Source organism: Ursus arctos, unplaced genomic scaffold (genome assembly GCF_023065955.2).
Source record: "Ursus arctos isolate Adak ecotype North America unplaced genomic scaffold, UrsArc2.0 scaffold_30, whole genome shotgun sequence".
In the NCBI taxonomy this organism is placed as follows: domain Eukaryota; kingdom Metazoa; phylum Chordata; class Mammalia; order Carnivora; family Ursidae; genus Ursus; species Ursus arctos.
Window position 1 is genome coordinate 34,516,869 of NW_026622986.1, and position 1,153,433 is coordinate 35,670,301.

General features: G+C 47.5%; 5 protein-coding genes and 2 long non-coding RNA genes across 20 annotated transcripts; 4 read left to right on the forward strand and 3 right to left on the reverse strand.

Moving 5' to 3' along the window:
- Nucleotides 1-421,910: 421,910 nt before the first annotated feature.
- ADARB2 (adenosine deaminase RNA specific B2 (inactive)) lies at nucleotides 421,911-827,783 on the forward strand. Its single transcript, XM_057304750.1, has 10 exons — nucleotides 421,911-422,324; nucleotides 698,139-698,225; nucleotides 706,430-707,337; nucleotides 770,618-770,732; nucleotides 783,748-783,916; nucleotides 786,226-786,377; nucleotides 794,721-794,889; nucleotides 807,936-808,117; nucleotides 822,554-822,732; nucleotides 824,430-827,783. The coding sequence occupies exons 1-10, from the start codon at nucleotides 422,225-422,227 to the stop codon at nucleotides 824,604-824,606; spliced, it is 2,238 nt and encodes a 745-aa protein (XP_057160733.1). The 5' UTR covers nucleotides 421,911-422,224; the 3' UTR covers nucleotides 824,607-827,783.
- On the reverse strand, nucleotides 524,390-528,501 carry LOC130542197 (uncharacterized). Its single transcript, XR_008956571.1, has 2 exons — nucleotides 526,157-528,501; nucleotides 524,390-525,536 (listed from the first exon to the last, which is right to left on the reverse strand). It is a non-coding gene; the product is annotated as an uncharacterized LOC130542197 (long non-coding RNA).
- Nucleotides 797,006-918,805, reverse strand: WDR37 (WD repeat domain 37). 9 transcript variants are annotated; one of them, XM_057304749.1, is made up of 14 exons: nucleotides 918,722-918,805; nucleotides 908,703-908,880; nucleotides 905,932-906,028; nucleotides 903,934-904,029; nucleotides 903,522-903,586; nucleotides 899,948-900,083; nucleotides 898,490-898,561; nucleotides 894,978-895,022; nucleotides 893,164-893,240; nucleotides 887,166-887,403; nucleotides 885,706-885,847; nucleotides 873,444-873,578; nucleotides 872,867-872,981; nucleotides 797,006-809,084 (listed from the first exon to the last, which is right to left on the reverse strand). In XM_057304749.1, exons 2-14 carry the CDS (start codon nucleotides 908,838-908,840, stop codon nucleotides 809,037-809,039), a joined length of 1,404 nt encoding a protein of 467 aa, XP_057160732.1. In that variant the 5' UTR covers nucleotides 908,841-908,880; nucleotides 918,722-918,805; the 3' UTR covers nucleotides 797,006-809,036. The 9 variants fall into 9 exon arrangements, with proteins under 9 accessions (XP_057160732.1, XP_057160729.1, XP_057160728.1 ...); XM_057304746.1 differs by lacking the exon at nucleotides 918,722-918,805 and adding an exon at nucleotides 918,200-918,510 and having other exon boundaries at nucleotides 797,008-809,084; nucleotides 887,166-887,406; XM_057304745.1 differs by lacking the exon at nucleotides 797,006-809,084 and adding an exon at nucleotides 840,846-840,968 and having other exon boundaries at nucleotides 887,166-887,406.
- A 3,987-nt stretch (nucleotides 918,806-922,792) lies between these two features.
- IDI1 (isopentenyl-diphosphate delta isomerase 1) lies at nucleotides 922,793-926,928 on the forward strand. 2 transcript variants are annotated; one of them, XM_026478679.4, is made up of 5 exons: nucleotides 922,793-923,326; nucleotides 923,588-923,766; nucleotides 923,953-924,045; nucleotides 924,468-924,598; nucleotides 925,316-926,928. In XM_026478679.4, the coding sequence occupies exons 1-5, from the start codon at nucleotides 923,178-923,180 to the stop codon at nucleotides 925,631-925,633; spliced, it is 870 nt and encodes a 289-aa protein (XP_026334464.3). In that variant the 5' UTR covers nucleotides 922,793-923,177; the 3' UTR covers nucleotides 925,634-926,928. The 2 variants fall into 2 exon arrangements, with proteins under 2 accessions (XP_026334464.3, XP_026334465.2); XM_026478680.4 differs by having other exon boundaries at nucleotides 923,606-923,766.
- Nucleotides 926,929-945,130: 18,202 nt separating this feature from the next.
- GTPBP4 (GTP binding protein 4) lies at nucleotides 945,131-966,475 on the reverse strand. The gene is made up of 17 exons (XM_026478678.4): nucleotides 966,359-966,475; nucleotides 964,527-964,697; nucleotides 961,642-961,745; nucleotides 961,423-961,559; nucleotides 960,094-960,194; nucleotides 958,415-958,507; nucleotides 957,459-957,650; nucleotides 957,310-957,375; nucleotides 955,297-955,386; nucleotides 954,397-954,507; nucleotides 952,086-952,163; nucleotides 951,760-951,811; nucleotides 951,246-951,346; nucleotides 949,963-950,160; nucleotides 948,613-948,678; nucleotides 946,536-946,679; nucleotides 945,131-945,796 (listed from the first exon to the last, which is right to left on the reverse strand). The coding sequence occupies exons 1-17, from the start codon at nucleotides 966,404-966,406 to the stop codon at nucleotides 945,644-945,646; spliced, it is 1,905 nt and encodes a 634-aa protein (XP_026334463.1). The 5' UTR covers nucleotides 966,407-966,475; the 3' UTR covers nucleotides 945,131-945,643.
- Nucleotides 966,476-966,714: 239 nt separating this feature from the next.
- On the forward strand, nucleotides 966,715-969,182 carry LOC130542164 (uncharacterized). Its single transcript, XR_008956523.1, has 2 exons — nucleotides 966,715-967,416; nucleotides 968,716-969,182. It is a non-coding gene; the product is annotated as an uncharacterized LOC130542164 (long non-coding RNA).
- Nucleotides 969,183-1,028,017: 58,835 nt separating this feature from the next.
- LARP4B (La ribonucleoprotein 4B) lies at nucleotides 1,028,018-1,116,299 on the forward strand. 5 transcript variants are annotated; one of them, XM_057304595.1, is made up of 18 exons: nucleotides 1,028,018-1,028,062; nucleotides 1,052,641-1,052,775; nucleotides 1,053,376-1,053,435; nucleotides 1,069,178-1,069,328; nucleotides 1,069,724-1,069,864; nucleotides 1,082,360-1,082,438; nucleotides 1,083,909-1,084,045; nucleotides 1,089,931-1,090,034; nucleotides 1,094,262-1,094,372; nucleotides 1,095,804-1,095,857; nucleotides 1,095,942-1,096,151; nucleotides 1,098,579-1,098,685; nucleotides 1,099,198-1,099,449; nucleotides 1,100,720-1,100,765; nucleotides 1,108,686-1,108,850; nucleotides 1,111,172-1,111,296; nucleotides 1,111,391-1,111,499; nucleotides 1,112,655-1,116,299. In XM_057304595.1, the coding sequence occupies exons 2-18, from the start codon at nucleotides 1,052,695-1,052,697 to the stop codon at nucleotides 1,112,925-1,112,927; spliced, it is 2,205 nt and encodes a 734-aa protein (XP_057160578.1). In that variant the 5' UTR covers nucleotides 1,028,018-1,028,062; nucleotides 1,052,641-1,052,694; the 3' UTR covers nucleotides 1,112,928-1,116,299. The 5 variants fall into 5 exon arrangements, with proteins under 5 accessions (XP_057160578.1, XP_048075309.1, XP_044248003.2 ...); XM_048219352.2 differs by lacking the exon at nucleotides 1,028,018-1,028,062 and adding an exon at nucleotides 1,028,157-1,028,259; XM_044392068.3 differs by lacking the exon at nucleotides 1,028,018-1,028,062 and adding an exon at nucleotides 1,045,190-1,045,427.
- Nucleotides 1,116,300-1,153,433: the final 37,134 nt, after the last annotated feature.

Consider the following 1,153,433-nt stretch of genomic DNA (forward strand, 5'->3'; position numbering starts at 1 on the left):
TCAGATATCGGGACAGGAAATACCAGGGCTCCAGCTCCCAGAAGTGACTTTGCTTCACGTAGAAGGAAGTAGCCACAAAAGAGCCCAAGCGGGGGCCTTTACAGTCAGGATCCAGGCCTCTCGGAGTCTGGGGTGGTTTAGGGAGGACAGACGGGGACACACACGGAGCATGCAGGATCTCTGGGAACCTGGAGGAGAGAGACCTTTTGGCAGCATCCACCACTTTCACTTCTGCTCCCACCCTCATTCAGCAAGAAGAAAACAGACGTGCTACCCCGTGCTCCCTAGAACGGGACAGCAGGGACTCCCCGATGCCGGAGATACTCCCTCCCGAGAACACACGGGCGTCGTGCACTGTTGCTGTTGTTACGAGACTTTTCCTTCGCCATCTACCTGTCTTAGCTTGGGCAGCTGTAACAGAATACCATCGCCTGGGGGGGGCTTATGAACACGGGACGTTTATTCCTCACAGTCCTGGAGGCTGGAGTCCAAGATTCAGGCACGGGCAGATCCAGGGCCTGGGGAGGCTCACAGAGGACGTGTTCTCGCTGTGTCCCCACGTGCTGGGAGAGGCCTCTTAGAAGGACACTAATCCCATCATGGGGCTCCACCCTCATGACCTCCTCACCTCCCAGAGACCCCACCTCCTCACACCATCACCTTGGGGGTTCAATTCCAACACAGGATTTGGGGCGGGCACAAATATTCAGTCCACGGCAATAGCTAAGTCACATTTTGCTGGATTTTACAGTTTTCTTATAGCTCTCCATTCTTGCCATTTAGACACAAGTCACAGCATCCGACCTAACATGGTGAGCGTGTGTCTCTGTGTATCCACACGCACAGATTCGCGCGTTCGCCCCTGTTCCTGCTAATCTAGAGTAAGAAAGATAGCTGGATGCATCAACATGCCTGCATCTCGAAAATGGCTGTTTGTGATCTGATTTTTAATGCCACGTGGATTGATTCTATGTGACCTTGGCATGTTCCGTATCATCCTCTCCGGCATTTCTGTGATGGGGTCGGGAGGGGGGCGAGCGGCTTGAACCGGGAATTCGGCGGCGCCCACAGCCACCGTCCGAGGTCAGACACACAGCACAGCCCTCAGAGCTGCTGTCCCGGGCTCCCCGAGAGCCTCCGGGAGGGCGAGGGAAGTTCTGACTGCGGAGACTCGCCGGACGCGCAAGCCTCAGAGGGATGGAGAAGAGAGTAATCGTACAGCTGGAGGCAAGAGCTGGGTCCGTGAACACCCCCCGAGGCCCTCCCCGCGTCCGGCGCTCCTGCCCAAACAAAGAGGCTTCACGTACGGTTTAACCAGAAGGGTTGTGTCTGCTGGTTGCTCAGGCAGTGGCCGGAGAGAGGGCGCCTGCCGATCCTTGTCCAAACAGCTTCAGGCCCAGCCAGCCCCACGTGGCTTCCTTCCCCAGCCCCGGTCGGGAGGAGACGGCAGGAAGCGGCGGCAGGAGCTCACAGCCTGCGTGGAGGGTTGTCAGATCCCCACACACTTCTGTGCATACCCCCCCTCCCGTGGTCTGGGCCTGCGATCAAGGAGATCTTACTCCCACCGTGCCGGACACTCAACTCAATATGCCCACAGGCATCCTGCTGCTCGCTCGCTGCCTCTCCCGTGCCTCCGCCGGAGGGATCTCTGTGGGATCCAGAGATCCCTCGTGGGATAAACGCACGGTGGCGACATGCGGTTCCGAGGCATACACCGCAGCGGCTGCCTGTGGTCACTGCTCCCCGGGCGAGAATCAGCGCTCCGCAGGGCATGCGGGAGAAGACAGCAGTCACCCGGGGCAGGGAGGGGGCGGCGCGCGGGCGGGGGGAGGGAGGCGCGGAGAGGGGTAGGGGGAGACAGGGATTGGGCAGGGTGGGAGGGGGAGGTAGGGAGAGGGGTAGAAGGGGCAGGGGAGCAGGGGGCAGGGAGCGGGAGGTTGCTTCCTGGTTCTGGGTCCACCTGCTCGCTGGTCTCCCCATTCTGCAGGAAGACCCAGCGTCTCCATGATGAAGGCTGTTTTTACTCGAAGACGAAGAAACTTCTCCTGACACTTGCGATCACAGGAGTCCTACAAATGCGGCCCATTAACCAAGAAAACAAAAAAGCACGTGTCACAACACTCAGAAAAGAATTATTTTAGAGATTTAGGCCCTCTTAAACCAGAACAGATAGCTGACTGATTAAAATGAAAAATCAGTTTTCCAAACTTCATTTTTATAAAGACCCTGTGAAGGTTCTCCGGGTATTTCTAAACATTCCTGTGAGGCCAGGGCGTGGGCGGGCTGCCCGCAGACCCCGGTGCAGAGTCACGGCGGCGTGCGGACAGGCAAAGGCGCAGCGGGCCCGAGAGAGCGAGCACAGGCCATCACCGCGGGTGCAGACGCATTCCCAGCGCCCGGCCGCACGTGGTTGCACACACACCCCCCGGAACCGGGTGAGGTGTCCGGGCTCCCGGGAGCCCAGAGAAGGGTGTTCACTGGGGCCTCTTAGAACCTTCTGGCCAGGAAGCCGAGCAGGCTGTGTAGCCAGTTAGAGCAAGTGTAAGCGTGAATCTATACACCGCGAGACAGGACGGCGATCCAGCCCAGGGCACTGCGGGGAGCTTTAAACTATCCCAGCTGTATTCTGGATCAATAGCTAAGCCCCTTCATCTCCTGGGCCGGCGGCCAGCACCAGGGAGCCTTCACAGACGCAGGACTAACTCAAAGGCCTTTTACAGTAAACTCATCACATAAATTAAAAACAAACACAGAATTGGCTTTAGGAGCCTCACTGAGTATTACCCGGCCAAGCCAGGCCCTCCCAAGTGCAGACACTTGGCTGCAGATTTCAGAGGAAGCAATGAGCAGCGCTGAATCAGGTTTATGGTTTCCTGGTCTCCTGTGGCTTTTCGCCATTCAGGAAGTTTAGTTTAAATGCAGTGTATACACACCGCAATGTCTTTACCCACTCGTGTGTGGACACTTACGTCGTTCCTTTGTCTTGGCTACTGTGAATGGTGCTGCCGTGAACACGGGAGCACGGATAGCTCTTCAAGCTCCTGATTATTCCCTTGGGATGTATGCCCACTAGTGCGATTGCTGGGTCGTAGGGTAGCTCTGTTTTTAACTTCTCGAGGACCCTCCATGCTGGTTTCCACAGTGGCTGCACCAGTTTGCATTCTCGCCAACAGTGTCAGAGGGTTCCCGTTTCTCCACATCCTCGCCAACACCTGTTATTTTCTTAATAATAGCCATTCCGACTGGCGTGCGGTGGTATATGTGTAATGAAATAGTATTCAGCCTTAAGAAAGAAGGAGATTCTCTCATTTTCATGGGCCCGAAGGACATCATGCTAAGTGAGTTAGGCACAGAAAGAAAAAGAAAAGCATGATCTCACATGTGGAATCTAAAAAGTCAAATCCAAGGAAGCAGAGAGGAGAAAGCCGGTTACCAGGGGTGGGGAGGCGGGAAACAGGGAGGCGGGCGTCAAGTTCCAGCTCCTCATGATGAACGAGCCCAGGGATCGCACGCACAACACGAGGACGGCAGCCGGGAATCCTGCACCGAATCCTGGAAGTTCTAAGACAATTTCAGCTGTGCTCAACACACACACAAAAGTGTTTATCAAGTCCTCACCTTGTACACTTTAAATTTTACAATTTTTATTAAAAAATAAAATATGGCAGGCACTTGGGGGGCTCAGTCAGTTAAGCATCTGCCTTCAGCTCAGGTCATGATCCCAGGGTCCTGGGATGGAGTCCCACATCAGGCTCCCTGCTTCTCCCTCTGCCCCGACTCCCCTGCTCGTTTGCTCTCTCTCTCTCTAATAAATAAATAAAATCTCTAAAAAAGTAAAATAAAATAAGGCAACTTTACAAGGTCTACAGAAAAAAAATAAAAATAAAAGCAGTGTAATAGCTAAACAATTAACTACATTTTAAACGCATCCCTTGGTCCTTTGATAGCAATAATTTATTTTAGTTTATATTTTCCAATTTAATGGAGAAGAAAATTTAGATTTTGCAAGGACAGCACACGTTGATGATATTCCATGAAGAATCTTGCCAGGATTTCATGGGAGAAGGAAAATTACCAAAATCAATGAAATCCATGTTTACTTACAGTGGAAAGCCTGGTGAAATCTTCCCTTTCTTATTGTTTCTATCTGTTACAGTGCAGACACGAGTATCTTGATCTACACAGAGCTCTTCTGCCTCAGTGTCCCGGTGCTAGCAGGATTCACAGGGAGGGCACTGGAGGAGGAACTGCAGGCATTGGTCCCCACACTTCTGTACTCTGTCCATCACTCCCCTGCCCGACCTCGCAGTCCTGCCTTAAATACGTGTCGCCGTCCCCCGAGTTATGCCTCCTGCCCTGGCTTCTGTGCAGAACTCCGGACTGTACGTCCAGTTACAAACTCAATATTCCCATCTGCACTTGGACAGAAGTTTCAGATCAACATGCTCCCAAGCGAAGCCCTCCTGTCTTTTCAACTTGCTCTGCCCACCATCTTCAACATCTCGATTCTTCACGTTCAGCCTTTAAATTCCTTGAGCCTCCCCACCCCAAACAAAACTCTTTCTGTCACATTCAATCTTTCGGGAAAGGCTTTTTTGCTTCATCTTAAACATAAACCCAGAATCTGGTCACCGATCTAAACGCCACCATCGTACGTCAGCGGGGTTTCCGCATCGGCCTCCTCCTGAATGTTCTTGCTCCTTTCTTCCACCCCGACCACGTATTCTCTCCAGACAGCAGCCAGAGCAATCGCAGTCCTACAATGGCCCCCATTTTATTTGCAGTAGAACCAAGTTTTCAGGATGGACCAACGGCTGCCTGGGTCACCTTGCCCAGCCAGTTGTCCTCTGAGCCCGTCTCCCGGAGCTCTCCACCTTGCATGTTCTGCTCCAGCCTAACTGGCTTCCTTGCTGTTCCTCAAACACACCAAAACCATTCCCTCCTGCCGTGGCTGTGTAGCTGGGCTCCCGGAACCTCTCCTTCCAGAGGACCATGTAGTTGATCCCCTCCCCTTCGTTAAACCTTTCATCAAGTCTCAACTTTCCAAAAGTCCCATGTTAACCATCCTACTTAATATAGAAGATGTTCCTTCTCCCAACCCTACATCCCTAATCCTGCAACTCTGCTCTGGTTTAAGTTTTCATGACACTTCGAATGTTCTAACATCATTTACAAGTGATGCATGTATCATGTTCAGCGTTCGTTACGCGTCTGCCTTCCTATAATGCACCATTCTCGGAGAGCTCAGGTCTTTTATGATAATTTCACTGGTACTGCCCAGATGTTGAAGACAATGTTCAGCACATCGGAGGAACTCAACAAATATGTTTGTGAAAGGGGAATGAATAAATGAATGAATGAGTGGATTTGTCGAGAATCAGCTAATTTAGATAACTTCTCCTTCTTCCAAATAAAGAAAAAACTAGAAAAATATAATTAACTCGAAATATATCTAGGCATAACAAATAAAATAGCTGGATAAGTGATTTGAAAAATCTAAGGATAATATAATAAAAAGGTAGGGTTTCACAGCTCATTCTTATGTTTAGTACGGTCCCATGTTTACAAGCTCTAAATTCAGGTTGATGAAGGTGGGGAGACACTACAAGGAAAATTTCCAGATGTGCTTATGGCATCAGGAGGCATCTTGGTTCAACCACACTCAAGATTTGGATGACCTGAAGGAGAAGGGAGAACTTAAATGTAAGAACCACACAAAGAATTTCAAAATTCTGTCAATGCTCCCAAATCCCCAGCGCACAAACATTCGGAACTGTGGTCACACCTGACATCAATCTACCATCTTTACTTTTATTTTCATTCATGAGTTTTTAAATAAACATTTTGTTTTGGAATAACTTTGTATTTCCAGGATTACTGTGACTATATCACGGAGTCCTCACACAGCCTACGTCCAGGTTCCTCCGTTGTTAACATCTATGTTAGCAGGGACACGTTCAAAATTAGTGAACAAAAATTAATATATTATTATTCAATAAAGTCAGTGATTTATTCAAATTTCCTGTTTATTCTTAATTTCCTTTTTCTGTCCCTGGCTCCCACCCAGGACAGCATACAACATTTACAAGTGACATGGAAGTTTCTCAGACTTTCCTTGGTTTGGATGACCTTGACGGTTTTGAGGAGTGCTGGCCAGGTGTTCTGTGGAATGGGCCTCTGCTGGAATTTGTCTGATGTCTTTCCAAGGTTAGACTAGGACAATGTGTTTAGGGAGGTAATTGCAGTGGTAAAGGGCTGGTGTCATCATCTTGTCTATTTCCTTCCCCAAATTGGAGCCATTCCTTCTCAGATCCCTGTTCCTTTCTGTAGAGAATGGTATTAGAAACCAAGATCTGCGAGCTGGGGTTCTCATTGCTACTGGGTGTTCTTGTTTCTAGGCCTTCAGCTGACAAAGCAGGGAGATGAGGGTTTCTACAACCCCAGGGATATACATGTATCTAAACATTTTGATACATAAACATCTATATCTACACTAAGTGAAACAAGAGTTCGTAATGATATCTGCAACTTTCATCCATCGCCACATGATCATTCTGGCCTCTTTTCATGTCTTACCTGTAACTTCCCACTCTAACCCTGGAAACCTGGCTCCCACCCTTCCCCATCCATGTACTTCACCAATCCCAGTGTGCATGCATAGTGTTTCCGGAACTGTTAATCCCTGACCTCACGGGGAAGGACTTCAGCTCTGTCAAACAGAGTGCAGAGTTTCTGCATAGCTCCTTTTGCCTTTGTTCTTACAAACATCACGCTTTTCCAAAGCTACCAAGGTCACATCCATTTCCCTCACAAACACGAAGTTGTTTCATACATTGTAATTCATCTAAATTTATGTTACCTTCATTCATCCAGCCCTTCCTAAGTGATTTTTTATTTGCATTCATTAAGATTCACCCTTTCTGCTCTGAAGTTCTATGAGCTTTGTCAAGTGCTCTACCTTGAATTCATCATTACAGTGACCTGCAAAGTAGTTCACCACCCACAATTTCACCTTGTGCTTCACCCATTCAACCCTCCATCCCTTCTCAGAACCCCTGCAAACACTGGCATCTTTTACCATCACTATAGTTTCACCTTTTAGAATGACATATAATTGGAAACATCAGTATGTGTCTTTTTAAAGACTGGCTTCTTTCACTTAGAAATAGGCATTTAAGATTCATTATTTTCTTTTCATGGCTTGCTAGCTCATTTCTTTTTATCACTGAATAATATCCATTGTATAGACATAACACAGCTTGAAGTCAACTCACCGATTGAATTTTGTTTGCTTCCTGTTTGGGGATATTATGAATAAAGCTTCAAAAAACATTAATGTGCAGGGTTTTGTGTAGATGTAAGTTTTCAGATCAGCTGGGCAAATCCCTAAAAGTATGAGTAATGGATCATATAAGACTGTGTTTCATTTTATAAGAAACTGCCAGACACTCTGCCAAAGTCACTGCACCGTCTTGCATTCCCACCAGCAGTGAGCCTTCCACCCCCTCGCCAAGAGTCCGCATTGTCAGTGTTTTGGATATTAGCCATATATATTAATATATGTCAATAGAAACATCTAATGAAATTTCTAATAGATAAACAGCTGTTGTTTCAATTTGGTTATTTCCTAAGCACAGGGTGGTGTATGGAAGCATTGAATCACTATATGGTACACCTGAAACTAATATAACAATGTTGCTAACTAACTGGTATTAAAATAAAAATGTAAAAAAATTCGGTATTCTCTAATGACAAATAATGTTCAGCATCTTTTCATACGTTTATTTATTTACATCTTCTTTAGTAAGGAATCTGATCAGATCTGTTGCCTATTTTTAATTAGATTATTTGTCGCATTACAGCTGAAATTTAATTACCTGTATAATTTGAACATATGTCCTTTATCAGATTTTTCCTTTGCAAATATTTTCTCCAAGTCTGCTGCTGTCTTTCCATTCTCCGATAGTGAGTTCTTTAATGCTGACATTTTTAATTTTACAGATTATCAGTATTTTCTTTCACAGATTTGAGTTTTTGGTAATATGTCTAAAAAATGTACCACCAGATCCAAACTCACTTCAATCTTCTTCTATATTTTCCTTTAAAACTTTTATAATTTTGTATTTCATATTTTGGTCTTTGGTCTATTTTGAGTTAATTTTTTTTTAAAGATTTTATTTATTTGACAGAGAGAGAGACAGCCAGCGAGAGAGGGAACACAAGCAGGGGGAGTGGGGGAGGAAGAAGCAGGCTCCCAGCGGAAGAGCCTGATGTGGGGCTCGATCCCAGAACGCTGGGATCACGCCCTGAGCCAAAGGCAGACGCTTAACTGCTGTGCCACCCAGGCGCCCCTATTTTGAGTTAATTTTTAAGAAGTGTCTATGCCTCGTTTTGTTTTTGTTTTTTCTTATAGATATTATTCTAGCACCATTTGTTAAAAACACTATCTTTTCTCTGTTGAATTGCCTCTGCTCCTCTGCTAGGGTCAGAGTCCAGCTGACAATCAACTCTACTGTGTGGGTCCATTTCCGGGCTCTCTGTTTTGTACCACTGGTCTATGTGCTCATTCTCTCAGCATTACCCACTGCTCTGATTATGGTAGCTTCACGATAACTGTCAAAAAAACTGACAATGCAGACTCTGTTTATGGTAGCTTCCTGGTACCTGGTGTGAAGCTGTCCAGCCTTGGAGTTACAGAACTCTGTTCTAACATACTGGCTCTTCTAGGTCACACAGCAACGCTTCCAAGTTGTATCCTGTGGCTGCTCATAGCATTTGGTCTCCTGCAAATTCTCTTCTCTGAAGAGCAGAACATCTGAAATACAAATAAGGAAGCAGTTTGTTGATTCACCTAAACATCTATTTTGAGTTACTGAAGGAACTCAATTTTCTCCTTAGAAGTAAGCAAATCAGATCCCTTCCCTTCAATTACACCAGGAAGTACTAACCTCATTAATCACCAGTTAATTTATCTTATGATCAAACTGATAAAAGTCAACATTTGTCAGGGGGGTGTTTATATGCCAATTACAGTAAAATATTACTAGCCCCTAATTAAGTTGTTTGTTTTGAATAAGCTGGGTTTGGTCTCTAGGCTTCTCTCATAAATTAGTTGCACATTTGAGTTATGGAAAAAATAACTGTCACTGTACACTCAAAGAGTATACTCTCTCAGTACCCTAAATACTGAAATATAAACTTTTTTTCCTGTTAAATTATTACAGTTCCAATAATTAGGCTGTAATGTTTATTTAGTGTGTTTCTTTTAATGAAAACTTAGATCCTGTTTATAAATAATGTAATTTTAAGAAACCTGTGTCCAGGATGTTATCATAATATTTTTACTAGTACTCATTGTTATTATACTTATTATTTGGGGGAAACCACGTATTCATTATTTGCAGAATAATGAATCATATAGATATCCCAAAATAATGGCATTCTTGGTTATCATTCCTTGGAAATCTTCATCTAGGAGACCATTATAATTAGGAACTTGGAGCTCCAATAACGGGAGCCCCCTCTGACTCATCCATGATAGTATAAATGTGTTCTGAACCATTTTCTACACACGTGGAATGCACAGTGTGTACCAAACCATTTGTATGCAGGTGCACACTTCATTGCTTATGCTCTATAAACACATCAAATGTGCCCTAAAGGAACAAAAGTAGTACTCAACAAATTTACGGTCTCATATGTTCTAGTTATTTTGGTTTTGTGACTTGGTGAAACTAAAACTCTGGGCTTTAATTTTCTAAATTATAAAAATAGAAAATAACAATAATGTCACCCATCTCATTGTGTTGTTTTAACATTAGATGCTAGGTAAAGGACCTTGCATAGTGTCTAGTCAGAGGAAATGCTAAATATATATTTGGTAGTCACCTATTGGTTGTCATTGTTAATACTGAAATTAATACTACCTTTACTTTTTTTATTATTTATGACAATCTTTTTAATGTCTTTTTATGGTAAGGCAATTATGATTTTGAAAGACATGTGCATCATCTTACAAGCTTTTCCCTCCAGAGCAAAACCAGGGAATCTCTATAATAATTGTAAGAGATCTGAGGAAGTCATCCTTGGGCTGTAGATTCGGGGACAGGAAGAGCCGCTCATTGTAGGGAGGTCACAAAAACCCAACTGGCACTTTCCTCTCTCTCCTATGTGGAAAATAATCTATAATCTTTAAGCATGGTTATACCTAAAAGTTTCCAAAGAATCTTTGAAAAAATCTATAATCTATGGATATGAATATTATCACTGTGAGGAGACTGAAGAAAGCCCATTTTGGCTAGGATAGTGGAACAGGAGAAGCGCCTCTCAAGCCCCAAAAGAAAATCCAGCATACATGTGGAGTCGAACCCATACTGGCAGGAGGGTTGGGGCACCAAGGAGGCTGCAGATCTGCAATCCAGGAAGGTGTGCCTTCCCAAGATGAGAATTATCAGGAAAATGGACTCCATGGACTAATGGATACAAAGAAAAAAAAATAAGCCTAAAAATTCAACAATGTAGATGAAATTGACCAAGTCCTTCAAAGACACAACAACCAAAACTCATTCAGGAAGAAACAGAGCACCAACATAGTCCTGTATCTGTCAAAGAACTTGATTTCCTAGTTAAAAATCTTCTGATAAAGAAAACTCTGGGCCTGATGGTATCACTGGTGAAGTATAACAAATGCTTAGGAATTGTTAGCAAGTCTACACAATCTCTTCCACAACACAGGAAGGAAACAGAGTATAGACAACCAGACCAACATTGCTCTAATATGGAAACCAGACAACGATAACACAAGACAAGCCAACTAGAGAACAGTATCTCCCATGAATATAAACACAACTCTGTCCAAGTAAATATCAGCAAATTGAATCCAACAAAGTATGAAGAAGATGATCTATTCGTAGAACATGATATTTATCCCTTGGTTAAATATCAGCCTATCAATCAAAGTAGTTCACCACATTAATGAGATAAGTCACAGTAGATTCAGGAAAAGTATTTGACAAAAAAAAAAAAAAGATAATCTTCATTCATGATATATAGTCTCAGTAAATTGGAAATAGATAAAAATCTCCATAATGTGTCAAGTGGCATCTATGAAAAACATACAAGTAGCATCATAACTAATGATGGAAGCCTCAGTGATTGCCCATCAGACTGAACACCAGACAAGGACTTCCTTCTCACCACTATAATCTGACATCACACTGTGCTGTAAATCAGAAGTCTCTCTTTATAGAAGGCATGGTTATCTACCTAGAACTTCCCAAAGAATCTTCGAAAAAGAGAAACCTTCTAGAAATAGCAAGTAAAGTTCACAATATTGCAGGATAGAATCATACCAGATCATTTGTATTTCTACATGCTAGAAATGAACAATTGGTACAAAAAATCATATTTGCCATAGCAACCAAAAAATAAAGTGCTTAGATATAAATCTAAGAAAATATGTGCAAGGTCTGTGTGCTAAAATCTATAAAATGCTGTTTAAAATAAATCAAAGATGACCTCAATAAATGGAGATATACTCCATGCTCATTCTTGGAAGTATCAATATTATTAATATGTCAATTCTCCCCAATTTAACATAAAATGTATTTTGAAAAACAATAATATAGTTTTAGGCTGCGAAGACTATATAACCCAAGGGAAGGCGGGACCCTAGATTGGATAGCAGTAGTACTAACAGTATTTCACCAATGCCAAATTCTTAGTTTTTAAGAAGGTATTAGGTTTATGTAGCACGTTATATTAGTGTAAATTGGGTGAAACATACGTATGAATTCAGTGTACAGATTTTCTAGACAATTTTTACTCTTCTCTATGTCTAATACTGTTTCAAAATGAAAGGTCTTAAGTGAAAGATGGCTCAGATGCAATGATTTCCTTAGGAGATTTCTGTCTGTAAGTAGAGAGAGGGGGAAAGCTAAGCCAGGGGCTACTAATGTGGTCCAGGGCCATGGTGGGCACCAAGTCCGTGGAGGGTTGGGTCAGATGTCATTCCGCTTTCAGAATTTAACAAGATAAAAAGGCCACATGTGAAAACTTGGTGTGCCAACTAAAACCATACTGAGGAACTCAATACCCACAAGAATGGGAATCAACGAAAAGACAGAGTTGTGTGTGTTGGCGAGGATGTGGAGGCCCGGGGACTCTCTTTCACGGCCTGGGGGTGCACAATGATGCAGCCACTTTTGGAAGACAGTTTCGTGGTTTGTCTAAAAATTAAACATAAACTTAATACTCAGCCTGGAAATTCCATTCCTAGGTATCTACCTAAGACGAATAGAAACACACGTCCACACAAAGAGGTGTGCAAATATTCAAAGCAGCAATTATTCACAATAGCCAAAAAGTAGAAATAACCTAAATGTCCATAAATTGATGAATGGATAAACAAAAGATGGTATTTTCTTACACTGGAATGCTGTGAAGTATTTAAGACATGAAATTTTGATGCTTCTATACCATTGGGCAAACCTCAAAAGCATTATGCTAAATGCTAGATGCCAGACCCTAAAGACCACCTATTATATGATTCCTCTTACAGAATATACACAGAAGAGATAATAGGTAAATTTATACAAAAAAGCAGATCAGTGTCTGCCTGAGGCTGGCGGTGGTGTGGGAATCTATTGTAAACAGGCTTGAGGGAACTGTATGGGGTGACAGAAATGTTCTGAAACTGGATTTGGGTGATGGTTGACCAACTGAAAGTCTACTTTAAAAATCACTGGGTTTTACTCTTGCAATGGTAAATTTTGTGGTGTGAATTATTCCATAGTAAAGCTGTTAAATCAGTTTGCTAGGAGAAGACAATGAACAGAGACAGGCACTGTGGGCGTCTCCATCACACGTCTCTGTGCCAGGTTAGTGCACAGAACACACGGGGATACACAATGCCGCCTGCTCTTTAGAACGGGTTTTCTGAGTTCACAATTCAAGAATGTTCTGGTTTCCTGGAGAAATACTCTGATGAGCTCAGGAAACAAGGAACTGGTACAGTGAGAAAAGCAGGGAGCTGGGATTAGAAGACCAGCGTCAGCCTGTGTGGTGATGCTTATTTGCTTTGTGATTTGAGTGGAGAAGACTAGAGGGGCTTCCTTGAGCTCCTTGTTCAGCCTATACCTGCTATCCACCTGCTACGTCCCTGCTATGCTCCTTGTTCAGACCCGCACTTGTTATAGCTTCACCCAGCTCTCCTTGGGTTCCTATCTCAGGAGCATGTGATCACCACACCTTAACCTTTAGGGCAGGAGTGCTCCTCTTTTGATCCCCCTTCTAGTCCCAAGACCTTACATTGTTGCCTGAGGAAGGAGGATGAACACGATTTCCTCTGTAAAAAAGAAATAACCGTTAAGTCACAGGGATATTTCCTGTCATTACTGAGGGTATAACGTGGGCTGAGATGCTTGCCTGTATTAGATCAGACACCCTCCCGTCTCGGCCTAAGAGCAATGCTAGAATGGACATCCTGTTTTTAGGCTTATTTCCACCTTTAAGAAAATATCCACAGAGGAGTCAAATTAGCTACAAGGGTCATTGGATGGGAGGTGGTAGAGCCAACATCGGAACCAGAGAGCCTGATTCCCCACACGTGCTTTACTGCCCGTCTCAACGGCAGACCACAGATGGACTTCAGTGGCCCTGCAGGATGCGGCCACCAGACGCCAGGAAGTACGTGAGTATGACTGTCTATTTACAAGGAAGGGACAGGAGCAGTTTCTCTTAACGCCCTTATTTGTTCAAGCAAGCCTTAGGCTGATCTCATCCCCTCTCAAAATCTGCCCTTCCGGGGCATAACGTGCACCAGGATACATATGTAGCCACTGGGGACATTGAAATAGCTCAAGGATGGAAACTAACTTAAAAAAGGTTACTTAATGAATGAGTCTTCGCAGAGAAAATGAGAGAGAGAGATAAAGAGCTCAGGTATCTGACTTAAATATCTAAGTGACATTTACCAGGCCTGATGCAAACTTTGAATGCTAGAAAATAAAATCCACACTGGCTCAGCGTGGAAGCTGCATCAGTGGCCCGTGGGTGGCACGCAATTATCATCCACGGCCACACACGCACCTGGGCTATAAGAAGTCGCCATCCGCTGTCTTTGCAACGCTGCTCAGCCTCACTCCCTGAACCCCCTTTCCACATCCTCAGATAGCAAGGGCGATACTGGGGAGGGGATGGGGGTGGGGAACGTCAGCCTCGCAAAGCTCTGGGGCTGGAGAGAAGACAGACAAATTATCTGATAACACCAAAGAGCCGGGCGCAGGCAAGCCTGATCCTATCAATAAGGGGATTTGATAACTGTGTTCCTCCTCAAAAAAGAAGACAGCTACTTTGAAGTCCCCTTACCACGGACCTTTCATCTGAGTTTTCACTCACCCAAACCCAAAATTAAAAATCGTTTCAAAATCTCAAGGCTCCCTTTGTGAACAGCATGCTTTGGATTTTTAATTACCAGCCTTTTTGGGGGGTTGTTATCTATACATATGGAAGGGTTGCTAAGATAAAATTTCTGTCCCTCCCGCAGCCAAAACCGGAGCTGCCGGCCATCCTCGCCGGTTACTCCCCCCGCCCCAGTCCCATCCCCTCCAGTTCCTGCTTCTCTCTAGTTCAACCACTCTGGTCCTTGAACTCTGATGCCTGCATTTTCCTGCTTCTGTGATGGTCTTGGAAAAGAAACTCATGTCTCTAAGAGTCAGACAAGAAGGACAGAAGCACCTGTGCCTCCCGAGTCTCCCGGCCAAACCCTTTCGGTAAAATCATGAAACACTGTATTCTAATGTCCTAGCATTCAGGGTGGGAGGCATCTGCTAGGCTGATTCAAAGCATCACGCTCAGTGCCAGGTACGGACGTGCAACGACGGAACTGCAATTGTCCGATAAACATCTGTTTTTCTCTTTAAGGAATGGATTAAAAATCTTAGGGATGAAAAGACTACCTATTTCATGATTCCAACTCTGTGACATTCTGGAAGAGGCAAAACTATGGAGACCATAAAAGATCAGTGGTTGCCAGGGGTGGGAGGGAGGGAGCGATGAACAGGTGGAGTACGGGACTTTCAGGGCAGTGAAAATTCTCGGTATGAGACCATGATGGTAGATACGTGTCATTACACACCTGCCCGAACCCACAGAACGTGCAGCAGCAGGAGTGAGCCTAACGTGAACGATGGATTTCAGGTGATGATGGCATGTCGGTGTGGAGTCATCAGTTGTAACAAACATACCCCGAGGGGAGGATGTGGATGGGGACAGCTGTGCGTGAAGGGGTACAGAGGGCATGTGACAAATCCCGTACCTTCCCCTCAATTTTACCGTGAACCTAAAACTGCTCTAAAAAAAAAAACCTTAATTTTATTGTTTTTTATTTTTCTAAGATTTTATTTACTTTAATTTGAGAGAGAGAGAGAGTGAGCAAGAGAGAAAGCATGAATGGGGGAGAGGCAGAGAGGAAAGGGTGAAGCAGACTCCCCGCCGATCAGGGAGCCTGACACAGGACTTGATCCGGGGACCCTGAGATCATGACCTGAGCCGAAGGCAGAAGCTTCACTGGCTGAGCCACCCAGGCGCCCCAAAGCCTTAATTTTGAAAGAAAGAAAAGAAGAAGGAAGAAAGAAGGAAAGTAAGTTCAAACGAAATACAATTTAGGTATAAAACATAAAGAAAAGAAAATCTAAAGGTTGTGGTCAGAGGGTTTTAGTTTTGAGGCTTAGCTTTGGCCCCAAACTCAGTTTAGTGTATCCTTGGGTGGCTGGTTTGTTCTTCGTACTCCTTCTCTGGTCTATAACATAGAGCTGCTATGTAATTGTTCTGAAATAGTAAAAGGTTAGGGCATTTTGAGAAGTTCAAGCCTAAAGAAAGCCAAGCTGCCTGGCTGCCTCATTCTGCGGGGGCACCCTCACCTCTGCGCCACAGAGGAACCTTCGGGGTGAGGCCCCAGCTTCGGGGTGCAGCGTGGACAGGACTGGGGGCTCAGGAATCCTGACTCGGAGAAGTGAAAGAGAGCTGTTTTGCTTTGGGTCTGGCATACGCGACTGACTGGGTTCTTCCTCCGACATTCCCCAGTGAAGCAACCCCATTCTTCCCAGAGCAGAAGTTCTCGACCGGCTCAGGAAACAGGACCCGAAGTGCCCTCCGAACTGGAGACTGAAAAAGTGCTATGAACCGCTGATGTGTTTTATCTCATCTAGGCCACCATTAAGGTACGACCAGCACATTTACCCCCAAAAAGTGACCTGTCAAACCAGCAGTTGAAATGGTTTCCTCCACTACAAACTCGCTGTTTGCTCACCAATTTCGATTTTGGTAAAAGCTCAGCAAAAGAAAGGTGATAGTAGATAACAGAGATTTAAAGAAATTTTACAAAAAGAACAAATATCAAATGAAGAAAATATCACCCATTAAATTTTCTGCAAAATGGGGGAAAAAGGCTACTTTACCATTTCAGTAAGAAGACACCCTGGGTCCAGCTCTCAGAAAGCTCTGTTGCACAGGAGCCTAATTGGAGAACCTCAGTGGGAGGGTCTGTCCTGGTTTTGTTCGGGCCCCTCGGAAACCTCTGGAAGGCTTACAGTAATTCGTGAGAAGCAGAGGAAGATGGACAGCTGGCCCTTTGTGTGCTTCGCACTCCTGGCAGGTGGCCCCTGTCACCTCCTTTTGTCTGTGTGGGGTGGGTGTGGGTGTTTATAAGCTGTTTCTACTCAAACCTGTCGTTCTTTGCTTCCTTTTAAAAACTTCAGAAAACCTTCCTAGGTTTAACAAACATAATAAAGGGCACAAATCTTAAGTATACATCTCAGTGAACTCTGCAAACATACCGACCCTCATAACCACTGCTGATGGAGGAAAACAAGGTCCCGGCAGCCCTGACCTCTCCCTGGGGCCCCCCTCGTGGCCGCAGAGCCCTGGCAGCCCCCCTGGGGGCCACCGTCTGGTTCCAGCCCAGGGGCTTACTTCCTTCTGCTTGGAAGAGTGGAATCCTACAGTATGTCCTTCACTCAGCAATGATGCTCGAGGTGTGTTCGCACGGGGACGGAAACGGCCGGGCCTCTCCTTCACGAAGGGCGAACCCTGTGTGCGAGCCGAGCCTTCGGTGCACAGAGGCCAACGTGCGGACAGATGCCATGAACAGGAGTGGCGGCCGGTCACCACTCACGGCGGACGCTCCCTTCCTGTGGGCCCTGCCTCAGCCTCGCTGAAACCCCTTCCGCTGTGAGCTGCGGGGTGATACGCTGCGTGTCGCAGGGCAGATTCAGAAACTCGGGATCGGATCAAGACTGAGGGACCCTGGCCTTCATGGTTGTTTCTTCCTTACGATGGCTGTTAGTCCTTCTTACTCTCAGAGCAGAACGGCCTTGACCCCCGTTAAGTCAGCTTCCTGGAAATGCTACCTTGAAATTGACTAGGATGGCTAATTTGAGTTTATTTTAACTTGTGGGGAGAGAAGCAATAATTTGGGGAAAAAATAAGAAAATATAATCCCACGCTGAATGACTTGCTGTGTCGCGCACACGGGCCTGCAGAAATATGCCACAGAGCAATTTCTGGGTCAGAATAAATTAGAGTTTGTAATGCATTTGCCTATATCGAGGAAGCATAAAAAGAAATGAGGTAATTTTGTCAGGGTTTGATGCTCATTGTTCACTGAAACATAATGCAAGTTATGTCTGAGGCTATAAAATAAAATAATGAGGCGATAGATTCCAAATCATTCTCATAGATTATAAGCTCAATATTCCAATTGTGTGTATTTAATGACTCCACAGTGCTGATCACTTATTTTCAAATGGTATTTGGAGATAATAAGCCCGAGTTTTCACAGTGTGCTGTGGAATTTACTTTCCCAAAATGAAGGGTGAGAAGAAATCTCCTTACACGACCGGACTGGGTGAGCCCCACGGCAGCTTCCAGAACAGCGAGGAAAACTCCGCAGTCTTTCCAGCTGGGTCACCTCCTCACCAAGGTCATTAATTGCTCTTAATTGTTTAACAGTAATTGGCTTCTGAACCCCAGACAGACAACCAGACTCAGTGCTAAGGCCCAGGATAAACAAAACCACAATAATGATGAACTCTATGAATGATAAACACTATAACATTTAAGTACTATCTATAGCGAAGGAAGATCAGGAAGAGATTACATTGGAAAGGTCCACAGTAAATGACGATTGTCTTTGCTTCTCTAAGACTCTGGGCGGGTGGATTTATTTTTCATACGTGCTCATGCTTTGTGTCTGTAAGCCATTGTTAAGAGGGAGCTGAATGAGGCGGCTTTTACTTCTCAAATTAGTCGAAGGATGGGGAAAAGAATCGATCACAAAGTCATTCCAGATAGAAGGAGGGAGCAAGTGGGAAAGCATGCAAACATGGGGCGTGGGGCCGCGGGGCCCTGGCCTGGAGGGTTACTTGAGATGACAGCAGGTGCGGTCTCGTGGCATTCATTAATCAAGACAACTGCCCTGCGCAGTACAAGAGAGCTCGGTTTTTAAGAAGAAAGAAAAATGTTGTTTTTGGAAAATTAATTCTGATGAAGCAAGGATGTGAGGGAATGAGAACGGGAATATTTTTAGGCAGCTCTCAACAGTCCCTGCCAGAGAACGGGGCACAGAAGTGAAGGAAAGAAGGGAGGTTATCCCGTGCCTCTGAGCACACGGGCTGTGATGGCATGTTCTGCAGGTGAGAGATCTGAGAAGACAGAGCCAATGTCTTCTGCTGGGATCCAGAATCTTCTGCTGGAAGTCATGCTAGTATATATGGGGGTTTCCATGCATAGAATCTTGATTTGTCAACTATACCTCAATAAAGATAGAAAAAAAACACAGGCAGGTCAATGATTTTATCGAATAAAATAAACAGAGCTGCTTAAATCTTATTTCAATGTTCTTTCCATGACTTAGAAGGTCTGTGGTCAAGATAGGATAACTGCTGGTCTGGACATCACCTGCTTCTCCCTGCAGCACCTGCTTCTCCCTGCAGAACGGTCTGTGCCCCCCACCGCCGTAGCTCCGGGGGAAGAGGAGAGGAGCGTCGGAGGAAAGCAAACTTGTTATTCTGTCCCTTTTATCCGTGCTGACCCAACAGCCCTGCGGAAGATGACTTATTATTTCTCCAGCTTTCATGCTCTGCGTTATTTACTCCTATCTGGGCTTGAAACTTTTATCAATCTTCCCACCTCTCCAAATCCCGCTGCTATCAACCCAGCCATCTTCTAAGTCCAGAATGACATTTTCTACCCCAGCTGCTTTCTGCCAATAACATGTTTCCATTAAAATAAATGTACTCCAAGTATGAATTGCTTTATCGTGTGCTTAAGGAATGCTGTGTGTGCTTGGTTTTCACGGCACGTTAATGTAAGGATAGAATGTAATCTTAATATATTATTTTATTGAGCCCCCAAAGCACAAGAAACAGATAATTCTGGCCCAGAGAAAAGAAAAAAAAAACATTTAGATCTTTTGGTCAACGGAATTAGATATCGACATTGATCAAATTTAACGGACGTTGCCACCTTCTTTAAGTGCTGTTTATATGAAGGCGTCATGCCTAAAATAACCTTCAATTTTTCTTCTATTTTTTAACATTTTTAAGCAACTCTGTTTTTCATTAAAACATATTTTAATTCCCCAAACAAATGTGTCTCTGCTTAATTATTATTCGTTCTTTAAAACTAGTGAGGGTATATTCCCAACAATCACCGTTACTAGGAACTCCTCTTCCGAAATTCTTCCCAGGCATTTTGAAATTATCCCACAAGTGCTGTTTAAAACCTGTGAGCTATGCAGTCGTGTGGTGCTGGCTGTTAGGACAAAAGCCCCCAGCCCCCAGGTGTCATGGTCTAGTGCAGGAGAAGGGACTAGGAACAGGTCCTGCCAAGACAGCATGGGAAGTGCTTAACAGGGTGAGGTCAGTGTACTTCGGACCTTGCCCCACAGTCGGGGGACTTGCTGGAACGTGTAATCCCAGACCCACTCCCATGCCCACAGCTTTAGAAGCCCGGGTGGTACCCACAGCCTGTGTGGTAAAGAGCTCCCAGGGGGTTACCGTGCATGCTACAGTTTGGGAATCATGATCTGAACAGACAAGACATTATTCCCAGGCAGTCTCCACATGGGAAAGGGGACACATTTATAAGGGGAAAAATTGCATTGCTCTGACAGGATTCTTTGTCAGAGAATGAAGTTGCTTGGGGAAAAAAAGTCTCAGAACAGTTCTTGCAAAAGCATCAGTCTACAGAAGCATTTACCTTACCTTCTAGAGACGTCTGACAGATTCTGCTCACCTCAGAAACAGAATTTTGATCTCAGAGCCAAATGTTACTTTATCTCCTCTTTGGTTTGGAAAATGTGGAAAACGTCCTCTTTATGAGGATAAGGAAAGATATTGCAAGATAACTTTATTATTACTTATTGGGAGGATATTGAGAAACAACTTTAGAGTTTTGGGTTTGGTTTTATTTTTATTTTTTTGCTTTGTTATAAAAAATAACTAAAAGAGACGCCTGGGTGGCTCAGTCGGTTAAGTGTCTGCCTTTGGCTCAGGTCACGATCCCGGGGTCCTGAGATCAAGTCCCACATAGGGCTCCTCACTCAGCAGGGAGTCTGCTTCTCCCTCTGACTGCCTCTCCCCCTGCTTGTTCGTTCTCTCTCTCTCTCTGACAAATAAATAAATAAAATTTTTAAAAAGAATAACTTTAAAGTCTTCATACGGGACACAAAATTGCTAATAGGAATGAGGATGATACATTAATACCTATTATCCTGTCATTATTATCCTTACGACACCTTCAAGTAAATATCATTTACATGACATATTTTAATGTCTACATTTGGAATATATAATAAATAAATTATTCTTCGCATTTCTATTCTAGATTTATTTCTTACATAAAAACTCATCTTAATGAAATACATCATAGTTGCAAATATGCATATACTTAACAGGGCTAATTTACTTTAAATGTTATACATACAAATAAGTTTTCATAAGAGCAGATGAGTCTCTTATTACAAGGAAAAAAAAGCTTATCACAGGAGGAAAATATGGCTTCATGATAAAGTCACTATAATTTTTGATTTGGCATTTTCAGCCTCAGACAATACATCATTACCAATCAGTCTTACAAGCAGCACGTGTTATACGCTACAGGTCTTGAAATCGTGAACACTATGTAGGAAAGAGCAGCAAGTCCAAGAGACACATCCCTGTGCTTACCTCTCAAACCGAGTCCAAGGATTGTCTTCAATATTTGATGAATCACGAAATGAGAACAGTGCCATTGTGAGACAGAACATTTATCATATGGCTCAGACAAATGACAAAATGACTTTTTTCTGTAGGGTTTTATAAAGGAAAAAAAGAGGGAGGATCCTGACATTCTCAAAGAAGGGGAGAATTTTTTATACAATTAGCGACCCCCCTCCGCATGTTCCATAAGCTGGCCCTGCACAAGCGCTCCCTCAGGAACAGGCCCTCAGCCTCCAAAACCAAGGTGTGTCTTTCTGGAGTCAGCCCCAAATGGGGCACGTTCCAACGCAGACTAGACTAAGCCCTTAGGAGGAGGGTTCCCAACAACTGGCAGAGTAGGGACATGTTACCTTTCCATGCACGAGAATCCACCCCAAGTGAACGTCACTACACCTGTCCGAGACGCAGAGACACGTGAAAGCCGCCTGGCCCAGCAGGTGGGAAGCGCTCTGCTCTTCCTGACCCGTTCGCGACACCCTCTTCCTTAAATGCTCCAAAACCTGGATCTCCTGTGTCAGCCTGAGTTCCAGCCACTTCAGAAGAACAACACACTCGCAGGCTCTAGCGCAGATGGAGCGGGAAGTGTCGTTCTCGAAGTCAGCCTACCGCTTGCACGGGCCGCACGCCCTCGGGATGCCCAGGCTCCCTGACGCCGCCGACGCCGCGGACAGCGCTCACTCGGCCAGGCGGTAACCGTCTGCTCCCGTCTTCCTATGAAGAGCAGATGTCTTCCGAAAGTCTTACTTGACTCAATGTGGTTTTAAGGTACGGCTTTGGAATCTGAGGCCTCACATCGAGCACACAAGCGGGGCTCCCCAGTGCCTCCCTACAGCGCAATACTGTTCCTCAAGAAAACGCATTGACCGAAACTCACAGAGCCGTGTACCGAAAAGGAGGACTTTCCCTGAATGCAAATCATGCCCTGATTTTTAAAAATTCAAGCGTTACCGGGTACAGCTGGAAGACAGTGAGTGGTTAAGCTAATGCATTTTGAAGAATATTCTCAAATGAGTGGTGGTTCCCTACGTAAAGTGATAGCCCAGAACACAGCGCAGTGTGGTAGCCACTGACCTTACGCGTCCAAGGAAGAGAAGCCAGTACTTGACACCTGTATGCACACGTTACCTTCTATTTAAAAAGCAGATGGATGACTAGTCCTACATTCGAGAACACACCCAAAGGGGGAAAGCAGAGGGTTTGATAGGGTTGTTAACGGTATAGTTCTTATTCAAAATTTGAAATGCTATGGTCGCTGCAGACTAAGCAGCTGAGGAATTTCAGAGGACATATGTATAATTAATAATATTTACATTAAAAACATGGAGAGGTTTGTTACACCTCATTCAACACCTTCTTCATTATTGTTTCCTATAACGTCCTTGATGTCCCTGAAAGCCTGACACTTCAAGATTACTCTTGAGAGGGAGACAGCTGCATTTGAGCAGTTGTGTGTCTATTATTTTGTCGGAGAAGCAAGTATTACACAAAGGACTCGGGCTGACGGGAACATCCGCGGTAAAGCCTGTCTGTAGATAAACTACGTTGTGCTTTCCGTCCGAACAAATGGACCATGTCTTTCCTACTGGAAAATCTGTCCTAAACCACTGTGAACTTTAAATAAGAATTCCCGGCAACTGTCCTGACGCTGTAATCATAGAAACCAACGCTCAAACATAAACGTCACAGAGGGTCAGCAAGTTAACCACCCTTTACCACGGATTCAGCACGTATCCTAGCAGGACTGCACGGTTCCAGGTGTGATTCTCGTGGTCGGAGGCAGCACCGGGCCGGACAGAGGCACCCCCTGCCCACACGGAGGTTCCACTAAGATCCACACCTGGCCCTCAGACTTGCATTTTATCACAGAACTATAACTTTGGAGACTTTTTATAATGCTTTTCTAGCGTTCCTTGGAAGTGGCAATAACTGTCCAGTCTACACGTAAAGCAGAGCAGCCTTCTTTGGCTCTGCCCCGGAGTTTAACTACCTAAAATTTACCACATTGTGCAACTATGGAATTGGGTCCTTACGAAGAGCTGTAATAGCCAACCCTCAGTCTTAGCAAGAATTCACCATCTCAGGGGCACCTGGGTGGCTCAGTTAGGCATCTCACTCTTGGTTTCGGCTCAGGTCATGATCTCAGGGTCATGAGATCGAGCCCTGTGTTGGGCTCCATGCTCAGCATGGAGTCTGCTTGAGATTCTCTGTCCCCCTCTCCCTCTATGCCCCACACCCCACGCTCTCTAAATAAATAAATAAATAAATAAATAAATATTAAAAAAAAAAAAAGACTTCACCATTTCATCACCACTGGAGAGTTTTGCTTAGTTCTGCAATTAATACAAAGGAGAGAAATCCTGAACATCACTGAGTTTCTTTGCCATTGTGATATTGTCAATTGTTAGTTAAGGGATTTTTTGGTAAGACAAATGCCATATGTATTCATGGAAAAATAACAAATAACTGAATCATCTAGTACTTTTTTTTTTCCATTAGTGTCTTAATATAGCACATACAATTACTGCATTTATGTTAAATTCTTGGAATAAGCCCTAGGTGGATATACTGTCTTATTTCTCATCTGTAGTCCTGAGTAAAATCCATTGGTAATTTTGCCCAAAAGAACAGAATACCCCCAAAAGTACTGAAGGACAAACTAGGATTCTGAATTGGAGGTGAGGTACAGAGAAACGCAGGAAATATCTGCTGCTACCCCAGAAGTATTTTAATTGTATTTTTATGTGTATGTATGCAGGACTATTTATCACAAAATACCCATGTTGGAGAAGAAGGAAGAGGACAAATGAATTAATATGCAGTCACGCTCTGTTTAAAGTGTTGCTTTAGGATTTATGTATTAACATGGAAATACTTCCTGATACATAATTAGAAGAAGAAAAAAGATGATCACAGAGCAACATGTCAAGAATGGTCTCATTTTATTTAAAGCTCTCCTGGTAACAGCTGAACTCAGTCTATTGAAACTATGGGGGAATACGCGATTCTCCTTCTCGGGTCTCTTCCTCTCCCGGCTCCTCGCCCCCTCCCCGCCCTCACGCATGAACATGGAAGCACCCTCCATTCCCAGCACTCGTCCTGCGTCTGCTGCTTCACAGACAGGGCTGACGTGCTATCTCCCTGCTGCCAGTGTGACCTGACCAAGGCCTCTTTATTCACTTGTTAATTTTCTTTTTGATAAATCTGTTTAGAGCAGCTGCATAGCTCTGGACACTTCCTGCATGGATGTCTGGCAGTAAAGAAAACGTGCAAAAAATGGACTGTCACAGGCTAGACCTTGTTTTCTAGTGGTGATAACTGCTATAGGGGAAAAAAAAAAGACCAAGGCGGGGGGGGGGGGAATGTAGGGAATGCTGTTAAGTGGGGGGAGGCAGAAAAAGGAAGCGAAGTTGAGCTGGGTCTGCAAGGAGAGAGAGGAGAGAGAGAGAAAGAGAGAGAGAGAGAGAGAGAGAGAGAGAGAGCGCATGGTGGGATAGCATGTCTTGGGTGCCAGGAGCACCGTCTGGTCACTTGGAGCGAGGACAGAGGTCCGTGTGACTGGAGCTGAGTGGATGAGGTGGGGGGGTAAGAGGGAAATGACAAGTGCTGTGGACTGAGTGGCGTCCCCTCAGATGTAATGTGGAGGCCCTCACTCTCCCCATGACAGCATTTGGAAACGAGGCCTTGGGGAGGTGTGAGCGCTGGAGGAGGTCATGAGGGTGGGGGCCCCCAGGATGGGGTGAGTGCCCTTGTAAAAAGACATACCAGAGAGCCCCCTTTCCATCCTCTAAGTGAGGATACAGCAAGGGGGCAACCATGCGCAAGCCAGATGGGGACCGTCCCCAGAGCCCAAACCCGTCAGCACCCTGATCTCAGGGCCCCCAGCCTCCTGAGCCACGAGAAACAAGGTCTGTTGTTTAAGCCCCAGTCGGTGCTATTTTGTTACGGTGACCGCAGCTAAGACAAGGTTTGAGAATTAAAGGGGTGGAATCGTGTGGAGCTTAAGGGTCAGGTGATTATATGCCCCAGTTTGCTTGGGGTAACCCCGGCTCATGTCTCTTATTCCAATGCAATTACTAATATGTGTCCACTTTTCCCTCTGGAATGAGCCGGTCTGGACCATAAAGCATATGGTCATCTCATGTCCTGGCCATTGTAAGAGCGGGTCCAGAAAGCAAAAACACGAATTCAGAAAGGGACCTACAACTCCATGTTCACTGCAGCATTGTTCACAGTAGCCAAGACATGGAGAGAGCCTGAGTCCATCAATGGATGAACAGGTAAAGAAAACAGGAAGTGGAATATTATATATATCATAATCTAATGTATAACATATGCATATAACATAACATACATAACGTAGTATTATTCGGCCTTAAGAAAGAATAAAATCTTGCCATTTGCGACAACGTGGATGGCCCGAAGCATTGTGCTAAGTGAAAACAGTCAGAGAAAGACAACTACCATATGCTCTCCCTTATATGTGGGATCTATATTTAAAAACACACACACACAACTAAGCTCACAGATGCAGAGAACAGATTGGTGGGTGCCACAGATGGGGGTCAGGGGGTAGGGAAAATGGGTGAAGGGTCAAACTTCCAGTTATAAAATAAATAAGTCCTTGGGAGGTAATGCACAGCATGGTGACCGTGGTTAATACCGAGCTGTATACCTGACAGCTGCTAAGAGAGTAGATCTTATGAGCTCCCATCACAAGAAAAAACTTGTAACTATGTGTGCAGACAGATACTAACTAGACTTGCTGCAGTGATCATTTTACACTGTGTACAAACACAGAATCCTTATGCTGCACACCTGAAAATAATACAATGTTATATGTCAGTTATCTCTCAAGAAAGAAAGAAAGAAAGAAAGAAAGAAAGAAAGAAAGAAAGAAAGAAAGAAAGAAAGAAGAAAGAAAAAGGGAGGGAGGGAGGGAGGGAGGGAGGGAGGGAGGGAAAGAAAAAGAAAAGAAAACCACAGAAAGAAAAAAACTTGTCTTTCTCGAGGTGGGGTGACGAACGGTTTTGAGAAGGCAGGTACCATGATTTGTCTTTTGTTTTGGCAGGATTGTTCCGGATGACATAACAATACATAGAAACAGTATCAATGTATTTAGATACAATACAGAGAGAACAATGATAGAAACTGGAACAGGAGACAGCAAACTGGTCTCTTTCTGCTCTTTACAGGTGCCAGGAAGTGAATACTTTGGATGTCCTTTCTGTCAGGGCATCTCAGGTATGTTTCAGGGCCGGAAAGACAGCCACTGGTCATTTGTCAACAAAGGGTGCGGCTCCATTCCAATAAAACTGTATGTCTTGACACTACAACTTAAATTTCATGCAATATAAGTGCACAAAATATTCTTCTTTTGATATTTTTCAAGCATTAAAAAAAAACAATTCTGGGCTCAAGAGCAGAACACAAGTGGGCAGTAGGTGGGGTTTGGCCCACGGATCATAGATTGTCCTCCGGGACCAGACTAAAGGGAGCAGGGGGCATCAGAAGGACCAGAGACAGGCTGCTTCAGTAACCTATGCGAGGGTGATGGAGGTTGGGGCTTGGGCAAGGAGCCAATGGGCTTCAGTGGTTTGAAGATTGAGGATTTTTGTGGGAGTTTGGATAGAAGGAAGGAGAAGAGGAGAGATCCAGGGTCTGAGCCCCTGGAGGCAGGGAGCCTCCAGCGACCACGGTGACTGAGGAGAGCTGACTAGAGGTTTGGATATGTCTGTGTGTTGATCATGGGGCGATGCAGTAGGCATTTGGAGAGCTAGATCAGTAATTAGGAGGTCGGGTCTGGCGACATCAACTTAGAAGTCATCAGCAGGGGCATGATCTAGCACCCTGTGATGCAACAAGGAGGGGATGTAGCCAGAAAGCAGGGTGCACGAGGATGGAGCCCTGAGACCCTCCCGTTCCCCTGGGGCCGGGTGCAGGAGAACGAGCCAGCCAGTGAGCTCTGGAAAGTGGCCCGAGTCCTACGAGCCCCACCCAGCTTTACTTCTGACACCTCGGAATCCACAGCATGGAAATCACTGGCGGCTGCTGGCAGTGCGGTCTGCAGAGCGCATCGGGGTGGTGAAGTGGGGTTCAGAAGGGATGGGAGGAGAGTACTTAAGGATAACGCGTGTGGACAGCCCTTTGGAAGAAATCTCCGGTGGCTTGAAGGAGAAAGGTGTTGGCTGGGAAACTGTACGGAATGAAGACGTTTTAGATTTATTTGTTACAAGGCCAAGAAAACAGTGCGAAAAAACAAAAACAAAAACACCAAAAACCCTATGTGCCTATCACCTAGATGGAACAATTATCATCACTTCGCTCCATTTCTTTATCTTGTTTTTAACGTTTTCTGAAGCGCCTTAAAGCCAATCCTGACTTCATTATTTTACACACAAACAGTTCAGAGTGCGTATCTAAAAAGTGTGGATCGCTGCTTTATAGCCTCGATGCTTTACTAGCCGGATGACTGTAAAACATGTCCCTGGCCCCGTGGACTACTCCATCTATGCAAACAGTTTTCTTTTCTCTTTGGCTGTGGGAGAAAGTCTGGTAGCATGCCAATGGGCAGGAAGCCCTAGAGAGGGACAATGGGAAATCCTAGGGTCAGATGTAGCCAAGGGAGTGGAGTCCAGCACAAGGCAGGGGCTTGGTCTTGAGAAGAGCACACTTGTGTGTTTTGTTTTGTTTTGTTTTAATATTTTATTTACTTATTTGAGAGAGAGAGCGAGAGAGCAGGAGTGGGGAAACAGAGGCAGAGGGAGAAGCAGCCTCCCCACTGAGCAGGGAACCCGATGAGGGACTCAATCCCAGGACCCTGGGATCATGACCTGAGCTGAAGGCAGACACTTCACCCACTGAGCCACCCAGGCCTGTTTTTGTTTTTAACAATAACAGGAGGGAAAGATTTTTTTTTAAATGGCATCATGAAGGGAATTGGACACATTTATTTGTCATGCAAGACACACACTCATGACTCTCTCCAACTCTAGCTACAGACTTTCAAATTCTTATTTCAGGAGGAAAGAATTGTCAAGCAAATGCCAAAGATCTCAGAAGCACCATTTGGCTAATTCTTATGCAGAGGACAAATGGTAACATTAATACAGTTTCTTAAAAGTTCAAAACCTCTGCCCAGGAATTGGTTTTTATAGGAAGCTGACACAGTTGTATGATTTCTCAATGACGCTGCTATTTTCTTCAGGAGAAGCTGTCAAGTAATGTCAAGTACAAACTGAAGGAAGTAATTTGATATTTTGTATGGTGTTATTGGTGTCTCTTCACCTTAGCCTGAAATGTGATTTCCTTGTTCAGTTTGATAGATCATTCCGGTGCCTGTCCTTTGTTTCAGTGAGGAGTGGGTTATGGCCAGGATTAAATTTATTAAAAAATTATGACGTCAAACATTATAAAATCGATGTTTCTCTTTCCTTTAGTCTGAGACACAATATCAAAACCAACTTGACAAACTCATCTGGCTCAGTCTCAGTTGGGCCAGTGGAATGTGATTTCAAGATGGTCTTCCTGAGGACGGACTCAAAGCAGGACTGGCAGCTAATGACATTGAGACTCCCTTAACGTATTAAGCATCATGAACGATCCTCAGTCTGCTCTAATTAAAGGTGGTGGTGATGAAATCACATTTGTTTTTCCTTTTGAAAATCTTCTGTATAACTAATTATATTCTTATAATATGTGTGAAGGGGGAAATGTAAAGGGTAAAAGAGTAAAGTGCAAGAAAGAGGGCTAAAATTACATTAAAATCCCACCATCTGGAAGTAATAGTATCAACACTGTAATTAATGAATTGTACCCCCCCAGAGAAGCCCACATACGTTTCCATAAATGCATAAGTGTATATAGTCTTGCATACGTGGAATAAAGTTTACCATGTTTTCTGCGGCCTTTCTTATTCACTCGGTGATATGTTATGGACATTCTTCCAAATTATTAATTATTTTCCTATTTTTAAAACTTATTTTTTAAAAGATTTTATTTATTTATTTCACAGAGAGAGACAGCAAGAGAGGGAACACAAGCAAGGGGAGTGTGAAAGGGAGAAGCAGGCTTCCCGCCGAGCAGAGAGCCCGATGCGGGGCTCGATCCCAGGACCCTGGGATCATGACCTGAGCCGAAGGCAGACGCTTAACGGCTGAGCCACCCAGGCGCCCCTAAAACTTATTTTGATTGTGATTGCTAGGTTTGTGGTTTGCTAGTTGTGTCTGTTTCTATATAGCACTGTTTTTTCTTTTATGTAGTCAAATCTAGCGACCTTTCTTCTGTATTTCTGATTGTACAACATAGTTAGAAAGGCTGTCCTTTCTGGAAAACAACTGAAGTCTTCATCCGTATCTTATCTTAGTAATTTTAAGCACTACTCTTCAAAATTGAAGTCCTTAATCCATCTGTAACTTTTTAAGTATAATAAGTATGTCAGGAAGCCACTGTAATTTTCCCAAATTACGAGTCCATTATTTAAACTACATTTGTTGAAAATTTTGACTTTATTGTCACTTATTTGAGCTGAATTGTGTAGCATTCAACACACCCTTATCTCTTATAACGTTGTAGGAGATGAAAAGTATTTGAGCTAAGTTCTTGAGGGTCAATAGCTGGGTCCTGTGAATTAAACTGACAAAATACTGGTCAACAGGAGAATTTCATACGCACATAGGCGCCAAGGAACGAAGGAGCCGGCTGGTTAAAGGGTTAAAGGTAAAGGCTTATATACCTAACTTAGCAGCAGACGGAGAGGGGAGAGAGAGCTCCCATGGGAAAGACAATGGGTTTCTTTAGGAAAGACAGGTGGGTTTTAAGGAGAACAGACAGGAGATAAGGAAGTTTATAACCGTGCTTGTGCATCCCAGTCTGAGTGGTCTTTCCGGCTTCTTCAGGGACCCCCGAGGAGCAGGCCCCCAGTGTTTTCCTCTGGCTTCTCTTCCCTCCCAAATCTGTGTGTGTGCTTCTGCTTGGATCCCACTCCCTGATGGCTGAACGGGACGCCGTGGCATCCTTTGTGAAAAGGACCACCCAGGCTGTTCTTACACAATCACGTCCTGAGCAAATCACTGTCGCCATGTTAAGTCCTAAGTAATTCTAATGATACTAAATAAACTCAATTTGGGGAGATGTAACTTACCTGAAATATTGTACCTTCCTGTACAAGGACATATTTCTTTTGTTTGCTGCTTTTTTGTTCATCTCATTCCACTTTTGGATTTTATATGAGGAATTTTACGTGTGTATTTACATAGATACGTCATTTTATGAAAACCTACTGCTAGGAATTTTAGTGTTTTTATTGCCATTATGAATGGAATCTTATACTTTATTATACTTTTTAATTACCTATGGAGGGTATACAGGAATACTTGAGTATACAGTTTATTTACCTAATCTCTTATAAATTGCTTTATATTGTTCATAAAGGTTTTCCAGTCATTTATCCTGGGTTTTACAGCCAGAAGTTCTTCTGTTACTGAAAATGATTGTAATTTGTTCTCCTTTCCAATATTTATACTTTTTTTTTTTTCTCTTTTAAGACGACATTACCTAAAACTAACCAAATACAGTGGGTCTTAGTAAGCAATATTGTATTCTCATTATGACAGATAAGAACGAGGTTAAGTTTTAGGAATCGTATCAAAGTTTGGTTTGGGAAATGTGTTTTTACATGGTACTGATAGGAAAGGCAATGTCCACTGAATGCCAACTATACACAAGAAATGTACTAGCTTCTTCAAGGACAGATAACGAGAAAGTCATGTTACATTAATGGAAAGTACAGTGTAATTCAGAGGATAAAGTGGGCACATCTAGCAGACCCATAAATACAGAGAACAAACTGATGGTGGCTTGCCAGAGGGGAAGGGGGGTTGAGCAAAATGGGTCAAGGGGAGTGGGAGGCACCGGCTTCCAGCTCCAGAATGAATAACCACAGGGTAAAAGGCAGAGCAACGGGCATATAGTCAATGGTATCGTAATCGCGTGGTAGCAGGACAGATGGCAGCATAACGTGGAGACTGTCCAGTCACCGTACGGTACACCTGAAGATAATATAACATTGTGCGTCAACTCTACTAACAGAACAATAAAATCTAAGAATCAAAAAGAAAACAATTCATCATTCTAAAACAAACAACCCAAAGAAGTATGGGTGTTCACAGGAATGTGGACCATGCAGGATTCAGGGGCGCAGGGAAACCTCAACCAAAGGAGCCTTGGGACCTGTGCGCTCTCCATCAGGTCCCAGGCAGAAGAGGAGTTGAGAGGGTTTCAGGCAGAAGAATGGCGCTCGGTCACCCGCAGAGGCGTGGCTGTGGTGACATGCATGCTCCGGTCTCCTCGGAGCAGAGCTGTGTGTGGAGACTGAAGGGAAGGGTGGCAGGTGGGGCGAGAACAGGAGTGTGCTGTGGCCTGGGTCTCTAAGACAAGGAGGTGCAGTAGATCCCCTCGGGTGGAATCAGGTGGGCGTCACCCACTGTTGGATGGTCCAGCGCCTCCCTGCTGCACCCCAGGGTCCTCGTGATCTCGGCAACAGTTCAGCGCATTTGGCAAAGGACAGAACCATGGATGTGTTCTTGCAGCTCTGTGCCCCATGCATCTGAGTGTCTGCATGTGACTCGGAAATGTGCAAAGATTAGGGCTGGGTTCATCAAGTCATGGTTTTTACCATTATTCAAAAGCCAAAAAAAGAAAGTTCTTTCTTGTGACACTATCCAAATCCATTTTTCTGTAACAAAATATTGTATTTGTTTTATCATTCTGTCTTTTAACATTGAACTTAGCAGTATTGAATCAGAAAGACCCATCTGTTTGGGGAGGATTGCAAAAGGCAGTGATTAGAAAGTGAGAGCAATTGACCCTCACAAAAAGAGAAATCCAATGTTGAAATACCGAGGACAATAGGGATAAATCTACACCTTTACCAAAATAAACAAAACAAAACAAAACAAAACAAAACCCAAAAGACAAAACAAAAAAAACACAAAACCTTTTCCTGTCACTCTTATAGCCTGACATGAATGTATATTGACAAATACAGGAAAATTAGTCTGAGAGTCAGCAAATAAGAATTAGCTGTCATAAGGTGGTAATAAATATCAATTTTCAAAAACACTTTTATAGGATATTTTGGAAATTTGTATTTTAATTCACTGGAGTTCAGATTTTATTACTTCAGGGGGGGAAAACCCTATTGTTGGAAGCACACACTAAGGACTAAAGTGTTATTTATGCAATCCTATTCTTGACGGGATGGTATATTTACAGGTTTCATAATGCGCTACCTTTTTAGTTTTTTTTCCCCCTATGTCTTTCTCTTTAGACTTACATTTTAATGTAAATGGAAAGGAAGCAAATGCTTATCTGCCTAATGAATAATATAGTTTTCTAAGAAAGGAGAAATAACTAAACATTCCAATCAGACTTAAAGTGGCTTAAATCCTTAACTAACAACATAGCTTTAATATTGGCTCTGGAAGTAGTTGAAGACCTGAAAGTCGGTTACACTTTCAAGGACGTTGTGGCATAAATTCACTAAAGTTTAAAATAACACTCTGGTCTGACAAATGTATTAACTTTTAAAGCAACAATGAGAAACCACCTGAAATCTCTGCGGAGGCAGAAGCCTTAGCATAGAACTAGGCTTTTCCAGCAGTGTGGATGGATTTTATCAGAAAGCTCTCAAATAGTGATGCCTTTATATGATCTTATATTCTAGAATGTCATAATAAAAACACACATCGTACGCGTAGACATATGTGTCTACACACACGGGCACAACAGATTTAACAGAACGTTGAATAGAAAGATGACGGAGCGATTGCGTTCTAGCTCTGCAGGTAATTATATACAAAGATGAGTGCCGGAGAGCATGGGTTTTTCTTATCTCATTGAAACCAGCCTCCGGCTTCTTTAATTTCAGAAATTGGGAAATGCAGGATTCTGTACGACGCACAATATTTTTAGTGAGATAATAAAAACACTGTGTAATTACATACTGTTTTTAAGCTGAGCGCTTGGCAAACGTGGCCTGAAATCTTGCTGCTGAGCTGGGCGTGCTCTTTGTTTGGTTGGGAAATGCTCATTTATATGTGCTGAAAAGAATTATAATTTTTAGAATATATGATGATAAACGTAGGTAAGCAGAGGGTGAATATAGGTCTTGCCGATGATTTTCTAAGGAAGACCGAATACGCAATTAAGGGTTTCTTTAGACAAATGGTGGTTCCTGTACTCTCCTGTGTTCATTTATTTATACAAACATTCAGCAGACTTCGAGTGGGTGTCTACCACATGCTTGAAATGTTATCAGTGTATACGGCAAACAAAACGAACGGCGAATCCCCTCGATCTCAGGCTGAACACCATGAAGGTTTGCTCTGCCCTCACACACTCCAGAGTCCTCCGTGGCAGGTCGGGGGTCCCTCCCGTCTAGGCATCCTATCAGCCCCAAGGCCTCCGAGTTCTCTCTCTGCTCCAGGAGAAGACAGAAGCCCTTCTCGAGCCAGGCAGAGCCCACCTCTACCGGGACCCTCCCCCGGGCCCGCGACCACAGCCAAGCCGGAGCCAGCCTGCGCCAGGGAGCCCGGCCGCTCAGGAAGCAAGGGTGCGGCACCCACGGAGCTGTGGCCCCAGCGGATGTGCACCTGCAGCTGGGCGGAGAGAAGCCAGGGCTGGGTCCTGAGCGCGGGATCCAGGGCCGCAGACACCGAGCGGGCGGCCTGCGGAGGAGCGTTCTCGCAGGCCGCAGAGCTGAACGCGCAGACGGGGGAGCCGGGATGATGCTAAACGCCTTCCTGGCGCAGCTGCTAGGGCAGCGTAGGTCGTCGTGACCGCCCGCAGTAAGACAAGCAGAAACGCCGGAACTGTCAGTGTAAGAAGGACCCAGAGGCACGGACAGGCTGCCGTGGGGATGCTGCGTGCCTTAGCTTCCCGGGGCGGCAGTAACAAAGACGAAACACCTGGCGGCCTAAAGCAGCACCAACGCGTGACCGTGCAGTTCTGAAGGCCAGCAATCAGGATTCAGTTTTGCTGGAATGAAACCATGGTGTCCAGGCCCCTGCCCCTTCGGCAGGTGGGAGGGAGGCTTCTTTCTTCACCTTCCCCTGGCCCAGGGCAGCAGGCCTCACAGCCCCTGGCCGGGGCCCCTGTGCATCTTCAGAGCGTGTGGCCCCACATCTCAACTGCTGTGCCCCACATCACCCCTTTCTCTGGTGGACCCTCCTGCTGCCTGCATCTAATAAGGGCCGCAGTGCTCACGTTTAGGCCCATCTGGGTAATACCAGATAACCTCCCATCTCCAGATCCTTAATCACACCTGCAAAGACCCCGTTGCCATGGGAGGGACAGTCACCGGTTTCGGAGATTAGGACCTGAGTATCTCTGGGGGCCAGGAATCAGACCAGCACCCTTTGTATTCCATCCTACGAGGGCTCTGCGGACAGCGTGTCCCCTAAGCAAGAAGGACATAGAAAGGCAAGGGACCTTACTTGGCTCCTGTCTCCAGGCCGAGGACATGTCAGCAAGGTTCGGTGAGAGCCATGCACTGACAGGGTCCCCAGAGAGTGCCCCGTGCACTCAGTGTGTAAGGGACCCGTGCCATAAAGGCAGTCATGGCCAGGTCCAGCACACACCAGGGACTCCGTGAGCCATGCTTTTCCTGGTCCTGGAACTTGTAAAATGATGAACACATTCAGCACCGGGCACTGGCCTGGGGAGTAAGAGCCACCACGGTGGCCGGGTCCAAGCAGAGTGTCTGCATCTGCCTTCCCAGCCCTACCAAGCCAGGACCGTAGACGGAGAACTTTCCGGACTGTGGAAGGGACAGCAGCACACTTGAAGAGTCACATGGTGCAGGGTGGGTTCTGGCTGCCTTGTATTTTCATTTACTTCACCAGTCTGGCCCTAGAACAGCCAAACACGGAAGCATAACAGAGGTACCCCAACCGCCCCCGCTACACCTTGTACAATGCCTATGCATGGTACGGGCCGTAGCATCACGGCGTGCACCGTCATCAGCCCACCCCTGGCACGTACGAGCATCGGAAACATCCCACTCTACTCCCAGTCCTGCCCACGCTCCGACCCATGTCTGCTAGGACCCTCCAGGGAGAGCTGTGCCGTCCGGCCAGCCTGAGGGGCGCTGCAACGCTCCATTGTACTTAGGGTATGACGTTAATTGAACCAGATGAGTAAGATGCACAGATTCCAGAAGGTGGGAGATAAACCCTACAAATATCGAGGGGAGACATCGCAGTGCAGCTTGTAGGACGTCAGCGGTCTGGGCAGGCTACGATGCACCTTCCAAGGAAAGACAAATCATTTCATCTCGCGCATCCCACCAGGAAGCTGGCAGGCTCTTTGGCTTTGGAGGCAGCGGATGGCATACAAATCTGCTTCAGTCCATATTCCAGGCGGGAGAAAATCTGTGCGTGAGGTCCAGGAATCCGTGTGAACAGCCCCTTGGGCCTTGGGGACGGCACGCCGGCACACTGTGCTTTATGGGAGCTATCTGCAGGGGGGTCATCTATCCCGTTGAGCGTACCTCAAGCCCTGACAAGGTCTTCTCCACACAGACCCTGCGGGTTCTGGAGCCAGGCCATGCCATCCGCACTGGAGAATGATACGCTTTTCAGAAAACGGCCTCAGTAGGCCAGAATGCACACGTAGGTTCTGAAATCGGGTGGCCTGCCAGCCTGTAAGTCTCCGAGTCACCCGCTGCTGTGGCACGCACACCTCGCTCGGCCCACACCTGTGGCCACACACAGGATCCACGGGCATCTGCCTATAAAGGCAGGAAAAGCCTGAGAACGGTGTTCGGTATTTTGTGCAAGCTGAGTGAGGACCGAGGCTACACTACAAGTCCCCCCTCCACCCCCACGCAAGGGTGACCTGGAGGACCACAGCGAAGAGAGATCTCCATGCCGAGCAGAGTTGGAGGCATCCACCTTTTGTGGGAGGGGCCACGGCTGGTGGGGGTACGTACGCACTAGTGGTCAGCAGTGGGTGACCCGAGCAGTGGGTGACCCAAGCAGTTGACAGGAAGACAGGAGGAAGGGGACGGGGCACGTGGACAGCTCTGGAGGGTGGGCGCTGAGCCTGAAGATGGTCACCATACGACCGACACACAGAGCACGTGCCACAGAAGGGAATCAGCAACCAAGGAGACAAAGGACTCCACCGTTGATATGAGCTGGCTGTCCCGGCCCCCATGGGTGTGGGGAGCTCCTGCTGGGCCGGTGATGCAATAGTGCCCAAAGGCACAGGGGAGAGGCAGGTCCACAGCAGGTGTGCACCAGGTGAGACCTCCCTAAGTCAGGGAGCCCTCCAGGGCTGCCCCGTCAGACACACGTTCGAGAAGGGACAAGGGGAGGTGCAGAGCCACCCGCCCCAACTCCTGCAGACACACTTTGGGAACTCATGCTCCCCGCACCTTCCAGCCCTACACTCGGAAGACTCAGAAGCCCCGGCTCCCAGAGAAGGAATCCTTCTGTCAGGGGAGCGAGGGACCCAACGTCGTCGTCTCCCTTGTCAGGGAGCATCTGGTCGATGAAGTGTGCGAGGCCCAGGCAGGTCCCCGCTCTGAAGGGCTGGCCCAGCTCCAAAACCTCCCACAGACCTGGCCGGGGCTTTGCTGTTTGTCCGTCACAGCCCGGCTTCTCCCTCGGGATGATGCTGAGTCAAATACTGTTTCTCACTGGCATTCAGGTCAAAATAGTTTCAAGTTACCCTTGTAGTTCCCATCCACTCCACGAAGATTTAAAAGTGTTTTGCTTGCTACCCAAATGTCTAGGCATGTTTTGTTTATCCTACCAGTGGTGATTTCCAGATTACCCACGCTGCGGTCGGCGAACATATCCCACACGATCGCAGCCCTTTGAAATATGCTCGCGAGTCCTTTAGGGCCCGGCATATGCTCTGTTTTGGTAAATGTTCCGTGTGCCCACAGAAAGCGTGTGCGTTCCGCAGTCGGAACGCACGTCAAAGAGCGCATTAGCCAAGTGGCTGCGATCTATGTGTACGAATTGCTTTTCTCCTGCTCATTCTAGCACTTACCAGACGAATACATTAAACCTTGGATTATTGTCGTGTGGGGACCAAGAGCGGATATCCAGGGGTGGAGCGCAAATTCTGCCGCTTAGTATTTGCAAACATAGTTGTGCAAATCTTCTGGGGGTACTTAAAACTCGGGGAAAGTATCCTTCGGGTGATAAAGATGGCCTAGGATTTTACCACGGACTGAAATATTCAAACATAACACATCTCCTCTTCTTCCCGTGTCACTGAACACGCCGGCTGATGGACCTCTGCTTAGGGTTTGGGGACAAAAGTTGCAAGTGTCGAAGTTTTCGATCAGATGAAAATGGCTGGAAGCCCACCCACCCTGGCAGAAGTGCTGCGTTGCAGGGACGGTGAAGGTCGTAGCTCAAGGACATCTTGTATTTCCTTCTGAGGCCCTCGCTCCACCCGATGCCTCCAGTGACGTGCTTGTGCCCTGGGTCAGGAGACACGGAGTGAGGTGCCGGCTCTGGTCACCAGCCCCTCACCAGCTTTGGGATCCTGGACAAGAAGCTTGATCCTTCTGGGATCAAAGTTGTTTTTTTTATTTTTTTATGAAATGGATTGTTTTTGTATTGCATCGGTGTTTTTCAATCTGTTGTGTTTTTTTTTTTCCTTTTTTTTCTTTTCCTTTCTCAGAACTACCCAAGGAAAGACTGTAGGACAGAGGTGCGCGATGCCGCGTGGGCACTAAGACCGCCTGGGGGCCGTGCTGGGGGCAGGAATTAGTGGGCCCACCTCAGAGCTGGCGATTCTCTGACTCTGATCTCTGACAGAGTCGGTGGGGTTGCCCACGTCCAAGTAAACCACTTTAAAAAGAGCAAAACCCTGTAATCTGAGAGACCTCCAGCTTCTCCCGTGGTCCTGTTTAAACCAGAGCAGCTCTGTTTCCATATTTTCAGAATGTTGGTTTTGGCATAAAACTTCACTGGAGAAAAAATTCCATTTCATATATGTATGGGAACCAGTGGGATGTTGACTGTGAGTGTCCTACCCCTGTTTGGCATATAAGGAGCACTCCATAGTCTATTGGTCATACATTGTTTTTGGAAGACAGGTGGATTGGTGACTTTAAAAACCTCTAGTTGTAAGATGCTTTGATCACCCTACTCCTTCCCATTATATTCCACATACTCAAGGTTACGTTCAAGCTTGGGTCAGAGCCAATTGCTTAACACCTTACAACAGTGCCTTTGTAGCTTTGGGAGTTGTCTGAGGAGCTGGAGTCTTGCCTGGACCAATGTGGCTGCAAATCCTAGTTATATGGAACAAACAAGACATCGAACCCCTGTGAACCCTAGTCTACACCACAGCGGATGCCTGTGTCAGGGTCAGTGTCGGGGTCTGAGTGGTCAGCAGGATACGCTGGAGTGGAACCTTCATCCCCAGAGTTCAACCATCAATGACATGACCCCAGACTAACGTGTTATCTTTTTGAGCCATTTACATAATGACTTATTAGTATCATATTTGTTCTCTTTAACTTCCAGGGTTGACGGATGGACTAGAAATGCAGTAATGCGTGTATGGGAGATTTATGAACTATAAATAAGCTAAAAATACTAAAAGAAATTGATATACGGACTTCAAGCACACTTAAGCTCACACCCCCGGAATCTTCAAAGTGCTTGGACCTAATATGCTCAGGCAAGAGATCCAGTGAAAAGTAGAGATAATTTTAATGGACATCTAGTGAGTTCCTTGTTACCATCAATCCCTTCTACAGTAAGCTGAGCAGGGCGTGCGTTAGCAGTGGCGGACGAGTGTGTCTCACCACAGCGGTCACACAAGAGCAGCAAAGCCGTGAGATGGCCGAGAAGCTGACCTATGGTCTGAATAGACTGGGGCTCCCAGACCCAGTCCCAACATGGACCCAGGAGGCCAAGTCAACATTCTTCCTCATCTTCTTCAAGCTTTGGACAATTTTCCTTCACTTTGAATATGTGTATTGATTTAAGATCCATGCGTTCCTCTGGTAAGTCTTTAATCACTGGCTGCTCAGCCTTGGAATTATATGTTATTTCCTTTGTAATTCCTCACTTGGGGCTCAGCAAAACCAATGTCACATGCTTAATCCTGGGCAACCACCTACTACTTGCATTGAAAGCAACTGAATTTTCATTTAGTAGGACTATTTCCTCACCTTTCTGTGAAAGAAAAGTGATTTATAGTTAATAATGAGAGGTTGATAAGTTTATAATTGTCAGTGTTTCTCAGTGAAGGTAAGGTGCTGTTCTTTCTTTTCCTTTCTCTATTTTGGGGAGGAAAAAATTAAAAAAACACACAGTATTTTCAGTATTAAATTGAACAGACTTGAACAGAAAGAGGAATTCCACTTCATCTGCTGCCCTGGGTGAGGTTATCTTAACATGACAGACAATTTTTTTTCCAATCTTTCATCTCCACCATCCATCTCTGAGAGGGAAGCGTAATGTTTTCTGTGGCAGAGGACAGTAACCGCTTCGGTGAGTTATCTTTTCCGAGGACCCTGCCTTCTCCTGGAAGCTCAGTGATCACCACCGAGGCGTCTAAAATCAATGCTGTGTCTTGGTCATTAAGCTGGAAGGCTGGGCCACCTCGTTAATTAAAAAGCTCCATTGGCTTGAGTCGAGAGGGCCACTACGTCTGCGGGCCAGACGGCTCTGAGCAGGAGGGAACGTGCCGGCGGAGAGGGGGTTTTAAAGTTCAACTTGAAAACATGCTTGGAGCCTCTGATCCCCTCAGGTGGCTACTCGTCAAATACGTTCTGCCACCATTAGCTGGTCTGGGGAATAATGTCTCCGCCCTTCACAAAAATTACGTGACAATCCAGGGTTTCCCAGGCAGGAAACAGCGGCCTGCAGACCCGCTCGGAAACGTGAGTGGCGGGACGGTGAGGAGAAAGGGAGCGACCGCCCTCTTCCCCCGACCTTCAAGAGAAGACCGTCGTCATTGCGATTTTGTCAAAATCAGTAATTCCCTTCTAAACCCTGAAGTAGGGCTGTTGAATCTCCCTGATGATCTCCAGGTTCTTAATTTGCTCTTACGAAGGGTATTAGTTTGTCGTCAAAATGTCATTTCCTTGTTTTGTTTTTTGTCACCTAAGACTCCCCCTAGTAACTATGGCGAGATGACTCGAAAGAACATGCAATTTAGGGTAATACCTAAACAAAGCTACAACAGGGAAACAGGCACGGGCCTGTGGGTAACCAAGAAACATCTACTGACTCCTGTGTCAGGCAAAATGGGGAAAGTCAGGCGTGTGAGAGCCTCCCCATGAGGTGCTAACACAGGAATTTAGAGACAAGGATGAACATACAGACGTAATACTAAGAACAGAGTAAATTCTAGAATACTGCAATGCTTTGCTTGTAATTCACAGACTTTCCTGGGTGGTCCGGAGCAGTGAGAGGATTTTCACAGGGGGCATGAGAATCTCTCCTTTCTTCTCTTGTAAAGCTCGGAAGCTGACAAAGGGTTTTGTCAGTCCAGGCTACTCTGTTCTAGTTGCCCAGAGTCCTGCGGATTTAGGCACCTGACTGTCGAAGAATGTGTAATCCGGGTAGAACTCCGTTAGTGGAGACATCCAATATTTCCAATAAAGGGGGGGGTTATGAACGCAGAGCTGCACGATACAGAAACCACAGCCCACCGCCGTTCATTTCTCTAAACAACTCTTAAAAATCACCCCAATTTTATGGAAAGAGGCATTAATCTATATCATTGAGAGAGCACTGAAACCACAATGTTCTAAGAAAATGAAATCACGGGAAGGCCAGAATGAGCATATGATTCCTACCTTCACAGCACATCTAAGAGCTTCTCCGAAGAATTAGACACAGCTCTATTTTAATCACTTAATTAAAGGAGTGGCATTTCACCGTGATGTCTACAGGCAGAATAGGGAGTAGTTTCCAATCCCGGTGAGTTTCTCAAAGAGCAGTAAATGTGAAGGATCGTTTCCCTAACATATGCAAATCCCCTTTTCCCTCACTATGTTTTGTTTACCTAGGTGCAATTATTACAGATGATGGGGGCCCATCAATCATGCTTTCAGTGAGTGTTCACTAACTCCCGGAAGAAACGTGTTGGCGTTGGCTATGCAATCATTGGCCATGCTCTTTGTTCTCAGTTAACGCACCCACACAGGGTCACCTCACAAATGCCTCCCTGTCGAAGGGGAAGGTGACCCTGGTGACAAGTGAAGTGGAGAGATGCAAAACTGAGTTTCCTACTTTAAAAATTCGCATTGCTTGAGTCCATACGCACCTGCTAGACAACACAGTACCACACAATCTCAGCGGTCTGCAAGAAGCATTTACCGTTCTCAGATGTCTGTGGATTGGCTTGTCTTGCTTCGGCTCAGTTGGGCGGATGAGGTGGTCAGCGGAGGTGGCTCAGCTCCATGGGTCCCTCTCCTCTTTGTGGCGTTATGGGCAGGCCAGGCAGTGTTCTTCTCACGGTGATGGCCACGTGCCGTGGGAACGTATGACGCCGAGGTTTGGAAGGAGCAGGTTGTTTGATCTCATTCTACCGACCACGTCGAGTCACATGGCTGCTGGAGTCATGGGAAAGAGAAACAGTCTACCTCTCTTGTGGGAAAAGGTAGAAAGTCATACAGAGCAAGGGGTGGATTCAGGGGAAGGGAGAAACGGAGGCCGATAACGTAACTGAGCCTGTTGTCTTTGCGGCGAGCTTCCTGAATCAGACGTAACACCAAGTCCCATCGAACTCCTTCGGCACATTTGCACCTTTATTATCATCCAGTGGCAAGGCCACATCACCGAGGACAAAATGCTGACACAGGCCGTGGACCGCAGCATTAAAACGAGGCAGGAAAGCTCCCCTGGGATACGTCCGCGAGCCGTACGGCCGGGATCGGCACGCAGCGAGCACGGGAAACGGACGCGGGCTAATGACAAGCTCCCGGCGGAAAACGCATGTTGACCAAAGCCGATGCTGTACGTCGCTCCCTCTCAGCTCGTGGGTCACAAACGTGGGCACCGTAATCAGCCGTGGAATTAGAAGCATGTCATGGCCCGGACACGCCGGCTGGAGAACGCCCAGCAGAGGCTCTGCAAGTGCACGTGCTAGAACGATGGGAGTCGCTTCCCTCAGTGGCTCTCAAGTACCAACGTGTCTCCTACATACTCATCTTCAAATGGAAGGAATTGAAAACCATGGGCCCTTTCTGGGATATCCAAATTCCCAACAATTTCTTTTTTCATTTTTTCACCTTTTCCATTCTAGTTCAAGCTGTACTGGCTTTATTCCCACACTGATACATGCAAGAGAGATTCTTGAAAGTTCAGGACAACTTTAAGTCACGTTTTGCTTGCATCCTTAGCATGAGTACCATCAGCAGGGTGACAGGATTTCTCCGAAACTGCAGCATTTTGTTGGATCATCAAAGCAAACGCCCATATGGCCGAGATCCTTAGCACGCTAACCATCATGTCAAGGGGGGAGAGTTAAAGCTCCAGCTTCTATCCCAAGCTAATGAGCTCCTTTACAGACTCACGCTTGGACAGGTGTGTGCAGGAGAAGGTGATGTACGTGCCGAAACAGACACCCGCCTCCCCAGAGAGGCCGGTCCAGGTGTCCTGAGCGCTTTCACTTACCTCTGCTAAAAATGAGGTGGCCACTACTCACCCCTACGTGTTGCCAGAGAGGTTGTTATTTCTGTTTCAGGATCCTTAGAAAAGAGGTGGGAGGCTCTTGAAAGGCTCCCCCACTGTCGATAGGTCTACCTAAAACCGCTGGCCCCGTCCCCAAGATGCCTGATGCAGCCCGTTCCAGGACGTCAGGACGGATTTCCCAAAGCTGAGAAGGTATGGCATGCTTCCCAGAATCATAGTATCATGGAGGACAGTGCCACCCCAGAAATAAAGATAACTGTCCCCAGACCTTCTGTTCCTTTTATTAAATTACAAATGTATAAAGGGCTGGAAGCCGAGAAAGTCTGAGACAGCAGAACATACCATTAAAATTCCATTTTGTGAATAGGTCGCCATGAAAAGTGTTAGCAGAAAGAAAATCATTCTAATTCCAAATTCATTAATAACTAGCGATGAATGATTTTTTTTTTAAGATTTTTTATTTATTTATTTGACAGAGACAGAGACAGCCAGCAAGAGAGGGAACACAAGCAGGGGGAGTGGGAGAGGAAGAAGCAGGCTCATAGCGGAGGAGCTTGATGTGGGGCTCGATCCCACAACGCCGGGATCACGCCCCGAGCCGAAGGCAGACGCTTAACCGCTGTGCCACCCAGGCGCCCCAGTGATGAATGATCTTAAGCAACACCATCTTCCCCATGTTTTGTTCTCTTTCTCAGAAATGTGAATAATAAACTCCTTGATTTCTTCAACACATTTTCATCTAAGATTACATTATTACTTTTTAAAATACTTTCAATGGCTTGATGATGTTTCTTGCCAAGGTGGCAGAAGGCAGTCAGGAAAGGAGAAAAGAACAAGGCAATGAGGACAGAGAAGCTTTCAGGACTGTCCCGTTTCCATGAGTGCTGTGCCAACGGGCTTGTCAGTCCTGAGCATGGATCTCTTCTGTTAGTTGCAAGAAATAAAAGAAATGCAATCGCTATATTTGTGGAAGAACACAGGCGTCATTAAGCTGCTTAAATGATTAAGATGGGGCGCTATCCCTGGAATTAAGAAGAAAAGTCCCAGAATGCCCTGCCTACGTGCAGGTGCATTCACGAACTGCTCTGAGTTCGGAGCACGGCCCCCACAATCACACACCACCTCAGAACGTCCAAACAGTTAGCCCCTAATGCAGACATACGTGAGTTCTGAGGGCAAACACGAATCCGAGGAGAAACACCGAGCCTACGACGGAGACACCAGCAAGCCCCTTCCGACGGCTCTGAGAAGTGTGGAAAGGAGCTAGGATTAACCTCTACTGGAGCACGTAGCCAGTGGGAGGTCGCGGTCTGGGCTCTTTCAACGCAAATCATAAAGTCACATAAGCTGCATCACACAAAATGAGTTTGGGGCCAATTACGCTAATTGAGGCAAGACTAGCGATTCTAATGCGTCTGTTCGTCTCAACGTACAGGAGATTTCAGGCCACTTCGTTCCCTGCTGGGTCGGCCTGGATGCGCAGGGAGGAAGGACAGGCGTATTTACTTCCTCAAGCGGCACTGAGCGTTCGCAGTCCGCTTCCAACGCCCTTGGCTTCACTGTTGGTTTTTAGATTTTCACTGACCGCAGCGACGCCCGGCACAGATGTGGGACAACTGGACCTCACTCAGCAGACACAGACCGGCTCCACATACTGGCCGGGCAGCACCGAGATCACGCGCCAACGGCCAGGGTTTCTGCTCTCTCAGAATTTGGTGACTGACACGCAGAGCGCACAGACAGCTGATGTGCTGGTGTCGAAACGAAGCCAGGGAAGGCGACGTCGCGGATGTTCTAACAGGAAAACACCGTGACACGGGGGGCCTGGGACCCAAAGATGCTGGCAGACGAGCTGCAAATCTGTTGTCACCAGAGACATTCCGAGTGAGGTAAGGGAGCGGAGGGACAGAAATACCGAGACGCATACCCACTGGGCTCTGGTTTTCTGTTCCTCGGGAGTCAGCACCCTCGTGCATTTGAAGAGCGGGCGGGGGAGGTTTTGTCGAATAGCCGGAGTGGCCATGGGTAGCACTGTGCATTCTCAAGTACCCCGAGATGGCCCTGCAGGAACTTAAGAGTTTTTACACGAAAGCCATAGCCTTTGCTGAACAGTTCAAAGGCCGGCCATCTTGCTCTCTCTGTATCAAGAAAGAACATTTAATAAAGTTTGCCTTTTTTTTTCTTTTTAACCCTTAAGAGTGCTGCTGGGGAGGGGCGCCTGGGTGGCTCAGTCAGTTAAGCGTCTGCCTTGGGCTCAGGTCATGATCTCAGGGTCCTGGGATCGAGTCCCGCATTGGGCTCCCTGCTCAGTGGGGAGTCTGCTTCTCCCTCTCCCTCTGTGATCTTTCTCGCTCTTGTTCTTTCTCAAATAAACAAATAAAATCTTCGGGGAAAAAAAAAAGTGTTGTTGGGGTTCCAACATTTATTCTTGTATTAATTTTTTTTTCAAGATTCAGAAACTTCCACCATTTAACTTCTTTCTTTAAAAAAGAAAGATACTTGGTCAAAAACAATTGGTTTTATGATATCTGAAAGTCTCATAGTTTACAAAAGACACTCATTTTTAGATTTAAAATAATAAAAAAGATATAAGCCAGTATCTTCTGTAATCATCCACTTACACTCTCTACTTATCAGTAGATGATTACCTTTCCTTCTATTTCACTGTGTACAAATGACCTACTTTAATCTTAGATTCTCTACTTTTAGACAAAATCAATGTCGATGCAGAGATTTTATTTAAAAATTGTCTGTTTTTTTCCTTTAAGTATATTTTATTCTCCTTCCTGAGACTGGTCTGTTTTTCATGGTGTTTCCAGTTCCTTTTCCTTCTCTAAGAAGCCACATCATTCCATATTTGGCAAGGGATTACTGAACAACTGACCAAACCTTAAAACCTACATCTATTAAAATATATAACTTGGTCTAATCAAGCAATTAGTAATGTCTACTCCCATACTATAAATAACTCTTTGATTCTGAAGGATTTTAACATCCATGGGGAGATGGGAGGTGGTATCGTGGTCAAGCATACAACATCATCATGCCATAAATCCATCCTCGAATTCCTTATCTTTTTCCTCAAAGGACACTTCTGAATTTTTAATTTCAATAGCTTCTTGAATACATTACTTTTGAACGCTCACATCCACTCAGTATAGGTCAGTGGTGATGCAGAACAATTACTGCTTTAACACGCACTGTCTACAAGACACCCTCCAGTCTGGCCCTGCTCGTTCGTGTCGCTTTGTCACAGTGCATCCCTGGATTCTTCCATAAAAACAAAGCTCCTGTGTGTCTCGGTAAACAGTGAATTTTAATGTGGTGCATTGCAAAATTAACCTGTCTACTTGAAGTGATATTCATATCAGCATGTGTCATTAGTTGTTGCAAAGAGAAGCTTTATTATTAATTGCAATTGGGTGGCACACCTCTGAGGGTCTGTGTCATTCTGGTTATGAAACATTGATCTCCAGACCGAGTCATAGCGCCAATGGATGGTTTGTGCACTTGGGGTGTTTTTATCTTTTTTTTTTTAAGATTTTATTTATTTATTTGTCAGGCAGAGAGAGAGAGAGAGCAGAAGCAAGGGGAGAGGCAAGCAGAGGGAGAAGCAGGCTCCCCGCTGAGCAGGGAGCCTGACATGAGGCTTGATCCCAGGACCCTAGGATCCTGACCTGAGCCAAAGGCAGATGCTTAACCAACTGAGACACCCAGGTGCCCCTTGGGTAATTTCTCTTGAATGCAAGGATAAGGCTGTTCCAGAAGCAACGACCAGGAACCCTCATGTGCAGGGAACCCTCCTGGGTCCTGCATTTCTGCCCAGTGCAAGTCTTCTGAGCAAGGGCTTGTTTGAATAGCAAATGTTTGCCTTTTAAGCTAGAGAGCATGAATCCTCTGAAAGATTTAATGTAGGTGTCCTTTGGTGGGGGCCCTCCAGGATACAACACCTAGAAATCCTTCTCCCATCCCCATGGAGGAAATTACCCTACTTTCCATGACACGGAGTGATCTCTCTACAGAGAAAAGGCCAGATAGTCAAGAGAGCCGTCAAAACAAACAAAAATGGACAAAAAGCTCAGAGTCTCCAAATGTTGGGGTTCCTTTCCTGTGGCGCAATCCGCTGCACTCAGAGGCAGACACTGGCCCTTATCACTGCATCTTGCAGGCCTGGGGACGTAAGGAAGCAAGGCAGGTCATTAGTCTGACCTCTCCTGTGTGCAGTGCATGGCACACAGGTCTTTCTCCGACCCCTCGTGTCTTCTGTCAGTATGTGGACAGGAAATTGTGGCTGGCTAACTTGTTAGCTCGCCAGCAAGAGAAAATTTCAGACCCTTTGCCTGTTCCAGACTTAACACATTTGTGCATAAATAAAACACAAATGCATCTAGAGCAAAACACGTAAGCCACAGAAGATGTAGATCCAAAATGGTGACAAAGTGACTCAAAGATTCACTTCTGTTCCTTGACCAGAAGCGTCACACACCTCATGCAGGCAACCGGAAGAATGCAAGCGTTATTCAAGGTCTCTATCCAATTTCTCCGCTAGTGGTATTTGCAGCATTGCCTCAGAGCAACTTGTCAAGCCAAGGAAGATATTGAAAAAAGGGGTCATGTTGCTTGGAGTTAGAATTTTTGAGGTCAGGATCTGGAAATAGTAAATGCACCAAAAGAAGCCAATCAGGAACCAGGGATATCTAAATGAAGACATCAAGGCAAATTTAAGATCAGGGGTCAGCAGTCAGCAGTGGCATAATCCAGACATTGCAGCCGCCCTGAGACACAGCGTGCATAGGAAGCGGAGACAGGGAGGAACAAGCGGGTCTCGATGCCCAGTGGCAGCTGGTGGAGAACTCTCCTTCCTCCCTCTGACCTCCGCCAGGTGGCAGCCAGCACTCCGGCGCACCTGCTGCCAGAGGCTTGGCGATCAGAGACCCACAGAGAGCATCTCTGAGCTCGACCGTTACAATTTGGAGAAGGTATTCAGCTCAGAATGTCAAAACCAACTCAAATCTAATCCTAGTAAAAGGACTTACTCTATTTCAAGTGCCACTATTACTACATAACGTTAACTCAGAATCCAATAAACCATGTAAAGTACCTGGGAAAACACTGACACCCCCTCATGCAGGGTCCTCTTGAATCGTGTACCACTTTTCCTCTTCCAAACGCAACTGTGCAGTTGCTTTACAAGACATGTGCTTTCATTTAGAAGTTACTTTATAAAATTTGCTTATGAGATTAACGGGAACCTGAATCATTTATTTTTCTCAAGTCCTTGTATTTAAAAAAGTATTGTGTAAGGAAATGAGTTTATTTTTAATCATGAAGCAGAAGTTCAAACTCAGTGAATGTAATGGAAAAAGCCCGACGATGTGTTTTGTCAGGCTTTTTCTTGAGATTTTAATATCAATATATTTGTCCTTAAATTACCTCTACTGCTGAAACTTTCTGGCGTGCCAGTTCTTCTGCACGAACAACTTTATTTTCTAGAAAAAAAAGTACGGTTTTGAAACCTTTTCATATCATTGCCTTGGCAACTGAGTCCTGTATGGTGTATTGTTTTCCAAATTTCCTCGCATTTCAAATAAGCAGCCCTGGAGACAATGACAGCTAATGCTTCTTTATTGCTTACCTTGGGCCAGGTACTGTTCCAAGTGTTTTATATTTGTTGTCTCGTCATTCCTTTCAAGGACCCTGTGAGACGAATGTTCCCATTTAGCAGATGAAGAATTTGGAGCACGAGCGGTACTCTCTCTGCCCACATTCACACAGGGTTGCCCACAACCGATTTCCACCAAGTCGGACCCCAGCCCCCAGGCCCACAGCGACCGCTCCATTCCACTCCTCACAGGGCCCTTTCCACAAGGCCCCTGAGGGTCTCTGCCCATGCCCAACGACATGCTCCCTAGTGAGCCAACTTACACTGTAAAAACAGGCAAAAAGAAACAGACACGCTAAATATGGAAAGTAATTTCACTCCACCTTTAAGATAGGTCACACCCCTGGCAAAGTTTCTAAGGATCGTGTCTTAAATAAGGAAGGATTTTTAAAAGACAGCCAATGTGGTCGAGTATCTGAAAAGATATGTACAATTAAGACTGCTTTTTGTGTCCATGACTTTCAGGAGAGCAGACGCTCCCGTAAGACAATCGTTGGGATATGGGGAACCCCCACCAGCTCCCAGTATTTTCTGTGTCAATGAATAGAGCCCATCACATCGAGGGCTGGCCTGTCTTCCTTACTCACATTTCCAATTTACCACTGATAAGAAATTGTTTGGTAACAATGGTGAATCTATCATTTTTGAGTCCTAAACTCCTCTCAAATTGTTCCAGATCTCCTCCTACCCAATATCACCATCCTACTAGACACTGCCTCATCTCATCCTGGCCAGCCTCAGTTCCTCCTAAATGTTCACCTGCTACCCTCTGCCACCAAGCCATCCTCCACACCGCATCCTGACTGATGGCTTTGAAACACAAATTGGATCGCGTCCCCAATGGTTACAATAATCCAGTTGTTTCCTGCTAACTTAAAAGCAATAACACAAGTCCTTAACACGGCTCACAGATCGCATAGATGCTGTGTCATACAAATCCTTCTGGCTCCCACATCCCTCTTGAACAAAGTGGGCGTCTCTCTGTGCTCCAGACATACAGACACTAGGTCCTAGGACCTCGGTCATGCTTCCTCCCTCGGTGGGCCTTTCCACCTGCTCTTCATGGTGGATAAAAAGCTCTTTTCTTTCTTCTTTGCCTATTTAATTCTACAAAGCCATGGACCTAAATCCATTAAACCTAATGCAGGTTGAAAATTGTGACCAGAAGAGCATTTTTATTCAATTAACCAATTTGGAAGATAGAAATTCAAAGTGTTACCAAAGATGTAGGCATCGAGATCCTCAGGTTCCAGTTATTCAAATGAAGAATAATTGTGAAATTCCGAGGCCAAAACATGTCCTCTGCCCACAGTCAACATGAGCACTGGTTAGACTGCTTTATAAAGTGAACAAGGTTCTGGCTTCAGAATCTGTACAAGAGAATGAAATGAAATACTGTATCACTTAAGATTATAAAATATCACAAATATAAATGGAATGTGCTGCCCAAAATTTGTCAGGTTTATTCCACAAATGGCAAGGTGTTTCCTAGGAAATGCGCATTATCAGTCTTATTGATAAACCAATAGTGAAAAGTCCTACAAACACCCCCAAAGGTATTCCAAAATGAATATTTTAGGATGTGTTAAATAAAAAGAACACCGAAAGAACTTTATATAGATCAGAGATATTGGAGAGATATATAGATAAAGGGGTATCTTTATGACCACAGAAGAAAAAAAAATAGGATGGGGTTTCCCTACAGCATGAGAACTTGACCTTTGCCTTGGGATCAGCGATGAACATATCATGTTGCTAAATATAAATGAAAGGGGGAGGCAAGAAAAATATGGTACCATAAGAATTATAATTTGAAAGAATTCTTTAGTACTCTTTTGAGGTATTATGTCTACTTTTTTACAACTTTTGTTTTTGTTCAACTTGCATGGACGATGAGACCCCTCTAAATAAACCTTCTGATGGGAGACACTACACCCCTCCCCCCGCCGAAAAACATGACTGCGGACATCGCTACAATACACTCAGTGCTTTCTAATTATAAACACTTGGCACTTATTTTAAAATTCCCCACTTAAAATTCCCCACTTCTGTAGTTGTCAGCTTTTTTACAGCGGTCATACTCCTGTTCCTCCTTCATGAAGATAACATACGAAAGTACGCAAAAGGAAGAGGTTCTCGGTTCTTTCTTTTCATGACGTTGAACTGTAACTACCACACGTGACCTCTTGTTTTAAACACAGGTCTGTCTGCCAGATACTGACATGTTTTATCGGGACTGGAATGTTAGGCATTGCCCTTAAATGTTTTTCTCCAGGCAGCCAGATATGTTTCTACAAAGTCACTAGTAAAGGCTTAATGAAATCCATTTGACGGCGTTTTGTTCTCCTTTCTTACAAAACGGTAGCATTGGGATTTGCGTGCCATTGTCAAGTTGGGTTTTATGTGCTGCAGTACCTCTAATACAATGGTCTCAGAAGTCCTGTCGCTGACAGGAGGGTTTTTTCTCCGGAGGAGGCTGGAAACCCCTTGGGACTGGATGTTGGACGGATGCCTCCACAGGCCAGGAAGACCAGAAAACTGGTCAACGATGGCGGTTGAGCGTACTTGCTTGTTTCCTTGGGAAGGACATCTGGTGTCGCTCTTGTTACCGTACCTGCCTCTCCAGGTGACACCTGACCATCCACCACACTCAGGTCCTCCTGGTACCCAGTGTGGGCCCAGAGACGCGCACGCCATCTTTATCACCCATCTCCCCCTTTGAAATTGTCTTGGGCTTGGACTGGGTGAGTAGTGGGTTTTGTACAAAAGTACGTTATCTTTGGGGCGCCGGGGTGCCTCAGTCGGTTAAACATGTGCTTCAGCTCAGGTCAAGTCCTGGGGTCTTGGGATCAAATCCCGCTCCCTGCTCGGTGGGGAATCTGCTTCTCCCTCTGCTTCTGTCCCCCCCCCAGTCATGCTTTCTCTCTCTCTCAAATAAATAAAATCTTTAAAAAATAATAAAACAATAAATACCTTTTTATTTATTTTTTATTTATTATTATTATTTTTTAAAGATTTTATTTATTTATTCGACAGAGATAGAGACAGCCAGCAACAGTGGGAACACAAGCAGGGGGAGTGGGAGAGGAAGAAGCAGGCTCATAGCGGAAGAGCCTGATGTGGGGCTCGATCCCATAACGCTGGGATCACGCCCTGAGCCGAAGGCAGATGCTTAAGCGCTGTGCCACCCAGGCGCCCCATAAATACCTTTTTAAAAAAAGTACATTATCTCAAGGAGCCAGAGACTGAGGAAGAACTATCTCCTGGACAATAATTTGAATTCAGACTGTTTTTTTTTCTTTAATGTTTAAGTACTAAAGATACCTAATTACACGTAATTTGCATCATGAAAGGATAGGCACATACATAGAAAACATATATTAAAAAGACAAATTATCCTACATGTCTCTCCATAATTTACCAAAATATTTCAAGTATGATCTCTATCTAATAATAAACATTTAATTAATCTAATGCCATTCTATTTGTGCTGTAAAAAAAGTATTCTAAAGTTTTTTAAAGTTATTTGCCTGAGATGTTACTTTGCGCACAACTTGCAACATTTTAATTTTGTACCTATTGACTTTATATATGTTGTTTCATGATGTTTTGTAGTTCTCACCTGTAAGAAGTTTATTTATATATAAAACGGGGTAAAACATGAAAATTCTTTGAGCCTTGTCTAGCACATCATGGTTATGAAAAATTAGCCTCCCCACCAGTCACCCCACAGCCCATTTATAATAAAGGAGGACTTTGTTCTATTTGATTCCCTGAAATCCATCACTGCCATGAATAGGTGGGACAAAACTAGATTAATTTTTGACCAAAGTAGCAGCTATTTATTTTAGAATTGCTGAACTATAACTATTTTACTGCAAATAAAAATCAGAGTTCTGGGTTACACCATAGTATGGTAGGCTAGATCAGAAGACACAGAAAAAAAAATGTTCAGAGAGAAAAATGCCCAGGTCCCACAAGAATTGGAAAGCAATTCTAAATACATCCTAAGTATTTTGAGTATTTGAAAATGAAGAAAGACCATCAACCAAGTTTACAGAAAACCACAGAGCAAAGTTCTAGAGCAATAGTAATAGTATAACACCTCCCCTAAAAGTTTGGTTTTCTCAATAAATATTTTGTCCCCTTGCATTGGACTGGCTCTAAAAAGTGTCTATTAATATCAGAGTTCTCAAAGTATCACATTATTTTTGGTCAGTTAAATAATAATGCTGACAAATAAATTATATCCTCTTCTCTTATGGATTCTTTTCATGGATTAATTTAATGATCACAAACCCTATGGATCTGTGATGTTATCCTTCCAATGCTACAGGTGGAGAACCAGAGCTTGCAGAGGGACTACTCGAGATCACACAGAACCCGAAACCCACTTTCACTAACTAAAGGAGAGGGGATACTCTAAAGGAGGTTGGAGGGCTTGCAGGTGTGATGGAGACATCAGGACAGGAAAGGAAAGGGCTGAAATTAAGGGCACTGTGCAAGGAGAGCAAGAGCAAACCCGAGCAGAAGGGACCTGAGGTTATATCACTGGTTCATGCCTTGAAATCCTTCCCTGGTAGGTCTGGCTGGCCAGGCCCGGCCATGCATCTGCCTGCACGGAGAGGGGAGCTCAGGCATCTGCTTCCTCTAGCTTTTTGAGTTGGAGGCTCGTACCAGAAATGACACAATCACTACAGACATATACATTTTTCCCCGAAAGGAAAACGGGGCACTAGTAGAAAAGGGAATGGAAGTTGCAGAACAAACATGTCCACCATATGTAGCTCTCAGTCACAGGGGAGCTCGGGAGCATGAGGACGCGGATTATCTATAATTCTCTTAACAACCATTCCGACATTCTACCGGGCTCTGGCGGCCGTAACACAGAACAGCACAGACTGGGCACTTAGAAACCACGCGTGCTGATTTCTGGAGGCTGGAGGACCAGTGTCCGGTGAGACCCCCCTTCCCGGTTCACAGGCGGCATCTTCTTGCTGTGTCTTCACAGGGAGAGAGGGGAAAGGGGGCTCCCTGGGGTCTCCATGATAAGGACACTAATCCCATCACGTGGATTCTACCCTCATAACCTTGTCACGGCTCCAACATATGAATTGGGCTGCAGGGACCCGGGCCGTGCACAAATCTTCAGTCATCCTGTTTTACAGATAAGAAAACTTTGGGGCGCCTGGGTGGCTCAGTCGCTGAGCGTCTGCCTTCGGCTCAGGGCGTGATCCCAGGTCCCTGGGATCGAGCCCCACATCGGGCTCCTCTTCTGGGAGCCTGCTTCTTCCTCTCCCACTCCCCCTGCTTGTGTTCCCTCTCTCACTGGCTGTCTCTGTGTCAAATAAATAAATAAAATCTTAAAAAACAAAACAAAACAAAAAAACTTTGCCTTGGGTATATGAGTAAATTTGTTCAAAGGGTCACATCTAATTAGCAGCAGAACTGAGTCACATCTAGGACCATCTGAATCCTCATCAATGCCTTTTCCCCCCAATTCGATTGCAGATTTGTCTCCTGTCCCCCATCTATAATTTAAAGTAAAGCTTCGCTCTTCCAAAAAAGAAAATACACACGTGGCATTGGCCCACATTTAACTTCATCCAGAGGTTTCCATCCTGTAGTGCTACACAATGTAAGCCTGTAGCTATTTGTAGACAAAGAGTCTGGAATTAATTTATTCTTCCAGGAGTGCTCCTCTTTCTCTTGCCATATTGTTCTTCTGTTTGCACCTCTAGGCACTTCCTTTGAATTCGAGGAGCACAATGTTCCAAGTCACTCAAGCTGACATACTTCATGACCTGCCAAAGGCAAAAAAGTAAACACAGCTTTACCGTTGAGGAGTTCTGAGTTCTGACAACGTGCTTCTTGAGGAAAAGTGAAGCTTTTCATTACATGAAAGTGAAAGCCAGTCACTTTTTGTAGGGAAAAAAAATCCCCTCAGAAAAAAAAAATAGTAAAAATGCAATGTTAACAACTCCATTTTATAGATTTCCAACTTGACCCATTTAGCCATTGTTTAGTGGTGGGATACAGAGATAAATGTTTAGCCCGGCTTTGAAACGAAATCCCTTTCTCATGTAGCAAAGAAAAGGTGACCGTATATATGTATCTTCTCAGAAACACAGAATTTGATTATTTAATGCAACACGAAATTTGGTGCAATACGTTCTGGTAGATTTTTTAATGTAACTTCAATAAATGAGTTCTATGCCCACAATTTACTGATTTTAAGGACATATTCTGCTCAGAGAGTATGGGTATTATATCCTCAGTGTCCTGGATGGGGGTGTCAGGGGAGGAAGGATAAAAATACCTGGTTTAGAAGTATATAAATATTTTCAAAAGCAGGTAGTAGACTTTGCTTATTTTTAAATAAGATTTTATTTTCAGACCAGTTGCAGCTTCACACAAAAATGGAGAAAAGAGTACAGGGTTCGTGTTTACCCCGCACAGTCTCCCGTTTATTGGCATTGTACAGAAGTCTGCTGCCTGTGCCACAATTAATAAACTGATCCTGATACGTTATTATTCATCAAATCCCATCCTTTATTCGGCCACCCATAGTTCTCCCCCAGTGTCCCTTTTCTGTTCCAGGATCCCATCCAGAACACCACATTCCATTTAACTATCACATCTGCTCAGGCTCCTCTCGGCTGTGACAGTTCCTCAGACCTTCCTTGTTTTTGATGACCGTGACAGTTTTGAAGAATAATAGGCGTTTTGTAGAATGTCCCTCTGTTGCAAATTGCCTGATTTCTTCCTAAAAGTAAAATGGTTTCTCTTTGTTTTGTTTTGTTTCTTCGGAGAAAGACCACACAGATCAAATGCCGCATTCACCACATTTCATCCGAGCTGCACCCCAGTAACGTGGTTTAGCACTGCTGCTGACCTTGACCCCCTGGCTGAGCCAAAACGTTGACTTTCTCGGTTATGAGGTCCCTCTTCCATCTCACTATCTCCACCTCACCCTCTCACTATACCTCAGTCTGGAAGAAGCCACAGTATGTGGCTCACACTTGAGGAGTGAGGATTTGTGCTCTCCCCCTCTGAGAGTAGAATATTTACGGACATTATGCAGATTTTTTTTTTTTTTTGCAAGGGAAATTTACTCCCTTATCCCCTATTAATGTATTCAATCATTGATATCAGTTTGCACACATGGGCGTTTTTCATACTTTGGGTTATAAACCAATATTACTTTAATTATTTCATTGTTCTAGTTGTTCCTATTTTGGACGCTGGGAGCTACGTCAGTGGGCTTATCTTTTTGACGTGACCCATCGATGTGTGTGTGTGTTCAGTGCTTCCTAACTTTCCAAACGCATCCGTGTGTTTGATTTATTAACACGGGAGCCTGCTTACCATCACATCATGTAGAAAACCCATCTTAATTGGAAAAAAAAAATAAAAGTTTCAGTCCTGTCATATGACTCTGAAATCCTCTAGTCCTACCATCTATCGAAACTCTTGTGTTACGGCTGTGAGCCTGTTGGAATGGTAGAATGGGAACCTAGATAGTTAGGACCGCTACCCCCAGGTATGGCAAGAGGCCCAGCACTGTGCTTCAAGACGCACTATGTGTTTGGAACCAATGCCCATTATGTTATCCTAGGTCTCTGATGGTTAGAAGAGGCGCTGACCGTAGAAGTGGGCGTGGCCTCTCGCATTATAATCGCAGTGCTCTGTGAGGATTCTGCTTCCTCTCGCTGCCACGTGAAGGTTTGATTGGTGAGGAATTCTGGGTCCCACAGTGGGAATGAACTCTCCAACCAGAAGACATGACAGGCGCTCCCCTAAATCTGGAGCTCTGACTGCTAACGAGATATTTGGGGCGTGTGTGTGTGTGCACGTTGTATGTTCAAATGCTACTTAGTAAAATCACTCGGCCATTTTGGCAGAAGTATGTTATGTGCAAACACTGGGCACATCAGCCATGAGTTCACATGTGGTTTGTCTTGGGCTTGGCCACATGTATTACCTAAATGCCCTCTGCTTCATTACTGAATGGTAAAGTGTCTTCGGTGTCTCTGCCTGCAATAACTTATTATTCACTGAAAAGGTATATTTAAAATAAGATTGAAAAAATAGAATGCACAGATTCAAAAAACCCTCTTCAAATACTGAGAAGAAACTAAGTGGATTAAAGACATCTACACTTAGTCCTCCGGGTGACAGGGCAGGAATTTGAAGTCTGTGGTATCTTGTTTTTACCTTTTGCTAATTAAACCACAGAAACCAAAGAGTCTCCAAAATCGATAAACGCTCATGGACAGAAAGGAGTGACTGTACCAATAAGGCTGACTGACCCCATTAATCACAAGAAGCTGGGCTTTCCGCTACTTAACAGGGGCAGGAAGGAGTGCACCTAGAACTTAGGGGAGCCCCTCGGATCCTTACTCTGCAGGCTCCCACTGCCCAAGATCTTTGTCAACAGGCAATTTCAACAACGACTGACCTGGCCCATATCAAGGGAGTCCCACCTTATGGGATAAAGTTCTAATTCAGCCCACTGACCAGTGACCCACACCAGCACAACCACTAGCTGAGATCAGGGGCACCTAGAATGGCGTAGAGGGGCTGGTGACAACATAAATCATGGCAGGAATTATCATGTATATATTTGTCACACTGGTCTTTCTGTTGTCTTTTTTTCAATAATCATAACTTTCACCTCCTTAAAGAATCAGTAATAAGACAGAATGAATATAATATGGGGCAAGCATGGATCTTGGCAATGCAATGGGTGGACCTCAGCCGACTTTACCGATGCTTTGCCCGTGTGCCTTTAGACTCCATCGCTCCTGTGCAAACTGTTGGCTCTGATCTTCTGTGAGCACCTGCAACCCTGCCTGAGGGGGTTCTTTGGCTGTAGGAAATCCTTGTCCTGCCAAGAGTTCCAGAGAGTTATAGCCCCAAGAAGCAGTCCTAGCAGATGGGACTTAATAGAAAATTACTTCCTCTCCCTTTGCCCTGTGATAAGTCACAGGAGTGGTCTCCGCTGGGGTTTACAGCCTATGTGCAAGGGCATGAAGGGGTCTCTTGGGGTTCTAGAAACGATCTGTACCATGACCTGGCTGCTGGTTACTTGAGTTTATATGTAGAACCAATCCGTCCAGTTGTACGATTCAGATGTTTGCACTTCACTGCATGTATGTTGTACCTGATAATTTTAAATTAAAAAAAAAAAAAACATAGACAGATAGGGTTCCAAGTCATGGTAGTGACTGAACTCAAAGATTATTCTCCTAACTGTCATGAAATTCCATGGAAATAAACGTAGAGAAAATAAACAGACACCTTCATAACAGCAAACAGAACTGAAGTGGGAATAAACGTCTGCCAGGCAGAAGGTGATTGGCATCAAGCTGGGACGGAGATGGGATAGAAGAGGAACACATGGCCCAGAATACACTCCAGATTGTCACCAGAGGCGGTTACCAAGCACCCGACAGAACACGGGAGAAATTCCCAAGAAATGTTAGGAGTTACATGGGACCACACCCGGAAGTGCCATGGTTGGGTAAAAGAACTCTCAAAAATACAGAACGAATTAAGCTTTCCAGAGAGATGTTACCTGATGTTTTGCATCCTCTGCCCATGTTAAATCGTCATCTCTGAATACAGAGCTCTTAAAAGAATGGGTGACTTTTGAAGCCAATCCTGGTACGTCTTCAATCCTGATGTGTCCTTTGGGTTCCATGTGATCACTGGACACAGTGGCGGATGGTAACGGCCAATAAACACTTTTTACAGCGTGCATCGTATTTATGTGTTGTGTTCACTAAACATCTGCTTTCGGTTCTAGTGCACTGCTGGCCAAAGAGCTTATCAGGGAAATCATTGTGGACTTACCCTGTGTAGGAAATGACAGCACTGTGGTATGGAGAATGTCAGATTATTTTATACACACTTTATGGCAAGACTAGCTAAGTTTCTACTGGCCTACTGGCCCCCTATTTAAAGAGCAGTTGACCCATAATTTCCTGGCTTCTTGGGCCCCCTGGATGGATTTCACAGGCTCTCCACTTGCATCAAGCACCTGGTGACGCCGGCAGGGGCAGCTGTTGAAGAATCCAGGGGGAGGGGAAAGGGGCTAACCCCAGGGACTCGGCAGATTTAACTGAAAATTAAGAGTAAGATCTTTTTCCACAACAGAAACTGAAACGATAGGTAGAAATCTATTATACCTATCTTACCTTATTTTAATGTAATTTAATACATGTCATTAAAATTTTTTAAAAATAAAATAAAATGGAGCAAATTCTAAACCAGAAAAGGTCTGAGGACACTGAGCAGAAGCAAGGATGTCTGATCATCCTGTGTATAAACGTATTTGGAATCACACAGGTAGACAACCCAAGCCTCAAGAAAACACTGTGAAAAGAAATTCCTCTTTAGAACAGAGCCAGTAAAAGACAGTGTACTTTGGACTCATTAAGGTTTTTAATGTTTCCCTACACACAAAGTGTGTGTGTTTGTGTCTATCGATCTTCCCAACTTTCTATCCATCCGTCATCTATCACCCCCATGATGTCGATTAGCTACAGGTAGGGACAGATGGGAAGAGTTATGTAACATATCTAACAGGTAAACAGATGATAGAAAGATGGTGCAGATGTTGACACAGACAGACACTCCCATTACCCTGAAGTAACGAGACCACAGCTGACTGTTACCTAGTTACCTAGTTATCTGATTATCCGGTGCTAACTTATGACATTTTAATTGAGTTGATGAGCCCTGGAGGAGTTCTGAGGCTCTGTATGAGGTGTGCTCTGCTGTGGTCTCTCGTTGTCACGCAGAACGGCTCTACTCTTCTATGACCCATGCTGTGTTTTATGGAACTCCATCTTACTCCTCAAGGACAAAGATAGAGTACTTAGTTTCTCTCTTATTCTTGGTAAGGAAACTCAATGCATTTATAATTTTTAGCTTGTTTTGAGGTCAAAACTTTATTATCCTCAAAGATCTCCTAGGCCACACATAAATATATTGGTAGGGAAAAAGAAAAACTTCCAAAAAGTTGAAGTAATAGATATCATTATTATTGCAATGTGATGAGTCCATTTATTAATGATATTAATTTAAGATATATCAAAGTTAATAATGTCTAAAAATAGCTTAGGGCAGCATTCAAATATTGATGTTCTGAGATGTTTTATGTTCTTCATTATTAAGGGTTGTAATGAAGATTGGAAATCCTCATTTACTTTAAGAAAACTTCAAAGTTAATAAAATATGAAACCAGAATATGTACTTCTTGGGTAAACTGCAATTTAAATGGAAAAGAAATACATATATGTTAATATATGTATACATTATAATATGTATCTCCCATTTTCACTCTTTTAGTCTAAGCCTAATTATATTCATTTAATACGGTAAAGTTTTCTTCCTAACAATATAGAAAACCAAGCAAATGTGTGGCAATACTGACTTGTTTCTCAGTGTTATTAAAAATAAATTATCCTAGAATCTCACTAATATAAACACAAGGTATTATTGACCAAAACGACCGAATAAGAGAAAATATGAGAACCTTATTTCAGAACAGATCTAATCCGTAGTAAAAATGAAAAATAAAAACAAATCCTCCACGCTAATCCAAAATGTTTTATTTGACCAATGCCTATTAATTTTAATTTAAAGAATTTTGAGCACTATAAACATGCAGGCTATGTATTACAATATTTATTTTAATTCCAATAGTTACTCTGAAAAATTCTCAGAAATGTATTGTAATTTCTAGTCATAGACAAAAAGAAAGGGAGTTGATTATTTTTTTTATTCACTTTGTTGACTCTTCAAGAAAGGATATCCAGTGTATATCCAGGTGTCATTAGATGTCATATTAAAAATAAAGACAGACCCTCACTTATTATCTGCATTATAAAAATTTAAGTGTGGCAAATTAAAAAAAGCAAAGAAAAAAATTCTCACAGTAAAAACAAACAAAACAAACAACCAGATAAAACCACATACACACCGACAGTAGATACCTACCGGAACAACAGAACAATAGAGAATACTGCCGCTAGAAATACGGACAAAGATGTGCGGTTGGTAAACACAGTATTAGAAGGAACTTTATTGTTCTATGGGAAATCAACTACCCCAGAATCCAGACAGTACTCACCAAATTCCATCATTTTCCCCACAGCACCCGGCTCTGGACTTGGTGCTGCAGCCACAGCTCATGACCACGACAGAAACAATCTCTAAAAGGACAAAGCAAGCATCCAAAGGTGGGGAGATTGGCTGTTTTAAAAGATTTTAATAATACTTCTCCAGCTCTTAACATAATTGTAGCATTACCATTCATGCCTCTATAGTTAAGTAAATGTCACATTTGTATTGGGCTCCTTTTTAAAGCCCAATGGGGCGTTTTATCTTCCCTAATGCAGTACCGCTATAATGCCTATTCTTCATTACTGTTAATACATACAGAAAATCTATGTTGTACCAGATCAAAAGGTGTTATTATAGAGCGAATTGCATTAACAATCCCCTGATAAAATTTTTCCAAATAGCAGAGAATCGTATATTTTATAAATGACACCTTCTAAAACTGAACAGAGACCACGTGGATCCAGCCAAATGATATGTGATGGGAAAATGGTCTAACTTTTAACTTTGTAGTTTGCTCAGATATGTAGTAAAAGACTAGATTTGATGAATTTGCCAGAAATTACATAAAAACACTAATTGAATTTTTAATAATGGAATAATTTCTCTCAAAGTATTGCAAATATATCTTGTGTCTCTTCTTTCCCCCGTTCCCTCAAATTGCTATTAGTAATATTTTAAATTACCATATGCATAAGAATATCATGAAGACACTATGAATTGTCAGATAAGGAGAGTATGATAACAACATGGGGAAGAAGCGGAGATGCTGAGAACAGCTTCAGTCATGGAACAGGAAATCGGATGCCCAGTCCTAAACTTGTTCTGGGAACGCAGAATGAAAGCACTCCAAATTTTATTGTTTTCAGCAACGCACTGGTGCACTCGAAGAAATAGTCATCAAAAGACTATAGAATAGAGGCATTTTGTGAGACCTCTACATTCTCCTGTCCTAACACATCTGTGCATTTCACGATTTTCATAATGGAAAAACACGTTCTTCAGGCATCGTTAATATTATTTTCAAAGACTGAGAAAATCTGTCAAGATGGCGCTGTGTCCTGCCTGAAAAGAAAATTTAGGAAACAAGAAGGGCACAATTGAGGAGTTTAATTTATAGTCTCCTTTTATCACACTTAGTTGAAAGCATCCATTCAGGTAAAAAAAAAAAAAAATCAGAAAAACGCTAGGTTTGGGACAAATTAAGAATGAGAGGCACCATCTGTCCTTCAAGGAACTAACATGATCTATCAATCAGGATGTGCAAGGTTAGCCACAATCACACAAACTTCCAAATGTCAGTGGATTTGCCCAACAAACGTTTATGCATGCATAGTACATGCTTGCATTTAATGGGCCAAACCAAGTCACAGGGCTGTACCCGCCTTCAAAGGCGGAAGTATCACTATAGAGTCATCAACTGTCCATGTAAGTATCACGCAAGGAAAGCCAACTGCTTCTCACACATCGCAAGGGGCATTTCCCCTATGTCATCCTTTCTAACACTTACAAAAGATGATGTTTTAACAGTGGAAGGCAGAGTAAATACAAAAGCAGGAGTCATTTGCGACAAAATCCACAGTTTGTCCTGTGACACATATTCGCCTGCTTATCTGAACATCTGAAAACAATGGTTGGCCAACAGCATCCATTGATTGCTTAGCAAGCTAGTATTATAAAAGCTGCACTTAAAGGAAAAGAAAAATGTATAGGGACTTGGTTATCAAAGATCCTCAAGGTGGTCTGAGCAGGTCTGTACATATTTAGTGCTATTTGTTGGACTCCATACTCTTTTGCTGGTAGGTTGGTGTTGTGACCAGCCCCCCTTTTTAGTAATTCTCCTGCAGGCAATTTCTTGTGGCCGTGACTGCGCAAGCACAATTATGCTCCCAATGAACACTGACCACCTAGTGCACTGGGGCTGTCACCTCCATCTGCTCTGCAGGCTACCAGTGTGTCGGGCTCCCTTCAGGACTCTAAGCATCCTGATAACTACCACCCAGCCCCTTCCCAAGCCTCGCTGCAACCGGGCTCATTTTTCTTCAAAGCATCCGTTTACCATCCGGTAACACGATAAAAATTGTGTTTATGTTTGAATCTGTAATGGACGTGTTAAATGTTTTAACTATATTTAGCACATGTGGTTATAGTTCAAAACAATCTAGCCCTCCTAAAAGTTCAGGATCATGAGTCACGCTAAACCATTTACTCAGACACACATTCTGAGAGGTTAATTAGAAAGAAACTGGCAGCGCCACATGCCTTCACTGCAAAAGCTAGGAAAGTGTCAGAGATGAAGAGCTGGGGTTTTTATTGCTGTTCAAATTGGTAGAGAAAAAAAAAATTTAAAAACCCTGCTCTTGGAAAAGAGAAGAGTGCTCAGCAGAAAATAATTTCTCTAAGAGTCAAAAATTGAACCATATGAAATCAAGAGTTGTGCTTCTTAGTAACAGTGACTAGAAACATTATGTGTCAACACTGGGACTCTTTTTCAAAATCAGCTAAGAATAAATGAAGCCAGAAACAAGTTAGATTACAGTGCAGCAAATAAATTTTTTATTAATGAAGAAGTTGGGGGAGAAAGTGGAGAAGATTCTAAACAAGGTGAAGCACATATCCTATAGTTATGAATACTGACTCCGGACCTGCTGGTGTGTACACACGGGAACCAAATCCGTCACACCCTGCAACCTGCCGTTTCCAACCAGTGAGACAGAACATCAAAAGAAGTAATGGACTGGTGTTAAAAAAAATAACAGGTAATAAGTAAATGTAGAAAATAGAATAATAAATGGCATATAGATGGCAAGCTAGGAAGAAATGTTACCATAGAAACAGAACTTAAGAAAAGAAAGTGTTGATAACTCATCTTGAAAAGTAGGAATGATTAGGAGGAAATGTGCAGAGGTCACCGACACCCGCCATCTTCTCACCAACAGTATTTCCTACGTCTCCTGATATCACCATCATTCTCGTACACAGATGTAGCAGCAGGAGGATACAGAGCAAAAGGAAAGGAGGGAAAGACAAAGGCTCCATGATGCAAAAACAGAGTTTATTCTGAAGTAACTAATTTTATGCTTGTACACCAAGGAATAACTGCCACCTAATTTTAATGCCAAATTAATCTTGTTAATTTTGGAAAAAGGACATAAACTCTTTGTAGACATTCAAGCAAAGTATGAAATATAATGGAGAAACAATGGGTCATTCCAAATTCTAGTACAAATGTTATTTTTATTAGGTAATTATTAATCAAGTGTGTGTGTGTGGTGGACTTTGTGTAAGCAGAAACTGAAGGATAGTTAGTCAGATAGTGAGAGAGACAAAGGGAGAGCTATCCCTCAGTTATAAATGGAATTGAAGTCTATATGGCATAATTTAATTTCACTTGAATTCCACATTAAAACAAAAATTAAGTTAAACCAAAAGCATATTTGCAGGGCACTTCCTAAGTGACCATTCTAGCAATAGAAAGAAATACAAGGAAAAACCTAAAGAGAAGGAATTATAGATGTGATTTTTGTCTACTGTTTTCCTACATGTGTTGTCACTGCTATGGAAGAAAGAAAATGCAGTGTCCAATCATTTGTCCTGTTCTCTGGAATGCCTGATACTTGTGTTTTATTATTTTGTTTACTTTGTCAACAATGATGATATGCCTGTTATGTCTGTGACCAAAGTGTTCTTAATTAGTCAGGATAGCTTTATATTTTCATGCTCAGTAGTACTGTCTTTATCACATTTTCTCCATTCCCTCTATGACTGTTTCATTTTTGCACTTAACTGGCTGGCTTTCGTCTGAGTTGATGCTTCAGGGTGTTGTCGTCTGGTCCCCTTTGCCTATGATTGTGTGGTGGGAAGCAGCAGCCATCTGCCTGCTGAGATGCTGTTTCTGACGGAAAGCCTCGTGTGGTCACACGTTTACTCCCAAGAGCTATATAGACACTGATCCTCTGTGGTTTGGCAGGGACTGTTGCTGTGAAGTTCCTGACCTAAAGAATGACTGCCCTTCCTCACACCAGTACCCTGGCACATAGTACGAGCTTGACAGTGTATTAGTCAGCTCTGGCTGTGGAACAAATACCACATACTGGGGGCTTACAAAACAGAAATTTGTTTTCTCCCAGTCCCGGAGGCCACAAGTCCAAGATCAAGGTGTCTAGCAGGGATCGGTTTCTCCTGAGGCCTCTCTCCTCGGCTGGTAGATGGCTGTCTCCTCCCATCTGTACGTCCAGAGATTTCTGCTTCACCCTTGACATCTTCATGTTTATTACGTCTGTGATGATGTTCCTTTAGTCCGGACTTGAATCTTTGAGTTCTTCTATCATCTCATTTTTAAATCTCTTAACTTCTAAAATATTGCTATATTTTTATTTATCGTGAATTATCCTTGAGAAAGTCTGCTCAAATTTTTATTTTTCTCTATCACATAGAATGCATTTTACTTTGCATGCTTTGTTTTTTTTCCTTTTTGTTACTTACATTTGATTATTTTCCCATAGTATACTCATATAGCTATCATATCATAATTTTTATGTTCCCAAGGTTGGGAAGCTCTGTTCCAATCAGTTAGACCATCCTTTCATTTTGTTGTAAATTGATGGCTTCTCATCGATTCTCTACTCGCAGTTCATTTTACCATCTGAGCCAGAGAGGGAGGGCTGCTTTCCTGCAGCAGGCTATATACTGCCTAGCCAGTGCTGCTTAAATCCCCAAGGTGAGAATGGGTTCTCCACAGCTGTAAACCATCCCTATAATTCAATATGTGATCATGGACCCCTCAATTTGGCCAGAGAGAGTTAGCCCTGTGGTTCCTAACTCTCTGTAATTCAACTCTTTCTGTTTACTTCTGCACTGTAACATCATCAGAAGGAGAAAAGGAAAGAGGTCAGTCACATCTCCTCTTCAGATCTGGGTACATCTATGTAAATTTCCAGATGAATTTTTTTTACCCTTTACATGACTTTTGGTAACTGAGAACACAGTTATAAATGCTTCTCTAGAAATGTCTATTTTCTAGGCCATGAATTTTTCAAATACAAAGCACTATATGCTTTTATTACTTCCTTGATTTTCACTATTCTTAATTTTTTTGGAAAAATGCCTGTCTTGTGTTTTTATTTCAATTCCTTTCTGGGAAACAAATAATTTACCATGCGCCATCCTGTTTTATATATATGTATATATCATTTATTCCTCACAATTTTCCTTCTATATAACTACTGTTATTCTTGTTGTTATTATTTCCATTTTATCAATAAAAATAGGGTTATGGATTTTAAATAATTTACTCAAAGATAATAATGGGCTAAATGGAAACAAAATCCTGAGTTCTATTTCATTGTAAAACTTGTGATCCTAACCACTGCATTAAGAACATTCCCTCTGAAGATTTGATTTAATCATATGATGCTATCTATTGTACACGGACACAATTCCTAGCGGATGTGATACAACTCTTCACTCCCTCAGGCGATGATGCACAGGGTTAAAAGTGCTAATGCTGGTACTAATGCTATTTGTAATAGTAATAATATCCCATTTATTTAAAAAATCTTTATGACAGAACTTAAACTTTTTTGTATGACTAATCCTTTGTTTCACAAGTCAAATTTACAAATAAAAGTAATACTTATTATAGTCACAATGAAGGCAACTGAAAACACATTATAGAATATGAAATTTCAAACTGAGATAAGAAATGGATTAAATCTGAGATAAACATTACATAATGAAGTGGAAATCTTCTAACATATTCTTAAATTTCTCCACAGCTGTTTGAAATCCTTACTTTCTGCAATAGCAAGCATGGCCATCTCCATGTCCCATAAGATCACCGTTGCTTGCCATAGAATTTCATACTCTGCTTTTCTTCGCTAGTGTTTACTACAAAAATATGAATAGATAACTTTGAGTGGTTTAATTTACCAATTCATTGATAAAAAGAATGCCAAAATCATATAAAAACTAACCTTTTTAATCATTGTGCTTTCTCTCATAACATTTAAACCTACTCATAAAAATTCCAAAACATTCAAATGGGATTCATGATATTCTCCTTTTTCCTGAAAATCACGTGAATGAGACTACGAATTCATAGCAAAGGTCACAATTTTACACAAGATAAGTGGAATTAGTGATGGATATTAAAATGCACTAACTAGGGAACTAATTCTGCAAAGTGCACTGTTAATTAGACAACAAGACATTCAGCTCATACAATTAATGCTTGGGACAATCGTGTTGCTGATGGTCGTAGCTTTCTTTAGTTTTCCTTTTTCAAAAGACACCACCCCAAATTAATGCTTGATATATTAAAACAGGTTCTGTGAATCTAAGCTAACAGTATTTCTGTTATTTGAATGGAAATAATATTATTCAGGTAGAATAATAGATATAAAGACAGGTGAACGCTCGGGTCCATGACTGCAGCTAGGCTAAGGTGAGACTCAACTCTTAGACAAGGTTGCTCAGTACTGCCTCAAATGTCCCATTCAGTTAAATCAAGAAATCCTTAAAGGTGAAGCTTTTTTATTACTGCTTTTGAAACACACAGAATGATGACTAACATATTATGCAGTGGTTAGTAAGTTAGTCACCTCCTTGATGTGCACACACATATGTATTATTTTATCATCTCATATATATGATAACTTATAAAAACACCTGTAAGTCCCTACAATGTCTTGTGTTTTGAAGCAGGAAAATTATAACACACTTGTAATTTTCCAGTTATGGATAGACTAAGCAAAGAAATCAAAGAATGTTCTCTTTATTATCTACAAGTATTTAGAACTCCGGGTCAGCTTGTTCTGTTCTTCTGGGCTAGGCTTGGCCGATCCAGGCTGGATTCAGTTATCCTTTTTCATCCAGCTGGCTGGTCACTGGGAAGTGCACTCTCACATGGCCCCAGCCGAGATGATCCAGCTTTGCTCCACGTGAACTCTGGTCCTACAGTGGCAGACCAGTCTGGAGGGATATCAGAGCATAGGCAGAGGACTAAGTGGAAGCAAGAGAAACCTGCAAAACACAGAAAGGAACAAGGCCTCTAGAGGCCAGTCTCAGAAGCGGCACATGGGCACTCATGAACCATTTACCTCCAAACATGAACCAGGGTATGAAAACATGGAATCTGCCACGGGATGGAAGGTGCTGCTCGTGTTGAAAAGGGCAAGGACACAAGGAGGCCACTGATCATGGCCATCAGTGACACTGTTCTACCTTCGCTGCCCTCTGGCTTCGATTACGCACTTTCTTTGACGTAAGAGTATACTTCCAAAGCTTTCTGAAGTCTCCTTCAACCACCGTCTCAGGGTTAAAATCGAAGGTCTTACAATATTCAGCAGGTCAAGATGTAGCTTCTTCTTCATCAGATGTGGCGGTTTGCTCACAAACACCTAACAGCTAATTCTGGGGGAAAACAACCCTGATTTGTAAGGCTGGTCTCTATGGTGTAAATACTCGCACTGTGGCCAATTTCAAGCACCAGGATGATGTCACTGGAAGTGCCGAGGAAAAAAACGCAGGCTGTACAGGCAGGACACTCCACGGTCTGGAGACCCGGACACTGGAAAGGTAAGTTATTTCCCTCCCACGCTCCAGCCGTACAATGATGAGACAGAGTAAGCACAAGAAACATGCCCAACTAAAGAGATTTCCTTGAAGGGGAGGAACAGAAGCACAAAGCATTCTCTGGTCCTCAGGAATTCTGAACTCTGTCCAGGCAAACGCTGCCATGACTCCCTCTCAGGAGGAAGGGCTGTGCCCTCGTGAGGCCCTGGTTGGCCCTGGGCATGGCCCCCATGGTTCTGAGGTTCAGTCTTTGAGGAAGTCTTTCTTTTCCTCCACCTTCAGTGGTTACTTCTGAAGAAATGGTCCACGGTGGCGACGGAGCCAATTCTCAGTCTGCTCTCTGCCCAAGGAAAGCTAGGGTCTCAGGACTCTTTTCGTATTTGAATGATTTCAGCGCCTTTCAGTTCATATTTGTAGCCCCTGAGCCTGCACAACCCCCATGGGAACCCCGCAGACTTCTTTCTGTCTGATTCCATCTCCAGCCACCTGAAAAAAGACAAACTCACAATCCCTTTCCAAAACAACTTCTCTCTCTAGTTTTCTGTGCTCTTCTGGACATGTCTGGCTGCTGGGGGTGGCCCACTGAGGTTTTCTGTTTAGTCGACAGTGTCAAGCAAGCACTGCCTCCGATCTCTCAGAAGCCCTAACGAAGGTTCTTACCGCCACACCATTGATTAGATCTGTGCCCCCAAGCCATATATTATTTTGAGAGCCCTCTCCTAGCTGGAGAGAGGAGAAAGATGACAAACAGCTTTATTTTCCAATCTGCACACGAGCAGGCCACTCTATGTCCCCTCTAAATTCTGTTCGCAAACAGGCCAGCTCTTTAGTTCCCTCATATTTTACTTGTCAAACCTCCTAATATCTCACATCAAGCTCTTTCAATATTTGGGCTGGAGCTCTTGCTAGCCAACGGTAAACGTTGGTGAGGTTCACTGCAGACACCGTCTTCTCCCCGTGTCCTCACATGGTTGTGCCTCTGTGCATGTCTGTGTCCTGGTCCCCTCCTCTTATAGGGACACTAGTCCGATTGGATCAGGGTCCACCCTAAAGTCCCATTGTCCCACTGCACATGACAGAATCACAATCATTTCTCAACCACACAGCACGGTTCGCTGTGCTGTACCCTCCAATGACAATTCTTTCAATATTTTCTCCTCAACCATTTCCAACACCTTGCTCGCGGTCCAAATGCCAGGGCTGCACAGGAAAGGTTCCGTTCGGTCAGAGCTTTCCTCCCTAGACCTGATCTCAGTGTGGGTTATCTCAGACGATTATGATACCACATTACAAGCAACCACCAACCCCACAGTGGGACACAACAATAAACATTCCCATTTCCCTAAAACCCAGGAGTTGGCTGTGTGACTCTGCTCTTCTGGGCCCGGCACGACTGAGGTTAAAGGTGATGCTTGAGGAGCTAGAGGTTTTTGCACCTAAACTCAGGCATCAGATCACCACGAGGTTTCTCATATGACAGCGTGAGGTGTGCCTCACCTCCTTCCCCTCCCACCACTGCACAAAGGAGATCCGACTTTTCTGTCAGGGTCTGCAGAGTTCCACGTGTAGTGTCCTCTCTGCTCAGCTCCTGCTATCCCACAAACATGCAACCACCTTTGTTAGACAGCCCACTTTCAGAAGCACTAGCTGCACATGAGGAAGGAGTCGGTGATGGGAATTACCGTTAGTTATTTGTTAGTGGGTGAGGTGAGCGGAGACTGGTGTCTGGTGGGTGAAAGTGAGCACCAGAGGGATTTGGGACTCTAGGAATCCCCATTGCTATGGGCTGGTGTGCCCCCCAAATTCATATGTTAAGGTCCTAACCCCCAGGATCTCAGAACGTGCCCTGGTCTTTAAAGAGGTGACTAGGGTGAGATGAGGTCACTAGGTGGGCCCTAATCCAATCTGACTGGGGTCCTTATAAGAGGAGAGTAGGACACAGACACGTGCAGAGGGACTACAAGGTGAGGACATGGGGAGAGGATGGCATCTACATGCCCAAGAGAGAGGCCCTGGGAGACACCAGCCCTGCCCACGCCTAGACTCCAGGACGTGAGACAGTAAATGTCTGTTGTTTAAGGCGTCCAGCCTGTGGAATTTGTCATGGTGGCCCTGGGAGATCAGTACACCTAACATACTTATGAAGGATAAAGACTGCATATACATCCTGCCAGGGAAGATTTCTTTCTTTCTTTCTTTCTTTCTTTCTTTCTTTCTTTCTTTCTTTCTTTCTTTCTTTCTTTCTTTCTTTCTTTTTTAAGATTTTATGTATTTATTAGAGAGAGAGAGAGAGAGAGCGAGCACGAGCAGAGTGGGGGAGGGGCAGAGGGAGAGGGAGAAGCAGAATCCCCACAGAGCAGAGACCCCAATGCAGGACTCGATCCCAGGACCCTGGGATCATGACCTAAGCCGAAGGCAGATGCTTAACCAACTGAGCCACCCAGGCGCCCTCAGGAAAGATTTCCACTTGAATTCATTATGGTTTACACATTAAAATAAATTAGACTGTGTTATCTTGGTTTTGGTGCTGGCTGGTTTTGCAGGTGTATGAAAAACTGATCCAATTGTGCACCTTAACCATATGCAGTTCAGTGTACTTTAATCCTACTCCAATAAAATTGTGTAAAAATAAAAGAGACTTCACTTTGCATCCAAAGGTATTGAAGTAAAACATAATAGTTAAAATATTTTGCACTTTTAACGATACATGAGGTATAAGACAATCACATCTTTACATGGTATACTCTTATTACACTATATATCTCTCTATTCCTTTATTTTTATCTCTCTATTCCTTTATTTTTAAAAATTTCCACTTGTAACTTTTTTTGTACTACGCTTACTCATGGTATGCTTTAGATTTTATTTTTATCTTTCTTTTGTGTGTCCATTATCCTTTTCCTTGCTTTGGCTGAGTTTTTAAATATCTCCATAAATGGTTTTTGCTATTTTTCTTTCACTATTGGCTGTTTTGATTTATGAGGCTAGCATAATTGAACATGAACATAATTATTGTAATCAGGAAAAATATAATAGCTCAGACCAACATCCTATCCCCTCCTGAGACTTCCAGCAAAATGTTATGCTAAGATTCTTCTATGCCCATATTCCTATTTTATTAAACTTATCCAGATTTTAGTGCCAAGTGATGGCTCATTTTAATAATATATTTATTATGAAAATGTAATACCATGCATGTTATTAATAATTTCATTACACTTAAAATTACTGTTATCAATTTTCCTAAATCTAACATCAGAATGTACTCATTCCATTGATCATCAATGCTCTTATTCTGTCATATGCCAGCCTTTGCCTTAGGCTTTTTTTTTTCCTGATTCAATTTTAATTTGATAGACCTGGTTGCTTATTTCACAAGTGTCTACTGTTCTGAAGGTACCATGTTTGTCTGAAAATGTATTTTTTGCCCCAGAAGATATGAAGAACCTTGTAACCTGTTCTTATACGCTCAGGTCACAATTCTGTAATCTCCTGGTAGTATAAAAAATCTTATTAGTCCAGGGGCGCCTGGGTAGCGCAGTCATTAAGTGTCTGCCTCTGGCTCAGGGCGTGACTCAATCCCAGGACTGAGTCCCACATCGGGCTCCCTATTCCGCTAGGAGCCTGCTTCTTCCTCTCCCACTCCCCCTGCTTGTGTTCCCTCTCTCGCTGGCTGTCTCTCTCTGTCGAATAAATAAATAAAAAATCTTTATAAAAAAAAAATCTTGTTAGTCCAGTGTAACAATCACTGTTTGCCCATAACAATGATCAGTACAAAACTCATATGGTTTTTTGTTTCTGCCGATCAATGACCTCAGATGTTTATACAATTCAACCTTCATGACTTTCTGTTAGCGGTACTGTTCTCAGAGTTAACGTGCCTGATGCTAACCCCAATCCTCCCTTTGTACATAATTTATTTTCTGAATTTGGAAGCTTGCTGAGTCTCTCCTCATCCTTAAAATTAGGAATTTTACTAGGATATATGTATCTTATTTTCTTTTCAAATCCCCTCTATACTCAAGGAGCCCTTTCAATTTGGGAAACTGAGTCTGTTTTGCCTCAGGGGAATGTTCTCTCACCGTGTCTTTGATTATTACTTATCACTGCATTCCCCTCTGGATGTCAGAGCTTTGAGACATCCCAGTTTTATTCTCCTTTATGGCTCTTGAGTTTTCTCTCATAATATTCATTTCTCTGAATAATTTTTGTCTGTGTCATAGAATGGTTTCCTAATACAATCTCTGAAGTCAGTGTTTCAAATCTTCTGTGTCCTTATGTTAATCACTGCCTTGGATGAATTTTTAAAGTTGGGATTATTTTCACTTAGATTACAGTTCTTCACTTCATAAGAGCATCCTCTAGTTTTAACCGTAAAATCTTTTGTACTAAATGCATAATATGTATTACAGAGTTTCCTTTAAAATTTATGGCAGTGGTGGGAGATGGAATAGTTTGGTCTTACTTATTCTAGCCATCTACTCACTTAGATGTCCCCTGATTTTTTCTTACATGCTCAGTATTGACAACAAAGGTATAGAATGGATGTGCCTGCATGTTGTTAACAGACAATGGGACACTGGGACAGAGGTTGGCCTGTAGACGATAAACAAGAAGATGAGGTCATCTTTTCAGTTGGGCCAGTAGGTAGTAAATGGGCTTGCAAGTCTGCTCTTCCAGTGGAATGAAAGGCCAATGGTAGGTTTACCAGATAGAGCAAATGGCTGAAGGCAGGTTCTTCTAAGAGACTTGGTGGGGGAATCTCCTTGGCTACTCTGCCTGTTCCCCTGTCAGTGGCTGTGGCTCACAGAACAATGCCCCAGGCTGCAGAACAGGTCACACACTGGAGAAGCTCGTAGCACTCCTGTTTATTGCTGGGTGACGGTGGCAGGGCTAGGCGCATCATCCTTCATGGAGTCTTAACGATCGGGAACCAAAGCGTCCCGCACAGATGGGGAGGCTTCATAAAGCGGCCTTGTTGCATGAGGTGCCTCACGGGGCACTGGGATGGAGTGACAGCCAGGGGCGTGCATCACCCTCCGAGGATCTTCTACAGTAGACGTTGGCGTGTTTTTACTGGACCGTTTCCTGAGTGGCCACTGCAACGTAAGGATCACTGTGTGGAGGCTTCGGGGGGTTTTGTTGAAGGATGAAAGAGATACCGAAGGTGTAGAGGAAGCACTGTTAATTCCACCCGCTTCACAATTTTCTGGGGGACCCACCTTCTCCATGTGGGTATCCATGGAGAGGACAAAAGCATAGATTGTTGAGATCATGGAAGACTTTTTGGTGTGGTTGCTGAAAGCTGGTCACAGACTTAGCCAACATCCAGAATGACCTTTAGGTGCTGTGACTCTCCAAATTTGAACTCTTCAGGTTTCTATCGAGGCCTGAGGCCAGGCTTATCATTTAGTTCTTCAGAGGTTTGGGTCTTTGACACACGAGTGAACGTTCAATAGCCCGGCAAAATTTGAGGAGGCATCGATGGACCAGTCCCCTGCACTAGAGGCCCCAAAGCAGTTTCACAGAAAAGGTCCAACAGCAGAGAATGGGCATGGGAAAGAGGGGTGAGCTTCTGTCTCTGCTCTTTATGTGCCTTCTTGGAACATCAGCCACCACTCGGAAGCCATTTAGTGATGAAAGAGTATGTTGATTTCAGTACATTTGCTGTTGGTTGACATGAATATGTTTAATTTTTGGCTTGTATTGCTTTGAGTCATTCTTAGATTCTTAGCACTAAACAAAGTGCCTTCACCAAGTTATTTCTGTGAGAATCGAAATAGATTTCTAAATGTGGCAACTCCTGTTGCACGCTGTATGGACATATTTCTTATTTAATTTGGCAGTTTGATGATATCATAGTTCCCATTTAACTGCTAAACTTTAAACTTAGAATTTCCCAAGCTTAAAGCACAGTGGGTGGGAATGGCACTTAGTGTATGTTTTAGCCCTTACAGAAGGATTCTGTATGTTTTAACCTCATCAAGCTGAATTCTTTCTATGTAGAATTATATAGTACAGGATACTGGGAAATATCAGAAACCTAGCAGAAAATGTGCTTTAAATGTAGACAGTAACATAATCGAGCTAAAAATGAGGAGTTCGGGTCTGTTCTGTGTTGAAAGGGAGAAGCACTAAGCTGGCAGAAACAGCATGATTTCAAAATGTGTGCTAAATACTAATTTGTGTCATGGATATTTCATCTCTTCCTCCTCCCCCTCCCCTTAATCTCTTCTCACAGCATGCTCAAGCAGAAGAAGATAATAATTAAGCTCATCTGCATTGTCTTTCACTATCTTTGGGAATTCAAGAAATGAGACAGAAGAATAGGACCCCAAAAGCTCTTTTTTAAAATGTGATATGATATTTACGTCTTGTGAATTTAAATAAAACTGCCAGCATCCCTGTCCTGAAGCCGAGCTTTTCGTTTGCAACATCAGCCTCGGGTTGCGATCTCTCAAGGTGGGCAGGGCAGAGTTCAGGACGTGACGAAGCTCAGTTACAGGAATTTAGCATACGTGGCTGGAGATGCATACTTTTACACCAGAGAAAAGGATCTAATTTCTACCTCAGGTTATTTCCAGAAAACCCTCACAGATAGAAGGTTAGAAACTGGGCAGTTGTGTATCTCTATAGTCTGGATTGAATAATGCAAACCCTCCAAATTTAAAGTTACCTGTATTCCCTATTTGTTTGACTCAGCTTGACAGAAATCAGGGCCAAAGACAATGGATTAAGGTCTCTGTGCACATACGAATCAACACTTTTCCTTCTCCTGGGTAGAAAATACACTCCCAAACTGGAAAAGGAGTCTTTATGACAACACACCCTTGAACAGAAGGCTTCCTTCCACGTTTACGTGTTGATTATATACATTGATTATAAAATCCCACTTCTATAATAAATCCATTACTGTTTAAGCCCGACTACATATACCTTAAATGACAGATTTTTCTTTCTCTACAACAATTCCTCTCTTAATAGAAACTTGCTTAAATACATAAGGTCTTACTAGGTTCTGTTTTATTGATACAATGAAGACAAGGCACATTACGTAACACACATAGAGCATAGGGTCAGTTTAGTCTCAAAATGTAAACAAGAAAAAATGAGCATACAAACATATACTAAGATTCATTTTAAATCCTTGTAAAACTCAAATAACCATTATAATCATATGGCAGGTTTTCTGGGGGAATGTAAATTTGAAAAATATAAAAATAAATTTAATAATATTTAAAGATTTATATTTCAATTACTTAGAACTAGCAACAATTAATATGTGTTTCTAATTTAAAAAAGAAAACAAGAAATATAAATAAGGGAGGTGAAAGATCTGTACCCTGAAAATTATAAGACATTGATGAGAGAAGTTGAAGAAAACACAAATAAATGGAAAGCTATCCCATGTTCATGGAATAGAAGAATTAAATTGTTAAAATGTCCATACTGTCTAAAGCCATCTACAGATTCAGTGTGATCTTTATCAAAATTCCAATTATATTTTTTACATAAATAGAAAAAAAATCCTAAAATGCAACTGCAAAAGACCCTGAATAGCCAAAGCAATCTTGAGAAAGAGCAGAGCAGGAAGCATCACAATTCCTGATTCAAAACTATATTGCAAAGCTATAGTAATCAAAATAATATGTTATAAAATTAGACAGATCAGTGGAACAGAAACACCTGGCAATAAACCCATGCATATAAGGTCAACTAATATTTGACGAGGGAGTCAAGAAGACTCAATGGGGAAAGGAACGTTTCTTCAATAAATGCTGTTGGAAAAACTGGGAATAATTAAATTGGACCATCATCTTAACACCATTCACAAAAATTAACTAAAAATTGATTAAAGACTTAAATTTAAGGTCTGAAACTATAAAAGTATTGGAAGAAAATTTAGGGAAAAGGTGCCGGAGGTTGGTCTTGGCAGAAAATTTTTGGATATGGCACCAGCAGCACAAACAACAAAAGCAAATTTAAGCAACTGGGACTATATAGAACTATGGAGCTGCTGTAAAGCAAAAGAAACCATCAGCAGGGGCGCCTGGGTGGCACAGCGGTTAAGCGTCTGCCTTCGGGTCAGGGCGTGATCCCAGCATTCTGGGATCGAGCCCCGCATCAGGCTCCTCCACTATGAGCCTGCTTCTTCCTCTCCCACTCCCCCTGCTTGTGTTCCCTCTCTCGCTGGCTGTCTCTATCTCTGTCGAATAAATAAATAAAATATTTAAAAAAAAAAAAAAAAAAAAGAAACCATCAGCAGAATAGGAAGGCAACCCATGGAATGGGAGAAAATAATTGCAAATCATGTATTTGTTAGGGGGCTAATATCCAGAATATGTAAGGATCTCACACAACTTTATACAGAAAAAAAGTCTGGTTTAAAAAAGGGCAAAGGACTTGAATAGACATTTTCTCCAAAGAAGACATACAACCAGCCAACAGGTTTAAAAAGGCTCTCCACATCACTCACCATCAGGGAAATGCAAATCAAAGCACAATGAGATACCACCTCACACCTGTCAGAATGACTAGACTCAAAAAGATAAGAGATAACAAATACAGGTAAAGATGTGAAGGAAAGAGAACCCTCGTGCACTGTTGGTGGGAATGCAAACTGGTGCAGCCACCCTGGAAAGTAAGGAGATTCCTCAAGAAGTTAAAAGTGGAACTAGTATACAATCCAGTGATCACTTCTTCATATATACATGAAGGAAATAAAAACATTGTCTCAAAAAAGATATGTGCATCCCCATGTTCACTGCAGCATTATTTATAATAGCCAAGGCATGGAAACAACCTAAGTGGCCACTGATGGAGGTGTTAGCTAGCCTTATTATGTAATCATTTTGCATTGTATTGTTGTACACATTGTATATGTTAAGCTTACATATATTTATGTCAATAATATCTCAATAAAGCTGGAAAAAGAAAAGAAATTATGGATAAAATTTATATCTATTCCAATATATAACTTATCCCTTTCTCTCAACATATGAACTCCCAAGAGACAAGAAGTCTCATGATTTTGTACTGCATTATTTTGGGCCATCAGCACACACACACACACACACACACACACACACAAACACAGAGGTGCACACACCATATTTGCACATATGTACATATATAAGATCATATTTATAATTTGTAGATAGCATTGTTTAAAGTATGTTTAAAACATAGACATAAATGTTTTCACGATGCATAATTATTTTACAACCCGATGTTTTCATACAACAATGTACTTTTAAGACCTATTCTAATATTTGGGATGCATCCAAATGTTGTTGCTTGGTCTACAGTACTTAAGAATCTACTAGGATACACTTACACAAAGTCTTTATTTCCCTATTGATAAATATGTAGATTTTCCTCAATGTTTTTTTATTATAAGAAGTGTTCAATGAACATGTTTGTCCACATCTTCTCAAGCACATGCATGAAAATTTCTATAGTATATAAATATACACAAATGTGAGTATGTACACATACATGTGTGTACATATATGTATGTAAATTATGCACACACAAAGACAGGAAGATTTTCATATTATGCACTCAGTTTCTACTTTACTAGCTTCTTCTGACTTGCTTTCCTCTGCAGCTGTATCATTTACGCTCACAACAGCAATGGATAGACACTTTATTTCCTCATATATTTGGTAAGTATTTATAGTTAGATTTTGAAATAATGTATTCTGAAGGGAAAATACTATTACTTTAATTTTCTTTGCCATGAATATCCATGTGTTGAAGCAAAATCCCTTATTTTTATTGGCTTCAAAACCTTTTTATAAATTTCTTGTCCACATGCTTTGTCGCATTTTTCTATTAGATTATCTACTTAAATTTGATCTTGTGCTATTTCTGTATGTACTTCTATGTTTGTTTCTTATGTTCCACATTTATCTTCCCAGTCCGTACCTATGTTTAATGAAGTAGTCAATTATTTCCTTGTTTTCTTTATGGTTTATACAGTTTATCCTAGTTAAGAAATTCCTATCTAATCTAAGTGATAATGATGTTTTATATTTTGTTCCAAAAGTGTTATTTTACATGTTTCTGACTTTAATTTACCTGGCATTTATATCTACATGTGTAAGAGGAGGCCTGAAGTGTATTTGGTATTGAAATTCAACGAGGTATTCAATTCTTGCTTTTCCATAATTACTTTTTAACTTCACTGCTACACTTCCCCCACTTCCCCATATTGCATAGTGTATGCTAAGATTCTCATCTCCATTAATTGCATTATTATGTCTGTATAAAATCTTCACTATTTTAACTACTATACTTCAAACATTTTTCTTGATATCTGATGGGGAATATTTTACATGCTTTAAAAACTACCTTCTTTTTAACTTTACTAGTCCATATGAATTTGAGAATCAGGTTTCAAGTTCCACAAAGTGCTCTTTTGGTATTTTGACTGAAGTGCCATTAAATTGATGAAAACATTCCTATTAGTGATATATTATATAGCAAATATCTGTGGTACCATTTCTCATTTACATTTTGGAATTAAATCTCAGGCTCATTTCGTCCTTCCCACTGGTAGGTTTAAGTTTTAAAGAGTTTATTTATTTATTTCAGACAGAGAGAGAGAGAGTGAAAGAGAGCAAGCACAAGTGGGCGGGAGGGGCAGAGAGAGGAGGAGGGTCCCAGCAGAGCAGGGAGCCTGATGCGGGGCTCAATCCCAGGACCCTGGGATCATGACCTGAGCCAAAGGCAGACACCCCACTGACTGAGCCACCCAGGCGCCCCATATTTAAGTTTTAGATTAGGTTTTATACTGCAATGCTAATACTATCAGTGTTACAAATTCAGATATTTCTTTGAAAAACTGTGTTTTTTTATTTTTCCAAAAAGTACAAATTTTGTTTTTTATTTATTTATTTTATATTTTTAACTTGATTTTATTTAAATTCAATTAATTAACATATAGCGTATTATTAGTTTCAGAGGTAGAGTTCAGTGACTCATCATTTGCATGTAACACCCAGCGCTCATTATCAAGTGCCCTCCTTCACGCTCTATAAAGAACTTATAAACTCAACACCCCCCAAACAAATAATCCAATCAAGAAATGGGCAGAAGACATGAACAGACATTTCTCCAAAGACAGTACAAACTTTGAAGCCAAGGAAAAGTTCGTTATTTTTGGATCATTACAGCTTTTTTAAAAACAAATAAATACATGCAAATCAATTCCTGGAGAAGTGCTCAATACCTGTGTCTATAACTCAAACAATAAACCTGTCTCACGAATCAACTCGAGTTTCCGTTTTCCTTCATAAGCTTTCTTATCCTTTTTGTATATGTCATGGTTTTTTGGTAGATGCAAACAAGTACCGATCTCTCCGACAACGTTAAGGAACTGAGGTGAGGTTGTGAAACCTTTGATGAAATTATGTAGGCTTGATGCCAAATGTTAGGGGATCAGCAGAGCATTGGATATTTAAAATAAAAAGAGATACTGGTAATCCTGGTAGAAATACATAATGAATATTGAGAGAAACCTGGTAGAAAAAGAATACAGAATATGACCATTGTTGCCATGATAAACCATATCACTATTTTCATGCAATTTCCACTGGCATAAGGCAGTAAACAAACAATGGTTCAAAATAACAATTTACCATACATGTTCAATTCTGGTTTTTTTCCCTAAGTGTAACTGGAATAAAACTAAAATGTACAAAAATATGCACCCACGATAGCTCTAAGAATAGGTGTATGGGCATGGGTAGACTAGATATTTTAACAAATCTGTATCCAAAAATACAAGGGACTATATCATGGACTAGCCAGAGAAGAGAGAACTAGTCTCACATACACACAAATACATGCAAACTCAAAAAACGAGATATTATTGGAGAGGTTCCCAACTTATTGTTTGCCATGTAGAAAGGGTAGAGATATGCACAAGGTGGTTACTTAATAAATGGATTATTTGTAGAAGGCTCTTCTTTTACACTCATGACTTTGAACCCTCAAATTCAAGCACCTCTTGCATACGCAAAGAACAAACAGCATTCAGAACGCGCTGGTTAATCTGCTGTGGAGGGCTCTGTTCCCAGTGGAGATGCTGGCACTCCAGAGTAGATCACTCCTTAGTTTGGCACTTGAGGGGACGTTTCAGCCAATTCACCCATCCTCAGTGCAGCCAACTTGAACTGAAGCTCAGCAGTTCACATGCCAACGCATCTACAAAGTGCTCTCCCACAGGCTCCCTGCTTATTATAAACATCTGATTTATCAGGCTGTGGGCAGAAAATGAAAAACAATCAGCATTGCATATCAATCAAAAAATTCTTCATGTTAAGGTATGAGCACACATCTTTTAGCAGAAATTAGACAATAATAGGCATCACAAAAGATATATATGAGTAGAAATTACAACAAAAACACAAACTACAGAAATCAAAAAAGCTGTCACCAAGGAACCAGCGGAATGCTTAAATTTTAATTTAGTATCTGACAGGAAACTTGAGGAAGGTAAAAAATACAATAAATAAAAATAGATTGGTCTAACGAAGGAACTATATAGATATTTTAAAAACCAATGAGATAGTAAAATCTTCATTGTTACATAAGGTATAATAATTAAAATTTAAAAATCAATAGAATTTGTGCATTATAAATTTAAGAACAACATAAAATTAGGACAAATTAAACATAGAACAAAGGTGAGAAAATCTAAGGAAACAAAAAAAATTAATTCAAGAATGGCAATACACACTTTATAGGAAATGCAGAGAGAGGACAGAGAAAATATAAAGGACAATAAACTATTATGGCTAAACTATTATTTTAAATAAAAAATACATTTTTAAGTGTTGAAGAAATATGAGTCTGCAGTTGCTGAAGGACATGCACAGGAACAAGCAATATGAATTAATGAGCTACATTCAGGATCCCATTAACAAAGTGAAGCTCCTAAAAGCCTCTCAGAAAGAAAAAAAAATACCTTCAAAAGGGTAAAAAATAGACTGACAACACTGCCAACATTCATTCTTTTTTTTTTCCCCAACATTCATTCTTTAAGGCAAAGAAACATTACCTCAATTTCAGAGGGAGGGTAATTTTCAAGATAGAATTCCATATCAAACCAAATTATCACTCATAAGAAACATAATTTCAGACATAAAAGGCTTTAGAAGATGTATTCATTATTGAAAGTGAGGTATTGAAGTTTCCTACTATTACTGTATTGCTTTATATTTCTCCTTTCAGTTCTGTCAATGTTTGCTTGATATATTTAGGTGCTCTGATGTTGGGTGCATATATATTTATAATTGTTATATTTTTCTAGAGGATTGATCCTTTTATCATCATATAATATCCTTCCTCATCTCTTACTGAGTAGAACATGAAAACAAAAGACCAGAGGACAACATTATAGACAGAACATTCCACTCAACGACAGAATATATATTTTTCTCAAATGCACACAGAATTTTTCCAGCACAGATCATGTGTTAGGTCAAAAAATCAAGTACTTACAAATTTAAGAAGATTTAAATCATATCAAGCATCTTTTCTAACCATAATGGAATGAGAGTAGAAGTCAACAGCAAAAGGCAAACTGGAACATTTACAAATGTGTGGGTATTAAAAAGCAAACTCTTGAAGACCAAGAGATCAAGAATAAATAAAAAAGGAAATGAAAGAAAAAAATCATCCAGAAATTGAGAATGAGAACACAACCTATCAAAATCGATGGGATGTAGCAAAAGCTATACTAAGAGAAAAGCTTATTGTGATAAAAGCCTACATTAAAAATAAAGGTAATATATCAAATAAACAACCTAGCTTTAAACCTCGAAGAACTAGAAAAAGAACAAACTAAGCTTAAAGATAGCAGAAAGGATTAATTAACAAAGATTAGTGAAGAAAAAGAAAAAGAAAAAGAAATAGAGACTAGAGAAACAATGGAAAAAAGTGAAACTGAGAATTGTGTTTTGAAAAGATAAACAAAATACTCAACTCCTTAGCTGGACTGACTTAGAAAAAAAGAGATATTTCAAATGAAGATCAGAATGAAAGAAGAGACGTTACAGTTGATGCCACAGAGAAAGAAAGGACCCTGAGACAACTATAAACAATTAAATACCAACAAACTGGGCAATCTAGAAGAAATGGATAAATTCCTAGAAACATACAACCGTCCAAGATTAATCCTGAAAAAATTAAAAATGTCTGAATAAAACTGTCATTAGCATGAAAATTGAATCAGCAATCAAGAACTTCAAAACAAAGAAAAGCCCAGGACCAGATGGCTTTACTGGTGAATTCTACCAAGCTTGTACAGAATAATTGACATCAATCCTCCTCAAACATTTCCCAAAAAATGAAAAGGAGAGAATATTGTCAAACTAATTTTATGAAGTTAACAGTACCCCGATACCAAACCCAAGATGAGGACACTACAAGAAATGAAAGCTACAGGCCAACATTCATGATGAACACAGATGCAAAAGTCCTCAACAAAATACTAGCAAACTGAAGCCAAGAACACATTAAAAGGATCATCCACCATGATTCAAATGGGATTTATTCTTGGGGTGCAAGGATGATTTCAACATATATAAATCAGTAAATGTGATATACCACATTAATAGAATGAAGGATCCAAATCAGACAATCAGAAAAAGCATGTGACAAAACTCAACGTCTGTTTAGGATAAAAACTCTTTTTTTTTTTTTTTTAAGAGTTTATTTATTTATTTATTTATTCGACAGAGATAGAGACAGCCAGCAAGAGGGGGAACAGAAGCAGGGGGAGTGGGAGAGGAAGAAGCAGGCTCATAGCAGAGGAGCCTGATGTGGGGCTCGATCCCAGGACTCTGGGATCACGCCCTGGGCTGAAGGCAGACGCTTAACCACTGAGCAACCCAGGCGCCCCACGATAAAAACTCTTACCAAGTTGGGTAAAGAAGGAAAGTATCTCAACATAAGGAATACTACATATGGCAAGCCCACGACTAACATCATATTCAAGTGTGAAAAATAAATAAGTAAAAGCTATTCCTTTAAAATCAGGAGAAAAGCAAAAATGTGCACTCTTACCACTTCTTTTCAACATAATCCTAGAAGCTCCAGGTAGAGCATGTAGGCAAGAAAAAGAAATAAAAAGCATCCAAATTACATAGGAAGAAATAAAATTCTCCATGTTTGCAGATGACATAATTTTATATATAGGAAACCCCAAAGACGCTGCCAAAAAAATTGTTAGAAATAATTTAAAAATTCAGTAAAGTTGCAAGATATAAAAATTAACATACAAAAATCAGTTGCATTTCTATAGATTTGTAACAAACTATCTGAAAAAGAAATTAGAAAACCCAATCCATTTACAATAGCATCATAAAGTATCAAATGTTCAGAAATAAAGAAGTGAATGTCTTATATAATAAAAATTACAAAATATTGATGAAAGAATTAAAGATACAAACGAAATGGGAAGTTATCCCTTATTCATGAAGTGGAAGGCTTAGTATTATTAAAATACTTATAATACCCAAAGGAATCTACAGATTTAATAAAATTCCTATCAAAATCCCATTGGTATTTTTACAGAAACCAAAAAAAAAAAAAAAAAAAAAATCCTAAAATTCATATGAAACCAGAAAAGACCATGAATAGCCAAATGTCTTGAGAAAGAACAAAGCTAGAGGCATCACACTTCCTGATTGTAAAATATTTTACAAATCCACACTAAACAAAAGAGTATGCTATTAGGATAAGGACAGACATGTAGATTAATGGAATGGAATAGACAGCCCAGAAATAAACCCAGATTATATGCTCAATTAATATTTGACAAGGGTGCCAAGAATACACAATGGGGAAAGAACAGTGTCTTCAAAAAATGGTGTTGGAAAAACTGAAAATCCACATGCAAGAGAATGAAATTGGACCCTTACCTTACACTATACACAAAAATCAACTCAAAATGCATTGAAGACTTAAACATAGACCTGAAACTTTAAAATTCCTAAAACACTTAGAGGAAAAACTTCATATCATTGGTCTTGGCAATGATTTCATGGATAGTATATCAGAGTCTCAGGCAATAAAATGAAAAATAGACAATACATCAAATTAGTTTCTGCACAGCAAAAGAATCAATGGAATGAAAAGGTAAAATATTTGCAAACCATTTATCTGATGAGATGTTACTCTCTAAGTTACATAAGTAACTCCTACAACTCAGTAGAAAAAAATTACCCAATTTTAAAAATAAGCTAAGGACTTGAGCAGATATTTCTTCAAAGAAGACATACAAACGCTTAATAGGTACAGGAAAAGATGCTCAACATCACTAGTCATCAGGGAGACGTAAACCAAAACCACAATAGGATGTCACTTCACACCTGTTAAAATGGCTAAAGTAAAAAGGACAAGGAGTGATAAGTACTAGTGAGGATATGGAGGAAAGGATTATACACTGTTGGTAGGAATGCAAAATGGTGCAGCCACTATGGAGATTCTTTTACAAATTGGGAATAGATTGCTATGTGATCTAGCAATCCCACTTCTGAGTATTTATCCAAAGAAACTGAAATCAGTATCTGGAGGGGATATCTGTATTCCCATGTTCACTACAGCACTATTCACAGTAGTGAAGATGTAGAAGGAACATAAATGTCCCTCAACAGATGAATGGAGGAAAAATACTGTAGTGTACACATACAATGGAATATTATGGAATCTTTAAGAGGGAGGCATTTCTGCAACATGAAACAACCCTGGTGAAGTAGAGGACATTATACTAAGTGGAATAAGCCAGGCAGAGATTGACAAATATTATACAACTGCACTTATATAAAGTATCTAAACTAGTCGAGTTCACAGCATCAGAGAGGAGAATGGTGACTGCAGGGGCCTGGGAGGAGGGGAAATGGGACGTCGTTCTTCAAAGGGCACAGAGCTGCAGGTAGGCAGGATCAACAGGCTCTAGACTCCTGCTCTCCGACACCGTACTACGGTCAACAATACCGCATTGCTCGCTTCAGCACGTCAGAGGGTCTATCTCATGATAAGTGTTCTTACCACAAAAACATAAAATTAAAAAACAACATAAATAAGCAATTTAAAAAAAATGAAAAAAATTTTAAAACATTAAGTGATTCTTACAAAAACTCTTTCAGGAAAAGAAAGTTCAGAACGTCCCTTGGAAAGATTAAAATCTCATGTAATAAGGAAGAATACATAAGATTCAAGACTTGGTGGATTGAGCCATAATTCTGGTAGATACATTAACAAAAGGCAGATATAAATCCAGGTTAAAAAGAAGACATCTATAACATAATGATGTGGTATAAAAGAGATTAAATGTGGATAATCTCATCAAAGAGCAGAGTATAATGAGTATACTTCTAACCTTGACAAGAAATTTTCCTTGAAACTTAGTGACACAAAATTGTATTACATATGTGACAAATAATATTTAGGTAACTGTAATGTTGCCAGTGTTGCTTACTGGAGTTTTATTTTTAAAATCATCACCTATGTACACTGAATGACTGGCAATTGCCATTTGCTATCGGCCATTTGTTATCTACAAAAGCACTGATATGAGTAAGTCTAATATAAAATAAGAGGTAGATTAAAAAGCTGATGAAAATGATTTATGGGTAAAGAGGTAACAAAGACAAAACTAAATGTAACAAAATAACAAAAGCATTTTAGGTAAAGAACACGGGTACTGATATAACTCCGATGTATTAAAGCAGACACAGCTAAAATGCTTAGGTCTGAGGGGTGACCAGTCAGAGTAAGAACAGGGTAGGAGGACTTGTGTAGGTGTGAACGGCGGAGGCACAGTTTATGGATTATATTTTTCATTTAGATTCCAATTTTATTTCATGAATGAAGTTTACACATGAATGTTTATATAATTCAGAGAAGCAATTATCACAGGAAAACAAACTCACAATGTCCCCCTGGGTATTTAAACGGGCTCTGGGGCTTTTCTGAAAGCTGGGAATACAGAAGCACAGCCAACCACTTTTCATAACGATCAATGGATATTCACTCGTGCAAAGGTGGTTTGCAGACAACGGACTCACCCTGGGAGAAATAAGTACATCTAGCAAAAATTACTATTTTTTTAAAGATTTTATTTATCTTTTTGGGAGAGAGAGAGAGCACACAAGTGGAGGGAGGAGCAGAGGGAGAGGGACGAGCAGATTCCTCGCTGAGCACAGACCCCCGATATGGGTCTTGATCTCATGACCTTGAGATCATGACCTGGGCCAAAACGAAGAGTCCAATGCTTAACTGACTGAGCCACCCAGGCGCTCCTAGCAAACATGATTTTTAAAAGTGATACGGTTGGGTTTTTGGGGGAAATGTCCTAAGGGAGGCACTGCCTCCACCCCAGCTCAGATGGACAAGAGGCTTTGCGTGGAGGGAGGCAGACGAGAAGCACAGAGAACCCCAAAGCTTTCCAAGAGGAACTGACTTCATTTACAAGAGACAGCAGAAAACTAACCAGGAATAAAATTAATTCTCACTCCTTTCCAAACCATATCTCAGTTAAATGAGTGAACTTACCCCGTGGCCTGCATGTTTTCATCCCCGCTAAAAGTCATATGTTGAAGCCCTCACACCCTTTGTGACTGTATTAGGACATGAGGCTGTTGGGCGGAAATGGGGCCAGATGATGTCATAAGGATGGGGTCCTAATGATGATATCAGCGCCCTTCTAAGAAAAGACACCAGAGAGCTCGCTCTCTCTCCTTCCCTCCCTTCCTCGCACCCACCGTCTCCATGGGAGGGCTCAGCAAGAAGGCTGCTGTCTGCAACTCAGGGAGAACCCGACCACCAGAACCCGACCACGCGTGCGCTCTGGGCTTGGCCTCCCAGCCTCTACAACTATGGACATAAACTGCTGTCAAGGCACCCGGTCTACAGCACTTGGTTACGTGCCCGAGCTGACGACGACACTTGTACATAGCAGGATGAAGCTCAAAATCTCAGGGGATTTTAGTAAGTGTTTGGGAAATAGGGGAGATAAGAACCCATGAACATCATCTTGAAATATACATTAATATTTGCTAGACTTCTCTCAATTCTACTATGACAGACCACAAATACGACAAGCGAGCCCCCAAAAGGCTAGAGTATTACCACATCAATCCACCCTAAGAAGCATGAGGGAAGATGCCAGTGTGTTGTTAAACATGTACCTGTAAAAAGATCACCTGGCACCTCTTCCCACTCTTGGAAAGGTGGGGAAGGAGCGTGGGCTGCGTGAAACAGGGAAGGTCGGCTGAGATCCAACAGCAACAGGCCACAAGCAGGGGGGTCGGCACTGCAGGGCCGTGTGTGGAAACCCAGCAGATATCAAAGCAGCGCTCAGGCCGACGGAGACGGATGTCCACCGCAGGGACTCCAATCAATGATAGAAATATCAACTCTGGGTTTGGTGGGTTTTTTAAGACTAGAGGAAGAATTTTTTAAAAATACGCAAAGGGAAAAAAAACTTTATTGGACTGAAAACAACCTAAATCCATACAGTAAAAGATCTAAAAAACAGACCTCCTTGAGCTAGGGAGCCCGAATTTATTAGGACAGTTGCCCCTCTCCAAAGGACACGCACAGGCATGAGCACGTGTGTAAATGAGCACATACACACAGTCTGGTACGTGATGCAGGCTCTATGTTGATGAAGGTGTTTTCACAGAACTCGTTCATAAACGCGGTGGCTTCCACGGTGAAACTGGGGTTCACCCCAGCGAGCGTCACACTCACAAACTCATTTTGTGGGGCAGGGATCTCTGTGACAATTCACAGCGGACGACCTCGCCCCCTGATAAGCCCTGTCTTCCCAGGCATCTGGGTTCTGCTCTTGGTCAAAGTCTTTTCTATTCTTCTCACTGCCAGGTCACCAGCACACTATGTTTTATATTTTCTTCCACATTTTGGGGCCCTTTGTTGGGAGAAAGTACAAATCCAATCAAATGTAGCAGCTGTGCCCCGTGGACGGCCGCTTTTGTTTCACGGTAATGGGGCTCGTTCCAGATGGTGGTATTAATTACTGATTTCAATTGCATTTTGACTAATAGCAGTTCACATTATACAAATCTCATTCCCTCATGTCCTTGAATTGACAGATAAATAGATTCAGTACATGTTATGAAATCATACTCTGAATTAAAGCCTGCGTTACCGAACCAAGAGAGACACTTTCTTTTCTCTCTGCTCTTTGAAGACTTTGAGGTCGTTATCAATTCTCTAGAATGAATATATATAATATAATATTAACGCTAAACCTATATACATTTGGCCTCAGTGTTTTTTCCAAATTGTTAGATGGCATGATACCATGGAATAAGAGCTATAGAATGATAAAGGACATAACCGTGACTCCTGAATTACAGAAGCAATGCAACAGCTCATTACATCAATTAAAATAATGCAAATTATACTGTATGAAATATCATGTAAACTACGTGAAATTATTTAACATTATGAATATTTTCATACTCCATTTATAATTTATACTATGAGATACAGCCTAAACTGTATTTTAAAAACTACACAAGACGTGTTTAAACTATATTACTTAATATAAGATATACAAGCTTAATACGTGTGCTATGTACAAAATTGTTCTGAAAAACTTCTCAAGCCATACTCCAGCTAGCCGAAGGATAAATCAGGGGTTTGTTTTTTTATTCTTGTTTTTGCTGTTGCTTTTGTTAGTTGGTTGGTTGATTTTTAGTGGCATTATGATATTGAATTGCTGAGAGCGACTGTCAACCAACTGGAGATGAGTCTAATAAGAATGGCTGTCAACGTCTATTGAGTTTCTGCCCTGGGCAAGCTCTTGTTAAAGCTCCGGTGAAGACAAACTCGTTCGCTCTTCAAATCAACTCCATATAACAAAATGAATGTTTAAAAAAATGTTAAAGTAAGTACATAATGCCACTATAAACAATTTCACAATCGAGATAATTGAGGAAAATCACATTATATGTCATCAGGCAGTGGGTAAGATATAAGCCTTAGTGTGAACGTGTTTCCATATTTTACAGCAATTCAACAGATGCAATTTTATTTCCTGTACCGAAACCCGGAGTAACGTAAATGTTAATGCATATTTATAGTATTTGAATGCCCAGGTGTTACCCCTTGAAAATTACGGGAAAAAAAAATACAAAAAAAAAAAAAAAAAGAATATCTCAGACAAAAGGAAACAGCAAGACAATATTAAAATAGTAAATATGAAATAAGTTTACAAGTTATACCAAATATTTCTGGTATTACAATAGATGATAATGGGTTAAACACACTTACTGAAGGACAATCTCTTGAAAATTCTTCTCAAAAAATTTAAAGTTATGGAGAATTCCATTTTTGCATACTAACAATGAACAACTGGGAACCAAACTAAAAAACACAATAACACTACAATCACTCAAAAAAGAAATATTTAGGTACAAATCTAGCAAGATGTGTAAAGGACTAATATGAAGGAAAATACAAAATGTTAAATGAACAAAATCAAAGAATATCTCAATAACTGAGCAGCTTCTACATTCATGGGTTGAAAGGCTCAAAATAGCAAGAAGACCAGGTCTCCCCAAATGAGATATATTTTTAATGTAGTTCCTATGAAATTCCAAGCAAAATTTTTGTAGATATAGATAAGCTTTTACTAAAGTTTATATGAAAAGACAAAAGGGCTATGATAAAACGATTTTGGGGGGAAAAAAAGAATGAAGATAGAGATTTCACACTACGCAATTTTAAGACTTAACCACCTAGCTACACAATCAAGACACTTTTGTATTCCAGAGCAACAGCAGCTTCGATCACAAGAATATAATAGAAAACTCAGAAAAAAAAATACACAATTATGGTCACCAGGTTTATTTTGTTTTTTCTTTTTTTTTTTCAGCCAACTGACTTTAGGCAAATGTGCAAAAACTTTTCAGTGAAGAAAAAAAATTTTTTTTAACAAATGGGAAGGGATCAATGGAATGTTCATAGGCCAAAAAAAAAAAAAAGAAAAAAAGGAAGGAAGGAAGGGAGGGAGGGAGGGAGGGAGGGAGGGAGGGAGGGAGGGAGGAAGGAAGGAAGGAAGGAAGGAAGGAAGAGAGAAAAGAAAGAAAAAAAAAAGAATGTCAACCCTAAACCTCACACTTTTTAAAAAATTAACTCAAAATAGGTCATAGATTTGAAATTAAAATATAAAACTCAGGAAAGAAAATATAGCAGAAAAATCTTCAGGATTTAGGAATAAGCAAAGAGTTCTTAAACAGGGCACTAACCCATAAAAGAAAACGGTAAGTAGGACTTCACCAAAATTAGAAAATGTTTGTTCTGCGCAAGCCCCTGCTAAGGGGATCAAATGACAAGCTTCTCCGCACCTGCAAGCTGCGTGACCAACAAAGAACTTGTAACCGGAAAACGTCAAGAGCTTTCAAAACTCAACAGTAATAAAGAAATATTGAAGAAACAGAAAATGGGCAAACAGTAAGAACAGACACTTTTCCAAGAGGGATACGTGGTCATAAGTGAGCACACGACCATGTTTAACTTCTTTAGTCATCAGAGGAGGCAGGTGCAAGCCGTGTTAGCGCGAGACAGAAGAAGTTCACAAAATCAAAGGCAGGTAGGGATGCAGAAAAACCAGACGCCTCCCACGTTGTTTTTGAGAAGGTAAAATGGCAAGGCCCCTCTGACAAACAGAGAGCTGCTGTATGATTCAGCGGTCACAGTTCTGTGCATTCATCCGAGAGAAATGGAAACTTATGTTGACAGGAAAATCAGTACACAAACGTTCATATCAGATTTATGTATATTAAGCCCCAAGCTGGAAAGAACTAAATGTCCTTCAGTGGGTGGATGGCTAAGCAATGTGTAGGTACCCAGCACGCGCAATGACAAGGAATGAGTGTTTGAGGTAAGGGACAGCTTGGGTAAATCTCAAGACCATTATGCTGAGTGAAGAAAGAGAACCCATCTCAAAAGATCATACAGGGTGTGATCTCCTGTATGTATTATCTTGAAATAACAATCAGAAACAGAGAGCAGATTAGTGATTGCCAGGAGTTAGGCAAGGAGCAGGTGACTGTAAGGTAGGAGTGTATGCAATTTCACTGTAGTGAATGAGCAGTTCAGTATCTTGGTTATGTTGGGTTAAAGTAATATGTGGGCGGAAAAGATGCACAGAGGCATAGAAGCACCCCCCGCCACACACACACACACACACACACACACACACACACACACACACGTACACTCATAGAATACATGTAATCCCTGCTGAAATCTGAATAAGGCAACTATTCTAGTTACCAGCACAGCACCCAGGCCAATTCCTGGGTTTTGTACGAAAGTAACGTAAGATGTTACCGTTGGAAGAATCTGGATCAGGGGCACACAGAAACCTCTCTGTGCTATTTTTGATTCTTCCTGTGAATCTGTAATTATTTCAAAATAAAAATATTTTTTAAAGATCAAAACATTAAAGAAATTGAGAAACATCAAAGATATGAAGTAAAAAAAAAAAAGATATGAAGAAGTAGATTGAATTACGATCACCTGAAATGAGGAAATACAATAGCATGTAACACTGATATATACACATGTCATGTACATCACATGTATCTATCATTATTTAAACATATAGTCTCTTGAACTAATTCATAAGGTTGTGAAATCTCTGACCACGATCTTGGGGCCATTCTGTTGTTCTTGGAGAAAGGAAATAAGATTTTAGAGAATGTTTTTCAAATTTATTGTACTTATAAAATATATAATTCATCTAAGATAAATGCAGTACAAGATAAACCAATTGAAAAAATTAATAAAATTGCTCATATCCTTCTATTACCTGTTTGGTAAATAAAAGGTCTATAGTGATTTTCTTTTATCATACCTGCTATTGATATTTTGTTTCTCCTTCCTTTTTTTGTTGGTCTTACCAAGATTTCATCAATTTTATTAGCCTTTTTGAGAACCAACTTTTGATTTTATGTATCTTTCCTACTGTACATTTTTTCTCCTTATGAACTTATGCTCTTATTGTTTTCTTCTATATTATGTATATTAATTTGATATTTTTCTAAGGTCTTGAGGTTGATTCTTAGATTGGTTTCCAAATTTTCTTCCAAATTTTGAGATATATATATATATATAACTTTCTCTGTAAGTCTGGTTTTTCCTACATATTATTGTATTTTATACATTGCATTTCATTGTATTTCAGTTCAATATAGTTTCTAATTTCCATAGTGATTGATATTTCATGGAGGGGACCTAGAAAATAGATAACCTGACTTCACTCTCCTTGTTGTCTTGCATGTTCTGCCCTAACCCTGCCCCGATCAAACCCAAGCAGCATGCAGGGGCACAAGAGCACTGCACGTAGAGCACAGAGCCAGCCAACCATGGCCCCTGACCAAATGAAACTCATATATATTTTGTAAATAAAGTTTTATTGACACACAACCATGCCCATTCATTTATGTATTGTCCATGGCTGTTTCAATGCTGCAACATCAGAGTTGACTGGTGTTGTTAGACACTTTATAGCTCCCAACACTGAACATACTTACCATCTAGCCCTTTACTGGAAAAGTTTGCTGGCCCCCAATATTGTTTCTGTAGGTCAGCTTTCAAAGGCAAAGATGGATAGCGAAGCTGGAAAGGCCAACAGAATTATCAAGCACATATGATCTCTTTCCTGAAACATTCTTAGACTTGAGTACTATGGTCTGAATGTGTCTTCCCAAATTCATGTGTTGAAACCTAATCCCTAGGGTGATGGTGTTTGCAGGTGGAGCAGGTTAAGCTCCTTAACATACTGGTACCACGTGTGCTGTTACATTTAGTAACAATACTTCCATTGTTTCACACAGTCCCCTACTGTGCAGGTTATGCTCTTTATACCTTTCTGCATGCCCTAGCTACCAAGCGGAATCCGGTTCCATCAGCCTGAACAACAGGCCATGGTACTTCTTCTAACACATATTTCGGTGACTGTTTTCCTCTTTCTGTTTTTCTAGAGCTGGCTTGTTCAGCCCTCACGTTGGAAGGACATTTCAGTGCACACAGTGTTCCTGGTTGGCAGTCATCATTTTTCTCAGCACTTCAGCGATACCATATCCATCGTCAGTATTTTCCTTGCTGCTTTAAGGGAATTTATCTTTCATTCAGTCTGCGTTGAAGATTTTCATCCTATCCTTTACATGCTGGTTATTAAATTATTGTCTTTCTGCTCCGAACACTGCCCTCTCTGCTCTGCGGCGGGAGGCTGGGGCTGCGCACTGGCCTGTCCCTCTGCCAGGCGGGACCCTGCGATGTCTACACAGGATGGATGGCGGTTGTTGCGTGCGCCATCAGCATTGCTCGGCCAGCCTCCTTAGTGTGAGGGTGGGGGTGGGTCCTTTCTCAGTTTTCTCTGAGCTGCTAGAGCAGCGGTAACGCATCCCTCCGAAGAGCTCCCGCGAGGGGCCTCCTCTTCTTTACAGCCAGTCCTTCCCTGGCCTCTGAAGGCGGCCACGCCACCGCGCACTGGCCCGGAGGTCTCGGTGCCAGCTTTCTGGGGACCCTCCTCCAACCTTCTACATTCTTACAATTCTCTCTTCCCACCTTGACCCCCAGGCCACTTTCTGGAGTCCCCGAGTGACACCAGTGACTCCAGTTCTGTCTTTTCAATTCTCTAACATCTATTTACCGAATTACCTCTAATATTAGTAAATTTTCTCAGTTAAAAAAATTCTGCCCTGACTGATTTATGTTGTTTTCAGCAAGATAATGTGCTTACCTATGGTTTTCTTTGTATTATTTTTTTCACTTGTAAGAAAGCTATTTTTCCCTGACAAGTTTAAATTGGATATTTGATTGTACAAAATTTTGATTTTTATACACATTTACACTGCAAAATATTCACTGAAAATATTAGTATTAAGCCTAATACATTTTCAATTAGTGTGTTTGGTTATTATAAGCAGAAGGTCAGTGCATCATGTAATAAAAAAATAAAAAACTCTCTTCCCAAATATGTATTACATAATTATTATTGTTATTATGGGGTTTTTTTTGGCTAGGACAATATTGAAAAAAAATAGTGCATATCTTTGTCTTGTTCTGAGTTTAATGTGATATCTCTATAATAATGAATTATACTCTCTTGGCTTCCAATAGGTGTAATCATGTAAAGATCGTTTATATTTTTCTTCTCTTAATTTACTAAAAAGTAGAATTTGTTTCATTATTAGATTTCCTAATGTTGACCGTTTTCTCTTCCTGGCACATTCTTTGTATATCCTGCTACTCACTTGGCTGGTATTTTGTTTTGGATGCTCCATATTCTATTAAAAATTAAAATTGGCATATATACACACATAAATACAGTGTGTGTAACATATACATTCAATATTAATAACAGCATTATATAAACCACTAAAAATAAACTGCAAACACTACTTCTTTACACATCCTGTACATTTTTTTTTTAAGATTTTATTTATTTGACAGAGAGAGAGGCAGCCAGCGAGAGAGGGAACACAAGCAGGGGGAGTGGGAGAGGAAGAGGCGGGCTCCCAGCGGAGGAGCCTGATGTGGGGATTGATCCCAGGACCCCGGGATCACGCCCTTGAGCTGAAGGCAGAGGCTTCACCAACTGAGCCACCCAGGCGCCCCCATCCTGTACATATTTAAATAATTTAAGAGTTGTTTCCCTAAAGTTTAATACAATTTAAACATAGAACAATGTCTACAATCTTGGGTTACAAATTATTATTACCTTTCAAACTTTTCAATGATTACTGATTTATTCAATATTCATAATTATACCAGAAGTAATATGGATATTTATTTCTCAAAACTTGTTCATTAATTTAGATTTCCTAAGACACGAATGTGAAGTTGTCCACAGCAGTCTCTTTTAGTTTAGAATTTTTAAATTTGTGATTACATTACCCCCAGATGTTACTATTACAGCTTACTTCTATGTTTCTTCGTGTCATGACACTGCCAAAGAATGTGCATTTTGTTGTGAGAATGATCTTTTAATACGATTAATGATCTCATTCCCAATTTCTGTCTTTTCTCTTAAATTAATTCCTTTCATTTTGTGGCTGCTGTTGCTTTCTTAAGTTCTTATGTCAAACACTTTTCTTATCATTTTGAGTATTTCTGGTCTTTCATTTCTAGGTTTTCTGTATTTTGACCCTTCCTTCAAGGTTTTTAAAGAGAACATTATTAAAATGAATTCAAAGTGTTTTTGAATTTATTGCTACATTTTGTTCAAAATAGGTAGTTAATTATTATCAGAGTAACTAGTGACTTTATTTTCTACTTTGACTAATTAGCTTATTTTTCTTAGCAGCCTAGAATACGGTACTTTTTTAAAAAGTTAACAATACTCTTTATTGCTAATTAATATATTTTGACATAAATTCAACATCATCATTAATCTTTATGTGTTCTAAAATATAGCATCAATACAAAGAAAGAAATGCAGAAAAAACGTTACCAAATGTCTTGAGTTTAAAGATAAGAAATCAATTGGTCTACACATACTGATAATTATACTTGAACCATCCCAGTTGAATTGCATTTGCATTATCCAAGAGTTTTAAAACAAAAGTAAAATTATTGCTATATATATATATATATATATATATATATATATATTGTCTTTTTGTCCCTATTGAATGGCAAAAAGCATTGAGCACAGCATCTTCCAAACAGTACTCCTTCAGTCTCTGGTCCCTAGAGATGGTACTCAAGTCAGCGTTCCGTGACAACCTCGCTTGGACGTACGTGTAACATCCCATTTGTCCTTCTTTACTGTTCCCTTCTCTTCCAGGATATAGTTAGTTTTCCGGAGGGATGAGGTAATTCTACGTCCAGTTTCCCGTATTCTGAATCTCACGATCCCTTTATTATTTGCATGGATGACCTATCCAATACATTGGATTTTTGATTCTCGGTCAACTCACTTCTGAGATCCATACCTTACTCTGCTCGGATCTGCCAGGGAGTCCGCCTGGAGAGTCACGAGACCAGTTCCGAAGCTGGGCCGCGGACGCACAAGAACGTCTGTAACCAGGGAGGAGCTGGGCCTGCCCTGGCGTTTTCTACGCCTCGTCTGACTCTAGACTCGGATTTGCTCTGTGGCTTGTGGCGAAAGCCTGGCTCGCCAGCCCGCCACTCACCATTCTCCCTGGTTTCTGAACACGACGGCCTTCTCAGGATTGCTCGGACCGGGCACCACTGCTGCTTTACGACAGGGAAACACGGTCTGCTAGCATTCCTTACGCTTGTTCCTCCCTCAGTCTAAGCGGATCTTCGTCTAGGTTTCCTGAGCCCACCACTGAGGATGAAGGACAAGACAGAGCGAACAGGAGCCCTCATACTACGATGCAGAGTTTATCACTTCTTATAAGTAATGTTTCACAAATAATCTTCTGAGTTGGATTATTTCACCTGAAATATCACAGCCATACTTATAATACTTTCTTTCCCTTCTTTACAACATTTTAATTGGTAATAAAAGGGCTGGTATTAACTGTACCAGTGGCCAAGCTTTCCATTCTTTCTCATTTTCTTTGCTTTTTCATTGGGTAAAATACCCATAACATAAAACTGATCATTTGGACCACTGTAAGTGTACAGTTCTGTGGCATTAAATATTCACAGTGTTGTGTGACTACGCTGTTTTCATTCTTGAGCTTGGTATTGAATATGAATAATCAGGTCAAAAATACTAATTACATCACTTAATAAACTGGTATTTAAATAACTTGATATTAAATATAATCGACTAATATTTTTTCACCAATGGTGACAAATAACGACAGCTCCATCCTTACCAAATTACTCTTAATTTATCAGGACCGTTAAGCTCTCGTCCCACAGGGGGAAAAAGGTGCAATAAATGGATCAGATAGCTATCATTAAACTTCCCTGATTTTAATTTTTTTATTTACAGGACAGAATTTTAAAGTGTTGAAAGCATTTTTTCTGAGATGTTCTAATATCAGTCCCTCAACTTAGAGTTAAGACCCTCATATCTCTTCCTCTTTTTTGCTGATACTTATTTTTCGCCTGGAATGAATATTTTCATTTGGTTATTCTAGGTTAAATATAGCACTAATATTCATTAATCAATCAGCATCATCCTGACTATCATGGCTGACGGACAAGTAATCACTACTCTCTCTCTGCAGGCTCTAGACTAGGGAGTCTGGGTGCATTCTGCCACTGAAACAGGTACTGTTCCACTGTAGGAAAAGTGTGAGGATCAGAGGAGAAAAGGAGATCATCTAAGAATCCACGTCTAGAAAATAAGAGAGTGGGGACTTGAACCCATGTATTTGCTACCATGATTCTTATTCCTGACCTTTATGTTAAAAAATTAAACAGAGTCATAAATCAAGAGTGACTGAAAAATCAAAATGACAGTATAACAATTTCATAACCATGTCTGATCATAGGCTCCAATTGATAGAGGATCTGTTCTGAGGTAGAGAGATTTAGACCAGAAGTGATGGGATTGGAGGAGGGGAGGGAGAAGCCAGGTAGATTACCGAAATGAATAAATGCATATGGCACCCATTGCTTAAGACGTTTTATCAAATACAAACCCACAAAGTCCACTATTATAATCTTCCAAGTTTTATCATTACAAGTATGTGTGTTTCCTAATTTTACAAGTGTCCAATTATCCATCACTCCGGATATCATTCCTACATATCCTGGTGGATATGTCCCCCCGCTCATGTATGACATCACCAAAACAGACTAAAGGAATCAGCACATCATTCATTCTACACCTCGGAGGAGAGGTACTTGTTCCTACAATCAAAATACAGGAAAACAGACCGTCAGTTAACCAACAGAATACCGGTGTTCCTGAAGTCACGGAAATTTGAGAATAGATGGGTCAAACTGGTGAGCACGGTCGGGCACATAACCGAGTTTATGCGGAAATAAAATGTAGGAGAGCAAAGGGGACTAAGGGAAAACTATACGGTGATTTGATTGTCGCTGTAGACTTCTGAAAAGGTCCCAAACACTTCTAACGGTGGGACATGATTGTAATATCTAAATTCTCCTCTGCTCACAGCAATGTGTTCCCTAATCTGATACTTCAGACTCTCTTTACAGAACAAATTGGAAATAAAGCCCCTATATATTTCTTCATCAAAATTAATTACATGAGAACATGTTTTGACTCTGAATGACTGTAATTTTCAGTGATTTTGCCGTGTTGTTCATTTCTCTAATGGGAAACAGTCCTTGTCCTGTAGCAAAGCTTCAAGTTCCAAAAATCAAGATGGAATAGCAGAACTGTTGGGCTGTGGTGTGTGTATGTCTGTATGCTGAATAAAGGTTTCAGATAAAATCATGGAGTTAATTTTGATACGTGTTCAAACGTATTTCTGGGTTCCGCCATTAGCCTACGATGATGTATACAGAGGATAGCCACCCGCACGTACATCTACCCATGTCTATATCCTCTTAAGTGCTTAAGTTAAAATGTTATGTATATGGCTATATAATTTAAATGTTCTGGTTTTGGCACCAATAAAGAGGTCTGGGAGAATCTTCTGTAGCTAAATATTGGACAGAAGGCTTCTGAAAAATCCAGGGATTGCTGTCGGAAAGCAATTAAGCTGAAGAAATTACATTAGCCGAGAGCAGATGCCGTAACCAACTCAGTTGCCTATTTTTCATGCAGTTGGGGCTCGCTGGCCTTTTATTTCCCAATAAACAAAAGATTGACAAACACCTGTCCCTTCCATAGTCAGGTGAACTTGTTTATTTGAAGAGTAAGTAAAACACCAAGAACAATTTCACTCAGCTCTTCATATTCCAAATTCGTTTCTGGTGAAGGTGGAGAAATTCAAGGGATTTGGAATGTATATCCCTTTTAGACTGAGCTTCCCTGACATCCTTATACAGTTTTTACTCGGTCTTTTTATTCTAAAATCATGCCAGGGCGGCACATGCTTTGGCAATAACATTGTTCAATAACAACAACCGAGTTTTCTAGACTTCTTGTGCTTTCTGTCAATGAAACCACCTTTTTTTTTTCTCCTTGAAGTAATCATAATATGAGAAAAAAAAAAATCCTGAGCATAATTAGAAAGAATTATGTTTTACATTATCACAAAAATAAATTTTTCTAAAACAAAAAAAAAATGTTTGGCCGAAGTAATTTTCTTATGTAATAATAAATCCATGGAAGCCAAATGTTAAGTACTTTTTAAAAAATTTTGAATTTTATCATTTTAGCAAGGTCTATTTTTTAGATTTTTTTTTACCACACTATATTTTTCTGCTTCTCAGATTTTTCATTCTTGCACCATCTCTATAGAAAGGTGTAGGTGACTTTATCTCCGTTTTGATACTTTAGCGATGCCTTTCTGTTTTTCAATTTAAGGATTCATTTCGCCATATGGTCTGCTTAGCCTGATAAACGCTCTCGCACATTAGGAAGTAATTGTAGCGGTGGAAAAGCATCCACACCTGCACGGTTAAGGTTATGCCAGGGCTTATGAGCGCTGACCCCTTCTCCCGTTCCAGGAATTTATCTCTGAGCCGTCAATTTGTTTCAAACCCGTAACCTGGCATCTGTGAACTCCTTGCTATTATGAATGTTGTGCAAGAGATCGTTTTAGGTCACAAGTGTGATGGTTTTACTCAAATCCACTGTTTTCAGAAGTTGAAATAAAGCAAGCATCTATGTGACTTATTCATGGTGTCACAAGTAAAAACAACGATCTCTCAAATTATAACAGAATTAAGCATTAAACGTTTTTCAAGAGCCTTACTAGTTGTGTATAAATTCAACAGCGGATTCTAAAGTCCATGGTGGGCAGGAACGCTGTTGCCTACACATAGAGGTGTTTTTTATTTCTGTGATATTCGGCTTCTGGTGGAATTATTCTGTCCACCACATGGCTGGACGTGCAACTCTCAGATTTTGTTTTTACTCGTGTTCAAGCGACTTTAGTCATAAACCTGTACCGTCTAAAAAATGTTGTAAAATGTTGTGCATAAGAAAAAAAAGCAATAAAAAGCTTTTGAAAATAGTCTAACTACCACACTCTCAGTGTGCAGGTCTCCCGTGTATTCCTTCCCTTCTCCTTCACACAAGCACGCACTCCTGAGTCTCCCTGCCCAACAGCGTATTCATTCACGTGCCCAGAAGAGCTCCCCCGTCCCGTCTACCAATCCCACCTATTTTCTTTAGAGCCTGGCTTCCTTATGACGATGGATGGACCCATGAATTGTAATTGGCCGTTTGATACTGTCTATTGAAAATATCTACACGACCCCTTTTATGCCAGACCGTTTTCCAGGCGATGGCATCCCTCAAGAATCACATGTTCTGGTGTTGAAGATTGGAGAAAAAAAATAAACCCAACATGAGTAATTTTCACATACAGCGTAAGGTAAGGGTCCAACTTCATTCTTTTGCATATTATGGATATCCGGTTCTCCTCTTTCCCATGGCACTAGGACTCTGGTTCTTCACGAGGTTAACCAGGGTCTGTAGATCTGAGCTTCCCTGGGACTTCAGCCCTGACTGACCAATGACATGTGCGGAGAAGTGATGCATGTAATTTTTGAACCCTGTCCGTGTGGGAGAGCTGTTTGTCCTCATCTTTTACTGTCCGCTGTCCCATGGCACCATGAACACTGCAGATAAACCCGCTTTACCCAGAGGACAAAGGCCACTCACCAAGCGACAGCAAGGAAGAAAGACAGAAAAACCCGGGACGCCGGATTACGTCACTGTTGGATGTGCTTCCGCTCTGAGCGGCCTCCCTTCTACACTCCGAAGGAAGTAAAATAAATGTATAATTTTGGAGGAATGGGGGTATGATATGTATTAGCCTGAACCCCCCCAAGCAAGGCAGAAACTGGTATGTGGAGGTGCTATGTCGACACTATGAAAACCTAGACTGTATGGCATTGCCTTGGTTTTGACAGAAGGAATAGAAAAGACAACCTTTAACTCTAGAAAATTGATTATCCAGGTGACGCCATACCATTTTTCTTAGTATAGCCTGAAATGCAATGGAAGGCAGAATTCCTCTCTATTGAACTTATAGTTCTGGGGAAAAGAGCAGAAACATCAAAATAACATTTTTGTTTTGCCCTAAATTACTCTTTGACAAGATACTGGACCAAAATTAAGTAAGACAAGAACCAGCTGGTTTGAAAGCACAGATGGAATGAAAATACTGTTTTGCTAACAGAACTTCTCTCACCCTCTGGTCAGAAAACAAAAGAGGAATTCCATACACTTAGGGACTCTGACAAGACCATATACTTAGTGTGGCTACTTTTTACTTCTGGAACAGAAAACCTACCGAGTTCTTGAAGGAATTTATTGCAACAGAAGCTGCAACAATGCTTCCTAAAACAGCGTGCGACAGATTGATTGCTAAAGGCGATCCACGGGCCCCGAGCCTGTCGCGTCAGGAAACAGGCTGCGGGAACAGTGCAGCCTCAGGTGGAATCGTCATCTGCAGACAGCAGACTGTGGAGCAGTCGCCAGTGTCCTCAAGCACCCACCCTGTTCTTCTCCCTTACAGAGTTCGCTGGGCACACGGGCACATCCACCACCAGGATGACAGAGCACCAGGGAGAGGACGCAGGGTCCCTTTCCCATGTCATGGACACAGCTGCCTGTCCTCACGGGGCTACCGGACTCACGACTCGTGAGACTCAAAGCCACTTAGACTTTGTGCGTCACTGCATCGTGGGTCTTTTGGAGACGCTGATGTTTAGTAATGTCTCATTTTTATCCTATAAAAAAATTTTGTAGAGGGGCGCCTGGGTGGCACAGCGGTTAAACGTATGCCTTCGGCTCAGGGCGTGATCCCAGCATTCTGGGATCGAGCCCCACATCGGGCTCCTCCGCTATGAGCCTGCTTCTTCCTCTCCCACTCCCCCTGCTTGTGTTCCCTCTCTCGCTGGCTGTCTCTATCTCTGTCAAATACATAAATAAAATCTTAAAAAAAAAAAAAATTTTCTGTAGAAACTGGCTCTATTTCTGGACATTAATATCTGTTCCACTGATTCGTCTATGTATGTACATGTTACATATTTTTAACTTGTGATAGCTTTGTTTTATATACATTACAACTTATGCAGATTATTCTTCTATTTTTCTTGTTTCCCATAGTTTTCTCTTTCTTCTTGCAAGTATATATCTTCTCATAAACCTTAGTAAATTTCAAAGGAAGTAATTTTTTATAAATTTTATTAGAATTTATAAATTGTACAAAAAGACTTAGGAATCAGAAATATCTTTGATATTCAGCTTTATATCTATGAATAGGGTGTTTTTCATTTATTCAAACTCCACCAATTTTTGTCTTTCTGATGATACAAATGGTTTTTTTTCTTTCATTATATGTTATAATGGTGGTGTGCACAGATTAACTTATCCTTCTATATCTTGTCTAGGTGTTTAAATATATTGGCATAAAACTGTTAATAATGTGAACTTATCATCAGTTGTAACATCTGAAGTGCTCTCTTTTTTTAACATGTGGCATGATTTATTTGTTTCATTTCATTCTTTTTAAAAATTAATCCACTTTAATAACAGCTCTAGAAAATGTATTACATTATCAATATATTTTATCCTCTTTCTTAATTTATCAACTAATTTCATTACACTACTTATGCACATTTATTGAAAAAAAATTGAGACATTCCAGTTAAGCAAAAAACAAAATGAAACAAAACAAAATGAAAAACCAGTCACCTGTGATCAGGACATCTGGAGATAAAATCTGTTAACATTCTTAGGTGTGAATTTAAGTGTGTATGTGTAGGATAAGTTTTTAGTAGGAGAATATTTCCTAAATCTAATTTTTAAAAACACTGTATTTATTTACAAATTTGAGAGAGAGAGAGAGAGAGCAAGAGCACAGGAGGAGGGGGGAGTGGCAGGCAGAGGGAGAGGGAGACCTGACTCTCTGCTGAGCAGGGAGCCCGATGTGGGACTTGATCCCAGGAACCTGGGATCATGACCTGAGCCAAAGGCAGACACTTCACCGACTGAGCCACCCAGGCGTCCCTCCTAAATTTAATCTTAATAGTTACTTAACATCCCATCATAGGAACATAATTTACTCAGTGAATTTTTAATCCTACTTGGAGGATTTAATTATCTGCAATCACAATTTCAAATAATGTCACAATGAATGCTATCATAGAAAAATACAGATGAAATTAAAATCATTTTGCTAAGTTACAAGAAAATAAGCCAATCTGGAATTTAATTGAAATTTAATTGAAACTCTAATGTAAACTTGGAGGACCCTGTTACTCGGGCACTACTGAGTATTGCTACCCTGAAACACGGTACTTCTCTTTTTATTAGGAAATTTTTTTTGTGTATGACTCCCCAATCCTTGATGTCAGCATGTTTCTTTTGTTTCTTTTTTAATAACTAGAATTTAGGTGAGGTTTCTTTTCATTTTACTAGCCAATAAATGCAGTTCATTTTAAACACTGGTACTTCTCCCACTGTCTCTTTCCCTCTCTTTCTCCCATCTACCTCCTTCAAGGGTTATTCTTATGAGCTCAGTTGGTGAGCTCGGCAATAATGACAGACGACATCATATATACTTTTTAATTTAATGGTCAAACTATTCAGTAGATGACCGCTGAAAGTGAAAATAAAAATCTTTTAAAATCTATATATTTGACTATATATCTTCTGTCTTTCAAACCTGTTAACATTATGAAATTTAAAATGCTGAACTATCTTTGCATTCCCTAGATACACGTGTTTAAAAGTATCCTATTTAACGGTATTGACAGTTTTGGTTTTTCCCAAATCTTACCTGGTAGATGCTGTGCTATGTAGTGATCACGGTGTTGCAACAGAGTGGGATAAACTTTGTACACAGCGTGAGAGAAAAGTACTGATACACTGCTTGCTGCTTAGTAGAACTGAGTAACTTAAATTACAATATATATAAATAATTATCATTCCGCTAAGTACTAAAATAAGCAAGTGTATCAAAATCTGATTGGAGAACCTGGTCTTGGCTAGATGCTCCTTTTGTCTTCTTGAACTGCTGTAAGTATTTGATATTGATGAAGACTACCATGCCTACCTATGATGTCTCTCAACTTTGTTCCTGTCTATTGTAAATTAACTGTCCAAAATTTTGATGGGAATTTGTTATTAGTTCTTTCTATTATAATTTACCTTTTTTGCATTTTGTATAGAAATCTTTTTACCCCCATTCTATAAATACATTTCCTGACTTTTTTTTTCAAGATTTTATTTATTTGACAGAGAGAGACACAGCAAGAGAGGGAACACAAGCAGGGGGAGTGTGAGAGGGGGAAGCAGGCTTCTCGCTGAGCAGGGAGCCCGACGGAGGGCTCAATCCCAGGACCCTGAGAGCATGCCCTGAGCTGAAGGCAGACGCTTAACGACTGAGCCACCCAGGTGCCCCCATTTCTTGACTTTTAAAAAATGTTCTTTGATTTTTGTAATTCTCATTGATGTCTTATAATGTAGTTGGAAAAGAAACAACATATGTACACATTTTCCTTCTTGGAAGTTAAGGATGTATTATTTCTAGAATTGAAACTTAGCTGGTTGCATTCCACTTACGTTCAGTACCTCATTGTTCTTCCTCCTGGACTCTATTCCAACATACATAAGGGTCTATGTTTGTAATCACAAGGTTGTTCCTTCAATTTATTTTAATACCACCAGCATTAATACCACCTTATTTTAGAAATAGGTTCATTTTTTTTAATATCTGGAAGAAAAATTATCCCTTCCTATTCTTTTTCCTGATTGGTGTGTCTATGCCAGAACCATAATTGATTAGATACTGTCAAATCCATCCACAGGTGTCAGTGTGATGCAAATGAAAATGTTTAATTGGCATTCCTCTCCCTGAAAATGCTGGTATAGTCTTGATTAATTTAGTTGTTCTTTGTGCAATCCAAGAACTATCATTTAATTTAGTATTTACTTGTTTATTTCCATTTTCCTCCACCATAATCTTCCTAATCCTTGAGACTTCTTCATAGAAATGCTATTTTGGGGGCTCCTGGGTGGCTCAGTTGGTGAAGTGTCTGCCTTTGGCTCAGGTCATGATCGCAGGGTCCTGGGATCAAGTTCCACATCAGTCTCCCTGCTCAGCGGGGAGCCCGCCTCTCCTGCTCCCCCTGCTTGTGCTCTCTGTCAAGTAAATAAATAGAATCTTTAAAAAAAGAAATGCTGTTTTGTTCCTCTATTAAATATTAAACTCTTTTTATCAGTATACATTCTAATCTGTAATTGTTTAAATGAATGTTGTTCAATATTTGTATAGTGATCCTGCATCCAGAAAGCAAAGCCTATTACCTTACTCATCTTACTGGCTCATGTGTGAATCCTATAAAGCCCTGAATCAATCTACAGACAAACACTACCGTTTTCTGTTTTTAGAGCTTTGCTACTGTAACACTGTTGGAGATGAGCCAGAAAATACAGCCTTGCAGATTCTTTCCCATTTCACCTGCCATTTCAGAATTTTGTTGGTACCTAGTTATTCCATACCTAGGAGACCTAGAGAGTCTACCAAAATAATTCAATATTAATTAATGCAAATATGCAGCACCTCCAATCAGTCTATGCTCCCCTCTCCATAAAGTAATCACTGTCCTAACTGAACTCTCAAGTTCAATTTTCTGTGTTTTAAGACCTTTAATAAACAATATTACCTAATATTCTTTCCTAGCTGGCTTCTTTAACTCAGCATTTTGTTTGATAAATTTGTCCATCCTTTTGCACTAGGCTAAAGTTTACTCATTGTTTCTCTATATACTAGTATCCCCTGGTAGTAACATCCGATTAATTTATCTATTCTACTGTGGATGGACATTTTTATCAATGTCATTCAGTGCAGAGTGGAGACACTGGACTTGATACGTGCATCACCTGATGGCGCTTCCATCTCCGGTGTATGGAGAGCTCTCTTGGTCCACATCTCTGCCAACACCAGGTCTTAAAAGCCAGTTAATATGTTACTTCAACTAAAATGGTGGGAATGCAAACCACAGGTTGACTTGCACTGTCCTACTAACCCAGCATCACGTCTGCTGTCTGAACACATTTGCACACCTTCTAAGAAGCACCCACCTAGAAGTCTCTTGTTTTGCCGATTTCATTTTCATGGGAGCGTTTGTCTTTTCCTTAGTGATGTTAGAGGTTCTATAAATGTTCCAAATGTGAGAACATGTGCTCACGTGTCACTCAAATGTCCTCGCCCAGTCTCTGGCCTCTGCTTTCATTCTCCAAATGCCATCTTTTAATAACAAGAGGCTTTTGATTCTAAGGTATACTGGAGTTATGCATTATTTCTTATAACGTAAATGTTTCTCAAGACCCATGTAATAAATCTCCCTACTACAAGACCACAAAGATTTTCATATATATATATGAAAAATATATATAGACATTCATATAATATGACATATGATATAGTATATAAAATTATATATAAATAAATAATTTGTGATATAATATATGAAATTATATATGTAAATGAATTTAGTGGGTTTATCACTTGGCCTTTCACATTGAGATTTAAAATTCCCCTGAAATTAATTTTCATATATACTGTGAGGTAAAGGTCAAATTTTAATTTTTTCTACCCAACTGACCCAACACTACACATTGAAAAGATCTTCCTTTCAGCCACAATTTGTCCACAACAAGGACAATGCTGCCCTAATGTCCACATATACGCGAGTTGACTCCTACGTCCCCAGTTCTGGGTGTGTCTGTAGCAACACCACAGGGTGCACCAGTGGAGAACTGAGAAGTGGTGTCACGCGGTGTTCAGTCCTTTTACTTTTCTTCTTCAAAGCGTTCGCAGCCGTTCTTGGTTTTTAGCTTGTTCAATTACACGCGGATTCTCAAACATCTTACGAGCATGTGGGGATTTTGACTGAGGCTTTGTCAAGCCTGTGGATAAATGGGTAACCGAATACATTCACAAAGTCGCGTCTTCCAATCTACCAACATCCCGTATCTCCCCACTTATTTCTCTTGGCTTCTGCTCGGTAATGTGTGGTGATCTCTGCCTTACACACACCTGGTTGGGTGCTTCCCAAGGTGGTGGGAATACTTTCATGTTATTCCAAGGGCCTTCTTCTCAAATTTTAGTTCTTAGCTGTTGGTGCCCACATATAAAAATACAGTCATCTATATGGACCTTGTGTTGAGCAGACTTGATAAATCCCATTATAAACCTGAGTAGAAATATTTTCAAAATTTTATGTGCATATCACACCATCTGCAAATAATGACAGCTTTGTTTTTCTTTCCATCTTTAGGGCTCTTATATCCTTGTCTTGCTGCATTTCACCATCTAGTGGTATCACTGTCTTGTTCCTGCCACCACAGGGAAACCCTGAACGTTTCACCCATAAATATGTCTAGTATTGTGAGGCATTCGTAATCAGATTAAGGGGGTTGCTGCCCATTCCTAGTTTTCTGGAAGCTGTTATGAGCAGGTGCTAAACTGGCATAACTACTCACATGATTTTACTCCTTCACTCCTGCAATGTGGTGAATTTTATGATTGATTTTCAATTAATAAAACAATATTATATTAACAAGGCAAGTTGGTCATGATGAAGTGTCCTCCTTATATACGGTTTCATTAAGTTTGCTGGGATTTGGTAACTTCTCGCATCTTAATTCATGAGTGACATTAATTTCCATTCTTATACTCTCCTTGAGCGATTTTGGTGTCAGGGACGCGCTGGCCTCATTGAATGAGGTCAAGCCCCTCCCTTTCTGTGTCTTCCTCTTTTCTTTTCTCTTTTAAGATTTTATTTATTTATTTGAGAGAGAGAGAGAGAGCAAGTGAGCATGAGTGGGAGAGGCAGAGGGAGAAGTAGACTCCCCGCTGAGCAGGGAGCCCGATGTGGGGCTCAATCTCAGGACCCTGGGATCATGACCTGAGCCGAAGGCAGACGCTTCACCGACTAGCCACCCACGCATCCCTTTGTCTTTTTCTTAAAGGATGCTATTACTGCTTTTTTTTAACATACCACTTCTAGGCTCACAGAACAACTGAGGGAAGGTACAGAGATTTCCCACTTAAACCTTGCACCCACACACGCACAGTCACCCCCACTATCAGCATCCCCCACCTGATGGTACATTCATTACGACTGATGAACCCACGCAGACACGCCATCATCACCCTGACTCCGAGGTTTACACTGAGGGTCACTCTTGGTGTGGTATGTTCTATGGGTTTGGACAAATGTATAATGACATATGTCCATCATTATAGTATCACACAGAGTATTTTCACTGCCTTAAAAATTTCCCCTTCTTTTAATTCCCTGTAAATACTTATGTGAGACTGGAAAATGTTCTGTACCTTTGATGGTAAAGCCATCTAGACTGGGGGATGCATGATTTCTTGGGTTTCCCACCTCTCTTTTTACAAATGATGTTAAAGACTAGATTAATAAGTTGTGGTCCATATATACGATGGAATATTACTCAGCTATCAGAAAGAACGAATTCTCAACATTTGCTGCAACATGGACGGCACTGGAGGAGATAATGCTAAGCGAAATAAGTCAAGCAGAGAAAGACAACTATCATATGATTTCTCTCATCTATGGAACATAAGAACTAGGAAGATCGGTAGGGGAAGAAAGGGATAAAGAAAGGGGGGTAATCAGAAGGGGGAATGAAGCATGAGAGACTATGGACTCTGAGAAACAAACTGAGGGCTTCAGAGGGGAGGGGGGTGGGGGAATGGGATAGACTGGTGATGGGTAGTAAGGAGGGCATGTATTGCATGGTGCACTGGGTGTTACACGCAACTAATGAAGCATTGAACTTTACATCAGAAACCAGGAAGGTACTGTATGGTGACTAACATAATATAATAAAAAACATTAAAATAAAAAAAATTGTGGATTTGATTTTTTTTAAAGCTTTGAATAGTCATTTTTTTTTGCATGTTATTCCAGGTAAATCGTATATTTTAAAATACCTTTTGAATTTAAATTTTCCAATTTGCTTTCATGTTGTTTTTCAAATTTTCCTTCTATAATCTCTTCAAAAGCTGTAAGCGCTGGTTCTGTTTTTCCCTGCTGACATTGTATATTATGAGCCTTTCTCTATATTGTGTCTTTCTCAAAGCCTAATTTTAATCAAAAATCAATCCCTCTCCATTTATTTCAAAATACTTCCCTATCTAATCCACAAGATTTGTTATACTGAAAAAACCATTTTGTATATCAAACTTAATGATATTCCAAGTGCTGAAATGTTATAAAAATCTGTTACAATATTACAATCTCCCATGTCTGTTATCAGAGCTGTCCAGCAGCAATTTCTGGCATGATGGAATTGATCTCTATCTGTGAAGTCCAGAAGCAGGCCGTAGCCTCCAATGGTTGTTGAGCCCTTGAACTGTGACGAGAGCTACTATCTTTAATTTTATTTAATTTTAATTTATTTATATTTATCTTTAAATAACCACATGTGGTATCGGTAACCACTCTACTTAATTTTGCAGGATTTTCAACAATGAAACATGTAAACAAAAAAATCAAAATAGCCAAGTCCATATTTATTCATTTTTAGTTTCTGAATATCTTAGTGAATATTGAGGGAAAAATAAATTACATTGTCCAAATATGTTCAGCAGGGTTAAAGTACTATCTTCTAGTTCTTTAAATGTTAATAACCTAAAATTTGTTGATAGAAAATTTTTAATCCAATTCATTATTTCATCAGATGGAACCTCTCATTGATTAGGTAGAAATATATATATCTGAAGTTGACACTGAGATGTTGGGAAACATCTTTATCTCACTTTTTTTTTTTTTCAGAATTTAAACTTCTAAATCATTTCAATCAAAGTCCAAAAGTCACCTTCTGTCTGACCCCCATCGTGTCTGTGTGAGTGATGTTGTAAGGTGTTGGCGGATGGGCGTGGCCGCCTGTCTTCTGAGCAGGACAGAAGATCCCAGGTGGACACAGAGGGTGCTCGAGGACACTGTCTGGGACTCACTGGACACTTTCATAGCCCAGCTCAGTCATTACAGAGCAGGGCAGAAGATGCTGCTTCTCCCGGAGAGAGCAGGCTGGCTCCTGCAGGTCAGGAAGGTCCTATCACCCTGCCACAACACCATTCCGTGCCTGTCGCAGGTGATGGCAGCCACGTCTACTCAGAGGACAAACCAATGGACAGAAGACCTAAGAAGAGTGGTAGGTCTGGAGTCCCACTGGCAAACGAAGACCCAGGAGGCCAGGGCACACCCGGAACACAAGAGGACCCAAGAACCAGAACCCACTGCCAGGGCCGGATGTGGCCAAGCCAGGAAGTCTCTGCACTTCCCACCCCTGAATCACACCGGGTGGTCTGACACCTTGTTTCCAAAGATGTAAAATCACCTGACGGGCATAGAATGACTGCTTTTCCTCTTTGTCCTCCTTCCCAGTCACTATACATCTGATGTGTCTGGATGGACTGGCCTCTCTGTCCATGTCCAGCAGGGCATTCAAAGCCAGGCCACACTGAGGTCATTTCTCTCCTTCTGTTGCCATCAATCAGCCACTCAACATGCACTTGTTCTATTAGCAATAATTGCATTAATTCAGTCTGTGTTTAGTGTTACTTTAAGACCTCACTCAGGAGTCTAGAAATAGAAAGGAATTCAATAGCTTTTCACACGCTGAACATAATCAACTACAGTAAAACACACAAGATGACCCATTTCCCAAAGAAGTGGAAGAGCTGGGAATTACCCCGGTGAGCTATGCCAAGGAGCCATGTAACAAAACGACAAAACCTGGCATAACAGAAAGGCATAAAATAATACTCCCGTTAAGTATCATGCAATGTTTCGATTCAGAAAACCCAACCAATTTGGAAGAGCACAATTCCTCCCAAATCACATATATTTGAAAAGGAAGACCTTACCTTGACAAATAGGAAAACAACATAAAAAAATAAGAAAAATGTAAGAAAAATCTTAAAATCCCGAAGTGGTACATCGCTAAGGTATGCAAAGCAGAGAGAAGCTGAGCAGCCAAAGTATTTAATGCATGCAATCTCTTCATTACTGTTTACGACGCCTCGTTTTACATATAAGCCTTCCTTGGAATATGAACTCTATTTTATACTGTAAAAACGAGGCAGCGTAATACAATACCGGGCTGGAATTATTTAATAAACGTGACTAGAGTATTGGTTTTATGGAAAAATATGTACTCACACTATTCATAATCTAATTCTAGATGGGTTAAAGAGATAAAAGTTACAATCAAAGCATAAAAAGAGAAGGAAATGTTGATTAATATTTATCTGATTTCTAGGTGGGGAGAGCCTGGTGAGCATAAAGAAATCAAACCTGATTTAAAGCAGGATTTTGTTGTAGATTATGTCTGGTGATACTGCCTTCCCCCAGAGCACAGCCTGGGGCTGGTGCAGCCCAGTGCAGACAGGAGGGCCCCCGCCTCCACCCAGAACAGTCAGTGTGGACCTCTGGCCCCCGCCCCCGATCTCCGATGACCCACGAAGAAATGCAGGAGAATTCTTCCGTTCTGTGTCACTTTTGAGTGGCAAATAAGCAAGGAGAGGATTTGAGAAACAGGTAATTCAGTGATGTCAAGAGGTTGTTAGCATAACTTTTGGTAAAGAAATTTTGGCGAACTCAACCCTGCTAAGCAACAGATTCAAAAATCACTTTGTCTCCATGTGGGATGGAGGGTGATCTTCTTGCGCCCCAGAAAGTGTCTGAGGTGAGAACATATGTATCCCGGGCAGGCTGCTCCCTTTGTGCAAGTCTCTGCAGGCTTTATACAGAATCCTTCATTGTTTCCAACAGTGAAAGAGGAGGGGTCAGATATGCAGAGGCTGCTTTTCCATCGATGTTGCCTGGGATACTTTCTACCGTGGGAGAGTCAGGAAAAGATTAGTTCGTTTTATTTATTACCGTCCATATTAAGTAAATGCCAGGACAAGGATGTTTAAGTATCTCTTGTTTGTGTGTCGGGGGGTGGGGAGGGTAACACCAAGCACGAGTAGGTCCTTCGTTGATTTTCCACCATTGATGTGCCCCACGCTTGATACACACAGAGACTCAAAGTCAAAAAGAAATCAGCAGAACTTAGGCCACAGCGTGGGACTTGCTGTGGTCTCTCCCCTGAGCTTGCCTGAAGGCAGAAGAGAGCACAGACTAACCCCACCCCAGGACGGCCAAGGGTGAGGTCTGCACAGTGTGGGTCACAGGCTGAATTCAACGCTCATGCCACCTAGAATGGTTTTTTGTTTTTTTAATGAAAAATTTTATCTGTCTTAAACTCCAAGTGTGGCATGACCAGCACTTTCAGCACAGTGTGCTCTGTAACGGTAATTATAAGAGGTATTCCAAGGTTCGGGTCAGCCCTTGGCCTTTTGGAAATGTTTTTTTTTAAATCTCAGAAGCAGAACTTGAGCCAAGAGGTACCCACCCCACGTGTCCATGACTTCTTGTTTTAGAAATCTGAGATATAATTGGCAGCCCAACATTCTGTGGGGTTAGGCGTGCCACTGGAAGACTCTGTGTGTGCAGCGCTGTGGGATAATCACCGCAGTCCAGCCACCACGTCCAGCACCTCGCGGGTTTTACCTTGTGTGCGTGGGGGGGGCTTGTAAGACCCGCCAGGTCAGCACGCACCTAGGGTGGGGGTGGCAACCACGCCTCCCAGAAGAAGCAGGGAGAGCTGGAGTTTCTCTCACCTGGTACCTGGCTACCCCAGGACCCAGGGTGTGTAGGTGAGTGCAGGTGAGCGCAGGTGAGCCAGGTGAGAGCACAGGTGAGAGCACAGGTGAGCGCAGGTGAGCGCAGGTGAGCACAAGCAAGCTCAGGCCTGTGCGGGTCCACACACCATGTCCTGAGGTCCTGCCCCTCACCCAGTGCCATTCTATCACATGGGCTCATTTTCTTGGCCCCATGAGTGCAGATCAGTACCTACCCAGCCGCTGTTGACCCGCCTGCCTTCCTGTGTCTGGCCTTTGCTCAGTCCGGCCTGACCTCAGCCCGTCCCATGTCAGCTTTCCCCTTCCTGGGCCTCCTGAAGGTGACCGAGAGCCCGAGGGGCTGCGTGAAACCTGCCCGCCAGGGCCGTGCTAACCCAGCTGCCTTTGCACGTGCTGCTCCTGACTGCGAAGCCTTGCACCCTCTGACTTACTCCAGGAACTTGAACTTGTCTTGCCTTTGAGGAGACCGCACTACCTGCTTGCTCAGAAGTCTCTTCTGTGTCTAACAGAACGTCAAGCAAAGGCTCACCAAGCCCGTACTCAGAGTGCACAGTGCTTACCTCATGACTGACTTACGCGCCTGCCCTCCCCGCACCCCAACATCTAGCACCCCGAGTTCTCTGGCCCATGGCACACCCTCTGTAGTGCGGTCTGTTCCCCGAGTCCGACGCTCTCGGGTCTCCGCTCCCAGGGCAGCTTCAGAGTCAAAAGTGCCTTTGTTCTGGGGCGCCTGGGTGGCACAGCGGTTGGGCGTCTGTCTGCCTTCGGCTCGGGGCATGATCCCGGCGTTGTGGGATCGAGCCCCACATCAGGCTCCTCTGATGTGAGCCTGCTTCTTCCTCTCCCACTCCCCCTGCTGTGTTCCCTCTCTTGCTGGCTGTCTCTATCTCATAAATAAATTTAAAAAATCTTTAAAAAAAAAAAAAGGGCCTTTGTTCTAATTCCCAGCAAAACCTCTTAATGATTCCAGGCGTGTGGTAGGCAACATCCCCTCTCCCCATTCCGCCTCCTCCATTCTGGACGACAGAGTTTTATGTGTCTTTATAACTTGCTGGCTCCTCCACGTGTGAGGAGAGGGAGGGCGCACACTGTGACTCCGGTAACGCTTCCCCATTAAGGCGACCCCACCTCCCTGAGTTTGCGAGGGGTCAGCCCATTCCGGAAATTCAGTTGAATAAGCAGTTCAGTGCTCCATTTAGGCTCCAAGGCAATCCATTCCCACGCTGAAGTGCCATAAACTGTTAGTGGTATAAATTTAATCACAGTGAAACAGGCAGCAGGGGAAAGAGTGCTGATGGGGCCGCACGGAGATTAAATCAGACGGTGCAACGGAGGGAACCTCAAGGAACTTCTATACTGTGGACGCTCGGTGTGCCTCCCTCCTCCTCCACCAGCAGCAGCGGCTCAAAGACTTTCATGCCCAGCATCCCAAAACACATCAAATGTGTAACATGTGCTTCCCTAAGTAGCGACAGATTTAGACGCGGAACATATGAATATAAATAAATACTACGCATATGCTAACCACGCATTTGCAGGAACCAGTCCGTTATGATTTTTTTGAAAGAAACGGGTTAATATTACAGGTGAATTTAAGTAAAACAAATCAAGCCTTGTGTCATATGCTAATTTCAAGCCCTAATTTCCTTCTTTAGGCAGTAGTGAAATCGTAATCTATAAATAAAATGCTTACAATGTTTTATTTTATTTTGACTTTCCAATATTGTTGCATAGCAGATAAAGCCAAAACTCTTAAATGTGAGAGTGGGAGTTAAAACTCACCATCGGCATATCTTCTTCTTTTATTAATTAGAGTAACATATCTGTACACTCAAACGCCTCAAGGTTTACCCACATTAGAATTTAGGTGAAATCATACTTCTTCCAGGAATGTTGATGCATTAGTGAATTTGCAATCACCGATGTCCCTTGCTGGTAATTATCACAACTTAGAGCACACACCAAAGATACTGTTTATTTTTATTTTTTTTAAAGCTTTTATTTTATTATTTATTTGACAGAGATAGAGACAGCCAGCGAGAGAGGGAACACAAGCAGGGGGAGTGGGAGAGGAAGAAGCAGGCTCATAGCGGAGGAGCCTGATGTGGAGCTCGATCCCAGGACTCTGGGATCACGCCCTGAGCCGAAGGCAGACGCTTAACCGCTGTGCCACCCAGGCGCCCCAAAGATACTGTTTATTAATACGAAATACTAAAAATGAAAGCGATGAAGGATGTTCTATTCCATTGATTTTTCTCATTCCAGAACCTATTTTTTTCCTTAGGTATCAAGTCAGTGTCCCACAATATATGTATTCTTTCTATATATGTAATATCTATAGAATGTATATATTCATACTTATATGTATATTTCTTATAAATTTCATTGTCTTTTTTTTGTATTTTTCAAATATCTTACAGCCTACAAAACTTGTGTCATTTAAGAAGCTCAATTTTCAAAAACTTTCTCAAAGGAACACGGTGTAAAGACAGCAGTAATCTCCCTTCATAGAACCAAGAGGCCAGCTACGTGGGTTGTTGCTGTAATTTCCTACTTTCTGGAGTATAACAGGCATTATTAATGTTGTATGTGCTTTTTTTCAGTTTCACTGAGGTGTAACTGACAAAAATGTAAGGTATTTAGAGAGTTCCTCATGATGCTTTGATACGCATGCACATTGTGAAAGGGCCCCCCGCTGAGTTAACAAACACACCCATGACCTCCCCTGTTTCCCCTCCCCTTTGGTGAGCACATTTAAGCTTTACTCTCTTAGCAAATTTCAATTACACAGCACAGCGTTACCAACTAGAGTCACCATGTTTTACACTGGATCCTCAGTCCTTACCCATCTTATAGCTGGAAGTTTGTACCGTTTGACCAACCTTTCCCTACGCTCCCCAACCCCAAGCCCCAGGCAACCGCTTTTCTACGGTTTCTAGCATTTGGGTTTTTTTTAGACTCCACATATGTGTGACCATGCAGTCTTTGTCTTTATCTGTATGACTTATTTCACTCAGCATAATACCCTCAAGTCCATCTGCATGGTCACAAGTGGCAGAATTTTCTTCTTTTTTATGACTGAATAATATGGCTTTATATCCGTACACCACTCTCTTCTGTCCCTCCCCCTCCATCGGTGCGTACCCCAGCTGTTTCCACACCTTGGCTATTGCGAGTAATGCTCAATGAACTCGGGAGTGCAGATAGCTCTTCAAGAGAATCACTGTTCTTTCTGGGTATATACCCAAACGCGGGATTGCTGAATCATCTGGTGGTTCTGTTTTTAACTTTTTGAGAAACCTCTACACTGTTCTCCAGAGTGTTTATGCCAACTTACATTCCCACCAGCAATGCACGAGGTTCCCTTTGTCTACGTCCTTGCCTGCATTCGCTATCTCTTATCATTCTGATAACAGACATCTTTACAGGTGTGAGGGGGTATCTCCTTGTGGTTTGATTTCCATGATCCTGGTTAGAGAATCTTTTTATGTACCAGTTGGCCATTCGTATGTCTTCTTTGGAAAATGTTTATTCATGTCCTTTGCACATTTTTTAGTTGAATTATTTGGATTTGTTTTTGTTTTGTTATTAAATTGTAAGAACTCCTTGAATATTTTGTATTATTAACCCTTTATTTGGTATGTGGGTTGCAAATGTTTTCTCCCATTTCATTTAGTTTGATGTAGTTCTGCTTGTTTATATTTGTTTTTGGTGCCTCTGCATTTGGTGTCAAATTTTAAAAATCATCGCCAACTGTAGTGTGAAGGAGCTTACCCCCCATGCTTTCTTCTAGGAGTTTTATGGTTTCAGGTCTTATGTTCATGTCTTTAATATCCATTTTGAGTTAATTTTTCTGTACAGGGTAAGACAATGGTCCAGTTTCATTCTTTTGCATGTGGTCCCAGCACCATTTATTGAAGACCATCCTTTCCCCATCGTGCAATTCTTGGCTCCTTTGTCGTAAATTAGTGAACCATATATGTGTGGGTTTATTTCTGGACTCTCTCTCTCCAGTTCCATTGATCTCTATGTCTGTTTTAATGCCAGTATCAAACTTTTTTGATTATTAGAGTTTTATATAGAGTTTGAAATCAGGAAGTGTGATGCCTCTACCTTTGTTCTTCTTTCTCAAATTTGTTTTGGCTATTTGGAGTTTTTTGTGGTTCCATACAAATTTTGGGATTGACTGTCCTATTTCTGTGAAAAATGCCTTTGAAATTTTGATAGGGATTGCACTGAATCTTAGATTGTTTGCGGGTAATACAGGCATTTTAACAATATTAACTCTTCCAATCCATGAGGATGGTATATCTTTCCATTTATTTGTGTCTTCCTCAATTTCTTTCTTCAATGTCTTATAGTTTTCAGTGTATGGATCTTTTACATCCCTGGTTAAATTTATTCCTAAATATTTTATTGTTTTTGATGCTATCATAAATGGGATTTTTTTCTTAATTTCTCTTTCTGATACTTTGTTGTTGGTGTATAGAAACACAACTGATTTTGGTATATTGATTTTGTACCCTGCGGTATCCTGGATTTGTTTATTAGTTCTAGCGGTTTTTTGCTGGTGCCTTAGGGTTTTCTCTAGATAATATCATTTCATTTCACCTATGAATAGAGATAATTTTATTTTTTCCTTTCTGATTTGGATGCCTTTTATTCATTTATCTTGCCTAATTGCTCTGGCTAGGACTTCCAGTACTATTTTGAATACAAGTAAAAAGCATAGGCATACTTCTTCTCATTCCTGATCTTACAGGAAAAGATTTTAACTTTTCACCATTGAGTATGATATTAGCTATGGGACTGTCATACATGGCCTTATTATGATGAGCTACATTACCTCTACTCCCACTTTGTTCAGAGTTTTTATAATAAAAAGATACTGAATTTTGTAAAATGTTTTTTTCTGCATCTATTGAGATGACCATATGATTCTTCTCCTTCATTTTGTTAATGTGGCATGTCATGTTGATTGATTTGCAGATGTTGACCCATTCTAACATCCCTAGAATAAATCCCCCTTGATCACGGTGTATGATCTTTATAATGTATTGTTGAATTCATTTTGATAATATTTTATGAAGGATTTTTACATCTGTGTTCATCAGGGATACTGGCTGGTAGTTTTCTTTTCTTCAAGTGTCCTTGTCTGGCATAGTATCAGGGTAACACTGGCCTCATAAAATGAGTATAGAAGTGTTCCCTCTTCTTCAGTTTTTTGGAAGAGCCTCAGAAGGATTGTTATTAATTTTCATTTAAATGTTTGGTAGAATTCTCCAATAAAGCCATATGGTCCTGCAATTTCTCTTTCTTTTCTTTTTTTTTTTTTTTCTTTTCTTTTTTTCTTTCCTTCTCTCTTTGTTTCTTTCTTTTTTTGAAACCCAAGGGCAATGTAACCTTGGAAGTAAACGTTGCATATTCCTACTTCCTCATTACAAAAAGGGGCATATATAAAATGATAGATCCTTAACTGAGAGCCAATAGATACACAATCAGCAGCATCAACTTTTACTAGTCAGTAGCCCTTCACACAACAATAACTACTTCATGTTTCCTTAACAAGACACAATTAGTATATAATTTAGATGGTCTCACCTTCTCTCTAAAAAGAGAAAATGCAGAGACCCATGGTATCCATTTCTGGGAGGCAGTCATGGTATCCGTCTTTGGGCAATGTTAATTCTTCCTTTCAAGTCTGGCAACAAACCCACCTGCATGTTCTGTAACCTCTGTTCGTGCTTCTCCTTACATGTCCCACCTGGAGACTCTCTTTTCTCACTTAGAAAGGGCCTTAAAGAGTCTTCCTAAAAATGCCGTTTGTTAAATTCTTTATATTATTTAACTCTGTTATAAGACACTACTGAGCTTTCATTTATTTATTTTTCCTATATAGGGGGCAGAGGAAGTAAAAATGAATAAAGTTCATTGCCTTTTTATAACTTAGGCTTCTCTCTGCTGTGGCTATAACATCTCCTCTTTTGTTTTGGGTGATCCGTGGAAACAAGAGTATCCCAGTCATCACCGGTTTCAGGTGGTCTGATTGTCAGGCACTCCGGCTTCTCAGATTGATGCCAGGTTCCATTGTCTAGAGGCTAAGAGCCTCTGCTTGCTCCATCCCAGGTCCTGAGGATCTTTGGTCTTTGGTCAGTCTTTGCCCTCCAGCTTGGTAGACCACAGCAACCTGGAAGAAAAATGTCTACAGATCCCAGCATGATGTCCAGTGGTGTTGTTTCCTACCCTTTGCCTTATAAGGGTTACCTTATCTCTTTTGAAATTAGAGCACTAGACAGATGGTGCCTGTAACTTTCCTGGGCCCTGATATCTTGAGACCCGAAGTTGGATGATTTAACTTTTCTGGATTTCATGTTACTCACTTTTTCTAATATGAGGAACTGTGGTGATTCTCCAGTCTGTGAATCTATGAATCATCCGTTTACACCACATGGGAGAGGCAGGAGTATAGGTGAGTGTCGGTAAAGTGTCTCTGTTGTGATACTAATTTGAAATGACAGGTTGTCCCCTTGGGATTCAACGTCTGTCTTCTTCAATGGCACACAGCTATGGAGTCAAATTCATTGGACTCCTATTAGATTCTTGAGATGATGAATAATATTGGGTAAAGAATAGACAGGAGAAGATTATGCTGCACATAGACTTGATTATTCTCTCTGCACAAGATAACACCCCCCCCCCAATAATTCTGACCTCTTCAGAATCTCTTCCCACCCAGATTTTTAAGAAAAGTGATCTTTGAACCATTGCTCTGATGAGACTTCTTTCAGCTGTCTTGGACATGGTGGTTATCTTACAGATTTCATGAAAGTATGAGGTTGGCCTTACCAGCACTTAACAGATAACTAGCAAGGTGGCTAACATTTACTTAAGCATTTGCTGTGGTAGAGAATGAGACTCCTGCATCATAATGGGAACATCAAGTAACAATGGAAATTCTTAAATGCCTAGAAAAAGCCAGGGAAACACATGGTTATATGACATGATTCTATTATTTAAGTGTTTCAAGTACTGTTTGGAGAATAAGTAAATAATGCAATTAATTCCAGACTTCTATCATTAAGAATTTATTTTGTACTCACTTGCTATTCTAATGTTAAAATTCATCTACGGAAAGAAAAACTGTAATAATAGAGTTTACTATTGTGCAATTAAAAGCATAGTGTAAACAAGTGCTATTCTATTCAAAGAGTCCTAGAGATGGTTATTGGTTTCTCAGTCAATACAGTGGCCTTCTCAAACTGCATGACACTAACATATTAGCCAAAGTGCATTTATTATAGCTTTTTACCAACCCATGCAACTCTGATTTAAAGTCATGCATTCTAATGTGTTTTGACAAGTAAATTGCTTGCCTTTTTTCATGATAGCCAACCACATAAATAATGCATGCATGGTAATAGCTGAAGCAATAATGTAAAAGTCAACCATGAAGTGCATGCAGCATGTTAATGATAAAGGTGCTTTAGCCTTTGAAGAAGCCACAACCCGAAGAAAGCCAATGCACCTAAATCCATATATTCTTTTCCACAATATGCCTAAGCTCACAGTTTCACTCCTTCGTCTTCTCCCCAGTTAAGACCCAATTTTTCTTAGGAAATATTAAGGCTCATGATATTGTTCCGATGTTCATAAAATATTTGATTTTGCTTGGAGTTGTTTTCTGAATATAATAGTATGAAACAGCATACTGAAAATATTAATTGAGGTAATTGTATAGTACAGGATACAGTTTTATCCTAAACTGAGTTATTTTCCCAGCACATCTACTACAGTGGTCCAGCCTCCTACTTACCAAACAACAACATGAAGCAAAATGAAAATTATCAAAATTATCCTTCTATATCTCCTTCTGGGTCATTTATGGTGCACATTTCTTCTTCTTTAGGTTCTCTCCCTTTGACTGCAGTTCTACACTATGGATCTAATTTGAATAATGCACATACCCAAACACTCACTATGCTTATCATCACCATCACATCACCACCATCATCACCATTGCCACCATCATCACCATCACCATCATCACCTCATCATCACCATCATCACCATTACCATCACCATAATCATCACCATCATCACCATCACCATAATCATCACCATCATTATAATCATCATCACCATCATCACCATCACTCTCACCATCATTATCATCATTATCATAATCATTATGACCATCATAACTACCAGTATTGTTGTGTCAAAAGCAACTCAAACAGTACAGACAGTCCCACATCCTTCTTCACTAATCCTTGACTTTGTGTACATCCCTATCCCAAAGGAAACAAATCATGATCGATTTGTCTACACTGTAGTTTCTCCTACTTCCTTATTATTTGTTAAGATTATCATGGTCATGTATGCCAGAAATATTTATGTTCACCAAATATTGGTGTTTTTCCTATATATTTCAATCTCTGTGCAAAAAGGCAGGGCCACATTTTTGAGCCAATCTTTGAGCAGAAGAGATGTGTGCTGTTAGAAGGATGAAAGTATTTAGATCCAGTGTGAAAGCCTCTGGCTCTCTTTCAAAGGTAAGAGCATGCCCTGAAGTTATCTGTTGAGATTTCTGAGATAACATCATAACATGGAAATGGTCTGGATCTGAGTCAAAGTTTGGGAGAGAGCTGCTCAGGACAGTCATTGGACATACAGTGGGTTTTGTGTGAGTGAATAATAAATTTAAGTGCATTAAACTTCAGAGAGAAAAGCTTTGTCTGCCAACATACAAACTTCTTGTTAAGTAAATAAAAAAATGACCTTATGGTTTCAGTCCCTGGTAGTCAAGCATTGTTTTACTTGTAACCACAGCCATTACACCCTTGCTTTTGCAAGAGAGGTCACTAGTCATTACAAACAGTAGTTTATTTGGAAAATCCTAAGGACTTCCTTTCAAAATTTTTATTCATGTATTTCTTCTTGCTATTACCCTACTGCAACCATTATCATGGCTCACTCTTTTTGCTACGTTATCTGAAATAGTTCCTCAAAAATGAAAGCCCAGCACAGATATATTTGGAAGATAAGGAAACTGAGATACAGACATTTAGAATGACTTAGTGAAGATTTCAAGGAAAATTATATAGGGAATCATATTTCCTCAGATCTTTTATAATGCCCTGTTCAAAGCTCGGTTTGTACCCCACGATTCCCAAACAACAGTTTGTCATACTTTCTAACACTTCAGAAATTTGATTTCCATTCTTAACAGAGAAAACCAGGAGACATGTAATTTCTAGTCCACCATGTAGGGACATGGAAAGTCATCACTCCCATCCTCACAGCAAGTAGAACTTTGAGTAAACTGAAAATCAGCAACTCTTTATAGATCTGTAACAGAAGTGAGATCACGAGGCAAACGGGTGCCCTCAAAATAGGAGAAATGAACAGGCAAATACAGAGATTCATAACTTAGCAGCACAGAAACTTCTAGAGGAACCCGTGTCAACACAGGAAAAGCTGAACAGTAGTTAATGAATTGTCAGAGGCTTCATGTGGACAACTCTTGAGAGGTAAACAGACTCCAGGGGACTCACTCAGGTGGGGACTCCATGATTTTGTGGGGTTTTTCCCTCCAGGAGCCGCAGGAGGCTCTGAAGGTGAAGAAATAAGAAAAATCCCCTGGTGTTTCTCACGGGGAGAGGAAAAAAGTAACCGTCTTGAAATATGCCCAGAGCACTCTGTTTTTCTTAACAAGATCTGCTCTCAGGGAAAACCATTTTACCAGAGCTTGCTTTCTACCAGAGCCTAACAACCCAGGCAAAGGAAAATACCCACCTCCACCCACCCTGCCAGCCCCCTTGTTATACATAATAGGGGAGGGGATTGAGAAATGTTTATAAAGGTCACAGTCCAGGGACACAGGCACAAAAAGACTGAGACCTAATCACAGGACTATAGAACATTTCCTATTTCCCCACATCACCAAATGCCTGTTCAGCATAGCTCCGTTTCCCCAATACATTATCACCAGCTTTCCAAAAGCATATTACAAGACATACTAAAAGACAAACAAAACAAAACAAAATAAAAACACAGTTTGAAGAGACAGAGCAAGCATTAGAACGAGACTCCTATATGACTAGAATGTTGGAATTATCAGACCAGGGATATAACGTAACTATATTAACATGCTATGAATTCTATGGCAAAAGAAGATGTATAATGTAAGCATATGGATGGAAATCTTTATTGAGAATTTGAAAGACATTCTAGAAATAAAACACACTGAAACAGAAATGAAGAGTACCTTTAAGGGGCTCATAGTACTTCATACAGGTGAAGAAAGAATTCATAAGCTTGAGGATATGCAACATAATCTTTGAAAACTGAAAAGCAAAGAAAAAAAAAAAAGACTGGAGAAACTGTAACAAAATACCCACATACTGTGAGACACTTATAAAGGTGCAATGTATACGTATGGGAGCTAGAAGAAGAAGAAAGTAGGAAAGGAATAAAAAAATATTTAAAGTAATAATGAGTGAGAATCTCCCAAGATTAATGCCAGAAATTAACCAAAGATCCAATGAGCTCACAGAATACCACGCAGAATAAATGCCAAAACCCTACTACACCTAGGCACTATTTAAACTGTCGAAATTCAAAGACTAAGAAAAAAATCTTGAAAGAAGATGTGTGGAGAAACACACCTTACTTATAGAGGAGTAAAGATAACAGTTCTAATGAATTTCTCTTCAGAAACAATGCAAGTAAGAAGACAGTAAAATGATAGATGTAAAGAGTTGAAAGAAAAACAAGACAAAATACCAACCCATAATTTTGTATCTGGTAAAATTTTCCTTCAAAAGTTAAGGAGAAATAAAGACTTTCTTGGACAAAAACTGAGGGAATTTGTAGCTAGTAGACCTGCCTTGTAAGAAACGTTAAAAAGAATTTATTCAAAGAGAACAAAAGGATATAGGTTAGAAAATGCAACCCCTACAAATAAAGGAAGAGGATTAGAAAAGGAGTAAATGAGGGTAAAACAAAACCTTTTACTTTTCTTATTCTTATTTGGTTAACAGATGACATTGTTCATAATAATAATAGCAACAATGGGTGGCTCAGTTGGCTGAGCATCCAACTCTTGACTTTAGCTTGGGTTATGATCTCAGGGTCATGGGATCAAGCCCCATGTTTGGCTCTGCGCTGGGCGTGGAGTCTGCTTGGGATGCTCTCTCTGCCCCTCCCCCACTTCCTTTCTCTCTCTCTTTCTTTCCCTTAAAAAAAGTGGACTTGGATGAGTTGTAAATGTATATGTAAACTCTAGTGCAGTTGTTAATAAAAGATAAAAATAAAAAATGATTGATATGCTACTAAAGGAAAGAAAAATAAATTTTAAAATGCTCAATTAAAATCACACATGACAGAAAAAGCATAGATAAAAACGAAACAAAGAACAAGGGCAACAAATAAAAACATAACAAATATGGTAGATATTACTCCAACTATATACATAATCACTTTAAACATCAATGGTATAAATATACCTATTAAAATACAGAAACTGTCAGAGTGCATCAAAAAATATGACCCAACAAGACACTTGGGTGATTCATTGTTGAAGGGTTCGACTTTTGATTTCAACTCAGGTCATGATGTCAGGGTTGTGAAACTGAGCCCCATGTTGGGTTCCATGATCAGCAGGGAGTCTGCTGGAGATTCTCACTCACGCTTTCCTTTTGTCCCTCCCTCTTTCTCTCTGAAATAAATAAGTAAATCTTTAAAAGTTACATGACCCAACTATATGCTGTCTGTAAGAAACCTATTAAATATATAGACACCTATAAATTAAAAGTAAGTGGATGAAGAAAAATATACCATCCTAACACAGATCTAAAGAAAGCAAGAATCTCTATATTAATTTTATACAGAGAAGACATCAGAGGAGGGAAAATTATCTGAGACAAAGACTGATACTACATAATTATTAAAAATTCTGTTCTCCAAAAAGACATAATAATCTTTAACATGTATACACCTAACAACAGGGCATCAAATTACATAAGGCAAAAACGGATCAAACATCAAGAAGAAACAGATGCATCCACTATCATGGCTGCAAATTTAGGCATCCCTCCATCAGTAATGGACAGATCAATTCAGAAGTAGGGTCAATAAGGACATTGTTGGACTGAACAGCATGATCAATCAACTGGATATAACTGACATTTATAGACTATCTCATCCAATAACAACAGAATACACATTTTTCTCAAACTCATATTTATCATTTATTAAGACACATCACATTCTTGTCCAGAAAACACATCTTAACAAATTTAAATTAATAGAAATCATATAATGTATGCTTTTAGACCCCAGTGGATTAAACAGGAAAGCAACTACAGAAAGCAATTGGAAAATCCCAAAATACATGAAGATTAAACAACACACTTATAAATAACACATGAACAAAGAGGAAATCTCACTTGAAAAAATTAAAACAATTTCAACTAAATTAAAATTAAATAAAATTTATCAAAATATGTGGTATGATGCAAAAGTAGTGCTTAAAGGGAGACTGATAGAATTGATTGGACATATTAGAAAAAAGAAAAATCTAAAATCAATAATCCAAGTTCCCACCTTAGGAACTGGATAAGGAAAATAAAATTAAATCCAAAACAAACAAAACTGAAGAAATAATAAAAATCAGAGAATAAATAAATGAAATTGAAAACTGGAAATCAATTAAGAAAATGAATGAAACCAAAAGCAGCTCTTTGTAAAGATTAATAAAATTGATAAACCTCTAGCCAGGTAGCATAGAAAAAAAAAAGAGAGAGAGAAGACACAAACTATTAAAAAACTAAATCAAAGAGAAAACAACACTACTGACCCCATAGTCATTAAAAGAATTATAAAGGAATATTATTAATAACTCTATGCCCACAAATGTGATGACCTAGATAGAATGTATCGATTCCTTGAAAGACCTGATTTTCTCAAACTCACACAAAAAATACAAACTGGGTGGCTCAGTTGGTTAAGCATCTGTCTTTGGCTCAGGTCATGATCTCAGGGTCCTGGAATCGAGCCCCACATTGGGCTCTGCTGCTCAGCGGGAAGTCAGCTTCCCCTCTACTCCTCCCCATGTCCCCCAAATAAATTAATAAAATATTTTTAAAAAGGAAATACAATCTGAAAGGTTTATATATTAAAGAAATTAAATCAATAATTAATATCATTCTAAAACAGAAAGTTCTAGGCCCAGAGGAGTTCACTGGTGAATTTTTCCAAACACTCAGAGAAATTATACAAATTCTCTATAATATGTTTCAGAAGATAGAGGCAGAGGCAATAGAGCAGACAAGAATTACCCAATATCAAAACCAAACAAGGGCATTACAAAAAAGGAAAACTATGGGTTGATATCTCTCATGAACGTAGACGTGAACAACGTTTACACATATTAGCACATCAAATCCAATAATATTTACTCCACCTATGACCATGTGAGATTTATCTCTGGTCTACAGAGCTGATTTGACAATGAAACACAATGTAATCCATCATATTAATGACTGAAAAAGAAAAATCACATGATCATATCAATAGATGAAGAAAAAGCATTTAACAAAATCCAACACCCATTCATGATAAAGACTTTTAGTAACTGAGAATATAGCAGGGACCCTCCTCACCTTGATAAAGAACATCTACCAAAGCCTATACTCCATGGTGACACCAGGGCCAGGCAAGTATGTCCCCTCCTACAACTAATTTCCAACACTGGACTGGAACGCCTAGCTAATGCAGTAAGAAAAAAGGAAATAAGGGATAAACAGATTGGGAGAAAGAAAGAAACCTTTGCTTGCCGATGACATGATTATGCATGTAGAAAACTCCAAAGACTTGATTAAATAATCCGAGAGTTAATAAGCAATTATAGCAATGTTTCAGAATATAAGGTTAACGTACAAAAGTGAATTGCTTTTCCATATTCCAGCACTGAACATTTGGGATTTGAAATTTTTAAAAAAATGCAATAATGTTGCCATTAGCATCAAAATTATGAAACACTTAGGTAAAAATCTAACAAAATATCTGTAAGATTTATAAGAGGAAAACTAAAAAACTCTACCAAAAATAAAAGAACAAAAAATATTCCTTATTTATGGACAGAAAGATCCAGTTTCTTCCAACTTTATTGATAGATTTCAATTAAATCCCAAATAAAATCCCAGAGTGTAATTTTGTGGATATTGACACATGGATCCTAAAGTTAATATGGAAAGTCAAATGACCCAGAATAACCAACATGATACTGAAGGAGAAGAACAAAGCTGGAGGACTGACAATACCTAACTTCAAGACTACTATAAAGCCACACTAAATAAGACAGCATGGTATTGGCAAGAGTAGACAAATAGATCAATGGACCAGAACATAAAGCCTTGAAACAGACCTCAAATATGGCGTCAACTGACCCTTGGCAAAAGAGCAAAGACAGTCTTTTTAACAAATGGTGCTGGAACAATCGGACATCTACATGTGAAAAACTGAATCTAGACACAGACCTTGCACCCTTCACAAAAATTAACTCAAAATGGGTAACAGACTTAAAGGTATAACAGAAACCTATAAAAGTGCTTGAAGATCACTACGGAGAAAGTCTATGTGACTTTATGGGTATGCAGTAACTTTTTAAATACAACACCAAAAACATGACCCACGAAAGCATATCTGAAATTGATAATCACGGCTTCATTAAAACTAAAAACGTTCGCTGTAAGAAAGACAGGGCCAAGATAATGGGAGGACAAGCCACAGGCTGGGAGAAATTATTTGCAGAAGACACATCTGATGAAGCGCTATCATCCAAAACGTATAAAATGATCTTAAAATTCAACAGTAAGAACACAAACAAATGGAGTAAAAAAACAGGCCAAACATAACAGACGAACATAATATAATAAAAATAAATAAATAAATAAATAAATAAATAAATAAATAAATAAATAAATAAAAATTATGTAATAAAGTATGAATTGGGGAAAAAAAAAAAACCAAAAACAAAAACAAAAAAACAAACAAAAAAAAACAGGCCAAAGACCTTAACAGACACCTAGCCGGAGAAGACGCACAGATAGACCACATCACACGTCACCAGGGAAACACGCACATTGAAACGACGAAGTACCACTATAAGCATAGCGGAATGGCAGAAATCAGAACCACGACACCAAATTCTGGTGAGATTCTGGAGCAGCTGCAACTGTCACTCACGGCTGATGGGAATTCGAACCGGTGCGGCCACTTTAGAACTCAGCCTGAACGCTTCTTACAAAACTAAACATACTCATACCACTCGATCCAGCACTGTGAGCCTTGAGATTTACCCAAAGAGGTGAAAACTTACATCCACACAATACCCTGCCCATCGATGTCTAAAGAAGCTTTATTCAAACTGTCAAAACTTGGAAGCCACCCGGATGTCCTTCAAAAAGTGCCCTGCGGTAGGTGATGGACACATAAACTGTGGTCCATCCAGACAACAGAATATTATTCCACGATAAAAGAAATGAGCCACCGAGCCATGAGAAGACATGCGCGAACCTTGCGTGCATCCTACTCAGAGAAAAAGCCAATCTGAAAAGGCTCCACACTGTATGATTCCAATTTTATGACGTTCTGGAAAGGGCAGAACCATGGAGACAGTGAACAGATCAGTGGGTTCCACGCACTGGGAAGGGGGTGGACAGGTGGAACACAGAGGATTTCCAGGGCAGTGAAATACACTGAGTGATACTAGAGTGATAGATACATGTCATTATATGTTTGTCCAAACCCATAGAAAGTACGCCACCGAGGGTGACCCCTAATGTAAGCCATGGGCTCTGGGTGATGATGATGGTGTGGGTTCTTCAGCAGATGTGGACTGTTGATAGTGGGTGGCTGCATTGTGTGCAGGGAAAGGGTAGGTGGGAAGTGTCTGTACTTTCTGTTCAGTTTTCTAAGAACTGAAAACTTCTCCAAAAAAAATAAGTGCTATTAATTTAAAGCAAAGAAAGCTAAAGTAGAAAGCTTCAGCAAATCCATTTTCATGCAATGCACAAAATACACTTTTATTTGCTCAAAATTAGAATATATTGATCTGTTAGGAAAGCAATAAATTTTGGTAACAGCGTGCTTTTCAGAAGCTAAAATTCCCTTTTGATAAGTATCTGGCTGACATTTTTCTTACTTTTCTAACATTGGTCATGTCTCACAGGATCCAGCTTATGAGACTGTGGTTACCATCATTCACACAGCATGCTATGCTATATTACGTAATGATACTGAGCCTAAATCTATCTACAATCTGTTGTTTTAATAACAACAAAAATGCATTAAGCAAATGGAGTAAAACAGAATTACTGCTACAGATGCTCGTTTTTGCAGCTTTTTGTTTTGTGTTTTTAATACCAGGCTGCCAGTGCTCCTCTCTGATCAGGTTTATCAACTAGTAATTATAAGTGTGTATTTTAAATGTTCATATCTTTCTACAAAGCAGTACATAACCGCCTAAATGTCTCCATGTGGCCCTTTGAAACACTCAATAAACAAACCAACTCCATACCTTATCAGCTAAGTTCCCTTTGTGATTGATTCTGTGTTTGATTCTTGCAAAATTACTCACATGCAAATTTACTTAAACCCTATCTATAATCTACTTTATCCAGCTTAAACATGTGTGCCATTGACATTTTTTCAGACCAAGATTGCTCCTAGCTTCTATAGGCTCAGAATACTGCTCAACCAATGCAGAGAAATGTCATTTCCTCTGAATAAAAAGGATGATTGAAATAATGGGGCTAGGACCTCAGTTAAGAGAATCCAAAGCTGAAGAAGGTCTACCCTCTGGGATTCTCAGGAGTTCCTATAAAGGGAGACCCATTCTCACTGAGCAGATGAATGGGTAGCATGGGCTCAGCTGGGTCTCCAAATCGCCTGTACTGGGAGCTACCACAGAGCAGCGATCTGCAGGATTCTGGTTCTCCCCATCCTTGTAGTTACCGTCCCCATATCCCTGGTGGGAACCAGGCATGTGAGGGGCAGACAACCGGTCACCACACTCCCACGTGTCTGTACCCCAGGACCTACCCAGGAGAAGCTGCTGCAGGGAGTTGTCCACAGTCCTACCCCACCAGGCATGAGGTCCCTACCTTGACCCTCTGCTTGAAGGTACAACGGAGCAGGGGTCTTGCGGGAAGAAGACAGATTGTGATGGGCTAAGATGGCTCCAAATTCCTTGTCACTCCATCCATCGGTAGATGGCAGCTACTTCCCTCACCTAGAATCTAACCTGACTCAGAATCTTGACAAAAACTGCACTGTGTAATTTCAAAGTTGGCCTTGAAAATCAGCAACTAGGGATGAAATGGGTGAGCACAGGGGATGGTAGGGCAGTGAAACTGTTCTGTATTACTCTACTACTCTGTATTACTCTGCATTACTCTGTAGTACTGTGAAAGTAGGAACATCATGCACTTGTCTAAACCCAGGGAACGCACAACCCTAATGGAAACCATGGACTTTAGTTCATCATAACGGACTGATACGGTGTATCTGTTGTAACAAATGACCACACTAATGCAAGATGTTAACACATATACAAAATAAATGTTATGACATACAGATGTTAATAATAATTACGTGTGTGTATTCAGTGCTGAGGAAGGTATAATCATTGCAGACATTAGGATTGCTATGTATATGATGCAGGGATCAGAACTGAAGAATGGCCAGGTATTGTCAAAACTTGGTTTTGAGAGCTATAAATTATTTAAAAAACACCCTCCAATACCAGACAATTACTATCTTCAAATGTATTATCAACAGAATTAAGAATCCATCCAACTAGGGGCGCCCGGGTGGCTCAGTCGTTAAGCGTCTGCCTTCGGCTCAGGGTGCGATCCCTGCATTATGGGATCGAGCCCCACATCAGGCTCCTCCGCTGGGAGCCTGCTTCTTCCTCTCCCACTCCCCCTGCTTGTGTTCCCTCTCTCACTGCCTGTCTCTGTCAAATAAATAAGTAAATAATCTTCAAAAAGAAAAAAAAAAGAAAAAAGAATCCATCCAACTAGCAGGATCGTTGGTGTTTACACATTACCAATCCACGAAATTCTGCTACAAGGCTGATAAAAACATCATCCCATTTACAGTTTCTAAAAGAATATGAGACAGGTGTTTTTTCTGTGGAAAACACATTTAAGCATTGAGCAGACAATTTTTAATGAGGATGAGTTAGAAGACGGTTGAAACGCACATGAAGACCAAAGTAAGATTGAAAATTGGACGCGGTTTACTACATTATTTATTAACAAAGCTTTTCCTTTTGATACTAATTAAATTATGACATTCTCATCAGCTCTAAAGTCATAAAATAATTCCATCATACTTGTTGAATTATTCATTGTACAAACAATCCATTATTGATCTCCTAGTATTTGTAGGCTGTATGCCAGGATCTAAGAATAGAAAGACAAATACATGTATAATTTTCAGTTACATGCATGTGTTGTGTGTATACCTGAATAAGAGAGAACAGGGGTGAATAATATGGATCAGATAAGTGGATTTCAAGTGACTATCCCATCTGACAGCAGCTCTGTAAGTCTCTGGTAACAATGCCCTGACTATTTTGGGGCTGTGTGTTCTCTGAGCTCGGGAACATTTATCATCCCTCCTACACATCTGGCACGAATAATTAGTCGGCGGTGAGTGGCAGTGCACACTCATATAAATAGGGGCCTTCAAGCTTCATTTTTAAAAATTGCTACTGTAATTTACAATGACATCATTTAATTTTGACATCTTAATACCGTCTCCATAGGTTTGCTTTGACAATGTTTTGTTGTGTTTTGACACTGTTTGTAGTTTTATCCCAAAGGCTTAGAATTTTGATTCTTTGTTTCACATCAGAGGCATAATGGAACTCAATTAAGATTTTTCTTGCCTTTGGAATGGAGAGCAGGCCTCTGCAGATTTGATTGATGGTTTCACTGCCATGTGAGGGAAGTGGCATTTACATTATGACCCTAAAAGCTGTGGGTTTGTTTTTTTTTTTTTACCCCAATTTTGAGTTAAGCTAAAATTAAGGGCTTGGGAAATATTACTGAAGCATGCAGATTCACTTGGGGAAGTCTGGAACCATGAGCTCTCAGAAGGTGCAACTTGGTGAATAACAATATTTATTTTTCCAGAGATCTGCACATTAACTCCTACTAATAGACAAAGGGCATCTTTCTGTGTGTCCAAAGGTATCATGTGCTTACAACAGAGTACTCGACATTGAACTTGTCTTAGGATCAGTGGTCAGGCGTGCTGCTTGGCCTCCAGCCTTGAAACCATTAACCATGTGATAACACTCCTTATCCATGTGTTTATATTATTGACTGATGAAGTTGGAGTCTCTAGTGATTGAAAGGAACTGTAGAAGTAAGGACTAAGTGTTTAAGTCCTAGCTATAGAAGGCTTTCATATCTGATAAGTTGGCTAAGGGGTCACACCTCATCTATCTATCTATCTATCTATCTATCTATCTATCTATCTATTTATCTCTATATGTAAAACCTCCCCCCCCCATATGGGCTTATCCACGTTGACTTAACATCGTTCTACCCCCCATGGAACCATGCAAACTAAAATTTATTAATATTTTACAATATAGTCTATATGAGACAGCGGTCCTAAAATCCACACCTTTTCTTTTCCAGGCAAAATAATCCACATATATTCCAATACTTGGTGTGATGTGTGTATGTGTAGGATAGTATTTTGGGGTCTCCTACCATCCTAAAAGATGTTCTGTGAACATTTTTGTTATACCATCACATTTTAATATTTAAAAACATCTAATGTTATACCATATTTATTTCTATAAAATATTAAATATAAATTGCATTCAGCTCATTGTACTACACGCTGTCTCTCTCTCTCTGCCAAATAAACAAATAAAAAATCTTTAAAAAAATAAAAAAGCAAAACCTTTTTGAATACTTATTCTGCCACCCGGTATGTTTGCCAGTCCTTTGGATATAATGTCATCTAGGGGTTGAATAAGCAGGACCTCTATGCTTCAATCAAATATTTAGAACAGCATAAAGAGGAGGGCACTCGGAACAGTCTCCATGCTAGGGTAACCTGCGGCTATCCCAGGTGGACATCAACCCCCTCCGGCCGGGTCACTGCTCAGCCGGCTGCAGATCCCCGTGGCAACCATCCTATAAGCCCATACTGCTGTATTCGGAATCATCTCCAATCCTTTCCCACCATTTCTTAGCTTGATAAATAGTCTTTTTCTAATTGTTCACATTTATAACACTACTGAATATCTTACAGAAATGCACAAAGTTAGAAACGGCTGAAAAAGTCAGGCAGCCCTCCATGTAGGAAACACGGATGAGTTCTAGCGTCCTGGGGTAAGGAAGCTGGATATGGCCAAGAGAGACACATGAACATGAGATCAGTCTGTCCTTCCTCCGAAGGCGTACGCGCTAAGCCAGACGGTTCACCTGCGACCGCAGGTAAAGACGTGTGCGTATCTGTATCAGTGCAAGATTTTAATGAGCGTGTGCTTGCTTTTCTTCATTACAGAAGCAATGTGCGTGTATAGTCTCACTGCAGAAAAATCAAATCAGTCAAAACACAGAGGAGAGAACGGGAGACAGTTTCTTCACCACACAAACCCACGGCTCATTTTCTAAAAGTCAGCACCGCTAATTGTTTGATGTGTTTCTTTATCTAGGTTTTTCAATGCATTTACACGTCTATAAACATATAGAACTGCACAGTGTTTGTCCTCAAACGCATGTTAAACCCCATGCATGTCACACGTTTCTTGTTATCCACGTAGTTGTCATTTTACTCCTATAAATTAAGATTTTTGATACTTCAGAAGATGTTTGGTAACCAGGGGGTAGAAGCGTGTGGAAGTCAACCATTACTCTACAATCCAAAATGTTATTTTAAAGATTAATTACTTATTTATTTATTATCAATTTATTTATTTGACAGAGAATGCGAGCAAGGGAAGAACAGAGGCAGAGGGACAAGCAGACTCCACACTGAGCGTGGAGCCCAGTGCAGGGGTGAATCCCACAACCCTGAGATCATGTCCTGAGCCGAAATCAAAAAGTCAGGCACTTAACTGACTGAGCCTCCCAGGTGCCCCTCCAATATGTTATTTTAAAAGAAATTAATACTAATTTAAAAACTAAAGAAATTAATGCTAATTAAGAGGAATTTGTAGTCTGGGGCACCTGAGTGGCTCAGTCGTTCAGCGTCTGCCTTCAGCTCAGATTATGATCCCAGGGTGCTGGGATCGAGCCCCGCGTCAGGCTCCCTGCTCCACAGGAAGCCTGATTCTCCCTCTTCCACTCCCCCTGCTTGTGTTCCCTATCTTGCTGTCTCTCTGTCAAATAAATAAATAAAATCTTTTAAAAAAATAATAAAAAAAGAGGAATTTGTAGTGTTTCCAAGATAAGCATACCCAGAAAGAAAACTTGATTTATAATTTTTAAATTAAATTTCCATATATTTGATTTTATAAAGCCATATTCCTCATTAGATGTCTTGAATGCATACCTTAGAATTTTCTTAAACCAGATTAGTGTTTGCATATATGTGTGTGTTTTTGAGTTTCTACAGCAGACACTTGAATAATAATCATTGACTTTCTACCACTTACATGTTCATGCAAACACATTTATTGGGCTTCTAGTATAAAATAAGCAGACTGCTAATCACGTGTTTTCTAAGGAGAAATATTTCCCAGAGCAAAAGGAATCTAATATGACAACATAAATTGTTCCTATTTGGAAAACGCCAATATGTGAAGGTACCATAAAGTGTTACTTCCTACTTCTCACTTAAAGGAGATTATACACACATATGTTATTCAAGATGGGCCAATTTAAAAAGCAGCCATTTCTGAAGCACTTAGACATATGGTTGGCTTGCTTTTGTTTCAAGAACAAATAATAATATTTAGGCTGGCAGACAAATATATTTTTATGTGATCCAATTAATCTGGAAAACATAATTGGTAGTCGTAAAACAAATCTCAGTCAGACAATGAAAGGAAATGCCTAGAGTCAGTCCCCAAATACGTGGACCTCTCCCTGCGTCTGGGCTGGTGAGCGCCAGCCGCTCACAAAGGAGCTAGAGGTGGGGAGACCGGCGCCAGCAAGACGGTGCTGTAGGAGGCCCCCTGCGCTGCTCGCACACAGAAACCCCAGCTCAGCAATGCAGTACAGCTAGAACCCCAACGTAACATGAGGAGTCCCTGGAACCCTTGTACGCTGTTGATCGGAATGTGAAATAGTGCAACCTCTGCAGAAAATGGCAGGGAGAGTCCTCAAAATATGAAAAGTAAACAATCCTCTGATCCAGCAGTCCCACTTCTAAAAGAACTGAAATCAGGATCTCAAAGAGATACCTGCATTCTAATGTTCACCGCGTCATTATTCACAACAGCCGAGATGTGGAAGCAACCGAAACCCACGGATGGATGATTTGATAAAAGAAATGGGCTGTATAATTGCAATGGGCTCTTTTTCAGCTTTGAAGGAAGGGGGAAATTGTACCACAGGCTACCACATGGATGAACCTGGAGGACATCACGCTGAGTGAAATAAGCCAGTTCCTGGAGGTCAAATACTGCCCTATTCTCCTACATGAGTGTCTAAATCAGTCAAACTCATAGAGAGAGAGTAGAATGATTGTTGTGTGGGCCTGGGGGCCAGGGGAGCAATGGGGAGTTCCTGTTCAACAGGCAGGAAGTTCCAGTCATGTGAGATGAATACTTCTATGGGTCCGCTGGATGACGTCGCGTCTTAGGTCACAAAAACGGCACCGTGCCCTCAAAACAGAATGAATGGGGTAGATCTCATGCTGTCATGACAATGAGACCAAGAGCAGGAGAGAGGTGTAAGATGCACAGATGTAGACTACTCCTGGGAAAAGCATGACAGAGAGAGGACCGGGGTGTGAAAAACAGAGAGAGGGACATGGGAGACAAACTTCTATTGACAGTGAACTTATCATTTTCCTCACCATGCAGCCAGTTTGGGGCAAGAGATACAACAGCAATAGATGTGTCCTGGTGTCCTCGTGCCACTTCATGCTTCGAAGTTGACTGGGACAACGTCTCCTACGCCACATCTCCTTCTACCGGACACCACCTTTCCATCACGGTGGGCCCACGAGCTTGGGTCTGGGCAGACCTGTGACTTTCAGCAGAGCACCGCAGGAGCGATGCTGTGTGACTTGAGCTGAGTCACAGAGGCAGGGCAACCTCCATCTCAGCCATGGGGAAAGGACACAGTACTACAAGAGGACCTGTCCACATCGAAGAGGCAGGAACACCTTCCAGCTGCCATGTTGTCAGCAGACCACATGTCCAGGGGTTGATGCTCCAGTTGCCATGGTGGAATCATCCCTGCCCAGGCTGGAGACACGTCAGTGAAGAAGAAAATTCAGTGACCCCAGCTACCCCAAATCTAAAACACGTGGCACTGGATTTGCACCAGGTGGCAGAGAGAAGCTAGGAGCTATTAGTGAGAGGTGGACACCCTCACAGGAGGTGTGAATGGAAATCCAGAAGGTTCCAAGGAGGCCATCAGTGAGGGCAGGGAGGAAATTGAGGAACAACGGTCATGAATTGAGAAAACAGCCCCTCATTAGGATGTGGTGGAGGATGACAGCTGCCATGTGAGCTAACACAGACAGTAACTCAATGGTGTGGCTAAGGGGACTTGAGCAGCAAGTTGGGGAGACATTTCTTCTCACTGCTCTTGGCAAAATATCAGTAGAAAGAGTAGCAAAGAACAACTATTCAGATTTCAGGTGGAATCTTCTAGAAATAAATGAGCCAGAACTTGCGGCATCTGGAAATCAAGCTATATCTCATTCCCAGTCTCTTCTTTAGAGAAAGATAGGACCTCAGAGGAAAGACAAGAAAAATATGGCCCTGGGGTTGCCTGTGGGGCCAAGAGCTTGCCTGTAAACCCACTTCCAACCTCAGAAAGACTGAAGTTCTCACCTCACAGGCCCTTCACAAGGACAACATCCTTCTGAGATATGAGGGCCTGGCTCCTAGGCACTCTCTTTTAGAGGCTGTTAGACACAGGGCTCCTCAGAAGACAAGGGTCCTGTCCCGCAGCCTCTTCACAGGGAGCCCGGGACAGAGGAGGCCAGTCTCAGGGCCAAGGATCCAGCTTTGGCTCACGGAGTGAATCCCGTATCTTCTAAAAATCACACAAAATTTGTAGAGAAACAGACCAGTGGAAGTAAAACCAATGGAACTTAAAGTGAACAGAGATAATAGAAAACTAAAAAGAAACTGGCCTCTCCCTCCCCAAACCCGTCATGGCAGGAAGCAGCTAACAAGGCCAGTCATGGCAAACACGGCCACTTCCTACACTGTCTGGGAGCACACACGATGCTTGTGGAGCTCGGCCAGTAAGCTTCTCAGTCATCTGTCACACGTCAGCAACGACCAGAGCAGGAACTGAATCTTCTGCTGATACTGATTTAATGAAAAGGGTCCAAGCGATTCTGGCTCCAGCCCTAGTCCCGGGGGGGGGGGGGGTGTTCATCCACCCAGTGCAGAAGACAACTCAAGGTATCAACAGAGTTGAGTGCGAACTTCCTCCAATCCTGACGGCTCCCGGCCCTGAAGGGATGTTTAGCGGTCAGGTTCAATCACAAATATTCTGCCATGTCATACACACACAGAGTTGGAGAGGCTTCAGGAAGAAAATGCAAAAACAGGTCAAAGAAAAACACATTAGTCTTTCTTAACAGTGCATAACAAAATATTTCTGCATGCACAGCACCCTACTTACATGTCTGTCATTTTTTTTAAAGATTTTATTTATTTTTTAGAGAGAGAGAGAAACAGAGAGCATGCATGAGCAGGGGGGAGGAGCAGAGGGAGAAAGAGAAGCAGACGCCCCGCTGAGCAGGGAGCCCGATGCAGGACTTGATTTCAGGACCCTGGGATCATGACCTGAGCTGAAGGCAGACGCTTCACCAATGGAGCCACTGAGGGGCCCCACATGTCTGTCATTTCTAATAAATATTTTGAATAAATGAATAAAGTCATTTTTATATGAAACTGTTAAAATTTAATATAGTTCCATCTCCTTATGGCTCATGAAATGCAACTTGAGTAGGAGAAAGAATCTGTTTACTGTGAACATGACCTTCAGTTTTCGTTAACTTACATGTTGGACTGAATTTTTCACCCTTTAGGGTACATTTTGCTCTCTTGTGAAGTTTTACAGATGTGTACACCCTGGCTAGCTGGTATTCCGTGAACGTGTGTCTGTCTGTGGACGAACACAATCAGCTCACCGGCAACACCACCTAGCATGTGACAGGGACCCAACACGTGTCGAGAACAGCCTGCTTTGGTCCAGGTTCCGTGATGGGCTCATCTCTTTTGTGTCCAAGAAGATGTGCAAATAATAACTCAGTATTTTTAATGGTTTCATGTGACAATGCAATTATCCAGAGGCACGATCCAACACCAGTCTGTATCATTACCTATTTTTGTATAATCACTCAGCAAAAGCCGACAGTTAGAATTACTGAGGGAAGTTGTGATAACGAGAATAATAATTCTTCAACGTTATGCATTTTGGCATTGGTTTTGATATGTGCACCTGCCAACAATTACTTTTCAGCCCAGAGAAAAGCTTCACACTAATTACACGATCCATGGTTTAGAGAGGGCCCTCTGCCATCCCTCCCTACCTTATCAGATCAAACAGTCCCCAAATTCACAGGCAGAGGTCTGTGAATGTGTATTTGCTCACGAATGACGCTGCAATGGACGGTTCACAGAGCATCACACATAGTGGGTGCTGGAGAAAGAACTGCTGAATTATTTAATGCATTTTTTTCTCCATGGTGTTGTGAATGTGCTCAGCTTACTACGACGAGTGAAAAACTCATTTGAGCACAAAACAACTCAATTTGGTTGTAGAATCTTTGCTTTGGCTTTAGGATTTGTCCTGTTCTCGGCCTCCACACGTCTCCTCTGCCTGGACGTGTGGTAACCTCTGCCTCCATCCAGATGCAGACCAGTTCCAGGTCTGGAGGGATACAGAAAACTCTCTCGATATTAACCAGCTAAAATCATGGAATTGGGTTTTAGGTATCAGCCAAGGTGTTAGTTTTGTTGTGGGGTGGTGGTTTTCCTTCTAGGAAAGCCACCCTTCTTTTTTCTAACAGGGACACTGCTCACCTCCTGATTCTAGAAGGATTTTTGTGACTGTACTGGAACGTACTGGAAGGTACTGGAAAGGATTATGCACCACCAGCACCCACAGGACCAAGTCCCACGGCCCGCATCACCACATCCTCTTCCAGGGCATCAGAGTGGCCAGCACCCGTCAGCAGAGAATGTCACGTTAGTATATCAAATGCTTAGTGAGAAAATAACTTAATTCTCAAGAGCTAAAAACTGCACCTTTCGAATTTTTGACTTTTCTACCTATTTCCATCCGTACAGCATATGCTTCCATAATGCAGGAGTGCTTGCTGAATCCGCAAGGAAACTTCCCATCAAAACTGGCCTGAACTCAAGTTCCGTTCATGGGCCCGTCCCTTTGAGAAGAATGAGGCCCACCGATGGGGGCTGAGGACATACGGACGGACGAAATGACTCTCCTTCCTCAAGGACCCCTCTGTGCCGGGGGAGAGCATCCGCGTAAGCAGTTACAAACCCCCACCCCCCGCAGCAGTGCGCGATGCAGCCAGCCTGGGCGCGAGCACCGCGAGCCTCGGTGATGCCCCGGGAGCTTGTCTGGGTGCTGGGTGGCCGCGAAGGGAGGACCCAGAGACACCTGCCGTCTCCGTCCGCGCGGGGACTCGGGTTGCTGGCTGACCCTGCGAGGAGGTAGTGAAAGTAAGGGTTCCTGACGCTCCTTAAGGTAAAATGTGGTAGGTGGAGCACACAGCCACTGACCCGTGGACATGAAATAAACGGGAAGGAGCTCTGGATGCGGGGTCAGGAGTCCCTGGCAGGGGTATGCAGAGTGTGCAAACGCGGCTGTGGGTAGAAGCGACCCGAACCTCTTGAGCACGGGCCCGTTACTCAGGGTAACCTCAGTGATGGCAAAATCCCGGGCCACCTGATGTCATCTTGTACTTCATTCTGTTTCCTTTCACAACAAAACGCTTCACCAGACAGTCTGGTAACAGCAGGTGATAGGCACTCTGCCCTCCGTGGCTCCTCGCCATGGTGGCTCTGTGGACAGCCACGAAGGCCGCGGGCGGGGGGCCTGGAGCCAGCGTGCGGTGGCGGAGCGTCAGATGAGGAGGGAGTCCCACCGAGCAGACGCTAGAAATACGCCCCAATCAGCAGATACTGTTCTCCCGGGTTTGAATTGGGGGTGTTATTAACAGAGAAGCCTAAGGACAGCGTAGACGGGAGGCTGTGTGGTTACACACACAGGACCTCACGCCTCCCCTCGCGTCTCTTGCCAAGAAGGACGAGGAGCATCTATGATAGACTCTCTGAGGCTGTGAGTTACAAACTGGAGTTCTGTTATCGTACAGAGCGTTACGTGTTCAGAATGAGCCTGCTGCATTCAAAGACGTTCGAACTTTCGCAAGTTTCTGGTCAGGTAACAGACGGTTCGGGAATACTTGCAGGAAGCTGTTTCGTGCTGTGCACCGATGTCTGAAAATTATCTTACTGTTCTAAAAATACGCCTGATGTATGCGCTCTAAAAAGGTATTACTCTCACGGATAAATTGGCTAAAATCATCTTCATTGTTCGCAGATCTCTGTAGCAGAAGCAGCTTAAAGAATTTGCCGGCTACTTCAATCAGACACAAAAAGGGAGATTGTCTTCCCCTGATAACGACGCATGATAAGCCAAGGGAGTCCTTCCATCTACTGGAAGTCTCAAAAATGTTAGGGTCGCACTTATTTTGAAGGTCATATTTCAGCAAAATTTAAAAGTTACATTTGATACACTAAATCAATGAAATAAGTAAATATTACAAATCTATTTTGAAAAAATATCTGCCTTAGTAATTATTATTGATGCATTTTAAAAATCCTACATGGCACTTTACCATCCACACAATACAGAACAATAAATGTCATACTCGGTGAAAACACAGCTCAAAAATGGAATTTGCAGTTAGAAAAAAACTATCTTAAATTCTCTTTCCGTTTGTCTGACCGTAGCCTTGTTTCCTGCTGTGCATGTAGCATGCGTGGAAAGTGTGGGCATTCGTGCCGTGGCAGGAGAGCCCACGTTTCGTGCTCTCTCCCATAGTGTGTCTGTATGCATCACTCCAGAACTAACTGTCCCCTCTTATCATTTTTCTCTGTCCCAGACCCACTCAGCCCGATCATTCACTGCTGCCTTGGAGCCTGGGCACGATGTGACTGCAGACAAATCCCCAACACCCACAGCTTGGGACCAGAGGCGCTGTTGGCAGCTGTGCCCACTGCAAGTTCTTCTCCCTTCTGCTTCTCAGGGGCACCTGTCAGCAGGGCGAGCTATCACAGCAGCTCACCCATAGATGTCCGTACCGTGATTTGAAAGCAAAAGAACTTTGGAGGATAATTTGGGAAAGAGGACAAGTTTGCAAAAAGAAAGATCAGTTTGGGGCTTTGTAAACACCTGCAGAGAGAGACGATCTTACTCAGTATGCCCACTGGTTTCCCTCCTGAAGTCCAAGCGTAAAACTCACAGGACGCACATGTCCCAACTTCTTCATGAGTCACAGGTTTATCTGCACTCATTTTGCTTTGGGTAACAAGATGATTTAAGTGGGCTAAAATTAAACGTTACCTTCCCTCGAACGCCGAAGTCCTTCTGATTATTTTAATAACATGCAAATTGCATCTTTAAAACTCAAAGTACATAATCACCTGAGAGTGCCAGTAAGAATTCAACTTATTAATTACATTAAAATTTATTCTATTAATTAAAGCCGACTCCTTGCAATTATAAACCTGCAAATAAAGCTTCCGTGAGAAAAACGAAGGCATGATTACAAAATGAACGCTTTAGTTGCTTTTAAGTTTATTTATTAATTCGTTAATACACACAGACGGTTTCGCGAGACGCCTCCCGCGACTTATTAGTGCCGACCTGTCTGGGCCAACTAGTAACACGAGGACACAAAGGAGGTTGTAACCACAACGGAGAAAGAAAGGCCCTTCGCACGACTGTTTCCGTGCTGGTCTTCATGTCATGTTCCCATGTGGGAAAGCTGCAGCGGGGGACAGCGGCCGGTCAGGGGGCCGGAGCCAGGCCTCGGGACAGATGCCCTTAATTTTCTCCCAAGTGTCTGCACTCGGACAGTGCAAGGATTGTTCTCACCAAGACCGCGTATTCCCTCTGGGAGGACGAGTGGCGAGACGGTAATTATTGGAGAAGCTTCCAGAGTTTTGCAATGGATATCGCTCTCCTAAGAGCTGAGTGTTCAGTAGTCAGTAAAGTAGCTATAATTTTAGAGCACATTTAACTGAAATAAAACATGCAAGCCTTAGCTGCCCACGTAAATATTCAGGATGAAGGTTCAAAACTGCATGCGTGCCCCTCCACAGACCAGCCCCAGTTCATCAGTCCTAGAGGGAAGCAAGACCACACAAAGTCTCGTATTAGAAATAGAGAGTCTGAGGGACATCTGGGTGGCTCAGTGGGCCAAGCGTCTGCCTTCGGCTCAGGTCATGATCATGGGGTCCTGGGGCTCTAGGGGAAAGCAAGACCACACAAAGTCTTGTATTAGACACACAGAGTCGAGAAAAGGATGTTGATCCAAGGAAAAGAAAACCAGCTCAGCGTGTCTTAGAGATCTTTGCTCCATGGAGCGGGCTGTGGACCATTAGGGGAGTCTCCTGACTGAGTCCTCACCTACGTATCCCCTGCATGTGGCGGGGAACATTACTGCTGACTAGTAACCCCCAGGGACGGTTAGCGGGAAGGCATGGGTCAGGCTGATATGGAGGAGACAGGAGCCTCTGAAGGCTCTGGGCACAGGTCCTTCCTGCCCTCCTGGCCTCTGGTGGCCCCAGCACTCCATCCCTGCCTCTGTGTCCACATGCCCTGTGTGTCCCCACCACCTCCCCTCTGGGCACATCCGTCTCCAAGTCCAAATTCCCCCTTTCGTAAGACACCAGTCATTTTAGCTTAGGTCCCAACCTAATGACCCCATCTTAACTTGTTTACCTCTGTAAAGACCCTATTTCCAATAAGGTCACACAGTGTGAGGTACTCGGGAGCAGGATTTCAACATATTTCGGGGGGTTGGGGGCACAAGTGGTATTACTTTGATTGGGCTGCCATAGCAAAGCACCACAGGCGGGTGGTTTAAACCACATGAATTTGTTTCCTCGCATCCCGGAGGCGGGGAGCCCGAGGTGCAGGCGTGGACAGGGCTGGTGTCTCCCAAGGCCTCCCTCCTGGGCATGCGGATGCTGTCCCCTCCCCGAGTCCTCATGTGGTCGTCCCTCTGCACGTGTCTGTGTCCTGAACTCCTCTTCTATCAGACTGGATTAGGGCCTCACACTAATGACCTCCATGAGAGCCCACTCCATGCTCAAGCCCAAACTGCATGTTAAAACCTATTTTGGTGAAAATATATAAATCAAGAGTGAATGAGAGACCATCACTGTAGGGCGGAGAACAGTGCTTATAAAGCCATAGAAGCATTCCAACTTCCAAGTAAAATTACTCGCTCCTTAATTGTGTAGACATCTTCCTTAGGTCTTTCTTAAATTCATATTTCGTATACATAGATATTTAAAGAAACTGAGCACTACTTGAACTTTTATGTTTTCCCACCCAGAAAAGTCCTTATGTGCTGAGTCAGAATCACATTAGATCACGACCTCACCAAACTCTGTAACAGGAAGTCAGCACAATACCACTATCCTCTGAATGTGATGAATGTGGTCGGCGTTGAACCGAGTGTCTCACACCCTGCAGCCGTCTGGTGGGCTGCTGCTTAAGCAAGGCCGAGCCACGCGCAGGGCCACGCACAGAGCCACGTGCACAGCCACGTGCAGGGCCACGCGCAGATACAACAGGCACCGTTCTCGGGTCGGGTCCCATCAGGTTACAAACTACACTAGTGCTGCTGTCCATCCCATTCCAAAGTCAGGATCATTGCTACTCACTCTTTGAATCAAATCATCAATATTTTAAAATCGTATGATCAAAAAACATGGAGGTGTGGATTTTAACTCTTTCCTATTTCCCGTTTCACTCCTCGAATGACCTTTGGATCCCTCAGTGTTCCCGGCACGAGCATCGTTGGGACGGACGTTGCTCTTAAACTGCGATGTGGCTCAGAGCTCGCCGGTTGCAGCTTGGATCGCAGGAATTATGATCAGTCCGTTCGAGTTCTGTCCTTTCCCAGCGTCTGGAAATGACATGGACACGGCTCTGGGCGAGTCCGTCTCTAAGTCCCCATCGGCTGGAGACGGCCAGCTCACCTGAGCCATGAGCCCTTCCCAGGGCAGGAGGGCCAGCGCCCCCCGGCTCAGGCGGGCACCCCTCCAGCCCGTCCTGGCTTCCCGGCTCCAGGACTCTGCATCACCTTCAGATTCTCTCCCCACGTCCCCCCCGGTCGCCTCGCTCCCCATGGGCCCCTACACTCACCTCCGTGTCCCGGGACACTAATTTGCGACGATGCCTCTGAATCCTGGGAGTCTGGCTGGCGGAGTGGGTATAATGCTGAGTTAGCAATCATGTGTGGCTTACTTTATAGGCAAGGAAAGAAAGACAATATTTGAAACACATTTCACTCCCATTAGCATTTTTTTTTATCTTTCAGAAAGTTCTTGCCGAAATAAGCATGGATGAGAAACTGCTGTATGAGGAGGAAATAAAAAGCTCCCATAAAATGAAGGACACGCTGTCGGAAACAGATGAAGACTGATGTCATTTCAGTGAGGATCCTGGGCCTCATGGTCTCTCCAAACGCCTGGTTAATTCGGTCGTGTGTGAAGGACCGCGGGTGCCCAGGTGTCATTCCCGCTGTGGGGGCCTTACAGACGTCCTCCATTCCACCTGGTCGATCAGAAGGCCCCAGACTCCTTGCAGGCCTGAGGATTTTTACATTGGAATTGATCTTTCAAACACTCCTGGGAATTTGCTCTGTTTTTATTGTTATTTGTTGTCTTGTTTTGTTTTGTTTTGTTTCTTTCTTCAAATACTGAGATGGGATGGTAGTTCCTTGTTTTTTGCCAAAGGATGGCCTCCCTTACTAAAATTTTTCACAGTATTTTATAAATTCAGTATTGATTGCTTTTGATTAAAAACAGGAGAAACAAGGCTTCATGCACTCTTGCCCGTGATTAAAAGCCACGGGAAAAGTTTGGCAGCCGTGGTGCAGTGGCAAAGCTCTATTTTTAAAATCATACGCACTCATCAATAAAGGTTGGCCTGCCGGTAGCAGTGTTCGGCTCGGGAAGCTGAGGCCTGCAAGCTAACCCGGGGAGGGTGAGCTCTCCCCCAACAGGTGCACAGACGTTTGGTTTGGGGGGTCGGGGGTTGAATACAGGTGGAGGTCCATCCCTATATTTGCATCCATCATTTACTCAGGGGCAGAAGTATCGTTTGGGGCCACACTGCCCACTAATATAGGCAAGAGCCATATAAGTGGCTACTGAAATTTGAATTTATTAAGCTTAAGTTAAATCAGAAATAAATAAAATGTAGTTTCTCTGTTGCACTAGCCACATTTCAAGTGCTCAAAAGCCACGTATGGCTAGTGACTGTGGTGTGAATAGAAACTTTCCATCATCAGAGAAAGTTCTATGGGGCGTTGCTGTCCTAGGTGAGTAAATGTTGAGACAGGACCAGACCTAGACCCTTGCCTCTGAGGCCCACGTTTATGAAAATACATTTGGGGAACAAAGGTGTCTGCAGCCAGTATCAGATGCCAGGAGGGTACATGAATGCATTTTGAAAGAAAACTCATCCTGGGCCATGGGGAATCTCCAGTGGAGGTCAGATTCCAAGTAGGACTTAATGCTGGTGCATGGAAGCTGCAGCTGGGCCCCCTCCAGATGGGGAGTGTTGGGCAGTCACTGGACAGAACGGTCACTGGTGAGTGAGAAGATGTATCAGGGAGGTCGTGACCCATGCACCATGCGTGAGAAGCAAGTCAAGCTGGGTCATGGCCGAGTGAGAGCTGACCCTTGGTGGCCGTGTAACAGCCCCCACCTCGAGGACACCCAGACGGGGTGCCCACGTAGTACACGAGGTTTTGAACTTGCCAGACGTCAACCTGAAGGTCAGCAATAGGGGATGGCAGGCCGTAGACATCAGCCTTTTTTGGGTCCAAGTGGAGAAGTCAGAGAAACAAATACAGCCATGCTCTGTTAAAACTACTCTCTAAATTTCACGGATCGGAAAGAGCTCACCACTGCTTTATTTTTCGTGTCCTAATTAGACTCCAGCAGGACATGGTGCTGGCTCACGTAGATACACGACAGTTAAACCTTATCTAAGTGATACGTAGGGCAGGAAATACATTTGTCATTTCCTGAGCTGTTAGCGAGGCCAGATGACAAAAAACTGCAGATCTGTTTATCAGCCCTCTGTGTTTCTATCATTTCACTTGGAATCAGCACAGAAAAATGGGTTATTCCTTAAGTAGCACTGAAACTTGTAAGCTGGGATATTGGAAATACCTACAAATTGTGCAGTGTATTGAGGTAAGGTAACTACCATAGCCCCACAACCTCAGGGTTGAGCATAGCAGAGGAGAGAGGTGAAGGGTGCTCTGCTCCCAAGGGTACTCGGGGACCCAGCCGGTCAGCTGGACTGCATTGTTCTGGAAGGGTAAGTCCAGCTGACAGACGAAGAAGTTGGGATTGGGCGGCCAGTGTGGGAGTCAGGTTGGAGATCATGATGTGTCATTTCTGCCTCGGTCCTTTGGGAGACTCTGTCTCTTGGCCCTGTTGGTCACACGGCCAACACAAGGGGCTGCTCCACCCGCCCTGTGCTCAGACCAGAATGCGTTCAGGGGGACGTGCACAGAACACCTTTTCTGCTACACGCAATGCCACCTCACACCCGATATCAAATCAATTCCAGATGGAAGAAAGAAGTCCTATAAATACAAAACTATAAAAATAACACTGGATAGATACTTGAGATTTTAAAAATAATCCACAGATAGAAAAGACTTTTTAAGACTGGCAAAATACCCAGAAGACAGGAAAGAATACTGATAAATCCAACCATGTAAAGATCAAACATTTTCTTACAGGAAAAAAACCACCATAAGCAAAGTCAAAAGACAAGTGACAACTCAAATAACTCAATCTGCAATATGTGTTTATTGATTAGAGCTAATTTAACGATATGCCAAAGGTCCTGTAAATTATTGGGGAAAACATCCAACAACATTAAAAAATAAAAAAAAAAAGATAAGATAGCATGAGCTCGAAGGATATAAATAGAAATGGCTCTTAAACTTTTGATAAGTTTCCATAAGAAGTGAAAACTAAAACTATGCCAAGAAGCCATTTTCATTGGTTCCCGGAAGCAGGACACACCATACTTGGTAGAAATTTGAGTTGATAATCTCTACAAAGGATAAGTTATTAATAGCTCTCAAAAATACAAATGCACATCATGCATCTGGACTTTTTTTCTGTCTCACAGGAAACGGCAAATGTGCATGTTTGTTCATTGTCCATCATTTCTAATATTGGAAGCACCCTACTCGTACATAGGTAGAAAACATTAAATGTATTGTTTTATCTACACAATGGGATACTATGCACGTGTAAGGAGTGAAAAAGCTTTTATTATATTTACATGCATTTGATATAAAAGATATGTGGTTAGCAAAATAGGGTTCGAAAGAACATGTACAATACCATCTATACAGAAAAGGAAGACTCTGCTTTTGAATCGTATGCACATAAAGTGTCTCCGGAAAAATTCAACAAGTATCCGGGAACAGGGATTGCCACAGGAGGGAAGAGCACTGGCTGAGGACGTGGGGAAGGGTATGGGTTTACACCCTGTTCCCTCTTACAGTTTCAAAATGTGAACTCAAGAAATTTCACTGTGCTTACTTGTCCTTGTAAAAGAGATGAAACATCTAGGTAAGAAATAGTACTCTCATTGTCAACATCTGTATTTGGGGGCTCATCTGCGAGATGGAAAAGGGGGAACCCATATGAGAGGGCCACCCTGGAGATCCCCGGTGGGGCTGCACCCCGATGCATTGCAACCTCCCCGCTCCCACCTTGCACCCCATGAGCCAATCGTCACTGTTCATCCTGTGTGGGAGTCTGTGGAAAACAGCTTTATTATGGGACGTGGCAAACACTAGGAAGAATGGAATGGGACTCCCTCCCCCCATCACACAGCTTCAGCACAATCAGCTCACAGCCAACATCACGTCACTGTTACTCTCACACGTTATAAAGCAAACCCTGTATGTCCTGTTCTTGCATCTGCAACCACGCAGCAAGCATATCTAAGGGGTAGGAACTCTTCCCAAAAGCAATCTTCACTCCACGTGCACACTTAAACCTGAACAATACGTTCTGAGTCATATCAAATATTTTATCACTGTTCAAATTTCCCAATTATCTTAGAACTTTCTATCATCTGCTTGTTGTTACCAGTGGCCAAGTGAGATTCATACATTGCAATCAGTTGTATTTCTGAAGTGTCTTCTCATTTATAAGTTCCTCTTCCAGGGCGCCTGGGTGACTCAGTTGGTTAAGTGTCCAACTCTTGGTTTTGGCTCAGGTCATAGTCTCAGGGTCCTGGAATCGAGCCCCGTGTCGGGCTCCACGCTCAGTGGGGAGTCCGCTTGAGATTCTCTCTCTCTCTCTCCCTCTGCAACCCTCCTCTAAAATAAATAAATAAATAATAAAATATTTAGAAAAATAACTTTCTCTTCCATCTGTCTTCCATCTCTTTCATCTCCAGCTTCTCTCTCAGCTCCTCGACCTTCACCTCCCTCAGTCCTGCTTCTCTGCACTCCCGTGCTCACCTGCAGGGTTGTGCCAGATCCAAGTTCTCTCTTTGACTAGACTCCTTGGAATCTGTCTCAGCTACAGCTCCCCTGACCCTCTTTGCCATTATTTCCTTGTTATCTTTCAAATCTGACTCAAGTCAACATCTCAAACGTGTGCAAATCACTTCCTTGCACCTACCCTCTAGTTGAATGACTATACAAATAGAAACCTCCAAATCATTTCTCTATATTGTTTTTTTTTTAAAGATTTTATTTATTTAGTGACAGAGATAGAGACAGCCAGCGAGAGAGGGAACACAAGCAGGGGAGTGGGAGAGGAAGAAGCAGGCTCATAGCGGAGGAGCCTGATGTGGGGCTCGATCTCATAACGCCGGGATCACGCCCTGGGCCGAAAGCAGACGCTTAACCACTGTGCCACCCAGGCGCCCCCATTTCTCTATATTGTTAAGATAACTTGCTTAAAACTCCTTCTTCGATTTGTGCAATCCACACCGGCTTTACATCCTCGACGTGTGAAGGATAACGCTACGCTGGATGGAATGCCACGTGACTGGAGACGGTCCCTGAGAGCACAGCAGAGGCGCAGAGCACAGCAGGGCAGGCTGATGAGTGGCCAGCGGAGCCCGCAGCCCCGGGCAGAGCCTCAGACGGGGCGGCTGGTGCAGGAGGTGTATCGGGCAGTGCCTCTCAGGAGAAGCGGTGGGGGAAGGACTGGGTAAAGCAGCAAGTACACCCCGTGGTCTGAGCTGAGGTTGGCGTGGCTCTGCCCCGGGAAGACACAGGGCACAGTACAAGCACCACCTCGTTCTCACTTTGAAACAGGACACTGACTTGTGTACCCGCCTTGCCAGTCAGGCCCTGGCACACTGTGTGTTCCAGACAGCCACGGCTAGCAGGGCAGGGGGCCCCATCAGGTCTGCTCTCCAGGGAGGCAAGGGCTCTGAGCTGGCAGCCTGCGCTCCCGGGCTGGGGGACGGAGCATCACCTGCACAGGACATGACATCTCCCACTTCAGCTATGCCCTGTGAAGAGACACTACTTACCTTTTACCTGTACTCATTTCCCGGGACATGAACTCAGCCCCACTTCTTTTCTTTCTTTTTTTTAAATCTCCATTCTTAAAAGCTCTATGGGAAAATCCAGACGCTTAAGCCAGTAATACTCTAATCTCTGGAAAGAGGGAACCCTGATTTGACCCCATATTGTCCAGGGCCCATCCCTAGCTCGCCCCCAGACCTCCCCCATGGATGACACTCCCTAAAGCTGAGGGCAAACCACGGGGACCCTGAGCCCCAGCCCAGCTCCAGATACTTGGGTCACGGGTGCTGTCCCACGGCCCCAGATCTGCCCCAGGGAAGGCACAGGCCTCTGCTCAGGGCCTTCTCCCTGACCCCAGGCTCCATCAGCAGGCTGTATGACCCCGGTCCAGGAGGGGTGGCACCCTAGCGTGGAAGGAAAGAAGCTTCAGCATGCAGGTGAGGGTGTTCACATTCATGTGTGTGGGCCCATAAGTGCACGTGTGTCTGCATGCTTCTGTGGGCGTGTGTGCGAATACACGTGTGTGAGTGCGTGTGTGTGTGCGAGCAGATGAAACAACTGACCGCGACTCCCAAAGAAGCGCCCCTAAACTCCTCTGCTAGTTCCAACTTGCTCCGACGATTGTAGCTAAGAGGCTGGAACACATTGTAAATAACAATTGTTCGTGCACTGAAACATTTGGACACATACTAGGTGGATTCTGATTGGTGTTCTTGCCTTGGGCCTCCTGAATGTTAGGAACGGTAAGATAAAATGTCAATAATATGGACCTTTTTGAAGTTTGTGGGGGGATTATTGAATTAAAGTAAAAGTAAGACAATATTTTCATGTGAAAGCAATTTTAATTATATTCAAGAGTATACACAACACTCCTAGAGGGTAACCGCGTATGTTGCCACATACAGAGGCGCGAGGAAGCTACACGAGCATCGTGGATGAGCGGTATGACGTCTGTGAATGAGGTCGTGTCCAAAAGACTTTGCATTTTGGCAGAAGTTGAAATAATTTTTCATTTGGTTTGAAAAACTTTTTTTATTATTCTTTAAAATATCTTTTCTTCTTAAAGATTTTAGTTATTTATTTATGACAGAGACAGAGCGCAAAAGAGCAAAAGCACAAGCAGGGGGAGGGGCAGAGGGAGAAGCAGACTTCCCACTGAGCAGGGAGCCTGATATGGGGCTGGATCCCAGGACCCTGGGATCACGACCTGAGCTGAAGGCAGATGCTTCACTGACTGAGCCCCCCAGGTTCCCCTAGAAAAGTCATTTTTTAAAATGGTGTAGTAAATACATCTTCAACAGCGACCTATAATAAAAAGGGACAAACCCACCTCTCCGTCTTCACTGGCACGTCATTGAATGCTTTTCTACCGGCTAATTCCTATGATATTGCCTCCCCACATTTCCAGACACAAAAATAAAATCTTCAACCAGTGTCTCCAAACAGTCTGGCAACAATGAATGGGGCTCGGATTTGAACACAGAGTATCACAAAAATATACCCATGACTCGACTCTCACATCCTGATGTGCCAACATTTTATGGTCACATGTGCTCCCAATCAGCAGATACCACACTTCTGGGGCAAAAAAAACAAAAAAACAAACAAAAAAACCCCACCAAACCTATTTGTTTCCAAAATTAACTTTTTCCTAATTCTCCACAAAGCTTGAAGAAGTGAATTTTTTAAAAATTTTGTCCAGGTGTTACCTCTAAGTGAGCAGTATTGGTATGGATGATTTGTGAACAGACAGAAAACGAAATTGAGCCTGAATATTGAGACATGAAGTGCACACACGTTGTCTTGCCTCTAGCACGTTTGCATGTCTGACAGTGGGTAATATACCCCACCTGGTAATTTTTCTACAGTGTGGTATTCTGGGTAAAATATTCTCCCCCATCGGGGAGCCTGGGTGGCTCAGTTGTTGGGCATCTGCCTTCGGCTCAGGTCATCGTCCCAGGGTCCTGGGATCAAGCCCCATGTCGGCCTCCCTGCTCACCGGGAAGCCTGCTTTTCCCTCTCCCACTCCCCCTGCTTGTGTTCCCTCTCTCGCTACCTCTCTTTCTAATAAATAAATAAAATCTTAAAATAAAATAAATAAAATCAAATTCTCCCCCATTACAAACTAAAAAGGAAAAAAATTAGAAACCTTTCCAAGTTGAATTTTCAACAAATTTTTAATACATGTAAAACAGCTGATATTTTGTTCCATCGTCAAGATTTTTAAACTCACATTCTATGTAGTATGTTAAGGGCCTAGAAAATAAATATCTTTGTAAAAATCCATGCCTGTTTATGCCACTTCACAACCCAAGTTAGAACCTTGAGATCAACGCCGTATTTTTGAGCAAGTAAAAAGTGATGAATTAGAGAATAGATCTCCACTGATACCCTCTAATCTTTACGTTTATCTTAAAGTTGTGCAGCCAAAGTCCTTAACCCACACAGAATAATCTCTGAAATTTCCAATAGAGTTATAAATATAGACAACCCATTGTGGCTGTTAACTACAGCCATAAACTGTTTAGAAACATCCACTAGCACTCCCTTTACGCCGTAATGCTTTTGCTCTATTCTTAGAAATCTCTGAAAATGGATCCTTGGAAAACAGATTTATGGAAATTCTTTATACTAAATCTTCTTGGCAATTGGCAATGCAATAAAGTTTCTGATAAGTCCTGCAGTGGTGGGGGAAAGGCTTCAAGTTAACCTCATGTGTCGCAGACTTCCTGCAACACAGTATTCGATGGATCTACTTTGATAGATGACGAGCTTTGATGATGAGGAACATCCCTGTTGCTTAGGGGTTGTTGAGATGCTTCAGGGTTTGATAAACAGAAACCGTTCCCAGTCTAAATAGAACAGTGAAAAAGAGAGAGAGAGAAAGAAGAAGGGAAGGGAAGGGAAGGGAAGGGAAGGGAAGGGAAGGGAAGGGAAGGCAAGAGAAGAGAAGAGAAGAGAAGAGAAGAGAAGAGAAGAGAAGAGAAGAGAAGAGGAAAAAGAAAAAAAAACTTGCCTGTCTTTTCAGCTGGCCCATGTCAGAGCTCTGTTAACTGCTAAATCTCACAAAAGACGTGAAATGGTGAATGAATAAAACATTGATCAACGGCTTCCACCGAAGATGCTTAATGGTGTTGCACAGAGCCAGAAAAATCCATGTTTTTGTCCATTTAGGAAAGTCATTGGAAGTTCGACTCCAATGGGAAAGCACTAATATACTAGCACAGAACAAAACATATCTCCCCCAAATCCTAGACCGTGCAGAAGGAAAAGGGCAGAATTTCAGCACTGGGGCAGCAAACCAGACAAAACCAGTTCAGGTCGTGGAGAGGCCGCGCCGCCACAGAAGGTTCCCTGCCATGTGGAAGGAAGACTTCATACTGAAGATTTAGCGGGAGAGGAAACAAGAGTGTGATTTCAATTTGCTAACACTGGAGTTTGACTAGAAGTTTTTGGAGACGAACACTAAAATGGAAATGCGCGCATAAAGACAGATGCTGTCTAAGGTAACACTATTTTGGTACCAATTACTGAGTCCCCAGAAGAGCTAAAATTGTGATTCAGGGACTAGTAACCACATGAAGTATTTTAAGTGCATTTAAATGAGATGGAATAAAGCTGATACCATTATTAGCAGCCAGGATCTCTCCTTTTCCTCCAAATACCCCTTTGTGTCAAATACCCACAGTCTGTTTGCACATTTGTTTTGCTACGAACATCAGTAAAATACAAGAGCCAGTGCCATAAATTAATTGCAAATATGGCTTGTCCTTCTAGCTGCTTCTTGCAGGGGCAACATGGTAGGACACTGTGCTGTAGAGACTGGGGTCATAAAGCTAGTCCACAAGGTCTTTGCTGACGCTGGACTTCATTAAAACTCCGTACTACTTATCACGATACCAAAGCTCCAGTAATCATTGTAAGTTGCTTCTGTTAGGTTGTAGTTGATGACGGTAAATAATACTCCCAAAGGTGATTTTATAGTAAAAAATTATGTATCTAGTGCATTCCGAAAAATTTCCATGCTCTTAAAATAAAATTTTGAAGTAATTTCAACTACTTTGGTTTAGAATCCTTAACGTTAAATATGCTAAAAACTAAATATATAGAGTTCTGTTTAAAGGGAACTTTTATGGATACAAATACCGTCTGGGGAAAAAGCTATATTTTTAAGTAATATAGTTCTAATTTTTTTAGACACTTAGTGATTCAAATATTTCTGTGTTAAGTGAGAAATCTATTTATATCTGATAGCACATATTCCAGTTGAAACTGCACAGATAAAATTCAGCTAATAGGATAAACTTTGTTTAACTGTTATCTCTCTCTTGAATGCATTGTGTAATGAATGATCGAATTCAATATTGAATTTTAAAGATGAACCAACCCTTCTCTACTCAAACTTCTTCATGTAATTTAATGAAATGCATTTCAACCTGTCATAATGAAATGTTTTGTAATTAAACCTAAAAATAAGATATGGAATTCTAAAGATCACTTCATATGCTACATATGATTTATTTTCTAATATGGTTTATAGTGCCTTTTACACAGTGTCTGAGATATACCCAGGCACTAAGGATGAAAATTAATCTGTATATTTTTAAAAAATTGTATTGGGATTGCATCAAGAAAGTGCACACGCAGTCCCCCTATGGGGCAGATCAATGCTTTTGGTGTGGTGAAATTTGTAGAATAACATTTAAAAAAATAAGTTTTGTGGAAAGAAAGGAAGGAAGGAAGGAAGGAAGGAAGGAAGAAAAAGAAAGAAAGAAAGAAAGAAAGAAAGAAAGAAAGAAAGAAAGAAAGAAAGAAAGAAAGAAAGAAAGAAAAGAAAGAAAGGGAAAGAAAGAAAATGTAAAATACCACTAGCACCTGTCATGTTTATTATTATTATCATTATTATTATTACGTGAGACTTAGGATCATTACCTCTCCTCTCTTTCCCATATTCCCATTTTCTGTAGAGAAAACATTGCAAGTGTCGCGTTCTCTGGGGCAGCCAGCCGTGTTCCGCACCAAGGAGGATGCACGTTAGCTCCACAACGGCCCTCACTCTCGAGCACTCGGTAGGGTGAGCAAGGCTCCGCCAGATCGCTGCTTGCTCCGCCCTGACCCGTTACTGCTCATGCTGCTCGCCCCACCCAACGGGAAGGAAAATCTGCTGGGAAAGCCCCCTGACATTCTGGTATGAGGAATGTGGTTCCTCGAGGTGGCATTAGCAAGAAATGAGACTGAGGGCAGATGCAGACGACGTGAACTGTGGCCACGTGAGGCCGGGACGTAAGAGCCTTAGGCTTCCCGAGCCTGGCCAGACCTCCCCTGGAGAAGGAGCTGGACCCTCTCCCGCCAGCCAGGTGCAGCTTCTGTGAGATGGGGGCAGACTGGCAGAGGTTCCCCGTTCACCCCCAGCCTTGTGTCTCCTGCTATGCTTTGTGAGAATACATCCTTTGTGTTCGTTGCCGTACACTGTCTCTTGGATGAAACTTACACAGAAGCATCCCTGTGCATCATCTGGTCTGCTAAGCCAGTTTTCACCACTTAAAAGCCTATCACCCTTAGTACATTCTCAGTCGGTACTGGATGAAGAGAAGAATCCCCAAAATTTCTCCTGAGGCTTACTCTGAACCCAAAGTGGAGCTAAGCTTTGTGACAGTTTTAATGGCTTACAATATGATCTCCTCAAGGAGTTAACAATGTATTTAGGAGGATGATTATAACGCATGACACAAAAGTGAGTGTAAGACAGCATGTAATTGAGCGCTAAATTGTGTGGGGCATTCCGTCTACGCACTGTCAAAGTGGGAAGGAGACAAATTAGTGATGGCAGAAGGAGCGAGGCAAGGCAGTGCACAGAAGGAAATGAGCTGTCTCCAAATAAGGTTCGGGTGGATACCGTCAGGGCAGGGACTCGGACCCAGGGATGGAGGACAAGAGAATTCACTCATGCAGCAAGCTGACAAAGGAGCTCTTCTCTGCAAAGTGCTGGCTCAGCGCCCAAGGGGAATTCAAAGATAAATCAAGGGCACCAACAACAACGATCATGGCCGAGCTGGTCACTCAGAGCAAGGTGTGCTTCCAAGTAATTCGCAACCCCCTCCTCCTTACAAACCACTGGAAGTGGGCACTATTGTCCTGTTTCAGAGACCAGAACCGACGCATGGAGAGATGACGCAAACTGGCCAAGACGATCTGGAGAGTAGACCGTGGCCGTGAGACGCGAACCCATCGGGATGCGCACCATCCGTAAGAGAGAGGGTCAGAGCAGGGAGAACGGAGGGTCGCAAAGGACAAGGACGCACGGGCTAACTCCCACTGGTATTAGCAGAGGGGTCATGAATTTTAAACAGGGCCTTGTAGGATAATATGAAATTGTACGGATGAAATGGAGGGCCACTAAAAGTACAGAAAATAGTGTAACTATATACTCATATAAAGAAAAATACAGGCCAAGGTAAAAGGACACAGCATAATAAGATATAACAAGTTTATATATTAGAGCATATAACATATACTTATATAAATATATTAAATATGATTATACAATATAAATAAACAACCTGTGGCCATTGGCCCCATTTTAGATTCCAGAACAAATTAATTTTCTTTTTTCCTCCATTTGGACACTTGGTTCCCTCTACCTGGAACTCAAACTTCAATTCAAAAATATTTATATTTGTCTACGTGTTTAATAACCGTTTCCTAAGTTCCAAGCAGGCAACGGGGGTCATTATGCGTTGCCTACCATTTCGGGTAAGGAAGGGGGTAACGAAGAAAGGAAGAGAGAAGCCAAATTTATTTGGAAGGATAATCAGGAAGCAGTATGAAGAACAGACCAGATACACAAGACACCATAAAATCTGGAGCGATGACTGGCTGACGGTGAAGTGCGTCTGTAGGAACCATACCCAGCGGTGCGTGTGCCCTGCCCTCGACCTCGACCAAGGACACTGATATAAAGGCTCCATAAAAGGCTCTCTGGAAGAAAGGCAATTCACAAAGGTTTTTGTGTTGTTTATTCGAGGGCAGGTTAGCAAATAGAGACTTTCTTCACTGGGAGAAATCTAAACGGTCTTTCAACCTAATGATGGTTGGAAATGAGGGAGAGTGTGTTGGGCTTGTTGTCTTTGCTGCAAGTACTGAGTGATGCTTGTGGCACGTGAGGCTGGAAACCAGAGATTGAAACGCCCTCCAGCACGTGGGATGGGCCCACAAAATGAAGTCCCGCCACACCCTGCCCCCGCAGTCAGCCCCCGCACGACAAGGAACACTAGGACCATGTAAGAGATGACGGTATTTCTCTAGAGCAAAACGTCCTTGCGTCAATAAAATGATTCATTAAAGATTAAAAAATAAGAAAGTGGGGCGCCTGGGTGGCTCAGTCGTTAAGTGTCTGCCTTCGGCTCAGGGCGTGATCCCAGCGTTCTGGGATCGAGCCCATATCAGGGTCCTCCGCTGGGAGCCTGCTTCTTCCTCTCCCACTCCCCCTGCCTGTGTTCCCTCTCTCGCTGGCTGTCTCTCTCTGTCAAATAAATAAATAAAATCTTTAAAAAAATAAAATAAAATAAAATAAGAAAGTAAATTTCTTGAAAAAAATTAAATTCTAAAAGTTATTTATCTGTGATCGTTCTTAATGTACACTCTGTAACGTCTGCGAATGGCTGGAATGCTTCGGTGCACAGACAAGGGCAGCTATGGCAGCCCTTTCTCCCGGCGCCCCTTCCAGCTGCATGAGGCCGAGAGCTTCCATTCGGACTCCCGGGCCATGCATCTCATCAACAGGCGGATGCAGAAGCTCTCAATTATGACACCCTAGATATACCCCTGCAGGTGTCTGTTCAGCTGTTCGGGGGGCCATTAAGCACAGTGAGTGCTAAAAAGCAGTTCGGAAATGGAATAATGATGTGTTTCATTTGTTTTTAGGGAGTTTAGCTTTTTCCCACTTCTTACAAAGCTATGGCTCATCGTGTCCCAAATTTAAGTCATTTTTCAAGGGGTAACTTCTGCTGTTGGCCCTGCCCAATCCCAGAAACAGTTCTTGATGGATTATGACGACCCACTTCACAGTTGCGTCTTTCGGCGGGAGTAAAAAGTGCTACAGTTGAATTTATCATAGATTAGTTCATAAGAAATATCCAGTGTGTCTGAGTTGAGTGCCCTATTTTTCTTCATCTTATCACGCTTTCATGTTAAAGACCCATCCATTCACTACTGAGCATATTTGGAAACAGCATGAATATAAAAACGAGTTCTGACTATTTCCGTCCAGAGTGACCTGCAGCCTCGAGGCTGGCTTGGCTGATTGCGGGAGGACATGGACCTCACCACACGGCACATACACTGTACCTGCTTCGCGTTGCATTTGCCCTCCGCCCTTCTGAATAAATGGAGCAAGTGCCACCTGGCTTACAGCTCTGCCAACAACAGGAAACACTGAGGCAGTTTCCAGAAACTCTAGATCCTGTGTTTTCTACTTGATTTTGATGACGGAAATTCAAACTATAAAAGTACGGAATTACGTGATACTACAATGAAAAATGGATTTCTTTACACCTCCTCCACGTGATAACCTGTTAATAGCAGTTTTGTCTGCAAAAGAGCAAGGGGAGAGAGCTACTGAGGAAAGCCTGCAGCATGCACGAGAGACAAGATCAGAGTCCCACGGCGTTCTTCGTCAGTAGTCCCTCCTCGTGCTATGCACCGCGATCATGTTTGGGTATCTATATGACTCCCTATATCCTTACATGCCTGCTTTATGCTCCTTCCTGCAGTTAAATTCCCTAAAACTAGACATCTGAGGACATTTACCACAAAATTCAATTACTACTGTGAACTTTCCTTCACAGTATTCTTACATTCCAACCTTATGACAACCTAAAATAACTGAGGTTTAGGTAATAGTCATGTTTTAAAATACAATGTATTCGGGGAGCCTGGGTGTCTCAGTCGATGAAGCATCTGCTTTTGGCTCAGGTCATGGTCCCAGGGTCCTGGGATCGAGCCCCACATCGGGATCCCTGCTCAGCGGGGCGTCTGCTTCTCCCTTTCCCTCTGCCCCTCCCCCTGCTCATGCTATACGAATATATATATGTAATGTATTCCAATACTATATCTAATAATATTATCTAATACTAATCTAATATATATACACATATATTATACATATATATTACATATGTTATACATACATACACATACACACACGCACACACACATATATATATAATGTATTCTTTTAAGGTGCTGGATGATGACTTTCTTTTAGCAGGACAGTGTTTCCCCAAGGAAGGGAGGAAGTAGAGCCATGAGGGGATCATCCAGGCTCTGCGCCGAGCGTCCTGAGAAGTGGACAGCGGCAGGCCCCTCTCCTGGTGTGGCAGGTGTGAAGGGGATGGAGGGACGGGAGTGTCCGGACAGCAGGTGACTGTGCACTGGCCACAGAGCAAGGAAACCCCAGCGGTGCTTTCTCTCCGTTGAGACAAAGCGCCCGACACCTACCTGAGCCCCCAGCTCCCTCATGAGCTGAGTTAGCATCCCAGAGGGAGGATGCCTGGAAAAGAGCTGTCCAAGCCTGGAACCAGCCAGAGGGAAGTAAAGGACCAGAGCATTAGACCCACTGTCTTCCCCTCAAGACGGTTGCCCTTTTCCTTTCTAAATGCTCAGGTAGCAAGGGTTTAGTTTGATCCGTCCACAGAGGAAGCTTATGAGGACAAAATATGCATTAATAGTCACTGACTTTACGCCCCCCTTCCCATTTCCTTTTCCCGACCCAAATATGAAGACATTCTCCCCTTGACAACTTCCTGCTCGGAAGCAATGAAAATACCATAACTGATTGTATTCCACTGGTAGCATTTAGCTTGAAGCACAGAGGCATGTTTTGGGTTCAAATTTAGTATCTATGAACCAAGGCACCATGCAAATAATTAAATAGTATTATTATTTTTTTTTTTTACTATTGTAATAAAAAATAAGGTATTCCAGACATGCAACTATGGAATAGACCTCCTCAGGAAAGGTCATAATCCTCCTACAATCTGCCCTTAGATTTTCAGATATTAGCTCAGGAGCTGAAATGAGGTCACTAATCAGTAGGATTTCATGGCAGGATAACAAACTTACCTCTATCCTCTTACCCCTCTCTGCAGGATTAGAGAAAGGAGTTAATTCTTTGAAACTATATCCCCACTTATCTTCCGATCCTGTCTCTCTCATTCTCCCACGAAAACTCCCTCCTTTTGTTAACAAGAACACCAGAAAGCAACTGACTGAGCTCCAGAATCTCCAGTGAGATATTCCTATTTCTACTCAACTCCTGAAAGCTGCAGGATTAGCCTCGCTTTCTTGAGTGCCTGCCCTTGGCTTCCTGGCACAGTGCTCCTGCCCCGCGCTCCCATCCCGTTGCTTCCCCCCCTTTGTCTAGGGATGCAGCGTGCAAAGTGGGTAAAATGCATGCTTTGCAGAAGACCAGCTGGCCTGTGAGCTCTAGCTCTGCCCCTTGTCCATTCAGTGTAACCCGAGAAACTTAATGTCTTTCAAATCACTCTGCCCAAATGCATGATAGTAATGGCAGACACTCAAACACTGTTCAGACTCAGTAAATGCAACGTGTTTGGTCTGGGTCCATTTCCACCTTTCATTTTCTAAAGGCCGATAGATGTTCCTTGAGATTCAAGTCTTTAGTGCACTCATTCCCCAAACTATCTTGCAGAACCTCCCAGAGAGCTGCTTAAAAAAGATTCTGAAGTTTTCACCCCAAACCTGCTGGGTCAGTGTCCACACGTGGGGTGGAGATCTGTGTTTGAGCCCCTGCTCTGAGCTGGGTGTGCCCACTTCCACCCTCTGTGGTGTAACTGTGCACGCTGACTTGTCTTCTCCTTCTCTGCCCTTAACCAAATACATCTTTGTCTCACACAAACCCTGCCTGTCCCCAGAGACTTGGCACATATTTTGTTTCCTCCCATATGTTATAAATTACTTAGCATTATATAATACTATGCAATATAATCTTCCCCCAAACATCCTGAAATAAAACTCAACACCTCCCCTTTATATGTGATCTCTGGTAATGAAATTTGTAGCAATGATGTGACTCACTGGTCAAGGTGAATACACAGTCAAAGCCAGATCACCCAATATTGTAATGGTAGTGAATAAATCACTCTCAACTCTAGTTTAAAAGTTAAAAAAACTAACAATAAGAGTAACTATAACTATAAACATTTGATATTGGATGCACAGTAAAAAGAAAGTAAACCGTAACATCAGTAAACTAAGATGTGAAGAGGGCGATGACCAAGTATAGAGTTTCTGTATGCTATTAAAGTTAAGTTGTGGTCAGGTGAAAATAGGATGTCATAACTATCAGATATTTCCTGTAGGCCTCACAGCAACCACAAAGGAAAAACAGGTAGTAGATACACAAAAAAATATGATGAAGGAATCAAAATATATCACCACAAAAAGTCATCAAATCACAAAGGAAGACAAGAAAATAAAAAGAAAAAAAAAACCCTACAGCCAGAAAACAATTAACAAAATGCAATGGTAAGTCCATCTATCAATAAAATTATCTTAAATGAAAATGGATTCATTTTCCAATTGAAAGAAACATTAATGGCTGAATGGATTATAAAAACAAAAAACAACAAGATCTAATGATAGGCTGACTATAAATGGAGACTCATTTTAGCTTTAAAAACACAGAGTGGCTGAAGGCAAATGGACAGAAACAGACAATGGTAAGCAAAACAGCAAGAAGAACTATCCTTACAGCAGACAAATAGATTTTCAGTTAAAAATGTTCATAAGAAACAAAGAAGGTCATTATTTAATGATAAATGGGTCAATTCATCAAGAAGATAAGATAACTGTAAATATTTATGCACCTTACATTGGAGCACCTTAATATATAAAGCAAATACCAATAGAACCAAATGGAGAAATAAACAGCAATACCATGATAGTAGGGGACTTTAATAGCCTGCTCTCAACAAAGGATAGGTGATCCAGACAAAGAATCAATAGGGAAATGATGGATTAGACAACACTATGGACCAAATGCATGTAAAAGACACATCTAGGACATTATCTCCAACCGCAGCAGAAGACAGCTTCTTCTCCAGAGCACATGAATCATTCCATAGGATAAATCATATTTTAGGCCACATAGCAAGTCTCAACAACTTCAAGAAGATGGAACTTATATCCAGTATCATTTCTAACCAAATGGTATGAAATTAGAAATCTGTATGAGAAGGAAAACTAGCACATTCACAAATACATGGAAATTAAACATCACATTCCCGTGTGACAACTGGATCAAAGAAGAAATAACAAGGAATATTGAAAATATATTGAGATAAACAAAAATGGAAACACAATATACCAAGCCTTATGGGATGCAGTAAAAGCAGTTCTAAGAGTACGGTATATAGCAATAAATGCCTACATTAGGAAAAAAGAACAATCTCAAATAAATAATCTAAACTTACACATCAAAGAAGCGGGGAAAAAGAACAAAGTAATCCCACAGTCCATAGAAGTAAAGAAATAAAAAGATCAGTCCAACAATAAATAAGATCGAGACTAGAAAGACAACAGAATAGACCAACAAAATGAAGAGCTGGCTTTTTGAAAAAATAAATGAAATTGGCAAACTTTTAACTAGACTGAGAAGAAAAAAGAAGAATCAAATAAATAAAATCAGAAATGAAAGAGGAAAAATGACAACTGACACCACAGAAATATAAAGCATCATAAAACCACTGTAAAAAAGTATATGCCAACAAAGTGGATAGCCTAGAAGAAATGGATAAATTGGTAAAAACACAACCTACTAAGAATGAATTGTGAAGATATGAGAGATGTGGACAGACCAATAATGAGCAAGGAAATAGAAACATGAATCAAAAATTTCTCAAAAAAGAAAAGTCTAGAAACGGATGGTTTCACTGGTGAATTCTAGGAAACATTTCAAGTAGAATTAATGTCAATCTTCCTCAAAATCTTCCAATACGTTGAAGAGGAAGGAACATTCCCAAAGTTATTTTACATGGCCAGTACTATCCTAACACCAAGTCCAGATGGGGATACTGCAAGAAAAGAAAACACAGGCCAATCCTCCTGACAGATACAGATGCAAACATTTCTCAACGAAATACAAGCACACCAAATTCAACAGCACGTTAAAAGGATGTACACCATCATCATGCAGGATTTATACTTGGGACGTGAGGATGGTTTAACATATGCAAATCAATAAATGTGATACATCACATTAATAGAATGAAAAATAACAATCACATTATCATTCAATTGATGCAGAAAAAAGCATTTGACAAAATTCAACATCTTTTCATAATAAAAATTCTGTTTGAACTAATAAACAAATTTCAGTAAAGTTACAGGATAAGGGGGTGCCTGGGTGGCACAGCGGTTAAGCGTCTGCCTTCGGCTCAGGGCGTGATCCTGGCGTTATGGGATCGAGCCCCACATCGGGCTCCTCTGCTATAAGCCTGCTTCTTCCTCTCCCACTCCCCGTGCTTGTGTTCCCTCTCTCGCTGGCTGTCTATCTCTGTCAAATAAATAAATAAAATCTTTAAAAAAAAAAAAGTTACAGGATAAGAATCAACATCAAAAATCATCTGCTTTTCTATATACTAACAATGAGCTATTTGAAAAAAAATAAACAATCCCATTTATAATAACATCAAACATAATAAAATACTTCGGAATAAATTTATCTAAGGAAGTGAAATATTTATACACTGAAACTATACGACGTGATAGAATAAGCTGAAGAAGACACAAATAAGGTACTTTATGTTCATGGATATCTTTTATATTAAAGATTATTAAATTATAAAATTACATATATTGTTATAGTAAATATTGTAAATGTGGCCTACTACCCAAAGCTATCTGTAGATTTAATGCAACCCTTATCAAAATCAATGGCATTTTTCACAGAAAGAAATGGAAAAAACAATCCTAAAATTTATATGGAACCACAAATGATCATAAATAGCCAAAGTCATCTTAAGAAAGAAGAACAAAGTATGAGGCATCACATTTCCTCATTTCAAACTATGTGACGTAGTGTATCTGAAAGTTGCTAAGAAAGATTTTAAAAGTTCTCATCACTAGAAAAAAAAAACCAACTGTAACTATGTGAAGTGATGGATGTGTTAACTAACCTCAATGTGGAAATCATTTTGCAGTATATTCATATAACGAATCCTTATGTTGTACACCTTAAACCTATAAGCTATGTGTCAATAAAGCTGAAAAAATACAAAGCTGTAATAATCTAAACAATATAGTACTGACATAAAAAACAGACAGGTAACAGAAAGTAACAGAAACAGAAGTTCAGAAATAAAGTCTGACATATAAGGTCAACTAATATTTGACAAGGGAGCAAAAAAAAAAAAAAACTCAGTGGGGAAAAAGTAGTCTCTTCAGTAAATGCTGCTGAGAAAACTGGATATTCACATACAAACAAATGAAATTGGACTCCTATCTTACACCACTTATAAAAATTAACTCCAAGTGAAATACATACTTTAATGTAAGACCAAAAACTATAAAACTCCTAGAAGAAAACAGGGAGAAAGATCCTTGACACTGGTCTTGGCAAAGACATTTTGGATATAACACCAAAAACACAAGCAACGATAGGAAAAAAATATATAAGTGGGACCACATCACACTGGAAAGCTTCTAAAGGCAAAAATGAAAAGGCAATCTATGGAGTAGGAGAAAATATTTACATCTGTCTAGTAAGGGTTAATATCCAAAACATATGACTAACTCACCAAATTCCACAGCAAAAATAGATAGATGATAGATAGATAGATAGATAGATAGATGATAGATAGATGGACCCCATTAAAAATGGGCAAAGACACGAATGAACCTTTTCCCAAAGGAGACATACAAATGGCCAACAGGTACATCAGGAAGTGTCAATTGGTGCAGCCACTATGGAAAATAGTATGGAATTTCAAAAATTTTTAAATAGATCTACCATATGATCCAACAATCCAACTTCTGTGTGTATATCCAAAGGAGATGAATTCATTATTTTGAAGGGATATCTGCACCCCTCTGTTCACTGCAACATTATTCCCAATAGCTAAGACATGGGAACAAACCAAGTATCCGTCTTTGAATGAATGGATAAAGAAGGGGTGTGTGTGTGTGTGTGTGTGTGTGTGTGTGTGTTACACAATGAAATAGTATTCCGCCATAAAAAAGAAGGAAACCCTGCCATTTTCAACAACACGGATGAACCTCGAGGACATTAAACTAAGTGAGATGAGTCAAACAGAGAAAGGCAAATGCTGTATGACCTCACTTACATGTGGAACTCATACAAACAGAGTAAAATTGTGGAAGGTACGGGAAATGGGTGATATTGGTCATAAGGTACAAACTTTCAGTCACAAGGTGAATAATTTCTGGGGATCTAATATAGAGCATGATGAATATAGTTAAGAGTAATATATCGTGTCCTTGAAATATGCTAAAAGAGTAAATCTTAAATGTTCTCACCACACACACACACACACACACACAATGTTAACTCTGTGAGAGAACGGATGTGTTAACTATATTGTGACAATCATTCTGCATTACATACGTATATCAAAGCATCATATTGTAACACCTTAAACTTACACAATGACATATGTCAATTATATCTTACTTTGTGATTGGGATAGTAAGGCCTTTACAACTTGTTTTGGTTAATGGGAAAGATAATGAAATAAACATAAAATAGTAGTATTATCAAGTAGTAGTTTTATGTATTTTAAATTATATATACATATTTTAAATTATACACACACATACAAACACACACACAAATACATGTAGGTTTGATTCAACCACTAGCTAGAAACACTCGGTGACTTCCACATATGGTTCTCTACATACACCAAGTTGGCCCCATAACGATGCAGAATATTGATTTGTACTTGTATACTGATAGCACTTGAAGGATGCTGATTTGTACTATTTTTGTCTATGTAAAGAACAGCCTTTACATATAACCTCTGAAAATTTCCTTCAGCATTAAAAAAATATAATCCCCTCGAAAGCAAAACAAATAAATAAATAAAAATTTTAAAAATAAGCAACTCGGGGCACTTGGGTGGCACAGCGGTTAAGCGCCTGCCTTCAGCTCAGGGCGTGATCCCGGCGTTATGGGATCGAGCCCCACATCAGGCTCTTCAGCTATGAGCCTGCTTCTTCCTCTCCCACACCCCCTGCTTGTGTTCCCTCTCTCGCTGGCTGTCTCTATCTCTGTCAAATAAATAAATAAAATCTTAAAACAAAAAATAAATAAATAAGCAACTCTACCAAATGAGAAGATAATTCAATTCACACCAGAGGTTAACTTTATCACTATTTATTCACCCATATTTTCTGTGCTTATACTCAGGTAAATAACTGATTAAGTTAATGAATATTTAACCAGTACTTCTACATGAAAACCAAAGAACACATACTAGAATATCCAAATGAAAGACTTTAAATTCAGTATTACTAATGTATTCAAAAATCTAGAAGAAAGATGGAAGACCATTTTTATAAATTAGATAAATTATCTAAATCAGCATAGAATTATAATCAAAATTTGTAAACTAGAGAAATAATTCTTGAAATTCCAGAACTGAAAAATATCTGAAATTAGAATTGATTTAAAAGGGTTAATAGCAAATTAGACACTGCAAAAGGCAACACTCACAAGGTAGAAAAGAAAAAAGAACAGAAAAGAAAGGAAAGAGAAAGAAAGGAGAAAGAAAGAAAGAAAGAAAGAAAGAAAGAAAGAAAGAAAGAAAGAAAGGAAGGAAGGAAGGAAGGAAGGGAAAGGAAGAAAGAAAATATGCAAACTGAGGGTCAGTGGGAATTAAAAGAACATACGGGAGGAAAAGGATAGTAGGAATGCCGGACACAGTACAGAAGTAAAGGACACAATAGATAATGGTTAGGAACTTTATAACATAGATGAAAGACATCAAAACACAGATTCAGGAAGTACTTAAATCTGTTCTTCTTATTCCTTTGAACACAGTGTGTGCCTGTGTGGTATAAGAAGCCTATTAAGATTTTTTTTCTCTGTTTTTCAGTACTTTTTCTATTCTGTTTCTATGTATGTTGTTTTTTTATTATGTTCAGTTAGCCAACATATAGTACATCATTAGTTTCTGACGTAGTATTCAACGATTCATTAGTTGCGTATAACACCCAGGGCTCATCACAACATGTGCCTCCTTAATACCCATCTATGTGTGGTTTTCTTTTAAATTGACCTTGGTGGGGTTAACTGAGGTTCCCCCTGCATTGACTTTCACTGTATTACAGGAAAAGCATCATCATTAATTCACACCCAGAATCAACTATGCCCCCGAGGAAGAAAACAGCCAGAAATTATCAACTTACTGAGGCGTAATTTCTGTCTTTGAAATCTTAGTTCCCCTAGTGCCCACTTTCACAACTCTTGAATACCTATAAAAAAGGAGTTTCTATTCTACTTGCTGCAGTAGACACCTTAGCCTATTTGGTCTACTACATTCTATTTGGATGTTTTTGCTTCAAATTCTCATAAGGAAAAGATAAAATGTCTGTCTATTCCATATCCTTATTCTCTTGGAAAATTATGGTCTTGAGGTATGGTGCTGTTTTTCTGAGATTTGGGAGCTTTTCTTTCAGTTAACATTCTGATTATTGTCCTTCCCATATTTGGAAAGTGGGGTGTAAGCTAAGGATTTTATTTTAGGCATGCTTAAAGCAATTTAGATTCAATATCTGAAGCTTGGAAATTTAGAAAGAAAATGAGTAGCGAAGTGTGCAGAATATGAAAAAATATCAGAATGATAGGATTGGGAAGTTGATGGTGCAGGGAAATTTTTAAAATGACAAAAATGCCATGATGTGCCCCCTTTCTCTGCAGTGTCCCCACATGCTAACAGCATCCTTTTTATTCATGCATGAAAGAAACATTGATGGGGTGGTTCTGACCTATCTGTGCTGTTCATAGAGTTGATCGGTGGAAAAAAATGTCTGGGAGGAAAACATATGTCAAACAGAGACCGAGAATCAGAGCAAATTCCCAAGATGAAGTCAGACTGACACACTTGGGGGATCGCGAGGACCCCAGTGGGCTTTCAGGGAATGAAGTGAGAGGTACTGGAGGAGAGGTCTGAGGGATCTGTGCGTTGGGGGCCAGCCTACCGCAGGCTAAGGGGAAGACCTTGGTTCTACTGAGTAAATGACATCCACGGCAGGGTTTCGATCAAAGCACTAACATAACATGACGTCACGTTAAAAGATGCTCTTTCCCCACTTGAAATGGGGGAGGGGCACAGAAGTGGGGAAAGGTATTTAGGGGAGCACTGCAGAAACCCCGAGAGAGAGAGAACGTTGGTGTGGAGAGCAGAGTGCACCAGAGGCTGTGAGAAGCCAGGCACTCACACAACCTGACGGTAGAACCCATGTGACTTCTTGACAGACTGAGAATATGATCAGCACGAGTATAAAAAAGACACAGCCACGCACTGACGGAAGTGACTCAGCAAGAGGGAAAAACAGTCAAAATTCAGTAGCAAACGGTGTTGTTAGTCTTTGGAGAGCGGTAATTGCAACAACATGTTATTCCCAAATTACTCGTCCCTTGGATTTAAAAGAACACGTTATTGGGTATTTGAATGTTTTCACAGGGATATTGGCAGTAACAGCTTCTTTCTATTCACACATGCCCACGTACACAGAATTTAACAGATTGCACGGAGCAGTGAGTTCAATTGGCATTAGCGTTCTTTCATTGGCTCCGTTGAGCATATTTTGCAAAATAATTTTCTTGGCACGCCAGGTACGTGTGGTCTCTCAGCTTCATTATTTAGAGGCATTACTTTCTCTACTGAAAAAGCAAAATCCTGGTTCTGAAGACACTGGAAAATATCTTGCTTTTAAAATGACTGCCAATGCAGCACAGCGGGTTTTACTTTTCAGTGTTTTTTATTAATATGACTCTAAACATGTATGTGGTAAAAAAATGTACAATATTCTAATTGCATTTTCTTTAACAACTTTGCTTTTCTCCTGGAGTTAAACATTGTTTTTTTTTGGGGGGGTTGGTATTGGTATGGTATATATATTGCTTATTTTTTATAGAGTATTTTTCACAAATTCATCTCCAGACTCTCCATAAGAAGTGTTTAAACCACTCTGTTATACATTCAAACACTTAAGGTTTATATATATATTATATTATATATAAGGTTTATATATATATATTATATATATATTATATAATATATATATTCTTTGAATATATATAATATATATATCTTACTTGAATGTATATTACATATATTTTATTTATATTATATATATTATATATTATATATATTATATATATTTTATTTATATAATATATATTATATATTTTATTTTATATGTAAATATTTTATATATTTTATATATTTTTTATATATTTTATTTGAAATACATATGGTTTTGAATATATTTATATATATTTTTAATTGAATATATACATTTTATATATATTTTATTGAAATATATATTATATATTTATATATATTTTTTATTTGAATATATTGTACATATTTTATATATATTTTTTTTAATTGAAAACTTCCATCCTGGAGGAATCTACCAAGCTGGTATCCTACTAGCGACCAAGGCCAGTTGCAAAGCTACATTCTGGAATCCCCTTTCACTACACAGAAAGTGTCCTTTGATTCACCAACATTGAATCTCCTTCTTCCTGGATCTCACGTATTTCTCCATCTTTATTTACTTGCCTGTTTGATGAAACATCCTCGACATTTCTCATCCTTTGATGAGAAATGATACATGAAAGTAAATTTTTCTTGGCCCTGGAGTATTTTTAAAACTCTTTATTTTTTCTTTATAAGTTGTGGTAGTTTGGCTGCATGTAGAATTTTTGTTGAAAGTGTTCCCTCTGAATCATCAAGACATGAGAGCTTCCTTCTTCCAGTGCTGCTGAATTCCATTCGGATCCATGCTTTGGGGATGTGCCCAAATTACTACTGCCATGCTAAACATCACCCCAAATGTACTAAAGCAATGATATCATCCCAAATCTGGCAAGACATCAAAATATCTTCATACTTAGCGGACACAACAGGGTCAGAAATTTGGGAAGGGCACTGTAGGGACAGCTCCTCTCTGTGCCATGAAAACCAGGGCCTCAGCTGGGAAGATTTCCGTGGCTCTAGGGTTTCCTTGCAGAGAGACTCTCATCACCTGCACGTGGCATCACACATGAGTCCAGCTCCTGGGCAGGACTGCTGATAGCTTGAAACATCTACACATTGTCTTTTATACTTTTCCTTTTTTCTCCAGCTTTATTGTTATATGATAGACAAATAAAAACTGTATACATTTGGTTGCACGAGGTGAATTTTTAAGGCATATAACATGATGACGTAACTTACACATTGTGTGTATATATATATATCACAGACACATAATCAGGTTAATTAGCACATCCACCCCTCCCATGGTCACCTTTTTCGAGTGTGTGGTGAGAACACTTGGGATCTCCTCTCTTAGCCAACTCCAACCATGAAATATGCTACTATTAACTCTAGCCACCATGCTGGCTATCAGATCTCCAGAACTTACTCATCTCCAGACTGGAAGTTTGTACCTCTGACCCACCTTGCCCCATCTCCCCCACCCCACGGCCCCCGCACCCACTTCACTCTGCTTCAATGAGCACAATTGTTCAGATAGCTCACAGAAGTGACACCATGCAGTGTTTGTGTTTGTCTTTGAATTATTTCACTTACCTGAATGCTCTCAAGTTCGATCCAGGTTGTCGCAAAAGGAGGACTTCCTCTTCTTTAATGGCCGAAGAATATTCCACTGTGTGTATATATTCTTTTTCATATAAATAAGTGTGTGTGCGTGTGTTCGTGTATGAAACTTCTTTATTCACTCATCCATTCATCCACTGAAGGACACTGAAGTTGTTTCCACGTCTTTGCTATTGTGCATAATGTTTCAGTGAACATAGGGGTGCAAATATCTCTTCGATGTAGTATTTTCGTTTCCTTTGGATATATTCCCACAAGTGGAACAGCTGGATCATGTGGTATTTCTACCTTTCATTTCTTGAGGATCCTCGATACTACCCACAGTGGTTGCGCAAATTTACATTCCCACCCACTGTGCGTAAGGCTCCCTTTTCCCCACATCTTTGCCAACACTAGTTGTCTTATGATTTTTTATAACAGTCATCCCAACAGGTACGAGGTGATAGCTCAGCATGTAGTTATACTTCTTAAATAGTGGCTTAGGGATTCCAAAAAGTGTCCAGCAAGCGAAGCAGAAGCCACATCACCTTCATACCCTAGCCTCATGAGGTGTGCAATGTCGTTCCAGCCTTCTGTTGTTGCCAGTGAGTAAGTAAGAATAACCCAGACTCAAGGGATGGCAGGGAGGGCCCTGTAGCCTACTTCTTGATGGAAGGAGTGTCAAATATTTTCAGACATTCTTTTCAATCACCACTGCAGTTCTGTGCCTATGTGTTAGCTGTATTCCTCTCACTTATAAATGGCACCTCCCTGCTCCTAGGACTCAGCCTCATCTCTGCCGTATCTCAGCGTCGGTAGCAGCCCCAAGCCCATAATCTTGTCCTCTCAGTCAAGGACCTGGGTGAAGGTCCTTCCCTTTGAGTCATCCTGATCTGAAGGCCATGCACATACCCACAGTCTGCTGGTCCCACAGGTGTATCACAGCTGCTCTGGAGGCTTCTTTCAGAACAGAGGAACCTGGGAGGCACACAGCCACCTCCAATTCATAGCAACTCAAGCCCACCCATGCCATGGTGTACACTCCTTGCTCAGGGCTTGGTTCTGCTCCACTGGAGCTACTCTCTGCACTGCTCAATTCCAGCCTGAGTCGTCTTCTTGTTGTAAGAATCCATGTTTGCTGTGAGCAGCCTTCTCAGCCTGCTTCCTGCATTAAACCCTTGGGGACATAACATTCCCTGTCCTTTTCTTTTTACCATGTCTATTCCTTCAGTACAAGCTGATTCAGTTTGTTTAAAAACAGGTGGACTTCTCATCTCAATTTTTATCCACTCCATTACACAAAAGTCACACCTACAAATTTCTTTGGGATCAGCCCTGTCTGCCTCAGTCTCCCAGAAGGGCTCCTGTGGACAAGACCTGATTCTCTCAGATGCCCTCGTATGTAACAATGAGGACCTGTAAGGCAAGTCTTCAGACACTCATAAGACTTCCTATCTATCTGAAAGGGACTGTGGACCCCCATAAATCTTTTGTAAGGGGTCTTACTCTAAGACGCTATACTATAGGGACAGCATGTAGATTATTCAGAATGCAGACTTTCCAACCCCCCTAGGCTGTGCCTGGTGTCCACATCCTTTGAGAACCAGACCTCAGTGGAGAGGGAACCTCCAGCCACTTGCCAAGGTGTGAGTGGACCCCTACTCACTGGTATAGGGATGGGGGGGGGGCTCTGGAGCTCTAAGTGCTTCTCCTGTGGATTTTCTACCACTCCTCTGGCTCTTGGGGACATCTGACCCTCACTCTACGAGGCACCCAATTCCCGGGCTCTGCAACATGAGTGGGCTAGCCAGGTTCCAGCCCTGTTCCAGGTGTTTTCTACCATCCAGACTCTGACACTTCCTGTCGCCGCTCTAGTTGCACTGGTCTTTCCGGGTCTATGCATACTGGACACGCTTTTACTGTCATCTTAGTACGGTTTCAGAAGGAAACAGAAGTAAATGTGAGAATCGGGCATTTTGAACGTCTCCTCTCTTCTTCCTGTAGGACTTTCTTCTCTCTTCTGAGGCACCACACCTGCCACCTTTGCTTTCTATGGGGCATTTTCAATGAACCATTTTTAATCAATGAAATTAAAACATAACTGTTATATGTTAGCACAGAGTGATATAATATTTCATTTGTATTCCAGTAATACAGAAGATAATTGTCTATGTTTTGGTGATTCTTCTGGTGATTCTTTATTAATCTAAATCCTTGTGATATACATTCGGGGGAGACATCTTTTGGTGTATTTTGCTTGTTTGTTTTTCCTTCAAGATGTAAGAATTCACAAATATATATATATATATATATATATAGGAATTCTCCTTCTTTAGAGACAACAGTTAAAATCTGGAATGAACTTAAACAGAAAACTATAAATTTGGGTTTTCATCTTTAGTGTTCCTCACCCTCTGCCTGTTTTCACTAGCGCATAGCTGAAATTCTACAAAAACAATCTGAACATGCTATATATAGATACTTTAAAAAGATTTTTATTGTGGAAAATATATATAACGTACAAGTTACCACTTTAACCATTTTAAGTGTACAATTTAGTTGTATTTAATGACATTCACAATGTTGTGCAACCACCAGGCCCATTTATTTCCAAAACTTTTTTTCATCACCCAAAACAAAAATGCTGTACCCATTCAATAATATTCCCAACCCCCAGGCCCTGGTCACCGCTAATCTGCTTTCTGTCTCTAGGGAGCTGCCTATCCCAGGCATTTCACACACCATAATCGTCATTTCGTGTCTGGCTTATCTCCCTGAGCATAATATTTTCAAGGTTCATCCATCTGGGGGCCTGTGTTAATGTTTTCTTTTTGTGGCTGAATAATCTTCCATGGTCTGTACACACCGTATTTTGCTTTATCCACTCTACCGTTGTTTGCGTCGTCAACACCTTCCAGCTACTGTGAATAAGCGCTGCAGTAACACTGGTATGAAAGTATCTGTCTGAGTGTTTCACATGATTTGGGGTATGTTGGGTCACATGATAATTCCATGTTCAACTTTTTTGAGGGAACCCGCAAACTGTTTCCTCAGATGCTGCCCCATCTCCCATCTTCACTGGCAGAGTCCGTGGCCGCACACATTTAATGACACATCTACAAACAGCAAAGGGAAAAGGAAGATCACGCCACACGTTTTCCACTTGTTCTTTGTATGTTTTTCCCTCTTGGCGTGAGAACACCTTTGCAGAGGACAGCTGTCATCTGAGATGAACCCGGTACCGGGAATCAGTACCTGGGCTTCCATCGTCAGTGTGCCTTATTCTCTGCGGGGACGTGTTCGTGTGTGAACTCTGTAAACACCACTTGAACGTGTGGCTTCTGGGCACCTGGTTTTGTTCCAAGTTTCCTTCTCTGTGAAGTGTAAATAATGCCTTCCCCGTCTCTCACACATACTGTAATTACTGTAACACAGTCTTTCTCTGAACACACGACTCTCATCTTTTCGACACCCAGATGACTCTCAGAAGTCCATCAAGCTTTCCTTACTCCTTGTAGGTCAGGCCACAGATATTTTGGTAAGCGTTGTACATGGTAGAGGCGAGAGGAAGGTCACCTCACACATTTTCCACTCAGCCCTGCTGTATTGTTTACAAGGGCCCTCCTTGACTTCTGCATTGCATTTAGTTCACGTATATTCATTGCAACACACCCAACCTTCCTGACCGTAACATTCAGGAGGAAAACATGAGAAATCAGCTTTCCATAATCTTATGAAGGGTTTTATGAAGAATATACAGTAACATATGTAAATAGATTATGCTGTCAAGGCACAAAGAAAATATGAATAATCATTTTACAGCTCTGTAGCCTGACTTGCTACATAACTGCTCCCACGTTATAGTGTCTCCACACACTGCTAGTCTAATATTATTGCATCTAACAGCAATTTTATTTATTTAATCCTTTATCATTCAAATATTTCTCGTGAGGAAACTGAGACACAAACATTTTGATCCATTTCTCCAGCTTACGTACCCAGTAAGTGACAAAGTGGAGTCTGAACCCAACTGTGAATTCCCATGTTAGAGTCCATGCATCTCCCCCGAAAATACGACATGTGCAAAGGACATTTCATAGATTTTTGATTGAAAATAAATGTTGTTATACATATATTATTATGATTACTAAAACTCCAAGAACATTGGTAAGATTCCTTATTTCTTTTCACTATATTAAACATTGTCTTTAACCATATTAGAAGTAGTGTGAATCTGAGAGAAAGTATTCACAACTGATTGAGTGATCGTGATTCTAAATTTAATCTTGACCACTGCTTCTCCAAATACAGCTAGGCTTCACTGGAGAAGAGCTTATTGGGTGGGATCATTAACCAATAATAAAAACAGAAATTTCTTTTTTCAAAATGGAAACATGGGATACAAAAAAAAAATCAACTGACTTGACATTTTGCAACATATGAATGAAGCTTCTGACTTCATTCTTCCATAACTTTTTGCTGGATAGCAATTTCCAAAATTAATCAAAATTTTAACCTAAGAAAAATATATTGAAATAAGTATATTTAAGAATAGAATAGATAAATTGGATAGTTGGTAAAGTGACTCAAAAAAAAAAAGAAAAAATGCTTACCTTCAACAAAATATAATTTATGACATCTCCCTTCCTTATAAAATAAATTCTATTTTACAGAACTTACTAATTATTCATAATAATAAAATGATGATTGTGACGACGATGATAACTGATGCTCCTCTTGACGACCACAAGGGACTGGAATGTGTTTGCCATGTACTTGGATTCAAATAATTATACTGAGTTGTAGAGAGGCAGAAGAACAGAGAGATTAATTGAAAGACTTGTGTTCAAATCTTTATTCTTCCACTTAACTAGATGCATGACTTCCAACAAATTATCTCCCATAAGCCTACTTTCTCATCTGTAAAATTAGAATATTATGTAATGCGTTTGTAAAAATTAAACACTTCCATGGCTGTAATGTGCTCAGCAGGATGGCCGGGCACATACTGAGAAGTCCACACACGCTGAGGACTTTAATGAGAAGGTGGCCGATACTTCTTCCTGTGTCTGCCCGCGCTTCCCTTTTCCCTCAGAACAGGCTGGAATAACCCCCTCGAGAAGTGTGCTTGGTATTTCTTCCTCACAACAAACATTCTTTGTTGAAAATGAGCATCTAGCGCTGGATGGGTAGAGTGACAGCGACTTGGCCGATGTGGAGTACTAGGCAGGTGTCTGCTGGGTGGAGATACCGTCACAGCTTACCCACCCACAATGCACTCCATCAAAACCCAGGACCACGAAGTACACCTTGTTCTCAACAGACAACAAAACGATGTTCTGCTTCATCCTTGAAGGTGTGGTTTTCCAGCCTCCAAAGACACTTACAAAATTCTAAAGTAGGAAAGGCACACATTTCAACTATTAACCAGAATGCACGGTGATGTCTGATCTCACGTGTGTCTCTCAAGTATGAACGAGACGTTAAGGATCACCGAGCTTTGTAGGAAGACTTCCAAGAAAGACCGTGATACAAATTTAGAAAGAGAGAGAGGAAGAGTGAAAATCAGAGTAAAGGCCACTAATGCAGACTGCAGAGGAATATTTCAAAAATCGTTGATAATCTCAGAAACCAACAGGACACTATGATAAAAAACAAACAAAAACTCTTGGAAACTAAAAAGAAGTGAGCGGGAACTTCAAAAAGTAAGTAGAGGATTTGGACGGCAGAGCTGAGGGACACTTCCCAGCACAGAACAAACCATCGATGAGATAGCAAGTAATGTCAAAACCGGTTTTAAAAGGAAAAGATCTACACGATGGCTCTGGGAAATCCAACTAGTAATAAAGAAAGAGACAACAGGAAAGAAAGGGACACGTGTCACCAGTGAAATCAGAGAAAGATAATTTCAAAAATAGGATTGAGGGATTTGCAGGTTAAATTTATTGAGACAAATGAGTTAAACATTTCTTAAATCAACGATATTATCATGAAATCCAAACACTAGGAATGAAGGGAACAGAGAGGAAAAAAAATAAATAAATAAAGAGTCTACATGTAAAAAAAAAAAAATTGGAATAAGGATGACATTCAACCTTTTCCCAAGGCTTTTCCAAATCCAGAGGGCAAGCTATTGTCAAGCTAGGCTTGTACGTCCACCCAAGTAGGAACACACCAGGGTCTGTATCAGTGGTTAGATCAGGGCCTGGCACAAATCAGCACTCCAGCACCGGTAGGTAAGTGAGGGTAGGTATCAATTCTGTCCCATTTATTTGTCCTCAGGAAGCAAATGTGGACGAAGACATAGGAGAGTAAATCAAAAAGAAAGAAGGCATTAGGTCCCGCCTGCGTGGGACGCTGCACGGGACAGATGAACCCCCCCCCCCCAAAGCAGCAGGTTTGCTCCGCGCAGCTGCAAGCAGCTGTAGTCCCTGACCACCGTCTCCAAGATGGGACACTTGGAGATCCCAGTTTACCTGACCATTCCCATTCCCTTCTCGATGACAGTTTTCTTCTTTAGTGTATTCATCTAAAACTGTGGGAATTAGTGACAGGTACATAAAATATAAGACGAAAGCAAAATAAAGCAATACCAGAGACACAGCCAACATGTCACATGGCTTGACTATTAAGGACATTTGCAGAGTCATACAAACGCAAACCTCAAACACGATTTCACATAAACTTGCGCTATGACTGGTTTGGGAGTATGGCAAGGGAGGGGAGTCAGTGTGCATGTTTACGAGAGGGGGACAGGCTACGCGGTCGTAAATCTTCTTCCACAGCAAGGATCCGGTGCATACAGTCACACAAGACAGGAGAAGCAGACTCTTAGGAATCTGGAGGTGAACACAAAACTTCTGAAAGGAACAGGCGCTGATGAGCTGTGATGAAGGAGACAAGGCAGTGTCACTTGTAGTAATAGCCAACTTTTAAAACTATGTTATATCGTTTTTGGACACCTGGGTGGCTCAGTGGGTGAAGCATCCGCCTTCAGCTCAGGTCATGATCCCAGGGTCCTGGGATGGAGTCCCTCATCGGGCTCCCTGCTCAGACGGAAGCCTGCTTCTCCGTCTGCCTGCTGCTCCCCCTGCTTCTGCTCTCTTTCTCTTTCAAATAAATAAATAAAAAATAAAATAAAATAAAACTATATCACTTTTATATTTTTCAAAATGTTTAAATTCTACGTGTGTAAAATTATGTACGATTTTCAAAGCTGTGAAATATGTTATTTCCACATTATTCTGCTGAACACCAGTGGAATAGGTATTTACTTGCTGTTTCATGGATGAGAAAACAGGGCCCAGACTTGCTGGGAGATTTTCCCTGGGTCATCCAGGTAGTAAACACACAGGCAGGACTTATCTCAGGGTTTTTAAATCCCAAATCCTCTGCTGTCTACAGGACGCTAAACAACAATGAATGCACTTAAAAAATAAAAATAAAAAATGCCCGTGTTTGTCAATTTTGTCAAGAAGTGCTTGGTTTGAGTCCCCAGCTTCCCTGCGTGTCGGTGTGCACCTGTGATTGGTCTCTCAGAACTACCACCGCGTCCGTAAAGTTAAGGGGATGGAAAACCACCCCATGTGCCCCAGAAGGACGTCGTGGGTACAGAACAAGAGCATATATTTTTAAGTGAATGCAAAACGAAAAGGGTCGTTACTCCGCTGTCGCATTTGTGGGCACACTGGCGGCTCACAGAAAAAGGACAACAGGGAACTGTCGGTTTTGGTGGGGCCCTCCTTCACGTGACACAAGGGGGCTGAAAACCACAGAGGAGTGTGAGGCTCTCCCCTTTCATTGCTTAGCTCACTGGTGCAAGAGGCACCAGTTACATGTCCAAAGGCTGCAGTGGGACCCCTTCCCTCTCCCGGGACCTGTTCCTGTGGAATCTCTTTCCCAAGAGACAGCACCAGCAACCTCCCCAGGGCTCCCACACAGCTTCTGGGAGGATCCCTGACATTGTAGCATTCCCAGCTAGCACATGCACGTCTTTCCACCACGGAGAATACAGGCGCTGTGAAACTGGGCATGTCCTCGCCACTGCCAAGGCTCTCCTTGCACCTAAATATCCCCTGGCAAGGGTACAGGCTCCTCAGAAGGTCACCCACATTGCAGGGGAGAAAGAATGTCATGCCCCCCCTCCCCACCAACACCCCGTCTTATTCATCCGTGTCCAACAGCCTGAGGAAGGACGTCCCCCCACCGTGAGGCGTACTCATGACCGCAGGCCATTCCTGTTAAAATTATATTTCTCCTGAGAGCTCAAGCACACAAATGCATCGTTAAATTAAATACTCCAAGGCAAGGCTTGCACCGTTGTAAGGGGGTAAGACAAAGACAGATTACGTAACAAGCCCAAGACCAGCTGGCCAGTGGGGGAGCGAAGATTCAAACCCACATCCTGTGGCCCCGGACTCTGTGTTTCTTGAATTTCTGCCTTGGAAGTGAGCAACAGTAAAAGTGAAAAGGGCTGAAATAGCCTGTAAAGATAAAATAATTATATCAGTTATCTGTAGCTCTACAGCAAATCACTACGACGCGTGGCTTCCAACAGCTCACACTGATTCTATCAGTTCTGCGGGTCAGAAATCCAGGCATGGCTGTGCCACAGGCTTGGTCCGAGTCTCTCCTAAACTGCAGTCAGGTTGTGACCCGGGCTGGAGTCTCTCCGAAGACTGGACCAGGGATGGGTCTGGTTGCAGCACACTGTTGGTGGCAGGATTCAGTTCCTTGCTGGATGTTAGACTGAGGACATCCGTCCCTAGCTGGCTCCTGACCAGAGGCCATCCCTGGTCCCTTGCCACTTGGGCGTCTCCACTCACTCTATCAAAGGATGGAAGCTGAGGAGGGGGTAGGGAGGCCCACTAGCAACTGGGAAGTCGTAATCTGATGCAGCCATCCATGGGAGCGCCATCCTGTCACCTCTGCCCTAGACTGTGGCTACAAGGAAGCCACACAAGGGGCAGGCATTCCACGCGGGCCGGAGCATCGGGGGAGGGGCTCGCCTGGCGGGTCTCAGAGCCTGTCCTCCACAATGACGAAGTTCCCCACTCTGTGAGTGAGTACACCAGGGACTAATGAGTGAGGCCTTTGAACACTTCCTTTGCTAATCCCAAATATTAGACCAAAAACACATATCTCTTCTTTATTTTAGTGTTAATTGTTTTCTTGAAAAATAGTTTAATGGGCTATTCCAAGCAGCCCAGCAAACTCTTGCTGGAGATCATATTTTATGTGAAAGTTGTAAAAGTCAGGTGAGAGTAGAAATGTGAGTGTGAAAATAATGGGCAGGGAGGTCTTTTTTAGAGCCCTGGGGGTTCCCTCCTCCTCTTGAATTTAGGCAATGCAGGGTTTTGATCCTGTCATTAGGTGGTGGGTCTGTTTTCCCCCACTGCATGCGGTTTTCATAGGTGATCATCCCCAAGGGGCATCTGTCTGTCTTGTCTTGCTGGCCATGCAGTCATTTCAGTTAACCTGAGGAACGCACACCTCACCCCAAACAGACAGACACTTAACTGTATAGAGCACCGTCTAAGTATGAGCCCGTATGAACGCACTTACAGTAGCTCTGCCTTACGACGGTGTCTTGACTTCAGGAGAAAGATAATTCTGTGTATCGTGGATTCTCACCATGGAATACGTTAGCCAAGCATCACTGTTCCAATTCTATACATGGAGACATTTCTACAAAGAATTATATGGATTTATTTCAACATTAAAAATTTTAATATTACCACCAATTGCTTATAGATTACTTTAAAATATTTGACCTGAGAAGGAGAGTATGAATTCATCTTGAAGATGGAAAATAGCTAGCAGGGGAGTGCGCCCCGAGATCTGATATGTCAGTCGCCCTCCAGACCTGAAGGATCACACTCATTTTTATTAATGACCTTGTTATTTGAAATGGGGAAAAAAAATCACAATTACATAGGCTTTCTGGGCTTAAAACAGGGGCCTGGGGAGGGAGCGTGGATGGATTAATGTGACCTCTGGCTTAGAAGAGCACAATAACCAATCCAGTTAAAAGGAGAGACGAGAACTGTCCTCTGCTTGCGATAAACAAATCTGCTTCTTTTAATCTCATCCTCTGGGGCTCAGAGTAAAACAAATACGACCCAATAGGCTTGGTCCAATTTATTTTCAGATTATAAGAACGGCTCCCCCTGTTATAATTCTGCCAGAAAAACCCTGCCGATATTTTCAAACCACAAGCTATGATAAACATCACACAGCATATGGTATAAAGATGGAAACGTTTAAAGGGAAAGAGAATGTTTAGAAGCGCACTGGGTGGGGGAGAAAAGAGGAGGGGCCGTTGCAAATTCATTCTCTATATTTCAGATATTTTTCTCCGTGTCGGGTAAGTGGTGGGATATTGAATTGCTTTCTAGAGAGCAAATTCCACTGTAGGCTTAGTCCTCGTCGACTCTGCATTTATATTTACAAGAAGGCTGACAGCACCAGGGAGCACTGAAGCATTACCGAAAAGTTGAACCTGATACCTCCCATATCATGGTTTAATAAACCGACAAACTGATTACTGAATTCCGTTTCCATATGTAAGAAGCAACTCGAGGAAGTGAGCACATCAAACCTGGCTTCGTTTTAGTATGAACACACACTTAGAAATATTTAGAATGATGACATCTGAACCGCATCTATCTTTTTTCTTCTAAAATTCAATTTAATACAAGAGAATCAACTGACATAGGGTCTCTTGGACCACAAAAAATGGCATTAAGACACACAACGCATTAATACATATAATGAGTGATACTAATGGATACCATAAGTGAAATACAACCAATTTCGACTACCATATATTACAAGAGGTAATATCTTTGGATAAAGCTTTTGAGAAAACAAACAAAACAAAACAACAACAACAAAAACCCCTCCATGATTCCACGCAGTTTGGAAAATAAATTTGAATTTATGTTAATATAATCATTGCTTGTTTTGTCCACTCAATCACAACCAGAAATAAGCACAAAGAAATTATACATTAATTTCATTAAATAAGCAGTTAATTACTTTATTTATCATTCATTCGCTCATTTATAATATTTAATGATGCCTGTTATTTGCCAATCCCTGGTGGGGTGGTAGGCTTAAAAATCAGAAGAGAAACCTAGTCTCTGATGGACGATCAAAAGTGAATAAGCAGTAAGAGTACAAACTCTGTTACAAGGACGGTGTGTGCGCAAGGGGGAATGAACGTGTTGATTGCATGCGTGTACACACACACGCGATCATGTAGAGAGAGAGAAAGGTCTTCCAGGTGTACAAAATAGGCTTAAATCACAAAAATACTTCTATCCGCATGGGTTTCACCAGTGCCTCAGGCACAGCGCCTCTTTCAGACCTTCCCCGTCTCCTCGCACAGGCGTCATACTCGCTGGAGTCCATGGGGTAGACTCTGCTCTCCGTCCTCCCTGGTTAGTCGTGGGCCCCACCTCCCCCAGAACCGCGGTGCTGTGGTTCGCTTCTCCGTCCTTCTCTCCAGACAGATGAATGGAGGCAACAAGGCAATAACAACAACCACAACAACAAGAACGTGGTGACCGTCTGAGGCGTTTTTATGTATTAAATGCACCACAGTCCTTCTCCCAAAGCACTTCCGTTGGGCTGTTACACACAGGCTCTGTGTCATGTCTAAATGTGAGTCCACTCAGACACTTCGGACCCTGAGTTCTACTTCAGGAATTTACTATAACACAGTAATTATAGACAAGGTGTAATGATTTTTGAATGTGTATGAATCATACAAGCTATAATCTCAAGTGGGTAAAGCATGATACCAGCTCCTGATTCCTTCACTCAGTCCCAGGGTGGGGAACTTGACGGCTATCTTTGTTAGACGTGTGACTCACTGTTTTTGTGTGTTTATGACAAAACTTTGACACTGAGAATTAAAACTTGGGAGTTTGAAATTTTGAGAGTCAACTATTTGTCTTTCTATCTCTTACCTCTTCTGGGGATTTTGAAATTCAACTCTGAGACTCAAAAGTTTAATATTGATCCTTCTCTCCTCTCTTGTTCTGCTGTGGATTCCCTTCCTACTTCTGCTGATTGAAATAGGGTCAAGGCAATACCAATAAAACTATAAAGACTAAGGCACGCACGTTGGTTAGTATCCAAATACCCTCCCTCACAAATTTTAACTAGAGCAGCCACCTATAAATCCCTAAGACGGAGAACAGCTGAATGAATTAAGGCACAAACCAAGAAAGAACACTTCTCTATACATAAAAATTGTGGAGGACAATTTTGTAAGTTCAGAAATGTTGATTACAAATCACTAATTAATCAAAAAGCAGCTATCAAACTAAATACTCCAATGTATTATAATAATTGAAGTACTAACATGGGCAATATTTATATCTGGGTTTTGTTATACTGATTATTTGGAATGTCTTTTTTGGCTATTTCCTCTTTTTCTAAGTTATATGTAGTCATATTATAATACTTAGCCACTAACTGTACCAACCTTTGTTTCTATATCACCTTACCCTACAAAAACCTATTATTACCTGGTATCCTCCTATGACTGGATTACTTTTCCAGGGAGCTGGGAAGACTTCTCAGCTGATATGTGAAATTTGCTACAAAGAGACAGGATAGAAAAGATATTCTATTCTTCACCATGACCCTTTTCCATTAAAACAACAACAACAAAAAGAAAACAGCACTGTGTGTGGAAGATCTAAGAAAATAAAACCAACAGGAAAGCAAAGGGATAAAGGTTTCACAATTGCATAAAAGGTAGTTCGCGTTTCATCTTATTTATTTGGGACAGATCTTTATGTTTTCAGCTAAACATGTCTACACATCATCAGCTCTATATTTAGTTAAACCATGTAATTATAAAATATATTCTATGGGACACCTGGGTGGCTCAGTCGGTTAAGCGTCTGACTTTGGCTCAGGTCATGATCCCGGGGTCCTGGGATCAAGTCCCGCATCGGACACCCTGCCCAACAGGGAGCCTGCTTCTCCCTCTGCCTGCTGCTCTTCCTGCTTGTGCTCTCTTTCTCTCTCACTCCGTCAAATAAATAAATAAAATCTTTAAAAAATAATAAAATGAAAATAAAATATATTTCACTACAGAAGTCTTCACTCCTATTGGTCATGCTCTGTAATATGGTACATTTTAAATCACATCTCTGCAAGGCTACTTTCTCCCTCTGCTTTCGCTGGAGCTAGGCTGTGGTTAGCTGGGGTAGAGAGCATACCATTCAGCAGCACTTCTTCTCACACTGTGTTGCTTTTTCTTGATCTGACCTCAAAGGCTGCATCTTCAGACGGGTCTGCATGGAGCATCGTATGTCTCAATTTCCAATTCTCTTTTAGATTTTTTTCATCATAATTTTCATCATCAGAGATTACCATGTCCATGGGTGTTCAACCTGTTTCCCCAACTGGAATGTCATCATTATGATTCCTTTACTCACTGCTCAACAAATATTATCTGCACTCACGAGAAGGCCATGTGGTAGGGTTCAGAGGCAAGGGCTGTGCTCTGGAAATGTGGTCCACACGCCATCCACAGCTTTCTTCCAGGCTCCCCGAGCAACTACAACACTATATATTGTGGCACAGCATGAATTATTCCTCAACCGCATTCCAGGAGGGAGCAAGTGGCGGTAACAAAAGTCACAGCCAATAGCTACTACTCTCTAAGTCCACACACTGGTTACAAAATCCTCCCAGCAGTCCTTTGGCAGGTACCTGCCATTATCCACCACTACATCGCCAGCGGACTGCATTTTCCAAGAACAAAGGAACAACATTCCCTGTCCACATGCTTTTTCCGTATCTCATGAAGAGGGAGAGTTCACTTCTTCATCTCCTTTCATCTGCATGAGTCCTGAGCTGGTTTGACAACTAGAATATGATAGACATAACTCCACCTTGAACTTGCCTGAAAGCTTCTGCCTCCTGCCTCTGGGAGATCTTGATCTTGGGATGGCCCTCTTGGAAGCCAGAGGCCACAGCAGGAGAAGCCAGGCCATCCTGAATGGCTGAGCTTCAGTTGACAGCTCAGTTCACTTGTCAGATAGAAGAAAGCTGTCTTGGACATATGATCAGTTTGACACTGGAGTCCTCTTCCCCAGCTACCATGTCACTGCAGCCATGATGGTCCCAGAAAAAGCCACCAACTGAGCCCAGTCAACCCAAGGAACATTGTGTAATTTCAATAAAGGGCCATTTTAAGCCATCGAGTTTGGGGATGGCTTGTCATATGGTAGAAGATAACTGAAAAATTATTTTTTGCTTCGAAATGAGGTACTATGAAAACAAAAACCAGGGCATGTGACCAGTAGGCAGGCAAGAGTGGGAAGGTCTCTACAGAGATTGTCCAGGAAAGCCTGGAGGACAGTATGTATTATAAGCAAAGCTGTTGCCTGTGGTGATACACAAGATAAGAAAGATACCAGACAAACTTCTGAATCTGACTAACGATATTTCCACACAAAATATAGAACGTAGCAACCAGATTCTTCTAGTGTCCCAAGATGTAACACAAGAAGTGGAATAATTTTCTAAGGAGTGGTAAAAATAGAACTTCCCCCATTTATTGGAAGTTTGAAGTGAGAGGCAGTCTACGATGGTTGTCTGGGGGACAGGGAGGTGATGCAGGAAGGAGGTATGCTCGTGCACCCCTGGGATCCAGATCAGAACAATGTCTCGAGTTCAGTTCTGCAACTGACCATGTCACACACTCTGCAACATAAATGTCCTCACAAGCGCCTGCAGAAGCACGGATAACAGCATGTGCCCTGTGTTGTTTGAGGTAAGCACAGATCAGAGACAGCACCGGTGCCTGTCACTGGGGTGTTGGTTGGATAAATGATGGTACATGCATGAATCTCATGCAGTGCAGCCTAAAAAGACAGCCCAGGATACCATCATCAAAACAGACAGCCAAAGCTTATCACTCAATAAAGTAACACAAAGCAAAAGTGTGCGGTACGGGGCAGTGTGTCTAGTATCTTATAGAATGTTAAAGAAAAAAAAGACATACCCATGTGGATGTGTGTAGCACGCACCCAGAATTACACAGAAAACCTGGTAAAAGTCATCGCCTCTGAGAGAGAGCCTGAGAGAGTGGAGGCAAGTGTGGTATGTGGCCTACGTAGAATGACAGAGTCGGAATTCTACTCGGAAGCTAAGCATATGAACTCAAGTGTTTTTTTAATGGTGAGCTGCTTGGGGCTCTATCCCCAGACCCTTGGGGTGTGAGTTTCTATTTTTCAGTATTGCTGCAATGAAAAAGCTTGAGAAACACTAAGGCATGGTAGACGGCTCGTGGGTGGGTCAGGAGGTCTCCCCAGGCCGTCCAGAAGGACGTCAGCACCTAGCAAGAAGAATACACACTCCAGTGCCACCAAAGTTACTTTCCTTCCGGCACCTCTGATTGTTACTTATCATAAGCTCCAGTATGCTGCGTTTTTTAATTAAGAGCTAATTTGTTTAAAGATATATTTTATTATTTGTTTGAAATTATCTCTTGAGAGAGAGATAATTAGAATGAGTGGGGGAGGGGCAGAAGGGGAGGAGAGAGAATCTCAAGCAGACTCCCTGCTGAGCGCAGAGCCCCACATGGGGCTCAATCTGAGAACCCTGAGATCATGACCTGAGCTGAAATCAAGGGTTGGATGCTCAACTGACTGAGCCACGAAGGCGCCCCAAGACTTTACTTTTTAGAGCTGTTTTAGGTTCACAGCAAAATCGAGGGAAAGATACAGAGATTTCCCATATACTCCCTGCCCCCCCACCATCCCCCACTATCAATATCCCCCACCTGATGGTACATATTTTACGAAGGATGAGCCCACATGGGCAAGTCAGCATCACCCCAAGTCCATGGTTTACACTGGGGGCCACTCTTGCTGTTGTATGTTCCGTGGGTTTGGACAAATGCATGACATTTGTATCCACCATTATGGTATGTAGTGAACCTACACAGGATAGTCTTATTGCCCTAAAAACCCTCTGTGCTCTGCCATCCATCCCTCCTCCCCCAACGCCCGATCCCTCGCTGTCTCCAGTTTCTGGCTTTTCCAGAGTGTCATGAAGTTGAAGCCACGCAGTGTGCATCCATTTCGGATCGGCTTATTTTACGGATTAATACGTATTTCAGATTCCTCCATGTGTCCTCATGGTTGATGGCTCACTTCTTTTTAGAGATGAATAATATTCCATTGTTATGTCTTCTTTCAATCTTTGTTCTTATTTAAAGAAACAGATAGTTTTATGCAAGTTCACAAGTATAACATACACAAACGAAGAATGAAAGAATCACGGCCGTAAGTAACCTTTCGTAGTAGATATTCTCTACAACAGGTTGGAAGAAGTAGGCTATAAACTGAGTTCAGACTCCCACCAAACAGCACTCCCGACTTTTTCCCAGAGCACTCTAAACTCCCTGAGGAAAATCACAATGCCTGTAAGATCCCCTGCCGGGAGTCATGTTCTCAGTGTGTCTCTAAACCACTAGGTCACCTTGACCAGACATAGATTATACAGAGCTGATGGCCGGGTGAGTGTTGGAATTCTGACTCCATTACTCTCTCCCCTTGTGCCCTTCCCATCATCAGGATGCCACTAACAGTGAACAGTAAAGAGCACGCATCAGTAGACCGGTTTATATGACTATCCATAGGCATTATCTGTCTCTAATAAACAGCCACCCCTTCTCGTAGAAGGGCTCACACCCATTTCAACTGAATTTCAGGAAATTGGCAGAAATATAAAAGTGATGGAGCATTGGGGTCACTTCATCAATCAGCTGGCAATAAATAAGACGTGGTGAAGTGTGACGAGGGAGGTATATTGTCTCTGCCGTAACTGCCAGCCCGCGGACGGGCTGCAGGGTGGACCCCACACGGGAGACCCACGATGGGTGAGGCCATGCACTGAAGAACATACCATCTCGCTACTGAGTTAGGGCGTTAGAATCACAAGTCTTTGCAAAACAAGGCTTGCTCACAGGGACCAAGGTGTGGGGAGCAGTGGGCAAGTGGGGTGAGCAAGTCTTCAAACCATCGTCCTGTGGCTGAAAATTACTGTGTCAGCCCTGCTGTGAATACTGCTGCATGGATGAACCAGAAAAGTTTTTTTGTTTTTTTTGTTTTTTTTTTAAAGGCGCTTTTCCCTGTTTAAAGAAGACACTTAAATAATTTGCTACATTATAACAAGTGTGCTAACTTCTGAAAATCAGAGCTGATTTCTCAACACCAAGATGTAATCAACCTACCAATCTATGATATAGACTTTATATTGTATATGTATTTACACAGACACTTTGACCTTGGTATTGAGAAATAGCTCCTGATTTTCAGAATTGGGTAAATATATGAATATATAATAAACAAATGTGTATGTATAAGCACACACGTCTACTCTTTATATGAAGAATAAACCACACAGCTGGTGAACGACACTCGTGACCTTAATAAAGTGGAACATTTTACTCGTCATAATGGACACGGACTGGAAGCTACTTCCCTTCCCTCTTTGCTCACCTCCAGGCTCTCCTAGCATCTCAGTGGGTCCAGCGTCACCGAGATACCGTGCGTATCTCCACTGGACCATGTAATCAACCATGAATGTTAGGCTGGAAGAGTCTCTTCTAAAACAACAACTGTCCTTACGACTTCCAGGCTACGGAAAACCTGGCTCACTGCTTGCTCACGGACCACATCCAATTAGAGAAAGAACTTTGGACTCAGAAGCCTGAGATCTGGGTTTTGAGACTGTGCCTTTTCTTCGGACACCTGGGTAAGTCTTGGGCCAGCCCCTGTCTGGACATCAGCGGCCTTGCTCATGAAACAGAGTTGGAACAGACAGTCCCCAGCATTACTGGTGGCTCAAAACTCTGTCTCTGGGGATGCTTCTTCAGTTTCAGTGCTTCCCTTTGTTCTTTATTTGCTCTTTCCAAAGCACCTTCTTTTATTTTATTTTTTTCATTTATTTTTATTTTTTTTATTATATTATGTTAGTTACCATACAGTACACTCCTAGTTTTTGATGTAAAGTTCCATGATTCATTACTTGCGTATAACACCCAGTGCACCATGCAATATGTGCCCTCCTTACTACCCATCACCAGCCCCATTACCCCATTCCCCCACCCCCCTCCCCTCTGAAGCTCTCAGTTTGTTTCTCAGAGTCCATAGTCTCTCATGCTTCATTCCCCCTTCTGATTACTCCCCCTTTCTTCCTCCCTTTCTTCTCCTACCGATCTTCCTACTTCTTATGTTCCATAAATGAGTGAAACCATATGATAATTGACTTTCTCTGCTTGACTTACTTCGCTTAGCATTATCTCCTCCAGTCCCGTCCATGTTGCCGCAAATGTTGAGAAATCGTTCTTTTTGATAGCTAAGTAATATTCCATTGTATGTACAGACCACATCTTCTTAATCCAGTCATCTGTTGAAGGGCATCTCGGCTCCTTCCATGATTTAGCTATTGTGGACAATGCTGTTATGAACTTTGGGGTGCATATGGCCCTTCTCTTCACTACATCTGGGGTAAATACCCAGTAGTGCAATTGCTGGGTCACAGGGTAGCTCAGAGCACCTTATTTTAAATAGCAATTGTTGCTTTCAGGTAGGAGGTAAATCTGAGGAAGCATTGATTTATTCATGGTCTTTATGGAGGAAACCGCAACACTAAGGGATTAATCTGCATTGCAGGCCAGGCTCTCCGGAGCAGAGCTCAGGCATGAGTGATTCAGGAAAGACTTGGAGAAGGATGGAGAAGGGACATAATTCAGACACCTGTGCCACCTGAGACAATGTGCCCATGGGAGACAGCTGCTCTCTGACCTCGCAGGGCACTCTGGATATAAGCAATGCTTTTCAGAGTGCTGCCCAGCCTGTGGCAGAGGGTGCCCCAGGGGACACACACCTGCAGGTGTTCCCTGCGCTCTGCAGACCGAGCAGCTCCAGGGGAGCAGGGAGAGGCTACCGAACCCAGAGCACCCTCAGCCCCGCAGTGCATGGAAGGAACAAAGCAGGGCCCGGAGGATCGAGGCTGAGCACCCCAGAATCCACTGCATGCTCTCCACCTGAAGTGATTGGCCCAAAGTAACTCAACATGAGGAGTGAGCCGGAGAGAAAAGTCAGCTCCACGACGTCCTTCACCTGGCTCCACTCAGCACATTTTTATCACGGCACTTGGGCAGCTTCAGTCTCTACTAAGAAGAAGAATTAAGAAGGTTGTGCCCAGGGGAGGACTTAAGATGGCGGAGGAGTAGGGGACCCCTTTTTCAGCCAGTCCCCTGAGTTGAGTTGGATAGGTACCACACCAGCCTGAACATCCACGGAATCATCCTGAGATGCAAGAAGATACATCTGGATCTCTACAAATGAACATCTCCAGCGCTGAGTATTGAGGTACGAAGTGGGGAGCCGTGAAACCGTGCACAGATATCGGAAGATAAACAGAAGGGGAAGGGAGCCACCGCGTTCGGGCGCCGGGAAGCGGTAGCCACCTGCACGGGGGAGCGGGCGGACTCGCGGACCGGCACCCGCGAGAGAGCAGACTGAGACCGTGAGCCAGGAGCGCGCGCCACCAGACTTCTCACGGAACTCCGGTGTGCTCACTGGAACCAGACTGAGACCGAGAGCTGCGGGAACGCGCGGGGGCGGCTGGCGGCGTTAGAAACACGAAGGACAGAGACGCGCCGGCCCTGGAAGTGAGGGCTGGGATGCCGGGTGGGGCGCACATCCCGGGACGCTGCAGGGTTGAGCAGCACCAATAGTAACGGAGTTAAAGTGGCCAGAACATCAGTGGGGAACGGGCCACAATCCCTCTGTTCTGAGACAGAGGCTGAAATTCGGCCGCTGCTGCTCTGAGTCTCAGAAGAGGCACAGCAAACCGCCAGGGAAAGCCGCCAGAGAACAAAAGCCTGGAAAGACCGGCTCAGAGTGTGCCCATCCCCATCCCCCCTTGCAGGGGACGCGGAGACTCTACCCAAACAGGGTTGCCTGAGTATCGGCGCGGCAGGCCCTCTCCCCCAGAAGGCAGGCTGAAAAATCGAGAAGCCCACATCCCTAAGGTCCCTATAAAACAAGTGCACACGGCCTGGGTACCGGCCAATACTTTGGGCTCTGGACAACCCCGCAACCTCTCCTCATCAGAATGACGAGAAGGAGAAATCCCGCCCCCAGCAAAGAAAAGACAATGAGTCTGTGGCCTCTGCCACAGAACTAAGGGATATGGATATAACCAAATTATCAGAAATGGAATTCAGAGTAACAATGGTCAAGATGATGTGTAGACTTGAAAAAAGTATTAACGAAAATGTTAATGAGAATATAGAATCTCTACGGGCGTAAATGAGAGCGAATCTGACAGAAATTAAAAATTCAATGAGCCAAATGCAGTCAAAACTAGAGGCTTTGACAGCCAGGGTGAATGAGGCAGAGGAACGTATCAGCGAAAAGGAGGATGGGTTAGTAGAAGAAAAAGCTAAAATAGAATCTGGACTCAAAAAAATCCACACTCAAGAATGTAGGTTACGGGAGATTACTGACTCAATGAAACATTCCAATGTCAGAATCATCGGCATCCCCGAGGGGGTGGAGAAAAACAGAGGTCTAGAAGAGATATTTGAACAAATTGTAGCTGGAAAACGTCCCTAATCTAGCAAGGGAAACAAACATTCATGTCCAAGAGGCAGAGAGGACCCCTCCCAAGCTCAACCACAACAAACCTACACCATGTCACGTCATAGTGAAATTGGCAAATATTAGATCCAAGGATACAGTATTGAAAGTGGCCAGGGCAAAGAAATTTCTCACGTACCAAGGCAAAGGTATCAGAATTACGTCAGACCTGTCTACACAGACCTGGAATAAGAGAAAGGGTTGGGGGGGCATTTTTAAAGCTCTTTCAGAGAAAAACATGCAGCCAAGGATCCTTTATCCAGCAAGGCTGTCATTCAGAATTGATGGAGAAATAAAGATCTTCCAAAATCGCCAGTCATTGACCAATTTCATAACCACGAAACCAGCCCTACAGGAGATATTAAGGGGGCTTCTATAAAAGTAAAAAGGCCCCAAGAGTGATACAGAACAGAAAGTCACAATCTATAGAAACAAAGACTTTACTGGCAACATGGCATCATTAAAATCATATCTCTCAATAATCAGTCTCAATGTAAATGGCCTAAATGCTCCCATAAAACACCACAGGGTTGCAGACTGGATAAAAAGACATGACCCATCCATTTGCTGTCTACAGGAGACTCATTTTGAGCCTAAAGATACATTCAGACTGAAAGTAAAGGGATGGAATACCATCTTTCACGCCAGTGGACCTCAAAAGAAAGCTGGGGTAGCAATTCTCATATCACACAGATTGGATTTTAAACTAAAGACACAGACGAGCACTATATTATTCTTAAAGGTAGCAATTCTCATATCACACAGATTGGATTTTAAACTAGAGACACAGGCGAGCACTATATTATTCTTAAAGGATGTATCCAACAAGTGGATATGACAATTATAAATATATGTGCCCCCAACAGGGGAGCAGCAAGATACACAAGCCAACTCTTAACCAGAATAAAAAGACATATAGATAAAAATACGTTAATAGTAGGGGACCTCAACACTCCACTATCAGAAATAGACAGAGCACCCATGCAGAAAATCGACAAAGAAACAAGGGCTTTGAATGCCATACTCGACGAGTTGGACCTCATAGATATATATAGAACACTACACCCCAGAACCAAAGAATACTCATTCTATTCTAATGCCCATGGAACATTCTCAAGAATAGACCATGTTCTGGGTCACAAAACAGGTCTCAACCGATACCAAAAGACTGAAATTATTCCCTGCATATTCTCAGACCACAATGCTTTGAAATTGGAACTCAACCACAAGGAAAAATTTGGAAGAAACTCAAACACTTGGAGACTAAGAACCATCCTGCTCAGGAATGATTCGATAAACCAGGAAATCAAAAATCAATTTAAACAATTTATAGAGACCAACGAGAATGAAAACACAATGGTCCAAAACCTATGGGACACTGCAAAGGCAGTCCTAAGGGGGAAATACATAGCCATCCAAGCCTCACTCAAAAGAATAGAAAAATCTAAAATGCAGTTTTTATATTCTCACCTCAAGAAGCTGGAGCAGCAACAGAGGGACAGGCCTAATCCATGCACGAGGAAGCAGTTGACCAAGATTAGAGCAGAAATCAATGAATTAGAAACCAGGAGTACAGTAGAGCAGATCAACAGAACTAGAAGCTGGTTCTTTGAGAGAATTAATAAAATTGACAGAACATTGGCAAGACTTATCCAAAAGAATAGAGAAAGGACCCAAATTAATAAAATTATGAATGAAAAAGGAGAGGTCACAACCAACACCAGTGAAATTGGAAGGATTATTAGAAACTTTTATCAACAGCTTTATGCCAGTAAATTAAGCAATCTGGAAGAGATGGAGGCCTTCCTGGAAACCTATAAACTACCAAGACTGAAACAGGAAGAAATTGATTTTTTAAACAGGCCAATTAATTATGAAGAGATTGAATCAGTGATAAACAACCTTCCAAAAAACAAAACTCCAGGCCCGGACGGTTTTCCTGGGGAATTCTACCAAACATCCAAAGAAGAAATAATACCTATTCTCCTAAAGCTATTCCACAAAATAGAAACAGAAGGAAAGCTACCAAACTCATTCTATGAGGCCAATATTACCTTGATCCCCAAACCAGGCAAAGACCCCATCAAAAAGGAGAATTACAGACTGATTTCCCTAATGAACATGGACGCCAAAATCCTCAACAAGATCCTGGCTAGTAGAATCCAAAAGTACATTAAAAGGATTATCCACCATGACCAAGTGGGATTCATCTCTGGGATGCAAGCGTGGTTCAACATTCGCAAATCTATCCGTGTCTTAGATTTTATCCAGAAAGAAAAATTCAAAAACCATATGATTCTCTCAATAGATGCAGAAAAAGCATTTGACAAAATACAGCATCCTTTCCTGATTAAAACCCTTCAGAGTGTAGGGATATAGGGTACATTCCTCAATCTCATAAAAACCATCTATGAAAAACCTACAGCAAATATCATTCTCAATGGGGAAAAGCTAGAAGCCTTTCCCTTAAGATCAGGAACATGACAAGGATGCCCGCTCTCGCCATTATTATTCAACATAGTACTAGAAGTCCTTGCAACAGCAATCAGACAACAAAAAGGGATAAAAGGTATCCAAATCGGCAAAGAAGAAGTCAAAACATCTCTCTTCGCAGATGACATGATACTCTATATGGAAAACACAAAAGAATCCACGACCAAACTATTAGAAGTTATAGAGCAATTGAGTAATGTGGCGGGATACAAAATCAATGCTCAGAAATCAGTTGCATTTCTATACATGAATAATGAGACTGAAGAAAGAGAAATTAGGGAATCCATCCTATTTACAATAGCACCAAAAACCATACGTTACCTTGGAATTAACCAGAGACGTAAAGGACCTATATTCTAGAAACTATAAATCACTCTTGAAAGACATTGAGGAAGACACAAAAAGATGGAAAAATATTCCATGCTCATGGATCGGAAGAATTAACATAGTTAAAATGTCCATGCTACCCAGAGCAATCTACACTTTCAATGCTATCCCGATCAAAATACCGAGGACATTTTTCAAAAAACTGGAACAAATAGTCCTTAAATTTGTATGGAACCAGAAAAGGCCCCGAATCGCCAAGGAACTATTGAAAAGGAAAAACAAAGCTGGGGGCATCACAATGCCAGATTTCGAGCTGTACTACAAAGCTGTGATCACAAAGACAGCATGGTACTGGCACAAAAACAGACACATAGACCAATGGAACAGATAGAGAACCCAGAAATGGACCCTCAGCTCTTTGGGCAACTAATTTTTGATAAAGCAGGAAAAAACATCCAGTGGAAAAAAGACAGTCTCTTCAATAAATGGTGCTGGGAAAATTGGACAGCTACATGCAAAAGAATGAAACTTGACCACTCTCTCACACCATACACAAAGATAAACTCCAAATGGATGAAAGACCTCGATGTGAGACAGGAATCCATCAAAATCCTAGAGGAGAACATAGGCGGCAACCTCTACGACATCGGCCAAAGCAAACTTTTTCATGACACATCTCCAAAGGCAGGAGAAACAACAGATAAAATGAACTTGTGGGACTTCATCAAGATAAAAAGCTTCTGCAGAGCCAAGGAAACAGTCAAAAAAACTAAGTGGCAGCCCACGGAATGGGAGAATATATTTGCAAATGATGCTACAGATTAAAGACTGGTATCCAAGATCTACAAAGAACCTCTCAAACTCAATACACAAGAAACAAATAAACAAATCAAAAAAATGGGCAGAAGATATGAACAGACACTTTTCCAATGAAGACATACAAATAGCTAACAGACACATGAAAAAATGTTCAAAATCATTAGCCATCAGGGAAATTCAAATCAAAACCACACTAAGATACCACCAGTTAGAATGCCAAAATTGACAAGGCAAGAAACAACAATTGCTGGAGAGGATGTGGAGAAAGGGGATCCCTCCTACATTGTTGGTGGGAATGCAAGTTGGTACAGCCACTCTGGAAAACAGTGTGCAGGTCCCTTAAAAAGTTAAAAATAGAGCTACCCTATGACCCAGCCATTGCACTACTGGGTATTTACCCCAAAGATACAGACGTAGTGAAGAGAAGAAGGGCCATATGCACCCCAATGTTCATAGCAGCACTGTCCACAATAGCTAAATCGTGGAAGGAACCGAGATGCCCTTCAACAGATGACTGGATTAAGAAGTTGTGGTCCATATATACAATGGAATATTACTCAGCTATCAGAAAGAACGAATTCTCAACATTTGTTGCAACATGGACGGCACTGGAGGAGATAATGTTAAGTGAAATAAGTCAAGCAGAGAAAGACAATTATCATATGATTTCTCTCATCTATGGAACATAAGAACTAGGAAGATCGGTAGGGGAAGAAAGGGATAAAGAAAGGGGGGGTAATCAGAAGGGGGAATGAAGCATGAGAGACTATGGACTCTGAGAAACAAAGTGAGGGCTTCAGAGGGGAGGGGGTGGGGGAATGGGACAGACTGATGATGGGTAGTGAGGAGGGCACGTATTGCATGGTGCACTGGGTGTTATACGCAACTAATGAATCATCGAACTTTACATCAGAAACCAGGGATGTACTGTATGGTGACTAACATAATATAATAAAAAAACATTAAAAAAAAAAGAAGAAGAAGGTTGTGCCCAAAATTTTTCATAGGAGACATCATTTGAGGGCCCAGAGGCAGCAGTAATGCTGTACTTGCTGCTTTCCTGTCTTCCCAGTTCTCCCCTTTTTTTCACTGTAATTACATCACATGCAACCATCCAACCCCACATCATTGCTCCAGAAGAACCTGAATCCTGAAAGGATAAATGTTAGAAGATTTCAAACAACAGGCAGAAATTTTAACCAAGATTGTATGCGCTGTATAATCCCTTCAAAATTACTGAAGATGTGGTGGGATGGAATTAATCTGAGGAAAATCCACAGCCTTCATTGCTCAGAGAAACTACAGTTTTCATGTGAGAACAAACAGGTGGCTAGTGAATCCACTATTTTTAGTCACAGGAATTAAGACACTTCAACACAAGGAGAATGACACCCATTAAATTTCATTTCACTTAAGCGCAGCCTCAAAGCGGACCAGGTATTTATTTGGTAGGCTCAACGACACAGTGAGAACCGCTCACCTGTTATCTCCCTTACAGATCTGACCCACTGCTGCGTTCGCGGTATAATGAGATGGGGTGACACTGAGCCAGCTCTGTGTGGTTTCCTTCCAGGTCTGATTGAAGAAGTGATTGCATGCCAAGTGGGACGGCTTCTCACTGAGCCAGCTAATGCCGGGAAATGTGTTAAATTATTATTATCTGTTGCCATCACTGGCTCTCAGGAAGTAGAAAGGACTTTGGGGATTATTCATGGCACTGTTTTAATAACCCTCCCGTAGCTCGGCTGATGTATGGTCATTAAAATTTTTATAGGGAGTGATTAAAGTGGAAGTGGATTTTTTGAATAGATACGGGACTGATAAAATGCTGTCTTTTCTTAAAAGATACTTTGGAAGTCTTTTCAAAATAATAATTTGACCCACAGGACATAGAAAAACTGCCAAAGCCCCATCTCCAAAACCAACAAAAGGGATGACAGAGCGAGAAGGAGCAGGTGCGGGGGGGTTCACGGGAGAAGGTGAGATAGAATTCCTTTCTCTGAGGCTCCATTATCCTTGGGGATAAGCCAATGTGAGCAAAAAGAAGTGCCAAAAGAAATAAATATCAGCAGGAAAACTACAGACACCAAGCCTAACCAATACGCAGATAAACACTGAAGACTGGGCTAAGAAATTACTTATTCATATGTGAGTTTTCAGAATTCAGGCTGAGAAGTTAGTTAGCTGAGCTCACAGACAACAGAACAGGTCCGGGGCAAAGAGAGTAACATTGCGAGTCTTTACTGCTTTAAATAAGCTATTTGACCTTGGGTGAGTCATTCCATATTTCTGGGCACAGGTAGTGATGTGACGAGAGGCAGCCCACTGCAGACATATGAGCTCCAGCCTTGGACCCTAACTGTCTGTGTGTTCTGGCCCACGGCTCCTCCAGGCTTATAACCTGGACACGTTACAACCTCATGGCATTTCCTTTTCCTCAATTACAAAATGGGAGGGTTGACAATACCTGCTTCTCACAGGGTTGTTTTAAGGAGTGAATGAATTAAGATACTGAATATTAGAAAATGTACTGTAAAATAGTAAATGCTCTTCAATAATGCTTATTAGTATCACTACTAATTGTTTTAGACACAATTATTTGTCTATAAAAGGGGATACTCTCTAAGTGGTCTTGGACATGTTGCAATGCTGAGCAGTCTATAGATGTTGCCTAGAGAATTTTCTAGAGATGCCATAAGAGAAATGGTTACCCTGCTCTTAATTGTAGAATAACTACCCACTAAATGCCAACCTCACTCTCCTTGAAACAAACTGCTACTTTATTTCAACATGGAGTTCAAGAGCTGAGATTCATAAATCCTTCTAAATAAACCCAGCACAAAGTTCGGTCTAGAATGATTCGCTGGAAAATTTGCAACAAGCCAAATATGCTCATGGATACAATAGTTAAATTTTGCACTGTTTATAGTACACAATTTTTTGCATTTTTCCCAAGTAAATCTGACACTATTTTGGTAGATGCTTCTTATTTTTCGCAAACAATTTACAGGAACTTGGGGCCCTCATGTCTTTTAATTAATGTACAACAGCAAAATAAGATGTTTCCCGTAACTCCGGCATTGATAGAATCCCTTCCTCACAGAACCACCACTGAAATTATATCAACACCGCTGCACACCATCTACTCTGAAGCCTTTCACCTCCCCTAAGAATACCCATCTCTTCTGAAATTGTGGACAAAGGTTTTGTCTCTTACAGTGTTGCCATTAATAATATATTGAATTATGAACTCATAAAAATTAATACTGCAAAGTGCAGCTGAGTGAGTGACTGACTAAATATTTGAAGCAGGTGGAGTTCATGCACAGCATGAAGGGGAGAGCGTACTTTAATGGCTTCCCGGCACCGTTCCATCTCAGGAGGATTGCGTGCATTAGCCATGTAAAAAGCCCATCCTACATGGCCCAAAGACGAAGCTGAGAACAATCATTTAGAGGTCGGGGCACAGTGAGCTTTTAGATAAAATAGGCTTATGGAGTTAAAGACTGGCTGCTGACTGATCTCCTTAGGATATATTTAATCCAAAAGTAAGAGTAAAGGGCTAGGGCCAGAAACTACTTGGGATAATAAGAAAGTTTTAAAAATAAACACATGGGGTCATGTAGGGTAACACTCAGAATTAAGGACAGTCTGGTTGACAAGTTACTGTGTACTGTTAGTTCAGAAAATCACCAAAATAAACAAATTAATTAATTAATTAAAGGAAGAAAAAAAAAGAAAAGAAAAAAGAAAATCTCAACAGCATGGCTGGATGGAAGGCTGAATTACCACAATAAAATGCATCTTCATTTAAAAATGAAACAAGCTCTTTCAAACTACAACTTGTTTAGACAATTTTAAAAAGTCTACTTTCCATGAATTCCCTCTGTAGCGCAAGACTTTTCAGAAAACACTCACAACTTTTTTCAAATGTATCTCTCCTGTATGATCTGCTTTTATTTCCAAACACACTTTCCATGACAATCCGATTCATTTCCATCCTTCCTTGATTTCCTCCTTACAGCTTTGAATGTTTTTCCAGTTTGTTGAACTCCCTGCAGATTTTTTCACTCCTTAACTCCTGGACTTGCAGAGGAGCTGTGGTCTCCGAAACCCACATGGTGGGCACGGTCAGTCAATTTGATAGAACTGATAGTTACTGAACGCTGTATTCAGAAGCAGAAAATACATTCCTCTTAAGGTCACACGGAACATTCACCAAGACTGACTGCTTTCTGGAGCATGAAACACACCCCAACAAATTTAAAGTACGAGAGACTATACAAAGTGTGCTCGCAGACCACAATGGGGTTAAACTAGACATCAGTGACAGAAGGATGGCTGGCAGATTCCCGTATATTTGAAAATTAAACTCACACTTCCCAATATTATGTGGGTCACAGAAGAAGCATCAAGAAAAATTTTCAAAAGTCTTTTGAACTAAATGAAAATGAAAGCACAACTTTTCTATCAAAATCTGTGGGATGACGCAAGGTAGTACTTATGAGGAAATGCCTGCCATTAAATACACATATTAGAAAAGAAGAAAGATCTGAGATTAATAATCTAAGCTTGGACCTTAGGAAACTAGAGAAAGAGAAGTTTAAACCTTAAGCAAACAGAAGAAAGAAAAAATAAAAATAGAGCAGAAATCAAAGAAATTAAAACCAGTAAATCAATAGAGAAAGTCAATGAAACTGTCGGTTCTCTGAAAAGATCAGTAAGATTGATAAGTCTCTAGCCAAGATAACTAAGTAAAAAAAAAAAGACAAGACACAAGTTACGAATCTCAGAAATGAAAGAGAGGCCATCACTACTGATTCCATAGACAATAAAAAGGTAATAAATGGATATTATAAACAACTCTGAGCCCATAATTTTGGTAACTTAGAGGAGATGGGTCAATGAGGAATGTATCAATTCCTTACTTAGACACTAATTATTAAAACTCATAGAACAAGAACTAGATAATCTCAACAGGCCTATACATATTTTAAAATTTGAATCAATTGTCATCTTCCAAAACAGAATACTATCAACCACTTGAGAAAAAATGATGCCAATTCTCTACACTATTGTTCTAGAAAATAGAAGTTAAGGAATATTTCCTAACTCTCTCTATGACTCGAGCATTACTCAAACACCAAAACCAGATAAAGATATTGCAAGAAAGGAAAAATAGAGACCAACTGCTTTTATGAACATATGTGCAGAATTCCTCAGCATAGTATTAGCAAATTGATTCCAATAATGTCTACAAAGATTTATACACCACAACTAAATGGGATTCTTTTCCAGATACGCAGGGCATATTCCACATTTAAAAATAATTTAATGTAATCTATCACATCAACAAGCTAATTAAGCAAAGTCTTATGACCATACAACAGATGCAGAAAAGGCATGTGGCAAAATTCAATACCCAGTCATGAAAAACTCTCAGCAAATGAACAATAGAGGGGAACTTTCCCAACTTGATAAAGAACGTCTACAAAAAAACCTACAGCCAGTGTCACATTTAATGCTGAGAAACTGAGCATTTTCCTTCTAAGACTGGGAACAAAGTAAGGGGTGTCCCTTCTCAGGACTGTTAACGAATATCATTCTGGAAGCGCAATAAGAAAAGGAAATAAAAGGTATTCAGATTGTGAAGGAAGGAATAAAACTGTCTTTGTTCTGAGATGGCATCACTGTTTACATAGAAAATCCCAAAGCATTGACAAAAATAATTTTTTTAACCTCCTACAACTAACAAATAATTAGAGCAAGTTGCAGGACTAAAGGTTAATATATCTATCTATCTATCTATCTATCTATCTATCTATGCACATATGTATATATATACATATATATATCTCAATTGCTTTCCTATATACTATCAAAAAATAATTGCAATTTGAATTTAAAACACAATTTACAATAGCATAGAACTTAAATACATAGGTATTCATCTATCAAATTATGTACAATATCTGTATTTAGAAAACTACAAAACTCTGATTAAAGAAATCAAAGAAATTTAAATTAATAGACTATATTCCATCTTCATGAATAGGAAGATTCGGTATTGTTGGATGTCAGTTCTCGCAACTTGATGTACAAATTCAATGCAATCCCAGTCAAAATCCCAGCAAATTACTTTGTGGGATTAACAAATTGTTCTAAAGTTTATAGAGAGAGGCAAAGGACCCAGAACAGCCAGCATAATATTGACTGATATTGACTATCCAACTTCAAGACTTACTATAAAGCTACAATAATCAAGACAGAGTTGTATTGGCATAAGAGGAGACAAATAGATCAATGGAAGAGAAAGGAGAGTCCAGAATCAGACTCAGATAAATACAGTCCACTGACCTTTAACAAAGTAGCAAAGGCAATTCAACAAAGAATGGATGGTCTTTTCAACAGTGGGTGATGGAACAATCGAATGTTCACATGCACAAGTAAAAGGAAAAAGAAAAAAAGAATGCAAACATCGAACTTACACATTTCAACACCAGCAACAAAATTCAACATGTAATGTAGACCTAAGTGTAAAACCCAAAATAATAAAACTTTGAGAAGAAAACACCAGAGAATATCCATATGACCTGGGAATGAGATCTAGATACTACATAAAAAACATGACCCGTGAAAGAAAAAACTGACAAATTGGGCTTCATTAAAATTAAAAACCTTTGCTCTCTGAAGACACTATCAAGATAATGAAATGACAAATCACTGACTGGAAAAAATATTTATAGAACACATGTCTTATAAAAGATTCATATCCAAATGGTACAAAGAATTCTTCAAACTTAACAATATGAAGACAAACAATAAAATTGAAAATGTGCAAAAAATCTGAACACCTCACCAAAGATGAAAAGCAGGTGCAAATAAGCACATGAAAATAGCCTTAAAATCATTTGTTATCATGTAATTGCAAGCTAAAACAAAAATGAGTTACCACTACATGACTACTATGGACTAAATCTGAAGAAGTGTCAATACCAAATGGTAGGTGGTGCTGGGAGGATCGTAACACAGTACAATAACTTTGGAAGACCATTTCTCAGTGTCTGACAAAGTTAACAGTTTCATAATATGATCCAGTGATTACAGTCTTAGGATTTACCCACCTGATTCGAAAACTTCTGCTCACACAAAAACCTGCAAGTGAAAGTTTATTGCCACTTAATTTGTAATCACCTAAAACTGGAGACAACCAAGATATCCATCAGTTGAAAGGATAAACAAATGATAAATCTGTATGATGCAATATTATTCAGCAATAAAAAGAAATGAACAATTACATCAGAAAAAGACACTGATGAATCTTTAAATGCATATTATTAAGTGAAAGAAACCATCTGAAAAGGCTGCATATTGCATGATCTCAATTATATGACATTTTGGAAAAGACAAGTATATAGAAACAGTACAAAAATCAGTGGTTGTCAGATGTTGGGGATAGGAGAGGGATGGACAGGTGGAGCACAGAGGATTTTTAGGGCAGTGAAAATACTCTGTGTGGTACTATATTAGTGGATACCTATCGTATATTTGTATAAACCCATAGAAGGCTCAACAACAAGAGTGACCCCTAATGCAAGCTAGAGACTTACAATGATGATGACATGTCAGCATAGGTTCATTACTTGTAACAAATGTGCCATCTGATGGGGGATGTTGATAATGGGGGAGCTACGGAGGGGGGGAGGTATATGAGAATCTCTGTACCTTCCCCTCAATTTTGCTGTGAACCTAGAACTCCTTTAAAAAACGAAGTCTATTAAAAATACTCTATAGGGTAGTTCTTAAAAGTAAAATTAAGCAATCCATGCACAATTCTGAACACAAAAAGCTAGCACATACTGTGTGCTTAGCGGATGCTCTTATCAATCACAGCAAACAACCAACTGTTGAGTTCCTTTTTTTTTTCTTTTGGAGGGGGCACGTTTTAGGATCATTTCAGATATCACTGTTTCTTTTATGAAGAAAGCATATATGAGATAGAAAACATAAACACTGGACATACCTTAGTTAAGAAATTCTAGCCAAAGGGACAGCCAAGAGCAAAGAAAACTTGGAATCAGTCATGGGGTAAACATCAATTTGAGCAGACACAAACTGTAAAGGACACATTTTTTTCCCTCCCTTTGTTATGTATATGTTTCGCATATTTAAGAATTCTTCCCTTTAGTCCACTCCTTCCCCATTCTGTTTTATATAAAGATCATCGGCAACCACTATGGTTGTAATTTAAACACCGTTAAATATATAGATGGTATTACAACGGACCTAGAACAGACCTAGAACCAGCAGGAGGCACTAGTACAGACACAATGGCAATAAGGAGAAAAAAGCATTTTCTTACTTATGGCTGTGCCAATAGAGTGCCAGCTCCTGGTGGCTTTCCAGGAAATGCAGACCAATGCAGAATGTGTTCTTGGACTCTGGTGTGGCCGCAGCAGCAATATTATACAGGAACATTATACAATCCCCTCGGTTCTTGCACTGCTGGTAGGATTGTTCCTTGACTCCTGCACAGAAGTGGTCCATCAATACCCCAGCAGCCTCAGCTGTTCATGGATCTGGGCATCATGGACTCTGAGAAATGCCATTTCTCTCTCCACTTCCTTGGCCATAGTGACAGCGGTATTGTCCAATAGTTTTTAAATCTCTGAAGTAACGCCTCGTTCTCTGCATTGTATTTCCTCTGTGTGCAATACCTAAAGTTGTGGTTTCTCTTTCACTGAATAATCACTGATGGATGCTATATGGATAGTATAAATTTGAGCTTCTATTTTTTTTTTAATTTTATTTATTTGACAGAGAAAGAGAGAGAACGCACACAAGCAGGGGGAGCAGCAGGCAGAGGGAGAAGGAGAAGCAGACTCCCCACTGAGCAGGGAGCCTGATGTGGGACTCAATCCCAGGACCCTGGGATCATGACCTGAGCTGAAGGCAGACACTTAACCATCTGAGCCACCCAGGTGCCCCTAAATTTGAGCTTCTAACCCAAGCCAGAATTGGCCCACAGTTATGAAATTTTGCAACAGACTAAACTGGCAGAATGTCTTCCTGGTGAATGCCCTTATGTTAGTTTTGAAACTTTATAAAATATTTTTCCTTTTTTTTTTTTTTTTAAAGATTCTATTTATTTATTTGACAGAGATAGAGACAGCCAGCGAGAGAGGGAACACAGCAGGGGAGTGGGAGAGGAAGAAGCAGGCTCATAGCGGAGGAGCCTGATGTGGGGCTCGATCCCACAACGCCAGGATCACGCCCTGAGCCGAAGGCAGACGCTTAACCGCTGTGCCACCCAGGCGCCCCATAAAATATTTTTCCTTTTAATACCATTTTTGGCTGATTTTTTATAGAAAAAATATGTGCACATATCTTAAACTCAAAACTTTATCAACAAGATGAAATATGAGAAATGTTCTGAGTTACATTAAAAATAAAATTGGTTGAACATTACATGTGTAGACATTTTGAAAAGTTCTGAAGCGTCTGCACAGGAATATGCCTCTTGAATTTTTCAGAAGCTGAGATACCACATTCCTGGCCAATAAACAGCTATATATTGCTAACAAAATATTTTTAATTGATTGGGGGAAAATTCTTAAGCATTTTACCTCCTATTATGATTTCTGTTTATGTGTAGATGACTTACAGAATTTTAGAACAATGACCAGGGGTCTGATTCATGCAGAATGTCTGGGTTTCAGAACTAAATGTAGGCTCTATCATAATAGGAAAGAGATTTTGAAGACAATGTAACTCTATTATTATTGATTCTGACCCAGATTCCTAAGGGACAACGCATTTCCTCTCAGGTGCCTTTTATTGGCAGGGTGACTGTTTCCACCTCATTCTTTCACTGAGGACATGAATTATTTTGAGTATCTCAGCTTAGAGTAAAGGCCTCAGACTCCGCACGTCCTCTTCCAAGTCAAAGTTGAGTACTAGCCTTGAATCTGATTATCGTTCATATCAGATATCGTCAAATGTCTGTGTGTTGTGAATATTTACCCTAAAGGCAGTGTCAGCTTCTGCCCGCACTTACTCCTCGGATGTTGGCTGACATTCCTTTTGTTGTGATACACACAAAAGTGAGTGATTGTGGGTCTTTTTCGGGATACATACTCTGCCCTGTTGCTAGCAACAGAAATCTATCCTAATTAAGTTTTAATACTGATTTAGCCATGTTTTGACCTTCATTCTCATTTCCCCCTCTGTTACAATTCTCCCTTCAACACTGTGCCAAACCATATGTATTCTTCAGTAAGACTGAAATTCAAAGCTGTGGGTTAACGTTTCTGAGATACTTGACCGCCACTAGGAATAAAAAGTCCAGGCATCATCTTCATCAATATGGTACCTGATGGTGGCATTGCTCTCTCACTCCTTCATGTTCAAGTTGTTCCAACACTTCCAGCCAGATTCGTCCTTTGGTTTCTGCACTTTTTCCTTCAGCTGCTCCCAAATTCCAGCAACTCAGCCCATCCCCACACCCTGGTTCTCATCACTGCTAGTCTAAAATTTATTTGTAATAACTCACTGGACTACAAAGTTCATTGTCCAAAATTATTATTGTCAAGTGATGTTTCTTTCAAGAGAATACGTGATAAAATCATTAAATATATATTAAAGATTCGATTGATATCTAATGCTCTGCTAATTGCTTTGAACGCTAGAAAATAATTTCAGGTCAAGCTTTGCCCTTGAACAGCTAACACATTTTTAAACAATATTTTAGTGCATCATTTTAGAATCAGTCCTTCACAGAACACACACAAAACAAAGTGCATTTGAAATCTGTAATTTTCAAAGATGGCCAGCCGGATGATTGAGATAACACATGAGTACAAGTCTTGTTTTTAAAATAAAATTCCTTTTTATCAGAAACCTTTATGGAATTTTACTAGAAGAATGTGTTCTCTGTTTTTTTCTTTTTTGTTCTTTGTGTCCTACTGCTCAAGAAGCATGCGATTTGAGGCCACTTTATAGAATTCTGCAAATAGCATTCTGTGTTAAATAACACCAGTGCTACGGATGCCGGTGCCAAATTAGCAGTGAATACATAATGCAAATTCAACTTTATAATGTTCCTTAGTCTCTGCCAAAAAGCACAGAGACAGCAACATGACAGAGCTACTAACTACCAACAAAAGTGTGTTAGCAAGTGATAGCCTGAGCCTCTGGGTTCACGTACAAGGAGTAACCAAGACTCACAACCAGGCTGCCTCTCCCAGCACAGCTGGAAATCCTGACCAGTGCTCCAAAAGCCAAAGTTTCTCCCTCTAGGGAACAATTCTTTCACAGGCACAGAAGGCCATCTTCGTGGGATTATCCAGTGCCATTTAGTAGCTGTAAAAATCCTACTCCTCACGGGGCCCCTTGCTCTTCAGCCTAGACTGAGAACATGTGTGTAAGGGGCTATGGGGCAGCCTGCAGTTATGTATGTTGATTTTTAGGGTAACTAACTGGCAGAGTACTAGGGTAATGCTTAGAAGAAGAACCTTTAAAATTCTCCGCGAGTGCCACTTCTTAAACCCTGAGTTCTGCCTTCCCCACTGTTAGCTGCTGCAAAGCACAGCTTTCACAGACTCCCCACACCTGTTCTGCCCAGGGGAAGACTCCTGACGCAGGAACACTCGGCCTTTCTATCCAGAACGCGTCTCAGCTGGTCTTGCCTACTCGAGGTCATGGTCCCAGCAGTGCCCCACTTTCTCCGCATCATCATCCCCCCTTTCTAGGATCATTCACCCCCACAGGAAACAAGATATTATTTCTCCATGCTCAAAAAAAGTCTTGACTTCACTTCACCCACTACCTCCGACCCCATTTTGTGGCTCTGCTTCCCGAGCAGAAAGCTCAGAGCAGCCTGCACCAGCTGTTCATGACGCCTCCTCTGTTCCTCCTACACCAGTCCAGCCTGCCCTCCAAAAGCATCATCTCGAAGACTCAGGTCTCCTTCAGGTCACGGGTGATGCCCTATTATCATGCCCAGTGGTCAATGTGCATCCATAATCTTCTCTGTCATCCCAGCAGCATTTTAAAGAGATTATTTTTCTTCCTCATGCTTTTTCTTCATTTAGTGTCCAAGATACCACTAAGGCCACCCACACTCATCCTCCGAGAGCGGAGCCTGCGTTGAGCCCAGTGCTCTTCGAGCCATCCCCTCCCTCCCTCCCTCCTCTGTTCACTGCTTTGGCATCTCACGCAGTCTTGTCGAGAGCGGAGCCGCCAGGTGTTGGAGTAGCTGGTTAAGGCCACAGCTGCAATGACCACAAGAGTGAAGCCTTTATTCATTTGCCGGACGGCATCCACCAGGGGTCAAACCAGAGAAGGCTGGCCTCCCTCCACCCCTGGCCCATTTTCCCCAAGAACAGCTCTGGGTGAGGGTCAGATGTCTCAGCACAGAAGGAGCAAACGGGCTCTTGCAGTTTCATGGGCCTGGAAGCCGATGTAGGGAGAGGGAAGGGCAATGGTGGACCCATCGGGGGTCCTCAGGACTCCCCTCCTCTCCCACTCGGGTCTTGGCATGGCCGGCTGAGGAAAGCTTCTGTCGGAGGCCGAGCTATGGAGACCTGTGGACAGAGGAACGGGGCCAGGAAGGCTGCTCCCCTCCCTCCACACGCCGCAGTGCTTTCTCCGGGCACCAGGCCGTGCAAGGAGGCAGCTTCTCTGGACGCGAGGGCTGCCAGGTGAGGCCCTGCAGCGGCCTTTGGTCAGGCCTGAAGAGCCACGCTCAGGCAGGAGCCACACTCTTCAGCTCCGAGCCAAGATGCCAGATGCGCACTCCAGTAGTAAAAATGCTCCCCCAGTCCAGCCTCGTATGTCCAGTTGCCTCACTGACTCTGTATTTTGCAAGTTAACACGTCCAACCGTGAGCACGTCCTCCCCCGACCCACACCAGATGCGGTGCATCCCCATGCCCCCTGCGGGCTGTCGACAACTCCCTTCCTCCAACTGTTCGAGCCGAAAAGTTTGGGGGACATCTGTGAACTTTCTCTTTCTGCCCCACCCATGCCCAATCCACCAGAAGATGGTACTTTCTGCACAAATTATTCCCCTGACCTGTCCAGTCCTCACAAACGTCCTTCGACCCGCATGGCAGTGGAGTCAGGGGTCGTCCTGGCCCATCTGGAACCCTGTCTCTTCAGCAGCACAGTCAAGGCTGCTCTCAACACAACGGCCACTGACTGGCGAGATCACACGTCTGCTCTAAACCCTGCAGTGACCCCCGTCCGTTCATATGAACAGAAAAGTCAGAACTGGTCAAGGCCCCACTAGTACCGACCCTCCTGTGACACTGGTCTCGGTACGGTTTTCGAGGGTAACTCCTGCCTTGGCCCCTGTACGCCACCCCCTTCCACGGGACAACAGGTCACAGACCATCTTTTTCACCCTGCCACTTCAGAAGCTGGTTATTAGCCCCTGTCTCATTTGCTGCAGGGGACTCGGAAGCAGCCCAGTGTTCGTGCTGGAAGGGTCCCCACAGTCACCCCTCCTTCCAGGACCCGATGGTCAATGCGGCGGAGTCAGGGAAGCACAAGAGAAACGCAGTGGAGCGAATACGATAACAAGGGTACGGGCGGGGACTGCGGGCCAGCCCACCCTCTCAGGGTTTGTCAGACTTCACACAGAAGCGGACGAGATTTTGGACAGAAGGACTTGCGCTGGAAAAAACACAGACACTCTGGGCCTGGCCTGTGAGAAACCACCCAAACGTGCCCAGACCCACCCTCGGCATCAAAAGTCCTGTGCCCAGGCCTCCCTCCCTCACAGAGACGGTCTCTCAACTCACGTCTCTGAGTTAATGTTCTCACTGCTGGGCCACAATGTGCTATCGCCTCCCATCCGTCCTCGGGCCACCCGACGCTGCTTCGATCCCTCTTCAGAAAATGTTGCCTAGTTTGAGCTGACTGCTGGAAATCAGGAGGAGCTCCCAGGCGTTGCCTGACTTCTATAAAATCATCATAAAAACTGCCAAATCAAATTTTTTAAAAAGATTTAAACACGATGTCAAAGGAAACTCTTCAAACAGCCATAATAACGAAAACATCGTGTAGAAATCCTTCGTAAAATTTTAATAAATCAAATTAACATGTGCGGAGGTCCCTGGCTGGCATGGGGCAGCTTCTGGAACCGGGACTCATGTGGTTTCTCCTGCCATCCGCATTTTGAAGCGTCACATGCATCCTAAGTATTCCACAGCCATGCTGTGTCTGGGGGCTTTGTGCACGTCCCACGCGCATTCTAATCTTTCCCCTTCTCTTGAATAGCACGCTGCCGTGGCTAACTGGCTCATCAAGGTTAACCATTCTTCTTGCCACCTTTAAAAATTACATTCTCGGAGGAATTGCACAGCCAAGTCAGATACTGTGGGCACATTTAATTAACTAAATGTCAGAGACCATAGTTGTGACAAATGACATAAAGGGGAAAACAGGATAGGGCATAACCTTGAGATACTTGTTGCTGAGCGCATTTAAAGGACTGTTCATTTGGGCATCAGACTTGCGGACCCCCAAACGCGGATCAGAAATTCATGAATATTTCTGTAAACAAGTAACCATAACTCTCCCATAGTATCACTGAGATAACATGACGGGTAAAGAATAAATAAAGAGGGAGACTTTTATTCTTTTTTTCTGTCTCTGTTTTTCTCTCAAATGTAAGTAGCTATTCAGCTGATCCTATCTTCAGAAAAATTGCTGGATCAATCAGCCGCTGACTAATCGATAGTCATACAGTAAGACCCTACAAACAGGATGGACTGCTTTTGAATGCTCACAACCCCCCTCCCTTTACCCCATATGTCCCTGTAAGCTCAGGTGCACATGAGCTCGGAGGACAGACATATTTCCAGCACCTTCCTCATCGGCCAAGCCCCCCTTGACCTTGGCACTAAAGATCTCCATTTGTTCCTGTCCTGCTCATTTTTTCTCTTGGCCACTCCACTTATTTCTGAACAGACAACTCATTCTAGGAAACAGGGCTCATTTGACAAAGCACACGCCTCAGCCTCACCCGTCTGCCCAAGCTCTGACTGAGACTATTTGCCGGTGGGGGAACAACTGCCGGTCCTGACTCCGGCTCCGATACACTGAATTACACCAGTCACATCAGACTCCTTGCAGCTTTCCAAAACCCTGACCTCTTCCTGACATCTAAAGTCCTCTGCTGCCTTCAACCCTGCAGAGAAAGGTATCTGTAGTCAAAACCAGAGCTTGTGGCATAAATAATTTCACATAATTCCACCTGAATTCCCTTCCTTACGAATACGAGTCAAGAGTCATACGCTCCACTCTATCCACATCGCTTGCTTGTGACTTTGTTGTTTCACAGCGATTCCTACTAGAGTAATATCTCAGAAACTCCCCCAAATGAAAGTCGTGTCCACTTTTCAGCACCTTCTCTTTATACGTGCTGATCGTACGTTTTAGAACGATGCAGCACACATGAATACTTTTAATTAAAAATAGTTCAGATTATACATTTCTCAAAGTAGTTGAAACTTCCGGCTTTATACTCGACAACCTAACCATCATATGTAAAGAGCAGGCTACTCTCACGTCTCCCATCCCTGATGGACTCCACTCAGGAGCACTAACTGCTCGAAGATACCTGGAGAACCCAAACTACCATCTTCGACGCCTGCAAAATAGCCATTTTGACGAAGGAGTTCATTGGCTGTGAAATGTGTAAGTAACACTGTCAGTCCCCTCTGTTCAGATTCACGTTTCATCCTTTATCTACTAAGGCAGACGCCAATATGGAAACTGCAGGATGTCACCGTCTGCCCACTCGACGGTGACCCAGTGAGAGCGATTTAACAAGAGTTTTAGGTGATACAGGTGTGTCCTTATTGAATTTTCACAAAAAACTCACTAAATCATCTATTTCCAGCCTCGTTTTCAGATGAAGAAATGGATGCGAGGAGGCCGAGGAGCTTGCCCAGAGTCGCGGGTCCAGGAACACGGTCTGCTCGGCGCCCCATCGGGGTCCCGCTCTCACACCCTGCCACTGTCTATATCAACCCCGAAGGCAGCCACAGTGTTCCACGAACATACAGCACAGCGCCCCACTGTCCACGCCAGTATCACCCAGTCATGTGTGACAACCAGTGTAGGTGGCAAACGCCCGTGGATTGTGTCCTCTGCAAACACCAGGACACAAGCCTGCGTGAGCGACACTCTCGTCTCCGCTGCGCACGCCCGGAATAGCTCCGCTCAATCATGTGGGGGGACTGCACGGACGCTTAGGGACTAGCGTCTGTATAAGAATTTAATTACAAGAAAAACAAAAATTATCCATTGTTTGGATTTCTGAACATTAGAAAACAAGGCTCTCTAGTTGTAGAGATATTTATTTTTTATATTAACTGAGAAATTAGAATTAAGGCCGCTAGGCTAAATATTTGCCAGGGGGCTATTTAAAGAGCTTTTGATTTTTAAAAAAAATTACAAAAATCTGTCATGCTCTCTCTTTAATAACATAAAGAAAGTTACAGATACCACGTAGGTTCCATGTGCACGTGAGCATTGCGGTACCAGCGTTTAGTGAAAACTTTTTTTTTTTAATTAGTCCCAGGAGGAATTTATTTATACAAATTTCAAAACCTGTGGGCTTTTACTCCACCTCCTCAAATTCGTCCTACAAAATAAAAGAACTTTCTATTCCCTCATGTGGAATATTCTACTGTAAGATTTCTAAGCCATTGCATAAGAAATACTAGTAATAATTAGGGTCCTCAATAAAAAGGACCCTAAATAAGAAAAAAGAAAAGGGGGAAGACAAATAATAAGAAGTAGTTACAATTATTTTTCAACTTGACTTTGAGGAAAAGACAATTTGACAAAAAGTTACCTAATAGTAGAGAACCAGAAAACATTGTGTATGGGTAATTTAAATTAGCCCAATATTGTAAATAATTTTATAAAGTACAATTTATATCTACTAGAGTAGAATTTTGTAGGAAAAAAATGCTTTCAGTGGTGCCTGGGTGGCTCAGTCAGTTGAGCGTCCAACTCTTGGTTTCAGCTCAGGTCATGATCTCAGGGTCGTGAGATCGAGCCCTGCGTAGGGCTCTGCACTCAGTGGGGAGCCTGTTTAAGATTCTCTCCCTCTGCCCCTTCCTCTTCCAAAAAAAAAATGCTTTTCAACATTTGAAATATAGTCCCATTTAAATATAACTCTTAAGATACACATTGTATAGAATGTGAATGGATACATAACTTTTGAATTATTTGTCAAAATACTGTATGAAAAAAATAGTTCTGATACTCAGTAATAAGGAAACATTAGTCAAAGTGTATTTTCCACCTAGCAATTTTGTTAGTGGAGTTTTCCTTGCCAAAGTACTGTTTTTTCATTTCCATTGTATCGAGATAGAATTGACCACAGCACTCCCTACGGTGTACAGCCTGGTGGCTGGACTTCATACGGTGTAAAATGAGGACCACAGTGAGTTTAGTTAACACTGTCATCTCCCGTGGTTACCAGGAAGGAGAAGGAGAAGAGGAAGAAGAAGAGGAGGGGGAGGTGGAAGAGAAAGAAGAAGAAGAAAAGAAAGAAAGAAAAAAGAAAAAAACATGTTCTTCCCCATGATGAGAACTTTAGGACCTACTGTCTTGGCAGTATTCAAACACACCATGGGGCAGTCTTAACCATAGCCATCATGGTGTACGTGACATCTCCAGTAGCTATTCACCAACTAACTCAACGTTTGTGACTTTTCTATTCTCCTATTTTACCATGTGCCATGGGTTGGATTGTGTCCCTTCAAAAACCACATGTTGAAGCCTTAGCCCCCCTATTTAGAATGACACGTCATTCATGCAGCAGATATAACTAGTTAAAGTGCGGTCCCACTAGCGGAGGAGGGGCCTTAACCCGACCTGAGTGGCTTCCTCGTAAGAGGCACAAAGATGAAGCACGTGGGAACGAGGACCACAGGGCTGCAGCTAAGGCTTCTCAAGGACCCTCAAGAGAATGCGCTTCTCCTATTGCCTTGGGAGGTCGGAGTATGGCTCCTACCCAGTCAGTACTGTATGTGCTAACAGAAGTCTGTCCGAGAAAGATTTAGCCGTAATGAAGGGCATATGGAGAGCAGTAAACATGATTAAGGTTCCTGTGATGTTGACTCATGAGAGACTCACAGAGCAAGCCAAACCCTCACAGAGATCTGTCCTCTTAGGCTGATCTACAACCATAAGGAAACAGAAGTGTGCTTTTATGATATGAGTATGAAGGCTCTGTTAGTGCAGGTGCCCCCAAGGTAGGCCCTCAGATAAAGATTTGAGGTGGGAGGCAGCCCTGACGGTTATTAGCAAAGGCTGGGGAAGTCACAAAAGGTGTAGAGACAGCCAATATCAGCGAACATTCGCAACGAGTCACGCTGGGGTAAGTGGACTCACAGCTGTGGAAGCACGAAAGTCCATCCAGACCGCTTGGCTCAGGGCCATCCACTAAGGGAAGAGCATGGGGCTCTGACAGCCGCTCACTAACGCCCTTGGTCACAGCACCTCCCCTTGCTTTCCTGGTGGGGAGAATAAGCCGTGGGGCACTTGCAGGTCAGGCATCATGCTTCATGACCACAAATCTGAGGCCCAGGGACATGACGGGATGCCTCCAGTGCCTTCTCCAATGGCATTAATTCTTAAGCCCTTGGTTGATCAGAATTCATACATGAGGCTTAATTGTCAGAGCCATAGTTTAAAAACAAGCCACTGTGGGTCAAGGCCCTTGACAGAGTCCTCACTAGAGAAGATATACAGATGGCAAAGAAGCATATAAAAATACTCCTTATCACGTGCCATTGGGGAAATGCAAATTTAAACAAGACACCATTACACACACCTCTTAGAATGGCCCAAATCCAAAGCGCTGACGACACTAATGCGGACAAGGACGCGGGGCAGCAGGAAGGCTCCGTCACTGCCGCTGGGAACGCAGAACAGTGTGGACATTTTGGAAGATGGTTTGACAGGTTCTTACAAAACCAAATTTATTCTTAACATACGATCCAGCAGTCCCAAAGGAGTGTGGTATGTCCACACAAAAACTTACACACAGATGTTTTCGCAGCTTTACTTATCACCGGCAAAACTTGGAAGCAGCCAAGATATCCTTCAGCAGGTGGTGGAAAAATCAAGTGTGGTCCATCCAGACAACAGAGTACAATCGAGCGCTGGAAAGAAACGAGCTCTCGAGCCATGGAAAGACATGGAGGAACTGTAAATGCATGTCACCGAGTGAAATGAGCCAATCTGGAAGGGTGCACACTGCATGATTCTAACTCCATGTCATTCTAGAAAAGGCAAAACCATAGCAAGATCAGTGGCTGGCGAGGGTTGGTGGTGGGGGTGGAGATGAACAGGTGGATTGTAGAGGACGTTTAGAGTCGTACAACACATTCTGCATGATATTGTCACAGTGGACACATAACAAATGCATTTGGAAGGAATCCCTAGAAAGGACAGCACAAACAGGGAGCCCTGATGAGTATGGACTTGTGTTAGTAACAGCATGACGGTATCTGTTCATTAACTGTCACAAGTGTGTCCCACTGAGGCAGGGCGCTCATAGCAGGGGCAGCTGTGTGGATCCTAAGGAACCTTCTGTGCCTTTTGCTCAATTTGAGCTCCTGTGTGACTGTGTCTACTCTGCGCGCACCTGCGGTCGGAGTTTCCTTTGGGCCAAAAAGACACACGGACATCTAAAATTTCCCAGTGTAGCTTAGTGCTTAGAGCAAAGTGAGGTCTCTGCTCCTTCTGGCCTAAGCAGCACCTTCACACCCACCCGCCCTCCCCAGGGCTCAGATTTCTCCAATTAAGCAAAACTAGAGATGTGCCCCATAAGTTAATGCCCAAAGCTTAGAACCAGTAAGTCAAAAGGGACCACTTGAAAATCGCCGCACAAGTAGATTTGAGAATGACCGACAACAGCAGACCCGCGTGCAGGAAACAAATCCTGGTTTGTGTCCACTTCGGGCCCTCACCCCATTACAGGCCTGGATGCTGAGCTCCTGCCCACTCAGCCCCGTGGCTGGCACCGAAAGGGCCATCAGCACGTAAACTACTGACTGATGAATAAATGAAGGAGTACGTGAAGGAATGAACTGCCCAGTCAGTAGGACACTTTAAGAAAGCAAACACGATGTGGTTAACTTTATCCAGTTGTAGTAATTTTAAAAGTGATAAATGTGTGGTCAATGTGTTAATGATCCAGGAAAGGGGGGATATAAAATGACAGAAAATAAATTTTCCCCACAGGAAGGATATGTGCTGCGCACTCTATGCAGTGAGAGGGGGACAAGGAAAGAGACACCGGTGGGGAAGGCCCCAGGCGTGGGTGACGTTGGTAAAGACATGATGCCCGTGGGCACTGGAAATAGGAGCAAGGGGTGTCAGCAGCCTGGCGGGGGTGGGGGGCTTCTGGGTCAGAGTGGGGACCTGGCGGAAACACAAGAATAGCCACAGGACTGGCGTGGAGCCCGTGTGGCTGTCGGTCCTTTTGGGGACACTGCAGACAGTCACGGCCTCCATGGTTGGGTTCTTGAACACATCTATCGACATGACAGGACTGTCTGCCTCTCCGGGTACAGACTAACATATCACAGGACCCGACACTTGAAGAGGGTACAGCGGTTATCACCGGGTTTAGTGGAAAAGTCATATGTGGTTTACCCGACATAAAAGAAAAACCTGGAGTAACTAAGGGGGGGGAAACACCTGCCATTTGGTAAATTTTGAAGAAAGACTTCCACTGGACGGCATAAATACTTCCCCCCATAAATTATGGATATCACTTCCTTATACTCACGTCACACAGAACGTGTGAACACGTTATAGCTGTATTTAAGTGCATTTGGATTTCTCGGGAAAAAGTATTATTTTCTAGTCTAATAATGTCTTAAATTTGTCAGTAGCTTGTAAGAACAGCTTAGAAGAGGCACTTGAGCATGTCAACAAGCAGAGCACATTTATGCCCATTTAAAAACAGTTCAAGATATTAGCTAGTAAAACAAAAGCAGCACCAGGATTAAAGAATTAATTAAACTTGACAAATAGAGCTACAAGTAGACATGGAATTGCTGTAAGCATGAAAAGTAGTATCTTCAGGACTCCTTGTTTCTAACAAAAAAGTAAATTAACTTCTAGACGCAAAGCAGGTGTAATAATCCAGGAATGGGGGGGGGGGGAGAACAGAGAACTACGCCATACCGGCTGATACACACGTGTGCGAATAGACAAACACAGTGACTACACATGGTGAACACTTAGAATAATGTGGCAAAATGAAACCAATTTAGCTAGAAAAATAAATACTTGAAACTTTAGAAAGAACTGTTTGCATATCATTGAGATGCATGGCCCCCAAATCCAGGAGCCCTCAGAAACAAAGCAAAACAGAACAAAAACAGAAGGGATATTTTGCATAGTTTTAGGAAGGTTATGGAATAAAATTGCAATAAAAGATCTCTTTCAGAACTGCCTTAAGGAAATAATATATTGGTAGGTGAATTTGTACTAAAACATAATCATAGAAGAGAGGAGCTGAACATATATTCCCATTGTTGTCGGAATTCCCTGGAAGATAGAGTCCTGGACCACACACCTGCTCTTTCACCTGTGGCTTGGAAGGACTTCACTGGCCCACATCCTTTCATTCCCCTCGGGAGTGTTTTGTTTGCTTTGCTTTATGTGTATGTTAAGTGGGACATAACAGAAACACTTCTCATTCCGTCCCTGGAGATGCCGCGTAAGCAGAGCTGAGCCTAGCAGACACTCGAAGTTTTAATTTGGGTCAGCAAGTTGCAGACGTGAAATAGAACTTTAAAGTAGGTGAGAGTCTCTTAAACGGATGTCATGACCACTTACAAAGAGAAAAGAACAATTCCCTAATTCCTACCGCCATGGTTGACCTACATTATTTAGTATCCTTTAATGTTCTCTAATTATTTGTTGTGATTTGTGCATTACAATTATTTGATCTCGCTACCTGACATAATCACTACACATACTGACAATGAAATGTTTCTCAAATACTTTCTGCCAGGCTGAATGACCTGCTGACCCCAGGGCGACTCAGAGCTAAGCCCACACAAAGTGCATCCCCACCCACTTGCAGCAAGAACATGGCTCTCAGTTTACACAGTTTGTTCCTGAAAACCCACATGGGAGCACTGAGCTTGAGGACCCCATTCTCACACCCCTTAAATGTATTTGCACTACTCTGAAACCTTTATACAAAGTAGGTCATGGCATACTTTGACTTCTGGACAAGAGAGTGTTTTACATATTAATTTCTCCTCTGTTCTTTTCCCAACTTTCCATGATAATTAAGTTACCACCCCCCTGTACTGAGATGCTTCTGTAGCTACATTGAGTCAAAGTCCCAGACAACTGTTATAGGCAATGTGTTACCTTTAAATAGCACTGCAAAAGATATATGTTGTACATTTCTAACAGCAAGAAAGGAAAACTTTACATAGTATAAAATATATAATTAACACGTGCTACATAATAGCAGACATCTCACGGATTCTGACCTGATGTTGTTGATCCATGATGGACTTGGGGTTCACTCTCTTCTGCATGACTTGGGGTTTGGATGAGAACCAAGGCATCATCCAAGCCCCCTCCCACATAGCTGATTCCATATATTAACGTGAACAGGGATCAGAGAATTCTCACCAGAAAATAATAAGTAGAATCAGGGCTGTGATCCTCACTGGTGTTCAGAACTATAAATGTGCGTCTGATGGTCATGGACGGACTCCTGGCAAGCACAGTTCACAGTGCAGGACAGCACATAGTAATTGCTAAAAGCAAACGGAAGGCTAGACTGGCTTTGATGCCCCCCAGTGCCCCACTCATCTTAGGGGAGCCAGTGATTCCATGTATAAGACGTAACTGAGACCACAGGTGGGTTCACCCTCGTGCTCTGCCTGAGTGTACCGTGAAATGGATACATGGGAACTCGGTGTATTTTTTATATTTTTAACTCGTTAGAGTTTAGAAGGAGCTCTGGGTTTCTCTCTGGGTGAGTATATGTGCAGGACAGAATCATTCTCTGCCTCCCTTAAAAGCTGACTTGCAGATTGCCACAGTGAAGAGGGAGAGAAAGGAAACTGCGAGTGAAGGTGGTAACGACGTGGCAGGGACTTTCTCCCGTGACCTGTCTCAGGACCCAGTGTGGGGTCTGAGCTGGAGAGCATCAGGCTTTCCCTGTGAAGGGTGGACGCAGCTAGCACTGGGCCACAGTCTTCCCCGGGGGAGCTCGTGGGGATTAGCCGTGAGCAGAATTCTCGCAGATGACTAGCGTTTAATCGAGTAGGGAGAACCTCGGAAAGAGTGGTCTTTGGAGCATCATTATAAAGGGAAGACATACAACAGCAGATATGTATTCAGTGACTGATAGGACACCTGGTTTATATCCCATATATTCTTTAGCTAATCTCTGGTGTCAGCCTGACACTAGAACAGAGTGAGATCTGTAAAAAGGAGATGGAAGTTCCAGAACAGTTCCTGGGGCTGAGGCACGTGCAGGTTCTTTCTGCTTTTCTGCATGTAATACTCATTTCCCTACTCACAAAACTTGGGAATTGCAATGATACCAGACGTATGCTCTTCCCCCATGGCAATAATTTCATTATTGGCTTTTCCCGGTGATCTAAGGATGCCATCTACATACATCTGGATACCACTGAGTGCTGGACAGAAGACCATTAGCATCTCACTGAGAAGCACTGCTGTGCAAAGCAGGTAAATAAAGGCTTAATAAGAGACTTGTTTATGTGTAAGAAATAATTGAGTGCCCTGAACTCCAAAGATCAGCTTGAACTGGTGCAAAAGCCACAATCATCAGTCACAAGACAAATTAATTACCACTGGCCCTTTAGCTGCATGATAAACTCACATGTTTGGAGACTAAGTTCTTCTTAATTTAGAACGTGCTCAACTCTTACAAGTCTGAGAGCTTAGCCAGGAGCACATTCTTTCTGTGATGTCTTCCTGATTTAGTGCCCCGAGCTAGTGAGAACCCTGAAGACCAAGGTGACCCTACAGGGATCTGGGGTGGGGCCTCAGAGATGATGCTGGAATGGTTTTGGTTTTTTTGATGTGAGGTAGCATTGATGTACAATGTTATATTAGTTTCAGGTGTACGACATAGTGATTCTGATTCGACACCTACATACATTACGAAATGCTCACCACGAGAAGTGTAGCTACCACCTGCCACCACACAAATTTATGGCAATGTTGGTTGGAATCGTGTTGACCTCACTGATGTTGGTTGCTTACCACCTCTGACTAAGTAACTTACCATCCTCCTGCATGTGTTTTTGCCACACACAGGTACAAGGTAAACGTCAGCTGATACACAAATAGTTTCCGATCCAGGAGCCCTGTGCTAACCGGCCACTGGCTTCCTGTATCCTAAGTAACCCAGAAAATTCGGAAGGCGTACATAGAACTCAAGACCTGGGTCTGATTGGGTCTCCTAAATCTCAGGATTATAACTTCATGCTAGTGATGTCCTGCATCATCACCTCCCATCGATGTCATTTTGTTGGGGGACACCACCCGCCATCTGACCTCTGTCTGTCAAGGGTATATAAACCCTGCACCCTGGCCCTTCCCTGGCTTATTCATTCGAGTATAAATGAAACGTGGGCTGCCGATCGAATGCCGTCTATGCATAAGCGATAAGGTCATGGGCCCCTGGTGCCAAGACACTATGACAGGCTCGTAGCCAAGCAAGACGAAGAGCCGGATGAGGTGCTTTACTAAACTCTCCGAGGGCCGTCCTACTCTCTGCTCTTTTCAGGAGTGACCGTTCCATACACACTGCTGGTGTGTGTCGGATCTCGCAGTCGTCCTTACAGAGACACGTTTTTCCACGTGTGTTTGCTGTCGGGTCTTGTCTTACGTGTTAGCTCTCCAAAGGGTCTGGCCTCAGAAGAGAAGGCTGTTCCACCCTGGTGTCCGTCCTTGCCATGACGCCTCTTCTCAGGGGATCAGTGAGCACTGGCAGTAATGTGGGAGTCAAAGTAGCTATGAGTAAGCGTCCGTTGTGATGCCTACTCTACACTGCGACCTAAATGGGACAGGAAGTTCATATTCAGAACAAATAAATGGGGGTCGGAACGAATTCAGATTCAAAACCATACCTTCCGGCCTATCCTAGTTGTTATGTCTTCGAGTCAAGTATTAGGATTTTGGTCACCCACTTACAAATCAAACTGTATTGATGCAGAAGCCGGACAGAGGACCGAGGAGTGAGAAGACGGAATTCTACTTTCAGTTCTCTGGAAATAAGAGGAAACACGTGACTCCAACACTGGCAGTGGCATTTGATTTGGCTAAAAAGGCACTGGTGGGGACAACCATGACATCAGTCCCTCCTAAACCAACTGTCCCTGACTCCACAGGAACTCAGTGAACGGATTTAACTTTCTAGGCAAGTCATCTGGGTTCCCGTACGAATCACTTTCTGGAGAACTATTCTCAGAATAACGTGTCCTGATGTCTCAGCTTGCACGGACGCCCCCACGGACCTCCATACGCATGGGTGCCATGCTCTTCCTGCCATCCTTGCTCTTGCCCCAAAGACAGGCTCTGCCCCACTTCGCGGGAGAGACACGGGGACTGGCAGGACAGAGCCGGGAGCAGAAGCAAGATCCCCGGACACAAGTTCTGTTCTCCTCAAACACTGTGGAGGGTGGACATATCCATCTGAATAATAATTCTATTATCTCCTTCCTCAGGGCCTCCCCAATTCCCAAATCATTGGCTCCTAAAAATATAATTGAAGAGAGGTCAGGAATCCATGTTATTCTACTGTGTTTTAAGTGTGAAAACAGAAGTGTAATATTGTGTCTTGTTTCTAAACCAAGCATAGGGGTGTAACTTGGCAAAAAGAATGAAACTCTGTGGGTGGCCTGGAGAAACAGAAAAAAAGCGAAATAAGATGAGCTGCATATGGCTGTGATGTAGTCAGTGCCAAGAAGTGATTCATCCCAGTGTGTGCAAGGTATGCGCTGAGCGCTGCTCTTTGCAGGCTGCTTAATGAATGTGTAAACCCCCAGCTATGAAAGCCTTCAGCACCAATAAAGAGGCCACAGTGGGAAGATCGGTGGACTGAGGCTCCGGTTTGCACTTACTCTAAAAAAATTATTTGATGAGGTACGTTAATCTCTCTGCATAGTTTATAATTAGAATTGCACTTATATTTCCACGTTACTAAGTGATTTGAGAGGCTTTCAAATTTAGGTTATGAGTTTTATTATGGGCCCATTATTAAACCTGAGCCCCTACTACCCAGAGCCCGATGTCAGTGATGGCCAGGGGACCTGGCCTCTGTCCACCGAGCATGGCATTTTGCTGCTGGTGCCATCCAGCCCAAGATTTTTTAAAGGCATGCTAACTTGCGGCAATGTAACACTTCTTTTCTCAGTAATTAAAAACAAGGCTCGAGGGGAACTGTTTATTTTGTAGACTACAGCCATGAACCTTCGTTGAGTCCTTCTAGTGGCCAGGCAACCGTGCTGAAATGCTGGGTCTGTTCAGTCTCCCGACTGAAGAATTACTTCACCTCTCATCCCCTCTCCAACCTCCAACCTCCACACCCCCTTCACCTCCCGGAGCTGATAATCCTCGCTTCCTGCTTCCGTTGGAGCAATCAGATGAGGAATAGCCCAGACAGCGAAAAGCACATCGGCTCCTCGGTCTGCGCCCATTCCACCTTGCCACTCACCACAGGGGACGTCCCAGTGCTCCTCTGACCAACGCTCAATCTTCATCTTATCAGGAAAATTTGAAATATGTGGCCATTTTCTCTTCCTTAAATCATTTTATTTACTTTGCTTCCAGATCACCCCAGCTTTTTAGCTTTTCTTGGTGGTTGACTTGTATTGAGTCAATTTAGCCAAGCTGGAACTCCATTCCCTGAAATCCCCTGCTTTCAAAGTGCTGACAGATTGGGCCACACCAGATATTTTGTGCTCGACTTGGAGGGAAGCAATAAAGCAGGAGGCATGTCCTTTTTGCTTCCAGAAGGTTGGTGTGGGGGTACAGGCACAGCTGCAGCTGTTCAGCTGTGCACCTCCTGGGAGGTAGAGGGGTGGCATGAGGAAAGCCTAAAGCTCCTCTCCTTCAGCTTCCTGCACTCCTAAAATAGACCCAGCATGAGAGACGGTCAACTGTTGAACCAGCTCCCACAATTCTGTACAATAAAATCTTTATAACAAATTCCATATTTTATACCAGTCCTAGAGCTGCTGCTTTTCTAATCACACCCTAACTGGTACATGCTCCTACCCACTACTTATTCTTTCTTTATCCTCTTTTCTGGTTCCTCTGTCAGTGACTTCGTAACATTGGCGTGTCCCAACACCAGACTTGGTCCTTTTTTTCTGTCCACTCACTTTGTTGATTAACTCATCCTGTCTCATAGCTATAGATGGAATCTATATTCTTAATAGAGATAGACTGGATCTAAATGTGGATCCAGATCTAGAGCTAAGGCTAGAGCTAAAGATGGAGCTGATGGAGATGGAGCTGATGGAGATGATGGACATCAAGACGATGCAGCTGATGGACATCGAGATGATGGAGATGATGGAGATAGGGATGGTGGAGATTGAGATGATGGGGATGATGGAGATGGAGATGGTAGAGGTGATGGACATTGAGATGGAGATAATGTAAATGATGGAGATGGAGATGGAGATGATGGAGGTGAACATGGAGATGGAGATGATGGAAATAATGGAGATGATGAAGATGGAGATAGGGATGATGGAGATGGTGAACTGATGGACATGCAGATGAAAATGATGGACCTGATGGACATGGAGATGGAGATGATGGAGATGGAGATGATGGAGATGATGGACATGGAGATGATGGATAAAGAGATGGTGGACTTGATGGCCATGGAGATGGAGATGATGAAGATGGAGATGATGGATATGGAGACAGACCTAATAGAGATGGAGATGATGAAGATGGAGAGGATGGAGATGATGAATATAGAGATGATGGAGAGGTTGGAGATGGATTTGATAGACATAGAGATGAAGAGGATGGAGATGAAGACAGAGCTGATAGAGATGATGAAGATGGAGAGGATGGAGATGATGGAGATGGAGAGGATGGAGATGGAGATGGTGGCATTAATGGAGATGGAGAGGATGGAGATGGAGATGGTGGAGTTGATAGACACAGAGATGGAGAAGATGGAGATGGAGACAGAGCTGATGGAGATGATGAAGATGGAGACGACGGAGATGATGGAGATGAAGATGATAGAGATGGAGGTGATGGAGATGATGGAGACAGGGATAGAGATATCTGTGCCAGAGAAAGAGATAATATTTGGAAGTTCAGAGCCAAATATTGAACCACATATTCAACATTTCCATTTGGTTATCCAACAGACATGTCAAATGCAAGATGTTCAAAAGTGGACACCTGCTCTGCCCCCTGATAAAATACACCTACCCTACCAGAAGGTAAGCAAGCCTTCTCCCTTTCCACTGATGCCAGCTCCATTTCCAGGTGCTACAGATAAAACCCTTCTACTCAAGCCTGACTTCTCCCCTCCCTTGCACCAATATTCAATCATATAGGAAATATTTCGGCAATGCCTTCCCAGGAAAAGCAAAGCTCATACAACGGCTTACATCACCTGGCTCCTCATTTACTGGCCTTATTTTCCACTTCTCCCCACTCCAATAACACTGGATTCCATGCAGTTCCCCAAACATTCCAGGCACATTCTCCCTTTGGGCTGCGTGTCTTGGTGGTTTCTTCTGTCTGGAATGCTTCCCTTCCTTGTTCCCTTGGCTAAGCCACTCATCTTCTTTGAATCTTGTTTGAGTAACTAATTTTAATAAGGCTGGACTTGACTCCCTATTTAATACTATAAACCATGCACCATCCCCTTTGTTCTCCTTTATATCACTTTTAGTTTCTATAGCATCTTCCATCTTCTGACATTCTGCATAATTTACTTATATTTATCGTTCTCTGACTTTCTCCATAACATGAAAGGTCCATTGGTCTGGAACCTTTGTCTCATGGTGCATTCCAAAAGCTAGAGCAGAGTGTTTTGTAGTACTAGCATTGGACAATTATTTGTTAAAAGAACGAATGAACACAGGAGGTGAATTTTTCTTTCTCCACATTGTGGACAATTTGGCTCAGTATCCTCTTAGACTAAAGGCACTTCCATCAGATCGTTTTAATGCTGCTTGTCTTCTTTCTCATCCAGACTACATTCCTCCTTGTCTGGCCCCACCTATGCACTCCACATCCTTTCTGGCCTCTACACCTCAATCAACTTGGCAATATGTCATCTCCACAGGAGCAAAACTACTAAGCGTCTGATCATCGAGACCTTTGATGTCTTCCTTTGCATTATTCAATAAATTCAACAGATAATACGTCATGACGTGCTGAGTGACCTGGGAAATAACAGTAAACAGGCAATAGTTTCTATCCGTTTTTATTAAATATAAAAACATTTATCGATTCAAATAAAACAAGTAATCATACTATCATGCCTATGGGGATGACAATTGGGGAAAAATGGTTATTAATAATATCTTAGAATTTCTAGAATCTTAACTGTCTTTTGTTATTCAAAAAAGGCTAACATGGCCTCCAGAGTATTCACCCTATTTACCACCCTTTCTGAAATCAGGGGCAGTGAGGAAAGGCAACTGCACTTTAAAAATTTCATAAATGGGTAGGTCACATGGTAATTAAAAGGTGATATTTTCCTAATGGAAATAGTTATCTCATTTTTAAAAAATACACATAAACTCACAATCTTCAAAATTCCATAAAAACAAAGACTGACTTCGGCAATCTTCAAAATATCCTTTTCATCTCATTATTACTTGTAATATCTCTTGCCAGCTTTTCCTTAGTACATTACCCATATTGTTTTCTTATGATCCCCAAGAATAGAATCACATTTAAATAGTCTTTTATTGTATTTTGAACAGTATAGTAATATTGTTTAGATTAATCTTGAGAACTTTAAGAAAAGTGATCATTTTGAAAGCAGGTTAGGACTAATGGCAAGGCATATTGAAAGAACGTTCGATAAGATGCTCATAGTATACAATATTCATATCTGAAAAAGCTAAAGTCATAAAGAACACATATATTGGAAATATATTTATAATATATTTTACTGTAAAGAAGACAAATATTCTGGACAATTGTACACTACTCTTAGTGAAGTGGAAAGTAATCACAAGGGCCTTTCCACTTTCTAAGTTTTGTTTGTACTTGAAAAAAAATGTAACTTTGTAATTATAAAGATAAGAAATAATACACTTCATTAATCTATAAATACTGACCAGATAAATCAATCTTAATCCTTTTTAATTTGAACACTGATTTTATATTTTGCTTATTTGTATTCTAAAGGAGTGTTTATTATACTTTAACTTAAAAAATTATTAAGTGGTCTATTTATTCTTCATCTTCTATAAACCAACCTTCAATTTTACAAATAGAAATTTATGATTACAGGGAGGCCTGGGTGGCTCAGTCAGGTAAGTGTCTGCCTTTGACTCAGGTCATGATCCCAGAGTCATGGGACTGAGTCGCACATCTGGTTCCTTGCTCATCAGGGACTCTGCTTCTCCCTCTGCCCACCACTCCCCCTGCTTGCTCAGTCTCTCTGACAAATAAATAAAATCATTTTTTAAAAAAAGAAATTTATGATTATAAAATACGTAACCAGTTGTCCAAGGAAAGGAAAATGAGGTCGAACAAATTGCACATTTATGGTCATGCCCCTCTTACTAACTATTGGAAAGATACTCAGAAAAAAATAATATACATATAAATTATATATTACTGAAGTGTCTGCCTATCAGGACTGCTTTTATAGATATTCTGCTATTTATTAGAATAAGAAATAGTAACAATTTTTACAACACCCTCCAGATTTAATTCTTGCAGAATTTTTTTACATGTTACATTGTTATCAATAAAAAAAAATTTAGAATCTAGTGAAATTTTCCCATGCTTAACACTGGTTTTGGTTTTCTTTATTAGAAAGCATTTCCTTCAATACAGTGAAAGCTTACAATTATCTTACAGAGAAAACTGCGTGCAGATTTGATTACAATAAGTCACAATACTTCAATATTCCAACAATTGAGTCCTGTAGTCAGATAAACTATGTGTGATAAAGTAAAGGTATCTTTTTTTGAAATAAAATCAGTGGTTGCCAGGAGATACTGTGCTTGCTCACAAAGAAAGTCTAATCATATCTCCTGTCTCATTAGTAATAAATGTCATTATTAGTTCAAATAACCTCAAACCTGTGTTCAAATATTTCCTAGGTTTCTAATTGCCTGTCCTCTGGCTGGCACTTCAAGTATATATGCAGGACTTTTATTGGGTACTTAAAATGAATAGTAGACTCTTGTCTGGAGCCAATTTCCTCTGTTCTAACAGGAAAGGGGGAAACAATAACTATTTCCAGTAAGGAGCAAAGAGCATTTCTTTTTAAATGGGACAATCCCACTCCACATGCACAGGATAGGTAAGCAAACTGGTTTTCCTCTCAAATTCTCCAACCTAACCTCTGGCAAAAGTCAATGTGTGACTGGATTTTCCATTGCTTTTCTACTCATTGACATTTTCCCAGAATATCGTTTTATGTCTGAAAGGACTGCCTGCCTTCCTGGGGACTTCTGCTCCACACACTCCTTCACTGAGTTTTAGAGCACAGAACCCCAGACCAAGAAATCCTGTGCAGCAGTCCCCATTCCATCACTGACCAGGTCCAGGGCAAACCAAACATGCATTGTAGTGCTCGGTTTTCTTACCCACAAAATAAAAATCATGCTTCCACAACCATCTTTGTTTAACTCGTAAATCAAAGTGTTTTGGAAATAATATGTAGTCTAAAAATCAAATTGTATTAAAGGATTATTAGTAAAACAGACTTGTACTTTCTGCACAACTGCAACTTCCTGGCATGACCCAACACAAATCTTTCAAATATAGAACATTTACAGTCCTTCCCAATTCCAATTGTTCTGGGGGTTCCCCCATATTTCTCAGTAATAAGCAGACTGCTATTTCTAGATTATCTACTTCAAACATTATCAATGTATTCTTGCATGATCAAGTTTATTCACACCCTCTCCTCCCCCAACTGTCCACTCGCTCCGTACAGTCTAACACCTGTTGATTACTTTGGTGATTTTAATGATATATACTTAACTACTTCTATTCCTTTCTTTTCTTTCCTCAGAAATAGAGTCTCCAACTTGATTCCACATTTTGTAAAATGATGTGAGCGTTCGCACACCTGTGCTCACCTCCCCTGGCTCCTTTGACTTTGTCATCAATACCTCTACAATGGTGAGTTTGGTAACATTTGCATGACAATATCAACCTCACTATCTCCTGTTTTATGTGTCCTTTGATTCTGATTGCTGAAAATGCATTATGTATAGGCATTTTCACTGCTGAGAATAATGATTAGTCTCCTAGGATGAAATTTCTTTACTTGAAAAACTTTCTTGAATATTCCTTTACTTTCAAATGGACATGATTCTCTCTTAAGAGTGTCCTTTCATTCTTTACTTTTGTCAAATACTTCATTTCTTGCAGCATTCCCATCACACTGTCTGATCTTCCATCCTCTCTACACAGAGGTCTTTCCTTGGTCTCTTCTTCCACTGTTCCAGGAGAAAATAATTGGTCTCTGCAGAGCTGTCCTGAGATGTGCCATGAACCACTCTTATCAATTAGAACAATTCTTCTTAGATCCCAGTTCTTTTTGCTTGGTTTAACACCTGCCTTACTGGAGACCAACCTCAAATCACGTCTTAGGAAAATCTGCATGGGAGGGTAAACAGCATGAGTCCTTGAATGTCCCCAAATCTAACACGCCTATAGACACTCCATTCTTGGGACTCTGGATGAGGGCTAAAAGCATCAGAACCATTTCTTGAAAACATGGATGAAATTGCTTTGGGGCGCCTGGGTGGTTCAGTTGGTTGAGGGTCTGAGTCTTGATGTTGGCTCAGGTTATAGTCTCAGGGTAATGAGATGGAGCCCCGAGTTGGATTCTGCACTGGGTGCTGGGCATGGAGCCTGCTTGAGATTGTCTCTCTCCCTTTCCCCCTACTCCTCCTACCACACCCCTGTACCTGCTTACACACTCTCTCAAAGAAGGAAGGAAGGAAGGAAGGAAGGAAGGAAGGAAGGAAGGAAGGAAGGAAGGAAGGGAGAAGGAAGGAAGGAAATGGCTTCATTCTATACCACCAGTCAGTACTGCTTGTGAGAAGTGTCATACCAACCAGCTTGCTCATCATTTTTAGTTAGCATAACGTCATGTTCTTTCTGGGGATTTTCATGGTATTTTCGTTATCCTTGTAGTTCTAAAAGTCCACAATGCCAGGTTTGTGTGGGTCTGTTTTTAGATCTTGTTTAACAGTCACTATATCCTATCTCTTAGGATATTCATGGATCTTAAGGACTCTTCTGTTATTCTGGTTTTGGGGGTTTTTTGTTTTGTTTTGTTTTGTTTTGAATAATTTTCTCTTCTTCATTTTCTCTATGTCTCTTTCTTGAAACCCTATTAGTCAAATGTTGGGTCCCTTGAATTGGTTTCTTTCTCTTAGTTTTTCTCTCATGGTCCTGAGCACTATATTAAATGGTTTTACATTTTGTGAGACTACCTCAATTCTATTTTTCAAACATTTTTTAAAAATTTTAACAATCGTTAAGTTTCTTTTTAAAAAAATCCTGATCATTTTATAATCATTTATTTTCTTAAAATCCAATTCTTCTTTTATGGATACAGTATCTTCTTAAATCCCTCTGATTATAGAAGTTAAAAGGTTTTGTTTCTTTCAATTGTTTCTGAACAATTTTGTTTTTTTTAACTTCAATTTTAAATTTTATGTTAAAATAGTCCTCAAGCATATGTTTATACTGGATCTGTCATTTATATTTCCAAACAAGGCAATAAGAAGGCCAACGTATGACTCGGTGCACATGGACAAAACCATCTCGGGAGCAGACCCTTGAGGAGGAAGAACCTCAAATTCCAGACCATGGCTTGGTTCTAAGCCAGGGATACCCACTCGTGCCTCGCCCCGTAGTTCGTCCCAGATACAAGGATCAATTTCTCCCTCAATTATCCTCCACTTAGGGGCACGTGGGGTGGGAATGTTAGGTTGAATGCTTTGATGGCAGCATATTGTTTGTAAAGTTGGAATAGGGAGGCTGCGTGGGTGTGTGTGTGTGTGTGTGTGTGTGCACGCACACACTCCAGTAACCTGCCTCCTGTTTTTTCCGTGCACCTCACTCTGATCTTGCACTTTCAGGTGTCAGGGCCTCTGCACCATTCTGCCCAAGGTCAGCCCCCTCCTACACTCCCTGTGAATATGTATGCAGCTGTGGCTTACTCACCTCCAGTCTGCCGGTAGAGCCATGTAAGGAAACACATATACAGATATTTTCCTCTATCTCGAAATAGATGATTAGTTCAAGTGAGGGGCTTCATAAACAATAAAATAGTAGTTATATTTCAAAATAAATTCTTCCATTCCTTTTCCTTGGATTTTCTCTTTTGAGTCATTAAAGATCTCTCTCCTTTTAAAAAGATTTTATTTATTTGAGAGAGCAAGAGAGAGCACGAGCAGGGGGAGAGGCAGAGGGAGAGGGAGAAGCAGACTCCCCACTGAGCAGGGAGCCCCACACAGGGCTCTATCCCAGGACCCTGGGATCATGACCTGAGCCAAAGGCAGACACTTAACAGACCGAGCCACCCAGGCATCCCTAAAGATATCTCTTTTAATATATCTATTTATAAATATTTAGGCAAGAAACGCAAAATGAATTATCATACCATGTAAAACCCTATCAAGGGAAAAATGATGAATTTTATTTTAGCTCTTATAATACATATATGTGTTTATATATATAAATATCATATAATTTAATATTATATATATGATATATAACTGTTCTGCTATTAGTATAAAATGTTCTTGCATATCACAGTTGCATAAGTCTCTCATTCATTTTTCAAACATTAATTAATCCCATTATTTTCTATAAAGTGTACTAGAACAGTATTCAAATATAAATAAGAAGCTCAGATTCTAGTTAACTTGATTCTTTTTAGTAGATGATTTTAAATAAATGTCAGTCGTTCAAAGCTTTACTTTAAATCAGTCAAACAAGCATTCATTATATAACATACTTTCTTCATGATTTATGCAAGGTTGAGTTTCCTAGACTCTAAAAGTCCATGACTACATTTTGTTATTCATTCATTCTTTCTTTCATTCATTCATTCATTCATTCATTCACAATGCCCCCCACGATGCCTCAGATTTATCGGGAGATCAATGAATGGATGCTGGCTGAAGAAAGCACTTTTAGAAAAGCATAGAGACCTCATGATAAAATTACATAACCCTTTGTAATATTTCAGGTAACCCTTTAGAATGTTCTTGGATTTAAGCCTGTCCTACTAACCTCAAGATAAAGTTAGTCTTCTAGTTTGACACTGAAACATCAAATTAAAATGTAAATATCTAACCTAGCATGAAAAAAAAAAAAAAAAAAGGAAAGTCAAATATACCATTTGGTCACACAGCAGGTCAGATTAATTATCAGATTGGCTAGACGTCTGAAATAGATCATACCCTGTGTCAAGGGCACAAATGAGGGGCAGAGAGGTACACTGGAGTTCAGGAAAGTTCCAGAACATGGCAGTACAGCTACGGATTGTGGGTCAAGAACACACGTTGGTAGAGGAGAAAGTATTGTAAAGAAAGAATATTTTGAAATATTCAGAAATGTGTATCTCCATATTCCATAGAGAATATTACAATTGCTCTAAATAAATGTTGGAGTCAGACTATAATTGACTTTTCTTGAGTCAATCTTGACAGAACATAAATGTTGGGAAGAATTTTTTTTTCTAAAGAGCTTTTAATGTAAAAGAAATTCCTGCAATGCTACTATATATAATCCTGTGAGGCACAGCAGGTATCAAAAATGCAGAAAGAGAAAAACACAATAAAGCTAATATCTATTAAACTAGATCTGAATTTGATATATATAAATAAGGTTGAATAAAGCTAATGAAGTTGACTCTTAACTCAGTAAATGTGAACTTATCAAGACTTTATGAAATTTGGCCTTTTATTTCTTCTTTTAAATAGCTTACATTGAAAATGGTAACATTTGTTATCATTGATACACATAAATACCCACTCTTGACTAGTATGTTATCAAATGGATTTATAACAACTAGTATTTAAATAGAAAATAATTACTAATATTCTTGTGTGCTTATATTTCTATTTGCATCTTTAAAATTTTCCTTAACTTTCTTATTACATAAATTTTATAAATTATCAATTATAAAATCATATAAATTTTCACACATCCTGGAAACTGATAAGGATGGCTTGAAACGTTTCTAGAATATTAATGTGAACTTCTTTTCCAGTGGCTCACGAGAGAAATGATGCCATATACAAATGTGAATCTTCAGGTTTTAAAATGAAACAAAAACCATCAGACCAAAGCATTTGCAAATGAAGAAAAAATAAGAGGAAAATTTTAGAAGATTGCCATTAGTAAAGAGAGGACAGAGGAAACACTGCTTCAAAATATCACTGGCGGGGGTCCATTTCTGTGATGACAGTGTGAGATCTGTGGACCTGCTGCCCCAGGAGGGCACCCATAACTAGTAACTAGTAACAGCTGAACAACATAATCCACCAACAGGATCTAGCTGGCGTTATCAACACACCAACCAGTTAGCGCAAATACACTTTTGTCTGAGCACCTGCGTAACGAACACCAAGACAGATTATGTCTTGATTCGCAAAACAAACCTCAAATATTTAGAACATTAAAATCATACAGAGTATGTTCTCTGACATCAATAAAGTCAAACTGGAAATTAATAACAAAAAGAAAACAGGAAATTCTACAATTACCTGAATATTAAGCAACGTACTTCTATATAATCCGTAAATCATAAAATAAGTCTCAAAAAATGTAAAAATACGTAGAACTGAATGAAACTGAAAATTCAAAATAAAAGTCATTTAAAACACTGTTAAAGGGAAATCTGTGGCCCTAAATGTTTACAATAAAATATGAGAGGTCTCAAATCAATGATCTAACCCAAGAAACAAGAAAAGGAAGGGCAAAATTCCCACAATAGAAGCAGAAAAAGGGAATTCATAGAGTACACATAAACAAAAAAAAATCGGTGAAGTCAGTAATTCTATCGAGACTGGAAACACGGAAATGACCAGAAGAGACGTCACTAACTACAGGAATGACATAAAAGAACATCACAACTGATCCCGCAGTGAAGTAGAGGCAGTGTGAGGGCATTACTGCAAACAAACGTATATGCACACATTGTGATCCCGCAGCGAGTAGAGGGAGTGTGAGGGCATTACTGCAAACAAACGTATATGCACAGATTGTACAACTCTCAGAAAAACTACTTGAAAACACAACTACAAAAACTCAACAAAGGTGAGTGAGACAACCAGAAGAGTCTAGTACTCTAGCCATCAAAAAAACTGAATCCGTAATTTAAAACTGCAAAAACGAAAACAAAACAAACAAAAATCTCCACTCCACAATCAGATGATTTCACTGGAAAAATCTACCAAACATTTTTTTTTTTTTCGGAGAGAGAGAGAGAGTTCACACCAGCAGGGGGAGAGGCAGAGGGAGAGGGGGAGGGAGAAAGACTCTCAAGCAGACTCCCCTCTGAGTGTGGAGCCCAACACGGGGCTCGAACCCAGGGCCCTGAGATCATGACCTAAGCTGAAATCAACAGTTGGATGCTTAACCGACTGTGCCACCCAGGCGTCCCTCTACCAAACATTTTAGGAATACAAACCAAATTTACACAATTTCTTCCAGAAAAGAGAGCAAGAGGGACACTTTCCAAATTATTTTATGAAATTAGTATTATCATCATACTAAAACCAGACAGACGGTAATTAAGAAGGAGGAGGAGGAGGGGCGCCTGGGTGGCACAGCGGTTAAGCGTCTGCCTTCGGCTCAGGGCATGATCCCGGTATTCTGGGATCGAGCCCCACGTCAGGCTCCTCCGCTATGAGCCTGCTTCTTCCTCTCCCACTCCCCCTGCTTGTGTTCCCTCTCTCGCTGGCTGTCTCTATCTCTATCGAATAAATAAATAAAATCTATAAAAGAAAAAAAAAAGGAGGAGGAGGAGGAGGAGGAGGAGGAGAAAAACGAGAACATGAAGGAAGAAGAAGAGAGGGAGAAGAATGAGAAGGAAGAATGCAGACTAGTCTCTCTCATGAACTTGGATGCAAATATCCTCAACAAAATACAATCAGCAGTGCGTAAAAAAGAATTATACATCAAAAAAAAAAAAAAGAATTATACATCATGTCCAAGTGGGTCTTATTCTAGGTATGTAAGTCTGGATCAATATTAAAAATTAATCAAAGTTATCATCATACCTACAAGGTAACGGAGAAAAGGCATATGATCATATCATTGACTCAGAACAAAACATTTGACATCCAGTACTCGTTTATGATTTAAAAAATTGACAATTTATACGAAATACATCAATTTCTCAAAAATCACAATCTACCAAAACTCATTCAGGGAGGACAGATAATATGAATAAGCCTCTCTATTAAAGACATTACATCAATAATTAATAAACTTTCAGGCCCAGATGGCTTCATGAGGGGTTTCTACCAAACATTTAATAAGAAGTTATAACAATTCTCTACAATCTCTTTCAGAGGACAGAAGCACAGGGAATACTTCCTAACTCATTAAATAGGGCAGCATTACCCTAATACCAAGGCCAGACAAAATGTTACAAGAAAGGAAAACTACAGACAAATACATCTGAAGATAGATGCAAAAACTCTCAACAAACATTAGCATACAGAATCCAACAAAGAAAAAAGACTTAGATACCATGACCACGTTGGATTTACTGCAGATACACAAGGCCAATTTAACATGAAAAAATGAATAAAAAAATCAATAAATCTAATGTATCACACCAATCAGCTAAAGAAGAAAAATCACTTAATCATATGACAGATGCAGAAAAAGCATGTGACAAAATCCACACCAATACATGATTAAAAACTCTCAATAAGCCAGAACCAGAGAGGCACTTCAACTCGATAGGGAACAGCCACAAAACCCCACAGCAAACACTATTCTTTTTTTTTTTTTTTTAAGATTTTATTCATTTATTCGACAGAGAGAGACAGCCAGAGAGAGAGGGAACACAAGCAGGGGGAGTGGGAGAGGAAGAAGCAGGCTCCCAGCGTAGGAGCCTGATGTGGGGCTTGATCCCAGAATGCCGGGATCACACCCTGAGCCGAAGGCAGACGCTTAACCGCTGTGCCACCCAGGCGCCCCAACACTATTCTTAATAGTAAGAAATTACCTGTTTTCCCCCTAAGAACCAGGATAAGACAAGAATGTCCCCATCACTATTTAACATGGTACTGAAGTCCTAGCTAATACAATAAGACAAGAAAAAGAGTTAAAGATACACCGATTGGAAAGGAAGAATCAAAACTGTTCTCAGACAACATCATGTTCTATGTAGCCCAAAGAATTAACAAAAAGCTTTTGAAACCAATAAATGATTATTGCAAGACTGCAGGATACAAAGTTAATATAAGAAAAGTCAACTGCTCTTCTATATACTGGCAATGTACAGTGTACTTTAAATTTTAAAATAAACACACTTAAATTAGCAACAGGGAGCACCTAGGTGGCTTAGCTGGTTGAGCCTCTGCGTTTGGCTCAGGTCAAGATCCCGGGGTCCTGGATCGGGCCTGCATCGGGCTCCCTGTTCAGTGGGGAGTCTGCTTCTCCCTCTGCCTCTGCCCCTCCTCCCACTTGTGCTCTCTTGTTCACTTTCTCTCTCTCTCAAATAAATAAATAAATAAAACCTTTTAAAATAATAAATCAATAAATAAGCATCAAAAATATGAAATAGTGAGGTATGAAGTTAACAAATATGTACAAGATTTACATAGGAAAAACTATAAAATACTGACAAAATAAATTAGAGATCTCAATAAATGCAGAAGTATTTTATGTTCATGGTTAGAAAACTCAATATTGTTAATTTTTAATTTAATTAAATATTATTGTTAATACTTAATTTACCCTATTTAATATATAGATTTAATATCATTCCAGTAAAAATCCCAGCAAGTAACTTTGTGGCTATCAAACAAACTGGTTCTAAAGTTTATGTGGGAAGGCAAAAGACCCAGAATACCCGACACAATATTAAAAATGAACAAAATTGGAGGAATGTAATCACCTCATTTCAAAATTTTCTGTAAAGATAATATAATCAAGACAGTGAGCTATTAGCAAAGGAATAAACAAGTATGTCCATGGAACATAACAGAAATCCCACAAATAGCTGACAGAAGTATAGTGAACTGATTCTTTTGATAAAGGAGCAAAGTCAACTCAACCAAAAATGGATGACCTTTTCAACAAATGGTACTGGAAAAACTGTATGTCTACAAAAAAAAAAAAAAAAAGAAAGAAATCCAGACACTGTTCTTACACTTTTCACACACACACACACACACACACACACACACACAAATAACGTAAATTGGATCCAGACGTAATGCAATGCATAAAATCTCTAGAAAGTAAAATAGGAAAGATCCTGTATGAACTTGGGTATGATGACAATTTTTTAGGTACACCCCAAAGCACCCATAAAAGTCAACAATAAGAAGACAAACCGGGCACCTGGGTGGCTCAGTTGGTGAAGTATCTGCCTTCGGCTCAGGTCATGATCCCAGGGTCCAGGGATTGAGCCCCACATTGGGCTCCCTGCTCAGTGGGAAGCCTGCTTCTCCCTCTATCCCTCCCCCACTCATGATCTCTCTCTCTCTCTCTCTCTCTCTCTCTCAAATAAATAAAATCTTTTAAAAAGGGGGGGGAAGAAGACAAACCAATTAAAATGTGAGCAAAATATCTGAACAGATGTCTTCAACTAAGAAGACAGATGGATGGCCAATAAGCATATGAGAAGTTGCTCCACATCATATGTCATCAGGGAAAAGCACATGAATATAAGACTGGGACCTAGAAAAGGCAAAACTATGGAGATGGTAAAAAAAGATCAGTGGTTTCCGAGGTTGGTGTAGGGTAGGGATAAATAGGCAGAGCACAGAGAGATTTTAGGACAGGGAAACTACCCCATATGATAACATAATGATGGAGATAGGTCATTACACATCTCTCCAAACCTATAAAATGTACACCAAACTGAACCTAAGATAAACTAGGGACTCCCAAGATTATGATATATCCATCACTGGTACATCATTGTTACAAGTGCACCACTCTGGAGGGAATTATCGATAAGGTGCAGGATGGTGGTGTGTGGAGCAGGGGAGTGGAGTACATGTGGAGTATATGGGATATCTCTAGAACTTCCTCTTAATTTTGTTGTCAACCTAAAACTGCTCTAAAAAATTGTCCTTAAAAAACAAAACAGGGGCACCTGGGTGTCTCAGTCGTTAAGCGTCTGCCTTTGGCTCAGGTCAGTGCTCTGGGATCGAGCCCCGCATCGGGCTCCCTGCTCAGTAGGAAGCCTGCTTCTCCCTCTCCCACTCCCCCTGCTTGTGCTCCCTCTCTCGCTGTCTCTCTGTCAATCTTTAAAAACAAAACAAAACAAAGCAATCAATCAAGAAAACAGCACTGAGATGCCACTACACACCTGCCAGACTGGCCACAGCCCAAAACACTGAGAGCCAGCAAAGACGTGGAGCACAGGACTCTCACTAGTTGCTGCAAGGAAGCCAAAATGTTGCAGCTACTTTGGAAGACAGTTTGACAGATTCTTACGAAACTAAACTTACTCAATATACAATTCAGCAATTGTGCTCCTTCGTATTTACCCAAAACTGACGTCCACACAACAACTTATACACCAAAGTTTATAGCAGCTTTACTCATAATTGACAAAACTGGAAGCAGCCAAGATGTCCCACAGTAGGTGATGGATAAATAAACCGTGGTCCATCCAGACAATGGACTGTGATCCAGTGCTGAAAAGAAACAAGCTATCAAGCCATGAAAGGACATGGAAGAACCTTAAATGCATGTTACTACGTGAAAGAGGCCAATTCAGAAAGGGTGCACACTGCATGATTCCAACGACATGGCACTCTAGAAAAGGCAAAACCATAGCAAGATCAGTGGTTGCCGAGGGTTGGTGGTAGGGGTGCAGACGAACAGATGGATCACAGAGAATATTTAGAGTGGAATTCTTCATGATATTGTCATGTTGGACACATAAAAAATGCATGTGGAAGGAATCCCTAGAATGCACAGCACAAAGAGGGAACCCAAATGTGGAGTATGGACTTGTGTTAGTAACAGTGTGACAGTATCTGTTCATTAATTGTAAAAAGCATTCACCCTGATGCAAGGGGAAACTGTGTACATCGTATGGAACCCTCTGTACTTTCTGTTCAATTTTTCTGTAAACTTAAAACTGCTTTAAGAAATAAAAGTAGTCATAACAAAAAGTGCTAGTACGGGTGTGTTTAAACAGCGTCCTCCTTATATCACTTATGAGAATGCGAAATGGTACAGCGCCTCTGGAAGACAGGGTGCCAGGCCGTCACAAATGAAACCTGGGTTACCGTACAATCAGAAATTGCACTCGAGGACACGTACACCAGAGGACTGAAAGCTTATTTCCACGCCACAACCTGCACATCACATGAATGTCTGTAGCGGTCTTATTTGTAATAAACTCAAACTGGAAACACCCCAAATGGCCTTCAGTGGTGAGTAGTTAGCCCATTTGTTGACAGCCTACAGTGAACAACCATTGTGCGTCCATTCGATGTAATATCACTGGACAATAGAAAGGAGAAGTGTCCTGACACAAGCAACAATGTGGGTGGGTGTCAAAGAAACTGTGCTGTGCACGGAAGGGCCAATTTCCAAGTGATACAAGCTGAGCAGCTCTACCTATACAGCATTCTGGAAATGACTTTAGAACGGGCAACAGAGACGTGCTTGCCAGGATTTGGGGAAGGGCAGGCAAGGAGGTGGCCGTGCCCACGAAAGGGTGGCACGTGGGATCCGTGTGATGGAGCTGTCTGTATGTTGAGTTCCCGCATCTTGTGCTGGTGGTCACACACATTCACACATATGACCAAGTTACACAGAACTAAACCCACGTAAGTGCATGTAAAACTGGCAAACCCAATACGGTCTATGTGTTGCATCAGTCTGATTTTCCTCATTGTGACCCTGTACTATCATTACGGGAGATGTCAACTTTGGGGCAACAGGGTGAAGGATTTAGGGGGTCTCTATGAGTTATTACCAATAGCACAGACAAGCTAAATTGTACCCAAAACTAAACAAGGATTTATACAGTGGGTGTGTGCAAATTAAAGTGAATTATGAAATGAAAATGAGGTGTGATGCCATCACAACCTTTAATAGGAAATGCTTTAATTGAGCATTATGAAAAATGTATACTATTTGAGGCTGAAAAGGTTCAGGGGATCTCAGAAAACCTTTGCCTTCAGACCATTCAATCTTGAGCCAATGGGTGAAAACACGTGGGCATGGTGGTAGGACAGGTAAAGCCGGTGGTCTTCAGCTTTGAAGGTAAGCCCACCTTGGCCACAGAGCCCATCTGCGGAGGCCGTGAGCCTGCTCCATTCCTGCTTCTAACGCCCCAGGGGACAGGAGTCATGATGATCTGTAGCGTATCCTCTATCATGACCAAGAGACCCTGGCCTCTCCTTAGCAGATCATCCAAAAACACAATTGTTCGAACATTTCAGGTCACATGAGTGATGTAGGGCCACTCAGATCGGAAAGATAAATATGAAAAAATATCTCCACAATTCCAAACAACTGATTAAGACCCTCGAAAACATGGAGACTTTTGTCTACTTTTTTTCCCTTTTTTTTTTTCCCATTGCAAGCCCACTTACAAGTACTTTGAAGAGAGATGATACATTAACCCCCACGTGGACACATGTCACTTAGCAAGTTCTAGATATCAATGGAGATAAGGAACACGACTTCAACTCCCCACTGATCTCTAATCCAACTGAAAGAACAATACCGGTTACAAAATAAACACAACGGGAAGAACGCATCCACGCATCTGCCCTGGTGTGTTCACGGAAAACACGCTGGACGTGAGGAAGCGTGTCCACCTGAACCTAAGGAATCATGGCGGTTTTTCAGAGGGTGGGGAGGGGCAGAGGGAGAATCTTAAGCAGGCTCCAAGCTCAGCACAGAGCCCCTCGCAGGGCTTGATCTAACGACCCTGAGATCACAACCCTGAGATCATGACCTGAGCCAGATCAAGAGTTGCAGGCTTAACTGACTGAGCCACCCAGGCGCCCCGGAAGGATGGCATCCTTACAGGAGAAGCAGTGCACGGAAACACAGGAAGGACATACGGCACGGGGAATGCAGCAGGCATTCCAGAAGCCCGTGCATAACGCAGGAGAATGAACAGTTTCTCTAGTTTTGTTATCAACGGGCATAAATCTTCTAAGGAGGAAATAGCTATTTGTGCGGATATGCTGGAGGAAGAATTTAAACCCCAAAAGAGGGGGCGCCTGGGTAGCGCAGTCGTTAAAGCGTCTGCCTTCGGCTCAGGGCGTGATCCCGGCGTTCTGGGATCGAGTCCCACATCGGGCTCCTCGGCTGGGAGCCTGCTTCTTCCTCTCCCACTCCCCTTGCTGTGTTCCCTCTCTCACTGGCTGTCTCTCTGTCACATAAATAAAATAAAATCTTTAAAAAAATAAAAATAAAAAAAAAATAAAATAAAATAAACCCCAAAAGACACCAGGGGATATGTAACCAGTGTTTTATACAACCTTGATGAAATTTATAATTTGAAGTCCAGAATTATAAATATAAATTTATCCTATTTTTATCGGTGCTCCGGGACCAAAGACAAAACAATACAAATATTCCCTAACTGACCAACTGTTGCAGTTAGTTCTGAAATCTTACCAACATTACATGTATAAGATAGACATTTTTCTTCTGTATGCATGCATAAATTCCTACATTCTTGCATATAAACTTCATATATCCATAACGGACAAAAGCAATTTTGTTAAATTACTACCTCAGCACAAATAATCACCTTGGTTGTTTAGTCTGTACAGATTTTCTCAGCACCGTAAGGCACTGAATGAATGCTTCTCTTATCACTGTGCAGTCTCTGATAGACCAATTGGGAGGCTCTGGTTTCTACCCAATGCAGACTTCATTTTGGCCGTGGAGCAGTGACATAATGATCAAAGTGAGACTGTATTCGTTTCATAAATCCTGTGGGATTGGGAGTAAAAAAACAGGCAAAATGGACTCTGACAACCAGAGCACAATTTCGAAATTACTAACCACACGTATAATTTTATTAAACAACAGTGTCACGCTGCTGGATTAAGAAGAGCTAATAGGTCATTGTCTGTAAAAAGTCAATTAGAAATCAGTGGCATTTAATAGGGGCGCCTGGGTGGCACAGCGGTTAAGCGTCTGCCTTCGGCTCAGGGCGTGATCCTGGCGTTATGGGATCGAGCCCCACATCAGGCTCCTCTGCTGTGAGCCTGCTGCTTCCTCTCCCACTCCCCCTGCTTGTGTTCCCTCTCTCGCTGGCTGTCTCTCTGTCTGTCGAATAAATAAATAAAATCTTTAAAAAAAAAAAAAAAAAAAGAAATCAGTGGCATTTAATAAAGTTGATTTTGCAGGATGTCTATCAGAGTCATAATTTTTTTTACAATTAGGGAAGGTTCCATTTTATTCACCTTATTAAAAATGCTTCTAATACTGCCGAGTTTATGAATTTTGATGAAAGTATTCACTGTACAAATGAATTATCAGTTTGGAGACCAATCATTAAAATTTCATGCCCCCCCAACATTAATTTTCCTTCAAGCAGTAACACACTGGGGAAGCTATGAAGATGTGAGCCGTAGGCTGGCCTTCCTACACTGCCTTACTGCTCATTTTCTTTATATTGCATTTATAATGACTGATAAAATTATTTTGTTATCTCTCCAAACATGGCAACCTTATGCAATATTAATTTTGACTACCACATGCACAGTGAATTCATTGATGATGTGGTCTAGGAATTTGAATAAATTCGTTGAGTCTTAAAATGTTGAGTCCTGAAGTTTCTCTGGTATCAGCAGCTCCCCATGTGAGTGTCTTTAATTTGGGAAATGCGTTGCTGTGTTTCCCCACAGACCCTAACCGCAGGACCGGTGCATTCACCTGGCAGTAATTACCGTTCACAAATCGTCTTCTGTAGAACCTGATCAAGAGACTTTGTGAAATCATTCTCAGAAATGCAATTTTTCATCATCTCCTTTACTATCTGTCAATATAATTCATAACTGTCATTTTAAAGCTTTAATTTCCTGGTGGATATTGCATTATTGCACATCCAGGATAAAGGATTAGGAGAAGCCACATCCCTTAGTGTGAACGTTCCAGCAGACAGAAGTTTGCTTTTCAGGGTTTTGCTCACTAAGCCGATCCTCCTCAATCCCATGCCATCCCAAAGCTAATTTCCACACCCTCTTTCTCATGCCCATCCGGAGACAGGTGCAACAGCTTAAAACTAGAAAATCATCTTAAGTGAATTTCCATATAATTTAACTCTTGACTGCTTTGCTGTCCTTGTGGTTTTCATAAAATCCGGCAGGTCAGGAATTTAAATAAAATAAAGGTACATACACAAAATATATAATACCCAGTGTCTTTTGAGCTTCTCACGGCCTGATTTTCGTGACAGATGTCCTTTCAAGCAGGGGAGCCGTCCTCACACAATGATACTCTGACATGTGACAGTGTCTGGGGTCTCTAAACAGGGGAAGGGACAGAGAGGGAAAGGATGACCACACAGTGGGAAGGAAGGAAGGACATTGAGGGAGAGGCTCTGGAACCACCTCACTGATTCTTACCTACTTGTTTGTTTCCCCTCATTTTCTGACCCTGCCCAGGCAATCTGTCGCCCAGATGCATGCAAAATATGTGTCTATCTCCAACCTCAGTCATGATAAGAAAATAATCTTTTTTTTTAAGATTTATTTATTTATTTCAGAGACGGGGAGAGCACGAGCACGCAAGCAGGTGGGGAGGGGCAGAGGGAGAAAGGATCTCCAGCAGACTCCCCGCTGAGCTCGGAGCCCCACACGGGGTTCCATCTCATAATCCTGAGATCATGACCTGAGCCGAAACCAAGAGTCAGATGCTTAACAGACTGAGTCACCCAGGCGCCCCAAGAGCAGAATCTTATATGATTATAGAAGAGGGGGTCACATCGGGAACTTTACCATATTGGGAGTAATCCATGCAAAAAACTAAATGCTTCCCTAATATCGTGTGAGAGGGCAGGAGCCCTGTGTCACTCAGGGACTTCAGATGGGACCCGTCTGTTGCTTCCAAAACTGTACTGGGCAACTGCCATGAGTGTTGGTGAGTTCTGCACATGTGCAGAGAGAACGGTTGAGCTGATCACCTGTTCTCAAGAGATACACTTAAAAAAGGCGGGAGAATTTCAAACAACATATAATCAGAGTATCAGATGATTGTAATTAAATATTGAACTATATGCTAATAGCCATACTATCAAAGGTAAAGTTTAGATGGAAAAGAACAAATTCAGTGAAAATAACAATAGGAAAGCTTTCTGAAGGAGGTGATATTTGGGCCAGGGTTTTAAACAAAATAATGATGGGAAGTATATTAACATATCATGAGCATATGCTTATAAATATTAATTTGCAACTTACATTTTTGTTTCTGCCCCTTTTCAGAAATAACTGGAATCAGCAGCTTTCCTATCCTTCACAAATAGCCAATTATAAAATGTAATAAAGAGGAGGCTTTTCATTCCAGAAGAAATGGGATAGACACATCTCACCATACTCCCCCCACCAACGATAGCTAGAAACCATGAACACCGTGCACAAAGCAAGTACTAAACTCCCAGGTGGAGAGAACCCAGACGCTTAGTGGTGAGTTTCTGGAGTTCTCCTTTTGCTTTCTGTATATCCCGGGTTGGGTGCTGGAGAAGCCGACAGCCCAGAAACATCAGCAGAATCAGATTTTTTTAAAGGTCCAAAGAAAAGCCAGCTCTCTTTTGCCAAAGCAATAACAAAGAGGCAATCTCAGAAGACAGAAACCTTTTTGACCATGACAAGCCTTTGCCAGGCTAACATCATGAAAAACACACACAAACACTAATCAGGAGAAAACAGGAGAGGCTTTATGAATATCAGGTTAAGCAGACTTCACAGCAAATTACAGTAACAGCATCAAAACTGAGAAATATAATTTGCTAAGCACAGACAATATTTACCACAACTACATTATGGGTGTGCTCGTACAATCCCGTGGCATTTACAACTCCTCTTGCAGTTGGTTTGGGACCATCTGTCTGAGTTATTTTCTAGGTGACACTGGTGTAAGTGACATAGAACTTCTTGGTCTAGCCAGAGATTTCCTTGTGCTTTTCCACTGCTTTCCATATTGACCACGGAAGGCAAAGGACCCACATGGTCCCACCGCACAGATCCCAGAGTCCCTGCATGGAGGTGAGCATCCGGGGGGGGGGGGGGGGGGGGGGAGGGGCGCCTAACCCACACTGATCTGTGGAGTTATGTGTCACTGCCACTCACACCACAAAGTCAGCTCCACGGGGTCATGGGACTGGAATGCAGCTTTCGAGTGTGAATAGGGCGCTCTGGAGAACAAGGGCGGATGAAGGGCAGGGAGGTTAACTGTATTATTCATTTAGAAATACTTGGTTTAGCAGAATATGTGAATGACCATTGAGTGACTAAGTATCAAAAGTCCACAGACCTAGTAATGATTCCCCAATTCAGTGTCTCAAAGATCTTTAATTTCCCCAGGAAAGATTTCACTCCCATCACATCTTTACACTCACATGCAGTGAGAGCTTATAAAGCCTGTGTCAGACACTGGAGTCTATGCTGACACGTTGGCTCTAATCTCCATAGCAAACGGGCCTGGTATCTATCATTTCTGTTCCACTGAAACAGATACCCAGACTCACAGAGCTAAGCAACCCACCAAATGACTGAACAAAGTACAGTTCTAATGTAGGTCTTTGTGGTGCCAAAGTCCGGGTTCTTGCCACTAAAACGTCAAACCCGGTGGAACCAATCTGTGTATTTATGATGCTATTTTTTTTTATTTTGTGAATTTTGTTTTTGAACTTAGTACACACTAAACTAATAAAATGCTCCTACTGCACTTGAGAATCTGTAAATTCTTTACCCACTGGGTGCTGAGTTTTACATATGTCTTCTACTCGCTCAGACTTGTTAATGACGTTGTTCTAATTTTCTATATGCCAACGTTGTTTTTCACCTGCTGGATTTGCCATTTTGTGAGTTGCCTGGATAAATATCTATAACCATAAAAATAACAGTTTCATGCAAATCTGTGTTTTTCTTTACATATGAGAGTAGAGATCACTTACAAAATGTGTACAATATCTATTTGCAGAAAACAAAGGACCAAAGGAAATAAAATGGAGCAAAGATAATCTCCACAACAAATAGCTCTAAACAACTGAATATCTACATGCAAAAAAAAAAAAAAAAAAAAAAAAAAACTCCAGTCAGACCTTACACCTTTTCATAAAATTAACTCCACATGGATCACAGACCTAAATGAAAGTGTAAAACTATAAAAATTCCTAGAAGAAAACGTAGGAGAACACCCAGATGACCCCCCCTGGGTGTGACGAGGACCCTCAGATACAACACGACAGGCATGATCCATAACAGGGAGCATGGATAAGCCGTACTCCATGGAAATTAAAAACTTCTCAGCAAAAAATTCTGTCGAGAGAATGAGAAGACAAACCCTAGACTGAGAGAAAGTATTAGAAAATACACATCTAATAAAGGCCTGTTACCTAAAACATACAAAGAATTCTTAAAAGTTAACAAGAACACAAAGAACCCCATTAAAAATGGGCCAATCTTTTCAAGAGACACCCTACTAACTAAATAAGACATAGGACTGGTAATTAAGCATATGAAAATAGACCCCCATCACCTACCATCAGGTAACAAATTAAACCAACAATGAGCTACAACTACACACCTACTAAGAGGGACAAAATGTGCACCACCGACAGCTCCAAAAGCAGAGGAGCACGTGCAGGACAGGGACTCCCTCACTGCCGGGGGGAAGCAAAGTGGTGCAGCCGTTTTGGAAGACTCGTGGTTTCTCACAAAACGAAACATCCTTTTACCATCCAGCCAGCACACTCCTTGGTATTTACCCAAAGGAGTTGAAAACCTCTGTCTACACAAAAACGGGCACATGCATGTGTATGGCACCTTTACTCATAACTGCGAAAACCTGGAAACAACCAGTAACATGTCGAAGGTGATATATCCAAATAATGGAATATTATTCAGTGCTAAACACAGACGAACTATCAAGCCACGAACATCTCAAAGCCCCAGCTAGCTGGTTCTGTGGCCATGGATCAGGTCCTGAACGACGGGTTCTCACAACCTCCAGCTCACTACGATGAAGCTAGTTAGCTGTTGCTGCTTCCAGATACTTTATTTTCACATTGCCCTTAACATACCTACCGGTAATGCCTGTGTAAGTATTACCATGCAATGTGCACATTTACGAACCAGGGGATTTTTAGAAAAACAATAAGAATAAAAACGTGGAATGAAAAGATAGTGAAGTTTGGATACGGATTCATACCTTATAACTATAATAAGCGTGAATCTTTAAATCGGGTGGGGCGAGAAATGAAATGTTATTAATAATGAAGATATCCTGGAAAATTCATAACACTATAAAAATCAGGACAGGAATCTATTTTGACAATAAGCAAAAATGAGTAAAACTGAACCAATTTATTTCAAAAAAGTATGTGAGTGGGTTTCTACTGCTGGTGACATAATGTTGCCTACAAATGGTGCTCAAACATGATGTCCCTAAATTCCAAAGGGTAAATATGTAGATACTTTGTCAGGGTGGAGTAATATTTCATTTAAGCTCGGGATGCAAATAAATAAGATGTGAAATCATCAAAGAAGAAACAACCTAAACAAATTAAATCCTTAATTAAAGTACCTTATGCTACAAATTTACAAAATATGCTATAAAAGTACTGAGAAAGCAAATGAAAAACTCAGAAATTGACATCAGGATTTTTAATATATATAGAATAGTTAAAAATAATCAAGCACTTTCAGATATCATTATTTACTGAGGTTTCAAAAGCTAATAATAATATTATTATCTAGATATATCCTCCCCTTTTTGCAAAACTTGTATCTATTTCATAGGAAAACTAAATTTAAAAATCAAGGTAACAGACTTGCAATAATTATTATGATTTACTTCTCATAAACAAGTGTTCAAATAATTTCTTTAAAATATAAAATTCAGGCCTTAGAAGTGTCATAATTGATCCCAAGAAGCTGAAAGGAACAATATATGAAATTATATATCAAATGTTTGTGTGCTGTAAAAAGTTTCCAATGAAAATAATATTTACATAAAAATATAATTGGATTTTAGTACAGGTCCTATGAGTAAAATTATTGGAAGAAAACCTACAGTTTGGGCCAAAACCTTGGGAGAGTTTCAGAAGGTTTTAATTTGACAGATTCACCATATGAAATTTTCTCTGGCTAATGCAATAAAAAATGTAATTACCTTAAATGTTTTCAACCATATGTCAAACAAATTTCTCAGAGAATCAAATACCAAGACTTGAAAGAATGAATTTTGGAAGGAAATTTGGACTTTGGATGGTAAGTTTTAAGTGTAAAGGCTATGAAGGAGTTCATAATTCTTATAAAATCTTATAAATTTACTCTAAAGGAAATTAATGAAAAAAGAATAATCTTCACACAAAAAAATACAATTACTATAGTGATTTAACTTTAATAAAATACATTCTAATAGATATATCAATAATTTCTTTTGTTTTAAAAGAAAAATAATTATCAGTTATTAAACCAAGAAGACTCATTTGAGAAGGGAATTGATTTAATTAAGTGAAGGAACTTTGGCAGAGATGTGGATATCTCAGAAAGGAAGCAACAGGATACAACAGCAAGCAGAAAAAAGTGTCTTCTAGGAGTACAACTATTAGATTGTGTAATAACTATATGGAAAAGCAATGCTGTTTGATGAAATAAGTAAAGTTTATATGTTTATTCTTTTATAGTTTATAAAATATTGAAACACTGCCAAATGTCATTAACAACCCTCCATGGACAAAACTTGAATGGGAATCAACAAAATTAAGCCAACTAGTTAAATAGGATCTGCCATCAAACGTCTTATTAAATTTCTTACTTGTCAATAATACATGTTTTATAGTATCAACATTATAAATGTAAATAAAATTTTAATACAACTTCTCTTAGTGTACCATTAATAAAAAGGAATTCAACTTCATAAATAATATTGTGGCTGTAAAAACACGTGGAGAACTGATGGAAGAGTCCAACATCATTACTGACTTCAGGTAGTGATCGGACAGAAGAACGAAGACAGACACACCAAACAGAAATTTACGGGTGACCTTTCTTTAGAAGTAGCACATGACTGGAAAATACTGGAATGACTTGATAAATAATTTATAATACTACAACCATTAAAACCTAGTAAATAGTTGTATGAGTGATATACACAAGTGATGAGATAGATAGAGATAGAGATAGATAGTGGACAGATAAGGTGAATGGATGGATGGATAGATAGAAAGGAAAATTGGGGGAGGGGAAGAGGGAATATCTTTTTTAATATCTTTTTAAATTTTAATATCACATACGGTGTGATATTAGTTTCAAGTATACAACGTAATGATTCAACAATGCCGTGCACCACTCAGCGCTCACAAGGTAAGTGTAGTCACTATCTGCCACCAGATATGATTACAATCTCATTGGCTATATTTCCTGTGCTGTACTCTTCATCTCTGTGACTTACTTATTTTATAACTGGGAGTTTGTACCTGATAATCTCCTTTATCTATTTCACCCATCCCCTGACCCACTTCCCCTCTGGCAACCACCAGTTTGTTCTCTGCATTTAAGGGTCTGTTTGTCTCTCTTTTTTTTCCCTTTGTTTGCTTATTTTATGTCTTAAATTCTACATATGAGTGAAATCATATGGTATATTTGTTTTTTTCTGACATTTCATTTAGCACAACACCATCTAGGTCCATCCATGTTGTCATAAATGGCAAGATCTTATTCTCTTTTATGGCTGAGTAACACATATACACATCATCTTGGGTTGCTTCCATATCTTCGCTATTACAGATAATGCTGCAATACACATAGGGATGCATATATCTTTCTGAATTAGTGTTTCATTTTTTTTGAGTAAATAAGCAGTAGTGGAATTACTGAATCACATAGTATTCCTACTATTTTTAATTTTTAAAGGAACCTCCATTCTATTTTTCACTGTGGCTGCACTAATTCATAAGGAATATATCTTTTCAAAATGGCTTTTTTAAAAAAGTCAATGAGAAAAATAAAGAGGATAAGAATCTTATCTTTGAAAAGCAGTCCAGGGAAGCTATCAGTACTAAAATGTATTTATTCATCTGTTTGGGAATGTTTTCCTCTTTAAACGGCATCTCTGTTCTGGGACTGGTTTGGTCATTAGAAAAGGAGTGGTATGCAGACATATATAAGTAGGCCCTTATGGTTTACACTATGGTGCATTACAGAAAGATTTAAGTAATTATACAAAGAATGTACTTTTAAGAACAGTGTGGTCAAGGGGAAACAAAATCATTCTGCGACACCATATAATAAATGAATAAGAACTGGGAAGGATTAGAACCATTTCCTTGAAGAAGTGACCCTGAAGGTCTTTCTTTTGTAACAACCAAAGCAAAGAAAGAAAAATATCTCTCATTTGTCCAAATTTAGCATAAGAATCACATAAGCATATTAGTTCTTTGGGAGGAAACCTTCTCATGCAGGGCATGGCAAGGAATTCTTAACCATATACCCAGTTCTGCAAAAGTGTGATGGATCAATACAATGGGTGATGTCCTCAATAACTGATTTCTTTAATCAACTGAATTCGTAAAGAAAGAGCAAGACATTGTGAGAGACCACAGACCCAGGCTGAGTGTGACATTGAAATGACCCGGTATCATTAACAGGAAAAAATAACTCTGAACAAAGTTCAAAAATAAAAAAATAAATAAATAAATAGTTCCAGTGTCCTTCTGATTGTCCCCTTTGTACTCAAATAGTCTTATATGGCTTTTGATTCGGGAGATGTTGTTTAAGGGTACAAACTTTGAACCAGTAAATAAAGTCACAAAGGTCTAATGCACAGCACAGTGATTATAGACAACAATGCTGTGTCATAAAACTCAAAGTCGCTGAGGGACTAGATCTGAAGATCTAATATTGTTCCCATCACAAGAAAGAAAGTGGTAACTCTGTGACAAGATGGCGGTGTTAGCTAAAGCTATGGTGGTAATCATGTTGCAATATATAAATGTATCAAATCGGCACATTCTACAACTTAAATTTACACCATGTTATGTGTCAATTATATATCAATAAATTACAATAAGATGCAATATAAAAATCAGAGTCTTATAGAAAGAAGAAGCACATGCTTTAGCTCTCCAGTATGTAAAGTAAGAGAAATTATTATTTTCGTGATAAATTTTCTTGTATTGACTAATTGAAGTGTCAATCTTTTAACAGATAAACTAAAGGAGCAAAACTGTTAACTCTGTGTCACCACTGAATTCCAAAGGGTTCAGGGGTATTGGCAGATATGATTAATTATTTAATAATCAAACCACGTGTTTGAACATGAGGCCATCCAAGTCGGAGAGCCTTAATTCCCCTGGCACCACCCTTCAAGGAGTATTTCTCGGAGAAAATCGAAGCACGTAAGGATGAGAATTTAGTGAAAGGTCTCTCTGAGAAAGCACCACCTTCTGAGACTGTGTGGGAGTCCAGTTCAGAGAACAGAGTCATCCCCGTGGTACGTTCTTTCCATGTGGGAAAATAGTTTTCACCCACGCAGTTTGTAAAAGTACAAAAATTAACCTATAAAATACTGTGGGGCTCTTCAGACTTTTGCATTTAAATGTAAGTATTCCACTTGGAATTAGCTTTGACTTATCTCAAAGTTGAAGACTAAACTAGGTCACTGCTTTGCGTCTCTGGATAGTTGTGAATTGTTTTACTGGGCTGTGATAAACCTATGACACTTGTTAGTATCTGTGTTTTCTCCTACATGTTGTAAGAACACAGTAGAGCATTTGCTCTCGGGTAGCGAAGAAGATGTGTACGGCACGTTGTGTTTGGTTTCACAACATAACTCATGCATGAGGAACCCAGGGTGGGGCCACGCCCCCAGGGCTCACTGTGGCATGCTGATACTTCAGGATCTGGAGGGGAGCTCTCAAGTTCTGACCTGTGATGGAACGGTTTTTGTAAAATCCTGATGTCCATTGGGAAGCATGGTTCACACGCAGTTTTTGTTGTCATTATGGCTATTTGTGTTACTAGATAAACATTATCAGATGTTCACCGAGGCGGGAGAGAGACAGAGGTTAACACACAGATGATGCCAACGTCCTACATATCAGGAACAGACTTGTGGTCCATGCCGGCAAGAACCCCAGAGCCAGTGCAGTTTCCAGCGACACGGATGCACGTAACTGCCCCCATGTAACATCCCATGTAAATCACACACAACGTGAACATAATACAGAACACGTGGACCTCACATACAGCAGTATAGGTGTTCGCGAAAAGCTGTATGTAATTAATATTTTGGATATAGATCTAATTATTCACAGGCTGTGTGCATCTTATAGACGGTTAAATTGTGTTTTTGTATGATTTTTCTTGCTTTGTTATGACCAATTTGAAATGTGGTGATGGTTCTCAGATCTTATAAACACACACAAGTTGAAGTCAGAGTGACTCGAGGCATTCTGATATTACCCTGACCCACCCTTCATAAGAGAACCTTATTTATATTCTGTTCCTGATTGTATTGTTTGCTCCTATATGGAAAAAATTGATTTTATCCTGCTGTTCAAGCTTGGGTAAGTCAGAAAACAAAGTAGAATAAGCAAAAGTTATACACGACCCAAGGCTATGGAAAAATCTTTTATTGCAAGCAGAACTCACTCCCCACTCTCTAGTAGAAGTTATAGTTCTCCTGAATAAACAACTGATAAAAACTCTTGGAGTCATGGATGAGGAGCCCCAGGGCCATGACACAGAAGATAGAGTCTTATACTGCATTCCAACATGGGAATGTTTAGGTTCTGCCGATTACTGGAACTTTTCCTTCCTGAATGTCCAGAGCCACCTCACCCTTGACAGCACTGAAAAATTTAAATGCCATGTGAAATAAAGGGAAATAAGTGAAGTCACTGGCAACTGAAGAGTAACTTCAGGGACAACCAGAGATGTTTAAAGGGAATGAAAGCGAAGACCTCTATGTGTTGTATAATGCAATCACTTTTTCTGTATCCCCAAGAAGTGCTCAGTACAAGATCTATCTCAGACAAATGCATGGTAAATTTTCATTGATTTGAGAAACTGTGACAGAATAGTGAGTATATTCTCAGAGACGAAGAGCCCAAGAAACCCTATGGAGACTTGGGATATATGGAGCAAATCTGAGCTAATTAACTGGAATCTGTCATTCCCCGCCCCACACACTTTTTTTTCAAACATTCATATTCCTGCTGTCCTTTGAAAATCTGTGGACAAAATGAAAACAAAACAAAACGAAAAACCCACAAGCGAAGAAAACCCTAGACCATTCTCTCCTACCTCCATTATCAGGAAGTCATTTTCCTATCCACCCCCTTCCCCAGCACAGGCAGGACCTCCACTCTGCCCTGTAAAATTATCCCATCTCCTGCTGTCCATTCCCTCTCAGGTGCGTGCTGATGACCCAGAATAAAGCAGTGCGTGTAACAGACAAGAGGTCTGATCCTGGATTCTGCAGTGAGGTCAGCTCAAATGACCAGGATCCCACTTCCTATCTGCTTATCATTTTAAACCCAATAGGCTCAAGTAGAATGAACTGCTTTCTACGTTTGCTTAACAATGGTTTATTTCTTCAGTATCCTTGTTCATGTTTTTTCCCAACAGCTGGGTTTTTGTATCAGAGTGTTTATAAAGTATAAAATAAATCAGGAGAAAGAAAGAAGAAATTGTTTTTTCACAACATATACAAATAAGAAAAATAACCTAATTGTTTCACAAATTATTTTCAACTGGTCTACCATGTAAACACATGGGCGCGGCTAAGCATAAAAACCTCATCCTTGGCGTCTATCTTCCTTCCTGAGACTTCCCTTCTCCTCCTTCCTAAGGTCTTAAACTGTCAGATTTCATGGCCGCTCTCAAAACATGGCCATCACAGCTCCATCCCTGCCCCCCCTCAGGGCTTACACTGGGTCAGGAGTGACCTGCTGCCTATCAAAGTTCTCCAAGTCATTCATCAGCCATGAAGGGATCTAAGTTCACTTTAACACAGTAAAATGGAACCAAAGCAAGAGTTTAGTCTACAAACTCTGTGAGCTATTGTCTACACCTTTTAAAAGCATAACATACTGGGCCTATTTGAAAGACAGGGATTAAAAGGTATGAACTTCCAGTTATAAATAAGTCACTGGGATGAAAAGTACAGCATAGGGAACAGGGTCAATCACATTGTAATATTGTTGTATGATGACAGACAATACTATACTTATGGGGGACGCTTCATAATGTTTATAATTTGACAAATCACTATTCTGTACACCTGAAATTCATATAACATTGTATGTCAACCATACATCAGTAAAAAAGTAAAATAAAAGAAATAAAAGACATGGCCCCATGCTTCACAACAAATTCAAAAATAGTTCAGGTTTAATTGAATATATACACTTAACTAATGAAAAAATTAGATTTCAGCCATTTATAAGATATTGGGCTTTTATCCCATATGCTTAAAAAATTTTGTATTTAATCAAATTATAAACAATATTTTACTTTGCCCTGCTTAAAACTGTTCAGTTATTATTTAAGGTCTATATTTTACATATTTCCTGTTTCTGTAAAATCCATAAACTTTTAGATACCAGAGATATATTTTCTAAGATTTATTTGTTTATTTGAGAGAGAGAGAGAGAGCACACATGTGAAAGCATGGGAGGGGCAGAGGGAGAGAATCTTCAAGCAGACTCCCCAGTGAGGACAGAGACCTAGGCAGGGCTCGATCTCAGGACCCTGAGATTATGACCTGAGCCAAAACCAAGAGTCAGACACTTAACTGACTGAGCCACCCAGGCACCCCTACCAGGGATATATTTTTAAATATGTTTATTACTGTAAATTTACTGCTTATATTTTTTAACAAATCATCTGCAAAAATATTACTAGAATTTCCTGCTTTCAGTAATGTCACACAAGGCTCAACACACTCCAAAGGGTTAAAATCCTACCAAGTGTACTCTCTGACCACTCTGAAAATCACACACTATATCTGCAACATTACCATAAATTCAGAAATTAAGGAGAGTTCTTCTAAATCACCCATTTGGTAGAGAGTAAGCATAGAGGATATTAAAAGATATTTTGCACTAAAATTAGTTCCCTCAATTTTTTTATTATGTTCAGTTAGCCAACATATAGGAGATCATTAGTTTTTGATGTAGTGTTCAACCATTCATTAGTTGTGTAGACCTAAATTTTTAATACAAAGTTTTAAAATTATTTTTTAAACTTATTGAGATGGATGTTGACATAATTATTTTTAGGGAAAAAGTGCAAAGGATAAAATATTAACGATAAAGGTAGAAATCAATAAAATATCACACAAACATGCTGAGGACAGGTCAATGAAAAAGCTAGGGTTAGCTCTTTGAAAAATCCATACAATTGATGAACACCCCAGAAATACTGATCAAGAAAAAAAAACAGAAAATGGAAATAATCAATATTACAAATGATAGCATACATCATTATCAATTTCAAAGTTGTCAAAAAAGATAAGAATATGGCAGGGAAAATAGCAATGATTTAGGAGTATAGATTAACGAGATTAATTATTAGAAAAATGTAATTCACAAAGTCTGACCAAATAGAGATAGAAATCTAAATTATCATATAATTTTAAATAAATTGAGTTAACTATTAAAAATATTCCCACAAAGAAAACCCAGGCCACAGACACTACACTAGTGAATTTAATCAAAATTTTAACAGAAGAGTATACCAACATTTCACAGAATTGCCCAGAAAATAGACAGTTGTCAAATACATTCTAATCAGTTTTACATACTGGCAAAAATGTGATAACAAATCTTAACGGAGACAGAATAGGAATGAAGTTCTGAAAGCTGATCTCACTAACATATATACATATATATACACACACACATACACACAGAACTCCTTAAAACATTCTTATGAAATTGATATAACTGAAAAGCTGTTCATATTTAACAACAAAAAATTAGCAAACTGAAAATCAAATTAAACTTCCTTAGTCTGATAAAGGAAGGCTATGTTCAAAACACTCTACCACTGAGTGTGATGCCAGCTGTCAGTGTTTCAAATACGAACTTTATTATTTTTAGGCATTTTTAGTTTCCTTTTATTTCTAGTCTGTTGAGTGTTTCTGCCATGAAAATGTTAGGCTTTGTCAAATGCTTTTCCTGAACCAGCTGAGATGATCATATGGTTTTATTCTTCATTCTGCCCCTGCAGGATATTAGGCTGGTTGGTTTTCATGTGTTCAACGCCCTACCCCAGCTATGTCCACAACTCAGTCTCTCACTCACTTCAGCCGGTGTTGATCACGTGCTATCCAGTACGAAGGGTCTCCAGGACCGTCTCCTCAATACCGCATTCCTTCAGCCCTGCCACCCTTGCTTGCCCTCATGTATTCACTTCTAATTTTTTCTGTAAGTTAGACTGCAGGCAATGGTGCTTTCTGCCGTGATGTGGAAATGTCCTAATTTTGCCTCAATTTTTGACAATAGCTTCCCAGGATATAAAATGTTGAACATTTTATTTTTTTCTTTAACTATTTTGATTCCTCCTGCTGCCTGATGGCCTCTGTTTTTATGATGAGAAATCAGTGCTAATTGTATTGTCCCTAAACATGATGTATCCCATCTTTCTTGTTGCTTTTAAGATTTCCTCCTCAATTTTTTTGTCTTTCAGCCATTTGACTGTAATGAGTCTAGGTATGGTTCCCTTTGGGCTTATATTACATGGGATTCATTTAGGACCCGTCATGTGTCTTAATTTGGGGGCATTATTTCTTCAAATACTTTCTCCATCCCCTCTGCTTTCTTCTCTAGTATTCCATTTATATGTATTTTTTTAAGATTTTATTTATTTATTTGACAGAGAGAGACAGCGAGAGAGGGAACACAAGCAAGGGGAGTGGGAGAGGGAGAAGCAGGCTTCCTGCGGAGCAGGGAGCCCGATGTGGGGCTCGGTCCCAGGACCCTGGGATCATGACCCGAGCCGAAGGCAGACGCTTAATGGCTGAGCCACCCAGGCGCCCCATCATTTGTATGTATTTTTAAATGTTTTATATTCTTTATCAATATTTTTTCACACTGTTCTTTCTTTGAATTATATAATTTCTATTTATAGATCCTCAAATTCGCTGATTCTTCTGCTACCTCAAATCTACTACTGAGATCAATTAGTTAATTTTTAAGTTATTGTAATTTTTAGCACTAGAATTAATGTTTGGTTCTGTTTTATAGATTCTATTTCTCTTTTAATTTTTCCTAATCGTTTGTTAACTATTAACGTATTTTCCTTAAATCATTTGAACACATTTTATTTTAATTCCTTGAACATATTTGTAGCATCTTCTCTCAAGTTTTTGTCTGCTAAGTCCAACATCTCTGTCCACTTGGGTCCAGTTCCCACTGATTTTTTTCTTAAGTATAAGTCACACCTTTCTGTTTCTTTGCATATCTAGGGATTTTGGTTGAGGATCTGACATTATAAATAATATATGAGACAACTTGGGGTTCTGTTTTATTTTTCTGAAGGTTGCTGCTTCTTTATTTTAGAAATATTCTTTGACTTACACTGTAAAATCTATCTGGCCCCTGAGTACAACTCCTGGCATACGATGTCATGAAGTTGTGCCTTCCCCATTACTTTTTCCCTCCGACTCCCTAGAAGCCTCCCTTGTGACTGGGCACTTTGCAGCCACTCAGTGAATCAGGCAGTTACGCTCAGACACTCTGGTCTTGCAGGGCTGCCACCCTCTGCCACCCACACTGCGGCGCAGTGAGGAACTCATTCACAGGTTCATTCAGCCCTTCCCTGGCTCTCTCACTGGCCCGTTACACGGTTAGAGGATCTGCCCACAGCTCCCACTGCAAACTTCAGAATTCATTCAGGAAAGCCGGGGTTTTGCTGCATGCCTGAACCCAGTCTGTCAACACCAGCTGGTAAAGCTGTGGGGAACCTCTCCCACTCTGAATGAAGTCCTCCACCTTCAACAAATAAATGCCTTGGGATTTTGCTTCTCACCCAAATAGAATCTGTTACCTCTTGCTGGCAAAACTGCTTGGCTTTCTCTGCCAGCCACAAAATGAGTTCTCCAACCCCTGCAGCTGAAGCTCTATTTTGTTCTGTCCAAGGTTGGGTGGGAGCGTTGGAGTACTCCCAGACACAAAGTCAGACTTCTCTTTCCTTCCCAGGGCAGTTTCTCCTGAGTAAACAATTCTCAATTGGCAGGTCTGCTTTTTGTCATTCTCTCTGGTCTTCCAATGGTTGTCTTTAATCTTTCCAGTCTTATACTACATGGAATGAACCGTGCTTATCAAGTCTCCTTTTCATGCAGATGCAACTGTTTTGTTTCTGCTCTCTTGCCAGGAGCCCTGAGAAACACTTTCACAATCTTTTTCTAAACCCATGCAACATCTACACTAGAGCAGGTGAGAAAAATACAAATCTATGGTTCACTTTGCAACCATGATTACACACTTCAACTGAGTCTTCATGGTTCCCTGAGAAGTGCGATATTGTAACCCAACTAATGTGAGTTCACTCCTTGATGAGGCACTGGTAGAAAGGACGCCAGGTGGAACTGTCATGCAAAGGAAACTTTATTTGCAGTAAATAAGGACATCAGGGGGTAATAACTCCCAAAGCTGTGACTCCCTGAGCAGGGCTATGTGGGTTCCTTTTATTTAGGGTTTAGGATGAATATTCAGAAAGAGGAGCTTTGTCATGGCACAAAGTTGCACAAGCATATTTAGAAAACATGCCCTATACAGGCAACCTGTATTAGGTTAAAGTGGTTTACGCTCTTCCTAGGATGGAGACTTAAACATTAAAATGAAGCACGGTTAATTGTGCTCCAAGGGGAAGGGGACTCAAGAGGAAGGGGCTGTGGACATGCTCCCATAAACTGGATGGGGTCTTGGGCTTGTTGTCTCAGGTCCTTAAGGAATGCAGAGTCTTGCTTTTTTCTTTCTTTTTTTTTCTTTCAATATTTTATTTAAATTCAAGTTAGTTCACGTATAGTGTATTAGTTTCAGGGTAGAGTTTAGTCATTCGTCAATTGCATATAACACCCAGTGCTCATTACATCGCATGCTCTCCTTAATGCCCATTCCCCAGTGACTCTGTCCCTCCACCCCTTCCCCTCCAGCAACCCTCAGTTTGTTTCCTAGAGTTAAGAGCCTCTTATGGTTTGCTTCCCTCTCTGTTTTTATTTTATTTTATTTTTCATTACCTTCCCCTATATTCATCTGTTTTGTTCCTTAAATTTCACATATGAGTGAAATCCTATGGTATTTGTCTTTCTGACTGAGCTATTTGGTTTAGCATAATACCCTAGTTCCATCCACATCAAGCCTTGCTTACTTTGGAAACAATGCTGGAGTTTCACCACTGATTTATTGTCTATTGTATGGCTAGCCTATTTCCAGGCCTGCTAGATTCTGTTAGTTTTTACATTCCCTTTGTTCCCCTGAAATTCTTAACTACTGAGTTCTTTGCATGTCTTTGTAGTCCTGACACCTCCTAGGAAGTTCTGCAAGATGTGTGGGCCCCATCTGGGAAATCACTGGGGGCCTGAAATGACTTCTTGGGTGTCAGGAAAGCTCTGTCTTTCTTTTTCTGGCGACTTCTAACTCTTTCTGCTCACAGTGTCTTTGTCAATTTCCCTCCCACTCTTCCCAACTGCACGAGCCAGGCTGCTCCAGAGAAAAAGAACCATTGGATGCATGTGTCTATGAAGGGCTGTATCATGAGAGTCTGGCTCATGTAATTACAGACACTGGAAATCTGCTGTTCTCAAGCTGGAGGCCCAGAAGAGCCAGTGGTGTGGCCCCATCTGAGTCCACAAACCTGAGACCCAGGAGCTGTGAGGTTCCAGGGGAGGAGAAGACAGATGCCCCTACTTCCTGCTTTGCTTCTACTCTAGCCCTCCACAGACAGCAAGAGGCCCACCCACATTGGGGGGACCCAAATTTCTTTACTCGTTCTATGGATTCAGATGCTCATCTCTTCTGGAAACGCCCTCACAGACACGCCCCGAAAAATCATTTACCAGCTCTCTGGGCATCCCTTGAGCCTGGCACATTAACACATAAAATCAACCATCACGCTAATGAGGGAACAGAAGGCAAGCTGAGGACCAAGCAGAATCCGACACCCCCCACCCCTCCCCCCCAGGATATTTGTGACATTTCTCAGGCACTCCTGCTGCCCTAAAGCTAAGGAAAGGAAAAACAAATAGTTAACTTATAGAGATCACAACCCTGCAAAATACGAGTCTCCCTCAGTTTACAAATGTTTTAGCAATCTACAAGAACAAAGCATTTCTATCAATAACCTAGCTTCCAGAAGGGAATGTAGATACAATTAAATGTCCTTATAACCAGCGGCCCATTGACAGATACTTGAAGTGGGCAGAGTGTAATGTTCCTCCAGGAAGCTCCCAACTATCTTCATGTTAATCCCTCACTAGAGGGGTAAACAACCTTAACTTGACAACAGCAAGGCCTCTGGTATCCTGTGAGGCTTCTTTAACATATGAAAACCCTTTTGAAAACTTCCCTTTTCCTGACCTCCCCCAACCCCATACTATATAATCAGCCACCCCTCACTACCCCTGGGGCAGCAGCTCTTTCTGCCCAAGGGTCCTGTCCCTGTGCTTTAATAAACCACCATTTCGCACCAAAGATATCTCAAGAATTCTTGGTCATCAGCTCTGGACCTCACCCCAATGAACCTCACCTATATTCCCAAACCCCATCACCACCAACCTTCCAAAACTCCTTGTCTTTTCTTATTGTTAGAAAATGACCTTGCTACTTCTGTCAATAAAGGTAGCAGTCAGATTAGAATCTCCCCGTACATTCACGTCCCACCTGTATTAACCAGATATCCTGCTTTACATCATGTAAACCTTCATGAAGTCTTCTACTCAAAAACCGCACTCTACAGTCATATCTCTGCCCCATGACATTTACTTCCTATTTGCTAGATTACTCGCATCAACCTGAAGTATGCCGAGTATCTCCAATTGTAAGACGAAGCAAATAACTAACCAAACAAAACCTTTATTTGACTAGAGACCATTTTTCAAGATGACTTCACTTTTCTCCTGCCTCTGCATCATAATTGATGAGGGAACAGAAGGCAAGCTGAAGACAAGGCATAAGCTGACACCCTGCAACCTTCTCCCACCCCCAACTCCTGGGTGGGCCATGTGTGACATTCTTCCAGGAAGTTCCCAAGTATCTTAATGCCTCACTAGAGGGAAAAACAAACTTAACTTGAGAATGGCAAGGCCTCAGGTATCCTGTGAGTCTTTAACATATAAAAGTATTTTCTCAACCTCCCTTTTTCCTTACCTCCCCCAACCCCATAGCATATAATCAGCCACCCCTCACAACCGCGGTGCAGCAGCTCTTTCTGCCCGCGGGTCCTGTCCCTGTACTTTAATAACCCACCATTTTGCACCAACGACATCTCAAGAACTCCTTCTTGGTTGTCGCCTCCGGATCTCACCCCACTGAACCTCACCTATATTCCAAAACCACAACAGTATCTTTTTTAAATCTCCTTGAAAACTTTTTTTCCCTTACTCTCTATGCTTTCACACTCTTCTGGGTTTTTTTCCCCCCCGCATCCTTTGCTGACTGTTCCTTCCCAGTCACCTGTTCTGGATTTTCCTAATTCTTCTTGATCACATGATGCGACAGTGCTCCGGCTCTCAATCCTAAAGCCTTTCCCCTTGCTACACTAATTCTCCAAGTGATTTCATCCATATGTTGATTGCTCCCAAATTTAGCTTACCTCCAGCTCAGATGTCTAAACTGAATTTAAGACAAAAATACGCAACCCTGAACTTTTTCCTCTAACTGTATATTAAGTTTAACACATTTAAAACATCCAAAGTGCATCTCTTGTTTTCCTTCAATAAAACCTTATTCCTACAGTGCTTCATTTTTCAGTAAATGGCATCTCTAAATATTTGATTACTTTAGTCCAATACCTATGAATCATGATTGAATCCATTCAATATTCACATAGAAATGATAAGATTTTCAGCCAGATGTACTGGAGGAATTTCCCACTGATAAGAGGATATCATGTAACAGGAGCAATTTTCCATGGGGGACTTCTCCAGAGCACCTGGAAACTGCCCCAGCTACGCAGGGTGAGCCCCAGTCTCTGGTTTCTTCCTCCAAGAGTGTCCAGGTAGGACTGAGGTCTTGGAGTGTCCTTCTGGTAGAGACGCACCAAACAACTTCCTACCATTTCCAGCTCTTAATTCAAACCCAGAATAACCACGCGGAGCGGGGTGGCGTGATGGTCTTGAAAATCACTAGCCATCAATGTAGAACACATTGTTGCCAGTGTGGATATAAATAATTTTAAATGTTTCCATTTCTGAAAAACGGAATTCAAATAACTGCATCTGATCACTGCAGTAGCCGACAGCAATTAAACTATAACTATTTCTACACAGACAACTGCTTCATGTGGTGACTCTAATTCCAGTGTCAGTTTAGGGTGAGATGTGCAATGGTGTATTGATGAAACCTGAAAAATGATTCCCATGGGACCTGATTTTCAGAAAAGATATGGTTAGAAGAAATTCACTTTGAGACCTTTAACTTCTTGTGTATAGAAACGTTTACTAGAATATTTTCTGGGATCACTAGTCAGAACCTTGATTAAATCAGTCTTTTGCTTCTCATACTTGGAAGGTACTTCCATACCTTTGCTGATTTTATCACTAAATAGCTGTTTGGATGTATTTCACTCTGAGTGGCCTTCCCAAATTAAATCAGTTAGGCAAATGATGAAGCCACGAATGTTTTGGTGGTTGGTGCTCTGCTGATGTTCAGATGTGGGATTTCCATTCTTGGGTGTGTATCACACACCAGTGTGAGGGTGCAGGGACTGTGACCTGGCAGCGACACCTGACAGAGAAAGCCAGCATGACCCGATGCTGCTGTGTCTGCCCCACTGCACATCCCACAACCGAGGAGAGATCCTAAAGCCAACCGTGACCCCCCTCCGTAGGCGTGACTCTGTGCGGTTCTCACAATAACCCCAAAGGACACACTGAGTACCCTGAGCGACAGGCCAGAAAAGGACCCGGAACTCAACCCTGTCCTAACGTAAAATCTGCTTTCCCAAGCATAGGAAGGAAGCAGTTGAGATACATACCCCAGTGCCCCAGCTAGGGCTAGCTTTGACCACATCACTTCCAGCCACGTGCATAGAGTGCGCTGGAGGTGACTGATACCTAGATGAGAGCAAAGAAATCCCCTAGGGTTCCAGTTCCATAGAGGAGGAAACTAATTTTCAGGTGGGTTAAATACTTCCCATGTTCACAGAGCCACTTTCTCAAATGCCACACCACTTTCGGTAAGACCTGAGTCCCAAATTCCAAAGATGAAGTCTGATTCGCGCCCAGTTTCCGGTGTTTTCTGTGCTTCTGCAGAAGAGGGAGTGTGGAACAGGTGAGAAATAAGGGGAAGGAACATTCCAGGCCATGAACCTCTACAGCAAGTAACAGATCCTCTGCGGACAGGATGCCTGGCCTTCAGGGAAACACTACCATTCTGCGAGAACCGGAGAGTCCCAGAAAACAATGCCGAATTCTGACACGAGAGAGAAAGTGCAGGTCAGCAGAGCAGTCCCTGGGCAAGGGCAGTGCACGCTCTGGAGGCCTAGGGTTCCAGCACTGCTCCATCACTTGCCTAGACCTTAGTATTCACTAGACCTTAGTATTTACCTAGGAAGAACACTGTTGTAAGAACTGACTATGACAATCCGTACGAAGTGATGAATTCGTTGTTCTGTACATGATAATTACTTAATGCTTGTTGGCTGCTGCGGGCATGGTCATTGAGGCTGCCGCTGCTTCGATTATTATTAACCCAAGGAAACTGTCATATCTGTTTTTCTAAATCCAGGGTTTAGTAAATGGTGGAAAAGAACACTCTCTGACTTAGTCACCTATGAGATGCTATCTATTTTGCTGATTCAAGTGTAAAGCCACTAGAAGTGTGACATACACCTGTAAAGACACACTCCTACCCCATGGGAACAAACCAGGGGCACAGTGTCGCGGAGACATTTCTTGGCTTTAAAGTGAGACAGCGCTGCTTTAGCTTCACTTTCTTGACTTGAATGTTACCCCAGAGTGACAAGGAAAATCAGAAATGCAAAATCTCGATTTAATAAAAGTGAAAGACAACCACAACACCACCCGTAATTCCCGTGCACAGCGGCAAAGCTCCACAAAGATAACAGAGGAAAGTTGTCTGACCCGAGGCGACCAAAAGGAGCAAAAATTGGTCTGACCTCTGAGTTCTCCAGAGCAAAATTAATTCTAGGAGACAGAGGAGCTCCCGTACACAATATGCAGGGAAAGAACGTGCGAACCAAGAATTTTACAAGCCGCCAAACTGTAACTCAAGGTAAAAAGCCATAAAAGAAAACAATTTAAAAACAAAACAGACAAACAAAATTCAACTAATGAAAGATGAGTGGAAAAAATACTGTCAAGGAAATGTCAATGGTAAGGAATTTATTTGACTGTAAGACGAACTGAAACAAATATGTTATTTATGCGTAAAGAACAGAATGTTCATGTCATAAGCCTTCATAATGCAGAAACAGTACAGCAGTTTTGAGGAAACACATCAGGAAAGTGGAAACGCGACAAGCATACAGCTATTATCACCTGTTAGGCCCGGCAGCTGAGTGATAAGAGCTGAAGACTGGTTATTCACATATATATATATAACCAACAAAACGCTCATATCCAAATTAGAAAACTGTAAGTAAATATGAGCAAAATGGTAAAGAATAAGAAACACGCTTTTCCCTACTGAAATTAGGTAGTGAACTTAAGAGAGGAATATGGAGGGAATGCGAATATATTTATTATGTTCTTACACACAGAATGGGATCAACTTGTACTACATAAACATATGAAATTGTGGATGAAATAAAGCATTATAGATATTTAGGTAGATTTAATTCAATCCCAATCAAACGTCAGCATTTATTTTTCAAAAATTTCAGCCTTATTCTTTTTTTTTTTTTTTTTTTTTTGCAGAAGACAGACGTGGGTTTGATTTCCAGCTCTGTGCTCCCAGCAGTGCGGAGACTCTCAGCCAGCACAGAGACGCATCAGCCTTATTCTAAAATCCACGCAGAAACACAAAGGACCAAGAACTTCCCAGGAAATTTCGACAAGCCCAAAAGACTTAACACTACCAGATACCAAGACTTGTCATTAAAAGATAACACGGCATCATCACAAGCGTTGACTAACTAGCCAACGGAACTCAACAGTGAATCTGAGCCAGACACATCTATATGGGCTGACGACCAAAGCGTTGCCAGAACGCAGTGAGGAAAACAGTGCATTTTTCAATAAGTAATTTTCTGTGAACAAGTGCATTAGTTTTTCTCTGGTGCCTTAAGAAATTATCACACATTAGTCACTTAGAACAATCCAAATTTATCACTCACCATTTTTGTGGGTACAGGTAGAGGTTAGCTGGGTCCTCTGCTCAGGTCCTCACAAGGCTGCCCTGGAAGCACTGGCCAGGGCTCGAGGGTCTCCCTCCTCTTGTAGGCACACGTGGTTGTCGCTGGAACTCAGGCCCTCAGCTGATAGAGACCATCTGCTGTTCTTACACATATGGGCCCCTCTCCAAAATGGCAGTCCACGCCTTCAAAGCCAGCAGGAGAATTTCTCTCATGCTTTCAATCTCTCCCTTCAAAAAGGGCCAAGTCCCTTGGAAGGGCTCATCCGATTAAATCAGATCCATTTAGGATAATCTCCCTTTTAATTAAATCGAAGAAACTGATTTGGGGCCTTAATGACAACTGAAATATTACTTTACCTTTGTGCCATACCATAACCTAATCAAGAGTAAAATCCATCACACTTACAATTGTCCATACACTGTAGGGGAGGAGATTATACCAGACACCAGGGGCAGGGATCTCCCAGGGCAACCGAGAACTCTCCCTACCATAATGGGACATCCAGAGATAAAAGGAAGCTAAAACCCTGCCTCACCCTATAACCAAACTCAATTAGTTCTCATCTCACCCCATCAACAAAATTCAATTGTTTACAGATGTAAGTGTTAAAGAAAAAAAAAATCTTTTAACAAAAATGCAGGACAATGTCTTAGTGGCCTTGGTTTAGGCAGATATCCCTTAAAAGAGAAAAAATGCTAACAAAGAAAATGGATAAACTGGACTATTTCAAAGTTAAGAACTTTTGTTTATTCAAACATAATAAAAATAATGTAAAGTCAAACCTAAAATGCAAGAAGACATTTGTGATGTATATATATCCCCAACAAAAGGCTCATATCCACAATAGGTAAAGAACTCCTCCATAGCATTACGGAAAACCAGGAACATGCAGTAGTACGTACAGTGGGCAAAGGATGTGAAAAGCCAAATGCAAAAAGATACACAAACACACACACACACAAAAACATATGAAAGGTCTCACCTTGATTAACAATCAGAGAAATGCTAATTAAACACACAATAAAATATAACAACACTCACCAGAGTGGCTAAAATTTAGAAAAAGATAAAAATGCTAAGTATTATGGAGCACATGAAGGTCCTAGAGACACGCTGCTGGGCAAGTATTTGTCAGCAACGGCTGAAATGGAACATACCATACTCATCTGCAGTGATCAGTCTTAGGTTACACCCAATAAACAGATGCCTAAACACATATGCACCATGAACAAGCGAGCATATTCGTAGCAAACTCCTGCTAACATCCCTTCAGTAGAAGACAGATGCACTGTGCACGCACACAACAGAATGAGAACGAGCGATTCACAACACACAACGACATACCATCCCAAACATAAAGTTGAGCAAAAGCAGTCATGCAAAAGAAAACACACAGTAAACAATTTATATACGATACCAAAAAATAGGAAAATAAAACCTACAGCCTTAGAAGTCAAGATAAAGGTCCCCCTTAAGGGTGACAACAATTGAAGGGAGCCGTGAGCAAAGTCTGAAGTTTGGGCAATGTTCTCTCTTAAGCAGGATGTTATTTACACAAAACTGCAAGATTATGAAAGTTCTTTGAAATGCCCACTTCTATAATATTTGCACTTTTGTGTAAATTATAGTGCAAAATATTTTTTTTACAAATAGGATGGATGTCTCCAATTACAGTACATTTCCAAATTCAAAATTAAAATGTTGATAGAAGATATCACAAGCCATTGCAACCACACACACACACACACACAGAAAAGAAGAAAAGAGAAGAAAAGGAAGGAAGGAAGGAAGGAAGGAAGGAAGGAAGGAAGGAAGGAAAAGAAAGAAGCCAAGGTTACAACAAAAAATCAGACAAACTTTTATTTGGGTACAGAAAGAGAAACTGAGAGGGGGAGAAGTGAATACTTCCACAATGCTAAAGTTTGAAACACACAGTGAATGTCTAACAATTTTGCATATATATGCAAAAAATAACAAACTGGTCATCCATGAAAATGGAAGTATAAGGACCTCTGAAAGTTTGCATCTTCATAAAAACAACAAAAAACGGCAAAAATTCTCATAATCCACGTTTTCAGAATTCTGGAAATTAATCAAAAGCTAGCTACAGTAATAAAAAAGTGGAACGGTATTTGCATAAGAATAGACATCCCTATCCAAGGAAACAGAATTGAGAATTCAGAAATACAGCTCTAGGTCCACGGCCAATTGATTTGGACGGGGATGCCGGTAGCACGCAGCGGGCGTGAACAGTCTTCTGAAGACGCGGCGCTGCGGTCACTGGGTTCCCGCCCGCGGAAGAACGCCGGCGGACCCCTTCCTGGACCCACACACAGACCAGCTGCAAACCAAAGCTCCGCCAGCAGCCCGTCAGCGCGGGAAACCAGGCGGACTGTCGTGAGCCAGGAGGGGATGCCCTGCTCCAGCCCGCACGCTCCCTCACACACCGAGCACACACTGGAGACGCCGGGAAGGGAACGTGAAGGGACAGGTGTGGCCACCGCCTGCAGCAGCCGAGGAAACCCGCGGGCACACGCAGCGCCTCCGCCGCCAGCACCACACGCGCCCCCTGGGCCCAGGTCAAAGGTCACGGCTCAAGATGGCGGCGCCGGGGACGGGAGGCCCGGAGCAGCGCGCCTGGCCGGCGACCGGAAGCAGGTAGGAAACGCCGCCAGGTGCGGCCCCGAGCCGGGCTACAGGCGACGCGTGGAGCGCTCGTGGGGCTCCCCAGCTTTCCAGACGTGCCCCTGAGGGCCGAGCCCCCAAACCTCTAGCCTGCAGATCCGGCCGCGCGGAGACCCCGGCCCGCGCCCCAGGCCCCCCAGGCCCAGCCCTTGGGCAGACTCACCGCGGCGTCGAGCAGCCTCTGCTGTCCCCGCTCCAGGCCGAGTCCGTGGGGCTCCCCGCCCCGGGCGCCCGTGTCCCGCGTGGGCGGCTCTCAGGGCAGGGCCCAGGGTCCCGGGCGCGCCGCTCGTGCTCTGAGGTGCTCCTCCCCGCCGCCCGGTGTGCGCGGCCACGGGCACCTGCACGTGGCTGCCGGGGCGCTCCGCGGGTTTCGCTCGGACCGTGGCCAGTGCAGAAAGGGTCCTCAAGGCCACCGGGGCGCCTAGAGGCAGCTGCCCCGGGAAGGAGCCCTCCAGGGCCAGGCTTCCTATGGAACAGGCGTCCTTGCGGAGGCCTCGGGGCAGGAGACCTTCCCGCGCTCCGTCCTCGCGCAGGAGTGTAATTGCGCAGTGTGGACGGAGCCGCTGCGTGTGCTTACATGCGCAAATCGGACTTAGTGGTCGGTTGTACATATTTGATTGTGTAGGTACAGGTGTGTGTATTTACTGTGTGTGTTAAATGTACATATTTAACTCAAAAGCAAACTCACTATTTCTTAAACATAAGAAAGGATGCTCAAACTCCTTTTTAATAATAGCAGTAAAATTTAAAAGTCAATTGAGAAACAATTTTTCACCAAGTTGAGTGGTAAAGGTGATAGATGACGGGTGGGTGGGTGGGTGGGTGAATGGTTGGATTAGATAGATAGATGACTGATAGATTGATGATAGATGATAGAGGATAGATAAACCGGATGCATGGAGGGATGGATGGATGGGCAGACAGACAGACATCCCACCAAGCATAGGAAAATAGACCATCTTATATATTGTTGGTGAAGGATAGATAAAGCAGTAGAACTCAATAAAAGGTGATTTCACAACATACATATATGTGTATATATACGCAAATAACCCTGATCCAGCATCTCTTCTGTAGATATGCTCCCACCTGTGGGAAATGAGGCATGTACAAATTGTTGCAGTGTGGTTTATACACACTAACTGGATAAGACATAAATACCCATTAGTGGAAGATGTGTTAAATAAATTATGTACATCAATAAAATAGAGTACCCCGTGGGGAGCATTTAAGAGAAAGAGGCAGCTGTACGTATACTTAAATAGAAAGACAGCCAAAAAATACCGAGTAGAAATAAGTGAATGTGAGTCTATGCATATGTGTGTTTGTAAATGCAAATAAATGTGAAATTAGTTAAGTTTGTTACTTATGTTTTTAAAGATTTTATTTACTTATTTGAGAGACAGGGAGAGAGAATACAAGCAGAGGGGAGGAGCAGAGGGAGAGGGAGAAGCAGGCTCCCTGCTGAGCAGGGATCAGGACTCAGGGCTCACTCCCAGGACCCTGGGATCATGACCTGAGCCGAAGGCAGAAGCTTGACCGACTGAGCCACCCAGGTGCCCCTTATTACTTCCAAGGAAGAACATTGGATAGATAGGGACCAAAGATGCTCACTTTTCACCTTTTATTCTTTGTAGCTTTGAATACGTTACCTAGTCCACAAAATATCAGATAAGTAAACAAACACCCACACAGATAACAATGAAACATGGTGCACAGGCTGTGTGGCTGAGCTCTGGCCTAATCTCTGGCTTCTAGTCGTAATCCTACGTCGTAGGATCTGCTCCTTAGCACCTGGGGCATCCCTGTGCTTATCAGTGAAATGAACGAGGGACTCATGGAGAGCAAGCATTTCCAGGCTCATTTGGTCTCCTGTCCTTCATCAGCTGTTCTTGTTGTAAGGTAAATGCAACAGGGGCCAGTGTTGTTGTTGTTGTTTTTTTCTGGTTTGGTTATTATTATTATTATTATTTTAATTGGCACCACTGTCAGCGGTCAGCTTGCTCACTGAGACTTCTGACCCAGGAAGGAGACGTGTTGCAGAAAAGCCTCCCTTGTTTCATTCCCAGCATAAGTAAGTCGCTGTAGAGGTACACGCCCTGCCTTCAGTCTCTTCAGTCTCCAAAATGAAAGACAATAGTCCAATCAGAGTAGGGCTGATTCGTCTATCAAACACTCGGGAGGGTCTTAAGTTCTGGCTTGGTTTGTTTGCTGCTCCATGCTTCTGTGCTCTAATTGCATTCAAATTGACACCTTATAAAGAAATGCTTTCTTTTTTTTTTTATGATCTCACTGCCTTTGGTAGCTTCTCAAAGTATGTACACCCCAAAATGAAGTTCTGTGATTTTAAAAATGAATTCATTATCCACAAATTGTTGCCTAGGAAAGGAACCGTTTAGAGGAAATTGCAGGTGCACAGATTTATGTGAACTACTGCTCATCATTTTCCAACTAGTCCTTGTTTCAGTGTGTGTGTGTACATTCATTCTTTAATGCTTTCACTTTCTGTCTTCTCTTGGTTTCCAGGGGTAGGCTTATTTCTCTGCCTCCTCGCTGCTGTTTATGAGCTATTATGATTGTGGATGAGAGTCTGTTGGCCCCACTCTGAAGTCTTCTGTTGAAAACAGCCCCTCTTGTGCATTAAATTTAGATCACTAAGATGAGTAGGGGATGTGAGTGGGAATGGCCTTGGTTTGCCCACTCAGGTGTATGGGAAGTGAGTTTTGAGTGAGAAATGGAGGAGTACCGAAAGGCAACAGGAAGAGGGAGCATCAGAGATTGCTCGACCAAGCTGCATCGGTAAAGCTTGGCGAGGCTTGGGAAGCAGGGATCCGGAGGTCATCCACAGTGGCATGTTTGCATCTAGGACAGAAAATACTTCTTCCCCAAAAGGTGTTTTCTGATGCAAGACATGCTTAGGCTACTCAAGGGACTGAAACACTTCCAAAATGTTGTCATACGTAATATAAATGTCTTGGATCTATTTTAAGAGGCATGGGATTTTCATCCTCTTGCCCATGCACCACAGAAGCCAGTAACAGAAGGACTTACCAATCATTTCACATCTCTTAGGATCAGTCTCAACACATACCCATTTTTTTCACACGTGAGTTAAATAACTGTATTTGTGTGGGTGATGATTTCAAATTTTCTATGAAGTTTGAAATTCAGTGATATTATTAAGAATTCATAAAAGAGGTAAAACTTGAAAAGTCAAAAAAATAGTTTCCTTGTAAAAACAAGGGGATGACAAAAACAGTACAAATATTTTGATATCTTTATTTACTTAACGTACTATCTTCAGAATTTTCTCCTATTCTTAGCTGTGTTTGCAACTACCTGCCCTTGACCCCATCAGGTGGCTCTACAAAGCCAAGGTAGCTAGGCTCCTGATAATATGTATTATGTTGATTTGGTTTTTATTATTCCAAATAATGGTGAGATAAACATGATTTTGTATGTATATTTGCACATATTATTATTTCTTTAGAATAACTATTGGAAAAGAAATTACTATTTCAATGCCTATGAGTAATATTAAGGATTTTCGTAACTTACCTTGAGAACAACTGCACACAATATTTTCTTGAAAGCATTATTGGTTACTTGTACCAGTAAAAAAATAAATGAATAAAAGTAAAGAATGGAGGAAGAGTAGGGGTTACTTATGGGTCCCGTCACTCTCTTTTGACTGAGAAAAGACAGTTTTCTATGGAAATCCGGGTGACATGCTCTCCTGCCATCTCCGGACAATTAGGGTAAAGTAAGCATGGTTTCACTAGAGCACAGCCTGGAAAGATGATGCAAAACCACCTTCAAAATTATTTTTGTCCAGCCTTTTCCTGTGCCAGGATCTTTGAAAAAGCAAGCATCCCACTTACACCTGAACCTCAGAACAGAAATGAGGCCGAGAATTCTAGTATTTTAGAGATCAAAGAAATCAGAGTTTGTTTCAATTGCTTTATTTCTCAGATAAAAGATAAGAGATCTGTCTAGAATTTGTTAGGGACTTGCTGAGCTTTATCCTAGCTTATAGAATCACAATAGCGACATCAACACATTTGACTAAATTTAACAGAAATTAGAACTGCATGGCAAGAAAACCACATAAGTTCAATGAAACAAAAATAACAAACGTACAAAAGCCAAAAGTTTAGCATCCTTAATTCATAACTTGTACTTGCAATAAGAAATATCATTCCAACATAAAAATGGCTACAATATATAGACAGTAAGTTTGCAAAATGAGCAAAGGTATATTAAACAGTTTATCTTTACTAGTAATTAAGTTACTGTTGTTTTTAATATTTCATGTTGGCAGTGAGTTTTCATATTCCAAGTGTGTAAGCCTGGTTCAACATTAGAAAAGCAATTAATGTAATCCATCACATCAACAGGGTAAAAAAAATATATCATGACCATATCAATAGATGCAGAGAAAGCATCTGTGTAAATTCAGCACCCCTTTATGGTAACAATTCTTAGCACATTGCTAACAGAGAGGAACTCCCTCAGCTTGATAAAGAGTATCTACAAAATCCTACAGTTAATATCATACTTGATGGTGAGGAACTTGAAGCCTTCCCACTAAGATCAAGCACAAAGCAAGGAATTCCCCTCTTCCCATACATGTTAACATCGTGCTGGAAGTGCAAGCTAATTCAGTAAGACAAAAAGGGGGGGAGGGTTAAGAGGTATAGAATTAGAAAGGAAGAAATAAAACTGATTTTTTTTGCAGATGATATGTTCATCTATGTAGAAAATTTTTAAAAATTGACAAAAACTCCCAGAATTAATTAGCAGTTATAGCAAGATTACAGGATACAAGTTAATATGCAAGCCTAAGTCACTTTCTTTTTATATACCAATGAACTAGTGGAATTTGAAACTAAAAACATAAGAAGAAGGGCGCCTGGATGTCTTAGTCGGTTAAACATCTGCCTTCAGCTTAGGTCATGATGTCAGGGTACTGGAATTGAGTCCTGCATCGGGCTCCTTTCCCTCTCCCCGCCCCCCACTCATGCTCTCTCTCAGTATCTCTTTCTCTCTCAAATAAATTTTTAAAAATCTTTTAAAAAAATTTTAAAAAATTTTAAAAAGTCTTACAAAATTTATATGAGGAGAACTGTAAAACATTAATTAAATAAGTCAAAGAAGATAAGTAAATGGGAAGATATTTCGTGTTCCTTTATAGGAAGCCCTAATATTGTCAAGATGTCAGTTCTTCCTAACTTGACCTATAGATTCAATGCAATCCCAATGAAAATCCCAGCAAGTACTTTTGTAGATATTGACAGAGTGATTCTATAATTTATATGGAAAGGAAAAACACCCAGAATACCTAACAAAATACCAAAGGAGAAGAACAGATTTGAAGGACTGGTACTACCTGTCTTCAAGATCTGCTACAAAGCTACAGAACGACATGCTCCTTCCTCTTCGAGATACGCAACAACATGAATCCATCTGGGAGCACTAATCTAAGTAAAATGAACCAGTCACAGAAGGACAAGCACTGCATAATCTCACTTTTGTATGGAATCTTAAATATTCAAATTCCCAGAAGCAGAGTATAGAAGGGTGATGTCCAGAAAGTGGAGGAGGGAGAAAGGGGTAATCGATGTTCATTGGGTATAAAGTTTCAGTAATACAAGAAGAATAAGTTGTAAAGATCAGCTGTGCAACATAGAATCTATACCTGTTGTATTGTGCACTTAAAACTATGCTAACAGGGTAGATCTCATGTTAAGCGCTCCTATTACAGAAAAGGGTGAGTGTGGGAGGAGACTTGGAGATGATGGATATGTTTATTACCTTGAGTGTGGTGATGGTTCCACAGATGTATGCTTATGGTTAAACTCACTGAATTGTATATACTATGTACAGTTATTTGTATATCAGTTATACCTCAATAAAATTTGTTTAGAAGATGCTGTGGTGTGGGGTTGGTGAAAGAATGGATACATAGATCCATGGAACAAAAGAGAGAGTACAGAAATGGGTGTACACAAAAATAGCCAACTGATCTTGACAAAGGAGCAAAGGCAACACAATGGAGCAAGGGTAATCTCTTCAACCAATGGTGCTAAGCAAGTGGAAATCTACATGAGAAACAAATGAGTCTAGACACAGAAACTACATAATTTCACAAAAATTAACTCAAAATGGATCATATATGTAAATGTAAAGAACTATAAAGACAGAACTATAAAGCTCCTAGAGATAACAGGAGATAATCTACCCAAGCTTGGGTTTAATGATGACTTTTTAGATACAATACTGAAAGCACAATCATGAAAAAAATATAAGTTGGACTTAATTAAAAGTAGGCATTTGTGCTCTGCAGACACTAAGTTAATGAGAAGACAGGCCACAAACTGGGAGGAAATATTTTCGAAAGACATGTCTGATCAAGGACTGGTATCCAAAATATATAATAACTCTTAACATTCAATAGTTAGAACACAGAAAAAAAATTAAAAATGGACAAAGGTTCTGAGAAGACACCTCATTAAAATATATATACAGATGCCAAAAAGCATATGCAAAAATATTCCACGTCATATGTCGTCATGGAAACACAAATTAAAACAAGACTGAGGTACCACTACAAACTTATTAGAATGGCTAAAATCCCAAACTCTGACAACACCAAATGCTGGCAAGGATGTGGGACCACTGGAACCCTCAGTCACTGCTGGTGGAATGCAGAAGGGCGCGACCACTTTGGCAGACAGTTTGGCAGCTTCTCACAAAGCTAAATATAGTCTTACACGATCAAGAAATTGTGCTCCTCAGTGTTTACCCAGAAGAACTGAAAACGTGTCCACACAAAAACCTGCACACAAATATTTATAGTAGTTTCGTTCATAGTTGCCAAAACTTGGAAGCAACCAAGATGTCCTCCAGCAGGTGATGGATAAATAACTGGTCCATCCAGACAGTGGAATACTGTTCAGCACTAAAATGAAATGAGCTATCAAGCCATGAGAAGACATGGAGGAACCTTAAAAGCATATCACTAAGTGGGGCGCCTGGGGGGCTCCGTCGGTTAAGCATCTGCCTTCAGCTCGGGATGACCCGAGGGGGTCATGATTCCTGATCCCCAGGGTCCTGGGATCGAGTCCCGTATCGAGTCCTGCTTCTCTCTCTGCCCCTTCCCACCACTTGTTCTCTCTCTCTGTCTGTCTCTCAAAAGTAAATAAATAAAACCTGGTGGGGGTCATTAATCATGGCGGCTATGGGGAGGGTGTGTTGAGGAGCTCTCTACTTTCTGCTGAATTTTCTTGTGAACCTAAAACTGCTCTAAAAAATAAAGTCCGTACTAAAAGCAAAAACCAAAATGTGCACATGAAAAAAATATTGCTGATGTAATTATAAGCTGGTAAAATCTTTTAGGAAAGTCATTTAGAATATGGATCAAAAAATTTAAAAGCCATTTCTTGCAAACCAATACTTTAATTTGAAGGATGTCATTCAAAGACAATAATCATGGATATCATCTTTTTAATAAGGATTGTGTCCATTTTTAATACACTTTAATGAACAATATATGTAATCGAAGAGTTTTAAACTCAAGTAGATGATTATGAGCAATGATTATGACTGTTGTTCATCTAATATTTCTAAACTTTTGCCTTTGTTTTGATTCTTCTGCACTGGTGTCTGGGCTTTTCTCCCTCACCTTCTGGTTTTGGCTTCATTCAAACCTGGACTGAATGCCGTCTCTGGCTCCCTCTCCTCCCTCGCGCGTACCAGAGTATAAGTTTACAAAGGGAGTCCGGAGCTTGCAATAAGGAAGACCATGCCAGGACTCATAACTACTTCTCCTGTTTCTCCTTTGCAAGAACCCAAGAGGTCATTCAGTATTTCCCAAGTCCCCAGCATGTCAGCTGACCACACAGCTCACCTAGTGACCAGAAATATTTTGCCTGACTTTGTCTGCTATTTCCTTCTGATTTAGAAACTTCACACTCCTTACTGTGTTTTGGCAAAATAAATGTGCATCTCATCTTCCTATACTACAAAACTGTCTTTCAGATACTTTCCTGTTGCAGTATATCTTATAATAATGCCAGAAAAGTGTTCGTTGCTCTGAGGGGCTCTTGGGACGTTTCCACTTCTTCAGCTAAAAAGCATTGTTTTGTGCTCTTTATCATTGTTCTGACTGTACCGTCGTCTCTGTTCTTGGGCTTGGATCTGTCATTCAGTACATCACTGATGATCTCCATATGTCCAACATAAGTGCCTTTGGTTTTTCTTGCTTTATGAAGGTCGTTTTATTTTTTTATTTTTATTTATTTGTTTAATTTATTTTTTGAGAAAGAGAGTGTGTGAGCCAGCAGGGGGAGGGGCAAAGAGAGAGAGAGAGAGAGAGAGAATCTCAAGCAGGCTCCACACTGAGTGGGGAGCCCAACGCAGGGCTCTATCTCAACCACCGGAGATCATGACCCAAGCTGAAATCAAGCGTCAGAGGCTCAACCGTCTGAGCCACCGAGGCACCCCAAATGTCAAGTTTTAATTCCTCTGGTTCAAGTTTGCCTGAAACAACACTTGATCCTTTTCTGAATATTTTTAGGGTTTTGTTTTGTTTTAAACCACATCTGTTTTGTTTTCTGTTTTTGTTTTTCTTAACTCTTTGTTCATTTTAAAAACATCTGCTAAGGTGTATAACATTCCCTTTGTAGCTACTCCCTGATAACAAATTTAAAATGTATCACAGATGAGAAGGGACAGCTTAGTGGGTATCCTACTTTCTTTTGGGGTGATGAATATATTTTAGAAATGGAGGTGAAGGTTGGTACAACTCTGTCAGTGTACTAAGTGCCACTGAATTGTACACTTCGCTTAAAATGGTAAATTTTATGCTGCATGAATTTTACCTAAATAAAATAAATCATACTGAAAAAAATAAAATAAAATGCATTACTCTCAATTTAAACTTGCATAAAAGGTTTTTTTAAGTAAGAAATTATTTGTAATAAAAAGAGAGAGTATATGTTTCACATTTATCTCAACCGGAATATGTGTTTGTATCTTTAAATGAGAATAATAGAACCAGAAAAACTGCAGTGTCAGACCCTAAAGAGAAGCATATTTTAATTGAAGGAACGGTCCCCAGAAAACTAAAAGAAACTTGTGCAAGCAAGTTCTTGGCATAGCCTGATTATTGGTCTCCATCATTGTGTCAGCCCTGAACCCACTGAGATGTTCGTTGTGCGTTTGTATCGATTGAACTGTTGAACATATGTCTTAGACTTTGATGACCAGGAAAGCTGAATGAAGTACCTAGCATATCAGATTCTATGCTGGGAACCTTGCATGGGGCAAGGACCTCAATTTTCCCTCACTACCCCCAGGCTTCCTTCAGGTGTTTGCTATGGCATTGAGTGAGGTCACACCCAAGAAGTGTCCTGTACGTGCAGAACGTACAGTGGAAACACAGGATATGCTGATGAGATTCAGAATCTCTGTAGGGAGAAGGCCAGCCATGGACAATTTGGAAACATTTTCACGGCCTAGGTGAGGACAAAAATCATACAGGCACTGCATTTGAGACCATTTGGAAGAAGTAGTGAACTAACGGTCTGCATGGTCTTTTGTGAGTGCATAGCAGCTCTGTTTTTGCTCCAGCGATGCACTGGGATGGGTGCTGTGATCCCACTCTTCTGCCATAACTTGATCAATGGCACTGCAGCCGTGTAGCTGATTGTACATCAGGCAGCATAGAGATCTTTGATTAATCTCCTCCCGGTAGGTTTAAAAGATGGGAAAACCCCCTAAGGGCTCCCGTTTGCACTCCTTCTTTGCAGAGATCAGAGACAAAGAGTTCCTTCCTGTGTTATTCTTGTGTGTGTAAAGAGGATTTGTACAAGGAAGTCCCTGGTGTAAACAGTATTGAAAAATTGTTCTAAAGGATTAAACGCCTGTAATGATGTGACCCCAGGAGTGAGTCTTCATGCAGGCTGCATTGATGTAAGCAGCCGTGGGCCACTCAGAATGATACTCAGCACCCAGTATGAAAAATAAACAAATAAAGCAAAAACCAACATGATCATAAAAATCAGGCATTGCTTCTATAGTTTAATATAAATAAAAAAGTATGGCAGACTTAAGATATTAGGACATGCACAATGTATCATCTGGAATTAGAGACAAAAGCATAGAGTGTTTTTATGGGCTCCATGGATATATTGAGCCAGGTCAATGGGACAACTTAGAACAGAGAAAACCCAAGGTAAGAGAAATCAAAAATAGCCACAGCAGGGTAATAACACTGAAATCTGTAAACACTGTCCTTTAGGGCTGTGGCAACAGGATTTCTTTTCCCACTACATCAGAAAGTAGTTCACTGTCACATCTTACTCTCCAAACAGGAAATTTAGTTTGACTGTCATAATAATCTCTTTGGATCAGTGAACCATTAACATCTTAATCCAGCAAAGCTCTGCTTTTATTTCCAGGCCAAGGTTGGTAAAGAATGTTTGAGTCTTAAGCTGGGATGCATTGGCAGCCCTCTAATGCACTGACAATATTCTGAAGATTACAAATAAATCTAAAGATTACAGATAAAGTGCTGGCCAAGATGGCGCCCCTCTGTCCATCTGCCCGCTCCAGTAGAGTAGACACAAGTCAGTGTGCAAGCCCGTTGCCACCTTTGTCATGCCTGTTCTATTACGTGTAGGGACAATCAGTTGACCATTTAAGCTACTTTTAGGATGGAAAAGGTAGAGTGGGGCAGGATTTATATGAATCATCTAGACAAAAGGTCCTTCCTGAATTCCCTGAACATTTTTACAGTCTTCCAATCCACTTAGTGCTAGTTAACTCACACTTGCAAACATTTTTTTAAAAAACTTGTTTCCAGTAAACTTAGGCACCATTTGAAGAGATGAATCATTCTATAAACATGGACACCACAAACCAGTGTGTCTTAAAATGTTTTTCCATGTAAAAATGGCACTACAAATGGGATCCTATGGATTAAAGAAGTAGGAGCCCGTGGGTTTAACAACGTAAGAGGTTTTTTCTTTTTCTTCTTTTGGGTTTTTTGTTGTTGTTTGTTTGTGTTTTGGTTTTCGGTTTTTACTGCAGGCTCCCACATCCTATAATATGTTAATGTTTATCATGAATCTGCAAGAACATTGCATCGCACATGTGTGTGCTGTAAGCGTTCTAATTGCTACTGTCCACTACTTCAAAAATGAAGTGCTCACAGTGGGTTTATTTTGGGTGTCAGTTATCCAGCAGATCTTTAACTGTTGTGTTTTGTCACCAAACATTTTACAACATGGTTCAAAGGCACTGAATTACTTCTGAGTCTTTTGTACAAACTGCCACCACCGTTTGTTTGGATCAGTGTGTCCTAAACCACACGGTTGGGGGCAAGGGGAGATAATTGATCTTCCGCATCTTCTCTGTAGGTGCGCTCACATCCAGATGTAACCTAGTCCCTGTGTCCTCCCGACTTTTCTAAGTGGCCTGTCGAAGTCATTGAACATTTATGCCTACTGTTGAACATCATACAGATTTCTGCCAAAACGTCAGCATATATTTTTACATTTCCGGAGCACATCCAGCTGGGACCGCACTCTGTTGCATCTTCTGCCATTGAGCAATAACTTACGTCAATAAAAAGCCACAAAGAATCTGGGAGCACTTTTTTTTGCAGACGTGCCTCTGGTAGGGTTAACTAGGAGAATGTTGAGGCACCACTTTTTCTTCCAGAAAAGTCTTTTTTTCCACTCTGTTCCATAAACTATAGCAATGGCATCATTATTTTTATCAGCTATTTTTATCACCCTTTTATTATTTGTGTTTATCTCTTTAATCTCCCCATGTGTCATATACTAGGGTGTTGATGGCAACATTGCCAGAAAAGCAATTTCTTTACACTTGGGCCCTATCTGCTGTGCTTTCTATAACTGGAAGAAAAAGAAAAGATCCAGTGAGAACACAGACGTTCCCCTGTTGCAGGATCCCTCCAAGCATCCAAGCACTGCCCACTGAAGAGCAGTGTCCACTCTAAGCGTCCAAATATCATCACTCCCACTCACTGTACAGCTCATGATTCCTAATTAGGACCGTTTGTTTCTTTCCTGTTCCCACCACCACCCCATCTACATAAAGTCAAGGCAAAATGGCAAGGGAAGTGGAGGGGAAATCACACAGTTCAGTCTGAAAAAGTTTGTTTCTCCCCTGCGTTAGCAGAACTCTATTTCCATTGTGCTTGCCCAGCTGCTTGACCTCTCTTGTCTTTATGCATGCCCTCCAACGTTAATTAGTCTGCACTTTGTAACCGGCTCCTGTTGCCCAGAGTCCCTGGAGTTAATCATGTCAGGAGGGACCTTGTGTTAGCTCAGAGACTCTATATTACAGCACTAATTGTACAATTAGTCTAAGGTTAGAGGGTGCAGTGGTGCCCATGCAAACTTTTGCACAAGAGGAGACATAAATCTGAGCTGGGGCAAGACTTCTCTTTGGCAACCGCACAGAGAGGGCATTTGATACTGTAAATTTTAATGAAAATCCGACTTGGATTGCATTTCTGTCCACAAATTCTGAATATAGTGAGCAAGATACTGGTAAGGGAAAGTACTTGCAAAGCATCCAGGTATGGGAATTAAATAAAATATAAAATCCAAAGAAAGAATATGGGGTGGGGGTAAGCATTATAACCTACAGTCTTGAATTATTATATTCCAATGTTGTATGTCAGGTAAGACAAGTGTTTCCCATGTTTCTCCAAAAAGTATAAAATATATGCATTGGTGTTTCAGAAGGCACTAGAAAATACAAGAAACATGTATTTTTAGTCTTTTTAACTTTAGCTCTCTAGTGAATAGTGATATCTCGTGGCATTTATTTGCAATTTTCTGATGATTAATGATGCTGAATCCTTTTTACTTTCTTATTACCCATTTTTATGTCTATTTTGTGATTATTCAAGTCTTTTCTCTAATTTTTATAGATTGCTTTTTTTATTTCTAATTAGTAGTATTTCCTTACATATTATGGATAAAAGCCCTTTAACAGATGTATTATATATATACCTGTGGTTTCCAATTCCATTTCTTATAGTTTCTTTCTATGAGCAGAAATGTTTAATTATGATGAAGTTAAACTTACCTTTTCTGCTTGTACATGTCCTGTTCTTTTGTTATCTATCCTATTATTTAAAAACTGTGTTCCAAACTGAAAGTTTTGAAGATATTTTCTAGTCTTTTCATCTAGAAGATTTATAGTTGGAGGTGTTTACATTTTGGTCTAGATTACTTGTTCCCCCAAGTGGTAGGGATTAAAGTTAATTTTTTTTCAGATCACTGTCCCATTATTTTAGCAGCAATTTTTTGTAAGTTCTTACCATTAACTACTGAATTGTTTTGGAGCCCTTGTTGTAATTTAAATAACCAAATTAGCATGGGTTTGTTTTTGGACTGCACATTTATTCCATTGAACTAATTTTCTTTTTCTATACTGTAAGTCCTCTCATTCTGTTATTTTTACTTAAGCTTGTCTTAACTATTCTAGGTGCTCTGAAATTCATATAAATTTTAGAATCATCTTGTCAATTTCTGTAAAATAAAGCATACTGAAATTTTGGTTTAGATTGCATTGAATGTACAGATGAATTGGTGGAAAATGACATCTTAACAATGCTGAGTCTTGCAGTTCATGAACAGGGTACAGTTCCCCAATCTTTAAGGTCTTTGTACTTTCCCTTTAACAATATTTTGTAGTTTTTGTTTGTTTGTTTGTTTTGGGTTTTTGGGTGTGTGTGTGTGTGCGCGTGACATGTCTTAGCTTTAATTAAAGAGTTTCACTTAAGAATTTGGTGTTTTTGCTACTAATGTAAATGCTATTTTTATTGACATTTCCCTATTATTCATAGCAAATATAACGAAATACAATTGATCTTTGTATAGTGACCTTGTGTCCTGGAACTTTGTTAAATCCAATTATTATATCTCGTAATTTGTAAGTTTTTGAATTTTCTTGTGTATATAGTTAGGCAACGTACAAATACAATTACTTCTTCCTTATAAATGATATTTATAATATCATTCCTTATTCTTGACATATTGCATTGGCTAGAAACTTCCTTCCAATACTGAATTAAAGTAACAAGAACAGACATCCATGTCCTGTACCATAACTTATGAGAAATGTACCTGGGCTTGATGTCAGCCATAGATTACTCCTAGATGTCATTTAACAGGTTGAGTAAATAATCTTCTATTTCTAGTTTGTTGAGAGGTTTTATCATGAATGAGTTTTGATTTCTCAAATGCCTTTTATGCAGCTATTGAGAAAATCATGTGGCTCTTCTTTAAGAGTCTATTAATATGTAGATTATATTCAGTGAGTTTTCAAATGTTCAGTAAGAATTGCATTCCTCAGATAAAGTAGCTCATAATAGTCATTTTTATATATTGGTAGATTTGATGACCTAATTCTTCTTGAGGATTTTTGTGTCTATATTTATGAAAATATTGGCATGTAGTTTTCTTGTAATGTATATATGTATGATTTTCGGTGTCAGGTAATACTGCCCTCATTAAATGGATTTAATAATGTTCCAAAATATATTTCTGGTAAACACTGTGTAAAATGGTATATTTTCTTTATCTATTCAGTAAAATCTATTAGTAAAACCGCTGAACTTGGACTTGAACATTCTTTGTGGAAAAGTTTTTAATGGTGAATTTAATCTATTTAATAGGTATAGAACAATTCAAATTGCTTTTTTGAGTAATCTTTTCTACTTTGCTCTTTTGTGCAAGTAGACAGTCTCCACCTACTAATTGCTGAGACTATATCTGGTGTAATTTTCAAGAGTTGGACATAAATCTACTCTATTGCTCTGTGTTTTCCATTTGTCTCATTCAATCATTATTTATTTTTACCTGCCTGTAGGAACTAGTTGAGGCTTTTTAGGATCTAATCTTGCCTCAATAAATGGCTTAACTGTTACACCTCTTTACAATTTAGTGGTAGCTCTTAAGTTTACAGCATAAAACTTCAACTGAGCTCGGATGACCTTCACATGCAGTGTAGGAACTTTCCAACACTATACTACGGTTCTGCCACCCCTGGTTTTCTGCTATTGCTGCCGTACATTTTAAATCTAGATACGTTATAAACTCAACAATGCATTGCTGTCATATTTTCATTAAAGAGTCAGTGATCATTTTAAAAAATGAAAAAGTTAGGAAAAATGTCTTTTATGCGTCTGCCCATATTTACCATTCCTGGTGTTCTTCATTTCTTTTTGTTGATACAAGATTCCATCTGGTGTAATTTTCCTTCACATTAACTTATTTTAGCATTTCATTTCTTGTAGTGCAAGTTTGCTAGCAATGTTTTATCTCAGCTTCGGTTTTTCTAACAAGGTTTTTCTTTCTATTCATTTTTTGATCAGCTTTATTGGGGTATAATATACCTATGATAAAATTCACCAATTTTAAGTTTATAATTTGATGAGTTTTGACAACATATCCAACCATGTGACCACCAGCACGATCATAGTAAAGAACATTTTGGTCACCCCCAAATTTCCATCCTGCTTCTTTACAGTTAATGCCTCCCATCCCACGTGGCCCTAACCGATCATATATCTGCTTTTTATCACCATAACTTTCTACAGTACAAAATTTCATGTACATAAAGTTATACAATATGTAATCTTTTATGTCTGACCCTTTCATTTAGCGTAATACTTTCAAAATTCTTCCAGGTTGTTTCGTGCATTAGTAGTTTGTTTCTTTTTTTTTCCTGGATAGTATTCTTTTCTATAACTATTATTTATTCATCCATTTACCAGTTTGATAGATACTGAATTTCTTTACAAATTTTGGCTATTAGGAGTAAAGTTGTCATGAACACTCATATACAAGTCTTTTGTCAGTAATGTTCTGACTTACATTGTTTCATTAAGTAATATATTAATCATATGGTACATGTATGTTCAACATAAAAGGACCTGCCAAATTATATTCCCAAGTGGCTGTACTGTGCATTCCAAGTCACAATTTATGAGATTTCCAGTAATTCCACACACTCTCCAAGATTTGGTATTGCCTCCTAACTGGTAACATTTGTAGAGTGTATTCAGTATTATCTATAGTGATTTTAACTGAGATTTCACAAATCACTAGAAGTACTGACTTTTTCTTTATGTGCTTTTCTGTCATCAGTATATTTTATTTTCTGAAGTATCCATTCAAATCTTTTCCCATTGAAATCATTATGGTGTATACCTTCCTACTGAATTGAAAAGGTTCTTTATAAATTCTAGATACAAGTTCTTAATTAGATAAATGTTTTAAATATATTATCTCTTATATTGTGGCTTGTCATTTCTTTTATTAAAAGTGGCATTTGAAGACCATTTTGTGGGTTTTTAAAAGATTTTTGTTGAGGTTCAACTCATTTGAATTTCCTTTCGTTATTTTTGCTTTTTATGTCAAACCAAAAATCTTTTCTTGCCTTTTCCAAGACCATGAAGATGTTCTCCTATATATTGTTATGGAATTTTTATTTATTTAGCTCTTAAATGTTAAGCCATGATCATTTTAAATTATTTTTATGATATGAAGTTAAGGTTGATTTATATACAATATAATTGTACTTATGTATTATGTAAATTTTTAAATATGTAACATTTTACATATACTATATTATATACTATACTATTATATATATATATGTGTATATATATATATATATATAATTTTTTCACAACCATTTCTTGGAGACAGTTCTTTCTCTATTGAACTAGAATGGTACTGTTGTTGATTATCAATTGGCCATAGATGTTTGAGTCTGTTTCTGGATTCCCTGTTCAGTTTCCTTTAATATATATGTCTGGCTTTTTTTGTTGTTATTTTTAAAGATTTACTTATTTGAGAGAGAGAGACAGCATGAGTGGGAGGGGCAGAGGGATAAGGAGAGAGAACCTCAAGCAGACCCTGCACTGATCACAGAGCCCAACACAGGGCTCCATCCCAGGACCCTGAGATCAAGACCTGAGCCGAAATCAAGAGTCCAACACTCAACCAACTGTGCCACACAGGCCCCCTATACATCTGTTTTTATACAAAAACTATGGCATCTTTATTAATAGATTTCCATATTATGTTTATAAATTAATCCAAATTTGGTCTTCTGCTTAAAATTTTTGACTATTTCTGAGTTCTTTGCCTTATCACACAAATTTTAAAATCAGCTTATTAATTTCTAAGTAAAAGTCTACTGGAGTTTTTTCTTTTTTTAAAGTGAGTTCCACACCTAATGTGGGGCTTGAACTCACTACCTTGAAATCCAGTATCGCATGCTATAGGGACTGAGCCAGTCAGGCACCCTATTCCTACTAGAATTTTAATTGGAACTACTTAAATATTTTAATTTTGTGGAGAATTACATATTAACATTGTTGAGTTTTCTAATCCATGAGTATCATATATTTCTAAATATATTTGAATCTTCTTGAATTTCTGTCCACAATGTTTGGTGTTTCTCAGTACACACATTCCAAAAGTTTTGATCGAATTACCCCTAAGTGTTTCATGTTTAGATGTTTTTGTAAATGCTTCTGCCTGGTGAATTTCAGTTTCCATTTTTTCAGAACAAATATATTGGAATGTAATTTATATCTGATACTGACCTATGATATTGCCAGGCTTGATGGGTGGTGCTGGCTGTTTGTGTTAGTCGGAGCCGTTGTTGTAGTCATAGCTGTGGTAGTAAAATCGTGGGAAGTTTCTTTTGAGAAGATCACATCACCTCTGAATTAAATTGGGTTTATTTTTTCAGATGTTTTCCTGTCTTAGTGTACTCCCTAAAGCATCTGGCACAATGCAGAATAGAACTGGTGAGAGCGGGTGCCTTTGTCTTATTCCTGATCACAGGGGAAGTCATGCAGCCCTTCACCACATAGATGATTTAGCTGTGGATTTGTGAGGCTGACATGCTTTCCTCATATTTCTAGTGTTCTTAGAGGATTTTTAATGAATGAATATTGAGTTTTGTTAAAGTTTTTTTCTCTACATTTTCAGTATGGTTAGGTAACTTTTCTTCTTTAATCTGCTAGTAAGGTGAATTAAATGGATTTATTTTTAAAAGTTGAAGCAACCTTGTGTTCATGGGATAAATTCCACTTGGTCATGATGTATTTTGTATATTGCTGGATTTTGTATGCTAGTATTTCCTTAAAAATGTTGAGTCTAGGATAAACTGTGGTCCATCCAGACAGTGGAATATTATTCAGTGCTAAAAAGAAATGAGCCATCAAGCTGTGAAAAGACATGGAGGAAACTTAAATGTGTCTTATTGACTGAAAGAAGTCACTTTGAAAAACGCACATACTGTGTGATCCCAACTGTGTGACATTCCAGGAAAGGCGAAGCTATGGAGACAGGAAAAGATCAGTGGTTGTCAGAGGTTGGGGAGAGGGGGATGGATAGTCAGAGCACAGAGGATTTCTAGGGCAGGGAAGCCACTCTGTGTGATACTATAATGATAGACATGTCATTATGCCTCTGTCCAAACCCCTAGAATGCACAGCACCAAGAGTGACCCTAGTGTCAACTTTGGAGTCTGGGGGATGATGACATGTCAGTGTAGATTCATGTTTGGTAACAAATGTACCATCAGGTGGGAAGTGTTGACAGTGGGGGAGGCTCTGATGGGGCTAGGACAGGAGGGATATGGGAAATCTCTGTCCCTTCCTCTCGATTTTGCTGTGAACCTAAAACTGCTCTAAAAAACAAATCCTACTAAAATGATTGAGTCCATATTTATGAAGGGTATTCCTCTGTAATTTGTTTTTCTTATAACGTCTTTATGGTTTAATGTCAGGTAAAGGCTAGCATTATAATAGAGGGATTTGCACAATAATTTATATATATTTTTTCTTGTATGTTTGATACATTTCACTACTGAAACTGTACACTAAGTTTTCCTTTGTGGGGAATACTTTAACTTAAAGTTTAATTTCTTTAATAGATTCAGGGTCATTCATGCTTTTCTGAAATGAGTTTTGGTCATTTCTGTCTGTGAAGGAATTTGCATTTCATCTGTTGGTGTAGAACTGTCTTCCCCTTATTTCTCCTGATTGGCCATGCATCTGGTGACCCTACTGTTACGCTTGGTGTTAGTCATTTGTTTATGCTTCCTTTCTTATTTTGTTGATCATTATAAATTCAGATTTATCAGTGTCACCGATCATTTTAAGGAACCAGCTTTTGGATTCTGTAATTTTGCTATTGCTTTTATTTCACCTGGGGTGGATTATTTCCTTCCCCATTTTTGCCTCACGGTCATTTTGCTCTTCTTGGTCTCGTTGATGAAGGTACGCACTTTTCTCACTGACATCAAAGCTTTCTCTTTTCCTAATATCAGCATTCACTGCTATGAATTTCCCTCTAAACACTACATTACCAAAGTATCACAGATTATGGTGTACTGTGTTTTTCTTGCCTTCAGTGACACATGGGCTCTGTTTGGTCACCTCCCCATGATCTGCTGCCTGGCCGTGGGCTGCGCTGCTGTGTGTTATCTTTACAAGGGCTTTTCTTGTGTCTCATCTTGATGCCCAGACCCGCCACGAGATGTTGACTTTTCTCCACCCTGGCTAGGCGAAGACTCCAGTAGACCCTATCCAACTTGACCTTTAGTATGTCCATTCCGTTGTTTGCCTCAGAGCAGCCCTTTTCCTGGTATGCGTTGCTCTCCCTCACTCTGAGCATGGGGCTCTGGGAACTGCTCTGCACATCTCCTCACTCCCTGGGACAAGGGAAGCCCCACACATTCAAGCATCCAAACCCCAAACTCTCAGCTCAGTGGGATCACAGCACTTTGCGTCGACTCCACATGTTGTCCTGTAGTAGGAACTCTCCCCACACCATGAAGCGTAAGACTGTGGTGCTCACCCCATGAGCCTCCTTTTCTAAAACAGATGGCCATCTTGGACTGTCTTTGTCCAAAACCTGACAACAATGACCTCATCCATTCCATCCAGTTTCACGGTTGTCAGGAGGGGGAGGCCTGAGCCCTGTGCCAGTCCCTCCATCGCAGCTGGGAGCAAAGTCAAGATCTCCCTTGCACAGTTCCAAAGGAAAGGGATACTTCATAACAGAGATGCTATTTTCTCCCACAAAGTGTGATGTTTCTGTGTTGTGTGGGGAAAAATACCCCAAAAACACAAACGCAACCAGCACATCTGTCCCTTGCAGCCTACCTTTCACGGTTCATGTGGAGAAGAGTCCTAGGAACATCTGCCGCTGTGCACACCCTGCCAGATCCCTGACAGCTCCAGAAACCATGCCAACACCCATCATGGAAGGCCTGCGAACATGGAAAATTATACATTTCAGGGAGAGCTCCAGCTAGGACCATCGGCAGTATATATTGCCCCGTTTCCAGAATGATAGTAATAACAGCAGAATGACAGCATTCAGAAGACAAGTGATGAAAAGACATGTCGCCGGGTGATGTAAGGTGTGTCCGTCTGGCAGGGCACATTGATGGACGTGTCTGGTGCTCAATGACAGGGCCGTCTAAGAGTCTGCGGAATCTGAGAGTCAGAGCTTTAAAAAAAACCCTGCATCATAAATATCTGGTCATACTTACAGTACATGAACATACTGGCAAATGTTACAGTGACAGCACATTTTACTCAAACATATGCGTTTTGTCTTCATGTGGATAAGGATAAAGAAAAATGAAGAGTTTCAGTAAGAATTGAGACAGAATTAAAGTAAATCCTTGTTCTTTACACATATCAGGGCTAACCTTGTGAATGAACCAAAGAACAAATGTTATATAGGCATTCTACCCAAGAGGTACTAATAGACATATTTTTCCAGTTCTCTGTCGGGAATATAATACACTTCAATGGCATCTTTATCCAAACAAGTTCTAAACAGTATTTCTCACCATGTTATGTATTAAAAATAGCATACATTTACTTTTGAACAACAGACTTTAAAGAAATACTCTAAGGCATGGAAATCTCCAAGTATTCCAGTGCGTTTTTTCCGAAAGTTCTGCCCATGACACAAAGTGTATTTCACTCATGGCATTATGGTAACATTTCCTTGTCCTGTGACCTTACTCAATATTTGCTCACTGGTTGGCCGTCAGTTGGGACAGTGGATGGGACTAATCCGAGGGTTGTTCATCGTGGACCATGCTAGCCTGGTGGCTGCAGTCCCTGAGCAGCAGAGGTCAAGTCCCCTGTGGAAGCACTGTCCTAGACTGTTTGCGCCAGATGTGCCATTCACGGTCCCTTGGCCAGCCCCGGGAATGGCCAAGCCCTGACTCGGTAAGTGTCATACCAATCAGTCCACATCCTGGACCCAGCGATCTGCATCCCTCCCTGTTGTACACACTTCTGTGCAATTTACTCACCAACCTACTCACCCGGGCCAAAGGCCCCCACGTCCCACCATGCATGGCATCAAGCTCACAGTCCAGGGTCTCATCATCCATAGGATGTCCACGTGCAGGTTCTTGGAAGCATCCCCTCCTGACTTGGAGACCTAGGATTTAAAACCTTAGCCACCTGTCCTTCACACAGCACATGACATTCCTGGAAACAGTGAGACGTGGGGACAAGAGTCTTGCCACAGACACCCCCCTGGAGTACAGGAATGGAACTGTAGCTCCTAGTCCACAACAACCCTGAAATCTTGCCATGTTGTTAGCGGGGCTGCCCCCGAGGGACCTTCCAGTCCGTCGTGCCTCAGGAAGTCCCAGCTCCCTGTCCCCTCCTGCTGCTCTACCACGCTCTCCGACCCTGGGCTTCACCCACGGGGCTCTCGTGTCCACCCTTTAAGCCAGCCTTCTTTTTCCACAGGAAAACCGTGGGTTTGCAGATGAGATCTTTCTCACCTGGCTTCCTGCTTATAGAAAGCGGGGCCCAGAGCGCTCTCTCATCCATGCTGGTGTCGCATTTTCATGCACAACTCTCTTAAAATCGTTTGAGCTTTTTATATTTGACAACTTAGCCCTCTCTGGTCAAGCAGAGCCACATCCCCAGTGTCCTGGCAGGCCCGGCTCTCTCACGCTGTGCGTGCAGCGCTCTTGCCAGTGGGCCTTTGCAGACCATGCCCTGTGGTCCTGTGTGCAGCTGAGTGGCTGCTCACGCCCTTCGACGCTTCAGAAGTCTTAACAAACCGTCCCACGGCTCCCCCTTTGATTCGATTCCCTTCACTGTCAGAACCCTTTACAAGGTGTGGAAACTGGGAATGAGAGATTGTTTTGTTTTCTAAACCAGCAAGTCCTGCCTCCCCTATGTGCTGCCCAAAATCCCATGTGAAAACTGAATAATTTGCTCCTTCGTGTCTTCATTCCACCTCCTTCTCCCTGTGTCTTCTCACAGACGGCTGACGGAAGCCGACATACGGTGCATTCTGCCTGAACGTCACCTTGGCGGAGACCACAAGTCCGTCAGTGCAGTTCCTGTCATCCCGGTTACCAGAGCAGTCGCCTTCCCATTGTTGTCCTGCACGTAACACAGGCCACCATTGCCTGGGCTTCGTAGAGAATATTTCCCATCAGCCTCCATGAATCATGTGCCCTTTGTTCTTCCAGGCTCTGTCCCCAGCCTCCACTCACTGCCTTGTCCCAAAGCCAAGGTCACACCTTTCTGTTTTGTTTTTTTGTGTATGTGATTTTTTTTTTGCCGTTGTTTTTTTTTTTCATCATCTTAATTCTACATACCTGTCTCTCTATCAGTTTGCTTTTTCTACATAACAAGCCACCTCAAAACAGCTATGAATTCCATTTGGATTGAGCTCCGCTGGGCACTCTTTCTCTGCGGCAATCCTTAATGTGACTTTGGCAACGTGGAAGTCAGCCAGGCCGGGCTGGCCGAGGGAAAACTCCACTGGCACGGCTCTCTGCTCCGTGTGGTGTCTGAGTCACCAGCAAAGCAGCCTTCTCCACCTGGTGGAAGAGCTCTAAGGAGAAACCGCAGGGGGAACTCGAGACAACACCCACACCACATTCGATTGGTCAAGACAAGTCTAAGACCAGCCCAGTGCACGGGTGTAGAAAAGACTTCTGATGGCAGAAGCGCTAAAGTGTTTGTCCACCCTCATAATCTACAAATTGAAACCAGGAATTAATTTTGCTGGGATTTTTATGAGTCAGAAAAGATGTGACAGAAATGAGAAAATTGCTCTGGAGGTGTGTGTTAATTCCTCCTAGAAACACCTTTGAACAGCCACCATCATATCTTTCTGCTTCTTTTTTTAACACTCAGCTTTTCTCTGTTCTTTCTTCCTGCTTCTCTTCTACCCACAACACAGGTGGCAAAAATCTTAAAGAATTGTCATGTCCAAGGTGTAGAGGAAAATGGAAATTTTAAGCAACTTGTTTCTTCCACCTTAAGCCATAGGAAAATCTCAGCTTTGCCTTCTAAAGAATATTATCATGGCTTAGGGCACAGATGCATTTATTTAAAAATGGCATCTGTCCAAACAGTGTAATACTTTGAAATGTTGCAAAACTCATGGCAACATTTATACTTCAGTTGAAAATCAAAACAAATTCCTGGCTTGAACAAATTTCTGTATGGTGCAAGTGCTTTTCCCCAAAGTCAACTTCTGTGAGATAGTAAAAGTCGGTATGCTAACCTCTATCTGAATGAAGTGATTAAGAATTTGTTGCCTGGCAACAGAGTTCACATGTTTGATGTTTGTTTCAAGGAAGTTCACATGTGGATATATTTTTAAGAGATACTCTGAATCTGGTAAAAATAGTGATTTGATACTAAAATGGTTTATTTCTAATGACTATCAAAATTGTAATAACAAATGGTACATATTAGCTCAAAAATAACACCGCCTTTGGGATGCATGAAGCTTTGGGTTCTTTTTAAAGCAAATCCCAGTGGAACTGGGTCCCTGGGGACAGTGGTTGATAGATTTAAATCTGCTACATGCTTCATTTCTCCTTGTCCATCTTTCAAGTGTTTATCTTCTTTGTATTATTTTTCTTGTTTCTACACCAACTTCTGCTGCAATTCAGGCTTGTTAGGCAAAAATGATGTTTGACTCTGAATACCTAGCAGGTCTGCTGCTGACATTGTTAAATGCAATGAAAATCCATCCCCTTCATCCTGTTCTCTTTTTTGCCATCGTGGTAATATAATATTTGTGACTGATCAGGTAGCAAAGTGGTCTAGCTTTTAAATATGCAACATTTTAAAACTTTGACAGCTAAAACCATAAAAATACAATGTAGCAATATGTTTATTATTTACATTTATGGCACTAAAAATGTACCAGTTTAGTGACATAAAAAGAAGGGGGGAAAAGTGGTATAATAAAAAAGTAAAACTTCTCCAAGTAGATTGTCATGAATAAATTTGCCAAGTCTTTTCCTCATTAACTCATTTGGTTTTATGCAGCAAACAACTCAATGTTTAAATATCAAGCTAATGCTTATCACACCTTATGAAAATACTAGGAACACCAGATTGACTAAATTAATGACAATAAAATAAAGAAAAAGAAACAATCTGAATTCTAAAAGCCGTACTGAAAAAATAAAAATTATCAGAATGGCATAAAACTGAGATAGGGAAGGAGGCTGAATCCCATTTTAATTTAAGAGACTTAGCCTGAGTGATGGGTATATTTTTTTGGTCTACATACAGTGCTTCTGAATCAATTGGGCAAAGCCAGTGTTGAGTCCCATCCCGTCCCCATGTCTCCACGATGTTTGCCTGGATGACTTTATTCTCCTCTACCACCTGCCTCTGTTCATTCGCTGTCAGGACGGTCTGTCGTGGTTTCAGAGACAGAGCATGCAAGTAGAGCCGAGTGTGTCTGGCTGGTCTCCCGAGGAGCTAGTTCACAGTCTAGCTAGTTCACAATCTCATTACTGCCCTGCTGTACACTCTGGACTCAATAGGCACAGCATAAAGTGACAATAACCCACATCATTGGGTTTTGGAAGTCAAATTACTTCCATTAAAAGTTAAATGTCGCTATAATGTTCTTGCAAATCTATTAGAAAATAATTTTTAAAACACTTATTGTCATTAGTAGCCCTTTATTTTCAAAACCGATGAGTATTTATTTTCTTTGTAAAAGATACTACAGTTTCAGATGTTTACGCTGACATTTAAATATCCATATCTTACTTCTGTAGACAAAATTCAGAATCTCCATCAATGTAACATAATATTATGTCCTTCCAGGAAAGAGAACATGTGTGTTTCTTAGACAAACACAGTTTTACTTGACCATTCTCTTTTGTTAAAAGTTCCCCACGTATGAATTTCAAACATTCTGTTCAGAGAAAAAAAAATGTGCACCAAAGAATGATAATCAACTGATATCACTATAATTCATGTGAAAATTGCCAGAAATTAATGTGACATATTACAGAAGCCTAAAAAGTCTGTAGTGATCAAATTTAGAATAATTGTATAGAATTCATTGAGGGAATGTGAAATTAAAAAAAATAATAATTCAGTTTATGAAGCTCACATTTTGCCTCTTTACAAGTTGCCTTAGTTCATTTGGGCTGAAAGAAGACTAGTGGCTTTATTTCTCATGGTTCTGAAGACTGGAGGCTGGAGGCTGGAGATCAGGGTACCAGCATGGTCGAATTCCAGTGAAGGCTTTTCCCAGGTTTGCAGGCGACTCCTTTCTTACTGTGGCCTCACATGCAGGGTAAAGAGAAGCTGATGCTTCCTCATCTCGTAAGGGCACTGACCCCAACATGGGGGCCCCCACCCTCATGACCTCATCTAAATCTAATTACCCCCCAAAACTCCCATCTCCAAATACCATCACATTGGAAGGTAGGGCTTCAAAATATGAATCTGGGGGAGAGAGAGTAGAATTCATTCCACAGCACAAGTTAAAAAAAATAGACAATTTAATATTGTCACGATGTCTGTTCTTCCCAACCTGTTCTATACATTCAATGCAATCGCAATGAAAATACCAGGAAGTTACTTTATGGATACTGACATATGGATTCTAAAGTTTATATGGAGAGGCAAAAGACCCAGAACAGCCAGCCCAATATCGAAGAAGCAGAACAAAGTTAGAGGACTCCCACTACCTGCCTTCCAGACTTACTGTAAAACTACAGTAATTATGAGAGTGTGGTACTGTCAAAAGAATAGACTAATAGATCAATGGAACAGAATGGAGAGGCTAGAAATAGACCAGATAATTATAGCCAATTGATCTTTGACAAAGGAGCAGAGGCAATTCAAATGGAACAAAGATAGTTTTTTCAACAAGTGGTGCTGGAACAAATGGATATTCACATGCAAAAAAAAAAAAAAAAAATGAATCTAGACACCGACCTTCCATCTTTTTCAAAAATTGATTCAAAATGGATCATAGATCTAAATGTAAAACACAGTACTATAAAAGTGCTAGAAAATAACACAAGAGAAAACCTAGAGACTTTGGGTACAGCATTGACATTTTATATGCAACACTGAAAGTACAGTCATGGAAGAAATCATTGATATGGTGGGATTTATAAAATTAGAATCTTCTGCTCTGCAAAGATAATATTAGGAAAAGAAAAAGACAAGCCAAAGACTGTGAAAAAAATATTTGCAAAGAATACATTTCGTAAAGGATTTGTATAAAAAATATACAAAGAACTCTTAAAATCCAACATTTGAAAAAAAAAAAAAAACAAGAAATGGGCAAAGGGAAAAAAAATAGGCAAAGGAGATAAACAGACACATCACCAAAAATATATAGAAGGCAAATAAGCATATGAGAAGTTTTCAATGTGATATGTCATTGGGGAATTACAAGTTAAATCAATGTTTAGAATGGCTAAAATCCAAAACACCGCCAACAGTAAATGCTGACAAGGATATGGACCAGCAAAGGGCTTCTTGTATTGCTGGTGGGAATGCAAAATGGTACAGCCACTTTGGAAGACAGTTTGTTAGTTTTTTTACAAACATCTTAAGAAGTGTTTTCTTATAAAACTCTTACTGTATATCCCAGGATCGTGCTCCTTGGTTTTTACCCAATTATTTGAAAACATAATCACACAAAATTCTGCACAAAGGTGTTTATAGCAGCTTTGCTTATAATTGTCAAAACTTGGAAGCAGCCAAGATGTCCTTCAGTGGGTGATGGATAAACAGGCAATGGAGTATTATTGAAATGAGCTCTGAAGCCATGAAATGGCATAGAGGAAGCTCACGTGCATATTAGTAAGTGAAAGACTGCCAGTCTGGAAAGACTCCATACTGTATGATTCCAGATAGATGACATTCTGGAAAAAACAAAACTGGAGATGGTAGGAAGATCATTGGTTGCCAGGCGCTGGAGGGAAGGGTGGGTGGTGGAGCAGAGGATTTTCAGGGCAGTGAACACACTCTGCCTGATACTACAATGGTAGATTAATGTCATCATACATTTGTTCAAACCCATAGAATGTACAATACAGAGTGAACCCTAATATCAACTAGGGACTTTAGTTAATATTGTATTCATATTGGCTGAACAAATGTATCAGAGCGATGAAAGAGGTTAATAATAGGGAAACCTCAGAGGGCCAGGAAAGGGTATATAGTAATTTTGTGTTATCCTGTCAATTTTTCTGAAAACCTGAAACTGCTAAAAAAAAAAAAAAAAAAAAAGCATTGATTAACTGAACAACGCTGTCTGTCTTCCATTTCTATGGTTTTCACACTGCCGACCACCCCATCCAGGGCCCCCCTCGCTCCACTGGAACCCTGATCTTCAGAGGACCTGACTACAGGTGTGTGTCAGGTGGGGCTGGTATCTGGCCTTCTGGAGCTCCCAGATCTCTGCAAAGAGGTGACTTCTTGGCTGCCACAGCACCCTGCTCCCCATTCCTGCCTCATGGACAGCCTCCTGCTTTACCATGTCTGAGTTCAGAGGATGGTCTGAGCCTCTGACACTCAGGGTTCCCCCGAAATTCACTTTGGTTTGAACCGCATTTGTGTTGGGTTCAGGGATTAGTCAATGACATATGCTCCATTAACTCATCTCTTTCATGAAGTTCAAGTTCAACTCCTTCCGACGTTTTAGTCAGATCAGGAGTCAAAGGCTTTCCCCTTGCTCTTGAGCTCCGTGAGCAGAGCGCCACCGCTCCTACCTGCCACTTGGAACGCGTAGGTTGTCTAACTCGGTAATGGGTGTGGCAGGCCAGGAGGGGTCACCTGCATCGTGAAAGCCGTCAGCACGCTGCTCACGCCTGACTCTGCAGTCAGTCTCCCTCTTGGTCTTTGTGCTACTTCGCTTCCGTAGATCTGGCCTGGACGGAGAGGAGGAAAAGAAACCCAGCGGCTCTTGGCTGCCTAGAAAAAAAGCTCTCCAGAAACGTCCTGCTAGGGATGTCATGTTGGCCAGACACAGCCGCTTGAGCGCTTGACAAATCACTCCATCATTCGGGCCACCCCCTCTGCCCGCGTCCCACGGTTGCAGCGATGTGGAATGGTCTGCAGGTTGGGAAGGGTGCTCGTTGCATTCATGCACGAGCCGCAGCAGCCTCCTTGGCACATCACGGGGAGTTTTCAGCTGAGGCCAGCCAGAGTCCCGCTCGAACTGACCCGCAGTGCAGCCAGAGCGGGAGTTGAAGGGGATCGTCATTAGAAACTATTTCCTTCCTAATGGCAGTGATGATGACCTTCCCCTTAGATAGCTCCACTCAGCTGGAATGGCCGCAAGCTTATTATGCACTTAAAATAATGCACCTTATCAATCACCACAATGTCGCGGCTTCCAGGAGGGAAAGCGCTGTCCCATGACAGCGAGCCGACAGCCACTGGACGCTGTGCACAAGGAAGACAACAAGAACATTAGTTCTTTAGGGATGGCTTTTTTTTTCCCCTTTTTAGTAATATGTTTTGGGTTTGTTTGTTTTCTACATAGTTAACTGTCCCTTGTCGAGTTTAAACATGCTAATGATTTCACTGTTTTCCTAAGAATTCCAAATACAGACCACAGTTTACAGCTCAAGGAAGAAACGGTCATTCTTCTACAAACACAAGTAAAAACCATTTAAGTTCCCCCTAAAATTCGCTCTTCTACTGCCCACACTTTTAAAGGAAATATATTTTGGAGAAACATAATTCTCTTGGCTACAATAATTCAGAGAGAGTCAAATGAAGTAAACAAAGTATAATGAAGTAAAATTCTACTCACTCGGGTTTCATTCATGTTCACCATTTCTTTGTGTGTCCCAAATACCCGTGCTTTTAACTGGATGTGAGAATCATTTTGTCACAACGAATCAAACAACACGAATCAAAGTGTGGGTGGGTTTCATAGTGTGCTTTGAACATGAGTGGAGTGGGCAAATCATTGGAGTATTTGAAACTCGAGATCACTATTCTCTTTCTCTCTTATAATTTCTGTCTCTCTGTCTCTCTTCTTTCTTCCTTGCCTCCTTCTTCCAAACCCTTACGTGCAGATGTAATTGTCGTACATGAGGCAGGATAGGCCACATGTAGGAACGCCCCATTTGGGGTCCATGCCGACGACCTCAGCAGACACAGTGCAGTGTGGAGTGGAGGGCACCAGCCGTCGCCAGCAGTCCAGCTCCTTCATTACTTACCCTGCTCGTCAGCCTCAGACTCTGAGTGGGTTTGGCTTCTGAGCTGTAAATCATGAACGGCAGGAATATCAAGGCTGAAGGGGAAGAAGAAATTGAGATCAATCCCACAGCAGAATACAGACCAATAACACCGGCTGTCTCTGCAGAGAATTGGAATGAGATTTTATCACAGGAGAGGGTCTGCAACGTTATGACAAAGCAATTTCCACCCTAACCCCAGGGCACGGTTCCCACGGGAAGGGACCCAGGTCTGTTTCATTTACATGCGGGTCAAACATCCAATTGATTTTTAACTGTCCGTTTTATTGTTTGTCAATAAAAAGGAGAGAAAATCCAATTTTAGGGGATTGGTCCCCATAGGCAAGCTATTCAGAACATAAGTATCTCCCATTTAGCCTCGGTGATGCATCTCTTAGAATGTACCTCCCCCCCCCCCCCCGCCCCCGTTAAAACGCAGGGTGTCGTTATTATGGCAAAGGTTGCCAGGGCTGGGAGGGGGCTGCATACGAGCTGGTCGGGGCCGTAAAGGCTCTGTCACCTTCTTTACTGCTGAAAATGTCCGTTGGTTCACACGCTGGGGTGAAGAGAGCAGCACGTTTTAACAAGTCATCAGCCATTTGTACTGAGCACGAGCCGCACTCGTCAGATTAGCACGTGCCTTGCAGCCAACTTGGGGAGACGGTGCCATGCGATCAGAAGGGACTGCATGTCACCACCCCTGCAGCGTGCTCCTCACTGTCTACACCGATGACTCGGAATCATCTGGAAGACATTTGTCATGGCTGCTCGACGCCCAGAGATACATACATACCATGGTCTGATCAACATAGTTGCTCTTTGATAAAAAATATCCCCAAGTGTCTTATTGTTACAAAATGTTGTGTTTCTTCTTAAAATACCAAAGCCTAATTGGGCCTGGCTGGGAAAAGCACTAAGACAGCCCCAGCAGGATGTGGAGCGGAAGGAAGCAAGAAAGAGGTAGAAGAACCAGGCCAGGGAGGGCGGCCACTGGTCCTAGCCAGTGCTAGGAACATGGCCCTCTCAGTGTCAGCATCCAGTATCAACACAGCACAAGCAGGCCACCCAGACTGCTGTTGAAATCCCCAGTCCCACACATGAGGGCAGAGCCGCGAGTTCTTGGTGATGGCAGTGTGTGTGGCCGGATAGACCCGGGGCCCCGACGCCACGTGCCGAACCCAGCTTCTGCTGCTTCCAGAGTAGCAGCAGGGGCAGGTGACAGGGAGCCGGGAGACCGAGCCCCAGACCAGGTGTCCAGACCAGACCATGGAAACCCTCGGTGACTTTTACAAGAAAATCCTGACTCCGTGAAATATGCAGAGGCCTGTGTCTCGTGGCAGGTGCAGGTTTTAGGGTAAAAAGACATCCCTTCTGAAACCTCGCAGGTGTGCTCTGTGCTTTTGATGAGTTCCTTCAGCTTGCTGGGAGCCCCAGACTGTCATCTGCTTCCAAATTCACTCTAGTGGTTGGTGGAACTCAGTTCTTCATGCTTATAGGAGGAGATCCCGTTTCCTTGCTGCCTCTCAGCGACGGGCTTGTCTTTGCTTCTGGAAGCCACCCAAATTCCTCCTCAGGTTTTCCCGTGGCTCCTTCCTGCACTGGGGGTCAAGAGGCTCTCCCTGAGGTGTCTCACTTCCTTTCTGCCAGCTTCCGTTGCCTCTAGCCGGAGAAGTTCTCTGTTTTTGAGGACTCCTGGGATGAGATGGGCCCCCTGGATAACCCAGGGTAATGTCTCTCTTTCCAGCTCCATGACTTTAACTACATCTGCAAAAGCCCTTTCGCCGTGTCAGACAATGCGTCATCACGTCGTGGGAACTAGTGAAAGTGGGGGCTTCACTGCCGCCCACAGCTGCAGTGATGAGCTGCCATATATGCATAAGCGTCCTAGGAAAGGATTCTGCAGCACAGGCCTGAGGGAGGAACGCCTGCCCCTCCCTGCAATGTGGGTGCCCAGGAATCCAGGATTCCTAATGGTTGACACGTTGTGTCTGATTCCGAGAGCTGTGTCTGCATTCCAACTCCAAGGCCAGGAAAGACATTGTGGGAGAATGGAGTGCTTTGTGGGAGTACTTGGAGAGAATGGAGGGGATGCAGACTTAGGTAGGAGAAAGGTTAAGAAAAATACCATCTGATCAGATATTCATGTCCTGTGAGGACCTCATTCTTTCAAGAATTCAGCTGCACCCTTAGTTAAAGTCCTGGAGATGTAAGCTGTGATCTTTCCCTGGTGGAACAGGCCAACACAGCAGTCAACGTCGTTAACTGTCTCAGGACCGATTCTGATGGAAGGCTCCTTGCAGTTGGCAGAAATGAAGGCAATGGGTGCACCTTGTGCCTGGGCTTAGATGCACCTTGGTTTGCATTCAGATAAATCTCCATGAAAATAATACATCATGCTTATTTTTAATATAAAAGGTAAACATTGATGTTTAACTTTTGAAAATTAGCATGTATCTTAATGTCAGATGCCTTAAAAATTCCTTGATAAGAATATACTAATGGTTCTTTGTGGAGAAAGGGGAATCTTCGTGCACTGTTGGTGGGAATGCAAACTGGTGCAGCCACCCTGGAGAACAGTATGGAGGGTCCTCAGAAGCTAAACATAGAGCTACCCTATGATCCAGTAATCCCACTGCTGGGTATTGATCTGAAGAAAACAGAAACACTAATTAGAAAAGATATAGGTACCCCATAAGTTTATTGCAGCATTTACAATAGCCAAGACATGGAAACAACCTAAGTGTCCATTAATGGATGAATGGATAAAGAAGATGTGGTGTATTTATACAATGGAGTACTACTCAGCCATTAAGAAGAAGGAGATCTTGCCATTTGCATCAGTATGGATGCACCTCGAGGGCATTATGCTAAGTAAACTAAGTCAGAGAAAAACAGACACAGTCATGTCTCACTTACATGTGGAATCTAAGAAATAAAACAAATAAATGCATCAAATTACAACAACAACTCAGAAACAGGGAACAGAATGGTAGTTACCTGAAGTGGGGCTGGGGTGAGCAAAATTAGTGAAAGGGGTCGAAGGGTACAAAACAAATTTCAGTTATAAAATAAATAAATCATCAGATGCACAGCATGGTGGCTGTAATCAATTCTTCCATAGTACCTACTGGAAAGTTGCCAAGAGAGTAAATCCTAAAAGTTCACATCACAAGAAAAAACCTTTTTTTTGGGGGGGGGAGGCTTTAGCTACAGATGGTAACTAGATTTAGTGCAATGATCATTTTGCATTGTATACAAGTACTGAATTGTGTTGTACACTTGAAACTAACATGTTATGTGTCAATTATAACTCATAAAAAAAGAATATGCTACCAGTTCTTAATAACTTAATGCGTTCTAAAAAAAATTAAGCTAAAGAACTTTACCGAAAGATGTTTCTTAAAGGCTTTTAGTCCTGCTTTTATGATATTTGCTAGATACCTAGCATAAGAACTATGAGCAGATTAAGCATAAAAAAAAAGATTTTTAGTATATGCGAAGAAAATAAAATGTAAATTGTATGATTGTGTGTTGGATACGAACTTGAAATGAATGCAGATATTTGCACACTATGCTGTGGCATCTATGTGTATTATGTGGTATAGATTTATAAGCATTTATTACCCTCGGGATACTTCTAATAAAATGAAAAAGTATGTCGATTACAAAAACCTATTTTTTTGTGTGGATTTGATTCTAACCACTTAATAGAGAACTTCCGGAAAGAGAGAAGGTCATTCTGTAATCACCCTTCTGTTGCACACAGCAGAAGTCTGGACTGGATGTCTTTCTATATCTGATCAAGCTCATCTCACCTTTAGGAAGAACCATTAAACTGAAGCAGGTGCACTTAGCTATGACGTCCAAAAGCCAGGTGCCATATTGTACTCACGCAACAATGCAGATGCTGAATGAAGGAGAATTTCTCTGAAATTACAAGAATCTATAATTTACATACATGTGTAAATATATAAATATTATAAACAAATATAATATTCAATTAACATCAGAGAGAGATATACATTGTCCGGTGCCCAGTTTCCGATGTTGATGAATTCCAAAATAAGCATGTAGAAAGAAGAGACGGTCAGGAGAAGAACAAATCCTTTATCGGGAACCATGTTATTGAGCAAATTTCTCTGTCACAGAACAGAGTCCCAGTAAAAACACCACTTCGCAGATGTGGCAACGCCCCAGAGCTTGCAGAGCAGGAGGGCTGATGGATCACCAAGGCAGAAGAAACAAAAACAAATCGAAGCTCATTTCTACATCTGGTTGAGTCTGCAGACATCCAAGGAAGAACACATGGGGGCCTTTCAAGAGGCTGTTACTTACATTGTTACTGTTGCTTCTGGGGGAAATTGAAGGGACGCTGAATTTCAAGTGGAAAACTGGGTTCTTCCTCCACAAACAGGGACAAGAGAGGCTCTGGGAACTGAGTGAAATGACACTTGAGGGCCCCTCATCCACAGTGCCTGGTCCATAAAGGACTGAATAAACCTCCACGATTTATTCCACAAATCCCCACTTCTGTCTTCCTCATGCACTCCTGACACTGTCCTGATTCAGCCTTTGTCTTAATGCCTGTCCTCCTAGTGTCCTCCTTAATGCCTTTCTAAAGCAGAGACTGACCCAGAGTCTGTCTGTTGGGAAGGGTCATTGCTCTTGGCCAGGTGAGGGCCATCAGCCGCCGGCCATGGAAACAGGGAGGGGGCCCGGAAAATGTCCTGGTGGTGGAACAGCCCACGCAGACAAGAGTGGAAGCCTTCAGAGTCCTGATAGGAACCATGATCCTGGTGAAATGTGGCCAAACCTCCCCCACGGGGTGGGGAGGATGGGGCCTAGACCCAGGTTCACCATTCAATCTACGGTGACCTCAGTCAGATTATGACACAGCTTCAAACTGTGCATCCTTCACGTGGAGAATGGAGTTTGCAGTAGTCCCACCAGCGTCAGGATTACATAAGGGATCTCCATAGTTCCCACGTGCCAACAAAGTGCCGCAAACGGAGCAGCCTCTTTGCCAAGGGCCGTGCCGTCCCAGCGAGTCGTAACCACCCCCTGAGACGGACATGAGCATCCCTGTGCTCATGCAGAAAATGAGATCCGGGAAACTTCCAACAGGCACGGCTGGAAAATCGCCGTGGGCCCATCCCCCGCCTTGGTACCGTGTGTGAAATAGTCTGCTCCTGACCTGTGAGATGACAGCGTCGACCTTCCCGCCCCGTGAAATGCGGGAGTGTCCATGTTACAGTGCTTCAACCTCTGACTGGGGACTCGAAGCACCTGTCCCTCCCAGCCAGAAGCTTCCAGAGCCTGTGCAGGCCTCCTCTTTATCAGCCTGGGTCCCCTAGGCGTGGGGCAGTTGTGGCTGCCTGCCGAGAACTTGGGGTTCTTTTCTATCCCAGCATCACTGATTCAGACCCAAACTTAATGCTGCTTCTTCCAAAGTAGTCTTCCCTTAGATTGGATCCTATTAACCTGTGTCTTCACCATTTAGCACCAAGAAATGGTTGGTCAGTCACGTCCAGTCACCAATGATCCTCTGCTTCCTTGATTTGCAAAACGTCTGTGCCTATTGTTTGGTGATTGGGATGAGATGAAGTTTCCACGCAGCATTAATATTTGTTGTATGGATGAAATCATGGTAGTAAGTGCTTCTCCGTTAGGCGGTGATACTGAAGGAAGCTAGGTGTGCATTTGGCTCTTGGGGGTAAGGCATGATTCCCTAGGCTTAACTATAGAAACTGTAGAAATGTGTGTTTATGATTACGTATCCGGGATAAATTTGTATCACGGTCTTTGTTTTTAAAAACCCAAACTCAGAAATGAAATTAGGTCTGGATAAGTCATATTCAATTCACGGCAGCTTGAATGTAACTGAATCACGCTGCAGTGAGACGGCGGTGATGGTGTCAGACAATTACAGGATAAACTAATCAGATAATCGGATAACTCGTAAAATCACCGTAGCAAGGATTCAACAATTAACACGATGGAGACACTGTGTGTAATGATTAGAGGTAGCGGGTCAGGAGAAAATGATGGTATTTAAAATGACTAGTTACATGCAAAAAGGACTATTCATTCTTGCTATGTTTAGGATAACGATCAGTTTTTAAACTATTGATTAACAAGAGCGTTTTTTTTTTCCTTTTGCTTCACGTTGTAAATCAAAGGCTTCAGATACCAAATGCGTTCCCTACAAAAGGAGCAGGAAAGGCCTCGTGTTTTTGCTTGGATTTGGCCTGTTGAGCACCATGACTCTGTGTTTGTACTGCTGTTGTAGGAAGCATGGAGGTGGCCATGACACTGAAGGGAAGAAGGAAAAAAAGCGGAGGAAAAGCCATCATTTTTCAATACTGGACATGAAACAATGCAAGCACTTGAAAATACAAACACTGAAATCCCTTATAAACCCCAAAGCATGCAGCACTCTGAAACACGGAAGCCGAAGTTTCCAAGAAACGCTCAGTACGGGGTGCGGCGGACGCATGTCTACGACCGTTGGATAGGACGGACACCCACGTCATTTTTAATTCCAGAAATGGAATTCACATTGAAGAGGAAATCAGGAAGCAGGCAGATACTCAGGATCTCCCTGGCTCTGCAGAAAGGTTAGTGAAACTATTAAGCATTCTTTGAAGTGGAGGAGATTAAGGAGACAGCTCATGGAGGGGACGAAATCTCTACCTGGAACGGAGGGCTGCCGTGGGGTTGCAAGCCGCTGGAGCAGAGGCACGGCATTCGAGATAAGACAGATGGGCAGGCAGGGAATCCAGCCGCTCTCTTTCAGAAGAAAATCCCATGCCGGTGGATTCTCCTCTGGTCTCCCTATATGTGCAATTCCTGAGACCTTTCCGATGCAGCAGTCTGATAGAACGGCTGTCTGCCCCATGTAAATTCCAGTCCCCTGTCATTCCCCACTTTGTTCCATAAACAAATATTTACCAAGTAGCTCTTATCTGCATGGAGCTGAGAAGGGGTGGGATGGAAGTGGCACCCTGCCTCTCCTCGACCAGGCCCCCCACGATCCTGGGGTCATAAGTGGCCGTGGAATGCCTGCCTTATGGTGTAAACTCAGGAAGCAGTCCTCCCGGGTGGAGTTGCCTGTGATGTGGCCTCCGCAGCCCCTGGTACCGCAGGCTGGCCAGGACGCTCTCCCAGATGCACCATGGTGAAGTGTGAGGAGTGACTGGGACCATTGCTCTGTGTTTACCAATGACCAACAGGGATTTGGGATTTTAGGCACTTCAGCCCTCTTCATGAGAGACTTAACCACAGGCCTGAGCCAACCATTGCGTTACACGCCTCCTGGGTGTGATGTAAGCCCAAAGTGCCCGCTGGGTGGTGGTGGAATTTTGAATGTCTGAGATGTTTTGATGTGGAACATCTCAGTGACCCCATCGGTTTTCTTCTCTGGTCCAGGTCATCCCAACACAACTGATAAACGTGTGCTGAGCTCTGTTAATACCCAGATAATGATAGACGGTTGGCAGGTAAATGCACACATAGACAGGTAGATGGATAGATGACAAATAGAGAGGAGACAGGGAGGGGGAGAGAGAATCCGTAGCTGACATATGAATCAGAGAGAATCTCCTTTATTTTGAGGGTGTCTTACGACTACACTGAAGAATCTAACTTTATCCATTTGCTGCATTTCTTTCATTAAAACTGTAAGGCAAATGTATTAACAATTATCCTTTCTGGGTTGTGGATGTTCAGCTCTCTACGATATCATCCCTTTCACTTTCTTTGTTTTGTTTTGCAGTTACCAAACAACTTACCATTTTTAAACCAATCTTACATTTCCAAAATAATTTAAGTTTTTTTTTAATACTACCACACACAAAGAAGTTTCTTTCTTTCTTTTTTTTTTAAGATTTTATTTATTTATTTTACAGAGAGAGAGAGAGAGCACAAGCAGGGGGGAGGAACAGAGGGAGAGGGAGAAGCAGGCTTCTCACTGAGCAGGGAGCCTGATGTAGGGCTCGATCCCAGGACCCTGGGATCATGACCTGACCTGTAGGCAGATACTTAAATGACTGAGCCACCCAGGTGCTCCCACAAAGGAGTTTCTAAAGAGTTTTCCTTCCCTGTCACATCTGTTTCCCACCAGAAACTCTCTGCTTCACACATTTTTATGAGGAAGAGATTTAACCGCGGCAAGGATGAAGTATGGAGGAAAATGAAACTCAGGTAAGACAAACGATGACCTCACCCACACTCGTATTACTCCTAGGAGTTCAACACATGCACCCATGGGACACACTGGAAACAGAGCTGTAACATGAGAGAGGCCGGCATGAGGCGTGGTGGTGGCGGGCACCCCAGAAATTATGCGATGGTACAGACATCCTTACTCGTGAGATTCGATGGCTGTGGCCACCTTCAGAAAAGGATCTTTTGGGAATGGAAATCAGGTCAAAATGTTATTGGGATAGTGTAATGTAATTGATGTTTTCTATTTCTACCAAAATGTTGTTGAGGTACAAAGCTAATGTGAGAAACAAACACTGTAGCGTCTAGCACGTCCTTCTGAGGCCAGTGCCTTCATTCCAACTTCACGGAAGGAGATGGGAGAGGAGAGAGCCTAGCTCCTGGGCCTCCCGCTACGTCTTGGCACATCACATCTGCAGAGCCACCCCGGACCACACTCAGAGGCCTTCCCCTGGCCCTCACCACCCATTCGGTTCTCTGCATGTCTGCGCCCTGGGGTACTAAGCGGGAAGCTGAGGAGGCACGGGAGGGACACGCAGGAACCGGGGCTTTCACTCACCAGAACGTGCTGGCGCTTCACGAGTGTTCCTGCTTTGTAGACATTTATGTAAGACTGGCCCAGGGCGCTGCGGCTGCAGGTGCCAGTTTTATGAATCAGATAAATCCTTACTTGTTAGCTGCAGGCATATACATTCCCCTAAAGACACGGTAGCTTCCAACTATCTCAGTAAACGTGACACATCTGAGGAGCAGGCTCGATACCAGATGGGCCCCGTGCTGTGACCCCACCGTGAGCTGGCTTGTGGGCACACGCACCGGTGACCAACGAGCCAGCCACCTTGGAATCCGTGCAAGGAGGCTTTGTGTTTGCTCCGTTGTGTTTACATATGTGCCGATTGCCAAGAGCCCAGGGGTGCTCCCATCAGAAACACAGAACAGCAGACACATGGAGAGTTCCAGGGTCACACGTGGCTCCCGGGGTACACTCTGTCAGACTTAAGAAGTAGATGCGCATGGCAGCACCCGTAGGCTCAGTCTTCCCATCTATGACATGAGCAGGAGAACATTCTCCCTGTCATGGTCATCGTTGCCTGATGCGTAGTAATCAGAAACCCAGTATATGCTAACGTTTCAGCATGACGGCAGCAGCAAAAATGGTTGTGTAAGCAACAGTCCTGCGTGCTGTGTGTGTCTGGAAAAGGAAACGTGATGTGAAGGGGCAGGAGAAATGGTCCAGTGGAAGCACGCTCAGACACTCCTCAGTCTGCATGTGACGCTGCAGATCAGTCTAAGTCCCCACGACAAGGTTGTTGGGAAAACTCAGGGTAGTGGTCATGATAAAAGCACAGGAGAGAATACCATGTGCCTTAACGCAGAGGTTTCTCCCTGCCAGAGCAGTAGTTTCATTTCTGTCCTTGAAGAATTACAACTTAGAGCAGAGTGAGGACATGCTAAGTAGGAAACATGAGTGACCCTCTCCACCCTCCTCTACTCCCAGAAGTGGTCTCCGAGGAGCTAATCAGAATAATCAGAAAACACTAAATGTGGGTGGTGTTTCCATCAGAGGAACAAGAAGAAAGGAGAGAGGTGAGAAATAAGGATGAAAAAAAAAAGAAATTAGGATGAAGAAGTGTCTGATGGACTGGACTCTGTGGACTCAACAGAAGGTTGTGATGGGACTAACTGGAAACGCATCTGCAGGGAAGAGAGGTTTGGGCGTTGGGCTTCCATGAGGAGGAACATCAGGGAGTAAGAAGACCCAAGACTCCCCCATGACTCTGTAAGGTGGGGTGGGTGGGTGAGGTGACCAGGGGAGATGGGTCCTTAAGATGGGTATCAGATGCTACGTCTCCAGGTGGCTTTCAGCACACCGAGAAGTGGCTCCACTTGGATTGAGAAGAAGACTATGGACTAAGGGCCAAAGTCCTTGATGAACAAGTGTGATGATATGGACAATAGATAGTGCAGGATGGAGCATTCGAGCCGACTGAAATGAGTTTGGGAAGGAAAGGGTGGTTTTATGAAGAGATGGATTGTGAAGACACATATTTTGGGGGGGGACACTGGTGCTTACTGAGGATATAAAGCCACTGTCTGGAAAGAGCGTCTGTTCAAGGATAGCTTCAGAGTAATGCTAGGTGTGAGCTAAGACATGGACATGGGGGCTGTGCTTGGACAAGAGTTGCATATGCAGGACAGTGCTGACTGTGGATGCTGGTTTTAGAGGATCTCATGAGACTTCAGGAAGTCCAGGAGGCAGATGGGAATGTGTCAAGCAGAGAAGTGGGGAGCATTAGGAGTACACCAGAAGGCTGGATTTATGTCACCTGTGAGTCAGACTCAGGCCTGTTTTCTCCATATCAGGGACAAATTGTGTCCTCCATCTGATGGAAGGCCACCTGACTTGTCCTCAGTCTTATTTGGGAGTTTGGGTATAAAACATTTGATCATATAGACAAACGGGACGGGATCATGAGTTTACTTTAGATTGTGCTTTGATTAGTTGTACAGAGGTAAGAAGGTAAGAGATGACATGATCGGGGCCATAGCCAAGGGTTTCTGCAGCCCTGGGTGAGGCCGTGTTGCAGGCCTTGGCACAGAGAGCAGACACCTGGGAATCTCTAAGCCAACTGACGGAAGACCAGCCAGCCTGTGGACTTGGACTGCCTGATCTTCTAAGGCAGAATCTATGAACTTTATTTGGTCTTTCAACTGACATTTTTTTGAATAAAAATTTAATTTTCCTGGAAACTATTTTTCCAAAAGTTTTCCATCTGGACACCACAGCTGGGTCCGTCCATGCTCAAGTGTTTCACATAAGTCCCAAAGTCCTTTGTCCTGACAAACTACCATTTGCATGCTTTTGTTTTGATTTCCCATTTGTTTGGATACTTCACTCACACAGTGCTGATGTCATTCTACTCCGGAGATCCATAGTTCGTATAGTTCCAAAGCCTCAAACTAAGATGCACAAATAGGAGTGACGTCACCATCGTGGCAGTGTGAGGGTTTTCTACTGTCTGCCTCCCAAAGAACACAAGTGTAGGTAATCACCTTGGACGAGGAGTCCAGCCACGGGCTTTATGGAGTTCAGGAGTGGAGCCGAGAAGTTCCGCACACCCCTGGAGTGAAATAGTCTGAGACTGCATGCACGGAGAGGGGAAGGAACAGTCTGACTTTGTTGGTATCTTTCCCCCCGAAGCATCACAGCTGAGGGTCGGTGATCTCTCTCGCGGGGGAAAGTGAGAGTGCGTGAGTGAGTGCCAGCTTCCCCAGCTGTGCGGACCCTGTCACAGGAGCCCGTCCGTCTCGCCCATCACCCAGCCAGAGTGCTGAGTTGTGAATGCACAACTGGGGGCCGTGAGTCTCTGAGAGGACAGCAGGATCAGAACAGTCAGAGGGATTGGACCCTACTGAAGACCTCAAGGACTCCCGGCAGGAGGCCTCCCACAGCCACTGGGACTGCCTCACCTGTGCATCCCCTCAACTGGCCCAAGGGCACCCCTGGTTCTGCGAGCCTCACCCACACTCCTGCCCTGGCGTGGGCTCCTCATGTGCACCCCTGACCTTGGAGAGAGTGACCTATGCAGAGGGCTGGTGGGCACAGGCCCAGCTCGGCCCAAGTCTGTGGGCCTGGGAGAGAGTGCACACGTGAACAGGGAGCTTCGCCCCTAGAAGGCAGACGAGACGCTGTCCAGCACCCGCCCCCGTTGCAGGACAACAGATCTTAAGAATCCTCCTGAAGAGGGGCGCCTGGGTGGCACAGCGGTTAAGCATCTGCCTTTGGCTCAGGGCGTGATCCCGGCGTTATGGGATCAAGCCCCACATCAGGCTCTTCCGCTATGAGCCTGCTTCTTCCTCTCCCACTCCCCCTGCTTGTGTTCCCTCTCTCGCTGGCTGTCTCTATCTCTGTCAAATAAATAAATAAAATCTTTAAAAGAAAAAAAAAAAAAGAATCCTCCTGAAGAGGAGACAAGGAGCGTGGAGTAAGTGTGTCCATGGGCACGAACTGAGGGGGCTCGGAATCCCCATCAGAGCCAATGCGAGTAAGTCGGTGCAGACGGAGGAGGTGACCACTACCTCCAGTGTGAAGGTAACCACACAAGACTTCAAGGAAAGGGAAGAATCAAGAAACATGGCCTCCAGAAGGAACAACAGTTTTCTAGTAAACAATCCCCTCAAAAATCTCCATTTGCTGCTTGGCTGGTAGGGAACTGTTCAAAAAGAAAGAGCCACAGTGTTCCAAGATGCCACCATCCTAGGTTAGATCATCCAGAAGGTATTTTGATCGGGATAGCATTGAAAGTGTAGATTGCTCTGGGTAGCATGGACATTTTAACTATGTTAATTCTTCCGATCCATGAGCATGGAATATCTTTCCATCTTTTTATGTCTTCCTCAATGTCTTTTAAGAGTGATTTATAGTTTCTAGAATAAAGGTCCTTTACGTCTCTGGTTAAGTTAATTCCAAGGTAACGTATGGTTTTTGGTGCTATTGTAAATGGGATGGATTCCCTAATTTCTCTTTCTTCGTTCTCATTATTCGTGTACAGAAATGCAACTGATTTCTGAGCATTGATTTTGTATCCCGCCACGTTACTGAATTGCTCTATAACTTCTAATAGTTTGGGAGTGGCTTCTTTTGGGTTTTCCATATAGAGTATCATGTCGTCTGCGAAGAGAGACATTTTGACTTCTTCTTTGCCGATTTGAATACCTTTGATCCCTTTTTGTTGTCTGATTGCTGTTGCAAGGACTTCTAGTACTATGTTGAATAATAGTGGCGAGAACTGGAACAAATAGTCCTTAAATTTGTATGGAACCAGAAAAGACCCTGAATCTCCAAGGAACTGTTGAAAAGGAAAAACAAAGCTGGGGGCATCACAATGCCGGATTTCGAGCTGTACTACAAAGCTGTGATCACAAAGACAGCATGGTACTGGCACAAAAACAGACACATAGACCAATGGAACAGAATAGAGAGCCCAGAAATGGACCCTCAGCTCTTTGGGCAACTAATATTTGATAAAGCAGGAAAAAACATCCGGTGGGAAAAAGACAGTCTCTTCAATAAATGGTGCTGGGAAAATTGGACAGCTACATGCAAAAGAATGAAACTTGACCACTATCTCACACCATACACAAAAATAAACTCCAAATGGATGAAAGACCTCGATGTGAGACAGGAATCCATCAAAATTCTAGAGGAGAACATAGGCAGCAACCTCTACGACATCGGCCAAAGCAACCTTTTTCATGATACATCCCCAAAGGCAAGAGAAACAAAAGACAAAATGAAATTATGGGACTTCATCAAGATTAAAAGTTTCTGCACAGCCAAGGAAACAGAAAAACTAAGAGGCAGCCCATGGAATGGGAGAATATATTTGCAAATGATGCTACAGATTAAAGACTGGTATCCAAGATCTACAAAGAACTTCTCAAACTCAATACGCGAGAAACAAATAAACAAATCAAAAAATGGGCAGAAGATATGAACAGACACTTTTCCAATGAAGACATACAAATGGCTAACAGACACATGAAAAAATGTTCAAAATCATTAGCCATCAAGGAAATTCAAATCAAAACCACACTGAGATACCATCTTACGCCAGTTAGAATGGCAAAAATAGACAAGGCAAGAAACAACAATTGTTGGAGAGGATGTGGAGAAAGGGGATCCCTCCTACATTGTTGGTGGGAATGCAAGTTGGTACAGCCACTCTGGAAAACAGTGTGGAGGTCCCTTAAAAAGTTAAAAATTGAGCTACCCTATGATCCAGCCATTGCACTACTGGGTGTTTACCCCAAAGATACAGACGTAGTGAAGAGAAGGGCCATATGCACCCCAATGTTCATAGCAGCAATGTCCACAATAGCTAAATTGTGGAAGGAGCCGAGATGCCCTGCAACAGATGACTGGATTAAGAAGTTGTGGTCCATATATACAATGGAATATTACTCAGCAATCAGAAAGAATGAGTTCTCAACATTTGCTACAACATGGACAGCACTGGAGGAGATAATGCTTAGTGAAATAAGTCAAGCAGAGAAAGACAACTATCATATGATTTCTCTCATCTATGGAACATAAGAACTAGAATGATCAGTAGGGGAAGAAAGGGATAAAGAAAGGGGGGGTAATCAGAAGGGGGAATGAAACATGAGAGACTATGGACTCTGAGAAACAAACTGAGGGCCTCAGAGGGGAGGGGGGTGGGGGAATGGGATAGACCGGTGATGGGTAGTAAGGAGGGCACATATTGCATGGTGCACTGGGTGTTATACACAACTAATGAATCATCGAGCCTTACATCGGAAACCGGGGATGTACTGTATGGTGATTAACATAATATAATAAAAAAACATTATTAAAAAAAAAAAAAAAAAGATCATCCAGAAGGTACTCTGTGTTCTGTTTTGCTTCCTTTCCAAAGCATTACGCCATTCTGCGTTGACAAAAGGCCCTCCTTGGTTTGGTGTGCCAGCCCATATTTTCCCTTTTTTACGCGTTAGCAGGCAGGGTGTCCTTGTGGTTCCAGCAATGGCATCCAGGGCTGTAATTTTTCCAAATCACTGGTTTTGTTTAGCAGAATGGAGCTGGCTCTCCATGGCCGTCCCCAGCAACACCGTGTGGGATGTTTAGACCCGCGGAGCAATTAGAGGCCTCTCGGAGGAAACCCCACGTGCAGCCCACTTCCTGTGAGAGCCAAGCCAGTGCCTCAGGATGGGGTCATACACCCAGTGGTTCACTGGCCACTTGTCCCTCTAGCGCCCGGCCTTGGCCTCGGGTCTGGAGAAACGGCCAGCTCCCCGCTGTGCCTTGTTAGGACTCTGCTCAGCACAAGTCAGCAATATTGGTCCTGGCACAGGCAGCCTCCTCTTCACACGTCAGCCATTTGTGCCTGTCAGATTCCTGCTGACCCTTCACATCCAATTCACATGTTCCCGATGTTGCAGAGACTCGAATTCCCCCAAAGAGCTTGTTAATCACATATTTCCACTCTATTTTGTAAATGTCTCCCGATTAACACATCACTTACTGTGGGTATTTACTGCTGTTTCTGACAACTCTGTTTTACTAGTTCATTCCTCCAGTACAAATACAGTGTCTCGCTGTAGACACCTACCAAGCGAACACTTCACACGACGCCCACATTTAAGGGTGCACAGAAAGTTTGCTCTAGGTGAGCGGATGAATCGACAGGCTTACCTTTGCATTATGATTGGGACTTCAACGTGCCTGTGGTTTCTTCTCCAGAAATCTTATCCATGATATTCTACTCACGAAGATTTACGCTGGAATACACTCTTTACAATGTTGGAGAAAGTACTGATCTCTTTCTGAAGGAAAAAAATACAACTCTAACAGGAAAAACTCCCTTCGATTTATTAAATTGTTTCTTGCTTGCCTAAGGGTTAAGAATCTTCAGTTGCTAGTTGTAGGCATGTTCAGATATTCAATGCAGAAACTCCTGCATATAGAAAAATCTATCAAGTGGAAGAGAGAAGCCTGGGGCATTTTCCAGTGTGATTTCTAATTGACATCTAGGATCATTTTTACTTTTATGGCAGGGAATCTAAAAGACCAAGTTTTCCTCTAGATTTCAACCCAATTTAGAAGTGATGCCAATTGTTGAAAGTAATAAGATTCACCCAGAATGCAGTTGCTGTGCTCTTTGCTTTCCTGGTCCTGGCCAGATGGGAAGCAGAAAGAAGGGAGAAGGCGTCGTGTCTCCTGGTAATAAGAATAGGGCTTATATTTTTTAAATTTATTTTTCAAAGATTTTGTGACATTTTAAAGGAACACAAAAAGATTTTAAGACAAATACATAATACAATTTTTTTTCACATATTTTCACTCCAAATCAATTTTTTGAAACTTCTCTGGATCAAGTTTGCAAAGGGACTGAATGTTTGTATGCCCCCAAATTCAAACTGAAGGTTGCTGGAGGGAAGAGAGGATGAGGTAACTGGGTGATGGGCATTAAGGAGGGCACTTGATGGCACTGGGTGTTCTATGCAACTGATGAATCAGTGAACTCTACCTCTGAAAATAATAATACAGTGTATGTTCATGAAATTGAATGTAAATAAAAATTGTTTTTAAAAATTCATACGTTGAATCCTAACTCCCAAGGTGATGGTGTCAGGAGGTGAGGAGGGCATGAGGGCAGGACCCAGGTGAAGGGATTAGTGTCTTTATAAAGGGGACCCCAGAGAACCCCCTCGGCCCTCCCACCTCGTGAGGATACCACTTCCAGCCTGCAGAGCTGTGGGAACTCAGCTCCTGTTGACATGTCACCAGGTCTGTGGTATTTGTTACAGCAGCCCAGACAGACCAAGACCGAGGTCATGCTCCATTCTTTCAATTTGGTACTGTCTAAAGAAATCCTGGTCCTTCAGTAATAGAGACTGTGGTCTGTGCTAATTCACAAGGTTATGGTGCGTTCCCCTTCGTGGGAGAGACCAGCCAGCAGCTGGTAGGGAATGGCAGTGGATCTGAGTGCTCTCCCTTTCCCGTCTCCTCCAAGAGCTGGGCCAGCTTGCATGGGGCTAGAGCGAGGCTCTGGTCACAGACAAGTCCACGTACGTAGAACTCTATGCCTTATGAATATTTGTCCGCTTACTCAAGTTGTAATAATAGCAGAGTCTGCGTGGTCGTGGCCACACTCCCCCTCAAACCACCAATAATGAGTTTCCCGGGATGATTCCCCCATCAGAAAACTATATTGCCTGTTTTCTTACTGTTACAGGTTTTAAAGTATGACAAATGTCATTTAAACACATGTTATTTTGAAGGACATACTTCTAGTATGACAGCAACAGCAGTAGCTACGATTCATAAAGTGTCTCCTAGATGTGGGCTGCTGCGTAGGAACTTGAAAATATTTTCTCGAATCTTCACGATAGCTCCGTATGGCAATTGTATCGAAAAGCAGACTAAACATCATCTATTAAGTGAAGAGCTAAAGCTCAATCTGCTTCCTCTGGGTTTGAAGCCAGATTCTCTGGGCAACATCACCCCGATGATAAGTTTCCCTGATGTGTTGCAGGGGCGCCAGGCGTACTCCACGAGAAGGCATGCGGCATTCCCGAAACCTCCTGAGCCCCAGGACCCGTGGACGCCCACCTGGGGTCGTGACAGCTTCTAAGACGCAGGCTCCCTTGGCTTCGCACTGGTAAGGGGCCACAGGTGCCTCTGGTTTTATCGTTCTTCAAATGCATGAACACAGGGTGCCCCGTCAGCGGGCAGTGGGTGTGTATATGTGAATTCAGTATCAGATAAACAAGACTGCAGGGCGGGGCGGGGGGCAGTGATTCTCTGACTTTGCCTATGTTTGAGGAACCATAATTGCACACGAGGAAAAAGCAGTCCCCAGGCTCCGGGCTCGCGTACTCAGCAGTTGTGTCCTGGGCTGACCTGGGACCACTGCCCTTGGTTTGGCTCATTAGGAGAGCGGTGTTTTACTAGAGAGATGTGAGGTTGTTCTAAATAATTCAGGGCCGCTGTGAGGGCAGACACAATTGTGAGAATATTAAATTCCCATTAGCCGTGTTACATGCAACCAGACTGCACGTGTTCTCTCGTGTGGGGGATGCGGTCTGCTGTCAGTGTGTTCGGGTGGGCAACAAGTCACCGGGACGGACAGTTTAGATAGTTGCTGAAGACGACCGTGGAGAATTAAATACACCACAATACTCAGGGATTCCAAAATGAATAAAACAAGCTCATTGAAGACACTGACTCGTAAAAAATGTTTTATGCAAAAGGACTCTGAATTAAACTGGGGAAAAAGCTGAAGATCAAGTCACCCCTACTGAAACCCATGGAGAAAGTCATTCTCTAAGTCCATCACCAAAAATATCTAAAAACTCCAGTGGTCAGGGAGAGATCAGCCGTCCTTTTCCTTTGTCCCGGAGACAGTGTCCCTACCAACAAAACTTCCTCTTCTCTACCGCGGGAGACAGCAGCTGTCTTCAGGTCTCCAGGGCAAGGTTTCCTGGAACCCAGTGAGCTCCGTCCAAGCCTGAACCCAGGTTCAGTATCTTCTTAAAGGTTTCCTTGTTCAGGGGTGGGGGACGTTCAGAAGAAGAGCGGTGCTTAAGCTGAGATGATATTATGGGCTCATTTTGCTAAAATGGGACATTGATAAAATGAATTAGGGTCTTCTCTTGAATCCATACAAAACAGCTGTTGTTTACGGAGTTCCAGAAGAGCCGTGACCGTGTGGTGTGTCTTGAATCACCTACCTAGACACGGGGGTGAGTCTGGACACTCTCACTGCTGCCCACTGACCTCTCACCACATGTACCCTTCCTCGGTTTGCAATCCATACACCGTATTCCAGTGAGAACTTCATTTTCCTTCTAATCAGCTTGTTAGAGGAATAAGTGACAAATAGTGAATTCTTACTTCAAGTGTGATTTACCGTTCTTAAGAGCACAATTTAGTGAGCTCCGACAAACGTATTTACAGACTTTTTACAACCACAACAGAGGTAACATTCCCATTGCCTGGAATGTTCCTGGCTTCAGCCTTGCAGTCAGTCCCCATCCCTGCTCCCCCGTCCCTGGTAAACCCTGGTCTGATGCCTCTTCGTGTAATTTTGCCGTTTTCAGAGTGACCTGGAACCAAGGTTGTACTCATTTTGTTGTCAGGGTCTGGTGTTTCTTTCACCACTGTAGTGCTGAGATTCCCACACTCAGTCTCACGCGGGGGTATAGATGTGCCATGGTCGGTTTATCTACCAGAAAGTTGGTGGACGCTGTTTTTTTCTCCATACTTTGGTGACGGTGACTAAACCAGTTGTACATAATCACACACAGGTATGTGTTTTTAGGCCTTCATTTTGCTTGAATAAATACATATGTTGAAATTGCTGGGCCTTATGATAGTTCATGTTTTGTTACAGAGGAAACTCCCACTGTTTTCAAAGTTTGTCGTACTATTTGCGTTTACATCAACGATGTGTAAGAGCACCACATCCTAGCACACACTTTGTGTTGCTGTTATTATTTGTCTGTTTCAGTGACATCACAGCGAGGCTTTAATTTGTAATTCATTAATTACTAATGAGATTGAAGACCTTTCCGTGTGCTTATTGAGCACCCATATTTCCTTGATAAAGGGTTCAAGTATGTTGCCTGTTATAGATTGGATTATCTTTTTATTACAGAGTTTGGAAAATTCTTTGTTACTAGTCCCTTACCAAATGTGTTTTACAAATATTTCCTCCTAATCTGTCTTTTGTCTTTTCCTTTAACAGTGTCTTTCAAAAAGCAAAGTGTCTTAACTTTTCCATTTTTTCATGGTTTAATGTATAAGTTATAAGTCCTAGTTTATTTTTGTACGATTGGAAGCCCAATTGTTCCAGGACCATTCATTTGAAAGATTATCCTTCTTATTAAACTGCCTTTGCTCATTGTCAAAAATCAATGAGTGTTATTTCTATTCTGTTCTGTTGATTTATATACCAATCATTATGCCAATATACACTATCTTGATTAGTCTAACTTTACAGAAAATGCTGGAATCAGGCAGTGATTTTTTCAAAATCATTTTGGCTATTCTTGGTTATTTGCCTTCCATATAAATTTCGGAAAGAGCTTACAAATTTCAACACAAACAGGCTGTTGCAAATTTGGTTGCATTGAATCTATAAATCAGTTCTGTGAAAATTAACCATTTTATATGATTGAATTTTTATATCCATAAACATGGTATATATTTCTTTAAGAAATTCTCTTTGATTTTTAAAATTTATGTCAGCAATATTTTGTGGGTTTCAACAAAGAAATCTTATACATACGTTCTTATCCCTATAAAAAGCTTTCCACATATAGCTTTATCTCTAGTCCATAATTTTGATGCTATTGCTAATGCATTGTGTTAATTTCAATTTCAACTTTTTATTAGTAATGTAGAGATACTATTGGTTTCTGTATTTTGTTCTTGTTTCCTGATAATTTGCTAAACGTAGTAAACTGGTAACATTTTTGCAGATTCTTTTGGATTTTCTTTGAAAATAATTTTATCTTTCAAAAAAGACACTTTTATGTTGTCTATCCAGTCTCTATGCTTCAAAAAAAGAAAAGCAAACAAAAATCTTTACCTTGTTTTATCTCTTTGCTTATTTGCTCAGTGTTGAATAAGAGAGACGAGAGCGGCCCTTCTTGCCACATTTCTAGTCTTAGGGGGAAGGTCCTCCATGGTTAAGTATGTTTCCCATAGATTGAGGAAGTTTTGTTATTAGGTTGAGAATGTTGCCTTCTCTTCCTCCTTTGTTGAGAGTTTTTATCAGGAAAACCATTTTTGGTCCAAATCATATAATATAATCATATAAGTTTTCTTGATAATCTATTGATACAAGGAATTGCAGTGATTGAACTTCAAACACTGATACAACCTGATACTTCTGGAATGAATTTCAGTGGGTCATTGTGCATTTTTCTCATACTGCTGGATTTGTGTTTTCAAAGTGTGTTAAGGATTGGCATAGCTGTGTTCTTGCAGAGTATTGTTCTGTAGGGTTTGTGTATGTGTGATTTTTTGTATGGTTTTGCTTGCAGAATAGTTCTAGTCTTATCGAATAAGTTGAGATTTGTCCTCTCGTCTTTTATTTTCTAGTAGACTGTGCAGAATGACTATTACCTCTTACACAAATTCTTTAGTACATTTTATTAAGGAAGACACGTGGAACTGGAATTTTCTTTCTTTAGTGGGTTCATGGTGATTCTGGTTATCTATCTATTCTTGGGTGAGATTATACTTTCTATTTGATCTGTTCACTATATTACCTTATAGTTATCTTAATCTTTTAAAAAATTTTAATGATGTTAAGGTCTATGGTGATCTCACTCTTTAATTCCTAATATTGGAAACATTTCTTTTTTTTTCTTAATCAGTTTAGTTAGAGTTTTAATAATCTTATTAATCTTTACGAAGTTTTGGTTTCACTGATTTTAGCTTCTTTTCTGTTTTCTATTTCATTGACTTTTGCTCTTATCTCTATAATTTCCTCTTTCCATTAAAAATTAATTAGCTTTTCTATTTCTATTTTCATAATTTGGCAACTTGTATCATTGAATTGAGATTTTTTTCTCTTTTCTAATATAAGCCGTTAATGCATTAGATTCCCCTCTAGTCTCTGCTTAGGTGGCATCTCCCCAAATTTGATGAATTCTGCTTCATTTTTATTCAATTAAAATATATTATAACCTTCCTGAGAATTCTGTGACCACTGGACTACGTAAAGAGTGTTGTTTAATTTTCAAATATTTGGATATTGTTCTTTGTGTTCCTGACATTTTTTGTTTAATTTTGTTGTGTTCACACTTAGTGTAATTTCAGTGCCCCTTGCATGTGTTGATATTTGTGTCATGGCCAAGAAGACCATCTGTCCTAATACCACTCCATATGCACTTCAAAATTGCGTGTGTCTCTCTGTTTGGGGGTGCAGAGTTCCACACATATCTGTTAGGTAGAGTCAGGATGATAGTATTGCTCAGGTCTTCTGGAATGACTGCCATTTCTTGTGTGTCTGTTCATTCTGTCAACTACTAAAAGGGGATTTGAACACTCCAAAAATAATTTTGGGTTTTCCTGCTTCATTTTTCAGTTCTATCAAATTTACCTAGTCTCTTCTGTGATTAGTTGCGTACCCAGTTAGGAATGGTATTTCTTGGGGTGCCTGGGTGGCTCAGTTGGTGAAGCATCTGCCTTTGGCTCAGGTCATGATCTCGGGGTCCTGGGATCGAGTCCTGCATCAAGCTCCCTGCTCAGTGGGGAGCCTGCTTCTCTCTCTCCTTCTGCCTGCCGATCTGCCTACTTGTGCTGTCTCTCTGTCAAATAAATAATTAAAATCTTAAAAAAAAAAAAGGAATGGTATTTCTTCATGATGAATTGGCCCCTTTATTATTGTGTGATGTCTCTCTTTATATTTGGTAGTATCCCTCATTACACAGCCTACTTGAATATTAATAATTAATTATTAATACACACTTGCTTATACATATACATATCTAAGTCCTTTTTAGATAATACTTCATAATTTTAATATAGTCTTCAAATATGTAATGCAAATACATAAATGGAAATATACATTTAATACAATTTTATTTTACTTTATTTTTTAAAGATTTTATTTAAAGAGAGAGAGAGAGAAAGAAAAGAGAGAGAGAGAGAGAGAGAAAGCACATGCATGCACGTGATCATGAGGAGGAGAGGGAGAGAGAGAATCCCAAGCAGACTCCATGCTGGGTGAGGACCCCACCACGGGGCTCAATCTCACAACCCTGAGATTATGACCTGAGCTGAAATCAAGAGTCGGATGCTTAACTGACTGAGCCACCCAGCTCATCCCCACATTGAATACAATTTTAAAGCAGTTTCTTTTTTTTTTTTTTGCTTTAAAATATAATTTTATTGAGGTAATTGGATATGCAATTATAAGAAATAATGCAGAGAAATCCCTTCTATGTTTTGCCCAGTTTCTCACTATAATAACATTTTGCAATACCGCAGTTTCTTACAGGAATATAAACTGACAGCTTTGAGTGACTTAAGAGCTATATCGAGGTACACATTAAGATTAAATACTCTTCTACTCGATTCCTCTGGGTAAGTCTGCTTCTCATCCACAAACCGGCTCATGCGTCGGCAGACACACAGTGCAAAACCTGTTTGTGCACCGTAATTACTTGAGAAATTGGTAACTAAGAGACCGTTTAATAAGTTAAAACTCAGATTTGCAAGGTTATACCTGAACGGATTCAGAAAATAATTGCTACAGTGTCAAATACATCTGATTTCTGAAAATTTAAAATTTCTGAAAATGCACATGGCCTTCAAGTAACCTATTTCGTTGTTCTTAGCTTGTTTGACTATTAAGTAGAAAATGCTGTTCCATGGATGCTGCCTATAAAACATATAAAAGAGCCTTTATTTCACTCGGAAGTAGGACTTGAGGTTTATATTTATTTTCCCTTCAAACACGTGAAGATCTCCTTGCCTCTTCTTCATGTTCCTGGGATGAATGTGTGAAGCCGTCTCTCCCTCCTGGAAGGAAAGCACAGCTGATCGCTCATCGTTCACACGGAGAAGGACCCCCCCTCCACACTCAAGCCGCTCCCCAGCTCTTGGGTGCAGTGACACACCTAGATGCGGTAAGACCTGGAATCCTGAATATCGTTCCCCTTGTGCTCATGCTCAGGGACCGCGGTTAATGAAGACAGAGTGAGGGGTTATGATGGCATGGCTAGACGGTTTCTAAAAAAGGACTGAAACCCCTATATTAGCCATACAGGCACTATGACCTGAGAAAACGAACACGGGACCGGCATGCAGGTGGGGCTTCCTGTCCAGTCTGCTCGCAGGGCCCCCTTCTGCCAGGGCCGTGAGGGCCTCAAGGAGAGCTAGGAAGGTTTTCATGCAGGTTTGATGACAGCATGGGAGCCGTTGGAATGACTTGAACTCCAAGAGGGGCGATGCCATTGGAATAGAGGGACTTGACCCTTGTGACAGAAAGAAACATGAAAGCAGAGGACACGTGGGAGAGAGAGGCCACAAGGAGAGGAGGAGGAGGCCCGGGCCATGTGCGGATTTGCCCGAGGTCTTTCCTGCCCACACCTGTTGGATTCTCATCCCGGCCTGCAGGGAAGCAGCCTCACACAACGGCCTCAGTCCTGAAGATGCAAAGGTAAGGATGAGCCCACGCGTTCCCCTCTGATGTTCGAATCCTCCAGGGCACGCGTGGCAGGGGCCCAGCCTGGCCATCGGTGCTGGATTCCTGGAGCTCACGACAGCCCTGGCAGGGTTTTGGTCCTCAGCCAGCCCTGACGGGGAGCACGGTAGCCACGCTCTGACCCTCACACGCCGCTGCAGTTGAAAACAGAGGTCGGATAGAATGAACCGCCTGCCTCTTCCGCAGTTTGCCTTCATGGACCAGAGAAAACATCTTGCATCCTCACCAACTTCCCACGTCCCCACCGGCACCTCCTGTTCTTTCAGCAGTTACTCAAAGACATCTCACCATTCTGGACACCGTTAAAGGAATCCCGCTTTGTCTGCATTAATGCACAACGTTGAGAACTAAACCCACGTCCTCTGATACTGCCTGAAGAAGGTGGAGGAAAGGGAGGGAGGTCTCCCCGAAATGCGGGTGGTCTGGAGTCTGCCCTGGGGGCACACTGCACACCGCGTCCCCCCCAGCAATAAGCGTGATTGGATCTCCCTGCATTTCTAGAATCCCAGAGACAAAGCTCTTCATCTGCTTCAGAAACGTTACGTGCACAGGGAAGGGGAAAAAGTCCAGAAATGAGAATACAGTTTTATTTTCTTACTCTCAGTTTGACTTTTAAGAAAATAAAGTTTCTTCAAATCCCAAAAGAAGTAGATAAGAAAAATAATTCTCAGAACTTTTTGGCCCAAATGCTATGAATAGATTATTTCTCTACTTTAGGAAGGATTTTAAAAACCACATATCCAAATACACATCTTAAGCACTCGACAAGACGTTTTTTCCTATTACACATACATATTAGTAGAACTTTCATAGAATACTATATCCACTGAACTATATCTTCATTAAATCTGAGAAATGTAAAAATCCAAATTCTTGAATAGGTCATCATTTCAAGAAACATGAATTATGCCAAATATTGATGTTTTAAATAATATCAGCTGATAAAATCAATGTTCTTTCATTTCTCTGCATAATGTGCCTTCCCGCGCCAAGCCAGTAATTGCACGGCGGTGGAGGGAGGTGGCGCGGAGTGGAAACGGCAAGGATTTTGCATCTCGTCAGCTCTGAGCACAGAACCCAGAACTGCGGCTCCAGCATTTACTCGTCGTAGGAAATTGGAAATTGCTTAGCAGCAAACCCTCGGACTCTGTTTCCTCCCATCAGACGTGGGTTCTGGACAGGATTTCTGTGATGATGCAAGCAAGCGCTGGGGAGAGACCGTCCCCGGGAAGCCGCGAAGGGCTGTCACTGCTGCCTCCATCTGCAGACCCCAGGCTAAATGTCATGCCTGAGCCTCCGTTGGGGTGGTCGCCACTAAGTAAATGAATCACTGCAAGGTCCAAAGAAAGGTTTTGTAGGCTCTGCCTTCCTGGTTTCCCGTGCACCGGGCTGTGGCTCCTGTCCGTCTTGAGTGTGCACCTGCACTGAGTGCCTCACTCCCTCCAAGCAGACTCTGTTTTCAAGGCCAGTGTAGACATAGGAGCCAGGATGGGCAAATGCAGAGTGTAGCCTGAGCTGTGCCCTGGCCAGTCTGAGTGCCCCCCAGGTACAGAGAACGTTGGTGTCCAGATCTTGATGGGAACTGGGTTCTCCATCCCCTTCCCAACCTGCCCCAGGGGAGACGGCCCTTGCATGGGCCTGTCCCCGAGGGATCTCCGAGCGCACCCAGGTCTGTGCAGCCGTGCTCCGGCCCCAGAAGCAGGGAGGACGGTGGACCAGGCCGTCACAGGCACTCAGCATCGGAAGGAAGAGCGGGGTGACACCCACTAGAGCCACACGAGGAAATTGTCAGAAACACAGAAATGATTTTCCACAGATCGTAACCCTTGCTAGTAACAGCTGGATCTCAACACTGCTTTATTTCCATCGCATCGCCCTGCCCACCTTTGAAGAGCACACAGAAAACCAGAAGCAGAGGACAAGTAACCTTTGCTTACATCTCCTATGGTTACTCCATGTTAGAAAATGAACATGGTCGAGGTACACAGTGGTTTCACCGCAGAGTGTCTGTGCTTGGCACTTGGGGTATACAAAATAATGCCAAATGACTGAACTAGGGCCAGCTAACGGGAAATAAAGAAACCTCCTTGTGTGTGCACATGAAATATTAGACTGTTCTCCAGCTCCTATGAGTGATCTCTGAAAGAGTTTGCTGGTAGCAAGAACATTGGGAGATTTTTGCAAACTGATTAATTGAACATTTAACAGCTTGTTTTCATGTACAGTTTACTCAATTTATATAAGCAATTACTGAATTTGCATGTACAAATGGATGCAGCTGCAAAGCCTAAGGTACTTTTTTTCATTAGATCTACTAAATTTGAATCAGAAAATAGGTTTACAAGTCGTATTTGGCAAAACTCTCCACGCTCATGATGAACACAAGCTGCCGTCCTATATTTGAGTAAGGTTATTGGGAAGGTCACTTACACCAAATAAACTAATAGGATTTGAAATGCATGAAATCCTGTTTTACAGTTAAAATGCAAGAAGAGAACCCATCTTAATCACTTCCCACCTTGATCCATTCCGACGCCTCAACTGTTTTAAAGTAGTCGTGTAGAAACAGGCCAGAGGAGTCTGGGAGCAGCGTGGTGGAGGTGTTCCCAGCCGACATTACACAAAGTCGATGCCGTTTTCTTTCCCGTATGTTTTCAGTTTTGTTTTATGATACACTGGAATTTGAAGGTTGGATAGATATTTTAATGCTGTGGTAGATAACTCCTTCCAAATCTGACTTCGATTCCTACTGAGAAATGTTGACTCTGTCTCCATTTTGTCTGACTTCAACTCTGGTACCTACACATTGATCCGTATAAAACAGAATTCACATAGAAATAAGAGAAAGGTGTTATCCTTTAAGTACTGATTACTTTCAAGCAAAGAGAATTTTGTGGCACTTTGTGTAGACACCTCCAAAACCTTGACTGGATATTGAATATGTTAGAAGGCCATTAGTAAATTTATGTCCTTGGGTGTTTTCTTCATGGTTTAAATGGTAAATTAATTCTAGAAGGATCTGTCTGATAATTTTTGAAACCAGTCGTACACAGAAGTGATGATTTTGGTTTTCGTTTGAGGTTTTTCAAATCAAGCAGAAGTGCCTATAACATTCATGTATTTTAAATCATTAGTAAGTGGATGGCACCATCCTGGTTATAAATCTAGGTCTTTCCATCCCAGATATTTCCAGCCATTTTATCTTCATTAGCACCTATCTGAAAGGGTTGAGGAGACATGCTTCTGACAGATAACACAAATCCAGTAAATTTCAGCTGGTTTGAAGCATTGCCACCAAGCCCAGACGACCCTTGTGAGAATTTATAAGGGTGATTCGTCTCAGCAGTCCAACATGGAGTTTCCATTTTACTGTTACTCTTGATTTATAAATCACCCTGGAAAGTTTTGATCGTGGAGTCCTATTACCTTGCTGTTAGGACTTCATGAGTTCCAAGATCCCCTCTAACGAACACCTTCTATATTTAGTGGAACTCCATGACAACCCGCACGCACAGACTGACATCTCCCGCCGGTATGTGGATGCACGCTGCAGTAGGAGTAGGGCTGAGTGGATTGAATGTGGAATCGCAGACGCATACACTACATGGCTGCTAGTGTTGCGGTGACGTCGTTCACTTTCCCCAGCAACCACCAACAGTTGATGAGCACTCACAGATGTGCCTGGCACTACCACGGACTGGCTCATTTGTATGCTGGTCATGTAATCTGTATAATAACCCTACTATATAGGGTTATTATGACCCCCTCTGCAGACAAGAAAAAGTCGAGGCCCGAGGAAAGGAACCACCTTGCTCAGGACCCATATCTAATAAATGGTTGATGGATGGTCACCTGGTGGCATAGCTAAAAACATCTGGAGATCACATTCAGAATTTCTGGGAGTTGAATCCAAATATCATCATTAATTAGGTTTCTGGGCTTGACTGCTGGTGTTTATGGTTTCATGTATAGTGATGTAAAAGTTGTGTTTTTTAACTGCTCAGGTGTATTCCAACTGAAAAATTGTGAAGACGACCTAATGAAAACAATAAAATCCATTTTTTAAATAAAAGTTCTGTTGAGCCTTTGGGTTATCATTCTGAATGTTAAATCCCACTGTTAAAGTAACTAGATTAAAAGTATATAAGAGAGCAGCTTGTATCTGATCTGTAGCCTTCTAAATCCTCTGAAAATTGTGTTGGCTTTGAAAAATGTGCGTTCTGGGTTTAATTTGTCCTATCAAGAGATCCTCAATTCCATTGTTTACAATCAAAGGAATCAGCTGGATTCTAAAGCACAGTAACTAAACCTGGATTCCAGCCCCGGGCTCTAAAGTCCTCAGCTTTCCTCACCACACTTGTGCTGTAGAAGGAAAGCTAATTCCAAGGCCCAGGACCTACGGGTCTCCTCCGAGGCACGTCCTGGGAACTGCAGGTCAAAGTGTGTTTTTAAAGTCTCGTCATGGGGCTCTTGGCTGGCTCAGTCAGTTAAGCGTCAGACTCTTGATTTCAGCTCAGGCCATGATCTCGGGGTCATGAGATTGAGCTCCAGGTCGGACCGTGTGCTCAGTGAGGAGTCTGCTTGTCCCTCCCACTGTGTTCCTCCCCCCACTCCCTCACGCCCTCTTTCTCTCTCTAAAATAAATAAATAAAATCTTTTAAAAATAAAAATAAAGTCTCTGTTACTGTGCTACTACGTTCATGTATTCATGGCTACTTTGGCACCATCGTTAATCTCTAAAAAAAAAGAACAAGATTGTATTAGGCGCGCTGGAAAAAATCATGGGCCAAAATCTGGAACTAAATAATGTGAGCACTGCTTGAGGGTAGCTACATTGGATTCTGTCTTACTGTTTCTTCCTGCAAGCCCCTGGCCCCGGCTGTGGCACTGACCTCCGCGTCTTGCCTTTCTTGCTGTCCCTGTGGCCACCAAGGCGGTTGGCCGGGACTACCTCACCGGCCACACTGTCACTGCTAAGTGACACTGTCCAGCAACAATTCCTAAGTGGTGGAGCCCCTGGGAACGGAAACCCTATTATCAGTGATTGTCCCGATCTTTCTCACCAAACCTGCCTTGGAAGCAATCTCACCAGCGATCACTCTGATGATTGTGTGTAGAAATGAGCCAGGACCAAGCTTCGTGGAGCCAATCCATTAAATCAGGCATCGAGCAGATAGAGCCATTTCTTCTATATTGCCTGCAATAGAATATATTCAGAGCACTTCATATTTCATTATAATTATCAGCAAAATGATTTTCATTGAATTTCATTTCTTCTCTTAGTAAAAAGAGCCTTCAAAATGAATAATACAAATTTTTCCACTCATTTTTTATGCTTATAATCCACAATACATTTACCAGAAAAGAAATGATCCCCAAAATGAATCACAGAGGTCATTCACTGTAGGGTTAAGATACATTTCTTTTATTCCTATGAAGGTTTTATGAATTCATCTATGTATTAAACTATTCAGACCCCCACAAATTGTTAGCCAATGCATGAAATGTGATATAGGGTTTTTTTTTATTGTTTACAGATTTCCGTGCTGCCCTTGAAGTACAATTTAGAAAACTCCAGCATATTTAGTTTACTCGCTTATAAAAAGTCTATTAAAGTCTTCTCAAGAAGCTTTGTATAAATTATCAAGTTTGTGTGTTTCCAAAGCCGTTCAGAGAAGTGAGCTGTGGCAATTAGATTATGTTAATGCGACGTGGCCTCTGTTTATTCAAACTGTCTGCGGACGAGGATTTAAATAAGCTCAGAAATATATAGGCACATCGTGTGCGCACAAAGAAGCCCGTTTTAGCCATTCTGGTCTGAAATTCACACTTCTGTTTTGAAAGGATGACCCTACTGCCGCCTCCCCCTCCAGCTCTGGTTTTGTTAGTGAGTTTACTGGCCCCGCTTTCCTCGGCAAATCTTGGGGGCTCGTTGCCAAATAGCCTCTGGTCTCTAGAGATGCTGCATCTTTAATCTTCTCGTTGTGACTGACAGCTTATTACTGAAGGTCACGGGGACTCCGGGAGAGCAGTAACTAAGTGTAGTTCATTGCTTGGTGAAGTGCTTGACCCTAACAACATTTAATATAGAATATCATCTTATAATCACCATGACCTGCCGTGAGTACATGTGCTTTGATAGTCCTATGAAGAATTCACTAACTTCAGAATTTTGCTCTGTTTTGTTTTCTACTCACATAACACATCCAGGCCATGCGCTTAGATTGACTGGCTTCAAATAAGACTTCACCACTAGTGCTCTGTGAACCTGGGTAATTCACCTACTGCCCTGCACCTCAAACTCCATCCATAAAACCAGGGTATTAGGAGAACCTACCTGCATGTGTTTAATATTCAAAGACATATAGATGATAGATACATAGATGATAGATAGATAGATAGATGATGAAGGTAGGCAGATTTAGATATATATTGTACTAAATTATGGGAAAGCCATAAATAAATATAGAAGAATGTATCTCAGATCAAATAGACAAGGAAATATAAATACATATATAATATTATCTATATTATGCATATTTATCAAATATCTATTTACTTACAATATACGTATATTATATATAACATATATGTGTGTATTTAACCTTAATTGAATTCTCCAGCCCCCTCATTGCTGGCGCACTCACTCACTTGCCTTCACGAAACATCAGCCTGCGCACTCCCCAGCACCCCCATGACCTAGGGATTCCCCTGGGGTGGCATCTCACAAACGCTGCTCTGTCTGCTTGCCACCACAGCAACATTGGAGTACAGACCAAGGACACCATGACCGATCCTCCTAAACCTGAAAACTTGCAGGGGACAAATGTGATTGTGGCTTTGATGTCCCGAGGTTTACCCTGAAGAAGGTGAAATGTGCCTATCTCCAAATCATTGTCCCATGGTCAACCAGAGCTGGAAATCATTCAAGATCGGAGTTCTCTACCCAGCCTTCCTGGCCTTTCCCCACAGGGCTCAGAAACACAGAACGCCAAAACCAGCATCCGAGCTAGACCTCTGACTTCTCACTGAAACCAAAACCATCCTGCAGCTCCATGCCCAGAAGTTCATCAAACGTACTCAAACAGAGCTCATCTACTGTGTTCAACATACCAAAATCCTAGCTTCAGATCTTTTCGCCTTTTCTGCACATTTGAAATGCAGAAGATACTGATGTTTATATTATCTCATTCATCATTCATTCACTTATTCAGCAAATGTTTGTTCACTTTGTGGAGAGCCATGAACTGTCGCAGGCACCCAAACTCTTGGCACGGGGGCATAGTGGGACCTAACAAAAACATTACTTGTTGTCACAGACTGACTATGTAATCCCCACTTAGAGACATGAAAACAAAGTCTGACTGACAGAAATGAGGAAACCAGATAAGGGGTCACAGTCTCCTCCCACACAGCTAGGACAGTACCAATGCCCTTGTTTTTCAACCCAAGAAAGTTGTCCCTTAATGATGTACTGTATGGTGACTAACATAACATAATAAAAATTTTTAAAAAAAAAGAAGAAAAGAAAAGAAAAGAAAGTTGTCCCTGTCAGAAGAACCACAAAGCACTCATTTCCCAGCAGGGCACTGAAACATCTTCAAGGAAAACACAGCTAGTAGAATTCTCATATGTTTATATGTCTCCTTGTCTCCCCACCCCCCAGATATTGAATATATGAATCATGCTTATTTTTAAAGTCTTTATTTTGGAAAGGAGGGATCTATCGTGGGCTTATTTTCTATCCCCTCTCTTGATTTAGGTCACATGCCAAGCGTTGTATAAAAACATGCAGAGGCTACAGATGATGGCACTTTTCTTCAACAGGTGGATTTTTCACCTCAATCAGTATGGAGTGACATGAGCCAGGGAAGGCTCAAATCTCGTTGGTCTTCCCCAGGTCCTAGGTCCCAGGGTCTAGCTCCCCAAAGACTTCTGCAGTAGTCACGGTGGGCTTTCTTTGGTTAGATCACCAGGCAGAACCTGAAGTCTGCACTTTGGTTCCTCAACAGTGTGAGAATGTGAGGAAAAAATACATTTTGCTTTTCAAAGTGTTTGGTGTTGGTTTTAGTCTCTTCCCCATGAAGCTTCAGAATGTGACAGATATCTTAAAAGGAAAACCAGCTACATGTGTGTCTTTTGCTATTTTTTAATCTTTTGAAGAAATTTACTTCTTGAGCCAATCCAAAAAACAAACAAACAAACAAAAAAATCAGAAAAAGAATGCAGAGAAAACATAAAGGACTGTGAACAGAAGAGAAAGACACTTAGAATCAAAATATCTCTCTACTGTATCTCTCTACTATCACCAACAGTTAATACTAATGTTGATGGTGGGCTCTAATTCAACTAATTAAATTTTTATTGATGATTTCACTGAAGATGATGGTACCCTTTCCTAGAATGGGAAGCATATTAGGCCATCGTCATCTTTCAAGAACTTATAGAGTCTTTTCCAGTTGCAACATGAAGGAGCTCAGAAGACGTCACACCTGTCCTTAAAACAAGAGAGCTGGATAAACTGAAAGTCATCAGAGGACTGAAGTTGCAAGAGAAACCTCTGCGCAAAATCTGGAGAGACGGCACATTTGGGGAGGTACAGCTGAGAGCAGCTAACTGAGCAGAAGCCGCTGGAGCTAAATGTCGGTAATTTTTGATGAATTGCTGGAAAATGAGTATGGACGAGCAGGAGAGAAAGACGTACCTAGGGCAATGGGCTGAGGGGAGCGCCACTCTTCCCAGCTTGACTTACAGAAATAAGATGGAGTGTTCACAATGAAGATCCAAGAACATCCCCATGTGGCTCTGCCAGGGGAAAGGGAAAAGTTACCATTTCCGAGTGAAATATACCTAGAATTATCTCGATGGCAAAGACTGGCCCTCCCAAGAAAAGACTTTGCCAGAGCCTTATCCCATGGAGGGAAGACATTCCTCCCAATCTTGTCTTACCCAAGTAAGGAACAAACGGGGTCAACCATGCCCAGGGCTTCAAGCAGATCAGTGTGCTGTGGCTAGATAGGGATTAGAGAGCCAGGAGCAGACTGTATGCTAGCAAAGGCCTCAACCCTGAGACATGGGCCACTAAAGTCAGAGGCTTAACTGGAACCTCAGTAGTACTTCAGCGTAATGACAGCGGTTACAGTGAAATGACATTGACATGCCCTGAAAAGGACTCTCAGGGAGACCAAAGTTAGAGAGAAGACCAAACAAACAAACAAGCACAAAGACACCAAGAGTAGGAACTCTCTAGCATCCATCACTCCAGCAAGCATTAAACAACAAAACACTCAGGAAGGTTAACCTAAATCCTCACACCAGAGGCCCGTGTACCTCGGTTTATTTCCTGACCCATCATGTCTGACTTCAACAAGAAATTACTAAGCACCACAAAAAAACAAGGAAAATACAGTAGGAAAAAGGAGAGCAGTCATCAGAACCAGATTCAGACACGGCAGGAGTGTTAGAGTTGTCAGACCAGGAATTGAGAAACAGCTATGATTGACATGCCAAGGGCTCTAATGGATAAGTGGACACCATGTAAGAACAGATGGCCAGTGTAAGCAGACACATGGAAATTCCAAGGAAAAAACAAAAGAAATCTAGAAATAAACACCAACAAAAATGCCTTCCATGTGGTCATCAGGAGCCTGGACATAGCTGAGAAAATAATCAGTGAACTTGAAAATAAGGTAATAGAAACTTTGTAAACTAAAATTCAAAGAGAAAAAGTAATGAAAACAGGAAAAGAACAAAATTTCTGATAGTCGCAGATAATTGTAAAGGTTTAACATACCCATATTGGAATACCAAAAGAAGGAGGGAAGGAAGGAAAGTAATATTTGAAATAACAATGATGGATGACATTCCAAAATTAACAGCAGACACAAAACCACAGATTCAAGAAGCTCATAGAACACCAAGCAGGAGAAAGACCAAAAGAAAGGAAAGGAAGGGAGGGAGGGAAGGAGGAAGGAAGAAAAACACTTCTACACACATCATACCCAAGAGTTAGAAAGTTAAAGACAAAGAAAAAGTTCTCAAAATATTCTGGAGGAAAAAAACATCCTACCTAAAGAAGAACAAAGACTTCCATCAGACTTCTTGTCAGAAATCATGCAAGCAAGAAGAGCATGGAGTGCAATTAATGTGTTGGAAGAACAAACAAGCAAACCCAACATTCTCAAAGGTATCTCATGAACAGGCAGAGGTCATAGGATGGAATACCTACCTGGGAGGACCCTCAGACCTCAAAATACATAATCTCTCCCTTGGTCAATGACCACTCTCCCTCCTTTCAAGGTCAACAAGCAAAAGAGTCCAAGGATGGAATGTTAGTATTTTAATCATGGCTGAGGCTTTGGACCCAAACTTATGAGCACAAGTTCTCCTTGCTGGTCTGTCAGCAGCAAATGAAGGACCCCAGAGAGTGAACCCTAGTGATTCCTTCTCTCTCTCTCTGCAGAAAGAAGGCTGTGGGGCCAGGGCAATATTCATGTGTCCATAGGTCCCATGGCCAAGACATCATCATCATCTTGACACTAACTCTATGGCCTCCTCACTTCAAAGTCCCCAAATGAGAGTAAGTGGTTCTTACATTGAGTTTTCTACCTGCAGTAAATTGTAGGGACATGGTTCTGAGTTCACGCCGAAACCCTCATCATGGCTACACCAGCTCCGATGACTAGAGGCTTTCCAGCACCTTGAAGCCTCCTTGCCGCCCCCCACCCCCCAGCAGATGTCTCCTTAGAGATGCCAGGCTGCACCTGGCCAGACTCTGTAAGTGATACACAGTGAGTGCTCTGATTGGATTACGGTGATTACGTGCCAGACACACATCACCAGGGCTTGGATGTCGGGATGTCCCTTATGCATCACATGACATGACCTGCAGCCAGTGCTCTGACTACCAAGAGACCTTGTTCATCACTGGCTTCCCTACTTACCAGCAATTCCCCACCAGAACATTCTTTCATATAACTTCCTCCAGGAAGGAGACAACATAGGACAGGAATGTCTTCTCCTCCCTTGCTTCTCTCCTTCCTTCCCAAATTCTCTCTTTGGGGGGAAACTAGTTCCTGAGTCATCATTTAAAACATGACTTACATTAGTTAAAAATTAATTAATCTTGGTATTCTCACAACCTTCTTTCCAGTAGACATCATTGTCCGTAAGCCCTCAAAAAAAAAAAAAATACTAAATTCAGTTGTCTCCCAGAAATTGCTTAGTGTCATCATTTGAAGCTGGAAACACTCAAGCTCTGCTCTTTTGATGATGATGCATTGGTGGTGACAGAAGCTAGTATATATTGAGGACTGACCAGGCACCAAGCACCATATCAAGAGCTATATTTCTATTAAGTTGTTTATTCCATTCATCAACTCTGTGAAATGAGTACAATATACTTTTTATGTCATTAATGGAAGATCCACAATTTGGAAAGCCTAACTAAGTAGGTAGTACCAGGTCAAGGAGCGAGACACCATGGAGTGAGAACTTGCATTTTTACAGTATGATGAAGGGTTGTTCCCGAGATGATGATGATGATGGTGTTGGTGATGATGATGATGATGATGATGATGATGATGATGATGATGACAATGGCTGCGACCCTGTATTCAGGGGGCTTACCTGTTTTGTTACCCTTTGGAACCAGAATGTTGATGGAAATTCCCAGTTTCACACAGTCCGGAAATCTCTCAATCAAGTTAGCTAGATACTAGTTACCAGACTACACACTCACAGACAAAACCTACATAAAACGAATCATTGGAGAATGGTTATGTCTTTGCCAAAAGATGAAAACAGTATGCTCTTCATCCTCCAAATCGTTCATGTGTATTTACATAGGACAAAGAATAAATATGTAAAATTGCCTTCTGTTTTCATTTCCTCTTAATGAAAGGATTGGGTTCTTTCTGTATTTTTCTTCCTTTCCTTGCGTGAGATGGTTGCTCTGTGCATTCTACACTATTTTATCCTCTTTGATCTATGTTAGGGTGCCAGGTAGGTTCCAAGCCTTTACCCTCAGCCTGTTTATAAATTTTCTGAAAGTTTATCTCAAGTACAAGTGTATCAGTAGATCTCTATTGAGATTTTATACAAGACTCTACATTCTTTGGTTATCACTGTAGAAATTGCCTTACTTTTCTGCTAATTTGGCGATCTGATCTCTCTTGCCAGTTTGCTCCCCCTCCCCTGCCATCACCACATTTATCCTCTTCCTGTGCACTGTGGTGACAGTGAAGGCAGTGTTCCTCCGCTTCAGCAGAATTGGCTGTGCTCCATTTAGGGAGAAATTTGATCCTATGGAAGCTGTCTGTCCAGAAAGTATTGAACATCTGGTGTGACACGAGAATATGGAAGGTTTAGCATTGACCATTTTATGCCCATAAATATGCAGACCATACTTGCAAATTATGATGTCTACCTAAGCCCACAGGACCCAGTCATTGTGGTTGAAACCAAGTATATGTCCTTATTAGTATAATTATCCAGGACTTATAAATTGTTTAGAATCATTCTGCCGGTTAACAAATACACAGGTCCTTCTGTGTGTCAGTATTAGTCTCTTCTTGATCCCTAAAATGCTTATAAAACTGTGTCATCTTTTGGTTAGTATAGTTTTCTGATTAACTGAGGTTTACCTAAAAATCTTTTTTTGACTTTCATTCGATAGACCATAAAATCATGGAATTATAGAGGTGGAAGGGATTTCAAAGTCCGTTCAGTTTGGTGTCCCTAGAAATCTTTAGGTTGCAATATCAGAGACCGCACTTGAACTTGGCTAGACCAGGGTCTTCCTGAACAAAATGTGGAAAAGACATAAAGGGGTTTCCCTTAGGAGGGCCTGGAACCTGGGATTCTGCCCTGTGTTTCCTCCCCCAACCTTTTGAGGAGATGGAGAGCTGGCCCTTAAAACTCATGGACTTCCAATCTGAAAACCTCATGAGCATGAAAGAATCTTGTTTCAGACCCAGTTTAAAATAAATCAACTCAGAGGCGTCTGGGTGGCTCAGCCGGTTAAGCATCCAACTCTTGAGTTCGGCTCAGGTCACGATCTCAGGGTCGTGGGATTGAGTCCCGCATCATACTCCGTGCTCTGCATAGAATCTGCTTAAGATTCTCTCTCTCCCTCTCCTTCTGCCCTTGCCCCCACCCGGCTCGCTCACTCTCTCTCTCACACACAGACACACAAACACATACACACACACACGTGCACGCACTCTCTATTAAAAAAAAAAGCAAATAATAATAATAAATGGACCGAGGTGAAACCTAGGACAGATGTCCACTTTCCCACTAGCTTAGGAGGCCATGATGGATGGGCTTCCCAATACTGGCCGCCCCATTTAAATTATGTGGCCCAAACAAAGGCAGAATACATTTCCCTAAAGGAGAGAAGTGCTGCTCCTTAAGGAAGTGGTACTGGGTTTTCAAAAAAAAGGGAACTTAAATATTCACCAAATGTTTCATTCTGTGGTTGACAGTATTACTCCACAGATATTTAAGGCCATCTCCTGCATTTATGCTGGCCGTTGTTTACAAAGCTGAGATTGGAATCTAGAGGTCTCCAAGCTCCAGGAAAAATGCATGTCCTTGACAAAAACATTTCTCAAAGTTCTGATTCCCTTGGAAAGAATTTAAAGCGTGTTTGATGACAGGAGATCATATGTCACTTCGACTGTCATCATATAGCCACTTCATAGAGGTGCATAACGTGTCAGAATCGTCACTAACGGGGTGTGGCACATTCCTTGACTTTTAATGATCTTCAATACCCATATTAAATGAGGTAGTTTTTCTATCATTTTATCACTTTTGCAAAATAATTTGTAGGAAAAAGTCAGTTTAACTGGGGATTCCAGTTAAATTTTTGCAGATCTGTACACCTTGTTTGACCTTGGGAGCTCTTTGTTAACCAGAGGGCATTCTGTTATCCAGTGAGCGACCTTCATCATTCTTCAGCTAATAAGCCTAGGATAGTTTGTCCCTGTGTAAAAGACGAGGAAGCGAGGTCAGCAAACTCCTAGTGAAAGTATGTACTTTTGATGAGTTGGTTTGTGTCATGATCTTATTTTTAATGCGAACATTTTTGAGAAGCTAAAAAATGTCCACACATTTAGTGTTATACGTGGTAGACAAATCACTTCCATCTGGTTAATCTCTAGCCCCTGCCTCTGAAATGCTAATTATTGGTCCTAAGAAGCAGCAAAGAAGTGTACAGAAAGCCTCCTAATCTATGGGACCTGCCAAGCTCAAGCAGCCGCAGATCAGCAGCAAGTGTGTGAAAGCATGCTAGCGCCGCTTACTCGGGGACCCCGGGGCGGGACGCAGCTGGCTCCCTGTACCTGGCCTCCCGACCGTCTCGCACTTCCGGCCTTTCTGTCTCTATTGGTCCAGTGCTCTCATGAGGCTTCCTGCTACACAGCCTGAATCAAACCCAGCTTTGGGGATCAACTGTGATCTATATCTCTGTGTATGTATGTGTGTGCGATATACAGACATGTATAATAGGTATGCACATAGTGCAACTCTGGGTACGAAGAGGAATCCCGTCCTGTCATCACTAAGCCTGGGGGAGTTGAATAAAGCCTCCCTTCTCTGCTCTCTTCCCAGGTAAACCTCTGGAGCTCTGAATCCAGGCCGGGGATTGACACAGGGGCCCCAGGGCAGGGTGGACAAAAATATGCTATACAAGCTTAAAACATTTCTTGCACTTGGTAGTTGTATGCAGCAGGGGATTACTAAAATTTCTAGTGTTTTTCAAATGTGCTCTGAGTAATAAACATGTCCTTCAATATGTGCCATAAACACCATCGTCATAGCAGAGAAAGTAAGAGAGAAACGTAGCATGAGCCCGTACCTGTGGAGCCTGCTGTGGCATCACGCCGTCAAGTAGGCCTTGCTCCAGAAATAACAGAGAGCTTACCAACACGTGTGCAAAGGGGAACTGATCTATAAAAACTGACTGATACTGCTCTTTTTAATTGCAACCAAGTTTGGTAATACCATTTTATAAAGGTTGCTATAAGATTATTGCACATCAACCGTGTGATAAATCATTTTTACAAACCCTAATTTCCTCACTGATTTTTCCCCCTTTTTGGAATATTCCGTCAGAACTTTTAAATGCGCCTCACCCTCGGAAATCCCCCGATGTGTCTGTATTACAGCTGCAGACATGTGGCTCCTGACAGAAGCTGAAACATCTCACGACGGTTTAGAAGCCACTGGAGCAGCCAGTTTGGTTCACATTTAAGTCCAAGTTTCTTTACAAAATGTCCCCTGTATTCCGCCATGTACCGCGTTCTGCCAAGATCCCAACCCAGCGAAGAGCAGTTTGCCAGGAACCCCTGAGGTGAACTGGAGCCTGCTCATACCTACAGTGGAAAAATCCAGGACTCAGACCACGACAAAATTCACAATCCCATCCTTCCAGTTACTAGTTCTGCAGTCATATTAGACTCACTTAATATGTCTATGCGTCCGTTATCTGAGCTTTAAAATTTACTTCACAGGACGTGGAGGAAAATAAACTCTTGCAGTTTGTGTGAAGCACTGGGCCCAGCACATCTCAGGTGTTCACTAGCCGTCAGCCCCTCCATCAGCCGCCAGTGCACCTGCTTCCTTCAGATCCATGGGAGCCCCTCCCCTGCAGACTCCCGAGACAGCCGTCTTCCAGGAACGGGAGGCACAGGTGGAGGGGGGGCAGAAGGGAGCTCTAGCCTCTGCAGGGACTCCACCCTTGGGCTCTGCAGCTCTCCCACCTGCCCTTGCTCCCACCTAGGGGCAGAAGCCCTCTCCGCCTGGTTGAGGTCCTGGTTACCTCCACATCCGTGTCTGGCTAGTCAGCCTGTTCTGTCACCTGCTTAACCAATTTCCTGCTTAATTCTCTCCATTCTAGAGGCTAGAGTTGCTTCTGTTTCTTGGCCCATCGCCATGCGTGCATTATTGTGCCATATAATTAACATTTGCTGAAGGCCATCCAGCTCCCCAGATGCACTGGGCGGGCTTGGTTGACGTGCCCCTGCCTCCAGAAACTCCCTGAACTTTCTGGACCCGATCGCATCCGCCCTGGCCTTGGCTCCTAAAGCGCTCTTATCTGCACCGCTCATGTGACATCCGACGTCACAGAGTCTACGCTCTGGCATTTACCCTGTCATTTATCTTTGTCTCACTTCTCAAGAGCAGTTCCTGGAGGGTATGAACTGTGTTTTATACTTTTTTTTTCCCCCTGAAGCTACCACACACTCCTTCATACAGCATCGATGTTTAGCACTATTGGAGAGGCTGCTGTGGCCTGTATTTTAATTGCTTAGATGTTAATAATAACAACACGTAGGGCCTCAAAAAGATATAAAATCTTCCAGCTGAAAGACGCACTATAGATAATATTATTTAATTTTTAATGTATTTATGGAAAAATAGGAGGAATCAAGAAACGCTAATGAGTTTACTTAGCTGACACGGAAGTATAAGGAGATGTCCTGCTTCCTAACCTCAGACGCATCCCAATAAAGGAGACTGGGGTTTACCTGAGACTTGAGGACAAGATTGGTTATTCAGAAGGAATAATGTTTACTTATTTGTTTTCATTCTAGAAAACTCTATTAATTACAGAAAATCAGGCCTTTAGGGCACTAGAAACGTCTCAACTATATGTTATTTCAAAATATCTAAGTAGCATGCCGTTGCTGATAAATGATTCAGAAATAGCCAGGCACATTTGAGACATGATTCTGTGTCCTCTGTTCTGTTACTATTTTTAGCACTTGCATCTTCAAGACCCGTGATTCTGCTCCGTAGCTCGTAGCTGGTCAGTCAGCGCACTGCCGTTGGCATCGAAGTGGGGAATGCTGGCGGGAATGTTTCATGATGAGGAATGGCCGGGGGGGGGGGATTGGAGAACAAAACCATCATGAGCTCTTGGAGGCCTGGTTCTGAGTGCGCGCAGGGACACGCTCCGAGCTGACAGGGACCTCCCTCCATTCCCAGATTTGCATCACGGTTGGAGCCATGGGACGGCGACAGACGGTGCTGAACGGGCCTTGCGTAATGTCCAAGGAGAGTCAGCAGTTACAATGATCCCACACTGAAGTAGGAGATGGCATCTTACAGAAGCGCGCAATCTCTGAAATACGGCTGGGTGTTGACTTACTGGATGAGGAGGTGGGTGAGCTCTTTACGTGTGGCAGGCGGCGAACACAGACTGGGGCTCAGAAACACAACGCAAGTGAGACGCTCCCCTCCTGGACCTCAGATCCCCCCGGGAGAGACGAGGAAGACACTCCCCGTGCCCTGTGACGTCAGGCAGGGATGCGTGCTGAAGCCCACGGAGCAGCAAGGGAGCCCAGAGGCCCGGTGGACACGGCAATGCTGCAGCCCGCGGGACATCCTCGTGGATGCCCCTCGGCAGGCGCAGAACCTGGTTAGGACAGACGCACAACCCCTGGGGCCAGACAACGAACAGACAACACGGGTGTGCATGCCAGCTGGCAGCCCCAGACCACACAAAGGTGGGCCTCTCCACTCTCCTCTGGGACGCCCCCTTCGCCAACCTCCTTTCCGTGTAAAGAGCGACTTGACACAAAAACCTATGTAATTGCTTTAGAACAAAAAGACAGGTCCAGTTGGCTCACTTGGCATCACTGGTAAACACATAAATAAGTAGCCGTCTGGGAGAGCATCAAAGACAGGCTGAATCCCACGGCTGTGGGGTATGTGCCTTCTTCCCGCCACTGAGTGACTGCCGCGTGGCCGCACGCAGCCCCTAAACAGTTGACCAGGTGCATTCCATTTTCCTAAGAAGCTATGGGACCTGGTCACCCATGCCACATTGCAGGGAAAATGTTGTTATTATCTGCTCTGCAATTGGGAAAGAGGAAGGAACGCAGACCAGAGTGTGACCTGTACGGGGGACACGGAAGACAGGAAGCCCTGCGTTGTCTCTGAGTCGCAAGCACGTGTTACAACAAAGCCAGCATCCAGAGGTTGGTTGAGTACAGAACCGCACGGATGGCTTTGGATGTTGCTTTTTAATTAGCTGTTGAGATGAGATAGCTGTGGGAACAACTTATCGGTGCTCAAAATAGGTATTAATTTAACAGTCCACAGATACTACAACGCCAACACGCCACGCTGTAATGTCGACAATGAAAGGAATTGTCAGGAAATTGGGGAAACATGGAAGCCTAACAAAACGTTTCTCTTACATGGTTTGTAGATGTGCTCTGAGGGGACCCCACACGAAAGGAAAGACTTTGAAAAAAGAGATAATTCAATGCATGAACTGAAAACGTCTAAGGAGTGGATGCAGGATGAGTCGTACATAGTAAAATGCCCCTGCAGTCGTCCCAGTCCCACAAGGAAGCAGGACACTCAGCGGGCTCCGTGGAATCGGGTGCGCAGACCAGCTCCACTCAGCATCTGTACTCAGTATGTCCGCAGCGCTGCCGGAGTGTCTGCCCGCCCCAGCTCCCTGCACCCCAGCACCCTCACTACACCTCGTCTCACTCGCACTGTCCGCCCCGGCTCTGTCCACCCTGGCTCTGTCCGCCCCAGCTCCCTGCACCCCACCACCCTCACTGTACCTCATCTCATTTGAGCTGGCTCATACTTGTCCACCCTGGGCTCTGTCCATCTGGGGCTCTGTCCACCCCAGCCCTGTCCACCCCGGCTCTGTCCACCCTGGCTCTGTCCGCCCCGGCTCTGTCCACCCCAGCTCCCTGCACCCCAGCACCCTCACTGCACCTCATCTCACTCGCGCTGTCCACCCTGGCTCTGTCCGCCCCAGCTCCCTGCACCCCAGCACCCTCACTGCACCTCATCTCACTCGCGCTGTCCGCCCTGGCTCTGTCCGCCCCAGCTCCCTGCACCCCACCACCCTCACTGTACCTCATCTCATTTGAGCTGGCTCATACTTGTCCACCCTGGGCTCTGTCCATCTGGGGCTCTGTCCACCCCAGCCCTGTCCACCCTGGCTCTGTCCACCCTGGCTCTGTCCGCCCCGGCTCTGTCCGCCCCAGCTCCCTGCACCCCACCACCCTCACTGCACCTCGTCTCATTTGAGCTGGCTCATACCTGTCCGCCCCGGGCTCTGTCCATCTGGGGCTCTGTCCACCCCAGCCCTGTCTGCCCCAGATCTGTCCTCCCCGGCTCTGTCCGCCCCAGATCTGTCCACCCTGGATCTGTCCGCCCCAGCTCCCTGCACCCCAGCACCCGCACCTCGTCTCACTCCCGCCACAATGGAAGGACAGCATCATGACCCGCTTTCCCTGGTTCTGAATCCCTCAAAAGTCGGAAACTCAGAGTTCGATGTACAATCCAAACCTGCGTGGTAGCAAACTGGGACCTGAACCGCAATAAAGCTTTTTCTGGTCTTTTCCCCACTCAGTGAGAACGTCTATTTTTTTCATGCAGTTCTGTCAGTGTAATTGTGGGGTATTGTCACAGCGCCTCTGGGGGATGTGCTGCCTGCTACCTTTCTGACTTACTACTAAATAAGTTCCCTGATTAGAAAATCACCTTTCCTAGTCACCTTTCTCAAAATCTGGGAAAATCTGAGTTCTGAAGCACGCTGGACCTCCAGCTTCAGATACAGGATTAGGGACCCTTTCTTCCAGTGGCCCAGAGAGCTCAGAGATGAGACGCCTCTCACGTACGGCTTGCTTTCCCAGCTTACCGATGTGTTCCCCAGCGTGCCAGGTGCCTCGCTGCCTCAGGACCTTTGCACTTGCTGGTCCCTGGACCTGAAAATCTCTTTTTACTGGGTATTTGCTTTTCACCTTCCTCACTGTTTCTGGACTTCACTAATACAACTTTCTCAGTAAAGTCTCCCCTAGTCATACTATTTAAAATTGAAAATATCTCTTCTAAAATTTTATCTTTCTCTCTGGCATTTATTAATCTTTCACATACCCTAAACTTTACTTACCTTATTTTCTCCTACAGTAAATATAACAGAGATTTGAACAACATCTGTGTGGAACATGCTTGTACATGCATGTGTGTATATTTTCCTTGAATTTTTTCCAACCATTACGTATAAGTATCACTTTCAGGCATGAACTCAGCTTTTCAGGAAAAAGTTGCTATTTCCTGGTTTAACTGAGCCAGCTAATGGTTATTCCTGTAACTCTCACACGCAGCATGAAGTTATGATTCTCATACGGAGCATAGCTGTTTGTCCGAGTACGAAGACACCTGCTGTCACGTTCTGTTTTCTGTGAGGTGTCACATGCTTCACGCTGGAAGAGGTCTTAGATTTCCAGGAGACTTCAGAACTGGCGACAGATCGTCCCTCAACTCCAGTCACTTGGGATCGTATGGACACACAGGGTCTTGTTAAAGAGTTCAGCAGCCTTTCCTTTGGTGTTTAACTCAGTTTGACAAATGTTTATTAAGCCTTGTGCGTAAGGTTGAAGATATAGCCGTGGGCACCAGAGAAGTAAGCTCTCCCCTCGGAGCCCACAGTCCACGTGGGGAAATGAAAATACATAATCACCGTGTTTTGAAACAGCAATGAACCGAAGGAATGAGGTGTTAGGATAAAACAACAACAGCAACAAGGAGTATGTGTTACAGGCGGGGACACTTGCAAGGAGAGTCAGCCAGAGCCTGCGTGCACGTGATCACCCAGCGGACCCGAAGGGTGCAAGGACTTCGCCGGCCCACGGGCCTTGACAGACCCCATAACCTGTCCCCGTCCTATTCGTTCTCGCCCGTTCCCTTGCTTTGCTGACCCTTCCCAAGTGAAGCCTAGCACCGGTCTTCCACAGGAATGTAAGGGCCTCCCTGAAGCCCCAGGACAGACAGGGTGCCGTGCGTGTGGCACTGTCTGTGGCCGGTCAGGCGGTTTGGATGCCCACGCTGCATTCCTCCCACCACGTGGCAGCCATGGGCGGGGGCGTTGGCTCCAGAGTCTCCCTGCCCGCATCCGTGAGCTGGCGAGAGAAGGACGGACACCCGCCCCCATCTGGGGCTGTGGCGCGCCGTCATCCTGGGAACAGGAGTGATGATTCCGTGAGCCCTGCCTCCGTCACCTCATCTATTCACACCGGGGGCAGCCTTCTGTGTCCGGACACTGCAGCCCAGTGACGGGCAGAGACTCAGAAGATCCCTGGATCGTGAATGAATGAATTAATGTCACACACGGCTCTGTGAATTCTTCCCTCATTTCTCCATCCTCAGTTCCACACTTCAGTGTATAAACACTTCCATTGTCGATCACGGCACCTGTGTCCAGCAATGTGTCTCCACGGCTGTGATGCCCGTAGTGTTACCCATCACTCCCTGGGCAGCGTGAGAAATGAAATACACTCCTTTCCATTGTGTTGCTACCTCAGCTTTTGGTGACAAGTGGGAGGCCCTGCCCTTCCTGAGACAGCAACTGCCTGACAAGTCATCGCTCTGGAAGGACAGGGACCACATGTGGCTATTTATATTTAAATTTAAATGAGATTAAAAACCCAGTTCCTCAGTCCTGCCGGCCATGTTTTCACTGCACAGTAGCCACCTGTCACTACCAGCCTCTGTGCGGGACGGTGTGGTGCTCACGTCCGTCCTCACACTTGGTTCCATTAGGGTGCGGCTAGGGAATCCAGAGAAGAGCTCTGATAAATGTTCCGTCCACTATATACAGACAAAAAATGATTTCCCACCCATATTTCCAGGCTACTTTTTAAGTGAATGTTTCTGCTTGCTTTTCTCCTTCGCAAATTCTAAAGTCCAACCTTGCATGTAACAGAAAGAACATGTTTAGGAATGAACATAAGGGGCAGAGACATCAAAAAGGACAAGAGGTGGGGCGCCTGGGTGGTGCAATCCTTAAGCGTCTGCCTTCGGCTCAGGGCATGAGTGATCCCAGCATTCTGGGATTGAGCCCCACATCAGGCTCCTCCGCTGGAAGCCTGCTTCTTCCTCTCCCACTCCCCTGCTGTGTTCTCTCTCTCATTGGCTGTCTCTGTCAAATAAGTAAATAAAATCTTAAAAAAATAAAAAGGACAAGAGGCAAGAAGATCTACAGAGAGTCACAAGTTGAGCTGTGCGCTGTGCCCCCGTCTAAGCCAACATGGTATCACTGAGGACACGAGTGCAGAAAAGGCTAGGAAGTCAGAGGAGGGGCAGGTATTCCACAGGCAGGACGGCAACGGTGTGCAGGTTACCTGGGCACCACAGCCACAGAATGCCTTCCAGGATCCGGGCTTTTCTGTGAGGAACGGCGGAAGCTAAATCTGGAAAGGGAGCTTAGGGCCAGAGCATGACATATCTCAAGTATAAGACCAGTAATTGGCAGTTTAAACTGTTCGTAATGAACAAGAAGCTTGGAAATAACAATAGCAAAGAAGTGTCGTGCCCTCTTGAGAAGACGTACCTGGTGGATGGAGTGAGCACCGTGCCGGGCAAGGGCGTCAGGCATGTGAGTGCCACTCCTCTGTGCCCCCAAGAGCTTCTCCTCCATGCAGACGCTCTGAGACGACAGGGGTCACACTGCACCTGTATGTGCGTGTGCATGCACGTGTGTGTCTGTGTGTGTGCATGCACATGTGTGTGTGTGTGTGCATGCACGTGTGTGTCTGCGGGTGCGTGTGTGTCTGTGTGTGCGTGTGTGCATGCACGTGTGTGTCTGTGCGTGTGCATGCGCGCATGTGTGTGTGCATGTGTGCATATGCACGTGTGTCTCTGTGTGTGTGCATGCACATGTGTGTGTGTGTGCATGCACGTGTGTGTCTGCGGGTGCGTGTGTGTCTGTGTGTGCGTGTGTGCATGCACGTGTGTGTCTGTGCGTGTGCATGCGCGTATGTGTGTGTGCATGTGTGCATATGCACGTGTGTGTCTGTGCGTGTGCATGCACGTGTGTGTCTGCGGGTGCGTGTGTGTCTGTGTGTGCGTGTGTGCATGCACGTGTGTGTCTGTGCGTGTGCATGCGCGTATGTGTCTGTGTGTGCATGTGTGCATATGCACGTGTGTGTCTGTGCGTGTGCATGCACGTGTGTGTCTGTGTGTGCATGTGCGTGTGTGTGCGTGTGTGCCGTGTGTCTGTGTGCGTGTGTATGCACGTGTGTCTGTGTGTGCCGTGTGCGTCTGTGTGTGCGTGTGTGCCATGTGTGTCTGTGCGTGTGTGCCATGTGTCTGTGTGCGTGTGTATGCACATGTGTCTGTGTCTGTGTGTGCGTGTGTGCTGTGTGCGTCTGTGCAGGCATGCTCAGGTGCTTATGTATGCGTGAATGTGTGTTTAGGCACGTGTGTGTGTGTGTGTGTGTGTGTGTGTGCAGAGGTTTGTTGTGTGTATAGTGTGTGTGTACACCTGCACTGTGTCGTATTTCTCCATATGCATTCACATGTGAAGTGTGTGTTTTATGTACGTTTACGCAGGAGTGTGCTTATTTGCCTATCTCTTCTGCTGACTTGTAAGCTCTCTGAAGTCTGGGAGTGGCCTACACTCATCTGTATGTCTCTCGTGCCCGGAAGAGTAACTGGACCCTTGTAGACACGTCAGTGCGTGCTTATTGTGAACGCATGCACGGTTACCGATGCGGTCTGTGCTTAGAGTCACGGACGCCTCATCCCTGGGAATGGAAATGAAGAAGAAAACAGATGCAAGAGGCTTTATAAAGGAAACATTGAGAAGAGCGGATGTCATATGGCCCTTTGATGAATAATTCAGGGATAAGAAATATTCAGTGGGTAAAAAAGTCACACGTGACAAGTGAAAGTAGCTAAGATAAAACAAAACAAAACAAAAACCAGCCAGAATATTGAATCGTGAATGGTGCTTAAGGATTTCAATCTCGGTGACCTTCTCAGCATCCTAATTTGGGGGTCAGACATGTAAACAATGATATGGAAGTGAAAAGATCACATATTTCAAAGACCGTGAGATAACCGAGAGAATGCTATCAGTCGCATCTAAAATAACACAGCCACACTCACCTGTCTGCTCACCTGCCAACATGATCCTGGGTCTTAGCTGTCTGTGCAGCTCTCCCAACAGAAAGCATTCCATGGGATAGGATGTCCATACTGAAAGCAAAGCACATGCTCGTTCCTCTCCAGTGCTCAAAATACCCTTCTCTTGAAACACAAGAACATTTCCAGAAAATTGTTGATACGTATGTGTATCATCTTTGGACCCACTTCCAATTTTTTACATCCCAAATTCTTATTATAAGGGGGCAAAGTTAATTTTTGTACATTATTCACACTTACTTTCATGTTAACTCATTGTACCCTGTCTTAAAAAAAAAAGAATATAACTTTTTTCATGTATAAGAAAACTTTTTAACATGACTTCACCTACTGTCCCTGACCCCTACGGACTGCACTAATTACTAATTATGGAAACATGAAAAAAATAGTTTTATTGTTTTATAGCAAACAAAAGACCTAACTTTCTATTCTCTATTGAATTAACGGTACATTTGTTTCTTAAGAAATGTCTGCTTGTTTTCTTAGGAGATCTGCGCTAGATCAAATCATCCGAAATGAGCTTGAGACGGCCCAGGTTACTCATTGATGTGTGACACAGTTCAACACAATGTATGGTGGTAAGAGAAGACTTAGAACAGGCTCCGGGTGAGACGAGCATTTCTTTGACTCTGACCTGCATTGGTTCTAGAGGACTTGGCTGTGCTCGTCATAAATCAGTTATGAGCGTAATGACAAAAATGGAAAAGGACCAACAGAACTGTAATACATGAAAAAATGATAGCCAGCCCCCAGGTGCACACGCCCACGTGCTCACTGAGCTTTCGGACTGCAGGTGTTACCATCAGTATGACCTCGTGGCTAAGAGCATGAATATAGCATCGCATGCCTTGGTTTCTGCTCTAGGCTCAGCCCCTCATTACCTGTGTGATCGCTGACAAGTTAGCCACCCTCTCTGTTCTTCACTTTTCTCATTTATAAAGATAAGGGTAATGATTGTGTCTAAATCCCAGAGTTCTTCCTGTGGAGATAGTAGTAAAGCACTTAGCATCATTCCCGGCACACATTAAGCCCTCAGGAAGTATTAGCTATTACTGTTAGTGGTTAATTCAGCCCCAAACCTACAGATCACTATTATGGTGCCCGGGCATTCTAATCATTATCAATAAACAAAGACGCGGATCTCTACGACGCCTCTGATGGCAGGAAATTTCATCCTACCACGTGAGAACGTTACGTCTCCACTAATGCGATGCTTGTCAGTCTGGTTGATAGAACGTTTCCCCTCGCAGACATGAACATTTCCCCCCGCACACATCCTGGTTGTGGTCTGCCCTCCACTCCGCCACAGTCCCAGCCTGTCACGCCTTGGTTGCTGTTCAAATTCCAACTCATGCCCCCACTTCCATAATACGATCTGAGCAAACTGATGCTGACCAGTCTGCCGCCCCCAGCGACAGAGCCACCCTCACGGTCCTTATCCAGTCCCATCGGGTGATAAAGGCATTGGCATCGCTGTCTTAGCCTCCGTGGTGGACAGCGAAGTGCTCGAGAGCAGAAATAAGTCTGGTTTACCCGCATCCACCTCATGGCGTAGGGTGGCGGCTTCTGTGGCCTCTCGCTAAAGTTATGTAAATGTCCTTGTCGGAAAGAGGATGGGTATTCCTAATTCCCTGAATGGCACCTGAAGGTGAAGCTCAAGCTTGTTTATGGGTGACAGAGAGAAATATTCGATGTCTGACGTTTAGCTGATGAGGTGACGAAGCCGCTGTTTCAGCTGGAACAGGGAAATTGATACAAAGCATTAGGCAAACAGGAAGATGAAACGATAGGGGAGGCGATGCTGATGAGAACAAAGTAGGAGATTCATTGTTGACAGAGGTGCTGCGGAGGGGAGGGGAGCTGCAGCTCGCGGGCTGGCGAAGGCGGGGCACTAACAAGCAGGGGGAAATTATGTGCCTTGCTTGAGGGGATCACAGGGTTTGAAAAGAGAAACCCAAAGAGAAAGGGAATGAGGCGGTGAGCAGCTGTATAAAAATTTTACCTGGAATGGTTAAAGAGGGCACTTTCCCATCTGTGCGAGGGGAAACAGCGCCCTAGTAAGACAGGAAGTTATAAACATCGATATGGGTTTGGTTTAAACTTTCAAAAGCAGATCCATATCCTGCAAGGTCTCCTCGGAGCTGCGTCTGGGAATCTGCACGCTCGGGCAAAGACCAGAGGTGCAATGCTGAGTGAGAAGCATGCTGTTTAATTTATCTCCTCCAGGAATGAGAATCATCTCCCGAGGTCAGGGTTCTGGGCCAAAAATAGATCTCGTTACTGAGACACCAGTACAAAAAGAACAGAGATGACCAATTTCACCTGCAGTTTTGACATTTTCCAAGTTTACAGACCTTTGAAGCCCACCCACCCACACCCACACCCCACTGCCCAGGCGGCCCTCCACGGGGACCCGAGTCCTCACCCCACCTTGCGTCTGGGGCATGCAGGGTTTCACTCTCTCAGATCTAAACCCCAAGTCTGTTTTTATTTTTTCAAAGATTTTATTTCTTTCTTTATTGGAAAGAGAGCATGAGCAGGAGGCAGGGCCGGTGCAGGCAGGAGGAGAGGCAGGCTTTCCGCTGAGCCGGAGCCCGGATGCCAGGCTCAATCTCAGGACCCCGGGATCCTGACCCCAGGCGATGGCAGATGCTTCACCGACTGAGCCACCCAGGAGCCCCCAAGTCTGTTTTTATTTGTGGTGATGTACCTTCCAGTTTTCAGGTTTGGGCTGCCTTATACACAACCCCTGTGTGTAGACATTCAGACCTCGCTGGTCCACCTCAAGCCCATGGCTGGATACTTCTCTGACGTGTGCCATGAGAATCGCCTCGAACCCACCTCGCCCCACACCAGCTGTCCCACAGTAGCTGTCAGCCCCTCTTAGATTCCAGCCCAGGGCCATCACTCCTGCTCTGACACTCTGGGAGTTCCAGCGGGGTGGATTTGTCTTTGTGGGAGCTGCAGAGGGTGGGGTACAAGCCACAGCTCATTGGGCCAGCAGCTGCAACGTGACTAAGCTGTCGTTTCTGAGATCCCCACGGCCCCCGCGGTGTTGTGGGTACCAGACGTTCCACAGAATACCTCACCAGGACCACCTAGCCCCCTTGAGCAAACCTTCAATGCCTTTCTGTTGTGCTTTTCCCAACTGGCAGGTCTGTGGGTAAGGGGCCACCGAGGACAGGTATCTACCGAGGAAAGCTTGGGAAAGGCTTTCTGTAGGTGAGGCACTGGTTAGGTGAGGGGGTAGGATGAAAGGAGGAGGGCCCACCACCCCATCCCGAGGGGAAGACTGCAGCCCCAGGAGAGGTGCCGGGCGGGCAGCGGCCCCAGGGAACCCGCCGTCTCCCCTTTCGTCTGGATCACACTCGTCAGTGGTTTGGTTTACGTGTCTCTACTCAGAACTGGGATTTTGAGTTATCACTTTGACCTAATTTTCTTCTCCACCTTATCAATTCCTGCCCATATCTTCATCATCTCCTTTCCTGGGTTATTCCATCAGTGTTGCTGTGTGCTCATTCCGTCGTCTTGATTCCTGGAACTCTCACCAAGCTCTGAAATCTCATCATGGAAGTCTTTCAGTGCTGTCTTCTTTTCAGAATGGTGCCGGCTGTGTTCTGTAGGTTGACTTGTCCAGGATCCCATCTCAACACCACCCCGTCTTCTGCTCCGTGGACCCCAGATGCCCATCCCCTTAGTTAGATCTCTCATTTCTCAGTGGTGTTCTGTAGTTTCCAGAGTTTAACTTTCGCTCAAGTTTTTGATGCTACCGTAAGTGGAGTTTTTCTTCATTTCATTTTTTAATTGTTCACTGCTAGTGCACAGAACCGTCTTTGATGTTCATGTATTGACTTCATAGACTGGAACATCCATCAGTCATTTTTAGTTTTAGTAACTTGTTAACAGGTTTCGTAGGATTTTATGTCTGCAAAATCGTGTCACCTTTGAACACAGGTAGCTTTACTTCTTGTTTTTCAATATGCGTGCCTTTTATTTCTGTTTGTCCCAGTTGCTCTGGGTTCGTCTTCTGGTTGAATGCTGAGCAGGAGGCTTGTAGTCCGCCTTGTTTCTGGTCTCGCGCGAAAGCAACCAGTCCCTCAGCATCAAGTGCCAGGCTAGCTTCGAGGGTTCTGTAGATGACATTTACCAGCTCCAGGAAGTCCCTTTCCATTCCTGTTTGGTGAACTATTTTGTGATGAGGGGTGTTGAACTTTGTTAGACAAAATTAGTTTTCTTTTTGCTACTGAGATAATTTATGAGGTTTTGCTTTTATATAAAATTCTGTTGATATGGTGTGCTGCATTAATTGATTTTAGGATGCTAACGCAATCTTGCAGTGCTGGGATAAATCCCTTTTAGTCGTATGCTATAACCCATTTATATGTCGCTGGTTGTGTTGTTTTGCTCCCATTTTCTTAAGGATTTTTGTGTCTGTGCTCACAAGCTACAATTGGTTTGTGGTTTGATTTTCTTATTATGTCTTTGTTTTTTGTGATTAGAGTAATACTGACCTTATACAATGAGCTGCAAAGTATTTCTTTCTCTTCTATCTTTTAGGAGAGTTTGAAAAAAATGGTATTCTTTATTAAATATTTGGTAGAATTTATTAGTAAAGCCAACTGAGTTTAGGTTTTCTTTCTGGTGAATTCTTTGATTACTAAATCAATTTCTTTGCTACATCTTTTCAGATTTTGTATTTCCTCTTGAGTCAGTGTCAGTAGTTTATATCTTTCTACTAACTTGTTCATTTCATTGAAACGTTCTAATTTATTGGCATGTAGTTGTTCATAGAATTCCCTTATGATATGTTTGATTTCTATAACAGAGGCAGTAAGGCCCCCCTCTCTCATTCCTAAGTTTAGTATTGAGTTTTCTCTCTCTCTCTTTTTTTTTTTTTTTTGCCTGTTTAGTCCTGTTACAATTTATCACTTTTGTTGCTCTTTTCAAAGTATTAACTGTTGGTTTTGTTGCTTTTCTCCACTTATCTATTCTCTATTTAACTAGTTTCTATTTTAATCTTTATTATTTTCTTCCTTCTGATTGCTCTGTATTTAGTTTTCTTGCATTGCCTGGTGTCTAAAGGTAAAAGGTTAGGTTATTGATTTGAGATTATTATTTTTGCTTGATGTAGGCATTCATCTATATATTTCTCACCACATACTGCCTTGTTCTGTCCCATAATTTTTTGCCTATTGTGTCCTCACTTCATTAATTTCAAAGTATTTTAAAATTTCTCTTGTGATTTTTTTATTTGACACATTTAAGAATGTGTTGGTGCTGTTTAATATCCACACTTATGTGAATTTCCCAAATTTCTTCATTATCGATTTTTAATTTCATGTCATTATGGTTGGAGAACACATTCTTTAAAATATTTCCATCTTTTAAACTTATTGAGGCTGGTTTTATGTCCTCTCCTCCTGTGCTCTATCCTTGAGGATAATACATGTTCTCCTATTGTTGGAGGGAGTTTTCTATAGGTATGTGCCAGGTAGAGTTAGTAACCAGTAAGTTATTTTTAAGTTTTTTAAAGATTTTTTTTATTATGTTATGTTAGTCACATACAGTACATCACTGGTTTTTGATGTAGTGTTCCATGATTCATTATTTGCATGTAACACCCAGTGCTCATTACAACACATGCCCTCCTTAATACCCATCACCGGACTAAACCATGCCCTCACCCCTCCTCCCCTCTGAAACTCTCAGATTGAAGATTTTTATTTATCTCTTTGAAAAAGAGAGAGTGAAAGAGAGCAAGCACAGGAGCAAGGGGAGAGGCAGAGGCAGAGGGAGAAGCAGACTCCCCACTGAGCAGGGAGCCTGATGCGGGGCTTGATCCCAGGACCCTGAGATCATGACCTGAGTTGAAGGCAGATGCTTTACCGACAGAACCAGGTGCCCCCAACCAGAAAGTTGTTTTTAATTAATCATTAAGATCTTATTGGGGTGCCTGGGTGGCTCAGTCGTTAAGTGTCTGCCTTTGGCTCAGGGCGTGATCCCAGCGTTCTGGGATCAAGCCCCACATCAGGCTCCTCCGCTGGGAGCCTGCTTCTTTCTCTCCCACTCCCCCTGACTGTGTTCCCTCTCTTGCTGGCTGTCTCTCTGTCAAATAAATAAATAAAATCTTTTTAAAAAAATGAGTAAGATCTTACGTATCTCTGGGGATTATAATGGTGAAGGCTGGACCCAAGCTTTATAGAACTTACCATCTCTAACTGGAGAAATAAGACACATGAGAAACTGATGTACAATAAAAGATAATATTTATGTTATAAATTACAAGTAGAGAAACTAATTGTTCAGAAGCATCTAATAAATTGAGAAATATGATGTTTGGAGTAGGGAGGATTTTAGAAGTGGGCTTGAAATTTGGACATGAAAGATAGCTAAGATTTGCCTGACACATAATCAAGGAAGGGATTGGGAGTAAGCCAGTAACAATAATAGGGCTTAGAAATGGTGTGGTTGGTCCAAATCAAATGAGAATTAGAGACTAACCATGTTGACAGCCGCAATGCAAGGAACGGGGAAAAAAGGATGGAGGAAGGGTGAGCCAATAACTTAAAAACAGAATAAAAATTGTGTGAGAGTTGATTGCTAATTCCATAATTTGATGAATCTGCATTTCCACTAATCACTTTCTGCTTTGCAGCTCCACATTTGGTTTCACGACTTCTCTCACAAGCCCTCCTTTACATGTATTTGAATAATGCTCAATTTATTGCTTAAAACCTCTGAAGACAAAGAGTCCCTTCCTGACCTCAAACGTTACCTGCTTTTTAAATAACACTACTAGAAAGCCCCAGTCCCCACTTGGAGTGACTCTGTACAACTTCCTCATATTCCCTCAAATCCGCTGACTGATTCTATTGAATGGCTATGCAGGTCGGATGCTAGGAAAGTGCCCATAAGTGTTTGTTTTTGGTGTGCCAACACACTGATTTCACATGATTCGATTTCCTATGTCCCTTTCTTGGACAATTCTAAAACAGAGAGCCCTGAAATGTTCATCTTTGCTGGGGGCTGCAGAGACATTTCCCAAATGAACTTGGGATTTTACTAGTTGAAGGAAATAAAGGCCACAACATCGTGGGTTCTCCTTTTCATCCACATGCCCAGATTTACATAACAGACTCACTCCAAATTGTTTCTATTTGTCTCTCAGCACAGCACGCCCCATATGGAGGCTAATGAACAAATTAACAGAGCCTGTGGTGATCCATTTGTGAAGGACAAATTGGTTCCTAACTGAAGGAATCACTCCACACATTTATCTGCGAGTTTAGAATGCATAACCCTATGAATGAATGACCCATTTTAAACAGATTGAATGTCTTTGAATCCAAATTAAGATGTTATTTTTCCTTTGATTTTGAATTTACTTACACCTGAAGTAGGGAAGAAAAGCTGTTTCTAAAATGTCAGATTCATTTCATTTGCTTTGCGAGATCAAGAAATTCTGGTTGTCCCAGGAGACTTTATGCTGCATTATATATTTACTGTACATATATCTTGTATTTACATATTGTATAATACATTTATAATATATATTTATACTGTGTTCTAATATCTTAGCTCTAATATACTTTATGTGTTATATGGACACATGGTTCATACTATTTCTTAGATTTCCTCCTATTATACATGGCAAGAAAATCTCCATGTGTAAACACGTGTGTGTGTGTAGCTGCATTCGAATGACTATGTCATCAAAACAGAATGCTGAGATGGAGCTGTGTTGTAGAATGTTCCAACAAAAACTCTTTCTGAAATGACAAGCTAGAAAGTCGCTTGGCCTCCTCTTGAATTTCTAGGCACTGAAACAGTTAATAACATTCTAACTCGCAAAAACGTTATGATTACCCTGGTGTTAAGGGAAAAACATGAAAATTGGGTTTTAAGTCAAGGAACACTGGAGAAAAGTAACTGTCTTTTGCTAAATATTTTCAAGGTTTTGTATTGTGCTGTATTGTGTTTATTTATGGCTTAAAACTACTTTTTTCTTCGCAAGTTTCTATGGATGAGTCTAAAACCCCTTCTTTTTAGTTGTAATTTAGGAAATATAGCCCTGAAATGTTAACGAATCTCCAACTTTTACGGAGATGGTCAACAAGAGAGCTGTCACTTTCCAAGCTTCTGTCTGTACCATATTTATCCACATCTATCCCTATTTCTCTATCTGTCTGTCTGTCTATCCATAGTGATGGTTACTTGTATGTGTCCACTGGGCCAGGCCATGGGGTGCCCAGACATTTGTCATACATGATCCCAGGTGTGTCTATGAGTGTCTGTGGACGAGATGAACATTTGAATCAGGGGACTGAGTAAAGAGATCTCCCTCCCTGGTATGGACAGGCTTCATCCAATCTGTGGGAGGCCTGAATAAAACAAAAAGATTGAGTGAGAAGGAATTCTGACTTTCTAACTGTCTTGGAGCTGGGACACATTGGTCTTCTGCTGCCTTTGGACCCGGACTCAGACTGAAGCTGAGTCATCGCCTTCCCAGGGTCTCCAACTCGCGGGCGGCAGATCCTGCGGCATCTCAGCCTCCGTAATCACGTGAGCCCGTTCCCTATCAATATCTATCTATCTATCTATCTATCTATCCATCCACCCGTTTCCTGTCTATATGTCTGCATACATAATGTTTATGTCTGTGTATTCTGTGTACACATGCACACACGTTCACCCTTCACGCATACACACATGGGAGGGAGAGGCCCTGGGAGGGGTGTGGACACGCTCCCACCGTTCCTTGCAGGTCTGAGGCAGACGATTGGTCGTTACCAATAGGGATGACTGTCGGGATGACCAAGGGTGGTGGTGAGATCGTGTGCAGCCGACCCTGGAACGTGGCAGGTGCCACCCCTGCTTTGGGCCTCTGAGCTTACACAGCAGACAGAACTTCAAATTTGTCTTATATTTTTTCCTTAAAAAATCAGCAGTTAGAATGCTCATTTATACAGGATCTCCTCCTCACTGTTGTCATAGCTTCTGCTGCTCGTCCTGAGTCTGTCTCTGCGCTGTGTTGCTAGGCAATTCCCGACACGGCTGGATTTAAATAAACATGTAGACAGCACACAGAACACATCCTTCCACCCACCGCTCACTCCTCATACCAACGCTGAAAGCAGTGAGACCCTTCATGTGGCCCGCGTGAGGTACCCTGACACGTTCAGAGCACTTATTTTAAAGAACTAGATCTTAAAACACTGACAAGGTAAAAACAGTACGGTAATAGGTAAAGAGATGTATTTCTATTAAAAATTTGGAATTTTGCAAGTAGTGATGGTTTCACCATATCCCACGCCAAGAACAAATTTAATGCTAAACTTCTTTTAAATTTTTTCTTTACATTTTTGTGTTTTTTTTTCACAAAACTAATGTTTATTACCTTTCATTTGCATTCCTTTATTTTACCCATGTTTCATTGGAATGAAATGTCTTCTAGTGAACAATATTTACTACCTCTATATCTTAGGATTAATTATTCAAAAGTATTTACTAAAGGCATATGTAGAAGTACTCAGTGACAGGGACACCCGGCTGGCTCAGTCAGTGGAGCATGAGCGGTCGGGGTCATGAGTTTGAGCCCCACACTGGGCATGGAGCCTACTTTAAATATATAAATAAATTTATAAAAAGTACTCGGGCATTTTATGGACTCTAATGATAGAGAAAATATAGTTCTTGCCCTTGAGAAAGTTACAGTCAAATCTTATTATGAATACGCATTCTTATTTCACAGAGAACATGCCTTCATTGTGTGTGGTTTTTTCCTGATTATCTAAGTAACATATATTTATCGTAAGAAAATAAAATGAAGTTTTACTCACTCGGGCGGTGCTGTCATTGGGCACGGGGCTCAACACTGGGCAGCCCTCCAGGTGTATTTGGCCAGGAAGGCACAAATCGAATGAACGGACACAACATGATAAACTTGAGGACATGTCTAGACAGGGTCTCGCCATCCCTACCCGACATGCCACCCACGCCCTGCAGGGTCTCCATAAACACAGGATACGCAGTGATATGAAAACTCTTTGTATGTGGACTTCTGTTTGAGTGGACAGAGTCAAGTGAAGGGTGGAGGTGTCCCTGTGATGCCATGGGTCATGACCCATGGGTCATGCCATGGGTCACACTCACAGACCGCTTCCTCTTATGGTCCCTGGGGGTGAGATGATGCACGCTGTCACACAACCCAGGAGAAAGGTCCCCTCTCAGCGGCCAGAGCAGCTCACCGTGGACTCTGCTCTGATGCTTCACGAGTGTGTCCAGCACCACGCTGGGGATCGCTGCACGGCTGGATGTGCTGGGGCAGTGCAGGTGCTCTGGAGTAATGTCCTAGAGACAAAATACCATCTGTGACCAGAAAGGGGTCACGCCGCTCCCAGAAAAGATGTGCAGAACTTCACTGATGCAACAAAGGGTCTTAGAAAACCAGGTGTGAAAGATAGAAAAGAAGGGAAGAAAGGGAGGGAGGAAGGAGGAAGAGGAGGAGGAAGAAGGGAGGGAGGAGGAAGGAAGGAAGGAAGGAAGGAAGGAAGGAAGGAAGGAAGGAAGGAAGGAGAGAGAAAACCAGATCCTTATTAGAAGGGAGGTCAACTGAAAAAGATTAACCATAAATCAAAAGCCATTTCTTTCCTTTGGAGTTTGTCGTTTCCCAAAAAAATGTGTGCAGCAAACTTAGGAATAATTTGTGGGACATTTCCCACATCATATTTTATGCAAATCATAATCATTCCATATGTTGTTTGGCTTGTTTATGAAGTTTAAAAGTAACTATTTAGAAAAATGCATGCCTAATGGGATCCAAAGAAGCTTATGCTTTTAAAGAGAAGCCCATATGTCACTGCGAACAGATACAGTTTTCCAAGATATAGATACTTTCCGTAATAATTTCTTCCTCCATAAATTAATTCTCCCTACCCACCTTGGCTTTGGTATTATATTAAAAAGGCAAGATATCTCATCTTTTAAACAGGAGTTAGATTGAATAGTACATTTGGTTGTGCCTCCCTGTCCAATGTTTGTTACAAGAACACTTTTATTTTTACCAATGTTTAGAATCCGTTACACTAACATGAAAGAAGTTCTGATTTTTTAAAGGAAAGCCTGCTCACTGTGCAGCTACATGATTACACGAAAAGATAAATATCTTTGCATCTATGTGCCGTTCGACACCAAACGTGTGCCTGCTCCAAAGAATCATAGGAAGACACCCAGGGCCCCAGCCTCTTCCTGAAGATGGAAGTGTATTTTATCATAAATTCATACATCTGGAGTTGGCAGCCTGAAGGAATTTTGGAGAAGTAGTAGAAAGACCATGACACCCCCATTTGTTCAAATTCATCACCAACAGGTCTGTGAGCCTCTCTAGGTATTGGCTGGGTTTTTGTTTTTGTTTTTTTAATGCTCAATTAGCCAACATATAGTACATTGTTAATTTTTGGTGTAGTGTTCAGTGATTCATTAGTTGCATATAACACCAAGTGCTTATCACAGCACATGCCCTCCTTAATGCCCATCACCCAGTTATCCCAACCCCCCACTCTCCCCTCCCTTCTGAAACCCTCAGTTTGTTTCCTGGAGTCCAGAGTCTCTCATGGTTTGTCTTTCTCTCTGAATTCGCCCCATTCAGTTTACCTCCCTTCCCCTGTGGTCCTCTGTGCTATTCCTTATGTTCCACGTATGAGTGAAACCATATGATAACTGTCTTTCTCTGCTTGACTTATTTCACTTAACATAATACCCTTGAGTTCCATCCATGTCAATGAAAATTGTAGGTATTCATCCTTTCTGATGGCTGAGTAATATTCCATTGTATATATGAACCACATCTTCTTTATCCATTCATCTGTTGAAGGGCATCTCGGCTCCTTCCACAGTTTGGCTATTGCAGACATTGCTGTTATGAACATTAGGGTGCAGGTGCCCCTTCTCTTCGCTACATCTATATCTTTGGGGTAAATACCCAGTAGTGCAATTGCTGGGTCATTAGGTAGTTCTATTTTTAACTTCTTGGGGAAGCTACATACTGTTTTCCAGAGCGGCTGTACGAGCTTGCATTCCCACCAACATATCCCCTTTCTCTACATCCTCGTCAACATCTGTTGTTCCCCGTCTTGTTAATTTTGGCCATTCTAACTGGTGTAAGGTGGTATCTCATTGTGGTTTTGATTGATATGGAGTGTTTTTTTCATGCTTCTCTTACCCATTTGTATGTCTTCTTTGGAGAAGTGTCTGTTCATGTCTTCTGCCCATTTCCTGACTGGATTATTTGTTTTTTGGGTGTTGGGTTTGTTAAGTTCTTTATAGATCTTGGATACCAGCCCTTTATCTGTTATGTCATTTGCAAATATCTTCTCCCATTCCATGGGTTGCCTTTTAGTTTTGTTGACTGTTTCCTTTGCTGTGCAGAAGCTTTTTATCTTAATGAAGTCCCAATAGTTCACTTTTGCTTTTGCTTCCCTTGTCTTTAGAGACGTGTCTTGAAAGAAGTTGCTGTGGCCGATGTTGAAGAGGTTCTGCCTATGTTCTCCTCTAGGTTTTTGATGGATTCCTGTCTTACATTGCCATCTTTCATCCATTTTGAGTTTATCTTTCTGTATAGTGTAAGAGAATGGTCCAGTTTCATTCTTCTGCATGTGGCTGTCCCATTTTTCCAGCACCATTTATTGACGAGACTGTCTTTTTTCCATTGGATATTCTTTCCTGCTTTGTCAAAGATTAGTTGACCATAGATTTGAGGGTCCATTTCTAGGGTCTCTATTCTTTTCCACTGATCTATGAGTCTCTTTTTGTGCCAGTACCATGCTGTCTTGGTGATCACAGCTTTGTAATAGAAATTGAAGTCAGGCATTGTGATGTCCCCAGCTTTGGTTTTCTTTTTCAACATTCTCCTGGCAATTTGGGGTCTTTTCTGGTTCCATCCAAATTTTAGGGATTGTTTGTTCCAGCTCTGTGAAAAATGTCGATGGTAATTTGTTAGGAATTGCATTGAATGTGTAGGTTGCTCTGCGCAGAACAGACATTGTAACAATGTTTATTCTTCCAATCCGTGATCATGGAATGTTTTTCCAACTCTTTGTGTCTTCCTCAATTTCTTTCATCAGTGTTCTATAGTTTCTAGAGTACAGAACCTGTATGGTTAGGTTTATTCCTAGGTATCTTATGGTTTTTGGTGCTGTTGCAAATGGAATAAATTCCTTAATTTCTCTTTCTACAGTTACATTGTTAGTGTATAGAAATGCAACGGATTTCTGTGCATTGATTTTGTATCCTGCCACATTGTTGAATTGCTGTATTAGTTCAGTAATTTGGGGGTATAATCTTTTGGGTTTTCCACATGAAGTATCATATCATCTGCAAAGAGAAAGAGTTGGTCTTCTTCTTTGCCAATTTGAATACCTTTTATTCCTTTCTCTTGTCTGATTGCTGTGGCTAGGATTTCTAGTACCATGTTGAACGATAGTGGGGAAAGTGGGCATCCCAGTTGTGTTCCTGACCTTAACGGAAAAGCTCTCAGTTTTGAGAGAATGATATTCTCTGTAGGCTTTTCATAAACGGCCTTTATGATATTGAGTTTGTTCCCTCTATCCCTATACTTTTGTTTTAAACCAGGATCAGGCTAAGGCTGAAGCCACGAAGACCTATTAAATGAAAGACGACATGGGAGAACAGTATTGTTTTGGGGGATGCAAAAGCAGGCACTGGGTGGGCTTCATTGGGTCTCCACAGAATTCATATTTTGAAATCTAATTCCCAGGACCTCACAATGTGACCATATTTGGAGAGACAGGATCTTCAAAGAGATGACTAAGGTAAAATGAGGTCACTAGGACGGACCCCAATCCAGTCTGACTGGTGCCCTTATAAGAAGAGGAGATCAGGACACAGACATGTGCAGAAGGACGGCTACATGAGGACACACAGGGAGGGGACAGTGTCTGCACACCCAGGAGAGAGGCCTCAGGAGACACCAGCCCTGCCCACGCCTGGACCTTGGACTTCCAGCCTCCAGGACATGAGACAGTAAATGTCTGTCGTTTAAGCCCTGAGTCTGGGGTGGTCTGTGACAGCAGCCCAAGGTGACTCATGCAGGTGGCAAGGGGGTTCTGTGGGCTCAGAAAGATCCATTCTACTGGGAATGTGACCCCATCGGAAGGGTGGCTGAGAGCAGCTTCCTGTTGGGAGACCCACATCCTGGCCTCCAGAGGGGAGTGGGAGCTTTCTCTCCCTGCCTTCAAAGAGAGCTTTGCAGAAGTGCATGGAGCACTAAGTGGGAAGGTCCACTTTATTTTGCAGCTTGCACAGACCTGTACTACCAGGTGCCCCTTAAGAGATTATTTATTAAGCATCCTCAGGAACAGAAGACGAGAACATGGAGCGAACATAACTACATCACTTGCCTCCCCCAGGAAGTCTTACTACAGTCCTGTTGACACCAGAATATCCATTTAAAACAAAAATATAGCCTTCCATGGGACCCAAGGGTCTTCATTGTGGCAATGAGCCAGGAAATAGAAAAAAAATTACACTAGGATTATTATTTGGGGGGTAAATTTTATGTATATTTCCCCCATGCTGACATTCAGCAGACTAATTTATTCAGTCACAAGCTTTAGAAAAGTCTTCTGGGATGCCAACAAGAAGACAAGATTTTATTCTCAGTTGTAAATCAAAATTGCTCCAACTAGATATTCTTGACTAATATCACTAATATTTTCTAGACATGGAAAATAGTCTCTACAATGCTAGAAAACAACTTTAAGAGCCCCTATAAATGACAGACAAAAAATATGTATTTACCTTCAAATAAATTTTTACAAAATACGAAGCTCTGGTTCTGAGTCTGTTGTTTCTCAGTCTAGTGATGATGAAAGCCAAGTAATTGTTTCCACAATACGTGAGGATCTTCCGCCTTGGGATTTCTTATAAAAATGAATAAGGAGTGGCATTAACGTAGAGCTTTCAGAATAGTGCAGAAGGAGCAAGCCATTTCTGTCACTGAGGGACAGTGGTCGGGAGTCTGGACATGTCTTCAGTGGGTCTGCTCTGGGTCCCACGAGATGGCAGCTGAAGTGTCTTCACCTGGAGCTCTGGATTTTCCTCCGGGCTTATGGGGCTGTCCGCAGAACTCAGCTTGGCGGTTGTGGAGACTGGGGTCCGTGTTTACTCTGGCTACCCTGCGGACTGCTCAGCAGTGCTGACCACCTGCGGTTTCTGGGCACGGGCCCTCACCACCTGCTAGCCAGCATCTCCAAGACCAGCAGCTGAACGTCCCTCTTCAGCCACCAAGACAGTACCGTGTGTCCCCCCTTTGCTATATTCTGTGGCTAGAAACCAGTGGCAGGTCCCACCCGCACTCAGGAGGGGGAACTTCTGTGATATGTCACCATGATGTCACCACAGCAAGGGACAGAGAATTTTAAGGATTGGTGAAAACATAATGCAACAGAAGGTGAATTCCTGAAGGAGCCGGGGAAATCTAGAAAAAATGTGAGTGGTTCATAACTGGACGTAATGAGATGTGGTGTCTGTAAACCAAAGGTGAGAAGCAAGGGTGGGAGAGAGAGACATCCCCCCTCAGGCAACAAGCAGGTGAGAACACACAGCTGGCGGAGAAGGAGAAGAGCAAAAACCTTGAAAACATAATAATTAAAACTCGCTTTGAAATTCATTAAAATATAAAACCGAAAAGCACACAATTAAGTAAGTGACATGGAGAAAGCCACATTAGCAGCAAAAAAGCACAAAGAGAAGTGAGTACGATTCTGAGCTAATAAAAGTGGAAGGCAGAGACAAAAGGTCTAAGCTGAATATTTATTCACTGAACCTGAGGAAAAATGTGGAAAAACTGGAAAAGAAGCCAAGACCAAGAACACAAAACCAAAGCAAAATTCTAGACTAAAAAAAGACTACCATGTGCTGATTATTGTTAATTTAAATAAAATAATGACAGAAAAATAGGGCAAAATTTAACTATATAAACTAAATAAAATCATGTATAGGCATATCAATTTTAAAAATTCCAAAGTATAAATAAAGATCACAGTAGCCTCATAATCCTGCCCGGCCCTAATTTTTAAAGGACGTTGTGCATCATTTTTAGACCACTTTCAGTAAAAAACAGGAACTTGTAAATTTTATAAGCAGCCAAGTTTTCATTAATGGGTCCTGATAACCAATGACAAGATCATCAGCCATGATGACATGCAGATTATAAACTATTCTCTTGTCCTTCTTGGGAGAAAAAAAAAAGAATGTAAGCATAATTTCAACTATGAAGCTATTGGACAATAAGCCATTCAAACATAAACTGAAGTAATTTAGCCCTAACCTAGGACCAAAACTAGGGACTACAATAACATAATGAAAGTATGTAAAGGATAAACCTGGGTCCAGTGTTCTAAATGTGGCAAAAATATTGTCAGTAAATCAGATAATTTTAAAAATAATTTTTTTTACAAAGACCAGTAATTTTTTTTTAGTATGGACATAAAGAATGGCATGAGTAGTAAAAGGGTCATAAATCTCTCACCTTACAGAAGCCAAAATGTGATTTCGATCATTAGGTAATTAGGTAATTAAAGAAATAGTTTTGTATTTGCTTCCACATCACTAGCATAGATGAAGAGGAAAACTAACAACAAAGAAGATAGGGGGGAACACCAGAAAACAAAAACAAAATAAAAACATAGTAAAAGTAAACAGTAACTCCCCAAATGACAATTAATCTAATACTGGGTTTCAAAACCATTAGAAACAGTATCACCAAAATACAGAAATCTGTTGGAGTGGAGTAACGAGAACCCTATCAGCTTTGATAGACCAAACAGATATAAAAGAGCTTAAGACACAAAGTAAATACGCAAGATTTGCAAATATAAAGAGCTCCAATTACGCATTATATGCTAAAAAACAGACTGCCTTTCCAGTGCCTATATTCAGATTTAATGCTGCACTAGGCCATTCATAAATCCCCAAGGGTAGAAAACGGACCAGCTCTATTTGCTCAGCATAATGTGACACAACAGCAGAATTGTAAATGGATCGCTTGCACATGTGTGCGTGTATTTTTTTCTTAAATGGTAAGTGTTGTGTCGAATGCTTGTTTTGGAATTTAGCTTTGACTCAGAAGTTCGTAGCCGACGTACTAAACTGATGAGCCCACCTCAGCTAAATCCACGATCAGCTCTGGTTTCTCCCCCAAGCCAAGTGTCCATCAAATGCTGCTCATGATTAGTTCCTGTTTTCAAATGAACAAGATGAAGAATGGATAAAGATAAAAATTTGTTTAGTGTCCCAGCCATAGAAAGCTCATCTAGGATGTTGGTCATGGATTCATTTCTCGAAAGTTAATCTATGCCTGTTGATATCATCAAAGCTCTGCTCCTTTGGAAAATAAAGTAACTATCCAAGCAGCATGTGGTGAACCCCTCCCAGCATTCTCGGGCAGGTAGCAGGAGACACAAAAGAAACAGTTCCCTAAGAATTACACAGAATGGCTGTTAGGAAATTTCCATATAAAGGAAACGGCCAGGTTCTTCTTCCCAGAGATCAGCCAGTCCTCTCCTTAGGATAGGAGTTTTACATGTTATTTACTGAGGAGAAGACGTTTGCTCCCTCCTCCAGCACAGCCACAGGGTCCACAGAGAAAGCAGTCCTTGTGCAAGGCATCTGCTTTCGCCCTCTGTGCCCTGCTCCCCTCCTATCCCACACATTTCCATTTCAAGGCTCTGCCTCACGGTCGCACTCAGCCCGCATGTCAGTGCTGGTAGACAGCTGCAAGAGGCAGCAGTAGGACGGAGCATTCGCTCCCGGAGCTCCCAAACACCACCCTAAAAATAGCTGGAAAAGAGGCAATGTTGGATGGGGAGAAAATGATACTTTACCAATTATGCCCAAAGAAAATGAATGTGTAAATACAGATGATATCTAGACTGCTTTTCTTGTGTGGCTTTTATTCCCTGTACAATCCCGGCTCCTCAGTGTGTTTGTGTAGGGTCATGGGAGGATGGATAAATGCACACACTCACTGACAAGCTTCAAACACAAGAAGAAAGCTGTACCAAGAGTAAATAGGCATTTAGATTTATAGAGCATCTTTTACTTAAATATAAAAAAGTGAACCATTTAATTGATCGCATCTGTAACAAGAGTGTATACTACATTTGTGTGGGGTATCCATCGCAGAAACCCTCTGGCTGATCTGTACCCCTTCCCACTAGAAATCAAGCCCATTCCCTTCTTTTATTTCTAGCTTCTGCAAAGAACTCTTCCCCTACCCCTACCCCAGAGTGGTTACTTCCTCTTGATTAACTTGAATTCCACCTGCCTTTTCTAATTTCCATGCGTGGGTATACTGTATCTCTTCTATACCCATCGGTATCCTGCATAAAGTTTGCCATGGCTCCTCTCCTATAGACGGCGCTGAATTGATTAAAAGTGATACTAAAACCTATAACATGTTTCAACAGGATAATACTCTTCTCAGTTACCAAAAAAAAAAATGTCACTTGAATTTAGGTTGTCCTCTGCCAATATAAATAAGGGTTGCCTGCATCCCCCATTCCTCGAGTGGTGAAAGCCTGAAGATCTTCTGCCCCAATCCTTACTTCTGTGCACACTCTCCAAGATTCCCCAGCCTTGGTCCAGATCTACCTCATGCAATTCAGAGAGTTGACCCGCAGAAACTGTTTGCATTGGAGGGGTATGCTGATAGCCACGGGGATGGGGGTGTGGTCGTGATTCCTCCAAGTGACTATCCATGTCAGATGTCCTAGTTTCCCAAGTGTGTATGGTCACTTGGCTTTCTCTCCTTGCCTGCCCTCAGGCAATGCCCCATCACACTTCGCTCTCCTTCTTGTGGTCTCCGTGATCTGCCACCTCTCTCGCCCGTTCCTTTCATTCTGCAGAGCAGTAAGTGCATGGAAGTTGGTTTGTCATATTGAGAAACATCCCTTTGCCCTGACTTCCTGGGGGACACCCAGGGTCTTACCTTGATCTGCACCCAGGCTAGAAAATGTTTTCCCAAACAATGATTTTCCCTTTAAAATTAATTCTGATGCTTGCACTGGAACCAGAAATGTATCTTTTACCTAACAAATAAGTGGGCAAAGATGGAGAATGTCAAATACTTGCAAATGGTTTTCTTGTATCTAGTTTAAAGGTGCGAATGTAATTCTTAGTATTTGAATCATGTCTACAGCAAGCAAAAATAATATAAAATGAAAAACTCATTCTCTCAGATTTCCTGCACTCAAAATTCCAAACAATTAACTTGCATGCTTGCATGACTTTTTTTCTGATTTGGTAGAATATGTAAGTTGCTCAGGTATTGCACAGAGGCAACCTAAGACATCTGTCTTGATTTCCTTATTCCCTCAGGTACCATTCCCTAATAAATATATGCACTCCATAAAGCCTATGTCATAAATATAGACAGCTGACTCATCGTGCTAACTAACAGGATTTCAGTCGTTTCTCCAAAGAATGTGCAAAGCAATTCAGCTCCAATCCAAGTGGAAAAAAAAAATCTCTGAAACTTGTATTTTTAGCAAGCATCTTACTTCATTATATAAGAATGCTGAGGAAAAGTGTAAACCCATACCTAGTACAGACAAACCATCCGGAGGGCATGCCCTACCCTTTTCCCCAGGTGCTATGATTGTGCTCATGCTTGTCGATGGGTTCCTAAAATACCAGTCACAGTCAATTGATTGACAAACAATTATTGAGAATCTGTTCTGTAGAGAGCCCTGCACTTGATGCCCTGGGACAAATAATGAAATAAGACATGGCCTCACACAGAATTACATAATGTTGCAGTCTAAAATTGGCATGAAATTGGTGGAGGATTATGAGGCCATAGGTGGTTTACAGCCAACTGCATTGCAGAAGCTCAGAAAGGGCATAGTGACGTGTCTGTGTACATGGAGAAGGTAGAGCGTGTGTGCGTGAGTACACATGTGTGTTCTGTGTACACATGAAGACCGAAAGTCTTGAAGGAGGAAATAAGGCAAGACACATACATAGCCAATCTGGGAAGTTCATTAAATGCCATGACAAAGGGCAGTGAGTTTATGGGAAATTTTATTTTGATGCCTAATGGAGGAATGAGATTCAAGGGTGATATGGAATCAATTAGTGTTTGCTGGTGGTGATACATCTGACAAGGACCGCAGTCCCACAGACAGGTTTGTGACTTGTCTGACCTTTGCGTCAGTGGGGTGAATGCAGCAAAATGAAGACAAAGTCATTTAACCTTGCCTTGAGAATTTATCCATCAAGTAGTGCTTTTTTCTTTTCTTTTTTTAAAGATTTATTTATTTATTTTAAGAGAGAGAGAGAAAAAGCAGCGAACGGAGCAGAGGAAGAGAATCTCCAAGCAGACTCCCTGCTGAGCAAGGAGCCCAATGTGGGGCTCGATCCCATGAAACTGAGATCATGCGTGGACCAAAACCAAGAGTCAGACACTCAACTGACTGAGCCACCCAGGCACCCCAGCATAGTGCTTTATATATATATATTCTTCACTTCCAGGTCCCAGAGTTAAAAACGTCTACCTCACCTCCATTCTTCTTTTTGAAGGCCAGTCTTTCCAGTGACCTTAATTTCCAGTTTTGCATACTTGGAAATCAATGGCATACTGTGCTGCCTATCACAGAGCGGTGGGAATTCCCCAGTCCTGCTGTTAGGAAAGCTGCCCTCAAGCTGGCCTCGTTATGAATTTCTGCACATTCTCTGCATCCTGTGTTGAAACTCAGCTCTTTTGGGGGAACTCCAAGGGAGGAAGCAAAAAAGTGCCACGGAGTTTCACCTTCTCAAAGGATTCCCACCCATATCTGTCTCCCTACTGACACGTGGGACAGAAAGCATGTGGAATTGAGTTCTCCCATGGGACTGAAAAGCACCTGCCATGCTCAGAGGGGGCCACTGGGAACCATGCAGTGATTCCCAAGTGTTAGCAGAGCCCACATATACCATGCTTACTGGTTCCTCTGGACATTTATCCAGCATGAAATCAGATAACGAGAATGTCAGCAACTCAAAGTTTACTAGAAGTACATATAGCAGGGGCGCCTGGGTGGCACAGCAGTTAAGCGTCTGCCTTCGGCTCAGGGCGTGATCCCGGCATTATGGGATCGAGCCCCACATCAGGCTCCTCCGCTAGGAGCCTGCTTCCTCCTCTCCCACTCCCCCTGCTTGTGTTCCCTCTCTCGCTGGCTGTCTCTATCTCTGTTGAATAAATAAATAAAATCTTAAAAAAAAAAAAAAAAGTACATATAGCAGAAGACATGTGTATATTAATATGATTCTAGAAACTTGTCTCCTGTGCATGCTTAAGTTCTATAACAGTGAAACAAACAAACAGAACTTAAGAATAAGAAACATTAAAAAGAAGAAAATATGTAGAAGAAACAGTGATAGTCATTAACTCTAGTAAAATTCAAAATTAAATCAAAATAATCATTAAGCTATTTTACAGAATTTATTGTAATGGTTTAAAATGTTCTTAAAGATATGTAATGCAAAGTTAAAAATACTTAATGTCAAAACAACTAAAATTAAAACTAAAAGTAAAGGCCATTAAAAGAATAAACCTCAGATATTTGTGGGTAATTAGGGTGGAAGTAGGAAAGAAATAAAAGCATGTTTATATCAGTGGAAGTCATAGAAATTTGTCTCTACTATGGATGTTGATAAAGACATAAAATTTAAATGTATTTGCACAAATTTAGAGGAATCCACGATTAAGATAAAAGAGACAATAACGTTTCATCAATCAGTATCAATAATCAATGACAAATAAGAAAACAACAAAAAATGTATAATAAGGACAAAATGCAATATATTGTGGCTGGATTAGTGTAAAGAATTTCCATTTGACAATAAATATAAATGGATTATATTTTCCTACTAAATCTTACATTAATTTAAAAAGCATTCAGTCATATATTATTTCAAGGGTATACATATTTTTAAATGACACAGAAATGTTGAGAACAATGGAATAGCTATGCTTTCCTCAATCATTACCCTCAAAAAAGTGAAAATACAGATAACTAAGTTATAAAGAAGGGACTGAGGTGTGACAAGGATAAGCAGTGATGGGAAAGAAAGGGAAAGAAAAGAAGCAATTCATTGAAAAACCTAACCAGGAATTAAAGTAGTACTGATTATCACATTTTGAATTCAATAAATACATTTGAGTGTACATAGTAGGCAAGAATGGAACCAAGAACCAAAAATCACTGAAGTGAATTTCTTCTTATATTTCTACATTTTAACTAAGATATGCATTGTTGATTTTCCTCTCTCAAAACAGAAAACTTCATTTCACAATAAGGCACATTAAAATAATTATTTTCATTATCAGCAAATAGAATTCAAGTGATCTATCTTCTCTGGAAAACCCTCATAGTATGATGGGGAAAATTGGGGGGAGGGGGTGCCTGCTCATAAACAGTAGGCATCCCATCTCTGACTTCAAATATTATAAGAGTCTAAATTTTTAAGTTAGTTAGAGTAGAAATACACTCCACATATATTCAAGGTTGTAGGTTGTATATGGTAGGATTTCAAGTCACTGCACAATTAGAAAAAGCCAGATTAGGAATGGTTTCTAGACAGTTTCTTGTATTTTTAAGAGAAACCTAATTCATCTGGAATGAAGGGATTATTATAAAAGGATGTGATTAAAGGAACCCTTGCTCCTACTTGATCATGTAAGAAGTTTTCTGGGATGTCACTCCTCATCGCATTCCCCTCAATAGACTGCTTCTCTCTCTCTCTATTCCCACATCAACTTCTGCTTCTTTTATCCACTCTGCTCCCATGTCCATCTTCACATCTGAATTCACTTTCCTGTTAGAACTTTATAAGGAGTATGGTTTTCACACCAGCCTTGGACTCTATTAATACTTATATGGACTACTTGGAACTATAATGTATTTTCACTTAAAAATGAATTCATATAAATAATGGCTCAAACTTTTAAGTCACAGCTTAGGGAAAATAACATTGGTTTTAGTGTTTTATAACCAACTGAGTCACTTCCAAAAGGATGTTCAGAGGACTTAAAAGAACCAGGCCTAAGAATATATCTGGGGGGGGGGGAAAATCAACCCAGTGGAATAATTAGTTGCCAAGAAATTAGGCTAACTCACCCAGAATTCAGCATTTGATATTTGATCCTAATTATATCTCAGTAAGATGTGGACAAGAGGAGGTTTTGATGGAAGGAAAGTCAAGCTACTTATAATTAAAATTGGATTCTTAGTGACTCAGCAGTCAAAGGTCGGAGGAAGCCCATGGCATTTGCCCCCTGAGCTTACAAGCACATCATTAATATATGAAACTTCTATTTGAAAAATTTTCAAAGAAAAACATCAGGCTATTTTACTCTTGCTTTTATTTCTGAGCAGGCAAATCAACATTTATTAGAAACATTATATTGCTTTTTTCTGCCATACTGAAAAAGCCGTCAGCTGATTTTCCAATAGTTATGTTTTTGGTTCTTATGTCAACATCTGCAAACCAGACCTTCAGCATCCCGTAAAGTCCACCTCTGTGAGGCTTATGAAAGACAGCAGCAGGTGCCGCCTCACATCTTCATGCTCTGCAGTTTGGAGCAAGCAGTCAGCTGAGGAGAGCGTGTCCGCTCCGTTCTAGATCGCAAAGCAAAAGACTGAAATGAAAATGTGGAAAACATAAAAAATCCAGTGCCTCATGGAACAAGCTATGATCACTGACTCTCAAAATCTCCCTTAAACCGTTGAGTCTATGCTGATAGAAAGAAAGAAAGCTATTTAGTAAAATTCTGAATGAGCAAATCAGGAAAGATGAGAGAACGTGTTGCCTGGGGTACGCAGTCGGGAGACAGGAAATTTGTGAAGGTAGTGTGTGTTCATTGTCTTGATTGTGGCGATAGTTTCTTAGGCGTACGCCTATGTCAAAACTCATTGAAGTCTATCTTTTAAAATAAGTAGATAATTGTTTATCAGTTATACCCCAATAAAGCTGTAAAAACAAAGTGAAAACGTTGTATCTGGGCAATTCCTGGCTAATGAGTATATGTTGATGAGGAGCCTTTTATAATGAAGAGCCAGGGGACATCTGCTGGCTCAGTCAGTAGAGTGTGCAGCTCTTGATCTCGGGGTCATGAGTTCAAGCCCCACATTGACCACAGAGACTACTTAAAAAAAAAAAAAAGGAGGAGGAGGAGGAGGGGGAGGAGAGAGAGGGGAAGGAGGGGGAGGAGAAGAACCTTTAAAATAAGTTACCCAGCACAGGGAGCATTAAATTGCATGTTCCATTACCAATAATGAAGCGAGAAATAATTTGTCCAGTGAATTATTTGTGTGAGAGCTTATTGAAACTCGATTCTCTTTGCCTTCATTAGCACAAATCGCTTAGTTGTCCCTCTCACCAGTGTACCTGGTAGGACTGGGAGGCTTGACATGAAAAGTTAATGCCACCCGGGACCCTGGGATCATGACCTGAGCTGAAGGCAGACACTTAACCACTTCAGCCACCCAGGCGTCCCTAAAAGGTAAAGAAATTTTATAAAGCCAATACCACTTATTAGAAAAAATAACAAAATAGTGAACCATTAACAAAATATAGCGTACACTTTATGTGTATACACACTATGTATGCATTTAATATTATATATGTGTGTAATATATATTATATAACATAGTATGTGTGTATAACGTGCACATATGCATACATGTATGTGTATACTCGTATAATACATGTATGTATAATATGGTATATAAGTATATATAAAATACTTCATTACCCAATCATATTAATCTCCAAAATACAAAATTAGTTTGACATTGTGGGGGTGAAACGTCACTCAATTCATTCAATTCCTGATTCCTTTACTTCACAGAACTTACTGGTCAATGTAAAAACCTCTCAATTGATGCTTGACTAATAAACCTATTGACCTTCCCAATTTCAGTACAGCGTTTGGTTATGGGTCAAGTTGTGTGTTGTATGTTAAGTTATGTGTCATGTTAAGCAATACATTAAATGAATCGGTAGATGGTCGTGACCATCATAAACGGTCTGAAGATATTGCTGAGAGCCAACAAAGGGGACGAGCTTTTCAGGGGTTTCCTCGGGCATTATAGCTTCCGTTTTGGTGTTGTCCATTCTTTGCCACTTATCCTCAGTATGTTTCCAATATCACCTTTTGAAGTGATCATTGATGTGATTGTCTCTGGAATTGCCTGAGTTCCAAAACCACGGAGAGAACACTGAAGAGGCTTGCCTGGCTGAGTCACCAGCATGTGGTTCCGCCACCTCAGCCTTCCAGCTGCTGGACCCCCCCTCTCAGAACAGACCCCGGAGGGAGTAAGGGAAAGGAATTGTTCACGAGCTCCTTCTGTCGCTCACTCCTTGGTCAAAGGACTCCCCACAGGGAGTCAATGGCTTGGCTGCTCTGACCAGGACAACCAAATTCTCCCCCTATATCGTGATAGCTCGTTGAATTAAGAGGAGGTAGGAGTGCCATGACCTGGGCTGGCCCTCACTCCCAGGGAGACAGGACATTGAGAGGGGCAGCAAAGGTGAAGCCAGCTAGGCTGCCTCCTAGCGATCGGCCGAGGCCGGCGCCAGAGACGGGCCGAGAACCCGGAGAGGACTATAACTAGGCCCATAAAACCAATAAAATTCTATGAGTGTTATAAACCATTTTAAACCAAATGATCAGACATACTCTTCCACTAGGCAAGACAATCCCTTTCAACGTTTTGTGGTGTCTGTTTCCATCCAGAACCATAACAGCAGGGAAGAATCACAGAATTTTTAAAAAAGAAAAATAGGGACAAGGGGGGAGGGTGTCAGCCGGGCATGCTGCTGCGTGTCTGCTGCGGCTGTTTTGGGAGGGGCCTTGCCCAGAGCCCCCTGTTTGATTCTCAAGCAACCCTTACGCAGGCATCGCTCTTGCTGTCTGCAAAGAAGAAACCAGTGTCGACAAGGACCAGAGTCACAATGAAGTTTGACAGCTGGGATCCTCTCAGAGGCTCTGAGTCTCTGTGACGCCCGATCAGACCAAGCGATCTTCTGACATTTCACACCCCCTGTCAGAACTGTCCGTCCTCCTTCCCTAGACCGATTTATTTTACAGCAGGCGTAAACATATTAACAAACCAAATAACACGGTTCCTCGTTACATTTTGAAAGAGTAAGCTCGGCTAGATGGAAAAGAAGAAACCAAGAAACAGCCCTGCGCTGGCCGGCTTGGAGGACAGACCCAGAGGAAGCCAGCTGCCATCTGCAGGAGGTCACAGGGCCGCTGTGACACACGCTAACGAGCCCGCCTTGGAGGGAGGGCAGCCTCCTTCCAGGGCCACCTGAGGGCCCGGCGCTCTTGCCCCCCAAAGCTCAGACGCTGAGCTCCTCAACTGCCCTTGACCCCCCAGACGCTTCGTGGGAGCGCCGAGCCCTGGGTCGACCCTCGCGTTTACTAATCCCGTCTCAGAAAGAGACCCCAGTCCCCTCCCAAACTGGTCTTGCCGCCTACAGACCCCGTCATGTCTCTGCACTGGCTGGCGGCCCTCCTGCCCTCCTGGTGAAGGACACCATGGTTCCTTCGGGCCGAGAAGTGGGACTACAAAGTCATTCCTGGTGGTCACAGGGGGAGTGGATGTATAGGTTTTGTGCTTAAAATGGTCCCATGGTTCCAAAAACAGACCCGGACCAACATACGGAGCCAAAGTATTGGCTCGATTATTGACGTTCTCTCAGTACAGGTGATCATATCGTTTTAAATCAAGTTCTACGGCTCATCCTATACAGTCCCTTCCTTCCCCAGAGGAAGCAAATCCCTTTGCCACCTGTGCACAATGACTGCAGCCCTTAAAATGGCTTCCCCTGGGCCCATGCCCGTCACTGACTTCCAGGAGGAAAGGACTGCAGAGAAAGTTGTTCGCTAATAGTGCTGCCTTTTTTCTCTTTGTCCACTTTCTCATTCTGGCATGGAAGCCAAATGGCCGTATTGCACAGGGCTCAGGAGATGTTTGCAGGAAGTCGAAAATTCCTCAAATCCTAGATGCACAGAGAAATCCTCACAGTTGGAAGAGATCTGAGGCCGTTTGGCCCAAACACACTCTTCATACCAGTCCCATCCCAGAGACCTAGAAAGGTCAGCCTTTGACCCCAGGACACTGAGAGCCAGGACTGGACGTGTCTCAGCCGACTTCTGGTCGTGGGCTTTTCCATGAACACACCTGATGCCTCAACGTGAATCATAAAGATCGTTTCAGAATTTCACAAAAGGTAGAATCGTAACTATCTTTCTACTCTGAATACAGAAATATAAAGCTGTGGTATCTGACCATGATTTACAGATAGTAAAAACTATTTGAAAAAGTTCTATACTAAAAATATCTAGTCTATTTATTATGTAATTATTAAGAAGCATATCATATCTTAAACATCGGGAGATATAGTTTCTTTTCTCGTGAATTTGACATTTTCTCACAGTTAACATATCTATTGCATTGCCTATAAATTGTTAATGTAAGCTATTTCTAACTTCCCCGTTCTGAGAATATAGTGAAATCACAGAACTGTAGATATTTGTAAAAAGTAAAACTAAAGGGTCATTTTAATTTCCATTGTGATTAGTTTGAAAAACTACGTCTGCTCAAGTCTAAGCACTATGGGGAAAAAGGGCGAGGAGTTTGTCTATTCAACTGTTATCTTGTTGAACCCCGTTATGACTTAGTGAGGAGCTTTGTCATTTTTCATGATATAAATTAATTTTAAACAGATTAAATATGAAGAAAATGAAAACTTGAAACAGATGGCTAACGCTTATCATATGAAAGAATCACAATAGAGTATTTCTGGGTTTTCACAAAACACATTAATTTATATTTTACCTGCTGAGAATTTCCTCCAAGACTGACGAGCGAGAGCGGCAGTGAGTGAATTTCTCTGTGATTTCCAAACGGCAGCCACGTTTCCAAGTCCGCCTCGTTGGGCACTTCATGTCGTGACGTGCCTCTGCGTATTCCTCTCCCTCGAGAAGCATCTGCATGAAGAGTATGCCTCTGGCTTCTTCAAAATCTGAACCGTATACCTGCTCATGTGAACTGGGAAACTTTTAACAGAAGGCTGTCCAGTCCCTGTGCAGTGGACTCGACCTACCCCTGGGGTCTTCCGGACAGCTCTCCTCATGACCACGCATGCACACATGCATGAACACGCATGCACACACGTGTGTGCATCCATGCACATGCAAAGATGCTGCCCCACATGCGGGCGGACGGGCATGCACATGCATGCACCAGCTCCGATGCACGCTTGCACATATCAAACAGGAGCGTGCAGGAACGCTCCCACACTTGCACGCACACGCACAGACTATGTCTGCACGCTGCCCCACACAGCCTGTGCACCTGCTCTCCAAGCCCTTGGCCCATTTCCATCTCTGCTGGCCAGGTTTAGCTCAAAGCCAACGTCCCCATCAAATGCTGTCCAGCTCCTCAAACACACAGAGCGGGTCTCTTTTCTAGGCTCTGCCCAGCTTCCTGAAGTTCCTCTAATACCCATGTTTATGGGCGTGTTGCAGTTATCTCTCTCTGTATGGTTTTTTTCTTTCTTCACTAAAATACCAGCTCTTCCAGAAGCAGGACGACCAGGTCTGAACAGTATCAACACAAGTGTATGTCAAATGTTAATTTTGTGCTATATTAGAGATACTTTCTATTATTATCCTGATTTCCAAATAAGGCTACAAAAACATTGAAAGGTTAAAACGTTTTTGTGCATTGGGTTAGTATAATATGCAGCCAAATGCCCCTGGACCCACACCGATGATTACAAAATACAGTCAAGTGTGATCCTAATGACTAAATCAGCCTTTCAGAATATGTGTCCAGTGGTTCCCGACAGTCCTTGCAGGGACTTCCCTGGGCCCTGAAGGTAACCTGGCAGCTGCTATCATTGTGTGGCGCCCACTGCTGGCCAGCGTCTTCTGCGCACGGCTCTGCACGCAGGCCAGCGTTCACATCACCATCCGCCCACAGCTTGCAGTCCCCGGGGGGCAATGTAGGGTTTCATTCAAAGGGACACGAATGTCAGCTGTAGGCCACAACCGTGACAGTCGTAGCAATCGGTTTATGCTCTTCTGTCTCTCAAACTCAGTAAGTGCGGAGACCTGAAAAGTGACCCCAGGAACCACACCACTCTCCCCTCACCCTCTGCCCTCCAACCAAATTCCCCTCCATGCTTCATCATAAGACAACGGTATCGGCCAGAGCATTCCGGAGAAGCAGAATCAGTAGGATATGTATTGGTATCTATCTATGTCTCCTTCTATCTATCCTACAGTCAAGCCCGTGCAACTCAGTAGATGGGAAGTGACACAGTGACAGCCGACAGTGGGCCAGGGAGGGGCTACATGAGGGGACGTCCCCCAATGCAGCAGTGATGGCCTTTTAGCCTAAATTAACACACTCTTACAAAAGGAAAAAATCATCACCACACATGAAGAGAAAACGCAAGCTCAAATAAGAAAAAGACCACACTACCATCCAGAACTCATCACACCACGGTGCACCGATTCAACACAACCGCGAGCTGCTGATAACGTTCTGTCCCGTCAATGCTCTTGTCTCAGTTCCACCCGTGCCCTTTATTTCTTGCCCTTTCTGGCGTAATGACTACCCGAGAAGTTACGGTGCCTCCACGACGTTTCATGAAGCACTCCAATTTTCCGAGCCCTCGGCTTTCCGGGCAATATGCTGTGTGGGTCCCTCCGGGTCACTTAGCGTTCTGCCCTTGGTGCTGCTGCACTTCTCCGAGAACGCAGGTGTCAGGACGAGGAAGCAGAAGGAACAGGTGGTACCATGAGCTCCAGATTGACAAAGTTCTGCTAAAATAAATAGCACTATGTGCCATCATGTCCCCTTCCTAAGTACCTCTTTGATAGATGCCATTCCTGAACCGGTTCTGTCAGTGAATCATTCTACACAATCAAACATAGAAAGAAAAAGAAGGATTGGTGCAATCTTTGCTTTTTTGTAGCATGGTGAGAAATACCTACATTAATCTTGGAATACATCATTCGATATAGGTAAACCACTATCAAATAATTCTTTCAGGTATAATCATTTAAGGCCCTTAATTAAATAGCCAACATCTAAAAGAACAAAATACTGGGTAAATATGACAAAATTATCCACTCTGAATGAATGCACTTAAATTAGGGCCATTTGTATATTGGCCTATGTATAATTTTGTTAGGAAACTAAGCAAAGAAAAATCATATTACAACTCTCTCCCTCTCCCTCTCTCCCTCTCTCCATAGAGTTAGTAACCTTAATATATAAAGACCCTTACAAATAAATAATCAAGTGTGGACACAAAAATGGGAATAAACACAAATATCTAAAAAGGAAAAAACGCTTAATAAATATATGTAAATGTGGACAATGTCACTAATAAGCAACAAATGCAAAAATAAACCAGACGCCACAATTCACATATCAAAGGGTGTAAACTAGATCTTAATAAGAATACTAATTTTTGGCAAAAGCAGAGTGAAAAGAGAGCCATCATATGCTGCTTGTGGGAATATAGGTATTAGAATACTATAAGTTCCTTTGGGATTGTCTTTCAACAGTCTTTTAAAATTTAAATCCTTTTACTCAACGTTTCAGTATTAGAAAGCAACTTCACCTTTCTAATCAAAGACTCATACAAATATATATATTCTCAAGTATGTCTATTATGGCATCATTTACAAGGATATAAACTGGAAACAGCCCAAATATGCAGCACTAGGGAAGTATTTAACTAAATTATGATATATCCCAAGAAAAAAACCTTCTGGGACAGCCTTAGTGAAATTCCCCTAATATTCTTTAATATTCCTCATGAATTTTCCTTTCTGTAAGAAGTAGATGAAATAGGCTATGGACATTGTCCGTGTATCTTCAGTTTCACCAAGATCTGTGGATCATTTTACTAAAGTATGGATTATACTGTGGAAGGGAAAAACGGTTTCTCCCCTGCTTCAAGTCTCTTTCTCTGAAGACTACGTGTGCTTGATATTCATGCTGGTGGTTCAGAATTTCAAAACCTTTCACACAAGGTTTTAGACGATAGATAGATAGGTAATTAGGATAAAACTTACGAAATTATTAAGAAGTTCTGCTGCATAACCCTTGAATCAACAATAGAATAATTGCCCCCACCCCAAATGCCTCAACCTTACATTTTTTATTGAAATTAGGGACTAACTACCTGTCACGAAGTTCCTCCCAGACTTTATAATTCTTCCGTGATGTTCAGCATCTTTGCAAAGGGTGGTAGCAGTGCCGCAACCTCCATCTTTCCTACTAAGAAAGATAAAGCCATAACACATAATTTTACAGAACTCTGACAGAGCACGAGAATCTGTGAGTCGAACCAGATACTCAGGATGTGTTTTTGTTTTATTTTCCTTATTACAAATAAAAACTATATGCATGAGTTATTTTCTTTAAACTTTCAGATACATGCCCCCTAAAATGGAAGTCTTTTGTCTGGTCATAACTATCTCAACCAAAGTTCTTTATTCTGTCATACAAAAGCCAACCATACTGTCTTATACAAGGTGATGAATTAATTAACAAAATGTGTGTATATAAAATAGTGGGAACGTAAAATGCCCTTCCTCTGGCAAACTAACATAAACCTTGATGACATTTTTTTTCCCTGCTGGGTAGCTCACATATTTATAGTGTGTATACGTGTGTGTTGCTTTGGTGTTTTATGTGGTTGAACTAGTAATTGTGAGCAGCAGGGAAACTGTCAATTTCTATTTCTTCTCGTGACACCTTCAATTTCGGCTTCATGTGGTTTAACACCTTATTAAGTGTCTGCAAGTTTAAATCTTTGACCTCCCTCTTGATAAGGCATTCATGATACTTTAGTAATTATCCGTACCGTTGTATTGCCTTCTCTCTCAACGTGTATTTTATCTGAAATTAATAACAGGTTCTGGGGCTGGTTATTGTTGCTGTTGTCGCCTGGTTAACCCCTTCCACATGTTTACCTTCCGTTATTCTGTGTTACTGCTTCAGGTTTGTCTCCTGTAAACATTAGAAATCTGAGTTCTTTCCGTCCAATCTAACTCTTTGGCTATAACTGGGTGATTTTATTCACTTCCGCTTCCGGGGACTGCTGATAGAGACTTTCCTACATCTTCTCCCTGCCTTTCATTCTGTTCTGTTTTTATGTTCCTGTTCTTCCTGTCTGGTTCATTGTATTGGGTTTCTTGTTTGTTTTCTCTATTTTTATCTGCATTTTCTATTAATTTTTTCACCTTACTTCTGTTCTATCTGTGGTTTACGTTGAAAGTTTGCACATAGCACTAACTTCACAATGTGTACTGTGAGTATGGTGTATCCTGCAAAAACAACACACAACAAACCCCACAGGAACTTGGTAGCTTTGATTATGACCCTCCCAGCCTGCCAACAGTTCTTATGCCATATTTTGGTGTTTTTTTTTTTTTTCAAAAATTCCACAAAAATGGACATTACTATTTTATAAATATAGTGTAGGCTAAAGTGTATGCTTTCTTTGCCTCACATTTTTTCGTGCCCCTCTGACCTTCCTCACGGTGACGATTTTCTCCTCTCTGAAGCCCGTTTGTTAGAAGTTCCTTTGGTGTAGACCCCCTGGACGAAAACTCTCCCAGCCTCTGTTGGTAGGTAGATCTCTTTATTTACTCTTCTGCTTGAAAGATGTGTTTTGGGTACACAAGTCTAAGTTATTTTATTTTTTTTCCAGCACTTTGAAGCTATTTTTTCCTGTCTCCCGATTTCCACTTCTGTAGTTGAGAAGTTGTCCTCCAGTCAATGATGGGCCTTCCCATCTGTATTTAAGATCCTTCCTCTTCTTTATTCAGCACTACTGTTCTACCACACTGTGATGTCTGTTTACCTTCGTATTTTCTCCTGGGTAGTCTCCACTCGCTGTATGTGTGAGAGATGTCCCTCTCCAGTTGGAGGGATAACACTTCTGCCCTCTTGGATTCGTTACTTCCTGCGGGCACTCTTTTTACAGTGGTGTTAAAACTCTTACTAAATCCTCATGTCCCAACTTCTTTCCAATTTTCTCTCTCTCTCACATTCTGAGAATTTCTTCAGATTTATCGCGTACTTCATGAATTCCTCCTTCATGTGAATCGAATCTGGTTTTTAATGTGCTCATTGACTTTTTAGATTCAACCATTACAATGTTCATTCCCTGTGTCCCGTTCACTTATAATCGGCCTGGCTCTCTTCACTGTCTCTTGCTGCTTGCTCACTTCTGCTACGGCCATGTTACTTTCTTTCTGTACTTCCTATCGAGTTCTTTTATATTCTGTGTTTGATAACTCCTGTGACCAAAGTCTTCATCACCTCAGTGCAGCCGTGTAACCCACACTATGATGACGTAGAGAGTGTTGCTGTTGCCTCTGACAATTTCCTTCCACGTCCGTCAGACCCCATGGCCCCCACGGCCACCACCGATACACCATGTTCAGAGTCTTCTCCAGCATAAAAGATACTGCCCGCAATAGTAATCTTTTCTTTTAAAACGTATGTCACTCAGCCCATTTGTTTTTCAGATTCATCAATGTCACCGCCTTTATCAGTGGGTTTTTTTTAACTGATAATTCGCATCCGTTGTATGGATATACCACAGTTTATTCTTCTTATGTTCTTCTCTTGATGGTCCCCTCAGCTGTTTCTAGGTTGTGTTTACTATACACAGAGCCTCTCTGAATATCCTTGTAGAAGTCTTCTGTGAACTTACGTTTTTACGTCTCGAGTAAATACCCAGGAGTGAAATGAATGCGTCATACGGTAGATGTCTATTTATTCTTATAAGAAACTGCTATATAATGTTCCAAAATGGTTGTAGCATTTTACACACCCACCATAAATAGATGAGAGTCCTGGGTGCTTCTCCTTCTCGTCAAATTTAGGTAATCCCTGACTTTTCAACTGCAGCCATGTCGTTGGGGTACGACAGTAGCCCCTAGTCCTCGCGTATCTTCCTTTGTGGGTTGTCCTGGCACATGATTTACCCATTTTCATTGGGTTGCTTGTAATTTTGTTATTGAGCTAGAGGAGACCTTTTTATATGCTGGATTTCTCTTGATTCAGTTTTATATGCTGGATCCCAATATTTGGGTTAGAAATGGATTGGACCTATACATCAATTTGTGGAAGGCTGATATCTGAATATCTGCTCTTCCAGTTCATGAACATGCTGAGTCTACCATTTATTCAGGTCTTCTCTGATTTATCTCATTAGTATTTTATAATCATTAGTGTAAAGGTCTCGCACCTCTTTTGTTAATTTTTCCCCAAGTACTTTATCTTTCTAGAAAGCATTATAAATGGAATTTTCTATTTAATTTCATTTGTCAATTTTTTGCTGCTCATATAAAAACACAACTGGTTCATTCATCCTTATATTCCAAAATATTCTAATTAAATTATTCATCAGGTTTGTTGTAGAGTATTTACGATTTTCTATCTGGATTAAAAAATACTCTGAAAATAAGGTTAATACTTCTGTTCAAATATTTTTCATTATTTATTTCAGTATCACTTAAGACCCTGGTACAATGATTAACAGAAGTGGTTATTTTCTTTGTTCCTGCTTTTAGGAGAAATCCTTTAATATTCCATCATTAAACCTGAAATCAGCTATAGATTTTTCATTGGTCACCTTTAGCAGGTTAAATAAATTCCTTGAGAATTTTGTTGAGAGTCCCTTTTTAAAGTTTTTATATTTAATTTTACTTACTTTACTAGAGGAAAATTGTTATAATCAGATTTACATTTCTATTTTTTTCCTTTTTTAAATTTATTTCCTTATTTATTTCTTTATACTAACAGGTGTTGAATTCTGTCAACTGTTTTTCCTGCGTCTATTGAAATGATTACAGGGCTTTTCACTGTAGTGAATATGATAAGGCTCGATAGGTAAGGTTTGATATTGCCAGGTTTGGTTTGATAATAAATCATGAATGATATTTGCAACTATGCTGATGAATGATTTTGGTTTTTAGGTCATTGATCATGGGGATTATTTTTTTTTTCCCTGATTGGGAAATGTTCCCTCTTGCTCTAATTTTTTTAAAATATGTGATACAATTTGTGTTATTCCTTTTTTGGATGTTTGAGAGAATTCATAGTGAAACCACTTAAATTGGAGCTTTCTTTTGAGGAAGGTTTTTGATAACTAATTAATTAAATTTCTTTAATTGACATAAGGCTATTTATATTTGCTGTTTCTCTTGATTCAATTTTGGTTAACTTTATTTTGCAGTGATTGTGTCCCTTCTATCCAAGTTGTCTTATTTGTTGGCCATTGACTTGTTTAGAATATTCTCTTCCCACTCTTTAAATCTTCTTAAACCTATAGTCCAATTTTTTCTTTTATTTCTGGTATTGGTGATGATACAGCACTGTGCTTACCCAGGAAACACATAAACAAGAATATTCTAGAGAAATTAAGGGTTAAAAAGTGAGTATAGTTATGCCAAGTACCTGCAGATGAAAACGAAGCAGGTGTCACACGTTGATATTCGACAAATGCCGGCAAGAGTGCAGAGACAGTCAGATGGCAAAGTACTTAATGAGTCCCTTTCTGTGGAAAGGCACTTACTTCATAAAGCAGAAGGATACAGTTAACAGTAAAGATTCAACAGGCATTAGTAGATGTCCATGGCTAAAACAGCAACAAAGTTGATAAGAGTTTCAGAGGGAGACACTGTACTACTAAAAACTTCAATATATTTCTCTCAATCACCAAAACAAAGCAAGTAGACAAAAAGCATAGAGAAGACATAATCACAAATCAATGAGGCAGACCTTACTGCTATGAATCATACTCTGAACCGGAACAGATAATGCATGGTATCATAAGAGCACTTAAGTCCGTATGGAACATTCTCAAACCTTGGACTAACGTAGCCTACAAATAGGATTTCAATATATTCCAGAGTAAAAATATTAAAAACAACATTCTCTGGCCGTTATGCAAAAACGTCAGAAATTGAAATTGATAGCAAAATCAAAATAAAAAAGACCTCCCTTTAACTCCCTTTAAAACATATCTGAGAGGGGCCAGCATTGAACGTGCCTGCACATACACGTGCACCACCCTGGAATAGAACTGGGAATCCAAAACAGAATCTCAGCACCTCTTGAAAACAATAATGAAAATATAACATCAGAACCCACAGAATTTACCTAAACCCAAATAGAAAAAAAATTTATAGTATACAATAACTTTATAAATAAAAATGACCAAAAAATGAATTTATCATCCAACTACAAAAACTAAAAAAAGACAAAATAAAAAGCAAAAGGAATGAATTAATTAAAGGAAGAGTTAAGGAATGAGAAAATGAAAATAAAGTGACCAAATAAAACAATATAACAGCTAAATCAGCGAAAATTCAGCAAAAGAACAAGAATAGCTAACCCAATAAAGAAGAAGGAAAGGGGAGAAAACACTAATTAACGACAACATAAAAAACACAAAGAAATTAACATTAAAGTAGAATTTTTAATTATGAGGGTAATATGCACTATTAAACATTTGAAAATGTAGATGAAAAAGAAAATTTTCCAAAAAATACAATTTAACAAAATTGATCCCATTAGAGAAAGTCTAACAGATAAGCTGCCATAAGAAAGAGACAGAATGCAGAGCAACTTTTTATTTTTAAAAAAGCACCAAGCCTAGAAAGATTTGCAAAAGAATCCCACCAAGTTTTTAAACGTCAGTAAGTCCCCATGCCACTCATATTATTCCAGAGCATAGAAAAATTTTCTGTAAAAATGTTTTACATAAAAAGGAAATATTGATCTCAAACCTGAAAAATAAATCACTAAAAAAATAAAACTATAGGCCATTTTCACTTGTTAATAGAATGCATATCTTTTACAATGTGTCAGCAACTAAATCTAAGCTCCCGTTAAGACATCTTAAAATTTTTTTCAATTTTAAAAATTTTAGAAAATTAAAAAAATAAAATAACAAAATAAAAATAAATAAAAATTTAAAAAGGTAACACATCTGATCCTATTTATTCTAGGAATGCAGGCATTCTTTAACATTAGGAAACTTTTAACTTATAACCCATTAACTCTTAAGTTTTAACTCTTTTAACTGAATATACGATATATTTTATATTAATATGGTTAAGGATAAAAGTCATCCGATCATCTCTAGGAGTTCAGAAAACGCAGTTGGCGAAACCAGCACGTGTGAACTGTATCCACCGTACGGACACATTCAGGTGAAGGCACACGAGAGACTCCATAGGCACCATGATCATGTTTCCAATAATTACATTTTGGTTATAGTTTAGTCATTGTGAATCTGAGATGATTGCTCATTGTGGTATTTTTTTTTTTTTCAGTCCAAATGCAGGAAAAAGACAAACACGCCCTCGTTTACTTTAACATCGTGGTGGAGGTAACAGACAACGCGGTTTGCGTTTGTGTTACACAAGGGAGAGAAGGAGATGAAGCCATTTGTCCTTACAGGTGACGTAATTCTGTACCAAGGAAAACCAGAGGAGTTGATGGAAACCCACGACCTAAAAATAAGATAATTTATTAAGCAGCATGTTGTAAAATCTCCGAAGTCAGTGCATTTAGATGAGTGAAGGACAGACGACAGATCTGGGAGATGGCAGGTGTATGTCCTCAGCCAGAGGGTGAGTGGAAATAAGCCCAGGGCGCCTGTCCTGCTGGGCGCGACCAGACACCTGCCCCTTGACCAGCCCTGGGAGGCCAACGAGACTCCCCAAACACGCTCTGTCCCAGGAGGGCCTCAGGCGGGCGCTGAGCCTGCATCCCAGTGCACTCGGGACGGGCGACCCCGGATGACCTCCGGCACAATCTCCCCAAGGCTCACCTTCCTTCCCTCCCTGAGCGCATGGCTCACCGTACTCTCACATTACTCTTGTCTTTCCCAGTGCGTGTATTTCAGTTTTTTATCCCTTCCCATCATCTGTCTTTTCCGTTTGTGAATTCTTCAGGGATAAATTCCGCACCTTTTTTCATGTTTCTGTTACTGGTGCCTCATATTATTCCTTAAAAAAAAAAAAAAATCACACCCTGGTCGCGGGAATGGACTGTTACACAACCAGGTCTGATGAAGAACATGCCTTCAGTAAAACAGACCAAAGAACGTACCTTGAGCAGAAGAGAAGGTAGTATTTCTAACAGCCAGCCTGAAACTCCGGGCAGCTAGCCGTGCTGTGAGCTCAGGCCTCTCCTCCGGAATGAGGTCCAGCCCTTGCCTCACTTCTGGCAACCACACGGCATCCCTCTGAGACACGGTCTTTGCCACTTTGCATTAGAAGACGTTTTCTTATCTGAAGCTAAGCGAGACACATTTATCTTTCTTGAATTTTTATTACCAGAATTATTAAATACGGAAGTGAAGAGAACAGGATAAGGGAACTCCAGGATCTCTGACCCAGCTCGACAGTGAGCAGAAGTCTTCTTATGTCAGTGCAACAAAATAATTGTCAGCCTCAGAACAGAAAACATGGGTGCATTTTCTGTCTCTGTGGCTGCAGTTGTCTGTTTCTGGGTTTGTTTTGTCTGCGATGCGGTCGGTAGTGTGACCGAGGGCCACAGGACACAGACCGGGCCTGTGTGTCTACTGCCCAAACTCTAGCACCAGAAAAAGGATGTTTGAGAGTAAATCCCTCCTACTAGAGCAAAAGCGCCCAGAACACTGAGAGCAGGCCCCTCCTTTGTGTTACCATCACGCTGCCCGGAGCAGAGCTGAGCTCATGAAAGTGCAGAGTGTGGGGTGCTCTAGATTCAACCGAAACGGAGTTTGCTTTTCTCTCTGGCATTCAGCTTCCAGGAACATCACGATGGATCTGGCCTGATTAACCACTTATGAGATGTCGGGAAAATCACCAAATACATCTCTTGTGCAAGATTGCTCTATCTGAAAACCCGCAACCTCCCATTACCATGGAAACCACAAAGATTCTACTGTGAATTACAGTTTGAGTTTCTTTTTTTTTTACTTGGCTGGTTGTGTGTAATTAACTTTTTTAAATCATAGTTTTTGATATGCCAGGAAGGGCTGCTCTAACACCTGCTGCAAGTCCAAGGAGCTGGACTGCATGCTCTGTTCTGAAAGGTGTGAGCCCCGGCGTGGTCTCCTGGAGACCGGGGCTCCTGCTCCAGCCCTCCCACACGCAGGCTGCTGTTAGCTGCAGACTCGGGAAAACGCACTGCTTCCCGGCCTGTGTACCCTCAGTCTTACCCTCGGTCTCGTGGCGGCTAGGGGTGGGGCGTGGTGGGGCTTCAACAATGAGAGTCCTTCCCAGCAGGAAAATCCCATGACTCCCTAATTGCTTCCCTTTCAGATCACAAACACAAGCAGTATTAATGTCTGAACGCTTTAAAATAAATGAGTTTGCCGCATGAGCCTAAAAACCTAATCATGTTAATCCGATATTCTAACCAAAGCTACATTAAGAGAGGTTTTAAAGGAGCGAGCGTTGGACCAACAGACAAAGTCAGCAACACTCACCCTATTACCATGTGTAACAATCATAATAAAAATTGCTACCAGCCTTTAATACCTGTGTGATTTGGGCACTGAGGCAGGCACGTCATAGTATTTGACGCAAATGACTCTTGAAAGGTCATTATTACTATCCATTCTCGTAAGGAAAGTGAGATTCTCAAATGTAAGTAAATAACCAGTGCACAAGCTCTGAGTCGATACATGAGAGAACCGGGTCTGACATCACGCGTCCTAAGAGCTTTCCTGTGCTATTTCCCACAGAGCCTTCGTCACTTTGCATTGGCCACACAACACAGCCAAGGACACTGGCGTGCCCTAAAATCACTGCCCACAAAGTCTTCAGATAACCACTGCTAAGTGCAACCATGTATAGTCAGACAAAAAAGAATAACATTGAAAGCTTACATTTCCAACTTTGTCTCTGTCCTTACTCACGGAGGAAAAAAAATCAAAATAAAATCTCTGTTTCCAAAAAAGGTTTACAGAACACCCGATGTTGTCTGGGCAATGTGGCGCTATAACCAACATCAGAGATCGGAGATGCTGCCAGTAGGGACGGTTCATTCCATCTAAGTATCTGCTCTCAAGTACATACATCTACTTACGTGTATATGACCATAGCTTTGTTGTATTTATCTGACGTCTCTTCCATAATCATTGGTCTTGTAAAAAATTCATTACAGTATTTCAGATTGTTTATAATTTTGTGCTGATTAATACAGAATTATCAAAGCCACTTCTATCAACAATGTGCTCTGCGGTTTCAACGCAACAGGGAATGTTACCCAGTGATTGAAAACCACGATGACTAAATGTCCACACATACAAGCTGGCAGAAAACGGTGAGCTTTGGTTTCGTTTGAAAGATAATCATATATGACCCAGTTCTCTCTCTTTTTTTTTTATTATTACACCTTTTTTTATTTTAAGATTAACCGAACGTCGGTTGGGAACACCTTGTCCTTTGAGAGTTATGTAAAATTGGATCGAGGCTTCCATCCAAGGGGACTCCAATCCTGAAAGCTCCCCGTCTCTGTAATTCTTATCACTCGCATCTGGCCTCCCTCTCCTTGGCGCTCACGGCCGTGATCGGGGCGCGGTCTCTTTTTCATGATTTTGTACAAATGCCAAGCACGTGGAACATCACAAACTTTAATGAAGCCCTGGGAGCAAGAAGGGAGGCGGGATCGCATAGCCCACAGTTTAAAGGTCCACAGAAAGTGATGAAGACAAGGAATTTCTCACGGGCTGACTTCCATCCCTCCGACCCGAGGTCCCTGTGTGCGGTCCTTCCCTCCCTCCAGGACCGCCTCAGCTCCCCAGCACCCTGGGCATTACCCAAGACACCACTGTGTCATCCTGCCACGAGGAGCTTTTAGCAACTTTTAAATTAGCTTTGCTAGTTAGTTTTGGTCACTGTCTTTATAAGCACTCTTCCGAAGTGTAGTGAACAGTATATTGCGTTAAAAGAAAGAAGATGACGACATTTTAGGCCAGGAGTGTCCAAGGTACAGGATCAGCTAGAATCACTTGTAGCTTTAAATAGCACTTTTTTCTCCCTATTTTCTCTCACGTCGTGTTATAGTCCGTGGTAGCAGTCCGCCGTGTTCTGAGTGGACTCCCACCCAGGAAGTTGTGGCTTGCAAAGCATACGGGTATTCGGGAGATGTTTGTAGACATCTGCGGACATCGTCTGACCAGCCTGACCCAGGACTCACCATGCTGCAGGCACTACCTCGGCAGGAAGGCCACCCGGTGCGAGCGGCCAGATTCACCCAGAGCTTGCTAGCGCAGTGGGGACGGCCACCGTCACAGACCCTCAAAGGCAGGCAGAGGCCTGGAGCACTTCCAGGGACAGGAGAAGGAGCCAGGCTGCCCTGCGTGGGGCCGCTGCAGGAGAGGCCGTCCCGTGTGACCGCGCAGGGCGCATATTTGTCTTTCTCTGGTCCATCCTACATCGGCAGCAGGAGCAGTCATTAGGGAAGCTGTCAAGTGACGGTCAAGTCCAGACCGTCTGGGCTCACTCCCAAGAGGTTGTGGCTGGCCTCGGGCTGATGGCTGCAGACCATGGGGCAGAATCCGTGGTCCACGTGGCCTGGCTATTGTCCATTTGCACATTCAGTCTCTTGCCTATGATAAAGGTCTATTGGTACCCTCATTTTACAAATAAGGAAACGGAGCCAGCCCGAGATCCATGAATTGCTCTGAGGACACTTAACCGGTAAAGGGCAGAATCAGGATTCGAATACAAACAGCCTCCCTCCAAAGCCGGTCCTTCCAGCTGCTACAGGATGCTGCCACATAGAGAACTGGATTCCATGTGCGATGCCACCGAGCCCAGTCTCGGGACCAGGAGAGCAGGGCCTTTCCCAGTGTCAGCTGCCAATGAGATTTAGGCAAAGACTCACCGAATTAACGCATTTCAGGAGTTCCCTTCCGGGCTTTGGAGACTTTATAACCAGCCCCCACTTCTTTGTTCCACCTTGATAGGATCTTTAAGCAACTGTCTTCATTTCATTTCAAACCCCAAAGCTAGAAATGGCTAAAATTTAGAAGAAGGCATCAGTCGTGACCCTCGCACCCCCAACCCAAAGCCACCCCTCGCGGGAGCAGCAACACGCCTGGATTTATCGATGCCATCAGACGAGTAAATATCCGGTTTCTCCGTCACCTGTCCACAGGCTCCTCCGACCTGCTTCCCGACGCCCTATCTTTTTTATTATTATTATTTCCATTTATTTCACAAAGAGCGGTGGATCTCTCTCTTCCTGTCTTTCCCTGATAAGCATTCTGCTAAATGAAATACAATGAGACTATTGGTGCAAATTACGGAGTAGATAATGTTGCCTGACACCAGGGTCAATGGTGTTGTTAGCAATGGAAGGGAGTTACATTTAAACAAAAGATTGTTCAAATGAGGGAACCTGCAAGTTATCGGCCGGTCACAGAGGGTAAAATTATAAATATGCTAATATGTCTTGCTATCACAATATGACTTTGTTGTTAATAAAGTATTGAAAAATTATAATTATATCTAAATATGGTAGACGCGGTGCTGTTCAAATTCTTATCTGATATTCGGCCATATTTTAAACTTATACTCTGACAGCCATAATTTAGAGAAAAGAAAAAAGAACTCACAAAATGACTGATTTTGTTGTCTCATCTTTTAGAGTACGAAACGCATCCTTTATTATACATGGCCTGTTAAGAAAAAACTCCTGAATTAAATTCACAATGAAAACCATTCCAGAATCACCATGAGTTTTTTCTGTTTCTTTCTCTTTTTTTTTTTTTGGTTTCTTTTGACTTTGATTATAGAATGTACACTCAACTTACAAAAAGGGGGGAAATCCCTATTTTAGGGGTTTATCCATAGGCAGCCATAATATTATTTACAAACTAATTAGCTAAATATGTTTATTAGTCTTAAAATAAAAATGTATATTTTTTCCACTGGACATCCACAGTTCACAGATTCAACCCTTTTCACATGATTTCGTGAGGCTGAGAATTAAAGTCCCTGGCATGTGTTCCTGTCCTTTGTTTCTTAGCCGGTCACTAGGAAAAGGAAGGCGTTTCATGGCTCAGACAGTCCATGCAACAGGAGAAACACGCTACACAGCTCTCCCTTCAGCAGAGGTTACTTCCTCTGGGACACTCCAGAAATGTTTGGGAAGGGCCAGTGTGAAGGAGGGCCATGTGCGTACATGGTGTGGGTTACAGCTTTCAAATTTGTAACGAGACGGAGAGAGGTGACCACCACACTCTCAACAACAGACCACAACGAGTCAGCGAGCAGTGAGCTTTGTGATGACCGAGCACGTCACGCGAGAGGTCATGAGAGAGGGATGCGACAGGTGGGTTAGGCAGGGAGGCCTTCAGGAGGACGCACACCTGGCGTGAAGGACAGGTGCACTCCAGGCAGACAGGAACCAGGTATCCTGGTTACGCAAACGGTAGGAGTAACAGCACGCGCCCCGAGCACGTGCCCCGTGTGGGGCCCCTTGTGTGCCACCCACCGTGCTTCCTCCTGTGAACTCATTCACGATCATGGAAATTTCTATTCCCTGTTTAATTGGAGGAGACTCGACGGTGGTAACTGACTTGCCAGTTGTCCACAGGAATGCCAGCCCAAGGGCTTGAACCTCTGTCTGCCTGACGCCAAAACCCCTCCTGACATGAACGACCCACGTAGGAAACGCAGACACCAGCAGGGCTTATGCAGAGAAAGGAAAAACACCGACGTGGGACACACTTTGGGGACATACACTGAACGTTTTCCTGATTTATAAACATGTCTGCTCCGGGTGTCTTAACAGCCCGATACTATTCTGTTCAGAAACCCTGTTGAGTTCTGCTGTCACTACGATAGTTACACGTGTGTATCTCTCCACATTGAGCTGGCAAGTACCTCCCTAATTAAAGAAGAGAAATCCAAGTAATAGAGTAGTAATTCCACACACGTCTTGCTGCCGACCTGTCTGCCAAAGAGAGACAGCTCTCCACCCGGACATGCTTACCTGGGCAGGTGAGCCAGGCCCCGCCGCTCTGAGCGCGAGCTGCGGAAGGAAGGCTCCCCTGTGCCCCTCTCCGAATGCCCTCGGCTGGTCACGGCCGCCTCTCCAAGGGTGCCACAGCCAGAGAACCCCAGCTGGAAGGGCAAACGGCAGCCCCGTGTTCCCAGGGAGGCAAGTGTGCAGCCCCTGATGCCCCGGCCCCTCCCTTGGGGTCAGGCCAGAGCCAGAGCCCCCCTGAGCCCATAGCCGTGCCGGCTCCATCCTGGCTGGCCCGCATGTGTCCTTGGCAGTGGGTTTCCCCGAGGGCTGCCCCTCCTCACTCTATGTGCCAGGACCCCTGCCTCAGCCTCTAGAACCTGACCCAAGGCCTCCCCTAGGAGCTGGGGACAAAGCTTGGGCATCACAGAAGCAGATTAGGGATCTCATTCTCAATCCCTACCACCCGTGTTGGCCTTGACCCAAGCCCTGGGGTCCTGGGAAACGGCCATGGGTAACAGCCTCACCCTTTCCTGTTAACCTCCTAAGACTTAGATAAGAGTCACGGATAGCCGGTCTATACCTGGGACCAGGCCAGACGCAGACCCCCAACCCCAAGCCCTGCCTCATTGAACAGCTGCTGACCTGCCCGCGCCACAGGCCCATCTGGATGAAATGCCTGCCGAAGTGAACGGACCCAACCTCGGCTACGCCTCTCTCTGCCGGCGGCCCTTGACCTTGACCTGCCCTTGAGCTCGAGCAAGTGTCAGGATGCAGAAGAATCGTCCCAACACGCTGTCCAAGAGTCAGCGGACCGCAGAGAAAGCTGGCCTGCTCCGCGCACTGCCGGCCCAGCCCCCACGGCCCCACGCTGCCTAGCGGTGTGCGCTCCCCGAGCGCAGAAAATCCCTCTGCCTCACCTGTCACGTTCTTACAGACGGTCCTACTTGCCACAGACTTTTCAAGGAAAGTCTCTGTTTACCGGAGTCAGGCTTAGTTTTTCGTCTGACAGTGTCATGCCCTTCAAGCGGGGGATGTGAGGAACAGGACAGGGACGTGTGCAGTGTCCCCGCTCGGACTGGGACGAAGCTGGAATCCGTCCTCCAGGCCTTATCCCTGGAGGACCCTCTAAGAGGTCGCTCAGCAGAAGGCAGAACCAACAGCCTGAATTACGCCAGCAAGGGCTGACGGCAAATTCGTGGTAGACGGTGGTCGCCCGCGTATTTCCTTATAACCCCTGTCACTTACCCGGCGCCTTGTTTTGAAGGAACGTGGAGGCCTGGTTTACGCTACTGACACAGTCCAGCGCGATGCCAGTGGAGCTACGGGAAGACTGGGCCGGAGGGCAGAGGCCCCACGTCACAAACGTGAAGAAAAGCTTATGCCGCACAGGAAAAGCAGCTGTTTGCACGGTCAGCACTCGTCTTAGTCCAGGCTCTGGACCCACACGAAGGAAAGTGGCATCTCCCCAACAGGAGCTCGGAAACAGAATCAGGGAGTCTCCCTCGCGTCCCCGTCAGGCAAAACCAGGGCTGCGTCGCTGTCCACGGATCAGATGGTCAGCCAGACTCACAGCCCCAGTTCCTGACTGACCGATGTCCCAGCTTATCCCGACCGTGCTTCTGCGGATAGATTACAAATGATGTACGTCACTGCCTCGGAGTGGCCTCGGACACACTGTGCCTCGCGCACCGGCCCCATGAGCAACCACACCTCCCTGCGGACTCACGGGCGGCTCCTTGTCCGTGAAAACCCACCTTCCGCGGGCACGGCGTCCAAGGAGGACTCCCCACGTCTAGACTTTGCCAATGGTGTTTCTGTTGTTTTCTCTAAATGCAAAGAGCCCTGGTGCATTTGCTCCTCGGCCTTGGGCCAGCATCGTGACCCGTCCGGACTCCAGAGTAGGGGAGAGAGAAAGTACTGCGCAAAACCTGAGGCAAGGGCTGTCAAGAAATACCAGTGAGACAAGTGCCCGAGATAAATGGGGGGGAGGTCGAGAGGTAAGGTCACATGAAATTAGACAGTCGCCCAGTTCCCTGAGTGGGCGGGAGACACTTCCTATAGCGTCATCCGGTTGTAGGACAGGCTACGAGTCCACTGAAATATTCATTGTTAAAGGCAAAATACCCCTCGCCAGAAACATTTATTGTTAAAAACAGAATATCTCTCAGCAAAACCATTTGTTTCTTTCACGTCCCCAGTATGGATTTTTCAGTCACTTCAGATATGCCAGTCAAGCAGAGGGGAACGTAAAAATAAACTGATCTTAACGTGTTCTCTGTCCCATATTAGACACTAAAACTGAATTATGTTTCCACATATCCCCAGCTGGACGATAATCACTTTCAAGCTTTTTATTTACGACATGCATCTAGGAAAGGAGTACAAAACACATAAAATTCTTAAACAGCAGTAAATAGACTAAAAATTATTAGATTTGCATCATTATTATTACTATAAATTTTTATGTTTCTATTTTAAATTTTCACATAAGTCTAAGGGGATTTTCCATTTCATGAATGTCCCTGCCCAATAAAGTAGCAGGAGAAAAAAAAATCCTCATTCCAAGACCCGAGGAGAGTTTTCCTTCTAAGCTTGGAATATCACCAGACCTAAATACATGAACACCGGGCCACCCCTTTGCGTTCAGAGAAACAGCCCCACGCTCAGGACGTATGATCTGCACAACGGTCTCAGGTTTGCTTTCCTTCATTGTTCGTTTGCTTTTCATATTTATTCATTGGATTTTGTTTTAAGTACAGCTTTAATTTATGGTTCCAAATTATCCCCGAATGGAAGAAAGTTACGGAGCACACGAATCTAGCCTCTGTCCTCGGGATCCTGGGGATCTCAACCTGAAATCACAGCCCAACGTGTGTGTGAGGTACGGGAGAGGCAGGCTCCCGCACCCGGTTCCCAGTCAGCGCACAACACCGCCCCATCTCTTGCTGTAAGTCAGACGCTGGTGCGATTGGCCCGGTCCCTTCCGTGTGCGGCACTCGGGGGCAGAATGTGTGTGCGCCGAGGGCCTGATGGCCGCACGTTCAACACAGTTGGGTCACTGTGATCGGACAAACGCCCACGCCAACTCCTTATTGACTCTGAGTCATTATTGACCCCTGAAGCACATTGACCCCAATAAGTACATTGCACAATGATCAGTATGATTTTGACATTAATACACTTTGAAGAATTTTTCATAAGAGATGCATCATGCTCTCTGCTTTCCTTATTAATCATTAAGCAGAATTGCAAATCCGTTTACCTGTGGCAGGTACTTCTATGTAGCCTGAGAACTGGCTCCCGCTCGTGTGCACAGGAAAACTCCAAGATCCGCAGAAGGTAGGATTTTATCTGGAAGAAATACTATGGCTATCTCCGTGTGCTACCTTTCAACGTAATTCTGTGTTTGGTACAAAACCGTCTGGAGTAACTTCCTGCTCGTTCCCCTGGTAGAGACAGGCCTAGAATTCCTGCACGTTCACTTTTGGCAATGTAAATTTTACTTTCTTAACTCAGAGATGGGGCACATTTGTTATTTTATAATCTTTCGTTAAAAGGGTTTTTTAATCAAAGTGTGATTAACATGCAGTATTATATTAGTCTCAGGTATCCGACACGATTCAACGATGCCATACGTTACTCAGCGTTCACCCTGGGAAGTGAGCTCTTCACCCCCATCACCTGTTTCCCGCACCCCCCACCACCTCTCCTCTGGTGACCAGCGCTGTGTTCTCTGTAGTTAAGAGTCTGCTTTTGTTTGTCTCTTCTTCTCCTGTGTTCATTTAATTTGTTTCTTAGATTCCACATACAAGTAACATCACATGGTATTTGTCTTTCTCTGACTGACTTATTTCACTCAGCGTAATACCCTCGAGCTCCACCTGTGTTGTGGCAAATGGCAAGATTTCATTCTTTCTTACGGCTGGATAATGCTCCATTGTGTATATACACGTCGTCCTTAACCACTCACCTGTCAGTGGACATCTGGGCAGCTTCCGTATCTTGGTTATTGTAAACAGTGCTGCTATAAACATGGGGTGCATGTATCTTTTCAAATTAGCATTTTCATTTTCTTTGGTAAAATACCCAGTAATACAATTGCTGGATCATAGGGTAGCTCTGTTTTTATCTCTTTGAGGAACCCCCATACTGTTTTCCAGAGTGGCTGCACCAGTTTGCATTCCCGCCAACAGTGCCCAGGGTTCCCCTTTCTCCACATCCTCTTCAACACCTGTTGTTTCTCGTGTTATTTTAGTCATTTTGCACTTGTGACGTGGTATCTCATTGTAGTTTTGATTTGCATTTCCCTGGTAATTAGTGATGTTGAGCATCTTTTCATGTGTCTGTTGGCCATCTCTGTGTCTTCTTCGGAAAAATGTTTGTTCATGTCTTCTGTCCATTTTTTAATTCTTTTTGCTTTTTAGAAGTTGAGTTGTAGAAGTTCTTTATAGATTTTGGATACTAACCTTTTTTTTTTTTTTTAAAGATTTTATTTATTTATTTGACAGAGATAGAGACAGCCAGCGAGAGAGGGAACACAAGCAGGGGGAGTGGGAGAGGAAGAAGCAGGCTCATAGCGGAAGAGCCTGATGTGGGGCTCGATCCCATAACGCCGGGATCACGCCCTGAGCCGAAGGCAGACGCTTAACCGCTGTGCCACCCAGGCGCCCCTGGATACTAACCTTTATCAGATATGTCATTTGCAAATATCTTCTCCCATTCTGTTGGTTGTCTTTGGTTTTGTTGATTGTTCCCTTTGCTGTGCAGAAGCTTTTTATTTTGGTCAAGTCCCAATAGTTTATTTTTGCTTTTGTTTCTCTTGTCTCAGGAGACATAGCTAGAAAAAATGTTGCTATGGCCGATATCAGACAGATTACCGCCTGTGCTCTCTTCTAGGATTTTGATGGTTTCAGGTCTCACATTTAGGTCTTTCATCCATTTTGAATTTATTTTTGTGAAGAAAGTGGTCCAGTTTCATTCTTCTGCATGTGGCTGTCCAGTTTTCCCAGCACCATTTGTGGAAGAGACTATCTTTTTCCCATTAGATATTCTTGCCTCCTTTGTCAAAGATTAATTGAAACATATAATCATGGGTTTGTTTCAGACTATTCTATTCCATTGATCTATGTGTCTACGTTGGGGCCAGTATCATCCTGTTTTGATTACTATAGATTTTTAGTATATCTTGAAATCTGGGATTGTGATGACTCCTTTTGTTCTTCTTTTTCAAGACTGCTTTGGCTATTCGGGGTTTTTTGTGGTTCCATACAAATTTTAGGATTATTTGTTCTAGTTCTCGTACCTCTTGACACCATCGTCTTTGGGTGTTAGGTTTCACCACATGCATTTTGGGGAGGGCACAAACATTCGGAGCACACCGTCTCTGAAAGAGGAAGTGAGAGTAAAATAATGTGCTCACACCTGTTGCTCGTTGCAGAGGCCAGCGTGCACACACACATCTAATAACATGAATGTGTATGAATATTTATCGTGCCATACAATGTACTTTTTCCCTCAAACTTAACCATCCCACCAAATACATATGTAGTTGGCCGCCATGTACCCTGAATTCACAGTGTGGCTGTCAGTCCACTTGGCTGGCGGGTGCGCTGGAAATAAATTGGGTTCTGGGACCACGGCCTCTCTATCTTGCGTCTCTGTAGGCTCTGCCAGGAACTCACCTGTGCCTAACAAGGGAAAGCAGCCTGCTGGAGGGCTCAGCCCCTAGAGACACTCAGAGTGGCTATGTGAGCTTCCCTGGGCAGCTGTGACAACGCCTCTCCTTAGCTGGGATAACATGTACGTGGTGGTTGGCCCACGAAGCTACCTAACAGGCGAATCTTCCTGTGGAAATAACCGGGTGTCCTCAAGAGGCCTCTCCCTCCTAGTCTTTGTAGTGATGGACGGGACCTGCTGACGCCGACTGCCCCTCCCACGTGAACACGCTGTGAGGACGCGTTGGATACACATCACAGAGAGGGGAAAGGGCTCCTCATCTGTGGTGTGTGATTGGGGACAAGAGAAGACAGGCTCTTTACAGTCGGTCCCCCTGGAGAGCAGGGACTGAGAAGAATACAGCTATTTCTTCTCTGATTAAGAAACAGTATCTGTTACAGGCACTCGTCAAACAAAGCCCCTGGATAATCATTCACTGAAGTCTGTAACGGGTTAGCGGTATACCAAAATAAATATGACCGAAGACTGTCCGTGAGAACACTCTGTCTGGGGAGAGTCAGAGTTATAATCAAATAAATATCCAGCGATGCAGGTATTTACATAAAGGTGGGTTACATTAATAAGTCAGGCACACATTCTCCCCCAATTTAGAATTCACATTTCTTTCAGGCTTTGAGTTAGACTTCAATCTTGACAGATTTAAGTGGTAATCTGTTATAGTATGAGATGGCATGAAATGTATTTATTGACATTTCAAATTATAGCATTTTCAATGAGAAAGGCATCTAATTTTGAGCTACTAAAACAGCATGGTGTAGTCATATATTTCTTGCTGAATAGTAATCACTCCGAGACACAGGATTCTTATTTATAGCAGGTATCTAGGGTGGGAGTGCTACGTACAAAAATAATGATGTTAAATCATGAAAAGTTGCCGTCAGGATTATTAACATGCCGCACTTTGCCTTAAAAATGCTAAAGAATCCTGTGATATTTCTGCATTTAATAATTGCACCAGCTCAATAAAAAAAATACAAAATCATTATTTCCTGACATTAATAAAGTCAACTTTTCCAGCACAATTTGAATAGGCATTTGAACAACGGGACTCAGAAATGCATTAAAACCAGGTCAGCTGCTTGGCGTTTCCAACAATATGTCCACAATCCCATGAAGGGTAATCTTAAACCATTTTCCAGAACAGCCTGTACATCTTTATCTTAAAATTCCAAATGTTTCAACAATAGACGATTGTTAAGAACTAGACAATTATTTTTCAGCTCCCATTGATTAATGACTTAGTCTATGACACGCGGAGAAACCGTAGAACAAAGGGGCCCATTATAATAATGCACAGGCATTAAAACACCTTCATTAACAGAATCTTCTGAATTCAGTTTAGCATAAAACCAAATATGCCATAAAGGAAGTGGAGAGGTGAGAATTTTAAATATATTTTGAAAACTCACTTGATAAAAAAGAAGACGAAATAATGTTACTGCCCTCGATTAAAATTCCCCTCCCTCCCCATCTCTCGCTCTCTCTCTCTCTCTCTCTCTCTCACACACACACACACACACACACACACACACACACACAGTTAACCAGTAAAAAGTGTCATAAAATTGCATTCTTAACACTGTAAGAAATTGATACTCTAAGATCCACATGCTCTCGGTGGTTATCGGCATTCAGGACACAGTATTTTATCTAATTACAATGTCTTGAATAACAAATGCCCCTAGTAACAAGAGGGGAGTGGTTCCTGCCACCTCATTTCAGTACCCTTACACACGGGATAATTTATGTAATCGTAGCGGGAAGGCATGATTTAAGAAAACAGGATGGTATTTTAAATGTTGTTTAGGGCTAAACTTTGTCAATAAAATTCCTGTTTATGACGAAACTGTTGCAAAAGCTACAATGATCATCACATCATTTAACTTTTTCAGGAGCTTTATTAGGTCAATAACTCAGCTCACCATCAAATCAATTTATTCCCAGATCGGTCGCTTTGCGTGTCCCTCAGTGAGAAGAACCAAATCCACAGTGACTGTAAGCAAAGCAGCTTCCGCACCCCTGCATCCGACATTCGGGGAGCTCAGCAGGCTGGGCGCCGCCCTGACCGCTCCTTCAGTCCCACAGGGGCCCTTCCCGGAAAGTGGTGCTGCAGACCTTCCCATTTTACAGGCGAAAACATCAAGGCTCAGAGAACTTAACGTGACTTTCTGCGTGGCTACCGGGCCATTTGAAACTGTCGGTGGCTCCCATTCGTGGCCTGCATTGTTCCCACCGGGCAGCCGTGGTCCAGGCCACAGTAATGTTGAAGTTCCTGTTATCACTGGTATTTACCTCGTGCTTCTTATGGCTTCAAGTGAGTTCATCTTATTTGCAACTGAGTAACTTTGGGGACGGTGCAAGGTGGCCTCCAAGATGGTCCTTGAAGGCGTCTGGGTCGCAAGGCTCACGCGCGGACCCGTGGTGGCCGAGACCACGGGTAGCAGAGAGCAGGAGTCAGGGAGGTCACGGCGGAGGTCACACCACCGATGGCTGCCTCTGTCTGGTGCCGGCTCGCTGTCTCCCCCCTGCCCCGTTCGTCTCCTTCTCGTTCTCTCTCCCTCACTCTCCCCTCACCTGCTCTGGGGGCGGGCAGCGGAGAGATTCCCATGAGGACAAACGAGGGTCTCCCCATGGCCCGCGAGGAAGTGCGGACCGCCTGAGTGAGCCTGGAAGCAGGTCCCCCGCCAGCCAGGCTCTTCCACGGGGCAGCGTTCCCGGCGACACCCAGGACCCAACTGGGCCGGGGTCCCCCCCACAAGCCCACGGGCCACTAACGGATGCGTGCTGTTTGAAGCTGCTGTTTCAGCCGCAGCGGGTGGGTGGATGAGGGGCCTGGGTACCCGACGCCGCATCACCGCAGTTTCCCTTCAGCTTGGAGGCACCTCCGGGAGGCCAGGGTTACTGTCCGCACTCACGCGGAGAGGACCCTCCCCGGCCTGGGCCAGAGGCGCTGAAGCAGAGGGCGGGTCCTCACTGAGTCGCTGTGGACCAGCCTTCTCTCCATCCCCCGCCGTCCTGGTTCTTAGTGTTGGTTTCTGTCCTCCTGCTTATAACCCTTGCTGCTCACGGTACCTCGCCCCGAGCCAACGAGGGTGGGTTACGGGCAGTGTCGACAATCTCTCCTCCCGCCCTTTGCATCAGCAGAACCTTTTCCAGAACCCCCCACCCCCAGTGGAATTTGCTGGTGTCTCCTGGGACAAAACTGGGATGTGGAACCACATTTTGTTGCAAAAGAGGCTGGAGACGGGGTGGTCTGGCCGTCCTGCTTCTGTGAGGCGCTTGGGCAGGGCCGGGGCTGGACGTGGTCCAGCGGGGCCCCAGGAATGGCTGGGGCCCAGTGCTTCTGTGATGTGGCCGCGGAGCTCACACTGGTTCTGAGGGGTCCGGGAAGGGATTTTCTGCCGTCTGTTGAGTCACACCACATAATCAACATCCCGTATTGTGGAAGGCTTGTCGGGCCCCATCGAGGCAGCAGTTATAGGGGAGGGCCCGACACAAGGCGCCTCGGGGTCGTAGGGCACGTGTGGGGCCCTGGGCCCTGTACCACACAGACAGCGCCTCCAGTCGGAAAGCAGGGCGCACCTTCGCAAGTCCCTTCACCTGTTCTGACCTGGGATGATGCCCCAGGCCTCCGCAGAGGACACAAGCACATCCACGCCGCTCTGAAGCCATGACTGCCCTCTGCGGACATGGCTCCCCGAGGACGGCAGAGAGCAGCACTCCGGCTGCTCTGCTTGTGGGTGAGTTCGGCTGGCGCATCACAGAATCGGCAGCGGCCGGCACACACGGAAAGCCAGGCTCTGGGCCGAGGCGTGAAAGCTGCAGCGACACGAGGTGACCCGTCCCGTGGCGAACAGCCGTGGGCTCTGGGGTCTATCAATGGGATTCAATTGTTACACAAAGAAATGCCGCTTTTAGGACTTCGTGACATCACACATGCATTGATTTATTGGACTTGTACAAACGTTTGTAACCTACACTATTGTCTAACAAAAAACAAAGCAATAAACAATAAAACAAGAGCAAGATCAGTGACAACAAGAAAATCTTCTCATTACAGGACCCTGGGCTTCTGAAAGTCACTTTTTATAAGCAGAAGGTGGGAAACATGTACAGACATATATGAATACATGCATGTACGTACATAGGTGTATATAAATATAGATTCATATTCGAAGTGATCTCTAAGTAAGTTACGACCCTAGTTTTCAAGTCCCGATGTTTCAAGGGGGGGTTTGGGTTTCTGTTCCTGTAAATGTAAGGTTTTCCTGCAGTCTCCTGGGCCACTTTCCCACCCATTTCAATCTTGGACATCGGCTTTTACTGGAGCTGACCTATTCTGACCTCGAGGGTAATGATACAGAATGCAATTAATTCATGAGGTTTTCTGGGCATTGAAGCCCAGCAGGCATGAGGCTGCCTTTGCTGGTCTGTTCAAGGTGAGGGTCAGGTCCTGGTTTTCTTGCAACAGAGGAATCAAGACTTCAGGGCAGGCTGTTTGCTCCCCCACGTAAAATACGGAAGGTTATACTCATCTGAGCAGCCACTGGGATGGCGGACAGTGGGGGAGCGAAGGATATATATGAGGGGCTTCAGGCAAAAGGCCACTTATGTGCCCTGGGTAGCAGCACTGCATGCATGAAGTGGGACCTTGCGGGAATCACTCTTGTCCTCAGTGTGTCCCCCTCGTCTTTGAGGGGGCAGCAGCTATCCTCTGCCTGGACAGAGCTTCCTGTCCCCGGGCTTTCCAATGAAATGTCACCTCTCTCTTGGGGTGCCCTCACCTCCCTGAATCTTCCCCCAATGACTTTCCAGTGCCCAGCTCCCGGCTGAGCTCTCTCTTCCTTTGGGAAGGTCCTCAGAGGGCAGGTCTGGGTCCTGTGCTCTCACGACTTGTCACTGTGCAGAGTGAGACCCTGAGGTCATGACCCTCCCCTGGCTGGGTAACCAGGGCTGCCGTGTAAGCGCTCGCAGGGCAAGTAGCCTCTGTCCCACATCCAGCCGGGGCACAGAGCACGGCATCCAGCTCTGCAAAGACATGGGGGCAGCTAACTGGAGAGTCACGCAGGCGTCAGTCCTATGGTTACACTGGGGAGCCTGGCACCAGCACGGAGTCCGCGAATGCTGAGCCCCTGCCCTCTGCCCACCTTCTGGTCAACCCATCAACACCTAACTTGGTTTAAAGACGCTCCGCTCCATGTACCTTGTTGATCCACTAAGAGTGAACTCATAGCCCGCAGTCTTCATGGCATGTGAGGGAGCGTCTCTGACAGCTGTGTCTCCCTGAGGTCACCACGGCGGGGCGGTGACCAAGGCGGGTGTGGGTGACCGTGACAGCCACCTGGACAGGGAAGACCTGTCTCCTAAGCCCACGGAGGCAGGGGGCTTAGCAGGCAGCTCCTGCCTTTCACCGAGCTTCCGAGAACCCGGGGTACGGATGTGGCTGCTGAGCTTGACGTTCATGCCCCCCCGGGGAACTTAGGTCAGCTTTTTAACCAGACTCCTTCCCCCCCTCCCCCTTCCCCCACACCCCACTGCTCCTGGTTTGAGTCTCTCTCCGATCCTCGCGGCCCCTTCCCCAAGGTAACAGGTAACATTAATTTTATGCACCACGGGATCATTCTTTCAAAGACTAATTTCACTCCAGAAAAATCAGGTTTTCAGCTATTTTCACTTGTTCAAACTTTCCGTAGCTGCAAACAACAAAATTATGTTTGTTTCAGAAGCTATATATGAATGAATTTTGTGAAGTTTTATGTGTGTTTGGATTTCCTTTTCTTTAACTGGAGTTCTTCCTGTTCCTTGCATAAAAACTATTAGGGACATAGTGTCTCTTATGATACATAATTTCCCAATTACCAGTCATCTGAGATCGCTTCCGTACGTACGGTCAAACTCCCACCATTGTGAAATTGAAGGGCACCTGACGCACTAGGAAATCACCTGAGTTCTCTCCAAGTTCGGGGTAGTATTTGTAAATTATTGACCTAAAAGTTCACGTAGCTCCTTAAAATGCCTCCCCCGTCAGAGAGGATAGCCTCTCATGGGTCTGATTTATTACGCTCTCATCTTTGTTTTCCTTTAACCTCAGGTAATGAAGAGAGAAGCACCTATTCCTGAAATCCCTTTTACCTGACCAATATAGAAAAGATTAAAGATCTTCTAAAACGAATAACCTTATATCATCTTTTTCATGATTTTGTGTGTCCACTAAACACACACACACACACACCCACACACACCCCTTGATAAATTTAACTCTGATTTTTTTTAAGAGAAAATTATGGGGGAAAGCTCCTGCAAAATATATTTGACATTTTGGAAAATATATCCCTGCATCCAGTTTTAGAAATAATCCATGCAGGGTTCCCAATAATCACATTACGTTCACCTGAGTAGGCAAAACAAACAAAAAAGGCACTATGTTTTTCACAAAATGTTTATTTTAGTTTTTCATAGTATTTCATAGTGGATAAGAACTAACACTTGGTTACAGATGAGCTGACAAGGACCTATACGGTCTGATACACGGGACCACTATCAGCTTGTACGTTTTTCATAAGACTAATTTGTTGGTCAATGTTTAAGAGCAAAATGCTCCAGCATCTCATAATATTGGCTGCATGTTTATCAATAAACAATCCCTACAGCTTCTAAACAGATGAAAATATCCCTTCTATATTATTGGGCTTTTCACATAGAATCAAATTAGCATTCATGAAAATGTATAGCTAGAATAGAATAACCAGTCATTTTAGACATTAGTAAAATTCAAAACTCTTTTGGCACAAAATTCGTGTATTTTTCTGGATACGATTGTTCACCAATGCAGCCATGAAACTGCCATAAAAAATTAGACAAGATTGTTTTGATAGGTATTATAATCCATCATCAGCATTATCATGATATTGGAAGACATACCATAACTTCCTCTTCATATCCTAGATTTCAGGCTGTATTTACCACTGCATGGGACTGTGAATTCCAGCACTTAATATCATTACTATCGTTAAATTATAGACTTGTTATTTTCTTCTGATTTTCAGATTGTCTTTGGGTCGAGCTACAAACTCAGACTATTTCCCTTTAGGGAAATCATGGCTGTGCTGTCCTTGAATGGGGCAGGGAAAGACAGAAATGAGATAAGGAAGGGTAGCCTTGGCCCGTGACAGACTGGAGCGCACGTGGTCACATCCAGAAGGGAGTCATGTTCAAGATTCTCAAACACCACGAATCAGCCGGACAAGGCACACCTGCCCGATGGCTCTGACACCATGTCTTCCCAGTTTCCCAACAGGAAGAGGCCCTTCTTTCCCTATAACCTCTCCCCTGCCCAAGCCAGAGAAAGAAAAGGAGAAGATAGAGAAAAATCTAACTCTCTTTGCTTTGTCTATCCACATGTCAATCCTTCTGTCCAGGTAGTTGGATACACATCCCCTGTCCCATCATCTTCTGTTTTTCCTGGAATAGGATCATGTTTCTCATGCTTTTGACTTCAGGCTTGGCCATGTTACTTGCTCTGACTGATGGGAGGTGACTGGAAGCCACGTATGCCACGACTGAGCATGGCTTTTCCTTCAGCCATGAGCACAGCCATGTCCTGGGGAGGGCTCATCATGACCCTAGATTTGAGAATGAGGAAGACCTTCTGGGGAAGAGTCCTACAGCTGGCAGGCGACGTGGTGGACAGTTAGCCTTTCGTATGGTAAACCGCTGGGACTCTGGATTGTCTGCTGGGGCAGCATAAGTCAGCAGAAGACAGCTATGAGGTGCCTACTAGCTCCGGTCCAGGTGTGCTCCATTCAGTCACGGCTGATTCTAGGAACCTCCCATTCAGAGCTCACGGTAGAGCCAGGAGGACGGAAGGTGGGTCGGAGGAGATTCCTTAAGATAGACAGGATCTCACAGAGAACTCTGAAGCAGATGGTGGTCTTCATGTTCACGACAGACAACCATTCTTCTTCTAAAACATTTTCCGTGGCTGCTGCACAAAATAAAATCTGAGCTCTTTCTCCTCCTACTAAGAGCCTTACAATAACCCCTCCCCGTCCATCTAGCCTTATCTCCTACTAGTTCTTACCCCTGTGCAAGCCAGAGTGACTCCCTCAGAACCAGTCCCATCCCCCCCACCTTTCTGCCTGAAATATCGCTCCATCTCCAAACACATCTATGACATCAAGGGAGGCCATTTTTCTAAGCAAGGTTATTATATGCTCAATAATGTTTCCTGGATTAATGGAAACTCACCCCCTGACTGAAGAATTCGCAGGCTGCTCCTGTCATGTGCGTTCTAAATTCCTAACTCCTCTTGTTTATACCCAGACTGTCAGAACTCACTCTAAGGCTATTGTGAGTTATTAGTTAACCTCTCGTATCCGGGCACCTTCCACGCTGGGCTGTGCGGCTTCTCGTTGAGCAGTCGTGATGCACGTACTGCCCGCACAACTTGTGTGCACATCCTCCCTACCACAGACACTCGGGCGTTTCCTGACTGCTTAGCCCTCTTGCCTTCACTAACCCACACACACGTGATTGATAACCCATTCTTGGTAACTGAAGACTCTCAGAAACCTACTCCACCTTTCTAGCCCCAAGTGAATTGCTTCTTTCTCTTTTATTTTAAAGCTGTATTTATTACTAAGAATATGTGTGTGTGTGTTTTAATTCTTGAGGAATTTGGTACCCCAGATTAAATATACCTGTCAAATTGGTGAATTCTACCCATTTTTTTTGATTCAGTAGATTACACCAAAGAATGAAATAAGATACAATTTTCTCTCACACCTTAGGTTTCAGATTCAGCTTGTCAAATTTTAATTTCCTTTTACTAGACCAGGCACAATAGTCATTATTATGCTTTTCAGATTTATTCACCAAACATTGTGGTATTACTTCCATTCGATTGTGTGAACTTCTCTCTTTTTTAATCATTCCCTTGGCATATAATACAGCTACTTCCTTTTTTATTCTAAGGCCAAGTTCTCTGGCACTTTTTCTCAGCTTTTTCCTGGGATCTCAACATCTGGGCATCTAGCCACCAAGACTGCTGTTAGCTGCAAGTCTTGTTCCCCTTTATTAAATCCTTGGGAATAGATTCCCTCTCAATATTCTCACTTCATTAAAAAAAAAAACCAACTATTCTTTATAAGATTATTCTAAGCCAAAGCAAGATCATTTCTGAAGACTAAGAGGTTGTGTTTGTGGGCACAGAAAGGCAGAAGGAGCACTTCCATCCTCAGCCGGGACCTGGGCTGCTCGGCAGTGACCCCCTGTGGCTGCTCGGGCTGGCTGCTCCGGGCTGGCTCCGTGCCACTTGTGAGCTTCGTCTGCGGTGAAGTGGCTGGGGTGTGTGTGTGTGTGTGTGTGTGTGTGTGTGTGTGTGTGTGTGGTGGGGTGGGGCAAAGAGAGGGAGAGAGGGACAGAGAAGGAGAGAGAGAGACAGGGAGGGAGAGGGAGGGAGGGTTTAGAGGCAGAGGTGGAAAACAGATTTTAGGACAAATTACACTAACCTGAAGTGTATGGCTGTTTCAAAATTGATAGTTTGTCTCCTTCCGAGGATCCAACGATAGAAAAGAGGCCCCTTTGGGGACTTAGGGTTGGAGGTTCATGAACACTTGGGGTTGGGCAGTGTTGCCAAACCGCGCTGTTGGGCAGGGAATTGGGAGTGAGCTCTGCTGGGGAAACGCTGGAGGTGCCTCTCTGGAACCCCCTGGTGTTACTCAAGGACAAAGAAGGGGAAAGCATGGGTTCTCGGAGGAGAACTCATTAATTACTAAGCACAGGTGAAAGAATTAGAGTGTTGCGTGCACATGACAATTAACCCCAAGGTCTGGAGCCCTGGAGATCATTCCTGATACATCAACACAGTCCTTGTTTCCGCTTTCTCCCTTTGTTTTGCCCGGCTGTTTTCGGCTGTTTGTTTTATTGTGTTGTTTCCTCTTCCTTCAAATCAGAAGGCCTCAGCATCCTTAACTCCAGCGCCAGCCTGGCACGGGGGGCTCTTCTGGACGGAGCAGAGGTAATTAACTCCCCGCGCACTGGCGTGGCGGGGAAGAGCGACAGCGACATCAGGGGAAGGCGAGCAAGAGAAGAGATCATAAGAATTCTTGCCTCTCCATTGCCTACTCGGGGCTTCAATAAAATCAGTGTTTCAGAGATAAAAGACAGATTCATCTCCCTCTTCCACGAATGAGGAGATAATAGGAACTCTGAGGGTCATGACAACCTCTGTGTACCCCTCCACCCCGACCCAAACGTCCGCCATGTGTGCCCGTCTCGTCACACGCCAGCCCAGCGTCCGACAGGATAACCACCACTGACCTCACGGCTCGCTGAGGCTCAGTACGAGCAAACAGGGCTTGAATTATCGCTCTCCTACAGCATAATGATCCCATTGTTATGACCCCTGTGTTCTGCAGAACACGGTAGAACCGTAATTGTCCGTGCTCCCTATCCCATGCATTACACTTGGCAGAGGTCAGCACGAGCTGCGTGGCCTTTCCCTCGTACTCAAAAAGGGAATATCTCCTCTGTCGCTCAGTTGATGAAACGTTAACTAGCGTTAGTCTTGGCCATGCATTTGTGACATGGAAAAGAAAATCATCTTTACCCCACGATTTGTTTTTAGCAGTAAGATAGAGCTGAGGTGAACAGCGGTTCACGCCCTCTGGGAACCAGGAGATACACTTAAAATACCAGAAAATTATTTATCTTTGTACGAGAGCGTGATTCCTGCCAACTTACCTTGTGATTCATTTCACGAGACACAGATGATGCAAGAACCCAAGAAAGGGTTAGTTGTCATGCTTACCAACGGCCCACGAGGGGAAATCGGGAAACACACCTGAACACGCTTGCGTGAACACACGTGTAAACGCCCAGCGCTGTGCAGCTCCGATCTGATCACTGCTCATTACAGCTCTGAGAGCCGAGGTGCGCAGAATCACTGGGCAATGAGAAATCGCCAGCCAGACAGCTGAATTTCACTGTCAATTTTTTTTCTAGAGCACATCGGGATTGATAACTTGCAAGGAAAAACAAAACAAAACAAAAAATTAGGAGAAAATCCCCAAACTTGTGTATATGTAAAGTAAATGCATATTAAGCCCAGAGCAATGTTAACAGAAATCATTTCTTTAACTTTAAAGGTTTGAATTAATATTAAAAATGGTGAGATTAGCAAGTTCTCTTTCATAGAATTGTTTTTCCATTTTTACTAAGAAACTGTTAAATACAGTGTAGGTAAAAGTAAAAACGAATGTGGAGCAAAGTACTTGGGGGTTGAACACTTGGGTGTTTACTGAGCATTAAAAATAAGCCGTATCCTGGGGCACCTGGTGGCTCACTCAGTTAAGCATCTGCCTTCAGGTCCAGTCATGATCCCGGGGTCCTGGGATTGAGCCCCGCATTGGCCTCTGAGCTCAGTGGGGAATCTGCTTCTCCCGCTCCCTCCGCCTCTGCCCCTCCCCCACACTCTCACTCTCAAATAAAGAAATAAAATATTTTTTAAAAATCCATATCCTATTAGATGTGTGAGTCATGAAAATTTCTATTTGAGTTGTGGAGAAAGTATTTAGAGTAATGTGCTTAATATCCACACCCAGATATAGTTGGAATCAAATCCTAGGGGGACTTTTTCACCCACTGTAGAAATTGTAATGTATAATAGTACCAGTTGGAAGCATTTGGCTTTTATAGAGTCGTGGATTTATTGTTTTTCCTCACTGCCATTTTTAGAAAGCAGCCTCATCTCCTGGTCCTCTGGGACGGCAAGTCGAGCCTGTACTGTGGCTGTCACTTCGACAACCTTTCCATAAGGAAAAAGGCTCAGGTGCATTGAAAGCACAGCCAAGCAGAAGGGGCGTCAGGTGACCTGCTTGGAGCCACAGCCTCTCTCCCTAACCGTTCACGTCCGGAGGGTAGAGCTGACGACACCATCCGTCCTCGGGACCTTTCTTAACAGGCAATGTAAATACACAGTGTTCTCTTTGGTCAGAAAGTTAAGAGCGAGTCTCCCAGCTCATGCCTCTCCCTGCTTTCTCCATCTGACGCCGCTGCGTGCATAACCCACCTCTCCCCCTTAGCACGGGCCACTGAGTCATCCGATGCCCTCACTACCAGCATGTCTTATGGGAAACCCCTTGGTTCAGGCACATCGATGTCATGTATCCCGTGACTGAGAGGGTGTCTAGCACTTGAGGGTTGCTAAGTGCCTGCCTGTGGAGGGAAGGGACACCTCCCATGGGCAGAAGGCCGCCCTGTCGGCCCTCCCGGGGTACAGCCACCGTTGCCATTGATGGTTGAGGGGTGATCTCTGCTCGCACTGGGGTTCAGACCATGACCCTTGAATAAGACTCCAATTCAGGGGCGTGGTGAACCCCAAAAAGCTTCATTGACCAGAATGCTTTTGTAATAGATACCTTGGTTCACTCAAATTCTGTTTAATTGAGAGGTAAGAGACTAGCGCTCTTTTGATTTTCCAAAACTGCAAAACAGGAAATGGTTTGCAGGACTGCTGGTCAGCTCTCCTGGCTCAGTAGGCTACAGCTGCCAGCAAGCCTTCCTCTCCAACTCCATGACTGTGTGACTCGCGGTTGTTCTTCAGAAGTAAACCGTCCCGCAGAGATAGTGTGGAACAGTGGTCCTCAGACTTGGCCAGACCGGCACTCACCGGTGGAACCTTCCAGAGGCTGCTGCCCCGACCCCAGCCGCCCAAGATTCTGACCTTGCCTTCCGTAGAGGCCCGAGCGTCTGCTCTCCATTTAGTGCTGTAGGAAGGAACCAGGGTTGAGATTCGCCCCGTTGCCAGCATGGACCTGACCACACGGTGACCTCCGGAGCGTCTGTGTAAGATGTTTTGAATTTCTATAAGTCTCTGATACCAATTTGTTTTCTTGCCATTTTCTCTGGTTTCCAACTGTGAAGTCCTGAAAATTATTGTAGCTAACTGAAGGCTCTTATAGTTAGAACGACTTTTACATGAAATTGAACTGTGAGAAATCGATGGATTTTGCCCGTTCAGGAATCTATTGGAGATGCTATTCCTGGATGGCTGGTGTCATCTACCAACCGTCAAGATAATTACTGTTACATAATATTTTTAAATATATGCCTAATTTGAAATACTTTCATTTTCAAGAGGACTCAATGTCCAGGACCCAGAAATAATAGGCCCCGTCTTAAACAGACTGACTCTTTTTGTAAAGATTGCTTAGAGAATTATCTCCCTTGTCACATAACGAAAAATGTCTCCTTCTACAAAGCTGTTCTTATTTTTAACCCCATGTGATTTGCTCACGTATTTTGCCTCCCTTCTAGTACCTGTAATAGGAGTGGTCACTCTACTTAGATATGCATTCGATATGTCTAGAGTGAGAGGGGTTTTTCAACCTGTATTTTAAAAACTTCTTATATTGTAATATATTTTAGAGCAGTTTTATTTTTATAGAAAAGTTTTACTGAGAGAGTCCAGTAGACTCCCTCCCCAGCCCCATGTCCCCTATCACTAATAGCCTTCATTAGAATGGCACACTTGTTACAACTGAACCAATACTCTTAATTAATGAATCATTAATTATTATTAACTGAGTCCGTAGTTTGCTTTCGGAGGCACCTGGCTGATTCAGTCAGAAGAGCATGTGACTCTTATCTCGAGGTTGTGAGTTCGAGCCCCAGCTTGCATATAGAGATTACTCCACAAAAATAAATAAACCTAAAACAATAGTTTGCTTTAGGATCCGCTCTTGATGTCACACATTTTATGGGTTTGGACACACATATAATGTCAGGTATCTGCCATTATGGTATCATACAAAGTAGTCTTACTGCCCCCAAATCCTACATGTTCCAGCCACTCATCCCCCCATCCCTTCAACTCCCAGAAATTACTGATACTTCTTACTGACGCCTTAGTTCTGCCTTCTCCAGAATGTCCTATGGTGGGAATCATGCAGGAGGAAGACCTTTCAGATCGACGTCAAGTTTTCTCCACGTCTTTCCATGGCTTGTCAGCTCATTTCATTTTAGTGCTGAACAGTAGTCCATTGTCTGGATGGACCAGAGGCTATGTCTCCATCACCTGCTAAAGGACATCTCGGATGCCTCTGAGTTTTGGCAATTTTGAATAAAGCTGCTTATAAATATCTGTGTGCAGTGTTTGGGTGGACACACGTTCTCAGCTCCTCTGGGTGAGCAGCAGGGAGTGCGATCGCTGGATCGTGCAGTAACGGAATGTTTAGTTTTACCGGAAGCCAGCAGACTGTGCCCCCGAGGGGCTGCCCCAGTCTGCGTGCCCATCAGCAGTGAGTGAGCGTCCCTGCGCGCCACACCCTCGCCGGCTCGTGCCGGTGTCCGAGTCCTGCACTCGGGCCTTTCTGATAGGCGCCCCGTGGTGTCCCCTTGTTGGAATCTGCACTTCCCTGATAAAATACGGCATGGAGCTTCTTTTCAGATGCTCATATGCCCTCTGCATCTCTTCTTTGGAGAGGTGCCTTTTCACATAAATAGATCATTTTCTTAAGAGGACTTTTAAGAGTTCTTTGTACATTTTGGATGCCAGTCCTTTATCAGATGTGTGTTTTGCAAATATTTCCCCCAATCTGTGGTTTTTCTTCTTCTTCAGTTTTGAAGGATAATTTCACTGGATACAAAATTCTAGGTTTGGTGGAGTCTTTTCTTTCTACACTTTAAATATTTCACTCCTCTCTCTTGTTCTCCCAGGTTCTGAAGAGAAGTTCAGTGCAGTTCATGTCTTCGTGCCTCTGTAGGTAAGGATGGTTATTTCTCAGCTTCTTTTAAAACTTTGATTTTCTGCAACTTAACTATAAGCCTAGGGGCAGACATTTTTATATTTATCCTTCTTGGAGCTCCGTGAGTTTGCTGGCTCTCTGGTTCCTTGTCCATCGTTTTCATCTGGTTCGTTCTGCTCTTTCTTGTCCTTCTGGTATTCCTATTTTACAGTGGTACCAGTTTTTGCATGTTCTGTTGTCTTTTCTCCTTCTCCCTCCCTCTCTCTTTCTCTCTCTGTCTCTGTATTTTGGTTCTGGAAGTTTCTCTTGGCATCTCCCCAAGCCCCCAGATTCTTTCCTCAGCTGCATCATCTCCTCACAAGCCTGTCAAAGGCATCCTTCATTTCTGTGATGGGGTTTTTGATCTCTGGCCTTCCCTTTTGATATGTTCTTAGAATTTCCATCTCTCTGCTCACAGTACTCACCGTACTTATATGGGGTCCACTTTCTTCCATTCGAGCCCCCAGCATATTGGCCATAATTGTTTTCTATTCCTGCTCTGGGGATTCCATCATCTCTGCCGAATCTGAATGCTTGCTCAGTCTCTTCACACCGTGTTGTTCTTTTACTGTGCCTTGTACTGTTTTGTTGTTGAGAGGCGGACATGATACCTGGACAAACAGGCTTTTCAGCGTGAGGGTTTACGTTTACCCGGCTAGAAGGTAGGACAGTTTTACTGCTTACTGTTGCTGTAGGTATCGGGATGAAATTTCCCCCAGTGTCCTTGTTTTGTCCTTTCTGTCATCTTTGGATATTCCTAAAGACTTCTTCCCAGATAAGGTCTGAGATGGGTCCCCTGTTATCACTCAGGAGCCTGACCAACGTGGTGGTGGGGCTGGGGAAGATGCATTGTGCAGCCCCAAGCCTGTGATTAGATCTCACTCTTTCTGTGACTCCTGCCCCTGGGCTGCGACCAGCACAGAGCCTCTCAGTTTTCTCCCCCTTAGGTGGGACAGGACGGTGGCTGTGGACTGGAGTTGGCTCTGTCCCTTCCTTCAGGTCACTTAGGCTCTGATAAAAGCCAAGAAGGTTAGCTCAGGTGAACTATCTCCCCCCGAGACAGGCCTTGTGGAGAACAGAGTGCCTTGTCCTGGCACAAGATGGTTTGTGCTCTCTCCCGGCAGGAAGCCCAAGGGATCTTCTCTGATATTCGCTATGAGGACCTGGTAGGGCTCCAGGAGGTAAAACTCTCAGAGGTGAGGGCTCCCGCCCATGACTGGGTCACAGACTTGTCCTTACTGAGCCTCTGGATTCTCTGTCTCCCTAATCCTGGGGCACTGGTTTCTTACTGATCATGTGCACAAGACTGAGTCTGCTGACATGCCCAACTGGAAACTGCAAGTCTCACCACTCAGTACTTTTGTGCTCTGAAAATAAAGGGGTTTTAATAATGATCACCTAATATTTTCCACTTTCACACTGGCAGAGGGAGCTGAGACCCCATGGGATGAACATACGTGGTACTCTGTCAGCTGGTGTTCTCTACATGGAACCACCCAGCTGACGAGCACATGAAGTGAAGCTTCATAAAATAAATTTTGAGGTAACTTTGATAGAAAAATCGATAACAAATTTTAGAAACGAGATTACTAGGTACAGCTTCTTGGATGACCTAGTTAGGATCAGACGATGAGAGACATCCGTCATTCATTTACTTGACCTAGAGCCTCGGTTTCCCCGTCTGCAAAACGAAGGGAGCAGATCAGCCATTCCACACTGGGCTCCTGGAGGACATGGAGCAAGGCCGTGCCCGGGGGGGCCTCCTCAGAGCGAGGGGCCATCAGACGGCAGAGCCAGCTCTGCTTCCAGGACCCGGTGCCGGCGACTGCCGATTCCCGTACTGGCGACCCGCGTACTCCTTTATGCAAACGCAGGCTTGGAAAAGCTGGACAATTCATTGCTTTAGCTGACCGCTGAAGGTTCCTTTTCGTTCTAAATTTTCATAAAACTCATGAGCTGATGTGATGAGGAAGAGTAAAATATTTGGAGAAGAAAGAGAGGAGCAAAATTTACTTAAAATTATAAATCCTACTTCCTTTTAAATTGTGTCCAAGATAGGATGGCTTTAACGCTGGGCTTGTGAGCCTGTGTGGCCCTTTCCCCATCGCCGACTTCGTTTCCTTGGCTGCTGTTCCTGGATTTGCTCATCTCGAGCCAGAAAGTGTCTTCTGAGGCCCAGCTACCTCTCGAGAACCATCATGGCAGCATCGTGACCCTGGGCACCTCGGGGCGGGAGAGTTCGCTGCAGACGACACGTGTACAGAGTCCTGACGCCCCTCAAGCAAAGGCCGCGTGATCCGCAGGACGTTGCAACGGCCGTAACAAGCACGGACCCTGGTTTGCAGATCTTTACAGAACGTCTTTCATTATAATATAAAAACTAGATGTATTGTTTACCAAAGAAAATAGGTTCCATCAAGGCTTTGCTTTGTTGCAGCGAACAGTCCTTTAGCCTATAAACCCTGAAAAAACAAATGCTCGTTAATGAACATTATTACACTGTGTGCCTCCCTGAAACATTTCTCTTAATTATGTGGGCAAATCAATGTTTGGAGAAATATGCGAGAATATGCAAGACTGTTAACAACAATTGTTACGTGAAGAGCACAGACAGTCACCGACAGTGGGGCTGGAAGCTGACACAGTGGAAAAAGCAGAAGCCTGCGAGTGGGTCTCCCCCACATGCCCACGCTGGCCCCAGGGGAAGGCGGAGGTCCCTCTGGCCTTCCTCGTGGACGTCAGGAAACCCACCTTCCAAAGGGGGGACGCTGGCATTTGGTGTCCAGTGGCCGTGTGAGTGTGGTTACCCACCATGAGAAGGCGGTCAGCTCCAGGGCCGGGCCTCGCCGACCTGTTCCAGGGGTAGTTCTCTATAGTACAGTCACACAATCATCAGTGAATTTGTTTTCCTGCTGTACTTAAAGATTTAAAGACTCTAAAAAGCAATATATTTAATTATTAATACAGTAATTTTTAGAGAAGTAAGTGGTCACTTCAATCATAAAATTGTGAGTTCCTTGTAAAAGTCCAACGATGGCAGTGCCTAATAATATTCTGCTATGATTTAAAACAAACAACATAGTTTTGGGGGCACTTGGGTGGCTCAGTTAAACCTCCAACTCTTGATTTCAGCTCAGGTCATGATCTGGGGGTCATGCGATCGAGCCCCGCATTGGGCTGCACGCACAGTATGGAGTTGGCTTGGGGTCTCTCTCTCCATCTCCCTCTGCCTGTGTCTCTCTCTCTCTATCTCTAAAAATAAAAAAATAAAAAACTCACATAGTTTTAGGAAAATAGAAATATATTCACAATGATAGAAGTCACGAAAACCCACATATCAAAATTATTCAAATTCGGTATCAAACTTAGTGAAATGCCATTGTACAGGCAAGTCCAAGATATAAGATTAAGTTTTTCAAATTGCAACTCAAATCTTCCCTTTTTAAAAGAAATACCATATTAGCATATTTCCCTTCATTTGTCACAAACTGTTCCTTGACGACCAGAGACACTGAAAACATTTTAATAATAGCCCGAAGTGATTGTGCATTCCGGTCCTCTTCCAGGAGAGCCCCGGAATTCATTATTGCTTTAATGACAGGCCTCTTGACTCCAGGCAAGGGGGCTCCGTATTTTCCGCGGTGTCTTGTCCACCGGGAGGTGGTCGCTGACAGGAGAGATCAGCAGCCTTCGCTGCACGTAAATGCAGCACAAACGCGGCCCAACACCTGCCCTCCGCGCCCCGGCGCTCTGCTGCCACTAACAATTACCAGGGACAGGGGCGCAGACACTCGCGCAGCGGGGACGCCTGACCCGCGTGCAGCCGCTCATTTTGCACCGCACCCATTCAATGCGGCCCTGCCCTGCAATTTCCCCTGCATTGTTATCTGCCAGCATCTCCACAGTCACACCTGCATTATGTCCCCAGTCGCCAGCATTAGCTGTTTGTCACATCTATTGATTGCACTCAAACTGCAATTTACATGGATCGCTTTCGACGGTCCCGACAAAACCCCGTTTTGCTCTGACGGGATGGCGGCTGACTGGCGAGGACCAGAGGCCGTCCCTGAGTGTCCGGTGGAAACCAGTGTGACCTCACGTAGGCCTGTGGTCGGTATCAGGGCATCCCGAGTGTCACAAATGCCACTCCACGTAGGACAACAAAATGTCCCCAAAGTTCTGAACATCCTGTTCGCAGGAATAATCCTACCGGGAAGTGAGTGCCATCCCTAACATCCCTGTGTTTGGTGTGGCAGCGGAGAACATGCAAAGGTCACAGAAGCCCTGCTAGTGAGTGCCCGGAGTGCACACACCTGGCGTAAACAGGTGCGTGTCAGGGTCGGGACGCCAGGAGAGCGGTATCCATGTCCCGTCTGCGCACGCAGGCTTCATACCCTGTGCCCCGTTTCACACGGGTACTGTGCAAAGCAAGCCAGATCTGAACACAGGTCTGCACAACTCGGGAAACCTGCCCTCTTGCCCCTTGCTTGCTCTCCTTGGTCCACGGGTCTCAGGGCCTTTGTCCAGGCCTGTTTGGCTGTAAGTGCCCCCTCTCACTCATTCGTTTCTCTTGGAATGTTCCTGAATTACCCCCTTTCTGCATCCTTCCCTCTTCAGAGACTGCAGTTGCCTCTCCCATGACTTCTCCAAGATACCTTTTAATGACACTTTGCGGTAAAAAGAAGACTCCTATCAGAGACGCGCGGACTAAGAAGTTCGTGAAGCAACGGTGTTGCCCTGGGCCCTGCGCTGTCCTGGCTCACGCTTCGCATCTGCAGCGTGCAAGGAACAAAAGGCCCCAGCCATCGGAGAATGCCACACGCACAGTCCCAAGGTCACAGCGCTGACGTGAAAAGTCAGCCTCCAGCACCGCCGCCGGGGTGCTGCCGTGACGTCACCATTTGTCGGGGTGCTGCCGTGACGTCACGGGGCTTATGCCGTTACTTAGCAAATGCACGAGTGTCATTCAGCACGGGCCAGGCACTGGTGCAGGTGGGCGACAGGGGGCGGAGACGTGCCTCTCCTTCCTACAGTGAAGCGGAAGGCCAGGCCGCGTGCGGGCGAGGTCCCGAGGGCCGCCCGCTCTGCTGACTGTGCTCTGGCCGCAGCTCTCAGCCCCTTCCCTGGTCCCGAACAGCCCAGGCCCCAGCCTTGCGCACGGGCCAGTGAGGTGCTGCGTGAGACAGGGTGTCCTTGTATCTGCACACAGCTTTCCGTTGTTCCGATAACTTTCACGAATCCTGCCTTGTGATCGTCCCTGTGACGCACTGGAGAACAGGTGCTCCCCCCGCACCGCCGGGAGCCGGGTGCAGGGTCTCCCCCCGCGGGAGCCGAACGGCCCCTCCAGGGACACCCCCGAGACGGGACGTGGGAGTCATGGATTGATCTACGAACACACAAATACGGAGGAGAAGGCATGGGGCAGATCCCTGGAAGGACCTGCGGAGCCCTGGAGGGCAGCCCCACGCCGGGAAAATGTCAGAGGCGCGGGACTGCAGGGCTGAAGCCGGGGCATGGCCCAGACTGGCATGGCCAGTGTGGAGGAAGGAGGACGTTCTCGTAAGATCGCTCGCTTCCAGTTTGGAGCAAGAGGGCGAGCCCGTCACCTGTGCTGTCACCCCTCCGCGCAGGGCTGCTCAGGCCGTGCTCCCTGGCCTCCGGGGGGCACTGCACCCCGCCTTCCGCGTGCTTCCCCGACCGTCTGGGGGTGGCGGTGTGGGGGGGTGGCGGTGTGGGGGGTGGAGGGGCTGCTCTTCTCCCCACGAGACGGTGGGGGCACGTTGTTCTCCTGACCGTCCTGCGGGGGACTGAGGACGGCTGTGCACAGGCCCGGGGTCCTGGTTAATGCGAGAATAATAGTGCGTCTCTGGGAATTCAGACGCCCGGCCTGCAAGTGTGTATCTCGCGGTGACGGGTGACAGCCACGCTGCCGTCCGAGGAGGCACCGCTGTCACATGCTGTTTGCACAAACCTCTTCTAACCAAATTATGTTTCTTGCTAATATGTCTGGTTACCTTTCCCGAGGACCACGTCTATTCAGTGACAGGATCCTATTAAGTGCTTTCTGCTCACAGGGACGCCCCCATCGCCCGCGAGCCTGTCTGCCGGGCCCGCCCATGTCACTGGTGAGTCGGCTCAGAGGGACAAGGCGGGAGGAGGCCCCATGTGGAGGGTCTTCTCCGAGAGGTCAGGCCGGAGACGGGCAGTTTCCATTCGAGGTTCAAACCCACTGAGGAACCCATATCCATATTCCTTCTAGTATTTTCCTAGCTCTATCTTCTTTGCCTTGTCCAAAAGTTGGGAATTATCATGCAAGATTTTAAAAATTACCTCCATAAAATGGTCAAATCCTGGTTCAGAGCAGGCGAACAGTGGGATGAGCAGCTGGCCCTCCGTTCCCCTCCTGCCCTTGCTTATGATTGCTGCGGGCAGAGGAGGGGAAAGGCCCGGTCACTGACCGGTGAGGGTTTCGTAACATAGATGCGCATAGCCCGCGTCTCAGATCATGGGAGAATCCAGGAAACCGTAGAAAGAAGTGAAGTGCTGAGACTTTAAACATCCAGGTAGAGAATTAACATAAATCCATGCCATCAGCCCACCCCGTGCACACAACAGAAATGTATTCCTGAAGAGCTTTCATCCTGCCTTTCAATTTATTACACTGATTAACACTCCAAACCATTAATTCCATCTGTGTCTCCTCTTCCTTTCTTCACGCTGTCACACGGCAGTCTGGGGATGCAACGTTGTTCATTTTGAAAATCACTGGTTCCAGGAGAAGATTTGAAACATAAAAATATATACATACGTATATACTGTTTGAACCGTATTGGTTTAAGACACAAGGGAAAGTCTAGGATGGGGTGGGATAATTAGGAAGGCTTTTAAATAATGGTAATTCTTTTTTTTTCTTTTTTTTTTTTCTTTTAAAGATTTTATTTATTTATTTAACAGAGATAGAGACAGCCAGCGAGAGAGGGAACACAAGCAGGGGGAGTGGGAGAGGAAGAAGCAGGCTCATAGTGGAGGAGCCTGATGTGGGGCTCGATCCCATAACGCTGGGATCACTCCCTGAGCCGAAGGCAGACTCTCAACCGCTGTGCCACCCAGGCGCCCCTAAATAATGGTAATTCTTTACGATTCAATAAAATATTAAGCTTTCACATTTCAGAAACTAGCGACCAAGGGCATTTTAAGTGTAAGTGCAAGAAGCTGACTCTGTGCATGGTGTTCAAAGGAGTATTTGAGGTCATGGCTTCTCACACCCTGCACAAATCCTTAGTCGTAAAATGCCGTACTTCACTCTACCAGAGGTGGGAAAGATCACTGAACACGGCGTGGACACTGTCCTGCCGCCGCCAGACCCATCTGGAGGACACGCGTGTGCAGGAGCTGGAATCTCTCTGCAGCAGAGATCGATGCCTCGGTCCCCTGGGCCGCGTGACCCAGGGGGGCCCGGTGCCTGCAGGGCCCACGCAGGGAGAGGCCATCGTCTCGTGGGCCCTGTTTATCTCCCAGACCATCTGGGTTTGTATTCGTTTTGCTGGTTGTGGGGGAGTCACCGTGTGCTGACGGTGATGCCAGCCTCTCAGGTCCGTTCACAAGGAGCTCGGCCGCCTGTGCTCATCGGCTGCTCCCAGCAGCTCAGGGCTCCTCTTCCTGCTCATTTTACAGAAGCGGCTCTGGAGAGGTACGTGGCTTCCAACACCGGACGTAGTACAACAGGAAGTAGGATCCCAAGTCGGGTCTCGCGGTGACAAATTCCGAACAGTTTTTTCTCTTTAGCTGTATTTTCCAAGCAGTGTTTCTTTAAACACTAACACAGACTGAAGTCAGTTTTAGCCTGAGGATGCGCTTTGGCAAATGTACGTGGGAATTACAATCTGTGACATTGGCCCATGAAGAGAACTTTGCATGCCAAAATTATCTGACCTAGGAATGCATACACGCGTGTGTGTGTTCGTGTGTGCCAGGAAGTAGCATCACATGAAGTCTGAAAAAGAGGCCTCGGAAACCTGCACTACGCTATGTGCATTCCGGAACCTGATAAGAATGCGTCTGGTGTTCTCTCGAACCATAGGCATGCTTAGGAGAAAGAAAAAGAACAAAGGGAAAATAATTCTCCTAATAGCGTTGTACAAAGAGCGTCTTCACATTCAGGACTGTGTCCCGCACCCGTGGGCCTCTGCGCGGTCCCTCCGTGCCCTGGGATGGAATGTGAACATGATGCCCGTGTCACAGCAGCTGTTGTCTTGATATATTATTTTCCAATACTTTTAGGTCTCATGTCCAAGTTCTTTGATGTGAGTTATTTAAATTTAAGAACAATGGGGGAAGATGAAAGAGTAAAAAAGCGCTCTTATGCTATTTCCCTGTTTGTGAAAAGTAATAATTTCATGCCGTCTGTGAGGCCGTTGTGAGTCAGCAGACATAAATATCTCCAGGGGACCCTTTGTTCTGCTACTTTCCACCCAGCGGGCGTTGTCTCACAGGGGAGGGGATATTGGCCAAAATTCGGACGCTAAATAAGTCATGTTAGTTTCTGTGGGTGTTCTTAGTTATTCTGGAGAACCTACAAGAAACCAAGTTGACTCTACTTTAAACTGAATAGAAATATAGACATTGTGATGAATTAAGAAGTGACATCATTGTATGTTGGCCAAGAAGTCTAGGGGAAAACACGCAGGGATGGCAATAAAAGGACTTGCACTTTGGCCAGAAGATGCAATCACTGGAACCATGGGTCCCGGTGCAGGCCTCAGGCCCCTGTCCGGCGGAAACAGAAAGTCCGGTCAGCTACGTGAGCCTCAGAGTTTTGAGTCATGTTCTTTCTGGACTACACTGGAACACTCCAACTGAGTCTTGGCTCTTCCTCCATCTAGTCATGCAACCTTGGTCCAGACACGCCAAATGGTCAGCGCCTCTGTAACCCCAGGGGGAAAGTAAGGATGATGAGGTCTTTCCTGCCCACATCGAAGGTTTGTTCAGAGAAAGAAAGAAAAACGTGGAATGCTCAAGAGTGATAAACACGTCCTCAGGCCTCTGCAGGTGTAGCCAGGAACGGGGAGCCCACAGCAAGCACCGATGCCCAGCTCCTCCCTCACACACAGGTGCACGTCCGCATCTAGGTAGTCACAGGGAGCTGTAGACAGCCAGAGGCCCATCTTGACAGAGACATCAGGTGCAGAAGCCAAGGTACACGGGAGGGATTGGTAGGAGCTCTTTCTATGTGTTGTGTAACCCTACACATTTATAAATCACACACACACAGCAACACTGAAGCGCAGAGTCACTATTGGACAGAGTGTCGCGTATCTCAGAGCAGGCTTGTAGAAGCTCACGAGACCCCCCGTGTCCAACTCTAGAATAAAAACTAGCAGAACGAAGTGGTAAACCTCTCAGGCTGGCCAGCTGGGATGACCTAGCTGTGGGCCCACGATCTGACCCCTGCCACTCTTGGCAAGTTTCCTAAGTTCTCTGGGCCTCCGTGTCCTCTCGTGTAAAAGGAACAGAGTTTCCGTCCTGCTCTCACGGAGTCATCGTGACCATCAAACAAGTTGCAGCATAAACCATCCGCTTAGTCCTATACCTTGAGCAAATGGCCACCGCGGTCACGAATCCCGCATGATCTCTCTCCGCACCCGACTCCATGTCCTCCACAGATGTGGCGTCCCTCATGGTTCGTGCGGGCTACGGAGAGGTGGACGGGGAAGATGTAACACGGAGTAGCTGTGCGGTTAGGGTTCCCGCAAGCCCAAAGATGGAAGGTGGGGGGGAGACCCCACCCAGCCGCTACGGGAGCCACCTTCCGTGGCACAGAAGCAGTTTTCTGGGCCAACTGCTTCCCTCTGGCCAGGCTCTGTGCAGCCCTTCCTTCCGTCCCTCGTGCAGCGACCCAGCGACAGGTGAGTGAGGGACCGCAGCGGGCTCTGGGCAGTCCTTGCTGTCCAGGGAGGCTCCTGCCTGGTTCTTTGCAGGGACTGGCTCAGACTGGCTGAAGACACACATCAGTGACGTCTCCCGATGGGCAGTAGGGTGACATTGGCTCCTGCTCCCCTTCCAACTTCTGCTTGTCACGTTAGGCTGCCAAGCTGAGCCGAAGTGCTCTAGGAAACAGACAAAAGGCAGAGAGGCTCATCGGAAGAATGGAGGATTGTGGCCATGGCTCACTTTAAGCCATCCTTGAGCTAGAATATTTGTAATCATGAACCCGTTCAAAAGCCTTTCCTCCTACGAGGGACAGACTTTCCAGACGCGCTATCAGCACTCCTGCCTCATCCATGATGCCTTATCTTATGCAAAATAAATACAGAAAATAGTACATTTCTATTCTAAAGCCATGTTTGCAAAAACTACACCAAAATAAACAAACTCACTCACCCACTCATTGGAGGAACTTCAAGAAAGGCAAAGATTGGCCAACATTTGTATCTCAACCAACCTTCAAATTGGAATCTACACTAAGTGTTAAAATCCAGGTTTTGATTTCACCGCCCCCCGCACTGAAGTCGGAAGCAACACATAAGCAGAGGGAGCTGTGTTCTCTGCTTCTCGTACCCACGCTCCAACACAGCAGGAGTCCTGCATACGTGTCTCAGGGGCACCATCTTTGCCTCGGCGATGCTGGGGGTGTGAGCAAGGCCAGCGCTGGACGCAGACAGCCTCGAAGGTGACTGTGCACTTGTTTGCAGGGCTCGCCCAAAGCACCCTCCCTCAGCTTCTGAGCTCGGGGACCAGTTTTAAGGGGGGCAACTTCGTGTCCGTGCCGGGGAGTTGCAGGGAGCTGGGGAGTCTGAGAGCCCCCCAACTCCTTCTCCGCGTGTGGTTTATGCTCTCAAATATCTCTTGTGTGCAGAGAGTAGGTGGGCAAGTCGTGCACTTGACCAGCATCCGAGACAAATCATCTGCAGCTTTGTTTAGCTGTGCTGTTGGGGGAGTGAAAGTGTGGAATGAGGCACAGAGCACAGGCCTGGTTCGACTGCATTTATCGGTCTGAAATGAGCCAGAGAGTTAAAGCTCCTTCTCTCTGAGCCCACCTGTGATACACACTCATTCTCTCCAAAGTGTTTACTGGATTAATTTACTGAACAATCACAGAGTAAAGTGTACTGTTTATACTGATTCTCAGGTGTAGATGAAGCCATGAGGCTGATACCATTGTGATGCCCATTTCACAGATGGGGAAACTGAGGCGCCGTTGACTTGCCCAAAGTCAGAGCAGGGGAGCTAGGATTTGAAATCACATGTCTTCTCTCTCACCAATGAAAAATGAGATCTGATCCATCAGCTCACCACATAATACATCTGAACATCTTAATTGTTTCCCATGTTCCCTAAGAGGTTATTTTTTCTTATAAAAGAAAATTATCTAGACATTTCTAGGCCCATAAAGAGCTTGGAAACAGTATGTATAAAGTAATAAATAACATAGAAATACTTGTGTGCCATTTCCATATCAACATATGACACATAACTCTTGCTAATGACTTTGAGGGTGAATTTTCCCCCCCAAACCATTACTATTATAATTAATAGCTTTTGGGATTGAATGCATAAGATAATAATGATGCCTTGTTATTTTTCTTCCTATATCTTACATTAGATTTTTTAGTTTTCCATAAGTATAGTCTTGAAACAATAGGATAGCCCTGAAAAAAAAATTGTTGAAAACTATTTCAATTTGCAATCCACTTCCTGGTAAATATGACTTTGTTTCTTCTGAATGTTATAGTTGGCAATAAAACCATCAGATGAAAGCCCTCCCTATGTTCATTTCATTGTTACCTAAATAAAGCAACCCATTAAAATCCCTCTCCTTAAAAATCAGACTCAGATCCCAGTACTTCTGTCTTTGTGCAATATCTCTCTGGCAAAGGGAACAGCCAAGGAATAGAAAGGGAAAACAACAACAACAACAAACAAGCAAACAGACACACATGCAGTCTCTGAAAAACAAATACCCCTAAGAGGCTGTCTTCCAGGGACTCGCAAATCTTAGTCCCCGTCTGAGGAGGCGAGGTCCCGGTATTTCTTGGAGAGATATTTCCCCCTTGGCACAACGAGCATTCTAATGAATTAACTAGTTAACAACTGTTTGGTGGGAGACAGTCCCTGCATCCTTCTGAGTGTGTGGAGCAGACACGCTGTCCTGTGGTCGAGGCAGGAAGCCTGCAATCCCCCGGCTCAGCCCTCCTGCCAGCGGCCCCCTCAGGCTGCTCCCAGACGAGCTGGTTCTGCACGCTGTTCCCTCCCTCCCAGCCGGTCTCCTCCCCTTGCCACCAGGTCCTGGACAGCTCCATCCGTCCAAATGGGAGCTGAGTTTGCAAGCTGACAGGGGAGGCAAAGGGCTGGTGGTGCTGATGTCAGAGCCAGAAGACAGTTGTGATTGGACCTAATTAGACTTTGCAGCAGCAAATAGACAAGCTCCCTGCGTGATTGGCTTCAAAGTGGTTGCTGCCAAACAACTAGCAGAGATGCCAAAGTAGGAGCCCTGCGCTCGGAGCCCAGATCAGGAGAGGCCGCCCGGAAGAGGAGGAGAGCGGGGAGGGAGCGCCCAGCCCGCCGGGCGCACCTTTCCTTCCCGGCGCGTGGGGTCGCGGAGCCACGGGGCGCGGGGCTGCGCGGGCCTCTCAGCCCAGCTGGAGACGGAGAACAATTAGAGAGAAGGAGGCGGGAGCGCGTGAGGGCTCAGTCCTAAAAAGTGAGCTCACTCCCTGGTTGGCAGAAGCGTTTAGCAGCGGCGGTGGCAGGAGCCGGAAAGGTGAGCTTGCTGGAGACAGGATTCCTCTCCCGTTCTGCTTGCGGAGTCTCAGCCATGGCATCGGTCCTGGGGACCAGCAGAGGCTCCGGAGGGCTGAGCAGTCAACTCAAATGCAAGTCCAAGAGGAGGAGGCGGCGGCGGTCGAAGAGGAAAGGTAAGGACGTGGCTTTCTGTGCTGCCTCCGCGAACTGCACTCTTGTCCGCGTACTCGTGTCTGGGGGAGCCGCCTGCTTCCACAGCTCTACTTTGGGGTGCAGGTGGGGCGTCGGTACAGAGGAGAGCGCGCCAGAGTTCAGATCCCTTTGTAAAGGGCTGGGGGCTCCTGCGAGCGCAGAGGGGACAGGGACGCGACCAGAGCAGCGGGCTCAGCAAAGCCTGGGCTGGGAGCGGCGGGGGCACCGTTCTCGCCGGAGGACAGTTCCCTCCCCGACTCGCGCTCCACAGCCCTGCGCTGCCTCTGACCCTCTCGGAGGCGACATTAGCACGCGGTGCCAAAGGAAACACTCACTGAAGCCAGCAGCCCCAGAAACAGGGACAAGACCCGGTGCCCGCTCTTCTATCCAAATGGTCTTGGAGGAAGGAATGGGCAGAGTGCGGGCAGTCACATTTCCAAATTGGCCGACAGTTCCTACTTAGTCTGGTTGGTGCCCAGCTGTTTTATAAACACTGGGACCTGCAGAAAGCAGGGGCTGTTCCTGGGGGGAGATGCAGAAATTAAAACCTGGAAAGAGAAATAGGCATTACAGCTCGTTAGTGGCAAAAAAAAACCCCTGCAAACCAAAAAGACAGAAAAAGCAGCCGATGACAGGTTGCTACGACTCCCTGTCATGCTCGCACCTCGTCACTGATGTTCTGGGGACCGCCGCCCCGAACTTCGTGCATTCCATCACCAGCCCAGGGCTTCCACACGGGGGCTGAGGGAAAATGCCCTAAAATGCCGCCGTCACCCATACGCAGTCCACCCAGCAGGGGAAAGATTCTTCCAGCGCCTCCTGTCCTTTCTTTCCCAGAGAGGAACTTGGGATCAGCAGCTCCTTACAATGAGTCTGCAGGAGAAAGTTCAGCTCTTATTATTATTTGAAATGTGCTGATTAAAAAAAGAGAGAGAGAGTGAATACAGAGCCCTATGGAACAGTGAGGCAGACAGGACTAAAATTTATCAGGTTTTCTAGTTTTCGGCTGCAGGATGCATTGTTAGATACCGTGGAGGTCGCTCGCCCTCCCCGGAGAACATGCATCTTTGCAGTGGCCTAACATAAGTTTCTGCCACAGCCCTCCCTGGCTGCTCTCAAATATTCCCGGAGCCCTTCGCGGCTTCTTCCAATAACAGGAATCAGCCAGGCGGTTTGGAGATATCCATGCCAGTGTCACACAGTCACTGCTGACGGCTTTGTGTCAGGACCTCAGGACGCAGGGGTGGCTGACACCTTCCCGGGAAGTGTCAGAGCCCTGGGCTTCCGAACGGGGATTCTGTGATTCCGGTTTAACTCTCAGAACTGCCAGAGGGATGCCGGCTGCTCACTTTGTTACCTGAAAATGTCCTCTTGGAACAGATCTGTTGGTGCCTTCCAAAACAACGCCAACAGAAAGTGACAATGATATTGGGGGGGGGGGGTCACAGAATTTAATAATAACTATAACTTTTAAGAGAGGAAGAAAGGAAACATTATCTTGTAAATTCTAAGCATTCATGTTTCCCGTTATCTTCGTTTAGCCAATTTTAAATATTCAAATTGAAGAGTATGGACTAATATTTCACAATAAAACAGCATCCTACAGAAATAAAATACAAGCCGACGGATGTTGGTGCCTTTCTCCAAATTCATTTTTCTTACCTTTAAATGTCAGCCATGCTGGCTTAGAAGGCATCCAATTTTGGAAAGAAAAACAAGAAATCTGAAGGAAGGCTTTATTTGCTATAAACTTAACTACAACAATTCAAAGTGAAATTTCTGTGTGAAATATTTCTATGCCTTGGTTATTTCAAATAAACCAAGTCTCTTCATTTTCATACCCAAAAACTGAGGTGGGAAAGGCTCATGAGTATATGTGAGATAATTTCTACGCCTCGTAGATTTACATGTGGGGGGGGGGGAGTCTCCTGTGGCCTCTGCCGGCAGCCACCTTAGTAGGAGAATCAACTCAAACTGCTAAATATTCACTTCTTAGGGAAAAGTTAATAATATAAATGTAAGTGGGCAAATTAAGAAGAAAACATAGCCATTATGGGACACGTTAAGTCGTTATTTGCACTTGCTGGGAATAGGTCAGTTTATGTGTAATTCCCAGTTATTATAGGTCCTTGTTTTTCTCTCGTACTGAGAAAAATGGTGAATTTAAATTACGATCTACCAGTCATGAATCTCAGCAACAGCCGTTGAATAGAATGGCCTCGGCTTTTAAGCTCAGCCAGTTATGAAAACTCTGTCACAATTTAAAATCCACGTGTGTGCCGAAGGTTGTGAAGGAATTTGGGTAAGGCTCTGTCGGGTACCAACTGGGGCTTCTGATCGTGAGCACAAAGCAAAGGGCTCTTCTCATATGGGAATAAATAAATTAGAATTAATGTCATTTGTCCCCCTATTCTAATGAACAAGGGTGATTTTTGAAGATGCATCTTAACTTTGAGCTCCCGGGGCTGTGAAAGGCTGTCAGTTTTCTATGTGCCAATTCCAAAAGTGGCTTTGATGTGATTTTCTTCTTACTTCACTTATTATTGTCAAAATAATCTATAGGTTTTGAAATTAAAACTGTAGCTACAGCGTAAGTGTGGGATTGGTACGATGCTTTCATTCGTCTTAAGTAGGATCCAGGGCCTCAGAAATAAAATATTTTCCTCTACTCAGTATTTTTAGCCACTGTACCACACAGGGAATAGTATATACCCGTAAGAACCCAAAAAAACTTAGTTCCAGGTATGAACTAGCCGGGACCTGCATTTGTCTCCCAGATAAACTTTAAAGAAGATGCTCGGAGTAAACCTACCCACCCGCCAATCTCCTCCCGTTCTCTTCTCAGGACCCAGTATGATGCATTTTTGCATTTTCTCGGCATGTTACTTTTTAGTTGGGACTTCCTCGTAGAAATTATTTATGAATGATTTACATTTTTTGCACACGTGAAACAAATGTCAAAATTTGAGTTTCAAGTAGGAGAAAAATAGGCAGCTAAAAAAAAAAAAACAGCGTAAAGGAGAAGGAAGCCGTGTAATTTGTACACATGTGGGTGGCTAAGGGATGCTCACACGCCGTGTAACATGTGAGAGACGTGTTGTCAGAAAACACTGGGAGCTCTTGTGGTTTGTGCAGTTTCTTTATCTACTAAATACCCCCACAGCTCACTGCTCGTGGGGGATTCGGGGAGGTGGTGCTTGATTCTGTCGCTCTGGGTGGAACGACGCGAGACGATTGGGCACAACCGAGTCTGCGTTAGGCGCTTGGAGAAACGTCTCCCGTACTAGACAAGAACTTGGGTGCATGAATGGTATCAAAGATCTGTCATTTTGCCCAAAATGATAAAGGTAAAGATTTAAGGTTATTTAAAATTAGTATCAACTCAGCCAGGTGGAATAAGAGGCAGGTACTCGTGGAAGCAGTACGCTGTGTAAAGATAAATCACTTCCGATTTTATCAGATAATCTCTCAATCATTGGCTGCATTCCGGATAACGTGTCCGAGGGATTGCATAGGTGCAATTTTAATCGTTAAACTAGGACCTACATTGTGTTGTGCATTTGTGGTGCTCTTTCTTTCACGAGTGTGGTTGTCCAAGAAGGTATGCACCAGCATGAAATGCATTTTGTAAATAAACTATGTTTAGTATTCGACCAGGAGCACATACAATGTGTAAAAGTGACTGGAGTTCCTAGAAATTTTTTTAAAGCTGTTCTTTTGATGCAAACCTATTTGGAGATGGATTGGGAACCAATTCAAATTTATCTGTTTCCCACAGGTAAACAGGGCAAGGTTCTGAGCAAGGGGCGTCAGTCACGAGACAGAGAAAGGGAAGGAACTTCAGAAAACTATTAGAAATGCTCTATAAACAATCATTTGTTAAGTTGGCAAATTGGATTTGGTCATCAACACATGACCTTTCTTTCTATTTCTTTCTTTCTTTCTTTCTTTCTTTCTTTCTTTCTTTCTTTCTTTTTTTTTTTTTTTTGAGGCATTTGGCAACAAAATAAGTTAATGCTTGAAATCTAGATACTGTTGCAGGATGATGGGTTACAGAGTTTCAGAAAATTGGAGGTGAATTTTGGAAACAGCAATGCAAGGTGTTGCTCTGTAAAAGTAAGCTGAGGAATCACAGGAGGGCGGGAGCAGGCGCAGGGCTGCTTGCGGAATGTGGTGAAATGCAGATAAAAAGTTGGCAAAAGGAACAGAGTAACAGAGTCAGCGCAGCAGATGGACGACAGACGCAGGCTTGTTGTGAAACGGGATTCCATGAAAAATTAATGAAATAGAGAGACTGTGTTAAGGACGAGGTGGGCAGGCTGTGGGACTCTTCCTCGCCTGTCACCGCCTGTGTACCGCAGGACGGTACCTCAACCTGGCTGCTGGGGGCACAGCCCCGCTCCGGCGCCACGCGTCCCTGTGCTCCCGCTTGCCTCGCTGTCTGACAGCTCAAGAGGAAGGACTGGATGTCGTGATAAAACTAAATTGATTAAACCGCGTGCCATCATCTAATTGCGTAGGGCTTTCTCCCCCCTCTTCTCTCTTTAAAATTTGTGTTAGTACCTTTGGTTTCTAGTGACCCGTGTCACAGCAGTAATTTGAGATTGCTTCGAGGGCATTAGCTATGATGAGAGAACTTGAATTTAGAATAAAAATATGAGATCCATGTATCCGTATCTAAATAGTGGTGATCCAGGGATTGCCAAAGCGCTGTCCCAGAAGAGCGTTATGTAAGGAAATGCAGACTAAGGAAATTGTATTTTTCTTATTGGAGGCATGGAAAGCTAGCTCACGCTCTGAGAGCCTTCAGTGTTCAATTTAAAAACCACAACCGTGTTTGTGGCTGTGCCTCTGTGTACCTGCGTGCCCAGCAAAGACAGTTGCAGCATTTGAGCATTTGTAGGTCTGCCTGCTGCTTTTTCTAAAATGCTGGACAATGAATGTTAGTGTTTTTGTAATGTGGACAATTCTAAATAATTCACAAGGCCAAAAATAATTATACTACGCTGCTCTTCCATCATGTAAATACATTATTTCTAAATAGATGCCGCGCTGGCTAATTGGGCTCTTAATTACTAGCAAATAAGATTTCTAAAAGGATAAATTTCCACATGGTAAAAGCAAAATTTTAGAAGCACTTCTTACAGTCATTTTTAAACTTAAAAAAATAAAAGGTGAATGCCAAGCAAAATATGAAAAGCACGGATGTCCTTCACAAAATATCCCAACTCGTGAGTGTTAGCACTAGCCCTGTGGCTCCACGTTACAAGGAAAACAACCCAGCAATGCCCCGTCTGAATTCACGTTGTTAAGTATCTCTAAGTAGAGTGAACCTGAATTAACCCCATCTCTTCAATTAAATGTTTTTCCTCCTACTGAAATACAGAAGTATATGCCGTTAAATGTTTCATTAGGCAAAGGGAATTGTTTATTCCTAGCTATTAATATACTATAATTCACTTAAGAATGTACCACTATCAAATAAAAGGACATTACTTTCAAAAAGAGGGGGAGCATTTATTCAATTCTTAAACCACGTGTGAGTCTGATGCGCTCCGTGGGGCTTTAGGAGACAGGAAGGAGGGCACATCCAGAAATTTGTGACGGACCCCTGTCCCTGCGTGCGTGCTAACCTCGGTCGCAACACGTCCCCTTCTGCCATTATACTTCTATTGATCTGTTTCTTTTATTTGAAGGGAATGGGGGTGCAAAGGCAATTGTATCTGATTCTTGTCTGGCTCTGTCTCAGTAACATCCTGGCAAACGCATCTCTTAGAGGCCCCTGTCCTCACCTGCACGCTGATCAGTGGATCCAGGTCCCAGGAACCACATCAAAGAATTACAACCTAGAAATGGATAGATGTGCTTTTTAAGAGATCTGTAATTTTTCCAAAAGTAAACCTGATCACTTGCAAAGACAGAAGGTGGTGGGTTTTTGTTGTTGTTTTTGATGGTGGTGGTGGTGGTTTTTTGTTTCATTTTGTTTTCTGAAGAATGATAAATATTTGGGGAAAAAAAAGTTAATCTGAGTGTCTGGTTCTTCTCCTACCCTGTGGGCATTTACTCACCTTTTATTCCAGTTACAGGTATTGTGTATGAAAGGCAGCAAAAATAAGTTCATTTTATTATTTTATTGGAGAGGAATGAATACAATTAGTATCTGGTTTCTGGTAACAAAGTGGCTAGTAAGTGTCCTCTTTGCGTTATACACATTTGTGTGTCTGTGTATACACACACATTTGCTATTATCTGTTTCAAATTATAAAAACTATCAATAGTTAATGTTACATTTTAAATCTCAAAAAATAGCAAACAGGTACCATAAATTTTATGTTTGTGCTAAAGAGGGGACTTGATGCTTGATTAAGAAACAGTGTCCAGTAAATGGAGCATTTATATAAACAAAGAAAAGCAGCATTTATGTTTAAAATGGAAGAGTCATATACTATAAACGCTCAGGTAGCCCTTAGATTTCAAGATCGTTTCTTTTGACTCCGTAAGAGGCAAACTGATAAAAGCTTCTCTTCACTGTGTGCACTTGAAGTGCGGGACTGAGGTCGGCTCGGCCGAGCATCTAGTGCAAGGACCGTCCGAGTGGCCGTGTGTGCAGCCGCTGATCCCGCTCCAACGTGAAGATTCCTGGGAGCTGGCCTCCAGCCGGAAGGCACAGCTCTGTCTCCACTCCTAGGAAGATCAAAATCTCTGAGGCATTAGGGAGAGAAGTCCAGCAGTGTAGACAGAAGGTGGACCAGGACAGGTTTTATCTCTAGCGTAAGCACCTGCTCCCTTTAGCCTGAGTCTGGCTGCATCCGTCCCACCGAGCATGTTCGTAACAGCGCCCACGGAGAACTTATTTATGAAGGAGAACAAGGTTTCTTTCTGTTACTGTTGCTTCACCGTTTGGACAAAAGAATGAAACTGATATTGCTCAGAATGTATTAGTGACCACTCTTTCCTGGAGTCTGTGCCATACAGAAGCGAAGCTTACACCTGAGTGATAGCCCAACACTTCCCAATGATTTGCACATAATACAAAGTGTTCTTTTAAATACCTTGACCGGGATGTGCTTAGGAGAATTTTATAGATTTAATTAATCTTTGCTGCTCCATTTATTTCAGATGAAACCCCAGATTCTTGTTTCCCACAACTGAGAGACGGAAGACCTGTCTCATCGTTTTGCGGTGTCTCGCACGGTTTCTCAAATATATCTTCTAGATGGGGCATTAAAATAGGGTGGAGGGGACTCAGCTCTCCGAAACGGGACCTGTCACTAGTCGAAAATGCAAACCCACGCGGAGTCCCTTCTCTGCTTAAAAACAGTAAAAAGTGGGGGAGCTACTGTGTCAGAAGCAGGACCTGGGAATCATAATAAACGAGCTCAGAGCATCTGCTTAGGACTCCAGTAATTGATTCAAAAACAGATTTTGCCAGTCCATAGGAAGTACCCAGATCCCTCTCGTGAAAATTAATGCAGTATTTCCTAAAAGTTTAATTGCTTTTGGAAAAGTGCAATTTACTAAACATGACAGAAATGTCAGCAAAATAGATTCTGACCTCCTCTGCACCCCAAGTCTGGCTGGGTTCACTCAACCCTGGCCGTAACAGATGCTCGACTTGCGTTAGGCTCCGGGCTGCAAAAGCATCATGTCCTTAAAGGAAACACGCGCTCTCTTTCCACCAGACTGTGTGGGGCCCGAGCGCGGAGGCGGCACATGTGCCCAAGCTCAGACGATCTGACATGCGCCCTTCAAACAAAAGGAGACTTTTATAGATTTGCATGTTCACTGAACGAGTATTTGAAAGTACCACCTTTTACTATTCCTTGGGTGAATAAAACCATAAGGGGCCATATTTAACCATCGACACGAAGATATCTTTCTGAGCACCGCAGCTCTCCCTGCTAATGCTGTAGATGAAAGTTTTTAAAGGACAACCCAGATTCTAGCAGAATTGCAACCTGAAGTGACTTCTTAATTCCAAAAAATATGGTTCAAGGATACTTTTTTTTAATTCGAATGACTCGATGCTTATTTCCATTCTAAAGAAAAAATAAATTTGAAATAGGAATCATTGCTATACCCCCAGGTATATGCTAGGATAAACAGTAGCTGGTGAGAAACCCCAAGACAACCCCAAGTGTGGGGGGCCCCTCACTTTGCCAGCCCTCGAAAGACGCAGCCCCGGGAGCACACGCAGCGCCCTGGGCAGGTGGCCTTGCCGTGTAGTGAGCGTGTGCCCGGGCCTTACAGCCGAGCTGTCAGCATCTGCAGGGGGACGCCTATTCAGTTCTGATTGAAATTCAGGGAAATGTTCACTTATTAAGCATTTAGGATGACACTTATTTTAGATCTAACAAATTTGAGAGTTCATATAATTTTATGTAATCACCTGAGTTTTTTCAACCAATTTGTAGGGAAGTTAAATTATAATTTGGGCTTTTATATGTAGATAATGAATAGAATTCAAGTCATTGGTGGCAGGCACGGTCTTACATGCCGGTGGTACGTGAGTCGGGTAACTGCCTGTATGGAGGGGTTATGCTACTGTCATGGTCTGTGACCCCAGAATTCCATTTTGGGGAATTTATTCTACAAGTACATATTTATGCCTGCATGAAGCAACACACACACAAGGTCTAGAAACAATCCAAATGCCCATAATAGGGGATTGCTTAAACATATGTACATTCATGTAATGGAATACCAAGCAGTGACTAAGAAAAAGACTTTAACGAGTAAGCTATCTAGGGATGTGAGAAGACTAACAAGAACAGTGAATACAAGCACATGGTATGGACAGGATGTGACTCTTTGGGCAAAAATGAGAGGAAAAATTAAGACTTTACATTTGTCTTTGTTTGTATATGCCTGAAAAAAGTATGGATGGAAACATAAGCCACCAAGATCAGAGGTTATGGGGGTGAGGGGCAGGGGAGGATTTGCAGTGTGGACAGGAGGGCCGAGGGCAGGTAGAAGACATTCCACTGTATAGCCTTGCATATGTTTTGGTTTTTGAACCACGTGAATGTATTACCTATTTGAAAAATAAAGAAGATTTAAAAAGCCAAAAAAAAAAAAAAAAGAATTCAAGTCATTAACAAAATGCACTTGTGTGTTTTTGGGTAGGTTCCCCATGTTTGCGCCGCAGATACAGAGAGATGGCAGTCGAGATTTAAGATACCGCTGACCCTTGAACAATGCGGGTTTGAACTCCACGGCTGTACCTACACACAGATTTTTTCCCATAAATACAGAGCAGTACTCTAAGTGTATTTTCTCTTCCGTATGGCTTTCTTAATGACATTTTCTTTTCTTTAGCTAACTTTATTGCATGAATACAGTATTCAGTACGTACGACATACAAACTATGTGTTTTATGTTATCAGTGAGGCTTCCTGTCAACAGTAGGCCTTTAGTAGTTAGATTTTGGGGGAGTCAGATGTTACATGAGGATTTTCGACGGTGTGGGGGCTGGTGCCTCACCCCTGATGTTGCTCAAGGGGCCACTAGACACATAAGCATTTGTTGAAATGAGGGATATCGAAATATTAAAAGATTATCTATCTCTGAAATAGCGAAAGTCTAACATATATATGTTCTTAGATGGACATTTATAAAATCGTGTACAGAAAACAAAAATCTTGAGTAAACTGAGAGCACAGACTCCTTGAGAGAGTAAAAAAACGGCCTTGGTATATGACCGTGCTTTACGGTCCTGATGTTAACATTCATTAATTCTAAAGTCCCAAAACCTCATTCTTTTAAAATATCCTTTTATTCACACAAAGTGAAATAAATATTTTTGTCTTTGTCACTAATAAAAGTAATCTATCCTCTCCCATCACAAAACAAGAGAGAAACAAAAATCACGTGGTAGGAAGAGATTTTTCTGCAGAGAGAAAGACAGGGACAGGGAGACAGAGAGAGGATAACTTCTGTCTCTTCCTTCCTGTGCCCTGATCAGAGCTCACTTTCCTACGTTTCACTCTCCGTACTTCTAAAGCAGAAAGGCCACTCGACTTAAAAGTATGGGGCATCCTTGTCTTGCTTTGCAGTTTTGCCTTAAACATTTTATGTGTATTCAGACAAGGGCCGTATCTGATGGAAGGACTACGTCTGCACTAAGGTCAAGGAGCGAGGAGCTGAAAATACACGAGAAACATGAGTTGGCGTGGTCCTGTCTCTGGGCTTATGTTGTGTACGGCGATATACACGTACAAAGCTAAAATCAAAGCACAGAATAAAATAAAACTATCATGACCCTAACACACTACTAGGTTCTACGGGAATTTTTTTAATGCCAAGTATTATTGCATTTTTTTTTTACAAAATTGGATTTCTATTATGTTTCTTTTATTACATCAAGTGAAACTCCTGTGTAAAAGCTAACTCATTAAAATATAAACCCCTCTAGGTTTGAACATTTTTATTTCTCCCACAATGTCAAAATGTAATAGCTACTCAATTAAAACCCACTGAGAAAATTGATTTTGTTTTTGAAATGAGAATTGCTTAAGGAAATAATCAGGACACTATAGTAGGAAGGAGCATTTTCTAAGGGGATTGTGCACAGATCGTATGAGCTGTGGCAGTTTACGTAAGGGAACAAACCATGGGCGAGAGCGTATGGGACCAAACCCAGAAGCCGTCTCTGGGATGATGACGTAGGATCACCTGCTGGTGTGAGAGGCAGGCATCGTTCTGTGTGTGTAGTGACTTCTGGGATGGGGACCATGATGAGCTTCGTGTTCCCATAAATCCGTACAGTGGCTATCTCACCCTATACCATCAATACACGGTTGCCATAGACTCAACTATTAGATTTAGATTGCAAATTATAAAGGTTGCTGTCTGATTTATTTTTAAGTTGTTGCTATGTAAATCCGAATGTTTTCATGCAGCAAACATTTACGGGACAACTTTGTGTGTCAGCCACCATGGTCAATGGCAGACATTAAGCCGTAACAAAAGCTCTGAAAATGTCCTAAAAGAGTCAGAAAGCACATCTCACCGGCTCTGGCTTCTCTGTAGTCCACGCTGAAGACGCAGCTCACAAAACCCCTTCCAGAGAGCTCGGGAGGCACATTTGTACCGTTTGTCCAGCCAGCTGTCCTGATGCTTGGCAAGCTCGTGGATATGCATGAGGATGGGGTGACGTGAAACCCTCAGGCCCATGCAAATTTCAAAGATGCTTCTCGAGCAGCAGGAGCTCATGTCCTCTGCCCTTGAGTCTTCTACAGCCTCTCTCCTGTGCCTCAGTTTGCCCCCCGGGGCACACCTGCCTCGAGGATGCATGTCTGTCCCTGAATCGCCCACACCTGGCTCCTCCTGGCACTGCCCAAGAACTCAGCTTCCATTTTGCTTCTTGGCTCACAAAAAGTCACTCCGTCTTCATTGTTAGGGACAAGTGTTGCGTGCGTCTGTGTAATGCTAAAGTCCAGCACCAAGCCAGAGACACGAAGCCAACATGGCATCTAGCAGCTTGGCACTCTCTGCCTGGAGGTCGTACAGAGTAGGACGTAGAGCTCACTCGAATAGCCCTTGAAGGTGTTCCCACTGCCACGTCCACCCAATACTGTGGACGCAGAATACGTCCTGAAGACGAGAGTCACTGAATCTGTCCCTCGCTTCTATGTAGGTGGCTTGCTTCTTGGTCTTTCTTGTCTCTTACCTGTTAGAGAACTTTGCACTTATCTCTGTCTCTCCATCTCTGTTTCTGTCTTGTACTTGTTCTTCAGCCAGGGGGTGTGTGTAGACCCACACCCAAGCTCCAGCACCAGAAGATAACTCGTCAGTGCCCCCGACTTACCTGGTCTGCTTACGTTGGCAGCACTGACGCTGGCTGCTCTCATTATGTCTAGAATATGTATCTGTAATGAGACTTAGGAACGTTTCCAAACTCAAACATCAGGGAAACAATCAAAGTAGGAGGTGATAAAATTGAAACCAACAGAAATCTGACATTAGCGTCCACGCCTCTTCCCCAGCAAACCGTCTGATCCTTAATCCAGGTGGTGAAGGAAATCCCTGAGTCCAACTGCCCTTGACTCATTTTGACTTTTCTTCTCTGGGTGTTTAAGCTGAGCTGATCTGTTTCCCAAAATGGCCTTGACTCATTTCTCTCTATTCTAAAATGTTACTGCTCAGATCAGGGTTCTTATCACTAATATCAAAGTCACCTCCGTCTGAAAATATTCAAGTTTCACATACGAATGCAGAGACATCGCCTACCCTTATATGTGTGTGTATATGTATTCGTACGTTGTCATATTTAGGTGACTATAAATGAACTTTTAAGATAAAATTTAGAATAGGAGGGGCTTTTTGTACTCATTAGTGGGAAAGTCTAGATCACAGTGTATTCGTGTGTGAGAGCACCCCAGCCTGGGGGCTCATGCAACAGACATCCACTGTCCTGCAGTCTTGGAGGCCGGGAGCCCGAGGTCGGGGCTTGGGCAGGGTTGGAATCTCCCGAGGCGTCTCTCCTGGGCGTGCAGACGCCGTCCCCTCCCCGTGTCCTCATGCAGCTGTCCCTCTGCACGTGTCTGTGTCCTGATCCCTTCTCCCCGGTCAAACTGGACTGGGGTCCACCCAGTGACCTCATCTTACCTTAGTCACCTCTTTAAAGAACCTGTCTAAAGGGACAGCTGGGTGGCTCCGTCAGTTAGGCATCTGCCCTCAGTTTGGGTCATGATTCCAGGGTCCTGGGATGGAGCCTCATGTCTGACGGGGGCGGGGGCAGGGGGTTCCCTGCTCAGTGGGGAGCCTGCTTCTCCCTTTCCCTCTACTCCTCCCCCCTGCTTGTGCTTTCTCTCTTCCTCAAATATAAAATAAAAAGTCTTTTAAAAAAACAAAACAAAATAAAAGATCTGTCTCCAAATACAGTCTCATTCTGAGGTCCTGGGGGTTAGGACTTCCACATGGGAATCTGGGGGGAAACAGTCCAGCCCATAACGGACAGAAAAGCACAATCCTACTCACCTTCAGAGATGTTTCCTGAAACGTAAAGTGTTCTTTAGGCTATCAGTGCTCTCTTTCCAGAAACGTCATGCCTACCTCAGTGCACACCAGAGAATTCATAGGTTCCATTTCATGACCATCCTGTCTCCAGGATATGAGCCATGACATTTCTAGTGGATGACCTACTCTTGTACAATCGGACTAACGTCAGATTTGATTAAATAATGTCCAGAATATTTTGCTCCATCACTTGTCATGATGTTGTCACCCGATGTGATGGTACGAACTTTAGTGGATTTTACCTTATCCTGCCTTGTTCCCTCCTTTCCTGGCCCTCTAAAGACCCTCACTCCAGTTAACAATTGCGTGAACTAGCATGATTGTAGGAAGGGTGAGTGGGGGTCATTTTCACCCCTGACCGACCATTCTTCTTCCAACTGGAGTGGGATCAGTGGGATCTTCTTACCAGGAGATAAAAAGGATCCTAGGGTATCATTAGCTCAACCACGTCTTCATTTGACGGATGAGGGGAGGGGGACCCAAAGAGATAAGCAGCCACTTCAGGAAGCTAAGGCGTGACAGAGCCAGCCTCGGAGTCCAGGAATGTGGGTCCTTGATCAGCTGCTCTTGGGTGAAAGGAACCATCGCTGTGGGGTGGAATCCAACATGCTGGCCCTCAGAAGAAGGGGACGTCCACAGCGAGGGTGGGCAGAGCACCAGAGCCCATGTTCTCTGGGCCCCGTGGGGCTCACTGCTGCCTGGGATCCTCCTGTGGAAACGTCTCAGCAGTGTGGCCGGCGCCCATAACAGCCGTGACACAGAGCCGTGGTAGAAAGGGCTCCAAGGAGGGTCTCATACTCACCATTTTCACCGTGAAACCAGCTCCTCGTAATGTCTTAATGAATGTGTGGATGTGGCTGTGTTTGTATATATGTAAATAGCACATCCATGCAAATATTCGTGTCTATTATCTTCCCCTGCGTGCTCATTTGCTTAAGTCGTGTCAGTAACACAGTTTTCTGACTTGAAGATTAAAGAAACCGTAGCGATTGTTGAACAAACCCAGACGCCGTCATCTTCAGTTTTCCGATGTCTCTATAGCACGTAGATTGAATTCCAAAATAAATATACTCCGAAATAAGTAGAGCACACAGATTTAATTCCAAAATAAATTGTTGCATGGGGCAAAAATATTTAAGGATCTAAGATTAGAGATGAGGACATTTTAAATTCTCTCTCTCAAACGACAAATAGGGGAAAAAAAGAAGCCGGCGAGCTGTTCACACAACAGTACACGGGAACCTGTCAAGACGAGCACTTTGTTTGTTGTGATTTTCAAGTTAGTTAATATTTTGCAGCGAAAATAAAACACAGTGTTCATTCAGCAAAATGCTGGAACTAACTCTGAATATTATAAAGTGAATTCATCGGATTTAAATACACTTTCTTGGTTATTCTGCGTCTGGATTTACAATGAAAGCACCTGCGTTACTCCGTGTGTGTGTTTCTGTGTGTTTGCGCACAGGATGTGTTTATCCACTCTCATGCGTGAAGGATAAGTTCACTGTTCCAATCTCCTAGATTAAGCTGGCTCAGATCTGGAGAAACAAAGTCAAAATCAGGTTGAAGCCACAGGTAAACATATAGGCTCTGTTTTAAATTCACTGAGTAAATGGATGAAATCTGGACTCCGGAAACAAATTTGGTACAGAATAGTCAATAGGACATCTGCACTCACCGTACGAGCCCCGATTCTGGAAATGCCAACCTTAAAACAAAACGGTGAAGTCACTGAGACCCTCATAAGGAAGCACAGGGCACTCCCACAACATAACCAAGGGGCACGAACGCGGACGACATTGTACACAACAGACTGAAATCACTCCTTCCATCTGTTTGAAAACCATATTTGTAACATCATGTTACCTAAACACACCAGGTAGGACCTCTGTTGTGCTCAGTTCCTTGGTAAACAAATCACCAATTCTTGGGCCAATGAATCTCCATCCCTTTTCTCCAGAAATGAGAATGGGATGTCCCCTCCTGCCTGAACTTAGAGACCATGGAGGACTGCGTGGAGATTTTTGGCCGCTCCCCGGTAGGTGACACAGACTACGGGAGGCTCTGGATCTGGAGCAGGGACAGACAAGAGCTGAGAAGTGATAAAACACAGACCGCATCGCGGGGGAAGGGGGCCTGGGCCTGGGACACAGAGCTCAGTTTACCAAGGAAGCCGCATCCCAACAACATCGTGCATGGGACTCAGGTCACACGTGGCAGGCAGTGTATCCGGCTTAACTGGGCTTTTGTGAACTTCCCGCTGGTGTGACACCAATGCATAAATTTCTTTATTTGCAAAAATATCTTCCAACTCCCCGTCGATTTACCACAAAAATTGCTCCTAATCTGAGTGACTTAAAATGTGTGTGCAATCGTGCCTCTGCCCTTCATGTTACAAGTATGAAAACAGCAAAGCCAGGTCACAGAATATGACTGTTCATTTTTCCAGAGGAAAACAATGCATGGACAAATTTAGAAAGTACTCTGATCATACGCTTATGTTTTTTAAGTTAATTTTTAATACTTGTTCTTTCTGAGTTCTTTTATATTAACATTAACATTTATTTGGCCCTAAAACACATAGTAAACTTTTACTTCTTATAATATTTTGCGCCATTTCCTTCTCTTTGTTGCTTTGTTGTTTGTCGTGTTGTTGTTTTTAAGTGACTTTAATTCTTTACACAAGTTGAATAATCATGAATCAGTTACCGTCCTGGTCAGTCTTCTGCTGAGTTCCTTCAAGCTGATGAAGGGAAAACTCTTGACTTTGAAATTTAGGTCTGTTCATCAATCCCCTGCTGCCTTGGCTTTCGGCTATGATCACGGCAGGTCTTGTAGAGTTTCCGAGTGGAACTGAATTTGTGGGATCATCATCATCAAGGTAATGGGAACATCAAAAGGATAATGTTTAACGTGGACTCGTTGAAGGAAAAGTAACAGATGCCCTCAACCTTCTGATAACCTTCCAGACAGATGCATCCACACCAAGCAAGGGCTGGGAGACACCAAGCAAGGGCTGGGAGACACCAGGCACATGCAAGTGAAAAAAACATAAATACAAGTGTTCACCTACTTGTCTTTTATACTTTCTCTGCTTTTTCACTGTTGTATCAGCTTCTGTCCCAAAATTTGCCGCAAGTGGACTGTCTAGCCTCCACCAACAATTTCCTAACAAGGGTAGTCACGTGGACAGCTGTGCCCCAGGAGGGCCAGGGTCCATCTGCAGTGAGGGGCTAGTGAGAAAGGATGCCTGCAAGCTTCCCGTTGGAGGCAGTTAAAGTCCCCTGTCCCAGAACTTACGAAACAACCCTAAATAGTATTATAATTCCACTGAATACTCCAAGACCCCCCCACAAGACATTCTTTTCTCCTTCCCTTTTTCGTTGCATCTTCCCAAGAACTGTATTACTGTTACATCTGTGGTTTTGATATTCCTGCCTTATATTTGTCTAAGAGAGCATTTCATTTTTTGATTGTTTTCATAAAACCAACTCAAAGTCATCCTTGGTGTGCGTGTGTATTGGGAGAGCCTGGAACTATTTCCAGAGCACCATCTGAGAATGGGGGTGAAAGCAGGCAGCCAGTGCCGGGGGCGGAGGACCACCCGTGGGGGAGCCAGGCACGCTGCCGGGAGCAGGATCTGGAGGCCCGTGGTCATGAGGTGCCACCACAGGGTGTCACTGCCCCCCGGACCCCTGGGCTGCCCCGTCACGCCTGCGGTGGCCAGACACCAACCACATCACATGTACATGTTGATGTTTCTGCCCCCAAATCACTGAGCTATGAGCCCGATCTGAGAAGAGCTCAGAAAGTGAGTTCAAATGGGAAGACTTACAAATGAGAAGAGCTCCGAAAACTTCCAATATCAAAACTGATGCAAAACCCACAACCTAATCAGGCAGAGAGACAGGTAATGTGGCTTTGTACACCGGTGTCGGGAGGTCCGTTTGCTGTCCTGTTAGAGGACGGACAGGTCAGGAGCACATGACATGAATGTGTCGAGGAAACACACTCAGTAGGGATCTCGGCGCTGTCTGCCCCGCAGGTCCCGGTGTGAATCCAAAAGGCTCCAGGACGCCTTCCTGTCCGCCAAGGCACGTGTGAACTTGAGGGTTATTTCCTAGATTTTTTAAGTAACTAATATTTTGCTATCATATTCTCTCCGGTAGGTCCTTGACTTCCATAAGAGATACACATTCAGAGATTGTGAATCGTAAATCTGACAATGTCTTATAGCAGGTCATTTCTCCCATGCGGCAGAGTAAAGTAAAATTTCCAAATGGGGAGATGCATACAACATTCAAGATGCATGTTAAAAAAATTAAATAAAAGCTTGGGATATTTTGATTTTTATAGATTTAAAAGTTGTTTTATTACAAGGCTTCTCGGAGCTCGTGTTTGTTGATAATGTCGAAGGCAAGGGGAAGTATGCAATGTAATTTATATTATTTTTTAAAATTTAAAAAATAACATTTTAAACTTCATTTTTTGGGACCATACAGTAAAGTCTCACTTAACATTAGTCTTCAGTGGGATTAGGAAATGCCCACCTAACTGAGCATTGCTGAACACTCCCACTGGCTCCTTCACCATGGACTCTGATACTAAGTGATCTGTAGATCAATTTTTAATTGATCTAAAACCTCTATTTTCTCCCTAAGAACCAGAATTTTTTAGACCCCTTAACACCTTGTTTATCCCTGTCACCAGCCGTGTTACAGGACTATCTACCAGATTTTGGGTTATTTTCTATCATCTGTTCGAAGCCACCTTTGTGACTGGGAAAGCCACGTGGCCCACGGTGGCACTTACGTGCACACTGGAAACCCAAAGGGGCCTCCACAAAGCACAACCCACAGCCAACGTTCATCGTTGTCCAGCCAGGTGTCCAGAGCTCTGTCCGTCATCTGGAGGTCAAGGGAGGCCAGCCTCACTGTCCCGCCACACACCTCTGGAAACTTCCGGAACGCCTCCTCCTTTGCTCCACTTCCCCAGCCTCTGCCCACTCTACGAGTCCCCTATTTCCAGTAAATGCTCTTTTGGCTTAGAAGTAACGTGTTTAGTTTCAACTGCTTATACATAAGAACGATCATATTACTTTCTTTTCAGGATTCTTTTAAAAGAATAGAGCAAGGCGAGCATGAGACACACAATGCTGGGGGTGGGTGGTGCGTCACTGGCTGGGTCACCCTCCCACGCTGTGAGTTTACTCCTGTTCAGCACCCTTGGGGAGACCATTCCGTTTCAATATCACAATACCTGCACATTCCTACATTTGCTAGATCTTTGGGGTCAATTATCACCCACAGTTTTAAAAGAATTATATTATTACATTTAGTATGAAATAACTATGAAAGTTTCCCAGTCAGTTAATAAAAATCTATGATCCAGATAGAAAAAAAAATGCATTTAGTGGCTTTTATTTTTTCCTTAAACCCCATTTACTTTCAGAAAGAAGAATATATAATTACCATAAAAGTCAGAGATACAGTGAACCTTTGCAAAAGAAAATACACTTCCAGATTGAGAATTTGGGGAGATAATCTGACTACTCAGCATTCGATAAAGTGCTGGTCCTCCTGGCAGCCAAGGCAAGAAAGGGAACATAAAGAGTTGCATTACAGACGTCTTGTTTTCTCATCAAAGCAATAAAGCGGGGTGTGAAGCCACAGGAAGAAAAAAATTAGGTTCTTTAACTCAGGAACCTATGAGAGCATATGTAACTAATTGGACATTATGGTTATAAAAGGACTTCATTAAGGTTTCAATGAAGCATCTGGTTTTTAATCCGCTGGTTCTGTTGGACTGTCCAGACAAAGCCAGTCCTAAAATGCGCACGCAGCGTTAAAGGCGCTCACAGTCTCCGTGGGGTCACTTCATAGCGTTCGGGCTGGCATGGTTGTATCGGGGCTGTAAGGGCAGGCACGAGGCTTCCAACAGCAGGAGGGTCTATGCATCTAATAGGTTAAAAGCCAATTCAAGTTATTTACATACAAAACGTAAGAAGGAGATTATAGGGCCCACACCCAGTTGTTACCATTTAAGGCTGAATTTCGAGGATACCATTTTTACAAATTCTGAATGCACGTCCTGTAAGCCAGCACTGACCAGCAAAGTAAAGGCTCCCTGCAGATTAGAAATGCTCTTTAGGTGAATTATTTAAGCTTTAGTTTTCAGTAAATGAAACAAAGATTAGCATTTAGCCTTAAAAATAACATTCCTCAATGTTGTTTGCTCCTCCGGCCGACTGCTCAGCCCTCAGCTGACTGTAGTGTTTCACGGGGCCAGCATAGACGCGGCCGACGTTCTATGTCCTCCCTTCCTCCCAGAGCAGTGCTGACCTGGAGCACAGACCTCGCAAGCTTCCAAATCCTCACCTCCAATTTTATATACAAACTGCTTACATTTTCTTTTTTTATTGAACTGCTGGTCTAGCTCAAAGTAAACCTTCATTCTCTTAAGTCTTTTTACACATACATTGTCCTACCGATTCTCGTGAAATATTTTTTAAGCTCTGGAACATTTTTTAACACAATCACATGGAGTCTTCTCGTGCAAAAGAAAGAACTAAGCTTTGGAAGCCATCAGAACTCCAGGGCACACGTTTTGTAAAGCACTGGTTGACCGCGCATCGGGCGCTGATCCACGTTTGTGTTGTGGTTACCTTCCCGTGGTACGTACCCGTCCTGCATACCCTACCTTAGCTTTCTCTGTTTCCCATGGAAGCAAGTAAATATATACATGGATGGCTAGCCTGAAGGTGACAGAGTGCGACCTCAGCTCTTCACGTCCCCACAAGACCTGGGACACGGAGCTTCACTGAACTGCGGGAGGTCCTCAGCGCCCGCTGATCAAATTCTGACTCCGTCCTCGTCGAACAAGCTTCTGCAGCTAAGACACTGAGGCTGACTTAGACTCACCTGAAACACTTAATTCCCACCCTTTTGGCATAACAAAAGAGGATCTGGGGCCTTAAAAATGCTCCTTAAAACCCGCTGGAAAACTGAGAACAAGCCCCTAGCACAGTCCCGCCGTGGGTCTCACACATACAGTCTCTGCATTCCTGTGTTTGTATGTCCTGCGTCTAAGCATCCTGGTCCTTCACTGAGCTCCGTGTCCTGCTACCCACCCATCCAACTGTGAAATCTTAAGGTTGATATGGCCCAACGTAATTTTCTTTCCCGATCCGCCCCCTCCCTGTGGCCAGGGGAGTTCCGTGTGTAAGATGAGAGCTGGCCAGGGACATGGACTGTTTTACTGGGGACTCTGTGCCCTACGGCTTAAAGCATTTCTGAAACACCTCAGCCAAGTTCCTATGGCGGCCCGTCACCTGCCAGCCTCTCCAGGCATATCCCCCTCCCAGGTGTCCTGGGACGTCAGTCTGGATTCTCATGGCCAGGCCCTGACTCCACCTATCCCCTTCCAACTAGACTTTTTTCTTCAACTGGTCACTCTTAAAACCTGATGTCACCAGGCTGACGTTGGAAACCATTCGATACACTTTCACAAGGAAGCATAAATGATGACAAACACGTTGTCATAACTAAGGGGCTTGCTTGCTGGTAGGAGAAGAGTTTTTACCCAGTGCAATCATTATAATGTGCTTTTAGTCATCCGCAGCAGGACCGAGAGAGATCTTTCTGGAGAAGGGTGAAGGGGAGCCTTCCCAGAGCCCTCAGTTAGCACCCCATGGTCAGCCTCCAGCTCCCCAACACGAAGTGTTCCCATGCCTGCTTCCTCATGCAGAGCATATGCAAAGAAAAAGAATGGAATGAATGTAATTTCTTCCCTCTGTACGAGACAGAGTTCATCTAAAATATGTAATGTTTGCCTACATACGAGCTGTGTGAATTCCTTCCCAAAAATATTAATTTTTATGAGATGAAAAACTATTCTATTTCTGTTTGGAAAATAACCAGTTAGTATAAAGCAACTGTTTTGAACACCTATTGTGTGTCAGGAGCTGGGCAAAGATATAGTTACAAATAAGAAAATAGTCATTGTCCCTTAGGCTTCTGTCCTGGAGGAACTTAGGGGCATGAATTTGGAACATCTGTTTTAGATACAACTTAGAACAGTATTGTTTTGTGAATTGTCTTAATGGATCTGAGACATACATAATATGGAAATTAATTTTTTAATGGGTAGATTTTGAGCAACACAAATAATGGGTAGTTTGAAAACCCTGGAAATAAAAACCAAGCAGCAGTCTAACTTTACATGGATAAAACACCCAGAGAATGTAATTAAGATCTCGTTTTTATCAGGATGCTTTTGGAGACAGAAAAGCACAGTTCAGAGTCGTACTAAATTTTAGGCAGCTGTAAGAAGTCTACCACCATCTGGAATAACCTAGAAATGTCAGAGCCAACACTCTTTCTATTCCTTATAAAGGAGGAAGTTACGCGTGTAAATCTACAATAAAACAGACAAAGAGGAAACACTTTCTCAGTTACCATCATGAAAAGGGTTATCACTCAGCAGTGTCAAGGGCCCAATAATGGTCACTTCCCCATTTACTGGAATCTGTGATGCAAGACAAGACTGAGTTCCTGAGAAGTTAAGTACCTTGCCTGAGATCACACAGCTGGCAGATTAGCTCTAAACATCCCCGAATTTCTTAGCATTATCACCTCTCTTCTCTGTCAAGGGTAGGAGCCCCTCAGCAAAAAGTTCCCTGGGAGAATGCATTCTCTGTCAAAGGGCAGAATAAGAAAACTGGGCCTTGAATTAGTGCTCATAGACACGCCCAAGGCTCCCTACCAGTACTGGCCACGCCACAGGCATCAGTTAGCACAGCTTTGCTTCTCATGTTCAAAGTGGCAAGGCCAACTGCACTTGGAAAGAACAGGAAGCAGGGACAGTCAGATCCAGCCCAGCCGTAGCACTCGGGCTGACTGATGTTCCAGAGTTCCTCAGGGTTGGGTTAAGCGGCCCCCAGCCTGTTTTGGAGGCCTGGGGAGCACTGGACTGGGCCTCAGGTCATTGCACTGTCCCTCAGCCACTGGCTGAATGCTCCCTGAGAGTTTGCAAGAACTGACTTCCAAACAGTGACATACACTGCGTAGGACATGATGACTTTCCACACTCGGAACCCTTAGTTTGGCTGTATTTGTCCTGCAACCTCCCTGGACAGTCCTTGGAAGCATTTCAGGAGCGTGTTGAAAGCTCCTCTCTTTCCCATGCTGGTCTGAACAGGTTGGGAAATGGTATAAGGAGCAAAGTCCAAGTTCCAATATGGCTTTCATGGCCAATAAAAACAGGGCTAAAGGTGAGAGTGTGGTGGGTGATAGGGGGGAGCCCAAGGATAGGTGACCCCACGTCCTCCCCCAAGGAAGAGAGACAGACGACTCCACCAGGCCTCCTGAATTTACCAGGGAAGCAAGTGCCCCCCTTCCTCATGGGTGGAGCAAACCAAGGGGCGAAGGGGCCTCTCCAACACCCACACGAATGTTCAACTTTCCAAATATCCTCTCATGCTTGTTGATCCAGTTTCTCGTCTATGTGGTCATGTGCCAATTACAGAAACAATGTTTATGTGACCAACATCAGACCCAGAGATTCATAACTCGCTTTTCTTCTAAATAGTAACTTTGTAGGAGAAAGGGTGATAATAATCCAAGGCCCATTAAGCCCGTAGTGTGTAATTTGGTGTCACACGACACTACCGAGGACTTCGATACTTAGGATTTATTATTAAGATTCAGAGATGAAGAGGGGGAAATAGAGATATATCAGAAATCAAATGTACTCCTCTGGTCGGAGTGTGAAGGACAATAAATATTGTTGCCGTGGGACAAATTAATAAGTAGTATAAATCACTGATGACCAGGACATTGCCTGTCCTAGAAGATCTCCAGTCTTGCTGCACTTTCTGATGGACTATAAACCTTCCCAGACTTGGGGTGTGGAGGTTCAGGACGTGCTGTCCTCCACCAAGCACCTCGGAGGGAAGGCAGTTAGCACATGGAGGGGACAGCTCTCTCAGGAGAGCTGCACGTAAAATGACCGGGGAAGGAAAAGGCTGCTACTTCTCAAATTAGCATAATTAGTAATTATCTCTTAATAGCCCCACTTGGCTTTGGAGACTTGGCACTTGAAATTCTGCTTAAAGTTCAGTGAGGAAAAACAAATTTCACGCTGAAATGTCTCCATAACACAGCCGAGCTGCTGAGGTAATGGTCTGGGTGAGGTGAAGGGAAGGAGGTGAGCATATGGGCTCCTCCAGCTCTCCCCTGTAAGAACCAGGTATGCAATCCTAAGTCTTTGGACAGAAAACACCAAAGAGCATGGGCCACCACTGGAACTCTCCCTAGTCTGTCTGTCTGTCTTTGAAGATACTTTCAGGATTTTTTCTTCCCTGGGGTGCCCTTGTCACCAGCTAGGGATTGAGAGTTGTTCCATCTAATAAAAACATAATATAGCTTCCCTTAGATCAAAGCTGTTCAGGGCAACCCTCTCAAGTCCCCTCCCTCTTTGGGAGTTTTGTGCTCTATCATTCAATAAATTTTACTATCGCTCAATAAACTGTGCTTTGCTACCCACCAAAAAACAAAACAACAACAACAAAAAACTGCACACAAACAAACAAGCAAAAAAACTGTTCAAAATAAAAATAGGATGAAAAATAAAAATAAAATACAATAAGAATGAAAGAAAAACAGCATCAGTGTCATAATCAGCAGCTAACAAATCTTACACACACCTTCCTAGTTGCTTATGGAATTTAAATCCAAATAAGATTCATAAGCAGCAAAGAGCTAATAACCCTGAAATTTAGGGTCTATGGCAAGGGAACCGGTGGATTCTTTCCATCTTTTATTAAGATCTGTTTGACAGGACAAGGAGAAGACATATTTACAATTTTACATGGTTCAATAGCATCTTTCTTGAGTCTGGGCAAGGTATACTTTGCAACTTGTCAAAGCAATCCTTCGTTATTAATTAGCAGCACTTGATGTGTATGGTAGCAATTTGTAGGAAGTCTAAACTATCACCTTACAATATTGATCAATAAACCACTGGATGATGGGTTCAAATAGGAATCTAAGAAAGTCTCCAGTGTGCAGACATTTATTTGGCACGGGAACAAAAGATGCCCATGGGATGGTCACTCTTCATTTAAAAGCTCAATAGTGTCAAGAGATGAGGGTGCGTTGGGGTCTGAGACAACTCGTCCTCTTTCCTCCATGTTTGGTGCCCTCCTCCTTCCCTAACCTCAACCTCATTTCTTCCGTCTATCACATGCTCCTCCTGCGTATTTTCATGCAGCACTCCCTGGTCCCAAGCCCAGATCTGCCCACAGTGTTGTATGTTCTTCGATGTGGCTCACAGGCTGATGGGTTGATTGCATAAGTGACTCTTGGAAGAAGAAGGAAGCTTCTATTTAATATTCATGATCACTTACTGCAGAGCACATGCACATCATCTCACTGAATCTTCACAGTAACCCAAGCAGGTAGATGCTATAATTTCTGTTTTGTAGGAAAGGAAGATCAGGTCTTAAAATGATATGAAATATGGCAGAAAGAGAACTTGAACCTATATTGTTCCCCTGACACCAGACTACCTCTCAAAGCTCATGCTTTCCTCCTAAAATGATGGAGCCAAGCAGCATGTTAGCAGCTGTATTTTTTGAGGAACCTCTGTACTGTCTTCCAGAGTGGCTGCACCAGTTTGCATTCCCACCAACTCTGCAAGAGGGTTCCCTTTTCTCTGCATGCTTACCAACCTTGGTTGTTTTGGGGTTTTTTGAAAATAGTCATTTTCATAGGTGTGAGGTGACATCTCATTGTGGATTTGATTTGCATTTCCCTGATGATTGCTAATGTTGAGCACTTTTTCATGTGCCTGTTGGTCATCTGTATGTCTTCACTGAAAAAAAATGTCTGTTAAGTCCTTTGTTCATTTCTTAATCAGGCTATTTGTTTTTGCTATTGAGTTGTAGAAGTTCCTTATATATTTTGGAATTAACTACTTCTCAATTGTATGGTTTGCAAATATTTTCTCCCATTCTATAGGTTCCCTTTTCTCTTTTGTTGATTGTTTCTTTTGCTGTGCAGAAGTTTTTTAGTTTTAGGGAGTACTGCTTGCTTATTTTTACTTTTGTAGTCTGTGCTTTTGGTATAAAGGTTCAACTTAACTTTTTTTTCATATGGTTATCTAGTTTTCCCAACACCATTTGTTGAAGAGACTGCCCTTACCCTTCATGGCTCCCTTGTCAAAGATAGTTAACCATATGTGTGGGTTTATCTGTGGGCTTTTTATTCTGTCCCATCAGTATATATGTCTGCCTTTATGCCAGTGCCATATTGTCTTAACTACTGCACCTTTGTAATATATTTTGAAATTTGGAAGTGTGATGCCTCCAGCTTTGTCTGTTTTTCTCCAAATTGATTTGGTTTTTTGGGGTCTTTTATGGTTCCACATGAATTTTAGGATTATCTTTTCTGTTTCTATAAAAGATGTTATTGAGATTTTGATGGAGATACCATTGAATCTATAGATTGATTTGAGTAGTATGAACTTTCTAACAATATTAAGTCTTCCAATCCATGAACATGGGATGTCTTTCCATTTATTTATATCTCCTTCAATTTCTTTCATCAGTGTTTTATAGTTTTCAGTGTATAAATCTTTCATCTCCTTGGTTAAGTTTATTTCTAAGTATTTTATTCTTTTTGATGTTGTAGTAAATGGAATTATTTTCTTAGTTCCCTTTTCAGATGGTTCAGTGTTTATGTATAGAAATGAAACTGACTTTTGTATGCTGATTTTGTATTCTGCTACTTTACTGAATGTATTATGTCCAGAAATTTTTTTCTGTGGGACCTTCAGGGTTTTCTAAATATAAGATCATATCATCTGCAAATATAGACCATTTTATTTCTTCCCTTCTGATTTAGATTTCTTTTATTTCCTTTTTCTTGACTAATTTATCTGGCTATGACATACATACTATGTTGAATAGAAGTGCTGAGAGTTGGCATCCTTGTCTTGTTCCTTATCTTAAAGGAAAGGCTTTCAATTTTTCACCATTGAATAATGTAAACAATGTCACTTCTGGGTATATATCCTTTAAAAAAATGAAATAGGGATCACAAAGAGATATTTTTATCCCCATATTTCTTGCAGCATTACTCATAACAAAAATAGGAAAATGACCCATATCTTGGAATAAGTTAGAATATTATATTCAGCCTCAAAAAAAAAAAAAAGGAAATCTTGCCATTTTTGACAATACAGATGAACCTGGAGGGCATTAGGCTAAATGCAATAAGCCATCACGGAAGGACAAATAGTACATGATTCCACTTATGTGAGGTATTAAAATAGTCAAATTCATAGATGTAAAGATCGTGACAATGGTTGCCAGGGGCTGGAGGGTGTGTGGGAAATGGGAGATGTTATGCAATGACATTTCAGTCATGTGAGATGAGCAAGTTGTAGCGATCTGCTCTACAACATAGAGCCTGCAGTTAACAATACAATTTGGGGCACTTAAACATTTGTTAGGAGTGCAGATCTCATGTTGTGTCCTTAACACACACACACACACACACACACACACACACACACCTCAAACCCAAAGGAACACAAGGAAATTTGGGGAGGTGTTGGGTATCTCTGTTTCCTGATTGTGGTGATGATATCACAGGTGTTTGCATATGTCCATATTCATCAAATTGTACACATTAAGGATGGGCAGTTCTTTGTACATCAATTATACCTCAGTAAAGCTATAAAAAAAATTATTCTGAAAGTCAGGGAGAAGTAGAATCAGGCAATACTTATGTGTCCTCAGTTGCCATCTTGCATGGATGAATCTTGACCCACCGTGTTCACCAGCAAAGTGTCTTGCTGTAGGGTCTAAGCAGGCCAGATGTGAATACAGCCATACTTTCCTGCCCATGCAAAGTTAGCACTCATACAGTCAAGGTCAATCTGTATCACTGCCTACTACTTATGTGAACACATCACTTCATCTTTGAGGGATAAACTGTGATTTCCAGACCAAAGCTTGGTTGGTACTTCAGCTTTGGGAGTCCAATATCCCTTCTCTTTGCCCCCTTCAGTTTCCTTGTGTCACCCCTAATACACAGGTTTTCCTTCAGTTTCTATAATCTTCCTGTTCTTACAAGGCACTGTTTGATATAAAGTTAAATTAGAATCTCTGCCCCTGAGAAACAGAAATCCCAAGGGGGCCAAGGAAGCCTGTGCTGTACAGAATCCCAGACAGAATCACTATGAGCCATGCGGCTTCCAGATCTTGTATCTTTCCTAAGGTGAGCATGAGTCAATGTGTCACTTTTCCCAAAGAGACCTAAGTCTTAAACTTCAACATATGTAGGATGTTGAAGATGGTCAGAGTCACTTCCCCTCCATGTGTGGAGGCTATGGAAACCATGCCTGGTTTCTTCCACAGGGGGAGATAAACTAGGGACAAGCCTGAATTTTGTGCTTCCATAGAAACCAGAACTTTAGTCCTCATTTAATGCCAGCCTTCTGAGCTAGATGCCTACTTAGTTTATAATCAGAGGAGAAAACGAGATGTTTCTTTGGAAAACTCAAGGTTGACAATCTAAGTCAACTGTGCTTGCATGTGCAAGGGCTCCACTCTGCCATTCCAAGGTGACATGTGGCACTGGGCCTCTAGAACAGTGTGCAAACCACACACTTTTAATAAAATAATAAAATTCATGTCCCAAATCAGAAGATTGGAAAGCTGAAAAAAACAGGATTATGAAACTGAATCAAAATGATGATATGAAAAAAAAATATGATATGAGGAGAGCACAAGGGTTGAAGAGACAGTGAGGCATCATTGAGCCACACAAGTGTTTACAGGAAGAAGAAGATTCTAGAAAATGGGTTTAATGCTAATTTGAAGAATTGTGAGGTATATCTGTTCCTTCCTCCCCCTCAGAGCATTCCCTCTGCCGCCTCTGGTGAGGTAGAGATGAAGCAGAAGTAATAAAGGAGTGTCATGTGGAAAGGTCAACAGCCAACCAGGGTCACAAGTGTTGAACTGTGAAATTGTGTAGGAATCCAGGACACTTTGAAAAGGAAGCTTCAAAACGGGAATCCTGTGAGGGAAAGAATGTCTTTGGAAGCAGTATTTGTTTCAATGGAAATAATTTGTTATCAATTTGGTGAAATAAGAAAAATCCTGAACTTCTAACTCTTGTGTGTTGTTCATTTGGGGTGGGGTGTGGAGAGAAGGGCCCACGGGGTGTGGCATTGGATGCCCTGGGAGGAAGCGTGGCCCTAGTGGGAGCTGTGCTGTCTGCCATGTTCCTGTGCATCACTCAGGAGGAGAGGCAGTTCCTTCCAACCAGACGGGTCTCCTACCAAAAGGGCAGCACTGGCCTTTCTGTCCGGTTCCTCGGGGTGTGTTCATTCCTGGAGCCAGAGCTGTGAGCTCAGATGCCACAAGAACAGCGTCCGAGGAACCTGGTTCTGCAAATCACCGCGTAAAGTCGTGCCGCCCGCTGTGTGGTCCTACAATGGAAGGTCTGGAGACACGGGGCTCTGTTGCTGGCAGAGCGGGAACATTTTTCTTTGGAATCAAACTGCTTGGAGGACTGCAAAGAACTGAAATACGGCTCCTGGGGCATCACCTGGATCCTGGCTTGAGGGGAAGAAAGACTGCAGTGCAGCGTATCATCAAAATACATAAATACCTCGGCTTGCCTTCTCTGTGGCTTCCAGAATGAAGACAAACCCACGAGAAATGCAGGCAAGCAAAATCAGATTTGGGGTGGGACACCTACTTTGTGTGCTCCTCGTTGGCTGTTTTCTGCCTCCCCGTTCTCTGTATCCACTTCTCACTGTGTCATGAGACGCGGAAGCTGACTGCTTCTGAACGGCAAGTAAGGCGATACGATGATGCAATGAGCATACTTGGGCATCAGTCAGGAGCCCCATTTAGGAGAAGAAAGGAGCCTCCTACATTTCCAGAGCAGGTTGAAAGGCACCAGCATTTTCACAGGCAAAGTAAATAACCTAGCTAAAAAAGACAAAGTAGAAAGGCCAGCGGGCTCTGTGAGTTCTCCTTTTTATCTAATAAAAACAGGTCAGCGTGTTTCGCAGCTCATATTGGTGTCATCCGTTTTACCTCGACTAATAAAAACTAATGGCTGGTTAACCATTAGTGTGGGCCAGAAACTCAGATAAAGAATAAAAGGTAAGATAAAACGGTAAATATGCATTTAAAAATCAGGCCTTAAATCACCAAAATACTCCCAGGAAGTGTTTTGTAACTTTCTGATTCTATAATATCTAGGGAAGAAAGTTTTAAGAGAAAGAAAATCAACCCAAAATCTGGTCTCACAATTCCAATGACTTCCAAACAAGCTCGTGTTAAGACCTCTACTTGTCAGGGAGCCTGGGTGGCTCAGCCGTTAAGCGTCTGCCTTTGGCTCAGGTCATGAACTCAGGGTCCTGGGATCGAGTCCCCCATTGGGCTCCTTGCTCAGCAGGAAGCCTGCTTCTCCCTCTCCCACTCCCCCTGCTGGTGTTCCCTCTCTCACTCTCTCTCTCTGTCAAATAAATAAAATCTTAAAAAAAAAAAAAAAAAAACAACTCTGCTTGTCCCTCCAAGAGCTGGTTGCCAATGGAATCTTCAAGCGGGAAATCTGGAGAGAGGCATAACATAACGTGTTTCTCTGAAATAATGGCTCTAGGTTGTGACATATGTAAAAACATCCAGTGGAGAATATTGAAATAAGAGACCCCTCAACAACCCTCCCCAGTCGCCACACCCTGCATTTGGGGGCAGCTCTATGTCAAGATTTCAGTTTATCCACCTTATTCTCTACAAATGTCCCTGCCGACAGTCTCCTGCTCAGCTCCTGAACTGTCCCCTCCTTAGGCCGCCACTTATTGCATTCACTGGCTCAGCTTCTCCCACCTCACCTGCCCCCCTCTCTCCCAGTGGTCGGTGCCCTAATTCTGCCCCTGCTTCCCGAAGGGCTAAAGCAGTGATCCTGTCCACAACCCTTGGCCTCATCCACCCTATCAGCAATTCTTCCAAACCCTGTCCACCCTCCCCAGCCACAGAATTTGCTTAGGATGGCCGTGGGCTCAACACAGAACACAGATGCCGCCCTTCAAACACAGCCACCCTCTGGGCCAAAAAGCTTTGAAATCACTATTTTATTAAATCGAGATGACCATCATGTCAAAGCCATTCTAATACGGCCGAAGTTTGGAAAATTAAATTTTAATTAAATAATGGAAAAAACCAATCTAATTTGTCCTTTGATTTTTAATGAAATTAGGAATTTCAAGGTGGTTTTTTTGTGTGTGTGTGTGCACCAGTAAAACAAATCAGAAGGCTCTCTATCACCCTTCCACCAGCAGATGTGTAGACTCAGCACCTCTGGGAGCTAGGGCTCAGCTGTCTACACCCTGGCCATCTCTGTCTACTCTGTCTACAGGTGAGTTCGGTAACAGAGAAAACAGAGAGGATGAGCCAGAAGTGGACACGTGAAGGCTGGAGCGTTCGAGCTGACTCACAGAGCGATTGGCCAGTGGCCCAGATGACAATGCACAAGGGGCTGTGAGGGACCACGGGGCTGTCACGAGAAATCGCAGGTCCTGCTAAATTCCCCTTTCTCAGAATTCTCACCATCAGCTTACTCCTGGCACCCAAATTATCCCTAAAGCTCATCCTCTCCACCATTCTGGTGGCCACGGATATGGTCGAGGCTTTCCGCAGTGTTTCTCCAGCAACCGCAGTGGTTAAGTGTGGCTCCGTGACCTTGGGAGCCTCTGCCCTCCAGCTGTTAGGGAGCTTGTGCTTGACACTGAAAGAATACAAAGCGCAGGAAGTGCTGTTGTCTCAAATTCTCGAAACGATGAGCGGTCGTTACCGTTACGTGGATCATCACAACCACCTCCTAAACGGAACCCCCTCCACACTTTCCCGCCAGAGCTTGTCCTCTGCGCCGTTCCTGGACGAGACCGACAAGAACACAGTTGATCATGTCACTCTTGTGATTAAAATTCCTCGGAGGTCCCCACCACCACCAACTGAACCCTACTTACTCCGAAGCCTCGGCGGTGGGCTCAAGGGCTGCATGATCGGATCCGGCTGTCCCTCCACAGCCTTGTCACCCATCGCCCGCACCTAGCCACACAGGGTTTTGCTGCCCCTGTGCCTGGTATATTAATCAGACAGTGGTCGAGTGCTGATATCTGGAGCCAGGCGTAGTGAATGCATCCGCGAATGAAACAGAAAAAAACCCAGTCCTGAGCCTTAAGTAATTTTCATTCTGTTCCTTCTTTTGGGACATTCTTTGTTCTCCCATTTCTCTTCTCTGCCCCTTCTCTTGGGATTTAATCTAATTACTGGTTTCTTGGTTAAAATATTCTGTTGACTCTCCGAAGTGGCACATTGAACTAGGGCACTTGCTTTATGGGATTTCCCACCTTGCGTTCTAATTATTCTTCTGTGTGTCGTCTCCCCTACTGAGCTGGGAGTTCCTTTGAACGCTGGATCTTTCATCCTGGTGTTCTCGATGCCCAGCATGGTACCCAGCACAGAGGGGGCGTCTGTGTCAAGTTCGTTTCTTTGTTTGCAAGCACCATAAGTCAAATCTGAGTGACTTTAGTGAATAATTTATTGGAAATGTGCTGGGTGGGTAATGAGATCAAAGCTGCAGGTAAACAAGTGGAGCACAATACTAATAACAGGTACCGGAGACGGCTCTTGGGACTTCCACGGGCAGTCAGCTTAGGGTGTTCGTCAGGGGCTCCAGATGCCTGTGGTCCTTGAAGAAAGAGTCAGATTGGCTTATGGGAATGAGGCACCCCTCCTGAAGAATGAGTAGGAGCTTACCAAAGGAAAAGTGGGGTGCTCTACCCAGGAAAGAGGGCGCTGAGCAGGCACGAGACAGGTGCTTCCAGTAACATTTATTTTCAAGTATTACAGTCATCTTCTTTATTGTAAGACAACAACTGTCAATGCATCGTCCCATGAGACAATGCACACTGTCTGTAATATACCAAACATGCTCAAAATCAAAGCCGAAGTACATCATAGAGACTGAGTAGTCATGTGTTCACCTGCTCCCTTTCCCCGCACACGCAGATACCCGGGGTGAGGAACAGAGAGAAACAAAGTCATGCAGTGCACCAGAAGTCCAAGGACAAACGTGTTGTGAAACCCTCTCCCCCACACAAACACACCTTGAGGGCAGCTGGAGGAACCTCACTTCTGAAGAGTGGACTATGACAAAAGTGACGGGCAGCCACTTCTGAGATGAGATGACAGAGAGACCGAACCTTCTGTCTGGCCTGCCGCTCTTGTCTCGCTGCCTTCCCGTGAGCTGCTCCACGGAGGGACCCACGTGGCAGGCTGCAGCCTGGGAGGAACTAAATCCCCCTGGGAGCACGGGGCTGAGCGTAGGAGCAGAAGGTAAAACCTGCAGCCTTGGAAGAGAACTCAGGCAGAGGCACGATGCTCGGCTGCCCAGGTCCCCAACCCACAGGACGTGTGAGATGACCAGCGTTCTGTGCAGCCCCCGGTAACCACTATTGTTCTAGCTACTTCCATGGATTTGACTACTCTAAGTGCCTCACAGGAGCGGACTCACACAGTATTTGTCTTTTTTGTGTCTGCCTATGTCACTGAGAATAATGTTCTCAAGGGCCATGCATGTTGTGGCAGGTGTCAGAATGTGTCTCCTCTTTAAGGCTGAGTACTATTCTGTTGTTTGTAGATGAAGCATCATGTTTATCTACTTATCCATCGATGGGTACCACTTAGCTATTGTGCATCATGCTCCTATGAACACGGGTGTACAAATACCTGTCTGAGATCTTGCTTTCAATTCTTTGGGGTATATACCCAGAAGTGGAATTGTTGAATCGTATAATAATTCCATTTCTAATTGGTTTAGGAATTCCCATTCTGTTTTCCAAAGTGGCTACACCATGTTGTGATCCCATCAGCAGTGCACAAGGGTTTTAATTTCTCTGCATCCTCTTCAATGCTTGTTATTTTCTGCTTTTTCTTTTTGATAGCAAGCATCCTCATGGGTGTGACGTGGTATCTCATTGTGGTTTTGAATTGCGTTTCCCTGATGACTGGGGTGTTGAACATATTTTCTTGTGCTTGTCAGTCATTTGTGTGTCTTCTTTGGGGAAATCTGTTTTCAAATCCTTCACCCATTTCTTAATCAGTTTGGTTTTGGTTGTTGTTGTTGAATTATAGGAGCTCTTTGCATATTCTGGCTACTAAGTCTTCTTCAGATCTGTGATTTGCACAGAGGCTCTCCCTCTCCACAGGCTGCCTTTTCATTCTGTTGATTGTATCCTTTGATGCACAGAAGCTTTTAGGTTCTAAAAATAGTCTAATTTGTCTAAAGTTACATCTGTCTCCTGTGTTTTTGGTGTCACATCCAAGAAATTATCACCAAATCCAATATCATGAAGCTTTCCCCCATGCTTTCTTCTAAGAGTGTCATACTTTTCAGTCTCACATTTGGGATTTTTATTCATTTTGAGTTAATTTTTGTATGTGGCATAAGGTAAGGGTCCACCTTCACTCTTTTACATGTGGAGATTCCATTTTCCCAGCAATGTTGGTTGAAGAGACCGTCCTTTCCCCATCTAATGGTTTTGGCTCCTTTGCCAAAAGTCACGTGCCTATATATGTATGTGAGGGTTTGTTTCTGGGCTCCCTGTTCCATTGGTCTACACCTGTCTTTATGCCAATACCCACACTGCTTTGACTAGTGTATCTTTGTAATAGTGTTTGCTTCTAAGCTGCTAAGTTTTGAGATAATTTGTCACTTGGCAATAGACAGTAACAAACGAAAAAGTCCACGGTGGTTTCCTAAGGCTTACTTGTGGCTTATGGCTGAGCGACGTGTGAGATGTTCATGGCCCCTAGTTACCCATACTTGGCCATATTGAACAAACCTGGGACCTGGCTGTAAGCTGGTGTATAGCAAAGAGTGGTCAGATGTTTTTGGTGGACCTAACTGGCCACATCCTGCCTTGAGTGAAACATTCCTACATGGTGATGACTATCGGATACAGAAGGTATTCAAAATCTGACAAAGCTGATGGAGTAACATTGCAAGATAAAAAATTCAGGCAAAATCACCCATTAATCACTCAATTTGTTTGGATTATGCTAAACAGCTAATTTCCTTTGTTCTATGAATCTGATACAAGTATCCCTTCCTTGTATTTTTAGGGGAGATGCTATCCAATATACCTTACATTCCACAATTCTTTCATGTTCTGGTTCACCAGATGTCCCCTTCGTCTGGGGTTATTCTGGTCTACGTGCTCACATGCTGTTACTCTCCCGCCCCTATGTCCCTTCCACACAGCTCTGCCCACTGACTCCCAAACTTCCCAGGCCTCCAGACCTTTGCACTGGCTGTTCCCTTTGCCTGAAACATCCTTCTTCCAGAGGTCCATGTGGTCCTGTCTCCACACTTCCTTTGGGCCTTGAACTGAATATCGCTTTCTTGGGGAGACATTCCCTGGACGCCCCATCTGGGCTGCAGCCCTAATCCACCTTCACCTAAACTTGTCCCTCTCTCCGCCCCTGAACATTTTCAGTGCCACCAGGCAGGAGTGGTCCCCTTTTGATGACTGTACCTCAAGAACCTAGCACAGGTCCCGAATACCGCAGGTACTTAGTAAATATGTGTGACTGGTCATTGAGGGCGTGTGCTTCCCTGTGTGACTCACCATCCCGCACCCCAAATCACTCCTCATGTGTCTGGTTTGGTTTGGTTCTGATTGTGAAAGTCCTGAAGGGGTCCATTGCAGGAAATTGTGAAGACACAGAACAGGGTAAGGAGAAAATCAAAATCTCTTTTCGTCCTGCTGTGTGAAGGTGACAGCAGCTAATGCTTTACGACATATCCTTCCAGTCTTTCTTCCAAAGCTAACAGCTTTGTGACAAGTGGCTCAAACCTTGCATCCTGCATTAATTAGCTTTTCAAAACTACCCTTATGTTCACTGTCACATGTCATTAAATGGCCTTGTAAAGAATGGATAGTCAAAGTCCACTGAAGTTCAAACAGACCCTGCCTGAAACCTGTGGGGGAACGAAGCTGGGGCCCCACCTGCTCAAGCATGTACCCTAAGTACCAGGCCCAAGCCAGCTGGAGGAGCCAAGGCAGAACACCTCCCAGGGCTTTAGCAGGAGAGGGTCACAGCGTCAGAGAGTTTGGGGACAGAGGAATTCCTCTTGTAGATTAGCAGCCATTGTTTGGCCAGGCTGGGTTGTAATCAAGAGGGTGGCAGGGAAAGGGATAAAGGGGCCAGGTTCTGTGCAAGAGGGCTGGGGACAGGGGAGGTGGGGGGAGCTGCAGAGGAAAACCCTGGTTTTTCCCCACCGTCCTGCCATGGTCCTGCACAGTCTCTTCCGTCTCCCACGCACCCTCGGTCTGCTCTAAAACTCCGCCTAATGAGCGTGATCTCGGTAACTTACTGTATTTCCAACACGTTGCTCTTGAAGAGTGGGCTACGGGAATAACTGCGGTCAAGTCTCGGTGCATAAAGCCTTACTGCTCTTGGGGGACCGGGGATCGAACTTAAGAGCAGGACGTTTATCCTACTAGATGTTGGAGTCTCAATCCTGGTCACCTAGAGAAATATCACTGCTCATTTTCAATCACCGTTACCTGGGGTTCTCGTGGGCAGTGGGCTCAGCCTGACACGTGTTCTCGTATCTCTTTCTCTTGGTCCTTGGTTAGCACGGTCGTCTTCCATCTCCCCACGCGGCTCACCCCACGTCACGCGGTGGGATGTATCAAAAACACCTGGTCTTTCAGCTGAGCACGGTTGTAACGTGTTGCAGGTGGCCGAGGCACGTCCCTGATTTGATGACCCTTCTTGTTTAAAACGACTTTGGTATCATCCTTGTTCAAACAAGGAAGAGAGAGAGGGAGGGAGAGAGACAGAGACAGAGGGAAAGAGGTCATTTCCCCCTTAATTTGTAGCTTCACTAGCTAATTACAATTAAATGTATTTTCCAATCTTCTGCTCCCTTTTAACTGCTCTTCACAAGACATATAGCAGAGACTCTTTCCAACATTAGAAATGACTCTTTAAATCGAATTTTCACTTGTACACACTCCCCACTCCCAACTGGAATGCTAGCCGCAGGCTGTTCGGGGGCTTCGGGGAGGAAAGTGTTTGCAGCCTTCGCCAGTGAAGAGCATGTGGTTATTCTGACCAGAAATGGGATCTGCTCTCCCTGGAAGGCAGGAGGATGAAACGCACACCTCTCTGTTTTCCAAACTCATAGTACCGGGGGCTGGAGAACCATCTCCACTGGCCACTACTGAGACTTCCTTTGCCGAGGGGCCGACGAGGACGAAACCAGAGGCCCTGAGCCCCAAGCCCCTCTCCCTGCCCTGGGCAGCTGACAACGGCCCCCCAACATGCTTCCAAGGTGTGTCTTTGGCATGGGGGGATAATAAGTGATTTGGGCTATTCATAAGAAAGAGAAAGAAGCCACAGATAAAATATTAAACATAAAAATATTCTAAACTCTTCAGATCCGTTCAATTTAACAAAGACTTACTCGGCCCCTACAATTTGTATCACCTCCCCATCCCAAAATGTCATCTGCTACTTTGGGATTCTTCATACAATCTTGGAGGAGATAAAAAGAAATGAATACGTATCAAACTCTACTAAGAGTTTTTGCTTTTGTTTAAGTCATCATATTCCATTCCAACAGGGCGGGTGAGACGTGTGGGTGACACAAGACTTGAAGAATGGAGGGACGCTGGTCAGTATGTGGCCGCTGAGCAGACCAGCATTTGCAAACGGCAAAGACACGGGGCCAGCATGACCCGTCCCCAGAAAGGAAGCGTGGGTGGGTCTCAGAGCTGTTTTTCCCAGAGTTTGGAACTTGCATGCCGCGTGCATGTTAGCCATGGGCGAAAAGTCAGGTAAATCCCAAGGATAGAGGAAGCGCCGTGGAGGAACCATGTGCTGACGTGTGTGTGTGTGTGTGTGTGTGTGTGTGTGTGTGTGTGTGTTGGGGGAGGCTTCCCGTGCAGCACAGCATAGAGCAGAAGAGAGTCTGCGGGTTTCTTCAAGATACAGCTCAAGTCTTCAAAGACCTTGCAGGCTGGCCTGCTGCTTTGGGCTGAGTTTCCACGGCCCTCTGGGGGGCCCAGGGGGAAAGTGTGAGGGGAAGTAGGGCGAGGAGAATGGGCACCAGAGACAGAACGGCTGGCAAGCGTCTCTTATGGAAGAACTGCGAGCGCCTCAGGGGCACAGGAAATTTCCCAGCCGCAGCACTTGCCCACGAAACTCTTTGGGTGCCTAAAGGGACTTAACGGGGTGGGATGGGATGGGATAGTGCTCGGGAGGCCCCCAGCTGGCAAGCTGTTGGAGTCCTGTCCTTGGGTTGAAGCAGCGGCCGTGGAAAGGATGGTGATCTGGGGAGCAGAGCGGGTTGGACGCCCTCCAGGTGCGGAACGGGGCCGTCGTGCTCTGCACCCAGCAGCTGCAGCTGACGGGAGCCCCGTGGGCACGTGCCTCTGCTATTCACCCTCACAGACACACGTCCGTGGCTCCCGATCCCACAGAAACACTTCACCCAGGAGCACCGCCACGTGGAAGCCCACGGACCCTCCCCTCGCTTTGCGCCCACCTCTGTGCCATGGGGCTCTCCTGGCCCCACATCTGCTTTCAAAAGTTGGGCTAAACGTGTGGGTGCACTTGGCCCCTTTGTCCGGCACCATCCTCCCAGTTCCCTCTACTCAAAATACCTTCTCTAGGTTGACCAATCCGAATAGCGATTGAGATTCTACGCGCTGGCCAAGTGTAAGGTGAACCTGGATCACCGAACTGCAAAATCGCAGACTCTGCAGCCCCCAAGCCACCCCCCCTGAGTTTGCTCCGCTGTGCTCTGCATTCAGATAAAGTCCCAGCGGCAAGAAAGTGCCATGAGCTTGGGTGGGGGGGCTGTGTGCGAGTTCGTAAAGCCCAATTTGTGTTCAGGTAGACCAAATAAAAGTTAAAAATCAGCCTTCAGGACACAGAATAAGCACACACATTATTTATACTCCACTGACCCTCCCAAAAGATGAAACACGTATTTTACCTGACAGTTTGCAAGACAACGAGTTAGCGAAATATCATGTGACTCTAATGAATATAGGAAATGCTTTGCTATGCGTAAGTGTATGGATTTCAAAGCTTTGAGTTTCACACCAAGATGTGAACCTTGATCAATATTTCCTTGTCGTTAATACGTGAAATAAAAATATACAGAATATTTTAAAGAAACCGCTCTTTGGAATTAAATCTGAATAAAAATATAACTGTTCTGAGAATAACCAAGTCACTAAAAGGAATTTGCATGTCATATACATGAGATTATAAAATAGTAGATGACCCAGGAAGCCCCTCTGTGAAGGCCCTGCCCCTGAAGAATTGCTTCCCCGCGCAGCACGACTCCGCATTGGATCTCATGGCACACACTTTGGGAAACCCGCCGGGGCAGGGGTATCACTGTATTTCCCACCTGCTTGGAGGAGAGACCATAGCTGCATAGTGATCTTTAAAATAATTTTGGAGGGACACCTGGGGGGCTCACTCGGTGAAGCGTCTGCCTTCTACTCAGGTCATGATCTCAGGGTCCTGGGATCAAGTCCCGCGTCGGGCTCCCTGCTCAGAGGGGAGTCTCCTGCTCCCTCTCTGTCTGCCCCTCCCCCTGTTCATGTTTTCTCTCCCTTTCTCTCAAATAAATAAATAAAACCTTTAAAAATCATAATAACAAAATAAAATAATTTTTGAAGTATGCCCAAATCCATTCTTAAAAGGGAACTTGATAAATGTACTATTTTTCTCCTATTTTCTCAATAAAACTACTGTAGAAATTTGAGATGATTTTCTTTTAATTTAAGCTTCTATCCATTTTTCCTGCACAGTGATGGTCTCAGGTCACTGTGTGCAAAGGAGGCTATCACATTAGCATATTGGCTGTGACACATTTATTCCCTGGTACACAAGTCGAATATGTCAGAGAATGAATGGGTTTTCAGCGTAATTTATAAGAATTTTATTACCAGTGATTCTACTATTTTTTTTTACCTAAAAACAATACTGCAGCTCATTTTAAAGTGAGTGGATACTAAATGAAAAATACCTTATTCATCTGGTTATGCTAGGTTATTGCTTTGAGTTATAGTTTTGTTTTGTTATGACATGGCAGAGATAACAAAAATGAGAGGAGAGAAAATAGAAGCTATTTATGGGGGTGTTTGGCTCCCCCGTGTCTCCCTTCCCACCTTGTACCATCACAGGACCTGAGCAGGGTCGCCCTACAGACTGTGGGCAGCAGCCCTGACAAGCCACTCGTGGCCCCAGGCCCAGGCAGGGACAGTTCCTGAGGCCCCTCAAAGGTTACAGATCCAAGATGCTGATGTTCGCCTCACACCTCACAGCCTTCAACAGGAAACAAAGCTCTTTGTCCCCTAATTAGAGATAAAAGGCTTAGCCAGTGCCTCAGAGCTAACCCTCCCCTGCAGGCCAGCTTCAGCCGGAGCCTGGGAGACATCCAATCCCACTCTGCCGACAGGGGAATCTTCCAGAGACCTGAGGCCTGGGACTCTGGGAGGGTGGGGACAAATGAGAGGGGAAGCAGGTGGAAGGAGGAGGAAAGTGCTTTGGGGATGGACTTCATGAGCTCAAGAATGTGGAAGCATGAACGGGCTCTAGTCTGTGCTCGTACACTCACCAACGTCTTCCCCTACTGTTTGGGGTGGGGCCAAGCAGAATCTGGAGATGGAAATACTCCCGCCTGACCGTTGCTCTCCCTTAGAAAGTGCCGTGGTTGTACCATCCTGATAGTGCATGCCATGGTTACCCGTTTCCTGTGTGTTTGAGTATTTGCTCCTGGATGGTTTTAGGGGAAGAGTGTCCATAGCCCTCCAGCAGCCCAGCAGGGACGTTAGAAAGGCCTCGGGAGAGAGTCAGAGGGCTGCGGACACGTAGGCACCGGAGGCGTAGATGCTGCCCCAGCCCCCACCATCCCCCCCACCTCATCATGTTGAGTAACGCGGCGCACCTGCTCGGTCATCGGTCAGTGTTTGCATCGAGATCCTACGCGGGCATCCAAAACTATCCCTCCTGGGTGTGGGGATCCGGGCACGGTGGCGTGGAGGCGCGTGCTGGCTCACGGAGCTCGTCTCTGACCGCGTTTGTGAGGCTCCAGAAACACAGCACGTCTCCCTCGCGCCCTTCCCAGCCAAACCTGGCGCGTCAGCACAATAGCACTTGACGACCACTGGTCCGAGAGCACATGGCCGGGAGAACGCCACGAGTCACCCAGTGCCACAGGTTCAGTGAGCTTCCTTAAGGAGAACTGATTCCCTACCGTTGAGCCTAGAAGTTGATGCAGTGCTTTGGGATTCCAGCTCCGAGTAGAGTAATGACCTCTACCCTTGCCTGCTGCTGCCCTCCTCTTAGGAAGGCCTCCACTACTGAGACCAGACGGTCAGCTGCGGGGAGCTTCATGGGACCCCAATCCACTCATCAAGAACCCTTGTCAACACCATCCACACGCTGGGGACATGGTGGTGACTGAAATGTCTCCAGCAGCCACAGTGAGAGCATGTCCGTTTCAACAATAAACCTCACGTAGCCCAATATACTCAAATATTATCCTAGTAGTCAAGATGGAACGTTGCAAGTGAGATGTTTTCCATTATTTTCTCATATGAGTCCATGAGATCCGCAGGAACAGAGGCTCTGAGCAGAGACACAGCCAGAGCCAGCAGCAGGAGGGCAGCGTGCTAGTCAGCTCGGGTCCCCATCGCAAGCAGCCCAGCCTGGGGGCTCCCACAGCAAGCCTTCATTGTCCCGCGTCCTGGGGGCTGGGCGCCCAGGGTGCAGGCATGGGCAGGGCCTGCTGTCTCCCCAGGCCTCTCTCCTGGGTGTGCAGACACCATCCCCTCCCCATGTCTTCACACGGTGGTCACTCTGTGCGTGTCTGGGACCTCAAATCCTCTTCTGGTCAGGGCCCCCGTCACCTTGGATCAGGGTCCCCCCAATGACGTCCCTTTACCTTACCTGCCACCCTAAAGATCCTGTCTCCAAGCACGATCCCATTCTGCAGTCCTGGGGGTTAGGGCTTCCGCATCTGAGTTTGGAGTAGGCAGAGATGAGCCAGAGCATCTGGGACACATGTTCCCAGATGGAAGGGGGCCCAGGATGGAGAGAGGGAGGCAGCAGCCAGGGGCAGAACATGCCAGGGTTCATCCACGAGAGCTGAGCGGCCAGGCTCAGATATGCGTTTAGGAACGCTCCTCTGGCGTCTGTGCGGAGAAAGATGGTCGGTGGGGGGGCGGAGGAGAAGGTGGGAGACACGGCTGGAGGGCACGAGCACCTGTGCGCGGGGAGGTCTGGGCGGATCGTGGAAGGCATGCATCCAGCAGGCACGACGCACGGGACTTGTCGTGCCCTGGATCCCGGGCAAGGTCCACGAGAAGATGTCCGTCTTTGTCTCCCTCGACGTCTGCTCTCCTGTCTTCCCATGTTTTTACGAACCCTCCAGAAACCCTTGTGTGGCAGAGGAACTAGCAAACAAGCCACCACCTCTGACACTGAGACACATGCCCCGGGGGAGAGTATTTGGAGCTCCGCCACTCTGATCCGGGGACCCACATGCACGGTCCTGCCACAACCAGATCCAGGGCTTTGATTTCCCAGCACCGAAGCTTTGGATCAGCTGTAACCCATCACACAACAATTTGTGTTTAATATCCTGAAGCAGATATGTTGTAAGTCGCTAACATTCAAAACAGCTTGTTCACATTTAATTAGATATCAAAACAAGGCTTTCTGTTACTGTTTCTTTTGCAGGGAGCTATCATTAGTTAAACTCCAGCCTCGCACATGTTCCTGCAAGCTGCAACACAGCCCCGTGGCATTAGCCACGAATTTGTGACTTCTCCGTGGAAATTAATCTCGGCCTTCATTGGGCTTTCTCAGAGAGCCTTGTCCACGAGTAGCCAGCCCCCGAGTGCGGGATGCGCCCCTCACTGTGTTGTCCAAATACCCACCCCCGCTTTGTATCAGCCTGAGGGAAGCAGGGTTTGCAAGGGAAGCTTGGCTCTCTCTCCAGTCATCGTTTCCTTAGCGGTAGAGCTTCCCTGGTGGAGACGTAGGAAACGGGACCCCGGCCCCGTTGTTGTGACTGTCGCTCGATGGCCACTTCCACGCCCTCAGAGTTCACAAAGCACGTCACCTGTGACTCCGCTGGGCCACGTTACCCACGTGAGCTGTGTGTGCACGCATGGGCACGTGTGCAACGAACGAGGCTTGTAGAGGACGTTTATTGCCGCGTTTCCCGCGGGAGCGAACGCCTGCCGAAGTCGGCCTGGCTGCCGTCAGGAGCAGGTAGTGAAAGGAACCACGGTCACCACGTAATACGTGTGTCGAGAAAACGACAGGGCAGTTCTGCCGGGGCTGCTGTCAGATGTTCTCCAGGATGGGTTGTGGGGTGTTCTGTGGGGACTCCTCTTCACCCATGTCACGTAATTCCAGGTGACCCTGTGTCATAAAGGACTCCAGGGAAGGGACACAAGCCACCGTCGATATTGGTTTTAGGGTGAGGGGTACTTGCACGTAAGGTGCCTTACTTTGTACATGTATGCTCTTTATATTTTATCTGCGAATTTGTTCTCAATTTGCAATGATTACATTTTTTTACTTTAAATTTTTTTAAAGACTTCTCCATCCCTCAGCTTTGGTAATGGGAGTAGAAATACTACAGAAGCTTATAAAGACATCGTGTGATGTCAGGAAGGGTTTGAGCATAGTGCAACAAGGTTAAGTGAGAGTCCGTGCTCATCCAGCACAATTTCCCTCTCAAATTGAGCCAGTAAATTAAATTACCTTTTATTTCTAGGCCCATTTGCTTAATGGGTAATCACCCTCAGTTCTTTTGTTATTGGAGGGAGGGGGTAGACTGAGGAAGCAGAACCGACATAAAAGGGGTCTTGGGGAGAGGGGAGACAGGTGTGGGAGGCCCCAGGTGGGTCTGTAGCTTTTGCTCCACTGCGGTCTTTTCTAAACTTATGATGTGTGCTGTGTCCTATGAGGTATGTCCCCTTTCAGAAAAGACCCTGCCCCAGGAACTCGGCATCCGAGTGCTGTCTGGAGAAAGCCTCGGGCTCTATGGCAGCTCACAGGGCCCTCCGCTGCCCACCTCAGAGCCCGGGAGCTCAGAGCCAGGTCGTACCTGAACAGAGTGGTGGGAAGGGTACAGGGAAGCTGGCCAGGCCACGGAGAGTGGCCGTGAAGAATGGTGCCCAGCCAACCCAGCACCTCTCAGGGTTTGCTAAGGGAGAGCCCAGCCTGCCCCGTTGTCAGGAGGGGCAGGACAGCCTCTTCTGCGATTCAGCGCTGTCCCGGGCTCCCAGCCTCCTGGCCACACGGTCAGACAGCCTGGTGTCTCGGGGTTTTGGGGAGTGATCAGAGTGAGTTCCATCGCTTTGCTTAAAATGACCGTATCTTTGGAGCATCTGGGTGGCTGGGTCCGTTGAGATTCCGGCTCTTGGTTTGGGCTCCGTCATGATCTCCGGGTCCTGGGGTCGAGCCCCGAGCCCCGCGTCCTCTCTGCGCTCAGCGGGGAGTCTGCTTCCCGTTCTCTCTCCTTCTCCCTCTGCCCCTCCCCCGCTTGCACACGCACACGCACGCTTTCTTTCTCCAAAATAAATAAATAAAATCCTTAAAAACAAATGATTCTGTCTCTGAGACATTCTTTTCCCATGTACTGGAGGAGAATCATGATATTACAAACAACGTGCAGCTGCTCAGAGCCTTTTTAAAAGTAGGCTGTGAATCTGAATGGCACACGTGACAGGCAAACATTTAAACTGTTCCATTTACAACTGTCACTTTATATGCACTAGTAACTTTAATATTTTCTGACTCAAACGTCATTAATCTGGAACCAGTGGAGGCAAATGGTACCTCCCCGGGCCCCCAGGTCTCCTGCCAGGACTCCTGACTGTCTGTGGCCACTCGCCAACACCCAGAGTCCAGCCATCAGCCCAGGTCTTTCAACTCTTGTCAGGAACATCCTTGTCACAAAAATGTTCTTTTACAAAGAGAATGGTATTATTAAATAATCTAAAGCATGTTATATTTATTGCTATTAATCTACTTTATGAATCCCATCTTATAAGATCAATCACGGAGAAGGGTGAGGGGGTTTCCATGGCACCAAATTTTAAACTGGAGAATTTTCGCAGCTTCAGTTAGTATGATGATTTATCATTTATCTTATTTTTATTAGTATTTTTAGCAGCTTTACTATATGTGAGCTTTGTGATGCAATCGATTTTGCTAACAGGTTTTAGCCACACACAACACCGAGAGCCGTGATAAGAATATGCAAATGGTGGGGCGCCTGGGTGGCACAGCGGTTAAGCGTGTGCCTTCGGCTCAGGGCGTGATCCCGGCGTTATGGGATCGAGCCCCACGTCAGGCTCCTCCGCTATGAGCCTGCTTCTTCCTCTCCCACTCCCCCTGCTTGTGTTCCCTCTCTCACTGACTGTCTCTATCTCTGTCGAATAAATAAATAAAAATTTAAAAAAAAAAAGAATATACAAATGGTTTTCTAGATAACTCCGTATTTCCGGAAACTCCTTTAAGCAGAGATGGGAGGGAACGCGTCACTCGGGAGCCCGCAGCTTGGCACCAAAGTGACGGCGCTGGGAGGACCTTCGGTTTAGGTTAAATCAGATGAGAAGCAGGCAGTAGGACTTAAATATATGTAAAAAATAATAACCATGTCTTCAGTGTAGACTTTGATCATAATTAGCCAGTTGCAACTTTCAAATGTCAAAGTTCAGTATACTTACCGTTTGGGATTTTCATTATTTATGAAAATAATCACCAACAAACATGTACAGATGTTAACGGTATGTTAAGAGCTGTATTCCTCGTGATCCCAGGGACTAGTATGACTCTGTTGCTGTGCGCACTGCATGCATCGGTCTAGGAACCCTCGACCTTGACGTGGGCACAACTGAAGCCTCCACGGCATCCGTGCCTCTGAAGACCAACTCCGGGCCGGCGCACCTGCTGACCGCGGCCGGAGCCCACCCCGTTCCTGGGACCTGCGTCCCTCCGCCGCCGGCTGAACGCTCAGCTATCCACGCAAGATTGATGGAGCCCTCGCCGCCCTGCAGCTTCTGTGTCTTATCACCTCGACGCCATTAGACCCTTTTCTAGTTTCACGCAAATTAACTGCTCATCAATTCCATGATTGCAAAACTGTGCAGCAGCTGTACCTCTCAAACCATGATTACTTTAAACCTATTTGGTCCTAAGTTCCCGGCACATCATCTCCCTTTGTCGGCGCAATTGATTAATTCCAACCAGTTTATAACCAAGCCATTTATTTCACTCAACTACCTGCTCAGCCCACGGGAACGTCCCAAGCCCGCGGATCGATGCCCAGGCCGTCAGCTCAAGCCCTCCAATTACGGCGCTCGTCCCGACTAACTAGCTTCCAGTCGGTTTCTGTTTTTGTTTTCGTGGACACTACTCTAAGAGGTGGTGAGAAGTCGAACAGCCCTCCATACCGAGGTTCATTTCACTTAGACGTGTTTGATCCTCCGGGCCTGGTGTGATTACCATGGGAAACAGAGCTAAAAAGAGGTGATTGTGACGGTGGAGCCGCCGTGAGTGGGCCCGGGGTTGTGTCCAGCAGGGCAGGTGTTAGGAGGGGGCGGGCCGGCCCGGTCAGCCCCTCCCCTCGGGGGCCTTAGCCCCCCATCCCACCCGCCAGCAGCCAGGGTTCGGGGGTGCACGGAGGCGTCTGTACTCTGTGCCGTGATGCCCACCGGGCACTTGCTCCAGCTGGCGGGGAGCTGTGCAGGGCTCTCCGGATACGCGTGCGTTCTAAAGAGGTGCGGGTATTTATAGTTTAAAACTGTAAAATCCTCCTCCCTTTCCTCTGTTCGATTTCTGCTGCTCACCGAGGTGAAAAGGTTAGCCCACATTTTAAAATAGAAAGCAAATATGTAACTAGTGCTTTGAGTTATGTATTGGGTGTAGTTGTATAAGGAAATTAGAATTTATTGAAATGGGTTCCAGAGAGATTTCTAAATTTTCTCAAGGATCAGGCACTTGAAGACAAATACATGATCTTACTCTAGAACCGTTTTAGTACGTGCGTTGTGCAGAACGCATCGGGTGGGCTCCTTGAACCACATCACTTCTTGGCCACGAGCCCTGGCGTCCTGATCCCCTCCCGCGTGCCCACGCACCCTGCACAAAGGGAACGTGGCGCAGGGCTGGCTGCCTTCGCGGACCTCTGGGTCGGCGCAGCCGAACGTTCAGGGTTTATAAGGCAAGAATGTTTGGCCCAGAAGTGGTTAAAAAGCAGACGGATATATAAACCTTCAGTTAAGGGACAAGAGAAGAGGGAAGTCTAGAGCTTTCTGTCTGAAACTGATGTTCTCATGCTTACTTCCAGTGATGTCTAAAACCCAAATATGTTAAGAAGAGTGTCCCTTGGCCATTGTTATTATATCCTACTCACACGTTCCACTGAGAGAGAGAGACATACACACATATGGACACACATACATTTTTTCAATACAAAATTCCACATTGAGCCATATGACAAACTCTTTGCATTTACTGCTTCTTTGCGCTCCAGAAAATATTTTTAGGGTTTCTTAGAGGTTCAGGCCGTTTGGGGGTTTTTTTTTTTTAATCGTTTCGTAGCTGAGAATCATGTCTTCCGTTTTTCACTGTCTTCTCAAAAAAAAAATCTCTCAGAAAGAAGCCTATTTTTCTGTCATAGATTTCAGGACAGTGTTTTTGACTCAAGATCTTGGAATCCCACGGGGGGATCGGGACTCTGTGCTTTGGAGAATCGTGTAGAAGTTTGCTTCTCTTGTTTGAGGTCATTAAATTATGCTGTTTAGAGTCTGAAAGTGCACTTACGAGTGTGGTGACACCTTCTCTTAGCCCACCACATGGACCCCCCCCCCCCCACGTGAAGTTCTAGGATTCTAACTCATGGACAGAGGTCCTTCACACCGACCTGACTCGGTCCTTGGAAAGGCCAGCTCGGAGAGTCTTGTCACCTGGGAGAAGCGCCGTCTGCAGGATGCACGAACCACGGGCTGCCTGCTGGCCCCTCTCCACCGTTTCCTGACACTACAGTTTGTCTTACCTGCATCTCTCCGCTTGTCCAAACTGAGCTATTTCTCCCACACCACAGTGTCTTTGAGGAAGCTCACAATGTCTTTTTCTCTCCTTTCTACCCTCCTCCATTTCAAAAAAAATGGTTGTGTAAAGCCAGCCCAGTGAAATGTGTTGTCATGATCTGGCTTAAGTCCGTGCTACAATACCGGTGAAGCTGGAGCTAAACATTGAGTGCTTCCTTCCCCCGCCTGCTGTCCTGGATCCAAGATACAGGTGGTCCTGGGACTAAGCCGATCCCACTTCCTGCTTCCCACCCCGCTGGCTCCGTGTGTCACCCCCCAGGTAGAGAAATGCTGGAGGGTCACAGCTCCCTGACTCACACGACCAAAGCTTACCTGCAGCCTCACTCCAGTGAGGAGCCTAACGGAATCTAGATCAACCGTCACTCCTTTCTCGGACACAAATTATGTGGGTCGTCAATGTGGGTCAGCACACGGCTTCCTTCTTTTCATCTTCCACTCCCTCCTTCTTGAATCATGATCCAAACGTGTCATTGGCTTGGTCACTTTGGGATCTATGCAAGACACAACTTTAATGTTCTGAGAAATAAGTTTAATTTAGAACCAAGAATCTCTTTCCAACTTTGATTCATGCAAAGTGAATTGTATTTGTGGTCAAACATGTCTCTGTAGGAGTTCTCATGCCTCCTATTTCCAGTTGTGGGACCTTGAACAAGATCCAGTCCTCATCTTTGAACCAGGAACAATGGATAGCCCATAAGAAATTCTGAAAACATACAGGATTATGAATATAGCATTAATCATCTCTTTCCACTCAAATAATCCTATGATTAATTGCAACATTCGATAACAATATGCTTCTTAGATCCAATTCCATAGTCCTTTTTCTGCCCTAGATAGTTGGGCCTACACTTTGAAGAGCTGGCACACTTATGACCAGCCTGCCCATTCCACAGCCCCTGAGACGATGATTCTGAACACAGAGACAGCTGTTGGCATCAGGATGTCTTCATGACCCGCTGACCTGAATATTCATCCATTTTAATAAATACATGGCATTCAAATTTCACATCTCGTGCTCTCACCCCCTTCCCCGGGGAGATGCCCTCGGTGGCCAGTGTTAGAGAGTCTGATACACGTCCTCTCCTTGCCGGGGGGGGCTGTGAGCATTCGCAGTGTGTTTCGAGCCCAAAGGAGCAGGACAGCAGTGGCCCAGACATGGAGCCCGGGTTGGCACACAGATACCGCGGCCGACCTTGCTGAGCGCCTGGGGACAGAAGACAATGACCAGCCCGGGAGCAAAAGCGAAGCAACTGCCTAACACTGAAAGGTGCTTTTTGGGGGGTTGGGTGGGATCATTTTCATCCATTTGTGTGATTGGTTGGTTTTTAAAACACACTTTCAGCTGATGCTTTCTGTGTATGTGTTTGTCCTTAAAATATGAACCACTTCCTTCCTTGATCACCCGCTTGGCAGATTCTAGGGGTTATTTAGCGGCTCTGAAGGGAAACCAGACCCTCGCCTAACCCGCTCGCTCCCCATTCATGCTTTCGTCTCTAAAGCATGGCTTTAGAGGGAGCCTATGGACATCATCCTGACGTCCGTCCATCTTTTTCCCTTAATCTAATTGTGTTGCGTGCAGTAGAACACTTCCCACGAGACCCACCCCCTCGACAGATGACCCACTGGTGCAGTGTTCCTGACCCCGAGCCATGGCTCTGCTTTGCTGCCTTTCACTTGGGATTCAGTGTCTGGGAGGATAGTCTGCGCAGGACATAAATGTGCTTGGGCACCACCGTGAGCATGGCGGGTGGCGGGTGGTGGCTGGAGGATGGGGTCCTGGGGAGCATCACCTCACTGGAGAATCCCAGGATGAAGCGATTCCATCACCTCATTTTCTGGGGCAGATAGGATGACCCAGAGGGCAAACAATTTGCCCAAAGCCACAGATAATTTATTGCAGACCGAGGACTAGAATCTGTGTGTCCTAATTCTTAGTTTAGGGAGTTTTTTTTTTTTTTTTTTTTTTTTAATCTGTGTCACTCTGCCTCTTTAAGTTCTGGACTTTGCCGGAGCAGAGAGAAAGGACGTGGTAAGCTCCACCACGATACTTCCTTGGGAATTTTCTTATGCAAGTTGCAGGGAAAAGCAGCACTAGGAGTCATGCCTCACATGCTCTGGCCTGGAGGAAACCGGCTGGAGAGAAATTCATTCCGGCCAACGTGACCTGGACGCAAAAATTATTTCTTTGCTACTCCAAGGTAAACGTTTCCTCCCTGAGCAACACAAATCAGCTGATTTATTCATGTAAGTCAGGACAATCAGAAGCCTGTATCTTATTTGTCAGATAGGGCTGATATACTTTCTCATGATGCCCTGAGATCTGGCATTTTCTACATCTCTTATGGCATTTTTAAGTGGTGACTCCAGAGGGGTCCAAAGCCCTGCAAAATAGACTCTCAACCATCAGCATTCGTGTAAGAATACTGTGTTCTTCTGGGGAAAAAAGAAAAAGATTATTATATGATCAGTGCAGAGGCAGTCCCCAGTTACAGAGTTCAGGGAATAGACATTTTTATTTTCAAAATACATTCCTGTATCCTGAAATCTCATCCTGGGGCCTGGACTAACCCAGAGGTGCTCGTGATAGCGTGGCCTCTGGCAAAGGACTCACTCCTCCCAGCACAGCCATAGCGGAGGGTTGAAGTGAAATCATCCCGGGGAAACTTCGGTGCCCAGTGCTGCTGGGAAAGGACAGTAGATTCTCTGCTTGCTCTTGCAAATGCACGTAGACACAGGGAACAGCACCGAGTGACATAAATGGCTTATGAGTGAGTTAACCCATCCTGCCGGCCCAGGGACCAGCCCTGGTTAAGATGACCAGCACATCATTATGGAGGTAGCCGGGCTGGTCCTTCCGTGTGCACGGGATTTCAAAGGGCAAATCTGAAAGTGGGAGGATGAGGGAGATAAATGCCATGGGAAGAAGATGTCGGAGTTGAGGAGTGGAGTATGGCGATTCGGGTCCTGGAAATGACAGAACACCGGCCAGTTTGTGTGAACCGTGGGTTTCGCACAAGAAAGAAAGCGTGGGTAAAGGAGCTTTAAGAACACAGAGAAGACGCGGCACAGCGGAGAGTCTGGAGTGCTGGGCTCAGCATTTGGACTGCGTCGGGCATGCTTCCTTGAGGCCAAGCTGCCCTCTGAGTGCACCTGCTTTGGGTTGGCATGGGTGCGGAGGGAGTCCTACCTTGGAACATTTGCAAGGGGGAGGAGGGAGATGTGTCACGTAGAAAGTAAGGCTGGTAACTCTCGTGACAAAGGAGAAAGGGAGCCGCCGCGTCGTCCACGTGGCAGGTGTCTCGAGTTTGATGGCACGGTGCAGAGCCCATTAAATAATAGCTAGCTAAAGCATGACTCCATGCTGATGCAGGCCGGCACAATCCGTGGTTCTAAACCCTGGAATTCAGAGTGCTGGGGGTGGAGAGCGAGCTCGGTGTTGCAAGTGAAACCTTGCCCTCAGTGGCCGTGGTGAAGCATTAACATAAAAACGTCTCAATTAACCGGGTCACACAAGATGAGCGTTTACCAGCCCAGGAGCTGCTCTTGAGGGACACCCTGTCACCTCAACTGCAATCAGCCATTCGGTCAGGACACATTTCAAGCCGAAATAAAAGCACAGAGTAAATCTCTCGTTAGCAGTTCATGTATACAAACTCTAACGAGCTCTGCTTGGACGGGTGTGTGTGTGGTGACAGCACGGGGTGTGGGAAACGAGGACCCCTTGGCTACAGTCTGCACACCGCAGGCCTGCTCCACGGAGGGAGCTCACATGATTTATCATCCAAACCAGGACACTCTGAAAAGTGAAAGAAGCTCTATTAATAATGATGTGGGGACAATAGGCATGAACTGGGACTGTCCCAGGCAGCCAGGACATGTGCTCACCACCTCGGAGGATAAATGACAAGGACCGCCCCCTCGGTCTTTGATCTTCCCATGGCCTGAGTTCTCTTTGCAAAAATGAAGCGGCAAGTGCCCCATATTTGTTGTGGAAAGCTGGCTCTCCAGAAATGTGGCACAGGGCATGTGTCTCGCTGTTAGAGATGTCCCAAATCGTGACTGATGGAGCTGAAGGAAAAGGACGGCAGAATTCCATTGTGTCCGAGTTCAGTGGGCGCGTAGGAGCCGGACACACAGAAACTGACCTCCCTCACTTTGTTGGTGCCACTGTGGGGACAGCTCAGTAGGGCAGCTCTGGGGTCAAGCGCTGGGAACAATTGAGACAGCTCTGGGGACAGCTCTGGGGGGCAGCTCTGGGGACAGATCTGAGGACCAGCTCTGTGGGGACAGCTCTGGGGACAGCTCTGGGGGGCAGCTCTGGGGACAGATCTGAGGACCAGCTCTGTTGGGACAGCTCTGGGGACAGCTCTGGGGGGACATCTCTGGGGACAGATCTGAGGACCAGCTCTGTGGGGACAGCTCTGGGGACAGCTCTGGGGGGCAGCTCTGGGGACAGATCTGGGGACAGATCTGGGGAACAACTTTGGGGGTGAGCTCGGAGGGACAGCTCTGGGGACAGTTATGGGGGGCAGCTCTGGGGACAGATCTGGGGACAAATCTGAGGACCAGCTCTGTGGGGACAGCTCTGGGACAGCTCTGTGGACAGCTCTGGGGGACAGCTCTGGGGACAGCTCTGGGGACAGCTCTGGGGGGCAGCTCTGGGGACAGCTCTGGGGACAGCTCTGGGGGGCATTGGCCAAGGAGAGCAGGGAGCACACAGGACTTCTGAATGCCCCAGGCTGTAAGACATGCAGGGTGCAACCCATTTGGAGAGAGGTCAGTGGAGAAACAGGATCTGGAGGCAAGGGGGCTGTGATGCAGGAGGAGAGCTAGGACAGAGCTGCCATGGAGAAGCTCACAGTTGGATACCAACCACCCCCCCACCCCCCGCAGGAGAAGGTGCCCACATGAAAAGACATGAGCTCCTCCCACGAAGTCTGTGAACTTGCCAGGAAGGGGCTGCGGGGGCTGGGCCATCCCCAAGGCCTGCGGGGCTCTGAGCTTGCTAGAGACTGCAGAGGAAAGGGAACCACAGTGACCCCTGCACTCGCTCACCCACCAGGCTCCCTCTGACAAGCACGCCTGTGCTGTGACGCTGGACACAGACAGACAGAGTAGACGGGGGCCCACTCAGGCTCGTGCAGGTTGAGACCTGGGCCCACACAGAGACAGCCAGCTCCCATGTCACCCGCCAGCTCCCCATGGTGGGCCTGGGGTGCAGCCCCCAGGGCAGCTCGCTCCTGGTGGTTCCCCGCGGCCCTCCCCAGGCAGATTTGTGCAGCCACTGGAGCCACAGGCGGCTGTGTCCCCAACTGCAGGGTGCTTGTCCACCGTCCGTGAAAAGACAGTGCTGTTCACTGGAGGCACAGAAACAAACAGAAGCACTGAGTGCGTGAAGCTGAGTCTCCGGGGGGCCCAGGGGAGCTTGGTGCCCTGGCAGCCCTGCACGGGCCAGTGGGAGGCGGACGGGTCTGGGGGGTGACGGGGATGGAGGAGGAGGGTGCCTCTCTGCTGAAACAGCCACGGAATCCTGGAACGCCTGAATTTGGTGGACACTCTTAGATGGTGGGAAGGAATCGCACCCTGACAGGTGCACAGGGACCTTCCTACTGCTGGAACCGATGATTCATGGGCTAGGTGGGAGGAGACTGGCCTGGTGAAGCCGGCGTGGGGGTGGCCGGGCTGTGTGGCTCTGTCTTCTTTACTCACCGAGCTCCCTGGGCACTTTCACCTGCAGGCTCCTGGCTGCCTCAGTTTCCCCTCCCTGGTGTGGTTGCAGCCCCCGCCACAGACATATGTCTTTTCATCCTCGTACCTGAAACAAAACCAGTCCAGCTTCGCTTAGTCCGGTACATTTTGTTATTTAGAGAAATTGTCGGGCCTCATTGGAACAAACCGGTTACGCCCATTTTAGCATTTTAATACTAAAAAAAATCCTGTTGCTGGAGTATTGAGCGGCCGCGTCTGCTACATTACCTCGAAGACTCTAACAACTAATTCATTTAAAGGAATCAGGCAGTCTCTGGGGTAAAACCCAGGACGTGAGCCTGGGAAGCCCAGCATGGATTCTGCTCTGAACCCTGGTGGGCATGTTTTAATAAAAATTACAAATAAAAGCCATGTTTTGCCTTTTCTGGAGAGAGATGGCATCCTTTGGAAAGAGCTCACAGGTGTGTCCATTCTTACAAAAACTTCTCTGTCCCAGACTTAGTCTTCAAGGTGCCATGCTCGGAGCGTAAAGGGGGTGCGGGAGAGCAGAACCCCACACTCGGGGAACAGAGTGGGGTCCCGGGCGTGGGTGGTGACCACTCGTGATGATGCCTCCTCCACAGATGGACCCCAGCAGGGCCGCCAGATCAGCCAGGTGGAGGGGGACGTCTGCCCGGCCCACGTGCCTTTCCAGAACATGGCGCCGTGGGCTCTTTCTGGGGGAAGGGGACATGAGAAGAACAGTTTAGTAAGAAGGGGGTGCATCCCAGTCCCTCCTGACGGTTCGCGGCTCACCCTGACCTTCCCCACATCTCCCGTGGCTCTGCCTTGCCCATTACTTCATTTAGCAAATATTCTTTCCATCTTAAAAGAAAAGTGATAATAAATTGGAATAAAGAACAAGAGTGTCAGAGAAAAGCAGGGTCCTTAGAAGTTTAAAAAGTCATCATCAAAATGTTCCTGAGACCTTCTGTTTCTTTCCCCCAAACTCCCGAGCAGTTGAAGTAGGGAGGACAGCCCACAGGCCTCTTAGCAGCTAATACGGTCGTATGTAATTCCGAGATACATTATTAAAACAAAGGAGCTATTTTTCTTTGAAAGTAGTGTCAGAGTGTGCCTCAAAGATCTCACCGTAAAATTTTCATGAGCTTTTAACAAAAACACCTAAGTCTATAAAAGGGAACGGTCACGCCCTGGAGCGCATCCAAGGAAGCCTTGACTGTGGGCACAGCAGCCCTGGGGGGTTCGAGCCTTTGGGTCTGCGAGCCCAGCTCAGGCGAGGCTCCATCCCCGCCCCGAAGGGACTCCCTGTCTTCTGGGGCAGGAGCGGGTTCCAGCGACTCCCTAATTACTCCCCAACGACACATGCCCAGTGCATCCCGTATCACGCCTTCCGTGGGCCTCCGATGGCGTATGTGTCCTCCCGCGCACGTGGCGGTCCTACACCCCAGAAGCACCAGGCCGCGATTTGGGAGTCAGAAATCAGGCGGACGTGCAGCGTTCTGCCAAAGTGAGCTGTGTGCCCGAGCAGCCCCGGGCGCACACCTGCATCCGACGCGGCCAATCTTCAGGCTCCCAAGAATGTGTGTTTTGTTTCACATCCAGGAGGATTCAGAAGAGTCTGATTCACTCAGGGCGGAGTCAAGCTGTCTGTCTGTCTCCTGTGACAGCTACTTTCTGCAGGACAGACTCCCCATGCTGCCGGAGCCCACGGTCCTTTCCCGTCCCAAGTGCAAGGTGCAGTGCTACACGTCACTGACGGCAGTCCAGAAAGTGGTGGCCTTGCCGTGTCAGTCGGCACAGAGGAGGAAGTGGTCTCCAGGAGCTGCCGTCGGCACCAGACCCCGACGTTCCGGGGGAGAATCCATCCACGTGGCCCTGAATCCAAAACCCAGCTCTGCACTGATGACGTCATTATTCAAATGGCAGAAGTTTCAGAGAGACCTGTCCCTGTGAAGGACTTGAACGTTCCCTGGTTTGTTTTCAAGTCCTGGACTCCCCGGCTACGTTTTCCTTCCATGCGCTTTAGGGAGTAGAACTGGACCTCGGGTCACATCAAGGAGATGGATCATGGAATGACCCGCAGACAAGGAGTCAAAACCCACACGCGCTCTGTAACCTCTCCCGCCCACACGCGGGCAAAGGGCTTGCCACAAATAACTCGAGGGTTCAGGCCAGCGCTTTTCATGCAGTTGATCGAGTCACAAATGTCAGAATTCCATATTACGTTGTCAACTTTGGCTCAGAGTTTTTACGGCTCACTATTGGTCAAGCCCATATTTGGACGGCGGAACGCCACTAAAACCCTTCCGAAGGTCAGCCATGCAAATCCACGGCGCCAAACGCAGCCGGTCCCAGCGAGTAACCGAGTCCCTGAGATTCAGCGCGAACGTCACTCTCCGGCGAGAAGCTGAGGACTCACACACCCTGGAAGCCCCCGGGGCCGCCGCGCTCGCCCGTGCTCTCACAGGGAGGATTTTAAAAATGGATCTTTCAAAGAGTCGTTTGTTCTGAAGCAGAGAAAAAGAACCATTATGAAAGCACTCACACGTAGGACCTTGTGTCTGGGCAGCTGGCCAGCAGGGTCGCTCCTAAATGCCTTCCCTCTGCCTTGTGCCTCCTGTTCCCCTTCACCCGACGGCCGCGGCTGAAAATGTCCTACAGAAAATTCAGATTATTAACACAGCACTTTCCTTCATGTGGCACACTTAACCCATGGTCTGAGTAGCTCCCAAATACTAGCTCATTCCACGCAAAACCGCTAAAAAGTAGATACCATCGTTGACTTTATCCTACAGACGGTTGAGTGAAGCCCCGGGGACACCGACACTGGCCGGTCATCTTCACCCGAGAAGTGTCTGAGCCGGGACCCAAGCCAGGCTGCGCCGGCACCCACGTGGGGCCCTGCGAACCAGCCACGTGCCCGGCGGCATGCAGTCGGCGCTCAGTAAGTGCTAGCATGACTAGCGCCATGCTCTCCACCACACCCGGGCCTTTGGCGTTTCTGCTCACCGTGATGTGGTGTAAACACCGCCATCCATAGTGTTTGCTCTCTGTCGGCGGTTCCCCACCTACTGAGTATCTTCGTTGTGCAAATAGCTTATGCGGGTTCTTTGGGTCCTTGACTGCTACTACCAGGTAAAGAAAATAGTCATCATTCCATACTTTTTCCTGTTTCAAAGCATGGTGTCACAAATATTTCTCATAATTAAAAAAAGAGAGAGAGAGATGGTATTTTAAGGGTTCTCAGGATATCCTAAAATGAAAACCCACCAGATCACTGGTTTTGCATCTGATATGTTCACTGAAAAATACTCACTTTTTCACTCTAATAGAATTTGAGTTGGGAGCTCCAGTGCCACAACCCTAGACTTTTTTTTTTTAAGTTGGTGCCCAGCTCCCAGGTCCGGGCACGAGCGCTGGAGAAGTCGGGACAACGGGAGGCTGAGATGGAGTATGTTTGGACGGGAGTGGCAGCCAGCGAGTCCCCAGCCCGCCCACCTGCCTGGGGCTGGTTAGCGTCTCTTGACGGTGGGAATCCCGAGGTTGACGGTGGGCTCCCCTCACAACCCGAGGGATGCTCTGTATTCCTGGTCCTCTTACAGAATGATTTGTCTTCAGTAACTTCCCCTTCCAGGAGCGGGGACTGGAAGCTGCTGGGTGTGGGCTGGCCAGACGGCAGGGAGCATGGAGAGTGGATTGGAGGGGAGAGGCCTGGGGACCAGCGGCTGGCTGGGACACTACTGTCCCATGCACAGAATGTGATCATCGGGGACGTATCCTCCCTCCTGGCAGGCGGGACTTTCCCCTCCTTCCAGTTTCCCTGGTCAGAGACGCTTCGTCCTTAACGTTCAAGGAATCCACACGTTCACTCAAGAAACACTACTGAGGAGCCTGCATGTCACTGGGTGTAAAGAATGACACGGAAGTGGCTCAATCCAGAGGGGAGTTCCTTTCCTGCTCACAGAGCAAGTGCAGGGGGGCAGCCAGAGCTGGGGGCTCTCTAACGTCATTCCAAGCAAACACCCTTTTTCTGCAGCATTCCTCCCCAAAATCAGGCTTCCGTCCTCAGAGCTGGAGCTCCAGCTGTGACATGGGAGTGCAGGGCTGAGGCCGCGGGCAGGGAGGTACCCAGAGGCCCTGCTCTGCAGTCCCTTCCAGCCTGCTTCTCTGGACTCGCTCTGGACGTTACTTCTGCTGTCCCCAGGCCACAGAGGCGGAGAGGGCGGGGTGGGGAGCAGCCGAGGGGCCAAGGACAGGCATGGGAGGCAGGCCACATGCCAACCTGCGCCCATCTGCACACCAAGGCAGAGCCTGCCCAGGAGGGAACAGTCCTGCAGTAGGGGCACCCCCTCTCCCCTCTGACAGAAAGGGAAAGGGAATGATAGTGTGTAGGCCTTTCCTTCCACTCTTGATTTCTGGCAGGTGTTGTCATCTTAGTGCAAAGTAACGTGAATATTGGGCAGATGGGCGTTCTGTCCAGTGACATAGACCTACTGGGTACCGCTGGCCTTCAGGTCACCAGGCCTGGTTCCAATGCATGCTCACGCAGCTGAGCCGGTGGAACAGACATGCTGGTGAGGACATGCTAAGAGGCTGAGAATACGATCTGACCACGTACGCTGATGGCGGGTTGAAGGGGACAGACTCAGCCAGAGAAGGGCCTGTGCGCGTACGGCCCAGATGGGGCAGGTGGGCTCTGTCCTGCTCCGGCCGGCTAAGCTTTGCCGTGTGTGTGATCAGAAGGACCCAACCAGCGACGACGTGCGATGACAAACTCAGCCTCTGCCCTGTGCTTCTTCAGCAGGAGAACACCCCAGACCCCATGTGGACCCTCCCTGGGGGCCAGCAGCGGGGAAGACCTTCTGGGGGGACCTGAGAGACGGGAAGCCCTCAGGAGGGAGCAAGCAGACCACGGGCTCGCAGGAGTCCCACACGCTGAGCCCCAGGGCACAGGGGGCAACCGACGCAGCCCTCCCGCGGTCCTCGGCACCCCCGGACCAGGCTCATACCCCACAGGAGGAGAATCGAGAGGAGCCGTGAGAACAGACGCAGGTCTAGAAAATTATATTTGGAAAATGGATGCATGGCAGGAACACGAAAATACCCGTTTGACCTTTCGTTTTCTTTCCATATGAAGAATTTGAAATTCCATTTAAAAATCAAAATAAGAAAAAGGCTGAGATGTGTAGCTGCCTCATTCAGTAGATGCAATAGGTGTAATTCGCATTTCTCTGGGGCCCTCGCCTCCTCCGGCCCCCGGCCTCCGGGCGTCTGGGAACACCGCCGCATTCGCCACAGCTCCTGCTCGGACGTCCTTACTGCCCGGCAGCGCCAAGAAGCAAAATCACGCTGGACGTTTCAGGATGCCTGAGGTCTGAGCCCAGCTCTGTGCAGAGGACCCGTGGGGTATTTAGAAGCCAAGGCCTTCGGAGCCCCCAGCCTCGGCGTTCCAGCACCAGGAAGACCACGGGCTCGAGGGCAGCAGGGCAAGCGTAGTGCGGGAGGGGTGGGGAGAGGTGGGTGCAAAGCCGGGAGGGCAGACCCGGGTCCAAGGACACAGATTCCTGGTCTCTCAAGGGACACCAATAACCCCAATCTTAAAGTAAAAATTCCTAGTTTTCAAGCTGACGATTTTAAAATGTTTAAATGATGGGGCCCCAGCCGAATGCATCTCCTGCTGGAGCCAGCCCTCTGAAGACTGTTCCTTCCGACGAAGGTAAGTGTTAGGTCACTTCTGCAACTCCGCCTGCGAGAGAAGAAACTTTGGTTCATCACCAGCTACGCAAAACCCCCCAAATGTGGACTTTCGGACTCACGGTGACACAGCCAGTACAACAGTTACAGCGGAACATACATGGCGCTAAGACAAGAGGACGAGAGGCTGGCAGGTACTGGACCAGCTTCCCCACCGCGCCACACCTTCTGGGCCATGCGTTCACCGCGGCCGCGCCTTCCCTGCCCCAACCTGGGAGGCGTCCGGGTCCTGAGTCCCCGGGGCTAAATGCCGCGAGACGCCAGCGAGCTCCTTCTTTCTGCGCCTGTTTGTGCAGCGTGTGGGTTTCCCGCACACGAAGAGCAGGTGAGGGAGGCCTCCCACGGCCCTCCTTGGTGCCAGATTGGGACGTCCGGTTCCCGCTGAGAATCGATGTTCCCTCCTGAGGAGGACAGGTGTGCTGAGCACCGGAGGGCCTCCCTAGAGCCTGCACAGCGGACAGGGGCCCCCAGCTCCCTTGCACTGAAGTTCTGCCTCTGCATGGCCTACACGGGCCGGGGGGATTGTCCGTGCCCGTGACCACGGCCCACCCACCACCATCCGGGACACTCTGGCCTCCTCACAGGACACATGCCCGCCATTCTCTCCTTACGGTATCCTCAGGCTCCCAGCAGTCTAGACCTTGGCTTGCCACAAAGCCTAGAAGAGAAAGCACCTTCTCCCTCCCCTTTCCCCCACCTGCTGTCCTCCAGGGAGCCGGCAGGCGTCCGCACAGTCCTGATCAACCCGTCCCGGGTACAAATCAAGTGGCTTATTCCACTGACCGTCCCGGGCCACGGCATGGGGGCAGTAGCACCGAGGATAGTTCTGCCCTACATGGTGGGACCTTTGCGGTCAGGAACTCTCAGAGGCGCGTCTTCCTGAACACAACAGAGATGTCTGGCTGTCCAGAGTCTCTCCTGTAAGCAGCAAAAGGGGGGAGATGGTTTGATTTTTAAAAAAATCTGTCTGAGAAATTGAAATGCCTTTTTGCCTGCTGGAAAAAGTGTTGGAGACACAAATCAATCTTTTCATGGAGACCGAGGCTCATCATTATGAAAACTGGCTATCAGATCCACAGAAACGGGACCTTTGGAAATCTAGCAAGAGAACCGGCTCTTGGTTATGTGGCCCAGACCGCTCTTGCTGTGTGAGTCCTCGGCCCGGCCTTTCCCGCGCTGCGTGCCGATGGACACTTTCCGTCCTGTCGGTGCCCAGCAGACACTCTGCGGCTTTAATCCACGCACCTGAGCTTGGAAACCACAATCCTAGCTTTCTGGATGTCTCCCTAAAATACAGGTAAATAGTCTCCAGATACATATCTGAGGGGCTTTCTGCTGAACGAGCAGCTCAAGTGGGTGTGTAAACACTGAGAAGTTTATTTTGACCCCCACACCTCATTTTGGGATGAACTCAGCCACCATCGCAGCCGAACGCTAACACGCTAGAGCGGTGGAAGAAACTCACCCCAGGCCAGTTAAACAGGCGAAGAAGTCATTATAAACACGAGTGCTCTGGGGGGAGAGACGGAACCCACCCCCAGCATGGCCAGGACGGCCGGATCGGGGAGGGCCTGGTCCACAACCCAGAGGAGCTTGGATGGGGACCCCGGCTCAGGCTGGCAGTGAGGTCCGGGGGGCTTCTCTACAGCTGGCTTAGCGGGACTCTTGGCAACATCGGGCCTGGCTGGACAAGGCCCCATCTGGAAGCCAGCCCAGGAGTCTGACCACGAAGTGTGGTCGTGGTCAAGGAGGGAAAGCCGCCCTCAGGATCGGCCCAGCGCACTGACCTCAGGGCCGCGCAGTGAAGTCCCCGGCCGCCTGCAGGGCTTCTGGTTCTCTACGGGCAGCTTCAGGATTATTTTCACGGAAGGTTATCGAGCTGGGAAGACAGCATTCCTGAAGCTCAAGGAGAGGACTGATACAAAAGAAAATCGGAATTTTATCATCACTTTCAGAAATCACTTGGGATAACCCCGAAATGCCTCTAATTTGTGGCTTTGTAGGACAATTGAGCAGCACTCTTGCTTATTTATCTAAAGGGCTTGCAACAAATAATTTAGGGCCTATTTTGAAGCTAAATGTGGGCTCTACTTAAACTGTCAAGTATCTTCCAATTACGGTAAACAGCCCTCTGAATATTCAGCTGTGAAAACAAGGATTGCTCTGTTCCGGTGCAGACGGGAAAATTGCTTAGTTGGCTTCTTTCGAGCAGTCACTGTTTATAAATGCATGATTTATTTTCCTGGGCCCATCTCTGGTATTATCTACAAAATGAACATGTTTTTATTAGCAAAGACGTTTACAAAGAGCCCCATTTGTAATTGGGTGTGCAATTTTACTCACACTGTATGATATACGCGTTCTGCCCCAACATACCAAATTTGAATGTCTGTACAGTCCTTTAAAAATAGCTAAATGAAATGTTCACAAGTTTTATAACCCTCATAAAACACGTGCTTCCGTCCGATTACCTAAAGAAGAGCACACACGCGAGTCAGATCTCAGGTCTAAGCTCACACGAGCTCACTAATTACCATGTGACGTCTAATCTGATGTGTGATTTATCATCGGACTTTCCAATGAGACAGGATCGTGAAATCTATGGTTTCAAATTAAATTCTATTTGGGATAAACTACGCAAGTAATTCCTCACACACGTAACCTACTAAGAGTGTAAAACCACTCCCTGATTCGACCGCAAATACAGATGTTAACTCTGTAACAACAGCAACAAAAACCCCTGTGTTTCTAGCAGATTAGGGGAAGGGCCATTTCAGAGTCCACGAATTCTAGAAGTTTGTAAGCACCTGCAGCTTTGGCGGGAAGTACCCTTCTGACTCTCATGCCCCCGGGTCTCCCACCTCCGATGGGTTTCGCGGTTGAACGGATAACGTCAGATAATCACAACAGTACGTGTTAAAGCTGGTGCCGTTCAGTGCTGGCCTCCCCAGGTCCCAGATTCTTAAAACAATCGTTCAAAACAATGGTGGCATATGGGTGCATCACGCGTCTTCGTGGCTCCAGACATTCCCAACGCTCAGGGGCCTTGGCAGAACAGGGCAAAGCAAGGAGCTAAACACCAGGTTTTAAACGTTACAGGCCTGTGTTAGCGACGAGACTGTCGCTGACCTGACACTTGAAATTGTCCTGCGGGCAGAAGGGCGTCCTTTGACTGAGGAAGATGGCACCCAGGACAGGGCAGATTGTGGAGCCCCCAGAACAAGGACGGGAAGCCGTGTGGGTCCTTGGAGAGGGGATGCCCCTGGAGTTTCCCTGGGGAAAAGCTGCTCCAGACAATAGTGTTCCATGGATAGCCCAGAGCAAAGACCTGACTGGCCCTCTTGGGGCCAGGCCCCCGGGGCGGCCTGTACACTCGGCTCTTGAAGCTCCTGGAGCCACGAGAGCCCCAGCTCTGCCGGCTGTCCCAGACGGGCCCCATGCGGACCACAGACAAGGGCGCCCTGCACTGTCCTGACTCTGGCGATGTCCCTTCCTGACATCATAAGGGTCGGCAACCGCCTCTGCACATGGTGTCCAGGGACCTAGGTCATCACCGCTGTGATCTGAGGCTTAGCTGGTTTCATGCCCATCCATCCAGGGCCAGCTCACGCGTGCGGCCTGTGCCAGAGGTCAGCTGCAGCCTGGGGACACGCTGCCCCCCAGGGTCCCTCATGTGCAGCCTCCGTCGTCTCCGGGGACTCAGTGTGTCCCCTCCTCCCGTGCGTCCCCAGTGGGTGGCTGTAACTCCATGTGTGCTTGGCTCCATCCTGGGATGTTCTCCATCCTGTGCCCGCCCTGGTCTAGGCACGAGGTCCTCTGGGGTGAGCCCTGAGATTCCACAGATCGAAGAAGCTACAGGTCTGGGGCCCTCTGTCTGGAGAGCGGAGCCCCCCAGAGGAGTGTCCTCTCTGGGGAGCTTCCAGAGAGATCCCCAGCTACCCCTGTTCCACTGCAGCAGGGCAGCCACTGCCGGGAGGGAGGAGTTGGATTCCTCTGTGCTACTCCGTAGCTCCTGACCCTTTTCTTCATCATCCGTGGTCCCGTGGCACGGAGCAAATGCAGGGACCCCGCCCCCCATGCTCCAGGGGAGAGGCTAGCCAAGCTACGTAGCCTCGGAGCTTCCAGTGGCTGGCTGGACAGAGCGCATTAGACACGGTCAGCTCTGGGGTCCTCGCCGGCTCCCACCTGGCTGGACCCTATGTACACGCACATTCCCCAGACCCCCTGTGAGCACCGCACACCCAGGGCTCATGCTGGTTCCCTGGCCCCCACCAGTGACCAAGTGCGGCTTCCGCATGTGAAGCCTCCCCATGGGACCCGGTGTGGGATCTGCACGCGACCCCGCCCCACGGGACTGACCGCGGTGTCTGCACGCGACCCCCGCCCCACGGGACCCCTCTCCACAGGACTGACTGCGGTGTCTGCACGCGACCCCGCCCCGTGTGCTTTTTGAAGTGGCCGGAAACAGTGGCTAAGGTTTTATATGAACTGTTACGCAGAGTTTTAAATATTAAAGAAAGATCTAGGGCAATAAGCAAAGGAGCCAGGGGAAATAACCAAAATTAAAGATGTTCAAATCAGAAGTTAGCAATGACCTAAGCTTTTTTTTTTTTTTTTAATTATGAAGCCACTGCTTCCTTGGGACCTGAGGAGCCCTTGGTCAGAGAAGTTCTGACACCTCATGCAGTTTTGATGACAAGACACAGGGCCTGTGTCCACACACACAGACGGAGAATTCTGTGATTGGGTGTTTGGGCTTTGTGCCCTTCCCCCACCCAAAGCGTGACTTCTCTTCTTTTCCGTCTCTGTCTCTTCTCCCATCTTGTTAGGCCTGCACCGCTCCGTGGGACGCGGAGATGCCCCCCAAAGAGCTCACGAACGCATTGCCGACGTGAGCAGCGTTCATGTGGCAGAGGGGCCCGCCCGGGGACACGGGCCCCAGACTCGGCCAGATTGGAGTTTCCATTTCCCATGTTTGCTTGTTGTGACGTTTATAAAGTTAGGTAACCTCTTACTACTAAACAGGAGATGAGAGCGTGCGCGCAGTGGTCCCCGAGGCTGCGGCCGGGGACGGTGACTATCAAACGCATAGCACACGGTCTGCACTCAATAGCCGGCACACGTCATGAGCGAGATGCCGTTCTCTGAGCCCTGACACCTCCTAACAGGAAGCCTGACATCCGCTTTGTGCAGAACTTTGAAGGAGCTCACGGTCATCGCTGGTGGGGGCGCCCAGCCGCGCCGGAGGACAGCTCGGGGGCTCTCATGGGGCTAAACACAGTCCAACCGTGCGACCCGGCATCTCTGTCCTTTGTACGTACCATGTACCGGCCCACACACACACCTGCACACGGACATTTCCAGAAGCTTTATTCAGAATTGCCAGACTTGGAGGCAACCAAGATGTCCTTCAGCAGGTGGCCGATAAATCAAGTGTGGTCCATCCAGATAACGCTGGAAAGAAACGCGCTCTCAAGCCATGGAAAGAATGGAGGAACGGTAAATCCGTGTCACTAAGTGACAGAGGCCAATCGGAGACGCCTGCACACTGTGGATCCCAGCTGCCTGACATTCTGGGAGAGGCACAACCATGGAGGCGGTGAAGAGACCGGTGGTTGCCGGGGCCGGGGGTGGGGCGGGGGGGAGGGGTGAACAAGGGGAGCACAGGGCACTTTTAGGGAAAACACTCTGGATGACACTCACGTGGCAGCTATGTTTAGACCTGGACAACAGCAAGCACGAACCCAAACGTAAATTCAGTTAATTCTAGTGCGTCCAGAGCGCGTCCTGTCTTGTCGCACTGGCAAGAGGTCAGCCCCAGGAAGCTGCACACGGGAAGTGTCTGCACCTTCTGCCCACTTACCTGAAAGCCCAAAACTGACCTGAAAAATAATCTATCAACTTAAAAATACTTTAATTTCACACGTAATTGCCTATTAACTGAATTTGCCCAATACGTGAACGTTGCAGCTGACCACATATGTGCTGCATGGTTTGAGCTCAGCTGGGCCCCAGGTATGTGCCGACCCAGAGATGCTGATTGTCCATCCCCTGGGTCGGCACCGCCTCCGCCCCCGTCATCGCTCGGGTCTTGCTGATGTCCACAGTCCTGACATGTGCAAATGTCCCCACGTAAGCCAGGACGCCTCCATCTGGGCAAGGATCAGACAGCTGTCTGCTAAGAAATGTCCGTCTCCTGCTGAGAGAGGTCTCTGCCCCCAAGTCCACGCTCCCAGCCCTGGGCATCCCGGTGTGGTCACGAGGCTGCTCCCCAGGGGAAACGCTCCTCACAGGCTCAAGGGTCAGAAGTCCGAGCATGGCTGGGCTGGCCGGGGGCTCGTCCCCGACCAGCTCATTTGCACTGGCTAAATTCGGTTCCTCAAGGCTGCAGGGCTGAGGGGCCAGTCTTCGCTCGTGGAGGCTGTGGAATGAATTCCTTCCCACGATCCTGTGACAGCTGCAGCAGCAGTGGACGGAACTCCTCCCTGCCTGGATTCTCACTGAGGCTTCTCTCTGCTTCACTCTTAAGGGTGATTAGATTAGGTCCCCCGGATAACCCAGATGCCTCCCCTTTCCGAGTCAGTAAACTTCATCGCATCTGCTAAACCCCTCTGATGATGCACGGGGACACATTCAGGTTCCAGGGACTCGTGTGTGGACCCCTGTGGCTGGCTCTTCGGCTCAGCACCCGTGAGTGGTGGCAAGCTGCTGTAATTCGGCTTTACTTGCTAGGACATCCGTTGTTACCCCAATACAACCCCTTCCCCGTTCTCCAAGCCCCCTCCTCCTGGGAGCCTTGTGGGTTAGTGGAAGTGGAGAGAAGACCCCAAGACCACACAGTGTCTCTATCCCTTTCCACGTAGATTTAGGGCAAGTTTGGGAACATTAACGCCTAAAGTGTCTCATCTGTAAACCGGAGTAATTTTAATGTTACCCAACAGATGTTTTGAAAAGTGATTATGAGCACACTGTTGCCGGCAGGTGTCTGCTCCATACACGTCGCTCTGCGAGGGATCCTCCCTCCGCTCAGACGCCCGCCAGCCCGTCCACAGAAGCTGTGCCCCTCTGGCTGGGCCCCGGGCCCCTCTGAGCTTCCCCGCACTCACTGCGTATGGGGGCAGCCCCAAACCGTGGGGGCTCTTCAGACCTGTAGGGCCACAAAAATGAAGGATCGGAATCGAAACGTGGCCCACCGTGCCGGTCGCCCTCACCCTTACTCTCCACTGATGGGAAGGGAGCCACAGTAGGCAGAGCAGAGATGCGGGAGACGCCCTCTGCCGGGCAGGACCACGCTGTGACCTGGGGACGTGACTTGGCAGCGCCAGGATGCATGACTGAAGAAAGGAGGGGCCAACCATGTACCGAGCCCCCCAGGTCAGCCCCGAAGTGCAGACCCCGGGGAGCAAGAGAGCCCTCCCCCCGGCATTCCGCCGCTCCCTGCACCTGCTGATCTGAGAGTCAGATCCAAAGGTTGGGTCCAGGAAACACGGGGAGGAAGTGGCCCTGAGACCCCCCAGCCCCGCGTCGGGGCCCTGACCAGACCCTCTGTTGGCCGACCATGTGAGGCCAGCACCGTGGGTCCAGGACGCGAGTCTGTCGGGTCTTTGCTGCTCATTACAGGTGGCTGACACAGCGGCCACCTCCTTTCCGGTTCAATCCAGAGCAGACTGAGGACAGACATTGATAATCATCTTGTTTCACCTGTCTTAATATAATTTCCAGCATCGATTCTCAGCACATGTCTGGTGACTCAAGAGTGGCCAACCCCCCAGTGCTCGAGGAAGCATCTGGGGGCATTTACCTAGGATTTTGCTCCAGGAAGCTCAGGGAGTGCTTTGTGTGCATTATGGGAGGGACAGGAAGCAGGAGTGTGCCTGACGGAGAGGGTCTGTGCATCCTTTCTCCATGGGTCAGGATGCTGTGTGGGCAAGAGGGCAGGGAAGGCAGGAGGCCCCCACCCTGGGGAGTCCCCAGTGCCCGGGGTGGGTCAGGAGCAGAGCACGGGAAACACACCAGCGCAGGCAGTTCCATGTGGACACCTGCAGAACTGGCACGTTTACAAAGGGCCCGACGGTGGGAGAGCAGATCACCCAGAGATCTCAGAGCCCACTGTTCCCACCTCCGCGGTCCTCGGCATTTGGCAGGTAGCGATGCTCCGGGAATCTGGAGCAAAGGGAGCCAGCTGTGGGCCCCAGCGCTCCAGAATTCTTTCAGGGAAGAGAGATCCCCGCCCCCCACGTTTGGCAACCAAATGCGCGTGTCTCTGTGTGTTTTAGGTTTTCATTTTTAATTGTGCACAGCTCCAAAAGTTAAATGATATTCTTCAGTCCAGTTACAGGGGTCTGTGCTCTTGGATAAACGGGGCGAGCGTTCTGTCAATGGCTCTCCCTCCTGGAGATGTGTCGTGCGCGCTGGCTCCTGCCTTTCTTCACGTCCCAGACAGGATGGGGATTTGATAAGCAGAGACGCCCTGGGGCAAGCTAGTAAAGATGGCCATTATCATTTATTAAGGCAGGTGCTGAATGAATCGGTCTTTTTATCGCAACGCGGAGTTACAGTGCGATAGGCTATCCATTTTTCAATTTGGTTACTGCCACTGATAAATTAACAGATGTCGATTGATTTTTTTCCCTCCAGTCCCCTGTTTACACCTGACAGGCTGTACTTTATAGCTGAGCAGTTATTTGAAGTTATAAACATTATAATTAGCAATTTTTTAATTAGGCTGACAATTAACAGGAGATTTGCCAAGCTGCTAATTTGACATGTCCTACTCTCTGTGGTGTTTATGTCAACCACAACTTGAGTGAATTCAATTGAACAGAACCATGGTGTTTGGAAAAAAATCCATCTCCGAAGAACCTTTTCTCCCCACTTGGCTAGCGCCACGGCAGTTCAGACAGGGAGGAGGGGATCCGGCGTGATTTCACAAGATAACAACGCCAACAACAGAGCCGAACCCCGAACAGTGCGTGCGGGGGAGCTCAAAGTGCCCAGCACGAGAGCGGGGCGCGTCACAGCAGAGGTGGGAACTCGGGTCTGGCCACCTTGGGCAGCTCTGCGGCTGCATCCCAAACAGCGCTGCCGGGGAGCAGGCTGCTCCAAGACCCGTGTCACCAGGGTGTGCTGGGGCAGGCCAGCAGAGCCTGAGAGACAGAGAGAGAGACAGAGAGACACAGAGAAGAGCGAGAGAGACAGGGGAGAGAGGGAGACAGAGAGACAGATGGAGAGGGAGAGGGAGAGGGAGAGGGAGAGGGAGAGGGAGAGAGACAGAGACGGGGGGGGGAGAGAGACAGAGAGGGAGAGAGAGGGAGGGAGGAAGAGAGGGAGGGAGACAGAGACAGAGAGAGAGAGAGGGAGACAGAGAGACAGAGAAGGAGAGCGAGAGAGACAGAGAAGGAGAGAGACAGAGATAGACACAGAGAGAGACAGAGAGAGAGATAAAGAGAGATAGAGATAGAGGGAGACAGAGAAGGAGAGGAAGAGTGAGAGAGACAGAGGGAGAGAGGGAGACAGAGAGACAGAGAAGGAGAGAGACAGAAATAGAGATAAAGAGAGACAGAGATAGAGTGCGACAGAGAGAGACAGAGATAGAGACAGAGAAGGAGAGGGGGAGAGAGAGAGAGACAGACAGAGAGACACACGCAGAGATGGCGTCTCTGGGTTTCCAGGATTCTGCTGTCTTTCATCCGACGTCTTCCAAACACGGGCAAGTTTCGTGATTCTGGAATTCTGACTCTGGAGTTCTGAAGCTGCGTTCAGCACACAGGAAAGACTGCACCTAAATCCTCGGAAGTCTCTGAGATGTGTTTCTTGGTAACTGCTCCCGGCGAAGGAGAGGCCACCTTCGGCTGGACCCTCGGCGACGTCGGCTGTCCCGGAGGCTGCTGTGGGGGGCCGACAGGCACGGCGTACATTCTCCGTATTCTGCCAGAACCCAAGGAGGAAGAGAGAAGACAGGATTTGAAAATGTTCCATAAGATGGAAAGAGAGTGTTACGTTTATTGCGGTTTTAAAGAGAGGAAAGCAATCTTAAACATGAATTGGATTTTTCGAATTCCGTGAGTTCTTCCTTGCTCTCTTTTCCCAGGGCCAATTGCACTTCCTACTCGCTGTGAGAAAGTCATTAATTAAAACCTGCAGCAAGACCAGAAACAGCTTATTGAAGCTGAGCTATACCGTTGAGCTTTGATTAATAACATCTCACTGCTTTCATATTTTTTTGAGACTCTAGATCTGAAGAAACTTGCCACCTAGAGACGCAGAATCCGAGGCCCTCCCCTGAGCCGAGCACGAGTCGGCACTTTGCGTGCCACGCTCGGCTGCCGAGTGTAGCCTTGTGGAGGCCGGTCCCGCCGCGTCACGTCACGCAGGGACCCCGCGCTCACGGGCACGTTTGCTCGAAAACAAAACAAAGCAGAAGTCACGGAAAGCACTGCTTCCGGAGGAGGGAGTTTCTAGATTCTGTCCTCCAGCCACTTGCTTCTCCACGGCGGAGCCCTGCCTTCCCCGGCCTCTCCCGAGGCCTCCACTTCTAGGCGAGGCAGAAATCCCAGCACCCTCTGTGCTGCAGGAGAACCCTGCCTTGAGAATAATTTTAAAATGCTCCCCTATGACAAGCACCCTACTTTAAAAGTATAAGTTATAGGGGCGCCCGGGTGGATCACTCGGTGAAGCGTCTGCCTTCAGCTCAGGTCATGATCTCAGGGTCCTGGGATCAAGTCCCACATCCGGGCTCCCTGCTCAGCGGGGAGCCTGCTTCTCCCTCTCCCTCTGCCCCCCCCCCACTTGTGTGCTCTCTCTCTCGCTCTCACTCTCACTCTACTCTCTCTCTCAATTAAAAAAATTAAAAGTATAAGTTATAATCATTACAATTAATTTGACATCAGTGAGCACATTCACCTGAAGAAATTGTATTCTAGGACAGAGTCAAATTCCATGCTCATGGCTTGGCCAACTTGCAAATGTGAAGAGTCCAAGACCTTGTGTGAAATCAAGGATAAGGGGTACATCGTTCACAGAGGTGTGAACATCGAGAAGCATAGAGTTACGTGTGGTCAAGGGCCAACCCTCCCTCCCTCCGTCTCTGCCCCTCTCTGGATCCATGACGGGTGACAGGTGATGGGCACACAGGGGGCCTGAGAATCCCAGGGTCTGAGGACATCTGGGACCCTCAGATAAGCATAAATTGTTCAGAACACTCTATTAACCCAAAGGAAATTATTTTAAATTACTTTCCAGAATATTAATTGATACCCATATGGGCGATCACGTGCCTTTAAAAGATTAAATCATTACGTGTATCCTCTTTAAAAAGGCAGGGAAGTAAGCCAAACCTCCCAGAAATATATTAATAGAAATGCTTAAAATTTTATATAGAACTTACTCTTCAATGGCTTCATTTCAGTTACCTGAAAAATTAAATCCGTGCATTATTTTATGGAGACGAGGAGCACCCATGAGATAGCACCGTGCGTGCGTGGTTCACGCCGCCCACAGAGGACTGGCGGCCTCTTTCCGAGCAAGTGTTCAGGAACCCACTAACTCACAAGCCCGTATGTAACGTGAAGGTGAAAAATGGATCTCTCCCCCCCGCCCAGGGCCTTGACACTCACGAGGCTGCTTGGGAACCGAGACACAGTCTAAAACATCCCAATGCCATCCGTGTCCGGGTGCTGGCCGTCAGGCAGACCCCGGCCCCGGGGCTCCCGGGACAGCCTGCAGTGTGGGGGGACTTTCCGAACAAGCCGGGGACTCTCCAGCTTTCACTGGTTTTCAACAATGTTCCTCATTTCCTAATGTGGCTTTGCACGTCCTCTCTAGACCATGAAAATCGACCCTGACGTAGAGACGAGATGTCTGAGAGCAGGAGCGATGTCAGCGCCCCGTTGTCTCGTCAGTTAACCACGCAGGACACTTTGGCAACGGTTCCGTTAGAATAAATGGCTGATCAATAGCAAATTAGTTACAATTAAGTGCGCGTTGCAAGGTGTTTGCCGCTTACCGATTAAGTGCTCACTTGTAATGGGCCCGACGAGCGTTACAGAAACCCACCCGGGAAGGCAGGTCTGAGAGCAGCTCAGAGGTCTGCTTCCGACTCTCCCGTGCTTCCCTCATTCACTCCAGGTGGCGAACGAAGGTGCCAAGACCCCTTCGGGCCTTGGGGTTTCCAAAGGGCCCCCGATTTCTGCAGCTCTGTGCTTTGCTTTAGGAAAACCTCCAGTTCTAGCGCTTTCTCTCTCAGGATAGGATGGGTGGTTACAGATTGAGCGGCTGGGCTGACAGCCACCACACTCCCCAAGAATGCCCCTAGAGAAGGCCCGAGATGAGAGCCGCCATCCAGCCGTCCCCTGCTGCTCTGCCCTCAGGATCAGGACAGACCTCTCTGACCCCTGCAATCCCCCTGTCACTCCCGCCCACCTGGGGGAACGTCCCATCGTAACCAAATGAAGGACCGTGAAACCCAATGTCGCTCTGGGAGCACAACCCCGAAGCGTCACAGTGGGTGACACGTGGACAGGTAGGGTCACCCTGAGAGCTGGGGCTCTGGACCCCCACCAGCCCCAGAGAGGGATTTGTAGAATCGGGAAGAAGGGGGCGGACAGCAGTCTGAGCCACGGGCTGGGCTGGCCCTGGCCCCGATAACTCTCCTCTGGCAGTGTCCCCGCTGTGATCACTAAGGGGCGTCATTCCCTGAGTGCTGGCTGGTGTCAGCAGCAGACTCCATCGGGACACAACCCAGGACAAAATGAGAGACCTCATGGGACTCATATCCCGGAGGGAGTGGGCAGACGGCAAACAATAAACAAGGTTTTGTATATCGAGGGCAGTGCCCCTGGGAGCCAGGTAGGGCTCAGGGGACCCGGACGGAGGGATTCCAGTGTGAAATGTCGAGGTGTGGCAGGCAGCCCTGAGGAATGGCGAGGTCTCAGCAAGGACCCAGGGAGGTGACCTTTGACCAAGGGGAGCATGGGGAAGCAGGTGGGGAGCAGAAGCCAGCATGCGTCAGGCCAGTGTGCTGGAGAGAATGGGGCTGGGGCGTGGACAGTCCGCACGGGGCCCTGTAGGTGCTGTGAGGCCTGTGGCTTCTGTTCTGAGCAAAACGGGGAGCCCTCACAGGGTTCCAGCCACAGAACCCTCTGACTCGGATTTCAAAAGGGTCGAGCTGGCACTTAGACAGGTGGAGCGACATGGGGCAGAGGTGCAGCTGCAGGGGAGTGAGGGGCTGAGTGGTGGGGTGTCCTGGGACAGGTGGCTGCAGGGGAGTGAGGGGCTGAGTGGTGGGGTGCCCTGGGGACAGGTGGCTCCAGGGGGTTGGGGGGCTGGATGGCTGGGGTGCCCTGGGGAGGTTCCAGGCATAGTTGGAAGCCAGACCCACTCAGCTTTCAGAAGGATCAAGGGTGGGGCGTGAAGGGAAGGTGGTGGTGGAAGAGAACCCAGGTTTGGGTGAAGCAGTGGGAGGGTCGGGGTGTCCTGAGTGGGAGTCTGGCACAGTGAGCAGAGGGGGAGAGTAGGCTGGGTTCTCAGAAGCGGACACCGGCTGGAGCTTTCCCCGTGCAAAGGCTTCAGGAAGGGAGAGAAGGGAAGGTTCCTGGGGATCCTGGGGGTCTGCAGACAGGATGCCAGGGGATCCCCCATGGGAAAGAGGGAGAGAAGAGAAGATTTAGACCACCATGCAAATGGGCAGGGCTGTGGGTGTCTAAGCCGCTGTGAGCAAGAGCAGCAGGGTCTCCAGGAACAGCCTGCCTCAGTTTCCCTGTTGTGCTGGTCATGTCAGGATTGGCCTGGGAAACTTGCCTTGCGCCTCACCACCTGGGTTAAGGACCCTGCAGGCAGAGGGGTGTGACTCGGGTCCCAGGAAGCCAGTTAGTGTCATGACAGTGCTCGTTACTTCTTTCATCCGTGCATTCACGAGCCTCCCTCGCCTGGCCCTGATGCCGCTTGGGCGCCTGTGCGGGGCCGTCGGGGATTACCAGGTAGAAGGGTGTGCATGCACAGGAGATGCTGTCGAGTGTTGTCAACAAGGGGGAGAGCCTCGGGGTCACACGGCTACTGCGGAGCCACCTCGGCCTCGGCGGGCGCACGAGGCCTCGACTCCAAGGGGCCACGCTGGCTGGCTGCTGGTCATCCTTGAGCACGGAAGGGGCAGGAAACGCCATTCTCGTTGGCCCAGAAGCATATGAAAAACCATCCCACTTAGGTTTCAAAGGAAAAGAAAGTCAACCCTTTATCATCAGTCCCGTCTATCAGGACTTACCGAGGCTGTTGGGCGCATGGCATTGGCCTGGCCCCAAACTCACCGAAACTCAACAGTATTTTGCTGAAGACAAGACCAGGCGTGGAGCGCACATCTGCACAGCCGGCTCGTCTGGCGACGCAAAGGACGTCCGTCTAATGAAGATCACGGAGAGAAGCCGCAGCATCGTTGCTAGGCCCTCCTGGCAGAGGCCCACAGAGGCCTCCCCTCGCAGGCCCCCGTCCCGGCCAGCACCCTGCAGGCACCGCCCCTCCTCACCCCTCCCTTGTCTGTCTCCGGGCCCAGGCAGGTGCCGCAGGGTCCGCCGCACGGCCTGCTTCTCATCATGGCACAGCCCGACTTGGACATACCGAAGGCTGGGCTGCTGGTGGACTCAGACGAGCGCTAGCAAGCCCTGTGCAGCTGAGTGAGCAAGCATTTCCTGCAAGACGTGGGCCCTGAAAGACGGGTCAGACAGATCGGGCGAAGAGGAGCTGTTCTGTACTTCGTACAGATCCGCAGTAACAGGTTACTAGGATTGAGTGACTGGTCTTTATGTTTATTTGTCTAATTCAAGACTAAAAATAGAGGGCAAGGTAGGAGGGGACTCCAGAGAAAACAGGTGGTCAGGATCACCAACACCTGGGCATTGTCAAAAACGGTCATGAACACCTGTAGTTGGCGATGCTGTCCAGTCCTGGGAAAGCCAGCCGCGGACGGCTAGAACCCCCCGGGGACAGCCAGGGCCTAAGGCTCCTAAGGCTTATGGGAGTAACAGCACACATCATGGCACCCCCCCCCCATGTCTTCATATTTATTTTTTACTTTAATTTTTTACCACTTAATTGAGGTCTGACTGACATGTAAAAAAAAAGTTGCATGTCTCAATGCAACTTGGGGAGTTTGGGGACACATACACACCATGGAAGCACCAGGACCCAGGCCACGGGCATGCCCGTCAGCTCCCAAAGTTCCCTGCAGCCCCTTTGATGGTGGTGATTTTCCAGGAAGAACACTGCACGCAGGGCGCCTGGGGGGCTCAGTCGTTAAGCGTCTGCCTTCTGCTCAGGGTGTGATCCCAGGGTCCTGGTATCAAGCCCTGCATCGGGCTCCCTGCTCTGCTGGGAGCCTGCTTCTTCCTCTCCTACTCCTCCTGCTTGTGTTCCCTCTCTCACTGGCTGTCTCTCTCTCTGTCAAATAAATAAAATCTTAAAAAAAAAAAAAGCACACTGCACACAGGACCTGCTCTGCAGCAGCTTCCAAGGACATGGGGCGGCACCGCCACCAGAGTCAGCATGCTGGACAGGAGATCCCAAACCTGCTCGTGGGATAGCTGGAGGTCTGTGCCCTTGGGCCAGCTCTCCCCACTTCCGCGCCCCCAGCCCCGCAAGTGCCGTGGACCCTCTGCCTCTGTGCTCCCAGCTCTTTCAGACTCCGAGCAGTGAGGCCCTGCACCCACCTCCTCTTCAGGTCGATGTGCCCCGGGGCCAGTGGGCTCGGGACCAGGCACCCACTTTGCTTCCTAGATTGTCATTCGTTGCACACAAAGTCGTCTCTACCGCGGCAGTAATTACCAAGGACCATGTCTGCCCCCGGTTTCTGTGTCGGGAGAGGTGCAGTCGGTTAACAAGGAGTGGGCTCTGGAGTCACGAAAAGTGGGGCCAGCCAGGAGAAGCGGCTTGTCACATCTCGGGGCAGCGGGCCGCCGGCGGACTTAACGCGAGGAGGGCGGCCTCCCTCTCCGAGCCGAGCACAGTTGTGTTGCATTGTCTCAGGGACCCGCCGGGCAGGGGCCCCGGGGTCTCTGCAAGCCTCCCCTTCGCAGACCGAGGGTGGCGCACAGGGGGCGAGCCTGGCGCTGCTCCTGGAGAGACCCTCACCCTGAGCTGTTTGTGCGAGCGCAGGACGCTGCTAATGGAGCCGTCAGACTCGCTCATTGGCTCGTAGTTTAATTAGGCCCATCTGGAGGGGGCCGCGCGGAGGGCTGTCACAGCCACGATGCTGGCAGAGAGGTAATTTGTCACCCTGAGGCCACTGACCGCACACTGGCGACCCACGCCGTGCGGAGCCCTGTTCCACGTGGGAAGGGCTGGACGTCTGTGGCGAGTGGCTCACCTTGGAACCAAGGAGAAACACACTGCTCCCTGGCATCCTTGAGATGGTCTCATCCAGGGGCAGAGGGCATCTGAAGGTCGGGCTGATATCGTCCTGTCAGGGACAGGGAGTTCCCCGTCTTGAAGGGTCTTTGCCGACAGTCGTGGGGGGCGGGTGCCCCGTGGAATTATTTAGGAGAGTAAGGGACACTGTGGGGGCTGACGGCGGGGGCTGTGCGCACGGTTAGACCAGCACCTGCCTCGTCTGTGCTGGGGCTCTACGAAGTCCACAAAGGAGAGACATGGGGGAAAACTCGCATTTTTAGGTTGTTGTGGTTTTTCAGATCTGCATTTCAGGTCTGCTTACCCGGCTGTATTTATGAGGCTGCTTTCTTATTCTTCCCCCTTTTGTGTCTTTTCGCTTATCACAAGTTCTAAAGTAGTTGGCTTGTCAAGCACTTCGTCGAAGTGTTTGCCCCTTCTCAGGACGAGGACGCTGACTTGAGGAAAAGCAGGTCCCCCGGCACGCCCGGCGCTCCCTTCCCATGTAAGTGGAGAAGCCTGGACCGGTGGCCTCTGCAGACGTGGGGCTTCTCCTCCCGCAGAGAACGTAGATACGTATGAGCCCGGCTATAAACCGCCTGCGTGTGGAGCTGTCGGTTAACCCGGTGGCCCCGCAGAGGATGTGGGACAGAGCTGGGAACGCAGAGCCCAAAAGCAGCTGTCAGAATCGGCAGGGCGTGCCCTCCTCCCGAAGCAGCAAATAACACTGTTTTAATTGTCCACCAATATCTGATATTTTAAAGTCCCTCAGACAGAGTCTGTAGCTGTGTCCGTAATCAGGGGATGACAGCACAACACTCACAAGCGGTCCAGCCCCAGCGTGGGAAGGTCAACCTTGCCGCCACGCGGGCCCGGCGGAGACCGTGTGCACGGACACAGCCCCAGCATGTCCACAACCATGTGCTCTCAGAAATGGTCTTAGGCGATTTGGGGCGTGATCTGTGCAGGTGTCAGGTCTGAGAACTTTGGTGGAGCCGAAGAGACCACACTTTGTATGACGGTACAACAGAAATCGGGCAACTCAGTGGGTCGGTGAGCGGGAAGGGGGAGAAGGAGCCAGGAGAGGGAGACTTGCTCATCCCATCAAAGCCGGACGAGCTCCCCACTCCATCTGGCAGTCTGACCCGGGTTAGAGGATTATTTCCTGCAAAGGAGTCAACAAATCAGACTTCCTTCAATGGCCCACATCTCCCGTAAAGCATCCACAACTGTAGAAATACGTGGTGACGCTACGGAGCCCACGATGGCTGCCGGGAAGCAACGGGGACTGTAGAAGGGAGACGTTATTGTGGGCGAGAATAGTCAGGACAGAGGCGCACGTGGTGCAGGCCGGGGGCGTGTGCAGGACAGGATAGAAGAGGCCATTTCCTGTGTGTAGGGATACCTAACGGCCACTCACAGTCCTGTCAGGTCTCGGAACACCTGTGAGTGACAGTCATCTGTGACATGGTCTCAAACCCAATGCGTCACTGGGGACATTTCAAAGGCCCTGAGAAAAAAAAAAAAGTCTCCTTTTTCTGAAACTTGTTCCATACGAGCAAAGTGTGTCGATCTGGCCAAGTATGAATGGGGAAGTTCAAGTCACTGCGATTCAGTTTGGCTCTGAGAGCTGGGTCCACGATTCGGGGGCTGTGTCTCTGCGGCTCTTGGAGTTTGGTCTGAGCATCTGCTCCTGCTCTAAGTACCATCTATGACGACATCCTGTAACGCGCTGTAGCCATGTCAGCTGTGAGCGCGGCCCCAGCCCGCGGTGAAGCAGTCACAGGCTGTGGGACACGGCACGCGCCACGTAAGCGCTCCACGAGAGAGTTTCCTCTGGCAACAGGACTGTGGCCTGCCCTCCGTGGGGCTGCGGTGCTGACTGCACGGCCTGGGGGCTCGAAGATGCTTCGGGCACAGATGGCGTATAAAAAAGCAGTCCATAAACGGTCGTCCCTTTGCTTCCGAGATGTTGGCATCACTGTTATTAGAGCTTGCGAGTCATTCTAACGGTAGGTTTGTCTTCTGCGTACGCTGTGACCTAGGAAGACAGCTCACATAGCATCAGATGTTGGTGGTGTGCCTCGATGTGCCCAGGAGGGCCAGTCTCTGGACTGAAGATCGGTACAGACCCAGACTTGGGCACACATTTATTTTCTAAGTTAATAGATCAGGGAGGGAGGATGCAGCAGTGATTGTAAACAAAATGTGTGTTTCGTAAAACGAGGGAAATAGCCTGAGAAAGAGCCAAACAAATATCTCCTAGGAATGAGTATTTTTAAAATGCACTGTTGCGCGGTTCCTAGCTAGCGTGTCCCCAGGCCCGTCCGAATGGCTTCATTTATGCAGAGGCTCCGGGGCTGCTGGAGGAGCCGCTGCAAACACAGCACCAGGCCCCCCCCACCCCACGCCCGGGAGCTTTCCGTTGAAGAAAGACGCTTTGTGCCTGGTTTGTGAGAAAGGGTTGGAGATGAATGCTCCTTTGAAGAGGGTGCCACTGAGGAAGAGGAATTACTTCAGGGAGCAAAGAGGAGAGGGCAGGGCAGGAACGGCGTGAACCTCGCGTAATCATCGCACAAGCTCAGAAGGCCAGACAAATGCCACACGTGTCTAAAAAAAAAGAAGAAAGAAAGAAGGAAGGAAGGAAAAGGGGAGCAGAAGCTTTTTAAAGCTGTAAAAATTATTTGTTTCTAAGCTTTCTGCTAACAAGACTGTATGTCTTTAAACCCTAATCTTGTTGGATTTCCCTAAATTATTCCTCTCAGAGAAGACGGGTACATAAGCACTTAGAATTTCCTGCACCAGCTTAATGGTATTTCGGGATCATAAATTAGGACTTCCAGCTCTGACGCGCCCTAGCTAAATAAAACGGAGCGTCTTGCTTTGTTTCCACACGGGGCCAGCAGCAAAGCCACCACCAAAGGGAGGGCGTGCCGTCTTACCCCTGTTTCTGCCAAGTTTCTGCAGAGACCTCTAAAACCTTCTTTCTCCCAAAGTTTCTGAAAAAGGCATCAAAATGAAAAAGCCTCAACTGTTCATTTATCTTGGCGTGCGTCTCTGCAGTTATCTATCTTTTCGAATCATACCCCAAAAGGAACGTGGCCGTAGTTACTGACGTTAGCAGCGCCCGTGGAAATTGCAGGCGTGCTAATGGTAGAGGGTGCGCGGTCTCTCCTCCCCAAACTCGTGGGCCTTCCCGTTCCTGGCCCCGCGTGGCAGTGCTACGTGTACAACCACGGGGGGCCAGGACCCCTGGCGGTTGGGCACCCAGACCACGGTGGGACGAGCTGTCACGTTAGCCCACAGCACGTGCCTCCCCACACGTTACAACAAAGAAGAGGGAAGGTGGGAGTGCCTGGAGACAGCAAGCTGGCGGACAGCAGAGAATTCAGAAATGGACAGAACCATTGACAGTGGGAAGGGGTTGATGACATCCAGTGCCTTCGACCTCAGGTTCCAGAGCACTGCTCCCCGTGGGCATGGGAGGGTCAAGGTTCTCTGCCTGCCCGTGGGCTCAAAAGCAGGGTTTCATGGACCCTGTTCCAGCAGTGAGAGCCCACTAGGCCCCAAACCCCGTACCCTCTCCACTGGCATCAAAGGCAAGCCTCTCTTCCAGTACTAATCAGCACACGGAGTCATTGGGGGCTTTTCTTTAAATGGCTATTTTCTCTCTTCTTACTCAGTAAGACTAATATTCACTGTCTCTGGACGCAGATGATGCCCAAGTGTGCACAGGAGACACTGGAGACACGTGAAGCCCCTCAGGGTCCTCCCCGTCTCGGCGCACGGGGAGGCTGGAGGCTCCGTCCACGCGGCTGGGTGACCAAGCCCAAAATGGCTCAAGCGGCACCAGGAATAGGGACTGCTTCAGGTTAGGCTGGTACGGAGGACCCATAATTTGCAGAGAACTTAGGCCATGTCAGTAAATGTAGATCTGTTCTAACGGAAATCCTTACAAGCTTCAAGCTAGCCCTGGCAAACCCTTACTCAGCCTTACGAAGTCAGCATGAATATCACTTCCACTAGGGACTCTCTCAGCCTCCCTGCAAAAGGCTGGCACCGAGGCCGTCCGTCCCTACGATGTCCTTCCTGATGCTTCTCACGGTTGTAATCATTATGTCTATCATCTATCATTCCCGCTAGAGGCTGGGCTCCCCAGAGGCAGGGGCGGAGTCTATGGGTTTGAGTGGCTGCCTTTGTGAAGGGATAAACTTGATGGATGAAGGAGAATGAGGAGTGGGGAAAAGATGTGTCAGGCCAAAGAAGCGATCAAGAGCGTTGGTGTACGGGCATTACAGGGAGCCGGGGGCAGGTTATGGTCCCACAAAGAGCTGGACTGGAAGTCACAGAGTCTTGGGCAGGTCCTTCCACTGGTGAAGTGGACGTGCACACAAATCCCTAGTGTGAGTTTTACTCTTGCTTGAAAACATCCTTAGACCAGGTCAGGAAGCTGCTGTGATCTGACTTGGTCTTCAGTTATGTGCTATCTTCTTCCCAATTCAAGAACTCAAGGGTGAGGCTTTTATCTGGAGAGTGACTATATGGGTGTCTTCTACCATCTGCTGCCACCCGCTGGTGTTGATGGAGGCGATGAGATTTCCACTGGCAGAGCTCTCTCCCGGGTCTGCAGACCTGTGTGCATCTCCTACCCTGAGTGCCTCTAATTCCTCAGTCAGGGCGTCCTCAAGCTCCTGCTGCTGGTTCAGCCCTGCCTGAGACATTAGAACCAACCCAGTGAGCTGAGCCACAGGCAGAAGTAGGGGAGCAACAGCGGCTGACACCAAGTCAGTCCCCTACTTCCCACCCCTTCCTTAGCCCCTGCAGGCATCCAGCCAGCTCTCTTTTCTGGAGCAAATCTCCCACATGTTGAGATTTTTTCCCAAAAATCTGTTTCTTGTATATCCAATAACCAGGTTAAGATCCTACTTGACCAGAAACTGGAATCCTACATCCTACCTCCATCTTTCACATGTGTGTTTGCATAGACGTTAAATGTATTTTTGAAAGAGGCTGTGAAAATTAGCGCAACAGGGTTGCACGTGAAGAAACTCTAAGCATCGGTCGCCTGTCACACACTTAAACATGAACAAAGCAAAATGAAAATCCCAGACCTCAGAAAGAGAAGTTGGATGCCACTGCCACCTACCACTTTATCCCAAAAGTCATTTCAAAGGCTCCCTGCCCTTTCTAAAAGCGTGAGACCGTTCGGTGCAGGGAGCTCTGTGCAGCTCCTCTCATACAGGCAAGAAAAATTGCATGTGCCGCAGTGTTATCATCGACTGTCCACTCCGGGCTGGTGGCAGGCAGGACAAGACAAAGCTCTTGTGACAGCAGTTGGAACAGCCTCACATTTCTCTGTCACTGCCTATGATAACCTGTGTCACTGCCAGCGTGTGCTCATTTCGCTTTTTCAAGGAAAAGCCTGAGCACGGTGCTCCTTTGTCCTTCTCCTTCCCTCCGCTCCCCCACCCGAGCCTTGATAGCCAAGTGAGGTGATAGATGTAGGCAGCTAAAAATAGTTTGTTTTGCATGTAACATACAAGCAAGTGAATAATTTTCTTCTGTAAGCAAGATGCCCGGGGACAGGGAGAGCTTGGTGGCAGTGGCAGCCAGGGGACGTTGATGGACTGCTGCTTCTAGCACAGTAAATCAGCAATGCCGTAGCTTGGCATGCTCGCAAATGCCGCTGCAGCCTGCAGGAGGAGAAATCAGAGCCCTGGAGAAAGGCTTCCTGCATTTAAAAATTGTGCTTGAGCTCTTTGTGGCTGACGCAGGGAGTTCGATCATTTATCCTCGCCCTGTGTAAACGGCATCATGAGTGCCTGGCTCCCTGCACGAGCTGCTGTTTCCACCCCTGCCGTTGAGGTAACCCAGAGCATCGGCTCCTGAGCCGAGGGGAGCTGGCATAATGAAGCCTTCGCAGAGACCTCGGGGGAGGGCAGTTTTCAGGCACTCCCTGGCTCCCAGTGCTCTTCAGAATTGGGCTTGGCCATGCAGGAGGTGGGGTCTCTGCAGAGTTGGGCAGAGCTCCTCTTCTCAGCAAACCAGCGGGACAGGAAAGGAAGGGGGCGGTGGGCCCGGTGAGCTGTCCGTGGTGCTGATGCCCGTGGAGGCAGGCCCTGGAGGTGCCCCAGCTTCCCTTTCCCCTAGAAGGCCCCAGGCTCCTCCTCTGCCTCACTCACATGTTCCTTCCCCTGCTGAGAGGTGCAGTCACTGTGTTTTGGGAATAACATCATGACGTCATCCATGAACCCCCTCCCAGTGACCCAGCCCTATCCTCTGGTCTGGGAGAATCTAAGGGATTCAGCACGAGACGGTTGTAGTGTTGACACAGAGAGAGCGAGGGCGAGGAGGAAGGGTCACAAAGCTTCAACCTCCACATGGCTAAGTTTATAGCTGTGAACACTTGATCTCAAAATCTCCACAGAAGGGAGATTTCAGTGCCTCCCTTTTAAAATCATTAATGTGCCACACGCAGGACTGTCTCGCTCTACTTTGTGTTTTACTCTGGGTGTCATGCATTAGGTAAAGTAGACATGTTAGAGTTTATTGGAGCTGAGTTTTAAATTCCAGCTCTGTGGCCTGAGGATGCAGACAGCTCAGTTTCCCCATCTGTCACATGGGGACGAGTTCCTATAACCCTGTTAGTTTAGAGGATTGCATGAGATAATTGGGCTTGCACACAGGGGTGATCAGTTAATGCTGACGTTGTTGTTGACTGAATAAGTGAGGGACCAAGCAGGATGGCATTGTCCGAGATTTAGAGGAAGCCTAAACCTCCTCGATTTCCCCCAGAGTGTCCCTGTGTCTCCCGGTCGAGGGACTGGGCTGTGCATGTGAGTGTGTGTGTGTTCATGGGCAATGCTCTTGAGCTAATCCGATATTTTGAAAAGTCCAGGGTAGATGGTATTTCCTGACGGTAGGCCAGCTCTAATAGATGTGTTTTCCTTGATTTTGTTTACTTTATGTAAATTATATCAATACAGTGTTTTCATTCTGATCCAATGATCTGATTGGTAGTAATATGTGATCTGAGAAATGAGAACTGGGGATTGCTTAATTATAATAAATAAAAACTTAAATAAATTTGCCAAAATGTGCATGTGGCTCCCGTTAGCTGTTGATGGTTTTTACCAGAACTTAATTCACCCCACACAGACATGGACACTGAGAAGGCCTGCATTCCTTCTCTAGGGCCAAGTTCACTGGTTTCAAGACTATTCACAGTTAACAGATATGAGCCAACTGTTCGCGCAACAAGTAATTGTTCAGGGCCTGCCGTGTCGCAAGCATCGCTTTGAGTGCTTTTGAAAGAAAATGGATGAAGTCAACGTCCTTTGTGAATTTGTGATCTCATGCAAGTCCTGATTTCGATTTCTGAGCTTCAGGGCCAAATTATCAAAAAAGATGTCATTAATGACAAAAAAATGGGGAATAAGTCTTTCTGGTCTAAAAAAAAAAATCAAGAACAAACCATAATAAATGTCAAATTTGTCTGTACTGAGGTGAAGTGTGTAATGATATGTAACCATTCGAAGCACATTTTTAAAAACATTTGCAGCATCTTAGCAGGCTGACGGGGGGGGAAGCAGAAGGAGGCGGAGTCCTTGTCTGCTTAATTAGCAGGCGCTCAAAAGCATCTGGGCCAGAGTTCTCCCTGGAAGTGCTCTCAAAACAAAGATGTGAGAACATCAAGGAACTGCCCGGTCGGAGCAAACACCTCCCAAGAGCTAATAACATGGAGCTCAGCCTGCTCTCTTAACTGTGATTTTCAGCATAAAACCCAATAGCTCCTATGTTCTAGAAAGAAATGGCAGGCCTTTCCTCCCTTTAAAAGACACACTGTGACTTAAACAGCACCGCGCAGTTTCAAGCACTCACGTCGAGTTGTCCGCACCGTTAGTTTCTAGGACTTTGCAGTAAGGAGGGAACTGCTACTCTAGGCTTGCAGCGGAGGCTGGATGTGAGCAAGCCCCTTTCCCACTGTTGCTCTGATTGCAACGTACTGGCTTTTATAACTGTTGTGACGATGTCTCATTCCCTGCCAATGCCGGATGCAGATTCAGGCGCCCAAAGATTTATGGATTGAATTATTTTATATCCGGTGCCGAATAACAGAATGAACGCCAGCATTGGTAAGTCACGGCGTCCACGTTAACCACGGGTACTTTTTTCGTTGAATAGGTATTTGTGATTTATTGAAGTTTTTCTGAATTTAGCTGATTCTCACCTTGCAGCAAGAGCATCCAAGTGTGAGGATAGAAACAATTTTTTTTTCAGCTAGAAGCTAAACGTCTTCTGCATTCATAGCATTCATTAACTTCAGCTGGGAATAAATTTTAGGACCTTGTTATTTTCATCAGGCGGGGATAAACGGCAGCTTTTGCCCTACTGGTGTGAGCTGTTTACCACACTGCCTCACTTAGAAGTCTCTTCTTATGTTTTTCTCTTTCTACTCAACTTTATTATCTACCATTAGTCTCCTTTTAAAAAGTAATTTCTCACTAATGTATTTTTCAACTGACATACAAAGGCCGAAAACGTGTCTTGCTAGAGTTCCTGGTGTTCCGCGGCCGCCCATACAAGTGCGTGTTGCTAGCGTGTGCGTACGCGTGTGCAACTGCACGTAATACATGTTCTGTGCGCACACAACCGTCACACAGCCAGGAGTCTCCAGCCAACAGCGGGTCTCACTGCAGCTTGTCCCTCTATCTGTGAAAAGTTTGCTTCAACATCCACATTTAGTTCAGAGCAGCCACGGGTCTTGCTGTTTCTCCCTCAATTTTGTTTTCTTCACGACTCAAGTCAAAATGTTAAGGGGCCACTTGAGCCCCTTAGCCTTGATGGGCTGCAGGGTCTGACGTCTGCCTCTAACCTTTACCAAAAGGTGGAGGTGCATATGCTTTTGCTCACTTGGCATCTTTCACCAGTCTCCTTTCAACCTCATTAGTGATTATCACACTAAAGGGGAAAAGTAATAGCCCCCCAACCCAGTGTGTCCCCCTTAAAAAAAATCCGAGCCCTTAGGAGACCTTAAATTTAATTCTGCCCATCCGAGAAGTTAGACCATGACTACCAAAGATAAAATCAAGACAGTCAAGCTGAATCTCTGCAGAACAACATTTTCCAACAAACTACCTACAGACAGAATAGGTTTCCTTGGGAGAAACAGGAAAAGCACCTTGGGGGTGATGAGTTCCCCGTCATTGGAGGTGTGTAAGCATAACTCACATGCCCCTGGGCCAATGGCATCCGAGCATGTGTGAACAGTGGCGTGAGATGTTCTTCTGACCCTGCCAAACCTGGCACCCTGTGGGGTCTGGGGTTTCACTGTGAAGGAGCTGCATGGAAGGTCACTGTGTTCCAAGGGCAAGTCTGAGGATTCGACCCTGCTCCTGGGGCTCCTAATGTTTTATAATCTGGGGCATTGGCAGAAGTCAGGTGTGATATCTAGGGCTTTCTTCTTGCGGTGTAGAGAAAATATTTCCTCACCTTGGTGTTCATTGATCATTGATGAGAAATATTTAGTCCAGGGGCCAAGTGGCTCAGGAAGGCAAAGAGGGAGAAAAAATACCTGAGAAACAGAGTGGCTCAGACCAAAGCCCATGGTGTGTCCCAGGACTCTCTGCAGTTGTGGGGGTGGTTTCTCCAGCCAGCCAGCACCCACAGTCCGAGCTGTCCCGGACATGGAGCGGCACTCCGGGGCAGAGGCAAGGAAGACCACCATGTCCATGGGACCATGGCTCCTCCCGTGCTTCTAGGACTTTCTGACTAGCAGATGTAGTTTTAACTGTTGCTATCCCAGCTGCAAAAAACCCTTGACCATAATGAAGGATAACTGTCCCAATAGTCTAAACACACAGGAGTTCACGAAGACCACTCCTTCCCCACTGGCAAACAGTATGACTGTGGGCAAGTCAGTGTAGTTCCTTGGTTTAAAAAAAAAAAAAAGGGCGCATTATTACCTGCAAGGTGGATATGGGAATCAGACAGCAGAACCCAGAGTGACCACATTGAGCACATACGAGATGCTTGGCTGCTGGCAGGTCTTCCTTTCTCTTGGCTTAGTGTTGGTCTGATTGCTTTGTCTTATAGACACGGGGCCAACAGTGGAGAGGTGCTGCTGCGTCTGGCAGCTTCCAGGAGAAAGGGCTAGACCAGGAGCCACTGCTCATTAGATGTGTGACCTCAGAAAAACACCTGCTCGGACCTGGGAAATGATGATAGTAAAATGATGTGCTGCCTCAAGCACCTGGGGCATAAAGAATGATGTTCATCCCATAGTCAATGCTTGAGAAATGTTAGCTCAAAATATAATTCCTTCACCGTAATTGGCCTGAAAAAAAAATACTAATGAAGGTAGAACAATAGACGGAGCTTTATAAGGTCTCAATTGAGTAAAACTGTTTAAGAAAGCATGCCTTTAGCAATATTCATTATAGCTTTTATAAATGCCATTTTTATATTAATGCTAAAAGATTTATTTGACATCAAGTTGCTCAAATATATGTACTTTTGGCATTTAAATTAACTTCTTGTCCCAAACTCTAAATGGGGAAATATGTCACCTTTTCTCAAACAATCAAGGCTCATTGTTAATTCAAAAGTTAATGACATTTCAAGGCTATTTCTATATATTGAAGTGTTATATCTACATCTGTCGCCCTTCTCTCCTGGAATGATTAAAAGTTGCCTCATTTATATTGGGTGTTGAACTTGACAGGGTAATTCAAGAAATACCATGAGAGCCGCTGGAAGTTGGAAAGGAAACTTTTCATTGTTGCTAAGTTCCCTCCAGGCTCAGAACAGCCTCCTTCCTTGTTGCAAAGTTTCGTCTAGGTCAACAACAACCTCCAGGGTCACCAGAGACCCATTCTGTCCCCAAACTTCACAGGCTTTATCTGCTGGTGGAAGGAGTTCCAAATGTCCTTGCTCATCATGTGAAAATATTGGTTGGTTTTCTTTCAAAACCAGACACAAAAACTTGCCTTATCAATGTCTATCTTTCCATCTGGCATCTGATCCAAATATCTTAAGCGAAGTAGGAAAAGTGCGTGAGGAGGCATCCTGGAGCGGCAGGCGGCTTGCTTTGCTTGAACAATCAGAGGTCCTCCGACGTGCCAGTTAGTAAGGAGGCAAGTTACTGAGAGTAATTATTAACACAACATCGTAGGAAAATGTGATTCAGGGATGACACCAGACTTAGATGATACCCACGACCTCGGGGTGGGGTACCAGCCGTATCAGAAGACTGGACTGACAGAGGACGTGAGGTTACCTACATTCTGCCACGGACTCTGTTTCACTTTTTAGTATCATGGGGGAAAAATGAGTTCATTCATGTAAAAGTATTAGAAAACCTTAACTCCACACGGAGTGTAATTACTTGGGAAAAACTCTTCACCATCAACTGAAGAAAAGCACGTTTGCTTTTCAAGAGTGCAGTGGGGTCCATGAGCCCGGCCACTTCCCCCGACGATCTAGATGGAGGAAGCCCTGGGGAATCACAGCTCTGATCGAGGGAAGACGTACGACACTTGTCACGAGCATCACAAGTACAAGTGCAATTCGTGAAATCCTCAGGACTGGCAAGATTCAGAATCGAAAGGATGCCCTAGAAACGGGGCGTACCCCACCCCTGGCAATTGCTGGGATCTGTAGGAGAGCCCCGTGTAAGAGCATCTGTGAATTTCGGCATGAAACGGCTTACTCAGCAGCTCTGCTGGGTCCCGTCAGAGATTTCAACCCTGGCCTTTCAATACCGAAAGAGCATTAAATCATAATGACGGTGTTCAGACAGAAGGCCTATGCCTTTAAGTGCCAAAAATTAAACAAAAGTAACCAAAAATTGTTGGTTGGAAATTATGTATATACATATTCGCCACGAGTAAGTCCAAATATCCCCTCCTAGAGTTTCCTGATGGGCACGACGGTGGCATGAACTCACTCGCTGCCTCCAGCGACTCCCGGCGGGCGGGCATGCCGCCATCCACAGGCCGTCCCCCCCATGCTCTCTAAGCAACCGAGTCCATGTTCAGCGCTGTCTCTCGTTTTCGCTTCAGCCTCGCCAACGCTCTCCCCGGTGGCTGCACTGGCCCCCCGCACTTCTGAGGAGCTGTTTCTCATCTTAGGTAGTCTGCAGAGCCACTACCCAACATGAAATCACATTTAAGAAGGAGCAACAGGGCTCCGAATGTGCACCTCACAGCCCCTGGGGAAAGGGCGCGAGTCCCCACGTGAGAACCTCGAAGCCGCGACTTGTACACGACTCTGCGGTTGCTATTTATTCCCGCTAACGTCGGGCTTCCTCACAACGTTCCCGGGAGCTTGTTTGCTCGCTAAGAGGCCTCCGGGTAAGTGGAATGGTGCTTTGATATCAACACCAAGAGCCGTCCAGAGATGAAAACAGAGAGAGGTTCAGAGAAAAGCCAAAGCCTGTTCCGAGAGAAATTCAGGGAAGATGAAAGCGACCAGAATCCCCCCATGAGAAATGCAGAGGAATGGGGAGTAGCCTGGTGATGATTTTTAATTCTGTGAGAGAAACATGGCCAGCTGTTTCTGCTCCGGGAGGAAATAGACTTGCAGGCTGTACGAGGGCTTTGAATTCAGTGTGAGGCTTTCGGGAGAGACACGCTACCCGTTGCAGGAATGGGTCTCTGCAGACAGCATGTGCGGGCTTTTCTTTGGAAATTTTAGAGGTGGGGACGTGAGTGGGGCCTTTAGGTTGGTTCTTTCTGAGGGCAAACTTGACGTCAGGGCTTTTTGGTAAGCCTGGGGAATGTGATCTAAGGGCTCCCCCCGTCTTAGACGGCGGTCCCTCTGATGGTTTATAAGCTGTACGTGAGGTGCACCTGCCGAGCGCCAGGTACCGCCTGTTCCCGCGGGCCCCGCACCTGCCGAGCTCGCTACTCCATCCCCAGCACTTCGCAGACAGACGGGTTCCACAATCTTGTTAGCGAATGGATCCACGTAGGAACATTTCACTCTGGGAAGCGGTTTAAATAATGAATGGAGATGATCTGTCTCCTGATAACCTATTACAATTTTGTGTGTTCTTAAACCTCAGCAACCGTGAGTGATGGAACCGGACGGTGTTAGTGTAAGAAAAATGCAAAACTGTAAAAATGCCACAAACTCTTCCACCGTACACCGTGATCTCTCAGTTCTACAGATAACGTATTTTAGTTAATATGTGTTGGATCCTGGAGGAATGTTGAGGTTTATACCCGCCTTCCAGGGTCTCGATGAAAATTGGCTTCTGTAAATACAGATTGGTTTGCTTAACTGCATCCAGCTGTGGTCGTGAATTGACTAGGATGAACACAGACCAGAAAAATTAACAAGTGTTTGTTTTGGAGAGTAACTACTGGTTTTTATGAAAAGCTTATTAGAGCTAGTTGAAGCTGGATTATTAATGAATATTTGCACATTTATATTGCTTTCAGTTAACCAGTATTGGCTGTTCCAGGAATGAAATGAATTCAATTAAAACCCTTTTATTACATGTGCATACACGTCTTTAAAGCATGTCAGCTAGAAAATCGTGCGGAGATTTTGTTCTTCTAAAGCTCTTGAAGTAATCTGAATTCTTGTGATAAACATAAATTCGGTGCAGAAATGTTGCTGAGTGTGTGTCCATACTCGGCAGAACCATCTCCAGCCGCCGTCTACAACTGGAGTAATTATGACCTGCAAACCTCAGGAGGCGGGAAGGCCCTCCTGGACGGGAGGGGTTGGCCACATGGAAGAATGTTGCCGGTTTGGGACGAGTGGGCTGTGCACTCACTGTGGAGGGTCGCTGGCGGGTCCCTGTCCTAGAACAACAGGGCTGAGAAGCATCAGACCTCCGAGATCACTTCTGTCACCTGCTTGAATCGGATCGGGTACGTAGAGGGTTTCAGAAGAGTGTCCCTGTTGCCACTTTTCCTTACCAGACATGTCTGCTGTGCTGTGTCTGTGCCTGATTTCAAAATAGAACATGCTGACGTCGAATTCTGCTGAAATTTGGGTTGAAATTTAAGCTAGTCTGTTTAGGGCAGTAAGCCATCATTTGGAATCGGTGGAGCAGGCATGGCCCCGTGTGTGTCCTTACACAACAGGTGTGGAAGGAGGAGGAGACACTCAGGAGATGGTGCTTGACGGTGACTCAGGACAGGGAGGGAGGACGGAGCAGGAACCCCGAGTCAATGCCTGGCGTGGCGTGCCCCACCGTGGCCCCAGGAAGCACAGAGCCACACGGCCGCCGCACGGCCGCTCAGGGTAGAGGAAACATACAGATCACGGGGAGGGGTGAGGTCTTGTTTACTCCATGGTATGGCAAGAAGCCCCATCAGAACTACACCCAGAAAACCCCCTCAAGGCTGTACACGGACGCTGGGACCCCGGCAAAGGATCAGATGCTCCCTCTGGCTTCAGGTCACGATTTTACTGGAGGAGCCGCGGGCGCACAGACGCGTGCTGGCTGGCGTTGGGTGTGCTGGACCGCAGGCTCAGGGCCGCCAGCACGCCTCCCGGGACAGCCAAGCTACCTGAGCAGCCAGCACGGCTCAAAGGCTGGTCTATTCTCTGGGCCAGTCGAGAGGGGCCAGGGACCGAACACCCCGTGGACGTGTTTTGGAAATCCCTCCAGGCTGTGGTGTAAATGGCCCCGTCAGCTACCCTGGGATGGGCCTCACGGTGCCGCTGGTTCTTGCAACGGCTGCTCTGCCAGATGTCTGGTCCTTAAAAACCCACGCAGGCAGCTCTGCAGGCGAGCAGGAGGGGTCTCTCCACAGGTGCCCCGGAGGGGTCACAGAGGATTCGCTGTCAGGCCCGGACTCTCGGGTCCGTGGTCGGTTACGTCCCGGCCGTGCCCTGCAGACTTGCCTCCGAGGGGGCGGCTACGACTCAGCCCCGCGGCCTCTGTGTAGGACCCGTCATGCGGGCAAGTGCAAGGTCAGAGTCTGTGTGTGTGAGCACGTATGTGCCTGAGTGTGCACGAGTTTCAAGTGTGTAAGCAACTGGAAAGCTCTGGGCTGTGTTTCTTTGTGTTTAATGTAATGATGGGTTTCTCCTCCAGTTGAGATTTCTTTATGGCCCTAAGAGAAGCTTAGATATTTGCTAAAAGCAATTAAGTTTCTAAGATTCATAACTTTGAAAACCAACAGCATTTCATTAAAGCGTCTTTCAGTCCTGCCCCTGCAGAAATGCACAGACACATTTCTCTGGGACGCCTCGTGCACCCCCCCCCCCAGACGTGTGCAGAAACACCTTTTGGTAGCGGCTTCAGAGCAGAGAATAATCGTTATTTAGAAGTTCTGTGGGGCACCTGGGGGGCTCAGTCGTTAAGCGTCTGCCTTCGGCTCAGGACGTGATCCTGGAGTTCTGGGATCGAGTCCCACATCGGGCTCCCTGCTCAACCCTGCTTCTTCCTCTCTCACTCCCCCTACTGGTGTTCCCTCTCTGGCTGTCTCTCTCTCTGTCAAATAAATAAATAAAATCTTAAAAAAAAAAAAAAGAAGTTCTGTGACACGAAATGACTTCCAAAATACCTATAATAATGTGATTAAATTGCCACAGCTGCTCGCACAAACCACCGTGTACGTGACGTATTCTGCTTTCTAAAGGCCCGCAGGTGAAGTCATATCCTCCTGGATGCGGCGGCCAGAGGGGGATGGAGAATATTTACTGCTGGCTATCCTCCTGTTGTGTTACACTTTATTTAAAGTGACCATGAAAAAGACAAAACATCACCAGACTGGTCTGTCTCCGTCTGTCTCTGTATCTGTCCACCCGCCCGTCCTTGCTGCCCGGTGTTGTGCCGTGGTTCGTCACTGTTATGTGGCGAGCGCACTTTGCTGCGCTCTGACACGGTGTGTTGGGAGGATTGTGTGACGTGGGAGTAAGACCGGCTGGCTCTGAGTCAGGCCTGCAAGGTCGGTAGGGCTGTGACCTCCCCGTGGTAAACGGGCCAGCCTAATGTGAAGTGCCTTACTCCCCCTGGCTTGGGCCCTCAGCCCCTGGTGATGGCAGGTGCTCCGTGAGCACTGCGGAACGGAAGAAGGGAGAGAGGGGGACACTCCACAGCCCGGCATGAAGCTCACACAACAAAGAGCTTCCTCCACCCCCCAGCTCAGTTACTGTCCACAAACAAGACCCAAGTAGCTGAGCCAGGGTAAAGGCCAAGGTCGCTTCTTCCGTTCTAAAGTGCAAATGACCCACTTCCCAGGACTGAGAGGTTACCGTAAGCACTGCAGAGTGTGGGACACTGTCCTACTGCTCTTCCCAGGACACGCCGGACACGAAGGCGAGTGATGCCACCAGCCAAGCCATGTGCCCGCTCCCCAGCCCCTCTGTGTGCTGTCTCCTTCTCCAGCATTCCTCACCGTGTGCCCCCACCCTCACCAGAATGGGAGTCCCGTCCACCTGAATCGTGGACCTAGAGCGCTCTGTGCCCATAGCAGGCCCTCCATGAGTGCTTGTGAAATGCATGAGGAAATAAGTATCTCCTGTTCCTGGGCTGGAACACGTGAAGGACAACAACCTAGTGACTGGTGCTCTCTCGTGCATGAGTGGTGGGACTTGGCCAGCAGCATGCAGGGGCAGCACAGGTCTGACCCAAGATGCACCAGGGGACAGAGGTTGGACAGATGAGGTCAGCCCCTCTGTCCTCATCCCAGTGTCGCCCTTACACCCACTCTCTCTGTGGAATTTATTTTACCGTCTTCCTGCGGTAGATATCCACTGAGTATCATGAGTGAGGCTGGGGGCTAACCCCCGTGGGATCACAGAACAGCCGCTGGAAAGCAGCCCCTGTGTTTGCCTTGCTGGGTCTAGCAAGTGGGGGACACAGCCTGTGAGTGTTTCCCAGCCCCTCCCCTCCTGGAATCATTGGAAAGAACTTGTGTTGTGTCATCCTGTGTGTCCCAGATCACAAGCCCAGAGGGGTTTGGAGAAGAGAGGCGACCATCTGGGACGGAACAGCTGGGGGGAGCCGTACAAAGGGAGAAGTGTGGGGCTGGGCCTCAGAAGGGACAGAACACACATGGAGGGGCGGGGAGAGAACACGGAGGGAAATACGTGGCTGTGTGGCTACTCGTGGGAGGCCCCGGGACCCGATGGGTGGGCTGGAGGGGAAGAGGAGGAAAGGTAGAGAGGATGCGTTAGAACCCACTGTGGGGGCGGCTGGGTGGCACAGCCCGGCAAGCCTCCGACTCTTGGTTTTGGCTCAGGTCGTGATCTCAGGGTCATGGGATCGAGCCCTGTGTTGGGCTCTGGGCTCAGCACGGAGTCTGCCTAAGACTCTCTTTGCCCCTTCCCCTACACACTCTCTCTCTCTCTAAAATAAACAAATAAAATATTTTTTAAAAAATTCTTTAGAACCCAGTGTGGACACCAGAACATCACAATGGTTCGAAACGAACCCCATTATAAGGAATAAACCCACAACTGTTTTAGGAAAGCTTTTCAGCATAAAAGGCCACGGGAAGAACTCTGGCGTGGGACGTGGCACTGTGCTCCAGGCCCGGTGCGGCGTGGACCTGGGGGAGGCTTTCGAGTCGGGGTCTTTATGTGAATTCAGAAAGACAACGAAGATCTAAAAACAAAACTTGCTGAATACAAAGGAGCACACTGCACTGGGACCGCACACCACTTAGGGTTCTGATGTGTTTCCTCATGAAGGAACTTCCCCATTTCAAGGATGGCGGCCTCCATCTGGCTCGAGGCAGAGCCTCCAGAACATAAAAATTCTGCACTTTTCTGCTGTATTCTGTCCTAACCCCAGTCTCCAAGGCCCTCGTGAAACGGAACAAAATTCTGGCTGCTTGCCCGGTCCTGCCACAAAACAGAGAAGCAAGGGCTGATGTGAAACGGAAGCCCCAGCCCCCAGGAACACCAGGGACGCCCCTGGAGACCAGCACAAGGGCCCCGGGGCAGCCGCGGCCCGCAGGGCGCACCGGCGTCCGGCAGGAGGGAGAGCCAGGAGCAGGCACTTTATTTGCGGAAGAGAAGTAGACTCACCAGTGAGACCTTTCTGGGCCCCCTGCGGTCTGCGGAGGGGCCGGTGAACAACGTCAGGATCCCTGGTGGAGCCCCTCGGGGTTCCAACTCCTTGCCCTTGGTCCGGCTTACCTCCCCCGCCCCGCGGTCCCGTCCCGCTCACGCGCGGAACCAGGCTGGAACCCAGGGGGGCTGCAAGTCACCGCTGCCATTCGGGGGAATGTTAGAAATCCATTTTTGTCAGCAATAGCTTGGGGGGGAAAGCTGTAATTAAATTATTTTCCTGTTTTAAGATATCTGTTTGTCTTTCTTATGTAGAGCAGAGGTTTATTAAATCCCTCCCCGTGCCCTCGCTGCAGCAGAATTCCAAGATGTTTTGAAAACATTCCTTAGAGCCACACAACAATAATTAACAGCCTCGCAAGTGGTGAACAGCAAGCTGCTGATAATAGCGCAGCCTGATGTCGGCAGAACACAATTAATCATGGAACTACCATCGTGCGGAGGATTTACGCCCGGTTATCATAACGCACTGATGAGGCCCCGCTGGTCCTTTACGACGTATGTGTTAAGTGCATCTTTCCCCCTAAGCGCGTCAATAAGAGTAGAAGGGAGGCTGGAAACGTGGCTTCCCAATAGGTTCGCCAGTGCTCTCCCAGGATAGCCACGTCCTGGAGAATCCACCGCGCCTCTTACCTTCCCACAACACAACCACAGCAGGGCCCCACCCGGCCACAGGCGGGTGCTCGTCGGCTGGCCTTTCAGGGCCCGGAGTCCACAGGAAGAAGGTCCATGCGGATCCAGGAAGGGTCCGTGCAGGAGTGCGGGGTGGGCAGCCACAGAGCGGGATTTCTCCTTTTCTTGGCCAGTTCCCACCTGGTCCACCTGCTCTGTGCTCCGTGGCACCCTACACGGCCTTCAAGCTTTGCACCCCATGAGTTCCTAGCAAGTCTGAGGGTCGGTCCTGCTCATTCTACAGTGTCTGCCAAGCTTTACCAGAGGACGTGAGCATACCCTCCACACACAACGGACAAGATCCCAGCCTAGAGCCAAGCAGCGTCTGGACACAGACACAGCCAGCGCCTCAACGACCCCCGGCCTGCACAGCTCACTTTGTTTTTCTTCCAACAGACTATTGCGATGTATGAAAACCAGTACGGCCATAAATTAGCGTCCTAAGGGTGTGGTCCACACTGCTCGGTTCCAGACTCGGGCCTCTTGCTCATAAAGATGACTCAGTAAACCCCAGCCTCGAATCCTGCACCTGCTGCAGGGACCGGCCTCGAGGGAGCACGGAGTGGGAGCTGGAGGGTTGCCGACAGAGCCTGCTGGTGCAGGGTCCCCACGTTCTGGTTGAGCACGGTGCAGCGGAAGGGGGCAGGTTTGCGGTTACGTTGTCTATCGTGGAATATTATCTGCTACAGACACAGCACGTAGTGTACGTACCAGGGCCCACACGGTGTGGTGAGGCCCGAACAGAAGTGAGCAGAGGGAGAGAGGAGCCCCAGAGGGGAGGAGAGAAAGGTCAGGGAAGCCTGCCCACGTGGGGCTTGTGGACCACAACCCACGTCTCGGCGTTCCCAACACCGTAGTAGAAGCCCCGTTGAGAAGAAATGTGATAAAAAAGACAACGGGTTTCTACGAAGTTGCCTTCCACGCAGTTTTCCTTGAGTGAATCAGTGCACTGGAGGACAGGTGGTTGGCGGGAAGGACAGAAGCTGCTCGTCGGGCCGGGCACGAGCGGGGAAGCGGCCGCAGAGCAAGTTAGCGGGGAAGACCCTCCCCCACCCCGTGCGTTCGTCTTGTGTGACAGCCAGTGTCGTGACGTCCCGTCTCCCACGAGGACGGAACCGAGCAATTCCACCCGGGATCCAGGAATTCTGGATTGCGTAGCTGCACCATTGCGTGTGCGGCTCAACCTCTATACGACATTTTCTACGAAAAGGCTTGTGTTTTTATACTTCGATGGAGGGTGTGCACAAAGACCGAGATTTACACTTAAAGTCAAAGTTGTTTTGCCAAACACTGGGCTGTGCCCTTTACCCTCCAGCAGAGGCGGTGGTGAGACGGAACAGAAGCCAGACCGACCGCCATCCAGAGAGAGAGCGGGTAGGGCTTCCTGCCCTGGAGACACGGCAACCTTGAGTGCAGGGATCAGCCCTCCTCCCAAAATGCGGTCAGGCTCCTCGTGATCACCAGAGTCCTCCGGTGTCTCAAGTTCTGGGTCACAATCTTCCAGGATTCAAATCCTCAGTCACTTTAGCTAGAAAAGCAACCGCGGAATCAATAAATCAATCCAAACCTCGCCACCCCTTCTTGCGCACGGCGAGTTATTAAAATGGATGAGCTCAGCCCGAGTCCTTGCGGAGCCAACAGTCCACTTGAGGAGTGGACGGCAGGGCGCCGAGTGTCCCTCGCACGTGTGCCGAGTGGAGGCGTGGGAGCCGCTGGAGGGAGGGCGTGTGGGGACCCGGGCACCGGTGGGCCAGAGCTCGTGGGGCAAGGAGGGGAGGCAGGTGGTGGCAGGGAGAGCGAGTCATTAGGAGAGCAGGCACATGAGAGTTGGCATGAGGCATGAGAGCAGACACTCGAATCTCGTTAGCTGGAGTGTGAGCTCGGGCAGCTTCAGAATACGGAGGCTCCCTTGTGAACACGTTTCATTGGTCACAGCGAGGAAGGACACCCAGGAAGCCTGGCCACCCCACCCACCTCCCGATGGCCCCGGAAGACCATGCAGGTCATTCTCCCCTGTGGAGTCCAGGCTTGGCCACAAAATACCAGGAGTGAGGGGCAGCTCTGAGTCGAAGTTGGTCTGCTGCCATGACGGCGTGACTTCTATCTGTGCAGCCGCCCCACGCAGTGCGGAGAGAAGAAGTCACAGGAGGAGGAGGAGAGGCAGGCAGGCAGGAGAGGAGGTCACATCTGAAGGTCAAGACAAGCTGAAGACAGCAGACCAGGTGTGGAGCCATGCTGGAAATCCGCATTTCTCAATCCCGTGTCTTGCCACCGGCTTACTCTTGCTAAATGCCAATTTGATTATGCTTCAAAACTCTTCATAGTTCCCTGATTCTTAAAGAAGCAAGTGGGGCCCCCGCCACTTGCCAATCTGTGACCCCACAATATAATCTTAGGACACAAAGCCAGCCCTCCAGAGTCCTATTTCCTCAGCAAGACATGCCCACGGCTGCATCAACTCGACCCGTGGCCCAAGGTCCAGACCTAAGTCCCTGCAAGCTGGTCCCTGCTGGCCCAGCCACTTGTGATGGGTCATTTGGTCTGGGTGTTACACTAACTGCCGGTATCGTGGAGAAGGGTATTTTCCCCCAAATGAGGGTAAAAGGGTTGACTTAGGCCTCAGTGCAACCGCTCGACCCAGCACCTGAGTTAAGCCCGTAAACCCCGCTGTCTTACACAGACTCATTTTTATATCACAGAAAACAAGCTGGGAAAACGCTCTTTGGGATTCAGATCTCGGGACTCATCATTACTTCTGAATACTGTACAGAGGCATTTTGCTAATTCTGAACAGATAAATTCACATTTTTCCAGAGGGCTCAAAAAAATTATCAACAGTGGGAATAAAGTGCTGGAAACCTCTCTCCATGTGTACTTTTCATGGCATTTTTATTGAGGTACACATTTTTGTCATTAGTCACTTGCCTCTCCTTAAACACATAGAGCATGACATCACCTGTCATTTAACCTTTACGTTTTTTATCCCAAGTCAAGAAAAAGCTCAAGCACTTACACAAGCTGGTTTCTCTTCATAGTTTACTTCCTTTTAAAGTACTTTCTTACCTTTACAGACTCTGAAGATGAAATTAGAGCTCATTTTGTTCCTGCATATTGGTAATGAATAATTATGCTGTCAGGCAATGCATAACTATTAATTACATGACTGCCTTTTTATTTCAAGGAGTTATTTAATAATTTTTAAATAAAGAGTTACATATGTCAGTCTCTTAAAAACATATCAATCAATGTTATTTTCCAAGGTAGAGAATTGTCATAACCTCGCAAAGATTCGCTTGGTCTGTGATTACAGACTTCCCCGGTGTGTGTGCTTTGCCTCGCGGAGAACTGCCAGCACCGTCTGGAAAACTACCAGCTCCCGGACGGCCCCGCCTGCCTCTGCAGACAGTAGGGCCGGCGCCACCATAATGTGTATGATTGGCCTGATTCAAATCACCTGTTGAAAAGCCGCCCTGCAGAAAGGATGGGGAGAATCCAAAAGGGCCTTTCGTGGTTCAAATTGGAGGCTGTCTGGGCTCTTGTCCTGAACCCGTCTTGGACTAGCTGAGTTACCGCGGGCAAAGCATTCTCCTTGCTGTTTCTCCTCATCTGCATCCCGCGAAGGATGAGGAGGACAAAGCGTTGTTTGAGGAGTAGATGCCATCGTTCATCTACTCTGTAAATACCAGCTGGAGTTAGGACGCGTCTTCGCCTCATGCTGCATACCCTTAAGGATAAAAGCAGCTTAGTCCCTGGTTCTACCCTTGAGCTTCCAATCTATTCAAGGAGACATGAGACCCATCCACAAAGCAGAAATATCAGCCCACGTTGCTTGTTCTTTAATGACAGAGAAGGCCATGAGCGTGAAGCGGTGCGGGCTGCAAGCTCCAGGCAGAAACCATGCCCTCTGCTCGAGCGCTGTGAGCAGAGAAATATGAGGAGGGGGTGGGATTTGATGCCAAGAATAGAATCCCATGGTTACTAACAAAAACGGAGGCTCAAGTGGGCTATGAGCAATCCGGTTTTGTAACAAAAACATTCCCAAAATAACACTGCTGATATTCTTGCCCGAGTAAAATAGAGTAAATGGCATGCGAGTGGCAGAATACAAACCGTAGTAGATAGTACTTTCTGTGTTGAAGGGTAACTGAGACGTAACTCCCATACCACTGAAATTCACCCATGTTGAGTGTACAATTGTTTTAGGAAATGTGTAGAGTTGAACAACCATCACCGCTCAGCTGCCACCAAGCCAGAAAGTTCTTTCATGACCACTCACTGTCAGTCCCCATTCCCGCCCACAGCCCTAAGCAACCACTAAGTTGCTCTCTGTCTCTATTTGCGTCTTCTGGACACTCGTGTAAATAGAACCAGGCACTAGGCAGTGCTTTACTTCGAACTGCTTTCACTCAGCATGCTGTAGCACTATCGGAAGGTCACCCCTTTTACTAGCTGCATAGTGTTTCGTGGTACAGATACACCCCCTTTTATCCCTCCGTGTTGATGGACATTCTCGTTGACCCCAGCTCTTGTCTATAATGACCAGTGCCTCTGCAGGCATGCCCTTTCATGTCTCCATACAGCCATGTGTGTCCATCCCCCTTGACAGATTCCAAGGTGGGGAATTACTGTGCTCTGTGGCAAGAAGATACTTCACTGTTTCAGAAACTACCAAACCGTTTTCCAAAGTAGTTGTACATTTTTTAGATTCCCAACAGAAATATGTGAGGTTTCCAGTATCTCCGTATTCTATCCAATACTTGGTGTCTTCTGTCTTCTCAATCAGAGTAAGTCTACTGGGAGAGTAGTTCTATCTTATGGTTTTATTTGCATTTCCCTAATGACCAATGACATTAAGCATCTTTGCATGTTCTTTTTTGCTGTCTGTGTGTCATCTTTGGTGGGATCACTACTCAAAATTTTACTCATTTTTTATTGCATTTTGTCTTCCCATTATTAAGTAAGATTCTTTATATATTCTGGATAAAATCCTTTATCAAATATAATATCAAAAATCAAAATATGTTCTCTCAGTTTGAAGCTTATCTTTTCATTTCCTTAATGGTGTTTTTTGAAACTTGAAAGTTTCACATTTTGATGATGTCTAATTTTAAGTTTTTCCTTTTAAGGATAGTGCTTTTGTGTTGTATCTGAGAATTATTTGCCAAGTTCAAACTAATGAAGCTTTTACTGTGTTTCCTTCTAGAAATTTTAATTTTTTAGCTACTATCTTTAGGTCTATGATCCATCTTGAGTTGATATTTGTATATGGTGTGAGGTAAGGGTCTCAGTACATCTTGCATGGAATCGTATGATTGTTGAAAAGACTGTCCTTTCCCTATTGAATTGTCTTGGCATGTTTGTAAAACTCATGTAAGTATTTCTGAACACTCAATACCTTTCAATTAATCTAAATTACTGTGTCTTTATAGTAAGTTTGAAATCAGTCAGGGTAAGTTTTCCAAATTTGTCCTTATTTTGCAAAACTGTTTTGGTTATTAGGACCTTTTCATTTCCATATACATTTTAGGATCAACTTGTAATTTTCTACAAAAAAAAAAAAGTGTTCTGGGATTTGAGAGGGATTGCACTGAATCCATGGACCAGTTTGGGAAAAATTGCTATCTTGACATTATTGAGTCTTTTAATCCATAAGCATGAAATGTCTCTTTATTTACTTAGATATCCTTTAATTTCTCTCAGCAATGTTTTGTAGCTTCCGGCATACAAGTCTTGCCCTTTTGTTAAATTTATTCCTAATTATTTACTTTTTGTTGCTCTTATAAAGAGAGATTGTTACTAGCATATAAAAACACAATTGATGTGTCTATACTAATCCTGTATCCTATAATCTTGCTAAAATCGCTTATTCTAGTATTTTTTCCCATCAATTCAGTTACATTTCTACATAGACAATACTGCCATCTGTAAATAAAACAGTTTGATTTATTTATTTCCATGCTGGATGCCTTGATTTATTTATTAGAGAGTTGCTTTGGTTGTTTTTTGTTTGTTTCTTTGTACTTATCACATTAACTAGACCCAGCAATATAATGTTGGATTTAATGTTGAATATAATGTGAAAGTGGACATTCTTTCTTTGTTCTTGCCCTTACGAGAAAGCATTCAATCATTTATGATAAACTATGGCATTAGTTGTGGGTTTCATATATGCTCTTTTTCAAATTGACAAAGTTCTATTCTACTCATAGTTGCTGAGAGATTTTCTCATGAATGGGTATTAGATTTTGCCAAATACTTTTTTTCTACATTTATTGTGATGACAAATTGTTGACCTTTATTCGATTAGTATGATGCATTATATTAATTGATGTTCATATTTTAAGCCAACTTTGCATTGCAAGCATAAATCTCACCTGGTCTTGATATACATACCCTTTTTATATGGTGCAGGACTCAATTTGATAATATTTTGTTTATAGTTTTTGCATCCATACTCATAGGGGATGTTGGTCTATAGTTTTCTTTCTTTTCATATCTCTGTACTAAGCATCAGTAAACACTGGACTATTGGATGAGGTAATAGTTGCTTTTTCCTCCTTGATTTTCTGAAAGCCTTTGTAGAAAATGGCTATTATTTCTTCTTTAAATATTTAACAGATTCACTAGTGATACCATCTGAACCTAGGCTTTCCTTTGTGGAAAGATCTTTTTAATTATTAGCTTAATTTTGTTATTTGTTATAGGTCTATTCAGGTTTTCTATTCCTTGTTTAGTCACTTTGGAAATGTGTGCATTTCCAGGAATTACCCCATTTCATCTATGTTGTCTCATTTTGAGGGATAAAGATGCTCATAATGTTCCCTTATGATCCCTTTAATTTCTATACATTGGTGTTAATGTCCCTTCTTTCATTCCTGAAATCAGTACTTTGAGGATTTTGTCGTTTTTTCCTTGATCAGTCTATCTAAGGACTTACTTGTCAATTTTGTTTGATATTTGTTCACTTTCTATTTCACTGATTTCTGTCCTAATCTTTATTCTGTGGTACTTTATTTTGCTCTGCTTTTTTCTATTTTCTTTAGGTGGCAGTTTGGCTTACTGATTCGAGAACTTTCTTCTTTTCTGATAGAAGTGTTTAAAACTATCAATTGACCTCTAAGTACTGTCTTAGCTGCATTCCATAAATGTTAATGTGTGATACTTCTGTTTCATTCCCTTAAAAGCATTTTCTAATTTCCCTTGTGATTTCTTCTTTCATCTGTGGGTCATCTACATATGCATTGTTTGACTTCTAATTATTTGGGGATTTTCCAGATTCCTTTCTCTCACTGATTTCTTTTCTACTGTGCCAGAGAATATACTTTGTATGGTTTCAATCCTATTAAATTTATTGAAATTTTTTTATAGCCTAGCATACTGTCTATCCTAGCAGATGTTCCATTTGTACTTAAAAAGAATATGAACTCACAGTTATTATATAGAATGTCTATATTTGTCAACTAGGTTGAATTGGTTTATCCTGTTGTTTACGAATTCTACATACTTGCTAATTTTCCACTGAACTGTTCTATCAATTAGTAATACAGCAAATGTAGCTTTCTTAGGGCTACTGTTTGCATGCTATGTACTTTTTCATTCTTTTTTCTTTTAACTTATTTGAATCTATGGTGTATATCTTATAGCAGCTTATATTTAAATATTTATTTATCTGCACTGATTATCCCTGCCCTTTTATTTGGGTGATTAGACTACTTATATTTAATGCAAGTATTGGTATGGCTGGATTTACCTGTGCCATTTTACTGTTTTCCATGTGTCTCCTGCCTTTTTTACTTCTTAGATCTCTCTTTGAATGATTTAGTGTAGTACTTTAATCCTGTTGCTATTTCACATTATCCGTTGTTTCAAATCGATTGAGCCACTGAGTACAATCAGGAAGCTCTAGGTCTTCACAGCTTGTCCTACCCTGGCAGAACCCCACCCCCAGCAGCAGGGTGTTGGGGGCAAGCAATTTTTTTTTAAGATTGTATTTATTTATTTGAGAGACAGAGATAGCAAGTAGGGAGGAGAGGGAGCTGAACAAGGAGCCTAGTGCAGGACTCAATCCCAGGACGCTGGGATCATGATCTGAGCTGAAGGCAGTCGCTTAACTGACTGAGCCACCCAGGTGCCCAGGGCAAGCAGTTTTAGAGTTGCTTTTTGAGGAGAGGGTTTGATTATCCCCTAAATTGGACATTGCCAGGAGTCCTGCCTACTATTTATTTTTAGTGGTTTTAATTTGTTGTTGTTGTTATTAGACCTGATGCAATGTACTCTCTACTAAAACAAAGCCCTTATCCTGTTTATTTAGTTCACTGAACAACTGTTAATTACTACGTACCTCAGCCTGGGTAGGTGACGTTCCTTGTGACCCGATTTTAAAACTTAGGGGCATTGATACCTAGAAAAATTGACTTGTTAGAGGTAAAAATTGCTTTGAAAAATACAACATATTTTTTCTGTGATTGACTATATCAGCATTTCCTATAAGGATATGAGTTTTCAGGATCAATGAATTGTCTCATTTTCTTAAGTCTGTTGCCACTACAGGACTATTTAAATACTCGATAAACAATAAATGTTATCATATCCACCAAACAACCATAATTTCTAGTTGTTGAATGTCAATAAAGGGGTGATACTACAGGTGATGGATATTTTTAAAATGAAGTTAGAATCATAAGATCTTAAATTTAAAAACAGCTCATACATAAGTCCATTTTTCTTCAAATTTACAGAGCAATTCTATGATTGGCCTCTAGGCGCATGTTAGAACAAAGACTAGAAGTTAGGCACACCAGTTTGGGCAGGCCGTAGGGTATCTTCTCATAGATAAATAAGGAAATGTAAATGTTCGGGGGCCCAACAGGGATGGCGAAGTGCCCAGAATGTGTAGTAGATGGGAGCCGCTGCTTTAGGGGAAGGGAGGTAGTATTACCTGAACTCAGGGGCTCTATTGCCAAGGGAGACGAGCCATCCAGGAGGAAGCCAAGATCCCAGAAGGAGGAACATAGTGTGTGCTGAGCAGAGGCCAGTGAGGAAGTCCCCAGCACTGTCCCTGAAATAAGCCTGCTCGTGCTGATTGCCTGAAGCCAACAGAACCCAGAGGTGAGGCGACCCTTAGAGGTCAGCTTGCCAGGATTCAGAGCAGAGGGCAACAGCATCTGGATGGGCAGGTGGAGAGCCCCAGGGCTCTTCATTTGTTTCCACCCTCATTAGTTTGTTGTTGTTGTGTCCTGGATGAGACATTCAGGCTTTCAGCACGAGAGAAACACAGAGTATCATCAGCAGAGGTATTTTTGAATGATGATTTTAACTCCCACCGCGGTCCTCTATTGAAATGTAAGCCACCATCAATGTCGTTCCTATATGGCGGTAAGAAAAACGGGAGAAAGGTATAATTAATCAGCTTAAAATATAGCTGCCATGGTCTCCAGTTCTGAAGCAGATTACAAAGTCTAAACACATACTTCTCGTTTTCTCCTGCCACCGTATTTGTAAAATTTCCCCTACACTTTGCCAGCCCCTCAGCTGGTGAGACTCTGACTAGAACTGGTGGGGTGGCCTGAATCGTCACTCCCACGGGATCCCGTCCTTGGTGGTCTGTCCTTCCTGGGGACCACAGGTTCCCAATGATAGGCACAATGGACATGGGAGTGCCGGTGAATTCTGTGTGTTCCCAACATCAGCGCCCGACTGATGGGAGCACCCCAATTTCCACACGGATGTGTTCTGGCGCTCAGGACAATGACCTCTTCTCTGACACATGTCTAGGGACTGAGGAGTTGAAAATACTTTCGCCTTCTATTTAAAGAATACTTGGCAATGCTCTCTGGGAGAGGTAGACTCCTTTGGTCACTAACACTTCGGATCCGCCACCCCCAGGGGTGTGGGGCCAGGAAAAAACCCTCTAAGTGAGGTATGACAGTGAGAAGGGCCACGTGCACCTTCCACACTACCCCGTTCTGAGCGAGACGGCACAAACCTCTGGCCCCGCGTGTCCGTTCATGCCTCCAAGGGAAGTGCAGCTGAGCAATGACCAGGGAGTCCCGGGTCTGAGCGATGTCTCCACGGTCGGAGGTGACGCAGAGCCCAGCAAAGGGCAGGCATTCCGAGCCCGCACATGCAGCTAACACGCGGAGCACCGCAGAAGGGAACCGCACATCCACGCACGTGGCCACGAGGGGACCTGGAGGGCAGAGCGTGCCTTCCAGTTCCTTCCAGAACTCTCCCCTTCCAGAGCTGCTCCCTCCTTCCACCACTTCAAGTTTGCACCGTTCTCCAATAGCAAAAAATAAAAATGAACTATTAGGCCTTGGAAAAAAGTACTTTTTTGTTGTTCCTTACCAACCTGCCACACCCCCATCTCGGTAGATGGAGGCGTCAAGGGGCCGGTGCCACGGTTCTCCTACGGGCTCTCTCGGTGAAGGAAACCCGAGAGAGCTGGTGTGTGCCTGCACCTTAAAGAAAAAGGGTATTTGTATACAATTCTTCCACAAAATCCTGAAATAGACACCATTTCTCCCTGCAGATGCACATTGAGGGAACCTATTTTCTCACCTTATTGACACTAGACAACAAAATCCCAACATGTTTTTCACTCATTGAAAGACCTAATGGCAACACTTCCAGGTTTTACTAACTTTCAAAAATTGATCCAGTATTTAGAAAAACAAAATCTGCTCTTTTAAATTTTATTATATTCAAACTAAAACCTGGACTGATGTATCCAAATGTATTTACTTGGCTTGGTTTTAAAGTCCTGAGGAGAAGATGATGGTCTAAGGAAAAAATATTATCTTGTTCTTAAGGCTGCAATAAAGCTGTATTTTGATATTCTGATAATATAATAGTAGAGTCACCTTTTTATACTTTGCTTGTCCTAAAACAATAGTTTCACCTTTTACAATTTTAAGTTGGCGACATCTGTACAAATATATACATTTTCCCCTCGAGAAGATGGAAAGGTTGTACTCCGTGAGCAGCTTTGGCTGCTTTCAGGCCTGAATTAACGAGTCTGTCTGTGTGCCGAGTCGATGATGGACATTTAGACTTGAAGGTATAATTTCCAGTAAAGAAAAGTCATTTTATTTCCATCTGAATAAGCACTCCATCATACTAACCGAGTCAAACAAAGTTATTATCTGGCTTTTTGCCAAGGTGTGAAACATAGAAAGGTCATATTTTTAATAGCTTTGTAGTCCGTAGTAATCAAATTTGTAAGCCTGGGGAAATAAACTACTTGAATCCGCCCAAGCCCCTGAGCGCGGGAGCCGCCGGCCTGCGGAGCTCAGGCACGACACGGCACATGGCTGCAGCTGATCTTGCTGTGGGGTTGGTACGAGGAGGCCTCGTGCTTCATCGCCGAGTGGCGGAAACCAGCTAAGAAGAAACGTGTCTACTCAACTGTCCCTTTGAAGGCTGCACCGAAAGATAAGTGCCAGTCAGATCTCGCCTCGTGGAGGAACGAGACGGCAGCACGTAAACCCGGACACACTCAAGTGTTCATGGATTACTCAGATCAGGATTCATTAAAACGAACACCTGCTTTAAAAGGCCCTTTTGTTTTGGGTGGCTGCGCTGCGCTCCTTGAAGTTCTAAACAGCTTACTCCCGGGCGCGGTTGCAGCCAACTTTCAAGTTTTGCTGTGAAATTATAAATAATCCCGAGGCTGAAGAGTGTCTTTGCGGATATCGGCATCCACACAGTCATGAGAAAAAGGGGAAAACTTTATGAAGACATCCTCTTGAGTAATCATGAAATTTACATTTTTGCTCCAAAACTTTGCATAGACTGTTTTTAGCTCAGTCGACGGACGAGGACACAGGACACCTATGACCGGTTTTGCCCCTGAGATTCCCAAGGAAGATCCATTAGGAGTGCCTTTCCTTGAGTGTTTCTTTCACACATCCCTCCTCTGGAGATTTGAGGGTAATCGCAAAGTCATTGTTACCTCTGGCGTTTACTTCCCAACGAGCTGTACGTCCAACCGTGCACGGACAGTAATTCTAGATTTTCTGGAAGTCGTTGGCTCCAGACGGCTGAGACGGAGAAGCTCCGACTTCTACCCCTGGACGACTGTTAGCCTGCTCTCAGCTCGTTACCGGTGGCCCCATCAAAACTTCAGACTCTCCTTTACCCTGGGACACGATGGCTTTCAGCTACCAACCACTATAACCTGATAGGTTAAGTGTTCAGCGAGCTTTTCCTCAAAGCCAGAGAGTAAATAGCTTAGACTTTGCAGGTCAAGAGGCAAAATCAGGATGTTATGTAGGTACTTACGTAAACCTTTTAAATGCAACCACTTAAAAATGTAAAAAAAAAAAAAAAGCGTTGTTAGCTTATGGGTGATAAAATAAATACACAAATCACACACACGCACGCATGCACGCACACACACGCACACACACGCACACACACACGCACACACAAGCACACACACGCTCGCATACACGCACACACACACGCACACATGCACGCACACACGCTCGCACACACACGCACACACACACGCTCGCATGCACGCACACGCACACACACGCGCACACATGCACGCACACACGCTTGCGCACACACGCACGCACACACGCTCGCATGCATGCACTCAAATCAAAGCAAGACAGGCGGCTGGCAGCCCAGGGCCGTGCTGTGCTGACTGACCTCTGGCCTAAGTGCAGCGCCTCAGGCAGGATCGTCAAGCAGTTCTCAGTAGAATCTCGAAGTTCACACCAACCCGCTGCAGTGTGGGCTCCTGATGCGGACCGGTCATGAACAGCCTTCAGCTCTGAAGTTCTCCGTACACGAAGACGGTCACGGGGCCACCTCGGGGCTGTGGAGGCAACAACAGCGACGGTGGGTGATCACTAGCGAGCAATGCTTAGCACTGTCTTAACGTCAACAAAATTGAACGCCTTCTACTTCTTGATGGGTTTTGACCAGTGGGCACTGTGCTGGACACCATGGCGTGCCCCCAGCTGCTAGAAGGGCCGACAGCCAGCAGCTCCGGCTTCGCAGAGAGCTACCTTCCGAGGACGGAGGAGGGGTTGGTGCAGAAGCACGGGGACACCGAGCGCCTCGCTCCACTTTGGGACTCCGTGGCTCCTTGCGGGATGCCCTACACTCCCCGCTCCCGCTTCCTCTGTGGTCTCTGCACTCGGACCTCAGAGCCTTCCTGAGACCTGCGGACATGCAGATGCCCGTCTCAGAGCCTGTCTCAGAGCCCGCCTCCTGGGACCGGGCCTGCAATGTGGGCTGCACACAATACCGTGCAAAGCTGAATGAGCAGGTGGAAATTCCCTAAGAGAAAGGCCCCCACTAGTCCCTGGGGAGGGATGGAGTGATTGGGTAAGCACTGGAAAGACCATTTCAATTTCGACAGGTTAGGTTTCAGGAATCTCGACAGGCTTTGTCACCCTTTGAGGTGTGACCCTTCTTGATTTCTTGTGATGTTGGGAGACAGGCATCGCTCGGCACAGAGTGAAAAAGAAAAACGACCCCAGCATTGGGAAGAACCCGGGTGTGTGGTGCTGGTGATGGCGGGCCTGCTGCTTCCAGGGCTACGTCTTCTTTATTTATTTATTTATAAAATAATTAATTTTTTTAACCTGTGAAAGGATTTCTCCCAGAAGAGAAAGAGTGGATAAGAAAGATACAAAAAAATCTCTTGCCAGGAAAGTATATCAAGTCACCTTGAGCTAAGGTCGTCTGGAATGAATCCTGTATCTGGGCTGAAATTACACCAAAGGCAAAATTATTTTTTTTTCTTCCCTTCAGCCTAATGCACGTGTCATATTCCTGTCTTCGAATGTCACAGGAGGACAGTCTTGTTTCCAAGGACAGAGGAGGAGGACCAGGGAGCACATGGGACAGGAATGGTAGAATCGTGAAAGGAAGCAAACTTCCTACCCTGCGAGGACCCCGTTGGATTGCTGTGCAGGGGAATGGGGAGCTCAGGTCATTAGGTCTTAATTAGTGAGGCCGCAAGGGGAGAAAATCAATTATTGGAAAGAGAATATCATCTAGACAGGTGATTTCCAAAGAAATAGGAGTGAATTTCAACCCCCCCCCACTACTGTCTAGCATCTTAAATTATTTGTTCTGAGACTACATTGAAAGGGGAGCCAAGGAGTACAGATTTTAGCAGTGGCTGGGAGTGCAGGCTGATTTATGGGCCTTCAGCCCTCCCAAGGTCCAGAGAGAAAAGGAAGATCAGCTACTTTTAACATGAGGTCGTTTTCTCTGGGCCTCGGAAATGGACTGAGAACCAGCGGGGGTGAGGGTGTGACCTTCCTCAGCCTTCCTTAAACAAAGGCTGGCCTTCCCCACCCCTCCTGTACCTGCTGTTTCTCTGATAGATTTCAGAACTTCCAGCTTTACAAATAAACAAGGATACAACTTACTTTTTAACACACGAAAGCTGTGGATATTTAATGCATACAATTCAGTGAGTCTGGGGAGAAGTATGTACCCATGAAACCGTGTAATCCCAACTCACGAGTAAATATCAAAGGAATGTAAATCAGCACCTTGAAGAGACACCTGCACACACACACACCCCCGCTCACGACACCTGCACACACACACCCCCGCTCACGACACCTGCACACACCCCCCCCCCGCTCACGACACCTGCACACACACACCCCCGCTCACGACACCTGCACACACCCCCCCCCGCTCACGACACCTGCACACACACACCCCCGCTCACGACACCTGCACACACACACCCCCGCTCACGACACCTGCACACACACACCCCCGCTCACGACACCTGCACACACACACCCCCGCTCACGACACCTGCACACACACCCCCGCTCACGACACCTGCACACACACACCCCCGCTCACGACACCTGCACACACACCCCCGCTCACGGCCGCGTTATCTACCACAGCCAGGACAGAAACAACGCACGTGTCCACGGACGGTGTCACGGATAAAGAAAACACAGTGCACACGCACAATGGAATATTACTCAGCCATAAAAAAGAAGGAAATCCTGCCTCGTGTCCCGACCAGGACGAAGCTTGAGGGCCTTACGCTGAGTGAAAGACGTCACAGGAAGACAAAGACTGCACGATCCCACGGACACGTGGAATATGAAACAGTCCCACTCACTGAAGCAGAGAGGGGGATGGTGGTGGCCAGGGGCTGGGGGCACGGAAACGACGAGGTGTGGGTCCAAGGGCACCAACTCTCAGTGAGGAGTAAGTTCCTGGAATCCAATGTGAGCACGGTGGTTAACTAATAATACGGTGTCGGGGCGCCCGGGGGGCGCAGTCCGTTCGGCATCTGACTCTTCATTTCAGCTCAGGTTGTGATCTCAGGGCTGTGGGCTCGAGCCCCTCGTTGGGCTCTGCGCTCAGCGGGGAGTCTGCTTGAGGTTCTCTTCTTCTCCCTCTGCCCCTCCCCCTACTCACGCTCTTGCATGCACACAGGCGCTCTCTCTTTCTCCCTCTCTCTAAAATAAATCAATCTTTAAAAAATAAAATAATGCTGTGTCATGCACTTGTAATTTGCTAGGAGAGTGCATCTTATGCTGTACGTTCTCACCATGAGAAAATAGTAATGAAAGGGCGGGAGGGAGGAGTCTTTGGAGCCACGGGAATGTGAGTGTGGCTGTGTCCCTGGTGGTGGCGGTGGCTTCATGCGAAGGATTCCTGCAGGGCTCTATCACGGTTGCTATTTCGTTGGTTTTACCTCTGAGTCTTTATTATAAGACTGGAGAAAACGTCTGCCAGTGGACGAGCAGACACTATGTTCAAGGACCTTGTTACGAGGACATATAGAGAAAGAGCTCTTGACCTTGCCATGCTCCGGGTGTGACCTGGTCCAGCAGACACCAGAAGACAGGCAGCCTCTGGGAACGGAGGCTTCACCCCTCCTGCGGGGTTGCACCTTGACCAGCCTCACAGGCTCCCCTGACCAGAACCAAGCGTAGCTCTCAACCTCAAGCAACCTCCCATTTTACACGTCTTCTGACCCTTCTCTCAGCTTGTTTCACCCAGAAAAGCAGCGCCCATTCCTAAAAAGGATGGTCCTTCCCTTCTTTGCAAAGACGTATACTGAATGTCTTTGAAAAGCCCAGCACTGCGCTGGGTGTAGAGAAGGGAGGAGGACGGAGGGTGTTTCTGGTCACACCTTGGAGCCACTCGTGGTTGGGGACAGAGGGACACGTGGGAACCCATACATCAGCTGGTGCCACGTGAGCCCCCTGTGCAGGGAGAGCATGGTGTTGGAGAGACTGGCGACAGGGTGTGGGTCCAGAGGGGCTGCCGGGAGGCCGTGAACGAAACCAGGAGAGCGACCTTGAAGGTGGGCTGGCGAGAATCGCCCAGCCCAGGGACGGACAGAGGGAGAGTGCGTCTCACTCCCTGCTCTCACCTCTTCAAAACCACCCATGCCCAGTTCTCTAGGAGAACTCCTAATGCATGCAGAGCCGTTACCCTTCCCGTGGAAACGAAAAGGTCTGCGAAGGTGTGATGTCATGGTGAATTGATTCATTCATTCACTGGTGTCTGTCCTAGCTTGGGTGGCAGAAAAAAATTGTGCTACATGCAGTGGGGGGGTGGGGCTTACTTTAGGGTTTCCTTTGAATCCTGCATCCACAGCACCCCCCGGCCCCACCCAGACCTTTGTCCAGCTCTGGCTCAGAGGGCCATTGATGAAGGCCACACAACGCTCCTGGAGCCCCCACCCCCACCCAGGCCCGCCAGGCTACCTGACACGGCCCACAGACATTAATCGCCGCACATGACAGTTTATCACTGTGCAGTTTAACGTCTCTGACCTGTGGGGCCCCTCCTAATATAACAATCTTAAAAAGGAAAACAGGCGGTAATAATAATAATAATAATAATAAAAATTCAGCCATCCAATTCAGCTGGTGGCTGCCCAAGCTTGAAGGTCTCCGGGCACCTTTGCTTAAATAGCTAAAAACAAAATTATAATAAAAGATGCGTCAGGCGCCAATCTGAAGACGCCCTGCTACACTCATAATGAAAAGGGCAGACGGAGGCTGCGAGCAACCCTGCTATTAATTACCTGCCTTTAGACGCTGCAGAAGTGTATTTAAGCCAGACACCTGGAGAGGCGATTCGCTAATTGCATGCGTCTTAATGACTGTGGACACGGGGGACAAGCTCATTTCCTACACAACAGCCCTGGCGTGCACACGACCTCGGGGGCAGATTCCAGCATCACCCACGGGCTCTCGCTGCCAGGAGAGGCGAGCCCATCCGGAGGACGTGTCTTTCCCAGGCCCTTTCCAGGAGGGCAGCGATATCCCCGCGATCTGTCCCGTGAAGCGCCGTGTTCCGAGGGCAGGCAGTCCGGCGCGGTAACTGAATACTGCGCCACGGTTCCCACGGCCACAGCGGCCGACACTCTGGCCCGAGCCCTCTAATGAGGAGTGGAATGATTTCGCAGTTTTGCGAGCGCCCTGGGTGCCAGCCTGCCAGACACAGGGCCGGAGGCGCAGAGACAGAGGCGGCCGCGGGCGCCCCTCCCCCACGCGCAGCCTGCCCAGCGCCAGGGCCATCAATGGTTAACGCGGGACAGAACCCGGTGTGACCAGCGGGTCTCCAGCAATCATCAGTAGAACCAGCTATTACAGCCAGTTTAATAGCTTGAAAATGAACTCATTAGTGGTCTTTTATCAGTGGAAAAAAGTCTATTAAATCCGGATGTGGGAAGCAGCCGCGCAGAAGCTCATTTCCATCACGCTTGTGACCCGAACAAATCCGAGACGGGCTTTTCTGGGAGCCAGGGTCAGCTCTGTGGGAGGAGGGCTCAGATCCCCATGCCCCCCAGCCACATCCTTCCCGGGGCGTCTGAGGCTCTTCCCGGGATCCTACAGTGTTTGTGCTTCCTTCTTGCCTCCCTGTTATCCGTGTGCGACCCAACAACTGACAGGGGCAGCAAGAAGGAGGGGCCATTGCTCAAGGACAGCCCAGAGTTCTGTATGGTAGCTGACAGGATTGGGGCACTGTCTACACTGCTAACCGGGCTCCAGACAAAGCAGTACATGTGGCAGAGGGAAGGGCTTCTGTACTCCTTCCCTCCTTCTCCCTCCTTCTTCCTCCCACCTCCTCCTCCCTCTTTCCCTCCCTTCTCCTCCTCCCACTTCCTCCCTCCTCCTCCCTCCTTCCTCCCTCTCTACCTCCCTCCTCCTTCACTTCCTCCCTCCTCTCTCCTCCTCCCTTTTCCTTCCCCCTCTTCTCTCCTAACCCTTCCTCCTCCCTCCTCCTCCTCCCTCTTCCTACCACTACCTCCCCCTTTCCCTCCCTTCTCCTCCCCCTCCCACCTCCTCCCCCTCTTCACCTCCTTCCTCCCTCCTCTTCCTCCCTCTTCACCTCCTTCCTCTTCCTTCTCCTCCCTTTTCCTTCCTCTTCCTCTCTCCTCCTCCCTTCTCCTCCCACTTCTTCCTCTCTCTTCCCCTCCACCCTCCTCCTTCCCTCCTCCCTCCTCCCTCCTCCCCTCCTCCTCCCTCCTCAGCCAAGGGTGATTGCAGACTGTGGGGGCACTTTCCTGCACACTCAGCATTTCCTGCTGGTAACTACAACTTAAACTCTCTGAGCACAGGCACGCAGACTCTTCATCAGCTCTGGGGGGAAGGGGAGACCCAATTAGCGGGACCCCCAGAAATAAACAGTGGGGCACATGGAAAATGCTCTGTCACTGCTTCTCCTCCTCCGTCTGCCCTGCCCTCCTCTCTCAGGCTGAGCCTCAGACGCCCGCTTGCTGTCATCACATGCCCTCTGTCCGTCCGTCCCTTCACCTGTCGTCCCTTTACCCGTGCAGGTCCCGCCTCACCAGCTGAAGACAGGGGCTTGTCAGCTCCTCTCAGGGCCCCAGGGCCCCACCCTGACCGGCACCTACGTGAGGCATGAACCCAGGGGACCCTTGGGAGCCAGCTGAGCTGGGTCCGTCATTACCCCGCTCCACTTAGGCCCCGGCTGGCCGGGCAGGAGGGCCGGAAGCGCCATCACTCACTTACCGAGGTTCTGCCCACCTGAATCTCGCAGGGCCGCGCAGGCGCAGCTCTTGAAGGGGCCAGAGGCCGTGGGTCCCGCCGCTCCTGACCACAGCCTTCAAGGCCCAGCTCCTGTCACGAGTTACCAGTTGGGTTATATATTAGCACAATCGCGCATGCCAGCAGTTCCGTCTTGTGTAGGTTTCTAACAACTCTCACTGCCCGTGGAAGGCAGTTTAATCAAGAGACAATGGAGAACCTCACTCTTTGTCAACAGCCCTGGTCTATTTGCCCACATTTGTCACAGACAGACAAAAATGGTTCAATGGTACTAGAGCCTGTGTCCCCTCATGGAGGTCCTTGGCTCTCTCCTGCTCCTCTCCCAGAGACAGGGGCCCCTCCTGGGTGCCCCCTCCTCACCCACTCCCCTCAGTCCCTCTTGCCACCTCTCAGCCTCTGATTCCGAGGGAGGAAGTCTTCAGCCAGAAAGGACCTGCCCCTTCTCCGCCATTCTGTCCACCCGGTTTGCAGAGCCTCTGTCTGGGGTCCTTCTGGGCCCAGCCCAGCTCCTCGCCCAAACCTCTTCCCCCACCGCCTCCCTGGGCTTTCCTGCGCAGGGAGGGGGGCTCAGAGCCCCGCCCCTCCTCCCCTGGCCCAGACTGTTCCAGATAATGGGGCGGGGGGGGGGGGGCTGAGTGCCATATGCCTCGTGAGCTCCCAGGGGGCCCTGAGACCGTAGACCTCTGCTGAAGACAGCTGCACTTCTGGGCAGGTCACCCGCCGCTCTCCCTCCCAAGACCTTGTCACCCTTCATTTCCAGGTCCTTGTGAAGCCCTCGGCATCCCGGTCTTGCTACTGAGCGGGCTGGTGCAAAATTCCAGTCTCTCCCGAGGTGAGGGCCGTCCTTCCGTGACAGTGGCTGCGGGCTGGGCGCTCACTGCTCTGGTTTCCAGCTTGATGGAGGCACAGGGGACAACTAAAACTCGTGCATGTGTAGGGTTCGTGCCATGATGGCTTCATACGTGCACTCCCTGGGACTTCACCACCCCAGCCCAGCTCATTAGCACCTCCCTCACCGCACACAGGTAGCGCTCTTCCTGTCCTGGTGTGATGAGAACGCCGACGGTCTACTCCCTCGGCCAGTTTCAAGGACGCGATGCGGTATCGTTAACGAGAGTCACCAGGCCGTGCGTTAGATTGGGTGGTTTGAGAAAATACTGTGATTCTCATTAGGCATATTTTCTTCACCCCGACAGAAGCTGCACTTACTAAAACTAAAGGACAGGTTGATGTAGGGAAGACGTAAGGGTTCGAAGCCGGCGGCCAAGAAAGAATTCTTGAGACGTCTCTGGTGCAAAAAGGTGGTTTCGTTAAAGCACGGGGACGGGACCCGTGGGCAGAAGGAGCTGCACTGGGGTCCGTGAGGGCTGGTGATTATGTACCTACAAGTTGGGAGGGGGTTAGGGAGAGCCTAAGTGTCTAAGGAATTCTGGAAACAAGGCTTTCAGGACCTTGAGGGGACTTAGCTATCGTTGGAAAAGGTCATTTTATTACCGTCTAATAAAACCTTCGTCATGAGACCCGTCCGGTCCGATGTATATCGGTGGCCGTATGCTTGGGGGATGATTGCCAACACGTATCTCGGGGGCTTAGAGATAAAGGACAACTTCAGAAGGAATTTTTATATGTTAAAGCAGACTTACAGGATCCTGGGGGGTTGGGCTAAATGGACTTTCTGACCTTAGTGAGGTGTCAACATTGACATGGAGGCCACTGAGTCCCGAGAGGAAGGTCACTCTGCCTGTTTCAGGGACTTGCCAGTGGGCTGTAGGTAGAAAGGAAACTTAGTGATTTTTCTTCCACCTTTGTTTCCATAAGTCAGTGCAGGACGTATTACTAATTCCAGGGGCAAAGAGTCCTTGACCAACAAGGGGCACTGCTGCTCCTTGGGGCCAGCCCACCCCTGCAAGGCGGCCACCCGGAACATTTCACTGAGCTCTTTTCCTCAGGGGAGACTCCTCCCTCCACCCAAACCAGAATCAGAAATTTACGCGCAAGAACCAGCAAACAGGTGTCGTCCAAATCACCATGCCCCACCCTGCAGTGTCTCTACTGTAAGGGGACAATGGCATCATTGGCTGCTGTAATCAAAGACCCCAATTAAATTAGTAACCAGCAGCCTCCGGAGATCTGCTCTGAACCCTTGCCCAATGGAAATGCGGTGATCCAGGACCCCTGGGGTCACAGACACAGAACTGGATTTGCCTGAAAGAGCAGACAGGAGAGAAAGGATCTGAAGACTTGATTATTTTTCCCCTGGAAACCCATCTGCAAACCGCTTCTTCTGCCTGGTTTTTATAGAGATGAGGCTCCCGTCACCTCTAAGTCGTTTTCCCGGTAGGAAATTTAATATGCTATTTATTAGTATAACTCCATTATATAAATAGGCTTATTCTGCTATTACAAAAATAATTGCGTGAAAATATGCCTCTGAATTCCCTGACCATAATATTATGCCCTTTTTCCTCTCTCATCCTTCTGAGTTTTAACGACGATATTGTAGGCATGGCAGAAGAAGCAGATAAAAAATGCCATGCTTCTTCAGCAGAGTACCAATGATAAAACTCAGAGGAAACTGTAGTGTTAGTCAGAGCTGGATGCTCCCAGACGTCCTCCCGGAATCTGTCGCCGGCAGGGCCTGGGGGACCTTTGGATGTAGAATCAAACGCAACGCACCCTGTGCTGTTCGGTGCATGGACCAGTATCACATTCTCCTTTACTAAAGCGGAGTAAGCCCAGAAGGACAACAGTCTAACTAGAGGCGAGGATCACTCTATAGCCAATAGCTTCCTTCGGGTTCCTGCCTTTTGAGACGAGCAATCCAGAGAACACCCTACGTATTTCCGTGTGAGCAAAAGCCACCTGACGGACGTGCTTTGTTAGAAACACACCAAAGTAAGGAGATAATGCTGAGCGAAATAAGTCAAGCAGAGAAAGACAATTATCATACGGCTTCACTCATTTATGGAACATACGAAGTAGGAAGATCGGTGGGAGAAGGAAGGGAAGAAGAAAGGGGGGTGGTAAACAGAATGAAACACGAGAGACTATGGACTCTGAGAAACAAACTGAGGGCCTCAGAGGGGAGGGGGGTGGGGGAATGGGACAGGCCGGTGATGGGTAGTAAGGAGGGCACATATTGCATGGTGCACTGGGTGTTATACGCAAGTAATGAATCATCGAACTTTACATCAGAAACCAGGGATGTACTGTATGGTGACTAACATAACATAATAATTAAAAAAGGCAAAAAAAAAAAAATCAGTAAAACCTGTCAGGGGTTTCCACCTGCCACCCCATCGCTGTTCCAGAAGAGGTATTTGGTGTCAAGTGCTGACGAGAAGCCCCTTTCACTTTGGACTTGCCGTGGACGTGGAGTAGCCTCGTTGTCCCACGTCCACAGGCCTCCCCTGGGTGAGCCCTAACATGACTCCCATTGAAAGAAGTGCGTGTGTGTGTGTGTGTGTGTGTGTGTGTGTGTGTGTGTGCTCGTGTCCGCGCCCCGATGGGGAGGAAGCTATCTTCTTCTGTCCTTCTAGGCTCTCAGCTGGGGCCGCTGTAACAAAGGACAGATGAACAAGTTAAAAACAGACAGACGTGTATTAACATGCACGTCTCATTTACACACAGGCGAAATGGAGGAGGAGCCACTGGGGAGGTGGCTGAGTCCAGGCCCTCGCACTGCCTTCAGCTGAAAAGGAAGAGGGACGGGGAGGCCGGCGAGGGGAGGCCTGGCGGGGAGGCTCCCGGGAGAAGCCCCACCAACAGAGCTAGGCGGTTCTGCAGCTGGAGCCAGGGCTTCTCCCAGGGCGGGAGTCTCTGCCGATTTCAACTTCCTGGACCTCCTGCAGGTGCAGGGAGGGGGACGCCCTGCCGATGGAGATTTCCTTTGTAAATGCAAATGTACCTCATAAAAGGGCCACTTATCCTCTGTTTTCAGGGCTTCTCCTGTGCTCCCCGGGTCTCAAAATGATCAGCTGAAAATAATCCCTATTCTACGTATATTCTGGTCTCCTGCAGTAGGTATGCATATATTGGTATGTACGCCGATGTCTGTACGTGTGCACATAAGTACGTCCGTCTGTTTGATGCCCGCAATAATCTTGCCGGAGACTTTTTGAAAGTAAAGCCACATGTTTCTTCCTTGTTGTAAAACATAAAGAGATTTTGCATACGCCCTTCTTCCCCGCCCCCCGCCCCCCCCCCACCCAGCCTGTGCAGCTGTTACCCTGCGAGCAGGGCGCCAGAGGGTAGAGAGATAATTGGGAAACATCATTTCACACACACGCACACACGCGTGCACACACGCACACACGCGTGCACACACGCACACACGCGTGCGCGCACACACACACACACACACTACAGAAGCATCAGTCTGTGCGTTTGCATGGAAAATCTTTTGCATGGGGACCACCAGGTAAACGCTCTTGAATCACGGCACAGACTAACCCTGGTAATCTGTGAAGACCCATTGTTGTCTTTCAAGTGTTTTGTGCCCTTGCCAGCAGTGTTAAACTCCCAGTAGGGAGGAGGGCTGCATGGGCACCAGCTACGGGTGGGCACTGTGCCCCCCACTTTCTAGTTAACAGGGACGCGCCGGGGCGCCTGGGTGGCACAGCGGTTAAGCGTCTGCCTTCGGCTCAGGGCATGATCCCGGCGTTATGGGATCGAGCCCCACATCGGGCTCCTCCGCTATGAGCCTGCTTCTTCCTCTCCCACTCCCCCTGCTTGTGTTCCCTCTCTCGCTGGCTGTCTCTCTCTGTCAAATAAATAAAATCCTTTAAAAAAAACAAAAACAGGGACGCGCCAAGACAAGGACCAGACCACACTGTCCACCGGGGGAGAAATCATCCCGACTTCATTAGTACAGGTCCCCACGGGTGTTCTGAGCAAACTAAATATATAAATACATAAAATACAATTAATCCGAGCTGACTATAGCAAACGGGTTTTCTGAAACTGTAAAACAGTTGTGGACACTGCTGTCCAGATTTGAGGTGGTTCTGTGTGCCCTTTAGGTCCCAGAAGTTCCCCCAACTTCAAATAATGGGCCACTTCCTTGATGACCTGACTCACAGGGACGGCTTTCCACCTTCACCACCTGAGACTGACCGTCTGGTGGGAGAGACTGGTTGGGGTCAGTTAAAGGAAAATTTCTAAATGTGATCCCCACCTTTAAATAACTGTGACCCCTTCAAAACCAAACCTGTGTTTTTGTGGTTTTCCTCCTCAGTTGTGCAAACGTGTGTCTTCATTCTAGAAGTAGTGGCAGTGCTCGCCAAATCACAGTCACTCTCGCGCCTTCATGAGATCCTCCGTTTCCCTTGCGGTAGTTGCTGAGACAGGGGCTCCCCGCAGCCGCTATGCTGGAGCCCCTCCCAGCTATGAACCGCGGAGGTCGGGTCACTGTGAAGAGCGCGTGCAAAGATTGAAACGAGACCCTGACGACAAGCAGAGAGTGTTCTCTAGTTCTAGAGAAACCACCACTACTGTTGCCGCCCCACAAGGAAGTCCGCCGGGAATTGGATGGATTGATCTGGTCCCACAGTCGCCAAACACAGTTTGATTTATCTGGAATGTTCAGAACGCATGTGGACTGATGGCTGCTTGTTTTATTCCGTAGTTTCCGGAAATTACCCAAATGTTAGGAGTCTCTGTAACCTGCAGAGGCCAGAGCCACCGATGGCAACTAACCGTTTGTGCAGTGACAGCCCTGTGTCCGCTCTGCATCCCCCGAAACCAATCCGTCTGCCGTTACAGCACACACTACAAACCGTACCTGCGGAATTAGGGACGCACGTACTTGGGCCTTGCTAGCATGGTACGCAGGGGCTCTCGCTCCCCTCTGACGCCAAGGACGGTGCTCTCATCCGAGTGATTTCCGGGGCTGTGGGCAGGACGTTGGGGGCTTTCTTTCCCCAAGCAGGAGTGTGCAGCCCTGTAACCACATGCGGGGACACCAGCAGTTAGTGTGCAGAAGCGAGGCTCTGGGCTGGGTGTCTGCACCCCAGGTTCCTATCCTGGAGCCTCACCCCCAAGGGGACAGTCACAAGGGCGGGGCCTCCGGGAGGGGGTGAGGCCAGGAGAGCAGGACCCTCGTGATGGTGATGGGATGAGTGTCCTTACGAGAGAGCCCCCAGGGAGCCCCTGGTCCCATCCCTCCCGTGAGGACACAGCAAGAACACAGTCCATGAGCCAGGAAGCCGTGGTCACCGGGCGCGGGATCTGCTGGCATCTTGGCCTTGGACGTCCAGCCCCTGGCGCTGTGAGCTGTCGCACTGGCTCCTCGAGCCCCCAGTGTGCGGGGTTCTGTGGCAGCGGCCCCCCGATGACCGGGACGGGCTGCAGGAGATGCCAGCGCCCCCAGTGAGCTGCCCGGCCTCTGGGTGGCCCCCTTGAGCCACACGGTTGCCATCTTCCCGGGACTCAGCCTGCTTGTACCCACCCCCCAGCTGGTCACCGCGCACATCACCGCGCTCCTTTCTCTGAGGACGCATCTCCCTCTCCGTGGCCACCCCGGGCGTTTCCAGGTACAGAGGGTGAGGCTGGGGCGCGGTCCCCAAGCAGCAGCAGAGTCGCGGGTCCGCTGCGCCTGGTGGTGGAGCCAGCTTCTCCAGCCGGCAGGGGTGGGATCCTAAGGTTCGGTGACAGAAGAGGCCCGCACCTTCGCGTCCGTCAGAGAGGGTCGACCCGCCCCAGAGGAGGCCAAGAGACGAGAGGAAGAAACACCTCTCCACTGTCCAGAGGCCTCTCTCTGGGGTGACCCTGCCTCTGAGGGTGTCGAGAAGAACAGCTGTGCTGGGAGCAGCCCTGGGAAACAAAACCTCCCGCAGAAGTCAGAGGGAAGGCAGAGTGGGCCTGACTTTCTGTGACCCCCGGGAGCAAAGCTAACCATAGGAAGGGAGTTCGTGAAGGACGCCCCCGTTTGCCTCTGAGCTGAGCGCTGGCTTTCCAAGAAGGGAGTGAGCTCTCCCTGGGAACTGGTTTTTCTTCTCTGCCGCTCCGGTTTCTTTTGGGAATGAACTTCCTAACTGCGATCTATGAGGATTGCCTTCGCGACCAGTCCTAAAGATGTCTTTGAAAGATACCTGGAAGAACCCCATAGCACAGACAGCAACCTCTGCCGCTGGACTGGGATGGGGGTCCCTGTGGTGGACGCCCCGCCTACCTGGCCTGCCCTGCCAGAGCCCCTGGTTCCAGGGCCTTAGGAGTCGCTAACTCCCCAGCGCTAAGGTGTGGGTATGCAGGCTGAGCTCTCTGCAAGAAGCAGCTGATGCCGGGCTGCCCTCAAGAAGTTGACCGAACTTGGGAGGTAACAGTTAACCCCAAAAGGGCTATATCCCGCCCCTGGCCTCTGTGAGGGACTTCACAAAAACCTCACAAGTCCTGTGTGATGGAGAATACACTAATCCCCAGACGATGACAAAAACGGAGGTCTAAAGTACCAGGGAAAGCCCCACAGAGAGGCTGGGGGAAGCCAGGGTACCTGTCCACCGAGTTTAATTCCAAGTTCATGGCCTTAAACTACGATGCAGAGTAAAATATATAACACACATAATATAAAACGTAAATATATATGATGTAAATATAAATGTATCTAATATAAACATACATGTGTATATAATATAAAATGTAAATATATATATAATTTATAACATATAAATGTATATGTGTATATCACATATGCATGAAAAGAAAAATATACATAATATAAATACATACACAAATAAAATATAAAATGTGTATAAAATAGAGATACTGCCAAGAGAGAAGTTATAGATAGGGAATATTATTTCTAGACTGGGGAGTGGGCAGATGAAGAGAGGTGTTTATGAAGAAAGTAGTCTTTCAATCGTGTCGTTTCAGAAAAATCGATAGCTCCTGGTGCAGCTGAGACGGGGAAATTCATTTGGGGCACAAGGAACAGGATGGTGAAAGAGACCATCCTGCAGAAGACAGGCATGCTGGAAGGAGAGTTGACAGAAAGGAAACTTAGATCACAGAGGACCTGGCTGTTGACCGTGCATGACAGCCAGTAGCCACCCAACACCCACCTGACACCCACCTGTTACCCACCTGACACCTACCTGGTACCCACCTGATGCCCACCTGACACCCACCAGACAACAACCTGTTACTCACCTGACACCCACCTGTTACCCACTTGACACCCATCTGACAGCCACCTGACACCCACCGGACCGTCACTTATTGCCCACCTGACACCCACCTGCTGATGCCCATCTATTACATGACAACATTCTCCATTTGGTCATTGATGCCTTGGGCTTTGGCAACCATTCACATGCATGCTGAAAATCTATGGGGTGGTCTTTCTCAAGTTCAGAACCACGTTGGGGTGTCTCTGTGAAGTTGGGAGCCATATTAGGAGCTGCAAGGAGGGAAGAAACAGGTGCATTGGCTTCCTGCTCTCAGCATTCAGTCTGTGGGCCACGGAACGCCTGTCTGATTTTGCTTCTGAGAACTGCAGACGCTTCCCATGCAGACAGTCTTTCTTCCAATAAATAAACCCTCTGTGACTGAATAGGACCCTTCTGCTGCCCCTAACAGCGATGGATTATTGCCACCGTTACTGCGGTTCTCACCACCACTACCAGCTCACCTGTTCTGGGCCCACAAACGGAGCCTCGCACCTGGTATTGCATGAAGTCCTCACAAGCACCTGTGACAGAGGGGTGAGTGATGTCACGGTGCTGGAGACGAGGAAGCTGGGGTGCAGAGAAATCATGAATCCGCCCAAGACACGCCGTTGTTGAGGAGAGGGTGAGAGTGGAAACACGCTTTGGCTCCTTCGAGCCAAGCCATCCGTCAGCACGCAGTTACGTGTCTGTTTCCTGCGTGAATCCTAGTATCTCGCATTGGGTGTTCATAATAACATTGGTTTATAGAAGAAAGAACGGCACTCCATCAGTCGTGAACGATCGGCAGCGCCAAGTCCTAGGAGCCAGCAACCCTTCCTAACTCGGTCCCTCACAGGCGCACCCCCAAACTGCAGCTTCTCTCCGCAGATGGGAGCGTTTCCTGCCGTCAGACACGACCTTGTCTTGCTGGTCTCCCTGGGCCGTGCTGTTCCCTTCCTGCGACTTCACTAGTCCGTCAGCCCCACGCAGTCCATGCACGTGGGCTTGTGTGTGCCAGCTGACACACACACATGTGGATATAATTGTATACACACTCTATCTGTAATTATAATACAAGGAATCCAGAAACGGACGCAATCGTGGGAATATCATGGGGTAGCATCTGCTCAGAAACTTAAAACGTTAAATTTTAATGTAACAGAACAGAAATTGGGGCACAATTTGTCCCAAACCTAGCATCCTCTTTAGTAATAGGTTGACAACATTGGCTGTTCCTGCCACCCAATGATTTACCCACATGGTGGCTACATACAGTCATGAGTTCTGTCGTGATTATCAACAGCCACAGAGAACCCAACGAGACAGCTTGGAAGGCCAGCCATCGTTGCACTGGAATGTTAGGGTCGGTGTGGGAGGGCTGCATCTGCAGACTTTGTGGCACCATGATAGCGTACTAAAGCAGGAACTAAAGTCCCCTCGGGAGCACACCGTCCGGAACCCCACGTTGTCCAGTGCTGTGCACATCGATGTCTGGGGCAGGCGTGTGCATGACACACGGGCTTGTAAGTGAGGCTCTCGTGGCGACAACAGTATTAACAGCACGACAACGTTAGTTCCGCTGGAAGTTACTGGGTACGTCTGAGACGGACAGTACACTAAGCGCTTTGTCTTTTTTCTTGCTCGGTCTTCTCAGCAACCTATGGATTTGGATTACTATCGTCCTCAGTTGGCAGACCAGCAAACTGAGGACTGTGAGTCCAGCCCTGATAACAGCATCGTGAGGTTATCTGTGCGTTCCGAGGTCTGTTTCCCACGTACCTCCAGGCCCTGGGACCCTTTACGCAGCAAGTCCAAGTTGATGGAAGTCTGTCAGTACCAAGTCAAACACTGAAAAGTTAGAGTTTTATGTTTAAGATACACGATAAGCTCACAAAATGTGCTTTCAGAGTTTATCAGTAAAATTTATTTTTAAGGGCACCTGGATGGCTCAGTCAGTTAAGCGTCCAACGCTTGACTTAGGCTCAGGTCATGATCCCACAGTCATGAGATGGAGCCCACACTGGGCTTCGTGCTGGGCTTGGAGCCTGCTTAAGATTCTCTCCCTCTCTCTCTCTCTGCCCCTCCACCCTCGCTCATGCTCGCTCTCTAATAAATAAACTAATTTAATTTAATTTAATTTAATTTAATTTAATTTAATTTAATTTTAGCTCTCTGTTAACCCCCATAAGTTATATTCTTGGACTGCATGGCAAAGGAAAGAGATGTGTTCAGCACGTAGTCCGTACATCCCTGCTGGCTACGTGTCCCTTGCTCTCTGGAAGCCCGGCGTGCTCCCCTCATTCAGGGCAAGTAGCAGGCATGCAGGGTGATACAGGGAGAGGCACTGGGCTTCGAGGGACCAGCACCCTGATTCAGACTCCATGACGTGGCCCCCTCATCCCCATCCTTTGTGGGCTGCAGGGTGTCCCTGCCCCTGGTCCACTTCCTTCCACTTTCAGTTCCAAGGTGCTGCCTGTTGACCAGACCCACCCTGGGAGAGCCAGGGCTGGTTCTGAGCCTCGTGAGGGAGTGACCACTGGGCCCAGCGCTCCCCAAGCAGCCAGCTCCTGGTGGCCTACGGTGGTGTCCCACTTGGCTTACCTCCTCCAAGAGCTTTCTGCTCCATCCCCTGTGGAACTCCCACTGCCTGGTGCAGCTTCTTTATCTACTGGGCTCCCAGAGAAACAGGACACAGCGCAGCACCGTGACTCTAAGAAATGGACTGCATTGACCGCTAGTGTCCAGGTGGGCTCCTTCGCTACTTGTGGGATGTTGAGCAAGATCAGGTGATGGGGAAATGCTTTAAAGATGACTTTTAAAGGTTTTTATGGGGCACCTGACTGGCTCGGTCAGTTAAGCGTCTGCCTTCGGCTCAGGTCATGACCCCGGGGTCCTGGGATGGAGCCTCATGTTGGGCTCCCTGCTCACTAGGGAGCCTGCTTCTCCCTCTGCTTGTGCTCTCTCCGTCTCTCTCTCTCTCAAATGAATAAATAAAAACGATTTTAAAAAGTTTTTATCACAGTCATCTAAACATTGGCTTTATTTTTGCTAATACACAGATGAAAAAAAAAAAGAAAGAAAAGAAAAAAACCCAGAGGGCTTGAGTTGAAAGGTTCGTTTTCATTTCATTACTGTCATTTGTAGGGTTTTAATGAAGCCTTACAACTCTTCAAAAGAAAGTCACAGTCAGCATAATGTCTAATCATTTGATGCTCTTTGCTTATATAATCATGATTCCTTAATACTGTGGTCGGTGGTTCCCGTGAACCGTGGCGGGTCTAGTCGCTCGGGGCAGAGGCTCATATTACCTTCAACACGAGGCACTGCTACGGAGAGAATGGTGTCGAGAAACCCTTCCATTCACTCTGGCTGCAGAAGACCCTGACGGCACCAAAGATGGGCTGCTGCCCGACAGTCAACGCGCCCCTTCTCTGCTCTCTGAACCATGTGGGCGTCTCAGGCCTGTTCCAAGGACCCACGGGCCTTCCCGGCGGCACAGCGCTGGCACAGGGGAGCCCGGCATTCGCCATCACCGGAGCCCTGGGGTCAGCACTGGCCACCCCCTGGGGCCACCCCACAGCCCAGAGGGCCTGTCCGGCCTGGGCTTCTTTGCTGCGGGCTCTCGTCCTGCCGGAAACCACTTCTCTTACGAGACTTCACGCCTGTGTTTCCACACAGCGCAGAGCACGTAAATATTTGTGAAGCAACACTTCTTTCCTTGTGTCAGATTCAGCTCTCCTACCTGCTGATGTTATGATTAGTGTTATTAAATCATTCCTAGAGCAATAACGCTTGTGGGGAGGTGGAAGGATCCCTCTTTATATACGGTTAACCTCTCTTTATACGTGAGCTGACTGTCCCCAGACAGGATAAATTCGCCATGTTGGGTTTTGTGGGTTTTCTTTTTTTGAGAACACGCAGTACAAGAAAAGCAGTTGTGATATTAGACTCGTTCGTGGCAACGGCTCCTCCTTGTCTGAGGGTATCATTGTCATGGCGCGCCATTCCAGACTGTCGCTACTTGTGAGTGTGAAATCTTAGAAGACAAAAACCCTAAAAATACGCACAAAATCTAATAGTCCGAACCGCCTCACGCCAAAGTACGCGTCTCTCCTACTTCTCTGGACAGGTCTTGAGGGATACCCGGGAAGGTACAACCCCGTACCCAGCCTTCTCAGCCGCGGGCAGGTACCATCGCTGTCGGGACCTGGAAAGAACGTTAACCAGGCAACGGGTCAGAGAACAAGCAAAACACCCCCGGAGGTTTGCCTGCTCTACGCAGTAAGGACCCCCGAAGTAGACCCTAAACGTTTCAGATAGACTTACTCTGATCTTGACGGAAAGCTCTGTAGTCGATTCCCGTCAGCACCAAAATGCTCTACAAAGGGATCACGTGGGACTGTTTTGTCTTCTTGGCGGGACTGTACGCCTTCTCCTATCCCTCTGGAGTCTCCACAGAACCGTCAGACGCTTGAGCGCAGTTGTAGGAAAAGCATGTTAGGCTGGAGCGAAGGTCAGACCCGCCTTATTCCCGCAATGACAGCTGACTTCAGACGCATCCTCTCACCCTGATTGCATTTTGGCTCCAAACCAACCATCTTACCTGACAAGCCCACCGTCCACACATTTTGTCTAATACAACTCTGGTGATGCTGATTCAGGTTTCCTCCTGAATATTCTTAGGTTTCATGTGTGGCCCAGCCCAGAGTCCCTGTCGTGTTGTCTGACGCGTCCCATCGCTGGGCGCTCCAACCCGTCTGCTGTTCCCATGGCTCCTTCCCTGTGCCAGGGGCTGCCCTTCCACCGCCACGGACGGTGTGCACTGGCCATGCTGAGGAGTGTTTCTTGACTTTAAATAGCACCCTTCCTCCGAGTCAGAGTGTTGTCCTCACTTCCACCTTGCAAACTTCGACGCAGGTGCAAAAAGACAGCTCAGAGGTGATCTTCATGAGAAACCTGCCCTTACAAACATAGCGCTGTTTCCCAAGCCTGAGCTCTTTGGCGCCCCAGATCCCCCCTTGGCACTGCGCTGGTCATGCTGAGTGGGTGTCCGTGAACGACCCCCCACAACTGCCGGCTCCCCGAGGCTAGCCCGTCTCTTACCATCTTCGGCTCCTTCTCCACAGCCCTGGTTCCCAGCCGGCGTCGAATGGGGGTAGATGCTCATAGAAGTTTCCCGGGCGAGTGGACGATTGAACCGATGCACTGGGCTTGTCACGGGCAAGCCAAACACGGGCGCCTTGGTTTCCTCAGTGCGGTGAAGGGGTTGAGAGGCGTGATCCCTAAATCGAGCACCCTGCAACTCTCCTTCTACAGGATTTTCAGGATCTAAACTCACGCAGCTGGCTGCAAACCGGCTCTTGAGCAACTTTCCAATACTTTCGCTTTATCTTCCTCCAGCGGCTTAAGCTGTCTTAAATGTTAATTTTGAAAAGGAGCCTTCTGGTCGGCCAATGAAATGAACAAATGTTTCCAGTAGCTTTCAAGGCAACATGAAGTATTGTCGGAGCCCCTGTGCTGGCACGCTGGGGTGTTGACAAGCGATGGGAGCCTGGACTGTGCCGCGTTCTGCCCACTCGGAGAGTCTGGGCCATTTGACAACTAATTAGCCGCATCGGCTCATAGCAAGCGTCCATGCCAAAATCCTTTCCAACAAAACTTGCTGCAAAACATCAGCTCTTGGAGGCTGGGATGGAAATGCCTCCAGCCCTGAGGGCTTTAGCAGAAACGTAAAGAGGAGAAGACGCTGGTTGTGTGGACATGTAGACGCATCGTGTGTCGCAGTAACGGTGTGCTTGTAAGTCAGCAGACACGCAACACTGACCGTGGCTCTAGCAGGTCAGCATTCAAGCCCCAGGCCCGCTGCGTACACCCCGTCCCACAGATGTCTGAGCCTCAGCTCCACGGGGCCGTATTCAAGAGATGCCTGCGAAGCACTTCGTAGGCTGTTGAATGACGGTCTCCGGCAAGTGCTCAGTCTGACGAATGTTCCCAAACTGCTCCCCAAGCACGACACTGGGAGAAAAAGAGGGCAGTGGGGGTCAGACAGATACGGAAGTCCTGCAGCCAACAAGCTTCCCTGGGAGCTCACTGACGCTTGCACGTTGACATTTCTGAGATTCTGACATTTCGCAAATGGATAATCCACCAACCAACTCAAGGAAGACTTCTCCAAACTCTTAACAAGACAACACCCTCCCTCCTTAAGCTCTCGCCTACTAATATGTCACAGAAACGGCATACAACAGAGCACGCTTGGGAGATTATAATAATTTTTTAATTATTATCACTTTTTACTTAATTTTTATTTTTTATTTATTTGACAGAGAGAGAGAGAGAGAAAACACAAGGGGGAGGGGCAGAGGGAGAAGTAGACTCCCCCCGATCAGGGAGCCGGACATGGGGCTCGATCCCAGGACCCTGAGATCATGACCTGAGCCGAAGGCAGATGCTTAACCGACTGAGCCACCCAGGCGTCCTATTTTTACTTTTTATTGACAAATTACCTGAAGGATGTTTAATGTAAATTAAGGAAGTTCCAGACTAGTGAGCGTCCACGCTGTGCCCGACTCCGTTGAACCCCAAGAGGAAAATGCACGCATGGAGGTCGGAGGGGGAAGCTGCCCGGCGTGGAGGCTGGCTGGTTAGGGCCGGCTCATTGTATTCGACCTGAAGGGAGTCTGAGCGGGTTACTGTCATGATGGTTTGGTTTCTCTCCTCTGGTGTCTGACGCTCTCAACGTCTCTCAAGCATTCCTAAACGGGATCACTGCACAGTGAGAATCTGAGGCAGACGGGAGGGTGTAAAACGCCCCTAACACAGCGTTAGACCTAGAACAGAACATCCCCTCCCGGGAGGGCTCAGGGCGCCCCTCTGTCCCGGGCTCACGAATGAGGTGAATAATGTCTGCTGTGAGAATTTGATCTTGTGTTTTCAAAACTAACTGGTGAGCAGATTTTCTTTCATTATAATAATTTATCACTTACGAGATACCAGAGCTACAGAGAGACTGCTGAATAATAGATGAAATTGTGCTGAACCACGTTTCTGCCCTAAGGAGCTTTCCGTGCAGAGGCGTTCGCGGGGCCTGTCGGACCAACACAGCACAACCCTCCCGCCTCACCAGACAAGACAGGGCGGGACTCCCGGTGAGTGGGGGCGACAGAGACGGAGACACAGACCGAGTCAGGGACGGGCAGCTAATTTAATGTGGGAGACAAAATGGCTCGCCGTGCGCTCTGTCCAGCGTTGGACACTGAAGGTAAGAAAGGGCACAGAATGACCCAGAAGGCTCCGGAAAAACCTCTGCCCCCAAAATGCAACCCCAATTCCGGGAGCCTGAATTCATCAGTAAATGCAAATGGTAGACCCTAAGCAGCTTACATCAACCGTGCTCGATAGGAGTAGAACCTTACAGAGGCATTTTCGGAGAGGAGAAAGAAGGAACACGACCATAGCTGGTTCGCTGCTTGCCTACACGGAGGCCTGGATGCACGTCCCAGTGTCTCTGAAACCCAGGACGGCATCTCCGGACCACCACGTTCCCCCACTGAGCTCACTCCCCCGCACCGGGGACGCCACGGGAGTCCACGGGCTCCCCGCACACACTGCCCAAGCCAGGCAGGAGGTCGAGCACCTTCTCAAGAAGATGAGGATGGGAAGCTTTGCTATTTAAAAAAAAAAAAAAGGCAAAAATGAAATTTAATTACATACATACAGGGAATCCACATAAACATGAGCGAAGTCAAAGCCAGTTTGGCAAAATGGAGTGACCTATGTCATTCTTGACTAATGAGAACGTGGCAGGGGTCTAGGGCCCCGAGGGAGGAAAGGAAATTCGTGGGAAGAATGAACGTAAGCAGGCATGGCTGGGTTCTCCCCTCCTACCATACCTAGTTCCTTTACACTACAGCAGGCAAGGGTGGGAGGCTTTACGTGCAGGGGCAGCCTGTCACTGCGTGTGGACGGAGAGCTGGAGCTTGCTGGGGTTGGAGGCTGTGCAAGGAGGCGTCTGCAGGGAGCCCGTATCCCAACGGCCGGTGTGATTCGGACCTTTTCATAACGCATTCCTGGCCTCGTTCCTCTCGTGGAGGTAGACGGCTGGGCTGACGGTGGGTAGCTTCCAGCCTGGCGATATCAGTCGCTAAAATTCCAGAGACGTGGTCCACCATCCCGGCTCTTAAATGTTTCAGAACCCGGAACCTGGGAGCTTTTCAGGCTTGAACAAAAGGAGGAGAGAGCAGATCAAATAACACCCCAGTCGGATTTACGGAAACATATTCGTAGTTGTGCCTAAGAACATAGGACTATTCAGATGAAGCGGGATGAGTAATGAAGACAAACAGCCTCTCGCCACTTGAAGGCAGGGACTGCCGCCCAAAGCGTTACGTGGAGAGCAGAGCCGCGTGTGACGTTACATGCCAGGAGAGCTCCGTTCAGGGCTGAGAAATATTTCTGGTGCTGAGTTTATTAATAAGCTCTTCTCTCTAGAGGAGACTTTACTTCTCCCACAGAGCCGGCACTCGCAGGGCCCCCCGCAGGTCTCTGGAAGGAGCCTCCCATGCTGTCTAGAGAGGTGCCCACCGCATGTGTCTCTGACCTTGCCCGAAGCTGCGGCCTAAGACCCTGCCCCCCTCCGAGGCCTTCACAACACCCAGGGCAGAGCACTCAGCCTACCGGACCCTCCACGGGTCCCCTCACCTCAGGAGGCACCTAGAGCAGACCCCCTGGGCCAGCCCCATTCTCCGGGGTCTGGGAATGTTAGTCCCTCCACAGCACTGTTTTCTGAAGGCTGAATGCCCAGAGGACGCCACAGGGTAGCTGCAAGCAGATGTGTCCCCATGGAGTTTGGGCGGGACTGGCTGCTTCCCCTCCTTTAGCGTGACCACACCGTGGGCCCCACTGGCCCCGTCTGGCCTCCCCCTCCTGTGTGGTTCCTTCCCAGCATCTCCCCCAGTTGCTCGTGAAGCTTGCAGAGTGTTGTGCCCACATGTTTGGAGGAACTGGGCCCAGACTTCTGCTGCTGATCACACATCCGTGGGGCAAACCGTTGGTGGCCAGACCCAGGGCCCCGCACATCTCCACGGGGTGGGCTGCTAGGGGAAGCACCTTGAGTCAAAGGTACTTTGACGTTGGAAGTCAGTGTGTTGTAGACATGACGGTGTTTGGAGGAGTGGAGCGGTGTCCGCTGTCAGCCCCGAAAGCCAGAAGTGATAGGATTGTGCACGGGGAGGGCAGAGGGAACCCCGAGCGGCAGGGTCAGGGCCTCACAGATTCAGAGCACGTGTGGGGACGGTCCCCCTGAGTGTCGGAGCCGGGCACGTTCCTCCTCTTACCCGAACCTGGGAAAACCCCAAATTTGCTCCGCTTTGGAACCAGCAGCTCCAGAACTGATGTCCCCCCGGAGCAGAAAGATAGCTCTCCGTGTTCAGTGTTGGCAGGTTTAGAAAAGCAAGTCACTATCTCACCTGGAAAGAGCAGGAGACTGCTTGGCCGTTTTTATTTTCTGGAAGCATTTAACGAGAGATGTGGTTTCACATCTGCTGGGGACTTGGCCCAAGGAGAGGATCCCATGGCAGGAAGAGAGATGGGGCCTCTTAACACGCTGCCATTTAGAACCCTCTTCCTCAGACGTTTGCAGTCTGGGCTCGGTTACCGTGAGATGATGGCGCCGTCCTCTACCACGTTCATTACAAAACAAATCAGCAGGCTGGCGAGCAAACAGTCGGTACGTGCTGGGTGGGTGGGAGCGCTCGTCCTGCCTGCAGAAGTCCTGACCGCAGGGTCCGCCGGCAGGGGCAGGTGCAGCCGGTGGACCCCACACCCGACCGTCTTCCTGCTACGCAGTACTGCTTCCCCCGCATATTCCGTTCCAGCCCCGTGCAAACACTAGGTGGTCCTTGCTTGTTTGGGTAATCAAGGTGGACTCCGGGGGCCTTTCCAACTTGTGATTAGTTAGCAAGCAGCTAATTCACTGTGGTCACCTTGTCTAGCCACAAAATGCCATTTTGACACATGAAAAATGCAAGCCAAGCCCCAGATTGAATTATACTATTAACAGGCAGGAGGAGAGTGTGGAGGAGAAGGAAAAGGAGGACTGTCCTTGGGGTCCCACCCTGTTCAAGCCCCCCCGAGCTCCCATATGGCAGTCTGCACACTGATTACACAGCCCCGGCCCCTTGCTGCCCCCGAAGTCCGCCTTGCTCCGCACGATCACCTTCTTGCCAAATCTTCCGTGCACTGAGCACAGGTCTCCTGTCCCACCCGCGCGTCCTGGCTGCCTTTGCAGACAGGCACAATAGAACCGTGCGCTTAAAAATTATTTGAGAACAGTCACTCCCCTTACCCGTCCTCCACATGCCTCCCTCACCCCAATATTCTCATGTCTGAAGTTAACATTTCATCATTTGATTCAGCTTCCTGGATTTGTCTCTTAAAATGCGGCGATCAGAATGAAACACAGTGTCTGTCCTTGTTGTTCAAAGTGGGGTCCAGTGACCAGCAGCCTTCCTGGACCCCACCGCGGTCAGACTGAGCCCGAACCGGAAGGGGGCCGGGCAGACATCTGTGCCTCGAGCCCACCTGCCTCTGCCGTTCCTTGAACCCCTTGCCTCCCTCCATGGTCTCATGTGCTGGAAGATCTTCCCACCCTCATCCCAGTGAGATTTGTACTGTGGAAGGATGGACGTGGGGCACGCCAGACCCTTGACCACGGGCAAGCCCTCCGAAGGCAGCACCATCCAGCCTTTCTATCTCCATCTTACCAAGCTGGATTTTTTAAGACAATTCGCACATGGTTACTCATTGTTTGACCTATTAGGTTTCTTATGTTGATCATTGACTCCCCAAAAAGACCCAAAGAGGACTTTCCAGTCCAGCAAAGATCAGTTTATGAGACACGTTGCAGAGGACAACACTCCTTTGACATGGAATCTATAGGGTCTGAAAATGGGAGCAGCAGAGGATTGTAGGGTTCGGGGGCCTGGGCCAGCTGACTGTCCCATAGGTCCCACAAGGCAGCCAACTGCTTGGGGTTGGGCAGAGTTCCTGACCTAAGGGCTTACTTAGCATTGGCTGGCAGACAAAGAGAGTCGGGAAGTGAGCCTTGGTGAGCCAGCACGGTCTTGGCCCACGGCCTTATCATTTGGGAGCAAGGATTTCCTGGAGCCACGTTAATTCTTCCCTGTCCTAATAGTGTTTAGCACAGAAAAAAATACGCTTGGTTCCAGATTGCTCAGCTGAGGGACAAGAGAGACACTGGTACCAGTTCTCCTTTATCTGTACCCTCCATGTGTCCATGCTGACCCCCGTGTTACCTGCTCGGCTCTGTATGTACCCATCATCGGATAAAGAGCAAAACGCAAGTCAAAACCAGCCAGCAAGTGCACCACACGTGTAACCACTCACAACTTTTTCTTCCAGCTGAACCCTAACCCAGGTACTGATCATTAGCCCCACAGATGCAGATTTTTCAAAATTATTTTTCAAGATAAGCAAGAAAGTAAAATATTAAAACAAGTAAAGCCAAGCTCTTCTGTTTTCTGGATGTGAGTAAAGCTGCAACAGCTCCTTCTCTTGCCAAAGGGACCCCGGAAGGTCCAAAGAACTCAATTAATACTCAGGAGCTTTCATACCAGAAATCATTATTTTTTTTTTTTAAGGTCAAAACCATTGCTTAGAGGAAAACCAATTGTGCAGCCAAATTATGTGTAAACAAGAAAGGAGATGAGAGCCCTTGGTAGGGGAAATGAATATACAAGTAGCTATAATAATTTTAACCAGAATTTAAAGCAAAATCTTTTGAGTGCCAGAAGACAGAAAATTTGCAATTCCCCAGTGTAATTGAGTATACTTTTATAGACTTCATTTTTGTTTTGGAAATTAATTCTTCCACAATAGAGATACTCTGGTTAATTTAAGTTATAATTAAAAACAACCCTAGCTTATATATTGATTTCATTACATTGTATTTCATTTCTATTTATTGTTTCACATTCTAACGAGTTAATAAAGGAGCGGTTTTATGTATTCCTTTCTGCTACTTACAAACCCAAGCTACTTTTTGAATAGAAATCACATTTGTGCAACACATTTTTTCCCTCCCACTATAATAATGATGATGTTGCTTCACTGACATCAAATAATCAAGAAGAAGCAGGAATCCATTGTCTGTTTGGGAGGGAGTCCCATATTCCTGGCTTTCCAGGCAAAACCAAATCTAGCTTTCACTTGAAAGACGGAGGTCCTGAGGAACTTTTGGTCACCGCCTGCCAGGGGACAACGGAGACTCACTCCCGCGGCCCCGAAGGTCAGGTGGGTGGGTGGGAAGGTGGGATCAGGGGCCCCATTCTTCAAGCCCTTGTAGATCCCGAGACATGCTGCTCTGCTCCCGGGACTACCTCCCCATCTGGAAGCAAAGCGAGACCAGGTGATCAGAGAACGTCAGCTGGGCCGCTCCTGACCGTCCCTCCGACGTATCTCGGTTTCTTCGGTTCAAGACTTGTGGTCCTCAGACCAGGTGGCCTCACTCGCTCCCGCTGGCCTGGCGCGGCCTCGGGGTCCCTCTGGCCACTGACCTTTGCTGCCTTGTCTATTTCATTGCTGGCCCAGAAGAGGAAAAATCACAGCCTGGGGCGGGGGCAGGACACCGCGGCCCTTCTTGATGTGATTGTTCTATCTTGGTGAGGCAGCTGTTTTCTTTAGGCCTGCATATCCTTGTCTGCAAAATGCTTCTGTGTCCAGCACACCGGGCAGTGGGGAGGACCAAATAATAGATCAAATGGAAGAGCCTTTGCAACATGTAAAGCTCTGCAGACGCTTGAGATCATACTCGTGTTATCAAAGGTCCTGTCGGGATACAGAATCCTGTCAACCGTCGTAGGACGTAACCCCTGCACCATCTTATTGTGTGGCATTTGTCACGTGCCTCCTGGGAGGCAAACTTTTTGGAGCATTTGATGTTGAAATGCAGCCTCTGTGGGATGAGGCTTCATCGGTTGATGATCTAAGGCAGGAGGCACAGGTGCTGTGATTCCAGCAAACCGCTCGTCCTTTTATTAAAGCACAACCCAGCAATTACCTGGTGATGACAGACGGGGTCCAGCAGCTCGCGGGGAGAGCGATACTGATTACAGGAAGCACAAAGTGGTGTCTGTGGGAATACGGTGAGGCGGCAGCCTCAGCCCCCAGGTTGGGGTGTGCCGTCAAAGGGGGCTCACGGCGGATCTTTCCCGAAATGCGTAAGGTGAGCAGAGCCGGAGTCTCGTACAGTTTGCGAGGTCTGACCGGACGCGTGGTTCTGAAGCCAGCCGTGGGGGGCCCACCAGACTGCGGAGGTGGTCTGAGCCAAGCCGCTCTGTACGACTGCCAGGCTTCCCTGTAAGCGGGACTGGGGGCAGCTTATGAGGAGGGACACGACGCCAGCAGCCTGGGGACACAGTCCCGAGCACCTCAGGGTCAGGGGCTGGTCACGGAGTCCTGCCGTTGATCTTCAATGCAGGCCTGGCAGTGAAGCGACTAGCTATGGTCGTCCTTATTCTCAAGGGAAGGAGCGCCTATCAGGAGAAAAAAACGCACGGGTTTATTTTTTCTTAATGGCTGTATGGGGTCACTGTGGCTGGATGACTTCGTCAGATCCTGCCAAAGAGCAAACATACGCAGGGACGCAGGTCCGTCAGGAGGACCCTCTTGCTTCCTACAGCCGCGCGTGCTGCCGGGGGGGGCGGGGGCGCAGGGGGTCCACCACTGTGGCTCGTGACGGGCGCGTCCCGGCTGCGTCTGGCGGTGACCTGGAGCACGCTGACTAGGCGGGAGGCTGAGCGGCTCCCTTCCGCTGATAGCGGCTGTGCTGTGGATCATGCCGTTCCCCACCTCAGCTGATGTGGCCGCGATGGGCACGGTGCTGAGATGGGTCCCCACTGCCCCGGTGTGTGCGTCTCGCCCAGCGTGCCGATGAGACGGGGACAGGCCCCACGCTTGTCCGGGAGGCTGCCGGCCTCTCCGGCACAGATGTTACAGCTGGTTGATCGGGGGGTCGGCCCCAGTCTCGATCTAAGAGCCAACCATGCAGCTTGAGTGTGGACCAAGCCCTGTGGGCCACGATGGGTGAGGGAGGGGTCCCGAGAGGGGGGAGGCGGTGTTCCGCATTAGAGCTTTAGAGCGGCGAAGAGTGATACGGGGCTTATCCCCACGGGCATCACCCTAAAACTGTGCACGGACAGCAGCTCTTCCCATATGCGGATACTCTTGCCTCCCTTGTGGAGATGAGTCGACATGGAGACTTGAGTTTATTTCTGGACTCTGTTCTGTGTATTGATCTGTACCAGCCCCATACTGTTTGGGTTACTACAGCCTTGCAGTGTATCCTGAAATCTGGGGTCGTGATGACTCTAGCTTCGTTCTCTCTCCACATTGCTTTGGCCCTCCGGGGTCTTTTGTGGTTCCACACAAATTTTAATATTATTTGTTCTAGTTCTGTAGAAAATGATCTTGGTATTTTGACAGGGATTGCGTTAAATCTAAATTGTTTGGGGTAGTATGAACATTTTAACAATATTGGTTCTTCCAGCCCATGAGCGTGGAATGTCTTCCCATTTCTTTGTGTCGTCTTCAACTTCTTTCATCAGTGTTTTATAGTTTTCAGAGTACCTGTATTTCGTCTTTTTGGTTAAGTTCATTCCTAGGTATTTTAGTCTTTTTGGTACAATTTGGGATTCTTTTCTTAATTTCTCATTCTGCTGCTTTGTTGTTAATGTCTAGAAATGCAACAGATTTCTGTATATTAATTTTGTATCCTGCAACTTAACTGAATTCATTTATCAGTTCTAATATTTTTTTGGTGGAGTCTTGGGATTTTCTATGTATAGTATCATGTCTTCTACAAATAATGACAGTTTGACTTCTTCCCTACCAATGTGGATGCCTCTATTTCTTGGTCTTGTCTGATTGCTGCAGCCAGGCGGGGACGCAAACTGGTGCGGCCCCTGTGGAAAACAGTGTGGAGGTGCCTCAAAAAATTAAAAATAGAGCTTCCCTGGGATCCAGTAATTTCACTGCTGGGTAGTTATCCAAAGAAAACAAAAACACTAACTAGAAAAGACACATACACCCGGATGTTTATAGGAGCATTTTCAACAATAACCAAATTCTGGAGAGAGCCCACGTGTCCATCGACAGATGAAGGGATAAAGAAGATGTGGTATATATATGATGGAATATCACTCAGCCATTAAAAAGAATGAAATCTTGTCATCTGCAATGACGTGGATGGAGCTAGAGAGTATTACACTGAGTGAAATAAGTCAGTCAGAGAAAGACAAATACCATCTGATTTTGCTGATATATGAAATCTAAAAAACAAAACAGAAAAAAAAGCCATAGACTCTTAAATGCAGAGAACAAACTGGTGGCTGCCAGAGGGGAAGCAGGTGGGGGGATGGACAAAATAGAAAAAGGGGAGTAAGAGGTACAAACTTCTAGTTATAAAGTAAATAAGCGTGTGGATGAAACGTACAGGAAACAGAGGCGGTAATTTGTACTAATTTTGTATGGTGGCAGATGGGGGCTCTGGTGACTGTGGCGAGCACAGAGTAATGCATAGAATTGTCGGATCGATACACTGTACCCCTGAAACTAACAGAACGTGTGATAATTATACTTCAGTTTAAAAAAATAACCTGTGTATGTACACACACACACACACACACACACACAGATCAGCCCACAAGGAGACGCTGTTAAATACTCAGAAACACCGCTGTGTGTGGAAGGACTATTGCTCCATTTTGCAGACTTGAACTGAGGCCCTCAGTCTGTCCAAGGTCACGGCCATAAGTGGAGCCATGCCGGGACCCGGGCTGACTGGTTCCAGAGCTCCTGCTCTCGGGGCGAAGGCGCCATGTGGCTTCTGAGCTCCGTGCACCCAAGGGAGACAGCTGGCACCCCCTACGAGTGAGTGTAGACAAAGCTGGAAATACGGGTATATGGGGTCCTCCTTTACCTCCCACTCAATTTTGTTGTGAGTCTAAAACTGATCTAAAAACTAAAGTCTCTAAGACACGTGTCTCCATCTCAAAAAGGAAGACCGGTGAAGAGATGCCAGTACCAGACCAAGGTCTGTGTGCTACTTTGCAACTACGGGAACAACTGAAGCCACTAGAAAGCCTTGTTCCGTAACAGAAGATTGCTTCAGTCTGGTCCACTGACCTGCAGACCCTGTGAGAGTGGGGACGGTGTTTTCATCAACGGGAAATAACGTGTGTCCGTTGGTGACCAGAGAGGGTGGCTGCCTGCACAGGGGCAGCAGCTCCAGGAAGGAATGTCCCAGGAAGCCGAGAAAGGCCAGCCCGTGCAGGCCCGTTTGGGGAATCAGAGATCCGACCTGGTGCAGTGGGGGTCTGGGATGGGGCACGATGCGTGGGTAGTAAGGTTAGAGCCGTCCCCCGGAGTCCAGGTCTCCTTCAGCCCGGGGAACAGATCTTATCACTCTTCCCTGCGATGACCTGGCGACATACCCAACTCTGTCCGCGCTGAGTTGAAGATTTTCTCACAGTCCTTACGAAGCATTTGGGCTCCGTGTAGACAAGCAGGGTGCTGGGGGTGCTCGGGGGCCCCCTCAGTGCCCGTGACTGCCTCAGATGTGAATCAGAGGGGATCCGTTTCACTGAAGGCCTGGTGCCCCGTCTGCACTTGCCCCTGGACAGCAGCGTCTCAGATGTGGCCGGCAACCTTCTCTCCAGCAAAGCCCTGCGGCACGCGGAGGCGCTTGCATCCTGTAACTCCCCGCTCTCATCTGTCTTTGGTAAACTGCGGAAGTTACCGGAATTCGCTGCAGAGTGAGTGTGAGCCAGACTTCACCGAGCTGGTACTGCCAGGGCGCCCACGGTGTCTCGTGTACGTACTGCTGGTTGGGCCGGGCCTCTGGGTCTGCAGGCAGACCCTCCGTCCCAGCACACGACTGGCTCCATCACGAGGCACTTTGCTAACCTGCTGTTACTTCCATTGCTGTTTTGTGCAGTAGCTTTGTAAACTCCACGGTGGAGAACTCCCGGGGGGTCGTGGGGGCGGCACGGCCCTCAGAGCCCCTGTTGAGGGAACGGAATGCACGGCTGTTGGCTCGGAGTCCCGCACCGAGCCCGGCACTGTGCTCAGCTCCTCACCCGTTTACCTCCCAGCTCCTGACGCGAACGTTCCCCTTGTGTCCGTGTCCCACAGGGCGGTGACCGCCCCGGGACCCACGGTCCTTAGCAGCAGAATGGAGCCCAAACCATGTGTGAGTCCAGTGCCCGACTCACGTGTGGACGCGTGGCCCAGAACATTACTTCCCGAGGGCCACACATGGCATGTTCGTGAAGATGGAGTGTGGGGAAAGGGCGGGGCAGGGCACACAGGACACGGTGCCTCCCGCAAGGGGATGGCATGCACACCGGCCCACCAGGTCTGGAGTTTCCCAGACACCGTTCCCACAGGCCCCGCATTTTCCCTTAGCACCGTCCTACATGCCATGAGCAGCACTCAGGAAACACAGGGGCTCGGTAAAATCCCAGCACAGTAGTTTCCAGTGTCTCCCAGCACCTTCCAGGGCCTTCCAGCGCCTTCCCAGAGGGCTGTGGGAAGGGCTCACACACCCCATTTCCACTGCACCCCCGTTCCAGTGGCACGGAGAGACCAGGTCCCCTTGGCACTGTGCTCCCCCAGGACCTGGGCCTCTAGTGGAAGTGCTGGGGTGAGGGGCAGGTGGAACGAGAGTGGGTTAGAGAGACGCGGACCTGGCCCTGGCCCCAAACCCGACACCGTTGCAGCCCCTCCTGTCTTGGGGTCCCATCTGAAAACCCCACTCCTCCTGACCCCTCAGCACCATGCCTGCTCCCCAGCCCTACTCCTACACTGGCCCGAGGGCACCGCCTGGCGAACAGCCCAAACAGCTGCATCCGCAGGTGGGAGGAGGGGGAACGAGGCCCACCAGGCCACCGGGGACGCGGCGTGGACGCGGCACCTGGGACAGCAGCGCCAGCACGCATCGGCACAGGGGTGGCTGATTGTGACGCTGCCATGCAGGCCGGAGGTGGCCCAGCGGCACCCCACGCGCTTCCACTCACTCTGCCTGTTCCTCTGCTGCCGAAGGCGCCGCTCCGAGTCTTTAGGACCCATTATTCCCTGCGATTACCACCTGCGCGCGGGCACCGGCGCTCACACATTCTCCCTACCAGAAAACCAGCCGCGGTGAGGACACAGAGTCAAACCACTACCTTTTTAATGAGCTCAGCAGCCTGGCCATTAATTTACAGCAGCTCCTTAAGCAGCCAGGGGAATATATTAGTTTTCTTTTTTTCTTTCTTTCTTCTTCTTCTTTTTTATTCTTTTTTTAAAAAAAGGAAAACAGCAGAATTGCTCTGCTTGTAAAACCCAGTCCCGGGCAGGCCCCTCCATGAGGGGTGAATTAATTAGCATGACTTATTAAGGTTTTACTGCTATCGATTCATTCTGCTCTATCGATAATCTTAATTCATCCACAAAACCAATTGGGTTTAATAACTTGTGAAGGGAAGTTAGAGACCCGAGTTGCCTGTTAAAATACGACTTCCCAGACTTTCTTGTCGGATTCTGTTCTTCTGCCCGTCATGTGTCCCTGTGTCTCCTGCGTGGCATCACGGCCCAGGAAACACCCCTCGAACCCTGGCTTCCCGTCCACGCTGCACGCATAGGCCCCTCCCACCACGTGCCAGGTAGCGAATAGCCTGTCCCTGGCTAAACTGTGTCCCCTAAATTCTTGTGTTGAACCCTAACCCCCAGCACCTCAGATGAGACTATATTTGGAGACGTGACTAAGGTAAGATGAGGTCACTAGGTGGACCCTGATCCAATCTGACTGGTGTTGCTTATATGAAGAGGAGAGCAGGTCACAGACGCGTGCAGAGGGACAACCACGTGAGGACACGGGGAGGGGACAGCATCTGAACGCCCAGGAGAGAGGCCTCAGGAGACACCAGCCCTGCCCACACCTGGACCTCGGGCTCCTGGCCCCGGGACGCTGCACAGTAAACGTCTGTCTGCTGTGTGAGCCCCCGGGCTGGGGTGTTGGTTACAGCCACCCCGCTACCTCCCGAGGTCCCCTTGCTTCCTCTTTCCCTTGCACCTGCTCGCGCTGTTTTCTTTCCTAAAGCCGCACGCGTCAGCATCCGTCCCCACTCAGGAGCGCCAGGTGCCTCCATGAACGCACAGCCCTTCTGCATCACCTGTCCCGGCCCTCCTCTCATGTCCTCTTGAAAACTGTCTTGTTTTGCAAGTACGCAGGCCCCTCGTTCCTCTCTCCTCGCTCAACCCAGAGCACAATCGGCCCCGAGACTTTCCGAGCAGAAGGCTCATGGTGAGGCGGGAGGTTGGGGGCGTCCTCCCACAGATCCACACCCAAAGAGCCAGAATCAGAGCCAGGCTGCCCCTTTTGGCTCTGCGGTAGTTTCCTTCCCTCCACCCCTGAAGCAAGGCCGGGACAGACACGCGAGTTCTCTCTCTCTCTGGCCGCTGTGTGCACAAGGTGGTGGCACGGCGCTCTGGGCCTGGGGAGGGACAGGCAGAGCGAGAAGGAGGCCCCACAGCAAGCCTGCTCCTCGTTAACCTTCGGCAGGAACACATTCCAGATCCCAGCGGTTTGCCGATTTGGACAGAGACACGTTGTTCCTCTCTGTCTTGTTTCCTCAACTTACAAAGACAAAGTACCAGAGAAAACAGAGGACTGGGGTAAATGATAGTTTGCAAGCAAGCACTCTGTAAATATTTTTATGAAACCACAAACAAAACCTGTCACACCGGCTTAAAAAATAAAAATAAAAACAGATCAAAAGTAGCACTTCTAAAAGCAGAGTATCTGATTGAAGGAACAGTCGATGATGGCCGCCGTGCCCCGCAGGGAAGTACGAGTGTCCCTCAGGGAAAGGACACACGTCCAGGCAGGACACACAAAGGAGCAGGTTTAGGACACGTTCTTTCTTCTCGATGTATCTTTTTTTTTTTTAAAGATTTTATTTATTTATTTGACAGAGACAGAGACAGCCAGCGAGAGAGGGAACACAAGCAGGGGGAGTGGGAGAGGAAGAAGCAGGCTCCCAGCGGAGGAGCCTGATGTGGGGCTCGATCCCATAACGCCGGGATCACGCCCTGAGCCAAAGGCAGACGCTTAACCGCTGTGCCACCCAGGCGCCCCTCTTCTCAATGTATCTTAACTTGGGGCACATCCCAAGTGATTCTTAGAAACATGGATCCTTTCACATCAGTCCATGCTTATTTATTGGAATCAATAATCGGAATTGATTTAATTCCATTAAACGAAGAAGATCCCAAACCCATATCATCTGGGACACAGCTTTCCAGCCCAAAACTCACTGGATATTTGTTCCGACTTATGGCCCCAGAGTCACCGTGACCTGATTTTAAATTTTATGTTGAAACCAGCCTTGTTCTTCATTTTTGTCACTAACATCATACGGCGAATGTTTCCGGGAAAAGAGCACCCCAGATCCTCCTGGAAGCACCAAGAGGCTGGCGCTGTCCCCTGCCCTCCTCCGGCCCCTGTCTGCCCCCACCCTGCCCCATTCTCGTCCTGTGCGAGCTTCCATCTGGCCGTCCCCATCACAAGTGTGGCCTTTCCGGGGCCATTCCCTTGTAAGGGTAACGACGGGCGCTAAGCCCGCGGGCGGGTACGAAGGAAGGACGCCGTGTGTGGGCTTCCCCGGGGTCATGACGTAGGGCCTTAACACGGGCCTCCGGGGGGGACCTGCGGATCCCGCACACATCAGCAGGAGGGAGGCTGTGGGAAGGGGAGCGTGTGTCCCCCACCGTCACGGGTCCCTGGAAGTCGCACTAAGCACCTACTGTGTGGCAGCTACCGTGACTAGAGGAGTCAAAGACGACACAGTCACGGCTAAGCAGGCCCACGCGGGACCGTCCCAGGGCCGAGCACAGCTCTGTGGACAAGCGTTTCTAATACGTCTTACCAACACGTCCGTCTCCACCCCAATCCAGCCTGGCGCTGTCGGACCTTAAACCCCTCCAGCGGTGGCCCAGTCAGCACCCAGAAATACTGTTAGAGAACAAAACCTCACGACTGAAAACATCGCCACAGAGTGCACGGAAAAGCATACAAGTTGGGGGGGCCTGGCCGGCTCAGTCCGTGGAGCGTGCCACTGTTGACCTCCGGGTCGTGAGTTCCAGCCCCACAGTGGGGAATACAGATTATTTAAAAAGAAATAAAATCTTGAAAAAAAAAATAGAAAAAAAGCATATAAGTTATGCTAGTGTTTGATGGTAAAGTAAAAATACATAGACATTTATATGTGCATGAGAAAAGAAAGCTCGTTCTATGAAGTTTTTATGCACAGAGTGAACTCTTACTTCCAAAACGCGGTTCTCAGGAGTGATTTAGTAATGTATTCAAGGAAGAAAACAATGATGAACGATGTAAATTATTCTTAGCTTCCTTTTTGATTTAAATAGTAACTGCCAACATCCCAAGGCAGTATATGGAAATTTAGGGATAAAAAACAAGCAGCCCCCAGTTCTGCCATTCTTTCGAAAAGTCATTTAGGAGGAAGTCTTGAGCATAATATCTTATAAAAACCAGCAGCGTAGTGCATTTTAAGGGAAAGAAAAGCCTGATATTCTCAGAAAATAATTTCTCTGTGTCTAGAATACTAAGGTAAAGATGATCAGATTTATAGGCAATTAAATCCTTAGCTGAACTGAAGATGTGGCGAATGGATACATCTAATTTCTAATAGGGAGACAGGTGCTAAGATAAAAATATTCATTTCCTAAGGCTTCCTGCTCTGCGGCTCATTGGAATGGAATTTAAGAATAAAATTAGAAACTGAAAAATAGGCTGCGTGAGGGCCCAGAGGCAGGCGCCAGGACCGCCGCTCCCTCCCTGGCCGCCCTGCCCCGCCCGCCCGGGCTTCACCAGACAGGTGGTGTGGCCGAGCCACGCAAGACACGTCAGCGCAGGCGCTCAGACAAGTCAGCAAATAAATTCTAGATCGTCTCTGTCCGTCTGTCTCAGACTCGGTCTCTGTGTGTCTCCGTCTGTCTCTGTCTCCCACCTCCCTCCACTGACCTCTCCTGACTCAGGTCATCCAGCACATCACGTCACTCATACTTACTCCTCTGGGGACACTAAAATTGCCCGAGGGCCCCACGGTAAACCGTGACCCTAACATGCATGCTTCGTCCGTCTGGTTCATCAATTTAAAAAAAGGAGTCATTTGGGATTCAAAAGTCAGCATTTCAGGAGCTTGGCACAGATGTTAGTAAATCACACATTCTCACCTTTTCCGGAGCATTGCTTTCAAACTCATCGGAAAAGAGTCACATGGTACCTCCCCGTCGAAGACCACCTGCCCGCTGTTCCCTCTCTCCTCCTCCCTTCTCCCCCTCCTGCTTCCTCTTCTTTTGTAGTTTTAAACTAGTAACTTGGCAAAGGGCCCTTTACTAAAACCACAAACTCTGGGGCATGGTTGGCGTGACACTGAATTTAGCAGAGACGCTGGTGGGGCTGCCACTCCAGGCGCCCTCGTCTGTTGCTGGTGGGGGTCCACTCGACGGAGCATTTCCTTTCTGACCCCACGTTCCTCTAGAGGACTGCTCCCAGAGTCCAAACACGGCCTCTGCTATTACCCCTGGGCTCCAGTTCTTTCTGCTGAGTGTTCCCTGCTTTGTTGAAGTCGCTCCTGCAGGAGACGGCTCAGGTTGAGGCTTGGAGACCCTGGCCATGGAGAAATGATCAATAGTTCTCGTCTCGTCTCTTTCTTAGACTGCTCAGTGTCCCGTTCGCTGAGGGTGGGTGCCACACCACTGGTGTGTGAGCTGGCACGGCGCAGCCCTGGACGGCGTCTGCAGGTGGCATTGAGAGACCAGGCCTCTGGAACTGAGGGCCCCCCGAAGTCTGTCCGGCCGCTAACCAGCCTGTAGTCAGATGAGGTGCTCAACCTTCCTGGGACCCATTTCCTCATCCGAGAAGCTGCCATCCCCTTGGCAAATGCTCTCTGAGCCCGTGCCACGCGTGGCACAATTTGCAAGTCCTTATCGGGTAAAACGGCCTCCCAAGATGCTGAGTACGTCGATGTGTCATTGACGAAGGTGACATCATTAATGTGTCGGCGCAGAGTGCGTTAGTGAAGTGCTCTGGGGGTGCCGCGGCAGAGCTGGGGAAGGCAAAGTGCTGAGCGCCCCGTGTCTCCCCCAGGGCTGCTGTCTGTCCTCGCAGAGGGGGCCCATGTCCTGGGAGGCAGGAGCAGGCAGAGCAGTGGGCGGGGGGTCGGGAGTGAGCCGGGATCGCGCTGTGGGAACTCTGAAGGTCAAGCCAAGGCCGTGCAATGGCACCAGGTCTGGGGAACCCTCTCCGGCTGTCTAGGCAGAGGCTGGTGTCACCCATGTGCCACACCAGGGAGCTAACGTGTCCAAAGTTTAACAAGCGTTGGAAGAAAGAAAGCCTGGAGCGCACTGGGTTGTGAGGGTTTTCTTAGAGCAGCATTCAGAAGTCCTCGGGTGGGTTTTCAAGAGAACAGACAACGGCTTCCAAATGTACACACAGAATTGTGGGGTCTGGCTTTCTTCCAAGAGGGGACCCATGGGGCGCCTGGGTGGCTCGGCCCGTGAAGCATCCGACTCTGGATGTCAGCTCAGGTCATGATCTCAGGGCCCTGGGATCAGCCCCACGTTGGGCTCCACACTCAGCACAGAGTTTGCTTGTCCCTCTCCCTTCCCCCCTCCCTGCTTGCACGCTGCTCTCTCTCTCTAAAATAAATAAAGAAAATCTTTAAAAAGAAAAAAAAAGGGGGACCCGTGGACTTCTTGTGATTATCAGAAGAATCTCTAATCACCGACACTGGGTTTAAGGACAGCATCTGGTGCTTCCCTCCTTCACTTCGCAAAGCCTGCAGTTCTCTGGGCCAGCGCTAAGGCCTAAAGGAGGAAGCATTCTTACTTAAATTGTCTGCCTTCTACCCTGGGGGTTCTGTTTTCTTCCCTGATGGGAGTCTTGTCTGTATCTATCTGCTGCTCTTCCTGTGCTCGAGTCAATCATGATCATATCATTACATGCTCATAAAAATTGCCATAACTAGGTTTTAGAATTGAAAAGAATATAGTTTTTATATAAGCAAATTTTAAAGAAAAGAACACACGGCATTAGTGCAGTTAAAGATTTTAGCAGCCCAACGGCTCTGTGCAGAAGACGGAACGGTCATTTATAGACTAGGTACAAGTAGGAGGCGTACGACTTTCACATTTCAGTCCGAGTACAAACTACCGTATCCAGCAAAGCCCTGGAGCTGCCCCGGTTACCCCGCCGCTCCTGCCAGCGGAGCAAACATCACTGAGATGCGCGGCGATGGGTTTAGCAGAAGGAATGTGCTTTATCCCTCCCCCAGGAAGCTCACCTGCGCAGCTAGTGAGGGGACGCAGTTAGGATTCCGGGCACCTGTCCTTCAGAGCAGCCGCTTGGGAAAAGAAGTGAAGATTGCCAGAAAGAAAGAGCAATTTCTTAGTACTGTCCTCTCAAAGAGACAGACATCTACAGGGACGATATACCTGTTGTCCAGCTAGGACTCTACTGACTGGCCAAGGGGACGCTAGTAAAAAGGAAGCCGGCGGGACGGGGTGTCCATGAGGTCTGTCCCTAGGCCACCAAACAAGTGGCCGCCCTACGTAAATGGGGTAGAATCAAGCTGTTCAAGCAGTCCAAGCTACGGGATTCAATAGACAGAAATAAAAGACCACTGATAACTCCGTTAAAATTTAATGTCATACACGGGAGGAACCTTAAATGCACGTGACTCACTGAAAGAGGCCAACCTGAAAGGTCTACGCATTGGAGGATGCCAGCTCCAAGACGTCCTGGAAAAGGCACAACTGTGGAGACATGAGAAGATCAGGGAGGGGCTGGGGGGTGAACAGGTGGATCAGGGGGGGATTTTCTAGGGCAGGGAAGCCACTCCATGTGATACTAGAATGATACATGTCATATGCATCTGTCCAAACCCCTAGAATCACAGCACCATGGGGTCTGGGGGATGATGACGGGTCGGTGTGTGTTCATCCTTGGTAACGAATGTACCGTCAGGTTGGGGGGTGGGTACTGATAATGGGGAGGTTTTGCATGGGGGGGCCCAGGGGGAAATCTCTGTACCTTCCCCTCAATCTTGCTGTGAACTAAAAACTGCTCTAAAAAAATTGAGTTTGGACAAAACTGAATGTCCTCCAGATGCAGGAAGAGCCCCTCTCTCTGTCTCCCCACCTTGTGTGTGTGTTTGGGGGCACGTGTGTGCGTGTACGTGCACAAGAGCAGTCCCCCATTGCATCAGTGATCACTCAGTCATTCAACAAACTTTTATTGACTATCTCAGTGGGCAAAGAGGTTGAGAGGAGGGGCTGAGTGTGGTTTGTTCTCCTGGCCTCTTTCTTGTCCCCTGTCCGACACCGGCTCGGCCCTCGTGCCCCGGGTCAGGGTCCCACCAGACTCGCTACTCAGCATTCATCCCCAGAGTGACAGTGGGCTTAGCCGAGCGCCCTGGCCACATCCCGCAGGGAATGCCCCCCCCCCAGGAGTGCATGCCACGCTCACTAACTGTGACCTCCGCCTTGGGGACCCCCCACCTCAAAGCCCTTGCAGAACCCTGGGAAATGCAGGGCCTCGCGGTGCTCACCGGCATTTCAGGAAGAGGCGGCGAGGCCCCCGTGCAGGGTCAGCTTCGCGGGCAAGCTCTCGTAAAGTTCAGCACCAAAACCCGTCCCCTGTTGCAGCCTCGCTGACCCAGCACCTTCTCTCCCCAGCACCACCACAGGCGTTTCTACGAAGGGCCGCGGAGCCCCCGACGGAGAGGATGCCGGCCTCAAAGCCTTCATCCTTCCCTGCTGAACTCTGATACGATACTACGACATTCACATTTTAAAGTAATCTGTTGATGTACAATTGACATAGAAGAAGCTGCAGATTTGGTGTCTGCAGCTCGATAGTCTGGGGACACATTCACGCCCGTGAAGCCACCACCACCACCAAGGCCACGATGTGCCCATGGCTCCCAGAGTGCCCTCCAGCCCTCCTTACTCATATTAATACTTTGCGATAGGAACACGCGACGTAAGACCGGCCCTGTCAGCAGCGTCACGGGCACCATGACTACACTATTATCCGCTGAGGCACCGTGTGTTTGGTGGGTCTTTGGACCTTGTTTGTCTTGCGTCAGGGTTTGAAAGCCCCATGAGAACGTGGCCCGGTGAGATCTCAGAGCGGAACGTGCGAGCAAGAGCCTTTTTTTTTTTTTTTAAGATTTTATTTATTATTTGACAGACAGGGAACACAAGCAGGGGGAGTGGGAGAGGGAGAAGCAGGCTTCCCGCTGAGCAGGGAGCCTGATGCGGGGCTCGATCCCAGAGCACTGACCTGAGCCAAAGGCAGACGCTTAACGGCTGAGCCACCCAGGCACCCCGGCAAGAGCCTTGAAAAGTCCGCCGTACATCAAACACCGACCCACATACATGCCAGGGTGAGACTTGTATTTTAGCGGGATAACTGGTGATAAACACAGGCTACATCAGGAGGTGATGATGGTCCTGAGGAAGCATGAGGCAAGACCCAGAGCATGGGGCGGCGGGTTAGATGGACGTTCAGGAGCCCCTCTGAGGAGCCGGCACCGCACACAAGCCTGGGTGGCAGGAAGGAGGGGTGTGGGGCTACGTGGCGGGGTGGGCGGGGCTCACCTGCGCATCGGGGCGGAAGAGAGAGTGTCAGGTGTGTGGCGGGGCGTCTGTGGGGGAAGGTCGTGACTGATAACGTTGGGTCACGTTAGGAACCAGCAGCAGCCGGGGCAGGTGTCTATGCTGAGGTTGCAAAGGAGGCCCGGGTTTTGGTGATGACAGAGGGAGTCGACTAGGAAGTGAGATGAGGGAGCAGGTTGCTGGGAATCCCCTGGAACCCGACGCCAGATGATTACCTTCATCCTGACAGGACTGGCCGGGAGGAGAGGCGGTGTTCAGGCGCTGGGACGGCCCCCCAGGGGGAGGAAGGTGCAGACCAGCCCCCTGCTTTCGGGGTGGAGAGGATGTGCTCCCCACGCGACAGGACGCGGCTCGGCATCTCCGGCACCGGGGAAGGATTCCCCGAAGAAGCCCCGCCGACCGGCCGCGCGTCACAGCTCGAGGGCCACAGACGTGTCTGCTGCGCGGGTGGGTCTTAGAGGCTGGGCTTCCGGAGCCGCACGCGGCTGACGGCCTCTTGGTAATGAACGTGGAAACACGAGTCTGAGGTGCGAGTGCATGAGGCCCACCCCCTTATCAACCTCTCCCCAGGAAAGGCTCTGTTTCCCACTAAGGAAACTACAGGGAGGAAGAGGGACGAGAGGAAGAATTTCTTGGCGGGAGCTCTGGGAGGCGACGCACAGTGTTCGTTCCCACGTGGAAATTTAAGCACGGCGTTCTCGTCCGTCTCTCATGCTCTGAAAGTTGTCCCTTGACATCGTGTTAAATGCCGTGTAAGGAATTAAGGGATTCTGGGCCTTAAGTTCTATGAGCCGACAAGACAGAGTATATCACACACAGACAAGGAAACACTGCGCCTTCTCGTTCTCAAACATTTCATCGTTCTTGGCCACGCACACGTTCGATGCTTCACGAAGCCCCAACTTCCGCCCTGGAGCCCTGACAGACCTGACTCGGGACACACACCTGCTCAGTGGGACCCAAGAGCAAACTAAACTTGCCATTCGCTTCCAGAAAGCACAGGTGTGATGTCCAGCACATACTAGCCCCACTTTTCTTAAGACGGACAAGTGAGCCACAAACTGTCTCTGAGGTATATGCCTTTTTAATGATGAAACCCTGAAGTTAACTGAGAAATGAGAGGGAGACAGCCCCCTGAGATATGTGGCTGCCGTTTGAAAGGACGCTGTGAGAGGATGCCAGGCGCCGCACAGACCTGGAAAGCCTCTGCCAGCCCCAGCTCTGAGCTGCCCTGCTCGGTTCGGGGAGGAAAGCCTCGCAGGCTTGGGACAGCCGGGTGGATGATTTTCGAGGGATCCAGGTGCAGGGGAGGCCCGGTGAGTGGAGCTGGGCATGGGGCTGGGCTAGAGCCCAGGGGATGTCAGGAGTCTGCAGGACTTGAGTCTTTGAAGGATGCTGGTCCGTGGGCAACAGGGCAGAAGTTCTGGGCTTGGGGGTTTCGATGAAATTTTCATCTCCAGTACAGACTAGGCAAGAGCGCACTGATGGCTCTTGTCAGGGTCCCAACAAGAGAACAAACCCACTCTGAGCGTTTCAACAGAGGTTGGTGAAAGCAGGGAGTTGCGACCACTGGCCAGGGAGAGGTGGAGAGCCGAATGGAAACCCAGTCAGGCAGGAAGCCGCTGTCCCGGGGCTGGGGGCACAGAGGGGGCGGGCAGGGAGTCCAGAGCCCGGGACCTCTGGCAGACACGGACCTGCGTCCTGTCACACAAGACCAGAAAGACAGAGGAAGGGAGACAGAGCTCCAGGCCCCGCAGGGCGCAGGGGAGGGACCCAGACCTGTCCCCGCCGCCCTCCGGGGACTCAGCTCCGGATGACGCAGATCCCCCCACCCCTGCAGAAGGCAGGACCCAGCCTCTGCCCGTCATTCGTGCACTTTCTGGGGACCCTGGAGCAAGGACCTCACTTAAAAATGAGCTGCCCAGGGCCCGCGCTGGGACAAGCCGTCCCTCAGCACACGTGCGTGCACCTGGGAGCTTGTGGCTCCCATGACCATCCCTGTGCTTCTGGGAAGACAAGGCCACGGTCTGCAGCCGCGCTCCAGAAGCCTTCTTTCTTCGAAACCTACTCGAGTCGTGCTCTCAAAGGCGTATATCTTTAGGCTTCTGGGTAGAAAGGGCCGTGGGTCCCTCTAGGAACAGCCCATCTGAAATCAAGCAGGAGAAGCCGGGGTGTTTCTGAATAACGCAGACGCCTCGCGCCGTCTCTCGCGCCCATTAGAGATCGCGCCGTCTCTCGCGCCCATTAGAGATCATCTTCCTTTGATTTCCGTTTTCAGCGGTGGGAACGGACGCGTTCTCCGAGACGGGCTGGCGTCACCTCTCTGATTAAAGGTGTTCTTGGCGCTCCCGAGCCCTGTTCCTGTGATCAGGCCAGTGCCTGTGTGCGGGAGCTGCTTCCTCTCGCGGCCGAACCCCTCAGAACCGAGTGTTTGCACGGTTGATCGCCGGCGCTCGGAAGCTGCCATGTGCCAGAGAAGTTCGAACCACGTGCAAAACGCACGTGCCGTGTAGCTGGGGAAAATGCAGCAATTAAAGCAGCTAAAACTAAGCAATTTATGACTTACAGATGTCAATTTATGACAGAAATCACTACATATATTGTACCAGCAAAGTGACATTTATTTGGTAATTAATGATTAAAACAGTAATTTCCCGATGTTAGCAGCCACCTGGTGTCTGGTGGTGGTGAGCGAACGCGCCCTCGCCAGGGCCGGGTCGGCCCGCGCGGCCTTCCGTCACTGGCGGAGTGTCTCCAACTAGGAATTCTGCGCCCCGGGCTCCGTGGTCCCCGTCTCAGCCCAGGACGTTCCCGAGTCCATAGGCTTGCGTGCAGTTTCTGCCTCAAACACCCTTACAGAGATTTGCTGAGTGAGTGACTGAATGAATTGACGAATGGTTGGATTTCATGGTACGTAAAAACCAAAACAAGCAGAAAACGCAGGCCAGTAAGAGCGCCAGCCAAGACCACGGGGATCCTGCCGTTTCCCTGAGACGGACGGGCCCCGGGACCAGAGCGGGTCTGGGTCTCGCCCTCCTCCTCTCTCCTCATCGTCTTCACAGACTAGTGACTGATGTAAGGAAGACGCTCCCATCCTCACCCGTGGGACCCCTAACCATCCGCAGGGCAGACACCCCCAGGCCCCCGCACCCACTTGGAGCGCCCGTCCGGGGGCATCCGTGTGGGGTGCACACGGCGCCCTCGCGGGTTCTGCTCCTTCACCCTCTCGCAGGAGGGCATCCAGAACAGAAGGCTAGCGGCTCCACATCCCTTTTCTCACCCGTGGGGTCCCAGCCTGGTGAGAGGAGAGGGCGACGACGTGGAGGGCCGGGCCTTGGCTCTCTGTCGGCCCCTGACTCCCCGTCGCAGGGTCCTGGGCATGAAGGGCAGTGTCCAACCTCGGGGGAAGCCCCCAGACCCTGCAGCCCTTCCTCACCACGCTCGCCTCCAGTGGGGCGTCAGACTCCCCGTCTGCCCCTACAGGGTGGGGGCCGGCCCGCCGCATCCACTCCTCCACGCACTCAGCAACCTCCTCGTCCGCTCCCCAGGCTGCTGGTGCCGCGTCCAACAAGGCCAGCTCAGCGCCCGCCCGTGCCTGCTTCCCTCCAAGAGCCGGCAGCCTGCCCCCAGACGCTGGTCCGGCCCCTGACCGCGGGGCTGAGGGAGGACTGGGAAGAGCAGACCCCCGGGGCCCTGGAGAGCCCAGCGGGGAGCTCCTGCTCTATTTCTTCTTCGCTCATTGGAAGAAAGACTTCTTGCTTTAAAAAATAATAGTAAAACTTTAACAACTTCCAGAACCCATTCAGTGGAACGGCCAAGCGGCCTGGGGCGCCTGAGACGCGGCCCCGAGCGGAGAGGCGGCAGAGCCGAGGAGGGGGGGGGGGGAAGGGCGTGCACTCCTTGCTTCCTTACCTACATCAGCATATTTGTTCTTTTAGTGACCAGCGGCGAGGAATGATCTGAGCTGTCTTAACTTTGTTAATAGGCTGCTTGGCCTTTTTATTAAAGTCTGTTTTCAGTGAGAAAATGTGTCGGGCACACACGGCTGTGAGCACTTCCCTGGAAAAGCGTGACCAAGGAATCTTGGCGCCAACCACTCTGAGAAGGAAGGAGGGCACCGGCTTAGGGAGACTGTCCTTTCCTTAGAATCGCACAGAAAAGTCTGTTCATTTGTTCTTTTTCTTTGTTGGACAGTTTTAAGGTCCAGGCAGCTTGCTTCCTGTCACCGCCAGATGTGTAAGACTGTGAATAGTGTGTGAATACCGGCACTTTTCACTTTGCTTCCAGAATGTTCTGCATATCCTTTGACTTGTAAATAGGCTGTGTGGCTGCTGGCTGAGGAGCACAAGCCCTAAGAACCAGTTTAGTCATCCGTGAACAGCAGCATTGGGTTGGGACCTCGTCAACATTGCTCTTATGTCCGAGGTCCTGTGGTTCTCTGGTTTCGAAGAGACCCCTTACCTCACACAGTAGACATGGAACTTGCCCCGGAGTCCCGGGGCAAACCCACAGCATCTTCCAAACAGACTCAGTAATGTGTCCCGAAAGGGAAGCCAGAGAAGCATTCCTTGCCCTGACTTGACCAGTAAAAGGAAGGCTACACCATCCAGACACCTAAACTTTCCCTTTGTTTTCCAAAAATCATTTAGTGAAGGAAAGTCAATTGGTGGGGCCCAGAGAGAGGCGGCATCGAGAAAGGGAAAAGCATAGGAATTCCACAAGCCTCCCTCGACCGAACCCAGCTGCCTTCACATCCCCAAGGTCACGGAGAATAAGTCCAGCCGTGAGGACTCACCCTGGGCCTCCCCTGGTTCACATGCTTTTCTTTCTCACACAAATGGAGCACGTCGGAGAGGAGGCTGCACTCCCCGTGTCCTCCCGTGGCCGTCCCTCTGCGCGTGTCTGCGTCCTGACCTCCTCTTATGAGGACCCCAGTCAGACTGGACAAGGACCCCTCCTACTGCCCTCATCTGACCTTAGTCACCTCTTTAAAGACCCCATCTCCACATCCTGAGGTCCTGAGGTCAGGAGTCTATCACATGAATTTTAGGGACGTGCTCCAGCCCATCACAGCCCCTTCTACTCTACTTTATAAGAACACAGGACACAGAGGTCTCTGAGTCCCACGCTGCTTCATGTAGCTGTGGCCCAACTGTGTCCTGCTCCAACTTGGAAGAACTTTGGAAGAACGCGTGACTCTGACTTAGATGGCTATGCTTGGAGTCCTAGACCTGCTGTCTATTAGCCACGCTTATTCTTGCCAAATGCTTGGCGCCTTGGGGTCTTACTTTTCTCATCTGTGACGCGGGGCGTCTGCCGGAGTTCCTGCCGCATCTCAGCCAGCTCTAAGCACGCTGTGACCAACAGCCAGTAGGACCATTGCATCCTGCGGCCACACACGCCCACCCTGAGTGCATCCCCCTCATATCGCTCCTGTGCGAGCCCGTGTGACAGCGACAACGTGGGGGGACACTGAGGCTTAGCCCTGCAGATCCGCCGTAAGCAGTGGCGTATTTGCCTATTGGAGATGGTTGGCTTTAATCAGCTGATAGCTGGTGCGCCCTCTCATAAAGTCATTAGCTGCAAAAACATTTTGCCACATTTTCTTGGTTTTCAAAGAGCAGTGGTGCCATAGATGTTTCCAGAGCCAGCAAAACCAGGACAATTGCACTGAAACTCTTGAAAGAATGAGCTTTGTTAGAAAAGAGCTGCCACTCTCCATCTTCGGGCCAAAGGTACAGTAAGGAGGGCATTTTCCACCTTGAGGTTGGCAGCTCCATGGGACTCAGGGAGAACAAAGCAAGAGAGGTGCTCGGAAATTTGATCCGAGGTAAGCAGAGAAAACAAACCAAATGCACTTGTGTGTTTGCCCAGTCAGCTGTGCTGGGGGCGAGGGACCGCTCGGAGAGAAACACCTCCAGTCCTGCTGGCATGTGGGGTCCGTGTATGCTCACCTCCAAGTCCTTTCTAGCCACTCACAAAAGTATTTTGCTCTGTGTGGAAGCAATCCTCTTGATTGCAAGCTCCTATTACCAAGAAATGTGTGAGCACTGTGGGTGCAAGGAGAGCACGGGCTGCCCCGAAGGGCCTTCCGCCAGCTGGCCGTGCGGTGGGCAGGAGAGCAGCCAGGCACCCTTTGACTCCTCTCTGCCTCGTGTCCCATCGCTTCAGTGGGACGGACCCGCCAGGCAGGAGACAGAGAGGCCCTGGGTGCTTCCCGCCTCTCCCGTACCTCCAGCCGCCCATGCTTCCACCGCAACCCCCCTCTGCGGTCCACGGACGGAGCTAGGATAGTCTACAAGAGTAGGGATGATGGAAGAGTGAGCGTTTCTGTCACTTTCACTCCGGGATCACTGGAGGTGCTTACAAACATCGGAACAAGTTCTATTTTGGGTTTTCGTGTTTTTCTTGGGTGACCCGAACCACACACGAGCTGTCCTTGCTCCAGGATCCCAGGGAGCTCAGGAGCAGAGCCCGGGGCTGCCTGCGGGGCTGCTCGCTACCCCCCCGCCCTTCCGAAGCCATCCGACCAGCACGGGTCTCACAGGACAGAGCGCTGTGCCGCGGGGTCGGGGCGCCTCCTCCCCCTGGCTTTCCTTTGTCCCCCCCCACACGTGCTCTCGCGACGATCAGATGCTGCCGTGCGGTCACAAGTGCATCACGGGGGACGGAGAGGAGGAGCCACGATGCCTTTGAACTTCCAAACCACGACTTCTGTCCCCGATCCAATCCGCAGGGGGAGTCGCTCTGAGGAAGCTGTGCCCCGGCTCTCTCTAACCCCTTTCTGCGAGGGGGTCTGTGCTTCCAGCCAGGGGACTTCCCGCCCAGGCTTCTGCCCTTTCCTGGATGCCAGCCCTCGTCCACACCCGCAGAAAGCCCACCGCTGCCCCCACGGCTTGCAGGGCCTCTTCCCGGTCAGCTCTTCCACAAACTTCTTTGGGAGCAGCGGCCATGGGCAGATCCTCTCCCCGACCCTTCCGCCTCCATCCCCTGCACGACCCGGCGGCTCAGTCCACCACACTCAGCTTCGTGGCTTGCCCCCTCCACAGAACAGCACAGAGCACAGAATAGCTCCGTCACGAGACCCGATGGCAGGTTTTCAGGCCCTTAACTTACCCGGCTCCTTGACAGTGCCTGGCACAACTGCTCAGTCTCCCTCGGGCCCCACCGGGGCTCCTGGGATGAGGCTCCCGCATGTCCCCTTCTCCTATGGATTCTGTCACCGTGCAAGCTGACCCGTCTCTGCTCATCCCCCCACCAGTTCTCGCCCACCTCACCGTTTCTGGGCCTGCTCGATACACTCGCCATCTGTGAGGGGTCTGTGACGACACTGGGTCCCCCAGACCACCGTCAGGCTGAGGATTCTCTGCAAGAGCTCCCAGGACCCACACTGGGAGGTTGTTGGAGAGAAAGGGTGCAGGTTAGAGGGAGAAGGTGCACGGGGTGGCATGCCGGGGAGGCCCACAGCGGGCCCCGCGTCCCCTGACACCCAGTGGCAGGCTCACCAGTCCCCAAGCACCGCGTAACGGCCAGAATGAGCTTGTAGCGGCCACAGCAGGCTGTCCCCATTGGGCGCACAGCATTAGGGTGATGAATATCAGGGGCTTATCCGGCTTTGCGGGAGTGATTTGTCAGGACCCTTTCCACCGAATGGTTATCAGCAGGTCGGTAATGGGTTCTGGACCCTTTTGACCTCTGCGGCATTGTTTCCACCCTGAAATCATTACCTCTCTCCGGCTATCAGGGGCTTTTCTAAGGAGATTCTGGCGTCCACGTTAATGGGCAGAGAGGGATTAGCTCCCTGCTTAGAGGTGAGGCGAGAGAGCACAGCCACGTCTCCTGGGGACTTGGCTGGGTTCGCCGGCACACTCGTCCACACGGACTCCAGCACCTCGTGTGCCCGCTGTGCCAGAGAGCAGGACGCAGACACACAGGCTCTGGCACCGTCATCCACAGGAGCTGGTCATGGAGCTGGAAGGGGAATGGGTCCCCACACCGCCAGCCTCCGTCTTCCTGGCTTGAGTCAGGGGTAGAATGGGTGCCTAGGGTTTGGGGTTCGGTGCTGGCCAAGGCGCCCCTTGTAACAGGACGGCAGGTCATCAGTGTGTGACTCCCCACACATGAGGCCTTCCAGCTGCGCCAGGACTCAAGGACACCACGGGGCGCTTTGGGGCGCAGGGCTGGGCATGACGGGCTTTGTTGCTATGAAGGGCAGATATAACAGAGACTCGGCATGGCACACGGAGCCTATCTGTGGCACATCCTTCACTGATCACGCACCTGTTACCGTGGACACAGATGTGTGTGCACATGTGTCCCCGGCGTGGCATCACCCTCCCCGCATGTCCTCACCACCCACGCACCCTGTGGCCGGTGGCTGGTGTGGAAGGCTATATCAGATGCTGCCCCAAGGAATCTGGACCCGTCCTGGGCGTTGGGTGGAGGCATGTCACATGTTGCATGGCACAGCAGGAGGGCTCTGTGTGCTGGCACTGGGATCCCGCCTCTGCGGAGGGCAGGGGTCACCGGGGCCCAAGGCCAGGCTCACCCTCTTACCTTCACACACTTCTGATTCTGACTTCAAGCCGGGCGCGCGAGGTGGGTGATATGCACTCGCGAGGACAGCGAGATTTCCCCAACCACATCCCTCGTGGGACAGCCCCGCTTTCGCAGGAAACCTCCGCGTCCGAGGGCCGAGCCAGAGCCGTCACCTACACACTCCCCTCGACCGTGAGTCTCACTTTCAGCAAGAACTACTCGTGGGCTCCTTGGAAACACTGCAAAGCCCCATTTTGCAAGAGATAAGTCCTTAAGATAAAGACAAATTCCTGGGGCGCCTGGGTGGCTCTGTGGGTTGAGCATCTGACTCTTGGTTTCGGCTCAGGTCCTGACCTCAGAGTCGTGAGATCGAGCCCCGCGTCGGGCTCCACTTGGGGCATGATGAAGCCTGCTTGAGGCTCTCTCCCTCCCCCTGCCCCTCCCCCTCTCTAAAACAAGAAGACAAACCCTACCAATACCTCTCCGCTGCCTGCACGCCCTCTTCACAGAAGACCAGAGGCACAGACGTTTCTTCACGTCATTTGTCAGGGGTACTTTCTATTTCAAAAGCTCCCTTCATCCGTTGAAGAATAAAGTTGGGGACAATTTATCTTCCTCCCGACGCTTGCGTTTCTGTCCGTGTGAACTGGCTCGTCTGCAGAGGGGGTGCGGGAGCTCGGAGGCTGCACGCGGCAGCGCTGGACGGCGGCGTCTAGTGCCGCCGGGACGTCTCAATTGTCCTTCAATTAAGTCCGAGAGGCTTGTGAGGGCTCTAATTGATCTCTTTCTAGACACAATGAACCTTCGAAAATGGAATGCTAAATAACAGGCTTTTTTGTCTGCGTGTGCTATGAGCAGGAGGAGGGAGCTATTTAAAATGTGTCCCCAGCATATTGATGACACGAGGGCCTCGGGTGGCTCTGCAGACGCCCCTCAAGGACACTGCACCCAGACGTTACGCTTTCAGAGCTGGAAGGACCTGACGGGAGGCTCTCCTAAACGGGGAGCAGAGATGGGCGCGCAGGACCCGGGGTCTCTGTCTCCAGCGCTCCGTAGCCGACTCACACCGTTCTGGCTGCGGATGCCATCGGCCTACAGGACAGGAGCACGGAGGCGAGCATGTGCGTGCAGGGCCCCGTCTGCTCCCGTGCTCCCGGTGGGACCCAGCCTCACAGCCGTCAACACCGGCTTCAGCAGCCCCAGCAACAGCCCAGCAAAACCAAGTTCCAGGCTTCGAACCAGGACGTGGAGGACAGTGTGCCGCACTCAGGCTGTGACGGCAGAGCTAACGCGTGTCCGAGGTGGGGACCTTTCTTCCGAGACGCACAGGGAGAAACCCGTCCTGGGGACCAGGGGTTGCCGGGGGCGGCTTGATCCGCGCTTCCCCCGGCATACACTGATCTGATTCACATTACATCTCCAACCGCTCGGCCGCTGAGAACGTCTCTTTGTTTCCTAATGACTGCTGCACGCGCCTTCCCAAATTAGGGCCCGCAGACCTTCCTTTAGGGCCCAGAAAACACAGTCCAGCCAGGCATGAGGAACTGAAAATACAATCCTGTTTTCTTCTTTTGTTGTTGTGAGAATAGGGGCCTTGATTTCGGTTCTCAGCTTTTAAAAAAAAGCCAGAGCTGCCACCGTGGAGATAAAATCCAAACTGTCTGCTACACCTCTAATTATCGGCCTGCCTTCTGGGTAAAATGGTACTATTCAATTATTGGGTTTTGTTCACTTGTCAGCTACCAAAAAAAAAAAAATTATCACTGCTTTCAAACCAGCTAAAAGAACAGAAATTCTGCAAATTGCTTTCTCGACGTAGTTCCTGCAGACCCAATACCTCTCCGCGGAGTGTCAGAGATTGCATGATGCAATGTTGCATGTAAATCGTATTTAATGTGGCTGTTTCACTGACTCGCTTTATGTTATGTAATTTCATTGAAATGATCCTTTTGTCACCACTTTATATGTGGCTCATTTTGACACTTCCCACTTATCACGTGAAATATTCGTTTGATCCAGTCCCTGTAAATAAAAGCGGCCTTGTCAAACAGGAGTGCGCTGCTCTCCGCCTCCTTGCGCGGAGCCGTCCCGTCAGGACCCAGCGACACCCAGGCCTCCCCACGTCCAGCTTGCGCTTTGCGGCCGTGTGTCCCGAACTCGGAGCTGGAGACACAGCGCCAGCAGCGTCACACTGCTGTGCTTCCTGAGGGGGAGGGTCCCCACCAGACTGGGCTGGTCCACGAGCCCTCGCCACCGTGGACGCGCGTCCTGGAAGGACTCAAGTCTCCATGTCAGGTTTCCCAGCAACACCTGTGTCGCAAAGCTGGACAAAGTCATTTTAAAGACAGGGCGGGGGGGTCTGAAGTCTCGCGCTAAGTCTGTCGTGGAGCCGACGGCAGCCGGGCTCCTCTCTCTGATGCCCTCTCCCTTTGCTGTAGCTCCTTAGAGGACACTCTGGCCTCAGGACACAAAGATGCAGGTCCCGCGCTGTCCCCTCAACACAGTGGCGGGTGCCCGTGTGCGCGAACCACAGCCTGTCAGGCCACGGCCAGGACCTGCCTACCCCACGTATTTCCTCAGTTTCTCCATCTGGGTGGCCGCAGCCCTTCCATCCAGGGCCTAGGTCAGGGGCACCCCCAGCTGTCCTCCGGGGTGAAACGTGTCCTCCTGACACATTCCTATCTTTCCCCTCCCGCTGGGCATCAGCCTGCTGTTCCTACATCTCCGGGGTCGGCACGACTCAGGAGCGGGTGTGCACGGGAACAAAGGGCTGGCAGGTTCGTGCCCTGAGAAGGGCTCCGGGGTCTGGCTCTGTCCAACACCAGCCCGCACCGGCCTCTCCTTCTGAGACATAGCTAACAGCTTCGAAGTCAACATCTGCAGAGACGAGCGGGTGGCTGGGCTCGAAGACACAGCGTCGGTCCCAAGGCAGATGCACCTGTGTGGTCGGCTGTGTGCCTTTATCCTAACCTCTGGCTCCCTTTGGGGTGGGGGCCGTCCTCGGGCTGCGGTGACACGGTCAGTGCTTCTGTGCGTCCTCTGCGTGGACCGGAGGAGTGAGTGTTCAAACGCAGCACCTGCCCTCTCATCGTCACCGCAGCCGCCATGGCCGGTCCCGACCCCACTTCCAGTTTTTAAAGAAGAGCCATCTCGGTGTCTCCATTCCGACCAGGACGGTTCTACGAAAAGAAGTTGTATTTCCTGGCTGCTGAGCGCCACGGTGCTGACCCGCACTGCTTCAGTTGGTGGAAAGCGTACGTGAGAGCAGCGCGGGGCGCGTGTCCAGGAGGCTCTGCGGCTGTGCCTCCTGACCGTGGGGTCCGAGGCGACTGTGGGATGGCGCCAGGCAGCCGGGGTGTGTAGCAGACCGGCGCGGACGGGGGCTTGCAACCCATGTCTTCCTCACCGCCCCGCGGCGGCGCGCCCACCGTCAGGGCACCGGCAGACCAGAGACGGAGCTCTGCCGTCCCTTCTCACAGGGGCACTGACCCCGTCATGCGGCCCCGCCCTTGCCGCCTCTCCTCACGCTCATCACCTCCCAGAGGCCCCGCCTCCAAACACCACCACATGGGGACACAGGTCTAGTCCTAGCAGCCGGGACTCCGAGTTCTCTGGGAAACGCTGGACTGGACTTGACACTTGTCCCCTCAGAGCAAGGGACCAGAGAGTGTGGAGGAAGGCCTGCGTTCTGCGGGAAGCCTGCCCAAGTCCTGTGGTTCCAGTCCGGGGGGTCTCCCCACCGTGGCAGGTCGGGGTTGGGCACCCACTGAGTGAAAGGAGCAGGGGGTCAGAGACAAGGAGGTTCTCAGGCGTTGGTCCGGCCAGAGGTGACCACACCTCTTTCAGAGCACCTGGGAAGCGAGACCCGGGACATCTCGGGACCCTGGGGCAAGGGTGCGGTGACAGCGTGAGTTATGTTGACAGGCTCCCCTCAAAGGGAGAGCAAGTGCCATGCCGGGAAGATGAAACATGCTTCACTGTCACCTTCCGCACGGAACAAATGGATGGCCCGGAATCTCGCCATCAGCGACATGGCTGTCTGGGGAGAAATGCAAGAGTTGAGTTTGATGTTATAAATCACCATAATTTGTTACAATTTCCAAAGACAAATATGACAGGGTGGAATTACTTTGCAGTGCTGAGGCAGTCATTTGCAGAAGCCATAAAGTGCCAGTATAAATCTGAGGATGAGATATATTTAATCCGAGCCAGCGGAGCCCGGTGTCGGCTCGGCCTGCTGTGTTTGCCACGGACGCGGACACACGGATACGGAAGAGCTGTCCAGCGCTCACTTCATTGCCCCGCGTGAATCAGAGCCTGCGACCGCCAGGAGGGCTTCTCCACACCTGCTCGGCCGGGGAAGGGGAGTCTGGCTCCTCGGATGCCAGGGCTGTGCCAAGCACACGGCTCCCCCGGGCCCCCACGGCCGCGGCACGGGGGAGGAGGACAAAGACCAACAGCCAGTGTTTCAGAACCCTGCTGGGCTCACCCTCCATGGTCGGCAGAGACGCGGCTCACATGTCACCTGTTCACATCCTTTAGAGGCTCCGGCTCCCTCACTTTCCCGTCAGCGACGGGGCTGCGGACGGATATGGGCAGTAATTCTTGGTGATGGATATGGGACCCCCAGCTCAAAGAGGGAGCTGCAGTGGGCGCCATCAAGTCTGCAAACGGACCAATGCAGGGTCCATCCAGCGGAGGACATGGTTTCAGAAACTCCAAGGAACAGAGCAAAACAGAAAGGAAGCAAAATGGTTGGTGCGTCCTAGAAACTCCCAGAGCGTCCTGCCGGGCTGCTCTCCCGTCTCTCTGGCTGTGCTCAGATGGGCACAGGAAGAATCCACTCCCACTGTCCCCCAAACACAGGTGAAGTCATCAAACACCAGGGAAAGCAAGCGCACGCCACCCTTCCCCAAACCAGTAGGAGCTCGCAACACTCAGTGAAGCAGCTGTAAAAATAGGAAATGCAACAGTGTGGCCAGGACGCCTGGGAACATCTGGAGCTCACGGGGTTCGAGGTGCAGGGGGGCTCCCACCGCTGCCCGGGAAGCCTCGACACCCTCGTGTCCCCCGCAGCTCCAGGGAACGGGCGGCTCTGGGGGGCTCCACGGGGCGTGTGCCTGGTGAGCCAGGAACGGCGCAGCCTCGGAAGCCCTACTGACCACATGGGCTCCGTCCAGGAGGCCGCGTGCTTTCCAGGTGCTTCCGAGCCAGCCACGTGCCAGAGTTCGGAACATCACCCTCTCGGCCTCAAGCAACACATGGGAGAACCTGGGCGTTTAGGGAAAGCCCGCGTGGCCCTCGGCAGCCCCAAGAACCCTGGGGTTCCCAGTTCAAGAGTGAGTCCAAGGTTCCCAGGAAAGATTGAACCCAATCCACTGACCAGTAATCAGCGCGTGTTCTCTGGTGACCAACTACCTCTAAGGGAGCCAACGCCAAAATTTTTAAAGCTTTTTATTAAAGTGTAAGATTTTTAAAAGGAAACGTAAGCGTGTTATTTGATGGATCCACACGCCTGAGCGTACGGGCACACCAGCATCTCAGAAGAGCCCTCGGTGCTCCCTTCCAGCCCCGAACCCCAGGGGTCCCGAGCCCACAGGGATCCCCCCAGCCCGACGGCTCGCGCCCGACCCCCAGGCGAGCCTTGCCTGTTGTCCCTCCAGACACGGTCGCACAGCCTGTTAGAAAGGACTTTTGCGGCTTACTTACGTATCTGCAGTACCCACACGAACCATTTGTGATGTGTGCGTGTTAACACGAACGCACCAAACTACCGACAACGAGGTGCGGCTCCACACAAGCGCACCTGCTAGCGCCTTCTTCCCGCCCCCCCGACCACGCACGCGGCCAGACTGCACCTCTCCGGACAACTGCCTTACGGGAGGGACGCCAAAGAACATAGTTGTAGGCTTCTGATAAATGTGTATTTGGTGCTAAATACTCGCAATTTATCAGTCAGACGCATTCCCAAGTTTCCGAGGGGCAGAGGCGTCCCACCCTTTGCGAACAGCTGGACCCACACTGGGACTCCCCGCTGGTGGGCTGCAGGAAACAGCAAACACGGGACCCAGCGCGGCCCCACGTGGGACGTCCTGCCACCCAGCGCCCCTCAGTCACCCCTACACAGGGCACAGCCCTCGCTCGAGAGCCCTGAGTGACATGGTTGTGGCTCTGGCTTGTGGTCAGCAGGGAGGGAGGCCCCGGGCGGGCAGGGTTTGGGGCAAGTGACCCTAAGAGACATAAGAGGGACACAGGTTTGTGTATTTATGTGTGTTTCTCCGCCCGGGGCTCTCCCTGCCAGATGCGCAGCGCTCCCCGCGAGGTCCGCTCAGCAGAGTCCGCGTGGACCCCAGCGAGACCCAGCCTTGTGTCCGTTGTGCACAGTTAAGCCATCCTGACGGGCAGGCCGCCTTCATCTCACGGCAGCGCCGTGCCCACTCCATTCGCGGTTTGTTTCCATCTTCTGTTGTGAAACAGTGGCCAACACTGAATACGTCCCTCCGTTCCTCCGAGAACCCATTCCCCACTCACCACAGGCTTCGCAGGCTGGGATCCGACCCGCGGCGTGTGGAGACCACAGGCGCCGTCCATGCTCCGACACGCGGCCCGGAGTCCTGTGGCCTCCCCGAGCCTTACCGTCCCCTCCTTGAAAATGGGAGCAAACAGTGCAAGACCGTGAGCCGCGTCAGTGTCCAGAATCACAGGGGGCGCGGGTCAAAGCAGGGGCAGCACCAGGGGTCTGAGTTCGCAGACAGCATTCGGTACGTGGTCTCTGTCTCGTGGACCTGGCAGGATCTGTGGTCCAGTCTGCGCCTTAGAGGACCTGCGGCTGAGAGCGGTAGCTTTTAGCCATGAGCGATCGTGGGTAATGTCCGTGGAGGCAGGTCTGCGGGAACAGCCCCGGGCCCCACAGGCTTTCCCGGGGCCAAAGACAGAGGAGGGGGGCTGCTCCAGGGGTCCTGACTGAGCTCGCCTGGGAGACGTCCCACGCTGCCAACACCGAGCGCAGGCCACCTGTCAGAAGGATTGGCGCCCTCAGCGGGGCGGGCACACCCTGAACCCACGGCTCCATTTCTCTTCTGTGCACCCCTGACAGAGGCTCCTCGTTCCACCCTGGGAGGGAGGCCCAAGGGCCCCAGTGAGCTGGGGGAGCAGAGGACTCCCCCGAGGGCTCTGCCGGTGGGGGACAGAGTGCAGTCTGAGCGGCGGCAGCAGGCCTCACCGGCCGCTTGCAGGCTCGCGGGCCCCCTGTGGGACTGAGGATGGCGGGGAGAGCACCTGGGGCCCCTGGGGGCTCTGAAGAGGGCAGAACCGCCCATCCGCTACCGGACTGAGGCCTGAGGCCGAGCCGAGCCAGGAGGTGGAGGCCAGACCCGGTCCGCCAACAGCCATACTTGCCCTCGCGGTTCTTTCTGTGAGTCACCCCCTTGAAGTGCGAAAGCACCATGTGGCCACATGCTAAGTGTCTCTGCTTCCCACACGCAGAGAAGACAAAAGGCAGGAGCTAGAGGGGCCGAGAGAGCGGACAGGCAGAGCGGGGAGGGGTCCTCCGGGAGATGCCGGATGCCGGGGGCTGCTCCCCAGGCGGCTCACTCGTCCACACCAACAGGTAACTCTCCCCACGTGGGCATGACCCAGCAGCTCTGCGTGTCAGGGGAGGGCATCAGCAGACCCCAGGGCCGCCCTGAGGCCGCACACCCCATCCCCCAACCAGCCCATCCGGTCGTTGCAGGGAAGAGCCCATCCCACCCGCCGTGTGTGGGGAAGGTGCTGTGGGCCGCGGGGGTTGCCGGGCGTCGGTCAGGACACCGGGCTGCGTGAAGACTTCCAGAGGCCCCGGCACTCAAGAGCCTATGGTGCCCCGTAGGAACTCAGTGCGGCCCTTGCCCCGTGCGCTGAGATGCATTTAAGGAAGCCCAACGAAGTTCTCAGATTTCACGCGAGGCACTCTTGTAATGGTGTCAAAGCACAGATTTAAATTAAAACACAAAACTGAGAGAAACACGTCCTGTGGTGTGTTGGGGGGCCCACCAGGGGGCTTCAGGGTGCCGGCCCCATCAGCAGCCGGGGTGCCCGCGTTCTGGCTCTCTCCCCACCCCACCATGTCCATGTGCTTCCTTCACTGTGGCTCCGTTTCTGCTCCTGCACAAAGCACAGCATGCTCATTCATCCCTCGCTCGCGGGGCTCCTTCCCTCTGACGGGTTGTGCATGAATCACAGAACAGCTCCAGACTTTTCATGATGATGAATTTCCTGGGTCAACTTAAGTAGACCATGGGGTGCCCAGATATTTGGGGAAACGTTATTTCTGGAAGCCTCTGTGAGGGTGTGTCCTGATGAGATTAAATTTGAGCTGAGCAAAGCAGACTGCCCTCCCCAGTGCAGGTGGGCCCTGTCCAATCAGTTGAAGGCCTGAACAGAGCCAAGACAGAACAAGAAAGAACGCTCTCTCTCTGCCTGCCTGTCTTGGAGCTGGGCATGGGTTCCCCGGCCTTCAGATCCAGACTGGAACAAAACCACCATGTCTCCGGGGTCTTCTGTGAGCCAACTGTAAATCTAGGACCCTTCAGGCCCCCTGATACCGGGAGCCAACCCCTTACAGTAAATACATACGTGTGCGTGTGTGCGTGTACGCTGTTTCTCGGGAGAACCCAGACTAATGCACTTGGAGGGGGACAAGAGCAGCGGGGCAGGGAGTTTCCTTGGTTCGTTTGCCCCTAAGACTATCATGAGGGGACCCTGCCCAGGGCAGCGTGTTGAGGCCCCACAAGGAGGCTTCACAGCAGGACACGTGACAGCATGGACACTTCTCGATGGGACGTAGAGACCGTCCATCCTCCAAGATCAGAACAGGAAACAGTACGGGGAAACGGGGCCCTTGTGCTTTAGGGGGGCAAGGATAAGGTGTTATTCCTAGTACTGGTTTTGGTGGCTTCGTGAAAGAGGAAACGCAGTACAGGGCATTAGGGACTGACACGGTGTCTCATAGGGGGACAACAGCGCCACGACGCACTCAAGGATGGTCTGTCCTCGGGGTGAGACACGCTGGCGGGATCAGAAAATACCTGTGGAAAGTATACGGTGCGAACGTTAATAATTAACTCTTCGGGGACAGAGGCCAGGGATGTTTTGCTCTAATTCAAACAGCAGGCATAAAAGCATTCGATGTAAGTCTGCAGCCTAAGACACGACGTGATGTTTTCTGAAAACGGCACACGGAAAGCACAGAGTGCCGCGAGGAGTTTGAAGGGAAGCCGGCCGTCTATTCTCGTAGGAGGAAACCCGAGTCGAAAGGGCTGCTGTAGCAACGATCCGCTCATGAGGTTATCGCCTCCGGGAAGAGGATGCTTCGCTGGGTGGCAATCTGCTTAGGATGTTCGAGACCTGTAGTTGACCTGGGGCTAGACCGGGTTCTCATTCCAGCAGCTGTCAACGGCCACACACCCACGGAGCCCTCGGCTGTCTGCTGGAACGGCCTCTCACCCAAGGGTCCCCAGAAGAGTCCTCCGTGTTCGCTCTGTTCCGTAAGGACAGATTTGTAAAACGACGCGTGCTGTCTCGGGAAGACCAGGGCTGTTCCTCGTCCCTTCATTCAGTGGTTGTTCATAATGCCACACCCGCGTAGAGCACGGCGTCACCCCCGAGACGTGTGGTGAGCCTGCCCAAAGCCCAGTGGGCAAGAGGCCTTGCTTCGGGGAGGTGAGTCAGCCTTCAATCGTCGTGACAATGCAATGAGCACTCGGAGAGTCCCTGCTTCAGGGATTTGGGGTGGTCAGCACAGGCTTCAGGGAACCGATAGCTGCTCCAGACCTGGGGATGAGCAGGGCTCACGGGCTGAAGAGGCACATGCCGCCTGCCGTGTGGAGGCCCAGGGCTGGGAGCGAGCAGGTGAGCAGGGCCGGGAGCGAGCAGGTGAGCAGATGAGCAGGGCCGGGAGCGAGCAGGTGAACAGGTGAGCAGGGCCGGGAGTGTGCAGGAGAGTGGAGGGAAGTAGAAGGCATGGTGCCCCCCAGATGCTGTTGGGAAGTCAGCCTAATGTCGAGTGGGAGGGTGTCAGCCTTCAGTTTACGGACAGCTGTGCCATGGAGCTAAGTTGGCTGACCAACAAGGAGGTCACGGACAGTGCAGCGCCCCAGGACAGAGATGGGGGAGATGCAGAAGGACACACCAAGTCCAGAGACATCGGGGAGGGGACCCGTGAGGAGGACAGGGGTGTGGAAGTGACTGGGACGGGGCTGGTGGCTGCGGGCCAGCACGGGGGAGTGTTCGGGGGGAAAGGTCATGGGTGTGGCAGGCTATAGCTGTGGCAGGAAGCAAGATGAGGTCTGACCCGTGTCCGTGCCATCTGGTGTCAAGAAGACCATCGATGACCAGAAAGCAGCAGCCCAGTAGGGCGAATGGGCTGGCAGGCGAGCATGCGATGGGAACAGGTGGGGAACAGTGGTAGCAGGTGGCTGCAGGAGGCTCGGCTGAGTGAGCGCCGCTTCTCAGCCTTGGTGCTATTTGAGGCCGGGTAATCCTTCGTCATTGGGGCATCCCAGGCATTGTCCTGTGTTTGGGGTGCCAGCAGCACCCCCAAATTGTGACAAGCACGCATCTGCAGACGTTGTCACATGTCCCCTGGAGGGGTTCCCCCCCCATGCAAACTGCTGATTTGGGGGGAGTCAACTAAGAGGTGCATTGTTTTCAGTGGAGAGGCGTGAGAATGTTTGCAATCTAGGGGTGAAGGTGTAGTTGTGGGGAGACTATGCAAGAGGTGACAGGCACTGCTCTGTCTGGGACGGTGGAGGGCTCAGGACAAGCGGGTCCATGGTAACAGGACGGATTCGGGCAGGTGTGGGCAGGTGGGCAGTGGCTGCTGGTGACCAGGTGGCTCAGTACCCCCAGAGCCCCACCGCCTTTAGTCCTCACCTCCCACCAGAGGGTGAAACATGGCGGGGCGTGGGAGGACACGGCCCATCGTGTGCACGGAGGGATTCAGTGGGAGCGCACTGTGGGGAGATCAGAGAGGGCGTCCGTGAGGCAACTCTCTCGGTGGCACAGAGGAGAGGACAGCGCTGTCTCGAAAGCCCCAGTGTGCACCTGACACCAGTCAGAAGGCACAGACAACCCGGGTTCCAATTCCCGATTCCATCCGTTCCCCAGGCTGGATGGAAAACCGTGTCCCTCGTAGGCTGCTTTTCCTCATCCCACCATCTGTTGTTCTGCTCTTGACCCAATGGGGCAACCGCTCATTATTTTGACCATGAAGAGCATCCCCTGCCCGAGGAAAGACTTCACTCAGCCAAAGGGCAAAGAGGCACAGGTCAGCGCTGAGAGGGGGGAGCTTGGATCCGTTGAGGGGAAAGCCAATCCCAGCCCTGCGGGATCCTCAAGGCCGCAGACAAACACCGTACTAACCCCGTGCCATAGTTCACTGACCCACAAAATGGGGATAAAATGGTTGACCTGCTAGAATTACTGCTGGCAATCGATGAAATAATTTAGCATACGCGGGAGCCTTAGCTCGGTGCCTGACTTGCAGAAAGGACTCAGTAAATGATTGTTCGCAGATCTGCATACATTATGGTCGATTCAGTGATACGTGGGAAACCACGGAATTTGGCCAGGTGTTACGAAAAATAGATCCCAACGTGGTTTGAAAGGGGCCAGGAAGGAAGGTACATTATTTGACATCAGTTGAAGAATCTGGGAGACCGCTGGCTCAAGGACTGAGCATCTGACATCACCGGGCGTGTGAAATCGTCGTATCCCGCAATGACTCTAGCGGAGCGAGACTCGGGGCTGGGTGCCGGGCCCTCTGGAGTCAGACGGTGCTGCGGGTCACACTGTCCAGTGCCGTGGATTTGGCAAGAGGCCGTGTGTGCATTTAGGGTTCGTGGCTGCCTCTGGAAGACTGGGGTCCATAAAGTGTGGGGCTGTCACTGCTGGTGGCGTGAGTGTGTCTCTTACCACAAAGATCTACCCACGGGCACTTGTACTCACGCCAGGAGTTGTGTAAGGTACAGCCCAACGGCAGCCCAGCTTAGTGAATAATCTTAATTTGTGCATCGGGAATGATAGTGACATCAGAGAGTCCTGACTCACCCCTGTGCTGCAGGGGTGCCCTCCCCTCCATCATCCCGTGGATGTTTCCACCGGTACAAACTTAAATGTCCCCAGCAGGGAGACTCTCCTGCTCTTTTAGTAAAATATGTGATCAAACGGAAGGAAAATCAGTCTAATATAATGTCTTCCTCCCATTTTACCAAACCGAATAGCATCACGCAACATGGTATTTTCAACAATCCCCCTGCGTGTGTCCTGATGGGTTTTGGTACCAGCAGTGTTCACAACAGAAACAGCGTCCTTCTTGCCCGCCACATGGAGGGTACTGACCTGGGTTTAGTTCGGGTGATGATTTGTTTGTGTGAATGATTTCAGTGGAAATCAGCGACAAAGTTTTCAGACACCCCCAAATAGTTGAGTGAGTCGGCACTTCTCATCCTTCCAGCAGCCGTATTTATTTTGAGTCTGGTGGGATGTTAAACGCTTCGTGGACCTTCCTTGTAAGAGCGCCGTTATCCCCACATATACACCAGGGTTTTGAGGCAGGATGGTGCCTGACGTTGTATTTTGATGATTTTATGGGGTTTGCTTGTGGCAGCAACCCAGTTAACAGTGTGGGGGTATTAAATAGTTGCATGGTGTTCACCTCTTTCACCGGGTTGATATTATCCCCAAATGCTGAGGTTCCAACAGTTTGAGGAGGGTTTGTTTTGGAAGTGATAAGGAGGCGGTGTCTCCATTTCACATCCTTAGTAACGAAAGCAGATTAGAATGTTCTGGGTGCTTCCCACCCAGGACTCGTGGGGGTTAAGGGCGGGGCAAACAGAGCAGCAGCCCGTGAGTGATCCTGGAGCCTGTGCAGGATGTGGGGCCCAAGGAAGCCTGGAGATACTTGCTTCCCTGCTGTGCACTACCCGCCCACCTCCCCCCCCCCCCAGGAGGCAGCGGGATGCAGGTCAGCCTCAAGCTCCGTGAGCACTCTACCTACCCCAGCAGACAGGGACTTCTAGTCCGTGTCCTTTCCGGCAGACGCGGCCTCCCCGTGCACGGCCTTCCTGTGCTCCCTCCCCCCTGCCCGGGAGGCAGACTCTACCCCGGACGTGCGGGGGTCCCCATGAGCACCCCCCACCCCACAGGCATCTCTGAGCCATCGGGCCGGGCTGCGGAGGCCAAGGCGCCTTCCCTCCCGGTGCTCCCCAGCAGCATCGCCAGGGTCATGGGAAACCGCCGCAGGAAAAGCGCTAGTGGCAGAATTTGGGTCAATCATGTCAGGCCGTTAACATATTTGAATTGAAGGCCCTCTGTGGACTTACGCCACTTGGGTGAACGCTGCAAACCGGGGATGGGGTGTTCCCAGCAGTTGCCGAATAAAACATGACATAGTATGTTCAGACGTCAGGCCGCCTCCCCCAGACGCAATTAGGAGATTTCTGAAGGAAAGGCAGTATTCGCTGACTTTATGCCGCAGCTTTGCGAGGACTTTGAAACTTCAGGGCATGATTACGTACATATAACAGGTGGAACCTGAAATTCCTCCTCCCCTAAAAATACCCAAGAGAAGGAAACTATTTAAGTCAGGTTGCTGCCTGCCTCACAGGCGTCAGCACGGAAAGTACTTGCCGGGGTGGCTTCCTGACGTGAACGTCCCGGAGAAATTTAGCCCTTCCTGGGAAGTCATCATGACTTCGTTACCACAGCCCACTCCCCGGCACGGGCAGGTGTGCAGTGGGCGGGTCGCTGTGAAACGGAGGGGTAAGAAGAGCTAGCATTACACACCTGTGGATATAAATTATCTTTCAGTCGTGAGGCTCAAACAAAGATTTGACTGTTCTACTTTTTGTGTGTTTCATTTCAGCTAGACTGCAAATTCTGAGACTGGAAATATTACTTTGACCATAGAATTCTAGACCTCCACATTGCCTGTCACATGGAGAGTCAGTGGTTCCTAGAGTCCCACAGCACACACGCACCTCACAGGCAGCCACGTGCATGCACACACACAAATACGCACACACCTGCACGTGCCCACAAACACACGCACACACGTGCACACCTGCACGCACACGGCCCCACATGAACACACGCCTGACACGTGCACACGCGCATATACACACACCTGCACGTGCCCACAAACACATGCACACACGTGCACGCCTGCACGCACACGGCCCCACATGCACACACGCCTGACACGTGCACACACGCATATACACACACCTGCACGTGCCCACAAACACACGCACACACGTGCACACCTGCACGCACACGGCCCCACATGCACACACGCCTGACACGTGCACACACGCATATACACACACCTGCACGTGCCCACAAACACATGCACACACGTGCACGCCTGCACGCACACGGCCCCACATGAACACACGCTTGACACATGCACACACGCATATACACACACACCTGCACGTGCCCACAAACACACGCACACACGTGCACGCCTGCACGCACACGGCCCCACATGCACACACGCCTGACACGTGCACACGCGCATATACACACACCTGCACGTGCCCACCAACACACGCACACACGTGCACACCTGCACGCACACAGCCCCACATGCACACACGCCTGACACGTGCACACACGCATATACACACACCTGCACGTGCCCACAAACACACGCACACACGTGCACGCCTGCACGCACACAGCCCCACATGCACACACGCCTGACACGTGCACACACGCATATACACACACCTGCACGGGCCCCCCACGCATGCAACTACACGCATGCATGCACACACACCCCCACACACGCACCTGCACACACACTTGCACACACACGCATATACTCAGCGCGTGCACGCGCACTACCACCCTCCCCCCTCCACGTGCCTCTAGGCGATCACCCCGCTGAGCCGTCCTCATACTCAAAGGCTAAGAGAACGAGAAAGCATCTGCCTACGGCAAACACTCACAGAAATAGATTCCTGTGGAAACCAAACAGAAAGGCAATAGAAAGAGGAAGTGGGAGATATTAAATTTTTCATTAGATCCATTGCTCCAAAGCTTTTAGGCTCTGAGCTCAACACATGATTTCTTGCTGACCCATAATCCAGTTTAGTTGGAAGAACTTGGCGAAAACTCAAAATTGTGATGCCAACAGCTTGGAAAAACTGCCCGAAAGGCCGAGAAAATGGATGCATGTTTGTGGTGGGAAAAGAGATGATTAAGGAACCTGCATAATTTGGATCTTCTTTTATGTCTTTGCTACTGAATTTTGGGAATGAGTGGCTGTTACCTTAGCTGAACTTGTATTCGGTGATCGTAGAAGCAGGAGAACACCGGCCAGGCTGGAGTGTGGAGTCAGCACAGAGCCCAGGTCTGGGTTTTGCTTTATTTGCACCAAATGCGTCCACTGTACTGGAGAGTGTCGTGCACCTTAGCCTGTCCTGCCCAATCCTGCGCACCCACGGGCAGTGACCCCGCGGTGTCATCCGCCATCTGTCCGTCTGTCTGTCATCTCTGTCGTCTGTCCATGCACGTACCCATCACCGAGCTCTGTATTCCTCAGACATTGTCTGAGACTTACTGAGTGTGGAATAAATGAAAGAAAACCTTAATAAAAATGAGCGGATGGATGAACACATGATAGGTGAACACTTAAACCAAGTGGATCGAACAACACAGAAGCTGCTTGGTACAGCTCGTAACACACAGGACAGGTGTCTGCAGCAGGACCACGAAAGTGGCACGAGGCAGGGGTTCAGCTGATAAGGTGGTGGGCGAGGCTGTGGAGGTCTAGCCAGGCTCGAGAGGGGATGGAACCCCAGAGCGAAGAATCCGGACCCTGCTCCTGTGATCATGGCCGCCATCATCCATTGTTCTTGAGAAGGAAAGGGCTACTGGTAATCTGGGGGATACGATCTCTGTGTTTGCAGAGCCCAGAGGGCCTCACTTCGCCGGCCTGTTGAAACCGGAGTAGGGTCCCGATGCCGGCCCCGGCAGCGACAGACACAGATAGGGTCGTGTGCCAGACAGAAGCCAAGGCAGGTCCCCGAGACCCGCCTAACGTGAGGAGAGAGCAGTCCGGCAAGTCAGGGCCCCCTCCCTCTCGTTCACCCACACTAAACCCCTTGACCTTCTCAAGTCACCACAGCGCGCTGGCATTTAACTTTAGGATCTGTGACACTTTCTGCTTACACGCTTGAAAATTAAAAATTCTTGTGATAAAACATGATTTTCCTGTTCTAAATCAGATAACTAAACAGAGATCCATACAGAATTGCCCCCCTTCTCCCCTAGAAGAAAACGCACATCTGAAACTGTCAGTCACAGCCAAGGGGCGGACTTTGGATTCCATCCCTTATTGATCCGCTAGTGGAATGTTAATCGGGCTCTTACTCATGAGGGGGGCTGAATGCAGGCGGAGAGGGGGCCCAGCTGTGGCCAGCCCCCTCTCTACCTTTGTCCAGCCGGCCTGGTGCCAGCTAGCCCTGGTCGGTGCCGGGAGATCAGGATTTGAAACAAACCCGAAAAGAGAGCTTAACAGCTTTATAACCAATAACACTGTAATCCTCACTCTAGTAAGAGCGAGGAGTCCTAAACACCGTGGGACCAGCGGCACAAATGAGGCGCGAGGAGGCATAGAGCTGTCGGAAAGGAACCTCGCCATGGACGTGGGTCCCATGCTCCGCACTGGGGGCAAGGTGTACTGTTCTGAAAAGTAGAACTGATATCCTGCACAGGGGCCACAGAGAAACAGGCTGAAAATGCACTTGTTCCATAACTAACGTGCACCAGCTTGAAGGAAGAAGAAATACATAACAGCTACAAAGAGGGAGACTGGGGGGTCTTGGCTGGCACGCGATCGACATCGTCCAAGGGAACACAGAGAGAGACCGCAGAAGGGAGCAAATACACACACAGCAGGGGGGCGGTCACACCAGTCACAGAAACAGACGGGCAAATACACACACAGCAGTGGGGCGGTCACACCAGTCACAGAAACAGACGGGCAAATACACACAGAGCAGTGGGGCGGTCACACCAGTCACAGAAACAGACGGGGCTTTGAGCTTGGAACTTTGTGGAACCGAATTGTCCTGATCCGCGGCGAGCAGGATATCCACGCAGAGGCCCTTTCCCTGCCCCAGCATGTGCCCCAACGGGGCTCGGACGCCCCACACCCAGCTCCCCTGCCTGGCTGAGGCTCCCACGCCGAGACCTGCCTCTCAGACTCTGGCCACTGGTGAGCACACCGGTTGGTTGTCAACAACGATGACTTGGTGGCTGTCGGCTATCTCCAACGTGAGCCTGAGAAAGGAGGGGCTGGGGTGCGTTCCGCCTGGACTTCCCACAAAGGACCGTCAACGGCCTTCTCAACGCAAAGAATCGCGACAGGGACAATTACCACGTGGACTTGCTCCAGACGACTGCACGCTTTTCCAGAATTCCTTTGATTTTTCTCAACCCTCCTACGGGGTAGACATTTTTTTTGGGGGGGGGTAGACATTTTTAACTAAGGATTATGCACGAAAAAATTAAAAAGACCCACAGAGAATTACAGAGATTAGAAGATAGCCAAGATCGGACGGGTTGTTAGTGACGTCAGGATCCATGCCCGCACCTGCGGGGTTTCAAAGCCTCGTTCTTCACCACAGCACCCCGCTGCCCCGTGGAACACACAAACCCCGTCCGCGTGCAGTGAGGGGAAGACGCCACGTCGCACACACAGCCTGCCGTCACCACAACACGATTTCTGTGAAGTGTCGACGACAGGCACAACGTACGGGACTCCCGCTCTTTACATGGTCGTCACAACTCGGGCCGCGGGGCCCTCGGTCTCTGTCTGCTGAGTGCGTCGAGCCACAGTACTGGGCGCCCGGGGCCGAGCTCGGGGCCGCTGCGACTGGTCAGGGCCGACATCGGGGAAGACAGCAGAGCCAGGCCCCGGCGCCCTCAGTCGACATTTCTGAAGTGTGTTCTGCCAGCTGAAGCTTTCTGGTTTGACTCACGGTCTTGCATTATTCTCAGGAGCAGAGAAGGTCAAAGAACCATCTGAAAGGTGTGCACCATAGAGCCAAATGTGCAGCCAACACGTCAACACTGCCTGACATCGTCATCACGCGGCACACGGGGTCCTTTGCTGAGAAATCCCGGGAAGCCCATCGTCCAGGAACGTGTGGAGCAGTTTTCCGTTCACTTTCTTCCTGAGGAAGTGACCTCTGTCAAGCAAAACCGAATGTAGGTGAGACTCACTCGGTTTCTCAGTCTTGCAGCCCGACCGAACAGCAGGTGCGCTGAAGAAGGGGGCTCGGTGCCCTGCACTGAACGTCGGAAGGGAGGCGCGGGCTGAGACAGTGACAGGCTCTCGTCACCTGTTGGTCAGCTGGTGACCTAGTCGTTACCGCGTGTTGGAAAAGAGGAGGACCCATGTTCTTTCTTCTCTGTATTTAGCTTTTTGTTTGTTTTTAAAAATATAATGTATGCCCACGGTGAAAATCCAGACAATTCATACAGATACTAAAAATCAAAGTTAAAAATCACCCACAACCCCACCACCCAGATATAAGTGTTTTTATCCTTCTGGTGTATGTCCTTCCAGATATATATGCTATGCATACACATATACGCAAAGTTATTACCAAAAAGAAAACACGGGATGCATGCCATTCAGTATTTGAATTTCCAACCCAACGACAGGTATATAAAAGTTCCTGAGTAAACATATTATCAAGGGAGAAGTTTGCACGAGCTCCTTTGTTGGGATACAACCTAACTTAGTTTTGGTTGGATATTTACTCTGCTTATACTTCTTGGTACTGGGGGAAATACTGGCCTGAATGCTCTCGGACAGATGCCCATGTGAACTAACTTACTTTCTTAGGAGAAATTCCCAGGGGAGACTCTGGGGTCAAAGGTATCACGGGCACTGATACCAAATCACATTTAGGCCTCAGCAAAGACATTTCCAGCTTGTAGAATGTGGCCCACGTGGCCATCAAGTTAATGTCCTACAATTTCACTTTCAAGAGAATAAAGGAATTAAAGAGTTACAAATATACGTAAGGAAACATGGGTGAATCTGTGGTCTCGCTAACATGTCACGGAAAGTCCCAACGGCTGACAGACACGTGTTGTCAGGGGCCAAGAACATGATAAACACAGCAGAGCAGCAGAGAAGCCGTGAGATGAAGGAATAGATGTGATGTCATTGGGGGTCCTAGCGGGGTGCTGGAGGAAGGGGCTCCTCCATGGGGCTCTTCAGACACGGGGCGGCTCTGTGCTAGCCTGAGGATCCTGTCAGTGCATCTTACGGGAGAGTCAGGAATACCTACTTCTCCCCGAAAGATCTGTGCGCAACGTGGTTTAACGGGATATATGTTAAAACGGAAACAAGCTTACGCTCCACAGCATAGCACATCCCAATGGACACAGATTTTAAAATATAGTTTAGAGCAACCGTTGAATAACTTGAAAAGTCATCACTTGGGTTGGAATCGAACAACGCGTCTAGGGTTTTATTTCTTTTATTGTAGTAAGAACTGTGGTAAAATTTAGCAGATAAATCACCAGCTACATGAGCTCACGTTTTGAGTCACTGCTTCTGGTTCAGAGGCACCGAGTTTTGGGCGCCGGGGAGTCACTGCTTCTGGTTCAGAGGGACTGAGTTTCGGGGGCCGGGGAGTCACTGCTTCTGGTTCAGAGGCACCGAGTTTCGGGGGCCGGGGAGTCACTGCTTCTGGTTCAGAGGGACTGAGTTTCGGGGGCCGGGGAGTCACTGCTTCTGGTTCAGAGGGACCGAGTTTCGGGGGCCGGGGAGTCACTGCTTCTGGTTCAGAGGGACTGAGTTTCGGGGGCCGGGGAGTCACTGCTTCTGGTTCAGAGGGACTGAGTTTCGGGGCCGGGGAGTCACTGCTTCTGGTTCAGAGGCACCGAGTTTCAGGGGCCAGGGAGTCACTGCTTCTGGTTCAGAGGGACTGAGTTTCAGGGGCCGGGGAGTCACTGCTTCTGGTTCAGAGGGACCGAGTTTCAGGGCCGGGGAGTCACTGCTTCTGGTTCAGAGGCACCGAGTTTCGGGGGCCGGGGTGGCTCAGTCAGTTAAGCATTCACCTCTTGGTTTTGGCTCAGGTCATGATCTCGGGGTCATGGGATCGAGCCCTGTGTCAGGCTCTGTGTTCAACATGGAGTCTGCTTGGGATTCTCTCTCTCCCTCTCCCTCTCCCCCTCCCACTCATGCTGTGTGTGTGTCTCTCTCTCAAATAAATAAATAAATCTTAAAAATAAATAAATAAGAGGGACTCAGTTTCCAAAGGCCAGCAGGGTGTTTGGGGATTTGCCTAGAAGAATCTGGTATCCATAATTTCACTGCTAGGATACTTTGTTTTTCTTAACAGGCTGGTCCTTTAGACACAAACTACATATCGCCCGCTATGTTTCACCTGCCGTGTTATCCTTGCACTGGTTGGACTGGAAGGGGTGTGAATGATGTCATCCGTCCCTCGCTGGAGAAAGGCTCGGGGAGCTCCCGCCACATGGGAGGCTCTGTCCTCTCCGCTAAGCTAGAGCTGTAGGGAAAACTATGCCCCATGGAACCGCAGGCAGGTTGTTCAGACGGGGGAATGGAGACCCGATGCGATCCTGTTTGGTAGTAACAGAGCAGGCGCTTAGACCGTGTCTCGTCGCTACTCTGTGTCCCAGCGCTGGGCTCCCTGGCTCCACGCTGTCCCGGAACGCCTGTACGCAGGCATCCCGACACAGCTGCAACGTTAGCAAATCCAGGAGGTGAACAGACCAGGAAAATCAGGGAAGGAAATAATAAATGTAGAAATGTAACTCCCAATACATGCAAAGAGCAAGTGGGTCCCATCCTTTCCTATTCCTGTTGAGAGTTGATTTACCAAACCCCCAACCAGAATCACACACTTAATACTCAGTGGAGCTTTTACTGATAACACCAGCTTCCATAATTGCTTCTCCCCAGACAAAATTACAGCATCCCAAGATTTCTCTACCTCGCCTTGCTTTTAGTGAGAACACAAAGACAAGAAAATATCCTCTTTGATTTTAATTTGCTTAAATGATCTGACAGAGAAAAATGAATTAGAACCATTTCCTGTCCCATTCACCATTTCAAAAAACAATGCCATCTTCCAGGAAAGGACGGCAAAGAAAGCGAGAGTTACTTCCAGGGGCAGTGTCTGAGTGACATCATCTGTCCCTCACTCAGACCAGCTGCCTCAAACTTTGCATTTGAAATTTCCTAACGGAAATCCCCCCTGCAGTGGACAGGGAAGGCTGGCGGCCACATGCGCTGGGATCAACACAGTCCCCACTGCAAGCCCTGCCCACTGACCAGTGTGGTGGAGATGCCCCATCTTTTCTGCTTCTTGAGATGAGTCAGGACTCCCTAACAGAGCAGGTGTAAGGCCGAACCGCAGACAAACAGGTTACAACCAGCCGCCTGGCAAGTCTCCCATCCGCTCTCATCACTGAGACCTTTCACATCCAGATGCTGCAGGAATGGCCATGTGCAGCCCTTGTGCTCTCATCCCTGTTATTCTCGTGCATGAACTCGCTTCTCCTGATTTCTAGTGCGTGTCAGTCGGGAGAGCGCAGAGGGGCGGGAGTGAGCTGGGCGCTTCGGGTGATGCTGGCGGCAGCACCAACGGCCACTCCCAGCACAAGGGAGGACCTCCCTGAAGAAGCGTGGGTGCAGAGAGAAGCTCGCTCCTCTCCCCAGTGGGACCGGTGGGCACGGTCAGAGCACCGACAGTCTACAACAGGGATGCCGGGCTGCAGTTCGGTTTGGGTCTTGACCACCCAGTGTGAGGCTGGCCCGACTCCACCCCCAGCGTGGAAACAGGCCTGGGCGTGGAACACGTCGGTGTTGACAGTGGGCAGAAACTAGGAGGAAGCGCAGGTGCGATGTCACGTGGGCTCTCCTGGCCTGCGTCACGGAGACTACTGCTCACGAAAGTGCTAAGTGAGCACAGCAGCGTCTCCACAATTGGTACCCCGGCCGCTCCCTGATTTCTCCAGGCTCTGGATACAGTATTTTGGGGTGTCGGGTCACTTTTTCCTCGGGCCCTGGGTGACCCTGGCTGCAGGGGTGGGCGACACTTGCATCCAGCCTCTCCTTCCCCCACAGAAACATCAGGGAAAATGGAAAGCTGTCTCACTTCCTCAAGCTTTGCAGCTTGAGGGTCGGTATTAACTCGTGTCTCAGCTGTTTGGTGACCTTGGAAGGATGTCCTCACTCTTTGTGACACACGTTTTCACCACAGCAGCCAGAAAGCCGGGCAGGTGTGAGGGAGGGTGGAGCTGCTCCTGGCGGCAGCCCGTGGACAGGGTGTCCTACCGGACTCCATGGGCCGCGCGATCCTTCGTGTTCACCTGACGGCTGGCTCTCGGGCTGGCTTCCAGGACACCCATCAGACAGTCTCCAGGAGTGGGAGCACTCAGGCGGGTCATGGGCCGCCCCCTAGGTGCCTTCAGCCCTCCCACATGGTCAGAGCTCACAGCTCCGGCTGCTTCTGCTACTGTGGGCCTCCTCCCATGTCCCTCTTTCTCCTGAGCTGTAAGTTCACTGCTGCTACTGTGTTTCTGAAAAGCCTCCAGCTGAAGTTTAATGTGAAAGTGGCCCGCGGATTGGTCTTCCAGCTCTAAGACTCAGGTCTCCGACGCCCGTCAGTGATCAGAGCTTATTCATGGTGGGCCTCTCCTCTTGGCCCTCCTCCACCTCTGGCTCTGTGCTCCCCTCCCACCAGGACCGCAACAGTCACCCCCTCCCTTGAGGTGAGTTTCCTGAGTCTCTGAGAACCAGTGGTGAAAACCCACTTCCGGCCTTGCTGTGAGCTCGGCAGAGTCCCCCATTTCCGGCAACGTGGCCAAATTTCCTAACTTTCCACGTACTTGGCAAGGTACAAATCCCTCTTCATAAAGGACTTATTATTCTCACTTCATAAAGCCCGCAGAATGTGAGTGCGTTCCAACTGTAAGCCTCCTGGACGGCAGCTTATAGGCTACTCTAAAGACCCGCTCTAATGGGGAAGCTATTAGCCACATGTGGCTACTCAAATGTGACCAAAATTCAGTAATAAAGTTTGAAGTCCGTTTCTCAGGCTCACCAGCCACATGGCAAGTGTGTAGTAGCCACGCGTGGCTGGTGGCCGCCATATTGGACGGTGCAGAACCGCGACATTCCTCGTTACTGCAGAAAGGTCTATGGGTGGAGCTGGTCCCCACTGAGACGGAATGCTACCAAAGAAGGAACATCATCTGGAACGTTATCTGGGCATTAAAAAAACCCTATTCAGTATTACACGGTCATCAAGAGACATTAAAATGCCAAACTCGTTCCTTATGCATATAATTGAAAAGCAATTGAGAGTTAATGGTTGTTAGAAATAGCTATACAAACATAGTTCGAGGAGTTCCCTGACTATTTCCCAAAATGATAACTCCATCCTTCTGAATATCCAGGGGTGCTTGGTATCGGCACCATCACACACATTTCTATATATTTATGTGTTTTTCCTGGCTTGTTTACACACCGTATCAGCCAAAGCAATTGTACGGCTAACTCAAATAGGCATGGGGATAAAAGAAGGGGAGGCGATCGAGGAAGCCAGAGGGAGGCAGAGGAACCAAAAATACACTCAGGTTAAAGGGTTTTCACTATAAATCAAAGGCCCCCTCTGCAACCAAGGCAGGGGGAAGCCTGACTGGCTGTGATTTCTAAGTGTTGATAAAACCATGCCCTGCGTGGCTCTTCCTCACCAAGCAAACCCATCGATCTCCAAATAGTCACCTCGCTTCTGAGCGCTGATGCTGAAGGACTGTCATAAACCACCACGCTCCGCTTGCCAGGCTGCCCCAAACTCAGGGGATGGTCCTAGAGCTCCGTGCGCAAGTAACCGTGCTTACCGCCATCCCAGGTACACGCCCCACAGTGAACAACTCTCCTGCGGCTTAGAAACCAGCCCCAGCGTAGCCAGGCTCCCGGGCTCACCCGGCAGAGAGAGCCCCGAGGGAGGACGTAGAAGAAAGGCCGCCTTTGAGGCCGTCGTGCCGGGGTGGCCTCCAAGCGATGCTGGTTCAGGAGACTGGCTTGATGTGCACTGACACCCATGCAAAATCACGCGACCTCAGGCCTGTCACCGAGCATGTGTGTCGAGGAACTTTAGTTAATGATGGCCCGCTCGCAGCTCGAGATTAAACAGGCGCGTTGGAACTGGGAAACGCTCAGGGAAACTGTCAGGTGAATTTTAAGGGCATCAAGGGACCCTTTGCTGAATGCCCGCCACGTGGAAGGCTCTGCGGCCGTACAACGCTTCCCGTGTAACGAGATCAGCCCAGCCCACCTCATTTGGTTGAAAACACGGAAGACTCCGCCACGTCTCTCTGGACAGCACACTACTCCAGCCCTCCCTCGTCTGTAGTTCGCGGCAGGAGCTTTGGGGGGGAGTGGGAAAGGGCCATCCACCACCAGACTGGATTTTTAAATCCCGTGCCCTTGAACTGAAATCCCAACCCCCATACGCAATGGCACATGACCGTCATTGCTCCCAAAGCAGCGCCAGCTCTTTGGACTTCGTAGCTCCTGCCAGGAAACGACAATGGCCTCGTTGGGCGGACCGGAGGGGTGGCGGCCAGCACAGGTGCGGAGTCAGGTGCGCGTGCGTAGAAGGTGTTGCTGTTCCTGTACGTGAGCTGCCGATCGCCTTCACGTGTGTCCCACTGGGCCTCTGCCCAAACGCCCATCACACCGCGCCAGGCCCCACCAGAGCCCCACAGCCCGTCCTCCAGAGGACGGACTGCACATGTGTGCACACGCGTGTGTCTGCCTCTTCTACCTGGAACGAAAGCCACACGAGGAAAGAGATTCCTTCTCTTTTGTTCACTGTTCGTTCTGAGCATGAGAACAAAGCCTACTGTATGCTAGGCACTCAGTAAATATTTGTCGAATCCATAAAAAGAAAGCATTCCTATTAGTAATCTGCGTGTTGAAATTAGATACTCAAGTTAGCACTCACCAGGATTTTAAGTGCATCCCCCCAATACCTGCCCCCCAGCCCCCAGGCAACACACGCAAGCAAACAGAACAAAACAAGCAAAAGAAAAAAATACCTTGGAACTGAGAGTTCCTTGTGAAATGATATTTGATTATTACTGATTTTATGACAAAAGGCTTTAGTGTCCTGGTACAGATTTAGGTTAGATCCCAGTGAAGGAGTGACTGCAGTGGAGAGCTATTGATCCAAGATTAGCAATAATTACAACAGAACCATGAGGGGTTCAAGGTGCCATCGATTCTAGCCTTCATCTCCCCAGATCTCCAGGTAGATAAATATGAAACTCAAAAGACAAACTACTCCCACAGTTAGCTTCAGATGTCTCTTAAATTTCAGTCTTAGTTTGAAAATAATCATTTGCTGCTAAGTGTCCTCAGTGGCTGAAAACAGTCCTCCAGTGGGGCTTTCAGGAGTGGGGGCTCGGGAGCGACCCCCGCAGGACCGCATGAACAGGCCCCGATCGACATACGGCCGCGCCTGCAGGTCCGGATGGGCGGCAGGGTTTCAGCGACGCCCCTTGATGCCCCCGGTCGGGGACTGCATTTAAATTCCCCTTCCCATTGCACAGCTGTTCCAGTGTTTTCCAAAACGACTCTGGAGCTTAATTTGGATTTGAGCACTTTGGAGCCTGCACGGACCTAATGAGAAACGGCACATCAGTGGTCTGCCGCCACTGACACAGCCTTTTCTCAAACAAACAATTTAATACCTCTTCTGAGAGTCAATGAATTTATTAAAGGCAAACAGTCCCGCCTGCGGACCCTGCAGAATCCAGCACGTTGACTAAATGACATTTAGTCAAGTTGTAGCTTGGATGCAAAGACAACAGTAGCAGCTCAGTCTTTAAGCCTCTGTCCCAGGCCGCATATCATTTCCAATATCCCACGCAGCTCCTTCGAAGGGTCTGTGCCTGGCGAACCCCAGAGGGCTTCTTCAGGGTTAGTTAATAGTGAGAAAGCATCAGGCCAAATTTATGGGTATGGTCTCCCATGATTGCATAAAAAATAAAATTAAAAGGAAGCCCCCAAAGAATAGTTTATCAGCGTGGTGATGGTACCCTCTCTGACAGGGAGGTCATAAAAGCATATTAGCGACCCCCTGATGGGATGTGTTTACTGGTGGAGTCAAGGAGATTGATCATTTTATCCAGGAATGGCATTTTCGTTCAACATACTGTTGCCATTAGCCCGGAAAACACACTAATCATCCGATGCATGGCACGCAATAAAAGGAGGAAACAAGTGCAATTATCGGGGTCTTTATAGACCTGGCTCCTCGTGGGACGCCCTGAAATGTGGTCTATTTATAGACTCTCTTCTAGAAACGCCTGTGCTCCCCCGGGCTCTGCAGTGATAGGATCTGGCGTCGTCCTCGCCTGAAGGCAAAGGAGAGTGCACAGGCCTCAGCTGAGCTTGGGCTAACTACGGGTGGGTTTGGAGGAATTCTGCACACTTCTCACACCTCTACAATCAACTCTGATTTCTTAGTGACCGACAGAACAAGTGTGGCCCCTTCCGAGAGCACCGTGCGTGTGCCGTGTGTGCGGGTCTGGAAACAGGTGTACCAGGGCCCCATCTTCCAGGTGAGGGCCCTGCGGCCCGATGGTCACGGGTCTTATTCAAGCCCGGAGTCACACAGCCTCTGACTCCAGCTCATCTGCACGGCTCTGTCGTCAAAGGTGACGTCGATGGAAGAGATGCAGGACGCTGGTCCCGGAGTCGGAAGGAAGTGTAACCACCAGCGTGGCGTCTGGCACGTAGCCTCCCTTCCAACGGGCTCAACTGACCAAACGTCAGCAACGTTCTCAAGGGCGATGGCCCTGGGCTGTGATGCATAGCGGGCAGGCATGTGCGTGGCATCACGGGCTTGTCTCCATTGTCGGATTTATACCTATGAAGTCAGGCGACATTGCACAGCTCAACTGAGGTCACACAATCTGTAAATTCTGGAGCCTGCATCAAACACACCCAGATGAGAGAACTCTGTGTGCTCCTGGCCCTTCTCCGCCCTGGTTCTCCACGCACCTGTGCCAGGACACCCGCGTGTCCACCGGCGACACCACCTCCCACCCCTCCCCCTCCCGGTAGGCTGCAGGCCCGGCTCAGATAACTCACTGAGTCAGAGAAGCTCCTGTGCCCCCCCCACGTCCAGGCCAGCTCGCTGGGGGGCCGGGAAAGACACTCGAGCGTCGGTTTCCCTCCAGCGCACGAGCTGAGGCCTGAAATGTAAAGCGCATTAGTAGATTCTAATCCTGATGTCGAAAACACCCAGCGTTAACCTCCTGGGAGACACTCAACTCCACGTGGGACACTTGTCGGATTAACATTTCCGGTCAAGGCGCCAAGGACAGATTTTGCCTGGGTCAGGAGAGCGAGCCCTCGCGGAGGGGCGGGACAGAAGGTGCAGAGTAGAATGGTCTTCCAGAAACCCCACAAAAGCTGTCGCTCCCCACCTTCCTGGCTCCCGCGCTCACCAGCGGGCACCCCTCCAGCGCCCTCCCTACAGGCTGATCCTTCACGGTCGCCGTCTGTCCCCTGCGTCCGGTGCAAACAGCTGGCCGCACCTCTGCGACTACTCGAAGAACAAGAGGCTCGGGCTTCAGCCCTCAGCAGTCAGCAGCACCCAACTTGCATACTGGACAGCAACCTTCTCTCCTCCGAAGCTGGACCTTCTTCTTTTGTGAAATGGACACAATGATCAGCTTCATGTCCACAGCCATGGGGAGCTATGTGATGACACGAGGGGATGCACAGGGGTTCAGAAAATGTTCTAGAAGGCCTCGCCTGAACGACTGTGGTCGGAATGAATGGAAGGGCTTGGGAAGGGAAGCTGGCCTCAGGTCCACAGAGGACAGAGGGACTGGACCCAAACCCGACACTTGGTCATCTGGGAGCTTCCATGAAGCATTCTAGCATTTCCCCCCAGAAATCATAAATACTGTGGACAAAATTTCTCTATTTCAGAAGGGTTGCCAGAAGTGAACTTGACATGAGTCACATGAGCAAATTCAAACTTTTATAAAAATACCCGTGTCACTAATTTTGTCCTGACCAATAGCCCCACACTATTCATTTACTCATTATTTATTTTAGAAGGATTTTCTAAAGGACCCTCACAGCAAACAATGAGCACACCTAATAGTTTAGACACGCACGATTTTACCCAAAAATGTGGCAATACAGATTATCAGACCAAAATAGTAAAAGAAATAATAGGGAACAATTAGATAATTATCAGACTGTGTCCTGATTTTCATACCAAGGATGAGAAAAGTCATGAAAAAGGATTAAATTTAAAAATTATTTATTACCTTTTTTTTTTTCCATTACACACACACACAGATGAGAGCATGGGGTTTGCTTCATAAAAGAAGTTCTCTGTTGAATCAGACGGCAGGAAGCAGGCAGCAGAGCCCGGGGGTGCTGGGGAGCAGGGGCCGAGCAGGGGTCCCCCGGCTCAGCCCATCGGCACTGGGGGTCCTGGGCGCCACTGCAGGCACTTCAGTGGGAAGGGGTGTGAGAGGCCGTGGGGAGGCCACCCAGCCGCCTAATCTCCCTGTGACTCAGCCACCCAACCAAGAAACTTCCTGGAGAGGAGAAGCAGCATTTGAGTTACAAGTTTTTTGGGAAGAAAGAAGAAAGAGAGGAAGGAAAGAAGAAGGCAGGCAGGCAGGCAGGCTGACTGTCACATCACTTGCACGTCCTTCCCTCCGTGGCTGTGGCCCTTTTCGGCTTTATTGTCACTTACAGACTTTCCGATGACACAGGACACAGGTTAAGGCGGAACTAGACAGGCCACGCGCTGTGCACGGCGATCCACGGTGATGTGTCCTCATGTGTGTGCGTCTGTGGACGTGGCTCCCGGGCTCAGAGACTGCAGAGTCCAGCACAAGTTTAAAACATGTTGGGCACAACACGGGACTATGACGTCCTAATGTCTTCTGACCGACCAGCAAAAATAAGCAGTAAAACTATTTTAAAGAATATTCTAGACATCGAGAAAATAAAGCTTCAATGCCCTTGCTTTTTCTCCGTTTGTCACCGGCTGCTGGAAGCCATCCGGGCTCGGCCACCCGCCTGCCGATGGGACTTCGCGGCTGCCCAGCGCCGCAGCTGGAGCAGAAAGGCACCGCCCAGCGTCCCATGACCAGAGCGTGCGCTAGACGGTGGGCGCCACACACGCGGTGCGCTCACGCCCATGCCGGCCTCGCGGTCCGTGGGCCCCGTGCAGCAGTTGCCACACACACGACACAGCCGCAGACACCCGCCTCGGGCTCCGCGCAGAAAACCGTCCCGACCGAAGGCACGCGATGTAACGACGTGGAATACGTACTGGTGGGTGAAGGCATCCAGAGTGGCATGAACACCTGCTCTCTTGTTGGCTGAGGCTCCCTGTGGCTTTTGAGAGGAGGAGTGAGGCAGGGTGGGCCTCCGAGGCAGCAGCACCACTACCAGGGAGGAGGAGGAGGGGGCAGGTGGGGGCCCCAGGAAGATGGTGCCCAGTCCGAGGTTAGGATTGTTCCCCAGATGTAAGGAGCCTGAAGCCAGCAGGTGCGGCAGGGTCACGGTTCAAGCAGGGGGTGTCTGGGTCCGTGCAGGACAAAGCCTGCATTCTTGCGCCAGGCATCCCGGTCACCTTCTCACGTAAAGCCCACCCTCTGCACTGCCCTCCTGCGCCCGCAACCTGCTGGAGCCACATCTTCCTGGACCCCCAGTGACAAGTGCAACGTAAACCCACGGAACGTAGGCACGTAGGTTTTCACCTGGAGGGCTGGCGTGCTGGCCGATGATTTGGGGGTGGGACACGAATTACCAGTCTGCACACACGGGAGCCGGTAGTATCGGCCCCCCGAGGTTACAGGAAACTTTCCATGTCTTCTTTGATAAATCCCTCACGGAACCTTGCTGTTGCATAAGAAGTGGGTTTTTTCCACACAGTTTCGTGTGCCTGTAGTATGTGGGGGTGGGGCGATCGAATTAGCGAAGCCCTGGACGGTGCAGGTCGACTCTGTGTTCTCTTAGCTTTCTCTTCTGGGCTCTGTCGTGCACATGATGGATGCATATTCAGCCTTTATCTTACTGCCATTGCTAACATCTTTCCAAAAGTTATTTAAAACATAATTAAGATAATATGCTCGATTGCAGCAGGAAAATATAGGAAATGAATAAATGGTAAGAGAGAAGACGCAGCACCATATGGTCCTGTATCCAAAATACAGACATCTCAACAAAATTTATTGAAAAATAATTCCTCTTCGCATGCATAAAGATTATTTTTATGCAATAATCAGACACCGTGATCCCATTTCTTTTTTCTATTTGATGGGGGTTGTGAGGAACATGAGACATGGGTGATTTGAACCAGCCAGCAGCTCCCCCAGGTAGAGCTCCCTGAAGTGAAGACTTCTCGTGACGGTGTGGGCTGGACGCAGGGCGTGGAGTCCCCGGCAGGGGAGCCCCACACGGACCCCGTTGGAGGTGGCCACACTGGCGCTTACCTCCTTTTCAGAGACAAAGTCAGTGTGTTTATTCCTCCCGCGGGCGGCCACGTCTGGTTCTCAGAGCTGGGAGGGCCAGCACTTAGAAGGACGCGTGTGGTTTATAAAACCAGAGTTTCTCTGTCTGGAGAGAACGAGAGGAAGCGTGTGTGCGCGCGTGCACACGCATACGTATGCTGCTGCACGGATCACAGTTAGATCTTCTCTTCTGGTGTGGATGCACGAGATACAAAATGAAAAGGGCAGCGTGGAACGTTTCACGAAGCGAAGTGTCCTTAGCACCTCAGGGGGGGCCGGCAGGTGCAGACGAGGCAGCGTCCAAGGGCTCAGCCAGGAAGGGGGCGGCAGCGGGACCCTGCCGCCCCCGGCCTGGGCCTGGTGAGGGGGCAGTTGTCGTCTTTCTTTGGGAAGCAGCAGATGCTGGGCCCGTTCCTGATGACTCACACACGGGCGCTCCTGGCACCCTTCCCTGTGGACGGACCTGGCGGCCAGTCACGGGCCCCCGTGTTCCATGATCGCCGATTACGGTTGTAATTTCAGGCCTCACTAGGCTATTCCCGACGTCGGCATGTATCAGCCGCCCGCTTTGGTGCCAGGGTGGCTAGCGACGGGTCAGCGGGGCAGAGTTCTCGGAAAGAAGAGAATAAAATCTTAATCCTGCCCTCTGCCAGGCTGATTAACAAATCAAACAGCTTCGTCCTGAGCTGAGACACTGAATTTCTGGCCTACAAGTTCTTGTCAGTGAAGAAAACCTTGAATTCTGTTTTCTAATCCTCCTGAAATGCCCAGTGGGGAGAAATTATATTTATGGAGGATTGTCTGAAGGACATGAAGTCCATAAATCCCCCTGGCTAGTTTACATTTTACCCTTGGATCAAAACAGACTGCTGGAGAGCGATATATTTGAGCTGTCTTGATTGGGGCCCTCTGTGGGATTGCTTCTTTGTACATTATTGTTCACTACTTTTTGTTTTTAATTGAATTCAGGGTAGTTGCCAGAAACAGATACACGAGTTGGTTTGGGTACGTGCGTGCGTGCATGTGCACGTGTGCATGGAGAGAAGGTCATGCTGATGTTAGGGAGAGGATTCAGAAGGGCCATTTATTAAAATGCAAATGTGCGGGTTCCACCTTCAGGGATGCTGTTCTGGGTGGAGCCCAGGGCCCTTCATTTGATCAAACTATCAGTGATACCGATGCAAGTAGTCTGTGGGGCGTATATTGAAGAAGATTGCCCGGAGGGGTGCCTGGGTGGCTCTGGTGGGGAAGCGTCTGCCTTCAGCTCAGGGTTGCCGGATCGAGTCCCTCATCGGGCTCCCCGCTCAGCGGGGAGCTGCTTCTCCTCCCTCTGCCACTCCCCGTTTGTGTTCTCTCTCTATGTCAAATAAATAAATAAAATCTTTTTTTTAATTTAAAAAATAATTAAAACATTTTTAAAAAGAGGATTGCCCTTGAGAACATGGAGAAAACTCTGGATACTTAACTCTAGAAAAAAATCATGTACAAATTCTGTATACAATTCCAAGAGAATCGGAAGGATTACCACAGGTACAAATTTAAAAACCCCTCTGTTGCAGAAATGTTTAGGCTGACCAAACAGGTCACCCATCACCTGTTTAAAAAGGCACAGTAGCGACTCTGTCTCCAGGTTTCAGGGTTAGCAAAACCAGTGCTTTTCCAAAACATGTGGTTTATATTTATTTTATGATTACTGTGAATCTTGTCAGAGATCATAATTTCTCTGCATTGGTGATGAGGAAGCTCTTATCTAAATGTGCAAACCCACCTCCACCAGCTGGACAGGATTATAATATTATCGCAGTATGCCTATTGTACTCATCGTAGCAGCTTACCCAAAATTTTCTCTGCCACAATTCATCCAAAAATTGTTTTTGTCCTTTTCTGCTGTGTTTACAAATGCGGAAAGATAATTTATTAATGAGGAAAGCTCATTTGTTTATTATTTTGAATTGGCGAGTTAATCCTTAAGCTAATCTAGAATTATCAAGATGGGGTTTGGGATCTCCCTTGTTTGTGACATGTGACCTTTTCTGATAGCTCTGAAAATAGAATTCTGCTGACTGGAACGCCAAGTCTGTTTTCTATAACTCCTTAAATAGAGACAAACATACAGGACTTTGAGGTGTGTAACACATGGTTAGGTTAAAAACTCTTCAGAGCACAGGCAGAGAACCAAAGTAACAGGAGGCACCAGGCAGACAACTAGACATGAGGGAAGCCAATGGGGTGTGTGAGTACAGAGGACGTCAGGGACTGTGGGGATGGACTCAGGAAAAGACAAAAATCTAGCATTCTTAGGTAAAAATACCCAAATAGAGAATATGACACAAAATCAAATGTTCCATGTGGGCCACATGTAAGCCTGTGGATTGTCACTTTCAGTATCTGCTGCATAGGAATATGGAGGCCCCTTCTTCATGGAGACAGAGTCCTTGGTGAGCAGTGAGTAAACACAATCCTCTTCCACAGCGAGGAATAGCAGCTTATTATTTTTGATATTAAAATACTGGTATTACACGATTTTCTGAATTAATGTTACCCTGAAGGGTTTATTTTGGTTTGGGTGGGGTAATGACCTTGTGATTTTATGAAGAGTCAAATCTAAATAATCAGACTTATTCAGTAGGTAAATTCTGGAAGAATCACAGGGGAGGGATTCATTAGTTTTTACTGTAGTGTTTGTGTGTTCTGTGAGAGACGCTGTTAAGGGATATTGTGAAAACTACTCAGGAGAATTTGATTTTTTTCTCATTAATAATAATCTCTGGGATTTATTTTCTTCCATTTTCATTGTTCTTTTGAAATCAGGGCTACTGGTTTCCATATTTTTTCTCAGTGATTTCTTCCATCAACATTTAGACGCATGTTGAAAAGTTCAAGTCAGATTTCTTTTCTGGCTCTACTCTATAAATCTTACCCTTTTATTATAAAAGATTTAATTGTGTGTTAGCAGCTGACAGTTGAGCTTTATTAAAAGCTAACGTTGGGAGTGGTGTTATACCTGCGTAAACGCTGTTTGGGTCGCAGTGCGTAGAGATTTGCTACTTCCACCGTGCAGCTGGGGGAGCTGGTAGATCAAGACGTAATGACTCTCCTGTGTTGTGAGCCAGTGAAGGACTCTGTTTAAATTCTTTTTCCCAGAAACACCAATACTGAATTTTAGTAGCAACATATTTAAAAACACATACTTGATTAAGGGATTTTCTTAAAGGAGATGAGACTGGGGAGAAGGAATCCAGAGTTTAGGTTCTGGTGAGGGGCCACTCGGGCCATATACAGCATCTCCCTGCCCCCAGCGCTTACTGAGTCAGCAGGCGTGGCTGAGAAGACTGCCAACTCCAGACTACTGGGAAATAGTGTGTTTGCCAGAACATTCAATTAACAGAAGCCATTTGTACAGACATAAAACTAGGTTTGTAAGAACCCACATAAAGGCATTTCTAACATGCAACTGTACATGTGTGTGCATATGTGTGCACACATGCATGTGTGTGTGCGCTCATGCATGTACATGTGTGCAGGGCAGGGCTGTGCATCAAGAGAGGGGATAAAAGTAAGGGAAAAAGAAAGAGGAAAATACATTCCCAACATCTATCAACATTTTCAAAACAACTTCCCTGCTACTATCTTTTTCTCCAGCTCCAAAAGTGCAATTATATATGTAAATTGGTTATTTATATATGTGATAATATATAGTTATCATATATATGATTATATGCATGCATATACTCATCTGGATTCATTAACGTGTGTTAATTGGCATGTAAATGGAAAATAAAAACAATATTAGAAGTGTCTATAATAGACTAGAAATTGAGTTTCTATCATTCTTAGACAAAGTGCTTCTGCCTCCATGTGGCCCCACTGTAGCCTTCCCAAACACAGGCCCTCGTGCTCTTCCTTATGAAACTCCTACCTAAGGCACACCCACTAAATATGCCAGATACATTCTCATAGTCCAGTATAGACTAATGAATTTTCTCCTTCTACAAGATTTACCACTTGGGTTTTTTTTAATTATAAATTACAACAGACATGTAGTCATGCATGACATATACATCAAGGGTGTGTAACACTTCTATAACCAACCTCAGCCTAGAGGTGAGAGTGTGTCCATACCCCAGGCCTCCTGGGTCCCCTTCTCAGTACAACCCTTCCCCTCCACCCTGGATGAGCCTACTATCTTTTCTGACCACCACTATCTTTTTTAATTATAGTTTTACCACTTTCATATCTCTAAACTATATAGTTTGGTTGTCCTTGTTTCTACTTTTTATGTAAATTTGTATGTAAAAATTACATTGTTTTACCTCTTTCTCTCAACATTATATCTGTGAAATCCAGCCATATCATTGCATGTAGCTCTTGTTTATTTTCATTGCTGTGTCATGTTACATTAAAACTGGAATCTGTACAGGTACTGAACAGACACCACCCCCTATATTTATCCCTTCTAATGTAGGTGGGCATTTGGATTTTTTCAATATTTATTTTTACAGACAATACTGATTATGCATCCTGGAGCACCTCTCATTCATACCACTAGCAATAGAATTACTTAAGCATAGACTATGCGTCCCTTTCAGACTTACTGGACAATGACAAACAGTCTTCCAAAGTATCTACTGACTTATACTACCACACGGAGTGAAGGAGACTTCTCGTCGTCCCACAGATGCACAACCATTTGATCTCAGAGACTTTGTCATGTTTATCAATCAGGCACTGCCAATATTTCCTTACCTCTAGAAATGAGCTATTCTCTCTCATCCTCCCCAGTCACATGCTCTCCCATGCCACAGATTCCATGTCCTCCAAGGAGACTTCCCCACCTCACTAACCAACATCAACCCGCTCCTCCCATGTCTATGGAATTTACGCTCAATTACTTCTTCATTTGATCAAATTGTACAGATTTGGATTTTCTATTCAGATATTTCAAGTGTGTGTTTGGAACCTCCTCAGTTGACTTATAAACTATTGAAAAGCAAAAGTGATATTTATAAATATTTTTTATTTCACACAGAACATAGATAATTCCAGGTTGAAGAGAGATTAAGGAATAGTGTCTAAAAGCATAATTGGTGATGACGTGTGTGTGTACATATATATAATTATATGTATAATATATGTAAATTATATAATTTATATATATGTAATATATATTTAATTTATCAATAGTTTTGTACTGAATATTTATAAGAGAAAGAGGAATAATAACCACTTAATAGAACAGAGAGAACTGATGGATTAGAAAACAATTTGTAAATGGACTTTTATTTTACATGAGCTCATTCTAAAATCCATCACAAATAAAAGAGAAAATTTTCTGCATATTTCTGCAAACTTACCTAGAAGTTACTTGTGAGTCTTTAAAGTGGAGAGCAGCAATAAATGTGCAATATCCCATATTACGGAAATGCTATAGACAAGTGGTTAGGAGCACGGATTTTCAAATTGAAAAGACTTCAATTCATACTTAATATCTGCCAGTTGAGAGCTGCACTTCATTGTGTAAGTTACTTAACCTTAATGAGCTTGGTTTTCTGCTTGCAATGTGGGCATTTTGATAGGGATACTATGTGCAATCCACAACTTCTGAGACAAGTATTATTTATTATTATTATTATTATTATTATTATTATTATTATTACCCCATTTCATGCATTAGAGAGACAACTCAGGCTCATATAACTTAAGGGACAAGACTTAGACCAAAAGCTAGTGATTGCTAGAGGTCGGACCGGACCTAAAGTTCTCTGAGTCTGTACTCCAAGTCTTTGCCACAGGGTCATAGTGTCATAAGTAGCTATTCTAAAACTCCTTAATATTTGTTTCTACTTCATGTCTCAGCCAAACCAGGCAAAAAACACAATAATGTACCCTACCCCTTCCTCATAGCCCAGTGTTTACTGTCCTCCATAAATAGAAGTTCACTTACGTGATAGTGATGCTGCTGACGGTAGTGACATTGATGATGACAGTGATAGTGATGATGATGGTAATGATAGTAATGATGATGATGATGGTGATGATAATGATGATGGTGATGATAATGATGATGGTGATGATGTTGATGATGGTGGTGGTGATGGTGATGATGCTGATGATGATAGTGATGCCGGTGATGGTGGTGGTGGTAATGATGATGGTGATGATGGTGATGATGGTGATGGTGATGATGGTGATGATGATGGTGATGATGATGGTGATGATGATGGTGATGATGATCATGGTGATGATAATGATGATGGTGATGGTGTTGATGACGGTGGTGATGGTGATGATGCTGATGATGATAGTGATGATGGTGATGGTGATCATAGTGATAGTAGTGGTGGTGATGGTAATGATGATGATGGTGATGCTGGTGATGGTGGTGGTGGTAATGATGATGGTGGTGATGATGGTGATGATGATGATGGTGATGATGATAATGATGATGGTGATGGTGATGCAGGTGATGATGCTGGTGATGATGATGATGATGGTGATGCTGGTGATGTGGGTGATGCTGGTGATGATGATGATGATGGTGATGATGATGGTGATGCTGGTGATGTGGGTGATGCTGGTGATGATGATGATGATGATGATGGTGATGATGATGGTGATGATAATTATGATGGTGATGGTGTTGATGATGGTGGTGGTGATGATGGTGATGATGGTGATAATGATGGTGATGCAGGTGATGATGATGGTGATGCAGGTGATGATGGTGATGATGGTGATGGTGATGGTGATGGTGATGATGATGATGGTGATGCTGGTGATGTGGGTGATGATGGTGACTATCATGGTGATGATGTTGATGATGGTGATGCAGGTGATGATGGTGATGATGGTGATGACGGTGATGGTGATGATGATGGTGATGATGATGATGGTGATGATGATGATGATGGTGATGATGGTGATGGTGATGATGATGGTGATGATGGTGATGTGGGTGATGACGGTGATGATGGTGAGCACTATGATGACTAGAAAAGTGTACCCTTTTCTTCAGATCATACAGCATGAGGAAATTCTAGTCTTTATTTCTAATCAGTGACAGGATATATTTCTAAAGCTCACATATTTTAATGAGTGAAGCCTTCTCCAAACCTTTTATAAGACTACGATCTGCTCAAATATAGGTTGGGGCTGGAATTCAATTTGTCAGTCTAGGTGTACATGTTTAAATCCATTGTGTAGTGGCACTGGATTGGATTTATTTTCACTCGGCAGCATAACCTCTAGGACTCTTTTCAGTGAATTCAGAAATTATGAGCTCTCCTTTTGTCCTTAGTAAGGTAGAAATTCTCTGAGGGATTTCATAAATAAATGTAAAGGTGAACTTCTTGATATGAATTTTACATATTTGACATACAACCTGGATAGTTCCTCTAGCATGGATCTCCAACTGGTTGCTTTTTACTGGTGATGCTCTTAGAGCCATGTGCTGTAACTGAGGGAATATTCTTAGAAGATTGATTTCATAGCAAGACTTAAGGCAACTCAGATTGCCAATTTCTATTACTTCTGCTGAAAAACAGTTTTTGAATCCTCCATATCATGTAAGAACTGTGGTCTAAAAACTATTTTAACCAGAATCAAACTATTTAAAATTAGTGGATAACCCCAAAGCTTCCTACACAGAAAAAAATACAAGTTGTACCTGTGTTTTGGTTGCGAATTTTAAACAACAAAAAAGAAAAAGCCCAGAAAGCCACTAAGCCAGTGAAAGCTTCTGGGATTTTCACCAGAGATAACTCAGGAATTTCAATATAGGAGAGGTTTGTAGTTCGGCAGGGGGTAGTATGGCATACTTTTTACCATCATAAATTTATTTAGGGTGAGTGGGAGCACACGGTGGGCATTTGGGAGGTCAAAGCCCCTGGCTCACCCCTTGGCTCAGCCTACATTCTCTATTTAGGAATCAGAGAGTGAACCAAGCTCCATGTGTCTGTACAGTTACTTGGTCTCTCTATAATGACACACCAGCCTTGTCACCTGGTTGCAGCACGTTTGCCATATTTCAAAGGAGGTGGGACCGAGGCACCCAGCAGTTGGTGGTCTGCCAAGCTGAAAATAACATTTAACAGGCTTTTAATCTACTGTGTGGGTTACCGTCCCCGTGAGTGTCGTTGTAGTGCACAGATTTAAAAACTCAGAACAAAGGGTTATTTTCACACTTGGCATTCATAGCTGGCGGTGTTATTATTGTGGCTTCGGGAATCAGACAGAGGGTCCCTAACAAGTGCAACGTTTCCATTCACCACCCACGCAAATATGCCCGTATTTAACAATAAACAAGACACGAAATCCAGACAGGACACTATTTCAATCAAAGCCAGGTGATTAACCTCAGACCCAAAGCTGGTTTTCAGGAGGAGGCACGGACACTGTCTAAAAATACGCTCATTCCGTCAAGCGGTGGAGGTCTGTTTACAGGGGAACAGGTGCGGAGGGAAGTGCAGACCAAGGGCGGGGCACTTCATAGGGCTGTGCTCCCAGCTCTGAGTGCTTAATAAATACTTGGTAAGTGAAAGATTCAGCCAATTAATTACTGCGTGAATGGGTCTCGACAGGCCACTGGGAGGCCCAAGAGCAGATCACCGGGAAACGTCGGCAAGGGTGTATGTGGTTCATTTACTGCTCCCATAGCTCCTTCTCGTGCCTGCCAGGGACCCAGACCCCTCTGGCCTCAGCCTCGGCACCCTCTGTGTTCATTATTCTGACCTGAGTCTATCAGGATCTCAAACCAGAATATGCAGATGTAATGCAAAAATATGCCCAAAGAAGTAAACAATAAATAAACTGACCACCCATGAATTAGCAAAAAAATGAGGAATTTTATGTTTTTATCTAACCTGCACCACCTAAGATTGCATAAATAGCACAAATACATCATCAAATGCAAAAATAAAAATGATGGATACTGTGTGGCCAAAAATTTGAATGCTGGTTTTTTTTAGTGTGGAGGAAGTTTTATTACTTACTTAGCAAAACTGTACAAGAGGCAGTCACTGTTGCGTGCTAGGCATTCTGAAGATGACGCGTTTTTAAGTCTACTGAACAGAAACAGAAAATGTCACATCATGTCACTGTGAAATGTGCTGGTGGCCTGTTAGAGTCATCCTGCGGCGTGGGAGCAGTTAGTGTGCTTGGCCTGACAAGCCCGCGTGTTTCCACCTGGTCTGCGCTCTGAGCTCACACACTCCCCTCTCCAGGGCCCTTGGCATGGAGCCCAAACGCCTCCACTCTGCCTGCAGAGTCCTGGCTCCCTTCTGACCTTCACAGCGACCCCCACCTTCCCTGCACCTTCTGCTAGAAGGACACGCCGAGCTTGGGGACACCACAGTGGCCGGGACACTTCTCCCCGAATTCTTGGACTCCTCTGCTTCCCCAGTCTAGTGTCCAATGCTCTGCCCTCAGCAGAGAGGCCTTCCTGGCTGGGGGGCCGTCTCCCAGGGCACAGATGGGACGGCTCAGAACAACAGACATTTCACCCTCCCCCACTCTGGAGACCAGCCATCCAAAATCAAGGTGTGGGCAGGGCCGCACTCCCTTCAAATCCCCCAGGGGAGGACCCTTCTCACCTCTCCCAGCTTCTGGGGTCTTGTCAGCGGCACAGTTCCTGCCTCTATGCCCACAGGCACTCTCCCTGGGGGGTCAGGACCCTTCCAAGTCCCCATGACCTCACTCACCTTCATGGATGATATCTGCAGTGACCCTGTCTCCTCCATTTCTAGGCACTGGGGGGGGGGGGGGGTACCACGCTGGGTGAGGTGTGTCCTCGCTCGTTCCCACTGCAGGCCCCCCGGACCTGCCCTGCACAGCACTTGCTGCACCTGCTGTCTCGGCTCACTTATTCATCGGTTCACTCTGTGTCTCGTGCCACTAAACGGTCACCCCCGTGACAGTGAGAACCTTTGCTGTCCCATTCTCTGCCCAGTTCCCTAAATCCAGGAGCAGCGGCCCGATAAATGCAGAATGAATGAACGATGCTTCCATCACAAAACTAACTTAAGGCCACTACGAACGGCAGGCTAAGGTTTAGGGTACCGGCCATATGCAGAGACACGCTCACTTCGTAGCGTTCTGCGAATTAAAACCAGCTTCACGCCTTATCTCCTTTGATTTTTACAACAGCCCAGCTAGACGTGCAAGCGACGTTTTCTCCACTATTTAACAGAGAAAGCTGGGCTCAGGGAAATGAACCCTCAGCCTGAACAGCAGAGGCCGAGCTCGGAAAACACCTGCGGCTCTGCCTCTCTTTCCTTTCCTTTTTCCCAAAAAATGACCCCAAGTATGCTCACCGTCCCATGGAGGGTTGTGTGCGTTCGTGAAGAGACAGATGAGTGGGGAGCCTGGCGAGGCTGGGGCCGGTGTGCTCAGGGCTCACGGCTCGGCCGCCCGTGTTCCCCAGAAGGACAGGGCTTTCGGTCTGGGGCTCTTTACTAATTGGCCTATCACTTGTCGGGCAGAATGACAAGTGAGGTGCAAGAAAGAGAAGCCAAGAGAGAAAGAACAGTGGCCACTCGCCCCCGGCCTCCACCCCAACCTGCTGGCCCCCCAGGCGGGCACCTCCTCCAGGCTGGCTCCAGGCTGGGGTCTCGCCTTCCCGAGGCTTATTCTGGGCACAACGAAGTGCTTGTTGGGGGAGCTTAGAGTCCGTCTCATTTAAAGACTGGTTGGGTTGAAATAACTGAGATGGTTCTCACCCAAGGATTACTATTCAGGCACACGTCCCATCTTCACGTTCCCTCGTGGCTGGGAAGTATCTGAGGTTTGCTAACGCAGGTGGAGACAGGCCTCCACACGTCTACCGAGGCTGGGCGGTGCCGTGGAGACGCTCCTCCCCCGGGGTCAGGAAAAGCCTACGCCAGAGCGTGTGGAGAAACAAGGAAGGCGTGCGAATGTAGAAATGCCACCAGCTGGTGTAGCCGGATCTCGGGCCCTGCCGTGCAGAAGCTTCCAGAAATACCGGGTTGTAGCCCACCCGAAGACACGAGGTCAGACAAACCTGTGGGTCCCCACGAGGAAACGGCATGCCGGTCAATGTCTCAGGGTTAAAATATCGGCAGATAATACTGGCGAAGGGAGGAGCAGATGGGGGGACATTTGGCCACGGCCCCTCGCACAGCTGCGAGAATCCGAAGAAGGAAAGCTAGCTGGTGTGAGCCGCCTGGTCACGCCGCCCGGCCCGCCGCCAGAATCTGCGTGAAGAAAGCAGACCAGCCTGTTGGCAGGCTGACAGAGGAAGCCCCGTTCTCTGCGCAGGGGAGGGCAAACATCGTGCGAGCAGACCGCAGTGTGCTCCGGGCTCGACCCTCTTTGCTGACCGAGAAGGACGCACTTCCTAAAATACCGGCCTGTTAGGTAGGCTGTGTCCTGCAGAATCCCAGAACCATCCCAGTGTTTCCAACCCGGCAGAAAGCAGATAAACGTACCCCCGGTTAGGAGAGGAAGTGGTTTGGGGACATTTGTTCATGTCGGGACCCCGTCGGGGTCACACAGACCCCGACGCAGGCAGACATGGGCCGCGCTGGGCGCCCCTGGGGGCTGCGGCCCACTGACGGCGTGAGGGTCCTGCCGCCCGGCCCCATCTATACAGGAGAATGCATGGTGATTGGGGTCCCACGGTTCCACCGGTGGCATCTGGGCATTCGTCAGTTCTTACACCAATTTGGTAATGCGCTCCCCGAAGGGCACTCTTCAGGGAGAGGCCTCAATTAAGATTTCTGCCTGCAGCAAATCACGCGAACGGCATACGTCACACTACAGCAACCCGGACACAGATCATTGGCCACTCAGACCCACTCGCATGGTGTGAACAAATATTACCATTTCCATTTCGCTATGGATCGTTTCTGAATATGATTAAAAAGGCAGAGCCAACTGCAGGAATTTTATACATTCATTTTTCACCAAATCTGAGAAAATGTCTGCATCTTTTCAAAGAAAGTACTTGCCTAAAAGTCTACGGTATCTTGTAAGTTACGGAATAGTCGTGTGCTTACGGGAGTCTATGTATAAGATAACAGAATGGATACTTTATATTGAATGCTTTCGTAAGGCACACCAAGAAACAGAAATATGACCTCTTCTTGTAATTCCTGCAGTGTGTGAAAAATAAGGAGTTGATATATTAATACTAAATTAGTACAACAGAAAGACTCCAATCTGCTCTGAATTCCATTAATTCCCTTCCATCTGTCTCTCCCTCCTCCTGTGCGGAATCGGGGCACGTCTTGGCCGCACTGAGGGCAATTCCTTGGAGCTCAGAGGAGCCGCAGAGCCCACGCAAGGCTCTTAGGCCTCTCGTCACTCGATTCTGCACAGAAGGGGATCTGTACCTAGTTAACACCAGCCCGAAACCACGAATTGAACAGCAAACACCTCTTTGCACACATTTCGTTCTTAGGCCGTTTTTCTGCCACTGTGCCTATCACAGATTACATGCACCCTTTTGTGCTTTTTCTCAAGTCCGACCGCGTCTTGGGCATACGGCAGATGTCCCCGCTGCAGCGCTGTGACCCTCAGCCTCCGTGGTGGCGGTCTTTGTCAGGGCCCGGAGGCGGTCAGGGCAGGCCGTGGCCGAGCCCGCGCCCCCGTGTCCCCTTCCTCATGAGCTCTACGACACAATCCGGCCCCTGAGCCCAGTTCTCTCCCTGCTCCTGCGCATTTGCACCCGCCTGCATTAAGCTCACCAGACAATTCTTTTTACTGGAGTGTGTGAAGGATGTTTATTTAGCGGGTTTTTGTTTGTTTTGTTTGTTCGAATCATTTGCAACCAAAGAGCTCCGGCAACATGAATGTTACCATCCTTCTCAACCCGAGAACCAACCTAGGACGTTTAAAACCTTTGGCCTGAGCCCCACCCAGGGACCCTGTTTGATTTGGGAGGTGTGCTACCCCAGACTCTGGCCAGAAGAGGAGGGCCTGGAACCCAGCCGGGCTGCTGCCTGAGGCTCTGGGCTCAGGTAGCCCCCCACTCACCATGGTGCCTCTCCGGCCGACGTAGCCCCTGCAGCCACCCTGACACACGGCGGGGACCCAGGGCCCTGAAACACCGGCTGGCGAGGCCTACACTGACGAGGAAGGAAAAAAGTTCTGTTTTCTCTCTTCTTTCCTCTTCCTACCCCAAAGCCAATACGTACACTCATACGTTTCTAACTTCCAATGGTGTTAGCTCTTTTCTTGGCATTCTAAATTTGAGAACCTCATACGCAAACCCAGATTTCTGGTTTCACTTAAAATATCTCCAGTCCTGGGCCACCTTCCCATGGGGTAACAGGTGTATCGCAGCCGGTCCTCCCTACGCCCCGTCTTCCCCAACGCGGACGCTATGCATCGTTACTCCGGGCTTCCTCTCGGGGTGGATAAGCCCTCTGTATGACCATAGTTCTCAAAATAAGACAGCAACACAGAGGCTGAGAAAGCCAGTGCAGCATCACTGACTGATCACAGTCGAAGCAGACCTGCCTACAGACCTCACTTGCTGCTCCAGGCACACACCGACCAGTCCCTGCAGACGTTTCTCGCTCCTGACCTCAAGTTTGCAGCCTCTTTGTCTGTACTGTTCAGTTCAGCAGATGATACACTCAGCTGTCCATCTAGAGTTTCCTTCCTATGTGGAATATTCATGTTTGGAAATTAGGAAGGATAATGCAATAGTCAAGAATTTTACTTCTCATGTCCCCGCCAGCAGATACGATCTGTCGTATTGCCATCTAGGAAGCTTCCAATGGGTGTGTGTTGGTGCCTCACACACACACACACACACACACGGCTGTCTCTCCTTCACAGCTGACAACTACAGCTCGGATGCCTGGCCCAGTGACAAAGGTCAGGGCAGACGGTCAGCTGACGGGGCGCCTCTAGGAATTGTGCTTCTCTCCTTCGGTAAGGCCGGAGACGGCCCAGAGCTTTCACCAGCTGAAGTAGATTTTAACCCCCTGCCAGGCCTTCTCAGACATGCAGCTGCCGAAATCTGAGGATGCAGCCGGAAGAGGGAGGGACAGTCATATATTTCATTTCTCATCGGGTGACACGTGAGCACCACAGCCAGGCCGACGTGTCCTCCTTTGGTATCACTCTGGAAGCCTAAATGCGAGTAGGCTCCAGTTCTAACACGCGTAGCCGCTCAGTAAACGCACACACGTGAGGCACTAGGATGAACGAAGGACACATCGCTGCCTTCATTCTGACCTCCAGCAGCTGTGGGAGGGCCTCATCTCCACCGTGAGATACAGTTCACCACACTGTGTCAGGCATGTGTCACTACAAGGGCACAGGGCTGTGTGGACCGGGGGATGGGGCATCTCCTTCATCCTCACGGTGAGGCCAGAACTGCTGGAGACTGGAAAGTTGAAGTCACTGATACGTACCTACACCTGTACCTACCTGCATCCCCACTGTGTGCCCACATGCCTACCTGCATCTCTACTGTGTGCCCACATGCCTACCTGCATCCCACTGTGTGCCCACATGCCTACCTGCACCCCTACCTGTGTGCCCACATGCCTACCTGCATCCCCACTGTGTGCCCACATGCCTACCTACACCCCTACCTGTGTGCCCACATGCCTACCTGCATCCCTGTGTGCCTACATGCCTACCTGCATCGCTACTGTGTGCCCACATGCCTACCTGCATCCCACTGTGTGCCCACATGCCTACCTGCATCCCCACTGCGTGCCCACATGCCTACCTGCATCTCTACTGTGTGCCCACATGCCTACCTGCATCCCCACTGTGTGCCCACATGCCTACCTGCATCCTTACCTGTGTGCCCACATGCCTACCTGCATCCCCACTGCGTGCCCACATGCCTACCTGCATCTCTACTGTGTGCCCACATGCCTACCTGCATCCCCACTGTGTGCCCACATGCCTACCTGCATCCTTACCTGTGTGCCCACATGCCTACCTGCATCCCTACCTGTGTGCCCACATGCCTACCTGCACCCCTACCTGTGTGCCCACATGCCTACCTGCACCCCTACCTGTGTGCCCACATGCCTACCTGCATCTCTACTGTGTGCCCACATGCCTACCTGCATCCCCACTGTGTGCCCACATGCCTACCTGCACCCCTACCTGTGTGCCCACATGCCTACCTGCATCCCCACTGTGTGCCCACATGCCTACCTGCACCCCTACCTGTGTGCCCACATGCCTACCTGCATCCCTACCTGTGTGCCCACATGCCTACCTGCACCCCTACCTGTGTGCCCACATGCCTACCTGCATCCCCACTGTGTGCCCACATGCCTACCTACACCCCTACCTGTGTGCCCACATGCCTACCTGCATCCCTACCTGTGTGCCCACATGCCTACCTGCATCGCTACTGTGTGCCCACATGCCTACCTGCATCCCACTGTGTGCCCACATGCCTACCTGCATCCCCACTGTGTGCCCACATGCCTACCTGCATCTCTACTGTGTGCCCACATGCCTACCTGCATCCTTACCTGTGTGCCCACATGCCTACCTGCATCCCTACCTGTGTGCCCACATGCCTACCTGCACCCCTACCTGTGTGCCCACATGCCTACCTGCATCCCCACTGTGTGCCCACATGCCTACCTGCATCCCTACTTACATACCTACTTAGCTATGTACTTACCTTCATACATATGTATATACATGCATACACGTGTAGCTATATATATATACACAGACCTACATACCTACATGTGTGCATATCCACACATACGTGCATAAAACGTATCTGCCTGTGTGCACACCTGCCTACCGCCATAGCCACCTACTTACATGGAAAGGCAGGTTTCTCTGTCCTCACCAAATGAGCGGCCAGGAGAACACAGTTCTGATGCCCAGGTCAGTCTAAAACCCACACAGCTTGCTTCCTGCCCCTGAAGTGCAGGGAGGCCTTCCTGGAGCCGTCACGGGGCAGAGCAGAACTTGGTGGGGAGGACAGGAGGGGCGGTGCCGGCACGTGCCTCTGGCTCAGCCCGCATCTGGGGCGCGAGGCAGCTCTGTGGAGGGGTCCACACAGTGACTCTTCTTATTCTGAATTTCTCTCACATGTGAGTGTTTAACAAATGGCGCACTGTGAAAATGGGAGTGTTTAAAGAAAATTGTGCACACCAGGAATTTCAGCCCTGACTTGTGTGTGTGTCACTTTTCAAACCAATTTTCCAGGATTTGTTTCCTTTGCAGCCAAGTGAGAGCAATAAAGCCTGCCCGTTTGAGAGAGCGTGGTCCTGGGAAACTCCCGGGGATTAATGTGACTGAGCGTGCAGGAAATTGTGTTTCAGCAGTGCCGATGGGCTGCTTGTGAACACGTCACATCAAGGCCAATTTGTTAAGCAAGAAATATCGGCTGTGGAAATAGGAAGGCAAAATGGGGAAAGACAGATCCAAGAGCAGATTTGATGTGTGTCTGTGCCGCTAATAAATGAGAGGCCAGCTCTTTCATTCAGTAAAAGAAAACCCCCCGACGCCGGCGGAGCGAGAAGGGATGCTCCCGCTTAAGTCACTTCCCGTCCCACTTGAAGCTGGAGGGTAAGGAGTCCCCACACCGCCAGCTTGATTCGGTAAATGACAGCTTGTCACGGTCCTTCGCCTACTTGCCGCCTCTGTAAACACCTCGGTGCGGCCGTGTCTCAAGGACGCCGACCACTGACATCAAGGGTCACCAACAAGTCAAAGTGACGTCGCAGCCTCGGCCGGCGCCGTTGGGTTTTGCCGCTCTTGGCGTTTGCTCTGTTTTTGCATAGTTCCTCCGCGTTGGGGATGGAAGAAGTCGGGCCATTTTCAAGAACTGCGTTGGCGTCACGTAGCAGTCAAAGTGACGGGGTGCTCCCTGGGAAAGACCACCACTGAGCCATCGGAACGACGGTGTCTCGTGGTGGGAAGACAAGGCATCTCTGAGTTTCCCAGACGGACCTTTGTTTCTTCTCAAGCAAAATGCTGTTGGAAATGACTTGCTTACTGGAGAACTTAGTCACGTTTTCTGTAAATATTTGCATAACAAGCACAAAATGACTATAAAGTTTTCTCAGAGTTACGGCCGAACAGAGAGTCACCATTATTATATTATGCCATTAAGATGATTATAACTTACAATGTTAGGGTCCTGGAGTTCCAGTAAAGGGGTTTTCTAGACCCCAAAGACCTAGCGCCGAAAGTGTCCAGAAAGATAACGAACAGAACTACACAGTGGGAAGCAGAAAGGTGTGCTGGAATGTGCCGTGTAGAAATGTATTGCTTTGCTTGGCTTTTGTTCTTAGCATGATTTGAATCTACAATCTAAATCCTATAAGATTTTTAGAAAAAAAGAGAACAAGAGAGAAATAAGAGGTTTTCTATAGGTTCCAAGATGCATCCCATCATAATTACCATGCATGAGAATATTAAAGTCAGCTGTTAGAATGCTTACAGTGGGGAAAAAAAAGAAGAAAGAAACACATTAAAATCACATCAAGAAACAGGATGAAAAAGGAAAGTGAGTTCGATTGTAAGTCGGAACGCCTAGAAATGCAGTTTGTAAGGTGAGCTACAAATTTAGCTCAGAGCTTCCTTGTAGCTGGAGTAAAAGGGAAATTGGATGGTATCACAGTTTGTAAACTCGCCGTCACGAGGAAAGGACAGAGGTGCCTCAAAAGGAGCCCAGGAGGCTCGCTCGTGAGTTTTCCCAGGGGCGGTACCGACAGGAAGAGTAGTCCTCACGGCGCGGGGAAGCTGCGACGCGTGTAACAAGAGGGTTACACCAGGTCTGTGTCTGCGTGCGCGTGTCTTTCAGTTTTTATCTCTGTGGCTCTTTTTTGCGGTAAAAAATACGTAACATTAAACTTACCGTTTTAACCACGTTTAGGTACAACTCAGCGGCATTAAGTACATGTCGTATCCTTGTACTTCAGCGGGAAGATGAAATTGAGACTCGCAGATGCTAAGTCGCAAAGCCGTTAGGAGCAGAGCCAGGATTTGAACCCAGGCAGTGGAGCTCTGGAGTTTACATCAGCAACCACTGTTCTGTGCCTGTCCTACGTCGTTGGGTGAAGGCAGCGCCGTTTCTGGATATGCTCTTGTAAGGGGCGCACAGTTCCAGGTCACTTGTTAACGGGCGCACAGCAAATGCTGTTATTAGACAGGCTCTGCTCGCGCCCCAGCCCGTTCACGGCTGTACGAAGTAGGCCCAGGAAATAGGACTGCCCCACCCGAGCCAGGCAGAGGCGTTCAGAGTTTTGGATTACAGGCAGGGTCCTCAGAGGGCAAGCCCGGCAGGCCTGTGCACGGCTCTGGGCTATGGGGCAGCTCAGGCGCCCGGGTCCAAGAGGCAGGTGCAGGAAGAGCGAATATAAATTCCATCTGCTAAACAGTCACGTGCACTGGGTGCAAAATGCGTGTGCATTGTTCCCCTTCTCAGAAAGAGGAGGGCTGCCCTTCTCACACTCTCATGTGCAGCTCGGGCTGAGGTGGTGGTCACTTGTCCAGGCTCAGAGGGCCAGCGGTGGGCAGAAGGGACCTGCACGCGGTGCTCACCCCAGCTTGTGCAACACATGCCCTCTCAGGGGGAGAGTTTCTGTCCCAGTCCAGCCTGTGGGACTCCACCCACCCTACCCTTCCTGGCTCTTCACCTCCGAGTCTGTGCTCGCCAGGCCCTGAGCCTAGCAAACCAGGCCTGACCGTGGATGAGGGCCTCCATGTGAAAGGAACAGTCACCCGTTTGTCCCCTGTGTCCCGGGGAGCCACCACTGCACAGATTCCTGCAGACGACCAAACATCAGGACTTCTCCCCAATCCCACGTGGGTCCACATGGCAGGCAGCCTGCCCGGGTTGCATCTGTACCCCAGATCCTTGCCCTGAACCCATTCCCTCTGAATGGGGTCCCAGCCTCCTGTCTGATCCCACCATAAGAACTGGGCTCTGTCCTGCCAGCCATGCGCTTGAGTTCTGGGCAGCTCCACACATTGTCCTGCAGCTGAGATGGGGAGCTGTGGCCACAGGCCACACTCGCTAACCTCTCACCACTGGCCTGCCCCTTGGGAACAGTTGTGCTGGCCGCTGGGTCCCTCAGCCTGGGACTCATCTGCTCCTCGGAGGGTCCCAGGGAGGACCCTTGTGTCTGACAGCCAACAGCGTGGGATCGAAACTTCAGAGGGCAACCATGCCCGTCGCCCTGTGACGTTGAGATCTTTCCAATAACCATGGCCATGCACAGAGACAGGACATTTTCAGCCTGCTCATTTAGCAGCTGGACTCAGGACACTGAGTTGCTTAAATGGGGGCAGTGAGAAAGCGAACAGGCATCGGGGAGATTCTCAGAATCCCACTTATATTTGGCCATTGACAACTTCAGACCCTGTGTCGAAAGGGCAGGAAAAGGAAGCGGCATGTCAGCGTAAAGGTCACGGGGTTCCTTCCTGGGCTTCAGCCGCCCTGCCCACGTAGCTCAGAGTCTCCACGTGGTACTTCAGGGTGACAAGGGGTCATCAGAGTTCACACTTGCCTGGAGTGTAGACCCGTTTGGTTGGCACCGGCATCCTTTCCATTCCCGCGACCCCCCCGACCCCCGAGCCCCCGACCTTTATTTCCAGGCTCCGAGAAGGCTTGCTGAAGGTTCATTGAATGGAGATCCTTCATTTAGCAGACAGAGAAACTGAACACGGACACACAGCCACAGGGATTACCTGCACCTGCTGACATCCCACACGAGCCACTTAAATCCGCCAGCGGAGGGCTTCTGGCCTGAACCGGGCTTGGGAGCAGCGAGCTTCCCAGCCGATGAAAGGCTCAGCCGTGGACACCTGTGTGCGCGCTCTGGGGAGAAGGTCCACACCTGTCTTCAGATTTCCAAAGACAGAGGTGGCCCACAGACCTCCTCCATCAGATTTAAATCTAGCACACGATTAGTAATATAGCTCTCGTCTGTAACTAGATGTGGGAGACAGTAGCAAGGATGCTCTCGGAAGAGCAAACACCGTACCCGTCACCCGGGAAGAGACGCGTAGGTGACTCTTTCTTTCCGTCTACATATTTTTACGGAAAAGGCTAGAACCCCTCATGTTTATTTGCTTATTAGCCCTTTCGAATAAGGATAATTAGCCCCGTTGACCAGATGAGAAAGCCAGAGTTTACGAGGTGTGGCTGCCCCCGTCCGCCTGTCCTGAGGGGCCGTGTGTTCTCAAGGGGCAGCTGTAGGAGCCTGCGGCTGTGGCCTGAGTGCCGGGGCAGCGGTCTGGGCAGAGGGGCCACGACATGTCCCTGGACTACAGTTCCTCAACCATGGGCAGTCCGAGGCTTTAATCTCTGATTGTGAGGGAAGGAAATGACCGCGGCTCCAAGTCGTCTGTCGCTTGTGAATTTAATGCGTCACACACTTACGGCTCCCAGCTGGACACGGCACGTGGAGTGCCGTTTACACAACAGAGGGCCGTGGCATCCAGGAGCCTTCTGGTGGTTTCCATCCGGCCGGCCCAAAGGTGGGTGGTGGGAGAGGTGCCCTCGCCTCCAGGGATGACAGGTAGTCCTCACACTTGCCAGATCCGCCGTGCAAATAAGAGTTCTGGTGCCGATGGCCTTTCTGATCCGGTTGCCATGGGAACGGCAGTCAGATGGAAGAGGATAAGGAAGGGAAGTTATAAAAAGAAGGCTGTCTTTAAAACCCTTACCTTGTCTCCCCCAATCTTGCACGTTTCCATGGAAGCAGAGCAATAACCGGGCACCAGGCGCGCTCAGGGGGCCTTGCTCTCCAGGGCTGTCAATCCGACGGCTCAGGCCTCTTTCAGGGGCATCGATTCATCCCAGATGTGAGAACAGCAAGTTTTATGAGGCGTCCACGACACAGGACCCTGCCAATGGCCCAGGGCTCGGGTGTGCAGCCGTCCCCAGCCCGTGGTGACCAGCAGCTGCGGCTCCTCCCTGGAAGATGTCCCTGGGGGACACACGTGCAGCCCAGCAGAGGACGGCCTGGGGCCGGGGCCTCCGTCCTCTGTGAGCTCCCGGTCCTGGGGCCCCAGCCGCTTCCTCTTCCTGGCCCTCACTGGCCACAGTGCTGGCCTGTGCGCGTCCTGAGGCCCTGAGCTCAGCCCCCTGCGTCCTCCCCTGCCCCGTGCGAGCTTTCCCGCAGGGTCTGCGTAACTCTCTGTCTCTCCGTCTCTGTCTCTCTCCTTCCAAAGGTGCCTTACTTTTGAAGCTCTCCTCTTTAATCATGTAGTGACAATTTCCCACCTTCAAAAGGCGGCTCTTTTGTTGGAAATGCAAAGTGTTTTCACTGTTTTCAAAGCAGCTGAGAATTTTCTCAGTCATGTTTAACTGCCTCCAAGACAATGATTTTTCGCCTTAGATTTGAGGAGAAACAAGAGCTTGTGTTTCGGAGTGAACAGAAAGCATTCTCTCTTGCCTGGAGAATGCATGCACTCACTCCAGGTGGCCCTTCGAACCCGAGATAAAGCACAAACACAAAAGGTGAGTTAATTACACGTTTTCCTTCCCTTGGTCAGCTGTCTCTCCAAACTGCAGTTCCAGATTTATGCAAAATACCCATCAAGCATAAACCGTTCACAGAATTCTCATAATAAGGTAATTAGGTCTCTCTCACACAAGTAGAACTTAAAAATATATGTAAATATATATGTTTATATATGAACTAGATGAAAAAAAATAAGGCATGGAGTTTTTGGTTTCTGTTTTAAATCCGTGTGTCCTGTTTGAATTTCTGAGGCCGTGGGGGCAATTTCGAGCCATCGATACAGGTATCCCAACCCGTCCAGGGCAGGCGAATCCCAACAGCAAGGCAGGGAAAACATTACTCTCCCTCTCCATGGATACGGCAGTCGAGGCCTAGAAATACGCAGTTCGTAGTCTGGGGACAACAAGTAGGAGATGGGAACCGAAGTGTGATGCCTTCCATCCCAGTATCTTAAATAAATATGTGAGACGATAGATCAGTAAGCCCCAAGGAAGACGACTGCTCAGATAAACTGAAGGCCTTCCTTTTCTCCACGTGGGTCGCTGAGCGGCCATGAGCCCCTCGCTGGGCTGCAGCAGTGAGCGAGCAGACCTGCTCCCTCCAGGCCCCCAGGCCTCCATGCGGCCCCAGCCTGAGGTCACCCCACTCCCCAGCTTCCCTGTCCCTCACTCTGGGACACCCATGGCCCACGCCTCACCTCCCAGGAAGGCGCTTCCTTCGCGCGCTCAGCAGGAAGCTCGCCTATCCCCACCTGCGTCCCAGCACCGGGGAAACACCTGCACAGCAGACCTGTGTCCTGCACACGTCACTCCTGCCAGGCCCCAGGCACCTCCCAGTGCTGGACACTTCTGTGAACCATGTCCCATCCGTGTGTTTGTCGTGTTTCCAGCCATGCCTCCCGCCATGCCGGGCGCTCTGGGAATGTGCTACCCGTGCTCAGGATCCTGCCCTTCCCTCCCCTCCCCTCCACACTCCCCACGAGAAGAGGCTGTTGTCCTCCCCTCCCCGTAGACCTCCCTGACCTCCCAGGCGGGGCTGGCCACCCCTCCTCTGTGCACATGCCCCTTCATCACGGGATGAGCCCTGGGCTGCAGCCTGTGGCCAGTCAGCGCCCACACCCGCCTCCCCGAGGGCAGGCAGGCGCCCTGCCTTACGGCCGCGTTCGCCTAAAACTGGCACAGGGGTGCTCAGAGGCCAAGAGCTAGCAGCACCGCGTCGGTGCAGAAGGAATCTCTTCCTCGGCGGGAGACACAGACGGACGCAGTGAGGTGCCCACGCAGACTAAGACAGTGAGCTTCGGGCTTGGACACAGGTGTGAACAGGGCGCCAACGGAAGAGCAGACATTACTGTAGCTCGGCCCTGGGGTTCGACCGTGAGAGCCCGTGTCTCTCACCCACCAGGCTGCTCCGACTCCTGTAAATTATCCCACCACCTGCTCCACGGTTCCTCCTGAGTGACCACGGGCACCTGGAGCCTCTGCAACTGAACTCACCATCCTCCCCAAGCCACAGATTTGCTTCTGTTTTTGCATTTCCCATCCTGGAGAATGCCACCAGAACCCACCAAATTGTCCAGTCCCAAACCTCCCTGTCCCCCAAGCCCCCATATTCCTATTTCCTTAAGACCTCTCCCCTCCTCGCCCACAGCTCTGCTGTTCTCAGCCCACATCTCTTCTCGCCCGGACAACGCGAGCACCGGAGACAAAGTGAAGCCCACATCTAACACTGCCCACTGAACTACTTTACTGACTCTCCGCCCGCGTTGGTGTAAAGAGGGTGGCCCTGCCACAGGGAGGGAGCCGGAGGCCCGGCTTCCCGCCTCAACTCTACACCTCCATCCCCTAAATACACCTGCTCTGTCTCCCCTCCGCCCTCAGAACCCCTCCCTCTGCAGGCTGCCTTCCCCCCCCCCCCCGCTTGCATGGCTGATTCCCACAGGTCCTGCAAGGCTCCGCCGCTAACGTGTGCTCGTAAGTTCTCCGCAGCCCCCCCCCCCCACCGCCCACGGATGGTGCTTCCCAGAGCTGCTCTTCCCAGAGCTCAGGCCTGGCACCCAGCGCCCCATCCCCCCTCCTTTGCTCAGAGCACGGGAGTCACCCTCGACCTTGGACACATCCGTCTCCCCACCCCCCAAGGGCCGCCATCAGTCTACTACATCCGTTAGGGACTTAGGCCGCCACAGAAGCTGCCCTAGGGAGTTCGACTCCCTTGACCCTCAGAGCAAACCTGTGGGCCAGATGGTGTAGCCCCGTCTGCACTGAGCAAGCTGAGCCCCGCCAGACAGCTGGTACCTGACGGAGGTGGGGCTGAACCCCAGCTCTGAAGCACGCCATCACCACCGCGCGGGCGACCACACCCCACACGGCTCTCGGGGCTCAGCACGACCTTCTCCGTCCCGGCTGCACCGCCAGCCCTGTCCCTGGGCCCGCTCAGTCCTCCACCCTCGGGGGTCCTGTCACCCTCCGGAGAAGGCTGTAAGTGCTGGGAAGCCCTCCCCCCCCCCCCCCGGTCCGCCACACTTCTGTTGTGCCTCCTCGTCCCTTTCCCAACTTCAGCCACACTGGTTTCCTTGTCCCTTAAGTAACAGAACTCTAACTCCAAATTTTCAGACATGGCTCTTTTTCTGCGTGCGAGGCTCTGCCTCCACCCCAGGAATGGCCAAGTTCCTGAGCTATCCCCACTAAGCAAGTCTGTCCTGGTTTCAAAAAAGGTTGGCATGTGCTCTAAAAACTGGAGCTCACTAGGCAGAGCACCAATCACAGGAAAATTCTAGGGAAGGTTATCCCATAGATCATTTAGGAATATTTACACAAAATTGATTGCAAAGCTTTGCTCGGGAGATGTGCTGAACTAATCTCCCTTTCAATGTGTTTAGACTATTAGATTAAGAGGCTGTTGGAGCCCTGTTCCCATTCTGTTCCTTCTCCCCAGTGATCTTGCTTCCGATGCGATCCAAGTCCCCAGCGGGACAGACCTGGTGCCCCTGGTGCCCACTCGCGCACACCTGCCCACACAGACCTGCTTGCCCCTCATCAACACACCACCGTGCCCCACGGCCTGACACCTCAGACGAGGCTCGTCCAATTCCCTCCATCTGGATGGCCTTCTCCCCGGTGTTGGGAACTCCTACTAACCCTTCAGGAAGCATTCCCATGAAGACGTCTTGGCTGCAGCCAGCTGCTCACCCACCCTTGCTGGGCTGTGCCTCCTTCCACCATCGCACTTACCACAGTGTTCTGGAATGATCTCTGTGATCCACTTTCTCAAAAGAAGTCCCTCAAATATAGATATTATATCCCGTTCATCTCCGTGAGCTCGTTATCTGGCATTCAATAGATGCTTATGTGTTTGCTGAACTCTCAGACTGAACTGTTTTCTTTGAGGGCAAGACGATGAAGTGTGTATTGAATTACAGCACAAATGAACCTGATTTGTGGTCATCCAAATGGCCATAACCAAAGACCACTGCTTTGTTGAAATGGCCTTTGCCGGAGACCACCGTTCACAGGAAGAATGGCCTGTGACGGTGAGCTGCGGGGTGCTGTCCCATTCAGTAGTCTTAGATGTGAAAATAGATTGCGGGTTCAGGGAGGAACACATGCCCAGAAAGCATGGTTCCTGCGGTGGAAGTTACAAGGGGAACAGCATACACCAGCCTGTGCTAATGAAGCAATGAAATCTGCCAGAAAACATCACCTCTTTATTTGCCCTGCCCCACCCCCCAGAAAAGGAAAAATATAATGAGAACAAGTCGCTTTCTTGTGGTAGTTGAAGACATCCAGAAATAGGGTTCTGCTGGCCTGCGGGGTTTCAGAAGGACGGCGGGCAGCTTTACAAGGAGGCAGATCGTAATGATGTAAGAAAACGTTCTGCAGAGCTCCGACTGTAGAGGAAACCTTCCGTGGGATGGCGCCTTCGCAGAGCTCAGAATCAAAGGGACTCTTTGGAGGCTGCGGTGCCACTCCTCCTGGATCGCTCCGCAGTAGGGAGCCGGGCTGCTGGACGTGCGAGGGTGTCTTTATGGGTTCGCTTTTCTTGGGTTCTTATAAGCACCCGATTCCATGGATTTTTATCTGTATTTACATCTAAAGATCGTTTACACGTAATCCACCCCGGGAGTCATAAAATTTACTGAAAATGATGGGTGCTGTGGAGTTAATAAAGACTGGAATTACATGTTTACGGTAGTAAATCCTGGCTGTTCCCAAGCTCCTGTAAACACATGCACACGCAGGTTAAGTGGGATTCCTGCAGTTTGCAAGAGAACACTTGTAGGAATACAGCTTCGGCGTTATTTCGAATTAGTCATGATTTTCGGTTGCTGCTTTGCATTCTAAGTATAGAGTTGTTACGTTAACCCAAACATGTCCAATCATCTCTGCTCCGTGTCATTTACTAACCCTGCTGTGCCTACAGTGATGCAATGCGGACAGTTTCCAAGAGCAAGACTTGGAAAGACGTGTGTAGACGGTTCAAAAGTGAGTGATCGGCCCAGCTGCTGGGAAGGCGGACCAGCACCTCCTACCCCCCAGGGCCTGCACGGGTGACAGCTGCCACCGTTGCACACGAGCAGACGCGGGTGTGTTAGCGGTCCGGGCATCTTCCTCTGACTGTGGCTGGGACGTGTGCAACAGGACTGGAGCCCTGGGGAGGGGTGAGGCTGCTGGTCCTCCAGGGCTGAGCTCTGCAGTCCCCTGCTGCTGCCGTGACAGAGCCCGAGCTCACGGGCTCCCACGGTGTCCCCACCTCGTGCCCCCTGGAAGTACATTTGCTTCCTCCGAACTGAAGTGCTCCTCCCTCCCCAGGCAAGTCTATTCGCTCTTGGCTCCCACACTTAATTGTTTTCTCTCGTTTGGTTGGCTTCATTCCACAAGCTTAAAATTCACTCCACCCCTGCTCACCCACCTCATCATGGAGCCCTTCTAAAATTACCTCTAGCAGCTGCCATCCTTCCCTGAACTTTCTTAGCACTTTATCCGTGCTTCTCTTATGTGACCTCTTCACAGTTTTCAGTACAGTCGGAAGAGTTCACATCCCGGGCGCCCGGGGGGCGCAGTCGGTCAAGTGTCTGCCTGCGGCTCAGGTCATGATCCTGGGGTCCTGGGACCAACCCCCCATCAGGCTCCCTGCTCAGTGGGGAGTGTGCTGCTCCCTCTGTCTCTGCTGCTCCCCTTGCTTGTGTGCTCTCTCTGACAAAATAAATAAATAAAATCTTTTTTAAAAAATTAAAAAATAAAATAAAAAAAGAAGAGTTCACATCTCTTCTACTGGACTGTAGTTGCCCTGAGCACGGCAGGATCTGCTCTGCCCTTCTCTCCCCAGAAGCACCTGCCAGTGCCTTGCACAGCAGCCCACTTAAAATACTTGCACGTAGAGCTGCAGTGACACGGGACTGTATACAATACTCTCCGAAATCCTGATTCCAGTTCTTCTGGATATAGAAATGGGATGGCTGCATTGTAGGGTAGTTCTATTTTTAATTTTTTGAGGTATCTCCATGCTGTTTTTCAGCGTGTCTGCACCATTATATATTTCCACCATTAAATTGAAATTTTTAAAATAAAACCTGGCAGGGGCACCTGGGTGGCTCAGTGTGTTAAGTGTTGGACTCGGCTTCAGCTCAGGTCATGATCTCAGGGTCGTGGGGTTGAGTCCCATGTCAGACTCTACGCTCAGAGGAGAATCTTCTTGGAATTTCCTCTCCTTCCATCCTTCCCCACCCCAGCTTCTGGGCATGCTCTCTCGCGCTCTCTCTCTCTCTCTCTCTAAAATAAATAAATCTTTAAAAAAAAAATTAAAGGGCACCTGGGTGACTCAGTCAGTGAAGTGCCTGCCTTCGGCTCAGGTCATGATCTTGGGGTCCTGGGATCGGGCCTCAAATCGGGCTCCAGGGAGCCTGCTTCTCCCTGTGCCTCTCCCCCCAACTCATGCTTGCTCTCTCTCGCTCTCTCTCAAATAAATAAAATCTTTAAAAGTAATAATAAAACATTTTTAAAAATTAAAACTTGGCAAAAATTATCGGATAACTTAAATAAAATTTGGGGTGTCTAATGGTTTTCAAAATTCTTTGTAATTCTTTTAAAACAAACTCTAAGATCATAATACTAAAAAGAAATAATAATCCCAAGTCAGGCACGGGAATAAGATGCTATGAGTCAGGATGTGACGAAGTGTTACCCAAAAACTTTGCATGTTGCCAACAGGAGAAAGGTTGTAACCGTCAGTATGTAAAGCAGTTGGCGACATGTTTAAAATGAGAGTAGGAGTAACGAGACACTTGTCCCCGTCTGTTCCACTGGACAGCACCCAAGGGAAGCCCAGCCTGCAGTCCCAGCTCTAAGGGACCAGGCTCCTTAGTGTCTGTGATCGGCATGCCCTGCAGATGGAAGGTCAGCCAGCGCCGCGTGGGCCGTCAGCTGGACGGAGGTCTGGGGTGGAAGGACAGCAGAGGCCGTCAGGAGATGCTAGTCCCAGTGGATCTCTGGGCTTCTCAGGACTCCATATCCAGTAAATCAGAGGGTGTGACAGGTGCTCCGCTGAGGCACGGACGCTCGCTGCAGCATCAGTTCACCCAACACACGACGGCCACCTATACCCGCGAAGAGGGAAGCAACCGCACTCTGGGCCAGAGGACGGAGGGTGCTCCGGGGCTCTGGTCAGTGGGAGCAGGAAGTCCTCTAGCCTCGGGCGCCCAAAGCACCCTTCGTGCCCCCAGATGTCTCTGCTACTTCCCTCCACTCGCTGATTGCTACCTTTTCCACTTCCAAGTGTTGGGTGCAGTCCTAGAGGTGTGGACGGTAAACAGCACTGGTGGGTTCCAGCCCAAGGAGGAGGGCAGCTGCCGCCAGAAGCCTGGACACCGAGGCCAGGCACTCGCAGACATTCCCCCCTGGCCTCTACCTGAACGAAAGGCTCATTCTGTGAGAGACCAAACAGGCAACTGGGTTTGACTTTGTTTTAATTTTGCTTGGAGTTGTTTTTCTTTTACTTTTCAGTTTCACAAATATTTGAATTTTCAAGTGATAATATTATTTCAGAAGGAAAAACCAAGGGGGGAAAGAAAAGGATGGGATTGATCCCGACAGCTTGCTCGGATGACATATTAAGAACACATCGGCGGCGACGCACTATTCTGAAGAGCGGGCACGGCAGCACCATACGTGAGTGTGCGAGCCTTTGACTCCACTGTAATTATAGAACGAGAGCTCCAGTCCCTGCGGTGGGGGAGCATTTAAAATCACAGCTGAGGTAGTCAACTGCTGGTCCTCAATGCCCTCGTCAGACAGATTGCTTTCATTTCATGAGGAGGGACGCAGCGTTGAGTCACCGCCAGCCACCCCTGGTGAGCTTAATGTGGTCTATTTAAAAGCACAAGATGGAATAAAAGAAATAGTACATTTTACATTTTGCCAGCATAAACATTTATTTTTATTTTCCCAAGGCATGGAGCACCAGGACGGCATCAGGAATGCTTACACGATTCCTCCTGCTTGCCGCCCTCCGTGCCCCCGGGCACCGGGCTGTCCAGCTGATCGCCGGGTGTGCCGGGCACGGCCTTGGTGGGGGCTGGACCCCCTCAGCCAGGTGGCACGGCCCTTTTGTACCTCCCACGCCACGTTCTCTCTCGGCCTGCGTCGAGCGCCAGGGCTGGCGGCCTAAATATGTCGGCACCGCCAACAGAAGCCCAGCCGGAGCAGCCTCTCTGCGCCTCCTCACCCCGGCCTGGCGCTCGAGGTGCTGAGACGGAGACCCGGAAGGAGAACGTCTTCTGGGAGGCTGTATGAGCCTCGATTAATTCTCAAAACCACAACGGGGCCCCGTGCTTTTCTTTTTTGATGGCTTCCACCAGAAAGACACTTGTGTTCAATAACAGACAGGAGCTTGAAAACCAGTAACGCCTTTTTGCACAAATGTTCTTCCTGAATCCGTGTGCCTCTCCGATCGGTGGCCAAGGGCTCAGCTGATAGGCACTTACGGTGTTACACACGGATACGGACAACGAGGCTGCCGTGTGCGGACAGAACGTCCTCGCGCTTCTGCATGGAAGACAGAGAGCCGGGAGGGGCTCTCCTGGTTTACGAGGGATCAGAGTGTGGCGGGAAGGGCAGGCACGGGCAGCCCCATCACGCTTGCAGGTGCTCGACCTCCGGAGACAAATGTGACTTTGGTATTGCAGCTTCCAGGGCTGTGATCCTGGAAAAGGCGGATGAATTCAAAGGGTGGGATTTGTCGGCACGACGGCACAGCCCCGAGGAAAGTACTTCCGTGCAGATTAATCTCTGCTCCGCCGCCCGTGCTCTCTGAGCACAGCCAGTCCGCCGAGGACAGTGGGCCCAAGTCTCTCCACCGTGCGTGACCTTGGATAAATCAACCTAACCGCTAAGGTGTACCCGCCACCCTGGGGGCCACGAGAGAAGGAAATGAACTCGGTCTTAGTCACCTCTGTGTGTGGCGTTTCCAAGGATCTCGACCGATTTACAGCGAGCTTACGGGCCGGTGAGCACTTGGCTGAAACCATGTGACGTTGCCTAGGGCGGCGTTTCTCCAGTCCACCCAGACTTCCCTGACCTACACCCACCTCAGCTCGCGGGAGGGGGCGGCTTATCGGTGGTTTCTCATTCCCACAAAGCCCCGGGAATTTAGGAGACAGCTTGACCGCAGGCGGGAAGTCCGTGAGCAGCCCCTGTAGGACCCTCCCCAGGCACACGGTGGCTCCTGCGCTCCCCTCCAGTGCCCCAGCCCATGAAGCAGTGGCTGTGAACTCTAGCCTAACCCACACGCTCTCTGGGTTTGCAGCCTGACCCACCGTGAAGAGGAAAGCTTGAGCTCTGGGCCTGGGAGCCTAACCTCTTCCAACGGCACAAAAGAAAAGACAAAAATTTACACAAGAGAACACTAGTCATGCTTCAATCAATGGCCACTGCTGCTCGTGGCTGTGGCTGGGACCCGGGCCGGTGGCCAGGGTGGCCAACGTCAAACCAAAGCTCTGGTGGGCAAGCAGGCTTCCCACCAGACTGTCACGCGGTGGGCCCTGCATGGATTGTGCACACGGCCCTCCTGCAGGGGCTCCACCAGACCTGAGAGGACAGCATTCCCTGCGCCGAGGGGACCACACAGTGACACGCTCACCTTCTCCGAATGCTCACCATGGGCCGGGAGCTGCACAGAACGCTTCACAGGGATGACCTCAGGGACACTGAGGCCCAGTGGCAGGCACAGCTGACGCAAGTTCCCACCCGCCAGGCCCCAGCTGGTGGTCCCGGAGCCCCGCCTCCTGGCACGGCACAGAGGGGTCTTCTGTCAACACCAGGGCTCCAAACCAGCTGCTGCACACGTCCTGCGCCAGGACAGCACGTCCGGCACCGCGCAGGCCGCTGGCTCCTCGTGCACCCTGGAGACACAGCCACCCGGCAGCCAAGGGCGAGGACTCCGAGCTGCCCTGTGCTCTCCCTCTGCCTCAGACACCTCCGTCCCCAGCGGCTCCCGTTCACAGGCCTCGGGGCCGGGCCCGCTGGCCCTGGGCTTCCCCTGGCGGGACAGGACAGACGGCCTCCGGCTGGAGAGTTGCCCCCAGCTGCACTCTCTGGGCTGTGTGCCCCGAGTTGGACGCCGGCCGAGAAGGCACAGGCACGCGATGCTAGAAACCTCTAGTGATAAAAGACCCCAAACGGATGAGTAGGGCGCAGTGGGTTACATACCACGAACAGGAGATAAAACCCGCAGAGCCGGGAGACCCGTCCCTAGCACAGGACTGTCGGGAAGCAGAGGTCACGGGAGCGGCTCTTCGGAGCCACGAGGCAGCCACAGGCTCAGGGGGCAACACGCACACAACCCTCGGGGATGCAGACACACTTGGTACCCGGGGCCTGGGGGCAGCCTGTGAGCAGACCGTTCTGGAGAGCACGAGTCAGTCCCCTAGTGCCCGCGTCGGAGGGCCGTGGCTTAGTCTTTTCTTCCTATTTAAAATAAGCACATAACATAAAACTCGCTGTTTTCACCACTTGCAAGCACGTAGTTGGGCGGCATCTCACAGCCTGAGCCCCACCATCACGTCGAGAACTTCACCGTCTTCCCACGCTGAGACCCCGCCCCGGCCCGCCGCCCGCTCTGGGGGCCTGACTCTGGGGGGCCTCCGCCAGCGGAATCACACCACATTGGTGCTTCTGCCCTGAGCCTGGTGACTCCTCTTTATCACTGAAATTAACAGAAAACACGAAGAATGTGCTTCCGCACGCCTGTCCGTCTGTACCCGTCCTCCTGAGGGGCTGTGAGATCGCCAAACGTTTAACACAGCAGACGGGACACCTCTCGTCCTGAGACGGGGCGTGAGGGGGATGGGGCTCTTCAAGGGCTTTTTGACATTTTCAAACTAAAGGAAGCACCCGGCTTCCTCTGCCCTGGACTGCGTCTTAGAGTCTCCGACTGACTGAGGCACAATGAACACACAGTAGAACTCCCTCTTTTCAGTGCACATCCTACGAGTTTTGACAGCACAGACAGTCTTAAAAGCACCATTGAAATAGGAAATAGTTCCATCATCCCAGAAACAACCCCTCCTGCCCTTTGCAGTCAGCTCCTGCCCCCAATCCCACACCAATCTCTCTCCTGTCCCTAAAATGTGGCTTTTTTGAGAAAGCCGAACACGGAATGATGGCCGGAGCCTCGGGAAGGTTCCCCGTCCATCCCACGGCTCACTCACCCGCTCCCTCGTTGGGGCACGCTCGGGCTGTGTCCCCCAGGGCAGGTACGCGTAGCGCTGTGGACCGTGACGTGAGCACTTGAACGAAGGCGGCACAAAACGTGGTCAACACCCCAGCTCTGAGACGCCACACGCCAGGCCACCACCCACCCGGTCACTGCAGTCAGGAGCGCCCCCACACCCCTCATCACTGGCCAGTGCTCCCAGACCGCCCCCCACCGTCGCGACCCGGCCCCACCCCCACCAGGCGCCCCACAGCCGCTTCCCACTGCGCTGCTCCAGGGCGATTGCTCCCAACAGCCTCCGTCCCAGCTGACGGAGGGACGCCCTGAGGGAGAGCCAGGCGCGGACAGCAGCACGTCTGTCCGTCCGTCCTTCTCGCCGCGGTCATAGGCTTCAGGAGTGCGTGTGACTCTCTCCCGTGTAACATTCGTATCTGTGGGCCACTGTATATAAACACACACAGGCTAACTGCCCCACAAACCCGCGTCCCGGTCTGGAAACCACCACGGTCACCGGGTGTCTCTCCCCCTAGAACATGGCCCGGGAAGCTGGGGGAGGCTGGGGTCTACACATTCATCCTGGCTTTGGTCAGACGCTGTGATCACTGGGTCCGGTGCCGCCGTCGTTGTCTGCGGGCACTGCTGTGACAGACCGCGGGGTCAGGGGCTTGTCAACCACAGGCATAACTTCCCCACCGCTCCACAGGCTGGAGGCCCAGGATCACGGTGCCGGCCGCTTGGCCGTCGGTGAGACCCCGCCTCCCCATTCACAGGTGGGAGTTCTTCTCCCGCGTCCTCAGGTGGGGAGCGAGGGGCTCCCTGGGGTCTCTGTTATAAGGACATTAACCCTCACGACCGCCTCACCCCCAAAGCCCACCTGTTAAGGCCGTCACACTGGGTTAGGCTTCACCATGCGACCCCTTGGGGGGGACACAGACTTTCCCTCTATGGCATCCCCTGCCCAACTTCTCCCCTACAGCTCCCATCTACCGAAACCTGTTCTGGCGACAGTCAGCCCGTGTGAGCGCTAAGACAGAGCTGGCGGAGCCCCGCGAGAACGGTGCTGGGGAGCCCTGGTGGGGGCTGCCATGAACCAGAGGCCACAGATGGAAGACACCTGCACGTGCCCCGAAACGTGGGGCAGGGAGCTAAAGGAACGCCTTCCGAGTGTTACCGCGGAAAACAAAAACCCAATGGTAAAATAATTATTCAAATAATTTAAACATCATCTGTGCTGCTTCAAGAAAGACAGATTTAGAAAATCACCTTGCGGCTTAATTGGGACAATTATTTAAAGTCTATCAGAGGCCCGGGAATGCACGAGAGATCAATATCTTTAAAGAATCACTCTTAAAAACATACTTTTCCTCATCAGGGCAAATTTCTTTTTTAAAAAATTATATGTGAGGAAAGAATTAGACAAATTGCCCTTGAAATTTCTCCGTCCTCATTTGGCAAGGAATAAATCCTCGGACTCTGTGATAAAAGGATTATGTGCTGGTTCTCATGTCCTCACTCTGGGAAAAACTGTAATTACAGTGACCGTATTTCCTGAGCCAGCGTCAGGACAGCCCGCCTGACAGGTACACGTGTACCTGTAAAGACACCGGGACGAGACATTTGGCCCGCAATGCTGGGGCTGCGACCAGAGACTCTGTCGCAGAAATAATTTAGATTTGAGGCATTTTTCATGATGTCATGGATCTGACGTCTCTTTGTCGAGGTCTGAAGTGTAAGATCGTTCTTGGTATGGTCTCCTCATGTCCTGGTCCACGACACGGGCAGATTCTGAATTTCAAGTTCACTCAGTCGAGTCAAAAATAACCACTTTTCTCTGTCCTAGTAAAGGGTGATCAAAAACAGCAGAATAGATACTGTTTAAGTTAGCCTCTGAATTTGGCCATAAAACTTGTCAGCGTACTGTACACAAAACCGTCTCTTTCGTGTTCAGTCCATCGAGCACTGGGTCTCTCCCGCTTTGGGCAAATCCGATATTGTACTCTGAAAACTATACATTAAGGAGCAACCGTGTGAGTCAACAGGTGGCAAAGCCTCACCGTGGTGGGGCCCACACAATTCATCCCACACCGTGGAGTACCACGGCCACGTGGGAACGGAGAGGAGAAATCCAGCATCCGCCTACACAGTGACGGGGCAAACACTGTGAGCGGGCTGGGGTCTCGGGCTCAGGGGCCCCACGGGTAGCACGACGGACGTCAAAGGGAGGGACCGTCTCGTGGGGAGTCTGGCCAACAGCCCCGGAGCTGAGCGCTGGCATCTTGGCTTTCTCTCTCTGTTGCTTCAGTAAAAATGTGACTTCACTAACACCAAAAAGCGAAGCAGCTTAATTTCATAGACTCATCATTAAATGAGGGACGAGGAGCGTCTGCGTGAGGCTCCGAAGGCTGTTTTCCAGGGGCCTCGTGCTTAGCGACTCTCCAGTGCCAGGAACTCGACAGCAGCTGCACGTTGGAGGCGCAGTGCGCGCTTTGCAGCGGGAAGTATTAGCAAGAAATTTAAATGTAGACATTCGCTCTCTTCCCACGGAGACTTACAGACACTCAGCTGTGTGTGTATATATTAGAGGCATAACCGGGCCCCCCAAGGGGCAGCGAGATGCTTCTCTGTGTGGGGGTTAATGAAGTGTGTCTCCCACCTCCGGCTGGAAGGGCTCCGTGGAGGCAGCGTCAGGACCGAGGGCCTGTAGTGAGCAGGCAGCTCGAAGCTGGACTGCCCACCGCCGCATCTCTCTAGAACTGGGTCTGCGGGGGTAACATTCACAGCGGCCCCCACCCCTCCAACCAGTCCTCACGGTTATCAACCTTGCGCGACAAAGCGGAGTCTTACGTCTTTCTAAGTTATTTTGGATTTCTGTTGCCAGGAAATTATTCTCTTAAGATTTCCTTGTAGTTTTGATTGGTTTTATTTTATTCAGGCAAAATGTATTGTTTAGGGTGAAAATGTCCTAGGAGATCACGAACAGCAATCTCCTTTCAAGAAAGGGAATTGATCCTTCCCGGGTGCCCCAAAGATCCTGTTTCTCCTGGGGAGGTCTGTCTTCCGTTCTACCCAAACACAGCGAGGGGTTAAACAGGCACTTGGCGGGGGAAGGGGAAGCAAGGTGGAGCTTCTAGTGATCTTGTCTACCTCCAGCCATGCCTGAGGTCACCTTGCTGACGAACAGGGTCAAGGGGCAGCTCTCAGAAAGGCCTCCCGGACCACCTTTGAGGAGCACTGGGTTTGTGAGACCGGCTGCCATGGGGAAGAACGTCCCTGCACAGAGCCTTGGTCCCACCCCAAAGCGGCAACCCAGGTGGGCCTTTTGTCTAAGGGGCAGGCCTGGACCAGAGGCACTGGGACAGTGGGCTGTGCGACAGCGTTCCTGATGTAACGAGGTTGTGCGTGCCATACGGCGATGCTCGGGAAACCGGTCTCCATGAGCAAGCCAGTGGGATTGGGAGGTAAGCTGTTCCGCTGGTCGTCACACTTCTCCTTCAGGACCAGATCCTTCCTGGAGGGCGTGGCAAGGTCTTAGTGTTGGCTGGTCCCAGGATTGCTGAATAAGGGACCAGGACTTAGGTTGGCTTCTGTTCTAACTGGGAGGCATGATCTAGAAAGTTCTCTGAGCTTTCTCTCCAGCAGGTCCCAAGGGTGTGCCTCGCTGATTTGGAATTTTTACTTATGATGGAATTGTATGTTTAGTTTGGCTGGGCTGTTAATTTGCCTGGAAAGGGCATACCAATAACTGTGACCAGATTATTTGTTCAGAATGCCCTGCTATGAATGAAACGTTGCAACCACTCATTTAGGACTTTCTTTTTTCTGTGTTGTTATTCAATCATTGCTTGTTTTCCTCCCGTAAACGTTTTTTTTCCCTCATTTTTCTTGGCTTAGATCTAGCTGCTTAATCTACAGGTATACAAGTAATTTAATATGATCATAGTCTGAATTACCTGGCATGCTAAGTTAGTAAATCTGTATTTTCTAATTATTTTGCCCATCGTAATCATTATAAACAAACGTTTTAAAATCGAAGAGTCGGGGCGCCTGGGTAGCGCAGTCGTTAAAGCGTCTGTCTTCGGCTCAGGGCGTGATCCCGGCGTGCCCGGATCGAGTCCCACATCAGGCTCCTCCGCTATGAGCCTGCTTCTTCCTCTCCCACTCCCCCTGCTGTGTTCCCTCTCTCGCTGGCTGTCTCTCTGTCACATAAATAAATAAAATCTTTAAAAAAAAATAAAATAAAATAAAATAAAATCGAAGAGTCACTTTTTAAAATACATGTTCAATGATGAACCTTCTTCCAGACAGTGTTTCATGGGCATTCGGCGCACAAACGTGGGGTCAACTGTCCCACGACAAACCAAGCGCCTCCTTCTCACCCGCGGCTCATGGCCAACGTCTGCCCATCACGCAGGACTCGCAGGCGGGACGTAGAGTCCACTTGCAAGTGAACTGTGCCCGGGAAAACCACGTAGCTCCGTGACAATGCACTCACTCCCTCCATGGAGGGGGAAAGCCCTTGAGGAATCAGATCCCAGGACTGGGTTTGTAAGCAGATTTCCAGTGTGAGTGAACTCATTTAGACCTTCCTCCGTTGCTGGTTGGTATGAAAATAGCAACATGACACAGTCTGAATTCCTGCAGGATATCAGAAGACAGAGAGAATTGCTCTTAAACCTTGGCCTGACAGGGGTCTTCTTCTCTTCTTTTTTTTTTTTTTCCTATTTAAATTGTGGTAAAACACACATAACATAGAGTTTACCATCTTTGCATCTTTAGGCGCGCGGTTCCGTGGCATTCAGCCGTCCCTGCCACCAGCCACGGAACTTCCGCATCTTCCCAAACCACACCTCTGTCCCCATCAAACACTAACTCCCCAGCCCTGGCACCATCGTTCTTACTGTCCCCAGGATTTGTACCCCCTAAGTACCTCATGTAAGTGGAATCATACAGCATCTGCCCTTTTGTGAGTGACTATGTCCCTGAGCGTACTGTTCTCCAGGGTCATCCGTGTTACCGCATGTGTCTGAATCCCGTCCGTTGTCCTTGGATGTCTACACCACATTCGTTCATCCACCTGCTGGCGGACATGAGGGTTGCTCCCGCCTGTGGGCTGCTGTGAACATGGGTGTGCAGACGTCTCTTAGAGTCCTTGCTGTTGGTGCTGCTGAGCATACAACCCGAAGTGGAGCTGCTGGTCCCAGGCGATGCCCTGCTTCACTGTTTTGAGGAGCAAGCACACCCACGTCCATAGCGGTTGCGCCGTTTTACATTCCTGCCAGGAGTGCTGCAGGGCTCTCCCACCCTCACCAACACGTCTTCCTTTCTTTCCGTAAGAGCTGCCATCTTCCTGGGTGAGTGCTGGAATCTCCTCGCACTTCCGATGTGCACTTCCCTAATGATCAGATGATCACTGATGCTGAACGTTTTTCTATATGCTTAGTGGCCATTCGCATCTCTTGTTTGGACAAATATCTGTTCAAGTCCTCTGCTCATTTTTTGATCGGGTTCTTTGGTTTTTTGTTTCTTTGGAGTTTGTTTCTGTTTGTTTGTGTTTTGGTTTGGTGTTTAGTTGTAGGTCTTTCAACTACTCTGGGTTTGAACCCCTGATCGCATATGTGATTCGTAGGTATTTTCTCCCATTCTGGAGGTTGCCTTCTCGCTCTGTTGTCTTTCGATGCACAAAATATTTTAATTTTGTTTAAGTTTGATCCATTTATTTTGTTTGTTTCCTGTGCTTTGGGTGTCATATCCAAGAAACCATTGCCAAATCCAACCCCATGAAGCTTTCATTCTGTTTTCTTCCAAGAATAGCACAGTTTGAGCTCTTGCATTCAGGTCACTGGTCCATTTTTAATTACTTTTTGTATATGGAATTAGATAAGGTTTCAACTTCATTCTGTTGTACGTGGACACCCAGTTTTTCCAGAAGCATTTGTTGAAAAGACAATACTTTCCCCACTGAATAGTTTTGACTAGCCTTTTGAAAAATAATTTGGCTGTATATACAAGGGCTTATTTCTGGGCTGTCTATTCTTATCCATGGGTCCATACGTCTGTCTTGATGCTAGGACTGCACTGTTTTGATTACTGTAGCTTTGTAGTCAGTTTTAAAGTCAGTAAATGTGAGACCTCCACCTTTCTTCTTTATCAAGATTATTTTGAAGATTCCATAAAAATTTTAGGATGGATTTTTCTAATTGTGCAGAAAAGAATGTCGCTGGGATTTTGATAGGGATTTCACTGCACCTTTCAATTACTTAGCGTAGTATTAACGTCCAATCTGCAAACATGGGATCTTTCTGTTTATTGCCTCTTCTTGAAGTCCTTTCAACAACACTTTGTAGTTTTCAGCGTACAAGTCTTTGTCTCCTTGGCTTAAGTTTATTCCTAGATATTATATTCTGTTAGCTTCTACTGTAAGTTGAATTATTTTCTCAGTATCATTTTCAGATTGTTCATTGTTGGTTTGTAGACATGCAACTGATTTTGGAGTGTTGATTTTGCTTCCTGCAGCTTTGCTGAATTTGTTTTTAGTTCTAACAGGGCTTTTTTGCGGACTCATGAGTGTTTTCTGCCTGTGAGGCCACACACGCTTGCAGATCATCTGCATACGAGCCTCGTCTACATGTAAGAAGTCGTCTGTGAACTGAGATATTTTACCTTTTCATTTCCAATGTGGATGTCTTTTATTTGTTTTTCTTGACTATTTGCTTGGCTAGGACTTCGAGTACCATTTTGAATCAGAGTGGTAAAAGCAGGTATCCTTGTCTTGTTCCTGATCTTAGAGGAAAAGCTTTCAACATTTCACCACTGAATATATTAGTTACAGGCTTTTCGCATACGGCCTCTATTAGTTGATAAACTAATTAGATGAGCATTTTTTTTCCCCCAACTACATTTTGTGGATGTGGTGTATTTTACCAATTGATTTTCAGCGTGGAATCATCCCTGCATTTCGGTAATAAATCCCACATGGTCATGGCGTGTTATCCTTTTCATGGGCGGTTGAACTGTGTTCTCTAGTATCGTGTGAGGATTTTTGCATCAATAGTTACCAGGGATATTAGTCTACAGTTCTCTTTTCTCACAGTGTCTTTATCTGGATTGGAATCAGGGTGATGCTGGCCTCATAGAATGAACTAAGAAACGCTCCCTCCTCTTCAGTCTTTCGGCAAAGTTTGAAAAGGATCGACATTATTTCTTCTTTAAATGTTTGGCTTCACCAGTGAAGCCATTTGTTCCTGGTCTTTTCTTTGTTGGTAGGTGTCTGATTACTGACTTAGTCTCCTTAATAATTATAGATCTACTCAGATTTTCATAATTCAGTCTTGTTAGGTTATGTGTTTCTAAGAATTTTTTCATTTTGTATAGATTATCCAAATTGTTGATATTTTTCATAGTACTTTGTTTATAATTTTTTTATTTCTGTAAAATCAGTGGTAATGTCCCCTTTTATTTCTGATTTTAGATATTGTATTCTTCTCTCTCTCTTTTTTAAACAGTTTAGCTAACAGTCTGTCAATTTTGTTGATCTTTTAGAAGAACTCACTCTTTGGTTTGCTGATTTTCTCTATTTTTAATTCCTTGTTTTATCTCTGTTCCAATTTTTATTACTTCCTTTTTTCTACCTTTGAGTTTGGTTTGTTCTTTTTCTGTTCCCTAAGGCATAAAGTGAGGATGTTGATTTGAGATCTTCTTTTTTTAATGTACATGTTTATAGCTACAAATTTCTCTCTTAGCCTGCTTTCTCAGCTTCCCATATGTGTTGGTATATTATGTTTTTATTTTCATTTGCCTTAAAACAATTTCTAATTTCCCTTGTGATTTCCTCTTTGACCCATTAGTTACTTTAGAGTATGCTGTTTAATTTCCACGTATTTATGGATTTTCCAGTCTCAATCTGCTATTGACTTCTAGTTTCATTCCACTGTGATAAAAAACAAACACTTTTCATTATCTCAATTTTTAAAAACTTAATAATGCTTGTTTTGTGGTCTATCATATGGTTTATCCTAGAACTGTTTTAGGTGTACTTGAGAAAAATGTGTGCTTTGCTGTTGTTGGGGGGAGGGGGTTCCATACATGTCTGTCAGGTCCCATTGGTCAACGGTGCTGTTCATGTCCTCTTGCTTCCTAACTGATCTTCTGTCTGATTGTCCTATCTATTCTTTAAAGTGGCATATTTGAGGCTCCCATGATTATTGGAATGTTGTCTGTTGCTCCCTTCAATTCTGTCAAAGTTTGACTCGTACATTTAGGAGCTCTGATGTTTAATGCATATATGTTTATAATTGTTATATCATCCTGGTGAATTGACCTTTTTGTCATTATATAATGTCCTTGTCTCTTACCACAATTTTTTTGTATATCAATTTTTCACTTAAAGTCTATTAGTAGAGCCACCCCTGCTCTCTTTTGGTAACAATGGCATGGAATATCTTTTTCAATCCTTTTACTTTCAGCTTATGTGTGTCCTTATATTTAAAGTGAGTCTCTTGTAGATCCAGCAGATACTTGGATTCTTTTTTTTTTTTAAATCCATTCTGCGAATCTATATCTTTTGACTGGGGAGTTTAATCCACTTACATTTAAAGTAGGTACTGATACTGAAGGACACATTTCTGACATTTTACTATTCGCTCTCTATATGGCTTATAGTTTTGTTGGTGTTCCTCATTTCCTACTTTACTGCATTCCTTTGTGTCTAGTTGATCGTTTATAATGACAAATTTTGATTCCCTTCTCACCTCCTTTGTGTATATTTTACAGACACTTTCTTTGGGGTTGCTATGGGAATTACCTAAAATATCCTAGTCATAACAATCTATTTTAAACTGATAATAATTAGCTTCGACGGCATATAAACACTCTACTCTTCTACTGCTGTGCCCCCCACACCTTGCGTTACTGACGTCACAGACTACATCTGTACGTATTGTATACCCATTGCAATACATCAAGCCCTGTAAAAGAACAAAAAGGGAGGGGCGCCTGGGTGGCGCAGTCGTTGGGCGTCTGCCTTCGGCCCAGGGCGTGATCCCGGCATTATGGGATCGAGCCCCACATCGGGCTCCTCCGTTAGGAGCCTGCTTCTTCCTCTCCCACTCCCCCTGCTGTGTTCCCTCTCTCACTGGCCGTCTCTCTCTCTCTCTGTCAAATAAATAAATAAATAAATAAATAAATAATCTTTAAAAAAAAAGAACAAAAAGTGGACTTGATGAACCAAAATTAAATACCGCCGAGTTGTATACTTGTCCATGTATTTATCTGTAGTGGAGAATTTTATATTTTCATGTAGCTTTAAATTGCTGTCTAGCAGCTTTTACTTCAACTTGAAGGAGTAAAACCAAGCTTACTGCGTTTACTGCGTTTCTGTTCTGTGTTTACTGTGGAGCAGCTCCGTCCGTAAAGAACTCTCTCAGCTTTTGTTTATCTGGAAAGGTCTTCATTTCTCCCTGATTTTTAAAGGACAGCTTTCCCAGATGGAGAGCTATTGGCTGTCAGCTGTCGTCCAGATGAGACAGAAATCAGTCCTGAGGGAGCCCCTCCCCCAACACAAACCACAGTGTTGCAGAGAAGTTCCAGTCTTTTCCTGCGTCTGGAGGAGGACCAGGGACTCGGGAGGCCTCTTCCGTCCACGCTGTGCTGAGGCAGGGACGGTGGACAGGAGCAAGCAACAGCACCACAGGCTTTCCTACTGCCCAGAGTGCGGCTTTCTCTTAACTGGGCATTTGCTTGGTCGCTGTGGACGCTGACTGGTTTTAGAGTTCTCACAGAGCCGCTTTAGCCAGTCTGCTGTTGTTTACTTGGCATTTCTATGGGGAAGCAAGGACCCAGAGCTTTGTGGCCCACCATCCTGCTGACATTAGTCCTCTGAGGTAAGGGAAGGGCTGAGAGAGTACAGACCAGCAGCTCTCAAAGTGTGGTCCTGACCGGCCATATCAGCACCACCTGGACTTGTAGGAATGCAGATTCTCAGATCCACCCCACACCTGTTCAGTCAGATACTCTGGGGGAGGCAAGCAAGCCCTCCGGGTGATTCTAGAGCAGCTAACATTTCAGAACAATTGTCATCGACTTTCATGTCTTAGAAATTCTTGTGGCTGAGGAAAAGACCTAGAACGGCATGGAGAGAGAGAAAGCCAGGCTTCTCTCCTCGATTGCTCACACACGGGACACAGGTGTGATTCCCGTGGAACCGGAGCCTTAGATGGATACTGTGTGCACAGTGGACCAGGGCTTCCACAGCCATTATCCCCTTGGATGTGCTAAGTCATCACGCCACCAGATTTCTGCAGTGGAACAGTCACCATCACAGATTAAAGCAAACCTTGTTGTCTGGCAGAGGCACAGATTCTGACTTTGAAGAAGGCTCGTCGTCCTGCAGGCCAGGTAGCTGCCTCTAACGGCCAGGGGACAGCACTCCACAGGGGGTGCCTGGACCTCCGCTCTCCCATTGTCTGCTACTCCAGGCTTGTTGTGTCATCTCAGTGTCCATGTGTCTGTCCTTCAGCAAACAGCTGAGATCATCAGTGACCTCTCTATGAAACAGGAAATATCCAGTACCATTCTTCTCCCTAAGTCTATAAGCAAAATGCCAGAATTCCCCATCCCTCCCACCTATGAAAGAGAAAGAGCGCTGATTCTGTGACACGTCCTCCTATCATGATCTCCTGTCCCACTGGAGTATTCATCCGAGGCTGCAGTTCCCCTCCCCATGCACGTCGGCCCCCTGCTGGCATAAACCGCGGATCCCAGGGGTCCACTCTGTTTCTGCTCAGGCTGTGAGCCTCATGTGGCCCCGTGAGCGGGGCCGGTCAGGACATCAGTGTGACCAGCAGCGTCCACTGTGGAGCAAAACCAGCACTCATTTTCGCTCCTCCATTCCCAGAGGGTGGACATTCCGTATAATTCGTACTCTGCCGACTTTCACACAAAAAGGGCAGGGGCCGCTTCGACTGTATTACTAGTTTATCATTTCATAAAGCGTTTTAGGTAATATTACGAGGCATGACCTGAGGGAAGAAAGTGTTCTATCATGAACTCTGTCCAGAGACACGAGTTTGACAGGTTAGGTTTATTTTTCTTCAGTATAGGATTCCTAGGAGCCCTTAATAAAAAAAATGTTAGACTCTCCAAAAGATGACAATATGGTCATTCTCCAAATTGTACTTGAACAAAACCTTTTTATTTTTTTTTCTTTGCTTGAACAGTCTCATGAGAATATGTAACAGACATGACCATGTTGTTTTTCTTCAACACTCAGCAGCCTTCTGTACAAATGCTTGACTCTGTGTGAACTTACGGTGGCGATTTCGTGCAGACCAGCTGGAGGGTCAGGTTGTTGACACCCCCAACCTCCAGCAGCTGCCCTCGCCAGCGACAGCGGGGGTGACAGATGACCACCCCACTTCTTGGTCTTCGGTGTGGCATCATGGATGCAAGTTCTGTGCCATATTTCGGGGGTCAGAGCAGGCTGAGTTCAGGGCCACCAGGGTGGGCTCCGTCTCTCCTTACCGTCTCCCTTCCGCATCACTCCAGCCAGTCCTCCTGGTATGATCTCCAGAACAAATCTGCCTGTACTCAGATCCTTGTCCTAGAACTTGCTTTGAGGGAAAAATAGTAAAGACAGCCCATTCTTGTTCGGTCCCGTTTATGATCAGATTCAAACGGAGAAGAGCCAGAAGGACCCAACAAAAGCAGGGTCAAAAAACAGGTCAAAGGAGATGGAGTGGAGGGGTACCCGGTGCGTATCCGAGGCGTGTTCTGAGAAGCCGCAGCAGCCCGCCCGTGTCTGGCCAGCACCAAAGGCACAAGCACCGCAGGCAGAGATCCCACCCGCCACGGCCATGTCTCCAGCACCACACCGAAACCCAACCACAACTCCAAAAAAAAAAAGAAAGAAAGAAAAAGGCATCAGTTAGGCAGGAAACAAGGGGGACAGAACCTTAATATCAATTTTTCAGAGACTGCAAAAGTCTTTTCTATAGGGGACAATAATGGGATAAAAGAAGGTAGTTTGTCACCAATCGTTAAGGGCAGAGAAGGAACAGGGCTTATGACCGAGGAGCAAGTTCGTGCACGAAGGATCCCTCCTGCACACTGAAGACAAGGACAGGAGCGCCCTCCTCACCTGTGTGCTCAGGAAGCTCTCTGAGAAACGCAGAGCCCCGTCCACCCCCACGACGGCCATTACGACCGTGAGCCCTCCCTCCCGGCTGAAGTCATCCATCAAGGTCAGTGAGACGCAATTAGAATGCAGAGGCCTCCGTCCGACGCCCTTGGCTAATTGAACTCACCCAGATGTTTTCTTTTCTACTCAGTGAAATGATGACATTATTGGAGGTTAATAGTTAAGGGTTTATCTAAATTAGGTATCCGTAAAGTTCTTAATTTAGTCACTGAGTGCCTAATAGAAATGAAATTGGACCTGGAGATACTGACTATATTTCAATCTTGCGGGAGCCACTTTGCACAAAGCACCCAGGGCTAGGTCACTAAGAAGTCCCCTCTTTCTACATAATACCTTTAATTTCTGCTAACAAGGGCCTAATTTTACGTAGGCTCTGTGAGGCTTCTCCTTCGGGAATTCTCTTTGGAAAAGAATGTGATTTCTGCTCTAAGAAATCCTTCATAAAAAGAAATCCTTCATAAAGCTGCTTCATCTGCTGGCACAGAGCATCGTGGAAGGAGTTAAACGAGAAGAAACAGAGGTCACGGGAGAGGCTTGGGATAGGAAGGGGAGAAAATCGATAAGATCAATGATATGTGACTTCTAATTTTTTTTCTTTTTTTTACTTTAAGGATAAATTGAAGGTACTTAAACATTGTGGAGGAGGGAAGCTGGATAATAAGGAAGGTACCAATGGCTGAAGGGCACAGGGTCCAAGCACGAAAAATGAAAACCTAAGGGGTATTGGCCAAAAGGAAGTGAGAATGATGGCAGAGAAGCAGGCAGGTGTGGCAAAGTGACAGTTACTGAGAGGAGCATATGGGGAAAACTGTCCCTGGAAACAAGACGGGGGGGTCAGGGGGGCTCAGTTCGGGTGACACAGGTTTGTCTTACCCGGTCTGATACAGAGATCAAAGAAGGAGCCCGCTCTCCACGCCGCCTGACCCCGGTGCAGGGGACACGCGCACCTCAACGCACCACCAAGGCCTCTTGCAGGAGCGTGCTCTCCCGGGAGCTTTGTGGGAAGGCTGCAAGGCTGCGTGTTGTACCACGTGTGCATTAGACACGTGTGGTCATGGGCAGGGCTTGGCAAGCCCAACATACCAACAGGGACCAGGATCGCCAGGCTGGGGCCCCGGTAAGCCGAGTGGGGGCCCCCGGGGGGGGCAGACGCCAGGGAGCTGAGGGAGCACAGCACCGCTCCCCTAGAACATTCCCCTAGAACTTCCTACTGAAGTCCTGCAAGCATTGTCTCTGCGAGGAGCTGACCCACTCCCCCCTCGGCCCAGCTCTGTGCAAAAGGGGGAGGGTCGTGCTTTCCTGGGGTGCCATCTATCTGCGTGGGGGGACACCGCCATTCCCCTCCTGTGTGTTTCTTATTGCTTTTGTTTCTGTTGTCCTTTGTTTTTAAATGAAGCATGTAGCTTCCGGTGAGGCTAATGATCGCTCACGCTGTGTCCAGTGGCACGTAGCGCCCACCTGGAAAGAAGCCCAACAAGAAGGCACAGACGCAGCACTGCGTCTCGGGACAGTCTGTCATTTGACCAACTCTATTTCTATTGTGTTAACCTCAGTTTCCAGAGCTCTAAGGAGAGGCTCTGGATTCCTGAAATGGAAAAATGACAAAAGCCACAGGGTAACTGAGTTTCTACTCCTGGCTGTCTTCCTCACCCAGAAAACCATTTCTGTCAGCAACCGGTGTTAACGATTCCCTGATAGCACACACATCAGTGTATCTTTCTGAGAGGAGATGACAGCTAAAACCATAAGCCTCTGGTTTTCGGTAATCTTTGAGGTTGGGCCAGTTTGGGCCATGCCCCACATCTCAAGAAAATATAGTCCCTGTCTGCTGGCCACACGCTCAGGCCCAAACGCCACCAGGTTCGAGTCAGAAGTTACTCCGTTTCACTCCGTCAGACAGGTGCTCTCCACGCTGAGACATCCAGCCTTCATGACGTATGTGTGCGTGTCTGGGGGCCCACCGTCCGCTGGCATCCTCCACGGAGGATCTCTGAGCGGCAGAGGAAAACGAGCCCCACACACTCCTGGTCAATGTCAAATTTCTTTGAGATCTCATGCTTCTTCCCAGAAGTCCATGTGAATTTTTCATCCCACTCCATGTTATGCCCATATTAATTGTAGTATACAGGTATAGGCTGTAAATTCCATAATAGTTAAATTACTTAAAATATACCTTCCAAATATTTGGGTGGAGCTTCCATTCCAGGAGGATGATGGGCTTCTGTGGTGTCCCCCGGTGTGGACCAGCTGCAGGACCTGGCCCACACCCAGGGAGGTCACCACCGGGAGCAGGTGCAACAGTCTGGTACACTGCCAGACCCTCCATCATGCAATACCTTCATTTTACACGTGTCTTTCCATTCGGCTTCTCATGAGCTTTGCCACAAAAAGGCAATTATGGGTCATACATACTCAAACTTACACGTTTCATTGAAAGCCGACATTTTATAACATTCGCATTTGCTCATACACTCAGTACTGTGAGTTATGTTCCTTCTACCAATTTAGCCTTTTACTTGTTATTCCGTATTTCACCTTTCTTGACAAGCCCTGTGACTCATTTAGGCATGCGTTCGCCTGGCACGTCCGCTGCCCCGTGGTGATGATTTTCCGTCCCTCTGCGTCCCTTGCCCTGCCCCCCCAAGACCCGCCCTGGCTCTCTGAGGACGGTGGCTTCTCCACCTCCCCGTGTCCTGGCTGTGTGGACCACCACAGTTACAGAACCTCCTTGAGCTTGAATTCTGGGTCTTTGACACGGGAATCCTCCCCTTCCTTTCCTAGCTTGTGTCCTGAAAATGACGACATCTCTGGCAAACCTGTTGTTATTAATACGGATATCAGTCATTTCAGCAGCCGGTACTTCCATGAGGGGTGCAATCGCCCGGCACTGTCCTTGGTGCTTTGTGTTCATGAGAGCATGTCAGCTGACCACGGCTCTGTGAGGGGGTTACTATTATGGCCCCGCTCCATGGAGGGGGAAACTGAGTCTCAGGTGTGGCAGTCCCACCTCTGGAGAGAAAGAACAAGTTCCAACAGTTTGGGTGGAGACATCCGGGACACATCCCGGACACACAGAGCATCACTGGATATGACTAGTGTAGATGAAAACAGCAATCAGAGCAGGAGGGGAGTAAGCAAGTACCCTGTCATGTGTTCATGTATGTTCTCCAATTGGCTCCCATGATAATTCAAATATCTACGTTTTGTGTGTCAAACACCACAGAGCATATGATTACCTCCCCGCTTTGACAACCGAAAAGCATCAGTTCAGCCTGTATATTTTTATTTTATTTTTTTTAAGATTTTATTTATTTATGTGACAGAGAGACAGCCAGCGAGAGAGGGAACACAAGCAGGGGGAGTGGGAGAGGAAGAAGCAGGCTCCCAGCGGAGGAGCCCGGTGTGGGACTCGATCCCGGAACACCGGGATCACGCCCTGAGCCAAAGGCAGTTGCTTAACCACTGCGCTACCCAGGCGCCCCTACCCACCAGCTTTAATTAACTAAGAAGTTCCATTCATGTTTTACAATTAAGTGATTAATCAATTTTCAAATATTTCCCTAATGAAGTCATAAGCGTCAAGAAACTAAGTGCTACAATTAAATTAAGGAGGAGAATGGGATAGAACATTGACAGTCCGCGCTCCCTGGGTGTAAGTCAAGTGTTGGAAGGAGGATCGGGAAGAGAAGAACCATCATATGAACAAAGGCAGGAGAAAGCGGTGCTCACCTGAACCTGCCGTGAGCCACGCCCTGGACGAAGTGAGCACACGGAGTAACACGGAACCCTCACAAGAACACCGCAAGACAGACAGAAACTATTACTTATTTTAACAAACGTACGGACTCTTGCTCAGAGTGTTCAAGTGACTTCCCCTAAGCAGCACAGCTGTTGGCCCACGAAGAGCTGCATGAGCCCAGCCCCCCCTGCAGCGCGGCTCGCCCCTCAGCCGGCTGCAGCCCGCGCACCCCTGCCTCCGTTCACTGCTCCGTAGGGAGCACGAGAGCAAGCCCTACCTCACAGAGCGCCGTGCAGAGCAGAGAGGTGAGCGCGTGTGCGCCCAGTGCCCGTGGGCCATCACTGCCCCACCCGCCCCCGGCCCGCAGACGTGCCCCGCCGTGTGCTCGCAGTCCTTCCCTAATCTCACAGCAAATGCCTGAGCGAGAAGAATGCTCCAGAAACGGAGACACAAAGGCTCAAAGAGAGCGAATGACTTGCCCAAGGAATTCGGCCCAGGAAGGGGGAGAGCAGGGACACCTCCCATCCTGTTCCAGGAGACCACAGAGCACTCACTCCATCCCTCCACACACCTCCCTCCTCGGCCCCCAATCGGGTGCGCAAAGGCTGTCACACTTCACTCCGTCTTCACAAGTACAGGGACAGCGTCTGGGGACACAGGGTGGTACCGTGGGGAGCGCGGGCTGTAGGACAGGAGGGCGGACGGTCCGATTTCACACCATCGTGCCCAGAAAGAGGCGTGTGGGGTTCTTGCCTGCTTTCTTTCCCTCGAACGCTGAAGGGCCCGCTACGGAGTCTTGTCGGCTGCATTTCCGAACGGCCCCGTCCTAACGGTCGCTCTTGTCCCGCATTCCCGCACACACAGATGCCAGTCGTGGGACAAGTCAGAAGCTGAAGGACATGGCTGGGAGCCAGGACTGGTTTAGTTGGGAAGGGGATCGAGCAAGGTGTCAGGCAGGACGGACCCCAACTGTACAGCGCTTGACAAACGGAATGTGTTACGAACACATAAGATTTCGTTAGCTCGTATAATCGGAAAGGAACCCAAGGACGGCCAAGTCTGGCAGACAGTAAGCGGCACGGGAGCCCGGGCTGAGGGAGCAGTGGGCCCTGGGCTCCCCCACAACCTCCCACATGAGGGGAGGAACGAGCCCTGCAAAGGACGGAGGGACCAGTTTGGGTCTGGGGTGTGTTGCCCCTTGGCGTCTGCCTCCTTGCAGTTTGAAAACCGTACGTGTTAGCACTTGGCTTCATCCTGGGAAGTTCAGTCTCTGTTTCTATCCCCCACGCTTCCTCCCAGGCCTCGTCATCTCCGTGCTCTGCTGTATTCTCATCCCACAGATGCTTCTGACTTTACGTTGCTTGAGGCACACCCTACTCTCCAGACTGGCTGATGGACGAGCCCGTTTTCCGTGTTTTTGTGTTTCTTGCCGGCCATTCAGTTCCTGTGGGCGTACTCCCCCCCCCCCCCGGCGTCTCTGGGTCCATTTCTATTTTGGACGAGGTCAGAATTCTCTTTGTTATTCTTCCAAGTTTCATAGGGGGAGGAAAAAAAAGAAAGCATTAAACTGAATTTTTTCCATTTTCTGTGTTTTTATCATACGCAATATAATGTTTGAGTTCTTATTGATCTTTTCATTTAATCTGATAAGTAGTGAGTATCTTATTCTCAAGAGGGGAGCTACCGCTGCTTTCATTTTCTGAAAATGTTTACTGTCAGCTGGCAGGCAAGAGGCAGCCCACGCCCACACTGCCATGATTGGAGCCGACAGAGGCGCGATCAGGTGAAAGTGGCTGGTTTTCTGTTCTGTTTTGTCAGCTCAGCCTCCAGCGGTGCGTGGCCTTTTCTCTAGGCCTGTGGCGCCAGCTCGGCGTCTGAAACAGGGAACATTAGCACGCGCTAGCACAGAGAAAACTGGAAATGTAGACTGAAACCTGACGCCCGCACACGAGCCCCAGGGGGCAGTGTGTGGTTGTGGCGGTGCAGACGGCATGCAGCTGGGATGGTAGGGGACCTAGCGCCACCCAGGGGAGAAGCCCTCGCCATCCTCTGATGACCCAAGAAGGCTTCACAGAAGAAAGGGAAGCACGTGCTGGGTCCGGGCAGTAAGGAGAAAAGCTATCCCAGGGAATCTCAGTAATCCAGATATTACACAATTATATGATTTAAATCTCGTTGGCTTACTATATCTCCATGGGGTATTTAACTTCATTGTTACGAGAAAGCTTTAGAAAGAGCCTCTTTCAAGAATTTTCTAGTATGCATTGATTAAAACTCAACCTGCCATTTAATTGAATGTATGTTTTTGTTTTTGTGAAGTTAATTGGGCCCCTATGTAGAGCATCCATGCCATTCACTTAAGAGCTAACTCGCAATATAAAATCGAGTGAACATTCCTTGTTATCTCCATAATGTAAAAAAAAAAAAAAAAATTCAGAATAACAGGATTAGCACAAATTACTTAATTTCCCTGAGCTCAATTCCTGTGTAAAATACGGAGAACAAAAAGCCATTATGTCAATTTTGAGAATTAAAGAGATTGTATAAATTACTCAGCATTACAAGCATCAACATGGCAACAAACGTCAAAACCCCTTTTGATTATTACAACATTAAGAGATTGTCAAAGAGAAAAAAGTACAACTTAAAATTCCATGGAAATAAATACAAACAGTTGTGAAGAGTATACCAGCCCAGTGAGGAGGCCTGGATGTGAGCTCGTGGACGCAGTACGCACACCAGCCTTTGCAAAACAGTGTTGGCCACCACCGTCACGATTAGGAAAACTGTCCTCAGAAAACACTGCATGCAAACTGGGAATTTCCTGCAACGGCTTTCATTAGAGAAGTTACCTCTTTATTTTGAAAGATTAATCACACACATGCTTCTTTCTCTTAGATGCTAGAAAGTGTATGTTAAAAGGAGGGCATATGAAGAAAAATAATGAAAACAGTAGACAGGAATATTGATTTCCCAAAAAACAATTTTTTTTAGACAATTTAGCTTGTTGGGAGGAAAAAGATTTTCTAGAAACGCTTCTCGTCCTACTGTCCCCCTCCTCCCGCCCCCGCAGCAGATGAAACTACGCATCTTGAGCCCAGATCCAAAAGCTGGCATCTGGTCTACCTGACAGTTGTACTTAGGGGCATGATACAGCTGATGCCATCAAGTGAGCTGAGAAACGGGCTGCTGTGGCACTGCGTAGACAGTCTGATCGCAAAAGACCTCTGCAGCGTGCGAGCTGTTCATTCCCTTAGCCTTGGCAATGACTGATGTGAGGTGTGTACACATGAATTTTCATGGCTGGGTCTTTCAGGGCCCCGGCTGGAGCACGAGAAACCACGTGAAACTCACCCAGTCCTTGTAGCTCCTGTTCTCCTGAAGACAGAACAGCCCCACTCCCCGGTAGCCCAAGTAGTGCTTCCACTGGGCTCTGGAAAATACTTCAGGGAGTGTTTTACAATTAACACTCGGTTCATGATTTGCCCTGGATGGGAGGGTTGCACGATCTTGATTGATTTACGTTACACACGAGCCATGCCTCAGGACACCGGCACAGAGCAGCCTCCGGGGTGGGCTACAAGTAAATTAGGCAGTGGGAAACTCAAACTCAAAATTGGAAGTAAAATCCATGGCTGGAGTCATTCATCATCGTGACACTGAAATTGCGCTACAAACTGGGGACGTGTGTGGGGGCTGATGGGCTCCAAAGGGCTGTCTCTGAACTCAGGGGCTGTGCATTTTAAAGATGGCACCAAAAAAGAAAGAAGAAACGACTCACGTGCTGGAGAAAAGACTGTGGAGAACTGGAGGTCTGACAGGGAGTATCGGCTATAGAGTCAACATGATTTTAGCTGTGAGGGTCAGAGTGACCGGCTAACAAGCGCTCTGTGTCTCCCTGAACACCAGGTCCATTCCCCTCAACCGTGGTTGCAGGTTCTAATGCCTGTCAGCTAAACAAACGTGCAGTGGGGACGAGAAGGATTGAAAGGGGGGTGGCTTGCCTCAATCTGTTAAGAAGTGTGAAAATATCGTGTGCCCAAAGCATGGAGTTGATAGTCAGCTGGGCCGGTTTGCAAGCCTGGCATCCCAGCACGCTGCTTGGTTCACAGAGGAGGGGTAAGGGGAGTGGCCAACGGTGGGGGACACACAGCAGGCTGCACGCAAATGTCCATTCTCATGACGAGGACAGTCCATTTGGAGAACTGCCAAATGGGGTGGAAGGCAGGAAGCTTCTACAGGATAGAGAACAAAGAAGGGAGAGAAGGAGAGCCAACATCTCATCAGCTGGGGCCACGCAGTCACCGCTGTCGGGGGCGAGAGGACCCAGAGTGGGTGGGCCGACTGGAAAGCCTGCATTTCTGCTCAGTCAGGGCAACGACAGGGACACTGAGGTTGTCCAGGTCCCTGCTTGCTGACGTGGCCCCAGGGCAGGAGCCGCTCCGTCTTGGGCCCAGAAGTGTATTCCAACACATCGTTCAGATCGGCGCCGTTGACATCATCACAGTGGTGGGCGCACAGGGCTGCACCGAGAACGCTGTTTGACCTCCGTGGCTGCATGTCGGTCCGCAAATGTCCTTGCCGGACAGTGGGTCCTAGCATACGGCCTGTGCGCTATAAGGAGGTGGATATGAGCCCTAACCACGTGGGTGTGTAGGCCCTAAACCCAGACAAAGTGAGCGAAGCACTAACGTACGACTACACATACACGTGTGGGGGTCTATGTCCCTGCAAGGTCGTAGGAAAAGGCTCCCTTATTTCCATCTTTTACTAAAACAGTGTCTCACATTTATTTTCACAAACTGCATACACTTCTTCTAGAGGATTGAGAACCTATCCTCTTTCTGGCGGACACGCTTCCAAGCCCCCGAAGGGTCCCCTCGCTCAGCGAGTGGTTCGCAACACGCAGCTCATCCAGCTGAACAGGAAGCGTTCATTCATGCAGGAGTCTATCCAGATACGCAACTACTGCCTAGTCCTAATTTTTTATCCAAATAGCATGAACACAGATATGGTGAGATTAATAGGAAGTGCCAAAGAGTAAGAAATAGAAGGATTCTCGCATAATGTCTTTGGAAGAATATTCTCCTTGAAACAGAATAGAGTCAATAATAAATCAAGATGCTTCAGAGTTACATGAAGCAGATGAATTTTCATCATAGAAAATAAGACCTTTTTATTTAAATGAAATCATTCATTTAGAGCAAAAATGTAAAACTTGAAATGGCAGTTAACGTAGCTTCTCCCCAAGGGAAATTTAGATGCATCCGTGTGCATTAACATATTTTAATGTTCTATTCCCTAACAGCTTCGGAAGGTGGAAATTTTTAGAAAACAGAAATTAAGTGTTCACAATGTAAATGCTTTTTTATTATTATTATAAAGGTGTTTATATTACTACAAAGTATTATAGGAAGAATAACCCAAGTCCAGTCCTAACACTGTCACATATTATGTTTTTGTAATAGCAAAGTCACTTTTGAATGAAAACCCAGGCATAATTGACTTTTTAGCCACAGACTTTACCAGGTTTTGAGCATAATGAAGTGTGGTTGTTGAAAATCAGTAAAGAGTTCCTTTAAAACAAAAGTGATCTGAGCTAATTACAAAAAGGAATAAAAAAAGTAGCTGTGAGAAAATTACAGGTTTCCCTCATGATGATTCTCTATATTGCAAAATTCTGGAAAGTGAACAGATAGTTGATAAATGTAAGTGGTTTCTGAGGAGCAGCTCTGTATGAAAACACGTAGGGCCTTTACGAGTTGTTTTTTTATAAAATGAAGTCATATTACCAAAGGTGATGACTGGGGTCTGAACCTAAAACATCCTCCTGACTTCTCCAGTTTGTAGATAATTTCATTCCACTCCGCTAACATTTGTTTGGTTAATAAGACAAACATTATCACGGGGAACAGCGGTCTGGTCGTTAGCAACATGACCCTACTCGAGTGGTCTCATTATCCAGCTCTTCTTTCCCGTTCTTTTGAAAACATCAGTGCACATTCTACTAAATTTCCTATTATGAACCATCTGTAGACTAGACCCTTCTCTAAAGCCTGTCCTCACTCGCATTGGGAGCTGGGAGGCAGAAGTGTCACCGAACGACACGTGCCCGAGACGCGGCCGCGCACAAGTTATGCACGCTCGGGACATCCGGCCCACGAAGCCCAAGGACAGTGTTGGGCGGCACTGCAGCTCAGATGCGGAGAAACGAGGCGCACCGTGCGGCAGAGAGGGTGTGCACGGCTCGCGGCAGCCCAGGACGCACAGTGTGGGAGCGGAAGGAACCCGTCTCCATAATTACACGGCCCTAACTTTCATAGAGCTGCGATTATGTAACCCCTAACAAGCCTTCTCCACAGGAAATAACCTGAGACGATTAAAGCTTCAGAAAGTCCCCGCAGGAGCTGCACAGAAACGCAATGATTAGACACCAGCTCTCGTGGGCCACGTGCCCAGACAGTGCCGTCCCCAGAGAGCGTCTGCCCCCGCCTGTGCCGCCTGTCCTGCTGCACAAAAATCAGTGCCTGAACATCAGAGCAGTCATGTTGTTCTTTCCTACGTGCCCGATACACACTAACAAGTGATTATGTACTTGTGTTTCCAGTCAAGGTCATAGTGGACAGTATAACAGTCATGTTGCAAACGGAGGTAGACTGAGGCTCGCCCAAATGGAAATTCTACTCATTTCTCCAAATTGACTTCAGACCCGTATTTATAGCTGTTGAAGTCCTCAAGGAATCACTTAGATTCTTCAGACATCCTGCACGCGTAAATGGAACGGCCCATGACCCACCCCTTAAATAATCTCTGCGTTGGACTTCAAGCTTTCTGTGCTCTCCTCCCGGACGTGTCCCCTCCCCATGCGATGGGGCAGCTGCCTCCCACGTATCTACCCAGGGAGCTGGTCACATGACCTAACCCCACTGCCTCGGTTTCCATGTCCCTGAAACGAGAATAAACACTTTCTCTGCAGGGTAGTCATAGGAGTCGCCGGGACCTGGATGCCGTCCATCCGTGTGTTCTTACCATTTCCCTGGGAGCATTACTTCCTCCTCTTCCTCCCAAATTACCTTAAATCAATCACAAACCATATGGCCTCCAGTTGGGCTCATTAAGCATAAGAACAGACATTTTCAGCCCTGCGTTACCCTCTGTGAAAAACATTCTGGGGGACACATGAGGTCTACTGCCCTTAATGTGACTCAAGTGGCAACAAGTCAGAGTCGAGTCGTGATCCCAGTTCATCTTATTTCTGTTCTTCCCTGATGCTTGCCTTTCTCTTGAACAACTTTTACTATCCTCTCTTAATTGTATTCCCTCTTTGATTATGATCATTGCCGTTCTCAAAGCTTACATCAGAGTTGAAATACCAACCTGGGGGCGCCTGGGTGGCACAGCGGTTAAGCGTCTGCCTTCGGCTCAGGGCGTGATCCCGGCGTTATGGGATCGAGCCCCACATCAGGCTCCTCTGCTATGAGCCTGCTTCTTCCTCTCCCACTCCCCCTGCTTGTGTTCCCTCTCTCGCTGGCTGTCTATCTCTGTCGAATAAATAAATAAAATCTTAAAAAAAAAAAAAAAAAAGATTGAAATACCAACCTGAATTATTTATGGACCGGATGGATAATACGACATTTTTGAAAATTGGGCTGAACTAGAAAGCAGAAGACTTTTGGGGTTTTTTTGCTTGTTTGCTTATTTCTTTGTTTTTCTCCTTATGCCTATCGGACAGGTTCTTCTCTAGCTAGGCCCACCTTCAAAATGAATTGCTCACTCAGCCATTTATTCATTCATTCATTCCAGAAATTTTCATGGAGACCCTGTTCTGATCCCCAACAGTGGACATGCTGACCCGTCCTCGCCCGTGGGGCATCAGCACGGTCAGCTTCAGCCCTCCCTGCCCCGACATGACTGACTCAGTAAGGACAGTCACCAATAACAAAGTGAGACAAAGGAGAAATGGAGCCCTTGGGACCTCTTCATCTATTCTTTAAATAAATATTTGTTAAACTGACACCACGAGGCTGACAGCAAGGTTACACTGCCAGACAAAGAAAATAAATAACAATCTCGACCTTCATTAAAGAGCTCTGGAACCCCACAATTTGGGGCTTTTCATTTGGAATAGCAAGTGAGCATTCTAGGTTGAAATACACTAATGAAAACATATTCTTAGCAAAAGTATTAAATGTAAATATCACAATAAATTAGCTAAGACTTCACAAAAAGGGAAACAAACTTGGTATTTTGTAAAAACGTGGAGAATTAGGGGGCGTATGCTTTGTTCTTACCTCCCTTTCCTTCTGCTCTAACTGGCTGGGGCGACTATTCCTGTCAGCTAACATTCATCAATGACAAAGACATTTCTAAACTACACAAAATCAATTTTGACATGCTAGAGCAAATTCTGAACACGTGTAATTTAAATAAGCCAAACTAACAATTTTGTTTCTATCATCCAAAGGTATCCATTCGTTCATTTGTTCCTTCGATGGCTATGCATTTCCCATGACCTACCAGGAATTATGCTGGGGACACATAGTAAAGCGTGGAATTTACGGGATTATGAGAAAAAACTTCAACAAATACAGCATCATGAACTACTCCACCTTGGCTGAGTTTTTGTACTTTGTAGTTTTCTAGAAACCATGTCTTTCAAGTTGCTGGATTTATGACACAGAATTCTTCATGGCAAGCCTTGATTACCCTTTTCTTGGCTGTCACCATGTCCCTGGGATTGTCCCTAGCAATCTAGCAAGTCTAGCAAGATGTTTCTCAGTTTTACACATATTTTTTTGGAGAACCAGCTTTATTTCACTGATTGTCTTTGTTTCCCTGTTTTTAACTACATTGATTTCTTATCTTTATTATTTCCTCCCTTCTGCTTGCTTTGGGTTTACTTTTCTCTTCCTTTTCTAATTTCTTAGGATAAGAATGTAACTATTGATTTGAGAACTTTCTCCATTGCTAATGTAAGCACTTAGGGCTATAAAGTTCCCTGTTCTCACGGCTTTAGCTATACCCTATGTATTTTCATTTCCTTTGAGACGTCCTGTGTGATGCATGGATTGTTTAGAAACACTCTGTTTAATTTCCAAGTACCTGGAGACTTTCCTCTTGTTATTGATGTATGTTATTGATTTCTGGTTTAATTCCACTGTGGTTGGAAAACACACTCGGTATGATTTCAATTCTTTGAAATCTGTTGTGATTTGTTTTATGGCCCAGTGCATGGTCGATCTTGGTGACTGTTCCATCTTGGAAAGCGTGTGAGTTCTGTGCTGCTGGGTGAGAGGCTCTATAAATGTCAGTTAGCCCCTGTATCCACAGTGCAGTTCCGCCCCTCTAGGGCCTTGGTGGCTTCTGGCCAGGTGGTCCCATCAGTTGCTGGCAATGGGGTGTGAAGTCTCCAACTGGTATGCTGGATTTGTTGATTTCTCATCTCAGATCTCTCAGCTTTGGCTTCATATACTTTGAGACGTTGCTGGATGGTGCACACGCAGTTAGCACAGTCATGTCTTCCCAGCAGTCTGATCCTACCGTTATTATGTGATTTCCCTCTTTATCACCAGGAATTTCTTTGCTCTAGGGTCTACTTTATCTGATCTTTATATGAACACTCCTGATACTTTAATTCAGAATCATATGGTATCTCTTCTCCTATCCTTTACCTTCAACCTACTTATTCATTGTAACTTACGTGAGTTTCATGAAAACGATATATTGTTGGATCATGGTTTTATTTTTTTTAATTTACTCTGTCAATCTCTCTCACTTAGGTGGTATTTTGGACCATTTACATGTAAGGTAATCGCTGATATGTTGGGGCTTGAGTTTGCCATCTTATCAGGCTGTGTGTCTGTGGAAAAGGCAAATAACTATTGTTCAGCATGATGAAATGAGGCCATAAGCAAATCATCATAAACAACAACATGAAACCAAACTCCTCTGACTACACACAAAGACACAGCTGATGTTGTGAGAATAGAGCTCTGGCTTTCTTGGCAAACACCAGATGTGTGATTGCCTGTTGAAGAAGAAGAAATTGTGAGCTCTGCACATAAGCACGGACCTCCTTACTAGAAGAAATTGCAAATGAGGCTTGGGATACCCTTTGTGTTACAGTGAGGCAGAATGGAAAAAGAACAGGCTGTGGGCTCAACTGACCTGGTTTTTCTCCCAACACGATCATTTTTTATCTGGGTGACACTTAACAAATGACTCCCTGGGTGTCAGTTTTCTCATCTGTGAAGTGGGGATAATAATACCTTCCTCACGGGGTTGTTGAGAGCATTTATTCAATCACTGGTAACTCTTACTGTTATTCTGAGTGTAGTTGTCCCCATACGATCAGGGCTCCCAGAACCTGCGAGAGTGAGTGGCTGCCTACAGGGACCAGGAGACCAGAGGTGGAGCCGCCAGTATGGGCCTGTTGGTGACAGGCAGGGTTTGAGGACAGGAGTTGCTGACCAGTGCTCTTTCTTTGCTGCCTTAGTTGCTGGCCTCCTCTGTATTTTGTCCAATACAAAACCATCTACTTAAGATTCTGCCTTCATCTGATGGCAGAATCAGGGTATAAAGGGGACAAATGGTTGCACTGTGGGTGTATGAGAGTTGACCAAGAACAACCTGTCTACACACCCAGCCTGGCTGCTCTTCCAGCCAGACCCTCAGCTCCCTTCACTGCAGACCCTGTGTCCTGCTGCCCCAGAACCACGGCTCTGTGAGCTCCGTGTGTCAAATAGAGCAACCTCTGCCTCTTCCCCTCAGGGTGGAGGCACAGAGCTGAGCTCCTTTCCCTCCACCCTACTATAGGGGAGAGCAAGAAAAAAATTGGAGGACCCCCAGGGCTCAGGGGGACGGGAAAGGACTTCCATCTTCATCCTAACCTGTAAAAATGAATGTACATCCTTGCTGATTTTATCCGTTCTCTGAATCATCACATAGGAGAGGTGCTCTACTCATAACAATAGCAAAGTAAAAGAACATGAAAAAGGAAAGGATGAGAAAGGCTGATGCCCACGGGGAAGGATGGTAGATTTCTCCTTGTTTGTTTTTCTACTGTAGAATACCTCATTCATTTACAGATGATGGAATCGTATGTTTGGAAGAATCACGCGGCCCCCGCTCAGTGCCGCCCGCCCCCTGGAGGTGCGTCGCCCTGCGGCGGCAGTCTGTCACCAGCACTGCTCAACCTTATACGCCGACCCGGGAGCCCAGAATGCCACCAGGTTTTAAACCATGGGCTCTTTTACACGTCAGATCTCGATTCCCATTCTCTATATTAGTTTTGTTTTGTCACTTTAGATCAAATATAAAACATAAACACACCCTTCTGAGAAGCCAGCACGATGCAAAGTGACCTCTGAGCAGCGGAAGGAAGCGATGCTCTGGCTTTAAGAACTTGCTTCAGCATTTCTGAGTAGCCCTCTCTGGGGGACGTACGCACACCCACTCGGCTCCTCACTGAGCTGTCCCCCCACCTCCTCCTCCTCCTGGGGTTGCAGCTGGAGGACGACAGCTGGGGCAAGCGTCAGTATGTGCTCATCAGTTCCAGCACGTGTGCCACACGCCCGTGATGTCTCCATGGGGATTAAAATATATCCAACTCAATCACGTCCTTCAGATTATAAACCAACCTGCTGACAAGTGGGGGAGTAAGAGAAAGGCAAGAGTTGAAGGGTCACCAAGTCAAGAGCAAAGCTAGCTTTATTGGTTGGCAACTTATGGGACCTCAGAAGACTCTAGCAAAAGAAGGCTGTCTTCTTATAGAACCTGGTCATTCTCTGTGAGACACAAAGGAGAACGAGCATAGTATTGTCCACCCCATGGTGGCTCCACGGCGACCTTACGAAGGAGTGTATGGGCAGGAATCTTTAAAGAAATCTTTACAACAGTAAATGGCGCACGTTAGTTATAAAGGATTAGCACATTTCACGTGTTGCTCCGAAGATACACATTTAATTAAGTTAATTCAATCTAAATAGCATTTGTTGGGCATCTATTGTGTTCCAGGACAAAGCCTGGTCTCTGTGCTCCAGGAAAGTTAAAACTTATTCAGGGAGACAGAAATGTAAACAAATGAATGCCATTTAGCGTAATATGTCCTGAGAAATGGGGGGTGAATGAGGTAAAGTGAAGACGGGGCAGGGGGAGGAGGTGCATGACTAAATTACACCATCATGAAATCAAATGAAGCAACACAATGAAATCTCATTCTTGCTTCTGCAAACCAAGACAAATTATGGAATAATGTTATGTTTCCTTTGACCAGAAAGACTTAAAATACCAAGGAGCAAGACCCATTCCCTTTGAAGTCTGACCACCTCATTCTATTGTTTTCCCAACCAGTAAAAAGGGTTGGACGCACGCGCACACACACACAAACATGGAGAGAAAAAGATTCATTCTCCTGTTACAGTGATTAGCTTTTTTTCATGCAGCTGCTAAATGCCTTTGAGAGGTTAGGTTAAAATTTCAGCTTTAAAAATATCACAGTTGATGTTACTTAGAACAGCTGGTGGTTTCCACCCTCACTCCCGGGTGGCCACAGTTCCAATTTGTGGCTAGCCTTGTCTTCCAACATCTCGGGGCAACCAAAATACGACAGGATGACAGATCGTCCTCTCAATGGATACTGACAAACAAATTAGTGCAAAGATGCTTTTCGTAGCAGACCAGATGTGTTGAGTTCTATCATATGGAACAAGCAATGAGAAACTGTCCACGCCCCATCTGTGCCTTTTATTCTTTATTTATCTCTCTCTCTTTTTTTCAATCTCCCAATGCACTATTATGAAATACAAAGCACTGCATTTTCACGTGCTCCAAACGAACACATTGAGAAGCTGGCTTCATTGCCATGTCTGAAACTTTCCTAGGGTGCAGTCCAAGAAAATTGGAGTAGCCTTTAACAGAACTCTCCAGTGGCATATGAAAGCCATTTGTAAACACCCACTCTAAGATGGTGCTTTAGCACAAGTCAGTAACACCAGGAAGGGTTCACTTGGAACCCCACCAGGCACTAAGCAGAATGGAAAGATAAGTCAAGAACGGCCCCTCCCTCCCCTCACCTTGAGTCCAATGAATGCACATGAGCAGTACCTACCAGCGCAACACATCACGTGAGGCTGCCTTGAGGCCTGAGATCATGAATGTTTCGGGAGTGAGGAGGACGGAGAGGTCTCTGCAAGGCTCGTGGAATCCCTCAGTGAGGACACAGGAATTGAACTAGGTTGTTAGGGATGGGTGGGATTCAAATTAGTGGAGAAAATACAGACAGCGGTAACTCTAGGAGGGGAGGAGGTCAGTGATGTGACCAGTAGCACGAGGCCGTGAACGTGGATCTGTGCACTGGTGGGGGGCCGTGGAGGAGGTGGGCACAGGCAAGGGCAGAGCTGGGGAGCTGAGCTAGAGCCAGCTGAGGGAGATCTGCTCCAGGGGCCAGACTGCGGGGATTCCGAGCAGAGAGAGGACTCCTCCTGGTGTCCCCCTCACCAGCTGGAGGCCCACAGTATGGAAGTCAGAGCACCTCTCTAAGGCTCTGTAAAGTGGGGGAATCATGTTTATTCTGTCTACCTCACAGGATTGTGACAAACCCTCATAGGGATTGTCTTCTATCATACCAGAAAGGTGAGTGTTATTGTGGCCATGCAGCAAGTGGCCATTTTTAGAAAGACTCCACTGTTTTCCATGTGCAGAACGATTTGGGGGGAGGGAGCAAACTACAGGCAGAGTGTGAGGTCTGGCTACAGAAAGCATACTGACACCTTTCATACTCCAAGTACCACCTGAATGTGAGCGCCGTATGCCAGCCCCGTGGTTCCTTCCGGGCTGAATACTTGCGTAGTTCTTGGGTTCACGTTAATGGATTAGTGGTCATTGTTATTGTAATTTTTGAGAGTCCTCTGGTCATCTTTCATCAAATAGCTGGTAAAATCCATCAACTCTTTGTAGGTATATATATGTATTAGTGGCTTGCAGCTGTGGCTCCTGGATGCCTAGGGGGCATGAGCCCTACTGGGAAGCTCTTCACCAGTGTTATTAGCACAGCGTGGGAGGGGTCACCGCCCCTGCCCTGACCACCGTGCACAGGTCAGGTGTGCACCACCTCCTGCCCCGTAGACTGCCCGGGGTGGGCTTAATTCTGCATGTGCCACCAGCTTGGAGGTCCTGAACCTGAAGTGTTAGCTGCTCATCGGCCATGGAAGAGCCGTGGCTCCTCCCCTCCCTCATGAGCACTCACTCGACTCCAGGATGACAGTCTGTAAATCAGTTTGCAGCAGAAGAACACCTACAACTGCTGACCTTACGGAAAAGCAGAAAGCTGTGAGATAGCCTTCTTGACCTCACTGATTCTACGGATCTTCCCTCATTCTTCCGCAAACTTTGATGTCCATATTTCACTCCCTCTGATGACCTTGGATGGCAAGTGTGGAGGTCAAGACCTGAGTCTTTGCTTCCATGGAAGCTTCCAGAGCTTTGGAGGAAGATGTTGGCTCGTAACTGGGCTTGAGTGGTGGGTTCCCCAGAATAGCTGTCATATTCGGATGCTGCAAGCCTAAAACCACCATTAGAGCTCGATGCCTGGGGCCCTGTTCTTTTCACAGGGCCTCAGGGGGAGACAGTACCTTCCAGGAACGCCTGTCTCATGCTCATCAAGGATGAAGTATGATTGTGCACCATGTGTCATCCCTCCCTCCCAGTCTAGGAATGCTCCCTGGGTCTTCCGGCTCCCAAGAGAAGCATTCTGAATGGGTTCAGGGTTAGGCAATGACCCCTACCCTCCAACCACCTTCCGTTAACGTGTCCCTCTCGGTTCCCTTTAGGTGATAGCAGAGTGGATCCGACAGTGGGAGGGACAAAGAAAACTGCGGGTGCTACGTAATGGCCATGCCTCTTTGACCTGTATATCCCCCTCAGTCGTGCCATCCTGCTTTAGCACCAGGCCTTCACACTTGACATGGTCCAAGCCCGGGCACGGGAGTTCACAAGGGCAGGAGTTTTGTCCGTTTTGTTCTGCTACATCCCCAGTGCCCGGAATAGTGTCTGGCCCATACAGGGTATCAAAAAATAGGTATTCAGCAAGAGAATAACATTCTGTAATAAAAGAGATCTTAAACAAGACTAAGTTGAAGTCCTTCCATGACCTCTCACACTCCCAAGGCCTTTAGAAATTGGCCAACTGTTAGGCAGAAGGCTCTGGCAACTTCCTTGACATCACAAGGTGACAACCTTGAAGCCAGAACTTGGGTCACTTGAGATCTATTATTTCAGTTGTGTGGAGTGTAACTAGGGTTTAGATTTCCAAATCCTAACAAGCCTAGGAACAAACAACTCTTGTAAATCTGAACAGGAGACAAAGACCACAGAACACATGGGCACGTGGATTTGCACTGGTTTTCACTGTAAGGCTGTCTTAGCCCCATCGGGGCTGCTATAACAGAACACTTTAGATGAGGGAGCTTAAAGAACAGGAATTGACTTCCCACAGCTCTGGAGGCTGGAGTCCAAGATCCAGGCAGCGGCAGATCCGGTGTCTGCTGAGACCCCGCTTCCTGGCTTACAGACGGTGTCTTCTCTCTGTGTCCTCACATGGTGGAGGGGGTGAAGGGGCACTCTGGGGTGCCCTTTGCAAGGACACGAATCCCATCATACAGAACCTTCCCTCATGACCTCACCACCTGCCAGAGGACCCGCCTCCTAACTCCATCACCCTGGGGGTTCGGCTTTAACACGGGAAATTTGGGGAGGACACTCACATTCAGTCCACGACAAAAGTTTTAACTCCCACCCCAATGTAGAAGTTTTCTCTTGTCTGGAGTAAATCAACACAGGTCTGAGGAAATGTCCACACCGTTCCTTCTCCACCCAGTACCCGACCCTAGTGACCTGAGCCACCTCCATCCTCCTTGACTCTTATAGGGCCACACTTTGACCAACGGTGGAGGCTCCGGGAGTCCTGAGCTCCCCCTAGAGGCCAGCGGCTACCACTGCCCCTCTGGACGGCCAGCCCCGCAAGTGCACAGAGGCTGCAGAGCTTGGGGTTTAGAGATGACAAGTTTCCACCACCATCTCTTCTCTACAGACAGACTCACTCCAAGTACATGCAGAGTACAAATGCCTGCAAAACGCGGCTTCAAGGTCAGCACAGAGAAGAAACTGTAATCCTGGCTCCTTTAGGGTGGCATTCTGATCTCTTTGGTGCTCACAGGGGTTAATGGACAGAGTCCTCCAGAATTCGTTCTCCCCCTCTTGTCTTTCTCTTTCCAGAACTCCCGACCTGCCAACCTGGGTGCAGGGCCGTGCCCTTTGCAGCAGGCTGCCCCTCGCATCTGAGAGCACTGTGCGCTCGCTCTCGCTCTCTCTATGTTCCACTCAGGCTACTCCATTTCCTCGGCCTTTTATGTTGACGCCTCTTTCTGGAAGATGAGGACCTGCCATCATCCATCAGGGATTTTATTCTTCATCATGAAAAACCGTAGCCCAGAGGCCAGCTTCTCTTTGGTAGATAGAGTCGGGAGATCAGCCTTAACTCCCAGTCTTATAAACCTCTTATAATGAAATCCCCTCAGATGTAAATGCGCTGTCTCAATAATTAGATAAATATGCCCAACCACTGGTTACCAGCCTAGTGACGGATCTAATTATATTATTTTCCATGACTGCACTAGTCTGACAATCCCTCATCAAACATCTGTCTCTGCTACTTCTTGCCAGTCTTACACATAGCTCCCGATGTAAAAATACTTATAAAAGTAACTGCTCAAACATGAACATCTCAAGGCAGGAGCTCATTAAACAAAGAAATGGTACAAGCTGTGTTGTGTGCTAGATTAGAACTTTAAGTGATATTTTCTGCAAGCAAGTAAGGTACGGGGCTTTTAAATATTATTATTCACATTTAATCATGCACCAAATGCTCCTGCCTAATTGCTAAATGTTTTCTCTTGTGCTTAAATTCCATGCCACAGATTATTAAAAATTGACTTTACAATATTTATTTTACTTATCTTCTCAAGCCAGACTGGGCTTAGCCCATAGATTGTGTGAATTATTAATTTTTAAAGGCAATTTGTGCTACATTTCTCACTTGGATGATATCCAGAGAGACACTGATTTCTAACCCAAAACTTGCAGGACTGAACCACTTTGATTCATCTTTAATCTAAGGACTCCTGAAGCACATACCCGGGGACGGAGGAGCTAATGAGTCCCTCCGACGTAATGTGAAAAGCTAACAAGCACTTAGTCAACATTTAGATCCATGTGATCAAAGGGGAAACTACCATCTTCAGGAGGTTATCTGAGCAATAACCTTGGGCAGTATAATTCACTCGGTTATATAACAAGAGCTGTGGAGGGGATAATGAGGAGTTACTACAACCACGGAAGCAGCAGCATCCCTGGGTCACCCTTCATACACCTGCAGCCTTCGGGGCTCCCGGTCTGCTGAAGCCGTACCCTCCACGGGGGCTCTGGGTTTTCCTTGAACTCAGAGCACTCTGCTGAGAGCTGACATAACCCTCTTACACCGATTTACACTTGATTTTCTCAGAAGCATCTTGCAGGGAGGCTCTGCTCTGCACACACAAAGTGCTAAATTAGAATTATGTGCTAAATGGAGAGATTCGCAGACAGGGGAGAGGAGAGATGATGTGTCACCTCACACTTCTGTGTATATATAAACCCCTGATTCTGTCTTATTCTGCTTAAAACCAACTTGCCTTCCCTTAACTCCACTATTTGCTCGAGATCCAGTGTTCGAGGCGAATCTTTTTCTTCCCCAGGCTACGCAGTTACACTTGCCCAGAAACTACAGGCCGGAGACGACTGGTTCACGGTATACAGCACACGCAACGGAAGAGGGAAATTTCCACATGGAGGAGTGGATCTTTTTTCCCCAGAGTATCCAAACCATACTAGAAAATAAGACAAGTGAAATAATGCATCATTTGACAATGCCAGCATCTTGCTGGGTTTTTCGGAGTGTTTTAGGAAACTCCATATATTTATATACATACATTTGCATATCAACATATATATTTGGAAGACTGTGACCGAGTTACAGGAATTTCGATGCTCTTTGCGCTTTTTTACAACTATTCTGACCACGTGGTTCGCCCTAAAACTAGCTCAGGCACCAAGCAGGACCCGATTTGGACCCGTGCGCGGCGTGACAGCTGCTCTTGCGGACCCGGGGGGGTGGGGGCGGGGGGGGGGGGGGGGGAAGAGGCGTCATCTACTCGCGAGTCTACGTGGGGCGCGACCCGGAACTAATTCACTCACGACGATAGACGCTTTAGAGAACTGCTGCTTACCGCAGACAAGTTCTCTTCTGTTTCCAGCGTGGCCTCAGTTGTCTGGCTGGCACCTCGATGCGGACCACCAGCAGCACTTCTCCCAAGCACTCATGCTTCATGGGGTCCCAGCCGGAGGGAGGGTCAGCCCTGGCTGAGCGCTCTGACTGCGAGCCAGCCGTCGAGCCCCTGAGAAAGGCAGGTCCAGACAAAACGGGGACAAGAACCAAACCAAGGAGAAGGCCTTGATTTACTTTAGATGTGAACCCTGAGTCTGAATCCGGAACTTTCTGGGGAGCTTCATAGAATCTCACGGAGGGCCCGAAATGCTGAGGAATGCTTTCCGGACCCAGGACTGCTGAACAGAACACCGCACAGCCCTGACCGTGGTCCTAAATGTTGTGCGAGCCTCGTCAGTTTACAAAGCTTCCCTGAACGCCCACGACAGGTGGAGGTCCACGTGAATCCCCGACTCCGGGATGAGACCGGCTCAGAGATGCTCTATGACCGAACCGAGTCTGCTCAGCTAGTAAAGGGCTGCTGGCCTGGGACTCTGCTCCACAGCTGTCCCACAAACACCACCGCCTTCCCCTTCAGCACAGAGTCCAAGACCCTTGGCATGATTTTTAAGGCGTTCCTTCTTTAAAAATGCCAAGCATTTTAATCTGGAAAGAAAATGTGCATCCTGTAGCCTGCTTGCCCGTGCCTGCCCTACTCCATGCCCCCCTGCATAACCTCGTACCCCTCCCTGCTGGCACCCAGCACTGCACCCATGAATGCATTCAGTTACTCGCTGCACAAATATTTGCTGAGCACCGGCAACCTCGTTAACTGGTGAGAACGAGAAGCAGCAGCCACAACACACCCTGCTGAGGCAGAGTCAAGGTCAGGGAGGCGTCCCGGAGGCCAGAGGGGCTGCACCCCAGCTCCCCGTGCAGAGGACTGTGATGGGGGGAGCAATTCCAGCCTACTGCAGACTCCAGAAGAAGGAGAAAACCCACCTACGAAGCAAAAGCCCTGTACGAACAGGCAAATGAATGAGCTCGCAGACTCGTATCCGGGTGTCAGGCAAACGAGGGCGCAAACCCCACGTCTATCTCGTTTGCTACGATTTTAGAAAAACCACCTACTCCTCTGTGTCTCCATTTGCTCACCTGCAAAATAGGAACGATAATCATGTCTATCCTTCATTGCTACGAATGGATGCAAAACACTTAGCAGAGTGCGTTGAATGTCCCAGCAAATGCAGATTCTTCATGCTCACCTGGGTCTACACAGCACGCCCCTGTCCACACGCTTCCTGCTCACCTGGGTCTACACAGCACGCCCCTGTCCATACGCTTCCTGCTCACCTGGGTCTACACTGCACGCCCCTGTCCACACGCTTCCTGCTCACCTAAGCCTACACTGCACGCCCCTGTCCACATGCTTCCCGCTCACCTGGGTCTACACTGCACGCCCCTGTCCACACGCTTCCTGCTCACCTGGGTCTACACAGCACGCCCCTGTCCACACGCTTCTTGCTCACCTGGGTCTACACTGCACGCCCCTGTCCACACGCTTCCCGCTCACCTAGGCCTACACTGCACGCCCCTGTCCACATGCTTCCCACTCACCTGGGTCTACACTGCACGCCTCTGTCCACACGCTTCCTGCTCACCTGGGTCTACACAGCACGCCCCTGTCCACACGCTTCCCGCTCACCTGGGTCTACACTGCACGCCCCTGTCCACAAGCTTCCTGCTCACCTGGGTCTACACAGCACGCCCCTGTCCATACGCTTCCTGCTCACCTGGGTCTACACTGCACGCCCCTGTCCACATGCTTCCTGCTCACCTGGGTCTAGGATAGAGTTCTAAAGTTTTGCCTTTGTCAGCAAACAGCCCTTCAAGCAAACGTTCCTGGCCGCCTTTTTCGGCAAACACATGTGGTCACACGGGAAACAGACCGGGGAAGTCCAGCCCTTCAGAGCGTTTTGTGACTTTCTTAAAGACCGAGAGTTGCCCCCGAAAGGTGCCCCCTCCCCTGGGCTTGCAGGCTGCCGCAAGTGGGTGCAGGCCCGTTGGGGGCTCGCAACAATGTACCCATGTCTCGACTGTCCCCCTCACTGCAAAACATCTGCCCGAGGCTCCCTGAGGGACTAAGTGCCTGGTAACTCGGCCAGAGCAAAGAAGTCAAGGTTCGGCTGCGCCCTCGGAACCCGCCAGGCTGAGGGATCGCTTCCATAGCGTTTTCAGGTCTGTTCGAGAAAAAAGTTGTTTAAAACAGAAGTTTTGGAGCCTTTGTGTTCAGAAATTTATAGTGACGGCAATAAGGTGATAGCTTCCAAATTCCGATTAAGAGTGCAGAAAAACAGAAGAGCTTTCGCTGCAGAATTTGGTTTATCAAGCACGTAGGTGGCGCTTACTGAATATTCCAGCAGTTTCTCAGCCCTTGGTCAGCCTCACTAGACACTGCAGCCTCTGAGTAGGACTGTCCCAAATGTCACAGACGAGGGGCGCAGTAGGCCCAGGACCGGACCCAAGGGGCCCGTAGCTTTGGGAAGTCATCCTGGCACACAGTTAGCAGAGGAGAAAGCATTGAATTCCTGGCTTTGGGTCCAAGAAATCTTGGGTCCACATGTAAGTTAGGTCGGATTTAGGAAAATAGAGAAATCAGGAAGCACTGGTTTTTCCTGATTCCCCTTGCCTGCCTGCAGAGCCAGGGAGAGGGAGCAGCTGGGGAAGAAAGCCCAGTGACCGCAGCCCAGGGACGCTCAAACAAGCAAGTGCTCTGTCCCCCGAGAGCCTCCCAGGCACCCCTGTGCTCAGCAGCCTGGGCGGCCCAGTGTGGGAGGGGGCCGATGAGCGCGGGCCTGCAAGCCGGGGCCGCAGCTGAGAACCCGCTCCCACGCGGCTGGACGTGTGGCCCAGGCAGGAGTCCAGCCAGAGAAGGAGGCCGTGTGCAGACGTGAGAGCCACGTGCAGTCACCGTGCGTGAGCCTTCCTGCTCCTGGGAACCCAACTCGGTGGAGGCCACGGGGCTGGTGGCCATTGGGTCTTCAAGGGCGCCCCCAGAGCAGATTTAAAGCCCACGGTGCCCTGACAACAGCTGCTTGCTGCTCAAAGTCAGCTCATGTCTCCATTTCCCCTGGGGGCAACAAACGGCCTCTACGTGTGCCGAGGAGGGACAAGCCACTGCGGCTTGATGACTGTGGGGTCTGGGTGGACACGCTCTCCAGGATGCCCTGGCAGCACCCCCACCCGCCCCACGCCAGGATCCCAACTCCTCACAGGCCCAGGCAAGGCCCTGCCGGGAAGGGCGGGCAGGACCGCGCCAGGGCTGACCTCAGCAGTCTGAGCAGAAGGCCAAGCCGCAGACTCGGGAGCTGTGACTCTCCCTCGGACTTGGTGGCTGCCCAGCCCCATGGAGGGCACGGTCATTCCGTGATGGGAGGCCGTGGGCAAACCCAACACCCTCAGCTGCACAGGGCCTCCTCAGGAACAGCCGTGAGATCTCCGGGGGACATCCGGACCTGGCATCCCGGCTCCCCCTTCCCGGGGGACAGGACAGGTGCCTGTCAGCCCGCAGCCGTCACCGGCCTCCTCGCCGCTGCACTGGAGGACCTGAGGCTCTCCGGCCAGGCTGGCAGAAGCAGGAGGTCAGCGGTGGGCCGGCGTCCTTGGTGGGGCTCAGGGCCTGTCAGCGTACTTAGTGGGCTGTGTAAGTGCTTGTGTAAAACAACACATTTAATTTAAGGCGAGGTCCTAAGCTCAAGGGCTGTGCAGTACACGCAGCAGCACAGAGGATGGGCTCACCGCAGGTCTGAGGCCAGCACGGGATCCTCCAGGGAGCCTGGAGAGCCACTGCTCTGCAGGGCCTGGGCTCCCTCCCTATTCTGCAGGGCTCCCCTGCCACCCACCCGCCTCCCTCCGTCATCCTCCATCCACATGACAAAACCTGGGGACAGGGCTGGTGAGTCAGGGCCCATGGGGCTGCAGATCCACACATGGGGAAGCTCGTGTGCTCAGGGGCCCTGGACTAAGCCCAGCACTGGTCCCCGGCCGTCCCAGAGGGTGTCAGCTCTGCGTCCGACAACCCAGGAAAATTGGACACAGCACTTTATCCCCTGTCCCCGGACCCGTCAGAGCTTCCCAGCACCCGCATCAACATGGCCCAAAGTCAGATTCTCTGAGAGTTTCTCCAGAGTTTGAAAGTCTGTTCGGTCACGGGGAAGAAGTCAAGGCCGCGTATATTTGCAGGAAGCCACGGTGTCCGTGCAGGGAGGCTGCAGGGACGGACAGGAACGAAGGGGTCGCATACGAAGACGGTCGCCACCCACTGCAGTCACCCTGGGCTCCCCTCACCTTGCCTGCCCCAGGCGCCTCCGCCCTCTGCTCCCGCTCCGCCCGCGAGCAGTGTCCCGAGGGCAATGTGTGTCCGCCAGCCTCATGCCCGAGCCAAAGGAGGTCTGCCACAGCCAAGGCAGCAGCACGCGCCAGCCCCACGGTGCAAGCACCCAGACAGGGGACACGGGGGTCCCAGGACGTGGAGCACACTTCAGCCCATTCGTCAGGGTACAGTCCATGCCCGTATGGAGGCCGGCAGTTGTGGAAAGAACAACTGTGATCAGCGTCTGTAAGCAGGGGGTCTAACAAGCAGGCTCACTTCGGGCTGTGGCTTCTCAGAGGCACAGCCTGCTCGGGGACATGCAGGCACGTGGCCGTGCATCCCCCCCAGAGACACTGCAGCAGCCCGCCTGAAGACGGGACCTCTGCAGAGGTGTGTGCTAGCCGGGCAGGTCCGCGGCTCGGCCCACATGTGAGCGAACCCCGTACTTCCTCCGAGCCTCGGCTTCCCTATTGATGAAAGGAGGATAATGATAAACTCGAGACCGTCATGAGCATTCGTTGAGGAAATACATGGAAACTGATGCTTTCCCCTTTGCTCCTGACACAGTCAATAAGCAACAGATACTCGCTATTACTGAGCGCGCCCGCTTCAGGCTCCGAGCGCGGGGAGGGGTGCACAGTGTGCGTGCTCAGGTGGGCTGCTCCCCCGCCCCCTCAGCCTCCACTGTGCCCCGGGGGGGTCCGAGGGCTCTGGGTGGGAGCGCCCCGGCCGGTGGAGGAGGCAGGGGTGCAGGCTCAGCGTCCCCGACTCACACGCAAAGCTTCTAAGACCCGAGATTTAATGTGGACAGAGAGGAGCATTCTGCTGCTTAAACCAGCCACGCGTTCTTAAACAATTTCAACTAAAAGAACCGATAAAAAAACCAGCTCAGTACTTCCTTAGAGACGAGAGAGATGGTTGGTCGTCACACATTAAGCTCCAGCTGTTCATCGCTTTGTCTTTGGGGGTCTGGTCGGCATCCCTCTGGGTCCGCGGGTTTCAGTGAAGCAACGCGAGGCTCCGTGGGCTCCGGAGCCAGGACGCTGGGCTGGGGCAGCCGTGGGTGACCCGCGGTGAGGCCCGCGAGGATGTGCGCAGGGTTGGCACCACTGCTCGCTGAGCCCTCCTCTGTGGGCACTCAACAAAGAGATCGCGGGGGCATAGAGGGGCGTGTTTTCCCTAAACACACAGGCAACGGGAGTGGAGTCAGCGCTCCCCAAGCCCCCACACGGGGTGCTCCCTGTGGCCCGGCCCACTCTGGCACACCAGGCCCTGGGGACAATGACAGCAGAGGAGTGACAGCCCAGCAAATGAGCTGCTTTATCTTTGCAGAGTTATTGGCCATCTTGACACTCAAGGACAGGCTGTCAGCTCACCGCCTGGGGACCCAGACACACGGCCCCCATTATCGCTCCTGACACGCGTCACAGCAAGGCAGGGCCTCCGAGACACACAGAGGAATGTGTCCCCAGAAGCTTGACAGGCCCCGAGGAAGCTCTTCAGCTGAGCTCTCTCCACGTGAACCTCGCAAGTACAGGCGTGCCCGCGCTGAGGCTCTCTGCACGGCCACGCTCGAACGCAGCTCCTGGACACACTTTCTTCAGTTCAAAGAAAAAGCTGCCTCCTATCCCTGCTTTTGGGACCAAAAAGCTTGTGTTTTAATTAAATAAGACGTAGAGCACTCCAGAACTTGTCATCAAAAGACACCAGTGGAGCGTGAGCCCATGGGCTAAACGGTACTTCTCCTCCTAGACAGCCTCGGGCTTCCGCGCTTTGGAAAAGAGCATCATGCCTCTGGTTCTTGTGAGCGCCTCCGGCACCCCAACTCCTATGAGAATCGGGGTCACAACACCACTCCCCATGAGCACAGGGGCAGCAGCCCTACAAACATTCCCAGGGACACAGGTGTGAGCCAACCTCCACCTAGCAGGGCATCAGGGACCGCGTGAGCCGGCGCCCCCAAATGCTGCAGGGATTAGAAAGCACTGGCGTCCGGGCGGGAAGGCACCTGGACCGCCTGTGGGCTGGCGAGCATGCCGGGCCCACCTGTCCTAGAGCAGCAGGCTGCCGCTGTGGCGCTCTGGGTTCTCAGAGCATCTCAGGGTCATCCACCGCAGGTCGGGGGGGGGGGGGGTCCTTCTCTCACACGGACACGGAGAAGCCAACGCCTCTCCTGCCGCGAAAGCAGTGCCGACACAGACATTCCACCAACTGACCCAAGGCAGAGCGTTCCCACATCGGCTTGTCTTTGGGACACGGCAGTGAGTCCCATCTCACAAATGAGCCAAAGCCAACAGAAAACATGTAAATATTTTAGGCTGGGATGTATTTGGTTGCACACGTCAGCAAACCAGTCGTGGCTCCTGGGACTGACAAGTTGGTGGTTGGGCTGGAGTCAGGGTCCCTTGGCAGAATTCGGACCTGCCTCACTCTGTCCCCAACCCCTTGGTTCCCGGTGAACCACGCACGGTGGCGGGCAGGTCCAGGCTTTCCTACGGTTGCAGGGTGTCAGGTCCAGACTCACAGTCTCACCCTAAATTCAGCAGGAAGGGGGCCGCTCTTGCCCATCAGAGAAACAGGAGAGCTGGGTCTGACCCTTGTCGGCCCGAAGGGAGCCAGGTGTCCAGGCCAGGAACAGCCCACCTTTGGCGTAATGCTCTGTTGTCCCCGTCTTGACATTCCTCATGCTTTCATCTCATTGCAGCCCACATTTCGCTCTGCACTGGGCCCTGCAAACCGTGTCCTCCATGTCGGTGGGGGGGGGGGGGGTTCTGCTGACCAGGCCCATCAGAGCCCCCCCGAGCTGAGAGAGGGGTGGCCTCATCCAACCAGTAGGCTGCGAGTCAGGAACAGTGCCCCCCAAGGAACTGGGGGTTCTGTTGGCTGGAAGCAAACAGGAGCTAAGTGGCAAAGACGATGAACCTTGCCCCGACATGGGGGCCCACATCCGACTCTTGGGGGTGACCTCCTCCCTCAGTTGCAGGCGAGCCCAGCACAAGTCTGCAAACGATGATATATGTTATACCCCACGGTTAGACGTGCTGGACAGCACCGGACTAGAGTAGCTGTCAGGTACGTGTGGGTCCTTAGCTTTGCAGCAAAACCCACACGCGTGGCTGCTGGGGGAGCACTTCCAAGCTGACACAGACACTCGCCTGTTCTCTGTGGACTCTTCGTGGCAAAGACAGAGCTTTGCACACAGTAGGCTCTCAACAAATGTACACCAAACGACTACGGATGAGTGAACCGCATAAAAGCAAGGCTGTAGATACACCCCTTCCCTGACTGGGCCACACCTCTGCACAGACGCACGGATTTGTATCAAATACAAAATGAGGCGGGCTCCCTCCCCCAGCCCGCAGCTCAGATTCACAGCTGACTGGAGGTTTTCCACGGTGCTACTTGGGAACATCTGCAGGGCTGCTCCCGAGACATTAGGCGAGGCCTCCCAGGGCCCCATCTGTCAGCATTTCTCACGTTACATCTCATGGAACAGAAGCTCCATGAGATGCTGGGGAAAACACGCTCCAAGGTCATGAGAAATGCTGTTTGCTCACCCCATTTCGAAGATTTTCAAGTTATATTAGCATCCCGCACATTAGAAGCCCCCAGAAACCCTTCGGTAGAGAAATCTGCTTAATTTTCTAGAACTTAGTGTTCCTCAAGTGTGCTTGCTCGTGGAAGGAATTTTTGGCAAGGATGGTATCTTCTGGTTTAAAGTTCAGTCCGGTCTTAGTAACGCAGCAGCTCCAGCTGAGCGGTGTTGGTGTGTCGAGAAGGGGTCGAGGGTACACAGACCCTCCCGTGCAGTCACACCACCTCTCTGCACCTGACTTTCCTCCTGGAGGTGAGGGAAGGGCAGGGGTGATGCAGTCAGGCGCCCAGTGCAGCGCTTAGCAGGACTGTCTCCCAGGATCGGGAGTAAGACCAGCCCCCGCCGAGCTGCCCCGTGCACCACGCCACCGCGTGGACGGCATGGCCCCCCGAGCCCTGCCTGTTAGAGCTGAGGCCAAAAACCCTCCTGGCACCCACGGGTGCAGTGCCGCCAGTCACTGCAACTCACAGCTCTGTGAGACGGACGCTGCCTCGTTGGAAAGCTGAAACTGGAGGACCACGGCCCGGCCCCCGTGCCACCTCCCCTCCAACCCCTGCAGGCGCCTCGCCTCCCGGGGGCGTCTTCCCTGCGCAGTAACAGGGGAAGCGGTGCCCTGGGACGCAGAAGCCCCGGGAAGGCACGGGATCCTCACCAAGTGTAATGTTACTTTTAACAACAGCATTGCCAAAGAAAGGTGTGCGCCGTGATGCTGAGTGCCCTGACCAGGCGTTCTCGCGGCTCTCGGACTTCTCCATTCTCGCCAGAGCCCCAAAATGCAACTTCCACTTGCAGAAGCAACCATCTGAGATCCCCAGCGTCACACGCCCGGCGAGGCCAGAGCAGACTCAGCCCAGCACGGCTGCCTCCAAACACGCCCTCGGCAGAGCCGTCAGCCCTTCAGACCGTCTGACCCCAAACACACAAACACACATACTCCGAAAATTAAAAACCTTCATTTGCCACATCTTATTACCAAACCGCGTGGAGTGCAAAACAGGAGCATAAACAGCGAGCGTCTCGGTGATGGGGAGGCTCGCCTTTCCTCCCGGGCACCGGAGCCATGCCGCCCAGCAAATACGAATCCTGTGAGTCCCACCCGCACGAGGCGCACAGAGCTGGTAATAACTCAAGCTACTTTATCCCTGTGTGTCCTCAGGCCAGGCATCAGACGGGAAAAACACTCCTGAAACAAAATTAAATAGTTTTAGATCTAATTTTACCAGGCTGAACTAGGCTGCAGATTGATTTTCATGGAATCTAATAGGGAACAACACACACGTTGCCGGTCTTACAGAAAATCCATCCACCACACCACTTTCTACTCACTCTGCTGGTTCTCCAGGAGTAATAAGAAACTCAGACCTCACAGAGCCGCACATTTCATCCTGCAAACGCCTGTCACCTGAAGGAGCCCGTTGCAGGCACGGCCCCCGAGGCAGGTCGACCGAGTTCTCGCGGATGTCAGAGAACCTGCTGGTTCCCTCCTGCAGGAAGGAGAAGCACGGGGCCGGGTAGCATCCAGAGCCCGTCTCCAGCCACCCTCTGCCTGGCACACACCACCCTCGCTCTCTTCCAGAATTTTCTCCTCCTCCCCAAACCAGCTGACCTCCCGCTCCTCTTCCTTGTCATGCTTCGAGGCCGACCAGAGTCCGACGCAGGAGCATGGCGGCTCCAGCACCCGCCAGTGCTGGCAGCCTGTGCGCGGCCTGCAGTCCCTCCGTCCCCTGTGCACCCCAAGGGCAGCACCTACCCATCCTCTCTCTCTCTCTAGATATCGCTCACGGTCCTGAGTTCAGACATGACCTGGTTGGTTGTACCCCAGCTGGTTCCGGCTGGCACACCCCCAAAATAGTGCCACGGAACCCCTGAACACACGGGAGTGGGTATTTACCAAACAGTCTGAGGCATGAGCACCCGCGCAGCACAACTGAGCGTCCATGAGCCGCGTGACAGGGGCGTGGACAGGCCGAGACCCCAGCAGCAGGGCTGGAACACCGTGAGCCTCGGCGGCAGCTCAGCACAGAAGGAAATGAAAACCAGGAGCGAGGGAAAGGGGCACCGAGGACCGCAGTTGTGTCCAAGCCCCACGTAGCCCACCCACCCCATGAAACGGTCTCGTCTGCCAACTGCAGGGTCTTCCCGTGAATGCGCATGCTGTCTGCCCGCGCGAGTGTGCACTCGAGGCAGGAGAGAAGGCTCAATGAGCGGTATGACACCCGGCATGGAGCACAGGGATGCAGCCCGCACACAAAGTCAAGAACGGGCAGCTCTTGGCTGTTCCGGACTATTCCGGGGGGGGGGGGGTCCTAGGCTCTGGGGCACAGCGAGCACTGCACGGCCCTTTGCTCACGGCACGCACGGTGGAGTCCAGGAACGACAGGCCGGGTCCCTGTAGCCGAGACTGCCCAGGGCAGCACCTGATGCAAGGACGGTGTGGCACAGAGGCAGGAGGGGCTGGGGGTGTGGGACTGTGTGCGTCAGGATGGGGCCCCGCCACACGTGAGCAGCACAGATGACCACACTCGGCACCACAGCAAAGGACGAGCTATTAGCTTGAAAATAATAAATATGTACCCACTGCAGGCGGGAGCTCCGTTCTAAAGGGAAATAATTCAGTTTAGACTTGCAGACTCAGATACCAACACCTTGACCTGCTCTCTAAACAATCGCTCGCATGATCAGTGCTGTATTTTCGGTTATTAGAATATCTAATTCATAGAAGAAACTAGCCAAATTTCAAACAACGTGGAAGACACGAGTATTGACAGGGGGGCTTGTCAACGTCCGTGGAGGACGGGGGCTGCCAGGCGGTTCCCTGATATCTTAGTTCTGGTTTTCAAACGAGTTCGCTTTAATACCTCAAATAATAAAACTAATACAAGAAAATAAAATAAAAATCATACTAGATGCAATTGAGTTCAGGAACGTGAGAGTCACCAAATGTCTAATAAGGGGAAGAAACTGTATCCTGGGAGAAGTTCTGACTCTGCCGTCGCATCTGAACCAGTCACTGCTGGCGGCTATCAGGTGCGCGTTCCGGGTCAGGACCACACGGTGTGTCCCCTGTGCGTGTCACTCAGTCCCAACCACAGCCCTGACGTAGACGAGGAGACAGGGCAGACCTCCCAGCTCGTCGATGGACGGGGCCCCGACGCCCTGCCCAGGCAGCCTGCGACCCCCGGGGCTGACGTCCGGCCAAGAAGGAGCTCTTGTGGAGGCCCGTGGTGACAGCCCGGCATGAAGTGTGGGCGGAGCCCTGGCCGCACACACCAGCTTGGGCCTCAGCTCGGGAAACGGGGCCCTCGCATCCGGTGCGCTCCTGTCCCGCCCGCCACTCAGACCCGCGGACACCACGAGGTTCCGTGCGCTCTCCCGCCTGCTGGCCCTGCAGGACCTCACTCGAGAGCCAGCCGGGGATCGCTGCAGAAGCCAGGAGGGTGCGGACAGGGTGAGAGCAGGGTGAGGACGCAGCAGCAGCCAGGGGCTCGCTCGGCCAGCCAGGCACCAGGTCAACATGGAGCGGAGGGGAAAGGTGAGTCCAGCGACTCGGGGCTTTCCAGTCTCGAGCCCTGGGTGGGAGGCCCAAGTGGATCAGAGAAACCCGGAATGCTAGTTTCCAGCCAGAGACACGCGTCCAGCTGTGAGCAGACGGACTCAGAAATGTGTCTACAGCCATCGGGTAGGATGTCTGGCGGGAAGTGAGAAACCTGGCCTTCGTGTCAGAAGGGGGGCTTAGGGGTTAAAGGACACCGCTGCCTCCAGGCCACCCGCCTCCTCCCACCTCCACACGCGAGTTTCGTCTGTAAGCAGGGCAGCCGATGCCGTATCACGCAAGTGGGGACACCTGTCAGCAAGCAAATGCTAGTGACAATGACGCCGGCCTGACCGGGACCTACTGAGACCGCAGCAAAGACATGGTGGGGACACCGCTCACAGCCCGGAGGCCCCACTCGGACGGGGAAACAGGCACCTGCATGCAGACACGCGAGGACGCTGGCTGCCACTCACAGCTGCGGACAGCACACTTGCAAGTGCACGCCCCATCCCCACAAGCTCCAGGTCGGGGACGAGGCTGGCCTGTGGCTGGGGAGGGGAGAAGAGGCAACAGACTCAGCTAATGATCCAGGTTCTCCTGTGCCGTGGGGCAGCGTGCGTAAAATAGCCATATCGCGGGGGCGGGAGTGCCGTCTTCAAGCTGTCCACAGAGGCAGAGCCAGCAGAACACGAGACATGAGAAGAAACCAATGCACTTCAATACAGAGCATGAAAAGCCCCAAGGTCTCCCGCCTCCCTCTGGGGGACGCAGGCAGGTGATATGGCTGGAAGGTCTGTGACCCAGGGAAGCCAGTCCGGATGGGAAGGCCTGTGAGCCAGGAGTGCGGGGAGGATGGCTGTCCCAGCCAGGCAGCTGGCACACAGAGAATCCTCCGTTCTCCATCTATATTGTTGTGCAGGTCCTCGACTGCTTAGGTGAGGCCCACCCTCCCTGGGAGGACTCAGCTCTACTCAGTCCTCTGATTCGAGTGCTAGTGTCGGTGAGAAACGGCCTCACAGACACATGGGAATCATGTGTGGCCAGATAGCGGGGCTCCCGGGGCCTGGTCAAGGTGACACATACAATGAGCCAGCATGAATGCATGATTCACGGCATTTGTGTAGAGTAGTCGTTACCACCTGACAAACGCATGACTCCGTGCTCAGAACACCCAGTGACCTGAGTCAGTGATGGACGCCCCTGAGGCTTTCACTCACTCACAGAAACAATGGTTCAGGGTGGAAGCCTCTAGCATGGGAAGGGTGGGAGATGGGAAAGGCGAAGAATGCCCTTGGCCAGAGAAAACTAATATGGGCAATCTTTTTATCAGATGGACTTTGGTGTAGCATGTCTCTGAAGAAAAGAGGGCAGGGCGGCCAGAGGATGCGAAGAAAGGGAGCCCAAGGACCCACAGGGAACCCACAAGGTTGAAGAAGGACTTCAAAGGGAGACAAGAGCTGCAGGCCAGTGTAGGGTTAGTGCTGACATACGTGTTACACTCTCACTGTATCTACGGCTCCCTAACGACAGTCCTTGGGGTGCCTGTGCAGGTCCGTAGGGCTCAGTTTTTATTTCGTGAGAATTTCCAGCCTCTAGATAACGATCTCCTAGAATTCCTGACCAGAATCACGGTCCCATCACCTCCTGTAGACTTTCCCATATACTCACGGCTCCTCGGAGCCAGGGGAGCAAACACGCTCTGCTCGCCGTCTGCTGAAGGGGCTCCGATGAACCCCGACCGCGCTGGCCCAACAGAAGGAAAATCTTTTGGAAGAAGTGCAGGCTTCCTCGCCTGCCCTCAGAGTGTGAGAGCCCCAGCTGAACTCTGGCTTCACCATAAACCCGTTACTGGGGTGGACATTCCGCCCCAAACAGGGATGGCGGCAAGGACCGCGTCCAGGCTGAACGGCCACTGGGTCCGAACCCGCTAGTTTTCCAGCGGAGAAGAGGAGGAGCCTGAACGCTGCTGGAGAGAGTGTGACATCATTCCCAAACGGACCCTAAGACAGAGTCTAGAGTCCACAAAGCCACCGAGTGCCTCGGCAGATAGTTTGGAAGGCTGTGAGATTAAGTGGGTGTGAACGCACACCTTTACATGTATTTATGTAAATTTTAAATACACTTTGTGGCAAAGAGTCACCTTGGTCCGCCAATCACTTGTCAGACCATCTGTGTCTCTGCCCGCTATTCACATAGAGCAATCTGGTGCGGGCTTGTTTGTTTCTCCACGGCTTCCAAAAATAAGCCAGGCTTCCAGAATGTGGCATACCCGTCAAGCCCAAAGTGTCTGCCTGGTCTGCCAGACTGTTCGTGGCGCCGTGATCGTGGCCTGATTAGAGACCAAGGCCGGGGTGGGGACACATTGGTGCGCGGACATCTCAGGGCTGTGCCCCAGGGAAGCCGTCTAGGAGAGGAACAGCAGGCTCCGGGGGGTCAACCATGAGAACGGGACCTCTGACTTGTGCCGCACGACTCCTTGAGAGCACACGTTGTGTCCTCACAGGCGCGGGTACTAATGGTTCCGCAGCGGGCGGGGGGCTCACAGTGACCCTCACGTAGAGATTGCTTCCCGTGAATCCAGCACTTTGCAGGGGGACCTAGGAGCTCTGTTCCCTGACTTCCTCCGAGTCTTTCAGGCATGAGAGTGCTCCCACCTCCCCCATCGCCCGTAGCAACCACACACGCCGGCCCCAGGACACGGGGTCCCACCCGGGAAAGCACACCGAGACGCTGGGGTCGCAGCAGCGGAGCAGAGCCCACCAGCTCACTGGAAGTCTCAACTCCTTGCAGGCTAAACATGCAAGGATTATTTGTTTTTTTCCTTTTTTTTTTTCCTTTTAACCATACTCTGCCCCCCCCCAGCCCCCCGGTGAATCTCAGGCAGAGCCTCAACTCTGGTCATGCCCCCCCCAGACCCATCCTGTCCTGACCGAGGTTTACCATCTCAGAAGTTCCGAGCCCATCCAGGGGAGGGGGAGGGGGAGGGGGAGGGGACGTCTGTTGACCTGGCCACCACGCCCTCAGTAGCGACTCTCCCACAGGGCAGTGAGCCGGGACTGTGAGGACCCAAGCGTGCGCTTCAGACTCATTGTAAATGAGAGCTCTCTGTTTCTCTGTCTCTGTCTCTATCTCTGTCTCTCTGTCCTCTCTGTCTCTATCTCCCTCTATCTCTGTCTCTGTCCTGCTCTCTCTCTGTCTCTCTCTCTCTCCCTGTCTCTCTCTCCCCATCTGTCTCTCTCTCCCTATCTCTCTCTCTGTCTCTCTCCCTGTCTCTCTCTGTCTCTCCCCATCTCTATCTCTCTGTCTCTATCTCTCTCTGACTCTCTCTCTGACTCTCTCTCCCCATCTCTCTCTCTCCCTATCTCTCTCTCTGTCTCTCTCCCTGTCTCTATCTCTCTCTGTCTCTCCCCATCTCTATCTCTCTCTGTCTCTCTCTCTCAGACTCTCTTTCTGACTCTCTCTCCCCATCTCTCTCTCTGTCTCTTTCCCTATCTCTCTCTGTTTCTCTCCCTGTCTCTGTCTCTCCCCATCTCTATCTCTCTCTGTCTCTCCCCATCTCTATCTCTGTCTCTATCTCTCTCTCTCGGACTCTCTCTCCCTGTCTCTCTCTCCCCATCTCTCTCTCTCTCTCCCTATCTCTCTCTGTCTCTCTCCCTGTCTCTATCTCTCTCTGTCTCTATCTCTCTGTCTCTCCCCCATCTCTATCTCTCTCTGTCTCTATCTCTCTCTCCATCTCTATCTCTCTCTGACTCTCTCTCCCCATCTCTCTCTCTCCTCATCTCTCTCTCTGTCTCTATCTCTCTCTATCTCTCTTTCTCCATCTCTCTCTCTGACTCTCTCTCCCTGTCTATCTGTGTGTCTCTCTCTCCCTATCTCTATCTCTCCCTGTCTCTTTCTCTCTCTGTCTGTCTCTATCTCTCTGTGAGCTCAATCTTCCCTCCTCCTCATCTTTCACAATCCAGAGGTTTCATGTTTGCTGCCCTCTGGTCCCCTGGGGCCCTGAATTCAGAATCCAGGCTCCATGCCCACAGTAACGGGGAGCCACCTGGACAGAGCTGCCCAGTTTCAGAGGCTGAGATCCTGGTGCACTTACCCAGGGCCTTTGCACGAGCCGCTCCTGCTGCTCAGGGCAGCCCTCCCCGTCCTAACTTGGGTAATCCCACATTCATCCTTGCAGCAGGAGTCTCCGGGCTCCGGAGGGGATCTCCTGGCTCAATACATGGGAGACATTCCTATGACCTGTTGGGTCTCAGCTACTCAGTCACCTCCTGAAGGATGCCTCCACAGACTTCTAGATCCCCTGGCCAGGAGCAGTCTCCCTGCCTTGGTCCTTCTTGGCATCAGAGCTTGAAATCATGGATTAGGTGTGCAACTACTTGCATTCAATAAAGCTTGGTTGAGTGAATGTATTGGTCAGTGCGGGCTATGCCAAAGCACCCCAGCCTGGGGGCTCACGCAGCGGACGTTTGCTGTCCCGCGTCCTGAGGGCTGGGGGCCAGAGGTCCAGGCGTGGGCAGGGCTGGTGTCTCCCCAGGCCTCTCTCCTGGGCATGCAGATGCTGTCCCCTCCCTGGGCCCTCGCGTGTCTGTATCCTGATCTCCTTTTCCTACGAGGACCCCAGTCAGACTGGATTGGGGTCCATCCTAGGGACCTCATCTTACCTTAGTCACCTCTTTAAAGACCCCACCTCCAAATACAGTCTCCTTCTGAGGCCCCGGGAGTCAGGGCTCCAGCATGAATTTTCGGGGAAGCCATAGTTCAGCCCATGCATCGATGAATGGCATACTCACTGCACGCCGGCTGCCTGCTTACGTGAACCCACTCAAGGCCACTCGTGACTGTTACACACCTGGAAACTGACAAGAGAGATCTCGTCCTCTTGTGAGAATCAGACCTTCTCGTGTGCTGCAAAACTCCGTGCGGTCCCAGAATCTCTTCTTTAATGTTGCCTGAACTCCCTTATATCGTTCATAGAACGGCAGCTTGAAAAGTGTTTAAAATACATGTTCCTGAAACTCCGTGAGAAAATTCTTGCCTTGACCCCACAGCTAGGGGGTCACCACTCTCCTCCTGCCTGCGTAGGGGTTGATGATTTCCTTGCTTCCTGGGGCGGCCCACCTGTTCAGGCCGATTTGTGTTTTTGTTTGGCTAGAAGCCACATCCACGCAAGACGTACCTGTGTCCGATCAGAACACACGGCTGGGAAGGAAAGTGGGTCAGCTCGCGGGAGCCCATCTGTCACAGTGCGTTTTGGCAAAACTCAACTCTGAGAGCGCGACTTGAGAGGGGCTGAGGTGTGTGTGGCCCTGTGGCACCAGCAGAGTGCGGGGGCTTCCAACTGTCACCTTCTCCTCCAGGGACACGACTGCCCCAGAGAGCGAGACTGGGCGGGACGTGGGCCTGCGTGCGGCCTACGAGGCAGACGTAAGTCGTACAAAACTTTAAACTGTTGAAATGACAGCGGAACCAAAGTGCTCAATTCACGTACCTTTTAAAACAACCCCTGCCGTGACATATGGAGTGCTCGTAAGGGGGCAGAGTAGCACGTCGGATCCTCCGATGTTCCAGCAATTACAGGGTTTATTAAAAGTTCTAGAAAATGTGTTATTTCAGACGAATGGACTTTCCAGGTAACTGATAGGGGCTCATGCACCGGAGGACTTCTTAAAATTTTCACCTTCCTTGGTAAAAAGCCAAACGTCGTCTTACTGAAGCAGGCTCCAAACAACAGGACCCCTTACAGCTCCTCACGCCATGGCCGTGGGTAAACAGAGTCTTCACGGGCTGGCCTGGCGTGCATGTCTGGCTCCCTGTGCACCTGCTGTGGCCCTCACTTCTCCTCCCCTGCTTTCCAGACACATGCGTGTCCTGATGGGAATCCAGGGGCGTCTCCAAAGGGCTTCCCCTTTGAGGTGGTGACTGTTCTCATTGCCACAGCACAACTTTGAAAGATAGTTGAGCTTTCCAATCTATAAAGGAAGCAAAAACAAAACCACGAAGCCTGTGGGTGGCCCGTGACTGCACACCCTCTCTGCTTCTTGGTAGACACCTGTCTTCACCATCGGCCACCTGCACTTTTCCTTTCATATTGAACAATACTTTGATGCTTGCTTCACATTGTTTTCTCATCCACCCACGCTTTTTAATCTGTTAATATTTTTCAATATTTTTAATATTTTTAATTTTAATATTTTAAATATTATTAAATATTTTAAATGACTAAGTGTAATTTACACAGAAGAAATGTAGCCTGTACGTGTTACCGCTCATGACAAACGGGTTACACACGTAACACATCATTCCCGAGAGAACCCCCCGGGCCTGCCCGGCAGCCGGCACCTGACCCAGGAGGTGCCCCCTCCTGACTTCTCTCCCCAGAGAGCAGTCTGCCTGTTGGGGAACTTCATACAAATGGAATTACTTGGCACCTTCTCGTGTGCCTTGATTTTTTTTTTTTTTTTTTGGTCAGCATAATGTCTTTGAGATTCATCCATATCGTAACATATCTTACTACTTCGATTGTCTTCATTGCTGAGAGTTCCCATCACATGTATAAATGCAGCGCAATTCATGTATCCATTCTTCTGTTGACGGGAATGCACGATGTTTCTAATTTTTAGCTGTAATGGATAAAGTCTCTCTAAACATTCTCGTACAAACGTGGGGTTTTTTTGGCATATATATTTCCTTTATCTTGGGTAAATATCTGGAAGTGAAATTAGTGCATATGTAACAGCCAAACATCTTCCAAAGTTACCGGTGGATGAAAGTCCTGATTTCCCTGCTTCTCCCCCAGTTTCAGCTGTTCCAACGGGTGTGTCCCGACACAAGCTTATGATCTTAATTTGCATTTCCCTAGTGATGCTGTTGAGCAGTGTGCTTATTATTGGCTTCTGCGTATTCTCTTGTCGAATTTCTGTTCAAGTGTTTTGCCCATTATTTTAAATTTGGATTTTTTCCCCTTTATTATTAAGTTGGAAGAGTTCTTATATTCTGGATACAAATAAGTCGTCTTGATTGTAAATCTATTATCCCAGTCTGCGGCTTGTTTTTTGTTTTCTTAACAGTGCATTTCAGCAACCTAAAATTTTTAATTTTGATGAAAACAAATTTTTTTGTGATTAGGGCTTTCTATGTCCTAAGAAATCTGCCTCCATGAGGACCATGAAAGTACTCTATATTTTCCTCCACAAGTTTTACCGTTACAGCTTTTACGTTTGGGTTTATGACCCACTTTGTGATAATTTTCGGGTATGGTATGAGGTGGAGCTCAGAATTCACTTTTCCCAAGCTGGTGCAGAGTTCTTTCAAAGCTATTTGTCTATAAGACTTTCCTTCACCCCGTTGTATTACTTTGAGAACTTGGTTGAAAATCGATTGACCGTATATAGGTATGATTCTATTCCTGAACACTCTGTTTCGCTCTGGACACTCCCAGGTTGGATTTGTTCTCTGTTACCAATATTCTCAGCGAATGTGATCTCACATGGTTCCAGGGAAGAGCTGCTGCCCTTTCAAAGTGCCTCCCACGTGCTCCGGAGAAACACAAAATCACCCCCACGGGGCCCTGGCCATTTATTTTGCCAAGAACAATGAGGTTTCTACTGCAAATGTCCTGGATCACTTCAGGAGACGCATTAGAAATGCTGTGGTGTGGGGTGGCCACCAGGCCTTGCCTGGGAGTAACCCCTGGCCGGAGGGCGGCCCCGGGTGCGCCCAGCACCACGGCCAGTCCAGGGCTGCTGCTCTCTCGCTGGGGTCCGTCTCCCGCTGGTCTGCAGCACATACCTGGGGCGCAGGGTGTGCCCAATGCCCCTTCCACATACTTCCCCTACAGAAACACCTGCTCCTTCTTCCAGACTTTACAGCGGGGGTGGAGGGCAGCCGGCGGCCCAGGGAATTCCGTGCGCCAGCTCCTCTCCGCACGCCCCAAACATCCAGAATGGAGTAAAGTCCCAGAAGCACAGCCTTATTTTCCATCAGGAACCGGCAGGAGCCCGGTCTCGGGACTGGGGTAAACCCAGAGAACAGCGCGAGCTGGATGTCGGGTGCTGCTCGGACAAGCCAACCCAGCACGGCCGCGCTGACCCCGTGCGTAAGGGAAGAGCCGCCAACAACGCCGCTGACGTCCAGTCACATTCGTTGCAGTTTTTCTAAATAAAGCACGTCCTTCCCGCCGTCTCTCCTAACGACGTGCTGAGGCTGCAGCCTGCCCCCTCTTTGCACAGAGCTGTGACGGGGGCTGGGTGGGCCCACCCAGCAAGCAGGCTAGCAGCTCCCTCGGTGTCCTGCTTCGTGCCGGGATGGTGTGTTCCAGCTGGAAATCTGACATGCGCTGCGCTGGAGAAGTTGCTAGGGCACAAAAGAGGCGGGGTGCAGGTACAATACTGATCCGTTCAATGCGACTTATTAAACTGTGGTAAAACGTACAGAAGGTAAAATCGGCCGTATTTACCGTTTTTAAGCATATAGTTCAGCAGCATCTAATGTATCTAGATTGTTGTGCAACCATCGCCACCACCCGCCTCCAGAACTTTCTTATCTTCTCGAGCTGAAACGCTGTCCCCATTACACACTGGCCCCCTCCTCCCCCAGCCCCTGGCTCCGGCCGCTGCATTTTCTGCGTCCCCTGGGGACCTCTGATAAGTGGAGCCCACCGTGTTGGTCCTCCAGTGACCGCACCACGGCCTCAGGGTGCTCCCGTGTCGGATAACCGTCCACTGCGTGCATACACTACACCGTGTCGTGCGTTCGTGTCCGTGGACGCTCAGGTTGCTTCGAGCTGCTGTGAACACGGGTGGGCAGCTGTCTCTGTGAGACTCTGCTTTCGATGCTTTTGGGGGTAGATCCAGACATGGCCGTGCCAGTTTCGCATTCTCCCCGCCAGGGCACAGGGGCTCCGACCCTTCCACGCCCGCACCAACCTCCTGCCTCGTGGGCGTCCTCGTGGCAGCCATTCCGCAGCGGGTGCGGCGGTGATCTGCGCTGCCCTGTGCCCTGCTGGTACGTGTGTCTGCTGGCCGTCTGTATGCCTTCCTCGGAGAAGTGACTCTTCAAGTCCTTTGCCTTAAATCTGGATTTCAGATAGACTGACTAAGTTTTCAGTCTAGGCGTGCCCCACACAAGGCTGCAGATTGTCTGTACTAAATAAGTCATCTGATGTTTATCTAACTCCGTGTCGGGCGTTTCTATCTGATAAATCTGGCAACCCTAGAAAGCAAGAACTTTGAGGATCTAGAAGAATCTTTAACTATTTCGCCATTTTGCTAAGGTGAGCTCTGAAATGGTTTAGTGTATTTTTGTGGGTGTTTGACTGGTAGCCCCGCTTTATTAGACAAACGTAATTTCATTTTGAGATGCTCCAGACTAAATCATTTGAGCTTTGCACTCGTTGTGTAACATTACCAGGCGCCCTTAATGAAATTATAACTCAAGCAAGAGATTTCATTCCCTTGTAGTAAATTAGCTTGGGCTGTGAGGGTTTGGGAGAGCCAGTCCCTCCCCGGCTTATTCTTCTCGTTCCGTAGAATGAAGAAAGAGCAGGCATTTTATATTTGAGTTATTTATTGTTCTCTCTGAGTGAACATTATATCGTTGCCCGTCCCTACTGGAAACAACAGCTGTTAACAGGCTCCTGAATGAATTTCAATGTGAACTCCCCTGGCCTCTGGAAAGCTTGGGTAAAGAGAAAACAGGCTCAGAATTGAAAGAAAAAGAGCACATTTCGGGCCTGGGTTTGAACGCCTGAAGGCTAACTGCAGATAAAACCACTAGCTGACGTTTTCGTGCAAAGTCACACTCAGATGTGTGCAGAAAGGGAGCCCCACTAGTCAGCAGCCCCCCTTCCCGGGGACAGAAGCAGACAATGGCGTGGGAGCCACCAGAGACCCGGCCCTCTGATGCCAACAGATTCCTGGAGGTGGGAAGTGTCCCCATAGCAAAGGAGCTCAGCCCCCACGGGCCGGGTCAGACACGAGAACCACCAGGAACCGTGAGAAGGCCCCTGTCTCGGCCCCAGGACGCACGGGGACAGGGGGGTGCCCGAGAACAGGGAGGGCTGCGTGTGCCATCCCTGGACGCGCTCTCCTCTGCCCTGGAGCAGGTCCCTCTTGTGGACGAGTGCTCCTAGCTTCTGAGATTGGATGTAGTCAGTGGAAGCTCTACAGAAAGGAGCTTTTCCTTTGGCCCCTTTATTAGTCCTTTCTTAATGTTTCCCAATTGCATGTCCCCTGAAGAGAGAGATTGTGAGGACTGTCGGTCACGAGCGGCATTGCCCTGGGTCCAGCTGCCCGCCCCAGGCTGACTCGGGACAGGTGTTGCCTCTACTCCCCCCACCCCGCCACCAGGTGCAGGGGGAGAGCGCTCTCTCACTCTTCTCCCTGCTTCGTCGTGTGCTCATTTGCAGAAGGGACAAAGGGGGCCTCCACCCTGCACCCCTTCCTCCCTCGTGCGCCTTTGCTCCTCCCGCCACCCAGAAGCATGCAGAGTGCACTCTAGAGCTTGAGGAGAGTCCGTCCTTGTTCACGCCCACAACGCAAGTTCTCCACTCACGGGGAGAAATGGTCTGGGCTTTATTTGCATGATTCTCATTTAATTATGCCTTTTTTTTTTTTTTTACTTGCTTCACTTCCTCTCTGTGAAATGCCCTGGGTCCGAGGCTCTGCCCCACCCAGCAGCCCATGAGCTCACGCAAGGTTGTTGCCCCGGAGTCATCGCCTTGAGTTTTGAGGGACACAGAACAAGAGGAGGGGAGAGGCCAAAAATGAGAAAAGAAGAAAGATGGAAATCATAAAGTTGAAAATTGAATGGAGAGAGGAGTTTGATAAAAATGCTGTCAGAAATTCAATAAAAGACTGAACCAGAATGAAGTGGCTAAAACCAAAACGAGCTTTCAACCTCCCTTGTCCAAACCCTCAGTCATAAGAACGTAGGAAAGCATTGAGTTTGTCTGAAACTCGATGTCAAAAGTGCATTTCCTGTTCTTCTTTTCTTTCCAGACAAAGTAAGCATGTTGTCAGCCTTCATCGCTCCCTTCAAGCACTTAAGCCCCGGGGCCACAAACACGGAGGATGAAGACAGTCTAAGTAAGCAGTTTCCCTTCCCTCAAGAGTGGAGGGGGTCCCGGCCCCATGCGCAGAGGGGGGGTCCTCTATTGTCGCCAAACACTGAGACCCTTGGGGTGATGGTGGGGACTATCTGGGCTTTCCAGAGCAGGAGACTCAGCTCCTGTCCCCCAACCCCCGAATCCCGTCCCCAACATGAATCCCGTCCTTACCTAGAATCCCGTCCCCACCCGAACCCCGTCCCCACCTGGAATCCTGTCCCCACTGGAGTCCCATCCCCACCCAGAATCCCATCCCTACCCAGAATCCCGTCAACATGAATCCTGCCCCCACCGAGGATCCCATCCGCACCCGGGATCCCGTCCTTACCCAGAATCCTGTCCCCACCCACACTCCTGTCCCCACCCAAATCCTGTCCCCACCTGGAATCCTGTCCTCACCTGGAATCCTGTCCCCACCTGAATCCTGTCCCCACCCAGAATCCCGTCCCTGCCCAGAATCCTGTCCCCATCTGGGTAGTAGGAAAATATTAGCAGCAACTATATAACTGAGAATTCCAAGGATTATAGGGGAAAAAATCAGTTCTCTTGAACCACCCCTCCTCTCTTTCCTTTGTTTTTCCCCTTCAGAAGGAAGGAAGAGAGGGAGGGAAGAGAGGGAGGGAAGGAAGGGAGGGAGCGAGGGAGGAAGAAAATGAACACAGTTTGTACGTTTATTCAACAAGGAAAGAGCTGGACGGGTGCCTGCCTGTTGAAACATTTCTGGCTGGTGAATGAAACTGGAGAGGCCCAAACTGTGGTGTGGGGACAGACACACTATTGGGGGAGGGAATCTGTGAGGTCCCCCTGCTGAGACCAAGGAAGGGCCCCTGGGGAGGGGGCAGGACTGGTGTGGGGGTGATTCCTGGAGGTGACCGGCACACTCTCAACCCCCAAGCCACACAGACCCGTCCTGCATCTCAATACTTCCTCACAGATGGGTCACCCTTCCGCCAAGTGCGATGGCACAGACTGTGCTCGTTGCCAGGGCGGAGAGCTGGCGGGAGCTCACCAGGACCTTGACCAGGACACGCAGTGGGGGACCCGCATGGGAGTGCTGGCCACTCTGTCGTCAGCTAGTAAGACACACGGCCAGCAACAGGACTGGAGGCTGAGGGCACTACCCCGCGTCACGACACAAATCAGTCACAGGTCATGGCGCCAGGACCAGAGCAGACCCTGGCTGCTGGAAGGAAAGATAAAGTCCCCGCGGAAATAAGAATGCAGTCTCTGGGCCATCCGTTCAGGGCTCCTTCCTCAGGAAAGTCTGACAAATGCTTGTTTCCGTTGTCTCAGGACCTAAGCGGGAAAATCGCAGGACTCAGTCAGGGTCCTGATAGCCGCTTTAGACATGTGGAACACACACACACACACACGTGTGTACGTATACGCACCAGCCAATTCTAAGCACGCACACGCACGTGCCCCAAGCGAACTGGACATGTGGACAAAGTGATCTGATAAAACACGTGGAGCAAACTTGTTGAGAAAGAAAATCTTCCTCTGCTTCCTCCTCTTTCCCCCCTTGCGGGGCTGGGACCGTGCTGAGTGTAGTCGGAGCCCAGTGTCACGGTCTCGTGCTATCACTGCTCCCCGCGAGCCCGCGTCTCGAGCCCCAGCGCCTCATTGCACAACCTGAATCAGGGAGTTGAGATCGGACTCCAACAGGACAACGCGTGAAGACGCTTAGCTAGGACCTGGAACGGAGTAAACGCACAACCTGGCTATTTTCCCTAATTCAGCTCACTGGCTAATCGGCGGAACCTACAGAGAAGAACGACTTTTAATTGTTTGTTACATGTTAGAAAGCCTTTGCAATGCTTGGAAAATCCTTACTTAGAAAACCGTATTTTCAAACGCTGTTCAAACACAAACCTCCAACTAACGCCCGGCCTCAATGTCTCCTAGTAGTGCAGACACAGCGTCAGCGATCCGTAACCAAGGGCCCTGGGAAGGTGGGAGCGGAGTGAGCGGTGTGAGTGGGGTGTGTGCGACACACGCCTGTGCAGGGAGGAAGGGTGGGCTGGAGGAAGCGCGTGTGACTCTGAAGCCTCCTTTATTTCTCAAGCCGTGGGACTCGGGCATGTCTGGGCTGGTGTTACACGGAGGCGCTCTGCCCGCTCCGTGTGTGGAGTCACGTCCTGGACCATCAGGCAGGCTCTCCCATGGCCACCGGCACTCACCATCCCTCATCCCTAGAGCCTGAGCTCCCGATGCCAAGGGCAGAGCCAGGGTCAGGGGTCAGTGCCCAGAGAGACTCAGCCCAAGACGATGGCTGCTGGAAGCCAGCCATCGATGGGGTGGGTTCCCGCTAAGGGGGTCCTGGACAGCGGCATGTTGTTGAGACTTCCTGCTCAAGCAGGCAACTCCGAAAGCGTTCTTCTTGGAACGCTGAGAGGGAGTGAATCACTGCCCTGGCCTGGTCACCGCTGTGCCTACCACTGACCCAGGTCACCCGAAGAGGAGTCACTCCCCACGCTGGGGTCTGGAGGGAGGGAGACCCACCCACGGTACCTGCTTGGTCCTCACCCAGATGTGTGGCAGCCACCACATCCAGGACCACGTGGGACACGTCCTCTAAAGGAGGGGCCTCGATCTGCTGCCGAGCGTCATGCCGGCGCTTCTGCAACCAAGTCAGCCGGTCCACGTGGCCTCTCGGTGCCACAGCCGACCCCCTTCCCACGAGACTTCTCACCCATGAGGCACCAGGGCCTCCCTCTGGTGTGAAGGCAGACCCCGGGCCGCTGGCCTTGCTCCTGTCAGCCGCCACCTGATGCAAAGGTGGCAGGTCAGGTGGCCGGTTCCCTGGTGCCCTGCCACCTGAGGACACGGCAGCATCACCGTTAGCCACGTGGCACGGAACAGCTCCCGTGACGTACTAGCGGGAGAAGTCTGGCTGCATACTAACCAGGAAGGGACGGCGGAGGGCGGGCACACACATGCGTGGTACGCGGGCACGCACATGCTGCCGGCACGCCCGGAGCCGGACGCTGAGACCACAAGCACGGGCCTCACCCTCCACGTGGCCTGTCCACGTTTGAAGGATGACCACCAGCGCACAAGTGCAGCCTACTAATCGGACTTAACTCTGGGAGGACCTATTTCACCTGGAAAATAAAATTTTAGCCACAGCCACACCAATATAAAATTCTGTTCTTTCTCCCTAAAATGCAATTCTTTCACGCGTTGGACCTCTAAACGTAGCACTGCTTTTGCGGACACTTTCTGCCGAACAGAAGAATGTAGTCATGGGCTCAGGAGACGGATCGACGTGTGAGAGCAGAATGGACACGGTTGCTTTACGTCCTCCTGCCTGTCGCTCTGCCTCAGACACTCCCCCTCTGGTGCCTGGCGGTCTTCTAATCGCTGGCTATTGTTCTATCGCTGACACTTGTGGTATCTGTCTAATGGAGTTCGAAGCTATCTGCCTGCTTTTGTTCTAATTTCCACAATGGAAGGACACGTGCAAGTGTCTGAGTCACGAAAACCGCAGTTTGTGGGTGTCTCGTGTTAGACCCGGGGGGATGAGGGAATTCGCACTGGGCCAGCGTCGGCGCTCAGGTCACCTGCACATGGTTTCCTCGGGGCTGGACTTGCTGAAAAAAGGCACTGGAATCCAAGTCAGAAATTTTCCAACATGGTATGAGCCCTGGATGGGGGCTCCGTGGCGTGGTGGGAGCCGCCCTGGGCCCCCAGATCCATCACCCTGTTCTGCTCCCCTCTCCACTCCCTAGCATTCGCCCACAGGCTGCCGTCTGCACGCGGAGTGCACACACACGCACAGACACAGAAAGAGTGGGGGGACAGACAGACCCGTAAATGCACCTCAACGTGCAGCTGACCTAACAAGCGACTCCCCCATCCGGCTCCCCTACGGGGAGGTGAGTTTCTTGCAGAGCTGCTCCAAGCCTGACGGACTGCGAGTCTCTGAGTTATGACTGGCAGGTAAAGCAATTATTTGGGAGAATGAATTCCAGGGTAGAATTAAAGCACTCACTAATTCTTACAACCTAGTATGACCCGTCCGTGTGAGCTGTGCCAAGTGTACAACAAATACATTTCCAGAAACAAATCATTTTGATCGTGTAATAAACATTCTCGCGCCAAGTCCTGCACCCTAGAACCCAGGGAGAGTCCGGGCAGATGGGCTGCCACTCTTCTCTCAAACCCTTCGAGGCAGGGGCAACCGTTTTCTCCACGGTGGCCGTGTTCAGTCACCACGAAGCAGACGGTCTGGGAGCGCGGTGTTCACAGATCACCATTTACGGATCATGTGAAAAGTTTCAGGGTTGTCTCCCCTGAGCCACACAGAAGCGCCAGCACGCTTTCCTGCGGTCTCCAGACACAGAGGAGCTGGTGCTCATGCCATCCGTGAGGCCTGGGGATGGCCCCCCGAAGAAGGCCAGCGAGAAATGCACGCCTGCCGGGTTGGCGCTGGAGATGAGCTCCCAGGTGACTCTGGGACGGAGGGAGCCTGCTGCCCACATGAGGTGCCTCCACGTACGGGAGAAAGGGTTCGAGGTGGGCGACATGCCTGAGGGGTGATTCCCCCAGGGCAGACCAGGCCCTGCTCTCCTTGGACGAGGAGAATCTGCGTCCCCCTCCCACCTCAGGGGTGACCCACGCGGCCCAGGAGCCGCTGACTGTGCTGGGAAAGGAGCCCTGTGTGCTTGGATCCCGCAGGACCCAGACCTAAGGGAGCGTGTGTGGGGCAGGTACCGGACAGCATGGCCTCCTGACTTCTCACCCCTGGGCCATTCTGACAACAGAGTACGGAAGCCTGTTAACTAGTGGAGAACAAAGTGAGAACCTTCCTGGTCAGGGGACGGGACTGTGGTGGAGCTCGTACCTTCCCTGGGGAAGAAGGAAATGTGAATCTGTCAAGTCGGAGCTGGAGTTTCCTAAACAATCCATGTGGGATCACTGCAGCAAAACTCCCGCAAACCGGCGTCAGGTTTTCACGGCGGACCAGGCAGTGGCGTGAGGTTTTCCAGAGCAGGCTCCTCTATCTTTAAGCAGCGACAGAGCTGCAGCATGGGTGGGGTCTCTCCGCGAGGCAGCCTCCCCTCCCCTCACCATCTGTCCTCTGGGGACTGGGAGTCCCTGCGCACGACCTACAGGCGTCTGTCTCTTCCACGGGACTGAGCCTCCCAAACACAAGGGCTATTTTCCCCTCCGTCTGTGTCGGGAGCCAGAAGGTTACTGACTCTCAGGAGCTCTGATGCCAACTAAAACAGAGGGACGCAGGTGTGTTTTGTGTCTGGGGTCCCTGGGCTCAGTGACAGAGGCGTCAGGACAGCCTGGAGCCCACGCACTGTGACAGGACAGACGCCGCTACCCTGCTTCCCGGGGCTCCTGGAATTCCAGGGAAAGCTCAGCAAGGAAGAGCTTGGGAGCGTCGTCCTCTCTCTTTCCTGCTATTTTCAGAAAGATGGGTTTCCTGTCTGTCCGGGTTCGGGCCGAGCCTCTTCCCCTGCGCCTTTAGTTCAAGCTCGGAATAATCTCAGAGGGCAAGTGCTGTGAAAACCCATCTTTGCCATCTTAAGAAAATGGAGTTTGGGCGCGTGGAGGGACTCGGCCCTGGTCACACACACCTGACAGGCAGAGGGGACGCTGATATCTGGTGGGCTGGAGCCCCGAGCTGGCGGAGTGACCGCTGCCCTGTTGCCTCCTGCACCTTCAGCCGACCACGCTCGGACCCCGCGGGCCAGTTAGAGCACCCGGGCCGCGCCGAAGGGAGCTGAACCCCCAGTTGGCACATTTGCAGAAGCCAGAGGCTGTGGCTGGTGTCTGGGATGCGGCCCGGAAGCCCACGTTATTCATCGGTGGTTATTGTGGTGATTGTTATTATGGAAGGGGCCTTCAGGCCACAGTCTGACAACCAGGGCTGGTACCACGGACAGTGGTAACGACGGCAGCCGTGGGGTGCTGTGAGTCAGGGGGAGGGGGTAGAAGCCATCTCGGTGCAGGTGGAGGGAAATGTCGGTCTACGAGGGCTGCTCCTCCAAGATAAACCTTCCTACCTCGAAAGGCAGCAAGGTCATCTGATATGCTGGCCGCTTCCCTCACGCGGACAGTCACCGACCCCCACCTTTTGGGATCAATAAGAAATTAAACCACTACCAGCAATTTTCTACACAATCTAGAATGGGGCTTTTTGGTTGGGCTGGGTTTTTTTCCCCCATCTTTACGTTCAATCTGAGAAACTGCATGGTTAATCTGATCTACGAGGTCCTGGCCTGAAATACCCCAATGGCAGAGCTCTTTGCTGCCTGTGCCCAAGACACATAATGATCAACAAAAGAGGCAGAGATTAAGTGCCTGATATTTGGAAGGTAATTATTTCTACTAAAACTGGCTGTAAATGAATGCCATCCGCCTCTAACGTACAAACCCTCAGTGTCACGCCTCTGAACCAAGTTGCCTCCGCAAACCTCACACTGTAGAGAAGCAAACTGCGGGAGGAAACGGCAGGTGAACGAACGGGCTGGCGGTGAGCGGCTGGGGTTCTGACAAACAGAGCACGTCCCCTAGGGCCCCGCATCCCGTAGAAAGGGCACGTTTCCACGCTGGCACGTTGCAGGTTTCCGTTACATTCTCCGCCAGCAACGCCACGAGGGCGAGGTCACAGCCTACATCGCTTACCACGTCCCGGCATCTGGGGCAGGACCGAGGGGAGCCCACGCGAGGTCTGTTCACGAGCTACGGGCCAGCTGTAAAAGTCACTGCAAGTTTCCACGTGCTTAACCACGACAAACTAGCTCCCGACTCCCGGGGACTTCCGCACAGGCCCTGCCTGGCTCCACGAGGCCGCCTCGCCTCCCACGTCTGTCCAAACCAAGGGCCGACTGTGCTCAGCAGCCTCACTGCCTCCCAGAGCCCGGCACAGGGTGTCCCTGCGAAGTAGCCAAGAAAATGATGGGACGACTCTGCTTCCGTAAAGTCCCCTCTACAGCAGCCGCGAACGTTCCCAGGACGCTCCCATCTCGACCAATGAGCCCGGATCAAGTGTTGCCCACTTTGAGCCTCGTTTCTTCTAGAACGTGGTGCCGTGACCCCCACGCAGGGTGGATTTTAGGAATAAGAAGGGCAGCGAAGTGAAGGTCTGAGCGAGCTTCTGTGAAAGGCCCCTGCGCCGCTCACCACCGCCACCCTCGGAGGATCTCAGAGGAGACCGGAGGGGTCCGACCCCAGAAGTGCCTTCACCCTCGGAGCCACGGGACTCTCATCCCTGGTCCCCAAGAGATCCGTGCCTGAGATTTCCTCAACAGAACAGCCTTGTCGGCTGCGAGCGGTCCGAGACGGCCAGGCCACGGAAGTTCAACCGCCATTACATGTATCCACCACCCGCAGTCAGCAAAGCACTGTTTTGCTACATACACTTCGTATCATTTCTTATGGGGGGGGGGAGGGAGGAAGGAGCCATCACAGACACAACGGCAGTGGCCCTCTGAGCCCGCATCCATTTTCCTCCTTGTGTCTTGGGGGAGGTCGGAATGTCTCGAATCGCTACCACCTACGTGTGATTACACCAACCATCTGTAATGTCTGTGTCTGTGTAATTTAAACTAGCGATACCCTAATCTCGGTGTGATTTTTCACCATCTAGCACATTCCTGAGATCCATCCACGTTGACGCACTCAGAAGTAGCTCACTAAACATGGTGCCACGTAGCATTGTGTCGTACGAGGACACCACCGTCCACCCACCACGGCCCTCGGCGGGAACGCCCTCCCTGACCCTCAGTGTGGCCCAAAGCTCATGCCTGCCCATTTGGTTTGGGCCACACTGAGGGTTGCCCGCGCCCAGGGGAGGCAGCTGGCCTCAGCCCCGACATGTCACAGCCCGCGCCCAGAGCAGCAGAAGGCAGCCGTGTGCGGGGGGCTGCACTCCCCACACACATACCCCCAACACCTCCTTCTCAGATGCGTCTCTGCAAGAACTACCCGGGAATGTGGGTCCTTCTGCCTCCGGGCAGGCGGCCCCCACTCCCAGGGTGCTGCTCCCCACGTGTCCCCACAGGCCCTGTCTGCAGGTGCCGTGCAGAGCAGGCCTCCCAGGCTGGCTGGCCACACTGGCGGCCGGGCTGGCACGCGCCGAGGCCCCAGTCTGCCCACAGCGACGCTACCTGCCGTCAGCAGCGAGCTGCCAGTGCCCCGGGTCACGGCTGTCTTTCTCACCTGCAGGTACCAGCAGCGCCGACGTGAAGGAAAACCGCAACGTGAGCAACCTGGAGGCCCGGCCCCTGCCCGCCAGTGACAGGGCCAGGGGCGGCGCGCCCAGCGTGAAGAGGAAGAGGCCCCTGGAGGAGGGCAACGGCAGCCACTTATGCAAGCTGCAGCTCATCTGGAAGAAGCTCTCGTGGTCCGTGACACCCAAGAACGCGCTGGTGCAGCTGCATGACCTGCGTCCGGGCCTGCAGTACCGCATGGTGTCCCAGACCGGCCCGGTGCACGCCCCCGTCTTTGCCGTGGCCGTGGAGGTGAATGGGCTCACGTTTGAGGGCACAGGGCCCACCAAAAAGAAAGCCAAGATGCGGGCGGCCGAGCTGGCCCTGAGGTCCTTCGTACAGTTCCCCAACGCCTGCCAGGCCCACCTGGCCATGGGCAGCGGCGCCGGCCCGTCCACGGACTTCACCTCAGACCAGGCCGACTTCCCCGACACGCTGTTCAAGGAGTTCGAGCCAGCCGCCCCCAGCGAGGCCTTCCCGGGCCGCCGCCCCGCCGACGCCGGGCTGCTGTCCTCTGCCTGCCGGAGGGGGAGGCTGCTCTACCATCCGCTGGAGCTGGTGGGCCCGGCGCGGCCAGACAGGCCCAGGCCAGGCCCCACGGCCCCGGGCGAGAGGAACCCCGTGGTCGTGCTGAATGAGCTGCGCTCCGGCCTGCGTTACGTGTGCCTCGCGGAGCCGGCCGAGAAGCAGCGTGCCAAGAGCTTCGTCATGGCCGTGAGCGTGGACGGCAGGACGTTCGAAGGCTCAGGACGCAGCAAGAAGCTGGCCAAGGGCCAGGCGGCTCAGGCTGCCCTCCAGGCTCTCTTCAACATCCGGCTGCCCGGCCACATCCCCAGCAGGAGTAAAAGTCACCTCTTGCCCCAGGTGAGATGCACAGGGAGCTGGGGCAGGTGGCGTTCTTCACAAGCTAGGAGGACGGGGGTGGTGGTGGGCAGCAGGCAGACCCCTCTGCTCCCAGCACTGCAGGCTCACAGGGGCCACGACCCCCTCCCAGGAAAGCCAGGCTCTGCCCAGCGTTCTTGAAAGCCCCCCTTTCTCAGCCTCATCATTAGGAGGGATTTTCGGGCGTTTGGAGAGAGCGAGTCATGTAAGTGTAAAGAGAGTGTCCACACCCCGCCTTAGCAGAGCTTGCCCTGGAGACGGTGATACCAACGGCAAGGGGCAGGAGCAGGGGCCCGCCCCAGAGAGAGCGTTAGCAGCAGGGAGCCCGGCTTCTTCCCCGGGCCCGTCAGTGACCGGGCCGCTGGGCGTCACAGCGGGAGAGCAGCATACGTGAAGTGCGTGCGAGAGGGCGGTCTGGGGGCGGCTCCAGCTGGAGGCTCCTCTCCTCTCGGTGCTGCCCGCTGGAGGCAGGTGCGTGCATGGCCGCCTGGGCGCCGTGGCCAGGCCAGACGAAGGCAGGGGTCCGAGGCTGTGGGCCAGCGGGAAGCAGAGGGCTCAGGGAGGGAGAGGGGGCTGGAAGCCAACATCACGGTCACGTCACGGTCACGTCATGGTCGCCCCGATCACAACAATGGGCCCGCTTCTCACGCTGGCTCCCTCCACTTATTCGGGAAGTACTGTGTCGCGCCATCCGTGTGCTGGGAGCTATCCTGATGCTGTTTGGAAACGACGCCATCCTTCCAAGTCTTGTAAGTGCTCACTTATGCGAATCACCCTTTCCCTCACCATTCTGAGAATGATCTGTGGGCGCCACTTAGGGTCAGATCCAGCGTCTTTTGCTCCGGCGCTAACCGAGGACAGAAGTGTGTCACGCAGTTAGGAAGCACGTAGGCCCGGGCGGGGTCAGTGAGCCCCACGTGCAGTGCACCACAGCACCCGGAACACAGTCCGCCGGCGCTGGGGGGGACGAGGCGCGGGCCCCGCGGAGCACAAACGTGCTGCACAGCTATCGAGCAAAAGGCGCCAAGACAGCCGCGGAGCAGAGCCGCGACCAGGGCAGGCGCTCACTCGTTCCTTCACTCCCTCACTCGTTCACTCGTTCGTTCGTTCCTCCGCTCATCAGTATTTGAGTCTTCGCGGTTGCACGGCACACAGCGGCACAGCCGGCAGTGATCTGCCCCCACCACAGGGTCGGCGGACAGAGGGCGAGCTCTGAACAGCAATTCCTGTTTCTCTGCTACCTCTGCCCCCAGTGCCTTTGTTTATTTTCAGGTATTTGTCGAGCGTTTTAAGGAGCGGGTTGGAGGTGTCTAAACCACACCTCCACCTGCCTTGCCTTTCAACCCACCCTCAAGTGACAGACAGTCGAGGTAAAGGGGGGTGTTCGCAGAGCAGCTCGGCATCCGTGTCCGTCCCTGAGCCCCTCCCAGGGGGGAGGCGACAGCCCTGCTCTTTCTTCCTGCGCCCCTGTTCTGTTTCGTGTCCGCCTTTATTCCTTTCTGTCCCTGTGTCTGCAGTATCTGTGGCTTAAACCTGCCAATAGCGCCCAAAGAAGGGGGGTGCCCCCCGCGGCGGGATGAGCCCCGGGCCGCCCGCGACCTCGGCCACGCCTGTGTCTCCTGGCTGCCTTCCCCAGGAGGCCCCTCACCGCGGCTCCCAGTGGGCCTCAGCCGGCCTGGCCTTTCTCTCCACTCCACCACCCCCCGCCACCCCTGCACCCGCCCCGCTGAAGGTTGGAGGGTGTCAATGAGTTCTGGCCGCGATGCCTTTTTCTTTCATGTTGTCAACCCTGAGCGCTCGGATGGAGGGTCCAGGCGGCACCGCGCTTTGTAACAGCCATTTGACCCCAGCATGCAGCACATCCGTTAGAGCCACGGCCGCTAAATTATTTTTCTCTGACAGTCCGCTAACCACCCCGACCGGATGATGGAGGGCGCGGAGCGAGGTGAGGGCTGAGGGCCATTCATCACAGCCCAGGCACTGCCATCCTGGAGGCTCATTACCTGCTCACCTCGTCCCGGCAGCCCAGGGCTGGGTGGGGCTGAGCCGGCCAGGGGACTCGGGACCGCGCACCAGCAGCGGCTTTATTAAATGTGAATCCCTGACTCGGACACGGTCTGGATCCAGGGGCTGATCTTTAATTTGAAAAAAGATCCCAAGAATCCCTGTAAGTCCTGCTTTGCTTTCCTACCCTGCCTGACGCCGTGTTCACGCAGCCCGCTTCCCCTGTGGTCCTGGGGCTCCACGACCCAGAGGCACGGCCCTTCATCCCCTAACTGTGCTGTTAGCACTCGCACCAGGAGAGAGCCCACAGCCTCGGCCAGGCCAGGCTCCCAGAAAAGGCAGGACCCCTGACCCAGAGCCCACTGGGGAGGACGGCAGCCCTGCTCACTGCTGGACTGACCATTCCAACGTTCCCAGCCCTAATTCCTGGTTCTGCCCCACACGGCGCGGTCGTAGGCGAGTGGGATGGCAGACAAAGCAAGAGTGTGGTGGGTGACAGAAGCCGAGTCTCTAAGGCTTTCACCAAAGGCTCCGTGTGCTGTGCACTGACTCAGAATGCTCCCTGCTGGAAACCCCCGCTTTAAGAGATACACAGGGAAGGAAAAATTCAAACGTGATGGCACACAGAGTATGTGGGGTGCATATCTAACACCGCTGTGGGCCCCGGTTTGAGAAACCCACCCAGCAGGTGCTGGGGTGTGGAGCAGGACCCTGCACTTCTGATTTCCACGCAGGTAGGTCAGCTCACCTGCACCGTCCAGCCTGGAGAGCAGGACCATGCAGGCCTGGCAGGGCTCACCAGAGGCTCATCCTGCAGACAAGTCTGGGTGAGCGCAACCTCCCCAGCGCCCCTCAGCTAAGACTGTGGGAGCCTGTCCGGAGTGACCATTGCACTGTGCTGGTCACCTGAATAACAACCTTGCTGGGGGCGTGGGACATCTACTCCTGCAGCCTGAGTGTCACTCCCCACCAGGAGAGGTAAGTAGCATGCAGTTGCCTCCACCTCCAGTTTGAAGGAGGCGGTTCTGAAGAGCAATGTGCTCAGGGACCACTAAAATCGTAGGTATTGATTTCTCCAGGATCAGATCTTCACTGATTCTTTTACCGGGTGAGTTTCTCAGAACTGGGCTGGTTTTGTTCCTTCCCTTCCCCGAGATCTGGCTTTGGGTTTCTTATCCAGAAGGCTGAGACAAAGACTTTATTAACTTCTCTAAAACACAGGACAGACCTGAGGGGGTCTATAACACCAAGTGTGCAGGCCAGCACTCTGCAGATATCAGTCGGTAAGGATCACTGACGCAGCCAGGAGGTAGCTGGCCCGTTCTCCTGGCCTGCACTTGGTACACCTTCTCAGGACAGGACTCCTCGAGCTTATGAGCTGCTTGTAAGTGATAACGACACCGTGTCAGGATCTACATGCGGTCCCCAACTTAAGATGGTTCAATTGGACAATGTCTAGGCTCTACGACGGTGCAAAAGTGATACGCATTCAGTAGACGCCATTCTTTGAGTTTTGAGTTTGGATCTTGTCCCGGGCTAGCAGCCAGCGGGACGATCCTGTCTCGTGAGCGGCTCCCCGTCAGCCCCGTGATCACAGGAGTCACCGCGGACCCACGGACACCGTCCCGCACCCATACCGCCATCTGCTCTTTGCGGTGAGCACCGTATTCGATACACTACGTGAGACCGTCAACGCCGATTATCAAGCAGGCTTTCTGGTAGATGATTTGTCCCAACTGCGGGCTGACGTAAGTGGGGAGCACGTTTCAGGTCCGCGAGGCTACGCTGGGACCGTCAAGGTTAGGGGCATTGAATGCATTTTTGACTTAAGGCTATTTCCATTTACCATAGGTTTATCGGGACATGACCCCATCAGAAGGCAAGGATGATATCTACATACTCACTTCCTGGAAGCATTATCATTAAAAAAGATAAAATCACAAAATCTCAATCTCTCTTCGGCCTTCACTTCCCACCCCTAGCGTGGAAAGAGTTGGATTCATAAAAGCATTAGATTCCATCAGAAAGGCGTCTCTCCCATCACCTCCCATGGTGGAGAGGAGAAGGTACACTGTGTTGGCCTTAAAAGGAGAGTGGGTAAATGTCAGCGTGCTTCCAGGAAACAACCGCTCGGGTGAGCACAAGCAGGGCGACTGACTTGTGCGAGCTCCTCTTCCACACTCGGTGATCCCCTTTGTTTCGTTTTGATTTGATTTCCATGTGTCTCAACGATGCGTGTTTCCCATAGAGTAAGAGGGGGAGTAACTTTAGCCTGTTTATGCAGGTGCGTTGCTCGGACCGCGCCCTCCAGGGGTCCTTGCGGGGAAGTAACTCTGGCCGACTCTGCTCCCGCATGTGCCGCTATGGCTGAGGGTCTGGAGAAACCATGGGAATTTGTGACACAATGGACAGGAACAATTATTTTTCAAGTTTCAGCATTTAATAGCGAATTTGGATCAGAGCTCCAGTGCACGGCCCCATTTCATGGAATCTGCCCCCAGAATTAGCTGCAGAATGAGGCCAGGGGGACTGTTACTGCCTTCTCCACAGCTGTGCTGCAGGTTGCTAATAGCATGTTTGCACAAATGCGCCGTCCTTCTCCCAAACCCCAAGGTGACCCCCAGCTGCCTCCGGCCACTTTACAGATTGTTTTTCCTATCTCGTACTCCCGCTAATCCCTCTCACTCAATAGGAATGGCATCCTAACCGCCATAATGCAAGACCGTTAATTAATATTGCCATAACAAATTAGCAATCGAGGGGCCCTCAAATTTTAAATAGGCTTAAATTAAAAACAGATAGCTGTGGAAATCATATCCACTTGGCTTTGAAATGGCTTAACACTGTCTACGCTGGTTTCCGCGAGGACACCTAAAACCAGCAGCAGATGCCCACACGTCCTCCCCGCGTGGCTCTGGGGATGCGGGAAGGGACAGCCAGTGCTGACTCTGCTGTCGGCCATGAGTCCAGCCTCGGGCGATTCCTGAATGACATCTGAGCAGAGTCCTAGAGCTCTGTGGGTCCCACAAGCAGAAAGGACAGCTCTGGACTCCAAGTCACTTTCTTGGAAAGGCTGGTTTCTTTTGCACGTGAGCAAGGCGTTGTCTCGTTTACGGGCGGCACGCTGACAGGATTTCAGTTCCTTGACCGTTTTCCTGTTGTCTCCTTGGGCAGCGGGACTAGGGTCTGACCTCACCACATCCAGGCACCTGCTGGTGCAGGAGACCCGAGGTGGCTCTGACCCATCTTCAGAGCAGGACTCTGGCCGCAGAGACAGCAAGCCAAGGAGCATGACCAAGCACTGACCCGGGGTCTCTGGGGACCTCCCCTGAGCCTCGCAGGCTTTGCCAGAAAGTGCGGGGACCTAAAGGCATCCACGCCCACCTCCCTTCCCTCGTCCTCCCCCCGCTCTACGTAGATGTGTTCCCTCGCCACCACTACCCCCAAAAAGCTGTGTGTCAGGGAACCAGAACGCTCTCTTCCACTCAAAATCATCCAGACAGGTGATCTCAAAGGCAGTACTAATTTGGGTAGAGCTGGGTTATAAAGAATAGGTAGATACCATGCCCAGGCCAACCCACCAATTCAGTCTCCTTGTCACTCTGTCCTCAGTCCCCTTGCTGCCCCGGCTCCCCATCACCCCTTCCCTAAGAAGCCAACTCAGTTTGCTCCGTTAATGAATAAAAGCACCCTACATGTGACTCTCTGAGCCCCTTGCTCAGACCAGCCCGTGTGGACGTGGGCCGTGCTCTGAGAGAAAACACGCATCTCCGTAACCACCACAGATGAAAAGACGCACTCAGTGCCCCGGCACCCAGCCGTCCAGCTGGATCAGCACCTGAAGCACAAGACCCCTTCTCTGACCAGGACCACGGGAACAGGATCGGAAGGAGGCCAGGATGGGGGGGGTGCTTCTCCACAGGATGCCTTTTCATAGAACACCTTGTTTTGCTGCAGAAAGGCCCTGTCGGGGGAGGGGGTGTGGAGAAGCAGTGGAGAAAAGGGCAGTGCCCCCATCCTCCCTTCTCCAAGCTGCAGGGACGGCCGGGAACACGTGCTTGACGTGGGGTACTAGGAGTTTATTTGGGAATGCAAATATTAAAAATGGAAAATGTTTATGCCAAGTCCATATGCAAAGAACCTTGGTCTTTACCTTCTCAAATAAATATGGGTATCGCCTTATCACTGAGCGCCCCTACAGTGGGAAGCAAGGGTGTTTCCTTCCAATTAAACACAGTGATGGCTCTTAGTCAGGATGTGGAGGGACCTCAAAATCACAGCAGAGACAGGTGCGGGGGAGCACATGCGGAGGCCGTCCTCTGTCCCCACACTGAGAAATTACAAAGTCGGATGACGCAGAAGCACTATCGGCCCCATTTCTGTTAATGGCTGTAATCGGATGAGCCAACCAGGCAAGATGAACGCGCTTCTTGGACCCGCAGAGCAGAATCAGTGATTTCTGGGTCTCTGTCTGTCTCTCCCAGACGCATGCTCTGTGCACACCTGATATGCATACATGCACATGCAGGTGTGTAAATCTGCATCCAGAGAGAAGACGCTCACCCGCGGTTTGGGCAAAGGTAGGAGAAACATGCCCGTCCTCAGCACCACATTTCAGAGACTTAGCAAAAGGTATTTTCCCCATGCAGTTACCCGACCTCTCTGCCACTCTGTTGTCGTGCCTGCGAAGGGCCATTCTGATGGTTTACGACAACAGAGCCGTGTGCTGTGATCACTAGCTGCTCTTGGCGCTGCCGTTGTGATGAGGACAGTCAGAGGCTCAGCTCTTCGGGGCATCTTCGTCACCAAGAGTATTAAAATGCACGCAGCAGTCAGGGAGGACACATGTCCGTCACAGCAGGGCCAGGCTTCTAGAGAAAGACACGAGGTCTGCTTCGGTGCGCAGGCTCCTTGCAAGGGGCCAGCAGGAAAAATACAGCAGCAACACTCACATGAGCAAAGTATGGCTGTCCCTCTGAAACTTGCATGTACCGGATGGCCTGTGTTTCTATGTGCTAGAAATTTGGGCAGCCCTGCTTGCAACTGAGAAGCAGGAGAGAATTTAAATGAGGTGCTGTGGGAAGAGGCTCCAGGCGGGCAGAGGGCACGTCTGTGGCCACCGGCCATCTTTCTCACACTGCCCTGTCCCTCTCAGAGCTCAGAGGAGCCTGATGCGCCCGTGCTGTGGGTGGGGACACCGTGACCAGGGCTGTGTGCCGCCCCAGGATACCACAATCCCCTCCAGCTAGACACCAGCGTCCAATCTCATTGCCGCGTGCACCTGCAGGTAAGCAGTGCTGACACAGGACAGGGCCCCCCGGCTGATGTCGGCGCCCTGGTTCCGCACAGAACCTCTGTCCACTGGCGGCCACAGACTCCTTTAATCCTCTGCGTTCGCCTTCACCACCCAGTGTCACTGACGCTCAAACTCTAAGAGGCGTGACGTAGGCCCCAGACAGAGTCAGCGTGAGGTTTCCCTCACCGAGCGAGCGGTCTCGGTCTCAGGGGGCAGCATGAGTGGAGCCCCGCTGGGGGCCAGCCCCTCCCCCTCAGCCACCCTGGATGATGCGAGATGACCAAGGGAGACCCCCAGGGAATCTTCCAGACGGTTAAGTGGCTGGTCTGGGGTACATGCTCGCTCTGTGAGGCTGTGGAAGGCTGCTTTGTAGGTATTTTGTTTGAGAAAGGGGGGAGGGAGGCAAGAGGAGGAAAAGCACACTGCTGATTTATCCAGAACAGTGGCGCCTTCCTGACAGCAGTCTTCACAGCGGTCACCACCTAAGCGTCCCCCCAGAACAGACCCCGGCTCTCTCTGGCCACTCTCCTAGGTCAGAGAAGTGCCCAGGCAACAGGTACACATTGTGGATGCCAGGATGTCCTGCTGTCCCAGAAATTTCTGGAAGCCTGTCTGCCTCCCTGGAATTGTTCTACTGCTGGTCTAGGACCACTCTGCCCAGGCCAAGCCTGTGATTATGCAAGCAGCCTCTCAACACCTCTGCTCGTCTGGGTGTCGTGACCACACACACCCTCCTGTGGCCGCGAGGAGAGAAAGCGGCGTTTTATAGAAGGAAGACACCCACGAGGATGGAGAGATCTCAGCTTGGAGAGGGATGAACTCATATTCCCAGACCAGTGGAATGACGGTTTGTAACAATGGCCCCAAAGTTCAACATTTTGAAAAGGCGTTTTTCTAAACTTGTGCACTCAGTGGAATTGTGAGTTCACTCGAGTACTTGGGATTATAAGCCTAGAGAACACAAGTCATGTCCACACACCATGCGAGGGACTTGCTTAGGTGCAGGGACTGTTCCCGGGACCGGAGGACAACGAACGCAATGCCGAGCCGACTTCCACGTACAGAGCACACCTCTGTCTTCCCCAAGCGTCATCACGGACAGTCTCGGCAAAAGGAAAAGCACTGGATAAATGACGCTCAGGTTACATGGCTTTGGGTGGAGGTGTGATCCAGTGACCTGAACCGAGAACTCAGAGCAGAGACACGTCCGTGTTGGGTGGCAGCATCTGTGGACAGATTTGGGCATCCACGCTATGCTGCAGGAGTCGGATGACCTTGAAGACATGACGCACAGTTTGGAGAGGACGTGCTTCCCGCCCGGCCCCAGAACCCCAGCCCCCAACTAGATGAGGGGCCCGGCCCAAGCTGTCCTGACGGCAAGAGCAGCAGCGGCAGTGACTTCTTTCCACTGTCTCGTGGGCGGTGTCGGCTGGCGCGGCCCTGCAGGCCATCGGGCTGGGTGTCCGGGCCGGGAACAAGTGCCTCCGAGGGAGGACGCGGCCCCAGGAGCCACATCGGCAGCTGAGCCGTAGACAGAGTGCTGCAGACGAGGCTGGTGGACTGCAGTAGAGTCAGGGAAGGAGAGCCTGCACAGAGGAGGGGACTGGCCTCAGTCCGGAACGTCCACCAGAGGCAAGCACAGTGCGAGGGATGCGGCGGACGCTGAGTGTGCCGTGTGCAGCCCGCAACAGCCCCGGGGGATCTCCATGCCCAGCAGTGGCAGGGTGTATGCAGGGCTGGGGGTTTCAGGTAATCAAAGACAAGACCCCTGTGGGGCAACCAGGTGGGGCTTCCTGCTGGCACCAGGCCACTCTGGGTCCAGCTACCTTGAATTCAGGCCCAACCCCGGCCCTTGGCGCCTCCTCACCTTTCCCAACAGGAGGGGCTGCCCTGAGCACCTCTGAGGTTGAGGGTGGTGTGACAGAAAGGCCCGCGTGCCCTGGGGTCCGTGAGGGTTCAGTCCATCTGCCATGGCCTCGGGGCTGACGCTCAATGCCTCACCATCTAGGGCACTTGCCTCTGTGTGTGAGAGGGGCCTCCAGCCTGGCCGTGGCCTCCTCAGCAGCAGCACTGAGGTGCCACTGAGCCCACGGTCCACGCTGCCTCAGACCCAGAGCAGGACCTGGGCAAGCAGGGTGCCGAAAGAACAGCAGGAGCTGTTGGGAGGGTGCCAGGCAGCCTTTGTCTGGCTCCAGCCCATTGGTCCCCGGCTCCGAGCCCCTCTTTGGGCACCGTGTCTCCTGGGAAGCTCCTGGAGCCCCTGAAGACCATCCACCCGGCACCTGTCCCTGCTTCCAGACGCGGGCACGTAAATGGTTCCGATGCCGGCTTCTCAGACCCAAGCACTGACCAGGTCTAAGGATCCTATGTGATGCCGGGGCCCAGGCGTTACCCACAACCTGGTCTGTCGAACCATAGCTTTGTCCACTGCCTTGGTCCTCTGGTTTGGTCAGTAAATCAGATGATTGCAGAACTTGAGGGACAGGAACCGCCCCCGTTTCGTAGATGTGGCAGCAGATCCCGTAGCAGGGAGACATCACTGCCCAGGGACTCAGGTGCTGAGGGTCGCGGCAGCCAGATGGGGGCCTGGGGCCCCTTTCAGGGTGCGAGGATTCCTCCTGCAAGACGGGGCTCCTACAAGGAGAGTCCGGGTGACTCTGCAGCACGAATACCCCGGAACTACATGCATCACTTCTGTTCATCCTGGAAGCATCTTTAATCCTCAGCTTCTACCTTGTGCTGCCAGGAGCCCAGGAGGCTGTAACTACACCTGCTTTGGACGCCACACAGACCACGCACACGCCATCCTTCTCTCTCCAAACCAAGATGCACAGAACAAAGAAAACCAAAATCCTGACCCATGCTGAGAACACGTCTACCTGAAACCCTACATTCGCAAAACCTGTAAAAACATTCTTTTAATCACACGAGCCTTTTAAATTTTAGTATTTCCTCCCCCATTCCAACAGAGAGCCCTGGGGAGTCCCTGGATTGGGGATCCCTTCCCTTCATGAACACAGCCAACAGTCTTGCTACTGAAATAGAGAGACTTTCAAAAAAATGAATAAAGACTAAAAAGTCAGAATAATAAGTGGCGGGAGACAGGGGAGTAATGTGGCAAAAGCCCTCTTTTCCCAACCAACTTCCCAGCCCTCTGGGAGCAAGGAGCCGGCGGACGAAGATCAGAATGGCAGGGTCTGGGAAGGAGCCGTTGAGAGGGAGGCTGAGGGGCCCAGCACGACCGGCTTCCTCACGTGGGGCCGGATGAGGCCGACTTCCCCGAGCGCCCGCGACTCACAGGCAGAGCCGACACCGCAGGCCCCCCTGCGCCCAGCTTCCCACCGGGGCAGACAAACGCGGGAGGTGGAGGGCGGAGAGGAAACACCAGGAATCATCGTGCCTAGAACGTGCCCGGATGCCGTGCCCCCTGATGTGCACGAGGCAGTGTGCTGACGAGGGCAGCTCCGAGCTCAGACATCTGAGTTTCAGCCCCGTCCCGCCAGGGACCGTCTGTGAGGCTCAACAGCTTAGCCTCCTGCCTGCAAAGCGGGCTGTTGACTCGAGCGGCCACACCGCACTCATGCTGGCGACGGGGCAGATGCGGACTCCATATCTACACCCGAACCGCGGTGTTCGCGAGGGAGCAGGAGAAAGGGGCACAGGGAACAGGGTTCTGGTGGGACAGCCCCGGGCCCTGCCTCCTTGACAAATGGCACTTTCCGCTGCCCACAGTGGTACAGCCACATCGGGCTGGAAGGAACACGTAGCACCAGAGGGTACAAGCGTCAGGGCGAGGGAGTGGCGCTCAGCCGCGGGAACCCGGGTGGTTCTGGCTGACGCTAACTGGATTCAAGCCCCATGTAGCTCTCACGTGTTTGGGCCACAGAACACTTGGAGGCCCACAGCCACATGCACGACATGCTCCCTGTCCCCTCGGCCATGGAGACCTTCGGTCTCCAAGACACTGTCAGAATGCAAGAGGGCAAAGTGAGGCCGTAAGAATAGCTTCAAAACTCTCACCATCTGCATCCGAAGCAGGCCTTTCCATTGTTGGGAAATCTGCACGTGACCTCAAATAGGTCGGCACGGTCACAGACGGACGCTTCTGTCTCCGCAGGGACCAGGACAGCCTCTGCCAAGGTGACTGTTAACCTTGTCAGCACTACAGAAGCTCTTTCTTAATGGAAGTACTGACTTGGAAACTGGTCAAAGTTTGGCACAAACCCAGTGTGCCCCGCACTGGCTGATAATTTTTGCTTTGTTTCTCTGCTTTTAATGCCTTTTGCAATCAAAGCAAATGAGTACAGGTGGGAGACGTCAGGAAAGAAAAGCAGCAAAGACACAGGCCACGGTCGGTGGAGCATCTTTACAAACTGCTAACTGAATCAGGGAAAGGCTCTGATGGACCCGCACCTGGGAGCAGCGGTAGGGCCAGTGCCGGGAGGACACCACTCTCCTGAGAGTGGCCAGCAGAAGATGCAGGGAGAACCATGCCACTGTGAGTGTGCTGTTACATCGCTGCACACCCCCCATCGAGCCCCTTGCTCACCGGGGCGCAGGGTTAGCCCCGGAGGAAGGCTGCTGCGGGCTGGGTGTGCAATTATGCCGCCACGCTGGCGTTGGGGCTGCCAGGGAGGGACACAGCCGGATGGCTAGGAGCCAGGGAAGCAAGAACCAGAGGGATCCCAAGAGGAAAACAGTGCTTTGAATCCAGAATCTGGGCCCCTGCAGAGGTTGCTTGTGATGGTAATGTGCACATGAGTTGGGACAGAGTGGGCACTGGGAGGAGCGAGCTGGTGGCACCACAGCCCCAGCTGCTTTGAAGGACCAGAGAACCGCCCAGCGCTCCCTTTTTAGAGCCTGGGCCAACTCGCTGATGGAGAAGAGAGGAAGGTGGCTCTGTCTTCCTCCGGCCAGAGGTCCCTGCCTCTCCGTCCACCGGGGCCGGGGTCTCAGGGAGCCATCCTAGAGGCTGGGACTGCAGCTGGCTCTCCTGGGAAGAGCCGTGGTCCTGGGAGGCCGTCCTTAGTGGAAAATCCACACGAGCTAAAACTCTACACCATTCTAGACAATACCTCAGACCGCTAGTTGGGCCTGATTTTCTTGTTTCGATATTTTCCCTATAGAGGAGTTTGGGAGGAAGGTGAATAAAGTGAACATTTTATTTAACGTGAATCTGAAGAATGGAAACTGGAAATGGGGAAAGAGTGATAAAAAATGAAGTCTACCTGCAGTGCAGTTATCTGGAGCAGAAGCAGCGAGCCAGCGACAGCCCACGACCACCTGCTCTCGGGTGAACAAGCCGAAGTGCACAGGCCACACCTGGGAAGCGGGTTCGACCACACCCTCAGCCGCTGGCTGCCTGTCGCCTGTGTGAACGGCCCTTCTGTTTTCAGAAGATGCCTGTGGGGTTTGGAAACCATGGCCTCCTCAGGCTTCCTCGTGTGGACTGGCTTCCACGTGTGTGTCTCATTTAAAACAGATGCCAGCGCTGGGTGTTAGACGCAAACAATGAATCAGGGACACTACACCAAAAACTAAGGATGTCCTGTATGGTGACCAGCATAACATAATAAAATATTATTACAAAAAAATAAAATAATAAATAAATAAATAAAACAGATGCCGTTGTTTCAGGACACGAGGAAGGACGCCTTCAGTTTGCAGCAACGTTAAACGCCGAGACGAGGCCAGCGTCAGCCCCAGGTCCGGAGCAGGCTGGAAGGGAGCCTGGGAGCAGACTCCAGCGTCCCTGGCCTTGTGAATAAGGCCCCCCTTTTGCAGTCCCTCCTGGCATTTGAAATGGGAATGAAACACAATGAAATCGATACGGTAAAATAGTACGGACTATAGCACAGAACCCGAACAACAGAGTGGGAGTGAGATCCCTCTGTGACTGCTCACTGCACCTGCTCGATAGCGGGGAGGAGGCAAGGAGGGGGACAGGGAGGTGGGAGGGGCGGATGGCAAACAGGCACTCAGGTTCCACGGCATCACCTAAACCGACCAGTTCAAAGAAACCAGACGGACCACGCGCTTCAACACCTGCAAGTCAAGCCGGCCCCAAGCTCATGGGTCGCGGGAGCCCAGATCGAGCTGTTCTTTCACCGTGGTTGACGCAGCTGTGCAATGTGATATGCAGGGAAGTACACACCCTCACACCCCGTGCGAGGTGTGGGACACACGCGCTATATGGACCCGCTTCGTCTCTCTCTCCCGGTAACTGACCGACTTCGTGGTTATGTATGAAGTTCACCAACACATCTGCGTTCATGCTGAAATCGCCCGTTCCACGACCTCCTGCCTGCCGGTGTCTGGTGCCCTGAGTGGATCCCCACCGCCAAGCCACGTGCTGTTTCCACTGCGGGAGCCGGGAGCCGGCGGAGGCTGAACAGCCACCACAAAGGCCGCGGCCACTGAGAACGGCAGAGGAAGAGCGGAGGTAATGAGCTGCACCACCCCGAGAGTCATTCTTCCTCGCACTGAGGACGGTAATAAACTTCACCTGACACGGGTAACCCTCGGCGGGCTGAGAAGGTGTAATTTTTTCTACAGAGAACTTCCGTGGTCTTCGGCGGGTGAGCAGGGCACAGGAAATGTCTTTTCCATGAGGAACACCTCGTAACTCACAAGGAGCTGAACCTAAATGGAGTTGCAAAGGTCATTCTTATTTTATAACAAGAAGGAATTTCCAAGGAGCCTTCAAACCCTTCATTTCCCTTCCTCAGCCGTGCAGGACTCCTACATCATCATCTAGAATTATCTGCCTCTCTACAGCAAGGGTCGTCGTTTAATAAATATCGAGGGGGCTCCCACCATGTATTCAGGTGTGCGAGAATCTGAAAAACGTCCTTTAGATGCCTAGAGCATTAGTTAGGCACCAAGTGTTTAAGACACTGATGAACTGAGGGTAAACATGACGAAATTCATTAGGAAAGTCACAGCGCGTGTGAGAGACAGCCACAAGAATCACGCAGTTTGAGACGACTGCGTGAACGGAGGAGCGACCGCATTCCCCTTGGCTGTGTCCGGTACTGCGGAGTCACACTGCAAATGCTGTACAGAGTCCCACTGTTGGACAGTCTCCTGCTCCGAGTCCTGCGGTAAGGGACAGAATAATTTTGAAATGAATTGGTGCTGAATTTACATGCATTCCACAAATTTGAATGTTTGCATACTGGAGTTTCTTAAAATGGGGGACACGTTTAGAAATCACTAGATTTTACAACCAAATTACTTTTGAATAAGAGTTAATTATGTTTACATTTGTCAGGAAGATATGTGGAAACATGCTATGAATGGTCATATCAGCCACCACAGCCAAGTGTGAAGACCCATTTAGTACTATTCAGATCCAAATTCAGTGCTAAGGCAGTGGAAGGCAGTTTACTTGTGATGCAAACGTCTCTCTGACTTGCATGCACTAAGTAGAATAAACAAAGCAATGAGCTAGTTGCAAAAACAATGAGATAATCAGGATGCGCGGATTTTGCTTCGATGACTTTTAAAAAAGAAAAGAGTATATCCCATTTGGGCAGGGACTTATTTATTCTTATTTAAGATGTATCAGAATGTTCCTTAAGGGTTAGAAAAGACATAAAGGACTGCCAAAGTTTGCTCATAGCTCAACAAAAGGCTTGTAAACTGTCAGGCCTACTTGCAAAGAGACTGGTTTCCATCTATCCATCCGTCCACCCATCCATCCATCCATCCTTCCATTCATCCATCCCTCCTTCCATCCATCTATCCATCCATCTATATATCCGTCTATCCATCTGTCCATCCGTCTGTCCATCCATCCATCTTACAAGTATTTACTGAGCATATGCTACCCCAGGTGATGTGCCAGGTGCTAGGAATACACAGAGCTGAAAAAGATAAAGAACTCCCTCCTGGGAATTGCTCATAGCTGGTCATTGGGTTCCCCAAATTGTGGTCCAATATTCCTGGCATAACATCTGCCTGGATGTCACATCTTAAAACGTAGATACTGGGGGGCGCCTGGGTGGCACAGCGGTTAAGCATCTGCCTTCGGCTCAGGGCATGATCCCGGCGTTATGGGATCGAGCCCCACATCAGGCTCCTCTGCTATGAGCCTGCTTCTTCCTCTCCCACTCCCCCTGCTTGTGTTCCCTCTCTCGCTGGCTGTCTCCATCTCTGTCGAATAAATAAATAAAATCTTTAAAAAAAAAAATGTAGATACTGGGCACTTAGCCTAGACTTGCCAAATCAGAATATCTTGGGCTGCATTTTCAACAAATACCCCATATGATTTTTAGTCATGCTAAAATTTCAGAATTGAACTCAGGGAAAGGTCTGAAGTGAAAACAAATAATTACGGTGTGCTTTACTGCACTGTTGTAGGGGTGTGTGAAGCGTCTGGTAAAAGCAGAGGAGAGAGGGCTAACTCAGATTCCACAAAATAAAGACTCTCTGCTAACGAGAGCACATCCTACACATGGAAGCTGCACAGAGAAGTTCCATTCTACGTTCTGTAGAAAACCAAATGGTAAACTATGAAGTTAATTTTAATTCTATATACAAATGTGTTTGGCGTTGTGAAACAACTTTCCTTATAAAAGAAAGGCTGCAAAATCACAGAATATAATCCACCTTGAAATCTTAACGACTCATCTACTAAGGGTGTAAATCTCAACAAGACTATTGACGTAGCTGGATGGACAGGTGTGAATTAGGACGACAGACGTACACATACTTACGTGAAGAGCGCGTGCGTGTGTACCCGGTACAAGCAGATACTCTCACTCTTCTGAAGCCTATTTCTCTTTCAGAAGCACCAAGCCACTGACCGGCGAGGTTCACATATGACAGCTTCAGACGTTACTGCCCACGGCACCTAACACCAGTCATATTTTCAAATGTATTTGACCCAAAAGATGGGCTGGTCTCGTTCATACGTCATGTCATTCACTAATTAATACGAAACTGATAACTAATCCATTTGTGGGTATCCACTGAACACCTGCCCCGTAGCACACACGGCCTCTTCCTCCAAAATGCGTCCCGCTCCACAGCTGACGTGGGGACGGGGACCAGCCAGCAGGCCTGCCTTGTGTACGGCTCCAGCCTTCCCAAAGCTGACAGGCTGCACAGAAATGCCTTCGTCATGTTCATCTGATTGATAAACGTTTCCACCATGAGCTTCATCTGCACCTGTGGAAACACCACTGGAGCATTCGCTGTCCATCCTCGAGAGACTTTTACTGACCAAGTTAGGTACAGAGGGAGTGGGGGTCACGTCTGGGCTTCGGCCATGGCCGTGGCCCTGCGGACGCGTGTGGGACACAGGCACAGTGTGTCCGGGCGTGAGCTGGCCTGACCGCGGGTCTCCCAGTCCTGCAGCAGCAGCCCCACCTGTGCAGGGCAGTGAGCCTGCCTCGTCTTATTCGATGAGGCCTTCTGGTCTCTGGCTGGCGGGCTGCCCCCATCCTTCCCCAGGTGCCACCTGCTGCCCCCACACCAGCCTCCTCCTGCTGCACACATTTGTTTTCCTCGGCGCCCTTTCTCTGCTACACACACACACAGAGACACACACACACACTACTTACCAGAATTATGCATTAGTGTGATGAGAAAAACTATGCCGGGTGTAAGGATAATTACCTGCTGACACCCAAAGCACCCTCAGAATGGCTCCGGGCTCAGCAGCACCATGGAGAGGCAGGCCGGCCCTGCGGTCGAGCCTGTGGACTCAGTGCTGACTGCGTGACTTTGGGCACACTGCCTGTTCACCATTCAGTAAGACTGGTGACGACGGGTACCAACCTTGCAGGGCCATGGTGACGATAAATAAAAGTGCCTTTTTTATTTTTTTTTTATTTTTTTATTTTTTTTTTAAAGATTTTATTTATTTATGTGACAGAGAGACAGCCAGTGAGAGAGGGAACACAGCAGGCGAGTGAGAGAGGAAGAAGCAGGCTCCCAGCAGAGGAGCCCGATGCGGGACTCGATCCCGGAACGCCGGGATCACGCCCTGAGCCGAAGGCAGACGCTTTAACGACTGCGCTACCCAGGCGCCCCTAAAAGTGCCTTTTTTAGAGGCACTTCCTTCCCCACAACACAACACTAGCCGCCTAAGTATTGTGTAACACAGAATGATTCCAAAGTAAGCAATTACGGCACCACAGTTAATCAAAACCAAGGGGAAAGCTAGTAGAAATCAAGTAAACTCAGCTAAGTCCAGGGCCCTTCTAATGAGGTTGGCAATCGAGTGAGAAACAGATCAAGCACTTTCCTTTAATGAGCTCGGGGACCGTGCTCTGCGATGGCCACTTGGAATTGGCGTTGGCACTCGACAGTGCACACGGGGGCCCGAGACCCAGAAAACAGGTCGGCCTGCGACAAGGCTCCCCGCACACGCTCCCTTTGCCACCATGTCTGCTGCTCTGTACCTGGCCTTCTTTATTTTTTGTTAAGGACAGGGAAGGAGACAAGGAAAAATCTGGATAACCTAAAATCGAGAGGAAGGGAAACAGTAGCTGAGCCCCCCCGGGTGTAATCAGATAAATTATTTTTACTTATAATTAGTCCATTTAGTCAAATCATTTGAAAGTTTTGAGGTTTTTTTCCCTCGAATTGTTGTATCCTGTCTGAATTAATTAACCAGATAGCATCAAAAAACCAAAACTACAAAAACATATAAAAGAAGGGGAGGGAAGTTCTCTCCTTTCTCTCCTCTGCTCTTGGCAGTAAACACCGGTAGGGTCTCGGGGTCCTGAGAATTCTTACGTCAAAATATCAAAAACATCCCATTCTTTGTTGCAATATTTTTCATTCATCAGCAAAAGGTATCCAACATCTGTCAGATGCCCGCCAAACAGCAGCAGAAACCCACTCTGGTCCACGAGCATTTCGAGGCTTTCCTGTTAGCAGCTCTGGGATTTCGGCACCTGGCTTCACCCGCCCTGATGTTTGAACATCGGCCAGCGGGAGGAGCAGGAGGTAGCATTCTGAGGCCAACCCCCCCACAACCAAGTGTTGTAGGCTCACCGTTCAAGAGTGGCTTTTCTGAAAGCCTTCCACGCAGCCCAAGTAACAGCCAGCACAGCACAGGTATGCGGGATTTCTCAGCACACCTAACAGCCTGCTCCATCGCCGCCGGTGGACCGGTCCATCACTGATCACACAGTGCATTAGTGCGTTAAAGTCTCCAGAGTGTGGCATGTGTAGATGGCACATCGGGCGAAAGAAGAAAATCGAGACCTTTTATTACTTTGTATTTTCATCTCATTATTTTTATAACAATTTTATTGGGCTAATCAGATACCATAAATCTTTCCTTTCAGTGTGTGTGATCCAATGGTTTTTAGTATATTCGCAGAGTTGTGCAACCATTACCACCATCTAATTTTAGAACAGTTCACCACCCCCAAAAAACCCTATTAGCATTCTCCCCTCCCCCAGTCCCTGGCAACCACAGATGTATTTCCGCCTCTAAGGACTGGCTTAGTCCGCACATTTCATGCAAATCGAATCAAACAACTTGCAGCCTTTTGGGTCTGGCCTCTGTCACTTAGCGTATTTTACTCAAGGTCCAGCGATGATCCAGAAAACACCGGTTGCTCGTTCGCTTTTATACCCAAATAACATTTGATTTTACGGATGTGCCACAGCGTCTTTAGCCATTCGTCTGTGGATCCATTCAACATTTGCGTGGTTTCCACCTTGGGGTATGATGAGTAGTGCTGCTATGAACATTGCCATCCACATGTTTGCGTGGACGTGTGTTGTCACCTCCATTGGGTACATACCTAGCAGGGGAAGTGCTGTTTCTAAACATACTTAACATCTTCAGAAATTTCCAACCTCTCTTCCCCACTGGCTGCATCCCTTACAGTCCACCAAAAATGAATGGGGGCTCCAGCTTCTCCACACGCTCGCCAACGCCCTTGCTATCTGTCCTCTCTCTCTTAGCCACCCTAGTCGGTGTGAAATGGCATCTCAGTGTAGTCTGGACTTGCGTTTCCCTGATGACTCATGATCTTGAGTATCTTTGAATGAGCCACTTGCTGTGTGTACGTCTTCTTTGGAGAAATATCTGCTCAGATTCTTGGACCGTTTTTATTTGTGTCTTTTATTTTCTGAGTTATAAGATTCCTTTATATATTCTGGATACTAGCCCCTTATCTGACGTAGGACTTGCAAATATTTCCTCCCATTCTGAGGGTTATCTTTGCACTTTCTTGATGATGTCCTTTGAAGCATGAGAGTTTTTCATTTTGATGAAGCCCAAATGATCCATTTTTCCTTTTGTGACTTGTGCTTTTGGTGTCACGGCTAAGAAATCATTGCCTCACCAGGGTCATGAAGACGGACTCCTGGGTTTTCTCGTAATGGCTTTATCATTTCAGCTAGAACCTCCAGGATAATGGTGAATAGCAGTGGTGTGAGCAGACACGCTGGTCTTATCTCTGATGGTGGGGTGAAAGCATTCAGTCTCTCACTGTCGAGTGTGATGTGAGCCATGGGTTTTCATAGTTGTTTCTCAGGTTAAGGGAGTTCTCGTCTGTCCCTCATTCACAGAGCATGTCTCATTTTTTAATTTCTTTTTTTGTGTTTATTTTACAATTACACTAGTAGAGCAGTTTGTACCATCTGTAAGTGAGCTGATATGTGTATGTGGAATGAACACTCAAAGCTACTTCAGGCAGAAGACCTCTAGCGCGACATCGCCAAGCCCATGGCCATGACCAGCCATGGCAGGGAGGTCCACCTCACGTTTCACGTCATGCCACAGACTTGCTGACTTCTGTTCTGATGCCTGAGAGGACACCAAGTGAGCGTGCAGCTCAATCAATCCCGGCTCACCCCTCTTGCTAAAGAAGTCCCTATTCCGTCTTCACATGCAAAAGGACGTGGATAAAATTCACCGATTATCCAGCTATACGTGACTTTTAAGGAAATACAAAGATAATAAAGTACACTCAAGGGAAGGGACCAACGAACATGTCACTTCAGTCCAAGAAAACCTCTAGTGACATGTATGTATGATCAGGAAAAACTGAAGAAAACAGATCACTTCCTCCATGGCTTCCCTAGACCTATGACCCTGAACCACAGGCACCATTCCAGAGCATTCCCAGCGGCAGCGGCAAACAGACAACCAGCCCCCGACCGAGCCTGCCCCACCACAGCGTAAACACTTCCACCAAGTCCTGTTTCCAAGACACAAACCAAGTACCCCGGTTGGTCCGTGACAGAGGAATCCGGGGCCAGCACCTGGCTGAGAGGCCACCATACATGGATCTTACGCGGGGCAAAGACGCAGGGTCTCAGAGCGCAATCAAAACGAGATCGAGGCAGCTGTCCACAGCACTCTCCGCGCCCCAAGCAACCGTGCAGAACAGAAAGTTCGGGTGGAAGCTGATGGGCAGACCGTGGCCAGAGGGGCATTTGAGAGTGACGGACAGACGACCTGGAAACCTGGATATGAAATCCCGGCACGGTGGGTGTGGTTGCCAAAGGCGCTGGGAAGGATGCTCCCTGGCCAGGCTCGCTCGCGCCCCAGGTGGACACCTGCTTGAACCCCTTGAAACATCAGGGACTCCTATTTCCAGTCTGAAAGATTTTGAAGAAATGATACATTTTAATAGATTAAATTATTTAAACTCTTAAGACTCGCTGGCAGAGATTTAATAGCAGAGGTTTTTCTTTTTTTTTTTTCCCCACCCTTTCATTACTGTCAATGCCCGGATTTACATTTAGAATAAATAGTCTGACAAGCTTTACATCTCAACTGGCAGCAGGCACCGAAATGTGGCGGCTGCCAGGAAGCTCTCTGCCGTGCTGAAAGGCGACCCTGCAGCGAGCTGTTAAACCCTTTATCTACACGGCTGCCACGGCCGCACGCGCTGGAGTGTGAATTCTGTACTGAATCACAGCAATGGGTCTGAACTCGACATGTCATAAATTAGCAGAGTGACAAACTTCTGGAGCCGCCTTTCTCCTGAGCTGCTCCGTGATAAGGGACGAGAAATAGGAAGTTTATGTGCCAGAGCTCTACGGGCGACTTTGACACGGGAAGGAGGAAGGCATCCCCTCCTCTTCACCCACAAGCCCGGGAGCCATGCCCGGCTCCGGGAACATCTGCAAAGTACGACGTGACTCAGACCCCTGGATACGCCACAGCTTGACCTACTCAGGAACAATGAGAAACGCCGGTGGGCTCGCCTCCAAGAGCTGCCCTTTGCACGGCATCCTCCAAGCGAGCGCCTGTGCACCGGCTGTCCCGTCCATCCCAGCTAACCACCAGGAGGAGGCAAAACAATGGGGTGTCTGCCCACATGCCAATACTGCTTCTGGACTCCACTCTCCACCCTTGTTTGGAACCATCCTGCGAGGCTGGGCCATGAGCAGCTCTGCCCTCTGTCACCAGCCTGCTGCCCCCCGTCCATCCCCCAGGCTGCTCTCCCCGACCAGCTAATCCCGGGGGGCCCCACGCTTCACCCAAGATAAGCAAGCAGTGGCTCATCTCACTACGCCCACGTGTGATCCTACGTCTCGCCAGCTCAGGGACCTAGAGGACCTTGCTGCACCTGCTGTGGGCTCCGTCCATTCTCTCACCAGACACTGGAGGACCTCCCTGCTTCCTCCGAGAGGCTGCCCCAGTAACCTCTCTGAAGCTCACACTTGGTCATGTTTCTCACCTGCTCAAAATCCTTCAGGGCCTCCAGCACAGCATCGAAGCCAGGCCTGCCGTAATCAGAGCATGGCCTCTGCTGCACTGGGGGTCGGGAATTGGCCCCCACTGGAGGCACGCCCCTTGGAGCTCCCATGGCTCAGATGTGGGGCTCTGCCACTGCAGGTACCGTTCCCTGCTGGAACCACCACTCCCAACCCCTGAGCCACCACCTCTGCTGCCAATCAGCCCCCAAATACTTCATCGTCTTGCTTCATAGTCCCCTCTGGGCCCAGGCGGCTGCCCCCCTTTGGCTCCTGCAGCACTCCGTGATGTCACTCCATGACATCGCTCTATGATGTCCCTCTGTGATGTCACTCCGTGATGTCATTCTCTGATGTCCCTCCATGATGTCACTCTATGATGTCACTTGTGATGTCGCTCTGTGATGTTGCTCTATGATGTCATTCTGTGATGTCGTTCCATGGTGTCATTCTGTGACATGATGTCAGGGATGAGCTCCTCATTCTGTGGAGCCCCTGCACCAGTGCCTGCCTCCTCCCTGTCTACTCTGGGCAGCAGAGGGCATGCACCCACCTGCACCAATATTAGCAGAAATGTGGGCTCAACAAAGTTCTTTGGGGGCCAGGATTAATATTCTTTCTGTTCTTTTGTCCTTTTCTCCTCCTGGTTGCCCTCCTCCTGCTGCTATGGTACAAAGAGCTAAGCTGCAGGTGTGGGATCCAGTAAAGTCACCCCCCACCCAGGTCACTAAAAACAGTGGCTGAGATGGAACTAGAGCACGGGTCCTCATAACTGTGAGTCACAGTCACTCTGTCACCCTTAGTTCACCAACATCACCAAAGCCTTCAAACAAGTAAGTAAGTCCATTTTGGCCCCTCACAGGTCGGCACTTGGGGGCTTCTGGGTAGTTTTGGTGTTCTCTGTGTGAGGACACCGACCAACCACCCAGACCATTCCTTCAATCGCAGTCATTGATGAATTACAAACTGATAGCCATTTAGCCTTTTATGTCGAAAGGCCCTAAAAGTGTATCTTTAACTCAAGAAGGTGATTTATTCTTCTCTGCGTTTTTAACTTTATAGTCAAGACACCAAAATGGGTAAGTCTGCTAAATGGCAAAGGTCCAGCTCCCTTGCGTTGCATTTTTCAAGACCAGAATTTCTTGGTGTGTGCACGCCAAGTGTTTTAACTTTGATGGCTTTCCCTATTCTAACGATTCTCTGAGAGACACCAAGCACGTCTTCCAAGCAAACAGTGTAAAAGTACAGGAATCCCGTTAGCTGGGAAGACGTACACGTCTCACCATGGACTGGTGCCTGGGAGAACCAACTCCCTAGACGTTCCTTGGCGCCAGGCTTAGGGGGTGCGGCATCTCAGCGCTCCTGAGCCCTGGGGGCGCTCCTTTCTCCGAGGGGTGAGGACACCATGTGGGTCTTCTCTGCGTGGGGGCCCCAACACAGACTGCCATGGGGGCGTCAGAGGCTTTCTGCGGAGGCAGGACACAGCCGGTGGACAGCCACCCATTATACAAGGGGCCCTGGGGTCTTGTACTGTTATGTGAATGCTCTCACGTGTTCTTCGGAATGACAGAAATATTTAAATATGGAGCAAAGCCAACTTCCTGTTATCCCTTCAAAGTTTGGACAGATTCTTCACAGTGAATCGTAAGAGGCGGGGGTGTCACGGCTTCGGCCCCAGTGTACCGAGGGCGGCAGAGAGGCGCTGCATGAAGCCCACACGTTCAGCTGGGCCGCGGCGGCTGCTGTCTGAGCTCTAGGGAACTCGGACGGACCCAGGAGGACTCTGCATAGTCTGGGAACCAGTGTCCGGCTGGTTTCCTCCGTGGAATCCTCGGGATGCTTATGCCGCAGACACACCTGGCTTCAGTTGGTCGGCTTGGGATGAGGCCGAGGACTGGACGTGTGTGTGTGTGTGTGTGTGTGTGTGTGTGTGTGTGTGTGTGTGTGTGTGTTGGTGCTGCGCGATTCCATTGCGCGTGCACCACGGTGGTGATACAGGACACCTGTATCACCACACTGCATCCTGCTCCCTTACAAAGCACACCCACCCACCTCCCGCCCCTTTCCTTAATCCTCGCACCCATCAATCTACCCCCCATTCCCACCATTTCGTTTTTTCCTGCCAAAATGTAGACGCAATCATACCACGTGTCTTTGGGGTTGTTCTTACCTCTCAGCATGGTTCTCTGGCAATCCATCCAGCTGCTACGCGGGTCGAGACTCCGTTTCTACTGCTGGGTGGTGTTCCACAGTGTGAACGGACCACAGTTGGTTTAAACGTGATGTGGTTAAGGACAACTGGGTTGACTCCAGTTGGGACAATTATGACTACAGCTGCTACGGGCATCGATGCGGTTGGTGTTTGTGTGTGAGAACATAAGTTTCCATTTCTCCGGGATAAATGCCCAAGGGCACAACTGCTGGGCCATACATACGGTGATCACATCTTCGGTGCAACAGGAAAGTGCCAGACTGCTTCTCCGGGCGGCTGCACCAGCTTGCGTCCCACGGCAGAGTGTGAGGGAGCCGGTTCCCCCGCCGTCCGGCTGGCACTCGGCCGTGTCACTGCTCTTCGTGGCAGACACTCTGACAGGTGTGTGGGAGTATCTCGTGTGGTTCCGTCTGCATTTCCCGAGCGACAGATGAACGTCTCAGCGTGCACGGATCTTCACTCACAGGCCTCCGCGCCTTTGCCCACTTTCTTATTCAATTGTTTGTTTTTGTTAATGAGTTTTTTTTTTTTTTAAAGATGTTATTTATTTATTTGACAGAGAGAGACAGCCAGCGAGAGAGGGAACACAAGCAGGGGGAGTGGGAGAGGAAGAAGCAGGCTCCCAGTGGTGGAGCCTGATGTGGGGCTCGATCCCAGAAAGCCGGGATCACGCCCTGGGCCGAAGGCAGACGCTTAACGACTGAGCCACCCAGGCGCCCCGTTAATGAGTTTTGAGAGTCCTCTGTGTGCTGGGGCTGCTAGCGCTCCAGCAGACATTTTCCCTTGGCCACGTCCCTTGCATCCTCTTAAGGCCGAGAGCCTATCCAGACCTTCCATGGCGAGATCTAATTCTCCAGCTTTTTCCTCTCATGCTTTTGGTGCCAAGTCTAAGAGCTCTTTGCCTTGTTGTAGATCCTAAGAATTTTCTCTTGCATTTTTTTTCTACAAGTTTAAGTCTACGATCTACTTTTAGCTAATGTTTGAATGAGGTTGAGATGCACATTGCTGTGGGGTCAGGGAAGGGGGTTCCAGTTGCCCCAGCTCTGTTGAAAAGGCAATCCCTCCACCGAACTGCTCTGGACCTCCGTGAAAGATCAGTCGGGCACTCAGGTGTGGCTCTCCACTCTGTCCCATGGACCCACCCATGGACCCGCACACACAGGACCACACAGCCCTGGTTACTGCAGCCCCCACTGGACGTTCACATCGGGTACAGTGATTCCTTTCTTTTCCCATGAAAGGGGGTGTTTCGGTTATCCCAGGACTTGCGCCTTTATGTATGAATTGTAGGATAAGCTTGGGTGCATCTCTAGAAATGTTTGCTGATGTTTTGAGAACTGCCTTCAACTCCAGGTCAGTTTCATGAAAACTGACACTTTGACTATTCGAGTCTTCCGATTCGTGACCACAGCACGTCTCTCCATTATTTTAGGCCTTCCTTAATCTCTTCCATTAGCATTTTGTGATTTTCAACATACGGATCTTAACTGTGTATTTTCAAAAATTCAAAGCATCCTGCACCCTCCGTGCAGTGCGGCCGGTGGTGACCGTGCTTACGCGGCACACCCAGCACGCCCGGGTCTGTCCTGGCGCTGTTCTGAGTGTACTCATTATTAACTCGTTTAACAAGACAGAAGTAGCTTCTGGAAAAGGGCCTCCCCCCTTTACTGACCTTCAAGACTCTAAAAGCCTGACTTACTTCTAAAAACTGTCTGCTAACAGACCAGATAGACGTGTTATTTTCCTACTCCCATGCCGCTGTGATGAGGTCAGCCGCGTCTTCACTCTTTCCCTTTGTGCCAGATAGACAGGGCCCCACCTTATTTATCCACATTATGAAAAACGGAAATGCGTGAATTCAAACTTGAATTTGGAAATAACTGGAAATCATATTTTCTGACGCCGAACATTTTTCTCTAAGTAGGCTGGACAGGCATCGTCCCAGATGCAGCGCCTCTTCTTCCTGAAGAGGGTGTGTAGTTGTTCGAGACCCCCCACCATTGTGGACGTTGAAGACTCTACCCCATTAAGCAGAGTGAAGCTCTCAGTGGCTGTTATGATCTGTTTGCTCCCTCTTCTTCCATCAGCGAATGGTCCCAAATGGGCAGCTGTTTTAAACAACCTTGGCTGATGTTTCTTAACGCTTCTTTCCCCATCTCAAGATCAGCCTAGTGGACACACTGTGTGCTATGTCCTCACAGTCCCTCACTGCAGCTCCTCCCCCAGCTCCCAAACTAATCAGTACATCCCCTGAACCAAGAACTCGAATAGGAGGCAGTGAGAAAACCCACTCAAGTACTCTATAGTCTGAAGAATTAGAAAAAGTATAATAAGACAGAGAGAGACAAAAAATTGGATTCAGACCACCGTCCCCCTGGTGCCGAGCCCTACACGGCTCTGAGCTTTTTGAAAAAGATGAAACAGTTTCCACGATCAACGGTGCCTACCAAAGTTTTTATCAAATGGGACGGAGTTCTTTCCACCAGCAAAAAGTGAGATTTAGGACCGAATACAGGAAGTCAAGTTTATGGCCCGTCCTTAATGATTTCCAGCTCTCCCGTTGCCTCTCAGCAAGCTTCAAAGACTTTCATTAAAGACATAGCAAGGAATGTTGAGACCTGCACTTTTCTCTGGCACGGAGTTATTCAGAAATATCGCCAGGGACCAATTTGTGTCTCCTGAGCCCAAAGCTTGGGTTGCTCTGAGGAGAGGACGGCAGGGAAAACAGAGCAGGGTGAGTCTATTTCTGCTCTCATCCCACCGCTCATCCCCCAGGGGCGGCCCCTGCCCTGTGCTCCCGTCCCCAAGGCCTCTCCCACAGTGGGAGGGGGGGTCCATGACACATCCCTGACCTCCTTCCTCCCGTGCTGCGGGACCGGGGCTCCCGGCCCTGCCGTGTTTTCAAGTCCAGATGAAGGTCTTGGTAGTTGGGACATTGTCCTGAGAACAGAGCACCATGTTTTGGTCACAAGGAGCGGACCGAGACGGTAGCGTCGTCCTGCCTCTGAGAATGGCGGGTGCTGTGCTGGTCTCTGCAGACGATGGGACTTTCTCAGGCACTGCAGGTTGGGGTGCAGTCTCTGGAATCAGGCCGACTCCCCTGGGCACGCCCACTGCAGGACGAGGCAGGAAGGAGTTGGGCCCTGCCCCTGCTGAGCGGGAGGAGAGGCCCACGTGAGCGCTATCACACGGGGAGACCCGTGAACAGCCAATGGGTTGGGTCTCAGTTCCAATGACTTGTGTTGGTTTTTACTACGGAGCCACGTGATACGTCAGTGTGGCAGATGGAAGCCAGAGTGAAACCTGTTGTCTGCGGGGCGGGGATTTTACATTTTGTGCTGTAATCAGGACACTGAACAGCGAACTACGCTCCCACTGAAGACCCAACCCCAACAACCCTGGGCTGACACAGGCCTCAGCTCTGTTTATATCTGCAGCACCACGCGCCCCATGCACTCGGCCTACTCTCCAAAATGTTTTACCCGAGGGCCTGACAACCAGGAAACAGGCGTTTTATCATCTTCCTGCCAGCACTTCTGCGTTCTGATGCTTTTTCCTTGGGGAATGGCTTTATCATCTGTGTCTTATTTCATAGTGCCACCTTTTCATCTCCCCCATTATGGAAAATGAATGAAGTTGTAGGACCAGCAGCCTGTCAGCAAACCTCATCTTATCTGGAAGAACGACAGTTATAAAGTCAACCCCCAAGGGACGAAGGAAGTCACCATGAGAACTCCTCTCCGCAGACCGTGGCCCAGTTGCGCATATTACAACCAGGAACTGGCCACTCGGCCTGCACTGGCCATTCTTCTCGGCCTGAGAGAGGGCGTTCTGCCCTCACTAGGGAGGTCCCGGGACACAGCGCTCGGCCCCTCCTCCTCTGGGCAAACTCGCCCACAGTCAAAACAAGCCCGAGGTCTGACTGACTTAGCCGCACAAATCACTCCCTTCTCTCTTTTGAAAGCCAAATCCTCTCCGGACCCCACTTGGCTGCATCAACAACAACTGTGAGGCCAGCTCTGTTCGTGGCATGTTCCGCATGCCGGAGCCACACCAAATACTTGTGCTGAGCACTTGGGAGGAGAGACTAGATCGATACACGGTTTCCACTCTGGCGGGGGTGGTCGGGAAGCTCAGGCCAGAGGCTGACAAGACGCAGAGCCTGCATGAGCCCAGTGCCCACCGCGGTGAGGACACCACAAGGCCAGCACAGGCCACCAACCGTGGAGGCTGGCAGATGAGGGACAGGGATTCCGCTCTGGGAATCCACCGAAGGAAACCCCTGATGCGGTAAGGGAGAAGACAGGACGCTGCCCCCGAACCAGCCAGGAATCCAAGCACACAGTGCCTCCCCCCCCAGAGGGACCGCGGCATGCAGGGAGTGAGGACAAGCCGTGCGGCACCGCGGCTGAGTGGGAAACAGGAGTGTGAACTCCAGCGCTCCTCAAAGGGAAAGGCCAGCAACCCACTGGCCAGAAACATGACTCTTTCTAAGTACAGACGTGACGGGAACTCACATGGTGAGTTCTCGTCCCCAGAGAGGCTGTGAGTATGGCCATCCCCTTGAGACCTCGCTGCCCAGCCCCACGGGCCCCTGCAGCTTGTGTTTCCCTCTTCACCCCCATTACGATGGACGGGTTCAGATACAGAGAAACGTTCCATTTGAGCGGATGGATCAGTGAGTGATGAGGAGCCCCTCTGGTAGGTTCCCAAACTGGGAGCTTACACACCTGGTGCTTCCTGTCCTGGCAGACGGTTCCCTTCCCGGCCTGAACGCAGTCACTCTCCCACTCGTGCGAGGAGCAATCATACTTGAATTGAGGGGAACTCCCCGCAGGTTGCGGGTCATGGGGAGATGGACCCGGTCTGTCCTCCACCAGCCCGCGGTTACTGTGACTGGCACGTTCTCTGTGACTGGGCTTTGTTTCTGCTCTTCGTTGTGTTCCTATGAAACTCATATAATAACAAACACTGGGAAATGACATGCGTTTTACTTTGTCTAACAAAATTATAGCATATTCTCTACCACCTCAAACTGCCCAGCCGGGCAGAATGTGGATATGTCCGCGGCAGGCGTTCCGACTCATCCGGATGGGGTGGGGCCCTCTCCTAGTACTCACGTGCCCGTGATCGGCGTCTGCCGGAGCCCACACTCACACCAGGCACTGATGGGACCCTCACCACAGTGTGGCCAGGACTGGAGTAGCCTGGGGTCGGGTGGGAGTGGGGGTACACACGGGCCCCTTCTCCCTGGAGCCCCAGTCCTGCCTGCGCCGCCCCCCCAAGTACCCCCAGAGACCAGGGACGGGCTAACAGAAACACTCAGCCACGCTTGGGACTCAACTTACCCAAAGCGCCTGCAATCTTCTATACCACAGCCCAATCTGAATGTGGTGCCGAAGAAGGGATGTCTTCTGAGGGGTGAAGTCATTTATACGAAAAGTCTTCCAGAGCCATTAAACCCTAAGTTATATTTACTCAGATTTTTAAAACTTTTTCCTTCCCTGGAAATAATAAAAGTATGTGAAATCCCCACCATGCCAGGAAATCTAGGCCACGCAGTCATTAGGAAGCCGGCTGCCTCCGCCTGACCACATGACGGTCCACAATCACGTTAGGACGCTGTGTCCGTGTAAGTGATACCCAGTGATTAAGTCTCAGGGAGCGCGGCCGCACTCCAGGTAGAGACGAGGCGGTGCGCCATTACTGTACAGGCATGTCTGCCTGCCTCTGTTGCCATTTTTCCTAATAAAGTAAGCACAAGGGAGAAACACATAAACCAAAAAATAGGCTAAAATAAAAAGTAAAAAGGAGACAGGCACTTCCACAGATGTTCTAGAAATGGGAGGATTTCATTTTGTTTCGGAAATACCCATAAATGTGATTTTCCTTCCAGACTGAATCCTGGCAGCCCAGGAGGAAATGGGCCAGATCCTAGACGGGGGGGTTTTACGGGGAGAAAAATGGCGAGGCTGCCTTTGCACACAAGCAAGCACATGCATGTGCACACATGTCCACGTGGGCATCACACGCACACGCATGCACACGTGAACACAATGCAGACTGCATACACAACTGTACGCACATGTGCACACACACACAAGCAGCCACGCAGACACGTGTACGTGTGTGTGCACGCACGCACGTTCACACACACACCTGCAGCCTGGGCCTCAGGAGCCAGGAGTAGAGCACATCACTCGTTTACAGCAAACTGATGGGAAATCTATCATTAACATTTCGTTTTCAGAGCTAAACGCCATGAAAGCTGGTGGAGCTGCAGCCAGGGTTACTTTCCTTAAGCCCAGGCTGCTGACTTGGGGGTGAGGGGGCATCATGAGGCTTGGTACTGGTTTGCTATTTAATAAAAACAGTCCCTGTCTCTTGAATATAAAGGATTTATGGGTGCTACTGTTTTGGGGGCAGGAAAATCCACACCTGAGTGGTTGGGACTATTTCAGATCCTGTAGCAAAGAGGGGCTCCTACAAGCTTAAGGCACGCACAGGCCATGGACCCCCACGTCTCCCGCACCCCAAGCACACACCCAGCAGTTCCACAGACAAGCGGGCTGTGGCCCATCTCACAGATGAGGGCACGGGGCAAAGGGCTGTCCCTCCTGCCGGGTCCCAAGCCCAGCGGCAGAGCCGAGACTCGGCCATTGTGCATCCTTGGACACCAAACCAGCTCACAAGTGGAAAGGGATTTACTGTAGAGTAAGTGACAAGGGAGCAGCCGCGCTTTCCAATCTGAGCGAGAATGAAATTAAGAACTGTAAAGTTCATCCTGGTTTTTAAAAAAATTAAACTTTTAACATTAATTGCTCCTGAACATTTGTGAGTGCCCCAAATCCTGACATAAAAGCTTTAATTTCTATGCAAAACAGATAGGATGATTGAGTTATAATTAAAATGGTAATTATACCCTTAATGCTCCATATTTGACTTTTCAAAAAAATGTTATGCTCCAAGAAAAGCTATTTAAAGATCAGAGAAAAATGTTTGAAAATGAATGTATTCAAGACATTTTAAATCTTTTAAAATCCAGTTATTGATTTTTACATGCTTTCAAGTGTAGTCTAAAACATTTCTTCATTTATTTTGGTCGATGGAAATAATAAAAAATCATTGGGACGTGAAAAGCTTAAATGAAGGCAGTATTCTGGAGGTTGCTATGTAATGTGATAAATATTTGAAATGCTGGGGGCGCAGAGGAGGGGCGTCAGGCCTGAGCACTGGTCGCTCTGAACCCCACGATGGCAGGCAGGGAAGAGCCCGCTGGCGGAAGCCACCTTGGGCCGCCGCTCCCCCCACTCTGGCTGCCAAGGTGTCACTGGGCTTGAACGCTGCAAATATGACATTTCCTTTGATCCTCTATCGACTGTTTAGAATTAAAAAGAACACCTAAAGCTATAAATCAAATGTCAAGTGTGGAAGTCTGGTGGAACCATATCAATATTCCATGATGTATGGCTTGCTGGGGGGCCTGGGGAACATAAGCCATGCCAACAGGGCAGCAGGTGCGTGGTGCTCGCTGAGCCGTGCGCCCCGAGCCGCAGTCAGTGAACACACAAACCTTGGGAAGCCGCGTGCGGGCTGGGCCTCCTCCCTCCATGCCGGCTCCATGCCCATGGACTCCGCTGCTCAGAGCTCCCAGAGGCCCCCGATGTCCCCAGGAGACAGCAGCCCCTGCAGCTGGTGAGGGAGAGGAGACGGGGAGGACTGCTCACAGGCTTTCTCGCAGGGAGGGTGGCTGTGCTCCGGGGTGGACAGCTCAGCCGCACCCCACATCCTGGGGGGTTATTGCTAGAAGGGACGGGCATTCTACTGAGGAGGGTGTTTGGATTTCCAGCTGTGTGGAAACTCAGGGGAGGACGGTCAGGGTGTGATTCCTGTGACGAGACCTGGAACTAGTGGGCCCCACGTGGAGCCCTGAAGTGTCAGGCTTACCGCAGCGGGAACCCCAGGTCACCAGCGCCCCAGACCCCCACCATCACGTGTGTGGGCTGCACAGACTGTTCTTCCCCCTCCATAGCCCCGCGGAACATTCCAAATGACTGCCTCTCAGACTCGCAGACTCCAGCAACATTACCAGTTAGCCCAAGATGCGCCGGGGTCTCCAGCACGGCCAGTGGGACGGAGAGAAAGGGAGGGACGCAGCGCCAGCAGTCTTGGGCATCGTGGAACAGCCGCGGGCTCGCAAAGGAAGTTATGTGACCAGATGTTCTTGGGAAAGGTTTCCACGACAGAATTTTGGCCCGTGCAGCCAAAGCCTCCTCACCCTCCTTCCTGGACCGAGGGAAGCCCCGCGGTCCAGCAGTCCACAGCTTGTCCCCTGTTTGTTCTCCCAGAAAGCAGTGACTGGAACCGTGATCATTCCTGCTGGAAACATTTGTGCTTTGCTGGGTATGGGGACGCCTGTCGCTGCCACTGACCCACGCTCTCAGGACTGCTGGCGACCCATCTGGTGAGCGACGGTCCGTCCTGGTGCTTCATAATGGGGTGCCCCCGCTATGTTCTCCACCCAACGCACAAACCCAGGTCGGGCAGACACAGACCCATCTCCAGGCTGGTGTTGCCCCATGTGCGTGGGTCCGACTCCACTCTCTCCACCGAGAAAAGCAGGAAAAGCAGCAGATGGGGCCAAGTTGGGGAGGCCACGTATCCGCCCTGTCCTCCTCCCCTCTGCAAACGAGAGAGCTGCAGTGCCCACCCCCCTGGTCTCCAGGACGATGAGGTGAGAGGAGGCGGTGATGTGCCCATCACAGCACTGCCCAAACAAGCAACTGATCGACCTGGGCACTTTTCATGACCTCTACAGAAACGGGTAATCCGGGGAGACATCCCGGAGACGGTGGGCTTTCAGACCAGCTCAGACATGTGATCAGGATGGAAACAGAAACAAGACGTTCCTGGACCTGCGGTGGTCCCAACCCGGAGGTGACCCCTGACCCGGAGGGGACAGTGGCTGGCACATCTCCCATGGCCGGGGCCTCGCTCCTGGAAGAAATTCTTGTGCTGTCCTTGTTTCCAGGAAGTGCAGATGCCAAAACACCCCCCCATCCCTGCGGACGCCCCAGGGGAGGACACAGTAGAGAGCAGAGTCAGGGCGTCCGCTAGATCCAGCCACCCAGGAATCGGGCAGGCAGACTGCAGTTATTTTTCTGTTCCATTTCACCTCCAAGTTGAATTATTGATTTTAATACTTATTTTCACGAGTTTATTTGAGCGACAGACGCTACTCGGGTACCCTACGAAGCAGACATGAGATTCTGGTGATTAAGGATTCCACCCGGGGTCGAGGCACCGGCGGGGATTAGGCTGCTCAGTGCAGTGAGCACACAGACTCTTGGGGGATTAGGACACCAACTCAATAATTTCTTCCAGTTTCTTAAATTACACTTCGGTTCTCAGGAAGGCTTAAGATCCGGTCCATTGGCTCCAGAGAGAAATTCATTTAACTTAGCTTCCATCATTTCAGGGTGGGGGCAGTCCCAGGGGTGGAGGACGGGGCTATCCGCGGGTGGGGCGGGCACTGGACCAGGACCAGCAGGTCGCTACAGAAGAGCGCCTACCTCACACTGTGGGGACCGTGGCGGGACATCCTCCTCCCGGCCCAGCCCAGACCTGGGGGCTTGGACAGTACATCTGAGCGGCTCCCACGTGCACCCAGGCCACACAAGCAGCCCTGTGCTTCCGGCTGGCCTCCGGCTCAGGCTCCTCGGGCACGTGCACAAGCCGTCCCCCGCATCCACACACGGCCGGCGTGGCTCAGTGTCCCAGGGCAGCTTGCGGCGGATGCGAAACCCTCGCAGCAGAGCAAACGCGCTTCCCGGGAGCAGCTCAGCCCACCCTGTACTCACAGCCTGGGCAGAATTTCTGGAATGTGGGCGGCAGCAGTGCCCAGCCAGCATGGTTGGAGTTGGGCGAGCTGGCGGGAGGTCCCGGTCCACGTGCTCTCCACCCTCAAGCCACCCCCCTTCCTCTCTTTACAGAAGTCGACCTGGACAGACAGCACACCTGCTCTCACGGCCACAAGACGCTAAAGGCAAAGAGTAGACTCCGCGCAGACACTCAGGCCCACGGTCACCCTTTGTGTGGCCTCCCTGCTGCCGTGGGACTTGTCTTGCTTTGCGCTCCCTCACAGCCAAGTCTACGTGGTTGACAGACCCATGTAGACTTCACCTGAGTCACTGAAATCCACGTGGACTTCAGAGCACTTGTTTTAACGATTGCCCTGCTCATAAGTCAAACTATGGCCAGTTTCATGTGGTTCCACATTCAACCTTTAACCTCAATCTTTTTTAATCCAAGAGCCCAAAAGGTCTTCCTCCTCCTCTTTATAACAGTGTCTCCTCCTTCCCTGACCTGTAGAGTCAGGCTGCGGCTGGGGTGAGGAGGTAGACCGGCACAGCCCGGCGCCCCCGGGAGATGCCAGGAGACGTGGTCCTGAGCCAGGTGGAGAAGCCCCACCCGTTCCCGGCGCCATGTGACCCGATGCCGAGCAGCCCTGGCACACAGTGCCCACCTAGATGCCTAACTTAACCTGGCAGCAGAGCCTCTTATTTTGTGGCTGAGAGCTGGGACAGGAAGCAGGCTTGACTCTCCTCTCTTCCTCGTCTCTTTCCCTCCTCCCGCACATGCACATGCAGACAGGAAGGCCTCTCTCTCCACACGGGTCCTTAGGTGTCTGCAGTTTATCAGAAGGGTCTAACATCTGCTGCAGACAGCGCCTGTTGAGGCCACTCTCATAGAAGGGAGAACATCAGCCTCCGGGCACGCGTCTCCTCCACAGTCGTGGAAATCAGAACTCATTCTCCTTTCTGTGTGTCCCAGTCCCTGGAGGATACCTGGCCCCACACTGGCCCCTAGCATGTGCAGGGTGCACAACCGAACCAGCAGGAAGCTACAGAGGGTTCTCTGAAAGCCAGGACTGAGAACCAGATGAAAACAGAGAACGAAGGGTAGAAGCTCATGAAGGAACACACTGAGTGAAGATGGGAACAGAAACAGACAGAAATTAAACCAGTATGCAGAGGACAGACGGAGCCGCAGCTGGAAATCCCCGCGGAATGAAGCATCGAACATCAGACCAGCAGGAGCAAGTCCGGATCTGCAGAAGGTAGCGGTGGAAAGAACACAGAGAAATGTCAAAATCGAAGCAGGAGTGCCACGAGAATGGCAAACGAGAAGGAGGGTCTGGTGCTTTGAAGGGAAGGCGATTGCACCGCAGACAAAAACCTCCTTAACCGTCCAAGTCTAGGCCGACTCCTGGGACATGGGCAACCCACCTTGTCATCCCTGGAACCGTGAATGTAAACACTTAGCAAAAAAAAAAAAAAAAATTACAATGTGTGCAATTTTATTGAAATCCCTGCTGTTGGAATGATAGTCATTGGTCCTGGTACATTTCACAAAACATCTCAAATTTTAAATCTAAGTCGGAAATAAACAAAAGAGCATCACTGCTACCTGCAGCTAAATGTACCACTGAAGCCCCCAGGACCACCCCTGAGAGTCTAACAGACCAGCCCTGCAGAATCCCTGTCCCAGGAGCAGATCCTGGTCCTCGAAACATGCCACGTGCAGTGCAGGGATCATCAGCACACACCCAGTCAAGGTGTGTTTCATGATGGCCAAGACCATAACCTGCACAGAGGGGGGCAGTCAGTAAGTGGAAGTAAGACTGAATAGTCAAGGATGCAGCTGAAATCAACCTCACCGCCTTTGGGCAGTGGCACCATTTTGTTTTTAATGAAGTTCATTGCCCAGTACCTTCAAAGTGACAGTCATTGTCTACTGATCACCGGGTGAGGACAGAGGCCTGAACTTCCCAGAAGCAACTCAAAACAGCATTCCCTCAGGTGCAAATCACAGTGTTTACTACGGGGGGAGGGGGTGGATGTCGTCCAATCTAAATACCCAATTGTATAGAAGAAGTATTGCCTGTTTTGTTCTCCCCGCAGGAAATCTCAGTCATGGGTCTGATAAAATTTGATCCTGGCCGAAACCAACTTACAAGAAACCACATCTATTTGTTCTAGAAAACCACTTTTATAAACTCTTTTGCAGCCAAGAAAATAAAAAGCTGGAGAAGAATATGCATCCCCTCTCTCTATCCTATCCTTTCAAAAGAGAAAAAGAAGAAGAGGTGCTCTGTGGTTAAAGGGTCTCCCAACTTGCTGATCACCCACAGAAGTAAACTGAACAGTCAAATATTAGTTACCTGGAAGTGCAAATTAAGACAAGCAGACATTACTGCATGCCTACCAGAGGTCCGAATCCAGATCTGACACCAGCACGAGCCACAGGGACCCTCGCTCACTGCTGATGGGCACACAGACCGGGGCAGCCGCTCTGGGGCACGGTCTGCTGGCTTCCTACAAAACTAAATGTCCCCTTACTGCACGATCCAGCGATCGTGCTCCCTGGTGCTCACCCAGAGGAGCTGAGAGCTTACGTCTACACGGTGAGCTGCACACAGATGTTTCCAGCAGCTTTACTCAGAACTGCCCAAACCTGGAAGCAACCAAGATGTCCTCCGGCAGGTGATGGATAAATAACTGTGGTCCATCCAGACAGTGGGATACTATTCAGCATTAAAATAAAAAGACATGGAGGAACCTTAAAAGCATTTCACTAAGTGAAGGACTCCAGTCTGAAGAGGCTGCGTACGGTGTGGTCTCAACTTCATGACAATCTTGCAACGACAAAACAGGGAAAGATTAGGGGTCGCCAGAGCTTAGGGAGGAGGGGGTTGGATGGCGGAGCACAGGGGGTTCAGGGCAGTGAAGCTGGTCCATGTGACACCACCATGGCGGACACACGTCATTATGCATCTGTCCAAACCCACAGAATGTGTGACGCCAAGAGCGACCTCGTGTAAATGGCCTCTGGGTGGTGGTGACGCATCCGTGTGGCGTCACTGATCATGACAAAAGCACCATCTGCTGGGGAGGTTGACAGTGGGGGAGGCTTGCATGTGTGGGCACAGAGGTAAGCGTGAAATCTCTGTATATTCCACTCAATATTGCTCTACAACTAAAAACTGTCTGAAAAACAAAGTCCATTAAGAGAAAAAAGTCATCATCTGACAGTATTATACCGGAGTTGTCGGCACAAACTTCAATGGCAGGAAATACACCGCTAGGAACCCTATAGTGATTTCTGAGGGCGGCCTCATAGGACTCGCTCGAGGTTCTAACTGGTCACCCAGTGTTTAATCAGCCTGGGAGAGGGACAGACAGTCAGAGACAGACGCTGGGGAGCCAACGCTCTGCCCCAGTCTGTGTGAGCCTGACTGCCCGGGTGATTTATGTTCGACGACTGCGGCCTATATTCCAGCAGCCTGTGTTCAGTCACAGATACAAGCTCTCCTTCTACCATCACTTCACATTCTGGAATCAGTCTGTTCAGTCTCAGCTAATCCTGCACAGAAACCGCTAGCCCCTCCGATGGTGGCAGCCAGAGCGCACAACTTCTGCCCAGCCGCTGCCTGTGGTTCGCGTCTGGGAGACCCGAAAGCGAGGGAGCTCCTGCAGTAGCTGTTCAGTCCCCGTAAGCAGCTCTGCGCTGTGATCTGCTATCTTTACAATTCATGCCCAGAGCTGCGAATCCGCGGCCCGTCAGCGGCCGTGTGGTAACGTGACACGTACGGAACTGGGGGCAGGAGGAAGCATTCCGCGGTCCTCGGTCTGTCCCCCAAGGGCCTGGGCTTCCCCCCAGCACTGGCGCCTCCTGGGGCTGGGGCTGTGCGCACCTGTGGGAGCCGGAGGTCTTAACTGGAGACGGTGGTTCACTGTAGGTCAGCAAGTCTCTAGAATTTTCTAACACCTGTGCTCTGTGAGAGCCGTCACCAGAGCAGGGGAAGGACCACCCCTCGGACAGGATGGAAGGGGTAGCAGGAAACCAAACGGAGGGCCCGCATCGCATGGCCACCGTGCCTGGCGCCTCCCAGTCACCCGGACGCACGCAGCCTCTGCGTGAGCAGGCTGTCCCCATCCCGCCGTTCACAGACCGACACTCGAGCGTCTGTCTGCTGGTCTCGGGGTCCTTTCCTGACCCCCGAGTCGTTAGCTCCCGCCTGGGTGGCATTCTGGTAGCTCATGACTTTTCTTCTTAACACTGAGCACGTCTGACAGGGCTTGTCTTCGGTTGGTTGGGCTGAATCGTGGAGGAGGGCTGTCATCCATCATTAAATAGATAACAGCACTGACAGGAGAGGCCGCGTGGCAGCCTGCGAGCCGTCGGGGTGTTGAACGTGGATTCCAGCACTGGTTTTCTCTGGCCACACCTGTCATGTGTGTCCAGCGGAGCACCTTCTGTATCTCGCCCTGGGGTCAGCTGGCAACGTCCTCTCCGGGCCCCCTCAAGGACCATGTGTTTTGTGTACATGTCACTGCCCAGAAGGACAGACGGATGTCCCCTTTGAGGTCCAGCACAGAGCAGAGCACATAGTAGGTGGTCAGCACGCATTTGCTGAATGAAGAAAGGAACGAATGCTCCTTTCTCTGCGGTCTCCGCTCCCGGCGGAGGCTGGCCCGGGAAGGGGGTCCTGGCGGCCGTCGGACAGCGGGTCTGTGCGCATTTCTGAATAGAGTGGAAACATGCCTGCCGCCAACCCCACGGCTCTGGACACACCAGAGAACCAGCACGGTGGAAAGAAAGAAAGGTCGTATTTGTGTGTGTGTTGGCATCCCGGGGCTGCCGTGACAAATCACCACGAACGGAGTGGCTCAGAACAACAGAAATGTATTCTCCTGCTGTTGAGATTTAACAACAGAACGAAACCAAGCTGCACCCAGACTTGCTTCCTTCTCCCCGGAGGGAGAGGCTGCTGCGGCCTCCCTGCAGCCTCTGGTCGCAGCTCACAGACCCGGCACCCCTGGGTCTGCCTCTGTGGCCCTGGGCGTCCTCCCCTGTGTCTGTGGAGGGTCCAGGCCCTGCATCAGGGCCGATCCAGGAAAGAGCGATGGCCACATGGCTTATCTGTACAGCGTTCTGACGCGTTTGCAGGCTGGGGCGTCCCTCACAGCACCGGCCTGTCCGGGTGGCCAGGAGGGCTCAGAGAGGGCTATGCGCCCGGGTGAGGCCACTCAGCAGTCTGGCAGGGGGCGGGGGAGATCTCTGGGTCAGACTGCAGCTTGGGATCTACCTGACCTGTGGCTAACAGCTGCCAGTCAGCTTTGGTGGGGTATGGAAAGCAGGCAATCTCTCAACGGCTTAAAATCTGTGTATTGGGGTTGGTTTTAAATTACTGAATGTGCATAAATTTGGGTTTGGCACTGGCAGGCTTTCGCACTACTGGGTTTCTGCTGAGAGGGAAGCAACAAAGAAAGAGGGGCCGACACAGAGGCCAAATCTGGCCCCTTTATAAATCAGTGTCCACACCTCCCCTACTGTGTATCGTGAAGACATCAGAAGACATCAGCCACCAGATTCCTGCTCTAAAGCCAGACGGCTTCATCTCTAGATCCTGACTGGTCACATCTGCAAAGACCTTATTTCCACGTACATCCGCAGGTTCCGAGGGCGCATCAGCTGGGGGGACACGATTCCACCCAGGCTGGAGAGGCTGCAGTTAGGAAGGGCAAGAGGCTTCCGACAGCCTTGGGCAGGGCAGGGGTGGGAGGACAGAGCTCACCAGCACTGCGGCCTTGGGCAGAGGGCTGAGGGATGGCGAGGAGACATGTCTGGTGCTTCTCAGCAAAGGGGAGGCGAGGTCTTTCACCAAGAACGAGGAGAACGGCCCCACGGGGCGGGGAGATGGGAGAGAAGGAAAGGTGTGTACAAACCGAGTCAGAAACCGGGATCTGGTCGGAACCAGGAAAGCTGGTCCAATGACATCATCTCATCTGAGAGACAGCACAACTGAGGCCACAGACCTGGCCGAAAGTCGGACCCAAAGGACGGCTGCGTGGTGATCGCCCGGGAGGTGAGAAGTCCCACGCCAAACTGGAGCCAGTCCTCCTGCTGTGTGGCTCAGCCGGGAATGCAGGCGAGCGGGCTCCCTCCTCCACCGACTGCGTCAGCTGTCCTGACCACACATCCACCCACTCGTATCCCTCCTTTCTGGCCCTTCGACCTCCTGTGCCCCAGCGTCTGCCTCCGTTGGGGGCTGCTGCAAAGGCACCACCCAGAGCCAGCTGTACGGGATCCCATCAGCCGCTGCAACTTCAGCCACTGCCTCCGTGGACAGTGTTGCAAAGAGGCTTAAATTTATGAGTATCTATCACGAAATAGAGACCAGCCACACGGGGGGAGTATTTTGCTCACCCCTCCCAGAGCCTTCATACTATTCTACACCCTGCACTAAGCCATGTAGGTAGGCGAGACTGGCTTGGCAAGTGAGTATTTGCTTTCTCTTCCCTCCGCCATGGAAAGGGTATACTCCTCACCCCAAACGCTGCCGGTCTCGCTGGCCATCCTGCCAAGACCAGACAGGAGACCCCCCTGAGCAGCTGGACTTGGCGCTTGCCCACCTGTCGCCACGGTGATGGAAACGCGTCTCGGGACCTGCTCACCGAAGGAGAGCAAGACACGCGGGGTGCCCGATCCCACGCCAGGTCAGCCAGACCCCAGCCAGAGCCCAGGTGCTGAGCAAACAGTCAGGGCATCCTGATGAAGCCACTGGGTTTTAGAATTATTGGTTGCACGGAAAGCACGTACTAATACACCACATATAAAGCCATTTTTGCTACTAAAGTCTGAATTCACAGAGTTCGAAAGAAGCTGTAGTTTTCCCATATTAGATGTTCTAGAGATCATTTCTCTGCAGAATATTTTGAAATAACAAATAAAAGAAAAAAACAGCATTTATCATTATTCCATATTTCAGATTCAGATAATACTCAAAACCGAAAATTCTTCATGAGTCCTTGCCCATACTCTGCTGTTCCTCATCTATAAATACACCAAATCTCAGAGACAGGACCGCTACCGCTGGTGTATTTAGCAGATGGAAACACAAAGGCACGCAACGTTTCAGATGTCCAGCAGCTCCCGCTGCTCTTCCGTCTCTTAAGCTGCATCTGACTTCTCGGACACCTTCCCCAGTATTTCTCACGCAGCTGTGGTGCTTTGCATTAGTGTTTGCCAAAATGGCTTTAAGAGGCCAAAAAAGTACACATCGATTCATTTCCACACACTCTGCTGGTGTCCAAATACCATGTAATGTCCACATACCTCCCTGGACCCCGCCTCACATCCTTTTCAGGACCTGGACGCACTTGAAGGTCATTCCCTGGGTTGTCACGCCTGTGACTTCCCTCAATGCCATGTTACACCCACGCTCCCCAGCCCCCACCAACCAGCCCGTCATGGTGTCATGCTCTGCATGAGAGAGTATGGCGTGAGCCCAGACAGAAAGATGGCATGCTGGCCTTCCAAGGACACTGAAGTTGAGATCGTGGAAATGAGGGGCACACACCTGATGAAGACATTCGGAATGTTTTCACTGGAAAAGAATGGAAGCTATTTCCCTCTCCACAGTGACCCTCTACTCTCAGCACACCGCCTCGCCCCAGGCATTGTATTATAATTGGTCTAGGTTGGGGTCTTGGCACTGGGGCATTTCAAATCTCCCCAGGAGAATCTAATATGCAGACGGGGTTGGGACCCACCCCTTCACAACACAGCACACAAGTTGACCAGAACTGGGTCAAGCTAATTAGGGATGGCCGCGTGGTAGATGGAAAGGTGGGCCAGGGAAGGAGATGGTTTGGCTGGAATTCCATTCTCGGCATCATAAGGAGTTCAACAAAGCTTGGAGGTTGGGAGCGAGCGAAAGAACAGCAAGAGAGCTTCATCCAGTGGACACGAGGCTGGACGGGGAGCGAGACAGCAGCGTGCAGGCTGAGGGAGACAGCCGGGGGGAAGCCAAAGGAAAACCGTCCCTGTGCCTGGCTGTTAGCAAAAGGAGCTTGAAGACGTCACTGACTGCTTGCAGCCTCCAGGCCTGCAGCTGTAAAACAGGATGTCAGTCCTCCACATTCATCTCCCCAGAAAGCCAAAGACCTCATCAGCTATGTCTGCAAATGATCTCACCCCCCAGAACGTGCTCGCTGTGGCTAGCAGAGGCACCGCGAGGAACAACTGCTCGTTCCGACAGCGAGTAGGACTAAGTGACCAAAGACGTCACTCCCGCACACGCCCGCTGCCGGCTCCATTTCCCCCGCCTCGCCTCTTACACACGCTGCTGATGGTCAGTCTCAGCACACCAGCCTCCAGTGGGCACCACGGACGCAATCGCCCACGGCAGATGCCGCGAGAACCCTTCGGCAGAGACAGAGAGCAAGCACTCCTCACTGATCACATCAGCAGCAGCTCATCTTCAGCAGCAGAAGACTTACATTCTTCCCCATGGAGAAAAATCCATTTTTACCCCAATACAGCGGATTCTCAGCGTCTCACCCCACCCCACACTCCCACCTATGGAATGCTCACTCTTTTTTTTTTTTTTTCAATTTCTTCACCTTTTTTTTTTTAATGTTTTTTTATTATATTCTGTTAGTCACCATACAGTACATCCCTGGTTTCTGCTGTAAAGTTCGATGATTCACTAGTTGCGTATAACACCCAGTGCACCATGCAATACGTGCCCTCCTCACTACCCATCACCGGCCTGTCCCAATCCCCCCCCCACCCCCCTCTGAAGCCCTCAGTTTGTTTCTCAGAGTCCATAGTCTCTCATGCTTCTGGAATGCTCACTCTTGAAGTTGCCTTTCGAGTGTGCTCTAAGACTCTCCCTTTGTTTGCACTTCCCTTCGGCACACCCAATGGCCCCCACCTCCGTGCCCCCAGCCCTCCCCAAGCTACAGACACTGTCTTTTGTTTTGCATTTATGTTTCGAGAAAGACATTGCCCTGCCGACACTCTGCGAAGCATCAGTGAGTTAAGTCTGTTATACAGGCTGCAAAGCCATCTGGACTTCCTGCTGAAAAGGCTGGACATGGTTTTAGGCAAGATTTTTATCAGATCTGAAAGGGAAAAAAAAAAGTCTTGAATGCATTACCATCTTCAAGGTTGATGTCAGATTTTTTTCCCCTTGTCAGTTGCAAAACAAAGCAAAAAAAAAAAAAGATGACAAACCAGAGTCGCTGAGGATGAAGATATACATCTCCAGAGGGAGCTTTGTCAAAGGTAGTGGAGTATAAACAAAAAATAAATTAGTTTTGGTTTTATCAGAAACTGGACAGACTTCCACTGGTATAATAGTTTGTCTGGTGAGTCCAAGCCTTCCCAGGGAGTGCCCTTAAAATGCAAAAGGGAAATCCTACACGCTCACAACAAAAACAAGATCTGCTTTCCAAAACCTATTAACGGCTTTTTAAATGCACGGGAGAAGAAAGACAGGGAAGAGAATAAAACTAGCCTCATGTAAAGCAAAACTGCTTTGAAATCCCCCCACCCCTATTTCTCTGGATGTGACAGACTTTCCAAAAATGCTCAACTTTTCTGTCAAAGCATGTCGGTATCTTAGCAACATACTTGCTACCACCCGGCATTGGGCTTTACTCCCTGCAAGTCAGTGAAGAGTTCTTGTGTCAGAGCTTCTTCCTCTTAACAAGGACCCTTTGTTTGTTTGTTTGTTTTTTATTTTTTTATTTTATTTTTTTATTATGTTCAGTTAGCCACTGTAGAGTACATAATTAGTTTTTGATGTAGTGTTCAATGATTCATTAGTTAAGTATAACACCCAGTGCTCCTCACAGCACATGCCCTCCTTAATACCCATCACCCAGTTACCCCATACCCCCCACCTTCTCCCCTCTGAAACCCTCAGATTGTTTCCCAGAGTCCATAGTCTCTCAGGGTTCATCTACCTCTCTGATTTCTCCCCTTCAGTTTTCCCTTCCTTCCCCTAATGTCCTCCATGCTATTCCTTATGTTCCACATAGGAGTGAAACCGTATGATAATTGCTTTCTCTGTTTGACTTATTTCACTTAGCATAATCCCCTCCTGGTCCATCCATGTCGATGCAAATGGTGGGTATTCATCCTTTCCGATGGCTGAGTAATACTCCATTGTATATATGGACCACATCTTTATCCATTCATCTGTTGAAGGGCATCTTGGCTCCTTCCACAGTTTGGCTATTGTGGACATTGCTGCTGTGAACATTGGGATACAGGTGCCCCTTCTTTTCACTACATCTGTATCTTTGGGGTAAATGCCTAGTAGTGCAATTGCTGGGTCATAGAATAGCTTGATTTTTAACATCTTGAGGAAACTCCATACTGTTTTCCAGAGTGGCTGTACCAGTTTACATTCCCAACAACAGTGCAAGAGGGTTCCCTTTTCTCCACATCCTCCCCAACATTTGTTGTTTCCTGTTTTGTTAGTTTTTGCCATTCTAACTGGCCTAAGGTGGTATCTCATTGTGGTTTTGATTTGTATTTCCCTGATGGTTAGTGATGTGGAACATTATTTCATGTGTCTGTTACCCATTTGTATGTCTTCTTTGGAGAAGTGTCTGTTCATGTCTTCTGCCCATTTTTTAACTGGGTTAGCCAAGGGAATGATGAAAAAGAAAAACAAAGCTGGGGCATCATGTTGCCTGACTTCAAGCTGTATTACAAAGCTGTGATCACCAAGACAGCATAGTACTGGCATAAAAACAGACACATAGATCAGTGGAACAGAATACAGAGCCCAGATATGGACCCTCAACTCTATGGTCAACTAATCTTTGACAAATCAGGAAAAAATAACCAATGGAAAAAAGACAGTCTCTTCAATAAATGGTGTTGGGAAAACTGGACAGCTACATATAGAAGAATGAAACTGGACCATTCCCTTACACCATACACAAAGATAAACTCTAAATGGATGAAAGACTGTAATGTGAGACAGGAATCCCTCAAAATCCTAGAGGAGAACACAGGCAGTAACCTCTTCAACATCGGCCACAGTAACTTCTTTCAAGACGCGTCTCCAAAGGCAAGAGGAACAAAAGCAAAAATGAACTTGTGGGACTTCATCAAGATAAAAAGCTTCTGCACAGCAAAGGAAACAGTCAAAAAAACTATGAGGCAGCCCACAGAATGGGAGAAGATATTTGCAAATGACACTACAGATAAAAGACTGGTATCCAAGATCTACAAAGAACTTCTCAAACTTAATAAGGACGCTTATTCGGGGATCAGCCAGAACTGCTTGCTTGGGGGCTGCACACGTCCTGCAAGTGAGCCTCAGACCAAGGACCCAAGTGAGCTCCTCCTGGGAACACAACACCCACGTTGAAATGATTGTGTGGCATCCTTTGGTGCAGTTACCGGACCCAGCAAGACTTCCTCACCACAGAGCCGGAGACCCACACAAGCCATCTCCGATCTGGGCACGATGTGGTGTGAACAAACAGCCACTAATTGTATCCCAGGGGGAGGGGGAAACTACTGAGTTTCTAAGCATGTTATGATTTGGGAAGAAAATGTCTTCATAAAGAAGGATGAGAGCTTGGCTCAGATCAAAAGCATTTTGCCTAATTGGGGCATAAGTAGGCTTCACAAAGTGATGGTTATTGATCCTAAAGAAGTAATTTATGTAATGTTTTCTATTTCCCCTAAACATTTTTTTGCAACAAACATTTATTCATTAATGCATGTGAGGAAGCCAGGGAACCTGAAATGCCACATCTGATAGAAAACAAACAAGTCCCTGTGCTGCAGATCAAAGGCCCTTAGTGGGAATTTTCGGTCAAATTCTGTTGCCCAGCCCAGGCGTCTTTGGCCAGAGCAGCCAGTCCCGAGGGCTGCTGTCCCAGCGAGCCTCCCCAGAGGACACCCACCCGCTCGTGGGCCCAGTAGCCGTCCGGTCCTGAAGCCTGTCCAGAGGCAGATGGGTTGATCGCCTTAAAGTAACTGTCACAGGGAAGGTCACAGAGGCATTGCCCCCGCTAGCATGTGTGTCATGCAGACACGGTCAGTCCGTACGGCCCCTGAGCTCCCACCACTGCAACATACTTCTTTCTGAGCGGTGCTAACCGCACTAGAGGAAGGCGGTGGTGGATGTGAGGAAAGTCCCCCTACTGGGACCCCTACTCTGCCCCCATAGCAGAGGGTGGACAGACCACTTGCTGTCTGCACAGGCAGGCAGACCCTGCCGTGAGCAGTGTCCCTGGCCCCACCGGCCTCCCCTCCCCGCGAGAGCACCTGCCAGAGCGCGACTCCGCTCCCCTCCTATCAGACTCCAGCTCCGTGGCCATCTCTCCGCGGCTCTCCCTGACCCCTCTCCCCTCGAGACTAAATCTAATAAAAACCCATCTGCCACTCACACCAGAGTACACTCAACAAGCCACCTTGGTTTCATATTTGTTCTGAACAAATCTGAAATATTACTCAGCTGAAACAGACTGCGTCACCACTTTATTTGTGACGCTGACTTTTTCATCAGATACGTGAACAAACCATCCAAATAAAGAGCCTGCAGGAACGCCTTCAGGTCTGTTCACCTGTATAACCATGTCAACTGCAAACACATCAATTTACTCCTTCCTTTCCAATCTGAATGCTTTTTATTTCTTCCTTTTGTATGTCTGCTGTGGCTGGGACTTCCAGCACCACTTTGAATAGGATGATTCCTCCTTGCGCCCCAGTGATAAACCCCACTTGTCACTGTCACTTTTAATGTGCTGCTGATTTGGGTTTGCTAGTGTTTATCGAGGATTTTTGCACCTATATACAGGATATTGGTCTGTCGTTTTCTTCTCTCGTGGTGTCTGTCTGACTTTGGTATTTGGGTGATTCAGCCTCATAAAATGAGTCACAAGTGTTCTCTCCTGTCCCATCTGTTGGAAGACTTTTAAAAGAATTGATATTATGGGGCGCCTGGGTGGCACAGCGGTTGGGCATCTGCCTTCGGCTCAGGGCGTGATCCTGGCGTTATAGGATCGAGCCCCACATCAGGCTCCTCCACTATGAGCCTGCTTCTTCCTCTCCCACTCCCCCTGCTTGTGTTCCCTCTCTCGCTGGCTGTCTCTATCTCTGTCGAATAAATAAATAAAATCTTTAAAAAAAAAAAAAAGAATTGATATTAATTCTTCTTTGAACATTTAGTAGAATTCGCCACTGAAGCCATCTGGTCCTGAGCTTTTCTTTGTTGAGAGATTTTTTTTTAAACTTTTTTAAAATGGAAATACAGTTGAGAGCTTTTTTTTTATTATTGATTCAATTTCTGCATTTGTTATAATGACGACATACATTGTTACTCGGTCTTTCCAGGCATTCAATTTCCTCTTCATTCCATTTTGGTAGGTTGTAGGTTTCTACATTATCCAATTGTTCAGAAGGGCCCCTTACGATCATTTTCACTTCTGAGGCACACATTCTAATATCTCCTCTTTAGTTTCTAATTTTATTTATTTGAGTCTTCTCTCTTTTTTTCTCAGTTAACCTAGCTGAAGATTTGTCAAATTTGTTTCTCTTCTTCACAAAACCAAAACACATTTCAAATATTTGTTCATTTTTTGTCTATTGTTTTCTTTTCTCTATTTGATTTATCTCTGCTCTACTCTTCATGATTGCCTTCCTTCTCCTAGCTTTGGGCTTGTTTGTTCTTCTTTTTCTAGAGGAGGTATACAGCCAGGGCCTGCATCTTAGATCTTTCTTCTTTTTCAATGGTAGTGTTTACTGCTATCAACTCCCTTCTTAGTTCAGGTTTTGCTGCATCCCATAAGTGTTAGTGTGCTGTGCTTTTGTTTTAATTTGTTTCAAAGTATTCTTTTAATTCCTTTTTCATTTCTTCTTTGAACCTATAGTTATTCAAGAGTGTTCTCTTTAGTTTCCATTTATTTATGTATTTTCCCTCTTTTTAAAAAAATTCTAGTTTTATTCCATTGTGGTCAGAAAAGAGGCTTGGGGGCGCCTGGATAACACAGCGGTTAAGCATTTGCCTTTGGCTCAGGGCGTGATCCCGGCGTTGTGGGATCGAGTCCCACATCAGGCTCCTCCGCTATGAGCCTGCTTCTTCCTCTCCCACTCCCTCTGCTTGTGTTCCCTCTCTTGCTGGCTGTCTCTATCTCTGTCAGATAAATAAATAAAATCTTTAAAAAAAAAAAGAAAAGAAAAAAGAAAAGAGGCTTGGCATGATTTCTATATTCTTAAATTTGTTAAGACTTGTTGGGTGACCTAACGTGACTTGTCTTGGAGAATGGTCACTGTGTGCTTGAGAAGAATGTGTATTCTTCTGCTTGGGAATGGAAGGTTGTGTACATACCTGTTAGAACCACTTGGCCTATAGTGTTATTCAAGTCACCTGTTTATTGATTTTCTATCTGGATGTTCTATCCATTGTTGAAAACAATAGTTTCTTATTATTTCACATAATTATAGGAAAATACAGTATTATCATTATTATTATCAATAGCATTATGTAATAGTCTCCCACGCTTCCTGTATTGGTGCTGATCTCCCCCTTCATGTCTGTCCATATTTGTTTTATATATTTAGGTGCTCTGATATTGGGTGGAGAGATGTTTATAATTGCTAAGTCCTTCTATTGAATTGACTCCTTCATCACTGTATAATACATGGCCTTCTTTGTCTTTTGTTACAGCTTTTAGTAATTTACTATTTTGTCTAATAGCAATATAGCCACCTTTCCTTTTTTCTGGTTGCCTTTTCCATTGGAAAAGGTATTCCATTCAAAGGAAAAGGTATTCCATTCCTTCTCAGTCTATGTGTGTCCTTACATATAAAGGGGGCCTCTTGTAGGCAGCATATCACTGCACACAGTGTTTGTTTCAGCCACTCTAAGCCTTTTGTTTGGGGAGTTTAATCCAGTTTACATTCAGAGTAGTTATGCATAGGAGGAGACTTACTACTGCCATTTTGTTACTTGTTTTCTACCTGGTTTGCAGTTTTTGTTATTGTTCCTTTGCTCCTCTCTTGTTGTCTTCCTTTGTTGCTTGATATTTTTTTTTTTTTTGGTAACAATGTGCATTGATTCTTTTCCCTTTATCTATTGTACATCTATTATAGTTTTTTTGTGGTTGCCTCAATGCACACACAAAATATCTTGTAGTTGTAGCTGTCTGTTTTAAGTGGGTAATGATTTAACTTCAGTTGCATACAAAATCACTCACCCCATTACGGTGTTGCATATTCTGTCTTTGGGTGTACCCTGTTCACCTTCAGGAGAGAGACACATGCCTTCACATGTTTTCACGTTGCTATTTGGAGTGCTTTTGTTTTAATTTGAATAACTCTCTTCAGCATTTCTTGTAAGGCAGGTCTAGGGGTAATAAACTTCAATTTTTGTTTCTCTGGGAAAGTCTTTATCTCTTCTTCATTTTTAAAGGGTAGTTTGCCAGGGATAGTAATTGGTTGGCTTTTCTTTTTCTTTCAATATTTTGAATATGTCACCCACTCTCTTCTGGTCTGCGAGGTTTCTGAGGTTTCTGCTGAGAAATTTACTGGACAGCTTGTGGGTGTTCTTTTGTATGTGATGAGTCACTTTCCTCTTGCAGCTTTTGAAATTCTCTTTGTCTTTGATTTCTACAATATAATTAAATGTGTCTCCATGTAGACCTCTTTATGTCTAACCTATTTGGAATCCTGTGGCTTCTTGAATCTGTATGTCTATTTCCTTCCCTAGATTGGGGGGTCATTATTTCTTTAAATATCCTTTCTGCCTCTTTCTCTTTCTTTTCTGCTTCTAGACTCTCATATTACATATTTTGTTTCTTTGAAGGCATCCTATAAATCTCGTAGGCTTTTTTCACTCTTTCCATTCTTTTTTTGTTTCTTCTCTGACTGGATAATTTCAAATGCCTTGTCTTTGAGCTCATAGGTACTTTCTTCTTCTTGATCAAGTCTACTGTTGAAGCTCTCTGTTGCATTGTTTTTTCATTGCAGTCATTTTATTCTTCACCTCCAGCATGTCTGTCTGGTTCCGTTTTATGATTGCTATCTCTTTGTTAAACCCATTGTTTTGTTCATGTATTCCTTTCCCAATTTCATCAAGTCATCTACCTTTGTTCTCTTGTAGCTCAGTGAGCTTCCTTAAAATCATTACTTTGAATTCTTGGTCAGGAAATTCATGGCTCTCCATTCCTTTGAGGTTAGTTACTAGAAATGTTTGGTGTACCTTGTAGCCTTGCTTTGGTGTCTATACATTTGAAGGAACAGTCACTTCTTCCAGAGTGTAATGCCTCACTTCAGTGGGAAAGGCCTTCACTGGCCAATGAGTGCAAGGGTGCCAGCTGGGTGGCATGCACAGTCGTTGCCAGATTTGGCACTGGTTCCAGGGAGTATGACAACATGGAGTCCAGGTCACAGGCGTGTATACAGCAGCACTGAGACCAGGGCATAGGGGCAATGCCTTTCTTGTTCGTGGCAGTTCACCTGAAAGAACAAGCATTTTCTGGGCCATCTCTGTCCTGTTTGTTATGTGTAGTCAAAAGGGCTGCAATGTGTGTGTCTCTGTGAGCTTGAGGAAATGCACAACAATGGCCAAGTCCTGGCTTTAGTCTGTGTCTCAGATGCACTATTTGAATTTATTTAGCTATTTTCATCTACTTCATTTCTCCTCCCCAGAACCTATTTTCAGGGTAAAGAAAGAATACTGGGGGTTGGAGGGAGAGGCATCAGACAAAGGCATTTGCAGTTTGTCCTTTATGGCATTTGTAAGTGAGTATGACACTGATGTCACGGTGATATTGCAAAACAGGAGTTAGCATACTTCATTATTTAGGCAATAACTAAAACTCTTCTTGAATTTAACAAAAGCTGGGAAAGTAAATATTACTTCCTTTATGAACAACTTCTTTTTCCGTTGTGAATCTTTTTATCTTGATGCACTGAAATGGCTTTTATCATTCCTGTCTTTTTAAATCCTGATGAACTCAAACAACCATGAATCAACCCCAAACAGAGGACCTCATCTGTTAGCACCCTCATATTAGCACACTAATGACATTTTAAAGATTCTAATTAAACCCAGATGCAAAGTATCTTCCTAAGTACAACAGAAATCACGAGTTTGAGAAAAACAGAAATATTATATTTTTCCAGTGCTGTTTTAGTTTATTTTCAACCTTTTTTTGTATTTCAATTTGAAGTTGATTGTTAAAGTAGTAACCACTGTTAATACGTATAAACAGATTTGTGGCTATCTAACAATTAGATAATTGTGAATAGCTACAAATTTTTAATCAATAGGTAGGTGTAGAGATATCTCTGCATATAAACTTCAGTCCTCAGTAATCAACATAACAAACATGCGGTCTCTCATTATAGGCTTTTCCGAAATCCTCAGATAGTAAACAGGCCTTAGAAAGTACACTGTGGCTAAGAGCCCAAATGTTGGAGCCAGAATTCAAACATGTTGGTGTGATTCTAATCTTATAACTGACTGGCTGAGTCAGCTTGTCTCTCTCAGGCTTGGCTGCCCATCCATAGAGCATTCATCCCACTGCGACTGGTACCTGGGAACCACCCAGGGTGGGCAGTGGTATTAGCACCACTCTCCTCCCACCTGCCAGAAGAGGGGGCCTTCCCCTGCCACTCGGCCACTGAGTCCCTCTGGCCCTCCAGCCACTCTCCACTGAAGGTGCTCAGGAGCCAGACAGCAAATTCACAAAGCAAACAGCAGAAAGCAGAGAGTGTAATCTATTTGTCAGACAGAGGGAAAAAAGAAGGTCAGCTCCTAATGTTACTAAACCTTTGTTATCAACATAGCATGAGCCATTGATATAACTGCCCCCCTTTTTACTTTATGCAGATCCTTTATTTTAAAGGAAAGGACTGTTTTCTTCACTTTCCCTAGACTTAGTGTAACTAAGTTCTTAATGTAACTAATCATGCAAAATTTTAAAACGCCAACAACATATGACTAAAAGTGCCTTCATGTCTGTAAAAGTGTATTTACAAATGTAACCAGCCCCCAGACCTGTCTATTCATATCTGTCCCATCATACATAAGAGGAATCTTCCTATCCGCTGGCTAAGAACTCTCTTGTTCAGCAAATGACACACAGCTAGAGCCCATCCCCTTGGGGAGCCAACAGTACAGGGAACATCACTGCTGTGCCCCTGGATTTGCTTGGTTGGTCTTGGCACATGCAGAGGGAGGCATACGGGTCATGGTCTTCCTTGAGGAGCCAAATTCGGTGGGGGTCACTGTGTGGCAATGAGTGGAGCAAGGCCTGAAGAAACCAAAGGGAGAGACAGGGTGGGGATGGGACACGCACAGAGCTGGTGAGAGGGAGGGGCAGCCACCTAGGGACCAGAGACCACGAGATGGTAAGATGGGCTGATGTTTCATGGCACGTGTCCCTGCTTTTGCAGGGAGAGGTGGTCCATTCCCGACCCCAGCTCAGCCGTCCCTCCCCACTGCTGACACACAGGCCCGTTCCAGGTTTCGTACAATGCTGGCAGGTGAGGGGCCATGGTAGCAGTAGTGAATGCAGTGTGGGAAGTGGGGGTTACGGCCACGGAGCAGGTGGGGTCAGCGCGTGGAGATGACAAAGAGGGAACATCAGGGGTGAAGGGGGTCCTAGCTAAACCGACCTAACAGGACCCTTGCTGAGGACAGGCCAGATGGTCAGGCATCACCTGGGGGTGCTGGGGATGGGGAATTAGGTCAGGTATCGAGGGTGGGGGCTTCTAGTCCTGCTGAGATTGGATGATGCAGAGAGAAACAGAGAAGCCCAAAAGGCAGGACTGGTTGAAAACAGCTCGGGGGAGGCTGGTGGAGTTTGGCCAAGGAAAGAATCCTGCTTGCATCATTGTTGAACTCCACTGCACATTTGAATCCCTGAGCAGCTTGCAGACAACGCCAGTGCCTGAAACTCTGACTCAGGGGATCCACGAAGGGCTCTGTGGACCCACAGGCGGCTGCAGCCGGGTCTCTTTCCCCCTAGGAAGTCCTCCTTCTCCAATTATCAGGGGTCATTTGCTCCCCGAACTCCTACGGCGAAGACAGTCATGAAACCCAAACTTGTGTAAGAGGCAGAATTTCACATGCCCCGCCTCCTACCTCTGTGACTATGTTTGCATTTATCAGGCTTCTGTGCTCGTTTTGGTCTGAGAATATAAGCTGCACGCCCAAAGCATTCACCGTCCTTCCTGCCCTGCCCATCTCTCTTGAGGCAGGACAACGGCTGAGCACGTGCCCTGGGGTCTGACCACCCTTGTGTGAATCCGGGACCTCATGTGCCCCTGGCAAGGAGGCTGACTTCTCTCAGCCTGAGCTCCCTCATCTGCAAAGCAGGGTAATAGAGTAACTGCCTCCCAGGACAATAACGTTGATTAAGGGAAACGAGACACGCTGGGCACTTAGCACCTGCATGCAGTGAGTCCTTGAGAAATGTCGGCTACCATCTATCACACAATTTCTGTATTTCCTGTTTTGTATGATGGGCATTTTTATATAGAGGACCTTGTCTTCTTTGTCTTTATATTTCATTAGTGTCTTGCTCAATACATTTTGATTTATTCTTTTCTCCGGGGCAGGTATAGAGACGAGACAAAAGTGGAGGTGCTTGAGACAGTGTCTCCACTGTGGCTTCTCCGGAGCCACTCGGGACACAGCTGAGCTCTCCCCGTCACAGCTCTGACAAACACCTTCCCAATTCCACACCGGCTTTCCTTTGGGGGTGCGTCAGAAGCCACATGTGCTCTACAAAGCCCCCCGGGCAAACGCACTCTTTGACGGGGGAGCACTGTGTGCCTGTGTTGACATTGCGATTGCCAAGATGAGTAAGACAGAGTTCTCGCCCTCGGGCCTCCAGGCCAATCACGGTGACGCTCCTGTCAACAGTCACAAGATAATGTGCCCCAAGGACAAAATCAGAGAGAAGGGAACCCAAAGTCAGAGAACCGTCAGCAAACAAGTAGCCAACAGTGCAGGGCAACGTACCCCCAGACAACACGTGATGTTCAAACGCACTGATGTCAGAGACACTCTCTTCCAAACGGAAAAGTAGTTACAAATTTAAAGCTGATACAAGATCAAGCAAATAGTTTAACTCGCCCAAAACTGACCAACGTTTCCACTAAAAGGGAACTACGTCAAGCGGGTGGCGTGTGTGTGATCTCTCCCTGAGACTGGCTCTGGGTCCAGGAAGATGCAGCGTCCGTGCTGGGCTGTAGGGTCGAGTCAAAGGTGCAGCTTTGTAGGTTCAGCGATTCAGCGGACAACCAGGCTCCCGTAGCGCACACGGCGCTGGGAGAGCAGCCGGGGGGACAGGCAACAGCGCAGTCACGGTTAACCAGGGGCAAGGGGGACTGCAAGAAAGCACTCGGCTCAGGGAAGCATGTCGTGGAGTTCTGCCTCAACACACCCGCGGCATCGCACGCACCTGCCTAGCTGTGCCAGAACCTAACCCTCAAGCAGCTGGGTCCTGAGAAAACTTGCATTTCATGCGAGTAAGTGACAAGCACTTCTGTATTGTTTCTAAGAACCTCTGTGCTTGCACACGTCTGGGTGAGAACGTCAACCGCATCGGCATCAAGGGCTAGGCGGTGAGCACACGGGACACACTCAGGCATCGAACACCCGTTGTGTCATCTCACCTGTAACAACCCCGTGGGGGAGGCACGATTCCTGTTTCAGAGAAGAGGAAATCAAGGCCTGAACAATGCTCAGCCTCAGGCCACTGTTAAGTAGCTACAACAGGATTTGAATCTGGATCAGAATGACTTCAGAGTCCGTATTTAAGCTCCGAGCCGAGTAACCCCTCTTGGTCTATCCATGGTCTGTCGCACCCTACCTCTGTCTGCGTGCTTCACCATGGCACAGCAAGCCACTCTGGCACCCAGGAGGTCCAAACAGACTTATTCTGCCCACACACCTGCCATGTGGGCAGGGCTCAGCGGGGACGGTGCCCCTCTCTCCACACAGCACTAGCTGGGCAGTTTGGCTGGGGCTGAGGACCCCTCCCTGGAGGGCCCACCCGGGGGCTGCAGGTTGGTGCTGGCTGTGTGTGGTCTGGGAGCTCAGCCTGGCCACTTGCCAGGACCTAGGCTCCTCTCCATGGGATTTCTCCTGGCTGGGTTCCAAGAGGGAGCACACCAGGACAAAGAAACAGGTCATGGCATTAAGGACTGCTCAGAGGTCACATGTCACCATGCCTTCCTTGCTCTGCTGGGACAGTGTCCAAGGAGAGGACACAGAGTGAACCGTTGCATAGGAAGGCACACGGGGGTTAGTGGTAAGATGAGCTGGCAGGATGGGCAACGTTGGCACAGCCGTCTTTGGAACATGCAGTCTGCCAAAGCATAGTCCCTCCTAGCCTTGGGACCCATGCCACATCCTACTGTAACACCCGAGCAGAGAACACAGCCACAGAAAGGGCTCCAAGGAGCCACCTGCGGCCAGCCTCATGCTGGTACCTGTCAATCACGGTGTGGTCAGTGCTCCCCAAAACACACGTCTGGCTCTGCCGCGCCCTGGGCCCAGGACAATCACTCACGTAGCTCCCTGCAGACTGTGGCCAGGAGTGCTAACCCCAAAGCAACACCTTCTAGCCTTCGTCTCTTCCTCTGGCCACGGCCCCTGGTCGCCAGAGCGCTACTGCTTCTGGGGACACTGCATGCTTCCCCCAAAAGGAAGAGCATCATCCAGAAATGTCTGATGCAGCAGGCCAGGTGTCTGTGCCGAGAATCAGAACCAGGCCATCAGGGTAACTCCAGACGCCTCCTCCACAGACGAGGAAGCCATGCTCCAGAGAGGCTCCCTGACCAATTCCTCCCATTCCAAGTTGAGCACTTTACCATGTGGGTGACAGTACGGATTTTTTCCTCTTTCGGGACTACTTTCAAATTTGTTATTGGTCTCTAGGTAATTTGAGATATAGAATAATTGAATAGTCAGCTAATTTGAATTATGTAGTTGGACTTTGAAATTAATGAGGCTTGATTGCCATTGTCAGCAAACAGGAATCATTACGAGACCTAGAGGCACCTCTTCCACGGACACACGAGGGGACGCTGAGATGGAGCCATGGAAGTTCACCTCCCACTTAGTGGGATTTCTCTGAGCCGTGGCGTGCCGCCCGCCAGCTCGATGCCACGGGGAGCAGCCCTTCCACTGCCCGGTTCTGCCACAGTCGGCCACGCCCCCTCCCAGTAGTGCTGCTTCCCGAGGTCCTGGGGCCCACACCCCAGGACAGTCCTGCATATTTACCATGGTCTGGGGGTGGGGGGGCCGCACAGCAGGCGCCATGAAGGGAGCAGTGGAGGACGAGGCAGCCTTGGCTCCCAGATCCTGTCTGGCCCCACCCATATGCAAATCTAACCTTTCTGATATTTCAGCATTATAAACCCAAAGACAGGATTTCAACAGGAAAATATTTACTGAAGGCTTTCTCTTTCATAATCTATCGATTTTAATATCCTTACCACTTTGGCTAAATGTCAATTTTACCCTGAGGACGGCTATTGCAAATTTGAACACATTTTATTTATTTATGGCATTCAAAATATTAGTGTTGGAAATGAGCAAAGTTTGAGTCTTTCAGTGTTCCTATTTAAAGTTTATTTTTCCTATTTGAATAATGCTGGTAATTTGCCATGGTAATTGGGGCCAACGGGCAACGCACAGCAACAACAGACAGAAACTAAAGTAGCATTTCGAACGGCGATGCACAGCTCATTAATATGGGGCCAACTCCCCCACTTAACCTTTGGGACCAGAAGCACCTGATTATCACTATCATTCAACCAGAGCCAAATCCTCTCCCCTCCGACCATTTCGGCTCCCGTCGTCCAGCCTGTACCAATCTATGTGTGAACAGCCCCGACGCTGCACATCTCGGATCCGGGCTCACCGGAGCTGCGAGCAGCGGCTTGGGGGCACGCCTCCCCAGCCCCACCCCCACACAAGCTCCTGCCCTAAGAGCAGCTGGGGTGGCTTTGTGAGGCTTCCCTGAGGAGCTGCCTTGTGCCCAGGGAGGCTGAGCATGCCTCGTGAAGGACTCACTCACCCCCTCCCACTGGCAAGGGGCCCCTTACAGGCATTTTCTAAATTGCTAAATCACCAATAATGAGTACAGCTGGATGTCTCTCTTTTTCACATTGAACAAAGAATTTATGTTGCCAATGACTTGGGTTTTTCCAGATCTTTAAAGCCTCTGTGTGCAGGGCTTTCTACTGCAAAGCTGGCCTCTCACTCGTGCCCGGAGCCAGCCTCTCCCGGCCCTACCCCAGACCACACCAGACCCTCATCTGTCCACTGCAGGAGATGGGGGTGTCCACAAGGCCACCACCCCAACCCTAAGTTGTCTCCTCACCACCAGGATACCCACTGTGCTCCCAGCCAAGGACTGGACCAGACAGACATGGAAGGAGGGTCTCTGCAGGGCCCCTTCCCCCTCCCAGTCAAGGACTGAACTGGAGAGACCACAGAGGATTCTCTGCAGGACACTCCTCGCCCCCCCCATACCTTCTCCCTTGATGGTCACAGGCTTGGGCACCTACAGAGCTCAGCCCGGCACCTGTTCCTGCCTCCAGCTCCCGTACAGGGGCCTCGACCTGTGGGAGGCAGGGCGTCTCAGGGGTGGGACTTTCACTGTGGGCTGGATGAAGCAAGAGGAGTGACAGTTCGGTGGTGGGGTGGGTGGGGCAGCAGGCTCCCGTGCTCCAGAGCCCCCAGATCTCTGCACACCTGCCCCCTCTGCGAGACCCACTGGCTTCTCATCTTTGCACAAAGAATGCCCCAAATGGGGCCCAGAGTCACCCCCAAATTCTGCCAGCCACTGCCCCTTGGAGCAGAGGGGCTACCACTCCCAATCTGGGGGAGCCCTTTGTAGGGGCCGAGTCTATTGGGCAGGGGTGGAGGGGTTAGCCTGGGATTTCGGCAGAGGGCTGCAGGCTCCCTCCATTACCACAAATGGGCGAGGGCTTTGGTACGCTGCCTGAGCGACCCATCCATGTGCTTGGCTTTAATCTCGGAGGATTTACAGTGTGTGGTCAGGTTTAAGCTGTTTTCTGAGGTTTGAGGAACCCGCCCCCAGAAGAACCGCAGACATCACAGGCACAACAGCACAACACAGAGCTCGCGCACACGCACACACACACGCACACACACACACACACACACACACAGCTCCATCACACCCGGCTTCTTGCTTGCTTCACAACCATGGTCGGTCCCCCATCTCTCTGAGCTCCTGCCTCTGCAACCGTGAGATGGGACCACGGCCATGTGCTGGGGGCTCTGCGCGGGGGGAAACGGGGCGTGTGCTGGGGGCCCTGCGCGGGGGGACACGGGCCGTGTGCTGGGGGCTCTGCGCGGGGGGACACGGGCCGTGTGCTGGGGGCTCTGCGCGGGGGGACACGGGCCGTGTGCTGGGGGCTCTGCGCGGGGGGCCATGGGGCGTGTGCTGGGGGCTCTGCGCGGGGGGACACGGGGCGTGTGCTGGGGGCTCTGCGCGGGGGGACACGGGGCGTGTGCTGGAGGCTCTGCATGGGGGAACAGGGCCGCAGGAACAGCAGCTGTGGGTAAACACAGTGCCTCGACCTTGCTGGTGACGACCTCGCCCTCACTGTCAACCTGCGGCCGGTCAGAGCCCAGCAAGGGCCCCCTGTGCGTCCTGAGCAGCGCGAGAACTCGCTGCACGGGCCGGATGCTCTTGCTGAGCTGTGTCCCCGCTGCCTACGTACCCGGGGAGCCCGAGGAGGCCCTCGGCAAATATCCGCTGAATAACCGCGGGAGCTCCCTGGCCTGGAACGGAGGCCTCGGCTCAACCCCTGGCGGCCTTGCGGCTTTGACCTCTCAGCGCTATGCTGCACAAGTCCTCCACTCAGACCGTCGGACCTTGTCCCCCACCCTGAAGAGGGAGGCCCACGGAGGACACACACCGTGGGCCGTCTCCCCTGCGCATGATCCGCGTGCTGGCTCGCACTCCCCCGGTCAGCAAAAATACTGACCCCTTGTCCACAGCGACATTGTACACATACGACATATGGAAGAGAAAGAAAAACTACCTTTTCAGGATGTTCCAAAAAAGGACACAGCTTCTAAGAGCCACTGGGGCTGGCGGAGAACCCTGCTCGCAGCGGAAGCCTCCACAGGAGCCGAACTGGGAACTTTGTGGAGAGAGGGAGGAGGAGGTGCGCCAGCCGCGGCCTGTGACAGTCTGTGATGCTCTCGCGGACAGAGATGCGGGATGGTTTTGCAAGCCCCGCAGCTCCCGCCAAGCCCTGCACACAGGCCTGGGTAAAGCGAGGGCGGGGGCTGCTCTGAGTCACAGGGAGGCGACCGTGTGTTCGCGGCGGGGAAAATGTCTTACGTTAATTTAGGAAGCGATACTACAATATTGCTTGACCCGTGTGCTGAAAAAAATACTCTTTAAGTTAAATAATGTGTCCTAATCCGGATGCACTCGTCTGTTCTGGGGGACTGAATGAACTCCCCGTGGCCCACGGACGCACCCTGGTTTGAATGTATGAAAATATTCAGTGACATGAGCTGTTTTTAAGCACCTTATCTGCTTCTACTATAAACCAAGTGCCAGGTGGGGAAGAAAATGGAATTATTTCACCATCTGATTAGCTGGGTTTGCAGTAAGCAAGCTGACTGTATATATTAAATCCCAAGTAATTACAACATAAAAAAAACGCTGGTGTTAAATTAGACAGTAAGGATATGCGTTCCTACGTGAATTCTAGGTTTCCGTCTAGCCTCTAGCTCCCCACGTAATCAAGCACGTCAGTTATTGACACAAGCGCACTGGCGAAAGCCGACGCACGGCTACAATCGTGTGTGCGACTGAATTAACAACCGAGCCCCCAGAATAGCCGCGGTACAGGGGGCGACGGCAGGAGAGGAGGGTTCTGGGCAGGGCAGGCTCCTCAGGCCTTTCCCCAAGCCCATGCACGTCTAATTTCCCGAAAACTCCTGCAAGTCTGGATGAAGACAGCTTGCAAGCCACGCTCTCTGATTTCTCTTCCTTCCACTCTCACAACCAGGAAAATGAAGGGTCAATATTCCATCAAATCCTTCCTTGCAAAACCACGAGCAAGTGTTTATATAACACCAGTTACACATCACAGGTAAATATCAAGCAGCTCACTATCCCCTTCTCTACGTTTTAATTAAATAAGCCACCACCGGAAGTGAGCAGAGTTAAAGAAGCCTTGTCTTTCTTTTTACATTCGCATTTATAAAACGTTAATGGAGAAATGCGCTTCACATAAACGTAAAGGACCCCCCCAAAAAAAGGAATAAAGCAAATGGACTGTAGGGGAGGAGACGGGGTGTGCCCAGGTCTGAGGGGAGGGGGCCGAGGTTGCGGGTGGGGGGAGAGCTTGCACACCCCTCAGGGCCGGGAGCCGCCTGTCCTTCCGATCGCTTTTGGCTCAGTCCATCCGCTCTGCATCCAGCAGAGCCTGGCGGGGTGCGTCTTTCCACCTGCACGCCTCAGGGGGCTCAGAAGCGGGCCAGCGAGTGCCCAACAGGCAGGTAGCGCCAACACGTAGGTCTCCAGCAGAATAGCGGCTAGACCCTCCGTGGAGGGTCTGCTCACGCCTTTCTGGACCTGTGCCTGGACAGGAGCCCTCGGCCCTGTGCCCGGGTGAGAGCTCCTCTTCCCAGCAAGGCAGGTGGTGCTGGGCTGTGTCTTGCTGCTGGCCCCGCAAGAACAGTGCTCAAAGGCTCTTACTCCAAAAGAAGTGCTCACCGAGGCGGCATGGAGCCCTCACACCCTGGGACCCTGTTCCCACCAGCCTCGCTCCCTACTCACGTGCCTTCAGTCGGAGCTCAGAGCTCCCCTGCCCACCAGCATCCATCTGAAGGCGGAACTTGATAAAACCTGCCATTGGGGGCGGGGGGCAAGGGCACCAGGAACACTGTCAGCCCCGTGTCCACACCTGCTGCTGCTGGAGTGACAGAAGCAGTGAGGACGGCTCGGGTCCTGGTCTGGGCGCCAGGCAAAGCCTGATCATGCAGCTAATCTTCCCCAGCAAATGAAGACGTCGGGCTCATCCACGGCATACAGAAATGACCCAAATTCACACTTCCATGGAAGACCGTCGCCCTCTGGGTTACGGCACGAGTGTGGAAGAGTCGATGACAAGGTGAAGTGGTCCGCATGTGGCCTCAAAAAGGCAGCCCGCATCCTGCCCCAGACCCTGCACCTCGGTCTCTGCAGCTGGGACGCGAAGATCTGAGATCAGGTGGCCCTGAATCCAGGGACAGGCATCCTTTTAAGAGGCAGAAACAGACAGACACAGAGACACAGAGGAGGCAGGGATGGGAGGGACGCCCCCACAAGCTCAGGAAGCAGCAAGGACCTTCCCCTGCAGCCACAGGAGGGAGAGCAGCCCTCGACACCTCGACCTCGGGCTGCTGTCCCCAGAGCCGGGGGGGGGGGGACAGATTTCTGTGGTTCTGAGCCACCCCCCTCTGGTCACTGGCTCCAGCCGCCGCAGGACACGCAGACACAGTGTCTGGGACACAGGCCCACTCTCTCTGGACTTCCATCTCCAGGTCACAAAGGACAGGATGGGCTCCAGCCCCAAGCACACCCAGGACTGACTCCACGGCTCCCAGTGGAGGTGAGGCACCTCCGCCAGCACACACGTCCCATGCCCAGCAGGCCCAACGGAGGGACCTCGCCACCTGCCAGGCCTGAATCGTCACGCCTGTATGGTGCCCAGCACTATGGGTTTCAGCAGCGGCAGCAGCACACCCCCCACGGCACTGGAGAAGCAGGCCCCACACCTCAGTGCTGTCCCTGCACAGGTTTCTAGAGTCTGGGAAGCAGGCCCATTTCCGCATGAATGCGTTGTACTGCCCATGAGTGGGATTTTTTTAAAAACTGCCTATCTTTCACATCTTTATTGAGTCCTGTTCTCATCTGTAGCACAATATCCGGACTCCTGGCAGGGAAGTGAAGCTCCATCCCGTCCCGGGAATGAGCCTCGTGCCCCCTCGTGGACCACGACAGGAAGATGCAGCTAATGATAATTAGTGCTGATGATGACGACGATGAACGAACAGGCACCATCTGGGAGCACTGACGAAGCACGGGGCAGCGTGCTAAGCATTTAAGATGCATTAACGCGTTCAATCCTCACAAAAGCACCGTCGGCTGGAAATTAAGAGGATTACCTTATAAATCAGGAAAACGGGCCCACGCGATTCACACCAGATCTCTGTCTCCAACACCCGTGAAGGGTGCTGCCACCCAGCCGGCCTCCGCCAGCAGAGAAGCGACGCGTCCGCCATGGGGCCAGGTGGGAGGGAGGACGGCGACAAGGAAACCACATTCTTGGGCCACACCGCCCTTGTCATCGCAGATGAGCTGCTTTAATAGGGATACAGGTCACACTAGGAAAACTGAACAAGTGGGATTCCGTCAACTTGGGGTGTGTGTGCGCGTGTGTGTGTGCTGTGCACGTGTGCCTGCATCTGTGCGTGTACACATGTGCGCGTGTGCGTGTGCTGTGCACGTGTGCCTGCATCTCTGCGTGTGCACGCATGTGCTCGTGCACACGTGTGGGTGTGTACTGCACACGTGTGCCTGCATCTCCGAGTGTGTGTGTACGTGCACACATGCACTATCTCCGGCTGCAATGCACTGTGTGCGTGTGTATACATGTGTATGTCTGTGACTGCACGTGTGCACATACATGTGCACATGTGTGCCTGCATCTCATGTGTGTGCCTGTGCACGTGTGCACAAAGTGAGGGGGGAGACCGTGGGTGAGCACAGGCAGCAGCTCAGCCAGGAGGTACGTGAGACTGGGGGTATTCACACCTCGGTTCTCCCACACTGAGAAGACAGGGGGCCGAGTGTTGGGGTGTGCAAGCCCCCACGCTGCTCAGGGTTCTATCACACAAGTGCTCCCCGAAGGAGCGCTGCAGGCTGGCCCCTCCGCGAGCCAGGGGAGGGCAAGAGTGGCGGGAGCCTCCCGCGAGCAGGCTCCACTCAGGCGCGAGGCCAGGCAGGGGCTCCCCTGTCAGAACCCAGGCCTGCCACGGGTCCCCATGGGGCCGTGGGGTCTTGGGACAGTGCACGCGGTGGCCTCCGGATGCCACACATGGGGACGTGGCTTAGAGGAGGAGGGAGGCCAGGACGCCACCGGCTCAGCCGTCAAAGAGGCCTGGTGCTTGTGTCTTTCAGGAATTCGCAGACTCCGTGTCCCAGCTGGTCACGCAGAAGTTCCACGAGCTGACCGTGGGCCTGGCGTCCGTGCACGCCCGCCACAAAGCACTGGCAGGAATCGTCATGACCACAGGTAATGCCTCTTGTTTTCCCTGTGGGATCCCATCTGCAAGGACAGGAAACTTAGTGTTTGCCTGACCTTGGGAACCAGATGAGTCTCTCTTCCACACGAAGACATGAAAAAGAAAAAGAGCAACAGGACCCAGAGAGCTCAGTGACGATTGCAGATGATCAGCAAATCCACACTGACGCCTACTCAGACTGGCTCTGCCCACGCGCCTCCACTCCCGCGAAGAAGGGCCATGTGAGGACCTGGCCGGTGTCTTTCCTGTTAGGCTCCCCACCTCGTGGTCAAGAACGCTGTGCACTGTTGGTGTTGGTACGGCTGGAGCCCAAGGTCAGGCCAGGCCACCGATTAGTTGCCTCCGGCGGGTGGGTGAGGAGGCTGCCCGCGTGTGCCTCATGCTTTCCCACCGCACCTGCACTTCCTCCATGCACAGGACGGCGGCCTGTTGCAGGGAACCTGAGTCCCCACTGGGGTGCAGACCACCCCGAGCCCCATCTCAGGAGACAGGGGATACTCCTTCCTGCCAAGCGGTTCACAGACGTGGAACCCGGTCCACACGAGGGGCAGGACAGGAGGGGAACGTCCAGACCGCAGGGAAGGTTGTGGCCTCGGACAGCCAGGGTGGGAGACACGTGGTTCATTTTCAGCGATCAGTTTTTGGTGAAAACGTCTATGAATGGTAACTAAGCAGTTGGTTATTTGAATTGTACTGTTTCTGATTCCAGAGTTGGGCATGAGCTGGTAGTGACCTACTCAAAAGGATGCTTGCAGAAATAACGGACTTTGGGTTAAGTTTCACACAGACGCTTTGCGTGTGTAGACAAAGATATCCACCTGATGACCAAACATATTTAGGTTAAAAATCAGTTAAAAACCAGAGGGTCAGCCTATTTTTCCTACCATTCCGCCCTGAGGGCTCCCCGGTTCTGCCAAGCGCGGGACCTCAGGGCTTTAGTGCAAGGGCACATATTGCTCAAGCTTTCCATGGTAGGCATCTCGGTAAAATGGAACTAAAAACGCGTCCCCTGCTGTAATTGGGTGAGTAGAATGAGGCGTATGAAATGCTCTGAGAGGTAACCATTTCTTCGTGAGGATAATGCGCTCAGGCAAAGGCAATTCCGTTCCGTCAGTGACGCCACTGTATCCGGGGCCGGCGTTCTACCCGAGCCACCGACCCGTGCCCTCCGTACATTCAAACAGCTGCCTCCATGTAGAAAGTGAAATATTCTAAATTGAGGGCTAAGGGTCCACCTCAGTCGAGATCATTCCCGCTGGACCTGGCATTCCTCTCTCTGGCAGCCAGCAGCCGTCCATCGGACGCATCTACATGTGGGACACCATTCTGCACACCCAAGGGGGCGACAAGAAAAGACACAGCCCCCGCTTCAGGACACAGTCTGGGGAACTGTGAGAGGTGGTGCGGGCCGAGAGCAATTGCTTGGGTTTGAATCCCAGCTCTACCTGCAGCTAGCCACGGGACCTTAGGCCCATCAGCCTCTTGGCAACTCGGAGGGAGGGAGGGAGGATGGGTAGAAGGTGAGAGGGAGGGACGCAGGTTTCTCCTTCACTGAGCTCTCTTCCCAACCCCAGCACTTAGGTTGCTATGATCTGCTGACTAGTTTTTCCAGCATTTCTCAGCTCTGGGGCCGATTGCCCAGTATCTTCCTGCTTTTCTGGAAAACTCAATCCTGGGAAGTCTTGAAGCTACTCTCAGACTTCCCCTGGAAAACATTAACATTTTACAAAGACTCGTGGGGAATGGCCAGTGAACACGCCGGCTTTGGTGCAGGCAAGCTACCTACACGAACGGAATTTACTCTACGAAGGAGACTGCCCGAGGTCACACTTCACTAATTAGTGACTGTAAACACTGAGGAATAAATTGCTGAAACTTACCTTCTTGTTATAAAGAGAAGTTTTAATAAACACATTGATTAACAAGAGATTAGGGAGATGTATGCAAAATTACTGGTAGAAATATTTTTTAAAAACCATTCACTTCAAGTCGATGTGACACCTGACCTTACTTGCAGTTCAGGTCTTTAGCACACGTGCGGGAAGCTCCAACAGGAAGGGTAGTCTTACTCGTTGCCGTCTCTGCTACAAGGTTGTAAACGCACGCAGACTCTGTGGGAAGGCCTGACCCTGATGCCTCCCGTTTCCAGGTGGGACGCCGACTCGTCCATGTCACTCAGCGCTTACAGGTGCTTCCCCCTCGTGAGCCATTAGGAGAAAGGTGACAGCAGAGACATGTGCTTACAAAGAGAATAGTTCTTATTTTTATCCAAATACACAGTATCTGGTAAAAACGCGACAGAAGGGAGCTCGGGAAGGAGCACGGCTCTTTCCCGCCGGCTCGGCAGGGAAGCTGGTGCTAATCATTTTCCTTTTGGGTCCTCGTGACTCCAAACACTATATTCGTTCTGTATTTCCATTTTTTTCAATTCTGAATACTGATTTGCGCTGGTAAAATCTGACACTTTTGATTTTTCATTATCGTGTTTGTAACATTCATGGTTTTAGGTAACATGCTTACACTTTTCTTTCTTATGCTATCAAGTGGAGAGGGTGCCCTCTGCACCCCTGCCCTGCCTGGCGAGCCCCTCGTCTCCCTACACGCATGTTTTCACATGACCATTACTGGCACTTACAGTCTCTTCTATACCATGCTCAGTCTTCCATCCCTTGTCCTAAATATCCTAAATGTGGGAAACCATGACACGGCCTCGTGCGGTCAGGACACGGTAGGGGCAGCCGCCGCCAAGCGTGGGCTCAGCTGGGGTTCCTGCGCTGTCCCCGCACCATGTCTGTCCTGAGAGCGCCAGCGTCCGGGCTCGTACATTCTCTGCCCTGCCACCACTCGCTCAAAGCTGCGTCACGTTTACAGTTGACCCCAATTTGTTGCTGGACTTCCACAGAGAGCTCCTGAAGTATTATGCGTGCTTTCCGGATGCTCCACTTTCTTTTCTTTCACTGAAAAGAAGGAAGCGTCTTTGGCACACGTGCTGGGCGACGAGTCCCCACGTCTGCGGACAGGCCCATGCCCTTCCCCGGGCCCAAACCGCCTCCCAGCACCAGCCTCACTTCTCTCTCCTCCCTTCTCCCAGCCTGACAGACGCAGCCTCAAGAAACACCCTTCAAAGTGCGTGGGGACAGAAACCGGCCATGCTCGCTCACGGGCCGCATGCCGACCACGCTCTCAAGCTCCTGGGGTAGCCTCGCTTGGGGAGAATTCTGCACTTGACATTATTTTCCCTGAGCATCTGGAGGGGATTTTTCTATTATTTCTTACTTAATGTTTCTAACCAGAGACATCTGGCTGACGTCTCTACCAAATCGCCCCCGCCCTCCCTTAAGAGTGAAAAGGTCCTTTTTGTAAACTGAATGTTTTATAATTTCATAAGAATGCATGTAGGCGTGAGCCACGCACCTGCTCTTATTTAAGCACTTTATTTCTGTACTTTTTCTCATATCATTCCTTCCTTTACATACATACGTTTTTGTCCAATTTTCAGTACTCTGACCGGAACCTCAGTTTCTTCCCTTTCCTGGTACCGTCCACCCAATTCCTCTATGTTCTTGGGCGCTTCTGAAACTTCTCTGAGAGCTCTTCAAATGCCCGTTGCTTCTAAATTTCTGCAATCGGTATCACTCAAGGCATTGCTCTTGTTCTCAGGCTCCTCCTCCCTCTTGTTTTATGGATGTGACGCTCCTCACAGGTCCTCGGGGAGCCTCACCAGCTGACGCCTGAGCCTCCTCTGTCCTTGGACTGTGCTTCCTCTGATCAAGCCCACCTTGTTTATAGTCAGTCTTCCTCTTTTATCCTGCTTGTGGCTTTTGTCTGAATACTCACATTTGTGAGAAAAATACCAGCTCTACTCTCGCCAGCGCAGCTCCGATATCCCCTGTAACTGTGTCTCTGTCCCCAGGGGAAGGCATGGGCTCCTCCAAGCACTAGTCTCCTTGACCCAGGTGGGTCGGGGACCAGCCAACAGCCCTTAATTAGAAGTCACCTGGTGAGCCCGCCTTTGGTGCCTGCTGGCTCGGTGCCCACTTTCTCTGAGCCCCCCTGCAGGTGGTTGCTCCCTCGAGACAGGCTTCTCCGCAGATTTCATCCTCTCCCTCCACACCCTCCAGAATCCTTCCGGTCGGTGGATCCCATAGGAGGAACAGCAATGTGTCGCTCCCTCCGCCCTCCTCCACCAGAAACCTGGACGTTGTTTAGCCAAGTTGTCAAGCGATGGCTCTGTCTTCTTTGTTAAGAAATCCTGGTGTTTCCATGGGAAAGTGACTCTTGAAGGAGCTATTAATGATGGTTTTCATTTGATATGCAAATTTATAATGTTGATAGCACTTTCGCATACACTAATCAAGTTAATTGCTACAACCCTGAGAAGGGGGAGAGGCAGGAATCTTAATTACGGCTTTTAAGAAATACAGACAAGGAGATGAAGGGGCTAGGTGCCTTTCCTTGAGACGCGGGAAGGTGGGCGGAGCCAAGAGGTGGGCTGTGCGCTCCACAACGCGCTGCAGTAGGGCCCCTCTACACGTGCACAAGGCCTGGTGCTGAGTGGCAGGATCTTCGCCTGCAGAACTATTTACTTCTAAGCTTGTTAAGTAAATGACCAGAAGATAGACTTCCCTGGTGCATATTTTCAGAGGTATATGTCCAAGCCTGTCTTTGCTAGGCTTGTCTGCAAAACACATTGAGAAGCTGTGGCTTTGACAAACATCTTTCTGATTTAAGCTGATGGGCAGCTCTACTCATTCCACAAATGCCTGGGATTTATGCCCACCCAGCAAAAATGCACATCTCTTGAAGGCAAGATGGGGAAGAAAACAGCCCGGAACAGCTCCGTTCAGGATGGCAGACCCTTGTGGGTAAAGCAGGCTGGGCTGTCTTACAGGGAAAATCTGAAAGTCCCAAGTAACAACATGGGCACCCGTGTTCTGCTGTGTTTCAGAGCTTCTTGCTCTGAACCTAAAATGACCACACAGGGTGAAGAAATCTGCGTCTGCGCTGTCCACACCACGCTCTGCCAAGCCAGGAGTCAGCCATGCGCCACACCAGGTAGGGCGGTCCTGCTCAGCCCCGGCTGCTGGACCACAGCCAGCGCGTCTCTCCCGAACGCACAAGGGGCTGGTGAGGCCCACCTCCACAGAGGGCTCGTGGACACGCACACAGATCCCCAAACCCCTTCTTCCCGGCTCCCCTGAGTGACTGGCAATTACTTTGATCATAAAATTAAAAGTGGGTCTTTCCATTTACACCCAGGACGGCATAGGGGAGATGGGTAAAGACCAGAGGCAGAGCCTCGTGCAGGGATGGGAGACGGTGAGCGGTCGGTCACCTGGATTTCAGAGGGCTGGTCCCGGAAGGTGCTGAGAGGTGCAGAGCCTCACGGAGCAGGAGGAAGGCTCAGGGCCATCGCACTCACGAGGGCCGACCTCCCACACAGCCCGTAGCAGGATGGACAGTGATTTTCAGTCTTCAGTCTAAAGGGTTAGGTCTAAACCATGAAACACGGGATGTATTTCACTCCCGACCTTCCTGTAGCATGAACGCTGACTGTTTATACTGAACACGCCTCCCTAACACAGAGAGGGAAGGAAGAGCTATCGCTGAGAGGACACGGCCCATCTAGAAATCACGGGAGCTGACCCCGAGTTACACCCACGTGGCCCCGAGGGGACCCAGCTGAGGAGTGGCAGCAGCCCGACCGGGGCCAGCCCTCCTGAGACGCCGGAGGCCCCTCCTCGGAGAGCAGGTGCCCAAGGAAACACACAAAACAGGGAGGGAGATGGCATCCCCACGGCATCCCCGCCGGACCGCGTGCCCCACCCACGGAGTGCAGGCGCTTCTGCACGCTCCTCTCCTCGCCAGCACATCATAAGCCAGCATTGAGCCGCCCAAGAGGTTTCCCTGGGGCAAGAACACCAAACACTGCCTTTTATCTCATCTTTAGTCTCTTAAACTACAGTCTTCTTTAAATGGAAACGCAACACTGAGCTTATTGGTGTTAGAAGGAAAAGGACACGCTACCCTCCGTGAGCCAGGGATTGTTTCTGGGGCTTAAACCCTGTTATCTCATCCACAAAGTAAAAACTCTCCTGTCCTCACTCACCATGGTCGTGGGCTTGCACACCAGGTTAGGAATGCTGGAGGCGGGGAGGGAAGAAGAGGGGGGAGGAAAGGAAAGTTCTGGAAAGTCCTTGCACATCCCCTGTTAAGAGGAGCGCTCCGTCACCTCCGATGGGCCCCCGGGGGGCGGTGGTATAACAAACGTGTTCTGAAGCACCTGGACTGACACTGAGCAAATGTGGGGCTGGTAAAGCCAATGGCCTTGAAGCACTCTGGGTTTTCAGATGCTTTCACCGTTTACGTTCCCGTCCAACCCAGCTGACCCGATGTTTAAGTTTTCCAGAATTAACCCGCCGCAGGAGGGAAGTGCTCTGTGGGACAGCGGGAGGAGCCACGGGGCTGCCCCTGAACAGCTCTGCACCAGGGTTGGGGGCACCCCAGGCTGGAAGACCCAGGGTCTCTCGCTGACACTCAGACCATGGTCCCCACATCACACCCTGGGCCTCACAAACATCACAACGGCGTCCCTCTTTCCCGCTGCAGTCTTCTGCCTCCTCCCGCCTGCCGGGAAGGAGGGCTCAGGATGCTGCGTAAGCCAGCGCCTGGGAAGGGGGCTGTCATCGGTGCCCCTGTGCTGTGGCAGTGACTCCGTGCTCCCCCGTCCCGCAGTCCTGGCAGAAGGCAAGGAAGGAAGGAAGCGGAGCTGGCGGAGTGGCGGCCCCACTGGAATCTGTTTATTCAATGTAACATTAGCACGGTCACGCCCAAGGAAACCCTCGCAGAGCTGCCCTTGGGGGACACAACCTCCTGAAAGCTAACCTGGTCTCCTTACGGCCCCCCACGCATACCTCGCCCTACAGTGAATTCCGCGTATTTCCAAGCTGACCCCAGCAGGAACACCTCGAGGGCAGGAAGTAAGTAGATGATTGGCAGCATCTTAAGCACATCCCCGTCTCACTGGTGGCGCAGAACCAGCGGCTGGCCACACGGCTGCAGATGCACACCAGAGCCTGAGGGTCTCGGCTCCGGCCATTCTCCTAATTCCCCTCCTCCCACGTCACACTCACTCCCGGCCCCTTTCAGGGCAGGGAGGAGGCGCATCCTACAGACTCACAGGTTCCTTCTCGACGGCAGAAGTAGGAGGGACAGACACACATGCATGCCGTGGGGTGGCCCCCGGAGACCCACAGGAGAGCCACCGGCTGAGTCTCTCCCCACACTAACCCAGCCTCGTCTGCAGCCCCCGGGTTTGGGGAAGCTCAGTCCCCCCGCAGGAGAAGCATGTCACCTGACCCTAGTGTGGCCTCCGGGACAGTGGCCACTCAGGGCCCACCAGGGTTACATGTGAGCCTCTGTCTAGAACACCAGCCTGAATCATGTTTGGAAGGGGAAAGAATGACAGTATGAAAACAGCTCAGGCATTCCTTTTAGCGCTAGCCAAACCCAAGTCCTCCCTCCCATTTTGTCCCGTTCAGGCCTCGGAGCAGTGGACCCGCCCTCATGCCTCCCCACGGCTGCTGCCCAACCGGCTGATCCTTCACCGTCCAACAGCCGGGCGATCTGGGGCATCTCCATGGGAGGCTGCGGAAACCCTACTACTGGGGTCATGGCACTCAGTGGACGCAGCACTAGAAAACAGGGAGTCAGAACTCACCGCACCCTCGGGCAGTCGCACATGGGATAAACCCATAGTTCAGATATTTGTTTCTTGGACGCTGGGTGGTATATTTACCTATAGATTTACTCTTGGAAATTTTGTAATCAGAGGTTGCATTGTGAAAATTTCTGTTCAAAGGGTTTGAATGGGCTCAGATTTGCTCAGTACCAGTTAAATAAATAAAAGGACCTTCCCAAAGATTGCCTAAAGTTGGGGGTGGAGGTGCAAGAGGCCATCCAGGGAGACACGTTCACTCTTGCCCTGGAACTCTTCTCGACTATGTTTGCACACAGGGATCCGGTCCCAGTCTCCTCTGGGACCGAGTGAGGTGTGCTTGCTTGCAATGCATCACCAGGACAGTGTACTCCCGGAATTATTTTATGCATCTGAATTTAGCAATTTTTACTGCTTTGAGACTTTCAGTTATAATCAGAAAGCTCTTTTACTCACCAAACTTGCGAAGAGATTATCCCATGTTTTCCTCTAGTGCATTTACACCTTTTTCTTTTCATCAACCAAAGTCCACAATTTACGCTCTTGGTGTCGTACGTTCTCTGGGTTGGGACAGACGTACAAGGACGTGGACCCAGATTCCAGCGTCACAGAGTAGCTTCACAGCCGCGAGAACCTCTGTGCTCCGTCGCTCCACTGCCGCCCCTGCCCCTGGAAACCGCTCCTCTTTTCCCGTCTCCGTAGTCCCACCTTTCCCAGAATGCCGTGCAGCTGCCAGCCTGCAGCGTGGGGCCTTGTCTCGTTGGCCTCCTTCACTGAGTATGCATCCAAGCTCCCTCCATGTCTCTTTGTAGTTTGATGGCTCCGTGCTTTTTACCACTGAATAATATTCCATCGTCTGGATGGACCACGGTTTGTTTATCCATCATCTGCGGGAGGACAGGCTTCCAAGTTTGGGTGATCATGAATAAAGCTGCAGCTCGTCATGCTTCTGCAGCTATTCTTTTGATCCACCTGTTACTTACCCTGGTGCATGGTGCACGGTGAAGACGCAGTTTTGTTTTTCAGAGGGCTCTTCAGTTCCTGGACAGCACTAATGGGATGGTGTCTCTAGTGTCTCCAACCCACAGGTCTGAGATGTCACCACCTCCATCCTGCACTAAATTCCTGTCTGTCTTCAGGTCAGTTTCTGGGCTCTCTGCTTTGTTCCCCTGCTGGGACTTCCTGCGTCAGAACCCTGGCAATTTGCTGTTGAGCCCTTCTAATGTGCTTGGCGTCTGCTGGGGTTTGTGTCCTACTATCAGTCTTCTCTCCAAGAACTTCCTGGGTTACCCACTAAAATCAGCTTGTGTACTTCAAAAATAAATAACAGAACAAAACTATACTTCTCAGCCAGGTTTTCTTGTCATAAACAAAGCCCTCATGCTGTTCCTACCGGAATCATGGTAACCTCATCAATCACTGTAGAGAAGGTTCCGGACATCAAATCTTCCCATCCGAGAAGGTGCGACATCCGTGTGTTCGAGTTCTGTTGGTGTCTTTCGGGGGGAGTAAATGTTTTATTCATTTCTCGTCTTGATCGTTTCCTGTTAAACTCATTCCCAGAATCTTGTTTGCTGCAGTAAACGGAGCTGTTTGTCCTTTAGAGTTTCTGGCTAGCTGCTGTGCGTACCTATGAAGGCTACTGATCTCTGGTTAGTAACTTGTACCCTATCGCCTTACCGACTCTCTTACCATCTCTAGCACTATTCCGATTGGATTCTCCGGAGATTTCCGCACATGCACCGTAGCGGGTTCTGCAGCAACACTGTTCCTTCTCCGTTCCAATTACTCTAGCTCCAACTCCCTTCTCTTGTTGTGTTGCCTGATGGCTTCAGCGAATGTCAAGCAATGGAGTTACCGTGGGCATTCTGGCCGTGTTCCCTCTACTGCTTCCCCAGCAAGCGTGCCGCTGGGGGAGGGTGCGTGTGTGCACCTGTCTGCAATGTGTGTGTACCTATCTCTACGTGTGTGCACACCTGTCTTACGTGTGTATTCCTCTCTATACATGTGTGTGCCCCTGTGTGTATACCCCTCTCTGTATATGTGTGTGTGCGTGTGTATAACACCACGTGGGAAAAATACATGTATTTCATTTACTGAGTTTCTGTCAAAAGTAGTTGTCGGATTTTGTCAGGTGCCTTCTTAGTGCCTGTAATTATAACCATATTTTTGTATTGTATTTTATTTGAATCGAATCCATTTTTGCATTTCCAGAATCAACCCCCCTTGTCGTGATTACTGTGTTGCTCTTCCCCCCAGTGCTTGGTGGTTAGTACTTGATTGAGAATTTCTGATGTCTTTAACTGAGGCTACCTGTTTTCCTTCTGCGCGGTCTCAGTCAGGCGGATAGATCAGTAACAGGCATTTCACTGTAAGAACAACGTGAGGCTCTCCTGGTCTTGGTCGGGACACTATAAATAGCCTTGAAATCAGCGGCTACTTCAAGGTTGGTAGTATTCTCCCACAGAACTAACTGGGCCTGGGGCTTTGCGGGACGAGGTCTCCGATCACATTTTCTATTCATTCTATAGAAGTCAGCAGGGCTGTTTCCTGCGACCGCTGCTCACGGGAAAGGAGGCACCCCGTGACCAGAGTCCCGCGATGGGTCTCATGTCACGGGGGCCCCTGCTGAGCTGCTCCCGCAGCCCCGCCAGGGGAGCAGCTCAGCACCTGCCCCCAAGCACACGGCCTCTGTGGCACCTGCGTGTTCCAGCGCATTCTATCAAATCAGCCTGAGGCTAGATGCGCAACACCCCCTCTTTGCCTGACCTCTTTCCTCATCCTCCCTGTCTCCCGCGAGAACTCCGTGAATCCAGGAACCCCTGGCTCCAGGAGCCCGCGCACGCAGTTCCCTCCCCCCCCCCATCCTAGTGACGCTCTGTGCACAGACTTCTATGGTCTTTCTCACACGATACCTTATTTTGTAGCCATTTCCGTCATCTCCCCAAACTCACAATAAATTCTCTGAAGAACAGGGTGCGCCACATGGCACGGCGCGGGCACACGGGAGGTGAGACTGACAAAGAGCGAACAAGCAAACAGCACATCTCCTGGGCCATGTCGCTGCGCTGAATACGGCAGAGCCCAGAGTCCAGAGGAGCTGAGGATTAACTAAGGGGGAGGGACAGCAGTCTCCGTGTCTGCAGCTCCGGAGAGGAGCATCAGACCGGCCCTCGGGAGAAGCGGGGACGACCTCACATACTCTCGGCTGCTAAGTTATCCTGCACATGCACAGACAACTGAATAGTGAAAAACTGTAAGAAAACAATCCTAAATGTTACTTCCCATTACTCTAAATACCTGCTTTAATTAAGCTGGAATCTGCAAAGCACAGAGCAGGGTACGAGCACCTCTTTACTCGTGCTGTTCAGGCCGCAGGTCACTAACTTCCCCTGGGCTGGACTCTGAGTGTTTACTGCACCAGGGGCTCCGGAACAGCCGGGGGGGAGCTTGGGGCAGGAATCCCGAGTTCCAGTCCCTGCCTCCACGCCCAGACTCCGGGTGTGAGCCAGCTGCAGTCATCACCCTCCTCACAGGACAAAGAATAAACGGAGATTGTGGTCTTCTAGGGTATCCCTAAACACAGGTGCCCCACCCACACTTTAAAGATATAAGTCTGGGGTTCCTTCTGAAGGTTTCTTTGGCTCTGTTTGTCTTCCATTCTTGCTCAGAATGTTGTTTTTGTTGATGAGATTTCCTGGACTGTGGTCAGAATGAGCATGAATCATCGGGCCTCCACTGTGTGAAGGCCCCATCAGCTCCCGGCCTCAGCGAGGATCCGCGGTGGGAAAGGGCAACTCGGAGGCCAAGAGAGGGTGGAAGGGGCGCGTCCAGGCAGCTGCAAACACAGCCCCACTCAATGGCTAGGAACCCGGCCACAGAGGAAGAGTCAGAAAACCACCCATTCATTTGTCTGACCTCAAAAGTCTCTGCTCTTACATATACAAAGAGCATTAAAAATCACAATGACTCGGGGCACTCAATCTTTTCTGCAGGTCACATATGACGGCCACAAGCGAACAGAAGCCTGGCTTCATAGTTCTCCCCTCAGATCCCAGAAAACTGCTGTCCCTGGGGCTCCAGGGGTCTGGGAAACAGCTGCCGGGGCCCTGACGGGAGAGGAGGGAGGAGCCATGAGGGGTGGGACGGAGCATTACCACCTGCTACTAGGCTCCCATCTGTGCTGCCGCTCTTTAGGGAAAACGGAAAGCCTCATGGCGCTGAATCAGAAAGCACACGTTATTTTCACTGCCGTCTGTGACGTGCACTGTCGCGCACCAGTCTTAAGTTTCAGGACGCAGAAACCGCAGCCTAGATGTTGCTCCCGAAATGCAGTGGTGGAACCGAGGCCAGGGCCAGGGGGCTCCCACTTCTGTGCCGGGTCTGGGGAGCGGCAGCCCTACCAGATACCCCCAGCCCCCATCCGTGAGATGCGCTGCTGCCAAGGGACGCACCCTGGCCGGGGGCTCTGCTGCACGTGAGTGAGGGTGGTCCTGCCGCCTGGCCAGCTCGCCTCCGGGGCCCTCCGGCCTCGAGGCCCAGAATGCCAAGCTGTGACACAGGCGCCTACACATCCTGAAGGCCCTGGGCCGTGACTTCCCCTGAGCTGGGGATGTGCTCCTGCTTCGCGGCAAAGGGGTAAAGGGTCCAGCGCTGGGGGACAGAGAGACGGGCCTGCTCAAAGGACCCAGACATCGGCTTAGATCCTGCCCGTGGTCCTGGTGGCCCTGAGAGACCACTGGCTCCGCGTGGGGAGGTGAAGCCGGCCCACTACCCATAGGTCCCAAGTTTACACAGGTGTCTTGTCTCAAGTCCCAAGTGGCGCCTCCGGGGTAAACGTGGATGGGTACAGGATTGGCCTGGGGCCTATTTTCACGGGAGTCCCTGCCTGGCTCAGGCCTCCACCCCCGGCCTGCACACAACATTCTCCCATCGACCAATCTTTCTATGGAGATGCAACTCTCATGGCACGGGATAAGTGGGAGATGGCGGCAGGATTTCTGGGGTTCATCCGGCGGTCACAGCACGGCCAGGCTCAGGGGGGCTCCCCCCTTTCAGAACCGCAGCCTGACCTCAGCAGCCCGCCAGGTCTGTCCCCCCAGCTGGGCGCCAGCGCTGGTCCCGCTGGCATATTTGGTGGTCGGCTGCGCCTCTTGCCACGCTCAGCGGTGAACATCGAGGCTCCCCGTGTGGGACGGCTCCACCGCGGGCTGGGGTCTCTGGCTCGGGAGATGGGGAGAGCAGACTGGCTCCCACACAGGTGGTCTGATGCCTTCTCTGTCCCCCAGGCTTGGACGTGAGGCAGGCGCAGGTCATCGTCCTGTCCTCGGGGACCAAGTGCATCAGCGGCGAGCACATCAATGACCAGGGGCTGGTGGTCAACGACTGCCACGCGGAGATCGTAGCCCGGAGAGCGCTGGTCCACTTCCTGTACGCCCAGCTGGAGCTGCACCTGAGGTAAGCGGCGGACCCCCGTCCCCAACAGCCATGCCGCCCGCAGCACGACCTGACCCAGACGGTGCGCCCCTGGGGCACTGGCCACCGCCGCACACGTGCCCACACGTAGGAACACGCCTCCTCACAGCGGCGGGGCTGCTGTCTGGTGTCCTGTGTCCTCACTTGGGCGAGGGGCAAGGGGGGCTCCTGGGGGCTCTCTCACAAGGACGCTGATCCCTCACGGGGCCCCACCTCCTAACGCCGTCATGCCGGGGGCAGGACCCCCACATCTGAATTCGGGGCTCAAACACGCGGCCTCTGGCAAGGAGGTGCTGCTTCCCTGGGCCGGCGCACACAAATTCAGGCACGGGCGGCCGTGCAGGCTGTCCTGGGGAGGCTCAGGATGCCGTCCCGCCAGGGAAACCACAGAAACACGGAGGTCGGGCTCGCAGTGCCGGGTCACACACACCTACGCTCCCTCAGTGCTTCTCCAGCTACTATCAGGCCCCAAGACCAGGTGGGGAGGGAGCGGCGGGGCCCAGAGGGGCGGGCCTTCCAGCTCTCGCTTACACCACCCCCGTCCTGGGGTTAAACGAGGAGAAATTCTCCCCAGCACCAGCCTCCACTTGCTCGTCCCAGAACCAGCCTTATGTTTTTGAAAGAAGGACGGGCAGGGTCACCCTACCTCACTAGCTCACTGTGCGAGGGGTGAGCGTGAGCAGTGCTCCCTGCAGCCGGGGAGGAGGGGGGGTGCCCACAACATGGACACCGCTGCTTGATTCTGACAACGTGTGTCCCTTCCAAGGGGATGCACAACCAGCAGGAAAGTACAGGAATGTTAAGAGCCCCCCTTCACCCTGTCAGGCCCTCGTTCGGAGAACTCCCCAGATTTCATTGGCCTGCAGACATCTGCCACTTTCTTCCCTTCCCAGGGCCTCGTGCTGGGGCGCTGGGGCACCGGGGCCCAGTTGCCAGCAGACAGGCCCCAGGCCAGCAGCTACGAGCACTCCTGAGACCCAGGCCCCGCCCAAGTGTCCCTGCGCCCCACTGTCCCGAACAGGTTCCACTTTCCAGAGCTTGTCCCCCAGGATTGGGACCCAAGTGCAGTGATGGTCCGCTTCTTGCCTCCCCACTGCCAGTGTGTTTTAAGGGGGTCACAAGGAAGGGCCCCGCGGTCGGGACGGCCGTCGTCTGCGCTGGCATCTGTCTGCACAGCACACTGAATGTGCAGAACCGCAGGTGCTTGCAGGCAGCTGATGCTCCAGACAGCAGTGCCTGAGCTCCGCGGCCACAGCACCCTGACCGCCGCGAGGCTCTATGCCGGAAACGTCTCTGCATCCGGACCCCTGCTTCCCTTCCTCCTCCGCGGGACAGGCTCCTGCATCCACGGACAGCGGGTCTCGGGCTTCAGGGGGCACCTCCCGTGCATCACGGGCTCACACAGCGGGCCCAGCGGGGGAGAGGAGGGGGGCCCGGAGGCACACGGACAGACTCCCGCCTAAGTCACACCTCAGCACCCTCAGCTAACCTCCCGTGAGCCCCGCGGCCAGCAGCAGCACAGTACATGGCCTCGCTCAGCTCCGGGCCTCCCGAGGGTGCTGTGGATGGGGTGTGGGTCTCCCCAAACGTGGGGAAGGGTTTCCTCTCTAAACACCCAACTCACAGCACCAGGCCGACATTCACCGGGGGCCATATGGAGCCCGGGGGCAGAGGCAGGGAGCAGACAGGCTGGTGGTTTCCTGGGGACAAGGTCTGCTCTGCTGCCTTCGCGACCTCAAGCCCGGCTGACAGAATCCACCAGCAACGGGGAAGAACAGGGGAAACAGCAAGAGCAGCAGAAAGCCTGTGCTCGGCGGACACGGCTTCCCTCGGGTTGGGGCTTCCAAGGGCAGAGGCCTGTGCCCATCACGGGCTGGGGGAGCGCGGGCACCACCCTGGGTCAGGGTGCATGCAGGAGGAAGCGGGTCCCTCCAGGGGCTGGAGGCCACGCACTCCCCACTTCTCAAGTGGCTCCTGACTCCTCCGCACACAGAGCCCCAGGACGAGGCTTTATCATGGAGAGATGGGTTAGCATCACCGAGGGAGCTGGCTCTGAAACAGGGGAGCCCGAGATGCAATGTTCCGGGGCATCGGGGGTCGGCCGGGTCTCCTTGCCCCGTGTCACTGCCACCTATGCCAGACGCGGTCCCTCAGAGATAAAGCACCATGCAGGGGGGGCAATGAGGAGGAAATGGGGAAATAAGACACAAAACCAGGCAAAGGTGTCAGCCCAGCGGGCGCTTTTCTGTTAGTTCATAAGAGGTGACCAGGACCCTCTCTCTGACCCCTAGCAAGCGGCGGGAGGACTCGGAACACTCGATATTCGAGCGGTCCAAGGATGGCGGCTACCGGCTGAGGGACAACGTGCTGTTCCATCTCTACGTGAGCACGTCCCCCTGCGGAGACGCCAGGCTCCACTCGCCCTACGAGATCACCGCGGACCGTAAGGCACAACCCCACTCTCCTCCGCCAGGCCCCATGCCAGGCCATCTGTGCTGACTGCACTCGCGCGCATGGCCTGGCTGCCTCTGCTGTGGTCAGGAGGGTTCTCCCCCGAAGCCCTAGTGTGACTGCCCAGATCACGGAGAGTAGGGTCACTCCCCTTCATTTCAATGGGTCAGCAGCCCATGCCCCCGTCTGCAGAAGAGAGGGCAGGAGAACGGGATGGGAGTTACCTGGAGTGCGAGCAAGTCCAGGCGGCTTTGCTCACCTTTGTTGCAACTTTGCAGAGAGTAACACTGAGCTTGGTTATTTACGTATAATGAAGCCAGGGGCAGGTGTTGCCCCAGGGCGACCAACTTCCATGGGGGGCACTAGGCAGGACCTGCCCTCTCGGGGGTTTGATCAGAGCAGGTGTAAGACAGCACCCACCCAACATATGGGTGTAATGACATCAGCATCTCCAGGAAGAAGAGTTCAGCTGCTCCAGAGTGCCCTGATATGATGTGTGCATACAACACACACCGTGCATGCATACATACCACACACGCACACGCACGCACAAACGCACGCACACGTGCACTCACGCATGCACATACCTATGCACGCACGTGCACACAGGTGCACACGCACACACAAACGCACGCACACGTGCACTCACGCACAAACGCACACCCGTGCGCACACGTGCACACGCACACGTGCGCAGACCGGTCCCAGAAGCAGCACCAGGCAAACTGAGCTGGCAGTGGAACAGCATGTATACGATGAGGGATGTGGTCCCAGTGAAGATGCTGACTCATCCCAGGAAACCTACAGCAGACAAGACACACGTAGGGAAGGCCTATTTTTGGCCTCTGATTCCCGCCCCCATGGAAGGCCGCATTTGTGTTCTAATTACCAGTAGAAGGAAAGAGAAGCACTTTCTGAACGCCTGCTGCTCCAGGCTCTGATGAGATAAAGAAGGCGCAGGGAAAACAGCCCTTTTAAAAATCCTACATGTATTTAACTTAACCTATTTCTCTAACACGGGTTGCAGCCTGGCCCAGAAAACCCACTCTCCTTCCTGCCAACTTTGCTCCAAGAGCACAGCTCTCCCCTCTGGAATAACGTTTTCCTTACTGTCTTCCCCGTGCTGCTGGGTGGGTTATAAGCAGCAGGCATTTCTTCCTCACGCTCTGGGGGCAACACGTCCAAGATCTGGGTGCTGGCAGGTCTAGTGTCTGGTCACAGCCGCATCCTGGTTCTTGGACGGCATCTTCTCCTGTGTCCGCACCGGGGAAAGGGGCAAGGGGGCTCCCCGGGTCTCTTCCACAAGGGCACAAGTCCCATCGTGGGGGCCCCACCTCCTGACACTGTCCCCTTCGGGACTGGGGCTTGAACACCAGAGTGTGTGAGGGGCACAAACGCTCAGTACGCAGCCACACCCTACGGAACGTCAGTGGCAGAATCAAATCGAGAGCCAAGGGAAGGGCACCCATTAACTACCAGGGGCCTTTCAGGGAGCTGCCCCAGGACAGAGGAAGGGCTGGGGCGGCCTGGCAGGTGACAGCAGGTGCGCCTGCCCTCAAGGGTCACGCAGGGCATTCCTTCCCTGCCACGTAGTCTCAGAAAGGGAAGGAAGGAGAAACAACATGGGAACGGATTCATTTTTCTTGGCGTGTTCACCAAGCTGAACCTACAAGAGACCGACTTCCCATATGAAATTGTGAAATGTGGTCCATTACACAGCTGCTTCGAACTGCCTTTCCATTTCCTCTCGGAAGAGTTGGCATCATGAAGACCTGGCCCAGGAGGCCTCAGGCTGGGAGGAAAGGTCTGGTGGAACACGTGGCGCCGGCGCTAATATACCTCATTTACCGGCTTCCTCCTGAGGACAGGACGGCTGAGTGAGGACGGCCTGAGCCCCGCCGAGTCTCCAGAGGGGCAGTTCTGGCTCATTGGGCCTGTGCCTCTGTGCAGCCGGCACCCACATCGGCCTCGCTGGCCCCCGATTCCAACTTGCAAAGCCAGTGGTTTAGAGAAACACACAAACACGTCCTCGGATGCACCCTGGGGCTCACTTCCCAACACAGATGTCTTTTATCTCATGGTGCTTTTAAGAAGAGGCAGGTGCCACTCGGGGAACCAGAATAAAGCGTTTTCCTCACACTTTTACTGCACCTACGCCAGGCTAAGTGGGACCCTGCTCCTGAGTTATCTGGCCTGGTATCCCTGGCACTTCCTCTTGGGGACCCCCCAGGAGGGGCTCCCAGCGCATCAGTACTCGGACTCACCACCAGGAGCCACACATCACCTCCCCTCATTCACCCAGTAAGGGTGCGGACACCCACTGCCCTCTGCACGGAGGGCCTCCCAGAGAACTGCAGCATTCTTCACAGGCCCAGGAGGGCTCGGACACTCAGGAATGACTCCCGCTTCAGAGAGAAGGCGCTGCCACCAAGGGGGCTCTGTGTGTCACGCCCACCATGGTGCCTGTCTTTGCTTTGGAAGGATGGCACACGGGCGACTGGGACCTCTGCCCTCACAGGAAGCGCAGGCCTGTTGGCCCACCTGCTCCCAGAGGTCAGTGCATCTGCGTCCTCCCTGCCACAAGCCCAGCTCCACGCTTCTAAGTGGAGCCCCAGGAACACAGCCCCAAAGGTCCACAGATGCAGGTCCACCCCTGGGGCCAGCAGGGGCCCCAGAGGGGTATCCACAACCTCCCCGAGTCCTGCACAGCACCCAGCACGGCCCCTGCCCGGTGCCCATCACGTCAGCATCTCTGTTCTCAGCCTCCTCCAATGTGCACGGCCCGCGTGCGCCGCAGCCCTGCTCTCCACACACACACAGACCCCCGTGCGAAGACACAGACTACGCACACCTGTGACAGACTGCGTGCAGCACAGTAAGGAGAGCCCGTGCAGGGGCCCAGCCCATCCCGACAGCCCACGTCACACACCGCGAGCCCTTGCAGAGAACCGCGTCCAACCTGACATTTCTAAGAGCGAACGCCTGCCCTCCCACCAGCCGCAGAGAGACGGTGGCTGTCCACCGGGGACCACTGGCCCCAGCTGTCCCGGCGTGAAGCGTTCTCCCTACGGCCCAGTCCATGTCTGACGAGCACAGAGCACGGTGCTGTGAGAGGGCCTCACCTCCCTTGGATGCCTGAGGCTCAAGAGATTCTAAATTCCCCGGTTGTATTTGTTTCCTCGAAAATATTCATCTAGCTACATCGTAATTCTTCCTCCCTGCAGTCTTTAACAATGAAATCAAAACCAACTGGCCTGAGATGTTTTGGGGGGGGGGGGTTGCTGCCTGCCAGCAGGTGAGCGCTCCATGGGGCTGTCTCCAAACCTGCCTTATCTATCAGGATCGGCCGGGAAGTTTCCGCAAGCGCAGCTTCCTCCTGCCTACTCTGCCCGAGATGCTGATGTATTTGGGGTACACTGGGGTACTCTTAAAACTTCCCCAGTGATTCTGAGAACCTGACATGTTTCCAGCTACCGGACTCAAAACCCCCCAGTCTCCTGCCCAGATGGGGTGTGTATCTCCTGGCTGGATAGCAGGAGTCTGCGTGCAGAAGTGTCCGGTCAGGTGTCTGCAGGCGCCAGGCAGGCATGGGCGGCAGGTGTACAAGGCTTTCGCCGCTGGGGACGAGCCTGCACTATGAAGATCCTTGGTCTTGCCGACCAGGAGTGACTCCATTCGTTCCGGGAGGCCGGACCCACGAGGACAATGCCATGTCCTGAGTGGCTCTGGGCAGCCTGAGCTGGCCCCAGACCCCTCTGAGGGGAACCTCCATGGAAGAGAGCCCTGACAAGATCCAGGGCTCGTCACTGGCTGAGCAACCACCGTCCTCCTTCTGACTCAGCAACATCCTTAGAGCAAATGCCACTTTCATGGCGTGGCTTTTAAATAACCTGCGATATTCAGTTCTTACTGCCATTTTCCAAGATTTAAGAGTGTAGTTAAAATTCTCCCCTCTACCTTCCCCCACGTGCCATGAGAAAGAGCATGATGATGTCGTATCTCACAAGCACATGCTAAATGCCTCGTATGTTCTAAGCCAACTCCATTCATTATGCATTAGGGAAGTTCAAGAGATTAGATCGAAATCACAAAGCCAGGACGTCTGAAGCACACGTCCCAAAAGCCCCATCTTCAGATGCTGGCAAGAGATAAGAATGTCTGCACTGGGGAGCAGGCATCCAGATGGCCTCCAAGCTCCCCACCACCACCACCGCATCCCACAAGACGCACGCAACGAATGCTGTAGATGTTATTACGGGAAACGGTGGAGCGCGTCACAGGCATACCTCTGGGAGAACCACACCTTCTGAAGACGGTTTGGAAACTAAAAGTTTATCTGGTGCTTTGACATACTGTCTTCCGTCCCGAGACCCTCCCCTCCCATGTCCAGCTCTCTTTCCCCCACAGCTTCGCAGCAGTCGGCATCGCTCTGCAGACGAGCTGTGCTCCCTCAGTGGACACCAGCAATTGCCATTTATCTCTACCTCCTTTTGATTCTGTCCTAGAAATAAAATATTCACCGGAACAGCCCTGCAAAGCAGACGGCCACCCTTCTGGATCTTCACATGCGTCGTCAAGGTCTCAGACTGACATACACTACGATGATGAGTCTGAGGACATGGAACCCCAGCAGCAGACTAGAATATTCTCGTGGATTTGGGAGTATTTATATGCACGTGGCAGATTTCAACGTCTCAGACCCATACAGCATGTGTAGCCTCAGTCCCCCGTGGCCTCTGGCTGGACGTAAGTGCCCACTGCAGCTGCCTCCACCTGTCGCGATTCGGCGAGGAAGAGCTGAGGACACGGGCTCTAGCAGATCACCGGCACTCGGCACCCTGCCCCCACCAGGACCAATCAAGCTCATCAGGGGGCATGCTAAGGAAGGCAGCCTGAGATGTAGCACCTCCAAAAATAAACAAGTTTCAGGAGCGCCTCGTGCACCTGGCTCTTCTGGCAAAATTAACCCACCTGAAAACTTTGAGTTAACTCCTACAGACCAGTTGTTCACTCAAGCCAGGACTCCCTGTTGTCACAGCATTAACCGACAGTAGAGTCTACTTCGTGGAAAGTTGCTTGTGCCGAAGCAGTGGGTAGGAATTTAGAAAAGCCTGACGAGGTAACAGGCAACTTTCAGGTCTGAAAAATGACACGATAGTTGAAGCACCAGGAGGACGATGAGGATGCCATAATTAATAGAAAGAGAGGGCAGAAAGTACCACATTCCCTGAGAAAATATCCCCCACATAGAACGCAAGTCCCTGACACTGTGGTAAACTGTGGTAAACTGTGGAAACTGAGGTGCATTGGTCCTCCACTCTCCCAGTGCTGAGATTGATGAGACCAGAAAGACCCCACTTGGACAGTGTAAAAAGTCGGGTCCAAGCAAAGGTTTGTTCAAGGGTTTTTGAGTCATATGAACTATATTATGTTCATTTTATCATATTCACCATCATCATTATCATCATCACCATCATCACTACCATCATCATCATCATCATCACCATCACCATCATCACTACCATCACCGTCATCATCCTCATCACCATCACCATCAGCAGCACCTTCATCACCACCATCACCACCAGCATCACCATCATCACCAACATCATCATCACTACCATTATCATCATCACCATCACCATCATCACCATCACCATCATCACCACCAGCATCATCATCACCACCAGTATCATCATCCCCATCTTCATCATTATTGTCACCATTGTCCTCATGACCATCATCATCACCACCATCGTCATTGCCATCACCTGATTCCTGGTGCCATTTAAAGCTACAGAGATTTGCACTCTCACTGTCACCATGGGGCATCTCTGGCTGTGCATACCCAGGCTCAGTCTGTCATCGTGGTTCTTCCTTCTATGGATGACTCACAGATCAGTCAAAATTGGATCTCATCAAGCACCTGGTTGGTGAGGATCAAAAAGCAACCTGAAAACTTTTATTTTTTTTTATTTTATCATGTTATGTTAGTCACCATACAGTACATCATTAGTTTTTGATGTAGTGTTCCATGATTCACTGTTTGCGTATAACACCCAGTGCTCATTACAATACGTACCCTCCTTAATACCCATCACCAGGCTAACACATCCCCTCACCCACCTCCCCTCTGACACCCTCAGTTTGTTTCCCTGGAGTCCATAGTCTCTCATGGTTCTTCTCCCCCTCTGATTTCCACCCCCTTCAGTTTTCCCTTCATTCTCCTAATGTCCTCCATGCTCTTCCTTATGTCGTCCCACGTATAAGTGAAACCATATGATAATTGCTTTCTCTGTTTGGCTTATTTCACTTAGCATAATCCCCTCCAGTTCCATCCATGTTGATGCAAATGGTAGGTATTCATCCTTTCTGATGGCTGAGTAATATTCCATTGTATATATGGACCACATCTTCTTAATCCATTCATCTGTTGAAGGGCATCTTGGCTCCTTCCACAGTTTGACTATTGTGGACATTGCTGCTATGAACATTGGGGTGCAGGTGCCCCTTCTCTTCGCTACATCTGTATCTTTGGGGTAAATACCCAGTAGTGCAATTGCTGGGTCATAGGGTAGCTCTATTTGTAACTTTTTGAGGAACATCCATACTGTTTTCTAGAGTGGCTGTACCAACCTGCTTTCCTACCAACAGTGTAAGAGGGTTCCCCCTTCTCCACATCCTCTCCAACATTTGTTGTTTCCTGCCTTGTTAATTTTTGCCATTCTAACTGGTGTAAGGTCGTATCTCAATGTGGTTTTGATTTGAATTTCCCTGATGGCTAATGACTTTGAACATTTTTTCATGCGTCTGTTAGCCATTCATATGTCTTCTTTGGAGAAGTGTCTGTTCATGGCTTCTGCCCATTTTTTGACTTGATTACTTGTTTTTTGGGTGTTGAGTTTGAGAAGTTCTTTACAGATCTTGGATACCATCCCTTTATCTTTAGTGTCATTTGCAAATATCTTCTCCCATTCTGTGGGTCGCCCCTCTGTTTTGTTGACTGTCTCCTTTGCTGTGCAGAAGCTTTTTGGATAAAAAGCAACCTGAAACCTTTTAAAAGTTTACTTTCTGCAAGGAGAACAGCAATCTTTCTCCCTACAACATGGACTTTAGGTACTATGGAAATGTAGTAAAAGAACTTCAGTTCCTAGAACCAAAAAAATATACTGTCAATTATTTTGAGATCTGTAAAAGAAGGTGCACGTACAAATCCACATGCTATTTATTATCTGATGCCTTCAGTAAGGGTAAATAAGGCAGAAATCCCATTTTCACAACTTCAAAACTTAAATAGAAACTTTTTTAAAAAAGTATCTCTAGTATCTATCCAGGTCAGCATATGTATGTAAATGTTGGAATCACTATATTAAATATCATTTGTATGCAAAGCAGTTAACCATTTCCATATTCCAATATAATTCAGACTTAACGTGCAGAACTTTTTTAAAGAAAGAGAGGATAAAAACAATCTTCCCCTTGTTCATGCTGGTTCTCCAAATAAATGTGGGGTGTGGGGTGTGGGGTGCACAGTGTGCGTGTGTGTGCGGGTGGGTGTGCACACACGTGCTGAGTGGGCTCTGGGAAGGAAAACAGGAGCATAAGGGATGAAGGCACAAGGGGCCCCCAGGGACCAGTTCATAGGCTCCATCTCGTCATTCGTCCTATAGACCCTGGGTGAGAGGGGACGCCCTGCTGACTGTGCGTGTCCCACCTCATCCGTCCCCACAGCCCAAGAGACAAGCACCGTTATTAGCCCTAGTTTAGGAGGCGACAACCGCGTCACAGTGGTCATGAGGAACCTTTCCGAGGTTATGGAGCTAGAACACAATAGAGCCAGGATGAAAATCTCGACTGGGGTCTACAGACCACAGCCCTCAGGCCAGATCCCACTCACGGCCTTTCCAGATGGTCTGGGAACGATCTTTAGATGGCTGAGAGAGTCGCAAAGAATATCTCACAACACGTGGAAGGATGGGACTCACATCTCAGCGTCCATGAATACCATGTTTGGAGCGCTGCCACACCCGCTCGCTGGGCTCTCTGTGCTGCCACGCTTGGGAGCTGAGTGGCTGTGACAGAGGCCACGTGACCACAGAGCCTCAGACGCTGCCTGGCCCTTTAGGAAAGGCCGGGGGCCGGTCTAGAGGGGGCGCTCTGGAGCACAGCCTTGCACCAGCCCCTGCCCTCCACTGGGGCCAACCCAACATTGTCCATGGCGCCGGGGGGGCCCCTGGAGATGTTTCTGGGCACCTGCCCCACCTCCCGCATGGCTCCACGTGGGGACTCGCATGTCTCTGCACAAACAGGCTCATGGCCACCTCTTATCTCCTAGTGAACAGCAGCAAGCACATCGTCAGGAAGCTCCGCGGGCACTTGCGCACAAAGATCGAGTCTGGGGAAGGGACCGTCCCTGTCCGGGGCCCCAGTGCAGTACAGACGTGGGACGGCGTCCTGCTGGGTGAGCAGCTCGTCACCATGTCCTGCACGGACAAGATCGCCAGGTAACAGCCCCCTCTTCACCTCCACCCAGGTGACTGCGGGCCGGCGGGGCTGAGTGAGGGCGACACGGGGAAGGCATCCTGGGGGAGGAGGAGCCTCGTCCTAGGTCGGGGGCCACACTCTCAGCTTCACGTGCTCAAGTGAGCACAGGCCCAGCTGCTCCCAGCCGCTGCCGCCAGCAAGCTCTCATACGGAAGAGCTGGCTTGGGTCACCTCGGGATGTCTGGCACCACCAGCCTGGCCCGCTGGTCCACTGGGAGGCAGACGGTGCTTTCCAGGCCCACTGTGGCTAAGCACCGCCCTGGGGGCCACCCCGCTCCCTTGGGCAGCTCTCCAGCAACCCTCACCTCTCAGAATGTGGGGTGCTCCTGTCATAGCTCTTCCTGTTCCCTAAAGATGGACCTTCCAGGAAACGTGTCCACCTGTGACGCCAGCCGGATGGAAGTCCTCCCCATGCCATATGAGATTCTCTTCTTAGAAGGAACTTCAAAAGCCCTCCCCTTGGTGGGAGCCCCTCCCCTCCCAGCAGGAGGACGAGGGGTTGCAAAAGGGCATGCAGGTGTCCCCAGAGGCACCTTCTCTTCAGGGCACGGCCCCCTGGCTTGTGACCCCACCACCACCCTCTCCTGTGCCCCCTAGATGTGCCAGCCCCACTGGGGAGCGCTCCTGCCACTTAGGTACGGAAACCATCCAGGGGCCCTAAGAGTTTGCCCCAACACCGTCGTACACGTCTCCGTGTGGGGGACGATAATAAGCTGGTCATGGAAAGCCCTGTTGAGTGTGAATCAGAACTTCTTCTGGACCCTGAGATACACATATTAACCTGTCATCTATAAACTAAAAACAGTGTGTTCTCCAGGCAAGCCTCCACCCCACCCCTACTTCCAGCCACACTGCTGCCCCCAAGATCTTCTGCCTGGAAGGTCTTGGGGTTGGAACACGCAGGAGATGAGGAGACAGGAGGGCAAGGTTAAGGGTGGGGGGATGCTGAGGCTCAAGCCGAGCTGGAGTATGTGCAGGGGATGGACTTGGAGGCCAGGCAAGGGGGGGTCTCCATGGGGCCAGGTAGGGCGTGGTTCCCCGGCACGTGGACTCCCACGAGGCAGGACTGTCTGCGCACTTACTGGCACCTAACGCAAACGGCACCTAACGCGGGGCTTGGCGCACACTCACTGCTCCACAGGCATTTGCTGCCTGGCCGCCCTCACGAGTGAGATGCAGCGTTTCTCCCTGGGACGCTGAGCTCGGGGCTGTCAGGGGCAGGTGAGGGTGACGCCACTGTGAGTGGGCTCGGGGCCCCAGGCCACAGCAGGCCCCACACGGGGTCCCTGCCTCCTCAGACTTGTCGGGCTCAGGGGCAACACCGAGTTCTCCCGGGACTCAGCAACGGCTGCAGGAGAAATGGGGCCATTTACTCCCCAGCTGCAATGCTCCGGGCCAGCAGAGGCAACAGAACGGCCTAATGACAATAAATCAAAGCACCGATTTCTGCATCAAAGGGAAAAAGGCCCAGCCTCGTCAAGCAGCTCATCTTTCAGAAGAAAATGTATTCCTCCTTTTTAATATTCTCATCTATTCATGAAGCAGGAAAAAGGGGCAATTTTCCCCTAACGGAAATTCTCTTGATGCCCGAAGATCACATTGGGTTTCTAAATTAACTCTCTCAGTCCCTAGAAAAATGAAGTGAATTAATGTGGCAGCCCTGAGACAGCAAATCAACCACGGATACAGACCCCACACGACGCTTATAGGGGGCACGTGTGCTCCAACGGCAGGCTCTGCCCTTTCTCGTAAAATCTCCTGGAAGAACAAAAGCACACCTTGCCTCTCTCCAAGGGTTCAATCAGCATCCTGCGTTGAGAAGGACTCTAGACAGCCTTCGAGGAAGACGGTGCATGTTTGGGGAGCGCCGTGGCTCTGGGCGGCCGGAAGGACAGCTCTCTCCCCTGAACTGACCCAGGAGGTGAAGGCCCCCAGCCCCACGGGCAGTCTCTCTCCATGCGCTGAGCTCCGGCCCCCACGTCTGGCGGCAAGGCCACCAAGGGGCACTCAGGGCCCCCCTCACCCACTCCCGTCCCGCTCCGGTCTCCGGGTCTCCATCTCTGCCTCCCCCACGCCCCCACGCCCTCATGGACTCTGCCGGTGACCGTGAGCACAGGGCCGAGGATGGCCGTGACAATGAAGACATGACAGCACCAGCCCAGCTGCAGTCCCGCCAGGGCGGCGGTGAGCATCCCACCACACGCGGTGGTGCGGGAGCGCCTGGGTGGCCATGGTGAGCGGACCCTGAGCTTGAGCCGCGGGTGTCAGCGTGGAGGCGTGGGTTCCCCAGCTCGCAGCCACGGCAGCCGTGTGTCCGGGTCTGCGGGTCCGCGTTAGCCTCTGCTAACGACGCGAGACCACCGGCCTCTGCAACGCCTCGTTGTTTGCACAGAGGCTTCGCGAGGGGACGGTCTGACAAGTGTGTGTTCGTCTGTTTTCTGTCGGGTACAGACCCAAACATCAAACCCAGGGCTTAAATAATGTTCAAAAGAAGGGCTCTTCCTACAGAAGCGCAGAGAAAACGTTGTAACCTGGGACCCGGTGCTGACGTCCTGGCACGCGAGGCTGCAGGTCTGAGCACAGGGCCGGGGGTGGTGGGGCCCTGGGCTCTCCAGTCCGCGCACGGCTGCTGCGGCCGACTCAGCCCGCGAGAGCCCACTGTCGTCAGGCAATTTTGAAAGCAGACTGTGCAACACAGCTGTTATTCAGAGTCAAATAACATAAACTTTACAACTAAATAAGTTATATTAAAAATACTCTATGGTGACTTGTGTAACACAATAAAAAAAAGTTTAGAAAAGGCAAAAAATACTCAAAACCCACCACTTCCTAACTATTTTACTATCATTTCTCCTCGTTTTACCCCTTGTATCCGTATGCGGGAGGGACACAAAGTGCTGAGCGACTGCAGTCCGCCCCCGGTCTGTGCTCAGGGCCTCACGCCAGCCACAGGAAACTGGCCACAGCATGGTATTTACACCACCGAAATCGGCAGACGCTACAAATCGGTGCCTTTTTTTTGAGAGCCGGCTGTTACCAGCACACATCAGAGTCATTCATGTCAAGCCACAGAGACTAGAAATAACATGTGTGTCAGGTCACTCGGGACGAAGTGAGCACACAAGGGCAGGAGCCCAAACAGCCGTGTGTGTGGAGGCAGGAGGCGCACAGACAAGGCTCCGCCCACGCGGGAGGCCGCTCCCTACACTGCCCCTCGGGGCGGTGTCCCACCCCTCCTGTCCCCACCGCGACAGGGAGACACAGGGATGCAGCCTCTGCCCTCGGCTGCCAAAGCTAAGGGGTGTCTGTGCCGCCCGTGAACCGTAGGGAGGTGTCTGGAGCCAATCCCACTACGGACTCTCTTCCCAAGGGACCACCCGAGGGTCTCACCGCAGATGCTGCTGGGACCCAGACGCCACGTCCATGTGGTAACTTAAACTTTCTCTGTGAAGTTTTATTTGAACACCTGACCTCACCACCTAGCACATGTGACTTTCATGTATTTAGATGAAAACAGATGAATAAACTTGTATCTTGAATTAAGATAGCGAAAGTGCATCCACAAGACAAATTTGTACGTGTCTCTGCAAATCCCACTCGATATCCGTGAACAACGAAGGGGAGTGGGTTGTATCGAAAGAGCTGAACAACCCACACAGCTCCATTATTTCCCTCCCTGAGATCAAAAGCAACACACAGGTGTCACTTCCTGGATCAATGACCCCTACCCAATATAAATTAGAGCATCACAGACGCGGTGAGCGCGAGTCCATGAATAACTACCGGTATCGCTTTACAACGTCAGTGGTGAGACGGTGCTAAGACGGGTTTACAGCAAAACACGTTACAGAAAGCTTGAAATTTTTACAGTGGTTTAAAATGAACCATAAGACACTGTGAACAAACTTCCTGAATTCCGGCCATTGGATAACTCCTCACATTTCCTGCCTATCCTTCCAGTTACTCTTCTCGGCCCTCCAGCCTCGGCCCGCAGCAGCAGCGGGCCCGTCCGTGGGGAGCCGGGAGCGGGGCGACAGACTGTGTCCCTGACTGCCCCAGTTCTCCATGGAAGACAAGAGCCTCACTACAGACAAGGTCAATCCCTTCAAAGCCAGTGGCACAAGTCTCTTTTACGAGACCTTTATGTTTCTCTGGGAATCATGTAACAAACGCAGTGCTCTCATCACAAGAGAGAGGCTCAGCCCTCATGCACAGGTGGGAGAGTCTCGTGTACTTCCCTCTATCCGCAGGCAACTTTCCTCCCCCATGAGGAGGATCCGGGGCTCCCACCCAGCCTGGCCCCCATCCACCTGAAACACCATCTTGGCGGCCCCCTCCGGGACCCGAGGCTCTGTGACAGGTGGACGTGCTCAGTGCCATCCTGCCCTCCATCACCTTGAGATTGCCCACCTGCCTCTGTGCACAAATCGTGGGCACTCCCTGGGCCCTCCCCGAGACTCAAACACTGCTGGGCTTGGCAGACGCCCACGGATGTGACACTCACATAGCCACTCTGAGACATGAAGGGGCATTTAGTGGGTACCAGGAGCAACGGACCTAAGTCCAGCCATGTGAGAGGACAATGGACTCAGGAGCACAAGAGGCTCTCCACCACCACCGGTCGATGGCCCTGCTCTGCAGAGGAGAGAATGGGAGCGGGAGGCTGGCCTGCAGGTGGCCTGTGCCCGGTGGAAGGACGGTGAGGCCCCACAGTCAGGAGGGTAAAGCTTTCGTGGCCTGGGGCAGTGCAGGGTGGCACTAGGCACACTTGGAGAGAAACCCCACAGTCTGGGTGGCTGGCTAGGCGCCAGACCCAGGACACGGAGACCACAGACAGAGGCCCCAGCTATAGATGCAGACCTGGTTTCTCTAAGTTACGTCGAGACAACTGTCCAAGGTGAACAGGGCAGCTGCCAGCATGGTGATGTCATTGTCATTAAACTCCTGTCAAAGGCGTGGGACCTGTGGCTTGAGAAGCCTGTGCGCCAGGGAGGCGTGCCACCCGAGTTAGAACAACTAAGGAAGTGTGTGTTCTTGGAGGCTTCGTTCAGAACACGCGTGGCTCCCCCGACCGCCTGACTGAGGTCGCGCTCAGCTCCGTTTGGAAGGAATGCATGGGCGTCCTGTGCGTGGGCGTCAGAGGCACCCAAAGCTGGAAAGCCAAACACTGCAGACCAGAGCAGCCTGGGTCACAGGAGAGCTCTTCACTGCCCTGTGGGTGGGAAAAGACACCCCAGAGCCTCGGAGTGGGGACACGCAGGCCAAAACTTCCCCCCTAAAAACAACTTTGACATTAAACAAAGCACGAAACAAAATCTGGTTTCTTTCGTTAGGAACAGAGCCTCAATTACCAGGACAACTCTTGGGTCGTCAGAGTCTTTAGAAAGTGAAATCATTTCTCTGTAGCTTCTGTAGAAATGGCACAAATGCTGTCTTAAAGATAAAAGCCAGTCCCGATCCCCCAGCTGGGAGGAGTCAATCCCATGCGGGTGAGCTGGCCTCGCACCGAAAACCAAACCAAAACGCCAAGTTCCCCATGGTGGGCGACCCGCGATGCCCGATGCGGTGGGTCTGCTGCCTCCAGACGTAGGGGGCAACCGAGCAAGAATCAAGAGACCAACCAGTCCCGCCCCTACCGTCAAAGAAGAGCTCAGAGAGTGCAACTGTGCGTATGGACACTCCCCCGTTACAAAGGCAAACGCAATGAAAGAGATACGAGGAAAAGGTGAAAAGCAGAAAAGAAACAACTAGCGATACCCCAGCAGTGACAGGAAACAGCGGCCAGCGTCTGCTCCTCCCACACTCGGGCCTCACCGCTGCTGCGACGCACTTGCAACCCCTTCTTCATGCGGTGCGCGGTGCCCTCAGCGCCGGTGGAGCTCAGGTCTTGGAGCAAGCCACCAGCACGGTCCCCTGGTGCTGGGCATCCGGGATGTTCCCACCTAACAGCCACGGTGAATGATGTCCTCACAACAAAGCTTTGTACCCAGATGTACTCCCCTGCGTGGCTCACAGAGCCCACCCACGGTAGAGGGAAAATGGTAGATTGTCCTAAATGAGACAGGGTGGGGTCTCCTGATGGGCCACGGCACGTGCACCAGGCTGAACAGTGGCCCCTGGAATGGTATGTCCGTGTCCTGCAAAAATGCCCTTACGTGTGGGTGCTCAGCTAAGCACAAAGGATGATTCCAGTTGGCCCCGAATGCAGCCACATGTATGCTTGTAAGACAGAAGCACAGGGGAACCAGGGACAAGGAGGTGACGTGTCTACACGCCAAGGAACATCAGGGACAGCCAGCTGCCACCCAAAGACCATAAAAAGGCCTGGTCCAGCTTTCCCGGAGCCTCCGGACAAAGCACAGCCCTGCCCTCATCTTGACTTCAGACTCCAGCCTCCGGGACCATGAGTAAATTCATGGCTATTGTTTGCAGCTCCCGGTGGCATGTGCCGTCGCGGCCCTGGGAGACCAGCACAACCAGGTAAGAGGTGTACTCGCTTAGCCCAACTCGCGTGGTCTTCGGAAAATTACAGAACCAGATAAAGTCATAGTGAAATCAATTGCCACAACGCAACCAGCAATCTCCCCATGGAAGACTGAGCGTCACGACAGAGAGGGAGCTGTGTCACGGGGTCCGTGACAGTCGCCCTTCAGCACCACAGACTGAGGTGGTAACAGCACACCAAAGAGCGCTCTGGTCTCTCTCCGAAAGATGAAACTGAGGCAGACGCTGCAGCTCCGTGAGAGAAGAAAGTCATGCGCACTTTCCCGAACGTGTGGTCCGCTTTCCCCACTGTGGGACACCCATCCACGCGCTCTCCCACGGGCGAACGCCAGTCTCCTGGAAGGAGGGGAAACCAAAGCAGTGCTCTCTGCCTTTGCCTCTAAGAATCAAATCTGAGTGGCACATAAAACTCTAAATCTCCTGGAACTAATGTTCCTTTAGATATGGTTTCTAATTTTAAGTACCTGAGCTCGATTATTGATCACAATGTGTCTTTAAATGAACAGATTAAAACTTTCTCCATAAAAATGAACTGTAAAAAATTATAGCTGTTCTCTGGGGAGTAAGACACTGTCTGACTTCTAAACTTGGATTTCAGACGGTGAAGAGTGACTTTCTCCTTCTGACCGCAGCCGTGGGCTGCGCCTCTCCCCTCCCCGCCACCAGGCCCCGATCTACCGGTGGTCGTCCTGGGTTTGACTGTTACCAGCTCTCCGGAAATCAAGTGAAAGTGTTGCTCATTTTTCCATTCTCGATATGCAGGTCCTTCTAAAACAGGTCCTTCCTAAACACCCCAGCCCAGGATGCTCACAGCACGGTTTAATAATCCTGCTATGCTTCCTGCACCAAAGACTCCGTGGCAATCTCCCTGCAGCCAGTCTTACAGAATCTCTAGTGACAAATTCCGTAACACGTGTCCAGTACAAAAGGAGTCTCAACAAAGATACTCGGCATCCAGCGCCTCCTTGCTTGTACCTAAAGCAACACAGACCTGAATGGCACCCCGCCATCCAGCCCCGGACCCCACAAACAGCTGGGAAGCTCAGTTTCCGCAAAACCTCCTGGAGATCTGGTTGGCCCCACAGGAGACGATACCTTGGTCCAAGGAAAGCAAGGGGTCGGTGAATGGCCACGTGAAGCAAGACCACAGACATCTCATGAATGGTACAGTGTCAGCAGGACGTGGTGGGGGTCCTGAAGACAGGGCTGAGGGGAACGAGACAGTGTCTGGGGACTTGAAAAGAAACAGCCTCAAGCACAGGTCTGTGCAGAAAGAGCCCATGGCGCACACACAGTGGCCGAAGCTCTACCTTACGGTTTCCATCTTCACACAAGGAACAAAAGGCGTTCCCCAGAGTAACATGTGATGTTTGCCCCCAGGCACCAGGAGGCCAGATGCAGCCCCTCTCAGGAGAGCCACGGGGCCCAGAGCTCCGAGAGTCAGTCAGAGACCAGAGCTGGCGATGGGGGGACCTCCCCAGGCTGCTCGTTCAGCACTGGAAACCCCACGCATCCTAGAAACGGCAGCCCCCACCTGCAGGACGCGACTCGTCAGCACCGAGAATGGAGAGACACGATCGAAATAACCGAGTCACAGTGTTGCTACTGGCCCGGTGAGAATGCTTACACCGTAACAGTCTGTCGGGCAGATGCAGCCAGAAATGTCGGGTCAAGAGAGGACACTTTCCGGGTAGGTTTCAGAGAACAGAGATGAGACTGTGTTAAGTGGAGATAATTTCTTTCAGCTGAAAATAACCAGAAGCAGCACAACATCGCCCTGACCCCAACCCGACCGCCAGGGCCACTGTGCCGCCAACTTCTGCAGTCACCACCGACATCCAGGGGACTCTGATCGCTGTGACCTACACAGACTTCCTGAGGAGTTACCAGGAGCCAAAGGTCACCTGAGAGACGGCGGTAGACTCCACGACAGTTGTCCACTGTAACAACCGTCCCAAGATGTAGTGGCCTGAAACAAACCACGTGTTCTGCGAGCGGGACTTGATCAGGCGTCTCATGTAAGCTCCACGCGGCATCCGCTCCTGGGGCCAGGGGCCACTTTCTGGACGGCATGCTCACACGGCTGGCCAGCTGGTGTCGACGGTCAGCTAGGAGCTCAGCCAAGCTGTGGGCCGAGACCGGGTTCCCCTTCATGGACTGCCTGGCTGGGATCCAAAAGGAGGTGGTAGGTCAGCGAGGGCAGTGGGGCAGCACAGGTGGTTTCCACGGCAATGGTGAGCACCTTCACTCGACTGGCTCATGGCCTTGAGGGGAGCGAGCAGAGGGGACCAGCAGGGGAGCAGTCAGGAAAGAGAGCAGTGCAGACGGAAAAAGGCAACCATGCCCCCAGCCGCCAGGCAGGCTGCGGGTGGTCAAATCCAAACTCTTCCGCAAACGGACCGTAATTTATTTAACCAACCCCTACAAGAGACTGTTAGATTATTCCAGGCCTTTTGTTTTGTTTCGTTTGCTTTGCAATAGCAAACAATTCTCTAATGACTCTGTCGGTACATACATCCTGCCATTTTACGGAGAGTATATCCAGGGGACGATTCCCTAGCAGAGACATTACTGAGTGACAGGGTTAATGGTCTGGTCCTTCTTTTTTGTTTGGAAAGACCCCATCAGCAGACTGGACAGGGGATGGGCCATTTGTGCAGGAATGTCTCTGACTTGGCATGATTACCCATCTTGGGCAAAAGGTAGAAGATTTGAGATTGGGGATAGGGGAGGCTATACAAGCGGGTTGGTATCAACCCCCAGACTGGTAGGAGATTAAATCCTCTCCTGCAGAGTTTGAAAGGACTACAGCAGCAGAGATCACTATTATGACCATACACTCAGCATGGAGACCCACCGTTCTACATTTAGCAGCATGAAAATCACCGGGAAGGCTCGCTGAAATTCCCTCTGCCAGCCCTAAGTTTCTGACTCAGTAGGTCCGAGGTGGGGCCTGGAGTGTGCATTTCTATCAAGTCCCAGGTGATGCGGATACAGCCAGTCCAGGCACCACACTTTGAGGACCACCGCTGTAGACTGCTGTCCAGGGTAGCAGCAAAGTGGTCAAAGGGAACACAGCTAACTGGTGTCAGGATTGGGATTTGACCCGAGTTTTTGACTCCAGTATCTGTGCCGAATGCCTTGCTGCATAATGTTCTCACCCTGGCTCCCATCAGCATCAGTTGTGGCATTGGGAAGGCAGACGCCTGGGCTGCACCCCAGACCCAGACCATCAGAGTCTAGGGGGACCCGGCACCAAAAGATTCTTAGAGCCCCCACATGAGCTCAATGTGCACCACAGCTGGAAACCACTCCTGGGCTGCAGCGTTAGGTCTCTATCATGCCTACCCTGACTTCAGGTCTTACGCTCAAGTCTTTAATCCATTTTGTGTTTATTTTTGTGTATGGTGTGTGACAGTCCAGTTTCATTCTTCTGCATGTGTCTGTCCAGTTTTCCCAACACACCATTTATTGAAGAGACTGACCTTGCCCCATTGTGTCTTCTTAGATCCTTTGGGGTAAATTAATTGACCATATAAGCATGGGTTTACTTCTGGGCTCTCTATTCTGTTCCGCTGATGTAGGTGTCTGTTTTTATGACAAGTACCTATTTTGATGGTACCTGACGACTGTACCATAGACTTCACTGTAATTCAGAAGAGCTCCCTCACCTGCGGGGCCACATCAAGGTGGCACAAACAACAGGCAAGAACCCTAACTGTCCAAAATACATGAGGGAAATTGCTGTCCCCTGTCTTAGGTGCCAGGGGCACACTGGCAGTGCCCGTCTGAGGCAGGGCTCATCCCTGTGACTGTTTCCACTGATCCTCAGAGGCCAAGATTCAAACTGAGCGAGGAGACTGCATCCCTTGGCTAAAGAAAGGCAGCTTTTTTCCAAGATCTCTCCTCCACTTATCTTTGGTATTTCCATGATTGACAAACAGAAATATATTTATTGAGGGATTATCTATATTGAAAACCAGACACGGGATTTTTTCTTCTCTGTCAATATTGCAGAAATATCAGCTGTTTGAACAAAAGGAGAGGTATTTTCATTCAATCCCAAATGCTGAAAATTCCCCAGTTTATATTCAGGGAGACATTTGGTTTTATTGATCATGTTAGCTGAATAAGTTTAAACTCCTATAGCCAGACAAGGAGAACGTTGATTTTCTCTTTATTATAAAGGTTATTAAGAGGAAGCCAGATATAGAAGTTATTTGTTTTTAGACAATCCCACAGAATCAGAACCACTCAAATATGTTCCAGAAGTTTTGTTCAAAGCCAACACCTAAATGGCCTAAAGGACAGCTCTGTCTCTTCTGAGAATACTAATTTTATGGTTCAAGATTTGGCGTATTTCAGGCGAGGGCTTTGTTATCAATGGGGGAAATGTCCATTCCCTGATTTTAATTCACACTTCACTAACGGTCAGAGACAAGACACACGTGGGCTGCCCGCACCGCAGAACCCCTGGCCGTTGACGGTAACTTAGCATCGTCCCTGCAGACTGACCGCATTGGAGGCTTTCTCCACAAGAGCACCTGTGCTCGCCCGCACATGCAAACACAAGAACACCTACGTGTGGGTCAGGAATAACATGTACACTTAAAAACAAATGCCAAACACTTTCATAGTCAAAGAGACGTACTGCTGAACTGGCTCCTCCTCTTTTTTTGGCATACTTTCCCAGTTTCTTCAAATCCAAAAAGGAGGTAGCCAAAATACTAGATGAAGTGACTTTGTTGGATTTTTCCTCACTTTTTTGGTACTGCCTGGAAATACCGGCCTCAGATTTAAGGGAAGGAACGCAATCCCTCAATCACCACTCAAAAACATCCATGTTCCTTCCACAGAAAGCTCACAGAGCAAAAAACCCTCTCCAGGATTTTGTTGAAATTTCGTACTTGGTCAGTGAAAAGTGAGGGACAGGCAGCCTTCCGAGCACCCCAGTCGGCCAGTCAGCTGGAGCGAAAGTCCGGGCGGAGACGTATCGCCAAGTGACGAAGTCCGCTCCTTCAAACCCTTTTGATATTTACTTTGATAAAATCATATATATAAATATATATAAATCTCCAAAGGACAGCAGTTTCGGTCCTTTCTGAAAGAAATGAGGTAACTTACAGAAATGACCACAATTATTTTTTAAGGGAAGTTATGCAAATCTGATAGACTAAAGTAAATGTTTCATAAAACCAATGACTGTTTAAATTGTAGGACTAAATTGTTTGTATATAAATATTACCTTTTATATTCCATTTGAGTTTTATGTAGATGAACACATTACTTTAATGACCTGCGTTTGCGGAGAGTAGGAGACGCGCTCTCTCGGTTCTCGCCCGCCAGATGGCTGCCTTTTCTTGCATGAGATTAAAACATGTCTCTCATTCACCGCAATGCTTCTGAGGCAAATTAATATCGCCAGCTAAATTGCTTGTGTTTTCGGAATAAAATTTAAAGAGAACTTTTTAAAGCAATTGGTGTCACAGGTTCCCAGAGCAGATTGTTCTCCAGGTAGGGCATGATGGTTTTAAACACTCGGTAATTAATGGAAAGGATTCTGTGTTAATTGACTGCTTCAGGAAAGGGAAATATAATGACTCCTTATTAATCATGAGAAGAAATGTACGGCACGGAGGCACCACAATAATTGTTCTAACGGCGGAGAAATGTTAATTAATGAAAAGAACAATGATGTAAGAAATTAGCTGCATAATGTTTGCTGCTGATGGAGGCTGGGTTTTAAACACGTTATTTACAGTGGAAACCACGAAATGTTGCCTCTAACAGATGCATGTAACCTTGTACCACCCAAGTTTAGGGGAAAAAAATCTTAAAATGCTGCTGTCATCTTTGCTTGCAGAAGCAAAAACACTTGCCCAGGGCTACATTTATTTCAGAGAAGGACGGCCTTGTCCTTCATGTCTGATCTAGGCTTCTAAAATCAAAATCTTCCTCAGAGCAAAACAGGGTCGTTTGTTAATGTCATTTAATGACACAACAGGTCATTCTGACTGCTGAGGACAAAAGGAGAAGAAAGTACTTTTCCCTAAACTGAAATAAACAAACTCCATTTCTGATATTTCCCAACTAACATAAAGAAAAATTCAGATTCGCTTTGGGGACAGAGTGTCTTTTTTTTTTTTTTTTTTTTAATTTCAAGTCCCTGAGAGAATATACAGCTTCCACTCCATCCAACGACTCATTTTCCAGAAAAGGAAGCCTCATTCATTAAAATGCAGAGCCCGTCAGCCACGTGCACGGCAGTCAGGTGCTCAGAGCCGTGAGCCGCCCAAGCTGGTGGCCACTCCACCCGGTCGGACGCGGCCCAGAAAGCCCTTCCCTTCGGCCTGCTTGACGGGGCGACACGGGCACGCGGAGGGGAGGAAGCACGGGGCTGCGCACAGCCGGCCCCCGGCGGGTGGGGAGGGAGGCTGCCAGGAACCTGGACGCTGCGCCCGCCCGGCCAGCCGAGCGCCGCACTCACGCCCTGTCCTTGCAGGTGGAACGTGCTGGGACTGCAGGGCGCGCTGCTCTGCCACTTCATCGAGCCCGTGTACCTGCACAGCATCATCGTGGGCAGCCTGCACCACACCGGCCACCTCTCCCGCGTCATGAGCCACCGGACCGAGGACGTCGGACAGCTGCCCACCTCATATCGGCACAACCGGCCCCTCCTCAGCGGTAAGAAAACGCCGTCCTCATATACACACGTGACTAATGCCCTCCCATCAGCTGGCCCCATGCCTCCTAAGATTTTACCCATTTTGGCCACTGGCTTAAATATTTCAGATTTAGCGAGCAAAATGACAATAATACAAAACTTTAAAAGAAAGGAGGAAGGTTACCGTGCATTCCGAATGTAGGAACGGGCAGCACTTTGAGGTGGATGCAGAACAGGACGCAGCACACGACCACGTCCCAGCATCACAGTGACTGAGGGGACCATCACGCACAGGTCCAAGAGGACCACTTACCTGTCCCGCTCTGCTCCGCGGGAGGCGTCTCTGATGGGAGGGCCAGGTGGGTCGGAAGCAGTCACACGGAGGGTGGACAGTGCAGGCCCCCAGGCCGCCCGAGTGGTTGCAGTGGTTGCAGGACTCGGGGTCCCTGTGCCCTCCTCGCACAAGGCATCCGGGAAGCACATGTCAGAGGCAACAAGGTAATCCAGCAGGCACTGAGCCTGCCTCTACTCCTAGCTTCCCACGCTGCCTGCGTCCACAGCACCAGACCTTCAGAGCCTCAGTGCCCCTCTGCAAAACGGGGACGGCCAATCCCTAGGCCGCACGGCACACAGCCAACAGTAATGATCAAGAGTCATACGGCCAGGAAGCGCTCTGGAATCCATCACAGACTGTACACCGCGAAGGACCGAGTCCTAGATGGCGGCATTTTGGAGGGGAATGCCTATGGTGACCACTGGTCTCCCGGTCACAGACCCTTTCCTGGTTCCTGACATGAGCCTCACCAGAGGCCTGGAGGAAACAGCGTGAGCAGAGGGGGACTCCGTTGCTTGGGCAGGACGGTGCCCTGAAGGAACTGCCCGAAGCCGCCCCACAACCCCAGGCAGGTGTCTTGAGGAAGCAGGAAAGCTGTTCCCGCTTCAGGGGAAGGAGCAGGGCTGGCTGGCTTCAGTCTTGGGCCATATGACCTGAGAGAGAAATAGGAAAACAAAGGAGGTGTTCAGTGTTGTGGCTCAGACTTGGGCCTAAGATTTATTCGCAGGATTCTCAAATTGTTCTAAAATACAAAATCAGGGTGTTAGTAGTGCCCCATGGGGGTGGGAGTGAGAACACCTGAGCAAGTGTTGAAGAAGACACCTCCACGTGCGTTCCGACTCTGAGACTCACCGACTCTCTGCTCTGAGCAGAACCTACGAGCTCGGACACGGCGGAGGACCCTCCCCCGCTGGGCTGGCCAACCACCCCAGTCCCCGCTTTGTTACACCGCAGGCCTTCCTTCATATGTGAGGTCCTGCTCCCCAAATCCTAGACCCCGTGCTGAGAGCCACCCCTCTGCTGCTGCAGAAGGACGCGTGGCACTCAGGTAGTGGGCCCGAAATCAAGCTGTGCCAGCCCGTGCCACCTGTCCTCACATCCCTGGGACCACGTTAGAGTCCCGGGGCTTCATGTGTGCAGTGAGGGGACTTAGAGTCAAAGTCAGCGCACCTCAGCGAGGCCCTTTGAGACAGGGTCGCAGAGTCTGTCCAGAAATGCCAAACAGCGCCATCTTTTAGGATCTCACTTGCGCCTCTGTCCCCAGGGCTGCTCCATCGTGGAAGGGGTCAGTCACTTGCCACCATCCCAGGGGCTGGGACAACAAGATCAGCAAGGCAGGATTTCGTCACCACCATCCTTGCTCAAAAGGCTGCCTTTGGATGCAGCCCGAAACCTGCCCAGCATTGCAGGGCCCCGGACCCGAACCACAACCAACTCTGGGCGATGGCGGGCCTGCCGGTGGTCGTGCTGGGGGGGCGAGCACCCAAGGGGCCCGCGGTGGTCAGTGCACATGGCGCAGTGAGGATACAGCACCCGAGTCTCTTGCTGAGAGCGACCACTCAGCCACTGGTCCTTCTCAGTGTCACAAAGATGGCGTCACACCCCCCGACGACGTCCGTGTTACAGATGCGGGAAGAGACTCCCCAACACTCACTTGCTGTGGTGCTCCATCGCTCGACGCGGGGCAAGGACCTGAACTCAGCTCGGCGACACAGCTAAGCTCTCTCAACACGCACACTGCACCCCATGGCCTGAAGCACCATTGAACAGATGTCCATGTTTTTAATCCCATAAAAGTTAATAATGCATACAAGACTAGCTGAAGAGGTGACGGTATCTAACTCGTGATGGACGGTGTAGGAGAGGCAAACCGACCCAGCGGGGCCAGCTCCCTGAGTGTCACAGGAGAGGCGCAAACACTCACCTCAAATTCAGTCTATAAACTTACACTTATTTTTTAAATAGTTGGTAATTTCAGGAATTCTGATAAAATATCACTTTGGCTCAGTTTTAAGCTCTTTCTTTCATTTTTCCTTTTTTTCCTCAAAATGGGAAAGAATACTTTTTTTAAGATTTTATTTACTTATTTGACACAGAGAGAGAGTGTGTGCACAGGCCAGGGGGCGGGGGGAGGGAGAGGGAGAAGCAGGCTTCCCGCTGAGCAGGGAGCCTGACCCGGGACTTGATCCCAGGACTCTGGGATCCTGACCTGAGCTGAAGGCAGACGCTTCACCGCCTGAGCCGCCCAGGCGCCCCAAGAATACTTACTTCTTACGGCTGAAGAGCCAACACAGCTCTGGAGCGGACCCCGAAGTCCTAGAGCTACTCGTTTGGCTGTAAATTGAGTGCTCCCGACTCGGGCGTCCCACAAACGTCAGTGAGGTTCTCCAGTCTCTACATTAAACTGAAGAGAATTCGCATCTGTTATCACCTTTCCCATAAGGGGGCTGGTTTCCATCCAGCCTTTGGGTACACATGTTACTGCCTGGCCATCCATTCTTGCAAAGCTTTTTTAAAATTTTACGTTCAAATGGGAATACATAAACACAGATTAAAAATGGGAATTTTGAGTTATAAGTGTAAAAGCAGTGAATTTAAAAAAAAAAACTTAATTAGAGAAACTCAGAACACCTGAAATCATCGAGTGGCAAAGCACCTGAGACTGTCACATGAACCCCCAGCCCCCTGACACTCACCCCTACTTACAACCAGGACAATCTGACCAGACACTTCAGTCCACACGGAAAACACAGCTTTTGTTACTGCAGAGATGCAAATAAGCCTAAACCTTGGCGTCTCACCTGCAAGCTCTGAGCCACGATAACCACTCTGCTTTTGATGGATATTTAAAAACCAATCATGCAAATTTCGAAAGGAAATCATCAGGATTTTCTGCCACAAAGGACAGACGGAGAGATCCTGTCTAAGGATAGCAATGAAAAGCACACTCAAACAAGCACATGAAATCTGCTTGAAGATTCCCGCAAGGTCGGTTTGCAAAACTGCCGAGAAGATGAAGCCCACGCACTCGCAGGAGTCGTCCCATGGCTCAGCTGGGGCTCAATCAGCTCTGGGTTAATAAGAAGCAGCCAAGCTGAAACAGACAGCCTATCGACACGGTTGTAGGGTGCATGTTAATGTCCTCCAAAGATACCTTGAGCCCTTCTGCACAGACCAGCCTGCAGCTCCGGGCAGAACCTGACGACGCACACCCACCCCGCGGCTGCCGTGTGCCCAAACCCTTTGGCGCGTCACATCACTGGATGAGAGCAGCTCCCGTAAAGGAACTTGCCTTCGGCCTTTCTCGACATATCCGATAAGACGAGAAAATGGTGATGATGATAATGAATAAAAATCTACACTCTGAATATTCGTCTTTTTAGAAAAACATTAAGTGAAGTAGGAACTAACTTTGAGGCTGTTCTGCTTGGCGGACGGTCTGGTTTGTCTGCCCTTCCAATCTCAAGGTAAGTTTTTATTTTTCTTCATCAGGAAAAAGAGAAATCTGGGTGGGATACACGAGTTCTTTGTTCCTACTCACGGCGTATTTAATGGATCTGGTGTTTAACGTTGAACATTCTTAGTCCACACTGAAGATGAAACTTCACAGCCCATGGCAAGGTCCTGGCAACGAACACAAAATCTGAGAGATGGGCCCAGGGAATCAGATGTTAGAGCCATGAGTCGTCTCGGACCCTGGTTTATGTTCGCGAGATGAGAATCACAGGATTGTGATAAGCAGAGCATCAGCTGACTTCCTCCCCAGCCCGCATCTTCCTGCAGGAGTAAAAATGGGTCCCTGGTGGGTCAGAGCCCCCTCAGACTCCATGTTCTCAAGCAGCTGAGTTCACTGAGCTGTCCGCCAACAGCAGTCCGGAAATCCCGCCCAGCACCACCTACTGGCTGCGCTCTAGACCCCTCTCCTCAGGGAGGGGTAGTGGCTGGGATGGAGGAGGTCGGCTGCCATGCATATCCACGTTTTTGTGAGTTCCAACCCCCAAGGTATTGTCACACTAAGCTGTAGAGTTCGATATGGAGAGCCAACCCTCTTTAATTCAGGAGAAATTTCTGAAGTTAATGTTCATTAACAGCATCTTGCAAAACAACCCAGTGGGGTAGTAGCAAACATTGTTTTTATGCAGGTGGTAACTAATATGCAATATTATTTTTATATTAAAATAAGCACTGGGGTGCCTGGGAGGCTCAGTTGGTGAAGTGTCTGCCTTCGACTCAGGTCACAATATCAGGGTTCTGGGATCGAACCCCACATTGGACTCCGTGCCCATCGGGGAGCCTGCTTCTCCCTCTCTTTCTGCCCCCACCCCCTGCTCATGTTCTCTCTCACTATCTCTCCTTCTCTCAAATAAAGTCTTTTAAAAAAAATAAAAATAAAATAAGCACAGGTTTATTATGGAATAACCTATACATTTTTCATAAATCTTTAGGATAAAACACATGAGCTTAAAAATATATCTGAGCAGCTCCTTTGCCTTGGAGTTGTTTGAAGTAGAAATTTATCTCTTGTGCCCTTGAAGGAATTTATGGTAGAAAAAAATTGTTATAAATCTTGCTGGAATAATCTAAAGGCAATCCTAATATCTTTTCATGAAAATCAAAATGTTAGATTCAACAAAGAAATATTTAATAAGACATTTCCATAGATCAGCACTGATTTCCCTATGCAAATTAAATGGCACACAGCTTATGATAAATTTAAAATTATAGAAAAACCTTGTTTTAGTTTTCTGAGAAGTTCTTTCAAAAACACTTGTTGTATATTAGTTAAGTTACACTTAATTTCTACCATGATTTTAACAACAGTACCTGAACACCAACCTTAATTGTATTGAAATCTTTACCATTTAGGGAAAATACTTCCATTGTCAACAATTCCATTTACCCAAACACCAAGACATTGGTCAATATAATCCATACGCTCATTTAATCATTCAGCAAATGTGTATTGATTGGTGACGATGTGCCAGGGACAGTTACGCACTGGGAATAGAGCAGTAAACAAAACAGTTGAAACCCCATAGCCCAGGGAGACGACATTGCAGTGGGGAAGGCAGACAGACAGACAAAATGAAAACACTCTGTAGAAAAATAAAGCGCAGAAGGGACTACAGTGACCTTCAACCCTCAGTCAGAGGGTCAGACCCCACCGTGGTGGCATCAGAGCGAGGTCCTACAGGAAGAGGGAATGATGTGGGGGCGGGGAGCAGGGGAGGAGCAGAGGGGCCAGGACTGGGGGGAGAGTGTCCCGGGTTTCGGGACAGAGGCAGGCTGCAGCCACTGCTCATGGATTAAGTTAGGACCAAGACTGAACCCTGCATAAGCAGGCTCTTGAGGGTTCACGGAGCAGCCTGAAACTATCTCCGTTCCCAAATTCACACTAAGATGACCCTACTAAGAGCGGGATCAAAATAATGCTACAAAAAATATGGAAATACAGCACTGGCACACGGCAAGAACCCAGCGGGCGCAGGAGGGGACAAGACCGTTTTAACAAACCCAGCAGGCACACAGTGGAGAAAACCCGTGACGTCGGACATCACCGCCCCGGACAGACTTTAGTATAACCACGCTCGCCAGGAAAAAAGAGATTTTAAAAAACAAGAGGGAAAATGCAGGGGGAGAGACAGAAGACAAAAAAAAGAAAAAGAAAAAGAGCCAAATAGAAATTGCAGAGGAAAATGAAACAATTTGTGCAGCAGAGGATAGGGTTAGCAGCAAATCAAACACGGCTGAGGACGGGGCACGTGGGGGGGCTCCGTCGGTGGAGCATCTGCCTTTGGCTCAGGTCACGATCTCAGGGTCCTGGGATCGAGCCCCACATGGGGCTCCCTGCTTGGTGGGGAGCCTGCCTCTCCCTCTGCCTCTCCCCCACCCCCAGCTTGTGTGCTCTCTGTCAAAGAAATAAATAAAATTTTAAAAAATTAAAAAAAAATTAAAAAATAAACACAGCTGAGGAGAGAATTAGTAAATTGGAACACCTCCTGAAGAAAACATCCAGAATGCAGCACATAAACAGGAAGAAGGTGTACTAGTTGGGGTTCTCCAGAGAACAGCAGCAATTGGGTATATTCAACTTGCTCACAGAAAGGAGATGTAGCCAAAGCAACGGGCTCCCACGTGTGCAGGGGCTGGCAAGTCTGGTGTCGGCAGGCAGGCCAGCAGGCGGGAAACAGCAGCAGGCGGAAAGGCCAGCCGGAGACGATGCTGCAGCCATGTCCAAGGACAGTCTGGAGGTGGAACTCCCTCCTCTCGAGGGAGCTGTGGTCTTCGCTTCTGAGAACGTCAACTGATTGTGTGAGGCCCCTGCACATGGAGGGCCGTCTCTTTCCTCCACGTGCACTGATTGAAACGTCAGTCACACCCAAAAGCACCCTCACAGGGACATCTGGCTCGTGTTTGATGAAGCCGCCGGGCACCACAGACCAACCAGGCTGATACATGAAAGGAACCATCCCAGAGGGAAAACACAAGGGGGTCAGAGACGAAGCAGGACAGTCTGATACACCCAAGATATAACCCGCTCCCAATGTGGGGAGAAGAAACAGAGCAGGAGCGGTGTGTAAAGACGTAACAGAGTTACTAGTTACTAGCTCTAAGAAGCACAGCGTGGCCCAAGAAGAAGCTTCTTAAACCCTCCTCCAGGTGGAAAACGGCTACCAGACAAAGCAAAACAAAAAGAGGAAAGAAAATCGTTAAAGCATCATGACATAAAGGAGCAGCTCCAGAGGGGAAGAATCAGACTCGCCGCTGATTCCCGGAAGATAAGAAACAACCAAGCAGTATCTCTAAGATGCCGACAGAAAACTCATCTTGACCTCAAATCCTAGACCCGATAAAAATACCCTTTAAAAATGAGGGCAAGGGGCGCCAGGGGGGGCTCAGTCGGTGGTGCATCTGACTCTCGATCTCGGCTCAGGTCGTGATCTCAGGGCATGGCATCGGGCCCTGTGTCGGGCTAGAGCCTGCTTGGGGTTTTCTCTCCCCCTGCCTCTGCCCCTCCCCCACCTGTGTGCATGCACACGTGCTCTCTCTCTAAAATAATAAAAAGATAAATCTTTTTAAAAAATAAATAAAAAGCAAAAAGCTAAAATGAGGGCAAGACAACAGTCCAGAGAGACAGACACAGAGCTAATGCAGCTTCAGCAGACTCGCACCAAAGGAGATATTAATTGTGCTATTTGGGCATAAGGAAAATAACCCCAAATGGATAAAGCACAATAAAGTGTGATGGAAATAATCCACATTTTCTCCAGTATAAAACTTCACTTATTACTACAGTTTGGATACTACAGCAGTGAAAAATGCATCATATGAAGAAAACATGACCATATTCTGCCAAAGTTCTCTTGTCCCATGTCTTTCGAAGTAATGACCATCCTTACAGGGACCAGGAACTATGTCACTATCAGGTTATAAAATGAAATACCTTTTTTCCTGCCACAGAGGAAAATTCACACCTTTCATAGCTGTCCCATGAGTCCATGCATTTTAAACTGTGAGGACCACACACCACAGTCATTTATGGTCACAGGTAAGACCACGTTCCTATTGACTCCGGGAAGGAAGTCCCCGGAAATCAGTGGGGAAAACCCTCATCACAAGAGGAGGCTCCAGCCTCCCAGGCAGGCGCCACCAGAGCCTTCCCTCACGTGGCACGCACACACGCCCTCGACGCCGGCTTTCAGCCACAGCAGCCACCACCTCACCAACCGGTCAGACGAAGCGAGGGGGGAGCTGCATCAGCCCAGTTTTTCCTACACTGCGCATCCCCGACTGGTAGGTACCCACAGAACCCACACAAGCATCTCACAGCAGAGCTAAGCCCGTCCTCACTCACCACCTCGACTCTACTGCATTCCACACACTTGCCCTGAAACGTGCTCTATTAAGACAAGACAGTAGCTATAAAATTACTGTCAATTATAATGGAGTCCGTGCTAATGAAAATGAATAAAAGGACATTAATGCAGCCTTGTTAACTACTCCAAATCTGTAAGTTCACATTAAAATAGTCCTGGCTCTGCTTCTGTCAGAGGTGTGTGTGGTGTGTGTGTGCACGCATGTGTGTGAGGGACGGCACAAGGGGTGTCTGGCAGAGTAGAGCACACAACAGCGGCCTCGTCTATACCCACCTGCCGCTTTACGACTTGGTGTTGAATCGTCCATTTCACAACATTGAACGCAGTGCTGCCTTGAGATACGGACTTGCCTCACTTCCTATAAAAATCGTATTTCTGAATGTCCCATGTACACTTAACTTGGAGAAAGTGAATTAAATTTTAAATATATTAGACCCACTAGCTAAAGAAACACTACAATGTCTCTCTCATATACTGCTTTTTAAAAAGAGGTGTGTAAGGGTTTTCTCAAAATAAGGCATCTCTTCATAGCTAAATAAGCCGTTATGAAACTCACTTTCACAGATGAATAGTGGATTCACTCCCATTGCTCCTAGTCACAGTAGTTGTACCAGTCGCGGTGGCGGCCGGACTCATGGTGACGGGAGCCGTACGAAGATGTGACAGTCTGGCACAGAAGCACTGCTGGTGGAAGAGGTCCTAATAGCTGTGGCGGCCGTGGCCGTGGCGGCCGTGGTGGCAGTGGCAGCAGTGGTGAAGGCGGTGGCAGCGGTGGCAGCAGTGGCGGCAGCGGCAGCAGTGGCAGCAGTGGTGAAGGCGGTGGCAGCGGTGGCAGCAGTGGCGGCCGTGGCGGCAGTGGCAGCAGTGGTGAAGGCGGTGGCAGCGGTGGCAGCGGTGGCAGCAGTGGCGGCAGCGGCAGCAGTGGCAGCAGTGGTGAAGGCGGTGGCAGCGGTAGTCAGTAGGTGCGTGAACTGATCAAAGGCCGCGCTGGCAGTAAGTGCTGTGATGTTTAGCGAGACCTAGTTCAGGTTCACCATATTCACACAGTCGTGTGAATCACTCAGTCACTAAATCAAACGTCGGCCTTCATGAATTTGTCATCGTGAGAGAGTAAATGTGTCAAAAGCCGCTGGAGGGAGACTTGCTTGGTCTCCCACATGTCTGTTCTGAGATACAACACGTGTCTAGAATGTTCCACAAAGGATGAACGACCGTGTGTGATGTGGTACACAGACAGAGGAGTTGCACAGATGGTTCTGTGCAGTACCAGCGATGGTTCTGATGGGGAAGGTGTTTGGGGAGATGAGGCTGAATCAGGCTTCCTTCCAAGATGGCTGGGATAATCACTAAGGAAGAACGGCCGTGGACCTGGTCCTCACTTGGACGTGCCACCTTTCAGGGACACCTTTTCTCTCAACCTGTCCTGGGCTTTCTCAGCAAGTTTCCAAACCGAGACCCTCCCTGACAGAGGTCAACCACATCGTCCCCCAAATGAAACCTCACTGGCCTTCCCTCCCCAGCCTCGGCCAAAAAGAGACATCCGCGTACGTGGCTGAGGCCACTGGGAACCCGTCTCCCGCAAACCATGGTGCCAGAGGGTCAGAGCATGGGATTCAGAGACCAGCACCAAAATTTAAAATTAATGCTGGTGTAGGCTGACTAATGGCTGCCCCAAGACACGAAATCTTGATCTATAAAATCTGCAAATTACCACATTTGGAAAAAAGGTCACTATCGATGTGATTAAGGATGTTGAGATGAAGAGGGTGCCCTGAACTATGTCTGTGGGTCCCACATGCCACCACATGCGTCCGTGGAAGAGAGAGGCTGAGAGAGGGAAAGACAGACTGACACAGAGTGGGGGAGAAGCCATGTGAAAATGGGCAGAGGTGGAAGTGACGCATTTCCAACACCCAGGGCCACCAAAAGCAGGAGGACCAAGGAGGGCGCACAGCCCTGCCGACATCTGCTGGCCCCCAGAACGAGAAGGGGGTCCGTTCTATGATTTTCTGTCAGCCAGTGAATTTGTCAGCACAGGACTGCAGCAGCCCCGGGAGACTAACACTGGGCTGCCGTGTTACAGTACAACACGAGGACAGGTGGGAACCACACTGAGAAAGGCAACGCTGTGCCTCCGCCAGCCCACAGCGGAGGCCAACGGCCCCAGGAGCCACACTGGCCGGTGGTACTTTGACGCGTTCCGTTTTTGGATGTCAAGGGGCAGGTATGCAGACTCTTTGGCTCAGGTGCACTGGGTGAAAAATAGGAAGAGTCCAAGGTCCGTGCACACAAATAGACCCTGTGACCTTGAACAAAGGTCACTGGTACATAGGGCTGAGCTTTCCGAGTGTTTGTTTTTTAAGAGGACCTTCTTCTCTTCCTGGAGCATAGCGGACACGGGCTCATGCTTTCAGCGTTCAGAACGTAAAGCTCTTGCCTACGTCGTGACTAGGACGGGGGCCGACTTTGTGTTTGCCTCTTCCTCTGGATGGAGATTTCTGACGCGCCCCAGGAGGCGTCCCCTGCTATGGACTTGGAGACAGAAGGTAACGCTGCATTTTCTGAGTGCCTGGATCTGCAGAATGTGCCAATGTGTTAGCATCTCAAGGATGACGGTGAAAGCAGGTGGTAGCAGGTGATGCCTAGGACTGTTACAGTACATTATGCACTTGAACCTGAACTTGAGACTTGGTTTTTATCTTCAGTCATTCGACATCTGCTTCCAGAGGGCCGATCCCGGGAGTCTCTTACTTTGACAATGTGCAGCCAATGGGAGGACAAATGAATGCAGGCCAGCATCTCCTTGCTGGGAGCGGGAGGCACGTCTCCCCACAATGCAGGACGTCTGGCAGCCGCACTCGGAAGCACGTCGGCCTCAGCCCAGAGGGGGTTGGCCGCACCAGCTCCTCATCCGGCCGCCAGTCCCTGCTTGGCTCCTGCAAAGCTGATTTCGAATTATGAAACCAGGACATGATGAATGAGATCCCTCAGATACGTGCGCGACGCTCCTTAGAAACAAGTGTTTCCCTTGGGCCAAAATGAGTGAGTAAAAGACAGACAGACCTGGAAGGAACCTAATGAAGTGTTCTCACACGCCCACTGAAGGCCCACCCGTGAGTGTGGTGCGGAACAGAGAGAGAGCACGAGCGCCATCCCGAACCACGGGGAAACAGAACACAAGCAGCCGGAGCAGCACCTCCTGGCCGTGGCCTCCCATCCGCCCACCTCACCCTCCTGGCCTGCTCACCCCTCCCTCCAAGGACAGACATCGTGACCAGCCCGTGACTGTGTGAATCACAGATGAGCTCCTCTTCTGCCTGCACTCCGTCTGGCCTGCAGGTTTGGACCGATGGGGACGGTCTATGAGATAACCATCTCTCCTTGCTCGCGGACCAATTTGCCCGGTCGAGTCAGCGTCCCTGGGTGTGCATACGACGGTCACTCGTTACGGTGCCGCCTGCGTGTACTACGGGCACAAAGATGTCACAGACACGAGCGTGAGGCCTCTCTAGGGTAGATTCAGGGACAGGAGCCGAGAGACAGAGCGAGGAGGGAGGGAAAGGGAAAACTGTCGTTCCTGCAGGTTGCTTTGGGAACATTTCTCCCAAGCAAAAGAACCCTTAAACCTGGAGCCCCAAGGACAAACGAGAATCCCGCAGACATATACACTCAACTGCACATACGTGACACACAGAAGGGACTCTGACCCCGATGTGTGGGCTGCTTCGTCCACTCCCATGACAGCGGGAGGTCAGCAAGCATCCCGCTTAGTGAACCTGGGAAAGGTCCGTGCCATCTCAGCGGGGCACTGTGATCCCCACGACGTGGGGGACCTGCACAAGCCAGACTTGGCCCTCACCCCTTCCCCTGACAAAGGCAGGCCTCCCACCAGACGCTGTCACTACCAAGAGCACAGGAAGGAACAGAACCGGCGGGTGAAACAGCAAACTGGGAGCAAACGCAGGACTGGGGCTGCTTCTGATTCCTGAGTCAACGCGGGTCTCGTCCCACGTTTTCCACTGGCCACAGAGGCTCGGTGACGTGGAAGATCGTTGCTGGACCTGAAATCTCATTTCACAGCGCACATGGCCGTTGAGAGGGCCATTACAGTCGGAACCTGACGGTTTTCGTGCTGTGATTTACGGAGTCGTGATTTCTAGCATAAACCACTTCCCTTCCCCACACACGTCTCTGCTCCAGCGCACACACCAACCAACTGGGACCCGAGCTAGAGAAGGTGGGTCAGGGGCTGGGGAGGCAGCAGCTGCCCATCCACAGTTGCATGGCTGTGTGGCTGTCCGCCAGCCAGTGCCTTTCCTCTCTGCCTACGTCCGTGTGCGGAGCTGGAGGACCCGCGTGTGGACGCCCTGCTAGGGCCACGGCCGAGCCTCTCGAAGCAGGTGTCTGTGTGACGAGAGCCGGCAACAAAGCAGGGCACTTTCCACAGCAGGGACGACAGGCAGGGAGCCAGGGAGGTGTGACGTCGACACCCATGCATCCTCGGAGACTCTTCCCCATGTCCAGAGCTGTGGAGCACCGGATTGTATAGTCTCCCTCCCCTGTCCTGAGGAGGGAGGGAGCAGCGGAGGGAGGGGCAGGAGGGGGAGGGCGGGAGGGAGGAGGGCGGGAGGGCCTGGCTGCATGCGGCTCTGGAGCAGGCCTGCCTCTCTTTGTGGCTGGTCACTCCTGACCTTGGCCACTGCCTCCCTCCGCCCAGCAGGGCCACCTTGCGGCCAACGTGCCAGACTGTCCCCCTGTCCAGCTCTCCGCGTGGGCAGCTGCCGCAGGGAATGGCTTCAAGGAACGGGCACGAGCTGACCTGCTGGAATTAGCCTGGAACTCCCGGCACTGCCCATCGTGACCAGGAGAAGGTCGCCGGGTGATCCTGGTCGGGAGTCAGGCTGATGCAGCAGCAGGTGGCAGACCCAAGCCCCTGGATGGTGGGGACGCTGGGCGCTGTGGGAGGACCGGGATTTGTAGCTTTGCCGGTGGGAGTTGACGGGACAGCTGCCCTCAGGAGGGCCTGGGGTGCTGGGCTGCCCCTGGACACAGGGGTCACGCCCTCACATCTGCTGCAGACCCGAGCTGCGTCCTTTGTGACACCACAGCGTCTCAACTCCGCGGTGACCCCCGCAGCCAGCGGTGGCATGAGCACAATGCACTAAAGCCCCACCCCACCCCACCCAGACACAGGGGCCGCTGGTGAGGACCCTCGGCACCCTCCCGCCAGGGCGCATGGGGGAGTCCCCGTGGGGAGGAGGAGCAGGCAGTGTGCGCCTGGAGGAGGGGCGCTCCAGTCGTGCTGGCTCCGGGAAGGGGTGGTGAGGAGGGGCAGTGGTGCTGGGAGAGATCCGGGGCTGGGAACTGAATATCCCACAACACCCAGGTGAACTGCAAGAGCTGGGGTCCCTCCTCTGCCCAGCTGGTGTGCTGGGCTGCACTCCATGCTGCTGTGCGCAGAGCTGCACCAGGAAGTCTGGGGCTCGACAGCATGTAGGGGCCTTTCCTCCCCCCCAACGCGCCTCACATTCCTTCCCTGAGGTCACCTTGGGGTGGCGGGCGGAGCAGCGGCTGCAGGACGGCACAGTGGAAAGCCAGTGAGGGCCCCCCAGCAGACCCTGGGATCACGGGCCCTGACCCTGCCGCAGAGCAGGGACGCCGAGTGCCCACTTCTCTCATCTGCGCTAGGAACCTGGGACCACCGGGGCTGTGTCGTCAACGGAAACTAATGCACGAGCTGACAAGCAGGGACTGTGGCTGACAGGCTGCACTGAGTATTTTAGAGGCCTCGTGCACGGGACCAGCCTCGCGGCAGTGCCCGGTGTCCAGTGCAGTCCCAGGGACCACACTTAGAAAGACCGCCATCAACTTAAAGCTCCGTTGTCGTCCTGAAATCCTCAGTAACTACTGAACACGGGGCCTCATGTTTTAATTTCAGAACGGGCCTCAAAAATTCAGTAGCCGCTGCTGTTTCCGGATCACATCGCCTGATTCATTCGTCTAGGCTCTTAGCTCTCTCTTGTTTGCATTAGCTTTTTAAATCCCGTTAACCAAAATTATAAGCCTCAGGGCCTGTCTGGTACCATGAGCAACTTCCAAGTTAAAATTCACAAGTTCCACGTGAAAACGGGCAGTGGGTCATGAGCACCTCCCAGCAGTGCAAACCCAGGCTTGATCTCCCCCTAGCCAGTCTTCTCCCCCTGGGGAATCCTGATGCCTGGCTGTTGCGGTTTCTCTCTTGACAGGAGTGAGCCACGCCGAGGCGCGCCAGCCGGGGAAGTCTCCACACTTCAGCGTGAACTGGGTGATGGGCAACGCGGACGTGGAGATTATTGACGGCACCACTGGGAAGAGGAGCTGCGGGGGCTCATCGCGGCTCTGCAAGCACGTGTTCTCGGCCCGGTGGGCGAGGCTTTACGGAAAGGTACGGCTCTGCTCTGGGGGAGGCCGGCCCAGCTGCGCTCAGCTCCCCATGGACACAGGAAGGGGCCCCCAGAAAGCCAACACTGGTCTGAGCAAGGGTGACACACGGCACAAAAACACGTCCACTCTGTTTCCTTCTCCCCGGCCCCTGCAGACTTGTGACGCAGCCACTCCACCCGGGCCCCTGGCCAGCAGCCGCGGACTCTGAGCCGTGGCCCTAGAAGGCTCGCAAACTACCTGCACATAGGGCATCGTAAGGAAAGTTCAGAGAACGCTCCTGTGGTTGGTATTACTCCCAGCTGAGATACAAGGAAAGGGAGTGCCTTCCCCCGAATGACACAAGGAGCAAGGGCCAGGCAGAAGGTCTGAGCTCTTCTCCTGATCCCAAAGGCTGCGCATTTCTACTACAGTTCTGAGCTTCCTCCCCGATAAACAGGGATGGTAACTCCATTTCCAGATTTTAAGTTGAGATATAGATTTCCACATGTTTCCAAAGCATAACAGACTGCGGCAGAACCAAACAAACAAAAACACAGGCATCAGGAAAACATAAACACCTAAAAGCCCCTATGTGCTCGCTGCTCCCGTTGTCTTTATCCGGCAACAACTCCAAACAGGAATGGGAGTGTTGGGGCACATGTGTCAACCAGTAGAACAGGACAGACACACAGACCCTTAAGATAAACAGTTCCTTCAACTCAGAGACCTGGACGTTGTGCGTGTCACCCTTTAAGTGCCACAACTTCTGCGGCTGCCACGGGCGCCGACGGGACCTGGGTCTGTCCTGTGCCCCTGGCCTCAGCTGCCTCCCTGCCCACTCAGGGCACCGTCCACGCTTCCCTCGTCTGCACACTGTCAGAGAACACACTGACTCTGTCTTCCTAGACAAAAGGGCCCGCTGCACCTGCTCAGGATGGGGCGGCCAGCACGTGGGCAGACTGGTCCCCAGACTCCCTGCAGAGCCCAGTGGGGGTTCGGGCCTCCCGCCCCTGCTCGCCGCACCCCAGGCCTCTCCACGGTGCGATCTCTGCCTACACTGGCCACAGGGCCTTGCCTGGTACTGGCCCAGAAACCCGATGGAGGAGACGGCCAGTTCCACTGGGTTCCTGACTGGTGGGCAGGAGAGCTCGAACTCGCCCATCTCCCACCTGCACGATGCTGCTTGAGTGCCCACGAACGTCCCCGCCACCCCCTAACCCCACCCCAACATCAGCCCCGGACCCTCCCCCAAAAGGGAAAACACACACAGTGTATCTGTTTAATAGCAGGCAGTCGTACGTGTTCTGTTTGCTGCGCACTCTCACGTCTCGCCAAGCAGCCCTGGTACGTCCACGGCGTCTCAGAGCTGCCACGTAGGGCGTGCTGACCGGTGCAGTCACCCCTTCACTGGGTAGGACTGACACATAACCGACACTGGACAGACTCAGGGCAGAGGACGTGACGTTCTGACGCATGCACACTGTGAAGTGTGACCACCACCAAGCTAGTCGCGCACCCATCAGCGCAGTCGCTGTGCGTGGTGAGAACGCTTAATCAAAGAAGCTCCTTCTGGGCAAATTTCACGCATGTTACTCTCTGCCACATCGCTTTTCCATTTCACGGCAAGAGCAAAGGGAAGGCGGCCAGGAGCCGATGTTTCTCGCGGATGCCCCGGCATTTCTGTCCGTCCGGCTTACTTGTCTTGTTCCTGCCCCACAGCTGAGCACGCGGATCCCGAGCCACGGAGACACACCGTCCATGTACTGTGAGGCCAAGCGGGGGGCGTGCACCTACCAGTCTGTCAAACAGCAGCTGTTCAAGGCGTTCCAGAAGGCCGGGCTGGGCACCTGGGTGAGGAAGCCGCCTGAGCAAGACCAGTTTCTACTGACTCTCTGAGCCACCGGACTCCCGCGCTCCCGGAGCAGAGCGAGCACCCGGACAGGGCAGGGCGTGCGTGCGTGTGCGTGGGGCGGCAGGCAGTGCTCCTGGCTCCCCACGCTCATTTCCCTCTCGTGTTCCAGAAGCTCGCGCGTGGTCAGTGTTCCGTGGGCAAGTGGACTCAAGGTAGGAGCTGCTTCTCGGGCGGCTGCTCCCACGTTGTCAGAACCCAGACGCCCCCAGTCCTGAAGGCACAGGTGCGGCCGAACGTCTCCTCCCGGTGTGTGCGAGGGACAGTCTCCGTTCAGGCTGAAGGGTCTTAGGTGCAGCCTTGCCACGCGGTGCCTCGGCACCGTTCCCACGCCCCCGACCCCCCGGCCACACGCCTCCAGCACTGCGTCTGGTTCTCACTAGCACAAGCTGGCACGGTACTTTAGGATAAGCCACAATGAAGAGAAAAGCCATGGGCTCCTCCCCAAAGAAGCCACAGGACGCTCTACCACTCTCATCACTCACTCCAGTTTTTACCCCACCTCCGTCGAAGCGGATTTGAGATGCACAAACTGAAGAGCCCCTAAACTAGGACCAGAGAAATGAAGGCCTTCTTGCAGCAAGCCGGTGAGCTGAGACGTAGGACACGCGGGACCCGGGCCCAGGACTGAGTGCCACAGACCGCAGCACCCATCCCAGGCCCAGCACAGGCTCCGCGGCAGGTGCCGACGGCCGCTGACCACGTGTGCGGCAGCCGTGTGCGGGTTAGTGACTACCCACAGCCTCCTCACCAGGTAACAAGGAAACCAAGTCCCAGACCACGCTCTTTAAGTTGCGTCAGAGAAGAAGCACAAAGAACACTCACAACAACCTTTCCTTGGGGCTGGAGGAGCTACCAGCTCTCCATCACTTTAGGTTCCCGATCACCATCTTGCATGATGGAAACAAACCACTTACAGCAGCTACTGAGATGCAAGAGGCAGGGTTCTGTCCCCTTGAGGACAGGCGTCAGACACCCAGACCATTTGGGATGTGGCCCCTGGCACCCTTTCTCAGAGCAGGGTGGGGCCGCGTGGCTGTGCAGGCAGGAGGCAGGCATCCTCTCACACTCCTTCAGTCCATCCGGGTACCCTGAACTGTCCATTTCGACGACCAAGAACTCATCTCTAACATCCATCATCCTACTGACAGGCCTCTAATTTCTCCCGCAAAAGACCCACATCTGAAACGCACTATGCCACACAGCCAAGCCTCGGAGTAGCCCGCTCCGGCTTCTGGTGAGACGTGCAGCCGGCCCGCCACAGGGGCACACCCTGACGAGAACACAGGCCTGCCACTCACCCCAAGACGCGGGAGCGTAACGCCGTGCCGCACATCTCCAAGTCGAGACTGCGGATATGATAAGGGGGCAGAAAGGAGACAACACGAGGTTTAGATATCTGTTGTGGGACAAGAAGTAGAGGTGTTACTATGGAAGCCAACTCTTCCCAGGACTTCATATAGGGTCAGATTTCTCACTCATGTTCTCTTAGGAAAGAAAATGGGCACAGAGCACACAATTTCTTCAAGATAAACTTTTAAAAGACATGAAAATGTTTTTGCAAACAGATGATGCACACTAATCTTTCCTAACACTTGAAGAAATACGATGAAATGTTAATTCGGGATGAACGCTGTAACCAAACAGCGGTTTACGTTAGTTTCTGGTAGTCTGACACGTCACCAGGACGAAACTTGGACAGAACTGATGACTTGGACTCTGACTCGCCCTTCTCGGACAGTATGGACGCGCGGCCGTTCCCGCTAGAACCTCGAGCTGCTCCCGCTCTGAGCCCTCGCTTCTATCCCTGCGCTCCAAATGATGCCCCTTCCAGAGCGAGGAGACGGCATTAGCAGCGGCCGCCCTGGGACCGAGTCGGATGGGCCACCCACACACCGCACCACGGGCCACCGGACGGCGGGACCCCAGGGACTTGGACACACCCACTACCCGATATCGGACATGCCCACGACACCTTGACTGCAGATACTTGGTCACCATTCATCTCGTCTGAGGCACTGGCCCTCCAGAAACACCTACACTCCACCAAAACATCTACTTCTGGAGAAAACCACACCGATCAGCACCAGGGTAGGGCCTCGTTGTTAGGTCGGCCGGGACATCCCAGAAGGAGAGATGAAGGCTCGGTGCAGGAGCTTCGTCGCGAGGCGTTTCCAAGGCAGCAGGAAGCACGTTTGAGAGGCTGAGCTTGGCCAGGAGCTGCCTGACCAGGAGCAGGGATGGAGAGGCACAAGGGGCCGCGTCACCAACCAGCCGGAGGCCAGCCCACAGGGCTCTGATGTGGCACCTGCTGTGGCTGGAGGGACAGGTGGCGCCAGCCCAGAGACGAGGTCGCCGGGACGCCTGAGGATCTCACTCTGTGCTTCAAAGCCCAAAAGAACACCAAACACTGCTGGAGGCCAGGCCAAGCCTGCATTTGCAGGGGGGTCAGAGTCCTGAGAGGAGCCCACAGACACCTTACCCCTGTTCCAAAGGAGAGCAAAGCTCGGGCATGGGACCTTGGGGCCACCTCCTGACGCCCCGAGGCCACAAAGGCAAGACCCACAGAGCAGCAGCAGGGGCCTGCCGGCATCTAGGCTGTCCTAACCACCGCACTGCCCATCTGAACGTGCGGCACACCTGGTGGCTCAGAGTCCTTTGTTTTCCCACGTCATGTGCCGTGTCTGCACGTCTACCCAGCCCTGCTTCTCAAGTCCAGACAGGTCGACTGCATCGGTATCTGCCTCGAAGCACACACCGCTTTCCCAGCCAGGGGATCAGCCGCGGAAGGCTTTCCGCCTGGCTCTGGCCACAAGGTCCGCGTCCGCGAGCCTTTCCACGGCGCACAGCCCGAAGGGGGAGGTCACGGGTCATGGAACTCCGCCTGCCCATTCCTAGCACGCGGTTTCACTGCAAGGGGCTGGATCGAGGGTTTCTTTGGTTTCGGTTTCTGCCAAGGAAAGGATGTGCAGGTCTCTAACTATTGTTCTGCTTATACCTGTGGGTCTCTCAAGTCTGTATATACCTACACGTCACTACTGATTCCGTGAGTCTTGCTGTTCTTCAGAAACGTCCAGTTGAGTTTTTCCCTCATAATTTCTCATATAATTTCCTTTTCACAGGAAGCTGTTCTTATCAATAAAGTTAATGGTTGTTTTGCGGGGTTTTTTGGTATAGTGTTTACCAGGTCTGGAGAGCCATAAACAGTAAATACACGGTATATCGACGCCAGAATAGTTAGGGTATTTTGATGAAATGCTATTTTTAGATTATAAATTTCAAGATGTGTCTATAGTACCTTGTTTTAAAAATTTAAAAAGACATTTGAAACTTAGACATTTTTAATTTAGGGAAACTTCTACAACCATTTTTTAAGAAGCCATTCTAATGAAATCATCTAATTGGCCCAAAACACAATAAATATTCCTTCCTAATAAAGACCAAAGGGAAGTCAGGACTACCGCCTCTGTTGACAGAAGTATCAGCTAACACTCAGCAAACCAGCGTCCCTTTGCTGGCTCGTCCACCACCTTCCCTGTGGGGTTTGCAGAGCTGTAACCCAACCAGGGTCAGGAAGGTCCACTGTCCGACACACTTGGAAAGCCTGTCCCAGCTTCAAGGTCTTGAGGAGCTCATGGACAGAGTGAAAGACTTAAAGCTCTATGTTTCAGGAATGGCAGTACCACCATCCGACGGCACTTAGCAGGGATAGACCTGCCTGTCTGGGGTCCCGCCGGGGTTCTATGGCCTCCCAGGCACAGGACCTCCTGTGTCTAGCGAGGCCCCAGCAGGGGGCATGCGCGCCGCTGTCCGTGGTTCTGCCCAAAGCGCTGTGCTGGCAACGCGGGGACCTTGCTGGCTCCTGTCAAACGTCTCCCACAAATTCTGAATCAGAGAAAGGATTGGGGGGGGATGAAGAAGCAGAGACAGATGCAAAACCTGCAGGTTACTGGGGAGGTGGCCTGGAGCAGAGGAGCACCTCTCAGTTCTGGGGAACCAGAAGATACGCGACCCATCACCACCATTGCTCACCCCCTCCCAATAGGGCTGCCTCTGGGTTTCTCCCTCATCTTCCTCTCTCTCCCCTTCCTCTTCCCTGTTTGAGTGCCTGTTCCTCCCTACCCTACACTTGTGATTCCCCGGTGCAGCTGAGAATCGGTCTCAGGCCTGTGTAACCCTGAGCTCTGCCGCACTGCCCTCCTGCATTCTTGTGACTTCTGGTCCAGGGGAACTTACTGGAGTCCTTTGTTGGACTCCTGGAACATGTCCATTAGTCTGAGCTCCCACAAAAGGGACACTGATGGCCAGGTCCCCAGAAAGTTAGAACAACCAACAGCACTCCCGCAGGGGGCTGCAGACAGTGTCAGCCCCCAGAGAAAGAAATACCTTATTTCCCAGCTCATCGTTACAAAATCAGACTTGCAGAGATGATAAAGGTACAAGGATCAGGATTCCACGGCCTCGCTTCATGCCGGCGCTGGGTTTCTACCACTCTGCAGTATACGCATCAATGAAAACAAACAAAAACACACTTTCCCAGCAGTGCCCAGTTAGTTTTCAGCTAATTTTCAGCATTTTTTTAAGCAAATGAACTTAATATATAGTAATTCTTAAGCAAAGGTATGTACATAAAAAGCATGAATGAATGGCAATATTGGATGTACATTTGTAATATTTGTAAAAAAAAATCCAAAACCTTTAAGTATTAATTTACATGTTAATTTGCCTCTAAGTTCTGTAAATCGCACTTCAGTGATATCTGATAAGTGAATGTTTCTGTTAAGTGAATAAAAACATGGAGTAAAATTGTGCTTCCCTGACTTGTTGGTTGTCTTTCACCAAGCAGAGCCCGGCAGCGGGGCGGGGGGGGATCTCCGAATGCCGTGTGTGGGTGTAGGGAGCGTTCCCGTCCGCTGCAAAGAAATGGCAGGTCCACTGTGAAACCTTCCTCCTCCTCCGACTCCGTGTGTCAGCGGCCTCAGCGGGGTGAACAGCTACCCTTGCGGCTCTCACATCAACCAACAACCTGACTGTCGAGGGTGGGGACAACCGTCAGCCCCTGCCTCTGGGGCACTAGCGAACTCCATGCACTCGGAGGGTCACGGTGCTTTGAAAGGTTAATGCACTGCAGATATTGGAGATGTTCTGGGTCACCTGCCCACACTTGCCCTAGCATGTATGTAGGCATGGCTGACACTTTCCTCCTGGACTTCTAAGCTGGATGGGTACGGACCTAAACATCATTCAGGCTGTTTATGCCTCGGCCCTACAGGCCTGCGTGGGCTCAACATTGCAGGGTCCGTGTGAGCATTCCGACCCCTTCCGGAGGCTGCCCATTCCACCTGCCCCTCCAGGCATGGAGCAGAACTACCAGGAGGCTGGACAGAGGGCCCGCAGGCTATGGTCTGAGTGACCACAGATGACACTGCTTGTTTGAAAGTGTTCCTCTCATCCACCAGGGCCTGAAATTCTACCATACCTGCCCTTGGGCTGGGGGGCTGCGGCGGGAGGTGCTTCTTATATCCTGTTCAGTCTGCCCTCACTTCCCACGAACCACAGGGAGGCTCCAATCCAGGGAGGGCACAGCAGACCTCAGGTCCGAGATCTCCCAGGGCTGTCCCGACACATTCCTCACCCTTGGGTCAGGGCTGGGGAGTCTACATTAAGTTACCCCCAACAGAGACGAGAGTTGGGGCCACAGTCACCAGGAAGGAGGTCACCACTGGTGCCTCCCAGTGGGCTGCACACCCCGCCACAGAGCAGGCCTGAACATAAGGAAGGTTCAAGACAAGTCACGAACGCATCACTGAGTAAGGTGTCCCACATGTTCTGAGTTTGCGAGTCTGGATGTCTGGTGGCAGACACAGCTGAGGCACAGGGCAGGGCGCCATCATCCAAGAAAGAGTGGACCTCGAAGCCAGTGGCCACTGCATGCAGGTGTCCCCCCCTGACAGAAGACGTGCTTCTGGAACCAAGCAGGGCAGGGGTGGGCCCACTCCCACAGTCCCGTTAGACTCTCAGAGATTTGTGCTTCTCAACCTGCAGCTCAGGGGGACGCCCACAGGGGGACGCGGGTCTCACAGCGGCTGTGGCTGCCAGGTCTGCCCACGGGCCAGCAGGAAACGGAGCGATTGCACTGGTGAGGGAAAGGACCCTGACCATCACGAGGGCTGTGGCGGGCACAGGACAGATTATCTGTGGCTCTGGGGGTCCACTGGGCCTCTCTTGGTGAAAGCATGACTTGTGCGACCATAATGGACACACACAGCAACCGTAGCTTCATAAGAGCACGGGGAGTAGGGGCTCAGACCCCACAGGGATGAGCTCCAGATCACTCCCCCAGGCGAGTCCTCCTGGTATCCGCAGTGGGTCCCCATTTGTGGGCACCAACAGCGCAGGCAGAGCTGGCCAAGGCGGAGGGAGGCTGGAGTGATGGGGGCAGAGAGAAGCCGTGAGAACCCGCCATCGCTGCCAGCAGGAGCCGCAGGGCACAGTCCCCTTAGGACCCTAGAAGCTGTGCCCAGCGCGATCCATGAGAAGCCGTGCCTATGCAGGGGGAATTTATGTGAGGGCCGGCGGCTGGGCCTGGCGGTGGGACTGTCTGGGGCGCCTTCCGGAGGGCGCCTCCCAGTGGGCTGCACACCCCGCCACAGACGAAAGAGGTGGCGGGAATTCGTGACACCAAGGAGCCCCCAGCTGTGGGATACGGGAAAACTCTGAAGGGGCCACACTTCCCAAATGGGTGCGTGGAAGCAGGAGCCAAAGAATAAAGCCCATCATTGTCAACGAGACCACACTTCAGCTCCCGGACAGGCCAACCTCCCACCACCTTTGTGTGACTGGAATCTGCTGTTTGCATCTCCTTCTCCTCACGAAGATCCAGACAGTCCCTTGTTTCTGGCTTGAGTCTCTATTTCAAGGAGAGCAGCCTGGCTCCTCGTCCATGAATTTCCTACAGCTCTTGCCCCACCAGCCACGAAGCCGCTTCACAGAAATGCCAAAGACTGGAGTCTGGGAATTCCTGCTCCTCATGAAGGACCGTGCTTGCATTTCAAAGAGAAAAGTCCTAGGCACACCAAGAGCTCACTAGAAGAACAAGGCTGCGTTGTGGGGGGCAGGCCTCTTGTAAGCTCCTCGCCGCCATGCCACCCACGAAGGGAGGAGAACTCCCAGGTGAGACCCGGGTCTGTGCCCTGTCCTGCTCTGGGTCCCGTGCAGATCCCCGCCAGCCCCGGACGTGGGACGGAGCTGGCTTTCTCCCAGGGAGTGGGGGCTGTTGTCACACAGACCCACCCTCACTGCAGCCCCGGGCAGGTGACCTTAATGCCTGCGAGCCCCAACCCTTCATTTGCTAGTAACAGACTGACCAAGCCTAAATGGAGGGGCTGCTGGGAGGACTGAAGGGGGAGGAAAGGGGAAGTTAGTATCAGAGTCAGTATCACAGGCAGGCTAGCGTGGCTCCCTTTTGTCATTCGACCTGGAGTCGCCCTCTTCCCAACACCACTGGGGTTCCGCTGGGCACTGAGAGAGGCAGTCAAGGAGCCACTGCAGGGACCCCCGACTTCCCAAGTTCTATAATAAATAGTATGTCTTGAGCCTTGCTATGGACAAGTCACCATGCTCGGTCCTGAGAGATAATAAAAAATATGTGGATCTCCGGTCCCAAGGAGGTGACAGATTCGTTGGTGAAACAGAACATCATAAAGTTCCAAGTTACAGTAACGCCAAAGCCGAAGATTCCGTCAGCACAGAACTCATCCTGAGCAGCAGTCCCGCACCTGCTGAGTAAGCCCACACCAGCGGCTGTGCCTCTCCTGCCCGGCAGGCGGTACGGCGGAGGCCCTTTTCCACTTTCTGAGGAATGCAAAACTACCCCCTTCGCTGCCATCAGAGAATTTTTAGTGAGCTCTGGAGTAGAGAGCTGTGCCAGGAGGACGATAAAATAGAGGCTTCCTACCGGCCTGGACCCCATAATGTTCAACAGTCAAGGCTGCAGGCCTCAGTAGGAAATACAGCATTTCTCATGACTCACAGCAGTTAAATCCAAAACGAGTGCTGTAAGAATCCCCAGTGAACGCCTTCTGGGTGCTTCCAGAGATGCAGGAAACAAAAAGTCCCGGCGCATGCAAGGAACTCAAGACCTGTGTTACAGCAAATGCAGTCTCGCCCTTCGAGAAATCCAGTCACATCAGGAAAACAAAGCAGCTGCTCTGCTCTCCCTTTCTCCCAGTTCTGGATCTATAGTTCATCATCCTTAAGTTATAGCCTCCAAACTCAAAACCTCAGGGTTCAGTGCAAGCACCACGCGCAACAGTCGTACAGCCGTCCTGTGTCTCTTCCAGACCCTGATCACCCAGAAGGAAACGCTGTGCCGTCAGCCGTCGCCCCGCCGCCAGCCCCTGTCGGCTCCTGGACGACCTTGCATGTCTACTCATGACTACCGCAGACCCCCCACCCCATGTAGATGTAGTCACACACTGCGTGGCCCTCTGTGTCTGCCCACGCTCACTTAGCATAGCGTTGTCAAGGTTCACCCACGTCGTAGGACGTAACAGGATTTCATTTCTTGGTTCTCAGTACGGCTCCACTGGATGGACGGGACACATTTTGTTATCCATCCACTAGTTGATGGATACTCAGGTTGTCTCCACTTTGTTACAATTATGAATAATGCAGCTATAAACATTCGTGTACAGGTGTTTCTCCGGGAAGAGTTTTTATTTTTTTTTTTTAAAGATTTTATTTATTTATTTGACAGAGATAGCCAGCGAGAGAGGGAACACAAGCAGGGGGAGTGGGAGAGGAAGAAGCAGGCTCATAATGGAGGAGCCTGATGTGGGGCTCGATCCCACAACGCTGGGATCACGCCCTGAGCCGAAGGCAGGCGCTTAACCGCTGTGCCACCCAGGCGCCCCGGGGAAGAGTTTTTAAATTCTCTTGGGTATATACTTAGCAGTGGAATTGCTAGGTCAGCCAACAATCCCATATTTAACATTTTGAAGAACTGTAAACCGTTTTCCAGAGTGGCTGCATCTCTTTACACTCCCACCAGCAAAGCGTGAGCAACCCAATTTCCTCTACACCCTCACCAGGACGGCGGTCCTTTCGACAAGACAGCAGCTGTCTGTCTTTGCTATGACGGCCACCTAGTGCGTGTCAGGTGTGATCCCACTGCGGGTCGAGCTGCATTTCCCTAATCACTAATGATGGTGAGCTTTTCATATGCTCATTGGTCATGAGTATGTCTCCTTTTGAAAACTATCAGATCCATTGCCCACTTTGAATTTGGGTAATTTGCCTTTTTATTGTTGAGTTACGCGATTTCTTTATATATTGTGGATACTAGTCCCGTCTCAGATAAATTACGAAAATATTTTAAAGGTTTTCCCCTCCCACTGTGTACACTATTGTTTCACTTTCTTGATGTCCTTTGAAGCACAAAAGTGTTTAACTGTGATGAAATCTAATTTATCTATTTTTCCCCCTTGTTACTTATGCTTTCACGTCTGAGAGAGATTCCTGTCTAACCCAAAGCCAACAAGATTCAAACCCGGTTTCCTTCTAAGAGTTGTACAGTTTAAGCTCTCACATTTAGGTAATTGATCTGCTTTGGGTTAATTTTTACACATGGAGTGAGGTAGGGGTCAGCTTCGCTCCTTGGCATGTGGGAATCCAGGTGGCCTATCACTTCTGAAGAGTGCTCATCCTCCACTGAATGGTCTTGGCGCCCTTGTCAAAAACCAGCTGACTGTAAACAAGAGGAACCGCTTAGGAGCTCTTGTGGTTCTGTGGGTTCTTCAGGACTTTCTATACACAAGATCACATCTTATACACAGAGACCATCTTATTTCTTCCTTTCCAAGATTTATCTCTTCCACTTACTTTTCTTGCTTAATTTCTTGGCTAGAACTTTCAGTAAGATGTTGGAAAGAGTGGTGAGAACAGGCATTTTGTCTTGTTTTAAATCTTAGGGAGAAAGATTTCAGTCTTTCACCACAGAGTGTGAGGTTAGCTGCAGGTTGTTCACAGATGCCCCTTACTGGGTTGGGATATTGCCTTCCACTCTTAGTTTGCTGAGTGTCTTTATCATGAAAGAGTGTCGGATTTTGCCCAGTGTTTTCCCTCCATCTACTGAGAGTGCCATTTGAGTTAGTATCTAGTGTCCTTTCATTTCAGCCTGAAGGACTGACATGTTTCTTGCAAGGCAGGTGAGAAATCTGGTGGTGACAAATCCTCAGTCTTTGTTTATCTGGGGCTATCTAATGTTCTCCTTCATTTCTGAAGGATAGTTGGCCTTTCTGTCTGGCTTCTTGGCTGACCCCTTCTTCCAGCACTTTGAGCATGTCACCCTGATGCCTTCTGACCTCGACAGTTTCCAATCAGTTATCAGCTATTAATGTTATTGAAGATCCCTTGGATGGAATGAGACATTTCTCTCTTGCTATGCTCAAGATTCTTTGTCTTTGTTTTTTGACAGTTTAACTAAGATGTGTCTAGGTACAGATCTCTTTATGTTTATCCTACTTAAGAGTCCATTGAGACTAACATTTTTCATGATATTTGGCAAGTTTGGTCATACTTTTTCAAATATTCCTTCTGCTCTCCAGTGGGACTCCCATTATAGGTATATTGGTCACCTGATGGTCACGGATGCTCTCTTTATTTCACTTCATTCTATTCTTCAGTTGGGATCATCTCAATTGACCTATCTTCAAATTCACTGATTATTTGTTCTGCCAACTCAAATCTGTTGTTAAGTCCTTTGTATAGTCTGGATAGTGCCTTCTTCCTCCTAAAGATGTCCACAACCTAATCCCAGGAACCTGCCTTACCCTAAAGAGCAAAGAGACTTTGCATGTGTGATTAATTAAGGATCTCGAGATAGAGAGAATATCCTGGATTATCTGAATTGGCCCCAGTGCAGTCACAAGGGTTCTTACAAAAGAATCAGAGGATCAGAGTGGCTAACAGAAGATGTCAGGATAGACTCAAGGGACACAAGTGATGTGAAGAACAGACCACCAGCCCAAGAACGCAGGCAGACTGCAACACTGCAAAAATCAAGGGGAAGGGCTTTCCCCTGAGGTCTCCAGAAAGAACACAGCCCTACAAGGACCTCAATTTTAGATTTCTGACTTCAGGACTGCAAGTAAATAAGTTTGTGTTGTTTGAAGCCACTATGTTTACATGCATTTGGTACAACAATAGGAAACTAGTAAAAGCCCTCTTTCAAAGTGAAGCTTTATTTCAGTGATTGTAGTTTTTAACTCCACAATTTCTATTGGGGTCCTTTTATAATATCTATCTTTTTACTTATATTCTCTGTTTGGTGAGACATTTACATTACTGTATTTTACATCTTTAGGCAGGGCTTCCCACAGTCTGATGTACTTAAAATAGCTCATTTAAAGTCCCTGTCTGGTAAATCAGCATCTGGGCTTCCTCGGGGACACATTCTATTCTCTCCCTGTGAATGGGCCATACTTCTCTGTTTCTTTGCATGCCTCATAACATTTTGCAGAAAACTAGACATTTTTAGGAATATAATGGGACTTTATGGTCAACTAATCTTTGACAAAGCAGGAAAAAACATCCAGTGGAAAAAAGACAGTCTCCTCAATAAAAGGCGCTGGGAAAATTGGACAGCTACATGCAAAAGAGTGAAACTTGACCACTCTCTCACACCATACACAAAGATAAACTCCAAATGGATGAAAGACCTCGATGTGAGACAGGAATCTATCAAAATCATAGAGGAGAACATAGGCTGCAACCTCTTTGACATTGGCCACAGCAACTTCTTTCACGACACATCTCCAAAGGCAAGGGAAACAAAAGAAAAAATGAACTTTTGGGACTTTGTCAAGATAAAAAGTTTCTGCATAGCCAAGGAAACAGTCAAAAAAAACAAAGAGGCAGCCCATGGAATGGGAGAATATATTTGCAAATGACACTACAGATAAAAGACTGGTATTCAAGATCTACAAAGAACTTCTCAAGCTCAATACACAAGAAACAAATAATCAAATCAAAAAATGGGCAGAAGATATGAACAGACACTTTTCCAATGAAGACATACAAATGGCTAACAGACACATGAAAAAAACGTTCAAAATCATTAGCCATCAGGGAAATTCAAATCAAAACCACACTAAGATACCACCTTACGCCAGTTAGAATGGCAAAAATTGACAAGGCAAGAAACAACAAACGTTGGAGAGGATGTGGAGAAAGGGGATCCCTCCTACATTGTTGGTGGGAATGCAAGTTGGTACAGCCACTCTGGAAAACAGTGTGGAGGTCCCTCAAAAAGTTACAAATAGAGCTACCCTATGACCCAGCCATTGCACTACTGCGTATATATCCCAAAGATACAGATATAGTGAAGAGAAGGGCCATATGCACCCCAATGTTCATAGCAGCTTTGTCCACAATAGCTAAATTGTGGAAGGAGCTGAGATGCCCTTCAACGGATGACTGGATAAAGAAGATGTGGTCCATATATACAATGGAATATTACTCAGCCATCAGAAAGAACGATTACCCAGCATTTGCAGCAACACGGATGGGACTGGAGGAGGTTATGCTAAGTGAAATAAGTCAAGCAGAGAAAGACAATTATCATATGGTTTCACTCATTTGTGGAACATAAGGAATAGCAGGGAGATCAGTAGGAGAAGGAAGGGAAGAATGAAGGGGGGTAAACAGAAGGGGGAATGAACCACGAGAGTCTATGGACTCTGGGAAACAAACCGAGGGTTTCAGAGGGGAGGGGTGTGGGAGGATGGGCTAGCCCGGTGATGGGTATTAAGGAGGGCACATACTGCATGGTGCACTGGGTGTTATACTTAAATAATGAATCATGGAACACGACATCAAAAACTAAGGATGTACTGTATGGTGACCAACGTAACATACTAAAAATTTTTTTAAAAAAAAAGAAGATAATGGAACAAGTCAGTAAACCAGATCCCCCCATCAGGGCTTACTGTTGTTGCTGTTTGTTAGCTTAATGACCTTCCTGAACTAACTCCATGAAGTCTGTATTCTTTGTCACATGTGGCCACCAAAGTCTCTGTTCAGTCATCTTGGTAGTCGCTAACAGGGCCTTAAACAATCACCTTCAATGCCTTGAACAAGTGAGGGGTGCCTGGGTGATTCAGTCAGTTGACTGTCTGAGTCTTGGTTTCAGCCCAGGTTGTGATCTCAGGGTCGTGAGATCAAGCCCTGCGTCGGGCTCTGTGCTCATCATTCTGCTTGAGATTCTCTCTCTCCCTCTGCCCCTTCTCCCATTCGCTCGCTCTCTCTAAAATAATAAATGAATCTTTAAAAAGAGAAAATGCCTTGAACAAGTGAGATCCCCAGCATTTGCAGAGGGGCTCTGGGAGCCAGTAGAGCATCCCTTTAATGGTCTGCCAGGCACTGTATATAACTCTGTCTTAGCCATCACCTTCCACCAGTGCAGAGCCTCGAGGTCAGACGCAAGTGAAAGATCAGGACCGACTCTGGTCTTCCCTGGGCATGGAGTTGTGCAGAGTCCTGCGGATGTGTGTGTTCTTCTAGATTCCCAGGGCTATACCGGAGCCTTCCCAAAGCCCTCTCTGCCCCTTCCAGTGGCTGCCTGGCTGCAGTGTTTTGTGCTACTGTCACGGTGAGGCCACCACAGAGTTGGGGAATGGGGTATGTCAAGCTGAACTACCACCAAACTATTTTCACCAAGATTCATGTTTAAGGCACTTTTCCTTGAATTGTTGCAGTCTTTGGGTATTTTCCAGAGTTCTGAAAAGGCTGATTTTGACCACTGCTCTCAGTGCTCTCATTGGTTTCATACAAGAGCAGGTCCACTCCAAAGGTGCCCATAGCAAAGCCGCCTGCTTCTACGGCCAGCGCTCTGGTTGCACAGAGACAAGGGAGAAGGAAAAGTCTAAGCTTCAACTTCTGTTACACAAGTTTCACTGCACATGATTAAACATCTGAGTGAACCCCTTGGTTCTCCCATGAAGCTTCCCAATCTTTGTTACCTGCTCCAAAGATCAATTTTTCTTACAGATGAAGAGGTTCTGTCCCTTGTTGAGCATTTTTTGATGAACAGAGATAACTTTTCCTGTCCATTTAGCCATAATAACTCCAGAACATCTGAGAGCTTGAAAATGGTTAATGGAAAGCCATGCGCAATATGTCACTGAAAATGATTCGCTAGAAATACAGTTCTTCAAGAGCCCAAATACAATAAGCATCAGAACTATGTGTGATGACCTTATAGGACACCAGGCAATGAAACTTCAAGAAAAAGAAGCAAAATGCATAAGGAGTTAAAAATAAGAAACAAAGCTGTCATTATTTATAAAGGAAAACATTTTGTATATGGCAAGTTCAAGATAATTTACACATAAATTATCAGAATTAAAAGGAGAGTGTGTAAGACATAAGTAAATGGAGAGAGAGGTTACATTTTGTTTACTTCTCTTGATGTGACATTGTGGAAAAGTCAAAGTCATCAGGACAGAACACAGAGCAGGGGCTGCCAGAGGATGGAGGGGTAGTAGCTGCCTGAAAAGGGGGTACACACGGGAGGTTTTAGGGTGATGGGGTTGTTCTGTATGGTCCTGGGGTGGTGGATACATGACTGTGCCTTTGCCAAAGCCAACACAACCATACATCACGAAGAGTGAACTTTCCCATGCAAACGTAAAATAAAATCTGAGAATGGAATATGACAAATAAATCTAAATAATCTGTAAATGAATGAATTACAAGTATAGCACATAACTTCACTCTAGAGAATAGATTTAAAAAGTAGAGGCTGACCAAAGTAACCGTTATTGTGACAGAAACTAAAGACAAGAAGAACCGTACATAAACACTGAACTCGACTCTATACATTTGTTTGTCACAAGGATGTGAGTTACCAATTCTGAATATATTCTGCTTCTGTCCTAGAGATGAACAGATCAAGAAACGATGGACGTGGGAGCCAGAAGATGATGCAAATAAGGAAGGATGTGGGGTGGTTAGAATATACCCTTTCATGGGGCACCTGGGTGGTGCAGTCGGTTGAGCATTCGACTCTTGATTTCAGCTCAGGTCATGATCTCAGGGTCCTGGGATCGAGCCTCGTGTCGGGCTCTATGCTCAGCGCACAGTCTACTCGAGATTCTCTCCCTCTGCCCCTCCCCCCACTCACACACTCTCTCTCTGTTTCTCTCTCTCTAAAATAAATAAATATATCTTTTTTTTAAAAAAACAAAGAATACACCCTTTCATGAGAAGCATCAGTGTAAGTTCATGTTTCAGTAGGAGATAAGTGATATGGAGATAGATAACAGATGATAGAGAAACGTGACATAGACCCACGTTCACACACAAGAGTCCACACACCTTTCCTCGCTCTATCAGCTCAGTGGGCCTAGAAGCCATGACACCCCAGTAGCAACAAGCACACCCAATGCTGGGGCCGGGGTTTCCAAACATCGTCCTCCAATGAAAGGAGGATGGTTTTTCTCCATGATTCTTTGGAGAACTGGCTGATTCTAGGGGTGGGGCAGAGAAAGATGATCCAAGAACATCTTTTTGTAACAGAAAGAAAAAAAATGTTGAACAAAAAGAAACCCATCCTGATGGGGTTATGTCACAGGGATCAAAGAGTCAACTTGAAAGGGCCCCAAATGGAAAACAAATAATGTAGTATTGGCCCCTAACCCCAAGTATAATATAAATATCTGTGGGTCCATGCTGGTACAAATGGCTGAAAAACTGAAGGGTGGAGAGTAGAAGAGACGAGAGCCCTTACAAAAGATTTGCAGGAGAATAAGGAGACACCCCCTATCCCAACCTGACCGTGGGTGAGACTTAGTGACTCACGGCAAGGAACAGACTATGGAAGGGAAAACTGGTCACGTCACAGAATGGGCTGGTGCACCTCCAGCAAGCGCTACCGGGGAGAAGTCATGCTGCTCTGACACATCCCTGATATCATGAGACGAGGACGTGTGTTCTCCCCAGAAACCTACACCTCAAGTCTAAACATGAGGAAGACATCAGACAACCCGAAACAGACCGACAATCTTCAAAACCATCAAGGCCAGAAAAAGCAAGCAGAGACTGAAGACTGAGGAGACCAGCGGCCACCCGCAACGGGGGATCCCGGATGGCCCTCGGACAGAGAAAGACACAGCGGGAAAGCCTGTGGGACCCACGTAAAGTCTGGAGCGTACTCACACTGGTGTGTCTTGGCTCATCTCCTAGCGTGGACACATGGGCCACAGTCGTGTAAGATGTACAAACTCAAGGGATCCAGGTGAAAAGGACACAGCAACTCTTTTTACTACATTTTCAACTTTCCTGTGGATCTGAAATTATTCCAAAATAAGCAACACATGAAAAAGAAACTCAAATTCCAGCCAATCTTCAAACTTAAGAGCAACACAAAAAAAATCTGCATTTCCTTTAATGAACAACAAATAGTCAAAAAATAAACTTTTGAAACACCATTTACAAAACCATTACAATTATGAAGTACCTAGTAAAAACTAACCACAGATGTTTAAGACCTTTATGGAGAAAATTATAAAATTTTACTGAGAATTATTAAAAAGTCCTGAAGACATGAAGTGTCATCCCATGTTCACACACTGGAACACACGTTACTTTAAAATACCAATTCTTCCCAAACTGATCTCCAGATTCAGTGGAATGCCAATCAAAAATCCCAACACTCTTCTGTTTTAAATCCTCGGTTTGCCTCACTAGGTGCAGATTACAAAGCTCAGTTAACTAAGATATTGACATGGGGACTGACGAATAGTGGCGCAGAACGTTGGGAGCCCACACACAACGGGATGCAGGCTGGGGACGGGGTGAGGGGCAGAGCGGACTGTACGGACCACCAGCGCTGGGGCCGCGGGCTACGCATGTGGAAGACACACAAGGGCATATTCCAATGTCCCGCTACATGTGAAGGAAGTCCAGTTGTACGAACGCCAAGGGTGGAATCTTTTGCAAGATTTCATAGAAAACTACCTTTGTGACCTTGGGACACGGAAAATTTCAGTAAGATACAAAAAACAAAACTTACAAAGGAAAAGGTTGATAAACTTGACTCCATTAAAACTCTTTAAACCCGTACAGTAGAAAGACACAACATCTAAAATGGACAAGGGATTCCACACAACAGAGGAAACAGGAAGTGGCTAACAAAGACACAGAAAGAGCTCTGTAATGAAGGAAACACAAATTAAAACAACGCGTCATCATGGCACAGCCACAGGCCGGGGAAACATTCACCACCACATTCACATACAGCTCAAAAGGGGAAAGGTGAACTGGTCAGCCACTCTGAAAACAGTGTGTCCTAATGAGCAGGACCAACCAGCGAAACTTCCCAGCGCAAGTGAAAGCATAGGACCCTTACTGAGAAAATACCAAAGCCCTGGAGAGTCGTGAGCAGAGCACAAACCAAGCGTGGGACCTGCTGTGGGTGGAGCCCCGTGGGACCGGCCGGGCCCCCCATCCCCATGAAGCCAGCTATGCTTGTTAAGATAGTTGAACAAGTGAAATCGGACAAGACAGCAGTTCAACTGCAGGGAATATACCCACAAGAAATTCTGTGCCTGCCCACCAGAGACGGGAGAGCTTACAGTACCCGGCGAGCCACGCTGCAGGTGATGTCCCCTCCCTGTTACCCGGCCGGGCCTGTGACTGGCAGACCGTGTAAACCCAGACCCTGTGAATGCCAGGTTAGGGCCCACAGAGCTGGCCACTTCTTCCGAGTCTCCCAGGTGGCTCCACCTACAAGGGTCCTTCCCGTAACCAGGGGTCAGGCCGTGAGATCCTGGACAGTCTTGTCCGTGACGCAGGTGAGCTCTGCCCACGGCCAGACCCCTCCGTGGCCGTGACACAGGCATCCTTGTCTTCAGCCCAGTAGGGGACAGACACTGCAGGGTAAAGCCAGTGGGCAAGCCCAGCTGAGCTGGTACCCACAGAGCAGAGTGGGTACGCCTCCAGGGCTTGGGCCCCTGAGTGGCGAAGAGACAGCCCCTCGTGCGGCCCATCGCGCGTGGCCAGAGCTGCAACGTGTCGTGGACAGCGAGCCTGTGACGTGATGGGGAAGACAGACACACGCAGCATGAACCATTCACACGACGTTCAAACAGAGGCGTGTCTGAGCAATCGCGACCCAAGGAGCATATTTACATTAAAGCTACAAATAATAGTCACAGACCTCAAGACAGTGGTCGCCCGTACGAGGAAGGAAATAAGGACACGCAGGTCTAGGTTACAGGCAACGTTCTGCTTTCACTCCAGCAGCTTTCCCCCCTAAATGTTCTGTTCTAACTCGTCTTTAAATCATACACACACATTTAAGGCAGTTTTGAAGATGTGGTCTATTTCAGCTGAAAAGCAGCTAAAGGTTTTTGTAGAGAAACACCATTTCTAGGGGCTCTGTGTTCCTTTAGTGTTATCCTATTAACAAATGGAAACTAATGGGAGTTCCTACACGCAGTGACTCCTGGAACGGTGGCCGTCTGGGATCCTGAGTTTGCGTGCAATCCGTGACCTGACTAGGAGTCCACCCCTCTGTGCCTCAGTGTCTCCTGCGTGAAGGAATGTGGGAGGCCGCCTACTCACAGAGGCGCAAAAAGTGCCACAGACATTAGTACTCAGCTGGGAAGTGGCGGCGTGAACTCTGTTTGGCACACTCTGACCGAGCAGAGTCCTCTGAGCATGCTGATTTGCCCTTGGGCACACAGCTCCGCATGTGACCAAGGTGGACTGAGGCACAGAGCCCCCCAGGGTGCCGGCATGTGGGAGCCGTTGTGTTCAGCACCGGGACCATTGCTCCCTGCCCCCAGAACCAGCTCAGACCCATGGGGCGGCTCTCTGGCCCCCTGCCCCTCCTTCAGGGCCTGGGGACACCGCGGTCCCAGCACGGCCTTGCAACTGCCCCGCCCTGCCATTCCTGAGCGCCACACGCAAAACCACCAGGCCGTGCTGGGCAGCTGGCGCCGTGCTGCGTCATTTTTCCAAACAAAGCCAAGTGTCAGGCTGGGTTGCAGAAATTCCACCACAGGCCTGGCCCAATATGACCCCGGGGCTCCCGCAGGTGTGGGGGGTGTGGACAACTCCAGAACGCTCTGAAGGGGGAAATTAATCACCAGCTGGCCGTCCCTGGAAGCTCATTCTCCTCTCTCCACCGACACAAGTGGACCTCTTCACAGGTTACTTGTTCTTTAACTCCTCATGCAATGTCATGAAGCCAAAAACCAGGCACCCGACGTGTGTTGGAAGAAGTTTCACGGAGTTTCTAAAGCACCTACTTCCTACCAGGGCCTGCTTCGGGGACGGACAGAGAAGGTCAGTGTGTCCTTGGGCAGCACGCGCCCCGGGAGAAATGACACGACTCGCTGGGGAGTTGGGGGGGACAGGGCGCCCCCTGCCTGGAGTGGCCAGCCCCCCACCCTGGGCCTGACGAGGGGCTCCTCCGTCCGTGGCTCTGTGTGCCACTGGAAGGAAGAGGGGGCTCTGAGGACTGTCACCCCACGGTCAGGTCAGACAAACCCGGCGTCCCAGGGGCTGGGGCGGGGCTTCATCGCGCACGTACACACCGGCCGCACAGACCCAAGACATCACGGAGTAACAAGAGCTTTGCCAGCAGAGGTGCAAGAGCCCAGAAATTCAGAAGTCTTTCTTTAACGTTAACCTTCTAAAAGAGCCAAATTCCCGTATGTTCTGTAGTCCATGTGTGGACTCTCCCACGTCCTTGATCTAGCCCGTGTGCACGCACGGTTCCTACCACACAGCGGCAGTTACTCCAGACTGTTAATTTCTAGTGCTCCCTCTTAAAATCGTTCTGACGAGTTTTACTCACTGCCCACGATTAGATTAATTCGTCTAGAATCCTATTGGGATTTTTGTTGGGATTACATTAAATTTATGGACTAACTTTAGGGGAATTGATGGCTTTTTGATATTGAACCTCCTTGCCAAAAATGTGGAATGCCTTCCCATATGTTCCAATTAAAAAAAAAATTTACCCCTTTTCTTTCACCCCCACCCCTACCCTGGCAACCATCAATCTGTTCTGCATGTATAAGTTTATTTGGAGGGGGGGTTGGCTTTAGATTTCACATATGAGTAACATCATTCAGTGTTTGTCTTCATCTGACCTATTTCACTTAGCAGAATGCCCTAGAAATTCATCCATGTTGTCACAAATGGCAAGATTTCATTCTTTTTTGTGGCTGAATAATATTCCATTAGATACAGATACAGATATAGATACAGATACAGATATAGATACAGATACAGATATAGATACAGATACAGATATAGATACAGATATAGATACAGATATAGATATAGATACAGATACAGATACAGATATAGATATAGAGATATCTCCACATCTTCTTTATCCACTCACCAGTCAATGGACACTTGGGCTGCTTTCATATCTCGGCTACTGTGAATAATGCTGCTATGAACAAAGACAGCAGATATCTTCTTGATTTAGTGTTTTCATTTTCTTTGGATAAATACCTAAAAGCTGGACTGTTGGATAATTCTATTTTTAACTTCTTGAGGACCCTCCATACTGTTCTCCAGAGTGGCTGCACCAGCTTGCATTCCCACCAACAGTGCAGGAATCCCACCATCCTCACAAACACCTGTTGTTTCTCGTGTTGTTGATTTTAGCCATTCTGACTGGTGTGAGGTGGTATCTCATTGTAGGTTTGATTTGTATTTCCCTGATGAAAAGTGATCTTTTCATGTGTCTGTTGGCCATTGGTATGTCTTCTTTAGAAGGATGTCTCTTCACATCTTCTGCCCGTATTTTAATCAGATTGTCTTTTGTTGTTGAGCTGTATGAGTTCTTTATATATTTTGCATATTGCACTCTCATAACACATGATTTGCAAATATCTTCTTCCCTTCCATAGGCTGCCTTTCACTCTGTTGATGGTTTCCTTCACTGCACAGAAGCTTTCTAGTTTGATGTCTCATGTGTTTATCATTGTTTTTGTTGTCTTTGCTTTTGATGTCAAATCCAAAATATCATTGCCAAGACTCATGTCAAGGAGTTTAACACCTGTTTTCTTCTAGGAGTTTGTTTCAGGTCTTACATTCAAGCTTTTCATCCATTTCAAGTTTATTTTTGTGTACGGGGTAAGAAAATGGTCCAGTTTCATTCTTCTACATGTGGCTGTCCAGTTTTCCTAACACCGTTTGTTGAAGAGACTGTCTTTTTTCCATTGGATATTCTTTCCTGCTTTGTTGAAGATTGGTTGACCATAGAGTTGAGGGTCCATTTCTGGGTTCTCTGCTCTGTTCCGTTGATCTATATGTCTGTTTTTATGCCAGTACCATACTGTTCTGATTACTATAACTTTGTAATACGGTTGAAAACCAAGGAGCATGATGCCTCCAGCTTTGTTCTTTCTCAAGATTGCTTTCAATTTGCAGGGCTTTTTGTGGTCCCATATAATTTTTAGGATTTGTTCTAGTTCTGTGAACAAATGCCATTGGAATTTTGATAGGGATGGCACGGAATCTGTACATTGCTTTGAGTAGGATGTACATTTTAACAATATCGGCTCTTTCAGTCTTTAAGAATCTTCTTGAAGATGTGTGTCCTCCTATACTAGACCCCAGTTTAATTTTCCCACTTCTAAATATGACAACTTTTTTAAAAACAGTATCGAGTACTCAATGGCACAGAATCCCTGAGGAGATTTACAGGCCACAAACCCTGTCTCCTTGAGACTTATATTTTACAAACCAAACAGGACATCAGGGATTTGCAAAAAAACAGAAAGGGACAGAGATCACAGCACATGGGCCATGAGATGATAAGTACCAGAACTGGCTGTGGGAACAGGGGCTCATTATTCTCTTCTGCTTTTGTGCATGTTGTGTGTTTCTAAAGCAGTTTAGAAAGAAGAAAAGGTAAAAGAAAACAGTCAATACTGCTGTCCACACAACAGAAAATTAAGTATTTCTCACCTTCCTTTCTTCCTTGCATGACAACAGCCCAGGAGAAGATGGTGGGTCTCAAGGAGTGAGGGTAGGCTCCAGGGCCCTCCATCAGAGAAGGAAGGGCCAGGAGAGTGCTGAGAGGGGCCCCCGAGGAGCAGGGGCAGGCTGACAAGTCAGGCATGGGGGGACGCACTGCATCTGCCCAGGAGCAGAGCTCGGGGAACAGGGCTTCTCCGTTTCCTCATCTACGAGGGTGCGGTCATTCCCTCCGCGTCCCCTAGAAAGCCCCATCCTGACTCCTGCTACGCCTCAGGGTGTCTCATCAGGTCAGCGCGTGGTGCATGTGTGCATGAGTGTGCACAGGTGACGTGAGCACTGCACGTGTGCCTCTATGTGCTGCGTACATGTGCCCCATGACTGCATGCATGTGGTATATGCACATGTGTGCACTGGTGTGTGCATTGTGCGGCTGCACGCGTGTGTGCACGTGTGGTGAGTAGATGTGTGTGCACACGTGTGCTCTGGTGTGTGCACTGTGCGGCTGCACGCGTGTGCACGTGTGGTGCAGTGTGAACTGTGTGGTGAGTATGTGTGGTGTATGTGCACGTGTGCTCTGGTGTGTGCACTGTGCAGCTGCACGCGTGTGTGCACGTGTGGTGAGTCGATGTGTGTGCACACGTGTGCTCTGGTGTGTGCATGTGCAGCTGCACGCGTGTGCACGTGTGGTGCAGTGTGAGCTGTGTGGTGAGTATGTGTGGTGTATGTGCACGTGTGCTCTGGTGTGTGCACTGTGCGGCTGCACGCGTGTGTGCACATGTGGTGAGTCGATGTGTGTGCACACGTGTGCTCTGGTGTGTGCATGTGCGGCTGCACGTGTGTGCACATGTGGTGCAGTGTGAGCTGTGTGGTGAGTACGTGTGGTGTACGTGCACGTGCATTCATACGGTGTGCTCACGCAAGCCGGCAGGTGTCCTGTGTGATGGATGTGCACATGTGTGCGTGCACGCGTGTGCACTGAACAGAGAGCCGGGTAGCCGTGCCATCACGTGTGGTTCCCAGCTCCCCCATTCCTGGCTGTGTGGCAGTCACTCTGTAGGTCTGGGCACTGCGCTCTCCAGGTCCACGCAGCCCTCCTTCGTCAGTTTCACAAACCCATTTCACACACCGTGAGCGGCACCGTGACTGGACTCCCTTCGACTGCCCACAGGTTCCTCTGCGACCTTCACTGACCTGACTCCACGTGCCATTCTGCCAAGGGCTGCCCCGTTCCTTCTTCCCCAAGCTCTCCCTCCCACACCACAGCCCCATGCCCAAGACGTCCCACCCAACACAGACGTGCACCACATGGCGCTGCCCAGGGCCCACACCAAGTCCTGTGTGAGACGCTCATGCGAGGTGTCCATCTTCACACGCACGAGAGGCCTCCCGTGCACCTGCCAGGGCACCTGCCACGCCAGAATCACATCCTCACTCCACCACATGCCAACCCTGTCCTCTCTCAAGTTACTGACCTCCCTAAGCTTGTTTTGTGAATTCGGATGAGGCCCATCTCCTGGATGCAGGGTGCGCGAGCAGTGAGTGTTCACCCCGGACACATGTGCCACACAGAGAGGCTTGCCGCTTCACACGTGTGCACTGGGTGTCTTAGTGCAGGGCAGCATAAAATGCAACGACCTGAGCGTTGTGTCCACATCCTAATTCTGACTTTGGCCAGAGCGGTTACCTGTGAGGCTCCACTTCCTCATCTTTAAAATGAGGTTAATGGCGGGATCGATGAACTGCCGTGTGAGGAGCTGCGTTATAAACCGTAATGAGCTCCACAAGCAGTCGCTGGAGTAGGTGTTCCACTGAATGGATTTACTGTCACATTACGCAGCTGACACCCAGCACGAGCATGAGAGAGAGAATGTTTGAGGGGAGCCGTTTATATAGCGGTAACGCTGCCCCTCGCACGAGCTGTGGGGTCACAGGGCCTTCTTGGCCTTTACAAGCCCTGGTTCCTCCTCCATAAAGAGGGGGGAGGGTCCATAAAGTGTCACGGCGGCCAGAATTAAAACACTGAGTGTGAACCCGGATACCAATGTTCTGGGTCACCCGGGGCACAGCGATGACCAGGGCAGGCAGGTTTCAGGAGGAAGCGACCGGTTCACCGCTCAGCTTGCAGGGCCGAGGAGAGTGGTATCGTCAGTGCTGGCGGTACAATGCAAGGCCCACCATGGCCGGACTCCCGGGGAAGCCGCTTCAACATCATGACCCGACTGCAGGTCTAAGCAGACAATGACGCCTCCACAGCGGGGCCGGATGCCTCCGAGAAGCGTCGTCGCCAAGGTTATCGTGCTTCTGCCTGAGACAGCAGGACAACGGGGGCTCAAATAGAAGAGTGGTCTGTCACTCTCCCACGGACCAGCCCAGAGCAGGGATGACATGTCGGTCTCCTGTCTCGGGAAGGGGAAGGGCTGGAAAGTGTTCACATTCCCACAGCAGTGTCGCCGGCTCCCACAGCCTCAGAAAACTGAAAGGGGGTGTCTGCCCAGCTAAAACACGGGGGTTTGGAAGAAGGACAGGAGATGGGCATCGGGGACGACCAGCAGACTCCCAGAGCGGGGCCTCGCCCAGGGGCCGGGGGGCCGCCCAGCTCCTACTGCCGGGTGCAGAGACAGTCCTCCGATAGCCCCCATGCCGAGTCGCTCAGGCTGCAGCGAACACCCTGTCCTGCCCGGCCTTTCCGACACAGGACAGCACGTCCTGATGCACCTAGAACAAGTAAGCTCTCCAAGTCCATGTTCGTTAATACAACTCGTATATGTGAAAGCTGCACGACACGGTGACTCGATGTATGCGTAGTGAAATGATGGCTACGGTCAAGCTAAGTGACACCCCGTCTCCTCACACAGTTACCGCCCTGTGTGCGGTGTTCCGTACGGGACTACGGGCTGCTGTCCTCGCCACGCGTGGGCTCTCTGGGCTCGCGTGCCCTGCAGGGCTGCCGCTGCGCGCCCGCCTCCCCGCCCCTGGAACCGGCCTCTCCTCTCTGCCTCCGGGGTTCGCCTGTTTCGATTCCACAGTTACGTGAGGAAGTGAGTGCCTTTCCTTGTTTCACTCGGCATATGCAACAGGGAAAACTGCAAGCGTGGACGTCAGGGAGAAGGTCAGGGTGCCGTGCTCACCACCGTTCTCCGCACGGTGCTGGGAGTCCCAGCCAGAGAATTGGGCAAGAAAAGGAAATAAAAGACATCTGAATTAGCAAGGAAGGAGTAGACTTATCTCTGTTTGCAGATGACATCATTCTACATGTAGAAAATCCTAAAAAGGACTCCACACACACAAAGACAAACAGAACTAATAAATGAATTCGGCAGTTACAGGATACAAAACCAACACACAGACATCAGTCCCATTCCTTTACACCCACGACGATCACGTGAAACGCAAATTTAAGCCCCGTTCATGACAGCATCACAAAGAACAGATCTATGTCCTACGTCCAGGCGGGCGCGAACGGAGCGCCCCACAGCTTCTGTGGCCCACCCGCCGGGCGCGCACAGGCGTGTACCCCCATCCAAGATGACACAGCAAAGGGAACCCCAAGGGACCAAGCGCTTGAAGACACGAAGTTGAATACCTGACCCTAGTCCAGCCCAGCCCCGTCCTCACCGTAGCAACGGGGTGGGTGTCTTCTTTACCACAGGAAAGCTTTCCTCCACGGTCTCCGCGCCATGTGTTGTTGGGATGCGCAAACACACCGAAGACAGCACTGCACCCCACACTGGCAAACACCGACCTTCTGTAATCACCTGGGGCGTGAAGCGCGAGCCACCTGGACTCTCGAGCCCAGTGACCGTCGGGGAAACCTAAGGCAGCAGTGAAACCGAACACACTGGGGGGAAAGCCTCTCACAGACAGAGGCACGCGTGCGCGGGGGAAGCGCTCAGTAACACAGAAACAAACACTGAGATGCGACGGATCGCGACGGGCCTCAGACAGAACACCATCGTGCGCTTTCTCGGAACACCTCACGACACAAGGACACGTTCCCTTCACGCTGCTGAGGGCAAAGCAGGGGAACACGCGTACAACTGTACGTCCAGCTTTATCTGAAGACACGAACCGTTATCGAGGACTCTCGGAGTTGGGACCCATGAATGATGTTTCTATAATTAACACGTTTTACACTGGTGATGAGGAAAAATCATTAATTTCAAAATACCAACGCCAGTGTTATGAAGCCGAGGGACTGACACTGTAGTCACTCCTTAAGATGAAGCAATTTCTCAGAAAGCGTTTTTCTCTCACCTTCAGGTAACCTCAAGCCCCTTTTACTTGAAAATACAATTAAAATGGAGGAAACCACCAAGACGTCCATGAAAATGACCTTGCCCCTCACCATGCTGCTACCCCTGTGTGTCCAAGGAGTCAGGAGCGTCAGGGGCTGCATGGAGCAGAGCGTGCTTCTGGGTCCTCAAAGTGCAGACAAACCAGAACCGCTCTGACCGGACACTCATTAGAGACGGAACTGCAAGACAAATCAGCCTGAGGTGGGGTCGGGACCCAGGCAGTCAACAAATCCCAACGCCCAGCTCTAGATGGAAAGGGGAGGCTGATGAGGTTAGGGCTGGGGTTCCCTTCCCAGCGCTGGCCCCAAGCACAGAACCTGGCCCTCCTGGTGGGATGGCTGGCTGGCATGGCCGAAGGCTTCTGGTCACCCAAGCCCAACCACCAAGGGCTGCCCTCCACTCTTCTCCGTCTGCACGGTGTATGTTTGCTGGGGAGCTCTCAGGAGCTGACCTTGAGGCCTTGGGTCTGGGGGGCAAGGTGTGGCCCATGAAGATGTCTGAAGCTCCAGCCCAGCAGCTCTGCCTCCCACACCCAGAACCCAACCGAGTGCTATCCAGGCACAACCACCTCTTCCCATGGCCAAGGGCTCGGGCGCGGGTTAAGATCAGGGCAGAGGCCAGGAGAGCCCTGCCCGAGTGCAGCAGTGAGGAGGTGGCATTCAGTACCAGGTGACTCCACGCCCCTGGGGACTGAGGGCTAACAGGAGGCCAGGAGGAGTCAGAGCCCCTCCAGACGGGCTGCCGCCCCTGCACAAAGGTCTCAGTCCAGGAACGTGATGGGGCTTGAGCTCTTCAGAGCTCCCTGGACCTTCCCAGACCCAAGCCTAGGGTACGCACTTGCTTCTCCAGAGCCACCGCACCCCAGGCCAGAATGTCAGGATGCAGGGCACCATACAACCGACTACCTGATCTTAGCGGATAATCTTCACTGAGGTGAGGTCTGTGTGTCCTCAGGCAAGGCGTCGCCTTCCCGGGCTTCCGTTCACTCGTCTGCAAACAGCACGAATGACTGCACGACTTCTTGCTCGTAATTCTAAAATTCCACAATCCTGCAGCTTAGCCCCGTCCCACCTGGCCTCAGTTTCCACTCACCTGTTACTAATGACACCTAACCCAGTGCTTCCTGCGTGAATGGTTTTCAGGACTTGGTTGTTAGTAGGAATGGAAATGAAGTTCATGCTTGAGTGACACTGATCTTAAACCCTGAATGGGTAACTGCTTCACTGTGTGGTCGGCCACACACGTTCGCTACCCTTCTAAACCCCCACAGCTTGAGGAGGTAGGTGCATCTGTCCTCAGCAACAAATAAGGAAACTGGTCCCCAGAGACCTTAACCTGCCTGCAATGTGCCCACCTCAAAGTCTGAGCTCCTCCTTCCACCCACACGTCCTCCAGCTGCCCTCCCGAGCTCACACCGTGGTTCCTCCGGCATGATACTCTTCCATTTATCCAGGGAGAACCCATGGTTCACCCACACAGGGATCTGAACATTTTCTTGGACCCAAAGATACTATAACCAGAGCTTCATAGTTCCTGGGAACCTAAGATCGGGGAGTCAAAGAAGGAGATGGTATTGGGGGCCTCTGGTCAACAACAAGGGATCAAGTGTGTGTGAGATATCATTACGGCCACGTGCTGATGGACCATGGCAGCCACCTGCCCCAAGCAAGCCGCTCTGCTTCGTACACCAAGGAGTCCACTGGAGGCCCAAGCAGGCACTGAAGAGTGGTGTGTCTAGAACACATTACACGCACACACGTAGACACAGAACTTACATGTAAAGAGCATAGGACTGTCACAAGACCTGTCAGCTTGAGACGCACAGTCAACAATGACCCCAGTCCCCAAAAGGGTTATTAGTGAAATTACATGTCCGTTAGCACCACCACACGTCACTCCTTGGATGGTCTTGGAAAAATCACACGTACCTGTGACTTTATCACGGGTACAAGAGAGTTTGTGGAACCCAACCAACAAGTCAATTTATTAGACTGTGGAGACAGTGTGTGAACCAGGTCATGAACTGAAAACCCGTGTGGACCCACCAGCCGGACTTCACACTCATGTTGCCGTCCTCTGCTGGTGACTAAGAGACAAAGCGTCAGCTCTTGAAACAACACACAGCACACCTTGCAAGGATGCACTTTCCCCAGGTCACTTGGCGGAGTCAGGACCAGGTGTCTGGAACATACCCAGCCCTGATCCTGAGCAGCCGATCTCCTTGGAGACCACCTTTCCTTGGTCATCTATGGGCCTGGTGGGACCATTTCGCACCACAGAAGCCCGGAGGTCTCCACAGACCCTCCCTCTCCCCAGCTCAGTGAGGAGGAGGTGGGCAGGCGAGTTAATCCTGACCTATCCACACTCACTCCCAAAACTCAGGCTGGAGCTAAGGACACAGGAAACACCCTGACCAAACCGCCTCTGCCACACGATACCGGCGTAGGTTCCTCATGTGTGAACAAGTGTTCGCGCTTTCCTATCCGTCAAGGTGGGGGCGATCCAGGAGCCCCAGTGCCCGCCAGCGCAATCCCTGCACCATGCCCGCCAGCTCCCATCTAGAAATCACAGTGTGTGGAAGAAGGAACACTGTTCCAGAAATGTATGTTACCCAGCAAGATACTTCTGGGCTCACACGTTACCGTTCTTAATCCAGAAAGAGCCTCAGCATCGGTGGCAGGTTTCCCCAGCGCAAGCTGTACTGTATTTGTTAGGTCCTTGTGGGCTCGTCAAAGGGGAGGATGACAGCCGCCACAAGGCTTCCACGGGCAGTATGAACACACAGCAACCACAGAATCGTGAGGTGTTTCCCTTCTAGAAAAACCGGAAGGAAACTCAGTCTAGAACAAGACCTCACCCGTACACACAGCACTCGGACAGGCTGCATGCCCGGGAAGCAAACCCAAGACGTCCTGCACCCTACCCTCTCCTTTCCATCAGGACTTTGCAAATCGTTAGAGAATGTGGCTTCTGACCCACTCAAAGCACTTGGCTCCAGCACAAAGCCAGGCGCGAGGCTCATCTTGCTCACACCTCGTCTCCCGAGCGTGACGTTCTGCCATCAACGGCCCGGGGAAAGCACATCTCCTCCCCCACGTGTGTGTCTTCCATGACGCTCTCCTGCCCACCAGGCGACGGACGGCGTGCGAGACACTCCGCCCACCACGCCGCCAAGCACCTGCCCCGCGCACAACCCAAACCGCTCAGGGGAAGCGGACCCCAAGGCTCAAAATGCAGCTCCGGATGATGGGTCTCAGACACACCCGTGTCGAATGAAGACACTAACTCCCGACTTCAGAAATCACGAGGAGACACCACTTCCGTAGATGAAAATCCTGTTTTCCAGGCCGCAAACACAGAAAGCGTGCTCCGAATGTTCTGCTCTACCTCAAAGCCACCAAATGCTTTTTCTTACTTCCTTTTTTTTTTTTTTTTGGTAACAAGCCAACCAACTGAAATAACAAATTGCTTTCCATCTGAGCAACTCCAATAGCATATCGCCTGAACTCCAGCAACTCCCATGGGTGGAGCGTCCAACTCTTCACCTTGAAAGATGAGGTTGGGGGGTGGAAGGCCATCGCTCACCAGCCATCTCAGCGGACTGAACTGCACTGGAAGCAAGTGGCCCAAACAGACAAGGCCCTGTGGAGAGGTGACCTCAGGCACAGAAGCGGCCCTAAGGGAGGCTCCTGGTGCACGCTACTCGCCTTCAGGGTGGTCCCCTTCCCCTGCTGACGCACTGATGAGGGCTGTGGTCCACCGTCTGCCTGGGCCCGGGAAACAGACCCAGATCCCACGACTCAGGTGCAAACGATTTATGAAGGACCTGTGCTCAGGAGAAAAGGGCCAGGCACCAGGGAAGGGCAGGGTAGAAGCTGAAATGGGGAGGGTTTCAGGGGGAGACGCAGGTGCCCTGGCCACATGCCAACGGGATGTCAGAGCAGGAAGCAACTTCTGGGAAATGTCCTTCCAGGGAACAGAGTTCCCAGGAGGGCTCCACCGTCAGACGTTCCCGAGGGCACAGAGAACAGCCATGCCTCGCGGCCGCCCCAGTTTCCCTGATGGATGGAGGGCATGGTGGGCCCAGCGGCCACTGCTGTGCAGCCAGCTCCTGTGCAGAAACTCGGCCTCCCTGGGGACTCAAACCTGGAAGCTGGGCGGCCCAGCTGCGGGAGGCACCTGCTCCCCAAGGTCAGGAAGGCTCAAGTCCCAGTGTCCTCCGAGGCTAGAGCTGCTTAGGCAGTGAGCAGGCCGATCTCTCTCAAGTTGTAAATGTGTGTTCTGAGCCCAAACAAAGAACGTTCTGGACATCTGCTTGCCTGTATGGAGAACAGGGAGGTCTCCCCCAAGTTTACTTTGGCATAGGCTGACTTTCTATAAAACAGTTTTACTTCTAAACACCCTTGACTTGGACTACTTCAATCCACACATCACTCTGTTTTATGATGGATTATGACTGAAATGTTTACTTTCATGACTGGGCGCTGCAACTCCAAGCCCCTCTTTCCCTGGTGAACGCCAACACAGGAGCTCCTGGGAGTCTGCAGGTGTGCGTGGGACTGCTCTCACTTTGGCAAATCTTCCAACAAACAGCCCTCGGAGCCGTGAAGGACAAGGGGCATGGAGCCCAGCGCCACGGGCATCATCCCCCACGCCTGAGGTCTAGGGTGTGGGAACAGTGCACCGCCCTCCCCCACACGGCCCGCCCTCCTCCATGCAGCTGCTGTCCCACCTCTTCCCTTGGGTGTCTATTCTCAGAGTCCAGGCATCATCGCCGATCTGGCTCTCCTGAGGCCGGCTTCACCTCCACCGGGCATCCCAACTCCTAGATGGCGCCAGGAGCCTTTGTCCAGGCTCTGAGTCACTGGGGCTTCTCCCCGGCACCCCCTGGGGTGATCTGATTCCCCCCAGAATCACGGGGTCCTTTCAAGAGCCCAGGGCATCACAGAGCTGCACCTGGTTCTTGCTAACTCAATTTTTGCTCAAGTTCCAATTACCTGTTTTTCCCCCCGTGGTTATCTGCACCACTTCTCAATTAGAAAAATATTGATTGTGCACCTACGAAATGCTAAACAAACAAAAATCTCCAAAGGAGCGTACCAGGAGCTGGGAGAGATTAAACAAAAGCTAACCATCAAGTACCAAATAAATGTCCTCTCTTAGAGCGTCTTTTCCAGTCCTGTCCTGTGCCTCAGTGGCAGGCGGCTCCCCAAGCCCCTGACATCTATCCCTCGGCACCCGCTGCCCCAGCCCGCCAGGCTCAGATGTCCCTCCCCGCCTGTCCGTCTCTGTCCCTGTCTCTCCGTCTCTTGTCCTCTGTCTGTCTGTCTCACCTCTCACACACACATTTCCTTTGAACACACTCTCGGGCCTCAAACATCAGGTGACGGCACCGCCTGTCTCTTCCTCTCGAGACCACGGCTGCCCTTCACTACCTTCCCTTTGGGACTCACCTGTGCTCCCGTCCTTATGAGGAAAGTCAGAAGACGGGAAAATGGGTCAAGAAAAGGACAGTCTCTCAGGATCTCTGCTGCAGGCACAGTGCTGTCCACTCCAATATACAAGCTGACAGACAACAGAAGGGGGTTTCTTCCCCAGAAGGCATCACATATGGGCAGCCAGTCTGGATGCAGACACGGCGCTCTGCCCCTCGCAGGACGAGAACACACACCCGCTCACAGAAATCAGCAAGGACACAGGTGCACCCCGTGGAAGGACACCCCTTTCCCTGCCTGGGACAGCCGCTCGTCACACATCACATCATAAAAATGATGTCAGGCTGACTGAAGAAAATCACCAGCTGCAAAGGCAAAAGGAACCCCATTGCTGTGACGAGTTCATTCTGTGCTTGTGAGTACCAGGGGGCAAGGTGGAGGACCGAGGCCCAGGTGAGCCTGAGGGGGCTCACTCCCGGCCGTTTTAGGACAGGCTTGACGGGCATACTTCAAAGCAAACGGCAGCACTGCCCTGACAGGCCAATTATGCTCCCTCTCAGTGCCTCCAGGCACATAAATCACACGCGGGCTCCGTTCTAGTGGCTCGGCGCTCCTCGGGGCCCCAGACTTAAGACGGAGCAGCACGAGCTGGGGAAGGGATGGGGTGCAGTCTCGGGGACAAGGAACGGTCACTCAGGCAAACGCGCCCGGTGGGACCAGGGAGATTCTAAGGGGTTCATTCAACCTCAGACAGCAAAATGAGAGAACACACTCATCTGACCATAAACCAGACAGACGGAAGTGCTAAGGACCCAGCGACATTGTTTCTTTGTAGGATTTTTCAACTACACACGAGGAGCTGTTTGCTTCTCTTACCTGGGCTTTCTCCCCCAGCAGGCAGCCTGACTGGACCCAAACGCCACCAGGACCGGGTGAGGCCGGGGACTGACACAGGCCTCAGGAAGAATCAGAAAACCATGAAATTTTCAATGAGCAGTCGCTGCTCTGTCCCACCCGCACGGCTGAGCACACGGTGCACAGTCACCGCCAGCACTCCACGTGCCCTCCCGCGATCCCAACGCACCACCCAGTGCTCAGGCACTTCCTACGGGGATTGGGGGGGGTCCTTCACTCAGACTACGGTTTTCAGGTAAATTCCTTGTTACCACAGGCACTGCACTCCCTTGAAACCTGGTATTTCGGGATTTCACCATTTGGAGAGCTCCTTTACCTCCCCCACCCATACCGTAAATCTCCTTAGAACAAAGACCGTATCTTGTGACTCTAATGGCCGCACTAAACTGGCAGGAAATCCAGAAAGCTCACTTTACAGATATGGAAATGGAGACCCACACAATGACTTGCTCATGTGAAACGACGTTCGTTCGTCTGACTTGTAGAGAAAAAGAGGGCTAATACAGGCTAGTAAAACCATTTCCAGAGAATCGTGAAAAATGCAAGACTGTAAAACAGAAGCTTAGGAGGAAGACCGCAGGCTGTAGACAACAGGACAGCTTAGAACCACGCTGATGTTCTAACATTGTGTGATTAACCGTGGTCCCACTGTGGTCATGGAAAGGAGATTCTTTAAGGAGAGACCTAAAATGGACAGCGGCTCAGACGGGCAGAACCATGGCCCCAAAACGTCTGCAGCTTAATCCCTAGATTCTGGGAATGTGTGGCAGCCATCCAGGGCCAGTGGTTTAGGCAGGTCAGCGGCTGTGGGAGACGGCCCCTCTCCCTCACCTCTCCTCCCCCCGCAGACACTGTAGGAGTCACTCCATCCAGCAACAGACGGCTCTCCCGGCCAGGCGCTCACCTACAGGAGGGGCTGGTGCTCCGATTAGGCGGGGACACTGCCGAGGAGGCAGTCTCCACCAGTGGTGCCTGCGAACACTGGGACCTGCCATGGTGACCCACCCGCGGCCAGGAACGGGGGACATTCTGTGGAAAGCCAACGCCCTCACATTTCAAGTCAAGTCAACTTATGAGATGCTAATGACCATTTAGAAACTGAACGATGCTAGTTGCTGTTTTCACACATTAAAAAAAAATATTTTGGGGGCGCCTGGGTGGCACAGCGGTTAAGCGTCTGCCTTCAGCTCAGGGCGTGATCCCGGCGATCTGGGATCGAGCCCCACATCAGGCTCCTCCGCTGTGAGCCTGCTTCTTCCTCTCCCACTCCCCCTGCTTGTGTTCCCTCTCTCGCTGGCTGTCTCTCTCTCTGTCAAGTAAATAAATAAAAAATCTTTAAAAAAAAATAAAATAAAATAAAATAATAAAAAAAATAAAAATAATATTTTTGATATAGAGCAATTTACTGAGGAGATGAACTAGCCCCTAACATAGTAAGCAAAAGCTGGGGGCGATGGGGAGCCTCGGCGGGACATTGCAGGGTACGCGGGGCCAACCGCAAGGGGCGCAGACCATGTGAGGGACACAGGGTGGGGCACAGCGGGCACAAAGCACTGGTCATGCCAGGCTTCACATTCCCACCGCTCCCCACCCTCCGACCTCCCAGCAAGCGTTTCCTGGCGGCCACCACGAGGCAGGCCTAACGCTGCGGTTCCTGGTGGATCTCAGAGTCTGTCACACTGAACAGTCACACTGACGTATTACCAATATCGCAACAGAGGTTTGGAGGGAATGCCAATGTTGCAGACTCCAGAGACATGGAAGGATAACAAGGGAATGACAGGGACACCTTTATGCCGATAAATCCAACAGCTCTGATGAAGTGCACAGTCTTGAAAAAGAAACAACGGGGGCGCCTGGGAGGCTCGCTGGGTTAAGCGTCTGCCTTCAGCTCAGGTCATGATCCCAGGGTCCTGGGATCAAGTCCCGCATCGGGCTCCCTGCTCAGCAGGGAGCCTGAATCTCCCCCTGCTCTGTCTGCTGCTCCCCATGCTTGTGCTCTCGCTCTCAAATAAACCAAAGAAAGGAAGGAAGGAAGAAAACAAACTATGAAAGCTTACTCAGGCAGAAACTGATAACAAGAGAAACCTTATACCTATATAACTTAATTTATAGTGAAAAGCCTTCCCACACACACACACCCAAAAAGCCACAAAATACTCCAGGCCATGACTTCCCTAGTAAATTCATTTAAGAGAGAAATAATAGCAACTCTAGAAAAAATCTTCAGAAAATTGAAAAAGAAGGCTTCCAAACTCCTTTTATGAGGCCTGCATTACATTAGTGCCAAAACCAGGCAATGGTACAGGAATACAAAGTACAGACCAATATCTCTTATAAACATAGACACCAAAATCCTCAACAAAGTAATAGCAAGTCAAGCCCAGCTATATAAATGGTGCGTTATGACAAAATAGTAGGTTTATTCCAAAAATGCAAGGTTGGTTTAACATTCGTATGAATCCACCAATATAAAGCATCATATCAGCAAACTACAAAACAAAAATCATAAATTATCTCTATAAATACCCAAAAATAGCACTTAGAGAAGGACTCCACATCCATTCCTGATAAAAACCCTTCAACGATCGGTGAGGAGTCCTCCAATGCAGCGAACGCGTGTGCAAGCACTGCTAACGCGGTAGCTCACGGCAAAGCACGGGGTCTTCTCATCAGAAACAAGATGGGGTGCGGGGCGCGCCAGCTCTTTCAGCACCGCGCAGGGCTCCAGCCAATGCAGCAAGGCCAGGTGAGGAAGCGACAGGATCCCCTCTGCAGACAATCCAACGGAATCTATTTAAAAACCTGTCAGAACAAACGGGAATTCGGAAAAGCCTTCGGGCTACACGATGAATGTACAAATCCCTCCGTTTTTATTGGTCGGAGAAAAGCTGTCTTTCTCCCGCACTCCCACAGGGTAGTTTTTCCGGATACGAAATTCAAGACTGAGGCTCTGCCTTTTTCAGACCTCCACCCCGCTCTCCTGCAGCGTGCACCATTTCTGATCGCTGCTCCTCTGTAGGTGAGGTGTGCTCTCTTTGGCTCCTTTCAACATTTGCTCTTTGTCTTTAGTGTCCTCCAGTACTTTCTGTCTGCTTGCTTTTTTTTTTAATTCACTTAGCCCACATATAGTACATCAATAGTTTTGGATGCAGTATTCAATAATTCATCAGATGCGTATATCACCCAGTGTGTCTGCTTGCTTTTTAAAGATTTTATTTTTAAGTAATGTCTACACCCAGCGTGGGGCTGGAACTCTCACCCCTGAGATCCACCGCCAGAGCCAGCCAGGCGCCATGTCCTACAGTTTTCACTTGATGTGCCCAAGTGTTGGGCTTTTGAATACCTGGTATTCCCTGAGCTTCCCTGATTTGTGGCTTGGTTTGTATCATTAATTTTGGAAAATTCTCTATTATTTCAAATCTTTGTCCTGCTCCCTCTCCTCTTCGCCCACTGTTCCCCATGCACATGTGCGTGTCACACCTTTTTGTGATTGCCCCACATTGCCGGGGCATTATGTTCTGCTTTTTTCACTCTTCTTTCTCTTTGCTTTTCTGTTTGGCAAGTTTCTACTGACTCACCGTAAGGCTGTCTTGAGGGTTTCGTTCCTCAGCCAGGTCAGGTCTCTCGAAGGCATCCATTCCTGTTAGTGTATCTCACTTCCAGGGTTTCTCTAGATGCTCTGCTCACGTTCCCCATCTGTCCTTCCACGGCGTCCACCTTTTCCACAGAGCCTTTGGCATATTACCCACAGCTGCCTCCTGCCACGTCCCAGTCTGCTGCGATTTCACATGGGTCATCAGTCTTTAGGGAGCCGTGCCCTGGGCCGTGACCTCGAGCACTTCTCGGTGCCCCTCCCCTTGCATGGGGCAGGGCGCGGCCCTGGTGAGGCCTTTCACTTGGTGAGGAGGTGTCTGTGATGCAAGCCTGGGGTTTCCTGTGATCTTCATCATGGGAACCCAGGAGAGCCCACTGCCTGCGCTTCAGGGGCTTCAGCCCTCCAGCCTGTCCATCCTCGGGCCCTTGATTGGCTCCTGCTCCGGGCGCTTCTGCTTCTCGCGCTGGGACTGCCCACCTCTGCCTGTGTCTCTGGCCCTCAACTCTCTAGTGCATCTAAGAAGAGTCACTGACCTCAGGCCATCCACCTTTTTTCTCGTTACGAAGGAAAAAGAGAGATCTTCCGAGCTCTTTACGTGTCAGAGCAGAAACCAGAAGTCTCCAGTAGAACCCTTTGGAAACTGCACAGCAGTCTCTTAAAAAGAAAAACATTCCCTCCACATGGCCGAGGGATTTCACTCCTAGATGTCTGCCGAATGGAAACGACAGTGCACGTGAATACAGGACTGACACGCAAATGTCCACACCAGCTTTATTTGTGACAGCCCAAAACTGAAAACAAGCAAGTCTCCATCAACAGGGATGTGGCTAAACAAATGTGATGCATCTGGACGCTGAAACAGTCAGCAATAAGGAATGAATGAGACGTGCAAGAACATGACTTAACCTCAAACAGCTTTTGTGGAAGAAGACAAAAATCCGTACCTACTACAGAAGTGAATTTCTATAAAATGTTAGAAAATGCAAATTAACCTTGAGCGACAGAAAGCGGACCGGTGGTCCTCAGGGCTGGGGTCCATGGGGGCGGCAGGGAGGAAATGCAGACAGGCATGAGCAAATGGGTGACAGCTGCATTATCTGGATTGTGGTGAAGACTTCATGGGTGAGTATGTCAAAAGTCATCACACTTCACACTATATACGTTTGGTGTAGATTACGTCAATTATACCACAATAGTTTTTTTAAAAAAGAGAAGATGAGGCACTTGGGTGGCACAGTCGTTAAGCGTCTGCCTTCGGCTCAGGGCGTGATCCCAGCGTTCTGGGATCGAGCCCCACATCAGGCTCTTCCACTGGGAGCCTGCTTCTTCCTCTCCCACTCCCCCTGCTTGTGTTCCCTCTCTCGCTGGCTGTCTCTATCCTGTCGAATAAATAAATAAAATCTTTTAAAATAAATAAATAAATAAATAAATAAATAAAGATAAATTAGCTTCATGTAACACTTAGGGATTGACTAAATAATATATACAATTACTTTTGTCACTGCAAAAGAAAAATTATAAAGTTTGCAGCAGGACATTATTTTTTAAAATTTTTTATTTATTTATTTATTTATTTAGGGGGTGGGGAGCCTAAGCTGAGCGTGGAGACTGACACGGTGCTCGATCTCACAACCCCAACATCATGACCTGAGCTGAAACCAAGAGTAGGATGCTCAACTGACTAAGCCACCCAGGTGCCCCGATTTTATTATTTACTAAAAATTAATTCAGAGCTAGAAGACATCTGTAATGCACAGGCACTGTAAAAAATGATTATATTTTTAAGCAAATATACCAAAACTTAGCCACCTAGCCAAATAAATGTTGCTTTCCCCAAAACAAAGACTGTGAGAATAACCGTTCTTATTCTGGTATGTGGCCATTATGCAACATGATTTTTGGACCGTCTCCTGGATCTGAAATTACTCCAGTCCCAGTTTATGAGCAACATAAGAAAGCTACTTTTATTGTTTTATGATCACACCTGGTAAATGAAATCCTTATTACATTTCCCACTTTAAAGCTAGGATTTCCAGAATGTATTTGAAAACAACACAATTCTGACACAGTGTAACACGGTCTTTTTACAATTTCCTTAGTGAGTATTTTTTTCAAGAACATTATCTTGGAACAAAATTGGCTTTGTCTTTCCTCCCATGGAACATACCCACTGAAAAATCAGTCATTGTAGAATAATAAAACTACATGTTTGTAAGTGGAAGAAGAGCTAATATCTGCAGGGAGTACGAAGCCTGACCTTGATACAGGCAAAGATCTTAAGTCCCCTCTGTTGTCATCATGCCATCGTCCACCTTGGCACCAGAACGCCTTCTCCGTAGTGTATTTGTACTATTACTTTAACTGTATAACAGGAGGCACATTAACGAAACAGCTGTAAAGATACCTAAGTTATGAAGTGTGAACGCTGGCACTGACTTTGGCATCCACCATCCCAATCAGGAGCTGGACACCACGCAGTCTGGGCTCTTCCCAGCCCCGCCCTCACCTCCCGCCACGCACGCCACGCCTGGCCCACAGAACGCCGTGCAGAATCTGGAGTTTTCACTCCCATGTTCCAGAATACATGACCCTAACTGCGTATGGAGATGCTTGCTCTTACTTTGTAAAAATGGTGTTTCACTCAACACCATGTTCCCAAGACCAGCAATCACACACATCCCTGTGTGGCCCGTTCATTTTCCCTGGTGTATTTCACGGCACAGACGTGCCACCAGTTGGGCTGCAGCCCCTGTTGATGGTGCTCAGTGGTTTCTCGCGTGCCCCAGGGCACACGTCCTGAAGCCCCGCGGCTCTCAACCTGGATGGCAGAACCACACACAGGGCCTTGCTCTACGTGCAGACTCATGCGTCCCACCCCCACCTTCAGTCAGTGGCTCTGCACTGCAACACACATGCATGGTCTCCACACATCACACTTAAAAAACCATGTTCTAGGGACACCTGGGTGGCTCAGTCAGTGACGCGTCTGCCTTTGGCTCAGGTCATGATCTCACGGTCCTGGGATCAAGCCCTGTGTCCAACTTCCTGCTCCACAGGGAGCCTGCCTCTGCTGCTCCCCCTGCTTGTGCTTTCTCTGTCAAATATATAAATAAAATTTCCTGTGGAAATTTTGTTTTTACTATCCTGGACATTAGTGCTTTGTGGATTAAAGACGCTGCAACTGTCATCTGTGGTTTATCATTTCACCTCCTCTAAGCCGTCCTATAGGGCTACAAATCTTTATCTTTAACGTGGTTGAATGTATCAATCTTTTCTAGTATGGTTAATGCATTTTTGGAGAGTTGTTTTAATACATACAAAATCACAGAAATATTCTCTTAATTTTTAAAAAAGTTGGTGTTTTTCCTTTCACATATGAGGCCTGAACTGTCTTTGGTGTGAGGTAGGGATCAGATTCATTTCTTGTTCTGTATGGGTAACCAGTAACACTAGAACCATTAATTACACAGGCCACTTTCTTGCCACTGACCTGTGGCTCTATGAGTGGAACTACTTCACGTTTTCATAGACGCTTGAATCAATCTGATCTCCTTCTAACCTCACGGGTCAACTCCTCCATCCCAGTACCAATCCCACATTCTACCTGCTACAGCCCTGCCAGGCTTAAAGGAAACCCTGCTTTCTTCTCCCTTCCCTCCTCCTGTTTTCAGGATCTCATCAACCTCCACCTTTGCCTCAAATAAATTTAGGAATCAGATGTCCAATTCCACAAAAATACAACTCTGGGTGATCTGCATTGGAATAGCATCAAATCTACTCGTCAATATGGAGAAAACTGACATTTTTACAATACTGCCTTTCCTATTAATGCACGACGGTCTTTCATTTTGTCTTTTTTAATGTCTTTGTTCAAGTTTTTAAGTATTTCCATGGATGATTTCAAGTCCCTTCATTTTTGTCAGATTTTCCCCCACTAGGTGCCTTTTATTTTTCGTTGTGCGCATAGAGTGGGAACTTTTCAAATACTGGGTGATCTACTTTGATGGTCCTAAAATTTTAAACCTACAAAACACACTAAAAAATTACTTTTGCTCCAGTTCTTACTTACCACACTTCCCAACCCCCTTCCAGTAACCACTTTTAATCATTTCATCTATCTTTTCAAAGTCTTTTATTCCTTTGTGGTTACCCTTGAAATTCTACTATATGTATTTAATAAAGACACAAGGTTAAATTGTAATTCCCCAGCCAAACAAAAATAGAAATTTAAACCACTACCTCCAGACATTGCTGTACATAGGCGTGTCAGCATTTTGCCCATTTCAAAAGCACTCCTGTGACTTTTTCTTCCTACAACATCTCAAGAAGGTGCATCAGAGAAGGAGTACTGGTGAAAACCATCCTTGTTTATAAGACTCATTCTTGAGAGACAGCTTCGCTGAGCTCACCAATCTGGCTTCTTCCTCTCAGCACTGTGGAGCTCAAAGTGATTGGAGAGACATAGACTTTTGGTTCTCGTTCCAAAACTTTCAAGGGAGGGTTTGGTGGAGCACAGAAAGACCACTCGGAGTGAGGGGACTCAGGCCAAGTGTTAGAGAGGTGTTCTCTTTGTTTCCTGACACCTCCGTCCACCGTCCATCCTGACTAAGCCTCCCCTCGTCAGAGGAAGCCTCCTGAGCCCACAGAGCCCACAGGCATCACCTGTGCCTCACAGAGCTCTCAGAGCTTGAGATCTGCCTAATCTGGTTTCATGTCGACCCAAAGCTGCTTTTAAAATGTCTTCAAAAGATTAGTTTTAAATTACTCAACACTTTCATAGGATTTCGTTCTCAGCTTCTTGCACCATCATATGGACTATATATCACACATTGCATGTAACAATTGAGGTGTTCCCAATTTCCGAAGTAATCTATTAATTTAAGGGAAAGCAGAAAACGTATGCATACTAAGCAAGATACGTTTCAGTGGCATTCTGATGAAATTATAGCAGTAAAATTTTGCCTTTGTGATTCCTTTTTTTAAAATATTTATTTAAGTAATCTCTACATCCAACGTGGGCTTGAACTCATGACCCCGAGATCAAAAGTCGCATGCTCTTCCAACTGAGCCAGCCAGAAGCTCCGCCTTCACGATTCTTTAGACTAATAGATGAACTTTTAAACATAACTGAAGATGGAATTGTGAAATCTGGACAATAATCACATTTCTAAAGACTAAGGTAAGAAAGATAAGTAATCAGTGAATTTCTGCCCTCTGGGGACTGAGTAAAGGCAGTGAGCCCGACCAGTCTGAAGAGGGCGCTCTGGCAGGTCGTGGATGAACATCTCCTGAGGTTCCCGCACCCGCCACAACGCTCCGCTCTCGGGCTACCAAGGATGGCGAACAAGCAGCCACCGCCAGTCCAGATGCATATTCTCCCACAGGGGATGAACGGGGCCTACTTTCTGCAATTGCAATTTTTTAAAACTTTCAAACAAGCTTAACTGTAATAAGAACAGGACAAGCGTCTTATGAAACTGAGGAACTTTGACAAGCACCTGCATTATATCAAATTGTGAACTCCCTCCAGAAATTGTCGGGGCAGTGATGCTGGAATGAAGAAGCATAATTACGTGTCACTTAACGTTAGCCTAACAGACAGGAAATAGAACACAACCGATCTCTGAAGTCTAAAGTTAAAATTTTTCAAGTGGGCAGTAGTATTATTTGATTTCTACATCACTGTGGTGTTTAGTAGCCATTAACAATATTTCTTCAAAGTAAAACATTTCCAAAAAATAAGTAAAAAAAAAAAGAGAGTCCTAATAAAATAAAATGTTTACAATAGTGATTACAGAATGTGGATTTTTAATGAATTTCATATTGCAATGAGACAGTCAACACTTAAAAACAATTACATCAATACAATAAAAACACTTGCTTCTACACAACACTTATAAATGCATACTTTCCCCCCAAAGAAACTCGTTTTTCACAGATTTAAGCAACAAAGGATTTACATACGTTCTTCAAATTCCAAAATATGTACAGAATTTTTGTCTCTCCAGAAACTGATGTGCAGTGGTTGAGAAAGAGTGCTGTTTTGTCCAACAACATAGTTCTTATGAAATTCTCTATCAATACACATTTTCCAGTAACCACACATTTTTCCTTCCATTATTAAATGAAATTCTGGACATGTGAGCACAAAGGACAAAACCACTCTCATTTCCAAACACTATTTCAGATGAGATCACGTGTGGCTGATGACACGACTTAATTTCAGCCACACAGGTACATACATGCACACAGACTCACGCACATTCACACACACACACACGCACGCACACATGCACACACATGCACTCCCTATCCCAAGTCTCCATGACTCCTGAAAACACCACCACTAAGGCCACAACAGCAGCTGAATGGAACCACGTCCGAGGATGACGTGGCGGTTAGCAGTAGGGTGTCCTGCTCCTGAGAACTCATGCAAACGGCATGAGGCCCGTGCCCCTGCGGAGACGAGGGAGGAGGGAGGAGGCTGGCCCCTCCCACTAGCGAGAAGGTGAGCAGCTGCCGGACGCAGAGTGCATTAGTCTGCAGAGAACTGAATAGCCATCAGAAATGGTGAGTTAAAAGCTTCAAACTTTTTTAATCTGGCAGAGATCTGGTTCTTAAGTTTGATTTCACTGTGTTCGTATACATTTTTCAATGTTCCTAACAATGATTCTAAGACACCCAGACATTCAAATTAAAATACAACAGGAGCTCAAGAGTGCAGACGTGCAGCTTAGGGTCCCGAGTCGCCAGCACTCTGCCACTGGGAGGCGTGGCGCACTCGGGTCGGCAGGGGCTGGACGCTGACGTTCTGGCCCACGTTCTCAAGTGTGGTGCGGGGAGATGCCAGGCTTTGGGAAGAGAGCTGCTCTGAAGCATTTGTTTTTGTCCTTTAGTCAGCAACCTCTGCTCTAACTACGTCATGACGGTTTTTTCCTGGCCCTCCTTCCCGTCCAGACTATAAGTCATTTCAGAATCATTCCAGATAATTCAGGGCTGAAGCTAAGATGAGCCACCACACACAGGACCTGAGCAAAAGGAGCCTCAAGAAAGGTGCATTCACACAGGACCAAGGGCAGCCCGCACGCTCAGCCGGCACCACACCTCGCAAACGGCACTCCACCAGCGGTGACCACTGGGAGGTGGGGGCACCCATGACCATTGTCACTGTTACCCTCTTGTGCCTCTCCAAGTGGACACATTCAAAGTATTAAAAAGAAGAGGGCAGTACACGGAAATGGCTCTTTATCAAAACTGTAACTGAGTAAGAAACATGAACTCACAAACACCAGACAACAGTAATTCCTAAGAAGGCAAGAGCGCCAGGCTCGCCCAGGCAGTGGGAGGACTGGCGCTGAGAGGTGTCCCCGCTGCCAAAACAGGAGCATCTCGTACCCTGCGAAGCACAGTTTCTGCTACCACCTCGCCAGCTAATGGGAGAGCTTTCGTCCTCAGGATACATTTGCTATGATTGTCTTTCTTGCCTCCTAAACTGAATCCGGCATTCCAGCTGAAGTCAAAAGTGCTCTAGCTAGGCAACAGTGAGACTCCCACGTTTTCCAAATACATGGATTTTTGAGGTAGTACTCATTTATTTGCATCGTTGGCTCTCAAACACCACCAAGGAAGTGAACCCATTTAGAAATACGCAAACCAAAGTGTAGAAAATAAATAAGGTTTTGTTTTCAGGTAGCAGGCAGGGCCTTCTTAAAAGCTCAAGTCACATTCACTGGATAAGTCATTTGAAACTTCTAAAAACTGTTTATAACCATAGCTATAAACTAAAGTGCTTTAAATTTTGCTTAATATCTGAAATCAGTGATTAGAACCATCATATTTTTGAATTTGCTAATATAAGACCTCGGGAGATTGAAATGATTTTCCATAAAAAGAGCAGAAACTTTTTTTTCAAAAAAACAACTTTCCAAATGTTGCAAAGTCGGCATTCTGTTTTTGTTAACTTCTCAATTCCAGATAAATTGTACACAACTATACCAGAATACAGAGTTGAAGCGGAGTTAAGCCACAGCACATGCTAAACCCTCAGACAGAAGTAAACATGAACTCTCCCAGCACACCTGCCAATCATCAGCCAATGCAGACACAGCTCCGTGACCTTCCCGGTACAAGGTAGGTATGTATGATGATTCCAGAAATGCCACAGACTGTTTATGCCTCACAGTAAGTACACGGGTTCACATCGAACTCACGCTAACATAATGCCCTCCTGTCATCTGTCAAACGCCAGGAACTCACAACACACGACGTGCTACGGGGAAGGGGGCTTCATGTCCACCGACCAGAGGGTGCCAACACACACACAAGACGAAAATAAGACATGTGACCATACATTTTGCTGTACATTTCATGCAAGCTCAGTACAATGAGAAAAGAACATACAAACCACCCTTTCCAGGGTGCAACTCTCACAAAAAGGGCTTGACGGGAATGAGAAAAGCGGCACCAGTCCACAGGTCCATGGTGAACTACGCAGCTAAGGACGCCGGCGACCTTATTTCTCTTGTAACAACGCAGGGATGTTGATGTTCCAGCCAATGGCTTGCCTGTCAAACCCGCAGGTGAACAGATTGCACATGGGGTGGTCCTCACTCCACGCCGAGCAGCACACCATTCTTCTGTGGCCCTATTTCCAATCACACAAACCAGAATTAGTGTATTATTCCCAAAGCATACGTGCTATAAAACCTCAGCCAAATTAACAACCTCACCACTCAACGCGACTGAATTGAAAGAAAAAAACTTCACAGGCAGCATTAGTCAGAGTGAGCCAAGAACAGTGCGCATGTGCCGTGGGGGAGCGGAGCTGGAGACAATGACGTCAGAACACAGAATGAAGTCAGTGAGATTCACACTTTACTAAAGCATTCTGGAATTCTTTAAAAATGAAAGATTACAGTCAGAAAAAAAGAATAAGTGATGAATTTGAAGTTTCCTAATGAGGCTAGATAATATTTGGGAATATATTAAAAGAAACTCATTTAAAGACCTCAAAGACCATTTTAACAAATAACTGACTCAGGTAATAAAGGACCCAGAAAAATACATTTGGTACCAAATAAAACAAGCATAAAATAAATGGCCAAGTAAATTCCTGCCACCTTCAGAATTCCAGCTAAATATCAGAATGTTGGAAAAAATTACTGCAAAATACCAACGAAGTTTATAATGTGATATCCCTAGTGCATACGTACAGAGACAAGCAGCACCCTCGGACGTGTGCATACGTTCCAGATTAACATGGTCAGTCGAAGACGCTGCTGTTACTATAGCAACACACAGTAAAGTACAAGAAGCAGAATTAAGAAGAGCTGACAGAAATTGAGTAAGTAAAGGAAAACACTCAAAAGCATGACACAAAAGTTCCCTCTGAAAAACCTTCGCATGTGAACAGTGCTATCCACACGAGAGGGACAACAACAGGCCAGAGAACAAAGATACCGCAAACGCAAGCACACATCCCAAAGGGCTCCAAGAGCAGCCTCCACCACTTGTTACAAACCGAAGGTAAGAGTGAACAACACATCCGTTAACTGGTAGTAAATTCAAGAGTCTGCACAGGAACCAGTTAAGATGATCAATCAGCTCATGGCACTCAGGGTAGAAAGCCTGAGACCAGGTGCTTCTGAGCAAGTGGGTGTGGGGAAGAGACCCCGTGGCACCCGGAACACTGGTCTGCACGAACAGCTTGCCCAGGACGGAGCTGAAAGCCAACTCGGATTTGGAGTCCAGCCTCCCGTCCCCCGTGGAACGCCTGAGCGCACAAGGACATGCGTGGGGCACGCATCCAAAGAGGTTCGGTGGGCACATGTGTTCTGAAAACGCCTCGCGCCCATGCAGGGTCCCAGCGTGCAACCTGAACGGGGTGCTGCACCCCCACCACGGGACCCTGTGTCCTCGCCATGAACGTGCCACACACGGCACGCACAGCCTCCCTGCTCCGTCGCTCCGAGCACTTTACAGAGCTCGCCTCGCGTGAAACACACTCAGAAAAGGCCACACGCACTCTCCCCAGCTGTTAGACAACTTTACGCTGTCAGCCACCTTCACTCTCACTACCAGGCTCAAGAAAGGGTTGTCGTTTTCTTAAAATCCGTCAGCTGAAGGAAGCTGGGGCAATACAAGCCGGGGGTGTCCAGCCGGGGTTCTGAGACACTGAAAACCGTATTTGTATCTGAAGAGGCGTTATAAGCTCAGAACCAAGTGAGATATTGTTCACTCATCTTTATAAAAACAACTCTATTTAACACACCACTTTAAAAGGGAATAAATCCAAGCACAACAAATTCTACAGTTTCGACAAGGCTGAATGTTTACAGATAACTAAAAATGAAAGCACCTCCACAGGATTAGTGCCACCGAGAACCTCTCAGAACTCTGCATTCTCTTGCCGAAAGTCTTGTCAAAGTAGTGAAGTTACACACTCACTGTGCTGTGTTTCAGAGCAGACCTCAGGTGCCGCACAGCAACGTCAGGGACACACGGGCGCATCGGAAAGGGAAGCCCACCGGGTGAGCCATGCAGCGCGGGCGGCACACCAGTGGCTCTCAGCAGGAACCCAGCATGAAACACTCCCTTTGTTAGCGGCTGTGAAGCTTTTACTAGGTACTCTAATTTCATGAATGGTTTTCGATGATACGTACTCAAATAAAAGTTCAATAATCCACTTCCAACAATACACGGACCAGCCCTAACAGGGAAGAAGAGATGGAACAATCCTGTCTTAAGGGCAGAGGCTTTTCACAGGAAGTTGGCGCCACTTAAAGAAAAGGGCTGCCCCACTGGGCAGAACCCTCCACAATCGACCTCTGAAACCACCCTCAGTCGAGGCGTTCCTGAAGCCACACCCCACGCAGGGCCGGCCTGAGGGTCACAAACTGTGCTGTGAGGCTGTGCACGAAGAGGAGACAGGGCGTCTCCATGAAGGTGGCAGAGCCGGGGCCATCGGGCGGCAAGGGTGGCGGGCACCGGGGGGCACAGACACGCTGACCGCACGGTTAGGGGCCGCACGAGGGTCCTGGCTCGCCCGCACAGCCATGTGTCACACTGACACACAGAAGACACCAAAGGAAGCAAAGGAGAGGAGCCCTGGGGCGGGGCTCAATTAAGCACTGAGTCTGCAGAGACGCTGCTTGGCAAGGGGGGGGGTGACCTCCACTCCCCACAGGAGGAGCCGGTCATGTCACACTCTCAGCCTCTCCCCACTTTCCCAACTGCCCAGGAACTATCTATGCTCAGGGGCCCAGGGGCCCTCAGCGATCCTGCATCCGCCGGTGGGAGCTGGTGCCTCGAGCACCGAGCAGCTGACGGAGCACGTGCAGACCCCGTGGCGGGCGGTCCAGCCAGCGCAGCGGGTGCTGGCCGCTCCCGCGGCATCATCTGAGCTGCATCTACATGGGGCTCTCGTCCTGGACCTGCCGTGGAAAGGTATCTTCTGGTTGTGGGTGGAGGCGGATCCACACACCACGTTCAACACTCTTCGTCTAACACTTTCCGGCTGTATACTTTCACTGGCCAAGATCCAAGTCTGCTTTCCAATGTGGAAACCACAACCACACACGCAAACAGCTCCGCAAATCAGAGAGGGAGGAACTGAGCATGCAATCTCATTGACGTCTGTGAAAACCCTGACACTCTCAGTTCAGGTATTGGGAAACAGTTTCAACTTTAAACTTTATGAGCTCTAAATACAGATCAAGGACTTCCAATGAAAATGTAGTATCCAAAGACAACAGGAAAACAAGCACGCAAAATCTCTGATCTCATTGTGCTGATTATAGTTGAAATTCTATTACCTCCAGCATGTCTGCATAAATTAAATATACTATTACATGAGCTTCTCTGTTTTTTTTTTAAGAAAACGTAAAACGATGTGGGGCCCACAGCCTAGTTCTACTAGTGGTGACCCAGGACGCAGACTGCAAGTTGTCCCTAAGGCTCCCTGTCAACACGTGGACCAAGAGCACAGTTACCTGCCGGCTGCTTCGGGGAAGCCGCGCTAGCCTCACACCTGACATGTCGAACAACCTCACTTGTCGGTTGTCATGTGGGAGGGCAATGATTTTTTGGCCAACGCATACATTGATCCTGCAAAGAAGAGATAAAAGTGGGTTACGTACAAAGTGGTGACAGCATGCATGCCTGAGTTTACAGAGCGTCATGCAGTCGGAGACTCCACACCATTCACATTTCCAAGCAAAACACATGAGCAAACCGCAGGTATCCTCCGTCGGCAGCATCAGAACCCAGAGACCACATCACTCAGTGTAACGTGCGCACACTACACAGTGACTCAAACACAGCCCTACAGGTGGCCCACTCTTAGCCCACGAAGCTCACTGCACCAGCCTGATTTTATACTTACGTTTCAGCATACAGGAGATATTCAATTTGCATCAGAGGATCAATAAAACATATTATCCCCCCCCAAAACATACTTCCCCAGAATTCTAAACTGCTTTTCCAAGGATCTATTAAACACTGACTTCAATGAACAAGAGGTCACATTATAATCCACCCTTTCAAGGCACAACAAACAGCTCTCTTCACCTGTTGATGGCAGAGTCTGTGCGAATCGTCGCAATGGGGGACCTCATGTTCCTCAGATCCCAGACCTTCACGGTGCGGTCATCACTGCCCGAAACGACATTATCTCCCACGGTGAACACGGCAGAGGTCACAGTGCTGCAAGTAAAGCGCACAGGTTCAGAAGATCATCAGGAAGTTCCAGGATAGACACAAGTCCTCTCCACCCGTGGAATGATCACATGGTCCCACTGCCAGAGACCCTGGCAAGGCAGGCAGGGAGGACACTGGAGACGCGGAAGCCGCCAGTCGTCTCTGCTAACTGCTCCTCCTGCTTAAACCTCTCTGTAAGTTACACGTAAGCACGCTGAACTTCTCCTCAGCAGACTAGAAAATCAGTGCATTCTGTCCTGTTCCACCTCCTCAGGCAATGGAGTGAAGAGATGCTACCAGAAGACGTGGGTTACACAGAACCTGCCAAACGTCTACATAGTCACGTCTGATACCAGAAAATGAAGAGAAAAAAAAATCCACGCCAACTTTCAGTTTAACCAGAACACTGGAGAAAAATTTATTCCTTTAACTCAATCACCACCACCAGCAGCTTAAAAATGTGCAAAGAGGGGTGCCTGAGTAGCTTAGTTGGTCAAGCATCCAACACTTGGTTTCAGCACAGGTCGTGATCTCAAGGTCGTGGGATCGAGCCCATATTCGGCTCTGCGCTCAGCGGGGAGTCTGCTTGAGATTCTCTCTCTCCCTCTCCCTCTGCTCCTCCCCCACTTGCTCACATACACGTGCCCTCTCTCCCTCCCACCGCTAAAATAAATAAGTAAATCTTAAAAAAAAAAAAAAAAAGGTGCATTTAATACCTTAAATAGACCTTTCTCCAAGAAAGATTTATGAATGGCCAAAAAGCCCATGAAAAAACACTCAACATTACTGATCATCAGGGAAATGCAAACCAAAACCATAGGATCCCACCTCACACCCACCAGAAGGCCTATTATCAAAGAAACAGAACTCAAGCATTGGTGAGGATGCCGAGAAAGGTTAAACCCTCTTACATTGTTGGCGGGAATGCAAACTGGTTCAGCCACTCTGGAAGACAGTATGGAGGTTCCTCAAAAAGTTCCCTACGACCCAGCAATCCCAGTAGTGGGCATACATCCCAAGGAAATAATCAGGATCTTGAAGAGCTATCCGTGCTCCCGTGTTCACGGCAGCACCAATCACAGCAGCCAAGACAAAGGAACAACCTAAGCGGCTGTCCGCAGATGAACGGATAAGGACGACGTGATGTGTGTATGAACCACGGGATCTTACTCAGCCATAAAAGAGAAGGAAATCCTGCTGTTTGTCACAACACGGACAAATGTGGAGGACACTGAGACCGGAGAGGGACCCACGTGTGACACAAAGAGAGCAGGGAGAGGAGGGTAAACCTGGAACTTCAACGTGACGACCCACCCAAACTCCCTATTCCAAACACAAAGAGCAACGTCAGGGCTGGCCTGGAAATGAGGTTGCTGTGCGCAGGTGCAGAGGCCACCACAAGCCGTGAGGACTCAACCACAGACAGGGCTGTGGAGACGCCCGGGACTTCTCCGTCGACTCTCGTTCTCAGGGGGTTGTGCTAAATTAATGAAAAAAATCTCCACAAAAGACTGCCTCACCTTATGTTAATGAAATGCTGAAAGACATTAGGTTTTTAATAAATCACAGTCCTGACAGGTATTGTAGGGCATCAAAGGGAAAAGCTGGCGAGGGGGCGATCGTTCTGAAGGCACCCTCAGACTCAGGTCCCACGGGGAAGCGGCTGCACCACGACTGCTCACTGGAAAAGCTCAGACTCTGCCCAACTCCAGCCAACTCATTTATCTTGTCGCCGAGAGCAGCCGAGCATGCGCTTCCAGCTGACAGTGCGGTACCTTCTCACCGCACACCACTGCCCGATCTGGAACATTCCGCTCCCTCCGTGGGTCTCAATCAACGCAAAGACTGTAACGCTAGCACTCCTCATTAGGACGAACAGCTGTCTTCCCAGTCACACAGAGACACAAAACTGTTTTGCATAACACTCTGCCGGAATTTCACAGCTCAGAAAAAAAACACAGGATGTGGAAAATGCTGGCCTGTGAAATGCTGAAACAGTGCGCTTTCCCGGCCCCGTGTCAGAAACGGACTGCAGAGCTCCCCGTTCCTTAGTTTTCAGATGTCGCTTCCACAAACGAGTCCTACTTTTACACCAGAAGAACAGACCAGAGGAGCAAGCACTCGGGACACAGAGATGACCGGGGAGCAGGGGGGCCCTCCCTCTCCGCACACACACCACAGCCCCCTTGGAAAAGCACACCCAGGGAGAGGTCAGCGTGGCTTTCTCACTCCGGGCAGTCTCTTGGCAAGTACACAGCCAAGTTCACAGAAAAGCCCACGTTCATCACATCCGTGGCCCACCGATGCAGGCATGACACACAGACCAGGGCTCTCGGACCAGCTGACCAGACTCGCTCACACGCCTGCACGGAGACACGGGTGGTGACTGCACGTCTGGGTATGACATCATCACATGGCCACACTCCTCTCCAACCACCACTTCCCAGCGTGCTTCATCAGCTGTACTTGTAACCAACAAGCTGAGTCTCCAGGCGGCCACACAAACACAGAGGGTCCCGGAGAGCGTGCTCGCTTCGGCCCTTCCCACCCTGTGTGCCTTTCAGAGCGCAGACAATGCACGTGAGCCTGTGTCTTCACATCTCAGACGCCTAAATGAGAAAACAAAAACCCTTCTCCAAACGAAACACGTTTCTGAATATTGCTCGTTGGCTGGCTCTCGCAAAAGCAGGCCGTAAGATAAAAAACATTCAAAGAAAAAGTCACACTCGTGTCACACGTGATTCTTTTTCAGGATTTAAAACTGAAGTGCTCCCTGGAAAAAGAAGTGACAGCAGCAGGAGCTCAATATTCCAGCCTGGTTACACTGCTCTCTGAACCTCCCCCTGTGGCGTAACGGACAGATGCCCCATCTGCGTTACCCACAGGACCAAACAACAGAACCCCTCACTCATCAGTGTTCTGGTCCCCATGATGGGCCAGGGTCTGCTTCGTCTGAGAGCACACGCCACCACAAAGAAGGTACGAGGCGGCCATCTCAGCGGGGCAGCGACGGTCCTCACTCTAATGGCACACGTGCAGTTCTCGGGCAGCACTGAGCATGACAGCGCCACTGAAACGTACTGCGGCAAAGACCTGTGCCAAGGCTTCAGAGAAGCTTCCGCCACACCCCCGAGACGGCTCCGGAGTGGCTTCAGGAATGTGTCAAACAGCACTCAGTTAACCTGGCTCAATCCTCCTCCTTGGCATTTAATTAACTGAATTAAGAAGAACTTTTCCACAGATCATTCAAAGAGGATAATTCCACACAACCTGATTTAAAAGGGAGACAGAAAAAGTTAAATTTAGTAAGATTTACAGAGTAATTTCATGCTTGTAATATCAAGGGTCAAGGCTCTAGTTTCCTTTCTGTGAAGTCCAGTCACTGTTTCACTCTTCCTCTTCTTTTTTCCCCTCTCCTTCAAAGATTTTATTCATTCATTTGACAGAGAGAGAGAGAGCACACAAGCAGGGGAGCAGCAGACAGAGGGAGAAGCAGGCTTCCCCATTGAGCAGGGAGCCAGACTCGGGGCTTGATCCCAGGACCCTGGAACGATGACCTGAGCCAAAGGCAGGAACTTAACCGACTGAGCCACCCAGGCGCCCCTGTTTCATTCTTCTTAAACAGTGTTAACAGCCAGCCATAAGTTTTGAATATTTATAATTACATCAATTGCGGCAAAATCGGAAGAAATGCATTCCATTTAAATTAGGTAAAGAATGACCTCCCTCAGGTTTTAATAAGCTAACTGTTCATTCCCTTGGTTTCTGAATGTAACTTTGCTGGTTACATGCTAACCAATTCACAGCCAATGTCCCAATATCACCATTTTGTGATTCTGTGGTTCTGTGTATAAAAACTGGGAAGTGAAGAATTTAAAAGGATTCATTTCAATCTTCCAAAAGGAAACCTTTTACAACAGCTTTGAAAGTAACAGGATATAGACAAGCCGTATTCATCAGAATAATCAGGAAAACTAAGTCGGAAATGTATCAGGAGCTGTAAGATTTTTACTCTCAAATGCATTATGAAATTAGCCAAAAACTGCAACATCAAAGAAAGATCACTGGTACTTTCCTGGAGACACCCCAGACGGCAGCAAGCCCAACCCTGGGTCTGCAGTGACCTGTCACACGCGTGGGAAGGCCCCTCTTCTTCACTGGTTAAAGGAGAGGTTGCCCTGGACGTCCCTCTTGCCAGAATGGTGGTGACTGCCCCTAAACACTGGACTGCAGGTGCCCGAGGGCCCTCACTGCTCAAGGACCGCGTACAAGTGTGCCTCAGAACTGGGAGTGTGAGCACGCCCAGCCAAAGGGGCACAGGCTACATGGAAGATGAGGTGGGTGACATGCAGATACATGCACACGGATGTGCACACGCATGTGCCAGCACGCCCACGGAAGGGACGCTGGCTGCACGGAACATGTGTGCACGTGTGCACAAACAGGCCAGAACCAAGCTCACACTGACACAGAAGGGGCCACTACCTCAGGCACTCTGACGAACAAGTGTGCTTTAACCAGGCTTTTGAGTTCCTCACCAAAGGAGCCGGAAGGGGAAGAAACACCTGCACCAGGGAGCACCCCTGGCTCCCACACCCAAGCAGGGACAGCGACGGGAAACCCAAGGTCACACTGAAAGGCCAGAGTCAGCTATCACCTGTCTTCTGACCCCCTGCATTTCCTTATCCGTGTGGGGGAGGGACAGTGACCCAAGCGACGGGTACTGTCTGTGCCTGACCATCTGAGGACTAACTCTCCGGGGTCCCGGTGCTCGTGGGCCCAAAGAGACAGGCACTGCCCTGAAATGGGACCCACAGCCGCCTCTACCAGACACGTTGCAGGATGTGAGCTGTTACAGCCACAGGGGTAAGTGACTGCCACGTGCACTAGGAGAAAGCACTTTTATTCCTTCAGTTTACTAAGCCTTAACCAGACTGTACTCCCTTAAGCAAAAGTTCAGACCTTGTGGGACATGGCTAAAGCTAGCAGCTCTCCAAGACGGCAAGTCCCAGTGCCCCGTCCTGTGTGTTAGGCAAGGAGCCCAGGAGACCAACAATTGGGGGGTAGGGGGAGGACTGCCACCATGGGCGTCATTTCCACAGCGCTAAGTCTCACAGCCAGCCTGCCCCCACACAAGGAATTCCACGGACGGTCGTCACAATTACACCCTGGATGGTATTCGATTATATCCAAGTCTGTGCACTCCACGCTGGCCCCTGGACAGCTGACCACAGCCACAGACGGACAACCTGTTCCCCACGTGGCCCATGTGTCATGCCTACTGGTCCAAGAAGCTCACACGTGCTGCTCCCCAGCCTTCTCCGCAGGGACACTTCATCAGACTGGGTGGTAACAGCACGGAGTCTATATTCTCTGGGTTAGGTACCAGCACTCAACTCCACGGACTCTGCAATGAGTACTAACACTCAGCCCTATAGTCTCCAGACTAAGTGCCAACACCTGGCTTGGTGTGGGGCCCCAACAGCACGTAGGAGGCTGCTGAAAGCATCCAAAGTCCCTCTCTGTACACACACACACACACACACACACACACGTCTTTTTTAAAAAGCTCTGGTCCTTGAGGGATTTTGGAGAAACCAGCTGGTGGAGCATCTGAGGACCGAAGGGAAATGGAGTGTCCTCTGCTCCATCAGCGGCATCTGCACCCTGCGGGCCCATGGCAAGGCGGACTGCAAGCCAGTGCAGATGCTGAGCGGGTGATCGGAGCCCCACCAGGGCCCGGCATGGGCAGGCAGGGGCTAGGCGCACAGACCACGAGCACCGCCATCTTTCAAGAGCCAGCTCTATCTTCAGGAGGCCGCTCCCTCCCCGCCCTGCTTGCCACACACCTCGCTCCGTGCTTTCTGCCCACACGGGCAGGCTGGTCCACACACATCAGGTCCATCCTAGTGAGTTTGTAACCAGGAAGTGTTCAGTCTGTGGTAACAGCCTGGTGATTGTTCTTCAGGTCACCTCAGTGGAAAGTGAAGCAGCTGACAGCTCACTACAAAGCTGTCCAACAGAGTGATTTAAACGCACTAACTTCCTTAAAGTCCTTACTTTTATTAGTTACCTATTAGCCCTTCGTAAATGAGGAATTTTCAGAGTAAATATTAAATCTCCTCTTACTTTTAAAAAGTGTACTCTGAATTGGAAACATTTAAATGTATCAAGAGGAGACTGCTGAGTAAATTCCCGAGCCCCCGAACTACAGGCTCAAAGCCGGAGGTGAAGGGGAAATGCAGGTGCTGACACAGGATAACCCTTGAGATCTCTCCGCGAAATCCAAGGACACCTGAAAAACAGCTGCATTTGCAGAAAAACCACAGCCTTGTCTGTGAACGTGAAATGCGGAGCTGCCCCCAGCAGGTCCAGCTGCTCACTGTATTCACTAACCTCTCCGTGCTCACTTCCACGACGCCACGATGAAACGTGAGCTAAAATACAAATGACACGTCCAAAAACACACCTTAACACGACCACTGGGGCAGAGGACTGGGGGTGTCCTTAGTCTCTTCCGACCTTGGTTTTATAATAACTTTACTTATCAACCAACTATTGCCAGGTATTACATGACTTGCTAAATCGTCTCCAAATTCTTTTCAAACCATCTAATTAAAAAGAAGACAATCTCAGGCTCTCAGGCACCTGGGCAGGGAGTGTGAAAGTGACAGAGTTTAGGCTCAGCGAGCACTCAGCCGCTGTGATGCTACAGGCCCCCTTCTTCCTCAACTGTCACTCCCACCCCAGCGGCCCTTCCGGAGTTGTCCTCTGGTCCCCAGAAGAAAGCACACAGTACAACACGTCTCTCCGCCTCCTCCTCACAGACAAGGGCTCACAAGTAATCACCAAGAGTAACGGACTTACAATCCAAATGCAGTCTACCAAAATCTCGGCCTCCAAGGTGAGCCGGCACCAGACAGCCCCCACCCACCCCCACCACGGGTCTGCACACAGCCTGAGTCATTGACCAAGCACAGAATTCAACACTTAAAATCCACCAGCACCCAGTTAACAATGTCATGCTGTCAAAATGCTTTTTCTCTTCAAAAGCATAAAGAAAACTGTTAATTGCATTACACAAAATTCAAAGCTATTTTCACCTCATACATATTTGACCTAGAATTTGGTATTTAGTACTAAATATCTTCCCTGGGTATGTGGGAATAAAAGCATATGAAAATGTTTTAGCTTTAAAGCAATCATTATCATTTTTCACCTGATTTTTTTTTTTAATTTTGTTTTGTTAAATGTGGTGTTTTGTTTTCTTTAGAAGAAAACACCAAAGTTCACATTTGGAGGATAAAGTTATAATCATATGGGAAGAATTAAAGCTCAACGCAAAACAGGGGTTTAAAAAAAAAACCTTTGCATTCTCAGATATTCTCCCCATACTGAGCTAATTTCAGAGTTTCTTCAATGCCAGAGTTTATTCACACTTATGAATACTGTCAGCTGGGTACAGACTGGAGTCATTGGCCACCCACAGAGGAAGCTTAATGACCAGTGACTGCCTCAACTGTCAGTCCCTTTTTATAGCAACTGAAACAAAACAAAACAGAAACTAAGAAGGGGGGCCTGCATCAAGAACAGAGAAGCGGCGGTGCCGGGAGGGAGGGGTCTGGGACCTCCTGTTAGAGGACAATCCTAATGGGCAGCTCTCATGCTCCTTTCAAAGGACAGTTAGTGGACTGAAGCTTAGGATGAGTTTTATTACCACCGAAGCCTCTTGCAGAACGTCTCCATATGCACAGCCCAGAAGGCCAGAGTCCGGCTGGGATCAGCGGGACGCTGCGCCCCACCCCACCGAGCACGCACCAACATACACGGAGGGAAGGGCAAGCTGTCATTCACAGCACAAGACTTCCTGAAGCAGCTCAGTACTGAATTTTATTGTCGGGGGGCAAACACACGAACACGGAAGGGTTTAGCTTATTTCAGATGAAAAGCACTGGACTTCAGTTTCAGCTCCTGACGATGAAGATAGAAATATATGAAAACAAACTGCCAGTGGTTAAAATTCCTGACATTGCAAAATACTTCAATTAAACATTTCTATTCTTTCCAAGAACAGTACACACAACAATTTCTCATTGCTGCTATTAGGAGAACAACCTGTGACATAAAGTATCTAAAATGCACCTCGGGCTCCCCCGGCAGCTAGTCCAACAGTCACGGCCGCACGAAGGAAAGCCTATTACGGTAACGTTCCCATTACAATGAAGCGCTTCCACAATACAGAGTGAAAACAGAAAGAGAACACATCAAGAAGGAAAAAAACATTGTTTGTCCTTCTGAACATTTACAATGAGAACCTTAAACAGAGCTTCTGTCCAGCAGAAATCACAGGAGCACAAACTTCGAGGGGACCCACGTGGCTACAGATTCTATCCCTACGGTGAGGCGCTACATCTCAAACTCTTCTTTCACAAAAAAGGCACAGAATCCACATAGCAGCGCAAGGGTAACAGACACAATGAAAAGGAAAAAATCTCTCTCCCAGATCCCAGAGAAATCAAATTATACAACTAGGCCAATAATCTTGAAACCTATACAGTTACATCTTGCCTTAAGAAAACCCAAAGGTGGCTCAGTCGGTTAAGCGTCTACTTTGGCTCAGGTCATGATCCCAGAGTCCTGGGACTGAGCCTGGTGTGGGGCTCCCTGCTCCATGGGGAGCCTCTTCTTGCTCTGCCCCTCCCCACCGCTTGTGCTCTCTTCTTTCAAATAAATAAAATCTTTAAAAAAAATTTAAAAAAAAAACAAGAAAACCCAACATACAGAAATTCAAAATAACTGGATAACTAAGTGAATTACTCACATTATAAAACATCAGATTCTAACATAACTTTGCTTAATAACATGTGATGAGTTCCTATAGACAAAAACATGCCCTAAGACAATAAGTTTTGCATAGTGTGTCCCGCATCATGTCAAAATGAAATATGTGGTCATGTATTTTTAAGAAACACTGCTGCCTTGGTGACTAACATAATATAATAAATTAAAAAAAAAAAAAAAACACACTGCTGCTTAAGCAATGATCCACTAAAAGAACCCTCTACCTAAAACTTTCCAGGCGACACCAACAAGTAAGAAATAGAAAAGCTCTCGTTGGAGCTGTGGTTTTCATGTTCAGAAAAGAAACGGGTTAAAAGAACTCAAGAAGGGGCGCCTGGGTGGCACAGCGGTTAAGCGTCTGCCTTCGGCTCAGGGCGTGATCCCAGCGTTCTGGGATCGAGCCCCACATCAGGCTCCTCTGCTATGAGCCTGCTTCTTCCTCTCCCACTCCCCCTGCTTGTGTTCCCTCTCTCGCTGGCTGTCTCTATCTGTCGAATAAATAAATAAAATCTTTAAAAAAAAAAAAAAAAAGAACTCAAGAAAATCACGGTGGAAAACCAAGAGTTACCTCCCAGACTAGGAGACAGCTCGAGAGAGAACAGTGTGACTTATTTCCTACGGAAGGCAGGCACTGCTGGATGCCGGAAAGGCAGCCTTGGATCCGTGACGGAAGCCGTGGCCAGTGGGAAGGGACAGGTGCAGCAGGGGCATCTGTCAGAGGGACCAAAGGTGTGAGGGGAGGCAGGAGACCTGATGTGTTTGAGAGGCCACACTCAGAACAGCACAGGTGAGTGATTAAACTGACCACACCGTCAAAATCAGCCGCTCCTGTGCACTTAGTTGGGACTTGGGCTCCTGTGTTCTAATAAAAGCACGCCCTTGTGCGGGCACATGCTCACATCACTTGCACAGGTACCATATTCTGTAGGATTTATTTGTCTTGTGGGCTCAAACCTAGAGAAACCATGCCAGAGACAAGAAAGCGACAGTTACTAAGAAGAGGCTCACCTAAACACCCTATCCATGTCTCACCTCCTGCTTTTCCGAACTGCAGCGATGTGCAGAGGCTTACGGCGAACGGAACGCAGGAAGGTTGTTTAGTAGGGATCACGCAGGCTGCAGCCCCACCTGCTGACCACGCTGTGTGGGGTCTCACCAGGCAGGGGCCTCTCCACACTGTGGGAGCAGAGGCTCCCACCCGCACGCAGTCATGCCTGAGGGAACAGAGGACAGACTCGGGTCTATAGGCACGGCAAATAAACCCCCAGCCGACCCTGCCAATTCCCAAAGGCTTAAAAAAAGGTAAAGCCTTCCCTTCTCTGACCCTTATCATAGGAAATTAGCACCAAAGGGAGAACTTCTTCTTATCTTTGTAACTACAGGCCAACGAACATACTCGTCCATCCTAACTCAATTAAGAGAAAATGCACATGGTCTGAATAAGAGTTTTGCTTGTATCTATCTTCTACGTTTGCTCAAAAGCCCACAGATCCTCAGCTACAGTGAATGGAAGCATCAACTGCTACCTTTGGGGATGCAGATGCAAGAGGCCCAGGGACAGACACAGGTCCATGCCTGCTCTTCGTGAGAATAAGAAGCCTTCGTAATCAATTACGTTCCTCATATGTATACCTCTCCAAAAACAGCCATTATTTCATATATCCACCAGCTGCAAAACTACACCCCAAATCAGACATGCGAACACAATACCACCTGTCCTACTCTCTCCAATTTCATTTATGCCTAAAACTCTTCAAAACAGAACACCTGGGAGAAGAGAAGCGCTGGCTCAGAGTAGGGCTGTGTGTGCCAGGGTCCCTGGCTCACCTTGAGTGCCAGTGACAGCACAGGGCTCTCGTCCTCTGGGCCCAGAGCAACCTCGCCCTAAATGCAGATGAAGGGAAGCTGTTCCTGACACCCCCAGCCCCACTGCTGCCCCCTCCGCATCGTCCGGGTGAGGCTGACTAGAAGCTGTCCCCGCCATGGCCGAGAGCAGAGCCCACAAGACCGAGACCTATGAAAGCAGGAGCATGGAAAGAGCCGCCCTATGCACAGGCAGCAACACTGCCCTTGATAAACCACGGAGAACCAGACGTCTTCTGTTCCAGGGCTATGGTTACTCTAGCTGGTAGCAAAACACCACAATTCAATAACCGTGGACGCTCTCAGAACACACTGAGATTTCAGCCACCAACACTGCAGCGCACCTCAGATCAAGACACCACTTTTTTCCAACCTCAAGCTTACAAATCTCTGTCCCAGTTTCCCTGTGAACATTTTATTAATCCCAAACATTACATCTTAGTATTCTAATGTTCACACACACAAGAGACTTATTTACTGCATCATCTGAAAGAATGAAGAACACCCGTATTTTCAAGCAGCCAAATAAGCAAGAATTCATTCATTAAAAAGTGCTTACTGAGCATGCGGGAACTTTTCTGGACATGCAGAAGCTCAAGCAGGACACACATGGCCAGAGAGAAACAGGCACAATCCAGTCCAGAGGGGCAGCGTGCAGGGGCAGTGGCGGCATGGGGGGCAGGTGTCAAGACATAGTCAGGAGGTATGACGGGACAGAGCCCTGCTCATGGAGTGGATGGGGCACAGCAGGGAACTGGGGACGTCTGTGAGACGAGTAACTGGAAAGAGGCTCACGTAATTTATCAGGAATGGTCAGACCAGGAGAAAAGTTTTTGGAAGGAAATAAGAGCTCTGTTAAGACACGGTGATGCCTGAGCTGCCCAACAGATGGCGAAGCAGAGGGAGGCACTACAGATAAGAGCCAGGGTGTGTGCGTGTGTGAGAGAGATAGTGTGTGAGTGTGTGTGCATGTGAAAGCCAGTGAGATTGAGAGTGCGTGAGTGTGCGAGAGCATATGCATGTGTGTGTGAGCATGTGTGTGTGAGAGAGCGTGTGCATGTGTGTGTGAGTGTGCACGCACACGTGTGTGTGTGTGTGCGTATGAGCTGCAGGCGGGCGCGTGCATGTCTCTTCCCCAGCTCTGACCAGAGCCTCTCAGCTGAGGATGTGAGTGCCACCAACCCTAGAGTATTTCCTGATCTCCCCCAATGCCCCATTCTGCCCCCATTCACTTCCTTGTGGGAACTTCAGTGACTTCATCTTCTAAATTCTTGCAAATATACAAATGGAGCTAAATGTTTAGGAAAAGAGTAGCCATTTTGGAAGACAGTGGAGCTGGAAATTAAGATAAGAATTAAGTTTTAATATCCACCAGCAAAACCTTTTTCATGAATAGTTTAAGAAAGATCTCTAAATAACTGTGACTCACTCCGTATGGCCCTGGAAGACATTCACGGAGTGGATGGAAGGGTCCCTGAAATCCCAAAGACGGAAAGTCGTGTCCCGGGAGGAGGTCACCACAAGCCGCTGGGTGGGGTGTGTGCAACAGTGCGTTAGCTCCTGGTCATGCCCTACAACCAAAGACGACAAAAACGCAAGATCATCCACCTGCAGGTACAGTTAGAGTGATGCTTTCTTAAGAACACAAGAATCAAACAAGTCTTTATGGTCTCTACTACTAATACTCACTGTAAAAGTGAATAAAGGCAGGAAAAAGTAAGAAATCACTGAAAAATAGCATGTGAGCTCACGGTGGGACTGGTTTTTCCCTCAGGAACTGAAAGTCCTTTCATTCATGCGTTGAAAGGGATCAGGAAAAGGAGTGTGAGCGTAACCCACTCCCTGACCCTGATAGTTAGAAGGTCTGGCAAATGTCCTTAACAGGCTAAATGTGTGAACAGATTAAGTCTTAATTCTTCACTTCCAGAGTAATTTCTAACAATATGATATGTGGAGCCCTCAGTAAAATACAATCTTTAACACTCAATGAGGAAATTCACTTACTGACAAATTTGCAAAAACATCTGAGGTGGGCATAATTCTAAGATGTCCCGGTGACCCCCATCCCTGGTATACACACCCTGGATGATACCCTCCCTTGAGTTTGGGCAGAACCTGTAAATGTGACGAGACATCACTCCGGTGAGCTCGGTGCATTAAAAGGCAAAACAGATTTTGCAGATGTAACTAAGACCTCCAAATCAGGTGGCTTTACACTCATCAAAAGAAACGGTCCTGGGTAGCCTGACCTCATCAGGTGGGCCCTTTAGGAGACATGTTCTCCAGTAAGCTGGAGAGACAGCAAAGAGCTGTGTGGGGAAACACCTCTAGAGGGGGCCACAAGGGACCTGAGAGCACCCTCCAGATGCTAAGAGCGGTCCCCAGCTGACAGTTAGCAGGTAAATAAGGACCTCAGCCATACGGGGACCTCAGCCATGGACCACAACAAAATGAATCCCTCCAACACTAAGAGGACAGACCCTGACCCTCAGATGAGATCACAGACCCAGGCAACACACACCACTTCAACCCATGAGGGCCAGCGAGCATACGCCCAGAAGTCCTGACATAAGGAAACCATGAAGTTATAAATTCCTGTTATTTTAAGACACTAGTTTTCTGGAAATTTGCTACAAAACAATAGGGAGATAACAGACCGATATTTTTCAAATATCTAGATATGATGTGCTACAATTAAATCCCCTAAAGATAAGATAAATTTAGCTAACAAACAGTTCTATAATTCAGAAAGGATCCTTGAAAAATCACAACCTGAGTACCAAGAGAACTAAAAATCATTCTGGACAAGAAGTAATTTGCAAGGTAAGATATAAACACATGCACATCAATCAAAAATACACAACTGGAAAACACAAGTGTTTAAAGTACCTGTCAGGGAGTGAACAAGTTCTGCCGTCTCCACGTCGAACAGATTCGCCGTTCTGTCCCAGGAGGCCGTCACCGCCTGCTTCCCCCCAACCAGCCAGTCAGCGGCTATGACCACTCCTTGGTGGCTCTTAAGAGATGTCAGTGGCACCCGGATGGTAGGACAGTCACTGGACACATCCGCGTCTACATCAGGCTCATCTTTATCAGAGCACTCTACTTCATCTTCGCCACAGACCTGCTGCTGATGGTGAGAGCAGAGAAGAAATTCCCTGGGAATCTTGAGTCTTTTCTGACATGGCTACACAATCAGACTGTTGTCATTTGTCTTTCTAGCACTCAATCCTGATTATGACCAGTACCAGCACAGTATCTGGTACGTCACTGGAGTTACGATCACCTACTTGACTAAAACCCATGACCAAATATAAGAAGAAAAAAAACTCAGGCCACTATGACGTCAAATGAGCTACAGTCCATTTCCACTAACCAATAAAATGGCAAATAAAATGATTTTAAGTTTTCACCATGTATTAGTAGAAATGTAATAAAATGTAACTGAAAGTCAATAATTTATCACAATAAGAAAAGAAACATTTCAATTCTCGGGAGCTACTTAGAATTCTGTTGCCACAGGAATAGATACAAGAGTTCAGTTTATTTTCCTATAGTATCAGTAAGGTCTTTTGTGAAAAGCTAAAACGAAAGCATAAAAGGCTTCAGCTCTTTAAGAAAATGTTTATCTATTCATTTAAAGAATATTTACCCGGCCTTTAAAGGCTGCCAGGCCACATGCTGGTCTCACAACAGAGGAGAGGACCACTGCCTGACACGGACATCCAGAACAATGGACAGGCCGGGTGAGGAGAGCATTGGAGCCAGAGAGACCGGCAATGTCCTCATGTCACGAGCTTACACGCTAGCAAGGAAGACAGACCACACACATGGGTATGCACCCGCATACACACACACACACACACACACACACACACTAGTATGGAAATATGTACCATGTAATCACACACACAGGTGAGGTCACGTATGTCACGTTAAAGACACACAGAGTACAGGGAACTATGTCCCATGTACACGCACACGGTACAGAGATCCAGGTCACATGTACACATCACAGGAACACAGGTCACGTGTATGTACACACAGTATAAGGATATATGTCACACACACACACAGTAGGGGATATAGGTCACACAGACAGACACAGTATAAAGATATGTCACACGTACACACAAATTCAGGCAGTAATAAGCGTTAAGGAAAATAAAGCAGATGAGGGGATGGACAATCACAAAGGCTGCTATTTTATACAAAATTATCAGGAAAAGACTCTGTTAAAGTAACATCTGAGTTGAGACATGAAGAAAGCAAGGGAGTAAGGCATGCAGACATTGAGGAGAACAGCATTCCCAGATGAGGGAACAGCAGCTGCAAAGGCTCTAAGAAGGGAGCAGACTGGGAGCTATACAAACAACAAGGTCATGGTGGCAAAGGGGAGAGGTGAAATCCAGATGAACGCAGAGGTCACATGGCCTTGGAGGTGACCCAGCCAACAGGACTCAAGAGAATGGAAGTGGGAGAAACATAAGATGTTGACAGAGGGTCACAGGATCAAATGTGAATAAGGAGGAGTCCAAGGACTGAGCGAGCATGGAGGGGATCCCGATGAGCACGGCCTCACAGCCACAGGGACACACAGCTGAGCCAACAGGAGTGTGCTGAGAGCATGAAGGGTCCGAGGTCTGTGTAGGGAAACCAAGGGGTAAGAATGGATGCCACTGAACCAGGTCTGAGGACTGCCTGGAAGGATCTGGACAAGAGGCAGGCAGGGAGTGAAAATCCCTGAGTGTGGCAGTGGCCAACTGAGGCAGCATGCTGGGAGTGCACAGCTCAGGGCTCTCGCAGGTCAGGTGCAGGGAGCTCAGGCAAAGCCTGGTGGAGCCACAGGTGGGACTTCTCCAGGAAGACAGGACCCCCAGTCTCGCAGTGAAGTCAGACACACGTCATTATGCAGAGTTCCAGACTTCACAGCGCACTACAGACTACGCAGCAAGCACAGGGGCTCCGACTCAGGCAGGAGGTTGCAGCGGGGCGGGGTCTGCAGGGAGAGAGCGTAAGGGAGGTGAGGAGACAGCACCCAGGAAAAGGGCCGAGCGGACCCGTGGAGAGGGAGGCACAGCAACAGCATCCAGTCTGGGCCGGAGCCACGGAGAGTCACAAACTAAGGCCAGGGACTGGCGAAGGGCTCATCAAGGTGACAAGTGCAACTCCAGAGAGCCCACTCCTGACATTGTGCAGAGAATACAACGTGAGTAGCCAGGCCTGAGACAGGGAGACTAGTCAGGGATAGGGACCAGAGATGAAGACAGCTAGGGGTTAACACGGCAGCCACTCCGCAGCCTGAAAACAGGTCCCAGGAGTGCAACCTGTTCAAGGTGAAAGGACCCGGCAGGCGCAGCAACACACTCACTACAAATCCAGCACGGGGATGCCCCAGTTTGGGGCTTTCCTCCAGGCGACACCAGTTCCTGGGCCACGGGTCTTCTCAGCTCCCACGGCCCTTCTCAGCTCCCACGGCCGCTCCTGAGGAGCTTCCCGACCCTCACTGCCCGCAGCAGGAAGGGGTGGTCTGGGCGGTACTTCGGGCAGGTGCAGAAGAGGAGTGCTAGGTGCTGGGTGAGGCCGAGACTCAACAGACATCTCTGGGTGGGTGTTACAGAAGGAGTATCCCGGGGACAGAGGGAAGTGCATCCAAGAATTATATAAGAACCAGAAGCAGTAAGATGTCACACATTAGTGGAAACGGTGGAAAGAGAAGACGGGAAGGGAAAGAAGAGATGCGTCGAAGATAATCCCACAAGTCCTGAGAGTTTTGTTCAGTTACCCAGACCTGCAGCACTGCACCTACGGGGCTATTCCCCGAGTATTTGAAAGGAAAAGTGACAAGTAAGCATGAACGCAGGGATGTCCTCAGCACGGGTCCAGGGGAGAGACCTCGGGTCTCAGAAGAGTGGCCTGGAACTTAAGAAAGCTCTAGCTAGCAGGATCCACGTTGGAAAGGTCACAGTCAGAAGATTCACAGAAGTCATTTTTCCAAACTATACAAGGAACTAAGAGATATTTTAAAATGCAAATGTGCTATATCCTATTCACAAATAATTATAAGATCTTTTAACATGAATGTGGCAAAAGGCAGGGGATGGAGGGTGCGAACTGTATGTGTGCTTTCTGCCCGTCTCTTAAGGGTGATCTGTTTAACTGGAGCCACTTTCACAGCTAGCAGCACTGGAACAGAACGTCCAGCACTGTCCATTTCACACTGGGTGTCTCCTGAGCACCAGTAGCCCCAGAACCGAGGAAGCCCTGACTCAATGACTCAGGGCTCCGAGCAAGCACGAAGGGCCCCTGGAAGCCACTGGTAACTTGCTTCAATTTTCATTTTCCAAAGAAGAAAATTAATCCACTCACTAGGTTAGTCAGTCAACATCATACAAGTGGTGTCACATAGTGACTTAACAAGTAATCTAAAAATGTATCCACTACATCACCCAAATATTTCTTTATCAATGTGGTGGATGCCAAGTGAAACCCACTAGTCCAAATTAAAAAGAGAAAACATACAGGGTGCCAGGTGGCTCAGTCAGTAAAGCATCTGCCTTCAGTTTGGGTCATGATCTCAGGATCCTGGGATCGAGCCCCACATCAGGCTCTGCACTCAGCAGGGAGTCTGCTTCTCCCTCTCTCCCTGCCTCCCCCCCTGCCCGGCTCTCATGCACTCTCTTCCCCTCTCTCTCAAATGAATATATAAACTCTTTAAAAAAGAGAGAAAACACCTGTCTAAAAGCTGTACTGCTGAAAATGAACGAAATCCTAGCAGATGAGAGTTTGTTCTAACACACGGGAGAACACTTAAGTAAGCCTGAGCCAAGACTAGCCAGGAAAAGCTTAGACGACCGGCGGCTGCGTCTGTGCTGGGTGGGGCTACAGAGGGCGGGGCACGCCAACCCCGCCAACCCCTCTGTGGCTGGGCTGCTGGGGCGGCTCTGGTCACTGATGGGCACAGGCTCAGCTTCACTCTGAAGGGGCTCCTCCGGGCTACCCCCAAAGCCTGAGGCAGCCCAAGGCAAGCAAAATCATAAAGAAGAAAAGAAAGTCAATTTGACACTGTAATCTATTCAGTTTTTATGACATAAATACTGGACATAATTCTCTCCCTCTGCCAAGACTGGCATGTTTCTTACTTCGTTTTAAAACAAATCCATACAACATTAACTCCTCCCCTGAACTTTCTGAGCATGAACCCTCCCCTCCCCTCCCCTCCCCTCGCCCTGTCCTCTGTCAGCACTATTTCCTGAGTGAATGCCCACAGTTAGCAACAGTCTGCTATTCCACAAGGGGAAAAACATGTTAAAATAGAAGATACAATGCGCTCAATTAAAAATGAACTGTTCAGGGGCACCTGGGTGGCTCAGTCAGCTAAATGTCTGCCTTCAGCTCAGGTCATGATCCTGGGGTCCTGGGATAGAGCCTCGTGTCCTGGGGGGGGGGGTAGCCCCACTTTCATCATCTACCCCAGGTTCAGCAAAATCTGGCCCACAGGCCAAAGCCAGATCTCCAGAGGCTGTCCCTGATCAGTGGGGACCTGCTTCTCCCTCTCCCTCTGCTCCTGCTCTCGCATGCATGCACGCACACGCTCTGACATGAATAAACAAACCCTTTAAAAAAAATAAAGAACCGTTCAGACCTCTTCACTAAAGAGAACTCTTACTCATCACTGCAATTTATTAATTACTTAGTACATCTTCAAAGAGAATGATGTTTAAACTTCTTTAAAAAAAGAAACAGGGGCGCATGGCTGTCTCAGTTGAGCGCCCAACTCTTGATTTCTACTCAGGTCGTGATCTCATGAGTCCTGGGATCGAGCCCCACGTCAGGATCCTTGCTCAGTGGGGAGTCTGCTTGAGATTCTCTCTCTCTCTGCTCCCCCCCCCCGCTCCTGCTCTCTCTCAAATAAATAAATATATCTTTTTTAAAAATTAAAATAAGAAAAAACCAGTGGGATGTTCCCAGGTGGGAGCACCCCAAGCGCAGGGTGACTGCCATCCTCCCTACGGCTACAGCCAGAACGCACACCAGGCTCCACCTGCACTCGGCTGCCGGGCCCGTCTCCACCCGTGTGCACAGCACAGGGACAGGCTAGCGACTCGTGGAGGCCGAACGGCAGAACACTGCCCTGCAGAGGACACGCACGAGGTGGTCTCTGCGAGACGCTACACACAGGGTGCTGGGCTGAGGGAACAGCTACATCTGACAGGACAAAGGGCATCCAAGGCTTTATGGCTTAAACCCACCCATCATTCCTCTCCATACGTAACCTCTCGTTACCTGCGTTAAAACTTCACCCACGTCATAATGACACACACTGTTTACCTTATGTGAAAGACAAGATGTCTAAAATACACAAAATATTTAGAAATAGGACGTAATCATACAATTTTTAAACATTAATGGCCGATGGAAAGGGGGCTGAGAACAAACAATGCACACATAAAGGCAGGCACTTCATGTTCGACACTGTCTTGGTCTGTTCCGGCTGCCACGACAACACCAAGACTGGGTGGCCGTGATCAAGGCGCAGCCGACCAGGTTTCTGGAGAGGCCTCCCTGGCTTGTCATGACATCCCCCCATGGCCTCTCCTGGGCACGTGCAGGGAGAGGAAACACACACGAGCTCTCTGATGTCTGTATGGACGCTAATCCTATGGGATCAGGGCACTAGCCTCCGGACCTTATTACTTCTGTAGAGGCCCACCTCCAAACAGAGCCACACTGGGGGATTAGGGCTTCAAACTACATGGGGGGAAGGGGTCGTCACATACATCCAGTCTGTAAGACATTATAAATTTATCCTAAACTTTGCAAACGTCCAGAACCCTACCAACATACCCCATGTCGCGCTTTCAGGGTAAGTAAAGGTGCTGCTTACAGTAGTGTCGGCAATGGGCTGGGCTGTCGGCAGCTGAACAGCATAACTCCAAATGTGGGCAGTCTGATCTCCAGAGGCTGAGGACAGAAATTAGGGGACAATTACCCAAAGTGCACACCGTGTGTAAAATGTGCTTTCTGCTAGGTTCTGTAACTCAGTGATCATGAGCTACTTTGGAGACTGCACGAGGCTCCTGACAACAGGCTAAATGTACAAAATTAAGACAGTGGTTAAAAACACTCGCCCCCTGCCTTTCATTTTAGGACAAAAAGCTGTGAAGGTTCAGGCAAGATTTACTAACAGATTTTATTCTCCATCTAGCTAACCTAAGTAAACTGGAACCCAACTGCACTTCAGCTTATGACCACAGTAGTTCCGAGTTCTAAAAAAGCAAGTCCCATGAGTATGTGTGCTCCCCTCCACTCCACACCAATGGGCTCAAAACCTGCCAGACCCCCGTGAGTACTGAGATCTTACTTTCACCAGCCAAGTGTGCAAGATGCTGCTCAGACTGGGGACCAGAAAGAGAAAGGACAGTGAAGGGCACACAAAGGCCCACAGACGTGCCAGACAGGCGTCTGCACTCAGCCTCACAGAGTACCTGCCTGAATCCCACTTCTCTCTGTGGCTGCAGAAGTTCCCCTGGAGCGGCCATGTGTGGATGGTGGCACGTTTCTCTCGGTGTCAAACGAGCTCACTGCCTGACCTGCGAGCTCTCTTAGAATCAGCCCACGTGCCCCTTTCTAGCCCACTACATGCTCTGCTTCAGCTTCCAACGGCCCTCCCGAGAATGTCCTGATTCCTCCCCACCTCACCTCTGGTTGTCACTGGTCTCCCTCCACCCTCCCTCTTCACAGTCATACACCAAACCATTTCATAAGGTGGAAAGTTCTCCAATTGTTTATTCAGTCATCAACTAGCTACTGTGGACAAGGCCTGCTGACACAGAGGGCCCTCAAACTGACTTTCCCACCATATTCTGCTCACATAGAAAAGCACCTGATTAGCCCCACTTTCATCATCTACCCCAGGGCCAGCAAAATCTGGCCCACAGGCCAAAGCCAGGCAGCAACCCACTGTGAGAATAAGGCTTACTGCCCACAGCCATGGCCGTTCACCTGGGCATCCCCTCTGCTGTTTTCACACTAACACAGAGCTGAGAATTGTGACATGGACCATGGGGCCCTCAAAGATGAGAGCATTTACTTCTGGTCCTTTACAAAAAGCTTGCTGACCTCTACTCGCCAAACATTTATCCTTCAAGATTACTGTCAGGGTCCCCAAAAATCACAGGAGTCTATGGGTGTCAGACAATTTTACAGGAAGACTCCTCAGTTCAACATAAAATTATGGCAAACCCATGCTACCAGGGCCCAGGAATGCTACCCAGAAAGGAGTAAAAACACTGGCCCTGCAGAGCGCATGACCTGGGGCTACTATTTCCCCCGTCTGTTTCAGGTGCGTGTAGGATTAGGAACTCGGCAGCAGTGACAGGAATGGAGAGAAGCAAGGTCGGTCTGCTGAGAAACACCACAGTGTGAGCGGGAAGGCCAGGAACCACTATATGCTCTGCAAGGCGACCTCATGGTGGGTCACCTGCAATCTCACAGGAGAGTCAAGCTCGTCTGACAATCCACTATGGTTTAAAAAGGTTCTACTCGACGTGTTTTTCCTTCCCCATTCCTCGAGTACTGCATAAAATGGCTAGCAGTGACCATCTGGCTTTTGTACAAGGCACGGATGAGAAAGGGATGAGTACAGCTGTTTCAAGATTATCAATAACTATGATCAACAAAGAAAAAAAATCAACATACCAGTAAGAGCCAACTGCTCTGATGGATGAAACTTTATAGAATTTACTGCAAAATAAAAATATAACAAAAACAGGTTTAAAACAAAAACATATGAACAATGTTTATTGCAGCTATAGCACGTATTGTAAGGTAACTTTAAAAATTAAAAGAACTATAATAGCTCAATATTAGCTCCTTCCATTTAATTAAGCTATGAATAAGTGCATAAAAAACTAGAGATACTTGAAAACACAACTGAGTACCAACTATCACATTGCCAAAGCATAGGACACACAGAAAAAGAATACAAATAATCTACTTCTTTTTATAGATAAGGAAGCCACGTAGAGTTAAAAATAAATCGAGGTGAAAATGGAAACACTTATGACGAAAGAGACAGAACATAGTGGAAATATGGCTGACTGCCCACCCAGTCGGGCACAAGGCCACCCTCCCTCCTGTGCCATTCCAGGAGATCCCAGGAAGAGAGAAGGAGGCCCCTGACAGCTTGGGAAGAGCCAGGATCAGTGTGGACAGCCTCTTTCTCCAGTTGTGGGAATCCTTTGCCAGACGGCATGAGGGAGTAAGAGGGAAGTGCAGCCCTCTCCTCCTCCCGACAGTGTGGTGAGCAGACGGCAGCCGGAGCGCGAGGAGGCTGGAGCCTGGTTGCTGGGACCTCCCTGCCGCCACCGAGCCCTCCCGGGGAGAATGACAGCAGCAGCTCCCAGGCACCCTGACACGGAGCTGACCTGGGTAAGGGCACACAGGGTAGCCAGCCCTCACATCCACACAGGGTAGACATGCACGGTGCGCACAGAACACACAGGAAGTTTCAGCAAACTTCAGCAAGTGCCTTCAGGATGATTCTGTCAGCTACGCCACTGGAATTCTGCTTTTCTGAGGAACTGGAAAATGCTAGAAGATGCTTTCACTATTAACCCTAGATAACAGAAAAATGTGGGAAGAGCTCTAACACCCTCTTAACTTTTAGAGCTCGTGGAAACTGACCTCCTTAAAACAGCAAACCATCAACAATGCCTACAATAAACATAACGCTCCCAGTGTCAAGGAGCAACTGGTAAGACCAGTGGCCACTTTGCACCCTGATGTCTGTGTGACCTTGAGCACCTTCCTAGTGACGCAGGGAGCATGGACACCACTTCTCTCAGAGGCCCCGTGAGGCGTGTGTGAAAGAAAGCACTCCAAGTGCTCATCTGAGAACCTGGCATACAGTGGGCACTTCATGACTGTTCACAGCTGCAACGTGTCAGCAGTGTTCACACAGGCATGATAAAGTGAAAACTGAGCACTGATCTTACCAAAGGGACAGTGCCACCGAGTGGGGGCAGGACCGGAGGTGAACTCAGGTGCCTCCGGCCCAGGGAGGGCTGCAGCTACACCGTCCCCGTGCCAGAGTCAGCAGATGGTGACCAACGCAGAAAAGGACGGTGAGCCCCGCAAGCACCCTAAAGACACGCAGCAGCCCCCAACACACAGCTAACTCAACTCACGGTGGCCACAGCAGGATCAGAAAGGGAGAGGACACCAGAGACAAACATTCTTCACGACGAGCCTCGAAGACACCTGATCTGTCGATCGTGTGTGTGCCTAACTTTAACATAAATGTGAAACAGAACACCACACAGGAAAAAGCACCACCTCTTGCACAGGCCTGACTGGGGGGGGGCGGGGGGGGGCTCCAGCAGGGGCAGCTGTGAAGCTCAGCGTGGGACCCTTGAGGCAGAGGGGCTGACGCACAGGGGGGTGCTTGGTCCAGGTGATGCGAGAGGAACGAGCCAGGACAGACAAATGTCAAACCATCTGTAGTGAGTCACACGGATGAGAAAGCTGGGGGGGGGGGGGGGGGCGGAACCCCACCCTTTAGGTTAAAGGGACCTTCACCATGTAATCAGAGCACCGCCTAGTGGGAAAAGCAAGAAGCCAGGACACAAGCACTACACAGATGGCGCCCAGGAAGACAGTGCCCTCGGGAGAAGGGAAGGCCAGACACGCCACCACTCCAACTCCCGTCAACCCACCTCACCACGCCCAAGGCAGCGCCACACCCCACGTGCTGGCTGCAGGACGCAGAAGGAACACGCACAGGGCAGCCGCAAAGAGCAGGGCACCAAAGCTGTCCAGCAGGAGTGGAGGCTTCGGGGAAGGGACGAGAGTGATGACAACGGAACAGAGATTCTGCGCCGAGTTTGGCCATGGGAGAGGACGGTCACACAAGGGGCGGAGCGCGGGGATGGGTTTGAAACAGACACAGAAACCGGGCCAAACAAAGGTAAGGCAACTGCAAGGAGAGCACGTATAAGGGCAGCTGTGAACAATACGCATGCTGCCATACTTCGATTCGAATCAGAATCACACCGTAGCTACTTGGCAAGGACAAGAGTGGAGAGTAACAGCGTGCGGCAAGAGAGTGGGTCCTCACTGCCTCAGGAAGAATCACTTGTCTAAAACTCAAATCTCAGAAATAATAAAATAGGCTATTTAGAAAAATGGAAGAAAAAAGCAGAATACGTAAAGCTGTTAAAAGTGGTTCCTCTTTTAGGGACATGAAATGGAGTAAGAAGGGGAGGCAGGAGACTGTGGTAATATTTTACACAGGCTGGCTAACACCCTCTTAACTTTTAGGTGATACGGACGTGTCTCACTGTATAAATGTTTTTCAAGGAATAAATGCGTGGTGAGGAAACAAAGGCTACAGCAGGTGTTCACTTGCGAATGTCTGCGAAGCCCTGAGCACCGCCTCCGCCTACCCAGGCACCATCCTGTGGACACAGAAGATGCACGCTGCAGGGAAGACGCGCACAAGCAGAGGGGCAGGAAGAGGCAACAGGGACACCCGAGGGAGTGAGACCCCAAGAGAGGCAAGAGCGTGGGTCACAGCCCAGACAGGACAACACATACGCCCCCACTGGGCGGAAGGCTCTTACCCAAGTCCGCCGGTGGGGCACACCTGGCCGCGGACGCAGAGGCAGGCACCACCTGAGCATGTCTACGAAGGGGAGGGCTATGGCGGCGGCTGGCGAGGGGAGAGTGAGCAGGGAGGCAGCCTGACACAGACTGGAGTGCAGGGCAGGCCAGGAGGAAGGAACCACAAAGGGCACCAGGAGGGAAGTGGACGAGATGCGGTCAGAACACAAGGGGTAAGCACAGGGACAGCTCAGGGGGCAGGGCAGAGCTGCTGCAGCCGCCGTGGCATGACCTGCAGGCAGGAAGCCCAGACAGACGGCAGCCCTCACTGGGCCCGACTACATGCAAAGCAGCATCAAATGGAAAGGTAACCCCTGAAATGAATACACGGTCTTCGACAAATGTACACATTTCAGTTCCGAATTTGTCAATGTGGCTTTTGAGGCAACGGTAAAGGAAACACAGACAATTCCTACGCACAGGCTGTTCCCCAACGAGGCTCCCACTGCTGCAGGCAGCATCGCTCTGACCGCCACGAGTGCCCACGAGCCCGGCACCAGATCAGCACACCTCCCATCAGAAGACACCGCCCACCCTGTGTTGCTCACCTGACCCCACGTGGCCTGAGTACTTGACGAGGCACCTCCCTGTCTCTATACTCCACAGCAGAGCCGTGTGATCTGCAAGATCCAAAAAACAAGAGTAACTGACCCATCACCAATTTTATGGTCTTTTTAATCAAAGTGAGAAGTTACATTATCCCTAGTGTCTCTTGCAGCTCTACACTAGTCTATAATTCAACTGATCAAAGAAAACATTCCCAAGAAGACAGAAGTTGTGACCTGTCCGAGGTCAGGGAAGTGGAAAACAGAAATCCAGGGACTTGGGACCCCCAGCATGCTGTCACACGGACTGCATCTCGCCTGAGTCCTTACATGACAGGCCCACTGTTTTGTTGAATTAACACTTTGCAGAGCATCATGCAGCACTGAAATGCAAATCCAAATCCAGTTACAAGTAACTGAGATACAAATATTCCTTTGGACCTTTCCTCTTGCATAACAGGAAAATCTGGAAAATAAATGCCAATGATCCAAACAAGATTTCTGAGACCAGAAAAGGACCCTTTCTTTCTAATTGTAATTTCCAGAACACGGTGGGGTGCTCACGTGTGAACATAATTTTAAACAAGAAAGAGAACTTTCTCCATGGGTCTAACTTCTGCAGAACCTAGTAAGTTCTCACAAGCTGGTGAAGTCATTTTCAACAAGCGAGCACCATTTTTAACTTTAGCAATTTTTATCTGAAAGGGTATTAGATTATACACTTTGGACAGCTTTCAAAAAGCTATCTTTTCTTTAATGAGAAAAAAGGGCTCTCTGATGCCTGCCCCAGGAGTCCCACAGGCAAACAGGGCTGCCAGTGGTCCAGCTTCCGCCTAAACCTAGAACAATGAGCCCCTTTCAGAGACCACAAAGCCCCTCCCTCAGCTGTACCTCACAATTCAAGCAGATAGGCACTCAACTGTGAGTAACAAGAAAGCCAATCAAAAAAATACCTAGTCTGGGGGGCGCCTGGGTGGCGCAGTCGTTAAGCATCTGCCTTCGGCTCAGGGCGTGATCCCGGCGTTATGGGATCGAGCCCCACGTCAGGCTCCTCCGCTATGAGCCTGCTTCTTCCTCTCCCACTCCCCCTGCTTGTGTTCCCTCTCTCGCTGGCTGTCTCTCTCCCCGTCAAATAAATAAATAAATAAATAATCTTAAAAAAAAAAATACTTAGTCTGGATAAAAGACATCCTACCTTACGTTGCCGTGAACAGTGATCCCTAACACAGCTGCCTAATCCCAGAGCCAGTGGCCGCTTATCCAGACACCTGACATCACCCCAGCAGACATCACATCACAGCAGCAAGGCCCAACGGGGCACAGCAGGGCCAAGTGCTTTGTGTCAATGATTGCTTGGCCTCCTGTCCGCTTCCAGGGCCAACTCTGCTACCAACACCGGCAGGTCAGTCATCTGCACCAGCAGCCACACCCGGCAAGTAGAGGGACTTGCTGTGGACTCACCAGCAGACGCGGTGCCCAGCACCACGGGCTGTGTCCTCGCCACACTGACATCCCAGATTCCGTCCCTGTGGCCAATGTATTCCTTCACGAGCTGGCACACGGCCCTCGATGTGGTGGTCTTGAAGCTGGAGACGATCTAAAACCATGACGGGAAGGGGTATTACAGACAATTTACTGACTGAATGTTTTTAAGTTAAAAAAGGTACAACAGAAAAAGAGGTCTTGAACTGCCCAAGTCCCTGAACAGGATATTTAAAGCATTAAGGGAACACAACATAAGCGCAAATAGCAGCATCCCTCCAGCGGGGCGTCACAAAGAACAAAGGCCGTCCTAAGGCCTCGCAAGACCCCCGACACTCCCGCAAAGCATGTGTGTCCTCCCACGGAGAAGAGAAGGGTCTGTTTACATGCTGCAAGTCTCTTCCACAAATCCAAACCATCAGCCAAATTTCCAAATTCTTTAAAAAAAAAAAACAAAAAAAAACAGTAAGAGCTACCAGGACACGAGAGTTAGGAAAGTATACCCACACCCTTAAAACCACTTTTATTACTGGGGAACCTCATTGTTTTTCCCATTTTTGGTAATTCACACCAACCACATATTATCAGGAGGCAAAGAGCCCACGGCAGGAGGAATCCAAAGACGACACTTCTAGCAGATGAGGTTTGTCCAGCACTGTTTATTGAGCGCGTGCCTGGGGCCGGCGCTGCGCTAGGACACACAGAGCGCCAGCAGGCCCGGGCGGCTCACAGTCTGACAGGAACAGACAGGAGACCCACAGAGGTGCACACGAGGGTGAGGCATTGTCCCGTACGATACACACAGCAAACAAATCCCACTTTCTCGTACAAGGAAAAACAGAAAGTGCATGAGAAAGAAACTAATTAAACACAACTCTTCAGAGTTTGGTTTTTAAACTGTTCTCAGTTAGAATGGCTTCTCAGCTTTTAAGCAAATCAGAAAAATGGAGAGTAATCAGAATAATGAATCTATAAAATCAAGTGAAAAAGAAAACTTGGTATTAAACAGCTATTTTGAACACTGATTTTTAGCAAAGCCCTGAAAATAAACCTAAGTTCTTTCTTAGAATAAAGACATTACAACACAATCCACTGTTACATCAATTTGGGTGTGAACATTCAAACTGTCCTCTGATGCCGAGAACGACTAAAACAACATGCTTAACGAATATGGACTCTTTCGGCAGAAATACATCTGACTCAGTTTGAATTTTACAAAAGGACTTGCTCAAATGCAAACCCATCATCTTCTTTTTCCTTCTGAAAGCTCCTATCCCACCCAAACTAGCGAAACCATCCCTCCACGACACAGAAAAGTGCTTTGGCTGGCGAAAGGTGCCAATCGGATGTTCAGTAACGTAACACGTAGGAGAGGATGGAGCTGGAGAACGTGCAAAGCCTGCCCCACAGTAAGTCTGAAGCCTCCTGCTGTTTCTTACACAGACGCTGCTGTCCGGAGACATGAGCTACTGGAGCCACACCCCTCGCCAACCCCGACCACACAGAAAAACAGAAGGTCACTGCGCAAGATTCACACCAACCCCGATGCCGGTGGGATTGTGGAAGCGGACAATATGCAACTTATGAATATTGTAACAAATCATTTCCTTCCAAACGCCCACTACACTTTGAATGCCTATTAACTTTGTTCTTAAAAATCCTGACTCCATAATGACAGCGAAGAGGCCCCACAAAGACTGAATCACAGAGTGAACATTCGTAACAGAAAAGCAGAATGAAGTGACAAAGTGATGCTTATACCTGTCATCCTAATTATCATTTTAATTAAGATACAATCTAACGTACTTCAACAAAATCGGAAAGGGGTTTTTCACAGTGACAGATAGTTGTCTTTACATAAACACGTATGAACATTTCACAAGTTTCTCTACAGTGACTGCAGTTAGACGGGCACGCCCCCCCCCTCAACAGACATGAGTGGTCCGTCGTCAGGCAGCCAGGAAGAGAAGAGCTCTCCCGGTCTGCTGAGTGCACATGGGTGCACCAAGCACCAGGCGCACTACGTGCCGTCAGGGCTCAGTGAGGAGGCAAGAAATGCCACGTTCAAGCTCACCACCTCCTTGCTGAGCACACACTTAGTGCTACCACCAAAAACACATGCTGCAGCATGGATCAGAACGTACTCTGGTATCGGAGTCTTTCTTCAATTTTCAGATAACATCTTACAATATTATTCTTTGATGCGCACAAGAAAGATCATTAATTACATGCCTCTTATACATGGAGATGATCTGAAGGATCTAAAATGACTGAGGCTTTAAATATAGTTAAACACTTTTTTTTTTTAAGCAGAGTATTATAGTACATATCCTTCCCTTGGCCCAAATCTTGTTTTTCACTATTGCCAGTAAGGGATAACTTTATACACTCCCTTCATCTTCAACTTCAGAAATGCTCTGAAGGTTTCCCAATTGTAAGACTATACGTTGTATACAAGCTGTACCCACTGGAATAAACAATATAAGTCAAGATAATATAACAAGAAGTTAGATGAGGAAGAACATAATCTTACAACACATTTTGAAAAGGAGTTTAATGTTAATTTGTTTAAAAACTTAAAAACTAATTAAGTATAAATTAGATAATACAAATAAAAAATTTTTTAATTAACCACTTATAGAGTTATCATCAAAGGAAACCAAAGAAAATGTAATCAATATTCATATTTTTTTAATAACAAGGAAGTACTAAAAATTTTCAAATGAGCAGAAGTAGCCATAAGACTGAATCTGCTCTATTAACCGTAGTTAATCTCGCTGTGGATGTCATGCTCAGGAACTTCAAGCTCAATGGAACAAACTGGAAACACAGAAAGTTAACAAGAACTCTTTATGCTGTCACAGCACACCACAAATTTCAGCTTTTCCCTCAGGTTTAGCAAAAGGAATGCCCATTTATTACAGTTAGGTAATTAATTTACCTTTTGTATATCCAAAATACTCCAAAGGAAAGATGCATACAAAATTACTTCAAAATATTACCTACGGCAGTCCTCCCTCCCAGATAAACTTACTCCCAAATGATTAAACCCTTGCCACTTTAAGAAGGTCAGAACAAGATAACTTTTAAAAAAGCACAATACCACAACTGTCCCTACATGCCTTGGAGACAAACCTTCACTTCTCGATGATCCTTAGAAAATGAGAGAGAAGCAGCAGCTAAATGGGAAAACGTGACTGTGGCTCAGAAGAGCATCCTCACGGCTTTCTACCAGTACCGTTCTGCAAATTCAGAGCCTCTGCATCAAGCCACAGAACAATTACAAAATGTCTCCTCCCTCGAAAAAGACAATCTATTTACTCACGCACATTTGACTCTCAGGAAGGACCCGGGCAGAGCAGTGTCTAGGTGTCCATAGGCTGTGGCCACTTAACATACCTATGATATTCCCTGCAAAAATCAAATTTCTCTAAACAGCAGAAGTTCCTCTTTGTCTGCTACACATTTCTAACTGGAAAATATGCAGCTTCAAGTACACATCTACACACCTCAAATACCACAGGAGCGGCCCGAGAGCCAGCCCCCTGCATACCTTGCTGGTGGAGGCCTTGTAAGTGGTCTTCAGTTTCTGCGAAAGCTGGCTGGTGCTGTGGCTGGCTGCAGAGACAGAGAAGCGATAGTCAGGGACAATCTGACAACCACAGGGCCACAGAATTTCAGAGCGGGGACAGACTGGGGACAGCAAACTCCATCTGTCATTCCACATAGGAAGACAGTGACACCCAAGGGTCCATCCGTCCACACTGGCGTGGGGGCCAGGCCAGGCCACAGCGACAAGAAGCCAAGCTTCCCAGCACTTCCTTCTCTCCTCTATGCCCATGCTGATTACATGCCCCGAGTACTGCCCACTGCACAAAGCCAATCAATCCACGTCCTTCATTAAAGTCCACATTTCCCCCACATGAAATGTGCAGGGCCATCCTTTCATGAGTGTTCACCCTTACCTTTTGTTTTGAGCTGGCCCTTACTCAGTTCCGCCCCATCAATCGCTTGTCCTTCAGCAGCTAAGCGTTCATTAAGAGTCTCGATTTCCCTACGCACTGGAAATAAAAAAAGTTTTTTTCGAAAAGGTAAGACATACACTTCCAAAACTTGAGCACATAAAAATGTTAATACAGAAGTACTGTCTAAACACGGCTATGAATAGTACCCTAAGAACAAGATTACAGCTCGGAGAGTTCTCAAAAACCTCAAGACACCTTTCAAAGAATACAAACTCCATTGCTCTTCCTGCACTGGGGAGAGACTGAGTGGTCAGGGCTCTCAGGCAGTCATCTCCTTTGTACTTTATTCTGTACATTTAAAAACATTTTTTCTGGGGCGCCTGGGTGGCACAGCGGTTAAGCATCTGCCTTCGGCTCAGGGCGTGATCCCGGCGTTGTGGGATCGAGCCCCACATCAGGCTCCTCCACTATGAGCCTGCTTCTTCCTCTCCCATTCCCCCTGCTTGTGTTCCCTCTCTCGCTGGCTGTCTCTATCTCTGTCAAATAAATAAATAAAATCTTTAAAAAAAAATTTTTTTTTCTGATACTGTCCAAAATTCAGTGAAATTTTTACAGTCTAGCTGAGAACAGTGAAATCGGGGGGAAACACACACCGTAACAAAATGCAACTACTGCTGTGTGGCACCACCGAGCGCCAGATAAGGACTATACAGAACAGAGACTAACAACAATTCAGGGAGTCATGAAACAGGACGAGGAAGTACAGAACCGCGGGGAAGGAAGGAAGGGGAAGGACGTGAGTCATCAAGAAGAGAATCAGCAGACACACTCGTGCCGGTCATCTTCTCAGCCGGAGCCCTCTGGAACAGGACTGCGAAACCACAGGATGAGGAGCGACACCTGGGGAGGGACTCGGCCAAGGACACAGACCACTGTAGCAATGCAGCAGGACCACGACCTGGCCACACATGCCCCCCCGCCAGGGCTGCGCACCTGCCACTGTGCTGTGCCACCTCGCGGCACCATGCACCCTCTACTCGGGCTCCAGTGAGACGAAGGGACTGCGTCAGGCGACAGGGAGGCTGAGGGCAAAGGCTCTGAGCAGATCCACCTGAACGCCTGTGACTGTCCCTCACAGACCGCAGGGAGCCACCAAAACCAGTCAGCATGAGAGGGGTGCTGCTTCATTCTTTAAGCAAAGGAAAGCATTCCTTTGAAAATAAATTTAGAAAGAGAAACTAAAGCTAAGCTAATTTAAAAATTCTTTTGATTTACCTTTAGTAAATCAAACAGATAACACATTTTAGAAAATTCTCAAAATACAGCATGTTTTAAAGAGAAACACAAATCAACATTTTCTCAATTTACAATGTACTTTACGTAGGAGTGGTTATAAGATGCATTTATTTTTCATAAAATCACAATTTGAATGGGCAAGTGTAGTCAGAATACTACCCAACCCAAAAGTAACCTGAGACCATGTGGCCTCCATGGCAAAAGGGCCCTTGCAGGTGTGACTAAGGTAAGGGACCTCCGATGGGGAGGTCACCCTGCAATGACCCGATGACCCATCCTTCCCTCACATCCTCAGGAATGGTTCAGGGATGCGCTAGGAGGACTCTACCCACTGCTGATGGCTTTGGAGGTGGGGGTGGAAGGGCTTCAAGGTGACGAGCAAGGCAGGCTCCACACACCAGGAACACCAACAGGAAAATGAGGACCTCTGTCCTCACACTGCAGAGAACGGAAATCTGCCACAATGCAAACAAGCAGAAGACAGACTGCCCGCTCACACCTCCAGAGGAGCACAGCCCTGCCGACACCTTGATTTGAGTCTGGTGACGGCCACACCAGACTTCTGACTAGAGACCTGTACCGTAATAAATTTGTGTTATTCTGAGTCACTACGCATTATAGAGAAGAACAGAAAATGGATACAGTGGTGAATGTCTACCCAAAAATTTTATAGAAGTTTCTGAAGACAGGGAAGATACTCACATTCTAAGTTTTCAATATAAAGGTTTTCAAACTCTCTCTCTATTTGACCAAACAGTTCCAGAAGTGTACTGCGAACCGAGGAAGGCAGCTTAGAATCCTGAAAAAAGGAAGACTCTGCTTAAAATGATTAAGAAACTCTTTTCCAAAGTGAATGATGTCTTAAATTCTTATTTCTTACACATAAAATGCTTAAAGAACTTAGTTTCGTATCTATACAGAACAAATTACAATCCAATGATATAAATGGTCACCCAGCGTAATATGGGATTCAAAACAAGCATTTCTTCAAACTAACATTTTTCCTTTAACAAGGAAGGGAATAAGACTACCTTATTCAAAACTTCCAAATCTGTAGAGAAGGAAGACAGTTCCCACAAACGAAGTTTTATTATACGTAGTCTCGAAGTTCTACCATACGATATTATAATTTGAAAAACCTATATACTAATAGAAGTGCTTCATAGAGTTCTCCCATCTATTGTGCTTCAAGCAAAGTACTGGCTATTTCTTGTGACTAAACACCTACGAGACTATGAGGAGGGAAACACAAGAAATCTGACCTGTAAGAGCAAAACATGTCAGCTGAACGAAAACACTACTGCGTTCAGTGCCCAGGAGCACTACGCTCTCCGCGTGCCTGCCTCTCCACGGGTTCTGCACACCTGCAGCCCCATCCACAGCTTGTGAAGCCCGTGAGCCGAAGCAACCTGTCTGCTGAACATTTAGGTACAAAGGTGTGGGTGGCGTCCTCGGCACCACCTGCGCTTACAAGCACATACTTCCTGGCCACCTGCGGAGTCCGCACTACACTCTCATCTCCAGAGAGCACGGCCTACGGCCTACTTTGTGTGCCTTCTGCACTGAGAGCATATGCGAGCAGAATTCTTCAAGGGGATTTTTAAAATAATGTTTCAATATTTAGTGGCTGCCAATGTAACTTTCCACGTGACACTTCAAATTTACATGCAGCACCAACTTTCTGACATTTACTGAGCTGCAAATAAAAAAAGATATACACTTTATTAAGCTTCTCAAATTAAGTTCTTAGATGAAAATTTTAAGCAAAATGATCTCTAAAGACATAAACATTTCAGCAATATGTTTTGAAATCACGTAACGTTCAAGTAAATTTAACAAGCTTTAAAACTCTATATACGAAGCCACATGTTCAAAAACTGAAACCTGACAGAGTGGGTAACACAGCCTCCCTCAACACCCCTCTAGAGCACCAATGAAAAACATGAAGAAAAAAAAAAAAGAAATGAGAACTTGAAATAACAATGTAAAGTAAAATAAACCATCACGATGAACATTTAACACACTCTCGACCTTGCCTCGTGGCCTTTGCATATTCTCTTTCCTCTCTGCACCACATTCTTCCTGTACCCTGGTCCAGCCAGTCCCCCTCGCATGGGCCACTTGGTGAGAAGCTTTTCTGCGTCCTACAGTGAGGCCAAATCTCCTCTTACTGTATCAGTTCCTACTCACCTATACCCACAGTGTTTTCAGATCCTTATTATCCAATAACTGAAATATTACATTGACCTCAGCAGTAAATGCAGAATGTCATTGTAACTGGAGACACAACTGGGACGTCAGCAACAACCTCACTGACAATCAGGAAGCTAAACGTGCAACGAAACGAGACCTTTTCCACTAGGCAGGTGAAGCCACGTGACAGCGCTCCAGGCCGGGCTCCTGGTGGTGTCCCATTTCACAGACCCTGATGGAGCGGTGCGCCCTGGGCACCACTTCAGAAAACTCAGGACAGAAGAGCCAGTGAGTCGGCAAAGCTTTCAAAGGCAGGTGCACTTGATCATATCAGCACATCACGGACACAGGAGGCCCGGTGGCACTAGGTGCGCTCGCACTCGGCAGTGCTCCGCAAGCACAGGCCTCGCATTCCTGCGCTGAGCACTGCGCTTCCTAAATGCTGCAGTCAGCAATCTTAAGACGTGTAAAATTACCACCAACGCTCATTCACACTACCTTCACGTGGTAGGACACTGCTCCTCAACAAATCACTGTAACCTTGTCTGGAAAGCGACGGCCCGTTGTTCAACTCGAATCCCCTGGTAACTGGCCTTGAGGATTCTCAGACCCCTCCACCTCCACCTACCATGCCAGCTGCTTGCAACAAACACTACTGCTACTGTCTTCCTGCTGCTGAACCAGACACAGCACCTCACACCAGCCATCCAGGAAACTCATCAACAAGAGGGCACCGTCCAGAGAACGCTGAAGACACGAAGACGAGGGCCCTAGGAGCAGCGTGGCAGCCAGGCTGTTCAGCTTGCAGGCCTCTGAATGACCTTCAGGAAGGGTTACCCTGAGATGCAATCACCTACTAGTCCTACATCACAATGGAGGAGGGGCATTCAGAAGGCCAAGCAAAGAACACAGTTACCTCAAATGGGAGTTACCTCCAGAAGATGCTAGCAAAGGAGGGTGTGGGATTTTCACTAGAAATGTAAATAAATCTAATAAAAAAACGTATCTTAGACTGTTTACCTGCACTGTCCAATATCGTAGCCAGATGTAGCTATTTAAATTTAAACATAAATTAATTAAATTTTAAAGATTCCGTAGTCACACTAGGCACCACATGTCTCTCTGTAGGCGCTATATTCGATCGTTGTTTTCATCAGTTATTACGAGAAGAGGGGCTTGTTTTGTTCTGTTTTGGTAACCCACTCTTTTTCTCTACTTTGGAGACCTATATGTATTTGGCTATTTCTAGAACATCATAAACACAATCAGCACTAACTCACCTGTCCTTCTAACATTTCTCTTGGCAGACCCGTCCTCTCTTGTTCTGAGCTGTTAGTTCTTCTTATAGAAAGGCTATGAGATTTGCGTTTCTGTTTTGCTTGGCGAGCAGTGGAGCAACTCCCGCTTTCTGTGGGCATTACTTCTAGAAGGTGATGTCCCAGTCGCTCCTGCAATAAGCTAAACAAAAGCAGGAAAAACAAGTACTTAATTTCTGATATGGCAAACTGAAATGAAGGAAAAATAAACAACAATAATTACTTTCAATTCCAATCTTCTTCACTATGGCAGTATTTACTATTTAATTTAGAAAGTGACAAATTAACCTTTCTTAAGATAGAGATCCCCGCCTTTTTTTTTTTTTTTTTTTAAGATTTTATGTATTTACTGGACAGAGAAAGACACAGCGAGAGGGGGAACACCAGCAGGGGGAATGGGAGAGGGAGAAGCAGGCTTCCCGCTGAGCAGGGAGCCCGATGTTTGCGGGGGGGGGGGGGGGGGGGCTCAGGGGCCTCGATCCCAGGACCCTGGGATCATGACCTGAGCCAAAGGCAGACGCTTAACGACTGAGCCACCCAGGTGCCCCAAATACCCCAGCCTTTGTCAAAGAAGTTAACTTTTTATCAAATTTGATTAACAAGTTCTGAAAAATCAAATAGCAAAGAAGCACTTAAAGAACAATTCTCCCTTAACCAACTTTACCCAGCCTCACCCTACTCCCCAAAGAGAATCAATTCTAACCACACGTTTTAGATCACAGATCCTAGAGCAACGCTGTCCAAGAGAAATGCAATGCAAGCCACACATATAAAGGCAAATTTCCTAGTAGCCACATTAAAAAAAGTAAAAACAGGTGAAATCACTTTTAATGATTTATTTAGCCCACTGTGTCTAAAATACTATCACTTTAGGCAACATGAAAAATAGGAACCGCCAAACTGTTCTCCAAAGCAGCTACATATAACCTCTTCTATTCCCATCAGCGACGTTAGGAGATTCTGCTCTCCATAGCCTCATTTGGTATGTTCACTACGTTTAACTTTGGCAGCTCTGCTAGGAGTGCAGTATCTTGTCGCGGTCTTCACGCACACTTCCCTGGTGGCTGGTGATACATCTTCCCGTGTACTGATATGCAGTCTAAATACCCTTCTCAGTAAAATGTCTCCTCCCATCTTTTGCCCATCTTCTAATAGGACTTCGGGTTTTTACTGTTGAGATCTGAGAGTTCTCCATATATCCTTCATGAGTTACATGTCAGGTGTGTGGGTTACCAAGTTTCCCCCAGTCTTTTAACCTAACAGGGTTTCTCACAGAGCAAAACTTTTAAATTTTGATGAAATCCCACCGATTCATTATCTTTCTTTCTCCTATGGATCATACTTCTAGAGTCATATCTAAACTTTTTATCAATCCTAGCTTCTAAAAATTTTGTGTTTTCTTTAAAATTTTAGTCTTATGCATTATATTTAAATTTACAAGCTACCTTGGGTTGATATTTGTATTAAGGTATGAAGTTTAGATCCAGGGATATTTTTGTTTTGGGTTTTCTTCCTGGTTTCACTCTTCGCTGAGGCTATCCAATTATTCCAGCACCATATGTTGAAAACTACCCATCCTACCTTGACTACAGGAAGTTTGGCATCTTGGTCAAAAATCAATTGGCTACCCTTCAACAGATGACTGGATTAAGAAGCTGTGGTCCATATATACAATGGAATATTACTCAGCTATCAGAAAGAACGAGTTCTCAACATTTGCTGCAACATGGACAGCACTGGAGGAGATAATGCTAAGTGAAATAAGTCAAGCAGAGAAAGAATTATCATATGGTTTCTCTCATCTATGGAACATAAGAACTAGGAAGATCGGTAGGGGAAGAAAGGGATAAAGAAAGGGGGGGAAATCAGAAGGGGGAATGAAGCATGAGAGACTATGGACTCTGAGAAACAAACTGAGGGCTTCAGAGGGGAGGGGGGTGGGGGAATGGGATGGACTGGTGATGGGTAGTGAGGAGGGCACGTGTTGCATGGTGCACTGGATGTTATACGCAACTAATGAAGCATCGAGCTTTACGTCAGAAACCAGGGATGTACTGTATGGTGACTAACATAATAAAAAAACATTAAAATAAAAAAATCAATTGGCTATACTTAGGTGAGATTATTTCTTTCTATTCTGTTCACCTGATCTATGCATCTATCTCTCTACAAATAACACAGTACTTCTTGAAGTTTTATTTATTTAAGTAATCTCTACTCTCAACGTGGGGCTCAAACTCATGGCCCCAAGATCAAGAGTAGGACGCTCTTCTGACTGAGCCAGCCAGGTGCCCCTGCCAATAACAGTCTTGATTACTGTGCTGTCTTGAAATCATTAGTGATTCCTATCACTTAAATCTTTTTCAAAATTGTCTTAGCTATTCTAGTTCCTTTGCCTTTCCATATACATTTGGAATAATCTTTCCCGTACCTACAAAAATCTTCATGGAATTTTAACAGGAATTCTGTTTAATCTGTTCATCAATTTGGAGAGAAGTGGCAGCTTTATCATGCTGAGCCTTCCAATGTATGAATACAATATATGTCTCAGTTTATTTAGATAATCTTTTCTTCCCTCAGTTTTGTAGATTTCCACAAAGTCCTATGTATGTCTTTTCAAATTTACACTGAAGTCAGTGTTTTCATTTTTTAGTAATTTTAAATAACACGGTATTTTTATTTCCATTTCGTGTTAATTGCTACTATCCTACATTGTTGTTGAAGTCATTTATCAGTTCTAAATTTTTTATAGATTCTTTGGCATTTTTTATGTAGACTATTACATCATCTGAAAAAAAAGGACAGTTTTATTTCTTCCTTTCTGATCTGTAGGCCTTTGTTTCCTTTTCCTATTGATCTGGCTAGAAATTCCAGTACTATGCTGTAAACAGTGACAACAGACATCCTTGTTTTGTTTTGATCTCAAGGTAAAAAAAAAAAAAAAAAAAACTCCGTTTCTGACCATTAAGTATGACTCTAGCTGTCGGTCAATTATAGATTTTGTCTACTGAGATGGGAAGGCCCCCCCTCCTGGGAGTCTCACAAATCGTGCTGAATTTTGTCATCTGTTTTTTCTGCATCACCTAATGGTGTTTTCTTTAGCCTGTTAACAGATCGATTCCACCGATGATTTTCAAATGCTAATCCAAATTTGCAAGCACAAATAAACACCACTTGTTCCTAGTATACGGACCAATCTCTGTTCTTTCATCTTGTTTTTGTTTTTTTTCCTGCCTTCTTGTGGGTTACTTGAACATATTTTAAAATTTCATTTTGATTTATGGTATAGTTTCTGAGTTTACCTCTTTTGTATAACTTTCTTTAGTGATTGCTCTAGGTATTATGTTTTCACAACTATCACAGTTTAATTATCAACATTTTACCAGTTCATGGTACTGTACAGAAATCTTACCTTCCTGTCTCCTCATACTCCCCCACTTGTAACAGTCAAGTGAAATACTCCCTCTACATACACTGAGAACATCGAGAGCTATGCTTCAACTCTCAAACATGAGGAGGAACTATTGAATTTACCAGTATGTTTGCTCTTTCCACTGTTTGTACTTCCTTCCTTTGCTTTACATCATTTCCATTCTGTTGAGAAATCTTCCTCTACCTATTATCTTAGGGTAGGTCTGCTGGTGACAGATCACGTGAAGGATGTTTTCACTTGATACAGAATTCTGAGCTGACAGTTCTTTCCCTTCAGCACTTGAAAAATATGCCACTTCCTTATGGCCTCTATGGTCGCTGATGAGAAATCCATCAAATTGCTTTTCCACTACTGGTAAAGTGACGTTTCTCTCTTACTGCTTTTTGTCTTCAGTTCTCAGAAGTTTAACTATGATGTGTCTTAGCGTGGATTTCTTTGAGTTTATCTTGTCTGGGTTTCACTAAGCTTCTTGATTCTGTAGGTTTATGGCTTCCGAAATTTAGGAAATATTCAGCCAGTATTTCTTCAAATACGTTTTCAGCCCCACTGTCTTTCTCCTCTTTCTGGGATTATAACAAGAACAAGAGGTCTTTTGTCAAAGTTCCACAGGTCCCTGACATTCTGTTCACTTTCAGTTTATTCTCTCTCTTGTTCAAGTTGGGTAATTTCTATTTCTTCAATCTTTCCTCTGTCCTCCTCATTCTGCTGTTCAGCCATCCACTGGGTTTTTCGTTTCGATTATACCTTTGAGTTCTAAATTTCCATTTGTTTCTTTCTATCCTGTGTTTTCTTCCTGAGATTTTGTTTTTTCATTTGTTTCAAACATCAATCATTGCTCAGTGACACATAATCATTTTGGCTGCCTTAAAATCCCTGTCAAATCATTCTAACATCTGCAACATCTCTGTACTGCTGTCAGTTGTCTTTTCTCATTCAAGTTGAGGTTTTCCCAGTTCTTCATATGACATGTAATTTTAAACTGAAGCCTCAACATTTTGAGTTTCATGTTATCAGACCCAGGATCTGATTCAAGTCTTCTATTACAGCAGGCCCCTAATGACAATGTCCCGGCAATTTCTTGTTTCCACCAAGAGGAATGAGAGGTGGAGTTGAAGTCAGGGTTCTCTGCTCAGCCTCCGCTGAGGTGCAGGTACTCCTCATTGCTGAGTATGGTCAGAGTTCAAACTCTCCCTTGGCCTCCACTCACACCACCCTGGCTGCACCAGAGGTCCTTGTTACTACATCCTACATGTGGCCTCATTACCACAGAGTGGTGGTGAAATTCCTAAATCTCTACTAGGTTTCCTCTAATGCCACCCCAGCAGGAAGAGCATGTCTTCATCACCCAACACAGAAGAAAATCCCACCTGCTCACCCAGCCTTCTCTGATACCACCCAGCAGAGAAAGTCACCTCAACACAGCTTGTCAAGGGTAAAGTCTAGATTCCCCAACCAGCCTTAGACAAGAAGAATGAGGGAAGGCGCTGCAGTGTTTTTGAAAAGTGTTCTGTCTCCGGGCTGTCCCTTTTCTGGTCTTTTGACTCAAGAGCAGACTTTTCTTGGGGCTCCTGAGGTGAGCCCTTTGGTGTTGCCGGGTTGCTAGTTCTTCAGGCCCAAGTCTGGGATATATAAGGCAAAAAAGAAAACCCAGGGAACTCAGTTCTGTGTCATTTCTGAGGTCCCAATATACCAGTATCACTATACTTCCTTCTCTCCACCTTTCAGTCTTGTATGTGTTTTATATATATTGCCCAGTGTTTTTAGATATACTTAGTGGAATAGGGAAATACCTCTACTCATCTTTCCAGAGATCTCTTGCATCTCAAATTATCTGTGTGTAGACCTTGTATTAAAATGGCAACAAGAAAGTAAACCATGTTTTACAATACACTAAAAACTTTCAAATTGATTAACTAATTCTGTATTTTTAGATTTAAAATTCTGAAATCTGTAAATTTATTAAAATTATCACCTATTTTGTATAGCATTATGTAAACCGAACTCAACTATCAAATCTAAAAAAGGGGGAACAGGAGTAAAGTAACTGTTTTTCTTTTATCTCTAAAATTCTCATTTGGTTTTCTTTTTAATCTTCTATTTCTCTCAGTTTTTGGATATTCTATTTGTCAAAGCAAGTCACAAGGCCAACCCAGATTCAAGTACAGGGCAAACAGACTTAACCTCCTGGGGAAAAAAAAAATGAGAAAGAATTTGTAGCCATCTTTAATCCATCACACCTTACTCCATTAACAAATTCTGGCTATACAATGAATAACATTTTGCTTCCCTAAAAATGTCAGTGAATGGAACTAGTTTTGCCACTTCAAATACTTAGTGGAGTAAATGGGATATAAATAATCCAGTTAAGTTAAACACCTACTTGGAATAAATCCAAAGAAGATCACGACAGTTAAGAATGTGAGTTTCAGAGCCACACAACCCCCACCCCCAACTCTTGAACATTGGCTTGGCTTCATCGTGAAGCCTCGGTTTAAATGTTACCGCCTCTGAACAGGTTCCTTTGAGCACTGCTAGTCACAGCACTGCATGACCCTCACCTCCTCCACACCTATATCTTATGTGTGGTTTACTCACTCAATGAATGTTTCCCCCACAACACCACCAATGTCCCACATGGGACATTATTTGGGCTCACTATTGTACTTGTAGAGCTGACCATGTGATCTAACATAAATACATCCCACAATACTTGATGAATGTATAAGTCAACTAACTGTGTAACCCGGTCAAGTTACTTAACCACCTTCCTAAGGCTTAATTTTGTCATCTTTAAAGCAGAGATAACAACAGCATTTATTTCTTTAAGTCATGCACCAAATATTCTTCAGTTCATAAATGCATTAGCTACTAGGAATATAGCAGTGAACTAAACAGGCTTGGTCCCTACTTTCAGGTTATTTAGAGTTGTGAGACAGACCTTAAACAAAATCTCAGAATTTATTACAGAAATTATAAGTTGGGGGGCGCCTGGGTGGCACAGTCGTTAAGCGTCTGCCTTCGGCTCAGGGCATGATCCCAGCGTTCTGGGATCTAGCCCCACATCAGGCTCCTCCACTGGGAGCCTGCTTCTTCCTCTCCCACTCCCCCTGCTTGTGTTCCCTCTCTCGCTGGCTGTCTCTGTCAAATAAATAAAATAAAATCTTAAAAAAAAAAAAAAAAGAAATTATAAGTTGGGGTGACTGCTCTGAAAGACATACAAATATTATGAGAAGACAAGATACAAGCCAAAGAATTAAGCAACATTTTTCTGAGAAACTGACATTTAAACTGAGACTGAAGAACTAGTAAGTGTTAACCATGTGGAAACACAGAGAGGGACTGGATATTCCAAGAAGAGGAACAGCATGTGCACATGCCCTGAGCTAGGAATGAAACCAGTTTATCAGAGATACTGAAAAAGAGATAATGTGGCTAAAGCATAGCAAACAATGGAGAGAATAGTACAAGTGAGAGAGGGAGGCTTAGAGTCTGTCTTTTATGTTTAGATTTTATCCTAAAACAAAAAGGAAGCCACTTCAAGGTGTTTAGGTAAGTAAGTGATACTAGATTTGCATGAAAAATCACTCTTGTTGCTGCGTAGAAAACACATGAAAAAAATCAGACGACTAGGAATGGGGAAGCCAGTTGGGAAGTTACCAAAGTAGTCTAGGCAATTAATGATTATCCTTAAAATTAGAGGGGTACACAAATGGATTTGGGGTGGGGAGGGCAGGTGGGGCAGAAGAGGGGTATCAAGAACAGCCCTCATTTCTGAGGTAAGAAGTAGGTGAAAAAGCTAGACAAGGGGAAGCACAGTTAGAAATACTGCAGAGACAAGGGTAACATGGACAGGTCTACCTGAGACAGGAGAACTACTACAAAGGTGTGGTATGAGGCTCACGTGGATCAGTAAAAACAGCCACTATTGCTCCAACATCCCTGTGAGGCACAGTTCCCAAATGTTCAACAGGCCAAACACTTTAGTAAACTGATCATAGAACTGTAAAAGAGAGGGGCCCCTGGGTGGCTCAGTAGGTGAAGCGTCCGCCTTCGGCTCAAGTCAAGATACCAGGGTCCTGGGATTGAGCCCAGAGTCAGGCTCCCTGCTCAGCAAGAAGCCTGCTTCTCCCCCTCCCTCTGCCTGCCGCTCTCCCCACTTGTGCGTGCTCTCTCTCTATCAAATAAATAAATAAAATCTTAAAAAAATAAAAAAAACTGAAAAGGGGAAAAGGAAAAAAAAAGGGGCCCTGAAGGTGCAGGGAGAAGGGAAAAAAAGAACAGAACTGTAAAGGGGAGAAATATGTCTTTACTCTAAAAATAATCTACTGTAACCAATGTTAAAAGCTGTGCCATTTTGGGGCGCCTGGGTAGCACAGTCGTTAAGCGTCTGCCTTCGGCTCAGGACGTGATCCTGGCGTTCTGGGATCGAGTCCCACATCAGGCTCCTCCGCTGGGAGCCTGCTTCTTCCTCTCCTGCTCTCCCTGCTCGTGTTCCCTCTCTCGCTGGCTGTCTCTATCTCTGTCGAATAAATAAATAAAATCTTAAAAAAAAAAAAAAAAAGCTGTGCCATTTTACCTAAATATAATCAAAAACAAATACCTGAAATTCCAAAAGATAATTACATTTTTTCAAAATATTCATACTAACCCACTATTATAGGGCAGATCACATTAAACAGGTTTATGGGGCGGAAAATCCTACTGGTTTTTTAAAAACTTTATTTTCAAGAAATTATAGTTCCCTCCAAAAACCCAACCTCCCTATTCCACCATTCAAATAAATAGGTTTAATATAAAGTCTCCTGCACAACTCATGGGCCACACACATGACCCCATATACAAAACATTACTCACAATTTCATACCCAGTGGGACTTTTAAACATTTTCTTTTAGCAAGAAAAAAACATTTAAGTACTTTTCATTTCAATTTCATGAACGTTAATCAAATGCAAAAGAATGATTAAACAATGTAATCTATACATAGCATTTAACAGTATCAAACGTGAATTCCCACAGGCCATTCAGTACAGCTCTTCCTAACACGTTCTTGTCACAGCGCAGTGGCTGTGCTGTGAACTCCTGGCGGGCTGGAACAGCAAACTCAACTGCTCCGCAGCATCTATGGAGAGGGGCTCTGGCAGAAAGATGTCATCAGTCTTAACCTGAGGACAGTGTTTTCTCACTCATCTACACACTGAACTGGGGGACCCCACTACTCGGAAAATGACCGCCAAGATTTTTCAGGTGCAAGTGCAAAGCAAGTGACAGCCCAACAGAGCCACCCAAAGGCAGGTGCCAAGAGGCTGAGACAAGAGGAAGGAAACGCTCTCACGAAAGCTCTCCCGTGTCACGACTTTGCCAGAACGCATGGCACACACATCATAACATGACCTTCTCAACATCAAAACGCGGCTCGGAAAGGTCGCGCAGCTGCTGTGCAGTGCGGCCGGGGTCCGCTGCTCTCCTGGCTGGTGGGGCCCAGCGCAAGGAGGACCGCGCCCCTGGGCCAGGCCGCGCAAGCCATGGGGAGCCCAAGCCGGCGAGCGGAGCGTGCAGAGCGGGGCGGCCGGCCGCGGAGAAGACACTCCGGAGGCACGGGGCCAGCTCGGAGGCACACAATTCCGGGGACACTAAGGTCACACCTTAGAGGCCACCATCCTGGATTTACGGGGCGCTCGGTGGAACGGAAACTGATGGAACTTCCCGACTCGCCGCGCCCTCCCAGGGCAGGCTCAGCTTCGGCGGGCCGGGCACGGGAGCCTGCTGCAGCGAGGCTGGGCCACCGGACCTCTCAGCTCTTGCCCACCACGTAACCTGGGGCTCTGAGCGAGGCGCCGTCCCTCCCCGCCCCGGACCGACCCGAGCCCTCCACCGGCAGCAAGCACCAGGGCACGCGGGGTCGGGCGTGGGGCGGGGGCGCGAGGCAGCCACAAGCCCCGCAGGCACGCCCCCAGCCCCGCTCGGAGGCCGCGGGCCCCTGCACCCGGGCTACCCCTCCGAGGTGGAAGATGACCGCCCGTCACTCACCTGTCCTGCCGCCGCCGTGCCCGCCGACCCCCAATGCCAACCGGGCCCTGCGCTGCAGCCCGCCCGTTCCGAACCACGCGGCGCCCGCAACGGACCGGGAGACGCAGAACACCGAATCTCCGCCCTGACGCGGCCCCGCGACCCGGCAGCCCGACGCCCCGCACTTCCGGCGCCGCCGGAAGCTCCTGCCTCGCCTCGCGCCCAGGCCGCCGGAAGTCCCCGGCACGACCTCCGCCCCGCGCCGGAAGTCCCGCCCGCGGCCTCCGTTTCAGCCTCGACCGTCGGAAGTCCCGCCCCGGCCCTGCACGCGCACCGGAAGTCCCGCGTCCGCCCGCGTTGGCGGGGCTGGCCGCGCGGGGAACCCGGGGCAGTGGGGGTGCGGTGGCCGTTTTTTGCGCCGGTGACTGCCCGCCCCCACCCCGCGGAGGCGCTCGCCCCAAGGTGAGCCCGGAAGGGCCGAACCGCGGACTGGGAGTCGCGGGCGCTCACAGGGAGCCCACTAGTGCGGCCCCCAGTACTCACTGCGGCGGGCTCCCGCGGGGGTCCTCGACCCCCACAGGTTCGCGTCCATCGGCTCGGGTCGGGGGGACCGCTGATGGGCGTCCAGCCCTACGTGCTCCCCGCGGCCGCAGGGCTGCTGGCCGCGATTCTTCCTCGCGGGGCTGTGGCAGAGGCTTTCTGTCCGCACGGGCGCCCGATGGAGGTAGAATACTATTAATATTTCAGCTTATCTGCAGAGGATGACTCATCCACTTTCCTTTCTGAAATATTTGTTCGCCATTGGCTAAAAAGAAAAAACAAAATCAGCTGCTCACTGCAAAAGGTGGGACTTTCTCGTGTTTGATCTAGGTTGCAAAGAGGACGTAATGGACTGGAGACCTTACATGAGCGACCACCCTCTGTTTTACAAGCAACTCTAGGCGTTTAAAACTGACCTACAGTAAATGAAAAGCAAGAAAACATTTTCCTGATATGTGGGTCAACATTCTCGCTCCTTCCTTTAAAAACGAAAGCTCGGCATTCAAATTCAAGAAGCCCTAATAAGATGATTGCACAAGAAACAAAATTAACGTATTTTGGGATCCAAATAATCACAAAGTATGTAGAATAAATCCTGAAGTTATTTACACATTTAGTAAAAGCTGAGCACTAAGAAACCATTCTGTAAGAGAGAGTAAGGGTTTCAGACTTTTGGAGATTGTGGCAAACATTTCACCAGGAGGAGAATTTTTCTCTACCCTTCAGAATTCTTCTGGCTGATGGAAAAGTTACAGTGACATGAGACAGATTAGCAGGAGAATATCAAATTTAATTATAATTATGCATGTATGGGAATCCAGGTAAACGAGAGATTCCAAAGACAGGCAAAATAAGGTTCATAGGTCACCCAGAGCCTAGGAGAAGGGGGTCTGGGACTTCAAAAGGAAGAAGAATGACTCATAAGAGGGTGGAACAAACTGTTTCTTAAACAAATGTTTGCTAAGCTGCCCAGAAACAATGGGACACAGAGAAGACTTTGATGACCTAGACCTAGCTAGTTCCCTCCCTGTCCACCTAGGGTTTGTTGGCTTCCCAATGCTTAAAGACTTTTTTTTTAAAGATTATTTATGTATTTATTTATTTGACAGCCGGAGCATGTGCGCACACAAGCAGGGGGATCGGCAGGGAGAGGGAGAAACAGGCTCCCAGCTGAACAGGGATCCCCAGGCAGGGCCCTATCCCAGGACCCTGGGATCATGACCAGAGCTGAAGGCAAATGCTTAACCAAATGAGCCACCCAGGTGCCCTAGGACTTTTCTGATGCAATTAGTGGTGATATTAACAAAGGTGATTGGTATTGAGTACTGAAATGTGTTAACATTTGTAAGATCTGCTTAATTCAGTGAAGTAATATTTTCCAAGGGACCTAATGTTACAAAATCATGCATGAGAAAATATGCAAAGTTTTGGTCCAAAGCAATGAATGTTAATGTAACAATATTAAATGTTCATATCTGTAGAAAAGATGTTAGGCTTTGAAGCTGACAGCCAGGAAAGAGTTGAGACATCTTTGGGCAAAAAAGGTGGTTTTATTAAAACACTGGGACAGGACTCATGGGCAGAAAGAGCTGCACCCGCACCATGAGGAGTGGCCCATGATATACTTTCAAGTTGGGAAGGGGTTAGAGATAGCATGTCTCTAAGGAATTTTGAAAGCAAGGTTTCCAGGACCTTGAGGGCGCTAGCTATTATTGGGAAAAGGTCATTTATTACTGTCTAATAAAACCTTAGTTATGCAACCCTTCAGATGTACGTCAGTGGGCCATATGCTTGGGGTGTGGGTGACTGCCAACATGTATCTTGGGAAGTTTAGAGATAAAGGAAATTTCTAAAGGAATTTTTATATGTTAAAGTAGACTTAACAGGATCCTGGGAGCTGGGCTAAGTTGCCTTTTGCCCTTAGCAAAGTATTAACATCGAGGCAGTGGAGTCCCTAGAGGAAGGTCATTCTGCCTGTTTCAAGGACTTGTCAATGTGCTGTGGATAGTAAAGAAATTTAATAATTTATCTTTTGCCTTTGTTTCCCACATCAGTGTCAGATTCCAAATAGCAAATATCTTTTTTAAAAAACCACTACCTGTAGTTATTATCAAAAAAGAATAACCATGATAATCTGAAAAGGCTAATAAAATACTTGCCAATTTTCTGGCATATTTGTGTGAAGAAAGATTTTCTTCATAGACTTTAGCCAATGCAACGTGTAACAGCTGTCTTCTCTTGTCAGATGTAAGAGAAATTTGCAAAAAATGTAAATAAAATCTCCCAGACACCTCTTCTTTTTTTTTTTTTTCCCAAGATTTTATTCATTTATTTAACAGAGAGAGAGACAGCCAGCGAGAAGGAGAACACAAGCAGGGAGAGTGGGAGAGGAAGAAGCAGCCTCCTACCAAAGGAGCCTGATGCAGGGCGCTATCCCAGGACTCCTGGATCACTCCCTGAGCTGAAGGCAGACGCTTAATGACTGAGCCACCCAGGCGCCCCTCCCAGAAACCTCTTCTGATTTGTTCACAAAACAATTATTTATTAAAATGTTATTTGTCAATATGTAGTGCATTTATCATCTTTAAGTGAATTAACAAATATCTTAATATACTAGTCTTAATATTTTTAATATAGTAAATACGGATAGATACCAACAGTAAGCAAAAGCTCTTTAAGTTCTCGGTAAATTCTAAGACTGTAAAGGTGTCCTGAGACCAAAAAGTTTGAGGACCCCTGCACGTCACTTTGCTAAGCAGTAATAATTCAGTATTTTAAATTTCACAGGCACAAGAGGAAGGAACTTGAGCTATGTAGGCATTTTATAATTACTTAAATTGAGAAATAATTTCACAGGTAGCCTGAATTAATATACTCTTGATATATAACCACACTTTATTCAATTTATTTGAATAAATGAATGATTGTTACCTGACGGCAAATTTAGTAATTTTAATAATTTAAAATTTTTAACAGATAAATGAATTTTTTTAAATTAAGTTAAATTTTAATACTTAATACTTTAATATTGAGTGGGTGTAATGTGTTGGGTCTGTGGAGATGTGATGTGGGGGGGCATGTTGAGTGTAGGGTGGGGGGTCTGTGAGGGTTGTGGGTGTGATGTGTAAGGTGTGATGTGTTGGGTGTGTGGGTGATGTGAGAGGCATGATGTGGGGTCTGCATGGGGTGTGGGTGTGATGTGAGGGGTGGGATGTTAGGGTCTGCGTGGGGTGCGGGTGTGATGTGTAGGGTCTGCATGGGGTGCGGGTGTGATGTGTAGGGTCTGCGTGGGGTGTGGGTGTGATGTGAGGGTGGGATGTTAGGGTCTGCGTGGGGTGTGGGTGTGATGTGAGGGTGGGATGTTAGGGTCTGTGTGGTGTGTGGGTGTGATGTGAGGGGTGTGATGTTAGGGTCTTGGTGGGGTGTGGGTGTGATGTGTAGGGTCTGCGTGGGGTGCGGGTGTGATGTGAGGGTGGGATGTTAGGGTCTGTGTGGGGTGTGGGTGTGATGTGAGGGGTGGGATGTTAGGGTCTGCGTGGGGTGCGGGTGTGATGTGTAGGGTCTGCGTGGGGTGCGGGTGTGATGTGAGGGTGGGATGTTAGGGTCTGCGTGGGGTGTGGGTGTGATGTGTAGGGTCTGCGTGGGGTGCGGGTGTGATGTGAGGGTGGGATGTTAGGGTCTGTGTGGGGTGTGGGTGTGATGTGAGGGGTGGGATGTTAGGGTCTGCGTGGGGTGCGGGTGTGATGTGTAGGGTCTGCGTGGGGTGTGGGTGTGATGTGAGGGTGGGATGTTAGGGTCTGCGTGGGGTGCGGGTGTGATGTGTAGGGTCTGCGTGGGGTGCGGGTGTGATGTGAGGGTGGGATGTTAGGGTCTGCGTGGGGTGTGGGTGTGACGTGAGAGGCGTGATGTGGGGTCTGTGTGGGGAGGCCGCAGGGTGTGAGGTGTTGGGTTGAGTGTGGCCGGTACGGCGGGCGTGACGTGGGGGCCAGCTGTGGGTGTACGGTCGGGTCAAGAGGGCGTTCCCGAGGGCGGTCATGTGGATGGTCTGCGTGTGGGGCGAACGGCGCGTGCGTGCGTCCGCGACCTTCCGAACCAGGGCACGCACGGCGCCGCCCCGCTCGGCCCTCGTCCGGCCCACCGCCCGGAGGGAATCCGAGCTCAGCCTCCCCGTCGGCTAACTGCGCGGACGACCCCGCGCACACACGTCTCGACGCCTCAGACCCCGCCGCCCAGGGACCTGCCTCCGGCGCGCAGACGGGCGTGTTATGGGCGAGGCCAATCGCCCGGCCCTCCGTCTCCGGACCCCTCCTTAAAACGGCTCCGCAGAGACCTGAGTCCGTACAGCGGTGTTCACAAGACACCGGTAACAGCTGAACCTAGCCTCCGAGACCGAGGCCCTGCACACGCCCTCGCGCGACCGTGACGCCAGGCGCGGCCGGCGCGCGATTGGCCGGGGACGATGTGGCGCGCTCTGGCGCGGGCGCTGACGATTGGGCGCACGGCCCCGAGGAGCGGGCCCCAGACCTGGGGGCGGGGCCTGCGGGAGCATCTCGCGGCGCAGGAGGCGCGCGCGGCGGAGCAGGCGTACCCGGAGCGCGGCCACCTGTGGTAGGCTGGCGGGAGTCGGGAGGGTCCCCGCGGGTGCGGGTCCGGGGCGCGGAGAGGCCCGGAGGTGGAGCGCCCGGGATGGGGGACCGAGTGTGGCCGCGCCGCCCGCTTGCGCTGCGTCCGGGGCGCCAAGCCGCCCCGCGCCCTCCCGGGGGACTTTCGGGGACAGGTGGGAGTTGGGGGAGGTCCCCGGGGCCCGGGTGGTGGTGGTGGGGAGCTTCTCCCAGGGACGCGGGGCCACGGGCCCCGGTCCTGTGTCAGCGTCAGGGTCACGGACAGGGTCCGGCGGGCTGCCAGCATGCCGGAGATTGACACGGACAAGCTGGACGCACAGCAGGTGCAACTGCTGGCGGAGATGTGCATCCTCATAGATGAAGAGGACCGTCGCGTCGGGGCGGAGACCAAACGGAACTGCCATCTGAACGAGAACATAGACAGAGGTGCGGGGGCCGGGGCAGGTGCGGGGGCCGGGCGGCCCATGTGCCCGCTGCGCTGTCTGTGCCGTGCAGAGACCCGCTGAACAGCACACCGTGGCAGCAAGTTCCAGGGGCTCTGGACCGTCGGTGGAGAATGGGGCAAGTAACTGCTGTTTTACAGTAAAGTAATTGCCCCTCTTTGGCTCGCAGGGTTATTGCATCGAGCTTTCAGCGTCTTCTTATTCAACACGGAAAATAAGCTCCTGCTGCAGCAGAGGTCGGATGCTAAAATCACCTTTCCAGGTGAGTGTGCTTCTGGCTGAAGTATTTTGTGGGGAGCCGGATCCAGCGAGACTCGGTCGGGGGCATTCTTGGTAGCCAGGGTCAGAAGGGAAATCCTGTGGATGGCATCATTTCATATTCCGCATAAAGAAGTGTGTGCATTGAGTGCAACTTAATAAAATGGCAATGAAAACTGCCCACATCACTTATATTTCTAATGTACATTTTTTCTGTGTTGTAGGTTTGTCTTTATACTCTTTGATCTTTCTGGTTAAGAAGGCGTCAATAAAGAACTTATCCACACGTGTCTATTATTGATAGCTTATTGTAACTGATTTAGAAATCTCCATTTTTCTGTTACTTTTAAAACTTTACGTTTTTTTTTTATCTTTTAGGCCTGTTTGGAAGAAAAATTAATCTACATGTATATTAAAATGTTCCAGGTTGTTTTACCAACACTTGCTGTAGTCATCCGTTAAGTAATCCCCAAGAGCTCGAAGAAAAAGAGGCCATTGGAGTAAGAAGAGCAGCACAGAGGCGTTTAAAGGCTGAATTAGGAATTCCCATGGAAGAGGTAACCAGTTTACTGCACAACCGTACAAGCTGAAATCTTGTTTAGAAATCCAAACATAAAAACATTTTAATTAAAATTTTAAATTTAAGGTAGGTCTCTGCTTTGTAACCTTGTGAGTTATTGGCCCCAGAAAGCACCTCCATTAAAGATTATTTAAATGTCGATTTCTTCATATTACTTGTGAGAATTTAGCTCAGTGCTGAAATGGATTGATCTGTTAACCAGTATATTAAATTGATTATTTTTATAATTGACCTGATCAAAATGATAGTTTTCTTGTAGAAATCCTTACAAATATGAAGTACAAATCTGATTGGGTAAATTGAAATAATCTTTTTTTTCCTGGAATTGTTCCCTTTAAATAAGACCTGAGTAAATAAAGTATATCTCATCTAGTTTAAATGGTAAATACTTTTCCCCCCGAAAAGTACTATCAAGACGTGAAGGAGAATGTCATACATCTAGCTTGAGTGCGTGCTTTTTTTTTTAATACAATTATTTCAATAAAATCAATTTAAATTTTTGGTCCTACGGGGAAAAAAATTTAAGCACTTGAAACTATAATAATATTTTCATATATCATCGATAGATTAATATTTTAAGAGTTCTAAATCTAAAACTGTGGTTCTGTTGTTCAGGATCTTACTGAAATGTGGTGGGCTGATTTACATTACTTGTGTTATTGATGTTTTTGCTGTTGTTTTATTTTCATCCTAGGTTCCTCCAGAAGAAATTGATTACCTCACACGAATTCACTATAAGGCTCAGTCAGATGGTATCTGGGGGGAACATGAAATTGATTATATTCTGTTTGTGAGGAAGAATGTAACTTTGAATCCAGATCCCAATGAGATTAAGAGCTACTGTTACGTGACAAAGGAAGAGCTAAAAGAACTTCTGGAAAAGGCAGCCTGTGGTGAAATTAAGTTAACTCCATGGTTTCAGATTATTGCCGATTCTTTCCTCTTTAAATGGTGGGATAACTTAAATCATTTGAATCAGTTTGTTGACCATGAGAAAATACATAGAATGTGAATGTGAAAATGAATGGTTAGCAAAATACTGAAAAATTTTTCCATTTAGTAAACTGAACATAATTTTTTAAAAATTTGGTTCCCCGTAAGAACTCGTCACTTGAAATATTGATACTTTACAACCAGTATTTGTGTGGAAAATACAACCAAGTACCTAATTTTGTATCACACACCCCATATGTGTGCATTGCTATTTGTACATGACATTTGCGAGAGGTTATTGTAAAAACTGAGGGCACATTAACGTTATCTGCCTAATCACGTGGTCCTAACAAACTCTCACAAATAAGTGAAGCTCTTCATTTTCGGTATGTTGTGATGAATACTGTCAGCACGCTTGTAGAGTACTTTGCTCTTTGCCAATGCTTTATAAATCGTTCCATTTTTATCATAGTGTAGAAGAACCTGCAGGGGGAACTATTTGCTTACTTGAACATGGTCCAAATTAACTTTCCATATGAGCAGACTGGTAGAGCAGGTTCAAGGGAAGGTAAATGGTATGTATCCTGATTTCTGTTATTCTAAGTTGATTTTATGGTTTAATCATTCTGGAAGTATTTTGATACCAAAAGTCAAACATTGCTTTTGGTAATGATATCGGTCGGGTTAAATCTTTAAATAGTCTTTGCCAGTTAGCAACGTGTGCTTTCCGAACGACATGGACAGGCAGGCTGTTTGTAAAATGGAAATTGGGTCAGTTGGGTCATGCGCTACAACGGGGTTTCTTGACCTTGACACTGCTGACATTTGGGTTGGAGAATTCTTTGCGGGAATTCGTCTGTATGTCCTACGATGTTTAGCAGCATCCCCGGGTTCCACCCACTCAAAGCCATTCTCACCCCTCCCCCCGTGAGTCACTGTGACACCAGATGCCAAATAACTCCTGGAGGGCACAGGCGCCCCCAGTTGAAAACCACTGTTCTACCGAGTCAGGCCATATCGTAGGGGGAAAAAATTCACAGAAAGATTATAGTCCATGTTATGGATTTGGGTTATGGGATGTGTGTATATTCATATTTAAATTGTACCTCGACTAATGCACTTTCTAAAAGTCTTGCCATAGATTTCTCAGATCTGAACTCTTAAGACAGCTGTATTATCCTCTAATGTTGTATAATAACTAATGAAGAAAAAAATGAGAGATTATTTAACAAAGCTAAATGTTTTGTAAATTCAGTAGCAAAATCCATTTCTTGTTAACCTCGAACAGTTGACTTAAAACTTCAGGCAAGACTGTGTGGCAAGTATTAGTTTTACTGAAAAACAGAAACAATAAAAAGAATTACCACATTTTAACATTGTTGTCTGGTTTGTTAAAACTTTAATCCCATCATTTAATCCTTTAATAAAATTATGGGATCCATAACCAGGAGCACCAGTGGACAGCGCACCTCAGTCCACTCAGTAAATGCTCAGTGAGCATTAGATGTTACTGCTATTGTTTTATTAGAAGGCCTGTCTGGAACATGGAAGGATGAATACTCTTTGACCTGATGAACCCCTTAGAACTCTTTCATCTTTTTAAAGATGAAATGAAACTTAAATTTTTATCTTAACTGCTTAAAATTCATGGTCTCCAAAGTCTATAACTGTCTGACAGCTCCTTTAAGGGCCAGAAGTAGTCTTCTACAAAATTTATTATTCCGGGGGTGCCTGGGTGGCTCTGTCGGTTAAGCGTCTGCCTGGTCATGATCCTGGGGTCCGAGATCGAGTTCCACTCCCCGCTTAGCGGGGAGTCTGCTTCTCCCTCAGCCCCTCCCCCTTCCCTCCTGCTTGTGAGCATTGTCTCTGGTAGACTGGTGATGGGTAGTAAGGAGGGCATGGTGCACTGGGTGTTGTACACAACTAATGAATCATCGAACTTTACATCGGAAACCGGGGATGTACTGTATGATGACTAACATAATATAATAAAAAAACATTAAAATAAAAAAAATTTTAATATAAATAAAATTGATTATTCCGTCTTCAACCCTATACCGTCCAGAGAACAAGAGTGAAAACCAAGACACTGTAGGGAGGGGGCAGGTGCTACTCCCCTGCGTGGCCCCAGCCCCCAGCAGAGGGGCACAGGCACAGAACTCTAAGGCATGTGAGTGGGTCCCTGGGCTGCACGCCACGTAATTCTCAGGTGGAGGTGGTACTTCCATCTGCTCTCCAGGGCACACCTGCTTGATGGTTTCACCCCCCCACATGGGTGGGCCTGTTCAGTGGGCATTCCCAGGAATGGGGGACCGCACTTCCTGCATAAGTCTGGATGCCCACCCGGATCCCCCCTCTGCACATATGGGGTGTCTAGTCTTTCACTATAGCCCTTCCCCACCTCAACTGGGTCCTTGTCAGCCTAAGCCTGGACTTCTCACTCAGGTCTCACAGAGTGAACTTGTGCACATTTAATAGCCTGACAGAACTTTGTACCTCACAGTTTCACACACACAACCTCTCATCTACAGGACTTACACTCCCACATTTATTTTTAAGATTCTATTTATTTGAGAGAGAGAGACAGCACGAGCAGGGGAGAGGGGCGGGGAGAAGCAGACTCCCAGCTGAGCAGGGAGCCCAACACAGGACTCGATCCCAGGACCCTGAGATCATGACCTGAGCTGAAGGCGGACGCTTCACCGACTGATCCAGTCAGGCACCCCTGCTTGTGTGTGTGTGTGTGTGTGTGTGTGTGTGTGTGTGTGTGTGTGTGTATTTAAAGATTTTATTTATTTATTTGACAAAGAGGCAGCCAGTGAGAAAGGGAACACAAGCAAGGGAGAGAGGGAGAGGAAGAAGCAGGCTCCCAGTGCAGGAGCCCGATGCGGGGCTCGATCCCAGGACTCTGGGATCACGCCCTGAGCCGAAGGCAGATGCTTAACGACTGAGCCACCAGGTGCCCTGCTGCTTGTATATTTAAACAGGATCTCATGCTTCTGTTCAGACCAAATCCTGAGATGCACCACCCTGCCTCCTCTCAGGAAATGGCAACTTCACTCCTCCCATCACTCAGGCTAAATACTTGGCAGTCACTTTTAATTCCTTTCCCCCCACACCCTGTATCCAATTAGTTAGTAAACCCTTTGAATTAACCCAGATTTGAACTTTGATTCACTTTTCCTACTGCTTTGAATCCAGACAATCCCTGGACGGCCTCCTGACTGCATCTGCTCTTGCCTCTTGATGTCTATTCCCAACACAGCAGCTAGCGAGTGTGTCCTCTCCCTCCTGCTCAGAAAACACCAGAGGAAGCCCCCAGCGGCCCCCCTCCCCACACTGTGCCCGGCACCGTGCGCCTCATGACTGCCCTGGGAGCCGGCTCTGGGCAGTGCCTGAGTGCACCACGCAGGCTCCCCTTAGATCTTTAAACTATTTCTTCCTAGAGAAATTTTTTTCCAGATATATCCATGACAGGCTCTCACTTTTTTCAAACCTACTCAATTTTGGCCACCTCCGTGTTGCCCACTGTGGCCATTCTGTGACCCATTTCTCCCACACTTTCCCCTCCTTTTCTATCACTTAACGCCTGGTAATATAGCAGGTAACGCACTTACTGTCTGTCCACCCGGATGCGAGCTCTCTGAGGGCAGGGATTTCCCACTTCTTCCGACTAGTCTGAAAAATTTTAAACGTACAGAAAAATTATAAGGATAGTATAACAAGTCCCCATGTACCCTCGACATAGATTTGTCAATTGTGAAGTTTGCCACACGCATATGTGCTCTTGAGATATTTACAATTTATTCCAGATTTAATGACATCTGTAGCATATAACCAAGAGGCACAGAAAGGAAATTTCACACACACAGTACTTTTATCTGAAATACAGCACCTGGGTGGCGCCTGGGTGGCTCAGTTGGTGGAGTGTCCGACTCTTGGTATTAGCGCAGGTCTTGATCTTGGGGTCATGAGTTCGAGCCCCGCGTTCAGCTCCACGCTGGGCATGGAGCCTACATAAAAAGTAAATAGATGGGGGCCGCCTCGGTGGCTCAGTCGGTGAAGCGTCTGCCTTCAGCTCAGGTCACGATCCCAGTGGATGGGGAGCCGGCTTTCCCCTCTGCCTCTCCCCCGGCTTGTGCACTCTTTCTCTCTCTCTCAAATAAATAAAATATTTTTTAAAAAATGAAAAAATAAAATACAGTTATCAGGGAAGGAGAATTCTTCCTTATCTTCAAGGTATTCCACTGGACTAAGAATTCAACTGACAGGACACAGATTAACAGGAGAAAACCCAGTTTCCTTGCATGTGCACAGGAGGCCCAGTACGGACCCCGGAGGCCCAGTAAGGACCCCGGCGTGTGCAGGAGACCATGGGCTCCCGAGGAACTCACGGGACTTACAGGGTAAGGAGCACGGGGCTTTGGGAGCTTGCGTTAGTGAGGAATTCTAAGTAAAAATGCGGGCTGAGGTAGAAGACCAGAAAAACAACAAGGCTTATTTCTGCCTCTTGCTTGGCGTCACAGGCCCTGCCTCTGGTGACAGGCTGTCTTTTACTTCTTAGTCTGGGGCGGTGTTTTTCTGACAGGAGATGCGTGTCCTGGATCTGGGGACAGAGGAGGGCCTGAGGCGCTCGCAGCGCCTGTGTCCCCAGTAGCTTTGCTTCAAAGGGACCGGTGCGCCATTGTGGCCCATTCGGGGGTCCGCCGGGGCCCTCCAGTCCGCGTTCGAATCCTCCCCGGGAGCCCCGGTGCTAAAAGCTGAGCTGAGGAGGGAGACACCGACGGAGTAGCGGGCGGTGAGAGAGCTGCGCAGAGAACACGGACGGGAAGGAGGACGAAGCCGCAGAAAGCAAGGAACCGAGCCCGTTTCCGCACGTCGCGCTGGGCCGGTCCCCCAACTGCGCCTCGCTTCTCCGGGGAAACGGATTCGTTCTCTCCGGCTCAAGTTCCATGCTGCTTGCCCCCTCGGCTTCCACAGAACCACCTTGTCGGAGAAGCTCCTCCCGGCCACGAGGCGAGGCGGGGAGCCCAGGGCTGTGCGCGTCTGCGCGGGGCTCTTGAACTTGCGCTCCGTGACCGCCCAGACCGAGGATCGCCTCTTCGAACTCATCACCTCCGAAATTTGGGACTAAGACCTTGGTGCTGAATAGAAGCTTTGGGGCTCTGCCGGTGGATTTCCTACGGCTTCTCGATGGGCCTGCCGAGGGCGCCACGCTTGTGAGTCGCGGCCACGTGGCGAGGGGAGCTGCGCGACGGCAGCGGCCAGCGGTGCGAGCCCACCGTCCTGAGCGGTGAGGCGGGAACCCTGTACGTGCCTTTGCTGCCCCCCAGAATAGATGCACCGGACCCACGGTTTACAGACGCGGTTGGCTTGGCGTCTGTGAAGTCTCACAGTCGTCAAGGACACACTTTCGTGGGGTCCCGTCGGCGTGTGAGGGCAGAACGGGTAGGGACAGAGCTGACCTACGAGACCTGCGGTTGGTTCTTGCAGCGAGAGAGCTTAGCTCTGTCACCCCAGCAAGTCAGGCCAGGTGTTTGGTCCACCCCAATACAGTGTGCGGTTTGGGGACACGCAGCCGAGGCAGGGAGCTGGGGCACTCCCCGGTGCACAGGGCTGACCCGTAACACACTCCATGACTTGGCCAGCGTCTACGCTCCACTCACCTACTCTCCTGAGGAGGCCACGTTTGAAGGTGCTGTTTTCAGCCGCAAACCACGGGGTCTGCACGCAGGATCAGTCCGGGTATGTCTCCCAGGAGAAGTCCGGCGGCCAGTCTGTTTTCAACACGGGGGAGAAGGTTTTCAGCCGTAGTCCTTGAGCTTCTCTGCAGTTTCCCGGGGCCCAAGTAACTCCCCGGGGCAAGGGCGGAGCGATGTTCTTCTGGTCCTGACGCCACGCCTTGCGGTCCATTCATCTCCGCTGCTCAGTGCACCGGCCGCTCCCGTCAGCAAGAATCAAGACCAGGTCAAGTTCTCTCGCGTTATCTAGAGGTCGACAGGGACACGGTCAGAAAATACTAAAGAGAAAGCTGCTGTGTTTTATTTTGTTTTTAATATGAAGAAGTCTTTAAAAAAAAAAAAAAAGAGGGGTAGATGAAGGAGAAACTTCCTGATCTGTGCTCTTGGAAGAAGTTGCCCAAGTCGTGGTGCCGCCGCTTTGGGGTCTGGGACTTGGCGCTGGAAATCCTTCTTTTTGGGTCTTGTGTCAGAGTCGTCTCCTGGTGGTCTGGAGAGCGGGGATCTGGGTCTGTTTGGGCCACCTCTCTTTCACGGTGATGGTCCTGCAGGTGGTCAGCAGGACCCCACGGGGCCCTCCCCAACATGGTGACAGCACGCACTGTCTTCTACAGACCCTGCTGGAGCTGGGCCTCTGTTACCTGTTGACAGTAGGCTTCAGACTTCTTCCCGGTCCACAGTCAGTCACAGCATCCCATTGCTAAACTGAGGCCCTGGCGGAAAGGCTTAGAAACCCCACGGGAACCGCATGACTGAACATTATTTCCAGGGGATGATCCACACCTCCTACTTGAACTTTCTGGATCTTAATAGGGGCCAAGGGCAATGCTTCTGGTCACTTATTTTCAGTTTGACAGATCTTTCCTAAGATCCTTTTTATGTCTAGACCTTGGGCAAGGTCCCCTTTGCCCTGATGACTAAGGCTTACATGGGGTATTGAAGAGCTCCATGGTCAGGCTCAGTCCATGAAAGAATGTGAAAGCTAGGAATGACCTCGGGTACCGATTTCCTCACCCCCGTGGTGTGAGGTGACATTAGCCCATCCACCCACCGTGCAGAAAACAACCCCACATGGGAAAATCCATCTGGAGTGACTCAAAGGGCCTGGGGGACTCTCGAGGTAAACAATGTCCTTCAGACACTTGATAAGATATACGAGTAGGGCCCTGGGAAAGAATTTAGTCCAAAGTTTTGTGGAAGCCTGGGCAGAACCAACTCCTTCAGTTCCGTAATTACCTTCATCTGCACACAGGTCCCATCTGGTGGGAGATCAGTGCAAGCAGAAAGGTTAGAAGCAAGGGGCTAAAGGGGGCCCACTCGGCCCCACATATGATCCATCTGATAACTGCTGGGCACCATTTTGAATCCAAGCGTCCTTTCAGATTGCGGGGCACTTGTCAGATAACGAATAATATGAGTCAGGGATAAAGATAGGGTTGAAAACTGGGTGGAGAGAGGATGGGGGTCCGATTTGGGCTGCATACTGAGCGGTTCTGTCCGTTTCCCTAGCATGGCCGAGCCGCAAACACTGGTGATTTGAGAAGACAGGGGAATAGCTTGTAATAGGTCAGCAGTTATTCACCTGTTAAAACCCGGCAAAAGTTAAGAAATCCTGGGATTTCCAAAGTGTGCCAAACAGCCCAGCTGGCCCCAGAGGCGTATTTGGAGCCTGTGTCGATAGTTGACAATCTTCCCTTCTGCCAATATGCAGGCTTGGGTAAGAGCTAGGAGCTCAGCCACCTGGGCTGAATTTATTCTGGTGGGCAAAGAATGTGCCCCCAGTGTTTCATGCAGGGAAACCGTGGCAAATAACCGAGTTATTGTTTCCTGGAAACTTTGTTTACAGGAGCCATCACAAAATAGAAGAGTCTGGACTGTCCACGGGGGTGACAAGGAGGTCCCGCGTGGCTTTGGGACCATGTCTGTGGCTCCAAGGCTGTTGTGGGGAAGAGAGTGGGCTCTCCATCATGGAAGGTGGTGAGGTAGCTGGATTTGAAGTGTTACACCAATTAAGATGATGGGTTAGTGGAAAGACCTTGTTTGTACGCGTTCTGCTGCCATGTCGAGGTGCTGTGTCCAATGAACTAGTAAGACAGCAAACCCCCAGGGGAACATACAGGTGAGTGGGGGAGCCTGACGTCAGAACACCTGAACATGGGGCCATACCCAAAGCCTCAAGGTCTAACTGGCATGAGAAACATACTATTGGCCACATCCAAGAGGCCAAAGGCCATCCTAGGACGCCTACAGCAACACCACTCTTTTCATGAAAGGGCTTGTCAAAATTAGGCAAGCCAAGAGCCGGGGGTGTGGATAGGGCTAGTTTGAGGCTTCAAAGGAGGTTCATGTCTCCAAGGGCAGGAAGTAGGTTCAGAGCTGACATGTGACAGAAGAGCATATCAAGATTTGGCGAAAACTGCAGAAGTAGGAATCCATTGGTGGCAGCAACCAGGGGCCCCTAAAAATTCACATAACTGTTTCTTCACTTTGGGGAGAGGGGTGGGAAAAACTGACTCTAGGCGTTGTGGAGTGAGCTTTTGAAAACCCCGAAACATCCCATGTCCTAAATAGATAGGGTTTGCACCCACTGAAGTTTATTTTTTTATTTTTATAGATTTTATTTTTAAGTCCTTGCTACACCCAAGGTGGGCTCGAACTCACCACTCCAAGATCAAGAGTTGCATTCTCCACTGACTGAGCCAGTCAGGCACCCCCTACCCACTCAAGTTCAGATGTGGGGGCTTCCTGGCCTCGCCCAGCCGGTGCCGTTAGGAGAATGAAGGGTCTACAAGAGCTCCTTGCATAGTGTGATCACAGAGCAAAAGGTCATCGCCACATTGCCCCAGGATGGAGCCTTGGGTAAAGGTTACGGAGTCAAGGTCAGCTTTAAGCACAGACTCACAGTATCCTTGGGCTCTGTGAGTCCAGGTTAATTGTCTCCTTGTGAGTGTGAGTGCAGACAGAAACTGGGAGTCGGGCTGCAGTGGGATTGAGCAGAAAGCTGAACAGAAGTCACTTGCCTTCACCAGGCTGCATGGGCTGCAGTAATGTAAGGCCATCAGCTGGGGTTGGGGACGAGGGTGCTGAGGAATTACAAAGGCATCTGGCCCTCAGGTCCTGGACGGTCCCATACATCTGGTTCCCCTCTGAGTCAAATTTGCCTTCTTCCTTTCCCGGCAGGATGGGGGTGATACTGGGGGAGGCAGTAAAGACAAGGACCCCCTGTCTCGAGATTGAGTCGTTACAGGCTCAGTTCCTTGCTTTGCGTCCCTGGAGGAGGGTGTCAGGCCACTGATGGAAACGGCTTACTTTTCCAAGAAATGCACACAGGTTCCACACTCAGCAACAACACAGCCACATCTGCATGTGTGGCCCCAAGACAGACCAACCAGGACACCTTTTTTTTTTTTTTAAAGATTTTTTATTTATTTATTCGACAGAGACAGCCAGCGAGAGAGGGAACACAAGCAGGGGAGTGGGAGAGGAAGAAGCAGGCTCATAGCGGAGGAGCCTGATGTGGGGCTCGATCCCAGAACGCCGGAATCACGCCCTGAGCCGAAGGCAGACGCCTAACCGCTGTGCCACCCAGGCGCCCCAACCAGGACATCTTTTAAAGACTCATCGCCTTCAGAGGAATTTAGATCAGAATGAGTTTCCAGTAAAGACAGATGCCGTTTATGGTGGCACGAAATTTACGGGACAAATCTCTCCCAGGAGGTTTGCTGGGGTCCTGCTGGGCATGGGCAGATTGGTGCGCGTGCGGGCGCTGCTGTTCACCCGCTGACACGCCAGCGCCTGTGTCCATGAACAAAATCCAGGCCCCAGTCTCTGAGTTTGAAGGTGGGCTCTGGGCATGGCCGGGGCTGGCCCCATCATTTCGGGGGGGGAGGGTCCCATGGTGGAGGGAAGGAATTTTCCGACAGTGATGGCATTTCGGGGAATTGTTTAAAACTTTCCTTCTTCTGCAGTGCAGGACAGTTTCTCTTCCAATGTCCTGGTTTCTGCAGTTTTCTGGAGGCAAATAGGAAGCTCTGAGTGGGCTGTGAGTTATCCTGTGTCATGCTTTGGCCCCTTGGAGAGTCAAGTTGCAAAGCGAGAATCATTGCTTTTAGCTCCTTTCCCCTGCTTTCTGGCAAGCTACTTTTATTTATTTTTTTATTTTTTAAAGATTTTATTTATTTATTTGACAGAGACAGAGACAGCCAGCGAGAGAGGGAACACAAGCAGGGGGAGTGGGAGAGGAAGAAGCAGGCTCGTAGCGGAGGAGCCTGACGTGGGGCTCCATCCCAGAACTCTGGAATCACGCCCTGAGCCGAAGGCAGACGCTTAACCGCTGTGCCATCCAGGCGCCCCCATGGGTGTTTCCCCTTCTTTCTGAGTGCACAGTTCAGCCTTGGACCAATTAACTTTGGGGGGAAAGGCTTCCTCGATTGAGCACCTCTATTAACCCTTGAATAGTAGGCTCCAGGGGAGCCATCTCCGGGTCACTCACAGGAGGGCCAGGAGAGGCTATGGCTCAGTTTCCCCTGTGAAGGCGTTTCTCCAGGGGCCTGGGGGACCTGCCCAATAACCACCCTACAACCGTGGGCTGGAAGGACTCCCCTTAGCAGCAGTCAAGGCCTCCGGGAGTGAGGCTGTGAGTAGCTATTCATCTTTCTAACCCCCCTCTAAATTTGACAGGATCCTCTGAGAGTGGAGGTAAGAGGGCTTTATAATTTGAAAGGTCTGCTTCTGGGGGCACCTGGGTGGCTCCGTCAGTGAAGTGTCTGCCTTCAGCTCAGGTCATGATCCTAGGGTCCTGGGATCGAGCCCTGCATCCGGCTCCCTCCTCAGCAGGGAGTCTGCTTTTCCCCTCTGCCTCCCCACCCCCCGCTTGTGCTTTCTCTCTCTCTCTCTCAAATAAACAAAATCTTTAAAAAAATTAATAAAAAATAAAAATAAAAGGTCTGCTTCTGGGGATGCGTGGGTGGCTCAGTTGGTAAGCATCTGACTCTTGATCTTCGCTCAGATCTTCATCTCATGGTCATGAGTTCAAGCCCCGAGTTGGGCTCTACACTGGGCATGGAGCCTGCTTAAAAAAAGAAAACAAAACAAAACAGCCTCTGCTTCTGTCCAGGGGACAGGAATTCTCTGCGGTGGGGGTCCAGGTTGTGCCCGCAAAGGCCACTGTGTACGAGTATCTGAAACTGGCTGATCGCAGTAAGGAAAACGGAGCTTTAGGGCCCTTCCTGGAAGCTCTCACTAGGCTTGCCAGCTGATGGTCGGCATTTACACAAGAAACCTGTCTTTCCCGGGACCTGGAGGTCAGGCTGAAGTGCTCCCTGTAAGTCTTGCAAAGAAAAGGAAGTTAAAATAGCCAGCTGGTTCTTTGAAGATTCTTCCGACGAAGTTGGAGTTTTAGGGTTTAAGGAAATTGGCTGAGGAGCTGGGGCTGGGTTTAAAGTGGACAGTCCAGACCAGGGGCCCAGATGCCCAGATGCCCAGACGCCCAAAAGACCTTCTGGAGGGTCAGGGGCAGGCAGCTGGGGATAAAAGATTGCATAAGAAGGGCGTTCATGTCTCACTTGAGTTTTAATTCTTGTTCGAAGTCTGACCTCTGTGCCTTCACGTTGTTATGGGATTCCCTAAGGCTCGTTGGTACTCGCTTTTCTGTTTTTAGTTTGATCTTCCCATAAATACCAATAAGGCAGCTGCTTAGAATGAGAGCTCTCAAAATAACTTCAAATATAGAGAACTCTCTAATTCAAAAGATGGTCTGGCCATTAACAAGTGGGGTTGTCACTGGTGTATTTACTCCAACAGCCACTGGATCCGATAAGCCCGTTTACGGAAAGACCCAGAGGTAACTTTCCGGGCTTAGAGCTAAGTCTTGACCACGGACACAAGAGGCACTGAGAGGGTGTAGATGACGCAGCTCCCACGGCCCAAAGCTCACTCCCGAGAAAGTCTCTGGAAGCCAAGACCTCTGCAGCAGAGGCGTCCCCGCTTTTCCACAAACGTGAGACCCCTCCAGTCAATGGCCTGCTCACCTGTGACACGGGGCAGGCACTACTGCAATGGGACACTCCTGGACTGACACATAATTAGGGTCAAGATGACAAAGGCCCTTAGGGACCCCTGAGGACAAACCCCCCAAGAAGCCAGCTTGTCTGGACAGAGGAAGTGCCGATGGCGACTTCCTGTCTCGGATCCCAGTCTATGCAACTGGCCACCAGGGTCCCCCTGCTAAGTGCACCCTCCACATGGGAGGGACCCGAGGGAACATTCTCCCTGGTCATGGAGCCAAGCTCTCAGACACAGAACACAAGGAAAACGTCATCCGGTCTTTACGGAAATTTTGTCTAAACAGATACCCGTCTGGTGAGAACTGTGAACTCCCCACTCTGGGGGCCCGGCTCCAACAGCAGGCTAATGGGCTGAGCCTGCATTCTGCCCTGTGGTTTCCTTCCTCGTGACGGATGACACAAGACAAAGGAGCGCTGTGGCCATCTTGGGGAGGATGGAGCCAATAACCAGAGAGGGCTCTACCTTATTTTTACTAAGAGTTGATAAGCCCAGGGGACGAGTTCTACAATAGTTTCTCCTGATCATCTAAATTTAGAGACAGAACAAAAGATTCTCACCACCTTGCTCCGCTGGGCCCCGCAGATGGATTCTGGGTGGCTGGCGTGGTAACAAATCCCACCTTTGGCCGGCGGGCCAGCTGTCCCAGGTCCCGGGACCTCCGGGACCAGCGGCCGCTGAGATTGTGGACCCCACCGGCCATGCCTACTGCTGGGGAGGGACAAAGTTCCTTCTTTCCCTCCAGGGTCCTTCCAGCTGGGTTAGGAATTCAATTGACATGACACAGATTAACAGGAGAAAAAAACCAGTTTCCTTGCATGTGCACAGGAGGCCCAGTAAGGACCCCGGAGGCCCAGTAAGGACCCTGGCGTGTGCAGGAGACGATGGGCTCCTGAGGAACTCACAGGACTTACAGAGTAAGGAACACAGGGCTTTGGGAGCTTTTGTTAGTAAGGAATTCTAAGTAAAAATGTGGGCTGAGGTAGAAAATCAGAAAAACAACAAGGCTTATTTCTACCTCTTTCTTGGCTTCACAGGCCCTGCCTCTGGTGACAGGCTGTCTTTTACTTCTTAGTCTGGGGCGGTGTTTTTCTGACGGGAGATGCGTGTCCTGGACCAGGGGACAGAGGAGGGCCTGAGCCACTCACAGCGGCTGTTTCTTTGTGGCACATTCGGGGGGCCCGTTGGGGCCCTACAACAGGTCACATCTCCCCAGTGTTCTCTATCATGACTTCTCCGTCCTCCTGCCCCCCAAAACCCTGCAGCCACTCACACCCATCTCTCCATCTCCATCAGGTCCCCAGCCCGTTTGTCTGTCATGACTCTGACTTTTTAAAGATCCCACAACAATTATTTTCCAAAACGTACTTGATTGTGATATACCATATTGTTTCCCATGACCAGATTCAGACTAAACATTTTTGGGAAGAGCATTATGTAATATTGTGAACGTGGGGCTGTGGATATCTTTTCCATGTCCTTTGGACACATACCCAGCAGTGGAATTACTGGGTCACAAGGTAGCTCTATTTATAACTTTTTGGAAGAACCTCCATACTGGTTTCCAGAGTGGCTGCACGAGTTTGCACTCCCACCAACAGTGCCCGAGGGTTCCTCTTTCTCCGCGTCCTCGCCAACACCTGTTGTTTCTGGCTTGTTGATTCTAGCCATTTTGACCGGTGTGAGGTGACCTCTCACGGTTTTGATTTGTATCTCCCTGATGCTCAGTGATGTTGAGCATCTTTTCATGGGTCTGTTGCTGACCTGGATGTCATCTTTGGAGAAATGTGTTTAAATGCTCTGTCCATTTTTAATCAGATTGTTTTTTGCTATTGAGTTGTTGGCTGTCATTGCTTTCTGACTCAAACTGAGCTGTATTTGTCAATGCTTCTTGGATTTTTACAACACTATGTCTTTTCGTCATTGTATAAAAGCATATAATCAGTCAAACATGTTGTTACTCAAATTCTCAGTAGTCTTTTTTATCCTCTTGATTTCCACAACTCTGGAAGAAATGAATTAGACCTCCCAGTACAAGTATGAACCTGTTAGCGGTTTCTCACCCATGTCCAGCTCAGGGTCATTTCCCACGTTCACCAGGAGGTGCGTGCAAGGTTGGGGCTGAGACATGTGCTCACTTTTGCTATTAAATCTCTAATGCTTTTGCATGATGGTGGAATGTGTGACTAATACGGTGACTGTTTTCAGAATTTACCGAAATTTTCTTTAGAAAAGATCCAAGGCAGGGAACAGCATGAGACTCTTGGGTTATAAGCTCAAGCCCTATACTCCAGGTATTAAATATACGTCATCCAGCATTCAAATCCAAGCCTGTCACTTCTGGTCTAATTTTATGCCAAGCTGTGAGGCAACTGTGCATTTCACCACTGTCCTTGGTGGATTAGGTCAGGTTGTATGGTTTTCATAACCAGCATTTCAGGGTTTGGAAGCGTTCTTGGAGAAAGAGGGCCAGCAGGTGGAGGCAGGTCTGCACACCCACACTGAAGCCACGGTGCACGGGGGAGCTCTGGGAGCTGCTCGTCTCATCCCCCAGGCTGCAGAGAGGATGCGGGTGCTTCTGTGTGTGTCCCAGGACCCTCACTTTGAGGATGGTGCTTCATGCCTTTCCTATCCCTGCTTTAGTGGTCTCCCAGCCTCCTCCTTCAGACAAATGCTTCGGGAAGGAGCTGAGGGGGATGTTTCATTCAGTAATTTCCACATATTTTCTAAAATCCTTTCTGGAATAAGGCAAGCTTAAAATCAAAGGGAACAGAACAAAAGGAGACCCAGACAGCGGTCATGATTCCTGAAGCCTGTTTCATGTTCACGCTTCCCTTCTGCAGAGGTGACGCTACCAGGGGTTGCCAAAGCCCCGAGGAACAACGAAAATCAGAAACGCCGGCACGCTCTGCATTTTCCATGACAGCTAAGTGCCCAACTGGAACACATCCAGCCCTCTCCACACCCACACTTGGGCAGTTGATACAGGAGTACGTGCTGTGCAGACAGCCACTCCTCGAGGCTCAGGCTGAGGGCCGGTCAGCTCGCACACAAGAACGAAGGGAAGGATCGGAGGGAACAGTGCCTACGTCCCCACGGACCCCGAAGAGCACCTCCACCCAGTAGCCAGAAAGGAAAGCCTAGTGGTTCCCAGCAATGGGCAGACACTCACAAGTGTCCTGTCTCGGTGGGAGAGTTAGCCTAGATTTAGGACTGCTTGGTCTCACCGAACACATCCCGAAACCTAGACCCGAAACGATCAAGCTTCCAAACAGTTTAGCGACCTGTCAAGGGATAAGCGCACTCGATGCGGCATCCAGACCCAGTCCTGCCCTTCCTCGTCTTCGCTGATGCCAATCCATGAGGTAAACATAAACTTCACCGCTGTCCTTGACTTCAGAAATCAGTATGTGCTTTCGCTCACCCCGCCGACATCTGAGAATATGCTCACTCAAGGGGAATGCGCACAACCGGTGACCGTGCCTCGTGCTGCTGCACGCACTCTCGGAAATGGCAGGCTTTACATGCAGGTCAGCACGCGGACGCAGACACACACACACACACACACACACACACACACACACACACGCACAAGAGGGCGAGAAGACTGAAACCCCGAGAGGTGGTTCTCCCGGGACAGCATCAACCACAGAGATGACCTCCAGGGTGTGCGTTGCTCTGTTTGAGTTGTTGAATGAATTAATGAGATTACATTTCTTCTTGACACCTTGGGAGAGGACGAAGGAGAGGCTGGAACAAGGGAGGGAAGTAAAGCGAAAGTCAAGCTAACTTCAGGTTTCCAGGAGACGGCAGTGTTCCGGAGCAGGCAGGCTGCCACCCCCGCAGAGCCGGCTCCCAGGGCCCGGGACAGGAGCGCTGTCACCCAGACCGTGAGACTCAGGGGCCTGCAGCAGCCGGGTGAGTCTGGCCCAAGGCAGACCTCGGTGCTCAGGCTTCTGCCAGCACTGCGGGGGCTCGGGGGACCGCTGAGCCCTTCACTGAGGCTGCAGGGCCCAGATCTGACAGCCAGCTCCTCACCCCGGGACAAGGTCTTTGACAATTGCTGCCACGGTGAACGACCCCTCTCCTTGGGCTGCCCCCAGACTGGGTGCCACTACCATCATTTATTCATGATCTCCATTCCCACCCTCCTGCTCCAGAGGTGCAGCTGCCTTTAGAACCCTCGTTCCACACGGAGGAGGCTCCTGGGGCAGCAGGTCCACGGTCGTAAGTCGGCCAGGGCCATCCTGCCACACCGGGGCCTCCAATGGGCTCCACGCCAGCCACGTACCCCCGGATTGCTGCACTTTGAAGCACGTTCTGAAATCAAAAGTGTGAGTCCCCCACTTGATTCTTTTTCAGACTATTTCAGCTACTCCTCAAAGCTTCCACGTGAACTTTAGGATGGATTTATTTCTGCAGGTGGCACGGACATCTGGGCGATATCACGTCGGCTGGTGGACGGACGCCGGTCTCGGCATGTGTTCATCTCTGCATTTCTTTCAGCAACGTTTTACGTTTTTCAGTGTACACATCTTCCACCTTGGTTAGTTCCCAAATATTTTCTCCTTTTTCATCCTACTATAAAGGGAATGATCTTAATGTAGTTCTTGGGTTGCTCACTGTTAGTGTATAGCGACGTAAGTGATTTTTGTAGCTTGATTTTATATCCTGCAAACTTGGCTGAGTTCACTTCTTTGGCTATGAAATATTTAAAGTTCACTGAATATATAAAATCATGTGATCTGTGAACAGAGATGATTTAATCTTTTCCTTCCCAATTGACATGCCCACTCCTTCCTCGTCTCGTCTCGTGCTCTGGCTAGGCTGCAGTGCCGTTGAGCAGGAGTGGCCACGCGGGCCTGCTGGCCTTGTCCCTGATCTCCGAGGAGGCGTTCAGTCTGGCCACCGAGTGGGAGGGTGGCCATGCGCTTTCCAGACATGGCATTTATTCTGAAGCAGTTTCCGTCTCAGGTTTTTGAGTGCTTTTATCAGCAAAGGGTATTGCATTTGATCAAATGCTCTTTCTGCATCACTGAGGGTCACGTGGTTCTTGTCCTTCACCGTGTTAATGGGATGCGTCACATCTGCATGCAGGCCGTCCATGACTCCCAGGAACCTCCCAGGCTCATGCCGGCCATCCTTCCAACGTGCTCACAGCAGTATGCTAGCTTTTTCTTGAGGACTTCTGTGTTGATATTCACGAGGGACCTTGGTCTCCTGTTTTCCTACAGTGTCTCTGTCTGGCCTCGGTATCCACACCATGCTGGCCTCACGGGATGTTAGGAAGCATACATACCCTTCTCTTCATTTCTGGGGAACAGTTAAAGGATTTGTGGTGTTTTTTAAATGTTGGGTAGAATTCACCAGTGAAGCCACCTGGGCCAGGGCGGTTCTTTGCTGGGAGTTTTGTCTAATAGTAAGAAACAAACATTAAGTTTACCACCTTAACCCATTTTTAAGTGTACAATCCGGTATTGTTAAGTACACTCACGTGGCTGTACAACAGATCTTTAGAACTTCACATCTTGCAAAACAAACTCCGTCCCCATGAAACACTAACCCCTCATCCCCTGGCTTCCGCCTCTCAACTCCGTTTCTGAATTTCGACGAACGCAGACACCTCAGGGCGAACTATGGGGTGCTGGTCCTTTGTGAATGGCTTATCTCCCACAGCAGCGTCCCCGCAGTCCGTCCACACTCACACAGGTCAGGGCTTCCTTTCTCCTTAAGGCTGCACTGACACTCCTGTGCGCCTTTCTCTGTACCCATCCGCCCATCGCCCCCGGAATGCTGGGTTGCTTCCTCCTAGTGGCCATTGTAATTCTGCACCAAACGTGAGGTGCACACGCGTCTCTTAGAGATCCTACTTAGAATTCTTTTGGGCTTCCACCTGGAAGTAGGATTGCTGGCTCACGAGAACTCTGTTCTTGAGGAAACCCCGTACTGTTTTCTACAGGGGCTGCACCAGTTTGCATTCCTACCAACAGCACACGAGGTTCCATTTTCTCCACATTCTCACCAACACCTGTTTCTTGAGCGTCCATGCTGGTGGGAGTGAGCTCACGGGGGTTCCGTCGTTTCTCTGTATTAATGATTTCCAGCATCTTTTCATGTGCTGATTGGTTATTTGTGCATCTTCTTTGAAGAATTGTCTGTTCCAGTTTCCTGCCCATTTTTTAATCAGGTTGTTGTAGCTGAGTTGTAGGAGTCCCTTATGTGTACTGGATATTACCTTCACAAAAGATGTATGTTTGCAAATATTTCCTCTCATTTCATAAGCTGTCTTTCACTGTTATTTCCTTTGAAGCACAGAGATTTGCTTGGTATCATCCCATCTATCTTTTCGGTGTTGCTACCCGTACTTTCCAGCTCTGGAATTTTGGGGGCACCTTTTCGTTTTTTGCTATTTCTTTTGTTCACACCTCATTTTCCTGACTCAGACCTTCTTCCTTCAGCTCTGTCTTTAGGATGGTTATTTTAAACTGTCTGGGCAGTTCACCATCTCATCCTCCCAAGGCAGCATTTTGTCCTTTACTGGGCCGTACTTTCCTACTTTTTTGTATGCCTTGTGATTTTGTTGAAAACTGGACAGCTGAAATCTCACAATGCGGGAATTCTGGAGATCAGATACTCCCCCTTCACCAGAATGGATGGATTTTGTTTTTTATCACCATGCCAACGAGGAGACACTGAAGGTCTCCATAGCTCTTCTCTGAGTATGTGTCCTTCCCGGGGCATGTGTGTGGTCTTCCCAAATTTCCTTCACATGCAGTTGCTTTTCAAAGTCCTAATCCTTGAGTGTCTGGCCCCTAAAAGAGATAAAGCACGGAAAAGAAAGGAAAAAGAAACAGGCCTGGCTCTTTAAACTGCCTGCATCCGATTCAGCTGAAGGGAATTGCAAGAATGGGGTCCATCTCTGTGTCTACACGTCCGCCATCAGAAGCTGCAATCAGCAATCTAAACCTAGAATCCTGATCTTTGGGAGACAGGGCCTTAGCACCCCCTCTAACTCACAGAAGCAGCCACAGGAACACATGCACAGTGACTGCCTGGGGTGGGGGTGGGGTGGGGGAAACGTGAACACCAAAGCCACAAGGGCTAAAATTGACCAAAATTCATGGATTTGCCAGCCAAGCCCTTCCGTGCAAGATACAATCCTCCAGAGAGACCCGAGGTCCAGAACGATTCCGCAACTATGATCCCCAGGAAGAGATGGCCTCCTGGCTCCCCAGCACCACTTGCGTTTCAGGTTCTCTTAATGAATCTTTTTCAGCACACATAACACGAAAATCTTACTGTGTATCCCCAAAACGCAGCACTCGTTAGACATACCTGTAAGAAAACTACATTACAGGATGAAACGCCGCGGACGGTTGCACGGCACGTGCTCAGGAAGAGCCTCGCTGGGAACTGCACACGCATGAGCGGTAACACTGGTGCTGCTGGGAAGTCGGGAGGTGAGGCCTCCGGTGCTCCGTCCTGGCGCTACGGCCTCAGAGGCCATGTGTACGTCACAATGACCTCCATTCAGAACTGGAAATGGGCGCCAGCAGGGGATTCTGCGGGAGTGCTGGGGGTGTGTTTCGCTGGACCCGCCAAGCAGCAGAGGCCACACTTGGAGCTGCACAGCCTGAGGTAACATTTTACCCACAAAGAAGTACTTTTTGTTTTGAAAACAGAAGAGTTGGTTTATTTTTTTCCCTTTCCATTTGGCTTAACTACAGTGATTTGTAACTAAGCCAAAAACACCTAAATAAGTCAACCTAAACCACTTTCTTTCAGAAGTTTATTCTGGATAAACTAGATGGAGAGAGGTTACCAGGGCACACACATCACACAGAAAGACGAGAAAATCATCTAGCGCTGGCACTCGTTCTTAGCAGGCAGGGCTGGCAGCCTTCTGCCCTTGCTCACAAGCAGAGGAGTTCTCTTTGCAAAAACAGACCAGACACACATGAACCAAAGTTCCCTCTTGCAGAACAGAGTAAGACTTTTCTCCATCAAAACACACATTCACGTCAATCAATCTTCCCTTTTCTGCAGATCTGAAGCAATCAAAACTCCATCAAACACAGAATGCACCGTCCACTCAGAAGGCCTGTGCCATGCGGCGGCGCGAACACTTTCCCGCACTCGTGCACCCGCCGAGACCAAGCAGCCAGAGCGTCCGGCTTCCTCGTTGTCTGCAGTTTACAGGCCGGAACCCCGACCCCGGGACCCCACACCACACTAGGCCAGGCCGGGCGCCACCCCGTCCAGCCAGACCACTGCAGCTGCAGAGGCCACTACCGCCTGTCCTTTTTACCAGCTTTCCTCTTTCCGGAGAGCAAGTGCTTGGGCTTCATGTCGAACACATGTCTGTCCGCTTCTCCCTTCTTCCCCAGGCGGTTCATCTTCCTCTGAGCCTTCTTCATCATAGTCTTGGCTTTCTTCACCATCTGTGCAACACAAGAACACACAACACACGTTAGCTACCGAGTTTCCACGGGCCTTGCCTGTCTTCACGGTCCAGATCTCTTCTGCGAGGTCAGTCATTGCAGTTTGCCCTGGGGCCCAGGGGCTGCAGAACTCAAGCCTGTGCACGGGAGGATGGGAAGAACATTCTGTCTAGACAAGTCCTGTGCCTAGCAGGAGCTGGAAGATTAGGCCCATCGGCTGTAACTCTCTCTTAGATAAACAAGAAAACACAGCCCATGAAACCATACTGCTCCTATCTGGCAACACTGGTACTAAAATCCAGATTTCTAGGAGATGGAAATCTCAGGCTTCCATCAAGTAAATGGTTTGCCAGTTTATATACAGACTTTCTCCTGTACCTGAGCTTTCAAAATGCTGAAACTAACCATTTCTGTATTTACTTAATAAAAAAAGTTTCAATGAAAGAGACTGTATATATCCAAAGTGTCTTTCCCAAAGACTGACCAGAACCGCTCCCTGCAGGGACTCTGGCCCCAGGCTGTGAGCAGGGTGCCCTAGGACATCATGCCTCCACCCACCTGTGGGAGGACACCGCTAGGGCAAGGGTGCAGAACACTGAGCTCGCCTCTCAGAGGGCCCCAGCCCCACCTGTGGTCCCTGCCCTCTGAACCACAGCTGCGGGGTGTGTCCTGAGCCCATGAGTCACCAGCAGAGGCCACTGTTTTTTACCACACATCACAGGGACTAAAAGGGACTAACCTTGACATCCCGAAGGCCAGAGACATCCCGCGGAGTCCGAGAGCAGCTGCGGCTGCGGGCTGCAGACGTGGGTGGAACAGACTCCTCCCGTTTCCTCTTCCTAGTAACGCTCCGGGACCTTCTGGCCTGGATGGCATAATGGGCCTGAAAAGCACGAATGGCAAATTCAGGGCTGTGGTCACACACACGAAATTACACCGACAGGAGATAAGACACTGAAGAGTTTTGAAAGACATTACTGAATAAGCTAAAGCTCTTTAAACGCACATTAGTTACTGGTTAAATATTCTTTTTCAGTTAACACACTGCTTTATGTTACATATAGGATTTTAACTCCATTAGAAAGTATCTACTTAAAGCTGGCCATTCCACAATGTTGTCCCTTACCCTTGATCATGAGACTGACACCCGTTTCTATTTCACATGTACAGTGTCCTCTCCTTGCAACTCTGGGGTTATGTACCTGAACACAGGGGACAGCCCTCAGAAAGCTCCGAGCTGAGGATAAGCAGACACACCGACTGTCCCCTGGGCGGCTAGCTCTGCTCCCACTGGCGGGCGCCCTGCTCACCCGTTCCCTGTCTGTGCCCTCGACAGGCGCACAGGCACTCAGCCTGCACGCGATAAGCAATCACATGTTCGATAAGATAACGCGCCATGTGAGCAGGGCGCCTTCACACGTTGCTAGTTAAAAATCCGAATCAGTCTAACCCAGAACTTTAACATGATGCTGTCTTTTGATTTTGGTTATTCTAATTCTGGGAATCTGTTTCAATAAAATAATCCAGAATATGAAAAGATTATTTTATATAAAAATGTATATGCTCCAAAGGGGCCTGGGTGACTCAGTCAGCTGAGCATCCAACTCTTGATTTCAGCTCAGGCCATGATCTCAGGGTCCTGGGATCAAGCTTGGTATTGGGCTCCGTGCTCAGTGGAGAGTCTTTCAGATTCTCTCTCCCTCTGCCCTTCCTCCCACTCACATACAACCACTCCAAAATGAATAAATAAAATCTTTAAAAAATGCATATGCTGCAACATAATTCATCAAAGAAAAAAATCAGAATTCCAACAGTTATCTGAAATACCTTTTAATCGTTGGGCCCCCAGGAAAACTGTTCTGAACTATTTACAGCCCAAGCTCCTCTCATGCTGACTCAACGCACCCTCACAGATCTGTGTGGTCACTAAAGTAAAACGCTACCTGAAGACTTCAGTCACCAAAATCAAAGTTCAAGTTAAAAATTTTAAAAATAAGTTTATGTTTTGTTCTGACGTTCTATTCCAACTTGTATTCTTCCCAACACAAATTACTTTTACTTCATTGTATATTTCTTACACATCACCTTATATTCTGAGTTAACAGCAAATGAATTTTTACACAATGACCAGCCCAAGAAGCCAAGAATAAACTAAGACTTTTTACTCAAAACTTATCCTGAAAATGCTATGCCACAGTGAGAAACAGGCATGATATACAGAATGCAGTTATAAATACATTTTAAAGAAAAAAAGGATTAAAGCCCTCTGCATAAAAAGCCAAATAAAAACGTATAAACGGCATGTCAACCTAGATTATTTCTGTGTGCTGTAAACACAAGTGATTTTTTTCCTTTCCTGTTTTTGGTATTTTTCGTATTTTCCATTAACCTGAAATGGAAAATGATGTAGGCATAAACAGGATAAAAAACTGACAAAAAGGGGGAAAAAAAACCCAAAACCAAAAAAACCAAACCCCACAAAGAAAGTGCACTGAGGCCGCCCCATGCTCAGGGCCACACGGAGTGAGTAAGGCGTCCCTCAACTCTTCTCGCGGGAACAAGACTGGAGGCTGAAAATGGCCCCTGCACCACCAGCAGGGTCCCTGGATCTGAGTGCCCTGAACTATCCCAAGGGGCCCACGCACGGTGGTGGGACGAGCACGTTCAGCTCTCAGCCAGCACTTCCAATGCCGCTCGACACACACGCTCCAAGTTCTCCTCTCTTCCGTAAGCAGCTCTGCCAGCCCCGGGTTTCTAAGAGCCTGGTGTCCTAAGGCAGACCCGTACGTGTCCCAGGGCCATCTCCACGCACTTACGTTGTCTTTGTCATCCATGTCAACACCCAGACTGCGCATCTCCTCCTCCAAGACTTTCCGCTGAACCTGAACACGGGGGGAAGGGATTTAAGCAAAATTACTTTGATGAAATGCTTTAAAAAAAGAAAACTCAAAGGACAATGCACCTTTTACAATGATCTAGGATACGTTTCTTCTAGGAATTAAATCTTTTAATCGAGCTCACGTTTGTATTTTTGGGCACTCATTAAAGCCGTCAAAACCAACATCTCCTAGGCAGTGGCCACATGTAAGATGACGTACACATCACGTCCTTGGATTCTGCACAACTCTGCAGGGGAGTCTCGGCGTGCAGGGTCCCTGACGCTGAGGTCACATGATGTGCCCCAAGACGCAAACTCCAGCTGCGGCGTCTCCTCCCAAACCCACAGAGCACCACTGGGGACACAGATGTCCAGTCTACCAAGAACCACTTGTTTCCCATCTCAGGAAAACAGTATTTCTTTTTTTTTTTTAAGATTTTATTTATTTATTAGAGAGACAGCCAGCGAGAGAGGGAACACAAGCAGGGGGAGTGGGAGAGGAAGAAGCAGGCTCCCAGCAGAGGAGCCTGATGTGGGGCTCGATCCCATAACGCTGGGATCATGCCTTGAGCGGAAGGCAGATGCTTAACGACTGAGCCACCCAGGCGCCCCAGGAAAACAGTATTTCAGACACACTAACATCCACTGAGGTGTCTGGACCGTCACTTACCGTTCCTCTCCTGTCACATTTTAGCTGACCCTCATGCCATCCTTCTACCACATCCCTCAGTTTGAGGGCTCGCCCACAGGACCTGGGCTCACCTGCCGCCCTGACGAGCACAGAGCAGGAGAGAAATAGCCTATAAAGATGGGGCTGAGACTGGAAAGAATTGTCATATCACTTGAATAATTTGTGCCTAAAGTGTGACTCTCACTATCCTAACCAGTCACAGGAGCCAAGAAATTGCCCGAGGATTTAAATTGGACTGGCTTAGGTTTCTGTAAATGGCAAAAGATGAGTCCTGACTCGCAGAGAAATTAAAGAACAGGCACATGGTAACTAACGGCTTTTGTCACAAATCCCAATCACAACCTTACTCTGTTCAGCTGCAGAGAGTCTGACTTCAACAGTGTGAACCCGAAATTCACCAGGAAAAGGGGCCATCAGCAGAATCCAGCAGACCAGGGCTCAACCCACCGCAAACGCCAGTATGTATCAACAAAACAAAGTATGTGCAATCCCACGGCCACGGCCACATTTGGGTTCAAATGTTGCATTTAGCAATGACTGTATGAGAATCCAGTACCGCACAAGCCGGTCCTGGCACTCTGGAAACACAGAACTTGCCTTCTTAGCAGTCCGAGGCATCCTGGGGCCCTGTGTGTTCTTCTCCTTGGACTGCAGAATTTTCAGCTTCTTTTTTTCCCGAATTTGCTTTGCCAGTTGGCGGATCTCCCCCATCTCTTCGTCCTCACTGTCAGACTCGCTGTCGTACTCGCCTGCTGCTGTCCTTAGCTCTTCTTCTTTTTCTAACTCTTCCAATTTCTTAAAAAAGAATTATCATTAAGCACAATGAAAAACTCTTAAGTGTAGCGATGTTCCTGCAGGAACTTGGTTCTCCTCGGCCTCTCGGGGGGCGATGAGCACCTGTGCCCAGTTCTTCGCAGGGACGCCCCGTGAGCTGTCCTGTGCCGTTTCTTTTTCTTTACTAACAATTACTGCAGACATTAAGGTGAAATGTGCAGACGTCACCTCCCTCATTCCGAACCACCTGCCCTGCCACCACACACACACCCACACCCACACCCACACCCACACACACACGTGCATGCGCGAGACCACCTCCTACTGGAAAAACTAGGAACTTACCAATGTGAGCTGACATGGACCTACAACATCCCCTTTGCCCATTCTAAGGCCATCCCCAAACACAGACGCCACTGCTGGCTACAGTTAATAAACAAGTTATGGGAGCACCTGGCTGGTTCAGTCTGTGGAGCGTGCGACTCTTGATGTCGGGATCCTGAGTTCAGGCCCCACACTGGGTGCAGAGATTACTTAAAGGAGCCCACGACAGGGTTCCTGGGGCTGGGAGTGTGGGCCTCAGCGTGCAAATGGAGGGGCCTGCCCAGCAGAGCAGCCTGCAGACTGAAAATGTAAAGGAAGGGCAGCATTTGGGAAGGAGCAGGAAATGAGGGAGCACTGACAGGAAATACTCTGTATTTTTTCAAAAACCTTGACTGAGGAGAGAGGAGCAGGAGAACAAGTAAAGGAGAACACAGGGTTTAAGAAAGGTTCTGTTTTTTAAAGAAGAGGAACCTGCTAAGAGATAGCCACGGAGGAAGCCGCCGCCAAGGAGCAAAGCTCCAGGAGGCAAGAACGAGTCAAGCCGGAGGACAGGGAGCTCGAGGCCCACAGAGTACACGTGCCCCACAAAGGAGGCTGTGGCTCCGACCAGAGCCCTGGGGTCTCCAGGACACTCGGCGGGAGTAGATTGTTGGTGACAGGGTGGGGAGGCTTGCGCTGTAGACAGAACACAGGCAACATGTCCAGGTAGGCCAACAGTCACGCTGGTACCTTCACAGTCACATAAAGAATAAAAATCACATAATTCAGCAAGCGACACAGACCTGCATGATGTCGGGATCAATATAATCAGCTACATTATGGCCTTCCCAAATCTCTGGTATCTTATCGTATTTCTCAGAGGAGTTCATCAGATCCCAGTACTCTGAAAAAGAAAAGAAACGTTATGTTTACTAGAGTTTTTAATACCCTCAACCACAGTGTGCCCCAAATCACTTCTTACACACGGCTCTCCAGGAAGACAACAGAGCACATGCACCCAACACCCCAGCGAAGAAACACACGCCCAGGGTCACGCAGCACCTCCGGACCACAGGCCCAGAGTGGGAGACGAAGGCAGCGGTGGCAGGCCAGCAGCAGCAGCGGCCTGCGCTGGCACCCACGCACCACACAAGCTGACCACCACCCTCCTCCTGAAGCCCCCGAAACCGCCCACAAGAAGCCTCAGAAGCCATCCGCACACAACCTCATCTCTAAGAAAGGGATTAAGACGCAGCTGCGGGGCGCATGGGCACTGAGGCCCTCCCGCAGCTTCCTGACCCAGACGTCAGCCCTTACTCTGAAGGTCCAAAATGTAATCGTCTCCCAGCTCCACTTCAAGGTCTCGTTCCTGCAACACAGGGGCAGGGCACTCCCATCAGCTCTCGCTGGCCTTCCAGGTGCGTATGTGTTGAGCCCCTCCTCGCCCCTGGGAGATGACCTCTTCTCCAACCCACCAGCCCACTCCTCTAACGCCTGTGTGGCCCAGATCCCATGTCCGGGAAGCCCCACCACTCACATCCGTGCTTGCAGAACCTGACAGGACGGGCCCGACCACCCCCAGTGTTATTCTCTGTGCCCGCCCTGTGTACACGTGGCCTTCTGCACCCCTGAAGCAGACCTACCTGCTTTCTCCTGGGCTCCCCAATGTCCATTCTCTTCCTGCGTGCCACCACTCCCTCGGGGATGAAAGGGGGCCTCTCCTGAGGAGACATCACCAGAAAGAGTTACATGAAATACCTTGCTGAATGCAAAAGGAACACAAGAGTGAAAAACCAGAGGCATGCTCCCCCTCTGCAAAGCCAGACCAATTACAAACCAGCAGATGACTGGGCGGGGGCACAGGGCCAGCTGGGCAAGAAAACAGGAAAACTCCATTGCTGATCCAATGTTTATTTATTTATTTATTTTTAAGATTTTATTTATTTATTTAACAGAGAGAGAGCAAGAGAGCATAAGCAGGGGGAGCGGCAGGCAGAGAGAGCAGCAGACTCCCCGCTGTGCAGGGAGCCCAATGCACGGACTCTATCCCAGGACCCTGAGATCATGACTTGGGCCGAAGGTAGATGCCCAACTGACAGAGCCACCCAGGTGCCCCTGCCAAAGTTTACCTGGAAAAAATAAACACTAAGATTCTCAAGAAAAATTATGAACAAAAAAGCAACACAGGAGAAACAAAGCAGATGAAAGCAATCTAGACAGAAACCCAGTACACAGAATTTAATGGAAAGATACAGGATTCGATCATTAGTTCTGAGATAAATGACTAGCCCGGCAAAAACACAGCTGGGAAGCTGCCTCCTTCCCAAGAACAAAAGAAATGCAAGACTGAGCAAAACCTTCTGTTCAAAACAGGTAAAATTAAAAACATGAAACCATTCAAGTATAGAAGAAAAATACTTTTAAAGAATATTTTTGGAATGAATGATAGGTCTTTCTGTGCATGACACAAAACCCAATAGCCGCAAAAAAGTATTAATATTAGTTAATGGTATGTATTTGAAAAATGTATAATCTAAAGGGTGCCTGGGTGGCTCAGTCGTTAAGTGTCTGCCTTTGGCTCAGGTTATGATCCCAGGGTCTGGGATAGAGCCCCGTGTGGGGCTCCAGGGAGCCTGCTTCTCCCTCTCCCACACTGCTGCTATTCCCTCTCGTTGTATCTCTCTCTGTCAAATAAATAAAATCTTAAAAAAAAAAAGTATAATCTGAGACTGAAAGAGGAAACCCAAATCAAAAAGCAAACGACCTGGGGTGCCTGGGTGGCTCAGTCAGTTAGATGACTGCCTTTGGCTCAGGTCATGATCCCAGGGTCCTGGGTTCGAGTCCCACATCAGGCTCTCCGCTAGGTGGCGAGTCTGCTTCTCCCTCTCGCTCTGGGATCTCTCTCCCTCGCTTTTACTCTCCCAAATAAATAAAAGCTTAAAACAAACAAAAAGTGACCAAAGAAGAAAAACAAAAAAAGCCCTACAGAACATATCAAAATCTAATTTCCCTTACATAAAAACTATAAATTAAATGAGTATAAATTATATGAGTATAAATTATAAATTAAATGAGAAAAATGACCTGAAGAACTAACAGGCCAATAAGCTCATGAAAAAAGCTTGCCTGACAGGGCACCTGGCCGGCACAGTTGGTGAAGCACGTGACTCCTGATCTTAGGATTGTGAGTTCAAGCCCCATGTTGGGTGTAGAGACTACTTAAAAATAAAATCTTCATGAATAAAAAAATGCTCGCCGGCATGAATCATGAAGGAAATCCCAGCAATGGGACCACCTTTAATGGATCAGACCGACGTGAGTGAACACTCAGCGTCAAAGATCCGGGAAACGTACAGCATGACCCAGGAGGACATGTCTGGAGGACACTGACCGTCTCAACTCCCTACCGTAAAACTCACTCTACGTATACGTCTGCAACGAAAAGCAAAGACTTAAGGATAAAGGTGTGCAACGGAGCACTGTAACAGCAAGAAAACCAAGAAAAAACATTTTTCTTGAAGACTGACTGACTTATTTTAGAGAGCACTGTGGGAGGGACAGGGAGGGAGAATCTCAGACTCCGGCTGAGTGCTGACTGCCCCCCAACCCTCGACACGGGGCTCGATCCCACAACCCTGAGGATCACGACAAGAGCTGAAACCAAGAGTCAGACGCTTAACCGACTGCGCCACCCAGGTGCCCCAGAAAACAAAACATTTTAAGGAATGTGATACACTTCTAGCTTCAATATGCCTGCACACCAGGAAGATCAATGGGAGGATGAACGAGACATAACTGCCTCTAGGGGAGTGAGACGCAGGTTCTGCCCCCGCACTTCGCACTTCGTACGTCAGGACACACGACGTCATTCCTACTCCACTGAGTGTGCACAGTGCCCACGAGCCCTGCCTGAGGCGGGTGGGGCTCGCAGCCTCTTGGGAAGGCCGACCTCACCTTGTCGTCTCTCTTGTTCGGCATGGCCAGATGCAGCCTGTTCAGCACCTCGTTCACTTTATTTCCTTTCATTTTGGTTTCAACTCGATGAGCCAGGAGCCTGTCACAAGCCTGAGATAAGGAAACAAGGGCTGGACTCACAAGGCATCCCACCTTTGGGGCCAGAGGCCGGGGTGCAGGGCAGAAACCAGGGCCCCCCGCTCACCAGCACACCATGTTCCAAAGTTTTGGACCCCGCTACACCCTTTTCTTCAGGAGTTACAGTGGCTGGTGCCGTCTTGGGGATCACCCTGAGGTTCATGTAACCCCCCCAGGGCAGACGCCACACTCAAGAGGGAGCAGGGCCCCCTTCCCAGGCCAGCCCAGGCTGGGGCAGTACCGAGACAACACCCGACAGCCCTTCCAGGCCTGGCTCCCACCACCAGCGACCCTGGTGCTGTGGCCCCAGCAGGTTCACGGCCCCCCTCGGACTCTGACTGGAGCACCAGAGCTGAGCCAACCGCATCAGACCCGCCCTTCCCTTCTATTTCACATAAAAACAACAACGTAAGTGATCAGAATCGCACTGAAACCTCACAGGAAACGTCTCTCTCTGTGCTCCTTTTGCTCCTTCAACTTCTGCACAAGTTCGGCGACCATACAGCTCCCACAGCCCTCCTGACAGGTCAGGAAGGACAGCAGGCAGTGGACGAAGTGAAGTCACCCGTGCGGAGGTCGGAGTGTCCCCTCAAGCCCCACGTTCAAGTGGGCGGGTGGGGACCAGGGTCAGTGCGGCACGCACGCTCTCCCGCGTGGCTGCCTTGAGGACTCCCTGCCCACGACACCTGCAGAGAACGCTCCCTTCCCAACAACTGGCTCCTCTGACGACAAAGGTGGCAGAGGGATGGACGAAGCACTGACCTCCGTTTTCACTTGAATAACCCCTTCCTCCGTCAGGGTGCTAGTCTCAACCACGGGAAACCCTGCAGCCTGCAGATCTACAAATATTTTCTGGGAAGACAAAAGAAAAACGAGAGAGCCGTTATTTATCTCCACTTCCCCACGAACAATTCTTACTGCTTCACACAGGTACCATAAATGCTAGTTAGCATGTCCGTGGTTCATTTCTAAATTCTTCTAAAGGACTTTTCCCCCAAATGCTGATCTTTCCCTATATTCTTCTGAGATTAATACCCATTACTGGGAAGATCAAACCAGACCACAGAAGCAAACCAGAGGCTCCCTGGAACATTCTTCTGTAAGACATCATCTTCTAAAAAGGAACCCGGCAACATCAAGCTACAGAATTTTTTAAAGAATGTTTTCAGTTCTATTTTTACATACATTTGGCCTCTACAACCTAAGAGAATTCCTTACAAAACAACACAGAAATGTATAAATCAGTCAGCTTTGGAACGAGGGGCTTCCCCTGTACACCCCTCCACCAGCACCCCCTTGTCCAGACGCAGGTCAACCCTGACGGGAAAGCTTGTCACGAGCAAGGCCACCACCCTCGCTACAGGGTCCGACTTCCCAGGGAGACTTCTTCCTCCCCGGGAAAGACCAGTGGTCTTAAGGACACCAGGGTCTGACTAGCCTGTGGTCCAGACACTCTGCCTGCCCCTACCTGGGCTCACAGTGACCGCACTCATCTCACAGGAGACGAGTGACAAGCCAGAGCACCATGCACACGGCACAGGCCGAGCCATCAGGCGAACCCAACAGTACCACCACGACGGCATCTGCCGCCCACCTGCTTTCCGATCTCATTCAATTTGCCTGACAGCATTGCCGACAACCCCCCCAGGGATGCAGTTGGTAGTACCAGCAGCTCCAGAACGGAGACGACGCCCCCGTCATGGCTCGCAGACCACAGAGCTGGGACCTGGGCACGCCCACCCTCAAAACCTGAGCACCTGGCAGGACGCACACCCTGACCTCTGTGCTCCACAACTCTACCCTCTTCTCCACCCTCCAGTGCAGGCGCCTAAAAACCAGAGATCACTTATAGGGACTTGGCTCCTCCCCAACCCAAGCAACTTCTCTGATGTTAGTGTGTACCTAGTTAGTAATAGAATGAACACGCTGCAGTGCCCGAAAAACCAGCATGGCTGTCTAAAAAGCCTTACTCTTAGCAAGTATTAGATGTCCAACTAGTACAAGACAGAGGTGCTGGGAAGGGACAGCACACCACCCCTGGAGACCCTCCACGTTGAGCTGGTCGGTGACACCCGCTCCAGGAGATGGGGCCACAGTGAGGTTATTCTACTGCCCTTTTTCTCCAAGCTCCAGGGTGACCCACCCCACGAGGCACCTTCTAGGCTCTGACCCTGCAGGCCTAGGTGTACCCACGAGTCTAAAAACCTCTGTGCTAGTGCAAACTTTCTCCACGGCTGCAGCGTGAGCTGTGTGGACAATGAGGGCTAGCCACCTTACCTGCCCCTAGAAAATACAGCGAACACTTAATACTCACAGTTCCGGCAAGTTCACAGATGTTCTTCCCTCTTCACTCACTCACTCGACTCTGTTCCCAAACTCATTTTCCCACCAGTCTGTGCAGCAGGCACATGACACCCACAGAACCCTCCTACTTACACCCCCACTCTGCAGGTGCTGCTCAGTGCGCCGGGCCGTCCGAGGCCCAAAGAGGCAAGGCCTATGTGAAGGTGCTTTGTGGGCTCGAAGGCAGCAAGGTAGGACCTTCCCTAGGTTAGATGCACCATCCTGCGGAACGCACGGGTATTCCCACAGCCTTGAAGGCAGAGCAGAGGTCAGGAAAGGCCAGGTTTAGTCTGCCACCAATAAACCACTGAGGATACCGGCTCAACTGTAAAATAACCTGGACTAGTATTGCTAAAATCCCTCCTAAACTTCGGTGCTCTGAAGTGAGGTGTGCAGTCAGTCGGAAGTACTCAGAGCAGTACGGTGACGTACCTGGTCGTCTTCGGAGAGCTCAGCCAACCTCTTCACATCGCACTTGTTTGCGACAACTATAAGGGGCTGGAACAGGGAAGACAAGGAATGCCATTACCGTCCTCGTAGCACGGGTTATAAACGAAAGCCCTGGCTCCCACGGTAGGCACCTTATTGATAAAGAGCGGTCTGATGTTCTGGAAGAGCTCCAGCTGCTCCTTCAGCCCGTGCCCACACTGCTCAGACAGATCCATCACGTACAGAACCGCGGCGCGCAGGTGAGCCAGGGCCGTGATGGCCTGCATCTCAATGGTGTTCCGATCCTCCAAAGGGTGGTCCAAAATCCCTGGGGTATCCACGACCTAATGGTCAGATGTGTTACTCCAGAGCACAGATACCCGCAAACCTCCTGCCCAGCACATCCCAGAAGGCACACAACACCCAAACCAGCCCTCACAGAACCACTACATAAAACGTAGGTCTCCCAACTGACCATCATCAAATAAGCTTTAAATATGAAGAAAAAAGGGGGGATGAGTGGACACCGCGGAGCTCACTAAAGAACTAGCCAATGACCTGGACAAAAGGACTTTTTTTTTTTTTTTTTTTAAAGAAAACATAAGCTCTATGCCAAACACGGGGCTTGAGCTCCCGAGCCGGACACTGAAAGCCACATGCCCTACTGACGAAGCCAGCCAGGGGCCCCGATTGAGCAGAACGGAAGAACTGGCAAACACTCCCACGTGTTAGGGATGACTTTATCGTTTATAAAATGGAAATTCTCTGGAAACTGCTCCATGCTTTTAAACGGCTAATAAATGTTATTTGTAATGACAGGGTCAGAAACGACTTCTTTGGAAGCACCCCTGTTAATGTAATGCAGACATCCACACAGGCCACCGGCTGCTTCGCTGAGAACCGCCCCCACGCCGCTGTGAAGCTCAGGGGAGTTTCCTCTACAGGGCCATTTCTGGTGACCCCGAGCATCTCTCCCACCTCCTCAGAGTCTTCCCCTAAGCGCACTGGGAATTAGGGAGACACTCTAGTTACTCAGGGATCCCCAAAATCAAACCCTGTTAACAGCCACCCGGATGTGTGCTCTCTGTTTAAAGGTGAGAGCGCTCACCTGCCAACGCAGATACTTATAATCCATGTGCCCCACAAACAGAGACTTGGTTGTAAACGCATAGGGCTGGACATCCACATCGGCTCTCGTCACCTAAAACAGAACAATCAAAACTTCAAGTCATGCAAGTTCCTTCTTTTCTCTCAGAGAAGGTAAATGTGGCACCTACATGTTACTGAAATGAATGATTCTGGCATTAAAAAAAGACCAAACAAGGAGAGAGACCTGGCACGATTACATTGCTAAGGACAGAAGCTCCTGCTCTCTGACAGACGGACAAGCTCCATCCACGTCCCCCTGCCACTGGGCCAGGGCAGGAACAGTCCTCATCAGGTATTAGGGGTGTGGGGGGCCAATACTTGCAGGACGTCCGTCAGCTTCTGCTCTGATCCACCCCAGCCCCAGGAGCACCCAACAAATTCGCTGTGAAGACAGAAATGCTCTATACCTGCTGATACCGGGCCCACCAGCCACACGTCCCCACCAAGTCTCGAAATGTGGTCAGTGCAACGAGGAACTCGACTGTATTGTTTCATTGTAAGGGATTAAGTGGCCACCGGCTCGCAAGCATTTGAGCCATCAGCTCAGACACTGCAAAGCTTCAGCCTGTCGTGTCAGCACCACTTGGGGACGAAAGAAAAACCTGCACATGGGCTCCAAGCGGAAGTGCTCCTGGCAGCAGCCGTAGCACATACGTAACTGCTGTTGTGTGGCACCTGAGGTCTCACTGGCTGTGAACTGACATCTTATTTTATTTTATTTATGAACTGACATTTTATTTTTTTTAAGATTTATTCATTTTAGGAGAATGTATACACAAGGGGAGGAGTGGAGAAAGACAGAGAACCTCAAGCAAACCCCGAACAGGAGCCTGATGTGAGGCTCTATCTCACGACCATGACATCATGACCTGAGCAGAAATCAAGAGTCAGATCCTTAACCAACTGAGCCACTCGGTGCCCCTTACACACTGTTTCTACTCTGTCCGGGTCCCTGAAGCTCAGCAAAGTTGTCTTGAAGGACCAAGTAAACAGTGTCCTCGAGTCCCAATTAATAAAGTAGCTCAAGTAAACAGCAACTCAGCCCCATGACGTGGACCAAATTCTTTATGTGAGAGGTGACCCAGCAAGCAAAGTGACACCCACGAAATACCTCAGGAAGCCCAATTCAGCAAGTGCAGCCAGTCAGTCCTCACCAGCTCCCCTGGTGCCACCGCTCCCACACTTGAATGTCTCGAATCCCAAAAAAACTCATGGAACATGTACCAGAATACTACAATATTTTTCATAACAGCAGTATAAATGTGGATTCAGACAGACTCGATCCTCCCATCGAGTAAAGGGCTGTGTACGCTGAGAGCAGTACTGACTCAAAGACTCACCGGCCGGCCAGCCTCCAACCCACAGGGACAGGACACAGCAGCCCTTGGGCCTCAGGTCTTTAGTCACTTGCGTTATCACCAGATATAGACTAACCTTATTTATTTTTAAAGATTTTATTTACTTATTGGACAGAAAGAGAGCGAGTGAGCACAAGCAGGGGGAGAGGAAGAGGGAGAAGCAGGGTCCCCGCGGAGCAAGGAGTCCGAACTGGGACTCAATCCCAGGACTCTGGGATCATGACTTCAGCCAAAGGCAGACACGTCACCAAGTGAGCCACCCAGGCACCCCCAAACTAACCTTATTGATGAAGCTGGACTTGCCAACATTCGGGTATCCACACAGGAGCAGGGTCCTCGTATTTGGGTCAATAGTTGGCAGACGGGACAGATGCTGACGCACTGTGAGAAGTTCATATTACATGTACTTAAATTTCATAAGAACAATGGAGAAAGTCAAACTTTACGATCTGCTTCACTTAGTTGTACTCCTGGCCCATGGTTTTATTAACCCCATTCCAACACTTATGACACAAGTTGACAAAAAAAATATGAATAGAAAAAGGATTAGCTGCAGATGCACCACAGTACAAGAGTGTTTCCCAAATCAGGCTGTACCCAGAATCCTAGTCAAGAGGTCAAATGTAGAGCCAGAAACATGTCTAAGTGCCCAGACCACTCTTACTAAGTGAGACGGTATCTGGAAAGCGATTGTGAAGCAAGCGCGCGCACCACCGCTTCCTGCCTAGGCAGTGGGCTAGTTCCACGCAAGGACCAGGTGTGTCTACAAGGCACAGTGACGCCACTGGCCTACCCTCAGACGGATCCTTGGAAGCACTGTCAAAGCAGTCAAGTAGGACAACTTGTTACAAATTACTTGCAAGATGCTCAGGAAGAGGGAACAATGACTTAAAAACATCTGTAGCCTAAAAATATAAGTAAAAAGGCTCGTAACTGTTTCTTTGGAGGTACTACGCTAATTCAGAACTATGCTCTTAAATAAAACTATCATGTAACGAAACTGGAGCAGCAATTTTGTGCTAACACCTACTGCAAAGCTTTTTTTAAAGATTTATTTATCTGAGAGAGTATACGTGCACACGCCGAGCTGGGGAAAGGCAGAGGGAGAGAATCTCAAGCAGACTCCCCACTGAGCATGGAGCCCGAACAGGGCTTGATTGCACGACCCTGAGATCATAACCTGAGCTAAAACCAAAAGTCAGATGCTTAACTGACTGAGCCACCCAGGCGCCCCATATTGCATTTTTTGGCAACATTAAAAAAAAAAAAAAAGTATAACATCAAGAGGTTAAAACTACGGGTCATTTTATTTTTTACACATTTTCTTGGTATTTTCCTGTGATTTATAATGTATGTGCCCTATGTATTAAATATGAAAAAAAAAGTCTCTTAATAATACTAGTAATTTGGAAGCATTTTAACTACCAGCTACTTTTTCAATAATAGTTAGCCTGTCAGAATTTCTCATACGCTAGATAGGGAAACTAATTTGACCCTGTTAGATCTAAAATAAAACAAAAACAAATACTCCAAAGAGGAGTTCTTGATGAGAATCAAGGAGCGTAGCTGCACACACTAGACAGCTTTCTTGCGGACGCATCCCGGGTACCTTGCTCCAAGTACTCCAGGCTCTGCTTCTGTCTCCGGATGATGGTGCACATGCGCCCCAGGGCCGCGCGCTTCAGCTGCTTGCAGCGGTACAGGGAGTCTCCGTACTTCATGAGCCGCACGTAATCTTTGGCCACACTTACAGAAGTACAAACAACTGTGAGAAGGTTTTTGCTTTAGACAGTAATTTGAAAGATACTGTATTAAGAAAATACCTTACTTGTCCACTAAATTTTTGGCAGTATTTATCTGTCCTAGAGCCAACTTGTAATGATCCTTGTCGTAGAGGATGTTCATCAAATCAGCATAAAATGGATGGATATCCTAGAATAGAAGCAAAGTGTCTTTTGGCAAGGGTTTCTCATCCCATGCGTCAATAACACTTGCAGGATAATTTCCCAGGGAAGTACATCCCACCTTTCCTTTCTCCTCAAGCCCCCGGCATCTTTTTCCCAGCCATCTCTCCAACTGAGGACTCTTTAGTTAACATCTAAGTGAACTCAGGGGTCACTCTACCTGCCCGCCTGGCCTGGGCCCAAGACGTGCCCCTTCACCCCATGTACACACCCAGCCAACTCTCCATCTGTGCACCAGACTCCTCCCCCACTTCTCAAGACCTGAATCCAGGCCTGCAAACATGCTGTCACCGCCCCCCCCAAATCTAAAAGTCTGCAAGCCCCCTTGAACCTGCAATCCTTCTACTCCTTTGTTCCCCTCTTGTCAACCATCATGAAGAAAGGCTCTTTTCTTCCCTTAAACCCAGGGTAGTCAGGATTGTCTCCACCAGTCCATCAAAACAGCTCATCAGATCAGCCCCTCCCCAAACTCCTTTCCTCTGCAGCGCTCTGCACAGCACACAGCTGGCCACTCACGCTTCTTGATGCTTTCTACTCAACTGGCCTCCGGGAATGACTCTGGTTCTTGCAGGCTCCTGCTCCCACCCAACACCCAACAGTAGAGCTCCCGGGACCACTGTTCTCTCCACACTCACGTCCTGGGTGACCTTGCGTGCATCTAAGGGCACGGACATCTCCAGACTAGACCTCTCGTAAGGCTCCAGACCACATACACTTCTGTGTGATGTCTTACCAACACTTTGATCAATGCATACAAACCGCCCTCCTCCTCCTCAAACCTCCCCCCCCAACCTGGTTCCCACGTGGATGGATGGCCACTCTACTGTCCAAGGTGCTTCGGGCCACACCTGTGCTGTGATCAAACCCATTAGCTCTTCCTCCCAAGCACTCAACTCTTCACCACCACCAGCTGCTTAATGCAGTGCATCAACCTTCCAGTGGTCTCCCACCCCATGGGCTGCTCATCCTGCAAAAGGTAAGTAAAGCTCAGCATGTCCCAGGCTCAACTTGGAAGTCTTAAGCCAGAACTCAAGTCCTGCACCAGCCGGCTGGCCAACACATCTGCTTGCTCTCTGAGCCATCTCCAGTACTCTCCCTCTCACACACCCTGCCCCACCGCCTGGGTCCTCCTGTTCCTCAAAGACATCACGCCCTGTTCCTCAGGGGCCTCTGCACTTGCTGTTTGTGCCTCCAGTGCTGTTCTCGAGCAGCCCCACGGCTCACTGCCTCACCGCCCTCAGGCCTCTGCTACAAACTCCCCTCTTACTCATCTGACATGCTGCAGATTTCCATGTTTACCATCTTTCCCCTCACTCGAAAATCACAGGGACTCTATGACTGCCGTGCTCCCAGGGCCTGAACAGAACCCGAGACACATCAATCATGCTGCAAACGCAGTTGCTCTAACCTCCTACTCTAAAATTCTTCTCACATGGCTACCTCTACTTTAAAAAAAAGCAGGGGGCAGGCACCTGGGTGGCTCAGTCAGTTAAACATCTGACTCTTGATTTCAGCTTAAGTCGTGATCTCAGGGTTGTGAGATTGAGCCCCAAGTCCACCCTGAGTGTGGAGTCTGCTTCAGATGCTCTCTCGATCTCTCCCCCACAAAAAAGGAATAGAATGTTCTCAAATTTAAACTTCTATTTGTATAAAAAAATACCAAGGATGAAGAAAGATAAAACTTCTTACAAAGAACTACAAAAATCTGGTACTAACTAGTCCACAGCATTTTGTTTGCTCAAAGCAGGTGTTTCCGAATATCACACCAGGTTCCAGTAATCTCATTCTTGTTTCCTTCCAGGTAATTTCCACGGTACCCATCCTTTCCCCAGAAACTATTCACTCGTTCAACTAGCCTCTACTGAGCATCTGTAGCATGCCTCGGAGACACATAGAAAGTGCATGCCTGTCTGCTAGCAGAAATCTCTACTCTTATTTTAAGCACATCTGTAATTGTTTAAACAAATATTGTCACCTTAAATATAAAAGAAACTCCTGTCATTTAAACCAACTTTCCCCCTACGCCTTAACCTACCTTTACAGACTATTGTGGGACAGTAGCAAATCTAGGCTCTCACCCTGTATTGCTGACCCCACCCTACATCCTTCACCACCTCATCACCTTGCAGCTGTGTGACCCTACACAGCGACCTCATAAGCAGTGTCTGCTCTTGCTTTCTACAGCTTCCTCAACAGGCAAACTCGACTATGCTTTGGAGTGAAGATTTCAACTGTTTTAGCTTACTGCACAAATCACAGCTCCCCCACACAATTTCTTCTCACCAGTCCACAAAGAGGTCAGTGCTGAACTGACCATCACTGGCTGATGAAGCGACAGGATCACAAACAGTGATGGACCTCAGGCCACTGCCATAACTTGAGGCCACAGGAAAAGAAGTCTTGGAAAGAGGAAGGAGAGGAAGCCCACGTAAGCTGCTGAGCTGCCAGATTCACAGTGCACAGCTCTGAGAGAGCTTGGGTTGGTACCTGCAAGCCTTGAAGTGACAGAGAAAGCCTGAGGAGACACTTTGGGCCCTGTCACATGGGGCTTGGCAGGGGGAAAGGAAGAATACTAAGGAATCAAAAAACCTGTGCTTTCTTCCCAGCTTTGCCACTAACTCACAAAGTCTGACAAGTGAATCATTTTGTTTCCTTCCTTATTTGTCAGATAAGTACACCAAGTAGCTATAAATACCAATTATCTGATGGCTCACATTTACATTACTACACGTGTCGTGGAGTCACTTACATCCAATTTGGGGAAATCCGTTAGAATCTGTGAGAGTCTGTCATGGTAATTCTGTTGAGTAAATTTGACTTTCCTCATGTAAAAATGTCTAATGCGATGAATTTGGTAATGTTTATGGATAACTGTTGGAGTCTTCCGTTGAGTCTTTGATAACGTCAGGTCAATAAAGTCCTGCAAATAAATAAAATAAGACACAGTACACCAAAAATGTCTACTTTTTATCCACTTACCTGAAACCCTCTCAAAAGACTAACAACAGTACCGCATGTTTTCAACTACACTTTTCCAACTAATCGTTAATCTTTTATATTCAACTTTGATCACGTTCATAGTTTCGGCCTTTAAAAAACACTTAGCAGATTACTACCAAAATAAATTTTATCCCATACTTTCTTGATGTTACCTTAACTTCCAAATACCCTCTGAAACTTTAGGTAACTCAAGCATAAATCAGAAAAAACATTAAAGAAGAAAATTCCTGCAATTTCAATTTGCAAATCTTTGACTTTGAAAGCACATAAAACAATAAGTAAAACTAAAATCCACTGCTTATAATTTCCTAATACGTGGAAAGTCACTGAGAATATAAATAACTCTTGCTTCAACTGCCCAGTGCAGAGACAAGTGGACAGGCATCCACAACACTGTCAGTAACAGGAGGGACACAGACATCAAGCTTGGGGACCTGTACCCCACTCTCCATCTAGTGAACTGTATGAATCCTTAAGATGCTCGTTCAAAAGTCACATACTTCATAAAGGTTTCCCCGACTCTCCCCCTCCTTTTGGGGAGGATCCTAAGGTCGCAGAAGGTCTCTAACGCCGGAGGAAAGGACCCCAACACCAGGGGGAAGGACCCTAACCTCTGAGGAAGGACCCCAACAAAGGAGGGAAGGACCCCAACGCCAGGGGGAAGGACCCTAACCTCTGAGGAACGACCCCAATGCCAGGGGGAAGGACCCTAACCTCTGAGAAAGGACCCCAACGCCAGGGGGAAGGACCCTAACCTCTGAGAAAGGACCCCAACGCCAGAGGGAAGGACCCCAACGCCAGGGGGAAGGACCCTAACCTCTGAGGAACGACTCCAATGCCAGGGGGAAGGACCCTAACCTCTGAGGAAGGACCCCAACGCCGGAGGGAAGGACCTAACCTCTGAGGAAGGACCCCAACGCCGGAGGGAAGGACCCCAACGACAGGGGGAAGGACCCTAACCTCTGAGGAACGACTCCAATGCCAGGGGAAAGGACCCTAACCTCTGAGGAAGGACCCCAACAACGGAGGGAAGGGCCTAACCTCTGAGGAAGGACCCCAACGCCGGAGGGAAGGACCCCAACGCCGGGGGAAGGACCCTAACCTCTGAGGAACGACCCCAACGCCGGAGGAAGGACCCTAACCTCTGAGGAACGACCCCAACGCCAGGGGAAAGGACCCTAACCTCTGAGGAAGGACCCCAACGCCAGGGGGAAGGACCCTAACCTCTGAGGAAGGACCCCAAAGCCAGAGGGAAGGACCCCAACGCCGGAGGAAGGACCCTAATGTCTGAGGAACGACCCCAACGCCAGAGGGAAGGACCCTAACCTCTGAGGAAGGACCCCAACGCCGGAGGGAGGGACCCCAACGCCGGAGGGAAGGGCCCTGACGCCTGAAGACTGCCCTTCTGTGTCCGCGGGGAACCGCTAACCCCGGAAGGCTCTAATCTAGAGAGGACGCGGCTTAAGAAGGGGGGCCCGCCGGAGAAGGCGACCCTGTCCCGTCCCAGAATTACAGGCTCGGGCTTTCCTGGCGACCCGGCAGGGGAGAGGCGAGAGCGGACGAGCCCTCGCGGCCGCCTACCTTCGCGGACGGCACCACCGTGATCTTCTTGAAGTTGTAGTGCGCCATGCCGGCGATCAGCCACGAGGGACAGCGGACTGGCGGGCGGGACTTCCGCCAGGGTAGGCGGGACTTCCGTGGACGGCGCGTCACTTCCGGGTGCTCCCTGCGTCCCCAGGCACGGCTTCCGTGTCGCACGGCGCCCCCGCCCGGCCGAAGTTCCGTCGGGGAGGAGGTCGCTGGGATCCGCGGGGGAGGCGGGCGAGGGGCAGGTCCGGCCAGGACGACCCGGCTCGGGGGCTTGGGGTCCCGGGGGCTTGGGGTCCCGGGGACTTCGGGGGCCCGGATGACTCCGGGGGTCTTGGGGACTCGGGGGATCGCGGGGGCCTGAGGGACTCGAGGGTCTTGGGGGGGTCTCAGGAGCCCGGGGGACTCGGGGCACCGGGGTCGTGGCCCACTGGCATCGGCTCCCCAAGAACTGACGCCCTGGCTCTACGTTTTCTGGGGCACACACCGACGCTGGACGTGTGAATGCGACGAAACCTTAACGAGCGAGTAACGCGGTAGCGGATCTCGGCGGCGGGGTGCGAGGGGGAGGCTCAAGCTCCGCCCCTCCTGCTCCCCGCAGTCTGCGCGGCGAGGCCAGGCCTGCGTCCCCAAGCCCGTTGAGGCCTCGCGCCCACCCAGAGGCTCCGAAGGTGTCTGATTCCTGCCTGCTGGGCTCCTCCTCCCAGCCGGCCTCAACTGCCAGCCTCTCCGACCCCTTCCGTCCCTCTCTCCGTAAGCAGTAGGGCCATTCCTTGGCCATCACTTTTTGTCTTCTCTTCTGCTTGAAAGCCTCCCCTCTCCATTCCCAGGACCATCTCCTATTCCCGGCTCTTTGTTAACTCCCCGACACCCGGCCCTCCCTGGAGCTTGCCCGCCACCCCTTGCTCTTCCTCCCTGGAGTCTCTTTTAGGGTCGCCTAGCTTGTTGCCTTGCATGGATTTCCAATCAATTGTGAAATGTCCACCTGCATGATTCCAGATGTGTCAAACTCAGCATGTCCAAAAATCAGAAACTCTCCTCATCTTCTCTCTGTAAGTACATCCATCCTCACTGTGCTGTGCCAGAGGGCAGCCTGCACCCTGACTCCCCCCAGACTCCAGAAACAGGAGAGCTGGGCTGACCTGTTGCTTTGGAGTGTGAAACAGCACAAGGGGCAAACGTGAGGTCAAACCCAAGAGATGGTCAAAGGACTTGCTAAATCCCAGGAACACAGGGCAGAGAAGAAAAAGCCTAAGGTGAGGCAGAGGGTTGCACCAGTGCGTTAGGAGCGTCAAGGGGCAGGTGGAGACAAGCCCTCTGGCATCTGACTGAGGAGCAGGTTGATAAGGGTGGCGCAAGTGGATGCTTACCACTATAATTTCTGTTAACAGCGTGGCCACTCCCTCAGGTAACACAGGACCGTGCGTCGTGGTAAACCTTTGTAGGTGTGACCACGTGCCACTGTTCGAAGCACTTGACCACATATGAACTCACTTAATTCCTACAACCCATGAGGTAGGTGGGGAAACCAAGGCACAGCAAGGCTGCTCACTAGCATGTGGTCAAACAGCCAATCAGTGGCAGACTTGGGTTAGAACCTAGATGGCCTGGCCCAGCATCGCTGTTCTGGACCATTAGCTATTCTGCTCCTCAGTCGTCTTCTCAGATACTTTTAACAAGTCTTACCATTTTTACATAAACTTGCAAATGTTGCAGTGTTGAAAACAATTTTGATTCACGAGTCTCAATTATGAACTGTAAGGCCCATCTTTGTGTCATCAGCGAGTCAGTGAGTTAGATAAGCAGGCCTCCCATGTCTTGGCGGCTCTTCGACAGGAAGCCTCTGGGATAATTAGGACTCTCCGGCTCCAGTCATCTGCTGAACCACAGGACAGCTCTGCAAAGCTTTGCTCGCGCTCTCCCTTCCCCCGGATGCCCGTGCATTCCCTCAGCCTCTCCATCACCCTCTTACGTGGCTGGCTCCTTTTTAAAAATGCACTATTTTGAAGTCCAACCGATCCTTTGTTTCAGGCAGACAACTATCCTTTCTTTAGTTCTTCACTCTAGGCAATCATGAAGCAACTTCTTACATTTGTAGAGGTCGTTAACATTTACCAAGTGCTTTACTTTTTAGTATCAACGATATTCCCAACAATTTTGTGATGTGGTGCTAGTGTGAGATTACAGGCTTGCTTCTCCCTGAAGTCACATGGCTCTGAGGGGCAAACGGGACGGAATCCTACTGCCCTGTAAACACAATCCTTATATATAGACAGTATGTGGAGGACACAGAATTCTTCAAAATGTGAATATTATAAAATGTCAATATATGTGATGTTGGTTTTACGCAGAACAATTGAAGTCTATTTGTTCACATAAAAGAGAAGAGGAACCATTTATTGAAAGAAATAAAAAACAGGACGCTGGACGAAGAGCGGGTATATTAACATTTGCATCAGAGAATAAATGTGAGAGAATTTTATAAATCCTGTCAGTGCAAGATGGACAGGTCTTTGACATTTTTACTATTCTCTCATGAGTTTGGAATCTCACTTCCCTAAAACAATAAACACTCGTGATGGTGAAGAGTCCGAGGCCCCAATCCACATCCTGGCTCTGCCCCCTGCAAGTTATGTGAACTCTGGCAGGAGACTCAGCTCTTAGCCCTGGCCCCTCTTCTCCAAATGGGGACATAATGCCCACCTCTGAAGCATCGTTCATGGTGACTAATGAAGACACGTGCGCAAAAGCATAAGGCATAAAGTAAGAGGTGCTAATATGATGATGATCACTAATAAATTTTTATATGAAAACCTTATTGGGTCAGCGCAGTCTATGAAATGCCAGATTTAGCAGAGATGCTCAGGTCCCACATGTGGTAATGAAATCGTCGCTCAGGGGGGGTCATGTGGATCCGAGTTATTTGCTACTTGCAAGGGGAGAGGACTAGCACATGAATAGAAGAGACACGTGGACCAGCCTCTGCTCCTAGTCATTGGTGCATGTGACACTGGGAAGGGGCTAAGGGAACACCAGGCCACGTGCCAGGAGCTGCTCAGCCACCAGGCGGGTCTGAACGCCCAAGCTTCGGGGCCCAGAGCCGCACTCCCGTGAGGAGTTACCTCGCATCCACAGCGCCTGTGTGTTGAGAATCAACGTCCTTCCCATCCTACCTGCACTTTGCCCGGCTGAGCGTGGCTTCCTGGGGGCAGGTGTGTGTCCCAGGCCACTAAGAGCGAGCCACTCGTCCAAGAACAGGCTGCTGGTCTCTGGGGGCCTCTCCTCACTGCCACCTGCAGTGCAGGCAGCTCACCAATTCTTGAGCTGATTTCGACCATGTCTGGAGGTGTCTGGTTACTGGACTCCTCAGAGGGGGAGGCTTGTGGTGGACAACACCCAAGGGTGCCCTGCGGGGCTTCCTGGCGACCTCAGCCAAGCTTGTTTTCCAGGCTCCATTTTGTGGAATGGGGCTCCTTGGTTGGACTTTCCCGTTACTATAATCCTGACGTGCAAAGTACATCTTGCAGCAGGATCTGTGCTGGGGAAGTGTGACCAGGCTTCTTGCCTAAGAGGAGACTTTGTGTGAGATTAGTTACTTAGCCGTAGGTCGCTGTCCGGTATGGAAGCGTTAGGACAGCTCCAGCGCACATGTGGTCACTCCCAGAAACCGTTCTGGCCCACACATCTGACATGGATCTGTGCTGCTCTGGGCAGTTGTCTGGATGTTCCCTGGGTCCATCGAATTTCCCAAAGAGGTCACCTCTTGGAGAGCAGGGAGGGCGTCACGGCCTTCCACCATTCCTCACAGTAAGCAGCAGCGCCCCAAGCGTTCCAGAATGGTTGGAACCGGGCAGATGGAAAGCCGCAGTGGGGGCCCTGACATTGGGAATCTGGCCTAGTACTGCTCAGGTTGTCCCACTGAGCCATACCGCAGGTGAGGGAGCCGCATGGACCTCGCTCATGACAGCCAGGGTGGATGCCTTGGCCGGAGTGACGAGGGACACGGAGGGTCTTGTGTTCTGAGGCTGCAGGCCTGGACCCGAGTAGCCCGCTGCTGATCCAGCTCGCTCATGTAGGAAGGCCAGCTGCAGCCGAGGACCCCACGGAGCAGGCAGGAGGACACTTCACTACGCTGCGGCTACGCCCATCCCACAGGCAAGTTCTGCCCATCAGTACGGCTCCCCAGGCTTAGGCCCTGGTTTCTCCACCTACAGCCTGACCCATAGCCTCCCATCCCACGGCCTTCCAACCCTCAATCTCCCGCCCCATAATCTGCTGACCCACGGGCTCCTGACCCAGTGCCTTGGCCCATGGCCTCTTGGCCCACGGTCTCCCGACATGAATCAATGGTGCCTCAACTACTGGACCAGGGGACAAAAGCGGAGTCCACACAAGAGGTCTGTATGTGTGTGTCTTTTAGTTGTTGGTGTGATTGGTTATGAAGGGAAGTCGCTGAAGGATAAAGAGGAGAAAGGTTTACTTGCTACGGTTTTCCTTTAATATGACACTAAAAACTCAAGGGGAATGTCACTCTAATGACATTACTTGGTCAGTCCACTGGCACTGCTGTAACAAAGAACCACAGATTGGGAGGCTACAAAAGGACAGGTGTTTATTTCCACCGTTCTGGAGCCTGGAAGTCAAGATCAGGGTGCTGGCATGGTTGCATTCTGGACCTTCTTCCTGGTTCCTAGAAGTCACCTTCGTGCTGCGTGCCTTCCTTGCCGTGGAAGGGGCATGGGAGCTCCCTGGGGATAAGGACACCATCCCATCACATGAGCTGTACCTCCTCATACCATCATACTGGGGATTGGGTCTTCAACATATGAATTCTGGGGAGACACATTCAGTCCATAGTACCTAGCAAGTGGATCTTGTTAATGGAACCACTTATTCGCACAGTGTCTGTCAACCCGATGCTGTGAGTCCTGTTGGATCTGAAATGCAGCAACAGGACAGACGTCACCTTAACCTGGCAGAGGCGTGACTCCATCAGCGGTACGCCCTCATTGCATGGAGGCGGTGATAGCATTAGAACGACCCTCAGAGGGGGCCCTATAACATGCTCCTCGGAACTACACAGTGGTTTAAGACTGTGGGCTCTGCTTTTGAGACTGTCGCCACCCCACATGATCTTGGGCAAGGCATTAAGCGTCAGTTTCTTCACTTATAAAGTGGGGGTAGTAATAACCCTACAGAATAGGGTTGTGTGAGGATAAGTTGGAAAGTGTAAAGCATTGGTCGCAGTGCCTGGTACATAGCAGGTATTCAGGAAACTACGTTAGTGTTATCTGTACGCTTCTTGATGCTTGGTTACGATAATATTCCCTGAATTTTTATTCTATTTATATTCTCGTCTAACCTTATATAATAATTGCGATGCAGGGAAGCTCTACTACGTGCCAAGTAACTTTTACTTCTCACAGCCGCTCAGGGAGGTGGACGTCTAGTCTCTGTTTTACAGATAAGAACATTGATTTCGGAGAGGTCAAGTGGTCTGTTTGCTTGTCACCCAGCTCCTGAGTGGCACGGGTGGAAATGAATCTAAAGCCACTTTTCCTCCTGCACTGCATTTGAGGAGTAACTTTGTTCTTGACCTCTTTAGAGTTACTACTTTGTTTGGTATTCAAATGGAGATGCGTGATGGAATGCACTTGGGGTCACATGCTGCAAACGACCCCGGGACACTGTGTTCGCTAAAGCACTGACTGTGTGTGTGCACGGTGGGGTACGGGAAGGACGGGCGGGCAGGACCGTGCTGCCTCTGCTGGGGGAGAAACACCCTTGCTCCTGCTGGCAGCTGTCAATGGGGAGGTTTCGGTGCATTAACTACAACACGGTATGTGCGTCCTTCTATTACAGGAACTCACTGTTGAAGCTGTCTCCGTTTTACAGTTCCCTAAAGGACCTTCGGTTTTGATGAAATCTTGCGCCCCTTTTCTAAAAGAAAAGAAAATGCGATAACCAAAGGTTTGTAATCTGTGCACTTTGGCTTGCGTGACTAATTCCCCAGTGATTCTAAACTAGCTGCAGGCAGAATTTCTTAAAATTGACATTCTGGGGGCGCCTGGGGCCTCCATCAGTTAAGTGTCTGCTTTCGGCTCAGGTCATGATCCCGGGGTCCTGGGATGGAGTCCTGTATTGGGCTCCCTGCTCAGGGGGGAGTCTGCTTCTCCTTCTCCCTCTGCCCCCTCCACTTGTTCTCTCTCTCTTTCTCACCCTTTCTCTCAAATAAATGAAATCTTAAAAAAAAAGATTGGCATTCCGTGTGACACCCAAAAAGACCAGGATAAGCACTGACACTTTCATGTCGCAACAAACATATGAATTCTTCGTGCTCGTGGTTGTACTGTCCACCCTCAGGGGAAAACCAGCAAGAATATCCACTTGGATGAGAAAATGTCATTGTCACAGCTTAGTTATTGACCGTGACGTTCTGCACGATGAAAGCAAGATGTTCTAGCAATCTCCCTTTCCCACCCCAGCCCTGCCACCAACTTTTGGAGTAGCAACCAGCTAAGTGCCTTCCCCACTATTTGTTCCGCAAAGAAACATACCCGCCTATCAGGATGTATTGGTCTGCGTCGTCTGAGTTACAGGTGGTAACAAACAGCATCGCGTTCTTTGTTTTGCGTGGCCCAGGCCCATCGTCAGCCTGGATGGCCACCTAGGGGACAGACTGCCGGAGCAGCTGCCGATTGCTGCGCTGGGGAAAGAGAGGGTTTGATAGTCGAGTATTTCTCCCTGGACTCCTCAGCCAGCCACAGCCACATGGGACAGGATACAGGATGAAGGGCAAGAATCAGTTATTTGCAAGCAATGCTAATTCCTCCATGCTGGCCTTTCAAAAGGTCACTCCATAAGGGTAGGCTCAATCGATAGTTCAAGTATTATACAAATGTAAGATAATATCAAAACACACTGTTGAACTGGAAAATTTGAATTTATAACCAAACTGATGAAAGGCAGGCAATAACCCTCTTCTGTTCACCACAGAGCATTAAATACAAGAATAATATATCAAGAGCAACCGGAAGGGAAAACCTGACAGCCTTGAATAGAGAGAGGCGACATGAGGTAAAAGAGTAGACAAGATTCCTCCCTTTTTTAAACAAAAATGTCCAGATTTAGAATGAGATAGCTAAGAGCTACATTCAATCAATCTCTGAAGTAGAATCACTTTCCCCAAATGTTTACCAGCTGCTATGGTCTGGATGTTTGTGACCTCCACCAACTCCCAAAACTCTTGTGTTGAAACCTGACCCCCAAGGTGATGGTGTCAGGAGATGGAGACTTCAGGGGGGTGCGACGAGGCCAAGAGGTGGGGACCCCATGATGGGATTACTGTCTTTATGAGAGACCCCAGGGAGCCCCGTCGCCCCTTCCCCAGGTGAGGACACAGGAGAAGACGCCACGTGTGGACCAGAAAGTGGGCTCTCACCGGACGGCAGATCTGCTCCCGCAGTGATCTCAGACGTCCAGCCTCCAAAGATGTCAGGAAGAAATGCCTGTGGTTATAAGGCACTCCGTCTGTGGTGTTTCGTTACAGCAGCCCGAACTGAGTAAGACACCAGGCCTACAAGGTGAAACAACTTCGGTTACTGATAGATCCCAATTCGAAGACTGATGGATCTGCTTCTTTCAGCTCTGGTCTGAAACATAATTGCCTTATTCGCAATAATGAGCTTGATATTGCTTATTTCTCTTTTTTTTCCTTTGTAGACAAGTTATTAACCTCCCTGGCCTCCTTTCCTTCATCTGTAAAATGCCAGTGACAATGCCGAGTCATCTACACGTCCTATGTAACTGAGACACAAAAGGCAGGTGGTGTTGTGTGCGTGTGAAGACAGGCGCCCTGGGGGCGTGGACACCGGGAGGGGACCCTTCCACCACTGCCAGCTGCACACCCCGAGCACAGGGCAGCTCAGTGGGGGCCCGCAACTCTGGAGACTAGCTCAGCTCATCTACTTCTCGTAACTTCTGAAAGCACCATAGCTAAGTAAGCAATGCGAGGTGTCCGGAAACCAATCTGCTCCCCATAAAGATGCTTTGCTTCTTCCAAATTCCAGGTCAAGGTATGTGTGGGCAGGGTTCCTTCTAACACTGAAAGGGCTGAGATTTGTATCATTTCTATTAAGACGAAAATCCTGTTTGGGCTCTGAGACTACAGAGCTTCCTCAACTTATGATGGGGTTACGTCCGGATCAACCCGTTTTTAAGCTGAAAGTACCAAGCTGAGAATGCACTTAATACACCTATCTACCAGACATGACAGCCTAGCCCTGCTTGAAACACGCTCAGAACACTTCCGCCAGCCCACAGGTGGGCAAAATCACCTGACCCAAGGCCTACGTCATGGTGAAGTGCTAAATATCTCACGAGATGTATTGAATACCGTACTGGGAGTGGCGGAATGGCCGTATGGGTGCAGGACGGTTGTCCGTAGATCCGCTGTTACTCCCGTGATGCGGGGCCGTCTGGGAGCTGCTGTCCCGCGTCGCAGTGGAGGGTCATGCCGCTCTCCCGGGACAGGACCAGAGAATTCAAATTTCCAAGTGTGTTATCTACAGAATGTGGATTGCTTTCACACCATTATGAACTCAAAAAATTGTAAGTTGAAACATCATAAGTCGGGGACCATCTGCAGTGAAAATAATTAAAAGGAACTTGAAGCTAACACATTATGAGTCAGATAGCATGCTCTGTATCTGATAGTTTCATAATGCTGCTTTTTTTAAAAGAACTTTTTCTTTTTTAAAAAAGACTTATCTATCCATTTTAGAGAGAGAGAAAGGGAAAACATGCGAGCATGGGGAGGAGCAGAGGGAGAAAGAATCCCAAGCAGACTCTCCCTGCTGAGCGTGGAGCCCAATGTGGGCCTCGATCTCATGACCCTGAGATCATGGCCGAGCTGAAATCAAGAGTCAGATGCTCACCTAAGCCACCCAGGTGCCCCACATAACGCTGCTTTTGACGAAAGAAAGCAAGTTGAAACAGCGTTGGCATCTGTCCCATCACTGCAGGGTACTGGCTCCGGGCAGGGATGGTGTGGATTGCTGCAGAGAACAAGAGTGTCGTGTAGCACGAAACAGCCAGGATCCCCCTTAGAGCTCACAGCCCTCCCGCAGCATCAGCCTCTGGGAACACGCTGAGCCCTGCAGTAGCTCAGCATCTTCTGTATCTAGCTGTGCGAGAGACTGAGTTGAAGCAGACTTTTACTTCCTTGTGTATGAAATTCCCAGGGTGCCTGGGTGGCTCGGTCGTTGAGCACCTGTCTTTGGCTCAGGTCATGGTCCCAAGGTCCTGGGCTCGAGTCCCACATCAGGCTCCCTGCTCAGCAGGGAGTCTGCTTCTCCCTCTGCCTCTGCCTGCTCCCCCTGCTTGTGCTCCCTGTCAAATAAATAAAAATAAAATCTTTAAAAAAAAAAAAAGAAAGAAATTTCCAAGGAATTATCTTTGTTTATGTCAAGACAAAACATACCTGATACCACTGGCCATACTTTTAAATGCCTTAATATATTATTTAATAATGACATTAAATCTACTTTTAATACAATGACCTAAGAATTTTAAAAGTCAATGTAAATAAAAGTTATTATTTTCTACCACATCAATATTTACTAGCTTTATTGTATCAGCTTAAGGATGACTGCAATTATTCTCGGAGGTTAAAGGGGTTAGGAATACACGTGGTGCCACCACACACCCCAGGGCTGTCACACATGAGCTCCAGGTGCTGATGTCCCACCTGCTGTCTCGGGGGGAGGCAGCAAAAATTAACTCGAAATGGATTAAGTACTTAGATGAAACATGTGGAACCATAAAAATCCTTGACATGAGTCTTGGCAAGGATTTTATGGCTATGACACCAAAGCCCAAAGTAACAAAAGCAAAAAGTGACAAGATTGCATGAAACTAAAAAGCTTCTCTACAGTAAAGGAGAAGCTAACAGAGTCAACAGTGACCTTGCGGAAAGGGAGAGAATATTTGCCAACTAGACCTCTGATAAGGGGCTGACATCCAGAAACATACCGCTCAACAGCAAAAAAAAAAAAAAAAAAAAAAGTCTGATTTTTTTAAGATGAGCAGAGGACTTAAACAGACATTTCTGCAAAGACATCCAGATGCCAACAGACACATGAAAACATGCTCAGCACCACTCGTCATCAGGGAAACACAGACCGAAACCATGGTGAGGTGTCCCTCACACCTGTCAGAGCGGCCAAAATCAACAACACAGGAAACGACAGGAGCTGGCGAGGACGCAGAGAGAGGGGATCCCTGTGCACTGTTGGTGGGAACGCAAACTGGTGCAGCCACTGTGGAAACCAGTATGGAGCTTCCTCAGAAAGTGACCAAGAGAGCTACGCTGTGACCCAGTAATTCCACTGCTGGGTATGTGTCCAAAGGAAATGAAACGAGGACACGGAAAAGATAATGGGCACCCCACGTTCACCCCGCATATTCACCAGAGCCCACAACCGGAGCGTCCGTCGGCAGATGAGTGGACAAAGATACAGCCTATACATGCACACAGCGGAGAAAGAAGGATCCCTGCCACTTGTGGCAACGTGGGTGAGCCAAGCCAGGCAGACAAATACTGCCTGGTATCAGTTATCTGTGGAGTCTGAAGACATCAGACTCAAAGAGACAGGCAGTAGGATGGTGGTTGCCGGGGCTAGGGGTGGGGGAAACGGGGAGGTGTTGCTTGAAGGGTACAGACTTTCGGTTATCAGATGAGTAAGTTCGGGGACCTGACAGACGGCGCGATGATTACAGTGAAGGATGCTGTGGCACATACTTGAACACTGTACGGGAGTCGGCCTTCAGTGTCCTCAGCACAAGGAAGAAATGGTAGTGACGAGAGGGAGGGAGGGTCAGCTGGCGCTGCTGTGGTGAGCATTTCAGGGCACACGTGTTCGAGACCATCCCTCGAGACTGTACCCTTACATGCGGGCGTATGTAATTCTGTCTCAGGAAAGCTGGAAAACAGAGAAGGAAGCTCCGTGTTCTTCAAATACACCACCGCTGGTTGATCACCGCACAGGGGATGCAGTGAGTCCTGCTGCAGGATCCGCTGTGTGGTGACGGAGGACCCCACTCACCGCGGGCAGCACTGACCAAGGCGGACAGTTGCATTAGACCTGAAACCAACAGAACGCTGCATGTCAACTGCACTCCAGTTTAAAAAATGGGAAACAATCAAGAGGCAAGAAGTTAAAAAAAAAAAAAATCAAGTTTACGAGGCCAGTTCCGACTGACTAAACGTCAATGGGAGGCCAAGTTCCTGTGTCCGTTGTCTGTCCTTCGAGAACCTCATTGTGCAGCTGAGAAAGGGAGCTCTGCAAACACCCAGAGACAGGCGGGACCTCAGCTCACTGCAGACCGCACCTCCGGGGCCCCTTCCACTGTCTGTTGCGTACTGCACCGGGCTGGCCTTGATTTTGTTACTTCTGCCCCCACGGGCTGTGATCTGGTGATGAGAGGTGGGCAAACGCCTCACCATCTGACGGGATCCTTCCTAGTTATTCCTGTGTTATGTATGAGAAAACAGCGTTTCCTTCACGTGCTCAAATCCAAAGTTTTCGTATTTGAAAATGTAGGTAAGGCTGTGCCCCCATGACAAGAGAAGGAACAACATATGTGGAACTCTAGGCTCTTAGGAAATTTAGCACGTTATCACTTCAATTCGACAAATATTTATAACATGCCGACTGTGTGGCCGACACGGCGCTAAGCACTGGGAAGACATCCACGTCCGTAAGACAAGTGGCAGCCGCCGGAGGAGGCTAATAACTCGAGGAAGGCAGGAGATTTACGTAAATACACAAACCATCACCAACTAACAAACTTGCTGTGTTTTCCTTGACTGCTGGGAACCTGTAAAAATCATTTGCATGTGTTTCCAGTTTCAATGTCAGTCCCAGGTCTAGCGCCCCGCCCCCACCCTGCTACGTTCCCACTTGTTACGACAATGTCACAGCTTTCCCAAGCGCCGTGATGACGGGTGGGAGAACCACGCACTTGCTCACGACATGCGGGCACCGCAGACGTGTACGGACCCTGCCAGGCTGCGTGGCAAGCGCGTCTCGTACATAACTCCTCTAATCCTTAACAACCCCTGTTGCCCATCTCATCTAGGTATCCACCAATGTGATATTTTACAGTTGAGTCACACTGTATCTTTTTGGGCCTTTGTAAACAGAAAACATGGTCGTGGCCTCCGTGCAGCTGGCTGGAGGACTAAGTGACAGTGGCCGCCTACAGACAGCATGTGTGCCGGGCACTGAGCTTTACGTAGCTTATTTCTATTTTATTTTTTTAAAATATTTTATTTATTAATCTGACAGAGAGAGACAGCCAGGGAGAGAGGGAACACAAGCAGGGGGAGTGGGGAGGGGAAGAAGCAGGCTCATAGCGGAGGAGCCCGACGTGGGGCTAGATCCCAGGACGCCGGGATCATGCCCTGAGCCGAAGACAGACGCTTAACGACTGCGCCACCCAGGCGCCCCTACGTAGCTTATTTCTAATAATTTATCACAATAATAATTACAAGTACCCCCCGAGACAGGTTTGGTTACTCCCCACGTAAGGACAAGGAAGCCGAGCGGAACTTCCCCATTCCGCTGCTGGCAAGGGAGGCGCAGTGGCGGAACCTGGTGACGTCTGCAGGAGTGGCTGGTGGGGGAGGAGGCCAACTCTGGGGGACAAACCCGTCCCACGAGCACTTCTGATCCACGCTCGCTTGCACAGGAGGGCTGGTGGTTTGGCGCAAGCACGCGGCGTGGTTTCCAAGGGTTCGCTGAGTCATCGTCGCAGGACCTCCACCAGCTGCCCCTCCCGTGCACCTTGTTGCAGTGTTTGGAGATGGAGTCGTGTTTGCTGTTCCCAACCAGCTCGGCCACACCTTCACACAGGACGTGTCGTGTTTGTCGTGTTTGACCGACCGTGTGGAACCACCTCATTCCTCCTGTGCTCCAGCCCTGCTACCCATCTTGTTTGCCCTACAGGTTAGTTCTTGGAGACGTTGGGCGTTCACGGGAAGTTGTGCCCAGTTAGCTTTGACTTTTGGAGTCTGAGGCTGTGATGGCACCAGTGGCAACCAGAAGCCTGGCTTAGCCCGACGACGCAAGGATCCGAAGCAACCATTCACCCTTCCTAGTCATCCTGAGAACCCCTGGATCCAGGCTAGAATCTCCCAGCTGAAATCCCTTGTTTGCACATTTCAGATTTGAAGCTTAAAAACCAAGACACATATTAGGATGTGCTACGGTCACACTGGTGGTGGCCCATTGTGTCAAAGTCTGGTAAACGGCCACAGGATATGTTCTGGGGACACCCAGGAGCCCCCATCCTGTGTGGGAGCAGCATTCGCAGACTCCCGGGGAACCTCAGCCTTTCTGATGGAAGCCTTGGGATTTGCTGCCCAGGAAGCAACGGTGTCCCAGCCATAACGGAACACAAATTCAGGATGTGGCCAGCGATACAACCTGGTATTAGAAGCGCTCCTTTTGCCAACAGCATCAACCACACACATCAGTGTACCCCACACACCACTAACACGGCCTTGCAGTGAGCGACATACTGGGATCTGTCATCCTGGTTTTGGCCACAATCCGCGTCCCTTATAAGTTTTAGAATTAAAGAAACGATGTGCTGTATGAGAATATGAACAACCAAAAAGTGGCCCTCCCCCAACTCCAAGCCATGGATCAGATTTAGAGCTTGGCTGGAAACACTTCGGTATGTCTCAGTATGAGTAATAGGGCACAAGTCACGGAGGGTTGTGCTTTTTCGATCTGCACGGTGCCACTGCTTGCTCGAGATAACAGGAGATAGCGTGTTACTCATGAGCACTCAGCCGTTACACGCCAGTCCGTGTAACTTCCGGAGGCTCTTCACCACAGTATGCAAACGACAACACCTACGAGAAAGATGGGAGCTGTGGCCAGAGCGCAGGGACAGGTGTCACAGGCCAACCCAAGGCAGACACGTCCGAATCTCTCAGGGAGAGCTAAGAGAGCAAGCAAGGCCCCAGGCGAAGCAGGCCTCCTAAGACCCAGACGGTGGGGGGGGGGGTGTTTGTCCCCGCCCCGCACTCCCCAGCGCAGCCCGCAGGTCAGCCTGGGCCCCTGCATCTGACCCCTTGCAGTCGGGAACCTCCTTGCAAGCACCAGGGTGTTGGCCCTTTCTGCTTTGGCCCAGGAGGGTCTCCCACAGCCAGGCTTAGAGCGTCCTCCTCTCAACAGCAGAAGCGCCGCGGATGGCAGCGGCTCACCCGCTGCTGAGACCCGCGCTCGCTCACCGGGAAGAAACGCGGCGTGTGCTCGCGAGGGCAGCGACTGGTCTCTGCAGACAGCACACATACCAGATGCCCTGTGGCTCAGCCTCAGAAAGAGAAAGGCGAGTGCTCTCCCCGACTCTTGGACCGTGGGGCGTGCGCAGAGCAAGACCAAGAGTGTGGCCACCGGCTCTCCTCCCATTTCTTCTCTTTCCTTCCGTCATCCACTTGCTGCCGCCAGGTCTGGGTGTAGACTGTGTGATGTTCCCAACAGCTTCATGCCAGCCAAGGGCGCACGTGCTTGCGCAGAGCCCCTGAGCAAACCGTGGGAGTGCCCCTCTCCGATCTACTACCGCTCAGCACCAGCCTCACCCCTCGGGCCCCCCAGGCTTCTAAGCAGGTGGACCTCCTGTCTTTAGAGTCACGGGCCCTTTGAGAATACAGTTGAGCTGTGGACTCTGAGAACAATGAATAGATGCTTCTCACTATATATTTTTGCGAACAATCTCGGAAGGTTCATGGACTCCACCCTCCCGACTCATCCCCTCCCCCAAACAAACAAAGCCCCATCTTCGTACACCCAAGGTCCTGGGCTTTTTGGGACCTCCTTGGACCGTGACTAGGAGTAAGGCAAACACTGTTTTCTGGCCCCCTTCGAATGTTAATGCAGCCCCCAAATTCCCACACTTGGCCATAAGCGATATGAGCCTGAATTTCTAAGTCCAAGGAAGCGGATGAAGGGATTTTGTTGAGATTTGTCATAAAGCAAGTGCCAGCCCTTCTGAGGATGACACGAGGCTGATGGGGCGACAGAGCTTTTGTGCAGTGAGCAGCGATGGCAGATGTGCTCACCTCACTGATGGGATCGGGGATGAGAAAGGAGCAGGACAGGGCGGGTGGTCAGGGAACAGCTCCGTGTTGGTGACGTGACACTCATAGCAGCACAGCCCCTTCCACACAGCCTCGGCCAGTTCCTGCCTTCTTCCTGCTCTTCTTACAGAGATGTGAACATGTGGACACGCGGGGGAAACACACTGTGCGCCCCTGTACCCACTGCCCAGCAGGGGTGCCCGGAATGGCAGGGCACCTCCAGACTGAGAAACCAGTGGCTTGTGAGACGCCCTCCTCTGGGCACGTCTGAATGACAGGAAGGAGGAGAAGCCCCTCCCCAGGCAGAGGCAGAGAGGCCAGCCAGGGGCGGAGCGCAGGAATGGGGGCCCCAGGGGTGGGAGGGCAGGTGCACAGGCCGGGACGCCATCCTGAGGGCAGACCTCCACTGCTGGTCAGAAACTGCTGAAGACACATGGAAGTGTGAGGCACAGACCATAAAAGGGTCTGCGTGTGCAGGAGACCTGCCAGCAGGGCGCAAACAGTGCAGAGGCCGTGGGGGAGGGGGGGGGACCATAGCAGGGGGAGCGTGAGAGCAGGGGTGTTGCACATGCAGGAGGGCTGGGTTCAGACCCTGGTTAAGAAGCACGAGGGCCCCGTTGCACAGGGCAGCGGGGTCTAACATTCTGATGTGGAACATCTCGGACAGGAAGCCGTAGGCAGCCCCAACTCTGTTCAGGGTGAAACTCAGCCTGCCGGCTGGGGAGGCGGATTCGAGAGAGCATCTGGGGGGAGAGGAGTGGGTGGGACAGAGACCCCCGGAAGCTGGAAGCGTGGAAGGGGTCAGGGGACAGCAGCAGAGGAGGGCCGGGCAAGGAGGCCATGATTCCCGTTCCTGCTCTTGCCTCTCCATCGGGTGGAAAGGATTCACAGTGACCAGCCCTCTCTCATGACCACACACAACAGGGGACGTTTCTGGCAGTTTTTCTGGAGGCTCCCCTCCTGGTATTACAGAAAGTCTTCTTCGGTGTGAACTGAATCCCAGCCGTGAGTGAATCTGCAACGGGCACGGGACAGGTGTGTGCGTCCGGGCAGCAGTGCCCACAGTCAAGGGCCTGGCCTGGGCAGTGCCCACCTGGGGGACTCCTGAATGCACTCTGTAGGGAACTCTGCCTGTCCCCCATGTGGTCGTAAACACCACCGCTGGCTCTTTCACGCGGGATTGCTGAAGAGAGATCAGGGAGGGCTGCTGGGCCCGCTCAGAGCAGCTTGCGACCGCGCGGCCCACGAGACACAGTCATGGCCCCAGGCGGCGTCCCGGGCCTCCCCGACCCCAGCCTCCTCACCTCCTGCAGCAACCACAGGGCTGCATGAGGCCCCGCGCAGCTCAGGGACACGGACAACGCTCCATGAGCGTCAGCGCAAGCACACCGTCCGTCCACTGTGCTTCCCCCTCATTTCCCTGGGCTGGCGCACCACACAGCCCCAGCGCGCACTGCGAAGTACCCGCCTTCAATGCCTTCCCACCAAACGACGCTTAAAAAACCTTGAGCAGGGGCGCCTGGGTGGCACAGTGGTTAAGCGTCTGCCTTCGGCTCAGGGCGTGATCCCGGCGTTATGGGATCGAGCCCCACATCAGGCTCCTCTGCTATGAGCCTGCTTCTTCCTCTCCCACTCCCCCTGCTTGTGTTCCCTCTCTCACTGGCTGTCTCTATCTCTGTCAAATAAATAAATAAAATCTTTAAAAAAAAAAAAAAAAACCTTGAGCAGACGCCAGATGTTCTGCTCTAACGGCGCCTTGGGGCCACACGGTGCATGTTCCAGCTCTCTCTGCGGCACCCGGAGGCGCGTCTGGGTCCGTGTTCTCCGGGAGAGGAGCAACTTTCCAGACAGGATCCAAAGGGAAAGCTGGTCTCCCAGCCCGACCCCGGCACTGACGTGGTACTGCTGTGTCTCCAAAAGGCACCATTCCGTTTAACCGTCTAGGGCTCCACGACCTCTCTGATCAAGCGGGGAACAGGCTGCGCACTGGTCAGCATAAGAGGAGTGGTCGGGAGCCCCAGCACCTCTCATCAGCTAGCACCTTGGCGGGAGTCCGCCTCCTGCTCTGTGAGCCACCAGGTCAAGACCTACTGCGCGCCACTCTGTCGCTCTGCCCGCCGCCGCAGAGCGTGCACACGCGTGCCCGCTGCACAGGGAGCGGTGTGTCTGCAGACTTGCATGCCTCCACCATGCCTGGTGTTTTGGTGGGTGTGCTCAGCGGAATAGTGGCCCCAAAGCGTTCCCGTCCTAATCCCCAGGGCTGTGAGTGCATTACCAAACCCGGGCAAGGGGAGCTAGGTTGAAGTTGGAATGAAGGTTGCTAACCAGCTGACCTGGAGGCATCTGTGGGGCGGGCCCAGTTGACTGCGAGGTGCTTGCAAGGGAACGAGGGTGGCAGCAGGGTGGGCGTCAGACGCAGGCCATGGAGAGCTTGCCCGCCGCTGCTGGCTGTGAAGACAGAAGGCACGCGGGCGGCCCGCAGAGGCTGCAAAAGGCAAGGAAGTTGCTTCTTCCCTCCACCCTCTGGAGGAGCACAGCCCTGCTGGCGTCTGGGTCTGAGTCCGGGGAGGCCCCTTCCAGATGTCCAGCCTGAAGAACTGTAAGGTCACAAGCCCGTGTTGCTTTCAACCTCGTCAGCAGCCACTTGTCACAGCAGCAACAGAAAACTAACGCACCAGTGTGCTCATCCATTGAGTCCAACCGCCGTCTTGCTAAGAAAGAAACAGATCCGACCTGGCTCTGGACCTGGAGACACAAACGTGTGGGCGTTGTCACGCTTACACACGCATGTACTCGTCTCTGTACAGGGTTACATATGTTGTCGGAGCAGAAGGGAAGGAGCAAAAGCAGGACCGTCTGTCCCTTCTGTGTGACGGTTGAGGGCAGGTCCCCGAAGATGGAGCCGTGGGAGCTGCCCTCAGCCGGACGCTGGGGCTGGCATCCCCTCCACTGTCTGGAGGCGAGGGGGTGGCCGCACCCATTCCTCTTCCCACACTCTACGGAGGGTCAGCATGGGCGGGGGGGTCACGTGCACTCCGAGTGTCAGTGTGGCTCACTTGTGCAGGGAACTGGGTGCCCTCGGCCGCCCTGTGAGTGGGGACTCTCCCCGGGATTGGCTGTGGCCACGGCCGCGCTAGGATCCCAGCCCACAGTTTTAATGGCTTTGAATTCCTTGCTGGGGCTTTGTGGAAAACATCAAAGATGTCCTTGGGAAATGTGCCCATTACACTTCCAATTTTATGTATTTTTTCTTTATAATATATATATTTTTTAATTTAAATTCAATTAATTAACATATAATGTATTATTTGTTTCAGAGGTACAGGTTCATGATTCATCAGTCTTATATGACACCCAGTGCTCATGACATCACGTAACCTCCTTAATGTCCATCCCCCAGTTACTCCAACCCCCACCCCCTCCCCTCCAGCAACCCTCAGTTTGTTTCCTATGATTAAGAGTCTCTTATGGTTTGTCTCCCTCTCTGGTTTCGTCCTGTTTCATTTTTTCCTTTCTTCCCCTATGATCCTCTGTTTTGTTTCTCAAATTCCACATATCAGTGAGATCGTATGATAATTGTCCTTCTCTGATTGACTTCTTTCACTTAGCATAATACCCTCTAGTTCCATCCACATCATTGCAAATGGCAAGGTTTCAATTTTTGATGGCTGCGTAATATTCCCGTGTCTGTACACCACATCTTCCTTATCCCTTCATCTGTCGATGGGCATCTGGGCTCTTTCCATAGTTTGGCTATTGTGGACATTTCTGTTATAAACGTTAGGATGCAGGTGCCCCTTCAGATCACTACATCTGTATCTTTGGGGTAAATTCCCAGTAGTGCAATTGCTGGGTCGTAGGGTCGCTCTATTTCCAACTTTTTGAGGAAGCTCCATACTGTTCTCCAGAGTGGCTGTACCAGTTTGCATTCCCACCAAGAGTGTAAGGGGTTCCCCTTTTTCTGCATCCTCACCAACATCTGTCATTTCCCGAGTTGTTGATTTTAGCCATTCTGACGGGTGTGGGGTGGGATCTCATCGTGGTTTGGTCTGTATTTCCCTGATGCCCAGGGATGTGGAGAATCTTTTCATGTGGCTGTTGGCCATACACTTCCTGTTTTCAAATCTAATTTGGAATGTGAGCAAACGTGGACTTGACCAGGGCTCTGAGGCGACAGGCCTGTCTTCCTGTAGCCCGGTGCCAAACCGGTCAGCAGCACTTCCAAAGCCCCCCTGTGGCTCGTTCCTTGGACTCTTGTCAGCACCCCCCAACTCTGCTAACAAGGTTTCCGGCTATCGTTGGACTGTTCTAGAACATTCCATGTGGGAAATGCTGGCAAGCCTGCTGGCACTGAGCAAGACACCGCTGCTCAGTACGTGTGTCAGCCCCTACTTCGCATCTGGAGAACCTACTTATTATGGGGTCTGTCACCCTAAAAACCTCCCAGACCCTTGTCCTGCTGCCACCCAAGTCTCTGAGTCCACTCAGTGCTCGCTGCTCAGAAGTCAGACTCTGAGCCCGCCAGGCTGCTGAGTCTGGATGGCATCTGTGGAGAGGGGTCCGGTCAGGGTTTCCATTCTGCGGGGTCGCCCCGAAGACGCTGGGGTGCTCCGCACTCACGGTCCTGGCGTGGAGGAGGACACGGTGACCGCACCCAGGCGGCCGCCCCCGGGAGGCGGCAGAAGCACGCTGCCACCCGCGCAGGTACCCCCTCCCGAGGTGGAAGGGCCGGGCCGCGCAGGAGATGGAAACTTCCGCCTGGGCCGTGTACTTAACCTTTCCTGCTTGTTGACGCAGGAGCAGAGCCAGTCAGCACTGAGCAAGCACGGGCGACGCTCACCTCAGGATCCCGCACTGCTTAAAACGTCCCCCCAGCCGCATGTTTGGGCCACACAGCGCAGGCCCTTCACCACGGGACTTGGAATTCTCCACACCTCACACCTGCCAGTATTGTAAAAATAATAGACTTTTGAAGAGAAAACGACAACGTGTCGCAGGGTAAGGTGGGACCTCCATCCAAGGACGCTAGAGCAAACGCGGTGAGCGAAATAGAGAAGTGGCAGGCGAAACACGACGGGCAGGGCGGTTTCCAGAAGACGAGGCTCAGGCCGGGTGGGGGCTGGGTCCGGGGCGCGAGCCAACTCCCCAGGACTGCTGCTGGCAAGAGAGTGCGATGCAGAGGCTCTCCTGCACCGTGTTTTCATCCTGAGGCCCAGGCCGCCGCCCCACACAGCCGGACCAGAGTTTCTTGTATGCAGCACCGTGGGGGGCCCGAGGCGTCTCAGGCTTGGGGTTTGGGTAAGTGCCGCGGTTGCGGTTTGCACACAGCGAAGGCTGACCCATCTCCAGGCCCCACCACCTACACAGACGTCCGCGTGCCAGCCAGGACTCACGCATGGGGGTCAGGTCACCGCCCTGCCATCGCCCTCTGAGCCCACCCTATTCGTCACACAGTAGGTGCGAATGGGGCCCCGTAGGCTCCGTCCTGGTCTGGAACACCGGCCCCGGGTCTAGACACACGGGGTGTCCGAACCACGGTGTGCTGGGAGCGCAGAGTTGGTGTAAAGAGTGTAAAATCTCATTCGTCAGTTACACACGACCACACGGATAAAATCTTAGTTATGTCGGGTTACACACATGTGTTATTAAGAACACTTCACGCTGGTTTCTTTATACTTCTTAGAAAAGTAGTGACCAGCTCACTGGCAATTAGCGACATGGCTCGCGTTACATCCCCGTGGGCCGGCGCTGGCCCAGACGCTCACTCCTGACCCGGACTCCAGGTCCAGCGGGCTTCTGCCGCCCTCCCTGCCCCACCCTTGCCTGGGCTCCTCCTGCTCGCCAGCACGGGTGAGCGCCCTGCCCATGCCCTGTCCCCGGGCGTGGGGCTGCATCCACCCGCCCTCCTTGCATGGACAATACACAGTACTGCGACCGTTCGGCACCATCTTCCTGACGCACGTTTGCTCCGCAAAGGAGGGACAGTAGCTGAGTCACAGGCCCAGCTCTGGGTTTGTGTCCATCAAGAAACCTTCATGACGGAAGGAGCGAGGTATCAAGGATGCGTCTGGGAAGACGCATGAAAAGGAGCTGGAGGTCCTAGCAGCTCTGCCAGAGATGAGGGGCAGGGCCAAGGGGACAGAGGGGCGTCTGCCATCTTGTAACCCTGCAACCTGCTGCACAGCTGAGGGTGTGGGTCACGCAGACCCCCTGCCTTCCCCCTCGCCCACCTGCAACTATGGAGGCTAAAAGGTTCAGGGGAAGCACACCTTTGATATGCAAACTAACAAATCTGAAGCCAGACCTCCCTTATTTGGTCTCCGTACCCCAGGAGGCAGTATTCCTCTGTCTTCATTTCAGAGCCAGGGGACCTTCCCTATAGCTCAGGGCCTGATGGAATTATTCAAACTAGCCAGTCCTAACCCGTTTGCCCTGTCCATCTTGCCTTTCTTTCCCACAGAAATCCTAGTAAAGGTCTTGATTTTGGCTTTTCCCTGAGTCCTGACCACCTGGTGCTTCCCCAAGTGGCTCTGCATGGCATTGTGCCTCCCATTTCTGGGACTCATGAGCCCCATAAACTCTGTTCTGTCCCGAGTCTCTCCTGCATGTCCTCTTGTGACTGCATCTCACCATAAAAGAGCAGAGAACACCCTTAGTCCTGAAACGTGATTCAGCAGGGGGTGCCCCTTCTGGGAAAACCACAGGGTCTATCAAGCCCTTCTGACTTAATGGAACTTGAACTCCAAACCATCTCCGGCACTGGGCAGCCCAGTGCCTCCTCAGCTATTCAGATTTTCCAGCGGCTGATTTGGGGAAGGAGGGGCAGGGCAGGGAGGGGAGGGTCCTGACTATACATGTATGTGCAGTTAGGAGCCAGCCAAGACTATGAAACATGTTTTTGCACAAGCTCAGGAGATGTGCATCCCTTCCTTCTTGGATTTTCTCTGCAGTTTCCAAGCACTCTGGCGGCGTCAACATCCAAACTCTGTTCATCTCGGTGAAATTGCTACTTTCTGCTTGAGTCTCAAGTGCCCTGAGGGACCTGGGAAGTGTCGTCAGGGGCAAGGTCAGATGAATGTGGCTAAAGGACATTCGCTAGTTTGCTTTCCTCATTTCAAGGGGTGTCTCCTTCCAGCCTCGGTCTGCTTCTGCTCGCTGCTGTCGCCTTCGAACCATCCCTCTCAATATTTAATACAGAGTTTACCATTGTTATTAGCAGGAAAGTTAGTCCAATTAAAGCAACTCTGTCATGGCCCAAAACAGATTTTCTAAAATATTTTCCTGATGTGCTATTGAGACCAGAAATCTTTACAGATTGAGAAAACAGTATTTCCCCAGTTGTTACAATATAATTTTTGTCACTTCTACTTCCCAGTATCCCTAAATTATGTAACACAAATAGTTGTAATTGAGTCGACACATTCTGTACTTAGAGAGCAGCGGAGCAGAGTGATCGGCTTCTCTGCCCAGCTTCCCTCCCTGTGTTTAACGGGTGGGGCATCAGGCAGAGCTTGCTAGCAGTTCAATTAGGAGTGACGAAAATAATTTTCATAAGCGTATCAAAAACAGGAAAGAGAAGTTACTTTTCCACACTTCGATATTGGAACCAATATTTAAACGGATGGGATTCTTTAAGTTTTCAATAAAATGAAAGATAACTAAAATTAAAGAACTAACTTCTGCTCCAAAAGCTTGCTCAAATAACGTTTTCGGCAGCAACGGGTGGGTTGGGCAGCTGCCCGAGAACTGGGCACGAGTGCTGCGTGGGCAGCGGAGTGCGTGTGTGCACTCAAATGTCACCGCAGTGGTTTCTGCAAACCCCAAGTTCATCTGACCCCAGAGCAGAGGGTTACCGGAGGACAGTCGAGCCAAACCCAACACTGGAGCTCAGACACATCCTGTCGTAAAACTCATAGCTTGGCTTGGGAATGACTCTCACAGTGTTTCCACTCTCTCCTCTCAATCTGGGTCTTTCGTCTCCTTTGCCTCTAATTCTTCAGGGTTACTTCCAGTTTTTACATAAAGTTTCTTCTTGTTATGGTTAAAAACAACAACAACGACGAAGGAAAGGAAAACACATTCCTCAGACATCAAGGAAGAAACAACATACGCAGCAAGTTTGAGAACAGTCAAAGCTGACACAGCCATCCTTTCCTCTGAGAATGGGCTCTGTCACCTGCTACGGTGCTAGGATACCAAGTCCAGCCACTGCTTCCCAAGGACTCCGGGGTAAATACTATTTACAAGCTACTCAGAATCTCCACCCTGCTCCCACTCTGAGGCAGGGACTCCACTGATGGACAGAATCGCAAAACCCCAGATTGGAAGGGATGGAAGAGATTACTTAATCAGATTTGTATCAACCATCACGAGAGTCTCCTTCAAAATACCCTTGAAGGACAGCTGTCAAGTCCCCCGCTGTGACCGGAGTTCATGGTTTCTGCTATCACTGGGTCCATGCTATCACTGGGCAGCGTCAGTGCTGAGAAACTGCTCCCTTGCTTTCACTAGCACCCTCCTTTTGGAGCCTTGTACTCACTGGACCTTGCTCGGTCCCTGAGCTCTACAAATGTATCGTTACCTGATCCGTAAATACAGACGCGGAAGAAATTGCAAATTTCCTTCTTTAAGGCAACTTACATTCACATCCGAGCCTCCCTCCAGGGCGGTCAGTGTCCATACTCAAAGTCAGGGCTATAAAGTTCCCAGCCAGCACCAGACAACCGCCGGGCAATGAAAAGTTCCGGGGTCTATGCAGAGCCAAGTAGTCAGGGATGTCCCTGTTCCAGTCAGTTCACTCATGCTCGTGACATTGGAATGCTCGGGGTCCTGTGGGCACTGTTGTAGGGGCGGCCGCTCAGCCACCCCCAGGCCCTCCCACCTTCCAGGGCACCTTCATGAAGGGCGTCAGGTCATCCACGTGGGGCAAGTCACTACGTCCATCCCTTTCCTCTCAGAATATCTTTGTCTCTTAATTCTTAAAAATACCACTCCTCTCTCTACCCCACCACTTGAAACTGTTTAATTTCTTAGAAGCTTTTTTAAAAGTCAGGGAAGGCCCTTGTCCTCGAGCCTCCTGGAAGGGCCCCCAGGCAGTGGAACCCCTTGAGCATGGACCTGACTGTGGTGGGGTGGTGGGAAGACAGAAAGGAAGGCAAACACGGGAGGACCAAACACAAGTTTTATCTGCCACACCAAGTAAAAATGAATCATTTTTTTAAAAATTTCCTTCCAAATATTTGAAACTATCAGTCACATTGGCCTCAAATGCGATCCAATTCAGAAACCATTCCTGTTTCCTTCAATGACTCCCCCGGTTTCCAGGTTTTCCATCCCTGTCTCAACCCGACACCGTTTGTCCCAGTCTTTCTTAAAATACGGTGCCAAGACCTAAACACAGAGCCCCAGCGTGGTCCGACCGGGCCGCGACCCGCAAAGCCCGGCCAGTGCGTGCTCTGGGGAGCATGAGTCAGCGTCCGCTCGCCCAGGCCCCTCACGCAGGCACTGGTCCTCCCTCTGCAGCCACAACGCGGCTGCACGCTCTCCTTCCAGCGCTTTCCCCAGCAAGCGTTCCTCGGAGCAGCCCGCGTGGGCAGGAGCTCTCCTCCGTGGCCACCACACTAGGGAGAGAAGCTGCCTCCAGCCACGTTCTTCCTTGGGTTCGGAGGAGTTTCAGCTTTTTGAGAAGTCACCAACACCGCAAGTGGGGCTGTCAGATGCCGGGCTTTCAGGTCAGGCTGACAGCGGCGGGGCAGGAAGCGGCCTCTCCGTCCTCCCTGAGTCCTCTTCACGTTCGTTGGATTAGCAGAGACTCGTTCAGATTTTCTTTCTGCATCTACCGTTAGCATGACCACATGGAGCAAAACGCCATCAATTTAGGCTAATTGGAGGAAAGTCAAGTACATTTAGAACCAAAATATGCTAATAAAAGGTTGCTAAGGAGAACAAAATTCTTTGGAAACTTTCTAAGAATTATTTAAATTAGCATACAAACTGCTCGTCTGGAACAGCCTCATCTTGCTCTCAAGTACCATTACTTGCTTTAGAAAGCCTTTTTATTAGCTCAAAGGTCTGGCACCGCCTGAGCCCAGGATGATTGCTGCAAATCACCAGCTTCTGTCTTAATGAGGTTTTCATGCCCTCAGGATTACAGAGGCTTGGAGACAGAGAAAATCTCAGAGCATATTGAATCTAAATTTCTACCCATTGCTAAAAGCCTCCGCTCGAACATTTTTCCTGAGCAAGGACCATGTAATACATTATGTGGGTCTCTATCTTACATGGCGTACGAGAGAAGCGGAGACAGAAGCGGAGAGGGAGAAATGTATTTACTTTAGTTGAGTCGCAATCTTTCTTGGGGTGATTTCCACCTCCCTGCCTCAGAGGAAACAACGCACAAGGCTGTGGCCCACTCTTCGGACAACTTTTCCGCACAGACTAGGGGAGCGCCAGGTCCCTGGGCCAGGGAGCGGGTCCCAGGCCTGCACAGCTGCCCACTCTCGCTAACCACCCCGCGGCCCCTGCCCTTCCTGGGAGGCACCCTGTCCTCCCCGGTGCTCAGGGGTCAGGGCGCACCAGGTCCCACTGCTGGCCTGGACCCAGTGTCTCCGCACCCCATCCCTGCATCTCCTACAAGGAGTACTGTGTGCGGAACATGAAACATGGTGCTCGGCCGGGCAGGTGATCAGTAACTACTGATTATCTCTGCCCCCTCTCTTCCCAATCAACTCGAGGGACTGGGGTGCCCCTTCCAAGACCCAGACATTCTTCTTCCCCGTGAAGGTGAGTCAGAGAGAAACACAGGCCTCCCTGAAAGGTGCCTATGGGTGGACTAGGGGGTCTTCTCAGCCTCACCAGCCCACTGGAAATCTCTGCTCTCAACTGGGTTGTCCTTCTTCTTCTTCTTCTTCTTCTTTCTCTTCCTCTTCCCCTTCTTCTTCTTCTTCTTCTTCTTCTTCTTCTTCTTCTTCTTTTAAGATTTTATTTATTTAAGAGAGAGAGAACAAGCGGGGGGGGGGAAGGCAGAGGGAGAAGCAGGCTCGCCGCTGAGCAGGAAGCTGGATGTGGGGCTCGATCCCAGGACCCTGAGATCACGACCTGAGCTGAAGGCAGACACTTCACCGACTGAGCCACCCAGGCACTCCTCAACTGGATTCTTAATCTTCGCTGCACATCAGATCACTTGGGAGCTTTAGACAGGGTGATGTCCAGGCCACACCGGGACCAAAAGGCCAACTCACCTGATTTGACTCTGAAAACATGTTTATAGTGCTACTTCCTGCTTCTTTTGTTTCAGGCGCTTTCCACCAACTTTTGGTTTGTGTGTTGGGGTTTTGGCTGTTCACTGCTGCCTGCTGCTCACCAGTGCATGCACACACATGCACAGGCTCACACATGCACAGGTGCACACGCACACACATGTATACACATGCACGCATGCACACATGCACAGGTGCACACACAGAGGTGCACGCATGCACGCATGCACACACGTGCGTACAGGCACACACGCGTACGGGCTCACACATGCACACAGGCTCACACACGCACACACATGCATACGGACACACATGCACGCACGCATGCACACACGTATACACATGCACAGGTGCACACACACAGAGGTGCACGCATGCACACATGTGCGTATAGGCACACACGTGCACGGGCTCACACATGCACACACGCACACACAGATGCACACATGCATACACATGCATACGGACACGCATGCACACTTGCACATATAGGCACACACGTGTGCAGGCATGCAAACACAGGTGCACACACGTGCACAGGCACAAACAGGCGCACACGCACAGGTGCACACATGCATGCACACACACAGCATGCTCCATCCTAAATATGTGGTTATTTGACTTGTAACTATGTAAACACCACTCACACAGAAAATTATGATTCCGTTTCCTTTCTTCTACATTTTTTTCTCCCTAAAGTGAATAACTGCGTTGGTCTTTCAGTTGTTTAACTCTCCATGCACTTACTATGAATCCTCCCCAAACTCTCCGCCATGAGTGTAGCGGTCTCCTAATGGACACAGACGCACCTGGCTGTCTGCTGTCCTGCCGTCTGAGTGCTGACCTCCTGCCCCAGCCTGCGTGCTTTTGCTCAGGACTCGCCCCAGGAATCCGGCGTTTCCCCCTCTGTCCTGTGATGAACTTTTCTTCCCTGGTTCAGGTGTCTGGGCTTGATTGCTCTCTCATCCCCCCATGGGCTTCCCGAGAGAATACAAGAGAGGTCAGTGCTGGAAGACCCTCCCTCGCTTGTTGAGGGGTCTGGGTAAGGAACCCTGGATGCACAGTGCTGTGTCCGCAGAGGGTCTGGGCTTGGTCGTGATCCAGGGCTGCTTTTGAGTGGCCGGTGACCTCATTCCCAATTCTGCACTCAGGACAGCGGCGCTCAGGACCACCCCTGCCTGAGCTCCGGGATGCCTGGTGGCGCTCCTCCTGCTGGGTGTGGTTCACCATTCTGGCTGGAGCTCCTGTTTCCTCGGAAGCTTCACTGTTTGCAGAAGCACCCGTCTATCTTATTTCATCTGTTTTTCATCTCTTTCCTTTTTGAATTTTGAGAGTTTAAAAAAAATTCATCTTCTAACCATTCTGCTGAGTTTGGCATTTATACGATTGCAGTTGGGTGGTTTTTTGGGGTTTTTTTTTGGTTTTGTGTTTTTACAAAAGCTTTCCCTGCCTTTAGTGTTTTCCTTTTTAAGGCATTCAGCTCTGGGGCACCTGGGTGGCTTCGTCGACGAAGTGTCCGACTCTGGATTTCAGCTCAGGTCATGAGCCCAGGGTCCTGATCTCAAGGTCCGTGCTGAGTACAGAGTCGGCCTGAGACTCTCTCCCTCCCTCTCCCCTGCCCCCCTCCCCACTCACGTGCATGCGTGCTCTCTCTAAAAATGAATAAATCTTCAAAAAAATTCTCTCCCTCTCCATCTGCTCCTGCTGCCCTCTTGCACACATGCCCTGACTCTTCCTCTAAAAATAAATAAATAAATAAATAAATAAATAAATAAGCGGGCCTCAGTTTTTTTTTTTTTCAAGGCATTCTGCGCTGTTTCGCAGGTACACTGTCTACCCTTCTCTCTCTGAGGATGCCAATTCCAGCGTTTTCGTTTCTCGAGGTTGCCTTCCCCCCACATTGCGTCTACTTCCTCTGGATGCGTGTTTCCTTCTCCTCTTTGTTCCAGTGTCTGAATGCGAGAGTGGGTGCTGCCCTCCAGAGTGTGAGGGTTCCAGTCTAACCACACACACACCGAGTGTGCCACTGGGAAGGCGCCACGGGGCTCCTCACTTAGAATCTGGGTGTTTCCCCGGGACTGGCGCGTCTCTTCACAGGGGGGCATCTCACGCCTTGTCTGGACGCCACAGTCCTGAGGCCGCTCACTGAGCCCACTCCAGGAGAGAGCCCGTCCGAGACCTCATCCAGACAGCCAGCCTTCCCCAGCTCCCAGCGGCCTCACCGTGAGAGGGGGAGGGGAGGGGCTTCGAGCTTCCCGGGGGCCTCTTTTTTTTAAAGATTTTTTTTTTTATTTGAAAGAGAGAAAGATAGTGACAGAGAGCACGAGCAGGGGGAACAGCAGAGGGAGAAGCAGGCTCTCCGCTGAGCAGGGAGCCCGATGCGGGACTCGATTCCAGGACCCCGGGATCATGACCTGAGCCCAAAGCAGACACTTCACTGACTGAGCCCCCCAGGCGCCCCTCCGAGGAGCCCTTGATCTTTAGGCTGAGCTTCTCCCGCTTTCCCGGCCCTGCCTGTCCACTCTGTGCCGTGCTGCAGTGCTGCACGCTTGCCTGCTGGCCTGCCTCGCGCGCTCCGCGTTGCTGGGCCTGAGGACCCGGTCGTCGCTCCTCCGTCTGCTTGCCAGCCCCCGTGCTGTCCTTGCTCCTGCCTCCTGTCCCCTGAGTCCGCGACGCGCTGCACCACATTCTTCTTTCCCCTCTTCCTTCTCGTCCCTCTCCGCCTCCACCGTCATCTTAAAGAGACTCGGACAGGAACAAAGAAAGCTCCTGGGCCCCCTTCCACTCTTGAAGCAACGCTGTGCTCCAAACTCAGGGTCAATCACACTGTGAGTGGATCCCTTCCGCAGCTGGGGAGAGGGCAGGAGCTGCGTGTGCCGCCAGCTCCTTCCCTTGGTTATCGGACAGGGACAGGCAAGTGGTTCTGTCCTCGTAGCCCCCACGGCGCTGTGTTCCCGTCACAGAGGATGACGGTCGGCCCCTAGGGCAGCAACGCCACCACATCCCTTCTGATCCTCAGGGTCCAGCAGCTAGCAGGTCCTTCACAGGGACCTCACCCATTACCCCATTCCTCAACAACCGGCTAGTGCAGAAATGACTCAAAACAAGTCATTTTTCTTCTTCGGTTTTCTTTTGCTTACATACAAATATCTGATTTCCTAATCCCTCATACCTTCTGCTGCATTTTTGGTCTCTGAATACATTATAAGCTGTCTTAGAATCATGGAATCACAAACAGATGTCCTGGGATCATCAACGAGTCCCAAGTGGCATGAGTCGCAAGACGATAATGGACTGTGGCTGCAGATGGGGTCAAAGAGGAGCCCTGATCATGTTGGGGCTTAGAGTCGGGACGAGAACATGGTCTCTGAACTGCCCCAGAAATAAGCCGGCTCCACTCTCTCCTGTCCTCCAGACACTCCTGCTGAGTCAGCCAGACAGCGAGGGACCAGGGGCCACGCCTGTTCTCACGCCCTCCCTCCATCACGGACTTCTGTGCTGCTCAGGGCACCGCCACCAAGACAAGACTGAGGAAGGACTGGTTCTCCACCAGAAGCTGGTGCGGTACAGAACAAGTTCTGCTCGCCGTGCTCGGCACCCTCCTCCCCTGCTGACCCACCCCACAGGGGCCACCTCTGGGCTCAGCCTGGAAGGCCGGGGACAAGGGTGGAGGGGCCTACTGCATATCAGTGTTTCGTGGCCTTCTTTTCTGGAGTTCCAGTGTGCCCCTCCCCGTTCCACCCTTTCCATGCCCAGCATCCTTTCCTTGCCCAGCAGTTCAGCCCCGGTCACCCCCACCCTGCTGCTGTGCCCCGTGCTGCCCGCACACCGGGAGTCCCTCTGGCCGTGGCCTGACTGGGCTTTGACTCCTGTCTCGTCTGTGGAGCCAGGGCTCTGGTTGACTTCAGCGATGGCCAGTTTCTATTTAGCCCAAATTGATTATTTGCTGCAACAATATTTGACATGCTGGTTTCAGGTTATTGCACCTGTCCTTGGCCCTAGTGCACAGATTTCTGGAGCCTGTGCCCTAGCCTCTGACGAAAACAGTCTGTGATCAAGGTTACTGAAATTGTATTTTCTTTATTTTTTAAAGAGATTTATTTATCTTAGAGAGAGAGAGAAAGAGCCCAAGCAGGAGGAGAGGCAGAGGCAGAGACAGAAGCAGACTCCCCACTGAGCAGGGAGCCCGATGCAGGACTCAATCCTAGGACCCTGAGATCATGACCCGAGCTGAAGGCAGACACCCAACCGACTGAGCCACCCAGGTGCCCCCGAAATTGTATTTTAAAACACTAAGCAGATCTTGGCTTGTGGACGAGTTTATAAATATGGGCATCTACACTTCCGTTCCTGTAGAGCTCTTCAACGGGACTTACCAACAGTCTCCCCTCTGCTGTCGTTCTGTGAATCTTTTCTTCTTAGGTGAACTCATGAACTCCTGGAGGATGGGGACCACGATACTTCGATCTTTATGTTTCCTAAACTTCTTTCCAGATGCCAGAGGAATTACATTTTCATACATCCAGGAGTTACCTGGAGAGCCCATAACACGTGCAGACCCCCAGCCCCTTGCAGGTGATTCGGATTCTCTCCGTCGGAGGCAGGGCCTAGCGACGTGCACGTTGTCAAGCTCCCTAAGCAGGGTGGCACGGGGTCCTCAGAACACGCTGAGGAGGAAAATGGGACACACTAGGGATCCAGGACCTCTCTGGAAATCACCTCCATGGAGTTGGCCGGCTTCCGCCTCCTGCCCCGTTTAGAACACGCGTGAGCATTTCCCTTCACAAGATTGAACTGGCGCCTCGAGAAAGACCTCTGGACAGCAAAGCTCAGGTTAGTCTTGCAGGAGAGGAAAAACTTTCCTGGAGGCGTATGAATGAAACGGACAAAAGACAGATTAGCAAAAGAAAAGAAGAGTTTCTTTATTCCCTCAACCTGCAGCCCCCCGGGGGGGGGGGCTTCAGTGTTGATCCACTCGAAGGGGCAGTTAGAACTTGTGTACCCAACTTCGGAGCGGAAAGGGTGGGGGAGAAAAGCTTCCAAGGGAAAGACAAATAGGTTTCTGCAGGAAAGACAAATGTGTTTTTAGGAAAACAAACAGGAGGTAAGAAACTTTGGGATAATGTTCGTTTAAGCAGGTGTGAGTGGTCTTTCTGTCTTCTTCATGGCCCCAGGCTCTCCCAGAGGGGGGTTTAAGGTGGATTTACTCTTGACCTCTCTGCTGGGATCTTGATCTCCCTGCTCACCTCTGAGAGGGAAATCATGGCATTTTCCCAGAAGATGCTGCTTTTAGTCAGGCAAGGCAAGCTCTGAGAAGGCTTCTTTCTACGTCTGTTGGATCAAATGTCTTGAGTTTAAAATAATCTTTAGACTAATTCTGGGGTTCTGAGTGGGTCCCCAGCAGCCTCAAACTCTTTCCTGCTTTTAAAAAGAAAGTGAAAAAGTGCACGCCTGTCGAGAGTGTAATTATCTTCCAATGGCAGCGCAGTGGCTGGCGGGCAAGGCACTGTAAGTGTATTCCGTCCACGCTCCCCAGAAAGAGACGCCCTTTTATTTCAAGGCAGCTCTGAAGCTACCAGAGCACGGCTCTCTCGCAGCACATACGATTGTTGGCAAAAGTGAACTGAATCCTGAAGAGCACAGTTAGAATAGAACAACTGAAAGTAGGCGAGAAAGTGAGCTCACCCATGTAAGCAAAGACATTCATTTCTTTCTTAAAAAAAAAAATATATATATATATATGGATATATGTACTTTAAAGATTTGATGTATTTATTTGAGAGAGAGAGAAAACGAGTAGGGGGGAGGGGCAGAGAGAGAGGGAGAAGCAGACTCCCCGCTGAGCAGGGAGCCCGATGCGGGACTTGATCCCGGGACCCCAGGACCCCAGGATCATGACCTGGGCCGAAGGCAGATGCTTAACGACTGAGCCACCCAGGCACCCCAAGGATATTCATTTCCTGACAGGGAAACTGTTATGCCTTTTGAGCCGATAATTAGTTATTTAAAATGTCAGTTTTCTGCCTCAAAGAGGGGAATTTTCCTTGAGGTTGTCCCTGGGTGGGGTCAGTTTCCCCACCTACCTTATCTAGTATCTTCCTAAATTCCGTGCATGCTGATTACAGCAAAAGGCTTTCCGATAAATATGTATCAATACAGCCTAGAGACGCCCTGTTGGGCAGGCACGGCTTATTTCCATGGGGGGAGGCTAAAAAAATGGGACATAAACTTCCTTTTATTTTCAGTGAAGAAAAGGCCCCAGTCCTGCTCCAGCATTCAGTCTATCTGTGGTTCTCAAAATTCTGTTATTTTAGGGCTGCGTCTTTGGCCAGCGGCAGCCAGGACAGTCATGTGACTACTGCGGCTGTAAGTCCTGTAAGTCGCGTGTTCTAATACTGGCAAAGCCACAGGGTGCAGGGAAAGCACAGCGGTGAGAGTCGCACGCGGGGGAGGAGACCTGCCCTCTTGCGCTGCTGAGGACAGAGGGAGAGGTCCACCCAGGCTGTGTGCCACACCTCCCTCACGACATACCCCGCAGATATGGTCGCAGAGGGAACGACACACAGCACCCCTCACTCTTCAAAGTCCGCCTTCTTCCCCATTAGCAATCAGACTGTTCAGCATAGGATCGCCAACCCTATCCAACCCATTTTCTAGCGGCACCGCGGCCCAACACAGATGGGGCGGACGCTGGGGAGCAGCCGCTGCTCTTGATGAGGGAGCAGAAGGCAAGCTGAGGGCTGACACCACATCCCCCACCCCCACTCCCGGACGGACAAGTGTGACGTTCTTCCAGGAGTCTCCCAATGATATGCATGTTAATGTCTTGCTGGAGGGGTAAACCACCTTAACTTGACCATGAATGACAAGGCCTTGGTATCTTGCAGGTCCTCTTTAGCATATGAAAGTTCTTTCGAAACCTCCGTTTTCCTGACCTCCCCAGCCCCATAGTATTTGATCAGCCACCCCTCACGACCTGGGGCAGCCACTTTTTCTGCCCACGGGTCCTGTCCCTGTGCTTTCATAAACCACTGTTTTGCACCGGAGACATCTCAAGATTTCTTTCTTGGTCATCGGCTCTGGACACCACCCCATCAAACCTCACCTGCATTCCAAAACTGCATCACTCTGTTTCCCCTCGGGCTCCAGGAGCCAGGCTGCACAGGCCCTCACTTCGCGAGTGGCCCCCAGGGAGCAACTTGCAGTGTGCATGTCCAGAGGAGCGAGGAGCAAAGCACTCCCACCTTCTCCATCATGGAACGGTAGAAACAATTAAGGATGAAAAAAATCAGAGAAAACAAACGCTAATACAGCTGTGGAGATGCCGTAGTAACACCTTCAGAAGTTGGGAAAACAAAAGAAGTGTTTTAAAAGAGGGTAATTTAGCTCATGGGGAGCATATTTATGCCCCACAAATAAAGTAAGTGCAGATGAGAACCAAACGTCTTCCTAACCCTCTTCAGTACCCAAGTTCTACCCCTTGAGGACAGAACTTGGTTTTCTAGGTTTCGATCTTTTTTCTTTTCCTTTCTTTTCTTTTCTTTTCTTTTCTTTTTAAGAGAGAGCTGGTGAACAGGGTGTAGGCGGAGACGGAGAGAGAGAATCTCAGGCAGACTCCCCGCTGAGAAGGGAGCCCAACACAGGGCTTGTTCCCACCACCCTGAGATCATGATCTGAGTTGAAATCAAGAGTTGGACACTTCACTGACTGAGCCCCCAGGCACCCCAAGGCTTTGATCTTATTATGGCTTTGATACTTTGAGTCCTTCCTCTCTTCTCGACTTACAATCAGATCTTTACAAAATGGTGCTGTATAATACGCCCCTTTTTCTTTTGTTTGTTTTTTTACTCTGAAGCATAACTACGTATGAGTATCAGTAACGATGAGCACCCATGTCCTAACCTCTCAGAGAAAGAAACGCAACACCAGCAACAAATCCCGGGCACCTCCTCTTACACAGTCCGTCTTCTATGTTCGTCTTTGCCGTGCGTCTGGGGGCAGTGGCGCTGGCGGGCGCGGGACCTCGGCCCACAGCCCAGAGACTGCAGCTGCGTCACTCTGGGCAGCTTCATGCTGTGGACACTCGGTCTCCTAACGTGGACCATGGAGAAGGGCCACCTGCCTCCCCGGCGTGTTTGCTGACTGAGCACGCGGGACCCTGCCTCTGAGCGGCACTGGCAGCTGGAAGTAGGTTGTCGAAGCCCACGAGGTTAGGCTTCTGCACGACTATCTCTTCTCCATCTCCTTACTCACTATCAGGATTGAACGTACAGACACATATTCCAGTGATGTTCAACAACGTTTGGTCCGAGGGAAAAGGGGATTTTGGTTGTCAGAAGAGCTGGGAAGCAGTACTGACTTCAGTGGAAGGAGAGGGCTGCTAAACATCATGGAAAGTGAACGCAAACCACACCGGGAAACGTGGCCTCGTCCAGAAGGCCGTTAACACCCTCTTTGAGAAACAAAGCCATGTCTGAGGATCCAGAAGGAAGGAAAAAAGGATCAAACAAGTACATCACATATATGCTTCAACACGCATATCAGTGCTTATAGTCCATAATTACATAGTCTCCCAGTGTCTAAATTATGTAATCTTTCTTACACTTTAAACCCATAATTTTTTATTCTGTTTAAAGAAGGAAAGAGAACATCTGATCATCTGTTTTTGTGTCCGTGGAAAATACAAGTACATAGAAAGTAAGTTAGCTTAGTGAAAACTGGAGAGGTCCATATACAGAGTACGGGTTTAATAAATTGGGGTACTCATTCTTAAATAGTACATTCTACAGCCATATAAAATCACATCACAGAAGATTCTTTCACTGACACGGGAAAATATTGTTATGTAGCTAAATGAAAAAATAAAGAAGGATAAAAACAGACAAATGCAAATCACAATTAAAACACATGCAAAGGAAAATATGGCCCAAACACCAAAAAAAAAAAAAAGAAAGAAAGAAAGAAAAAGAAAAAGAAAGAAAGAAAGAAAAGAATCAAAAAGAAAAGCAAGCAACAGAAATTGCCCATGAGAGTGACAAGACCAGATGTTAACTAAGACTCCAAATAGCCATTAACAATATGTTCGCAGGACTACATGGAGCCATAATTTACAAAGTAAAGGATGGTATGATTACAATGCCATCAAAAAGAAAATATCAATAAAAAGCCAGAAATTATTTTTTAAAATGGCAATTTTGAAGTTGAAACTACAACACCTAAAATGACACATTGGCTGGATGGTAAATTTGAACTGGCAGAAAAAAGTGAGCACACTTCAAGGTAAGTCAGTAGTGATCATGCAATCGACAGACAGAAAGAAAAGTGGAGAGATATGAATACAGTCTTGCATAATTTGTAGGACAATAGTAAGGGCACTGACATACATGTAACAGAAGTAGAAGGAGAAAAGAGAAAGGAGCAAAAAGAATAGTCCAAGAAATAATGGCTGAAAACGTCCCAAAGTTATTAAAAAACAATCCAGGAAGCTCAATAAACTCCAAAGGAAATAAATACAAAGACTTCGACAACAGACGCATCCTAGTAAAAATGCTAAAGGCTAAGGATAAGGAGAAAATCCTGAAAGCACAAAAACAACTCATCACTTACAAAGGAACCCCAATAAGATTGACAACGGACTTCTCACCACAAGCAATGGAAGCCGGAAGGAGTACATTTCAAAGTGCTCCAAGAAAAAACGTGCCAGCCAGGATTCCCCTATCTAGTGAAGCTATCTTTCGTAGATTAAGGTGAAATAAAGACTTTCCCAAATGAACAAAAGCTGAGAGAGTTTGTTGCCTGTGGACCTTACAAGAAATACTAAAGGAAGTCTTGAAAGCTGGTCATCCCAGATGGCAATTCAAATCCACATACACACAAAAACCCAAAGAGCGTAGTGAAGATATTCATGTAATTACAATAGTATAAATGCATATTTACTTTTTTCTTAATTATTTAAAAAGCAAGTATATAAAAATATGTATATGATATATTGTTAGGCCTGCAACATACAGAAATGTAACATATTTGCCAACAACAGCACAAAAGAGATGAGTTGCAGCAAAGCTGTGTTGTGCTCTGGAAATGTTTCCACATGGTAACCTCAATTTATTCAGAAAAAAATGAAGATCATCAGAAATGATAAATAAGAGCCTGATGTAACAGAAGCTGTAAGTTTATCATCACCCTCTCTTCTTATTTAGGCTTTAAAATACATAAAATATTATAAAGTGATAATAATAACAAGGTGTTGTTGGGTCTGTAAGGTTTACACAAAAAACATGCATATAACTTATACCACAAAAAGGAAGGATAGGGGATAGAACTATACAGGAGGAACATTTTATATCTCACTGGAATTAAGAATATAAATCTGGGGGCGCCTGGGTGGCACAGCGGTTAAGCGTCTGCCTTCGGCTCAGGGCATGATCCCGGCGTTATGGGATCGAGCCCCACATGAGGCTCCTCTGCTGTGAGCCTGCTTCTTCCTCTCCCACTCCCCCTGCTTGTATTCCCTCTCTCGCTGGCTGTCTGTCTCTGTCAAATAAATAAATAAAATCTTAAAAAAAAAAAAAAGATTCTGTCTCTCCTTCTGCCCCTTCCCCCACCTCTCTCTCTCTAAATATATAAATCTGATGCTGATTCTGATAAGATGCATATGGTAAGCCCTAGAACAACCATTAAGGAAATAATTCAAAAATAGATAGTGAAAATCATGTAAAGAAATTAAGTGCTGCCTTAGAAAACATTTACTCAATGCAAAAGAAAACATTAAAGGAGTAACAGTGTAACAAAGAAGATATGAGACACATATAAAACAAAAAGCACAATGGTAGATATAAACCCAACTCTATCAATAATAATGTTAAATGCGCATGGATCACGCAATAAACATCTTGTCAAATTAGATGTTAAGAAGCAAGATCCAATTTTATGCTGTCACAAGAGACTCATTTTAGAGTCAAAGATAGAAATAGACTGAAAGTAAAACAACGGAAAAAGATATGTCATGCGAATAGTAACCATAGAAAGCTGGAGTGGCTACAATAACATTAGACAAAATGAACTTCATTTCTTAAAGGTTTTTATTTTAATTCCAGCGTAGTTAACAGGCAGTGTTATATTAGTTCCTGCTGTACAATGTAGTGATTCAACACTTCCATACGTCACCCAGTGCTCATCACAGCAAGTGCGCTCCTTCACGCCCATCACCTGTGTCCCCCACCCCCCACCCACCTCCCCCTCGGTGAGCAGCACTGTGTGCTCTAGAGTGACGAGTCCGTTTCTTGGTTTGCCTCTCTTTCTTTCTCTCTCTTTTCCCCTTGCTCATCTGTTTCTTTTCTTCAATTCCACGTATGAGTGGAATCATATGGTATTTGCCTTTCTCTGACTGACACTTCACTCAGCATAAAACTCTCTAGCTTCATCCACATCATTACAAATGGCAAGATCTCATTCTTTTTTACGTCTGAGTAATATTCCATTGTATACACACACCACATCTTCTTTACCCATTCATCAGTCTATGGACACTTGGGTGTTTCCATAATTTGGCTATTGTAAATAATGCTGGTATAAACAGTGGGGTGCATTTATCCCCTTGAATTAATATTTTTGTAGTCTTTGGGTAAATTCCTACTGGTGCAATTGCTGGATCATAAGGTAGTTCCAGTTTTAACTTTTTGAGGAACCTCCATACAGTTCTCCAGAGTGGCTGCACCAGTTTGCATTCCCACCAATAGTACAAGAGGGGTGTGTGGGGTCTTTTGTGGTTCCATACAAATTTTAGGATCATTTGCTTTAGCTCTGTGAAAAATGCTATTGGTATTTTGATAGAGATTGCATAAAACATGTAGACGCTTTGGGTAGTATAGACATTTTAACAATATTTGTTCTTCCAATCTATGAGCATGAAATGTCTGACAAAATAGACTCTAAAACAAAAATGTTACTGGGGATGGAGATATTTATTTATTTATTTACTTACTTACTTATTTATTTTTAAAAATGTTTTATTTATTTATTTATTTATTTATTTATTTATTTATTTATTTATTTTTTTGAGAGAGAGAGAAAGAGAGAGCACGAGTCAGGGGTGGGGAAGAGGGAGAGGAAGAAGCAGACTCCCGGCTGAGCACAGAGCCCAACATGGGGCTTCATCCCAGGCCCCTGAGATCATGACTTGAGCCAAAGTCAGAGCCTCAGCTGACTGAGCCACTCAGGTGCCCCTGGAGATAGAGACATTTAAAGATTTATTTATTTATTTATATCAGAGAGAGAGAGAGAATAATCAGGGAGAGCAGCAGAGGGAGAGAGAGAGAGAATCTTAAGCAGACTTTTCTCTGAGCAAGGAGACTGATGCAGGGCTTGATCTCACAACCCTGAGATCATAACCTGAGCTGAAATCAAGAGTCGGATGCTTAACTGACTGAGCCATCCAGGCGCCCCTGGAGACAGAGATATTTAAGGTGATAAAAGAGTCAATCCATTAGGAAGAAACAATTATAAGCATATATATACCTAACAACAGTGCACCAAAATACAGAAAGCAGAAATTGACAGAAATAGAGAAATAGACAATTCAACAATGATAATTGGAAACTTCAGTACTCATTTCCAACAATGAATAGAAAAACTAGGCAAAGATAAACAAGGAAATGGTGCTAGGACAACAGGACAGCCACATGCAAAAGAGTACATGTGCAACCTTATCTCCCACCTTACACAAAAGTTAACTCAAAATGGACCAAAGACATAAATATAAGTGCTGAAACTATAAAACTCTTAGAGGAAAACACAGGACTAAATCCTCATGGCCTTGACTAAAAAAACAGATAATGATGAGTGTTGACAAGGACGTAGAAGAATCAGAACCCTCATACACTGTTGATGAGAATGGAACATGGTGCATCTGTTTTGGAAAACAGTCTGGCTATTCCTCAAATGATCAAACATAGAGTTACCATATGACTCAGCACTTCCACTCCTGGTACACATCCAAGAGAGATGAAAGCATGTCCACGCAAAACCTTGCCCACGAAAGTTCACAGAAGCAGTATTCATAATAGCCAAAAAGTCAAAACAACGTAAATGTCCATCAGCTGACAAATGGGTAGACAAAATGTGGTATCTTCATACAATGAAATCTTATTTCACCATAAAAAGGAACGAAGTATGGACATACGTATCAACATGGATGAACTTGAAACACAAGCGAAGCTACAACAGACCACATATGATATGATTCCATGCATATGGAATGTCCAGAACAGGGAAATCTAGATAGAGAGTCGACTAGTGGCTGCTTAGGGGTAGGGGAAGAGGAGTACCGGGGGGATAGCTAAATCATACCGCTTGGGGCGCCTGGGTGGCACAGCGGTTGGGCGTCTGCCTTCGGCTCAGGGCGTGATCCCGGCGTTATGGGATCAAGCCCCGCATCGGGCTCCTCCGCTCTGAGCCTGCTTCTTCCTCTCCCACTCCCCCTGCTTGTGTTCCCTCTCTCGCTGGCTGTCTCTCTGTCAAATAAATAAATAAAATCTTTAAAAAAATAAAAATAAAAAAATAAATTGTACTGCTTTTCCTCTTGAGGTGTTGAAAATGTTCTAAAACTGACTGTGGAGATGCTTGAACGCATCTGTGAATATGCTAAAAACCACTCAATTTTATACTTCAAATGGATGAATTATATTGATATGTGAATTATACCTCAATAAAGCTATTATTTTTTTAAAACAGTATAAATGATGTAATACTATTTTGTTTAAAATGATAACGGTGTGTAGCTAGAAGTCTGGAAGGACGTGTAACAAAATTTTACTGTGTCTCTTGCCTCTCTCTTGGCGGTGTAATTATAGATTACTTTTATTGATTACTCCTATGTGTGTTTTGTTTTGTTTTTCAAGTTTTATTATTTTGCACTAAGAACAATAGTATTTGGAACATAAAAGAAAATAAACATATTGTAGGACAGCTTCTAAATTAGTTTTCTTCTTTTCAGGCTAATTAACCCCAAATTCTTCAACACATCACAGAGAGAATTTTCCCACCATGAACTTTTTTTCCCTCATTTATTTTATTTGCCATCAGGCCACAGATCAATCAGCAAGCACATCAAGAACTTCCTGGTTGCTACGTGCGGAGGACATTTTCTGCCCGTCTTCCTTGCTTACTCACCTTGAACACTGCTGACCGTTCCCTCCTCTGATCTCAGCAGGCAGGTGTTGGACACATTGCACGTGCTCCGAAAGCTCTTGCTGAATCACTGAAGTTTGAGCGCCCGCTGGTTTGGGATTTAAAACGAAGGCATGCGGAAGAGTTGGGGGACAAAGTATGTAATTTAGTGCTGTATTTCCGGGTTGGGAGCACAAGTGCTCTTTCACGGGTGAGAAAGGTGAACATGGAGAAAAGCCATCAGCATCATTAATGCCAAATGCACTTCACAGATAAGGAGATGCCGTGGAGGCCGGTTCAAGAGGAAGGAGGACTTTCTTGCCAGATACTCTCTGTACTTCCTGGAAGGAGTCTGGGTCTGGCCAGAGTGATCCAGCAGGTTCCCCAGTAGAGTTTTTGCATTCTTGCACCCATGCCAACCCCTCCTCTCTATGTCCCTGCTGATCAATGAAATGCCCTTCTTTCTTTTTTCTTTTTCCTTTTTCTTTTTTTTTAAAGAAGATTCTATTTATCTACTTGAGAGAGAAAGTGAGCAGGAGGGAGAGGGAGAGAGAATCTGAAGCAGACTCCACTCTGAGCTCAGAGCTGGACGCATGACTGCAAAATCATGACTTGAGCCGAAACCAAGAGTCAGACGCTTAACCAACTGAGCCACCCCGGTGCCCCTGAAATGCCCTTCTTTGTAGCATCCACCTGTCAAGACCCGATTCTTAGTATTGGTGGCATCATCTGACCTGTTCCACGATGTTGTTCTTGTTCTTCTTGGAGCAGACATCTTCCTTCCCTGAAGACCTTGGCTCTGTCCCTGATGGTTCTCTCCTCTCCGCCCCACCCATTGATTGGCCCTTGTTGGCTCCCATCTGTGCTCCAGGTAGAGAAAGGTGGTATTGGTGAAGGAACAGCATTTGTGTATGACGGAAGTGGAGCTGTAACATGACTGCTTGAGAAATGCAAAGGGTCCACTGTGGGTGGAATAGGAAGTGGAAAGAGGTGAGTGTGAAGAAGGAAAAGGAGTCACATCAGGAAGGGCTCTGGTTTCCCCCCCTTGATAGGACTGGTGTCATTGTAGAAGAGGAAGGGATGCCAGAGAGCTGTCTCTCTCTTCACGCACACACAGGAAACACCATGTAAGGACACAGTGAGAAGGAGCCTCTTCAGAAACCAACCCCGGCACCTTATACCGACTTCCTGCCTCCAGAACTGTGAGAACAAACATGCTGGCTGTCCAAGCTGCACTGGATAAGGCAGCCGAGCAGAGCTGCACAACCCCATCGCCTCGCTGGGAACCCGACTAGATACCTCGTGCTTACCCAGCCTGTGCAGAGTCTTGGCTCCTACTGCAAATCCATTTCTCACCCACTTCTCCGCTTTTCAGTAAGTACTGTGATCAGCCAATCCGTTCCTTGAGCCCAAATTCCCAGATTCACTCTCAATTCTCTTTCCTCACTCACCACAACTAGTTCATATCAGCAAGTTCAGGGGCCTCTCTCTTGAGGATATATTCCAAACCCATTCTCATTTCCCAAGAGTACGACCCTAATCAATTTTCTTTAACCCATTACTGCAGCTCCCTCCTGCTGGTTCACTCTCCTTATTTACTCTGCTGCCCTCTACAAGCCATGGTCTACACGGCAACAAAGTGACCTCTACATTGCACACTACATGACATCACACTGCCATTCAAAACCTCTGATTGGTTCCACTTCACAGAGAGGAGATCCAAGCCCAGGGGCCCCTGTGCACCTCTCACCTCACCTTGGACGCTTCCTGCACCCACGAGGTCCCACTCTGTTCCCCACACGGCAGGGTCTCTGTGCAGCCTCAGAGCATCTGGTGTACCTGGTTGAATTCCGGGAGGCCTCCTTGCAGAGGCCTCCCTTCACCTGAAGGACACCCCGTATGTCCAGGTCCATCACCACACACCCATGGCAGGCAGAATAAAGCCCACAAAGATAGCTCCTCTTAATTCCTGGAACCGTGGAACCCTTGTGTGTCGCGAAGGGAGATTTCGATAGCGGGTGATTAACGGCTGCTAATCAGCTGACCTTAAAATGGAGAGATTACTCGGGATGACCTGGGTAAGGCCCGTGTAATCACAGGGTCCTTCAAAGCGGGAGAGGCGGGATGGTCAGTGTCTGGTGGATGGGGCATCAGAAAGACTCAACCTACCACTGCTAGCGTTAGAGGTGCAGGAAGGAGCCTAAGCCAACAGTGTGGGTGGCCTGCATGATATGGAAGAGGCAAGAACAGGTTCTCCCTCAGGGCCTCCAGAAAGGGCACCCTGATTTTAACCCCGTGAGGTCCATGTCCGACGTCTGACCTTCAGAATTGCAAGGTGATAAATGTGGGTTGTTTAAGCCACTACGTTTGTGGTAATTTGATGCAGCAGGAAAAGGAAAATAATACCCCCGCATTTTGGTTACTTCACAGTACTCATTACCGCGCAGAACGATCTCATCTATTCACTTTTGCTGCGTCTCCCTGCTCTGCAGGCTAACTCCGTACGGACCAGCACTTGGGCTGTCTTGCTTACGCCGGTTTCCCCCAGGCCCTGACCAGCAGTGAACAAAAGTGGGTGCTAAATAAAGATCTTAGGTAAGGAAGAGAAGAGGTAAACAGAAATGGGAGGGGTTAAGGCGGCTATTCCTGTGTGTTTGACAGCAAGTATAGCAGGTAACAGGGTTGGGTTGGGAGTGAGTGAGAAATGCAACATAGAGCATTTTCTCTCCTGGGGAAGCAGGGAGGTGGGCGGTCCTGGCCGCTGGTGCCGCTGCTCCAGGGAATCCTCACGGACCCAGGTTCCCTCGATGTCCCTCCATCCTTATGGGGTGGTTCATCCTCCGGGTCCCAAGTGGACTTCCGAGGAAAACTTCCAGAAACTGCCCCACAACCCACCCCACTTGCAAAGCCCTGGGAATCACAGTCAGTGAAAAGGCCATTTTGCAAGCATCGTACGTCCAGGACACCAAACACACAGGTCGTTGGAAGGGCTGTATCCACAACGGAAAAATGTTTGTTTCTTTGCCGTAGATACAGGAAGTTTTTATTTTCTGCTCTCGGCTTTTCTGTGTTTTCCTTATGAATGGTGATCACCATGTCCCGCTCTTGTAATTAGGAAAATCCATTAAAAGCATTTCAGGGTAAGGGAGGAGGTGTCACGGCCAAGGGCGTGCTGTAGCGATTTATGCGGGAAGTCAGGCGGGCTGACTGGCGGTGAGGAGAGCAGTAGGCAGCGGTGGGAGAAGAGGTATTTCCAGATTCACCACAAAGACCAGCTGCACTCTCCCATTGTCAAGAATGTTTACAAACAGTCTGAAGGCTCGGGAGCTCAGGCTTCGTTGTATTTTGATTTGGAGTTTATTCTCTTCCGCAAATGACAGTGTCTAAGGGAACGACACGTGCAGCACAGCTCGGGCTACGGATGATTCGAGATGAGATTCCAGGGTCTCGGCGACGCTGGCCTGCAGCCCACAGCCCACCACCCGCAGGGAAGCGGTCCAGTTGGAACCTGCTTCGTTCTTGTCGTTCTAGGCTGAGCCAAACCACAAGTGAACGACTCTTTAGGCGACGCTCCTTCGTGCGCCGGGGCCTGCCGACGGGGCTCTGCGAGGACTCTGGCAACGTAACGACATAGTTTGTAGTTTGTGGTGTGAATCTAGCCCCAAGCCGCCATCATCCTGAGCTTGAGGGCTTGGTGTATATATCATCTGATTCACTCTGTCAGGGTTCATGGGGTCAGCAGTTTGGGCGCGGAACGTTGGTCTGAGTCAGCTCCCAGGGCAGCGGCACAAAGAAGGCGCTGGCTTCGTGGCCAGACCAGAAATCCGGCCTGGAGCCTCTTCTGCAGAGTGGTGTGTGCATCCCTTCTCTGCGGGGCCGTGGGGCAGGCGTGGGGCAGGCGTGGTGCGGACGTGGGCTGGGAGAGGCGCACTGTGGGGACCCGAGTGGGGAGGGAGCCCCTCTCGCCAGCCAGGAGAGTCCGCGTCAGGCAGGATTAAGACGGAAATTAAGATCTGAGGTTCCAACACCCTTACTCGTTTCCCTTCTTGCCAGGGTTTTCAAAGGATTATATTTTTTAAAAATGAACAGTGCAGTTTCAAGTTATTGCAGGGATTCCGTAGTGTTTACTTTGCTTGTTTCCTGCCACAGCGTCAAGCACCGGCAGTGTTAAGCTCCTCAGGTTTTCCACTGAGTCAGGCAGTTTCGAGAAGCTCACCCACGGAGGGAGAAGGCATCAGCTACACATCTTGGGCACCAGGTAGAGACTCACGTCGCCTCGGCAGTAGAATATTTTTCTGGAAAGCAATACCCTGGGTCAAAGCGCTTCTTTAACACAAAGAGAGGTAACAGCATCGGAGAGTAAAACCGCAGAGGCTTACACCTGCTGGTACCGTTCAGTCCACACCAACACCAAAGACGGGAGTCCCTTCGGGACACGCACAAGAGGAGAGATGCTCATCCCATCTCATGACATGTTGAGGCCCGGGGAGAAGAATCCGGCGGCATCTCTAGGGGCCTGCCCAGCACCTGTGCTGTGGGACTCCCCCACCGGCTACGGTCCTGGCGGGTTATGGAAGAGAGCAGTGCAAGTGACGACAGCAAGATGGGGTCTCCGACCCCAAAACAACGACGTAACGACTATCCTCGGGTGAGAACACCTCTCGGAGAGCTCTGGAGCACAGCCAAGAAACCGAAGCAACCCGGTGCATTAGAAAACCACGGATGGCCATGTGAAAAAGGCGTGGAAGCACTTTATGTGCATCACCCCATGCCCCAGACTGGCACGTCTCAGTGCCGAAAGGACTGCCCCTCACATAAATGGAAGGACAGGAAGACCCTGAGACCCTTAAGCCCTCGTCACTGCCAAAGACCCCACAGTGTTGGCTAAGACAGACTCCCATTGCCAGAGACAACCAGAACCCACACCATGTGCCCCTCAGAGCCGGACCCCTGGGCAACCCTCAGAGACGGTACCGTTGTGCCTTTCCACCCACGCAGGGCTGCCACCACACACGTGCCCGGCCGTCTGGCTGTCTTGCTGCTGTGCACCTGCCTTGGACCCTGGATCCCCACATGCCTACTGGACCCAGTGGCCCTGCATGCCCACCAGACCCGGCACACCTCCCCCCATCCAGTCCCAGGGCTGCCGTGCACCTGCTCCACAAATGGCCTCACTGAAGCCAGCCTGTCAGTTTGGAAGTGGTGATTTCTACTTCAAGTGTGCAGACACCCACAGCAACAAGGCTACAAGGACACAAAGAGTCAGGAAGACAAACTACCACCCAATACATTCCCAGTAACTGAGCCCAAAGAAATGGAGATCTAGGAATTAAATGACAAAGAATTCAAAATAATAGGTATTTTAAAAGATTTTAAAAGAAATAAATTATAAAACTCAAGGAGAGCTCTGGGATGCAGTTGGTCCTTGAATTTTATAATTTATTTCTTTTAAAAATCGTATTTTAAGTTCCTTCCAGCTCTCGCTTGCCCTAGTGTTCCTACTGGCAGTTTCTTCTTGTCTGACGGATGCAATATTGTCCCGCCTGTTTCTGAAGGATCTATTGGGTTCACTTTTTTTTCAGTTTCTGCCTATTTCTGAATTAGCAGCATTCCACCTGGGGCTGACTATTCCAGTCCTGCCATCGGGGCTTGCACCTGACACGCGTGGGGTGCCTCGGAGGCCAGAGGGTCTCTGTCTCTGTGGCCGACATGGAATTTCTCTGCAGCCCAGTGGCTCTGCTCTCTGCCATCTTCCTTCTCCTCGCTGCGGTCGGCAGGGCAGTCTGAGCTTCTGCTCTGAGGGGTCTCTCTGGGTCCTGCAGAGCCACTTCGGGCAGAGATGAAACTGGACAGATGAGAAAAGCCCACAGATAAAATGAGAGTTCAGTGTGTTAATGAGGGAAGCGTTTCTGTGTCATGACGGCGTCAGTGCTTATGTTTTAATTCTGTACTGTTTTTCTCTCCGGACTGAATCTTTCTCCCTTCAGGCGGGATTCTAGGAAACAGTCCTGGCGACGTTTCCCACAGCCCCCAGCAGGTGTGCAGCCCCCGCATGCGTGCGTATCCTGCACAGAGGGGCGCGTGCTAACTGAAATGCACGGCGGAGGAGAGACAGAAGGACATCCCCGCACAGCCGACTCCAGGGTTCCACGCAGTGCTGTCCGCCTGCAGCTCCCGAGCCCGGCACGCAAATACCTGTCTTCTCTTGGAGCATTTCCCACCGACGCAGAAGATGACGCATCTGCCCAGCGTGACTTGTGCTGAATGTGATGGTGCTGGTACCCACAACTAATGGAGGAAGGGAGTTCGTTGGAATAGCTGTCACAACATCCAAAGTCACAACATTTCGGCTCTGGGTAAGTCCCTGTCCTCCGCGAATAAACAGCCCAAGGTAGAAGTCTGCACAAGGGTTTCACCTGGAACTGTTTTCCCTGGTGTTGAACGCAGGCTTCCAGAAACAGGAAGGACCTAGGTTATTCTCTGAGGCTTTCTACGTCTGACAGCAGCGTTTCCTGACACACCGCTCGGGGGTTCTCAAGGTACAACTCAGGCCCAGTCCCAAAGCTAATGCAGGAATGAGATTTGTAGTAATGCCACCAAAGCCGCTGGCAGACTCACCAAACCCAACTGAGGGCGAGCCCTGGGTCTTTTCAAAGTGTCTTTGTATGCATAAGCCCACCGAGAGCCTAACAAACGGTAATGAGGAGTTTTGGCGGTTGAATACAGTAATAATAGTGGCTTATCTGGGGTGCCTGACCAGCCCCTTGAGGCAGACGTTAGGATCCCCGTTTTGCAGACGGGCACACTGAGGTTGGGAAAGCGTCAGCGACTCCGTCGCCTTCGCCGTCGTGGTGAGTAGCCAGGGCAGGGCAGTGTGACCCCAGCCAGGCTGCATGCAGAATTCTGCAGCTGTTCCTGGCCCAAAGCTGGGTCCTGCGGGCGGGTGCTCTGGGAAGAGGGGGCCGTGGGAGAGACGTTCCTGGGCCTGCCTCACGCAGAGCTGGGCGCGGTAAGGAGCTCCGACCCCCGCCCTCCTCCTGTGCACATCTTCCTCTCATGTGACACATCACAGCCGCTGCGCCCAAGACCCCCTCCCACACTGCCATGCCTGTCCCCTCCCCAAAGGGCTCTCTTTCCCTCTCACCAGCTGTCTCCTTCCCCCAGCACCTACTGCCTCAACAGGAGTGGACTGAGCTCCTTGGAAGGGTGGCCACGTGCTCACGGGGCATCCGTGAAGCTTCACGGCCGCAGCGGGTGCGCCCCGCGGAGCCACGCGGGTGCCGACGGAGGGCTGTGGGGAAGCCGAGGTCTTGGAGGCAATCTGTGGGTGTTCAGTCTGAGCCACAGCTTCTGTCTCGTGCTACACGTGCCCACCGTGGCCGCCTGATCTGAGGCCGCGTAGGCCCCTCCTCTAAGTCGGCTGGTGAGCCAGGGGGCCACGCAGGCCGCCTCGGAGGGACGTGGGCTTCTTTCACAGTCCGCGGGATGCTTCTCTGAATAGAGACCCCGGTCTGTAGGGGAGGTTGTATGACGTGGTTCTGGAGAGCATTCTAGCTGGAAGTAAAGGTCCCCACTTCCTGCGGAGGGTGCCTCTGCCCTTCTTCGCAGCACGGCCCGACTCTCCAAGTGTGGCAGGGGCCTCATGAGAACGCGTGCTTGTCTCTTCAGATGCGTCTGCGTTTCAGGCGGGAAAGCCTGCTGAAGGGGGCCCTTGCTCTGTGACCATGAAACCCTGTACTTCAGTCACAGATAAATTCCCATCACAAACCCTTCAGGTCTAAGGTCCCACAGCTACTCCTTCTCTAGTCACACCAGTGAACCCACTCAATCAGTACCGGAACTCCAGGGACGCTTGCTCACATGTGGGGCTCTGTCCGTGCCGCCTGAAGGTTCAAGTCTGTGAAGGAAGCAAGGAATCTTGGGGTAACTACCATGGGAAGGGACAGAGCGGGGCTGTGTCCATGACGTTCACGGCAGCTCAGAGGAATGGCTCTGCTCTATCCAAACCCTTGTTGGCTCGGTTTCTCCACCTGCGGGGGCCAGAGTCGCGGGCCCCGGGGAGCTGAGGACGAGGAGGAGACCAGCGCCTGGGAGGAGAGGCTCGGCCCCAGTGTGCAGTGTGCAGCGTTCAGAGCTGACCGAGGTGGAAACTCGCCCCCCGGAAGAGCGCAGCGAGAAGATGGGTCAGGGCAGCAAACCCAAACAGCGGTGCTGCTCAGAGGCGCAGGGAGGCCCCCGCATGGCTAAGTTCCGAGAACAGCGGAAGGGACAAGAAGGACGGGGAGTGAGACTGGCAACGGGAGTCACGGCTGTAGCCAAATAGGCCAGGTTTCTGGGCAAGACTGATTGCAGCAGGAAGTGGAGACAGAGGCTGGGGCCAAGGCTGCGGCCAAGCCAGTCTCAGATGGCCGAGCGTCCCCTCACCCCCCTGGCCACCGTGCCAGGTCTGGGCCCAGCCCCAGGATGGCTTGTACAAGTGCCTTCGTCTGTGCTGCTTGGATTGAAAAGGCAAAATAAATCGTCTATACTAGACACAGGGGAACACGGGGCGGGGGCGTGGGGGCCACGGATGCCATGCCTTAGGTGTCGCAGTACCTGTGAAGTTGTTCCTGGTGGGAGGGAATCCGTCAAGCCCCCCTGCCCCTCCCCCCGCCGAGCCCCAGCTCACCTTCCATCCTCCCTCCCACTGGGGTCAGTCATCACTCAGCACGACCCATCCTTGCTCCCTGACACCGCTTTGCCCTTTGCCCTTGTTAGGAATCAGTTCTGAGACTGAACGTCAAGGCGTCCAGCATTCTGTGAAGCGTCTCTACAACTACCAACTACTTTCTCCTCACTGAACCATCCTGTGATCTCAGATCCCTGGCCGGGCAGCAGAGGCTGGGGCGAGGGTGGACTGTGTGTGGAGGACCAGAACGTTCTCTTCCTGGCCGCCTCCAGCCACCCGCTCTGCGTAGTAGACAAGGCAAGATGCCACAGTCCCGGTGCAGTTACCTTCCTCCTGGGGGCTGCTTCCTGGGGAGCAGAAGGAGCCAGACCGTTTGTCTCTTAAAAGCGACACGTGAACAAATTAAGACCACAGTACAAACCCGTGTCCCTAAGGGTGTTTCTGCTCCTGGGCTCAGACATCGCCCAGGATGCCTGTCCCCACAGGTAGAAGCAAGAAGTCCTCTGCGGACTCACATTCACTCCTCCTTGTGTTCTCCTGTCTTTCCCGGGAGAGCTTAGTGTTTAACTCGTTTAACACAACGTCACACCACCCACTGCGAAACAAAATGCCTTTGCTCCTTCCTGCCTTACTAAGTGAGCATGAGTGAGTCATTCAACCTTTGAGCCTGTTTCTTGAACTGAAATACAATTAAAAGGTGAGGTTAATCCCGCCCTACTGATTTCACAACATCGCTATGATGGTCAAGTGAAATGTGTGTGCAGGAACACGACCTCACTGTAGGAAATTCAGAGACTAAGTAAACCTTCAGCAAGGGCATCTGCACCACCCCGAATGACCCGTTTGTGTGTCGGTCACCGCCACACCATCGGGCCGTACGTGGAAAGCAAGCACTGTGCCCCAAAGGTGACATCTCCAGCCTAGACATTTTCACTGACCCCTTCTACCGACCATTTAATGAAGTGATTGCAATTCTGCATAATCTCTGCCAGGACACAGGAAAGGAAGGAACACCTCTCAGTTCATGTCATGAAAGTAATATTTCGTGGGCTAGTATCATCCTGATACCAAAATCAGACAAGGACAGTACAAACAAAACAAAACGATACGAAAACCCCCAAAGCCCTGTAGATCTCATAAATACAAATGCAAAAATTCATAGCAAAATAGCACGTAGAGGGGCGCCTGAGTGGCACAGTGGTTAAGCCTCTGCCTTCTGCTCAGGGCATGATATGGGATCGAGCCCCACATGAGGCTCCTCCGCTATGAGCCTGCTTCTCCCTCTCCCACTCCCCCTGCTTGTGTTCCCTCTCTCGCTGGCTGTCTCTTTCTTTGTCGAATAAATAAATGAAATCTTAAAAAAAAAAGAAAGAAAAAATAGCACGTAGAATTTGGCATATATAAGAAAAATTCTATAGCATGACCAGGTTTCTTTCCTGACCTTCTCTCTACCTCCTAGTATTTATACCACTTATTTTTGACACATTTTCTCTTCTGATTATTTGTCATTTTGTTACACATTGTCTTGTTCATAACCGTCTCATCTCCCCCCAAATACTGCAGTATCTTCAAGAACACAGCCCAAATCATATGTAGGTTTTCCTTTGTATACATACAAAAAAAAAATAAGCATTTTGTTGTATACCCTTTAACAAATAACATCATGGTCACGATCAAAACAGGGACTTCACGGTGTTCAGTGAGCGGTCCGGCGTGCTGGGGGGAGGAAGGGGGGGCACATCAAGAAGAGCCACATTCGCCCGCCTGTGAGCAAACACGCTAGGATATGGGGATCTCAGGACCGAAGGAATCCTCGTTTCAAGCAGGTCTGAAATAACCTGTATCTTCATTCACTGAAGGTTATATAACCAGAGCCGGACCTGCAGGACACGCTGTCATCTTCTGGGAGAAGCGACGTATTCTTCTCCCAGCAAAGACCTCGCAGTCTCACTGGATTTTATCAGAGGGCAATAGATAAGTCTGGTGAATTCTTTATGTAGAAAGCTCCTTGTCTTGCAGTTTGCCACGGGAAACCAGGGGTAGCAAGCACATTCCCGGGAGTGCAATGTGACGGTCCCATGATGGGATTTCCCCTGTGCTGACAGCACACGGAGCGCAGCACGGGGTCCTGGGAAATGCACAGACGCTGGACTTCTAGCCCGGGGTCTACTCACGAGCACCGGCTCCTGGGGCAGATTATTGTCATCTCTGGGGTGCACTTTCCCTCTCAGTAAAATAGAAGTGGTTGTAGCTTACGTTCCAACGTCATTGTGGGGAGAGGAGATTCCACGTGTGAAAACACCGTGGAGATTCAAAGTGGTAAAGATACACTATCTATAAGTATAAATGTTATTACATGAGAGCACCTTGGATGGCTGGACGGTCCTCTGTAATGCAATGTTCCTCTGGCAGGAACGACAGATGACAGCCTGAGAGCAGGGTCGCCCGGCTTGCGCACGGCGGCAGCGCACCCACGCTCCCGGCCGCACACTCTTGTCTTCCCCGTCTGAGAAACCTCTCTTCTCTCCCTGCCCTCACTCCGTGATGCTGCTGTTTCTTCTCCCGTTGTGGCCTTCGCAGCCAAAGTTCTTGAAAAGGCTGTCTGTAGTGGAGACCTCCAGCTCTGGCCGTGGACACAGCTGCTGGGTGCTTGTCTGTCTGGAGTAGAGCCCATCCAGCCAGTTCACACACTTGCAGTAACTGCATGAACGATAAAACTGGTAACCGACAGAATCACATACTTAGAAATTTCAAATTGAGGAAGGAAAGATGTGCAAATGAAGATATAATTTACAGGCATACAATTAAGCCATATTTTCTTGTCTTTTTAAAAAAGATTTTATTATTTGATTTTTTTTTAAGATTTTATTTATTTGACAGAGAGAAATACACCGAGAGAGAAGGAACACAAGTAGGCGGAGTGGGAGAGGGAGAAGCAGGCTTCCTACTGAGCAGGGAGCCTGATGCGGGGCTCCATCCTGGGACCCTGGAATCATGACCTGAGCCGCAGGCAGATGCTTAACGACTGAGCCACCCAGGCGCCCCTATTTATTTACTATTTGAGAGAGAGAAAGAGAGAACGTGAGAGAGCACAAGTGGTGGAGAGGGAGAAGCAGACGCCCCACTGAGCAGGGAGCCGGATGCGGGACTCGATCCCAGGACCCTGAGATCATGACCGGAGCTGAAGGAAGACACTTCACTGACCGAGCCACCCAAGAGCCCCTAAGACATATTTTCTAAACATGTTCCAAACTGAGCCTTTAAACAGCAAATTCTGTGTGCATATTTAGGGAGTTATTAGCTTGTTTTACTGTTTTTAATTATGCTGCTTTGAATGCTTTGGAAAAGCAAAGGGCCCCAAGAGCTGTGTGAAAATCGAGGAATAAGCCTCATCCTCACTCCGCTCAGCGTTCACGGGTGAATGGGAGCTACCATCATGGTGAGTCATAAATTGATTTAAATGTTGCACTGAGCATGAACAAAAATAAACCAGGACAGAGGACATCAGAGAAAACTGTACAGACTGGGGGAAATATTATTTCACAGAACTTTAAAAAAATTGTGGCAGGATATACATAACATAAAATTTACCATTCTAACCATTTTGAAGTGGCATTACGGACATTGGCAACGTTGTGCTGCCGTCACCAATACTTCACGAAACTCTCACCGCGTGCGTGTGTGGGCGAGTCGTGGGCTCTCATACAAAATGTATCTCTCACTGCGGGTCACGGTTTTTCAAAAAGCATGAAAACCCTGCACTAGCCCACTCTTCACATATGTAAAATGATAGAAATTTCACCAACTCTGAGACCCCAGTGGGGCCTGAGCAAGACAGAAACCTCCTGAAGGTGAGATGAAAAGGGTACATTCAGAGAGTCGACATAATGAGAAACTGAAATGCGTCTTTGTCTTTGTGTGTGTCCCACGTTTGTTCATATAACGAAAGCACAGGGTCGTCCTCTGGTGGAGAGAGACCCCCAGAGTTGGGGGAAGGTCGGGAAGTGTTGTCCTGTGACGCCGAGGGGGGACACTGGCAGAAAGTGGCTGAGCGGCCTTCCGCGGTGGCCACAACCGTGGCGCCTGTCTTTGTGTCACGAGGAGACTCCGGCGGATTAAGGAAACAGTGTTTCCGACGTCTAACCAGAGTGACTAAAATACATCCAGAGGAAAACACCGTTGTGATAACGCCAATGTATGGAAAATTCTAATTCTCTCACTCTGGTATGTGGTATCTAAGGTTATAAAGTTATCAAAACAAACAAAGAAACAGAAATAGGCATCGCCATGGAATGCAGGAAAAAAGCACAAATGGTAAGAACTCCAAGTCTACTGGACTCAGTGTGGTGAACAGTGCCTTAAACATAAAGACAGCTCCCTGAGAACTGGCAGAAAGCTGTAGGAGGCTGGTGCGTGAGTTAGCAAAGTCGGGATGACTGCCGTTCAGCCAACATTCACTAATGCCAGTCACTGCGGACAACGATGAGGATACAAACTGTAAGATCTAGTTCCTGCCTTTGCGAATTGTATAATGAGCAGAAGAGAAAGAGCACCAGGTAGCCGGGGTTTCTACGCCTTGCAGTGAGAGCTGCGCTCCAGGTGCACTCTGCAGGGGGCTGGAGCTCGGAGGACCACTTGCTCCAGCGGGCAGTGGGTTGGAGGCCAGTGTTCTGGGAAGGCTTCCCGGAGGAGGTCCAAGGGCCCGTGTTCCATCTTGGAAAGAACGGATGACTGCTCGCTGGAAGGAAGAGGGAGACACAGAAGGGGAACCACGCAGAGGTGCGGGCAGCTTCATGAGCTCGGGGAACTCTGGCTGCTCTATCATCAGGGAGGGAAGATTTCAAGCCCCATCAGGTGGTTGTGGTTAATGCTTAAAAATGGAGCCTGTTGTTTTTCGGGCTCTCCCTTCTTTGCAAGCTCCTCACTGCTGTGAGCAATAGAAGACACACATCTTTGAAGACTGGGTGGCGGTGTCCATTTCACAAAATACTGAGGCAGGGAGTCTTCATTGGAGAAGCTCTGGGGGGAGAAGCCCGCGTCTCAGGAGACTTGTGTGAGTGCAGCCCGGGGCACCCAGCCCCGCTCCTGCTCAGTCTTCCGGGAGGGGCTGGGGCCACACTCCAGCTGGGGCAGGGGGTTGTGGAAGCAGGGGGTGACTGCCTGGGAGAAACAGGAGGGAAGCTGGTGGTCACCAGGCACACTCTAGGCTCAGGACACAGGCAGCGCTGTCTCGACAGCGGCTTTCTCTCCCATTGCGGGGATGCCTCTTATTTCTTAAGTTGAGTGTCCACAGATGTTGGCTTAAAAAGAAATGTCCAGTGTGCCAGGTCTCCAAGATTAAAATGTTCCCAGGTTAATTTTTTTTTAAAGATTTTATTTATTTATTCGACAGATAGAGACAGCCAGCGGGAGAGGGAACACAAGCAGGGGGAGTGGGAGAGGAAGAAGCAGGCTCACAGCAGAGGAGCCTGATGGGGGGCTCGATCCCATAATGCCGGGATCGCGCCCTGAGCCAAAGGCAGACGCTTAACCGCTGTGCCACCCAGGTGCCCCTCCCAAGTTAATTTTTAAAAATGCTTATTAAGTCCAGTTCTCTGCCTGAAACATCCAAGCTGGGAAGTGTCTCCAGAACGTCTGTTGCATCAACTCCTCCTTCTTTCTAGGACAGCTACAGTCAGGCAGGCAATCATGGCGGAAACGCAATCTTTGCCCAGGCCTGGAGGCAGCTAGGCACTGTGTAGGTCAACGATCCCAGAAGATGCCTGCTGGAAATAGTGAGAATGGAAGCTGCAGTTCCAGGCAGTATCCTCCACCCTGAGGAGTTCCTTTCCAAGGAAACACAGATCCAACCACGGAAGCCCCGGAGGACCAGCCTGGGTCTCCACGGTGGGTTTTCACAGAGAAGCTAGCCTAGGGCGTTACAGGGCACACCGCACAGAAGTTTCTCAGAAACTTTCTTGAGCTATGGCCCCTCTTTCCAGAATTCCATGCTCCTGGAAACCCTGCACCTCCCTTGCAGGTCCCTTCTCCGGCTCCCTGCCCTGAGGCCTCCTACCCTGGGCTGGCAACTGCCAACACCCCCACCCGCTCTCCCAGCCTTTGCAGCTTGGAGACCTGGGGGTCTCGCCCAGGACCCCTGTTCCTCTAGCCAGAAGGCTGTGGCAGAGCCTGGGGAGCAGTCGTCTCTCGCTGCTCTCCAGCAGAACGTGCTCATGGGACATGGAAGATGACTTGAAACCCTGCATCTCATCACCATATGTTTTTATCTTGGGGGAATTTATTGTTTTAAAGATTTTACTTATTTATTTGTCAGAGAGAGAGAGCACAAGCAGGGGGAGCAGCAGGCAGAGGGAGCAGCAGGCTCCCTGCTGAGCTAGGAGCTTGATGTGGGATTCGATCCCAGGACCCTGAGATCCCGACCCAAGCCAAAGGCAGGCCCTTAAACGACTGAGCGTCCCATCTTGGGGGAATTTAAAACACATCCAGAAGTGGGGAGGAGTCTTAGGAGCCCCCGTGTGAGGTGTCCATTCTGCAGCTTGAGCAGTTGTGAACTCACTAGCCTGTCCCATTATTTTTTACATATTCCTACTGACCACCTTCCCATTCTATCATTTGGAAGGAAATCCTAGACATAATATCATGTCATTCATCAATACTTCAGTGTGTATCTCTAAAAATAGATCTCCATTTTCAAGAGTTCCAGATTCACAGACAAGTTGCAACCACTCACACTTTCTACACCTCGACTCACCAAGTAAGATTTTGTCATATTCTTTTTCTGTGTAGTGTGTGTGTGCCTTTCACTAAACCGCCTGAGAGAAACTCGCAGATATCTTCACCTGTCACCCCTAAATACTTCGGTTTACATCTCCTGGGACCAAAGAGATTCTCTCTTTTTTCTTTTTTTAGAGAGAGCGCGCACACAGGCATGCAAGAGCAGGGGAGGGGGAGGGGGTGCAGAGGGAGAGAATCCCAAGCAGACTCCATTGCTCAGTGCAGAGCCCCAACACAGGGCTTGATCTCACAACCCTGAGATCATGACCTGAGCCGAAATCAAGAGTGGGGTGCTTAACTGACTGAGCCACCCAGGTGCCCACAGAGAGATTCTCTTCCACAGCCATAAAACAAGTTTATGAATAAATCCAATTCAGGAGACTTAACCTCGCTGATAAGACTGGGATGGAGTCCACACTGGAGTCCCTACAGTGTCCATCACAGCAAATGTCGCTCTGATCCAATACCTGGTGTGGGTCACACACAGCACTCACTTGCCATATCTCCTCTGTTGCCTTTAATTTGGAAAAGTTCCTCAACCTTTCACTGTGGTTTAGGACCTTGATATTTTTGAGGATTATGGGCCCATTGTTCTCTATGTCTTCACTTTAAATCTGTCATTGTTCCCTCTTTTTTTTTTTTAAAGATTTTATTTATTTATTCGGCAGAGAGAGAGACAGCCAGTGAGAGAGGGAACACAAGCAGGGGGAGTGGGAGAGGAAGAAGCAGGCTCATAGCGGAGGAGCCTGATGTGGGGCTCGATCCCACAACGCCGGGATCACGCCCTGAGCCGAAGGCAGACGCTTAACCGCTGCGCCACCCAGGCGCCCCAGTAGGCCACCATTACTGGGGATGTCACCTTTCAACCCTTGATTCAGATGGGGTCCACATATGTATCCACTGTAGAAACACCCTGTCCCCCCTCGAAATTACTTAAGCATAAGCAATTAATGAGCTGTGAAATGGCAACATAACCTGTTCCTCAACGACCTTCCCCCAGTGCCTTTAGCCTTCATTGATGACTCCGCCAGGATCCCATGACAGCTGCAACATAGTAATGCATTAAATAATTCCTTTTCAAATTATTAGTCAGCATTCTGTAAAGAAAAGCTTTCCCTTTTCCTTCCTCGTCTCTAGTATTTTTTTACTTACCCGTTTATTTGTATTTCTTGTATGAACTCATGTGTTCTTTTTTCTCCCAATGTATTCTAACGTATTCCTGTCATTATTCCTTTAGATACTTCCACCTAATTTGACTAAGCTAGTTCCTTATTGTATTTCTATTTGGGTGGCTTTTTGGGGACAGAGATCCTCCAAAGCTTAACACCTTTTTTGAGTCCCCTCTTGCCTCATGATAAAATCTCGACTCACTGTCCAATCCAAATACCCTAAGTGGCTCACAAGACCCCTGGGGTTCTTCCTTGCTTGCCCCTCTAGGCTCCTGTGCCCTCCGCCCACCTCCCCAACTTGCCTTTTTGCTTTGTCAGGCTCAAACACTTCTGTTTTGACCTGGACTGGCTTCGCCCTCTCTGCCGGGATGCGTACCCGTACCCGTAGCCTCTCCAGTCTTGTCTCCTTGGCCTTGGCTTACTTACCCCTTCCTGGGATCCCTCTGCAAGCTGGCTCTGGCCCCTCCTGGGCTTGCTCCCCCTGCAGTTCCGTGCACACACCGTAGGAGCCTTATCCTGTAGGAGCCTTACTGTCTGTCCACTTGCTTCCTAGGCTGCTCCTCTGTGTGTCTCCCCAGCACTCAGCACAGCCCCGGAGGGGGAGCACTTATCTGGTGAGGACTTGTTTAATAAATAAGTGAGTAGTTCTAAATCATTAGGAATAGAGTTTGAGCAGTGTGGCTAAGCCACAAACGAGCTTGCTAACATAGAGGTAATTTTCAATGATGATATACACAATGTCTAGAAAAAGTGTTCATTTTTCACAGAAAATGCTGGGAGAATAAAAGAAAATGTTCTCAGATACTTGCTGAAATTTAGGCCTTTACGAAGAGAAAAATAGGTTGGTTTTCTCATTGGGCAATTCAACAGACATTTTTTTTTTTTTTTAAGATTTTATTTATTTATTTGACAGAGATAGAGACAGCCAGCGAGAGAGGGAACACAAGCAGGGGGAGTGGGAGAGGAAGAAGCAGGCTCCCAGCAGAAGAGCCTGATGTGGGGCTCGATCCCATAACGCTGGGATCACGCCCTGAGCCGAAGGCAGACGCTTAAGCGCTGTGCCACCCAGGCGCCCCTCAACAGACATTTATTAAGGACATACTATGCGCCCCCCCTCCCACCCCACGTACACACACACCTGGTGTAGATACTACAGTTGGTTTCTGCCCTGTGCAACTGACCGCAGGCAGGGCTGACCGGCAGGCCCAGAGCAAGTTCTAGCAGCGTTGTAGAGCTATGAAGAGAGCACCAGGACGACCCAGAAAGGAAACCAACCGTCGAAAAGGAGAAGATTTAAATGGTTGACATTTGAGTGGCACCTTGAAAATGAAGCCTGATTTTACCAGAAGCGGAAGAGAGAAAGGACAGTCCAGGCAGAGGGAAGAGAACAGATGGAGGGCACTGAAGAGCCAAAGTGCTCGGAAGGGAAAAGAGGCTCCAGGCTCAACTTTGCAAGCAGCAGACATCTGAACCCATGCCCCTCCTTCTGCTCTGTTCTTTTAAAGGACTGTCAGGGGTGCCTGAGAGGCTCAGTCAGTGAAGAATCTGCTTTTGATTCGGGTCCTGGTCCCGGGGTCATGGGATGGAGCCCCGCATGGAGCCCCCCAGTGAGCTCCTTGCTCAGTGGGGAGCCTGCTTCTCCCTCTGTCTACTGCTCCCCCTGCTTGGGCTCTGACAAATAAAACCCTTTTAAAGGACTGTCACTAAAGGGTACCATCCTGCAGTGTAAAGCCTGTGCTTTATTCATGACTACACCCAGTGACTCCCCCGGGGTCTGAAGAAATGTCTGTGAAGTGGATGTGATGAAGGTCAGGTGTCTAACCCTAGTGCAGGAAAAGAGATGTGAGGAAACAGTTGCATCGAGGACCAATTTGTGAAGGGCCTTCTGGTTCATAAAACACAGCATGGACTTCACCCTCCAGGGCCAACAATCAGAGGGGGACAGTGAGGAGGCTTTTTAAGGAAATGCCTGTTGGCACAATGAGTGGTGGGGTGAACAGATGTGAAACAGAGACCAGCCATGCTATTAAAATCAGGAGAGAGGAAACACCCAGCAAAACCATCCTAAGGGGTGGGGGGGAACAATTTTTTAGGTAAGGTAGGTAGAACTTCTCACTGCATGACATGGGAAGTGAAGGGAACTGTGGGTTGAGAAATTTATACTACAATGTTTAAAATTGATCTTATCTAAGCAGAAATGCCATAAAAATGTGTTTTATGTAATAACCTCACATTCCAAGGTGAAAATGGATATTTCTTTTGAAACACAGGTTAAAAAATGCACACACACACAAAAGGGAACAAAAAAACCAGTTTTTCTTTTATTTTGTAAATTTTATTTGTATTTTAATCTCAGGTTAACATACAGTGTAATATTAGCATCAGGTGTACAATATAGTGATTGAACGCTTCCATTCATCAGCCGGCGCTCATCGCCGCAAGAGCGCTCCTTCATCCCTATTACCCATTTCCCCCACCCCCCACCCACCTCCTGGCCGGTGACCAGCAGTGTGTTCTCTAGAGTGAAGAGTCTGTTTCTTGGTTTGTCTTTTTCTCTTTGTTTTGTTTCTTAAATTCCACATATAAGTGAAATCACATGGTATTTGTCTTTCTCTGATTTATTTCACTTAGCATAGTACTCTTTAACTCCATCCATGTTGTTGCAAATGGCAGGATTTCAATCTTTTTGATGGCTGAATAATATTCCATTATCTATATACCACATCTTCTTTATCCATTCATCTGTCAATGAACATTTGGGCTCTTTCCATAGTTTGGCTATCGTGGACATTGCTGTTAAAAACATTGGGGTGCAGGTGCCCCTTCAGATCACTATGTTTGTAGCCTTTGGGATAAATACCTAGTAGTGCAATGGCTGGATCATAGGGTAGTTCTGTTTTTAACTTTTTGAGGAAGCTCCATACTGTCTTCTAGAGTGGCTGCACCAGTTTGCATTCCCACCAACAGTGCACGAGGTTCCCCTTTCCCCACATTCTCACCAACACCTGTTGTTTCTTGTGTTGCTGATTTTGGCCACTCTGACAGGTGTGAGTGATACTGAGGAAAGATCACAAAGTGTGAGTACAGGAGATGTCATTACAGTATAAAGACGTCATTTCATTACAAAGTATTCCCAGATCATTTGGGCTACTGCCCTTTCCTGTAACTTAACTTATCTGTGTATCAAAATGTCTGCCTGAATGTAGACGTAGGCAAAAATGATGAAAGTCTAACCACCAACTTTGGAGAATTCCTCATCTTTGCAAGGTGGTCCACATCACTGGGCTAGGGGTGATTTCAGGAGTGGAGAGGAGGGGCCTGGGTCCAGAAGATTACAAGTAAGTGCAGGGAAGCATAGGGGGTGCACCAGACAAGGGGTCCCCATATGTCCCACCAGTCCTCTCCAGAAGTGTGCTTTTAATGCTAGATGTCCGTGCTTTCCATACTACAGGAAATTTAACTCTTATGTGCCTATTATTTTTAAAGTCATTGCTATGAATATTATTTAACCTGTAAGCTTCTTAGAGCTAGGACGTGACAACTTATCACAAAGCAAGAGACACCCAACACTGACGGCTATCAATACACGGAAGTGGAAAACGCAGACTTGCCAGCATTTGAACCCAGTCAGTAGGACCCACAAGAGGCACAGGTGCAGGGATGGGTCTGGGCACAATGACCCAGAAACGGGTGTTAACGCCTGCCACTGGGACCAATTCAAATATATGTCTGTATAATCAATACTCAGTAGGAGCAGACATACAGGAAACCAGGCAGCAAGCTTCAAGGAGGTGGACAGATCTTCAGCGTCCCCTGCGACCACGGCGGCCACCGCCAAGGGCGCTGACCCCAAAGCCGCCTGCCCTGGGCGCGCCCGGGGGCGGGGGTTCTCCCGGACCCAACCTCTGCCGTGGCCCAGGACTGCTCAGGGCTAGGAGCGTCTCTGCCCTGGTGGAAGGGGTCCCGAGGATGGAGGGCAGGGGTCTGGAGTGTGTGTGTCGCTGTCCCGGGGTGAGGCGGGTGGGGGTCGCGGTCCCGGGGTGAAGGAGGCAGAGGGTAGGGTCCCTGGGGCCGGGGGAGGGGGCGGCAGCGGCTGGCACACCGCTATCTGGGAGCCGGGAGGGTGTCGCCCTACGCCGCGGCGGCGCTGCCCGCTCAGGTCGCAGCGGGGGAGGTGGGGACGGCGGGGCGGGGCCGGGAAGCGTGCGAGGGACGGGGCGGGGTTGCGTGCGCGCCCGCGCCAATCACAAGTGCCGCCGGGAGGGGCGCGCGCACGGAAAGGCCGGGAAGCAGAGGGGCGGGCCGGGTGCCGCGCGCAGCCAATCGGGACGCCACGCCGCCATGACGTGAGGCTCTCCGGGGCGCAGAGCGCCAGTCGGCAGGCCGGGCCGGTGAGTACGCGAGCGCGCGGGTGCGCGGGCGCGCCAGGCGGGACTTCCGCCGAGCCCCGGAAGCGGGAGCTGTGTGTTCTCATGCGAACGGGAAGGAGCGTTGGGGCGCCGGAGTCGCGAGGTTGAGACATTTTCGGGCCCGAAACGGGAAGGAGCCGCCGCCGCCCGCCGCCAGCCCGCGCCGCGCCGCCCCCGCCGCTCGTCCGGGCCGGCCGCGCCCTCCCCGCCCCTCCCTCTCGGCCCGTCCGCGTGTGGCGCGGTCGCCGGGCACCGGGGCTGCGGCGGTCGGCGGCCGGGCGGCGGCGGCGCTGCTGACAGGTGAGCGCGGCGGGCGGCGGGCGGGCCCCTCGGTCCCTTCCGCTCCTCTCTCCGTGCCGGGCCGCCGCCTCGGACCCGCGCCGCGCCCGCCTGTCACGGGCCGCCATCTTCCCGGAGGACGCGGCGGGCGGAGTGCGGGCCGGACGGGGCCGGGCGACGGGCAGGGCCGCGGTGGCGAGGGCCGCGCCGGGTGGAGGGCGGCCGGCGGGGCAGGGCCCGAGTGCGGGGCGGGCCGGGGCGCCGGGGGGCCGGGCGGTGTCGGGGGTATGGGCGGGGGCAGGGCCGGGGTCTCGGGCCGGGCCGCGCCGCCGTCCGGCCCGCACTGCGGAGGCCTCGCCCTGCCCTCCGCCCTGGGACCGGGCCCGCCGGCCGGCGGAGCGGGGAGGGACGGGGTCACTGGGACCAGGAAGTGGGGATCTTGTTGCTCCGGGTGTGTCTGGGGAGCTCCCGTTCTCCTCTCGGTAGGCTGGAGCAGAGGCGGGTTGTAAGGAATTAGAAAAAAAAATGTAAGGATGCCTTGTGTTCGAAGTAGGACCAGGATCCACGGTGGTGAAAAGGACAGGTCAGCAGTCTCCTACCACCTGCGTCTCAGTCATGTCCAATCAGAACGTAAACTTAGATTTCAGCGCAGTTTTGTACTGCATCTTGATTTCTCCTTATTTTTATGTGAGATGGCCTTTAATTTTGGATGAGATGTAATGAGAAGATGACCTGTACGGTAGTTCTTAAGCGTTCGAGACCGTCTCCTGGCTGCAGTGTAATTTGTCCTAATCTTAAGTGGAAGTTTGAAGTTTTGGATGATTGAGGGAACAGAAGGATTTTCCTGCAGGGAAGTTAGTTGGTAAGTGTGAGGGTTTTAAAAAAAGATAATGTCAGCTTGAGGACGAATATTGTAAGTATACAAGTTATTTTTCCTTTTGAAAGTTTTTTTTCCTTTTGTAATATTTAGCTGGTCTCTTGAGTTGTGTTAAGAATTTAAAATTCACTTGAAATAGGTGCTAAGTTGTCGTTTGCAAAAGGGGGGAGGGGAAGAGGGATGTTCCCTTCTCTGGTGCGCTGCCTGTGCAATGTGCAATTTCCATACTTCCCCACCTGCCTGGCTCCCTCTAATTTACAGTCGGGGTAATTTACAGAAGTTGAAATGGTTGCGGCTTTTCAACTTTCCTCTGTATTTAGTATACGGAGAGGCAGTTTTATAAATCAAGCTGTGAGTGATCTCTTGACTCAAGTTTGCTTGGGTTGCTAAATGCATCAAGTTTATTATTCAACCATAAAGTTGATTTGTGTACTTCCCTTTGAAACTTGCCTTTGGTTAGAAATAAATTTCATTCTGTATTTTGAAACATTAATGTGAGTTGACTTATTTACCTGAAAGAATGGTGTGGCTTCTTATTGATTAGAAGTGACTTATTCTCTTGGTGCTTCACTTTCTTCGTCTCTAAAAGGGGTTAGTAATGTCAGCCTCACAGGACTATCATAACCAAGTTGATGTTGGCTGTTTTTACTGTTTATTTTTATTGCTGAATTTCTTATTAAGACTTGAAAACCTCCTTACTTATACCTCATTCCTGTTTTCGGTATTCTTTCTGTGATTGTCAGTTTTAATTTGCTAGACAGTTTTTGTTTTGGGGGTTTTGTTTTTGCTTGATCACATGTATTTGGGCAGAGAAAGCAGGTTGTGAGGATAAAATGTGTATTTTGAGAAAGGAATTACACTATGTTTGAGTGGGAGCCAGAGAGAAAACGGATGATAATGTGAGTGTTAGCATTCATTTAATGGGTTTTGTAGAACAGTAGCTGAAATTAAATGGCAGCAAATTGAGAGAGGTATTTGATTTTATTTAGGGTTCCTAGGGATTGTGCTTTAAAAAAAGTTGGAAGTTGGAGAATTTATTGAACTTAATATGATTTCCACAAATAAGCACAAATTTTGACAAATACATATTTAAACACTCTAGTCACTTGTATTTGTGAAACAGCCTTCACATATCATAAAACATACTCTAAAATGCGAAGTGCAAGTTGGGAGCACCAACTCGTTAACAGTCATACGATAAGCAGTGCCTTCAAGGAGCCCCAGGACTGTAAGTGGGTTTGCAACAGTATTTACAGATTTTTGTAGTGGGAGACTTGAGGTCCATGTTACTAAGTGGGAAGTGGCTGACAGACTCCTTCCACTGTTATTTCAGTGTCATGCTGGAGTTCATACTTTCCATACTGATAAGTAGGATTATTATTTAGGTCTTCTAATTTTAGTAACATGTGCTATCTTTATGATGGTCCCTGGAGATTGTTAAAAGCTGTATAGATATATGTTACTTTAAATTCCATTTGTTAGTGTCCTTATGTTAAAGGCACAAGTTTTAGATATGTTTTCATAACCCATGGTTGTACTCTTACAGAGTTCTCGTACATAAGGATTTTTTCAGATAGGTAAAGGCAAGAAAATCTCCGTATAGTCTTGTAATTTCTCCTGTAATGCCATTGACTCAACCTTTTTCTAATGGACAGAAGAAAACAAACACTGAAGTTGTTTTTATGGAAAATACATTGTTAAAAACAGACACTGTTGCTGGGCATTGTTGCTTATGCTGTTTTGTAAAACTTTATTCCTGTAAAGAGTTCTCTTTTCTGTAAGAGCTAATTTTAGAGTCCGCAGTAAATGAGGCACTGCCTTCTGAGAGCACGCAACTCACCAGATCTGATTTTAGTTCAGTTCAGTCTGTTTGCTGCTAATTGTTGCACTTGTTGATATCCCTGGAGCGACTCTACTTCTGGAGTTCTCCGGATTAGAAAATGAATTTCTTTATAGGAATATGGAATTGTAAAGTGGAAAGCCCTTGGGTTCTCTTATTAGAAGGGTGGTAACTTAAATGTGGAATTTTTTTTTTTTTTTACTAATACTTCAACACTTTATTTTCCCTGCGTGTTAATGTCTTTAACCTCAGGAACAGGGAAGACAAGTATTAAGTCGGCTCATGTTTCCTTCCCTTTTTATCTTCCCCCCACCCTAAAGCCCCTTTTGTCCCTTTAATACTTTCGTAAACTGTCTTTTCACCATTTTTCTGGTGAAGCTCTCATGGCTTAGTTAGTAAGGGCTGCATGTGAGTGATGCCACCACTTTTGGGTCTTCTGTCACGGTTCGGTTTTTTTCTTCGGTGTTCTCCCTACTTCCAGAGTCCTAGGTCATGGAGTGCATTGTACGACACTAAGGACATGTCATATTTAACTCAAATTTGAAAGCATGCTACTTAATTTTTAGAGTTTAATAATCATTGAGATGAGACTTAGTCTTCACTGAAAATGTTCTTTATGAAAGCTGATATGCAGACATATGGGCTTGAAAACTTACAAATTAGAATAGTATTTATTTGTGTGATAAAAATAAAGTGTCTCTTTTATTTACAACACACCATTTTAGTCACACTAGGCCAGAGGTTGCTTTGCAGGCATATCCTGATTGTTAGGTCCTTTTAAAAAAAACCCCTCAGTGACTGTCCCCTGTCTAAATGAGAAGCGCCCTGGGGCCTTGGCAATTCTGCCTCCTCCTTCCTGGCTGGGCCACCTTCCTTTGACCTAAACTGACCACTGCCTCTGCCTCAGAACTGTGGAGTTGCAGGTGGTGTTGCCTTTGCTCCCCATAGTTCTTTGCCTGAAATTGAATGTCTTTTTTTTTTTTTTTAAACTTCGCTCTTTAATCCGTCTTTATAAAGGTATTTGCAGAGACCTTCAGGAATCCTTGGCTTGATTTCTAAGGTTGTACTTAGTGCTTCTCTGTTTCCATAGCACCTCAGGCACAGCACCTAATGAACGAACGTGAGCTCCTTGTGGGTGAGATCCTTTTTTGTTTGTAAGGCCTTTGCCCAGCTTAGGTCCGGGTACCCTAGACAGATCTTCCTCGAGTTGTGATGGGGTTACGTCCCAGTACACCTACTGTAGGTTGAAAATATTGTTGAGTTGAAAGTGGGTTACATACACCTAACTTTGAATATCATAGCTTAGCCTTGTTACTGTAAACATGCTCAGAACACTTGCATTAGCCTGCAGTTAGGGCAAAGTCATGTAACACAAAGCCTATTTGTTTATGAAGTGTTGAGTAACTCATGTCATTCATTGAATACTGTACTGAAAGTGACAGAATGGCCAAATGGGTGTAGGGCGGTTGTCAGTTTACCGGTTGTTACCTCTGTGATCGTGGGGCTGACTGGGAGGGAGCTTGCTAGCTGGGGCAAGATTGAAATTCAAAATTTGAGGTACGGTTTCCACTGAATGTGTATCGCTTTTGCACCATTGTGAAGTTGAAAAATTGTAAGTCGAACCATCGTAAGTTGGGGACCATCTGTAGATGTTTAGTAAACTTTGTTCAACTAGATGGAAAAAGGCATGTCTAAAGACACCTCTCATTTTGGTTGTAGGGAAATCATTTGCAGATTGTACAGTTGCATGCCTTCGTAAACATAAAAATCTTCACTTGAAATGAGTGCAATAGAAAGCGCACCGTTATACAAAATATACAAAATGTTAGTGATTTGATAGCGATACCTAGTGTGTGCCGCGTTTTGGATGGAGTCATTTATCATTTAATCATGTGACCTAGATTGTACTCTTTCTCAGTCTTTCAAAACTTGCCCGCTTTTAATAACATGTTTCTTTGGCTTTAAAATTAAAGCAGATTATATTAACCTAAAACAAATCAATTACAGTAGTGAAAATGGATTTTTAAATCTCAGTGGATTTTTCCATTTTTCATTCCCCGTGGAGAGTCCTTGCTACAGGGTCTGGTAGAGATGAAAGCCATTGAGAGGAAAGACAAGGGTTCATGCCTTCCTTGAGCAGGTGTTTTTGATCAGTAAGCCACTAGCTAGCAGTACAAAGACAAATGATGCCAGAACTTTTCTCTAAGGCTTGTGGTCTAGAAAGGCTTAGGAAAGTGCATTGTTTTGTTTAAAGTAAAGCAGACAGGCATTTGGATTCTTGAAGCTTCAATCCACAGAACTTGTTGATGGCTCTCAGCACCACACACCCTCGAGTGGGAGTTGTATTATATTGTAGTTGTATTACTGTAGCACGTCCTGCGGCAGGCCCTCTCATCTCCCTTCCCTGCCTTATTTTTCTTTGCAGCTCTTATTACATTATAACATACCATGTAATTTCCAGACTTTATGTACGGTCTGCCTTCTGGGGCTCGAATTAACTCTGTGAGGTTGAGGGTTTCTATTTTGTTCATTGACAGGAACCCAGACCTTTCAGTGGTAGAGTATTCACTAAATAATTCATGAATAAATCCTAGGGTTTTAATGGTGAGCAGAAGGGATGGATTGCCCTCCTTTTTGGAGCTCACGGTCTACGGAGGCAGGTAGATGACCACGTAACCACATATGAGAGCCGTACATTGTGCTGGCCTTGTAGGCCTTAAGAGGTCAGAAGGCTCCCTAAGGAAGAGTGTGGTGGGGCAGAGTCAGCCTGCTAGGCAAACAGGGTGAGTGTCAGCGATTCTGAGCACAGGGATTTGGAGGAGTAATCTGAACACGGCTCAGTAAAGAAGAGCCAGTCAAGGTAACAGCGGGATCATACAGGATGTAAAATGTCTCAGTATAGGTGAGAATTTTGCTCTGTATCTTCAGAACAGTGGAAAGCACTTGGAGGGTTTTCAGCAGGAGAATTACATGACCAGAATGGCCTTTTTAAGTGATTATTCTGCTTTATGGAGAGTGGCATGGAGAGGAAGGAAGGGGTACACACTGACGGGTGATAACTCACTTGACCCCAAGGTGGAGGGTCCTGGTGTTTAACGCTTGTGGTCATCCCAGGGGAAGAGGCCAAGTCCTGGCCTAAATGAAGAATAGCTTGCTTAGAAACTCTTTTACTTGTATTATACAGAATGTTTAAAACAGTAGAAAAATAGCTCTTAAATTTGCTAGTATTTATCAGTTGTAAAGTGTATTTGTTATTTCAGCTTTTATTAAGGTGGACTAATTGACAGATTCCTTTTTTAGAAACGTTGCTGAAAAATGAGAACATTCTGTTTTCAGATTTCAGAAAGCTTTGTTTTATTGTCAAAGCTCAAAATATAAAAATAAAAACATAGTGACCAATTTGATAGATTTACAAGTTGCCTTAATTTACAAGTTGATTATAGCTCTCTGGACTTGTTAAACACCCCCTTTCAAATATTTTTTTTCCCTGAAAATGTCGTGTCCTTTAAAACCTGTCCTTAGACTACTTTCTGAACATCTCTCTTTGTTGATTGCATTATCTCTATTTCATTCTTTAATCTTACTGTCTGTGTAATGTCTGCTTTACCATATGTATGTATATATTTCTACAGAGTGTGCAGTACGTAATCCATTGTCTGGCTTTTCCCAGCTCTGCAGAGTCATAGAAGAGCAGGAACCTTGGAAAGTAGACTTGAAGCCCCTGTGGAAAGTTACCTTTTAAAATTGAGGCATTTAGAATGCAAAACCATTTTCTCTTTACTTGTGTTTTTAGGAGGTAAACACATTCAAATAATTGATAGTATGCTGGTTGTCGTTTAGCGCTGAAGTTTAGTGTGGAAACCTTTTTGGATGAAACTTTCCTTGGGATTATTGGAAGTTCCATGTTCCTTTTTGACTAATATCCATATCTCCAGTGATTCTTGTTCTCAGACTCTAATGCTGTTTCCCGTTTCCCTTCAACAGGTCACTTGAGTACAGACCGTTGTACAAATGAGTAACTGATGAATCAGCAATATTTTCTTTTTCACACCTTAAGTAGGGGGTGGGGACCATCAGTGAAGACCAAAGGTCAAAATGGCTATAGTAGTTCACAGTAGTAGTTGTTGTGCTCACAGCTCTTCACACTTCTTTGTATATGTTGATGTGTTTCCATTTCTTCTGCTGAAATCATTACCTTTCAGGCCTCTGTGCAGGAGAGTTAACCCTAGGGGTGAATGGGCTAGGGGGAAGAAAATATATTTGTGAGCCCTTGGGTGGCTCAGTCAGTGAAGGGTCTGCCTCCGGCTCAGGTCATGATCCCAGGGTCCTGGGATCGAGCCCCTGCATCAGGTCCCTGCTCAGGGGGGAGCCTGCTTCTCCCTCTGCCTGCTGCTCTGCCTAGTGCTCTCTCACGTAAATGAATAAAATCTTAAAAAAAAAGAAAAGAAAAGAAAATACATTCGCCACACAAAACCCCAGAAGCAGCCAGGTGTGCAGAATTTGAGTCTTTGTGACCTGGTGAAACTCCACTTCAGAGTGAAGTATCTTCCTGCACAAGAGTGCCTTGAGGTCCTAAATGACCGTAAGTTTTAGTCATTTCAGACCCGGGGACATTCTTGGCACTTTTCCTTTGGAGTTCAGAATATTGAGAGTGTGCTTGTCACTGTGGAGATTTTGGATCTGTTAACTCACTACAAGTTTTTCATGAAAATGCAAGATTACAGCTCAAGGTAAAAAGTCATAGGTCAGATGTTTTCCGGGGGTCATTATATGGCCGCAAATTGCATTACTAGGTGATTTTATGAGCAGAGCAAATAAAAGCTGGATCATTAACTTCCAATTTACATTTTGGTGTGTTGGTGTGGTTAGGTAAGTTTATCGAAAACTTGTAAACAATGTATTTACCAAGTGTTTAATAATAATTATAGTACATTTAATCAGCCTTAATCCAGTTGCACGGAGAATTTTGTTTTCATCAGCACCATTGTTCACTGTGAATTTACAAGACTGAGAGGGAAAGCTTTCGTTCTTTACACTATTCATACAATGTTCTGTGTGAGTGTAGTAACACTTTGGAATAGGACAGTCATTAAAACCGAGTTTTGGTCTACTTTATTTTATTAACTGAGATCTGAAGATAACTGTCAGAAAAAGTGTAACTGCAGTTGTAGTCCTAGGATTTTGGAGCTCTAACGCCTCAGAAACTGAAGCCCACAGAAGTATAAAGTGAGTGCAGACTCGCGGCCGGTTAGCAGGTGAAGGAGGGCTGTGCCTTTGGTGTCCTCTCGAAGTCCTGCATCGCGCTGTGATTACAGAGCTCAGTAAGATGCTTCTTAACAGTGGGATTTCAAAAGAAAAACTGAAATTGATAAAAGCGTTAATTTTATGTATGCTACAGAATTTCAGGTTGGTGTTTTATGTTTTTGTTTTTTTTTTTAAAGATTTTATTTATTCATCCGACAGAGATAGAGACAGCCAGCGAGAGAAGGAACACAAGCAGGGGGAGTGGGAGAGGAAGAAGCAGGATCCCAGCGGAGGAGCCTGATGTGGGGCTCGATCCCAGAACGCCGGGATCACGCCCTGAGCCGAAGGCAGACACTTAACCGCTGTGCCACCCAGGCGCCCCTACTTTTTTTTTTTTTTTTTAAAGCAGAATCTTAAAGCTGCTATTAAATAGTATCTTTAAAAACGTGGAAGTAAAATTTATTTTAAGAAAAGTGAGGATATCGTTTCCCATTTTATTTAATTTAACTGGCTTTAATCAACTTTGGAAGGCACTAATAGGTCTTCCAATTTGTATCATATATTAAAACGGCAGTTTACGTATTGTCTTACATATTGTTTGAGAAATTCCTATAAATTCGTGGTTTCCTTCTGAAACCACACAGACCGTTTTAGACCTTGGCATCTATGCTGCTGGGGCAGGGCTCCATGTTCAGGCTTTGGAAGCACACCTGTGTTCATACTCCTCGCCTTTTCGTAAAGAGGAGCTCAGACCTGAGAGAGGGCAACTTGGGTGAGCACTGTACTGCCTTTCCTGGCCTTCAGTTTTACCATCCTCAATAACTATTTTTGCTTGCTTCCTGCTGTGTGCAGTGACTTCAGATTCTCACAGCCTGTAGCTTGCCTACAAAATGTGAGAAGTGAATGCAGATTGCCACAGTTCTCACCCTCAGCAATATATTTGGCTTGGAATTCAGAGGACCCAAAATCCTTGCTTGTTTTTGTTTTTCAGAACACCTGTTTTGCTGTTTGGAAAACTGAGGCCTGGAGACAGTTTGCTTTACAGCACATGATGAAGAGCAGAAGATGGGGTCCATCTAGTTTCTTTCTTCTAAGTCCATTGCAAACAGGACCCAGCTCTTGGAAAGTTTAGGTGTTCTATGTATGCGTTAGGTCCAAGTAACCTGATGTATCTGTGGCCTATGCCACACAGCCCAGCTAAGCTTCAGAAATGCTGATTTTAACCTGAAAGTTTTAATAGTACTTTTTATAGTGCGTGTCATTGGGGTCGGGTACCCCACACCCCAAGACTAAGAGAAGTTCATTTACCTCTTTGAACGATCATTCAGAATTACTGGAGCCGATGCTGACTTTGTTTGCTTGAAACTTTTATGGTGTTATTAGGTTCATCTGTTGAACTATAATCTTAACTGACTGAGGAGTCGTGATCCAGTTATTTCTAAAATGGAGATGGTATTATGCCTAGGATACATGTCATTTGGTATATCAGACTGAAATATTATCTCAAGTAGTATATATTTTTGAACTTGTAACTATGGAACTTAAATTCTTTTTTAAGAGTAGTGTCACTTTTATAAGGAACACTTCATGTTAGGTGGTATTCATTGCATTTCAGTATTATCTGTTTGCACAGTCATGTTGGGAAATGTGAAAGCATGTTTGGTTGTCATACCTGGCATTTGAGCCCTGGTCTTCGGCTCTGGCTGCTACTTTGTGAGTCAGTGTGGTGCTTCCTGGCTGCCCAGGTCTGGCCCCTGGCTGCCTAGTAATTAGTAACATCTGCATTGGTTTAATCGTGCTCTGTGCTGTACCTGCCCTGAACACGCTCACAGCAGGTAAGATGGGAGTGCCCAGCATCACTACTTGGTTAGTGGGGAGTCAGGGTGTTTGGTGCGCCTCGAGCCCCTGCTCTTGACCTCCTCCTCAGATGCCCAGCTTGTTGTTCTAAAGGTGGACTGGGCGGGGGGGGAATCCTTGAACTTCTTCTTCCTCTTCTTTTTTTTTTTTTTTTAAAGATTTTATTTATTTGACAGAGAGACAGCCAGTGAGAGAGGGAACACAAGCAGGGGAAGTGGGAGAGGAAGAAGCAGGCTTCCAGCGGAGGAGCCCGATGTGGGGCTCGATCCCAGGGACCTGGGATCATGCCCTGAGCCGAAGGCAGACACTTAACGACTGAGCCACCCAGGCGCCCCGGATCCTTGAACTTCTGAGTCTGCGTTTAGCATTTCTGGAATATGTCTGTTTTTCCAGGGGAAGGACTCAGCTCTCAGCAGATTTTCAGAAAGATCTTTGACTTTTACCTTCAATACAAGTAATAGTTTTAGTGGTTTGCCATCTAGGAACTTCACGGATTTATTGTTATTTTGATAATTAAATGTAATTTTTTGTTGTCAATATCACTTTGTATTTAACTCTTCTTTTTTTTTTTTTCTTAAGATTTTATTTATTTATTCGACAGAGATAGAGACAGCCAGCGAGAGAGGGAACACAAGCAGGGGGAGTGGGAGAGGAAGAAGCAGGCTCATAGCGGAGGAGCCTGATGTGGGGCTCGATCCCATAACGCCGGGATCATGCCCCGAGCCGAAGGCAGACGCCCAACCGCTGCGCCACCCAGGCGCCCCAATGTATTTAACTCTTCTATATGCTTAGATTCCAAATACACACATATGCACACATACATACGTAATCTAGAGAGTATCTGAAATGAAATGAAATGAAAATGAACCCACAGTAATTTTGCCCCAACCTAAAAATACTGCCTTTTCCCACGTTAACACATTATTTGCAGTATGCAGCAACAGAGGCTTTTACTTGGAATCATCATTTTAAATACCAAGAATTTCCTCCCACATGTTTATTGCATGAAAGACAGTGACTAAACAAACACTGGTTTGCCGAGATTTTACTCTGTTAGGTACTATGTCAGGAATACAGTGGCTGAGAAGGTAGACTTTCTTGGCCTCCCACCATTGGAGAGACAGTGTGCTTTTGACATGCTCTGTCACTGGGTATGAAGGGTTTGCAACCCAGCAGTGGGGAAGATGGGGAGTCCCAAGTGCAGGCCTTTGGGGATGTAAACCACAGGGTGGGAGACAGTCTCCTGTTTCAGAAAGGTCATCGGCGAAGAACTTAAGAAGTTGGGGTAGTAATTTGGTTGAAAGATGATGGTTATCTGAGCAGTTTATCAGTAATAGAGATCAGGAGATAGATGTAGGCTTATTTGAGAGGAAGAGGTTAAAAATGTATTTGTAGGTTTCTGGTTTGGGCAGCTGGGTAGATGATACTCTCTCTTGAGATGGAGGAATTGTCAGTTTTTGTCTGTCTTAAATGAGAAGGGTGGTGGGAATGGATTTTTTTAAACAATTGACTTTGAGGAGTCTATAGGTCCAAAAATGTTCAGCAGATATTTGCTTAGTTACACTGATGCTCAGCCTGTGGTGTTCACTGAAGCCATGAACACGGAGTGCAGGGGAGCACAGCTCAGGCCCAGTGAGGTGGGAGCCCTGCCTGGTGGGATTCTAGTGGCCTGTGGGCCTGCGCCCTGCTGCTGCTGACTGCTCCCTGCTGCCCTCTTTCCCTACCTGCCAGTTAAGTTGTTGGCTTACAAAAGCCAGTTCAGTGCATTCCCAAACTCGTTCAGGGCAGTTGTACTCCTTACTGCAATTATACGATTTAACTAATACAAACTGATAAAAATAGTGCAAAGACATTTATAGGAAAACTAATTTGAAAACTTTGGAGCGTCTCAGTAAAAACCAGTCACTAAGGAAACTATTAACTTAGGTCTGTGGATAAGACAATTATAAAAAATTGGAGGTTAATTGTTCTAGAAGGACTGTACCATTCACATTTTTAAAGTAAGTTGTACTTTAAAGAGACAAAGTGAAAGTCTTAGGTGATGCGTTATGGTTTTTGTGGAGAAGAAAAGAAGGCTTTGATAGACTGGCTCAGTCTAAGAAAAAAACCCAAGTGAAGGAGCATATACAAGTTAAAGTGGTTAAGGATTCATGTATGGGTTTTTGGAATTATCTACTTTAATTTACAGTTACTTCCAATCACATAGGGCAGGAGAGCTTTTACTGCACTTAGTCTGGAGGAAGAGCATCCATGGCAGATGAGAAGGGGGAGGAAAGCAGGGAAGTGTGAGTTAAGTGTTGCCCAAAGCTGAGGAAGAGAGTGTGCGGAGGCCATGGGGTACTTCTTACTAGCAAGCAGGCAGTTGGCCATCCTGGCAGAACTGTGTCCTTGGAGAGGCTACATCCTGCCTAGGAGGCCTCTAGCCCCTCACTTTTGTCCTTCCCTGTCCCTCCTTCTCTGACCTTTCCACTCATCTCCCTTTTGTTTTCTGTCTTTGGAGACAGACTAGGTGAGACATGTTCGAACAGTGATGGGAGGAAGACGTGAAGAGACAGGAAGAGAGGAGGAAATGGGATCCAGACCACAGATAGTGTTAATATGCTGTTTTTTTTTTTCTCCAAACCTTTTTGTTTTAAAGACTGATTTATTTGAGAGAGATCAAGAGTGTGAGAGCGTGAATGGTAGAGAGAGCATGAGCTGGGGGAGGGACGGAGGGAGAGGGAGAAGCAGACTCCCCATGGATATGGTACTCCATTGCAGGACCCTGAGATGATGACCTGAGCCAAAAGCAGATGCTTAACCAACTGAGCCACCCAGGCGTCCCACTCCAAACCTTCTTTGATGTAGAAACTACTGAGAAAAACTTGGTCATTTTCATGAAGTTTTTTCAAGTTGTCTTATGTTCAGGCCGTATTTGGGTCCCTAGCCTTGACTTACGAGGTCTGACTTTCAAGAGCTATGTAGGATTATAATTGTTAGAGTGTTTCCTTCTCTTTAACCAAAGTGCTAAGAAATACATATTAGGAATACTAAATTCAAGAAAGGAGGGATGCACATTAATGTCGGTCTTTGAAATAAGGCATATTTTATCACCACTTAGAAAGCTGTTAAATATCTTTTTTTTTTTTTAAGATTTTATTTATTTATTCGACAGAGATAGAGACAGCCAGCGAGAAAGGGAACACAAGCGGGGGGGGGGGGAGTGGGAGAGGAAGAAGCAGGCTCATAGCGGAAGAGCCTGATGTGGGGCTCGATCCCAGATCGCTGGGATCACGCCCTGAGCCGAAGGCAGACGCTCAACCGCTCTGCCACCCAGGCGCCCCAGAAAGCTGTTAAATATCTTTTAACTTTTTTTTAAAGACTTGTTTATTTGAGAGAGAGAGAGAGAGAGAGAGACAGCAAGACAGCATGAGCAGGGGAGGGGCAGAGGGGAGAGGGAGAGAGAATCCTCAGACAGACTCCCTGCTGAGCGCAGAGTCTGATGTGGGGCTCCGTCCCAGGACCCTGAGATCATGATCCTGAGCTGAAATCCAAAGTCAGACACTTAACCAACTGAGCCACCCAGGCACCCCATGGTTTTTAGTTCTTAAGGAAGACGATTTGCCTGTTCACATAACAGGATTTTAGGCAATGTTTGTAGGTCTGTAGTGAAGATTTGGGGAATGTAAGTTGTCATTTTTTTTTAAAGATTTTATTTATTTGACAGAGAGAGCATGGCAGGGGGAGCAGCAGAGGGAGAGGGAGAAGCTCAGCAGGGAGCCCGATGTGGGACTTGATCCCAGAACCCTTGGATCATGACTGGAGCTGAAGGCAGACGCTTGACCAACTGAGCCACCCAGGCACCCCAGTTGTCATCTTTATCACTACTGACTTTATCAGCTCCTGACTTAGAGCCCTGCACACCCTTGGGAATGTTTTCATGACTTGCTGAATTTCATTGCCCTTCATTTGGAGAAATGTTACGTATTCAGGATATTCTTGCTTTGTTTTGATTAATTGGCTATTGATTAACATAGATCAGAAGTACCTTTTCCCAAAGTAAAGCTTTTTAAAAAATTTAACATCTTGAAAACCACATGTCTGTTACAGGGTGAAGAAGTGAAAGTAGTCTGTCCGTGTTAGGTGTACAGATTTTTGTTTGTTGTGTTGGTTTTTCTTAAATTTAACTTTTTTTTAAGTGAACCACTTTATATATAGTTCCGGACTTCAGACAATTTTATCACCTCTTCATTTTGTTTCATTTGTTTCAAATAATATTTTATCGAGACTTCCTTATAACCAAATATTGGACTGGTTGTTTGGAGTTTGTCAAAAATGCTTGTAAGCAGATGGTTATAATGAGATGACCTAAACTCTCTCTTCGTTTTGTATTGTATTTTAATAAGAATTCCAGCTAAAACGATCTTTTCAAATAATTGACCTCTTTAGCGTGAGATAACATGTCATGAACCTTTTTTTTTTTTTTTTTGAGGTAGTCGGGGGAGAGGCAGAGGGAGAGGGAGAGAAAGAAAATCTTAAGCAGACTTCATGCCCAGCGGGGAGCCCAATGTAGGGCTCCATCTCACAACCCCGAGATCATGATCTGAGCTGAAATCAAGTGTCGACACTTTGCTGACTGACCCAGCCAGGCGTCCTGCCATGAACCAGTTTATGCATAAAGCTGGAATGGACCTTTCTCATTGTGTGTGTGGAATTTCTAAATAAATCTCTAAAAAGTAATTAGTGGGAAAATTTTTAAATGTAACTTTTGGGGTTTACTTCTCATGTAGGTACGTTTCCAATCGTATTTGAGAAATAAGTGTCTGTGTCTGATTTTATGCCCTCTCTAGGAGCAGAATCAGAGTGAACTGTAAAAAATAAGTTACCTTTTCCCACTGCCGTCTCTTTCAGTAGAAGCCCAGGTGTACATGTGGAAAAGGAAATTTAAAAAATTAATCTGGAAGCTTATTGGCAGCGTCTGTTTAGGACTGTTTCCCTACTGGGTGCCAGTTTAAATGTGTAGTTGAACAACCACTCTATACGGGTTGGATTCCTTTCTTTTGTTGGTCTTTGTCTTTGAGTGCCACAGTGATTGGGAGAATGCTCTGTGGAAAAAATGAGCTATCATGGAGATACCGAGTCTGAGAAAACCGGGTAACTGCTCTCCTGGAAACAGCTGTCTGTTGCTCTGTAAATGTTCCCACTCTTCAAGCCTACAGATTCAGTTGAATATATGATCTTTGAAAGGTGCTGGGGAAGGTACATTGACTAATCTGCCCTAAGACAGGAATATGCATTTTAAATATCATCGAGTGATGCAGACAGCCGTGCAACCTGCAGCATAAGGCTAGTGAATGAGGAACTGTAATTCCTGTTATGGTATTTTATTTTTTTATACCTCCATTTACAGGTGTGCATATTGAGTTCCTAAAAGAAAATTAGTGTTATTAACAAATGCCCTTCCAAATCCCAAATGCTATGGTTGTGCTTTAATGATTTGGTTTAGCTTCTTTGCCCATTTCTGGTTTTTCGGTGAGTTTTAGTTTCAGAGGTCTGGTAGGTAAACTGTCTTTCTACATAGTATGTTTAGACATTGCAAGTAACAGATTTTGGCTTTTCTAATTGATTCTCAAAGGGAATCATATAGTACTTAATTAGGGCAGTCTCAAAAGTTCTCAACTGCCTGTTTTCTATAATTGGATAAAACTATGTTTACTTCTCTAGTTGAATATTCATTTACTGTTTTTTGTAAAACAGTCCTAGCAGTAATGTGGGAGTTCTTAGAAGGCATGTCTGTATGGTAGCATCTTGTACTGTCCAGTTCCTTTGCTCAGGCTCTGTCCCTGAACTCCTTGCTCCCAACTGCAGACTAGTGGAGTTAGAAGATACCTCAGCAAACTTGACTTCTCTCTCATTTTGTGGATGCAAATACAGAAGCAGAGTGTTTAGACAACACTGCAGCTAAACCACCGGTTTATGAGTGCTACTGACAAAAGGACTCTCTTGGAGGTAAATTGTAACATACCATTGGTGGGATACATATTTTGGTTGTATCCTATAAGTAAGGAGATGAAGCACATGGATTCCTTAAAGAGACTCAGGATAGTAGGGGAGAAGCACAGATGTGGTCAATACCTTGAAGAGTAGAGAAAGCTGTGAATACATGGAGGAGGAGAGAGAGAGGAATGGGAAGGAAGCTTTCAAAGAGGGAGGAATGTTCCAGGCAAGGAGAATAGAATGTGCTATGAAAGACAGGGAAGTATTGAATGGCTGGGTGAATATAGAGAGTGGAGGGTGGTCTGTAGAAGTGGAGACTTCCTGACTTCAGAAGAATGTTTGTTTAGGCTGAGAAAAGAGGTCTTATATTTGGCCCCCATATAGTAGAATCTCATCTCATATGAAATGTTTACATTTCAGGGTCAACTGATAAAGCAAAAAAATGATCTGTACACTTAACAGTTCCCCAGTAAGGTACAACAAATCATCTCTCAACACAGCAGGTTTTTCTTTTGGCATTGAATCAGGTCACTGTTGTTGTGTAAAAAGATGAAGTATTTGGCTTATATTTAGGTACCCTGTTGGTTTTTTAAAAAGTGCTTATTTTAAATGCTGAAATCATAATCTCTGCACTGGTGCAATATGAATTATCCCCATAGAGGGGAAGAAGGAATGAAGACCAGCTGAGGAAACTGCAAGTGCTTTGAGGTCCTGTCACAGTGGGCGTGCCCATTGGCGTGGATTGACAGGGTGAGCTGCCTGCACTGCTGAATTCCTCTGTGGGCAGAGAGAGCCGAAGAGCAGAAATTATATGTGTGCATATCGATCGGCTCACTGGACTTCACTAGCTCTCTGAACTCATTTTCCCAGTCTGCAAAGTGGGCAGGAGACCTCAGTAAGAATTGAAATGGATTCAGTGACCTGTAAAGCACTTAGAGTAATCATTGCATAACAGAGATCCAAATGCTAATTCTTTCCCCTTTTGGATTTCTGATACGCAGACAAATCATGTATGTTCACACACCACCCTTTTGTAAGCAGGAAAAAAATATTCATGTTTAGGAGAATGATGTCTTTATTTTGATTGTTTTAGAAATGATCAGATTCTCAAATTATGATTCTATCGTTGTTATTCACAGATCGACTGAAAGTATGCCAAGCACATGTATGAAAAGAAGGATCTTAATCTCTGATAGTTTACTATTTGAGTTATTTCCACTTTTTTGGCTATTATGTTGCTATGAATACTCATGTACACGTTTTGGTGATGATATATGCTTTCTGCCCTCTTGCGTGTGTACCTAGGTGTGGGATTGCTGGGTCGTGTAACTTTGTGTTCAACATCAGCAGCTGTTTACCGAAGCGGCTGTGCCATTTTACATTCCCACCAGCAATGTAAGATTCCAGTTCTTTACATCCTTGCCAACACTTGTTTGTCTTTTTGATTATATCCATTCCAGTGAGTTTGAAGTGGTATTTTGTGTTTTGATTTGCATTTCCCTAATGACTAATGATGATGAGCTTCTTTTCATGTGCTTATTGGCCATTTGTATGTCTTCTTTGGGAAAATGTCAATTCAGACTCTGCCTGTTTTTTACTTGTCTCTTACAATTGAGTTTTAGGAACACACACACACTCTCTCTCTCTCTCTCTCTCTATATATATATATACACACACACACACACTTCCCTTATGAGGTATGTAATTTTCCAATATTTTCTTCTATTCTCTGGGTTATCTTTTCACTTTGTTGGTGGTGTGCTTTGAAGCCTGAAAGTTTTTAATTTTGATGAAAACGAATTTATTTTTTCTTCTGTTGCTTGTGCTTTCGGTGTCCTGTCTAAGAAAACATTGCCTGATCCAGGCTCACGAAGATTTACTTCTATGTTTTCTTCTGAATTTTGTGGTTCTAGCTTTTATATTTAGGTGTTTTTGGGGGGGGGCTTTATTTTACTTTTTAGTAATCTCTGTACCCAACGCGGGGCTCGAACTCAAAACCCTGCGATCAGGAGGTACCGCTCCACCCACTGAGCCAGCCAGGTGCCCGATACTTAGGTGTTTGATCCATTTTGAATTAATTTTTATATATAGAGTGATACAGAGGTCCGCCTTCATTCTTTTGCATGTATATATTCAGTTGTTCCGGCACCATTTGTTGAAAAGAGTTTTCTCTCTCCATTGAATGGTCTTGGCACCCATTTGAAAATTAACTGACCATAAATGTGAGGGTTTATTTCTGGACTCTCAGTTCTGTCTGTTGATCTGTATGTCTCTCCTATGCCAGTACCACACTGTCTTTAATTGCTGTAGTTTCGTAGTAAGTTTTGAAATAAGGAAGTGTTAGTCTTCCAACTTTTCCTTTGCAAGATTATTTGGCTCTTCTGGGTCCCTTGCATTTCCATAGGAATTTTAGGATCAGATCATCAATTTCTGCAGAAAAGGCAGGTGGGATTTTGATAGGGATTGCATCGACTCTGTAGATGTGGGGAGTGTTGCCATCAGAATAGCATGTCTTCCAGTCTGTGAACATAGGGTGTCTCCTCTCCATGAACACCGGACATCTGTACATCAGGACCAGTTTTGTCTTCTCTTGGTGATTCTCAAACACTGTGGTCTTGGGACCTCTTTGCACTTTGAAACATTATCGAAGATCTTTAAGAACTTTAGTTTATAGGGCTTATCTGTGTATTTGTATTAAAAATTAAGACTCAAATTTAAAAAGATATTTTTCTTTGACAATAATAAAGCCATTACATGTAATATAAATAACATTGGTTATGAAAAGGTAACAATCTTTTCCAAACCAAGAGATAATTTAATGAGTAGAATAGCATTGTTTTGTATTTTTATCAGTGTCTAGTAGACTTCTCAGGTGGGTTCTTCTCTGTTTCTGCATTTGATCTGTTACTGATATGTTATTTTGGTTTAAGGATAAGAAGGAAATCTGACCTTACACAAATACATAGTTTGAAAAGCGAGGAGTGTTTAAATAGTCTTTTCATAGAACCTTGGCCATTCTTCTTTGTAACTGCACCAGAACTCCACAGCAGTTTACAAGGAGAGAATGAGTGGCAAAGGGAAACAGCATCTGAGCATTGTCGTGATAATTGGTGTGACCTTTGGGCCCTGGGAAGGTCTTTGGGACCCCTGACAGGCCCAGGCCACCCTTTGAGACCCTCTGTCTTAGAGAACATGACTGAGTTATGCATTTTCACAAGAAAATGCTGTGACAGCCAATTGGCAGTTTTATTAATCTGTATTGATAACCCATTGGGAAGGGACCTGGATGCTTTGCCTGCTGGATCAGTGCCTAATGCTTTCTGTAGGAAAGGTGTGGTGGGACTCTGAAGGATTGGGTACTTGCTTGGTAAACATGGATCCAGCAAGCCAGATGAGTTTTATTAAGTACATGTGATTATAAAACAGTTAAGGTATTCAAAAAATTGAGACTACAGAAATGAAACAAAATAAAACATTATCCTGGTGTTTTTTAAAAACACATAGTTTATATATATATTTTTTGCATTTTTTAAAGATTTTATTTATGAGAGAGATTGAGAGAATGACTGGGGGGAGTGGCAGAGGGAGAAGCAGACTCCTCGCTGAGCAGGGAGCCCTATGTGGGGCTCAATCCCAGGACCCTGGGATCATGACTGAGCCGAAGGCAGACGCTTCGCTGACTGAACCACCCAGGCGCCCCTGTCCTGGTGTTTTAACCCTAAGTCACACATGTTAATTTGTCTGGTGTATTTACTTGTAAATATTCATGGTTAGTTATGTGAATTTTTAGAACATAGCTATAATTATCTTGTCCACAGTCTTATATCCTGCTTTTTTAATGTAAAGTAATCTCTGAATATTTTAAATAGTTTCTACTTTTCTGTAATTAAATATTTTTATTTTTTGTTAAAGCTGCCGTGAACACGGTTTGTGAAATAGTTTACATATTTTTGTATCATTTCATTACCAAGCACAGATTTTAAATAACAGTAAGTGTGTGAAGTTTTAGATGGGTGTTTGTACTGTGTCCTAGTCAGATTTTTCTTTTTACTTTTTATTGTGGGAATTTTTAACCACAGAAGTAGAGAGGGTGGGTATTGGAGCAGCCGTCTGTGTGCCCTGCCTGTCATCTGGCTTCAACTGCCAGCCACTTGCTGCACTCCTGTATTTTTGTTTCTTCTCTTAAATTTACCAAAAAAATTGTTAGTATATTTTAAAGCAAATTCCGGGTATACAATGTCATCTATAGTCTTTTAGTTTACATGTCTCCCAGATAAGACCTTTAAACAGACACAGCACCTAGATTGCACCCAATGGAATTAATAATCATTCTATAATATCCTTTATCACCTAGGCAACAGTCAATTTTTCCTGTCAAAAATGTCATTCTAAAGTTAATTTATTTCAATCCAGATAGAGTTCTCACATTACATAAGGTTATTTGGTTAAAGCTTTTGTATTTTGTAGCAATAAAAATCTCTCCCATTTTTCCATGTCTAGAGTTTGCTGCAGAAATGAGGTCATCTGTCTTCTAGAATGCCCCACATTTTGGATTTAGCTAATGGCTTTGTGTTGGTGTGATTTAACATGTATTGCCCCAGAATTTCCTTTTAATTGGGGTCTGATCTAGAGGTTTGATTAACTACAGGTTCTTTTTTTGATAAATGGTAGGTTCCATGTTTACCAAGCAAGCACCCAATTCTTCAGAGTCCCACTGTGCCTTTCCTGCGGAAAGCATTCACATGAAGAAGAGTGCAACACCTAGTTCTTCCACTTTTTTGATGGGATTGAAAAGTCGCTTTAGTGTCCATCTGATCCAACCATTACGATGTTCTCCGTCAGCTCTCCACCAGGCTTTAACAGACATCAGTGGTTATTGCTTTGTTATTTCATTGGATGTTGCACATAGTTTGATTTTCTAATTTGGTCTTTCACTGTTTATTAATTGTGGCTCCTGTATAGAGAGCAGCTCGCCCTGACCAGTTACTTGGTTATGCTGCAGTGGTTTTCCAGGAAAGACAGGCTAGTCTAGACGCCTTTAGAAATCTTCAGAAAAGTGAGTTGGTATCCTGAGAACCTCCAGAGGTGACCAGTGAGGTGTGTGGGTTCTAATGTGTTTGTTACTGGTTCATTTTTTTATGTTCTGCATGTTGTCCATCTGTGGCCACGGGAGCCCTTCCCTTTCTTTCCTGTTGCTTCTGAACTGCGACCGCAGGCATGCTCACTGGCTTCCTTGCTTTCATAGCGAGGTGGCCCAGGTTTGTGTGACAGAAGCAGTAACCAGCACTCTTGGAAAGTGCAGAGAAAAGATGAGGAAAGACTGAGGAGTTGTCACAACTTGGAGGGGACTAAGGAGAAGTGACGGCTGAATGCCAGGGGAGGTCCTAAATGGGAACTCCCCCCACCTTAGTGAATGTTTATTTATGAAACAGACATTTCTGGTATGTGGGAAAAGGAACCATACTCTCTCAAGTGTTTAATAAGATTGATTAAACTTTTAGGTGTAGCTTTGGCAGGTGAAATTGAAAATGTTCTTCTAGCATAGAGACCACAGGACAGGAGGGAGGGCCCTTTGATTTCATCTCTTTGCCTTTTCACATCCAGAGATGAAATCAAACCAGGGAAATAAGTCCTTTTGTTGAGCTCAGGAAGGCTTTGTGAAGGCTGCCTCTGAACACTATCAGGTTTTCAAACTCCTAGGTCTTATGCTGGCAAATGCTTTGTTTTAGTGGTGAATTCCCCACCCCCCCCATCACCTCCTCCCCTTTCATATTTCTCTTTAAAACCTAGAGACCTGCTCTTTGGCCATTCCTGGAAGCAGTAGTTTAAATGGTTTAAGTCTTAGGGTGGTTTTGGTCTCTTGAATGAGTAATGAAAAGGTAGTTTTGTTATTTATTGAACTATTGTCAGTGTTGCATCATTGTACTCTGCCCTTATTTTAGATTCAGACGTTTGATAAAGTCTGATTTTGATGCTTTGTACCTTTTGTGCTGCTTAAACAAGGTGGAGATCAGTAAGCCCTCTTTCCAGGTGTAGGACTTTTGAAAAACAGTGCATGTTAGGTCAGTAATTAAGAGATCGTGTGGCATGACGTCAAGATTACTTGTTTGTGGGACTTGTTTGTAGGCCTGGGGCAGACCAGGCTTTTGTACTAGGACACTGCCATGCTACCTTTTTAACCTTTCGTCATAGAACATTTCAGGCATGCATAAGTAGACTGGATTAAGTCATGAATTCGCATACCCCTCTTCCAAGGGGAACAAATATGAACTCCCATGTCTCTGCCCCACATATTATTTTGAGGAAAATTCCAGACATCGTGTTATTGTCCCTGTAAATATTTCAATATGCAACTCTATAAAGCCTCTTTTTTTTTTTAATTAAAGATAACCACAGCGTCGTTCTCACATCTTAGAAAACGCAGTCCTTCTTTGACACCATCAAGTATCCGTTGGTACTGCTTCCCTGTTTGTCATTTGTTTCGATCGAATAAAGCCGACAAACCAAGTAAAGCCGTGATTTGGCCAGTATGAGCGTCATGGGTCCTTTTATGTTGAGGAAGCCATGCTGCTTGTCCAAATATTCCGCACCCCCGCGATCCACAGCACTCCTGTTTGCTGTAAGTTTGTAATAAGACCACATCCTGGGTGTGTGAATATTGTTTGTGTGTTTGTTTTGCAAGACCACTTCCTGGCCTTGCTGCTAGTTCTATCAGGAGGCACAGAATCTCTGACTGAAAAAATATAGGTAGTAGTTGTAATAAAGGATTCTTACAGTTGAATTTTTCCCCGTTTGGCTGTCTTACCTTGTTTTTAACCAAACATTTTTTTCTTTGAGAGTCTTACAAATCTAGAAGTTCATAGTGACAAAAGTGTCTGCAACATCTTCTGTGACTTGGTCTAGTTAGCATCCCATGACATCATTTTCTGGATTTGGTGTTTGGGGAGAGTCGGTGTCCGTCTGTCCCCCCCACCAAGGTTTTATTTATTTATTTGGTGGGCGGGGGGGGGGGAAGAGAAGCAGTGGGAGGAGGAGTTGAGGGAGAGGGAGAAGCAGACTCCCAGCTGAGCAGGGACCCCGTGATCATGACCTGAGCCGAAGGCAGATGCTTCACCCTTGATGTCCGTTTCTGTGATAGTTTCACATATTGCAAACTCATAGAGTTTAACACCTGTACTCGTCCTGTATTTTGGAAGACGTTGACCTCTGTGAAACTGATTTGTTTCAAGCGTTTCTTCTCTTGTGGCAGTTTATATTGTCAAACCTGTCAAATAGCACGTAAGTGATTGTTTGCTTTTGTGTCTGATGATAGAGTTGACTGTTGGATGAGATTACCTTTGATCATCAGATTATTTCATTAACAAGGGTTTTGGGAATTTATCATAAGCAGGTTATTGAGAGTAGGGAGCACCATCGTAGGAACCAAAAATCTGCATGGTTTCCTTGTGAGACAGAAATAGCTAGCTTTTAAATCTCCGTATCTGGCATGTGGATGCTGTGTTTTCAGAAGAGCCTGAGAGAGACCTGGATTAAAGCCAGTCCTAGGGGTGCTGTGAGGCAGCGCAGCTTGCTGCAGAAAGAGGGAAACACCACAGGTCAGCCCTGGGTGTCTGGAAACCCTGCTTCTCTTGCTGATCGCATGAAATCATGAGTATTGTTGTCTGTAATGAACAAGAGTTATTACTTACGCTGTTTGGGAAAATCAAATGAGATCTCTTGTTTGAAGTTCGGTCTCTTAACTGTTGAGCTGAGCCACTGCTTTGAAAAACCTGCTTTGCAGCACTGATCCTGCTGTCTTGAGGTGGTTTTTGGTTTGTGTGGGTCCGGATTTTGAAGGGATTCCTTTTCAACTAATTACTGTTTATTTCTCTTTAAAATTGTTGTCCTGGAACAAAATGCAATTAATGGGGCCAGTCAAACGATATATATAAAATTTGGGATTCATCGAATCACAAATTGGAGTTCTGTTAATTTTATAATTTTCTGTTTTTAAAAAAAATGGTTTTCTGGGCATGAGTGGGTTTATATGTGTTAGCACATGATTTCTAGTCTTAGTATATTCTTGGGTTAGTATAAAGGTGTAAATTATGGGCAGATTTTTTTTTTAAGATTTTATTTATTTATCTGAGAGAGAAAGAGTGCGTTCAAGAGAGCACAGCAGTGGGGAGAGGAAGAAGCAGGCACCCCGCTGAGCAGGGAGCCTGACATGGGGCTCAGTCCCAGGACCCCGAGATCATGACCTGAACTGAAGTCAGACGCTTAACTGACTGAGCCACCCAGGCGCCCCTAAGGGTAGATTTCTTTAAACTAAGACTACGGGGGCTCCTGGGTGGCTCGGTCGGCTGGGCGGTTGGCTCTTGAGCTCTGCTGGGCTCTTGATCTCAGGGTCATGAGTTCAAGCGCTGCGTTGGGCTCCATGCTGGGCGTGGAGCCCAAATTAAAAATAAATAAATAAGTAAATAAATAAATAAGCTACTTAGACTCCAGAGGGATAAACACATGTCCTGGAAAACCTGAGAATTTTAAGACTTCCTAGTAACTTAATTTTAAGAACCCATTGTATTGTGTACTTCAGGTTACTGATGTATGGTCCTTTGTTGTTTTACAGCACTCCACAGTTGCTACTCAGCTTCTCCCAGTGCAGCCACAAAGTAAACAGCTCATGACTTCTGATCAGGACACTAAGGTCGTGGCTGAACCGCAGGGCCAGCGAGTCCAGGAAGGGAAAGACAGCGCTCATCTGGTGAGTATGGGTCGAGGCCAGAATTGGCCTGGTGCCTCACTCTCCTCTTCTTCTGATCACAGATGCTGTGTTGGATTTAATAAGTAAATCAAAGTAGTAACTCTGGCATATCTCACAACCTGAATGTAGGTGTTATATTCTGAATAAGTTTATGGGGAGCTTAGTAGTAGAGGAAGCTGTCAGTAGTAGGTGAGAGAGAAAACACATATCTCTAGACACTTAAAAACTTTTGGAGTTTAAATCACCAAGAAAAATGCAGTGATTTATAAATACTGTAGTAACATTACACTTGTTGTACTGATAATGCATTTAAAGAATTAGGATTGTAAAATAGTTTTTTGACTGCTTTTAAAAAGATTTTAGCACATCAAGCAAAGCAGATTTTTATTAATTTTCTTCATTGAAACTACAAGGAGTTTTGCTTATGGTGGTCAGAATTTTACATATTTTAAGTTTCAAGGCTCCTACATCTTTCTGAATATTATTTGTCATGTAAAAATGTGTTTTTCTCAGTGGGTTTTGTTTGTGTTAAATTACTGTTGTTTGAAAATGCTGCTTTACATTGTAATGATGTTGTGTTCGATGTTTCCAATTTTACAGATGAATGGTCCCATATCTCAAACCACTTCTCAGACAAGCTCCATCCCAGCTTTGAGTCAGGTAATTCACTTGCAGACCAGGTGCAGCTGAGGCTCACAAATAACTGCCTTACAACAAATATTTATTGTAACAAAATTAGAAAATGTTGTTTCCCAACGGAGGGTGCGGGAGGTGGTGGCGGGGGAGCCCCCCTGGGTTGGAGGTGTTCAGTACTGTACGTCCTCCTCGGACTTCTGTGTGTGCTGCATGTCTGGTTCTACAGACGCGGTGTGCCCCGGGTTCACGTAGGGTCCGATACTCAACCACAGTGCTCTTAATGGTCCACTGGTAATGTCTTGACTGTATATGATTAGCTCTGCATTTTGAAAGCCTCTGTTCTTTAAAGTACACAAGTCATAGTAAGCTTTTACTAAGAAGATTGGTTTCACGTTTTAGCTGTGGCTAATGAAAGAGTAAGGAAATGGAGATCCGTTGGTGTTTAACACTTGCCTTAGCTCCTGTGCATACGAGTACGTCAGGGGCATTTGGAGCCACTCCAAACTTAGCTTGGCGGGCTTCTAAGTAATCTTATAAACCTGGCACAATTTAAAAAACAAACAAACAAAAACCACTTCTGAAGTAATCTTACAAAACTTAGAGTAAATTTCCCCCAAATGGCAAACAGTTCATGTAGAAATTGAAGGAGGGACTGGATTGCTCATCCTCATTTTAGTAAGGTGGAATTTTTAAAAATGAAAGATTTCCTCCAAACTATTGTTATTTCATTGTTGTTATTACATGTGTACGGTTTTTTTGTATATTGTATTTTACATTGATTTTTTTAAAATGAATTTTATAATATTTTAAGTAATTTAAGATCCAAATATAAGATCTTTAATAATCTAAGAGGGAAATTAAGCAGAAATCATCAAAAAAAAAATTTTTTTTTAGGGCCAGTCTTCCTCCTCCTCATGGTTGATTTACAATCCAACATAATGTTCAGCCATCTTTTTAAAATGTATTGTAGGGCTAAAAACTAGATTTTGGATTCTTTGGGGTTTTTTTTGCCTGTTTTATTACTTTATTCCTAAGTATTGAGATAAGACCTATCTAGAAAAGAATTGAAACACTTGAGCCAGAATTCAGGATTTCACTTCTGTACAGAAATAATTTGCAACTAGTACTGCCTACACATGCTTTCTTTGTCACTTTTAAGAGTTAACGTCCTATAATAGACCCGATGTAGCAAGTTCTTAGTCCGGCCTTGATCTTTAGTGCCCTTGGTGTCCCTTGGGCACATCCCATCTCTGATTTGAGGTTTCATACAGTGTGGATGTGCTATTTGCCAGTGTTAACAGGGTGCCGCACACTTAGGTTTTCATAGGATCATTAAATACTAGAGCTAGAAGGTACCCTGAGAGACATCTGGGCTTATAGTGTGTGTGTTCTTTAATAAAGATTTATTTACAACAAACTTGAGCATCTTTACAGGAAAGGGAAAGAGTACACACATTTTTATGTAGCTGTAATCAACATATATATATTTCACCTCATCTTTTCCCACATGGCGTGATTTCATCTATGTATTTCCTTGCCATTGTGGTATTTTCTTTATGTTGCAGTGCTGTCGTTCTTTAGCCATTTGGTTTGGGGACATTTATATTGTTTATTTCTTTCCTGCTATTATAAATGGCATTGCTCTGAAAATCTTTCTAGCTGGCATCATTGCATGGTGCGCCTGAGTGTGTGGGTGTGGTCGTTGGGTTGGCAGCTGCAGGTGTTCCAGTGGCTGAGTGAGCGTGTCTAGCAGTCTGATTTAGGAAGCAGTCTGTTGAAGGTTCAGTCTTTCCCCTGAGCTGGATATGGTGTGAGTAGAATTTCCGTAGAGATTCCCAAATAAATGCCTGACTAATTCAGGAGCAGCTTTGCATTTATCCAGTGGTAATATTATTCATATTTATTATACAGCCCCCCCCCAAAAAAACTTACCGAGTAGTAACTCTTTACAACCCTAGCCAATCAGTGAGCATCAGAAAATTGATCTTTAGCTAGAGGAAGCTGAGACCCAGCGAGGCTTAAGTAATTTCCCCAAGATTACTTAACTACAGAGTGGCAGAACCATGATTTGAATCCCGGCAACCTGACTTCAGAGTCCAAACTCAAGATGAGATACCTCCTCTTTGGTATCTTTTATTTCATTTAAATAAAGAAACAAGTAGAAAATAATACCCCAGACAAAAACCGATTTGAATTGTGTCTGAGTGGATGAAATTAATTTGGGATAAAGGTGGAGGATTTTAGGTGGGGAATAGCATGACTTACATTTTTGGGAGATTATTTTGGCCTCGATATGTTTTTATATATAATAGATTGTAGTGAGCAAAGAAAGCGAATGGATTTCAAATTATTTTGGAGGTGGATTTAACCACACCAAGTTGTGGATTGGATGTAGAGGTTGGGGTGAGGGAAAGATAAATCAGGGATAGTTGAACAACTTGATGAATAGAGTTTTCATTTATTTTGAGATGGAAAAAATTGGAGAAGTAAAGGTTTCTGGAGGGGAAGTCCACCTGGTAGAAATTCAAGCAAGCAGTGAAGTGGGCAGGTGGGGCCAGTTGGACCTCAGTGGAGAATTTGGAGCCTGAGATGTTTGAAGTTGGAAGTAAACAAATAGATGTTTTATTATTTTAAAAATTTATTATATAGAAAAAACCATTAAAACTATTGTAAATATGGATTAGGGTTATATAATTGAAAAGTAACTGAGTTATTAATTGGAATAAAATCAACTCTAATCCTTTTTTTTTCCTCTATAATTTTTTGCTTATCTTGACAGATTTTATGTCCTGTAAGGGCATTCTTGGCTATAACTTTTCATTGATCCTTTTCTAATCACCTGTATTACTTCTATAAATTTGATTAAAATTTATTTAAGAAATTATGTTCTATATCATTTTTTATAAATGTTTCAAATGTCTTAGTTTTCTCTGAGGAGTTTTAAGACCCATAAGGGCAGGAACCGTGTAATGTACTTTATTGATACTTCTTTGCAAGGTATACTTTACCTAAATTGAAAATTTTCATTAATATCAGCATGGCATAATTGATAGTTTAGTTGTTTAAGAACTTACCTTTATCTAATCATGTATCTGGTAACCATAGGAATTACATATAACATCCAAAAGTTATAACTGCCTAATTTAAATTGATTCCTACTTAACTTTAATAGCACACAAAAACTGTACTCCTGTAAAATTCTCCCCCTCCTTTGTGTTACTGGTGTCACAAATTACATCTTTATTACTGTGTGCCCAGTAATGTAGATTTATAGTTATTTTTATGCACTTGTCTTTTAAATTCTCTAGAAAATAAAAAGTGGAGCAGTAAATTAAAATTACAGTAGTCCTAGCTTTTGTAATTGTCCATGTATTCATCTTTATCAGGGAGCTTTATGTCTTCATACAGCTTTGAGTTACTGTGTCATGTTTTTTCATTTCAGCCTGAAGGACTCCTTTAGCCTCTCTTCTGGGGCAGACCCGTGTTAACAAACTACTTCAGCTTTTATCTGAGAATGTTTTAATTTCTTCTTCAGTTTTGCTGAGGAAGGAATTCTCAATGGACAGTTTTTTCTTTCAGTGCTTCAACGGTATCCGCCCCTGCCTTCTTAGCCTGTAAGGGTTCTAATGATAAACTGGCTGATACTCTTATTGAAGAGCTCTTGTACCTGACAAGTAACTTTTTTCTTGCTGCTTTCAAGATTGATTGTTTTTCAACAGTTTGATCAATGTAATGTGTCTTGGTGTGGGTCTCTTTGTGTTTGTCCTACTTGAAGTTTGTTGAGATTGTGGATTTGTAAATTTGTGTATTCATCCAAATTGGGAAGTTTCTGGCCACTCTTTCTTCAGGTATTCTCTCTTGCCCTTCCTCTGCTGGGACTCCCACGATGAGTGTTTGTCTATATGGGACATAGATGGTGTCCCATAAGCTCTTTAGGCTCCACTCAACTTTTCTCTGTTTTTTTCTTTTACTCTTCTGGATAATTTCATTTGTCCCCTGTTCAAATTTGCTGATTCTTCTGCCTATCCAAGTCTGCTGTTGAACCCCTTTAGTGAATTTTTCAGTTCAGTAACTTACTGTTCAGCTCCAGAATATTTGTTTGGTTGTTTTTATAAATGCCTATCTCTTTGTTGGTATTCTCATTTTGTTCATATATCGTTTTACTGATTAACCTTAGTTCCTTGTCCATGTTTTTCCTTTGCTCTTTGAGTATATTTAAGAATGTTGTTTTAAAGTCTTTGTGGAGTAAAAGGACTGAGCTTTCCATGTCTGAGCTTTCCAAAGGACAGTGAATTTTGTTCTTTTGAATGAGTTGTGTTTTCCTGTTTCTTTGTATGCCTTGTGATTTTTTTTTGTTGTTGTTGTTGCTGAGAACTGGGCATTTGATTTTATTTATAATGTATAGAATATCTTATTGTTTTGAGACTTTTCCAAATTATTTTTGTAAAGACTGCTCCTTGTCATATGTGTTCATTGAAGTCTCTGTTCCTTTAGCTTGTATTCAGCTAATACTTTGACAGAGATTTCTGCTAATGCCATGAACTGAAACAGACAGTCCAGATCCCCTCCTCCCCGAAGAAGACAGGAGAGAGAATACAACTACCCTTCCCAGTCTTCATAGACAGGCTCTGTTCTGAGACAGTCCCTCACTGATTACCTCATTAACCAACCCAAGGTGAAAGCCTAAGGTCTTCTCAGGACTGTTTTGAGCATCTGTCTTGCCTGGATGTGGCTTTCGGAATTTCCCATATACATGGCTGATTTCCCAAAGAGTTTCACCGTAGCTTTTGTGGGCTTCAGATGGTTTTTATTTTATTTTATTTTATTTTATTTTATTTTAAAGATTTTATTTATTTGACAGAGACACAGCGTGAGAGGGAACACAAGCAGAGGGGGAGGGAGAAGCAGGCTTCCCGCTGAGCAGGGAGCCCGATGTGGGGCTCGATCCCAGGACCCTGGGATCATGACCTGAGTCGAAGGGAGACATTTAACAACTGAGCCACCCAGGCGCTCCATCTTTTTTTTATTTTAAACTTTTAATTTTTTTTTATTTTTAAAGATTTTATTTACGTGAGAGAGCGAGAGTGCAAGCACTAGCAGGGGGGAGAGGGAGAAGCAGACTCCCCGCTGAGCTGGGAGCCCGATGCAGGACTCGATCCCAGGACCCTGGGACCATGACCTGAGCTGAAGAGAGATGCTTAACCTACTGAGCCACCCAGGTGTCCCTTTTGGTTGTTTTCTTGATATTTCTGAGGGGATCGAAAGCTTGGACCTGCTTTTAGTTCACCATTTTGCTTGACCTTTTGTAACCTTTTAAATGAGAACTTTTTCTAAGTTGTTATTAAATTGTTATTCTAATAATAGAGAACTACTGATAAACTCTAATGCATGTAATTTTTACACAAATATAAAACTTCAGTGCCCAAACTAATAAAATGCAAATTAATGACATTCAGTCTAGCAGGTGATGTTTTGTTGGAAGTAAAGCTACATCGCCAGGTGCTTGTGGTACTAGTTACCCAGAGTTTCTTTGAGTTTACCACAGCTTGAGCTGCTGAACGCCACGTGAACAACTTGCCCACAACTTTTGCTGGTTTGTTTCTGTGGCATACCTGGTGTTGCTTGGGCCTCACCAGGCATGAGTGAATTTGGGACATTTTAAGTTCAACTCTTTTCTCATCAGAGCAGGTAATTTAAGTATTGTCACATGGTGCTGCTGTGCTCCTAAACTTATGTGCAAATTTAAGATTTTGTGTTTGCATCTTTTTATTTATTTATTTTTTTAAAAGATTTTATTTATTTATTCGACAGAGATAGAGACAGCCAGCGAGAGAGGGAACACAAGCAGGGGGAGCGGGAGAGGAAGAAGCAGGCTCATAGCAGAGGAGCCTGATGTGGGGCTCGATCCCATTACGCGGGGATCATGCCCTGAGCCGAAGGCAGACGCTTAACCACTGTGCCACCCAGGCGCCCCTGCATCTTTTTAAATTAAATTAAATTAATTTGTTTGAGAGTGTGAGAGTGTGCATGAGCACGGGGAGGAGCAGAGGGAGAGGGACAAGCAGACTGCACGCTGAGCGTGGGGCCTGATGCAGGGCTCGATCCCATGACCTTGAGATTATGACCTGAGCTGAAATCAAAAGTTGGGCACTTAACTGACTAAGCCACGCAGGCATCCCTGTGTTTGCATCTTTTAATCCTTTTAGAGCTTCTGCAGATTCCGAGGCCACTACAGGTTTGAGTAGTTGATGGTACAGGCGCTAAGACTTGCTGTTAGCATGCTTTCCTGGAGGCATGAAGAGTAACCGGCATGTGGGGGTAGGAGACCATCATCTTGCACAGTTGGGAGGGATGACCTTACAAAGGATGGTGAGATTGGGAAAGCATGGCTAGGAGACATGACCGAAGGTTTGAGCAAATGCAGCCCACGCTGGGCTTGTTTGGTTGGGTTCTTTGGATGAAATAGGGTAAGGAGGATGGCATTATAGAGTAAGAGGTGATTCTAGAGGTGGGCCGGGGCCAGAGTGTGAGGACTCTGGAGGGGTATTAAAGTTCTGTTCCGAGTATTTTACGTAATGTCTTCATGACAACTCTTTAAAATAGCTGTTGTTGGCCCCATTTTACAAATGAGAAAACTGAGAGATGAGATGATTTGCCAGAGCTTATGCATGTAGTAAACACAAACTTAGCCTCACACCTGAACAGATAACCTGGACCAGGAGGGATTTTGGGAGCTTTTGAGGGACTTCCTGTTACTGGCCTGGTGGGTTTTGATTTTCTTTTTTTCTCTTTTGCTCTTTCCTTTGTCTTAGAATTTTTAGACATCCGTGCAAGTTAGAATAATAAAGTAAACTCTGTGGGCCTGTGGTGACTTGAGGAGTCACCCCCCCCATTTTGTTACTTTTATGTTATCGCTTCCTTCCCTCTACACACACACTTTCAAAAAAATGTTATGTATGTATTTACTTCTTTACTTGCTGGGGTGTTCCAAAGCAAATCCCAGACGATGTGCCATTCACCATAAACATCCCCACGTGGGTCCCTAATGGGCACCATTGCAGTGTCGTGCCTCGCAGTTACTCCTCTGTACCCACAGACTTCATTCTCAGAGCAGAAAATGAGCTACAAGTATAACTTGTCTATACGTTCTAAAGAACACATCTTTATTGTTGCTTCTCCTTGGGAAATATACATGCTAACTTCTTTGGTTGCCCCCTTCCCATGATATGTAATTCAGAGAACGCTGAAACACTGTGGAAAACGCAGGAGTCTAAAATGTAGTCTTGTTCTTTCTGGCTGGGATAACAATTGTAGGGATTTCTTTTTCATTGAGTTTATGAGAATAGGAGAAATACTATGAAAATTATCTGTCGTTCTTCTGAGTCTTTGGGTTCCACGTGCTGTTTGGTTTTAGTGCGTGGAGGAGGATGGCTGTTCGGCAGGGCCTGTTGTGGTTTGGGTTTGGGATTTGAGTGGCAGGGACATGTGACTGCTGTGCAAGGGGTTATTTTTGGTATCTGGGTGTCGGCTTCTCGTCAGAAATCATAGCAAGTTAGCGTGAGATGCACTTGCGGAGGCTCAGAACACGCCAGGCATGGTTCTGTGAGCTTTTGAACTTTTGAACATGGGTTGTTGCTTCAGCAAGGAATTAAGTAGTGACAGTGACAATGAAAAAGATGGCCTGTTGCCGAAATCTGTGGAGGAGGCGGGGTCAGAGAACAAGATAAGTAAAGCTTTGTCTTCCTTATTTGATACCCTTGAAGGTGAGGAGCTTCACAGTGTTGGACATGGAGGCAGCGGGGCAGCTGCCGGAGCTAATCTGTGGACAAGGGCTTTTGTGAGGCCAGGGCAGCAGCAGGGTCTGGGGCTGAGGCAGTCTTCGGACTCGGTTTCCTCTCCAGTATCCCAGTTCTTAATTAGGTATGAAAGTTTAGGTGAGAGTGATAAGAATTTAGAGATTGTTGCTTTTGAGCAAGGCTGTGACGGTGTCTCGGTCACTCGTGTGAGCCCTGTCAGTAAACGGGGTTTCTCTGAAGATGTTTGTTCCAAAGGTGACGAGCCTCTTTCACGCGTCCTGGTGCCTTTTGGCCGGGGCGTGCAGGGAGGAGCCCTTGAACAGAGTCATCTCGGCCATTACCCAGCCACTCGTATAAACTCCGTAACAGAGAAAGAAGTGGCGGTAAATGTTCAAAGCAGTAGGGATACTAACTCTTCAGATAGGTCTGGTAGGGAGATGGAGGGTGAACACCCTGTTTGTGTTGATCACAAAGCACTCAGGGCTTCGAGAGAGCGCGAGTTTTACAGCATTTGTGTCGTAGATCCTGACTGCCTGGGTGTTGCTGAGGAGCTGTGTGCCCCCGTGTGTGGAGCAGCTGCCGTGGAAGACAGTCGGTCAGCTGTCACCTCTGAGGGAATTCGCAGAGGGGCCTGGCCGCCGGCGAAGGCTGCACAAGGCCCAGGACAGTTAGTCGCCCTACAGGAGGAGCTCTCCCCACGGGGCATGCCCGGTCCGAATGAAATGAAGGAAGTTTTTAAGGAAAATACTAAACCTGGTTTCAAACTAATGACTGCGTCTTTAAGGGCTCACACTTATACCGGGTTCCCTAAAGATTCCGCAGAAAGCACTGCATTCCATAATGTGGGCATCCTCCCTGAATTTAACAGTAACGTAGACACTGGCTCGCCGGAATGTGTGTGTGCCCTCCCTGAAGAAAGCGAGAACTGTAGTCTAGAACAGGTAAGTCCGATGGGTGATTCACATTTTAATTTACCTGCCGACCCTTCAGAAGTTGAAAGAAATGGTGAATCTGGGGCTGTAGCAGCTAGCGTAGGTCAGAGTTTAAACTCTGAAAAGGAAAGAGAAGATAATTCTGTCAGACCACTGAAAGACAATGATTATTTCAGTTTCGATGTTAGCGGAGCAGAAAGTAGTCTCCTTCCCCGGAGTCTAGATAGGATTCATTTAAGGTCGGAAAGGTGTGTCACTTCCCTGAGCTTTAGAAATGAACATTTTCCCATTCATGCCAGTTTCCAAGAAGTAGCCCCTAACAGACCTGGTGATCCTGGACCGGACCACCTCCTAGGGCCAGCGATGGCCGAGGGGCAGAAGCAGCGTGTCTGCAGCCTGAAACCTGGAAGCATCCAGCTTGCAAACAAAGCACAGTTGTCTTTGCAATCTGAAAATAGTTCATCTTATCAAGATAAGGATAAAATGAGCACTTTTGAAGAAGAGAGTCATGGACAGAGGGCTTTTGAGTGGAGATCTTCACATCAGGTAGACCTGTGTGCAGAACCTGGGGCCAGTGAGGCCCAAGCACAGATCTGTGATTTAACTGGTATGCCATGCGAGGCAGACATGGGGAGAGTATTCCAAAGAACGGGCTCCCCGGAGCTCAGAAGCTCCCAGGAACTGCCCCCAGATGGCAAGTCTCTTGATGTCTCCAGCTGTTTTCAGAGTAACTTTATCTCCTCCGCATTTGCTTTCACCTGCCCTGAAGAAGAAAGTGAAGCTGGCCTGGGTTTTAAAACAGAAGATGAAATGTGTGTGAAGAGTGCAGAGCGTGACCAGCAAAGATTAGAAAGTGCCGGAAAAGAGCCACTGAAAGCCAGTCACAGAGAGACCAGTAAGAATGATGGAGGAGATGTGAAGTCAGACTCTGAAACCACCTTTACCCGGGAAACAAGCACAGCACCCCACGGGGCAGCGCCCAGTTGGGACGTGCAGGCTTGGGGTAGGTCAGACAACATAGGGCAGCCCCGTAGCAGAACCAGTCACACGGAAGAGAATGATGATACCTGTGCCGTGAGTGACTGCAGACACGAGCATCTGGATCTTGCACCACCTCTAAGCCAGCGTTTGCATTCAGCTGAGCAGAGGTCACAAGCAGAAGAGAAAGAGTCTGTGAACAGCAGTGAAAATGCAGGCCTGGATCAGGTTTTGTCCGAGTCAGCCGAGGAGAGTTCTGATGCCTTAGGGGCTGGCACGTTGGGGGCGAGCAAGCCAGCACCAACAGGGAAGGGAAGGGAGAGAGACAACATCGACGTGTGTGGGATGAGCACACATGTGTACCGTGTCAGGCAAAGACATGCCAAGCCTATGCTGAATGGACCTGCATTAAACAGTGGAGTGGATTTTGTGGGAAGTCCACAGGTGACTTTTAGAGAAATGGAGTTAGGTGGGACTCTTGAGGGATATCCCTGTGTGACCCAGGTGGACAGATACCCAGACCCTGCTCACGAGGTGCTGCAGGTCCTTCCTGTTGTCCCTGGTGACAGTGCAGAAATAGCGGTACCACATTGTGGGGACCATATCTTACCACTCACAGAAGATGCTGTAAATACACCTGGAAATCCTGCCGGAGGGGATTTGCAGAGCTTCCCAGACGAATTGTACTCCCAGGTTCTGAATGAACTTGCCTATTACCCAGTGGGAGGGTTTGCGAGTCAGACATTTTCTGAAGGACTGGCCGATGGCTGCAGTGAGTATCAAGAGAGCTGTCCATGGGCTCATCCAGCTGGGAAAGATGCCTTAGAAGAGCAGCAGGTACCTAATGAGCGTCTGCCCGGGAAGCCACCAGACTTAGAGGTCGCTCTGTTCTGGATGGAGAAGCTCCCTTATCAGCTACCAGTGGCAGAAGATGCTGTTGTTTGGGGATGGCAGAATAGAGGTGGACAGTTAGTAAGTATGCTTTATCAGTTTTATTATTGTGCTGTGAAATGCTAGAGTTTCACTGTGATTGCTTTTAACTTCCACGAGGTTTTATTCTAAATGATGGGCCGTCATTTGACTGTGTGTGTCACGCTGTGAGTTACTATAGCATCAGCTTGACCATTTCCAGCCTGGGGAGTGTGACTCAGTTTACTGTTTGGTATCTTTAGGCCAGAGTGTGTGTGCCAGCTCTTGCTAGCACTCAGCCCGGCACTGCTGGCTGTCACACACAGCTTGGTGCAGACTTCTTCCGCGTGTGGACGTTGTGTGTCCTGAGGGCTGCCCTGCTGGGCCCGTGTCCTTCCTCATAGCCCCCTTGTTGGAGCAGAGCAAACGTTTGTTCATTGAATTTGAAAGTCATTTCACAAAGGCCACATTTGGACAGTAGAGAAGACTCAAAACCTGTGCTCTCTGCTACAAATTTGCTGCTTTTAACTGGCTCTGAAGTCTGTCTCCTGTCAGCCAGAAGCACCTGCAGAGCTTCCGACCGTGGTGCTCGGGCCCTGCTCATTTGGAAAAAGCTTCACAGATGCTACTGCAGCAACCAGCTGAGTGGAGCATCTTTTTAGATAGTCTGTGATAAACACAAACATTCAACAAACGTGAAGTTAGTCTTGCCCTTAAAGTAGTCCTTTTGGACATGTATAATTGAAAGGCATACTTCTAACAGCAGACTCTCATTGACTCAACCAATAGTTTATTTATTTATAAATTCAGTTTATTTAAACTAAAAACAAAAATAGTTCACCCATTTTCCCAACCCCACCCCCACCTCTGGCAGCCACCAATTTGTTCTATCTGTGAGCTGGGTTTATTTGTTTGTCTTTAGATTCCACATATAAATGAGATCATAGGGTATTTGTCTGACTTATTTAACTTAGCAAAATACCCTGTAGTTCCATCTGTGTCATTGCAGCTGGCAAGATTTCATTCTTTTCTTTTTTATGGCTGAGTGATATTCCATTGTACGTATACCACATCTTCTCTATCCATTCATCCATCGGCAGACACCTAGGTTGTCTCCATATCTTGGCTCTTGTAAATAATGCTACAGTGAAGATGGGGTGCAGATTTTTTTTTTCCAGATTAGTATTTTTGTTTTCTTCAGGTAAATATCCAGAAGTGGGATTGCTGGATCCTATGGGTTTCTATTTTCAGTTTTTGAGAACCTCTATACTGTTTTCTAGAGTGGCTCTGCCAGTTTACATTCCCACGAACAGTGTACGACATTCCTTGTCGGCATCCTCACCAACACTTGTTATTTCTAATCTTTTTGATAATAGTTTATTAATTTTTATTAAAGATTTTATTTATTTGAGAGAAGAGAGAGAATGCGCACACCCGCACACATGAGCGGGGGGGGGGGCAGAGGCAGAGGGAGAGGGACAAGAAGACTCCCCCTGATCAGGGAGCCTGACATGGGGCTCAATCCCAGAACCCTGGGATTATGATCCGAGCCAAAATCAGATGCTTAACTGACTGAGCCACCCAGGTGCCCCATGATAGTTTATTATTAGTGATTTTTGTTGCGTTAAGCAAGAAAAATGATTGATGGTAGTAAGGAGATAGATGTGGTTCAAATGTTAATGCCAATTATATGAACTTAAGTATCAGTGTAACCCTGTAACTTCGGGAATTACCCACTAACCTCCTTTCCATTCCCACATTTGGGACTTTTGCCAAAAGGAGTTAACATACATTCAAGTTAATTGCTTTTGTTTCTTCAGTAGTTGTGGAGGCAAAACACTACAAAATTAGGCCTTTAAGTAGTACACACCATAATTGTTTACATAAGCGGCCCGCGTATCTGCTTGGTTCACCCTTGTAGTGCACACACGGGCCCTGGTGCTGCCCTTCACGCGAGATACGCACGTCCTTTTCAGTTGTGACCTATGCCTGGGCGGTGCTCTGATTGGAGTACATTTAATGCTGTGCCTTTCTTTTCACAACTTTATTTTTCAAAGTGCTTGTCTAGGTGTTTTGTTCATACCAATCTTCGGTGGTGGCTGTTAACTCCATTTTGCAGATAAAGAACCAGAGGTACAGACACGTCAGAAGCCAGTGGATTGCTCTGAATGATTAAACTTCTTTGGTGGCAACCCTGGGAGTAGTCTGTGCTAACTTGAAATAAAAAGTTTGAAAGTTTCCTTCCCCCACTGTCTCACCTGTTTTATAGTTCCCAGCTCCCTTGTCCCCTTCTCTGATACTGGTTACTCTGATTCCTACTCAGTAACGTGTCAGTGGGACCATTCTTTCTCATGTCCAGAAAACAGATTTATGAAATTGTTAGGTTTTTGGGCTTTTTTTAATGGAGCCTGGTGTTGGGGGGTAGAGTTTCTTTAGAGCGTCAGAATTTATGGATGCTGTATTTTGAAAGAGTGGTGTTGGTCATTTATATAAAATCGCGTAAGGCTGTGGCTTTTAAGGTCAGCTCATTTTTGGTTTTAATAACCACTGCTTAGCCATGAATTTTCAGTGGAAAAATAAGACAGGTAGTCAGGCAGGTGAAACGAGTTGTTGATGGATGCTTAGAGTTCCACATGACTGCAAGAGAAGACCGACACCTTAAAGAAATACAACCAAGACAAGTTATTTTTCATGTGAATTACAAGAAGGTAATGCACACTTGGTAATGTTTTGTTTTTGCTGGTGTTAGAACAGTTTTCTAATTACTATCTTTGTGGGCACGTTACTGAACCTCTCTCTGCCGTGGTCTTCTTTGTGAAGCCCTCATAGGGTTGTCATGATGAAGCTCAGGAAGGTACAGGGAATGTGCCTGGCACCTAGCAGACTCGAGGTGGTTGTCATGTCATCAGCTCCTAAGTATTTGTTTCCACTCTTTCATCCTTTGTCACACAAGAGTGTCACTTGAATACTGCTTAACTGCTTAAAATTGTGTTAAGTCCCAAGTACTTGACTTGGATTTAGGATTTAAGTATTTACCACTTAAAAAGTAGTAAATTACATAAGGATAGGTTTCTATTCAGTTGTAGCATAAAACTTTTGCACAATTTGTCCAGTAGTGGAAAATACAGTTTTTTATGTTGTTGCTTTATTAAATACTCATTCCTTCAGCATATTTCTCAGGCATAACTGTACTGAGGTCGGAGCTGCTAGGTACTAGCGACACAGTGGTGAACAAAGGGGACACGCAGGAGTTTGATGGGCTAGTGGGAAAGACACATGGGTTGTAGAGGGTGAGCCCTGCGGTGGCTCTGAGGATGTTGCTTTCGGGCATTGCACTCCTGGTGTGACGTGCAGCCCATGTTGCGAATGCCCCAGTGCAGGGAGCTGCAGGCGGTGCTCACGGTGGGACAGGCCCGTGTTCGTGGGTGGTCGGAACTTAGAGGATGTGTGGTGTGTACCTGAGGTCAGGGGGCCACGTCAGTGGGTTGAATACAGTAATGTGGGAAAGCTTGATGTGTGTTATTGCATGGTGGAGAGTCCAGTTAGAAAAAGCATTGGACTAGGAAAGAAAGAGGGGCATGAGTTCAAAACAAAACAAAAAACAAACAGATGGAGAACGTGTTAATGCTGAGGGAAGGTAGTGATGTCTGTGAAATAGGGAGTGTCTCCTGTATCGCTGTCGTTGCTCAGGAGGGCAGGGGTTGTGTCTGCTGCTCTGTTCACCGTTCCATCCTGACTGCTGAGTGCCGGGGCTGGCGCTTACTGAGTAGGGAGTATTTACTGGAGAGATGGGTGGAGGAGAGAGGCAAACCCTGCGCTGAAAACGAACTGGGAGTTTCAATGTCCCGTAAGAAGGGAGACTGAAGAACCAGTGCTTCTGGAGTGTGATACTCCTGAAGGAGGGGGGCCCTGCTCTTTACCCTGTCACGCATGCTTCATAAGGAGAATCCCAGAGAGTCCCTCACTTAGGCATCTGGTTCTGGGGGTGTGGTGTTCGGCTCCCTTACCTCTTAGGTGTGAACAAAGTGCATACTCTGTTTTAATCATGTGGGCCTCTGCTATCAGTGTCAGAGTTTTGTTTCTCAAGCAAGCCTTAATCACCCCAGCCAGAGTGAATGTATTGTGTCTTCTAAAGATTATTAATCCACATGTGTCCTCGATGGCTCATCATGATTTTTCCTGACCCTTTTCACATCTGGAGACAGTATTGGGTAACATCTGCCCTTGGGGGTCATGTGGGAAGGCTGCTCCCAGTGAGGGCTCCTGCCCGACATTCCCTGAGGGCTCCTGGGACCAGGACCCTTATCCCTCTCCTAGGAAGCTCTGACCTGTGCATGGTGGTATCAGGGCTTGTATTACCTGGGCAACGGGAAATGATTTGGCTAGGTTTGCTGACAGAATTGGGACGATGAACTGGAGTGAGTTGGGGGAGCAGCTGCTCCAGGGACATTGATTCTTTAGACTCAGGGATCCATTTGAGGTTTGTGAGCAAGAGAAGAAAAGTCAGGGGGTAGTTAGGTGCGTCAGAAAAGAGCTCACCTATCCCGAAAGGAAATGAAGGTATGAGCATGTGGACACAGGTAGAGTGTCGTGGACAAATAGCAGTTGGAGCAGAAGTGCCAAGCACGTTGGAGCAAAAGGAGGCCAGGATCCCTGGACCTGAGCAGGGTCAAAGCGGAGGCAGTACCAAGCCCTTGTCTGACGGACCAGTGAGAAGACCTTTGTTCTTCCAAGGGACTTGGGGTATTCATATCCTTTTGCTTATATGAGTGTTTGAGATTTGTTTAAGAATTTTATCCATTTGCATTCTATTCAGACTTATAAATCTGTGAATTGTGTCTAGAACAGAGATGACAGTTGGATCCCCAGTTATTAACTGAATGTTCATGAAGGCCAGGGACCTCATCTTTCATTTGCAGTTTCTGGAGAGCCTTCCGCTTAGTGGGCACTAAGGAGCCTGAAGGTGAATGAAGCTGAGCTTGGTGTATCAACTTTTGTTACTTTGCTCCACAGTTCATCCCCAGCGTACACGTAAATAGACTGCCTTTCTGGCCTAATTCGCTCACACAGATGCATTTCAGGTATGAATTAATGCGTAAAATAGCGTTTGATTGGAATCGGGATACAAACGTTTGTCACATTTTCCCCTAGGTACCGACAGCCAAGGTTTCGGAGCTAAACCCTCATGCGAAAGTGTGGGGGACTCCTGTGCTGCATTTGGAAGCGGGCAGCGCAGCGGATGGCGGTGTGAGTGCAGACTGGGAGGAGCCGTCGGGCCCTTGTACAGACTGCGGCCAGGAGGGTGAGTTACGAGCATGATTGTGATGAGGAGCGACTTGGCTCTCAAGGCTCTGTCTTTGTTCCCGTTTAACCCATCTCTAAGAAATTGTTAATTGGGGCGCCTTGCTGGTTCAGTCGGTAGAGCATACAAGTCTTGCTCTCGGCGTAGTGAGCTCAAGCCCCACATTGGGCGCGGAGCCTACTTAAAATTAAAAAAAAAAAAAAAAAAGAATTGAAAAAAAGGAATTGTTAATTAAAATTTGTGTCGTGGTTTAGTACAGTATTGAAGAGCCAAGGTCTGTCCCAATCAAGTTAAAAAAATTGAAGTAACTGCAACTGTAAGCTTTTATTTTGTTTTGTTTAAAGAGAAGGTTATTCTTCTAATTCTGCCTTTTGGGATAAAATTGCTAATTACAGGATTGGATGCCAATGGCGATGGTGACAAAAGTCATGAGAATGTGGCACTATCAGATTTTCAGGAGTCAGACCAAACCGCTGTGAGCACTTTGGCTCTCGATCGTTCAGAACATGAATCTCCGCCTGAGAATAGTGAGACTGGTAAAGCTGTTTTATGAATTCATTTTTATGTGGAGTGAGCTTTATTATGTTGCGTTTTAAAATTTAGCTTCTTAAGTCTTTCTCTAAACATTGTGCCTTTCATTGCTTCCTTTGATTCTCCTTGAAATTCCCTCTTAAGTGGATACGGAGATGAGGTGTTCTGGTCAGGAAGGTGCCTCAGGGAGTGTGAGATCTGAGCGGTTCCTGAAAGGTGGGTCTGGTTTAAGTAGGAGAAGCAGAAGGTGGACTGTAGGGTGGGGTGTCTATAAAAGTGCAGAGAGGGAACATTAGTGTTGAAGTCGAGAGTCAGACTCTACAGAAATTGCTTCTTCATAAAAAGGGAGAGAGTCTTTAAGGCTGTTCTAGAAGGAAAAAAAGAGCAGGGGGAAGAGAGCAGTTCTCTTTGGGGCCAGCATGTGGGATGGGATACAGATGGCTCACCTCCAGTTTTGGTTCCACCTGCATCTAAAAGACCAGCCACAGTGTAAAGCCTCAGCAGACCATGGGGTGGGCTACCCTCGCATCATTAAGGAATGGATGGGGCAGTTTGAGTGGGAGAAATAACTCCCTGAAGTTGGCTCACAGGAATCGAGCAGACCAGATGCATGTGGAGTGTGTTTGGTCTCCCAGGTGACTGTGTGGAGCTACACCTGAGTTAGAGAAGGCCCAGCTTCCCGCCGAGTTGCTGCGCTAGTCTCCCCAGGAGGCGGTCTGGTAACACGTTCTCTCACCTGTTGCTCGCAGACTTCCATAGGACAGCACTGTGTCCGTGTTAGGTTTTCCCCTGAAAGGGCCAGCCCTGTGAAGACCTTGCCTTCACTGTGGCTGCTGGCACGCGTCCCTCCTGCCACTGCCACCCAGAGCCTGTTCTCAGTCACTTCCTTCCATCAGTTCTCTGCCTCCCGTGTTCTGTTCCTGAATGGATCGACGGTGGCAGAACAAAATACATAGTACATGGAATGCTGTCAGCTTGAGTTCGGTCTCACAAACTCCCAGCTGGCGCTTGGCACAGCCCCACAGTACTGCCACGGGGCCCAGTGTGGCTGAGCTCCTGGACAGCCATATCGCGCCTTCTGTTTTCTCTCAGACCCTAGCACTGTCGTCCTCTTCATTTTTGGAGGTGTAGAGCAGTAAAGAAGGATAATTGATGTACAGTAAACATCACATATTGGAAGTATATCCCTGCTTTTCTGTATGTTTTGTTTTCCCTGGTTTGGAGCGCAGTGTTGAGTGAGTTATAGAGTTGATTTGCAGACTCTTCTCCTGCCCACAGTGATTTCTCTGCCAGATTTAGTAAGATGTGCATACACCTGTAATACCGTCGAAATCCTGAATGTACCTGTCACCACTAAAAGCTTCCTGTGCCCTCTCCCTGCCCCAGGCAACCACTGGTACGCTCTCTGTCACTCCAGGTTAGTTTGTGTTTCCTAGAATTTTATATAAATAGATTTTTATGGCATGTGCTCTTTTTGTCAGGCTTCTTTTACTTGGCTTACTAATTTTGAGATTCACTCATGTTGTAACATTGATAGGTCATTTCTCTTTATTTCTGAGCAGTATTCCACTCCATCTTATAGAAGCCACAGTTTTTCCATTCATGTGGTGTGGTGAGTATTTGGGTGTTTCCAGTTTGGGCTATTATCAGTAAAGCTGCCAAGAACACTTATAAGGCAAGACTTTGAATAGATGTATGTTTTCATTTCTCTTGGGGAAATACATAAGAATGGAATAGCTGGATCATCCGGTCGGTTTATCTTCTCAAGAAATGGTAGCACTGTGGTCTGTAGTGGTGCCCTCTGTAAGCACATCTGCCGTGGACCGAAGCCCCAGCGGCTCCACTTCCCCAGTAATACTTGATGTGATCAGCCTTTTAATTTTAGCCATTCAGAAAGTAGGTAGTTGAATCTTATTGTAGTTTTAATTTGTATTTCCTTAATGACTAATTGTGTCAAATATCTTACTATATGAATTTACCATTTTGGTGAAGGGTCTGTTAGGTCTTCTGCCCATTCTCATATTAGGTTGTCTTATTACTGAGTTTTGGGAATTCTTTATATGTTTTGTACACAAGCCCTTATCAGATTTATAATTGCAAATACATTCTCTCAGTGTGTGGCTTGTCTTTTGTTCTTCTAACAGTATCTTTTGAAAAGTAGGAATTTAAAATTTTGTAGATAGTCTAGTTTATTAGTTTTTTTTTTCTTTTTTCTTTTGTGGGTCTTGCTTTTGGTTTTGTACCTAAGAAATCTGTGCTTAATCCAGAGTCACAAAAGTGTTCTCCCAGAGGTTGTATAATTTAAAATTTTTACATTTTTAAGGTCTATGACTCATTTTAAGTTAATTGTTGTATATAGTGTGAGGTACAAAGCAAAGTTGTTTCTTTGGTTTTTTTTTTTTTTTTTTTTAACCCATGTGTTAGGTATGCAACTGTTGTATCACCGTTTGCTGGAAGGACTCCCCCTTTTCCACTGAGCTGTCTTTGTGTTGTCATCGGGGTCATTTGTCCCTACATGTGTCAGTTTATCTCTGGACTGTGTCTTTCTTTTCCATCCCTCTGTTAAATCTGTTTTCACAGCAGTGCCGCACTGTTGTGATTATTGTAAGTAAGTCTTAAAAACAGGTGGTGTTAGCTTTCCAATTTTGTTCTTTTTCAAAATACTTTGGCTTTTCTCGTTCCTTTTTATTTCCATACAAGTTAAAATGACCTGGTCAGTGTCACCAAAATGTGAGGTTTTTATTGGGCTTGCATTGAATCTATAGACCCACTGGACAACATTGACATTTTAGTGCGGTGTCTCCGCTTGGTTAGGTCTTCTTTAATTTCTCTTGGCTGTATTTTTTACTTTTCAGTGTACTGGTCTTCCACATCTTTTGTACTTAAATACTTATCCTTAAGTATTTCATATTTTTTTGGTGCTGTTGTGATTTTTTAAAAATTTAATTTGGAATTATTATAGTATATAGAAATATAATTAATTTTTGTAAATTGATACTCTCTGGAAACATGCTAAGCTCACTTACTAGTTTTAGGAACTGTTTTTGGATTCCATCATGTCTTCTACATAGACCGTCATATTATTTGTAAATACATTCAGCTTTATTTCCTAGCCAGTCGGTGCCTCTTCTTTCCTTTCTTTGCTTCTTACTTCTTTGTCTTGCCTGATTGCCCTGGATAGAGCCTTCATTACAAAGCTGAACAGAGGCGTACCTGGCTGGCTCAGTCAGTGGAGTATGTGACTCTTGATACAGGGTTGTGAGTTCAGGCCCTGCGATGAATGTAGGGATTACTTAAAATAAAATCTTGGGGAAAAAAAAAAAAAACAAAGGTGAACAGATCATGAGAGCAAACATCTGTCTGAGACATTCTGTTTTACCAGTAAGTGTAATGTTAGTTTTGGTTTTAGGTACATGACCGTCATCGGGTTCATGAGGTGCCCTTCTGTTACGTTTGCCGAGAGTTTTTAAAAGGAGTGGTTGTTGGAATTTGTCATGCTTTTTTCTCCATCTGTGGCAATGATCATACTTCTTTAATTTTAGTGTTAGGGTGATTTTTCATGTATCCAGTCCGCCTTACATTTCTGGGATAAGCGTCACTGGGTCATGATGTAACATACTTTTGATTAGTTGTTGGATTAGATTGGCCAGAATTTTGCATAAAATTTCCATACCTGTGTTCATGAGGAGTGTTGGTCTGTAGTTTTCTTTTCAGTGTATTCCTGCCTATGTGGTTTTTTGGAAGAGGTTATCATTTCTTTTTTAAATGAAGAAGTGGAGCCATGTGGGCCTAGGGTTTTGTGTGAGGGAAGGTTTTCAGCTACAGTTTTTGTTTGTTTTTAAGTAGGCTCCACACCTAGTGCGGGGCTGGAACCCACAACCATGAGACCAAGACCCGAGCCAAAACCGGAAGTCGGACACTCAACTGTCTGAGCCACCCAGGTGGCCCTACAGTTTGTTTTTCGTGTAGGGCTGCTCAGGTTTCAGTTTTAGTTACTTGGGTCTTATAAAGATTCAGTCCACTTCATCTAAAGTATCAACTCCGTTGCTTAGAATTGCTCATAGTACTGTGTTTATTCACCCTCTGTAGGATCTGTAGCTGTGTCACCTAACTCGTTACTGTTACTGGTAATTCATCCCCCCCATGAATCTGTGTAGAGATTTGTCAATTTTGTTGATGGTCTGAAAGAACCAGTAGTTGGTTTCATTGTATTTCTCCTTCCTGTTTCCTTGGTTTTCTTCTGATCTGTGTAATCAACTTTCTCTTCGTTACTTGGGGTTTGATTTTTTTTTTCCCCCTAGTGTCTACAATGGAAACTGAGCTCATTGATGGGAGGCATTTCTTCTTTTCTGGGGTAGCTGTTTTCTTCCATAAGTCTCCAAAGTACTCTGTTAGCACAGTCTCACAAATTCTGGTATATTGTAGGTGTGGTTTTTAAAAAAATTCAGTTCGAAATTATCTCTGATTTCTTTCTTAATTTTTTTCTTTGATCCATGGGTAATTTAGAAGTCTGGTATTTAGTTTCCAGATATTTGGGGATTTTCCGGGGAACTTTCTTTTATTGGTTTTCTAATTTAATCTCCTTATAGTCATGGGAAGTAATTCATATGACTTGAATCCCTTTAAATTTATTAAGATTTGTACTGTGGGCCAGAATCTGGGCCATCTTAAGTACATGTTCCCTTTCCCCTTGAGAAGAATGTGTATTTTGCTCTTGTTAGGAGGATGCTCTGTAGTTACCGTTACCACTTCTGGTGGTCTTCTTTCGTTTGTGTAAATCCAGACTTCCTTCTGGTATCCTTTTGCTTCCACCTAAAGGACTTGAATGTGTCTTGTAGTGCAGATCTGCTGTGATGGATTGTTACAGCTTCTGTGTATCTGAAACTATCTTTAGTTTACATTCATTTTTGCTTCCTGCAGAATTCTCTGTTGTTAGATTTTTTTTGGTCAAGCCCTTTTTCTTTATAAGTGGTTTGGGGCATTTTGATCACGATGTAACTTAAAAGCAGTCTTTGTGTTTCTTGTGGTAGGTGTTCATTGAGCTTCTTCAATCTGTGATTTACAAACGTTTTCACCAGAGTTGGTGAAATTTGGGCCATAATTTCTTCAAATGTTGCCCCCCCCCAGTGCCCCCCAGCCATTTCTTTCCTTTCTTGATCTCTGGTTGTTCCTCTATTAAGACCCTTGAAGTTGTCCCAGAGCTCACTGATCCTCTGTTCTTTTTTTTTTTTTTTTTTAGTATATATACATATATATATATGCTTTTAAAGATTTTATTTATTTATATGACAGAGAGAGAGAGAGAGAGAGTGATAGCACGAGCAGGGGGAGAGGGAGAGGGAAAAGCAGACTCCCCACTGAGCAGGGAGCCTGACGTGGGGCTCAATCCCACGACCCTGGGACTATGACCTGAGCTGAAGGCAGATGCTTAACCAGCTGAGCCACCCAGGCACTCCATCCTCTGTCCTTTTTAAAAATTCTTATTTCTTGGTTTCATTTTGGAAAGTTTCTGGTATATCTTCAAGTTCATTAGTCTTCTACAATGTGTAATCTGTTGTTAATTCCATCAAGTATATTTTTAATATCAGACATTGTAGTTTTCATCTGTAGAAGTCCGATTTGGGTCTTTTCAGTATTTTTCATGTTTCTACCTAACTTTTGAAGCATGTGCACAATTGCCATTATAATGTGTTAGTCAGTTCGTGTTAACACCTGTGTCGACTGTTCTGGCTAGTTCGCTCTTAGTTAATGGGTCAGTTTTCCTGCTTGACATTCATGGTAATTTTTGGTTAGGTACTTAATGTTTTTGTTCTTTCTTTAAATAGTTTGATTATTGTTCCAGGATGCATCTAACTTACTTGGAAACAATTTGATCCTTTTAAATCTTGTTTTAAGATTTGTTAGGCAGGAGTGGAATGGTGGTTTGTCAGGGGCCAGTTACTTCCCACCCCTGAGGCAAGAGCCCATACTCTGTGCACCTGTGGTATTCTGGTCCAGCTGGTGGGAACAGGCACTGCTTCCAGCCCTGTGTGAGGGAGGGATGCATGCTGCTTCTGGTCCTTTCCGTGATTTTTCCCCACTGCCAGGGATTGCGTCACACCGGTGCTGTGACATGGCTGCCTGCTTGAGAGGCCCTCTGCTGCTCTCTCTCGACCCCCTCCCTGTGCATCCTGTCCTGGCACCCTCTTCTGTGCCTCTTAGTTCAGCATACCCACTGACTTCTTCCTGGCTTCCCGTCCCACTTGCTGAGCCCAGACTTGGGAAAGTTGTATGTCCCATATCTCTTAGGGACCTATGTTCCTACATCTGGAAAACTTGTTTCATTTACTCTGTTTTGTTTTTCCATTCAGAAGATATTTATTCAGAACCCACCGTGTGCCCCATTTACTTGGGATACCTCAGTGAATAGAACTGATGAGAGCCCCTGCTTTACTTGAGCTTACATCTGTTTCACAGAGACAGACAATTACTAATACACATAACAAATAAGTTTGTGATAGATAAGGTAAGAGGATGGTAACTACGATAGAAAAGACAAAAGCATAAGGAAACAGTGTAAGGGAAAAGGGGTAAGGTCACAGTTTTTTCTAGCTTTACTGAGGTGTAATTGACAAGTAAAAATTGAATATGTTTAAGGTAGGTATCCAACATCGATCATTTGATATTACATAGTCACTGTGAAATAACTGTCATAATCAAGCTAATTAACACATCCATTACCTCACAGTGTTTTTGTTTTTCTGGTTTTGGTATGCTGAGAACACTTATGATCTACTTTCTTAGCAAGTTTCAAGTATATAGTACAGTATTGTGAAATATAGTCACCGTGCTGTACCTGAGATCCCCAGAACTTCATTCTTCTGATAACTGAAAGTTTGTATCCTGTGACCAACATCTCCCCATTGTCCCCACTTTTCCAGCCATGGGTCTGCCCTCTGGTTGTATGATTTTGACTTTTTAGATTCCACATACAGGAGAGATCATGTAATTTTTCCCTTTCTGTGTCTGACTTATGTCACTTAGCATAGTGCCTCCATGCTCATGTTGTCTCAAATGGCAGGATTCCTCCTTTTTTATGGTTAATATCCCAGTGTGTATATACGTCACGTCGTCCTTATCCGTTCATCTGCGGACAGCCGCTTAGGTTGTTCCTTTGTCTTGGCTACTGTGAATGGTGCTGCCGTGAACACGGGAGCACGGATAGCTCTTCAAGATCCTGATTATTTCCTTGGGATGTATGCCCACTAGTGGGATTGCTGGGTCGTAGGGTAGCTCTGTTTTTAACTTCTTGAGGAACCTCCATACTGGTTTCCACAGTGGCTGCACCAGTTTGCATTCCTGCCAACAGTTCTTTTTCTTCACATCCTCACAACACTTGTTATCTTGGTTTTTTGATGATAACCATCCTAACAGGTATGAGGTGATATCTCACTGTGGTTTTGATTCTCAGTTTTCCTAATGATGCTGAGTGATGTTGAGCACCTTTTCATGTACCTGTTAGCCATTTGTAAACCTTCTTTGGAAAAATATCTATTTAGGTCCTTTGCCCAGTTTTTTTTTTTTTTTAAAGATTTTATTTATTTATTAGAGAGCGAGTATGAGCCAGGGGGAGGGGCAAAGGGAGAGGGAGAAGCAGGCTCCCCACTCAGCAGAGAGCCCGATGCGGGACTTGATCCCAGGGCCCCGAGATCGTGACCTGAGCTGAAGGCAGGTTCCTAACTGACTGAGCCACCCAGACGCCCCCTTTGCCCATTTTTAAATCAGGTTTTTGTTTGGTTTTGCTGTTAAGTGTGAATGAATTTCTTTTATGTTTTGGATATAACCCCTTATCAGATAAATACAGATATCGTAAATATTTTCTTCCCATTCCATAGGCTGCCTTTTCCTTGTGCTGATGGCTTCCTTTGCTGTGCAGAAGATTTTAGTTTGATGTAGTCCCACTTGTTTGTTTTTGCTTCTGTTGCCCGTGCTTTTGGTGCAGGTCCAAAAAGTCGTTGCCAAGACCAATGCTGAGGAGCTTTTCCCCAACATTTTCTTCTAGGAGTTCTACAGTTTTAGGTCTTATGTGCATCTTTAATCCATTTTGAGTTGATTTTTGTATATGATGTAAGATAAAGCTTCAGTTTCATTCTTTTGCATGTGGCGGTCCAATTTTCCCAACAGCGTTCATTGAAGACACTTTTCCCCCATTGAGTATTCTTGTCAGCCTTGTTGAAAATCAGTTAACTGTATATGTGTGGGTTTATTTCTGGACTCTGTTCACTGATCTCTGTGTCTGTTTTTATTTTCATACCAACCTGTTTTGATTACTTAGGTTTGTAATAAAATTTTGAAGTCAGGGAGCATTTATGCCCCTATTCTTTTCTTGAGATTGCTTTGGCTATTCAGGGTCTTTGTGGGTTCATAAGAATTTTAGAATTGTTTGCTCTGTTTCTGTGAAAAATGCCATTGGAATTTTGGGTTGGATTGCATTGAATCTGTAGATTGCTCTGGGAGTATGGACATTCTAATGGTACTGTTGCAATCCATAAGCATGAACTATCTTTCCATTTATTTGTGTCTTACTCCGTCCCTTTCATCAGTGTCTGTAGTTCTCAGGGTACAGGTCTTTCGCTTCCTTGATTGAATTCATTCATAGGTATTTTGGTCTTTCTCGATCTCTTTTACAGATTGTTGGTGTTTGTGTGCAAACTGGCACATGGTGCCCGTTACATAGACTTACCACTGGTCTTCATTCTTGGTTCTTGTCCCTCTAACTGGCTAATGTCACATGACCTGGCTTTGCATTTGCTGAGTCTTCCCTCTGCACGTTTGACCCTGCTGTGGAAGTGCTGTATTGAGTTCTCAGGTTTATCCTTGTGTTCTTCAGCTCCAAGGTTTCTGTTTGGTTCTTTTTTGTGGTTTCTGCTTCATTACTAAACGTCTTACTTTTTCTTCTGCATCATTTTCCTGATTTCATTTAGTTGTGTGTATGTTCTCTTGGATTTCGCGGAGTTTCTTTAAGGTGATCGTTTTTGAATCCTTTGTCAGGCCATTTGTCCGTGTGTGTTTCATTGGAATCAGTTACTGGGGCCTTGTTAGTTTCCATTGGTGGTGTCATATGTGTCTGATTCTTGTAGCTGTGTTGCGATGTCTGTGCATTTGAAGGAGGAAACACCTTTTCCTGTCTTTACAGACTGGATTTGTCAGGCAGGGACATTCTCCTGTGGGTTTAGGCTGATGGCATTCCCTCTGCATTCGCAGTTGTGATGGGTTGGAGCTGGGTCACAAGGCTGCTCCTGGGTCTCTGCAGTAGAGTCAGCGGTTAGCGGACTTGTTAGTGGGGTATGCATCTCACCTGATCCCTGGGCACTCTGGGGGTGGGCAGAAGTGCTTGTGGACTGGTGGTGCAGCTGGGAGAGGCTGAAGCCAAGTCACAGGTGCGCTTCAGGACCCGCCCTTAGCTGAGGTTGGCTGGCCTGTCTCTAGGGGCACTAACTGTAGGCATTTTTCATTGGGACCCTTGGCCAACAGACCTGCTCAGGGACTGGCCGGAGGGTGGCTGGAGCCCACTTCCAGGGCCCGTGCTCTACTTGCAGTCTGAGTATGTCAACTGGACTGCAGCCCAGAGGGGCTGGAGTTGGGTCTTGGGCCATTGTGGGGTCCACAGCCAGGACTGAGGTCTGTGTGCCTGTGACCCGGGGTTTAGATGGGCAAGGCTCCTTCTTGGCAGATGATGCTGGGGACAGGACCAAGCCAAACAGGACTGTAGCCAAGTGTTCGGGGCAGAGCCTTTCTGGGTCTGTAGCTGGGGCCTCTGGCAAGTCAGCTGCCTGGATGCAGGGCCTGCCTTCTCAAACGGCTTTGCTTATCTTGGACTGCACCCAGGTTTCAGTCTCCTCCCTGGATACCAGAACTCCCATAGGGCATTTTTGTTGGAGGATGGATGCCAGATTGCTGCTGAGGGGAACATGAGTGGGGACCTCCTATTCTGCCATCTTGCTGGTGGCACTCCCCCTCTGTTTCCAGCTGTTTTGCTGGTTGTTCTTTATCTTGTCTAGAAGCAGATGACCTCATGTCTGTGTCTTAATTGTGAGGACTGGAGCTGTCAGAAGAGTACTTTACACCCTGACACCTGTCCGTCTCACATCCTCTGTCTGTGACCCCTCTACTCCTGTGTCCACAAGAGACCCTTCCTTGGCTGTGTGAGGAGTCTTCCACGTAGTTCTGTCCTCTCTTATGTTACATGAGACTGCCTTCGACATCCTGTCTTCCTCCTCCAGAACTCTCCAGAAGCATCGTCTGGAACAGCTGCCTCTATGTGCTCGCCTCTCATGCGCCCTCAAGCCCCGTCCAGGTGGACTGTTACCCTAGCCTCATCACTAGCACTGCCTTTATCCAGGCCTCCAGTGATGTGCTGCTAGACCGAGTGGGGAACCCATGTCTTTCCTCACCTGACCTTGCTGTGGCCTCCGTTTCCGGCTGACCCCATGTCCCGTCTCGCTGTCTTTGTCCTCTCCGTTTTCCGTAGGAGATGGGCACGTCCAGGGGTCAGTCCTAGACCTGGACTCTTCCTGTGTTTTTGGCTCAAGTCCCAGCCTTCACCTAGAATAGTCCCAAATACTAGTTTATCCTTGATTGTTGCATCGGCATCCCGACAAGGCTCTTTGCTTCCCTCTTCAGCACAGAGCAGAGCAATCTCTTCAGGATGTAAATTGGCTTCCTGTCACATTTGGGTTAGAATTCTCATGTCCTCATTGTAGCCCGCAAGGCCTGCTTAATGTGACACCCACCCTCCCTGCCTCTGTGGCCTCATTTCTCGTGTGCTCCCCTGTGCCCTTGCTGCACCCCTGCTAGAGAATGTGCTTCCCCAGATGCCAGAGAGGCCTGCTGTCTCCTCCATTGGGCTCTGCTCCATGCCGCCTCTGGAGCAGCACCCCTCTGGCTGGCATGTCTGGAGCAGCTCTGGCATGCTCTCCCAGGCCTTGTGGTATTCTCCTTTGTGTCTGATTGTACCTGACTGTATGTTGAATGTTTATTTATTCAACTGTGGATTGCCTTCTCTAGGCTGAATAAACAGTGGTGCAAGAGTGCCTGGCATGCAAGAGACAGTAAATGTCTGAAATCTGTGGTGGCATGTGAATTTAGAGTGCTCAGGAGAGGCCTTTCTGGACAAAGGAATGACATTAGATTGTGTTTCAGGGGCCATTTGTAATTTCCAGCCTCCTCAAGTCCATTGGTTTTATTTCGTTGTTTTGGGTTGGTTGGGTGTGGGTTTTTTTGTTTGTTTGTTTGTTTTGTTTTGTTTTATTGTCTGTTTGCTTATGCTGGTTGGGGTTGGATTTTGTTAAAGCTCTACATAAAACAGACACAAGCTCTCTGTCCTTACTTGTTAATAAATGCCCCACTTTGTCCTTACTTTTTGATGGTCTTTGACTTTTAAAAAATTCCACATATAGGATTATGCAGATCTACATAGAAGTGTATGAAAAACTGTTAGTTCTCGTGTTTCAGTGCCTTTGATATCTTGTCCACCTAAAAAAATAGGGACCTCACCCCAAACTCCAGTATGAAAATCCTGCTCTCACGGTGTTTGGGTGCAGGGGGTGCCAGGGCCTTACCCTGAGCTCCAGCTCACTGTCTGGTCCCTGACCAGTGCCTTGTGGGACACATGCTCATGTCACCCACAGTGCCATCTGGCGTCTTAGGAGAAGTCTCCTCCAGAAGCTGATGCCAGCCTCTGTCTCGTGTTGAAGGTCTGCTTACTTGGTATTCTCCCGTAGGATCTCTGAAACACAGCACTTCCCACTTGCAGCTTTGACTGCCTGGACATTTAAAAGCAAGTTCATAAGGCTCTAGTGTGCAGACTGCGTAGTCCTTATGGCCTGTGTGCCTTTATCTTTCTGGCCTGTATTTATCTTATTCCTTATTTTTATTCTTTCCTTTATATTTTACTGTTGTTTTAGTATCTGTGTTCTTGTAGGCTACTTGAAAGTCCTTTTTGAATTGAGACAAGGTATTAAATAAACTTAGACTTTTTGGAAGGGAGGGAACGAAGGACCTCTAAACTTCGCTAACATTATTCCTCATATTATTTTTGAAACTATTGTTTTTGTTTAGGGGAGAGGGGATTTTAAGTTTTTTGCCTCTGATTTCCTTTTCTTAGTAGGTAAAATAGTGGACTGTCTATGCACAGTGTAGATGAATTAATATGTATAGTGAAAACATGAGGGGCGCCTGGGTGGCTCAGTCATTAAGTGTCTGCCTTCGGCTCAGGGCGTGATCCCAGAGTCCTGGGATTGAGCCCCACATCAGGCTCCTCTGCTATGGGCCTGCTTCTTCCTCTCCCACTCCCCCTGCTTGTGCTCCCTCTCTGGCTGGCTGTCTCTTTCTCTGTCAAATAAATAAATAAAATCTTTAAAAACAACAACAAAAAAACCTTGAGAATCAGTGGTGAATCATCTGATCTGCTTGGTAAATTTTAAGCCATTTTTCCTGAGTTGATCATTTCTTTTGTGTAGGAGGAAATGAGTCTCAGCCGGAAAGCCAGGAGGACCCCCGGGAAGTACTTAAAAAGACATTGGAATTCTGCTTATCTAGGTAAGGATGCCGGTGGTTTTTCTAGTACCTGCTCAGGGGTTCTGCACTGGCTGTTATGTGTGGATGTGATGCTGTGGAGAAGGGGTAGAGATCTGCTGGTATATTCATAGGACACGGAGAAGATGGAGTAGCCGTAGCCGTTGATGTGCTGGAGAACCGAACCGAGTCATCTAGGCCAGTGTTCCTCACAGTTCTCCATACATTCATCGTGATGGTCTACCTGGGTTGCTTTTTGAAATTCAGAGTCCTGGCCGTGACCCCATGCCCCCATCCCACGGAATCAGACTCTGAGGGTGGGGCCTCCGGTCATCAGTCTCACAGAGACATTCTTGAGCACAGCGAAGTTCGAGAACACATTTCCTATCCTAGTTCTCCCAGTACGCCAAACCCTGCAGGAGCAAATTGTTCTGTGTGTGGACTACTCATATTTTTAGTTGTTCCTTTCTCCTGAGTAGTACCTTTTCTGTTGACAAAGGGAGTAGAACCTTTAAAGTTCAAAGTAGCAGAACCACACATACGGGAAGATGGGATCGGGTTAAATGTAGTTTTCTTTGAGTGTGAAAGTAACTGATGGGCCATGTGTAAGGTCTTCTCTCAGCTATGGCGATTTTCCCAGTGTTTCTCTGGACCTGCCTTCAGACTTTCACAAGGCGTCTGAGGAGGGCCGCTGTAGAGACGGTGGGGCTGCATGGAGGAGAGAGGTGGGGCAGGGTGGGTGCCCCAGCTTTCCTGCCTGGCCCACACCTCCCCAGTTAGGGCCCCGGCACACGGCCTCAGGGCATGCTCTGTGAGGTGGAAGAGTGGGGTCTGCACCTCGCAAGAGCTCCGCTCTGTCCCCCTGCACTACCTGACAGGTGGGGACAGAGCAGCATTGCCCTTTATGGATCTCCGAGACTGTCCTCGGCCTTCACTGGGATCAGTGTGTGTGTGTTGAGATGTTCTGAGCCCATTGTCCTGTTTATGGAGACTTCATATTAGAAGCATCACCGTAGGCCCAAACCCCAGCAAGTGGCTCCCCTTCCCCTGAGCTGCTGGCGCCTGCAGACTACCTGCGTGACTGCTGCTCTGTAATCCTGGCTGCATGTGTTCCCGATGGCACAGCAAGCCCAGCAGGCACTTGTGCACCAGCCTTTCCTGGCCTTCCCATGGCTTTCTTAGCTTTGTGTTCTTTCAGCTGGATTTTCTTACCTAAAAAAACCGTTTCTGTATTTTTAATAAGCTACTCAAACACTTTTTAGAACAAAGGGATTACTCACTCATTAATTGTGATTGTAAAAAGCGCACTACACTTTTGCTCTCCCTACCTCCCCACGTCTTTAAAAATTTTACTTAAGCTCAGAGAGGTGACAAGAAACAGATGGGGTGGGAACTCTGACGTAACTCTGAAGCACGGCCATGCCACGCTCGTACCTCTTTGGAAGCGTCCTTTGAAAGAAGGAGTCATTAAAAGCTATTGTCTTCTTTCCGCAGGGAGAACCTTGCTAGTGACATGTACCTTATATCGCAGATGGACAGTGATCAGTATGTGCCAATCACCACGGTAGCTAACCTGGACCATGTCAAGAAGCTCAGTACTGACATGAACTTGATTGTGGAAGTGCTGAGGTGTAAGTAAACGGCGGTCTGGGCCGACGCGTACGTGGTCTCGCAGAAGTGTGACCGTTCAGGTCCATAGCCATTCAGTGCTAAGGTACTTGATGACAAGTGTGGTGTTCCTTCACCTCTCTGGCTGGCCCGTGTCCGGTAAGGGGTGTCGATGGGCTCCATATCTCAGACCCCGTATATCCCAGATGACCGAGTGGGCATAAGAAAGGCTGTTGCGGAGATGGGTGACTGCTGTGATGTTGGTGAAAAATACAGGACATGATGGTATTTGATGGAAAGTACAATTCATTTTCATTAGCATTCTAGCAACAAAAAGGGCTTCTTTAAATTTCAAGTTCCTGCTAAAGTTTTGGTGAAATAGGACTGTTTTTCTTGAAAGGGATATTGTGAGTGAAGTTGTTTCTTGAACATTTGGTAACATCAGAGGGAGGTTTAAACATTACATCAGAGACCTGCAGGGATTCGGGGACTATGGGCCTTGAAGCTGTGGTTTGCTGATTGAGGCATCTACAACCTAACTACTTTGTCGTATGTTTTTGAAGACACCGTCTGACTGAGGTTATAACTGAGGTCCAGGGAGCTGCGCTGCGTGTGCGTGCGGTGCACAGCTGTGTCGGTGTGGGCCTCGATGTACGTCCGGAGAACCACCACTGCCCGGAGTTTTCTGAGAGCCTTTGTACTGCTTCCACCCTTCCCTGACGCCCCGGATGGCTTCACTGGGGATGAGTTAAATTCAATGTACAATATATTATATATCTGTTCAAATGGAGTTGTTTTTAATTGTAAAAAGTCACTTTCTGTAATAGGACTGCAAGTACCAGATGAATTATTGCTATACTCTCCCTTCTCAGGGCTGCTCTGAGTCCTTCACAAAGAACACAGTGTACATTATGTTCCCCCTGCCCCAAATATTTTTTTTAAAGATTTATTTATTTATTTATTAGACAGAGACAGCCAGCGAGAGAGGGAACACAAGCAGGGGGAGTGGGAGAGGAAGAAGCAGGCTCCCAGTGGAAGAGCCTGATGTGGGGCTCGATCCTGGAACGCCAGGATCACGCCCTGAGCCGAAGGCAGACGCTTAATGACTGTGCCACCCAGGCGCCCCCCAAATATTTCTAAATGAGGGGATATCCTTCATGCCAGAATTAAAACCCCATTTCCCCGTGTCACCACTCTGACTTTCCGTCACTTGACACTTAAGCAGCAGTGTTTCCATGCTCTCCCTGGTATGGCTGACAGGTAGTGATGATTTTTTCTTATGTGCATTCGACCTCATAGAAGAATAGGTGACATCTTATCTTAAAACTTTGTTGGATTTCTCTTCACAAATAAAAGTTCTCTGCTTTCTATTCCTAGGCAGACTTTGTAAGGTCATTGAATTATTGGAGCAGATAGTGAAGAAACAAGCAGACATGATCTGTGAAGTTTGAATTCTGAAAATTATAACCACTGTTTCCCAAGATAGCTTTATGCTTTCCAGCATTGCTTTGTTTTTGACACTCCATTTAGAACTAAAATCTGTTTGATGAATCGGTTGAGTTTGGTTCTGTGTAACCCACTTACAAAGGCCAGTGGCTTTCCTAACCTCAAAGCACTTTCTCGGTTAACATTCTTTGGTTATTATTAGGAGCCCCAGATGTAGTTATTTCTTTTAGGCATTCCTTGGAAACTTGGCTGCCCCGTGGGTGATTTCTCAGTTGACCCTTGCTGGCTAGGAGTCATTCATGCAGAGCACGAGGATGTTGAATTGCCCTGTGTGGTTGCTGCAGGGAGCCATTTCTCTCCATGGACCGACAGCCCTGCCCCCTCCCCACCCTTCTGCCATCCCTGCCACTACCGTGTCGGTGGGGGGTCTGGAGTTGTAGTGGTTCCTCCTGTCCATCTGCCTTCAGCTCTTGAGCGTCTAATTGCTTCTTTTCACTCCAGTTTTAGACAGAAATATATGTACATATGTAATAACCTAATGAATAGTGTGGTTAGCATGTAGTTGTCTGGAGAGGGTGACATAAATAAGCCTCTGTGAGCAGAGATCTGTTTAAATCTTACCCCATGCCCCGAATGCCTAACGTATCATGTTAGATACACAGTAGACACTTCATAACATTTTATTTTAATTTGAATATTCCCTAGTACAGCACCAAAACTCTGGTGTTGATTGAATTGCATAAATTGTGTTTTTGTGTCCTAATACACATGGTACATAGTGCATTGTACAGAATGATTCAAATGCTTTGTTTTTACACTTAATATGGTTGAAATTGCTAATTTAAAAATAGACTCAGATATTTGTCACCAGGGTATGAATAAATACATTGTGATAGAGCCTCACAGTGAATATTAGAACAATTAAAGTGAAGTAGGCTACATTTTCAACAAGACTGCATTTTAAAATCGCAGTGCTGAATATAAAAGCCTGTTTCACGTATGTACGAGATGGTAACGTCTATGTAGAGTTTAGGTATGAGTAAAATAAATAGAAGTCTGCTCTTCATGGGTTCAGAGGTCCAGGGGTACGAGTATAAAGACCTGAGGGGGAGACTCTCCTGATTGAAGGTGAACGTTATTGGGGGCACACAAACTGGGGACAAATCTGGGGGATGAGAGGCACGGGGAGTTTCGCCAGTCCTTGTTTATTGTCTTGTTTTTCTTTCTGGGGGTGGAATTTACACACCTTAAATTTACACATGGTTTACATGTACATTTGTAAAGTTACGACATCTTTATACACCCGCAGAACTACCATAATGAAGATAATGAACATACTGTCACCCCCGAATGTTTCCTCCTGCTCCAGGCAACCACTTACCTGCTTTTGGTCACTGTACCTTAGTGTGCATTTTCTGAAAATTTTATGTAAATGGAATCAGTCATGCACTAGCCTTTGGGGGGAGGGTCTGGTTTCTTACCCTCAGCATAATTATTGTTGAGTGTATCAGTAGCTTTTATAGCCTTTTATTTCTGAGTCCTGTTCCGTTCAGTAGCTAGACTTGGTTGATAGACTTGTTTATTGCTAGGTTTTGAGAACTACAAATAAGGTGTCATGAGCATTGGCGTGAAAGTCTCAGTGTGCACAGAGGCTTGCGTTTCTCTGGGTCGGTAGCTGGGATGGTGTGGAAGGTGTATTAACTTGTGAAATTGCCTGCCTGTCTCCAGAGTGGGTGTTCCCCTGCCGTTATGCGGCCCCATTGCTCCACACCCTTGCCAGCACGCCCCGTGCATGGGCATTTTACTTGCAGATTCTCTAATTTTATCTTACTGCCATTTTCATTTGTTTCCCTAATACCTGGTGACATCGAACAATCTTTTCATGTGCTTGTTTGCTCTTCTTTTATCTTTGCTGAAATGTCTGTTCACATGCCCCCCCCCTTTTTATTAGGTTTCTTAACAATTGAGGTTTTGGGGGGTTGTAATTTGAGATCTGTATTATTTATGTCTTGGATATACGCTATTATCAGGTATGTGATTTGCAAATACATTCTCCTGGTCTCTAGCTTCTCTTTTTTATTCTGCTAGTAATAGTGTCTTTTGAACAGCAGAGTTTTGAATTTTTTGAATAGTCCAATTTATGTTTTTCTTTTATGGCTCTTGCTTTTGGTGTTGTATCTAAGAAATCTGTGCTTAATCCAAAGTCACGGAGGTTTTCTCCCAGAAGTGTTAACAGTTTTAGGGTTTACATTTTTAGCCCTGTGGTCCATTTTAAGCTAAACTTTGTATGTGGTTTGAGGTATGGATCTAAGTTCTCTGCCCCCCTCACGTGTGGGTATGCAACTGTTCCAGCACTGTTAGCTGGAAAGACTCTCCCTTCTCCACTAAGTTGGACTTGGTGCCGTTGTCGGGATCATCTGTCCCCACACTGCGCATTTATCTCTTGGCCTTGTGTCCTTGATCTGTCTCTGTTTCAACACATGCACTTCAGTGTCTTGATCACTCTGGCTTTGTAAGAAGCCCTAAAGTAGGTGCAGAGTCTCCAGCTTTGTTTTGGCTCTGCTAAGTGCTTTGCATTTCCATATGAATTTTAGAATCGATGTTTTTTTTCAAAAACATTTTTATTGGGATTGCATTGAATCTATAAATCAATGTGGGGAGAATTGACATCGTAACGATAGTGAGTTTTCCATTCCATGAACATGGTATCTCTCCATTTATTTACATCTTTTATAATTTTCTCTTGGTAATGTTCTGCAGTTTTCAATGTACAGGTTGTCTGTATCTTAACAGATTTAGAATTTTTCCTGTTTTTGACACAATTTTAAATCATGTTTTTATTTCAATTTTTCATCAGTGCTAGTATGTAGAAATACCATTTATTTTTGTATGTTGATCTTGTGTACTAAAACTTTGTTAAACTCCTCAATTCTAGTTTTTTGGGAAATTTTTTCAGATTTTCCACATAGAGATAAGCTTGTTGCCTATGAATGGCAAGTTTTACCTCTTTATACCCGGTCTGGTGCGTTCTGTTTCTGTTTCTTGCATGATTACCCTGGCTTGATCTTCTAGTGTGGTATTGACCAGAAGTGGAGAGAGTTGGTGTTTTTGCTTTGTCCTGTCTTTAGTAGGACACTAGATGCTGACTTTTCCTAAGTGAGGAGGTTTCCCTTCCATTCCTAAGTTGCTGAAAATTTTTTTCAGGAATGTTGGATTTTGCCAAATACTTTGTCTGCATCTGTGAGGTAATTATATGTTTTTTTTGTTTTTTAGTCCATTAATGTGGTGAATTACATTGCCTAATTTCCGATTGGTAAACCAGTCTTTTCATTCCTGAGATAAACCCCACTTGTCATGATTTATTACCATTTTTATATATTGTGGGATTCAGTTCAGCAAAATTTGGTAAGAATTTTTGATCTATGTTCACGGGATATTGGTCTGTGGTTTTCTTGCTTTGTGTTGTCTTTGTTTAGTTTGAATATCAGAGAGCTGCTGGCTTCATAGGTGGAATTGGACTGTGTTATCTTAAAGTATTTTGGAAGAGGTTGTGCTATAGAATTGTTTTATTTTTTTCTTAAGCGTTTGATAGGACTCATCAGGGACACCACGTGGGCCTTGAGAATTTTCTCTCAGATCCAGGTCTGTGTTGGTGACTATCGTCTCCGAGTGAGTTTTGGTAGCGTGTATCTTTAAGGATGTTTCTATTTCATGTAAGTTGTCTAACGTATGTTTATTAGCAGGAACTTTTTCATAATATTTTCCTTAGGGTCCTTTCAGTATTAGTAGAACCTGTAGTGAAGTCAGTCTTCCATTCCTGAGGTTGGCAACATGTCCTTGTGGGGATGGACAGCTCCGAGCCCTGGTTGTGGTCGTGGTGTGTTGTGACTGGAATCTGCACGTGATACCAAAACAGAACATCACAAAAAGGAGTGTGTGTAAAAACTCGTGAGGTCTGAATCCGGCCCGTCCCTGTGTTAGCACTATTGCCCCAACACCACCCTCCTTGTGTTGACCATGGGCTGCAGTTGTGGAGGATGTCATCACTTGGAAAAGCTGTGTGGGACGCACGTGGCACCTTGTGAGTTTAAAATAAAAAGTCATCATAGGACGGAAAATGATTTTACGTTAGGGCCTTGTAGAGGAAGCCAGTAACTCTGAGTTGTGATCTACATGTCGTTTGGGCTGTTGAGAATCCTTGTGTCATGGTGTTAAGTTTATTCTAGCTCTTAAAAGACTTTAAATTCCCGTGCTCCTTAGTTTTGAGAAATTTCACCTGCAGGATGGGTGTAAAACCTGATGGTTTGTGGTAAGGTATCCCACTGAACACAGGTGTCTTCATTGTGTTTAGGACATGTAATGCAGCACATCACACCGGGGCGTCTGGATTACGTCATAACTAGAACGCAGATGATTTGTTGTCATGTTTGTATTTTACCATTCATTTTTCTTCTCTTTGTAGCTTTACCTTTAGTCCAAGTGGATGAGAAGGGAGAAAAAGTAAGGCCAAATCAGAGTCGTTGCATTGTGATCCTGCGTGAAATACCTGAGTCCACTCCTGTAGAAGTAAGTCTCCTCTGAAGGGCGCTCGGACGTTTTTTGTGGGTTTTTGTTTGTTTTATTTGTTTACTTCTGTGTATTTTTAGAGGATGTATTGTAAAGAATACACACAGTAACGCTTTCTTCCCAGGATTTAAACACTGTTAGTTACAGTGTGATTCATTTGTAAGAGTGGTACTCAAACTTTTTGGTCTCAGAACTCCATTATATACTTCACATTAAAAAATACTGAAGAGGCTGGGATGCCTGGGTGGCTCAGTCGGTGAAGCTTCTGCCTTCAGCTCAGGTCAAGATCTCGGGGTCCTGGGATCTAGTCCTACATTGGGCTCCATGCTCCTTGGGGAGTCTGCTTCCCCCTCTGCCTTTGCCCCGCACCCCCCACTCCCATGCGCTCGCTTGCTCGCTCTCTCAAGTAAGTAAATAACTAAAATCTTAAAAAATACTGGGGCGCCTGGGTGGCACAGCGGTTGGGCGTCTGCCTTCGGCTCAGGGCGTGATCCCGGCGTTGTGGGATCGAGCCCCACGTCAGGCTCCTCCGCTATGAGCCTGCTTCTTCCTCTCCCACTCCCCCTGCTTGTGTTCCCTCTCTCACTGGCTGTCTCTATCTCTGTCAAATAAATAAATAAAATCTTTAAAAAAATAAAAATAAAAAATAAAAATAACAAACCCACAAGTTAAGATAAAGAACATATTTTTATGTTAAATAAATTTTTTTTTAAGTATTTGTGTATTATAGAGAGGGCAAGCGCAAGCTGGGAGGGGAGGGGAGGAGCAGAGTGAGAGGGACAAGCCAACTCCCGCGCTGAGCGCAGAGCTCAACACCAGGCTAAATCTCATGACCCTAAGACCATGACCTGAGCTGAAATCAAGAGTCAGATGCTCAACCTTCTGAGGCACCCAGACACCCCTGTGTTGAATGACTTTTCAGAACAAATATCTCCATGACAGGAGAGGTGTACTCTGCAGACTTCAGGGAACACGGCCTAGCCTGTGTCTGATCTGGCTGCCCTGCCAGTGTCAGTGCAGAAGCTGGGGACAAGGTGGGGACATCGTTTTCGTGTAGATGGGGTCTGCAGATCCTAATTTAAAAAGTACCAACATGGGGCGCCTGGGTGGCTGAGTCGGTGAAACATCTGCCTTCAGCTTAGGTCATGGTCCCAGGGTCCTGGGATCGAGCCCCACATCGGGCTCCCTGCTCAGTGGGGAGTCTGCTTCTCCCTCTCCCTATGCCTGCCACTCCCCTTGCTTGTGCTCACTCTCTCGCTGTCTCTCTCTCTGTCAAATAAATAAATAAAATCTTTAAAAAGAAAAAAAAAGAACCGTCTCTGTAGAGAAAATCGATCAGTGTTTGTGCCGGTGGATGAAGGACACTTCTTGGTGTAGTGTAACAAAGGTGAGGGTTCTGACAAACCTAACATAAGAAATTATACCCTTCTTGAGTATGGCATTGTTCTACCAAGTTTTACTTTCTGTTCAGCTGAGGCTGTTTTTACTAGTTCTGTATTACATGTGAAGAAAAATTAGGAATGAATTTTTTTGTCCTTTTTTTAAGGTTCTAAATATGAAATAACATCTTATTTCTTTCTACCAAACTGGATGTCTTTATTAACTCACAATAATATTTAACACGTAGGTCCTTTGAGATACTTGTAAGGACTATAACCGAGAAGAATTTTCTACTTTTAGTTTCAGACATTGATCTTGGTATATTTATATTATTCCAAACAGCACACCCTGTGTCTGTTGTCAAACTTGAACCATGGAAGTTTTTTAGTTTTTTAGTAAAGTAAGGGTTGAAGCAGAAAGGAAGGAGGGAAAGTGGTCCAAGCTGAATGAGAGGACAGGAAGCTTGTGGAGCACTGACCGCACGGAGCCCCTCTGCTCGGGTTGGTGCCACCTGCCCCGGGGGCTTCAGAACACTCTTCCTGTTTAAATGTAGCCATGTGCTTGTCAGTGGTTGGAAAATTCTTTAAATGGTAGTTCATTTGGTTGATTAATAGTCTTTCATGAAATGGCCCCAATTCCCTGGTAATATTTTGCTCTGGATTTGACTGTGGTGTCAATGGCGCCACCCCAGTCCTGTTAGCCGTGGCACGTCGTCTGTGCTTTAACGCGTTGGTGGCTTCATACTTTGAGTGGACTTCTTGTGGGCTGCCTAGAGTTGGGTCATGCTTTTCTGAGCCAGTCTGAGGATCTCTGCCTTCTAAGTGGGGAGTTGGGACCGTTCACATGTGATCAATAATGTGATTGGGCTTAACTTTGCCACCTTGATGCTTGTTTTCTTTCTGTCTATACTGGTCCTCATTTTCCTTTCTTTCCATGCCTCCCTTCCTATTTGGGTTAAATTCATTATTTTTGTCTCCTTTTTTGGCTTACTAGATAGAACTCTTTGTTTTGCCTTAGTGGCTGCTTTTAGGGTTTGTAGTGACATCTTCAGCTGGTCCTCATCTGCCTGTAGTTAATAGCACCCCACTGCTCCCCCTTGTGAGGCGTTGCTCCACTTCCCACGCCCGGCTGGCGCACTGTGCAGTCAGTCCTAAACCACACAGTATTTTGTTGTTAGGTTTGCTTCAAACAAGTTAGTTTGCTTTTCAAGAGATTAAAAGTAAGAAAAATGTGTTTCCTATTTATCCAGCATTTACCATTTACAGTGCTTTTCGTGCCCATGTCTAGGTCTACACTTCCTTCTGGTCTCCTTTCTGTCTGTTTCGTCCTTTATTTCTTGTGATGCAGCTCTCCTGGCAGGGAGGTTTTTCAGCTTTTGTGTGTTTGAGAAATTCTTTTCTTTTTTCTTTTATTTATTTATTCTTATCGTTTCTTTTTGAGAAAATGTTTATTTTTGCCTTCATTTATGGAAGATATTTTCTCTGGGCGTAGAACTCAGGATTACAGGCTTGTGTTCCCTTCCTGTATCTAAAGACGCTGTTCTGTGTTCTGGTGTGCGTTGTTTCTGAGGCTGGGTCTGTCGTTCTTGTCTCTGTGCCTCTGCATGTCGGCACTGCTCCCTTTTTCTCAGTGCTTTGAAGATTTTAAGCAATTTGATGGTGATGGATCTTGATGTAGCTTGCGAGTCTCTTGAATGAAGTTTCCTGAGGTGTTATTTCTTCACGTGTTTTTTTCTCTGCTCCCTTCTTTTCAAAGTTCCTAACTAACTGCTAATCCTACATAGTGCATTTTTCATTCTAGAAGTTCTTTTTGGGTCTTTGTTTCTTCCCTCTTCCATGTCTCTCTTTACATGCTCAGGCTTTGCCTTTTTGAATATAGAGTACATATCTAAGAACTATTTTAATGTTCTTGCCTTTTTATTCTTTGATCTGTATCATTTTTGGGTTTAATTTGGTTGATTTTTTTTTTTTCTCCTTCAGGTCCTATTTTTCTGTTTCTTTGTGTGCCCGGTAAATTTTGAATGGATGCCAGGCATTTTGGATTTTACTTTATTGGCTATTAAATGTTTTTGTATTGTTTCCTGGAACTGTGTTGGGCTTTGAGGTTCAGTTTGACCCTTTAGGAGTATTGTCAGGTGGAAGCAGTGCCCTTCTGCATGCTGTGCCTGAACTCCTGTGCGTTGGGAGTGTTTCCTCCTCTGCCTGTTGGGGGCAGACACACCCCTGTCCCCGTGAGTGCTGCTGCTGTTCCCTCTAATCATTGCAAGGGGCTCTTGGTGCACGCTGAGCCCTGGGAGACCCCGTGAGAGCCCTGCATGTGTGGGGCCGGGTCACGCTCACCTCCCTGGCACTGGGCTGTGGGGCCTCCATGGGCACCCCGGGCTCACCTGCCCTGCATGACGTGAGCTCTGCTGTCTAAAACTATTCTTTCATATGTTTTTGTTTGTTTTGAATCGTTTTCATGGGAAGGTAATCTGTTCCATCTTGGCCAAAAACAAAAGTTCAGCTAATGTTTAAATTTCTCACATTACCACCCTTGCTCTCCAGTTGTGTAGTTATCAGCTTTCTGGTACAGTGAAACGATAATTTCAAATTACTTTAGCTTCATGGTATCTTGGTGTACGAAGAAAAGCTGTCAGTAAGTTGTGGACTTCTTTTCTGTGACATTGGGTTCCTGCTTCTGGAAACGAGGCTCAGCTCCTCAGGTCTTCTGAAAGAGGCTTACTAACTGTCCGTATGTTGGACTCTTTGTCTAAGGATCTGTCCTTGAGTGTATGTGTCATTTCTACTAGGTAAGGACAAATGTGGCGTAGTCGAGAATTAATTTCTACCTCTTTATTTCCTGTAGGAAGTAGAAGCGCTATTTAAAGGAGACAATTTACCGAAATTTATAAACTGTGAATTTGCCTATAATGATAATTGGTTTATTACATTTGAAACCGAAGCTGACGCACAGCAGGTAAGCTGTTCCCCCCCGCCTGGAGCTCAGCGTTACCCATACATCACACGTAGCGCGTGGGTACTAAATCGGGGCCTGGGGATTACTCTGCATTGTGGCCCTCAGTTTGATTATAAAGTGCGGAGGAAACCAGGTCGTAGAAACTGAAATAGGTGTGTTTGTGAAGACAGTTTTTGTAGCAAGAAAGCATATGACATTATTTCCTAAGGACATGGAAGACAAGCAGCCCATGAAAATGAGTTCTGTTCTCTCATCTGGGCAGAGAAAAGTTTTAATATTTGGAAAGTGTTCTGGGAAATTTGAACGTAATTTTAAGTTTCACGAAGCATCATTGTGTGTTGTGAGATAGTTGAAAAGGCCCTGGGGAGGCTCTGTGAGGAAATGCAAGGAGTGAAGGTGGTCTCCCCGGCCCAAAGGAGGAATCTCACTTGGGGGAAACGTGAACATGCTTCAGGGAATGCCAGTACAGTTGACCCCTGAACGACGGGAGTTAGGGATGCTGACCCCGTACGGTGAGGAAGCCATGTAGAACTATGGACTCCCCAGACCGGAGCTACTTATATTCTCCTGTTGACCTACCTGAAGCCTTCCTGATAACCCAACAGTCAGCACATGTGTTGTATGTTATTTGTATTGTATACTGTGTTCTCATGATAAAGTAAGCTAGAGAAAATACTGTGAAGAAAATCGTAAGGAGGAGAAAATACATTCATAGTACTGTCCTGTGTTTATCGAAAGAAGTCCGCATATAAGTGGACCGTTGCAGTTCAAGCCCATGTTGTTCAAGGGTCAGCTGTACGGTATTAAGTGGTAAGTGGTGTGGATGCTGTGAAGTTCAGAAGAGGGAAACAAACATCTGAATGACAGGTTTGAATGGGTTGGAGGGAAAGGGCATAGGAGGAGCCAGGTGGTGGGAGACGAGGGTAGTCCTTTCAGCGGAGGGCGTGCAAGCCCTCCTCACCAGGACAGGGGTGGTGGGCCGAGGTCAGAGCCCTCTGAGTTGAGGAAGCCACCTGGAGAAGAATAAGGAGCTACATAAATATTGCAGTCTGTTCCTTTTCTTGAACTGTGTGATTCCATTTTCACATTGGGGTTAGTACTAGGGGCTTGGTGTCCATTATCTTCTCCAGGTCAGGATCCTTACCCTGTGCTTATGGGAGGCTTTTGTGGTATCTGCTAATACTAACAGAATTGTATGCAAATGTCATTCATGAGGTTTTTTTCTAGAGGCTCCCTAGCTCCTAGAGGAGCAAAATTCTCCTTAAAAGATTCTAAGGAATCTGTGATGCAAAGTAGCTTTAGAAACACTGCTCTGGGTCCTGCCCGTCATATTTTAACTATACCATTCCTTAGTTGAGGTATTGAGTTAACTGTCAGTTCATCTTATTTATAAGATTAACACAGTGGTGTTTTGGGTGATTTTGCCCTCAGGCTTACAAGTATCTGCGAGAAGAAGTCAAAACTTTTCAAGGAAAACCAATTAAGGTAAGCAAGACCATTGGTTATATTTTATTTACTTGCAAATCAGTTCTTGAGTATTCTGATAGAAATTTCTGTATTCCCAAACAGGCACGGATAAAAGCAAAGGCAATAGCTATAAACACATTTTTGCCAAAGAATGGATTTAGACCTCTGGACATGAGCCTTTATGCGCAGCAGCGCTACACAGCCTCCTTTTACTTACCTCCAGTCTACAGCCCCCAGCAGCAGTTCCCCCTGTACAGCCTGATTGCCCCCCAGACGTGGTCGGCAACTCACAGCTATCTCGATCCACCCCTGGTGAGTCCTGTCGTCACTTGGAGCTTATGCAGCAGGAAGTTGTGGGCACTGCACTAGGTGCTTGGAAGGATAGAGATGTTCTAGTGGGGGAACCAGGTACATAGACAGTTTGCCATGGTACAACAGACCTTCAGGATCTATAGTGGATTTAAATTTAATTGGGAGATCAGTATGCAGCTGTGTACATTTAAAAAAACCTTTGTAGGCTATAATTTTGATCCTTGGCCCCGTCCACCTGCCCTCCTGTATAGCAGTACCTTCCTATGCTGTGTAATCCCCAGTAAAACACAAAATGTGATCCAAGCCCTGGGATACCTGGGTTACTCCTTAGCACAGGGGGGTTGCAAGGAGAGATGCTTTTAAGGAGACAGAGGAGTTTTAATAAAGTTGAAGACCAGTAGAAGACCTACAAGCTTTTTTGCTCACACCAGCCCTAGAGATGACTGGTCTGTGTAGTGGATGTAGTCGCTCCCCAACACAGTTGTGCTGCCAGGGAGTTCAGAGAGGTCAGCGAGGTCAGGTGGACCCTGCCTGGGCACTGGCACGAGCTTGGTGGGGTGTGGGATGTGGGATGTGAGAAGCAGGACTTGTCTGATCAGCCCCTCCCTTGGCCTCCCAACTGAGACAGTGGGGATGGACTGATGGACAGGTGTGCCTGAGGTTGCTGGGCAGCTTTAGCTGGAACCAGAGAGAGGGAAGGTGGAGTGTGTGGAAGGTCGTGGTCAGAAAGCAGGAGTCGAGTTAATGACTTTGAGGATATGTCTGTGGACCGACCCAACAGCCAGTTGTGTGGTGCTCGGGTCAGGTGGGGAATGTGGGAGCTGCCTGCGAGCCAGGCCCTGCTGGGGATGTCATCTGGGGCTCTAGTTACCACTCATGACAGAAAAAGGGTGTTGACCGAAGAGGGTGAGCGGGAGAGAAGAGTGTCGCCTCAGCTAGGGGTGGTTGGTGCCTGTTTATACCGAAACATAAGGACGTGTCCGTGGAATAATGCAGCCCGGAAAAGATAATGATGTCAGACAGGCAATAATTGAAGAAATGGGACCGAATACTATGAAACTTAAAATTAGGGGGCTATCAGGTGCCACGTCCTCTTCTGTTGAGTGTATCCAAAGGGGTGGAAGGCAGGGGGGCTGCAGGAGAGTGGGCATCCTGTGCCGAGGCACTGGGCGGGGGCTGGCGTCGTGGGTATCTCTGAGCTGACCCAGGGTCTGAGGCGGGGAGCTGGGAGACGAAGCTGTACGGCTTCTTAAACGTGCCCTGAGGTGTGTGGACTCGGCCCGTGGCTTAGGGGACGTGAGAAGGGCAGACGGGGAAGAGTCAGGAGAGGTCCTCTCGGGCACTGGCAGAGCCCTGGGGTCCAGAACCACCGCAGTGGGGCAGTTAGCAGACAGGTGCTGGCATTCGGAGGTGCTTCCGCTCTCCAGAGGGAATGCTAATAACGCACTACTCTTTTGAGACCTTTGCGACCTTCTGTAAAAGTGTGCCAACAGCCATGTAGCTGATCCATGATGAGAGAACCTTCAAGGGAGATAGAGTCCTTAAACTCCCGTGTTGGAGAATTTCTCCCAAGGAGGCTAACCGCCATGCTTGTGCTGTTTAGTTCCTCTTGAGTGAAGTCGCTTCTCCAGTTTCTCTGGTCGCACCCATATCCGTGCCGGAGCAGGGCCATTGGCACCTGGATCAGTTGGCTGGCCATTTAGGAGGGTTCCTTTGATCCTGGTCTGGGGATTGTCTTTGCCTGCTCTAAAGCGTACTGTGTCATCTTGAGCAGATGTGAAGGTACAGCACGTGTGACTTCTCAGCAAGTCGTGTTAGATTATTGGGTTAGGAACTTACTGTTTACACTCTTGAGCACAGTTTCGCAAATATGAGTTGTGTATGTAGAAGTACATACAGGAAATGATTTGTCAGTAGTGGTTTTAGTGTGGTTTACAATCTTCAAAATCTGTTTCTGGTGGGATTGATCCATTTTTAAATAGTCTGACTCTGGCAGCTGTTCTCAAATAGTATGTTGAGGTCTTACAAAGTTCCAAGGGTGTCTTTTTGCCCCAGAGTTTCCCCTGTGTTGCTTTTTTTTTTTTCTTTAAATCAGCAATTTTTGGTCCTGCGCTGTCCCTAACATCTGTTTTCTGTCACAACTTGCTCTCAGCTCTAGCCTCTGCGCAGTTGTCAGTTGGCTTCCTTGGCAGGCTGCTGCAGGGAGATCACCCGAGTTGGCCCAGAAAAAGGTCTTAGCCCCCAGCCTGGCTCAGGAAATACTGATCATTGGCAGTGATCTAACAATGATCTTTTCAGCCTGGGAATATTTTCGGTATAAAATGGAATAAGATGTCAAGAAACAACCCAGGCAACCACAGGGTTCGGTGTTAGCCAACTCCAGGTCTGTTTATGGCTTGTTGACTTGTTTGTTTCTAATGAATCTAGGTAACTCCATTTCCAAATACTGGATTTATAAATGGGTTTACGTCTCCAACCTTCAAACCTGCAGCATCTCCTCTGACTTCACTCAGACAGTACCCTCCAAGAAGCAGGCAAGTTCCATGAGTGGTTGAAATGCTGTGGTTGTCTGGGGTTTGTGGTAACGGGTCATGGCCATTTCGTGTACTCGAACAGCAAAGCAGGACAGTTAGTGTTAAACCTGGTAATCCTCACCGCGTGCGTGAGTCCTTTTCACTGAGTGAAGAAGCTGCTTCTGATGATCTGTTGGGATGTGTCTGCCTAGTGCGGATACAACTCCTCAAGGCATAGAATTACATTCTGCGAGATGAAGCCCTGAAATGTGTACTGAGTGCCTGCAGATTCTCCGCAGCTCGCATCTGCGTGTGCCTGCTTCTCACGTGGGCTTGGACTGCCGCTAAGCAGCACGTTGATGCTTTATAGATTTGCGCTGTCAGACACAGTATGCGCGAACTATTTCTTCAGTAACGTTTTTAATATTTTTCTAAAGAGCACATTTTAGCTGAGACATTCATACATTAGCGCTCTCATTTTAGGAAGCCATGATTGCATCATGACTGAGTGCATGCAAACCTTTTGTTTACAGGAATCCTAGTAAATCTCATCTACGCCATGCCATTCCTAGTGCAGAGAGAGGAGCTGGGCTATTAGAAAGCCCTTCGATATTTAACTTCACTGCAGACCGGCTAATTAATGGTGTTCGAAGCCCACAAACACGGCAGACAGGTCAGCCTAGGACACGGATACAGAATCCTCCCACCTACACCAAGAGGGAGGTTGGGTCTGGTCGAGTGGAGCAGAGCAGCGCGGAGTCGCCTCCTGGCCTGGGGAGAGGGAGGTGAGTCCTTCAGAGCTGCTGTCGGACAGCTACGAGCTACCTGTCCTGATAAGTTACTAATATTTTCAAATTCCGTCAGTTTAGGCATGTTTTATAATTGTTATTTTCAAATATATCACAGTCGAGGGCTCTAAGCTCATCCTAATTTATTAGGCCATCTTGGGCAAGACTGCTTGTAGGTTTCCTATAAAGTAAAAGAATTAGTCAGGATTATTTTTTTGAATTCCTTTCCAGCTTACACAGTAGCAGTATATTCAGTTGAAATAACAAAAGGATAAGTAAATAAAAATGAAATTATGAAGTAGAATTAGCTTATGGGCTGTTAGGCCACAGGCATGAAAGTGGAGTGTGGCCTCAGGGCCTGCCGGGACTTGGCCACTCTGTCGGTGTTGGTTGCTTCAGTGTGGGGCACGGTGCTGGCCCCCAGAAATCTAGAGCCCTGTGCACGTAGCTGGAAGCTGGGTCTTGCTGGTCCCCAGGGCTTGGAAACCCTGGTGCCGACTGGTGGTAGCGGGCAGGGGCTGACACAGTCATGTCAGGGCTGAGAGGGAGGGAGGGAGGGAGTGAGAGCACACCAGGTTGCTTCGGGGTCTTTCCACTTTGATGATTAACCTGGTGTATTTTCATTAGCAGTGTTTAGCATTTCACCTGTGTAGCTCATTGTCTGGTTTTATATATCTTTATATATCTTGTCATTGCAACTGAATGGACATTCAAGTATTTCTATAACAAAAATTCTAAATGACCACTAGGAAAATTCTGTCAGTAAATGTTTTTATCCTTCCTTCCTTCCTTCCTTCCTTCCTTCCTTCCTTCCTTCCTTCTCCTTCTCCTTCTCCTTCTCCTTCTCCTTCTCCTTCTCCATTTATTTATTTGTTTGTTTGTTTGTTTGTTTGACAGAGCGAGAGAGGGAACACAAGGGAAGTGTGAGAGGGAGAAGCAGGTTTCCTGCCGAGCAGGGAGTCTGATGCGGGGCTCGATCCCAGGACTCTGGGATCATGACCTGAGCCGAAGGCAGATGCATAATGGCTGAGCCACCCAGGCGCCCCAGTTTTTTCTTTCTTTTTTTTTTAATCAAGACACCAGTTTTACTCTTTTACTGTAGAAGTTTTATTTTTCTTATACTTCCTAAGGTTGGGATTTTGCACTTAAAAGTCATCTGTAACAGATTACAAAGTAAGAAAGATTAACTGTGTGCACATACATGTGCTCAATGAAAAACCTTCCAAGTGGGAAAAAATTCACTGTCTTTCGCTTTCCTCTTCTGTAGGAAGAATTCCTTTGGTTACCGGAAGAAACGGGAGGAGAAGCTGACAGTGAGTACATCCAGCCCTTGACACTATTCTAAGACTTTTAAACAAATCTAAACATGAGGTTTAACTACGTGAATGAAGGTTAAGACATGTGGAGCTTTTCAGAAGAGGTTTTCTCTTAATGTGATGAGTATCAGGTGATAACTGACGTGGCAGCCTGAAGAGAAGCTGGAGGTGATTCGGTAGAAATGCTGGTTGCTAACGAGTCTCCGAGTGTCACCACCTGATATCAGCATGTGCACGCGCTGTGTGGTGGGCACGGCCGAGAGCCTAGTGTGCACACATGGCGGTCTACGCACACATTGAGATGAGTTGTCTTTGTGTGGGTAACTGTACGGTATGAGTGAAATAACGTGAACTTAACAGTTCTGACAAGCAGAGTGAACTTGTGTGTAGGAATTAGTTCATCAGTATTTTTCATTTAAAACATTTAACTTGTATCCCCTATGTAGAAAGCATTACCGCCTTCTGCTATAAGTTACAGTTGGAACAAACCCAAGATTAAGGGGGGGGCTTGTGTGAGTGCTTAGCACCTGAGGTGTGGCCACATTTGCCAGGGTTAAGTAAAAGTTCCTCCTATGGATGATACTGCTTCTGCAGAGCTCTGGGGGCGGGGGGGGGGGGGGGGGAGGGATCGGTGTGTCTCCACATGAAGTATGCCCAGTTAGAAGCGTGCATGGACACGTGGGAGGAAGAATGTAGACACTTGGAGGACTGGAAAGACCTTGAGTAAATTCTTGGTCCAGTCCCCTGAGCCAGTGGGTATGTGCTTTCCCATTTCAAAAGATCTATTTTCTCTGTCTTAAACTTGGAAAATACGAATTAGTAGTTAATAAAACCACCCATAATTCTGCCTCATTGGTCAGTTTAATCTGGTTTTTGGTGAACCCTTTGGTAAGGTCATTTATATTGGTTGATTCCAGTTGGAATTAATGAATTCCTGTAACATTTTGACTTAACAAGACTAGCATCAGAGTAGGTCGTCAGTTATTAGTTACCTTTAATGAATTATTCTCCTTGGTTACTAAATTACCTTCAGAAGTGACGTTTCCTCCCATTGCCATCTTGTGTTCCTGACTCACGTGGTGATACGTGTGGCCACTTGGAAGGCCAGACACATGATGCAAGTGCATTTCTTAAGGGGAATGCATTTGTGGCTGTGTTGGGATATTCTGGTGACTTCAGGATCTTAGAGACGGGTAACAGCATGTGCTCACTTGGCCCAACCAGGCTGTGGGACCAGGGCCACCTCACCTCAAGCCGTGCAAATCCTGAGAAGTGTTAAACACTGCATTCAAGATCAGACCTCATCTGTAGGCACTGCCATTCTGTAACTCCTGCATCTAGGCAGTTGTTGCCTGCCTCTCTCATTCCTAAAAACTCAAGACTTAGTAAATTTTTGTGAAGCTTAAATGCCTAGAAATGTGGTCTTCTGAAAACCTGGGTTCACCTCAGAAAAATGCAGATGTTTAAAGCCCCTGAGAACTACTTTGAGACCACAGGCCTGTGCATAACTTAGAGCCTTGCTGAGTTCCGGGAGCATGGAGGGGCTGAATGGCTAGGAAATGCGAGCGAGCTTCTGAGGGCACGTCACTCACCGAAGCTGAGCTGAACGTCACATACCTGCACCATGATGAAGGTGAGAAGTAGGCGGGGATGCCAGAAAGACACAGTGGGATTGATATTTTTAACTTCCTATTGCGTTTTATGTATTTATTTTTAAAGTTTTCATTTTAATTCCAGTTAGTCAACACAGTGTAACATTAGTGTATAGTGTAGTGATTCAGTGCTTCTGTATGTCACCGGTGCTCATCACCGCAAGTGCGCTCCTTCACCCCCATCACCTGTTTCCCCCACCCCCCACCTACCTCCCCTCTGGCGACCAGCAGTGTGTTCTCTAGAGTGAGGAGTCTGTGTCTTGGTTTCTCTCTCTCTTTCTCTCTCCCCCCTCTTCTCTCTCTCTCTTTTCCCCTTGCTCATCTGTTTTGATTCTTCAATTCTACGTATGAGTGGAATCATATGGTATTTGTCTTTCCCTCACTGACTTATTTCACTCAGCGTAATACTCCCTAGCTCCATCCATGTCATTGCAGATGACAAGAGTTCGTGCGTTTTGATGGCTGAGTAATACTCCATTGTTACATATATACACCACCTCTTCTTTATCCATTTATCAGTTGATGGACACTTGGGCTGCTTCCATAGTTTGGCTGTTGTAAATAACACTGCTGTAAATATCGGGGTGCATGTATCCCTTTGAATTAGTTTTTGTATCCTTTGGGTAAATACTTAGTAGTGCAATTGCTGGATCACAGGGCCGTTCTATTTTTAACTTTTTGAGGAACCCCCATGCTGTTTTCCCGAGTTTGCGTTCCCACCAACAGTGTAAGAGGGTTCCCCTTTCTCCACATCCTCACAACATTTGCTGTTCCCTGTCTTGTTAATTTTAGCCGTTCAGGCCAGCGTGACATTTTGATTTGTGATTGTGGTTTTGATTTGCATTTCCTGGATGGCGGGTGACGTGGGGCATCTTTTCATGTGTCTCTTCGCCATCCACATGTCTTTGGAGAAATGTCTGTTCGTGTTTTCTGTCTTTTTTTTAATAGGACTATTCATTTTTGGGGTGTTGAGTTTGAGAAGTTCTTCATAGATTTTGGATCCTAGCCCTTTATCTGTAGTGTCATTTGCATGTATCTTCTCCCATTCTGAAAGTTGCCTTTTAGTTTTGTTGTTTCTTCTGCTTTTTATCTTGAAGTCCTAGTAGTTCATTTTTGCTTTTGTTTCCCTTGCCTCTGGAGACATACCAGGAAAGAAATTGCTATTGCCACTGTCAGAGAAATTACTGCCCGTGTTCTCTTTAGGATTTTTACGGTTTCAGGTGTCACAGTTAGGTCTTTGATCCATTTTGAATTTATTTTTGTGTATGGTGTAAGAAAATGGTCTAGTTTCATTCTTCTGCATGTGGCTGTCCAATGTTCCCAACACCGTTTGTTGAAGAGACTGTCTTTTTCCCATTGGCTATTCTTTCCTGCTTTGTTGAAGATTGGTTGACCACAGAGTTGAGGGTCCATTTCTGGTTCTCTGCTCTGTTCCACTGATACATGTGTCTGTTTCTGTGCCAGTGCCATATACTGTCTTGATGATTACAGCTTCGTAATACAGCTCCAAGTCCAGAATTGTTATGCTTCGAGCTTTTGTTCTTTTTCAAGATTGCTTGCCAATTCAGGGTCTTTTCTGGTTCCATACAAACTTTAGGATTCTTTGTTCCAGCTCTGTGAAAAATGCTATGGGGATTGCATTAAATGTGTAGATTGCTTTGGGTCGTATAGACATTTTCACAATATTTGTTCTCCCAGTGCATGAACATGGAATGCCTTTCCATTTCTTTGTGTCATCTTTGATTTCTCTGATCAGTGTTTTATAGTTTTCAGAGCGTATAGGTCTTCCACCTGTTTGGTCAGGCTTATTCCTGGATATCTTAACTGTTTTTGGTGTAATTGTGAATGGGATCGATTCCTTAATTTCTCTTTCTTCTGCTTCATTATTGGTGTATAGATATGCAACAGATTTCTGCACATTGATGTTGTAACCTGTGACTTTACTGAATTCGTGTATCTGTTCCAGCAGTTTTGGGTGGAATCTTTCCAGTTTTCTATATAGGCTATCATGTCATCTGCAAATAGTGAAAATTTTGACTTCTTCCTTGCCGATTTGGATGACTTTTCTTTCTTTTCTTCTTTTTCTTAAAAGATTTTATTCATTTATTTGAGAGACAGACAGAGATAGCAAGAGAGAGCGCAAACAGAGAGGAGAGGGAGAAGCAGACTCCCTGCTGCGCAGGGAGCCCGATATGGGGCTCGATCCCAGGGCCCTGGGATCATGACCTGAGCCGAAGGCAGGTGCTTCACTGACTGAGCCACCCAGCGCCGCTGGATGACTTTTATTTCTTTCTGTTGTCTGATTGCTGAGGCCAAGACTTCAGTGCTGTGTTCTATAACAGTGGTGAGAGCAGACATCCCTGTCGTGTTCCTGACCATACAGGAATAGCTCTCAAGTTTTTCCCCATGAAGATGCTGTGGGATTTTCATAGATGGCTTTCATTGTATATTGAGGTATATTCCCTCTGTACCTACTTTGTTGAGGGTTGATGTACTGTGTACATCATGAATGATGTTGTACTTTGTCAGATGCTGTGTTTGCATCTACTGAAATCATCATGTGGTTTTTATCCTTTTATTAGTGTCGTAAATTATGTTGATTGATTTGTGAATATTGAACCATGCTTGCAGCCCAGGAACAAATCCCACTTGATTGTAGTGAATGATTTTTTTAATGTATTATTGGATTTGGTTTGCTAGTATTTTATGGAGAATTTTTGCATCCGTGTTCCTCAGGGACATTGGCCTGAGGTTCTCTCTTTTTTTTTAAGTGGAGTCTTTATCTGATTTTACAGTTAGGATAATGCTGGTAGAATTCCCCTGGGAAGTCATGTGGCCCTGGATTTTTGTTTGTTGGGAATTTTTTTAAGTACTGATTCAATTTCTCTGCTGGTTATTGGTCTGTTCAGATTTTCTTTTTCTTCGTTTTTCAGTTTTGGTAGATTATATGTTTCTAGGAATTTTTTTTTCTTCCAGGTTGTCTAGTTTTTTGGCATATAGTTTTTTATAATATCCTCTTATTATTGTTCGTATTTCTGTGGTGTTGTTTTTTATTTCTTTTCTCTCATTTGTGATTTTATTTATTTAGGGTCCTTTCTCTTTTCTTTTTGGTAAGTCTCGCTAGGAGTTTATCAGTTTTACTAGTTTTTTCAGAGAACCAGCTCCTGGTTCCATTGATCTGTTCTGTTGTTTTCTTTAGTCTCTGTATCACTTATTTCTGCTCTCATCTTTATTATTTCCTTCCTTCTGCTGGCTTTAGGCTTTGTTGTGCTTTTTCTAGCTCCTTTTAGGTGTAAAATTAGGTTGTTTATTTGAGATTTTTCTTGCTTCTTGAGGTGGGCCTGTATGGCTATATCCTTCACTCTTAGAACAGCTTGTGCTGCATCCCAAAGGTTTTGGACCACTGTGTTTTCACTTTCATTTGTTTCTGTGTGTTTTTTTATTTCTTGTTTGCTTTCCTGGTTGACCCATTCATTCATTGTTTAGTAGCACGTTGTTTAACCTCCTTGTATTTATGGTCTTCCCAGATTTTTTCCTTGTGGTTTACTTCAAGTTTCATAGCGTTGTGGTCTGAAAATATGGGTGGTATGATCTCAGTCTTTTTGTACTTGTTGAGGCCTGCTTTGTGACCTAATATGTGGTCTATTCTGGAGAAAGTGTGTTGTGTGCACTTGCAAAGAACGTGTATTCTGCTATGTTAGAATGCAGTGTTCTGCACATATCTGTGAAGTCCATCTGCTCCAGTGTGTCACTCAAAGCCATTGTTTCCTTGTTGATTTGCTGCTTAGATGATCTGTCCATTGCTGTGAGTAGGGTGTGAAAGTCCCCTACTGTTACTGTATTACCACCAATAAGTTTATGTTTTTTATTAATTGATTTAGATGTTTGGGTGCTCCCATGTTGGCTGCACAAATACAGTTTTTAGATCTTGTTGGATTGTCCTCTTTACTGTGATATAGTGCCCTTCTTGATCTCTTGTTACAGTCTTTGGTTTAAAATCTAGTTTGTCTGGTGTAAGTGTTGCTACTGTGGCTCTCTTTGACATGCATTTGCTTGATAAATGATTCTCCACCCCTCACTTTCAATCTGGAGGTGTCTTTGGGTCGAAAATTAGTCTCTCATAGGTAGCACATAGATGGACCTTGCCTTTTTTAATCTGTTCTGATGCCCTGTGTCTTTGATGGGAGCATTTAGTCCATTTACATTCAGAGTGATTGTTGATAGATACATATTTGGTGCCATTTTATTACTTGTTGTTTCTGCAGATTTTCTTTGATCCTTTCCTGTCTTTGTCATTTTTGGTCTTTCTTTTCCCCTCAAAGAGTCCCCTTTAATATTTGTTGCAGGGCTGGTTTAGTGGTCATGAACTTCTTTAGGTTTTGTTGGTCTGGGAAACCCTTTGTCTCTCCTATTCTGAATGAAAGCCTTGCTGCATGTCGTGTTCTTGGATGCAGATTTTTCCCATACAGCACATTGAATATATCATGCCACTCCCTTCTGGCTTGCCAGGTTTCTGTTCAAATATCTCCAGCTGACCTTATGGGTGTCTTCCTTTGTAAGTTAATGACTTATTTTGTCTTGGCGCTTTTAAGACTTTTTCTTTATCACTATATTTTGCAAATTTAATTACGGTATGTCTTGGTGTTGGCCTGCTTTTGTTGATTTTGATGGTAGTTCTTTTTGCCTCCTGGATAGGCATGTCCATGGTCTCCTTCCAGCCAGATGAGGGAAGTTTTCAGCTGTTACTTCCTCACGTAAACTTTCTGCCCCCTTTTCTCTCTTGTTCTTCTGGAACTCCTGTGACAAGAATGTTATTACGTTTGAAGGAGTTGCTGAGTTCCCTGAGTTTCTTCTCGTGTTCCATAATTCTTTCTCTCTTTTGTTCAGCTTCATTACTTTCCATTACTTCATCTTCTAGGTCACTGATTCATTCCTGTTTCTTCCAGCCTGTGGTTCATTGCATCAGGCCTGTTTCCAATCTTGTTTATTATGCTCATACTCTGATCGATTGTTGTTTTTGTTGTTGTTTTTGGGTTTTTTTGCTCTTTTATCTCTGTGGTAAGTGTCTTCCTGATGTCTTCTATTCTTTTCTCAAGCTCAGTGAGTATCCTTATGATCATTACTTTAAGTTCTCTATCAAGTATATTATATCTGTTTTGCTTAGATCTCTGGCTATGGTTTTATCTTGTTCTGTCATTTGGGATGAATTCCCCCACGAGATGGTGGGATTTTTGTCAGTGTGGGTCCCTTTTCACTCTTTAACCTGCTGTCTTTTGAGTTCTAACAGATTTTCTCCAGATTCTGCTTCCATAAGGAATCATCTTCCTTTTTGTTTAAGTTGCTGGGCAGTGTTGGTCCTTTGCAGCTAAGTGAGACCCATGAAAACATTGTTTCCAGAGTATCCTGCGTTCCACAGAGACAGCTGTCCCCCTTCTGTCCCTTATCTTCTCCAAGCAACTGGACACTCAAAATATGAGTGTAGCTTGTTAAAGCAATTTGCTTTGATAATTTTTCAAAAAAATACATCATTGCCTTTCTTCTGGGATCTTGGGTTTATAAATTATTCTTAGATATTATTATGAAGAAAATAAGGAATCTGATAAAAATCTGTCATCAAATACCATGTTTTTACATAGCGATTTTAAAATATAAAGTGTTTGATTGAATTAGGTTTCAGATAACTGAAGCCCCTTCCCCCTTCTTAAACTATTTTTTTCTAACAAATCTTTGTAAAATTTCTTAACATAAGTTTCAGAGAGTTCAGAGTGACATTTTTCTGTTTATTTCTTTCACTGTCTCCTTTGTAAGTTGGATGACAGGCACTCCGATAATAACACAGTCCTTGTCTGAAGATGCGTACGGTCAGTGGCTATACTCAGGCTATTGTGATGTTCGACCAGTGGGGGTTGAGTTTGCCTCCCACACTTGCCCGTCCCTGTCTCTGTGCTGTGCTCAGCTGCATGCCTGTGTCCCCCTGGTCTGTGTTGGCCGACTGTGGACCGGAAACCAGACGGTCTTGGCATCGCAGAGAGGTAGCTCTGTACAGCTGGGGTGGTCCCCAGAGGGTTCGGCTTTGCAGCTGTGCTCCTGATGGTTACAGTTGCCTAACAAATGACCTTTGCTTAAATGATGAAGGATGGTGGTTTTTGGGAGACAGAGGTGGAAATCAGAAGCTAGAATGGATTGGTTGCCTTGCCCTTCTGCTCTGTGTCTTCGTATAGGACGGTCTGTGCATCTGCAACATGACAGTGTTGTTCTCTTTCAGAGGAGTCAAACTCAGTCTCCGACGCCACCAAAGCCCCCGTCCCCGAGCTTTGAATTGGGACTGTCCAATTTCCCTCCGTTGCCTGGGGCAGCAGGCCACCTGAAGACAGAGGACCTGTTTGAAAACAGGCTGTCTAGCTTGTTAATAGGGTCCTCAAAAGAAAGGGTAAGATACATACCGCTAATGTTTGCTTAGTGCCGAGTTTGCACCAGGCACTCTGCCACGCTTTCGTACAGGCAGTCTTTGTATGTGGAAGAGCTTCAGAGAGGGCGAGTGATCCAGAGGCTGTGTGGATCTGGAGTGGAAGGGTCAGGCTTGAACCCGGGCTAGACCTTCTCTGTTAATTCCCTCACTGCCTTCCAAGGTCAGAGGTGGAAACCGGCTTCATGTGCCGTACAGACGCGCTCCGTCACCCCAAGGCTCAGATACACTTTTATTGTTGTTATTCAGGACCTGCCTTTATTTTACAAGTCTACAAAATAAAACAGAAATCTGAGTCACAACAGAAATGATAAATTTTTAGTGACCTACGCTGTAACAAGGAGCCCAGAAACATGCTACCGTAGTACTGGTTGGCGGCTTTGGTCAGGTGTGCGACCACACTAGCTGCTCTCCCTCTTCTGCGCTGATTACATCCCCAAGCATCAGGCCAGCTGCAGAAGCCAGAGCGTCCTCCTCTACAGTGCTCCTTCTGGGTTCTGTAACAGTTAACAAGGCACGAGGGTCTGTGCAGCTGCCATGACTGACAGGTGGCGCCTACGTGAGCTCTCGTGGGCCAGAGGTGTGGGACACCTAGCAAGTTGCCACGGTAACATGTGTCCTCCTGTGAGATCTCTGCCTGGCTCTACACCACAGTCACTTACTGCCCCAGATAGGAGTCCCTCTGTGTCCAGGCCGTGGCTCAGGGACGGATTTGTAAAGCCCCGTGTTCAGGCCTCGTCCTGCTGCTGCATGGTTCCTGTTCCTGTTCACCTTTGAGGTGGAGTGGACTCCGGGGATCTGTACGTTACAGTAACAATCACATCCTGCGTTTGGTGTGTCTTGTGTGTTATTTTAAGTCTTAAACTTTCAGACAGTGGTCTCTGGGTTACTGCTACCTTCATCAGTAATGTTACAGCCAGTGTGGTTGAGGAACCCTGACTTGCAGTGTCCCCCCGTCCTTACTCCCCTTGGTGGCAGGCACAGGAGGAGAACAGGCCAGCCTCCACCGCGCTTCAAAAGCAGCAACTACAATTTTTTACATTTCTAGTCTCTCTGTGTATTTTTTTTAAAGTTAGTTTTTTAAAGAAACAATACCTACTTTAAACAAGCCTGGCTGGATTCCACAGCAGGGGGAGCCACAGCTTCTCCGTGGAGCCCCTGCAACAGCTTTTTCTGTTGCCTTGGCGCCTGAGTGTGGGAGCTGGTGGGGAGGGGCTAGGCAGCTCGTCCCCAGATGTGAGCTGGGTCACACCCTGGCTGCCGTCTGCACTCCTGCATAGCAAGACCATACCCTGGAGTAGATGCACCTTTACAGAAAGGAGGCATTTTGCATTCCCACATTCCCGCCGGCCTGGCTTCCTTCAGCTGAGCGTGGACTTGGAAGAGTCCAGTTTTCCGGCAGGGCTGCAGCACCAGGGGCAGGGGGCACAGATGGTGCCGTCCTGCCCGCCCCTCCCTCTAGATGGCCTCAGTGTCGTCTGCCTCTGAACCTTTGATCTGCCCTGAAAGTAGAATTATAAGAAAGCGCTCTTTGCTCATGTACTGACTTCCAGTGACGTATTCGTCACACGGCACGAGGAAGACTGCCCTGGTGAACTGCTGCTGTGCGTGGGGGGCGCTTTCTGGAGTAAGAGCACTGGTGGTACTCATGTCTTTGTCCCATGACCAAGGACAGATTAATGTCCACGTTCCAAGCTTCCATTTCCTCGGCTGTTAAACTTCAAAATCATAGACTTGCTGCCAGGGGTAGGAACTGTCAACACCTGCCATCCCCCTTGAGACACCCAAATTTATGTCTATCTTGAAGTGTCGATCTTTTTGGTTTTAGTTACAAGAAGGAGCCATACGGAATTAGGTTGGGAACTCCATTATGTAACAGATATTTGAGGGTGCCAGGCTGTGCTAGGCGCTGGGGTGTCAGGAATAAGATGCCTTTGACACTTACTGTGTGGAGAAAACAAGCTTGTGGACAATGAACGTGGAGGCCGGGGGGGGGCCCGAGTCCCAGAAGTGACGAGGTGTTTGCGGGCAGTGGGGGAGTGCCCTGGAGGACAGGCAGGGCTCTGTTTTCTCACGCTGCTAGTTAGCAATGTTTTCAGCTGCTCCCCTTGGTCGAGGCCATGCTTTCAGCCCCGGCAGAATGACCCCAGTGCCCCCAGGAGGAAGGTGGGAAGCCTCCGTGTCATTCAGACTGGGACCTTTGTTGGTGTGTTTAAGGTCATTAGAACAGAAATCTGAGGGCTACGTCTCTACCCAAGTTAAACTGTCCTTCCCCTGGTTTTCAGAGCCTGAATGCGGATGCAAGCACGAACACACTCCCCGCAGTGACCTCCAGAGACCCCTTGGTGCCGGCTCCCTGCGCTGTGTCTGCAGCCTATGGGCGCTCCCCCTCCCCCGCCTGTCTGCCGGAGTAAGTACCGCCTTCTGCCGAGCCTCCCGTGTTCTTAGACTGCCCTTGCCTGTCGCGAACGGGAGATGCAAACCTTGGGTGGCATTTTTTACAGGGATCCCAAGGTGGTGGAGAAGCAGAGAGAAGCCTTGAGTGTGGACAGACTTCCTTCTGCCCTAACTACAACGGCGAGTAAATCGGTGCAGGTGAACGGCGCTGCCACGGTACGTGTCCCGGCCGCCCTTCCCGCCCCGGGGAGGAGGGGCTTGGTGTTCTTTTTCTGTGTCAGCTTATTTTCAGTGAAGTCTGGTTTGCTGGGTTTTTTACATGTGTAGGTGCTGTGCTTTCTGCTCTGAATACCTGGAGTATTGCTGCTGAATTCCCACTGGGTTTCCTGGTTATTTCTTACTGCTGCCCCCCTGGGGGCTTCTTACTTCAGCGTTGGTTAAGAGAGGTTGTTTTTTGGAGTCCTAAGACTGCAGCCCTGTGTTCTCCATGGATTCCGATCACTTGGCGAGTGTCGCCCCAGCGGATGCTAGGAAGAAGCTTCACCACCCCTGCCCACCTGCTCCCACCCAGGCGGCTCCTTCCTGGCCGCAGGCCCCCCTCCAGCTCCTCTGCCTCCCTCCTTCCCCCTTGGTTCACCCAGCCTTGTTTATTCTGATTCGGTGAACGTTTGTTAGTTAGATTGGGCAGTTAAACCCTGTTTATAATGTTGCATTTTTAAAGGAAACATTTTTATAGATTACAGTTACTTTTAAGTTAGTACATGGCTTACGGAGGTGAAGTAGTTTTAAGTTTCTCTTGTGTTATTTAGCTTTCAAGCTTCCACTTACCTGAAAAATTAACTTTTTAAAAAAAGTTTTTAACTGTGTGTTCACCCTTCCTGAGTCCACACTGCCAGCTTCTGGTGGTTTGAAATGGGCACAAACATAATTTGAAGCTCCTTGGTAAGTGATGGGTTGTGTGGTTTGGCTGTTCCAGGAAGCCCGTGCTGTGGGAAGTGAAGGTGTTTTCAAGGACACGTGAGTGGAGAAAGTAGATGCTGCTTCTGGCTCTTTCCAGGGACACCATTTCTTTCCTTTTTGCTTTCGTGTGACTCGAGAGTGCACAGAGGTCGGCACTGCATATCTCAGGACCTTTTCTGGTTTTACCCATTCTTATAAGATGTTTCTAGAGTATCTTGGAGGGAACCTTGTGCTGCAGGGGAAACAAAAGTTGTTGAAATTTATGAACTTTTACAGGTGACAGCACTTTTGAGTGTGGAATTGAGTACCTGCTGAAAACTTTGTTCACTTTTACCCGAAGTGAACTTACTTTCACACATTTTGGAGGTGTCCTTTTGTGCACGTAATCCCAGCATTGTGTCTGTTTCCCAGGAATTGCGAAAACCCAGCTATGCGGAGATTTGTCAGAGGACGAGTAGAGAGCCTCCGTCTTCCCCGTTGCAGCCCCCAAAAGAACAAAAGTCCAATGCCGTTGGTTGTGGAAAGGAAGAAAAGAAGCTCGCCGAGAGAGAGCCCCCTGCCCCCAAGTCCAACCCGGGACCACCCAAAGACCAGAGGAGGCCGCCAGGCCGCCGGCCCTCACCCCCGGCCTCCGGGAAGCGTCCACACAGAGAACAGAGCACCCCTCCCAAGTCCCCTCAGTGAGCGCTGAGGTCTGGGAGGGCTGTAAAGAGCTGGGGTCGCCACAACTAAGCACTGTCCCACTCGGGGCCAAGAATGAGCCGCTGGTTAGGGGCTTGCAGCGTAGACAAGGCCGGTGAGGTGCCTGCAAGTGATTTTTCTTCCATGAGTCGGATTTTCCCCCTCTTGAAAAAAATCTATTTTTCAGGATTTAATTCATATAAACCTTATTTTAGGTTGGTGCTTAACTGGAGGTGATGCATAAGTCTGATTTTTTTCAGGATAGAAAATGCATTTATCCTAACAAATTGATATTTTTATTAAGCCTCCATGTGGCTGTGAATGCAAGCGATATATAGTGAGTTTTTCTAAATTAAGCGGAACGATGCTACTTCATTTTTTAAAAATAACTGGTTAGCAAGTGCATTCCTCTGAGATGTCCAGACCGGTGGGTGGGCTGAGGACAGCTGGGCTCGAGGCTGGAGGCAACACGGTCAGCGTGGCCTGGAGAAGAGATGGGGTCAGGTTGCGCCCTCGCTGGCATGGGAGTTGTACTTCATTCAGAATCTTAGCAAGTGACGCTAGTGTTTTTGTTTTTGTTTTTTAAAAAAAGTGTAGCCCGTTTTTGACCTGCTGGGCGACATGCACCCAAGAGAGCCCTGAAACCTTGTGTTTTGTTGTGCTGCAAGCACGTAACCAGCCTCTCACTCCTGTCTCAAGTGGCTGTTGTGTAAGATAGAGTCGAAGCACATTGTGTATAGAACTTAAATGAAAACATAAACCTGGTTGCCCACTGATGTGTCCCCGCGAAAACGTACCCTGATGTTGTCTTGCTCCTGCGAGCTGGCGAGGAGGGCGTGGGAGCCAGCATGGCTCCCGCGTCTCCCCCACGTCAGCCAGCAACGCGGGCGCCTTCCCGTATCTCTGCGTCGGCACACAGTAGAAGTGTTACTTAAGTCGTGGGAGCGTGGTGTCTGCGGTGCCCTTGGTGGGGAGGCTAACCGTTCCCTCCGAGACGAGGGTCTCACTGATTCCCTTCTGGAAGTGCTGCACTCTGAAGAACACGCATGCACTAAAGCTAGCAGTTTATAATAAAGTTAAATATAAATTATTTTGTTTTAAAATGCCTAAATTTTTTCTTGAAGTATTCTAAGCAGCAGACATTAAAACATTTCCTGCTAAATGTAACCATACACAGTTTATTCCACAAAAGGTTATTTAACAAGACTGAGGGTTCTTTTTAAAACATTATTTCCATCCAATATTTAAAGACTTGAATTTTATTTAAACTTGAAAATGACTTTGCCTTAACTTTTGTATAAGACAGCTTAGAGTTGGTGGAGACTGGCCCCTGGGTTGGCGCGAGTGGGTTAGAGCTGCTCAGTTGGGTGGGGCTGCTCAGTTGGGTGTCACTGAGCGAGCGTTCTGTGGCACAGGACCTGGCAGTGGTGTCTGTAATATACCCTGAAGATCTTCAGCAGTTGACCTTTTTCAGATTGTTGAGAAATCCTGTAAATGCAAATAGTCGATACTGTATTAAATATGTGCACTTGGAAGTGTGTGCTTTGCTTGTACAGATGTAAATAATCAGAACATATTAAAAAGGTACCCTAAAGAGAAAAATCTGATAAGAATTATTGATATATTATAAATGTTGCTATTGAGCTGGCTGTAGATAAACTAAATGTTGTGGTTTGAATATTATTTTAATTTGTTGAGGTGTTTTTCTTTTTCTGATACTGGTGTGTTGGACTGATTCTGCCTCTTTGCTGCTGCAGAAGGGAAATGGGAAGTCCTAGCAAAGCCTTCCGACGTTTTCATGCTCTTCTCCCAAGTCTGTAAATATGTACTAATCATAGCTAATGTGAAAGCATAATGTAGGAAGCAGAAACTGGCAGGAGCTTCAGGAGAACGTGAAAGATAATCTACTTAAAATCATAACTAGCTACGCACGATTCGCCCTGCCGGAGGGGAGCCCGTCCTGGTGCGCTTGACCGTCTCCTTCAGAGAAGCCGCCGGGACTCAAATATCTAGAAACTGACAGTGCTAGTGTTGTGCAGATGCCTGTAAAAAGAACATGGGGATTTCCTTTTTTGTGGCTAAGGGATTGCTGACTTAAAAAATGAGGAGTTAAGTGACCTCTGACGCCCCAACTCGTGAGTACTGTAAGAAGAGCTGGAAAGGCAAGCCCCGGGAAGTCCTTAATGTGGCAGTTGTTGCTGGAAGAGTGGACACGGTCAGGCTTGGTCACCCCTGGGCCGCAAACCCTGTGGAGCTGAGAGACTGGTCTTCAGGAATGACAGATCCTTCCCTGGCAGCGGGCTGTGTGCTAGAGCCAGCTGTAGCCGTCCACTGCAGGCAGGACGAAGGTGGTCACTCGTGACAGCCACAGGGCACAGCCAGCCACTGTGGTGGCCGGTGCACAGGCGGGGTGGGGCCTTTGTGGTCCCACTGCCTCTGTGCCTGCCCACTGCTCTGCGGCTGCTATCCGCGCAGCCCAAGTCTGTTGCATCCAGAGTCCAGCCTCGCTCTGGTGGAATTTTTATAGCACCCTTTTTAATTAAGCAAAGATGATATGCCAAATAGCTGTATAATGTCCAAACACCACCTTTCTGAGATCGCTGTGAGACTTTCCACTCACAGAAGAGAACGGGAGCCAGCACAAGAGGAGGCTGGGATGCAGCGCGTAGATGATGGCTCTGGCACGGGCAGCCAGCAGTTGGAGGCTTTGTCCATTTTTAGAAACGGAAGTCTTTCCTTTCCCCAGCAGTATCTCAGGGTGTAGAATCAGAGATACAGCGATCACAAATGACATTTTAACTTGTAAAATTGTGTGAGGATACTTACAATTTGGAAATAGAGGGATGAGAATCTGGCCCCACTTCACCAGACATGAATTTCCAGTAGAGTAGTTGCTTTTTACCAGTTTGTGTCCTGATATTCCTGGTCTGGCCCGCCTGTCCCCGCCTCACTGATTGTCACTAGCGGGTGGCAGAAGACGCTTCAAGAGGCTGTATTAGCCAGGATCACGCAGTTTACATTTAAAAAGCCGGTTCCGTTTGTTACAAGGGCAGCGGGTGAGGAAAGTGCGTGTCTGTGCCCGCCGCCAGCGAGCTGCGGTTGGGGGCTCGTGCGCTTCGTGGCCTGTCAACCCAGAGCGCAGCAGACAATCGAAGTCAAAAGCAGAGCCAGCAGCCGCCAGTCCGCCGAGCGGGACGTAACTCGGAAGCTTTCTTGAGGGCCTTTGTTTTTGTTCTTCTTTTCATTAAGACTGGAATCAAGCTTATGTGTAAACTATTGATAATTTAAGTTTCCTTTTGTGTCATTCAGTGTAAAACTGTCTAATTTGAAAAAAAAATGTAGGTTATGAAAAATAAAGATTTAGGCACTGTTCAATTTTTCTTTTGATTTTTTTTAATTAAAAATTCCTTCGAGAATACATCTTTTTAAAAAATAATTCTTGTCTCTTCCCATCAGTGTACATGAGAAGGGAAAGTGGTCACCTCCAACTCGTGTTTGGATTATCGAGGCTTCTCGCACACTCTGAGTGTCTGCAGCGTGAGGGTCCCCCGGTCAGCACAGTGGTCTAAGGCATTCGGGGGAGCAGTGCACTGAATCCAAGATTTACCACAGAGCTGAATATCCCTACGTCGGGATCTTCTGTTTCTTGTGTTAAATGGCCTGTCTCTTGTGAGATGTTCCCATAGAGACACTTGATGACGGGTCCTTGTGGTTTTCAGATCAGACGTGAGCCTCAGAAACAAAGTAATTGACTCACCCCTAAATACTGGCGATGCCAGTGCTGCTCGGGGCTGCGGGGGGCTGAACGGCTTAGTGTATCACTGACGTGCACGGGTGGTCTGCCTAGACATTAACTCACTGATTCTCCTCCTCTGTGAGCTGCCTGCTCATTTTCTTTTCCCATTTTTTTCTGCGGGGTTATCATTTTCTTACTGATGTGTTCTTGAACTGTTTGGCTACTAACTCTTTGTTATGTATGTTACAGATATTTCCCCTCAGTCTCTACCAGTGGTCTTAACTTTTTTAGAGTATGTTTTATCTTACACTTTTTGATTATCATGTAGTAAAATTTATCATTCTTCTCTTTTGTGGTCCTAGCGTCTTGGTCTTGTTTATGAAGTGTTTCCCTCCTCGGTAGGCGTGAAGATGATCTGCGTGTGTGCGTGCTCGTGTGTGCATGCGTGCGTGTGCTCGTTCAGTCCGTCTGGAATTGCTGGCCTGTACGTGCATGTGTGGTCCGGGTCACGGCCTAATTCTGCTTTCACCGTACGGAGAGTATCTTTTGTCCGTCAGTTCCTAGTTGGTTATTTCTCCATGATGTGTGATGCCGCTCTCAGTGTTCGCATGGTCCCCACGGATGCGTGCATGTTGTCTGTGTTCTCCGTCCACTACCGTCCGTACTTCTGTTCCTTTGCTGATCCCGTAGGCTTTCACTCAGCCGTCCTGCGTCGCTAGGAATTTCTTTGGTGGAACTCCTCACAGCTGTCAATCAGTGTGCTCCGCGAAGGCAGGAAGTGAGCCCCTCCCAATCACCTTTGTGTCCCCTGTTCTTAGTACGCTGTCTGCAACACCATAGACGCTCAATAAGTGTTTGTTAAATTGATGAAGTATTTATTGAGTGTGTATTCTTTTTAGCACAGCACTGGCCTAGAAACTGTGGAAGGACTACTCCATGTAACCATCCAAAACTCAGTGGCTTAACATGAGAGTCACACATCAGGATTGGCTGACGAAGGCTCAGTGTGGCGGCCCTGCCAGCCCTCGGCCCCACTTGCTCACAGATGTGTGTGTGCCGGGGGGGCACAGACCTCGCCACCGCGTGCTGCCCGTCTGGGCCTGTTCTTTGATGCTGTGGGAGGGCGCAAGAGCTGAACCCTGGTGTCGAAGCCTCCCTTCCCCCAAGAAGTTGAAATCGTGTTCCGCTCCTCGGTATATGCACATGTTTTGCTGACGTTAAAATCCTGTGTTTTTCTGAATCGTGGAATAAAAGTAATGCTGGAAGCGGCACCACCAGCAGGTGGCCGCCTATTGCAGGCGTGATGAGCAGGGGTCCTCTGAGATGGGTGTTTCTGGGAGTCCCTTTGACACGCTGTTCCTGGCCTACCGTGCGGAGGTGGGCAGGAGGTAAGGCGGGAAATCAGAACAACAGGTGGCGTTCACCAGCACCTCCCCACTCGGCTTCTGGGTGTTTGTGGAACTGGAAACACCAGGGAGCACCACTAGCGCGTCGGGTGCCCACAGACACCTGGCCCCTGTGCCCCCATGCCAGGAGGCTGGTGGTGATCCTGCTCTGAGCTGAAGCGGGCAAGTGAGCCACCAGGCAAGGGGGGTCAGCTGCACTGCAGGGTTCAGGATGGCATTACCAGAGGAGGGCACCCGTTAGCCTACCGAAGGAGGAGAGGCTCTCCATGGTAGGCGCTGGCGATTGTCCGGGAGATGTAACTGCAGCCATTGGTGGGTGTCCCTGGTGTGGCACAGGCTTCCAGGGCCTGGGTTCACCCTCGCCCAGGCTTTCTTTTGAGCCGCGGTGGCCCCTTGCCTCGCTGAAACTCATGACTTGTTCATGCACGGTTGTCAGTACGCATGTGGTGCGCGGTGCCCTCCAGAACACACTGAGAAGCAAAGCAGGTGCCCTCTGGGGTCAGAGCCGCCAGGGAATCTCTCACCTCCCTGGGCCGACTTGGGGGTCATTTCAGTTCTTGAAGACCTACTATCAGACCCGCGGGTCCGCCCCTGGGGCAGAGCGGGAGGAGAGGACCCGTGAGGGGTGGCCCTGGACACAGGGACGCTCCTTGGGAGACACCATTGTTGACACCTGCATATCCCAACCCCTCGGTCCCAGTGTTCCCCGTCCCCTCCCTGAACCTGCCGGCTCTCTGCCGCCGTGGACGTGTGCTGGACAACCTGACCTCCATGTGCGCCACAGGCGGCTCACACCCTCACGATCCTCTAGGGGCCGCCCTGACCTGCTGTCCACTCGGCCCTCGCTCCCGTCCCACGGGGGGTAGGTCTCATCACCCCGTCATGGATGTCCTTTCTCCGGGACTCGGGCCTGCCTCCCCCAGATCCACACAGGAACCGCCGCTGACATGCCAGGTTCTCCTCCGCCTTGTCCCACATGGCCGCCAACCCGTGGGAGTCCCGTGTGACTTCCGTGCCCTGGCTGGGTCCATGCCTTGCAGCTGCTGCAGGAGCATCACAGGGGACGCCCCAGCGAGGCCTCCGTGCCGGCCTCCTGGCAGCCCTGCACCCACCTGTCCGCAGCTGTCAGTGGACAGAGGGCGTCCAGCACTTCTCACCCTGTCCTCGGTCCCACCTGCCTTGGCCCTTTTTCAATAAACCTCCCCAACACTCTTGGCTGCTGCTGTCCCGCCAAAATGCAGTGTGAGCCCACGCAGAACCGTGAGCGTCCTGGTCGGTAAAAGCATAAAAAGAAACAGGTGCAGCTAACTTGGAGCTATTTTAGTCCAGGCCGCCCGTCCAGGTCTGCCTTCTTCCCTGCGAGCCGCTAGGCTTCCTCTCAGAGCTCCAGACCGCTTCTCATGGGTGCTCAGGCCTTTGGGGGTCCCAGCACCGTTGTCCCCACTTCTGTATTTGGGAACGTCTGACCTTACTTGCTTGCTCTCTGGAACTAAACCTGAAGGAGCCCGGAGACACTATTCTGCCACCATGAGGGTCTCGCGCTGACACTCTTGACACCAATGCCATCCCCACTGGCTGAACTGTCGGAGTCCCCGTAGCCTTCATTTCTGAGAGCCTTCACATCTGAGGGTCCACACTCTTGCCTGTCCTTTGTCCCCATGTGGTGGGCAGATGCCGGCCGGCCACCACGGCAGCAGCGCCATGCTCACAGCGGACCTGCATTCTCAGGCCCTTCAGGGGCTCGTGGGTCCCACGGGTCAGCACGGATCCAGCTTCACTGCCGCCCTGTCTATGCACTGACGCCACCCTGAGGCCCCATTTGAGACCTGACCTCCGTGTGCCTGGCGTCCAGGGGTTGAAGCAGGTCACGCCACCCCGATGGCAGGGCAGGCTCCCCACCTCTGCCTCCACCTTCCGGTGCACATGGGACTGTGTGAAATGGGTCTGTCCTTCGCCTTTCCTTCCTGATCCTTTTAGGAGAAGTTCTTCATTCCGATGCAGAAAGCTTTGCAAACCGAAATCACAAAGATTACCTGCCATGTTTTTTTCAGGCAGTTTGAGCGTTTCAGTCCTTGCATTCGGGTCTGTGGTCCATTGAGCTAACTTCGGTGTGGGAGGCGAGGTGAGTGCGGGGCGCCAGCCAGAGGGTTGTTCAAGAGTATCTTTTCCCCAGTGGGTCACTTTGCACCTTTATCAAACATCAGTCGATCCAGCGCGTGTGGGTCTGATCTGGACCCCGCTGTGTTCTGTCTTCCCGCTACCATCCCGCCCTCTTGCCGACGGCAGCATCACAGCGGACTGGAAGCCAGGAAGCGCCCGCCCTGCACGTTGTCCTTCCTTCGCAAGGTCACACGGCAGCTCTAGGTTTTGGAGCCAGCTTGTCCGTTCTTACCGAAATGTCCTGCCGGGATTCTGACGGGAGTCACACTGGATCTGTAGACCCGTGTTGGGAGGATACAGAGCCCCCGACCCTTCCTGATGCCCTCCGGATTTCCCTCCGACGGGTTTTGTACCTCAATGCGCCGTCCTGTGCATCTCTTGTTAAATTAATCCCTACATACTTTGTATTCTGGTGCTGTTGTAAATGGCGTCCCCCCACTTTCTTGCCGTAAGCTGCTGGCATGTGGGAACACGGCAAATAGGCTTTTGCGTAGGGCACTTCTGTCCCTCTGCTCGTCTCTGCTGGTGCAGACCTCAGCCCTGCCGTGAGTCCAGTCCCACCGAGCCCTCGGGAATGGTTTGTTTTTTTTTTTTGTTTTTTTTTTTTTAAGATTTTGTTTATTTATTTGACAGAGAGAGAGACAGCCAGCGAGAGAGGGAACACCAGCAGGGGGAGTGGGAGAGGAAGAAGCAGGCTCCCAGCGGAGGAGCCTGATGTGGGGCTCGATCCCAGAACGCTGGGATCACGCCCTGAGCCGAAGGCAGACGCTTATCGACTGCGCTACCCAGGCGCCCCCCTCGGGAATGTGTCTTTAAACCGAACATTTGACAGGATCAAGTAAGTCCCGTGAAAAATGGAAGCGCACGCTGGAAACTGATGTGTTAAACTGCCCGTACAGACCGCCAAGGACGCCGCCCGCTCCCTGCCCCCAGCCCCCGTGTGCCCTCTCCTTTGAAGACTAAAAATATTCAAAAGCATGATTAGCCTGGAAACCCCAGAAAGCATGGCTCTCCCCCGCCAGACTCACTCACTTTCAGGGAGTGCCACGGAGCCTGGGGCCACGCTGGGCGCTAGGTGGAAACTCCTGTGCTACACCGTTTCCCTGCAGGCCTCGGCCCATCCACCCCGCGGGCGTGTTTCCCTGGGGGTTCTGAGACGCACACGTGGTTGTCATCGAGCAGCGGCCTGTGTTAGCATGACGGAGAAACTTGGGGCTGGTGCCTCCGGAGCCGCCGCCTTCAACAGCACGAGAGAGGTTTGTAAACATTCAATTGAATTAAATATCTAGAACACACTTCTGTTTTTCCGTACGCGTCAGGCAGTGGGTGGGCTCGCCCCCGCTCTGGCCCACGTGCAGCTGCCGTCCAAGGGGCCGCCTGCCAGTTTGCGCCCTGCTCAGCCTGAAGACCGCACGTGGCCTCACTTTCTAAACATGGTCGCGAGGCACTGGGCGTCGGCGTTCGGGGTTTCTACCCAGGCCTCTCCAGTGTCAGCCTCATTGGAATCACCGGGAGCGCTGAGCACCACGGCTCCAGGAACCGCGGGCATCCGGGCACGCTGCTGTTTAGCACGGTATCAGCCACAGCTGCGACCCCCCAGCGTGCGTGCACCACACACCCAGGGCCGCGATGGAAAGGCCAGCCCAGTCCCCCCGCGTCCCGTCTGCCCAGCAGGAGGGGCCCGGGTGAGTCAGCCGGGAAAAGAGAGAGTTCGTGAGGAAAGTGAAGGGAGCTGGCGTCCCGTGGGAGACCGCCGCCTGAGTGTGGGGGACAAGCTCTGCGTTGCCGCGCGGAGCCGGTGGCGCCCAAGGTAAGGAGAGGCACCCGGACTCGGGCCTCGGGGGCTCGTCACTGACGCGCGTCCGCGATGCCAGACCTGTGTCCCGGAGCCTTTGCGTTCCCTAAGGTGGAGCTAAATGACTCCGTTTTTAAACTGAGATATAATGACGTCTAACATCGCATCGGCTAAAGTGTACGTGATGAAATATGTTCCTACCGTGAGCAGTTACCGTCCATCACCGCGCCCAGCTACAATTCTTTTTTGTGATGAGAACATTTAAGGTCTACTCTGTTCGCAGCTTTCCAATGTACAATACGGTGTTAACTGTAGTTGCCATGACAACCCCAGGGCTGCTTTATGTTCTAACTGGAAGTTTTGTACCATTTGACCCCTTTCACCCGCGTTGCCTACCCCCCACCCCTGCCTCCGGTAACCCCCAATCTGTGCCTGCTCTCTATGAGCTTATTTCGTTTTATTTGTTTAGGTCCCACAGATAAGTGAGATCGTGCAGTATTTGCCTTCCTCTGACTTATTTCACTCAGCATAATGCCATCCAGGTCCCTCCATGTTGTTGCAAATGGCAAGACCTTATTCTTTTTCATGGCTGAGTAATACTTGCATTATACCACGTCCTCTGTATCCATTCATCTGTCGGTGGACACGTGCGGCTTCCCCGTCTTGGCTGCTGTGAACGATGCTGCAGTGAACACGGGGTGCGGACAGCTTTCCGAGTTCGCGTTTTGTTTTCTTCAGATCAGTACCCAGCAGTGTAATTGCCGGGTCGTAGGGCAGCCGTACACTTAACTGCTCGAGGAGCCTCCACACTGTTCTCCAGAGGGGCTGCCCCAGCTTGCATTCCCACCAGCAGTGCACGGGGTTCCAATTTCCCCACGTCCCACCGACACCTGTTTCCTGTGTTGTTGAGCTTAGCCATTCTGGCCGGTGTGAGGTGGTGTCTCATTGTGGTTTGGATTTGTGTTTCCCTGATGACAAGTGGTGCTGAGGATCTTTTCATGAGTCTGTTGACCGTTTTCTTCAGAAAATGTCTATTTATTTCCTCTGCCCATTTTTTTTTGAAATTTAAAGATTTTATTTATTTATTCGACAGAGATAGAGACAGCCAGCGAGAGAGGGAACACAAGCAGGGGGAGAGGGAGAGGAAGAAGCAGGCTCATAGCGGAGGAGCCTGATGTGGGGCTCGATCCCACAACGCCGGGATCACGCCCTGAGCCGAAGGCAGACGCTTAACGACTGCGCCACCCAGGCGCCCCTCCTCTGCCCACTTTTTTAATCGAATCTTTTGTTTTCTGACTCTTAGGTTTTATGAGTTCTTTACGTATTTTGGATGTCAACCCCTTCTTGGACACATGATTTGCAAGTACTTCCTCCCTTTCCGTGGGCTGCCTTTTCATTGTGCTGACGGTTTCTGTTGCCGTGCAGAAGCTCTTAGTTTGATGCAGTCCCACTTGTTTATTGGTGTTTTTGTGGCCTTTGCTGTTGGTGTCAAATCTAGGAAAACAAGGTCAAGGCGTTTACTGCCTATGTTTTCTTTTAGGAGTTTTATAGTTTCAGGTCTTACTTTCAAGTCTTTGATCTATTTTGAGTGAATTTTTGTGTGTGGAGTACGATAGTGGTCCAGTTTCATTCTCCTGCATGGGGCTGTCCACTTTCCCAGCACCTTTACTGAAGAGACAGTCCTTGTCTCACTGCATATTTTTGGCTCCTTTGTCGTGAATTAATTGACCGTATATGTGTGGGTTTATTTCTGGGGTCTCTTTTCCACTGACCAAGTGTCTGTTTTTATGCTGATACCAAACTGTTTTCATTACTGTAACTTATAATATAGATTGAAATTGGGGAATGCGATGCCTCCAGTTTTGCTCTTCTTTCTCAAGACTGCTTTGGCTATTTGGGGCCTTTAGTGGTTCTGTACAAATTTTAGGATTATTTTATTTCTGTGAAAAATGCCATTGGAATTTTGATAGAGATTGCATTAAATCTGTAGATTGCTTTGAATATGGACATTTTAACCATATTAATTCTTCCAGTCCATGAACGTGGTGTGTCTTTCCATTTGTATCTTCTTCAATGTCTTTCATCAATGTTATAGATTTCCATGTACAGATATCTCACTTCCATGGTTAAATTTATTCCTAAGTATTTTATTGTTTTTGATGCAATTGTAAATGTCATTATTGATTTTTCTTCTGATCATTTGTTATTAGTGTATGGAAACACAACAGATATGATGTATTGATTTTATATTTTGTAATCAATAATACCAAATTCATTGATTAGATCTAATAGTTTTTGGGTGGAGTCTTCAGGGTTTTCTATATATCATGTCATCTGCAAAGTGTGACAGTTTTACTTCTTCCTTTCCAATTTGTATGCCTTGTGTTTTTTGTGTGCTCTGATCACTGTGGGTAGGATGTCCAGTACTGCGTTGAATAGGAGTGTTGGGGGGGACATCCCGGTCCTGTTCCTGATCTTAGGGGAAGAACTTTCAGCTTTTCACTGTTGGGGATGATGTCAACTGTGGGCTTGTCATACGTGGACTTTATCATGTGGAGGTGTGTTCCCTCTGACTTTGCTGGAAGTTTTTATCATGAAAGAATGTTGACTTTTGTCAGATGCTTTTTCTGCATCTGCGATGCTGCTGTGGCTCTTACCCCTCGTTTTGTTAATGTGCTGTTAATGTTGACTTGCAGATGTTGAACCATCCGTGCATCCCAGGGATAATCCCACCTGATCATGTCGTATGACCCTTTCACAGTATTGCTGGATTCGATTTGCTAATAATTCACTGAGGATTTTTTTAATCTAGGTTCATTAGAGATACTGGTCTGTAGTTCTCTTTTCTTGTTATGTCCTTGTCTGCTTTGATATCAGGGTAATGCTGGCCTCATAAAATGAATTTTCAAGTGTTCCCCACTCTTCTATGTTTTGGAAGAGTTTGAGAAGGATTGCTGTTAATTTTTTCTCTAAATGTTCACCAGAATTCCCCAGTGAGGCAGTCTGGCTCTGGACTTTGGTTTGTTGGAGGTTTTCTATCACTGAGTCAATCCCCTTAGTAGTAACCAGGATGCGGGTTGTCTGTTTCTTCACGGCTCAGTCTTCTAAGTGATTTCCGAGGTGCACGCACGCGGACGGGCGTCTAAGCTTATCTGGATTCTGTAAAGCCAGTGACTTGAACTGCTGCATGGGCTTCTGGGTCAGGTCCCTGTGGCTGTTAGGTCTGCAGCCGTTGCAAGTAGGCTTGGAGGCGGATGGAGTCTCCTCCAGGGACTGGGGATGGTGCCCCGGCAGCCCTGTTTGAGCATCTGCAAAGGGAAGGGGAGCGTCAGAGGGGGGAAGTTCCGTCAAGGAGGGCCAGTCACCCTCACGGCCCGCACGGGGGCCTCAGCTCAAGTTCATCCCCGAGCAGAGGCGCGCATCGAGGTGTGCTCCTGTGCCAGCCTGAATGGTGGGTGGCACGCACACTGCTCCCAGGGCTCTGTCCTGCGCGCCCGACCCCTGCGTGTCAGCACCTGCCAGGCCATGCCGAGCCAGGTCAGTCTGCACAACACACCAGGGAAGGTGTTTGGCCTCCAGTGGGCGCCCGTGCTCTGTCACCAGAGGGCCGTGAAAGACGTGAAGGCTGCAGGCTTTGCAGCACCACCTCCGTTCTCCTGGGGGCAAAATCCAGTCTCCGCTTTATTCCTGTGGGACTCAGGCCTGGTCAGCCCCTTAGTGCTTTTGAGCCGGGGCCATAGTCTGCTCAGGCAGCTCTGTGCTTGTTTCACAACCAGCTTCCGGGGTATGTGGATTCTGGCCGGACTGGGGAAGCCATCCTGCAGTGGGCCGCTGTGGACAGTGCAGGGCCCTGGGACACTGATGAGGTGCTTCCAAACACGGGGTCTGCCCGGAATGCTGGGGACACGTTCTGTTTAAATGTCTCCAGTCCTCCGTCCCTGTAACCAGGAAGGGTCAGATCAGCCACAGACTGGCGTGCCTCCCTGTCCCCTCGCCCCTCTCGAAGGCTGCTTGCTGTCTTCCTGCTCAGGCCCTGTGGCTCCATCTCTGGGGTCCCCACCCTCAGGCACAGGGGGACCCAGGGAGTGTGGGTGCTGTTCTGGGCCTGGAGCACGGGGAGGTGGATGGGGCCACACGTGCAAATGTCCCTGTTCGCGGGAAGAGCTGGAAGATGCAAAGGCCAGGTCAGTGTTTTCTTGAAGGGGGAGGGATGTTTGGATTGGCGTCTGAGGATCTGGCAGCCTCCCCTGTGTCGCCCTGGGTGTCCCCGGAGTGACCCCCGTGTCTGCTGCCACAGCCCTGCCTGCTCCTGGCCCCGCCGAGGCGGCCGCTGAGCCCCTCCGTGTCCTTCAGCAGGATGGCCCAGCCACATCCTCAGCGTTCTCTCCCAAACATGTTTTCCCTGCTTCTTCCAAATTCTTCCCAAATGTCCCACATCTCCAGGTTCTGGTTCCTTTTCCCTTAAAAATTCCTGCAGTTTGTGTCTCTCCCCTCGTCTTACTGTGAACAGTCAGGAGAAGCCGGTCGTGCCACCGACGCAGCACAGAACCTTCCCTGGTGCCCAAACCCGGCCTCATCCCCGGTGTTCCCCGTGTTTCCGAGTGTTCCCGAGCACCACGCTCCTGCCGTCCAGGGCACAGAGGGCTTGTTCCCACCTGGACGCTCTGTAACGTGGGGGTTTCTCTCCCGCCCGAATCCAAACCCCTTGAACATCCGCGTTCCTGCTGACAGAAGTGTGGTTTTCCGGAATCTTCTCAATGCGCCGGCCCCGCCATCACCCAGCCCCACACATACCCGAACGGTGCTCAGGACGGCGGCAGCCCACTTCTCTGCACTGGAATCCTGGTCTCTCAGGTGCCCAGCAGAGCCGCAGCTGGGCTTTCTGACGGTCAGGGGCTGGCAGGGCTGGTTCCTGGAGGTGAGGGCTCTCTGGCCTGGGACGGCACCTGCTTGCTGTCCTCACATGGCCTTTCCCGTCTCTGCTCATGCGGACGCCGGTCCTGGTGGGCTAGGGTCCCCCCCCTCCGTGGCCTCACCCTAACTTACCTTCGTGAAACCCCGTCTGCAATGCAGCCACGCGGGGGTGGGGACTCTAGCCCCCGGACTGCGGGGACTGTAATCAACACAGATGGAGACAGGAGGGTGCGGATACTGTGGGCACGAGATGGAGGGGGTCAGGTGGATCTGAGCACACCACGTGAGGTCAGCCTAGAGGAGGGAAGAAAGTCCAGGAGAAAAGGAGAGACAAGAGCAGCTGGCGAGGTCAACTGAAGAAGGAGGGACGTGACTCTGTCCCGTGGGGGAGAATCCAAGGGCAGCAGGGACATTATTAGGTTCACACTTAGGAAGTTCATTGCAAGTTATAAATGGATGGACCGGGAAGGGAAGAGGTTGGGGGAAGGGCTGGAAGTCAGGAAGACAGCACAGGGCAAGGCTGGGTCTTGGTGGGAATGGAGAGAAAGGGGCGTGGGCGCGCATGCCCAGGGAGGCGGCACACCACCTGAGCTGTGGGCAGTGGGCCGAGGGTGGGAGGCAGGGGTGGGGCCCGCAGAGCAGCGCCCGCACTTGGGACAGGTTCTCCGTGTGCGCAGGAGGACACGAGGCCCCAACAGAGTCGGACACGGCAAGGCCCACAGGACGTGCCTGCATGGGTATGGGCACCGATCTCCACTGCAGATGATGGGGGGTGGGTCGGGGTCTTCAGAGCACACATGTGGGGTCTGCATCCAGCAGGCCCTAGGCCAGTGTCTGGGGAGGGGAGTCCTGTGTCCCGAGCGTGGGGGATGTGGGGAAATACCCCTGTCCTCCTGGTCCTGGGCCAGTCTCCAGAGAGACGGAAGCTGAGACCAGCCCGGCTGGGCACAGGCGTTGGGCTGGAGAGACAAGTGTGGTGTGAACAAATCATGCAGGAAACAAGAGTCCTGAGCTCAATGGGAAACAGGAAGCCCCTCTCTACAGGGAGAGGTCCTGACGGGACCCTCCTACCGACCACAGGACAGGGAAACTGCTGGAGTTGGTTTGGGGAGGGACGGGAGAGTGGGGGAGGGGCTGTGACCTGCATTTCACGGAGAACCCTGCCATGCTTTCAGGTCCTTGGTGCTGTGTGCATTTCCTACCTATAAAAGTAAATTTTTTGTACTCCGCTTCATTTTTAAAAAGGAAGAATCTGAGAAATGTTATCCGGGAGCATGAACTGAGTTTACTCTGTTGGCGCTCACCACCACCCTGCCCCCCTTGTGCAGCCGGGGGCGCTCTCCCCACGTCCTCCCTGCCTCCAGCCAGCCTCACCCCCAGATGTCCCCAGGCTCCCGGAGCTCTCCTTCCCGCTCGCCCACCTTTGCCGCCTCGTCTGGGGTCTCCATGCTGAAGGAAGCCGTGGCGTCCAATCCGGACGGCCCAGGGGCTCTCCCTACTTAAGGACCATTTGTGGGGCAGTATTTCTGGCTCCTTAACCACTCAGAGCCGATCTCGGAGCTTTGCTTTCCGGTGTCAGAGGCCCCCATCCCGTTCGGCCCCTTCACCTCCCCGTGCTTCAGTCCTTAGACAGCAGGTGCCGCAGGCTGTCCTGCCCCCGCCTGGGGACCCAGCACTGCGGACACTACCGCCCCACCCCACCCAACGGGTTCACCTATGTACCCACCCCCCACCCCCTTGAAGGGAGGCAGGCGTCACAAGTGGCAGGTGTCATCTGAGGGGAGCATATTAGAGCCGGTTCTGGATTCTCCGTGTCCTTTCTTCCCACCCGGATGTGCGACCGCTCTGACCCCGGAGGCCTGGAATGAGGCAGGTGGAGGTGGGCTGCCCTGGAGAGCGACCCGCCGGCTGGCCGAGCAGGCAGGACAGAAGACTCTGGTTCGGGGTGTGTGTTACGCAGCATCCCCGGCCGTCCTGACTGCTCGCAGACGCTCCCCCCCACCCCGCCAGCTGTCTCTGAGGCCTGGACCCCCCCTGCCTCCTCACTCACAAGCGAGGGTCCTGCAGGGAAGGAGAAGGGCGGGGCTGGGAATGCCAGCACCCCCTTCCTGTGCATGGGGGTGGGCTGGGGGCCGCGAGAGTCTGGGGGAGCCGTCCTGGAGCGGGAGCCGGCGGGAAGCGCTGCGGACACGGAGACTCACCCCGGGCTGCGTGTGCTGGGACTCAGGTGCGATTCCGGGAGCCTGGCCTCGGCCCCACTGACCGGCTGCGGACCGCTCCGTGCTGTGCCCCTTACTCTGGGTAAATACGACAGAACCGGGAGGAAAGCGATCCGCAGTGGAATATACAGGAAACCCTGTGGTGCTGCGGCCATCGCGCGGCTCCCTGGGCTTCGAGCACGCACTTCAGCTCCGGGGGAGGAAGCGTCCTGGTTCCGTGAGCCACACAATTAGCCGCAGACCTGAAGTGAGTCGGGGTCGATTTCCAGACACTGCGTACGCTGCGCTGCACGACGAGCGGGGGGGCTGCGGCCGGGAGGACGCGCGCTCGCTCGGCTCCGGAAGGAACGCGGCTGCAGGATGCGCGGCGCACGGGAGCTCGCGGGGCAGGGGGAGCCCGCGGGGCAGGGGGAGCCCGCTGCGCACGGGAGCTCGCGGGGCAGGGGGAGCCCGCGGGGCAGGGGGAGCCCGCTGCGCACGGGAGCTCGCGGGGCAGGGGGAGCCCGCTGCGCACGGGAGCTCGCGGGGCAGGGGGAGCCCGCGGGGCAGGGGGAGCCCGCTGCGCACGGGAGCTCGCGGGGCAGGGGGAGCCCACTGCGCACGGGAGCCCGCGGGGCAGGGGGAGCCCTCGGCGCACGGGAGCCCGCGGGGCAGGGGGAGCCCGCGGGGCAGGGGCTGCACAGGCCCGGCTCCCGCAGCAGCCACAGAGCCGCTTTCCCTGCACCGGGGGCTGCGGGACGTGATTCGGCGCCTTCCTCCTGCTGCGTCCTCGGGGACGCGCACCCCGGCAGGCGGGCTCTGGGGGCCTGGGGGGTGCAGGCGGCGTCTGGGCTGCGTGCAGACGTGGGCGGGGGCGTCTGCCTCCAGGCAGGTGCTCCTCGCCTGTCTGCTTCTGCACAAAGGGGGCTGGGCACCCCGCCCGGCTGCGGCATCTCTAAGTGCCTTTCCACCTCAAGGATGGATTCCGTGATTTCTAAGACCTGGAACGGGGCTGCCCGCCTCCGCGTGAGGGGCGGGGATGACTGCTGCCCACGGGGGGATTCTGCGGGGGCGGCAGGAGGGCCAGGGAGAGCGCCCCGCCCCCTGCTTCCTGCAGGGGCCCCCAAACCGGCCCCAAGGCAAGTCCTCCGCCAACACTGCCCTCCTGCGGGATTCCCAACCCGGGGAGGGAGCAGTTCATGGCTCCCCAAAGTCTAGACCAGCGCTGCCAGGAGAAATATAATGCGAGACACGGAAGTAATTTTAAATTTCCTAGTAGCCACGTTAAAAAAAAATACACAACACAAACAGACTAAGTTAATTTTAGTATTTTTAATTTACTCGACACATCTAAAATATTGGCAATTCAATAGAAACTGAATATCAGAAATGATCAACGTCCCATTACGATGCACACCCCCATGAGGTGCTCCGGTGAAGAGGGGCGGCTCCCAGCCAGAACAGGCTGAGGCTCAGACGGGCTCCCAGTCCACCCGAGTAGGGGTCCTGAGCCAGGTCTTTTCTGCCCACACAGGGACAGCAAACTCAAGAATTGAGCAACACCAGCCCACCTGCTACAAGGGAGAGGCCCTTGGACAGTGGCCAGCCCTGAGGGGATGCAAGTTCAAGTTCTGCTTTGCCATTTAACAGCTGTGTGACTTTGGGCATGTCCCCTAACCTCTCTCAGCCTCAGTTAATTCAGATGACAAATGGGGGAAGTAAAAGCCACCTGTTGGGTCTTTTGGAAGGAAGGAAATCATGCATGAAAATGCTAAGACCAGGACCTAGGAGGACCCCACGGGGGGTGACAGCAAGGCTCCTTTGCCTCAGCTCAGGGAGCTCAGTACCATGGGCGGCCCACCTGTCCCCCGGGGACCACCCAGCTTTAAGCCCAGGCACCCACCCCTCTGTCCCATGCCCCATCAGCCTCAGCTAGTCCCCAAGGGTCTGTCAGCCCCTGACTCACGCAGGGACCAATCCCGAAGGTCCACCAAACACAGCCCCTCTTCTCTGAGAATTGCCTGTCCTTCCCACCTCTCAGGTCGTGCCATAGCGGCCACCTCTGGTTATGTGTCACCTGAGGCAGAGAGAGAGACAAAGAGAGGCAGGGAGAGACAGGAGAGGCAGAGAGGGAGGACTTGGGGAGGACTGGACAAGGGGTCTGGCCTGGGTTCTGGGTGGTCTGTCGTGGTCTAGCCCCCTGGGAGACCCAGCGGTCCCTGTGCTGTCACGTTGATGAGACACTCTTGCGGCCTTACAGACTCTGCCGAAGCAGGTGTGAGTGAGTCCCCATCCCCGAAGAGCCCTGAGACTGGACGGGCACAGGTGTAAGAGGGCCACAGCCCGAGGTGCCATCCCACCACGGAAGCCCTCTCGAGACCCCAACCCGATGGGGCCCCTGTGCTGGGGGCCGGCTCAGGGACCCACCACTGCCCTACAGCTGGGGCCCACAGTCTTGCTTCTGGTATGACAGGGAGCTGGGCCTCCCGCCTCCACCCAGTGCCCTGAGCTCCTGCTGGCCCCACAGGGACTCCCTCTGGGACCACCTGCCAAGTCTGCAGGAAGCCAGACCCTGGCTGCCCTGAGTCTGGTCAGCCTGTCCCCCTGTCCGGGCTCTGCACACCTGTCTGTCTGCAGCAGAAGGCTACGGTAAGCCCCATTCCATCTGGGTGCTCCCCTGTGGCTGGGCGACCAGGACACTAACCCAGCCTTCCTCCCTGTCTGCTGAATGGGGAAGGGAGGCCTCTTGGTGTCCTGATGAGCGTGCGTGGGGCCAGAGGGAAGTGGCGGGTGCCGTGGCCTCCAACCTGCTGTGGGCTGGACCTGGCGACTCTTCTGCACCCTGAGTAGAAACCAGGGCAGCGGGTGAGCTAGGATATCTTTCCAAGATCAGGTCACAAAGAGCCAACTCCGCTGTGCGGGGGAGGCCGGCTGCCGCCGGAGCCTTCCAGGAGCTGGAGGCCGGTCAGAGCTCCCGCCAAGCCCGGATCCCCGAGCAGACACATAGTCAGCAGAGACTGTGCTTTGGGGCTGCTGAGGGAGGGGCTGTTTGTTACACAGCCGTCGATGGCCATGGCCTTCTTCCTCGTCCAGGTGTGACCTCTGAGGACAGCGGAAGCCCCTGCAAATGGACTGTGCCCTTGGCTCTATTCCCGGGACTCGGGGGAAGCGCTCTCTGCCTGCTCAGCTCCAGCCACACACCCGCACAGCAGCGGGAGGGGGTGATCAATGGTCCCCAGGACAGCGGTGCCCCCAGCTGTGGTGGCCTGGCACCCACGCGCTCACCCGTGATGGGGGCACAGCAGCGAGCGGTCCTGGGAGTGACCAGCGAGCTCTGGAAGTGGTTGAGGAGGTCTCCCTCTCTGCTTCTCGGAGCAGCCCTGGGCGTCAGACAGTCCTCGGGCACAGACCTGGCACGAGGCGTGTCTGCAGCATTCACGGCGTTTGCGCCAGTTAAACCACCATCAGCGTTACCCTCCATGGGGGAGACATGGGGGACATCTGCAGCTCCCCGCCACGATGGGGCTTTTCCCTGGGGGAGTTGTGCATGCTTCTAGGACCCACTGAGGGAGCCCCAGCTTTTCTTGAAGACTGTCCTGGAGTTGGCAGGGAACCATGCCAACTTGGGACATGCTGGCTTCTCCAAGGGCCCATCCCACGCCTGTCCTGAGAGGGGGTTCCCGCCTGAGACCCCGTCTACTGTTTGGAGGGAAACAGGGCCTTACATCAAGGCAGGGTCTCCTCTAAGCCAAGACATCACCAAGTCAGGGACATACTGCTGTGTGAGATGCAGATAAGCCAGCACCCCCCCCCCCAACTGGCTGCCCAGCACGCAGGGCCTGGTTCCCACGTGTGACCCGGCACAACACGCATCCCAACTGTGGGCACCCAGACACAGCTTGCACCAGGCTCAGGCCCAGTTTAGAGATGCGTCCTGTCTCCGTGCAGAGCCCCCCCATTATAGACCCAGGTCCTATCCCCATGTAAACCCCCCCATTACAGACCCGGGTCCTATCCCCGGTTAGACCCTCCCTATTACAGACCCAGTCCTGTCCCCATGGAGACCTCCCATTATAGACTTGGGTCCTCTCCTTGTAAGACCCCCCATTACAGACCCGGGTCCTATCCCCGGTTAGACCCTCCCTATTACAGATGTGGGTCCTGTCCCTGTGCGGATCCCCTATTACAGACCCAGTCCTGTCCCCATGGAGACCCCCCCCCATTATAGACTCAGGTCCTCTCCTTGTGAGACCCCCCCACTATAGACCCAGGTCCTGTCCGCATGGAGACCCCCCATTATAGACTCAGGTCCTCTCCTTGTGAGACCCCCCCATTACAGACCCGGTGGGTCCTGTCCCCGTGTAGATTTCCTGTTACTGACTTGGGTCCTGTTCACATGGAGACCCCCCCCCCCCCGGTTACAGACCCGGGTCCTGTCCCCATGTAGAACCCCCCCCCCCCATTACAGACCCGCATCCTGTCCCCATGAGACCCTCTTCCATCTGCGGGGCTCTAGGTGTGGGGCAGGACCCGATCCTTGATCAGAGGGGCCTGGGGTTGGCAGGGTCCCTGTGGGCAGCCTCATCTCTTGGTGTGGGGGCACCTTCCCTTCCGGTTCTGCCCACTGGGAAGTAGTGCTCTGCAAATTCTATTTTGATAGTGGAATTTCTGATTCACTGGCACTGAGCCCTCAGTAAGGCTCTAAAAATGGCTTTTCTGAGCACTGACTCAGTGGTTAGGAGGCATTTGGTAGGTTTGTCCCTGCGGCGGAGGAAGGAATGACTCACCCTCCCACACGGAGCTGGAGAGGTCCTTGACCTGACTCGGGACTCAGAGTCCAGGTCCAAGCCGGTCCTAAGCCCGGCAGCCCCGGGGAGAGGACGTGTGGGCCTGGCGCGCCTGCCTCCCGGGGGGTATGGACTCACCCTACCTCCCCCAGATAGGGGCAGGAGTGAGCCGGACTCCAGGAGCTGGCACCCCTGCCCATCCTTCCTGCCCCTCCCTGCACGGAGGCCTCTTGATCCGAGTCACAGAGAGGGCATCACCTTTGACCAGAGGTCAGGGACAAGGTCTGGGCACAGCATGAAACATGCTTGGGCTTCCTACGGTGCTGATCCCACTCTCCTTTATTCTGCTGCGATCTCTGGGCAAGGCCCCTGCGTCTCCCCAGAAAGGTCTAGTGCCCCCGGGCCTCACCCACATGCTGGTTAGCTGTGCGATACCCAGCCTGGCTGCAGGGCCCCGGTCCTCTGCTGCTGCCCTACCTGCTGGCCGGCCCTGGGGGTATCGGGGAGCCAGGAGGGAGATGAAATATTTTGCCTCTGTCAGGAGCCCATAAGAAGAGCCGAAGTTGGTGTTTGTGGGCACAGGTCCTGGAAGAGTTGGCCGGAGAGCCAGGGAGGGGACAGCGGACCCCAGGAGCTTGTCCCGTGCCGGACAGTCTGGGCCGATCCAGGGATTACCCACGATCCCGCACAGGAGAGCCCTGGGCCAGGTCTTGGGTGATCAGAGAGAGATGGCGGCTGGCAGGTGGGACTCAGTGCCCTCGGGACGCGTCCACAGCTCAGGTCAGACCGTTCTTCCTTCCCGTGGGGCAACAGGGAGCCACGTGCTGACCACGAGTCAGCCCACGAGGTGCCATTGCTTGAGCGATGCCAGGGGCTAACTCCTGAGAATAAATAAAAGCCACGTGGTTGGAGACGCAGTGAGCGGGAGGAAGAGCGTGTGAACCAAACTGCACACACCCAGGTCTGCATGTGGAGGCCGCTGGCCCTGCTCCGAGGGCGCGGCGTGCACTGCCCAACGACCTCCTTCCCCAGTGAGAAAGGGCTTTCTGCTTCCAGCCTCCCGGCAGCCGTGGACGGGTGGACGGAGTGGGCTCTGAGTGCATCTCTGGCTGCCCGCCAGGGCCGCGAGAGCAGCTGCTGACAGCTCAGATGGACTTAACTTATAAATAATCCAGGCGAGGGAGCTGGCTCTCCCTGGGTGGGACTGCGGCGAGCCTCACCCTGGAGTCTGTGCTTTGATTCCTCAGAGAACAGGGCAGACCTTTCCGGCGTTGAGGGCACCCGGGAGGACGTCCTGGCCCTGGATTCAAGCTGCTGCCTTGGAATGAGGGTGAAGGCAGAATGCTGATTCCAGGCCAGGGTTCTTGCCGATGCTGCGTGAGAACGCCCTGGAGACTCCGCGGAGCGCAGGTCCTGGGCTGCTTCCAGAAGTTCTGCAGGTTGAGGGCGGCCCAGGGCGCCTGGAGCCTCCTCTGAGAAGCAAAGGACGAGTGACCGCCTCAAACAGACAAGCTGCGTGAGGAAGGAGCCGGGAATCAAAATCAGGGTTCACATTTAGAAGTTAGGACTCCTGGTCAGAGCTGGAAGATGCCCCCCGTGCTCCAGGCCCTGCTCTTGCAGGGGGCGTCTCACCGTGTGGACTGGGGGGGGGCTCCACTGGGCGGCTGGGTGGGGCCAGCTCTGAGCCGGCTCCTGCAGCCCTGTCTCAGCTACCATAGGCCGCCGGGCTGGGGGTCACAGGGTCACCTCCCTGCGCCAGAGCTCTGGACGTCCCCGGGCCAGCCAGAGTCTCCGCTGTAGCCAGCTACACCCTTAAAGGCTGGACGGGGAAGCCTGGGGACCGGAAGGGCCTCACCAGGGCATGTCTGGGCAGAGCAGGTCAGCAGAGTGCCTGGGGCCGGCCTGGCCGTGCTGACCACGGGCTCCCGGCCCTCCTGGCACCTCCCTGGCTGCCACACTTTCTGGGGCCCATGATGGGTCTGGCACTTACCCCGAGCTGCCCCCGAGCAAGGAAGCCTCTTTTTCAAACACTGTCTCATTGAACTGTCGCAAGGGTTCTGTGAAATGGGTACTGCTGGCTGCGTCTACCGCTGGACGTAAGTGGACACGGCTCGGAGGGAAACCCAAGCCTGGCTTGCTGCCTCCAGGGAGCCCTCTGTCTCAGAACCTGCCAGCCCTTACCCCAGGAGAGGGCATCCGGGTTGGGTGCTGGAGGCATTGCTGGGAGCCGGGCGGTAGAGGTGCTGGGGCAGGAGGCTTCCTGGCCCCTCACCACGCTCCCCTCTGAGGGACCGTGATGGCACCGGCAGAGACAGATTGAAACTAGACCTGGGAGAGAGCCCACCTGCTGGTCTGGAAACCTTTCCAGCCCCCATCTTGCAGGTAGGGGTGCCAGGGAGTGGGGAGGGTCACCGTCCCAGCACTGGCAGACAGCAGAGCTGGCCCACCCTTCTGGGGACACTGCAGGACCAGGGTCTCTTGTGCGGCAGCAGCTGGCAGGGCTGCTGGAGGGCTGTTTCCCACCAGGCGGTTGACCTCCCTTTGTACATGCTGATCTTTACTGGGAATCAACCACAGGCCTGGGGGCATGTTGAGGGCCCTGCCGGGATGGTGGCTTTGCATTTCGGTTGCTTCAGTCTTGAGAAGCCCCACCAGCTGCTAAGATCTGACCCAGAACGTTGATCTGCTGTTACTGTGCGTCCCTAGCTCCTGTGCACCTTTCCAAACCTGGTGGTGTCTCCGACCACGGGGCCTTTGCACGTGCTGTTCCCACCACTTACAACCCTCTTTGCTTGTGTCAGAGCTCCTCTCGAGTGTCCCTTCTTTCAGGAAGGCTTCCCTGACTGCTCTCATAGGGGCACCTCTTCTTCTCACATAATTAGCATGATCAGCTTTCACGTTTGTTTATGGACTAACTTTGCCTCCCTCTGCCATCGGCCTCGCTGTGTTATCTGTTACTGCATCACATCCTCCTCCAAACCCAGCAGCATAAACTAACAACCGTGTTACTGATTTTCCCCACCACACTCTGCCCATCAGGTGGCGGGCTTTTCTGATTTCTGGCTTTTCTCCTCGAAACTCCCTTCCTCGGTATCGCGATGGCCCCAGGGGCCCGGTGCCGCCCCAGACTCTGCCAGGAAGGCCTGGGGGTGGAAGTCCACGTGGGAAGCGAGAGTCAGGGTCCTGGGAGCCCCGCGAGCTGGGCAGAGCACGCCTGTAGGGCTGCCACTGCAGTGAACGTTTGTTTTCCTTGCTGTCCAAGAGCGACCCCCAGGCCTCAGCCTCACGTTCATGTGCGTTCACTCCTTCATTCAGCCTGTGGCTCCGGTGCCTTCTACGTGGCAGACGTGGCCTCTGTTCTCAGCCGGGCTTTCAGTCCGGGGATGCCCGGTCTCCAGAGCCACCTTCTAGTGACCTGCCTGCTGCGCGGGCCCCTGTGTGTCCTCCCCTTGGACCCGGGTGGGCCTGCAGCAGCAGAAAGGGATGGAAGCTTCCAGAAGGGGGAAGGCCCTGCTGCTGCCGTTCTGCTCTCAAGGGGTCCTGCCGTGGGGAGGGCGGCGACCATGTGTGGGTCTGGGTCTCCCAACCCTGCACTGCAGCCAGGAGCCCACGCTGGCCGTGTGGGCAGACTGCCCGCCCCAGCACGGAGTCTCCGCTCCCGAGGGAGGACGCTGGCGGGACCTTCCTGCCCTCGCGGAGGCCACGTGCACGAGATGCAGGAACGCAGCCTGGTCAAGGCATGCAGGCCACCCCGGAGCCCCCGCCGCCCCACAGAGAGGGCTCTGCTCTACCCCACATGGCCCCAGCCCGCCAGCCTCCGGGCACAAGCTAGCATTTCAGGAGCTTTGGTCCCAGCGCAGACCCAGAAAGCTTCAGACGTCACCCCTGGAGAAGGCCGTGGCCCCCACGTGTGCTCCCTGCACACCCGGCTCCCGACCCTGGCCGCGGTGCGGTCAGCAAACGTATTCAGCTGCCGCAGGATTCCCGGCGACCTGCCCCCTGGAGTAAGCAAGCTGGGCATCCCCCTGGCTCTTCTGTGTCAGCGAGAAACCTCCTGCGTCTACACCAGATCCTTCGAATCCAGCGTCTCCAGCTCTTCGGGACCCTCTCAGAGCTTTGTCTGGGAGCAGCATGACCTCCCCTCGGTCTCCGTCCTCACAGGCCCGCCGGGGGGGGGATGGGTGTTCTCTGTCACTCAGCGCAGGCACCGGCCCCTGGCCGCCCGAGACGCCCCGTCAGCCTTTAATCAACGGCAGCCTCTCACAGCATGTGAGCCCCTGCGGTCATTTTAGATTTCCTAGTGGACACACCGAGGACAGAAAAGGCAGGTAAAGTGAACTTGAAATCTTTTATCTACACACCATATCCATCGTGTCATTTCAGCATGGAATCAGCATTCTTAACGGGACAGTCGGTGGTGTTTTCCCCTCGAACGAAGTCTGGAAATCCAGAGTGTGTTTTGCACCAACAGCCCGTGTCCCTTCCAATCGCCGTATTTGGGTGCTCCACCGTGTGCGTGTCTGTCCAGCACACCTGCCGCCTGAGCCGCACCTCCCAGCCCTGACCCCTGAGTCCCCACCTGTCGGCCCTGCATGGCCCGGCCTGGGGCCTGCACTCAGGGCTTGGACCCCACCGTCCACACCAGAGCGGTTTTGTAGCGGGTCCCCTGGCCCCCCTGTGTGTGGACAGGGGCCAGGTGAGGACTGCAGAGCCCCAGGGCAGGTGCCTCACACCCTTCACCTGCCCCGGAGAGGCGGGACCCGCCGAGTGACAGCGGGCTTTGTCGGTCCTGCACAGCACAGCCAAGGGCTCTGGGTCACCTGGCAGCCGTCACGGCATGCCTGCCACTGTGGACAAGCTGCCAGGAGGCCGACGTCGTCCCAGGTGCCCAGGTCCTGCCTGCTGCTCTCCCCACCTCCCCTCCTTCCAGTACCCTCAGCCAGCTGCCGCGCAATGCCTAAAAATGCACAAGCACCTTGCAAATGATCGTTCACCCTGAGAACAAGTTTGGTTTCAGATCCACTCACATCATCCTAAGAAATGCCACCAGTGTGGGTTTGCACAGCTATGTTCACGGGCTCCAGTTTCTCCCCAGGCTGTGCTACATGTAGGTGACAGCGTGCTGCCATCGTCGCCTGAGTCCCGTGCGCGGGGGAGGTCTTGCCCCAGGTGCTGTCACCACAATACAGTTTAAAACATGGCGAGGGACGGAACGCCCGCATGGCAGGGACGGCAGGGCAGGTACAGAAACGTTAGGGAAGATCCCATGTTTAGCTCCCAGATGGCTGCAGAGCGGCTGGAAGTTCTCTGTCCCCTTGGTGCGCTTTCTCACCGCTAGCTTGAGAGCCCTTCGCTAGAAAGTCTGGGTTCGGCTTCCATGTGGTCGTCTCAGGGTAAGTCCTGACGAGCAGAGCTTCTGTTTTCTAACGCAAGTTTCACAATACGATTCTCGGAAAAGATTTCATTTGGAAGCAACTATGCTTATTCTCGTGACTATTAACTATTTAAAAAATGCAGTCCCCCCCGCCCCCGGCTTCATAACGTCCCACCAAAGTCCCCAGCCGGCCCCACTGCCCCAGGTGCCCTACCAGGACCACCACATCGCCGGTCGGCCCTGCTTCTCCCCCTCTTTACTCTGCATTTTCATCCCATTCTGAAGTGAATATGCTTTTTAAACAATCGAACTTTCCCCTCCCGTCTCCTAAGTTCTGTAGCAGAACGAGGCAGGTGACTCCAGAACAGAGGTCCGTGTGGCCAGGGGTCTTGAGAGACTATCCAGCCTGCGCCCTGCCCACCCGCTCTCCGCCGTGTGCTCCGTGAGGTCCGGGCTGCGCGTGGCTCCTGGGTGAAGTGGGTCAGCTGAGCGGCGGGAGGGGAGGTGACAGCCACCCGCCTTCTCTTGGGGGCAGAGCAGTAAGAGATTTCTGTTTATCGGAGGGCTAAGCTGCCTGTCTCAGCCCCGTGATTGCCGAGAGGAGACGGTCCGCGTCGCTGGGGTTGGCAGAGCTGGCGTCACTCGGGTCAGGGTTTCCTTCAAGAGTCGGACATAAAGCGAAAGCGGATTTCTGGGTGTAAAGGGAGGAGAAATGTCAGAGGTGGGATGATGGACCGTACCGGCCGCCAAGTTGTTTGTTGCGGATTTTAAGGCTAACCTCGCAATCAGAGAGAGTTTACCACTGTCAACATTGTACAGAAAGTTATTCCCCTTTTGCAAATTTTTTTAGAGAAGTTACCCCTTAACCTTTCAATAAGAAGAAGGTTCCGGGGACCGGGGGCCGGATGCGTGGGGCCAGCAGCTGCCTCACATGCTTCCCGGCGGAGGCAGAGGGTAAACAGACAAGGCAAGGTCATGTGTGGGGCCTGCGTGGATGGGAGCTCAGCCAGAGCTCAGCCACTGGGAGCTTCCACTTGGCACCTGCATTTCTGCTCAGATTACGACAGAGACTCACCGGACTCCCGTTGGTCCATCACTTGGCAGAGGGAGGAGTCATACCGGCGGGTGTGTGGACCTTGTGTGTGGGGCAGGAGCGCAGAGCCTTGGGGAGAGGTCTCCTATTACCTACCCAGGCCATTCCCTAAGCTTCTCATCCAGTCCATGAGACACTGGCTGAGCCCCAGATGGGGCCCGAGGGAGGTGTTAGTGAGAAGGTCCAGGGCATGACCCCTGCTGCTGGCAGAGGCCACCTGGCGAGCCGTCCAGCTGCTGGTAGGGGCCGTCTGCTGGAGGTCTGGGCACTGGCCGCAGCATCACTGAGTGTGAGCTCTGGCTGCATGGCCTGGGCTGGGCACATCTGTGTCCACGTTCTCAATAATGCTGCTGGCCCATGGATAGTGGAGCCTCTGGTCCTCCGCTGCCCACTCTCTACGCCCTGCCTATCCTCCCTGTCCTCCCCCCAGGCATCTGAGGCGGGTCACACGGACCCCTGTCTGCCGTGGTCCAGGGGCAGTGGCCCCTACTGCTCAGAACAAGGGATGGCGTCTTCTTGTCTCTCTCCCAGCGCTCCGCAGTCTGACTCATTTTGTCTCGCTGCTGCTGGAGGCATCACCCTGGTCAAGCCAGCAAACAGAATCATGTCATTTCAGTGGTTCTGCACACAAGTTAAAGGCTCCGATATCTGCATTTAAAACTGCATTGTGCGACATAAAGATGAGCGGTAATGGATTTGCTTAGAACCATGACAAGGAGCAAATAAAAACAACACAGGTCGAGAGAGGCTGACGGCAGAAGAGAGACAGAGCTTGAATGCGGGCTCCACAGCATGTCCTGCCCGCGTACGAGGGGCCTGCCGTTGCTCAAAGATGCCACGCCATGGAGCTCTGGCCTCGACGTCCACTGACAGACACGTGCCTGCCACACACACCCATTCGAGCGGGACAGAGACCACTCTGCCAGACCTGCACACTTGTAAGTGCAGATTCAGAGAGAAAGCTCCTGGCGGCCTTCCCAAACCTGCCCAAACCGTGGCCGAAGCCACAGGAACTTCTGCGAGCTGAGCTTCACCTACTAATGTTTCCAAAAGGGCAGTAGGGTTTCTTGATTCAAGAAGTAACACGACCCAAGTGTCCTTGGATGGGTGGGTGGACGGACAGACAGGCGGGTGGAGAGATGGACAGATGGATGGACAAGCAGAAAGACAGGTGGATGGATGGATGGACGGACGGATGGATGGATACACAAAATGTGGTCCATTCACACAATAGAGTATTATTCAGCCTTAAAGAGGCTGTGTCATGGATGAGGCTGGAGGACATTCTGTCCCGTGAAATAAGCCAGCAGTGTGATTCCGCTATCGTAAGGTATCTGGGGCAGTCAGATTCACAGGGCTGGGGAGTGGAATGGTGGGTGCCAGGGGCTGGGGTGAGTGGGCAGTTAGTGTTTAATGGGGACAGGGCCTATTTGGGAAGATGATCTGTGGATGGATGGCGGTGATGGATACAGAACAGTTAACGCGCTGAAGGCCGCTGACCTGTGCACTCGAAGTGGTTAGGACCGCCCATTTATGGCATGTGTATTTTACCCCAGTACTCCTTGTACAAGTGAAAAGTGGACACCGTAGCAGGAGCTGTGGGTGGGAAGACAGGAGGGAAAGGTCCACGTGAGCGCTAGGTTGGCTTACCAGGTCCCCCTGAACCCGCCAGGGCCCCGGACCCCACAGGTCAAAGACCCATTAGCCTTCCCTGGGCCCGGAGTCCAGGGTGGCGAGGGCTGCAGGAGAGCCGTCCCTGTAGGGAGAGTCCTCCACCACGTGGCCGAGTCACTGTTGAGGAACGCCTTACACAATTCCCGGTGTTTAAAGACACAGGCATCACTTTAAACTAGTTTCTCATCCCAGTTCCCAGAGGGCCTGGGAGAGACCGGCCTCCAGCTTCCAGCTTCCCCCAAGGCGATGTTATAGCCCTTCTCTTTGGAAGCATGGGGAGGACTCTGACGTAACAGAGAACAGGAGGCCAGGGCGGCCTAGGTACTCCTGCCCTGGCCCCACAGTTTACCTTCTTAAGAAAGCGGCAGACTGATGTGCAAAGCGTCTGCGCCATTGGATTTCCCCACCAGCGGTAAGCGAGCTTCCCGTTGCCCACATCCCATCCACACTCGATATTGTCAGCCTCCTAAACTTCAGCCACCTAGTAGGTATTTAGTGGAATCTCCTTGTGGTTTTGATTTGCACCACATTAAGCATATTTTCTGGTACTTACTGGACATTCGCATACTTTATTTTATAAAGTATGCAAAGTATCCGTCCAAATACTTTTTCCATTAAAAAAAAAAAGTTGAGTTGTCTTCTTACTGAAATGTAAGAGCTATTCATATATATTTTAGGTGCAAGTTCATTGTAATAAATGGGTGAGGTACTTTCTCCTGGTCTGAGACTTGCTTTCTCCCTTCTTCACGGAGAACTTCTCATTTCCCCCCACTTTTTTTTTTTTTTTGCCAGTTTTCTATAGATTTATCAAAAAAACTTTTAAGTAGGCTCTATACCCAACGTGGGGCTTAAACCCAGGACCCCAAGACCAAGAGTCTTGTGCTCTGCTGGCCAGGTGCCCCCAGAAGTTTTCATCTTAAGTCCAACTTATGCTTTTTTTTTTAAATTGTGCTTTCTGTGTCAATTTTCTTTGGTTACTTTTAAGATTTTGTTCCTTATCTCTAGTTTTAAATACTCTGATTATGATATGTCTTATGGTTTTGTGTTTATACTTGCTGGGGTTTGGTTGAGTTTCTGAGATACAGGCTTATGCACTTTACCAAATTTAGAAAATTGCATCATTAATGTTTTCTGCACCCCGCCCACTTTCCAACTGGGCTGCCAACCACGCGTACGGTAGACCCTTGGATGTTGCCCATTGCTGCGCTAGGCTTGCGCTCACTGTTCTGTCTATGCTTTCTTTTGGATACCTTCTTTGGCTGTATCTTCAGTTCACTGAGCTTTCCTTCTTCATGTCTCATCTGGTGTTAATACCATTTAATACCATTTTATTTCAGCTCTTGCATTTTTCATCTCTAGAGTTTCCATTCGGTTCTCTTTTTTATATCTTTCACACCTTCCATTTCTTTCCTCATTATGCTCGTATGCTCCATGATATTCTTGAGCATAGTGGACGTATTTATAACTTTTATGCTTTTATGTTTGTGTGTGATAATTCCTCCATCACTGCCATTTCTGGGTCTGTTTCTATCGGCTGACTTTTCTTCTGATTGTGTCTCACATTTTCTTACTTTAGTGCATATGTAGTAATGCTTTTATTGGATACCAGCCATTGTGAGTTTAGATTCTCAATTATAGATTTTGTTGTATTTCTTTAAAAAGTGTTGAAGCTATTTTCAGTCCTGCTGGATTCCTTCAGTGCTTGTTTTAAAGCTATTTTAAGGCAAGTCTAGGTTAGTTAGTCTTTCCTATAGGACTAGTTGAACCTCACTACTAAGGCAACCTACTGGTTGCTCACGTATTCAGCAAGGTCTGTCCCCTCTGACTACAAGGAATACGAACAGTTCCCAGCCCTGTGTGAGCTCTTGAAATTGCTCTGCTGGGGCCTCTCAATACCCCTTCTTTCCCTGGGATTTGCTGTGTATGACGGAGTTTTACCTTGATCATGAACAAGTGGTTTCCAACAGAAGACTCCGAGAACTCCATGCCTGATTTCTAAGCTCTTGGCCTACGTGAATGTCTTTTTCCACAGTATTGTGCCTCCCATATTCAGTCCCAATCTCTGCCTCCCCAACTCAGTGCAACCCCAGGCCTGTCTTCCCTAGCTGTGCCGAGATCATACCTTGCCTTCAGGGGGAGATCTAGGTTGTCTGAAGGGCTCATCTCCCTTGCTTCCCCTCTCCCAAGGATTACAGTCCTACATGGCCTGTTGTTCAACATCTAAAACCAATTTTATGTACCGTGGCTATTTGCAGATGGTTTGTTTAACACATTATGTCTAATTTTTTAGCTGCTACACCAGAAAGACAAGTCTGGACGCTGTAAGTCCCTTACAGCCAGAAGTGGAAAACTCAGTTTTATTTAAAAAATTTTTTTAATTAATTACAAAAATAACACACGTTCACTTTAGAAAATTTAGAAATTGCAAGTAGATACAAAAAAATTAAATAAAAATTACATACACCACAAAAATTATCCACTAACGTTGTGGTATATATTTTTCTGACAGAGTCCCTATGAATGTATGTATATGTGTATGACTGTATATAGATATTTGTTTTTTACAAAAATAAGATGACATTGCACATAAAATCTTATAATCTGATTTTTTCCACTTAATGTTATACCATAAATAAGATTCTATGTCATTAAAGTCCTGAGACCATTTGCCCCACGTCCTACATGCCTCCTTCATCTACCTTCCTTCCTGGCTTCTGCCCTTCCTCCTACTCTAATTCTTCTTCAGAACTTCTCTGCAGAATCTGTCCATCCCCAGTATCACCTAGACATTGCAGCACACAGACAGGGAACGGAGGTCATGGTCTCTGCCCGTCTGCAGCACACCAGCGTGCCAAGAGTGGACAAGCTTCACACAGCAGAGCTGGATGTGTCATTGTAGCGTGGATACGGAAACGGGCAAGATTCTTGAAAAAACAGTTCCAGATCAGAAGGAAATTAACTTTGGGATCTCATGAAATTCCCCTCTGTAGAGAATTTAGAGTATTGGAGCGATGGAGCTGGTCATCAGCATGTGGGATTTTTAAAGCTTTGACTGATCTAAAAGCTTTTGACTTTGGAAAGCTTTTCTCTCTTCATAGGAAAGATGGTTTTGCCTTCCTGGGGCTCAAAATCTGCCATGATCCTGTTGCTAAAATAGTAAAAAAAATTCATAATCCTACTAATTTGTTCACTTAAAGTGCAAGACAGAAGACAGTGCACTATAGTATTTTGATAACATGGTTATTAGGACCCCTATAAAAGTATGCAGGTGAGAATTTTACTTGTGGGATGTTAATCACAGGGGTAAATTAACTATGATAAAAATCAACCTCTCAAGTATGTAGGAGGTAAAGGAAGGTGAAGGGCTAATACTTAGAAGGCTTTTCTTTCCTTGTGGTATATTTGTTGACATACTACTTAAATTTCTGTATTTTTAACGGCTTTGATAATTTCATATTTTTATCATGCTCATCAATAAGTATTCATATGTTAAAATTACAAAAATTCGAATTCACAAATATGTGCAGGTGTGTTTCTGAGCTTTCTTTTCTGCCATCCATGAAGCAATACCGCACGTTGGGTTATGTCCTATAACTTGCTGAGTCTTGATATTGGGTGTGTCTCTATTGGGCAGATCTTTGGGAGTGTCCTAGCTATTCTTGGCTCCTTGCCCTTCCACAGACATTTTGGAATGAACTCAAAGTACACAAAAATCCGTCTTGGAATTTTGATTACAGTTGTATTGGGTCTATAGAACAATTTGGGGGGAAAATAACATCTTCATGATCTTGAGTCTTCCTGGGCATAACTATATTTCTCTATCTCAAGGTATTTTGTAATGGTTTCCAAATAAGTTTCAAAATGTTCTCTATAATGGTCTTGCAAATAATTTTTATAGGCATATTTGGAATGACTAGAAATGCATCAAACACATTTTTTGCCAAATAACAAATAGCCAGGTGTCAGAGCAGATCCTTGATCAAAGCCATGGCTAAAGCTGGACGTCAGAAAGCTAAGGAAACACAGGGATAAATATAAAATGTTATCAGAAACCTTATTTTATGAAGAAATATTTCCATTTTTGTTAAAATGTTCGTATCAGAATTCGAAGTGTGATGTTTTGCTGCAGAGCCGATGGCAGGTAGGTGTTTCGTGCAGGTGCTGGGCTGCTCTCACTTTCCACGAGGCGAAGGGAAAGGCAACTGTGTTGGAGGCGTCTCCCTTTCTTCTCTGAAACTTTCATTTTTGTATTTTTCTATATTTATTAAGTGGTCTTTTCTAGAGAGATTTTTAAGTGGCCTTTAATGTACCCTCATCAGATGCGGAGGGTTCCCAGACAATTTTTCTCAACGATCTCATGATTTAAATAAAATTAAGTAATTGAAAATTAAGTACAAATTTTAAAGATTGTTTTTTAATGTAACGGGTGCTAGTATGCTGAACAGTTCTAGGAAAGCTAGAATAATTTCATAATCTAATTCTTAGTACCGTGCTTGTAAAGTTTTGTGAACATATCTTGGTTAAAAAATGACAATGCTCTTCCTAAATATATCTAGGTAATGCCTTCTCTGAAAACTCATATTAATGTGTAGTGTTTTCCCTTACTTATTTAGCTATTTGGAAGCGCTTCATTGTTGTTTTTCTGCACAAAATTAATTGCTTTCACAGCTACCTTTAATTATTGCAGAACGTCATTTCACTCCAGCAGTGATAAGCACACAGTTATGCTACAACCAGTGTCTCAACACGGAGAGAAGCTGAGACTTGCCCCTCAGCTTACATGTAGGATGTTTACCTACACTTGTAAAGTACATACGTACAGACCAGCAATAAAATCTCCTGCGTGCTTTGTTTGCCTTGCTGACGGTCACCTGCCCAGTGCCGTGATCACACGCGGGTTCACGGATACAAACATGACAGGAAAGCAGAAATCAGGCATTCCCACAGTCAAAGCCAAAGCCAAATAGCAGGTTTGGGCCAAAGACAGAGGTGACAGGTACTGGCTAACTTTCTCTTAGTTGCTATTATAAATGGCATTTTTAAAAAAATCACGTTTTCTACATATTGTTAGTATATAGAAGTGCAGTTGAGTTTTGCACATTGATTTTATGTTTGTATCTCGCAACTTCACCAAATTTTCTCCTTAGTTTAACACTTTATCTGTGTCTCTTGTGGGTCATTTTGAAGACCACCGTACAATAGCTGTGAATAATGACGATTTGTCTTTCCTTTTACAGCGATATTCTGTGATTGCTTTTTCTTTGGTGCGAGGGCCTCGTGGTGTTGAACAGAAGCAGAGATGGCAGGTCTGTCTTGTTTCTGATTGTTCAACAGAATGCTTTCAAGATCACTTCATTCGCTATGAAGCTTGTTGAGTTTTTCAGGGATACTATGGAAACAAAACTGCAAACCCCATCAACAAGTCACTGATTCAATGAGTCCCAAGTACTTAGATTAAGCACGGCTCAAAAATTCGAGCGTATGCCAGAGATTGGGGAACTCATTATAAAAGTTTATTAGCAAGAACCTTGGGAAGAGGAGTGCTATTGCCTCATGCAGGAGAAGAAATCAAGGACAAAGTCTGCAGATATCTGTAAGACACTTGAAGATGCCAAGAATGTAAATGTTTTCTTTTTCTTTCTTTTTTTTTTTTTTTAAGAAGACTTATCCATTTCAGAGAGAGAGGGAGAGCATGCAAGCAGGGGGAAGGGCAGAGAGAATCTCAAGCAGAACCCCTTGAGCTGGGATCCTGACATGGGGCTCAATCCCACAACCCTGAGATCATGACCGCAGCTGAGACCAAGAGTCAGACACTTAACCAACTGAGCCACCCAGGTGCCCCTCTGTTTTCTATTTTTAAAAAATTGCGGCAAAATACACATCATGTAAAAATTTACTATCTTAACTATCTTTAACTATGGCTTATTGATATTAAATACATTCACATTGTCCATCACCACCATCCACCTCTAGAGCTCTAGTCATTTTGCAAAGCCGAAACTGTCCCTGTTGAGCAGTGACTTTTCACTCTCCCCTGCCCTTGGGCCCTGGCGCCCACCGTCTACTCTCTGTCTCTGTGAATTTGACTGCTCGAGCTACCCTCATTAAGCGGAACCATGAAGTAGTTGTCCTTTCATGACTGGCGTATCTCACTCAGCAGAGTGTCCTCAAGGTCCGTCCATGTGGCAGCGCTGGTCCGAATTCCATTCCTCTTTAAGGCTGAATGATATTCCATTTGATATATAACGCCACATTTCGTTTGTCCCCTCACCCGTTGATGGACCGGCGTTGCCCCACCTTCTGGCTGCTGTAAGTGATACTGCTAGAGACACAAGTGCACAGGTACCTCTTCCAGCCCCTGCTTTCATTTCTTTCCGGTACATATTGAGAAATGGAATTGCTGGATCTACGCTAATTCTAAACTTTTGGTTTTTGTGAGGAATCGCCATACTGTTTTCGAAAGCAGCCATTTGACATTCCCATCAACAGCCATGTACGGCATTTTTGCCCACACGTGCTGTTTTCACGGCAGTCGCCATCCTTGTGGGTGTGCGGTGCTATCTCATTGTGGCTTGGATTCGCATTCGCCTAGTAATTAGTGACGCAGAATATTTTCATGGGCTTAGTGGTCGTTGGTGTATCTTCTTTGGAGAAATGTCTATTCAAGTCTTTGCCTATTTCTTAGTTGGGTTGTTTTTTGTTCTGGGAACTCTTTGTATGTTCTGGATTTTAACTCCTTATCAGATATTTAATTTCCAAGTACTTTCTTCCATTCCATAGGTTGCCTTTCCACTCTGCTGATTGTGTATTTCGATGCACAGAAGTCTTAAGTTTTGATGCAGCCCGTTCATCTACTTGTAATTTTGCTGTCTGTGCTCTTGGTGTCATATCCCAGAAATCATCGCCAAAGCCAAAATCATGAACATTTCCCCCGTAGTTTCTTCTAAGAGCTTTACGTTTAACTCTCCCATTTAGGCCTTTGATCCATTTTGGGTTAATTTTTGTACCTGGCGTACGTGAGGATGCAGCTTCCTTCTGTTGCTTGTGGGTAACCCATCGTCCCAACGCCATTTGTTGAAAAGACTGTTCTTTCCCGATTTAGTGGTCTTGGCGCCCTTGTGAGGACTTATTTCTGGGCTCTCCATTCAGCTGTTTCAATCTCTCAGTTGGTTTGTCGGTGCCACATTGGTTTAATAACTGCAGCTTTGTACTAAGTTTTGAGATCAGCAAGTTTGAACCCTCCAGCTTTGTTCTTCTTTTTCAAGATTGTTTTGGCTGCTTGGGGTCCCTTGACATTCCATATAAATTTTAGGATGGCTTTCTCTATTTCTGCAAAAAGTGTCATTGGGACTTTTTGACTAAGATGGCACTGAATCTGTAAGAGAATGTAAATCTTGCCCCAAGTCAGGTCAAGGTCCTTTTTTTTTTTTTTTCAAAGATCTTATTTATTTATTTGAGCAAGGGAGCACAAGCAGGGGGAGGGGCAGAGGGAGAAGGAGAGGAAGACTCCCCGCTAAGCAGGGAGCCCAACGCGGGTCTTGATCCTGGGACCCCAGGACCATGACCCAAGCTGCAGGCAGACACTTCAGTGACTGAGCCACCCAGGAGCCCTGGGTCAAGGTCCTTTTCTGTTGACATTTATAGCTGTTCTAGATCTTACACTAATGACTTGGAGAAGTTATATCCTAGAAACTCCCTTCTGTGTCATCTAGAACTCAGACACGTTCAAATAACATCCTGTGGGATGTAACCACCTTGAGGCTACGCGCACCTATTGCTTGTCTTGAGAAATTGCATTTTCTGTCACCTCACTTGTCTATAAGGAGATCTGTAGACTTTCAGTAACGAGAAAGCTTCAAGACCTTTGTGTGGATTTCTCAGCAAATTGGTAACTCTTTCAGATTTGGTTCTTAAATGCGCATGTGACAAATTTCTGTTTATGCTCCTTATCACATAAGGAAGCTCCCACCTTTTCCAGGGTTGCTGAATTATCATAAATGGTGTTGAGTTTTATCAAATACTCTTTTTGGTATTTACTGAGAGAGTTATGAGATTTCTCTCATTTAACTTGCAAAGGTGGTAAATTTATATAAAACCACGTTACAAACTCAGGACAAGTCTAGCTTGTTCATGATACGTTACCTTTCTTTCATAATGCTGAGTTCTGTTGCTAAAGTTTTGTTTAGGGTTTGGCCTCTGTGTTCGTAAGTGATGAGGTAGCTGGTCCTCACAGATGACCCCGTCCTCAAAGATGAACCACATCTCCTGGAATTCATGCACACTGTAGGCAGGCCCCTTTCCCTTCCCTGAATCTGGACTGGTGCTGCGGCCCAGTTTAAACATTTGAGTGCAGCGGAATTAATGCTGTGCCGCTTCTGGGCACAAGTCTTAGAAAGGCCTTATAGGTTTGGCGATCTCACTGTAGAGAACCATCAGATGCCATGTGGCAAGCCTCGCTAGAGAATCCACAGAGAGAGGCCACGTGGTCGCGTACAAGTTCTGAGACCATGTGGAGAGAGGGAGGTCCCATCATGCCTGCATGCTAGCTGAGGCCGGCATTCCAGGCGTCCCCACCCAGGCAGCACACGAATGAGGAAGCCATCTTGGACATTCCAGCCCAGCTGAGCCCTGAGACCACTACAGCCCCAGGAACCTTACGTGCAGCACAAGAGCCACCACGTGAGTCCTGCCAGTGCAGAAGAATGAGAGATAATAAATGTTTGCTTTGTACACCACCAAGTTCTAGAGTGCTTGGTTAGGCATTGATATACCGCCTAAACACTGTTTTTGTTTGGTTTTTGTATTAAATTAAAATCAGCTTCATAAAATAAGTTGGGAATATCCCCCCCCCCTTTGTCTTTCTCTATTTCCTGGAAGAGTTTATGTGATGTTGGAATTAACTGTTCCCTGTAGGTTTAGTAGAACCTCACTAGAAAACTTCCTGCTCTGATATTTACTTTGTGGGAAGGTTTTTACCCATTGGTTCTATCTGGTAAGGCTTCCCAGTGTGCTGCCGGAAGTCACAGGGTGCAGATTTTTCCATTTTAGAGGGAAATACATTTTATCTGACACCTGTGGGACACTGCACACACTTGTAACTCGACGTAGCTGATGGTTTGCACTTTGGCTCAGACTACGTTCCCATTGATGACGCATCTTCATGGAGCTGGTTTTCGGCTGTGGAGGTCACAGCTCAATCTGATTCCGTGGTCTGAGAAGCTGTGCGGGATCCAGGGGGCACCTGAGCAGTTATGGTTGAGAAATTACTTTTTTCTTTCAGTGTATGTGTATATGGGTATTTTTTCCCTAAAAGGCAAATAAGTTGTTAGGACATAATATGTGCTTTCTCTCTGCTATCTTTGTCTACCTGCTAGAGGTTTATGAATTTTATTGATCTTTCGAAGAACCAGCTCTTGATTTTATTGACGTTTTATGGTGACTTTCTATTTTCAATTTCTTTGATTTCTGCTCTTATGTCTATATTTTCTTCCTTCTACTTCTCTTGGGTTCATTTTGCTCTTCTTTTTTTCTAATTTCTTAAGGTGTAAACCTTAATTATTCATTTGAAAACTTTTTTTTCCCTCTAATATAACCATTGAGTGCTTTCATTTTCCCCCGAAAGCACTCCTTCTGCTGCATCCTACAAATTTTGATGTGTTGTATTTTCATTTTCATTTAGTTCGAAATATTTTCTAGTTTCCTTTGAGACTTAATTCCATTATTGTCAGAGAGCACATTTTAAATGATTTCCCCTCTTCAAGATTGTTTTCCACGGTGGATGCAACATCTTGCTTTGCTACCAACAGTGGACGAGGGTTTTGTTACCCCACATCCTCACCAATGCTGGGGTGCTGTTTGTATTACAGTCGTCCCGGTCGGTGTGAAGCTGTGTCTCTCAGTGCTTTTGACGTGCCTTTACCTAATGACCTATTTTTCGGAGAAAGGTTCATGTATGTCCTTTGCCCATACTTTAGCGGGCTTTTGTCTTTGGTGTTGAGTGTAGGAGTTATTCATATCTTCTGGATATTAAACCCTCATCAGATACATGATCTGCAAACATTTTCTCCCATTCTATAGGTTGTCTTTTCATTTCTCGATGTCCTCTGATATATAAAAAGTTTTTAATTTTGATGAACTACAATGTGTCTCTTTGTTCTTTTGCTGATCATTCTTTTGGTGCCATATTTGAGGATCCATGGTCAGATTCAAGGCCATGACGACCTACCCCACTGTGTTTCTATTAGTTTTAGTTCCTAAATTCAGAGTCCGCTTTGAGTAAATATTTATATCTGGTGTGAGGTAGGGACCAAATTCATTGTGTTCAATGTGGAAATCCAGTTGTCCCAGCACCATCGGTTGCAGAGACTACTCTTTCCTCATTGAACAGCCTTGGCTCTCTTGCCGGAGATCAATGAGCTGTAGATGCATACATAGGTCTCTATCTGGACTCAACTCTGGTCCCTTAGTGCCCCTATACTCCACTCGTCTTATGCAATGCTGCACTCGTTTGATTACTGCAGCTTTGTGATGACTTTTGAAATCAAGAGTCCTCTAACTTTGTTCTTTTTCAAGGTTCTTTTGGCCTTTTAGGGTCTATTGAAATACCACATGAATGTGAGGATCACCGTCTTCATTTCTGCAGAAAAGACCTTTGGAATTTTAATAGGGCTTGCATTCGAGGAATATTGACATGAGCAGTAGTACGTCTTTCTTCTTACGAGCAAGGGATATCTTTCTCCATTTAGATTTACTTTATTTCAGCAATACTTTGTAGTTTTCAGCATACGGACTGTTCACAACCTTGGTTAAGTTTATGGCTAGGCATTTTATTCTTATAGATGCTACTGCAAATGCAGGTACTTCCTTAATTTCATTTTCAGCGTGTTCATTGCACATATACAGAATTGCAGCTGATTTTTGTATGTTGGTCTTATAACCTGCAGCTTTGCTAAATTCCTTTATTAGCTTTAGTAGCTATTTGTAGCTTCTTTGGGATTTTCTATGTATAGGATTATGCCATCTGCAAATAGGGATAGTTTAACTTCTTCCTTTCAAGTTGGGATGCCTTTTATTTCTTCTTCTGTTCTAACCGCTTTGGCTAGAACTTCCAGCCCAATGTCGAATAGGAGGATTGGAAGTGAGCATCTTTGTCTTGTTCCTAATCTCAGGAGTAAAGTTTTTGATCTTTCACCACTGAGTATAATATTAGCACAGGTTTCTCATGAATGATGTTTATCACGTTGAGAGAGTTCCCTTCTATCCCTAGTTTTCTGAAAGTTTTTATCATAAAAGAGTGTTGGGTTTTTTCAAATGCCTTTTTGCATTAACTTAGGGGATCATCTGGCCTATTCCCTTTGTTCTAGTGATGTGGT

Bases quoted from the DNA above. Each gene is read 5' to 3' on its own strand.
- ADARB2 (XM_057304750.1), top strand. From the start codon at position 422,225: ATGGCATCGGTCCTGGGGACCAGCAGAGGCTCCGGAGGGCTGAGCAGT. The intron at 422,325-698,138 runs GTAAGGACGTGG...TTTTCTTTCCAG, and splicing joins GCGGCGGTCGAAGAGGAAAG to ACAAAGTAAGCATGTTGTCA. The intron at 794,890-807,935 runs GTAACAGCCCCC...CTGTCCTTGCAG, and splicing joins TGCACGGACAAGATCGCCAG to GTGGAACGTGCTGGGACTGC.
- WDR37 (XM_026478681.4), bottom strand. From the start codon at position 908,840: ATGCCCACAGAAAGCGGGAGTTGCTCCACTGCTCGCCAAGCAAAACAG. The intron at 904,030-905,931 runs GTGAGTATCTTC...TTTTATTTCCAG, and splicing joins TTATATTGAAAACTTAGAAT to TGCGTAGGGAAATCGAGACT. The intron at 895,023-898,489 runs GTGAGCAACACA...TTTATTTTGCAG, and splicing joins CTCAGGCCACGTGGGGTCAG to TAAATTCTATAAAGTTTCAT.
- IDI1 (XM_026478679.4), top strand. From the start codon at position 923,178: ATGTGGCGCGCTCTGGCGCGGGCGCTGACGATTGGGCGCACGGCCCCG. The intron at 923,327-923,587 runs GTAGGCTGGCGG...GTCCTGTGTCAG, and splicing joins CCGGAGCGCGGCCACCTGTG to CGTCAGGGTCACGGACAGGG. The intron at 924,599-925,315 runs GTAACCAGTTTA...TTTTCATCCTAG, and splicing joins TAGGAATTCCCATGGAAGAG to GTTCCTCCAGAAGAAATTGA.
- GTPBP4 (XM_026478678.4), bottom strand. From the start codon at position 966,406: ATGGCGCACTACAACTTCAAGAAGATCACGGTGGTGCCGTCCGCGAAG. The intron at 961,560-961,641 runs GTAAGGTATTTT...TACTTCTGTAAG, and splicing joins GCCAAAAATTTAGTGGACAA to TGTGGCCAAAGATTACGTGC. The intron at 950,161-951,245 runs GTCTGTGTCGCT...TTCTTTTTTAAG, and splicing joins TTGATCCCGACATCATGCAG to AAATTGGAAGAGTTAGAAAA.
- LARP4B (XM_044392064.3), top strand. From the start codon at position 1,061,036: ATGGGTTGTTGCTTCAGCAAGGAATTAAGTAGTGACAGTGACAATGAA. The intron at 1,108,851-1,111,171 runs GTAAGATACATA...CCTGGTTTTCAG, and splicing joins TAGGGTCCTCAAAAGAAAGG to AGCCTGAATGCGGATGCAAG. The intron at 1,111,500-1,112,654 runs GTACGTGTCCCG...TCTGTTTCCCAG, and splicing joins AGGTGAACGGCGCTGCCACG to GAATTGCGAAAACCCAGCTA.